The 1153433-nt window shown below is 38.2% G+C and overlaps 2 protein-coding genes across 15 annotated transcripts; one reads left to right on the top strand and one right to left on the bottom strand.

The window, feature by feature from the left end:
• Positions 1-558501: 558501 nt before the first annotated feature.
• On the top strand, positions 558502-1047906 carry ADARB2 (adenosine deaminase RNA specific B2 (inactive)). Of its 5 annotated transcripts, none has more exons than XR_015740136.1 (13): positions 558502-559210; positions 742404-742538; positions 846065-846112; positions 899779-899865; positions 916595-917496; positions 979415-979529; positions 993587-993755; positions 1002290-1002441; positions 1020190-1020358; positions 1032171-1032352; positions 1038255-1038433; positions 1042134-1042394; positions 1047440-1047898. XR_015740136.1 is itself a non-coding variant. In XM_087916598.1 (12 exons), exons 1-12 carry the CDS (start codon positions 559111-559113, stop codon positions 1042308-1042310), a joined length of 2412 nt encoding a protein of 803 aa, XP_087772724.1. In that variant the 5' UTR covers positions 558502-559110; the 3' UTR covers positions 1042311-1047898. The 5 variants fall into 5 exon arrangements, 2 of the variants coding, with proteins under 2 accessions (XP_087772724.1, XP_087772723.1); XR_015740137.1 differs by having other exon boundaries at positions 1042134-1042415; XR_015740138.1 differs by lacking the exon at positions 846065-846112 and having other exon boundaries at positions 1047440-1047906.
• A 53916-nt stretch (positions 1047907-1101822) lies between these two features.
• WDR37 (WD repeat domain 37) lies at positions 1101823-1153118 on the bottom strand. 10 transcript variants are annotated; one of them, XM_087916589.1, is made up of 17 exons: positions 1148274-1148415; positions 1146748-1146879; positions 1144932-1145008; positions 1141946-1142123; positions 1139798-1139894; positions 1138239-1138334; positions 1138026-1138090; positions 1136723-1136806; positions 1131404-1131539; positions 1131056-1131127; positions 1127979-1128023; positions 1127509-1127585; positions 1126467-1126704; positions 1123267-1123408; positions 1111370-1111504; positions 1110178-1110292; positions 1101823-1107453 (listed from the first exon to the last, which is right to left on the bottom strand). In XM_087916589.1, the coding sequence occupies exons 4-17, from the start codon at positions 1142081-1142083 to the stop codon at positions 1107322-1107324; spliced, it is 1572 nt and encodes a 523-aa protein (XP_087772715.1). In that variant the 5' UTR covers positions 1142084-1142123; positions 1144932-1145008; positions 1146748-1146879; positions 1148274-1148415; the 3' UTR covers positions 1101823-1107321. The 10 variants fall into 10 exon arrangements, with proteins under 10 accessions (XP_087772715.1, XP_087772718.1, XP_087772719.1 ...); XM_087916592.1 differs by lacking the exons at positions 1136723-1136806; positions 1146748-1146879; positions 1148274-1148415 and adding exons at positions 1148742-1148874; positions 1152841-1153118 and having other exon boundaries at positions 1102245-1107453; XM_087916593.1 differs by lacking the exons at positions 1136723-1136806; positions 1146748-1146879; positions 1148274-1148415 and adding exons at positions 1148742-1148878; positions 1152841-1153117 and having other exon boundaries at positions 1102245-1107453.
• Between the last annotated feature and the right edge of the window lie 315 nt (positions 1153119-1153433).

Below are 1153433 nucleotides of genomic sequence, written 5' to 3'. Positions count from 1 at the left end.
ACAGGGTGCTTAGATTTAGCCCACGGAGCCAACCTGGAAGCAGTAAAGAACTGGCCCACTGTGCCTCTGCCAGTGAAAACGGAATTCACAAGAGCTGTGTGCATCCCTTCTGAGCTCTGTTTTCGCTGGCAGAGGGTTGCAGGAGGCCGTTGCAGCCGAAAACTGAACTTAGGAGCCCACTTTCGTTAGCAGAGTGCTTGGGTCATCATAGGGCCCCTGACATGAGTGATATCAATCTGGCCAGGCCCACCCTGGCCAGGCCCACCCCACCCCCATCGTCTCTCTATCGATCTTCAAAAGCTATCACTATTATGCTCCCTAATTTCCACTATATAAACAGTGAGGCCTTACAATTTCAAATCCCTAGAGAAATCTTGACAATTCTTTACTTAAGGATTTACCTTAATACCAAGATGTTTTTTGGAGGGGTTCAGTTTTATTTTGCATCCCTTATGAAGACAAGAGTCAAACATCTTATTTCACACCTGTAGGTTCTTGGAAACAGTAATAATTGCATCATAGTCTCCCCAGTTATCACAGGATATTCATTATGAATTGTTAACCAGATAATCTCCAAAGAGTCTTCCTTTTCTTCAGATAGCATTTTGCACTGACTGCTTGACCTAAGCTCAATCATTTGCTTTATGATGTTTGTCTATTGTTATCCATTTTTACCCAATTTTGGCCAAAATAAATAAATAAATAAATAAACAATTTACCCAGGCTTGTCAAATACCGTTCCAGATGTTGGGATTGTGGGATTGGCAATGAGAACATCACTTTGAGATCAATGTATGAATTTAGAAAGATTCCCATGGTAGCACCTTACCTGAAGCAGATTAAGAAAGTTATTCTAAGAAAATAAATCTTCGAAGGAACTGGAACATTAATTAACAAATTAAAATAATTTAATTCATTAGCAGGTTTTGAGATCAACAAGACAAAGAAGTTAACAAAAACATTAAAATAGAAAATCAAATGTGATCGATTACTAAAATAGGTTTTAAGGGAGAGAAGAAATTAAAGCATCTGGTTATCACTGTGACAAATATTTTAAAATAGCAATATTAAAGCATGGAATGAATTTAAAATGTCATGTTAAGGTGGGAGAAACTAAAACTGTCATTGCTGGGGAGAATTTCTGTGATAAAAGTGAATCTCTTGCCTAGAATGGTGTTTTCATTTCAGACAATATCTGTTTTGACAAGTGATGCACCATTTAAATAGTGGCAGAAAAATACATCTAAATTTGTGTGGCATGGGTGAAATAAATATAAGATGTTATAAGATGTAAAGAGGGAAATTCAGTTTACCTGATTAGAAATTGCATTTTGCAGCTTGCTGTTTCATTTAGAGGAAAGAATAGAGGCTACTGAGAAGCAGAAGGCTTTGGGAGTTAGATGGTCGTGGCCTGAGATTTGGATGGATATCTATGATACACCATCAGAGTTTAAGTTGGATTTAAAAAATCATTATATTAGACATGGCACATTGAGAATATGGAATAGATACAAACCTTTGTGACTCTTAGCAAGACAGGTTATAATAGGTAAACAAAATGGTTAACTTATCGCACTAGTACTTAGACTTATATATACTGCTTTGTTGTGCTTTACAGCCCTCTGTAAGTGACATTTACAAATGTCAGCATATTGCCCCCGACAATCTGGGTCCTCATTTTACCAACCTCGAAAGGATGGAAGACTGAGTCAACCATGAGCTGGTCAGAATCAAACTCCTAACTATGGGCATATTTAGCATGCAAAATTCCAATCTAACTACTAAGCCACAAGGTCTCATGGTGAAATAGTAAAATTTGCCAAGAGCATTGGAAAATAAAATCAAGAGAAGAATTGAGAAGGACATAGTTCTTATTAGAAAAATGTCTAGTAGACAAAAGAGTTTTGAAGATTGTAAGACTGAGTTTGGAGTAGAATTATGTACAAATGTTGAAAATGCAATTGGTAAAATGTATATACTTTTACTGAAATTTCAAATAGAAGAACAAATGAAAGAATGAATCATAAAGTGTGCTAAAATGTTTTGTTATAATAAACAGAAGAAAGACTGTGATTGAAAAGATTGAAATTTATACCATGTTATAATGTTAAAGAGAATTTTTATAAAATAAAGTACTCTTGGTATGTATCACCAGAGAAATGGTCTAAATTAATTTGTTGTAAATGCAAGCATCATGATGAAACATTTCATCATGCTTTGTGGACTGAAAAAAGCTAGAAAATTTTGGATTCAAATGTATACACTCATTCCAAAGATTTTAAATAGTAATATATGATTGAGGGCAAAGGTCTTTGTTTTGGGACTGATGGACAGTTCAAAAATGTCATGGAAACTTGTCCGTGTTTATAATATTTATTAAAAAAAGATTATGGAAAAAAATAGAAAGATTCAGCTCTACCTATACTAGAGAAATGATTGGTGAAGATGATAGAAGTTTTTGAGATGGATAAATTGATTTCTTTGATTAGAGAAAGAACAACATCTATGCTTATTGATAACTGGAATCTCCTTATAGACTTTTCACATGAAACAGAAAAAAAAATGAACATACGATTTATGGTTTTGATGATTAGCGAGACAGATAACAGAAAGAAGACAAGCATGTTGTAGCTTTTAAAATTATAATTATACTTGTGTTTATTGTATTTATCATTGTTTTTATAATTGCTATAAAGAAGATTGTGGGAGTCATTTCTTTGGTTTTAGGGCATTGTTTTTGCTTCTTTTATATTTTTCTTTCTTTTCTTTCTTGGATTTTTCCTTTTCTTATATTTTTAGCTTTTGATTTTTTTCTTTTTTCCTCCTTACTTTATATAAGTTTATATTTTTAATTTTTTTTAACAAAAATTAGACTTTTTAGACTCTAGACTTTTTTCTATCTAAATTATGATTATATGAAGATGAAAGGATGGGCAGTATTTCTTCATTTTCAATGTGAACTGTTCGTTGGAACTCTAGAATGACTAATTGATGTCAGAGATTTGTAAATTTTAAACTAGGGCAAAACACAGAATCATAGGATAGGAAGCTGAAGCCGGAGACCTTATGCGAACAATCCCTTTCACCTGTATAAAGCATACAAATACAAAGCACTATTATGCTTATAATACCTGTCTGCATAAATCAACTCAACTAAACAGATATAAAACATAATGACAAGGGCAGGATATTTCAATATACCAGGAAATCACAATTCCGAATCGTATTTGTTTCTACTTCCTTCCTATTTTCCGTCTTTGACTGGTTGGCAGATTCAAGCCAATAATGATGTAACAAAGTTTCTTCAAACAAGAACCACAAAGTCACACTGCTAGCCTCTTGGAGGGAAGTGTCTCATTTGCAAAGTTGTGCACATCAGTGGTTTGATTTACAAGTATTGATAAAATGGTGTTTTGATTGCCTGCCTTACACTCATTGAAAATTTCCAATTCTACTAGAAGCAAAATTAGTTTTTCTCAATGTTATGCCAGATTGGCCGTGAGCTTTCAAGTTAGAAGGATGTTAGGAGCAACAATGGGAATATAGTGGATTCAAGTAAGATGTTCAAGATTTTTAATACATCTTCCTCATGCCTAAAGAATACAAAGAAACTTTTTTTAAGACCAGCAACTGATTTATTCCTTACAGAAGAAAAATTACAGATTTTTATAAGGTTGAGTATGCTTTCTTGTTTATGCCAGAAATTAGATTTAGAAGTACTCCTAAACAAAGAAAAAGAAAAAAAGAACAGGCAACATTTTCATGCCTTTGTGGACAGCTGATGCTGCAGTGAGCTGTGAAATGATATAAAGTGGGAAATCACTTATATAGGCAGAATGGTGAAATTTTTAGGAGTGGATTGCAGACATTTCTTTTTTGTTTGATTGCTAAAGTTTGTTTTAGGTTTACATCATAGCTGGTGTGTCTCAAAATTGTGTCACAGACTTTCATCTGTTATTATTATTATTTTTTGAAAGAGGTTTTTCTTTTTTAGGATGCATTAAAATATAAGAAAGACATTAAGGGACACATGCAATCTTGGGGAATAATTATTACTTCAGTTTCCATCTGGGCTCCATTATCCTAGGCAGAAGGGGAAAAAAACGGTATTTTTCATAATATTGAGATTGATTGTAGAAAGATAAAAGGCTATTAGATCAAAAAGAGAAATATTGATTAAGATTAATGTTACAATATCATATTATATTAAACTAATAAATAAAATATTGTATTGTAATATTGATTAAGTTTTTCTTCTTTTTTGATTCATGACCAGGCTTAGAGGACTCAACTATTTCCCCACAAAATAAATGCAATTCTGAATTTTTCCAGTGGAATGCAGTTTCATCAACAATGTCCAAGGAGAGGTGGCCTATGATATTCAAGATCTGATGAACACTGCTAGAAAATATTGGACTAAAATTTGCATATGGTTGGAAAAAATGACAAAGAAACATATAGACTTGATACCAGAGATTTTTTTATTGGGAATCTTACCTGATACATATAATAAAAATTTGAAATATTTGATTGTAAATGTATTAACAGCGGCTAGATTGTATTTGTTAAAAATTGGAAGAGTGAGAAAATTCCATTAGAGGAAGAAACTATTAAGAAAATATTGGATTATGCTGAAATGAGTAGATTGACATTTGAAATTAGAGAACAAGAAGATAAACAATTTTATGAAGTTTGGGATCTTTTTTATCAATGGTCAGATAATAAAACACAATAATAGAATATTTAGACTTAGGATATAATTTTCTTTGATATTATTTTTATAAAACTTTACTAAGATAGATTTGGTATGATCTTATGATTTGTTGTAAAATAAATTAAGTAAATTATAGTTATCTCATTAAAGTATGAATTAACAAAATTATAGTTAAATGATTTCTCAGTAATGATACTAGGTTATACAATTGTTGATTGATAATATGAGTTATTATGTAATATAACTATAATGGCGTCTAGGAAACGGATGCACAAAAAAAAGTGGTAAACCAACCGATACACTGTTTGTAAATCTATGAAGGAGGATGATGTTTTTATGTTTTATGTTGTATGTTTTATGTGGTTTTTTTTTTTGTTGTTAAAATCAATAAAAACAATTTTTTTTTAAAAAAAAAAAGATCTGATGAACACTAATTTTCCAAAAATTTCATTCAATATGCAGGTGAAACTTGAAAAATTAGAATATCATGCAAATGTTCATTTAGTTCAGTAATGCAGCTTAAAAGGTGAACCTAATATATGAGATAGACTCATTACATGCAAAGCAAGATAGTTCAAGCCATGATGTGGCATAATTGAGATGATTATGGCTTTCAGTTCATGAAAACCCCAAATCCACAATCTCAGAAAATTAGAATATTGTGAAAAGGTTCAATAAACCAGGCTCAAAGTGCCCCACTCTAATCAGCAAATTAAGCCATAACACCTGCAAAGGGTTCCTGAGCCTTTAAACAGTCTCTTAGTCTGGTTCAGTAGGAATCAAAATCATGGGAAAGACTGCTGACTTTACAGTTGTGCAAAAAAACATCGTTGACACCCTCCATAAGGAGGGAAAGCCTCAAAAGATAATTGCAAAAGAAGTTGGATGTATCAAAGCACATTAATAGAAAGTTATGTGGAAGGGAAAAGTGTGGAAGAAAAAGGTGCACAAGCAGCAGGGATGACCGCAGCCTGGAAAAGGCCATTCAAAAGTGTTGGGGACTTTCACAAGGAGTGGACTGAGGCTGGAGTCAGTGCATCAAGAGCCACCACACACAGACGGATCCTGGACATAGATTTCAAATGTCGTATTCCTCTTGTCAAGCCACTCCTGAACAACAAACAACGTCAGAAGTGTCTTACCTATGCTAAAGAAAAACAGAACTGGTCTGTTGCTCAGTGGTCCAAAGTCCTCTTTTCTGATGAGAGCAACTTTTGAATCTCATTTGGAAACCAAGGACCCAGAGTCTGGAGGAAGAATGGAGAGGCACACACTGCAAGATGTTTGAAGTCTAATGTGAAGTTTCTAGTCTGTGTTGATTTGGGGAACCATGTCATCTGCTGGTGTTGATCCACCATGCTTCATTAAATCCAGATTCAGTGCAGCCGTCTACCAGGAGATTTTGAAGCACTTCATGCTTCCTTCTGCAGACGAGCTATATGGGCATGCTGACTTCATTTTCCAGCAGGACTTGGCACCTGTCCACACTGCCAAAAGCACTAAAACCTGGTTCAATGACCGATTACTGTGCTTGATTGGCCAGCAAACCCCATAGAGAATCTATGGAGCATTGCCAAGAGAAAGATGAGAGACATGAGACTGAACAATGCAGAAGAGCTGAAGGCTGCTATTGAAGCATCCTGGTCTTCTATAACACCTCAACAGTGCCACAGGCTGATAGCTTCCATGCCATGCTGCATTGAGGCAGTAATTGCTGCAAAAGGGGCCCAAACCAAGTACTGAGTACATATGCATGCTTATACTTTTCAGAGGTCTGATGTTGTTCTATGTACAATCCTTGTTTTATTGATTGCATGTGATATTCTAATTTTCTGAGATTGTGGATTTGGGGTTTTCATGAGCTGTAAGCCATAATCATCACAATTATGACAAATCATGGCTTGAACTATCTTGCTTTGCATGTAATGAGTCTATCTCATATATTAGTTTCACCTTTTAAATTGCATTACTGAAATAAATGAACTTTTGCATGATATTCTAATTTTTCGAGTTTCACCTGTAGCTACAGAAACCCTTGTAAGTTGCAATTCACCAAAATGTGGACTATGTGAAAGTTAGTTCTCATATGACAAAATATTCCAATGCAAGGAACAAATGGAATCTTATTTCTCACTCCCAAAGTTTCACTTTATTTGATTTTATACAGTAAGTAGAACTTTTATTTAACACTCAGTGGAATTCTGAGTTTAAATTTTTCTATAATTAACTTTATTTAAAAGAATTCAATTCATTCCATTCCAGCCTCTTAGGAGAAGCCTGACTAAATGCCCCTCACTGCATACTTCTGTACTAGGAAACAGATTTCAACTTATTCTTTTCCTTTATCCATTTAGACTTCATATTTAATTGCTGGCCTCTAATATACAGTAGTAATAATTGTCTTGTTACATCACAACAAATTGTTATTTCATTTTTAAGGTTCTTTTGTCTTGTCTTTATTATTTATAAGTAATTCAAAATGTCAAACACACTAATATCCCTTTTTCAGCCTATTTTCTAACAACAACCCTGTGAGGTAAGTTGGCTGAGAGAGCCCAACCAGATTTCATGTTAACATCAGACTAGAACTCACAGATTCCTAATCAGCATTTTAACCACTATACCAAACAGATATTTATCTTATACCAGTAATGCTAAATTATATATACCTTTAAGAAGCTCACAAGCAGGTAATAAGCAACAGGACCCTTCTGCTTTCCTTTTTTTTAGCAATTGATTGAGAAGTGTTTGTCTGTAATATTTCAGATAACACGACAGCTATCGAGTCTAGCAGTCATTGATTGCCTTATCTGTCATGATCTAATTCCCATTTAAATTTGACCTGATTGGTAGAATGACCGGCAGATAGGCAGGCAGGCAGGCAGGCAGATAAACAGACAACAGATCATAGGTAGGCAAACAGATAAACACATATTTTATGCCATCAAATCAGTGATGACTTCTGGAACTGCTTGGACAAGTTTCTGAAGATTTCTTGGCAAAAATTTGGAAGTGGCTTGCCATTGCCTCCTTCCCGAGTGAACCTAAGAAAAAGTGACTAAACCAGTGGTGGAATTTAGCTGGTTTGCACTGATTCAGGTAAACTGGTTTCTAAATTAACCCCCCATGCACACACAATTAAAATAGATCCTGAGTGTTACGCTGCACTACAATGGAGAAATGGGCAATGGAGTGGCCGGCATGGGGGAAGGAGAAGGCAGCTTTCTCTCTTTCTTCTCCCTGCTCTTCCTCATTCCATTGTGCTGGCTGTTCCATTGTCCATTTCTCCATTGTAGCACAGTGCAACACCCAGGATTCACTTTGATAGCAGGGAGTAAAGTAATTTAACAACCAGTTCACCCAGGATCAGGTAGGGCCAACCAACAGCCAACCTGATCCTGGATGAACCGGTTGTTAAATTATTCAAATCCCACCACTGGACTAGACCAAGGTAGGGACCTTGGTAGCCAAGGCTTTGTGCCTAAGATGGGACTAGAATTCATGGTTTCCATGCCTGGTGCCTTAATCACTACACCAAACTGGGTGGCTCTCTATGATTTTTTAGATCCAAGAATTATAGTTTCCACTGGTCTACAGTAGATGTCAGTTAATCTTGTATAAATGACATTTCTAGAGTAATTTGCACTAGACAGACCAGATAGCAATATATTTGGCAATAGAGAAGAAAAGGGGGAAAAATTCCATCCTTAACACCAGCATACCCAGCCAGTAGAATAAGTGTTAGGAGAAAGCAAGAGAGTTCCAGAAAGATCATGTATAGATGTATGAACAAAAAGAAGGGATAAACTTCATTAGTATCTTGGATTACATCCTGAACTAAAGATGCATTCAAAGATGGCAATATTTGCCACATACCAAGCAAGCATCATGAGATACATATTTCAGAACCAACTTTATGGTTGTATTGCCCACTTAGTTGTGTTCTGTGGTTTCTGTATATAAAATTTTTGAAATAATTTCCACTATTTTCAGTACAGCTTACTCTGAGGTAAGTTTGTGTGATAGTTCTAATTGCTTTATCAATAGTACTGTCATGCCAGGGAATGTTAAGAAGATCATAATATTCATACCCATACTGCACCCACCATAATCATCAACAGCAGGATAGGTGTCTCCTGGATGTTGAATGAGAAACCACAAGACCAACTGTAACTTTAATCTTCCCCCCAGAATAATGACAATATGTGTAGCAAAGAACTAAAGTTAACTCTCATGCTATGCATGAGTTAAGTGGCCTTTGGGTGTGAATAAGTCAATATCTATGAACTTTACTATCCAATATTACTAAGCAGAATTTATTAGCTGGAATGGCATAAGATCAAAATGCTGATATTACTCACAAAGCTTCAGAGCTGAAGTAATTAAGGGTGAGGAACCTAAAGGCATTTTTGATAGGAAGGTCAAAATTAAAACATTTTATCGCCTGCTCTCAGAGCACTACAGTTAACCTACAGTTACCTTTTTGACCCAAGCAGTTATAAGGTGCTCGATTACCAAACATTTATTAAGTAAAACAAAACAATTGAATAAACCATTTCCAGTTGGTTTGCTTAGAAAGCTTTTTTTCCTGTGCAAGAAAATGAAATTGTACTACCATCAGCGATCATTTAGGAAATTATGTCATATACAAATCTATGCTTATTTCAAGTATATTAGAGAAAACACTCAACCAAGAAACTCAACAAACAAGCCCCTTTGGTTCTGTCATCACCAAGTGATCTTTACTTTGGTACACCTATTAATTGTGTCCATCTGGACATTACAGGGATCCCACTGAAATAAATTTAAATTGTTCTACACTGTGTTGTGTGGAGCTATTCTAGATGAAACTTATCCAAAGTTAACATTCATTGCAGCATCTAATTATTATAGAACAAGGGTTGTCGCCATCCCATTTCTGATTTTATAGAGATTATCAGTATGATTTTAACCAAACAGATAAAGCTAAGGTTGATGATCTAATTAAAAATAGTCCATGTAAGTATTAGGCTCGATAAAAGCCAGTTTGGTCTAGTGCAGGGGTCAGCAACCTGTGGCTCTGGAGCCACATGTGGCTCTTTCACCTCTCTGCTGCAGCTCCTATTGCCAGTCGGCTCCACAATTGATAAGGCTTTTGGTTAGAACAGATATAGGAAAAAGTACACTGCGCTAGGAGGAGACTCTATGGTGGGGGAAGTGCCACAGTGTCCGGTTGGCTCCAGAATTGAATGGGGGGCTTCCGGTTAGGACCTTTGTAGCTCTTTGAGTGTTTAAGGTTGCCAACCCCTAGTCTAGTGTTTAAGACACCAAGCAACAAAGAAGAAGATCCTGCATTCAATCTTAAGCATGAAAGCCAGGTTCCCCAATCATTCTCCTTCAGCCTAATCCACATCACCAGGAGTGGTTCTGGGTAAATAGGTGATTGTGCTAGTTATTCTCTCTCAGCCCAACCAACCAGGGGTGAAATTCATTTTTTTCCCTACCAGATCTGTGGGCGTGGCTTGGTGGGACTCAGGCTGGGGGGCATGGGCGGGGCTAACCAATTCAAATCGTCCCTACCACCTCTCTCAAGGTCGTACAAGGTGTTGAATTTTACCCCTGCAACCAACCCCACAAGGTTGTTGTGGGAAAATAGGTGGAGAAAGATGTGTTGGGTATTTTAGCTCCCTTGATTTATTTTTAACAATAATATGACAGGATACAAAAAATAAAATAAAATAATAAAGTAAAATAAACACATTATAAAATAAAATAAAGTTAAATAAACACATAAAATTATAAAATAAAGTAAATAAAATAAAGTTAAATAAAATAAAGTTAAATAAAATAAAAACAAAATAAACACACAAGCTCTTTTCAGACTTATAAGTTATGCCTATCAATGTGCAGCAGAGTCCTTTGGGAAAAAACAAATGTGTTAGAAAGAGGAGCATCATTAAATAATACGAAATTGGTAGGTCAATTTAATTGCAACAAAGAAGTGATGTAAATATTAATTATTTCCTTCAGATGCTTATTTCTGACATTATCACAATATTAATCAGGTTTTTTTTAAATTTAGTCTGTAAAATATACTATACAATAGTAATAGGAAGTTGCTTTATCATAATAATCTCAGTTTACATTTGAGGTTTAACAGTCTACATACAGTCTATGATTCAATATGTCCAGGATCTTGTTGCCTTGAATCCTAGCAGGTAATTTGGTTTTCACTGATCTGAAGAAGTTTAAGTTTATGCTGAAGTGAGATCATGTCAGGAAGAGACAATTTTTTAAAAAAGTGTAATACTATTTCCATTAATCTCCAAATATTTTCGTAGTTATTATGGTAGCTGGGAATTTTGAAAGTGGTAGTCTAGCACAGCTGGAAAATATCATGTTAGGGAAAGGTGGTGGGAAAACTGATAATTATAATATGTGTGTGTGTGTGTGTGTGTGTGTGTGTGTGTGTGTGTGTACAAAATAATATCTATTCCTAGAACACTTTTTCCTAAACACCCAACTAGAAAAGCCTAATTTTCTCAGGACTAATTTAATAATAATGTCAGTATGTTTTATTATTTTACTTCATTTCTGCTGAGTGTTTAGAATAATGAATTGGAAGGGTTAGATTAATAATTTGGCTCCACAGAATTGGCAAACCATAGACTGTTCTTTTTTCAACACTAAATATACTAAATATTTCTAATAATTCCTCATATAATTCCTTCTATAATCTTGGGTTCTGTTTTTTTGGATGCAGTTCGTTAATATCCTTTCTAAAGTGTGGTGCTGAGAATAGATGTATTTATCCTTTATATTAGATTTATTTGCCACACATCTCACCTCAAGGCAACTCTGGGTGGCTTAGGACAGGGGTGTCAATTTCATGGGTAGTGAATAAGCACACCAACATGCCTACCGTCCCTGTCCTGTTGTTTCTTTTTTATTTCTTTTTTTTCCTTATATGTATCCATTTCATGTATCCATAACTATGTTTATACTTATACCCGTTATCTTATAATTGCTTGACAAAATAAATAAATAAATAAAATATTTGACCTCAGGGGGTCAGGGTGGGTGTGGCCAGCACAACATCCCTCATGCTGGGAGGTCCTATAATGGCCTGAGCACTCTGCCAGCAAAAATGGGCTAGCTGGGGGTGGGGGCTGAGCTCCATTTATGTGGGCAGAGGCACTGCGGGCCAGTCCTTTGCTGTTTCCAGGGTGGCCCAATGGGCCAGACCTAAGCACCCCGGGGGCCAGATCCAGCCCCGGGCCTTGAGTTTGATTCTCCTGGCTTACAACATTAAAATCAATAAAACCATAAAAAAAATTTCTGATATGAATAAAAATACAAATTACAATAAAAAGATGGGGAGGAAGGAAGTAAGATGTGCTATGCAGGTGGGGAGGTAAGATCAATTAATCTATCATTTACCCCCAGCATGATACTCTCCCAGTAAAAATGTTGAAAATCAGACTCACATGACGGAGGGACAATACAAACAGCCATGAAAATGAGCAGAGTACCAATCAACCAAAATGCAATCAGACGGAGGGGAGTGTGGCTGATCATAAGTCAAGGACTACCTGCTGTTTGTGATTCATGAAGACGTCCTTTTTTGCACATGTTTCTTCCCAACATGGCTCCTCCCCGCCCCCGCCCCGCACAGCCTATATTTATGTCTTTCATTTTTTTTCATACTTAAATGTAGAACTTCATATTTTTCCCTATTGAAATTTGTTTTGAAAATTTCTGCTCATTTTTCCAACTTTTCAAAACCTACCCTTATACTGAATTAGATGGTGACTAAGAGTTAGTGTATTAACTAGATATCCCTATCCCTAACCAAAACTTGGTTAACCTCTCCCAACAGTCTTGTACAAATAGTATGTGTCAAAAGGAAAAAGAAAGAAATAGACAGAACAATGGAACACCGAAATCATTGCCGAGAAGTTTTATCCTAGCATCATTTCTGTTTGTATGGAAACAGCTATACAATAGAAGTAAAGTCATAATCAAAGGGTAGCTTTTTCATACAATCATATGATCTCTCCAAGAAAATAGTATGATTGATGGTATGAAAGCTGCAGAAAAATGGAGGAAAATCAATAGTGTCACATACCTCATTTCTTCTTTCACAAAAGATGATCCCTGTAGAAACTCAAGGCAGCTTTTTTTTTCCTAATGTCAAAATCACATTCTAAAGACTGATTCATCTGAATCTAGTGGAAATATTTCTTTTTAGCTGAATAAACCAGAACCTGAGCCTGTAACATTATTTCTTCATAGGCCATGAGATATAAGGAAACTGTGCTTCTTTCTCGGGTTATCTTTCCTATTCTTTTTCAAATTTGTTTTTACAGGATTGAGGAGCTGGTTGTTTTTTGTTCCAGAAACCACCCAAACCAGAACATTTCAGGTGATATAATACTGTGGATTATACAGTGTTATTGTAGATATCTTTCATCCTTAATTTTCCTGGTGGTTCTTTCTGTACCGAATTCCACTTTCCATAATAAAAAGAAATAAGATTGCAAGCAGCTGTGCCGTTATTCTAATAAACTTCACCTGAGTTTATAGCATTGTAAATCCCAAAATATCTTTGGCCTGAATATATATTGCTTCTACCTCTTAGCAAGTGCCATCTCGCAGAATCATGAGGCTTCCTTATTTCTTTTTCTTTTTTCTTCCAGACCTTCTCTATCCCATTTTCCAGGGGCATCAACACAGGTCAACCTACATTAAAATATGCAACAACATTCTACTGATCATGCCCAGAGGCTGTCTTTACTGCTCTTCTTGAATAAATGTCCTACATGAATGCCTGGAAGCAGGTTCGAAGAATTAAAAGCAGGAATAGTGGGAAATGACAGATGTGCATGGATACATAACCATCATACCTTTCTTTTTACAATAGGTAGAATTATGCAGAAGGGTAAAAAAAGAGTAGAAAATAGAGAGTCAAAAGAATTAAAGGCACACAGTAAGAAAAATACAATAGCTGAAAGTAGTTTAAACAATGAATTTATATTTACCTACAAAGAAATAAAGGGAGATTAGGAGAGGTGGTATTCAGCAGGTTCTGACCAGTTCTGGAGAACAGGTAGTGGAAACTTTTAGTTCAGAGAACCAGCAAATGCTACCTCTGACTGGAGATTTTAAGGTATCCTTCCCCTGCCACGCCCACCAAGCCACGCCCACGGAACTGATAGTAAAAAAAAAAAACACCAAATCCCACTACCAGAGACTAGTATAGATCTATTTCAAGCTATTTAACTCTTGTCATACCTTTTCTGGGATTCAAACCCAAGCTACTTTCATATTAGGTAGATGTTAATTTCTAGGCCACAGACTCCCCTTGCTTTGTTGGCTATACCAGGGGAGACAGTAAGTGTTTTTCTGGTGAAACCAGTCTATCAGAGCAACTTGGTCTACCCAATTATGGGACAGAGCATACTGCTTCTGCTTTCACCTATCAGCCCCAATCCAGGAGCTTTCACAGGCAGTCACTTTTGTGACAAACTATTTTTTGTGTTGAATGTATAAGTATGGCACTCCATACTTGTCAGCCTTGATGAACCAGTCTTGCTTTTATCACATATGCGTTAATTCATGTGTTCACTTCTGTTGTTTGAACTGCTCACATTTTTCCCCTAAGACCTTACCCATAGCATCTCACACTCACTCTCCCCTCATATTAAGGATATGTTGCTCTATGGATACAAAGCTCAAAAGATGTTTTGTGGCATAGGTGGACACGAGCACCTCACCCGTTAAAACCTTCTTCAAGAATCAGCACTTTTATTTGTGTCATCCACATATCTTTTTTGCTTCAATGTTCCATCAAATATCCTTTTCATGCTTGTATTTCATGTAACTCCGTACATTTTGCCAGTCTGTAACATATTTTTTTTTCATTGTTTCAAACAGGTTCCACATCTTTTTCCCTTGTGTCTACTGTTTGTTGGGGGAAGGAGATCAGGTATTACAGAATCTTGCAAAGCTTTTTTTATACAGAACCTGTTGTCTCTCTTTTTGAAGTCATTGTAATGCTCTAGATTTTTTTTCACTTTTACTCCATTTCTACCAACGTCCATTCTAAATATAGTCCCACATTCATTATGTATCATCATTATTATATTCCATATAAATCATTTTAATCTTTTGTATCAGCAATCAAATTACTCACCCTTTTAGATTTTTATTCATTTCTTTGTCAAATATACATAATATATCTAGGACTAAACTGTACTTTTGAAATTGTACATTTGAAACAAACTGACTTTTTCCGATATACTCACCACAAATCACCATTGCTGGGTGTCTAAATGGCCCCCAAACCTTTTCTGTTCCACTTTTGCTGCTCCCATTCAGTCATTCATATAATTTAGTAAAATCTAATAATTTCTGCCCAAACCATATACACCATTTACTCAATATGTAACATGCAGCTATTTATTTATTTATTTATTCATTCATTCATTCATTCATTCATTCATTCATTCATTCATTCATTTATTTATTTTTGTCAATTGCTTACTAGATAATAGGTATAAGTAAAAATATAGTTATGAATACATGGATTCATATAAGAAAAATTTTAAAAAATAAAAGAAACAATAGGACAGGGACAGTAGGCACTTTGGTGCGCTTATGCACGCCCCCTATAGACTTCTTAGGAAAGGGGTGAGGTCAATAGTAGACAGTCTAAGGTTAAAGTTTTTGAGGTTTGGGGAAGAAACTACAGAGTCAGGTAGAGTATTCCAGACATTGACCACTCTGTTGCTGAAGTCATGTTTCCTGCAATCAAGTTTGGTGTGATTAACCTTGAGTTTGTATCTATTGTTTGCTCTTGGGTTGTAATGGTTGAAACTGAAGTATTCATTGACAGGTAGGACATTGCAATGTATGATTTTATATACTATACTTAGATCGGACCAAAGGCGGTCTAGTTCTAGGTTTTCTAGGTTTAGAATTTCAAGTCTGGTGGCATAAGATATTCTGCAACAAGTAGAGGAGTGAACTCTTCTTGTGAAATATTTCTGGACTTTCTCAACTGTGTTATTATCAGATACATAATGTGGGTTCCAGACTGATGAGCTGTATTCAAGTATTGGTCTAGCAAATGTTTTGTATGCTCTAGATAGTAGTGTAATATTACCAGAAAAAAGGCTATGTAAGATTAGGTTAACAACTCTTAATGCCTTTTTGGCTATATAGTGACAGTGGGCTCTAGCACTTAGGTCATTTGAGATGAATATTCCAAGATCCTTGACAGAGTGAATCATCAACAACATCTTGACTTTTCAGCCTGTATTTTATTTTCAGGATTTTTTTTTGCCAATATGTAAGACAGAGCATTTATTTGTTGAGATTTGAAGTTGCCATTTGTTTGACCATTCTGATACATAGTCAAGGTCTTTTTGAAGGATAGCAGTATTGTCTGTGGTGTTGAATAGTTTTACATCATCAGCGAAGAGAATGCAGTTGTTCTTGATATGATCACAGAGGTTATTTATGTAGAGTATGAAAAGAGTTGGGTCCTAGAACACTGCCTTGAGGGACACCACTGTTGACAGGTACAAAATTTGATAGGACACTCTTAATTTTGACCATTTGTTGTCTGTTTGACAGGAATGCTTCTATCCAGTTATGCAGGTGTCCAGAGATACCATAAGGTTTTAGTTTTAGGAGTAGTTTGTCGTGTACTACTGAATCAAAGGCTTTACAGAACTCTATGTAGATTACCAGAGAAAAAGCTATGTAAGATTAGGTTAACAACTCTTAACGCTTTTTTGGCTATGTAGTTACAGTGGGCTCTAGCACTTAGGTCATTAGAGATGAGTACTCCAAGATCCTTGACAGAGGATCACCAACTACAAATTCCTACTTTTCAAATCACCTGCAGGAACTTAGATGACATTAGTTTATACTTTCTGATGTATATTTTAGCCCTCTCATTCATAACTAAATATGAATCTTGACTTCCTTGCCTTTATTCATCTGCTTTACAGGATCAGACCTCCTTCATTCAGGTCTACTATAGTGGTACCTCAATACTCATTATTAATTGGTTCTGGGAGGTGTGATATGTACCAAAAAATGATGATTACCAAACAATTTTTCCCGTAAGTAATAATGTAGTGAGTCACAGTCAATACTAACAAGTTCTAGCTTGTGTATTGAGTATCTAATAAACCATGAGTACCGGGACAACATTTTCACATAAAAATGTGTTGAATATAAAATTTTATATATTTGGAAAATTTATATTGCCTCCTACTCACTCACAGAATCTCTTTTTTTTAAATATAATTTTATTAATGAACAACAAACAAAAAAGAAACATTAAAAACAATGAACGTGGCACATACATAACAAAAATACAAATTTACATATGTACATAAATATTAATCATCTTTGCTAGAGTTACTCCTTTCTTTTTTTAAACCAGTGGTAAAACTTCTCCCAAATTCTGTAATAATCACATTCAGTCTTATCTTTTAATTCTTGAGTTATTCTATCCATTTCAGTACATGACCAATTTTTTTCTAATTATTTCCATCTCTTCTGGCATATCATTTCCTTTCCATCTTTGGGCAAGAGCTAATTTCGCAGCATTGGTGACATGGTTTATTAAATATATTATCTCTTTGTTATATTTCCCCACATTAATTCCCAATAAGATAATATCAGGTCTGAACTCTATTTTAATTTTACACATCTCTTCTAACCAGTTTCTGATTTTCAGCCAATATATTTGGGCTTTTTCACATTTCCACCATACATGGCAATATGTTCCAATTTCTTTATTGCATTTCCAGCGTTTAGGAGATAATTTCGGATACATTTTTGCTAGTTTTGATGGCGGGATGTGCCATCGATAAAACATTTTTAGTAAATTTTCTTTATAGGATGCCGCCAGGGTAATTTTCCTATTCAAGTCCCATAAAATTTGCCAATTTCCAGATTTATACCATATCCAAAATCTTTCATCAAGGCCAGCATCGTTTCTTTCACTTTTTCTTCTTCCAATTTACATTCCAATAGTACTTTATAAATTGTTTTAATCAATTTCTCATCCAGTCCTAATAATATTTTATCTAATTCTGTTTTCCATTTACTAATACCCCATTCATTCATATCTTCACTATACCTTGATTGCAATTGTAAGTAGGCCCACCATTCTATCTCAAATCTCATTTCAGCTCCTGCCTTGTTTTTAAGTTTTCCTTCTCATCTAATACGTCCTCATATGTAATGATCTATTCTCATCACAATAAATATGGGTACATTAACGCTTCCAATGCAGATAGCCAAGTTGGTATTTCAACATAGAATTGAGATTTAGTTTTGTTTCATGCACTTAGTAAAGTCTGCCTAATTTTGTGCCTTTGTAAGTGAACATGAATTAGGTGTTTGTCCTGTCACAAAAAAGCATGCCACCCTGCCTGTAAATTATATCCTTCTAATGTTAATATTCTTTTGTTTTTAACACTTATCCAATCTTTAATCCAGGTAAGAGTGGCCGCTTTATAGTATATTTCCCAGTCCGGTAAAGCAAATCTTCCCCTTTCAGTAGCATCCTGTAACAATTTCAGTCTAATTCTGGGCTTTTTTCCCTGCCAAATAAATGTTGATACTAACTTATCCAATTGATTAAAAAAAATTTTTTTTCTAATTTTTGGAATAGAAACAGTAATTTTGGTAATATGTTTATTTTTATTGATGCAATTCTCCCCATAAGAGAAAGTCTTAGATTGCTCCATTTTCTGAAGTCTTCAACTATTTTTCTAATTAGTGGTGTATAGTTATCCTCTTTAGGCGTTGTACATTTTGTCAAAATTACAATTCCCAAATGTTTAATTTTGTTTGTCGTCTGGATGTCTATTATCATTGTTAAGTTTTCTTTTTGTATATTTGTCATATTTTTAGTAAGTATTTTAGTTTTTTCCTTATTAATTTTTAGTCCCGCTATACTTACAGAATCTCAACATGGCTTACAGGAAATAAAAACAGAATTTAAAGAAATAAAATGATTTTTTTTAAAAAAAATCCCACAACCCACAAATTGATAAGTTTCAAAGCAGTTGGGTAATAAGGTACCACTTTATCTCTTTTCTCTTTCTCTTAGTTTCATAGGCACACAATGTATTATTATTATTGTATTTATTTAATTTGCTACCAGTTACTTCTCTTATATACAAAGTTGTAATCTTCTATAGATTGGCCCATATAGATGGACATTCATTACACATCTTGGCTTTGGTCATTCAAGGCTATTGTGTTACCTATTTTTGTCAGATACAGACTATTTGAAGTGTATTGTCAGCTTTAGTTGTATACCTACCATGTACAACAGACTTGCAAATTGTAAGGACACTCATATGCCATAGGCTCAACCAAAGTTCTGCTCTACCCTAGGGATACAAACTATGATCTCTAATCTAAAGCTTAATCTTTAATCTAAAAAATAGATACTTCTACTGTGCACAGAAAATGTGTTATGCTTTAAGTTCAGTCCAACTCAAAAAAGAAAAAGAGAGAAAGCTGTATTTGTTGTGTGACAAAATCAAGAATGGGTGGCATCTAAAATTCCCTTCATAATAAAGGAAGAAGGCCACCAAGTCTGTTGTGCCATCTTGTTTTTGTTTTTCTTTTCTTCACATGCAAAACTAGCGGTACTGTTTCACTCCCATCTCAAAAGGAAGTTGTGAGAAGATTTCAGGAGCCTTCATATTGTCAGGAAGTGAGCTGTTTTGACTGAATAGTCAGCTTGCCTTGGCTTGCATTACAGAGTTTCTTGGGATCCTCTTTCTCCCATCATCAAAAGACAAAAATGACAACCTAGAATGTTTCCCAAAATCTCTTCTTCCTGAATGCCAATTTTTAACTCCCTCAAAATTTACATTTCCTGAAGAAAGTAAAAATACTCCAACTCCCCCATTTGGGACAAGATTTGTGCTGTGTTTCTAAACATCAAGCGTAAGAGACGTCAGGTAACAGGGTACAGAGAGCAGGTAGAAATATGGTTCTTTCCAGATCTTATTGGATAGTAGTAAATCACTTGGTATTTTTCCCTTTTTGATAAATATCTATCAGAGATCCCTAACAGGAAGAACTCTGGTTTATAGTCTATTTGTTCTTTAGTTATCTCCTCCAACCATTTTCTGATTTTTTGCCAAAAAATTTTTTTCCCTATGGCAGGGGTGTCAAACTCGAGGTTTGTGGGCTTGATCTGGCCCACAGGATCTGGCCCATGGGGTTGTCCTGGAAACAGCAAAGGACCGCCCCACAGGGAGGCCAGCAAAAATTGGCCTCCATTTTTGCCCTCGATGGCCTCCTGCAGCACTTTCACTGGCAGAGGGCTAGCAAAACAAACTAAAAACAAAAGGATAAATGTTTCCCCTTTTGCATTTGAGTGTGCAAAAAGGAACAGAAAAGGAGAAAGGGAAAGAAGAAAGAAAAAGAAAAAGAAGGAAATATGGGAAGAGAACAAGAAAGGAAAAAAAGGAAAGAGGGGGAGGAAGAAGAAGGGAGAATGAAGAGGGAAGGAAAAAGAAAGGAACGGAAGGAAGGAAAGGAGATTATAATGAGAGTGAGAGAGGATGTGAGGGAAGTCCTGCCTTAGCACTTGGCCACCACAGGTGCCCCTGACACAAGTGATGTCAAGCTGGGCATGCCCACTGTGGCCACACCCACCCTGGCCATGATCACCCTGCCCCCTGAGTTCAAACACAACCCCGATGTGGCCCTCAATGAAATCAAGCTTGACACCTCTGCCCTATTTGTTTGGCTGACACTTTTATGATGTTGCTATTTTTTAAAAAAAAATTGAAATGAATCAGTTTAATTTTTCTCCTTATCCACTAAATTATAAATGGATAAAACAATGTTTTATTTGTTGGGGTTTTTTTAATCACTATATGTTAGCCCAAGACAAAGATCTTTTTGTGTTACTTTTCAAGTGATTCTCTATGCTGGAAGGATGAATGGAAGCTTGAACATCTGTTAAATTCTAGCCATTCTAAGGCTTAAAATATATGCTCTGTATTAGTTTGCCTTCTTTTTGCACATACAAATGCACATATAACAGTTAAGAACATATAAATTATTTTTGATTAGTGCATGTGACAGGTAATATTAAGGAATTTTCCTGAAACAAAAATTCAATTACTTAAGAAAAAATACAACATTCAAACATTAGACCCTGAGGTATAAAAAAATGAATAGATATAGTCACCTCTCCGCAATGCATGTATCGTGCTTTTTTTATTAGGCAACTTTATAAAATGTTTTTGTTGTGTTATTTCAATTATTTTACCAAAACACATTTATACTTATTATATTAGCTGGATTGTGCCATTTTGTAGCAAAGTTATATTCCCCCAAAATCAAGTTTTTGTCATTCTTTTAATGAAATGAAAACTGGAATGTTTTAAGGTATATTGATATCAGTTGTTGATTGGATCAGTTTCAGTTTCTTGAACTGTAGTAATAATACACTCACTCAAAATTTATTTGCATATACCACAGAGGATTGGCTAAGAATAGTCATGTATGCATGTGTGTACACACACACACAAACACACATACACACAATCAAAAGTTAGATATCTCACTATAAAGAATGGGTAGGAAACTTTAATTATGCATTTGTCCCTCTCCAGAACAAAAGAAATATGATGGCTTCTATACAGTTGAAATTTGAAGCAAGGGCTTTAGTTCATTTGGGTGGTTTTAAGAGGGAATTATGGTTTGTAGTCTCACAAAAGCTGTTTACTTCTAAATTTTAACTCTCTCCTCAACTCAGAACTGAGATGAAACTGTACCTCAGTTGATGCCATAACATTCTTGGATGTTCTATGGCCTCCACAAAATTAACAAGTTTAAATGTTGTCTTTTTCCTCTGTAATAATTAGAGATGCTATACTTCTAGCATCTCTAATTATTGCCTTTGGTATTGTGGTTGCTGGGAGCTATATAGTAGTTTTATGGATACTCACTGTAACCTATCCTTAGTCTGAAATAATTTAAGGGCATAGCAGAACTCCCATGTGAAGATTTATCTGCTTAGAGGGACTAACGCTCATGATCAGATAGATGGTACCTTATAATGGCCTACAGTCTTATGAATGATCTCACACAACCTAAGTACAATTGTCAAATTGATGCAATTTTGCCGTTTCAGAGCTTTTCTCGCTGTTTTCCTATTTTTCCATACCTTTTAAAGCTACCATAATTGTAATGTTCAGTCAACTCGCAGACATAATTTCAATGTCTTATTGACAGGAATTATATCTACTATTCATTGGATATTCTTCTTTTATAATGGCTCTGATTTTTTTAAAAAACAAATTGCTTCTCTCTGTACAGGAGAAATAATGGCAGAGGAGTGCAATTATATTTGTAATCCATATATTCTTTTTCACATTTCTACAGCTCTTTCTTTTACATATGCAGCCATCTCAAATAGTTGATATTTCTAAAGAAAAAGAAAGACTCCTTGTGTTCAAAACCTTAGCAAATAAGAACTCCATGAAGACAGTACAAACGGCCTTACAGTTTTTTAATTAAGTAAAATCAACATTTTATTTGGAAAAAGGGATTACTGAATTTTTTTATACAAAATAACATGATAGATAGATATAGATAGATAGACAGACAGACAGACACTAATGAAAACTAATAAAGAAAAAGAAATCAAAGAAAAAGCTAAAAGTTCAAGACATTATTTCTTCTTTTTCTGTAAAGTTACAAAATGTCTCTTTTCTTTTTATAATCTAGCCTGTCTAATTAACAAAACCATAAATATTTTTTCTATTTTTCATGAAAGGTTGATAAAGGGTTTCCAGTAAGCCATAAACATAAATATTATATTTCCTCTGATCAAAGAAGTCAATTTAGCCATCTTGGAAAGTTCCATCATCTTCACCAACCATTGTGAGTAGTGCTGTACAAGTAGTGCTTGTACAGTTATCATGTACAAAAATAAATTCCATGGATTTTTCCTATCTTTTCATTGATCAATCCCAAAGAAGAAACCTCTGGTCTCAATTGTATATTAATCTTTAAAATCCTTGGAATGAGCATATGAATTTGAATCCAAAATGTTGTACCTTTTTTTACATATCCACCGAACATCAAGAATCTTCCTGAACCAACAAGAAGTTACTTGCAAAAGCCCTTAATTTATATGCTTACAGTATTTTTTTTAATATTTATTTCCACATGCCTTTCATCTTGATTTATAACTCCATTCAGTATTTCAGTATTCAAAATAAACAAGAGAGGAAAGAAGAATCATCCAGTGGTGGGATTCAATTTTTTTTTACTACCGGTTCTCTGGGCGTGGCTCGGTGGGCATGGCAGGGGAAGGATACTGTAAAATCTCTAGTCAGAAGTAGTATTTGCCAGTTTTCTGAACTACTCAAAATTTCCGCTACTGGTTATCCAGAATTGGTCAGAACCTGGTGAATACCACCTCTGGAATAATATCTGTCTTGTTCCTTTCTGTATCTCGCAGTTTTGTTAGATCTCTATTCAAAGTTATTTGTGATTTCTGTGGAATGTAAATCAATCCTGCCCATTTTATAAAGTTCTCTCTAAAATTCATTTCCTCTAAAACCTTGAACAAGAAAGCCTGGCTCAAATCATTAAACTTCTTCTCTGCATTGAGAGAAGGCAAGCTTTTTGTTTTCACGATGTGGTTCCAAATATTCCAAAATATTCTGACATTGTTCAGTTTTTAACATTATTTCTTAACTGTCTTTTAGGTCTTCTTGTTGTTGTGTCATATCCATCATCAGATATTGACAGTCATGTTGGTGACCCTATTTTTATCAACAGCTACACAAAAATGTGTGTTGAGTTTTGTCCAAACCATCCCTTTTTTGAAAACATGATGTTCTTCTTCTGTCTGGCCCTCTTTTGCCTTCAATCTTTCCTTGGACAATTAAGGTAGGTAAAAACCCAAAATTATCCTGATAAATAAGTTCTTGCAAAATTATTTTCAATCTATTGGCTAGAAACATCCTTTGTAATCAAGAAAGAATCTTCAAATGGAATTTTGATCTGCTGTTTAGAAAATCTTTTTAGTTGTATATTAATTATATATAATTACATGTAATAGCATACAAAAGAAATGAGGTCATGCATAAGACATGGTCATATCTCCATATAAACTGCAGCTGTGAGCTTGGTTTAAATCCCTCAACTCTGAGTTGTTCAATTCACAAACTGATCACAAAAACCTCAGTTCCTACAGTTTCCTCACAAGAAGCAGTTGTTCAGAGTGCAAGTGAGCAATCTCATTATCTTTCTTTTTTCTGGATAGATAATGCTGACCAAAATTAACTGTTTGGCTGCTGCTATGACTACAATGTTGTCCGTGTTCTTCCAATGGCATCTAGTTCATCATGAATCCAAGCTAATTTAAACATTCCAGTGTGTTTTCAACACTTATCTAACTTTTTTTCCTGCTTTGTAACATATGCCAAAAAAATAGATATAAGGTTTAGATGGGCTTGGATTAGAATATCAATCCCTACTTTTAAAGAGAACAAAATAATTTCTTCTGCCTGTGTACAAGGGTATGCTTATGCACAGCAATTGGAGCACAGCAATTACTCCTTTTAGAGTAGGAATTGGCAATATTTTGGTGGCCTAAACTTATCCTGTTCTGGTAACTCAGAGTTGCAAAATGTACAAGATCGCTTTATATATGCTAATTTGATCTGGCGATTAAGCACCAGGCTAGAAAGTGGGAGACTGGGAGTTCAAGCCCTGTCTTAGACATGAAAGTCAGCTGCGTAACCTGTCACTCTCTCTCAGCCCAATCCACCTTCACAGGTTGTTGTGAGGAAAATAAGAGGAAGGAAAATGTGTGTTTACTGCCTTGATTTATTTGTACGGATAATAATTATATAAGGGGAGTAAACTGTGGAATGTATAAGTGAAAGGGTGGCACACTATTTTTTTTTTTGAATTATTAGAACTATGATGAAATTAATTGAATAGCGAATGAAATAAAAATATGTGATAATATTGCAAATGTGACAGATAAAAGTTTATAAGTATAATGAATATAGAAATAAAATAAGAATTTTCGATACCATTTTAAAATAAGTTATGAGAATATTTAAAGAAAAATTAAATAAGCTATGATATGAATTGGAAATGAATATAATAATTGTCATGAATATAAATGATATGAAATTGATTATAATAAAAAAATATGTAATCAAGGCCATATTTGATTTGAAATGTAAAAACCTAGAACCACATTGTTCACCAAAAGTAATGTTTTTAAAATATAAAAAAATAAAAAACTTATTTAAAAAAATAATAATTATATAAGTTATTATACTTAGTTTATTTAAGTAAATAAATAAATAAATAAAAGTGTATGGGGAATGAAGCTCATGAAGGCGCATTGAGAGATTTTCTTTATTTTATAATATGTTTGTTTCAAAGTTAAACCTATTGTTTTTATACATTTCCCATCTTATTGTGATGAGAAATTATGTTATCTAGTTCAACAGTTGTGAGCAGAAGAAACTCTTAAGAGCTGCAGAAAAGAAATTTAAGGTGCACATACAATACTAGGACCTGAGGTATTCATTTTTCATAGGTAAAGGTAAAGGTTCCCCTCACACATACCTGGTAGTTTTTTCTGGCTCTAGGGGCAGTGCTCATCTCCATTACAAAGCCAAAGAGCCAACACTGTCCTAAGACATGTGTGTAGTCATGTGGCCAGCATGACTAAATGTCGAAGGCACATGGAACAGTGTTATTTTTACATGCTTTTGAACTGCTACATTGGCAGAAGCTGGGACAAGTAACGGGAACTCACTCTGTTTCACGGTGCTAGGGATTCGAACCACCGAACTGCCAACCTATCTGATAAGCTCAGCCTCTTAGTCACTGAGCCACCACGTCCCTATTTCATTTTTCATAGTTATCATTAATTATAATTTATATAAGTATTCCAGGGTTCTGGTTTCTTTTGGTAAGATTTTCTTCCCACCATCCACTTGTGATAAGAAACAATTGTTTATTGTCCATTATTGTGGGCTGAATAAGGATTTTGGAGTTGTCTCCTGATTGATTTTGGTGGCAACTTTTATCAGCTTATTATTTTTGTTAGGTTTAGATTACTTTGGAGTTCATTTATTTCTGGCTTTTGGACACAGATGGTAAAAGGCTCGGGTACCCAATCTGTAAATTATTAAGTACTCTGAAGTACGGGGGTGCCTCAGGGTATTTAGTATTCTCCTCATGCTGACCAGATGTCAGGTACCAGAGTCTGAACAAAGGACTTGGTGGCAAAGACAGATATATTCATCTATCTTCAAGAAAGTAATGATAGCTAACACAACTGACTCATTTCACAAGAAATGGTGGAATTGCTTTTAATAGACTCTAGCTGTCATCAGCTACCCAAAAGTGGTACATGATCTCTCATATAGCAGATTAACCAAGTCACAAAGTTCAAATACAAGCTTCAGAGAAAAGGAACAGGATAAAATCAGGGAAACTGAAATTTGCATGAATGGGCCTTGAGTCCATTTTGGAACTGAATATCAATGCCACAGATTTTTTGCTTCCACTTCAGGTATCAAGGAGAAAGAGTGAGAAAGAAAGAAAGAAGAAAGAAAGAAAGAAAAAGATAGATAGAAAGAAAGAAAGAAATGGGGGAGGGAGGAAGGGGGGAGGAAGAAAGGAAGGCCCCACAAAATACTCATGAGCATTAACATATTCATTGGGAGTACTAAATCAATAGCCAAGTCTTCAATTATATATTCTTTTAAAATTGCAGGAATATCTGCATTTATTATTTATTTAAGGAGACTATGATATATGGGATATCATATCCTAGAGATAAACTGTTTCAACTCCTTTCCCCGAAATGATGCTATAGAGCACTGCACACCAGTACAACTAGACACAAGAACAGTTTTTTCCCTGAAAGCCATCACTCTGCTAAACAAATAATTCCCTCAACACTGTTCAACTATTTACAAAGTGTACACTACTATTACTGTTAATCTTCTCACCACTCCTTATCACTCATCCCCTCCCACTTGACTGTTTCCTAGTATAATTTGATTGTTGATTGTACCTATGTATACTGAGAGTATTTACACCAAAACAAATTCCTTGTGTGTCCAATCACACTTGGCCAATAAAGTATTCTATTCTATTCTATTCTATTCTATTCTATTCTATTCTATTCTATTCTATTCTATTTGCATTTCAAAATATTGAGAAAGCCCTTGGTTGAGTAACTACTATCAAACAATGGGATTACGATAGAATTTTCCCTCTGAATCTTCATGGATTTCCACAGTGAACATGGGTGATCTTATTTCTCCACTGTATTTTAAGCATCCTGCTTCCCTTCTGAATGTACACCCACAGCTACAGAGATGTAAAATATGAAGTTACTATGTAAGTTCTGACATTTATTTTGAGAATATTAGGTGGCTGCAACCTTTCCATTTCCCAAATTTAATGATTCATTATAGACCAGTAATGGCCAACTGGGGAGTCACAGCCCACTGATGGTCTGCAAGAAAATTTTGGTGGGCCGCAGAGAAATGTCACCCCCAGAGCACCTCCCAAAGCAATTTAATCCAGGCTGCATGGGAACACAAGGCTGCTCCGCTCATATGGCCCGCAGGAACCCTCCCCTCCCATACTCCTTACCTGGCAAAGTTGCCTGCTAAGTGGCTATTTTTCCTCCCTCCCCCGCCCCATCAGCTGTTCTGCTGTGCTGGGAGATTTAGATTAGCTAGAAAGCAGGAAATTGTTGGTTTTCTTGCTTTCTAGCTAACCAAAAAGCAGAGCTAAAGCTTCCTTAGTACTGAAGCTTCTATTTTCAGTGCAGACTCAGCTAGCAGATTGCAGATAGATAGATCTCTAAATGAATCTGTGATTCTGTGAGCAACTCAATCTGCCTGCCTACTCTGCCTGATTTTGAGTAAAGTTGCTCTTTTTTTTTAAAAAAAAAAGCAATATTTATATACATGGTGTGTTATGAGTTAATTTTGTGAGTTTGCTTGCTAGCAAATTTTAAGGGTTTGCTTGCAAGCAAATTTTATGTGACAGACTCAGGTAGCCAATGGCAGAAAGATAGATCTGAGTGAATCTGTGATTCTGTGAGCAATTCAATCTGCCTGCCTGCTTTGCCTGATTTTTTTAAATAAAAAATTCAATATTTACATAAATATTTATAATATTTATATATAGACTGGTGAAGCATTCATGGGAATATATTTTGTATTAATGTTCTAATGAAGAATGATGATCACTAGAAGTCTCCTATTTATGGAGAAAATAAATTTTGTCAAAATCTTTTTAAGATGTAGGTATTTTTAGGACTGGAACCTGAGATCAACTCATTTGCGGTGAATTCAGTTTAAGCATGAATCAGTCCATAGAACTTCAATTGCATAAGAGGGGCCATGGATCACTGTACCAACACAACATTGCCATTTCTCAGAAGACTTTCTTTCCTTCGGAGAGAAGATCTTAAGTTAAACTCGGGGTGTTTACTTTATCCAAGTAATGGTTTTGATCTTTCTTTATTGCTAGAAGTGGCAGATGGTGGTGGCACTTTCCACTTATGTATCTTTCCATCACTTTGGCTGTCCATACTTCCAAAGCTGAAAAAAAAAAAAAACCCTCCGTAGGAAGAATTCTTGTGTTATGTGTGAAAAATGATGAGGAAAGGAAAGGAGCGGAAGAGAGCAGGCCATGTACTTTGGCCTTGACCTTAATTCTTAACTTCATTTGGTGATGGGTAAGATGAGTAGAGACAGTGACAAGCTTTTCATTAACTTTACAGTTGTGATTAAGATTATCAGTAACATGTAGTAAGGGTCAAACTTTTCAACAGCTTGTTTCCTATGATGGCTGAGAAGCTCATGATAAGCAATGAAAACTGTAAAAGTGAATTAAGTTTCTATTTTTCCCTGTTTTTAGGCTATCTGATCATGGATATATCTGAGCTGGGAAATTTATAATATTACTAGAGGCTACTTATCATTTGTAAAATTATTTGTACTCGTCTCAAAAGAGGTACAGTGGTATTTTGCATGCCCTTGAAATCTGACAACAACGATACAAAGATCAATAGTAGTTTTATAATGGTAATTCATTGTGAACTAAATTACATGGGGAAAAATGTGTTCTTGAATAATAAAAGTAATGGTGGCATGTTTTGGTAAATAACTTAAAAAAATGTTTATTGTTTTATATCATACATTTCTTTTCTATGTTGAAAAGTGTGCTTTTAGGTGTCCAAGATGTTAACATACAAACATACAAACATCATATATATATATATATATATATATATATATATATATATATATATATATATATATATATATATATATATATATATATATATATATATATATATAAAAATAAAGGGAACACAAAAATAAGACATCTTAGATCTGAATGAATGAAATATTCTTATTAAATACTTTGTTCATTACATAGTTGAATGTGCTGACAACAAAATCGCACAAAAATTATCAATGGAAATCAAACTTACCGACCCATGGAGGTCTGGATTTGGAGTTACACTCAAAATTAAACTGGAAAAAAACTACAGGCTGATCCAAGTTTGATGTAATGTTCTTAAAACAAGTCAAAATGAGACTCATTAGTGTGTGTGGCCTCCACATGCCTGTATGACCTCCCTACAATGCCTGGGCATGCTCCTGATGAGGTGGCGAATGGTCTCCTGAGGGATCTCCTCCCACACCTGGACTAAAGCATCCCCCAACTCCTGGACAATCTGGGGTGCATTGTGGCGTTGGTGGATGGAGCAAGACATGATGTCCAAGATGCACTCAGTTGGATTCAGATCTGGGGAACGGGCGGGCCAGTCCATAGCATCAATGCCTTCATCTTGCAGAAACTGCTAACATACTCCAGCCACACAAGGTCTAGCATTGTCTTGCATTAGGAGGAACCCAGGGCCAACCACACCAGCATATGGTCTCACAAGGGGTCTGAGGATCTCGGTACCTAATGGCAGTCTGGGTACCTCTGGCGAGCATATGGAGGGCTGTGCGGCCCCCTAAAGAAATGCCATCCCATACTATTACTGACCCACTGCCAAACTGGTCATGCTGGAGGATGTTGCAGGCAGCAGAACATTTTTCATGCATCCCTAGACTCTGTCACATCTGTCACATGTGCTCAGTGTGAACCTGCTTCCATCTGTGAAGAGCACAGGGCGCCAGTGGCGAATTTGCCAATCTTGGTGTTCTCTGGCAAATGCCAAACATCCTGCATGGTTTTGGTCTGTAAGCACAACCCCCACCTGTGGATGTTGGGCCCCCATACCACCCTCATGGAATCTGTTTCTGACCATTTGAGCAGCCATATACACATTTGTGGCCCGCTGGAGGTCATTTTGCAGGGCTCTGGCAGTGCTCCTCCTGTCCCTCCATGCACAAAGGCGGAGGTAGAGGTCCTGATGCTGGGTTGTTGCCCTCCTATGGCCTCCTCCACGTCTCCTGATGGCCTGTCTCCTGGTAGCACCTCCATGCTCTGCACACTACACTGACAGACACAGCAAACCTTCTTGCCACAGCTCGCATTGATGTGCCATCCTGGATGAGCTGCACTACCTGAGCCACTTGTGTGGGTTGTAGACTCTGTTTCATGTTACCACTAGAGTGAATGCACCACAAGCATTCAAAAGTGACCAAACCATCAGCCAGAAAGCATAGGAACTGAGAAGTGGTCTGTGGTCACCACCTGTAGAATCACTCCTTTGTTGGAGATGTCTTGCTAACTGCCTATGCTTTTCACCTGTTGCCTATTCCATTTCCACAACAGCATGTGAAATTGATTGTCCTAATTGAGTGTGTTGCTACCGAAGTGGACAGTTTGATTTCACAGCAGTGTGATTGACTTGGAGTTACATTGTGTTGTTTAAGTGTTCCCTTTATTTTTTTGAGCAGTGTATATGTGTGTGTATGTATGTATGTATGTATGTATGTATGTATGTATGTGTATATATGTGTGTATATATGTATGTATGTGTATATATATGTATGGCATTCAGCTTTGTTCGGGTATTTTCCCACGTCATTGTAGTTGTGCTTTAAAAGTTGTAGCAATGTTTTGGCAGAATCTCATCTGCCATCATCAGGCTTCTGTATAGTGTTTGTCTGTGAGTCAGACTTTCACAGCCTTTTTTGTTTTAAATTTGGTGCTAGCCTACTGCTGTGCCAGAATGGTTTTTTCTTCATCCTGTTGGTTGGGAGTCCTGGTCTGTGTTTATTGGTCTTGGAATTTGCTGTGTTCTGCTTGATTGGTGTTTCTAATATCTTCTATCTGTTTTGAAGGCAGTCTTGATGTGATGCCTGTGTAGTATCTTACTGATTTTGTCTGTAGTACCTCTTATGTAGGCAGGACAGCTGTTCCATAGGTCTGTTCATCTTCTAGGTCTCCATTATGTCTCAGTGTGTTTTTGTGGATCAAGCCAGTGATTTTGCTTTTGTGGAAGCCGTTGGCTGTCAGTACTTTAGTCAGGGTGCATAGTTCAGTCTTTATGTGTGTCTTGTCTGCCAGGAATTTGGTTCTGGCAATTAGTATTTTGGCCACTGAGTTTATCTGTGCTGGGTGGTAGTGGATTGGGCATTGAGGTAGCAGTTGGTGTGTGTTTTCTTCTGGTATATGGTGTGTCCTAGTGTGCCATCTGTTTTTTTGTAGATTAGTACATCTAAGAATGGTAGTTGTTTGTTTGTTTCCATTTCCATGGTGAATTTTATTTTGGGGTGTGTGCTGCCTAGGTGTGTTAGGAAATTGTTTAGGCTTTCTTTTCCATGGGGCCAAATAACAAATGTGTCATCGATGTATCTTAACCATAGTTTGGGTTTGTGGGTGGCATTGGCTAGGGCTCTGGATTTGAATTCTTCCATGAACAGGTTTGCAATGACAGGTGACAGTGGTGATCTCATAGGGGCTCCTTCAATTTGCTTGTATCTTTCTCCTTTATATATGAAATATGTGTTGGTTAAGCAGTGTTCTCCTAGTTCCATGAGGTGTTTGGATGGTTGGTATTTATTTTTGATGATTTCTAGGGTTTCTTCTATTGGGACTTGAGTGAATAGTGAAATCACATCGAAATTTACAAGCAGGACTTTTTATTCCACGTGTAGATCTTTGATCATTTCCAAGAGGTGGTATGAGTTTTGTACATGTGAAGCTGCTGTTTCAGCATGGGGCTGTAGCTGTTTTGCTAGGTATTTGGCTAGGTTTTCTAGTGGTGCTCCTCTGGAGCTGACTATAGGTCTGAGAGGTATGCCTTTTTTTGTGTACTTTGGGGAGGCCTTATAGTTTGGGGCATCTGGAAGATTTTTCTCTTGAAATGATTCCCCAAAAGCAAAATCACAGGCCTGACCCCCAAAAACACACTGAGACATAATGGAGACCTAGAAGATGAACAAACCTGCGGAACAGCTGTCCTGCCCTACATAAGAGGTACTACAGACAAAAACAGTAAGATACTACACAGGCATCACATCAAGACTGCCTTCAAAACAGACAGAAAAATAGCAGCCATCCTAAGAAACCCCAAAGATAAAATTGACCTGGAAAACCAAGGCATATATGAAGTCCCCTGCGCATCACGCCCTGCCACATACATTGGACAGACCAATAGAAGAATAAGTACCCGCCTAGATGAACACAAAAATGTAGTAAAAAAGCTGGGACACACTTCCTCCCTAGTCCAACACATGAAAGCCACAGGTCATAGCATCAACTTCAGTGGCACCAAAACCCTAGTCACTATAGAAAACCCCAGCTACAGAATTATCAGAGAAGCCATAAAGATTGAAAAAAGACCTGAAAGCATGAATAGAAGAGATGACTCCACCATACTGTAAATTATCTGGAAGCCTGCGCTCTCAAACAAAAAAAATCTCCACACCACAAGCCAGCCAAGCACCTGAGCACAAACAGACTCCCCCTGATACCTCTAGCTCAAACACACTGCAACCAGGCACCCAGATGAAACCTAGCTTCCTAATAAATGATAGTCATCCATTTACTTGGAGCCAAGCCGCACTAAAAGCCAATACAGGAATCAAAATGTCGCCAGCCAATCAAGACAAAAAAAGTTACAAAACAGTCAGAAGATATTAGAAACACCAATCAAGCAGAGCACAGCAAACTCCAAGACCAATAAACATAGACCAAGACTCCCAACCAATCAGGATGAAGAAAAAACCATTCTGGCACAGCAAATGGCTAGCACCAAATTTAAAACTGAAACAGCTGTGAAAGTCTGACTCACAGACGAACACTATACAGAAGCCTGATGATGGCAGACGAGATTCTGCTGAAACGTTGCTACAACTTTAAAAGCACAACTATAATGACATGGGAAAATACCCGAACAAAGCTGAATACCATACATGTAAGAACCCGCAAAAACTTAAGAAAACTTGTGTGTGTGTGTATGTATATTTATATATATGGTAATATATAAACAAATATCCAATAACATCAATCATATTGTAACAAATATTATCTTCCATTATAGTATCGATTATATAACCATCAGAAATATTTACTCATCTGTTTTTCTTTCTCCTATAAACCTAATTCCACTCCTCTAACCTCAATATAATAAAAAGGATGTAGTTAGTTTATCCGCTGTATATATCTAGATACATACATATACCCCATGAGTAATGAACTTGTATTGAAATAAAATAACATAGGTTTTATTTTTTAATCTGGTTGGTCTACTACACTTCTGTCCATTTCCCTAAAAAGTCTCCCTATAATCTGCCTTTGGAGAAGTCAAAAATCAATTTATGTACTATATTGTATCTATAATAATTATTGGGACTAGGGATTCATATTCCAAGGGCAAGATGTAATTTAGAGCATGATGTAACAACTATTGGAAATAGCTGTGTCTTTTCCTGAAATTGTCCTCTACCTTCTACAACTGGCATCCCATCCTTAGAAAAGATGTTTTTAGCTTAAAGTATTTGTTCTAAGGTGTTTCACACCTACATTTCACACTGTATGTTGTCCTTCAAGAATTCTGCACTGCTTAATTATTGCTTGCACTTTAACTCCATTGCCTCTGGAGGCTTAATAAGTTAATTCGAAGTGGATCCCATTCATTTCAGTCAAAACTACTTTGGAATAACATCTGTTTCTCAATTGCTTTTTCCCCCAAACCCACAAAATATATTTAAAAGTATCTTAGTACATGTGGATTTGCATCCATTTATGCTGATCAACATGCTAGTCTATGACCATAATAAAGATTTGATCTGTTTTAAATGCTAGTTTCTGCAGTAAAATGTATTGATGAATATATCTTTTCTTTTATGTATACTGAAATCATTTGCACCAAGACAAATTCCTTATATGTTCAATCACACCTGGCCAATAAAGAATTCTATTCTATTCTATTCTATTCTATTCTATTCTATTCTATTCTATTCTATTCTATTCTATTCTATTCTATTCTATTCTAAAATAAAATAATAAAATAAAATAAAATAAAATAAACAAATATGTAAGAAGCAATGAAGTTGGTAAACACTTGGGGGAATCACCATACAAAACATTGGGCATCACCATATACAACATTTAGTGCTAATTATCTTCTTCTATTTCAAAGTAGAAGGGTTTCATTAAGGGCTTTGCAGTCTGCTCTAGGAGACAGCGGGTGAATTGCCAAAAGAGAGACTGAGAATGTGCAACCAAATGAATCAATATTTTCAGGGTAATGGCCAGCATAGCAGATACTATCCTAGTAATAGCACTTAGACTTCTGCTAAGAATTAGGCAATGTTTCTTTAAAGGAGCAGCTTTCTGATATGACTATTATTAAGTGTTGTACCTTATGATTCTTGACTCTTGATAAATTCTCTTTTCTTTTATGAATACTGAGAGCATTGGCACCATGACAAATTCCTTGTGTGTCCAATCACACTTGGCCAATAAAGAATTTTATCTATCTATCTATCTATCTATCTATCTATCTATCTATCTTCACAGTGCTTTACAGTCCTCTCTAAGTGGTTTACAGAGCCAGCATATTGCCCCCAACAATCCAGATCCCCAGTTTACTTTTGAAAGATGGAAGGCTGAGTCAACCTTGAGATGGTCAGAATTGAACTCCTGACAGTGAGCAGTGAGTTAGCTTGTAAGCATCAACTGCATTCTAACCACTGCACCACCAATCAATATATAAGTTTCTTTAGGGCTGGACAGGAGCATCTTTCTGATTTTAAAGCCAGACCTCAAACTGCAGATCCAACTCCTTGAACTGATTTTCCATGAAATTGCTGAGTCCTTCTGAGGAGTGGATGAATTGTGGAGGAGCAAGAGAAATAGATTCGCCAGGTTTTAGTTTATTTATTTTATTTTATATTATATTATTTAGGTCCTGTGTCATGAGAGATCTATACATGTATTTTTTTTACAAATGCATACAAATGTAATCGGGCATGACTATAGGGAGCAGTCCTGGGATCAAGTAGATTGATCCTGCTTCACTTCATACAACAATGCCATACATAGCTACTTGCCCCCCTTGTTGGGGGCAATATGCTGGCTCTGTAAATCGCTTAGAGAGGACGATAAAGCACTGTGAAGATAGATAGATAGATAGATAGATAGATAGATAGATAGATAGATAGATAGATAGATAGATAGATAGATAGATAGAATTCTTTATTGGCCAATTAATTTGAACATAGCCACATCTAAAATTTCTGTGGTGAGACATTTTGCAAATAAAAAAAGCCAATTTATTCAGGTTGTTCCTTTCATTAGTAGCATGTAACTTAGCTTCTCCAAGATTAAAATAAAAAATGAATAACGGAGAGCTGTTCTAAAGCACACAGTTTACTAATTCATTTGAGATCAATAATGATTAAATGAATAATTTAACAAAACCCCAAATGTACGTTTTCAAAACAGCTTAATTTTATGTGACAAAGAAGTCTATTATTTACATTCAGGAGAACCAAGGAAAAGAGGAAAAACGGATTTACACTCATCGTTTACTATATGCTAGATTCCACGTCCTCTTGTCATATTCCTTCCTGAAAGCACTGTTTTTATGTTGTCTTATTATATTGTTTCCTCTTGTGAGGTAGAATAAGGGTTATTGAGGTTATACACTGCATCAGAAATAATTTGTAAACGGTGTTCTGTCACATTAAGGAAGTGAACAAAGTGTCTGTTTTAACCCTGTAAAGCAGCTATATATTTTCATAGAATCGCATGTCTGCTTTTTCCCCCTCTTATATATTTCCTCTTTTTTAAAAAGGTATTTTCCTCTTAGAAGTAGTTTATTTATTTATTTTTCTTTTACAATTTCAAGTAGCTACAATAACATAATTTCAAAATATATACATAGAAGAAAAAAAGAAAGAAAATACAAAAAGAATGTACTACAATGTAAAAAAAGGAAAACTTGGGCATTATCATTCATAAGGAGCACACCAGATTTTAATATATTGCTGTTAAAATAAATAATAAAATCCAACCAAGTTTGATAAAATTGTGGATCCTGTGTCTGAAATCTCATTACTTTATTTGTGATTTTTTTTTTCCTACTGTGACAATTGAAGAGGCTTTACTAATTCACAACTCAGTTCTTACATTATCTAAAGGTTTCCATTGTTGCACAATTATTGTTTTGGTTGCTATAATTAAATAAACATTATTTTTAAGATTATTATTTGGTCCTGTAAATAAGTGCAATAAGCTTACTCTGGAGAGCATTCAGTTTTTTGTTTAGTGATGATGCTTATCTTGCCAAACATTTTTCGCTAAAAGGGTATAGCTTTATCACCTGACTTTCACAAATGAAAGAATGATCTGTTTTTAGGAGAAGGACAACATCTGAGACCTTTGGAAGAATATATTTTATATAGGTATGCCAGACTAAGAGGAATCAAATACCAACAATATATAATTTTCCGCTACATTTTTGCGTTAAGGCTGAAGTGAATCTATCTGCTGCTAATTTGTCTCCTATATGGGATTACCAAAATCAGTATCCCAACTTTCCTTTAATCTGTATGGTGGATCTTCTATTTCTAATTGCAGTAATAACCTATAAATTTTTGAAATGGTTCCTTTCAGCTGTCCTAAATAATGGAGTATTAAATTATCAAAATTAGTACGAGGCCATATTGCTGAAGTGCTAATATTTCTACTGCCTAGAAGAAACTTAAGTTGATACCAAAAGAGCCACGGCAGCTGACAGTTTTATGCTTGCATCTCACACCCTCAGATATATCTTTTTTGAATTATTTATAAAGTGCTGTATGCTCCTCATATTCTAATGGTGTCCTAGGGATCCCCTTCTGGGTTTAAAGAAAACTGACTTATATTTAGCACTCTTCTGTCAGTTATATGTAAACAATGCATGCTGGTAACAATCACATCAAACTGATTAGTCTTCAGGGACTCACTAAGTTCTTGAATCCTATTGGAATGGAACTGTGGACACTGTTACTAGAAAAACAAAGGTAGGTTACTTGTAGAAAAGATCTCTGCATATACTGTGTTTCCCCCAAAATATGACCTATTCCAAAAGTAAGTTCTAGCTTGATTTTTACATGTGTGTCCAATATAAGCCCTACCCCAAAATAAATCCTAATTAAGACCCTACTCACTCCAGGGTGCTAAGTAAAAATTAAGCTAGGAGGGGGATGAGGGGTGGAGCTGCCCTCCTACTTATCTTTGAATAGTTGCAGCAAGGTCTTTCACACCTCAGCCATTTCTTCTGCAGCCAGCAAGGCTTTCTTGAAGGCCTCGGTAGCCTATAAAAGAGGTTCAGATTGATCGAAAGCTCTGTTATTGGCTGCAGAGACCTTCAGGAAAGTCTTGCTGGTCTTACTGTCTGAAGAAGTTCTGAAGGCCTCTGATAATGAAAAGGAGGCTGGGGGCAACATGCATAAGTGAGGTGAGTTAGTGGACGACATCCTCTCCTCCCAAAATAAGAACTGGTGCCTTTTTTTGTGGAAGAAAAAATATAAGACAGAGTCTTATTTTTGAGGAAACATGGTTATATTGAAGAAGGATGGGTTCTGTTGATTTTGTGCTTTGCCCCACAGTATACATCAAAGAGTCGTCTACAATTCTATTATTCCTAGTTTTTTATTAAGTGGGAAAAGAAGGGAATATTAAGGGAATTTTTTTACTAAGAGGGGGAAAGAGGTTATACATAAAAACTATTGTATAGGAATAGGTTAGCTTATCTTTACAGTTCATCTGATAGCTACCTTGAGTCATTAATAGGAATTTGATATCAGGCATTAATAGGATATTAGATATCAGGCAGGAAGGAGTAAACCTACATACATATATAGGTATATGCACAATTTTGTATCTATCTATTTTGCCATGTTTATGTAGTGCATATTGGGAGCTGTATGCAACAGAATTTCATTTTAGTGAATGCCGATTCAAAGTGACAATAAAGTTATTCCTAGTCTAAATCTCTAAATGCTCAAACAGGAATTAGCCTTTAATTGTTATGCGGCTGCAAGAGAATCTGGACTGACCCACAAGCTCCATTACCCCTTAATTGTTTGTTCTCAAGGGAAGGCAAGCAAGCAATTTGAAGAGATTCCTGTATTACAGTCCTTGACTTATAACAGTTCATTTAGTGACTGTTCAAACTTACAATGGCACTGAAAAAAAATGCCAATTTTTCACACTCACAACATTGCAGTCTCCCCATGGTCACGTGATTTACATTCAACTTTTGCGATCTTCTGACAAGCAAAGTCAAAGGGGAAGCCAGATTCACTTATCTACCATGTTACTAATTTAACAACTGCAGTGGTTCACTTAACAAACGTAGCAAGAAAAGTATTTCCATTTTCTCCCCTTTTCCAATATGAATAGAATAGAATAACAGAGTTGGAAGGTTTTCTAGTCCAACCCACTGCTTAGGCAGGAAACCCTACACCACTTCAGGCAAATGGTTATACAATCTCTGAAATGGATTTTGCAGAAACAAAGAAATAAATGTAATAAGTAATTTGTGACTTTGTAATTTTGCTCTTGTCCTCCAAATCTTCCAACAATGATGTTGTTCCAATAAGGGTGGCTAACAGATAATGGATAAACTCTCCTTTTCTTTTTTTTCCTTTTCCTACCGTATATAGCCAAAAGTGGTGACAGAGAGGATATCTCTGTCTCTTTGCATGGTCACTATTTTTAGTGTTCAGACTGTTCTCAGCAATGCGACTTGTTCCAGAGAACTCAGAACAACAAGAGATGCAAAAAAAGGGTTACTTCAAAATAGGAATAGAAAATGCCATAGTACCTGTCTTTTCTCCTCTTGAGATAGACACTTATATAGCTTTTCATAAGTCTTTAAATACCCAGTCATGGAATTTCAAGTTTGTGCAGAGACCTATTTCTTGGTTATTTTAGTGGTTATGCTGTATGACTTATTTTTGCTTTGTAATTTTTGTATTATTGCAATTGTTTTTATTTTCTCTTTAAATTTGTACACCATCCAGAATCAGTTGCTGAGATGGGCAGCTGTACAAATTAAACAAACAAAAAATAAATATCTCAGACTAGCCTACAGTCATAGGATTTTCTGGTGATATCCAAGGAATAATGAGGTCCAAGTTTGTTTAGCTTTTCCAAAGTCAAACCAAGTTTTCTAGGTACTGCCACCCACAACAGTTAGTTTATAACATGCAATGAATATGAGATTAAATTTTATTAGGATAGTATAACCAGCTGTGGTTTAGTGAACACTTTTTTTAAAAAAATGGCAAGCAGCCCCTCCCTCCCTCCTCTTCTCTCTTCCTCTCTCCCTTTCCCTTTCTTTCTTTTATTGCTGTTACAAGCAATTGTCTAAGAATTAAAAGTTTTCCTATTTTAGGAATACACCCCATCTCCCCTATACATTTCAAACATTTTAGCTCTAAAACTGTAAAGTTACCTATCCCAAACTGTACCCACAAATTACACATTAAAGTCAATTCATCTCTACTCCGGAGTAGGTCTGGTGCTCAGCTTTGGTGCAGGACAAAGGGCTTAATAAATAAACAAATGAGGACAGACTGGAGAAATGCTGACGGAATTATGCCTTTCATCTCTCTCATTTGGCTGTCGTCTTGTTATGGTGTTTTAGTGAAATGGATATTCTGAATAATTTAAAAAAAAAATCTTATTAAGCAATGCATTTATATTGCCGGAAGGAAGACTTCCTATCTTACACTCATAACCAGCTTCATTACAATGTGCCTTGTCAGGCTTTTCTGCAGTGAGCAGTTCATATGACTAATTAAAATGTGATTCTCCATTCTATTTGTTATTACTTCCATTATCTTTCTCATAGCACACAGACCTAACAACATGTTTATGGGGTCTTCCAGCTCATCTAATTTAATATTTCTATCGGAAATGAAATATCCTCATTGGCCCAGTGCTAACCATGGCACTGTAGACTAATTTTAGCTTCCCTTCCAGAATTTAATTTTTAACTGCATCTCCCTTTCTGTGGAAATAAAAGTAATCCTGCAATGCACACACAGACAATGTTAATTCATACACTGGTAATGCTAATCTTTACTCATGGTCAAATGTAAAGTGACTTAAAGATGAATAAATATATTCCTTTTTTTAAGAAAAAAAAACTATTCAGAAGGGTTGAAATCTTTTCATCTGTTATCTTCTTTACCACTGGGGCATCCGTAAAAGGGTACAAAAAGTGAAGATTGTGGCTATATTGTGAGATTGAAAACATGCTCCTTTTTGTCTGCATTGCATAATCTGCCACTGCAAGCGGGCACTTCATTTGCGTGCCCCACTGCAAGGGGGCATGTAAATGAAGTGCCCCTTGCAGTGGCAGATTAAGGCTCACTGGTGCCCTAAGCACTGACAAATCTTGGTACCACCCCTCCTTCGTACATACTGTACAAACAAAGCTCATATATTCTCAACTTTGTGGTGCCTGGTGCCCTAAGCACATGCTTTTTTGGTTTAATGGTTAATACATCACTTCCCCCTTGCCCGCTGCTCACATAAATGGGGATGTGAGCATGTACTCCCTCACCAGTTCTGCTGCCTGGTTTCGAATGGCTCAGTAGTTGGCAGAGGCCCAGAAGTTGTTGATCCCTGTACCACAGTGAAGGAATCTTTGGTAATAAAGGAACATGGGATGTTGTCATACCCCTGTCAGAGTCTGAATCCGAGGAGGAGGATGAATAGCTGGTCGGGAGTGGGTGTAGTTCTGTTGGCTGTGGAGGAAACTGGGGAAAGGCAAAGTCTGGCTGGGCAGAGTAGGGAAGAGAACAAGGGAGAGGGAATGCAGAGGATGATGATCCCCTCTTCATCCTAGGGCACGCAGGGAGGAACAGAGAAGAGATCAACATAGGTTGCTGGGCTTATGGGGGAGGAAAAGGCTCTGATTCCCTTCATTAGCCACAGCTTGGAAGGAAATTTAAAAGAGATGCATGCTGAGTTTGCTGGGAACAAACATGAGTTTATCTTGTGTGTACTTTGGTTATCTGCATTCCTGGCATCCTCCCAACCATGTTGAGTTATTGCCATGCCTTCATGTCTGGAATTCCTTCTCCTGCCTTGCCAGACTAATTACCTCATTTTGCCTTGTGTGGACTTATAGCTACAGTTTTGTTGACCATGTTTTGGACTTGATTCTCTGCAGCCAAAGGCTGTTCCTGGGAAAGTTTTTCTCTAGCCAGAAGGTAACCAGGACACTGGGGCAAAGTTGGAGCTAATAAAGGGACTCCTACTGATTACCTGACTGTGTTGCCTTTGTGCCATGTCCTGGGTCATCACAGCTGGTATTTATTTTATAAAAAAAGCCTTTGTGGAATTTATTTCCCTGGAAAGGAGATTATGGTCCTTATCTCTTAAATTTGATAAGTATTATGCTGTTATATTTTTCAAATGGCTTTAGCTTCATCCATCAAACCTACTTAACTTTGTTTTCAACTGTGAATTAAAGCTATCATGAAAATTATTTTGTCCTTGTTACAAGTTTAAGCCTACTCCATAGTAAGTTTTGCCTTCTACCAAATACATGGGGAAGTCTTGGCAACATTGTGGGGGGAGTTGTTTGCTGTTGCCTTTTTCCTAGGGTGATGGAGTGACTCACCATTTGACTTTATTCCTAAACCCAGATTAGAACTCACTATCTCTTGGTTCTCTATGTTTGCCACTGTACCAAAATGGCTTGCTGCTATGCTTTAAAGTTCATACAAAAATACAGCAGGCTCCAATCTATAGGAACTGCAAAAATAGGGAAGAACTTGCTTACTCTACTTCAAAACAACAACAACATGGCTTTAAGGAAAAACAAAGGAACTTTACACAACAAACCTCCAATACTTTACTACCTCCACTATTTCAATACCTCAAGACCAAATATTTATAGATAATGCTTTGTCTATAATAAATGATTTATCATATAATAGTATAATAATTGATTGTTAAATGACCACTAATTTACAGATTCATTGAACTGATAGAGATTTAATACTGTATCATTGATTATCTAGTCTATTGATTGATTCTTAATAATAAGCTGATTGATTTTTAGTAATAAGTAACCTTTCTTTTGATTTGTTCTCTAACTTATCAATTAACATTTATCAATTACCAACATTCATTAAGTAACTGTCTACCTATCACATTAATGAGCCTTTGTAATTGTTTAGTGTACTATTGTCATTGACCAGGCTAGCCGGAAACTCCAGAAACTCTAAATCCTCTACTACCAAACAACAATAACAACAAAAATCTCTACCAATGACCTCCCAGACTCCTGTACATGCTTCAGATGTCTTAAAACCATCAATGAAAGCGAAAATAACATCAAATGCTACCTATGTGACAATCAAGCCCACCTTGCCTGCTTAAACTTAAACAAAGACGTAGCTGATCTCCTAAAAGCATCAGATAAATTCCCTTGTCTATGCCCATCATATTTTCCTATGCTAAACAAACCAAGTACCCTGCCTGACAGAGTTGATAGCATAGAATCACTCATGCACTCAATAGAAAAACGCTTAGCAACACATTTTGAAACAATTATACAAGAAAGCCTAATATCTCTTGAAAAAAAAATACAGCACTGATAAGCGACTACCTATCAGCTCATAATCAAATCCCAATCCAACAACCACTACCACAACCACTACGTCAACTACAATCACAACTACAACCAAAAATAACCAGCAAACCACAACCACAAATAATTACTATCCCATCAAATAATTCCACAAATGATATCTCCTTACTCATCAGAGACACCATTGAACGTGATCAGAAATGTCCAAATGCCATCTTATTTGGTCTTGAAGACACCAATGAATCAGATGACATCACCAAAGTTCATAATATCATAAGCAACTCAAATACAACAAACATCTCTCCTGAAGATATCATTGAACTAACCAGAGATGGCCCTGAATCCAAATACAATGATGGCTCGGTGGCTCCAAAATTTTGTAGAGTTGTTTGCAAAAATGAGTCCAGCAAATGCATATTCATTCATACAATAAATGCTATTGCAAAAACCAATCCCAACCACAAAAAACTTCGCTCAAGACCAGACTTATCCAGACTGCAAAGTATCCGCTCCCATGAACTCCACAAGGAACTCAAAAGACGTCTAGACAATGGAGAAAAGGATCTCTACATTGACTACCATGCTGATTGCATCAAAAGTAAGTCACACAACCCACAACTCCACATGCAATCCTACCTCATCCAACCCACCATCACTCAAAACTAGGCATGCACACCCCTAACTACCTCAGTTCCAGCTACAACTGGCCTTAAATGCAAGCTACTCAATGCAAGAAGCCTTGTGAATAAAATACCTGAATTTCTCCTCTTACTAAATATGGCTAAATTTGACATCATATTTGTCTGTGAAACATGGCTCAATGCATCTCTCCCTGATTCCATTGCCACAGTAAGAGACTATCATGTTTACTGATCCGATCATGAAATCCGTAGAGGAGGCGGTATTGCTATCTTCTATAAAAAGTTGTTACATCTAAAAAACATCCAACTTACCCAAGATCTTGCTATTCCTGAGAGCATCGTCTGTGAACTGTCCTTAAATATCATATTTCGGTTCTTACTATGTTACAGAGCTCCTGATTATGACATCAAACATGTAAACAAGCTAAATTCACTACTAACATAGGCATCATCCTGCATACACACTTTTATCTTTCTTGGTGATTTCAATCTACCTCACATTAACTGGACCCTTAACGAATGTAAAACTGAACCCATACATGCAACCTTCTACAATGCTGAAATAAACCTTGGACTGGACCAACTAGTAATCAACAATGCTAGACTTAACAACTGCCTCGATCTCATCTTCTGCAATAGTTTGAATTCAATTTACAGAATACAAATTAAAGAACCCTTTTCCAACAGTGACCACAGCATGATTGACTTTGTCTCAACATACGTCCACACAAAAATCAACACAACAATGTGATCCCCAATTATAACTTCAAAAAGGCAATATGATCTTATAGACAACGATCTCTCATCCCTTGATTGGCAATTTCTATTCACTGGATGCAATACTGTTGAAGACCATTACAATATATTTTTATTTGAAGTCAAAAGAGTCATCAAACTATACATACCAATAACAACTCCAAAATCCAGAAAAAACAGATTACCCATAACAATAAGGAAGCTTCAATTCAAAATTAGATCACTTTGGCGGAAAAACAAATCTGGTCATGTTGCCAACTTCAAAAGCCGATACAAAAATTTATGCCACCAGATAAAAACTGAATGCACCAATTATCACATTAAACAAGAGGAAAACCTTCTACGCACCAATTCCACCCGCACTTTGTACAATTTTGTAAACAACAAACCAAAAGACTCAAGGTCCATCCCACCCCTGAAAGGACCTAATGGTAAAGACTGCAACGACGACACCATTAAAGCCAACCTCTTTAACACATTCTTTGGCTCAGTATTTGTAAACAGCAATGGATCATGCCCAGTATTTCCTAGTCGAACCACAGACAACTACAATGATCTAATACATATCAATTTTACAGAAGACAGTGCTGAAAAAGCACTATGCAATCTAAAACCATCTCTAACTATTGGACTGGATGGAATATGTGCCTACTTCTTAAAAAAGCTATCCACTGCCCTAGCTGAACCTCTAAACATAATCATTGAAAAATCTTTCAGGACCAGCTCTTTGCCAAACTATGGTCACAACTCACAGCCATCCCCATCTTCAAAAAGTGAGACCCCAGCCTCAGGGGTGGGATTCAAATTTTTTAACAACCAGTTCTGTGGGTGTGGCTTAGTTGGTGGGCATGGCTTGGTGGTCATGTGAATGGCTGGGCATGGCCAACTCAATATCACTCACATCGAGGCACGCATCTCCTTGCCTGACTTCCCATGACTGTGGGGATGCTGCAACAGTCATAAGTGTGAAAAATGGTCATAAGTCAGTTTTTCAATGCCATTGTAACTTTATTTTTCCCAGCAAAGTACCAGCAAAGGAGGGAAAAATAACACCAGAGAAGATCCTGAGACAGGAAGTCTAGTCCTGCCAAGAATGTAATAAGTGTTAGTGGAGAGGCAGTTTCTGTAAGCAACAGCGGAATGTTTCCTTCCTGCCTTCCTTACAGGATTAGGCCAGTAATTTCTTCTAACAACAGGTTCTCTGAACTGCTTAGAATGTTAACAACTGGTTCTAGCGAATAGGTGCGAACTGGTAGAATCCCACCCCTGCCCAGCCTAGTTGAAAATTACAGACCAATTTCTTTATGATGCATCACCTGTAAAGTCATGAAATCAATTATTAACCAATCCATTATCCTCCACTTAGAGACAAACAACCTACTCTCTAATAAACAATTTGGTTTCAGGAAAAAACTATCCTGCAATCTGCAACTCTTACACTGCAAAAACATATGGACTACACAACTCGATCAGGGCAAAGCAATAGACACAATCCACATAGACCTCTGTAAAGCCTTTGATTCAGTGGTACACAACAAACTACTCCTAAAATTAAAATCTTATGGTATCTCTGGACACCTGCATAACTGCATAGAAGTATTCCTGTCAAACAGACGACAAATGGTCAAAATTGGGAGTGTCTTATCAAATTCTGTACCTGTCAACAGTGGTATCCCCCAAGGCAGTGTTCTAGGACCAACTCTTTTCATACTCTACGTAAATGACCTCTGTGATCATATTAAGAGCAACTGCATTCTCTTCACTGATGATGTAAAGCTATTCAACACCACAGACAATACTGCTACCCTTCAAAAAGACCTCGACTATGTATCAGAATGGTCAAACAAATGGCATCTTCAAATCTCAACAAATAAATGGTCTGTCTTACATATTGGCAAAAAAATCAGAAAATAAAATACAGGTTGAATAGTCAAAACCTTATTGATGATCCAAACTCTGTCAAGGATCTTGGAGTACTCATCTCTAATGATCTAAGTGCTAGAGCCCACTGTAACTAAGTATAGTATATAAAATCATACATTGCAATGTCCTACCTGTCAATGAATACTTCAGCTTCAACCATAACAATACAAGAGCAAACAATAAATACAAACTCAAGGTTAATTGCACCAAGCTTTATTGCAGGAAATACGACTTCAATAACAGAGTAGTCAATGTCTGGAATACTGTACCTGACTCTGTGGTTTCTTCCCCAAACCCCCAAAACTTTAACCTTACACTTTCTACTACTGACCTCACCCCTTTCCTAAGAGGTCTGTAGGGGGCGTGCATAAGCGTACCAATGTGCCTACCATCCCTGTCCTATTGTTTCTTTTATTTTTCTTATATTATTCATGCATTCATAACCATGTTTTTACTTATACCTATTATCTTGTAAGCAATTGACAAACCAAATAAAATAAATAAATAAAATAAAATATTTTGACCTATTTGTATGCATCGCTCATTTAAATCTATGTCTCTTTATATAAAGAAACATTATCTTTATATAATGAGTCTAATCTGTCTAAGAGTCTAATTTAAGATAAACACTATCTTTATATAAAGAGACACTATCTGCATCTCTTCATATAAAGAGGAGCACTAAAGCAAATCTAATATGTAAGGAGAGAGAGACAGCTGTTATGGCTGGAATATTCAAGCAGCACCTGGAGGGACTCTTTGTAAAACATCTGGCTCATGCACACACCACCAAATGATAAAGTAGGAAACACCATCAACTCTGAATGTTTTGCTTTTTTTTCTCTTTTTTCCTCTGTGCCTTGGTTCAACTGCATTTTGAAGCTTCTCTTCTCATAACAAGAATGCTTTAGCGATGATGATGAGACTTTTCAAAGCTGCATTAATCCTGTACTGCTGCAGGCTGATTTGTCTTGCCTACAGCATATTTCCTATGTTTCAGCTGATTACCACTTCCAACAAACAGTCTTTTGTGATCCTTGGTTACCTTTCATTATATATTCCAGTTGTATGTGAGGTTGTTGGGGGAAAAAAGAGTGAAAAATGACTGATAGAAATGTCTTTTAAAGCGATCGTGGGGGAAGGAAGCTGAAGAACTAGTCTAAGAAAAAGAACCAGGACCTTTTAATATTTGTCTTATAAAGAAAATTGCTGGAATTAATCAGCCTTAGTATGATCACTTGGCATGTTTAAAGCCTGGGAGCAAAGCCAATGGGAATTCTGTTCTTATTCAGCTAAGGGATCCTTTTGGTACTCTCTTACTCCAATCCATAGTGGAAAATTACCTGATTCTTCCAGGGGTGGGCTTCAAAAATTTTAGCAAAGGGTTCTCTGCCTGGTAGCTGGGTGGGCGTGGCTATGGTGGGTATGGCCTAATCAGCCTCTCCTTGGGTGGGGCATTTTTGCTCTCCCTGGGCTCTGGGAGGGTGAAAAAAAGCTTTCCTGGGCTCCAGAGGCTCTCTGAAAGCTGGAAACGGGCCCATTTCTGGCCTTCCTGAACTTCCGGGAGGGCCATTTTTCACCCTCCTCGAGCATCCGTGTGTGCCCTGCACTTACCTGCATTCAAAATGGGCCATGTGAGGACTCCTAAGAGGGGTGGGGTGGGCAGGGCCAGCCAGGAGTAGGATTTGGGGGTTCTCCAAAGTGCACAGAATCTTAGTGAGGGGCCCTCCTGAACCCCTGCAAACCCCAGGAGCCCACCCCTGGATTCTTCAGTTCTTTCCTTCCACTGAATATATTCCTTTTTCACTGGTTTATTATCTATAGTTATGAACATCTCCGTGTTTATGAAACACATATACATTTGCTTTTCACATGGAATAGTGATGAACATTTTAGCATTAGAGATGTGGTTTTTAAAAAGTAATTATTCCTTAAAGGTATTGGTTTGTTTTTTAAATTTCCTAGTCTACTAAAAAGTCCTTCCATTTCCTGGTGTCAACCATCGGAACTCTAAGCAGATCCAACTTTACTCAGCTTTTGAAATCAGATGCTAGGGTTAAAGACTACTGCATGCTGTAGACAGAAGTGTAATCTTTTGCTTAAATTAGCTAATTGAATCTTCTTTGTACTGAATTGCAAATAGACATTATCATATAGCTGAATAACATAAATCTGTAATGCATAGAAAAAGGGAAAAAACGTCAACTAAAATTAGAAACAGAAGAAAATGCATCTTCAAATTTGCTATATATCATAAGTATTGATGATTGTATGCATTACAAAGAGACTGGTCAAGTCAGTGGAGAAGTCAAATGTGGACTTAGTCTAGAATCTCTACAGGGGTATAACAACCTGCCCCAGCTAGAACCTTATGTAGTTTTACCTAGGTGTAAACTGTCAGTCTGAGAAGGTTTCTGTATACAGGTATGAGCAATAAAACAGCTAACTGAACTCTTCTCATCTGGATCTGGTTGTTCACACCTGACATTGTTATAATAAAGATAATATATAAAGCCCATCCAATTTAGTAAAATTGTGGCTCCTGTTCTGATGTCATTATTTTAGCTCTACAACTTTTCTAACAATTAGAATGCTTGCTTTATACCTTGCCTCTGCAAATCTTTTCATTCATGCAATTTCTTTTAACTTAGATAATTATCATTGCTGATCTTTATAATTTGTTAGGCTATCTGAGATTTCCAATGTTGAGCAATTATTTAATTGTTAATTTTCCTACTATCACAACTAAACAATGAACTCCATTTTTTAAGCTTAAGGCTTGATTGCATAAATAACAATTAGTAATTTTAACTCTGGATAAAATTAGCTAATTGTATGAATTATGCAGTTGCTTAATATTTTCTTCCCCTTTTGTAACTATCCTCCTCTGAACCTATCAGCCCCATTTTCTTCTTTTATATATATGACAAACATTACTCTTTCAGAGTGTTGTTTCTCAATTCAGAAAGAGAAATAACACTTGAAAGGGTTTTATAACTCTGTTATTCTGCTATTCTGTTATTTAGCCATCAAGAAAATATTATTCTATTGTCTTCCATGACATGGTCCCATCTCCTACCATATTTGTGGCAGTGAAAACCAAAGCTGGATTAATAACTGTTTTTAAAACATATCCCTTATTTATTCAGAATCTCCCTAATGCTAAAGGACCAGAGATATTGAATCACTGCTGGTCAGCAGCAGGGGTGGGATTCAACCAGCATTACTACCGGTTTGGTGATTACGTTTTGTGCATGTAAAATGATCTTAGGCTGTGCCTCCTGGACAGCTGAAAAGGTGTGCAGCATTTGGGAAGCCTCTTTTTTCCTGCTTTTTCAACCTCAGCTGTGCAGTGCAAAGCAGCTGAAGTTGAAAAAGCAGGAAATAAAGGACAGGTAAGAGCCCGGGTGGGCATGTGGGCCAAACAGCAACAGGCACAGAACCGGTTCTGTGTCTGCTGCTCTTCAGAGCTATCGGCTCTATAGAACCAGAAGAGAAAAAGAGAACTGACTAAAGAGAGGAATGAAGAGAACCTCATCAATAAGGAATGTGCAACACACACTTTGAAGCCCCTGTTGCCCTGGTGTTCAGTAGATTGAGAAGTACAAAAAGGCTTCAAACCAGAAAAAGCTGAGGCAGAAAGAGATTGTCTCTTATAATGCGAGATGTATCCAACCATCATTCTACTTTTCTAGATTCAAAAACACACATGATGAAATACTTGAAAGAAGAGTTGTTTGAGGTCTTTGTGGCTGTGGCTATTCTAGGTCAGTTTACCCCACAGTGAGTGAAAAGAAACACTACCCATCATCTGAGAAGCCAATTGCTCTTTTAAGCAATTATCAATGGGCTGAGGAAGAGAAGAGAAGAGGAGAGGAGAGGAGAGGAGAGGTATGGCCTTCCCTTGATGAAAGACTGACAGCAATGGCTCTTGTTCTAAAACTGTTTTTCTTTTCTACCATCTTGATAAAAAAATAAAATAAAAGATTGTAATTAAGCTCCTGCCAATTTATTTTTCTCTTATGCTGTTTCTTTTAGACACACGTCTTCTTTATTTATTTTTATTTTATTTGGTTTGTCAGTTGCTTACAAGATAATAGGTATAAGTAAAAACATGGTTATGAATACATGAATAATATAAGAAAAATAAAAGAAACAATAGAACAGGGACAGTAGGCACATTGTATGCTTATGCACGCCCCCTACAGACCTCTTAGGAAAAGGGTGGGGTCAGTAGTAGAAAGTATAAGGTTAAAGTTTTGGGGGTTTGGGGAAGAAACCACAGAGTCAGGTAGAGTACTCCAGACATTGATCACTCTATTGCTGAAGTCGTATTTCCTGCACTCAAATTTGGTGCGATTAACCTTGAGTTTGTATCTATTGTTTGCTCTTGAATTGTTATGGTTGAAGCTGAAGTATTCATTGAAAGGTAGGACATTGCAATGTGTGATTTTATATACTATACTTAGATCGGACCAAAGGCGGCATAGTTCTAGATTTTCTAGGTCTAGAATTTCAAGTCTGGTGGCATAAGGTATTCTGCAACGAATAGAGGAGTGGAGAACTCTTCTTGTGAAATATTTTTGGACTTTCTCAATGGTGTTAATATCAGATACGTAATGTGGTTCCAGACTGATGAGCTGTATTCAAGTATTGGTCTAGCAAATGTTTTGCATGCTCTAGTTAGTAATGTAATATTACCAGAGAAAAAGCTACGTAAGATTAGGTTAACAACTCTTAATGCCTTTTTGGCTATGTAGTTACAGAGGGCTCTAGCACTTAGATCATTAGAGCTGAGTACTCCAAGGTCCTTGACAGAGTTTGGATCATCAACAAGGTCTTTTTTTGCTGTCCTTTTAAGTAATTCTGCAAAACTTTTTGGAACAAATGAATGTTTTGAGAGAGAGGTGAAAGTTATTATTTCATTGCAGCATTGGATACATAGTTGTTGTTTTTTTTAAATGAAGAATAAGGATTAAAGTTGAGCCTCTGAACTGCGGTTCCTTCTTTTATTTTGATTTTTATTTCCTTCTTTATATCTTTCATTCAATTCATTAGAATATGCAATTTACCCACTCTCTATTCTTTCCAGTCTTGTTCTCCATGTGCACATACAGTATATGACTGTTGTTTATTACCTCATCCATTCCTTCCATTCTACAATGTTTTGCACTCACTTTGCAAGCATATTCTGGCTAGCCTGAACTTCCCTTTGTCCATTTCCTGCTATCAGAGCTCCGAAAGCCATCATTTAACATCTGTCCATCAATAAATTATGCAGTGCAGCATGTGCAGGGATTTCAATAACTTTTAATGTCTGTTTAAATAATGCTGTTTGTCAGAAGTCCAAGAGAGGCCATATAGAACAATGAGGCAGAACAAGAAGCAAAGCATATTGTTGAGGTTGGCAGTTAAATGATTTAGTCCTTTAAAAAAATCATTGTTTACATTGGGCAGTGTTTCTTGCCACTTCTAACAGAAGTCATCATTGCTCAGTTACCCAAATCTTCAGCTCAAATTAAAACAATGAGAAATAAACTAGCTTGTGGAATTTTAGGGAAGTATTTTAATGGGGGTTTGGAAGAAAAAGAGAGATAATCATAGGTGAACTTTAGAATTCTTCATATTCTCCAAGGTTGATAGTTTTCCTACAGACATTTCACTGATAATATCATCAGTGCCTGGAATAGGAGAGTTTGCTAAATATATAGGTAGTCCTTGACTTAACAACCATTTATTTAGTGATGGTTCCAAGTTACAAAGAAACTGTCTTTAAGTGACATATGGCCTTTCCCCCCCACTTATGAGTGCTGCAGTATCCCTTTAGTCACATGATCAAAATTCAGACACTTGGTAATCAGCTCATATTTATGATGGTTTCAGTGTCCCAAGGTCATGGGATAGGGTAGAACAGAGCAGAGCAGAGTAGAACAGAACAGAACGGAACGGAACAGAATAGAATAAGGAATAGAATAGAATAGAATAGAATAGAATAGAATAGAATAGAATAGAATAGAATAGAATAGAATAGAATAGAATAGTTGGAAGGGACCTTGGAGGTCTAGTCCAACCCCTGCTTAGGCCGGAAACCCTATATCATTCCAGACAAATGGCTATCCAGGCTCTTAAAAACTTCCAGTGTTGGAGCATTCACAAGCATAGTCAATGAGGAAGCTATATTCACTTTACGACCATGTTACTAACTTAACAACTGCAGTGATTTACTTAACAACGGTGGCAAGAAAGGTTGTAAAATGAGATAACATTTACCTAGCTATCTTGCTTAGCAAACGTTGGGCTCGATCATGGCTGGAAGTTGAGGAATAGCTGTATAGTAATTTGCTCTTCCAGTCATAGCTAGGATGTGGTTCTTGAAGGTTCTTGGATTATTGTTTCATCCTTGTCTGATTACTAGATGTTATGTTGACTTCTTTGTGTGAGGCAGAATTCTGCTTGACAGAAGTTTAGGTGATATTCAAGTAAAGTGAAATATACTTTGCAGTCTGATCTTACAATTACTCTGGAAAAATGACTGGATCAAGCACTTAGAAAATAAGGTTCCAAGACAAAAGTGGATTTGGCACATTTGATTGTTCACTCTGGTGATTTTTTTAAATCATAATATTTATTTAAATATCTGGAGCACAGAACATTTGTCCAGATTACACACCAAGGTAGATATACTTTCTATTTTTTCATCAAATTCCTCCTTTGTTGTTTCAAAAGCCCAGCTGTTAGAAGAGTAGAAGCTTCTTTTACATCACGGGTATCAAATTCATGTTGTCCCGTTGCCATCCCATGATGTTTTGTGATGTTTTTCCCCTTTGCGGAGCAGGGGTAGGTGTGGCCTCCACATGACACATCTGGTCTGTGGGCCGCCAGTTTGACACCCCTGTTTTACATCATTCCCTTGAATGGCCACATCTTGTGAAGTCAAAAAAGGCTCAGGAATGATGCAGTCAACTTTTTAAAAATGAAAAACAGATGGAACCCTATTGTCCTCTTTGTACATTTTATCCAGTAAGTTCAACCCTTCTCCACTCCATTAGCTTTGTTCCTCCAGGGAAGAATGAATGTTAATTGAACTTTGTTCAATTGAGCATTTACTCTGCCATGGATCCACATTTGCTCACAACAGGAGCCATGGCAAGATATCTTTTTAACAGTCAGTATCTGTACCCTCAGTACAATTTAGCATTCATGTTTATTAAGAGCACCCAAAGAAAGATTGGTCCACCCGTAAACATCCACCTGCTTGCAAGTGATATGAAACACTCAGGTAGGCTGGCTGGTTGCATTTTGTAATTGGTAGCCTTCTTTGTAGCAAATGCAAAGTTTATTGTTTACATAGAGAGGGTGTGTGTAATTTTATGAGAAAGCTGTTAGCCTTTTTAAAGCTATGCTTTTGAAAAGTATGCTGTTTGAACATGTCGCAATATAGACCACTGCCATAAAACTGTCTCTTCCTTACAAATTATATACTAGTTTTAAGTATTTAGGTCATACAGTCCCTTTTTAAGATTTGACAAGGAAAGGAGATGAATGTGTGCTATAAATATACTTGGAATCTTACTTTTCAGTTCATCATCATAAAGAGAAGAGTGGAGGGGTAACAGTAGTTTATCTTTTATCTCTTCCAATGCTCTGGGCTAACCAAAAGAGATGCTTACTTTAATCTGAATGCATGTACTTCCATGCTTCTAACATCATTATGAGCTGGTAGATCAGGCTTTCAAATCTGCTGTAACAGGCAAAGACTCTGTGGCAGATCAAGGCTACAAAAAATAAAAATCAAGTAAAGACCAATTGGGATAAAGTACTGATTAATGTGACCAGAAAAAATTGTTGCTCTCTTTCAGAGGTACCGTTTTCATCCCATCTGCAGATGATTGAGTACTGTTATAGTGTCAGTAATTAACACGGAAAGATTTTTTTCTCCTCCTTCATGGGTTATATTGAGAGATATGCGGCCAATTTGTTAACCAGGCTGTCTGATCACAGATGGCAAAGTTTGTGTTTGTGAAAGAGAGGTACTTAGTTGGTGGTCTAGAAAAACAAAACTGCTTCCTTCACTTTATCAGGACCGAAACAAGATTGATTAAGACCAAATAAAAATGTGTGAATGCACCTTCTTGTCAATGTCCTTTTATAGTTCCACCTTGACATTTTTTTTTACTACAACCTGTAGACATCTGTGATGATCCGGGGCTGGAAGCAACACAGTGGAACAAAGACTTAACTCCCCTTTATTGCTCCAACTTTTCCCTAAAAGTCCCACTGTTCCCTGCAAGTCCAGGAACCTATCTCTAAACATGCACCTCCAATAGTTTCTGACTGCTATTAGTCCAGAGGAGCAGCACAGTTCTGAGAACAGACACAGTTCAGGGAATTTATTTCCAGGGAGTCCTCATCACAGGAAGAGTTCACTGGGACTGCAACACATCTTGTAGTAGAACTGTGTCACTGTGAACTTAACAGATAATCAGAGTTGGAAGGGACTTCATAGGTCATCTATTCCAACCCCCCGCCTAAGCAGGAGACCCTACACAATTGACAGATGGGAGTCCAATCTCTTCTTGAAAGTCTCAAGTGATGGCGCTCCCACAACTTCTGAAGTCAAGCTGTTCCACTGGTTTATTGTTCTCGCTGTCAGAAAGTTTCTCCTTATTTCCAGGTTAAATCTCTCCTTGTTCAGCTTCCATCCATTATTCCTTGTCTGGCCCACGGGCATTTTAGAAAATAGCTTGACCCCTCCTCCTCTCTGTGGCAGCCCCTCAAATATTGGAAGACTGCTATCATGTCTCCCCTGGTCCTTCTCTTTACTAGACTAGCCAAGCCCAGTTCCTGTAACCATTGCACATAGCCAGGCCAGACAAGCAAGGCAAACAGAACAAACAGGGCAAGAAAAACAGGGCAAACAAAGCAAGCAGGACAAGGCACAGCAAAGTATCCAGGTGTCAGTAACAGCATGTGAGATTGGGAAAAGGCAACACTTGTTCCTAACACTTGTTCCTAAGTGCCTCTCCGAACAGTGTCTCTTTAAATTTCATTCCCGAGGTGAGCCTTGTAAAGAGAGGTAGGGCACCCTCCTCCTGAGTTGTTGGGTCACCCTGTGCTAATCCCACCTCCTCTCCATTCTCCATGCTCGGGGATCCCCCACAAAAGATGCTTGAAGTTTGAACTCATAAGTTTATAAAAGGTTATTTAAAAGAGCCTTTTACAGGTCCCTTATGGTGCTTAACTTTGATATTACAGTATTGGCTTCTCTTAAGAAGAGACTGGATAGCCCCTGTGTGAAATGATATAGGGTCTCCTGCTTTAGAAGAAGGTTGGATTAGATGACCTTCAAGGTCACTTCCATCTCTCTTATTCTATGTTTTAAGAACGATTTTGATTTTTATACAAAATAAAATATCCGCAGTAGCAGAATTGGAAGAATTGCAAAGATATCTCCAGGGCAAAGAAAATCAAAGCTTTGCCAGAAGCAACTCAGACTTCAAAAAAAAAAAATCCTTCAGTCTGATCTAAGTATAGTACATAAAATTATATATTACAATGTCCTACCTGTCAATGAATACTTCAGCTTCAACCATAACAATACAAGAGCACACAATAGATACAAAGTCAAGGTAAACCACACCATTGCAGGAAATACGACTTCAGCAACAGAGTGGTCAATCTCTGGAATACTCTACCTGACTCTGGTTTCTTCTCCAAACCCCAAAAACTTTAACTTTAGACTGTCTACTATTGACCTCACCCCTTTCCTAAGAGGTCTGTAGGGGGCGTGCATAAGCGCACCAATGTGCCTACCATCCCTGTCCTATTGTTTCTTTTATTTTTCTTATATGTATCCATGTATTCATAACTATGTTTATACTTATACATGTTATCTAATAATCACTTGACAAAATAAAATAAATAAAATAAAATAAATAAAAAATATAGAGACAAACCAGGAAGAGATGACAGTAGAGAAAGTCAGTATATCTATTGAATCATTTTCATTCCCACCAGGCAATGTTTCCTCTACTTTCTCCCCAAAAGAACAAACCCCCTCCAACTAAAAAAAGAACAGAAACTGAAATAATGAATAGCTGAACATCTAGAACAGCATCAAAACAACAAAATAAGGTTACTTGCTTTGAAACTTCTTCCAAAGAAGCCACTAGCCCAAGTATTAAGAGAAGCCAATACTGTATAGCCAATACTATCAAAGATAAGCACCAACTTAAATTGTCAAATGAATGTTTAATGTTTATTATATAAGCAACAAGCTAGATCGATAAGGTGAGAATTTATATAACTTGTGAGTAATGGTAAAAAAAAAGGATAGCACAAAAGATTGTAACCAACTGACACACTATATGTATATAATTGAAAGACGGTTTAATGTTTTTTATGTTTTGTTCGTATGTTTGTTGTAAAAAATAAAAACTTTGTTTAAAAAAAAAGAAAAAAAGAAAAGCACCAACTCACTGCAAAAACAAACTAATGTGTAGCATGTCTGCACTTATAACTAGGTGCATTTTAGGTGCATAAAGAAAAGAAAAAGAAAAAAAAGCTAAGCAGGGCACTACAAAAATAGAAGTTAGGTTGGAAAATAAGATCAGCTTCTAAGTTCAGATGCAAGCTAGAATAGATAGAAGAAAAGAATTTTGAAGAACAAGAAGACCACAGTACCTTAAGAACTATTATGTAGAAACAAGGAAGATTAAGGAAGCATTGGAAATAATAAACAGGAAATAACAGCTACAGCTAAGAAAATAATGTGACATGAAGCTCAAATTGCAAACTATAGGAAGGAATTCTAATTTTATTAGAATCTGAAATGTTATACCAATCCATCAATTATGAGACTGCAATGAACTGCAATGCCAGATAAAGAAAAAAGAAAAAAAATGCAGCTATGAGTATCCAAGATTGCAGCTTTGATAAAGGAGATGGATTAATTGTAAAAAGAAATTGGAATGAAAGAACATATAATATTAGCAAAACTGGAGAAAAGAGCAAGGAAGATTAAAAATTAGTCAGTATCAAATGAAAATTAACTCCATGAGGTTTTTTGGGGGGGTGGGTAGCTTAGCAATGTTTTGGAGAAAGCAGAAGAGAAGAGGAAGAACTAGAGAAAAATGGAATATACAAGGACGTGTAATAAAAGTAGAATAATTGTGGCAAAAGAAAACAAGGATACTACTAATAATTATAGGTGGCTTAGTGCCATTCTAAAAAATCTGGTATACCACTTGAACATTTTTGGCTTTGACAAAAATTGTCATCACTTGATTACAAAAGGCAACTTTATTTGGAATAGCTTAATCCTGTCCCACCATCAAACAAGGAACAACTACCTATCCCATATCCTTGGGAAATACTCAATAGGTGGATAAAAATGTCAAATATAATCTAACCATCTGAGTGGCTGTGCAATGAACCATAATAATAATAATTAAATAATATAATTAAAATTATATATCATCCAACTCCCATCAATTCTTTAAGGAGTTTCAGCATCCTTCTGGCATCCCAACAGTAGTACCAATATTGTAACATACATGCTTCCTAAAGAGCTTTTTAAACAAACTTAGCTAAGACAAGGTAGAGTTGTTTTGAGAATCATAGTTCCAGGAAGATAGTAAGTGTCTCAGTCCTCAATTGCCATATTCTCTCAGAAGTAATGCATATCCTTTCAAGCTGCAGATTGAAACAGAACTCTCTCTTCTCTCTCTCTCTCTCTCTCTCTCTCTCCTCCCTCCCTCCGCCCCTCTCTTTCCCGCACACACATGCTTTTTATCAGTTTTATCACTTCCTGGGGAAAAGAAAAGTCTTAAAAGCTTTGCTGGAATCAATCCCCCAGTTTAACAGCCACTTTTGTGTCTTTTCCAGCAGAATGGATTTCTAAAAAAATAACTCAGGATAAACAAAATTTAAGAATGGGGAATAAGGAAGAAGCAAATTTTTACTCTGACCAAAATTGTGATTCAACAAAGGGTGATATCTTTTTTATCAGAAGGTTAGATGCTTTCAATATCTATGATGAGAATGAGAGTGAAACAGGCATATAAAACTGCAATTGAATACCAATGGATATAGTAGAACACTGAATACAGATATACAAGTGTAGAAAGTCAGCATCTACCTCTCCTAGAAGAATGAAATATGTTGGGAAATATTTAAAAAAAGGCAGCATATTATATTTCCCAAAAGAGAGAAATGAAGAAGCATGTTTGTTTTAGTGGCAGAAAGCAGCTCTCGCTTTCCTTAATAGCCACAGCAGATGCCAGCACTTAAGAGATAAAGAGCTTATTGAAAGAGGAAGACAAGTATCTAGATAGCTCTATTCAAAGGCAAAGCAGATAGTACAGGCAGAAATCCATTCAAGGCAGGATATTTTGAAACACCCTGCAGCAAAGTCTGAACAAAGGCAGAATGGTAGAATTAAAAGCCCCCTCACTCAAGATCCAAAACAGGATGAAAACCTTAAGCCACAATAAGAATTGTCCAGCACCCTTTCAGAATGCAAGCCCCTCGATTGTGCCATCCTAGATCAGTTCAAAGTTCACCTGAGAGCTCAGATAAACAATAAGCTAGAGGCTGACCAGATTAGGTCAGACAAGCACCTAGGATTTGCATTTCCTTTTTTACCTATAGAGCCAACTATGACCCCTACATAGCTCCTACATGATCCCATAGGAATCTGATTACATGTTCTTGCACAGGAATAAGAAGCTCAATACAAAGTCCAAAAAAGATATAACACCACCACCACCACCCACAACATTCTTAGCTCCATTTTGTCAGCTGCCCAGAACGACAAACCCATGTATTTCTGTTTCATCAGTAAACCATATTTCCAATCAGCCTCAGTGTTTCCACTGTCTTTCTCCCAGCTTGGAACTCAACAGATGGGTATTTCTTCCAACATAAGGCTGTGGTATCATAGACTGTTGAGGGACTGTACTAAAAATAAATAAAAGTCTATGACCATAGTGGGTATATATTTTAGAATAGATAATACTTTCTTGAATGTTTTTTTTTAAGGGAGAGTTGCTTAAACTTTAGAAAACAAAACAAAAAGCATAACCAGGAAGGTAAAAATGTGCTGAGGGGAAAGGAAAAAAGAATTAGATCATTAATATACCACTTAATTGGGCAAACCTTTTATTGCGGCGTTTTTCTAAAGGGTGAGAAGAATAAATCCAGGTGCAGAAAAAAATTGCAATTAATATTAACCTGCATGTGATTATTTGGCTCTTCAGAATTTCACTGAATTATGTTGACTTCATAATTTGATTGCTGTGCAGATGTGAGCTCTTCTGATTGCATTAAAATGTGCAATAGGAAGTTGAGGGAAGGGGGAGAAAGGGAAAAATTCAGCCAATACGTGTAGCGACACTATCTTTTTCCTAGTCATTTATTTCCTTTAGGAGAAAGGAAAGCAGAAGGTCAGAGTTATCACACTGTAATTCTAATCATTTAACAGTTGGATTTTAATTTGGTGGCAATGGCAACATTTTGCATTGCATTTAAATTGTGGCTACAGCAAGCTTATGTAGTTTTAGTGGTTTTCCAGAAACACAGCCTCTGTCCATCTCACTAGATCTGATAGGTTTGGCATGCTCTTATGAAACAGTATTGTTTTGTGAGACCTAGAAAATTCTCTTATCTATCACAATGGTTGCCCTAGGAGATCAGTATCCTTAGGGAATGGCATTCTCCTAAGATCTAAATGGGTCCAACCCTTTTAGCTTTCAGAAAGGGACTGAACCAGGTTATTAAATGAATCCCACCTATATAGGATTATAATAATAGCACTTAGACTTATATAGTGCTTCATAGTGCTTTACAGCCTTCTCTAAGCAGTTTACAGAGACAGCATATTGCCCCAGACAATATGGGTCCTCATTTTGGAAAGATGGAAGGTTGAGTCAACCTTGAGCCTGATGAGATTTGAACTGCCAAACTGCTAGTAATCGGCAGTCAGAAGAAGTAGCCTGCAGTACTGCATTCTAACCACTGCGCCACCACAGCTGTTATGATTGTGTAATAGTTTCTAGGGATCTTGATTATGTTATAACATTGTTATTAAAAACAAAATATTATAGGTAGTCCTCATTTAGTGAGCATACAATTAGGACCAGCACTTGGTCATTAAGTGAGATGGTTGCTTAAGTGACACCGGGACTGCACTTATGTTTAATTCAGCTTCCCTTTACTGACTTGCAAAAGACATACAACAGTTGGCCATAAAATTACTTTTTCATCACCAATGTTTTGGCTGCTAAGCAAAGCAGTCGCTAAACAAACACAATTTGTACTAAGAGCCACTTAGAGTCATTAAATGAGAGTAGCAGATATGGGTATTTTATAGACAGATAATCAATCATTACTGTCACTTCCCTAATTAAAGTTACCAGTTAGACTATCCCGGGTATTACACCCTTCTTTATTCACAAAACTCATACTATAATAGTGTGCCACTTAGCTGTTTATTTGCATTTGGTAATAAAAGCTGCAGAAAAGATGTGGAATTAGGCCAAATAAAAAAGATATAAGACTAGTCAGGAATGGAATTATTGCCTGAAATGGGAACAATTTTATTAATCTGATTGGTAAAACAACAGTATTTCAGTAGGTGGGCTGGCACTAAATCAAAAATTCTTTTGAATTTTACTCTTGCTCTTTCCACACGATATTATGTGAAATGAAAAGGTAGGCTTTCTTAATCTTGCCGTTCTTCTCATATCCCATCATTAAATAACTTTGGATAAAAAGAAACAGTACTCTGGGCATCTCTACTCCCATACCATTCAAAGAGTGTTCATCCCAAATTGTGGTGTGGGAGTAAGAATGGATTCCTGCAACTACAGGAACCAGGAGCACTACTCAGGTGATCCTGAGGACAGTGATAAACCTCCAAGTGCTTCAACCACCCTCTAAACGGATGCAAATGACGAGCTGTCTGCAAGGAATATAAATCCTTCCATTCCCCCTCTATTCTGCCAGAGCTGAAGAAGCTTCTTGGATGAGAAGCGAAATGTCTTCAAAGAAAAAACAAGAAAGTCCAGTTGCCTCCGAAAAAAGCACCTTTGGGACTAACCTGGAATAAAGAAGGATTTTCTGACAGTAAGAACTATTAAGCAATGGAAATAGCCTTTTCTCCTGGAGTTGAGAGTGCTCCATCTCTGGGCAGTTTCAAGAAAACATTGAATAACCACTTGTTCAAGATGGTATGAGGACTCTTCCCTTGAGTAGGAGTTTGAACTGAAATAACTCCAAGGTCCCTTAAAGTCCAATAATTCTAGGAATTATTTTATGGACAGACAATACTGGATGGAACATTCTAAATATAAATAGCATTCTTTCTTTGATTATGTACCATCAGTCCGCAAGGAATAAAATTGAATATGGGATTCAAAAACTTTTACTACAAAATTTTACTCTGTGGGCATGGCTTGGTGGGCGTGGCAGGGGAAGGATACTGCAAAATTCCCATTCCCTCCCCACCTCACTAACCTGCTTTCCAGCTCCATTTTCCTGTGCAGGGCAACAAATGAAGATCAAGCCAATCATCTGGGACTCGGGAGGCAGAGAATAGATGGGGGCGGAGCCAGTCAGAGGTGGTATTTGCCGGTTCTCAGAACTACTCAAAATTTTCACTACCAGTTCTCCAGAACTAGTCAGAACCTGCTGAATATCATCTCTGCATCTAACCAATAGCAACTCTTACCTCTTACCAACTCTTATGTAGACCTTCTACAGAACAATCTTCTCTCATTTTCCAATGGTGTGCCTATTGCCACTTTAAAATAATAAGCCTACTTTGCTTCTGGTTGTTCTCTTCTGTTTTCTTCCACCTTTCCAGACATTTCAGGTGTGTCCAGGGGACCAGTGCCTTGCATGGTGTGCCTAAAAAGTAATAATCTGAACTGGTTATTTGTGTCTCAAGGAAGAACTCTGGATTGATTTATCATATTATTCATTTGTTTCTTGGCAATCCTTAGTTTTCTTAAGAGTCTGCTCCAAAGCCAAATTAAAATTCTACAATAATCACCAAGATTATATGTAGACAAATCTTCCAAAACCTTCCCAAAGACCATGTAACCTATTGAACCCAGTTCCTGGAGCATATCAGTATAAAAATAGAGCTGGAAGGGACCTTGGAGGTCTTCTAGTCCAGCCCCCTGCTCAAGCAGGAGATCCTATACCATTTCAGACAAGTGACTGTCCAGTCTCTTCTTAAAAACTTCCAATGATGAAGCATCTACAACCTCTAAAGGTAAGCTTCAATTTATATTATACAACGACTTACAAAAGGCTGGTTCTATCAAGTGCTGTAGCATACCTTTTAAAGCCTATTAATTAGATACATAAAGTTTCTCGATTGTTTCTATCTGTTCTTGGTTCTCTGATATTATATTAAACTGCGGTGGTAGAACTTTAGTTATTTTTGTTAAAAGAAAAAAGGCAATTGATAGAAATATTTATCACGGCATTTGTTAAACTGAAAAACCAGTGAAGCAAGTAATGATGTTTAAAACAAATAGGAAAACACAAATGAAAAGAAGTGAATAATTATACAATATGAAGAATAGGTGACTGAAAAAAAACCTTCTGCCCCAATCAGCAATGCTTAAATGTGACAGCAAGTTCATGATGGCATGCAACGCAAAGCATAATAATCAGAAAATAATAAAAATTAATACGGTGAAAATGTGTTTGCACAATGTGCAAGGCAATTGAATCTTTGCCATTGTTCCTTAATAAAAAAACAATTGATTTTTTTAATGACTTGTTTCTTGGATTACTAACAATCCAAGAAATTATAAAACCTGGCAGGAGCACTGATCCTCAATTCACTGTTTCAGCTTGTTTCATAACAAGAAGTAATATGTCCTTGGGGTATAATAATTGTAGTACGAAAGTATATGAAAACAATGGATATAGAATGCAGCTATAATTTTAGAGTGCTCACAATTCATTAAAAGCCTCGTGGGGACTCTTAAGTACACCTAGAACTTCTGGACTGGCAGAAGGTTCAATTTTATATTTGGGGGATGGTGTTTGACTCATGTGGAGGGGGGATACTGAGGAAAGATATAAATGTATGTATGTACCTCAGCCCTAAACCAAGATATTCATTGTTCTTCAGTTCCCATTTTTTGCCAAACAGAGATGCCTAAAGCACACTATCCAATATCCAATTTATTCATGCATCTATCTATCTATCTATCTATCTATCTATCTATCTATCTATCTATCTATCCCTATCTACCTACCTATCTCTATCTACCTACCTATCTCTATCTATCTATCTATCTATCTATCTATCTATCTATCTATCTATACACACACACACACACAAATGTATAAACGTATACATGTAGCAACAGAAGTAGCACTTAGACTTATACACCACTTCACGGTGCTTTACACGATGCTAGGTCCTCATTTTACCAACCTCAGAAGGATGGAAGACTGAATCAACCTTGAGCCTGGTGACATTCGAACTGGCAAATTGCAGGTAGCCGGCTATTAGCAAAAGTAGCCTTCAGTACTGCATTCTAATCACTGCACCACACACATATACATCCACGCATATTTCCATTTATGCACAAAGGATAAATATTTCAGCATTTCTTCCATCATCTCATACACAAAAGGTAAAAGGATGAAGGAATGAGAGAGGTAAATGGTTTGTGCGTGTGTGTGTGTGTGTGTGTGTGTGTGTGTGTGTGTGTGTCCTATCTTCTGAAATAATTTCTCTCGCCCTTTTTCCTTTGCAGGAATGCAAAGCAACTATCTAATTATATTTCTATTTCTCTCCACAATTTTGATCAGGATTTTTGAAAAGCCACTTTTGCCTGGAGGGTGGGAGTGAGGGGGGTGGGTGGGAAGGAAGGAAGGAAGGTGGGAAGGAAGGAAGGAGGGAAGGAAGGTGGGAAGGAGAAATCTTAATGACTTGATTCATTGAAAATTGGAAAGTATATAGAATATAAATCTTATCAAATTATTTTAGCACTGGTAAGAGTTCTGATGGATTGGAGAAACCCACAAAGTAAATAAAGATGGATTGCTTCTTCCCTGCCTTCTACTCAAATATTCAACTGATGGTTGTAGCAAATGCTTCCTTGAAGAGGATGGTAGCCATGAATGTTTTAATTGTATTATACACAGTACATTTTTAAGGTAGTCTGAAGATTTCTTGTTTGGAAACATAGGCATCTGCAAAGGGGTCAATGAGGTGGAAGGAAGGAAGCATGCCTTTCAATGCAACTCTGCTTTTTTATATGGGGGTTGCAAGGTCTCACATGAAAATGAATAAACTTGCATCACAACATCATGATACATATTTAATTCTCCTGACAAAATGCAGAAATCCTGATTAGAAAATGTTAAGACTTGCAGAATAGGGCCGTGGAAAGCCAGGGAGGTCACAAGCCTCTGAGTTAATTTCCGTACTGTAAAATACAGGAAGTTCACATTTATACCTTTGGTTGTCTTTTGAAAGTCATTTCAATAGTAAATTTAACAAGAAAATGCAGGAAACCTCTTCTGCAATTATTATATAAGTACTGTAATATGTTCTAATACAGTAGTTATATAATAATTGCAGAAAATATTTCCTGCATTTCTTGTTAAATTTACTATTGAAATGTCTTGCAACAGATGACCAACTGGACTAAAAGCTACTTTCTATCCTACAACAACTAAATCCCTAGGTACCCTTGACAAATATTCATGGATACAAGCATCTCTGTTTTCTACCAAGAATTTTTGTGGCAATTTGTAAGTTAGACCAAGTGAACAGGACACACAGACAGCAACTGTGGCTTTATTGCATTCTTCATGTTCTCTCCATCATCCAGCCAGTTAGCTTGGATTCACCATTTTTATTCACCTGAACATTCCCAACAGATTGTTGTTTCTGGCATCATGATGAATTGAAATGACAGCTTCTACCTTTGCTTGCTGATAGCTGTGTTTCCCCAAGGGTTCCTGAAATTGCAAGTCAACTCTGCTTACAGGAGATGCTTCTTTTAGTCTAATATCCATTTGTCGTACTACTGTAAACACATTTATTCAACACCAAATCCCCCTGGATCCAAATGGACTTTAATCCCAGATAAAGATGAACAGCTATGCTGCTTTAATATATATTGGATTGAAATATACTGGTAAACCTGATAGCAGTCTATATGTGCTTTTCCTAAATTCTTAAACAAAAACACACAAAAGAAATATACACTGCAAAATTAAAATAATTTTGAATATTCCAAATGTAATTCCATATTAGTTTGGGAAGTATGAATTAGATATGATTGTATTTGAATGAAAACCAAATTAGTATTTATTTATTTCCAAACTGATATGGAGATATGGGCCATAAATCTGCCATCTGTATTGCTCATACCTCTGAAACACACACACACAAATAAAAATACACAAACATAAGCAAATTCATGTCACCTAAAGTTTACAGATACAATATCTCCTGTAATTCATTTCCAGTCTTAATTGCTTTCTTTTCCATTTAAAAATAAATAAATCGTTCAATAAAATACCGCAGAAGGAGACGCTGAGAAATTTTATCTCTGAAAAAGCAGTAGCCAACATGTACAAGGGATAAGAGATTTAGGGTTAGATATTATGAATCTTAAGTTTAATTTAAGTGAGCATATATTAAAACAAACTTCCACGATATTTAGGTCTGCATAAATTCCAGGAAAAAGTAGGATGAAAAGTTACTAAATGTCAAATAGTGGTTTTTATATCTCTTGCAAATAGCTGGCAGAGTAATTGTAGAGTTTTGGCTTCAAGATAACTCTTCCAAGTATTTAGTTGAGATTTAGACACAGAACAATCAGGCTTGGGGAGATGCGGCACACAAAAGGACAACATGTACAATCTGTGATTGTACACTTTGCCCCTTCGCATGTGTGTCAAGTTGCATTCATGTACAAAGGAGCAAAACCTTCATTCTGCATTCATGCCCATTAACTTGACCTTTTTCCACTTCCCCAAATCCCACTGAAGCAGATTGGTTCTGTTTGTCTAAATACAATAGCAATAGCACGTAGACTTATCTACCACTTCACAGTGCTTTACAGCTCTCTCTAAATGGTTTACAGAGTTAGCATATTGCCTTCAATACTATGGGTCCTCATTTAACCCACCTTGGGATAGAAGGCTGAGTCAACAATACAGGTAGTGCTTGCTTAATGACCATTTGTTTAGTGACTGTTCAAAGTTATGATATCACTTGCAACCAGTCTTCACACTTACAACTGTTGCAATCTTCCTGCATTCATGTGATTGTAATTAAGCCGCTTGGCAACCATCATGCCTTTACAATGGTCGCAGCATCTGCAGTTCAGTGATCACCATTTATGATCTTCCCACCAGCTGCCTTTTGGACAAGTAAAGACCATTGGGAAGTTGGCAGGTAGTCATATGGTATCTCATTTAATGACTGCAAATGATTCGCTTAGAAACTGCAACTGAGATTACTGGAACTACCACTGCTAAGTGGGATGGCTATATGATGTTTCTCCTTTTTACTGATAACATTTGAATGATGAGATTTAGGAATTTGTTAACAGGAAAAAGTGCAAGTGGATTTATTAGATTAAATTTATAATAAATATGTCATTATTTCTGGTAAACAATGGGCTTTTTGATTATTAGGATGATGATGAGTTTTTAAAGATTTGTTTATAGAGAAAGAGGTGGGATATGAGATGAAGACTTTGTTTTATTTTAAAAGATAATGAGTTGCTATTTCTACTAGCTGGGAGGAAGGGGAAAGTTATTTCTTTTTCCCCTCTTTTTAAAAATCTTTTTTTATATTTTTTTAATAGTTTGCATTAGTTTTATCTGTACAATATAATCTTTAAAACATTATTAAAACCAGAAGGAACTGAATTGCAGTATATAACCCAAATTGCTTGAGACAGATTCGTACAAGGCAAGTTAAAACGTTGGACTTGTCGTGGAGGCAGGGGAAGAATCATTGCACTAGACTCATGAGAATGTCTTCTGAAATAATTTCTTTAAAATAATTTTTATTGTGAGCAGACTGTGAGATGTGTTGGAAAAACACTATTAAGTGTTTACATATTATGCAAGTTTACCCCATGTCATTTAGGTAAGTATGGTGGTTATGTGTACACAATCATACATGCAAATCTGTGAAACTGAAAGCAAACCAAATAGCAAAGTGGCAATATGGTGACTAATTATACTCGTCCATTTTGCCCTAATTAATTGTGAAGGGCATTTATTTAACAAGCTTCTTCTGAAGCTTTTGTACATGATTGCAGATGGCACCTGTGACGTCCAGCAGTCCTTCCTTTTGCAAAATGGTCACAGATTACACTTAGGAACAGCAACATGGAAGCAAAGTGACAGCTCCAGTCACTTAATGAGAAGTTTATTAAGAAACTAGGGACGATTATCAGCTGCAAATTAACCATAATGTGTGTAATCAGCCAAGATGTCACATTGGAAGAATGATGATGATAAACAGCCTGAAATGCTCATTCCCCTCTTAATCAAAATGTACCTATCACTCTCTTAAAGATCTTATCTGCAAAAAAGATTGGTGTGTTGTGGAGGAGGAGGAAGAGGAGGAGGAGGAGGAGCATTCTTTAAATACTTTCATTGAATACATATGTACAAGAAATACAAGCCTCATTCATGAGCACGTAGGACTCGTATAACTCCAAATATAAACCTTGGACCACTCTGAAAGATATTTTGATTTGATTCAATGTGTGGAGTTGGGATAGCATACTTGAAGGATGGCCCACTGTACTTCTTAAATTTTATGATCATTTCCTGAATTTGGACACATATATTAATAAAATATTGGAAGCAAGAATATTGGAATCTTACCAATGGAGCTAATTGATGCATAACTATATGCAAACTGTGAGCACAGAAATATAAGGATCATACCTATATACATATATATTCACATTCAATTTATCTTTGGGGTTATCAGAACACAAAGTACAGAAAAGAAACAATAAATAGCAACCTACAAAAAAAGCAAAGGTATGATATAAGAAGAGGAAAGAAAATATGGCTAAATATAAATATAGCAGTACCATTTTTCTGTCTCTCTCAAGCTTTCAATCTTGCAAACCATACCTACCTTCATCATGCCCACACAGTAATTCATTCTTACTTGCTTTTATCTTAAAAAAAAAAAACACTGTCCAGGTTTCTGCCTTTCCTTTCTTCATGAATTCATTGCAATTTGATGTTCCTTCATTCCTTCAAAAATAACAAAAATTGAAATAAATAAAAACGCACATATAGTGCATTTTTATCCGCTAAACAAAAGTACTTTGTTGTATATATTAATGCCCTGCTATAATATTTCTACCTTAATACTGTGCTATAACAGAATAAAACATACACACAGAGACACACATCGGTATTAATACAGTATTCAGTAAAAATGCAGATTTTGACAAAGTATCTATAGCTAACTAGCACTGATGGAAGTACTACCAACAAACTGATCATCCAATTGCATGGGACTTAATATTGAAGTAATGTTGTAATGTTGAAGTAATACTGAAATTAAAAAAAATCTCATCTTGTTGGCTTGACAGCCAATTAATAAAGTGTATTTACCTTTGAATTACCTTGAACTCTATCTTTGAACTAGTAAGGGTGTTGTGTAAGTACAGCTGGCCTCATAATAATTAGCAGATTGCTAATATGTGATACATTGATATTATTGCAACACACCATCAAGAATTTTGAAATACTTTCCCTCCCACTATATGAAAACGAGCCAAAGCATAGGCTGATCTACTATAAATTAAACACAAGAATGAAGTGAAAAGAAATGGCATGTTTGGATATTATATCTACAATGCATAAGATATTATTTAGCCCTATCCTATTTAGGTTTGAAGAGTGAAGCTTCTATGCTGAACTTTAGTTTCAGCTGAAGATCTTCACATGGTTTTAAACCTCAAAGATTTTAGATACTTAAAAGATGTTTAATGCAAATTTCTTAGAATCATGTTTAGAACTTTATAGCGCCTATCTAATATCTATAAATAAAATTTGGATTCTTACCAACCAGGACCTAAACATTAGCTTAACTACTGGGTTAAGCAAGTTTTTATCGCTGAATCTTTGGCTTCATTGTTTCACTCACCAGAACAGGAAAAGAATGCTTAATGTTCCCTCTCCTAAGGTATTTGGTAAGACAAAAAAAAGGGCCTTCTCTGTGGTGACTCCCTCTCCCTATGGAACATCATCCCTGCAGAGTTAAGATTGTTCCCCACTTTGACACTCTTTTGCAAAGCCCTGAAGATATAATTTTGCCAACAGGCTGGGCATTCCAGAATGATCTGGAGTCCATCAAATGTCTCAGTTTATTGTTGTTGCCAGGAGGATAGAGTTTCTGCTCTTTTTTTCTTTTTCTTTTTTGTACTATTTTTGTCATTGGGTTTTATCTTTGTAAGCCTCTTGGAGTAACTGAGAGTGAATTTGGCAGTTTTATAAATTTTCATAAATAAAATTGATATTTGTTCCTTTTTTCTTGCTTCCCTATAGGAATCTTTCAAACTAATAGAGCACAGATGTTAGATATTTCGCCTTATGTTGATAAAACAAGGGAAATGCTTTGAACACATTTTTGAAATTTTATTGTCCTATAAATCTTTTTAGAAGGAAAGTGATTGATCAAAATATCAGTCCTTTAGAATCAGATAAGGTGAACCTCAGTGGCACAGTGGTTAGAGTGCAGTACTACAGGCTACTTCTGCTGACTGCTAGCTGACTGCAATCGGCAGATAAAATCTCACCGGGCTCAAGGTTGACTCAGCCTTCTATCCTTCGAGGTGGGTAAAATGTGGACCCAAATTGTTAGGGGCAATAGGCTGACTCTGTAAACTACTTAGAGAGGGCTGTAGAGCACTGTAAAGTGGTATATAAGTCTAAGTGCTATTTGCTATCAGTGAATCAGTCATAGCAACACTGACAGAACAAGAAAAGATGGAGGTAAGGAAGCTTTGTATTTTTTTGTTTTTAACAAGACCAGCAAGGAATATTGAAACAAGATTAGTCAATTTGGTCATTCTTCTAGATGGACAAGATCAGAGATCAATTATGAAGTCCATATATGATAATAATATCCAGTAAGTCTTCCTTCCTAAGCTCCCTTATGACAAGATTAATAAGATTAATGACTATTAAAATGGGGTCAAATATTTATTAGGATCCAAATTAAAAAAATAGCATTAGTTTTCAGGAAGATATGAATTCTATTCAGAGATTTGACACAAAGATAGTTCAATTGAATTTCCAAATTGACTTCTGAATTGAAATAGGAAAGTGAATGGATTCATTAAATTTAGTATCTCCAAACTCAGTTCATGTTTCTTCACTCTAATAGCATGTTTTCCAGACTGATTTAATTTTGATGACATTCAGTTATTAGATTTGAGTAATATTATTCTTGATTTTCCAAGCTGAATTGGAAGACATCCATTTTCCATTGAATTGCTGAATTGGAAGAGATCTATTTTCTAGGGGGGTGGGGGAATGCCATGGTTTGAAATTGCAAATTGAATATATAGAACTAACTCCTGGAGTTAATCAATTTCACAAAAGTTAAGTTTATTAATTTCCAAGTTGTGTAACCAGGGTAAGCCCAAGACTTTTGCTGCAAAAATAAAACTAACCCACTTCCAGTTCCATGTACTGAAGCCAACTGGATTGCCAACTAATAGAACAAGGTCCTTCAACCCACAGGAAAGCAGCTGTTTAAGTCAAGGAATGAAGGGTGAGCTGTCTGAAAATAAATTTTTCCCCATCTGAATGAGGAAAGCCATGCACCTCCTCTATATCAGTCAGTATTCATCTTGAGAACCAACTGCCCAAGAGCAGGCTGATGTTGTTCAATGTATTCAATGCTTTGTTAATAGAAAAATAAACAAGCGAAAACCCTTTGAGAACAGAACAATGTTAGAACTAGCCTTCTTTGTTGCTGCCTCTATCTTCTGAAACAACATTCCACTAGGATGCAGCCATCACACTATGAATTTTAAACCAGAATTAAAAATCTGTCTCTTTCTCCAAGTCTTAGATCAGGGGTGTCAAACTGAAGGCCTGGGGCCTGGAGACAGCCTGCGGGGTGCTTAGATCTGGCCCAGGGTGTCACCCTGGAAACAGAGAAGGACTGGCCCATGGTGCCTCTGCCAGCAAAAACAGAGCTTGCAAGGGAGACGAGAAGCCCCCTGACTTCTGTTTTCACTGGCAGAGGGTTGCAGGAGGCCATCACAGGTGGAAAATGGAGCTTAGGAGCATGTTTTCACTGGCAGAGCACTTGGGCCACCATAGGCACCCCTGACATGAGTGACATTGAGTTGGCCATGCCCACCCTGGCCACGTCCACACCAGCCCGCCCCCACCAGGTCAAACACAATCCTAATGCAGTCCTCATTGAAATTGAGTTTGATACCACCGTCTTAGATTATCAAACGGTCAGGCTCATTTAACTTAGAGGGTAAGATGAATCCCGTGATTTGCTTCCTTTAGGCAACTACTATTTTCTTCTGATATATTATTGCTTTCCTGTCTGTTTTTAATTGTGAAGCTATACAATCATTCTGATATTGAGTAGCCTAGAAATTGGATGGATGGATGGATGGATGGATGATAAATGATGAGTGACAAATCGGAAGGAAAAAAATATCTGAATGTCCCAAAGAACTGGCATATTTAGATGTACCTTACAGGTAATCCTTGACTTGCAACCATTTGCTTAGTGACCAAACATATGATCATTTTTTATACAACCATTGCAGCATCGTCACAGTCATATGATAAAAATTCAGACACTTAGAACTAGGATTATGTTGATCACTTTCTGTTGCCTTCTGTTGCACAAAGTCAATGGGGAAGATAGATTCACTGAACAACCATGCTAACAACTTAACAACTGCAGTGATTCACTTAACAACTGTTGCAAGAAAGGTCATTAAAAAGGGTAAAACTCACTTAACGATTGTGTTGCTTAACAATGGAAATGTGGGATTCAACTGCTGTTTTAAGCTGAGGACTATCTGTATTTCCCAAAGAGTCACATACTCTTCCTAGACAATCACCTCCTTCTTTTATTTTTATTGGTTCATTAAACCTTTCAAATAGTTTAAATATCTTCGTCAAATCATCAGGCAATGATTTGGCAACAATGTGTTGCCAATATTTATGACTATGATTTCAGGGAATTTGTGAGGCCACAAAAATATAAGTCAGAAGTTACATCAGTCTATGAGTTGTCTATTCATAAAAACAATGTCTAATGAAAATATCATAGGTAGGGGAAAGACATATGATAATTTGAATCAAAAACTCTCACAAGTACTTACTTGCATTAAAATTCCTGAGACTTAATGGAGCTCAATGGAGGCATATTATAAGAACTCAAGAATGAAAGTTAATCATGGCACCTCTTCGTTGATGCATGAATATGAAAGCTATAGTAAGTCTGTTCCTCAGTATAAAAGCCAGTGAGATTCCCCAGTCTCTGTTCCTATCTACCATCCAAGAATCATCATTGTCCTACTCTGTGACCTTAATTAGATGTCAGGAGGGTTAATAAGAAAATCAATTCATCTTTTTTTAAAGTGCAAGAACTAATTAAAGTCTAAGGGAAATCCGTATCATAACTGAGAATGAATAATGAGCAAGCCGAGTGTGAAGGCAAAAAAGAAAAAGGGGAAAAAAGTTTGGTAATTAAGATGGGAAGTTTGAGGAAAGAGAAGAAATTATTTGTTTTGTTGACCATTACACTCATAATGATTGTTAATATTAAGCTGAACAGTTAATGCAGGAGAGCCACCAGCCTCATATATAAAGTGGTGTTTGATGCTTGCCTTATTGTCTCACAGTTTTCAGTGAGAAGAAATATACAGTGTCCTGATAAGATCAGGGTATTCAGATTAATGAAACTGGAAAGGATTAAAAGGATTAAAGAGCAATTGTATCAGCAATTTATATTCACCCACCCAAAGTCAAAAGTCCTTTAGAATCTGAATAGCATTGCGACCCTGAAATATCTCCTTGAGAGCAGTCAGTTTTGTCAATTTAAGAAACTGGGCCAAATGTAGCTTCTGTGTCCTTCCAAGATAACAATAGAGCTATCTCAATACTTAATTCAACTATTCAGGTTGCATCTAACTACAGGGAATTGGTCTATCAGATAAAATACAGATAGTGCTCATCTTACAACCTGTCACTTAGGGACTAAGTTACAACGCCCACCCCAAAACCTACTTATCACCCTGTTTCAAAGTTACAGCTGCTGCAACGCCCCTATGATCATGTGAACAAAATTCAATAAATTCGCCCTTATGACCCATCACAGGGATGATTCAGTACTCCACCCCCATCCTTCCTTATTAGGTTCCTCACAAGCAGCTTTTCTGCTCCACTGGGTCTCTACAGGCCTTGGCCCTGCTTTCCACATTTCTGAGCCAGCCCCACACTCTTATCTCCATTCCCTGCCACAAATCACTCAATAATTCAGAAATGTGGGAAAGATACAAATGCTTCCAAATTGGATATCTTTTCCCATGGATATGTCTTTATTTCTGGGAGGTTGAGAATTCCTTTCAGATTTCTCTTAGTGGTATTGTTAGAGGTAGTGCAAGAAAATACAGTTGTTGTTTTTCTTTAAAACCTCTCCACTGGGATTTTATTTTTTTAAAAAATATTTTATTTAAAACAAACAATCCATCTTCCATTTAAACAGTGTGTCATCTGGGTACAAATATCTTGTGCAATAACAAATACAGTTACACATATTCATTGTATTGGTATTGATTCTCTATTCTTACTTAATGATGATATACTGTACATAATATGTCTAATTATTATAACAATCCCTATTGTAACATATTTAATTCTATTAGCATGTTTTCTATATTTCACTAATCTTTTTTTTAATTTCTGATTCCCATATTTATTCCCAAGCCAACTCTCCATTGGGATTTGATGGTGTAGAGCAGGAATGCCTGAACCCCAGGCTACTGACTGAGCCATCAAAACTGCAAGTGAGCACACAAAGCTTCATTTGTGCATGCACAGGATTTAGGTTGTGCATGCAAAACAATTCCATCTCCACCATTGAAATTCATGAAGATGCCATCACTACTGCCAGTTCACAGAACCAAAAAGTTTGAGGGCCCTGGGGTAGAGGAAGCCAGAAAGGCTGCTGTCAGACCTGGCATGTAGAATAATTCAACCAAATTATTCTTTATTTGTTTATATACAATAGACAGAATCTTGGCAAACTAAAGATTTACTACAATGGATATATCGTGAGACATTCTAGGCAGTGGCTATCCTAAATCTCTTCATCTGTCTCTAATCCAGATCTGGGTTGTGTTGCCCTTTGTCAGTGCCATATCCTTAGAATGTGCTCCCTCTTTCCTGTGTCCTCGGTGTAGTCCATCACACCCAAACTCCCCCTCTGCAAGCACCACCCCTCTTAGCTGCTTACTATTGGAGAATGGATTGTATAATTAAATCTACAGAAATTAGCTAATTAACAACTTACTACAAAATGTTTACAAATAAAATAGGTACAATGTAAATAATAAATGTGGAAATATGGAATTTTCACAGATCTTCCTTATTTGTTTTGTAGCTAAAATACATGCAAAACATGCTCCACAACCCATGAACCACCTCCTTCTCCTTGCAATGAGTTGAATAGAATAGAGTAGAGTAGAATAGGAATAGAGAAGAGTAGTATAGAGTAGAGTAAAGTAGAATAGGAGTAGAATAGAGTAGAATAGAGCATAGTAGAGTAGAGTAAAGTAGAATAGAATAGAAGTAGAATAGGAGTAGAGTAGAGTAGAGTAGAGTAGAGTAGAGTAGAGTAGAGTAGAGTAGGGTAGAATAGGGGTAGAATAGAATGAAACAGAAAGAACAGAACAGAACAGAACAGAACAGAATAGAATAGGAGTAGAGTAGAACAGAACAGAACAGAATGGAATGGAATAGAATAGGAGCTGGAAGGGAGCTTGGAGATCTTCTAGTCCAGTCCCCTGCTCAAACAGGAAAACCTATATTATTTCAGAAAAGAAGCTGTCCAGTCTCTTCTTAAAAATCTCCAGTGATGGAGCACCCATGATTTCTGAAGGGAGCTGTTCCACTGGTTAATTGTCCTCATTGTTACGACAATTTCAAAAATGAATAAAATGAATAAAATGATGATGATGATGATGATGATGATGATGATGATGATGATGATAAAAATGAATTATATTTTATCTAAGTGAATCTGAAATGGTAGAAGAAAATGTATTTATTTATTTATGAGATTTATATTGCCACCTATTCATACATGGTGACTCAAGGCAACTTACAAGAATATAAAAACATCATATAAAAAATAATAAAACTAATAAAAAAGAGAATCATGTAAAGTAAAATAATAAAATAAAATGTTCTCATTCTAATCAAAATCCAGATTAACTCCACTAACCATCATTAACCCATTAGCCATCACTAAGCCATTTTCAAAAATGATGCTTTTCTTTCTCAAATTCATAATTAGCATTTATTCCCAAATTAATTTGAGAAATTTCAGCCAATTGAATATAAGCTTATTTTTTTAAATAAAGTAATACAGAATTATTATATATGTACTATTTCTGTTTTTTTCTTTCAACTACCTAAATAATTTTCTTTTTACTAAAGTTTTCTATGTTTTCAGTCTTCTGTGATAAAGATGATTGTACTGAAAACAAAATAGTTTCAAATGTATTATATGCCTAGTATATAGTGCATTTTATTCCACAACTTCATTCCACTACCATTTTATTTTGTTATAAAACAATTCAAGCACTAAAGATAAAGCTTGATTTTTCTCATTTTGGCCTCTAAAAAGTAGAATTTGCTGGCCAAGGTTGCGGTAAATATACAGATGTTTATCATGTGTTCATCTCATACTTTTGCACTACATCTATCAGCAGACCAAATGAAAACAAAAAGGTAACTCTGTCGTTGGTCAAAATAAGAAAACCAAATGGAAGGGCAAAGAACTACCAACGATGCCTGATCTTAGAAATGGATGGAAACAAAAGCCGCATTTTGAAAGCCGCATTTTGAACTTAATAACCTGCCTGAATTAATGCAATATATTCTTGCATCCAACAAAAGCAAAGGTACAAATGCCTCCAGCATTCTCAGTGTGAAATTTATGGTTTGCTGAATTCTTAAATTACCTGGCACCCAGCTAATTCTAGAACTCAAGTCCATCTGTGCAATTCTCTGTCACTGAAAAGACAATTATTGGATTTCTTTAATTTAAGATAAAGTGTCAAGGGGAACAAGAGGAAAGGAAACAAATTAGACATGTATTTGAAATCTTGTTCTGAAACAGTCCTGAACCAGTATTATAACTGAATGGTGCAATAAACCTATTTAAGTAAGCTCTGTTTTTTCACTAAGATGGACAGGATCTTGTCTTAAAGGATTATTTTTAATTCATCGGTATGCTTACAGTTTTAGTAGGGCATTTCCAATAAATCCTAATTACACTATCACAGTTATATTTTTATATAATTTTCACATCATAAAAATGAGCAAATAGGGAGAATAGTATAGAATTTGGTGACATAATTGGAATAAGGAAAGAGAAGAGAGAAAGAACCAAGGAAGAAGAATAGAGTTGTTATCCTTGCGTTTATTGCGTGATTTTTGGTTGGGTGGAACAAAGAAGCCTCTTCAACGTTCAAACTAAAGTTCATAAGATACGTAAGTTGGAAAATATAGACCATAAGTAGGAGTGCAAAACATAAATCAGCGTGGACAACTGTTTTGGTAGAAAATGGAAAAACATCATATGAGCTACAGTGGTGTAGCGGTAAGAGTGCAGTACTGCAGGCTACTTTTGCTGACTGCCGGCTGCCTGCAATTTGGCAGATCGAATCTCACCAGACTCAAGGTTGACTCAGCCTTTCATCCTTCTGAGGTGGGTAAAATGAGGACCCAGATTGCTGAGGGAAATATACTGACTCTGTAAACTACTTAGGGCTGTAAAGCACTGTAAAGCAGTATATAAGTCTAAGTGCTATTGCTATTGTTCTTATACAAAATCTAACTCTGAATGTACAATGTACAATGTTCAATGTGGCTGACTGGAACAGGGAGCCCTGTGCAGATCACACCTATTACTCTCCATGATTCATGTAAACATTGAGGGAACTGAAATGGGGCACTGCTGGAAGAAAACAAACTTGAACGAACACGAGCTAAAGCTGCTATGTAGTTTACCTCATGTTGATATGATCAGCAAAACATCAATACCGCTCTGCTCTTGTTGCATCACCATTGTGGCCCAGCAGCCCTGTTTAGGGTACCACTAAACCTCCTTAGGGAAGGTTGATATCCATCTCCAGGGCCACATGGAGGCATTTTTGAGGCATTTAAAGAATAAATTTTCTCAGAATAATTCACACTTGGATTTCAAGCTTGATCCAAGTCCCATAGAAATAGCATTTAGCACTTACTTACACCATTTCACAGTGCTTTACAGCCCTCTCTAAGTGGTTTACAGAGTCAGCCTATTGCCTTCAATGATCTGGGTCCTCATTTTACCCACCTCGGAAGGATGGAAGGATGAGTCAACCTTGAGTCTGGTGAGATTCGAACTGCCAAATTGCAGTCAGCTGGCAGTCAGCAGAAGTAGCCTGAGGTACTGCATTTTTCTCCAGTATTTTGGAACAGTTTGATTCTATTGGACCTGAGGAAGTGGATAGGATCCTGCAAAATGTAAGCACCACCAGCTGGGTATTAGATCCATGCTCCTCCTGGCTGCTTAAGGCCACTAGGGAGTCATCATGTGGTAGGCCCACATGTTGGTAAATTCACCCTTGTCAAAGGGGGTGTTTCTGGCTCCTTTTAAAGAGGCACTTCTTATTCAAGAAACCATTGCTAGATCCCTGCTTATTGAACAATTTTTATCCAGTTTCCTTCCAATACTTTTTGGAAACATGGGCAAGAAAGTGATGGCATTACAACTCAGGAGGATCCTGAAGAAAAATCTGAACTCTTGGGTATGGACATTAATCAGTATTAATTAATTAAACTGCATTAATCATACTCATGGATGATTTCTGGCAGGTATGGGATACAGATGGTCATCCATCTTTATTGTCTTTGACCTCTTATATTTTTGATACCATCAACCATGGTATCCTTTTGGGCCAACTTGAGGAATAGTGGCTGGGTATTACAATTTGTGCTGGTTCAAGACCATCTTTGGTCTTAGATGTGGTAGCACTACTACAGACAGACTCAACATGTAACTTGGGGACCTTGTTGGACTCATGGCTCCTACTCAAAGAGCAAATGGTAGCTGTGGCCTGGAGGGCCTCTGCCCATATCTGGGTTGTGCAGCAATTATGCCTCTTCCTACACAGGAAGGCTCTTTGCTTAGTCACTCATGCCTTGGTCATCTTCTGATTGGATTATTACAATATGCTCTAATTTGGGATATCCTTGAAAAGTATCTGGAAGGTGGTGCAGAATATGACTGGTGTGAGCCATACTGGCTATCTGAAGAATAGCACCCATAACATCCTTGCTGTGTGAACTACATTGTTATTGGCTTGCTTCCAGGTGTAGTTGAAGGTGTTGGTCATTATGAATAAAGCCTTATATGATATGGGGCCAGGTTACCTGCAGAATGAGCTTCAACCAATCGCATCATCCCATTTCACTTCAGACAGAGAAGGTATATTGTACATTCTGTCCGTATTCCACCTGGCAGGGTCTAGGAAGAGAGCTTCTCTGCCACTGTCCCCATATTATGGAACATCCTGCTGCAGAGGTGAGGAAGAACCATAGTTTCTTGGCCTTCTGCAGAGGGTTCAAAACGTGTGTGGGGAGCACAGAAGACCAGGCAACCATGAATATGTTTAGCCTCAAGAGAGCCTCCCACCTGTAATAACCAACTTTAACTGATCATCTTGGGATTTTTATCCTTTTGAAATCAATAATGACATTGTTCTGTAATTTTATTTTTTTAATCAAATTTAATTTTACTGTTAGTTTTTATTCTTTGTTTTATTTATCGTTTATATTGTATGCAACCCAGAGCACCTCATTGAGGGATATGAGAGGTTTGGAAATATGAAATGCAAATAAATAAATCTCTAGCATCAGTACTAGACAACAAATTCAGTATTTCAATTTTTCTTCTGTACTCCAGATTCATGTAGAATATTGAGGTTTTGAGAATTAGTTTTCCAATAAGCATAAAAATTCAAGGACTGTTTGGGGAGGGGAGGAAAAGAAAAGACAATGTGAAAAAATACCTCTAAACACCTAACTGAATGAATTATTTTGTTCTTGAAAAATGGGCAAAGCAGCTGTACATAAAAGAGCAATATATAAACTAGAAGTATAATGGTATTTACACTCCAAATGTGGCCTTCCTAAATTTATTGACTTCTGAAAGGAAAAGAAAAGAAAAAGGGAGGAAAAACATAGATGACAGCATGAAGCTGGCGAGAAGCCGATAATAGAGTGTCTTCAAAGTGAATCCTTTTATTCCACACACAGCAGTAGGTGATAAATAGTTCCACTGCCAGCACTTATGACTGCTTTCATTTTTCCCCTCCTTCCCCACAACATATCTCAGATCAGAGACTAATAGCCCCCTAGGATAAGTTATCTTGACACAACCTCTTTTCCCATCAGTGATGGCGGCTGTTATCAAGCATCTGTCAATAAATGAGAAATGCTGAGAAAAGATGCACAAATTCCCCCAGTTGGCTAAAATCATCATGCCTGTTATTCTAAACTGAAAGACACCATCGCAAGCCAGGAAGAAATAGATGAAGGATGCAATCATTTTTAAGATTCTTACTCCAAAGGTTATTGTTTCATTGATTAAGTCTGTAGAACATTTAATACTAGGCAAGGAATTGAAAAGGCAAACTAATGAACTTAAAGGTTTGGTTAATAGTGCCACAGCTGGTAGAATTAGATTTCATTCCAACTCCAGGGATATTTGTAGACATCTAGGTTGTCCCTTCATTGCTTCCTTGGGATCAGTAATTGCTCTTTATTCAAGAAAAGAGCTCCTTTACCAAAAGAGATAGTAGCTATCACACACCAAGAGCCTGTATAGAATGAGTTGGCAGACAATTAGGGCACCACTTTTGTTGTTTTGCAAGCAGAGAGATAAATTTGCTTGCATGATACAAAAATCACATTAACGTTGGTTGGATATAATTAAGATGCAACTGAAATAAAACAAGGATGGGAATGTCACTGCCATTTGAAACTATCTAGTGTTTATTTTATGTACTTGTCTTCATTAGTATAGTGGAGTGCTGGATTGGGATGAGAGAGACTTACATATGAAAACCACTTGATTGTGAAATCAATAGATAGATGATAAATAGCTGTTAGATAGATGATAGATAGATAGATAGATAGATAGATAGATAGATAGATAGATGATAGATAGATAGATAGATAGATAGATAGATAGATAGATAGATAGATAGATAGATAGATAGATGCAGCATTTGTGTCTTTTCCTGAGCTTTAATGTTTTCTTGCAATCCTCGGAGAAAATATTGTTGCCAGCTAGTTAGGATACACACATATGTGTACTCAATCTTTAAACTGTCTATATCCACCTGGCCAGGTAGTTGGGCAATGGAAGCATAATAGTTAGCATCACACTCAAGCTTGTGACCTATTCCCGTATCTAGACCCTTTCAAGAAACTTTCATCTCCTTAAGAACCAGGTAAGTGGGAATGCCTTACAGTCTGGCACATACAATAAATATGCTATTTCCCAACCTAGCTAAAAAGTTTTAATTTCCAGCTCCATTCTATATATTTATCAGTTGCTTCTTACCATCTCTTTCCCTTTCTCGACTAATAAACATATTAGGATTGTAACTTTTGAAGATATTTAGTGCAGTTTCCAAAACAAGATAAGTCCTTACTTTTTATTCTTTAACAGTTGCTTAAACTAAAAGAGCTCTTAAGCCATCATAAATTACATTTCCCAATAGTGAAGGTCGAATATGCCTCAATAACACAGGTTGTGAATGATATGTCCTTACAGCTTTTATTAATTTATTACATTTATATCCCACCTGTCCTCCAGGAGTTCAAGGTAATGCTCTGTCCTCAATTTTTCCTGAACAAGAGCTTTATGATATAATTGGCAAGAAAGCTGGTAGCTAATTAAAAAAAAAATCAGTATGCTTTGGTCAATAGGATAGACTTGAATCTTTGTTTCCTCATCCAACACCTTAGATGCTATATTCCTACAGCAATATTTTTGCAATAATTGTTTGCTTCTTCCCAACCAAGCATTGCCTGTTGGCAATTAAAGCAACTATCAATCTCTCTTCTTAACATGAGATGTGGTAGGATTGGGCTAATGTATGTGGAATGCAGGATTCAGCCACTTTTCATGTGTAATTCACTAGTATAAAAATGCTACACACCAAGTAAGACATCTTAGCTGGCTATTTCTGTTCTCCTGAAAAAGCACTAGAACACGAAACATACACTGCTCAAAAAAATAAAGGGAACACAAAAATAAGACATCCTAGATCTGAATGAATGAAATATTCTTATTAAATACTTTGTTCATTACCTAGTTGAATGTGCTGACAACAAAATCACACAAAAATGGAAATCATTTTGGAGTGGAATTAAAGTGGAAAAAAAACACTACAGGCTGATCCAACTTTGATGTTATGTCCTTAAAACAAGTCAAAATGAGGCTCAGTAGTGTGTGTGGCCTCCATGTGCCTGTATGACCTTCCTACAATGCCTGGGCATGCTCCTGATGAGGTGGCAGATGGTCTCCTGAGGGATCTCCTCTCACACCTGGACTAAAGCATCCCCCAACACCTGGACAGTCTGTGGTGCAATGTGGCATTGGTGGATGGAGCAAGACATGATGTCCCAGATGTGCTCAATTGGATTCAGGTCTGGGGAACAGGCGGGCAAGTCCATAGCATCAATGCCTTCATCTTGCAGGAACTGCTGACACACTCCAGCCACATGAGGTCTAGCATTGTCGTGCATTAGGAGGAACCCAGGGCCAATGGCACCAGCATATGGTCTCACGTCTCACAAGGGGTCTGAGGATCTCATCTCGGTACCTAATGGCAGTCAGGCTACCTCTGGCGAGCATATGGAGGGCTGTGCGGCCCCCTAAAGAAATGCCACCCCACACCATTACTGACCCACTGCCAAATCAGTCATGCTGGAGGATGTTGCAGGCAGCTGAACATTCTCCATGGCGTCTCCAGACCCTGTCACGTCTGTCACATATGCTCAGTGTGAACCTGCTTTCATCTGTGAACAGCACAGGGCGCCAGTGGCGAATTTGCCAATCTTGGTGTTCTCTGGCAAATGCCAAACATTCTGTACGGTGTTGGGCTGTAAGCACAACCCCCATTTGTGGATGTTGGGCCCCCATACCACCCTCATGGACTCTGTTTCTGACCGTTTGAGCAGCCACATGCACATTTGTGGTCCGCTGGAGGTCATTTTGCAGGGCTCTGGCAGTGCTCCTCCTGTCCCTCCTTGAACAAAGGCGGAGGTAGCAGTCCTGATGCTGGGTTGTTGCCCTCCTCCATGTCTCCTGATGTACTGGCCTGTCTCCTGTTCGTGCCTCCATGCTCTGGACACTACGCCGACAGAAGCAGCAAACCTTCTTGCCACAGCTCGCATTGATCTCCCATCCTGGATGAGCTGCACTACCTGAGCCACTTGTGTGGGTTGTAGACTCCGTCTCATGCTACCACGAGAGTGAAAGGACTGCCAGCATTCAAAAGTGACCAAACCATCAGCCAGAAAGCATAGGAACTGAGAAGTGGTCTGTGGTCATCACCTGTAGAACCACTCCTTTATTGGGGATGTCTTGCTAACTGCCTGTGCTTTCCACCTGTTGTCGATTCCATTTGCACAACAGCATGTGAAATTGATTGTCAATCAGTGTTGCTACCTAAGTGGACAGTTTGATTTCACAGAAATGGGATTGACTTGGAGTTATATTGTGTTGTTTAAGTGTTCCCTTTATTTTTTTCAGCAGTGTATATTTAGTGTTCTTCTGGAAAAGCATTAAATCTGTGTCTTAGAATGGTTCAATTGTCTGGCAGTGGATAAAGAAGGGTAGAGCTGGAATATCAAGAGAGTACCCTCCTTTAATTCACTCTGTATTCCTCAGCCCTGGGTGCAGTGTGAAGCAAGAAAGAATGCTGTTCTTCAAGGATACAATAGTGCTAGCAGTATCCCAAATTTGCTTTTTCAAAAGGCAACTGTACTTTCTTTGTTTTTCCTTGAAGATGTTTCACTTCTCATCCAAGAAGCTTCTTCAGTTCTGACTGAATGGTGGACAATGGAAGGATTTATATTCCTTGTAGTCACCTGGTGCTTAGCACTCTTTTTGAGAGTACTTGAGAACACATGGAGATATGTTCTTACCCTCAAGTAATTCAGCTGTACCTGAGGGCACTGATAAACCTCTAAGTAATCTCAATGAGAGAGTGCTAATGACCAGATGACTGCAAGTAATTTTGCTTTCCATTCTCCACCATTGAGTCAGAATCGAAGAACCTTCCCATATGAGAAGCAAAATGTCTTCAAGGAAAAACAAGGAAAGTCCCACTGCCTCTTGAAAAAGCACCTTTGGGAGAACCATGACCTGAATGACTGAGATTCTCCATAAACAATAGTGCTAGCAGTAAGTGGCTATGGCCAACAGTTCCCAGAAAACCCAAGTAAGGAAAATGATAAATCCCTTCCTTCAAAGTAATCAAAATAATAGAAAAATCTTTGCTTACCAGAAATAGCATGAAACCTGAACACATTTAAGACAGGAGCAAATGGTGCGATCCAGTGTTCTTTTACAGTTTCAGTCAACTAAGGATGGTCTAGCATTCAAAAAATTATTAAATATGTGTTTAATTATAGGTCTAACTCTTGGCTGAGGAGGGGAGATAGAAAACATTTTGTCTTTTTTCAGGATCTTTCTTGAGCAAAGGCAATAATACACAGTACATAGGTTATTGAATCAAAGCTTTAATACAATTCCCAGTTCCAACACAACTAATTAGAAGTGCACATCATTGATCCACATGATTTTTCCAGCTAATGTAAGCAGAGAGGTTATCTAAATTAGTAATCAGATAGTTACCAGAAACTGTCTTGTAGCTCCTTAATTCCAGAAAGATTTACCAGTGTGGAAAAGATAACATGAGAAGTCACAGGTGAAAAGCAGAGAATGAAAGCTAGCTAATGCACTACATACATTCTTAAGAACTGCTTTTAAACTTTTAATCATGTATTAAAGGAACTTGAATAATGCCTCATAAGGTATTTGCAAAGCATGGTTTAGGCATTATATTGGCAGCTATTTCTGAATGAATTTTCATTCTCTTCAACAGCCCAAGCCAAAAGGGTGATCAAGGACAGAAATTGGTAACGAGATAGGAACATATAACTGAAAGCTGCCAACAGAATTTGAGCAGATTCCACACGCTGTTCATAACATTATCAGGTTCATTATCAAGATAATCAACAAAACATTGTCATTCATATAATAACACTAATTTTGAGAGAGGGAAATAGGAAACCCTATCAGTTGAATGGATAAGATACATTTAGGGCATCTTATCCATCAGACTGATAGGGTTTCCTATTTTTTTTAATTTTAGGTGATCTCTGCAGAAGACTGAAAATGAGATTTATTTGTTTAAAGAATTTATATGGCCACCCAATTCAAACATTGTGACTCCATTTTGACTATACAATAATGCTCCGTACATGATAATTTCAATCAAAATTCCAAAGATTAATAAGCCACCCCAGAAACCTACTCTAGATGGAATCCTCAATCTTCTCAACCTCAAGGCCTGATGAAAAACCCAAGTTTTTACTGCCTTTCTCAAAGGCAACAAAGTCAAAGCCAACCATATCTCAGATAGGAAATAATTCCAGAGAACAGGTTTACATGAAAGTAATACTATGACAACATAATGTTTTAAAAAATTGACAGTGGATCAAATTCATTCCATGATTTAGAAGGATGCAAAGATGACTCCAACAGTAGAGTCACAGGGGGGAAGGGGTTCTCCTGGAGTTTATAGTAGATTTCAAAGAACACTAACTGACTAATCTAATCAACATGTAAGATGAATTATGCTCCATGTGATGATCACTATAGAAATTGAATAATTAAACTTTGAAAATTGCTACCATGAGGTGTAGATCAATTTTTGGAAATCATGAGGAATCTAAGGTTATTAGTTATGATAGCAGCAGTAATGCTTCTGAAGGCCATCTGTTGGGAAACTAAAGCTTCCTTGTGCAGTTGGTTGGCTACTGGGAGAACAAACTGCTGAACTGGATGAGCCAGAATCTGATCCAGCAAGACACTGCTTTGATTATATTTATATTGATTTTGATCTGGAATTGTTTTTTAATTTATTACCCTATTTATGCAAAAGAAAATTGATTCATCAAACCCATTGATGGAAATGACAGAGACAGCTTGCAATGGAATGCTTTATGCTCTAATGCAGGGGTGTCAAATTCAATGTCATTGAGGGCCACATCAGGGTTGTGGTTGACCTTGGGGGGCCAGGCAGGCAGGGCCAACTAGGTGGGTTTGGCCAACTAGGTGTGGCCAACTTGATGCCACTCCCCAAACTGTTGGTATATTTCCTCTTCACATTGGGTAGACTAGGATGGCCCCATGAGCCAGATCTGACCATATCATGGGCCCGATGCAGCCTACAGACCTTGAGTTTGACACCCCTCCTCTAACATGACTAACATTTTATGTGCTCAAACAACAGATTTACTTGATCAATGTATACACATGTTAAATGCTTATGCTGTGATGACAGTTAATATGAAATACTTAATTTCTCTCATGTTTTTTTCTTTATTCCCACATGTGGGTCAATAACTAGGCTCCAGTTTATATGCATTAATGAACTGGCCCTTGTGCCTTATTGGGGTATATTTTCACTATGTCATCTTTTGTCAAGGGATATACGATGCATAAATATTCATTGACTACATAGACTTCCTCAGTTTTTGTTTACATGCATTTATGCTTCCTGCTTGAAGCATATTAGGGCCCTTTGTATCATTTTACCTTGATATGGCCCACATACCTCATGGAATACAACCTGCTGTGTTCAGTCAGCTGTAGACCTAACTGTGATCTTCTCCTCACCGCAACCTCTTTCTCTGCAGAGGGTAACTCAAGCATATTCTCCACATGAATCATGATGGCCTCATTGCTTTAGCAGTTTACACTGTGACAGAGTATATATATCAAGTGCAATTTGTATGGCATGCTTTGATATTTCCCTGGTATAAAATCGAAAGCTCTATGAATCCTCTGTAATGGAAAAGGAACTTTTGTAACAGCCTCACACTGTGGTCAGCTTTTGCAATATTTACAAAGGAAGAAGGGAAAACCGGTAAGCCTCAAGGAATTCAGGGGATTTTCTTCCCAGATAAGGGGCTGCAGACTCAGAAGTATAGTTAATTAACAGATTACACACACACACACACACACACATGGCCACCCAATTTGAAAAACAACAGCTTACAAAAACAGCAGTACAAATCTAAATATTGGGGAGAGGGAATTCTTAAGGCAGTATCTTGATTCTAGATCTTAAACCTTTTTTTAAAAAATGAAAATGCCTGCATAGTTCAAGTTTGGAGGCTTTTGCACAGCTCTCATTTATAAATACAATTTTATGCTCTTTCCTAGTTCCACAGTTTTTAATGCATACTGTCATAGGAAAAGAGAATTTCAAAAGCAAAGACAGCCTCCCTCAAGTTATAATCTAATCCCCACCAGCCTTCTAGGGAATCTGGAAAACATTGATGGGGAAATCTTCACCCTTTTCTGGGAATGTCAAAGACAAAAAAGTGACAATAAGTAAAGACTGGGAAAGTTCATAGTTTGAGCCAAACTGAGGGGTGGGGACAGAAAGTCACTGACTAGCTCCAGGATATAAACCAGGGCAATTTTTTTCTCCAGGGCAATTTTAAGACTTATAAACTTCAACTCCCATAATTCCCCAGCCAAGATGGCTGGCTAAGGAATTCTGGAAGTTGAAGTCCATAAGTCTTAAAGTTGTCAAGTTTGGAAACCACTGATTTAAACAAAGATAATCTTCATGAAAGATAGCTAAAGAAAAGTTTCCACAGGCACAACACACAGTTAAAAAGGCATTAAATTTAAAAAAAGAAAAGAAAAACCCAATACAGTTCTAACTACAGCTAAGGAGCATTTGTCTGAGGCCCCTCCCCCCTGGAGTCTAGGAAACTCCTTCATAAAAGCCACCAAAACTCTTCCTGCCCAAACCTGACAAAACCCTCCCCTTTCCCTTGAATGGTGACTAGGTATCAGGTGACTCCCTTCGGGCCTGAAAAGCAGACTTGTGATTTAAAGGGCCAGCTAATCCCCAGGGCAACATATATTTTATGTTCTCCTTATTTCCCCTAAGAATGGCAAAATGGGAAGGAGAAAATATTATATAATTTGATTATTTTGATTCCAAGCTTTGAATTAAAAAAATAGATGAGAAATTAATTTAATTCTATAGGTTATATGCAACATATTTTATCCACATGAACAATTATATCTTCAAATTATCTATTTAGAAATTACTAAGTCAAATGATCCTTCTAGCCCTCCCTTTGCAATCCTTCCTCAAGTTAAGAGAGGAAATATAGAATTTGTCACAGAGATACCCAATTTCTATTTTGTTTTAGACAACTCTGGATTTGCCATCTTTTTGTTAATAATGTTAATTATTTTAAGTGAGCTTCAATTAAAGCAAATCTATTAATGTGTACAAAATCCTGTTTTACACTATATAAAAATAGGCTACTCAATTTACTTTTAATCAATAACCTTTGGATTGAAGCAATCTGATTCATGCTCAGAAAAAAAGGACATTATTTTCTCTTTTTCAAATCAAACTTGAAGCGAATTTTTAATAGAAAAATTTGGATATAAAATGGCTTCAGGATCTGAATTTTGTGATAAAAGTGGGATAGCAGAATCATTTCAAAGCTTACATGTATGAGTTTAACCTCATACATTTTCCAAGAAAACATTTTTGCTTTACCACACTAGACAAGTCAGATTCCCTTCATATTTTCTTCTATTATCATCTTCATTTAACAATCCAATTATTCCTTGCGGGGTGGCATCTGGGCAACTGAATGGAGCTAGCAGAGTGTTTTAATGACTGGATGCCCTTCCTGTCACCAATGTGGAGTTTTGTTCAGCAGATATATTCTCAGTGTGCAACTTCAAACAATCACTAAATGAATGGTTGTAAGTTTAAAGCTATCTGTATTCTGTAGGTAGCAAATAGGCAATAAAGATATTTTCAGCTCCCTGCTCTATTTAAAGTAATCAGAATTTTTATTTATTTATTTATTTTAAAGTTGAAATTACATACATTCAGAGTATCAGTGACTGGACACAAAACTTCATGCTTCACTTGAGATATGACTATTTGGAACAAGTTTCACATTCACCATTTTTCCCCCAACCACAGATGCACTTTTTGGATTTTTTTATTCACATGTAATTTTTCAACTAAACCCCATTAAAATACTGCATAACAGATCAAAAGAAATAGGACTCATCAATGGAAAATAATAAAGGCATGAGAGCTATTGCTGGCACTTGAAGAATGCATGGAACAGAAGATAAGATATTCTAGTTCAACACCAATTATGACAATTATGTATGTTTCTCCAGCTATTCATCTGTCAGCATCAAACAGTGTGGCAGTTACCACCACTGTTACTCTTTCAGAATAAAAAGAATGGTAAAGAATGGTTTGAGGACATATTCAAATAAGGTAGCACACTGAATGACTATCCAAATCAAATGTACTCCCTAAATATTGTTTTTATGATTTGATAAAGATAAGGAAAATTTTTTTAGTTAAGTGCCAACATCACTGAATCATATAATGGTGATCATATAAATGTGGCAGATTGAATTTCCTAAATTCAGCCTTTTTAATTCAAGTTCATTTCTTACATTACCAGCAAACCACATGGTAAACAGCTTCCATCTGTTCTACAGGACCTAGAGCACAAATAAACAGTTTTGCATAAACAGTTTTACAATACATCGATTCTCAGTTCTTGGAAAAACAAAATACCTTTTCTATATCCATCATGCCTGCAATATATTCATTAGTGAAAACATATTTCATTAATAACAAAGCAATCTGATGATCCCAAACAGATCCAAATCAAAGGAAATTGGAAAATAACTGGATTTCATGGGATAATTATATAAATAAAAGCCAACAAAAATGATGTTAAAGATAGAGTAGTTGCAACAAAACTAGTTGCAATCATTTTTATAAGTTCTATTTAAAAATCAACAAAAGTTTTTTTTAATGGGGGAAGAGGGAACTTTCCTGAAATTCAGGAACTATTTTTACACATATTTTTTTTCACAAGTTTTAATACAGTAGTATAAAGCATACATTTTACAAAGAGCTATCCACTTACCATCCTATTGATTTAGCTGTATTATTCTTCAATCCATATCCATAAGGTAAAAACTAAGTGCTTTTCTAAAGACCTGTTGCATTCACATATCTGCAGCATGCAATTAATTACAGTTACAGTCTTGCCCCTGTCTTGTAGCTAAAATTAATGTCTGTTTATACCAATACAGATTGTAAAATAGTTCAGTGTGAAAGCCACAAAATAGCTCTCAACTTGTTGCTCAAAATAGCATCAACTTTAAAAAACACAGCCACAGCTGAACTTGAGCAGTTAAAGAATATGGAGAATTAGAGGTGCTTTGTGAGACCACAAACTTAGGTGAACAACTAAAAAAAGGATGAGACGTAAAGAATGATCAATCATCTTACCAAATATTTCATTCAGAAATTGCTTCCGGCCTGTAGGGAGAAAATGGGGATCCAATACAGACTGTAAGCCATACAGAATGTCTGGTTTAGTGCCAGATCTATTATTGAACATAATTTCTCCCCATAATTATTCCATGCAAAACAGTACCTTTTCATCCCAATTACTGGCTTCTCACATTCCACGATGGGTATAGAAATACCCTCTATGTGCACCAAAGGTTGTGCATGAGATAAATCATTGCCAACTTGTGATTTTTAAAAAAATACAGGCCATCTGGATAGAAGTGGGGAGAAATCACTTGGTAAATCTGCCAAGATAGTTTTGCCAGGCAGAGCTCTTTAGAAATTGAGTCTGAGGCAGGATAAATATTCTGAGTGGTTTTATGAAGAAGGTAAGATACTACCAATTTACTCTTTTGAAGAATTTGTGTTAGAGACACTGGATACAATGCTGACATATCACTGATGTTTGTTTCTCAAAGTAACTCATTCAATGTGGCAGGTAAAGGCAGAGTCATTCTCAAAAGAACTGGAGAGATTGTTTTGTCCAGTCCTCTACATTCTCTGCTAGGTATTTCATTATCTGCTTTCATTTAAGTCAGGGGCATCAAACTCAAGGCCTGCGGGCCAGATTTTTCCCATGGGATTCTTAGATCTGGCCAGTGGGCCTGCTCTGGAAACAGTGAAGGACCAGCCGGTGTCGCCTCTGCCAGCAAAAATGTAGCTCGTGAAGGCCGCATGTGGTTCTCCTGGGCTCCATTTTAGTAGTGACAGCTTCCTGCAACGCTCTGCCAGTAAAAATGGAGGCAAGGCTGCATATGGCCCTCCCAGGCTCCATTTTGGCTGCAGCAGCCTCCTGCAACCCTCTGCAGTGAAAACAGAGGTTGTAGAGGTCGTACGCAAGCTCCATATTCTCTGGCAGAGGGCTCAGTTTTCAGGCTCCCCTGAACTCCTTTTTAACTGGCAGAGGGCTTCAGGAGCTGTCATGACTGAAAACAGAGCCTCAGTGAGTGACATAGAGCTGGCTACATCCATCCCAGCCACGGTCCCTCCCCAAGATCAAACACAACCCTAATGAATCCCGCAATGAAATCAAGTTTGACACCCCTGGTTTAAGTGGTAGAGCAATCAAAGGCTCAGCTTTTGAAATTAAACACTCAGATTCAAATCCCTATTCAGTTAGGAGATTCATAGTCACCCCCTCAATCAACCTTAACTACCTCACATGTTTGCAGAAGGAAGAAATGAGTGGAGTGGGTGAAAAGAAATATCTAATTGTTGCAAGAACAATAGAGAATAAAGGTAAGATATAAATGAATAAATGAAGAACTAGTCTGTTGGTCTAATTTGGTCACACTACCATTTTAATATAATTAAACAATCTAAGAAAGAACATCTGGCTAACTTTGGTTGATCTTGAAAAGTTAAGCAGAGACACAGCTGTTTAATATCTGGATGAGAGACCAGCAAAAAATATCGAGATTAACTAGACTAAATGGCTTTTTAAAAAAAAAAAAAAATCCCAGAATAAGCAAGTCAAAATAAGCAAGCAAAGCAATATATATATATAGAGAGAGACTTCTGTGCATGACATCAAACATCTGATTATTCCTTATTAACTCTTCCATACAATGCTAGAAAAATGTGATTGAAATCACCAAAACTTAAGCTCAAATTGTAAAAGATTTTATTTAACTTTGAAGAACCAAGGGCTTTGTTTGTAATATCCGAACTCATATTGTGATACTGTCCACAACAAGACCCAAATGTGATGTAGTGATTAGAGTTTGGAGCAGGTAATGGAGAAACCCAATTTCTAGTCCATGCTCAGCCCTGACAGCTCATTGCGTAACTTTGGACCAAACACTCTGTCACAACTCAACCTATCATAGAGGCTTGTTCTTAGAAAAATAAGAAAAAGAAATGCTGTGTATGCCACTCTGAGTTCCTGTATGAAAGGCAGGTTATAAATCCAACAAGCAACCACATCAATCACCCAAGTCACCTCAAGCAATAGCTTTAGTATTTGTCAGGTAAGGAAATGTGAAAACAAAACAAAAAAAAATTGAGCAATATTACATCAAAGGATCCAGGGTTTCTTTTCTTTTTCTCAGTAAGCAATGGCATCCTTTTGTTTGACTTGAAGAACCTGAAATCCAGATATGTACCTTCACTGGGCTTCAGTTATCAACAATCCATGGCTAATAATATAACAAAGTTGGAAAGATCCTTGAAAGACTTAGTCCAATCCCCTGCTCCAAGCAGGAAATCCTATGCCATTTCAGAAAAATCATTGTCCAATCTCTTCTTTACAAATTCCAGTATTGGAGCACACACAATTTCTAGAGGCAAATTGTTCCACTCATTGTTTCAACTGTTAGGAAATATCTGCTTATTTCTAGGTTGCTTCTCTCCTTGATTAATTTCTATCCATTGCTTATTGTCCTTCCTTCAGGTGCTTTAGAAAATAGACTGACCCTCCCCTCTTCTTTGTGGCAGCTAGTTAGGTATTCAAATGCTGCTATTTATTCTCTCTTGAGGTTATTCTCTCATGATTTGCCCAGCCATCAAAAAAATACGTTTCCCATATGTCAACTATGGCTCTTTGGTGCTGTCTTCCCCATGGCTTCTCAGTTGTCAGCTGGCAACTCTCCCATTTCCAATTCACCCACTTGCCTCTTTATATCACCTTGTTTTGCCTGCTTATCCCAAACGTGCAAACTTTCCACTTGTTTCACCTTTCAGCAGTAGTAACAACTTCCCTCAGTTGTTACTGTAGGTCAGTGCAACGTATATTATAAAGGAGGAGTGTGGGGGTATACAATCAAACCAATGAAGTATGACTTTTGGGAGTGTACAGCTAATGAGAGTTTCTGCAGATGGCAAAGCTCATTGACTATGTATAAAAAAGAGAGCATTTGATTGGTTCGACTGCTTGCTGCTTTTATTTCCAGGATTGCTTTTTCTTTATAGATGATGCTTTGTTACTTAATTTTTAGTAGGCTACTGTAAGAATGTGGCTTTGATATTGTAGGACAGGGGTGTCAAACTGGGGGCCTGGGGGCCAGATGCATCATGTGCAGGCCACACCCACCCCAGCTCCATGAAGGGAAAAAAATGTCACAATATGTCACATGACAGCAATGTGATGCAGCAAGTTTGACACCCGTGCTGTAGAAGGATGGAACAAATATGCCTCACTCCCCCAATCTGGCCCTAAATAAGAATGAAGACTGCATTATGATGGTTAACATTTTAATATGAACTTTACTTCCTGCATGAATATATGTTATAGTAATAATCAATTGAGCAGCATGATGGCTTGGAGGCAAAAATAGTTTCCTCTCATTTAGAAAGTTGAGAGTTCAATCCTAGACAATGGCAGATGTTTCTCTATCAGGGGCCAAAGAGAAAATATCTACTGTGAACTCTGCGTTGGCATCAGGAAAAGCATCTGGCCAGAAAACGCTCAGATCCATTTGGTCACCCTGACCCCATCTCAACAAAAAGGGATTACAGGATCATAAAAAGAAAAAAAGTAATAATCAATGATCATATTAATAAATAATAAAAGCAATTTCTTCACATTTTCTGATTCAATCCTTTTGGCCAGAGGTATATCTCTATCATTTCTCCAGGCCTTTCTGTCCTCTACCATCCCCCAGAGTCCATTTAAGCTCACGCCTGTTGCTTCAGTGACTCTGTCCAGCCACCTCATTCTCTGTCATTCCCTTCTTCTATTGCCCTCAATCTTTTCCAGCATTAGACAACATTATACAACATTAGTGAAAACTTAAGAAAGATACACATCAGAGGAGGTGGTTGCAAAAATTAATCTGCTTTGGAAAATTTGCTCAAGGATCAATGCCAGGACATTGCACACACATCTGTATATGTATTTTTGTTCATAAGTTTAAAAAAACCAGTCCAGTGAACCGATAAGAAACTGAATGGGACTGAATGGACATTTGGCTGGTCACATATAAAAGTTAGGGAATGACAGGTTCATCCATCTCCATTCAATAGTGTCAAAAGTCATCCCAAATGGGCAGCCCTGTACATATTCCAACATTTACCACAAGACACATCAAACAAGCAAAGCAGTTTTCACTTGCCAGTCTTCTCAATCACTCTCTGACAAGTCAATCACCAAGGGAAAAGCAGCACTTGGCCAGCAGGAAAGGTTCAAAGTGCCTGCATTTTGGCAAACTGGGAGTCCAGGGGGTACCTGTTGCTCATAAATGACCTCCCCCCCAATAGATTTTGTCTCTCTTCTAATAGAACATGCAGCTGCCAGAAGTGTGTTATAATTTAAAGGATGTTGGGGGGTAGTGGTGGATAATGATTATTTAATTCTAAACCACTGCTGTCCAATTTTTATCTGATTTTGCATATTGGATGTGATTATAGCTGATTATAAATGATCACCTCAATCTACTTAATGCCTTTAACCTCTAAGACACCTACACAGCTTGTAAATTTAAAGAAGGCCTGTTTTTTCCACGGGTTTGTGGTTTTGAAATCTTGTTTTCTGGGCAGCTATTTTGGCACGAAATAATACAAATGTACAAACTCTGAATTGGTACAGAATTTCCAGCCTCTTCTTAAAAGCATCCACAATTTCTGAAGGCAAGACATGCCACTTGCTTCACTGTTATGAAATTTGTCCTTAGTTCTAGGTTGTTTCTCTCTGATTAGTTTCTGTCCATTGTTTCTTGTCTTGCTTTCTGGTGCTTTGGAAAATAGGTTGATCCCATCTTCCTTGTGGCAGCTCCTAAATATTGGAACACTAGTACTTTTTTTCACTAGTCTAGACAAACCCAATTCCTACAAGCATTCTTCATATGTTTTAGCCTCCAGCCCCTAATCATCTTTGTTGCTCTTTTCTGCACTTTTATCAGCATCTCTACATCTTTTTTGTAATGTGGTGAGCAAAACTGGATGTAGCATTCTAAATGTGGTGTTACTAAGCGTTTTATAAAGTGGTACTAATTCTTAATGTGATCTTGATTCTATCCTTCTGTTAATGCAACCTAAGATTGTCTTTTTTTTTTTTTTTCCTGCTGTTGCTGCTGCTGCACAAGGCAAACTCATATTTATGTGATTGTCCACTAGAACTCCAAGGTTTCTCTCACAGTTTTGGATATGGAAATTCATATTTCTAGGGGTGGGATTCAACCAGCGTTACTACCGGTTTGGTGATTACGTTTTGTGTGTGCATGCACACTTTGCACACATGCACGCCTGATGCATGCTATGCACATGTGTAAAATAACCCTAGGCTGTGCCTCCCGGACAGCTAAAAGCACTGCATGCAGGTGTGCAGCATTTGAAAAGCCACTTTTTTCCTGCTTTTTCAACCTCAGCTGTGCCATGCAAAGCAGCTGAGGTTGAAAAACCAGGAAATAAAGGACAGGTAAGAACCCAGGCGGGTGGGTGGGCCAAACAGCAGCAAACAGTTCTGTGTCTCCTGCTCTTCAGAGCTACCAGTTCTATAGAACCTGGCAGAATTGGTAGCATTCCACCCCTGCATATTTCCATATCCAAAACTGTGTGAGAGACCTTGGAGCTTCATATTTCCATATCAGTTGATTTCCATATTTCATATGTTTATATCATAAATTCAATTTGGGATATGGAAATTTTTGATTTTGAATATGAAAGTTCATTGCATCCATAGGAAAAAGGCTCATGTTAGTTGAGTTAAATGTAATGAATTTATTTCCTTGTTTGGATTTTTGGAACTCACACTAAGATGAAAATATGATAGGAACCAGTAGTGAAGTGGTTAGCATGTTGAATCTAGTCTAATGAGACTCAATTTAAAACTCTGCTTGACCACACATTTTGCTGGCTGGATTTGGGTCAATTGTTTCCTCTAAAACCAAGATATTTCATAATGTTTTAACTGGGAAAAAATGAAAGGAAAACTCACATATTCCTCACCAAAAATGTAATAAATGAATGAAGAAACAAATAAATAATATAATGCTATTAATAATTAAATTTATGCTGCAAGCACAAGTTACTTTGATGTCCAGTGTAGTAACTAGAGTTTTAAAGACAAGTCCTCAATTTTTCTGTTACTAATTTCTGTGAAATCACATCAGGATAAAGACATCCTTAACCATTTCAAATGTAGATGATTTTTCAATGTCCCAATACAAATGGGACCTTTGGGGTCTTTTCCAGCAGAGTACAATCCAAAATGTCCCAGCTAGGTTCCAAGTTCTACCATTTAACAAAAACCCTGGAGATCAATGGCTAAGCCTTGAGGGCTGCCTCTGAAGGCTATCTGCTGAAAGACTAGTAATCTTTCTTATGCATTTGGTTGACTTCTATGCAAACAGACTGCTAGAGTTAATGAACTAGGTGCCTGATCCAGCATACTACAACTAAAATGATTATGTTCTTGTGACTCTTGAATCTACAATGCAAATAGCTCATGGCCTTCAAAAGCACTTCAACTGATTATCAGTCTTCAGCATTGCTTGTCATCTTGGCTACTTGAAGATGGATACACTTCAACATGCAGCATTCCCCATGCTGTCTGGGGAATGCTGGGAGTTGGTTTTTCGATCACATTGTTCTACCAATTCAAAGTTTTTTGGAGAAACACAGTTTCACCGTACTACTACAGCATAAATTCTCTGAGTTTGCCTCTGTTTAATCATACCCATCCTCTGTCTTCCAGTGTTGTATCTATTAGCATAACCATTTCTCTGAATCTCTTAGTGTATTGTTTGTAGCAGCATACCAAAGAGATGAAACATCTCATCAGTTAGTTTCATATTTGATGTTCTCCCAAAAAGGCTTAATTTTCTTTATTGAAAGAAGAACATTTTCCAAAGTAAGTATCAACCTTATGTGAACATTCCTTCTCATATTGGATATTGAAGACATGGAGAACAAGGAGAATTGCATTTATTGAATGTTGTTCCAAATTTCATATACGTACTTTTTGTATGGGTGAAAAGGGCATATGTATATGAAACCAAGCACAAAGAATATTTTCATTCAGTTACACAGACATAGGTGCATCTTTTGTCATGAGGATTTGGGAACAGGTACTCTAGAAATATAAATATTGGAGAGGAATCAGTGAGCAAAATCTTCTATCTTCTGCAGAAAAAGTGTCTCTTTGTATTAATTAAAATATATTTAGATGATTTGTTTGGATGAGATAGTCATAATTTTGGGTAGGCCATACTGCATATACAATCAGGAATATCTCCAATTCCACCATTTATTTCTTTTCCACTCATATTTTTGAAAAATAGTGAGATCATTCCAACAATAGGACACCAGCATTCCTTCAGATTCTGTTAGTACATGTGAAAAGATTATCTGGAGATGCAGGTTATCAGGGAAAGTGTGGAAAACAGGAATATATATGAATATGATAGCAGTGCCATAGAGGAGTAAAATTAATGTCCTTCCTTATTTAGAATGCAACATTTTATTGTCAAAAACTGCTTAAATGCCCATGTCAAAGGCCTTCTCTGGAACAATATTTTATTTTCCAAAACCTTTGATTCGTCAGGTCAAGGGTATTACATATCCAAAATAATTCTTTGTTTTTAAAGTTTGTTTCAAACTTTAAATCAAGCCCATATCAATATAATATTTCCAGAATCTTATTTTTCCATTATGTCCAAACAGAAATCTAAATAAAGCCATCTTAAAATTATATTTGGCTTCTCATTTTCTGCAAGACCCAAAGGACTTATAAAAGCTACCCAGAAAAGGAAACTCACATCCTATTGCACATTTGGATGGTCTTTTAGCATCCCATATTCATGATGAAAGGAGCCATATATGAAGTTCAACCATAGAACAAATTGTGAGAAAGACTTCTTGATCCTGAGAGTAGTTCCAGTCTGTTTACTGGCTCTTCTTTTCACTGTGGTCAGCTCCATGAAATGTAGTCATCTTCAGTTCACCATTGTTGTTCTTGGTAGTCTTGCCAAAGTCTGAAAAAGTATCAGAATATAAATAAAACTCTACTTATTCTATAACTCTCAGTGTACTTTACCTAGGCTTCTTGGTCCAATCTATAGAATAAACAAAAATAATTTGTATGTGTGAAAAATACATAATTTGTATGTGTTTTTGTATGTGTGATTCATATAATTTTGTTTTTTATAATATGTAAATATGATTTTGTCATCTGGATAATTGCCTATGGAAATTCTCAATCATCCAAGTCATGACTGTCCAAAAGGTGCTTTTTTCAAGAAGCAACTGGACTTGCTTTGCTTCTCAAAGAAGTGAAAGGTCTTCAAGAAAAAAACAAAAAAAAAAGTCCAGTTGCCTTTTGAAAAAAGCATCTTTGGAGACAATGATATATCCTAATGTCTTAGACTTAAATTAGTTAGATATAAAGAATTATTAGACAAGGAGCATTAAAATTAAACCAAAAATTGAAGGTACAAGGAATAGAGATAGATTGGTGACCATATCTACAAATCCAAACAAGGTGTAAGAAAGATAGAGAGCAATATTGGATACACAAAGATTAATAGGAATTAGATAAAATATTACAGGGGACAGAGGAAAAAATAATTACTAAAATGTATAACTATCTCTTAAGATTTTGAATAGAACAAGAAACAGTAAAGGAGATCATGATAATCTGGGCAAAAAATTTTGGATATAGCATTGATTTGGGAAATTGGGAAAAATTATGGGAAATAAATTACAAATTAATATTATCAGCAGCCTATAAAGAAAATTTGTATAAAATGTTCTATTGCTGGCACTTATCTCTGGCAAGGCTGGCTAAAATGTTCTCTAACAGATCTGCAAATTGTTGGAAATGTGACCATGAACAGGGGACATTTTTCCATATGTGGTGGACCTGCCCTAAAGCTAAGAAATATTGGCTCAAAATCAAGAATTGGCTAGAAGAAATTACTGAACTGAAACCAGAGATATTTTTATTGGGTAAATTAAAATATAAAATTGGCAAAAAAATCAATACACCATATATAAAAACTGTGGCAAGAATTGCCTTCACTCAGAATTGGAAATGTGACAATATTCCTTCCGACACCATGATAATAAAAAAAGGTTTTAGAATGTGCAGAGATGGACAGGTTATCAATGGAATTGAAAGAGAGAAGAGAAACAAAGTACCATGAGATTTGGAACCTATAGTATAACTGATTAGAAGGTAGACATAAAGCAGATGGATGAAATATAGGTAGGAGTTATGGTAACTATGGGAATAATACTGTATATAACCATGTAAATAATTATGTAAATAACTATGTTAATTTGAATGTAGGAATAACTGTAATAATACTTAGTAGTAACCTACACATTTAGAAATACGTCAATGTGGGTGAACACCATTATGAATACACTGTAATGAGTGAAATGTGTTTTAAATGTAGAAATATGTTCAATAAATATTATTTTAAAATAGAAAAAAAAAAGAAAAAAGCATCTTTGGGCCATGGTGGTGCAGTGGTTAGAGTGTGGTACTGCAGGCTATTTCTGTTGACTGCTGACTGCCTGCAATTTGGCAGTTCAAATCTTACCAGGCTCAAGGTTGACTCAGCCTTCCATCCTTCCAAAGTCAGTAAAATGAGGACCCAGATAGTTGGGGACAGTGATGAGATTCAGAATTTTTTACTACTGGTTCTGTGGGCATGGTTTGGTGGTCGTGGCTTGGTGGGTGTGGCAGGAGAAAGATACTGTAAAATCTCCATTCAGAAGTGGTATTCGCTGATTCTCTGAACCACTCAAAATTTCCGCTACCAGTTCGCCAAAACTGGTCAGAACTTGCTGAATACCACCTCTGGTTGAGGGCTATATGCTGATTATATAAATTGCTTAGAGAGGGCTGTAAAAGCACTGTGGAGTGGTATATGAGTCTAAGTGCTATTGCTATCTGAATGATTGTTTCTTCAGTGAACAGTGGGCTGTTAGTTGGCATGGCAGGCAGTTAGCACTCACCATTTCTGGTGTAAGTTTAGGGAAGGCTGTTCAAAGACGTTTTTTTTACTGTCAGTTAAAAATGTATTTTTTATTGATTCTATTTAGAGTCTGAAAGATATTGCAGGGGAACAAAGGAGCAAAAATAATTATTAAGTGCTCTGTCCAGTACATTCAATAATTTCTGATTATGACATATGTTATCATATGGTACTTGGTTTCCCCCTTCCCCCTTTTTGGCCTTTTTTAATGTCAGACTGAAATTAGGCCAAATGGTGCGACCTGATTAGTTCTGGTTCCTGAATTTCTCTATAAATTTCCTACAAGTTCTCATGTGGAATACACCATATAGACCAGTGGTGGGATTCTAATTTTTTTACTACCAGTTCTATAGGCATGGCTTGGTGGTCATGGCAGGGGAAGGACACTATAAAATTTCCAGTCAGAGGTGGTATTTGCTGGTTCTACTCAAAATTTCTGCTATCGGTTCTCCAGAACTGGTCGGAATCTGCTGAATACCACCTCTGATATAGACCTAATAATTATTTTATAACTGAGGAGAAACAATACTTTTCCTTCAGTTTTTCACCCTGCTACACTTTGTGATTCATAAAATTAACTTGAATTTATATTTATATACTTAAATATGCAGGGAAATGCAAGGAAACACATTGTGATGGCAACTTTCTTAACAAACAGATCAAGGATCTCACTGGGCATGTTTACAAGCAGACCTTTCTGGTATGTTGGAGATTTTTATTTTTAACCTTAGATAACTGCTTTGAGTTTTCCTTGGAGATATAGCTATTGCTACATTTTTTGTTTGTTTATTTGTTTGTTCCTAGAGAGACTCATATGTTCTTAGTGCTTAGAAGCCTGTCAACTTCTGTAGCTTAGTACCTCCCAAGTACATTAAATATCTCTCTGTTTCCAAGGCCTGATATTGGGAAGCTGATATCTTGTGGTGCATCTGTTTAGAGGCAGATGAATCAATAATGCAGAGCCTCTAGGGCAGGAAAGTAATCTGACCCCCTAGAAATGAAGGTCACCAGGAAGAATGCCTCAAAGGCACATTAACATTCAATCAACCCCTTCATCTGCTTCCAATGCTAATAACTGGGAAAACCTGGACTGAAGATATCTACAGGGAGACCGGTAGTTGGACACCATTCAGCAGGGACAAAGTTATTATCCAGGTCACTTTATTCGAACATTTTCTCCATTTAAAGGCTGGAATGGTTCACAGGGACATACATAAGAAATGTGCTTTGATTATTCTGTTAAGTCATTTGTGGGCTTTTTACATTTAAATTGGAGACAGGCAAGTATTAACATGAATAGGAAAAGAGAAGTGTAGCATTTAATTTGCTAACATTCTGCTTGTTTCTGAATGGAATTCAGAATATGAATATGAAAAGATCTGATTTAGAATACAGACACTACTCACAACTCTTCATTAACCGTGTATTTATACATATAGTCTTCATTAGCCATACATTTATTTATGTAGCCTCATCACTAGATGGCACTTCATAGACTAAGGATGAAAAAGAGAGATTCCCTACTGCGAATTTTGACTCAAAGGCCCCCATATGCCTCTTCAACTCATTCAATTAAAACATCAAAAGGCATCTAGGCAATCTGTCAGAATTTTATAGCTTGAGATCACAACAACTAAGATAAACTTGTTGCAACTTTGCCCTCTCTTCAGCAATGGAAGGTTTAAGGGAACTCTCCTAGATCAACAAGTAGAAATCAGGGAGCGAAGCTCTCGAGCACATAGCACATAGCTCCCGAGGTAAGCACCCACCTTTGTCTCCTTTGAATTGCTGCCAACAACTAAAGTGCCAAATTAACTGTAAAAAGCAAAATGAAATACAAAGTCCACACAGAGCTTCAAGGTTTAATCTGAACAGAACAAATGATGTTGCTTCCAGCAAATGTTCCTGTCCCTTTGCTCCTCCTTTATTTCCTATGGGAGGGGCAATCACTTACTTCTGAGTCGCCCCTTTTGTCTTAACTGCTCTTGCCTTCTGGCAACTCTGCACACATGCACACTGGGAACAGGCTCCCCTGTTCCTCTGCCTTGCTGCTGGAGACTCAAGAGTCAGCACATAGCTCCCAGATGGCTCTGGCCTCATCTCTGTATTGGACACAGGACCCTCGTCCAAGTCCTTCCCAGACTGGCCCATGTTCTTCCCCACTGTCCAATTCTGCTGCCGTCTCCACAGGCTGCTGGTGGACCACAACAAATGCTTCCTTGCAGGAGGGTGTGGTGCCTTAGCATTTTAAGAAACTGTGGGCTTCCCTCTTCTTAAAAAGCCATTGCTGGATTCCATCCTGTTGGATAATTTTTGATCTGTCTCCAATCTTCTCTTTATGGAGAAGGTTATTAAAAAGGTGGTAGCATAGCAGCTCCAAAGGTTGCTGGATGAAATGGATTATCTAGAACAGGAGTGACAGACTGGTGGCCCATGGGCCAGATGTTTCACATGCAGGCCATGCTCACCCCAGCTCCATGAATGGGAAAAACATCGTGAAATGTCACATGAGGGCAACGTGATACAGTGAGTTTGGCACCCATGATCTAGAACCTTATCAGTCAGGACTCAGGGCTGGATATGGGACAGAAACAGCATTGATCATACTTTTTGGTGATCTTTTATGGGAGTGGGATGGGAGTAATATATCTATCCTTGCTCTACATGACCTCTCAGTGCTCTTTGATACCATTGCCCTTGGTATACTTCTGGAATGGAATTACCATCCATTCAAGTGGTTGATTTGATTGTGTGTTGCTGACACAAGGGTGGAGGTTATTGTTTTTTATTGTTTTATATTGGGATTTTATTCTTTGTAAACTGCTCAGAGTCACTGAGTAAGTGAGAAGCCATACAAATCTTTTAAATAAGCAAATAAATAAATTTATTAAAGGCTAACTCAAAACTCAAAGGAAAGTATTCTCCGTGCTCATTTCACCAAGGTCAAAGGTGAAAAGCTAACACTAGGCATTTTTGAGTTCCAACAACATTTAGAGCAGTGGTGTCAAACTTGAGGCCTGCAAGCTGGATGTATCATGTGCTGGCCATGCCCACACCTGATTTAGTGAGGGGGGAAAAGTTGTGGTACATCATGTGATAACAATATGACATTGCGAGTTTAACACCCGTGATTTAGAGGGTCAAAATTATCTACCTCTGATATTTATTTATTTTTAGCTGTATATTAAATTTGTTTGCCTCACATCTTGTTGCAAGGTGGTACTACCAAGAATGAAAATTCAACTCTAATTAAAATTCTAATGATGATTTTGAGTGTTGTTAGATTGAGGTTGCTAAAGAGTTTGGCCTTAAGAATTGTGGTCTTTGCATGCAATAGTCTTTTGACCTCAGCTACAAAAAAATAAAAATAAAAAACCCTCTGCCTTATGTACCATTCTGCATGACTGGATTAATGAATACAAGAATAATAAGCCTCTGAGGTGATTTACATGCATTGATTAAATGTCAGCACCAAAATGCAGTAGGTTCAATTACCGTAGACACAACGAACAAAGGCAGAAAGATTGTTGCCATTGTTTGAACAAGTTATTTTCCAATTCTCTTTAGCACAGGATTATGTTCCTTCCTTTAACCAAAGAAGGGACTCTAAATAATTTAAATATGGAATGAACTGTTGGGAAAGGAGACCACATTTAACAAGTGGCAGAGCAAATGACTATTATTTAATTGCATTTGAATTTACTCAGGTCCAGCTACTTTGCAAGATCTATGTGCTCACCCATTATTATATTTTTCAATCCCAGGAACCAAGCTGTTTACTCATTCATTATATTATGTGGAATCTAGGTAATCTTTCTCATCAAACCCGCACCTTGGGTGGCATTCCAGATTTATTTTTTGCATCCTGCGTTGTTTTAATTGTTTGGTTTTCAAAATTCCATAGCTGTGTAAAAGAAGAGGGGCACTTCACAAGGATGAAAAGTTACAGCTGCATGTCAATATTGTGCATTCTTCTGAAGCAGAAGCACTGTACATTCGCCTCTTTGTCTATGCTATAAATCCCAGATCCTCTTTAAATCATGCTCAAAACTGCAAGTTGACCTGTAAACTACTATCCAACAATGTGCTAATTGTTGATGTTGGGTTCAGTCATAAACAAGTCTTCATGATATGATGGAAATAATTTTCACAAGAATGGCTGCCAGTTATTGTTTACATTTTCTAACTTCATGCTTAATATTCAGAAATATATCTAGCCACTTGGTTTTTTTGTCAGCCTCATTCTTGATTGACTTCAATTGTTTTCAAGCATCTGGAACTTCTCCATGATTCTTGGCTTCACGTTACTTTCCTATCACTAGTTGCCACAGATCTTGCAACAACAGCTATCTCTTCAATCCCCCATAAAGAAAGAAAGAAAGAAAGAAAAAGAAAGAAAGAAAGAAAGAAAGAAAGAAAGAAAGAAAGAAAGAAAGAAAAGAAGGAAGAATAGAGGGAGAGAGGGAAGGAAGGAGGTAGGGATGGACAGACAGAGGGGGAGAGGAAGGAAGAAAGCTTAGTGTGGGGTCTTCACCCAGGGGTGAGATTCAAAAATTTTAACAACCAGTTCTGTGGGTGTGGCTTAGGTAGTGAGTGTGGCTTGGTGATCATGTGACTGGGTGGACGTGGCTTGGTCATGTTATTGGCTGGGTGTGGCCAACTCTATATCACTCACATCGAGGCACGCATCCCCTGTGGGGATGCTGCAACAGTCGTAAGTGTGAAAAATGGTCATAAGTCACTTTTTTCAGTGCCATTGTAACTTTAAATGGTCACTCCACACAAGCAAAGTACCAGCAAAGGAGGGGAAAAAAAACTCCAGAGAAGTTCCTGGAAGTCTAGTCCTGCTAAGAATGTAATAAGGGTTAATGGAGAGGCAGTTTCTGTAAGCAACACCAGAATGTTTCCTTCCTGCCTTCCTTACAGGATTAGGCCAGTAATTTCTTCTAACAACCGGTTCTCTGAACTGCTTAGAATGTTAACAACCGATTCTGGCGATTAGATGCGAACTGGTAGAATCCCACCCCTGGACTCACCCAAACAAAAGAGCAAGTAGAAAGTAGTAGAATTTTGTCAGTTTGACATCTTTTCTCTTCATCTAGAGTATAAAATGACCAGCTTCCAAACTGGCCTTTCCTGTTAAAACTGGATAGCCTTTCCTCATTCCACAATTAAATTGAAATGAATGGTTAATTTCTGAACAGGTATGATAATATAGGATTATAAAGCTGTTGAGTTTAAATCTGGGAGTGGTACAAATATATTGTGCGGATGTAGCCAGGCAGACAATTTGGGAGCAAAGTTAAGATAAGAGATAGACTGTTTATAAAGTCATTAAATGGTTAATTCCTCTCTCTTTGAGGAAAAGAAGGAAGATAAGAAAGGTAAGCTTCTGAAGGGCTTAGGATTCATCTTAGTATTTATTGAACTTTAAGCTACAACCAGCAGGCTGGTTAACAGCAATTCCTGAAACTGCCAATCTTTTCAGCCAATGCCATCAATATTTCACACTTCTAGATAGCAACAATTAAGAGAGAGCACCAAAAGAAACATTCAGTGCAAAAAAAAAATTATAATGATCAAGTGAATACAAAACCATTTTTTCTTCTGAGCACTGTAAAAAATAAAATACAAGAATACATTTAGTCTTGTTTTTTTTTCTGTGTGGTCCTTTTTCCTCTAACAATACGGAAGTTCATTTCTTATGCTTGTCTGCTTTACAAAGCTATTTTGCCAATATATCACTTTTGTTAAAACATATTACACAATTGGATGTTATCCTCTTAATAGGTTCAATCCCATAGAAAGGGTGTACGGGTTTTTTTTATTGCATGACCGAGAGTAAATGTGGCATTTTGGACTAATTACCAGTTTAAAATGTTTTTGCAAACTGCCTGTGAACCTTTCCAAATCTCTTTATTTAACTTTATTTTAGAGGCTATTATTTCACATTTGTACATTTTTAAATTTTCACCAGCAAAATTTCAGAGAAGTTCAAAAATGAAAAGATAATTTTCTAATCTAGTCCACTAATCCAGTCACACATTTTTTTTTAAAAAAGCAATTAGATTTGTCTGGTATGACTACTTTTAACAAATCCATGCTAACTTCTGGTAATCATCTTGTTTCTTTCTAAATTACCTTTCCTAGCTCCCTTGGTACTGATGTGAAGGTGATTGGTTTGTAGGTTTTGGGGTCCACTATTGTTCCTTTTTAAGTTATTTGCTTTCTCAAATTCTAAAAGGTCACTTCTGAAAATAAAAAAAGAAGGAAATGTGACTTGATATAAACCGGATCTTCATCAAATATATTTCTAATTATTTTCCAGGCATTTTCTCCAACCCTCCTCCAAAGCCACATTTATACAAATTTTATGTGCATCCTTCCTCATTATACTACCCCAAAATTATACTCTTTACAATTTTCATCCTTAATATTCTTGTCTCTGCACAATATTGCCTATCACATATTCATAAAAATGTAACCAGACCTTACATACCCATTTTGTTCCCACTTTCTTAAATACAAACATATTTTGTAGAAAAATTAACCAATCTACCTTAGACAGCAAAATTGACCAAGGACTGAAATTGATGATGCAGGCAAGTCAGGAAAACAAAACACTTAGGACTTATATTTCTCCTTTGCCTTTAGGGCTAGTTATGACCCCCACATGCCACAAAATAAAAAATTGCAATGATAATTAAAATACTATATCCCGTCTAAAGAACATAGAAGAAAAACATTTTCATGCAAATACCAACACTCCAATTAATAAAGAACTCAGAAACATAAAAACTCAGCCACTCACAACCCCAATTTGCCAACAGCTCCCAAGAATGTATGATGTTGTCACTGTTGTTATTGGGCCAATAAACGGAAACCTCCTTTACAACTGCAGCCTGCCTCAAACTTATTTGCCTGTGTGTGTGTCTCTCTCTCTCTTGGCTTAGAATAAGACATGGATCAGATTTAACTTGCAGGTAGTCCTAGACTTATAACTTTTCTGTCAGAACCAATCTGATCAGTGGTGGGATTCCATTTTTTTTATTACCAGTTCTGTGGATGTGGCTTGGTGGATGTGGCTTGGTGGACATGGCAGGGGAAGGATACTGCAAAATCCCCATTCCCTTCCCACCCCACTAACCTGCTTTCCAGATCCATTCTCCTGTGCAGGGCAACAAATGAAGACCAAGCCAATCAGCTGGGACTTGGGAGGCAGAGAATAGATGGGGGTGGGCCCAGTCAGAGGTGGTATTTGCCAGTTCTGAACTACTCAAAATCTCTGCTTCCGGTTCTCCAGAACTGGTCAGAACCTGCTGAATACCACCTCTGAATCTCATTCAAGATGGATCTGAGGCTGCCACATTCATTTAGTAACTACTATCCTGCTGCATCTCTTGAAAAAGAAAATACCAAAGAAATTTTGAGTAGAGCATCAAGCACATGGTGGATCAGTAATAAAGCTTAACCAACTTTCCTGCTTTTTTTTGTAATTATTTTCAGTTTTAATTTTGGTTTTAATTAGCAGTTTGATTTCAGAACTTATTGTGTGTTTATTGTTTTCTTTTTTTAGTCTTTTTTATTACTTTTGCTGTTTGATTGCTTTAACTATGTGAGCTTCCAAGACTCACAAATGTAAGATGGGCAACTATACAATTTTGTTCAAAGACATAAATAAATAGTTTGCTTTTTTAAAAAAAGTGTAACTTCAGAGCCATATCCTTTTCCTTCTCTGTTCCAATGTTATTGTTTTTTATAGAAAGAATACAAAAACTAAATAAACAAAGGAAGAAGAGGAGGAGATAGTAGCAAAATAATAAAGTTTACATCCTTCAATATATATTTGTTCCACATGTTTAGATTGTTTACAATCGTTCTGTTGCGCAATTGTGAGTACCATCTTGACCTTCTTGGTTATTAAATATCCCTGTGTATATTTTTTATTGATTTATTTTAATTGTCCTTTTATTATTTTTATAAATGTTTAAGGCATTTATTAATACTCCTTCCTTCACCTGTTCTTTCTACAACAACCTTGTGGGTTGAGAGAGAGTAACTGGCCCAAAGTCACCTAGCTGGCTTTCTTGCTTAAGGCAGGATTAGAACTTACAGTTTTCTGGTTTCTAACCTGACGTGTAACTTCAGAGCCAGGCAAAGGCATATCCTTTTCCTTCCTCTCTTCCAATGTTATTGTTTTTTTATAGCAAGAATACAAAAACTAAATAAACAAAGGAAGAAGAGGAGGAGATAGTAGCAAAATAATAAAGTCTGCATCCTTCAATATATATTTGTTCCACATGTTTAAAAGGGGTGCAGCTTCTGTTGCACAATTGTGAGCAGAGCATCGAGCACATGGTGGATCACTAATAAAGCTTAACCAACTTACCAACCAACCAACTTGGGAGTGAGCTTGCTTGCTCTCTGGCACTCCCTTTTGCATACTGAATATCTGTTTATGATTATCCTGTTTGACAATTCATTTTCTTTCCCCAGCTTACTAGGTAACAAACTATTTGTCAGAAAATATATGCATCCTCAAACATTTTAATACAGCAATTTCTAGTATCATGTAAGTCTTCTTTGCTATTCAGCTAATGGCTGTAATAACACCAAGTGTCTCTTTTCTTCAAGGGAAAATTAGCATTATAAACCAATTCTGGTTAATTTATATTTATTTAGAAGCATCCCATTTGGATGACCCTTTGGCTGGTAGTTAAGTCGGTACATGCTGTTAAAACTATTGGTCTATTTTTGCTATTAACAATCATTCTACAATGTATTGCTCAGCATGAAAACTAAATAATAAAGATAAGACAGTTAATAACTGGAAGAGATGCTACTGTATCACATATTATTAAAATGAGTACCAGGCAATGATTCCGAATTCATATGCCTAATTATTATTATTTCACTGGGCCAACAAGGAAATAGAGAATCAGTGTCAAAATGTTCACAACAGATATAATTTACATTATACTTCTATTCTTTGGGCTCCAAAGACACACTTTTCCAGATCTGTCTCTTGAGTTTTTACCATTCCTATCCAATGGCTGGCAAATTTGTATATTCTGTTTCACAATATAATTGTCATCACCATTCCTAATGAAACAAATGAAATAGGAAAGAAACTATCCAGCTTTTATATTCAGGCAGAAGTTTTGGGTTTTCATTCAGTTCATTCCACTCCATATTCAGTTATAAAACTCTCATGATGATATATACCTTGCTTTGAGTTTCAAATAGGTAGTTAAAAACTTACCCACCACCACAAAGGAAGTAAGGACTTACTCTGGACTTACTCTGGAAGTAAGATACAATGCTATAAATAACAATTGCAACTGTAAAAACCTTTTGGAGTCTGTAGGGACCCTCAGTCATTCAGGTTATGGTTATTCCAAACAGGTCTGAGGAGAGGAGGATTCAACTGGTATATTGTTCCAAAGCCCATGGAGCTCAAAGGGGGCCCATGAAGAGGATTTTTTTTTAAAAAAAATACAAAACCCATTTTTTAAAAAGAAAAACAATGGGACCATGTGTCAACCTGGACATGCCTGGGCAAGGCTTGGAGTGATGGATGGTGGGGATGGCTCACAGCAAAACACTTCAAAGATGAATCAAATCAACTCATCGGAGGGCAAACGGCAAGGAAGGAAGGCATGTCCTTCCCACACAGATCACAGCAATGATCATCCCACCCTCTACTTCCTCCTCTCTCTTTCTCCCCTTCTCCCCAGTTCTTGAAGAATGAACTTCGGAAGGATCTGTGCCAGATGTGGTATTCAATAGGTTCTGACCAGTTCTGGAGAACCAGAAGGGGAAATTTTGAGTAGTTCAGAGAACTGGCAAATCCCACCTCTGACTGGCCCCACCCCCATCTATTCTCCGCCTCCCAAGTCCCAGCTGATCAGCTGAGTCTTCTTTTGTTGCCCTGCATAGGAGAATGGAGCTGGAAAGCAGATTAGTGGGGTGATGAGGGAATGGGATTTTGCAGTAACCTTCCCCTGGAGTGGGGAGGGAATGGAGATTTTGCAATATCCTTCCCCTACCATGCCCACTAAGCCACACCCACCAAGCCACACCATGCCCACCAAGCCACACTGACAGAACTGGTAGTAAAAAAATTTGAATCTCACCATTGATCTGTGCCTGAAGCCATGCCAAAGGGTAACTGTCAAAAGATGGCTTTAAAATGCAGAAAGATAGGGTTTGAAGGACTTCGGAAACAGACAGAAATCTGAGATTGTGCATGGTTTCTGCCTGGGCTTGCCGCTGGAGTGTCCAGAGCTGGCTGGTTTTGGGGCTAAGCCACCCCATAGAGGTGGTGAAGAGGGGGGAGACCATCAGCAGGGTCAAGGAGAGATGCATCTCTCCTCCTCAGCTGGCCATTACTCCCTTTCCCGAAGGCAGTTGCAGTGGTGGTCAGAAATGGCCACCACAAAGAAGAACTCAACTGGAAAAGAATGTGCAGGAGGAAGATAAGAAGTGAAACACTTCCGGTTGTCGGCTTCGGTGACAGCAGGGATTCGCCTTCTCTGCGATCCCTGCTGTGCTAGCCGCCTTGGTGCCTCCAATCCTGACGGATTTGGAGGCTAAGGCTGCCCTGTTGGGGCAGCTGAAGATAGGGGATCCGGACGGGGTGAGGGCATCGCAAACCCCCCAGCTGGCAATAACCCCCTTCTCTCAAGACGGTGAAGCGGTGGTCTTTATGGCCACCATAAAGAAGCTGGCAATTGGATAAAGAATGCGCAGGAGGGAGAAGGAGTTTTTTTTAAAGACAGTTTTTCTTGGTTGAACTGGGACCTTAAGGATATATTTAACACCTGGGAAAGTAATGACTTGGAAGCTATAATGTTCCCGATTGATGTTTTCAGCTGCGAAGAAAAGTGACGAAAAGGGGAAGTCACTCTCCCTCCCTTATGGAATTAACAAATGGACAAGGGAAACCAGCCTTTTGATAGAAGGTAAAACCTAAACTCCTTTGTTATAAGTGGGAAGGGAGAGGCTTGGGAAAACAAATTTTTACTCTAAGACTTTGCTGGAGGAGATGCCTTGAAGATAAAGAGAATTGAAATTAATTCTAAGAAAGATTTAAAGCACAGATTGGACGTCTCTGCTTTCCCTAATTTGACTTCACTCCTAGAAGAGAAACTGTAAAAAGAAGAAGCTTGTACTCTGCCTGGACTGTTTGATGACTGTGGGATTTTGGGACTTTTGGGAACTGTTTTAAGCTTGGAAATAACTGATTGGCTTAGTAATAAGAAGAGGATACAGAAAGAGAAGAAGAAACAGTTCAAAATGGCTCTATCTCTTGATGAATTAAAAAAACAATATCTAAAAACAAAGAAAGAAGGCAAAGATGTTATGGGAGAAGCCCTTTGTTTTCTAGATATGGCGCTTGTCATGTGTCAGCAAATTAAACAACAGCTGGAAGAAGCCGAGGAAGAAGAAGCCATTTTTAATGAACTAAACGGTGTGACTAAGAAAGAAAGAAGAAAGAGAGGAGCAAAAAGGAAGGACTTAAGAAATAAAAAAATGTTTATGAAAGAGAAAAAGAAGATGCAAAAACAACAGAATGCTACAAAGCAAAAGGAAAGAGGAATGCAACAGAAGAAGGCAGAGGTTTGGAGAGGTGGGGGTAAAAAGTTTAGGCGGGCTAAGAAGGAAAGGGAAAAGGGGGGAAAAAGTTACAAAGGTATAAGACAAGATGGAGAAAAGGAAACTTTTTTCAGGGACAATGGGTAATATATGGGATTTATTTTTTTTAAAAAAAGGGGGGATTCTGCAAAGTACACATGAGTATTGTAATAGTGGTATTTGTATTATAAGTAGATAATCAGAACTTTTTAAGATCTAATAAAAGACTAAAATATCAAGGTATAACTTTAAAAGGTTTAATAATGAATGATAATAAGTTTTAATAAAATACTAAAGGGAATGTTTAAAATATTAGTTTGAATATAGAGTTTAATGGATTAATGTGTTGATTGTTATGGATTTATTATTGTAGTATTGGTTTTTGAAATAGTAGAATCTACTAAGCAGAATCTGATTGGGATTTAGGTGTTATTTTAAATTTTAACTTAGGGGAATGATAGAAAGGCATCATACTCCGATTAGTGATTCCAGGGGAAACTATTCTTTCTTAAATTGGAAATGAGACAGATGTAAATGGAGAAATGGACAAAAGATATAAAAATATTTTTTTAAAAGCAAGATTAAATATATAAAACAGAATTAAGATGAGGCAAAAGTGGAGAGGAGTTATATAATAGATATAGAATGGTAAATAAGATGGGTAATGGTATATAAGAAGAGCATGAATTCAATTGAGTCCATACAAAAAGAGGTAATCTGGGGCCAAGTTACTTTCTAGAAGAAAGTTTTATGTTTTTATGTCTATGTTTTATGTGTGTGTGTTTAATTAAGAATTAAATAATAAAATCTCGGAGGAAGACTAGATGAGAATAATTATAAAGAAGCCAGAGGAAAATATAAAGTTGATGACTGGATAGCAGATAAATCAGAAAGGAAATATGATTGAATAATGATTAAAGAGAAACAATGTGGAATTTGGTAAAGGGAATTTACATGTTTATATGGAAATGGGATAAATTATAAGTACGTGATATAAAGCAATATGTTACCTGCCTTGTAAGGATCTACAATGAAAAGAGGTTTTATGTTTTTAATGTTTAATGATGTTTTGTTTTGTTTGTTTGTTTGTAAAATCAATAAAACTTGTTTAAAAAAAAAAAGAAGTGAAAGTTTTGGCTGACTGGGTTATATTGTAAAAGCAACAACCAAGGTACCCTGGAATTTAAACTTACAAAAAGTAACACCGCTCCCAAAGAAGAGTCAGAGCAGCGAAGGAAACTGAAAAGGGAAAGGTTTGGCTTTTTTTTTTTTCCTTCTCTCTCCTTCCCTATATTGACAACTAAGAGACTTAAATAAGAAATCGGAAAAATCTGCTTTGACATCAATAGGCAATTAAGCTGAAAATAAAACAAAATGCCAAAGGGATAATAAAGATTTCTGGACATTTAAAACTTTCTTTTTCATAAGCAGGAAGGGAGAGAAAAACAATAAGGGCAGGATCTGGAAGAGGAGGAGACTGCCTGGAATTAAAAAGAATCTACAGTAAAACTTCAACAAGACTTCTAAAAAATGCATTTTAACTGAAACTTTGCAACTAAATAGTAACCCCAGGAAGAGAAAGTTTTAAAAAAGAGCAAAAAAAAGAAACAGCTTGCATGTATTTGGATTATTTGGTGATCTTTGGATTTTTGGTTATTATATTTGAATGACTAAAATCAATCGGGGGGCTGTTTAAAAATTTATACAACGGCACCACTTCTGGATGAATTGAAAATGGAACTTAAAAAGTACAAAGAAGATGCACAAGGGAAGGGTTCTTTTGGCTTCATTTTTCAATTCTTAGAAATGGAGATTTGTAACTATGATACACAACAAGGAAAGACTGCAAAACAAGAAGACTGGGACAAAGAAGAAGACATCTTTAATGAACAAGTAATTCTATGTGGGAAGAAAAAGGAAAGGGGGAAAGAGAATGGAGAATTTAAGACTTAAAAAAACAACCAAAGAAAAGAAAAATAATTCAAAAAATAAGTATAATATTGGAAAGCAACAGAAAAGGGGAATACAGAAGAGAGAAATAGAGATAGAGAGACAAGGGGATAAAAAGAGGAGAGAGAAGAAGGGAGGGAAGAAGGAAAGGAAAAGAAGTTACAAAGGACTGGGGCAAGATATAGAGAAACAAGATCTATTTAGAGATAATGGGTGAACATCTAACTGAAAAAGGGATTCTGTAAAGGTACATAAGATTGTATTGTTATATTAGTAATAGAAATAACTTTAGAAAATTGGAAACAACGTATGATTAAAATGAGGGATAGAATAGTTAGTGTAATTTAGTGAAATGTTTGTGAATAAAATAAGTGAAATAAAATAAATGAGAAAATTGAATTAGGAAGGAATGGGAACATTTTAATTAATTAATGTTTTATAAAATATAAGTGAAGAGGGGGTGAGTTAACTATGGAAAGCTTATAATTGTTCCCATAGAAGTATGATATTTAATTGAAAAGTAATGTTAAAGATGTTAAGACTTTAATGAATATTAATATTAATGATAGAATTGAATTGGAATGGAATGTTGTTTTAATTATATACATTTATATATTTTTTTTCTTTTTTTAAGAATACAGTATGTATTTTAAGAATGTACCAAGCAGAATCCAAATGGAAGTTATGTATTATATTGAATGTTATAACTTTAGGGAAAAGATATAAAGGCGTCATACTCCAATCAGTAACTACAGGAGAAATTTTGTTTAATGAGAAAAGATAATAGATAATTGAAACAGGACAGACAAAAAATATAAATACAATGATTTGAATTGAGATGAGATAATTAAAATAAAATTGAGAAAATTAAAAGAGGGGAGAAGCTATGCAGAAAATGTAAAATAGTAATAAGATATGGAATAGAATATTAAAATGAGCATGAATCTGAATTTGTGTCTGTACGAAGAAATGTAACCCGGGATTATGCTGCTTTCAAAAAAGATGTTTTATTTGTATTTTTTTTCTCTTTGTGAAAACTCAAATAAAATTTACAATAAATAAATAAATAAATAAAATGCAGAAAGATAAACTGGAGGAGGAAAGGGGGGAGGGCAGATGTTAACTTAATGTGTAGGTGAGAGGGCCCATATCAGTCTTGTTCCAGAATTTAATAATCCTGTCGGTGGCCCTGATTCCAAAGATGCTTTTTAAGGAGGCAACTGAACTTTCTTGTTTTTCTTTTGAAGATGTTTTTTCTTCTCATCCAAGAAGAAGAAGCTTCTTCAGCTCTGACAAAAAAAACCTGTAAAAACCTTTGTACCCATAAGATATGCCCAATAATTTAGACAGTTTTTAATGGAGGCTAAATAGATCAGTGAAGCATTGGGCTATTAATGGATGTGTCTAAATTGTGATAAGTCCCTTTATCGATTAGATGCTGTTGCAACTAATGCCTTGCATTTGGGCTTCATTAACATTTCTTTTCTAGTTTGAGAAACTATGATAATGAAGATAGCAAAAGCCATTTCCTACATACAGTAGTTGAACTTCAATCACTGATCCTCCATGGCATGAAATTCATTGTTGATTCAAATGTAAATTGTCACATGTCAAACTCATTATCTTATTTTCTTTGTATGAATTAAAAATGACAATTTGAAAGCATGTGAAGCTTTCTGAGACTTTATGGGACTCCAAAATCAGAGAAGGGCATTTCTTTTGCAAAATAATAAAAGACTTCACAATCCATCATTTTGTTCTTTCCCACCTGAGAGCAAGATATGGCTATATTTCCATCAACATTTCTCATCCAATAAAGGTATGGTATGTATGTATGTACCCTTTTATAAAGACTTAGTAAGATCACACTTAGAATATTGTATCTCAATTGTGGTCCCATATTATAAAAAAGATTTTGAGATTCTAGAAAGAGAAGAGCAACAACGATGATTAAGGGAGTGGAGGCTAAGACATAGAAGAATGGTTGTAGGAATTGGGTACGTCTAGTTTAATGAAAAGAAGTAGAGGTGACATGGTAGCAATGTTCCAAACTGCCATAAAGAAGAGGGAGTCAACTATTTTCCAAAGCACCAGAAGGCAAGATAAGAAACTAATTAAGGAGAACCTAGCCTAGAGCTAAGGAGAAATTTCCTGTCAGTGATGACAATTAACCAGTGGAATCTTCAGAAGTTGTAAGTGCTCCATCACTGGAGGCTTTAAAAAAAGTTTGGATAGCTACTTGTCTGGAATGGTTTAAGGTACCTTGCTTGAGCACGGGTTGGATTAGAGGACCTCCAAGGTCCCTTCCAACTTCTATTCTGTTAAATTTGCCTTTGCCAGATTCTGAGTGCATGGAACTTATGTTGTCCATCTCTATTCTAAGGAGAGAGAATAGAGTGACTATACCAAGGACTATACTAAGGAGAGAGAATAGAGTGACTATACCAGGACTGCAAAACTTAGCTGGAGGTTTGTTTGATGTTGTTATTGCTGTTTTCATCGCTTTGCTACCACAGTGTAATTATTTTTGAAGCCCAGATACAGCAGTCTACTTGAGGAAGCCAATTCAGGAAGTTTAGAGCAGATTCTCAAACATTTTAGAACCCCTTTTACAGCCTTAAAAAGCATTGATGATCCCAAATCATCAATGGTTTATATGGATTGTGCATCTGTCTGTCTATCAGTATCGACCATATAAGAAACTAAAACTGGGAAATGCTAAAATAAGAAAGCGTTCTAGAGATGATACATTAAGAATCCCTGGTTTAGAAGATAATCATCTTGCCTGTTTAAAGGCTAGCTGAACTTAACTACAGCACATGGTTTGCAAATGGTTCATCTCTCTTCAGTATGTTCTAGCCAACGAAGATCTTTCATGTTGTAGATCTTCATTAATGGCTTTGGAAGAAAAATAATATTCCAGAGAAGTGATTTTCCCCTCTTGGTTGCTGGGAAAAATGAATTGCTTGGTTGATAAGTGGACTGTTCCTTGGGGAGCTCTCAGAAAGCTGATCAACCAAAGCATGTGTAATATTATTCTCACAATGAATAATTCTGTGAATCTGTTGTTGTTATTAAAGAAATAGCAGCTGCAAGAACTTCCAATAACAGTATGATAAAATGAAATGCATATTGGAAGGAAAATATATAATTTACAAGCTTATTGTTCATTTTATCTAAAACACATTTATTTGAAGACATTTCCGCAACATAATTTATTTTGAACACACCTCCTGTTTATTTCACTATAGTAAATGTACCAAGATCATATTTTTACTGGAGTGAATGGATATTGTTCAAAGAATCTCCATATCAGATATGCAATTTCAGTGGGTTATTATATATCAGAATGCCTTGTTTATAGTGTGGTGGAAATGTAATGGATTTTTTCATCCATAACCAAATGCATCTCTCCCATTTTATCATTTTGTAACAATTACCTATATTCAATCTTCTTTTCTATTGCTTGAGTTTTTTCTTCTCCACATACTAATATTACTTTTCCAATTATTATATTATTTCTTGGTGTAAAAAATGATCTTGGTTAAATTGCAAAAATAATTGTGATAACTTAGCCAATCATTTCTGCCCAGAATCATTGGAAGTTGAGTGTCATCAGAGTTAAAATTTATATTTAAATATCATATTTGATATTACAGTATTGGCACCTTTTAATGCTTGTGCTAGCTGTTTCTTTGTAACATGCTTCAATGCAAGTGATCTTATCTTTTTGTTTTTATGCTGTTCTAGATGCTGAGTTATTCTTTGTTTCAATTCCTCTTGGTTTTTGGTTTTTTTTAGTTAGAGGGCTTTGTTCTTTCTGAAAAAAAATGCTGAGAAGAGTTGCCTGGTTTGGGAATGAAAACGATTCAATAGCTATGCTCATTTCCTATAATACTGATTCCCCCTGGTTTTCCTCTACAGTCTGAACTACTGGCAAGGCTTTGATTTCTTTGCCTTGGGAAGATTTTTGCAGTTCTTCCAATTCTATTCTGTGAATAGTTTATTTTTGTATTATAAATGGACATTCATTTGCTAGCCCCTGTTCTATTATTTCTGATTATGGAAAAACCCCAAAACCAGATATATTTTTTTCATTGGGTTTGATTTATAATAATAGATTGTAATTTCTTTGTTTTCAATTTTCACATACTTGTGATGGGTAAACAACTTTTCTTCCAGTAGTCTTGCAGCTGCTTGCACTGATTGCTCAGCCAGCAGTTCTGAGCTCTGTAGCCTATTTGTAACCAGATGTCAAGGAACTCCAACACCTGACATAGCTTTTGTTGAGCTGGACTTGGCCAATTCAGTATAGGCTTCTATGAAATACATCTCACCATATTGTTTATGCAAGAGACGTTCTCCATCTGGCTCTTCTGATGAGACTGTTCAGTATAACATAGTTCTCGTTTTCCTCAAGGCCCACAACTATGGCAAGATAATGTCATACAGTGGGTGGAATAATAATAATAATCATCATCATCATCATCATCATCATCATCATCATCATCATCATCATCATCATCATGATCCATTTCTTATAAGGTTAAAAAGGGCTGTCCTATCTTTATTCAGAATGGATTATGGGCAGCTCCCTATGCTGGTGATGTACACTATTGCTGTAAACACATAAGAACAAATTTATTCCCACATTAAAAAAAAATATATCAGCCTAGTTGACTTGGCAATGATGAACTTTTATTTGTAAATATCTTCAAATGTTTCAGTTATCCTCACTCCTCTCTCTCAAAACAAGTCATTTTGGGGGAAATTATTTGTATTTGGTTATTAAATTTAATATCCTCCCTTCTCCCCAAAAAGCGACTAAATTAAAATGTATATATAATTATTTGGTCCTTTGTTATATTTAAACTCTTTTTTTTTATTCTGCCAGTAATATAGCAGAGACCCAGGCAAGAGTTAATGTGGCTGGCTGCCCAAACAGAAATCAGCAACTTTTTACTACTCATAACAAAGAATTACAACTGTTTTAATGTAGTCTGATAATTTATGGTGCACTTTTATTCAGCCTCATTTTAAATACTTTTTTTTTTGCAGATGAGTAGGTTAATTAGTTTTGTGATCAACATTCTATAACTGCCAGCTAAGGTTCTTGCATGGAACAAAAACATATTCATTACAATGAACAGATGTTATTTTAAAGTAATTTTCCATAACTGCAGCCATTGTGTGTGCTTATGTAGTGTCATCATTTCATCGATAAAGATTCCATTTTCCAAACATGTTCACTGGTAATATCTCATTTAGAATGAGAGAACTTGACACTCTTTGATTAACAGTTTAGGATTTTTGGTTTTATTTTTATTTTTTTAAAGGGAATGGTTTTGCCCTGCCAAGAAGCCAATGCTTAATAGATTTCTGGGAAAAGAAGCCTTCCATTGCAAAACTTTGTGTGAAGGATGTATAATTATGAATAACCTGTTATAGAACTATCAGATCATCCATCTTTTAGCAACTTTGGGCTCAGGAACAGCGAATCAAGGCAAGGATAACTTACTAATGGAATAAAATGAATGATTTCCCTAATACTAATATGTCAAGATCTTATTAAGAGCAACTGTGTTCTCTTCGCTGATAATGTAAAACTGTTCAATATCACAGACCATACTGCTACCCTTCAAAAAGATCTGGACTATGTATCAGAATGGTCAAACAAATGGCAACTTCAAATCTCAACAAATAAATGCTCTGTCTTACATATTGGCAAAAATAAATAAATCAGAAAATAAAATACAATCTGAATAGTCAAGACCTTGTTGACGATCCAAGCTCTGTAAAGGACCTTGGAATACTCATCTCTAATGATCTAAGTGCTAGAGCCCGCTGCAACTACATAGCCAAAAAGGGATTAAGAGTTGTTAACCTAACCCTATGTAGCTTTTTCTCTGGTAATATCACACTACTAACTAGAGCATACAAAACATTTGCTGCGTTAATACTTGAATACAGCTCATCAGTCTGGAACATATATTACGTATCTGATATCCAAAAATATTTCACAAGATGAGTTCTCCACTCCTCTACTCGTTATAGAATACCTTATGCCACCAGACTTGAAATTCTAGACCTAGAAAACCTTGAATTATGCCGTCTTCGGTCTGATCTAAGTATGGTATATAAAATCATACATTGCAATGACTTACCTGTCAATGAATACTTCAGCTTCAACCATAACAACACAAGAGCACACAATAGATGCAAACTTGAGGTTAACTGCACCAAACTTGATTGCAGGAAATACGACTTCAGCAACAAAGTGGTCAGTATCTGGAATACTCTACCTGACTCTGTGGTTTCTTCCCCAAAAACTTTAACCTTAGACTGTCTACTATTGACCTCACCCCTTTCCTAAGAGGTCTGTAGGGGGCGTGCATAAGCGCACCAACGTGCCTACCATCTCTGTCCTATTATTTCTTTTATTTTTCTTATATGTACCCATTTCATGTATTATACCTATGTATATACTTATACCTATTATCTTGTAAGCAATTGACAAATCAAAATAAAGAAAATAAAAATAAATAAATAAATAAATAAATAAATAAATAAATAAATACGATAGAAAAGAATATTTGTAGTTCAGGATTAAGCAATGGAATCTTTGGTGCTCTCTGAGCTTGGATTTTATTTTATTTTTATTTTTTTGGCAAACATTTCAGATGACATCATTAGAACTGACGTGTACTCGTATCTTTGATTTTTTGTGCCTAAAACCTGGACGTTATCCACATTAAATTTCATCTTGTTAGATAGGGACCATTATTCAAGTCTGTCAAGATCTGTTTGGATCCTGAGCTTCTGGGATCTTGGTCCATAGTAGTCATGAACTGCTGAAACAACACTAATCCTGGGCCCAGCAAAGGCAAATTGAAATTCTTCAGAACTTTTTTTTAGAATACTTCCTGATGCCTATGTAGAGTTCACAGCAGATATTTTCTCTTTGCATCTCAAGAAAAAAAATATCTGTCACTACCTAGAACTCATTATAGACAATTGGTTTACTTATTGACTATGGGGCAAAAATATTGTAAAATTGGACTTATGATTTTATTTATTTAATTTATATGCCACCCATCTTACTGTCACACAACTCTGGAGTCATGATCTATTAGGAATATAAGTCACCTAACAGGTATTTGGGTTAGAAATATATAAACCAGGATAAACATTTTAAAACTGTCTCTTTAAGAGCATGCTAAAAACTGAAATTGGGTGTGGTTACTCAAATGGTCATAAGATGGAGCCAGAAACCTGGTTTGTTTTAGTCTAGATCTCAGAAGAGAGTGTGTCTCAGTCTCTGTTTCCTTCTGTTGGAAAGTATTTCTGTTGCTCCATTTCTTCTAATTGACTGATATTACTGGATTTAATGCAAGTCTGATACTGAATTGTTTTTGACACTTTGATATTTGGATTATCCCTGGATGAAAACTGACTGATTTTACCTGTGAATGACTTTGGACTGCCTATTTTGGGCTTTGCTTAACGTTTCTGGAAGTAAAAACCTACATTTACTGTACAGTGTATCTGTGTGCTGTATGTGTATTATTCAAACACTCCTCTCAAATACGCCTCCCTGTATGCACTCATTCTCCTAACGGGGAATTCCCTCAACACTGGTTATGGGCCCAGGCCATACCAGGCTCAGATAACTGAGAGTTAGTGTGAATACACAGTACTGTATACAGACAGCTGTTTACTGTTTAATTGTGGGTTACTATCCTGATAAAGATGGCACAAGACACTTCAACAAGTCTATCACTCATAACCCAGATAGATGGAACAAACTATGTTTCTTGCTCTACGAAGTGCAGTCTGCTTCTGCGTAGAGAAGGTTTATGGAATGTAATTCAAGACCCACCAGATGTAAATGCTTGGGATCCAGAAAATGAGGAAGATTCCAAGAAGCTTGCTGATTTTAACCAGAACAATGAACGAGCTCTTTGTATAATTGGACTGAGCGACCAGCAGCTAGTCCATATTTGTGGAGAAGAGTCTGCTGCTAAGTGTTGGGAGAATTTGAAGAGGATTTATGTTCATGACAATGTAGGTGCAAACATACATCTTACATGTAACCGTTTAGAGCACGTCTTCTGAAAGGTGGAGATATGTTAGCTTATTTAAACTTCATGAAAAGAACTTTTCAAGAGTTACATGAAAAAGAACTGATATTTTCAGAGTTGCATCAAGTTTATATCATTCTTTCCTCATTGGATGAAAGTTATGATGATTATGTATCTTCACTGGAACTCCTGCCCAGAGATAAGCTGACATTGACCTCCATAACTGGAAGGTTGCTAGAAGAAGCAAGAAAACGGATGGATAGGGACCAACTGAGAAAGGAACAACCACAAGAAGAGGATTTATCTTCAACTGCCTATACTGTTAGGAAATGTTTTTCTTGTGGGGCTAGGGGACATGATTTATAACAATGATTTGTTGGTTGTTGATAGTGGAGCATCACAGCATTACTAAAGATAGAAAAAGGTCTGTAAAGATCTCCACAAGTAAACAACATGTATCATTGGCAAATGGATGGAAGATGAACGCATCAGGAGAAGGTACTGCATATTGTTCTTGTATAAATGAACATTTAACTATGTTATATATACCTAAATTGAAATTTAATTTATTATCAGTAAAGGCTTTAGTTAATATTGGCTATGTAGTAACCTTTAGGGGAGATAACTGTATAATAGAGAAAGAGGGTAAAAGTGTTACTGCTACTTTAAAAAATGATTTATATGTAATACATGATGATCAGCTGAAGATGGCTAACTCAGTTTACAACAATGTTAAGCCACATGATGAATATATACATTTACTGCATAGACGTCTAGGGCACATTAATTTCAAAATGCTCAAACAAACTATTGAATTGTTAGAGGGAATAAAATTGAAACCGTGTAGCAAGTATTTAAACTGTAATGTTTGTAGTCAAGAAAAAAGTAAGGTTACTCCTGCAAACAAACTTACTGGGTTTAAGACCAAAGAACCTTTAGAGGTTGTGTTTGCTGACATAATTGGTCCTAAAAAAACCCAAGTTTAGGAGGTGCCTGTTATATTTTGAGTATTATGGACCATTACTCACGATACGGTTTCTGTTATCTTATGAAAAACAAAACAGAAACATTCCAACATTTCTTTAACTGGCTAAGGTTTGCTGAGAGAAAAATGAAAAGTAAAGTAATTACTTTAGTAACTGATAATGGGACTGAGTTTGTTAACAAAAGATTCCAAACTATGTTAAAATTGGCTGGTGTTGAGCATAAACATTCTGCACCTTTCAGACCACAACATAACTCGTTTGTAGAACGAAGAGGACAAACATTACAAGGCATGGCTCACACTATATTATCTGATTCAGGTTTACCTGAAACACCGTGGGGTGAAGCCATAATGTGTAGTAACCATGTTTTAAACAATGTAGTAAACACAACAACTGGAGAATTACCATTCACTCGTTGGCATGGCAGAAAGCCAAATTTAAGTTACCTACACACATTTGGAGCTCCAGCATGGGTGCATATTCCCTCACAAGTAAGACTGAAAGGGCAACATAGAGCTAAGAAATTATTTTTTTGTGAGTTATGAGGCCAACCATAGATTGTCTAGATTCTGGGGTCAAGGCACAGCTCATGTTTATTGCAGTGCTAATGCAAAATTTCTTGAGCACATTGGATGGGATAAACAGGAACAGAAATCCAGCAATGATATTATTATTGATACCCAAATAGTCCCTTAAGATAAAACCAGTAAACCACAAATAGCCATTAAAGAGGAAGGACAGGAGGAAGTAGGAGAACAGGCACAGGAGGAGGTAGAAGAATAGGAGCAGGTGGCACAGAAAAGTCCACCAGTTCTCCCTGTATTACCAAGACGTTCAACCAGAGTAACACAACCATCTGATAGATATCAGGCTAGTGTTGTATGCCAAGTGAATACAATTCCTAGTAACTATAGTGAACTAAAACTGTATACTGCTAAGGAACAGGCTGCTTGGCAGAAAGCAATGGATAAGGAACTGGAATCATTAAAAAGACTGGAGGTATACGAAAATGTCAAGTTACCACCAGGTAAACATGCCATAGGATGTAAATGGATATATAAACTGAAGAGAGGTGTGGATGGGACTGTTACCAATAAAGCCAGGTTAGTAGCACAAGGGTTCAATCAGACAGCAAATGACTATGATGAGGTGTTTGCACCTAGTCTGAAGGCTACTACATTAAGGGCGGCATTAGTGTGGGCAGCTAAGGAGAAATACATTGTAAATCATTTGGATGTAGAGACAGCTTATCTGCATGCACCATTGCAACATACTATATATTTAAAGAAACCTTAAGGTATGAAAGATGATAATACAACTGATTGCTGGAAATTGAAAAAGAGTCTTTATGGTTTGAAGCAATCAAGATATGAATGGAACCAATGTATAGTTAAAGAATTAACTAAGATAGGCTTTGTAGCTGGCATCACTGATCCATGTTTGTTTAAAAGAGAAAGTAATGGTATAGTGTCATTATTGTTATTATTTACTGATGACATAGCATTAATCACAAAAACTGAACAAGAAGCTACTGAGATAATTTCACTATTGGAAAAGAAATTTAAGATAAAACAGTTAGGAGAAATCAAACAATATCTTGGTTTAAAGATAGATAGAACTAGGGGAGGATACAAAATTGCACAGACATATAAAATGAACCAATTACTAAAAAGTTTTAAAATGGAACTTTGTAAGCTGGCTAAGACACCAATTAACCAGGAGTTTAGCCATAGTAATGTTCAAAGTCCTGTTTTTGATAAGAACATTTATCAGTCCTTGATTGGTAGTTTATCTTATCTCAGTAATTGGTCAAGGCCAGATATAGCATAAAGTGTTAATCAATTAGCGAGATTTAACACTGAGCCAACTGAAAGGCACTGGCAGGCTGCTAAACATGTGTTAAGATATCTGAAACAAACAATGCATTATGCATTGTATTTAGAGCCTAAAGATGAACTGAATTTGACTGCATACGCTGATGCAAGTTTTGCTACCGACATAAATACACGAAAATCTACATCGGGTACTGCTGTATTATTGGGAAAAGCATTGACTGGATGGAGGTCTATTAGACAGAAACATCTAAGTTTGTCAACAATGGAGGCTGAATTCTCATGTTTGTCTTTACTATGTACAGATTTAGTTTTGTATAAACAATTATTAATTGATATGGGAATTGATTTAAAAGATCCTATTGTTGTTTACGAAGATAACCAATCAGCAATACAGATGGCTTCAAATATTGCTATTAAAACAAGAACAAAACACACAGATTTAAGATATTTAAATATGAGACAATGTGTGCAAAGTAAGATGATTAAGCTAGAATACTGTATATCAGAAAACAATATAGTAGATCATTTTACAAAGGCCCAAGGCTCTGTAAAGCATAAGGCGTGTTGTGAAGATTATGGACTTAGAATGTAAGGTTGTATATATTATCTTACCCAAAAGGGGAGAATGTTAGGAATATAAGTCACCTAACAGGTATTTAAGTTAGAAATATATAAACCAGGATAAACATTTTAAAACTGTCTCTTTAAAAGCATGCTAAAAACTGCAATTGGGCGTGGTTACTCAAACGGCCATAAGATGGAGCCAGAAACCTGGTTTGTTTTAGTCTAGATCTCAGAAGAGAGTGTGTCTCAGTCTCTGTTTCCTTCTGTTGGAAAGTATTTCCGTTGCTCCATTTCTTCTAATTGACTGATATTACTGGATTTAATGCAAGTCTGATACTGAACTGTTTTTGACACTGGAATTTGATATTTGGATTATCCCTAGATGAAAACTGACCAATTTTACCTGTGAATGACTTTGGACTGCCTATTTTGGACTTTGCTTAATGTTTCTGGAAGTAAAAACCTACATTTACTGTACAGTGTATCTGTGTGCTGTATGTGTATTATTCAAACACTCCTCTCAAATACGTCTCCCTGTATGCGTTCATTCTCCTAACGGGGAATTACCTCAACATGACCCACTGAAAGACCCACACAACTTATGATTGTAATTCTGGCCTCAATTACAGCTGTAAGTTGAGAATTATCTGTATATGCTAGCCTCAGCTTCATTTTACTGCCAAAATGTTCTCCCACAAATAACTTGCTTTCCTTCCTCCTTTCCCTTTAATTCTTGTTCCTTTTTCCTTCCATCTGGTGTTTCTTCAGCACTTTCCTTTCGTTTCTATGCATTCCATGGACAGGAAATGGATGAAGCATGCTAGAGAGAGTGAGATACATTACCTTCCATCAGTTTTTGCTCAGAATGCACAAATACAATTTCATCAATGCTTAACTGGAACCCACTCCACTAACTTACACCAACTCTCATTATAAACTCTTAGATCATTAACTTCCAGTACAGATGTACAGATGGATGTGCCACTGCTATCAAGAGGTATTTGTCACCATCATCCATATTTAGAACAGGACTATTAAAAATAATCTTTAGCGTTGCATTAATCATTGGGACTTGTTCTTGGCTATCAGAGTTAGGCACCACTGTGTTCATATTTCTATACATATTTAAGACAGCCAGTTTGGCATGATAGTTTAAAGCACTGGACTAGAAATTTAGTTCTAGCCACAAAACTAACTGGGTGATCTTGGTCCAGGCACTCTCTCTAGGAAGCAGGCAAGGGCAAACCACAGGGATTTATCCTGGTAGTTGCCAGGAGTTCAGACTGACTAAAAGGTGCTTCCCCACTCCACTCAGCAACAAAAAAAAGCATATTTGTTAGAAGCTGAGGTTTTAAAGTGCTTTTGTCAGAACATTTCAAAAGCACATACTTTTCTAAGTTCCAAATTGCACATTAGTTTGGGAGATGAGAAACACTCATCTGCCTTTTAAGCAAATTATGCTGGGTTTGTTATGTACAAAATCTTCATGAGCTGTTTGGTTTTCTACTCGGAAAAAGCTGGGGAATAATAAAAATGTGATTTTTTTTTTTCTTTTGTGAATACTTTTTATTATTGTGTTTATAATATGTGTTTTTCTCTCTATCTTCATTTGCATATCATGCTATTTCTCTCCCCTCCTGCTTTTCTGTAACCATTATAAATTATTGGCAATTTTCATAGTAGACTGGGGGAAGTTAGAGGGAAAAATGCTAACATATCATAGTGCAATTTTCCATCAGGCAGTTCAGATTTCACAAAACTGTATTTACCTTCTGCTCTGTTTGTGTTTATTTTGCAAAATATTAATATGGAAAAAGTTAGGGGTCTATTTCCATTTAACTAAGATAATTGGAATGCTATTGTTGTTGTTTGTTGCACAATCAGCCAGATATTTCAAAATGAATTTGGTATTTTTGTCTAATTATTTATTACTACAATATGTTGTTGTTATCATATGTCATCATTATTAGCGTATGCCATTGTTACATGAGCCAGGAAACCTCAATGCAAGGATAGTAATTTGGCTGCAAGACCATGCTGTGTTGTAGGAAATGCTCATGTGCTTCCCACGGGACACCACAGGAGGGTGAGAACTTTTCACCAGAAAGAAAGATAAGTGGCTCTTCTATAGCACCATCTAAAGCCCTTTCTTTCCACAGAACCACCTTGTAATCTGATGCCACAACTAGGATGGTTCAGAGGGCAGGAATCTGACTGCCTGATTAAAGCACCAGCTCATTCCCCACTGGAGTGGTACCTAGTCTATCTACTTTCAAACTGTTAGGTGGACAGAACCCCAGGTGAGTGGTGAGAGCTCACCCTGACATGCAGTGCTGGGATTTGAACTGCTAGAGCAGAAACTATCTCCAGTATCATTAAGGCACTGAACTACATTGGGTCTATCAGAATGCTGAAAGACTGGAAACAAATTTTCACTGAAACAACATTTCCGAAGATGTCTTGAATATTAGACTTCTCTGGTAGACCTTCTGGGGCAATTAAACTTTCATTTCTCAGCTTTCCTTGAGACTTGTAATATCTGATCCAAAGGTAACACTTCTATAAATGCTAACCAGAAAAAAATGATATTTATAACTGTTTATACTACCATCATTTGTTATCATTCTTGTCCTCTTCAACCATATTTATGTTATGCTACAAATCAATCAGCAATTTTCACGCTCCTACTAAAGAGCCCAACATTCATAGCAGAAAGCACAGATTGTCTTAAGCACCCCAACCTACATAAATTTAGAGACGAAACTATATCACAATCATTCAAAAAGCTAATTTCTATTGAAACAGCCCATTGGTGCATATAATTCAGTTCTGTCTAGACTAGGGTGAGCAATGGAAATGGCCAAAAGATTTAACTGGATCAGGATGGCCCAGGAGAAAATTTCATTTCTCTAAGGTGAGGTGAGCAATATTTGCTCTGTTTTCTGCCTAACTTATGAAAGGCCTGTGCTTCGTTACAACACTATGTGGTCGGGCTTAGTTTTGGAGGAAGAAAGTAAGGAAGGGGAAAAAATCTGCCTCTGCCTACCAGCATCCATCGGTATTCATCTGGCTAGCATCCTAATGTGTGAGAGAGTTGAGGGCTGAACTTGGAAACTAAAGCAGTATTTACTGTGTGAGCAAGGAGACAGCAAGGAGCCTGGGCATGGCTTAGCTCAACTGTTCTATACTAAAGCTGCTTGGTGCTGTGAAACTAAAATTGAAACTCCTCTCCTCTGCTTGTGTTTTGCATTTGGAACAGATTTCTTTCCAGGTGGGGAGGGGGAGTAGAACTCCTTAGCATCAGAGCGTGTTAATAATAATATAGGAAATACTAATGCTCTGATGGTCATTTCAAACAATTCTTTCTTAGTGAACACCTAGAAGCCAAGAGGAACATACATGCCAAATTTCTAGCTTTACGGTTCTGGAGATTTTGTGATAGGAAAATATGAAAGTTAGTGTTCCGGACTAGCAGGCTCGTAGCCTACAAATCTGATTGGCCTGCTGAAAGCCGATCGTGATTGGTCGCCATAGACTGATGCGATTGGCCAGTAAACGGGCTGCCACGATTGGCCCTGCCAAGAGCGGCAAACTCAAATCGCCTTCATTGGCTGCCTAGCCGCAGCCAGCCCTATATAAGGGGCTGCTGCGGCTGGGGTTAGTTGCTCAGATCTGAAGTCACAAATAAAGAGCTGTTGTTGCTATCTGAGTCTTGCCTCCGTTCTTGAACCGTCCTCCCAGATATAACAGTTAGCAATATGCCCATCAATATAAGAGAATATTTATAACTTAAGTTTGAACTCTATGGTCTTTGGAGCTTTCTGAACTTGCAGATGTTTCATTGCCCAGCTAGGTAACATTATCAATAATTTGCTCTTTTTTTATATTTTAGTGGGTTGCCCAGTCAGTGTTGGTGGCTACATGATTAGGATATTGTTTACCATTAACTTGTTTATCTATGCTGGGGGTTCATCTTGTTCATCACCTAACCCTGGGTGTTATTTACAGTGTTATTCAGAATTTTTAGTCTCAAAACCAAGACATTCCCACCCCATCCCAGTTAAAAACAAATTGCTTAAAATGAAACCTTTCTGCATTTTTTTTGTCTGAACCCTGGATTAGAAAATTCCACCTAAGCTGCAAAGATTGTTCAGTGAGAACAAAGCCACCAAAACTAAACTTGATAGCAAAGTTTTGACTTGTTTTCTGTTCTTTCCTGATTCTTGTTTGATGCTGCCCTCCTCCATCTTTCTCCAGTATATGATTCTTCACCAAGAAACCAGATTTACAAATCTTGTGAAGACTTTTCTTTGTTCTTCCTCAATGGTCAAATGTCTCATTACCATCAGTTGAATAGACAATACTTTTAGTTTAATAGACTTGAATCCTTGTTTATTTTTCCACAGGACAGTCAATCTATCTTCTGAAGGATTGTTGGGGCAAAAAAATATATATGAAGATAGAGTCTATGAATATATACAAGTAGTCCTTGACCTACAGCAGTTCATTTAGTGATCATTCAAAGTTACAACAGCCCTGAAAAAAGGGACTTGTGATAGTTTTTCACCCTTGCAACTGTTGTGGCATCCTGGTAGTCACATGAAAATCTAGATGCTTGGCAATTGATTCATATTTATAACGGTTGCAATGTCCCAGGGACATGTGATCCCTTTTTGTGACTTTTTAAAAAGAAAAATCAATGGGGAAGCCAGATTCACCTTACAAATGTGTTACTAACTTAATCACTGCAGAGATTCACTTAACAACTGTAGCAAGGAAGATTGTAAAATGGGGAAAATTCACTTAACAACTGTCTCATTTAGCAACAGAAATTTTGGGCTCAATTGTTGTCTTAAGTGGAGGATCTTTCACTTATCAAAGGTCTAACCCTTTTTTATATATTTGTTCTAACCCAAACCCTTTTCCAATAAAACAAACACAAATCAAAGGGAACAGAAACCTTTTATTTATTTATTTTTGAACAAATTTTATTAATTTTTAAAGACATACAAAACATAAAACATAAGAACATAAAACCTCTTTTCTGAAAGTTAATTGTAAATTTTAACAAATCAAATAAAACATTTTATACACCATTGACACATCTCCTTATAAACACATACATATCCTTTCAAATTTCTCATTATTTCTCCCTTTACTTTTATTCAATTATATTTCTTTTCTATATTTATCTATTTTATATGTTTTTATTCACTATACTTATTTTTTCTTCTGACTTGCTTTATTCTCTTCTATCTTTTATTCTCAATTATCCTCTTCTAACATTCCTCCAAGGTTTTATTAATTCAATCCAACAAAAACACACAAAAACACAAAACATAGAAACATAAAAAACATCTTTTCTGAAAGTTGCTTAGTCCCGGGTTACAACTCTTCGTACAGACACAAATTCAAATTCATATTCATTTTGTATACCATTCCATATCTTATTACCATTTTCAATTTTCTATATAGCTTCTCATCTCCTTTACATTTTCTTAGTTTTATTTTATTTATCTCATCTCAATTCAGATCATAATATTTATTATTCTTTGTCTGTTTGGAACAGAAACCTTTTAATGATTCTTACAACTCCCCAGTTAAAAGGCTGCTGCAAACTAATTAACTTTGATAAGCACGAGCCTTGCCAAAACTGTGCAAGACTGCCAAGAATAACAGATAAGGTTACCTAGAAATATTTTACAACACAAGAGTCTTCAAATACCAACTAAGATACTGCAATGTCCATGAGGCAAGAGTCTCAAAATGTCTTTGCTTCCTGCAAAGAATGTCTGATTCACAGCTGGCTTTTATCTTCTTGAAGGAGGGGCCATTACCTTGCAGCCTTATTCCCGGGTCACCTGTGCTGCTGCAGCTGCTCTTTCCTGCAAGCAGCCCTGTGTGCATGCACATTTGTCACAGACTCCTCAGGAATCTCCTCATCACTGCTGACAGCCCCCAGAATCTCTGAAGGCAGCAGTCCACTCCCTAATAATCCTGGCCCCTCATCTGAGTTCTTGGTCTCTTCAGTTGTCCATACCTGCTGCCGGCTAACGACAACAATATTGCAGATATGATCCAAAAAAACAAACCGGGGCTTATATTGTACTATTGCAACTGCCATCTTGAATTCTTTTTATGCCTCTCTAAGTGAAGATCACTTTTTTAAAGATATTCATCCCTCAATAAATAATCATATCAAAATGTCTGTGTGCAAAAATCCCAGTGGAGTTTTTAGAAAACATGATTCTTAATACAACATGAAGCTGTTCCCTACCTAAAGCTGTTCCCTTGCTGCTAGTTTGGTTTATATAATTTCCTTTTCCTTTTAAGTCATGGAATTATTTTGTGCTTTATGCTGCTAGCTGCTTTGTTTATTTTAAAAGGAAAGACATACAAACATACAACAAATGCATAATATTTCAGTATTTGAAAAATGGAAGCATCCGGTATTTAAGCACTGGCAGTATCTAACAGCCAATAAAAAATACTGAATAGACTGTGTATTGTAGCATTTAGTATTTGACAGTTTTGGAAAAATTCCATGGCATCTTTTCTTATCCTTGTCACAAGACTATTAATCAAAAGTGTCATTTCAAGTACTAGCAATCCAAATTTTAATACAAAATTCATATTTTCATGTGAATGAAATGTTCGTTCATCTTTTATTCTCAGGTCAGATGTTGTGATCAAGAAGAGTTCACAAAATTTATCTGCTTATTCAACATAGTATGAATTATTCCACGACTTTCCTGCTTTTTTTTTTTTTTTTGGTAATATTTTCAGTTTTAATTTTGGTTTTAATTAGCAGCTTGATTTCAGAACTTATTGTGTTTTTATTGTTTTCTTGAATTTTGTTTATTACTTTTGCTGTTTGATTGCTTTAACTATGTGAGCTTCCAAGACTCACAAATGTAAGATGGACAACTATACAAATTTGTTCAAAGACATAAATAAATAGTTTGCTTTTTTAAAAAAAGTGTAACTTCAGAGCCATATCCTTTTCCTTCTCTGTTCCAATGTTATTGTTTTTTATAGAAAGAATACAAAAACTAAATAAACAAAGGAAGAAGAGGAGGAGATAGTAGCAAAATAATAAAGTTTACATCCTTCAATATATATTTGTTCCACATGTTTAGATTGTTTACAATCGTTCTGTTGCACAATTGTGAGTACCATCTTGACCTTCTTGGTTATTAAATATCCCTGTGTATATTTTTTATTGATTTATTTTAATTGTCCTTTTATTATTTTTATAAATGTTTAAGGCATTTATTAATACTCCTTCCTTCACCTATTCTTTCTACAACAACCTTGTGGGTTGAGAGAGAGTAACTGGCCCAAAGTCACCTAGCTGGCTTTCTTGCTTAAGGCAGGATTAGAACTTACAGTTTTTTGGTTTCTAACCTGATGTCTTCATTACTAGACCAAAATGCTAGCTCTCTTTAACTATTCAATGAAATAATACATAAAGGGGATGGAAATCTGTGAGAAGTTTGTATAACTCTTTGGATCCAAAGATTAATGGGCTTTGAAGCAGACACAGACAAATATGTAGATAACCTCTGTTGCAGAGGTGGTATTCAGCAGGTTCTGACCAGTTCTAGAGAACTGGTGGAAGAAATTTTGATTAGTTTGGGGAACCAGCAAATGCCACCTCCGACTGGCCCCACCCCCATCTATTCTCTGTCTCCCATTGAGTCCCAGCTGATTGGTTGGGTCTTCTTTGGTTGCCCTGCACAGGAGAATGGAGCTGGAAAGTTTAGTGGGGTGGGGTGGGGAGGTTAGTGGGGTGGGAGGGAGATTTTTCAGTAACCTTCCCCTGCCACATCCACCAAGCTGTGCCCACCAAGCCATGGCATGCCCACCAAGCCATGCCCAAAGAACCGGTAGCAAACATTTTTGAATCCCACCACTGCTCTGTTGATAATTTTTAAAACACAAAGTGTTTTCCATGGGATCAGATCTGTACCTCTGTGGAGCCATTAACAGAGAATTAACAACTCTAGACAAATTGTTGTTAGGGATTGGTGATAAATTGATTAAGGTAATATATAAATATTTATTAGATTATAAAGTAGAGGAAGAGCAGGTTAAAGAGACAATGGTGGTAGGGGCCAAACATTTTGGATACAATATTGAATTGGATAGAAGGCAGAAACTTTGGGAAAAGAATAGGCAATTAACATTGGCCACATCATATAAAGAGAATTTATATAAAATGTTCTATAGGTGATATCTTCCTCCAGCAAGGCTGGTCAAAATGTTTAGAAATTTATCACCAAACTGCTGGAAATACAAGCAACTACCAGGCACATACTACCATATGTGGTGGACATGCAAACATGCAAGGAAATATTGGCGACAGATTCAGAAATGATTAAAGCAAATGGTGGGACATCATATAGAACTTAAGCCAGAATTATTTTTATTAGGAATAATAACAGAAGCAAAGACTCAACGTATTTAATACTCCACATCCTGACAGGGGAGAGAATGGTTTACGCCCAGCAATGGAAGAACAAAAATATTCTGCTAGAAAGAGAGATAATAAGAAAAATACTGGTTTGTCCAGAATTAGATAGATTAACTCTAGATCTGAAAAACAAAGGGGAAACAGAATACCATGATACTTGGAATAAATTTTATCAATGGCTGGAATCGAGAGGTAGAAGTCGGAACATAAAATAATTAAGATAAACTGATCTAGAATGTGATCTAAAAGAGCAGGGTAGTAAAAAGAATTGTATATATATTTTCTTAAGTTTTCATGGATACTCACCATCAGGCTTCTGTATTGTGTTCGTCTGTGAGTCAGACTTTCACAGCCGTTTCAGTTTTAAATTTGGAGCTAGCCTACTGCTGTGCCAGAATGGCTTTTTCTTAATCCTGATTGGTTGGGAGTCTTGGTCTGTGTTTATTGGTCTTGGAGTTTGCTGTGTTCTGCTTGATTGGTGTTTCTAATATCTTCTGTCTGTTTTGTGGCTTTTTTCGTCTTGATTGGCTGGCAACATTGTGTTCCCTGTATTGGAGGCTTTAGTGCAGCTTGGCTCCAAGTAAATGGACGGCTATCATTTATTAGGAAGCTAGGTTTCATCTGGGTGCCTGGTTGAGGTGTGTTTGAGCTGGAGGTATCAGGGGGATACCTCCCTTCGGCTTTGTGCTTCTTGGAGTAACCCCCACCCAATCAGAACACAGCCAAGCCCCCACCCAGTCAAGTCGCACTCCCACTGGCAGTTAAAAGAAAAAAACAGCTGCAAGCTCACATTACTCCAAGAAGCACAAAGCTGAAGAGACAAGCCTGAAGATGATGAATGAGATTTCATCGAAACGTCGCCAAAATACTTCCAATTTCACGTGGGAGAAAACCCAAATAACCAAAGATCCATATATATGGATCTTGTGTGTGTGTGTGTGTGTGTGTGTGTGTGTGTGTGTGTGTGTGTTTTCTTAAGTTTTCACAGGTATTTATATGTATGGTATTCAGCTTTGTTCAGGTGTTTTCCCATGTCATTATAGTTGTGCTTGTAAAGTTCTCGCAACATTTCAACAGAATCTCATCTGCCATCATCAGGCTTCTGTATAGTGTTTGTCTGTGGCATCAGAAGCCTGATGATGGCAGATGAGATTCTGCCGAAACATCACTACAACTTTAAAAGCACAACTATAATAATGTGGGAAAATACCCAAACAAAGCTGAATACCATACATAATAAGATTTGGACCTCTGAAGGAGTTGTTGTCAAACACAAGGCCCATGGGGTCGGATCTTGCCTGTGATGTGGTCAGATATGGCCATCCTGGAAAAATATAACGGGCTGGCCTGCATCACTTAGGCCTGGTCTACCCCATGCAAAGAGGAAACATGGCAGTAGTTTAGGAGTGGCATCAAGTTGGCCACGCCCACCCAGTCAGCCACATCTACCCAGTTGGCCATGCCTGCCCAGCCTTCTGAAGTCAACTGCAACCCTGATGCATTCCTCTCCATAGCATCTCTCCTGGATGCTCTGAGTTGTACTGACCAATTTATAATTGACAAGAAGGCAGTATAGGCAATCTTTAGTAGACAAGGGCCTCGTTTAACATTTTTGGAAGGTAGAAATATGCCAAATATTCATGGCTATATCTCACTTGTTGGCAAGATCTCTGGTTTTTATTTATATGGAGATGAATTATTGGCATGTCTTCAGAAACTGAGTCTTGTGTCATTTATTGTTTATTTTTATTCCACATTTATTGCTTCTATAAATACAGGTAAAACTCGAAAAATTAGAATATTGTGCAAAAGTTCATTTATTTCAGTAATGCAACTTAAAAGGTGAAACTAATATATGAGATAGACTCATTACATGCAAAGCAAGATAGTTCAAGCCATGATTTGTCATAATTGTGATGATTATGGCTTACAGCTCATGAAAACCCCAAATCCACAATCTCAGAAAATTAGAATATTACATGCAATCAATAAAACTAGGATTGTACATAGAACAATATCGGACTTCTGAAAAGTATAAGCATGCATATATACTCAGTACTTGGTTTTGGCCTCTTTTGCAGGAATTACTGCCTCAATGCAGCGTGGCATGGAAACTATCAGCCTGTGGCACTGCTGAGGTGTTATAGAAGACCAGGATGCTTCAATAGCAGCCTTCAGCTCTTCTGCATTGTTTGGTCTCATGTCTCTCATCTTACTCTTGGCAATGCCCCATAGATTCTCTATGGGGTTCAGGTCAGGCAAGTTTGCTGACCAATCAAGCACAGTAATCCCACGGTCATTGAACCAGGTTTTGGTGCTTTTGGCAATGTGGGCAGGTGCCAAGTCCTGCTGGAAAATGAAGTCAGCATCCCCATAAAGCTCGTCTGTGGAAGGAAGCATGAAGTGCTCCAAAATCTCCTGGTAGATGGCTGCATTGCCCCTGGACTTAATGAAGCACAGTGGACCAACACCAGCAGATGACATGGCTCCTCAAATCAACACAGACTGTGGAAACTTCATACTGGACTTCAAGCATCTTGCAGTGTGTGCCTCTCCATTCTTCTTCCAGACTCTGGGTCTTTGGTTTCCAAATGAGATGCAAAAGTTGCTCTCATCAGAAAAGAGGACCACTGAGCAACAGACCAGTTCTGTTTTTCTTTAGCCCAGGTAAGATGCTTCTGATGTTGTTTGTTGTTCAGGACGAGCTTGACAAGAAGAATATGATATTTGAAGCCCATGTCCAGGATCCGTCTGTGTGTGGTGGCTCTTGATGCACTGACTCCAGCCTCAGTCCACTCCTTGTGAAAGTCCCCAACACTTTTGAATGGCCTTTTCCTGACAAGCCTCTCCAGGCTGCGGTCATCCCTGCCTGCTTGTGCACCTTTCTTCCACACTTTTCCCTTCCACGTAACTTTCTATTAATGTGCTTTGATACAGCACTTTGAGAACATCCAACTTCTTTTGCAATTACCTTTAAAAAAAAAAAACAATTTTATTAATTTTTCAAAACAAACAAAACATAAAAACATTCAGCTTTCTTTCATAAATATACAAACAGTGTGTCGGTTGGTTTACCAGTTTTTGTGCATTCACTTCATAGTCTCAATTACAGTTACATTATATAATAACTCATATGATCAATCAAAAATTATATATCCTAATATCACTATTAAACAATCGTTTGACTATAATTTTATTCATTCATACTTTACGAGATAACTATAATTTACTTAGTTTATTTTATAACAAATCATATAGTCATACCAAATCTATCCTGAAAACATTTTATAGATATGATATCAATAACAAAGAAAAGAAAAAATATCTTTTTATATATTCATTATTATCTAAAATTCTAAATATTCTATTATTGTATTTTATCATCCAACCATTGATAGAAAAGGTCCCAAATTTTATAGAATTGTTTATCCTCTTGTTCTCTAATTTCAAATGTCAATCTACTCATTTCAGCACATTCCAATATTTTCTTAATAGTTTCTTCCTGCAATGGTATTTTCTCATTTTTCCAATTTTTAGCAAATACAATCCTAGCCGCTGTTAATACATTTACAATCAGATATTTCAAGTCTTTACTGTATGTATCAGGTAAGATTCCCAATAAAAAGATCTCTGTTTTCAAATCTATGTGTTTCTTTGTCATTTTTTCCAACCACATGCGAATTTTAGTCCAGTATTTTCTAGCGTCCTCACAAGTCCACCACATATGGTAATATGAGCCAGGTATCTGATGACATTTCCAACATTTTTCAGATTTATTCTTGAACATTCTTGCTATTCTTGTTGGGGAAGAGTGCCACCTGTAAAACTTCTTATACAAATTTTCTTTATAAGCTATTGACATTGTCATTTTATAATTTTGAGACCACAATTTTTGCCATTTCTCTAAATCAATCCCATATCCAAAATTCTTCCCCCAAGCAATCATAGTTTCTATAACTTGTTCTTCCTCTAGTTTAATTCCCAGTAAATAACCGTATAATTTTTTAATCACCTTTTCATCAGTACCTGTCAAAATCTTATCTAGATCAGTCAGTTTATCATAAAATCCCTCTGCTTTAGAATCTTCATCATACCTTGAATGTATTTGCGCATATTTCCCCATATCTAACTGTTTGTTCCTTCTTATAAATTATAGGATAGGAAAATGCTTCAATGGAATTTTCAAATAACATTGTCTTTTGATCTTCTCCCAATTTAACCACAAAGATGTCTTCTAAAATTTTAGTTCCCTTATACCATAAAAAGGCATGCCAACCCAACAGCAAATCATGACCTTCTAATGTCAACAATCTGGTCTTTCTTAATGTTATCCATTCTTTGGCCCACATCAAAATTGCAGCTTGATAGTACAACTCCCAATTAGGCAAACCAAAACCTCCCCCAATTCTAGCATCTTGTAAGAGTTTTAGCTTTATTCTCGCTTTCTTACCTTGCCATATATACTTCAACACAATTTTATTTAGATCTTCAAAATAGTCTTTTCCGAGCCTAATTGGTATTGTTTGAAACAAATATAAGATTCTGGGTAAGATATTCATCTTGATTGTTGAGATTCTCCCTATTAATGACAATTGTAGATTTTCCCATTTCTTCAAATCTAAGGCTATCTGTTGTTTAAGTTTAATATAATTATTCTCTTTTAATGTACTACATCTTGATGTCAAATATATTCCCAAATAATTAACTTTGCTCATGACTTGAATTTTCAATAGGTCTGCCAGTTCTTCTCTTTGTCTTAGTAACATATTCTTTGTCAAAATCTTTGTTTTATCTTTATTTATTTTCAGACCAGCCACCTCACCATATGCCTCTATCTTTTCCAATAGTTTTGGAGCTGTTTCTAAAGGGTCTTCCAAAATAAAGGCTAAATCATCCGCAAAAGCTTGCAGTTTAAATTCTTCCTTTTTAATTTTCAGTCCGTTTATGCTTTTATCATCTCTAATATTTCTATTCAACACTTCCAAAGTCAATACAAATAGCAAAGATGATAGAGGGCATCCTTGTCTTGTACCTTTTCTTATATTAATAGAATCTGTGAATTCTCCCTCTATCATTACCTTTGCCGTTTGCTTATGGTATATAGCTTCTATTGCTTGGATAAATTTTCTGGCAAAACCCATCTGTTCCAGTAGTAGTAACATAAATCTCCAGTTCACATTATCAAATGCCTTTTGGACATCTAGGAATATCAAAGCCATTTGCTTTTCAGGATGTGCCTCATAATATTCCAAAGTATCCAGGATTACTCTCATATTGTCTTTAATTTGTCTCTTTGGCAGAAATCCATTTTGATCTGGATGAATAAAGGTTTTAGATATTTTTTAAGTCTTTCTGCCAAGATTGAAGCAAAGATTTTATAGTCTGCGTTTAGTAAAGAAATAGGTCTATAGTTCTTAATTTGCAGTGGATCAGCCTCTTCTTTTGAAATAAGTGTAATATAAGCCTCTGACAATGTTTTAGTTATCATCTTCTTTGACATAGCTTCATTTATGACTTCTAGCAATGGAATGCTCAATGATTCTTGTAGTATTTTGTAGAATTCTGCCGGAAGCCCATCTGGACCTGGTGCTTTCCCATTATTTTGTTTCTTAAGTGCTTCAGTTAATTCCATCATTGTTATATTGCTTTCTAACATTTTTTCAGTTTCTTTAGATATCTTAGGTAGATTAGCATTCTGTAGATACTGTTTGACTTTTTCCTCATCAATATTCTCTTGCTTATATAGTTGCCCGTAGAAGTCTCAAATAATTTCCTTTTTCTCTTTATTCCCATAGCAAACTTGACCTTGATCATCTATTAACTGCGATATTTTCCTTGATTCTTTCTCCTTTCTCAATTTATATGCTAGCCATCTACCTGGTTTATTTGCATCTTCAAAATAGTTCTGTTTAGCACTTCTAATTTTCTGTGCCAATTCTTCTTTCTCTATTAGACCCATCTTATGTTTAATTATGTCCAATTTTAGTTTAATATCTTTTTTCTGTGGCATTTCCTGTAATTCTTTTTCAAGTCTTTTATACTCATCTTCCAAAACTTTAGCGGCTTGCCTTTTCCTGATATTCTTTTTTCTTATATAGTCTATTATCAAGCCTCTAGCATATGCCTTCATTGTATCCCAAATGTTCTGAATTGAAGTATCTTCTTTTTGATTTTCTCTAAAGAAAAAAGCCAATTCTTTCTCGATCCATTGTGTAAAACCTTTTTCCTTTAAAATAGTGTTATTTAGTGTCCATCTTGATCTATTTTTTTGTCCTTTCCATTTAATTGTCATTGGATTATGGTCTGCCCAAGTACTTGTTTCAATATTTATTTCTTTTGCAATTACCTTTTGAGGCTTTCCCTCCTTATGGAAGGTGTCAATGATGGTTTTTTGCACAACTGTCAGGTCAGCAGTCTTTCCCATGATTGTGCTTCCTACTGAACCAGACTGAGAGACCATTTAAGGGCTCAGGAACCCTTTGCAGGTGTTATGGCTTAATTAGCTGATTAGAGTGGGACACTTTGAGCATAGATTATTGAACCTTTTCACAATATTCTAATTTTCTGAGATTGTGGATTTGGGGTTTTCATGAACTGTAAGCCATAATCATCTCAATTATGACAAATCATGGCTTGAACTATCTTGTTTTGCATGTAATGAGTCTATCTCATATATTAGGTTCACCTTTTAGGTTGCATTACTGAAATAAATGAGCTTTTGCACAATATTCTAATTTTTTGAGTTTCACCTGTAACTCTAAGGTATGAAACTCAGTTGAATACAGTGGGAATGTTAGAGATAAAGTAGTGGGAGTATGAAATGAAGAAGGAGGAAGATCAAGAGGCAATAAATCTTGAAGATATGTCGATTGAATTTCAAAGTAAGTGACTAATAGAAAATAAATATGTCGCTTTGGCCATATAGGCAACAGGGGATTGAATTAAATTTCATTGTAAATCTGTGAAGAAAGAATGACTGGGTTGAGAATAAGGGGAAGAAGAGTTGATATGTTCTGAATTCTGTTGATTAGGCAATACCTTCTGGTGTGACCCAAGGGACATCTCTCTAACCTTTAGAAGATCATCTCACTGAGATACTTTCCCTGCCTGATTTTTAAAAGATATTAAACAGGTGCTGGGTCAGGGAATTGTACTTAATGTAAAATGAGTTTTCCATGCTTGTTATATCCCTATGTTTTTGTGTTTTGCTTTTATTATTTGCTTGCAGTGCTAGTTCACAAGGCTTTATTGCTGGTTACTGATGATATATGTTACCTGAGTGGTGTTCTGAGTGGACAGCAAAATAAAACAAAATACCCTGAATGTAATAGTTCACATGAGATGATAAGACCTGCAGAAAGAGAAAGGTGAGAAGCTTAAAGGTCAAGAAGGAATGTGTATAACAGTATACAAATGTGGTAGAAACAAGGATGCCTTGCAAAAAGTAGAAAGCTATGAAAAGGAATGGTAATGGTTTAAATTACATATACAGTAGATACATTTTCTTCTCTTTTTACTTAGAATAGAATAGGATAGGATAGGATAGATAGGATAGCATAGAATAGAATAGAATAACAGAGTTGAAAGGGACCTTGGAGGTCTTCTAGTCCAACCCCCTGCTGAGGCAGAAAACTCTATACCATTTCAGACAAATGGTTATCCAATCTCTTCTTCAAAACTTCCAGTGTTGGAGCATTTACAACTTCTGGAGGCAAGTTGTTACACTGATTAATTGTTCTGTCTGGAAATTTCTCCTTAGTTCTAGGTTGCTTCTCTCCTTGATGAGTTTCCATCCATTACTTCTTTTCCTGCCCTCAGGTGCTTTGGAGAATAGATTGACTCCCTCTTCTTTGTGGTAGCTCCTGAAATATTGGGACACTGTTATCATGTCATCCCTCATCCTTCTTTTCATTAAACTATTTTTTTTCTTTTTTTATATAATTTTTTATTTTTAAAAACAAACATACACATACAAAACATAAAAACATAAAACCATCTTCCATTTTATATACATACAGTGTGACGGTTGGTTACATATCTTTTGTGCTACCCTTTTGTAATCATTTGCTCACAATTTATATCAGTCTTCACATTGTCAAACTAACATATGCTTATATATTTATCAGTTATTACTCATCCATGACTAAACTATTTATTCCATCATTTTATACGAGGTGTTCCAAGTTTTATCTTAAAATTTGTGTTATACTTTCAACCAGATATTATATATGTCTATATTATGTTTATATTATTAAATTTCTATCACAAAATTATCTAGTCTATTACATTACCATGCCTTTTTATCCAACCATTGGTAAAACAAATCCCATATCATATAAAATAGCTTGTCTTCTTGTTCTCTAATTTCAAATGTCAGTTTATTCATTTCAGCACAATCCATAATTTTTTTTGATAACTTCCTCCTGCACATGTATTTTGTCATTTTTTCAGTTCTTCGCAAATACAATTCTAGCCACTGTTAAAACATTTACAATCATATATTTCAATTCTTTATTGTATATGTCCAGTATGACTCCCAATAAAAAGATCTCTGGTTTAAAGTCTATACGTTGTTTTATCATTTTTTCCAACCATGTGTGGATTTTAGTCCAATATTTCTTTGTGTCCGAACATGTCCATCACATATGGTAATATGAACCAGGTATCTGATGACATTTCCAGCATTTATCCAACTTATTCTTAAACATTCTTGCAAGTCTCGTCAGGGTAAGTGCCACCTGTAAAACATCTTATACAAATTTTCTTTATATGCAGTTGACATTGTGATTTTATAATTTTGAGACCACAATTTTTGCCATTTTACTAAATCAATCTCATATCCAAAAAATTTTCCCCAAGCAATCATTGTTTCTTTGACTTGTTCCTCTTCTAATTTAAATTCTAATAGATGTCCATAAAGTTTTTTAATTACCTTTTCATCAATACCCATCAAAATTTTATTTAAATCAGTCAACTTGTCATAAATACCTTCTGCCTTAGAGTCTTTATCAAACCTAGATTGTATTTGCAAATATGAAAACCAATTCATTTTTATACCTTGTTCTTCCAACGCTTGCATAGATTTAAGTTCACCCTTTTCATTCAATAGCTCCCCATATCTAACTGTTTGTTCCTTTTTATATATTATTGGATAAGAAAAGGCTTCAATAGTTGATATCCATCTTGGAATTTTTAAGTAATATTGTCTTTTTATCTTCTCCCAGTTCAAAAACAATGCCTCACGAATATAATGTCTTCTAAAATACCCCTGTGTTTTAGTTCCCTTATACCAGAGAAAGGCATGCCATCCCAGCAGCAAGTCATGGCCTTCTAAAGTCAATAATCTACTGTTCCTTAGTGTTATCCATTCCTTTACCCATATCAAACTTGTCGCCTGATAATATAGCTCCCAATTGAGCAAGGCAAACCCTCCTCTTATTCTTGCATCTTGTAACAGTTTTAATTTTATTCTTGCTTTTTTACCCTGCCAAATATATTTCAACACAATTCTATTTAAATTTTTACAAAACTCTTTCCCTAATCGAATAGGAATTGTCTGGAATAAATATAAAACTCTAGACAATATATTCATCTTAATTGTGGATATTGTCCCAATCAATGATAGTTGCAATTTTTCTCATTTCATCAAATCTGTCACAATCTGCTATTTGAGTTTAACATACTTATCTTCCTTCAGTGTCCTTATCTTCTTGGTGTAATGTGAATCCCTAAATATTTAACCTTGTTCATGACCTGTATTTTAAAAATTTCTTCCAACTCTTCCAATTCTTTGTTAATATCTTTGTTTTGTCTTTGCTTATTCTCAAACCTGCTACTTTTCCATATTCTTCTATTTTTTCTATTAATTTGGGTGCTGTTTCCAATGGGTCTTCTAATATAAATAACAGGTAATCTGCAAAAGCTTGCAATTTATACTCCTCCTTTTTAATTTTCATTCTTTTTATTTCTTTTTCTTCTCTGATATTCCTATTCAAGATTTCCAATGTTAACATAAACAGCAGAGGCAACAATGACAGCCTTGCCTTGTCCCTTTTCTTATATCTATGTATTCTGTTAATTCTCCATTCACCATCACCTTTGCAGTTTGTTCATGGTATATTGTTTCAATGGCTTGGATAAATTTCTTACCAAAGCCCATTTGTATCAACTGCAGTAAAATAAATCATCAACTCACATTGTCAAAGACTTTTTGAGCATCTAGAAACATCAAGGCCATTTGCTTCTCAGGGTGTGCTTCATAATATTCCAGAGTATCCAAAATGATTCTCACATTGTCTTTGATTTGTCTCTTTGGCAGAAATCCATTTTGATCAGTATGAATAAAATTATTTAAGTGTCTTTTTAGTCTTTCTGCCAAAATTGAAGCAAAGATTTTATAGTCTGAGTTCAATAAAGATATAGGTCTATAATTTTTAACTGTAGGTCTGTACCTTCCTTCGGTATAAGTGTAATGTATGCTTCGGACCATGTTTTTGGTATTCTTTTCTTTAACATAACTTCATTCATAACATAAGATGAAAATTCAATATTTCCTGAAAAGTCTTGTAAAATTCCACTGGCAAACCATCTGGACCTGGTGCTTTCCCAGCATTCTGTATCTTTAAGGCTTCTGTTAATTCCACCATTGTTATACTTCCTTCTAACATTGTTTCAATGTTTTTGGGTATCTGAGATAGGTTTGCTTTCTGAAGATATTGTTTAACTTTTTCTTCTTGAATATTCTCTTGAAAGTACAGTTTTCCGTAGTTTGTATATTTTTCTTCTTCTCCTCATTTCCATAGCAAACCTGTCCTTCTTTATTTATCAATTGATTAATTCTTCTTGCTTCTCTTTCCTTTCTCAGTTTATAAGCTAGCCATCTGCCTGGTTTATTTGCATCTTCAAAATAATACTGTTTAGCATTTGTGCTAATTCCTCTTTTTCCATTAGTCCCATTTTATGTTTAATTATATCCATTTTATTTTTATTGTCTTTTTTTGTGGGAACATCTGTAAATCTTTTTCCAATCTTTTATAATCATCCTCTAATGTCTTAAATGTCTTTTTCTGTTTTCTGTTTCTTCTCCTAGTATAATCTATTATCAAGCCTATTGTGTAGGCCTTCATCGTGTCCCAGAGATTCTATAAAGATGTATCCTCTTTTGTATTTTCTTTGAAGAAAAAACAAGTTATTTCTCAATTTTCTGTTTAAAGTCTTTTTCTTTCAGTATCATATTATTTAAAGTCCATCTAGATCTCCTCTTGTGTACTTTCCAAATAACTGACACTGGATTATGATCTGCCCAAGTGCTTGTTTCTATTTCAATCTGTCATACATTAGTCAATAATTCTGCTGACTTCCATATCATATCTATTCTAGGCCAGGATGTGTGCTTGTTTGAATAAAAAGTATATTGCTTAATTTCTGCGTTTCTCTCTCTCCATGCATCTTTTAAATTAAATTCTTCGGTTATTCGAAGGAAGGATTTTGGTAGTATCTTTCTAACTTTCTTTATTATTTTCTGTGTTTTATAGTCCAACTAGTTATTAATTATTCCATTAAAATCTCCCATCATACAAATAATAATATAGTCCAATTCAATTATTTTTGTATGTAATTTTCTATAGAATTCTTCTTGTTTATCATTTGGGGCATACATTGCAATTAAAAGTGTTTTAATGCTGTTATCCATTATTTCCACCATCAAAATCTTTCCATCATCATCGGTGTAAATTAGTTCTGCCAAAATTATTTCTTTAATATATAATACCACACCTCTTTTTTTAGATTGTGCCAGCAACATAAATAATTTCCCTAGTTTTCGTTGTTTTAGTATAGATTCATGTTGTTTTTCAATATGTACCTCTTGTAAGCAGATTATATCAAATTTTAATTTTTCTAATTTGTGAAATAGTTTCCTTCTTTTAGTAGCCAAATTAAGTCCATTTATGTTAATCGTAATCAATTTTCTTTCATCAATGTTAAGCTTTATAAGAAGGTTTTATTGCTCTAGTAGATCTCAATTCTCATTGTTCTCTGGGTTCACCTCTTCTTGCACCTTCTTCATTTTCTTTTTCAATTACTGCTATTCACTCCTCTTGGAATTCAGTTAGTGACTCTTCCTTTCTTTCTTCTTCCTCCTTTTCTCTAAAGTATTCTAAATAGAATAGCTCAGCTTTTCCAACTGTGTCAATTCTCTGTCTTTGTTCCTGCCAAGTGAACAAGAGGCTTTCTGGCATCAGCCATCTGTATTTTACTCCTCTTTTAAGTAACTCTTTATTCAAGAATAAATATTCTCTTCTCACCTCTCCTACTCTTCTTGGTATCTGTTTCAGCACCACCATTTCTTTATATTTATATTTTAGTGTTTTCTCTCTCACCACCTGAAGTATCTGTGTCTTAATAATCTTCTTAGTAAATCTAATGTGAACTTCTCTTGGTAATCTATTCCTCATTGCATATCTTTTGTAAACATACAACACTTTGTCCATCCCACCCATCATCTTTTCTTTTCAGGCACTTGTATACAATCCAATTAATTACAATGGTAGATGTAAAAAGTAAAAAATCAAAAATCAAAAAGGAAAAAAGAAAAATATTCTATATGTTCCTCTTGATAAACCAAAAGAAAACCAAAAGAAAAGGTTTACATTCTAGGTCTTGGTTTAAAAAGTTAAAATCCAATTAAAGAGAAAAAAAGATCCCCACTAGTGGGGAGGGGGGTGTTAGAAAGGGAGGCAAAATGTAAAAAGCAATTCTAATATAAAACAGGCCTCTGCCGCCAAATATCCAAGGCTCTTTGGTAAATCAGCTCAGAATATTTCAAGGTCACTTCAATCTTCTTTCTTTCAACTTCAACTCCAGACTCCAGCTATCTGTACAAATGAGCACCTGAATAAACAAACTGCCATGCTCATCTCTATCTTTTCCAATACAAAGCTCAAAGTCCTTGACTGTAACACAAGCTAGTGAGAGAGAGAAAAGAAACAATGTATCCAAGCCTCTGGGTGGCAGTGCTACTTATTTTCCTTCACTTTTACTTCCCCCTCCTCAATCTACAACCAGGAACTAAAAAAAAAAGTAAAGTCTTTTCCCTTTTTTTTTTAAAAAAGGAGAAAAATAAATCTTGTCAAGCAGAAGAATCTTAATCAAAAAGGGATTTTTCAAAAGAGTTGTTTAAAAAAGGGAGAAAGAAATACAAACAAAAATAAAAAGATTTAAAAGTACCAGTCCAGCTTAAAGTTAAACAGCTTTGCCAAATTCAAAGTTGCAATAAAAAGGGAAAAAGGAAAAAAAAACTTTCACTTTGACAATTAATCACACTGCTTAAATTCTTTTCTCTTCACTTTTAGCCCAATTTAATTTTTTCAGGGTGTTCTCTCCAAGAAATAATAAGTAAAAGTTAATCTCACCAAACTGACACACTTCCTTTCCAATCTCTTCCATTCCAGAGCTGTCCCAGCTTCAGTAGCTTGGAAGGCTGCCTCTCTGCTGCTGGCAACAAGAGCTTTTCCTGGATCAACCAAGGAATTTGCGATGTCCCTGGGATCAACAGGATGTGCCCTCCTCAATCACCATCTCTATGGGATGGTTTAGGTCCGGTGGGACCATCCTGCAATGGAGATATCAGTGGCGATCTTGGAACTTCAAGATCGCACACTGTACCGCTGAGATAGCAGCTCTGCCCCCTCCTTTTCATTAAACTAGACATACTCAATTCCAGCAACCGTTCTTTATATGTTTTAGCCTCCAGTCCCCTAATTATCTTTGTTGCTCTTCTCTGCACTCTTTCTAGAGCCTCAACATCTTTTTCACACCGTTGTGACCAAAACTTGATGTAGGATTTCAAGTGTGGCCTTATCAAGGCATTATAAAGTGGTATTAACACTTCACATGATCTTGACTCTATCCCTCTGTTAATGCAGCCTAGAACATCTCATGCATTTAATATCTTTGGCTTACTATTTATTACATTTCCCTCCACTTTGAATAATGTTATTGATTGGTTGAGGGATTGATTGATTATGTGCCATCAAGTCAGTGTCAGTTCATTTTTCCAGGACAATCAGTCCCAACCTGGTCCTTCAAATTTTCCAATGGTTAACTTATAGTCACTTTGCTGCTGGTCATCTACTTCTTCTCTTTTTTCACACCTTTATCTGACTCATTCACTTCTTCTCCTTTCTCACACCAAGACAATCCATCTCCAACATAGACCTACAGGTCTTCCAGAAATGCACCTATTGACACTGTAACTGAGACCAGCCACCTTGGTGTTGGGCACCCTCTTATTTTATTTTCTCCCACCCTTCCCAGCATTATGGACTTGTCAAGGAAGCTAGGTGTTTGAACTTGATTGATTAATTTGTGCCACCCAGAGTGTCAGCTCTTAGTAACCACTTAGATAAGCATTATTTAAGAATGTTCCTAGCCTACATTTTCAGATTTTCCAAAAGAGCGCCCATGATCACTGTTATTGAGATTGTCTAGCTTGAAGCTGGTCATTCTTTGCCTCCATCTTTCTCAACATTAGAACTTTCTTACAAAAGCCAGGTCATCGCATAATGTGTGACTGACAAAAGTAAATTTGAGCCTAGATATTTGTGCCTCCCAAGTGAAACTCTAGTTTCATTTGTTTGATGATTCACTTATTTGTTTTCTTTGCTACTGAATAATTTGCTTATTCCTAAAGGGAATAGTGTGGTGGATGTATCGATATAATAGAATAACAGAGTTGGAAGGGGCCTTGGAGGTCTTCTAGTAGGGCATAGGGTCCAACCACCTACTCAGGTACAAAACTTTATATCATTTCAGACAAATCATTATCCAATCTCTTCTTAAAAACCTCCAGTGTTGGAGCATTCACAACTTCTGGAGGCAAGTTGTTCCACTGATTAATTGTTCTACTTATCAGAAAAATTATCCTTAGCTCTAAATAGGTTATCTTCTTGATTAAGAGAGAAAAAATTCTTTATTGCCCAAGTGTGATTGACACACAAGGAATTTGTCTTCATGCATTGCTTCTTGGCCCACCTTCAGGTGCTTTGAGGAATAAGTTGACCCCCACTTCTTTGTGTCAGCCCTTTAAATATTGGAACTGCTATCATGCCAATAATATATAATAATAATCTCTCTCTCTCTCTCCCTTCTTCCCTCCCTGCCTCTCTGTGTTTCATTTTAGTTTCCATTTGTTCCAACATCAAAACGTAATTGAAACAGGTTGGTTTTTTAGCATCAGTGGTCAGAAAACTCTCTGAGGCTTCAGAAAGATGATTTAGAGTTACTATAGTCCTGGGATTACAATTCCCCCAGTCCTGGGGTGGTCAGTCTCCTTCCAAAAGCACATCCTTTCTCAGAGATTCCTTTTGGGGCTCTCTGGAACTGCTTTTGTGTCAAAGAAAAAAAAAAGCATGTTTTTTTCCAACAGAAGTGAAAACTGTCTTAAAACTGCCTTATTACTTTTTTTTTTAAAAAAAGGCTTTTTATCTCAAAATGGAGAAAAAAGAAGAAAAATCTCAAATCCATAAAAATTTTTCGTTATCAACTTATCCCCTGCAATTCTTATGCCCCATAAAGGCAGTATGTTGAACTCCTGGAACTGTCCAAATATTACCCCACCCCCCCTTTGAGGAAATTTCAGCTAGACCCAATTGACGTTTGTGCAACATTCTCAATCACCCAATTATGTTACATTCTCATTGCCGTGCCTTGCATTTCATTTGCTGGTGACCCTGAAATTAAATTGAGCTTTGCACAATACTGAACTGCCAGCTGCCAGGAAAGAATTAGGCAGCTCTTGCTTTTAATGCAAACTTCTTTTTTAAATGTAAGGGGAGAGGACATCAACATGTGCATAACGCTTTTTAAAAGAAATGACCTTCTGTAATAGAAATTGCTGTAGGGCAAAGAAATGTGCTTGGGGCTGATTGGCCTTCATGCTGCCACTTCTTCTGTAGTTTCTTTTCTTTGCACCTCAAATGGAATAACCAGAAGCAGGGCATGGTGTCCTCAGAACTGCTTGCCAGAGTTGCTATCTCTACAGAATTGTCTCTAATCACACCTTAGAAATTCACCGCATCAAAGCCCGTTCTTGCCCTACTGTATTAAATTTCCCTTGCTGTAATAGGAAATGGGTTTTCTACCCTGCAATGAAAAAACTTTTCTGCATCTTTATGAACCAGCCATCTTAATGACTGCAAACCATGCTTCTTTGGGTTTTGGGTTTACGGTGCACACTAAATTCTAAATGAAAGTTAACAAAATCAAGTTACCATATTCACACATGCAGGCAAATACAGTATATTTGCCTGGATGTATGAATTTACAGTATATGTGCAAACCAGCGTTTGCATTTCCCGCATTGGATGAGGAGAGCACACCTTTCTCCTTCTGTCCTGGCCACTTTTTGCAGAGGCATGATTGAGAGCATTTTAACAAACTGCATCACTGTTTGATTTGGGTGCAGCAGTGCCTCAGATAGAAAGTCCGTACAGGGCAGCCGAGAAGATCACAGGAAGTTTACTTCCTGTTGTTCAGGATGCTGATTATGTATACTTAGAGACTCCACACACCCATTTCATGGTCTGTTTCTGTTGCTACCCTCTGGGAAGAGATTTCAAAGTATTTCTAGCAGGACTACCATATTCTGTAACAGCTTTGTTCCCTATGCCATACATCTGGTAAACTCACAAGATTCATTTTTCTCACCATGTACAGTAGTACATGCATACTTCCAAACTAGATTGTGCTGTTTCTCTGTGTCATTTAATATATGTGGGTATATGCATAATTTTAATTAATTAATATTTTTGTCATGCTTACATTGGAAGTGGTGACCCTTTGAGAGCTGTATGGAATGAAATTTCAATATATGCAGATTAGTATACATTGAAAGTACATTAATTTAAGTCTAAGCCATATACTGATAAGATATGATAGCATGGTTAACACAACAGTCTAAAATAATCTCTTATTTTCCAAGAGCCTCTGAAGAACAAGCTACCCACCTGCAGCCTCATCTAGTATGTTATATGAAACAAACCATTGTTATTCACTCACAGCCCAGTTTTAGAATAAAGAAGAAAACTTGCTAGCCCTCAAGTTGTCACTCTAGCCACTTCATTGGCCTTTTGTGGTATGAGCCTTTGAATCAATGTTGACTTCTGGCAGCTGCCTGAATGAATTCCTTGCAGTTTTCTTGCCAAGATTTTGAAAGTGGTTTCCAAGCGACTCTTCTTAAAGTCAAGGTCATCCAGCTGGCTTTTATGCCTAAGGTCAAACTAGAACTCACAATCTCCTGGTTTCTAGCCTGGTGCCTAAACCACTGCACCTAAAGTGGTTTGCTCATTGACCTTAACTCCTTGGAATACCAAGGATTCAATATGTGTTTTAATGTACAACCAATCTCTGGTATGCCATATATATATGAATAAAGGTGGGATAAAAATAAATACATAAATACACTAGAACAGATGTGGAAAGTAAATGCCAAAGTTGTTCCAGTGACTTCTAAACTACAGCATAAGTCCTATGTTTAGAACAGTTCGTTTAGTGGGTATTCAAAGTTACAACAGCACTGAAAAAAGACACATAGATATTAATAATATCTATAGACTATGCAAAAAATATAATCAACCAGCTCCAAAGAAAAAAAGACTCCAGCTCCTCTACACCAGCAATCAGCATCCAAATCAGAATAGATTAACTCCAAGGTTAATATCAGACCAACAATCAAGTAAACAATACCCCAATCAAGAAACCGCCAAGGAAGCCAACAGCAAACCACCCAACCAAAGGATCTCTAAGACCATTCCTGACAGCTCATGACACTAAAATATAAACTGAGAGCAAACTCCACTCTGTACTAGCACTGGTGATGTTACTTTTTGGGTGTAATAAAAGGTCTACAAAAAGACAAACAAGTTCAGAGAACACCAAGGACCCCTCAATTATGTTGATTATAAGCTTTTGTGAAAGCAATTTTTCATTAGTATCTCAAATTTGTTCAATGAAGCCAAACATCTTCATCAGGCATTACAATTTAAGCTTTCTATTGTGTTCCCTTTGGAAACAGATACATATTTAGCCTTTTCTAATGAGGGAGGTGTCCTCTTTTTCTGTGAATTGGAATTAAGGGTAGAGATGAAACTCTGTATCTATCAAAAGAATGGCAATATCAGGATGGAATACTAAGTGATACATGATCTGGCTTAGCCTAGTTATGATTAGGTAGTCGGCATTATCTTCCAACCTTGCAGAGGTTGGACTTGTGACTCTGAACTCGTCTTTGCCTGCATAGACTTATTGGGAATTCTCTTAATGTCCTTAGACAAATACTGCTATGATGGAAGATTGTTTTCTGCAATCAATCATAACCTCTTTTGTAACCCATCCACCTACCTCTTTTCCATATACTTAGTACTAAACAAATGGTCTATGGCAGGCAAATGGCTGCCTCAGGAGCTGGGGCAAGTCATTCAAAGCCTGATAACAAATTAGTAGTGTGTCTTCCTATTTTGTGTACATTAGAATCAGGATAATAACTGCTCTGAGAAGAAGCTGGGTTAGCAGAGATGCTGCTAAAGGCCAAAGGGGTAAATGCATCTGAATGCATGCTAAACCTACCCCCTTAATAGCAGCCAAACTAAGCTTTTTTGTCTTTAAGGGGATTTATAGGACACAGTGCTTCTCCCCCAAGCATAATGTCACTGATGGAGCTTTTCAGAAGATTAAAAAGCAAATTAAATTAAAGAGTGCCCTTTGGAGGAAAGAATTTGATTATTTCCACTTTTTTTAACCTCTGGGAATATATTTTGATCTTTCCCTCCTCACATATGGTGTTTTGAAATGAGGTTTTCCACTGTTGTCAACTTCATCTGTGTTGTTGCTGCTCCCCAGCACATTGACACAGAATATCCACTCCCACACATCCATATTTTTCTCTAGACCTTCTCCTGGTAGAAATTCAGATAATATTACCAAGAGGATATCATACAGACTTTGACCAGTGATGCCCAAATGGAAGTCTCCAAATCACTTGAAATGAGAACTTCTCAAATTGCATCCAGTTTCGGTCACTGTATTATAAAAAGAGAAGTTGACGCTCTAAAAGTACAGAGTACAGAGAAGAGTAACAAATATGATTAAGGAACTGGTAGTATGAAGAATGGTGAAAGGAATTGGGTTTGTCTAGTCTAATGAAAAGAAGGACTAGGACTAGGAGAGAATATCAATACACCCATAGCAAACAAAGCTCTGAGGCAGGTAGATTCCTCAAAGAATAGTTGAGTTATTGGATGTATTATATTGGCACAGTTCTGGTGAAAACTGACTCCAAAGGTTCTGTGGTTTTCACCTAATTAAAAATTAAAAGTTTTTTTCCCTTTCCCCAAACAATTAGTTGCATGGTCCAATCAAGGTGCCATCTGGTTGCCAGGTAACATCATTCCACCTCTCTCTGATCAGGTGTGAAAAAGTCCTTGGTTCCCAAGAGAAAGTATTTTGTTTTGGTTGCAAAACCCCAGCTAGCTCTATTCCACCTCCCTATCCCTCAGCTCCAGTGTGACAACACTGAAGCTTCAAAATGGCTTCCATCATGTCAGCTTCGGGTTTGACAGAGTCATGATATCAACATTCCAATCTCTGGGAGGCTGCCACAAACAAAAAGCGTGAGGGTGTCAAACTCTTTTTGAAAGCATCGAAAGGCAAGCAATGGGTGGAAACTAACCAAGGAGTGAAGCAACCTAGAACTGAGGAGAAATTTCCTAACAATCAGAATAATTAACTAGTGGAAAGATTTGCCTTCAGAAGTTGTGAGTGCTCCATCACTGGAGCTTTTAAAGTGTGAGCTGACAGCCACTGGTCTGGAATAAAACAGGGTTTCCTGCTTAAGCAGGAGGTTGGACTGTAAGGCCTCCAAGGTTTATTCCAACTCTGTTATTCTGATATCTTTCTGATAACTAACAGTTTAGAAAGAAACTAGGAGCTAGTTTAATAGACCCTCTAACCCATTTGACCCAAAATAACTTCTGATGATTCCCCCTACCCTACAAGAAAATCAATAACAAGCAATAGAAGATGAGAAGAGGAAAGAGAGTGTCAAGGAAGCAAAATAGTTGATGAAAAACAATAGTATTTATTTACCACTTCACAGTGCTTCACAGCCCTCTCTAAGCAGTTTACAGTGTCAGCATATTGCCCCCAACAATCTGGGTCCTTATTTTAGCAATCTCAGAAAGATGGAAGGCTGAGTCAATTTTGAGTAGTTAGAATTGAACACCTGGCACTGGCAGTGGTTAGCCCTTAATACTGCATTCTAACTACTGTGCCATCACAGCTCCAGAGGACATACTTCTGGACAGTGGTGGTCCCTTCTCTTTCTTTTAATAACTTTCCTTGCTGTTATGTTTTTCAGTGTGAAAGTGTAAGACTGGGGGCTGTCAAATTATTGAAGGGAACTCAGAGTTGCAAATCATAGCAAAAATGCTTTAAGTAAAGAGATACTCCTCAACAGCACCATGTTTGGGTTACTTGAAGAAAACCCAGTGTTTGCTTGTGCTGCTCAGTTTACCAGTCATCAGAATGGGCAGCAATTATTTTTGAAGGGGAGCACTTTGAACTTTTGTGATAGATTTCTTTGATCTGGAAATTACTGCCAAAGAAACATCTCTAGATTTGTTTGTTTTTTTGTTTGTTTAAACTATATGCTGCCCCTTTTATTGAGAAGATGATTCTAGGTAGCTTATAGATAGTAAAAAGATAAATATAAAAACAATTGAAATTTTAAACACTATGTCAGAATTCAGACCAATGCCCTAATTAAATCATGAGCCTCAGGCCAAGCTTCAAAAGAAATCCAGTTATTTATTAGGAGCTTCATGTCAGCATGGACAAGTGAAGCCAACTCTGACCTCACTTAACTCATGCTTTGGCTCTGACCCTGTTTCCTCTCCCCCCCAAGATGTTTCATCAGTTACGTTCACCAACGAAGCAATTTTACGGGTTGTAGAAGTCACTCCGGCCACTGTGGATCTCCATGGAGATGGCCTTGATATTGCCAGCTGGAATGTGCTTTGTTTTGACTGAAATGCAAATTCCTTGATGCAGCTGTGAGGCTGGGTTTGCCTATGGAAACTCAAGAGCAGGTGAGGAATGTTTCACGAGTTGACACACTACATAAAAACTAGAACCAAGGAGATGGACAGCATGGAGATTAGGTGTTGTTACTATGTCAGCCACTTCCGGTTTGGCCCTAACCCAAACATCAAAACCAGCTTTGGACACCTTTTGGGAAGGCGAAAAGATGGGAGCAGTTCTCACTTCTGAATGTAGAATGTTCTGCAGGCTGAAAAAGCTCTTCTCTTTGAGCCAATCAGCTGTAATTATTTGGCTGATGCAAACTCCTTTCACTGGAGTGAGTGGGATAGGCTAAGTCCCATTGGGGTGACATGGCTCCTCGATGAAGGTTCCAGTGTAATTAAGCTATCTTGGAGACAGGGTAAATGGTCTTTGTGATTGATCCTATCATCTCCCAGAAGATTAGCTATGGATAAGGCAGTAAAGAAGAGTTCACCCAGGATGTTTTACTGCAGTCCCCAATCGTTTTAGTTTTTCTGACCAGCAGCTTCAGCAGATTCGGTAGCAGCAGGAAATGGTTTTACATGGGCAACCTAAATTCTAAAGGTAAAGGTTCCCCTCATACATATGTGCTAGTCATTTCTAGCTCTAGTGGGCAGTGCTCATCTCTGTTACAAACCCAAAGAACCAGTGCTGTCCAAAGATGTCTCTGTAGTCCTGAGATTGGCATGACTAAATGCCTGAAGGTATACAGAACACTATTACCTTCTCACCAAAGTGGTCCCTATTTTTCTACTTGCATTTTTACATGCTTTTGAACTGCTAGGTTGGCAGAAGCTGGGACAAGTAATGGGAGCTCACTCCATTATTTGAACCGCTGATCTGCCAACCTTTCTGATTGACAAGCTCAGCGTCTTAGCCAATGAGCCACCACTCCCCTGAAATCTACCCCACCTAAATCCTACACATATGTAAATGAAGCTTTGGTTACTCATCCACCTCTTCAGTGGCCCAGTTCCCAATGGGCTGCAATCCAGTAGTAGTCTTCAGCCCAGGGGTTGGAGATAATTGCTTTACTGAATAAATCCATTTTCTGGATTTGTGCAATTCATTAAATCATGAAATACCATACAAACTAAGCTCCTCTTATCCTCCATTCATGGAAACTCTCTTAAAAATAACCAAGTTTAGCCTACATCTCTTCTGACATCAAATGGAAGACCAAAAATTTGCATTAAGATTTTGGATTGGCATTATATGAGTCAAATACTAAAGAAATTAATAATAAATTCCTAAATAATGATAAACAATAAGCAATCCAGGCTGGGTCGGACAAGGGAGGAAACAATAACGAAAGATATAAATGAAGTCAAAACTAAGAAAGATTTTAAAACAGCAAGCTGAGTTTCCTCCTTCCTTTTTTCTTCCCTCTCTATTTCCATGACACCAGATACTATATTTCTAAAAGCAACACCAACATTCTGCCTAAAAGACTAGGTCTATCTCATCAAGTGCCTCATTACCACAACTAATGAGGCTGTATGTTTTAGTAGTTAATTTAATTCCAAAAGTTAACATAATTTATTTGTTGGCTGTGTCGTACTCAAGTTCTGCATTTGCACAAAAATCATTTTTTAGTTTGTAAATCTTTCCACTCCTACCTTCTAAGCAGTCTATAAACAAAGATTCCAAGACGATGCCTCAATAATAACCTCATCTAATTTGCTGTAAATCCACCATGTCCTATCTGTCAAATAACCTCCATATGATTCACAGCTTACTTTCTACATGCAAAAGACTTTCTGGCTTACTGTAGCTAATAAATAAGGCTTGGATTTCTGCTATTAAGCAGAGCCAGAAAGTGCAGGGAATCTGTGGAGGATTAGAGCTTGCTTTTAGGAGCATCTGAAGGGTGGTAAAAGGTACTACACACAAAAAAGAGGAAGGACCTTGAGTCTACATTGCAACCATCATCTTGATCTTTTCACACATTCAATGGACATTCCTGCTTGCTTTCTTCTGATGGGAAATAGAATTATAGGAATAGCACTTACACTTATATATTGCTTCACAGCCCTCTCTAAGTGGTTTTACAGAGTCAGCCTACCAATTTTACCGAACACAGAAGGATGGAAGACTGAGTCAACCTTGAGCTGGTGGGACTTGAACTGCCAAACTGCTGGCAGTCAGCAGTCAGCAGAAGTAGCCTGCGGTACTGCATTCTAACCACTGTGCCACCACAGCTCTTGTGTGAAGGAATAGAGGTGGAAGGAATCTTGAAGGACTTCTAGACCAGGAATCTTTAGTTCATCTCTGACAAATGGATGTCCAATATTTGTTTTAAAGCTCCAGTGATGGAACATCCCTGATTTCAAGAGGAAGCATGTTTAATAACTATCACAGTCAGGAAATTACTTCTTGTGGAGTTCTTGGTATCCTCTCATCTTGGTTGTTTTTGTTTTTTTTAACAGATGTTCCATTATCCAGGTACACAATATCTTTGATGGTAAAGTGATAAGATTAATTATTTCTTTTTTTTGTAAATTTTATTTGAGTTTTCACAAAGAGAAAAAAAATACAAATAAAACCTCTTTTTGAAAGTAGCGTAATCCCGGGTTACATTTCTTCATACAGACACAAATTCAGGTTCATGCTCATTTTTATATTCTATTCCATATCTTATTACTATTTTACATTTTCTGCATAGCTTTTCCCTTCTTTTAATTTTCTCAATTTTATTTTAATTATCTCATCTCAATTCAGATCATTGTATTTATATTTTTTGTCTGTCCTGTTTCAATTATCTATTATCTTTTCTCATTAAACAAAATTTATCCTGTAGTTACTGATTGGAGTATGACGCCTTTATATCTTTTCCCTAAAGTTGTAACAGTCAATATAATACATAACTTCCATTCAGATTCTGCTTGGTACATTCTTAAAATACACACTGTATTCTTAAAAAAAGAAAAAAATTATAAATGTATATAATTAAAGCAACATTCCATTCCAATTCAATTCTATCATTAATATTAATATTCATTAAAGTCTTAACATCTTTAACATTACTTTTCAATTAAATATACTTCTATGGGAACAATTATAAGCTTTTCATAGTTAATTCCCCCCCTTCACTTATATTTTATAAAACATTAACTAATTAAAATGTTACCGTTCCTTCCTAATTCAATTTTCTCATTTATTTTATTTCACTTATTTTATTCACAAACATTTCACTAAATTACACTAACTATTTTATCCCTCATTTTAATCATACGTTGTTTCCAATTTTCTAAAGTTATTTCTATTACTAATATAACAATACAATCTTATGTACCTTCACAGAATCCCTTTTTCAGTTAGATTTTCACCCATTATCTCTAAATAGGTCCTGTTTCTCTATATCTTGCTCCGGTCCTTTGTAACTTATTTTCCTTTCCTTCTTCCCTCTCTTCTTCTCTCTCCCCTTTTTACCCCCTTATCTCTCTACCTCTATTTCTCTCTTCTGTATTCCCTTTTTCTGTTGCTTTCCAGTATTATACTTATTTTTCAAATTATTTTGGTTGTTTTTTAAGCCTTAAATTCTCCATTCTCTTTCCCCACTTTCCTTTTTCTTCCCCACATAGAATTACTTGTTCATTAAAGATGTCTTCTTCTTTGTCCCAGTCTTCTTGTTTTCAGTCTTTTCTTGTTATTTCTCAGAGTTCCAAATCTCAATTTCTAAGAATTGAAAAATGAAGCCAAAAAACCCCTTCCGTTCTTGTGCATCTTCTTTGTACTTTTAAAGTTCCATTTTCAATTCATCCAGAAGTGGTGCCATTGTATAAATTTTTAAACAACCACCTGATTGATTTTAGTCATTCAAATATAATAACCAAGAATCCAAAGATCACCAAATAATCCAAATACATGCAAGCTGTTTCTTTTTTGCTCTTTTTTTTAACTTTCTCTTCCTGGGGTTACTATTTAGTTGCAAAGTTTCAGTTAAAATGTATCTTTTAGAAGTCTTGTTGAAGTTTTACTGTAGATTCTTTTTAATTCCAGGCAGTCTCCTCCCTCTTCCAGATCCTGCCCTTATTCTTTTTCTCTCCCTTCCTGCTTATGAAAAAGAAAAATGTTAATGTCCAGAAATCTTTATTATCCCTTCGGCATTTTGTTTTATTTTCAGCTTAATTGCCTATTGATGTCAAAGCGGATTTTTCTGATTTCTTATTTAAGTCTCTTAGTTGTCAGTATAGGGAAGGAGAGAGAAGAAGAAAAAAAAGCCAAACCTTTCCCTTTTCACTTTCCTTCGCTGCTTCCCACTCTTCTTTGGGAGCGATGTTATTTTTTGTAAGTTTAAATTCCAGGATACCTTAGTTGTTGCTTTTACAATTTAACCCGGTCAGGCAAAACTTTCCCTTCTTATCTTCCTCCTGCACATTCTTTTCCGGTCGAGTTCTCCTTTGTGGTGGCCATTTCTGACAACTGCTACAACCGCCTTTGAGAAAAGGAGTAATAGCCAGCTGACGAGGAGAGATGCAGCTCTCCTCAACCCTGCTGGCAGTCTTCCCTCTCTTCACCACCTCTATGGGGTGGCTTAGCTCCAAAACCAGCTGGCTTGGGGTGCTCCAGTGGCGAGCCCAGGCAGAAACCGCGCACGATCACAGATTTCTGTCTGTTGCCGAAGCCCTTCACACTGGAAGAAGATTAATTATTTCTTATTTCAAGTTTGAATCTCTCTCTACAAAGTACTCTCCCCTTGATTCTGATCCTACCCTCTGGCTTTATGGAAAATAAATTCCTACAATCTTTTGCTCCCAATTCTTTTAAAGTGATAGCTCTTCCAGAATTGTAACTCTGCTATCATGTCATTCAAAGCTTTTGTTTTAGGCTAAATCAGGGGTGTCAAACTTGATTTCAATAAGGGCCACACCAGGGTTGTGTTTGACCTTGGACAGTTGAGTGGGCATGACTGAGCTGGGCATGCCCAGTGTGGGCATAGACAGCTTGATATACTGCAGCCCTCTGTCAGTGAAAATGGTGCCTGCACAGCCGTCCTGGGCTCCATTTTTGCAGACAGAGGACTTCCAGAGGCCATTGCAGCCAAAAATGAAGCCCGGGGGGTTAGAAGCTCAGTTTTCACTGGCAAGCCAATCCTTTGCTATTTCCAGGGTGGCCCATGGGCCAGATTTAAGCACCCCACAGGCCAGATCCCACCCATAGGTCTTGAGTTTGACATCCCTGGACAGTTCTTTTAACTGGTCTTGATTGGTTTTAACTTCAAACCTATCACCAACATCTTTGTTGATCTTCTCTATACACTTTCCACTTCTTCATATCATTTTTGACATTCATACAGTATTCCTGGTGCAGACTGACTAGTGAAGCATAAAGCAAAATTATCACCTCCAATGATCTCAGGATTATGTCTCTGTGAATATCGCCCAAGATTGTATTGGCTTTTCTGGCACTGCAACACACTCCCTAAGGATCCAGCTCTTTCCTCTTTTGCATATGTACACCTGATTCCCTCCCCCCTCATTAATGCACAAACTATCTATCTTGCCATTAAGCTGCATTTTGTTGGAAGGGTCCCAATATTCAAGTGTATTGAGATCCATTTGAAACATGAACCTATTTTCTTAGGCAATATCAATTCCCAGCATTGGATTCTCTGCAGGTTTGCTGAACATCACTTCTATTACCTTGTCTATCTAAGTCATTTATATTTATAACTTTGTTGAAGAGCACTTCAACATGGATTCAGGACATAACACCATCTTATATCACTATATAAGTCTTTTCAGGTAGACATAGTTCCATTCAGGATTACATGATGTCACATTTGTTCAACAAACTGGAAATCTATCTGGTAGAGGACTTTCTATCCCACATTATTCCATTTTATCAAGAACTATGTTTCATCTTATCAAGTGCCTCATTCTAGTTATATTGCAGCCCCAGAATTCCCTTGCTCTCTGAATTTATGTCTACTGTCAAATAAAGCAATAAAATTTGTTTGGCTTAGCCTATTTTTTAACATGGTGGCTTCTACCGATCATCTGGTTCCTTTCTAAATATTTGCAAACCCACTGCTTGATTATCTTTTCTTGGATTCCCCTCCCCAATATTGATGTCAAGCTCATTGGCTGGTAGGCAATTTTCTAGATCTACCACCCTCACCCTAGATTTTAAAGGATTGGAACAATGTTAGCTATTTTCCATTTGGTGTCACTTCCCTTGATCTCCAAGCATTTTCAAAGATTATATTTAATGGTTGTGAGATCACATCTGCCTATTCATTTAGCACAGTACTGGGATTCAAAAATTTTTACTACTGGTTCTGTGGGTATGGTTTGATCGGCATGATGTGGCTTGGTGGGCCTGGCTTGGTGGGCATGGCAGGGGAAGGATACTGCAAAATCTCCATTCCCTCCCCATTCCAGGGAGAAGATTACTGCAAAATCCCATTCCCTCCGCACTGCAGGCTGCCTAGAAAGCCACATCCAGATGCCTTCAAATTATTTTATTCTGATTTTCTAATCATCTTTAATGCAGTCATCAGAATCTGGATACTCAAAGTCTTCTTTAGAAATCAGTTGATTAATGAACAGCCTCAAAGTCAGTTGATTTCTGAGCCTGATTTCTCTTCTAGACAAAGGAAGTTTAAGTTTGCATGCTAATTTTGACATGGTAGCTTTGACTTGATAATTCTTAGGAGTGGTTTTTCCAGTAGTTAATTTTCCACCCCAAATCCCCTCTCCTTCAAATTTAGTTTTTGATTGTGTACTTTCAAATTGCTAGATTGGCAATCTTTTGACCAGGAGCCCAGGAACCACTGCAGTTGTGTGCGGCAATAAAACATACTTTGTTTCATCTATTTTCAGTCACTTTGGTTCCTTATTTAGATGGGCATTTTCCCCACCAGAATACTCTAAAAGTGTTTAGACTACAACTCCTACAGTGGCTAGGACAGGACTGGTTTGAGTTGGAGTTTAGCATTGTCTGGGGAATTATCATTTGGGCCATCTCTGTTCTAACTGCAGTCCATAAATCCATGTCTATCTTGAAAATAGAGAACGAATAACAAGTTCGTGAAGGCTATCAATAATATTCTATAGTAGGCAGAAAAGATTAACATCATCCATCTCCAAAAAAGTTTAGAAAGGTTGAGGAGTAGAAATAAGGCTGTGTGTAACTGCCCTTATCTTGCTATTTTTAGAGTTAATTTCAAATTAATGCTAGTTGGATCATGCTCATTATGTCAAGTGAGATAATTAACAAATTACTTGATCCATTTCTGAAAAGATTATTGACAAAATTATCTTTAAAGAGAATTGCAGGTTTGGGATTTTTGTCTTCTTTTAACCAGAAGTGAATGTTGATTCTGAAAGTTTATTTCACCAATTGAAAATGGCCACAGCTGCACAAAATTATAGGTTTCCAGCATTTTTCAGATTTTTTTTTATGAATTTGCAGCTTCGGGGTTGCAGGCTGTTTAGAAGGGCTGAAGAGGAACACATCATTAATAAATGTAAGATGAGCTGTTCTGCTTTGGAGTATTTATTATTTTTACTAAACTAGTTGAAGGGGAAATCATTATAGAGAGTCAGGAAAAAATAAGACCTAAAATATAGTCACAGATCAAATTTTGTTGCTGAATCCCAGTGAGGGGGAGTTCTTCAAAAAGCTTTTGGATTATGACATTTGTACTTTATGCATTATCCCATATTTATGTGGCTTATAAAGTGCACAATTTTAATTCTTTATCAATTTAGTTATGAAAAACGAATTCTCTCTGAAGAATCCAAAATAGTCATTTAACATGATGCTGTGCTTTAGCTTCATGCCATCCTAGTGAGATAACTGAAAAGTTGGTGACTATCCCAAAGAAATAACATTAGCTCAGGATATGGTGGAAAATCAAAATGACAGGTCTCAGTTATCCAAAGTTGCTACTGTTTAATCTTGAAACTGTTGATGTTGGGAAGGCAAGGAGGATGGATCAATCAGGGAATTAGTTTTGAGTTGCTGCACAGCCAGAAGAGACCTAAGACTGACCACCTCTCCTAAGTTCCATGGAACCTTATCAGATGTAGGACTGACCAATCCCCAAGAGAAAGCAAGCGGTCTGGAGAGATTCTTCTAATATAGGTAGAACATAATCAAGGAGTCAACTTGAACTTTTCACATGTTGCTTGGACCTGACAGTTAATAATGAGTTCTAATGAAACCAGAAGGCCCACCTTATAAAAATCATCAAAAACTGTTAAGTCATAATTTAGTTGTGAGTAACTCACAATTTAGTAGTGAGTCACAGAAACTCATTGTTTTCATAACAACATAAGTAGCATTGTAGTGTTAGGTCATAACTACAATGTTGTAATGGCAAAGGAATGGGGTAGGATTTGTGCAGTACTAAGGCTTTCATTGGCTTGACCACCTTTGTACATCCACCCCAATACTGAGTGTGTTTGTATATCTGTAGGGTGTGTAACAGAAAAAAAAAAAGGAGAAGAGAGAAACTGAAAAGAGTTGAGATCATTACAGAGAGTATTACCATCAGGCTCAAATAACCAAGAATGTTAGTTGAGTTCAAAGCACATCATTGCTATCTCTAATACAAGAATCTAGTTGACTAACAGTCGAAAAGCTAAATGGGCATTAGATAAGGATCAACAGAATTTATGGGGAGAGATGGACTAAGATTTCTTGTGGCAACACAGTGATTCCAAACTGATGATGAATTTAACACTGCTTTTTCAGTTTATTCTTCTCCTATAACTACTGACATCTTGATGTATCAGTTAACTAAGACTTTTGTGAAGTTGCTGGTGTTCCTCTTAAATGCTCTTCCACTTTTAACTAGTGGCCTTTAAATATTACTTTATTCCACCCTCTCTATAATGGAATAAATAAAAAGAGCAATGCATGCATTGTCACCTTAAGGATTTCTTCCTCATTTTTGTCTAAAATAGGGAAAAGAGATAATTTGATCCCTGAGATGTAAGCTCTTCCTTAATTTGAAAGCCTGTTGACCTCAAAGTCAATAGAGATGGAATCTGCCTAATTTTGATATTACAGAACTCTTCCTCTCCTTGTTATCTCACCTCTCCATTTCTTCACGCCATCTTTTCCTCTCCTATACATTCAACACATGTATTCACTGATACATCATCAGAATTTTTAGCAATACAATGGAGAAGGGGTATTCCTTATTACTGAGTGGCCATTAAATTATAAATTAGATCCTTCCCTTAATTTACATTGGTTACAAAAATGAAATCATTGCACCAAGACAAATTCCTTGTGTGTCCAATCACACTTGGCCAATAAAGAATTCCATTCCATTCCATTCCATTCCATTCCATTCCATTCCATTCCATTCTATTCTATTCTATTCTATTCTATTCTATTCTATTCTATTCTATTCAAATGCTGGAAATGACTGCATTTCCAGTTCTTTGCATTGTGTGTGTAATGAGGACACAGATAACTGCCTCATGCAGACTTCTTTGGATCCAATGGATTTGTCCATTACTTTAAGTTTGATGACTGGATAGAAATTTGATCTGTTACATCCAATACCTAAAGGAACGCCCATTAAATTAATTGTATTTACTTTTATGAGCACAGAACCACATTGTAAGGCTGTTTTATGTAGGTTAATAGAGGAAACTAAACATGCTGAAAAACATTAATTTGCATTGCATTGAATCATTGCCCCTTCACCTATTAATGGATGGAAAATCAAACTGATTTTGTCTTAACACTCTTTCCAGCCTTAAATCCTTCAAATCTATTAAATGACAGATGCCTTCATATGTACCAGACGTCCTTAGCATCATATTTAGGTTGTTATGAGATACATGCATCACAGGGCCTTCTTAATATCTTAAATACCAAAGCAGAGGTCAATCAGAAAAGCTTTTTTAGTACTAAAATATTAATAAATTGGTTGATACTTTGTTCTTTCAGATGAATATTCTTGCTCCAAATTCATTTTAGGATGTTTTGTAAATAGTAGCTATGATACTTGCACCAAGTTTAACTTTTCCAAGCATTTATTTTGCAGAGGAATTGTTTGACACAAACTCAACTAAATCTTCTAGAAATTACAACCAGTGCCAGAGAGCAACTAATAAAATAAGAAGATTGGTGATTACAACAGAATAAATTAAGAACAATCATTTTGCTAGGACAAAGAATAGGTGTCATTGGTTTTACTCATCATGTCATTTATCTAAGCAATCCAAACAATTAATTAAAACAATTCCTCCAAGAAAAACTTAAAAGCTCATGTTTTATTTGTGATTTACATTGGACCTGAAAAACTTTTTGGGATTCATTACATTGAGAAGCAATATGAAAATATATCTAAGGAACAGAGAATAAATATAGGTCCACTGATATCCCCAGGAACTTTTTTCCAAACAAATCTGCCAGATTTTTGTCTTTGCCTTGAGATTCTTTTAATGAGAAGTCACGTAATAATATTTTTTTAAAATATGTAATAAATATGGTTTAGTTATTATTATCAGATAGTGTGCAGAAAACTGTCTTGTCCTCTAAAACAAATGTGCTATTCACAAATATTGTGGAAAATTCACTATGTTGTTTGCACTCTGCCATTAATCAGGGTAGTCTTGACTTATAAATTAAGCTGAAGATTGTATATATAGCAGCAATCATTAATGTACATGAGACCTACACTCAGAAAGCAAGAAGGCACATCTTTCTACATACAAATCTGATTTTTTTCTTCAGTCATTAGGATCAGGATGATTGAAGTCCCCATCTAGAGGAAGATAGAATAAGGATTCTTGGTCATCTATTAATGTCTACTTGGATTTTAATGGAAAATACTCATTTTGTTTTGTTTTGTTTTGGCATGCATGTCAACCAGAATTACATGTTAGATTGAATAGTGATAAATTCTATAGAGAAACAGGCAAACCAACAAATCCATTCACTGTCTTGTTTGAAACTGATATATCTACTCCAGTGCTAGCAGATCTAAACTGTAGTAATGTAGATGAACACCAGATGGCAGCAGAGACATACATTCTTATTTTTATTGCCCATCTGGTTATTTATTGCCTACATATGATAATGTGAATATATTCCTTAGTGATTCTGAGGGCTAACTACTGTAATTTGTATTGTTCTCCTACTGTTGTTGGAGATGCAGGATGATGTTCCATTCCTACATAGATTTCTACATAGAAATTTCTACATAGATTCCTGCAGTATCCTAAAATCATAATCATAAGTCAGTATGTATAATTTTGAGACAACATTCATTCATTCATTCATTCATTCATTTTGAGGATGATGTATTCTTTTCAATTACATACCCACAATGTGGAAATTGACTGCTGAACAATACAATACAATCAGTGGTGGGATTCAATTTTTTTTACTACCAGTTCTGTGGGTGTGGCTTGGTGGGCTTAGCAAGGGAAAGATACTGTAAAATCTCCAGTCAGAGGTGGTATTTGCCGGTTCCCTGAACTACTCAAAATTTCCACTACCGGTGCTCCAGAACTGGTCAGAACCTGCTGAATACCACCTCTGAATACAATACAATACAATATAATACAATGCTAATGAATTTTCCATGCCTTCGTATTGCTAACAGGCATGTTGTTGAAATGATAAATGTGTGATCCCAGTTACTATAGGACTGAAGACAAGTTGCTTTCAGGCACAGAATGTATATGGATGATTATAATAAAAAGTGGTTATATTTTATTGAAATGTTTATGTAAAACTTCACATGGCACATATGCATTCATTAGGTACACTTATTCATGTTTGATTTAGTCTTTTTCTTTTTTTATTTCCTGCATTTTCTGTTTATTCTATTTATGAAATAAAGGCATACTCCATTCTGCTATAATTTTATTTCATTCCTACACTAATAGTCTAAAAAGAAAGGCATCCCAAGAACTTTCCCTGCATGTTTTTTTCTCGGTCCCTCCTTGAACATTTGCATCTAATTCCCCTATTTGTTCAAAACTAGACTATCCAAATATAATACAGATTTAAACGACAGCTATCGTTTATATTAGTGGCGTGGGATGGAGAACAGCAGGGTGGGAGTGGAGGTTTGAAATGTGGTAAATTAATCTTTGTGCAGCAAAAGAGCCCCTTAAAATAGATTTTCAGCATGCATAGTAATGAACTATTGCTATCTCTCCTGAACAGACCTCTTTATATAACTATGTCCAAAGTTGCTTCAAATATTTTCCCTCGGATTTCTGTCTCAGAATGGGAGGCACAGAATCTCACTTTGTGGTGGAGATTGTCCCTTCCTCCCCGCCCCCACTCTCCCCCCCCCTTTATCATTTCCTTAATATAAGGAACTTATGAATCAACGGTGACTTCTATAGGCTTCCTGTTTGACCTTTTAGGAGATAATCATTAGAGAACCAGCCTGCTGAAAATCATTCGGTTTTCATAAAGGTGTTAGACTTAAGATTAATCTCTTCTTATGAACTCAGCAAGCTGACAAATAGACAGATGCACAGACAATTCTTTTCCCTTCCTTGGAAAAAAAATGCCAAGGGAACAAAAAGCAAACATTTTTCCCCTAATCGAGCAAAGCGAAATTCACTACTAACATGGGCAGCATCCTGCCCACATGCTTTTATCTTTCTTGGTGACTTCAATCTACCTCATATTAACTGGACCCTAAATGAATGTAAAACTGAACCCATACACGCAACCTTTTACAATGCTGTAACAAATCTGGGACTGGAACAACTAGTAACCAACAATACTAGGCTTAACAACTGCCTCGATCTCATCTTCTGCAATAGTTTGAATTCAATTTATGGAATACAAACTAAAGAACCCTTTTCCAACAGTGACCACAGCATGATTGACTTTTGTCTCAACATATGTCCACGCAAAAATCATCACAATGACTGAATCCCCAATTATAACTTCAAAACAGGCAATATGATCTTATAGACAACGATCTCTCATCCCTTGATTGGTAATTTCTATTCACTGGATGCAGTGCTGCTGAAGACCATTACAACATATTTTTACTTGAAGTCAAAAGAGTCATCAAACTATATGTACCAATAACAACTCCAAAAACCAGAAAAAACAAATTACCCATAACAATAAGGAAGCATCAATCCAAAAAAAGATCACTCTGGCAGAGAAACAAATCTGGCCACATTGCCAACTTCAAAAGCCGATACAAAAATTTATGCCACAGATAAAGACTGAATGCACCAATTATCACATTAAACAAGAAGAAAACCTTCTATGCACCAATTCCACCCACGCTTTTTACAATTTTGTAAACAACAAACTAAAAGACTCAAGGTCCATCCCACCCCTGATAGGACCTAGTGGTAAAGACTGCAATGACGACACCATTAAAGCCAACATCTTTAACACATTCTTTGGCTCAGTATTTGTAAACAGCAATGGATCATGCCCAGTATTTCCTAGCCGAACCACAGATGACTACAATGATCCAATACATATCGATTTCACAGAAGATAATGTTGAAAAAGCACTACACAATCTAAAACCATCTCTATCTATTGGACCAGATGGAATATGTACCTACTTCTTAAAAAAGCTATCCACTGCCATAGCAGAACCTCTAAGCATAATCTTTGAAAAATCTTTCAGGACCAGCTCCTTGCCAAAACTATGGTCACAAGCCACGGTCATCCCCGTCTTCAAAAAAAAAAAAAAAAAAAGGGAGACCCCAGCCTAGTTGAAAATTACAGACCAATCTCTTTATGCTGCATCACCTGTAAAGTCATGGAATCAATTATTAACCAATCCATTATCCTCCACTTAGAGACAAACAACCTACTCTCTAAAAACAATTTGGTTCAGAAAAAAATCTATCATATAATCTGCAACTCTTACACTACAAAAACATATGGACTACACATACTCGATCAGGGCAAAACAATAGACGCAATCTACATAGACTTCTGTAAAGCCTTTGATTCAGTGGTACATGACAAACTATTCCTAAAACTAAAATGTTATGGTATCTCTGGACACCTGCATAGAAGCATTCCTGTCAAACAGACAACAAATGGTCAAAATTGGGAGTGTCCTATCAAATTCTTTACTTGTCAGTAGTGGTGTCCCTTAAGGTAGTGTTCTAGGACCAACTCTCTTCATACTCTACATAAATGACCTCTTTGATCATATTAAAAGCAACTGCGTTCTCTTCACTGATGATGTAAAGCTGTTCAATACCACAGACAATACTGCTACCCTTCAAAAAGATCTTGACTATGTAATTAGACTGGTCAAACAAATGGCAACTTAAAATTACAACAAATAAATGCACTGTCTTACATATTGGCAAAAAAATCAGAAAATAAAATACAAGCTGAATAGTCAAGACCTTGTTGATGATCCAAGTTCTGTAAAGGACCTTGGAATACTCATCACTAATGATCTAAGTGCTAGAGCCCACTGTAACTACATAGCGAAAAAGGCGTTAAGAGTTGTCAACTTAATCCTATGTAGCTTTTTCTCTGGTAATATCACACTACTAACTAGAGCATACAGAACTTTTGCTAGACCAATACTCAAATACAGCTCATCAGTCTGGAAACTACATTACGTATTTGATATTAGCATAGTTGAGAAAGTCCAGAAATATTTCACAAGAAGAGTTCTCCACTCCTCTACTCATTGTAGAACACCTTATGCCATCAGAGTTGAAATTCTAAACCTAGAAAACCTTGAATTATGCCATCTTCGCTCTGATCTAAGTATGGTATATAAAATCATGCCTTGCAATGACTTACCTGTCAATGAATACTTCAGCTTCAACCATAACAACACAAGAGCAAACAATAGATACAAACTCAAGGTTAACTGCACCAAACTTGATTGCAGGAAATACGACTTCAGCAACAGAGTAGTCAATATCTGGAGTACTCTACCTGACTCTGTGGTTTCTTCCCCAAGCCCCCAAAACTTTAATCTTAGACTGTCTACTATTGACCTCACCCCTTTCCTAAGAGGTCTGTAGGGGGAGTGCATAAGTGCACCAACGTGCCTACCATCCCTGTCCTATTGTTTCTTTTATTTTTCTTATATGTACCCATTTCATGTATTCATAACTATGTATATACTTACCTATTATTTTGTAAGCGATTGACAAATCAAAATAAATAAAATAAAATAAATAAAGGCTGTACTTTTTCAGCTTTGCACTGAAATTAATTCTGATGTGACAGTGAAGTTGGGTTTGTTAAGATTACAGAGAGTCCAGTATTTATAATTGCGTCCTCATTTCATCTGCTGCATTAGCAGCTCCAATCTAATTCTCAGATCAAATTCCTATCTTTAATATAGTTTTTAATAAAGCTTCCATTCCACAACTTTTATCCTTAAATATTGCATCCTGTCTCCCCTGACAACCAAATTAAAAGTTGCACATGGCAGCTATAGACAAATGATATGCTTGAGTGAGTTTATATTTGATTGTGCATATATTGTGTTTTTGTGTGACCCAGAGACTACATATTTAATGTGCTTTCCATTAATCTGGGCATTGAATAGTAGGAGATAAGAAATGTACTTTTTAAAAAACCATGTATTGATTGTTTTCTCTTGCTCACTGGGGTTTTACCAGTTAAGAATAACAATAAAATAAAACTGGCTTGACTAAAAGATAATGACAAGAAATCTTACTAATTTGTAGTAAGTGTTTTTCACACTAAAGTTTATCACCTAGTGAACCATATTGTAAATACCACATTCTTTATTGACCGATTTCTTTGCCAACAGAAAGACTGATAGATTATACCATTGAATTTATAGTCTCTTGAGTTAAAGTTTGTTTCTACTTCTCAGCTCACTACATAAGTTTACATGTTTAGCAATGCTACTTATGGGGAAAAAGTGAATTAATAATGCATATATTTAACTCTACTGAATTTATCCATTTATTTTTAATTTTCAGTTACTTTTAAATCAGTTGAATTGACATAGGTACCCTTAGGTCAGTTTTGATTCCTAGTATCTTTAAGAGCAAATCTAAAAGGTTGAATTATGGCAACTGGATTGAAAATTGAAGACATTTCACTTCCTATTCAGAAAGCTTAATCAGTCAATAATAATAATAATAATAATAATAATAATAATAATAATAATAACAACAACAACAACACAACAACAATACCAATAACAACAATAATAAATTAGTTAGATAGAGAAACAAAGAGTCTCTGGAATAACTCTTACCCCAGCATGTTCAGAGGTTTCTCCTCAAAATGTATTGCAGTATGTCAATGAAGATTAAATCATCCAGGCCAAAGGTGTTTAAAAGGTTGAATCATGACAACAGGAAGTAAAATGTGGCAGGGCATGATGCGCAGGGTACTTCACATACCTAAACGTTCAATCCCACCACCACCCAGCACGAATAAACTCCGCAGCCAAAACACTAATTACCAGAACCAAATTCCTGGCAGACAAGGCACACATAAAGACTGAACTATGCACCCCGAAATACTGATAGCTAACGGCTTCCACAAAAACAAAATCACAGATCTGATCCACAAAAACACACTGAAACCCAATAGACACCCAGAAGATGAACAAACCTATGGAACAGCTGTCCTGCCCTACATAAGAGGAACAACAGACAAAATCAGCAAGATACTATGCAGGCATCACATCAAGACTGCCTTCAAAATGGACAAAAAAATAGCAGCCATCCCAAGAAACTCCAAAGATAAAATTGACCTAGAAAACCAGGGCATATATGAAGTACCCTGCAGGACAGCTGGGATTGAGCGTTTAGGTATGTGAAATACCCTGTGCATCATGCCCTGCCACATGCATAGGACAAACCAACAGAAGGATAAGTAGCCGCCTTGAAGAACACAAGAATGCAATAAAGAAAGCTGGAACATACTTCCTCACTAGTCTAACGTATGAAAGCCACAGGTCATAGCATAGACTTCAGTGGCACCAAACCCTAGCTATTATAGAAAACCCCGGCTACAGAATCATCAGAGAAGGCATAGAAATTGATAAAAGACCTAACAGTATGAATAGAATAGATGACTCCACCAGACTATCAATCATCTGGAAGCCTGCACTCACAAACAAAAAAATCTCTATACCACAATCCAGGCAAGCATCAAACAAACCCACCCACCCCACAATACCTCCAACCCAAACACGTCCCAGCCAGCTACCCAAATAAAACCTAGCTTCCTAATAAATAATTATCGGCCATTCACAAGAAACCAAACTGCACTAAGAAACCCCAATGCACAAAACACAATGCTGCCAATCAATCAAGAACACAGCAACTCGAAGACCAATAAAAACAACGTAGACTCCCAGCCAATCAATATGAGGAAAAAACCATACAAATAAAGCTGAAAGCCAGCACCAAATTCAAACACGAAAATGGCTGCTAAGCCTGATACACAAGATTAAAAAGAACCCAATACACAAGCTTGAGGGTGGCAGATGAGATTCTGCTGAAATGTCGCTATAATAAAAGCATAAATATTAATATGTGGGAAAATACCCAAAGAAACCTAAATGCCATCTCTCTCTCTCTCTCTCTCTCTCTATCTATCTATCTATCTATCTATGTACAGTATATACCACATCATACACACATGGCTGGCAGACGCCAGCATGCATGCACGCACACATATATACATACACATATACATATACATATACATGTATATGTATATGTGTATGTATATATGTAAGATGCATGCGTGCACGCGCATGTGTGTATTGGTGTAGGTATATACTGTACATATACATAAGTGGTGGAACCAGAAGAAGATGGCGGGAAAGTGGTGGAACCAGAAGAAGATGGCGGGACCCCTCATCAAACCGGAGCAGTTCCTGCAGATGGTCGACGGGCCACAGGAAGCGTGGTCCATGCTGAAGAGCACTGTTCACACTGCCGGCTGCCAACAGCTTGGTTGCACCAAGCCAGGACGGAGACGCATCGAACGAGATACATGGCTCTGGACACCGGAAGTACAAGATGCCGTACACCTGAAGAAACGGCTCTACAAGGCCTTTCTTCAGGACAAGACCAGCGAGAAGCTCTATGCGAATACAAGGCGGCCAAAAAGGCAGCCAAGAAAGCAGTAAGCGACAGCCAGAAGCTCCCACCACGATGACATCTACGAGAAGCTGAACACGCGAGAAGGCGAGAATGAGATCTACCGCCTAGCCAAAAGCAGACACAGGAAGACCCTGGACATTGACCAGTTTCATGGGATCAACGACGAAAGGGGAAATTTGATCGCCAACCCCAGAGACGCTGCGGAGAGGTGGCGGCAATACTTCGAGAAGATCTCCACCGAGGAGTTCCCACACCCACGAACCCCGCGAGGTGACCCAGTTGAAGGCCCAGTCTCAGGCATTTATGCCAGCGAGGTCGCCGACGCCATCAAGGCCATGAAAACGGTAAGGCAACAGGACCAGACGACATCCCTGCCGACTTCTGGAAAAAGGCACTACCGGCTCGGCATTGTGGCTGTGCGAGCTGTTCAACAACATCGCCTCCACGGGAAAAGTGCCACACGACTGGTACCGCAGCACCACTGTTCCGATCTGAAGGGAAAGGGCAGCCCAGCGGACTGCTCCAACTACAGACCGGTCAGGTTACTGTCACACACTATGAAGATCTTTGAACGCGCCCTGATAAGCGCATTCGGGACATCGTCGACATCAGCGCAACCAGGCTGGATTCATCAAGAACTGCGGCACCACCGACGCCATCTTCGTGTGCGGATGCTGATGGAGGCTCACAGAGAGAAGAAAATCCCGCTCCACACCGCCTTCCTAGACTTGGAAAAGGCCTTCGACCGAGTCCCGCACGATCTCATCTGGTACGCACTGCGAGACCACGGCGTGCCTGAGCTGCTCAGACAATGGGTCCAACTCCTATACAGATGTCACAAAAGCCGTGTAAAAGCGGCAGCTGGGATATCAGAGGAGTTTAATATTACCGTCGGCGTACACCAGGGCTCTGCTCTCTCACCACTGCTGTTCATTCTGGTGATGGACACAATTACACACCACCTGTACACGCCTCGCCCCATGGACGCTGCTCTACGCCGATGATGTGTTCCTGGCCAACCTGTGCAAGGCTGAACTAGAGCACCGAGTCCAACAGTGGCACGACCGCCTCGAGCAGTTCGAGCTCCGCTGAACCTAAAGAAGTCCGAATACCTGACCACTGACAACGAAATGACAGGCTCCATCCACGTGAACGGGCAGGAGCTACCGCGTGCCTCCACCTTCAAGTACCTGGGAACTACTCTGGGGAAGAAGGCCTACTACAAACTGAGGTGGCAGCCAGGATCAATGCAGCGTGGGGCAATGGAAGTCCGTCACGGGCGTCCTCTGTGACAAGAAGATGCCGATGCGCCTGAAGGCGAAAATCTATAACTCTGTGGTGCGCCTCGTGCCATATACGGCGCAGAGTGCTGGCCGACGACCAAAGAAGTTGAAAGCAGACTCAGATAATGGAGATGCGAATGTCCGATGGTCGGTAGGCCTCACCCTACTCGATCGCGCCAGGAACGAAGAAGTGCGTAGACGGTTCAACGTCCGTGCCCATCCCCACGGTCATGAGGCAGTCCCGCTACGATGGTTCGCCACGTGAGCCGCGCCAAGGAAGAATCCATCATCAAATCTGTAATGAAGGTGACTGTCGGAGGAGCGAGACCGCGTGGTAGACCTAAACAACGCTGGATGGACACGATCAAGGCCGATCTAGAGATCGCGAAGGCAGACCCGACACACGTGGCAGACAGAAAGGTGTGGAAGCAGTACTCAAGGACATTAGCGGACCTCGCCCGAGCGCGAGACAAACGCTGAAGAAAAAGAAGAAGAAGATACATATACATATACATATACATATACATATATGAAGCCTGATGATGGCAGATGAGATTCTGCTGAAACGTCGCTACAACTTTAAAAGCACAACTACTATGACGTGGGAAAATACCCGAGCAAAGCTGAATGCCATACATGTAAGTACCCGCGAAAACTTAAGAAAACACACACACACACACACACACATGTATGTATGTATGTATGTATGTATGTATGTATGTATGTATTCTCGCGGGTATTTGTATGTGGATCTTTGGTTATTCGGGTTTTCTCCTGCATAAGATTGGAAGTATCTAGGCAATGTTTCAATGAAGTCTCATTCATCATCTTCAGGCTTTTGTCTTCGGCTCTGTGCTTCAGAGTGCGAAGCACAGAGCCGAAGACACAAGCCTGAAGATGATGAATGAGAATTGATGAATGAGAACGTTGCCTAGATACTTCCAATCTTATGCTGGAGAAAACCCGAATAACCAAAGATACATACATACATACATACATACATACATACATACATACATACATACATACATGTATATGTATATGTATATGTATGTATGTATGTGTGTATATATATATATATATATATATATATATATATATATATATATATATATATATATATATTTGTTTTCTGATGTTCTCGCTGGTATTTATATGTGGATCTTTGGTTGTTCGGGTTTTCTCCCGCGTAAGATTCGAAGTATCTAGGCAACGCTTTCGATGAAGTCTCATTCATCATCTTCAGGCTTCTGTCTCTCGGCTCTGTGCTTCTCAGAGTAATGTGAGATTGCAGCTGCTTCCTCCTTTAACTGCCAGTGGGGGTGGGACTTGATTGGGTGGGGCTTGGCTGTGTTCTGATTGGGTGGGGTGTTCTCATTGGTAGGGGGTTTGGCTGTGTTCTGATTGGTTGGGGGTTAGCCGTGTTCTGATTGGTTGGAGGCGTGTTCTGTTCAGGTGGGGGCTTGGTTGTGCTCAGGTTAGTCTTAGTTGCTGGGGATTTGAGCTGGTGAGTTGTGATCTTGCTGTTTGGCTTCGAGTTCGTGGTCCTTCTGCATCTTCATAGTGGGTGTCGGTTTGCTTCATGTATGGCTCAGAGGGGTTTGAAGTGGGTAGTGATGCAGCTGCCGTGCAGCTTCTGGTCCATGGTCGTGTCTCATCTTCTGAGTGGGTGGGAGTCTGTTTTCTACATGGAAGTGTGGTGGTGGCATCTTGTGTGGCTCTCATGGGTGTGGGTCTGGTGTCCTTCTTCATGTTAGGTACTCGTCTGTTCATGAGGGCGGGTTTCCAAATGGCTGGAAGGCGGGAGGTGTCATCTCGTTTGTTCATGCTGTGTGGGCGTTTTTCTATCTCTATGGCTTCTCTGATTATTCTGCTGTTGAAGTGTTCAGTTTTGGCGATAGTTCTGGTATTTTTAAAATCAATTTCATGTCCTGTGGCTTTGAGGTGTTGGACCAGGGAAGAGGTCGCTTTCTTCTTTTTTGATTGAGTTCTTATGTTCTTCAATGCGTGCACTTATTCTTCTGTTAGTTTGTCCAATGTATGTGGTAGGGCAGGCAGTGCAGGGGATTTCATATACTCCTTGGTTTTCTAATTCAATTTTGTCTTTGGGGTTTCTTAGGATGGTGGATATTTTTCTGTTTGTGCAGAATGCTGTTTTGATGTTGTGTTTTTGGAGGATCTTGCTAATTTTGTCTGTAGTGCCTTTTATATATGGGAGGAGGGCTTTGCCGTTTTCTTGTTCTCTGTCTTGGATTTTGGTTGGGGTTTCTTTTTGGATTAGGTGGCTCCCTAGGACACACCATCTACCAGAAGAAAACACATACTAACCGCTATCTACATGCACTCTCACACCACCACCCAGCACAGATCAATTCCGTAGCCAAGACACTCATCTCCAGAACAAAATGCTTAGCCGATGAACAACACCAAAAACCGAACTACACACTCTCACCAACGTACTTACAGCCAATGGATTCCAAAGAAAGAAGATTACCCACCTAATCCAAAAAGAAACCCCAACCAAAATCCAAGACAGAGAACAAGAAAACGGCAAAGCCCTCCTCCCATATATAAAAGGCACTACAGACAAAATTAGCAAGATCCTCCAAAAACACAACATCAAAACAGCATTCTGCACAAACAGAAAATATCCACCATCCTAAGAAACCCCAAAGACAAAATTGAATTAGAAAACCAAGGAGTATATGAAATCCCCTGCACTGCCTGCCCTACCACATACATTGGACAAACTAACAGAAGAATAAGTGCACGCATTGAAGAACATAAGAACTCAATCAAAAAAGAAGAAACGACCTCTTCCCTGGTCCAACACCTCAAAGCCACAGGACATGAAATTGATTTTAAAAATACCAGAACTATCGCCAAAACTGAACACTTCAACAGCAGAATAATCAGAGAAGCCATAGAGATAGAAAAACGCCCACACAGCATGAACAAACGAGATGACACCTCCCGCCTTCCAGCCATTTGGAAACCCGCCCTCATGAACAGACGAGTACCCAACATGAAGAAGGACACCAGACCCACACCCATGAGAGCCACACAAGATGCCACCACCACACTTCCATGTAGAAAACAGACTCCCACCCACTCAGAAGATGAGACACGACCATGGACCAGAAGCTGCACGGCAGCTGCATCACTACCCACTTCAAACCCCTCTGAGCCATACATGAAGCAAACCGACACCCACTATGAAGATGCAGAAGGACCACGAACTCGAAGCCAAACAGCAAGATCACAACTCACCAGCTCAAATCCCCAGCAACTAAGACTAACCTGAGCACAACCAAGCCCCACCTGAACAGAACACGCCTCCAACCAATCAGAACACGGCTAACCCCCAACCAATCAGAACACAGCCAAACCCCTACCAATGAGAACACACCCCACCCAATCAGAACACAGCCAAGCCCCCACCCAATCAAGTCCCACCCCACTGGCAGTTAAAAGGAGGAAGCAGCTGCAATCTCACATTACTCTGAGAAGCACAGAGCCGGAGACAGAAGCCTGAAGATGATGAATGAGACTTCATCGAAACGTTGCCTAGATACTTCGAATCTTACGCGGGAGAAAACCCGAACAACCAAAGATCCACATATATATATATATATATATATATGTTTTCTTAAGTTTTCGTGGGTACTTACATGTACATTATTCAGCTTTGTTTGGGTATTTTCCCATGTCATATACATATACATATACATATATGAAGCCTGATGATGGCAGATGAGATTCTGCCAAAATGTTGCTACAACTTTAAAAGCACAACTGTAATGACGTGGGAAAATACCCAAACAAAGCTGAATAACATACATACATACATACATACATACATACATACACACACACACACACACACACACACACACACACACATATTAATATTAATCACTGTCCATTTTGAATACATATTAGAAAGAGCAGACTTGAGAATTCACAAGGTTGATGCTATATGGAACAAAACCGTGACTGAATCTGTTTCGGGTACCATGAAGCCCCCTCCTAGAAGGTAACATGGAAAACAGGTCATGAAGCGGCAGTATAGCACCCCAGATAATCCTGGGAACCATGCTCAAGCATCATTTATAAACTATATCTAAGTGTCCTGCAATTACATAATTGCCATTTGGTGGAATTCATATCCAGCTTTCAACAAATAAAGTTAATGGAGAAACCAGCATTAAAGGTGCAAGTCACAGCCACCTGATGTCTCAGCTTAATAATGGTGGAGGAGATGGGGTGGGAAGTGTGTCATAATCTTGTGATGTCTTGATTAACAATGTCATTACTTAGTGACACTGTTTGCCAGTCCCAATTATGACTGTTAAGTGAGGATTATCTGTATTTTTTTCTCTTCCTTCTTTCATTACATTGCCCAAATATGTAAATTGTAAGAATCTCTTTCTATCTCCCTCACCCCACTCCAGACTGGGAATGGTGCTTCTGAAAACTCTTAAGGATTTAGCTGGGGTTTCTAACATATCCCAAATAATTATTTCATGGGTAGCCCAATTCAAATCTGTCATGCGGATATGACCTAAAACAATTTAGCTTTGAGGAAGATCATACTTACTGATATGTATATTATCCAGGACAGATCATACTACTTCAGCACTTGAAACAGGAAAGTGCAACTCTGACTTTCTAGCAGTAAAAATATGCAATTATAATAAATGAAATAATTAACCATTTGCTATTCCTGCATACCACCGTAAATTAGCTATCTATGGAAGCCATGATGTTTTGCCTAATAAAAGGGACATTCACTCAGATAGCTTTATAAAGCTCTTATAATATAAAGCCCCTATCACAGCAAATATAATTTAATTTAATACATTTAGATACCATCTGACAGAGACTTCCAACTTTGGGTGCTTAGGCAGGTTAAGAGTTTTTTTTAGGAAACATTAAGCATTTGAATCAAACTAATCATAAACTGCAAAATACACTATGAGGAAAGGAAGGAAGGAAGGAAGGAAGGAAGGAAGGAAGGAAGGAAGGAAGGAAGGAAGGAAGGAAGGAAGGAAGGAAGGAAGGGAGGGAGGGAGGGAGGGACATGAGGGAGGGAGGAAAAGAGGGAGGAAAAATCATAACTGTTTAATAAACTTTGCAAATACCATAACTAATTTCTGAAATAAGCTGTTTAAGATCTAATGAGAAGAATTTATTTGTTTGCTTGCTTGTGTGTTTGTTTGTTTGTTCATCAAATTTAGAACCACCAATTTCCCTCACACAGAACATGGTCATTGTATTTTGTTTATTGAACACAACTGGAGACCATGCATGTTTTCTGTACAGAAACAATTAATGGAAGAACCCAAAGGTGCTTTTTTTTTTAAAGAGACAACTGGACTTTCCTTTTTGCTTGAAGATAATTCATTTCTCATATAAGAAGCTTCTTCAGTTCTGATCGAATGATGGAGCATGGAAGGATTTATATTCCTTTCAGTCATCTGCTTTTTAACATTCTATCTGAGAGTTATTGAGGCCACTCATAGGTTTATCTGTGCCCTTGGGATCAGCTGAATATAAATCCTTCCATTTTTTTCCATCTTCAAGGAAAAACAAAGAAAGTCCAGTTGCTTTTTGAAAAAAAAAAACATTTTTGGTTTACAATCAAGATCCTGGATGGCTAAGAATCTCCATAGATATTCATGGAGGAACAGTGATTATTCTTATGTGATTTCTGTTGTCATTTTTAATGAGAAGGTTTCTTTGCCTTTATCTCGATTCCCTTCATTTCATTGCCATAATTAAACACATACACACATCAATGGATTTTGGTTGACCATTATATTGCTTAAATCCTAGGAATCCATACAAAAACAATGAGAAAAACAAAAATCAATCCATGCTTCATTTACTAAGAGCAAATGTGTGATGCATTTCCTGTCCATACACATGATCTTCAAGGTGTTTTGCAAACACTGAAATCAATCCATAGTAGCCTGCCATGGAAATAAAAATAAAAATGTGAAAACAAACACTTATACGTAGAGCTTTAAAGCCACCTCATCCTTTTATATTATTCAAAATTTGATCAACAGGATTATTTTTCTTCGTTTTCTAAAATTTACAAAATAAGATGTTGAGGCCAAATTATTCAGTCAACCTCTTAGTTCGTAAATTTTAGAAAACAAAGAAAAATTCAGCAACAGGCATTTTACAATTAGGCTCACCCCAGGGTAAAATGGGACAACTCGTCACAGCCAGTTTACCATCTGACAACTTGATGCAGGAAATTCAACAATTAAATTTAATACATTTATAAAAATTTCAAAAATTATTTTGCTTTTTGTTATTCACATTTCCTTTTGTTCCTCCTTTGGCATTTTCCCTGAATGATTCTATTCAACATTTTTTTTTTTCAATATAAGTGTAACTCTTGTCTCTGGCAAAATGTCCCACAGTGAGTTGGCCATGGATCCCCCCTCAAAGAAAGCAAAAAGTCCTGTTGTACTTTCTTCCAGATGCTGATCATTCATAGGAATACCATCAACTGTTGAAGCATTTAGCAACAGCTGTGGGATTACATATGAAGCAACAAAAATATTTATAACTAATAAACAAACATGTCATTAAATTCTCCTTCCCAGTAGTTACAATGTCCTTTCCCCTATTTTATTGACATGTTTTTCTCATTAGAGGCAAAAAGGTATTTTCATTACTTATCTATGTCTGTAGAATCTGGAACCTCCGGCACTTATAATATTGATTAGTTTACCAAGTAGCTGGAATTATGGATAGAGCTTGCTTTATAGATAAAGCAGTAAAGTAGTGCAATTCTGTCAGTCTTGTAACTCTTACATTCTGAAGCTCCTTACTTTTGATGTTAAGGAATTTTCATATTTCATAACATGAATATGAAGCAATTCATCATTTGACCATATACTTTAAAGGGGTGGGCATTAACTATTTTTTTAATTTGAGTTTCATAACTCAAATCTGCTGATTGCTTATAGAAAGAGTCAGCCTATATACCCATCCACAATGAAAGATGCATTTTCTTCCTTTGTTCTGAGTTTATCTGATTACATTGTCTTTGTGTTTATCTGTAAAGATGTGCTGTCACCATGAAATCAAGTTAGATTTAAGATAAAAGTTTTGTTCTTCATCTTAATTGGCTTAATCCTATTTTCATTGTCATTGTGTTAACAGTCTAGTCCAGCCATTCTTCAAAGGGAAAAATAAATGAAAGAAAAAGACAGTGTGGAAAGAAAGAAAGAAAGAAAGAAAGAAAGAAAGAAAGAAAGAAAGAAAGAAAGAAAGAAAGAAAGAAAGGAGGAGGAGGAGGATGGAAGGAGGAAGGAAGAAAAGAAGGGAGGGAGGGAGGGAAGGAGGGAAGGAGAGAGAGAATGATGGACAAAGACAAAACTTAAACAGAGAAAATAAACTGCAAAGGTCTTCTAAAGGTCACACATCCAATAAGTAATGGGAATTCTGCACTCTTGCAACACTCTGAATGACAACATGTAAATGCCAGTTTAGGAGTTCCTTGAGTACGAGAAGCCTTGGATAAAGTAACTATGGAGAGAATATTTCATATTTTGCAAGAGTACCCATCTTTATTTTCCTTTTCCCATCAAGTTGAGCAAACAGAAGATTGCATCTTGAATACCTGGTTAAATTACAAGAGTACCTTCTTGTACTCTTGAAAGCTGCGATAGTGCAGTAGTTAGAGTGTAGAGTTGCAGGCTACTTCTGCTGGCTCCTATCTGCCGGTAATTTGGCAGTTCAAATCTCACCAGGCTCAAGGTTAACTCAGCCTTCTTCAGAGGTGAATAAAATGAGGACCCAGATTGTTGGGGGCAATATGCTGACTCCAGAGGTGGGCTTCACATAATTTAACAACCAGTTTGCCTAGTTCAGAACTGAAAATGTGAGTGTGTGGGGGGCTTCAAACACACAGAGATTTGATGTGTGCAGTTTCCTTCTTGGGCACTGTGGTGAGTAGAGCAGGGAGGTGTGGAAATCATCTGGGCTCCATGGGTGGGACAAGTAAGCCAGAGAGTGAGATATATAGGACAGGATAGCACCGGGGCGGGTGGTTGGAAATACCGGTATGGATGAACTGGCCCAAATCAACAGCAGTCCACCTCTGGCTGACTCTGTAAACTGCTTACAAAGGCCTGTAAGGCACTGTGAAACAGTATATAAGTTTAAGTGCTATTGCTATCAAGATTAAAGATGCTTTACTGTGTCACAATTGATAATGCTGGCTAGGAATTCTGTGGGTTGTAGTTCAGGTGGATGACACTAGGATGGGAAAAATAACCAAGATGACCTACACAGACTGCACGTGGAAAGATTCTGACTCATCATGTCCTTTTAGATTAATATAGTTCGACATAGACCATTGCTAAATGAAAACAAACATTCATGTGTCTATTACTGTCTTTGTTACACTGTTAAACAGATATTTGCAATAGCAATCCATGTTTCCAAAGAATTGTATACCTTGATTTCTGAGTTTGCCCTGGGTAGATATATTATGATGGATGGGGTAGAAGAAATTTTGTATTTTAATAATGCACATCTATTTATATCATTCATTTCTGAAAATGGGGAACTATTGTCCCTGTTCATAATGATACAGAAGAGCTTTAATTATCTGAATGGCTTTGGGAGAATTCCAAATGCTAAAATAATGAGAGGTTTGATGAAGAGACATCCTGTTTATCTAGAATTTGATTGACATGAGATTATAAGCAAAGGGATGATAAACAATTAATCTCTCAAGGCACAATGATTTTTGCTCTGCTTTCTGTGTTTCTTATTAAAAAAGGTATATGTGAGAAACTAAAACTGACCCACTCTTAAGGAAATCAGTGCAAAAGTTCAACTGGATATTCAGAATATCCCTGTCAGGTAAACTTGAAGAAGAGATGCTGCAGGAATTAAGGATAAATTGAGGCCTTAATCCTTGCTCTCCTTGCAAAGCCGACTGTTTTAGTTGTTAAACCTGGGGTAGCAGATGGTAAATCCAACTCTACAGTTTGACCTTCTGGAAAATTATAGTGAACTAGCAGTAGATTAATAGTATCTACTAACTGCACCATGAAAAGGACTCTCGGCTGTCCTAAATTATATTTCTAAGCTAATGAAAACTTATGCTACCTAATAGAGCTGTGTAATGCTTTGGATGAGATTGCAAAAGGCTGCCTTGAATCTAGAAAAAATGTGTCTGTTTTAAGATTTTTCAACAAGTGCTCTCCTTGTGCTGCTATATATATATTCTGGAGGATTTTCTGAATTTAAATATAAATATATAAATATACTGACTAGATTTGCTAGACATGTCATACATAAATATGGGAACTAGGCTAACTAGGTCCTTCTGTGGCTAAAATCCAGACTGAGCATTATCTGGGCCTTCTTGATTAACCCCACTGCAATCTGAATGGTTATTGTTTACAGTTGGTTTTGAAGAACAGCTGGAAACAGCTCAGGAGAGAAGATCAGTTTCAAAATCCAGAACAGTTTTACTGTTCAGCTGTGGACTTTGTATGGAAATACTGTGAGCCCCAAGATACTCTGGGACACAGAATCAGGATTTAAAATCCATTAATTCATTATCCTCCAAGTAGTGATATTGGTGGCATATAAATTACATAAATAAATCTATATATCCTCGGGTCCAAATGGTGAGTTGGGTTTCAAATAAACAAGCAAAGTGAATTCTGCAACCTTGAAGATTTCTTCCTCCTACATTACATTTTGCTTATTTTTCAGGAATAAAGCCATAAAATTCTAATCCTATAGTGCCCAGAGGGTTAACATCATTGCCCAGAAGATCATTGGTTGCCCTCTCTCCCCTTTGGAGGAGCTTTGTAGCTCCCACTGCCTTAAGAAAATTCAAAACATTCTTCAGGATCCATCTCATCCTGGGCACCCTTTTTTTTTTTAATTATTACCATCTGGCAGACAGTACAGAATAATAAAAACAAGGACAAATAGATTGAAAAACAGCTTCTATCCCAGGGCAGTAGCTCTTTTGAATTCTAATGTATAGTGCAGTGTTGGGGGTTTTCGGTTCAATGTGTGGAGAGTGAAGGATGTGTGTTTGTGTTTATTTTCATGGTCATGATGTGCACTGAAGATGGTGTTTAATTTCATCATACGAGATGCAATGTCAATAAAGTAAACTAAGGTTGTAAAAGGTGATCCTAGCACACTGCAACTATCATAAATATGAGTTAGTTGTCAAGTGTCTGAATGTTGATTGTGTGACCATATGAATGTTGCAGCAGTTGTAAGTGTGAAAAATGGTCACAAGTCACTTTTTTCAATACTGTTGTAACTTTGAATGATCACTAAATGAACTGTTGTAAGTCAAGGACTACCTGTATAACAACTATTTCCTTCTAGGCAGTTGTAAAGTTCTCATCTTTGTAGCAAGCAACCACATTGCTGTTTTTAAGGAAAGAAACATAATTTTGTCAGCAGGCCTGTGGACCACAAACAGAATTGATCAAGTGGCAGTGTTGTTGCTGCCGGGAAGGGTGGGGAAAGTAATATGGTAGATTTATTTAATTTTTGTAAGCCATTCTGAGTTACTTATATATTAGTTGGGTGGCTATACAACTTTGTTAAACAAGAAAATATACAAATATCACATTATTTATTTATTTATTTATTTGGTTTGTCAATTGCTTACAAGATAATAGGTATAAGTAAAAACATAGTTATGAATACATGGATACGTATAAGAAAAATAAAAGAAACAATAGGACAGGGACAGTAGGCATGTTGGTGCACTTATGCATGCCCCCTACAGACCTCTTAAGAAAGGGGTGAGGTCAATAGTAGACTGTCTAAGGTTAAAGTTTTTGGGGTTTGGGGAAAAAAACCACAGAGTTAGGTAGAGTATTCCAGACATTGACCACTCTGTTGCTGAAGTTGTATTTCCTGCAATCAAGTTTGGTTCAATTAACCTTGAGTTTGTATCTATTGTTTGCTCTTGTATTGTTATGGTTGAAGCTGAAGTATTCGTTGACAGATAGGACATTGCAATATATGATTTTATATACTATACTTAGATCGGACCGAAGGTGGTGTAGTTCTAGGTTTTCTAGGTCTAGAATTTTGAGTCTGGTGGTATAAGGTATTCTGCAAGGAGTAGAGGAGTAGAGAACTCTTCTTGTGAAATATTGCTGGACTTTCTCAACTGTGCTAATATCAGATATGTAATGTGGGTTCCAGACTGATGAGCTGTATTCGAGTATTGGTCTAGCAAATGTTTTGTATGCTCTAGTTAGTAGTGGGATATTACTAGAGAAAAAGCTACGTAGGGTTAGGTTAACAACTCTTAATGCCTTTTTGGCTATGTAGTTACAGTGGGCTCTAGCACTTAGGTCATTAGAGATGAGAACTCCAAGGTCCTTGACAGAGTTTGGATCATCAACAAGGTCTTGACTATTTCTGACATTACAAGCTATTACCCATTGCTTTAATAGTATTTTCTAAATAGATCTATATTCTGGGTTGACAGCAGATACCCAGTATGTCCCACTCTCTTTCCACTTTAGTAGCAACACAATTCTACATTTGCTGCTGAGTTCTTAAAGTTAAGTTAGGAATCAACTATTCAACATTAGCATAAATGGTTCCTGCATAGTTTTACAGATATTTGTAAACTTTAATATATTCACTTTAATTCAGTTTTCAGATGGAAAACATGAAAAATCAATTCCCCGAGCTGTACAAACATGAATGAAAGGAGAAACATAATTTGTGCTTGATCCTGCTGAGATATATCTAGAACTGAAAAAGGCAAGTGATGGGTGCCTTGAGAAATCATAATTCACTGAATTTTAAGCAACTTCCACGATGTCCTACTTAGCATCATTACCATGTTTGTGGGAAAGAGTAGAAATATACCAAAGACTGCTCCACAGAAACTTTCCTTAATCATTTAGCACCATCTGGATGAGAGAAATTATTGTTAACAAAATTTGCAGAAAGGGTGAAAAGTAGTAACACTGTATTTAACATCTGAAATTGGAGAAGCAGAATGCAAGTATCTTTTTTTTTACACTAAGGCATTTTCTTTGAGACAGAAATTAGTTTTAAGTAAATGTTAGAAGGTACTGGCAAAATTTGGATCAAAGGGTATTAGAAATGCCAATGACCAAAATTTGGGAAGCACAGAGTAGCTTTATTTAGCAGGCATGAGCAGACCAGATTTTTGTTCTTTAGCAGTTTATTGAGAAATGTATACATGTGAAAAAAAATAAATAAAGTGTATTCTACATTTGTTAATTAAGACATAATAAATGGTAGAATGAATAAGCTTGAATTAGGTTTTTTTTTTATTTGAAATGTTTCTTAACATCTGTTTTTTATGGTTCATTATGTTTGTATTGTACACCATCCCAGGTCATGCTTGTGAGATGCACCTGAGGGAAGACTCCCCTCTCCTAGAAGAATGAAATATTTTGAGAAATATTAAAAAGGCAGAATATTATATTTTCCTAAAGGAGAAAGAGAAACATGCTCTTGGAGACAGAAAGCATCCCCAACCTTCCTCAATAGTCCACAGCAGATGTCAGCACTTAAGAGATAAAGAGATAGCTAGCTCTGTTCATAAACAAATTCCCTGCAGTAAGGTCTGAACAAAGGTAGGATTAGCACTCAGCCACAATAGGAATTGGCCAATACCCTTTCAAAACACAAGCCCCTTTATTGCATCAGCCAAAATTCAACCAAGCTTAGCTCAGACAAACTGAGCTAAGAGAAAACATGTTCTTGTACAGGAATAGGAAGTTCATGTGCAAAGCCCAAGAGAAGGTATAAATACCCCCCACTCTCAACTCCATGTGTTAGCTGCCCAGAACTCATGTGGTTAGCAGTGGGTTAAGGGCATCGGGCAACAAACTGGGAAATCATGAGTGCAAATCCTGCTTTGGACAAAAAGCCAGCTGGTGATTTTGGGCCGGTCATCCTCTCTCAACCCTAGGAAGAAGCCAAAGACTAATCACTTCTGAAAAATCCTGCCAAGAAAATTGCAGAGTCTACTCCAAATAATCGCCAGGAATCAAGACTGGCTTGAAAACACCACTAAAAAGTACACATAATCCTCAATTTTCAGCCATTTGTTTAGTGAACGTTCAAAGTTAAAATGGCACTGAAAAAAAGGGACCTATGATTGGTTTTCATACTTATGACCATTGCGTGGTGACATGATCAAAATTCAGGCATATGGCAACTGGCATGTATTTATGACATTGGAGTGTCCTATCTCACATTCATTGGTAAACTGCCCAGCTGATTTCCAACAATCAAAGTCAATGAGGGAAGCCAGATTTGCTTAATGCATATACGAGTTGTTTAACAATTGCACTGATTCACTTAACAATCATGGCAAAAAAAGTTGTAAAATGGGACAAAATTTCTGCCTTGAATGAAGACAAATATACGTGTCCCCAGATAATATTGCAGGATTCAATCTGAGTTGGTCAGCAGGACCAGATATTTAGTCTTTCAAGCTTCTAGTCTCATTCTAGAGAGCCGCGGTGGCACAGTGGTTAGAGCGCAGTACTGCAGGCTACTTCTGCTGCCTGCTGGCTGCCTGCAATTTGGCAGTTCGAATCTCACCAGGCTCAAGGTTGAGTCAACCTTCCATCCTTCCAAGGAGGGTAAAATGAGGACCCAGCTTGTTGGGGGCAATATGCTGACTCTGTAAACCACTTAGACAGGGATGTAAAGCACTGTAAAGCAGTATATAAGTCTAAATGCTATTGCTATTCTGAAGCCCATTCTCAGGGAACTTCTCTAGGTGTGCAGTGGGCTGTTCTATGCATAGTATTCATATGGGGCCTGGGTGTGTGTGGCTTTTAGTTCTTAGCTGGAATGTTGATGGCCAGCTATTAAAGTCAATGGTTGTTGTTTCCCTGTGCAGCTGCATCTTCAGCTCCTTAATATCTGATAAACTGGGGGTAAGTCAGCTCTCCTGTTGACTACCAGTGGCCTGTTTCCCAGACTTCAACCATTTTCCTGATAGTTTTGTCTCTGCTTGGCCAATAATTTTGGTAACTCTGCAATAGAATGTCTGTCCTTATTTGTTGCAATATGAGGTTGTCAATGAATTCAGGTCTACTAGGGACTAACATAAGAGGACAAATCATGCATTACAAAGATATCCTGGAAATAGGACAAATTGTAATATAATTTACTGGATCCTGCAAGGATTGCTCCTGTATCTATGTCGGACAGATGGGGAGGGAGATAACCAGATTGCAAGAACATGAGCAAGTGATTAGAAGAGGAAGCTAGAACTTTGTCCCTGAGCAGGAAGAAAAGTAGCCAGGGAAATGATTGAAGCTTGGGAGACAGGCCTCTTGTCAGTTAACAGAAATGCTGTTTTACTTTTGGCTTACCAGGTACTTGCAGATGTGGTGGCTCAGTGGCTGAACTTGTTGGTCAGAAAGGTTGGCAGTTTGGTGGTTTGAATCCCTAGCATTGCGTAATGGAGTGAGCTCCCATTACTTGTCCCAGCTCCTGCCAACCTAGCAGTTCAAAAACATGTAAAAATGCAAGTAGAAAAATAGGGACCACTTTGGCAGGCAGGTAACAGCATTCCGTGGACCTTCGGCATTTAGTCATGCTGGCTACATGACCACGGAGACATCCTTGGACAGCGCTGGCTCTTCGGCTTTGTAATGGAGATGAGCACTGTCAGAAACAACTAGAGTCAGAAACAACTAGCACGTATGTGCGAGGGGAATCTTTTACCTTTACCAGATACTTAGAATCTAAGGATACATCAACACAAGGAAATAACAATCAACAATTTAATAGCTAATTATCAACATTTCAATTAGCTAAAAGCTGCATACAACCATGCATCACATAAAAGCTAGGCAAAGAATAGCCCAGTGAGCCCATAGAGCTCCCTCCCAAGTTCCCTGAGGATGGGCTCCAGCACAAATCTGAAAGCTTGAAAGACTAAATCTATACATCCAATGATTGACTCAGATTTCATCCTGAAGCTCTGCCTTGTTTAACAACATAAAAATTGGTTGTAAGTTGAGAACTACCTGTCTGTACAAATGAATTAATGGATTTGGCTTCGATTTGGAATCTGAATGACTCTACAAAAGTAGTATTGTGTCATTTCTATCTCTGTGAAAGCAAACATTAGAGTTTTGTGATGCTGAATGATTTGATCTTTGCATTTGGGAATTCATGGGCTGCTGCTCAGATTTTTTTTTGGTCCCTAAGCAAACAGCAACAGTCACTGCTTCTTTCCAGTTGTTAGTGTGGATAATGATGATGATATTGAGGTTATTTCCAGTTCTTATGGTTCAACTGGCTGATGCAGCTCTGAGACTGAAAGGTCGAAGCAAAGTGAAATCCCAGGCTTGTAGTTCAGCGTAGTGGCCTCTGTGGTGCTAGTTTAAACTGACAGCCCAATCTCAAGCCATAAAGAATTCTGACTGACAATGCTTCATGTCTCATTTTATTCAATTTTGTAATTATTACACAGCACTTAAGATTTGTCTACTGATAGCAAGCAGCTCCTCTGATAAACAAATTATGCAGGAACAGATGAAAGGAAAGTGTAATGGTTTGGATCTCATTAGGATATTTGCTATTAGTGGGGAGAGTAATTAAAAAAGTAATTGCATCACCCTGAATCCACTACCCTCAGTCAGAAGGGGTTCATTCCCAATACCCATCAGGCTTTGTGTTTAGTACCATCATTACTCATATTCTGCTGTGTGCCATGTGTTAGTCTTTGCTGCCCCTGGGGCATTTAGCAAGCTTCCAAGTTTCCAAATGGGAAAAAAGAACAAACAAAACAAAGAAAAAAGAAACCCAGACCCATTTGAGATTGGGTAGGAAGGAAATTTTTCAAGGGTCAGGATTAGTTATCTGAGGTGAAATTTCAAGAATAAATAATTCTCATAGTTTGGTTTCCTATAACATTATTACATAATATGATTTAATATACCATATGAATCCAGATATCGTAGTTTCTAAATCAAGGCTTATTGTTCAACACATTTTGTAAACCAACCAGTAGTAGCATGCTATGTGAATGCTATTGTTTGACCATGGAACCAATTCTATCATCTGCACCTCTATAACTGTCTGGTTTGGTTCTGCAACCCAACAGGACAGACACAGGCTTCAGAGGATAATTAGGACTGGAGAAAAAACAATTACTACCAACCTGCCTTCAACCGAGGACCTCTCTACTGCACAAGTCAAAAAGAGGGCTGTGAAAATATCTACAGACCCCTCATATCCCGGACATAAACTGTTTCAGCTCCTTCCCTCAAAATGACACTATAGAGCACTGCACACCAGAACAACTAGACACAAGAACAGGTTTTTTCCGAAAGCCATCACTCTGCTAAACAAATAATTCCCTCAACACTGTAAAACTATTTACAAAGTGTACACTACTATTACCTTTAATCTTCTCGTCACTCCTTATCACCCATCCCCTCCCACTTGACTGTTTTCTAGTATGATTTGATTGTTGATTGTACCCTATGACTATCATTAAGTGTTGTACATTATGATTCTTTATTCTTAATGAATGTACCTTTTCTTTATGTATACTGAGAGTATTTACACCAAGACAAATTCCTTGTGTGTCCAATCACACTTGGCCAATAAAGTATTCTATTCTATTCAGACCAGCCAGCAGATTTCTGTTTATGGAGAAGCAGTTGTCAAACCTAGATTGATTGCTTGGGGACATGGTGGAAAAAATAAATTTAAATGCTATGCTTCCTGGCTGAATTAATATCTGTGGCTATCTCATGGGCCTCTGTAAGAACATTTAAGATCTAAATTACAAAGCTGCATCAATGGCTGGAGATCTTCTATAGCTAGATTTCCTAACTGAGAAAGCAGAAATATTTGATGGTGTTCAACCTACTCCAGCCTTATGATTCAGTATACTCTAATGAGATCTACATCATAATGAGGAATTTATGGCATCTAGGATGCTGCTGAAGCTCAGTTTCCATGACCTCTAGTCAAAACGGACAATGGTTATAAATGCTGGGAGATATTGTTTCAGCAATATCTTTAAGTGCTTTAAAATCTTCGTGCCTGCTTCTGTTTCAGATAGGCTCCATGGCAGAGTATAATGGGAGGAAATTATGAAATAGACAGTACCATCAGAGATGATCTGCAAAAGTCTCTAATACATTCTTTTATTTAGGAGAAGTTGAGAATGTTTGTTATTGCTTTTGCTGCATAATGACAGGTTGAATTGCAATAATCTTATTAACAATCCTCCTTAATCTGATTTTGGGTGATATGATTGATCTGGTGTACATAACTAAGACCTGGATATGGCCATAGGAATAACACTTAAGACTTACATCACTTCAAAGTGGTTTACAACCCTCTCTAAGCAATTTACAGAGTCAGTCTATTGCCTCCAACAATCTGGCTCCTCATTTTACCAAACATGGAAGGATGGAAGACTGAGTCAAACTTGAGCTGGTCAGGATCAAACTCTTGGCAGTTCCTGCAATACTGCATTCTAACCACTACACCACAGTTCCATGCATGCATGGAGAGGGTGCTTCCTGATTTGGAAATGTGCCCCATGCATTTCAAGCTGTGACCTCAAATTAAGAGCAGTGGTATAGCTTGTTGTGTCAGCCCTTTCAGGAGACAAAGGACAACTAACCAGAACTGACTTGCAGAGATCAACTCGCCCTGGCTAACTTGTTGCAGGACAACTCATCACGGGACAATTCAACAACAACAACAAAAAGATAAATTAATTTTGATGGAATCATGGCAAATAACAATAAAATGAAGTCAACCCAGAATACAAGTGTTACAATGATTTTGATGAAAATGTAGTCACCAATAATAAAAGTTCCTGAATGAAATAGTTAATACAGTATTAAATTGTCTTGCGACGAGTTGGCTGCAGCAAGTTGTTCTAAACCCTTCTCAGGAAGGCCCTTATTTTTTTTAAAAAAAAGGCTCATTATTTTATCTCAAAATAATGTTTTTAGTAGAATAACAAAATTTTGAAAGCTTGCCCAAACCTATCTAATGCTTATAATCCAATAATGAGATAAGATTATTTTGAGTTGCTTTCCTGTTTTTCAGAACAAGGTAATCTTTTGTTAAAATTCCATCTTAACAGCTCATTTATTCCTTCACTATTCCTAAATTAATTCTTTCATGATTGTCATCCAGTAGACTCTTACAACTTTCCTATATGCTGCTCCATAAATAATAAGATCTTGTCTGTGACATTGGGCTCTAAGGAATAGAGGGAATTATTGCTATTGTACCGGCTCTACCTGAGATGCTCATTGCTGTAACTGAGTTGGCAGCAGTATTTTCCCCAAACTTATACTTATGGAGGATTTCAACTTTCCTTTCCAGGGCATCAAGATCTAAACAGTTCAAAGGTCCATTGCTATTTTGGCAATCATGGGTCTTCCCATTAAGGGCCCAACATTCAGAAGAGGCCAGCCATACATTAGATTTTTATGTGTCTTGGGGTGATGACAAGGTAATCTAGAATTGATGGATATTATTTATACCTTATGTTGGGCAGGTCACTGTTTGTTCACACTTTGATTCGCTATATACACTTCCCATTGCAGAGGAGAAGAACTCATTTAATAGATACTGTATTTCCCCAAAAATAAGACTGGATCTTATAATAATTTTTGCTCCAAAAGATGCATTAGGGATTATTTTCCCATTAGGTCTTCTTTTTTGGGAAATACGGTACTAAATGTGTCCATCTGGCTGACAATCTTAACTGGGGCTTATTTGGAGGGGAAAGGCTGATATTATGAGCATCCTAAAAAATCATGCTAGGACTCATTTTCCAGTTGGGTCTTATTTTCAGGAAAACACGGCAGATTCCAAATATCTGATGATTTTTACTGGACTTCAGAGGGAACTTTAAAAAGTTTCTAAATACCTAGTGCAAGGTTCCACTAAGGCCTTAGTCACTCTGAGAGTGTGAAAACAGCCTAGATTGCATTGTAACTGTGCAACTTCTCTTTGCATGTGGATCATATGTAGGGTTGATTTTGAAGGAACTTCATGAGATAAAGCAGAAGAAAACTTTAGGGTTCTGTTGAGAGCTGAAGAATTAACAAAAACCAAGTGGACTCTATCCTCTCAGCTTCTGTTTGAAGAGCATGTAGTGGCTGTGGATTGAAGGGCCTTTGCACCAATTTATTTGTGTGCCAGTTGCATTTATTCCTGGATCTTGGCATTTTACACACGGATGCCTCCTACAGCACCCTGCCAGCCAAAAAGAGCTGAGGAGGATCCACGTGTGGCCTCCCTGAGCCTCATTTTTACCCTCCATGGCCTCCTGCAGCACTGCTGGGCATTTTCCGGCTGTTTTTCAGCCCTTTTCAGTCTGTTTTTGACTGGTTTTACAGCCTGTTTTGGGCTGTTTTTGGCCTTTATTTGATCCATTTTCAGCCAGCAGAGTGCTCCAGGAAGCCATGGAGGGTGAAAATGAAGCACAGGAGAGCTGCATGCAGCCCGTTTAACCTCCAGAAGCACCATGAGCCTGTCCTTTGAAAGTTCCAGGCCAGCCCCATGAGCTGGATTTAAGCACCCCACAGGCCAGATCCAGCCTGTGGAGCCTTGAGTTTCATACCCCTGACCTAATCCACAAAAAATCATAACTCCAACAAATAATGATATCCCAATCCTCGTCAGAGAAGCTGTCAAGTGCGAACGAAAGCATCCTAATGCCATCTTATTTGGTCTAGAGTAGTGGTTCTCAAAGTGGGTGGTACCACCCCCTGGGGGGGTGGGATGCCTTAGGGGGGTGCTGAGAGGTAAGGGGGACACTGGAGGTGAGTGGCAGGGTACAATTCAGGGGTGAGAAAAAATCCTGCCTTCATGTTCGAGGCAATCTGCCCCGAACACAGCATTGGGAAAGGAGAGCAAAGCTTTGCTCTCCTTTTCAAACATCCCACCACCGCCGTGTTTGGGGCAGCGGAGTGTCACCCTGAATGCAGCATTGGGAAAGGAGAGCAAAGCCACTCCTTTTCAAACATCCCACCGCCACCGCATTCGGGCGGTTGGGTGTCACCCGAATGCAGCGCTGGGAATAGGAGAGCAAAGCCAGAATGGCTTTGCTCTTCTTTTCAAACATCCCGCCGCCGCATTCCATCCCATTGAGCCCCTTGCACTGGAGGCACCTGCCCAAGCAAGTCTGAACGGAGTGGTGCACGAAGTCAATGGGGTGAGCCTGAGAGAAGGACAGAGAGAGGAAAGAGAGAGACAGAGAGAGAGAGAAAAAAGGATGAAGAGAAAGAGAAAAGGGAAAGAAAGAAAAAGGGACAAAGAAAGAGGGAGGATGGAAAGAAGGGACAGAAAGAAAAAGAAATAAAGAAAAGGGGACAAAGAAAGAGAGGGGGGATGGAAGGAAGGGACAGAAAGAAAAAGAAATAAAGAAGAAGGGAGGGAGGGAGAAGAAAGATAATGAGATATCTATTCTAGTCCAATCACCTGCTCCAGCAGGGTTAGAAGGGAGTGTGTGTGTGTGTGTGTTTTCCTTATAATTTATGAATACATTTTGGTTTTGCCTTCTTCAGAATTGGCACTGTAATACATTGGGGAAAAGTAATTTTTAGGGTGGAGATCAACAAAATGTGAGAGCTTCCTGATAGTCTTAGCCATGTTTCGTCCACAAAGCCTTTAATTAAAAGATGTTTCAATGTGCTGGCAAAGATGCTGGCAAAGATGTTTCAATGTGGAAAAGGGCCTCTAAACTAGGCCTCATTTCAATCTGATGCATCAGGTCTCTCTCTCTCTCTCTCTCTCTCTCTCTCTCTCTCCTCCCTCCCTCCCTCCCTCTCCCCCTCCCCCTTCCATCCCTCCATGCTCCCCTTTCTTTGTCCCTTTTTCTTTCTTTCCCTTTTCTTTCTTTTCTTCCTTCTCTCTTTCTCTCTTTTCTCTCTCTCTCTTTCACTGTCCCAGGCTCACCCCATTGATTTCTCACCCCATTGATTTGGTGCACCACTCTGCTCAGACTTGCTTGGGCAGGTCCCTCCAGTGCAGCGGGCTCAACGGGGTGGACCTGCAGGGCTGGCACCTAGAACACAGCAGTGCCAGCACATTTGAAAAGTAGAGTAAAGCCAGAGGTCGGTAATTTTTGCTGCAAAGAATCACAAAAGCTTCTGGGTTGTGCACAAGAAGGGACACCCATGTCAATGCAATTTAGCAACATAAAATAAATATAAATAAAACAAATCAACAAGAATCAGCAAAGCATCTCTGATTAGATTTTATTCACTACTAGAATCTAATCAGAAATGCTTTGCTGATTCTAGTCCAATGACCAGCTCCAGCAGGGTTGGAAGAGAGTGTGCATGGCTGTCAAAACTCTAAAACTCCAAAAACAGGTCAAGTAGTTCTGGGGAGGCCAGTCATAAATTAGAACATTTGCTAAGCAACTGGCCATTAAGTGAGGACCACTTGTATTTGGTTTACCAGTCACCAAACCATGCTCACCCAGTCATGTGACCAGCAAGCCATGCCACCAGTCACGTGACCAGCAAGCCACACCCACCCAATCAAATTACCAGCAAACCACACCCTCAAATTAGGCCACACTCACAGAAATTTGAATCCCACTCCTGGGTGTGGGGCATTGAGGATGAGTTTGTAGCACCAGCGGGGTGGTGGACTGAAAAAGTTTGGGAACCACTGGTATAGAGGACATCAATAACAATGATGTTATCACAATTGTCTGCAACATCATCAGTGACTATCAAACATCAACTATCTCCCCTGGTGAAATACCTGACATTTCCTGCATTGGCCAAGAGCTCAAAAACAGAGACGGCTCTGTGGCCCCACGCTTCTGAAGAGTCATTTGCAAAAATGAATTAAGCAAATGTAAATTCATTTATACTATAAATTCACTTGCCCCAAACAATACCAACCATAAAAACCTCCGATCTTGTCCTGACCTAGCCTTACAGCAATGTGCCTGCTCCCATATACTACGCACAGAACTCAAAAATCATCTAGACAATGGAGAAAAGGACCTGTACATTGATTACTGTGCAGACTGTATCAAAAGAAAGTCACACAGCCCACAACTCAGCATCCAACCCTACTTCAACCAATCCACCACCACCCAAGACTAGGCACGCACACTCCCAACTACCTCAATTCAAACTACAACTGGCCTTAAATGCAAGCTACTCAATGCAAGAAGCCTTGTAAATAAAATACCTGAATTTCTCCGCTTACTAAATATGGCTAAATTCGACATTATATTTGTCTAAGAAACATGGCTCAACACATCTCTTCCTGACTCCATTACCACAGTAAGAGACTATCCTGTTTACTGATCAGATTGTGAAATCCATAGAGGAGGTAGTGTTGCTATCTTCTATAAAAAGTCCCTGCATCTAAAAAACATCCAAGTTACCCAGGAGCTTGCTATTCCTGAGACCATCATCTGTGAACTGACCTTAAATATCACATTTCAGTTCTTACTATGTTATAGAGCCCTGATTATGACATTGAACATGTAAACAAGCTAAATACACTACTAATATGGGCAGCATCCTGCCCCCCCACTTTTATCTTTCTTGGTGACTTCAATCTACCTCATGTTAACTATACCCTTAACGAATGTAGAACTGAACCTATACATGCAACCTTCTACAATTCTGTAACAAATCTGGGACTAGAACAACTAGAACAACCAACAATACTAGGCTTAACAAAGGCCTCGATGTCATCTTCTGCAATAGTTTGAATTCAATTTCTGGAATACAAATTAAAGAACCCTTTTCCAACAGTGACCACAACATGATTGACTTTTGTCTCAACATACATCCACACAAAAATAATCACAATGACAAAATCCCCAATTATAACTTCAAAAAAGGCAACTATGATCTTATAATCAACAATCTCTCTTCCCTTGATTGGTAATTTCTATTCACTGGATGCAATACTGTTGGAGACCATTACAACATATTCTTACTAGAAATCAAAAGAGTCATCAAACTATATGTACCAATAACAACTCCCCAAACCAGGAAAAACAGATTACCCATAACAATAAGGAAGTTTCAATCCAAAAAGAGATCACTTTGGTGAAAAAACAAATCTGGTCACGTTGCCAACTTCAAAAGACGATACAAAAATCTATGTCACCAGATAAAAACTGAATGCACTAATTATCACATTAAACAAGAAGAAAACCTTCTACGCACAAATTCCACCTGTGCTTTTTACAATTTTGTAAACAACAAACTAAAAGACTCAAGGTCCATCCCACCTTTGAAAGGACCTAATGGCAAAGACTGCAACGACAACACCATTAAAGCCAACCTCTTTAACACATTATTTGGCTCAGTATTTGTAAACAGCAATGGATCAAGCCCAGTACTTCCTAGTCGAACCACAGACAACTACAATGATCTAATACATATCGATATTACAGAAGACAGTGCTGAAAAAGCACTATGCAATCTAAAAGCTTCCCTGTCTATTGGACTGGACGGATTATATGCCTACTTCTTTAAAAAGCCATAGCACTGCCATAGCTGAACCTCTAAGCATAATCTTTGAAAAATCTTTCAGGACCAGCTCCTTGCCAAAACTATGGTCACAAGCCACAGTCATCCCCGTCTTCAAATAGGGAGACCCCAGCCTAGCTGAAAATTACAGACAAATCTCCTTATGCTGCGTCACCTGTAAAGTCATGGAATCAATTATTAATCAATCCATTCTCCTCCACTTAGAGACAAACAACTTACTCTCTAATACACAATTTGGTTTCAGATAAAAAAAAAACTATCCTGCAATCTGCAACTCTTACACTACAAAAACATATGAACTACACAAGTCGATCAGGGCAAAGCAATAGACGCAATCTACATAGACTTCTGTAAAGCCTTGATTCAGTGGCACACAACAAAGTACTATTAAAACTAAAATCTTATGGTATCTCTGGAAACCTACATAACTGGATAGAAGCATTCCTGTCAAACAGACAACAAATGGTCAAAATTGGGAGCATCCTATCAAATTCTGTACCTGTCAACAGTGGTGTCCCCCAAGGCAGTGTTCTCGGACCAACTCTCTTCATACTCTACATAAATGACCCCATGATCATATTAAGAGCAACTGCGTTCTCTTCGCTGATGATGTAAAACTATTCAACATCACAGACAATACTACTACCCTCCAAAAGACCTTGGCTATGTGTCAGTATGGTCAATCAAATGGCAACTTCAAATCTCAACAAATAAATGCTCTGTCTTACATATTGGCAAAGAAAATATCAGAAAATAAAATGCAAGCTAAATAATCAAGACCTTGTTGAGGATCCAAACTTTGTCGAGAATGCTCCTTTTGGAGTATTCATCTCTAATGATCTAAGTACTAGAGCCCACTGTAACTACATAGCCAAAAAGGCATTAAGAGTTGTTAATCTAATCCTATGTTGCTGCTTCTCTGATAATATCACACTACTAACTAGAGCATACAAAACATTTGCTAGACCTGTACTTGAATACAGCTCATCAGTCTGGAACCCACATTACATATCTGATAGTAACACAATTGAAAAAGTCCAGAAATATTTCACAAGAAGAGTTCTCCACTCCTCTACTCATTGCAGAATACCTCATGCCACCAGACTTGAAACTCTAGACCTAGAAAATCTAGAACTACACCACCTCTGGTCTGATATAAATATAGTATATAAAATAATACATTGCAATGTCCTACCTGCAGATGAATACTGTAGCTTCAATCATAACAATACAAGAGCACACAAGAGCACGCATACAAACTCAAGGTTAACCGCACCAAACTTGACTGCAGGAAATACGACTTCAGCAACAGAGTGGTCAACATCTGGAATACTCTACCTGACTCTGTGGTTTCTTCCCCAAACTCCCCAAACTTAAACTTTAGACTGTCTACTATTGACCTCACTCCTTTCCTAAGAGGTCTGTAGGGGGTGTGCATAAGCGCACCAATGTGCCTACCATCCCTGTCCTATTGTTTCTTTTTATTTTTCTTATAAGTATCCCTTTCATGTATTCAAAACTGTTTATTCTTAAACCTTGATCTTGTAAGCGATTGACAAATCAGATAAATACTAAAATACCTATAGCTATTATATCAGACTAGTTCTCCTATGGAAGATTTCCTTCACTCCCCAAGCATCCAGATGTCTCCAACCCTGCCTTACTTTTTTTGGTAAAACCCTGGCTTTATTCTCACAAATGAGGATAGAAGGTATTGTGACTGTTGTGATTCTCCTTTAACCTTTGACTGCCTGCTAGCTTCTTTGCATGTGATCTGTTGTCCTTTCTATTTTAATGTATTGTATTTATCATTGTACACTATCCTGAGTCAAACATCAGCTGGGCAGCTATATAAATCAAATGAAAAAAAAAAAGATGCAAAAACTCCCATCCTCTTTTCTTTTCTTTTCTTTTATATTTGATTTCTTAACCTCGAGTGCTTTTTATCAAGCATAAGCTTATTGTTGCCTCTTTGAAAACCATTTCTGTTTTGGTGCAGAGAAGAAAAGCTTGTAAGAAAAATAAAATAAAATAATAAAATCAGCCTGTGAGTTTTGCTTTCTGAATGGATTTTGGCTGAAACTAAAAATGTAGAAAATCACCTAAAGAGGGCGGAGTCTTTTTCTAATGGAAATCTCCAGAAATGACTAATCACTTAATGTAAAGAAGATACTGTTTAAAGCCAATGACACAGAGATAAACGGGAAGTTTTTTTTTTTTTTAATACAATCCCACAGAATTTAACACTCAGCAGTTTAGGTCAATACTGCTAAGACATACAGTGACATTAAAACTGCTTAGTCGGTAAAAAGTAAAGTGTATTGTAGCATTTTATTGAGTACTTCTATTTAAAAAAATAATGATGAATTCCACATCTCTTCATGCAGAAACGCCTGTTTTATGCACTCCTAAAATGCAGTTCTGGTATATTTAATATATAGGTAATCCTCAACTTATAACCATTCATTTAACCATCGTTTGAGGTTTCAATGGTCATGAAAAAAGTGACTTAACAACCAACCCTTGAACTTACAACTGTTGCAGCATCCTTATAATGACAGGATCAAAATTTGGGTGCTTGTCTACTAGTCTGTATTTATAATGGTTTGCAACATCCCAGTGTCATGTGATTGCCATTTGTGACTTTCCCAACTGGTTTCTGAGAAGCAAAGCCAACTGGAGAAGCTCTATTTACTTAATGATTGTATGGTTCATTTAGCTACTACAGTGATTCCATTAACAATCATGGCAAAAAAGTCATAAAATTGGGTGCAATTTACTTAATAACCACCCCGCATAGCAATAAAACTACCGGTAATGTCAAAATCAGAAACAGAATTCATGGTGATGGAGAACAAAACGAGTTCAATCAGCCAGTGTTCTCTGTTTAAATAGAAAATCAACAGTTGCATAAATATCAGGGTCAATCACTCCTGGCTTGTAAAAAAAATTGGAGGAAATACATAACAGTTTTATCAAACCATAAATTGGATCAATACCATAAAAGGCAGTATTAATGTGAGTGTTGAGATGGTGAGAATTAGCCATACCTTTCTATTCTACTATAGAATTACCCAGGAAGGATTTTGTTCATTTCTGGGCACTTCAGTCTCAGGAAGACCTCAATGAACTGATCTTGTATAGTAAGAGAGAATGGTGATGCGGAGGAGTCAGGCGATTAAGCCCTAAGGCAACAAAATGAAAGATTTAGATACCTTGAAGATGAAACAATGATGCTTACCTTGAAGATGAAACAATGACAAAGGTTTCATATTTAAAGCTACCATATTTAAAATGCTAGAGATGAATAATTACTGAACCTGAGTTACCAGATTTCTTGTGATCCAGAATAATCTTCTTCAACCTACCATTCTTCAATTATAGCTTGGTGTAAATTCTGAAAATTGTCATCGCAACACACTTCATATGCTCAGCTTGTTGACCAGAAAGCTGGCAGTGGGGTTCGAGATCCCAGTGTCAGGTGACAGGATGATTACCTGTTCTTTCCCCAGCTCCTGCCCACTTAGCAGTTCAAAAGCATGCAAATGCAAGTACAACAAGTAGTTCGAAAGCATGCAAATACAAGTAGATAAATAGGTATCACTTCAGTGGGAAGGTAACAGTACTCCATGATGTCAGCCTGGCTACATGATCACAGAAATGATTTTGGCCAGCACTGGCTTGATGGCCTTGAAACAGAGATGAGTGGTACCTCCTATTGCTGGCAACCACTAATGGAGTAAAATCCACAGACACTCTTTTACCATTACTTTTTATACAACTGTTAGGGTGCCAAGCTAGATAACCCTTCTCCTCTAGTGAAGATCTTTATAAAGTCATTAGAAAGACTTTTCTGAAGACAGTGAAATAGACAGCTACAAGTACTGATAGACATATAGAAGCTGAGTGGCCATTGTTAGGCCATCATCAATGGGTAGACAACAATTTTTCATGTCTATAGTTTTATCTCTCTACAGATAATTCTAATATGCCAGGTGTTGATTCATTGCTCAGAAACAGTTCCTAAGTAATGACTATTTGAAGGGAGCTATGCATGTCACTCATATATTTTATGGCTGTTTTTAATTGTCCAACCTCTCTTGTGGTTATATTTTTGTCAGAAGAAAATTGCAGGAAGAATTCCCTGCAGAGAATAATTTTGCCATTCCCTAGAGGTGCTAAATAAAGAACAAATGCAAATGGCAGCCTAAATAAGATCCTATTTTGATTAGATTTCTTTAATGAACTAAACTTTTTCAGCAGGGGTCTTTCATATGCACTATTTAATATTTTTTATACAGCCCATAGCCTAATGTGGTGATAGTGAATCTTTTGGGCTTGGCATGTCAAAAAGTAGGAACATGCCTAACCTGATTTTACTAGTGTGTCACTCCCTCACCCCAAACTAAAGAGAAACAATTATCTATCTCCCCTCCCACATCTAGGCCACCCTGAACATTGGCATTCAGCAGCAGTACAAGAGCTGGAACTGAAATGGATCTCTCCTCTTCCCCTTTCCAATATTTTCAGTTTATATAAGAGCACCTTATTTTCCAATCATTACACACTGCCGATGGCAAGTTACCTCAGAACCAAAGCTTTTTTTAAAAAAAAAGGTCACTTCAACCTTCAGGGCATCTTTTCCTTTTAAGATGGGTTTCAGTACCAATGGGAATGTGATGGTTCAGTGGTTAAAGATGCTGAACTTGTCAGCTGAAAACTGACAGCCATAGTTCAAGACCCAAGCTCTGCATGATCCAGTGAGCTCCCATGGCTTGCCCCAGCTCCTGCCCACCTACTATGTTTCCCTGAAAATAAGACCATGTCTTATATTTTTGACCCACCAAAAAAGGCACCAGGTGTTATGTTCGGGGGAAGTCATCCAATGATTAACCTCACTTGCATGCATTGCCCCGGCCTCCTTTTTGCTATCAGAGACCTTCAGGAACTTCTGCTGTTGCTACCAGCAAGGCTTTCCTGAAGACCTCTGCAGCTGATTACAGAGCTCCAGATTGACCCAAAGCTTTGTTATCAGCTACAGAAGCCTTCAGAAAAGCCTTGCTAGCCTTGCTGGCTGCAGAAGAAATGGGCTGGCAAGGCAGGTGTCGGGGTCTGTGAGGCTTGGTTACAACTGTCCAAAGATTCTTATCCTTAGGGTTAGGGTTAGGGGGTGGGTGGGATATTAATTAGGGCTTATTTTGGGGATAGGGTTTATACTGGGTGCACATGTAAAAATCAAACTAGGGCTTACTTTCAGGATAGGTCATATTTTCATGAAAACAGGGTAACCATTCAAAAATGTCAAATGCGAGTAGATAAATAGGTATTACTTTGGTACCATGCTTTCTGTATCTTCTCAGTGTATAGTCATGCTGGACACATAGCCATGGAAATGTCAATGCTTGGTTCCTTGACTAAGAAGTGGAGGTGAGCACTCCCCCTGCAAGTCAGAAATGACTGGACAGGGGAACATTTACCTTTTTAATACCAACAGAAGTAAAAAACAAAAGGCGCAAAGTCTGTAAGACTTCACATGTGTTTATTATGCTCCCCTTTTCTCTATGTGTAAAGAGGCAGTTCAGCTTTTCTTACATTTTATCTACAGTATTTAGCTGAACAAAACTGAAGTGTCCATTTTTGACCATCTGGAGAGAAAGGATCTGTTTACTCAAATTCAGTTTAGTACATTAGTTCTCAGTCTACCCTCCCTATTTCCTCAATTACATCCTTAACTAAATCACATTATTTCAAATGTCTTACCCATGCCTCATTTAAGTGATGATCCATTCCACCACCTAGCTAGTATATAATGTACAAGCAGAAAACCTTCAATCCTCATTTTTGCAGCCCTTTAACTTTCTGTAAGTGAGTCTCTGAGTTTCAACAATGTAATTGTCAAAATTTTACACAGCAGTTTCCTACCCCTTTGGAGAAAGGAGAGGAGAGGAGAGGAGAAGAGAAGAAAGGAAAGGAAAGGAAAGGAAAGGAAAGGAAAGGAAAGGAAAGGAACTGGGACAAGGAAACTGGAAAAGGAAACTGGGAAGGGAAACCAGATTTGAATCCAAATATATAATGGAAGCCATCCCTACACACATTCTTCCCCAGCCCAACTCCAATGTATTCATTTGTTTACTTTTGCTGTTCTATAGTAATCCTTTTTACTGTATTGCACATCAGTATTTGAATAACGATTCTCATAACTCCTAAGCAAGAGATTCATTGTCTAGACTAATTGAGCATTATGCAAGATGTGTACTAATGTACATAATGGCACCAGGCACCAGGAGCCTGTTTTTCTCTCTTTCTATTCCTAACATATTTGGCTTCTTTAAATTTAGCTGCAAAGTTTTTGTTTGTTAACAGCTTTCCTTCATTGCTGTCTCCCTCCCACCATCACACATTCTATTTGCCTTAATTAAGATGCTTTGCAATGTATCCATATAAATCTAGCCCAAATTATTATCCGTGAAATGTTCACAAGTGTAACAGGAACCTCGGGGCTGTACTTTGTATTTAGTTTGTATATATATACCTGACAAACAAATGTGCCATAATTTAATAGCTGTAAAAACTGAAAGAAAACCTTACATTTGCTTTTTGTTCTTGTTGACTAGATAATGGTACAGATAAAACTGCAATCCAAACAAAAATGTCTTCTGTTAATAGCAAGTTGCTGGAAACTTTATTTTCCTGTTTAAGGAATTGCTCCAAAGCATCCAGAGGTTTGTTTGGTCTATGGAATCATTGGTCAAAATCTATGATTCTTGGTTGTTTTTGTTTTTTCTTGCTCCCATGGTCTTTTCTGGAGGGAGGATATTTCTATAAGAGAGAATGAGTGGCTGTTTAGCTGTTTTATTTTAATTTTTTTTTAGTTAAAACTTTATTCTTTTTAATGCAGGGAGTGCGAGTACTTCAAGATTATGTGATATATATCTCCAGTGGCTTTAGGCCTGCTGCAAGTCAGGTTGATTGTTTCTTAATAATCAAACAGGGATTGAGATGTGGCGGCACAGTGATTAGAATGCAGGACTGCAGGATAATTTTGCTCACTGCCAGGAATTTGATCCTAACTGGCTCAAGGTTGACTCAGCCTTCCATCCTACCAAGGTCGGTAAAATTAACAGATTAATAGATTAACAGATTAACAGGGTTGAAAGGGACCTTATAGATCTTCTAGTCCAACCCTCTCATATGCTAGGTGGAGACCCTACACCATTTCTGACAAATGGCAATCCAGTCTTTTCTTGAAAGCTTCCAGTGATGAAGCTTCCACAACTTCTGAAGTTCAGCTGTTTCATTGCTTGATTGTTCTCACTGTCAGAAAATTTCTTCTTATTTCTAGGTTCAGTCTCTCCTTGGTCAGTTTCCATCCATTATTCCTTGTCTGGCCTTTGGGTGCTTTGGAAAATAGCTTGACCCCTTCTTCTTTGTGGCAGCCCCTCAAATATTGGAACACTGCTATCATATCTCCCTTGGCCCTTCTCTTCACTAGACTAACCGTGCTGAGTACTTGCAACCATTCATCATATGTTAGCTTTCAGTTCCCTAATAATCTTCGTTGCTCTTCTCTGCAGTTTTTCTAGAGTCTCAACATCTATTTTTTAGGGTGGTGATCAAAACTGGATGCAATATTCTAGGCCTGGTCTTACTAAGGCTTTATAGAGTGGTATTAGAACCTCACTTGATCTTGATTGTATCCCTCTGTTAATGCAATTCAGGATTGCATTGGCTTTTTTTGGCTGCCATTGCATGCTGTTGGTTATATTCAATTGAGTCCATGATCCCTTTCACAGTTATTGCTACTGGTATTAAGCCTGTCTTCACCCAGTCTATATGTATAATTTTGGTCTTTCTTGCCTAGGTGTAAGACTTTACTTTTCTTTACATTGAATTTCATTTTGTTAGATAGGCCTGAGTGTTCGAGTCTGTCAAGAGATTGTTGTTTCTGTAGGGTGGTGCAGTGGATTAAAGGTGGAGCTCTCACCTCACAATCACGAGGCTTTGAGTTCAATACTCGATAGAGGCAGATATTTCTCTTTCTGGGCACACCAAGAATATATCTGCTGAACAAAACTCCACATTGGTGACAGGAAGGGCATCCATCCAAACACTTGCTAGTTCCATTCAGTTGCCTAGACTCTACCCCTCAAAGGATTATGGAATTGTTAAATGAAGTTGATGAATATGCTGACTTTATAAATCGCTAAGAGAGGGCTGTAAAGCAGTATGAAGTAATATATGTCTAAGTGCTATTGCCATTGCTATTGGGAAAGCAATTTCCCAAGTCAAGATGGCAGCAATGACAACATCATTGAGCTGTTGTTTGCTTTAGTTTGACCACAGGGCTTTGCAGATGCCCTTTTGAAAGTTACAATTGCTACAATTGAAGCATTTTAAAAAATATATGCGTAATAATGCCAGGGCTTTCCTTCTCCCAGGTTCCCATTTGAAAGCATTCTAAAACCAAGGATATCCATTTTCCCAAGACTGTCAAAGTCAAGGGAATAGCAAGGAGGTCTTTATACAAATCTGTTCCAGAACGTGCATTATATTTGCAACCAGATCTGGTCCTACATATTTTGCTGCCAGAGATAAAGGACTATCTGTTCCTTTAGGCTGCCATTTTATTGGTCACCAAAATTTTGGGGGTGATGGAATGAAAGACTGGCATTTGTTTTTAATGAAATAATATAGTGGAGCCAGGAGTATAAAATTTTCATTTTGCTTCCCATCCAACTGTCTTGCTTGCTTGCTTTACATCATTTTTGCTACTACTGAACTATCACAAAATTGCAATTGGATCCATTACCTCGTTGCATCTGGAATTCTTTCAAAAAATAAATTTATTTTTATTATTTTATTTATTTATTTATTTGATTTGTCAATCACTTACAAGATAATAAATATAAGTATAAACATGAGTAAGAATACAGGAAATAGGTACAAATAAATGGGGACAATAGGACAGGGACGGTAGGCACAATGGTGCACTTATGCACGCCCTTTACAGACCTCTTAGGAATGAGCTGAGGTCAATAGTGGTTAGTCTGAGGTTAAAGGAGTGGAAGTTAGAGGATGTAACAACAGAGTCAGGTAGTGCATTTCAGGCATTGACCAGTCTGTTGCTGAAGTCGTACTTTCTGCAATCAAGTTTGAAGCATTGAGTTTGGATCTGTTGTGTGCTCTTGTATTGTTGCGGTTGAAGCTGAAGTAGTCATTGTCTGGTAGGACATTGTAGCAGATAATTAATTAAAATTATCTTAATTAAAAATAAAGAATAATTCGTTATTCTTATTTTTCTCACAGTGATCATGGTAATCATGATAATTTTTGAATTTTCAGAATTCATGGCATTATCTTTTCTCTCAATCTCCATTGCCAGATGTACATGTAAAAGAGCAGCCTGATGATGCCCTCATAGAACATAGAAGTTGGGACCTTGGAGATCCTCTAGTCCAGTCCTCTGCTTGAGCAGGAGCCCCTTTACCATTTCAGATGAACAGCTATCCAGTCTCTTTTTGAAAATCTTCAGTGATGGAGCACTCTCAGCTTCTGAATGTAAGCTCTCCATTGATTGATTGATCTCAAGGTTAAGAAATTTCTCCTTAGTCCTAGGCTGCTTCTTTCCTTGATTAGCTTCCATCCATTGTTTCTTGTCTTGCCCTGTGGTGCTTTAGTTTGAACCTCTCATCTTTGTAGGACCCCTCTAATATTGGACTCCTCATCTCGTAGGAGCCCCCAAATATTGCTATCATGTCACCCCAGTCCTTCTTTTGACTAGACATAGCCAATTCCTGTAACCATTTTTCATGTTTTAATCTCCAGCCTGTTAATCATCCTTGTTGTTCTTCCCTGCCCTCTTTCCATAGTCTTAACATCTTTTTTGTATTGTGGTGACCAGAATTAGATGCAGTATTGTGATCTTACTTAGGCTTTGTAAAGCAGTACTAGAACTTCATGTGATCTTGATTCTACCTCTCTGTTAGTTTTCTTGGCTGCCACCGCACACTGTTGGCTCATATTTAAGTGTTTGTCCACTAGGACTCCAAGATCTCTCTCACAATGTGTTTTAGACATGTTGCTGGATGTGTGTGTTTGTTGGTTTGTGTTGGTGGAAAGAATGAAGGAGCTTTTATTATGTTACATTAAGATTTAAAGGTAGTTGAGATTTGTAAGATTTCCAGAGTATGATTCAGGATGATACTTGAACATTTAACAGTGAGCCTGGCACATATAAGCCTATGCTATTTGTGAGTTAAAGAGACTAACCTCAAGAATTTAAAAGAGGCAGAGAATTGGAGACTTTCAAACTTACAATGGCAGATCTTTCATTATTATGAGAAATTAAAATATCGGGAAGGAAAGTATCACTTTAAAAACCCCTAATGATTACTTAGGACCAGAACAAAGTTTGTGACACTGTTCCAAGGGTGTTTTTTTTCAAAAGGCAACTAGACTTTCATTGTTTTTCCTTGAAGATATGTCACTTCTCATTCAAGAAAACACTCCAGAGGGTTAATGTCATTGCCCAGAAGATCATTGGTTGCCCTCTCCCCTCTTTGGAAGAGCTTTATAGCTCCCGCTGCCTTAAGAAAGTTCAAAACATTCTCAAAGCTCCATCTCATCCTGGGAACCCTTTTTTTGAACTATTACCATCTGGCAGACGGTACAGAATAATAAAAACAAGGACAAATAGGCTGAAAAACAGCTTCTATCCCAGGACAGTAGCTCTTTTGAATTCTCTGGTATAGTGCAGTGTTGGTGTGGTGTCGGGGGTTTCCGGTTCAATGTGTGAAGGGTGAAGGATGTGTGTTTGTGTTTATTTTCATGGTCATGGTCATGGTCATGGTCATGATCATGGTCATGGTCATGGTCATGATGTGCACTGAAGATGGTGTTTGATTTCGTTGTACAAGGTGCAATAACAATAAAGTAAACTAAACTATACTAAACTAAAGAAGCTTCTTCAGTTCTGACTGAATAGTGGTGAATCAGTCAGAACTGAAGAAACTTCTTGATGAGAAGCAAAAAATCTTCAAGGAAGAACAAAGAAAAGTCTAGTTGCTTTTTGAAAAAGCATCTTTGGGACAACCATGATCTGGATAACTTAGAATCTCTATAAACAATCTGGGACACTCTAGTTATTGCTAAACCACTGTTCCTAGCATCCACAATGTTGGACAAGCTTCCTAGGGATGTTAGAAATTTGAGTCCAGAAATATCTGCAATGTTGTATATCTCCTACTACAGTTTTAGGATATACCTATTTCTTAGAGGTAATCTTTTAATGCTGGGGATAATTATCTGGAGGGAATAGTGAACTAAAACGTATGGGGTGAGTATTTTATTTCATGGATTTTAAAGTAAGGATATCACATCTTATTTGAGACAATGGAGTGCTCGCTGCTTCAATAATGTCTAGCCTAAAGTCCCCACACCCATCTTTTTGTATTTTGCTATGCTTCTTCAATACTCTTTGTATTTGCATTCAATTCAACTACCAAACAATAGGGCAGATTACAGCATTTTAAAAACCCTCTGATTTGCAAAAAATGCAAATATAACTAATCGTGAATTAAATAAATCTACCCAACTGAGAAACTTGGTTTCAATTGGGTTGCAGGCTCTTATTCCTTGACAGTAACTGTGATACAAATGGGTTACATATAAAGATTTTTTATTTAAAAACGGGAATTATTGCAACCCTTGTCTACTGTTTTTTAAAGAGCAAATGACAGCTTTGGAAATATATGCAGATTTTTATTTAGTGCAATGGTAAAAGCTTCATTATTTTGCCACTCCTTCTAACACTAATACCAAAATTTCTATTATAAAACAACAGTCAACAGATATTTACCATGATTTGACACATACTCCTTTCTTCTTTGTCATTTCCACTTACCACATCTTCCACTTCCTGATTTGTAGTCATTCTGCATTTTCTTTACAGGAATAGAATTAACATTTATTGAACAAGAGAAATGTCCATCACAAAGATGAGTTTTAAGTGCACGTGTATAATGATGGCAAGAAATGAACAAGGTATTAAACTTCAGCTCACTACATCAATTTGCATAATTTGTGAGCTCCGCTATCTGGATCTACAATAATTAGAAATTTGTACCAAGAAAGCAAAGTTAGTACATGAAATTTCAGGTACTAACAATCCATCCAGTTTTCAGGAGACAATTCTTTGTTTTAGTAACACAATCTAGAAAGTCGAGCTCTGAGTTTTCAGGAGGGCCTCTGATGGGTAAAGTACAACCAGCTAAGTTAACCAACAATTAAAATTATGTCAAGCTCAGCATAAAGCTAGTAATTTTATTTACAAGAAAGCATGAAAACTTCACGGTGGAGTGTAGATAGTGTGTCCCTTTTGGGGAACTGCTAGCTTTCTAGCACTGTTGAAGCATCAACATCAAGTTTCAAAGGATAGCAGAACAGGAAGTTTTTCAAGTAATCATGCAAAAACATAGACTTCTTATATGGCTAGGACTAGGAAAGTCATTAAAGAATATTTCCAGCAACAACCAGATACAAAATACAAGCCCTATTTATAATCAATTAACTTCCTTTTTTATGCATTAGTATGAATAGAACACTTGTGCTTTTGGGTGGAAATAACAATAGCACTTGCTCCACTTCACAGTGTTTTACAGCCATCTTTAAGTGATTTATAGAGTCAACATTTTGCCTCCAGAAATCTGGGCCCTCATTTTACCAACCTTGGAAGGATGGAAGGCTCGGTCAACCTTGAGCTGGTGAAAATTGAACTACTGGCAGTTAGTAGAATAAACCTACAATATTGCATTCTACCATTGTACCATCAAGGCTCTAGAACCATTGCTGCCCCATCATTTGTTATTTTATTGGATTAGTGTTATATCAAGCTATTTGCCTCTGAACCTAGCAGAACTAGTTGCTTTGGGAGCAGTCCCAGAGGAGATTCTGAAATTGCAAATTCCCCTGATCCAGAAGCAATGATGGTAAGTCACATTTTTGGAGGTCCCATGTCACCTGCCCACATTGTAAGATTTGCATTGGTTATTGTTTGCAACCTATTTCTCATTCACAATGAGGACATTATGATATTTAATGCCCTGTGTGGCTTCGGTCCACATTATTAGCAGGACTACTTACTTCTGTATAGTCCTTTGCTCACTCTGTAACAAACACAGAAAAAGCCCCAGATGGACTGCTAAGAAAAAAAAGAAGCAAGTGAAGAGGAAAATTCATTTTGCTGCTGTCAATACAAAGTACTTGAAAGCAAGGCAAAAAAGGGATATATCATGTGGTGATCTGGTAGCTTTTCCAAGCTAGTTTCTTTCTTCCTTTTCTGCATTCTGCTGCAGTGATGTTAGGGACCACAATTCTTGTGAGCAAACTCTCTGTCTTTCTTCTTCTGGTCCAAAATTGTCACAATCTGTGGTCCTGGGCTGAGCAAGTTATGTTTACAATCTACACAATGTGCCATTGAGGAATGTTTCAGGAGGGAGTCAAAAAAGCAATAGCAATAGCACTTAGACTTATGTACCAATTCACAGTGCTTTATATCCTCTCTAAGTGGATTATCGAGTCAGCCTATTGCCCCCAACAATCTGGGTCCTCATTTTACCGTCCTTGGAAGGATGGAAGGCTAAGTCAGCCTTGAGCCTGGTGAGATTCGATCTGCCAAATTGCAGTCAGACAGCAGAAGCAACCTGCAGTACTTCATTCTAACCACTATTCCACTGTGGCTCTTAGTATTATTATTATTATATTGATGATAACAACAACAACAACAACAACAACAACAACAACAACAACAACAACAATAATAATAATAATAATAATAATAATAATAATAATAATAATAATAATAATAATAATAATAATAATAATAGATATAATGATAGATATGGCCATAGAGCTCTGGTGACATAGGGATTAAAGTGCAGTACTGCAGCCAAACTCTGCCCACATCCAGGAGTTCAATCCTGACAGGGTTCAGAGTTGACTAAGTCTTTCATTCTTCCAAGATTGGTAAATTGAGGACCCAGATTGTTGGGGGCAACATGTAAAGAATGCTTATATTATAAACTGCCCACAGAGTGCTGTAAAGAATTTATGTAAGCATAAATTCTATTGCTATAATTACAGTACAATTGAGCTCCGCTTGTGTATGTAATGAGCCCGAGCTACACTGTTGCAGACATTCACCGCAATGATCTCTGTAAATTTTAGAATGTACTTGGGCGAGGGGAGGAACTAAGACAATGCTTGGCACTGTAAAGTTGTACTTTGGAGGAATCACTTCAAAAAGTACTTGGAGCCATGGCAAAAATCTAATTGTTTGAAGTTCAGCGGATCATAAAAAAATCAGATTAATAACTGAATAGGAGGCCAACAGAAAATGCAAAAATGTAGACAAGGCTGGAAAGTTTTTTTAAAAAAGCTGAAAATTGCAAATGCGAACTACTTTCTGTATACTTTAGAATTTTACTTTCTGTGATATTAATACTTTTAAGGAGTTTTAGGCCTGCACCAAACCTATTGGCTCTGTATGAGCTTCCAGCTACTAGTTATGCAATCCTCCTTTAAGGTTTTAAGAACAGACATGCTATCTTGCAAAATAAGAGTTTCAGATTGCACCTCACAATGGTTGCCGTAAGTCCTTTTTAAATCCCCACTTTCAACTCACAGTATCTTTTGAAGCCCTCCAAAATGCCACTTATGGAATTCAATTAGCTCCGGTGAAACAAAGTAGTTTCTAAATAATTGAAAAATACTAAATGCATTGTGAATAAGTTCGCAAGATTGTTTAGGTTTTTTTTTTTTTTTTGCCTCTGATTATCCTTTACCAATTAATAGCAATAGCCAGGGCTGTCTTAACAGCATTATAAGCCTCAGGCAAAGCAGTGTACTAGGGTCCTATGACAACTATTCACAGGAATAAAAATGTAAATGGTTGATAAAATTAAACATATATTTGCATGTTAGTATTAATTTAAAAATGCAGTGAAATGTAATGAATATGTTGCTGTATTTATATGATACAAGGTGCATTGAAGGGTTAACATACAGAGATTAGTAAGGGGCCCCTATGCTCGTGGGGCCCACTGGCAAGTGTCCATCAGGCCCATGCATTAAGATAGTTCTGGCAATAGCAATTAGACTTATATACTGCTCCACAGTGCTTTACAGTATTCTCTAAGTGGTTTACAGAGTCGGCATGTTGGCCCCAACAATCTGGGTCTCATTAAGGTTAAAAAGTTAATGTTCTGCAAACAACCACAAATATCACATTAATCAGGAATTTCAAAAGTCTTCAGAATTCTGTGTGTTCACACCCATCAAGCTCCACGTGAAATGCCAGTTGAGGTGAAAAGAAGGCTGTGGTAAATCTTCTGAAGTACCAATTCAGAAACAATTACGTCTCATTGTCCTCTTGACAATGCATGCTGCTTGTCATCTACTTGAAAGGAGAGATAAAAATCTAAAAGAAGACTCAAATGGAAGTGATACTTTCCACCAATGCTTGCATGCATACCTTTGGCAACATGAGCAACTACAATGTGAGGACTTATCCTTTGAATTGTAGTGAAAGGTAAGTGGCATCAAATATTCTTTCAACAAAGAAGAAGTTCAGATGGTGGTGTTGGAAGAATTTATTTGTATCATTATCTAAAAGGTGCAAACCAGTGGTGGGATTCAATTTTTTTTACTACCAGTTCTGTGGGCATGGCTTGGTGGGCGTGGCACGGCAAGGATACTATAAAATCTCCAGTCAGAGGTAGTATTTGCCGGTTCTCTGAACTACTCAAAATTTCCTCTACTGGTTCTCCGGAACTGGTCAGAACCTGCTGAATACCACCTCTGGTGCAAACATACATTTTAGCAAAATGCAAGGGCATGAAACATGAAAGTTGGCATCCCAAAAACTCTCTCTCTCTCTCTCCCTCTCTCCCTCTCCCTCTCCCTCCCCCCACTCTCTCTCTCCCTCTCTCTCTCTCTCTCACACACACACACAGTGTATATATACAGTATATACACACTGTACATGGTGGTGTAGGTGCAGTGGTTAGAGTGCAGTACTGTAGGCTACTTCTGCTGACTGCCAGCTGCCAGCAAATTTGGCAGTTCGAATCTCACCAGGCTCAAGGTTGACTCAGCCTTCTGTCCTTCTGAGGTGGGTAAAATGAAGACCCAGATTATTGGGGGAAATAGGCTGACTCTGTAAACTGCTTAGAGAGGGTTGTAAAGCACTGTAAAGCAGTATATGTCTAAGTGCTATTGCTATATTCTCTTACCATCTTATCCCTAGTTGCCCCTTGTCTATAAAGTAGTGTCTAAAAGATATTTAGTGGAGAATTGAAACATGGAAGGAAAAGGTTCAATTGTTCCTTGTTCACTAGTTTTACTGTAGTTCCTGATTGCCTAGAGCTTTGATTCCATGCAGGATTCTAGAGCAAAGATTCCAATCAAATGGCTTAAAACAGGGCTGTCAACCCGCAAGACTGGCTAAGATGTTTCCGAACCTCCGCCCAAATTGTTGGAAGTGTAACTGCATCCAGGGAACATACTTTCATATGTGGTGGACATGTCCATATGTCCAGAAATTTTGGGAAAATATCAAAAATTGGATTCTAAATATAACTAAACAAGAAGTAAATCTTGAACCTGAAACCTTTTTGCTGGGTATGATAGACTCAAAAATAGAAAAAAAAAATTAATATTTAATCTTGCACATTATAACGGCAGCCAGAATAAGCTATGCTCAAAATTGGAAACTGTCTATTGTCCCTTTAGAGGAGATGGTCATTAAAAAAATTCACGAGTGTGCAGAGATGGACAGCCTAACCAAATTACTAAAAAACAACAAAGATAGTGAATATTACAAAGTTTGGAACTGTTGGTATGAATGGTTAAAGAAAAAGCAACATTTGACAACTGAATAAATTATGAAACTATGAAGGACGTGCGTTTAATCATAAAGTATTCTGTGAAATTAAAACATTAAAAGAATGATGAAGGTATTGTAACAAGGTAGATCACGTCAATGTTATGGGGTAAAAGAAAAAAAAGAAAAGAAAAATGTAACCAATGCTCAATACCTGCTGCAAAATGTATATATATAAATATATTTGTTTACATTTTTGTTTGTTTCTTTTAAAATGTTTTAAATATAGGAAACTTAAATAAAATTTATTTAAAAAAAAGCAAGAACAACAGGGCTGTCAAACTCGAGTCCCGCAGGCTGGATGCATCATGCGCCGGCCATGCTCACCCCCATTTTAGCAGAGGGGAAAAAGTTGCATTACATCACTTGATGACAACATGACCCTGTGAGTTTGACACCCCTGGCTTAGATTGTCCAAGGAGATTTTATACACGAACACAGATCATCGACAGCTTGCTCAGATGGTCACCTGTAACCTAGGTTTTCAGTCAGGTACTTCTTTTAACCAAATACAAAATGGATTAGGGGAAAAAGCCTCCAAAATAATATCTCCAAAATAAAGTGAATGCGAAATAAAATGAGCACTTTAGTTAAATTGGAATACGTGAAAAACAATGATGCTTGAAGCAAGGGCATAATGATGGAATTTAGTTGATAATAACTTATTAGATCTAGGATTATAATATGTACCAGCTAAGATGAAGTTAGATTCCATGCTTAAGAGTAATTAAGAAAGAGATCAGAAATAATGATATTTGCGTAATGCCATTATTTTAAAGAAATATAGTGACACAGCTAGAACGCTGTTAATTACTTCGCTTCACTCAAGAATAACAGAGTTGCAAGGGACCTTGGAGGTCTTCTAGTGCAGCCCCCTAATCAAGCAGGAAGCCCTATACTATTTCAGAGAAATGGTTGTCCAATCTCTTCTTAAAAACCCTTTAGTGTTGGAGCATCCACAACTTCTGGAGACAATTTGTTCCACTTTTAATTGTTCTAAGTGTCAGGAAATTTCTCCTCTCCTTGATTAGTTTCCATCCATTGCTTCTTGTCCTGTCTTCAGGGGCTTTGGAGAATAAGTTAACACTCTCTTCTTTGTGGTAACCTTTAGATATTGGAACAAAATGGGACACAGCTATTGTTAAGCCCAAAATTGACATATGTGTAGCCATTTTAATTAGGCCTGGTATATAATTATTTTTCTTACTTTCTCTGTGGCAGTCATGAAGGAAGGGTTTCAGGCTTGCCACATTCCTAAGGGGGGAGGAGTGGAGATAAAGAGAGTTGTTTAGGCTATGTGATCTTTCTTCCCATGGGAAATGAGCTGTCCATGATGGGGCCCCTTGAGGTGGAGATTTATGACATTGAACAACGTTGAATTACTTCTATTGGAGAATGTGACTTTTGGGGGTTGTTTCTAACTTGTAATATTGAGGGGTAATTCCGGGTTGTGTCAGATCTAGAATTAACATGGACTTCGCCAATTTGATCCTTTCCTAAATAAATTAAATTGTTTTGGAAGATGTACTTTGTTCTTTTATTTTTAAATGGATGTCATCACTTGGAAACCCAACAGCTATCACATGATCCCTATTTGTTCTTTTCATTAAACTATACATATCCAATTCCTGCAACCATTCTTCATGTTTTAGCCTCCAGCTCTTTAGTCATCTTTGTTACTTTTCTCTGCACCTTTTCCAAAATCTCAACATCATTTCATACCATGATGAGCAAAGCTGGATGAACTATTTCAAATGCAGTGTTATCAATGCATTATAAAGTGATACTAACACTTGATTCTATCCCTCTGTAGACTGCTTGGGTTTTTTGATAGCTGCCGAACACTCCCGGTTCGTATTTAAGTTATTGTCCACTAGAACTTCACAATTCCTCTTGCAGTTACTACTTTTAAAGCAGGTACCACCTATTCTATACATGTACATTTGGTTTTTCTTGTCTAAATGTAGAACCTTAGTTTTCCCAGTATTGAATTTCATTTTGTTTGACAGGGTCCAGTGTTCAAATCTGTCAAGATACTTCTATATCTTTACCCTACCTTCTGGAGTATTGGCTATTCCTGCCAAGTTGGTGCCTCCTGAAAATTTGATGAGTTCTTCTATCCCCTCATCTAAATCATTGATGAATATGTTGAAAAGTACTGGGCCTAAGACAGAGCCTCGAGGTACCACACTTCATACTTCCCTTCATGTAGATGCAGTTCCAAGGACAACAAGTTGAGTGCAGTTGATCTTTTAGCTCCTTTCTAATTTTACTCATAGGATTGGCTTTCTAGCCAACACAAGCCAACTCAGCAGTTATATAACAGGTTATTTTCGATTGACAGTTATACAGATTGAGAATTCAGAAAGCAAAAGTGCAGACATTTGAAGGCTTTCTAACTCATACACATATGCATGTGTACACACATTCTAATGGCCTTAAAATATTTAAACAAATAAATATTGTTAGCTAAATGGGTAATATTTCACTATGTTGTGGTAGGCATAATATGTCTTATTGTATAGGGAATTCTATCTGGTGGGGCACCAATTACACCCTTTCTAATTCCTGCAGAGGGGAGGACAAGAATAGCAATGAATATTTGCTTATTATAATTGCTGCATATTAAGTTCAGGATGAGGAAGACTTGTGTAGTCTAGTAATGAAAGAAGAAAAAATTTCCTTTATTCCACTTTGGAATAAAAGTCCTGTATAGTTCCAATAAATACATTGTCTCTTTTAATCTTTAAATTCTAAGTGGATTGTGTACAGGTTCTCTGAAAGTATGTTCCATCCCATATTGATTTTTTTAACTAAGTATCATCCCCCCGCCACCACAAATGGATTACCACTAGAGGCAAGTTGGATAGCAGCAGCAACAAAGACCAGCCTCAAAGATCGTCTAGTCTTTGTTAAAACCTATAGGACATTAGGTGAGGGTTTTTTATGATTCTCCAATGAGTTTTAAGAGTTGTGTTTAGTGCTTTTAGGTGTTGGGCTGTTTTATTTTACTGATGTTTTATGTGCTAGAATGGATTTCTGATTGCACACCACTAGTTTTATTTTAGTTTTAATAGACCCTTTTCATCAATCTTTATAGTTATGGATTTTACTGGATCCCCATAGTTACAGGGAAGCATAAAACTAAAAGGATGAATGGATGGATGGATGAATGGATGGATGGTGAAGAAAAATGTCAAAAGACAGATGAAATAAAAGGGCTGGATATAGATGATATATAAGTAGACACAAGATAAATGCTTTTTGCAGTCGCTAAAGTTCTTCTTTAGGAATCCTAGAATCCCAGAAAAGTTATCAGAAAGAAAACTATTCTTTGGTTTATGGGAACCTCCAGTGAACTTGTTAATGTTCAGCCCAAGTTTTGTTTTACAGATCACCTACATATACCTTCACCCAACAGCTTAGCTTCATTGAAAGCTAATATAAGTTAATTCTTGGAATCAAGCTATCTTCTGGTTCCCAATTCATTAACCAAGGAGCTGCACATGTGTGTGAGAATGTGGCCATGTGCTTGAGATGAGGAAAGTATTTGTCTATTTTCCAATAGAATTAAATGGGTGGGGGGAGCCAGTAGCTCTGAACAATAGTGGAAGCAATTAAACTTGCCAGTAACCCCTCAACCATCACCACACCTGCTTTCCATCCATCCTGATTAACAAGTCTAATACACAAGATTAAAAACGAGAGATGCTCTGAATCCAAATCTTTATTACCAGCTGGTATTCACAGATGTCAAATTAGGGATTTCAGGTGGGTTACCTGAACCAGAAACAGCCTGTGAAGGAAAAAAAATAAACCTAAACATTACGAGTCCTACATTTAAAATCCCATGAGTATCTGATCTGGCTGGGCTCAAGGAAAGTGGTATCTTATCAGTATGCAGTACCAAGCCAGAGGGAGGGAAGGGATAGCTGATAAATAGAAAAAATAGGCCTGGCAGAATTTGGTATGCAGAAAACCTGTCTCTCTCTTGTCCTAAGCAAGGCAATTATTCTATCATCATTCATGCCACGGACCTTCAAAGCAAACAGGTGTCAAATTTGGTATTTGACAGCTCCAGCAATGACATGCATTGTCTTCACAGCTGTGGGAACTGGCACCCATTGTTGTCCTAAGAATCTCTGGCATGGAAGAGAGTCATTTGCATTATTTTCTAATTGCATGGAAATTAATATGTGAAATAGCTAGTACTGCCGGTTATCGCTGTGGACAGAAATTATCACTTTGTAATTCGTTTTGTTTTATTTTTAGAACCAGCAATGGGTTTCCTTCCATTTTTACAGGTAGTCCTCAACTTATGACTACAATAGGTACTGAAACTTATTAAGCAAGATAGTCATTAAATGAGTGGAGCTTAACTTTTTTTGTTATGATTATTAATGATTATTAAGTGAATCCAGCTTTTCTCATTTTCTTGTCAAAGTTCCCTAAGAAGATCACAAATGCTGATCATATGACCTATTTTGATTATGTGGCTGCTGGGACCATAGTCATAAGGACATTGTAATAGTTCTTTAACATTTGCTCACTTGAACAAAAGAGGCTACTACTTGATATGTTTAAATAAGATTCCTAATGTCTACCGACACTTCCAGAGAAAGGATTTTTTAGTACCCAGCCCTTAAAATACTTCCCAGAGAAGATAATGCAGATGAAACTTGCTAAGCAGACTGCAAATACTTTGAGATATTGTCCATCTTCCAGTAGAAGAAATAGATGAGTGATTCCATGTAATTAAGAACAAGTTCACAGCTCTGAAGTAGAAGATAAACATATTTATAAAGTTCCAAGATGTAATCTTGATATTCTGATTTAAAGGAGCAGATAGAGATGGTAGGAAAAGACCTTTCTGCCTGAGATCACAAGACAGGTGTTATCAACAGAAGGAATACTAAGCTAGACAGGATTGGGGCAAGGCAGCATTCTGTTCTCCAGTTTCCTGGCTAGGAAAGAGGTCTGGATAAGAACAGAAGTCTGATCTCAAAGGAATCAGGAGATCGATGTCCAGGATGCTCTATAGAAAATTGAGACCAAGAGGCCATTTAAATACAGGTGCAGGAAGGTACCCACAGAGCTTGTTCAATACTGTATCCTTCCTGGAGTAAATATGCAACCATGCAACAATTCATTCATTCAGTCAACCAGCAGAGCACCTATCTAGATGACTTACAATGATAAAAATGAGCAAAAAAAAAAGCCATTTAAAACAATAAATCATAATACTAAAGTTGGTTTAAAATTAATAAAATGGGAAGGAAGGGAGCAAGAAGCAATATTTCCTATTCTGTGGGAAGGTGAAATGACAGGTTTCTGCGACCCCCCCACTGCTTTAATCCAGCTTTGCAGTTTGTTATTTTTAGGAGGATCTGATGTCCATACCCAGTCACAGTTTGGAATTTAAGAAGGTTCAGAAATCATGAAACTCAAGGATTAATTCCTTTCTTTAGCAATTTACTATAGGTTAAACTTTGTCCCTATCAGTTCAAGGTGGATTATAGATCTCCATAAAATATACAAAGTAAAAAATCAGATTCCCCCCCACCCCCCCGATTTGTCACCTTGGTGTGTTCTTATGAGAATGTACATTATGAAAGTGATACTATGGTTGAAACACATATTATCCCACTTTTCTCTGATGTTGCAGACAAGTAGGTCATCCATTTCTCAATGGGTTGTTATGAAGTTAAGATTAAAAACTATTTCAAATTGTTGTGTGTGTGTGTGTGTGTGTGTGTGTGTGTGTGTGTGTGTACACATATACATATAGCTATATATATACATGTCCATATGCACATATAGTACACACACAGAGAGAGAGATTTTTTTTTCAAAGCAGGCAGCATTTATAAATCAAACTGTACAATTTTAGGCTTAAATATAAATTCTAATAATGAAAGCATTTACATGGTACATTGACAGTTAATAGTTTCACAAAATATTTACATTTTAAGAATAATTATACCACCCTCATATCCATAAATATTATGTTTCGATAGATTTATTTTAGTATTTATATGCAATAAGTTCTTCAGGCTTTTGGGCTTCTAATTAATCTGGATTTGGGGCATAAATTCTTTATGCCTTGATTAATATCAAGCAGGTTTTATTTAATTAAAGAGACAGACTGGTGAGAGACATTTTAATCAAAAATTTCATATGCATACAGTACATCTGTATTTTTTTTTAATGCAGGCTCAGTGCATTAAAAAAGATTTATTTGTTCTCAGCTGTTTCCCTATTTGAATGATGACATCTCTGTAGTTTGCATGAAGAGTTACCTTGAAGATTTTGTTTCATCTTTTGCTCCCTCCTAACCAGGATGTAAAAACAAGGCAGCAAAATGAAGCAGCAAAGCTAGAAAGAAAAAGGGAAATCAAATGCCTTCATATAGCAAGGCTTACTTTAAAGGAAACTAATCCTGCTGGTGATAAAAGATCTATATGGAATCTAATGAAGAACTCACATCTCACAATGAAGCCACAAGCAACCAGCAACACGCAGAAGCTCTCTGATACTACAGAATGCCCATAACCATTCTTTTGAAGGTAAAGCAATCACATACACCATGTTCAAAAAATACTCAGTTTCTTTGAAGAGTCTCAAGCCTCTACTTGAATAGCAATAGCAATAGCGCTTAGACTTATATATTGCTTCATAGTGCTTTTCAGCCCTCTCTAAGCTGTTTACAGAGTCAGCATATTGCCTCCAACAATCTGGGTCCTCATTTTACCCATCTCAGAAGGTTGGAAGGCTGAGTCAACCTTGAGCGAGTCCAGAGGCATTTTACAAGAAGAGTACTCCATTCCTCCACTTGCAATAGAATATCTTATGCCACCAGGCTTGAAATACTGGACCTAGGCAACTTAGAACTACGCCACCTATGGTCTGACCTAAGCTTAGTACACTAGATTGTCTGCTACAATGTCCTACCTGTCAATGACTACTTCAGCTTCAACCACAATAGCACACAGGCAAACAATTGATACAAACTCAAAGTAAACCTCTCCAAATTCGATTGCAGAAAATACGACTTCAGCAACAGAGTGATCAAAGCCTGAAATTCACTACCTGAATATGTTGTTACATCCTCAAAACTCCCAAAATGTTAACCTTAAACTACCTACCATGAAACTCACTCCATTCCTAAGAGGAAGGGGGCGTGCATAAGCGCACCAGCATGCTCACCATCCCTGTCCTACTGTTCCCATGTATTCATACTAATTTATTATGTATATACTTATACCTGTTTATACTTATATGTTTATATGTTATGTTCATACTTATACTTGTTTTCTCATACATGCTTCACAAACTAACTAAATAATAAATAAATAAATAAATAAATAAATAAATAAATAAATAAATAAATAAATAAAGATTGAAATGCTGGCAGTATGCTGAGTAACCTGCAATACTGCATTATAACTACTGTGCTACCATGACTAGGACAATGCTTGGCATTGTCAAAATTAAAGTGCTGGCAGTGAACAGTGTCAGACGGCAATACTGTATTCTAACTACTGCGCCTTCATGGTTCCTGAATCTTACAAATTTCATTTACCTTCTTACACACATACACAGACAGTTTTTTGCCCCACAAGATTGTCATTTTCTGCTTTGTAAGTGGCACAGTCCTATTGACATCTGTGTACTTTTTAGGTTCCTAAAATAACAATTCAGATTTTGCTCAATTGCTTCAGTTCTGCTTTCTTGTAACAAAGAATAAATTGTGACTTCTTTGTATATAATTCTCTAAGGCCCTCTTCTAAAACCATGTCAATACTACAATAATTCTGTATATTGATTATGATGATAATGCACCAAAGGCAAAAAATGCAACTATTTCCAAACTGGGAAAAAAAGATACAGAATATCAAAGAAGCTTAATGAGCAAGACCTGAGTGAGCTGCAATACACTCAGAATTAAAACTTTAAAAGTTAATAAAATAAAATTTCAAAACAATTTTAGAAACAATCATCAAGAACTGAATGTGAAATAAAAAGAGTCTCAGTGGCGCAGTGGTTAGAGTGCAGTACTGCAAGCTACTTCCGCTAACTGCCAGTTAGTTGACTGCAGTTTGGCAGATGGAACCTCACCAGGCTCAAGGTTGACTCAGCCTTTCATCTTTCCGAGGTGGGTAAAATGAGGACCCAGATTGTTGTGGGAGATAGGCTGGTTCTGTAAACCACTTAGAGAGGGCTGTAAAGCACTATAAAGAAGTATATAATTCTAAGTGCTATTGCAATTGCTAAATGCTAAAGGTTAAAAGGCAAAAACTCTGGTCCCGGTGATCAACCCAGACTGGATCCTGCAACATTATCCTGGGACATGTATATTCACTTTCATTTGTGAGGGTATATACCTGCTTACCTCACATACAGGATTCTGCAACATAGCCAGTATAAAATAGTTCATGTAGTTTTTTGGGCAGAGGTTGGCTGCACATTCATTGGCAAAGGGTTCGCTGGTCGTGAGTGCGCATGCACCACTTTGGGCTGAAACACAGCTTCAAACAGGCAGCTAATCGACTCAGGCAGTTCTGGTGAGTATAGTTAGTTAGTTTAATTTAGTGTCATTGCACCTCATACAATGAAATCGAACACCATCTTCAGTGCACATCATGATCATGAAAATAAACATAAACACACATCCTTCACAATCCACACATTGAATTGAAAAACCCTGACACCACACCAATACTGCACTATACACTAGAATTTAAAAGAGCTACTACCCTGGGATAGAAGCTGTTTTTCACCCTATTTGTCTTTATTTTTACTATCCTGTACCATCTGCCAGATGGTAATAGTTCAAAAAAAGGGTTCCCAGGATGAGATGGATCTTTGAGAATGTTTTGAACTTTCTTAAGGCAGCGGGAGCTATAAAGCTCTTCCAAAGTGGGGAGAGGGCAACCAATGATTTTCTGGGCAATCATGTTAACCCTCTGAAGCACTTTCTTATCTGCCACTGTGCAATTGGCAAAACATACAGAGGTGCAGTAAGTTAAGATACTCTCTATGGTGCAGCGGTAGAAGATCACCAGCAGTTTTTCATTCAGTTGTTGTTTTCTGAGAAGTCTTAGGTGGTATAATCTCTGCTGGGCCCTTTTGACCAGTGCTGCAATGTGAGCACCCCAGGTCAGTCCTCTTTTATGATAACACCCAGAAACTTAAAACTGGCCACTTGCTCCACTTGGTGTCCATTGATAAGTAAGGGCTGAATGTTTGATCTGTTCTTTCTATAATTCACTATAAGCTCCTTGGTCTTATTGGTGTTGAGAACCAAGTTAGTGTCTCCACACCATGAAAGCAACCGGTCCACCTCATCTCGGTAGGCAGACTCATCCCCCCCGGAGATGAGTCCCACCACTCCTGTATCATCTGCAAATTTAGTAATAGTATTACTAGCGTGAGTGGGAATGCAATAACAGGGTGGTCTGTCTTTTTCTGCACTAAGATAGATATCAGTTACACAGAGAGATGATGAGAGAGAGAAAATGATAAATTCTACATCACAATATCATGAATCAAACCCCAGCCTTCCTTCCTTAGATCTTAACACTGATCACTAGTACAGGAATAAAACTTCATGGTCATAACACATGTTTCATTATTCACAGTTCATCTCCCCTGCAAAAGTTTATATTTGCCAGCCTCAAAGAAAAATCAGCTGTTTTAAAGGGTAGTTTTGGTAAAGTACCCATGCAGCTAAATTAATTTACTTTGCTGGTATCCAGGATCTCAGATCCCAACCTAATTTTCATATAGCTAGTTTTATTACAAACCCTCAGTGGGAATTCTGAACTCCAGCTTCATTTTTATTTCCAAGAGTGTCCCTAATTGTACATAGGACCCATTAATTTTTTTAAAAAAACAGTAGAATAAGTCTGTTTGGAAATGTATCAGTATGTCCTGCAAACAAAAAATGTCAGCAATCCAGCAACCCTCTGCTCCAATCAGTAACACTGAGACAAGCATAATCTCAAAAGTACCTTTATTAGAATAGCACCTGGCACATCTGTGGAATCTCAAAACTAAAAGTTTCCTGGACTTCCCACAATGTCCCAAACTACAATCCATCCCCTTTTACCATCATCACATCACATGGACCAATCACGATCTGTCCCAATATAAGAGTCAGGATTCCGGCAATTAGTCCAATTAAATCATGAGCCTCGAGTCACACTCCCAAAACTAAAAAAGATTTGAAAGTAACGTTCTACTTTCATCTGGCATTTACCTGGGTGTAGCCAACTCTGAGATACGTAGTTCACTGTCACCCTTGATCCTGCTTCCCCATCCCACCCTTCTGGGTATATCATCCATTGAAAAATGTCCATAGCCAAGAGTCATCAATCATTCTCTCCAATTAGATTTTGTGGGGCAGAAGCTTCAGTCATCTAATCAATGTATGAAGAAAATATGAATGGAATGTACTTTTGATTCCACACTGCTGCCTGCTCTTTGAAACTCCCCCCCCCCCTTTCTTTCTGTTGTCAACTATGACATGTGTATAAAAATATTTATGAATTGGCAGTAAGATGATATTTCCATCCTGAGCCACACTTAATAATCTTGAACTACCCAAAGGATTTATTTTGTCTCTTTAGAACTACTCAATTGAAATCACCCCCCTCCCATTTTCTGAGGCTATGAGGAGCATGGAATATGGCTTCCAAAGCTGACAGAAAAATAAGCTTGGTAGAGACCAATTTAGTCTCTAAGTAATGCAGAATAACAATAGCAATAGCACTTAGACTTATATACCACTTCACAGTGCTTTTACAGCCCTTTCTAAGCAGTTTACAGGTTCAGCCTATTGCCCCCAACAATTGGCTCCTCATTTTACCAACCTTGGTAGGATGGAAGGCTGAGTCAACCTTGAGCCTGGTTAGATTTGACCTGCCAATTTACAGGCAGCTGGCTGTCAGCACAGGTAGCCTGCAGTACTGCACTCTAACCACTGCACCACTGAGGCTCATAGAAGCCTGTTTTTTCACCAATACAGCTGGTCCTCAACTTACAATCATTCATTTAGTGACCATTCAAAGTTCTGAAGGCACTGAAAAAAGTGACTTACGAACATTTTCCATATTTACAACCATTGCAGCATCTTAGTGGTCAGGTGATCAAAAATCTTGGCAACTGGAGTATATTTAGGATGGTTGCACTGTAATATATAAAATCATACATTGCAATGTCTTATCTGTCAATGAATATTTCAGCTTCAACCATAACAATACAAGAGCAAACAATAAATACAAACTCAAGGTTAACCGCACCAAACTTGATTACAGGAAATATGACTTCAGCAACAGAGTGGTCAATGTCTAGAATACTCAACCTGACTCTGTGGTTTCTTCCCCAAACCCCAAAAACTTTAACCTTAGACTGTCTACTATTGACCTCACTCCTTTCCTAAGAGGTCTGTAAGGGGCGTGCATAAGCGCACCAACGTGCCTACTGTCCCTGTCCTATTGTTTCTTTTATTTATTTTTTATTTTTCCTGTATGTATCCATGTATTCATAACTATGTTTTTACTTATACCTATTATCTTGTAAGCAATTGACAAACCAAATAAATAAGTAATAAAATAAATAAATAAATGTGATCCAGCTTTTGAGATCTTCTAATAGGTAACACCAATCGGAAAGCCAGATTCATTTAACAACTGTTTTACTAATTTAACAGTTGTAGTGATTCACTTAACAACTATGGCAAGAAGCATTGCAAATTGGGGCAAAACTCACTTAACAACTGTCCGAGCAATAGAAATCTTGGGCTCAATTGTGGTAGTAATTCAAGGACTACCCATAGGTGTTATGCAGAAGATACATTCCCCAAAGCACATGCTTATGAGGCTGTCCACAGCATGCTTGTGTAATTCTAAACTAACTCACTCCTGATAAAAAAAAAAAAAGGGAAGAGAACTAGAAGTAGAATAGGATTGTTAAAGCTTTTTCCAATGAATCAATCACAAGCCAAAAGATTATTGGCATCATCATGAAAATCTTCCAATGCACAAATTAAATCATCGTCTTGGAAAAGTAATTTGTGAATCAGCTAATAAATTTGAAAGAAAGGATGCAATATTAGATGCTGTTAATTACTTTATTACTGCTAATTATTTGAAGAAACAGGTGGGTTTGGGAAATTAATTAATAGGTCATTATTACAATAAAAATTAACTTGGCAGGAGAGTGCATGTGTCATATATATTTGCTGAATAATGAGCAGTAAAAGGAAGCCAACCCAGCAAGGGGAAAAAAAACTTCACCTTTTCCCACCTATTTTCAACAGAATATGGACTCATAGATCTTACTAAAACTGCAAAGCCAAACTCTACTCAGATGTATGTTAAAGATTTATTGGCATTCCCAGTTTACACTCTCCATGAAGAATAACATCCATGCAGCTTCATATCTCCTCTTTAGAAAGGGCATCATATTTTTAAGTGAACCTATAATTGGCACTCTTCCCAGGCTGAGGAAGAGAAAGAGGAAAATATGTAGATTTTACACTTTCTTCAACAAAGAACTTGATCATATCCTGTACTGGTTCTTCCCTTCCTGATTTCAGTTTGATTCAACTATCTGCACTCTAAAGATTGTAAGGTAGAAGAGTTAACTATCCCAATGCCCCCATTTTAAAAAATAACAGTGAAGTTGGAAGTTTTATAATAGTTTTAAAATTAGTCAGACCATGTTTAAGATTCCATCTGTGAATGTGACTCAATGAGTTACATAGGAATTCTTGGTGATAGCAACCTAATTATGGAAATTCTACCCAAGGATGTGATATTGCCATTCCACCCATTTTGTTTAGTTTTGGACAAACATTAAAATTATATCTGTTCACCTGGGTGTTTTGGAGACAATAATGCCAAATTTTCCTTAACTTGATCTCCATTGCATTATAACTGATGTACCCAGGGCATATCCAGAACTCATAGCAATTGGCAAAAATTAATCAGAATTGCACGTTAGGAGCAAGCAACTATACAAATATTTTAAATAAATTAACAAATAAAATCAACATTGCCTGATCTTGGAAAAAGTTCAGAAGTATTAGACCCAGTTAATATTTGGAAGAGTGACTACAAGGAAATTCAACAGCTGTAAGTTCTCTAGGAAAGTCCAAAACAAAAAGGTAAATGAATTCTAAATTCTTGTCAGTAAATATCTGGACAGGTCCATGAAGTCACCACCAATTGAACTTAACCAGGTGACTGGGTGGGGGTGGGAGGGACAATCAGAACATCAGAATTGGATCAAGATAAAGAAACACTATAAGATGAAAAGATAATTAAGAAGATACTAGACTCTACAAAAATCAAACAGAAAGAAGACACAGAATATTTAAAAAAAATTATCAGTGATTGGAAAAAATGGGATGGAGAGTAAGAATGGAATCTGTACTGTTAAGCAAATTAAATACCCAGACAACACAATGTTTATTAAGCACTAAAAAACGTAATTAACAGAAATTTAATAAAAAAAATAGAATCAGGTTGTGAGTACCTTGGGGGAGAGGGGTCCATCATAACTTTGTTGGTTATAAGTTGAACAAGATAGATAGATAGATAGATAGATAGATAGATAGATAGATGATATATAGATGATAACAGATAAATAGATGATAGATAGCCTGATTTTTATAAGATTCAGTTCAAGTTTAATAAGCAAAAGGGGAAGCTCTATATCTTATAGAAAGATTTATAATCAACTGCTACATTAAGATTGTAACATATACTACTAGTATTTCAACTGCATAAATTGTTAATTTGCTTCTTAGCAGAATTGAAAGTGTTGGTTATGATTTTGAAAACTGTAAAATGGCTTGCGATCAGAATATGTAAAACCTACAAAAACTTCCAAAGGGACTTTCTTCTGAACCCTCATCTCAATACATGCAACCAAGTTAGTTGACCATCTACAATATATTGGCATGTTGATGGTTTCTCCTACTTAATGAGATTTCTTATCCTTAGCATTGTTCATTTGTCAGGTGTATGTATAAGCGCATTTATTGAATTTACTAGATCTAAACTGGGTTAGGCTGAGAAAGAATGACTGACCTATATTGCTGTGACTTATGATGCACCAGAATCTGGATCTAGTTGAGCACTCCAATCATTGTAATATAATGAAGTTATTGTTGTTGCTGTTCTGTTGTCTATAAATACACTTCAAAACTTCCAATCTCACTCCTCTAGATAGCATAAGATTATGCAGATGTGGCTGGTGTTAGGAAGATTAAGAGAGTGCAAATGTCAGTCTTAAAGCAGAGTGTGGAATGCAGAAAAAACAATCCAATTATCTCATCATTCCAAAGACAGGGATTTGCACAGGCGTGATTTTTATCAGTTAGGAGAGTTGATAGCATTTTCACTTTTCAAATGAAAGACAGTTACTTTGATGTCAATTTAACATAGAACTTTCATCCATATATCCAAAGAAATGCCTGATTCAGACAGTCCATCACAATTACTTAGCAATTATAATGAACAAGTGGGATTGGCAACAAAATTCTCACAGTCTGGAATGCTGCGAGCTTGAACTGCCTTGTCTATTATGAGTCATGGGTTAGATTGCAGAATTGATCCTCCCAGTTCCATAACTTTGAAGTCATAAATAATGAAGGGGGAAAACACCATATGGATATAGCCATCAAGCTATAAAAAGATCACCTGAATAAAATAAGCTTTTCTTAAAGTCATGCTAGAAAAATATAGGCTCACTGATGAACTTCTAAGAAAATAGAGAACAATTTTCTGCAAGGAAAGTAAAAGTTGTTGGTTTGAGGAAATATTGATTAGATGAATTGTATTGCTATGATGTCAGAATCTGTCTTCCAATTACACATTATATTTTCACCCTTTAAAAATATTTTTTTTCTCTCTTGGAGTGCTTTAGAAATTTTTAGAAGTCAAGCGCTTTCAAAATTACTCTTGGTATTATATTTAAGTTCATAGTTTTATTTGTCTCCTCCCCTTGGCTACCTTTTTTTATATTTAGATCTGACAAATGTCAGATAGGGTTGTTGTTTTTCATTTTTGATGTGAAAAATCCTAATGACATAAGTTTCCTTATAACATCTTCTCACAGAGCTTAACTGAAACATGAGAGATCAAGAAAGATCAAGGTCACGTAAAGAAAAATTGTCCAATAAAAGGCAGTGTACTCATTCCCTCGTAAATACATGCATGTACACACACACAAACACACACACACTTTTAGTCATCTTTTAAGATGGTTAATGCAAACATAGAGCAAACATTTGATGTTTTACCCAATCTCTTCTTTAAAAACTTCCAATGTGGGAGAACCCACAACTTCTGAAGGCAAGTTATTCCATTGGTTAATTGTTCTCACTGTCAAGAAATTTCTCCTTAGTTTTACATCACTTATCTCCTTGATTAGTTTCCATCCTTTGCTTCTGTCTTTCTTTTTGGTATTTTGGAGAATAGGTTGAGCCCCCTCTTCTTTATGGCAGCACCAGGCCATCAACAAACATTAACACTGACATTATCTAGTCTAGGTAATGACATGTTTGCAAGACTAGGATAATTAATTCAAGCCCACATCTTTGTGAAATAAGTAATCAAAACCCATTTATTCTTAGTGCATAAAAAATATGGAGAAGGAGAAAAGAAAGAATTGGAGAAGGATAAAAAGAAATGTTCAGAACAGCACCACGATATATGTCCAAATCAAACTGTGCACGGTAACGGGGTTCATTCTATTACATCAATAAAAGAAACATAAGCATCCAGTAGAATCTCCAGTAACTTTATGCATGATGTCATTGGACCAGTTATACAAATTATGAAGCTTGCTTTGTTTTCATGATAACATCATATTGCAAGTAAGATTCACACTGTCTACCCATAGATAATAAAGAAGCCACCAGAAAAGCAATGTATATCTTATATATCATTCTTAGATGCTTGGTGTATAAACAAGTGATCCTTAAGGTCAATCACCACACTGAAAACTATGGATTTATCTTTATATAGATGCAACTGTCTCAACAGTATACTGATCAGAAATCAAACAGGGGGTTGACTCAGAACACTGTGGTTTCTGCTGTGTAAAAACAACATGAATCCTGGTGGCACAGTGGTTAGAAGGCAGTATGGCTGCAGATTAATTCTGCTGACTGCCAGCTACCTAGAAGTTTAGCAGTTCATTTCTCACTGCTTCAAGGTTGACTCAGCCCTCCATCCTTTCAAGGTCAGTAAAATGAGGAGCCAGGTTGTTGGGGGAGATAGGCTGCCTGTGTAAACCACTTAGAGAGGGCTGTATAGCACTATGAAGCAGTGGTGGGATTCAATTTTTTTTTACTACTGATTTTGTGAGCATGGCTTGGTGGGCATGGCAGGGGAAGGATACTGTAAAATCTCCAGTCAGAGGTGGTGTTTTCTGGTTCTCCAGACTACTCAAAATTTCCACTACCAGTTCTCCAGAACTGGTCAGAACCTGCTGAAAACCACCTCTGCTATGAAGTGATATATAAGTCTAAGTGCTATTGCTATTGCTATCTTTCCTTTGGGATGGATTAGAAGCAGACTTTAATTTGTATCCAACACATAAAACCAATCTCCTCAAACTAATCCTAGCTATTGTTTACCAGTCTCAAAAGAAGAGAATGTTCCCATGGCTTTATAAGGCATGTTCTCTGAGAACTGGAAAGATTCATTTTAGAGATTAGATTTAAGATTTAGCTTTAGGATGATCTAGATGGAATTTCTGGTTAAGAGTTTCATGTGCTTTCCTTAAATTTTAAGTCTATCCCATCTCCTTCCCTTGAAGCAAAAAGGGAATGTTTTCTTAGTACAATAGGCACTCAAACTTAAAATGAAGCTGCAGCAAAATATTCTGTTGGCTGGTTTTCCCAGTGACTGCAAAAATTACAAAATTCATTTGGCTTGCTTCTTAGAATGCAATGCTGTAGTTATGGAATCTAACTATATAATAAAAAGGGGATCTATTCCCACAGCAAAAATAGGGAGCAACCGTGGATGTCAGGTACAGAAATTGTTATATTGAAATAATCTATCTTATTCAGTGGTTATCTGCAGGGATTCCAGTAAGTCTTTTCCCCAACCATTCATGAAGATATGAACAATTAAATCTGAAACTTTCTGCATGTAAAGCATTTGCTTTCCTGGCTTTCACTAGAAATTTACCCATGAGTGACTCAAGGAACACACTTAAATAAGAAAGGAAGCATGATGGATTTAATTTTATCAGGCATGACATCTAGCAGTTCACCGCTGGAAAGAAACCTCTTCAGAATCACAGACTAACAGACGGACCTTGGGAGTTTCTAAGCCACCTTCCTGCTCAGAAAGAAACCCTTTACCATTTCATACAAATGGTTGTTCAATCTCTTCTTTAAAAACTTCCAGTGTTGGAGCATCCACAACTTCTGAAGGAAAGTTAACCCATTGATCAATTATTCTAACTCAGCTTTTGAGGCGCTATAGTAATTTTTTCAAATGCTGGAGGAATTTTCTTTCAGTGTTCTTACATTCTTGGGGGAGGAGTAGAGTCTAAAGTCATAAAAGCCTTTCCTTTCTTTGGTGCTTCTTGGAACAAGCAGATGACCATAGACTGTGTTTCTTCTTCTCAAGAAACAAATAAATAATGGTAGAGCTGCCTTGCAAAAGTACTGCCTATGCTGAGTTACCAATAAGTGTAATTCATTGAGACAATTCTGTAATTCCAAAATATATTTTAAAGTTCTCACAAGCCCCTGAAATTAGTTTCCCCCCCAAATAACAAATTGTCAAATGTGTCTTTCATAATACTTAAGCATAATACACAGATCAGCCTTGACAGAAAAATAGAAAGCCTTACCTTGGAAACATTATTGGAAATGTAGGACAATGAAAAATACTATCTTAATTAATAAATACATTAATAAAGTAATTATTAATTTAAAATAATTAATAAAACCCCATCTCTTTCTGCAGACCTTTAAGAAAATGAATCTCTTTGAACCAGACCATGTACTGTTTATGTAACCAAAGCTTCTTTGCAGTATTGACAGAAGAGTTATATAGTCCACAGATTTTATGGAGCATTTCTCATATATTTTGAGACACATAGAAATCATCAGCCAACTGAACATCACAGCATGTAAGCATTATTGATTCTGATATTTTGTGACAGAAATAAAAAAAGTAGGGTGAAATTGAATACAGAGCCCTTTTGACATGGAATAATTTATCATAGGAAGGTCATATGAAATGCCTGTCTATTGCACTCTTTAGTTGAGCCCTTTCAATTTCTGAGTGCTTCTTAGAGCTCTTTCCTAGTCTTAATTCTTAAGAAAATTTAATTATAAAATGTGGAATGGTACTCTTTCAGTACTCCGGTCATGATCTACATGTAACTTTCTGTTTCCTAATAACTAATGTGAAGGATATATATAAATGGCCAATTGACACATTTAGTAATTTTAAGTATTCAAATGTTTTGCGCTGGTAGTAAGTCAGACATTATGCACAAAATCTGTGGTATCATTACTATACGCATGAAGGGATCATCTATGATATTCTATTGCAGCTATCATGTAATAAATATAACTTTGCATTATATTATTAACTTTCTGGAAAGGTTTATTCAAGCAGTTATGACTATAAAAGAGAAGGTACAGATAATCCTCAATTTACAACTGTTCATTTAGTGACTGTTTAAAGTTACAACCACACTGGAAAAACACCTACTTATGACCATTTTTCAGTTACAAATTTGTAGCATCCCCAGGATCATGTGATCAAAATTCAGATGTTTGACAACTGGTTCATATTTATGACCAATACTGTGTCCCAAGGTCATATGATCCCTTTTGACAAGCAAAGTCAATTGGGAAGCCAGATTCACTTAACAACCGAGTTACTAACTTATCAACTGCTGTGATTCATTTAACAACTGTGGCAAGAAAGATCATAAAATGGGGCAAAACTCACTTAACAAATGTCTTACTTAACAAAAAATATAAATGGGCTAAATTGTGGTCATAAGTGTATTTATTTGTTTGTTTAGTGAAAAATTTATATGGCTTCCCAACTGACACACAGGTGATTCCAGGGGTCTACAACATTAAAAATCTACAACATAAAAACCGTACCACCTTATGGCATCAGCAACACAATCAAAGCAATCGCTTGATTGGTTCTATCTCCAGTCGGGGTCTCCAGGCCCATTGATAAATGTTCATTAATTAATACTTGGGTTTGCACAGAGAGAGGAACAAAATCTTATCTTCGCAGAATTTATATACTTTAGCTAATTGAAAATGCTTCTTCCATTGAGGACCAAGAGTTCTGACCAAAGATTTTGTTGCTGATGGTGCCACTGCTTAGGGAAATTGTCCAAAGATTGAAAAAAGAAACCCTGTTGGACAAATAATGGGCTACACATAGCAAAAATATTGTAAATTCTCTACCATCTATTCATTCTTGTTTCTAACCTAATTGTAATCATTCTTTTAAAAAAAGCTAACTGCAACATCATTTTTCAGATTTAAATTTTTATGAGGGCTAAAACTATTCCATTATTTCTCAATAACAGTGCTATTTTTATTAGTTCCATAATAAGTCTCTAGTCATGTGGAAAACCTCCAGTTCTGCACACTTTCAAAAATTAATTTTTATTTTTTGCTTTGTTATCCAGATATCTTCCTCCAGTATCTTCAAATATAATTTTCTCCTATTCCATTCTGAGAGATACTTTTTTCTTTTTGTTTCAGTGGGCAGTAAGTTATTAGGAAGTTTAAATTTAATAAAAGTCTTATGATTGCTTTCATTGCAATCACCTGTCATGTAAATTCTATTCTCTTCTTCCTTGTCACAGGAAAAGTAACTAAGAATACTACGGTGCTTCTCCATATTAAGTGGAATTCTAGTAAATTGTATCCCATGTGGGCAAAGTTAGTTTGTACAAACTTTGCTCTGTATGCACAAAATCTGGAGAACTTTATTCATCCTTTCTTCCTAATACTTGTGAAAAATGTCTGGGCATGATAGGCATTTATACAGCCAATTTGTCTAGTCATTAAGGCATCAGGCTAGAAAGCAGAAGAAACTGAGTTTTAGTTCATCTTAGCCATGACAGGCAGCTGGGTGACTTTTAGCCAATCACTAGGAGATACTGTGTTCTAGTCCTATCTTAGGCATGAAAGCCAACTGGCGACTTTGCATCAATTGCAAGGAGACCATGAGTTCTAGACCCACTTTAGGTATAAAAGTCAGCTGGATGACTTTCACCCAATCACCAGGAGATTGTATGTTCTGCCTTAAGCATAAAAACCAGCTTGGGGGACTTTGGACCAATCACCAGGAGACAGTGAGTTCTAGTCCCGCCTTGGGCACAACTGCCAGATAATTTTCCTCAGCCCAACCCACCTCACAGAGTTTCTATTGTGGGGAAAATAAATGGAAAAAGGAATATTAAGTATGTTCACCACCTTGAAATATTTATAAAAATAATAAAGGTAGAATTAAAAACATCTTTAAAATGTAATTCCTCTTCTATCTCATCTGGTGGTGGCAGAACCTGCATGTCCAGACATGAAAGCTTAGATCAAGCTTGTTAGTACTATGGTGGCAGATTACCCTACCTAATTCTGAAATACCAGAATTTCAGGGCATATTAATAATTTATATTAAAAAATAGAAGAAAATAATAGCAAACTGCCTCTATTGCTGCTAAAACATACCATTCATCAATATTGGGGTGGGGCAAAAAAATTGCTCAAGGCCCTTGCAATTGAAACTTTGGTCTCTTTCTCTGGTTTCAGAATAATGTAGTTTTCATTGGGTGCATTGTGAGTTTGCACAATTCTTTCACACCCACATCTAAGGTAAGAGTTCTATTCTACCAAGAAATAATTGTGCTGACAAACTGATTCATGAAGGAATTTGAAAATGGATTAAAACTACCCTGAAATAATTCCTGATCACTTGCCTCTTTCACTTTTTCTCTCCCAAGATACATATGTCATTTTATTAGTAAGCACAAGAAGGAATCAGAAAAGTCATTCAGTCATTAGCATGATATTTAGAAATGAGCTAAAATGCTCAGATTTTGTTTGTTCCAGTTGTAATTCTCCAGTGTTTGCATTCAAAGATAACACATCAAAGCCTTTTTTCAGGTAAAGTTCACATTTTTAATATTCATGGTGGAAGAAAAGGAGACAAGGAAGAAAAGCCTTAATGTTAAAATAATAGCAATCAAGTTCGTAGGTAATTTTAAATGGTTTAGAATTTGAAGATAGGTTTCATAGGACGTGCCTTTTCTACAAAAAATTGTAAGACACCAAAAAAATGCATTATTTGTTATCTGTCAAATGCAGGAAACCAGAATTCAGGCAATTCAAAAGAATATATAGGTTTATTGAATGCTAAAGCTTTCTGCAAGACTCTGAACTACTAATGGTCAAAATGAGTTGGTGGTAGATAAGAGTCAATGGAATTCAAGGTAGCCTGGACTTAAATCTGTTGTAGGCATTAAGGGACTTGACACTTATGATGTGCTTGATCCCTCTTTCAGGCTCAGCCTGGTCATCACTTACATTATCTTAAATGAGGAATATTTTTATTATGAAAAAATATTGATTTGACAATGATTTCAAGTAGCTGTAAAACAAGGGAAATCTAAAGAAAAAAAAAAAGGTCTTTCAATTTGCTCATATTGTAGCATTATTGTCTTTCAAGTTAGGAATGAATGCAATAGGCCAAGCAGAGGAATTTGTGTTGGTTGGTTGTAAATATTGGGAGAATTTAATTGGATTCTCCCAACATATACTGCATGGATTCTCCCATGGATTATGAAGCATTCTAAAGCTTACCTAAAATTTCAAACATTTCTTTCTTTCCTTCTTCTTCTTCTTCTTCTTCTTCTTCTTCTTCTTCTTCTTCTTCTTCTTCTTCTTCTTCTTCTTCTTCTTCTTCTTCTTCTTCTTCTTCTTCTTCTTCTTCTTCTTCTTCTTCTTCTTCTTCTTCTTCTTCTTCTTCTTCTTCTTCTTCTTCTTCTTCTTCTATCTATTTAGGATGGAATTCTATCCCTGCTAAAAGCTTATATCCATTAACTGGGGCTATACCCTAATGGAAACTCCTATGGAATACATACACACACACACACACACACACACACACACACATACACACATACATACAGTCATACAGTAACTCAGATATCATGCATAATATAACTTGGAATATATATAATTCAGATATATAAATCCAATAACGGGGTAGTCACTTATAAAGATGAAGCTGTTCTTGAAAATTGCTTGCAACTTATTGCAAATAATCACTTATACTAACCAATTTAGACAAAAAAAAATGGTTTACTGTGGGAGTAACAGGAGATGGGGCTGGTGGAACCAGAGAAATATTTTTGCAGAGGGTGGCAGGGTTGTTTGGCCTCTTCCTGTTCTTCCCTGTACGTAACCTTCATCACCAGAAGCTTTCAGTGTTGTAGGATTATTGCCCATTCAAAAATGAGCAGCCAATTTCCATGAATTGGATTAATTAACTAGATAACAGGGAATCAGATGGAGTTTGGTATAGCATGGGTGGCTATATAAATGTTATAAATAAATAAACAAACAGCCCTGCATATGCTGTGATCTGGATATTAATTGGTCCCTAAGAGGTCTTTTTGATGGCACTACAGAAGAGCAAAGGAAATAGCCTTGCACTGGCCAAATAGCCAAAGCTATCTATGGATTTTTGAAACAGTAGAAGTCATTCCTAGAAATCGATTAAGTACATGGCTCTTTTTTTCCTTTTCTGTTTAATCATATCCAATTCTCAGAGACTGACTGGATAGATCTCTGAAATTTTCTTGGTAAGGTTTGCCAGGGCTCTCTTCCTGGGACTCAGCGAAAATGACTGGCTTATGGTCACCCAACTGGCTTTGTGTCTTAGGCAGGACTAGAACTCATAGTCTCCTGGTTTCTAGTCTGATGCCTTAAACCAGGGCTGTCAAAGTCAATTTCATTGAAGGCTGCATCAGTGTTGGTTTGACCTTGGGTTGGTGGTTTTGGGTGGCCAGGGTGGGCATGAGCAGCTCAATGTCACTCGTGTCAGGGGCACCTGTAGTGGCCCAAGTACTCTGCCAACAAAAATGGAGCTTGGGAGGACTCTGTTTTCATGGGCAGAGGGTTGCAAGATGCCCTCACAGCCGAAAAAGGAGTTCGAGGAGCTGACAGCCCTACCATTTTCATTGGTAGAGGATTGCAGGACAGTCCTTCATTGTTCCCAGCGTGGCCCTACAGGCCAAATCTAAGCACCCTGTGGGCCAGACTTGATACCCTTGCCTTAAACACTACACCAAACTGGCTTTTACTAGAGTTCAGGGTTAGGACTACAGCAATACCACATGTGGCTACTGAGCTTTTCCCCCAGGTCTTAAACCATGGATAAGAGTTTCATCTTTTTTACCCATTTCAGACAAATGGTAACATTGGGATTATAATAAGTCATTTATACTATTTATATAAAAGTAGAGATTTGATATTATTCTCTTATTTTACTGCACCAAAGGGAGTTGGAAGTCAATGCTGTTTCTTTCTCTTCCCCCTTTTTTCTTACACTTTTCCCTCCCCTATCCTTCCTACTAGTTTCTTCTGCATTTTTATAATCTTATAGTGTTAATAAATAAATAAATTGAAAAGCAAAAATAATAAAAAATTAAAAAGCAAAGTGGAAGAATCAGACTTCTTTTTCAAATGCCATCAAGAAGTCCACATTTTCCATCAACCTGGAAAAGAAAAATCTAACAAGTTGTTTCTTTGAGGGCATGGTTACAGATATAAACATGACTTGAGGACATTGGGGTACTTAGCACATTTTAATTTATTTCTTTCAGCTTAATTAAAAAGTATTTTACGTTTGTCCGCAAGTGTAGCAAGTTTGTTATTCATACCAGGAGAAAGAGAGAAGTGAATGGAAATCATACAGCACAAGAGATTTGTTCTCCATCACAGATGGGGGAAATTTGTCTTTGTTCTTCTTTGTGAAAAGTCACATTTTTCTTAAAAGAATTAAACTAATGAACCATCATTTGAAATTACACCAATTTATCAGATTATTTATTTATTTGTCGCAGTTAAAAATGGTTCTTAATTTCAAGAAAAGCAAGTAAAAAAGCAAAAATCCATTTACTCCTTGCTCTAGAGATAAAAATGACAGTTCCAGCATATGCACTGACTGAAAGCTCAAAAAAATGCTGATAGAAGTGCAACCTGGTTTTAAACAGCATGTTAAATACTAATTTATGTCAAAGATATTTTATCTCCCCTCATCGTAATCTTTTTTCTTCTTCACAGCATGCTCAAGCAGAAAAAGATAATAATTATGCTGAAAGACATTGTCTTCTCCTGTCAAAAACTAGAAAATTATGAAATAATACAGCAAAGCAGCCAAAAACATCTTTCTAGAGATGGGCGTTTTTTCCTAATGAACACATCACCCCTCTTTTAATGGTGAAATCTGTTGCGAAGTCGACTGGGAATAGGATAGAAATTGAGCCATTAGAAAAATGGATGTGTTAGCATGCTTGAGAGAGATTAGAAACCCCATTAAAGAAAAGCATATATGTAAAATCTGTTAGTTTGTTCAATAACAGCTGATTGGAGTTTGGGGCAAAGTTGTTCCAGTCTTGACAGAAGGACTTCTAAACTCAAAATCTATTCATTTCAAACTTGGAATAAACTTGCAGCACAGACAGAAAACAGCTCTGAGAATTTCTGGTGTGTATGTTTTGAAATGAATGGAGAGGGTATTTCAATCTGAAACCATTTTGATTTTAAAACTTTTCAAACCTCATTGCTATGTAAGTCAATGGGTATGTAGTTGTGCGAGTCTAGCATCTGTTTATATTCTGCTATACTTTTTCAACATTCTGAAATGTTGAAAACAAGTCTCAAGAAACAGACTCACATTTGTTTTTGTGCTTGTGTTTTCCAACTTGTACATTATGTATAAATAGCTTTTTTATTTATTTATTTTTATTTATTTATTTTGTCAAGCGATTATAAGATAACAGGTATAAGTATAAACATAGTTATGAATACATGAAATGGATACATATAAGAAATTTTTTTAAAAAGGGAACAATAGGACAGGGATGGTAGGCACGTTGGTGCACTTATGCACACCACCGCTTCTCAGTGCAAAAACTTTCCTACATAAGCATCTTAGTATGAAATATATGTAATTTAGTAAAAAAATGTATGAGCAATTTAAAATGGAATATTTGGAAAAAGTCAACAGGATAATTGTTCTGATCCAGACAGAAGACCAAGAAGTGTGAATGAGGCTGCTTCTTTTAAAAACTAGTCTTAAATGAAATGTTTGACATGCATGGAATATATTGCAATTCCTTGTTGCTTCCCTACTTGGATGATAAAGCAATCTCCAAGAAGCTTTGTTTTGTTCTGTTTTTGATTCATTCCTATTGACTAATCATAAGTATTAAAGAGCCTGGGCCAACTGGGAAAAAACTTCTATTCACCTCCAATTCTTCCCATTATTTATGCTGAATTTTCATTTCAAGACTCAGATTGGCTCATTTGTTATTCAAATATGTGCTACAGGATACTCCATCAAGTCCTGCATTTGACTTCAAGGAAAGGAAGCAGAGAGGCCATATGTCTTGGAACTGAATTAAATTCACATAGAAAATTTTCCCCATTCTGAATGAGCAAAAATAATGGCCAAGAACTTCAGAAAAGACAACTTCAAACCAAAACAACAACTATTTGTATCCAATCCTATATTCCCCTGAGCTCATCTCTTGGGGATGTTCATCCTTTCACTCTTACCCACAGACTCTGGAAACATTTGAAATATGCATCTTGGTTCAAATACAGCTCAAATTAGTCTTGCAGGTTTTATTTATATATTCTGTTCATTCAGATCCTTCTCACAAATATTATTGATCTTACTCAATGGAATTTTGTACATCCATTTCAGTCTGTTTCTGTAATGTTCCCATTGAATCCATACTAAATTCTACCATTGAATTCTGCTGCATCTGGAGTCTTTGCACAGGGTTTAACTGTACTCACTAGGAGTGGTGGAAAGGAAGGTGAATTTTCTTCTGATGAGTTAACTGCCCATGACTTGCAGGTCAGAATTCAGCTCTAATTGTCACTGGACAGAAACCGAGACTTGGTCCAGGGAAACTAGAGTGCCAGTTCAGATTCAATAATGAATGTCTTCAAAGGACACATCATAATATCTGATTCATTTCTCTTGCAGGATTGCTGTGAGAATCAAACCAAACAAACTTTTGTGAGCTTCTCATTTCCCAAAGAAAGGGGCAAGATAAAAATTAAGTTTTCAACAATCGTAAAAGCAGCATATAATAAATAGTGCTAGAAAGAGACATTGGCTTTCTTATTAATCCTATTTATTTAACAGGCATTTATTTAATTTGCATTTTCCTGGTTTGTATGTGAATTAAAATGATCACATCATAATATTGCTCTTTGAATTTTGTAAGGCATTTCCCCACTAAGATAATACACCAAAAGGACTGAGTTAAAGAAAAACACTTGTTTACCAAAAGAAAGGTCATAACAGACAGAGGAGAAAAAACTCCTTGCAACATATTATGTATCAGTAAAAGTTCATATTCAAATTGTGCATAAGACATAAGCACATAGAGAATTTGATTTCAGTGAATTTGCATTTAAACATGAGATACTATATATCATTGGTGAAGGTACATCTTCAATTTCATATAATACATGTCAGGAGAGCTTCCTTCCTTTCTTGCAGCCTTCCATCCTTTGAGTAGCTTGTTACTGGAAATTTTCCATCAGACATTTTGTCTGGAAAGTTTGACCATACTTAGAAGATCTTGCTGAAAAAGGCAGCATCAGATATATAAATGACAGGAACCGGTTGCTGGCAACCCATGTTCCTTTGCTGCTGTACCTGCAGTTTAAGCATCATGCCGCGATGCCCTTGAAAGATGTCTGTCATCAGCAAATGGTAAATCAGATACGCTCCCAAAATAAATCTGTTGCAGATTAACTTAATTACCCCAAAGCTCTCAGGAGCTTCGAGAGATTTCACAGCATAGCACTCATCCTGAAAAGCAAAATTAAATGCTGCAGTGACAACACACACATCTCCCCATTATGAGGAAATCAAATTTTGCAAGAAGAAATCTTTGCCTATTTAAATGTTCAGGAGGGTTTACTAGGAACAAACTGCAAATTTTACAACATTTCTTCCCAAAACGTAGTTAAAGAATGATTTGTAACAAGCAAAGTTAATCATCATTAGAGCAGACTAATTGAATACCTTAAATACAATTGAAATCAATGGGATCTTAGTCAACAATGCATTTCAGTCTTGTTTGTTTCACTGAGTCCTTTCTAACCAGGGTTGGGATTCTACCAGTTCGCACCTATTCACTAGAACTGGTTGTTAACATTATAAGCCGTTTGGAGAACCAGTTGTTAGAAAAAATTATTGGCCTAATCCTGTAAGGAAGGCAGGAAGGAAACATTCTGGTGTTGCTTACAAAAACTTCCTCTCCATTAACCTTTATTACATTCTTGGCAGGACTAGATTTCCTGTCTCAGGAACTTCTTTGGAGTTTTTTCCCCCTCCTTTGCTGGTAATTTGGTTGTGTGGAGTGACCATTCAAAGTTACAATGGCACTGAAAAAAGTGACTTATGACCATTTTTCAAACTTACGACTGTTGCAGAATCCTCACAGTCATGAGAGGCCAGGCAAGGAGTTGCCTGCCTCGATGTGAGTGATATTGAGTTGGCCACACCCAGCCAATAACATGACCACCAAGCCATGTCCATCCAGTTGCCACCAAGCCACGCCCACCACCTAAGCCATGCCCACAGAACTGGTTGTTACAAATTTGAATCCCACCCCTATTTCTAACAATGAATATGCACACAATTAATTACTAATATTTATAAAATGGTAACACAGTGCTCTCCTTTTGATAGGAGTTGATGTCATTTAACCAAAGATATTGTTTTTTAGTAAAGTTGCCAGACTTAACACCTTCCCCAACATTCAGATATCTCAAAGGATCAACTCAAAGCATTGCTTCTTTTTCCCATTAAAATAAGATAAATGCTGGATAACAGTTTCTGAGAATATAATCAAATAGGAGACATAAAATCCCACTGGCCAATTCAACTTTACAAGGAAATAAGTTAATTTTTCCTCAAGATTTTCACAGTCTGAAAATCTTTGTCCATTCCTCTAATCAGATAAAGTATTATTATTTATGCTGCACTAATTGATTTTGAAAAGTCTGGCCATAAAAAAAAAAATGCTTGTCCTTACCTAATAGGAAACATAGTGTCTAGTAATTAATACATTAGTTTGCCAAATGGAAAGTTGACAGTTGAAGACCCAAGTACTGCATGATAGGGTGAGTTCTCATTTCTACCTCAGCTCCTTCCCCTCTAGGAGTTCAAAAATGCAAATGCAAGTAGATAAATAGGTACCACCCCATAGAGAAGATAATGGTGTTCTATGGAACTCAGCGTATAGTTGTTCTGACCCAAACCTTCCAAGAGAGCAAACACAAGACAAAGGCAGCAGTACAACCTTTTAATGTTTCTGTTTCTTCACAGATAAAAGGCTGCTTCTAACAAATTAGCTCCGACAAGAAAGAGCCTTGCCAAGTTTTTTCAAGGCTGACAAAAACAACAGAAATAGTTTACAACACAAGAGTCTTCAAACACCAACTGTAACGTCCATGAGGCTGAGTTTCAAAATGTCTTTGCTTCCTACAAAGAACATTCACTGGACAGCTGCCTTTTATCTTCTTGAAGGAGGGGCTATTACCTTGCAGCCTTACTCCCGAGTTACCCATGCTGTTGTAGCTGCTCTTTCCTGCAAGCAATCCTGCATGCACGCACACTTGACACAGGCTCCTCTGGAACCTCTTCATCTCTGCTGCCAGCCCCCACAATCTCTGAAGGCAGCAGTCCACTCTCTAATGGTCCTGGCCCCTCATCTGAGTCCTCACTCTCCTCAGCCGTCAGCACCTGCTGCCGGCTAACCACAACACTAGTCATGCCAGTCATATGACCATGGAAGAGTCTTTGAACCATGCTGGCTCCCTCAGTTTGGAAACAGAGATAAGCCCCTCCCCACTAGAGTCAGACATAACTGGACAGAGGAAGCTAAATCCCTTCATCCTGATAAGGCTAAATAATTTTAGTAGTTTATCACCTTCTCTTAAAACATAAGAAGGGCCTGGTTGGGGTGTGCTTGAGCTGGAGGTGTCAGGGGGGATCTGTTTGTGCCCAGGTGTTTGCCTGGCTTGTGGTGTGGATATTTTTTTGTTTGTGAGTGCAGGCTTCCAAATAATTGACAATCTGGTGGAATCATCTCTTCTATTCATGCTTTCAGGTCTTTTTTCAATCTCTATGGCTTCTCTGATAATTCTATGGCTGGGGTTTTCTATAGTGGCTAGGGTTTTGGTGCCATTGAAGTCTATGTTATGACCTGTTGCTTTCATGTGTTGAGCTAGTGAGGAAGTGTGTTCCAGCTTTTTTACTGCATTTTTGTGTTCTATTGGTCTGTCCAATGTATGTGGTAGGGCATGATGCACAGGGGACTTCATATATGCCTTGGTTTTCCAGGTCAATTTTATCTTTGGGGTTTCTTAGGATGGCTGCTATTTTTCTGTCTGTTTTGAAGGCAGTTTTGATGTGATGCCTGTGTAGTATCTTGCTGATTTTGTCTGTAGTACCTCTTCTGTAGGGCAGGGCAGCTGTTCCATAGGTCTGTTCATCTTCTAGGCTTCCATTATGTCTCAGGGTGTTTTTGTGGATCAAGCCGGTGATTTTGCTTTTGTGGAAGCTGTTAGCTTTCAGTACTTTAGTCAGGGTGCATAGTTCAGTCTTTATGTGTGTCTTGTCTGCCAGGCATTTGGTTCTGGCAACTAGTGTTTTGGCCACGGAGTTTATCTGTGCTGGGCGGTGGTGGGATTGGGCATTGAGGTAGCAGTTGGTTTGTGTTTTCTTCTGGTATATGGTGTGTCCTAGTGTGCCATCTGTTCTTTTGTAGATTAGTACATCTACGAATGGTAGTTGTTTGTTTGTTTCCATTTCCATGGTAAACTTGATTTTGGGGTGTGTGCTGTTTAGGTGTGTTAGGAAATTGTTTAGGTTTTCTTTTCCATGGGGCCAAATCACAAATGTGTCATCGATGTATCTTAACCATAGTTGGGGTTTGTGGGTGGCATTAGCTAGGGCTCTGGATTCAAATTCTTCCATGAACAAGTTTGCAATGGCGGGTGACAGTGGTGATCCCATAGGGACTCCTTCAATTTGCTTGTATCTTTGTCCTTTGTATATGAAATATGTGTTAAGCAGTTTTCTGCTAGTTCTATGAGGTGTTTAGCTGGTTGGTATTTATTTTTGATGATTTCAAGAATTTCTTTTATTGGGACTTGAGTGAATAGTGAAACCACGTCAAAACTTACAAGCAGATTTTCTTATTCCACATGTAGATCTTTGATCTTTTCCAAGAAGTGGTAGGAGTTTTGTACATGTGAAGCTGCTGCTTCAGCATGGGGCTGTAGCTGCTTTGCAAAGTGTTTAGCTAGGTTTTGTAGTGGTGCTCCTCTGGAGCTGACTATGGGTCTGAGAGGTATGCCTTCTTTGTGTATTTTTGGGAGGTCGTATAGTTTGGGGCAGCTGGAAGATTTTTCTCTTGGTATGATCATCTGTTGGATCTCTTTGCTCATGTGGCTGGTTATAACTTTCTTCTTGGTTATTTTTTCCAGATATGTGGTAGGGTCCGTGTTTATGGGTTTGTATATGGAGTCTTGGAGTAAGTCTGTCAATTTTGTTTTGTAGTCTTTTCTATCCATTACTTCTGTGACATTACCTCTATCTGCTGGAAGTATGATTATGCTGCTGTCATTCTTTAGGGCTTGCAAGGCTTTTAGTTCCTCTTTGTGCAAGTTGCTTTTGGGTGGTTTGCTTGTACATAGGATGTTAGTAACTTGGTGTCTTATTCTACCAGCTTCATCTGTATTTAATTTAGTTGGGCTGGATTCTACTGCACATATGATGGATTCTGTGGGGATTTTTTTGGGTGCTATAGCATAATTGAATCCTTTGGTTAGGACATCTGTTTCTGTTTTGGTTAGTTCTCTGTTGGAAATGTTGTATACTAATTGTTTCAGGTGTTGTTGTGAGTTGTTAGGGGCTTTCTTGTAATGTTCTAATTTCTTTAGTTTCTTCAAGAGTTTGTCATTTTTTAAAGTAGTTTCAGTTTCAGCTCTCCAAGTTGTAAGTTGTTTTATCTTGTCCCAAAGTAGAGGGTGGATTTTGCTGCTCAATTCCAGGTGTAGTGTTAGCAAATCTTTGTTTAACTGATCCAATTGGAATCTCTTTCTGTGGAGCTTGTTCCTTAGTAGAGCCATTTCAGTTCTTTTCAGGATATGTTTAGTAGCTGCTGTGCTGTGATGAACTGTTAATTTGAAGCAGGTTGGTGTTGTATTGTTGTCTCTGCAGCTGCGTAGGAATTTGAGGTCACATAGTATTCCTGCTCTTTTAACTTCCAGCTTCTCATACGTTTTGGTCTGGCTGTTTATTTCTTCCCCATAGAGGTCTGATATTTGTTTTCTTAAGTTTTCATGGGTACTTACAAGTATGGTATTTGTTTTGGGTATTGTTTGGGTATTTTCCCACGCCATTATAGTTGTGCTTTTAAAGTTGTAGCAACGTTTCGGCAGAATCTCATCTGCCATCATCAGGCTTCTGTATTGTGTTCGTCTGTGAGTCAGACTTTCACAGCCGTTTCAGTTTTAAATTTGGGGCTATCCTACTGCTGTGCCAGAATGGTTTTTTTCTTCATCCTGATTGGTTGGGAGTCTTGGTCTGTGTTTATTGGTCTTGGAGTTTGCTGTGTTCTGCTTGATTGGTGTTTCTAATATCTTCTGTCTGTTTTGTGGCTTTTTTTGTCTTGATTGGCTGGCAACATTGTATTCCTGTATTGGAGGCTTTTAGTGCAGCTAATATATATATATGTTCTGAAAAGTTTCAGTAGAGATGAAACATGCAAGAGCATGTACTTTATAGTAGCAACATCTGTTTTTAAACTTTCACCCTACCTGAAAACAGGTATGACTGAATGAATTGATTTCTTAAAGCATCCACATTTATTTTCAGGTAGTGTGAAAGGCTGAAAAAAGAGCAGGTGTTTTAAAGGAATATGATATTTATACTCCTATACTTTGTATTTCATAAATATCTCTTCTGATTTATTTTCATATATGATTGATGTTGGATGGATGGATGGATGGATGGATAGATAGATAGATAGATAGATAGATAGATAGATAGATAGATAGATAGATAGATAGATAGACAGGCAGACAGATGATAAACAGAGACAGGTAGATAGGTAGATAGATAGACAGATGATAGATAGATAGATAGATAGATAGATAGATAGATAGATAGATAGATAGATAGATAGATAGATAGATTTTATTTAAATGTATCTCAAACAAAATTTATGCACCAAAAACAAATTCCTTCTGTATCCAATCACACTTTGCCGATAAAGAATTCTATTCTATTAAAAATACCCCCTACTTTCTTAAGCAAATGCAGTTTTTCTCAACCATCAGAAATATGTCAACCTTTCAAGTACTGAGAACAGCTCTTAGGCATTAAAAGGTCACCTATGCCTGGTTTACTGAATTTGCTGAAGGGGATATTAACCACTCTCCCATCTATTCCAAAATCTTTAAAACTCTTTAAAATCTTTAAAACTTTAAAAATCTTTAAAACTCTTTCACTTCTTATGTTCCAATAAACACTATTTTATTCCCTCTATTCCATTGCAAGCATTTGTCTTTTTATGGTATTGCCCTCTTCATTTGGAAAACATCTATTAAAGCATTTCACACTAATAAAGTGCTGTCCATCTGGCAAATTTTATAAACCTTAATTATGTCTCATGCATTTCTGAAGAAAAATAATGATACTAAATATATCTTTTTCCTAAATCCATTTATAGCTCAGGATCAGATGCAGCTGCCTCCAGCTGCATGAAATTGCTTAAAAATACATACAGTATACATGTGTGTATATGCATGTATTATTGTTATATGGGGGATTATTCTGTGTGTGATTAAGATAGCCGTCCTTCCTTCCTTCCTTCCTTCCTTCCTTCCTTCCTTCCTTCCTTCCTTCCTTCCTTCCTTCCTTCCTTCCTTCCTTCCTTCCTTCCTTCCCACCATAAGTTTATGGGGAATTTAAATAAGAGAGTTTTATAAAGCCCAAATCACACACTTCTTCTAGGTTCAAAAATGGGGGAAAAATAAAAATAGATGTGGGAAGGACATTTGCAAAGAAGATCCTAGAACAAAGAATAAATATTCCTTCTTGTAACTTTTAAATAGATGACAGATAGACAGACAGACAGACCTCTTGCTAAAATAGTTGCATGAATCAAGTCTACCTTGGCTTACTTGTGGATAAGGTTATCCAGTGTGGGGATCAAAAAAAAAAAGTCAAGGAGACTCCCCTGCTTGTGGGTCAGATTCTAATTTCAGTGGAATAATTTGGACACAGAGAAGAAAGTTTGCAGTCAACAAGAATGATTTTGGATACAAATATAATTTTATATAGAATTGGATAGTTGTTGCAGGACTTGGTGTCATAACACCTTGTATTGTCATTGATTAAAAAGAGCTTGTTCTCATATATTTAAGGAATATGAAACTCCACTGAGCATTCTTGCATCTTTCTGTCTCTCTCCCTCTCAAAGGACAAGCAATTCTGAGTCCTTATAAAAGGGGAAAACTCAGCAAACTGGAAATTTGAGATACACAGAATATGCTTCTCTTCAAAATAACATTAATATTTGGTTTTGACAGTTGGTATTAATTCATTAATTTAGGAAGCTCCAATGATCTTTCTTGGTAGCTTTATCCTGCCTAATTCTAAACAAACTGCAAAACACTACAGTTGTTCAATGTTTAAATACTAAATATATGAGGGTAAGCTTTAAATTGACTGATAGAGATCATGCAGGCTTAGTTCAGGGATGCTCATCAGCTGTCAAAGTCAAAAGTGAACTCATTCACTCATTTATGCCCTTTAGAGACCAATTTTTTTTGAATGTTCACTTTTCTGATTACAATAGCAAAATCAAGTATTATGAAGGACATATCAAGGTTTAAGCCAGCAGCAGGACAGTAGATCAACCACCATGTTATCTGTGATAAATGGAAAAAGTAATAATTTGCCTTAGTTTTGAAATATTGCAATACTTTCTATAACTTATTGTCCATTGCACAGTCAGTCAGATTGGAGGTGGCATTTTTGCCTGCTTATAGAGCCCTTCCCAAGGACCTGAAATAGGATTTGATAGTGTTAGAGGTGTCTTCATAGGATGTAAGATGTTCCAAGTAAAACTGCCTTTTGCAATTGGCTGATGGGAAATTTGTCGATTCCAATGGTGAACAAATAGTGCTCTGATTCTTTTGGGACTGCACCCAAGGAGCTTATTACTGTTGGTACTATCTTTGCTTTCTTTTGCCACAGTTCTTCTGTTTCTAGTTCTTTATTATTATTATTATTATGGTTCATTGCTCAATCAGCCAAAAATTTGAATGGGATTTGGCATTTTTATCCACCAACTGAGTTCATCCCAATAACCTGAGATAGGCAGACGTTGTTTTGTGGTGTTAAAGGTATGATCACAGAATATAAACTGTTTCAAGCTTAAGTTCAGGGGTGGGATTCTACCAGTTCTGTCCACTACTGTAGAACCGGTTGCTCTGAAGAGCAGCAAACAGAGAGCATACATAGAACCGGTTCTATGTTTGTTGCTGTTTTGGCCCATCCGCCTGCCCAGGCTCTTACCTGACCTTTATTTCCTACGTTTTCAACTGCAGCTGCTTTGCACAACACAGCTGTGGTTGAAAAAGCAGGAAAAAAGGGCTTTTCCAACTGCTGTACACTTGCACACAGCACTGCTCAGCTGTCTGGGCAGCTCAGCAGGTTGTAAATTGCCTGCGTGTGTTACGCAGAGCGACAGAACCGGTAGTTATGCTGGTCGGATCCCATTCCTGCTTAAGTTGGCATGCTTTTCCTAATTTATATTTGTTTTATTTAGTTGTTCTGATAATACTGATTTTCACTTGTATGGTATGCTCACATTGAGTGGTATTTAGTCCACTTTTATCGCCCCCTCCCTATTTTTTTTAAAGTGCTCGGATATCATTTTATAAACTACCCTGGGAACTTTTAACAGTGACACAACAGTTTTAATAAAACAATGATGAGATGAAAGCAAATAGATGCCTGTTTTGAAAAAAAAATTGAAATTCACCTTAATGTAACTTTTTTCTTTCTTTTTAAAAATACATTCTTCTTTTTTTCCTTTTCACATTTTTATTTTTCTCACTTTTTATAATTTATATTACTTTTATCTGTTTAATATAATAGTTAATAATTATTATTAGAATTAAATTAGCTTTAATGTTGGAAAATCATGTCATGCATTTTATATAACTCAGGCAAATGATGCCAACTATTATTATCCATATGATGTTATTGAATTTTTTCTTTTTTTATTCTTTTTATTCTTTCTGACAACTCTTTCATGGTATACATATCTTTTTCCTATTTTTCCTTTTCAATGTTTTGCTATTTGGAACCATGATCCAAAGACAATAAAACAGACATCTTCACTAGTAAATATTATAGGAATTAAGTCCAATATATTGAGAAGGTACTAGATTAAGAAAAGTACCTTTTCTTCTGAAGCATAAAATGAATATTCATTCCATTAATTCCTTTTTTCTTTCTTGGCTACAGGATTGGTTTTGGAATTCGATCTTGGCATACTTTTTTATACAGGAAGTCTTCCACTTATGAACACAATTGAATCCCAAATTTCTGTTCATAAGTCAATTGTTAAGTGAGTTTTGCCCCATTTTATGATCTTTCCTGCCACTGTTGTTAAGTGAATCACTGAAGTTGTTACTAACATAGTTGTTAAATGAATCTGGCTTCCCCATTGACTTTGCTTGACAGAAGGTCACAAATTGTGATCACATGACCTCATGACACTGCCATCATCATAAATACATTAAATTCAAGCAATGTAGAATCCAGAAAGGAATTTCCAAATATTCTCCTTTCACCAAATAGTTCCTATTCTCTCCCTTTCCTATTTCTGGAAAGTGGGAGATATGGTTGAATAATGCTCAGTATAAAGCATATTTCTTGATCATTGACTTTATTCCTTATAAAGCATATTATAAATATTATTGATTTGTTTCTTTGTGTTGTTATAGTCTTATACAAATTAGTTTACAATCAAGTAAACAATATTCCAATCAAGAAACTGCCAATGAAGCCAAAAGCAAACAGCCCAACCAAAGAATCTCTGAGATCAGCCCCACTAACTCTGACAGGACAAGACACCAGAATATAAACTGACAGCAAAGTGCACTCCTTACTAGAACCAATGATGTTACCCAGTTTGAATAATGAAATATGTGCCAGAAAACAACCAAGCTCAGAGAGCATCAATGACTCCTCATAGTCTTTTTGTGATGACCCAGGGCATGGCACAAAGGCAACACGGTCAAATAATTAGTAGGAGTCCCTTTATTAGTTCCAACTTTGCCAACAATGTCCCGGATATCTTCTGGCTGGAGAAAAACTCTCCCAAGTTTTGGTTGCAGAGAACTAAGTCCAAAACATGGTCAACAAAAACTGTAACTATAAGTCCAATCAAGGCAAAATGAGGTAATTAATCCGTCAGGAAAGGAGCAAGAATTCCAGACATGAAGGCATGGCAATAACTCAAGATGCCAGGAACACAGATAACCAAAGTCAACACAAGATAAACTCATGTTTGTTCACAGCAGATGCTGCATTCAGCATGCATTTCTTTTAAACTCTCTTCCCAGCTGTGGTTAATGAAGGGAATCAGGGCTGTTTCCTCCCCTGTAAGCCACACAACCCACATTGCATTCTTCTCTGTTCCTTCCTGTGTACCCTAGGATGAAGAGGGGTGGGCCTGGGTCTTCCTCTGAACTCCCTCTCCCTTGTTCTACCTCTTCCCTGCTCTGCCCAGCTGGACTTTGCCCTTCCCCAGTTTCCTCCACAGCCAATGGAGCCACACTCCCACTCCCTGTCAGCTGTTCATCTTCCTCCTTGGATTCAGACTCTGACAGGGGCATGACACTTTTATTTCATGGATTCTAATTATATTATTTTAAGGGGTTGATTTTATTTAATTGTATTTGAAAAAAAATAGTTTACTTTTCAGCCTGAATGGTGAGGAGCAGGAAAATAAAAAAGGAGGAGAGGGGAGGGGGAAGGGAGCAGGAGGATGGAAAGGAGAAGGGGAAGGAGAGTTGGGGAAGGATGAGGAGAATACTGACGCCTGAAAAGACCTAAAAAGAGAATGATAGAAGAAAACGTTGTCTCACATAAAACTATGAATTAATTGATGCCTATGCAACTTTTATTTAAAAATCATTCAACTAACTCTCTTTTTGAAGCAATCATCACCCTCTTTATCATCATAAATTTTACATCACTTCAGAATACATTATGAAATGCTTTTCAATAATTGCAAAGCCAATGAAGGGAACAGAAACACATAAATCAGGCTGTATAATTTTCCTATATTTCTGACAACAATAGCAAGGACATAAATTTCACAAAGCGTGTGAATTTAATAAGTAAATACAGGTAGTCCTCAACTTACAACCATTTGTTTAGTGACTGTTCAAAGATACAGTGGCACTTATGACAGTTGCAGTTTCTCATGGTCATGTGATCAAAATTTGGTTCGTTGACCACTGGGATGTATTTGTGACAGTTGTAGTGTCCTGGAGTCATGTGATCACCTTTTGTGACCTTCTGACAAGCAAAGTCAATGGGGAAGCCAGATTGCCCACAGAAGTTGTTGGGTACTCCCACACTGGAGTATCAAAACAGGTTGGACAACAATTTGTCTGAAATGTTACAGGGTATCCTGACTGAGCAGGGGGTTGGGCTAAGAGACCTCTCAGGTCCCTTCTGACTCTGTTATCCTGTTATTCATTTAACAACTGTGTTACGGTTTTCAGATGTTGTTAATCACTGCAGTGATTCAGTTAGCAGACAATGGCAAGAAAGATTGTCTAAAGGAGCAAAACTCACTTAATAACTGTCTTGTTCAGCAGCAGAAATTTGGGGCTCAATATTGGTCGTAAATCAAGGACTAGCTCAGGGCCAGTCAGAGGTGGTATTCAGCATGTTCTGACCAGTTCTGGAGAACCAGTAGTGGAAATTTTGAGTAGTTTGGAGAACTGGCAAATTTTGAGTAGTTTGGAAAACCGAATGGCCCTGCTCCCATCTATTATCTGCCTCCCGAGTCTCAGCTGATCAGCTGGGTCTTCTTTTGTTGCTATGCACAGGAGAACGGAACTGGAAAGCAGGTTAGTGGGTTGGGGAGGGAATGGGGATTTTGCAGTAACCTTCCCCTGCCACACCCACCAAGCCATGACCATCAAGCCATGTCCACAGAACTGGTAATAAATTTTTTTACATCCAACCAGTGGACTATTATAGTCATTTTCTCATGTGATATCAGCATAAATGAAAATTGACATTCTTGGGAAAATTTAAAAAGGACTGAAGTTACAAAGTGTCCCTGCATTGGTGTTAAAACCTCTCATGTTCAGCCCTGAGCATTCTTCATCTAGGAGCTTATGTTAGGTTAGAACTTCCTATACATTGGATGCATCCCATCCATCATAATGATTGGCATTTCACAAGTGTTGAAAACAGTGAACTCTGCGAACTCCTGGTTCTTTTCTTCACCTGCCTCTTTTTTGCTTTTCAGTTACTTAGAAGGATAATCATTTATTTACTGAACGAAGCTGGCATTTAGTCATTGTCTCTTACAGATAATTTGGTGGCTTTATCAGGCTGAGAGACGGAAAATCCGGCCAGATACTGTATGTCTTATGTTCTCCAAGCAGCAAGAAAATGCCATTTTTCTTATCTTTAGCTCCAATGTTCTTTTCAATGAAAAGTTGACTAAACCTATTTGCATGTGCCTACAAATGTCCATCAATTCCATAAAGTAAAAACCTTTTTAAACTTGCAACTTTTTTTTAGTCTAACATATTTTTTCCTCTGCCTCCTCACCTGGTTGTTTTAAAAGAAACAGCAAGAAATTGAGATAGAATAGAGATACTATCCTACTGTATGAAGACTTAGGCAGAAATGAAAGACTAAAATACCAGAGCTTGGGAATAGAATAGAAAGTTGAAAAGACATCCTAGAAGGCATTAATGGAAATTCACTTTTATAATGTTGACAAGAAAATAACAAGAATTTTTCAGGACTTGAGCTCAATGCAATTAAGATTTCCCTCCCCCCCTTCTTTTTTTTCTCCTACAGTGGTACCTTGGTACTCATTATTAATTAGTTCCAGAAGGTCTACCAAGTATTAAAAAATATGAATGCCAAACAAACCACATGATTTATCACATGGCCTTTTGTTTCAGCTGGGAGGGACTTCCTGTCTGTTCCTTTTCCTAAGTTAGCAGCCTTCCTAGCTGACCTCCTGTCCACTCTCTATGGCTGTCCCCCTCTTCCTTTTGCAGTGACCTTCCTGGCATGGCCAATTTCCTATCTGTTCTCTCAGCTGCCCTCTTTTCCTATTGCAGCATGTTGAGTACCAAACAAACAATGAGTACCGGGACAATATTTTGCATCAAAATTTGTTGAATACCAAATTTGATGAGTTTTGAAGCAGTTGAATACTGAGGTACCACTGCATCTGGCAGTTGATTAAGTAGTTGTTCTACGACAGCAGAGTACAAGACTTTTGGAGTTAAAGGCAAATTTTCAATTTTTTGGGAGAGCTGACAGGCTATATTTCAAGTATGGTGGAGCCAGTTTAAAGAAATGGGCAAGGTGAGGGTTTAAAAACAAGCCTGATATAATTGAAAATATATATTTAACATTTTCAGAAAAAAATAATAACATATTATGATTACTTTCCCTTTTTTGCCACATTGAAAATAATAATGCAGTAATTGTTGGATGTCCTTTGGGGCCACAACTAACTCATCCAGGGTTTGCACAATGCCCTTTATATTTCTGTTTTATAATATAAGGACAGATAAAGTAGAAGAAGCTGAGGTCTTCTTGCAAAAAAAATCTCCTAAAAATATTCCAGAGGCTTGAGCTTGAGTTGCAAGTCTCTTGTAGGCAGTTGAATTCCAGCAATGATTAGATACCAAAAGCATGAAAGCACAGGGTTAGATTCCTTCCTTCCTAAGCAAGCCATTAAAGGGAAAACCCCCGAGTCCACAAATTAATGTTGAATATCATCCAATTAAAAGCAGAGCACAGTCATTTGACAAAAGTTGCAGAAATTATTATACATTTCTTCATTGATACATAGAAGGTCCAAGTTCACGACACAGGCACATTAGCTGAAGTGCATTTATTATAGCTTTTTACCCAACCTTTGCAACTTTGATTTAAAGTCATGCATTCTAATATGTTTTGACAAGTAAATTGCTTGCCTTTTTTCTTTGATAGCCAACCATATAAATAATGCATGCATAGTAATAGTGCAAGCAATAATGTAAAAGTCAAGTAATGCTGCACACACAGAATGTTAATGATAAAGGTGCCCTATCTGTTTCAAAGGAAGAGGCATACTGGAAGAAAAAAAAAGAGAGAGGGATGGTTTAGACCTTGCCATCTGGAATGGGCATAAAGAACAATGTAATACACTGACTCTGCATTTTAAATAGCTAGCCTGGCCGTATCCTAGAAAAGTGGACCTGCTTCTTGGCAAAGAAAAGACTACCTGTCCTGAAGTATAACATCAGCATATTTGTGATCTTGCAGGAGTGGCTAGGAAAAATGGTTTCCAGCCCATATTATGGATTGGATGTGGAGTCATTCCATTCTTACTTAGAAGCACTGGAAAGCAGTTAAGGAAAGACAGATATGTCCCATGTCCCATGTGCCTTAAAAGCCTTTTTTTTTCCCTTTTCCTGGTATTTTTATTTTTTCATCTACCTTTCTGGTTTATTCTTATGTACTTTTTTCTATTTGAGACCTTTCAATTGGATTAAGGTGTTGAAGAACCCAGAGGGCTGTTTATTTTTGACATAGATTCTGCTGTCTAAATTGAACAGACCTCTCAATGGAGTGGAAGGGATATGGCAACATCTATCTCCAGTCTACAAACACAATCCTTTCAATAGTTCCAAGAAGACTCCTCATCCATTTTCACTAGTCAGGTGACCTGATGACACAGATAAGTGTCATTGCAAAAAAAAATCTCCAAGTGGCCTCAATGACTCTCTAAAAGAATACAAATAACCAGCTGTCTGCAAGGGGTATAAATCCTTCCTTTTCCCACCATCCAATCAGAGCTTAAGAAGCTTCTTGGATGAGAAGTGAAATGCCTTCAGAGAAGTCCAGTTGCCTCTTGAAAAACTACCTTTGGAACAACCATTATGTGGATGACTGAGCATCTTCATAAACATTTAGATTTTAGAGATTTTTAATTGTACCACCAGAACTGATTATATTATCTAGTTGGGTAATGAAATGTCTGCAAGAAAATAATCAAGCTCGGAGTACACGAAGGACCCCGTGATTTTTAATTATTTCAATTAAAATTAAATTAAACATCCGTTTATATGTAGTGAGGGATTCATGATTAATACTGCATGTTTTTGAGATCAACTCTGTACACAATCTGCTTAATAATACCAGAAAAGGGAGAAAAATAGTTTAAAGTGTAATTAGTTGTCCAATAAATGTTGCAGATGCAATGATACGTGATCCTTTTGTATTTTATTTTTAGTGCAATATCTAGACTGCCAGCAGGTTTTCTTCCTAATGAATTTATCACCATATAATTTAAATGTTCATATCTTCCCAGAGAAAATGTATGATTAGCCACTTTTAAAAACCCTCCATTTTATTCTTTTAAACAATTGCAGTAAAGAGCATCACTCTTCTGAATCAATGATGATTCTGAATGAGAATTAGAGAGCTTGGGGACAGTAATTCTAAATAATCAGATGGAACAGATAAGAATAAAAATATATAATTTTATTGAAATAATGTTGAGATAGAGATGGGGGCTTCAAAAATATTCCCTCATATTATATGCAAATCAAATTTGACACAAAAATCAGATTCCATGCATAGGGGATAAAATAAATTCTACATCAAAAAGGACTATACTGTAAATTCTACCTCCCCACCGACAAGTGTTCCTCAAAGAGGAACTATCTTCTGTATGTCATGCAGCAGAAATATCTAATAAATGAAAGGAGTTTCTCAAGCATTTTATTACATACTAATTCAAAGAAAAACATTAAATAAATAATTGCACAGCCTTTAGATATGCAAATACAGATTTTTTTCCCGGTGTGTGCTAAGATAGGTTCTGCTTGTATAGCTTTTGATTTCTTCATGTTTGATTACCATATACTCAGTAATTGGTAATGGCTTAACCAATTTGCCAGTGATGTACCATTCTGATTTGAATTCGGAGTTCCAGCTCAGATATTAACATTCACACAAGAATATACACAGCTGGAGCTAAAAATCTTTTTTTAAAAAAACAGGTTTTATTAATTTTAAAAAACAATATACCAACAAACAAAACATAGAATAATAACATAGGACATCTTTTCTAAAGAAAACAAATAGAACATCTTATTTAAAGACAGAATAATTCCAAATTATCACATTTCCATACCAGCACAGTTTAATATGCATATTCATCTTATCTGTTCAACTTCATATCTTTTCCCAACTTCTCTTTATTTCTCCCTTTCCTTCTATTCAATTATATTTCTTTTGCCTTGGATTGTATATATTCATTATATCCATCTGTCTTATTTAAAATTTCATTATTCTCCTCCAACATTCTTCTAACGTTTTGATAAACAAACAAAACACAAAACATAAATACATAAAACTTCTTTTTAGAAAGCGGCTTACCCTGGGTAACATCTTTTTATACAGACATAAATCAAGTTCATGCTCACTTAATATACTATTTCATATCTTATTTAACATTCTATATTTTCTATATATTTTCTCTCTTAATTCACTCTCTTAATTCTATTTTATTTATTTCATCTCAGTTTAAATAATTATACTTGCATCTTTTGTCCGTTCTCTTTCAATTATCTATTTTTCTTTTCTTTCTAGTACAATATTTCTCCTGTAATCACTAGTTGAAGTATGACAACTTTTTATCTTTCCCCTAAATTTAACCCTTAAAATAATACATACTTCCATACTGATTCTGCTTAGTGCATTCTAAGTATCACATTTTAGAATAATAATAAAAAAAGAGAATTAGGTTTATAAAATAGTAAAGACAATATTCCATAAAAAGTTAAACTCCATTGTTAAATCTTAAACATTTTTATACGTTCTCTTTAATGCATTATTAACTCATATAATATTTCAGTTTTCTAACTCAATTTCAAAAACTAATATCTACAATACAATCTTATGTACTTTTGCAGAATCATTTAAATTATTGTTTACCTTTTATCTCTGAAAAAAACCTGTTTTATAACATCTTGTTTTAAAACTTTGACTTCTCTTTCCTTTTTCCCTTCCTTTCTTATCAATTCTAGCCTTTTTACCCCCTCCCCTTCTCTCAAATTCCACTCTCTTAATCTTCCCTCTCTGTTGTATTTCTTTTCTGTTGCTTTCTGACATTGTATCGATTTTTCATCTTATTTTTTCCTTTCTTGGTTGCTTTTTTAAGTTCTGAATTCTCCTTTTTCTTTTCCCAATTTCTCTTTTCTTCTTCAAGTGAAATAGTCTGTCCATTAAAGATGGCTTCTTCTCCTTCATCCCAGCCTTCTTGTTGTTGTATTTCCTGGTAGGCAGAAATTGCCATTTCTAAAAAGTGAAAAATAGATCCAGAAGAGCCCTTGCCTTCTTGTTCCTCTTCTTTTAGCTTTTGAAATTCCATTTGTAATTCTTCAACTGATAGTGCCATTTTTTTTCCTTAAGCACAACCCAAATGTTTTTAATCCTCCAAGAAATAATTCCCCAAAATCCAAAAGTCATAAAGCAATCCAAATCAGAACAAATGGTTTCATTTAGCACTTTCTTCTTTTTGTATTTTCTCTTCCTGTGTAATTACACAGTCCCAAAGTAATTTTTAGAAGTCTTATTATCATTTATTTCTAATTTTATAAGCTGCAAGCAGTCTCCTTCAATACAATCTTAAAATAAATTCTTTACCTCTTCCCTCCCACTTATAGCAAAAAAAGTTTTAGTTTAAAATTCCAATGTTCGGAAATCTTTTATCTTCTTGGCTTTAAGTTTGAAATTTAATTACCTTCTATGCCCAAGCAGATTTTTCTGATTTCCATCAGCTATTTCCATAGGGGGGGAGAGTGTGAAAAAATATAGCTTTCCCTTTCACTTTTCTTCCGCCGCTTTCCAACCTTCTTAGGAAACAATGTATCATTCAAGCAATTAAGATTCCAGGGTTTTTAAGAGTTCCTTGTTGTCCCGGTTCAGCCAAAAAACTTTCACTTTCTCCAATTTCCTCCTGCACAATCTTACCTGGCTGCAGACTTCTTTGTGGAGGCCATTGCTGACCGCCGCTCCACCGCCTAGGGAAAAAGGAGTTTAGCCAGCTGAGGAGGGGGTTTGCAATACTCCCAAGCCCCTGCCAAAATCTCCTCTCTCTTCAGTTGCCTCTACAGGGCAACCATATCCTCCAAATCCAGCTGGATCGGAGGCACTTCGGCAGCGAGCGCAGCAGGAACCGCGCACAGTCTCGGATTCCTGCCACCGCTGAAGCCTGCAAACCAGAAATCCACGCTGGAGATAAAAATCTTTAAGATGGCAGAGACAGGAAATCAAAGCCCACTCTCTTGATATATGCCCCCAACATATAAATGTATAAAAACAGGTGGAGTTTCTTGCAGATTTTAACAAATGACCTCTTCATGGGGATGCTTCTTTTTCCACAATGGTCCATTCATATAGAAAAGCCATTTTGTTACCAAAATCAAGTAATAACACGTGTGAATGAACATGCTCCCTTGTGCCTATGGTAGGTGGCAGAATGAGAAGACAGTTTTGCTGAACAGAATCTACAGAAGCACATTCTCCAATAAATCATTTGGTATAGTAATTAAGGCACAAAGTTCTAATCTTACCTCAGGCCACTCACCTCCCTTAGCCCTAAGAAGAAGGTAATGGTGAATCTTGTCAAGAAAATACCAGTCAAAAATCCAGATAGTCAACATTGACTTGAAGGCACCAAAACCTACTGACTGACTGATTGACTGACTGACTGACGGACCAACTGTCTAGCTAGCTAGTTAGCTAGCCAGCTAGCTAGAAGAAGCTGTTGGAAAGAACATTCTCAGAAGAAAAGTTATTAATTTATAATGGCAGATAATAGTCAAAAAGAGCTAAGAACTAGAGAGATGCTGGAAGGATGTATATATGGCTTTTATTGATAAAATATAGTTATCAATAGAAGTAATGACTTGGAAAAAGAGGGACATTTTATCAAGTATTTTCAAGGCTAAATTTACTTTAAAATCTGCTTATATAAATAATATATATGTCACATCTATATATTCACTGAGTAAATGAAAGAGAAAAGGAAAAAAACACAGTGTAATTAATTATTAGAGATTGAAATATATTCAGGTTGTCCTTGATTTACAGCAATTCATTTAGTGAATGTTCAATGTGATAAAGGCACTGAAAAAAGTGACAGGACCATTTTTCATACTTACGATTATTGCAGCATCCCCATGGTCACCAAATCAAAATTCAGATGCTTGGCATCTGGCTCATATTTATGATAATTGCAGTGACCTTCTGACAAGAACGATTCGCCGAACAACTAACTTAATTGTTTCTAACTTAATAACTGCAGTGAGTCACTTAACAATTGTGGCAAGAAACATTTAAAAAAATCATGCAAAATTCACTTAACAACTTAACATAAATTTTGAGCTTAATTGTGGTTGAACATCAAGGACTACCTGTATCTATATAACCTAGTCATCAAAGTATAAATTCAAGCTGCAATTAGAATAATAAATAATTAGATTTTTAAAATAGGAAGTTCACCAATAGCTCAGAAAATGTCCAGAAAAGAACATTCTTTTGGGAGAAATTTCATCCCAGTTCTTATCAAATGTATGGTCCTTTCCTAGATAGTTTATTCTGCTGGATTATTACTATCTGAGGGAGAGAATTAATCAATCCCAGTGCATATATATTATTTTGTTTATAACTCTCCTTTTTATATCTCAACTTTCTGTTTGCAAATGCTCAGTCATGTTTGCAACAATTAACAAATATAAAATATGAAAGACAACAGTAAAATCATTGTTTAAACCAAAGTCATGAATTAAACTTGGGATCTTTAAAGTATCATTAAAATTTTTGTCATTATTTGTCCAATGAAATTGTCATCTTTGATAGTCTAGTAAAAACTAAGAGAAAGGAAAACAGATAAAATTAACCCATTGAGAAATCATATTATCCAGTCATAGACTAGACCAGGTAGATGCACACCTGTCACAGACATAAGGTACCAATTCACATTAGAATCTTGTACTTTCAATTATAAAATTATAATAATTATATTATTTTATTATTTTCGTAGTTGACATAGATGAGTCTGCATATAGATGGGAGGTTGAAGCATCCTGAACCTTATAAAGCATTAAGAATGTTATTAGAGATCTTTTTTAATGGAACTAAACACAGAATTTCCAGAAGAACATGTCCTTCATTCTCAATAAACGATACTAACATTCTAGAAGCATCACAAATTTGTATCCTTCAGCCATCCAGGTAATCTAAGAAGGGGGTCCTAATATTAGCCTATCACATGCCAGTTAGAGCACTTGCCTTCCCACCATCATGCATTATCAATACATTCCTTTCTGCTTATTGCTTCTGACTTACCACCTCTTTGTCTTTTCTTTCCTTTCTAAGGCACCTGAATAGACTTTCCAGTTGGGAATATTTCTCACAATCTTCTTCACTTTGAACTTTCTGACACAAACTCTTATTCTTTCATTAGGTCCCCATCTTCCATGTCTTGGGCACTTACTTTTTCCTTTTCAGCATTTGGGGAAGCTCAGCATTTTTAAAAAAATAATACTTCTAAGTAATCACACTTCCATTTCCATTTTCCTATTCTACCTAGTCATTTTTCTACTATAAAATATCAATTTACCAGATCTGACTGACTTTCTCTCCAGGTTCATTGTAATCTAGTCTTCTGGAACTCAATGTATAAGTTTGAATCTTCTTCATTTCTCCTCCCCTTGATGTTCACAGTAAAGAAAACAAAATTTGAGAAGACTTCTCATAGGTAACATTCTGTGCAATTCTTCAGACAAGGTGGTTGTATTCTTTATTTTTTCACTTCTGAATTTTACAGAACATCTACCGAATATCATATACTGATACATATATAATGACTGCATCTCTGGGGATCCCTGCATACAAGTACTGAGGTTTGCAGATTATACAACACTTATCAGTCTCATTTGAGACAATGATGAATTCTGCATATAGATGGGAGATTGAGCAACTGGCCCTGTGGTGCAGCCAGAACAACCTGGAACTGAACATTCTTAAAACTAGAGAGACGAGAGTGGATTTTAAGTGAAACCTTCTATTGTACCACCTCTTACTATATTCAGCAGCAGACTATCAACAGTAAAGTCTTTCAAGTTTGGGGTTTTTATAATCTCCCAGGATTTGAGATCGATACCTAACATTACAACCATCACTAAAAAGCATAATGAAGAATATTCTTTCTGCGTCAATTTAGGAAGTTCAGTCTGCCCCAGGAGCTGTTGATACAGGTTTACACAGGAATTATTGAGTCTGTCATCTGTATTTCAATAACTGTTTGGTGCAGCAACCAGTCCAGATACAGACTTCAACAGATAATTGCAGAAAAAAAAACAATTGCAACCAGAGTGCCTTCTATAAAACATCTGTATATTGCATTGGTAAAAAGGAGGGCTGGGAAGATATCCACAGATCCCTCACATCCTAGACATAAACTGTTTCAACTCTGCCTCTTGGGATGCCATTTATTTTGCATGCCTAAATAACCAGACAGGGGGACAGTTGTTTTCTTTCACACCACTAATCTGAGAACACGTAATTCTCACAGAGCTGTCTAATGTCTATGTATATTTATCCATGTAGTATGGCTGTAATATTATCAGTTACCCTTCTTAACTTCTTTACTCCCCCTTCTACACTAATAAATATGTATTATTATGATAATGATGATTATTCTGTTGCTTTGCAGGTACACTAAGAATTTCTGCACCAGAGACAAATTCCTTTTATGTGTAATCACACCTGGCCAAATAAAGTATTCTATCCTACTCTATTGGGTGAGTTTGTTCATGGAGATTCTCTCTCCCTCTCCTCTCCCACTCTCTCTCTGAGAGAGAGAGAGAAGGAGGGAGAGGGAGAGAGAGAGAGAGAGAGATGCACTTTCTAGGCTAGAAAGGAGTCCCTTGTGTTTAATTTAATCTTTTGTTTACTTGTACAGGTAGTTTAGCCTGTGCTGACATCTCTTTCATTTTGACATCTTAATGTAATCTTCCCAGACATGTTTTGACATTGCTTATTGGTGCTGTGACAGTTTGGATGTCTCTTCCCACCCCCTCTGAAACTTGCACACATCCCACTGTGGCTCCGCATTCAAATGAAAACGCTGTTGCAGTTACTCCAAGGGTTAAACCTGGAGTATTCAACAATTAAATCAGTCTGAAAGACTTGCAAGACTAATCCCAAAGAGACACATGGCATTGAGGAAAGCTTCTGAAAGTAAGATGGCTGGATGCAAAGATCAGCGAGGAACCTTGTTTATTGAGTAATGCTTAAGAAAATAAGACTTTCTACATTTGTCATTGTTTAATTCCAAACAGTGAGTGAGAACCAGGCTGACTTTCTCCATGATGATCAATTCCAAATCTGGTCTTTCAGGCCTTCCAATGATGCATTTATTACCTTTGTAACTGATTCTGTTCCTCTCCCTGCTGATCATCTCTCCTCTGTCCTTCTACCATTCCCAGCATCCTTCTTCAGAATATTGGGTCTTCATTTAATGTGTCCAAACTAAGATAATTTGAGTGGCTGTTTATACCTTGACTAAAATCTCTGGCTTGGTTTACTCAATGTCTAGAGAGATTCTCAGTCATGCAGGTCATGGTTGTCCCAGTGGCAGAGGTGATATTCAACAGGACGACCAATTCTGAAGAACCGATAGTGGAAATTTTGAGTAGTTCGGAGAACCGACAAATGCCACCTCTGACTGGCCTCACCTCCATCTATTCTCTCCCTCCTGAATCCCAGCTGATTGTCTGGGTCTTCTTTTGTTGCCCTGCACAGGAGAACAGAACTGGAAACCAGCTTAGTGGGATGGGAAGGGAATGGGATTTGTAGTAAGCTTCCCCCAGGAGTGAGGAGAGAATGGGGATTTTGCAATATCCTTTCCCTGCTATGCCCACCAAGGTATGCCCACTAAGCCAAGCTATGCCACCAAGCCACTCTTGCCAAGCCAAGCCAAGCCATGCCCACAGAACCAGTAGTAATTTTTTTTGAATCCCACCACTATCCCAAAGGTGCTTTTTCAAGATGAAACTGGACTTTCTGGGGTTTCTTTTTGAAGACATTTTGCTTTTCCAAAAAGCTGATTTGACTGAAGATAGATGATTTTATGCCTCCCCCTCTGTTGACAGAGGGCCATTCAGTTTTGACATAGATGGCTTCTTTGACCCCTCTTTCAAACCAGTGGTTCTTTCCATCCAACAATGTAGACTTTCTTGTCTTCAACAGAGTGGCCTTTGTCTTTTAAATGCAGGTGGGCTCCTGAATCTCATCCAGGTAGGTTTGTTCGCCTATGTTGTGCCATGCATTTACCCAGTGATCCATTTGTTGGTTTTTTGGCAGTTCCTAGTATTCCCATGAGTCTTCTCCAACACCAAAGTTCAAAAGCATCAATATTCTTTTAAGTATATTTCTTGTCTTGAACATCACTATACAATTTCTATATCGAACATATAGACACTAAATAGCTAAAGTAAACAAAATAATGAAGGCTAACCCCAAAGTGGTTAACCCAGATAGGAGAATGGTTAGCAATCTCATATGATCCCAGAGCTAAGAAACATGGGACAAATGAAATATGACCACTATAAGCCATGTAGCCACAACTTAAGAGGAAAATTTTATTAAATGAAAAGGATCCAATGGCCAGCCTTGGTGGGTGGTATCAGTTCAAAGTCTAAGAAAGAGACCACATAATCTGATGATTTTCTACAAAAGCAATTAGATATGAGAACTAGCACTTTTTAAGAACAGTAGAAACTTACACATATAAAAATGAGAGTATAACCATAGTATAACCATAAATATAATAGAGACAGGAAATAAGTAATATATAGAATATACAGAAAAACTAAGAAATGATAATAATATTTACAGTATTTATAGCATAATCATAAATAGGAAGGGCATGGTAGTGTAGTGGTGAAAATGATCATCTTCTGCTCAAAAGTTGAGAGTTCAATGGCAGATGTTTCTGTCCTATGATGCATAGAAAAAATATCTGCTGTGAACTCCATGTAGGTATCAGGAAGGGTATCCAGCCAGTAAATGCTCAGATCCATCCGGTCGCCTCCAACTCTACCCTGAATTAAGGAATTTCAGGGTTGTAAAAAATGAGTTTTTTTAGTATAACCATAAATATAACTGAGAATGCAAATAAGTAATTTATAGAATACACAAATATGCCTATGTTGGTCATACCAAAACTTGGTTACTGAATTCAGCTATCTTTTGGGTGCAAAAACCTTCAGTTAATGAAATGAGTTGTACAATACCCTGATCTACAAAAAAAACTTACGTAGCAAGTTAGACCCTACCCTGTTTGGTCCTTCAAGCAATGCCAAGAGTTGTCTTCTGCTGAGACTCTTATCCAATGAATTTCATGGCTGAAGATGGATTTGAACCCAAAACTTTTGCATTACATGCTTTATATTCTACTTGCCAAGTCCCCTTGTCCCATGTATCTTCCTACATAGTCACTCTGCTATAATTCCATCATTTGTTGCTCTCCTTCTCCCCAGCAGTCATTCCCCAGCCTTGAAATATTGCCTTGAAAATAATAAAAAGTTGAAAAAATAAAATAACCTCTAAGGTTATTCAGAAATGACAGTGCAATTATCTCAGGAGAAAAATCCAACCAGAGTCCATTATTATCCCCAATTTCTTTTTGAAGCACTTAGGGGAACTTGACAGATGAAAGGAATGGTGAGGAGCGAGCTGCTAATTCTTCAACATCATGCATTTTGGCGCTGCCTTTCACCTGACAACAATCACTGCTCGAACTGTGGAAAGCATTGCTGTTGTATAATTAGAAGATGTAAGAGTTAGAAAAGGCTATTTGCTTCTCCACACTACCAACACCTCCTTTCCAATTTTATCTGATCAGAATTCTTTCAAACCAACATGTACTTTTTCCTGACTGTGTTATGTATAAATCAAAATCTATTAGACTTGTTCATGATTAGCATTGCAACAACAAGCAGATTGGTTATAAGTATCACTGAAAAGCTAACAAGCAAGTCATTTTCCACCAACAGTGAAATCCAGCTCTTGCTGCTGGCAAAAAAAATAGAGACATGATTGAAACAACTGGAAAATTCTGCATGTCTCTCTGTGTGTGTGCGCGCAGTCAAAAACACAGTCAGAAAAGAAGAAAATACTTCCTCCCTCTTCCAGCACCTTAAAGCCACAGGACATGAAATTAATTTCGAAGGAACCAAATTAATATCCAACACTGAACATTCCAGCAAGAGAATAATCAGGGAAGCCATCAAAATAAAGACACACCCCATAACATGAATAAACAGGACGATACCTCCCGCCTACCAGATATCTGGAAACTAGCCCTCACCAACAAACAAGTCCCAGCCATGAAAACCAACACCAGACCCAAAACAACATGGGACACCACCGCCAATCCCCCTCATCAGACCCGGGCCCAAAATCCATCCTATAAATGAAGGACAACCACTGTCCAGAAACCAGACTACAGCTGCTTTGCCAGCTGTCGCAGCCCCTGACCCCAAAACCAAACAAGCTGACACACGCCAAGAACACAGACCCAGACCCCAAACTTGAAGCCAGACCAAAACCCAGAATGCTACATCACAGCCACCCGCTCAGTATATCACATCAGGAAACTCAAGAAATTACACCACAAGAACTCAAGAAGTTGCAACACAGCAAACGACCCAGGAAATCGGGGATGAAGGATACCACAGCAGTAAAACTCACAAGGTCATCACACAACCCATTACCCAAGCCGTTACAACACAGGAGGCAAATGGAAAAGAGATCAAAACACAAACGGCCCAGGAGATCACAACGCAGGACCCAGGATACCACAACAAAAGAACTCATAAGGCCATCACACAATCCATTACCCAAGTTGTTAAAACACTGGAGGCTAATGGAAAATAGATCACTACAAAACAAACGACCCAAGAGATTACAGCACAAGATCCAGGATATCTCCACAACAAAACTCACAAGGCCATCACACAACCCATTATTCCAACATCAACTCCATCAACCAATCAAGAGGCAGCAGCGCAGCCAATCAGCCCAGCACACCAGCCCCCCCGCCACACCAGCATTATATATATTATATATATATATTCATTACTCTTTTATGTCTTTTATCTTGGCTTGAAAACTGAATGTTCACAAATTTTTAGAAGTTTTTTAAATGTTCAAAATAAAAGCCACTTGCCACATCATTTTTTTCCAGGGTAATCTAATATTTTTATTTCCACCTTGTATCCTATGTTTTCCATTTTGCATCCACAGGGGCAATTTTCCTATTTTTTAAGAAGCCCCAGATGAAATAAGGAAGTGAGAATAGGGGAGAATCATTGGGGATGGGAAATTGGATTTTCCCACGCTCAAAACCTTGTGTGTCCATACCCTTAGCAGCATGTAAATAGGGAGAAAATGGGATGAAAAGGATCTATAGTTCTCCCTTTCTCTTCCAGCATGTCTGCCCTAGTTTCCCATTGCTAATAGTTATGGGGAAAGGGAGTTCATTTCCAGTTATCCTGTGTAGGTGCATGTATACATATATCTGTGTAATTACAGATATTCTTCAATTCACAATGAGTCACTTAGCAACCATTTGAAGTTACAACAGACCTCCCAAAATACACTTATGACCCAGATTTGAAAGTCCAAAGTTGGCCTCCATTGTCATATGATCACATCTGGGGCACTCAACAACTGCCTTACATGTACAACTATTTACAGTGCCCTATAATCATGTCTCCACAATTTATCGTAGTTTTGCTAGTTTTTGCCAAAAGCTGATATTTACTTCTAGCCCTTAGTAAAAAAAGGGGTTTGCTTAATGACCACTGTGTTCACTTAACAATTGCCATATTCACATCATCATCATCATCATCATCCTGAAAAACTGATGACCATGCACTATGTGCTGCACCTGTTATGCACTGTACATATTGACAGGCTGTATTTGCCCAGAAAAGCAGGCAGCAGAGGACTTTTGCAAGTGAAGCAGATAGTCGAAGAAGAGAAACATGCTCTGGCAGATTATGTGAAAGACAGTATTGAACCAGCTTTGATGGAGATCAACAAGAGGAAGTTGCTCAAAGTGCAGCAAACCAAGGATCAATATAGGAAAACAGCGGTGCAAACTCGGGCTGACAGCTGGTGTAACAAAACACTGCATGGACAGTTCCTTGGAAAGATCCAAGGAAAAGTAGATAAGGAAAAGACCTGGTTATGGTTGAACAATGGAACACTGGAGAAAGAGACAAGGTCTGATTCTTGCAGCCCAAGAACAAGCCATCAGAACAAATGCAATCAAAGTCAGAATAGAAAAATCTGCTCATGACCACAAATGCAGACTCTGCAAAAAAGCAGGTGAAACCATCAATCACATACCGAGCTGTTGTAAGACAATTGCTCACAATTGCTCACACAAACAACATCACAACACAGTCGCTCAGATGGTCCACTGGAACTTGTATCACAATTACGATTTGCCTGTAGAAAAGAACTGGTGGGATCATAAGCCTGAAAAAATGTTCGAAAATGAGCAAAACTACTGTGGGACTTCCAAATACAGACTGATAAAGTTTTGGAACACAATACCCCGGATATCACAATTGTGGAGAAGAAAAAAGTGTGGATCGTTGACATTGCCATACATGGTGACAGGTATGTTCCAGTGGTACTTGGCATACTGGATGCTGTGCTTAAACACCTAGGCAAGCACTTAAAAACAACTGGCACTGACAAAATCACCACTGGTCAGCTGCAGAAGACCACCTTACTGGGATCTGCTCTCATAATCCGCCAATACATCATGCAGTCCTAAACGCTTGGGAAGTGTTTGACTAGTGATTGGTGATATGAAACCCAGCATAGTTATCTCATTTGCTGTGTACACTGTCATTTTTTGTGTATAATAATAATAAAAGCTGTAAAATTAAATCTGGTCACATGTTGACCTGCTTTACAACTGTCCCAACTTGTAACTCAGGGACTACCTATAATAGTCATGGCCCATTCCAAGTTTAAAAGGGGCAAAGCTGGGTGATTGAGCATCCCTCTGTTTATCCCTGAAATCAGACAAAACCTGAATCCAAGTCCACTCTTGGAATTTTTAGATAATTGCTACTGATGAGAGGAGAAACATCTAGATGCTCTTGGACAAAGAATCTGGGCTTGGAAAAAACAGCTTTTCTTGTTTGTGAACATAATGCACACATGAATGTTCCCCATGTGAAAAAAAAAATCCCATTAGTTTCTAGTTCTATATGTACCATGAGCAACACAAGGCTTTGAGAAGAGGAAAATATTCTTATTAAACTGTCAAAGATTTAATATCAAATCCATCATCTAATATCCTTTCACTTTTTACACATATTAAAATAAAAATGTGCTGCCTTCATATATTCATCTATGAACATATTATTTTTCATGTAGGGAAAGCTTTTTCTTGTTGAAATAATGGCATGCAAATTGCACCTCTGCCTCTGAATAATCACCTGAATGCAAAGGGGGATTCAACCTCTTAATTGCATTAAAATTTATTCAAGTAATTAAAGCCATGGCATTGTAACTAAGAACTTGCAAACAAAATAACTATTAAACAAATAAGAACAAAAGCAAAGCGAAGTATATTCGCTGCACTCTATGGGTAGCTCAGTACAATCATTAAGAATTACTGTTTACTGTCTGGAAAATAATCCTGATTCTCCATTAAGAAGACTCCGCAAATTATTTCATTCTATTTTTGCTGTCACCCAACTCCAATCAATGCTAGTTGGGTCACAGAGTGAAGAATATGAAAACAATGAAATGTAATAAATTAGACCAAAAGAAATGACAACATTATTGCAAGATGGCAATCCAGGCAATGTTTCAAAATATAAAACCTGATAAGCAAGGCCTTCAAGAACCCCCCAGTTTACAGGAGCTACATGGGTCTCAGGGGTAACCTCATTTCAGATTGCACGTGCCATGATAGAGAAGGCCCACTTCCAAGATGTCAAAGAAGCAAAAATGTTCAACTTATTTGTTAATGGATTGACTAAACAAATTTTTATGGCCAACTAACTCATACACAGGTGACTGTGATCAGCTTGTTAAAATCCACAACATAAATGCCCATAACCCCCCTCATTCCATCCATGGCAGTAATGGCACAATCAAACCATCACTTCATTGGCATCATTCATGGTCACCAAACCCATTAAAGAAACCAAATCATCAGTATTTTGGAAAAGCAAGAAGTTCAAAAAGGATCGTACCTCAGTGGGCAATCGTGTTCCATGGAGAAGGGCCCCCACCAAGGAGATTCATTTTGTGGTTCCATAAGATAGTAATCCAGTGGTGGGATTCAAATTTTTTTACTGCTGGTTCTGTGGGCATGGTTTGGTGGGCATGTCAGGGGAAGGATACTTCAAAATCCCCATTCCCTTCCCACCTTACTAACCTGATTTCCAGCTCCGTTCTCCTGTGCAGGGCAACAAAACAAGACCCAGGCAACCAGCTGGGACTCGGGTGGCGGAGAATAGATGGAGGCAGGGCCAGTCAGAGGTGGTGTTTGCTGGTTCTCTGAACTACTCAAAATTTCTGCTACTGGTTCTCCAGAAGTGGTCGGAACCTGCTGGATACCACCCCTGTAGTAATCCGTAAGATTATTTGCCAGTTGAGAAAATAGTGAGTGCAATCGTGCTAAATAGGCAAACAAGGCAGCCCCTCAAATAACCAGTCCTCACTCCATGTAGGACTTTATAGGTAAAACAATGGATGGAAACTTATCAAGGAGAGAAGCAACCTGGAATTAAGTGAGAACGATTAACCAATGGGAACAGCTTGCTTTCAGAACCTGTGGGTGCTCCATCACTGGAGGATTTTGAGAATAGACTGGACAGCCACTTGGTATAGAATCTCCAACTTGAGCAGGAATTTGGACTAGAAGACCTTCAAAGTCCCTTCTAACTCTACTCCGATTGATAATAACCAACACCTTCTGAAATAGCCAGAAACAAATTACTATAGACAAATGAAATTATATAGAAACAATTCGATTTTCTAAAGGTGTTAGTCACATGCTATTTTAGCAGGGATTCACTTATTTTATGTCTCCCTCTGGTTTCCTTATATTTTCCTAATTTAAAACAAAACTTTTACTTGTTAAATATGCATTTCTAAATATACAGTATTTTCTGTCTTGTGACCTTCCAAAAGGCATTCATGGGGAATTATGATGGATTAGATTATCTTTGACTTTGATCAGGCGAGATCCTTTTAATGCTTAAATCCTGGTATTTGCAGGTAGGGCTGAATAGCATCCCTGCTGGCTGATCTGCTAAGCAACTAAACCTGTGACCAAATGGAACACAGTTTTCTGTGGTTTTTCATCCTAACAGCTAGTTCTTTTGGTCTGTTGCAATCTGTTGCCATGGGCCTTGTTTTAATTCAATGGTTCTCTGCTGGGATGATTCATTGGAGCATACCAATGGAGAAAGCTAGTTCTGTCCATATACTTTCCTCCCTCCTCCTCAGGGATGTCCACAGTGTATAATCAAATAAGTCAAGGCAACCAATCGAAGCTCTATCCATTGTTAAGTGCATGATGGCCACTAGCTTCCCTTTTTAAAACTTTGATTGTAGATTCCCCTATTTAAGATATCCCTGTCTTTAAAATTTCACACATTCCATTGGTATTTTTGAATGTTGTGATATACATTGTGTGAAGGGTGGGTATATACATAAGGTCTACGCGGCAGTCTAGCTTTCACACAAAGGTGGTTGCATGTGTGCGGTTGTATATATACCATTTGCTGGCAACTCCTTAAACCAAATGGTTCTTTTTCTGGGATTGCACTGTAACTGCAGATGGCAACTATGTCATTCTATGAAATAAGGTAGCTGCTTTAATAGATTGTGCCACCCACACCAACTTTCTATATTTTTCTTTAAATAAAAGTGTTGCTCAGTCTCTAGGTTATTTTCAATTTACCTCTCATCTGTCTCTATATATGTATGTATGTGTGGATCGATCGATCTATCTATCTATCTATCTATCTATCTATCTATCTATCTATCTATCTATCTATCTATCTTCTTCATCATCATCCTCTATCTATCTATATGGTATGTAGATGTTGTTTATCTCTATGTGCCTATTGATTTGTCTGAGTGCCAAGCTTCCAGGAATTCTCTAGCATTTCGGGACTTAGCTTGATCTGGGAAGTTCACAACTTCCCAGTTGAAACCATGGTTAAGCCTCTCCATGTGTTGTACAATGAAAAAGTTCAGGTAATAACTTGCCTGAAAACAGCAAAACTCCAACAACAAGGACCCCACAGTTCCCCAGAACTACATACGTTCTCTTGTAGTGATACATCAATAGTCTTTGGAATATCTCATTTTTTGTGTGTGCAACTCAAAAGTTTTCCAAAAGGAATTTTGGTTGTTGGAAAAAAAAGACACACACACACACACACACACACACACACTCATAAAATGGGAATGTGTTCTGTAAATTTCTGGAGGAGAAAATTGGCCATAATTCTAACTTACGAAATATTCCCCCCAAACGCTGCAGAAAAAATATTTTCTGTGCTCTGACCCACTTGGCTGTTTTTCTTTACAGTGTTATCAAGGTTCAGTTGTTCCTGCCTAATTAATTTGGATCCCACCTGCTTTTCATCCCCTCAAGCCTGATTTTATTATTATTGTAACTTACACTGTTCTTAGTTTCTGGTCATCCTGCCCTTAATATCCTTTATTCAAAACAAGTGTACAGAAGGAAATTATTCAACAAGGAAATGAACATTTTGTTTTTATTCCTCCCAATATAAAATGATGATGCAGTAATTTATGTCTGCCCTGTAGTGAAAGTGATTCAGAGAGGCACATGATTTTGATCTACGGCAAACTGGGAAGAATTCACTGCGTGACCAAAAGTTCTCATCTTTATTGTTTGTTGAGGCTATGCAACATTTTGAGAGGATCCCATAGCGTGTTTCTGCCTCATAATGTTTATCAATTTTTTAAAAAGAATTTTTGAATGATCCCAGCAGGTGGATATTTGTATGTAGGGGACAGTTTGGTTTTTGAAGATCTCTTTTATTGAGAAAAAAATACACAGCCAAGAAAGAGCAGCAGAAATCTTAGATCTACTTATCAGGATTTAAGGCCCAGTAGGACACTGGCCCCAGTGAGGAGTAGGAAGGAAGATGTTAATGGATCCCAGCATCACTCTTAAACAACATACAGTAAATTAGTGAAATGGGAAATCTGTCACTGCCATTTTTAATCCAAAATAGTGAGATCAGAATCATATCTTATTTACCCAGGTAATATCTTTGGATGTAGAAGTGAGGACGGCAAAGTTAGAATCAGAATTTAACCATGTCTCTTTTTAAATAAAAACTTAGTTCAAATTAAGCTGACATACATTGAGGTTAATTCTCAGTTCAGATATATTCATGAAAGAAGGTTAGTTTGTTGCTAGTTTGAAACAAGTATGCCTATTCAAACATGGTAGAAACTGATCCCTTAAAGAGAGCTATCTACATGCCTACTCCATTGCTCCTTCTGAAGCAAGTATATTTTCCTTTTACAACCAAATTCTCTCTGAATGCAATTAAATCTCATTGATAAGCATCCTGTACTGGATGATTATGATAATAATTAATAATATTAATAACAATAACAATTGTAATAGCAATGACAATAATAATAATAATAATAATAATAATAATAATAATAATAATAATAATAATAATAATAATAATAATAATAATAATGTGGTGCATCAGGTAAAGCTTGAAATTATATCTTGGTAAAGCATATTTGTTTCCAGGAAAATATATATGTAGGTGTAGAATACAATCTGGGTGGATCATCAGGTTTAGTCTTCTGAACTTTTGGACTTGTGCTGGGGCCCTTCCTTAAGTGTAGGTCTCTATTATTTCCTTCCAGACATACAAGTACGTCTCCCAAAGTTTCCCCACATTCTCATTTCCTCATTTTCCTTCCCAGGATTTAGGCTGAGCTCATTACAATAGGAACTACTAGCCTGTTATTCAAACCATATTGCTTCCCATTGTTTTTCCAGCAGTGAATGTAACTTTAAGTTTGTTTTGCCTCAGAATTTGTTTTCTCTGCTTCAATGCTGCTTATTTCTTCCACATCCTCTGTTGATGCTGGTTTCTCCCTGGGGTCTATCGTCCCCTCAGCTGCCCCCACCTCCAGTTTTATTCAATTTTCTCCAAGACAGCTTTAAAATATAGTAATTCTAAATGTATGCCCTCTTGGGTGATTATGCATTTTATCCTCTTTTTTGTCTTTTCTAATCTGCAAGTGTCACTCTAATTCTTAACTTGTTACTTGATTCTATTTTAAAATATTTCAGATTTATTCAGGACTTGTTTTCAGATAATATCTCAGAAGTTTGGATGAAAAGTGATTTATATACAGGTAGTTCTTGAGTTACCACCACAACTGGGCCCAAAATTTCTGTTGCTATAAGCCAAGGGTGTCAAACTGAAGGCCTGGGAGCTGAATCCGACCCACCGGGTTCTTAGATTTGGCCCACAGGCCTTCCCTGGAAACAGTGAAGGACTGGCCCTTGGTGCCTTTGCTAGTAAAAATTGAGCTTGGGAGGGCAGTAGGTGGCCCTCCTAAGCTCTGTTTACACTTGCAGAGGAGGCCATCACAGCCAAAAATCAGGCATTCAAAGGCCACAGATAGCCCTTCCGAGCTCTGTTTCTCTGGTAGAGGGTTGCAGGAGGCCGTCATAGCCAAAAATGGAGCTTGGAAGCCCATTTTCATTGGCAAAGTACTCGATCACCAGAGGTGCCCCCAACATGAATGACATCAAGTTGGCCATGCCCATCCAGATCACACCCACCCAGGAATGAAATCAAGTTTGACACCCCTGCAAAACAGTTATTAAGACTCTACATAAATGACCTCTGTGATCATATTAAGAGCAACTGCATTCTTTTCGCTGATGATGTAAAGCTGTTCAATACCACAGACAATACTGCTACCCTTCAGAAAGATCTTGACCATGTATCAGAATGATCAAACAAATGGCAACTTCAAATCTTAACAAATAAATACTCTGTCTTACATATTGGTAGAAAAATCAGAAAATAAAATATAAGCTGAATAGTCAAGACCTTGTTGATGATCCAAACTCTGTCAAGGACCTTGGAGTACCCATCTTTAATGATCTAAATGCTAGAGTCCAATGTAACTACATAGCCAAAAAGGCATTAAGAGTTGTTAACCTAGTCCTACGTAGCTTTTTCTCTGGTAATATCACACTACTAACTAGAGCATACAAAACATTTGCTAGACCAATACTCAAATACAGCTCATCAGTCTGGAACCCACATTACGTATCTGATATTAGCACAGTTGAGAAAGTCCAGAAATATTTCACAAGAAGAGTTCTCCACTCCTCTACTCATTGTAGAATACCTTATGCCACCAGACTTAAAATTTTAGACCTAGAAAACCTTGAATTATGCCATCTTCAGTCTGATCTAAGTATGGTATATAAAATCATACATTGCAATGGCTTACCTGTCAATGAATACTTCAGCTTCAACCATAACAACACAAGAGCAAACAATAGATACAAACTCAAGGTTAACTGCACCAAACTTGATTGCAGGAAATACAACTTCAGCAACAGAGTGGTCAATGTCTGGAATACTCTACCTGACTCTGTGGTTTCTTCCCCAAACCCCCAAAATTTTAACCTTGGACTGTCTACTATTGACCTCACTCCTTTCCTAGGAGGTCTGTAGGGGGCCTGCATAAGCGCACCAACGTGCCTCCTGTCCCTGTCCTATTGTTTCTTTTATTTTTCTTATATGTACCCATTTCATGTATTATACCTATGTATATACTTATACCTATTATCTTGTAAGCGATTGACAAATCAAATAAATAAATAAATAGAGTTTTACCTCATTTTATGACCTTTCTTGTCACAGTCAGTAACTTGCTTGTTAAATAAATCTGTCTTTGCTTGTCAGAGATTCACAAAAGATGATTGCATGACACTGTAACCATCATAAATATGAACCAGTTGCCAACTATCTAATTTTGATCATGTGACTATGAGGATGCTGCAACAGTTGTAAGTGTGAAAATGGTCATAAGTTACTTTTTTCAGTGCTGTTGAAAAGTCACTAAACAAATGTTTATAAGTCAAGGACTATCTATAATTTCAGTTAGACCAATGAAAAATCTGAATGTCATTTGGACACATTCCTACACTGGCATGGAGTTCATTGTTGTGTCCTTGATTTTGTTAGCCATTAGAAACTTAATACATTGAAAGATACTGGGGTATTTATTTTCCTTTTAAATTACCTTTTCTGTGTTGTTTTGCTTTACCTTCTGAAACACTGCCTCTGGGAATGATCAACCTTGTTGTGAATTGCTCCAAGTTAGCTTGATAAAAAGCTGCTTGATGATTGCCAAAATCATTTCTTTTTCATGCCTCTAAGGCCAAATGGAATAGAAGAGAGGAACCCAATACGGAATTAGCAGATTGGTAAGATTTTCATCAAGAGGTGGCAAAGAAAGACATTGATTGAGATCTGTTGGTGTTTCATTAGCATTGTTTGTCTTTGAGAAAGTTCTTGTCAGGATGACAGATGAAGAGATGTTGCACAGAGAAGAGAAAATAAAGACAACTATTGCAAAAAATAGAAAAATAATGAAGGGGCATACTGTCAGGAACTAATTATATTAAGACTGATATATAGTAAAGGAATGTTGTTTCATCTTTTCCAAATGCTTGATAATTTAGACAGCTCACTAACAGGCATTGAAGTCTGAGATATCATTAAATATTTCACAATTATAACTGTCTGAGGGCTTGCGGGGACTCAAAATAGATGTGGGGACTTAGCATTTGGAAAAGTAGATCTTATTTAATTCCACTGGTGGCAGTATCAAAACAACCTACCAAGATCAGAAGACAAAGTCTTGGTTTAAGAGTGTATCTGTGTTCAGGCTATCAGAGAGGAGGCTTCAGACACCTAAGGAGGTGTTTTTCTTTATTTGGGTTGAAGAAGAGCTATATTTCTCCTACAGTTCAGATGTGCAAATGGCTTTGTGAATTGAGAAAAAAAAGTGGAAAAGCAGGATCACACTAATTCCGCCAGACAACTCACCAAACCAAACTTCTCAATAATTCTCAAGCAATAAGATAAAAGACTGGTTAAGCTTTTCTGCCCATAAGGCCGTTGGGCTGAAACTGAAGCAATAGCATTTGGACTTATATACCACTTCATAGGGCTTAGAATAGAATAGAGTAGAGTAGAATAGAATAGAATAGAATAGAATAGAATAGAATAGAATAGAATAGAATAGAATACTTTATTGGCCAAGTGTGATTGGACACACAAGGAATTTGGCCTGGTGTAAATACTCTCAGTATACATAAAGAAAAGGTACATTCGTTAAGAATCAAGAATCATAACGTACAACACTTAATGATAGTCATAGGGTACAATCAATAGTCCCCTCTAAGTGGTTTACAGAGTCAGTATATTGACCCAATAATCTGGATCCTCATTTTACTGACATCAGAAGGATGGAAGGCTGAAAGTCAACCCTGAGCCAGTGAGAATCAAACATCTGCAGAATTAGTCTGCAATACTGTATTCTAACCACTGTGCCACCACTAAATACATGTCTCACTAGAAAATGAGCAATCAAAACTGTAGGATACCCCCTGAAGGTATGGAAATCACTTGCACTCACAATAAGATTCTACAGACCCTAAGGTCAGCACAAAGAGGGAGAAATTACTACACCTTTCAGGAAAAGAGAATGCATTTTTTTTTCCTTTACTAGTCTCAACCAAACCCCCTGAAGCAAATCTCATCAATGTACTTTCTTTAACAAAGACCAAACCTTCCTCAGCATGTGGCCTTTCTATTGCTAAGCTGTCCATTTCTTTGTCAAATAAATTCTATGTCCATTTCAAGCAGATGTTCTGTGCTCAGTGACCCACCCAGAATGGACCAGGATTTTCTTCTAAGAGCCAATTCACTAAGTTTCTGCAGGAAATGGAAAATCCTTTAGATTTCAAAGGATCTAGGTTGAGAGCTGGATAATTCAGTACTGCTTATAATAAAGAACATGAGAGAAAGGGGAACATGGAAGACTGAGCAGATGGGTTTTCTTTCAAATACCCTGGAAAGTCAGAAAGTTCAAGTTTTCAAGAAATAGAGTGTGTAAATTTTTCTTTTGCATTCTTCTTTTTAAAATAATTTTTATTAAGTTTCCAAATTTTAAAAACATAAAATAAAACTTTATACATTGTTATCAACATCAAGACATCTTTTGCATCTCCTCACATTTTTCAGTAAATTTATTTACTTATTCCTTTACCATTACATCTTACTCTTACTATACATCAATATCTTTTATCCTTACAACTCAATCTTCTCCATGGTATATTTACATATTTACATATTCCCCCATTCTTTTCCTAATTGCCATTTTCTTTTCTTTTTATTTCTAAACCACTCATACCAGGCATACCAGGCCCTATAATAAATTGAATCTTCTCTATCTTTTATTTTCATCGTTGGCCTGTCCATCTCTATACAATCTTTTTTTTTTTTTTTTTTATAACCATGCCTTCCGGTGGAACCCTTTTTTCCTTCCAGAGTTGTGCGTATGAAATCCTTGCAGCTGTTAATATATGTAACATAATATATCTATCTGTTTTATTGCATTTTTGTGTTATTACATCTAATAAAAAAGTTTCCAGATTAAATTCAATTTTCTGATTTGTGATTTCTTCTATCCATTGTTTAATTGTATTCCAATATTTTTTCACTTACTGGCATGTCCACCAGGTATGAAAATAAGTGTCTTTTTCTTTTCCATATTTCCAACAATTTGGGTCTGGGTTAAACATTTTTGCCAATCTAGCAGGAGGAAGGTGCCATCTGTAGAACATTTTGTTTTGATTTTCCTTGTATGCTGTCGATGTAATTTGTAATTTGATCCCCACATTCTCTCTCAATTTTTCAGGTCTATATTGTGGCCAACATTTTTCACCCATACCACCATCGTCTCTTTGACCACGTCCCCTTCCATTTTAAAATCTAGTAGAAAGTTATATATTCTTGAAATCATTTTCTTTTCCATTTCTTGTAGAATTTTATCTAATTGATGCTTTTCAAAGCAGAAACCAAATTGTTCTTTGTCCTTCTGATATCTCACCTGAATTTGCATGAATGGCCACCAATCTATCGTTATATTTTCTTGCTGTAATTCTTGTCTTGTTTTTAATCTTCCTTGTGTGTCTAATAGGTCTTTGTAATTCCTCTTTTTTCCCAGATCCATTGCATTTGGGTAGATTTGTGCTTCCATAGTTGACAGTCAGTTAGGTATTTTAGTATAATAATTCTTTTTAATCTTGTTCCATGTCCAAATTAATGAATCTCAAATCAAGTGTCTTTGAAAATATGCATGCTGTTTACATTTCCCATCCCATAGGAAACTATGCCACCCTCTCTGCAAGTCGTGACCCTCTATCGACAATACTCTTCTATTTTCCAGGTTGATCCAATCTTTAATCCATACCATAGCCGCAGCCTGATAATACATTTCCCAGTCAGGGAGTCCAAAGCCCCCCCTTTTTCTTTTGTCCTGTAACAATTTCATTTTTATCCTAGCTTTTTTCCCACCCCAAACAAATTTACTTATTTTTCGATCGAATTCTCTAAAAAAGGTTTTATCCAATCTTATTGGTACAGTTTGAAAAAGATAGAGCATTTTTGTTAGGGTAGACATTTTAATTGCAGCAATTTTCCCCAGTTGTGATAGCTGTAATTTCCCCCACACTTCCAATTCTTTTTTGATTTGTATTATTAATTTGTCATAGTTATCTTTTTTGAGTGAAGAGCATCTTGCTGTTAACCAAATCCCTAAATATTTTACCTTTTTCACACTTTGCATTCCCAATTTTCCTTCTAATTCTTTTTTTTTTTTGCTTATCTTTTAAATTTTTAGTCAATAATTTTGTTTTGTTTTTATTAATCTTAAGGCCTGCGACCTTGCCAAATTCCTCTATTTCTTTTATTAATTTTACTCCTGTATCCTCTGGATCTTCCCCCCCCCCCCAAAAAAATACTATATCATTGGCAAATGCCTGTACCTTATAATGCTCCTTTTTAATTAAAGCCCCTTTGATTTCTACATTTTTCCTAACATTTTCCAGTAAGTTTTCTAAGGTAAGAATAAAGAGAAGGGGTGACAGTGGGCATCCCTGCCTTATTCCCTTGTTGATCTTGAATGTTTCCGTTCTGTCACCGTTGATTATTACACTGGCCGTCTGTGTCGTATAAATTGTCAAAATCAATTTAATAAATTTATTGCCAAATTGCATGCTTTTTAATTGTTGTATTATGAACTGCCAATTAACATTGTCAAATGCCTTTTGCGCATCGAGGAAGACCATTGCAAATTGTTTTCCTGGGTTTGCTTCATAATATCCTATTATATTCAATACCATTCTGGTATTATTTTTAATTTGTCTATTCAGTAAGAACCCGTTTTGGTCGCTATGAATGATCTGATTAAGGGTTTTTTTCAATCTTTCTGCCATTATGGACATAAATATTTTATAATCAACATTTAAAAGGGATATGGGCCTTTTATTTTGAATTAATTGATGGTTCGAATCTTCTTTGGGGATCAATGTTATGTGTGTCTCCCTCCATGACTTAGGTAATTTTGCTGTTGTCAGTACCTCATTATAGAGTTCTAATAATTGCATTTCTAATTTTTCTTGGAGCGTTTTATACAGTTCCCCTGGAAGACCATCTGGTCCTGGTGTCTTATTATTTTTCTGTTTCAGGATTGCCTCTTGCAGTTCTCTTAATATTATTTTCCTGTTTATCTCTTCTTTATCCTCTTCCGGGATCACAGGTAGCCCTTTTTTTTCTAAGTAATGTTGGATATTTCCCTCTGGTACATCTTCCCTACTATATAATTCCTCAAAAAATTTTTAACAATATGTTTTTTTCTTTTTAGTTTGAAGTTGTACGGTACCATCAGCGTCTTTCAATTGTTGAATTGCTCTTTTTTCTTTTTCTTTCTTAAGTCTATAGGCTAGCTACCTTCCCAGCTTATTCGCCTGTTCAAAATAATTCTGTTTTATCTTTTTCATATCCTGTAGCCATTCATCTTGTGCTAACATATTCAATTTATGTCTAATCATTATCCTCTCCGTATTTGCTGTCTTATTGTGTGGTGTTTTTTCTAGTGTTTTTTCTAACCTTAAGAGTATCTAGTAGTTTAGATTCTTCGCCTTTTTTCCCTTATATCTATATGTAGTATATGAAATTGTTAGGCCCCTGATATATGCTTTAGTCATGTCCCATAGGTTTGGAATTGATATTTGTTGTTTTTTGTTTTCCTTCAGAAAGAACTCCAATTCTTTTTCCATCATCTTAACACATTCTTTTTCTTTTAAGCTCTCCTTGTTTAGCATCCATCTTCTGTTTTTTTCCCAATACTTTCCAAATTATTTTAATGGGATTATGGTCCGCCCATGTCTTAGATTCAGTTTCTATTTCTTTTATATTACATTCCATTTCCCCATTTGTCCATAACATATCCAATCTTGACCATGATGTGTGTGGTTCTGAATAGTAAGTATACTGTTTTTTTTTTTCTGGATTTCTTTCTCTCCATATATCTTTTAATCCTAATTTTTCCACCATTTGATAGAATACTTTTGGTAATGTTTTCCTTTTCCTTTTTTCCCCTGGATTTCCATTATTGTAATCTTTTCCTAAATTTGCTATTGCATTGAAATCACCTATCAGGCATATGTTCTCATATTCCTGTTCTATTAATTTTCTGAATAATTTGGTATAAATTTTTTCTTGTTTCTTGTTTGGTGCATATATCACTGTTAAAAACATTTTCTTAAAATTTATATAAACTTCTAACATCAAAATCCTACCCTCCTCCTTATTTGCTTTCATTTGGTGTCTCGTTCTTACGCCTTCTCTTTCTACTTCTTTCTGCTCTCTTTCCTCTTGTTCTGTTTCTCTTTCCTCCACCCAATCTTCTTCTTGGCTCCTACTTCCCACTTCCTCTTTGCTGTTCTGGTCTTCTCTTGATACCACATACAGTTCAAAGAATTCCCTCACTTTTTCTATACTGTCTATTTTAAATTTTTATCCTGCCATGATATTAACATTCCCTCTGGGATGAGCCATTTGAACAGGATGTTATTCTTATTCAGTTGGGCAGCCAGGAATCTGTATTTCTTTCTATGTTCCCTTATTCTTCTTGGAATTTGTTTCAACATTACAATTTCTGTTCCCTTGAATATCAGTGGTTCATCTCTTGTCACTTTGTATATCTCATCTCTCAGTTGTTTCTTTGAGAATCGTATATGAACCTCTCTTGGAAGTCTAAAACATCTTGTATAGTTGGTATATATTCTATATACCTCATCAATTTCCCTTCGAACCTCTTGGCCCTCTTTTTGTAACACTTCTACTATGAGATCTGCCATTGATTTGGGCAAGTCCTCCCCACTGTTACATTCTGAAATCTGAGGAAAAAACCAGCCTTTTCCATCTCCAAATATGCAGTTGCCTCTTCTAATTTCCTGTTCTCTCCCATTCATATCTGTTCTACTGATTCTACTTTCTTATCAGTTTGTTCAACCTTTGCCTCCACTGCTTTCATTTTGTGTTGGATTGTACTTATCTTCTTGTCTAGTTTCCATATTTTACTTTTCATTTCCCCCATTTCAGTTTTAAAGTCTGTGGTTTCTCACCAACATTTCTTGTATTGTTGTTAATGCTATTTGAATTGTTTGCATATTTGATATCTGACTCGTCTTCTCAGGATTCAGCATGCCCTCTATCAAACGTTGTCCTGCTGGTGATGTTATCATTGATGTTGGGTTGGATGTTGTTTTCTTCCCAATCTTAGTGGTAGTTGTTGTGGTGGACATCTTAGGCTTCCCAAATCTACCTATTTTCTTAAGAAAGTCTTTCAATATTATCATCTGTTGTATCAACTCCCTTCTGCATTTTTTATTTTTATTTCTTTCCTTTATCTTATTCTAATCCCTTCAGTTTATCACTACAAGGTCTAATATATTTAATAATGTCTCTCCTTAATTTTATGCACACACACACTATATATATATTCTTAAGTTTTCGTGGGTACTTGCATGTATGGCATTCAGCTTTGTTCGAGTATTTTCCAATGTCATTGTAGTTGTGCTTTTAAAGTTGTAGCAAAGTTTCAGCAGAATCTCATCTGCCATCATCACAGAAGCCTGATGATGGCAGATGAGATTCTGCTGAAACGTTGCTACAACTTTAAAAGCACAACTACAATGATGTGGGAAAATACCCGAACAAAGCTGAATGATATACATGCAAGTACCCACGAAAACTTAAGAATATATATATAGTGTGTGTGTGCATAAAATGTAGCAACATTTCAGCAGAATCTCATCTGCCATCATCAGGCTTCTGTATAGTGTTCATCTGATGTAAAAGTAAACATCGTTATTGTTTATAATCTATGATAGTCTGTAACCCTCTTAATTTTCTGATCCTATTTAATCCTTTTAATAAATTAATTAAGTGTAATTCTAAATATAATAACTTATATAGTAAACATATATAATTCAATAAATATAGATAAATATATCCTTGATTGTTTTCTTTTCTTATATACTATATCTTATAACTTTCTTATAGTTCAATTCAGTCTATGAATCAATATATAGCCATTAATTAGTTATACATCAATTAATTAATTAGTTGTTATCCGAGGTATCAAATTGTAGAAAGATATAAAGGATATATAGGGTATAGCAGTTATAAAGAATGAAATAGGATACATAAATTAATTCTTCTTGCAAGCAATCAGATAGATAGATAGATAGATAGATAGACAGACAGATATAAATATACAGATAGATATACATATACATATACATATACATATACATACACACACACACACACACACACACACACACACACACACACATATATATATATATATATATATATATATATATATATATATATATATCAGTCATCTTTTTTAAAAAAACATAAGAACATAGAACATCTTTTCTAAAAACTGCTTAACAAAACAAATAAGACATCTCATTTAAGTACAACATAGTTCTAAATTATCACGTTTCCACACACAATTTAATATGCATCTTATATATTCAACTTCATATCTTATTACTCTTTTCCAACTTCTCACTGTTTCTTCCTTTATTTCTGTTCAATTTTATTCATTAAACTTATACTTTTATGTATTTCGTATTACTATATTTCATATTATTACTATTTCATATGTTCTTATCCAACATCATTATTCCTCAATAAACAAACATAAACTAACAAGATACATAACATAAAAACATAAAACTTCTTTTTAGAAAGCGGCTTAACCCCAGGTTATAACTTTTTGTACAGACATAAATCAAATTCATGCTCACCTTATATACTATTTCATATCTTATTTAAGATTCTATATTTTCCATATATCTTCTCCCCTCTTTTCACTCTCTTAATTCTATTTTATTTATTTAATCTCAATTTAAATCATTATACTTGTATCTTTTGTCTGTTCTTTTTCAATTATCCATTTATCTTTCTCTTTAACACAAACTTTTTCCTGTAATCACTGGTTGAAATATGACACCTTTCTATTTCCCCCCCAAATTTAACACTTAAAATAATACATAGTTTCTATTCTGATTCTGCTTAGTACATAACATTTTAAAATATAAAACATAATGATCTTATAGTATATTAAAAATAATGTTCCATAACAAATTAGTTAATTAAACTAATTACACATTAATTACACATTCCCTACAATATTCTATTAACACATATTTCAAATACAAATACTAAAATACATAATTTTGTGTACTTTTGCAGAATCTCTTTTTAGATTATATTTTACCCTTTATCTCTGGGAAAAACCTGTTTATTAGCATCTTGTTTTAAGCCTTTATAACTTCCCTTCACTTTTTCCCTTCCTTCCTTGTCAAATCTAACCTTTTTACCCCTCCGCAATCTCCAGCCTTTTAGTCTCCCCTCTCTGTTGTATTCCTCTTTTCTGTTGCTTTCTGTCATTATATCGATTTTTCACCTTACTTTTCCCTTTCTTGGTTGTTTTTTTAGAACTTAAATTCTTCATTTTCTTCTCCTTTTTACCCTTTTTAAAAATCATATGTCCATTAAAGATGGCTTCTTCTTCATCATCCCAGCCTTTTTCTTGTTGCATTTCCTGATAAGTAGAAATTGCCATTTCTAAAAAGCAAAGGATAGATCCAAAAGAACCCTTGCCTTCTTCTTCCTCTTCTCTTAATTTTTCAAATTGCATTTTCAGTTCTTCAACAGATACCATTGTGAAACAAAATTTTTTTTTAAACAATCCAAATGTTTTCTTAGTCTTTCAAAAGATAGTTAAGGTCCCAAAGTCATCAAACAATCAAAATCAGCACAATCAGCACAGTCTGTTTCACTTTCTTCTACTTTCTCTTCCTGGGGCAGAATTCAATTACACAATTCCAAGGTATTTTTTGGAAGTTTTATTGCGATTTAATCTCTAATCTTATAAAACTCCAAGCAGTCTCCTTCAACAAACGTTAGTATAAATCATTTACCTCTCTTCCTTCCCACTTAAAGCAAAAAGATTTTAATTTTTAAATATCAGTGTTTAGAAATCTAATGTCCCCTTGGCTTCAATTTTGAAAGTTAATACCTTCTGCTGCCAAAGCGGGTATTTCCGATTTCCATCTGCTGTCTCTGTGGGAAGGAAAGTGAGGAGAAAAAAAAAACTTTCCCTTTACTTTCCACCGCAGCTTAACGATCTTCTGGGAAACAATATATCACTTAAAAGGCCAAAGTTCCAGGGTATTCAGATGTTAATTGTCGTCCCGGTTCAGCCAAAAGCTTTCTCTGTCTTCACTTCCTCCTGCACACAACTTGTCCGGCTGAGAGGTTCTTTGTGACAGCCATTGCTGACCGTCGCTCCACCACCTTTGGAAAAGGGAGTTAAGCCAGCTGGGAAAGGGGGGTGCGATATCCCCCGACCCCTGCCCGGATCTCCCCTCTCTTCAGTTATCCCTACAGGATAACTATAGCCTCCTAATCCAGTTGGATCAAAGGCACTCCAGCAGCGAGCATAGCAGGGATCGCGCACAAACGTGAATTCCTGCTGCCTCTGAAGCCTGACAAACCAGAAGGGCCTATATATCTCAGTCGTCTTTAACTTAGTCACTTTCCAACTCAAATTGCATAGTCACAGCTTTTTATGAAAATGGTTCCACTCTCCATTCAGCTACAGTTCTCCATTAAAGTTCCAATTGTTCTCTCTAATGCCTCTTTTCTGCTCTGCTAACAACCAATCCAAATCATAAAAATTTGCAGTTTTTATTCACAGAGTCTCGATCTTTTCTTCTGAAGTGCTCTCTCTCTCAGCTGTCAAACTGTTCTATTTCCTCCTCTCCCTTTTGCTCCGCTATCCCCTGCCAATGAGCCACTGTATTCACTCTCTCCAGAGACTCCCTCTGTCAAAGTCTTTCACAGGACTCTCTTCTCTCACTGTTCCAGTCTGCCGTTCTTCTTTTGATGTCTTGCGTTGATCCACTTTCCTGCTTCCTGATCGCTGCTGGCTGTCACAGCTTTGGATCCGCCATAGATGCCGGATTTCTTTCACGCTGAATTCAAAGGGCTTCTCCTCATCACAGTGGGAGGTTGGTTTCCTCCACTCTGCTCCTTGGCTTCCCCTTCTAATTCATGTGTCTCTCCAAGCTTCACGATGCCTCTGATAGCTTCCAAGCACGAAAATTCAGATACAGGATTGCAGAGATCGCTCTCCTGCTCTGTTCCGCTGTGACCTCAACACCCAAAGTTCCTTCTCTTTGGTATTCTTAGTAACTCATGGGAAAATAGAATTCTTGTGGACAGACTTCAACTGTCATAGTTTGAGCATAGTTTGCAGAAAGTAGTTGCCTTGAGAAAACCACAGAAAAGTTGAGGGAAAAAGAGGAAGAGAATGGCAAAAAGATGAGATGGATGGATTCAATTGTAACAGCCACAAGGAGACATTATTCTGGAGAGAATCTGCCTATGTGATCACTAAAAATCAGCACCAACTAGATTATATGATAGATGATAAATAGGGGGAAAAGAGAGTGAGAAAGAATCTATCTCTGTGGCTCTACTTTTAATTGAAAACACACATGAATTAAAATTCTTTGGACCAATTTTTAGAATTAACTTATCATAAGTATCATGTTTACATTTTTATTTACCTACTCAAGAACAATTATGTTAGCTTTCATGTAGGATCACATTTAGTTGAACATTAAAAGCACCCAGATAGATTTAGGATATTCCTCTTCAGAGAAGAAAGCAATTCTCATCCCATTGAAGTTTGTTCTCTTATGTAGGGAAACATGGAACCAGTTTGTAATAACTGATTAATGTGATGTGATAATGTGATATAAGATTGCCCGATCTTTTGCCCTCACTGTTCCAGGAATTGAGAAAAATACTTGTAGAAATGAAGAGTTAGGCTGTGAATCTGGCCCATTAAGTTAAGCTAAGTCCATTAAACTCAATGGGAGTTTTGCCATTTATTTCAATGAGAAGTGGAATGAAACCATTACTACCTAATTTATGTGCGGACTTTATCTCCTTTTTAGGATATTTGAGATGCGCATGCTGTTCCAAACGGCCTTGGGATACATTGCTTCAAAGGCATTCTGAAAGAACAGTTGTTGTCCTTATTAGAACACATCAAAACAAGGCAGATTAAACATTCAATTAAACAGGAAATTTGCCCATGTAAAAAGCTCACAGGAAGAGGCTTAACAATGTTCATGTTTATGAGCTGCTAAAGCTTTTCAAATTAATCATCCAAAAATGTCCCTACTTTTGCTGGCTGGGGAAAGAATCATTTGCTTCAACTCAACTATTAAAAAAGAATAAAATAACATAAAATAACAAATAAAATAAAGTCAACTCAAGTGATTTAACAATTGAGGGTTTAGTGAATGTAATTTTAACCAGTTCTAAAATTATTTTAAAAATCAGATAGCGGGAGCATAATATGCATATGCAAAAACACAGTTCTGACTCACTCAAATATTAATTGTGTGCTTGTAGCTTAACAAAACTTTGAAAGATTTATTCAATATTATGCAAATATGACAGAGATCAAAATCTTTATATCTATGAAAGGATCTGCAATGAGAATCAGTGTAACCCACATGGCAAAGCATTTATTTGATGTTTAAAGCTGCTGTATTCCAAAACTGGCTATCAATCCAATAATACCTTTGCAGACCCATTAATCTCCTGTGAAAATGGAATGGTGAATCCTTTCTAAGTGGCAATCCATTTTTAGTTGCCTGCCTGTTGAATCTCAGATATACAAATCAAAAATGGAAGCCATTCCTGCCTTCTAAACAAGGTAAAATTCCTAAGTATTACTTAGGAGAACAAAGGCTGTGTTGATCTGTACATCATTGGACTATAATTCCCCATCTCTCATCTTTATCCAGGCTACCAAAGGATGAAGGAAACTGCTATAATCTGTGGTGCACAAATTGTCCATCCTTGTTGAACATAAAATGAGAGGAAGAGAGAGAAAACAGAAAACAGGAAGAGAAGAAAGTTGAAAGATTACTATCTACCAATAGTTCTGTTATCTATGCACTAGATGGCCATGAATAGCCATGAATGGGCTAGCTTAACAATAGTTCGAAATCACATCAAAGTGTACCATAAAAACATTCTATTAAGCTTCACAGATTTTTATACTGAGCAAAACCGAAACTAACAAAGAGAAAAGGAGCATTTTTAAAATAAAAAAGGCTGCAAAACATTTGCCCAAGATGGGAAAAGGTCAAGTTCCAACATGCATTCTAAGATTGTGATGCAGCTTATATGTTGTGTTGTATTTTACTGAGTTTGTGACAAAATGCAATTATTAAAATCCGGGGAGGGAGGGGTACATATTTTGCCATTTTTTTCCTCCTTGTGGTTTATAGTAGATACTTATTTCTTTCATGCTGGTATTGAACAAAGTATACATGAGCAATATCTGTTTTCTTTATTGCTTTTATTATTGGTTGAAATATATTTAGAATGTTTTTATTCATTTGAAAATATATTTCATCTGATTGCCAACTGGACTGACCAATTTATGTTTTCTATCTGCATGTATATTCCTATTTGTCCAAGTATCAAAATATTTGGGAAAAGACAAACATGGCCAATATTGATTAATGTAATAATCTATACATTATTCTCTACACAGGGAAAATGAAATAAATAAATCAGAGCATGGACAAGGAACTTTGGGTGAATGGGGAACATCAAGTAAAGTTCTAATTCATGAGTATACAAACAATATCTACAATGTGATCTGCGCAGCCTTGAGATTCTACCCATCATTTTCAAATAAAATGACTTATCCTGGGACTTAAATCATGAACTGTATCTTATGACAACTTTTAAGGGCTGATGGCTATAGCAATAGCACTTAGACTTCTGTACCACCTCACAGTGTTTTACCATCTTCTCTAAGCGGTTTACAGAGTCAGGATGTTGCCCCCAGCAATCTGGACTCTCATTTTATTGATTTTGGAAGGATAGAGGCTGAGTCAATCTTGAGCCTGTCAGGATTGACCTCCAGACTATGGGCAGAGTTAGCCTGCAATACTGCACCACTATGGAATGTTGGGCATAATCACAAAATGGCACCACTGATACACTTAATCAACAATGGCTATCAGATTAGATTAATATCCTCAATGTTATCTAGTTCCTTTTAGATGCTCTGTATAGCCTCAACCTAGCTTTTTTAACAAGCAAATAAACACATTCTTAAACTGAATAATGGCTTGCTGTTACCTAATGTTAGGCAATGCTTTCATGCTCTTAAAATGAGATTTTATTTATTTATTTTATTTGGTTTGTCAATTGACAAATGAGGCCTACTAAGGATTTATAGGTGGTCCCAGAAATATAAACAATGCTAAAGATTGAAATTTCACTTTGGAGCTTCACAGTTTTTTATTTATGTATTTATTATGGAATTGTTTAGTAAATTAAAACCAAAATGAGGCCCCTCTAGATAGTCTTTTTGTGATATTGTACATATTCAAGGGAGACCATATATAGATGTGGAATAATCTATAAAGCATTTTGCAGGGTGCTGTATATAGGAATATATACATTTAACTAGGGAAAAATATGTAATTTTTAAGAACCTTTTTTTTGCCCTTTATCAAAGCTTTGCACTTTCTTAACATCAAAATAACAATTGGCCATCATAGCTGGAGGGATTACAAAGCAAAGTGACAATTAGTAATTGAGATAAGAAGGGGAAGCACTTTAAAGAGAAGTGTTAATGCTTCACTTGAGGGTGAAAAAGGTCTAACTCAGCGTATATAATTGGCTGTTCTTATTCATAAAATTGTGTAAGTATGAAAAGTAGGCTTTTGGTAGGCTTTTTTATATTTTATTCTTGAACAATTATTATTTATTTGGATGACATCGTGGTTAACTCTCCTGCTGGAATGAAAGTTGTATTTCAATTTTTTGTTTTGATAAATAAGACAGAAAGCCCCTAGGCCAAAAGGTCAGTGATTTGATATGTTTTCATATGTAACAAATTAATTATTTACTGGCTCTATGAAAAAAGAAACCTCAGTCTCCTTATATCTTGTTCCATCTTGTCCTTAGGATTAGAATAAACTAGATGCAGTCCTAGGTTAAAAACATGGATGCACTCATATTAATGAATGGGGCTTCAATTGCATGGCTATAACTGGTCTTTTCTGACCATCATCCTGGTAAGAAGCCCACTTAGGAAATTAAGTATAACCTTATACTCAAAATATTTAAGATACTAAGAAGGGGCCAATCATTAGGCTATCTGAAAGACAATCATAAATATTCTTGCACTAAACAGTTCTGCAGGATCCTGGATATAAGTTAGGGTTCTCTCTGCAGGTATATCTGGAAATATCGTCTTTCTGGAGTAGACATGAACCAAGTATTCAACTTTTTCATTTTTACTGGGGAGGGAAGAGGAGATGAAGGACTTTTGAACAAGCAAAGATTGATCTGTGACAGATCAATGATTTAGACACAAAGTAGATACTTCCTATAAGCACCATGGTAAGTGGACGCCTTGCTGGCTTTTGCTAGTTAGACAGCTTTGCAAGAGGAATCTCTACTGGAAGCTGGATCCAAATCAGCATAATCTCTCTGGAACAAAGAGAGATCATTAAGATCATTTTACATGATTCAGACAGTCACTCCGAACAGACCACAGAAACTGTCATATTTACGATCAGCTTATAAGTGGAATGACTAAATGTCAGGATTTACATCAAGCTCAAAATCGCAAAGCAGCCTTTATGGACACTAAGCTGGACCAAGCCTTATATCTTAATCATTTGGGGGGATTTTTTTTAATTCTGTGCATATTAGAGAGATTAAGACCCTTCAAACTGGCAAGGTTTTACTGTATTCAACAGGTGAGTTTCCTTCTCCATAAAAGATGATGGCATAAATTTGATCTTAAAAGTTTTTAAAATATATTGGGGTTGTTGTTTTTTTGTACTATGCAGCAAAAGGATATACAAAAGACTCTGGTAAAATGCCGAATAATTGTTTTTGAAAAGTGATGAACAAAAAGATAACATTTACTTCTCATTATAAAAAAAATCTCTTAACATTCTGAAGGATTTTATTTTGAAACACAGATGAACAGCAAATTATTTCTGTGGCTATTTTTGAAGTTAAAGAATGTTTTTTTAAAAAAAAGTCCAGGAAAGATTTATAAGTTTGACTTGTTCGATCAGGGCTAAAAGAAGAAAATAGTTACATCTGGTTGCCCTTACTAGACATTTGCTCACAAAGATTGATTGACGGAGTATTTGAACTTTGTTGTTCTTATCTAAGAGATGAGCCATGGGGAGAAGGGAGATTATGAAGAAAATAGTTCTGTCTGGTTGACTTTACTGGACTTTTGCTGACAAAAATTGATTGACATAGCATTTTGATTTTGCTTTCCTTGTCTAAGAGAAGAACTATGGGAAGTAGAGAGATTATGTTTTATTTAGATATCTTATTAAACTATTAAAATTGTTTTTACCTGTTGGCATGAAGAAGAAAGTTCTTTTATCTTTTTCTTTCCTCTTTTCTTTTGCTTTTTTCACACTTTTTTTCATTTTTCCATTTGTATTTTCAATTTTTATTCTGTTCACACATAATTCTTAATCATTTGGAGAAAATGATTCAGGTGCAATTTGGTCAAAGTTTCAACCAATATGCTATTTAATGTAGGCAAGTTGCTATTGCAAAAATAATATTTACTGGATCATAAGCAGCAGCCACACAGCCTTTCTAGCTATGAATAAAGAGACCAAAATTATTCACTGGAGTAGAATTCCCCTTAATCTGAAGCATTTTTTTTTTTTGCATGTCAAGACTGTAGTAGAGTCAGCAGAAAACACCTAGCATTACATGGGATGAACTTTATTAAGGGGTTGGAGGTACCTTTAGAGGAAAACCTGTCATTTGTTATCATTTTGTGAAATTTTAAGGTGAATGCAAGAATCTCTAATTTTCCCTAAAATTTCTTTTCTGGAAAGTAAGAAAATAATGTTTACGAAATGTGTCACAGCTATGATTTTTAGTCTCATAAGACACAGAAAGCCAAAACTAAATGGATTAAAATCTGACTCAGTATCAACTTTATATTCCACTCATAACATTATAAAATACACCCCCACATCCATTCCCCCCTCCATTTCCCCTATATATTGCCCTGTGCCCTATGCTGATAATCTGTTGTCCCATCTAAGCTGAACGCTGACTGTATTAGTTTCCCTCTATGCATTTTTTTTCTTCCTTCAGATATTTGGGGCTAAAGTTCCCGTTATCCTTTCTATAAATTATAACAGGTTGAAACTGAGCAGTCATGGGATAAAAATCGTATGAACGACACCTGGTTGGGAAAAGCAGATCAACCAACCTACAACAGAGATCTGTAGGCTTGAATTTTACTCACTGGTTCTTTTTTTTTTTTTTAGCTCCACTCAAATATTCAGTGAAAAGAAGAGTCTTTTGTATAGCAAACTTGTATTCTTCAACCCATATTTTTTCTTATTTAACTTCATGTGAAGTTTTTTACATAAAGTTGTTTTTCCTTACAAGGGTACAGTTTAGTTACAAGTACTATGAAAGCAGAGCAGCGGATTGTTAAAACATGAAGATCCACAATAATGGACAGGCTTGGAATCATTTTAGATCCTGGCTGTAGTCATCAACTTTTTGCTTTGCAGCCACATTGTAGGATGTGGCAGTTGGCAGACATCTTGGATTGCAGGGATCTCATCACTGCCGCACAGGTCTAGGACAACTTGCCATGGCCAACTCAACATTAAACAGCTCACCACAGGACAAGAATTATATCAATGTCAAAGAAATGGTGGAATAGAATCATTAAAGAAAGGATGCCAAGGGAGGGATAAAATGAAATGAGAATGACAAAAATAAAATATTTTTTATTTTAAATAATTAACTTCAGTTGTTGATTATCTCATGGCTACACAAATACTACACAAGTGTTGAGGATTTGAGGATTTCTATATGAATAGCAAGTAAAGAGCTTGAATATAGGGCAAAGTTATATTGAGAGATTCTTCCATACTCCCTTAAAGGCACATGCAGTACAGGCTAAAGGTAAAGGTACTCCTCGCACATACATGCTAGTTGTTTCTGGCTCTTGGGACGGTGCTCATCTCCGTTACAAAGCTGAAGAGCCAGCACTGTCTGAAGATGTCACCGTGATCATGGGGCCAGCATATTTAAACGCCAAAGGTGAACAGAATGCTGCTATCTTCCCATCAAAGTGTTCTCTATTTTTCTACTTGCATTTTTACATGCTTTCAAACTGCTAGGTTGACAGAAGCTGGGACAAGTAACGGGAGCACTCCAGGATTCGAATCGCTGAACTGCTGACCTTTCTGATTAACAAGCTCAGCATCTTAGCCACTGGGCCCCCGTCCCTTAGTACAGGCTAGCTACAGGCTAGATAACCTTAGTACAGAATAGTACAAGCTAGGGAACAAAAAGACCAGAACTCATCCTCACCAGCATTTAACACCCAGACGAGCATAGATTAACTCTAAGATTAACATCAGACCAACAATCAAGAAGTAAACAATAATACAATTAAGTATCGGCCAAACAAGTTGACAGTAAAAAGCCCAGCCAAGGAACTCCTACCAATACTGAAAGGACAAGCCACTAGTATATAAACTGAGAGTAAACCTCACTCCTTACTAACGGTGATGATGCCACTGGTTTGTGTTATGAAACATCTGCAAAAAGAAAACAGCCAAGCTCAGAGAACACCAAGGACCACACACAAGTTTGAAGACATCTCTGGCAATTGCACTCTGAAGATGACAATGACAAAGGAAAAGTTCGGTTGGTCACATTGGTCATAAAGTATCTATATCCTCTCTTTCTTTTTGTGATCTGATTTGAAGCATTTGTCAGTGAAGATGTTTTGCTTCTGCAGGGCAGAATCCAATTTACAACCTGTGTCCTTATGGGTTCCCACAGCCACATCTGGCATCTCTCTCTTTTTTATAGGGATGGAGATGCTGCAGACAGTGCAGACTGGAACTGTCATACCTTCTTCTATGGGAAAGAACAGTTGTGTCAGCTCTGGCATAATGTGGTTTTTGCAGAAAATCTCTTCCCATGCATCATATTTCAGAAGAAAAAAATCCAGCTGTTTGTAGGTCTGTTCACAGCAGTGTTTTGCTAACTCAGAAGCTACCAACTTCTCAGAATTAACTGGCATGAAACACTTTTTTTTACACAAAGTATTGTTAAACTATGAAACTTACTATTTCGAAAAGAAATGGGGCCACTAACTTAGATGGATATAAATGATGACTGGACAGATTCATGGAGGGCTGGACAATCAGTAACTAACTGTTATGTCTTTGGGACTGGTTGGAGTCCCCAACCAGGTCCGCTGTTTGAGCGGGAGCACCAGCCGCTCCCATTGGCTGACACCGTTTGACAGCCGGCTATAAAAGGCGGCTGTCAAGCGGGATCAGCTCTGTTGCCACCAGCTAACCTGCCTAGTTAGAAGGCAGACGCGGCAACCCTTTATTCTTGGAATAAAGCCTTTAACATTCACTCTGGCTCAGCCTCGTTCCTCTGCCGCTCCACAACACTGGCGATGAGGGCGGGATGCGATAGGAGGCTGCCAGACGTTCGATTCAGTAGAGCTGTAGCCACTAAGAGCGAAGCCACAGGCGCTGAAGCCGCAGCCGCCGGTGCTCACAAAGAGCGCGAAATTCAAAAAGCCTCCTCAGCCGAGGAGACAGACACCGCCTGACAGGCACAGCCGCAAAACGCTCTTCTAAGAGCGCGAATTTTGAATCACAACTACTGAAGTGACAGGCACTGCCGCCTCAAAATGAATACCAATCCGACATTCCCACCCTTCAAGCCAGCCGAGGAAATGTGGGATTCATATAAAAACCGGTTCATCTACTTCCTCGATGCTATTGGTCTAACAGATGCTGCTGAACACAGAAAAAAATCCTTCTTCCTCAGCTACTGTGGGGCTGCAGTTTTTGACACCGCTACAGCACTAGTTGCCCCTCGCGCTATCAGGAGCATACCTTGGGATGAACTCCAAGAGATTCTTTTCAACCACTACTCACCTAAACCATCCCAGATAGCCAGGAGATATGCCTTCAGAACTAGAAGGCAGGCTGAGGGGGAGTCAATTAATGAGTATATGGCAGCTCTGAGGTCAGCTGCCTTACAGTGTGGGTTCAGAGACTACCTAGAGGACATGTTATTAGACCAGATTGTCTGTGGGGTTAGAGACCTTAGGCTTCAAAGACGCTTGCTAGCCAAAAAGGATTTAACCCTAGCCTTAGCCGTAGAAGAAGCCCAAGCTGCTGAGCTCTCTGCCCAATCAGCAGCTGAGATTCAAGGAACTCCTTTAATACCTAGCAGCTACACTATTCATTCAGAGGAAGTTTCCCTTGAAGAAGACCCCATAGACTCAACAGACATTAACCGCCTTAGGCAACAAAAGCCCTCACAGGAAGGAGCTGGGCAGAGAAACAACTTCACCCCCAAGCAACCTCCCATTTGCCTAGCCTGCGGGGGTTCCCACTCTAGGGCATCCTGCAGGTTTAGGAATGCCATCTGTCTAAATTGTCAGAAGAAAGGCCACCTAGCCAGAATCTGCCAAGCAGGGCGAACCTTTCCTCAGAGACCTCCACCACCTTCTAATTTCCAAAGGCAAGTGGAGGACTGCTACACTTGCTACCACCCAAACCATACTTCCAAGACTCCTAATAAAATCAGTATTTTTGTTTCTTTAGAAGGTAAGCCTTGCAGAATGGAGGTAGACACAGGATCTGCACTGTCGATCATCTCCTGGGAAACCCTAAAGAAGATTCATCCCAGATTCTCAAAGAAGAAGCTGCAGAAATGCCACCTGACACTGCGGGACTACCAAGGCAAGAACATCCCTGTCCTCGGGAAAGGCAAGTTTTTAGTTCAGTTCCAAGGTTTTAAAGGCCATTTGCCTTTGGTGGTTGTTAATGGTGCCCTCCCCAGTCTGTTGGGACTAGATTGGTTCCCTTCTCTCGGCCTTAGCGTAACTGGGATCCATGCTGTCTCAACCTCTGACGTAGACACCCTATTCTCAGAATATTCTGATGTTTTTAGCAGCGAGCTGGGCTGCTATTCTGGAACCCCCATCTCCTTCACTGTGGACCCCCAGGCAATTCCCCTTTGCCTCAAGCCACGCAGAGTGCCCTTTGCCATCTGTCCAAAGTTAGATCTAGAATTAGATAAGTTACTGAAGCAAGGGGTGTTAGAGCCAACTGACTTTGCCAAATGGGAGACCCCCATAGTCACCCCACTCAAGAAAGATGGCAGCATAAGAATCTGCGCAGACTATAAAACCACCCTCAATCGTTATCTGCAGGTCAGCGCCTACCCTGTCCCCGTTATCCAACATCTGTTACACACCTTCGAACCCGGCACCATCTTTGCCAAATTAGATATGTCCCAGGCATACCAACAGTTCCCTGTTGATGATCAGACAGCTGAACTACAAACCACAGTCACACATAGAGGGGCATTCAAGTGTAAACGCCTCCAATTCGAGTGTAAGTGTAGCCCCGGGTATTTTCCAATCCCTCATGGAAAGGATTCTCCAAGGTCTCCCAGGGGTTGTCCCTTACTTGATGACATTTTAGTCTCAGCAATTGACAGACCTCAGCTCATACAAAGGGTCAGAGCAGTCCTAGAGAAGTTTAGGCAGCATGGCCTCAAACTTAAAAGGGAGAAGTGCGCCATCGCCACTAGGCAAGTGGACTTTCTGGGGTATAGGATAGATGCCTCTGGCATTCACCCAGTCGAATCCAAAGTAAGGGCTATCCACGAGGCACCCACACCAACTAACAAAACGGAGCTTCAAGCCTTTCTGGGGCTGCTGAACTTTACGCTTCATTCCTTCCTCACAAAGCATCTATTGCTGAACCCTTACACAGACTGTTAGACAAAGAATCCCCTGGCATTGGGGACCCAAAGAAGCCCATGCTTTCAAGTCAGTCAAATCCTTACTCACATCTGATGCAGTTTTAATCCAATTTAATCAATGACTCCCCTGGTCCTAGCTGCTGATGCATCCCCTTTGGGATTGGGGCTGTCCTGAGCCACATACTTCCAAACGGTTCTGAGGCACCAATTGCCTTCTTCTCTAGGACCTTCTCTACTGCAGAAAGAAACTACAGCCAAATAGATAAGGAGGCCTTGGCTGCAGTAGCTGCAGTAAAAAGTTTCATGAATTTTTGTTTGGGCACCATTTTGAACTCATAACTGACCATAAACCACTCCTGGGGCTTTTATCAGGGGATAAGCAAACCCCACAGGTACTATCACCTAGAATGACCAGGTGGACCTTGTTCCTGGCCGCTTACTCATTCAAATTGGTGCATCGCCCTGGAAAAAAACTTGAGTCACGCTGATGCCCTCAGTCGCTGCCCCCTGCCAGTCCCAGTCGAAGACCCAGCACCTGTTCATGCCATCTTTGAAGTAAATGAACTTAAATTGCCGGTTACAGCCAAAGACATTGCTGTGCACTCAAAAAAAGACAGGATAATTGCCCAAGTTCTGGACTGGGTGGGAAGGGGGTGGCCTGAAACACAATACACTTCTGACTTTGCTCCTTTCAAAATCCGTAAGCAGGAATTGTCAAAACTACAGGGATGTTTGTTGTGGGGGACAAGGGTAGTCATCTCAGCCACTCTTCGTGTACCCATCCTAAAGGTACTTCACGAGGGCCACCCGGGCATCGTAAGGATGAAGGCTCTGGCCCGCTACATTTGGTGGCCTGGCATGGATGCCCAAATCTCCAGCTGGGTAAGCTCATGCCAGCCTTGTCAGGAAACCAGGGCTGCCCCACCAGCAGCCACGCCTACCAAGTGGGAAAGTGCTAGGGGTCCTTGGTCTTGCCTGCACATCGACCTAGCTGGACCAGTACATGGAAGGACCTTCTTGGTTGTAGTAGACTCTTATTCCAAATGGATAGACCTGGCCCTACTACCTTCAACAACCACTCAAGCAATTGTTAAGGCTCTGACCCGTTTATTCGTTACCCATGGGCTCCCTGATACGCTGGTGTCTGACAATGGCCCCCAGTTCACGTCTTGTGAGTTTAGTATGTACGTTGCCAACTTGGGCATCAGACACATCCTTACAGCCCCTTTTCACCCAGCTAGCAATGGGACGGCTGAGAGGGCAGTCAGGTCAGCAAAAGAGGCACTTGCCAGGTTTGGCCAGGAAAACTGGCACTCCAAACTGTCCCGTTACCTCCTGAGCCAACATACGACTCCATGCACCACTACAAATAAATCCCCAGCAGAGCTCTTGATGGGGAGACGCCTTAGGACCACCCTGGATAGGTTGCACCCCCACTACTGCCCAGACACCCCTATAGGATCTGACAGTTTGGTCAGGGACTTTGCCCTGCATGACCTGGTATACGCCAGAAATTATGCAGGGGACCCTCTGTGGGTACCTGGTCAAGTTGTGTCAGTCACAGGTCCAAGATCCTACAGAGTACTCCTGGAAGACGGACGCCTGTGGCGCAGACACGTGGACCAACTCAGAAGGCGATGGAGAAGCACAGCTGATGCCTACCCAGCAACCACCAAGGAACCAGTCTACCCAGCCCAATCTCCCAGCACCGAGGGCTCCCTGCCGGAACCAGTCTACCCAGCCAAGAGATCCCTGCGGGACCCAATCCATCGCGCCAACGACGAAAGCTCCCTGCAGGACCCAATCTACCCCATCGACCAAGAGAGTTTACTGGAGGACCCAGTCTACCAACAAGGGACCCCGAACCAACAACCAAGCGAACCAGTCTGCCGTCCAGACCGAGCGACTCACCATGGTCAACCCGAACAGGGAAACGTACCTAATTCACAGAGTGCCCCCACCGACCGAGCCCGCTCATCAACAACCTCCGAGACGCTTCCTGGGGGCGAGGACTTGGCTCCAGCCAGCGGCTTGCCCAGACTTCGACGATCCTGCCGCCAGCGCAGACGACCGACCTACTTGAAGGACTATGCATGCTCCTGGCTGGGGGAAAGGAGTGTTATGTCTTTGGGACTGGTTCACTCTGGCTCAGCCTCGTTCCTCCGCCGCTCCACAACACTAACCATCTGGACACCTAATATATGAACTTTCTGAAAGCATCTAATTTGCCATTGTGTAGACTGATATCCCTTAGCCTAATTCTCTTTATTTTATTGCATATTAAACCATAGAAATAGACAACCAGATGGCATACAACAGTTCATTTAGTGACCGTACATAGCTACAACAACACTGGAACAAGGTGATTTATGGCCATGTTTTACACTTCAGACAATTGGCAACTGACATATATTTGTGATGGTTGAAATGTCCCAGGGTCACTTCTATGATCTTTTGACAAGCAAAGTCAATGGGGAAGCCAGATGTCAAGCCTGAAATTGACATATGTGTAGCCATTTTAGTTAGGCTTAGTATATATTCTTTTTCTTACTTTCTCTGTGGCAGTCATGGGAAAAGGGTTTCAGGCTTGCCGCATTCCTTAGGGGGGAGGGGTGGAGATTGATAGAGTTGTTTGGTCTAGGTGGTTCTTTTTCCTGTAGGAAACGAGCTGTCCATGCTCAGGCCTCTTGAGGTGGAGATTTATGACATCAAGCAATGTTGAATTACATCTATTGGAGAATGTGACTTTTGGAGGGCTGTTTCTAACTTGTAATATTGTGAGGTAATTCCAGGTTGTGTGGGATCTAGAATTACCATGAACTTTGCCAATTTGATGCTTTCCTAAATAAAAGAATTTGTTTTGGAAGTTGGACTTTGGATTTCATCACTTAGAAACCTGATACCAGATTCATTTATCAATGATGTTACTAACTTAATAACTGCAATGATTCACTTAACAACTGTGGTAAGAAAGATAATAAAATAGAGCTTTTGCATAATTTTGGAAACCTCCAATCCCTGTTATTTTTTCCCCACATTCCAGTATATTAATATAATATAATATAATATAATATAATATAATATAATATAATATAATATAATATAATATAATATAATATAATATAATATAATATAATATAATATAATATAATATAATATATTTTGGTTGGCAGAGTCCAGAAGAAGGGCTTTTTCTGCCATGGTTCCCACCTATGTTATTTTATTTCCATTTTTTAAAATTTAAAAAGATCTTTATTGATTGTCCTTCAAAACCTTGATCAGGATGAGAAGTGTTATTTATTATGTGCATTCCTTCTTTCTTATCAGGCAAATGTATAGCAACATTTCCCCATGGCCAAGTGGCAGTTAGGAAGAGGATCAAAGTGGTGGGATTCAAGATTGTTTACTACCAGTTCTGTGGGCATGGCTTGGTGGGTGTGGCTTGGTGGGCATGGTAGGGGAAGGATACTGCAAAATCCCCATTCCCTCCCCCTCACTAACCTGCTTTACAGCTCTGTTCTCCTGTGCAAGACAATAAAAGAAGACCCAGCCAATCAGCTGGGACTCAGGAGGCAGAGAATAGATGGGGATGGGGCCAATCAGAGGGGGTATTTGCCAGTTCTCCCAACTATTCAAAATTTCCTCTACTGGTTCTCTGGAACTGGTCAGAACCTGCTGAATACCACCTCTGGATCAAAGGTATAGAGAAGGCTCCACCTTAACATGTCTACTGATAAATGGGGGATGCAGTATACACATTCACTGTTCAATATTCTGTAATCTACAATAATATATTAATAAAAAATATTATACCTTTTTCCCTTGCAATAAATCTGACTTACTAGGTTCAGTTAGAAGCTAACATACTCATTTATAATCGGACAGTAGGAGCTTATCATGACCTTACACTGACCTACTCTGTTGATCATTAAAGCTTCTGTACCTTTTTCCAGGTGTCCATACAAAGTCTATAGAGTGAGGATGGTGCTTTAAGGAATCCATGCCTTAAATGTCTTTTAAAGCAGTAGCATTTTTTTTCCAGGCTCACCGTGAAAAGGGTCAGGTATCTTTAAAGAATAGAAAGGGATACAGCAGTCAAGTCAGGTCTGAAGCACCTCGTCCAAGTCATTTTGGAAGCACAGCTCTAGATGTCTGCTTCAGCAAAAGCATAAATGAAAAAACCACTGCCTGTGTGTGCAGCTCAAAGCTATCAGATGATGCACTAATGCACATAGACAACTATAAAGTCAACTCCCTGTTTTTTCCTCATCAGATGTCACAGAGGCCTCTTTATTTAAAGCCTATGGAGAAAAATAGAGAAGCTCCTTCTTAGAAGGATTTTTATGCTTAGGACTTCAAACAGCAGATGCATTATCACTATTATCACTCTGAAGTCTGGGCATAAATACTATCTTTTGTCTGCAGACAGCAGAATCTGTAAAATGTCATATACTTCTGAAAAACCAATGCGGAATATTTTCAAGCATAATAGACAAAGTTAGCTTGTTTCTAAGTCCTCCACTGATTAGTAAAAGCTGTTTTAATTTGTTTTTATCATAGCCATCTTTTTAGCTAGTGGGTATTAAAGGCATTTGCCTCACTTCCAATTCCCAGCTAACTGCTTTGTTGCCTTTATATTTCTCTATATGGTGAGGCCAAATCTGAAACATATTGGATAACCTTGGGTTGATCACTATCTCTTTATCTGACCTACATCAAGAAGCTGTACTATGAATTAATGGAATAAAAAAAAACAAGCCAACAACTCTGAAAATCTTGGCGAAGTCCTAGATATAAATATAATAAGTACAGTAGATACATAAATATAAATACAAATATAAAATGTACAAGCTCACATTGAAAAGCATTTGCTTCCCACAAGTAATATTGTGCAGGTCAGTATTATGTATCACACTTGAAAGACTTTATCGCCAGCTTAAATACTACTGATTTAAATAGCTTTAGAGCAGGGCTGTTAAATTTGTGGCCCGGGAGCCAGACACATCTGTCTCTGGCCATGTCCATACATGGTTTAGCGAAGGGGAAAAAAGTTGTGATATGTCATGTGACACCGCTGTAATGATGTAAGTTTGAAACCCCTGTTTTAGGGCAACAATAACTAAGCCAGGATGTACCTCATATTTAAACCAAGGAAAAGGTTCAATTCTGTGTGCAAGAAATTAATAAATATGGTACCTCTTAAACAAAAATATCTCACTACAGAAAACAAGGTCATAGAAAAATATCCATATAGAGTAAAATCCAATCATTAAGATTATCACATGCAGTTTAAATGATGGGTCCCATACAATGGAACTAAAACTAAAACCTCTATGTATCTAGGGACTTGCTATATCATGGCCTATGACTCAGACTCTGAAGAAGTTGCTCCAGCTGAACCAGTGGAATGTAAGCCTTAGGAGACACCAAGACTTGAATTATCTGAGGTTGATCAGATATAGGCACCACCCAGTTGGAGCAGTCTAATAATTACATGTAATGTCTTCAAACCTAGGAAGCATAATGAAGAGCTGAGCAAAGATGTTTTATGAGGCTCCTTGACAAATAAGGGAATAATTCTCTTGGATTAAAGACAGTTGACTGCAGCCTGATTTAAGACACAGTCCTGAACCATGGTCTGTCATTGGAAGCAACTGTCTGATCTTCTGCTCTGATATGTTGTTCTTGTTGAAACCTGCTTGTGAAACACTGACCTTGGACTTACTAATAAATCTGATTTGGTTCTCTGAACTTTGGACTAGATTTTGACTATTCTTCTGCATGTTTCTGTTGAAACCAAAGCCACTTAGGCAAAGCTTTATTTCCAGGATTTTACATTGATTTCCATTTCTTCCCTTGTCTTCTGTCATCTGCCTTGAATAACTTGCTTCCCACAGCTAGCAACTGTGTGTGGGGCGGGGAGGAGTCTGATACCTGAAACTTACAAGTGACTCTAAGTGTACCAAAACCTGAATTATCATACCAACTGAGTTGCTGTGAGTTGATGTGGAGGGTGACTGTAAAAGTCAAACAAACAAAAAAATAAATGGAAGAAAGTATCCAAAATTCCCAAATGACTAATATAATATTGTGTGATGATATCATTATGGAAAAGACACAAATTACATAATTTGCTTCATTTTTACATCTCCATAAATAACCTTATATCTGAAGCTGTTCGTGTTAGATCTGGGAGGATGGTTCAAGAACGGAGGCAAGACTCAGATAGCAACAACAGCTCTTTATTAGTGATTTCAGATCTGAGCAACTAATCCCAGCCGCAGCAGCCCCTTATATAGGGCTGGCTGCGGCTAGGCAGCCAATGAAGGCGATTTGAGTTTGCTGCTCTTGGCAGGGCCAATCGCGGCAGCCTGTTTATTGGCCAATCGCATCAGTCTATGGCGACCAATCATGATTGGCTATCAGTGGGCCAATCAGGTTTGCAGGCTTCGAGCCTGCTAGTCTGGAACATCCCTCCCCTCTCGGTTTAAGGGGTGGAGTAATATAATCTCGCAGCTAGGCAGGTCTTCGCACCTGTCTACCTGACTTATGCAATTCCAATTGTCCCTGTTCAAATCTGGGTTCAGATGGACTGCTTGCTGGATCAAACAGGAACGGTGAACCGGTGCCATGGTCAGGGCTCTCCTCTGGTACCCCCGGGGTGATAGAGTCCTCAGCTTCATTGCTACTGCCATGGCTCCCTGGGCTCGCTGAACCTGCCTGGCTGCTGTTTCTTGGTGAAGCGTTCGTCTGTCCATGCTCAGCTGCAGCTGGTGAGTGTTGCAAACTATGGTGCGGTGATCTCGGTGTTAGTTCAGAATAAACAGGTGTTGGTTCTAATTCTGAGTTCACGGCTTCCCCTCCCCCCCTGGTGTCAAAGTTAGGGTCAGGGTTGGAATATGTGGTTAGTCTGGAGCGCAGCTGGTCAATATGGCATTTCCATGCTCTGCCATCAGTGGTGAGTAGACGGTAGGAGCGGGGACCCGTAACTTGAGTTACTTGGGCAGGAATCCAGAGGGGATCCCCAGAAAAAAATTTTGCGAATACAAGGTCTCCTACCTTGAAGGCACGGTGCTTGCTGCTGGAACCCAGGGGCTTTTCCGGGGTGTAGGCAGGGTGCAAACGGTCTAGAGGCGATCTGAGTTTCCTGGCCATCAGGAGTTCAGCTGGGCTCTTGTTGGTTGTACTGTTTGGTGTGATGTGTTGCAGGAGCAGCATTCTAGTGACTTTGTCGTGGATGTTACCTTGTTCCATTTTCTGCAGGGTTTTCTTTGTAAACTGAACCATTCGTTCAGCCCTACCATTCGCCGCAGGATGAACCGGCAATGTGAGTGCGTGTCAGATGCCCCGTTCTGCTAAATACTGTTCAAAGGCTAAGGCAGTAAATTGGGGACCATTGTCAGAGACCAGGACATCTGGTAACCCGTGTGTAGCGAAGAGTCTGTTCAGTTTTTTGATGACTGCCTCAGTAGTGGTTGCTTTCATTTTATTGACCTCAAGCCAGTTAGAATACGCATCTACGGTTATTAAGAAAGTGTGGCCTCTCGTAGCTCCCGCAAAGTCAATATGAATGCGAGACCAGGGACCCCTGGGTGTTTCCCATTCTGCTGGTGGAGCTTTTGGTGGGGCTGAGTGGTTTTCCTGGCATCTGTTACAAGAGGCGACCCAGGTTTCGATTTGTTTGTCCATACCTGGCCACCAGGCGTAAGTTCTTGACAGCGCTTTCATACGCACGATGCCCGGGTGTCCATCGTGTAGCATTTGCAGGACCCTTTTTTGTAACTTAGTTGGTACAACAACTCGGTCTCCCCACAAGATGCACCCTCTTTGTGAAAAAAGTTCTGTTTGTCTGTTTTTAAATGGCTTAAATATTTCCTTAGGGTCGTAATCTGGCCATCCCCTCTCCACCCAGCCAAGAACTCGTGCCAAACAAGAGTCTCTTTTGGTTTCAAAGTCGAGGTGAGGAGTGGAGGTGAGGGCATTGTCTCTATTTGCAGTACCGGGAGTGTGGGACCTGGGTCTTCCTGTGGCTCGAGTAGTGGTGAGTGGCTCAAGGCATCTGCGTGAGGAATAGATTTCCCCGGGTGATACTTTAATTGATAGTCATAGGCAGCGAGAAATTCCGACCATCGCGTCATTCTGGGGGAGAGAATGTGTGGAGTAGGTTTGTCGCCCGCCAGAATCCCAAGTAGTGGCTTATGATCCGTTATAATAGAAAATGGTCTCCCATAAACATATTCATGAAATCTTTTAATTGCAGAGACAATAGCAAGGGCTTCCTTATCTAAATGGCTATAGTTTCTTTCTGTTTTTGATAGAGTTCTTGAAAAAAATGCAATTGGTGCCTCTGAGCCATTTGGTAGGATGTGGCTCAGGATGGCCCCCACCCCAAATGGTGAGGCATCACAAGTGACAGTCAAAGGTAGTGTCTCGTTATACTGAATTAGTACTGCATTAGAGGTAAGGAGGTCTTTTACTTGCTGGAAGGCGTGTTCCTCCCGACGTCCCCAAATCCAGGAGGCCCTTTTATCAAGTAGTCTATGAAGGGGCTCAGCAACAGTCGCCTTCTGGGGTAGGAAGATGTTATAAAAGTTAATAAGTCCCAGGAAGGCTTGGAGGTCAGTTTTGTTTTTGGGTCTTGGGGCATTTTTGATAGCTGCCCATTTGTTTTCTGTGGGGTGGATTCCTTGCTTGTCAAGGAGGTAGCCAAGAAACTCCACCCTTTCTGTGCAAAGCTGGCACTTTTCCTTCTTAACCTTGAGGCCAGCATCTTTGAACCTCTGTAGGACTGTTCTGAGGCGTTTCTCTAATTGGTTTTTTGTGGGTGCTGCTATTAATACATCATCAAAATAGGGCACGACCCCTTTTATACCTTGTAATAGTCTCTCCATCAGGCTTTGAAAGATGCCTGGGGCTATGCTTACACCAAACTGGAGCCTGTTGCATTTGAATGCACCACAATGTGTGACTATAGTTTGGGCTTCTGCAGTCTCGGGATCAACTGGCAGCTGTTGATATGCTTGGGCCAGATCTAATTTTGCGAATATTTTGCCATCCCCAAGTGAATGCAGGAGATGTTGAACAACTGGTACTGGGTAGGCGCTCTGCTGTAGTGCGTGATTGAGGGTGGCCTTGTAGTTACCGCAGATTCTTATGGACCCGTCAGGCTTTATGGGGGTGACAATTGGTGTTTCCCATCGGGCGTGGTCAATAGGTTCTAACACGCCTTGTGCAATTAATTTGTCCAGTTGCTCGTCAATTTTGGATTTGAGAGCAAAGGGAACTCGGCGTGGCTTTAGGCAAATGGGTGCAATGTCGGGGCGAAGATTAAATGAAATAGGGGACCCCTTGTACTTGCCTAGGCTTTCGTTGAACACTTCTCGGAAGTCATGGATGAGGGCCGCCTCCCAGTCATCATCTTCAGTCTGATGGATGCCAGCCATTCCGGTTACTAATGGCGCGAACCACTGAAGGCCCAATAGACTTGGACGGTCTCTGTCTACGATGGTGAGTGGTAGAATTGCATCATGTCCCTTGAAAGAGACCTGGACATGGCGGGTACCTGCGACTGGAATCCGGTTGCCTTGATAGTCTTTCAGTATGAGTCTCTGACTGCTGAGATCTTGGCGTCGGATGTTGGGAATTAGCTGCTTGAGTGTTCTCCACGATACCATGGATAGTGATGACCCAGAGTCGACTTCCATGATGCACGGTTTGTTTTCAATGGTGACCTTTACTCGTATTTTTTTAGCGTCAAGTGATGAAGCGTGGCCGATGGTGATGGTTTGATGAGCCTCCTCTCGTCTGGGTGTTGTTAAACCTTCAGGGTCTGCTGTACTGGTTCCACTGGTTGCTAGGGCGGTCCCTCTGTGTGGTGGAGTTGCCATCATACCTCTTTGGGCTGCTCCCTCTCCGTCTGGGGCTGGAATTTCTCTTGTTTCTGCATACCTTCGCAATGTGCCCTCGTTTCTCGCAAAAACGACACATGGCGTCTAAGAATCTGCATTCGGATTGGGGATGGTTTCCCCCGCATCCAGCGCATTGGTAGTTGGGTTTACGACCCCGCTAGTCCCGTTGCTCACGTTCCGACCAGAGCCTATGGACTTCTTCTTCCTCACTGTCTGAGGATGACTCGACATCTTCATGATGGGTGGTCGATGTGTACTTGTCTGAAGGTTTCCCAGCATCGTTGGTGAGTTAGCAGTTGGTTCCGCTGGTTCGACGCATTCGTGCTGCTGATTTACGAGTGGCTTCAGCTGCGGTGGCATCTGCTATGGCATCTGCAAGCGAGATGTCTCCCTTGGCCATGATCTTGCTCTGGACGGTTGGGTTTCTGAGGCCAAGGACGATGAAGTCTCTCATGGCTTCTTCGAGGTTGGCGAAGCCACATAAACCGTCCAGGTACCTCAGGTCTGCCACAAAATCCCCAACACTCTCACCTTCACGCTGGTCCCTCTGGTAGAACTCATGTCTGCGAATGAGAGTTGGAACGGCTGGGGCGTAATGGTTGCGCAGGATGGGAGCAAGGGTATCCAAATCCATGGTTTTAACCTCAGCTGGCTTCGCTAAGGCTTTAGCCATCTTAAAAACGGCTGGCCCACAATGGGTTAGAAAAACGGCTCGTTTCTTGCTAGGCGTGGCATCTTTGAGGTTGTTGGACTCCAGGAACATTTGAAATCTGTCCATATATGAGTCCCAGTCTTCGCTAGCTGGATCGAATGGTGCGGGTGGTATAGCGCTGCTGGCCATTGTCGCCGTCGTTGCGCTCTGTCAGCCACGTGCTCCTTCAGCTAGCTCAAATCAATAGACTTCGTTGCCTCCGCATCCCACCCTCGTTGCCAGTGTTAGATCTGGGAGGATGGTTCAAGAACGGAGGCAAGACTCAGATAGCAACAACAGCTCTTTATTAGTGACTTCAGATCTGAGCAACTAATCCCAGCCGCAGCAGCCCCTTATATAGGGCTGGCTGCGGCTAGGCAGCCAATGAAGGTGATTTGAGTTTGCCGCTCTTGGCAGGGCCAATCGTGGCAGCCCATTTACTGGCCAATCGCATCAGTCTATGGCGACCAATCACGATCGGCTTTCAGCGGGCCAATCAGATTTGCAGGCTTCGAGCCTGCTAGTCCGGAACAGTTCAACAACAGCAAAACATAAGAAATAAGAACTATTTGGATTTTATTGCTAGTAGAAGGTTATACAGTCCTCGACTCATGACTATAATTAATCCCAGAATCTGTATTGCTAAGTGAAACATTTGTTAAGTAAACTTTGCCCCATTTTTCTTTTCACAGTTGCTAAGTGAATTACTGCAGTTGTTAAGTTAGTAACACAGTTGTTAAGTAAATCCAGCTTCTCCATTGAATTTGCTTGTCAGAAGGTGACCTTGGAAGACTGCAACCATCATAAATCTGAACCAGCTGCCAGGGGTCCAAATTTTGGTCACATGGCCATTGGGATGCTGCAGTATCATAAGTGTAAAAAAAGGTCATAAATCACTTTTTTCATGCCATTGTAACTTCAAATGGTCACTGAATGAACTGTTGTAAGTCAAAGTACATGTATCTGAACCAGGATTTTGACTATTTACAAAATAATTTTCCAGTTGAACTTGTACTTAGCATACTTAAGGTGTCTTTTTCATTTTTCCTGTCTCTTCTGGACTAAAGGAATCTTCTTTGCAGTGGTCAAAATTCCTCTTCTCACGGTTTGTACCGCATCATCACAGAAATAATATAAATGATATCCTTTTTCAAAGGATAAATTTTTGAAGAAATCTGGCTAGCTACTGTGCATCCAGATTACAGAATCCTGGTAAATCACACCTTGGTTGTATTCTGCTATGAAAGTTGGTTTTCTTTCATGAAGAGATGGAGAACCAAGATTGAAATGAAAAATTTCTTTATCTTTTAGGGATACTTGCAAAAATCCCAATAGCACATTTTCCTGATTGGACTCAGCACAAATGTTTTTCAATTCCTGGAAGAATTGAAACTAGTAATGTAAGAATGGGATTAAAAATATAAATAGGTGAATCAGGAATAATTCTTTGCTAATTTTGTTTTTGCTCCCATTCTCCATCTTTCTGTTTCTTTGTTTGCTCAATCTGTTTACAGGATAAAGATGTCTAATTCTGGCATTGTATAATTATGCCTCATGTAACTTGTGTACCTAATCTATTTTCTGAAGCTCTCATTGTGTTGTCTTTACAAAAATGAAAACAAAATCTTATTACATCAACGTACCATGTATTCCAATATTCCTTGGTTCTGGAAATAGTTATTGCAAAACTTGATTCTGTTCTCCCCCACTCAGATGATGTTGCAGGACTAGGCTATGCCCACCATGGCCATGCCCACCCAACCAAGAAGAACCCTGTGCTAATTTTTTTGAAGCCCACCCCTGAATATATCTGTATAAAAACAACCTTGACACAGACAGACCTGTCTGAAATTATTGTCTATCTAGTATAAAATATCCTGTGATGATTGGCTTTGCTTCTATCCAGAGATGCTGGAGACTCGGCCTAGGAAATATTTTAGGTATTGAGCTATGGACTTTCTGGTTTCTGGTATCAAGATATAAAATTATGATACTATTGGTAGGCCACATTTGGATAGAGACATAAGGGAGTCTACTAAAATCAAGATGACTTAAAAACAGTCAGTCCTAGAAACTCATTGAACTGACTCTATTTTTCTGCTTTAACTAACAGAAAGAAAAAAAGCTTAGGATAATTTATTTAAATGAAATGCAGCATAAAAGTTTGTAGCTAGACTGTATTTAATCTTTAAAAAAAGAGAGGGAAAGAACCAATGGAGGGGTGGGGGACTCACACGAAGAATTTTGCTCTGCTTTTTTTAATCTCATACATTCTTTGAAGATTTGGAAAAGTTGAAGAATCAAGCTGTATTGAGGAGAGAAAAAAAGGTTGATGTCACAGTCTCTTTCTAAGCGAAAGAAGAAAGCAAGCTACTTCAAATCACAATATCTCCAGAAGTTAGACAATATTTTACTCAATCTATAGAATAAAAAAGGTACCATAATGTTTTTGTGGGTTACCTGAGAATTGTATTAATCTAAAACCCAGGAAATCTTTTGCCTGAGATTTGCTAGGCTAATGATTCCAAAAGGTGAAAGAAGATCACATTCTGAATATATAGGGATCAGATATATATTTAGGGACATGTGGCTTTGAAAGAATAGATTTTGTGACCTTAAGAAGATAGGAAAAAATGTTTTGATATCAGTCTTTTTTCTTAGAAAGCTGGTTGCCTTGGAAGCTAGCAATACCTGTTTTACCAAACGGACACTAATTGTGAACAAGCTCTGGATAAAACAGAAGAAAAGCAGAGAAATAAAACAAACTCAATGTGAAATCAATTGTACATACAAGTATGTGCAACCATTCAAGTTCTGAGCACATTTCAGTTATGATGTTCAATACATAGCAATTACAGAGAAAAGAAACCAAATAGAAAATAAGAAGAAATAGAAAGATAAGAGAATATCCTCTTCAGCACCCAGATAAGTATGGATTAACACCAGACAAACAATCCAGCAGAAAGCAATACCCTAATTAAGAACTACCAAGGGAAAAAAATTAAAGCTCCACCAACACCACATCTACATTAAGATATAGGCAAGCTCCTCTATATAAACAGGAGGACAATCCACACTCAATGCCCCTGATTATTTTGTTTAGTCAGGTAATGACATGTCTACCTATTTAGAGGTAACTTCAGAAGGAAGGAAGTGACCTGGGTGATGCAACTAAGATGGGTAATTTGTAGCCATGAGATCTATGGTTGCATATTGATAATAAAAATGCATGTGTCTGAGATAATCAAAATAGGCCATTTGAGTAATCTTTTTGGTTTTTAAAGGATAGCAATTTCAAGAGCCCCTGTCTAAAGGAGATAGGTGATTTAAAAATATGAAATATAAATAAATACATTGTAAAATTAATCAAAGCCCAGTGATTCTTGGTTGAGACTGGGAATACTGATAGAACAGCCAACTTTTCTCATATTGATAGCTTTACGCACCAGCAAGAAGGGAAGGTCATATATTGTCTGCAAGAATGTTACACTACATTCTTACCTGCACCCTTCATGGTCAAACACATTAAACGTGACAAGAACAGTTGTCTTATCAGCCTTAAGTCATTTGTAATGGCCTTGCAGGGAAGGAATGTCTGTGATATATTGTGTATTTATGACAGGAACCCAGGAGATGTTTTGTACCTGTGCAAAATAGTCACTGTGCCTTCAAAATAAATGGAATGCTTGAAAAGCAGTGAGATCAGGAGGAAAAACAACCATGTGCAGAGAAAGAGGAAACATAAAGATTTTGTCCAGGCAGGTCATATTATGAATGTATGTCCAATTCCCTCATTAATGAGGATCATTGGCAATTTACATATGAGAAGGAGACCTTGCAGAACAATCCATATGTGAAGAATTTGGTTCCATTTCATAACTATGAATGTTAAACCCTCTGAGTTTACATCTCAGCTCAATCAAGGGGAGATTGTCCTCCAAATATGGAATAGTGTTTTCCATAGCAAGACCTCCTTGCTGGAAAGATTGATCACTGCAGTTCCCATAACTTTGAAAACATCACCTTTAAATTTCTAGTTCTATCATATCACAAGACCTAAAATGAACACCTAACATCAAAAACTTCATCAAAAAGCACAACAAAGAATATTCTTTCTGCACAAACCCAGAAAGCTCAAACTGACCATGGAGGTGCTGATACAGTTCTATAGAGGAATGATTGAGTCTGTCATCTGCAATTCTATAACTATCTGGTTTCATTCTGCAACCCAACAAGACAGACACAGACTTCAATTAGGACTGCAGAAAAACAATTACTATTGATCTGCCTTCCATTGAGGATCTGTATACTGCATGAGTCAAAAAGAGGGCTGTGAAAATATTTACAGACCCCTCACATCCCAGACATAAACTGTTTCATATCCTACCCTCAAAACGACACTATAGAGCACTGCACACCAGAACAACTAGACACAAGAATAGTTTTTTCCCGAATTCCATCACTCTGCTAAAAAAATAATCCCCTCAATACTGTCAAACTACTTACTAAGTCTTCATTACTATTACTATTAATCCTCCCATCCTTCCTTTCATTCGTCTCCTCCCACTTGTGACTCTATGACTGTAACTTCGTCGCTTGTATCCTTACGATTTATATTGACAATTTCCCAGAATGATTTGATTGCTTATTGTACCCTAAGACTGTTATATAAGTCTTGACGAATGTATCTTTTTTTTAATGTATACTGAGAGCATTTGCACCAAGACAAATTCCTTGTGTGTCCAATCACACATGGCCAATAAAGAATTCTATTCTATTCTATGCCCAAGTCAAAATCTACATCCATCTTCATACACCTGCTGTGGGTCCCCTATTATAAAATATAATTTCAAAGTGTTAAGAACTAGTAATTTACTCATATCTTTCCAATGTCCTACTACCGAACTCAAATTACAATGCATATTTTAGCATCCTTAATTTTCAGCAGTAAGAAATAACAAAATGTATGCCTTGCATCCATTATAATTAACAAGTGACTTAAATGCAAGTGAAGGTGTGTGGATAAGTTTATAAAAGTTAATTAATTTCAGAATTTAAAGATGCACTGTAGAATGATAGCTTTAACTATCTGCTGTGTATAAGAAGCCAGTTCCAAGCTTCTTTATCAAATTTCTACCCTGCCTCCACTTGTGAAAAAGTTTACATTGTTTCTAGCTGAACTCTGTAATCTGTCATGAGTGTTTCCAACTTTTTTTCCTAAAATAATCACTTGTTAGAAGCCAGCTAGGAAGGTCACAAATTGTGATTATATGTCCCTAGTATGCTGCAACTATCATAAATATATGTCAGTTGCCAATCATCCAAATTTTGATCATGTGGCTGGGGGCGGGGTGTCCTATGAGTAGGCGACTGGTTGTAAACAAAGTTTTTGGTGCTGTCGTAACTGTCACTAAACCAATGAATTTAAGTTGAGAACTGCTTGTACATGCAAAGTACCAGTAACTCCATATAGAAATGGTGCTGGTGGTAATTTTGATGGCTTCTGTAAATTAAGTTCAAATAATTTTTATCAAATACATTGGGACTGCAATTCTAGGCAAATGTAGATTTAGAGACATTTGAACACGGGTTATCCTTTGTTTTTCTCTGTCTTTGTGTTAAAAACAGTTATTTGGGATGAAATGATTTGTTATTCTGCTACATTTCTGCTGATGAGACAGTTGGGTGGTCTCCTGCCAAGTCTCTTGACCACGATCAATGGCCATTTTTACACGAGTGATTTATTGTGACTTAATAGCATCATCCAGCCATTGCTGTGGCGATATAGAGCCTGCCTTCATCACAGTTACATCGCCACAGCAAGGGATGAATGACACAGTAAGGTGCTATAAATCATGAGAGCAGAAATAGACAAAGAAGCTATTTCTTCTCTCATCTGAAGCAATTGCTAATAGATGCCAAGATTGTTCCTACCAGCCTGCCACCCAGCAGAATGTATTTATGTGAAATTAGCAAAATGTGAGGCTCCATCCAATCCTTTAATGTCATCAGATTCTGGTGTATGTTCATATCTTCATTCACCTAACCTGAATCTAGAGGAGGGATAGAAGAAAAGTGCTATTATCCTAACATTCCTATAATTCCATCAATCGGAATGGAGCTGGCCCACCAGCTGCCAGCAGAGATGGCAGCAGACTTGGACAGTAAGGGGTTGGGGAGGAACTTGGGCCAGTGTTGGAGTCTGGGGAAGGCTCTGATGGATGCTCTGCACCAGAAGCAGAGATAGGGCCAGCACCATCTGACATTTCTCAGCTGCGTTCAGAGTTGGGGAAAAGTGGGGAAGAAGAACAGCTGGAGCCTGTTCCAGATGTGCATATGTGCAGAGCTGTCAGAAGAGAAGAACAACTGAGGAACAGGGGCTGACTTGGAGGAAGGGGCACATGTGGACACTGAATGGCCCTTTCCTGGGGAATAAATAGAAGCAAAAGGGGAGTGGTGGTTGCAGGAGACAATAGTTCGTATTTCTTTTGGAAGATTTGCTTATTGTGGTTGCAACTGGAAGCTCTCAGCCTGGCAATTATCCAAGGACTGATAAGTTCTGTTCTTGCAATTAACCCTTGGAAGGATTATTGCCAGGACCTTTCTGTGTGTAAATGCCATGAATTCACAGTAACTAAACAAAAAGGAGCTTTTCAGGACAAGGAGTTTCTTGGTTCTGCTAAGCCTGGATTAGAGCAGGGGAGGCCAGATTTACTTAACTGTGTTACTAACTTAAGAATCGCAATTATTCATTTAACAATTGTGGCAAGGAATGTTGTAAAATGGGGCAAACTTCACTTAATAAATATTTCACTTAGCAACAGAAATCTTGGGTTTAATTGTTATCGTAAATTGAGGATTACCTGTATGTGATTCCAGTCCCATCCTTGATTGTCCTTGTCCACATTCCTTGTCAAGTGTGTGAACTTCCTTAAAACTGTATAGCTATGTGATAGCAAAATCACATTTTCTGGATTCTTACAAAACTAATAAAATCTAACTAATCATGCTCTGGGAATTCATTTGCTAATTGTGCTTTGTCAGAAGAAATACAAATGTAAGTTGGTTGCAGTGGAAATAGGATACAGTCAATCAATTAGAATAGAGCTGGAAGGGACCTTAGAGGTCTTCTAGTCCAACAACCTTCTGAAGCAGGAGATACATAGAGGTGTGTGTAATAAACAATATATAGGGTCAAGAATAAAGTAATGTGGATTGAATACAAAGCAAGTATCGCAACAAAGGAAGCATTTTGAACTGCTTTGGCTATGTAGAGAATGAATGAGAGTTAAATCAGAAAACCATTATATGAAGAAAGATTGAAAGATTGGCTGAGAAGAAGGGGGAAATTAAGAAAATTGTGGCTTACTTTATTTATTAATTAAATTTATACATTGTCCATCTCACTTTAGTGACTGGTTGGATGTAAGATCCCACCAACAGAATCCCTCCAAAAAAGAATGGATGAAGCAGTATATGGACCTGGTGGAAATAGAAATGATAACTAACAACAAAACAATCTCTGCGGTACCTTACTGCTTTCACCAACATGGCTCCCCATTCTCCCACCTTTCCAGTTCCCACCACAAGCATAGAAGAGCCTTGAGAAATACAGAGAATTGTAGGTTTATACTTTATCTTATATTATCTCCTTTTTAAATGTTTTTGGCTGACTAATTCTTATTCTTTTTCTGCACCTTGCTTAACTTTACTTCCTCCAACAGGAACAGATGGATAAATAGGAATGTATTTTCATCTTACGAAAAATCTAGATCTAGAAAGGATATAGAACTTAAAATATTTAGAACAGAACAATGGAAAACCCATACAACTCTTCTATCATGATAAAAAGTTGCAATTGTTCAGTGGTTCAATTACTAAGTAGGCATTGGTAAGGCAATTATTTAGTAGGCATTACTAAGTTTGACTCCAATTCATGTTGCCAACAAAAGATTATGTCGGGTCTTAAGTACTCCTACCATATAACATCACATAACAAATTGACTTGGGGTATAGTACAAAATCAAAAAGAAACATTTAAGAAAGGAATTATTTGTGATATCATTAATAAATCAACAAGTAAACTGAAATGAAAATATAATCTAAGAAAGGTCTTGGTCTCTTTCCCCATAAACACTTAACAAACATTTGCTTATTAAGATTTGGAGAGAACATTTATCCACCTGTCATCCTTTCTCAGATTTTGTCTGTTATATTATACAGGTAACATAATTAACAAAACAATCGAGCATGTTTCAATAGGCCTATTTCTTCCAGGAATGAATAAAAGAATGATTGGAGGTTAAAAGGAGAGGCTTTTTTTAAATAGTGAGAACTGAACCAGGGACACATAGGGTTCTTAATTTCTGCTATTAGGCAAAGCATTCAGGTGGAAGGGAAAATGTTTTTGTTGGATCGTTCTTTGTAGCACATTAACAACTCCCACCTCTGAAATGTGATAATTGCTGGTGAAGCTATCAGTCTTTTCAAATAAACAATTGGGCTTGGTCCAATTTTCATGGGATCTTCTGTACTGGATTCTGAAGAGGTCATTGGAAGGAGTATTATGGAGGAAGGAAGGTTGTAGGTTCATTTGTCTTCCCCATTTCTCTCATCCCTCCATGGTGTGTGGTGATTCCAGCTGGACTGGAGGAAAGGATAAAGAGTCTAGAGTTTAGAATCATATTAAGTGGCACAGATTGGGCCTCTCCCAGAATCCTTGAAGCCTTATCTTGCCATTCCCAAGAGAACACAGTCATCTGGTCAATCTGATCATCTGATTCTTGTAACATAGTTGAGGAGCAATGAACTACCATTGGGACTCTTCATGGGTGGTTCTGGTTGCTTTCACCTAACAGTTGGGCACCTCAAATTGCAACATGTTGATAGGGCTCTTGCAAGGTATTTGTGGTACCTTGTCCCACTACCTCTTCTCAGGTCATCAGTCAGCTTTTCTCTAAAGGAATTAATCAGAGCTACAGTAAGTTATTCCATCCTACATGGGCAGCAAGTAAATTAAAATCTGAAATACACACCCTTACCCTCTTCTGTCCCTGCTTGAAGTTCCAAATCTCTCAACTAGCTGTGATATTCTATATGGGATCCCCAAATTGTCCTTTGTCCTTATGCATGATGTCTTAATAGTTGTCCACCACTGGATTGTTTTCCTCGATGGAACAGTTTTGCTTACTTTGCTTCAGCAAGCTCAAGCACAAAAGTCACTTTCTGTGAATCAGTGAGAAACTCCACAAGTTTGACTTCCATCAACATCTCATACTGAACAACAAAAATACAGAACTGAACTGAATTTCTCTGGCAAATTCCCTTGGGAACAGAGAAACATTGGTTGAGAAACATTGGATCCATTGTGCTGAAAGTTCAGGTAAATTCTGCCCCAGTTACTGCATTGCTTGCATCATGGCATTCTATACACTGAAGAAAATAATTGTGTTTGAAGAGTTAGCTATAAAAGGAAACCAAACTGCCAAAGAACAAAGTGGCTAGACACTATCAACACTGACACCAGTTAGAGCATAGAAAAACCTCAAAGAAATAATGCAAGATCAGAAAATATAAGGAGACTTGGCCCGTAGAATCACCAAGAGTTGAACACAACTGAATAGATAACATCATCATTCTGTAAGTTGATCAGCTGTACATCTACTTGGTGGTGGTGTTGTAACAACATAGCTGCCAGATAGTCAGTAGTTAACAAAGTTCCCCGAGGAACTCTTTGGAAGAGACTTGCAAGATTGATGACAGCTCTTCCACATAAACCAGACAGGAAACACAACAAATGAAACTAATTCTAATTTATTAAAAGGTACATTAAAAGATGTAAATTTTGAATACAAACCTTCCACCTCCATTTTCAATAGCTTGATCTACTAGGGTGGACACTTCCAAAGTTACTTTCTCTGACCAATAAGCCACTGGGGGATCCCTCTTCCCTTGATGATTGTTTCCTAGGCAGAATCTCTTCCCCTCTTTCTCCATTTTTCATCCATCTATTTGATTACAGAAGCTAAGAGTATTGTTATTTTATTATCTTATTGTGAATTATTCCCTAGATTAAATAAATATGATGGTGAGGAGCTTAAAGGTAGATCTCTCACCTGACAGTCAGAAGGCTGTGAATTCAATCCTAGATAGAGACAGATATTTCTCTTTCTGGGCACAATGAGAATATATCTGCTGTGAACTCCGCATTGGCAACAGGAAGGGCATCTGGCCAGTAAACACTCAGCTGCACTCAGTTGACCAGATTCCACCCCGATGCAAGAGATTACGGAGTCATTAAAAGATGGAAAAATAAATAAATATGATGGAAAAGGTTACTTTAAGACAATCATCTCAGAAGCAATGAGGGATTTGGGAAGGACAAATCTTGAGTTTTAATTGCATATAGATTTCAGTCTCCCATCCTGTCATTCATAAATGCAAGCTATTTATCCTTGCATGATACAATCTGGAAAAGTTCAGAGAGAACAGCTTCATAAAATTCATTTGATGGATGCTTTTGCCCCATGTTTTTATTCAGTTTTCCAAACACAATGTTTTTCATCCTTGGCAACTTTAACATGAGTGGACTTCAACTACCAGTGTTTCTGAACCAGCATGCAGTCTTAGGGATTCTAGTAGTTGAAGTCCAGACATCTTAAATTGGCCAAAATTTAGAAACATTGTCCTAACATATGCTTCTTTGGATAATGAGCCTGGTGTCTACTTTTTACCTGTATATTGCAAAGCCCTTAAGATTTTTCATTAAATGTGAAAAATGTATGCAATTTTTGCAACATATTCCATTTCATATTATGAAATTAGCCCACCAATTCATCATTTCTGTCAGTAGAAAGAGGAACAAATTCTCCAGTTTTTTAAACGAATAGTATCTTCAGTCCTATCTCAAAATTTGATGGACTGGTTTTGAAAAAAAAGACCTGGTATTCAACCATTGTTTTTCCTCTTGCCTACTTCTGAGACCTTCAAAGAAAAAAAGGCAAGCTAGTAGTTTGCATTAATTCCTCTCATATAAGAAGAATATCTGGACTATTTTAATTCTTTTAATAGAAATAGCTATACCCATAGCTCACATCCAGGTTGGAAGAGATGATTTTGCTTGATGAGGATGGAGAACTCTGTAACTTCTTGGACTGTGTGACCATTAATAACCCTCAGTATATTTTAACTTGCAGCAAACAGATAGTTTTCATTTAGAGACACCCTTGTTTATCAACCATGTACCATTATAATAGTGATGAAAAAGTAACTTTATAACCAATCCTTGCATTTACAATTCTCAACAGATCTCTAAAGCAAACAAAAGCTGAAGTAAGATGATAACCACAGCTGTGGTTTCACTTAGTGACTGTTTTGATGATTGCCAGGCCCAATTGTGGTCATTAATGAGGCCTTTCTGTATTTTCCTCATACATTAAAATAGATTTGTTCTGCTAGATTTTAATCTGCTCTTACCCATTTAAACCACAACAACACAAAGCAAGAAAGTATAGTTTACAATACATGAAGGACTGAACATAATAAATTTCTCAAGTCAAGGGAGTGATAATCATTTTCAAAACCAAATCAGTTTAGATAATAGTTTATTTTTACATGTATTGCTTTATTTTCATTTTGGTTGGGAGAGATGTCTAGAGATTGTCCTCTTGGGTATGAGGATACTCTCAACAGAGCTGTAGTTTTTCTAAAATATTGGTTCACAGATCTGAGGTTGTTTTAGATAGAAGTTATTAATTAGAATCGGAGTGGGAAAGTGTATAAAAGAGCTGCTGAAGTTAACAACACTCAGCCTAATGCTGGAGCAGAGCAAGGAAATACCATGTCTAAAATAATGCAAATAATGAATTGGCTGATTTAACTGAAAAGCAATTTAGCTGAATCTCAGAATTGAACTGAATAGTTCAATTCTGATTTTTTGAGCTGAATAGTCAGGAAGATTAGAACTGTTCAGCTACATTGATGCAATTCATCCATCCAGTTGTATTGCATATGCATAAAAGGTGCCTTCCACTGAATCAAAATACTTTAATTGAATTGATTTTAATTTGATGATTCAAACTGATGTTTTGAATCAAAGCTTTTCAACATTTCACATCATTTGATTGAAAATGATTCAACATTTCAATTTGAACCAATAATTCGAATCTAGCTGGGGTAATTCACAGACCCACAGTGATGTAGAGAGATCATCCAGTGAGCAAGACTATTTGTCTTAGATAATTAAGTCATTAGGAGACTAATAGCAGGGTTCCTGAGCATCAGCATCTAAGTAAGATGCAGGAAGCTGCGGCTGCTTTTCATGGAAGGTTCAAAGTTGCTACAAAGTGATTTCAATCAGTTATATTTTTTTCAACATAATAGAAAATGTTGGTGAAATTCTCAGAGGTAAATAGCTGGGTCCTTGCACCTCATTAATTATTGGGGGGGGGGAAGTAAGTTGTGAGTGCTTTCTGTTTTATTGTTCCATCATATCTCTATATCTAGTGTCACTGCTGGAAAGGAACCTTTGCTTTTGGATGGAAAGGACTAGCCAGCTATAATGACACTCAACAGTGTCATTAACAGCACACAGGGAGGCTCCTTTCGTGTCACCCATTCCTTGATCAATGGAAAGCTACAAGGAACCAGCACTAGATGGAACCAAAGGAGAAGCTGGTGGCTGGGTCTAATGAAAGCTGGGAAGTATGGAAATTGTTGCATAGACTGCTCATGGGTATAACAAGATCCAGAGACACTCTGAACAAAAGGATCTATCCGGTGGCTTCTGCTCTTTGTGAATGTGGTGACAGGCAGACAACAACACATATGTATACCTACCCTTTGTGCCCTGATCAGTGTACACTTCAGGACCTCATAGCAGCAAGACAGAATGCAATTAATGTTGCTAGTTTCTGGGCAAGATCAGTTTAATTTGAACATATTTTAATCTTATATCTTATATTTGATGTCATATATTACGCCTTATTTTAATTGTGGTGTTTCTGACATGAATAAAAGAAATATCCATCATGATCCATCATGAACTGATCTATCAAAAACAAATAGTTGGTAGGGCTAAAATGACAGATTGCTTCAGATTGAGGCAAAGTTCAAAGAAACTGAAGGTTCACCACAGATTGACTCAGAAGGACAGAGTTGGAAGGAGTGGTGGTATGCTACTGGTTTGAGTTGGTTCAGCTAATTGCTACTGGTTCGGTGGAACAAGTAGTAAAAAAAAAAACCACCCACCTACAGTCAGCTGAGAGGAGGGAAAAAAGCCTCAGACGATCACCTGAGAGGAGAAAGTGCAGGATTGGCCCTCCCGCCTGCCCCTCTTCCATATCTTCTCAGCTGATTGGAGATGCAGGCCTCAGATGGTATGTGGAAAACTGCGTGCATGCACTAGGTGCATGCATACATGCACAATCACTGAACCAGTAGTAGAACAGGTAGGATCCCACTGCTGGTTGAAAGGGACCTTGGAGGTCTTCTAATTCGACCCCCTACTCAAGCCGGAAACTCTATACTATTTCAGACAATTGGTTTCCAACCTCTTTTAAAAAACCTCCAGTGATAGAGTGCCCACAACTTCAGGAAGCAACCTGGTCCATTGATAATTGTTGTTTAACTGGGTTCCCATGTTTCACTTAAAGCCAGGAGGAACTTCCTAAAGCAGAGAGCAATTTGAGCCACAGATGATCTTTTTCAGATCATCAAGGACTGACCACATTTCAGTGGATCAAATTGGGATTTAAGCAAATTGAGCTCACTTTTTAAAAGAAATATTGTTGTTCCAAAATAAAAATGGAAATTGGAATGGAAGCAAGAATCCCTGCAAACACATGTCTCTCCTGTCTTAACATTGGGCAAAATGAGCCTCAAATATTCAGTCCTGTTTCTCTTCCACATCTCACCCAACCTCCAAGATGTCCTTCTGTGACTCTAAAATGCCTGGAGGCCAAATTGTGGCTTCCACCCCGTGCTTATTGTCCGAATAATGATACCATGGCTATTTTCTAGAATCAGAGATAACTACAAAGATATGAAATGGGGTACTACCCAAAATGAGCAAGCAAGTACAAAAAAAAAATTCTGATGGTAAGCAAGGGGCAAAAAAGGAAGAGGAGGAAGTTTGGCTTAGAGAAGAAAAATCTTTAGGACATTGAATTGCACTTTTCCACATAGTATTAATTTCAACATTAAATACACTATTTTAGTGATAAATAGCTAGGAGTATTAGAGATGGGTGACTTTATGTTGATAATAGTTAACCTTTGAGGATTTATTTTTGCTCTGACACAGAAAGTATAACTAAAATTTGTGAGCCATTCTGTGAATGTTTTTGCATCAGATGCTAACCAGAGCCGTGTCATAACTAGAAACACCCTAACCATCAGGTTTAAACAAAACAAGAAGCCACTGCTTCTTCACATCCCTTTTACTGCCCCAGTTGGGACAATCAATATAGTTTAAATCTTTTCTTCATTTCCCAGAGGTCTCAGGAAACCCAGTGTTTTCTTTCCACGCTCTTTAATGTTTCAGCAGCATCCCTACACTGGTAACTAGGAGCAACACATTGGCTCCAGGCTTAGATGAATCGGACCCTGCTGTTTCACATGATACAGAGATGATATTCCCCCACATCGTGAGCTCATGTTGCCTTCGGACCTCCTCAGTCAAATAACAGCGTTATAGGGCAAAGGCAGTACAAAATGTTATTGAAGTGTTGCTGGCCAACTTTCACACAGTGAGGAGATTATCAGATCAATGTATAGCCCTTGTATCTAGGAACAGACTGTGACTCTTCTATGTGTTTGTTCTCTATCAAATCATTTGTGGCCATAAATAAATTGAATTTCATAATCCCAATGCTGTGAACTTCAGTATTCGTGGTTAGCATGATCTCCTCGTATCTGCATATCCATGGGAATCAGGACTACATATCAATGATTGACTAAAATAGAGCAGAAAAATCTCATTGCTAGTAGTCAAACTTTGCTACAACTCTAATAGCTTTTCTATTCCCAGTGAGAAACCCACTTCATTCACCTTTTAAAAATTAATTCACAGCCTTTTTTATTTATAATATTTTATTCTAGATGTGATATAAGGAAGTGGGGAAAGGCTGCAATTGCTTTCAGAAAATCAAAGCAATTTCACTAGTCCTAGATAACCAAAAATCCTCTACCATATTGTCCTCCAGATGTGGGACTTCAATCTCCAAAAAGCTATCCTGGTTGAAGAATTATTGAGGACTTTGAAGAATTTGAAATTCACCCATTGGGGTGATACCCAGGTTGAAAAAGGCTGCCATAATAAAGTCAAACAGTTTAGTCATGATCTTGGTCTCAATTACAGGTCCTCTATATTTCTCAGCTTAACCTACTGTTTTGCGAAGCAGTAAGGTTGCATAACAAAATAATTTCCATTCTTAATTCCCTATACGAGTGTAGAGTTGATCTGCTTTCTTCCTGCTTTCCTCTACAATATCCCATTTTATCCTATTATTGGGGCAGAGTGATGGGACAATCTGCTTTAAGGAAGTGGCCCAGTGGAAAAGTAAGTTATTCTTCTACCAACACCTCCAATCAAAAGTTGACCCTTCCACTTTGATGAAAATGTCTTCTGCAAGTGCCTTGGCAGGAGACTGTTGCAAGCCACCAAAACATCCATCTCAATGGGATTATTTCAGCGCAGATCTTATAAAGTATACCTCTGAAGATTCACTTGAACCAAACTCCTCTTTCAAGCTTAACACAACCATACTACTTGTTAATGCATGGTCCTTTTTCAAACTATTTGAAACTTCCCTGGACAAATTTCTAAGTCAAATAGGTATATCGGGCAAGCAAAATAATTCAAGCATGGTTATGCTTCATTACATTTCTTCTATTAATAACTGAGCAGTGAAAACTGGGCTATCATCCAGATCTGCATTGGGATAAACGTGTCTTGTGAAGCTGAGCTCAGCAGTTGCTTAAAGCAACATGTTTGCTCATGTAGAGCTCTCCATAGTCCTACTGCTTTAACTTCTGATCATCTCTGTCATCTTGCTTCTAAATTAGTACAGGGTTTCTTGACAAAGCTGTTCTAAGGTGTTGGGTTTTTGTTTTGTTTTGTTTTTGTACCTAGGAGTACAAAAAATATTTTTTGTATCTCACCAATTAATGATATTTTCTTGACATTATCCAGTCTTTTCAAACATGGGTGAACTTTTTTAGAATTTAGGTCCTCAGTGTTGTCTGGCTTATTGATTCATGGTCTCTACCATACAGTTTTCATAGCCTTAAATTGACTGATTCTGGACCTAAATGCCTAGGAAAGTAGCATTTAATCTAGCATTCATTTTACTCTTGGTCTGTTTATCCCTTTTCCCCCCCTGATTATATTTACTCCTAATTAACAAGGAAGTGTAATTATCAAAAAAGGCCAACAAAAAAATGGTATTATAAACCAAATTGTTCACAAGAATCAGGTTCATTAGGTTGCACATAATTTCCAATCACCAGACCCTTAGTGATCTTCCAGTGTCTGCAGGAATGTGCTCTTCCGTTTGCACCAGACCTGAGCCAAATTAGCATCAATTAGCATTTAAATTGCATTCTCAGACAAATGCATTAATACATGCATGCCATTTATCGTCCCTGGCAGTTTTTTTTTTCATGCTACAGAGTTATCCATCTGACTTGCAAGGACTTCTGGCCTGCATCAATGTAGGTGGCACATACTGATTAAAAGAAAATTCACACTGGTTTTGTCTAAATTTATAGCAGTGTCTGGCATGTATTTTACAGCAGATACCTGGCTTTACTACCATAGTCCAAGGGCCAAATCACAGTATGATTTATAACCAACTCCCAGTGATTGGTTCCTTTGGGTGTTTTCCCAGGAACTTGTTTGGCCCCATACATCAAAACAAATGTATCCCACTCTATGGCATGACACTTCTTGATTGATTCAGTGGATATTCAGTGGCAAAGCCTCTCAATTTAGTGCAATGAGAAGTTATATGTTTTGAGCCCAAAGAAGTGAAAAACTTACCTAATGTTTCAACTGATTCTCCACTACCTAGTCAAAGGTGAGATATAAATATTTTAAACATATACCACCAAAGTTGGGAAGAATAACACAGAATCAGCAAAGGGGCCTGACCTTGTTCCTACTCACTCTGACCAAATAAAATGCACCATTTACTCTGATTCCTGCCAGTTCAAGACATTTCATGGGCTGGAGAGCTAAGATCAAGGGGAGGAAGCTAATCAGAGAGAAGTGCTTTCAACATTTTGGAAAATTCTACTCCATATCTGAAATGAATAACATAGCTTAAAAATTATATATGAAATGTTGATTATATGTATATTATTCAAAATTGAATATAAATACAGGGACAAATCCTAAGATGCTTTGCCCCAGGGCATTCATCCTGTTATGAGGTCTTCTCATATTTTAAACTCCTAAATTGATTTATTGTCAGTCTTCTCAAGTAGACCAAACAGGAAACCCAACCAAATAAGCTAAATCTACTTTATTGTAAGGCTACCTTAACAGAATCTTGCAAGCCTGGAAGTACAGTTTTCCTTCCTCCTCGAGAAATTAAGGAGTGACTCTTCTGAGCTATTGCCTTGTCCCTTGTACAGCTGTGGATTGTGCTGTCTCTTATCTGACCACTTTCTAGGCAGTCTCTCTGTACCCAATTGTCCAAGATCATTCCTACATATCCTTACGCTTATCCTGTGTCATTGGATCATCATTCTGAAATTCTCTTTGCCTCCTTTCCCATCAACAATGACCAACAGTACTGATCACGGAAATTCATGACATGCTGAGAAGGGAGAATGGTTATATTTGAAAGCATCATAGAGGAAACAGCAGACTTTCAGTATAGGCAGCCCACATGGTCTCGATCCGTATTTCTTAAGCTGTGGTTAATTATCCCAAAAGGACTAATTGAGGCCTATCCTGGGGATAATGGAGCAATTTGTAATTTCTTATTTGTGAATCAAGGATCCAGTCTGGGATTGCTGTTTCCAAGACACAAGAGAAAAGGATAGATAGATAGATAGATAGATAGATAGATAGATAGATAGATAGATAGATAGATAGATAGACAGACAGACAGACAGACAGACAGACAGACATAGATTATGTGTGTGTGTGTGTGTATCCATACACACACACACACACATACACATATCTATATCTATAATCTATGTATCTCTATCTTTATCTCTCTGTCTAGCTTTGTATCTATCTATCTATCTATCTATCTATCTATCTATCTATCTATCTATCTATAATATACATGTGTTTTCTTAAATTTTTGCGGGTGTCTATATGTATGGTATTCAGCTTTGTTTGGGTATTTCCCACATCATTATAGTTATGCTTTTAAAGTTGTAGCGACATTTCGGCAGAATCTCATCTGCCATCATCAGGCTTGTGTATTGTGTTCATTTGTGAGTCAGGCTTTCACAGCCATTTCAGTTTTAAATTTGGAGTTAGCCTACTGCTGTGCCAGAATGGTTTTTTCTTCATCCTGATTGGTTGGGAGTCTTGGCCTGTGTTTATTGGTCTTGGAGTTTGCTGTGTTCATCTTGATTGGTGTTTCTAATATCTTCTGTCTGTTTTGTAGCATTTGATAGCCGTCCGTTTACTCAAAGCCAAGCCGCACTAAAAGCCTCTAGTACAGGAAAAACAGTGTTTCCAGCCAATTGAGACAAAAAAAAAAAAGCTACAAAACAGACAGAAGACATTAGAAACACCAATCAAGCAGAACACAGCAAACTCCAAGACCAGTAAACACATTAGGCTACCCGAACAAAGCTGAATACCATACATACATACATATATACATACATACGTGTGTGTGTGTGTGTGTGTGTGTGTGTATTTATATGTTTTCTTAAGTTTTCATGGGTACTTACATGTATGGTATTCAGCTTTGTTCGGGTATTTTCCCATGTCATTATAGTTGGGCTTTTAAAGTTGTAGCAACGTTTCGGCAGAATCTCATCTGCCATCATCAGGCTTCTGTATTGTGTTCTGTATTGTGTTCGTATTTCGTGGGAAAATACCCGAACAAAGCTGAATACTATAGATAGATAGATAGATAGATAGATAGATAGATAGATAGATAGATAGATAGATAGATAGATAGATATAGATCTCCATGCACATGCACACGCACATACATATGCATATATACAGTCCATATACATATACATATACACACACACACACACACACACACACACACATATATATATCCATGCACATGCACACACACATACATATGCATATATACAGTACATATACATACACATACATATCTATATCTAATCTATTTATCCATCGATAGAAAGATATCAGACTGTTGTTTTACACTTTTTACACTTCTGTATATATACACAAATGTGTGTGTGTGTGTGTGTGTGTGTGTGTAATAAATTTTGAGATTTAGAAAAGGGTTAATTGGCTCAATAGCAAAAGCAATAGGACTTAGACTTACATACCACTCCTTGGTGCTTTACAATCTGGGTCCTTGTTTTACTCACCTCCGAAAGATGGAAGGCTGAGTCAATCTTGAGCCTCATCAGAAACAAACTCCAGGCTACAGTCAGAGTTTCCCTGCAACACTGGATTCTAAACACTGTGCCACCAGGACTCCTGCCTGTTCAAGGATAAAATGTATATACAATGTACAAGATGTTCCAGGATGCAATAGCTGACTGTATCAAAAGTTGATAGAGATAAATGTTGTTGCTTGGTGCTCAAATGAGCTGCCCTTGGTGCTCTCTATTGTTGGTTGTTTTCTTGCAGACATTTCAAATAGTTTTAAGAATGATTAGGCTAAAGATTAAGGTATTGGACTGGGATTGGGAAAAACGTCTATATTCAACCATGAACCTCAGGGTGTGGTTTAGGTAGCTGCTATCTCCCAACACAACATTCCTCCCAGGATTCTGTGATGATCAAATGAAACAAACAAAATATTAAAAGGTTAAGATATTTATGTAGTTGCTTACCAAGCACATCTAAATTATATTAAAATAACCAAAATATAGTTACAGTACAATCCCCAACACATTTCACAACTTTTGAGCACCCCTAGTGTTTGGAAATTGAAAGTTGAAAATTTTGACATGCCTAGTGGAAGTGGAAGAGAGAGTGCTTTATCATACTGAGTTTTTGAACAGAAAGTGGGTTATAAATATTAAAAGTAAACAAATGCAGAAGTATCCTTTGTTTCTGGAAACAATATATTATACATTAGAGACACTTTCAGCCTTAGCTGTGTTCAGCAGTACTACATGAATTAATTCCAGATTTTTTGTGGTGTACTTCAGGAGAGACCAGATTTGTTTTAATTATTCAGTTATTCACTTATATTGTTTCTCAGGTTTTTTAAAAAAAGATGTTTCTTTAAATTGGAATAGCTGCTCTTTTTTGCTGGGTTTTACACAGCATTCACTGAAAGATAACTAAAATCATGAATAAATTCATGCATTTGAATTGGTCAGTCTCGGCCTCTGTACTTCTGCAGTGACTCCCATGCGCTGGGAAAATCTGAGGAACTCCTATTGGCCTTAGTTGTTGGAAAACTGCCTCGTTCAAGGTTCAGAGCCTCAATACCATAAAGGTCCATTCCACTTCTTTCAAGAAAAACACTTGTATCAATATGTAGCTCATTGGCAGCATATAAAAAAAGCTTTAAAAAGCCACTTAGGTATATTAGGAAAGGCTGTGTGTTAGAACTATTTAGAATTGCTTATGATACATGGGTTAGTGAAACAGGCTTAGCAGCAAGATGAAAAGACTTAATTAAAACTTCACAAACAGAGAATATGCAGACAAATTAGAGCTGAAGAAAGGACAGAATGTGGCCAACTAAGCTTTATGGTGATGGGATTTAGGGGTGGAGGTGTAGGGAGAGGGAGGGGAAGCCAAAATGAAAATGAAGCACGCTCAGCAAAACAGAATTGGTTTAGCATAGAAGACAAAACCCTAGCTTGATTATTAGGAAGGAGTTACTTTTGGATTCGATCCAAATTCATCTACACAATTGAAGCTGTTTCTATTGCCTTGGCTCTTTTTCAGAGTGAATGGGAAACTCAAATGGTGGCCTGGCTTGTAAGACTTCAAGGCCTAGCATGAATATGAGGTTTGCCATCTTCCTCATTTTAGGTTTCAATTTAGATTTTTTTATATATACCTCTGTCATGCCCCTGTCAGAATCTGATTCAGAGGGGGAGGCCGAACAGATGATAGGGAGTGGCAGTGTGGCTGCATTGGCTGGGGAAGAAACTGGGGAAGAAACTCCGGCTGGGCAGAGCAGGGGAGAGGTAGAGCAAGGCAGAGGGAATTCAGAAGAAAACTCAGGACCACCCCCTCTTCATCCTAGGGCACACAGGGAGGAATGGAGAAGGGAACAACATGAGTTGTGTGGCTTACGGGGGAGGAAAGGACCCTGATTCCCTTCATTAGCTGTAGCTGGGAACACAGGGTTTTAAAAGGAAAACTGCGTGCAGCAAGCTGTTGGGAGCAAATCCTGACTTTATCTGGTATTCTTGAGGCTTATCTGTGTTCCTGGCATCTTCCCAACTGTGTGTGTTTTGCTTGGCTTTCAAGTTTGCAATTCCTTCTCCTGTCCTGTCAAGTTAATTATTGCAGCATGGTTTGTGTGGATTTTTAGTTACAGTTTATATGTACTTTGTTTTCGGACTGAATTTTCTCCACTTAAAGGCTATTCCTGGGAGAGTTTTTCTCTAGCCAAAGGTAACCTGGATATTGGGGGCAAAGTTGGAGATAATAAAGGGACTCTTCTTGCTTATTTGATTGTGTTGCCTTTGTGCCATGCCCCAGGTCATCACACCCTCCTTTTTATCCCACCTTTATTGTTTTTATATATAAAAGCCAAAGTCATTAATATACCTTATTCCACGGGTGTCAAACTCTCTGTGTCACATTGCCATCACATAATGTTTTGTGACATTTCCCCATTTGCAAAGCTGGGGTGGGCATGGCCTGTGCATGATGCATCTGACCTATGGGCCACCAGTTTGTCATCCCTGCCTTATATTCCCTACAACAACCCTGTGAGGTGGGTTGGGCTGGAACAAAGGGACTGGGACAAGGTCAACCCATGGTTGTGTTAATATTAAAGTGGGCAGAGTATGAAGCTTGCAGTAACACTTGAGCAAGAGCCTAGGACTAAACTCCCCCTTCTCATTAAAGCTGACTAGAACCATCTCAGAGGAAGGAGGAGAATCATTTTAATATTGTGCTTCCTTCTTCTATGTCTCCAGAAATGTTCCAGGCTATCACAATTGACAGTACCAAAAGCTGAAAAAGGAGAATATGTGTAGCTAAGGATTTAACTGTGGGGTCCTTAGTGCTCTCTGATCTTAGTTGTCTTCTTGTAGATGTTTTATTACCCAAACTAGCACTGCTAGCACTGATGATGTTGCCTAGTTTGGGTAATAAAATTTCTGCAAGAAAAGAGTCAAGCTCAGAGAGCACCAAGGACCTTTCTTTCTGTTTGGAAGCCATATTAGTACCAGATGCTTCCACACTGCCACATTCTTGAGCTTGGGAAAATGGGAGGCGGGAATTTCTCGGCGTGTATGTGGTTAGACATAATAGCATTCTTCTTCTAAGTCAAGGTCATGTTATCTCTGCACATGGCTGAGGGAATGGTTGAGGAAACGTCTCAAGTTGGGACGGATGGTGATTGGAGCATATGATGCAATGAGGGGTGCAGAACGTGGATTTGTAATATTTTACTTATCGAAGGGAAACCTGGAACTTTCAGATTCAGGATTTCCCGGATGTGCCAGTTACTACTCTAATAAAAGGAACCTTTGAGAAGATGTCTGTTTCGGAGTTGTTTGTTGGAGGTGAGGTTTTCTGGAATGCTGACACCTTCAATATCAAAATAATTGAAAATTCAGGGAAGGTTAAGATGGGTGTACTTCTTCATCCCAAACCAATCATAAATCATCAACAAGCATAACAAATACCAATACTCTGTCTTTGTCTGAAACTGGATAGCAGTCCAAATAATCTGCTTCCTTCAGAGCCCCCTAATTTTTTTATTTATATTAAATTTATATACTTCCTGACTCTCAACATTAGTTGGATGTGCATGAAATATTTGTTCTACCTATCACACATGAGAATGTGAGTGTTGTATCTTCCTCCAAGGGAGAGCAATGACACCAGAATAGCGCTTGCTTACTCTTTTTTTAAAAAAATATAAATTTATGAAAAATAATATTCTGGAATAAAAGCAATTGCATATGAAATTTAAAATGGCAGTGTTTTAAGTGGCTGCTGAGATGTTTATAGGAGAATGAAAAGAGCAGTAGCAGCATGATAAAAATGATGTAGAGTTCCCAAATAATACTGCACACATTCGGTATGCTAGAATAAGGTAATCCAGTTATTTTATTATTAGCAGTCATAAGAAATGCACAGCAGTATTTCTCAAGAATTATGAAAGATTCTTTGCTGTTTTTAAAGGCAAAGATCTACAACTTTTTTCCTAACTTCTGAGGGAGAGAACAGCATACCTCTCACCTGAACATCAGCTCTATTTCTCAAAATTAAGAAATGCATGCAGATACACTAGGGATCTGCAACCTGTGGTTCTGGAGCCACATGCAGCTCTTTTGGCCCTCTGCTGCGGCTCCCTGTCAGCTGGTCCCACCACTGGCTGCCCCCTCCCCTCCCTGTCACCCCTCACCTGGACTGAGAAGGTAAGGGTGATGGCAGGGGATGGAGACTCGCTCCATATTCCAGAGCAGGAGGTGACTTGATGGGAGTGAATGACGTCAAGTTGGCCATGCCCACTCAATAACATTGGTTGTTAAATTACTGGCTCTCCATATTTTCTTTTCTGTGGGAAACGGGTCCAAATGGCTCTTTGAGTGTTTAAGGTTGCAGACCCCTGAGATAGACAATTCTGGTCTGTGTCTCCATTCATTATAACTTGTTTGATTTGGCAAAAGGACACTAATCTTGTATGTTACACTGCCCTAGAACCAATCTTCTCCACTATAAACTAGGATTTGAAAACACCTTGTATGCCTTTGTCAGTCTGTGTGGAATTAATCCTGACTTAGATTAACCAGTTGAGCATAGAAATAGATGAATTAATTAATACATCTGACATACATCCTGTTTTTTTTATCTCCAGAAGCAAAAGCAGATATATGTACCGGCCCTCCTTCTTTCAATTTTATCTCCATAGCAATGCCCCTTCTTCAGTTGTTTGAGCTAAAACCTAGTAAACTAACCCAGATCATCTTCACTGATTTTATAATTTAGGTTGGACATGAACCCAGCTTTAATCCAGCATCTTAACAAGTACAAGATGCCTCATTGGATCTCGGTATGCAACTTTACACTTAGGCAAGAAAACCCAACTGTATAGGTACAGGTGAAACATGACTTAATGCCAGTAACTGTGAGAGGGATCTTGGAACCCTTGTGGGTAATCACTTAAATATGAGCCAACAGTGTGTGGCAGCAGCCAAAAATCCAGTGCAATCCTAGGCTGCATTAGTAGAGGGATAGAATCAATATCACATGAAGTTCTAGTGCAGTTGTACAGAACCTTAGTAAAACCACACTTAAAATACTGCATATAGTCCTGGTCATCACAATATAAAAAGATGTTGAGACTCAGGCAAGAGTGCGAGAGAAGAGCAATAAAAATAATTAGGCAGCTGGAGACTAAAACATATGAAGAATGGTTATAGGAACGGAGTATGTCTAGTTCAGGGATGTCAAACTCAAGGCCTGCGGACATAATCTGGCCCATGGGGTGCTTAAATCTGGCCCACTGGGCTGGCCTGAAAATAGCAAAGGACTGGCCAATAGTGCCTCTGTTAACAAAAATGGGGCCACCCCTTCGTGCTCTGTTTTTGGCCTGAATGGGCTTCTGCAGCATCCTGCTGGCCAAATCAGGGTGCGCTGGAGTGTTTTTGCCTGGATGGCCTTCTACAAAACTCTGTTGGCCAAATCTGTGCATGGGGGGAGGGCTGCACACCATTTTGGCCAGCAAAGTGCTGCAGAAGGCTGTCCAGGCCAAAAATGGGGCATGGAAGGTGTTATGTCCTGAGAACTCTAGGAGTTCTCACTCAGGTCCACTCACTTTGTGTGGGCGTTCTTCCCCCTTTCCTCATTGGTTGGTTCTCCCCAGCAGCCAGCTATAAAAGCAGGCTGCGGGGTCCAACCAGTTGCTGATTGCTGCGAGCCAGTTCCAGGCGTGGCAAGCACGGTCAGCCCTTTATTGTTATAATAAAGTATTGTTGCACTCATGCTCTGGTTCAGCCTCTCATTGCCCAAACGTAACACTGGCGACGAAGGTGGGATGGCTACCAGAAGCACCATGCAACCGCTGAGTCACTAGCCGCCAATCCGCAGCCCAGAGAGAGTGATCGGCCGGTGATAAGAGAAACGCTGATCCGCAGCCAGAGAGCGGTCAGCAAACAAAAAGAGCAAACAAAAAGAGCAAACGCTGATCCGCTGACAGAAAAGCGGCCAGCAAGCGATAAGAAGCAAACGCTGATCCGCAGCCAGAGAGAGCGGTCAGAATCGAAAGTTAGAAGCGTCTGTAGCCGCTTGTTAGCCCAGCTAGGGAAAGTGAAGCGCTGCGAGCCGCAGCCGCTCAGTATCAGGCGCGAAATTCAAGCGGTTGTCATTTGAATTTCAAACCTTAAAAGAGTACAGCACAGCGCTGTAGCCAGTCACTGACGCCCACACAGGCGCGAATCCAAACGCCAGCAACGGCTAACAGCCAAACGTGGTTAACCCAGAGAGAAAGAGAGGATTGCAAACAGCCTCTCCTGAGCTGAAATCACTTGCCCACCACGGGCACTAAAACATTGTCTGCTGCCCCAGAGAGATTTTTTCCTCAGGTTGTTCAACCGGTCCCAGCACCATGAGTTCCAAACCAGTCTTCCCGGCGTTCAAACCAGACGAGGAGAAGTGGGAATCGTATAAGAACCGCTTTAATCATTATATCGATGCAGTTGGCCTGGCGGATGCGGGAGAGCATCGGAAAAATCGTATTTCCTAATCTACTGTGGAGCCACCGTCTACGATACTGCCGCAGCGCTCGTGGCTCCTCGTGAGTTGAAAAACGTTCCGTGGTCTGAGTTACTTGAAATTCTCACTAACCACTATTCCCCCAGGCCCTCACAGATTGCCAGGAGATTCACCTTCTGTATGAGGAAGCAATCGAGCAAGGAGACCATCAATCAATATATGGCCGCTCTCAGAACAGCAGCACTGCATTGTGGGTTTGGAACCTACCTGGAGGACATGCTCCTCGATCAATTAGTCTGCGGGGTCAAGGACCTCCACCTGCAAAGGCGCCTTCTCGCAAAAAGACCTCAACCTCGCACAAGCAGTCGAGGAGGCCTTGGCAGCTGAGCTGGCAACAAACTCAGCCACCGAAATCCAGGGCCCAAGTGCCAAGCTGACATCACTTCCAGTCCACTCCGAGGAGGTGGTAGCAGAGGAAACCATCAGTGATGAAAGCGAAGTCCACCGCCTATCCAACGACAGACGGCCGCAGGTAGGAGCCAAACAAGAAAACATCGGTCCACCCAAGCACATCACCCTGTGCCTAGCCTGTGGGGATCTCATCAGAGGGCCACCTGCAAGTTTAAAGGAGCCACCTGCAATAACTGCCATAAAAGGGGACACATCGCGAGAGTCTGCCAAGCCCCCAAAGCGCAGCACAAAGGCACCCTCCCTCGCACTCGGGACCACAGAGGCAAGTATTGAACTGTCGCACGCACCACCTCGCCAAGCACACTTGCTACACTGTTAGTAAAATTTCTCTCTCCGTTTCCCTAGAAGGTAAACCGTGCCGCATGGAGGTTGACACAGGGTCAGTGCTCTCAATTATCTCGTGGAACACCCTTAAGAGGCTCCAACCAAGCCTATCCACTAGCCGGCTCCAGAGATGCCAGTTTGGCCTGAAGGACTACCAGGGAAGACCATTCCTGTAATCGGCAGAGGCAAGTTTCTTGTCAGTTTTAGAGCTTTTAAAGGTCACCTACCTCTAGTGGTAGTTAACGGCAATCTACCCACCTTATTGGGGCTCGATTGGTTTCCCCATCTCGGCCTAGGGCTAACAGGAGTCCATGCTGTCTCAACCTCAGAAACTGACTCCTTATTCGCTGATTACTCAGATGTATTCAGCGAAGAGCTGAGGTGTTATAACGGTACCCCATCTCATTCTCAGTTGACCCCAAGCAGTCCCAATCAGGCTAAAACCGCGTAGGGTCCCATTTGCTATTCGGCCAAAACTAGATGCGGAATTGGATAAACTATTAAAACAAGGGGTCATTGAGCCAACAGATTTCACCAAGTGGGAGACGCCCATTGTCACACCCTCAAAAAAGACGGTAGCCTGAGAATTTGCTCGGACTACAAGGCGACAATCAATAAATTTCTACAAGTTAGCGCTTATCCTGTGCCCGTCATCCAGCACTTATTACACACATTCGAACCAGGCAGCATTTTGCTAAATTGGACATGTCTCAAGCATATCAGCAGTTCCCTGTAGATAACCAAACAGCGGAACTCCAGACAATTGTCACTCACAGGGGTGCCTTCCGATGCAAGCGTCTCCAATTTGGCGTGAGTGTTGCCCCTGGTATTTTTCAATCCCTCATGGAGCGGATTTTGCAGGGCCTCCCTGGTGTAGTACCCTACTTCGACGACATCTTAGTCTCGGCCAGGGACAGACCCCAACTCTTCCAAAGAGTTCGAGCTGTGTTAGAGAGGTTCAGACAGCATGGCCTCAAGTTGAAAAAAGAAAAATGTGCCATTGCCACTAGACAGGTGGACTTTCTGGGTTATAAAATTGACGCCTCTGGCATTCACCCCCTGGAGTCCAAGGTTAAGGCAATCCACGAGGCACCCACTCCAACCTCCAAAACTGAACTACAGGCGTTCTTGGGACTATTGAACTTTTACGCATCCTTTTGCCCCATAAAGCATCAGTAGCTGAACCCCTACACAGATTACTGGATAAAAAGTCACCATGGCACTGGGGGCACAAAGAAGACCATGCCTTTCACGCCGTCAAGTCACTACTCACGTCTGAGGCGGTACTTATTCAATTCGACCCTAACCTCCCTTTAGTACTGGCAGCAGACGCCTCCCCTTTTGGAATTGGGGCGGTACTAAGTCACAGGCTTCCCAATGGCGCCAAGGCTCCCATCGCCTTTTTCTCAAGGACGCTCTCTGCTACGGAGCGCAATTACAGCCAGATCGATAAGGAAGCCCTAGCAGCTGTTGCAGCCGTGAAAAAATTTCACGAATTCCTTTTTGGCCATTTTTTCGAGCTGGTCACGGACCACAAACCCCTCCTGGGCCTACTAGCCAGGGACAAGCAGACCCCTCAAGTCCTCTCCCCTAGGTTGACAAGGTGGACTCTCTTCCTAGCAGCCTACTCCTACAGACTTATACACCGCCCGGGTAAAACACTGTCCCACGCTGACGCCCTCAGTCGCTGCCCCTTGCCTGCCCTGGCTGAAGACCCTGCTCCTGTCCATGCTATTTTCGAGATCACCCAGTTGGACCTACCCATCACTGCCCTGGACATTGCTGCTAAAACCAAGGCAGACCAAACACTCGCCCAGGTGCTCGACTGGGTGAGGAGGGGGTGGCCGGGTGGCAATGTTGATAACAAATTCACACCTTTTAAGACTCACATGCAGGAGTTGTCAAGTCTGCAGGGCTGTCTACTATGGGGCACTCGAGTGGTCATCCCGGCCTCACTGCGTGCCCGAGTTCTGGAAGCATTGCACGGGGACATCCTGGCATCGTGAGAATGAAGGCGTTAGCACGCAGCTACGTGTGGTGGCCGGGTCTAGACGAGGACATTGTCAATTGGGTAAGTTCCTGCAGCATTTGCCAGGAATCCTGTCCTGCTCCCCCATTGCCACCCCTACTAGATGGGAAAGCGCCAAGCGCTCCTTGGTCCAGAATTCACATCGACCTGGCCAGCCCTCTGCACGGGAAGATGTTCCTAGTGGTCGTGGACGCCTATTCCAAATGGATTGACATAGCACAGCTATCCACGAGCCACCACACTAGCAATCACCAACGTGTTAACACGCCTGTTCGTAACGCACGGGCTACCCGACTCCATTGTCTCCGATAATGGCCCACAGTTTGCATCGACTGAGTTCAGCCGTTTCGCTGCCAACCTAGGTATCCACCACATTTTCACAGCCCCATTTCATCCTGCCAGTAACGGATTGGCTGAAAGGGCCGTCAGGACCACTAAAGAAGCCCTGGCAAGGTTCAACAAGGATGACTGGCACCACAAACTCTCGCGGTTCCTGATGAGCCAGCACTCAACTCCTTGTTCAGTCACCAATAAGTCCCCAGCTGAGCTCCTGATGGGCAGGCGTCTGAGGACTGTATTGGACAGACTACACCCACAGTACTGCCCTGACTCTCCCCTCACTTCCACATCGGGGGTTAGACATTTTATCTTACAGGAGCCAGTTTTCGCGAGGAACCGCGGAGACCCCCTGTGATCCCGGGCGAGATCGTAGCCATCACCGGGCACGGTCGTATCGGGTCAGACTGGAGGATGGCGCGTCTGGAGAAGGCACATAGACCAACTGCGTAGACGCCTCAGCACCATCGCCAGCAGGGACCCAGAGGCACAAGACAAGGGAGGCTTCATCCTCAGCCTCACATCCACATCACGCCCGGCGATCAGTTCACACCTACAGCCGGTTCAAAGCCCGAACACAGACAGCGGCGCCCAGACAGTTGACCAGCCCGATCCAGTCTACAGGAGCACACCCCAGTGATCAACCCTACGAGCCCGGGAAGGCCCAAACCGAGGGGCACTCTGGGGACACTTTGCCGACTCTGCCTTCCCAGGCAGACCCCGAGACGGACAGACGATGTTCCAGAGCTCGCCATTCCGGCGCCAACATAAACCTCCTGCCTACCTCAAAGACTATGCATGTTCGCATCTGGGGGAAGGGGTGTTATGTCCTGAGAACTCTAGGAGTTCTCACTCAGGTCCACTCACTTTGTGTGGGCGTTCTTCCCCCTTTCCTCATTGGTTGGTTCTCCCCAGCAGCCAGCTATAAAAGCAGGCTGCGTGGTCCAACCAGTTGCTGATTGCTGCGAGCCAGTTCCAGGCGTGGCAAGCACGGTCAGCCCTTTATTGTTATAATAAAGTATTGTTGCACTCATGCTCTGGTTCAGCCTCTCATTGCCCAAACGTAACAGAAGGGGACATGGATACACCCACATACACACACACCATTTTGGCCAGCAAAGTGCTGCAGAAGCCATCCAGGTTGAAAATGGGGCACCATCACCCCTGTGTCCCATATTGCCCAGCAGGGTGCTTCAGGAGGCATCCATGTCCCCCGCCCCCGACTAGCGTATGGAGGAGAACTACAATGCTGATCTGACCCGCAAAGAAATCTAGTTTGACCCCCCTGGTCTAGTTTAATGAAAAGAAGGACCAGACATGATAGCAGTGTCCCATTTTTTGAGGAGCTCCTACAAAGACAAAGGGATCAAACTATTTTCCAAAGCATCAAAAGGTTAGACAAGAAGCAACAGATAGAAACCAACAAAGGAGAGAAGCGATCTAGAACTAAGGAGAAAATTCCTAACAGCTAGACCAACCAACCTATGGAACAGTTTGCCTTCAGAAGTTATGGGTGTTCCATTATTGGAGGCTTTTAAAAACAATCATTTATCTGAAATAGTATATGAAATAAACAAAATATTTTTAAAAAATTATGCTATTTATGTAGTTATTTACCAAGCACATCTAAATTATATTAAAATAACAAAAATATCTTCACAAATCCCCAAGACATATCACAACTTTTCCTAAATAGTTCTGAATCAAAAGATGGCAAACAGTGTTTTGCTTGGCTTGAGTGCTATTCTATTTTTTTATTTTTTATTTTGTTTTGATTTGTCAATCGCTTACAAGATAATAGGTATAAGTATATACATAGGTATGAATACATGAAATTGGTACATATAAGAAAAATAAAAGAAACAATAGGACAGGGATGGTAGGCATGTTGGTGTGCTTATGCACGCCCCCTACAGACCTCTTAGGAAAGGGGTGACATCAATAGTAGACAGTCTAAGGTTAAAGTTTTGGGGGTTTGGGGAAGAAACCACAGAGTCAGGTAGAGTATTCCAGACATTGACCACTCTGTTGCTGAAGTCGTATTTCCTGCAATCAAGTTTGGTGCGGTTAACCTTGAATTTGTATCTATTGTGTGCTCTTGTGTTGTTATGGTTGAAGCTGAAGTATTCATTGACAGGTAGAACATTGCAATGTATGATTTTATATACTATAATTAGATCGGACCGAAGGTGGCATAGTTCTAGGTTTTCTATGTCTAGAATTTCAAGTCTGGTGGCATAACGTATTCTACAACAAGTAGAGGAGTGGAGAACTCTTCTTGTGAAATATTTCTGGACTTTCTCAACTGTGCTAATATCATATATGTAATGTGAGTTCCAGACTGATGAGCTGTATTCGAGTATTGGTCTAGCAAATGTTTTATATGCCCTAGTTAGTAGTGTGACATTACCAGAGAAAGAGCTACGTAGGATTAGGTTAACAACTCTTAATGCCTTTTTGGCTATGTAGTTACAGTGGGCTCTAGCACTTAGATCATTAGAAATGAGTATTCCAAGGTCCTTGACAGAGCTTGGATCATGAACAAGGTCTTGACTATTCAGCTTGTATTTTATTTTCTGATTTATTTATTTTTTTGCCAATATGTAAGACAGAGCATTTATTTGTTAAGATTTGAAGTTGCCATTTGTTTGACCATTCTGATACATAGTCAAGATCTTTTTGAAGGGTAGCAGTATTGCCTGTGGTATTGAAAAGCTTTACATCATCAGCGAAGAGAACGCAGTTGCTCTTAATATGATCACAGAGGTCATTTATGTAGAGTATGAAGAGAGTTGGTCCAAGAACACTGCCTTGGGGGACACTACTATTGACAGGTATAGAATTTGACAGGACACTCCCAATTTTGACCATTTGTTGTCTGTTTTACAGGAATGCTTCTATCCAGTTATGCAGTTGTCCAGAAATACCATAAAATTCCCAGAGGTTGTGGGAGGAGCTGCTGGCTGCCTGTGAAGGAAGCAGAGGGTGAGTAAAAAGGAGAGAGACAGTTTGAATTGCTTCCATTGCATTTCAAATTACCAGAGGTTGTGGGAGGAGCTGCTGGCTGCTTGTGAAGGAAGCAGAGGGTGAGTAGAAAGGAGAAAGATATTGGCACACATGCCTAATGGCACGCGAATCATATAACTATAAACCAAGAATACCAATAAGACATTTAGAGTAAGTGTGCTTGAGATTGTGATTTTATTTTATTTCAAAATGACCAGCTTAGTTCAGTGTAATACTTGTTTTACAGGTGTCTTTCACAGTACTCTTTTCAAACTTGGATACTGTCCTCTTTGTAAAAAAATTACCAGTCTACATGGACAGATTACCTATCGAGAATCTCTAATCTGTGCTCTTCAAGCAGAAATTAGGTGCCCAATCCAGCCATCTATTGAGGGTTGAACTAGATGACCTACAAGGTCCCTTCCAACTCTGATTATCTGTAAGATTTTAGTTTTAGGAGTATTTTGTCGTGTACCACTGAATCAAAGGCTTTACAGAAGTCTGTGTAGATTGAGTCTATTGTTTTGCCCTGATCAAGTTGTGTAGTCCATATCAATTATATATTTTTGTAGTGTAAGAGTTGCAGATTGCAGGATAGTTTTTTTTTTCTGAAACCAAATTGTTTATTAAAGAGTAGTTTGTTTGTCTCTAAGTGGAGGATGATGGATTGGTTAATAATTGATTCCATGACTTTACAAGTGACCCAACATAAAGAGATTGGTCTGTAATTTTCAACTAGGCTGGGGTCTCCCTTTTTGAAGATGGGGATGACCTTGCCTTGTGGCCATTGTTTTGGCAAGGAGATGATCCTGAAAGATTTTTCAAAGATTATGCTTAGAGGTTCGGCTATGGCAGTGGATAGCTTTTTTAAGAAGTAGGCACATATTCCATCCAGTCCAATAGATAGAGATGGTTTTAGATTGCGTAATGCTTTTTCAACATTGCCTTCTGTAAAATCGATATTTATTAGATCATTATAGTTTTTTTGTGGTTCGGCTTGGAAATACTAGGAATGATCCATTGCTGTTTACAAATACTGAGCCAAAGAATGTGTTAAAGATGTTGGCTTTAATGGTGTCGCCGTTGCAGTCTTTACCATTAAGTCCTATCAGGAGTCAGATGGACCTTGAGTCTTTTAGTTTGTTGTTCACAAAATTGTAAAAAGCATGGGTGGAATTGGTGCATAGAAGGTTTTCCTCTTGTTTAATGTAATAATTGGTGCATTCAGTCTTTATCTGGTGGCATAAATTTTTGTATTGGCTTTTGAAGTTGGCAAAGTGACCAGATTTGTTTTTCCGCCAGAGTGATCTCTTTCGGGATTGAAGTTTCCTTATTGTTATGGGTAATCTGGTTGTTGTTTTTTTGTTTGTTTTGGGAGTTGTTATTGGTACATATAGTTTGATGACTCTTTTGACTTCAAGTAAAAATACATTGTAATGGTTTTCAACAGTATTGCATCCAGTGAATAGAAATTGCCAATCAAGGGATGAGAGATTGTTGTCTATAAGATCATAGTTGCCTTTTTTGAAGTTATAATTGGGGATTACATCATTGTGATGATTTTTGTGTGGGCGTATGTTGAGACAAAAGTATTCTGATCGTAATCAGTTCCTTTTAGAAAATATATTCACCTGGTTTACTCATTGAATAATAAATTCCTTAGTTAATGTTTCCATACAGAAATAACCACAATAATTTCCATATTTCTGACATTGCCCAAAATTGATAGCATTGTGTTTTCCCCTGAAAATGTCAAACATAGAACCATAAAATGATTAACCTATTTTTGAAAGTTAACTACAGATTAAGATTTGCATTACTCTATTAACTTTTTTTACAATTTTAAATAAATGGCATTAAACGTTTTAAATGGCATTAAAAATCAAATTCATCAGATTCCTTAATCTACATTGTATCTCTCACACATTCTGTGTTACAAAGAGAAGCTCATTTTATGCTTTCCCAATTATAGCTGTAGGTTATCTAATGTAATTTTACAGAACTTGTAGAACAAATTTCTATCAGGTTTGTAAACCACACGTTTATATACATTCAGATAAGTTTATCTTGACTGGAAAGGCTAATCTGATGCTAAAGCTACATTTTATATAATTCGTATGTAATAATGGAAACAAATGTTCTGAATTGCCATTCATACCCACCATATACAGGTATTTTAACTTTGTAGACAGGATCAAGATTTAAACTCTAATTTTAACCTAAAATAAGTGAAGAGGTCACCATATCAGTGATCACCAAAATCTAAGGAAAATATTCTTCTACTTAAAAAAAAAAAAAAACCCAAAACTGTCCACTGGGTTTATTATTATTACAGGAGTTTGGGATTGCCAGGTGTGCCATGAGATAAGGATGCCAAATTTAAAACAAGTGTGATAAGGCAGCTTAAAAAAAAACCTTTCTAAATCTAATCCAAGAAAGTTTCCCTTGGTATGTTTGTAACTGTCTTCTAGATCATTGTATGGCATCTTTGAGACAGAAGGTTTTTTGAAAAGTCAAAATGGCAGTAAACAATCATGCAAACCAAGTTCTTTCCACACGTGGATATGGTTGCATTTGACCTCCCCCTGGATTTCTCTGATGTACTGATTTGTTTGTTTGTGGATGTGTCATTATAAGTGTTTGACAAAACCAAAAGTTACAGTAGATTTAACCATGCTATCTGATCTTAATTATAAACTGTGTTTTATTGCAAATCATAAATAAAAGCTATAGGTTTATATTGTTTGGGTTCTCATCAGTTCCTGTTAGAATCTGGTCCAATTCAGTTGATTCTTTATAAAAACCATATATTTTAGCATCTTTTTCATATCTTAACTGTATTTGTACCTGTGGCCACCATGCCGAATCTATTCCTTGACTATTCAGTTCCTGTTTACTTTTCAATTCTCCCTTCTCATTCAAAATATCTTTATATCTTATGATATGTATCAATCACATTTGGGTATATCAATGCCTCCATCATGGAGAGCCATACTGGTATTTTAAAATAGTGTTTTTCCTTACTTTTTACCCATACTGGAAACAGAGCATTTCTAATGTAGTGTCTTTGGAAATAATTGTGAATTTTATTTTTCCCATACCATAGAAAGTCATGCCACCCCAATTGCAAGTCATGACCCTCCAAAGTTAATAATCATCTACGTCTTCTTTTAGCCATATAAGTGACATGCCTGGAAATATAACTCCCAATCTGGCAGCCCAAAGTCTCCGCTATTATTAGAGTCTAGTAACAGTTTCACACTTATTCTTGCTTTTTTACCTTGCAAAATACATTTTGATACTAATCTATTTAATTCCTCAAAGTATTTCTTTTCCAGCTTTATTGGAATTGTTTGGAACAGGTATAGTAATCTTGGTAGAGTATTCACTTTAATAGTGGCTATTCTTCCTATTAGTGATAGCTGCAAGTTTTTCCACTTTTCCAAGTCAAGATTAATTTTCTATATCAATTTAGCATAATTATCTTCTTTTATAGTTGCACATCTCACTGATAGATATTTTACTTTTTTTACTATATGAATACCTATCTTCTCCAATAAAGCTTTTTTTTAGTTCTTTTACTAGAATTTTAGTTTTCTCTTTGTTTATTTTTAATACTGCAACTTTCCCACAGTCATCTATTTTCTTCATTAATTTGGGTCCATTTGTTTGTGATTCCTCTATGATAAATATCAAGTGATCTGTAAATGCCTGTAGTTTGTATTTTTCTTTTTCTTTTTAATTTCCATCCCCTTTATGTCTGTGTCCTGCCAAATGTTTCTATTTAACACTTCCAATGTCACAATGAATAATAAAGGAGACAATGGACATCCCAGGTATTGTTGGGGTTCCTAATAGAAGAAATTATTAAAACTTCCCAACCCATGCAGATGACCTAAGCCATAATATAACTGAACAAAGAAAAAAATACAACTTTGAAGATTAAGTCCAGGGCTGGGATTTTACCGATTCAACCCAGTTCGGGCAAACTGGTAGCTCCGAAGATCAGCTAAGAGAGAACCAGTTAACTCTGATGATCAGCTGTTAGGCCCACCCACCTGGCTCTAGTCTGTGCTTTATTTCTGGGTGTTCTAGCTCAGCTGCTTGGAGAACACAGAAGATTGCCACGCATCAGCTGTTTTACACACCCAGCTTGCAGCAAAAGGTGAGTTGCAGAGAGTTTGCAGCTGAAATTCAACTCACAAAGCACACACAGATGACTGATTCCGCAGGATTCATTAACTTCTTTATATTACATAATAACATGAAGTAAAGTTTATAATACTATTAGTAGTTTCTTGCAATGTGGTAAAGCAAAAACACAAGCAGATGAGAGAATAGCAGAGACCAGTTCTGGTTTCACTTTAGAGCTGAGAGCACAGAGCTAAGCCACACCCAGATTCCTTCCACTCTCAGCCCCCAATTCAACCCCTATTCGCTGACCTTGTTAATCATGTCTTGTTAAGTCCAGTGGTCCCCAATCTTTCTGGCTTTGTAGAAGCAGCTGGAGGGAGAGAGGGGAGGATTCCATGCAAGGACCAGAGATGCATGTTTGTGCATACAGCTCCATTTTCCTGCTGCTTCTGCAGCCTGGTTCTGAACAGGTCTCAGCCCAACACTGGGTCATGGCCTAGAGGTTGGGACCCCCAGTCTACCCCTAAGACCAGCAGCCTAATTAATTGTGATGCTTTAGGATTTATTTTACTATTGCAAGAAGGTAGAGGAAAATGCTGCTGTTATTTATTTCTCCTCATACTCATCCTCCAATTAGTCTGTGATCTCCAAAACATTTTTGCTTTTTCAGCTGACAAGAAGAAACATGCTGGATGTTCTTTTTAAACCATGGCCATCCTACTGAAATCATAACACCATTCGTATCGTGACATTTTTATCCCCTTGATGTCTATGGTGTAAATTGAAATAATTGTGTCATAAGGCAAATGATGTACAGTAAGTCGTGTCAGTGTTGATGTGCTTCTCCAGGTGGATGACCAGGTTGATAATATCTTCTCTTAGGAATTATTGGAGGCAAGGAAGTAAAGGAGGACAAACATCTGGAATTAGATGCACCTGAAAAACTGTCTTACTCTGACAGGCTTGGTACCCCACTCATGGAAAAAGAGGCACGCTGCAGACCTCATTGATTGAGGAATTCTGGCTGGCAGGTCTAGAAGAGCAATCTTTTCAGTTATGAACCTCAACCTTTGAAATGTGTTGGCTCTGGAGGTAAGCCCACACATCTTCTGGATCTTCCAGAAGGCCTCAAAACCTGGTTTTGCTGATTAGTGTTGGGTCTGGTGGGGTGCACTTTTTTCTGGAGATTGTTGGTGGAGAAAGAGCCAAGATCCTACCTCCATACCACTTGTGTACTTGGTTCCTAGTTACCTGAGGGTCTGTCACAGAGATGAAGAGGTCCACTTAATTTCCAAAGCACCTGAGGGCAGGAAAAGAATAAAGGATGAAAGATCATTTAAGAGAGATCCAACTTAGAACAAAGTCCTGACAGTGAAATCTATTAATCAAAGGAATGCCCCAAGAAGCTGTGGTGCTTGGGTTTTAAGAACAGATTGGACAGCCATTTGTCTGGAATTAAATAGGCAGAGGATTGACTAGAAGAACTCCAAGGTATCTTTGAAGCCTATTATTCCATGTTCTATGTTCTAACACATGAGACCCTGTCTGTAGAATATCCATCCATCCAGCCAGCCAGCCAGCTATCTATCTTTCTGTCTATCTTTCTATCTATCTTTCTTTCTATCTATCTTCCTCTTTCTTTCTATCTATCTATCTACATTTCTATCTACCTATCTTTCTATCTTTCTTTTTATCTATCTTTCTGTATTTCTTTCTTTCTTTCTATCTATCTTTCTATCTAGCTATCTATTTTTATCTATCTTTCTATCACCTACCTATCTATCCATCTTTATCTATCTTTTTTCTATCTATTTATCTATCTATGTATCTGTCTGTCTGTCTGTCTATCTATCTATCTATCTATCTATCTATCTATCTATCTATCTATCTGTCTGTCTCTATCTATTTTTTATCTATCTATCTTTTTCTATCTATCTATCTATCCATTTTTATCTATCTATCTATCTATCTATCTATCTATCTATCTATCTATCTATCTATCTATCATCTATCTATCTATCTATCTATCTGTATCTATCTCCCACTTTTATTATTTTTACAAGTAACTCAAGGCAGAAAACATATTACACACACCTTCCTCCTATTTTCCACACAACAGTCCTGTATGGTGAGCTGGGCTGGGCTGGGAGGGAAAGACTGACCCAAAGTGACTTAGCTGGCTTTCATGTCTAAAACTCAGAGTCATCTGCTTTCTAGCCTGGTGCCTTGACCACTAGATCAAAGTGGCTCTTGACCTGCTAAAAGTATGGCTAACAAAACAAATAACATTGCTAATTTATCAGTCACATCATGAGCACATAAACAGTTTTCTTGGAAAAAGATTCTAAATCATTCAATCATCCATTGAAATGGAGAAAGACATAACTATCGCTCCTGATTTATATTCATAGGAAAAAATGTGCAATCATCATTTCATGTTTTCTTACCATGAGCCGAACATTAAAACATGCATTTTATATGTATGTGTGCATGTGTATGCGCGTGTGTTTACACACACACACACACACACACACACACAAATGGTCAAAATAGGGTGTTCAAAACATCCCTGTTGTAGAAATGAGTTTTTCTCCTTTGAAGAAGCTTTTCAAAAGTAGTTTCTTGAAGAGAAAATGACATCTGTCTTGAACAAAAAAAGGTGTCTACTATGCGCTAATCCTTGAAAAATGTCAAAATGGTGGCGATGAAAGTTTTGGAATTGCAAAATGGCAGTGACATTTCATGTCTTTCCCTGTGACAGACTCTTTTGAATAGCCTTCATCAGGTAGAACTCAGACCCCTGCATCCGCTTACCCAATTGTACAGTTGTCATTTCCATTTTTATGATATCTTCTCTGAAACCTGAAAAATGCAAACCCACTAAAAGCAAAGGATTTAATCATATTTTACCAAGGAATCCACAGAGGGTAAAGGATTAAAACAATGAAGTCGAATAGGGCAGCTGGCTGTGCACCATGGCGCGTAAGTCCTATGCCTAAAACTATCATATCCAACCACCAGATGGCTCAATGATTTTGAGAGTCATTTTTAGATTTTAAGAATCTCAGACACATCATCTTAATCTGGATCATCACAATAATTCAGTCTGAGGCAATTCCTTTATTGGGAATACTGAGTCACTCATCTTGATAGCTCAAAATGAAGGACCAATGTGATGCTGTATAGTTGCCTACAGTTGCCTTGGTCTGCAAACAAATTAAATAAATAAATACACACACACACACACACACACACACACACGAAACTCGAAAAATTAGAATATTGTGCAAAAGTTCATTTATTTCAGTAATGCAACTTAAAAGGTGAAACTAATAAACGAGATAGACCCATTACACGCAAAGCAAGATAGTTCAAACAGTGATGTGCCATAATTGAGATGATTGTGGCTTACAGCTCATGAAAACGCCAAATCCACAATCTCAGAAAATTAGAATATTGTGAACAGGTTCAATATTCTAGACACAAAGTGTCCCACTCTCATCAGCTAATTAAGCCATAATACCTGCAAAGGGTTCCTGAGCCTTTAAATGGTCTCTCAGTCTGGTTCAGTAGGAATCACAATCATGGGAAAGACTGCTGACCTGACAGTTGTGCAAAAAACTATCATTGACACCCTCCATAAGGAGGGAAAACCTCAAAAGGTAATTGCAAAAGAAGTTGGATGTTCCCAAAGTGCTGTATCAAAGCACATTAATAGAAAGTTATGTAGAAGGGGAAAGTGTGGAAGAAAAAGGTGCACAAGCAGCAGGGATGACCGCAGCCTGGAGAGGCTTGTCAGGAAAAGGCCATTCAAAAGTGTTGGGGACTTTCACAAGGAGTGGACTGAGGCTGGAGTCAGTGCATCAAGAGCCACCATACACAGACGGATCCTGGATGTGGGCTTCAAATGTTGTATTCCTCTTGTCAAGCCACTTCTGAACAACAGACAATGTCAGAAGCATCTTATCTGGGCTAAAGAAAGACAGAACTGGTCTGTTGCTGTGGTCCAAAGTCCTCTTTCCTGATGAGAGCAACTTTTGCATCTCATTTGGAAACCAAGGACCCAGAGTCTGGAGGAAGAATGGAGAGGCACACACTGCAAGATTCTTGAAGTCCAGTGTGAAATTTCCACAGTCTCTGTTGATTTGGGGAGCCATGTCATCTGCTGGTGTTGGTCCACTGTGCTTCATTAAGTCCAGGGTCAACGCAGCTGTCTACCAGGAGATTTTGAAGCACTTCATGCTTCCTTCCACAGATGAGCTTTATGGGGATGCTGACTTCATTCTCCAGCAAGATTTGGCACCTGCCCACACTGCCAAAAGCACCAAAACCTGGTTCAATGACTGTGGAATTACTGTGTTTGATTGGCCAGCAAACTCGCCTGACCTAAACCCCATAGACAATCTATGGGGCACTGCCAAGAGAAAGATGAGAGACATGGGACCAAACAATGCAGAAGAGCTGAAGGCTGCTATTGAAGCATCCTGGTCTTCTATAACACCTCAGCAGTGCCACAGGCTGATAGCTTCCATGCCATGCTGCATTGAGGCAGTAATTGCTGCAAAAGGGGCCCAAACCAAGTACTGAGTACATATACATGCTTATACTTTTCAGAGGTCTGATGTTGTTCTATGTACAATCCTTGTTTTATTGATTGCATGTGATATTCTAATTTTCTGAGATTGTGGATTTGGGGTTTTCATGAGTTGTAAGCCATAATCATCTCAATTATGACACATCACAGCTTGAACTATCTTGTTTTGCATGTATTGAGTCTATCTCATATATTAGGTTCACCTTTTAACTTGCGTTACTGAAATAAATGAACTTTTGCATAATCTAATTTTTTGAGTTTCACCTGTAGATACATACACACATACTTACATACAGAGATCTGTTTTGACTCTTCTGCCCTCATTTCAGCCTGGGACTTGGCTTGAAGGAGTGATTGGAATGAAGGTTTGTGAATTTAAAGTGCTTCTTTCAACTTCGTATGTCACATGATATGTCATACTTTAATGTTACATGGGTGAAAAGATACTCCTTCCATAAAATTCTAAGTTTAGACATCATTTATTTTATATAAACTTCATTGATAAGGAAGCTTACAATGGATAAGATCATCAATATACATTATTTCTCATATGGGCAGTTAAACAGGAACTTCTGTGTCTATGAAGATTTTCGGTCATCCAGTTGTCCAAAAGGTGCTTTTTTCAAGAGGCAACTGAACTTCTGGTTTTTCTTTGAATAAGTTTTGCTTCTCATTCTTGGATTTTAGGAACTTCTCTGCTTATCTGAAAAAATATTCAGATGTCGTGATGAATCTTTGTCTATGAAAATCAGAATTGTGCAGAATTGTGCAGTCGATGATGTTCTCTGTGACACCCCATAGGAACTAAAGTTGTGCTCAGAAGAGACAAGATAGAAAGGATATTGAAGCTGTGGAATATGTTGAAAACATGTTGGAGAACATCATAGAGACCCAAGAAAAATGGATCATAGAACAAATCACTGCAGTGTACTCTCTTGAGGCACAAATGACCAGGCTCCAATACTCATGTGTTGGACACATTATGCAAAGATCTCCATGGGTGGGATTCTACCAGTTTGCACCTATTCACTAGAAACAGTTGTTAACTTTTTAAGCAATTTGGAGAACTAGTTGTTAGAAGAAATCTTTTGTTTTGTTTTTTTCATTTTACAGGCTTAATCCTGTAAGGAAGGCATTCCTTACATTCTGGAGTTGTAGCTTACAGAAACTGCCTTTCCATGAACCCTTATTACATTCTTGGCAGGACTAGACTTCTTGTCTCTGGAGCTTCTCTGGAGGTTTTTTTTTCTTCTTTCCTTTGCTGGTACTTTGTTTGTGTCCAGCCAGAAATTGACATATGTGTAGCCATTTCACTTGGAAACCTGGCAGATTGACTTTCTTAAAGGAGAAGGGTTGTTTTAAGCTTTTTACCTGCTGTTGGGGGGAAATGCTCCCCTGTTGGAGTTAGCACTTTGAGGAAATAATTGAATAACGAAGCAGAGCTGCCAGAAAGAAGCTTCTAATGACATGGAACCAAGATGCAAGGCTTCTTGGCTAGCTAGAAAGATTGACATTCAAATGCAAGTTTATATATCCTTTCTGAGTTTTACCAGTCTAAAACTGGTTTTTGGTGAAGTTTAATTCTGTCCTTGGTGACGTTTACTCCTGTGTTTATTGATGGGATATTTTTCCCTATTCAGCTTTGTTGGGAGGAAAAACTTCCTGAAAAGAAACTGGGTTGAGAAATCTGGCTAGTTCCTGTGTTTATTTGGTCTGGTAATTGGTTTAATAAGCAACAGCTACTGTTGTGATTTAATTATTTGTGTTGTGTTTGAATTTTTTCCTGCCTCATGGTTTCTTTTTCTATCTTCACTGCTTTAGTGGTATCTGGAACTGTCTTTTTGGGATGTACTCCCAAGAGGCAGGATGCAAGCTTGGCAATTATTTTTTTTACTGCCTTTCTGTGGGGCATGTGATCTTTCCTTAAATCTGGATGATTTCCTTAGGGTATCTTGTGAGGCGAATGAGACCAGCTGGTATCTTTAAGTGGTACAAATGGATTTAGGGATTGCTTCTCCTGGGTGTGCTCTTTCTGGAGAGCTTAAATGATCTCTCTGCTAAAGGGTTTCACTTTATGAGCAAGAGCTGGCTGCTGATAGTTATCATTGCATTTTAACTATTTTAATTTCTCAAGGTGCTCTGGCACCCTGCCTGATTTGTAACTCTGGCTTGTGGATCTTTTTAATCTAACGATGGGTATTTAGGGCAGCTTTTTGCAAGCAAAGAAGCTTTTTGCATTTTTGTACAGGTAATCCTTGACTTACAACTTAGTGACCATTCAAAGTTACAATGGCACTGAAAAAAGTGACTTATGTCCATTTTTCACACTTACGACCATTGCAGCATCCCCACAGTCATGAGAGGCCAGTCAAGGAGAAGTGCCCCTCGATGTGAGTGATGTTGAATTGGCCACGTCCACCCAGTCACATGACCACCAAACCATGCCCACCAACTAAGCCACGCCCACTGAACCAGTTGTTAAAAAATTTGAATCCTACCCCTGTCTGGAAAAATCTGTACTGCTGAAAAAAGTGAGAGAGTAGAAGAGAATGACCAGTAGCAAAGCGCAAGGACTTGTTTACAATGGGGATGGATGCATCTGTTGGAAGATCTGAAAGGCCAGTCTGAATTCAGAACATTCTGAATAAGGTTTATCTATGGGGTTACTAAGAGGTGACTGCAAGTTGATGGCATCTAATCAATAAGTCAATAAATACTTCCTGGTAACTCATTTTTGCTACAAGTACTCCTTGACTTACAACCACAACTTCCCATTGCTAAGCAAGAACAGTTGTTAAGAGAGTTCTAGCCATTTTTATGACCTTTCCTGGAACTCTTGTTAAGTGAATCATTGCAATTGTTAAGTTTGTAACACAGCTGTTAAGTGAATTTGGTTTTCTCACTGACTTTGGAGAAGTCACAAAAGGTGATCAAATGATGCTGGGACCATGGTGGGATTCAAATATTTTTACTACCAGTTCTGTGGGCATGGCTTGGTGGGCATGGCAGGGGAAGGATGCTGTAAAATCTCCAGTCAGAGATGGGATTTGCTGGTTCTCTGAACTACTCAAAATTTCTGCTACCGGTTCTCCAGAACTGGTCAGAACCTGCTGAATGCCACCTCTGGCTGGTACACTACAACTCTCATAAATATGAACCAGTTGCCAAGTGTCTGAATTTTGATTACATCGCTATAGAAATGTTGCAATAGTTGTAAGTGTGAAAAAGTCACTTTTTAAAATAATTTCAAATGCTCACTAAACAAATGGTTATAAATCAAAGACTACCTATATACTTTAAAAGAAGATAAGGATGGGAAGGATGGGGGGAAAGGAAAGAGAAAGGAAATAAATCTAAGAAATATCTTGTAAAATTTAATAGGAACAGAATGCAGGCAAAGTTCCAGCCTTCACATTATTTTTCCAATACAACACAGATCCCTTGACTTAATCAGATAGGTTCAGATAGAATGTCTACCCTATGTAGAAACCACTGCCTGCATTTTGAATGCCGTCCAACTCACTCCAAGTTATAACTTCAGTGTCAGATTAAATGACCTGATGTTCTGCTTTCAGCACTCACATACACCAATTTGCTTTAATTAATTTTCTCTAAGCGATAATAATGCTATTATAAAATCATAGCAAGAAGACAAACAGCTCCATTACCTAGTGCAGTGAAGTTGTTTCACTTAAACAAACATTCCCATTAATGTTGCATGCAAAAGAATCCCTCAACTTGGCATGCAGCATAAAAGCTGCCACTACCCCGGGCAGCTGCTCACCTGAAACACTTATGCCACTAATATTTAAAATGGCTGGAATGAGACTTAATAACATGTATTGCAATGAAATTCAGGGGAATATTTTAATACCCACCGAGAGCATTTACAAAGGTGGGAATTTAAATGCAAGGATAATTATGGCACAAAGCAATAAAGAGAGGTGTTGTATTAGAAGCCTATTTTGTAGCGCTGCAATGTTATACACACTGAGTGCAGAAGAAGGAGCTCCGTTTTACAACTGTTGTTTAGTGATTATTCAAAGTTAGAACATCAGTGAAAAAGATGACATATGACCATTTTCCACACTTATGATCATTGCAGCATCCCCTTGGTCACATGATTTACATTTGGATGCTTGACAGCTGTTTCGTATTTATGACGGTTGCAATGTCTCGGGATCCTGTGGTCCCCTTTTGCCTCTGACAAGCAATGGGGAATCCAGATTAACTTAACAACCGGATTATTAACATAAGAACTTCAATGACTCACTTAACAAATGTGGCGAAAAAACATTGTAAAATGGGGCAAAATTCACTTAACAAACTTCTCATTGAACAACATACATTTTGGCCTCAATTGTGGTCATAAGTTGAGGAATACCTATGTTAGTTATGTTTGTCTTGGTGGCACAGTGGTTAGAGTGCAGTACTGCAGACTACTCCTGCTGACTTGCTGGCTGCCAGCAGTTTGGCAGATTGAATCTCACCAGGCTCAAGGTTGATTTCCATCCTTTCGAGGTGTGTAAAATGAGGACCCAGATTGTTGAGGGCAATATGCTCACTCTGTAAACAGCTTAGAGAGGGCTGTAAAGCACGGCATATAAGTCTGGGTGCTATTGCTATTATTTGCTGCCTTAAGTAATTCATCAAAGCAATAAAGGTGGGATTAAAATAATTTTTAAAATGACTGTAGGTACACAAAGTATTCTGTGAACATCATTACAATTTTAACTTGCAGTTAAAGATTTGGCTTCCTTCTGGAGGAAAAAGCCCACAGATACATCACCCCCTTGCCCAAATGCTGGGCAAAGAATACAAAAGCAAAATTCCATTTGTTTTGCCCAACAAGTGCCTTTTGCAAGCTGCTAGAGCTGAGTGATGGTTGAGAGGTGTACATGCCTCTTTCGAACTCATTTTTAAAATGCACACCACACTCACCAGCTATGGGGGGGGGCTTAATTACAATCAATGGAATAATTAAAGGGGAGGGATGTACATTATGAAACAGATATGAATAGGTAGCATATGCGTAAGTGCATCTTTGGGCAAATGCATTAGAGGCACAAGACTGTCGTTACCCCTCTCAAATCACATTTCTATTTGCTTACATGCCTGGGAAAGAAACACCTATAGCTTTTGAATGCAAATCCTGAATTATATTGATACTAGGTCGTGGGATCTGATTTTTTTTTCCTGAGCATCTATAATCCCAAGTATGAAGATAGCTCTCTACTTATTATTAATTTTAAAATTAATAAGAGTTTTCTGAACTTTAAGTAGCATTATCCACCCTCTCCATTTCAAGACTATAGGTGATACTCATTTTCATAAGCTGCTAGAGTTAAGTGGTACTTATGAGGAGGAGTAGCACTTCTTCAGCTAATGGTCAAAGTTTTAATGATACTGAACTAGAAGATTTACAGCTGGTCCTTCAAGATGCAGCCATTCCAATATCCCTGTGGCCACATTATCATGGTTTGGAGTGTCTTGATTATTACCCATTTATGATTATCACAATGTCCCCGGTCACGTTTGCAAGCAAAGTCAATGGAGAAGCTGGCAGGAAGTCTCAAGTCATATCATGTGACATTGCAGTTAAGGACTGCAACAGAACTGCTGAAAGTGCTGTCATAAATTAGCAGGGTCACATGACTTTCCACTTTATGATATTCATTTAGTGACAGAGTCCCAGTTCCAATTACAGTCTTAACTGAGAAATGCCTGTAATACATGAGGAGGGAGAAGCCCAGTGGTGGTATTCTACCAGCTTGGCCCAGTTCAGGCGAAACAGTAGTAAAAAATGTTATCTTTCAGCTGAACCAATAGTAAAAAAAAACAGCTGCCAGTGCAGCCAAATGGTATTTTTCCCCTTCCAATGATCAGCTGTTCCGATGATCAGCTGTGCTGGAATCTCCGTCACTGTCTTACTGTTTTGCCAAGGAGACTTCCCTGAGGCCCAGGGAACAAAAAACAGACTCTGGGGTAGGGGTGCTGTAAAAAAAAAAAAGAAGAAGAAGCCACGTCCATCCAGTCACATGGCCACACCCAGCTGGTCATGCCTACCTAGCCATGCCCACAGAACCAATAGTAAAAATATTTGCATGCCACCCCTGGAGAAGCCCGATCATACAATCACAGCTATACTCCTGTCTATGCGGACTCTCACTCAGGGGTGGGATTCTACAGGTTCACACCTATTCGCTAGAACCAGTTGTTAACATTCTAAGCAGTTCGGAGAACCGGTTGTTAGAAAAAATTACTGGCCTAATCCTGTAAGGAAGGCAGGAAGGAAACATTCTGCTGTTGCTTACAGAAACTGCCTCTGTGTTAACTCTTATTACATTCTTGGCAGGACTAGACTTCCTGCCTCAGGAACTTCTCTGGAGTATTTTTCCCCTCCTTTGCTGGTACTTTGCTTGTGTAGTGACCATTCAAAGTTACAATGGCACTGAAAAAAGTAACTTATGACCATTTTTCACACTTACAATTGTTGCAGCTTCCCCACAGTCATGAGAGGCCAGGCAAGGAGATGCATGCCTCGATGTGAATGATGTTGAGTTGGCCACGCCCAGCCAATAACATGACCACCAAGCCACATCCACCATCTAAGCCATGCCCACAGAACCGGTTGTTAAAAATGTTGAATCCCACCCCTGCTCTTAACTCAGAACTTTCTTCTATCTGCAGTACATGGTATGATAGTTCAAGCCAACATTGCTTCATCACAATTTGTTTTTCCTCATAAACAAAGAGTGAAACCAGCCCGTTCCATAAGCAAAATTGGTTACAGCGTAATTATTCCAAGCTCTTTTCCTCTTGGTTCAGTTTTATTGGTCTCTACAAATAATAATTGGCCTAAGCAAAGCATTTATTACTACTTTACAACATGTTTTGGATCACTGAAGACCTTATTAAATGAACACATCTATAAAAAGAGTCTGTGATTAAGTGACTTTTGCAGTAAAAAAAAATGGGTTAGTACCCTGTCTTAATGCTGACATCGAGCCTTATGTCCAATTTGAAGCATCTTTTATTAATCTGGAATGGCTTGAACTTGAATGGCAAATGTTACAGAAATTAAACAGTCCAAACTTGCAACAAAGGGATTTCAATCATCTGTACAGGAAGGTTGTTTTTTTTTTCCCCTTTGCAAAGAATTGAAATTGGCACCATGGCGAGAAGCTGCATCTGCAAAACAGATTTTACAAACTTCTGTAATACTTCAAGAACCTGAAAATATGATGTTTCTTTTCACACTGAAAAGATAGGACAAAAATAGTGCATTTTTGCAGTGGTGCAGCTAGAATGTATTGTTTTCTTGATATGGATTGTGGGGCGGTGTTGTGGGATATTAATAATGTATGGTTGTTATTGACAATCAGTGTATCTGGTGAAACAATTCTGTAAGCACCAAAGCATTTGCTGAATGGGTTCTGCCATATTCTGATCACCACATCTATCAAAGCAGTTGGCAGGGATCTATTCTTGCTTTCCAATGATAATTTGGGTGACTCGTTGGTGATGATGTTCTGGACTTTGGTCCTATTGGGCTGTAATTGTACCACTGTGTTGCAACACAGTGCTCCTGTTACAAACAGTTTCTGCAAATACTTTTTGTCCCAGTTTCACTATCAAAATGCACCAATCACTGCATTTCCTACATCAAGATATTTATGCAATAGTAACTCATGTCTTAATGATCAATTAGGTGAGCTACTACACTTTGGTCTGTTTACAGTGCTCTTTAGAAAGAATCTGGAAGCCACAGTTAGCACAAAGTATAGCATCCAGACCCCTGTAACAAGTTCTCAGTTCTGAACAACCGTTCTCTTGTTTGGCAACTTTAAAATATGGACTTTAACTTCCAGTATTCCCTAGCCAACATGCTGAAGAACTAATATCAAGCATGCTATCTGGGGAATTCTGTGAGTTGAAGACCATATGTCTTAATGTTGCCAAAGTTAAGGAACACTAGTTTAGAGTAGCATTTTTCTGAAGTCACTGCATGGTTAACCAACTTTGAGGCTCAGTTCAGAGCATGGATTATCATCTTTAAAGCCTTCAGTGGTGGATCATGAGGATGCAACAGATAATATCCCACTGGAATTGAATCTTCCCATCTGTAAATAATTAAGAGAAGGCTTGTTGTATGTCCCATCTCCTGAAGAGTTACCTCAGACATTATCAACTACAGCTGTCCAACTTGCAGCCCATGGGCCAGACGCATCATGCACTGGCCATGTCTATGCCTAATTTAACAAAGGGGGGGGAAGTCATGATATGTCACATGATGAGGCTGTAATGATGCGAATTTGACATCCTTGTTATAGACCATAAGGAAGATGATCTTGGGGGAGATATGTTGCAACCATTATGCAGATAAGAGGGGCTTAAGTTCTTTGAATGCAGAATAATAAGATACCATTCAGACATGAACCAGGCCTTCCAAATTGATTGAACTATAAGAGGAGGGGGGTGTACAGCAAAAACTTGTAACATTCTGTTATTGTAGCCAATCTCAACACAATTTATTTAATTTTCCTATAGAGTTAATTGGAGTGAACCTAGTGGGACTGTTAGGCATGGACCAGGCAACAGACCTCAATAGCAACCCCAACTTATTAGATTGTCCTTAGCTTTTATAAACTACTCAAAACAGTGCTGTTTTAGCAAGGATCAGGCTTGTAGCATTGTATAAGTACCTGTGAGGTATTTCCTTACTGGGATTCGAAACAGCATGTAATTACCTTGGTATGATTTTGTTGTGACTTTGTCAGAGTTCATTTTGGTTGGGACAGACTCTGAATTCTGTCAATAAATGAACAAAAGAATGATAATGAGCTATGTAGCCATATGATCCAGCATTGTCTCATGGCACCCCCAACTTATTAGATTGTCCTTAGCTTTTATAAACTACTCAAAACAGTGCTGTTTTAGCAAGGATCTGCTAAACAGTGCTGTTTAGCAAGGATCAGGCTAAAGTCCTAAAGAAATAGCAAGAGTGTATGACAAGAGTATTCATCTTTGTCTCCACAAATCCATTGATGTCCAGTAAAAGCCATGCCTATACCATATGCACCATGAGCAAATTCTTGAGCTCATATAATGACCACTTGTGACCTTCCCAGCCAGCTTCTAACAAAATCAATGGGTGAAGCCAGATTCATTTAGCTGCATAATACACTTAACAATCTCTCATACCCCTGGTGGAGACTGACTCTGAGGGAGAGGAGGAACAGCTGATAAGGAGTGGAAGTGTGGCTCCAGAAGTTGTGGAGGAGGCTGGGGAAGGGCAGAGGCCGCCTGAGCAGTCAGAGGAAGACCCAAGCCCATCCCCTATCCATCCTAGGGCACACAGGGAGGAGAGGATAAGGGAGAGACGTGGTCTCCTCAGGAGGAGAGGGCCTTGATCCTCTTCAAGGGCTGCAGGTATGAGAACTGAATAAGAGTTTGGGCCTGCGTACTGGCAAACGCTGGAAACAAAGCATGTTTTATTTTGGCCTGAAGTTATCTTGGTTGGCATCCAACAGACTGTGCTTTGTTATCTCTTTGAATTTGGTAAATACTTCTCCAGCTCCATTGTGGACATTTCGTCATTGTAGTTTGTTTGGTTTTTTATTTCACTTCTATCTGCTCATTAAGTTTGGACTGTATTGCTTTCTTTTGAAGACTATTTTTGAGTACGTTTTATCTCCAACTGAGTATTATTAAACAGTGGGGCAAGTTGGAGGCAATGAAGGACATTTATTTATGTTTTGGATTTTGTTACATTTGTGTTATACTCTGAGTCATCACACAATCAGAGAGATCTACTTATCCATGGAAAAAACGTCATAAAATCAGGCATGACTCACTTAATAACCACCTTGCTTAGCAACAGAAATTCTGGTCCCAACTGTGATTGTGAGTTGACGATTACCTGTAGGTGTTTTACAAGCCCAAGCTCTGTTGGGAGCAAGATAAAACAGACCGTGTCAATCCCTTCCTAGTACAGAGATGAAAAAATAATCAATAAAAAATTTGAGAACATTCTGGAAATAACTAAACAGGACACAGGTAGTCCTCAACTTTCAACAGTTCATTTCGTGACCATTCAAAGTTATGGTGGTATTGCAAAGAAATGACTTATCACTATTTTTCATATGTATGACATTCTTCATAAGTACTTTCATGCATATACAGTGGCATCCTCATGATCAAAATTCCAGATGCTTGGCAATTGTTTCATATTTATGACCATCCTGGGATCATATGATCACCTTTGTGACCTTCTGACAAGCAAAGTCAGTGGGGAAGCCAGATTCATTTAACAACCATGTTATTAACTTAACAACTGCAGTGATTCACTTAACAAATATGACAAGAAAAGTTATCAAATGAGGAAAAACTCACTTAACAAATTTCTCATTGAGCAACATTAATTTTGGACTCAATTGTGGTCGTCTGTCGAGGACTTCCTGTCTTCCAAATATTTTTATTCTTGGTTTCCTGCCCACAAATTAAATACCATTGGAGGATCTCTTTGTGCTGCCCAAATGCCTAAAGAGCAATAGCAATAGCACTTAGACTTATATACCACTTCACAGTACTTTATAGCCCTCTCTAAGAAGTTTTACAGAGTCAGCCTATTGCCCCCAATAATCTAGGTCCTCATTTTACAGACTTTGGAAAGATGGAAGGCTGAGCCTAGTGAGATTTGATCTGCCAAATTGCAGCAGCCGGCAATCAGCAGAAGTAGCCTGCAGTACTGCACTCTAACCACTGCACTACGTGGCTCATAAATGGAAGAGACTTGTCCAAAACAAACCTGAACATAATCTAGAATCTTGAGTTCTAGATCCCATAGAGGCTGGCATATTTCATCTTGAATAATTCCTGCAGATGTATTTCTTGGCAACCTGAGAACTTGGCAGATATGGAGAATCCTCCCAATTTCATGAACATTTTAAATCCAAGGCCAGCTGTTTGTTGCTTGATAAGTTTCTTGCTTGGTATAGCATAAATCTCCTTTATGATCATTTCGCTAGGTTAACCTGTTGGCTTAACTGATGAATGCATTAAGGGAAAGGAATACTGGGATAAAATTTAATTCATCTTGGTAATATTGACATCCTTGTGTAGTCCCCAAGGGAGCATCCTGCTATGCTAAACACTTCACATTGGTTAACATAAGCCTGTAGGGCTTGGCTGTTGCATCAGATTGATGAGCTTTGTTATGATTATATAAGGGTCCAATAAATTAACAGCTTCTCAATAACAACAACAAAAACTCCACGTATAACAATTCGGAAGTCAGGAAAATAGCTCAGGTGCGCTGCTCCTATTTTACAAATCCTGACAGTTATTCCAGTTTATACAATCTTTGCAAAGTCACAAAATCTTTTTGGAAAGAGCCCCCCCCCACCACCACCACCACCATGGGACTAAAATTGCAAATGAAAGAACATTAAATCAAACTCCCAATTTTGGAACTTGTCATTATAATAGATTTTAAATATAATGGCACCCATTTCCCATCAATCCACACTTCAATATTCACACCTAGGGTGAAAGGGATCAAGAAGGCAGACACAATGACACATGTCCCACTCTGCTTTTACAGGCATCGTCACTATTGTCCATTTTTTACATCCTTGTTCCTTCATGGATTCATCCTCTTTACGAGAGACAATATTTTTGGATGCTTGCTTCAGATAACTTGTTGGTTCTCCTTGGAAAATGCATTTGCTTTTCAAGAAAATTAGTACTCTGGGTTTTTAAATTTATAAACTTTACATTGTAATTTTCCAACCCTCTCTAGCACCCTATCCTTCATTCCTCCATCATTTGCAATGGTGGAATGAGCATGTAACCATGATTATTTACAATAGTTCCTATAGTTAAAAATAGCAATCATTAGATCTACTCTAGAAACCCAGTAAAATAGTAGGAGAATTGCAAATGGACCACTGTGATGGATCATCCAAAATTCATTTGTTAAGAAGCATTATTTTTTATAAATATGGTGAACTAGATTTGTATTACAAATATTTGAGAATGCTATAGCCCAACACATTGGGAAAAATATTCCATAAAACATCTGTGAAAAATAAATGGTTCTGATCAGATCTTCTATTTCTTTTATACATGCCTACTCAATCTTGGCAGGCATTATGTGAGCATTCTGTCAGGCATAAGAAATCAGAAACCACGATAGAGTTCAGAAGCCAAATGAGTTTATTCCATGCAACCTAAACACAATAATCATCTACAATGGCCAATGCAAAATTGGTGTCAGATAAGAGACAGTAGACTTCAAACAAGGCTGGACTTGGGTCTCTTATGAGGATGTTGTGATTCCAAACTGTTGATGCATCTGATTCCACCCTTGGGCTCAGTTGGATCATCTCTTCTTTTTATTGTCATCATTCTTACAGCTACAACTTTGTTCTGTTTCTTTATTCATTACTGTAATATTCAGAGGTGACATCCAGCAGGTTCTGACAAGTTCTGGAGAACTGGTAGCAGAAATTTTGAGTAGTTCAGACTCTGACTGGAGATTTTATAGTATCCTTCCCCTGCAATGCTCACTAAGCCACACCCACAGAACTGGTAGTAAAAAAAAAAAAAATCAAATCCCACCACTGGTAATATCCCATTCTTTTTTTCCGGTCAAATGGAGTGTGTTGTAAACAATATGTAAATCATTGGCAAGATGAACTGTCTTCAATTTTTTTCTGCCCATTCCATGAGATCTGGGATGTTTCCCATGCTTTAATACTCTTTGATTAAATAATGTAATTAATAGGAACTATGAAACATTCCTTCTCTGTTGCTGTATCTGCCTTGTAGAATGGTATATCTTCCACGATTCAAATGCTGAACAACTCTTATGTTCTTTTATAAGGCATTAAAGTTTTATTTCCCAGGTAGGGTGAATTTCATGCGTTTTTATTGTTTCAGTTCACTGTGTTGAGAAGGTAGCTGTGAAAAATGAATAAATGAATAAATGAATGAATGAATGAATGAATGAATGAATGAATGAAGTTGATTATAAGCAAAAAAGGAACTTTGGGGATGTAGTACTTCATTAATATTTTTTTATATCTTAAAGAGATTTGTCTATTGTAACATTTGAGGTATGTTTAAGATAATAAAGCCATAGCACTTAGGCTTATATACTGCTTCATAGTGCTTTATAGCACTTTCTAAGCGGTTTACAGTGTCAGCACATTGCCCCCAACAATCTGAGTCTTCATTTTACTAACGTTGGAAGGATGGAAGGTTGAATCAACCTCGCTTGCTTGCATTGCTGACTCAGGAAATCTAAGAGTTGAAGTCCACCAGTCATAAAACAGACATCCTTCCCCACCCCTGTTGTATTCTAAGCACTGTACCACCAAAACTTGAAAGCTCATGTACAAGTTTATTATCATCAAGACAGTTATTTTTGTCTAAGCATTTTGAAGATTTCAATTAAATTTAGAAGATAGAAAATTGGGCAAACATTTCTCCACATTTCTCTAAGACAGTGTTTCCAAATCTCAGCAACCTTAACAGTGTATGAATGAACTTGCAGAATTAATTAATCATTTCCTCATTTATGTGTTCATGTATTCATTCATTCACCCACAACATGATATACTCACAAACATCTACACTAGTGTTTCTGCTTAATGCCAACCTTCCATTTTTAAGAATGTGCTGACATTCATTGGCAGCATCACGCCACCCAGGCCTTTTGTCAGAAAAGTATGGGTATCAGTGGTGGGATTCAATTTTTTTTGACTAAAAGTTCTGTGGGCATGGCTTGATGGGCATGGCAAGGGAAGGATACTGTAAAATCCCCAGTCAGAGGTTGTATTTGCCGGTTCTCTGAACTACTCAAAATTTCCACTATCAGTTCTCCAGAACTGGTCAGAACTTGCTGAATACCACCTCTGATGGGTATGTAGACAAGAAGCAGATGAGGAATCAGAAAGAAACACCTGGAATGTATGGCTATTACAAGGCAAGCAAAAAGAATAGAAGTCAACTGCCAGGACCACAATCTATGGCCAGTAGTTTATTGTAGTATGCTTCAAGTCTGGAGCTTGGCTTAGAGTTTGGGCTATTGCTCAGTATCAACCAAAAGAATAAGTATGTTGAGGCAGCCTCTACTCAGGGGTGGGATTTTATAGGTTTGGACTGGTTCAGGCAAACCCATAGTTCCAATGATCATTTGGCCCCACCCACCCACCCCTACCGTTTTCCTGCATTTTATTTCCTTGTTTTTGAGCACAGCTGATTCATGGGGCAGAGCAATTTGCCGTGCATTAGCTGTTCTTCTCACTGAGGCTGCAGCAGAAGGTAAGTATTATAGCTAAAAGAGGTCTTTTCTAAATGCTGGACACACGTGCAAAGCGCACACTCACCAAACCAGTTGTTACACAGGTTGAATTGCACCACTACATCTACTGTAAAACCAACCAGTACAGGAACTTTGAAAAGGAATCAAAAGATTGTATGCCATTTTATAAACTTTAAAACTTTGAGTTATTTTAAAGACTCTTAAAGGCATTTACATGGCAACATTAATTTTCAAGGCCTAGGAAGGTGAACCCAGAGCCACAGCCTATGGTACAGTTATTTGTGATACTGTGATGTATCCAGTCCTTGAAAGAGGGTGAACCCTCACTGAGGGCAGTCTCTTTTCCACCTAGTCAAGGACAAAAATATCCAGAATCAGTAAGTTTTGTTTTTTTTTTTAAATTATGGCTTCTTCCATGTTCTTATTGTTTAGCTTCCATCTGGGAAAGTAGCTGCTGAAGTCAAGAGCCACCATTTTCATTTCTCTCCTGCATGCAGTTCAGCAGCCTTTTTCTAAAAAAAATTATTGATATTGTTCAGTCAAAACTCACGGTAGGCTTCCTGCCATCTGGGTGTAATAACATAAGGTATTGATTTATTCTCCTAATATAGGAGGAAAACAAGCTATGTGAAAGCGTACGTGGGGTGTTAATATTTCACCAAGTGATAATAATGAATCACTGCAGGGATTTTTTTAAAATTCATACACAGCATACTATTTGCATATATTAACTAGTGTTTTGCCTCCTTCTCGCCTTCTTTTGCCTGTCAAAAGGATAGTAGTTGATTTTGGTACACTCTATAGCTCCATTCTTTTTTTCATACACTGTACTTCATAGCTTCAATCAGCTTGGCTCAGAACATGTCAAGTACACTGTATCTCTCAAGGATGCTAGTATTGTTTCAGGGTGATGACAGTTCCTTAGATGTTTCTTAACCTCAGGAACTATTGTAGAGATAGATAGATAGATAGATAGATAGATAGATAGATAGATAGATAGATAGATAGATAGATAGATAGATAGATAGATAGATATAGATAAAATAATGATGATACCTTCTCATTTAGTTAGATCAGGAGTCCTCAACTCATGGGTCACAGCCAGCGGCCCATTCAAAACTGTGCCATGGAAGCTGTGCATACAGTTCCACTTGCATGCACAGTGGATGGGTAAGCATGCATGCACAGCTCCATTTATGCAAATGGTGGGTACACATCAGTGGTGGGAGTCAAACTTTTTTACTACCGGCTCTGTGGGTGTGGCTTGGTGGGCGTGGCAGGGGAAGGATACTGTAAAATCTCCAGTCAGAGGTGGTATTTGCTGGTTCTCTGAACTACTCAAAATTTCCACTACTGGTTCTCCAGAACTGGTCAGAACCTGCTGAATACCATCTCTGGTACACATGCCCAACACTTGTGAAAATGGAGCTGCACATACATTCACACCCCTCTTGCATGGAACCATCCTGTCTCCCACCTCACCCCACCCCAGACCTGCTCTCACTGCTGGAAAGGTTAGAGACCACTGAGTAATAGATGATAGCCAGCTAGAATGATAGATAATGATGATTATAGCTAGAGAATAGCTAGACGGTAGCTAGATGGATAGATGATAGATAAATAGATAGATGGATTATAGATAATAGCTAAATATAGCTGACAAGGATGATGTTAGCTAGCTAACTAGATGATAGATTTTGTGTGTGTATGTATGATGGCAACAATGATGACAACTAGATAGATAGCTGATAGATAGCTGGCTAAATATGAGGGAGGGAGGGAGGGAGAAAGAGAGAGAGAGAGAATGTTGATATCCATGCATCTTAAAGTTGTTGGGGAAAATAGAGTAGAATAGAATAGAATAGAATAGAATAGAATAGAATAGAATAGAATAGAATAGAATTCTTTATTGGCCAATTGTGGTTGGACACACAAGGAATTTGTCTTGGTGCAAATATACATAAAAGAAAAGATTCATTCATCAAGAGTCAAGAATCAAAAGGTACAATAATAACTTAATGATAGTCGTAGGGTACAATAAGCAATCAAATCATACTAGGAAACAGTCAATATAGATCATAAGGATACAAGCGACAAAGTTACAGTCATGCGGTCACAAGTGGGAGGGGGTGATAAGGAGTCATGAGAAGATTAACAGTAATGGTAGTGCAGACTTTGTCATAGTTGAACAGTTAAGAAGCACAAGCTTAGCTAAATGAGAGTTGAATGAGAATGAGTGTTGAAATTCATGGAGGTTGGAGGCCTTTCTCCAACAATATTAATGGGTATCTTATTTAGAATGTGAATTTGTTTGTTTTTTCTTTATTTATTTTCTCCTGCCATTTCAAATACCAGAATGTCCAAGATGACCGAACATACATCAAGTTGGCAGACCACACTGGCTATAAATTAAAGCAAGTTAACATAAAGTGACTGAATGTAACAATGAAAACTTTATTATGAGTTAGAGATTAGAGATTAGAGTTCTTAAACTACAAACAGATGTATAAATCTATCATTTCTGGTCATCTGCTCAATAATTCAGTTGCACTCCAGCTTTAATTTATATCTGTTTGGGGGGAAATGTTTTAAAATATAAAGTTAAATATACATTTTCTCTTCAGACTGCTGCAAACTATATTGCAGCGATTAAACAAATGAAAATGTTGGATAGCTAAATTTTGATTTGCACAATAGCCTGAGAGAAGTAGAACAGCTAATTTACAATATTAATTTGCAAAAAAAACCTCAACATCCCTAAAACTGTCGTTCTGTAAAGTACCATTGAATAATTTCTAAAATGGTATTCAAATGCAAATCTCTGCACTTGTTTAGAGGAAAATAATGAGCCCAACACTGCAGAACATAGATGTTGTGGAAGATAAACAGCTTCCATAGAAAACAGCAGCTCAAATCTGCCTTTCGAATACTGTTCAGTGATATCATGGAAAGGGGTGGCCAATTGCATGTATTTATTTATATAAACATTTATCACCTATTTTTCCAATGTCTATGCATTACCCAAAGAGGAAACTACAGTATCGCCGTGATAATACCAAACTGTATGATCTGATAATCTCCTAGATAAATGAGATAGCACTTTTCCATCTGTGAGGCTGCTACTGCCATTCAAGAGAGAGAGAGTCGGAGAATGGGAGGGAAGGAAGGAAAAGAAAGGAAAGATGGAAAGAAAGAAAGAAAAAGAAAGAAAAGATGGAAAGAAAGAAAGAAAAAAGAAGGAAAGAAAGATGGAAAGAGAGAGAAAGAAAGAGAGAGAGAAATTCATATGGAAAACATAAAGAACACATACAAATTTCCTCTGAAACTACCTAATGGCAATGACACTATGATGAAAAGCAGTTTATTTCAAGGGCTTACCAAATCAGAGAATCTAAGCTTTTAATTAACCTTGACTAGTCCAACTCCATGCCCAAAGTACAGTGTCCCTAATAAATGGCCATCCAACTGTAAGTAAAATACATCCAGTGGATGAGAGTTTACCACGTCTCTCTTTCTCCTCCTTCTCTTCCACTGTTGAGTTGAGTCTTGGCAGTTGTCTGGATCAGTCCATGAAGATTTCTTGACAGCATTTTCAGAAGCAGTTTGCCATTTGATCCAAAGTGTTTTGCAGCCATATAATACTGTTGACACATGTTCAGGTAGTGGTCCACCAAGAATCTCAGATCTTTATTGCATGTATGTTTATCCATGATAAGCTCCTCCATCCTCTATTTGAGGCTTTGATTTTACCTACCTAAATCAAGGATATTTAATTCCTCATTGATGCAACTGGGTTGGATTTTGTCTATTGTTCTAGCTTGCCAAGAGGTTACTAAATATGAATACACTTATGAATACCATAGCCCGCAAAACCCTTTTTATTAAAAATAGGATAGGATAGAATAAACTTGAAAAAGACCCCGAAGGTCCTGCTTAGGCAGGAAATCCTATACTATTTCAGAAAATTGGTTATCCAATCTCTTTTTTAAAACTTCCAGTATTGGAGCATTTACAACTTCTGGAGGCAAGTTGTTCCATTGATTAATTGTTCTAACTGTCAGGAAATTTCTCCTTAGTTCTAGATTGCTTCTTTCCTTGATTAGTTTCCACCCATTGCTTCTTGTCCTACCCTCAGGTGCTTTGGAGAATAGCTTGACTCCCTCTTTCGTGCCAGCACCTGAGATTTTGGAACACTGCTATCATATCACCCATTAATCCTTTTCGTTAAACTAGACATACCCAATTCCAGCAACCATTCTTTATGTTTTTTGTTCCAATCTCCTAATCATCTTTGTTGCTTTTCTCTGCACTCTTTCTAGAGTCACAACATCTTTTTTACATCGTGGCAACCAAACTGGCTGTGGTATTCCAAGTGTGGTCTTATCAAGGCATTATACATTGGTGTTAACTCTTCTTCTTTGTATCTTTATCTCCCACTTTATAAACCTAAGGTCCCTATGCATGAAAGTTTTCCTATTTTTCTTTTGGCAAATATTAGCTATTTGATGGTACATCTCTGCTGCATAATATTCCCTTCCTATTTTCCAATGTGTGTTCTTTTAAACTCTAAAATCATTTGAAGGCTTCCTGTGTCCCTCCACTGGTTGGATATGCACTTTCTCAATCTTTCACTGACAAGTAGTAATGATAATAATAGAAAATAAAAGATTCCAGTACCTTGTTTCTTGAGAACATCTCAAATTTCTTATGTTTCCTTTGACTTAAGCCTGTTGAAGTGGACTCTTCTAAAACTCTAGAAACAAACACTTCTATGTGTACACAGCAGTTAGGTTTTATTTGTTTCCTTTTTATTATGTTATTATTTATTACAGTTTTATTAAAACCTTATGCATTGTGTTATTTCAATACATTGATGTTTGTATAATATGATTGAACTTTGTTAACATTTTTTTAGATAGCTTAGAGTATTAAGTATAGGGAAGAGAAAGGAAAAATATTCTATTGATGTTAATTACAATTTAGGTGTCAATATTACAAGCCTAAAATCATTTTGGCTTTTTCATCCAAAATTGAGTATAAAATTTGAGAAAGAATCAATACAATTCATATCAAAATATTTTTTATATACTAGAGGTTTTAATTTTAAACTGATTACTTAATTTTAAAGTGGCTGTTGTGGTTCGCCGGCAGTCTGTGCAGATGGCAGTGGAATTGGACACTGAGGAAGAAAGGGGATCAGTCCAGGAGTCTGGCAAGGTCTCGGATGAAGGTCCTGCATCTGATGCAGAGATGAGGCCAGGACCATCTTGGAGTAGGGTGCTGTCTTCGGAGTCTGCCAGTAGCGAGACAGAGGACCCAGGGGAGCCTGTTCCCAGTGCACATGTGTGCAGAACTGCTAGAAAGCGAGAGCAGCTGAAACAAAAGGGCAAATCGGAAGTAAGGCTGGGAGGTGATTGTCCCTCCCATAAGGTATAAAGGACAGGCAAAGATGATAAAACCTTTGCAGGAAGCAAAGTCATTCATTCAGTTCAGATTCTTCTTGAAGCTCTTTGTACTTTGGTTGTTTTTTTTTTTAGTTCATTTGACACTTCTGTTATTGTCAGCACTTCACAGGAAAGAAAGATGGGTGCTTATCTCGAGGAACTGTTTGAGTTTCATTACTGGCTGGGAATGAAAATAATTCTTAGCATTGCAATAAAACAAGACTTGTTTTTAAAATAAGCTTGTGTGTAATTACAGTCTCCGAAGCCTTGTTCAGAACAGTGGCCCTTGTAGTGTTACATGGTGTGTGTGTGTGTGTGTGTGTGTGTGTGTACATAGTACATGTTAATACAAAAGATAAACAGAATAAATATAAAAATAATTAAATACCAAAAAAGTAGGAAAAATAGCTATTGAGTTTCTGACCTCTCTTTTCATATACATCTGCTAATTTAATTATTTATAGAGTTTTAGGCTCCCTTAGAAACCAGACTGTAATGATTATACATTTGTCATGTGGCATTATATGTCAGTAAAGGAGAATAGTTGTAGCTTAGGGTTGAAACGAGAGGTCCTTGGTGCTCTCTGAAAGCAAGTGAGCTAAGTGAGCATCTGTATGATGTGTTGTATGTATAGGAATCATTGAAAGATTCTTAGTGCTCTCTGAGCTTGGATGTTTTCTTGCAGACATTTTATTATACAAACTAACATCATCAGAGCTAGTAACTGGCATCCATACTAGATAACATAATCAGTACTATTTCCTAGTTTGGGTAATGAAACATCAGCAACAAAACAACCAAGCTCAACACTGGAAGAAAAACATGATTTCAAAAATACCAGATTGGAGACTTAATTTGAAGAACATAGGAATAGCTAAACTGTGTGCAATGGAATTTTAACTAAATTTAAGTAAGGATACTTCTTATAAAGGAGAACACCTGTAGCTCAGGGTTGAAATGCGGGGTCCTTAGTGCTCTCTGAGCTTGGCTGTTTTCTTGCAGATGTTTCATTATCCTAACTAGATAACATTATTAGTATTAGTAACTAACATTTTATTGCCTAAACTAGGTAACATCATCAGTGCTAGTCACTACCACTGATGATGTTACCTAGTTTAGGTAATGAAACATTTTTAAGAAAACAACCAAGTGCAGAGAACACCAAGGACTCATCATTTCAACTTGAGCTACAAATATTGTCCTTTATAAGAATTATTCTTGTTTAAATTTAGTTAAAATTCAATTGTGTGTAGTTTAGCTATTACTGTAATTCTTCAAATTAAGTTTAGCTACTGTTATATTCTTCAAGTTAAATTTCAAATTAATTCTTCAAATTAAGAATACAGAAGAATCGTGCTCATGTTCTTTGAAATTATTTTTGAAATCATACCTAATAGGAGAAGTTGTAGTTTTGTTTCACATTTAAATTGCAAGAATTTCTGCATTACACTTTTGTAATGCATGTCTTTTGGACTTTTAAAACTTTTTTTCTTTTTTACTTTCCATTTTATGTCCGTTTTTACATGTCCACCACACGTGATAAAACATTCAGGACATTTCTAACACTTATCCATCTTAGATAACACTGATGGTGTTGTATAAAACTTTTTGTAACCAATTTTCCTTCAAGTTATAACTTGGTATAAATTTTCTTGTTTTAGTCCATAATTCTTCCCATTGTTGTACTGTAACTTTTTCGTTGAAGTTTTGCATCCATTTCTTCATAAGGTTTCCTATTTGTTCTGTGTCTGTGTCATATCTAAATAAACAGAGGCAAACATTTTAAGTGTACTGAACACTTCGAAGAAATTATCTAATAAAGTACAAAAGACAACATGACAAACAGATGAAAAATGTAATATAAACCAAACAACAGAGGTTATAGCTGTCCAGTATATTATTAACAAGTTGCATTTTTTTATCATTTAATCAGGTCTAGTTCTCAAAGATTACCTGGAAAAGATGCTGCAGTTTTCTAACAAGATTTTTTAGAAATGGTTTGCCATTGTCTCTTTCCTAGAGTGAGAGAGAGTGACTTGTCCAAGGTCATCCAACTGACTTTATGGCCAAGGCAGGACTATAATTCATAGGCTCCTCGTTTCTATGCTGATGCTTTCACTATTACACAAACTGACTCAATTGTAAACAGTTAGATACATTATTGTATCATGTTAAAAGACTAAAAGTACTATTAAAATTAAGCTAAAATTGAATATTATTTTTTATTTAAATACCTTATAAAATTGAAGCATAGCCTTCACACAAATAATCCCTAAATTTGAATGTGGTACAAATATATTCATTTAAGAATAATGTCTAGTTTGAGTTCCATTTATGATATGAAGTTAGTCTATATACCTAGGCATATAACTTTGAAGCATCATTAATGAATGGCTGTAAGTCAAGGACTACCAGCATCCTTGCAGCAGGCTGTACAGTACATATGAACTATAGAATTAATTCCCTTGTAATTGAAAGTAAGACTCATTACCAGAGTGTGCATCAGCATTAGATATTTGGAAATTACAGAATTTTGGGATAGAGGGGGCAGGAAGATCTGATGTTGTTTTTGTCTTTTTTTTAATCTCAACTTTTTATATGAAGTCATGGAAGACACACTGTCATTTCTTCTAGCATTTAATGTGAGATGTTATTTTAAACATACATTGGACATGTGAAAGTCATGCAGACATGTATATCCAGCAGGTGAAAAAACAGGTAGTTTTGAACTGTATTTCTCTAAATAAGGATTCAGTTTAAAGTAAGAGTTGCAAAAAAACAAAAAAAAAACCATTTTGTAGATTTCTGCAGAGGATGATATTAGCCAATAGCAGCATGATACTATCAATGAATTCTTGCTGGGATGTATTAGGAGAATTGGGCTTGATTGAATTCCATACTGTACTTTTGGGATACTATTTCTTTTACCCTACAAGATATTTTAGCTACCGCTGTAAATAATTCTTTGCTTTCTGGTCTCTTTAGTCCCTCTGCCACTGTTTCACTATGGCCAATGTCCTTTTCCAGTCTGGAAATCATTTGGAAAAGATCTTTGGAATGGACTGTGCTACACAAGTGTGCATTCAGCATAATTTGAAACATCTAGTATTAAGGGCAATTGGCTATATGTTTCCCTGGGTAACTCGACAAAGCTGTAGTGTTAGCCTTGAGATGAACTCAATATCCTGCACGATCATATATTAGCCTGAAAAACAGGAAATGAAGAATTGAATGCAAGTCTTCCAGTCTCTGTGGGAATGATCGTTGCTATTCTTTTTTCTTTTCTTTTTGTAATGAAGAACACTGACGACTGGCAGCTCTGTCTAGATTATACTAACACTGTCTTTTGCTTATATGATCTGAAATAATAAAAGATGTTTTTGGTTTAAAGAGTTGCAGTACCCAAAAGCTCTTGAAGCCCTCTTGCCTTTGTGGGAAGCTCCCCCTCCCCACCCGAAGAATGAAATATTTTGGGAAATATTAAAAAAAAAAAAAAAGACAGAATATTATATTTCCCTAAAGGAGAAATGGAGAAGAGACAGAAAGCAGCCCCCAAGTCTTTCATAATAGCCGACAGCAGATGCCAGCACTTAGGAGATAGTTTTGATGTAATACAGCAGTGATGTAAAATTTCTTGGCTTCTATTTTCCACTTTAAAAAACTTGATTTTGAGACAGAGAGATTAATCTAAATTATTCAGGTCTAAGGTGGGACTTGAACTCACAGTCTCCTAATTTTTAGTTCAGCACCTTAACTATCACACCAAACTAGCTTTCAATTGGAAGCATTCAGCATGCTGCTTAGATTTTATTTTAATTTCTATTAAAGTTAATTTTAATTCTGTACTAGACATGAGTATCAATATTCAGCAATATATAAATTTAATACCTGAATAAATAAAGAGGCAAAATAAAAACTGTCATATTAGGCAAATTTATTGAAATTTTAATTGATAATAAACTGCAATATCTATGTGAAATTTAAAATAATTTGGGCACCTGGGTTAATTTGCATATCATTTCACATATCAGTCTCTTTCAAAAAATAATATTAATGACAATTACAAAATTGGGCAAGATATTTGCTTTCATTTAATGCTCATATCCAAAACCACATAAGGCCCACACACATATGTATATTCCAGTTATATTATACACATCAACAATATCTGAAGATATAGAGATGGCTGGGAATGTTGTGCAATTATGTTTTTTGCTGGTTTGTTTTTAATGAACCTGACAAAGTTTGCTTGACAAGCAAGATTTAAAGAAACTGAAAGATTAAAACATTGAAAGTAGGGAGAAGCAAATAGAATACTTCCCTGAGCAATTAGGACTCCAAAATTTGAGTTTGAATCCCTGAATATTCAAACAAGGTTCCATCCCTTCCACCTCCCATGTTAAGAAGGTTATTCTCTTCTTCACCTGAATGTGAGCACTAAATGCAAATATATAACACAAGAGTTTGACTTGCATTGAAGTAAGTATGGGTTTGGTTCTCCCAAATACTTCAGTTCAACTTGGCAAAACCAGGGTTGATCAGAGTTTTGAGTTGATGATTCACAGCATCATAATGTACAATAGAATATCCTGCTGAAGATCCTTGAAACTATGGATTTTGGGGGCAAATCTAGACAACATACTAAAAAGTAGAGACATCACCCTGCCAACAAAAGTATAGTCAAGGCTATGGTTTTTCCAGTTGCAATGTATGGTTGTGATAATGGATAACAGATAATCAGAGTTGGAAGGGACCTCGTAGGTCATCTAGTTCAACCCCCCTCCCCAAGCGGGAGACCCTACACCATTTCTGACAAATGGCAGTCCAATCTCTTCTTGAAAGTTTCAAGTGATGGTGCTCCCACAACTTCCGAGGGCAAGAGGTTCCATTGGTTGATTGTTCTCACTGTCAGAAAGTTTCTCCTTATTTCCAGGTTAAATCTCTCCTTGTTCAGTTTCCATCCATTGTTCCTTGTCTGGCCTACAGGTGCTTTGAAAAATAGCTTGACCCTTTCCTCTCTGTGGCAGCCCCTCAAATATTGGAAGACTGCTATCCTGTCCCCCCTGATCCTTCTCTTCACTAGACTAGTCGTGCCCAGTTCCTGTAACCGTTCTTCATATGATTTAGTGTCCAGTACCCTAATCACCCTGATTGCTCTTCTCTGACTTTTTCCAGAGTCTCAACATCTTTTTTATAATGTGATGAACAAAATTGGATGCAGTACTCTAGGTGTGGTCTTACTAAGGCTTTATAGAGTGGTATTAGTACTCCCCTTGATCTTGATTGTATCCCTCTGATAATACAACTTAAGATTGCATTAGCTTTTTTGGCTGCTGCTACACACTTCTGGCTCATATTTAGCTGATTGTCCACTAAGACTCCAAGATCCCTTTCACAGTTACTGCTATTAAGCCTGGTTTCACCCAGTCTATATTTGTACTTTTCGTTTTTCTTGCCTAAGTGTAGGACTTTACTTTTCTCTTTATTGAATTTCATTTTATTAGATTTGGCCCAGTGTTCTAGTCTGTCAAGGTCCATCTGGATCTTGAGCCTATCTTCTTGGGTGTTAGCTATTCCTGCCAGCTTAATATCATCTGCAAATTTGGTAAGTTCCCCTTCTATTCCCTCATCTAAATCATTAATAAAGATATTGAAGAGTACTGGGCCTAAGATGGAACCTTATGGTACTGCTTACATCCCTCCATGTAGACTTAGTCCCATTAAGGACTACTCATTGAGTACTGTTTGCCAGCCAGTTGCGAATCCATCTAGTGGTGGTGCTATCTATTCCACCTTTTTCTAGCTTACTAAGAAGTAGGTTGTGGTCTACTTTGTAGAATGCCTTGCTGAAATCTAAATATATTATGTCCACAATATTTTGCTGGTCTATTAATTTAGTCACTGTGTTGAAGAATGAAATAAGATTGGTTTGGAATGATCTGTTCTTAACAAACCTGTGCTGACTGCTAGTTATTACTTTACTTGTTTCTAGATGTTGGAAGATCTGCTTTTTTTAATAATCTTTTCCAGCATCTTCCCAGATATTGATGTTAGGCTGATTGGTCTGTAGTTTCCTGGGTCTGTTTGTTTTTCTTTTTTGAAGATGGGAACCACAATCAGCTCTTTTCCAGTCCTCTTGTAGTTCCCCGGTGCTCCAGGACTTTTGAAAGATATGGTACAGCAGTTCTGAGAAGACCTCTGCCAGCTCCTTTAAAACTCTGGGATGTAATCCATCAGGCCCTGGTGATTTGTTTTCATCAAGATCAAACAGGTGTTCTCTTACTATTTTTCTCTTTTTTTTTTTGCTTATTTTAACTTTTATTTCTGGTCTGTCTTTTACAGTTATGTTTTTGGTGGGTTGAGCTATAGTTTCTTTTTGCGTGAAGACAGAGGCAAAGAATGAGTTAAGCAGTTCTGCTTTTTCTGTTGCCTGTTACTTCCTTGCTGTCTTCTCTCTTTAGTGGACCGACTGTTTCCTTGATTTTTTTCTTGTTATGTATATGTTGGAAGAAACTTTTTTTTATTATCTTTGACTTTTGTTGCAAGTCTTTGTTCATTCTGAGCCTTTGCTATCCTGACTTTGTCTTTGCAGATGCTGGCTATCTGCTGATATTCTGTCTTAGTTGTATGTCCTTCTTTCCATTTTTATACTTGTCCTTTTTTTCTTTCAATTTGCCAGACAGATCTTTGTGCAGCCATGCTGGTTTCTTCTTGGATTTCTTGTTTTTCTTTCTCAGTGGTATTGTGCTAATCTGGGCTTCTATGATCATACTTTTTAGAGTTTCCCAAGATTCTTGAGTTGTTTTCCCCTTTAGGATTTTCATCCATGCAATCTTTCACAAATTCTCTCTGAGTTTATTGAAATCAGGTCTTTTAAAATCCAAGACTCTGGTGTCATTATGTTCTGTTGCTTGTTTGTGTTATGTTGAATTCTAGTATGACATGGGCACTCTCACCCAAAGTTCCTGCAGTTTCAACTCCCTCTATCACTTCTTCTCTGTTTGTAAGAATTAAATCCAGTATGGCTGTCTTTCTAGTTTCACCCTCTACCTTTTGGACAACAAAGTTGTCAGCTAGGTTGGTTAGGAACCTATTTGATTTCTCACTTGGTGCAGAATTAGTTTACCTATTGATATCAGGATATCAGGACAGTCTCCCATTACTATTGTAGTGTGTTTCCTGCATATGTTTGTTAGTTGGCTGGCAAAAAGGACATCTATTTTTTTCTGCTTGATTGGGTGGCCTATAATATATGCCTATGGCCATGTCATTCTTTTTTCCTTTATATTGACCCATCTTTGGTTTCATGCATTTCTGTAGTAATATTATGGTCCTTTACATACAGTGCAACTCCACCTCCTCTTTTATGGGGTCTGGTTTTTTTTTTTAATAGTTTGTATCCTTCTACCAGTATGTTCCAGTCATGGGTTTCCTCCCACCAAGTTTCTGTTATTCCAGCCATATCATATTTACCTTCATGTGTTCGTAGTTCGAGTTCACCCTGTTTGTTCCCCAGACTTTGTGCATTTGTATATAGGCACTTGAGATCCTTATGTCTGACACCGTGTTTACTATCTATATAACCTGTGTTGTGCCTGCCTGCCCCTACTTTCTTGCCACCTGTGTGATTAATGCACATGGTATGGCACTCACTATTAAATGCTTGGTTTTGGTTGGCATCAAGGTTGATAATCTTACCTGCACAAACATCTACACTGCTCAAAAAAATAAAGGGAACACAAAAATAAGACATCCTAGATCTGAATGAATGAAATATTCTTATTAAATACTTTGTTCATTACATAGTTGAATATGCTGACAACAAAATCGCACAAAAATTATCAATGGAAATCAAATTTAGCAACCCATGGAGGTCTGGATTTGGAGTTACACTCAAAATTAAACTGGAAAAAAACTACAGGCTGATCCAAGTTTGATGTAATGTTCTTAAAACAAGTCAAAATGAGACTCATTAGTGTGTGTGGCCTCCACATGCCTGTATGACCTCCCTACAATGCCTGGGCATGCTCCTGATGAGGTGGCGAATGGTCTCCTGAGGGATCTCCTCCCACACCTGGACTAAAGCATCTCCCAACTCCTGGACAGTCTATGGTGCAATGTGGCATTGGTGGATGCAGCAAGACATGATGTCCTAGATGTCCTCAATTGGATTCAGGTCTGGGGAACAGGCAGGCCAGATCATAGCATCAATGCCTTCGTCTTGCAGGAACTGCTGACACACTCCAGCCACATGAGGTCCAGCATTGTCTTGCATTAGGAGGAACCCAGGGCCAACCGTACCAGCATAAGGTCTCACAAGGGGTCTGAGGATCTCATCTCGGTACCTAATGGCAGTCAGGCTACCTCTGGCGAGAACATGGAGGGCTGTGCAGTCCCCTAAATAAATACCACCCCACACCATTACTGACCCACTGCCAAACCGGTCATGCTGGAGAAAGTTGCAGGCATCAGAACGTTTTCCACAGTGTCTCCAGACCCTGTCACATCTGTCACATGTGCTCAGTGTGACCCTGCTTTCATCTGTGAAGAGCACAGGGCGCCAGTGGGGAATTTTCCAATCTTGGTGTTTCTGGCAAATGCCAAATGTCCTGTATGGTGTTGGACTGTAAGCACAACCCCCACCTGTGGATGTCGGGCCCTCATACCACCCTCATGGAGCAGCCACATACACATTTGTGGCCCGCTGGAGGTCATTTTGAAGGGCTCTGGCAGTGCTCCTCATGTCCCTCCATGCACAAAGTCCTGATGCTGGATTGTTGCCCTACTATGGCCTCTTCCACATCTCCTGATGTACTGGCTTGTCTCCTGGTAGCACCTCCATGCTCTGGACACTACGCTGACAGACATAGCAAACTTTCTTGCCACAGCTCACATTGATGTGCCATCCTGGATGAGCTGCACTACCTGAACCACTTGTGTGGGTTGTAGACTCCATCTCATGCTACCACTAGAGTGAAAGCATCACCAGCATTCAAAAGTGACCAAACCATCAGCCAGAAAGCATAGGAACTGAGAAGTGGTCTGTGGTCACCACCTACAGAACCACTCCTTTATTGGGGATGTCTTGCTAACTGCCTATGCTTTCCACCTGTTGTCTATTCCATTTGCACAACAGCATGTGAAATTGATTTGTCAATCAGTGTTGCTACCTAAGTGGACAGTTTGATTTCACAGAAGTGTGATTGACTTGAAGTTACATTGTGTTTTTAAGTGTTCCCTTTATTTTTTTGAGCAGTGTATTTTGCATGCACTGGTTTTAGGTTGCTGGGGACAGAAATGTTCTGAATCCATTAATTCTCTGTCCCCGCTGTTCAGTTTAAATGTTTATGCAGGAAATCTGTGAATGTACTGCCAAGTGTTGAGGTAATTCCCCATTAGGAGAATGAGTGCATACAGGGAGATGTATAGAGAGTAGTGTTGGAATAATACACACAGAGCACACAGGTACACTGTACAGTAAATGTAGGTTTTTACTTCCAGGAAGGTTTAAGCAAAGTCCAAAATAAGCAATCCAAAGTCATTCACAAGTTAAATCAGTCAGTTTTCAATCCAGGGATAATCCAAATATCAAAGTCCAGTGTCAAAAAACAGTTCAGTAACAGACTTACATTAAATCTAGTAATATCAGTCAATTAGAAGAAATGGAGGAACAGTATTACTTTACAACAGAAGGAAACAGAGATGCACTCACTCTCTCTTCTGAGCCTCAGACTGAAACAACCCAGGTTTCTGGCTCCATCTTGTGGCCATTTGAGAAACCACACCTAATTACAGTTTTGCATTTTCTTAAAGATACAGTTTTAAAATGTTTATCCTAGTTTATATATTTCTAACCCAAATACCTGTTAGGTGACATATATTCCTAACATTCTCCCCTTTTGGGTAAGATAATATATACAACCTTACATTCTAAGTCCATAATCTTCACAGCAAGCTTTATGCTTTATAGAGCCTTGGGCCTTGTAAAATGATCTGCTATATTGTTTTCTGATATACAGTATTCTAGCTTAATCATCTTACTTTGCACGCATTGTCTCACATTTAAATATCTTAAATTTCTGTGTTTCGTTCTTGTTTTAACAGCAATATTTGAAGCCATCTGTATTGGTTATCTTCATAAATAACAATAGAATCTGTTACATTAATTCCCATGTCAATTAGTAATTGTTTATACAAAACTAAATCTGTACATAATAAAGACAAACATGAGAATTCAGCCTCCATTGTTGACAAACTTAGATGTTTCTGTCTAATAGACCTCCATCCAATCAATGCTTTTCCCAATAATACAGCAGTACCCGATGTAAATTTTCGTGTATTTATGTCTGTAGCAAAATCTGCATCAGCATATGCAGTTAAATTCAGTTCATTTTTAGGCTCCAAATATAATGCATAGTGCATTGTTTGTTTCAGATATCTTAAGACACGTTTAGCAGCTTGCCAGTGCCTTTCAGTTGCCTCAGCGTTAAATCTCACTAATTGATTAACACTGTATGCTATATCTGGCTTTGACCAATTATTGAGATAAGATAAACTACCAATCAAGGATTGATAAATGTTCTTATCAAAAATAGGACTTTGAACATCACTATGGCTAAACTCCTGGCTCATTGATGTTTTAGCTGGCTTACAAAGTTCCATTTTAAAACTTTTTAGTAATTGGTTAATTTTATCTGCCTGTGAGATTTTGTATCCTCCCCTAGTTCTATCTATCTTTACACCATGATATTGTTTGATTTCTCCTAACTGTTTTATCTTAAATTTCTTTTCCAATAGTGAAATTATCTCAGTAGCTTCTTGTTCAGTTTTGGTGATTAATACTATGTCATCAGTAAATAATAATAATAATGACACTATACCATTACTTTCATTTTTAAACAAACATGGATCAGCCGTGCCAGCTACAAAACCTATTTTAGTTAATTCTTTAACTATACATTGGTTCCACTCATATCCTGATTGCTTCAAACCATAAAGACGTTTTTTTTCAATTTCCAGCAATCATTATTATCAGTATTATCATTTTTGAGACCTAAAGGTTTCTTTAAATATATAGTGTGTTGCAGTGGTGCATGCAGATATGCCATTTCTACATCCAAATGATTTATAATGTATTTCTCCTTAGCTGCAGAATTCCTTATGCCACCAGACTCGAAATTCTCGACCTAGAAAACCTAGAACTATGCCACCTTCGGTCCAATCTAAATATAGTATATAAAATCATACATTGCAATGTCCTACCTGTCAATGAATACTTCAGCTTCAACCATAACAACACAAGAGCAAACAATAGATACAAACTCAAGGTTAATTGCACCAAACTTGATTGCAGGAAATACGACTTCAGCCACAGAGTGGTCAATGTCTGGAATACTCTACCTGACTCTGTGGTTTCTTCCCCAAACCCCCAAAACTTTAACCTTAGACATTCTACTATTGACCTCACCCTTTTCCTAAGAGGTCTGTAGGGAGCATGCATAAGCGCACCAATGTGCCTACCATCCCTGTCCTATTGTTTCTTTTATATTTGTTTTATTTTTCTTATATGTATCCATGTATTCATAACTATGTTTTACTTATACCTATTATCTTGTAAGTAATTGACAAATAAAAATAAATAAAAATAAATAAATCCTTTCCTAAATTTACATCCCTTACAATGGAGTCCTCAACCAGAAAGTAGCTTCTCTTTTTGGATGCCTTGCTTTTCTTATGTGACTGGTGCGTAATACCTGATTCACACTTTCTCCTTTCCAAAGTAAGTTCTTTTTCTAGGACCATGATCCCCAGCTTGCTTGAGTTATCATTATCACAACTATCTTGACCTGTCACTTTAGTGTCCCTATTAAGGTCAGCAAGGGAACTGTATCTGTTTTGCTGGGACACAGCAAAAGCTTTGCATTTATGGTCCACAGCTCTCACCCTGCCAGATCCCACAGTTGTCCATACTGCCCTTTTCCTGTAGGATCTTTGTGGTAGTGGGGGCCGGTAGCACGGCAGCTCAATAGAGGGCTGGATTGGGCATCTAATTTCTGCTTGGAGACCACAGATTAGAGATTCTAGATAGGTAATCTGTCCATGTAGACTGGTAATTCTTTTACAAAGAGGACAGTACCCAAGTTTGAAAAAAGTACTCCAAATGACAGCTGTAAAACAAGTATTACACTGAACTAAGCCAGTCATTTTGAAATAAAATAAATGGACCATAAGTCTGAGCATCAAAGAATTGAGGCCTTTGAACTACAGTGGACCAGCAAGGTGATCAAACTGGTCAGTCCTAGAGCAGATCAACCCTGACTGCTCTTTACAAGGCCAGATCCTCAAGATGAAACTCAAATACTTTGGCCACCTAATGAGAAGGAATGAGTCACTGGAGAAGGGCCTAGTGCTGGGAATGATTGAGGGCAAAAGAAGAAGGGGATGGCAGAGAATGAGGTGGCTGGATGGAGTCACTGAAGCAGTAGCCCTAAGCTTAAATGGACTCCAGAGGATCGTAGAGGACAGGAAGACCTGGAGGAAGCCGTCCATGGGGTCACAATGGGTCGTAACTAACAACCACAACTTTTTCTCCTTTTTGTGATACTTTTTCTCCTTTCTTTGTGATACTCACACTTAAACAACGTTCTCCTCATTATGAACATTTTACTGGTACAGTTGGATGAAAATACAATCTGGTTTTAGACAACAAAGGTTTAATTTTTTTTAAATGTTTAAATCCTGAGATTTTAGAAACTGGTATGGGAAGACTTAAAGTGAAAATATATCAGTCTTTGGAAAACATGTGGCAGTTTAGAATCAATCACCACAAATTGATGGAGTTAGCAGAGTTGGCTAATGTCAGCTTTCAAGACTCCTTTCTTTTGCTATCTTTTTGGCTGCCATAGTAATGGGGGAAAGGTGAATTAATTGGGCTTTGTGGGGTGGGAAATGTGCTGGAGGTTTTAGAGAATGAACTGTATAAGTTGGGGAAAACTTTATTGTTTATGCTTATTTGCTTGCTTACTGCGAAACTGCAGCTCTTTATCAAACTAGGCCAAGGTCAATGGCCAGATGTCTACATCACCACCTGAAGATGCCCCACATGACATTATACACATCTTCGATTGGATGGACCATTTGAACTATTGTAGGTGGGAACATTGCCATAACTTTGTATATATGTTATTCGTGTGTAAATCCTCAGATCTAGAATTCTTTCGATGCTACCACTTGATTTCCAGTAAACGTTTCTTTTCTCTCTAATAATGGTGTCTAATAGTGTCTTTCTTGGATTTTGAATGGAGCACCACCTGACAGCTAAACTGACTGTTTTAAAAGAAAAAATATATAAGTAGCTTTTTTTTACTCGGAAACCGCTTCTGAACTTTGTGCTTGAGCTGGGAGGAAAAAAATGAAACTTTCCAATTAGATTGGTTGATATAGAAACAAATAGTTTATACTACTATGTAAAAGTAAAAAGTTGAGGTGTGATGCTAGTATTGGTATCTTATTTTACTGCACCAAAGGGAGTCAGAAGTCAGTGCCTTTCCTTTCTTTCCCCCTTCTTTTCTACACTTTCCCCTTCCGTTTTCCTTCCCCTATTTTTCCTATGTTTTGTATGTTTATATTTTAGACTATAAACTAATAAAAAACAAATGAAATTTGCAAAAAAATAAACCTATTAAAAAAAATCACCACAAGAGGATTATCAAGTGCCCGGCAGGCAGGAATAAACAAATCCACTTCTTTCTTGCTATAATATATGATTACCAGTTATTTGACTAAGATCACACTTGTGTACAATACCAGTACCTTGATCAAATAAGAAATTAACTTCGTTTATAAGTGGTCCTTGATTTATAACCACAACTGGGACAAGAATTTCAATCACTAAATAGTGAAGTATTAAGTGAGTTGTGAGAAGACCCAATTTTAGAACCATTTATACCTGTGATGGCTAACCTATGGCATGTGTGCTGGAGGTGGCACGCAGAGCCCTCTCTGTGGGCACGTGAGCTGTCACCAACTCAGCTCCACCGTGCATGTATGTGCATGCCTCTGGCCAGATGGTCTTTGGGTCTCTGCCACGCATGTGCGGAGAGTGGGGGACATGCGGGGGGAAAGGCACGTGCACAGGGGATGCGGGGCACATGCATGGGAGAAGTGCATTCATGTGTGGGTGTGGGATGCATGCACAGGGGATGCACATGTATTGCATTTTAGGGATGCATGCATGTATGCTTTGGGTACTCGGTACCGAAAAGGTTAGCCATCACTGATTTATACCATAGTCATTAAGCAAATCACACAGTTGTTAAATGAATTGCCAATCATTAAGCAAATCCAGCTTCCCTAATTAACTTTGCTTGTTAGAAGCTGACTGAGAAGGTTGCAACTCTGAGTACATGACCCTACGATGCAGAACTGTTATCAATGTGAGGTGGTTACCTAGCACCGAAATTGTGATCATGTGACCTTAGGGATAGTATAATGGTGAGAATTTTGTGGACAGGTTGTCAGTCATTTTTTCAAGGCCATCACAACTTCAAACCATAGTTAAATAGACAGTCTATTATACATGCATATGTGTTCTATATAGATCAGCTAGAAGTTTCCTTCAAGAAACTTCAGCTAAAATGAAATATGTATTTACCTAGTATTTCAATGTATATATTGCCCCATTTCAAATTCATGATGCTAGGTGGCTAACAATATTTTTTAAGAAAAAAATTAAAAAGCATCAACACATTAAAAAAAACAAACCTAGAGAAAAAACAGCAGCCAGGGTGAAATAATAATAATATCTATCAATAACTGATCAATGTAACCAATGGATTAAAAAACAAAGTCAGTAATATTTACTCCCATGTAAATAGAGAGAGATATATAAAGTCCACAGGGTGGACTTTTCCAAGTGGGTGGAATCAGTCATTGTTATACGATACCGAGCAACAATAAGGTGTAACTTGTTCATAGGTTTCTCTTAAATATGATGAAATATGGAATCAAGCCAATTTTAAATGAAATATTGAACTGAAAATTAAATGTCGGCAAAAACAGTATCATTTGGTTTAGACTTGTAAGAGAGATAAGACTTGTGAGAATGGAGAGAAATTAACATTAAAGAGTGAAATAAAATCTTTCTGTTGATTAGATCTAATCAACACTATTTTTTATGTTTTGGCTGCTACTCTTTAATAAAATACAGCTCCAGTTGACTGTTAATAATGAATCAAATTTGGTGGAATATTGTGCTCAGATAATCACACGGGAATTCTTTTCTATTTTTGCTTCTTTTTTTAATGAGACCTTTGACTCCAGAAGATACGATAGCAGATTCAGAATGGGGCATTCTAAGCATTCCTGAGTTGATCTTCTCTCAGTTGTGGGAAATATATAAAAAGTTTTGTGATGACCTCAGTCAGCAAGGTTGCCTTAACTTATGAAAAGCTACCTAAACAAACCACAGCAAAGAAAAAAAAAACTTTTTTAAAAACTTTAGAAAGTTAAAGAGGGTGACACAATAGGAAAAAGCAGGAAATGAAGAAGAATTCAAATAATTTGAAGGAAAGAGGGAGAAAAAACTTTGAGAGCCTCAAAATTATATGACAGAAAACTTTAATCATTGGAGCAAGGTTTAACTGCTTTATTTTAGACCTGCAAGTCTAAAAAAATTCATCTAAAACTTACTTCAATTAAATTATTCGAAAGTGTTAATTTGCCAAAGGTGTACTTTTCAACCAAGCAACAGGGAGCTAGCTGTACATGTTAACAGAAATAAAATGCAGGTAATCCTCAACTTAAGACCATGATTGAGATCAGAATTTCCATTGTTAAGCAAGTTGGCTGTTAAGTGAGTCATAACCCATTTTACAACCTATTTACCACAGATTGTTAAGCAAATCATTGCAGTTGATAAGTGAATCATGCAAATTCAGATTCCATTATTAACCTTCCTTACCATGGGTTGGTGGAAGCGAACTGGGAAGATCACAAATGATAACCACAAGATCCAGAATGTTGTAATTGTTGTAAATATATTCAACAGGCATCCAAATTTTGATCATGTGACCATGGAGTTACTGCAATGGTTGTTAAGTGAGGGGACTAGCTGCAAGTCACTTTCTTCAGTCGCATTATAACTTTGAATGGCCACTAAAGGAATGGTTGTAGATTGAGGACTACCTATATTTTAAGAGAAACAGATGAATAAGATCTATACCCTAGGAACAATGTAGATATGCAGAAGAGGTTGAAAAGCAAAAGAAACATCTATACCAGTGGCACCCAGCCTTTTGGTTCCAGGTTCCATGGAGAAAAATTTTTTCCATGGACCAGAGGGATTGTAGGTTCACATGCTGCTTGCATCCCATGGATGGGGCTTCACTTGTTTGTGTGGTCCAGTTTCTGGCATACCATGGCCCAGTGCTGGTCCAGGGACCAGGGGTTGGGGACCCCTGATTTATACCAGATCTGGTCTATCTATCTGAGATTTTAAAATGCCATGCCACAAGTCACAGAGGAATAATGCATCAAGACTGAAACAATGGTCAAGAATGAAAGCAGGTGACGTAATGTTCCATCAAACACAGAGGTGATATAGGAAGGATTATATGATGGATACTGCTGGCAAAGGATTAATATTTGAATATATTACCGACCACCTGATCTTTTTTGCACCTTATCTCTCCCAGCAGTCTTTATAAACTTGACCAATTCATAGCAACAAAAAGTGAGTATGTGACTACATGGGTGTGAGTATAACACTTAAGCAGTCTTAATCCGATAATATGTTTTGTAGATAGTATGTTTTGCAGATTAACAGTAACTCCCTGTTTTCTGTTTCTTCTCTCAAGTATTTCATTGGTGCATAAGATCCCAAATCCCTACATCTCCACTGAATTGGTAGATCCACTAATAAATTCTTCTTCTATCTTCAAACACGACAATGTGCTCCTAAATCTACATTGCCCTCAACAAGCTCCAGAGCCTTAAATATGTAAAACAGCTGCTGGTGTCTTTACTAATGAGCAAAAAAGCAGAAAATTTATCTAGTAATTTAAGAATTCTGAGTGGGACAGGAATAGAGCAAGACAGGAAATGCAAATGCCATCTAAGGCAACTAGGTCGAAGATATGGAACACCAGAGGCCAAACCAGATCACATTTTCCACAGTTCTTTTGCAAAATTATGGGATGTAGATTTTATTTTTAGAATTTAGAATTTTGTTAGAATTTTGGAATTTACTTAGGCCAGAATCTCTCAGCAGAATTTACCACAGAAGATAACAATATTGACCTAGATTAATTTTAGGTTATAGTATGGAATATAGTGTGACTTTTTGACTGGTAAATCCGGGATGATTGGGGTTATAATACCTAGCACTCCTACTTAGCATGTCCTAACAATTGGAAATGCTGGGAGTTGTAGTCCAAAAACAGCTAAGGAAAAGACTAACAATGGTGAATATTTCTGAACCTTCAATTGCAGCAAAATTCCCAAAGAAACAACCAGCTAGAATCAGAAATACTTAATGTTCATTGAATCAATCAATAGTTAACTTGTACTTTCTGTTAGAAACCTTGTTTTCCATTCAAGACATGTCATTTACAAGTTCTGGATAGTAAAATTTTATTTACTATGGTTATAGTAAATAATAAGAGGGGTGCAATGGCTCAGTGCTTAAAGATGCTGAGTTTGTCAGCTAGAAAGCAGATAGCTGCTGCACAACAGAATGAATTCCCATTACTTGCTCCAGCTCCTGCCTATCTAGAAGTTCTAAAGCATGCAAATGTGAGTAAATAAAGAGGTATCACTTCAGTAGGAAGATAATAGATAATGTGAGTAAATAAAGAGGTATCACTTCAGTAGGAAGATAACAGTGTTCCCTGACACATGACCATGGAAAATCTTAAGACAACACTGGCTCTGTCAACTAAGAAAAGGAGATGATCACTGTCCCCTAGAGTTCTACATGACTGGATAGGGAAATTTTTACTTTTGCCTTTTTATAGTAAATAAAAAAGTATCAAGCAAAACAGGCCTCGGTATCTAGAATTAACGGAATTGCCATTGAAAAATAAGTCCCAATCTGATGTGATCCAAAGTACATCTGGCAAAATACCTTCCAACAGAAATATGTTTGTATCACTAAAACTTACAAAATGTTTGTTATGCATATGAATTTATTCTCAAATAGTATTTGATTTGATTCAGTTTCTTACCTATAATTTTCTTGGAAAACACTGAGCATTGGAAGCAATGTAAATTTGACTGCCCAGTAGTCCAGGTGTATGTATTGGGACCAAGAATGTTAAGTTCTCCTTTTCTTGATCCACAAGTTAGGACAGAAAGTGTCATTGTGTATCATAACATCATATCACAAAAAACATCAGTTAGGTACTTGTACAATGACACAAAAAGAAACAAGGATATAATTCTTGTCATTTGTAAAATGAAATTATAACCAGTATGCTGTTAATGTTGTTGTGACTTTTAGAATAATAGAGTTGGAAGGGGCCTCGAAGGTCTTCTAGTCCAACCCCTACTCGAGCAGGAGACCCTATATCGTTTGAGACAAACAGCTGTCCAGTCTTTTTTTGAAAGCCTTCAATGATGGAGCACCCAAAACTTTTTAAGGCAAGCTATTCCATTGGTTGACTGCTCTCACCATTTGGACATTTATCCTTAGTTTCTAGATTGCTTCTTTCCTTGATTAGTTTCCAACCATTGTTTTTTGTCTTGCCTTGTAGTGCTTTTAACTGGACACTTATGGGAATATCACCTTGCACTGACTATGCTCAGATTTAACCATGGTATTCAAAAACTGGACTCCCTATTCCCTTTCCTTGTTCTTTTCTTTTCCTTTCCTTTCCTTCTTTCCTTTCCTTTCCTTTCCTTTCCTTTCCTTTCCTTTCCTTTCCTTTCCTTTCCTTTCCATTCCATTCCATTCCATTCCTTTCCTTTCCTCTTTTCTTTCCTCTCCTCTTTCCTTCTTTCCATTCCTTTCCTTTCTTCCTTTCCTTTCCTTTCCATTCCTTTCCTTTCCTCTCCTCTTTTCTTTCCTCTCCCTTTTCCTTCTTTCCATTCCATTCCTTCCTTCCTTCCTTCCTTCCTTCCTTCCTTCCTTCCTTCCTTCCTTCCTTCCTTCCTTTCTTTCTTTCTTTCTTTCTTTCTTTCTTTCTTTCTTTCTTTCTTTCTTTCTTTCTATTCATTTCCTTTCCATTCCTCTTTCTTTTCTTCTTTAGGAAACCGTCCCATACTACCACCTCTTATACTACTAGACAATACAGTATCAACAGTAGAGACCTTCAAATTTCTAGGTTCTATCATATCACTAGACCTAAAATGGACACTTAACATCAAAAACGTCATCAAAAAAGCACAACAAAGAATGTTCTTTCCACGCCAACTAAGAAAGCTCAAACTGCCCAAGGAGCTACTTATACAGTTCTGCAGAGGAATTATTAAGTCTATCATCTGCATCTCTATAACTGTCTGGTTTGATTCTGCCACCCAACAGGACAGACACAGACTTCAGAGGATATTTAGAAAAAACAATTACTATCAACCTGCCTTCCATTGTGGACCTGTATACTGCATGAGTCAAAAAGAGGGCTGTGAAAATATCTACAGACCCCTCAGACCCCGGACATAAAGTGTTTCAACTCCTACCCTCAAAACAACGCTATAGAGCACTGCACACCAGAACAACTAGATACAAGGACAGTTTTTTCCCCAAAGCCATCACTCTGCTAAACAAATAATTCCCTCAACACTGTCCAACTATTTACAAACTCTGCACTACTATTACTATTAATGTTCTCATCACTCCTTATCACCCATTCCCTCCCACTTTTGATTGTATTATTGTAACTTGGTCACTTGTATCATTACAATTTATATTGACTGTTTCCTAGTATGATTTGATTACTTATTGTACTCTATGATTATCATTAAGTGTTGTACCTGATTATTCTTTACAAATGTATCTTTTCTTTTATGTATACTTAGACCATTTGCACCAAGATAAATTCCTCGTGTGTCTGGTCACACTTGGCCAATCAAAAGAATTCTATTCTATTCTATTCTATTCTATTCTATTCTATTCTATTCTATTCTATTCTATTCTATTCTATTCTGTCCTGTCCTATCCTATCCTATCCTATCCTATCCTATCCTATCCTATCCTATCCTATAGTATCCTTTCCTTTCCTCTTTCCTTCTTTCCATTCCTTTCCTTTCCCCTTTCCTTTCCTCTCTCTTTCCTTTCCTCTCCCCTTTCTTTTCCTTTATTTCCCTTTCCCTTCCTTTCTCTTTCCCTTTCCACTGTGATATCACTCATTTTATTTGGCAAGTTTGGGGTGAAAGAAAGGAAACTGTACATGTTCTCTTCCTTTCAAAGCATGGTGACATTGATTCTGTTCTTCTGCTCTCCATTGATTGGGATGAACCCATTGTCACTCTAAAGCTGGCTGTATATCATACAGTTCAGATCTTGGTGATTAATCCCCTCCTAGTTAGTTTAAGTCAGAGAAAGTCCCTAGAAGACTCTGGATGCTCTCCTATTTTTGCAGAGATCAGAGAAGAAATCATTTTTCCCAGGTTGCATCTGTCTTGTGTAAAGAGGATTTGTACAAGGAAGTCCCTCATGTAAAGAGTATTGAAAATTTGTTCTAAAGGATTAAAGCTCATTTAATGATGTGACCCAGAAAATCTTTTAAACAACCCGCATGGGTGTAGAAAAGAGTCAACTTCAAGTAAAAAGGCCATAAGTAGTAATAACAATGACTGAAGTTACAAAAAATATAGCTGGGATCCAATTGGCCTTACAGCACTGAGGGTAAAAATTTGGTCAAAAACAAAAAAATACAGTGTTATTTTGGGTGATCCAGGTGTTTGTAGCACAATTTGATTTGTCAACAAAACTTACATCTCAGCCTTAAAATCTTTGATTCTGTCTCTTGTATGATAGAAGATGATATATCATGACTTATTTACAAATGCAAATCCCCTTCCTTAGCTCTTTTATTATAATGTCATTAAGACTAAATACAACAGCATAGAAAAGCAATTACTGTATTATGAATCAAAGAAGAACTTACATTAAAGATTCTCTTTCATACAATCCCATTGGCTTTCAGTATTATTTTATACAGTGCAGAAACACAATTATAAATATATAAAATGAATAAAAAGGAGCTTTACATACTAGCTTGATATCCATGTTCACTATGAAAGATCAGGCTTAGTTTTTCCAGATGAAAATAATCAGAAAAAAAATCTGCCTCTGCCTACCAGCATCCATCAGTATTCATCTGGCTAGCGTCCTGTCAGTGTTTGAGAGAATTGAGGGCTGTTTGGAAAGTGAAACAGTATTTGCTGTGTGAGCAAGAAGGATACAGCAAGGAGCCTGGGCGTGGCTTAGCTCAGCTGTTCAGTACTAAAGCTGCTTGGCGCTGTGAAACTAAAAGTGAAACTGAACTCAGTTTTGCACTTGGAACAGATTTCTTTTCAGATGGGGAGGGCAAGTAGAACTCCTCAGCATCAGAGCGTGTTAATAATAATATAGGAAATATATATGATGGTCATTTTGAAAAATCTTCTGTTAGTGAGCGCTTAGAAGACAAGAGGAACATGCGTGCCAAATTTCAAGTTTGTAGGCTTTATGGTTCTGGAGATTTTGTGATGATTGATATTTCACTTTTATACAGAGAGATATTGAGTTTGTAAATCTGAATCTATGATAATGTCTGCATAGTTTTTGTAACTAGCACACAGTTCTAGGTAACTTGTAAATGATGTCTGGCTGCTTGTCCAATAACAAAAAGAAAGAAAGAAAGAAAGAAAGAAAGAAAGAAAGAAAGAAAGAAAGAAAGAAAGAAAGAAAGAAAGAAAGAAAGAAAGAAAGAAAGAAAGAAAGAAAGAAAGAAAGAAAGAAAGAAAGAAAATGTTAGATCGGGTAGATCAGTTCCCACAGAGACACGAGACCAAAAGTGTCCATTCAGCTCTTTATTTGGTATATAGTCTAGTACAGGACCTCAGAACCACGGCAGCCTTTCATATAGGAAGTGCTCGCGGCTCGACATCCAATGACAGCGCTTTGAATCTCCCGCGATCGGCTCGGCCAATCGCGGTTGATTCTTAGCGTGCCAATCATGGCCGTTTAGTTGGCCAATCAGGTTGCAGTCCGCATGGACCAATCAGGATTCAAGGTTTGGAGTATGCTAATATAGAACAGAAAAATTCTGGAGAAGTAGGAACAGCAGTGAAGTGTAAAAATAACTCACCATGTATCTCTGTATAAAAATCACAGAAAAGACATGATACTGTAAAATCCCCATTCTTTCCCCACCTCACTAACCTGCTTTCTAGCTCCGTTCTCCTGTGCAGGGCAACCCAAGAAGATCCAGCCAATCAGCTGGGACTTGGGAGGCAAAGAATAGATGAGGGTGGGGACTTGGGAGGCAGAGAATAGATGGGGGCGGGGCCAGTCAGAGGTGATATTTGCTGGTTCTCCAAATTACTCCAAATTTCGGCTACCGGTTCTCTAGAACTGGTCAGAACCTGCTGAAAACCACATCTGGTTATGAAACATCTGCAAGGAAACAAGCAAACTCAGAGAGCACTAAGGACCCCATACAACGTGAGTAATCATTTCACAATTGTGTACAGGTAGTCCTCAACTTATGATCACAACTGAGCCAAAAATTCCTGTTGTTAAGTGAGACAGTTGTGAGTTTATCCTGATTTGATTACTATTGTTGTTAAGTGAATCAATGCAGTTCTTTAATTAGCCACACAGTTGTTAAGTGAATCTGGCTTCCCCATTGACTTCGATGTCAGAAGGTTTGCAGGAAGCAATTATATAATCCCAAGACACTGAAACCATCAAAAATATGAGTTAGTTACCAAGTGTCTGAATTTTGATTGCATGACCATCGGAATGCTGCAATGTTCGTAAGTGTGAAAAAATGTTTGTAAGGCACATTTTCAGTGCTGTTGTAAGCTTAGCCACTAAATGAGCTGTAAGTCGAGGACCATCTGTTTTAAAACAAGCCCTGGGAAAGTGTCTTTTGGTACTTGATTACTGTAAATGTAGAATTATAAGAGGATGGTTTCCCCATTGAGATTCAGCCTCTATGATTTGAATTAATGAAATATTGATATGGAAATCTACATGAAAAATATCCTGCTCGAGATATTTAGTCCACTCTTTTAGGTTGATGAATAAAGAACTTGGGGACATATCAATTCTACAATGGAACAATGGAGGTGAAAGAAATAAAATTGGCAAAAATGTTAATACTGATTGTTTTATTTAAAGGGAAGAATTTATTTAGTTATGTTTCCATTCTGAAACCCTTTGTCGACTTTATGCTTGAAACAGAAACAGAAATGAAACTTTTAGGTTGAATTTGTTGTTATAGAAATAGTTTGAAGTGATTTTATTATTGGGACAAGCAGTCTAGTCCCATGTACTTAAACTGAATTGTAAAGCAAAAAGCTGAAGTTGTAACTTTTCTTTCATTCTGTAATTCTGAAAAAAAAAATGGAAGTCACTTTTTTTAATCTTTGAACTTTTCTATCTTTCCTAATGTTTTTTTCTATTTGCATTTTATTTTTACAAAAGATATTTAGCTCATTCATTGCATATAAGTATTGTGTGAACATTTGTCAACATCCAATTGTTAGCAGCTTCTGTAAAATGGCTTTCACTAAAGAAACCAACCAAACAGAAAATATTTAAATTTTAATCAATAGATAACTTTGAGTGGCAGAAGTTCTGTCCATCCTCTCCAATCAAAAGTGTAGCTTCCAAGCTATTTAAAAGAGATGTCTGAAAAATGTGAATGGCATCCTTGAAGTCATGATGAAAAATAAAAACAAAAAGTTGATCTTACAAAGAACATTATTTGTGAGATTCACAAATTTTTACTGCCGGTTCTGTGGGCGTGACTTGGTCGGCATGGCAGGGGAAGGATACTGCAAAATCTCCATTCTCACCCACTCCTGGGGGAAGGATACTGTAAAATCCCCATTCCCTCCCCACCTCATTAACCTGCTTTCCAGCTCTGTTCTCCTGGGCAGGGCAACAAAAGAAGACCCAGACAATCATCTGGGACTTGGGAGGCAGAGAATAGATGAGGCTGGGGCCAGTCAGAAGTGGTATTCTGAACTACTCCAAATTTCCACTACCAGTTCACCAGAACTTGTCGGAACCTGCTGAATACCATCTGACATTATTGTTGCAAATCCAAGGTCTCATAACTTTCAGAAAACTTCTCCCATTTAGTCATTACAGGAAATTTCCATTCCAAAATAAGAAAAAACTTATTTATTGCAAGACATGGGAACCATAGTATCAGTCAAAAGCCATGATTTCATACCAAATAACAAAGTAAAAGAGTTGGAAGGGACTTTGGAGTCCAAGTTCAAGCAAGAGACTCTATACCATTTTGGATAAATGTTGTTCAATCACTTCTTAAAAACCTCTTTTGAGTGAAAAATAAAAGGCCCAAAGACCTGCTGCATTCTTTTGACAGATAATATGGTATTACTGATCCAAACTTTATTTCTTCCTGAAACCTGAAATGCCACGCCTCAGTATTAAAAATATACCTTTCAATAAGGTTTCCATCTATATTCATTTGGCTAGTCTTGGTCTTTTAGCAAGATCATAATTTTTCTCTTCAGAAAATTTAACCAATAAGTGGTGGCAGAATCCTGCTGATTAATTTTTACAGAAATTGTTCTAGTGAAAGCAGATTCTCCCTTCATTCTATTCTTTGTTTCTGTTTTATCTGGAGTTCTGGTATCACAGTGGTTAAAGTACAGTACTGCAGGCAAACTCTGCCCACAGCCAGTACTGCAGGCAAACTCTGCCCACAGGAGTTTGATCCTGATGGGGCTCAAGGTTTATAATCAACCAATGGAATAGCTTGCCTTCAGAAGTTGTGGGTGCTCCATCACTGGAAGCTTTCAAAAAATGAACAACCATTTGTCTAAAATAGTATAGAGCAGGGGTGTCAAATTCAATTTCATTGAGGGCCGGATAAACATTGTGGTTGTCCATGGAGTGGCCAGGGCATGGTGTGGTCAGAGTCATAATGGCTGACTGGGCATGGCTTGCGGGGGGTAAGGCCAGCTCGATGTCTGTCATTCATGGGAGGGGTGCCTGTGGGGGCCGTGCAGAGTTTGGGAGGGATCCAGGGGTCCCTGGCAGGTGGGGTCCCTGGCAGGTGGGCTTGCCTCATGGGATGAGATGAGGTGAGGCAGGGGGTGAGGTGGCTGCTGCCTGAAACCGTTGGTGGGTGCATGAGGGCTGGTGTCCAGGGTGAAAGGGAAATGCTAAAAACACAGGCCCCAGGGACACCAGGCCCCATGATTGCCACCCCTGTGCACATGCTCAAGAGGCAGCAGCACGGATCAAACACTGGCCATGGTCCAGCTCAGATGGCTGCCACCAGATTGCAGGTCAGCACCCATTGGCTTGGGCTGGGCTGGGCTGAGACCCCATGGGCTGGTCCTTCACTGTTCCTTGGGTGCCCCCATGGGCCAGATCTAACTACCTCACAGGCCAGATTTGGCCCACAGGCCTTGAGTTTGACACCTGCTCAAACGGGATTGGAAAAGAAGAACCATTCTGTGTTCTTTGTTGACTCAGTCTTTCATCCTTCAGAGGTCAGTAAGATAAGGACCCAGGTTGTTGGGTGTGATATGCAAATAATGCTTACATTGTAAACTCCTCAAAAGTGCTGTAAAATGCAATGGGGCAGTAAGGTAAAGGTTCCCCCACACATGCGTGCTAGTTGTTTCCAGTTCTAGGGGGTGGTGCTCATCTGCGTTTCTAAGCCAAAGAGTAATGTGGTCGGCATGGAGTAAAGTCGCATGGAGTGCTGTTATCTTCCCACCAAAGTGGTCCCTATTTTTCTACTTGCATTTTTATGTGCTTTTGAACTGCTAGGTTGGCAGAAGCTGGGACAAGTAACGGGAGCTCACTCTGTTACACAGCACTAGGGATTCGAACCGCTGGACTGCCGACCTTCTGATCAACAAGTTCAGTGTCTTAGCCACTGAGCTACTTGTGTCCCCATGATGGGAGAGTATATAAATCTAAATGCTATTTTAAAAGGTTAATTCACCCTCTTGATCCATGCATGGACATACAGATGGAGACGAGACTGGCAAATGATAAAACATACAGCACAATTTTCATATGCTCCAACAATGGAAGTTTTTGAAAAAAGATTGGGCAACCATTTGTCTGAAATGGTATAGAGTTTCCTGCCTGAGCAAGGGGTTGATCTGGAAGACCTCTAAGGTCCCTTCCAACTCTGTTATTCTATTATTCTTTTAAATTGTGGCTTGAGCAGGCATCCTTGTACCCATGAATGTGCTCAACACCTCAACCAGTGAAAGTGTCCCTATTTTGTTATTTTAAAGATATTTTTTTTAAATTATCAGCCTATGTTCAACATCACTTGTATTTCAGTAGACATTAGAACTTCAGATAACTGTAAAAATAATTGTTACAATTCAGTGAATTTCCAACAACTCAGTTCCAATGGGATGAGTGTCATTTCCATTTAGCCAAGGCTGATTTCGGGAAGCTTCCTTTATTACTATATCACAAGTAGACCTTTGATAAGAAATCCGTATTAATGGATTGCCAAGTATCTGAAGGCTTGCTAATGTCTAGTTGTACCTATTGGGTTGGATCCAGGTTTAGTCCTAGTTAAAATAAAAATACAGAAATAATGGAAAGAGTTCCCATTAATAAATCAAATTTCATTCAGGTATATTAAAGTATAAATAAACTGGAACTAATTTTATTTGTCGATATCTTTAATTTATAAATTCTTGCTCCATTGCTTTTAATTAACAAATTGTTCTAGAGTTATTACCTAATGAATGTGCTCTGCTGTTTGTAGGATTTACATCTTTTTTATTCCATCTTTTTCTGCTTAGTGCAAATCACAATAAATTAATTTATATTCTAAATAAGTTGTTACCTGTTGTTTGCTTCATTTCAATAGCCACTATTTTCCAGGCAACTCCAGCGAATTTGGCCAAAGGCAACAATTTCTTGGAAATTATAATCCCAAATACTTGAAGAACACCAAATTACCCTGATATGAATATTCCCTGAAAAATTCACCAATTCTGTAAAATGGGTTTGGGTTCACAAAAAATAGCCAGTCAACAACTATCCAAAAAGTTTTGTATTTGAATAGAAATGTGAATCCATCTTTTGCTTATCACATTAGACAAGAATCCTGATAACCACTAGATGGCAACAAAGAGATCTGGAAATTTACTTATACTGCCATCTAGCAGGCATCTGAGTTTTGCAGCCCAGATATAATATGTCTAATCTCCTTCTCAAATCAATACTTTACGAAGTACACTATAATAGCCTCTTTTATTCATAGTGCATGAAGCTTTGCTTGCTGATATAATTACTGTCATTTCACAGACAGCAGAACAGTTTGCTTTGCTTTGTTTTCAATCAATCAATTGCCTCTTTCCTCCCATGTTCTTCTCATTTTTCTGAGTCTGGACCCTGGGAGATCAAACAGCTATACTTCCCAACCACTATTTCTGCCTTTTTACAGAAAAAAAAAACATTATTAGTTCATGAATAAGCAGCTCACAATCAGTCCCTTGTACCATTAATTTCAGATAGCAGAACTATTCCCACTGTTGCTATATTAGTTATGTATCTCAGCAATAGAACTTTATCACACAGGTGCACAGGCCACAGGAGTTTGGTGCTGCGGTACATCCAAACACACAGCCGGTTATGGTTCACAAAAGTGTATGCTGAAGAATTAAACTAAATCTCTGTATAATTGCAAAAGTTTGTCTTAGACTGCTTTGGGGGTTGGATATTTATTATATATTGTTGTGGGCAATATGCTGACTCCGTAAACCATTTAGAGAGGGCTATAAAGCACTGTGAAGTAGTATTGCTATACAGCTAGAAACTTAGTCCCAAAGATGGTTTTTCAAGAGGCAACTGGACTTCCTCGGGTTTTTTTTTCTTTGAACACATTTTGCTTCTCATCCAAGAAGCTTCTTCAACTCTGACAGGATGGTGGGGAATAGAAGGATTTATATTCCTTGCAGACAGCTGGTCATTTGCATCCTTTTAGAGTGTCACTGAAGCACTTGGAGGCTCTCCTCAGGGTCACCTGAGTAATGCTCCTGGTTCCTGGAGTCTGCAATTTTTCCTCTGCACTACTCAAGTGATCATGAGGACACAGATAAACCTCCAAGTGCTTCAATGACCCTCTAAATAAAAGGATGCAAATGACCAGCTGTTTGCCAGGAATATAAATCCTTCCATTCCCTACCATTCTGTTAGAGCTGAAGAAGCTTCTTGGATGAGAAGTGAAACATCTTTAAAAGAAAAAACAAGAAAGTCCAATTGCCTCCTGAAAAAGCACCTTTGGGACAACCATGACCTGGGATGGCTGAGAATCTCTACAGACATTTAGGGTTCAAGATTGCATCTAACACCTTTTGAAGTACATCACTGATGTCATCATTATTGCCACATTGATCACATGCCACACCCTTTTTAGTTATGAATTGTATTTTCCTAAATGCTAGTAGAGGTAGTACTCCACTTATGACCGCAATCATGAGCAAAATTCTCATCACTAAGGAAAATGGTTGTTAACGTGCATCATGCCTGGGTTTTTATTATTCTTTTTGCCATTGTTAAGCAAAATACTGCAGTTGTTAAATGAAACTGTGCTGCTGGTGGTGTTTTTAATAGAGGAGGTTTTGAAGACAAGATTGGATGAAATTTGACTAGGATAATACGATGTCTCCTGCCTTGAGCAGGGGGTTGGACTAGAAGACATAGAAGATCTCTTCCAGCCCTATGATTCTATGTTCTATGCCAGGGGCCTTCAAACTTGACAGCTTTACGACTTGTGGACTTCAACTCCCAGAATTCTTCCTCCAGTCATGTTAGCTCAGCAATTCTGGGAGTTGAAGTCCTCAAGTCTTAAACTTGCCAAGTCTGAAGACCCTTGTTCTATGCTGTTAATTGAATCCACCTTTCCCCATTGACTTTCCTTGTCCTCACCTAACTTGAAAGATAGCAATCACATGGCCCCAGGATACTGCAACAGTTGTAAGCATGTGCCAATTACCAAGTGGCTGATCCCCCTTATGATCATGGGGATGTTTCAATGTTCGTAAGTGCAAGGAGAGATCATAAGTTGTTGTAACTCTAAATGATTGCTAAATTAATGGTTGTAAGTCAAGGACTGCCTATAATGAATTAAGAAGAGCAGAATTTTCCAAAACAATACCCAAAGAGCAGACCATACTTTGTAATGTATTAGATACTCCCTTACTTACCTAATTGCATTAAACCATGGCTTCCTTGGTTTATTGGTTAATCAAATCACAGTGGGCTGATTAACACACTATGCTAATCTATAAACCATACTCTACAAACCAGAATCACTAGGGACATATATCACACTAAGCCAAAACTAAGTTAATTATATTACTTAAATCTATTCTATTCTATTCTATTCTATTCTATTCTATTCTATTCTATTCTATTCTATTCTATTCTATTCTATTCTATCTACTTCTTAGTGAGATATGTGGAACAATTGACAAGAATCAACGTTGAGTCCATCTACCTCTATGTGGTTAGCAGTGCTCAGTAGAGTTTCTCCAGGTTTTAATCCATTTCTCTAACTAGAATTCTAACCAAATTCTCTAGGACTAGAATTTGGAAGCATCATTAAATGCTTTGGAATTCAACTTCTCAGTTCCAGATTGCCATCAAGGGGTACCATAAAGCAGAAGGAAATTATTCAGGTAATAACATATCTGCACAGTTTGTGTGTTGGCAAACAGTTGCTCCGAGAGCTCCACAGCTCGGCAAAATAAGGACTTTCTGGCAATCATTCTGTTATTTCTGAAGTGTCCACTCCAAAATTAGTACCAACTTGAGGATAGCCTCTCCAAACATAAGCATTGAAATTGTTTCAATGTGAAAATTACAGTGGAAGCTATTAAAGCTGCAGCAGACAGTGAAAAGGCTTGTAGAAATAAACATAAAACATAAATAGTACTTACACAATTCCTTGTCACCTCTTAGAGTTGATTGGAAAACAAAACTTTTGCCAGTCTCAAGTGGTTATGACCTGCAGGAAAGATGTATTTTAATCTAGGCCTTTCAAGGTCAGTTGTTAGAGCTGAAAGGTTTCAATAGAGTCAAGGAAAGCTTGGGATGAATATTATATGATTAATAATTTTATACAGGCCTTGGCCAACCCAGAAGCTCTATGCTGCCTACCAAATGAATGAGATATAGTTTAGAATAGAATAGAATAGAATAGAATAGAATAGAATAGAATAGAATAGAATAGAATAACAGAGTTTGAAGGGACCTTGGAGATCTTCTAGTCCAACCCCCCTGCCTAGGCAGAAAACCTTACACCGCTTCAGACAAATGATTGTCCAACCTCTTCTTAAAAACTTCCAGTGTTTGACGATTCATGACTTCTGGAGGCAAGTTGTTCCACTGATTAATTGTTCTAATTGTCAGGAAATTTCTCCTTAGTTCTAAGTTGCTTCTTTCCTTTCCACCCACTGCTTCTTATCCTGCCCTCGGGTGCTTTGGAGAATTGATTGACTCCCTATAGAATCAAGATCATGTGAAGTGTCAATACCACTTTATAATGCCTTGGTAAGGCCGCACTTGGAATGCTGTATCCAGTTTTAGTGGCCACGATCTAAAAAAGTTGTTGAGACTCTAGAAAAAATGCAGAGAAGACTGGAAAACTGCTATCATGTCTCCCCTAGTCCTTCTTTTCATTAGACTAGTCATACCCAGTTCCTGCAACCATTCTTCATGTTTTAGCCTCCAGTCCCCTAATCATCTTTGTTGCTCTTTTTTGCACTCTTTCTAGAACAGCGGTTTCAAACACATGTCATCACAGCAGTGTCATGTGACATATCAAGACTTTCTCCCCTTTCACCAAACTGGGTGTGGGCGTGGTCAGCATATCTGACCCATGGGCTGGGAGTTTGACTGCCCTGTTCTAGAGTCTCAACATCTTTTTTACATTGTGGCAACCAAAACTGGATACAATATTCCAAGTGTGGCATTATAAAATGATTACAATTTTTAAAGTTTAAAATATTTTTAAAATTCAAAATAGTTTAAAATAAATAGATGGTGGAGGAGGAGAAGAGGAGAGAATATAGAAATGCAGCCATTTATTAAATTTTCAATACCAATAGATGAGAATATTTGTACCTCCGAGCTGAGCTTGGATATTTTCCTGCAGACATTTCATTATCCAGCTAGGTTACATCATCAGTGCTAGAAGGGAACTTGCTCTGTTTATATAGCCACATAAACAGGAGCAAAACCCAATCTCTTCTAGCACTAGTGATGTTACTATATTTGGGTAATGAAACCTCTACAGGAAAACAACCAAGCTCAGAAAGCACCAAGGACCTCACATTTACAATTATGCTTATCTGTTAACATTTTCACATGGCTGGCATATTAATAATTGATCCTACAGAATTGCCCCCAAGGTTTTGTTTATTCACACTTTGATATAAACAGAACATATGACCTAGTTAAGTGTGCAGCTCTCATTCTCCCATATTTATCAGTTGTATCTGCCAATAAATTTAGCAATCCTTGATACGCACAACCACAAAAACTTTAACCTTAGACTGTCTATTATTGACCTCACCCCTTTCCTAAGAGGTCTGTAGGAGGCGTGCATAAGCACACCAGCATGCCTACCATCCCTGTCCTATTGTTTCTTTTTATTTTTCTTATATGTATCCATTTCATGTATTCATAACTATGTTTATACTTATATCTGTTATCTTATAATCGCTTGAAAAAAACAAACAAATAAATAAATAAAATAACCCTTTCTTGCCTAGCCCTTTCTTTCTACAACACCTTCTTCAGTCCTCTCCTGCCAAATACTATTTTCCTTTTTTAGTCTTTTATAGCTGATGTTAGGAATGGAATTAGAACATAGAATAATAAGATTGGAAAGGACCTTGCAAGATCTTCTCTGCTTGCTGGAATAATGTTTTATTTATTTGTCCCTCTTTCCATTTTCTCTCTCTCAGTTTATCAGACAGTTCTTTATGCAGCCATGCTGGTTTCATGTGACGTTTCTTGTTTTTCTTTCTCTGTGATCTTGTGGTACACTGGGCTTTTGTAATCTCATTTTTCAGAGTTTCCCAAGCATCTTTAATTGTTTTCCTATTTAAAATTTACCTCCATGAAATCCTTCCTAAGCACACTTAAGTTTGTTGAAGTCAACTGTTCTATATTAACATTCTCCAAATCCTGAGTTCTGATTGGTCCACGCGGACTGCAACTCGATTGGTTAACTAAACAACTGTGATTGGTGCACTAAGAATCGACCGCGATTGGCCGAGCCGATCGCGGGAAATTCAAAGCGCTGCCATTGGCCGCCGAGCCGCCGGCCGGCTGAATAAAGCCAAGCGGTTCACAGGTCCTGGACCGAACTGTATATTTAATAAAGAGCTGAATGTGCACTTTGAGTCTCATGTTTCTATGTGACCCGATCTACCCGGGACCGATCTCCCGGACATAACATCAAATTTCTTAAAAGCCCTAGTTTGGCTTTATTCATTTACTTGTGCCTGCAATATATTGAATTCTAATATGACATGGTCACTCTACCCCAAAGTTCCCACAATTTCAACCCTTTTTATCATTTCACCCATATTAGTAAGAATTAAGTCCAATATATCTGACACTTTCCTTAAATAGGAAAACAAGAGGAAAAATGCCAGCATTTTGGGGAGTGGAGTCAAGCTGGCCATGTCCATCCGATTAGTCACACCTACCCAGTTGGCCATGCACAGCAGGCCCCCTGAGGTCACTCACAGCCATGATGTGGGCCTCAATGTAATTGAGTTTGACACCTGGTCTAATCCAGGGGTCGCCAACCTTTTGGACCTCAGGGACCACTAAACTCATAATTTTAGATCCTAGGGACCACTAACTGGTTCTGTGGGCATGGCCTAATTTGTGGGTGTGGCTTGGGCATAGCTTGTATGTAAATGTTATAAATATTTATATAAATATTACATTTTTTATAAAAAAAAGAGCAACTTTAACCAAAATCAGGCAAGGCAGGCAGGCAGGCACATTAAGTTGCTCACGGAATCACAGATTCATTCAGAAATCTATCTGCCATTGGCTAACTCAGTCTGTCACATAAAATTTGCTTGCCAGCAAACTCATAAAATTTGCTAGCAAGCAAACTCACAAGATTAACACCACACCATGCATGTAAATATTGATTTTTTTATTTAAAAAAGAGCAACTTTTACTCAAAATCAGGCAAAGCAGGCAGATTGAGTTCCTCACAGAATCATTCAGTGATTTATCTATCTGCCATCAGCTAGCTTCTCTCAAATTTGCTTGCCGTGAGTCTGCACTGAATTTGCTTGCCATGAGTCTGCACTGAATTTGCTTGCAAGCAAACTTTCAGTTCTAAGGGAGGTTTACAAAATCCAACCATTTTTTGCTTCCTAGCTAATCTAAATCTCCCGGCACAGCAGAACAGATGATGGTCGGAAAAAGGAATAATAGCAATTTAGCAGACAAGTTTACCGGGTAAGGATGAGTGGGAGGGGAGGGTTCCCATGGGCCATGTGGGCTGAGTAACCTTCTGTTTCTGCGCAGCCTGGATTAATTGCTTTGGGGGGGTGCTCTGGGGGTGAGATTTCTCTGTGGCCTACCAAAATTTTCTCACGGCCCACCAGTGGACCGTGGCCCATTGGTTGGCAACCGCTGGTCTAATCTATAGATTGTGAAAAGTGATTCTCCTGTAACCAACTCACACCCTTTTGGGTGTGGGGGGAGGCAGTGTTTGTTCTATTTTCCTTCCTGTCACTGGTAACTTGATGATGTTCCTTCTCCAGATGTCTGCATGCTTTCTTCAAAGGAGAGAATATGAAATTGACTGCTTAGCTCCAGCCAGGCTGGCTGGACTGAACTGCATGGATGGCATTGACATTGCTCTCAAATATTTTTATTATTAAATTATTACCCTGTTTCCCCAAAAATGTGACCTACCTTGAAAATGTCCTAGCTTAATTTCTACATGTGCACCACCCTCCAAAATAAGCCCCACCCTCCAAAATAAGCCCTAATTAAGATCCCTCCCACTCCAGAGTGGATGGGTAAAAATTAAGCTAGGGTGGGGATGGGAAATGGAGTTGCCCTACTACTTACCTTTGGACAGCTGTAGCAGGTCTTGCACAACCCAACACCTGCCTCGCTGGCCCATTTCTTCTGTAGCCAGCGAGGCTGGCAGGGCTTTCCTAAAGGCCTCTGTAGCTGATAACAAAGCCCCGGATCAATCTGGAGCTCTGTTATCGGCTGCAGAGACCTTCAAGAAAGGCTTGCCAGCCTCAGAAGAAGTTCCTGAAGGCCTCTGACAGAAAAAAGGAGGCAGGAGCAATGCACACAAGTGAGGTTAGTCAGTGGATGACATCCCCCCAAAATAAGTCCCCGTGCCTTTTTTGGTGGAAAAAAATATAAGACAGGGCCTTATTCCAGGAAACATGGGTAAATGAAAAGGCCATTCTTTCACAGATAGCAGTCATGTGATATAGAAAATGTCTTCCATAACCACAAGCAGCCTTTACATATTACAGAACTACAACACAACATTTACAGATTTCAAATGTCAAGGAACTGGAAATCCCATGCTTAAGCATGTAGAGTCACACACATTTCATAGGAAGTATTTTGCATGTACAATTTTGAGCACAAGATAGAAAAAGAGAGACGAAGTAGAATGTTTTCTAGTTCTTTCACTTCTACTCTCTGTTTAATTTGAATTGAAAGATCTGGTTGAAAAGAGGATTTGCAGATGTACAAGAGAACATTTTCGCTCACTCTAATAGTCTGAATTTAAAATAGATGGCTAGCAATTGAAACAATAGTCACTGAATAATCAATACAGGCAGTTACTGGTTTGTATTACATGAGTTGGGAGAAATTGTAAAGCCAATGGCACAAATGAATATGTGATTTGGAAACCTCAGCAGAAATAGGTTCAGCATTGATGTGGCTTTTAAGCTTGTCATCTCCCAAGGATTTCAGATTGTGTAACATTATTTCAGACTCAGCACTTGTATACTAAAACAACAACAAAAGGGAGCTAAAATTAGAAAAGTTAAAGAACAGGCCTGTACATCCTTCAGCAGGTACCTCATTATAGCTAAGCAGAAATGCAGGAAATGTATCCATAAACTTTAATTTCCTGCAAAGTACTTCAGAAGCTTTAACTCATTCAGATCAAGTCTACTTGACACTTTCTATGTCTTTCTACACTGAACGTATGTTTACACAACATTAATGGGTTCAAAGAGATCATAGAGAAGGTGCACTGGCCTTGGGTGTGTCTTTTGGTTATATCTCCTGGCTGATGAGTGGTTTGCTTTCTACCTTGTTGGGATTACTGGCTCCATAATTTCCTAGTAAATGTGTTCACTTCCAAATGATACAGTCCTACAATGAACCAAGCACAATTTCTTTCTGTTTTCCACTGACTCAAGTATATACAAAATGGGATTTATTTTATAGAAACAGCACTCCAGTTCAACAAGAAAGCAGGCTACATAATAGGTTCATTTATTTCTTAGTTTTGAATTTCTGCTCCAGTGAGCCTGCTGACATACTTAGAAAATCGTCACTTTGGTGAGCACCCATTTTTCTAAAGCTGCCTTCTTCAGCAGCAGATGAATTGCTTTCTGAGAAATTTTGTTAGAGGCTAAATAGGTCCATGAACTCTGAAAAAGCATATTCAAGTTGCTATGAATCTAAGACAGACAGAAAAATGTAGTTTAGGTAGCATCACCCCCAGATGCAGAGGTGATATTCAGCAGGTTCTGACCAGTTCTGGAGAACCAGTAGTGGAAATTTTGAGTAGTTTGGAGAACCGGCAAATACCACCTCTGACTGGCCCCTCCCTCATCTATTATCTGCCTCCTGAGTCCCAGCTGATTGGCTGGGTCTTCTTTTGTTCTTCTGCACAGGAGAATGGAGCTGGAAAGCAGGTTAGTGGGGTGGGCAGGAATGGGAATTTTGCAGTAACCTTCCCCCAGGAGTGGGGTGGGAATGGAGATTATACAGTACCCTTCCCCTCCCATGCCCACCAAGCAATGCCCACCAAGCCACATCCACAGAACCAATAGTAAAAAAATTTGAATCGCACCACTGACCAGATGGATTCATAACTGACTGGCCAACTACACTCAGCATGTAATTCTTAATGGAATTATATTGACATGGAGGGAAGTAGGCAGTGGGGTATCTCAAGGTTCTGTCTTAGGCCCAGTACTTTTCAACATCTTTGTAAACAATTTAGATGAGGCAATAGAAGGGGAATTCATTAAATTCACAGACAATACCAATCTGGGAGGAATCCCCCACTCTCTCCCTTTCTAGAATTCCTCCTGGCTTCCCCATATACTTGCTGGAAGCTTGCAGGGAGGGAAGCCTCTTTTCCACATGGAATGTAGAGAAACCTACAAAATTACTCTTTGCATAAAACTGACAGTCTTAATGTCAGAAGAAAGTTACATTTATGGCATTTGAGAGGAGATGGGCTGGAGGTCCCAAACTCATCTTTCATTCTGAGAACCTTGATTTAAGCATGGTTCAGCTCTTGAAGGTGTGTGTGTGTGTGTGTGTGTGTGTGTGTCTTTGCATCCAAAGTCAAATTAATGTTGACTTTGGCTGACTGAACAAGTTCTTATAGTTTTCTTGGCAAAGTATTAAAAGTGGATTGCCATTGCCTTCTTCTAAGACTGAAAGAAAGTGTCTGGCTCAAAGTCATCCAATCGGTTTTCATGCATAACGCAGGACTAAAACTTATGATTTCCCAGTTTCTAGTCTGGTGCATTAACCATTGCACCAAGCATAGGGTCAGAATTAAGCTTTCAAAATGATTATGAATTCCATTAGCATGAAATATTTCCCTTCCCCCTTTATGCTCCTTCAAGCACAGATAGTATAGCATATAATTTGGAAGTTAAATATGTCTCTGAGAGGCTTACAATGTCAATCTTCATTTGAAATAGGAGAAAGTTCTAAAAAGGATAGTTCAAAATTGCTGTCAGGGAGTGAGGATGGGAGAGGAGGTAGAAAAGAGGTTTGAGAATCAAGCAAAGACTCTTTATTTAAAAAATCCAAGTCAGAAATTTGAGTTAATATCCTTGAAATGCCAATAGGCCTTAGTGCCATGCAATAATAATCCCAACAAAAATAAGTAATGTCTTTTTATCCTGCCAATCCTTATTCCATTTGATGAGAGAGAGGGGGAAGAAAAATCTGCTTTTGAAAGTTCTTTCCAGTACATACATTCTTTTATTTAAAAATAGAGAACACTCTTTAATATTTTTACCAGAGTTCTCTGAGTTGGCTCTTAAGTTTCACACAAAATTCTTTCTCTCTCAATTCCAAGGTATCTAATTCTCATTCCAATTACAGTGGCCTTTAGTCTAGAATCCCAGGAAGCATAGGCTGCTTCCCCATGGGCAAAGAGGAAGTGACACTTGGAAAGTTTGGTAGAAAGGAAGATGACTAAGATGCCTCTTTTCAGCAATTGATATAATATAGCTATAGCTATGCAGATAGCTGCCTTTACTCTGGCAAGAGTCTGCCTGTAGACAAAAAAAAAAAAATTAAAAATGCTCAGAAGTAACTCCAAGTCTTCATGTTTTGGTTCTTGGGACCTAATATCAACCTTAAATAAAGCCCACCAAAGAATAAACAATTAAAATCTCACAGGATTCAGTCTCACAGATGAAAGCAGGTTCACACTGAGCATGTGTGACAGACGTTATAGGGTCTGGAGACGTTGTGGAGAACGTTCTGCTGCCTGGAACATCCTCCAGCATGACCTGTTTGTCAGTAATGGTGTGGGGTGGTATTTCTTTAGGGGGCCGCACAGCCCTCCATGTGCTTGCCAGAGGTAGCTTGACTGCCATTAGGTACCGAGATGAGATCCTCAGACCCCTTGTGAGACCATATGCTGGTGCAGTTGGTCCTGGGTTCCTCCTAATGCACGACAATGCTAGACCTCATGTGGCTGGAGTGTGTCAGCAGTTCCTGCAAGATGAAGGCATTGATGCTATGGACTGGCCCACCCGATCCCCAGAGCTGAATCCAACTGAGCACATCTGGGATATCATGTCTCGCTCCATCCACCAATGCCACATTGCACCACAGACTGTCCAGGAGTTGGGGGATGCTTTAGTCCAGGTGTGGGAGGAGATCCCTAAGGAGACCATCCGCCACCTCATCAGGAGCATGCCCAGGCATTGTAGGGAGGTCATACAGGCACGTGGTGGCCACACACACTACTGAGCCTCATTTTGACTTGTTTTAAGGACATGACATCAAAGTTGGATCAGCCTGTAGTATTTTTTTTCCACTTTAATTCCACTCCAAATCCAGATCTCCATGGGTTGCTAAATTTGATTTCCATTGATAATTTTTGTGCGATTTTGTTGTCAGCACATTCAACTACATAATGAACAAAGTATTTAATAAGAATATTTCATTCATTCAGATCTAGGATGTCTTATTATTGTGTTCCCTTTATTTTTTTGAGCAGTGTGTGTGTGTGTGTATATATATATATATATATATTTGTTTTCTGAGGTTCTCGCGGGTATTTATATGTGGATCTTTGGTTGTTCGGGTTTTCTCCCGCGTAAGATTCGAAGTATCTAGGCAACGTTTCGATGAAGTCTCATTCATCATCTTCAGGCTTCTGTCTCCGGCTCTGTGCTTTTCAGAGTAATGTGAGATTGCAGCTGCTTCCTCCTTTTAACTGCCAGTGGGGTGGGGACTTGATTGGGTGGGGGCTTGGCTGTGTTCTGATTGGGTGGGGGTGTGTTCTCATTGGTAGGGGGTTTGGTTGTGTTCTGATTGGTTGGGGGTTAGCCGTGTTCTGATTGGTTGGAGGCGTGTTCTGTTCAGGTGGGGGCTTGGCTGTGCTCCGGTTAGTCTTAGTTGCTGGGGATTTGAGCTGGTGAGTTGTGATCTTGCTGTTTGGCTTCTAGTTCGTGGTCCTGTTGCATCTTCATAGTGGGTGTCGGTTTGCTTCATGTATGGCTCGGAGGGGTTTGAAGTGGGTAGTGATGCAGCTGTAGTGCAGCTTCTGGTCCATGGTCGTGTCTCATCTTCTGAGTGGGTGAGAGTCTGTTTTCTACATGGAAGTGTGGTGGTGGCATCTTGTGTGGCTCTCATGGGTGTGGGTCTGGTGTCCTTCTTCATGTTAGGTACTCGTCTGTTCATGAGGGCGGGTTTCCAAATGGCTGGAAGGCGGGAGGTGTCATCTCGTTTGTTCATGCTGTGTGGGCGTTTTTCTATCTCTATGGCTTCTCTGATTATTCTGCTGTTGAAGTGTTCGGTTTTGGCGATAGTTCTGGTATTTTTAAAATCAATTTCATGTCCTGTGGCTTTGAGGTGTTGGACCAGGGAAGAGGTCGTTTCTTCTTTTTTGATTGAGTTCTTATGTTCTTCAATGCGTGCATTTATTCTTCTGTTAGTTTGTCCAATGTATGTGGTAGGGCAGGCAGTGCAGGGGATTTCGTATACTCCTTGGTTTTCTAATTCGATTTTGTCTTTGGGGTTTCTTAGGATGGTGGATATTTTTCTGTTTGTGCAGAATGCTGTTTTGATGTTGTGTTTTTGGAGGATCTTGCTGATTTTGTCTGTAGTGCCTTTTATATATGGGAGGAGGGCTCAAATCCCCCAGCAACTAAGACTAACCGGAGCACAGCCAAGCCCCCACCTGAACAGAACACGCCTCCAACCAATCAGAACACGGCTAACCCCCCAACCAATCAGAACACAACCAAACCCCCCTACCAATGAGAACACACCCCCACCCAATCAGAACACAGCCAAGCCCCCACCCAATCAAGTCCCACCCCCACTGGCAGTTAAAAGGAGGAAGCAGCTGCAATCTCACATTACTCTGAAAAGCACAGAGCCGGAGACAGAAGCCTGAAGATGATGAATGAGACTTCATCGAAACGTTGCCTAGATACTTCGAATCTTACGCGGGAGAAAACCCGAACAACCAAAGATCCATATATATATATATATATATATACACACATGAACAATATATATATATATTTTCTTAAGTATTCGTGGGTACTTACATGTATGGCATTCAGCTTTGTTTGGGTATTTTCCCACGTCATTGTAGTTGTGCTTTTAAAGTTGTAGTAAAGTTTCGGCAGAATCTCATCTGCCATCATCAGGCTTCTGTAGAAGCCTGCATTACAGAAGCCTGATGATGGCAGATGAGATTTTGCCAAAACATTGCTACAACTTTAAAAGCACAACTACAATGACGTGGGAAAATACCTGAACAAAGCTGAATGCCATATATACATATACATATACACATACATATACATATACATATACATATACATATACATGTTGTGACTCCGAGACTTGAACCTGATCAGTCAGCAGATGTGGGTTCGAGCAAGGAAGAAGATCTGGCACTGAGATTTGAACCTGCATTATTAAGTGATTTGGAGGGGAGTCAAGTAGAGGGAGAGGAGTTGGATTTGAGAGATGAACCTGATTTATTGGAGGATTCAGAGGCCACTCTCTCCCCTGAAACTAGTTCTCTAATTAAACCTCAGGTGTTAACTGTTAATCAGGAAAGTGTGTCGGAGGTTTCAAGCGGAGATGAAACTGCCGGATGCTGGATGGATGCCAGAACTAGGAGAAGATTGAGACGTCAATCTCAATTAGAAAAGGAGTAATTAATGAGATTGACACGCCCTTTCGTAGAGGATATAAGGGAGCGCACGACTTTGAAATCTTTTCTGGAAACAAAGTGAATCTTGCCTTGGAAAGACTAGCGTCTGATTACTGCGTTGTGAGTTACGAACTTTACAGAATTGCCGGACAGATTCTAGGAGGTTTGCCAAAGGACTGTGATAACAGAGCAATTCAATCTTCTGACTCTGGTTTTGTTTACGTAAAGTATTTGAACTCTATAATTTGAAGTTTTCATCTGTGGATACAGAGGGGACAGAACATTATTGTTTCCAGCCAAACTAAACCATCTTAAACCAAGATGGACTCAACCCAATTGAAGCAACTGGTGGAGCAACAACAACAACAAAAAATTGACCAAGTCTTACAGAACAACCAGGTTCTGCAACACCAGGTAACACAGTTGGTAAACCATATTTCTCAGCTACAGGCTTCTGTTCCTCCCCCATTTCCTCCCCTTAAGAAATGCCCGGTATCAGTGCCAGATAAATTCTTGGGTCAGACCGATATGTTCCTGGCGTTTATGGGACAATGCCAATTATTTATGTCCTTGAGGCATGAAGATTTTCTGGATGACCGGGCTAAGGTGGGGTTTATTATTAGCCTCTTATCAGGTCTGGCTGCTAGATGGCCTACTCCTCTGCTGATACAAGATAGCCCTTTACTAACTGACTACCAGGGTTTCCAGCAGCAATTACGTGTCATGTTTGAGGATCCCATTAAAAGCCAAACTCTGGCCAGACGCTTGAAGGACATTCGTCAGGGGAAACGTCCTTTGCAAGAATTCATTGCAGAGTTTCATTTGCTCTGCATGGACTCTACTTGGAATGAGTCAGCCCACATGGATGCCTCTCAGGAGGGCTTGGCTGACAACATCCAGGATGAGATGGTGCATGCAGAACAGGCTCTAACCCTGGATGCCTTGGTCATACAATGTCTACGTATTGACGCCTGGCTTCATCAACGCAAGAGCAAACAACCAGTTCCGGAACCACTCTCTCCCTCACGGCCGCAACCTCCAGTACAACCCGCGCCCTTGGTATCCCGCAATACTGTGACCAGGACCGAGGAGCCGATGGAGTTGGGTGCACTCTGCCCACGGTTGACGGCACAGGAACGCTCACGAAGGTTTCAGGGAGGTTTGTGCCTTTATTGTGGGGGGTTGGGACATTTTGCCAGTTCTTGTAATTGGAGGGGGACACGAAGACCAGTGCCAGAATCGAATCCTGGGCTGTCGGAAAAACAGGGTAGACCTGACCTCGGGGAAACCTTAGGTCGGGCACGTATCTCACCACCACCCAAAGTGGCTGAGGTGAACCCTGGCCCTCCGTGGCATTTACTTTTCGACACGCAGGATTTCCTACAGTCCCGGAAGGAGGTGATTCCTGTGATTGCATTGGTGGACTCACGGGCTACAACTAGTTTTATGACCGGGCTTTTGTAACTTGCTTTGATGTCCCTTTGGTTGCTGTGGAACCACCCGTCAAGGTGGAAACTGTTGACAGGCATGAGCTTAGGTCAGGACCCATTCGCTTTGTTACCCAACTGCTGTGTTTGGTTATCGGAGACCATGATGAGGCGATTAGCTTCTATATCACCTCGGACCTTCATCTCCTTTTGGTTCTCGGTGTGTCCTGGCTACGATTGCATGATCCTTTGGTGGCTTGGGTGCAGAATTCCATTTCGTTCCCAAGTCTTCAGTGCGTGGATCATCTGAGACATATCTGCACTGGTCAGGACATCGCCGCCCCCGCAGTTTCCATACCACCAGAGCTATTAGACTTCTCTGACGTTTTCAGCGAGAAGGAGGCAAATCAGTTGCCACTGCGTCGAGCCTATGACTGTCCTGTGGACCTTTTACCTGATGCTCCACTGCCCAAGGGGCGATTATATTCCATGTCTGAGCCCGAATTGGCTGCTCTTCGAGAGTTTCTGGATAAAAACTTGGCCCGGGCATTTATCAGACCATCGTCATCTCCTCTTTCTGCTCCCGTTCTTTTTGTGAAAAAGAAGATGGAGGAGTTATGTTTGTGCTGTGACTACTGCCAGTTGAACGCCGTCACGGTGAGAAATAATTATCCCTTGCCGCTCATTCCAGAGTTGATGGAGCGGTTGAGGGAGGCCACTGTGTTCACCAAGCTCGATCTTCGAAGGGCCTACAACCTGGTGTGGATGCGCAAGGGAGACAAGTGGAAAACAGCGTTTTGCACCCGATATGGACCGTAATGCCGTTTGAGTTGACCAACGCTCCCGCGGTTTTCCAGCAGTTAATCAACGACATTTTACGGGACATGCTGGATCAGTTTGTGGTGGTGTACCTGGACAACATTTTGATCTACTCTTGGTCCAGGGATAGCCACCTTCGCCAAGTCCATCAGGTATTACAACATCTTCGGGAGCATAAACTCTATGCGAAGCTGGAGAAATGCCTCTTTTTCCAGACTTCCCTAGAATTCTTGGGGCACATCATCTCTCCCGAGGGCATTGCCATGGACCCAAGGAAAGTAGAGGCCTTGTGTAGTTGGGAATCCCCTTGTCGAGTAAAGGACGTGCAACGTCTCTTGGGGTTCGTTAATTACTACAGGACCTTCATCCCAGACTTTGCCAAGCTGACGGATCCCATCACCCAGCTCCTTCGCAAGAAAGTCCCATTCCAGTGGGGGGCCCCGCAGCAACGGGCTTTTGAGGCTCTAAAGAAAGCCTTCGTTGCCAAACCGATATTGAGGCATCCTGATCCGAATCGTCCATTTGTGGTTGAGACAGATGCCTCCAACGTAGCTATTGGGGTGGTATTGCTAGAAGCCCCAACAGATGGTGCACGTTTTTCCTGTGCGCATATTATTCAAGGAAGCTCACAACTTCTGAGTGCAATTATACCCAATTATATCCTTTGTTTATTCTTTGGTGAGAGCACAGGCACCAGTGGCAAATTTGCCAATCTTGGTGTTCTCTGGCAAATGCCAAACATCCTGCACGGTGTTGGGCTGTAAGCACAACCCCCACCTGTGGACGTCAGGCCCTCATACCACCCTCATGGAGTCTGTTTCTGACTGTTTGAGCAGCCACATGCACATTTGTGGCCTGCTGGAGGTCATTTTGTAGGGCTCTGGCAGGGCTCCTCCTGTCCCTCCATGCACAAAGGTAGGGGTAGCGGTCCTGATGCTGGGTTGTTGCCTTCCTATGGCCTCCTCCACATCTCCTGATGTACTGGCCTGTCTCCTGGTAGCACCTCCATGCTCTGGACACTACGCTGACAGACACAGCAAACTTTCTTGCCACAGCTCACATTGATGTGCCATCCTGGATGAGCTGCACTACCTGAGCCACTTGTGTGGGTTGTAGACTCCGTCTCATGCTACCACGAGAGTGAAAGCATTGCCAGCATTCAAAAGTGACCAAACCATCAGCCAGAAAGCATAGGAACTGAGAAGTGGTCTATGGTCACCACCTGCAGAACCACTCCTTTATTGGGGATGTCTTGCTAGCTGCCTATGCTTTCCGCTTGTTGTCTATTCCATTTGCACAACAGCATGTGAAATTGATTTGTCAATCAAACGTCATTATAGTTGTGCTTTTAAAGTTGTAGCAACGTTTCAGCAGAATCTCCTCTCCCATCATCAGGCTTCTGTATTGGGGCTAGCCTACTGCTGTGCCAGAATGGTTTTTTCTTTATCCTGAAGAGTTTAAAGTTTGCTGTGTTCTTGGAGTTTGCTGTGTTCTGCTTGATTGGTGTTTCTAATATCTTCTGTCTGTTTTGTGACTTTTTTTGTCTTGATTGGCTGGCAACATTGTGTTCTTGTATTGGAGGCTTTTAGTGCGGCTTGGCTCCAAGTAAATGGATGGCTATTGTAGTGTATTCAAATAGAGACTTCTAAGACTACATTCCTATTGGTTAGTTAATGCAACATAACGATTGGTTAATAACGACAGTTTCAGATTGGCCGCCTAAGCAGTGGGAAGTTTAAATAAATGCCATTGGTTGTGAGTTGTGAGCAGCCGCTATAAAAAGGGCTTCCACAGCTCAACTTTAGTTGAAGTTACTGGTTACTAATAAAGAGCTGAATTCAACTCCGGTCTTCGAGACTCTTTTGTCCTGGTGATAGAACACTGGCGATGAGGATGGGATTGAAGAGACAAAGACCATAAGCACATGGCAACGATAGCCAAAGGACCAATGAGATGGCCAGCAACAATTCGCCACCCACACCGTTCAACCCAGCCGAAGAAGACTGGGAGTGAACTGTCATACATTGACAGATTCCTGATGTTTTTAGAAAGCAATGAACTGCAAGGAATCACTGACCAGAGAAAGAGAGCTGTATTTTTAATGCATTGCGGCCCAACTATCTTCAAAATGGCCAAGGCATTAGCAAGACTAAACGACGTTAAACAGATGGCCTGGCCAGACCTAAATCGGATGTTGAGAAACCATTACGCGCTGGCTGTATCCAATCTCATTAGAATGCATGAGCTCTACAAGCACGACCAACTAGAAGGTGAGAGTACTGGAGACTTCGTAGCAGCTTTAAGAGACATTGGAGGGGCATGCGAGTTCCTCAACATGGATGAATCCATGAGGGATCACATAATCCTTGGACTAAGAGATGCAACCCTACAGAGCAAACTGCTAAACTGACCCAACATCACAGCGAACGAAGCCATTGCTGAAGCAACTGCCGCTGAAGCTGCAAAGAAATCTGCAGCAAAAATGAAACGGATGAATACAACGAACAGTCCGTGCATGGATAAAGAAAAGAAAACAGAGGGAGCCCAAAAGCATGCTGCCACAACCTCTCACCATGAGGACATCAAATCATCAACTGATTCAGAAGACGAAGATGAGGAGGTAAACAGGCTCTACTCAGAGAGGAACCAGACAGAGAGACGAAGTAGAAGACCTGAGTTCCAGTGTGCAGGTTGTGGCAGAAACCATCCGAGGTCTGAGTGTCGATTCTTGGGTGCCACATGCCGGCATTGTGAGAAACCCCAATTGTGACTCCTATAAAACCTGACAGGTCTGTGTGCATCTGTGGTGACTATAAGGCCACCCTGATCCATGCATTGCAACAGAGCGCATATCCCATTCTGGTAGTCCAACACCTCTTGCATTCATTGGGGAGAGGAAGGATTTTTGCAAAGCTCAACCTCATGCAGGCATATCAACAATTACGCATTGATCCTGAGACAGCAGAGGCGCAAACCATCGTAATGCATAGAGGAGCTTTTAAATGTAATAGATTACAATTCATTGTAAGCGTGGCCCCTGGCGTTTTCCAAAGCTTAATGGAATGCCTCCTACAAGGACTAAAAGGGGTGGTACCCTACTTTGATGATGTACTAATATCAGCTGAAAACAAAAAACAACTAAAAGACCGTTTAAGGGCAGTTTTGGCAAAATTTAGAGAAGCAGGACTCAAAGTTAAAAAAGAAAAATGCCAACTTGCCACAAACCAGGTCGAGTTCCTGGGATATATTATTGAAGAAGCAGGAATCCACCCCACAAAAAAAAAAAAAAAAAAATACGAGCAATAAAGGAAGCTCCCAGACCCAAAAACAAAACGGACTTACAAGCATTATTGGGACTCATTAATTTTTATCATGTCTTTCTGCCACAGAAGGCAACAGTAGCGGAACCACTGCATAGACTCTTTGATAAAAAAAGCCAACTGGAAATGGGGCCACCAGGAGGAAACAGTGTTCCAAAAAATTAAAGACTTATTCACATCAAAATCTGTATTGATCCAATACAGTGATACACTACCTCTAACTGTCACCTGCGATGCCTCACCCTTTGGCATAGGCGCAATACTCAGCCACACACTACCAGATGGCAGAGAAGCACCGATGGCCTTTTATTCCAAGACGCTATCCAAGACCGAAAGAAACTACAGCCAATTGGACAGGGAAACCTTGGCAGCCATCTCAGGGGTGAAACATTTTCACGAATACTTATACGGTAGGACATTTTCTTTGATTACTGACCACAAACCGCTATTGGGAATCCTAGACGGAGACAGGGCCACCCCCAATATCCTGTCCCCAAGAATGACTAGATGGTCAGAATTTCTGGCAGCATACAATTACAAACTCATTTATCGCCCAGGGAAAGCCATATCCCATGCCGATGCATTAAGCCACTCACCACTACCAGGTCACGATGACGATCCAGCTCCCACCACACAGACCCTACAAATTGAAACGATCCCAAATTGGCCCATCACTGCATCGGACATCACAAGGGAAATGGCTAAAGATGCACTGATGGCCCAAATATTGAGCTGGGTGGGGCAGGGTTGGCCGGAAAACATAAAAACTGAAACTTTTAAACCTTTTAAAAACCGGCAAACTGAATTATCAATTGAAAAAGGGTGCATTTTGTGGGGAGACGGGGTGGTTGTCCCTCAAAAATTACAAGAAGATGTGCTAAACATGTTACACGAAGGACACCCCAGCATGGTAAAGATGAAGTCCCTGGCCAGAAACTACGTTTGGTGGCCAGAAATAGATAAAGACATTGAAACCTGGGTTAAAACATGTAACAAATGCCAATCATCCAGACCCCCCTCCCCTTCAGCACCGGTTCTTGATGGGGAGACACCCAGAGGCCCCTGGTCAAGAATCCATATAGACTTTGCCAGCCCCACAAAAGGATATACTTACCTAATCATCATGGATGCCTATTCCAACTGGTTGGAAGTCTTCATCATGAATTCAACAATGACAGAAGCCGTCACCAAACAACTTAAAAAACTTTTCGCCACTCACGGTCACAGATGTAGTAGTATCAGACAATGGGCCACAGTTTAAAGCCTTGGCTTTTGAACAATTCCTAGCAGAACATGGAATATGACACGCCTTGACAGTGCCAGCTCATCCAGTGGCGAACGGAAGAGCGGAACACATGTTTTGTTACATGAAAGAAGCATTGGGAAAGCTTGATGGAAATGATATGCAAGAAAAAATCAACACCATGCTCACCATCCAACATATAATACCATGCAAGGCCACAAACAAGAGCCCGGCTGCACTATTGATAGGAAGAAAGTTGCGTTCCTACTTGGATAGACTGCACCCCACTTACAACCCTGAAAAGCCACCAGACTCTTCCAGTAAGTACCGCTCTTTCTTACCAGGTGACTTAGTATATGTAAAAAATCTTACCGGAGAACCATTGTGGTTACCGGCAACAATCACACAAATCACAGGCCCTCGTTCCTACTGACTAGAAACAGCTGATGGCAGATCATGGAAATGATACATCGATCAACTATGGTCGTGACACATTGAATGAGAAACCGACATTCCCCGAAACGCGGAACAAACATTTTCCCAAGCACCCCCAGATAATAATAAAAATTCCAGAGGGGGAGAACCCTTTAATAATAAAGAAAATAAAAATCATCCAGTTACAAAACACCAACCAGAAACATAGAACCCAGAAAAAAAATGAAAATCACTTACCATTAGAAGACTTAAAAAAAAAAAAGAACTGAAGGAACCTCAGGAAAGAAGCAGCCAAGCTGACTCTACCTGCCCACACACAATGCGAGGAGACCACGCCGTCCATCCAACCAACCCAGGGCGCAGCGAGAGCCCAATCAACCCAACAAGGCATGGTGGGAGCGGCATGGCTGAGGCACCCTTCCAGGAGGTTTCAAGGAGAAGAATGGGAAGGACAGCAGGCCTTTCCGAACCAGTGGAGACCAACACAGTGACTGAACTGTGCAAGTCAACTAGGACTCACAAGAGCCCCACCTACCTGTGCGATTACGTCACATAACATTGGAGCAAACCAAGAGGGGAGGGGTGTAGTGTATTCAAATAGAGACTTCTAAGACTACATTCCTATTGGTTAGTTAATGCAACATAACGATTGGTTAATAACAACAGTTTCGGATTGGCCGCCTAAGCAGCGGAAGGTTTAAATAAATGTCATTGGTTGCGAGCCGTGAGCAGCCGCTATAAAAAGGGCTGTCGCGGCTCGACTTTAGTTGAAGTTACTGTTTACTAATAAAGAGCTGAATTCAACTCCGGTCTTCGAGTCTCTTTTGTCCTGGCAATAGAACAGCTATCATTTATTAGGAAGCTAGGTTTCATCTGGGTGCCTGGTTGGGGTGTGTTTGAGCTGGAGGTATCAGGGGGATCTGTTTGTGCCCAGGTGTTTGCCTGGCTTGTGGTGTGGAGATTTTTTTGTTTGTGAGTGCAGGCTTCCAAATAATTGACAGTCTGGTGGAATCATCTCTTTTATTGATGCTTTCAGGTCTTTTTTCAATCTCTATGGCTTCTCTGATAATTCTGTGGCTGGGGTTTTCTATAGTGGGTAGGGTTTTTGTGCCATTGAAGTTGATGCTATGACCTGTTGCTTTCATGTGTTGGACTAGTGAGGACATGTGTTCCAGCTTTTTTACTGCATTTTTGTGTTCATCCAGGCGGGTACTTATTCTTCTATTGGTCTGTCCGATGTATGTGGCAGGGCATGATGCACAGGGGACTTCATATATGCCTTGGTTTTCCAGGTCAATTTTATCTTTGGGGTTTCTTAGGATGGCTGCTATTTTTCTGTCTGTTTTGAAGGCAGTCTTGATGTGATGCCTATGTAGTATCTTGCTGATTTTGTCTGTAGTACCTCTTATTTAGGGCAGGACAGCTGTTCCATAGGTCTGTTCATCTTCTAGGTCTCCATTATGTCTCAGTGTGTTTTTGTGGATCAAGCTGGTGATTTTGCTTTTGTGGAAGCCATTAGCTGTCAGTACTTTAGTCAGGGTGCATAGTTCAGTCTATGTGTGTCTTGTCTGCCAGGCATTTGGTTCTGGTAATTAGTGTTTTGGCCATGGAGTTTATCTGTGCTGGGTGGTGGTGGGATTGGGGGTTAGGTAGCGGTTGGTGTGTGTTTTTTTCTGGTATATGGTGTGTCCTAGTGTGCCATCTGTTTTTTTGTAGATTAGTACATCTACGAATGGTAGTTGTTTGTTTGTTTCCATTTCCATGGTAAACTTGATTTTGGGGTGTGTGCTGTTTAGGTGTGTTAGGAAATTGTTTAGGTTTTCTTTTCCATGGGGCCAAATTACAAATGAGTCATTGATGTATCTTAACCATAGTTTGGGTTTGTGGGTGGCATTAGCTAGGGCTCTGGATCCGAATTCTTCCATGAACATGTTTGCAATGACGGGTGACAGTGGTGATCCCATAGGTGCTCCTTCAATTTGCTTGTATCTTTGTCCTTTGTATATGAAATATGTGTTGGTTAAGCAGTGTTCTGCTAGTTCCATGAGGTGTTTAGCTGGTTGGTATTTATTTTTGATGATTTCAAGAGTTTCTTTTATCGGGACTTGAGTGAATAGTGAAACCACGTCGAAACTTACAAGCAGATCTTCTTGTTCCACGTGTAGATCTTTGATCATTTCCAAGAAGTGGTATGAGTTTTGTACATGTGACGCTGCTAAAAGCCTCCAATACAGGAACACAATGTTGCCAGCCAATCAAGACGAAAAAAGCCACAAACCAGACAGAAGATATTAGAAACACCAATCAAGCAGAACACTGCAAATTCCAAGACCAATAAACACAGACCAAGACTCCCAGCCAATCAGGATGAAGAAAAAAAAAACATTCTGGCACAGCAGTAGGCTAGCCCCAAATTTAAAACTGAAACAGCTGTGAAAGTCTGACTCACAGACGGACACAATACAGAAGCCTGATGATGGCAGATGAGATTCTGCCAAAATGTTGCTACAACTTTAAAAGCACAACTATAATGACGTGGGAAAATACCCGAACAAAGTTGAATACCATACATATAAATACCCATGAAAACTTAAGATATATATGTATGTATGTATGTATGTATGTATGTATGTATGTATGTTGTGGCTCGGAGGTTTGAGCCTGCTTTGTCAGAGGTCGAGGACTTGGTAAATGAGGAAGAGGAGGATTTGGCTCTGAGGTTTGAGCCTGCTTTGCTAGAGGACACAGACTTGGACGGTGAGGAAGGGGAAGACTTGGCTCTGAGGTTTGAGCCTGCTTGGTTGGAGGATTTGGAATTGCCTTCCTCCCCAGGACTGTCCTCCTCGGCAGGATCTTCCCCCCTGATTGTGCCTCAGGTGTCGGCAGATAATCAGGAGAACATATCAGAGCCTCTGACTGAGGATCAAGCCGAGGAATGCTGGTTTGATGCAAGGCAAAGACGCAGGCAAAAGTTACAGTGGCACAGAAAAAAGTGACTTAGAATGATTTTTCACACGTGGTCATGTATTCAAAATCAAATGCTTGGTTCCTGACTCATCTTGCTTCCTGACTGCATAACATGATCCCCTTTTGCAACCTTCTGACAAGCAAACTCAATGGGAAAGCCAGATTCACTTAACAAGCATGTCACTAACTGAACAACTGCAATGATTCACTTAAAAATCGTGGCAAGAAAAGTCATAATATCAGGCAAAATTCACTTAATAAATGTCTCACTTAACAATATAAATTTCTGGCTCAGTTGTGATTGTAAGTCAAGGACAACCTGTGGTTGTGTTTTGTGATTAATTTTACTAGAAAGGGGAGTTTTAATACATTAATTACATACATGACTCAATGCAGATAGAACAAATCTTTTTTTCAAATTATGGAGAAAGCATGAAATATGAAATTCAACATGTCAACAAAACAAAAAAGATGCAAAATTTTGGAAGTTTTGGACTGTAGTTTCTTATCTTTAACTTTTGGTGTTTTTCTAACTTTTTCCACTTCTCCAAATCCCTCTGTTTCTAATCCAATCCTATGCTAAAATCCATATCCCTTCCCAGAATTCTAGAGGGTTACAAAGCTAAAGATTGTCCTTGTACTATTTTTTTTACATCTGCTTGCCTAAAATGGACATTACCTCTGCTTTGTTCTGCTCTGATCAAAAGGAAGGGGAAAAAAACACAGTAATTTTCAAATGATTGCAAATCAGCTGAAAGTTCAGATTTTCCAAGTCCAAATTCCAGGATGGATGGAGGTCAGATCAGGCCGCCTTTGAAGTTGTTCTCCAACTAGCAAAAGTTGATTTATTATTCTCTTAAAATAAAGAGAGAGGTTAATTTAGGCTTTTGATAAAACCACATTGTTTCTTCTAAATAAGAGACATGCTTTTGAATTCCTAATAAGTATTGAAAAATGCCTAATGAAAAATTAGACCATCAATATTGCAAAATGGGAACAGGAAAAATGGAACAAGTTAGGCTTCCAGCATTATATTTATGTAAAAGAACTGTTCCTATTCTTGCCCTTCTAAACAAGAAAAATTGTCTGAAACTGCAATATTTTTTCAGAAACTATTTTCCCCAACTGCAGTAAAGGTCACCCAGAATACTTAGCTTGGGAGTTGCTTCCACAAAATGCATTGGCTCTGGATTTTGGCTCTGGATCCATTGGCTCCAGATCAATACAGGTTTTCCTCAACTTAACATCCATTTGCTTAGTGACTATTATAACAACATTGAAAAAAGTGACTTACAACCATTCCTCACAGTTACAACCATCACAGTATCTCTATCATCACGTTATCCAAATTTGGACATTTGGCAACTAGCATGTGTTTACACCAATTGCATCTGGGATCATCTGATCACCATTTAGAAGATCACCTGATCTTCCCAGCCAGCTTCTGGCAAGCAAAGTCAATGGGGAAAGCTGGATTCACTTAATGCCTGATTCATTTAATAACTGCAGTGACTCATTTTAAACAACTGTGGCAAAACTAAAAAAGGATTATAAATTTGGGTATAACTCACTTAACGGCCATCAGGGGAAACTCTGGAAACTCTATTTGTGGTTGTAAATCAAGTACAAATCCCAGCTCTGATTATTAGGAACGTTTGCGAAATATTGTGGCTTATCATTGTTCCAATTTACAGATAACATTTTTCATGGAAAATCAAGGTTAAAGTTCAGTTCAGTAAAAGGCAATTGCTTTTAGTGTGAATACATAGTAGATAAGGACTTTTGTGGAGGATCAGAAAAAGTCAAGATTGATGCCCCATGATTAATGTTGCACACTTATCTTTACATGCATCATGGATTTTAAGGGGGAAGGCCCTGGTTGTATGCATACCAGCTTTCTATCTGAGTGAAGCACAGCAGCCGAGTGTAAGTTTCTGCAGAGTCACTGTTGATGGAACAGAAAGGGTCCTCTGATATAGGAGTAGATAGACACTGGAGAAGGTTGAGAGAGATGGCAGATGCCACAGAAAACTATGAGAAGCCTGTAGAAGAAAAGTTTCTGCTGGATTACTCTGATTACCCCAATACCTGGGTAGATTTGTATGGTTAGTATTAAATAGCAGAGTGGTTAAATGTTTTGCACAGCATGTGCAAGGTTGCTCATTCAAAGAAAACAATTTTCTTAATTGTTATGATCTTTCCCTTGGCTAGATAGCATATTTCTTTATCCAATTTGAATGTATTTGATTTGTCCAGTGGCTTGCCGTTCCTTCCTTCCTAGCTTCCTTCTTTCCTTCCTTCCTTCCTTCCTTCCTTCCTTCCTTCCTTCCTTCCTTCCTTCCCAGGATTAGAGTGAAAGAAAGTGACAGGCCCAAGGTCACCTTAATTGGTTTTCTGCCCAACGCATGATTAGAACTCACAATCTCCCAGATTCTTTAACCACTATACCATACTGCTCTTGAACAAAATATAGGTATGACCAATATGGGAACGGCAAAGGTACTTGAGGTCCTTGAATTACAACAATTGAGCTAAAAATTTCTGCTGATAAGTGAGGCAGTTGTTAAATGACGTTTCCTTCTTTACAACCTTCAGTCAAGTACTAAACTTTGGCATCTACTTGTCTCTTCTTTTCAACTTGCCATTGGAGTAAGGAGGAGGGGGGTATTGGCTTAGAATGGGTTAGATGGAGAAATGAAACTTCAACAATTCTACTGAAGACTGTGAGAACCTGACACCTTTTCAAGGCCATCATAGCAACAGTGGATTTGAAGCAGATGGTCCCAGAGGTGGTATTCAGCATGTTCTGACCAGTTCTGGAGAACTGGTAGTTCAGAGAAATGGCAAATACCACCTCTGACTGGCCCTGCCCCCATCTATTCTCTGCTTCCTGAGTCCCAGCTGATTGGCTGGGTCTTCTTTTGTTGCCCTACACAGGAGAACGGAGCTGGAAAGCAGGTTAGAGGGGTGGGGAAGGAAAGGGGAAATTGCAGTAACCTTCCCCTGCCATGACCACCAAGCTACACCCACCAAGCCATGCTATGCCTACCAAGCCATGCCCACAGAACCGATAGTAAACTATTTTGAATTCCACCACTGAACTGAACTTTCTGTTTTTTCTTTGAAGATGTTAGCTTCTCATCCAAGAAGCTTCTTCAATTTCTTGTATGAGAAGCAAAATGCCTTCAAAGAAAAAAAAAACAGAAAGTCCAGTTGTCTCTTTGTGTCACAAAAGGTAATCATGTGACTCATTGCAATCATCATAAATACATGCTAGTTGTGAATTTTGATCACATGAGCGTAAGGATGCTGCAATGGTCATAAGTGTGAGAAACAGTCCTAAATTGCTTTTTTCAGTGCCATTGTAACTCCAAACGGTTATTAAATGGATAGTTGTAAGATGAGGATTATCTGTAATGATTATTGATTTTCATCAGATAATGTTAGCAAAAGAGGATAAGTTTATGTAGGGGAAAAGAAAACAACACTTCATTTGGATTCAAAAGACACGTTTATTGTCCATTTTTGAAATATCTTTATATTATAAAAATAGTAAGTGTGTTTCCATATATATTAGTGAAAGATCTGAGTTGTTTCTATTTTTATACTTAATGAGCATGTATTCTCTTTTTTTCTAAGTTTCAGCCCACTATTATGAAATATCTTTACAGTATTGTCACTATTTATTCTTATACCTATATAAACATTGATCATCTCATCATAATCTATACTTCATTTTTTTTTAAAAAAAGAGCTTTATTAATAGAATTTAACCAATGAGTGCAAAATACTGATATCACAGTTATAGCCTCTAGCCAAACTTTACCATAGCAGAGTAATCACTGTCATTATTACAGACTGGAAAATACAGTTTGAGATTAGATTAGATTAGATTAGATTAGATTAGATTAGATTAGATTAGATTAGATTACAACAGTGCTACTGTGCAAGGTTTTTTTAAAGAAAATTCAACCCCTTATTTGTATTAAAAGCTGGCTTTGGATCAGCTACTGCAAATTTAGAGCTAATTATTTGTCATCCGGGTAAAAATGTTATATCTTCTTATTGGTGGAGGTATGCAAAGAATTTGGATCAAGCAACTGAGAAAAGAACTCAGATAGATGCATAATAACCTATTACATTATTTGGGAGTTGATCGCATTAATCTACCAATTCAAAAGACTTTAAAATAATAAAACTGGGGCTTCAAACATTAGGACAATAAAATACGCAGACACACACACACAAACCAAAATGATAATGAAGAATGGATTGTCTAGAAAGCTGACATTTTCAGGGAAAATAAATTAAAGACAAGTCAGATTAACTTTAGGATTTAGAAATACTCCTATGAAAGTAGAAAAAAAGATTTAAAAAGGAGTGGGTTATGTGCTTATGTACAACGAAAAAGGCTTACTAGTAAAGCTAGAAGAGTTGGCAGCATAAAAACATTTATTGCTGATGATGATATCATAGGATGAGCCAAGAGCAACCAAGATGATTAGGAGACTGGAGGCTAAAATATATGAAGAACAGTTACAGGAACTAGGCATGGCTAGTCTAGTGAAGAGAAGGACCAGGGGAGACATGATTGCAGTCTTCCAATAGTTGAGGGGCTGCCACAGAGAGGAGGAAGGGGGTCAGGCTATTTTCCAAAGCACCTGAAGGCCAGACAAGGAATAATGGATGGAAACTGAACAAGGAGAGATTGAACCTGAAAACCAATGGAACAGCTTGCCTTCAGAAATTGTGGGAGCTTCATCCCTGGAAGCTTTCAAGAAGAGACTAGACTGCCATCTGTCAGAAATTGTGAAAGGTCTGTTTGGGCAATGGGGTAGACTACATGACTTACAAGGTACCTTCCAACTCTGTATATCTGTAAGTCATAACCCAGGAATTGAAGGAGGGGAAATATTTATCTGAAAGGTAATATGGTTTTGTGTATTTTTTTATTAAAGATTTTTCAAAAAGATGATTGAAACTTAATACAAACTAATATAAAATAAGCAAAAGAAAGAAACCAAAGAGAAAGCTAAAAGTGCAAGAAAGGAAAAAAAGAAAAAGAAGATATTACTTTCTAATCTTCTTTATTGTTGTTATAAGTACAATTATAATTTTACTTGTATACTATGGTTATAACATCTGACTATCTATCTATCTATCTATCTATTTATCTATCATCTATCTCATTTGGGTGCCTGGTTGGGGTGTGTTTGAGCTGGAGGTGTCGGGGGGGCTGTTTGTGCCCAGGTGTTTGCCACACTGCAGGCCAGGCAAACACCTGGACACAAACAGACCCCCCCGACACCTCCAGCTCAAACACACCCCAACCAGATGAAACCTAGCTTCCTAATAAATGATAGCCGTCTATTTACTTGGAGCCAAACCACACTAAAAGCCTCCAATACAGGGAACACAATGTTGCTAGCCAATCAAGACAAAAAAAGCTACAAAACAGATAGAAGATATTAGAAACACCAATCAAGCAGAACACAGCAAACTCCAAGACCAGTAAACACAGACCAAGACTCCCAACCAATCAGGATGAAGAAAAAACCATTCTGGCACAGTAGTAGGCTAGCACCAAATTTAAAACTGAAACATCTGTGAAAGTCTGACTCACAGACAAACACAATACAGAAGCCTGATGATGGCAGATGAGATTCTGCCGAAACGTTGCTACAACTTTAAAAGCACAACTATAATGACGTGGGAAAACACCCGAACAAAGCCGAATGCCGTACATGTAAGTACCCGTGAAAACCTAAGAATAGATAGATAGATAGATAGATAGATAGATAGATAGATAGATAGATAGATAGATAGATAGATGTAGATGTAGATGTATACATACATATATACATATACATATGGTATTCAGCTTTGTTCAGGTATTTTCCCACGTCATTATAGTTTTTTGTGTTCGTCTGACACAATACAGAAGCCTGATGATGGCAGATGAGATTCTGCCGAAACGTTGCTACAACTTTAAAAGCACAACTATAATGACGTGGGAAAATACCCGAACAAAGCTGAATACCATACATATAAATACCTGCGAAATAAGAAAACATATTTATATATTATGGGCAGCCAGGATGATTGCAAAATAATGGAGAAATGTAAAAGGGAGTGAAGGCAGCAACAATCTCTATGCCTCTACCACATCACAATAAAGATAGCTATAAAGAAATTATTTATTTATTTCTCTCTATCTATGGAGACTCTCAGTCATCCATGTCATGGTTGTACCAAAGGTTGATATACTTTCAAAAGGCAACTGGACTTCCTTGATTTTTCCTTGAAGACGTTTTTACTTCTCACATAAGAAGCTTCTGCAGTTCTGGCAGGATGGTAGGGGGGATAAAAGTATTAATTCTGACTGTTTTTTTGTGGGGGCGAAGAATTTATATTCTGGTTGTTAGCATTTTCTCTGATAGCCCCTCACCCCGCCCGTCCTCCCTATCATCTATCTATCTATCATCTGCCTGCTTTTCTCTCTACGTATCTAATATAGGAGTTGGTAAATCAGGCCTGAAAATTTTAATTTAAACCCACTCTCTTACTATACGCTGGAACTTTCAGACTCATCACACAACTTAAAAACTGTGAAGTTGCCAGAATGAGACTCATCTCTGCCTCACTAAGTCATAAATTTATTTCCATCTTCTTTCACAATGATAATATCAATATCCTTTCCCTGACTCAGATTCAGTAGGTACTTCAGTATCTAACAATATTCTGCCAGGATGAAAAACTAGGAATTATTTATTCTAAAATGAAGAAAGTCTTATCTACCAAAAAACATACCAACTAGAATCATAATGGGAAAATCAATGACATCCAAATTGACTAGATTAAAGTTTTCAAATATTTAGCAATCTATTCTTAATTTTCTACCACTTGGAAACAACCAACTCAAATAATTACAATATGTGTCTCCAAGTCTCCTGTGTTATAATTAGATTCACATGTTTTAATAATAATAGCTTTATCCCTGTAATATTTAAAGCATTTAGTGCCTACATACTGAGCCTTCTGCTGTATGTCATATAGCTTACGAAATACTGTATATATCAGAAGTGGTCCAAATTTCTAAGAACTACTGTAAATATATTGTATACTGCATTGTTCAGTTTGGTCCAAATGTACTTTTGTGACTGGAATTGTATTTAATAGCTAGTTCTTAAATTTGATAAAGATTTAGAAGATGATTTTGTAAACATCAATTATCAAACCTTTGCATTAGCACTGAAGAAACTAGCCACTTTGCTGAGTCACAGATAGACAAATAGGGGGAAATCAAAGAATCTCTGCTCCATTCTACCTGGATTTTTATGGGAATTTATAAAAACCCTATTCTTGATGAATCTTGCTAAAGAGACTGTGTAAGAAAGATGCTTAGAAAACAGATACTTTACATTCATATAGATACATAGACAATGACACTGTCCTTTCATGGAGGTGCCCATCAATTTTTGTCTTCAACATAGTGTCTGAAATTATTTTTTCTGAGTGAGCCTCTGGTCTAGAGTGACTTCCCTGAGTCCCTGTTTCATTTTGGAAAAAAGCTGGGATCTTTTTATTTGTCCCACTGTGGCCCTTTGTTGAATCCTAGTTCATGCTTGGGCAGAGAAATTTATGCTAGGAGTAATATTAACAGCAATGGAACTTGGATTTATATAGTGCTTCACAGTGCTTTCACAGCCCTCTCTAAGCAGTTTACAGAATTAGCCTATTGCGCCCCCCCGCCCCCCCAAATTTGGGTCCTCGTTTTATCCAAGGATGGAAGGCTGAGCCAACCTTGAGCCTGGTGAGATTTGATCTGCCAAATTTCAGGCAGCCAGCAGTTAGCAGAAGTAGCCTGCAGTACTCCAGTCTAACTACTGCACCACCACGGCTCATAGTCAAACGATAGCTCCAAATTTGTATATTATTGTTATTGGACCCTTTGTACCAGATCTTTTCCAATATCTACATATTTTTCCAACATTCTCTCCATCTTTTATACAAAGAGGTTTTCACTAGCAAGACTTAATATTCTAATCTCAAAATTGTTGAAGAGAAGGGACAGCAATATAGGAAGTTCTCAACTTACATCTAGTGACTATTCAAAGATACAACAGATCCCCCCAAAGGAACTTACAACCTGGTTTCAACGTTCTTTTACACACACACACATACACACACACACACACACACACACACAGAAGTCACATGATCAAATTTTGGGTACTTGGCATTAGCTCATATTTATAGCTATTTGTAGCATCTGTGGTTATGTGACTGTGATCTATGACTTTTTTTTGCCAGAAATAGCTCTTATTTCCAGCAAAACACATTACATACAATGCTTTCTCTTAACAACCATGGTGTTCCCTTAGCAATTCCACTTAATAACCACTGCAATTAAGATGATAAAATCTGGCATGGTCAACTCACTTAATGATTGGGACAACTTAGAACTATAATTCCAGGATCAACTATGGTCATAACTTAAGGAATATCTGTATGCAATATTTGGAATGCCTCTGTCCATTCTTGGACAAAACTATCAAGACAGTTAATACATCCCTTATACCATATTTGGAACTCTGAGTTAATGTTCTCCTTCCTTACTCATTGCTTATTTATTTGTGGGTTGGCATGGAGTAGAGGTTGCATGCTTTCTAATAGCATATTAGTCTTTTGACATGACAACAAAAATTGCTCCATTCTCTCAATTTTGACTGCTCTCAAGGGATGGTGAGTTTACATTATGTTCCGATTTGAATGGTTTAGTTACCTATTACAGGCCTGGAAGGGTAATAGTTTTTACTGATTATCTCTATCTCTACCTCCCCCTCTAATGTGTAAATGCCTCACTTTTTCATTTTATTTTTTTTGTTGCATTTGTATTTTGGCATTTGACAGTAAATCAATAAATAAAATGAAATGGAAAATGAATTGAAAACAGTATCTTCAAAAGCAAATCCCAAGGAAAATAAAAGAGTTGCAACCACGGTGGATAATAGAACACATCTTTAGGGAATTATTAAGTACTTTCCAGAAACATCTTCCCCTTTTCTACAGCTTGGATATGCTACTTAAAATTGGTGATAGTGTTACACAAATCCTTCGTGCATTTTAAGAGAAGGTTCCCTCCCCCCGATTTTTTGTCCAAACATTTTTCTCCAATTTTTTTCTTTCATCTCTCTCCTTTTTTCTAAGGGGAAGGGGAGGAAATGAAATGGATAAACTTATACATTTAGCATGGGTTGTTGCTGTTGTTGCTGCTGTTGTTGTATAATGGAAAGCTAATAGGGGCATGGTGGCCTAGCAGTTAAAACATTGGCCTGTTGACCAGAAAATTGGTAGTTCAAGACTCAAATAATGTGTGATGGAGTGATCTCCTATTCTTGCCCCAGTTCCTGCCAGCCTAGCCATTCTAAAGCATGCAAATGAGAGTAGATAAATATGTACCACTTTGATGGGAAGGTAACAACATTCTATACCTTAGAATCTTAGAATCACTTTATTGTCACTTTGAATGTACAATCGGCATACATTAAACTAAAATTTTGTTGCATACAGCTTCAAATGGTCACCATCTCCAATATACACTACATAAACACGACAAAATAAATAAATAAATAAATAAATAAATAAATAAATAAATACAGAATTATGCATAAACCTGTATATATTATATGACACAGAGAAATAATACAGTCTATAGGTATAGTCATGCCAGCCATATGATCATGGACAACATTGGCTTCTTTAGCTAGGAAATGAAGTGTCATCCCCTAGCATTGGACATGACTGAACAGAAGAAAACTTTACCTTGTTTTTAACCTAACAGAAGGATAATTTTAAAAGCAAAGTATCACAGACTTTTTGGGTCAGCAAGAACCAAACACATAGTGAATGTTTATAGCTTGCATTTCCAGAATGTGTGATCTTAAACCTTCATTGGATGACAGGGCCAAAGAACCATTGTAACAGAGAAATCAGAGAACTTGTGATGTCTTCTCAGGATTTCAGCTCAGACAATGAGGAAGAGCTGGATCCAGGGATTTCAGAAGGGGCTGCAGAGGAGTGTCAAGAGAAGGCAGGAGAAGGCAGGCATGGCGGAAAGGTTTCTGAGAGGCAACTGGATGAATGGCCAGTGAAGAAGGAAAACAAGAATCATAGCTGCAGCTTTAAGTCTCAGAGATCCCGCTGGCAATGTAAGGTGGAGAAGATACACAACTGCAGCTGGCCAGCAGACATGAGAAGGAATTGCCTCTTCCACCCAATCTGCAGACATGAAAGTCTGAGAAGAGGCAGTCACAATGGAGGTCTGTGAGGCTATTCATGGGACTATGTAGGTTTCATCAGCTAGCCAAGCCCTTCTGGGATCTGAACCCAGGCTACTTGCGTATTAGATAGATGTAGTAACCTCTAAGCCACAGGCTCTCCTCACTTTGTTGGCTATACCAGGGGAAAGATTAAAAGTTTTTTCCAGTGAGACTGGTCTATCCGTCCCATAATTGGGTAAACTAGGTTGCCCTGATAGACTGGTCCCACTGGAAAAAAACACTTCACCTATTTAATCGGATGAGTGGAGTTGGGGTTATTGGAAACAATGACCCATTCTCTTACCAGGTGCATGTTTTGCCCTTTGCTCTTAGTTTTCTCGACTCTGGATTGTACTATAATTGATCATGTATTTGGACCTTGGATTGTTCATGCATTTTAGACTTTTGCCTCCAGACTGGACTTCAACTGTGGACTCTCTGGACTTTTCATTTGTCTTTTTTCTTAGACCTGGTAGCCCCGTACCTTGACTGAGCAATGTTAGACTTTCTAGACCTAGGACTTTGCAAGTGAGTATGGCTAAGGTCTTGGGGAATTCACATTAGGGTCTTGGACTTTCAATAAAGGCCTTAAAACCTTTGTGCCTGTCATGCATGTGGACTGAAACAAGAAGAACCAATTTGATGTACTTGGTAAAATGTTCAGCTAGGAACCCAGGAACTAAGTTTTAATCCTCCATAAAACATGAAAAAGTCAGCCACTCTCTCTCAGCCCAATCTAACTCACAGGATTATTATTGTAGGAGTAAGTAAGAGGCAGGAGCTTTAAGTATGTACACTATCCTGAGTTGATCCAAAATAAATATGGAATGAAAATATGATAAATAACTAAATATCAAGTCATTGGTCCATCTAACTCCATGTTTAAATTAAACATAATTGTTTGACATTGTGACAATTATACAAATTATTGATCAACAATAGCTTGAGACTACTCTCGAGTCACTCCTCCAGTTAATTAGCCCCTTATAAACTATGATCAACACCTTTAAAGATATTTTCCAGAAGAAGATAATGTTTCTGAAAGATGAAAGATTAATAAATCCAGTAGCTTTTTGAATTCTATACATTTCCAGAAAGAATTGTCACTGATATTGCTATAGAAATGATGATCATTTTTCAGCCATTGATCAGTTCAGTAAGTTTGCAAGGCCTGTAATATAGAGATATCTTGACTGGAACATTGCTTATCCTGGTTTATCATGGCTTGAGCAAATCTTTCCTCACTAAATTAACATGCAAGTGCTCATTCATTCACATGGTATAACAAATGAAGCTGATTTGTTTCAACTAGCAATAGTTATTAGCTATAATTAATATTGACTCCAGTTCCTGGTTTAGATAACATTATACCTGTTAACTAAAAGTAAAAGCAGGAAGAAACAGCTAAAATGTGGAAAGAGACTGATTCCTTTAAGAAGTGTTAAATCAGGGCTTATAGCAAGCTTCTTATGATATGATGTCCTTCAGAAATTGAGAACTTTATAATACACCGGGGGTGTCAAACTCAATTTCACTGAGGGCCGCAGCAGGGTTGTGTTTAACTTTGGGGGCCCAGGGTAGGTGTGGTCATGGTGCCGTGGATATGGCCATATCAGTCGTGTTGGGGGTGCCTGTGGTGGCCCGAGAGCTGAGCCAGCAAAAACAGGTTCCCAAGCTCTGTTTTTGGATGCGAAGTCCTCCTGCAACCATCTGCCAGTGAAAACGGAGCTTGTTTTTTGCTGGCAGAAACACCAAACGGGGCCCTGTGGGTGAGATCTAAGTAACCTGTGGGCCGAATCTTGCCCCTGGGTCTTGAGTTTGACACCCCTGTTCTACATCATTCTTAGTTGTTGCCTATGTTGTTCTGGCTGATGGAAGTTTTCATTTAAATCACCTGGAAAGCACCAGATTGTGCAAGATTATTCAGATCCACATATGTAACTTGTCCAGTTTATTTTACTATTAACTTTAACATGTTTCATTGGCTCTGTGTCATCCTAGTTCTTTTTTAAAAATGGGATTGGTTTTTAGGATGTCTCTTCTTTTAGGATGAACCTTTGCTTTAGATCATTCTAAAGTAAGGCAGATAACAGCATTGTAGGAGAACAATGTCATTTACTAAATAATGGTTCCAGTTGAGTCCAAAACAGTAGAACATTTCTGATTGTTTTTTATTATTCAGGTTGCTATCTCAAATGATAAACATCAGTGAAGCAATAATTAGGTTTTCTAGAGTATCTACCAATTAAAAGCCTAGGAAAGATTACAAAGTAAGAAAACATTAAATGCTATTCAACAAGTAATATAAAATATGTTTCCTTAATTCTTTTGAACTGATGGATTGCACATAAAACTGATTTAGGAAAGAGATGTGATGGGGGGAAAAGTTCCCTGCATTTGGAAATCTTTTCAATCACAACTAAGTTTTTCTCATTCCTTTTAATTTTTGCTTCTTGCCACAGTGAAAGCCTTGGATTCTTCTAGCTAGAAACACTGAAACAAAACATAGCCAGACACAGAACTAACTGACATTGATTTCAAATTTGAGATGACAAAAAGCATAGAAACATGTTACATATTTAGACAATTAAAAGCTAAATTTCTGAAAGCTTTATTTCAGGTTGTTGCACAGGAGTGACTACAACTGCTTTGTAACTAAAAAAAATGGACCTAGGAAAAAAAGTGGGAATTTTCCTGTAATATTTGTTAATGGGGAATTAGCAAAATATGAATTTTTTCATAAACAGAAAATGAGAAAAAAATGGTTGCATCTGGCTAGTGCAGATGGGTGACAATTTTCCCCCAAAGGAACTATCTGAACTCCTTCCAATTCACATGTTGTTTAATCAACAACACATAAAGGTTTTTTTTTAAAAAAAAAAAACAAATGTGAGCCAAAAAAACCCCAAATAATTGACAAATTTGTCATATTTACTACTCATACACATCATTCCCTCATTCTGTTCACACCTTGATGCTCAGAGAATAGCTATAAGAGGTTTCATTTTGATTAAGTGCAGCTAGAGGTCCTCCATCCATTAGATTTGACAGTTTCTAAAAGTGAAAGTTCATTCCTGTTTTATTTATTTGCTTATTTTTGTCACTTTGGATGAGCTTACTTCATTCATATGATATAACTAATTCGGCAGAATCACTTGTAAAGCTATTTGCTTTAAGTGGATACTTTGCGCAGTCCCCTGAAACAATAAATAATGAAAACAATAGTAATAAAATATCTGACTTTGCACATGCTTACATAGGGCACAATAAAATTCATTGGTGCATTATCTATACACTAAACACTTGATATTTATTGTTATTGAAAGTAGGTAGCACAAGAAAATAATACTTGATGTTATTTTCGAGAATTAATAAGTTTCCTGTATTTCCGTTTTGAAGAGAGCTTCTTCCTCAATGAATTTGGTTGTTTTCCATGGTAACATAATTTCTGGGAATGAAGAATAAAATCATTCCTTCCCCAGACAACAATATCCAACAATCTGAAAAGTTCTGCAAACTGTCTAAGAGAGGTTTCATATCTGAATCCATCAAGAAGGATGGATAACTTGCTTTTCCTTTGACATCAGTTTTTGTATTCGCTCTGAAAAAATGTCTGAATGAAACTGGAGAGGAATTAATTATACAATGTAATTTTTTAAAGGAAAGCTTCTAAAACTCTTGCTAACTGGTGCCAGAATTTGGACCAGAATTTCCATTGCTAAGCAAGGCAGTTGATAAGTGAGTCTCACGTGATTTTACAAACTTTTTTGTCATGGTTGTTAAGAAAATCACCATAGATATTAAAGGAATCATCTGGTTGTTAAGAATACAGCCTCCCCTACTGATTTTGCTTGGCGGATGCCAGAGTGGGTATTCAGCAGGTTCTGACCAGTTCTGGAGAACCGGTAGCAGAAATTTTGAGTCATTTGGAGAACCAGCAAATACCACCTCTGACTGGAGATTTTACAGTATCCTTCCCCTGCCACGCCCACCAAGCCACGCCCACAGAATTGGTAGTAAAAACATTTGAATCCCACCACTGGCAAATGCCAGCTGGGAAGGTTGCCAGTGATAGTCACATGATTCTAGGAGCTACAACCATTGTGGCAACCAACAATTGCTGGTTGATAAGAACCCAAATGTTGTTCAGGTGATGGCGGGGATGCAGCAATGGTTGCAAGTGTGAAGATCAGTCATTTTTTCTGTGCCATTATAATTTCAAACAGTCACTAAACAAATAGTTGTAAATTGAGAATTTCGTGTAATAATCTGATTATTGGTTGATATGCTGTGAAGTCTTTTTTCAAATGACTCTAAGAGTAGGTAGGTAGTGGCCAAGGAAAAAGACTTTTCAGTTCTCATTTAAAAGAATAACATCTCTAAGATAGATTAAAGGTCAGGGAGAAGAAGGATACCATGCTACAGTTTTGGTTCTTCAGTTTTTGGTCTTTCCCATCATGCAGCCCTCATGAGAACAATCCTCAACTTGAGCCACTATCTTTCAGCTGAACTGACTGATGGAGAAAAATGGGAGGAGGAACTACTATTTATACTGTTTCAATACATAAACTTATCAGGTAAATAAATCTAAGTAAATCATTATATAAATGCTAAGGATTAGATACAATTAAAGGTATTCCTTGACATGACAGATTGCTTAACGGCATTTTGAAGTTATGACTGGCTTTAAAAAAGGATCTAAACCCAAATTTAAAGATTGGGTCTCCTCTGTGGTCACGTGACTGAATTTTGGGTGCTCAGGAACATGACTGCATTTCATAACAGTTTTGCACCTATGCACCCATAGCAAACCCTTGGTTTGCTTAACAACAATAGATTTGCTTAGGGATCATGGTGAATCATTGCACAACATTTAGTAAACATGTCATAAATTCAGGGCATTTGTATGACCACTATGTTTTATAGCCATTATAACATACAATCATAATGGGCAGGCTTCATTGCATCATATGTTGAAGACTATCTGAATTACATATGATCACCCTTGATAAAAGTAGGTTAAAAAAATCATTAGATGGCACATATTATTTTCTGATGATGCATTAATTTTTGTATGCTTATTCTTAAGTTGTTCCACCCTTCCCTTCATTTTTCCATCCCCTTTTTTCTAATATCTCACTTTCCAGTACTATGTCCACCACTCAGATTGTGAACTCATAGCTGTGTGTGTGTGTGTGTGTGTGTGTGTGAAACCATACAATCTTTCAAATGCAAAGATGCAGGCCAACTCTTCTTTTCTATAAAGACAGCATTTATAAAGAAAGAGGGTCCAGCATGGGATGCCAGAGAACAGGTAAAATAACTATATCTAACTAGAGCTTCAAAAAAACAAAATCTACTTCATTCTCAAGGACATATTTAAGTATTACAAATAAAGAGTTTACAGAGTCATGAATTATTGAAAGAATGAAAATCTCATTGACATTATGGTAATTCATGAACAACATATGTTTAAGACACACACCATTGGTACTGTATGTGTACATTCCCTTTGGAGTTAAGCTTACTTGCTGATAATTTCATGAATATTTTCATATAGTTTTCTTAAAAACAATACAAAGTGATTTGCTATGGCTTCCTTTCAGTTTAATTATTTTTTTTTAATATTATTTTATTTTCCAGCCCTGATATTTCTAGATCCTTGGAAATCTCTCATCCAAGTACTAATCAGGTCTAACTGATATGCAACATCAGCTTTTCAACATCTGGGTTTAGAAATATCACCCCCAGAGATTGTTCCACAATAACCCACATCAAATCAGAGGAATACAGAAGACAAGGAACAAGTTGTTTTTATCAACATTTGGATGAAAAGGTTGAAGTGATCAAGCTTGCAGATGTCATAAAACTAAGTGTGGCAAAAAAGAAAAGTGAAAACAAGTTTGAATACTAGGATGACTTTGGAAGTACTTTTTAAGCTTTGGTTATTTTCTGGAAGACATTTCATTACCTAACTAGATAATTTCATCAGTGCAAGGATGGAGTGGGTTTATTTTCTGTTTATATACAAATGGCTTGTCCCATCAGTGTTGGTGGGAGTGTCCTTGGTGGTTCCTTGATTAGGATGTTGTTTATCGTTTGATTGTTTTTCTGAGTTGGCAGTTCCTTGATTGGGATATATTAATTGGACACCCCAGACTTCAACCTTGAGTTACAAATATTCACTTCTGCTAGTGTAGTAAGATAAAATGAACATGATGCAATTTAACAGGGAGAAATGTAAATGTTCTGCTTCTGAAAAGGAAAATCAAAAAATAGAAGTATCACAGACTGAAAAATACAGAGTCACTGGGAATTGGGCAGCATATAAATGTAATTTATGATACTGTTGCTGATGATGATTATATATAACAATATAAACAAATCACAGCTGCCATTTCTTTAGCTTCTTCCCATCAGCAGCTTTCATTCACATTGAAGTTTTCCCAAGAATCTAGGATACTGTAATGGATTATGGTAGTATATGTGCAGATCCAAGCAGAGTGGCCTTTTGTAATTGACAGATGAAATTTTGTCAATGTAAAAAAAAAAGTGACTTTCTTTATTGGCCAAGTGTGGTTGGACATATAAGGAATTTGTCTCTGGTGCATAAGCTCTCAGTGCACATACAACAACAAAGTGATAAATCATAAGATACTAATGAGAAAAGGTAATAGGAAAGATAAGAGGTGCTACAGCCCTACTACATGGCTAATAAATAGTAGTGATACAGCCCTACTACATGGGTAAATACAACAATGAAGTGATATAATCATAAGATACCAATAGGAGTAGTTAATAGGAAAGATAAAAAGGATAGTAGTGATTAAGCCGTACTATGTAGTTAGATATATTTAGGCATAAGACAATGCTGTTGGAATTTGAGAGTTCAGGAGAGTGATGGCATGGGAGAAAAACTGTCTCTGTTGCTCACTGTTTTGTCATCCAGACAGTGCCCTATAGTGGAGTCCTGTGGGGGGAATTGAAACACTATGTCCCGGATGTGAGGGTTTTGTAGATATTTTCTCAGCCCTCTTTCTGGCTCATGCAGTATATAGGTCCTCAGTGAAAGGCAAGCTGGTTGCAATTATTTTTTTCTGCAGACCTAACTATTCATTGAAGTCTGTACCTGTTCTGTTTGGATAGGTAGAGATTCCATCATCTATTTTCTATGTTCTGAAACAATGCCCTGTATTTTTAATTGCCACCCGTGGCTTTTTGGTATGGTGCCCACCACTGTCAGTGTATGCCATGATTATCATTATTTTTTTCCTTCCTAGCATTTCCCCCAATTACAAAGTATTTTTTATTTGTTTGTTTGATTGATTTTTTATTTTATTTTATCAACTATGTGGACCCATTGGTGGTGACTGGAACTGACTGGCTGGCTTACTGTTCAAGCCTGAGATGGGCTGAGAAAAAGGGTCTGTGGCCCAATGTTATCCAGATGGCTAAGGCAGGATTAGAACTTGCAGCCTCCTGATTTCTAGACTGGGGTCTTAGGAAGGCAGAGCAGGGGAGGAGAGGGGTAGGGGTAGGGGTAGAGGAGAGGAGAGAGGGAGAGGGGAAGGGAAGGGAAGGGAAGAGAAGAGAAGAGAAGCACATGGGAAGGAGAGGAGAGGAGTGAGGAAGGGAGAGGAGGGGAGAGGAGAGGAGAGGGGAGGGGAGAGGAAAGGAAAGGAGAAACAGCCAAACAAGCAGACAATCAAGTAATTTGAAGTTTAAGAACACATTCCCCAAAAGACAGGTGAATTATTTCCTAACATGAAAATATTAGATCTGCCCTGGCTAAATGGAGAGTATTTTAACATATGCCGGCAACTAATTTAGCTGATTCCAACTATTCTGTGATATTTTTCCCAGTCAAGTCTCTGTTTGTTCAAGTATTTGTCTTTGCCAAGCAACAATTACGTGAAAGGAGCCACAAGGGAAGCACTTTTTGACTTTTGTTCTTCATTGCAAGCAGTAATTTATGTGGTCCTGTTCTAGGCACACTTGATTTGGGAGTCCCACTTAAAGCTTCCTCATGGGATTGCCTTTTCATACTGCCAAGTAATCGCTCATTAGAAAAGTCACTTCCAAACTAAAACTCCATTTCTTGCTTGATTTAACACTCTCCCTTAATCTAGTGTTTGGGATTAGCAAAATTGCATGTGTACCGAAGTTCTGCATGCACGAAGAGATGGGAGAGAGTATTTTGACCATGAAATGAACAAGGACCCGTTAAAAGGAGGGGGTAATATTGCAGAGGGGGGTTGATTTTTGGCCTTTTGCCAAAACTGCAGTTTCTGCCCTGACAAAGGAAGACTTTTAAACAGCTTTGTGCCAAACCATTTGGAGGGCAGTTCAATTATTTTATTTATTTTATTTATTTTTTTTATTTGTCAATTGTTTACGAGATAAGTAAAAGTGAATACATAATTATGAATACATGAAATGAGTACATATAAGAAAAATAAAAGAAAAATAAAAGAAACAATAGGACAGGGACGGTAGGCACGTTGGTGCGCTTATGCACGCCCCCTACAGACCTCTTAGGAAAGGGGTGAGGTCAATAGTAGACAGTCTAAGGTTAAAGTTTTTCGGGTTTGGGGAAGAAACTACAGAGTCGGGTAGAGTATTCCAGACATTGACCACTCTGTTGCTAAAGTCGTATTTCCTGCAGTCAAGCTCTATCTAACAGCTTATCCAAGCTGTTAGATAGAGCTGATATTCCTAATGATCCTTTGCCTTGCCCTCTGCAAACCAGATCCAAGAATAACTGCTCTAAAAATTCTATCTGCAATGATCCACCTGAGTATGGGGATTTTTTTTTTCTTTACATACTCTTTTTACAAGATCATACTGAATGATTGTCAGAATATGCAACCTTCCAGCTTCTGTAGAATTCATGAGGGACTTCTGGACTTCAGTTTATGTGGGAAATATTCTTCTTCTAAATAGAAATATATGCCTTCCCTAAGTGAGCGGCTCAATATGATTACAATATGAGCTGCTTCCAATTAAGGTAGGTACAAGTCTATTATAAATTAACTCTTGCTTTTGTTCTTTCTGGCTTCCTTTTTGCTGCTACATCTCTTTTTTATTTACGTGCCTGATTTCCTTCTCTTTCTCTCTCCCTCTTTCCTACTTCCTCCTTTGCAAAACACTGAATACAAGTGAGGTCTCATAATCCACTAGCTAAATCTGATTGCAAATATTTCAGATTCAGCATTACAATTTTCAGTCTCTTGTTCCTACCAGATTTTTGCGGCCCAGATCTAGTAGCTCTCACATTGGCAAGCATTTACAGAATCTCAAAATATTGTGTGATAGCTGGAGCAACTAATACATGCTGTAGCATCTTTGGTTCATGGTTAGCTTTCATGTGTCTACTACCACTTCTCTGTTACTGTGCCTGAACATAGAGGTGTATTTGGATGGCTGTGTACATGGGACTAGATAAATTTCTGTCAGAGCAACTGTGTGTAAACTCACCAAACATAAACCCCATCCTCTGTTCCAATATATTTTTATTCCTCTTTTTTGCTGAGAACTGCATTCAAACATTTAATAAATGTGAAAACCCCTGAATAAATCTGACCTACTTGTTAATATGGGTGAGAAATGTCAATGAAATCAGATCAAAAAAGGTCACATTTTTCGGTAGGGTTATTACGGTTGGTCTACATGTGAACCCTTACTTGCTCTTTTAGTTACAATAACAGTGTTTTTTTTTTAAAGGGAGCTTCTAAAACATCTCCCGAGTTTCTGTATAAAAAGATAGTTGGCAGCCTTCAGACAGATCTGCTTATAACAATGCAGTTGTTCACATCTCAACTCCAAATGAAGCCTTTTCTAATTCTATAGGACATCCTCCAAAATATGTGTAGGGTTTGCTAAATTTTATATATCTTAGTCCTTATACAATTTCTTTTCAAAGTATGCCCATTGATAGAGGTATTTTATAGAGCTTTTTATCAGCTGAAGTATCTGTGCTAACACTGAATAATACATGAAGCCAAAGCATGGAATGTGAGCTGATAAATTCATATTACGGAAAGTATTCTAAGAGTGGATATGTTTCCATAAAAATATGTCAGCTCATAATGCAGATAAGATCCCTTCAGCTCTCCAAATAATTTCAATGCATATATCCTATGTATACAAATTCTTGCAATGATCTTGAAGTGCAGTGAAATGAACTTGCTGCCAATCGGGTTTTTCTCACTTCACTGAAATGGAAGGAAGATTAATTTTGTTTGCACCTTGCTGGATTTTGAAACTGGTAATTCTTTAAAATGAAGAGTGTTCAGAGGAAATCTCTCTTGTATTGTCATCTCCATATCACTCACATTTTCATAGTTAATACTTTTGCACCTATAAAAAAAAATCCCTTGTGGCAAACTATAAAATCTGTCAAAATACATAGTTAAGAGAACAAAAGATTAATTCTGAAAGAGGGGATTACTTTAAAAAGAAATCTACCAAATACATCAGGGCAAGAGACTCTACATACAGACTGAATGCAACTTTTGCTATTTGCATTTTATTTGCTGTTAAGTTTTGGGAATGATTCATAACCTCTGTGCATCACTTTTAGTACTGAATTACTACTTTACACTCTTAACTTGTACTTATTCAATCTTCTTTGTCCTAACTAAGCATTTGTTTTCAGAGTTCTTATCCAGGCTGTTACTCCAATTCAAAGCAGAGCAAAGATTGAAGGACACCACTCTTTGATAAATAAGTTATAATAGAAAAACCTGTAATTAGAACAACAACAAACAAAACAAAACAAAAACAGCAGTTGCCTGTTATAAGCCTGGAGACCCAAGTGTACTTTTTTCAAAAGGAAATTAGACTGTTGGACTCCAACAGGAAATTGGACAATTGGACTCCAATTGGATATTTCATTTCTCATTGAAGATGCTTCTTCAGTTCAGCAGTCTTTCTGCATTTGAAAGACAAAGGCCACTATTTTGAAGAAACAAGTCCACATTTTGGACAGAGAAGACTGCTGTTTTGAAAGAAGGGTCAAAGATGCCACCTACGTTAAAATTGAACAGCCCTCTCTCACTAGAGAGAGAGGGATACATCATCACCTTTGTCCAGTTTACAACAGTCCTTCCAGCAGTTCCAAGAATGTTCCACATCCAGTTGCACTATTCAGGTGTCTCCGAGGGCACAGATAAACCTCCAAGTGGCTCAATGACTCTCAGACAGAGTGCTAACAATCAGATGACTGCAAGGAATGTAAATCCTTCCATTCTCCACCATTCAGTCAGAATTGAAAAAGCTTCTTCAAGGAAATACTTTTTGAAAAAGCATCTTTGGGACAACCATGACAATGACTGAGAATCTCCATAGACATAAGCCTGGATAGCACATACATGTCTCTGGGTTCAAATCTTACATTTCTTTTTCCTACTTGTGCTCTCCAGTGGTAAACCAAATCTGGAAACTAAAACCACACAAGTAAACATTATGTTAATTCTAAAGGTATACAGTAAAGGTAAATATTTCCCCTATCCAAAGATATCCAACTCTAGGACGGCAATGATCATAACTGTTTCTTAGCTGAGGATCAGCATTGTCTGAAGATTCTTCCATGGTCATTTGGCTAGCATGACTAGACACCAAACTCAATGGTGGTATTCAACCGGTTCAGCCCGGTTCTGCCGAGCCAATAGTGGCGATGAGCGGTGGAGACTGAACCAGTTTTCTTCACCGCTCTGCTGTTGGGCCAACCTGCCCGCCCGGGCTCCCATACTCACCTTTATCCTCTGAATTTGAAGCACAGCTGCTTTGCATGGCACAGCAGAGTGCCACACGGCAGTTGCTAAAGTGACCGGGAGAGTGCAGGCTTGCAGGAGGTGAGTTGGAACACCTCTTTGCCATGCTCTTGGAAAGCAGCCCCCACCTTTCTTAATAGCTTCAGCAGATGTCAGCACTTAACAGCTAAAGAGATAGCTAGCTCTATTCATAAGTAAATACCCTTGCCCAAGATCCAATACAGGAAAAAGCCACTAAGCCACAATAAGAAGGCCCAAAGCCCCTTCATTGCATCATCTCAATTCAAACTTCAACCAAACTTAGCTCAGACTAACTCCTAGGATTTGTGTGTGTTTGGTGTGCATGTGCATGCAAAATGTGTGCACATGCACAAAGCATGCCCATCAAGCCATGCCCACCAAACCAGTGGTAAAAATATTTGAATCCCACCACTGACCAAGATGCATAAAACGCTATTACTTTCCCACTAAAATGGTACCTGTTTTTTATTGAATGTGCATGCTTTTGAATTGCTAGGTTGGTAGGATCTGGGGCAAGAACAGGAGCTCACCCCACTGTATGGTGCTCAAGTCTTGGGCTGTCAGCTTTCCAGCTGACAAGCTCAGGCTCCTAACCGCTAAGCCATTGAACCTCTTTTATAAAGGTATATTAACAGAAACTTGCAAGTCTGAAAACACTTCCTCTGTTCTTATTATTATCTTTTTAAGAAATAAGCAGGCTCTTGTTTAAGACACTTTGTCAAATAATAGTTCTCTCCTGGACTGCAGCTGACCATTTACTTTTGTTTTTGACTCACCTTCTTGTTCCTCAAGGTTATTCCTTTGGTCTGTCAGAAGTGAGAATGAGTGTCATGCCACTGTCAGAATCTGATTCAGAGCGGAAGGCCAAGGAGCTGACAGGGAATGGGAGTGTGGCTTCATTGGCTGTGGAAGAAACTGGAGAAGGGCAAAGTCCAGCTGGGCAGAGCAGGGGAGAGGTAGAGCAAGGCAGAGGGAATTCAGAAGACGACCCAGGCCCATCCCATCTTCATCCTAGGGCACACAGGGAGGAACGGAGAAGGGAGCAACGTGAGTTGCATTGCTTACGAGGGAGGAAAGGGCCCTGATTCCCTTCATTAGCTGCATCTGGGAAAACAGTGTTTAAAAAGGGAAGCTACGCACAGTAAAGTTGTTGGAAGCAAATTGTGAGTTACCTGTTATTGTCAAGTCTTATCTGGGTTCATGAAGTCTTCCCAACTGTGTGTGTTTTGTTGGCCTTTCAAGTCTGGAATTCCTTATCCTGCTCTGTCGAGTTAATTGCTGCAGCGAGGTTTGTGTGGAGTTTTATTTACAATTTGTATGTACTTCATTTTTGGACTGAATTTACTCCACTTAAAGACTGTTCTTGGTAGAGTTTTTTCTCCAGCAGAAGGTAACCTGGACATTGGGAGCAAAATTAGAGGTACTAAAGGGACTCTTCTTGCTTATTTGACTGTGTTGCTTTTGTGCCATGCCCCGGGTCATCACAATGGCCATCCAGTGCTCCCTCTGGATGGTCAGATTAGGGCCATTTTTTTTTACTACAATGGATCTGTGTAGTTCCCCACTTTTTTTTCTTTTCTGCTTGTTCTTTCTAATCTTTGCAGTTCTCCTAAAGCAATAATATTGTCTGTTACAGAAAGAAGAGACTGTACAAGATGCAGAAAGCTATGAATCTTGAATATATGGATGAACCCACCACATGATGGAGCAGTATAGCTGTAGAACATTCTACTGAGAGTCTTCTGTTTCTTCCTCAAAATGGACCAATCCTACTCTGGTTGAGGGTGGGTTGTACCCAGAAACTATATCTACCTAGTAGTGACCAAACTACCGTAATGAGAGAGTAGCTTGCTTGCTACAATACCATTCCCTAGTAATAAACTTCTAAAAAAGCTATTGTTCCTCTTTTTAAGCAGCATGGCCTGAATAATCTAGAATTCATTCACTAAATAACTCAGAACACACAGCTTTTTTCCTTTGATATTGCTTTCAATAAAATGTGTGTAACATTTCACAGTTCATTATCAGGGGATTGATTTTCATTGAAAGCTACTCCTGTTTTTAATTTTAAAAAAATAGAGGTTTTAAAAGTAGAATATCCCAAAACATCTTTTTTCTCCTCACTTTCTCTTCTTTATAGTGATGATATGGAATATTTTCCCAAATGAAGAAATTATTTACAAATTGAATTATGAAGGTCACAGTCTATGAAGTACAAATGTTTTCAATTCTTCTACAAAAAAATTGTAGTGTTGGCTTCTTTTGACAGAAATGACTTTTGTTCGTGATGACTTTAATGCCTATGTAATAGGTCGAAGGATAAAGATTGTGTTTAAAAGTCTGTATAGACTTTGAAATTGAGGCATTTAAACCCCTCTATGTACTTGATTCATTTTTTCTTTTATTTTTAAGCATCCTAAGCCTCTAACAATAGTTCTCCTTAAATCACCAAGTTTTTTAAAAAAGGTGTTGAAAGCTTTCTTCTTCATGATGCCACAGCTGTGACAATTAGATTATTTTTTCTGTGATGTTGCCCATTGTTTGCTGATTAGGAGCTTTGAAACCAGTGAAATGATTAGATCAAAAATAGATACTTTTTTTTAAAAAAAGTATAACACGCAGAAGATAGATTAATGTTATTTATTATGATCTCTCAGCTTTATTGCACACATTGACAAATAAAAGCTTTGCTCCAATATCTTAGACAGGTGTCAAGTACTTTGAGAAAAAATAAATCCATCTGAACTTCTGAAACCACCTTTTAAAGAAGGAAACCATGGTTAATCTGTAAGGACTCCATGAGCCATGGCAATCACTTGAGCTATTTTTATCCCATTGTCTGAAGACACAACAGAACAGAAATGGCATTAATTGACTACAACAGTGATATCACTATGCAATGTGCATTGTGATGTTTTGAGTAACAAGGTGTGCCATCTTCTTTAACTTCTTTATGCCATTGTGGTTCCTCCTTTATCTTCTACCAGTCTTCCAAATATTATTGTCACTCACATTATACTCTCTATCCTATGTCTTCATATGACTGACACCTATCAAAAACATAAAAAGAAAAGAACGGAAGGAGAGACACATTCTTTGACTGTTGGGACTATTAATTTGCATTTCAGATTTTCAGACAACAGAAGAACACTGGTTAAGGAATCCTTTAAAAGCCTTATCAAATAGAATAGAATTATTTTTCAAAGGCAGGCTGATAATCAAGGCTCTATATAGCCTGGCCATTGGTCATTACCAAAACCCTAAATATGGTTAATACAAATCTATGATATTCTTGGAGATGGTTCCCTGTTGTGGTTCACCAGCAGTAGATGCAGATGGCTGAGGTCTCGGAGAGCGAGGACTCAGATAGGGGCCTGCACATGAGGCAGGGATGGGTCCAAGACCACCAGGGAGTGGAATGCTGCCTTCGGAGATTGTGGAAGCTGGCAGCAGTGATGAAGAGGCCCCTGAGGAGCCTATGCCCAGTGCACGTGTGTGCAGGGCTGCTCGAAAGAAAGAGCAGCTGCAGCAGCACGGACAATTCAGGAGTAAAGCTGCAAGGTAATGGCCCCTCCCTTAAGAAATAAAAGCCAGCTGAGAAACCAGAGTTCTTTGCAGGAAGCAAAGAAGTTTTTGCACTCAAGCCTTGTGGACATTCAGAATATCTTGGTTGGTGTTTGGGGACTCTGTGTCTGAAATATTTCTTTGTAACTTTATCTAGTGTTCTTGGCAGCCTTGTGCCACTTTCGCAAGGTTCATCCTTATCAGAGATAATTAATTTGAAACAGCCTTTTAACCATGAAGGAACAGAATTCGTAAAGAATCATTAAAAGGTTTTTCTGTTACCTCTGTTTCTTGTTTGTTTCCTTGGAACAAGATTTGGGTCAGAACAGTTCCCAATATTAGTGAGATAAGCCTATGAAGAGCATTGTAAAAATTGCAGTCTTTTTCATAATGTATTATTTAGCTTTACATAGCAGAAAAAATCTTCATCGTAATCTACATAGTATTAAAACTCTTATGTCTGTTTGTCAACCTTACTTGGATCAAACAGTGCATCATAAGGCAACAATTTTTGAATCACTGTACTGCAAATGGATTAAGTTACCGAATGCATTCAAATTCCAGGACCTCATAGAATTAAAATGTGGCAAAGTTGTCGTGACTTTGGTGCTGCTGCACTGTCATACAATTGTCCCACTATGATCAAAGATTCACAATATTATTTGCAAGCTTCCTACAAGGAAAGTCAATGGGGAACCTAGCAGGAAGTCAGAAGCTGTTCCCATGTCTCCTGCTTTTTTGCCTCTGATCATTTTATTTTATGCTGTTTAGGTCAGGAAATACCTCTAAATTCATAATCACTGAGTCATGTGATAGCTAGTAATTTATTAAACCTGGATGCTACCATATTTTCAATTATTTTGGGCAGTTTATGTTGTAGTTGAGCAATGAGAGGCTAGACCAGGGCTTGGATGCAACAAGACTTTATTGTAGCAATAAAGGACTGAACGTGTTAGCTCTGCCTGGAGCAGACTCACAGCGATCAGCGGCTGGCCGGACCCTGCAGCTGGCTTTTATAGCCGGCTGTCGAGAGGCCAGCCAATGAGGGCAGCAAACGCCCCGCAGAATGAACGGACCTGGGTGGGGACTTTGGCAAGTTCCAGGGACATAACACCCCTTCCCCCAGATGCGAACATGCATAGTCACTTAAATAAAGCGGGCGGTCTGTGCTGGCGCCCGAGCGCTGTAACTCCGGTGAGTTACCAAGTGTCTCAGAGTTCAAGGAACCCGGTGGGGTTGGTGATGGGGTGCAGTCTCGCTCTGAGGGTTGCACAGGCACCGGTGTGGTGCTTCTGGTTGGCGATGTCGTGGCCCCGTCTACTGGTGCTGGTGACGGACCCATCGGGCAGTCCCGGTCTACTGCCAGCTCCCCTGGTCCGGGTGGTGGAGGTGCAGAGGCTCTGGCATGGTCTATGATGGGAACTTGGTGTGGCACCTGAGGGTCGACCTGAGCCCACGATCCGACGCTGGCGAAGGTACCCTGTCGCTTCCTTAGCTGGTCCAGGTGTCTTCTCCAGATGCGGCCGTCTTCCAGCTGGACTCGGTACGACCGGGGGCCGGTGATGGCTACTATCACTCCTGGAATCCACAGTGGGTCTCCGGCATAGTTCCTCGCAAATACATGTTCCTGCAAGACAAAATCTCTGACCCCCATCATTGAAGCGAGAGGGGTGTCATGGCAATAGTGAGGGTGGAGCCTATCCAACACAGTTCTTAGGCGTCTACCCATTAGAAGTTCAGCAGGGGATTTGTTGGTGACCATGCAAGGGGTCGAGTGTTGACTAAGCAAGAACCGGGAGAGTCTGTGATGCCAATCTTCTTTGCTGAATCTGGCCAACGCTTCTTTTGTGGATCTAACGGCTCGCTCTGCCAGTCCATTGCTGGCAGGATGGAAGGGAGCCGTGAAGATATGTCGGATGCCAAGATTTGTGGCGAAACGGCTAAATTCTGTTGAGGCAAACTGGGGGCCATTATCCGAAACAATGGAGTCTGGTAGCCCGTGTGTTACGAATAGGCGAGTTAGAGCCTTGGTAACTGCTAGCGTGGTGGTCGTGGATAGTTGGGCCACGTCGATCCATTTTGAGTATGAATCTACGACCACCAGGAAGGTTTTGCCGTGTATAGGACCCGCTAAGTCAATATGTAGCCTTGACCACGGCGCATTGGCGCTCTCCCACTTTGTGGGTGTGATGACTGGAGGGGAAGGTCTGGATTCCTGGCAGGGTTGGCATGAGCTTACCCATTTGGCGATGTCGTCGTCCAAGCCAGGCCACCAGGCGTAGCTCCGTGCCAGCGCCTTCATCCGGACGATGCCGGGTGGCCCTCGTGAAGTGCCTCTAAGACTGGTGTGCGGTGAGGCCGGAATAACAACCGGTGCCCCACAACAGGCAGCCCTGTATGCTAGACAGTTCCTGTTGACGGGTCTTAAAAGGTGTGAATTCGGCTGCGAGGTTAGAGCCCGGCCACCCCCTCCTCACCCAGTCCAGTACCTGGGCGATGGTTTTGTCCGTCTTGGATTTGGTGGCGATGTCGAGAGCGGTGACAGGAAGGTCGAGCTCGGTGACATCGAAGATGGCGTGGACCGGGGCCGGGTCTTCTGCAGGAGCTGGCAGGGGGCAGCGGCTGAGGGCGTCTGCGTGACTTAACGTTTTCCCGGGCGGTGGATGAGCTTGTACAAATAAGCCACCAGGAATAGAGTCCACCTCATCATTCTGGGAGACAACACTTGGGGAGTCTGCTTGTCTCCGGAAAGAAGACCCAGGAGAGGCTTGTGGTCCGTGATTAGCTCAAAGTTGTGGCCAAACAGGAATTCATGAAATTTCTTAACCGCGGCCACTGCGGCTAAAGCCTCCTTGTCTATCTGACTATAGTTATGCTCTGTTGCTGAGAGCGTTCTGGAAAAGAAGGCGATCGGTGCCTCAGAGCCGTTGGGTAGTCTATGGCTTAATACGGCGCCAATCCCAAAAGGGGAGGCATCCCGGCTAGTACCAGTGGAAGGTGTGGGTCAAATTGAATAAGGACTGCGTCAGATGTGAGCAGTGATTTGACTGCGTGCAGCGGTGTCTTCCTTGTGTCCCCAGTGCCAAGGTGCTTTTTTATCTAAGAGCCTGTGTAGAGGCTCTGCTACTGATGCTTTTTGAGGTAGAAATGATGCATAAAAGTTCAATAATCCCAAAAAGGCTTGTAGCTCGGCTTTAGTGGTTGGTGTGGGTGCCTCATGAATTGCCTTGACCTTGGACTCTAGGGGGTGGATGCCTGAGGCGTCAATTCTATAGCCCAGAAAGTCCACCTGTCTAGTGGCAATGGCACATTTTCCTTTTTAATTTGAGGCCATGCTGTCTGAACCTGTCTAACACTGCTCTGACTCTCTGGAAGAGTTGGGGTCTGTCCCTGGCCGAGACCAATATGTCGTCAAGTAGGGTACTACGCCAGAGAGGCCCTGTAGTATACGCTCCATGAGGGATTGGAAGATGCCGGGCAACACTTATGCCAAACTGGAGACGCTTGCACCGGAAGGCACCCCTGTGGGTCACAATGGTCTGCAGTTCGGCTGTTTGGTTGTCAACAGGGAACTGCTGATACGCTTGTGACATGTCCAATTTGGCAAAAATGTTGCCAGGCTCAAAGGTATGCAATAAATGTTGAATGACCGGGACTGGAGTACGCGCTAACTTGTAGAAAGCAGTTGATTGTTGTTTTGTAATCTGAACAAATTCTCAGGCTGCCATCCTTTTTAAGGGTGTGACAATTGGCGTCTCCCATTTGGCGAAGTCTGTCGGCTCAATGACCCCTTGCTTTAATAATTTATCGAGCTCTGCGTCCAGTTTAGGCCGAATGGTGAATGGGACTCTCGCGGTTTCAGCCGGACTGGAACCGCTTGGGGTCAACTGAAAACGAGATAGGGTACCATTATAACACCCTAACTCATTGCTGAATACGTCTGAGTAGTCAGTGAATAAGGAGTCAGTGTCAGAAGCTGAGACAGCATGGACTCCTGTTAACCCTAGGCCGAGGTAGGGGAACCAATCAAGCCCCAGAAGACTGGGGAGGTTGCCGTTAACTACCACTAGAGGCAGGTGGCCTTTAAAAGCTTTAAAATTAACAAGGAACTTGCCTTTGCCGAGCACTGGAATGTCTTTTCCTGATAATCCCTCAAGGAGATCTGGCACTTCTGGAGCTGGTTTCTGGATAGTCTGGGCTGGATTTTCTTGAGGGTGCTCCAAGAGATGATTGAGAGCGCTGACCCGTGTCAACCTCCATACGACAAGGTTTACCTTCTAATAAAATGGAAAGTGTTATTTTACTAATAGAGTGACAGGTGTGGTTAGCATGGTAGCAAGTGTGACAATTTAGTACTTGCCTTTGAGGCCCAGAATGGGAAAAGGAAGGAACCTTTTGTGCTGAGTTGTGCGCAGCCTGGCAGACTCTAGCGATGTGGCCTTTTTTGTGGCAATGGTTACAGATGGCACCCTTGAATTTGCACGTAGCTCTCAAGTGAGGTCCGCCACAGGATAGGCACAGGATGATGTGTTTGGGTGCGCTGTTGGTTTCTTGCCTGACTCCTGCCTGTGGTTGTTTGGCATGGGTGAGGCGGTGGATGTCTGTTTGATCGTTAGGGTCGTCTTCGTTGACTACCTCTTCTGAATGAACGGTGGCGCAGCTTTGTTTGGGAACGGGACCTTGAATTTCAGTGGCTGACTGGGTTGCCAGCTCTGCTGCCAAGGCTTCCTCGACGGCCTGGGATAAGTTGAGGTCCTTCTTGGCGAGTAGTCGCCTTTGGAGGTGAAGGTCTTTGACCCCGCAGACGAGCTGGTCGAGGAGCATGTCATCAAGATAGTTCCCGAACCCGCAGTGGAGGGCTGCAGTCCTCAAGGCGGCCATATATTGGTTGGCGGTTTCTTTTTCCGCTTGCTTCCTCATCCGGAAGGTGAAACGCCTCGCGATTTGAGATGGTCTGGGGAGTAATGATTGGTGAGAATCTCTAGCAATTCTGCCCAGGGAACATTCTTTAACTCACGTGGAGCGACGAGTGCTGTGGCTGTATCAAAAACGATGGCTCCGCAATAACTGAGGAAGAATGACCGTTTTCTGTGCTCCCCAGCATCAGCCAGACCGATAGTGTCGATATAGTGGTTAAAACGATTCTTGTAAGACTCCCATTTTTCTTCTTCCGGTTTGAACGGTGGGAAGGCTGGGTTGGAGTTCATGATGAGGACTCCTTCGCGTTATGCTGTTGAGAAATCTCTCTGGGACAACAAAATGGCACTTGTGCTCTTGTCAGGCTAGTGACTACAGCTCTGGAGAGGCTCTACAGAACCTCTCTGCTCTCTCTCTGGGCTGCAATTGTGGCTAAGCTGCAACGGCTGTTGGCAGCGTTTTGATTTTCGCACTCCTGGAGAGGCGTAGGCGGTGATGGCTTACTGCCTCTGATAGCGCTTTGAATTTCGCGCCTGCGTAAGTGTCAGTGACTCGGAATAACAGCACCGCGCTGTATTCCGGCTTGAAATTCAAACGACAGCCGTTTGAATTTCGCGCTCTTTTGTATTGAGCGGCTGCGGCTCGCAGCACTTCACTTTCCTCTGTAGCTTGCTAACAAGCAGCTACAGATGCTTATTACTTTCGCTTTTGCTGACCGAGCTCTCCGGCGGCGCGACTGCGGCTCAGCGGTTTTAGTGATTTCAGCTGTTGCGAATTGCCTCTGGTAGCCATCCCATCCTCGTCGCCAGTGTTGTAGTTGAGCAATGAGAGGCTAGACCAGGGCTTGGATGCAACAAGACTTTATTGTAGCAATAAAGGACTGAACGTGTTAGCTCTGCCTGGAGCAGACTCACAGCGATCAGCGGCTGGCCGGACCCTGCAGCTGGCTTTTATAGCGGGCTGTCGAGGGAGGCCAGCCAATGAGGGGCAGCAAATGCCCCTGCAGCATGAACGGACCTGGGTGGGGACTTTGGCAAGTTCCAGGGACATAACAGTTTACAAAAATAAAATAAAAATACAATCGAAACAATAAAATGTAGAAAATAAAAATAAAAAATGGCAAGCATAAGAAAGTGAGGGTTTCACTGTCCCTTGTTAAAACCTGAATGAAGAGGCAGGTTTTCTAGGCTCCTCTAAACAATAGGAGAATAGGGACTCTGGATTTTTGGGAGAATCTCTAAAGAGATTTTCTGGGGTCGTGAGAGATGACAATATTTAATCAAAGAAACTTGGAGCACTCCAAACCTGCAGGATCAAAGCAACTGGGTGTATGCTATGGGAGACAAGTGGTTCCTATGCCACATAGCATTTTATAGCTAACAAACCAATCAATAAAGAATGCTATCTATATTATTATTATCTACCTATGTACTCATTTTTATTTTATAGGAGGAAATAAAGTGCAATTTCCCTTTAGATAAGCCATCTGTGCCACCATAGGTATATACAATCTTCTTATAGAAAACAAAATACATGCTTCCTCGGAGCCATGTACAAACCTAAACTCCAGATTTTAAGATTCTAGACATGATATTTATCTTCTGTCCTGGGACTGTTTGGACATTAAGTAAGGTGGAGATATTATTGTGACTGCACTTGGCACAAGCTTTAAGCTTACAAAATACACTGCCTACAAAATGTGCATCTCAGGCATTCTCTCAAGGGAGGGGTATACTTTGTCATGTTCATGTAGAACCAGCTAATTTAGCCTTTTCCCTCTCCTGAATTCTAAAAAAAATAGTCCTTTTAAACATAGGTGAAAATCATGACCTGGAAAAATAGCAGTTGAACGTTTTCTTCCAAGCTTCTGACTTAAGATTGGAATCTCCAGGAACCAAGTGAAAAGACTATGTAGCCTAAAGCAAAGGGAAAATGTTTAGAATTTCATTTTTTTACAGCAGGGGTATCAAACTCAAGGTCAAGATCTGGCCCAGGGGATGATTAGATCTGGCCCATGAGGCCACCCTGGAAATAGTGAAGGATGAGCCCGCAGTGCCTCTGCAAGCAAAAATGAAGCTCAGGAGGGCTGCTTGCGGCCCTCCCGGGCTCTGTTTTTGCTTGCAGAGGGCTGCAGGAGGATTCCCCCAGCCCTGCCCGGGTCACCAAGGTGCCCCTTGACATGAGTAATGTCAAATTGGCCATGCCCATACCAGCCATTCCCACCGCAACCATGCCCATCTGCCCCCCTGAGGTCAAACACAATCCTGATGCGGCCCTCAATGAAATTGACTTGACACCCCTGTTCTACAGTAATAAATCATCTTCTTTTAATAACCCCATAATCCCTTGCCAGGTGGAGTCTGGACAACTGAATGGAGCTGAGTGTTTACTGGCCAGATGCCCTTCCTGTCACCAATGCAGAGTTTCATTTAGCAGATATATTTTCATTGTGCCCAGAGAGAGAAATATCTGCCTCTACCAAGAATCGAACACACAGGCAAGAGCTCCACCTCTAGGCTACCACACCACTCTGTTCTACAGTAATAAATAAAAGAGTTTAATAGTATTCTACACTAAATTGCTAATTGTTTCTTGGTGTAGCACAGACTCTATCCAATTTATGAATTTGGGTTTCAGGTCTACCTTGAATCCAACCTCATTCATGTAGAAGAGTATTAATTGTGCCTAGAAAATTTTTATCTGTGATCATTTAAGTATTGTTGAAATCAGATGTGAATTTTGTAGCAGACCAGCACCATCTTATGGTCTGTCTGGAACAGTGCACTTCTGTTGTGTCATTTCAGAGAGAAGAGCAACTGGTGGTAGAAGGAATTATTCAGTTTACCCAAGCAGAAAGCAGGACCTGTATGAAAGGAAAACTTCTGAGTGTGGATATTTGAGACCATCAGTTTTCTACACTATGAGCTCAGTTGGTCTTCCTATAGAGACATAGTGATAGATGCTAGCTCCTTTTCAGAATTCCTAATGCAGGCTTCTCCAGGATTAAACTTTGCTAATTTGGAACATATGGGTTTTTTCGGTAGATTCTTTTGACTAGTACTGATTATACATTTAGATAAATGTGAAATCACTTTTTAATCACTATTTATTTGGACATCCCTGTATAGTTTTCTTGCCAAAGAATGGAACTGGTTTCCCACTGTCATCTTTTTAAACATCTATTCTATTAATATATCTGAATTCACAAATGGCTCATCATCCAAGGGCTAATCAGCCCAACCTGCCTGGTCTCTAAGTCCATGTTAGACTTATGTTCAACCAAATACTGTTACTTTCTTTACTCAGTATCTTCTTATGTTAAAGGTCCCTGAACTGTATAAGTCTTAGACTGGAAATTTTCTTACTCACTGAAAAGCACTGGGCAATTTTGAATCAGTGTATTCCCTCCACCTATCTCACAGAGTAGTTGCTGGGAAAATAACCGGGAGAGGTATTACATGGCCAGTTCTGCAAGGAAAACCAACATGTTAAAAATAATCTTAAATATTATTTTACACTTGAAACTGCACATCATAAACAATTCTCTTTTGAAGCATTTCATCTGGTGTAATAATTAATAGAAGTGCTGCATATTTGATCCTTAAAAACTCTGGTTGTTAACTACTTGAGATAACTCTTAGGAAAGAGCATCAGTATCTGTGGTGGCACAGAGGTATGTATGCAGTATTGCAGGCTAATTCTGCCCACTGCCAGGAGTTTGATCCTAATCAGTTCAACTGAGTTCTGTTGACTCAGCCTTCCATTCTTCCAAGATCAGTAAAATGAAGACCCAGATAGTTGGGGACAATATGTTGACTCTGTAAATAGCTTAGAGAGTGCTTAGTATAAAGCATTTTGAAGAGTCTATAAGTCTAGGTGCTATTGCTATACCAGAATCAGAGGGTTTCCCCCCCAAAAGCAGCCTCCTAGTATCCCAACTCAAGCTCCCCTCCATTTGCATATACAGTATGTGCAATGTCTTGATTCATGTACAAAAAGGGTGTAGCTTGCATTGCAATGGTAAGATGCTTTTTACTTTGACAAAAGTTTCACATCCTGCAGATATCCCTGTAAAACCAAAGCACTATGGTGAATGAATACTTTGTAGGTAGTACTACCTTGTAGGTAGTGAGGTAGTCCTCAATTTATAGCCAATTGCCTAGCAACTGATCTAAGTTAGGAGGGATCCTTTAAAAGGTAAACCTGGATTTGAAGTTCTGATGACTGTCACTCCTGTTCACATGATCTCATGTTGGGTGATCAGCAACCAGCCCATACCACAGTCCCATAATTGCTATTAATGACTTTACTTCCAGTTTCCAGAAAAAGACGCCCATTGCAGGCAATAGATTTGCTTAAGACTGTAGTATTTGCTTAACAACAATGCTGATTTGTTTAACAACCGATCCAAAAAAAGTCATAAAATTGGGAGGGTCACATGCTGACCTACATAATGTTTGGCTTTGCTCACATATTTCTCAGCTCAATTACAGTCCCAAATTGAAGACTACTGATTATATATGGGTGCATCATTATAAATATGTATATATGTACAAAATATACAGGCTGTATCAATGAATATGACTTGCATGTTAAACTATGCGTATCAATGAATATGGCCTGCATGTTAAATTATAGGAAGCAATACCATAGTACACACAAGATGCGTTTTAATTATTTCCAATAGCAGTGATAACAAAATCAAAAATATAATACGTGAATCTCCAGGCAACAAAGATGCATTAATATAAAAAGTCTGCCTTCACAGATATTTTCTGTAACTACACACTACACACTCCACCCTTACTTCTCTCCAGTAGCAGCTTAAGTACCTTCCTTCTTATAAACTTCAGAATTAGGTGGGAATGAAAAAGATGAAGTAGATATTTAATTTGGGTCAAGAAGTTAAAAAGAGAGAAGCCACCAATTACACACCACTGTCGTTTCCAAATGTATAATCACATTACATTTTCTTGATCCGGAAAAGCTCTAGAATGAGAGTGAGGAAGCTAAATGACGTAGGAGAGGTTCCAGCTGGGGGATGAAATGCCACAGAGGGTGAAACTTCAGCAATTACATTTTCCCCCTCTCAAGTAAAGTTTAAGCCACAGATGATCCTTCAGAAGACAGAGAGAGAAAAGAGAAGAGGTGGGGGCAAGCTTGATTCAGCTGAAGGTTAAGTGGAAATGGAGGAAATCTTTTCCCGTTTTTTTTTTCAGAGCTGTCGTTTAAATGCCCAAGTCTCTTACCTTCCTCTCTGCCTAAATGCTCTTTATCAGAATTCTTTGCAAGTGACTTTAATTGCTATCTCCCAGGTTCCATCTGCTTAGTTGGAGCACCTCACATTCTGCAGGTGTCCCGGTAGAAATGTGAAAATTTTGGCCTCATCAGTCCCACACTGAGACCTTTATCAGTTTCAAGCAGCAGAGGCTTCTGATTGGATTAGAAATTGATTATATACTAATCAAAACTATCTTGACAGACAGGCAGCTTGCGGTCAATGGGATCTTGTAATCAGCAGCAAGATAATAAGATGCATGCAGCAGGCTTGTAGAACAGCAGGATTTGACACACAAGCCACTGTACTTTTCAGAAGGAACCCGTTTATACCAAGAAGGATTTCAGGAGAGAGAAAAAAAATGGATAGGAGATTTGTATGCAGAAACACAAAGTTGTACGTATTTTTCAATGTATGAATCTGTAATCTACAAGAAGATGCTCCAGGAAAGGAACCTTGAAGTTCTCTCAATGCTTTCCCCTTCTAAGCACTCAGATAGTAAGGAGAAGCCCAGTATAAATCAGTACTTTTCAACCTTGGCAGCTTCAAAATGTGTGGACTTCAAATCCCACAATTCCCCAGCCAGAATGGAACTCTGGGAGTTGAAGTCCATACATTTTAGAGTTGACAAGGTTGAAAAACACTGGTATAGATGAGTGGATATAGTTGCTGGATTGCTGCCTTTTTTTCCCCTGTATTTTTCTCATTTTGTGTTCCTAATCTAGAGTTGTATGTCACAAGATGCTATCTAAAGATTTAAAATATTTCTATATATACAAGGAAAGCTAACCATGTAATTTTTAAGATACCAGGATAGAAAATGGAAGATGTGAGTATTACTCCCACCTTAAGCATGAAGCCAGGTGTTTGGGCCAGTCACTATCTCTCAGCCTTAGGAAAGACACAATGGTAAATCACTTCCCATATCCTGAAGGGACTCAACACTGATTTGGAAGCACAAATAAATAATATGTACAAGTTCCCTATTTTCATGTTTGACTTTAGTTCACTTCCTGACATATGGACTATGTGGCTCTCGATCGCTTTGCTGTGTCTCATAAATTCAAGAAACTATATTGCACTTTGAATTTCGCCCACAACCATTTTTTTGAATTTACACCAGTGGTGTGAGAGTGGGGGGAAATGTTGTGGATGTGAGAGACTTTCTTTCATTAAAAATATTCCTTGACCCTCTGCCTCTCATCCCTTCTTCCTAATTTTCTTGCGGGCCACCAAAACCTGTCAATCAAACCATCAATCCTTTCTCCGGCCATCAAAAAGGCCATGCAAAAATAATTGAGGACAGTTTTCAGTGAGAAGCAAGATTCTCAACTCTGAAGTTAAGGATTAGGACCACTTTTAATTTCCTAGGAATTCCAGCTGTTTTCTATCTTCTATCTAGAGTCTAAGACAGGGGGTGTCAAACTGCCAGCCCACAGGCTGGATGCGTCACGTGCAGGCCAAGCCCACCCAAGTTCTGTAAATGGGGAAAAGCATTGTGAAATGTCACATGACAGCAATGAGACGTGGCGAGTTTGACACCTGTGGCCTAAGAAGGTGTAGCCTGAAAGAAATTATCTTGAAGATTTTTCAAATTAGGAAAAAGTTGCGAAGTAGAGAACTACAGGAGGGAGACAGAGACATGGTGGCCAGTGATGATGAGGCTAATGTCAACTAATGGAAGAATGAAGCCAAAACTCAATGCCCTTAGGAGATTGTGGAATGTAATGAGCTCTGCTGCTAGTGGGTTAATCCTATTATGTCCTGGAGGGTCATGTCTTAATCCCACCATCCTGGAGCTGGAAGTCTTTTGTTTTGTAGATAGGCTGGCCCAGACCTGCTGGGGCTATTAAGAGAGATGGGGGCTGCTTTCCAAGAGTATGTTTCTCCTTTAGGAAATTTGTAATATTCTGCCTTTTTTAGTATTTCCCAAAATATTTCATTCTTCTAGGAGGGTTGGATACTAACTTTATACATCTTGATCTAGCCTACTTGTGAATCAGTGGCCAAAATGATGTGTTTTGCATGTTTCAATCTGGCAGGGGCAGTCGTTGTATAACACAGCTAAGCATTATTCCCTCAGGATATACTACATTTTGAGAAATATTTCACTATTTCCAGAGAGGTGGGGAGGGAGGGACATATTTCACCATTCCTCTCAGCTTGTAAACATTTGCAGGTAGTAATTATCGTGTGTCCTCAGCTTGCAGGCTATAATTACCAGGCCTAGTTCTGCAATGAATAGAATCCTAATCATGAAAGAAGACTATTAACCTGCAGAAATTTAAGCAACATTATATCTCCCCCCCCCCCACACCCCACAAGGAAGCATAACTACAAAATCTCGACACATCATATATACACACGCTTTTTGTTAAGCTTGCTTTAAGAGAAAAATGCAGGGAAGATTAGAATCCCCCAAATTCTTCTCATTTTAATGAGAAAATTAGTCACATTTTTCTGGAGGGATTTTTTTTTTTATGATACCAACTTCTATCATTCCTCCTGCCTGTTTTTTAAATGACTTCTGTATGATACAAACACTGCTCATGCTATATTGCATCTCACATGGTGGTTCATAATGTCTGACTGCATATATTTTTTTATTTGACAATATTGAGAGATGGATTTTGTATTCGTGTTTTATGTTTGCATCATTATCTTGCTATTATTAGATTATTGGTGAGTTTAATTTAAAAAAAAGGGTGAATCACTGCGATAAGATCCAAGACAATTATTAAGACATGGGGTGAAAGCTTTATTGTTTGATAACTACAGCTTGACGCAATTTATTTTCTTGTTCTTGCATTTCTAAAAATATTATGTAGAAAAACAGTTGACAAGTATGTGCGTAATTGGCTCCCTATTTATTCTTTGAAAACAAAGGCCAGGATCTAAAACTGCCTAGCTACACTACCACTCAAAACCTTTGCATCTACTTTTGCTAAGCATTAATCACAGGCTCTCCTCAACACAACAATTCCTATCATATATCACTTGTTTAGAAACTTTTGCCTACTCATAGCCTAGAAATCACCTGTCCCTTCAGCTCTTTCATGTTTGATTTCTTTGCTCCAGGGATAGACCTAGCTTTCAGAAAAGAAAATCAACAAAAAATGAGCAGGCGCCTCTCAGCCACAAAGACTAATCCTCCAATGGGTATTTGGACCATATTATAACTTATGATGCAGAAAATCCATGATTAGTCTCTTGGCTTTTTAAAAAAAAATGCAGTCCAAAATGTTAGAAGATGAGATGGCAGCATGCCATGATATAAGAAAACTAGTTAATGAGTTTATTTAGTTAGTAAATTGGGCTCCCTGTTGGATAAGAGTGGATTGAAGCAGACTAGGCATGGTGTAAGAATAACAAAAATGAACAGTTCAAATTCCTGCATCTTCCATTCTACAGTGCAAGAAGAGAAAAGTTGACCTCTTTGGGCATATGCTAATATTCCTATGATCCTTCATACAAATTCATAGACTACATATCTTGATCAAAACTGAGTTGCCAATAATCATGTACCGTACCTACTCATTCACCGTTAGTGCATTAAGGGCCATGTGCTTTCTCTTCTGGTACAGGTACCTTTACTGACTAGACTATGAATAATATCAGACCGAGAAAAATGTAGTTATAATACATGAACCTTAATCCCTCATAGGTTCATTGAATAAAGGAGAGAGGGATTGAAATATCCTCATAATTCTATAGGGCATATAATTATTCTCATTTAATCCTTTAATCCTTTCGCGCAAAATTCTCCTGATGTGAGGCCTAAAACACAGAATCCTTAGGAATCACCAGACACATTTTAAAAAAGCTAGACTTAGTATAGTGTAGCATCAACTCCATTGATAGTTTTTTCAGTTAGAATGAGATTATGAGTTTGGCTGTGGGTGAAATGAACTTCAGCTTTCCTATTGATCACCAGAATTTGAGAAGATTCTAGTCATTGGTATTTTTATTTGTGAATGATCAATTATAAATGATCCAGACTTATTCTAGAGTTGAGTCTGGAAACTGCATTATAGATGAGCACAAGCAGAAAAAAGACCAACAAAGTTGGGAATATTGAAAATAAAATAGTTGCAAAGAGAAAGAGATTTGCTTTTAAAAGGAAGTGAGCATCTAAGAGAAGGTGTTATGATGGTGGTTGATTGATAAAGCTTCAACAGAACTAATAATGCATTACTAGTGAAGAACTAGTAATGTAACAGAATAACAGAGTCAGAAAGGACCTTGGAGGTCTTCTAGTCCAACCCTCTGCACAAGCAGGAGGCCCTATACCATTTCAGATAAATCGTTCTCTAATCTCTTCTTTAAAAAACATCCAGTGACCGAGCATCCGCATCCAGAACTTTTGAAAGCAAGCTGTTCCATTGATTAATTGTTCTAACTGTCAGGAAAGTTTTCCTTAGTTCTAGATTGGTTCTCTCCTTGATTAGTTTCCATCCATTGTTTCTTGTCCTGCGCTCAGGTGCTTTGGAGAATAGCTTGACTGCCCCTCTTCTTTATGGCAGCCCTTCAAGTGTTGGAACACAGCTATCATGTCACCCTCTAGCCCTTCTTTTCGTTAAACTAGATATACCCAATTTCTGCAACAGTGTCTGAGAAATATTTCTTCCTGAAACCTACATGCCTGCCTGAAATCCACAGAAGAGTAAATGAAATAAATGAAGCAAAAATGGAAGAACAAACTCTGTGAAAAACTATATGAATTTATTTGACTTGCAAAGATGTACATGTTTTTATACAGTATTGTTGACAAGAGCAGGAATTCAATTTAAATGTGACACTGATTACATGGAGCCACACAGAGATCAGGCTTATTTTAAATTAATTTCCTAATTATTATCCAATGATTTCCTGCCTAAATATAGCAAGGAATTAATGTGCATCTCAGCTGAGCAATATGGGCATAGTGGTATGCTCCAACTTATCATATCCTAGATTCTAGATCATGATTCTACCTGGATTCTGTCTTGGATATATGTTCCTGTTAATGTCACCTCTGCACAATACATGGAACAGATTAAAAAAAAAAATGAAAATCAAAGCAAATTCTTAACAGTATTTCATATCCGTAGAACATTAATCAATTAAACATCACAAAACACGCACCTACATCAAGCATAAGAATCTTCCAGACAATCACATAAATCAAGTGATATTATTTACTCCCAATATTATTTCAAAGTGCAGTAAAACTTTAAATGAAACAAGCGAACAATAAAAATAGTACTTATTAGCTCCATCCATTATTTTTTAAATCCCATTTCTCAATTACAACCTTTCATGGTAGCTCACAGAATAGATGGAGAATGACCAGAAAAAGGTAAAACTCACGAGAAACAAGGACTGAGAAAGGACAAAACAGGAAAATCAGTTCTTCAAGGCCAGAATAAATCAATAAGCTATAAGTGGGCATTTCTTTCCTATTTTGGCCAAGCTGATCTTTTCTAGCCTTTTTCCCCTTGAAAAGCAATTGGTATTTTGTGTCCTTTTAACTGATATATGGGCCGGAGAGTGTTCTGTCTCCTTGCTTCTATAGTTCCAGCATAACCAGGCAATTGGAGAAGATGAATGAGGTCATTTTTCTTGCTAGGAAGGGGAACTGCAGCTGTTGCTTCTGAGGTGGAAGGAAAGACCAAGATGGACTCAATGCTGAGTCTTAGAAAGCAAATGATGCATAGTCATAACCCATCTAATTTCTCTTGTTTGGTGGCACAAGGGTAAGCACGCAACATTTGATCTCTGAATGGCATGCTGAGCACCATTCTCCATGATATGCTGGGGAGGGCAAGATGGAAAGTAAATGCAATTTAGTTCAAATGCAGTTACTATATATATTTGTGTATGTGTGTGTGTGTGTGTGCGTGTGTGTGTATTAAATAACTTTTCTGTTATACTAAAGATATATTTGGGGGAAGAGTTCTGGAGCTTGCAAAATTGATTTTATTTATAAAATTTTTATCCTGCCTTTTTTACTTTATCAAGGCAGCAGACATACTTAATATCCTTTTCTTCTCCTGTTTTCCCCACAATAGAACTTAGAACAATTTTATAGTCCCTTTGAATGTACATGAATCGGTATACATTAAAATGAAATTTCATTGCATACAGCTCTCAAAGGTTCTCCACCTCTAATATACATTACATAAATATGACAAGATAAATAATAAATGCAAAATTACATGTGTATCTATATTATATGACACAGAGATGTATACATGTACATGTATATGGCAAGAGAAACAAATCTTGCAAGTTTACTGGACAGATGGCATAAGGAACAAAACTTTTACAAAATCTAGTACTCCTGCTGTAGATACTTCCTTAACATCCTCCCAGAGCAGAGCAACAGAAATATACCGCGAAGTGGGTGTGTAGGGTCTCTAACAATACTTCAAGTCTAAGCACATAGTGCTTAGAACCAGTATCCTGAATGACAGGAAGCAAGCTTCCTATAATCTTCTTGACTGTCCTTAACTTTCTCTGAATGTACTTTCTATCTGAGGCACTGCTGCCATCAAACTCTGGAGGTAGGTTAGGTTCAGAAAGAATAATTGACCCCTCTCATCCAGCCAATTTTCATGCCTAAGGCATGAAAGAACTCACATCTGTTAACCAGCATCTTAACTTTCAATGAAAAATTTATTTAATTTATTGATAGGTTGCCTTAACTTCCAAAATTCAAGGCACCTCATATAAGATTCAGCTTCCTTTGTTATCCCTACACCAGCAATCTTCTGAAGTAAGATTCATTCATCCTGCTTTAAATCCATTCTCAGATATGGAAACTAGCTTAGTCATTTGGGATCAGTTAAATCTCTCCCCAGCCTTAGTTCAACCATATAACTATTAAATAATATGTGTGATCCTAGGTGTCAGATCATGGAATGGAACAACTTGCTGCAGCCAACTTACCATGGCCAACCTACCCTGGCCAACTCATTGTGGCCAACTTGCCTCAGCCAACTTGCTACAGGACAATTCAACAATTCAATTTAATAATTTTAAATAATTTAAAAACTATTTACTTTTTGTCATTAACATTTCTTTTTTTCCCTCCTTTTGCATCTTTTCTTTAATGATTCTATTTCACCATTTCTTTGATATTGGTAAAACTTGTTCTGTGGTGAATTGTGCCACAGTGAGTTGGCCATGATGAGTTGACTATGGTGAGTTGACCATGGTCTTTTGGCCATAGCAAGCTTCCCAGCAATAACCAGAGAAATGCCCACTTCTCCAGTCTTAAATTCCAGTGGTTCCTTTAATTTGCATCTCAACTCCCCAAGAGCTCTAGAATAGAATTTGTAAATTCTGATTAATGGAATTTGCACATGTGTAGAGAGTCATGAGGGCAGAATGCTGTCTTATGTTGATTAAATATAGCCCAGCTCTCAACTTTGGGGAATTAATATAGCAGATGTTATTGTGTCCATCAACCAGTCCAGAAGCTTGTGTCTTCTCAATATAAAAAGGAAGAACTGTATTGCTTTCAGCATGCATGATAATTTCACAAGGTATGTCTTACTTAGTACACTTGGAAGGAGATATGTAGTTCCTTAAGCTTCAACATTCATTATATGAATATCTGCAGACCAGATGTCAGGGAGGATAGGAATGTGCTTGCCAAGGACTGGAATTAAATCATTTTGGAGGTGAAAAGCTAGATAGGTCCAGGATACTTTTTCTCTGAATGTGATATACACCGTGTTTCTACAACTTACTGCTTTAGTTCATCTCACCATGTGCTTCTGATAAATGTTGGTTGTAAAAAAATAAAACCCACCTTCTAAGTCCAGGATGCCAAACCCCAAATGCTCAGATAAATACATTTTCTATCTTTCCTTTCTCTGCTGTGAAATGAGGTTCCTCTGATTCTTCGTTCTTTCTTCTTATACATTTTAATGAAAGATGATACCATGACACCAAGACTGCTATAGCTCTTGTTAATTTGCTCTATGTTATCAGTTCAAGAAAGAAATGTGATTTATCAAAATGCAGAAAAGAGTAGTGATGTTGCTTCTGTTACAAGTGTCCTTTCAAAAGCATTACTCTGTAGCTCAGATACAATGAAAATCCAAACCCCATTTTTACTAAAAAAAAAAAAAAAACCTTGGATGCTGTAGATTTTTTTTATTTATCAGGTATAAAATTTACTTTTTGGTATTGTCAGGGATCTCTTAAGGCTTCCAATGTGAAATGCAAACTAAAAATGCAATAGAAATAATGCTCATCAGGAAACCAAAAGTGGATATTGGACCACAGTAAATATGTCACAAATAGCAAGTTACTACAGAGAGAAAGAGTAAAAAAGTGAGACAGGGGTTTTTTTAAAAAGAAATTTTGATTTAATTTGCTTTATAGTTTGAATGGACTGGAAAATGCATATTGGTTCTAGCTAAGTCAAGAATATATTAACATAGTTAATATTCCAACTAATGGCTGAAATAGAAAGAAAATCTTAAAGGTTATACTATATAGTGCTCAACAAACCTTGTAGAGAGGTCTCCCCAGAGTCTTACTAAAAAGCTACTATTATTTGAAAATGTGTATATTTAAGGAAATGTGCTAACTTACCTTCTCTGCAAATCTTTTTACATCTCTTATTTTTCCTCAAGACTAGATAAATCATTATAAAAATCATCACATAGAATTAAGATCAAGCTAGTACCATTTGGAAATAACCCCCATTAATAATTCTAACTGATTATTGTATCACCTTTCTTGGGATGAAATTACTGGGAATTATTGCAAGAACAGCCAAGGAACGCTTTCTGCAATCATTCATATGAAAAATATTATTTTTTTGAAAATACATATCCAACACTTTAATTTTAGCAAAGTGCATCCACACAGTGCAGGACTCCAGAATATTTAAAGTTATCCATTAAGTGTCAATTGAAAAACAACCCACATTAACCAAGTGCTCCATTACCAAAGTAACAATGAAACCTTCCACAAGAGAAGTTGTGTAGCAGAGGTGTTCAGAATATTCTTCAAAAGAGCACACAAACGTACTTACAGCAACCCACAACACCAGAAAAAGGAAACAGATCACCTAAACATCTTCCAACAAGATGGTTATTCACACAACTTTATCAAAAAGTGCTCAACCTACTATAGCACAATTAAGGCAAGCTATGAATGGGATAACAGTGCCGTATATCAGAAACATCTTTGAAACAACTAACAGGCTATTACAGCCATGGCATTACCGTAGCACACAAACCAACTAAAGTCTTCAGCTTAAATAAAGCAAAAGTCCTTACACTATGTGTAAGGACTGTGACAGTCATTATGTAGGCAGAAGACTAGTAGAGCATATCTATGAACACTAACTTATGAACACTAATCAGAAGACATAGTGAAAACCCCTTAATCTCACCACACATGAGATTGTGTGATGCAAAACCATATTCCAAAAAGCAAAATCCAAAAATGGCAAATACGAGTCACTTTAGATTAGGGGTGTCAAACTTGATTTCATTGAGGGCCTCATCAGGGTTGTGTTTGGGGGGAGGGCATGGCTGGGAGGGAGCATGGCTAGCTCAATGTCACTCATCAAGGGTCCGATTTAGGCCCCCTGCAGCCCTCTTGCCAACAAAAATGGAACTGGGGGGAGGATGTGTGCAGCCCTCCTGAGCTCCATGTTTGCTGGCAGATATACTGCAGATATACTGTACTCCTTCACTGTTTTCAGGGCAGGCCCGCAGGCCAGGTCTAAGCACCCAATGGGCCAGATCCATCCCCTGAACTTTGAGTTTCACACCCATGCTTTAGATAGTAAAATGGGAAGCATTTGTAAACTTAATACACAAACAAATAAATAAACTATGTGCCATTGAAACCTTCCTATTGCATTTCTACTACAGAGTAGAAAAGCAGCAGTTTTGGAACTAGGCAAAGGATTAGCCCTGTAACCCTGAACGTATCTTTTGAGAGATAATATGAATTAAGAGTCCAATGTTTTAGCTGAGTGCCAGGAAGGTAAAAATACCCTTACACACTGTCTAAGGATCAGGTTCAGAAGTATATTCTATTTTTAAAGCAAGGCGGGGAAAGAAATCTATAATTAAGTACATGCCTAGTCAGTTGGCCTGCCTTTTTTAAAAAAAAGTTTTTTAAATAAGAAAAAGAAAGGGGGTTTTGATAAGCCATGACAGCTCCATTGTGTCCTTGTCAACCCATATATTTTGCTATTGCTCACCTTTAGTGATTTCCTGCATACTTATCTTCTTGGTTGGTAGGGATTCCTCTTCAGTCTTCAGTTCTTGTAGCAGTCCAAGGATCACCACTATAGTTTAACTTAGCTGCATCTTTGGAGTAAATAATTAGTGAAGTTATTAGGATTTATAGACTCCATTACATTAATCTCAGTCAACTCTAGTATCTGGACAGGCTAAACAATTCAATTCAATTCAATTCTGTTCTGTTCCTTTCCATTCCGTTCCATTCCATTCCATTCCATTCTATTCTATTCTATTCTATTCTATTCTATTCTATTCTATTCTTAGACAGGGCAAACTAGAGAGCTAGATACTCTAAACTGCCACCAAAGCAGTATTGTGGATTAAAACACTATCGAGATATAAGCTATATCTCAAAATAAACCATCTATCCAAAGCCAATAATATACATAATCCCAAATCAAATGGAAGCAATTTTCTCAGCCTCTGGATTTATTTTAACTCCATAGCATTACATACCTAATCTTTTATTATCAGATAATAAATCAAGAAAATTTAGGCAATTCCTAACTACATGTTTTAACTGTGAGAGTTATGGGAAGAAATAATAATCAACTAGCTTGTAAAGACCAGATCTTTCTTTTTTACTTCAAATGGATGATAAAATGGCAGAGGAGGAGTTGTATTTTAATTGTAATTATTGAATATGTCTATTAGAGCTTCTTTCCAGGTATTAAACTTCCAGGGCTAATCTTCATTACATACCACCGTTCTTTCCATTGAAAACATACAGATGGGGTGAATCCCATTCACTTCAAAGTCATTATGCACAATCAAGGACAAAGTTAACAGCAGTCATTTTGTTAACAGAACTAAGAATTCCAGCCAAAACCAATGGTAGACCTTGAATTATTTTGGTACTGAATTTTCTCTATTATTCCTTCCTTTCTCCCTGTTCTCCAGATCAATTACCGTTAGAATTGTTTACTGCTTGGCTGTTAATCTGGTATTTATCCTTGTATTAATCCCTGCTTATCTGGGTCTTTGGTAGCAAGGAGGTGTTCTGGTCTTTTTTTAAATAAAATCTTTAGCTTTTTCATTGTATCTTTCCAATAGCGTATGAATGTTGTTTATCTCTATGTGTTTATTGATGACTGATTTGTCTGAGTGCCAAGCTTCTAGCAATTCTCTAGCATATTTGGTCTTAATTGTGATGAAAACTACTTAATTTCACAACACATGGACAAACTTAACTAGGGTTTCAAATAGGGAACTGTGAACATCCTAAACCACACTAAATCCATAAATGGTAGGTAATTCCTATATGTTTGACCTTTTATGAGTAAAAACTGCAGATCTACTGTGCAGACTAACTGAGCTCTTGGTCACTGTTTGGAATAGGAAGCTCTGGATAGGATTGTACCCTTGCGACCTCTCCTCACCCATAGACATCTCTCTGCCCCATGGTATACAGTGGAACTGAGAGGGATGAAACATATGAGGAGACATCTAGAGCACCACTGGCAGAAGTCAACAGATTAACTTGATCGAACATGGGTAAGAGCTGCTACTAAGGCCTACCTTGAGGCGATTCATGCAGTGAAGTGTAAATACTTCTCCACATTAATTGTGTCTGCAGATAATTGCCCAGCGACCCTCTTTAAGGTGAGCCATCTCCTCCTAGGGAAGGAGAAGAGTGAGGTCCACCTGAAGAGGCACGCTGAGGAATTTGCGGATTTTCTGGAAGACAAAATTGCTTGACTTCATTCCCAGTTAGATATTGGCACGTTGCTGGTCCGGTGTAAGCTCCTGAGGCAGGTTCTTGCCCTGTTATCTGGGAACAATTTGACCTGTTGCTCCTGAGGAAGTGGACAGGATCCTAGGGAGTATACGTGCAAGCACCTGTGTTTTAGACTCATGTCCTTCCTGGCTTCTGAAAGCTTCCCAGGAAGTGACAGTCAGGTGGACTTTGGGGTTAATTAATGCTTCTCTACAGGAGAAGACTGTGCCCCAGCACTTTAAAGAAGGCTGTGATCCACCCTCTTCTTAAGAAGCCATCACTGGACTGCACCCGATTGGATAATTTCTGATCTGTCTTCAATCTTCCCTTTTTGGGGAAAGTTGTTGAGAAGGTGGTCATGCAGCAGCTCCAGCTGTTTCTGGATAAAATAGATTATCTCAACCCCTACCAGTCAGGATTCAGGCCTGGATTTGGGATAGAAATGGCATTGGTCACACTTTTGGATGATTTCTGGCAGGAATGGGATGGGGTAGTGCATCCATCCTTCTCTACTTGGCCTCTCAGTGGCTTTTGATACAACTGACTATGGGATTCTCCTGGGGCAGCTTTGGGGGATGGGAGCAGGAGGCCTTGTGCTTTCACTTCCTTCCTCTGCAGCCACTCTCAGTCAGTGTTGATAGGAGGGGAGAGTTCCAGTACTCACTCCCTGGGCTCAGTACTCTCTCTGTTCCTGTTCAACATTTATATGAAGCCATTGGGTGAGATTATCTGTCACCATGGACTGAAGTATCACCAATATGCTGATGATACTCAGCTGTATGCCTCAGCCCATGGTTAAGTGATGTCGTGTCCTCCCTCTCGCAGTGCCTGAAGACTGGATGGGACTGGATGGGGAGCAACGGTTTGAAACTAAACCCTTGCAAGACTGAGTGGCTTGGGTTTGGGGTTAGTTGGCTCAGGGAGAATTGCCACCTTTGGTCTTGGTTGGGGTGGCACTACCCCCAAAAGACCCCTTACATAATGTAGGGATTTTCCTGGATTCACAGATCCTGCTCAAAGAATAGGTGGTGGTCATGGCCAGGAAGGTCTTTTTGCAACTGCAGGTTGTGCACCAGTTACACTCTTTCCTGGACCAACAGTCCCTACTCAAGTCACTCATGCCCTAGACATTTCCTATTTTGATTATTGCAACATGGTCTACATGGGGCTGCCCTTGAAGTGTATCCAGAAGCTCTGTTGGTGCAAAATGCAGCAGCCCAGTGTGCCCCAGTGTGCACAAATTTCACGTCTCCTGCAGGTTGCCTATTTGCTTCCAGGTGCAATTCAAGGTGTTGGATGTCACCTTTAAAGCCCTTCATGGCTTGGGACTGGGTTATCTGAGGGAACATCTCTTGTCAGTCACAACTACCCATCCCATCAGAGTGGGAAGGCAGGGAATGTTGTGGGTCCCATCTCTGAGGGAGATACACCTGGTGGGACCTAGAAGAAGAGCCTTCTCTGAAGTGGCCCCCTCTCTCTGGAATATTCATTCCCCCAGAGATTAGAATGGCTCTCTCTCTAATACTCTTCAGGAAGGCACTAAACACCTGTTACTGCCAGAGGGTCTAGGGAACCCAGAGCAGAATGGAGCCCATCCAATGGCTCCATGATCTGTTGTCATTGGGCATGATTTTTTTTTTCAGATTTTGTTCTATTGTATTTTATTAATTTATTTGATTGTTTTTGTTAGTTTTTTCTGTTTTTTTACTTTTTATTTTATTTTAAATGTGGTTTTACATTCTGTAGGCCATCTCACATTGTCATGGGCAAATAGGCAGCAATATTAAACAAACAAACAAACAAATAAATAATTGTCATTGTAATTGTCATTTTTATAGGCCCCATCTCCATGTTTCATTGTTCAGTAACAAAGAGCTTTCCTCAGTTGATCTAACATAGGGGGTTCCAAACCAATGGTGGGATTCAAATATTTTTACTACCGGTTCAGTGGGTGTGGCTTGGTGGGTGTGACTTGGTGGGTGTGACTTGGTGGGCATGGCAGGGGAAGGATACTGCAAAATCTCCATTCCTACCCCACTCCTGGGGGAAGGTTACTGCAAAATCCCATTCCCTCCTCACTCCACTAACCTGCTTTCCAGCTCCATTCTCCTATGCAGGGCAACCAAAGAAGACTTGGTTGATCAGCTGGGACTCAGGAGGCAGAGAATAGATGGGGGGAGGACCAGTCAGAACGGGTGGGTATTTGCCAGTTCTCTGAACTACTCAAACTTTCTGCTACCGGTTCTCCAGAACTGGTCAGAACCTGCTGAATACCACTTTTGCTTCAAACCCCAGGACATGCCCTACTACTGGGCCACAGCCAGTTCAAAACTGCCCCCAAAAAACTGCATGCCTTTACATGGAATCATCTCCTCCCACCTGCCACCTGCCAGTCCACAAAACAGGAAAGGCTGGGGCTATCTATCTAACAGTTTCTAATACTCTTTCCCTAGTGAATGAAAACACTGAACTGGAAGCAATCTACAGCAGATATGATACATTTCATATTTCTCACTTGTTTCTCCACATTTTAATGTTTTATTCTGGATGAATATATATATATATATATATATATATATATATATATATATATATATATATATATATATATATATATATATATATATATATGAAACTAACATATTTCTTTATATTCCCATGATTGAACCATTAACTTTATTTTATTGCACAAGGCAGGACCAAAACCCACAACTGTAAATTTAGTATCAGTTTGGAGGACTGACTGAACTGAAAACCTATTTTTAAGATATTTGATTACCAAAATTATCCAGAGATGTTCAGACAGTGCCAGAAACAAAAATAATTAGCTGGTTGAGTGCAGGAGAATAGTTTCCGACAATTCAGACAAGGTTTAGCTTCCAAGGTTACATATATGTATATGGAAGCAATTTTGGAGTGCTTGTGCAGAATGTTCGTGCTTAAAATTAATTAAATGTGAAATATTTCAAATGAATTCATAGTGAATTGCAGTGATTAGAGGGTGCACTGGGTGTGAGGCAGCTCTTTCCAAGGTTGTTTTATTTATAACCTTGTTCAAGTCAACATTTCTATTAAAAAAAAAAAGAGCCCAAAGTTTTGTAATTTCAAATGAAGATGGAGAGCCTGTGTTGAATTAATATTGGGTCCCAGCTACCAAGAAGGTGTGGGATGCTACTTTCCAGATCAGAATTCATAACAAATGAAGGTGTATTCCTTAGTATCTATTTAAAGCCTCTCGCCACTTGGGCATGCATACTGAGAATGATGAGATTTGTAGTTTCACATCTGGCAAACAGAGAAAATTCTTCTGCCAGTTTGTAAACCAAGTTTTTTTTTAATTTGTCAATTGCTTAGAAAATAATACCATGTTTCTCCAACAATAGGAAGTCCGAGCATGTTTTATACACATGAAGAACCTCTCCCCAAATTAAGGCCTATATTAAAACATGCCAAATGGGGGGAAATGGGGGGGGGGGCCTTGCCATTAGGAAGTACTTTTGTTGCACACATGGATATGGTGCTGCCTGCGTTGACCTCGGAATTAGTGGGGCACTTTGTATCGGGAGACCTTCCGCCACTGTTGCTTCCCCTTCTTCCCATGCTGCCGCAGCATTTAGAACAACACTGTGGCGTTTGGTGTAGCCACACAGCATTTGGCGCGGCCAGACGGGGCCGGCCAGGGCTCCTCCCTGCAACTGGAGCCCAGTGGAGACACTTGGCTTCAGGTGCTCCTGTCGCTGCCTTCCCAGGTATCGTTCGAAGGCAAAGCTCATTCTTTTAAAAATGATGCCCTACTACCTGTACGTCAAAGTCTCCCCTGCCTGAGATGGCAGCCCAACCCCACATGGGGAGGTGAATCTCCCAGGGCTGCAGCACAGGATTGGCCCACCCTGGGACAAGCGCCCAGTTGCAATCCCTGCCTGGCACTGGGCAGAGTGCAAAAAGCTTCACCTGGGGCACCCAGCGTAGCTGACAGGAGGGCCCTCCTGCCCAGTGGTGGAGCTCTGGCCAAGGCAGCAAGCGCCTCCCCTCCAGACCCTCTGCTCATCCCGCCAGGGCTGTGCCAGAGCCAGGCAGGCTGGGCAGAGCTGGGAAAGCGAGCTGGGCGTGCATGCCCACCTGCCAAGTGAAAGAGCCGGGCTGACCTGAGTTTGGCTTCCCAAGTCCCTCCAACCCAACCCTGAAGGGGCCACTGGGAGAGGCCACCCGAGGCAGTGATAGCACCCACCCATCTGCAGACAGGGAGGTGAGGAGATGGCAGCATTGCTTCCCTGGCCGGTGCGTCCAACAAAGAGAGCCCAAAGCTGCCTGTCCTTTCCACCCCTTGCCCAACCTGTTCCCATCCCCACACATCTCCAAATGTGCCGGTAGCTCCAAACACTGCAGTGGCATGGGCATCGGGCAGAGGCACTCACTCGGTGGGGTTCAGCTCAGAGGAGGACATGGTGTGGGCCATCACCTTGCCTCCCTGTCCACGGATAGGTGGGTGCTATCACTGCCTCAGGTGGCCTCTCCCAGTGTTGCCCCTTCGGGGTGAGTCTGGAGGGATTTGGGAAGGAAGCCAAGGCTCTTTTGCTTGGCAGGTGGGCACACACCGGTGGCTCACTTTCCCGGCTCTGCCCAGCCTGCCGTCTCCGGCACGCCCCTGGCAGGATGAACGGAGGGCCCAGCAGGGAAGCACTTGCTGGCTTGGCCAGAGCTCCACCACCAGGCAGAAGGGCGCGCCTGTCAGCTATGCTGGGTGCCCCAGGAAAAGCTCTTTGCGCTCTGCCCGGTGCCAGGCAGGGATGGTGGCTGGATGCTTCTCCTGGGGTGGGTTGATCCTGGGCTGCAGCCCCGGGGGATTTGCCTAGCTACGTGGGGTTGGGCTGCCTTCTCAGGAAGGGGAGGCTTTATTGTACACAGAGTAGGGTGACGTTTTTAACAGAATGGGCTTTGCCTTCAAACGATTCCCGGGAAGGTGGGGACAGGAGCACCTGAAGCCGACTGTCTCCACTAGGCTCTGGTTGCAGGAAGGACCCCTGGCTGGCCCCATGTGGCTGTGCCAAATGCTACGTGGCTGTACCAAATGCCACAGTGTTGCTCTAAATGCCACGGCAGCACCAGGAGAAGGGAAAGCAACGGTGGAGGAAGGTCTCCCGATACGAAGTGCCCCACCAATGCTGAGGTCAACATCCAAGCCATCGCTGCTCACCCGCCCAAGGATGCAAGGGGGGGAATTAAATCACCCCTGAAAAGACAGCCTAGCCATTTTTTCGGGGCTCAAAAAAAAAATAAGACCCTGCCTTATTATATGAGAAACATGGTATAAGTAAACATGGTATAAGTAAAAACATAGTTATGAATACATGGACACACATAAGAAAAATGAAAAAAATATATAAAAGAAATGATAGGACAGGGATAGTAGACACATTGGTATGCTTATGAATGCCCCCTATAGACTTCTTAGGAAAGGAGTGAGGTCAAAAGTAGACAGTCGAAGGTTAAAGTTTTTGGGGTTTGGGGGAAAAAGCCAGAGTCAGAGTTTCTGGAGTTTCTTAACTATGTTAATATCAGATACGTAATGTGGGTTGCAGACCGATGAGCTGTATTCAAGTATTGGTCTAGCAAATGTTTTGTATGCTCTAGTTATTAGTGTAATATTACCAGAAAAAAAAGATATGTAAGATTAGGTTGGATCATTTGAGATGAGTACTCCAAGATCCTTGGTAGAGTTTGGATCATGAACAAGGTCTTGACTATTCAGCTTGTATTTTATTTTCTGATTTATTTATTTTTTGCCAATATGTAAGACAGAGCATTTATTTGTTGAGATTTGAAGTTGCCATTTGTTTGACCATTCTGATACATAGTCAAGGTCTTTTTGAAGGGTAGCAGTATTGTCTGTGGTGTTGAATAGCTTTACATCATCAGCGAAGAGAACACAGTTGCTCTTGATATGATCACAGAGGTCATTTATGTAGAGTACGAAAAGAGTTGGTCCCAGAACACTGCCTTGGGGGACATCACTGTTGACAGGTACAGAATTTGATAGGACGCTCTCAATTTTGACCATTTGTTGTCTGTTTGACAGGAATGTTTCTATCCAGTTATACAGGTGTCCAGAGATACCATAAGATTTTAGTTTTAGGAGTAGTTTGTTGTGTACCCACTGAATCAAAGGCTTTACAGAAGTCTATGTAGATTACATCTATTGCTTTGCCCTGATCAAGTTGTGTAGTCCATATGTTTTTGCAGTGTAAGAGTTGCAGATTACATGATAGTTTTTTCTTTATTAGAGAGTAGGTTGTTTGTCTCTAAGTGGATGATAATGGATTGGTTAATAATTGATTCCATGACTTTACAGGTGATGCAGCATAAAGAGATTGGTCTGTGATTTTCAACTAAGCTGGGGTCTCCCTTTTTGAAAATGGGGATGACCGTAGCTTGTGACCATGGTTTTGGCAAGGAGCTGGTCCTGAAAGATTTTTCAAAGATTATGCTTAGATGTTCGGCTATGGCAGTAAGTAGCTTTTTTAAGAAGTAGGGACATATTCCATCCGTCCCAATAGATAGAGATGGTTTTAGATTGTGTAGTGCTTTTTCAACATTGTCTTCTGTAAAATTGATATCTATTAGATCATTGTAGTTGTCTGTAGTTCGACTAAAAAATACTGGGCAAGATCCATTGCTGCTTACAAATACTGAGCCAAAGAATGTGTTAAAGAGGTTGGCTTTAATAGTGTCATCATTGCAGTCTTTACCATTAGGTCCTTTCAGGGGTGGGATGGACCTTGAGTCTTTTAGTTTGTTGTTTACAAAATTGTAAAAAGCATGGGTGGAATTGGTGCATAGAAGGTTTTCTTCTTGTTTAATGTATTAATTGGTGCATTCAGTTTTTTATCTGGTGGCATAAATTTTTGTATCGGCTTTTGAAGTTGGCAACATGACCAGATTTGTTTTTTCACCAAAGTGATTTCTTTTTGGATCGAAGCTTCCTTATTGTTTTGGGTAATTTGTTTTTTCTGGTTTTGGGAGTTGTTAATGGTACATATAGTGTGATGACTCTTTTGACTTCAAGTAAAAATATGTTGTTATAGTCTTCTATGGTATTGCATCCAGAGAATAGAAATTACCAATCAAGGGATGAGAGATCGTTGTTTATAAGATCATAGTTGCATTTTTTGAAGTTATAATCATTGTGATGATTTTTGTGTGGACATATGTTGAGACAAAAGTCAGTCATATTGTGATCACTGTTGGGAAAGGGTTCTTTAATTTGTATTCCATAAATTTAATTCAAACTATTGCAGAAGTTAAGATCGAGGCAGTTTTTAAGTCTAGTGTTGTTGCTTACTAGTTGTTCTAGTCCCAGATATGCATTGTAGAAGGTTGCATGTGTGGGTTCAGTTTTCCATTCATTAAGGGTCCAGTTAAATAAGGTAGATTGAAGTCACCAAGAAAAATAAAAGCGTATGGGCAGGATGCTGCCCATGTTAGTAGTGTATTTAGCTTGTTTGCATGTTCGATGTCATAATCAGGGGCTCTGTAACATAGTAAGAACCAAAATGTGATAGTTAAGGACAGTTCACAGATGATGGTCTCAGGAATAGCAAGTTCCTGGGTAACTTGGATGTTTTTTAGATTCAGAGACTTTTTATAGAAGATAGCAACACTACCTCCTCTACGGATTTCACAATCTGATCAGTAAACATGATAGTCTCTTACTGTGGTAATGGAGTCAGGGAGAGATGCGTTGAGCCATGTTTCTCAGATAAATATAATGTCGAATTTAGCCGTATTTTTACTAATACTAATTAGTAAAATTAATTTAATTTACTAATTACTGCGGAGAAATTCAGGTATTTTATTTACAAGGCTTCTTGCATTGAGTAGCTTGCATTTAAGTCCAGTTGTGGTTGGAATAGAGGTAGTTAGAGGCATGCATGCCTAGTTTTGAGTGATGTTGGATTGGGTGGGGTGGGATTGGATGCAGAGTTGTGGGTTGTGTGACTTTCTTTTGATGCAATCAGCTCTGTAGTCAATGTATAGGTCCTTTTCTCCATTGTCTAGACAGTTTTTGAGTTCTGTGCAGAGTTCCTGAGAGCGGATTCTTTGCAGTATGGATAAGTCTGGTCTTGAGCAAAGTTTATTGTGGTTGGGATTGGTTTTCACAATGGCATTTATTGTATGAATGAATATGCATTTGCTGGACTCATTTTTGCATACAATTTTACAAAATCTTGGGGTCACAGAGCCATCATTGTATTTGTACCCATGGCCATCTCTGGTTATTTCAATGATATCTTCAAGAGAGATGTTTGTTGTATTTGAGTTGCTTATGATATCACAAACTTTGGTGATGTCATCTGATTTGTTGGTGTCTTCAAGACCAAATAAGATGGCATTTGGATGTTTCTGTTCACATTCCATGGTGTCTCTGATGAGTAAGGAGATATTATTTGTGGAATTATTTGAAGGGATAGTAATTGTTTGTGGCTGTGGTTTGGTGGTTATTTTTGGTTGTAGTTGTGATTGTAGTTGAGGTAGTGGTTTTGGTTGTTGTGGGATTTGATTTTGAGCTGATAGGTACTCACTTATCTATGCTGTATTTTTTTTTTCAAGAGAAATTGGCTTGCTTATAGTTGTTTCAAAACATGTTGCTAAGCATTCTTCTATTGAGTGAATGAGTGATTCTGTGCTTTCAACTCTATCAGGTAGGGTACTCAGTTTGTTTAGCTTAGGAGAACATGATGGACATAGATAAAAGAATGTATCTGAATTTTTAACCATATCAGCTAGGCTTTTGTTTGCGTTTAAGCAGGCAGGGTGGGCTAGATTATCACATAGGCAGCATTTGATGTAAAGTTCACTTTCATTGATGGTTTCAAGACATTTGAAACATGTGCAGGAGTCTGGGAGGTCATTGGTAGAGTTATTTTTCTTTTGTTTTGGTTTGGAGTTTTTGGCTGGCATGGTCAATGGCAATAGTACAGTAATCAATTACAATAGCTAGTTAATGTGATAAGTAGACAGTTACTTAATGAATATTGGTAATTAATAAATGTTAATTGATATGTTAGAGGACAAATCAAAAGTAAGGTTACTTTTTACTAAAAATCAATCAATCAATCAATTGGTTATTCAAATTACTCTAATCAAATAATTTTTCTAAGCAACAAACAACCTAATTTATTATATTACATTACATTTATTATATTATTATATTATATTACTAAACACATTGGTCAATTAAATTCACTAAATCACTGATTTTACTAATCAGATATTCAGTAATTACACTATATGCACTAAACATTCAATCATACTAAGCAATAAAAACAATAAGTCAATTGATCATTTGATAAAAATTAATTATTTTAAAGAAATTGATTTTTTTGAGATAATGAAAGTAATGAAGTAGTATGAAGTAGTATTGAGAGTTGGTAAGTAAAGGGTTATTGCTTTGCTTTGCTTTGCTATGCTTTGCTTAGCTGTTGCGGATATCTGAGAATAGGTTTATAACCCCTAATAAACTGGCAGGAGGTCTCTTTTCCTGGGCTGTTTGAAAACAATTAGGGAGCAAGGGTTTACACTCTCTTTCTTGTTTGTAGGTTGAGTTTTTGAGATAGTAAAGATGCAAAGATGCTGAAGGGGGGGATCTCTGGTCCCTTCTTCAGCAGAGATAAACAGAGCAATTCACTGGGAGGCAACTGGTAACTTTTTGTTTTGTTTTCCCTTGATGAATGGGATTTCTGGCCCCCTCCTAGTTAATTTAAATGCACTTTCAAAGTTTGTTGCTTTTAAGAGAAAGAGAAAGATAGTCTTGCACTGGCAATTTGAACAGTTTATATTTTTACTATGTAGACTCAGATTTGTATTGAGCATTCACTCCTGGCTTCAATATACTTCTGCTTCTATCACAGGAAATAAAATAAAAATAAAATAAAATAAAAGTTTCTTAAGAGTGAGGTGAGTAAACATTATTCTAGCTTTCTATCACCAAAGTCATTTGTTGAAGAAAGGTGCTGTTGCAAGTCAGTTTTCTAGCATCTTGGGCAAAACAAACAAACAAACAAAAAAGGCTGGAAGTGCAGACAGGAAAAAAAATCCACAAACCTATGATTATTCTGAGGGCCCTAAACAGAGATATTTTAAATTCTACTTATATTTCAGGGAATAGACAAGCCTTTAATGTGTTTTATTTTTTCATTATTTATTTATTTGATCAAGTGATTATAAGATAACAGGTATAAGTATAAACATAGTTATGAATACATGAAATGGATACATATAAGAAAAATAAAAAGAAACAATAGCACAGGGACGGTAGGCACGTTGGTGCGCTTATGCATGCCCCCAACAGACCTCTTAGGAAAGGGGTGAAGTCAATAGTAGAAAGTCTAAGGTTAAAGTTTTTGGGGTTTGGGGAAGAAACCACAGAGTCAGGTAGAGTATTCCAGACATTGACCACTCTGTTGCTTAAGTTGTATTTCCTGCAATCAAGTTTGGTGCAGTTAACCTTGAGTTTGTATCTATTGTTTGCTCTTGTTTTGTTTTGGTTGAAGCTGAAGTATTCATTGACAGGTAGGACATTGCAATGTATGATTTTATATAGTATACTTAGATCGGACTGAAGGCGGCATAGTTCTAGGTATTCTAGGTATTCTAGGCCTAGAATTTCGAATCTGATGGCATAAGGTATTTTGCAAAAAGGAGAGGAGTAGAATCTTGTGAAATATTTCTGGACTTTCTCAACTGTGTTAGTATCAGATACGTAATGTGGGTTCCAGGCTGATGAGCTATATTCAAGTATTGGTCTAGCAAATGTTTTATCTGCTCTAGTTATTAGTGTAATATTACCAGAGAGAAAGTTACGTACGATTAAGTTAACAACTCTTAACACCATTTTAGCTATGTAGTTACAGTGGGCTCTAGCACTTAGGTCATTTGAGATGAGTACTCCAAGATCCTTGACAGAGTTTGGATCATCAACAAGGTCTTGACTATTTATCCTGTATTTTATTTTCTGATTTTTTTTGCCAATATGTAGGACAGAGCATTTATTTGTTGAAATTTGAAGTTGCCATTTGTTTGACCATTCTGATACATAGTCGAGGTCTTTTTGAAGGGTAGCAGTATTGTTGGTGGTGTTGAATAGCTTTACATCATTGGTGAAGAGAACACAGTTGCTCTTAATATGATCACAGAGGTTGTTTATGTAGAGTATGAAGAGAGTTGGTCCTAGAACACTGCCTTGGAGGACACCACTGTTGACAGGTACAGAATTTGATAGGACACTCCCAATTTTGACCATTTGTTGCCTGTTTCTCTGGTTTGTTGCTTGTGGTCTCTGATGACTAAGGGGATATCATTTGTGGAATTATTTGATGCAATAGTAATTATTTGTGGCTGTGGTTTGGTGGTTTCTTTTGGTTGTAGTTGTGATTGTAGTTGAGGTAGGAGTTGTGGTAGTGGTTTTTGAGTTGGGATTTGATTTTGAGCTGATAGGTATTTGCTTATCTGTTGTTGTTTTTTCAAGAGAGGTTAGGCTTGCTTGCATAGTTGTTTCAAAATGTGTTGCTAAGCGTTCTTCTATCATGTGAATGAGTGATTCTATGCTATCAACTCTGTCAAGCAGGGTATTAGTTTGTTTGGCTTAGGAAAATATGATGAACATAGACAAGGGAATGTATCTGATGTTTTTAGGAGATCAGCTAGGTTTTTGTAATGCATTTGTTCATTCATGGCCTCACTGCTGTCAACAACACTTATTTATTATTTATTTATTGTACAGCACATTCATATCAGATTTTACAGATTTCCTGGCTACGACAAATGAAGCAAAATATTATATCTATAATCTAGACATGTGCTTATAATTTTTAGATTTTATTCTTCATATTGTGTATTTTTATCCCTTGTTTTTATCAGAATGTATCAACAAATTACTTCTTTCTAATAATTCATAGAAATAAGACTACATAAATTAATACTTTTCCTATATGCCTTGAGAGAGCAGAGATGATTAGAATGGACAGCCTGAATTTAAAAAATCCACCTGGCTAATATTAGCTAGGGACGATCGTATCCTTAGTCAGGTTGTCCCAGATGTACAAATAGCAACTTAAGTACTTATCAAATGTATATAGTTCCCATTCAAAAATGTGACACTGGGTGGCATACAGTAAAAATAAAACAATAAAAATGCATCTTAAACATCCATTATAAACAATAAAACATGGGTGGGGGGAGTTAAAAACCTCATACTTCATAAAAAAAGTACATTGTGTTTTCACATTTTCCAAGGGACCTCGAAGCTTTCTAGAAAGCTGTGTACTGAGTAGTTTCTCAAAGGGCAATAGAGCCAAGACCAGTTTCATGGGGATGAGGGTGATATTGCAAAGGATGGGTGCCAGGGGTGGGATTCTACCAGTTTGGACCGGTTTGGGTGAACTGGATGGTAATGTAACAGCTGGTTCACCGAACATCAAACAACCAGATGACCTTATCCCTTCCATCCCTCCCCTCCCAGGAGTATCATTTTTGATGGAGGTAAGTGCAAGATCTGCGCAGAGGCTCTGGGCAGCGGGGAAAATGGGCCTTCTGGAAATCTGGAAATGGGCCTGTTTCTGGCTTCTGGAGGGCTTCCAGATGCCGGGGGAGGCTGTTTTCACCCTCCTAGACACAGGGGAGGCCTCTGGACCCTTGGGAGAGTGAAAAACAGCTTTCCCAGAAAAACTGGAAGTGGCAAAACAGGCCTATATCCAGCTTCCAGTGGGTCTCCAGAGACCAGGGAGGCTGTTTTCGCCCTCCCAGGCCCAAGGGAGGCCTCTGGATCCTTGGGAGGGCAAAAATGGCCCCTCCCAGGTTCTGGAGGCCCATCGGAAGCCAGAAATAGGAAGTTCTGGTACGCCACTCCCACCATGGCCATGCCCACCCAGCATAGACATCGAACCAGTTGCTGGGAGTTTTGAATCTCACCCATGGTGGGTGCTGTAGCACAAAAAGGCTCACCTCCCATCATGTAAAAACTTAATAGACAGGGCACACAACATGCCCATGTTGACAAGGTGGAAAGATGTAATTGGGGAGATATTAAGTTTGAAGAATGAGAAGCTAGACCAGAGCATTTAAACAAGAAGGCTTTATTCCGTAGAACAAAGGGCTGTCGCGTCTGCATACTAACAAGCAGACATACCCAGCGAACAGCGACTGGCTCGACCTAGCAGCCGGCTTTTATAGCTGGCTGTCGAAGGGAGCCAGCCAATGGGAGCTGTATGAACGGACTTGGTTGGGCACTAGGGTTAGCCCCAAGGACATAACAGGAGAGTTTCCTTTTCTCCCTCAAACTAATGTTTTATTCTTAAGGAGAGGGAGGAAGTGTTTAACATAATTTTAACAAAGAGAAAAAGGTTTAGGAGAATATTTCTGCCTCCCATCTTTACAAGTTTCATTTACTTTAATGGAATTGCCCTGTTACAAAAATATGTGCAAAGGTTTCCAAATTGTTCTCCATTCTTCTAACTATTGTTGGGGAAAAAAGAATAGGATTCCCTCTGGGGTGAATCCTTGGGTGTTAGGGATCTCCACAAGCTTTCACTGCAATTCTAGGGCAACTTCAGAATTTGCGACCAGAGTAACTTTTCATTGGACAATAAACATTTGGTGGGAAACATATTCTTTAAATCATTGAATGAAATCTAAATTCAATCCGATTTATTTTGTGCTTTGGCTGTGTCTTCTATAGCAAGGGTCTCCAACCCCTGGTCTGTGGACTGGCACCATGCCATGACAGATAGATAGAATTCTTTTTTTATTGGCCAAGTATGATTGGATACACAAGAAATTTGTCTTGGTGCAAATGCTCTTGGTGTATATAAAAGAAAAGATACAATCATCAAGAGTCAAGAATCATAAGGTACAACACTTAATGATAGTCATAGGGTACAATAAGCCATCAAATCATACTAGGAAAGAGTCAATATAAACTGACAAAGTTACAGTTATACAGTCACAAGTGAGAGGGGTTGGGTGATAAGGAGTGATGAGAACATTAATAGTAATAGTAGTGCAGACTTTGCAAATAGTTGGGCAGTGTTGAGGGAATTATTTGTTTAGCAGAGTGATGGCATTTGGGGAAAATGCTGTCCTTGTGTCTAGTTGTTCTGGCATCATTTTGAGGACAGGAGTTGGAACAGTTTATGTCCGTGATGTGAGGGGTCTGTAAATATTTTCACATCCCCTTTTTGACTCGTGCAGTATATGGGTCCTCGACTGAAGGCAGGTTGGTAGTAATTATTTTTTCTGCAGTCTTAATTACTCTCTGGGGTCTGTATCTGTCCTGTTGGGTTGCAGAACCAAACCAGACAGTTATAGAGGTGTAGATGACAGACTCAATAATTCCTCTGTAGAACTTTATCAGCAGCTCCTTGGGCAGTTTGAGCTTTTTGAGTTGGCGTAGAAAGAACATTCTTTGTTGTGTTTTTTTGATGACATACCAGAAATCAGGTCACACAAACAAGTGAAGCCCCATTTGCGAGATGCAGGCAGTACACGAAACCATTTCCCTTCAGTCCACAGAAAAATCTCTCTTCATCAAGCAGGGGTGGGATGCTACTAGTTCAGCCTGGTTCTATAGAACCCAGTAGCCCTGAAGATCAGCAGACACTGAACCAGTTCAGTGCAACAATCTTTTGATTGTTTGTTTTGCCCACCCACCCTCCTAGACTCTTGGCTGTCCTTTATTTTCTGCTTTTTCAACCTCAGCTGCTTTGCACAGCACAGCTGAAGTTGAAAAAGCAGGAAAGAAGAGTTTTTCCCATGCACAGCATTTGTCAGCTGTCCAGACGGCATAGCTCTTGGCTTTTTTGAAAAGTTATACATACACCTGTAGCGCAAATCGCACTCTCACCAAACCGGTAGAAATACTGGTTAAATCCCACCCCTGTCACCAAGCCATGCCATGCCCACCAAGTCACACCCACAGAACTGGTAATAAAAAAAATGTTTGAATCCTACCACTGAATCAAAGTCCTGCTATCATTCTACATACAGATGCCATGTAATCCTTTTTGACAAAACTTCCTGCAGATGCCCCTGGTTTGTCCCCAAATGTTCCCTCAGCCTTTGGGGCATGGAATTTTGTCTCTCAGATGCAACAAAACACCATCTGGATTTTCTCTACCACTTCATGTCCCTCATGATATAGAGTGCTCAGCTTCCTATATGGCGTCCTATGACAAAATACAGAGGCATCTGCAAGGGGAAATCTTCATTTGACACACCAACCCCGACACCCCTGAGAGGAAAATAAAGGAGGGAACATAATCATTACAAACATTTATCAGGGTATGAGTGCCTTAAGACAGTTAAAATCTAGAAGGCTTGGGGTAGGTAGACAAATAAAATATATTTCAGGAACATTGTGCCTGTCTGACAGGCTAAAAAAAAAACACCCATCTTAATTTTTAAATAATTAGTTCTTTTTTCATTTTTAAGACATGAACATCTGCAAATCAGAAGTCTTACATGACAGGCAAAGTCAACCTCTCTGTTTACCTTCAAAGCAAAAGAACAGATGCTCTATTGCCATTACCGTGCTCCAGCATTTGGAACACATTATTGGCAGCGGACTCCTCCTGGATTGAAAAATACAACTGAGGAAAGCTAATGCAGAATGACAGAATGAAAAAAGTGCCATATGAACAAAACTGTTGAAGTGTAAAAGTTGCATATTAATGGGCAGACATGTTTTCTTTTTTTAAAGAGTTGTTGAAAGTATCCTCTTTGTCACCATCCTGAATCAGTCTACTTCAAGATGGTCTCCTTGGTGAAGGTTATTAATTTATTAGATTTGTAAGGCTACCCAATTTAAAAGAATTTCTAGAGGTATATAGATTTTAAGGGCTTTTTAAAATAAGGGAAGAGTGAAATCAGTGCAGGAGATAGGAAAAGTGACAGAGAAGGCCTTTTTCCTGGATTGTGGGCCTGGTAATGGGTTATAATCTACCACAATGGTCTAATGCAGATTACTGAATAGACTTTCCAGTCTAGATAATGCAGTAATATTCAGTAGAGTATTGAGTGAAGTTGCAGTATATTTATAATATAAAAGCATACACATTTTACCTTTTTATATTAACCATTGTTGGCTACACCATGGTTGGCTAGTCCTTATCTTATGGGTTGTTTTTCTATGATGCATAGCCAAGCACATTTTACACAGCCATGTTATATACAAATGCAGACACATACAGACACACACACACACACACAGGTTGGACTAGATGACCTCTAAGGTCCCTTCCAACTTTGTTATTCTATGTCTATGATAAAATTGTATACCTCCACAGAGTCTCTCTGTGAGTGAGATGGGTGGTCCCCAGGTTTGATACATAAATAAATAACATAAATAAATAATAAAAGCATTTTTAAAAAATAAATGTGGATTTAGAACAAGAATGTCTGCCTTACATGACCAATTTATTGAAAAATATGGAAGCTGGGGTCCATGGAAGGCATCTTGACAAGATACACTCAAAATTGATATCACTTCTCCACTTTTTATTAACATAGTTAATGGAATGTGTACAAATGGTAACAAGTTACTTCTAATCAAGTGTGAAAATAATTTTGGAAAATGGGTGTTGTGGTATTCCCCATTAGGAGAATGAGTGCACTCAGGGAAACGTAGTGAGAGTAATGTTGAGTAACACACAACCAGCATACAGATACACTGAATAGTAAAATGTAGGTTTTACTTCCAGTAAATGGGTAAACAAAGTCCAACAAACAGTCCAAATCATACACGGTTAAAGCAGTTAGTATCAGTCCAGGGATAATCCAAAAACAAAATCAAGTATCATAAACAGAGTTCAGTAAACGGAGTTTGCTAACAGCTGCAAAACTCACAGCAATCCAAGCAGAACAACGATCAGGCAAAAGGCAAAAGGGAAATGCAAGAAGAAAGAAACCAGGTTTCTGGCTCTATTTTATACCATTGGAGGAACCTCAGCTAATCACACTTACAGCATTCTCTTAAAGATACAGTATTAAATTACTATCCTGGTTTATATATTTCCAAGCCAACTGTTAGGTGACTCTCATTTCTAACAATGGGTTAGGGAACTTTGGGACAAAAGATGGAGATTGGAAACTATAAAGGGGAAAAGATCTGGAATGACATTTTATATTTCATCCAATAGATAAATAGAAATATAGCAATAGATAGAAATATAGCATTCAGCTGCTGTTCTTTTGTCCTATTTTGATGATTTCTAAACAGGATATCAGTTTAAAGTCCATATCTGGTCATTGTGTACTTATCTTAAAAATGAATTAAGTAGAATAAAAATCAATATAGGTAGTCTTTCACTTATGACTGGTTGCTTAGCAAGATTACGGTGGACTGAGGAAAGGGAGCTATAACCTAGATTCAAAGCTCAGTAGCCCAGGTCTCCCTACAGTCATGTGACTGCATCTATAGTGCCCATCAACTGACCCACATGTAATGTTCTTTACAGCTTCTGCCTATCATGTAATTGCAATACATTATTTTTTTTTCTAGAAACCAATGTTTAAACACCCCATAGCAAACAATAGGTTAATTTAATGACCATAGTGTTTGCTTAACAACCACGACCTTTGCTTTACAACTGTAGTGTTCACTTAACAGCAATAACACTTAGACTGATATACACTTCAACATGCTTTCCAGCCCTCTCTAAATGGTTTACAAAGTCAGCATATGGCCCCCAGCTACCTGGGTTCTCCTTTTACCAACTTTGGAAGGATGGAAGGCTGAGTCAAACTTGAGCTGTTCAGGATCAAACTAATGGCAGTAAGCAGAGTTTGCCAGAATTCTAACTACTGAACCACCCAGGCTCCTAATCTGTAAAAAGAGAATAATAAAATCATTAATGTAGTGATCTGTGTTACAACCATAATAAGTTATATCCAAAATTGCAGGATCAATTATGATGGCAAGTTTTAGTATTACTAAAACACTAGTATTACTATGAGCAATTAAAATCTAGAAAGTAATTATTTCTGAATGTCTCCAGCATTGCATATTTTTATACGTGAGGATTAAATATACAATCGGTTTGTTCAAAACAGAAAATCTTAGTCCAGCATGTGCTTGGATGAGGAATCAAAGAAAGTCAAGGGCTGAAATTAGTGAATCAGATGGGGGAAAAAAAAGGTATTTTTTCTTATCTTCTTATAGGAGCATCCAGTGAAGATGCATAGTAGGAAATTCAGGACAAGTTAAAGGATAAGTTCAGGACAAGTTAAAGCACAGAAAAATGCAGATAGTCCTCAATTTACAATCTTTCATTTTGCAGCCATTTAAAGGCAGTGCTGAAAAACGTGACTTATGACTGGTCCTTTCTCTTAGATCCATTGCAGCATTCTTGCAGTTACATAACCAAAATTCAGGCATTTGAACTTGTGATGGTTGCAGAAGTAATGAGGCTTCCGTGATTGCCATTTGCGATTTACCAACCAGCTTCCAACAAACAAAATCAACGGGGAAGCCAGATTCACTTAATAGAGATAGCACTTAGACTTATATACCACTTCATAGTGCTTTACAGTCCTCTCTAAACAGTTTACAGAGTCAGCACATTGCCCCCAACAATCTGAATCCTCATTTTACCCACCTCGGAAAGATGGAAGGCTGAGTCAACCTTGAGCCTGGTGAGATTTGAACTGCCAAATTGCAGGCAGCTAGCAGTCAGCACAAATAGGCTACAGTACTTCATTCTAACCACTGCACCACCATGGCTCATGCTTTATTTTATGTTTTGGTGCCCTAACCCTAATCCTAACAACATAGAAAGCAGGTAATAAAATCAAGCAGAACTCACTTAACTATCTCATTTCATAACAGAAGTTCCAATTGAAATTGTGGTCATAAGTTGAGGACTACCTGTATTAGGGAGCTTGTTGCCACAAACTGAGTTTGGAGAAGCTTCTCAGTTCAAAATATCTTTCCCTACTAGACTGACATAAGGATTTTGCTATTGCAAAAAACTCTGGCTGTTTCCCATCATTTCTATCTCAAAATAGAGTTGATTTTGCTTTGTGAGGTGGTTTTAGTAAACATGAGTCGTTCCTCCTTCAGAGCAGGATTTTGAATTTTTCAGTACTGACAACTATCAACATATGATCGGAAATCCTCTTGCAGAGTTAAAAGTACCCCTCCTCCAGCATATTTTGAACAAGAAACTATTTTATTTTCCCTCAAAACTAGAAATCTAAACTTTGCCCCTTAAATCCTCTTTCAACACATTCCTTTTTTGCAAATGTAAACATTTAACCTATTTGATGCTTATCATTAATTCTTTAATCATCTTTCTATTATAGCTCAATCTAATCGTACCATTTTCTCCAAATCCTCAGAGAGTCCTCTTTCTTTTGTAACATCAGGGTTAATTTATCCACCTCCGTGCAAGTCATTATTTTTTGGATAACCAATTCATCTGGTGGTGTGTTTTTATGTTTCCAACATTGGGCGTAGGCAATTCTAGCTGCCATTAATATTATATATTTTATATCTCTCCCATATTTCTTTCTAAATATCCCCAGCAAAAATAATTCTGGTTTCAATTCTATTTGTTCCTTAGTAATCTTTTGCCACCACTTTTTAAATTTTTAACCAATATTTTTGAGTCTCTGGGCAAGACCACCACATATGATAAAATGTACTTTCTTTCTTCTTGCACTTCCAACAAGCCAGATTCATGTTGTGGTATATCTTCGCCAATCTTGAGGGGGGCGGGTACCATCTATAGAACATCTTATAAATATTCTCTTTGTATACAGCCAATTTTGTTAATTTATAATTTTGACTCCAAATGCCTCTCCATTCTATCAAATTTATGCTATGTCCAATATTTTGTGCCCTGGCTATAATGCACAAAATAGAAGTATGGGAGATGAATGTCACAAACTGTCAATGTCAAGATGTGTATAAGCTTTGTTTGTTTTTAAGAGATATAAAATATTAGTAAAGTTTAAAAAAACACATTGCTTTTTTAAAAATGAAAAGTCGTATTTCAGATTTAGCTATGTAACAATCCCTAAAGATGCATTAAAGCAAGATATGGATCACATAATTTAAATGATTACAGTGTCCTAATTTTTAGCAAATAAACCTTCTCAATCTATATTTCATTCAGTGAAAAACAGCCATGCAATATTCCAGGGAATATTTACACCCTCCTGGAAGATAATTAGAATCTTTCAGATAGATAGAAAAAGAGAGATAAAGATATCTAGCTAATGCCCATCACTTTGAAAAGTGAAATGGGCAAGGAAGAATGCTTTTTTAATTGTTGAGAATGCTGGTGGTAAAAATGGAATTACAGTTTATCTCTAACCGCTCTGATCAAAGAGAGACTGCATCCCCTGTGGGATTTATTAAGTGACAGATGAGCCAAGCAGGGTTGGAGAAGAGGAGATACTGTCAGGACAAAAGGGTAGTCCTGGCAGCACAGCCAATTTGTTAGGTGAAATGGAGAGCCACTATGGAATGGCAGTTCAGAGGGGGGAATATTTTATCTTTCATCACCAAAAAGCAGCAATAATGTATATTTACTTTATGTATCTATATCCATTAGGGAGATGGCCATCACTACCAAAAGTGACATGGCTGTTGAGTACAGTCATTATTGAGACTCTGGCGCAGAATTATGACATCATCAGGAGCAGCCCTTCATGACATGAGTACATGAGGAACCATTTTACTCCAACAGTATTGGCCCTCCCCCACTCTCTCCACCAGAAAGTGCATGCTGTGGATCCCATTGGTCAAAAACTTCAGTAGCTGGGGTCAGGAGAAGAACCTTTTCTTCCATGGCTCCCACTTTCTGGAACCTCAAGATACCGCCCAAGTTGAGATCTTCCCCCACTTTCTTGGTTTTATGAAAAGGCCCAAAACCCGGTTCTGCCAATTGGACTGAGGTCCCAATGGGGGTGTTCCATACTGGATGTGGCTAAGAAAATCCCACCTCCATTCTGCTCATGTACTGGGTCCTAGTTTTACCCAGTTTTTGTTAATTGTAATACTTTTAACATTTTAATTATGGTATATTCTTGTTTTCAATGGTGGTATAAACTTCCCAGAGTCCCTCAGTAGTGAGAAAGATAAATGATATATAAAAGTAAGGGAGTCCCTGAAGATTTATCTCTGCTGGTCATTACTGACTTTACCGGGAAGTACTCTAGAGGTGGTATTCAGCAGGTATTGACCAGTTCCAGAGAATTGGTAGTGGAAATTTTGAGTAATTTGGAGAACCAGCAAATACCATCTCTGACTGGCCCTGCCTCCATCTATTCTCTGCCTCCCAAATCCCAGGCCAATCGGCTGGGTCTTCTTTTGTTGCCCTGCACAGGAGAACGGAGCTGGAAAGCAGGTTAGTGGGATGGGGAGGGAATGGGATTTTGCAGTGATCTTCCCTCAGGAGTGGGGAGGGAATGGGGATTTTATAGTATCCTTTCCCTGCCATGCCCACCAAGCCATGCCCACCAAGCCACATCCACATCCTCACCTCAGCTCCTGCCAACCTAGCAATGCGAAAACAAGCAAATGCGAGTAGATAAAGAGGTACCACTTTGGTAGGAAGGTAACAACACTCTGTGATGTCATGCTGGCCGCATGACTGCAGAAATTTCTTCAGACAGCGCGGGTTCAATGGCCTTGAAACAAAGATGACCAACCCCCACCCCCCCAACCCCCATCAGCAACGGGTAGTGGAGTAAAATCTATAGGGATTCCATTTTTTTTAACCTTGGGAAGAGAAGGGCTATTTCTATTTCTTACATTTCTAGAATTGTTCCATTGATAAACTTGTGAAAAGGCATGAAGATTGTTCCTTCTAGTTTCGTTAATATGTTTATTCCCCATCTATCTAAAAATGTTTCCCTTCTGATTAAAGTTACAGTTTTGTGGCAATTTTCAGAAGAGTTCTAGGGGCTCATTCAACATAGTGATCACGTTCCTCTTTCTTTGTTGTTTTCACTTGAGGAAAATGTGCATTTTAAAAAAAAAAGAAACAAGTGAATTAATATTTCTTAACCAATATAGTTACTGACTAGTTAGAAATATTTCCTAGGTGAATAGGAGGCTACCCTTTGACCTTCTCTGAGGATGTATGCAAGGGATTAGAAACTTTAATTGCTTCCCAATTAGATTCCAGCCCAAACCCACATCCCATCCCATTTCACAACAAGGCGGGAGACAAGTTCATCAGGGTCCTCCATCTTAGATAACAATGTGGTTAATCTTTAATGCTAACTGGAGCCCGCATGACTCCAAAATGGTATTTCAGCAAGATATCTTCAGGCCAAAGAGTGTCACTCGATTATCAAGCAGAACCACATGTTCAGACAAGAATTCAACTAATCACATGCTCAGAATTGCCCTAAAAGCAGAATATAGATTGAAATTGCTATTTTCTTGCAGGCAATCTGGTATAGCCAGTCACAAGTAGATTAATTATTAAAGAGAGAAACACGGTTTTATAGTAAGAAACTGATCACCCCTTCCCCCTTTTAAGATCTTATAGATAGATGGCATTTACTTAAATCCACCCCCATCCCAATAATTTACTTTTCAAATGGGAGATTTTTCCTAGATTCATTAAGAATATAATGGTAGAAAGAGAAAAATTCTCCTGTTAATCTTCCGGTGGGTGGAATTAAATTAGGGCAATCTTCTGAAGGATTACTACACTAAAAAATCTTCCACTTAAGATTTGGAGCTCCTATTTTTCTTGTTGTCACAAATGGTAAATCTGCAGCTATATTTTCTGGCACTCCAATTAATGAGGCCATTGCTTTCCAGGAATCTTTAAGGTGTGTCAAATGTTAACTTTGGGAATTACACACTTTCATAATGATTGATACAAAAGAAATGGCAATACTGGCCAACAAGTTAAGACTACTTTTCATCAACATATTGCCATACACTTTGGGGAAGAAGCCATGATGTTGGTGTGGGAATAACCCCCCCAAAATAGCAATTGGCACATTGTAATGAGTCTCTGCCTGCTCAAATTCCTTCAATCAACTTGTTCAAACTGAAAAAGCTGCTCAAATGGGCAACAAAATGTCTCGAAACAATGAGAAAATAATTTCCAGTTGCCATTACTCAACTTTTAACAGTTAGTGCTTGACTTATGACTACAATTGAGCCCAAAATTTATGTCACTAAGCTAAAAGTTTATTAAGTGAGAGTGCCCCATTTTATGATTTTTCTTGCCAGAATTGTTAAGTGAATCATTGCAATTGTACAGTTAATAATATGGTTGTAAAGTTGCCAAACATTCAAATTTTGATCACATGACAATGGGAATGCTGCAGTGGTCAAAAGTATGAAAAATAGCCCTAAGGCACTTTTTCCTATTCTGTTGTAACTTTGGACAGTCACTAAACAAACTGTTGTAATTCAAGGAATATCTGTTAATATTCTGCCTAGAAAGAAGAAAGTTATGGTAATCACAAACCGAACTTGGTAGCCTTTATAGTACAGGAGTGGTGCCCGATTTGTACTGAAATAGCAGTGAGAATGAAAATACAGGTAATCTTCGACTTACGACTATAATAGAGCCTACTTGTTATGGTTGTAAGTTATGGTGATTGTAAAAAGGCTCATCATGTGACTGAGCCAATTTTATGCCTTTTCTTGCAGCAATCATTAAATTTATCACCATGGTAGTTATGTGAATCCATGGTAATTGTTTACTATGAAGTATTAAAATTTCATTTTAATGTATGCTGATTCGTGTACATTCAAAGTGTACATTCAAAGTGTAATTCAAAGTAAGCTATTCTAATTCTTCTAAGTTGCTGAAAACCAGAAATAAATGACAGTTTTCAGCAACAGCTTCGTAAATTAGGGTCATGTGATCATAGGATACTGTAAATGACTATAAATAAATATATGTTGCTTGCTGAGCACCTGAAATGCAAGTGCCTGTTAAAACTTCAGAAGTGAGTTGTAAGTTTCCTTGGGGGTGAGGGTGGGGGGGTTCCATTGTATCTTTGAATGATCAAGCAACCAATTATAAATCAACAATATAACACAATATATTTTGTGTTAAATTTATGTTTTACCACAAAGAAATAAAGGGAGGCTCACATAGATCTATTTCAAGCTATTTAGCTCTCATCAGCTAGCCATACCCTTATGGGATTCGAACCCAGGCTGCTTACATAGATGTATTTTTTCTCTCCAGTGGGACTGGTCTATCAGGGCAAACTGGTGTACCCAATTATGGGATGGAGCATACTTTTTCTGTAAATTTAACATAAAAATAGTTTGTCACAAAAGTGACTGCCTGCAAAGGCAAAAACAGAAGCAGTATGCTCCATCCCATAATTGAGTAGACCAGGTTGCCCTGATAGACTGATCCACTGGAGGAAAAAACAGTTATCCATATAGTTTTCTTACTGGGCTAAGGGTATGAAGATCCTTTTAAAGCTCACCACCAAGTTGCATATCAGCAGAGAATCTGAACCAGCAAGTGTTCTTTAGTTCTCAAACAGCTTCTGAAAGACCATGTCTGTTTTTGTTGTTGTTCATTCTCTAAGTCTGACTCTTTGTGACCCCATGGACTATGGCATGCTAGACCTTTCTGTCCTTCATTGTCTCCTTGAGCCTGCCCAAACTCATTCCTATTGCATTGATGATGTTATCTAACCATCTCATCCTCTGCTGTCCCCTTCTCCTTTTGCCTTCAATCTTTCCCAACATCAGGATCTTTTCCAAAAAGTCCTCTCATCTCATTTGATGTCCAAAGCATTTGAGCTTCAGGTTCAGTATCTGTCCTTCTACAGAACAATCAGGGTTGACTGATTTCATCTCATTGCAGTCCAAGGGACTTCTCCAACCCCATAATTCAAAAGCATTAAGTCTTCAGTGCTCAACCTTCCTTATTGTCCAGCTCTCACTGCCATATATCATTACTGGGAAAACCATAGCTTTGACTATAGGAATATTTTTCACCAAGGTGATTCCTCTGCTTTTTAATTTGCTGTCAAGATTTGTCATGGCTTTCCTCCTAGAAAACAAGCATCATTTAATTTCATGGCTGCAGTAACCATCTGGAGTGATCTTGGAACTGTAGAAAATAAAATATACCACTGCTTCCATATTTTACTCTTCTATTTGCCAGGAAGTGATGGGACCGGATGCTATGATCTTAGTTTTCTTAGTGTTGATGCTCAAGCCAATGACTCATTGCAGCAACAACCATAACATCTGAAAGAAGCAACGTGGGAAGAGTGTCCTTATGATTGGGGAATTTTATTGAAAAGTGGGAAGCCAAGGAAGCTGCACACTGCTGGAGAGAGGATTACAGAATGAAAGTCAGGACTCCCATACATGTCCCTTGGCACTGGAGACACGGCCCCTATAAGAAATCCCCAAAATCCTCTCTTCCTTAGAAGCCATTTCAAAAGCAAATTCTCTTTCATCAAATTGATGATGGTAACAATGCAGAAAAGTGTTGCCAGCAGGCATTAATTCTGATGCAAATCTGAATTTAATCATATTACAGCACAACAGTGAAGGGCAAATTATCACCATTTACCTTTCAGCAACCTTTCACTTAATAGTTTTTCGTGTTTTGCCCTGAAATAACAACATGCTTTCTGAGTAAGATTGCCGGTGCTGAGTTTTTAAACACAGATCTGGGTTTTTCAATCCCCATTGAGTTTCTAGTTTTTTTTTATTTTATTTTACAATTTAATGAAATTTATTTTTTTCTACAAATTGCATTATATTGTATGCATAATGTGATATTTCATTTTAATATTATATCACTTAGAAACCAAAATTCTGGTCCCAATGTTGGCCATTAACTGAGAAATAATTGTATACCAACCTGCCTTCCATTGAGGACCTGTATACTGCATGAGTCAAAAAGAGGGCTGTGAAAATATCTACAGACCCCTCAGACCCCAGAAATAAATTGTTTCAACTTCCACCCTCAAAACGATGCTATAAGGCACTGCACACCAGAATAACTAGACACCAGGACAGTTTCCCCCCCATGCCATCACTCTGCTAAATAACAGTTCCCACAACTGCCAAACTATTTAGTAAGGCTGTATTACTATTATTCTTCTCATCCTTTCTATTTTCTATATATAAGTGTAAGTTTGTTGCTTGTATCCTTACAATATATATTGGTTTTTCTAGTTTCCTAGTATGATTTATGCTGATTGCTTATTTAGTATCCTATGACTATCACTAAGTGTTGTAGCTTATGATTCATGATGAATGTGTTTTTATGATGACTATGATCATGATTTATCACTTATAGTTTTTATGTACACGGAGAGCTTATGCACTGAAGTGCGTGTGTCCAATCACACTTGGTCAATAAAGAATTCTATTCTATTCTAATTCTATTCTATAATATTTTTTGGCTTAAAACTAATTATTGTGTATTTTTGGTTTTTGTTTTTGTTTTAGGAAACCCACTAGCAATCCTCTTTATGAGCCAACAGAAAGAAAAATGAAATGTGCTTTTTAAAAAATACAACCAAGGAAAAAGAAGAAAACCATAATATATGATACTACTTATATATTGCATACAGCACTTTCTAGGTGTTTTCCCCCTTTTCTTTGATAATGTATGTACAGTTAGTCCTCAACTTATAACCACAATTGAGCCCAGGATTTATGTTGCTAATGAGAAATTTGTCAAGTGAGAATTGCTCCGCCCTCCAGAATTGCCCCATTTTATAAAATTTCTTTCACTTAACAAACTTTCATGTTTGTTAAGTGAATCACTGCAGATGTTAAATTAGTAACATGGATGTTAAGGGGTGTTTGTCAGAAGATGCAAAAGAGGATCACATTAATTCAGGACACTGTAACTGTCACAAATATGAGTCAGTTGTCAAGCATCCAAATATAAATCATGTGACCATGGGAATGCTGAAACTGTTGTAAGTGTGAAAAGTGATTGACATTTTTTTCAGTGATGTTGTAACTTTGAATGGTTACTAAATGAACTGTTGTAAGTCAAGGACTATCTGAATTTTTATTTTGAGATTTTTGTTTTGAGATATTTTTCTGACATTTTAAAGCAATAAAAGAATATATTTTTTAAAAGGAAAGAAAACTGGAAAAAGGATATTAAATTCTAGTGAATTTTTGTGCATGAAAACATTTGTTAAAGATCTTACCAAAAGTTTAACTTTAAGAAACTATTGTACACTTTACCAAATATTGCTTTTATTACAGACTCTATTTACAGTCTATGGATGAGCAAATATCAATTAGAACAGTAAGAAGTAAGGTATCCTTCATTAATAATACTATTTTTAAAAAAAATTCTTAAGAAGGACATCTATTTTCTTATGGCAAAATACTGCTTCTTTTTAAATGATTTATAAAGGATTCAACCATGCCCTGATCAGGCTTCAGGTCAACCCTAGATAAGTTTTTATTAAAATATTCTAATCCTTATACATATGTGAATACTTAAGAAGTTATAAAGTGCTTTCTTATCTTGGCTGAAATAGAGTAGCATAGATTTTTAAAGTCTGAAAGATAGGTGTCTGATGAACAGCAACATTCAGCAGTAACTTTGCAGCTTTCAATCAAAAACTGTGAAAGCTGAAATAAATAGAAAACAGAGTGAGATCTTTGAATTGATTCTCTCTGGCTAAACTTAGATATATTGTTTAATATATAAAATATCCTTTACATGGGCTAACAATCTTCACCAGTATTTTTTTAAACAAAATCTAGTGTATCACCAACTGATTTCAGCTTCCAACAAAATGATCTCATGTTATACAATTTTTCTGTACTCTTCTTTAAAAATATTGGTGAGCAATTTTCAGTTTTTCACACCTCGAGAGAAAAATGCATGCCAGGGGAATCGATACAGATAAGAGCAGTAAAATAAAATTGAAGTATAACTGGGTTGTTGTTGTTTTTTGCAGTCTCCTGGGATATTCAGCACCTAGCACCTCTCAAGGACACCAGACTGGGCAAAAGTAAATTATCCATAAAATATAGGAATATAGGGACTCTCCATGCTGCTGAATTGTTTCTGTTGCCAATGTGGATCAATAGCCATTTTGCGATGGCATTCTATACTCACCTCTTATGATCATGAAACATGCATGTCTGGGCATGTTTACTTGTTCCACTTTTCACATATGGATAGTCCTTGACTTAAAACCACAATTGAGCCTAGAATTTATGTTGCTGTGTGAGAAATTCATTCAGTATGTTTTGTCCCATTTTCTTGCCACAATTTGTTAAGTGAATCACTGCAGTTGTTAAAATGAGTAACACGATTGTTAAGTGAATTTGGATTCCCTATTGACTTTGCTTGTCAGATGGTCACAAAAGGTGATCACATGTCCCTGGGGAAATACAACCATCATAAATATGAAGCAGTTGCCAATCTTCTGAATGTAAATCACTTGACCATGGGAAAGCTCATAAATGTGAAAAATAATCAAGTCACTTTGGTCAGTGCCATTGTAACTTTGAATGATCACTAAATGAACTGTTGTAAGTTGAAGACTACCTGTACTCTTTCCCTGTTTCTTATGCCTATTAGTTTTGACTCCTTCAAAGAGGCAGGAGCACCTCTTTAGCTGAGTCACTCTCTAAGATCTTCTACAGCTGAGATTTTGCTGACTCAAAACTTGGCAGAAGGGTTTATTGATTTGGGTTTCTTTTTAATCGCTGTTTTTCTTTCCCCAAGCTATCTAATTTTCCACTAGGTTAAGTTTTTTTTCTTTCAAAAATAAGTCCATGAATGTATCATTTAATCAGTTCTGCAAATATGTGAAGTATTAGGGATTCACTCCCCTTTATCCATGGAAAAAGGGATTTGCCCTCTATCATTCGAGGTGAAAAAGTTTTATCCCTTCACAGCTTCAATGATTGGTAAGAAATGATGAAATGACATATAGCTGGACTTACTAAGAAGAAAGAAGAAACAGTGGAAAGGTAGGTAACTGAGGGTGGAAAAAATAATCTTTTTAAAAAAAAATTCTTCTGTTTTGAACAAGCAACATTTTATAATTTAGACAAGTCTTACAACTATTACAGAATTATGATATGATAGACAAACAGAAGGGAAACAGATTTTTATTTTGTGCCTGTATGCATCTTTAATTTTGTATATATACATTTAACTTTGCATATGTTTATGCACGGGCATATAAGCACAGCAATTGATACATACCTTGGCCAACAGATCTCAATGGAAGGTGATACAATAAAGGAAACTGAATGGTGTATTAAATGTGGTTGGCAGACATTTGGCAAGGTAAGCATAATTTTCAAAAACAACCTCCCCTTATGCCTGAAGATAAAAGTTTTCCATCAGTGTGTGCTACCTGTTCTAACATATGGCAGTGCAACATGGACACTAACCTCACAATTGATACACAAGCCACGAGTGGTGCAAAGAATCTTGGAAAGATGCATGCCTAGCATCACAAGATAAGATTCAAAGATCTGCACATGGATGAGAGAACAAACAAAAATATACAATATCAAAAAGTAAAATTGCAATGGAAATGGACTGGTCACAAAGCAAAAAGAACTGATGGCAGGTAGACCAAGACAGACATAGAATGGATCCCACTTGATCAAAAGCATCCACAAGAGAGACCCAAAACAAGATGGATCTACGACATCAGCCTAGTTGGCAAAGAAGGTCAGAACCATATTGCTGAGTGGAAGAACTCTTCATCTGCAGTTAGACAATGGCAAAATGATGATGATGAGCCAAACATAATATTACTATCAGATTTTATCTTGATATTGTCTGGTCAAGGTGGCAATGTATTTAATGCTCCTGCTTAATTATTTTTTTCCACAACCTTAACAATCCTGTGAGATGGTTGGACTGAGAAAGAATAGTGTCCAAAGTCACCCATGATTGGGATTTATTCCTTCCTAAGGTCTGGACTAGGATTGTAGATGTTGAATTATGGCATGAGTGCCACAGGTGGCATGCAGAGCCATTTGTGTGGACACGAGCAGGATGGGATTAAATTTTTAAAAACTGGTTCTGTAGGTGTGACCTAATTTGTGTGTCGGCTTGGTGTTCATGTGACTGGGTAAGGCATGGCTTGTATGTAAATATTATAACTCGCTAACATACCAGGCACAAATAATATTAAAAAATTTTATTAAAAAGAGCAACTTTTACCCCAAAGCAGGCAAAGCAGGTAGGCAGATTGAGTTGCTCACAGAATCACAGATTAACTCCAGAGATCTATCTATCTGCATTGGCACGGAGTCTGCACTGAAAAGCTTCAGTCCTAAGGAAGGTTCGATTCTCTATTAAGATTAGCAGCTAGAAAGCTAAAGAAATCCAAGGGTTTCCTGTTTTCTAGATAATCTAAATCTCCTGGCAGAGTAGAACAGCAAATGGTCGGGAGGGAGGAGGAAAAAGCAATCCTTACCAAACCAGGCAAGTTGGATGGCTCGCATGCCAGGCAAGGAGTGAAGGGAGGAGGAAGGGCCAGCTGTAGAGCTTTGTGAGTTTCCAAACTGAGACAATTGTTGTATGTGCAGTTTGTAAGAAATCATCAGCTGTGCTTGCTCAGACAGCGTTGACACTACGCACTCCAGTGCAGCATTTGAAATGTTGCCGCCTGTTTTTCAGTTATGTCACTGTGCTGTGTAAAGCAGTGAGGAGGAAATGGAGTGGAATAAAGCGGTGACAGCCTAAAGCCGGGCAGGTGGGTGGGGCCAAACACCGAACTGTTCAGTGTCAGTGCTCTTCGCAGCTACAGGTCCTATAGAACCGGGCTAAACTACAGCATCCCAACCTGCATGAGCCTTAGCCAAATTACCTGCACTGAGCATTTGAACACCTTTCCAGCTGATTTTTGGCCCATTTGAGGCCTTTATTGCCAGTCTCCCAGAGGCTCGGGGAAGCCTTGTGAGCCTTTGCAGGCCTGGGCCCAAAAAAACAGGTTCATTTCATCACTTCTTATATTTCCAGAAATACCAGAAGTGACAAAATGGGCCCATTTTTCAGCCTCCAAAGGCTGCTGAAGCCTCGAGCAGGCTGAAAATCAGCTGGGAGGCACACAGTGCAGGTAAGTGGGCGATGGTGATAGGGATCGCATGTGTATGCAGAGGGGACATGGGGAGGCACAGGAGCCAAAAAGGTTAGCCACCATTGGATCTAGGAGATATAGTTTCCCAGTTTATAGGTCAACATTTATCTACTAGATCAAACTGGCTGTCATAAAGGATAGATAAGATAGATAGATAGATAGATAGATAGATAGATAGATAGATAGATAGATAGATAGATAGATAGATAGATAGATAGATAGAATGTTTCTCACAAAATAAGGCCGGCCTTTGCTTTTTTTGACCCCAAAAAGCGGCTAGGCCGACTTTTTGGGGGTGACTTAATCTCCCTTGCATCCTCGGGAAGGTGGGTAGTGACAGCTTGATGTTGACATCGGCGTTGGTGGGCACTTCCTATCGGGACCTTCCACCACCATTGCTTTCCCTTCTCCCTTGCTCGTCAGTGGCGTTTAGAGCAATGCTGTTGCATTTGGTACAGCCACGTTTAGCCAGCCAAGGCTCCTCCCTGGCACCGAGCCAGCAGAGACACTCAGCTCTAGGAGTGCGCAGCCGCAACTTCCCTTTGCCTTTGAAGGTAAAGCCAATTATTTTAAAATCGACACCCTACTATAACAAAGTCTCCCTGCCCAGAGGGCAGCCCAACCCCATGTGGGAGGCTGATCTCCGGGCTGCAGCGCAGGATCAGCCCCACCCGGAGAAGCACCCAGCTACCATCCTGCCTGGCACCGGCAGAGCACGAAGAGCTTCACCTGGGGCTCACAGTGCAATCTGACAGGTGGGCCCTCTTCCCGGTAGCGGAGCTCTCACTCAAGGCAGCTAGCGCCTCCCTGCTGGACCCTCCATCATCCTGCCAAGGCCACGCCAGGCCATGCGGGCTGGGCAGAGCCAGGAAAGTGAGCCACGGTGTGTGCGCCCGCCTGCCAACAAAAGAGCCAGGCCGACCTGAGCTTGGCTTCCTTCCCAAGTCCCTCTAGCGAACCTGGAAGGGGCCACTGGGAGAGGCACCCACCCATCCACGGACAGGGAGGCAGGTGATGGCAGCACTGCTTCCTGGCCGGCCAGAGAAACTCCCTAAGCTGCTCTTCCTTTCCACCCCTCACCCAGCCTGTCCTCGTCGCCACGCATTTCCAAATGCACCCGACAGCTCCAAACACTGCAGCAGAACGGGCATCAGGCAAAGGCGACTGACTTGGTGGGGCTCAGCTCAGAGGAGGACACGGTACAGGCCGTAGCCCTTGCCTCCCTGTCCACAGATGGTGGGCGCTATCACTGCTTTCGGGCAGCCTCTCCAAGTGGCCCCTTCAGGTTCGGGCTGGAGAGATTTGGGAAGGAAGCTTGAGCTTTACCGGTCACCGGCTCTTTCGCTTGGTGCGGGCTTGACACCTGCAGCCTTTCTGCTTGCTCCTCTGCCCAGCCCGCGCACAGCTTTCTGGGAGGCCTGGCCTGATGGGATGAGCAGAGGGTCCAACGGGAGGCGCTCACTGCCTGGCGGCAGAGGTCTGCTGCTGGGCAGGAGGGCCTGCCTGTCAGCTGGTCTGGGCACCCCAGATGAAGCTCTCACACTCTGCCCAGCACCAGGCAGGGATGGTGGCTGGTGCTTCTCCCGGGTGGGCCAATCCTGCACTGCTGTGAGGGACCTGGGAGATTTACCTCCCCATGTGGGTTGGTCTGCCCTCTGCGGGCAGGGGAGGCTGTAATACATACAGTAGTAGGGTGTTGTTTTAAAAGAATTGACTTTGCCTTTGAAGCGAAGGGCAGGCATAAAAGGCGCGACAGGTGCGCCTAGCCGAGTGTCTGAGCAACTCCACCAGGCTCGGTTGCAGGAAGGAGCCCTGGCACACTGGCTGCGTCATAGCTGCGCCAAACACCCAGCATTGCTCTAAACACCACGGCAGCAACGGAGAAGGGAAAGCAATGGTGGAGGAAGGTCTCCTGATACGAAGTGCCCTACCAACGCCAAAGTCCAGCAGGGCAGCACCATATCCAGGTATGCAACAAAAGTAGTTTCCAATGACAAAGCCCCCCCGGCCATTCCACCCCATTTCGCATGTTCAAATATAGGCCTTAATTTGGGGAGGGGCTTAATTTGATTTTATGCCCGCTAAATACATGCAGGGCCTTCCCCTATTGGTGGAGGTCGTATTGTTGGAGAAACACTGTAGATAGAGATAGAGAGATATAAGATATAGATATAAGATATAGATATATGGGTAGAGATAGATAGATAGATAGATAGATAGATAGATAGATGATGATAGATAGATAGATAGATAGATGAATGATAGATGATAGATAGAGGTGAGTAAAACCACTCAGAAGTGGAAAACAATATTATGCACATATTCAATCAAGGTTGATTTTACTAAACTTAATTTACCATCTTTCTGATTTTTAACCCTTATGAGAACACCACTATTACTACCCCATGATGACCCCACTACCATTTCAAGTGAGGTCTCATAATGGTTTTTAACAGATAGAATCTCCTTCCCAATGGTACTAAGATTGTGAACTCTGTTCCTAGGTGAAACAGTCATAAGGCAAAAAGTCATTGTAACAGCACTGACTTGACCCATGACAGTAAGTTTCAAGTTCCAGTTGCCAATTTTAGCAGAGATATTTTGCAGATGCAGCATTATGGTCATTTTTGGTCATGGCTTGATTGACCTCACACCAGCTTCTCTGTGGACTTTGCTTGTCAGAAGGAGGCAGAGAAAGTCACAAATGGTGATCACATGATAATGAGACATGGCAATGTTATAATTAAAGCTCTGCTATGGGCGTCTGAATCCTGATTATGTCACCATCAGGGATGATGAAATGGTCTCTGATTCAAAAGTAACTGTCTTTCAGCGATTAGCATACTTCAAATGGTCATTGAAAGTGTACACATTAAGTTAGGGCCACCTGTAGGACAATAATATTAAGAGTCACAGTGGTGCAGTGGTTAGAATGCAGCATTGTAGGGCTATTTCTGCTGCCTGCTGGCTGCCTGCAATTTCCAAGCAGTTTGAATCTCACCAGGCTCACGGTTGATTCAGCCTTCCATCCTTCCGGAGGTGGATAAAAAATGAGGACCTGGATTTTGGGGGCAACAGGTTGACTCTGCCAAGCTGCCCAAGGAGAAACAGATTTTTATTTGTGCCTGTATGCATCTTTAATTTTGTATATATACATTTAACTTTGCATATGTTTATGCACGGTATATGCATATAAGCACACAGCAATTGATACATACCTTGGCCAACAGATCTCAATGGAAGGTGATACAATAAAGGAAACTGAATGGTGTATTAAATGTGGTTGGCAGACATTTGGCAAGGTAAGCATAATTTTCAAAAACAACCTCCCCTTATGCCTGAAGATAAAAGTTTTCCATCAGTGTGTGCTACCTGTTCTAACATATGGCAGTGCAACATGGACACTAACCTCACAATTGATACACAAGCCACGAGTGGTGCAAAGAATCTTGGAAAGATGCATGCCTAGCATCACAAGATAAGATTCAAAGATCTGCACATGGATGAGAGAACAAACAAAAATATACAATATCAAAAAAGTAAAATTGCAATGGAAATGGACTGGTCACAAAGCAAAAAGAACTGATGGCAGGTAGACCAAGACAGACATAGAATGGATCCCACTTGATCAAAAGCATCCACAAGAGAGACCCAAAACAAGATGGATCTACGACATCAGCAAGTACTGCAGGCCTAGTTGGCAAAAGAAAGGTCAGAACCATATTGGTTGGAAACATGTGGAAGAACTCTTCATCTGCAGTAGATAGACAATGGCTAAAATGATGATGATGAATAAACATAATATTACTATCAGATTTTATCTTGAGAGATTATTTTGTCTGGTCAAGGTGGCAAATGTATTTAATGCTCCTGCCAATTATTTTTTTCCACAACAACAATCCTGTGAGATGGTTGGACTGAGAAAGAATAGTGTCCAAAGTCACCCAGTTGGTTGTCCAACCTAAGGTGGGACTAGGATTGTGATGGTGAATCTATGGCATGAGTGCCACAGGTGGCATGCAGAGCCATTTGTGTGGACACGAGCAGGGATGGGATTCAAATTTTTAAAAACTGGTTCTGTAGGTGTGACCTAATTTGTGCGTGTGGCTTGGTGTTCATGTGACTGGGTGGGCATGGCTTGTATGTAAATATTATAACTCGCAACATACCAGGTATGTAAATATTAAAAAATTTTATTAAAAAAGAGCAACTTTTACCCCAAAGCAGGCAAAGCAGGTAGGCAGATTGAGTTGCTCACAGAATCACAGATTAACTCAGAGATCTATCTATCTGCATTCGGCTACTTGAGTCTGCACTGAAAAGCTTCAGTCCTAAGGAAGGTTCGATTCTACTATTAGATTAGCTAGAAAGCAAGAAATCCAAGGGTTTCCTGTTTTCTAGATAATCTAAATCTCCTGGCAGAGCAGAACAGCAAATGGTCGGGGGGAGGGAGGAAAAATAGCAACTTACCAAACCAGGCAAGTTGGATGGCTCGCATGCCAGGTAAGGAGTGAGGGGGAGGGGAAGGGCCAGCCAGTAGAGCAATTTGCCAGTTCTCCAAACGAGACAATTGTATGTGCAGCGTTTGCAAGAAATCATCAGCTGTGCTGCTCAGACAGCTGACAAGCACTGCACTCCAGTGTGCAGCATTTGAAAATTGTTTCCTGTTTTTCATTGTCAGTTGTGCTGTGTAAAGCAGCTGAGGAGGGAAATGGAGGGAATAAAGGACAGCCTAGAGCCCGGGCAGGTGGGTGGGCCAAACACTGAACCGGTTCAGTGTCAGTGCTCTTCGCAGCTACAGGTCCTATAGAACCGGGCCAAACTGGTAGCATCCCAACCCTGGGCATGAGCCCCAGCCAAATTTACCTGCACTGAGCATTTGAACACCTTCCAGCTGATTTTTGGCCCATTTGAGGCCTTTATTGGTCTCCCAGAGGCTCGAGGGAAGCCTCTGTAGCCTTTGCAGGCCAAAAAACAGGTCCATTTCATCACTTCTTATATTTCCAGAAATACCAGAAGTGACAAAATGGGCCCATTTTTCAGCCTCCAAAGGCTGCTGAAGCCTCGAACGGGCTGAAAATCAGCTGGGAGGCACACAGTGCAGGTAAGTGGGCGGTGGTGATAGGGATCGCATGTGTATGCAGAGGGGACATGGGGAGGCACAGGAGCCAAAAAAGGTTAGCCACCATTGGACTAGGAGATATAGTTTCCCAGTTTATAGGTCAACATTTATCTACTAGATCAAACTGGCTGTCATAAAAGGATAGATAAGATAGATAGATAGATAGATAGATAGATAGATAGATAGATAGATAGATAGATAGATAGATAGATAGATAGATAGATAGAATGTTTCTCACAAAATAAGGCCGGGCCTTATTTTTTTTTGACCCCCCAAAAAACGGCTAGGCCGACTTTTGAGGGTGACTTAAATCCCCTTGCATCCTCGGGAAGGTGGGTAGTGACAACTTGGATGTTGACATCGGCGTTGGTGGGCACTTCCTATCGGGAGACCTTCCACCACCATTGCTTTCCCTTCTCCCTTGCTGCCGTGGCGTTTAGAGCAATGCTGTGGCATTTGGTACAGCCACGTTTAGCCAGCCAAGGCTCCTCCCTGCAACCGGAGCCCAGCAGAGACACTCAGCTTCAGGCGCTCCTGTCGCCGCCTTCCCTTTGCCTTTGAAGGTAAAGCCAATTATTTTAAAATCGACACCCTACTATAACAAAGTCTCCCCTGCCCAAGAGGGCAGCCCAACCCCATGTGGGGAGGCGAATCTCCCGGGGCTGCAGCGCAGGATCAGCCCACCCCGGGAGAAGCACCCAGCCACCATCCCTGCCTGGCACCGGGCAGAGCACGAAGAGCTTCACCTGGGGCTCACAGTGCAACTGACAGGTGGGCCCTCCTTCCCGGCAGCAGAGCTCTCACCAAGGCAGCTAGCGCCTCCCTGCTGGACCCTCCGCTCATCCTGCCAAGGCCACGCCAGAGCCATGCGGGCTGGGCAGAGCCAGGAAAGTGAGCCACGGGTGTGCGCCCGCCTGCCAAGCAAAAGAGCCAGGCCGACCTGAGCTTGGCTTCCTTCCCAAGTCCCTCTAGCGCGAACCTGAAGGGGCCACTGGGAGAGGCACCCACCCATCCACGGACAGGGAGGCAAGGTGATGGCAGCACTGCTTCCCTGGCCGGCAGAGAGAGCCCTAAGCTGCTCTTCCTTTCCACCCCTCACCCAGCCTGTCCTCGTCGCCACGCATTTCCAAATGCACCGACAGCTCCAAACACTGCAGCAGAACGGGCATCAGGCAAAGGCACTGACTTGGTGGGGCTCAGCTCAGAGGAGGACACGGTACAGGCCGTCGCCTTGCCTCCCTGTCCACAGATGGGTGGGCGCTATCACTGCCTCGGGCAGCCTCTCCAAGTGGCCCCTTCAGGTTCGGGCTGGAGAGACTTGGGAAGGAAGCCAAGCTTGGGTCAGCCCGGCTCTTTCGCTTGGCAGGTGGGCGCACACCCGCGGCTTGCTTTCCTGGCTCTGCCCAGCCCGCACAGCTCTGGAGCAGCCCTGATGGGATGAGCAGAGGGTCCAACGGGGAGGTGCTCACTGCCTTGGCGAGAGGTCTGCTGCTGGGCAGGAGGGCCTGCCTGTCAGCTGGTCTGGGCACCCCAGATGAAGCTCTTCACACTCTGCCCAGCACCAGGCAGGGATGGTGGCTGGGTGCTTCTCCCGGGGTGGGCCAATCCTGCACTGCGGACCTGGGAGATTTACCTCCCCATGTGGGGTTGGTCTGCCCTCTCGGGCAGGGGAGGCTTTGTCATACCGGTAGTAGGGTGTTGTTTTTAAAAGAATTGACTTTGCCTTTGAAGGCGAAGGGAAGGCGGCGACAGGAGCGCCTGAAGCCGAGTGTCTCCACCAGGCTCCGGTTGCAGGAAGGAGCCCTGGCTGGCTGCGCATGGCTGCGCCAAATACCGCAGCATTGCTCTAAACACCACGGCAGCAACGGAGAAGGGAAAGCAATGGTGGAGGAAGGTCTCCTGATACGAAGTGCCCCACCAACGCCAAAGTCAACGCAGGCAGCACCATATCCAGGTATGCAACAAAAGTACTTCCTAATGACAAAGCCCCCCCCCCGGCCATTCCACCCCATTTCGCATGTTTAATATAGGCCTTAATTTGGGGGGAGGGGCTTAATTTGATTTTATGCCGCTAAAACATGCAGGGCCTTCCTATTGGTGGAGGCCGTATTGTTGGAGAAACACTGTAGATAGAGATAGAGAGATATAAGATATAGATATAAGATATAGATATATGGGTAGAGATAGATAGATAGATAGATAGATAGATAGATAGATAGATAGATAGATAGATAGATAGATAGATAGATGATAGATAGAGTGAGTAAAAACCACTCAGAAGTGGAAAACAATATTATGCACATATTCAATCAAGGTTGATTTTACTAAACTTAATTTACCATCTTTCTGATTTTTAACCCCATGAGAACACCACTATTACTACCCCATGATGACCCCACTACCATTTCAAGTGAGGTCTCATAATGGTTTTTTAACCAGATAGAATCTCCCTTCCCAATGGTAATTAAGATTGTGAACTCTGTTCCTAGGTGAAACAGTCATAAGGCAAAGTCGTGTAACAGCACTGACTTATGACAGTAGTTTCAGAAGTTCCAGTTGCCAATTTTAGGCAGATATTTTGCAGATGCAGCATTCTATGGTCATTTGGTCATCATTTGATGACCTCACACCAGCTTCTCTGTGGACTTTGCTTGTCAGAAGGAGGCAGAGAAAGTCACAAATGGTGATCACATGATAATGAGACATGGCAATGTTATAATTGCAAGCTCTGCTATGGAAGCGTCTGAATCCTGATTATGTCACCATCAGGATGATGAAATAGTCTCTGATTCAAAAGTAACTGTCTTTCAACGATAGCATAATTTCAAATGGTCATTGAAAGTGTACACATTAAGTTAGGGCCACCTGTAGGACAATAATATTAAAGAGTCACAGTGGTGCAGTGGTTAGAATGCAGCATTGTAGGCTATTTCTGCTGCCTGCTGGCTGCCTGCAATTTGGCAGTTTGAATCTCACCAGGCTCACGGTTGATTCAGCCTTCCATCCTTCCGAGGTGGATAAAAATGAGGACCTGGATTTTGGGGGGCAACAGGTTGACTCTGTAAACTGCTTAGAGGGGGCAGTAAAAAGCATTGTGAAGTGGTATATAAGTTTTATCCTCAACTTATAATGGCAATTAGGACAAGGATTTCCATTTCAAAAGAATCACTGCAGTTATTAAGTGAATCTAATAGTTGTCAAACAAATATGACTTCATTTGTCAAACGTCAATTGCTAAGATCACAAATGGAAATCATATAACCTAAAACATTGCAACCATCATACATACAAGGCAGCTTCCAAGAGCCTGAATTTTTATCACTTCACCATGGGGGTGAAGCAATAGTTATAAGGGTGGGGTCTGGTCATAAGTCACTTTTTTTTCTGTGCCACTGTACTTTCTAATGGTTGTAAGTCAAGAACTACTTGTATATCAAAAGTTCTGTTTTCAGTTCCAAATTATTCAGAGCATAGATGGCTTTGTTTCATTTTGTTTTTTCTCTTTGTTTCCTTTAATAGCAGCTACATATTGGGTTGACATTTTCAGTCCCCTCTGATTCTGATACCTTTTTTTCCTGATCCATCACTGCCAGCTCCAGTTCTATTAGTAAACCTAGGTGAAATGTGAATGTTTTTGAGCTAGCATGCATCCCTTTGCAGTAGTTAAAGAACAAAGAATGCATAAATAAGTGAAACCCCATTGCAATTCTCTTACCCTTAAGAAGAAAGCTGGCAAAAAAAAAACACCCATCATCAAATATATAGAAGAACAAGTAACATATGGTTAGTTGCAGCGTGCAGCTGGGCTGCAATGTTTCACAGTGATTTTATGTCCATTAGCTACCCCAAGAAGTAATGAGGGTATCCAAAAAGGTGCTAATCATTGACTTGTAAAATTAGCAAAAGGATTCGAAAGAGTTGTTTGCATGCAGTGGCACATTTTAGAGGCCAAGGCAGCCAGGGAAAAGTGAGGTCAAGGAGAAATATGTTTAGCCAGTAAGCTTGGGACTGTATTTTTCTCCTTCAGTGACGGGTGCCCAATTTATATATGTATAAATGTAATTCTGTTTCAATTAAATATATATATTGAACCAAATTATTTCATAGACTTGTTAATAATATTATCTTTGTTTCATGACTTCCTTTTCTTTTTCTTTTTTTTACAAAGAGCTGCTGATCTGGTTTTTTTTTTCCCACTGTCTCCTCTGATTTCTTCTGATAAGCCTGTGTGCTAAAGGAATACAATGAGACTATTGGTGCAAATTATGAGCAGATAATGTTGTATGACATTTAGGTCAACAATGTTGTTTGCTTTGGGAAAGGTAGTTAAATTTAAATAAAAGATTGCTCAAATTAGGGAGACCCAATGTCATTGGCTGGTCACCATGAATAAAATTACAAAAATGCAAATAGACTTTTCTAGCATAATAAATTTATTTTGGTTCTAATAAGGTAGAAAGGAAATCCATAGTTAAATACATAGCTGGTAATTTCCCATTATCCTCTGAGGCTTTTGAATTCTGATTTTTTTTATTGACACAGTGTGCCATGATGAAAAGTTAGCACAAGATTGATGCTTTCCTCATTACAGCTAATCCTTGATTTACACCTACAACTGAGCCCAAAATTTCTTTTGTTAAGAGAGACAGTTGTTAAGTTTGTTTTGCCCCATCATGTAACTTTTCTTGCCACATTTGTTATGTGAATCACTGCAGTTGGTAAGGTAATAACAAAGTTATTAAGTGGGTCTGGCTTCCCTGTTGACTTTGCTTGTCTGAAGGTTGCAAAAGGAGATCATATGACCCTGGGGACACAGCAATCATTACAAATACCTACCAGTTGCCAAGCATCCAAATTTGGATTATGCAATGGTTGAAAATATGAAAATAGTCATAAGTCACTTTTTTCAGTTTCATTCTAACTTTGAACAGTCACTAAATGGCTGTTGTAAATCAAGGATTACCTGTATTAATTTTCTTAAAAACTCTTTTTCCCACTTATTCTATTTTTTCCCTTTTGGAGATGGGTGAGACTTGATGGTCTTAGTATCAGTATAATTTAGAGTATCGCTCTGATCATCGCACCCAAAGATTTCTATAAGTGTTTTGCTCACCTTGATGAATATGGACATTTCCCATTTTCAGAACAAGGCAAAGTGAATAAATAAATGTTTGCAATCCATTCTTCTCCAAAAAACAGAGGGTGGGGTGGGGTGAGGGAAATAGTTGTCTCCACCAAAATGAATAAAAGTTATCAACTGGAGAATAGCATTGCCAGAAAAAGTAAACATTTTAACTTTCCTTAAATGCTTTCAAATTGAGCTGAGACTGCTTTTTCATAATCTTTTCACTATAATGCCTAATATTATAGCCTATGTCGCTATTCTAATAATAGGAAGATCCACATGGTGTGTGTTTCTTAGTCTGGTTCCCCATATAGGGCTGAAATCACTTCCTTGATCACTGTACATGTTTGCTGGCAGCATGATTTTAATCCACATTGTTATTACTTCTTGAAAGGTGTCTGGAGACCCCATTCTGAATATGACTGCGCAAAGTTGGAATACATTTTCTCATCATAGCAATAGCACTTAGACTTATATATCACTTTACAGAGCTTTACAGCCTTTTCTAGTGGTTTACAGAGTTAACATAATTGTTCCTAACAATCTGGGTCCTTGTTTTACTGATTTTGGAGGGATGGAAGGCTGAGTCAATCTTGAGCTGGTCAGGATGAAAATCATGGCAGTGGATAGAGTTAGCCTGCAAAAGCGCATTCTAACCACTGCACCACCATGGCTCTTATCTTGAAGAAGAAAACCCAAACCTGGCTGAATTAACTTAAATCAACTTAAACTGACTTAAATCATTTTAAAATAACTTTGGGAGATATACAATATCTGCAAATGTCCCCCCAAAACCTAGGGGAAAAATACCTGGGGTGCAGCTCTAATACTTTGCTTTCCATTTCCCTTCTTAAAAGGTCTGAGTCCCCCTCCACAAGAAGACAGGACCATGGGCATCCAAGGGGACCAATGATGTCAAAATTAATATCATTGGACAATAGATGTCCTGCCCGTTTTAAACATACATCACAAGGAGCAGTGTTTTGTTTCCTCACTATTCTGATGTGACTTCCATTGAATGCCATTGTCTACATTTATATCTCACTCCAAGCAGCACCTCAAATATGAGTAGAATCTCATGGAAATCAGGATAACAATACCAACATCCCAATAGCCTGCCAAAGTCTTGTCTGTCTGGCTCTTAGAAGCACACTCTTACTGTGAGCAGAATGCACAAAATTATCCTCTTTGTCCTGTCCTGGTTTTTTTGGGCTTGTCTCATTAAAAGTTTCCATCAAATTCTTCTGTCTTGTTTTCTCTGTCTCCCATTCCAGAGCTTATCAAGAGAAAAAGGATAAACCAAAGAGCTCCATTTAGCATCAGGAGGTAGAAAAATACTATCTCCCAAACTAGCACGGATTGGATTCCAGATGCAAATCCAAAGTCATTGCTCAGATGTTACATTAGGTTTCTTACATTATTCCATTGTTACTGAATGATTTTGTTCCTGAAATCTCTCTTAAAAAGTGAAAGTTGCCTTTGTTAAATAAAAAAGTGGTAAATCTAACCAATTAAAACTCTTGTTGCTTTATTATTTTATTAACGAGGTCTATTTTTCTTGAGTTCAGTTTGTAGCAGTAACTGAACAATGCAGCGAAATACATTAACACGGGGTCACCTGCTTTGCATTTCCAACAATAGAACCACATTTTCACAAAGGGTAATCTTAAGATGGTTTGTGTCTGTGTGTGTGTCTGTGTGTGTGTGTGTGTGTGTGTCTGTGTTTCCAGGACTTTGTATATCTTTATCTTAAATTTTAAATTGTGTCAACAATAGAAAATGACTAGAAAAGGGACTCATAATTATTCTTTTTTCTCTGATAAGTGTCACCTAAATAACCTTTTCTTAAAGAGGTCAAGCCATTTTATTAAAAGATAGGTCTGAACTCATCTGTTATTTTCTTCCACCTTTTCCACCAGGTTCTCCTAAACAATTGAATAACTACAAGTGTCTCAGGTTCCATAACTATACCCATTACAGCAATTAATACTTGGTTGTGGGGACATTTGGGCAAATGAACCCACTCCTTTATCATCAGCTGTGGGCCTGCCACACAGGTTCATAATATCAGAGATTGAAGCTTTCTGTGTGACAATATCCATGTTCCTGAGAGCAGGAATATAACTCGAGCTAGCACTGATGGAACAGGTTTTTTCCTGAAACTGAAAGATTTATTTACAGCAAATACTAACACCAGAGGTGGCATTCAGCAGGTTCTGACCAGTTCTGGAGAACCGATAGCAGAAATTTTGAGTAGTCCGGGGAACCGGCAAATACCACTTCTGACTAGCCCCACCCATATCTATTTTCTGCCTCCCAAGTCCCAGCTGATCGGCTGGGTCTTCTTTAGTTGCCCTGCACAGGAGAACGGAGCTGGAAAGCAGGTTACTGGGGTGGGGAGGGAATGGGCTTTTGCAATAACTTTCCTCCAGGAGTGGGGAGGGAATGGGGATTTTGCAGTATCCTTCCCCTGCCATGCCCACCAAGCCATGCCCACAGAACCGGTAGCAAAAAAAATTGAATCCCATCACTGACTAACACATCCAGGAGAGCTAAGCAGCAGATGCCCTAATCATGTATAATGGTATGTGAGAAATGACCTAGGGAGACAGGGAGTCACTATCTGAGAAACAGTTGAAAATACAGGTAGTCCTCGACTAATGATCACAAATGATCCCAAACTTTCTTTTGCTAAGTGAGACAGTTGTTAAAGGAGTTTTTCCCTATTTTACAAACTTTCCTGCCACAGCTATGAATCACTTCAATAACACAGCTATAGAGTAAATCTGGCTTCTCCACTGAGTTTGCTTCTCAGAAGGTCACAAAAGATGTTCACATGACCACAGGACAATGCAATTGTCATAAATATTGAGTCAGTTGCCAAGCATCCAAATTTTGATCACAAGGCCATGGAGATGCTGCAATGGTCGTAAGTATGAAAAATAGCAATAGCACTTAGACATATATACCACTTCACAGTGCTTTAAAGCTGTCTCTAAGTGGTTTTACAGAGTCAGCATATTGCCCCCAGCAATCTGGGTCCTCATTTTACTGATCTCAGAAGGATAGAAGGCTGAGTCAACCCTGAAATGGTCCTAAGTAACTTTTTCCAGTGCCATAGTAACTTTTAATTGCCATTAAATGAATTGGTGTAAATCAAGAACTACCTGTAAAAGTACCTTAGCCTGCAGCTGGAATATGGACATGGAAAACATCTCAGAAGGAACCCTCCCTAGTTTTTTTTTTTTTTTGCACTGTAAAAGGATGTGAAAGAAATGTACTTGCAGATTTGCAAGATTCTGTTAATGTAATCTTATAATAAAATAGAAGTGGTTCATCAAAGTGTGTGTCCTGTCTGTTCTACTTCACAAGGCTGAGATCATGTGTCCCTGAGAACCAAAGTGAAAGAGAAAAACGTCAGACTAGTACTCACTTAATTTCCCCAGACAAATTTGAATATATAAGTTGCTTTTTACTGATCAACATCAGTTGATCTGAACTGAAAGCAAAGCTGTACTTTGAAGGGAGGATAATACTGGAGTTCATGATCTGGATCAGCTAAACTCTAATTATGTTAAGGAATGCATAACCTATCCGTTAACTCAAGGATTCTCAAACTGTGAAGCTGTTAACTCCTAAAAATAATGGTTTGTATGATTCTGATGGTATTGATATCAATTATCTGTATGAAGATTTAATTTTTTCTCAAATCATGGGGGATGAATGGGGTGAATGGGGCTGTTCCAGGGAGTTTTGTACTGACTTTGATTAGAATTTAAGACCTGGTTTTGAAAGAAGAGTCGGTTTATTTAACTGAGATTAACTTTTTCTTTCTTCAACTCAGTTTCTTCCTTGAAACAAACAAATAATAATAATCTCGAGATCTGTTAGCTAGGTCTGCATGATTTGATTCCAGATGTTGTTTTCATTTGCTTGGCATCATATTCTCAGCAGACAGCTTTTACTGACAAATAACGCGCTGAGGATGTACTTCTCCAAAACCAAAACGTTGCAAGGAAAGGATATGTAACTTTCACCGTAGTTTTATCAGCACTCCTAATGGATAGGTGATCTTCAGCTTTTCTTTTACTACCCAACAAAACCTTTGACATTTTTAAAAGGTTAGAAATCTAGAATAGATCAAGACGTTGGTCTTAACTTTCCCAGACATACTGAAAATCTAGACACTCTGCTGAAAATCAACATCTGGCTGGAAACTACTCTCTAATCCCTACATGGTGGATGGTTTTGACCAATGACTCCTTGCAGACTCTGCTACTTACTTTGCTTGGGCAAGCCTAGACAAACCGGAGCCAGTTTTGATGGCACTACAGCTGTGCACTTGCAGCTCATCAATTGTCCATATGCAAAGCTGGAATGCTATTACATTTGCTCCTTGTCCAAGCAGAACTTGAATCCTGACAATCATCCAGCTTTGGATTTATAAACTTCACTTGTTCACAGATGGCTGGATGGTGGCCAGATCATCAAAAGTGGGCATCTGAAAAGTGGGCTCCTCTGAACAAAATTTCTTTTCTCTCTTTTCTCTTAAGTAGAAAAGTGCATTATGATTATCTTAATATATGTTAAGAAAGGTTGCAGGAACTGGATATGTCTAATCTAGTGAAAAGAAAGACTGGGAGTGACATAATAGCAGTGTTCCAAAATTTGAGGGGTTGCCGCAAAGAAGAAGGGGTCATCTTATTTTCCAAAGCACCAGAGGGCAGCACAAGAAACAATGGATGAAAAGTAATCAAGGAAAGAAGCAATCTTGAACTAAGGAGAAATGTCCTAATGGTGGGGACAATTAAGCAGTGGAATGGTTTGCCTTCAGAAATTGTAAATCCAGTAAATTCATGGCCTCTGCATTTATAGGGAACTGAGTCAACTTAGGAGGAAAATGATGTTCCTTAAGTCTTGTGGATAATTAAGGAATCCATTTCACATCTTAACATCCCAAACTCCTTATCCAGTTTGACTTCTGGCCTCACCTACCTAGTACACTGATACGTTATGCAAACCCTGGTGTGGATGGTTCTTAATCCAGCAGATGTTGTGCACCCAACCAAAATGGATCAAGAGTTTTATATATACATAGTCCCTGACTTACCTCTATTTGTTTAGCAACCATTTGAAGTTATAAAGGCACTGAAAAAAATGACTTATGTCCAATCCTTGCACTTACAATCAAAATTTAGGCATTTGGCAACCCGAATGTGTTTGTGACATTTGTGGTGTCCCAAGGTCATGTGATCACTGTTTGCAACTGTTCCCAATAAGCAAAGTCAATGAAGTAAACCCGATTCACTTCACAAATGCATGATGTATTTGACAACTATATAAAAAAAGATAAAATCAGGTGCAACCCACTTAGGAATTGCCTTGCTTAGCCATAAAAATTCTGGCCCCAATTGTGGTCATAAGTCCATAATGCCTATATGCAAGTGCTAATTATGATATTTCAGGCAGTTTAATAAAAGGACCAATTTAGAACACATATCCAGTTCCCCAATAAAAAGCTAAATTGGAATTATGCCTTCAGAAAAAGGAAGCAAAAGAGTTGTAAAGGTAGACATTTCTATTGGAATTTTGTCACATTTAGAGCAACATTTGCTTGCATTCCCAGGCAATTCTGAAGGCAGAGGAGGAGGGGATCTTCTATTAAAACAGATTTTTTTTTTTTGTACACTCTGCACTTTCAGTACTGCAAGCTGTAAAGGAAACAGTTTTGCCTGGACACTAAATGGCATTGTGTAGCCATGTGTTCCCAACTGCATTGTAATCATTCAGAAAGATGTCCCTTGTGTTTCTAACTTGGATTGCAGGCAGAGGCTTCAATGTGCTCTTTAAAATCTCCTAAAAGCTGCTTTCCTAGTCAGAATCAGACACATGAGTGTTTTGTTTACAATAGATTTAGGTGTGCTTAACACTGCATAGGTTCATTATTATCAAAATGCAGCTAAAAGTTATTATCACAAGCATTTATTATCATTGCACTTAAAAAAAATACCCACAACAAAGAAAAGATCTTATCCTTCTATTTTAAAACACTGTAGAATCCGGTGATGCTTCCCCCTTTAATTAATGTGCCAGTACAATAAAATAACATACAAAATCATTATTTCATGACATTAATGAAGTCGACTTTTCCAGCTCAATTTGAATAGGCAATTGAACAACAGAGCTCTAAAACACATTAAAACCAGGTCATCTGCTTTGCATTTCTAACAATATGCCCACACTTCCATGAAGGGTAATCTTAAACTACATTTTTTTCCCTTGAGTAGACAGAACATCTTTATCTGGAAATTCCAAATGTTTCAACAATGGGTGATTGTAAAGAACTAGACAATTATTTTTCAGCACCCATTGATTAATGACTTAGTCTATGACACAGAGAAAAAGTGTAGAACAAAGGAGTCCATTATAATAATGCATAGGCATTAAACCATCTTCATTAATAGGTCCTGGGTGGGGGGGTAGGGGCACTTCTGGTTAGCTTAAAACAAAATGCACCATAAAGAAGGTGAAGACACGGTAGCCTGAGATGTTTTTTTAAATGTAATCAATGGAAAACATGCACTATGCCTTCCTGGTTAGACATACTCCTGAATTCTCTATTTGTGCTGTTCCTCCACCTCCACCGAGAAGCTGGAAGTGTTTTGAGGTACTCTGCTGTCTATTGGTGAGGCCTTACAGATGTTAAAATGAATTTTTGCAGATGCCTTCTTATCACAAAGATTCAGATTTTTTTTAAAATGAAACAGCTAAACTGCAACAGCCACTTTCCGTCTGGTTTGCTTCTCATCCTCAATATTTTATTTTTTAAAGATTTTTTTATTATTATTTCATTTTTATCCTATCTTTATTGCTTTGTAAGTAATTCAGGGCAGCAAACATAACAGTATGCCTTACTGCTCCTATTTTTCCCCACAACTACATGTGAAAATCAGTGGTGGGATTCAATTTTTTTTACTACCGGTTCTGTAGGTGTGGCTTGGTGGGCGTGGCATGGGAAGGATACTGTAAAATCTCCAGTCAGAGGTGGTATTTGCCGGTTCTCTGAATTACTCAAAATTCCCACTACTGGTTCTCCAGAACTGGTCAGAACCTACTGAATATCACCTTTGGTGAGAATGGATGGACCGGGAAAGAGTGACTGGCCCAAAGTCAGCCAACCAGTTTTCATGCCTAAAGTATGACTGGAACTCACAGTCTCTTGATGATTGATCCAAATCACTCAGCCAGTTTTCATATCTAAGATGGGATTCAAACTTCCAGTCTTCTAGTGATTGGCCTAAAGTCACCCAGCTGACTTTTATGCATAAAGTGGGGCTAGAACTCAGTTTCCTAGTGACTGACCCAAACTCACCAAGCCAGTGTGGGATGCCCCTCCCCCCCAGAAGATTGAAATATTTTGGGAAATATTAAAAAGGCAGAATATTATATTTCTCTAAAGGAGGAATGGAAAAGCATGCTCTTAAACACAGAAAGCAGACTCAATCTTTCTTAATAGCCCCCAGCAGATATTTTGTGCCCATTAAGAAACATTGGGTCAGCCTATTCAGAAGCAAAATACCTTCACTTCCAGTGTGGGATTAAAAATTTACATTCTTCTCCACTCAAATTCTAAGAACAGGACATGACCATTTAGGACATAATAAGATTAACCTCAATCAGGATGCAGTGGCTAAGATGTTTAGCTTTTCGATCAGAAAGGTCAGCAGTTTGTCAGTTCGAATCCCTAGCACCGTGGAATGGAATGAGCTCCTGTTACTTGTCCCAGCTTCTGCCAACTTAGCAGTTCAAAAGCATGTAAAAATGCAAGTAGAAAAATAGGGACAATTTTGGTGGGAAGGTAACAGTGTTGAGTCATGAGATGTCTTCAGACAGCACTGGCTTTGTAACGGAGATGAGCACCGCCCCCTAGAGCTGGAAATGATGAGCAAATGATGTGCGATGGGAAACTTTATCTTTACCTTTACAAGATTAACCCACTACCAGAACAGAGCTCACCACATTGCACAATTTCTTAAGGGCATTTCAAATATTGCGCAACATTCTCCTCCACCACCCACCCCCGGCAGCATTTCAGGACCTGTATAAAAATCTGGCACTCATCTAGGTAGTTGTTCAACTGACACAGAACCACAAATCTGGTGGTTCTGTTCATCAATAAACTTTCTTTCCGATCAGCCTCCATTTCTTTCCGATCAGCTTCCATCATCTTTCTCCCAGCTTGGAACTGAACCAGATGGATTTTCCTTCCAATACAAGCTTTCATATAGCTATAGCAATAGCACTTAGACTTATATACCACTTTATAGTGCTTTACAGCCCAGTCTAAGCAGTTTACAGAGTCAGCATATTTCCCCCAACAATTTGGGTCCTCATTTTACCCATTTCAGAAGAATGGAAGGCTGAGTCAATCTTGAGCCTGGTGAGATTTGATCTGCCAAATTGCAGGCAGTTGCCTATAGCAGAAATAGCTTGCAGTACTGCACTCTAACCACTGTGCCACCGAGGCTCTTGGTGCCTAAGTATCGAAGTCTCTTGGTAATTGGCCCAAATTACCCAGCCAGTTTTCATAGCTAAGGTAGGACTGAATCTCACAGTCTTCTGGATTTTAGATGACCACCTATTTTTTGGCTGTAAAATCTAACTGAAATATAATATTATGCTTCACATATTCCACTTGTCACTACCTGAAACAGATTAACATTCCACAGTTAGGCAAAGAGAACTTGATATGGAGATCTGATTATTAAGTGATAGCATTCTGATCATGGGATCAGACCAAGGGTGGGATTCTACCAGTTCGCACCTATTCGCTATAATTGGTTGTTAACATGCTAAGCAGTTCAGAGAACCGGTTGTTAGAAGAAATTACTGGCCTAGTCCTGAAAGGAAGGCAGGAAGGAAACATTCTGGTGTTTCTTACACAAACTGTCTCTCCGTTAACCCTTATTACATTTTTGGCAGGACTAGACTTCCTGTCTCAGGAACTTCTCTGGAGGTTTTTCCCCCTCCTTTGCTGGTACTTTGCTTGTGCAGAGTGACCATTCAAAATTACAATGGCACTGAAAAAAGTGACTTATGACCATTTTTCACACTTATGACTGTTGCAGCATCCCCACAGTCATGAAAGGCCAGACGAGGAGATGCGTGCCTCAATGTGAATGATATTGAGTTGGCCACGACCACCAACTAAGCCATGTCCACAGAACTGGTTGTTAAAAAATTTGAAATCCCCCCCTGGATCAGACAGATGCTAAGCCTAGGAAATATTCCTGGGTAATATTTTAAGCACAGCCCGTGGTTGAACTACAGCTTATCAGAGTTCATTTTGTTCATCAGTGTTGCAGTTTTCTCCATGCTGTTTTACTGCTAAGAGACTAGTCCTTCAATGGGGGAAGGAAATTTATGGCCCCAATTACTCAGTGGATTGAAGGCTTGATGTTACTTGTGTTTGTGAATGAATTGCTTATAGACATAGATTATGTATGGACAAAATCACTAGTCAATGATGGCAATAAATTTGATTCATTCATATGTATGGACAATTATAATGAACAACAGTCATCCTTTATTGAAACAGTTATTTAAAACTTCTCTGTGTGTGTGAGGTGTGTGTGTATGTGCATATGTAAAGAAGCAGTCCTTTTATTTATTCTTTTGTCTATTATATTAAATGAATAATGGGAGAAGAAAGGAGTAACAGCAAAGATTTGTCTTACCGTAAAGGGAGTACAGGTACTCTTTGACTTACGATCACAATTGGAATCAGGCTTTCTGTTGCTAAACAAAATTGTTGTTAAGCGAGTCACACCCAATTTAGTATCTTTTTTGCCATAGTTTTAAACCAAATTACTGCACTTGTTAAGTGCATTATATGGTTGTTCAAAGAATAAGGTTTCCTCGGAGGTGGGTTGCTTGGGGTTCGCAGGGGTTCGGAAGATCCTCTAGCTAAGATCCTTCACAGGTCAGAGAATCCCCAAATCCCACTTCTGGCTGGCCCCGCCTACCCTGCCTCGCCCCACCCCTCCCAGGAGTCCCCGCGCAGTCCATTTTGAATGCAGGTAAGTGCAGGGTGTGCACAGAAGCTCGGAGGGGGTGAAAATGGGCCTCCCTGAAGTTTGGGAAGGCCAGAAAAGTGCAGGGTGCACACCGAGGCTCAGGGAGGGTGAAAATGGACCTCCTGGGAGTTCGGGAAGGCCAGAAATGGGCCTGTTTCTGGCTTCCAGAGAACTTCTGAAGCCCAGGAAAGCCGTTTTCATCCTTCCAGAAGCTCGAGGAAAGACTCCGGAGCCCGGGAGGGCAAAAATCCCCCGCCCCCACTGTACTGCAGGAGGCTGACTAGGCCATGCTCATCATGGCCACACTCACCTAACAACCGGCCAAAGAACCCGTTGCTAAAAATTTTGAAGCCCACCCCTGGGTTTCCTCCATTTACTTTGCTCTTCAGAAGCCAGTTGGGAAGGTTGCAAATAGTGATTACGCCCCAGGCTTTGCAACAGATGCCCCAGGCTTTGCAACAGGTTGCAAATAGTGATTAACCCCAGGCTCTGCAACAGACATAAACACATGCAGGTTGCCAAGCACCCGGACTTTGATCATGTGATTATGGGAATGCTGCAATGGTTGTAAATACAAAGACCAGTCATAAGTCACTTTTTAAAAATGCCATTATCAATTGTTGCTACATGAATGGTTGTAAGCCAAAGACTACTATATTCTTAATTTCAAACATAGCACTTCTTTATTCTGCCAAAAAAGAAAAAAACTATAAAAGTTCTGCGTATTCAAAACCTTTAGCCAATATATTGCAAAAATTTCAGCAGATGGAAGATGTCTGAAATAAAGTGTCACATGCTAAGTCACATGGTTTGTTTGGCACTTGTTATTAATAGTACTTGTTGGTGGTCTAGGACCAATTAATGATGTGTGTTGAGGTAGTCTATTACTATTGCTTCCTTTTATTTATTGTGGGAGGAATTTCTGCAACTTGATCAACGCTGCTTCCTGCTCTATAACCGCCTGCCATTTAATTTTGTCACAAGTTTTCCCATCTCTTGATCCTAGTCAAGTTACTCCGGGCTGCAGAGGAACCTTCAGGAAAAGAACGGTAAGCAGCCAAACGCATCAAATTCTGGTTAAGGGAACATATATCTTGTTGTGGCCTGTTGGCCGCCGGCCCCTCCAGTAGCCAAATCAGAGGAGGAGGAGGAGATGAGGGAGTCAGGCAGGGGTGGTTCACACCTATTCACCAGTTCACACCTATTCATTAGAACCAGTTGTTAACATTCTAAGCAGTTCAGAGAACCGGTTGTTAGAAGACATTACTGGCCTAATCCTGTAAGGAAAGCAGGAAGGAAACATTCTGGTGTTGCTTACACAAACTGCCTCTCTGTTAACTTGTTATATTCTTGGCAGGACTAGACTTCCTGTCTCAGGAACGTCTCTGGAGTTTTTTCCCCCTCCTTTGCTGGTACTTTGCTTGTGTGGAGTGACCATTCAAAGTTACAATGGCACTGAAAAAAGTGACTTATGGCCATTTTTCACACTTACGACTGTTGCAGCATCCCCACAGTCATGAGAGGCCAGGCGAGGAGATGCGTGCCTCAATGAGAGTGATATTGAGTTGGCCAGCCAAAAACATGACCACCAAGCCCTGTCCACCCAGTCACATGACCACCAGGCCACGCCCACCACTACATCATGCCCACAGAACCAGTTGTTAAAAAAATTGAATCCCACCCCTGGAGTCAGGTCAGCATCAGGGCAACCTGGGAGCTCCGAGGGTGGAAGAGGGAATGAAGCTGGCTGAAAGAGACAGAGAGAGACACAGAGAGAGAAACAGAGGCAGATTCTGTACCATCCATCATCCCTCAGATGGAGAGTCAACAGCTCCCAAGTCTGAAGGTGGTTGGTGAAGAAGAGAAGGAACAGCTGGGTCCAGTGCCTGATGCACAGCTGCACAGAAGACGGAGAATAGGAGAGCAGTGGAAATCCGTGGGCCGATCCTTGTGAAGGAAGATCCAGCATTGCTAACAAAGCCCCACATTAGCTCTGAGGATAAAAAGCAGGGGACAGAGATGAATAGATGTGGCAGACAAGTATTTATCTTCTGACCGGATGGACTTGTCAGCCTGTAATGAAAGAGAAATTTTTTGCTGGGCTGCTGGCACTCCTAATAAAGGAACCTTTGAGTCAACTTCAGAAGATTTTTCTTGTTGGGGAGCTGGGCCAGAACACATCTTTATGGTAGCTCCCATTTCCTCTTTGGCTCCAAAACCACAAAAGGATCCAATTGATTGGTCTAGTGGGTCATATTCATATTTTGAATAACTCCATCTTTTAAAATGGCATGCTGTTTTTATGGCCAGCATAATGACATACAAATAGTCCTCAACTTACAATCTTTTGTCAGCAGCCATTTGAAGTTACAATGGCACTGGAAGAAGTTACTTATGACTGGTCTTCACCACTTATGGCTTTCACAGTGTATAACATCTGATAAGATCAGACATCCAGCCCTTGCTTATCAATGGGGACCGAGTGGAGCAAGTGGCCAGTTTTAAGTTTCTGGGTGTTACCATAAAAGAGGACCTGACCTGGAGTGCTCACATTACAGCCCTGGTCAAAAGGGCCCAGCAGAGATTATATTACCTGAGACTTCTCAGAAAACAACAACTGAATAAAAAACTGCTGAGGACCTTCTACCACTGCACCATAGAGAGCATCTTAACTTACTGCATCTCTGTATCTCTAATTGCACAGTGGCGGATAGGAAAGCACTCCAGAGGGTTAACATCATTTGACCAAAAGATCATTGATTGCCCTCTCCCCTCTTTTATAGCTCCTGCTGCCTTAAGACTGTTGAAAACATTCTCAACGATCCATCTCATCTTGGGTACCCTTTTTTTGAACTATTACCATCTGGCAGACGGTACAGGATAATAATAATTAAAAAAAGGACAAATAGGCTGATCAACAGCTTCTATCCCAGGGCAGTAGTTCTTTTGAATTCTACTGTATTGTGCAATGTTGGTGCGGTGTTGGGGGTTTTCGGTTCAATGAGGGGAGTGTGAAGGATGTATGTTTATGTTTATTTTCATGGTCATGATGTGCACTGAAGATGGTGTTTGATTTCGTTGTACAGGGTGCAATGACAATAAAGTAAACTAAATCAAGAAAACTAAACTAAAACTAAACATGGTTCTTGTGTTGCCAAAATCTGAATGCTTAGCAACTGGCATGTGTTTACAGCAGCATCCCAAGATCATCTGTTCACTATTTGTGATTGCATGACTTATTTAACAACTGCCATGATTTGCTTAGCAACCATTGCAAAAATGGTTGTAAAATTGGGCACTACAAGTTACCTTGCTTAACAGTGGAAATTCTGGTCCCAGTTGTGATCATAAGTCAAAGGTTATGTGTACCTGTTTTTACTGTAGGTGCCTAAGAGAGTGATCCATGGAATGAATCCCACCCAGTCTTGTCTTAGCTTCATGTCTATCTGCATTGCCATGCTTCTCAGGTTATTTTCCCTAGCCACCCAGACTTCTGACTAACAGGTAGTTGAATCAGGTGAATTCCTGGATCTCTTGTACTCTTAAATTCTGATGTGAGGACCTTTATATTATTGGTTTGCCTCCAGAATCAAGCAGAAATCCACAGGAAGATCTTTGCATTTTTACATCACCTCCTAGTACAAATCCTTTAACTCGGAGAGGGAAATATATAACCAAAAATAGAAAACAGACTTTTGAAAGTAAATAAATCAGAAGAGATATGTGAAACAGAATAGAATAATAGAATAGAATAGAATTCTTTATTGGGCAAGTGTGGTTGGACACACAAGGAATTTATCTTGGTGCAAATGCTTTCCGTGTACATAAAAGAAAAGATACATTCATCAAAAGTCAAGAATCATAAGGTACAACACTTAATAATAGCCATGGGTACAATAAGCAATCAAATCATACTAAGAAACAGTTAATATAAATCATTAGGATACAAGCGACAAAGTTACAGTCACAAGTTGGGGGGGTGATAAGGAGTGATGAGAAGGTTAATAGTAATACAGTAGTAGTGCAGACTTTGTAATAGTTGAACAGTGTTGAGGGAATTATTTGTTTAGCAGAGTGATGGCGTATGGGGAAAAAACTGTTCTTGTGTCTAGTTGTACTGGTGTGCAGTGCTCTATAGCGTCGTTTTGAGGGTAGGAATTGAAACAGTTTACGTCCAGGATGTGAAGGGTCTGTAAAAAATTTCACAGCCCTCTTTTCGACTTGTGCATATATACAGGTCCTTGATTGAAGGCAGGTTGGTAGTAATTGTTTTTTCTGCAGTCCTACCCTCAAAATTATCCTCTGAAGTCTGTGTCTGTTCTGTTGGGTTGCAGAACTAAACCAGACAGTTATAGAGGTGTAGATGACAGACTCAATCATTCCTCTGAAGAACTGGATCAGTTCTACAGAGGAATGATTGATCAGTTTGAGCTTTTTGAGTTGGCGAAAAAAGAACATTCTTTGTTGTGCTTTTTTGATGACATTTTTGATGTTAGGTGTACATTTTAGGTCTTGTGATATGATAGAACCTAGAAATTTGAAGGTCTCTACTGTTGATACTGTGTTGTCTAGTATTGTAAGAGCATTAATTAGTTGACAAGATGAGCCTCTCTTTTTGTGGTAGGTTATGAACAGATAGGTCTCACTGCCATTTGGTCTACGTACTATCTGTAGTAATATTAGGAAGATGATTATTATTTTGTTTTTCTGAATTAGAATGTTACTGGGATGTACTGTAAGTGCAGCAGGTTTATATACTGAAATTTCAGGCCTATTCCATCACACAACAACAAAAAATATTTGATTGAAGAGTAAAACTAAGTGGAAATACTCCCATAAAATTCTAACAAAAGTTGCTTTAAATATAACATAAGATAAAAAACCAACTCTTCCTTTTCTCCAGCATATATCTCAAAAAAAAATGAATTACTTGCAACATTTATTTGGGGTATAGTACTTGCATTCAAAGGCAACAATTTCCATAACAGAGATAGACAAGTTTAGCATTTTGAAATTCTGTTTTAAATTGGAGGTGAAAACACTTTAAAATGCTCAAAATAAAGGAATGTTTGGTGAAAATGATAAGAATGTACAGAGGTGGCAAAATTGACTTGATTGATTAAGAAAAAGACAATATCTACATTGTCAGTGATAGAAAACTCTTTATGGATATTTTTTTGCTGAAAATGAAAAATGAAGTTGTGATTTATGGATTTGATAATCAGAAGAGGTATAATGTAGAAATAATGGAGCCATGATATAATCTTAGGTAGAGAGGATAAAATAAAAATTGATTTATAACTGCTGAAAACATTGGAAGCTGCTTCTTCATATATTTGCTTTTTGTGTCTTTTTAAAAAATTCTTATTGACATACAAATGGAAAACAAATGCAATTGATTTATCCTGCTCATTTAACAAAGAGCTTTAGAAAGTATCTCTTCAGAAAGAAGGCTGAGCTAAAATTCTTTTGCCTTGGCATTGCAGGAAGATTTGTATGAAATCAAGCTTTGAAATGAATCAGGACCCCACCTGCAGACAGAAATGATATTGCAGTGAAGAGGAACATACGTTCAATTTTGCAGCTACTAAGATTGTTGGCCGATTAACTACAAAAATAGCCTGGGCTAATAATGGGCCCCTTATAAGCAAGCAGGATTGCTGATTTTCCACCAGCTTACCAGGTACTTAGAAGCCAAGGACTTGGCAGCAAGGAAACAACAGCCAATAACCAGCCCCAATCAACATATAAAAAGCCTCACATAACTAGGTACTACATAAATGCTATGCGTTGAGTAGCTCAAAGCAGACATTCTGGGGAGAGAGAATTTCTCTGAAGATAGGCTTCTGCATGTGGAAAAAAGGTCAGAAGATTAAACCTCTGGTCCCAGTGACCGACCCAGATTATATCCTGCAGAAATGATATGGTGCAAGAATCATGATGCCGCAACATATACCAGAATGCATTATGTCTGTACTCCATATATCATGATGCTGTTGCCTAAAAGTAAAGCAAAAATTCTGACATTCAGCTTTCAGAACAACTTGAATCATTGCAATTTTAATTACCAAAGCTGGTTGTTTTCTTTCTCAATTGAGTGGTGAGCCATGAAGTCATCTGATTTTCTGACACCACTTTTACTTGGGGTATTCTCATTCCTCCACTATGTATCTTAAAGAGATAATTGCTGTTCGGTTTTGTTTTTCATCCAGTGGTAACAGTGTGTTGATTAAGTGTTTTTTAAAGTGTTTTTTTAAGGTTTAATTGCACCAGCTTAAATATGTATGTCTGATATAATATTTACTGACAGCTTAGCTGCAAGGACATGCACGGTTCAATAATCTTGGCTGGTTATATAGCTTGTTACATACGTTATAACTTTAATTTGCTGGTCAATGTTTACAGCTTAACGCTACTGTATTTTATTTTGTGTTTGGTGAATCTTATTGATAAACTATTATGGTATGTATTCTAAATGATGTGGGTTTAAAATAAGAAAGCTCTCTTGATGATCTCACTCTGACATGGAGTAAAATTAGCATTAATTAAAATGCATTTATCTCAGAGCAGCCTGTTATTTTGAACATGGGCACAGAAGAAAACACATTGCATTACAAAAGAGAGATGGTTTTCTTTAGGGGGTGCTCCCCCTCCCTAAGTAGTAATTAAGCTGCTTCAAAAATAGCACAGGGGCTCTTTGTGATATGCTGAAGAGCTTTCTTCTATCAGTTGGTTTGGGCACTATTGTTCTTAGCAGATGCTTTTATTATCTATTTTAATTCCTTTCTATTCCTCTTCCTTTTATTTTTACTTCATAAGTTGCGGTTCTTTGCATGTTCAAGTAATGAGTAGAATCTCCATGTCCTAGAAGTTCCTCCAACAGGTTTAACACACATTTCTGCGTGTTAAATTATATATACCGATGTCCCAAATTATATATATGGATTATATATATATATATATATATATATATATATTATATATAATTATAAATTATATTTAATTCTATTTGAAAAATACTGCCTTAATCCATGCTGACCTGGTATATTTGGTTTAGAGCAGGAGTGTCAAATTTGATTATATTGAGGGCCACACCCCTGGTTTAGAGCAATTGCATATGGGTGTGACTGAGAAAAATGTCTATCTTTAGAAAAGGTTACTTGAAAATGCAGGCTCACAGGAAGGAGGGATGGAAAAAGAGAGGGAGAAAGAAGGAGGGAAGGAAGGAGGGAGGAAAGGAAGGAAGGAAGGAATCCTGCTAAAAATCTATCCAGCAGAACCCACTGGCTTGCAAATCTTTACCATTTTCAGCCTAAATTTACACAGCCACTGCGTTTGACCTTAGAAGATTTCCGTACAGTACAGGCAAACAAGCTTTGAATGATTGCTGTGGTACAACATAACAATCCCATTGCTATGACCCCTGGTGTCTGGCAAAATACAGTAGAACAATAATTGTCAATCCTTCCTGTACAATGTGTAACATTTGACAGAGGTCAGCATTAGCTACACGACCTTTGGCTGGTAGTCAAAGAACTAATATCTCTTCTCCAGTTCAGCTGATAAAATGTTAAATAGAATCAATGTTGGCCACGCTTTGTGGCACTGGAGACAAAACCAATTTTTTACACTAAAGCATGCCTTTTAACGTGTAGAAAAATAGCTCCAGTGACAGCTTTTCTCCTATGTCTTTGGTAAATATATTATTTCAAATGTCAAAAATTTAATTTTTTCAAGAAAAGTGGCATATTTCTTATTTCCAATCGGTGGAATGGCATGATTAATATCATGAGGTGTTTTGCGGGAAGGATGGGCTTTTGAAAGAGGCCTTTCTGTAGAAAGCGGAAGGTTGTTTGGATTTGCAATCAATATCTATGATCCATTTCCAGCCACCAGTGTAATTCCTTTCTTATCCTACTGATATTACATGCATAAGGAGGATACGAGGATGGGTTGACCAAGACATAATCTCAGTGGTCTAATGGCATAAATAGTGGGCCCATTATTAAACCAATGTAGTCTCTTTTTTTCCTTTTTAAGTATGGATTTGTATCTCTTTACTGCCATGGTTATAAAGCGGAACATATCGCTGGAGAAAGGAATGTGTGAAAAGCTCAACTATCCATATCCCTCCCCCTCTGTTGAGAGAGGGCTGTTCGGTTTTGGCATAGATGGCCTCTTTGACCCCTCTTTTAAATAAACCAGCCGTCCTCTCTGTCCAAAATGTGGACTTTATTGTCTTAAAAAGAGTTCCTTTTGTTTTTTAAATGCAGGTGGACTGCTGAATCTAGTCCTGATGGGTTTGTTCTTCTATGTTGTGCCATGCATTTATAAAGTGGTTGTTTTGTTTCTGCAATGTGCAGATCTGCACAAGGTTTGCTGGTTTGAAAGAGAGGTCAAAGTTTTTAACTTAGGACTGGTTGCTTAGGGACAGGGTGGGATTCAGTTTTTTTAACAAACGGTTCTGTGGGCATGGCTTAGTTGATGGGTGTGGCTTGGTGGTCATGTGACTGGGTGGGCATGGCCAACTCAACATCACTCATGTCAAGGGGTACTTCTCGCCTGGCCTCTCATGACAGTGGGGGTCCTGCAATGGTCATAAGTGTGAAAAATGGTCATAAGTCACTTTTTTCAATGCCATTGTAACTTTTAATGGTCACTAAATGAACTATTGTAAGTCAAGGATTACCTGTACAAAAATACAAAAAGCTTCTTTGCTTGCAAAAAGCTGCCCTAAATACCAATCATTAGATTAAAAATACCTGCAAGCCAGAGTTACGAATCAGGCAGGGTGCCAGAGCACCTTGAGGAATGAAAATAGTTAAAATGCAATGATAACTATCAAGCAGCCAATTCTTGCTCATAAAGTGAAACCCTTTAGCAGAGAGGTTATTTAAGCTCTCCAGAAAAAGCACACCCAGGAAAAGCAATCCTTAGATATATTTGCACCACTTAAAGTTGGTCTCACTTAACTCACAAGATATCCTAAGGAAATCATCCAGAATTAAGGAAAGGTCACATGCCCCCCAGAAAGGCAATAAAAAAGTCAGTGCCAAGCTTGCATCCTGCCTCTTGGAAGTATACCTCAAAAGAACAGTGCCAGATAGTACTAAAGCAGTGAAGGAAGACCCCCTCCCCAGATATAAAAAGAAACCATGAGGCAGGAAAAAATTAAAACCAATACAAATAATTAAATCACAACAGTAGCTGTTGCTTGTTGAAGCTGAAAAGGGAAAATTATTCCATCAATAAACTCAGGATTAAATGTCACCAAGCACAGAATTAACCTTCACCAAAAACCAGTTTTAGACCAAAACTCAGAAAAAGTATGTAAACTCACGTTTGAAATTGAATGTCAATCTTTCTAGCTAGCCAAGAAGCCTTGCTGAATGTCACTCATCTTGGTTCCCAATACACTAAAAGCTTTGCTTCATTATTCAATTATTTCTTCAAAGGGCTGATTGTCCAGGGAAGTATTTCCTCCCAACAGCAGTGTAAAAATCTTAAAACAACCCTTCCCCTTTAAGAAAGCCAAGCTCTGGAGACAGTAAGTCTTGGCTGTCTGCTAAGAATGTAATAAGGGTGGGAAAAAACAAAGGAGATTGCTTCTAACTGCTTAGAAAGTTAACAAGGGATTCTATAGAACCAGTAGAATCCTACCCCTGCTTAGGGACCATTTAAAGTTATAGTGGACTACCCAGAAGGTACTTGTGATCTGGTTCCATCTCACTCCTCTGCACAGTCATATGACTGCATTTTGGATACTCAGCAACAAGTCCATATTTATGGCTGTTTGCAGTGTCCTGCTGTGACATGATGACAATTTATGATGTTTTGCTGAAAACTGAGGTGTACTTCTGGTTTTTGACAAAAACCCTCCATAGTGAACAATAGGTTTGTTTTACAACTGCATTGTTCACTTAATGACCACTACAAAAAAGTCATAAAATCAATTCTGGTCAACCTGCTTTATGGCAATCATAATGTATAACCATAATAGGCATGTTCCATTATGATTGTAAGACAAGGATTACCTGTATATCAGCCTGCCTCTTGCAGCAAGATATAGTCTATAGGCATATGCTAGAAAACACAACTTTGAAAAATCACTGTGTGCTGTTGGACCTGATATCAGTCTTTCCAGGCTGAGTGCTCTACTATCTGAATCAACAATATACTCTGTGAACTATTATGGAGGTGCTGTCTTCACCTTCTTTCTCTCACACATAATATTTAGGCTGAGTTGACTATTACTCCTCCAAAATGCACTCCCTCCCTCCTGGAGATCAGCCTCCTCACTACATTCCATCATAAGAATCAACTAAAACCATAATTACTCTGCCATCAGAGGTTGGGAAGATTAAGAGAAAAATCATACTGTCCAATATGAGTGGAAGGATCTTGCAAAATTGTAAAACAAATGTTGGAACACCAGATGTTACCTAACACCATCAAACTCCATCATTTTATTTGTGAACTATGATGGTTGAATTCATGATAAACAATAATGTGGTTCACTTGGTTTAGATTAAGATAAAACTGTCCTTATTTTTACTTGCTTGCCTGAGCCAAAATGAGCAGTTGCTATTCAGCACAGAGGAAATAGGAACATTCATTGTTTTTGTGATGATCCAGAGTGTAACACAAACATAACAAAATCCAAAATGTAAATAAATGTCCTTTAATGTCTCCAACTTGGCCCCACTGTTCAATAATTCTCAGTTGGAGATAAAACTTATTCAAAAATAATCTTCAAAAGAAAGCAATACAGGCCGAACTTAATGAGCAGATAGAGGTGAAATAAAAAACCAAACAAACTACAAAGATGAAAATTCCACAACGGACCAGGATAAGTAATTACCACATTGAAGGAGATAACAAGCACAGTCTGTTGGAAGGACGCCAGCCAAAATAACTTCAGACCAAAATAAAACACACTTTACTTCTGGCAACGCTGTGTTGTAATCATCTCTCTTATATACTAGTCTCCCCAGCTGCAACCAATGAGCGGGATCATGGCCACTTCCTCTCTCGTAAGCCAAGTTGTTTCCTTCTCCATTCCTCCCTGCATGTCCTAGGATGCAGAAAGGATGGGCCTGGTTCTTCCTCTGACTGCCCAGCCAGCCTCTGCCCTTCCCCAGCCTCCTCCACAACCTTCAGAGCCACACTTCCACTTCCTGCCAGCTGTTCCTCCCCTCCCTCAGAGTTCGACTCTACCAAGGGCATGACAGTTTTCATGCATTACATCAGCTTTCCAACATATCCGAGTCACCTACCATCAACTATGCAGTTTGAAGTCAACACAGGATGCAAGAAATAAATATCACGAAAGGATCATAACTTGGAAGATGGGAAGAACAAGGTAAATGTACAGTCCAGGAATGACTGAAAGTCATCAACTGAACTAAGAAACTAATCTTCTACCTAGATTATTTTGTGTCATCTTTTCCTAGTTTTATGAGCTTACCTGATCAAGTATGGGCCACATTTTTGTGACAAAAAGCTGCATTTTAATCTTTTTTGTGGAGTCCTTTTTTGGGCCTATTCTGCCATTTTAATCTGTTTCCCATAAATTTGGCAGACTATCCAATTTTAGCAGTTATGATCAGAAGAGGATGGAAATCTGCCTGAGGCTTTGTGGCTGGAGGTCACTTGCTGAAGTTCATCAGGTTTCTTGACCTCTTGCGTCATCACTTCCAGCTCTGATTTTTCTACTCCATTAAGTTATTCCATCACACAATGCAATGCTGACTATTCCACTACCGTTTTTTCCTCTTAGCCAGCAACTCCTCTTTGTGGAAGAGAATGCTTATGTAGAGAGCTTATTTACTGCAGTATCTGGTTTTATGACTGCAGTTTTGAAGGATGTAGTAAATTGTTATTTACATTCACAGTTGAGAAAATGTTTCTATTCGTTAATGACTGTGGGAAAGAGCTGTGCATAGTAGGCTTGAAAATAATACAAAGTAAGTGTTTAAAAGGCCTATTTGTTGCAATGAACACATAACAAAAATTAATTAAATCTGCATATATTTGTGTGTTTTACTTGCATTTTGTTTCAAGTCTCCATAAGGAGAAAACAAGAACAGAAAATTCTGTTGATGCTGAGCAACAGAGCAATTCTCTGGTTACTACTCAGATTTAGGGTTAGATAGTCAGCATTGTTTAAAGCTATTCAATTGGATAGGAGGATGGCCAGTTGTTGGAACTCAGGCAAGGATGTTAGGTGGGAAGGAAGGTCAAAACCCCCCACCATGGTCCATGATCCAAAACTCCACCCTTTTTATGTGCATCACACTATTGGAAGAAATATCCTTCTCGGTTTCCCTACTTTCTTCCAAGTAGGGGAAGAAAGACACTGGAAACATGATGACTGCTTGGAAAGATGGTTTAATGGTGGACAGGACCACATAGCTTGGAGCTCCTGGGTGAAAAAGGAATAGATGCTGAGAGTATCTGGTTTTATGCCCTCTGTTGGGCTTTGAATTTGAGCTTGTGTTCTGATTGGTTGTCAGACTCCCATGTGACCATGCAGGGGTAACTTTGTAGGTTGTTTTTGAGTCCCAGGCTTGGTTGACTCTTGCTGGGTGATGATGTAGTGAAAGGGCTTTGGGCAATTCCTTTTATGGCTCTGCCTGAAGGAGGTAGATCTTTGTTATGTAGAATGGAATGGCTCAGGCCTTAATAGCCCATTAACAAAGATGCAGGGGAATGAGTTTCTGCCTGTCTGAGTTTCTATTCTCTTTTAGGGGAAATATTCTGTCTTTTTAGTATATCCTAAAATATTTAATTTTCCTAGGAGAGGGGTGGATTTTAACTTCCAACAACACATATATATAGAAAGAAAGACAAAAACATACACAATGCATACCAAAAAGCCTTTTGCCCCCCACCCCTCTCTTTCTCTCTCTCTCTCACACACACACACACGCACCCTGATTTCAGTACCTATAGGAAAAAATGTATCCCAAAAAGGGATCCCTTTTTGCTAACAATGTGCTACAATATTTGAGACCAGAATTTCCACCACGAAGAGATGTGATTGTTAAATGAGCTGCACCCAATTTTATTATCTTTTTTTTCTACAGGTGTTAAACTGAATCATGCAGTTTTAAGTGAATCTGGCTTCCTCCATATCTTCTATCCTTCAGAGATCTGTAAAAGGAGGAGGACCCAGATTGTTGGGGGAAAATATTCTGAAATTTGTAAATGACTTAGTGCTGAAAAGCACTATGTGCTGGTATAAAAGTCTAAGTGTTATTGCTATAAGGTAGCAGGTGAGAAGAAATATATTCTGGCCAAGCTTGTAGCAACTAGAGTGGAACCATGATGCATTGCACCTACCATTGTTATTATGGTTCGTGTTCAGTTTTGCTCAGTGGTGGAATTCCTACCAATTCTATGAGAATGCACGTGTGCACAGCACTTAAAGACCTTCCTTGGTGTCAGCACTGATGAGCTGAGCTGTTTTTTAGCTCAGCTGGGGCAGGGAAATTTGCTCTACTGCGTGAATCAGCTGAGATAAAACCAAGGGAATATAGGACAAGGAACCGTGGGGGCAGGAGGGCCAGGGCAGCCAGAGGTGGGTTTTGCTGGTTCTCCGAACTACTCAAAATTTCCACTACCAGTATGCCAGAACCAGTCCAAACTGATTGAAAGTAGAGGTGAATCTTGTTGCTGAGTCTGAGGTGGAGTGTGAGGAGATCTTTGTTGATTTGGTCTAGGAGAAACCTTTTTGTGTGAAGTTCATTTCTAATTAGGGCCAGTTCTGTTCTTTTAAGGATGCGTTTGGTGGCTGCTGTGTTGGTGTGGAATTTCAATTGGAAGCTTGTGGGAATTAAATTTTGATCCAAGGCAGCTGCATAGCCAGAAATTAAATTACCTAAATTATAATATTCCCTGCCTTTTTTCAAGTTTTTGGCTGTAAGTCCTGTTTCAGAATGGTGGCATAAGCTCCATGTACAGGATTTGGTGCGTCTATTTGTGTGTGTGTGTGTGTATGTATGTATGTATATATATATATATATATATATGTGATCTTTGGTTGTTCGGTTTTCTTCCGCGTAAGATTCAAGTATCTAGGCAACGCTTTCGATGAAGTCTCATTCATCATCTTCAGGCTTCTGTCTCCGGCTCTGTGCTTCTCAGAGTAATGTGAGATTGCAGCTGCTTCCTCCTTTAACTGCCAGTGGGGGTGGGACTTGATTGGGTGGGGGCTTGGCTGTGTTCTGATTGGGTGGGGGTGTTTCTCATTGGTAGGGGTTTGGCTGTGTTCTGATTGGTTGGGGGTTAGCCGTGTTCTGATTGGTTGGAGGCGTGTTCTGTTCAGGTGGGGGCTTGGTTGTGCTCAGGTTAGTCTTAGTTGCTGGGGATTTGAGCTGGTGAGTTGTGATCTTGCTGTTTGGCTTCGAGTTCGTGGTCCTTCTGCATCTTCATAGTGGGTGTCGGTTTGCTTCATGTATGGCTCAGAGGGGTTTGAAGTGGGTAGTGATGCAGCTGCCGTGCAGCTTCTGGTCCATGGTCGTGTCTCATCTTCTGAGTGGGTGGGAGTCTGTTTTCTACATGGAAGTGTGGTGGTGGCATCTTGTGTGGCTCTCATGGGTGTGGGTCTGGTGTCCTTCTTCATGTTAGGTACTCGCCTGTTCATGAGGGCGGGTTTCCAAATGGCTGGAAGGCGGAGGTGTCATCTCGTTTGTTCATGCTGTGTGGGCGTTTTTCTATCTCTATGGCTTCTCTGATTATTCTGCTGTTGAAGTGTTCAGTTTTGGCGATAGTTCTGGTATTTTTAAAATCAATTTCATGTCCTGTGGCTTTGAGGTGTTGGACCAGGAAGAGGTCAGTTTCTTCTTTTTTGATTGAGTTCTTATGTTCTTCAATGCGTGCACTTATTCTTCTGTTAGTTTGTCCAATGTATGTGGTAGGGCAGGCAGTGCAGGGATTTCATATACTCCTTGGTTTTCTAATTCAATTTTGTCTTTGGGGTTTCTTAGGATGGTGGATATTTTTCTGTTTGTGCAGAATGCTGTTTTGATGTTGTGTTTTTGGAGGATCTTGCTAATTTTGTCTGTAGTGCCTTTTATATATGGGAGGAGGGCTTTGCCGTTTTCTTGTTCTCTGTCTTGGATTTTGGTTGGGGTTTCTTTTGGATTAGGTGGGTAATCTTCTTTCTTTGGAATCCATTGGCTGTAAGTACGTTGGTGAGAGTGTGTAGTTCGGTTTTTTGGTGTTGTTCATCGGCTAAGCATTTTGTTCTGGAGATGAGTGTCTTGGCTACGGAATTGATCTGTGCTGGGTGGTGGTGTGAGAGTGCATGTAGATAGCGGTTAGTATGTGTTTTCTTCTGGTAGATGGTGTGTCCTAGGGAGCCATTGGATCTTTTGTATACCAAGACATCTAGGAAGGGAAGTTGATTGTTGGCTTCTGTTTCCATGGTGAATTGTATTTTGGGGTGTAGGCTGTTGAGGTATGTGAGGAAGTTGTTCAGTTTTTCTTTCCCGTGTGGCCAGATTATTAAGGTGTCATCTACGTATCTGAGCCAGAGTTTGGGTTTGTGGCCCCAAAGACAAAATTGAATTAGAAAACCAAGGAGTATATGAAATCCCCTGCACTGCCTGCCCTACCACATACATTGGACAAACTAACAGAAGAATAAGTGCACGCATTGAAGAACATAAGAACTCAATCAAAAAGAAGAAACGACCTCTTCCTGGTCCAACACCTCAAAGCCACAGGACATGAAATTGATTTTAAAAATACCAGAACTATCGCCAAAACTGAACACTTCAACAGCAGAATAATCAGAGAAGCCATAGAGATAGAAAAACGCCCACACAGCATGAACAAACGAGATGACACCTCCCGCCTTCCAGCCATTTGGAAACCCGCCTCATGAACAGACGAGTACCTAACATGAAGAAGGACACCAGACCCACACCCATGAGAGCCACACAAGATGCCACCACCACACTTCCATGTAGAAAACAGACTCCCACCCACTCAGAAGATGAGACACGACCATGGACCAGAAGCTGCACGGCAGCTGCATCACTACCCACTTCAAACCCTCTGAGCCATACATGAAGCAAACCGACACCCACTATGAAGATGCAGAAGGACCACGAACTCAAGCCAAACAGCAAGATCACAACTCACCAGCTCAAATCCCCAGCAACTAAGACTAACCTGAGCACAACCAAGCCCCCACCTGAACAGAACACGCCTCCAACCAATCAGAACACGGCTAACCCCCAACCAATCAGAACACAGCCAAACCCCTACTAATGAGAACACACCTCACCCAATCAGAACACAGCCAAGCCCCCACCCAATCAAGTCCCACCCCACTGGCAGTTAAAAGGAGGAAGCAGCTGCAATCTCCATTACTCTGAGAAGCACAGAGCCGGAGACAGAAGCCTGAAGATGATGAATGAGACTTCATCGAAACGCTTGCCTAGATACTTCGAATCTTACGCGGGAGAAAACCCAACAACCAAAGATCCACATATAAATACCATGAGAACCTCAGAAAACATATATATATATATATATATATATATATATATATATATATATATATATATATATATATATATATATATATGAATATATATATATATATATATATATATATATATATATATATATATATATATATATATTCATTCTTAAGTTTTCAGGGGTATTTACATGTATGGTATTCAGCTTTGTTCGGTATATATAACCATATAATGATGTGGGAAAATACCTGAACAAAGCTGAATACCATATATATATATGTTCATATATATATATATATATATATATATATATATATATATATATATATGAGAAATGGCCTTTTAAACAAGCGAGTTAAATGGACAAGATGTATGCCACCTATCGCTGTTAAGATGGATAGAGAGCACCATAAATAAAAACACCTGACATTTCAAAGAGGCGAAAATAAACTCCATAAATGGCAGGCAGTATTGATCAGTGATAATGAAATATCAGCTAAGTCCACAGAGTGCCTGAAGTTTTCCTCCTCTGTTTTGATCATGTTCAAATGTTAAACTTAATCCTTAAACCTATAACTGGGAATCAGGCCAAAAAGACTGAGGGAGATGAGGTTTTAGGAATGAGCTGCTGATGTTCAACTCAAATGTCAGTCTTAAAAAAAAAACAGATTCTCATGTGGTTGTATTATTATGTAATATTAGAAATCAATAGGTCTGTTTGGTACCTATTCTTTTAATGAATGTTTAGGAGTGAATTTAATATATTTCCATAGGCAATAGACAGATCTCAGCTAATTCTAATAAAGTTATTGCATCTACGTGCCATTTCTCTTTGTTTACAATGTTAGGAGCACGGATTAAAAATAATTCTGTTAAGATCCTGCTGGAAGCAAATTTAAATGGATGTTCTCAGCAGATTCCTAAGAGGATGAGTCTTTACTAGCTAGAAATTTTACTTTCCTTTCCCTGTTCCTTGATGGAACAAAACAGGGTTGCACTTAATTTCTAAAACACATGAGATGTTAAAGAGGCTTATCTGTCTTTCTTTCAAACTTTTTTAAAAACCAAAAGGGAAGACTCTGATATGCAGGATTCCAACTGATTTTGGAAATCTGTCATAATATAAATTAAATTTAACCAATAAATTAAACCAAGTTGGAAGAGACCTCTTGGCTATCTCATATATTTTAAAACATAAATACAACTCCTGCCAACCCTTGCCTCCCTAAGTGGCTCTACAGAATTTTGCTACGGATTGTTTAATTAAAAATTCAGTAGGAAAATTTGCTGGGCTGAAAAATCAAAACTGCAAAGCATACAGATAAATAGATACTAGCTTTGTTTATTTATCTCCTGTGAAAACGGTCCCTGCCCTTTGTGGGATGTGTGCCAATGGGACTTGGACAGTGGTGGTATTTATTTTTATTTATGCATTTTATATATTTATTTTGATTTGTCAATCGCTTACAAGTTAATACGTATAAATATATACATAGTTATGAATACATGAAATGGGTACATATAAGAAAAATGAAAGAAACAATAGGACAGGGACGGTAGGCACGTTGGTGCGCTTATGCACACCCCCTACAGACCTCTTAAGAAAGGGGTGAGGTCAATAGTAGACAGTCTAAGGTTAAAGTTTTGGGGGTTTGCGGAAGAACCCACAGAGTCAGGTAGAGTATTCTAGACATTGACCACACTGTTGCTGATATTCTGTATTCAGACGGTTCACCCCAGATCGAGCAAACTGGAAGCAAGAATTTGGCGTGGGTTGCCGATCCGGTAGTAAGTTCTGGCTGGCCACACACCCCACCTGGTCACCATCCCACCCGATGCTTGCTCATCCCGCCTGCCTGCCTGACATTCTCCTAAGGTATTTCTTTCTTTTTTTCCCCTCCCAATAATCAGCTGTAGATAAGATGAGCTGTGCCAGGACTCTTCTTGCTGAGGCCCAGGAAGGCAAAAAATGGAGGGAAGAGCTCAGCCCCACCTTCATTTTTTGCCTTTCAGAGCCTCAGAGGAGCCCCCCACCCCACCCCTGCGAGGCTCTTCTGAGCTAGGAAGCTCCCAAAACGAAGCTTGGAGGGGTGCTGCATGCCCCTCCCATGCTCTGATCCTTTTCTTCCAGAGCCCCAGAGGAGCCTTCGGGGAGCAAAAACACCCTCCCCAGAGGCTCCTCTGTGTCTAAGAAGCTCCCAAAAACAGATGGGGTCTGCAAAAAAAGCCATGCCCACCCAGTCACATGGCCACGCCCACCAAGCCACGGCCACAGAACCAGTAGTAAAAGTTTTGGAATCCCACCACTGGACTGGGGCATCTGGAGAGAGGAATGAAAAAATCAAGATGGTGGCTGTTGACAGGCTTTAATGCAACAAACATGGCTGCCATCTTAACTTTTTTGTGACATAGTTATAGAAGCTAGGGTGGCTGTTGTCATGGATCTACCCCAGATTCTCTCTCCATACATGAGTTCAGAGGAGGGGAGTGAGTTTGAGTCAGCAGAGGAAAACGTAGAGCCGAGTGTTGGTCAGGATCAGGGCTCGGAGAGTGCTAGCCTGACAGAGCAGCCTCAGCTGGGTTGATAATATGAGTAACAGGGTGAAGCTGAGTGAGGTGAACCTGCAGCAAGTGGGACAGGAGACCTCAGTTAGAGCAATGAGGAACAGGTGGAGTAAAAGACACCTAGAGCAGAGAGGAGACAGCAGAGGTTGTATTCAGCAGGTTCTGACCAGTTCTGGAGAACCGGTAGCAGAAATTTTGAGTAGTTCAGAAAACTTGCAAATACCACTTCTGACTGGCCCCACCCCCATCTCTTCTCTGCCTCCCAAGTCCCAGCTGATCGTCTGGGTCTTCTTTTGTTGCCCTGCAGAGTAGAACAGAGCTGGAAAGCAGGTTAGTGGGGTGATGAAGGAATGGGATTGTGCAATAATCTTCTCCCTGGAGTGGGGTCGGAATGGGGATTTTGGTATCCTTCCCCTGCCATGCCCACCAAGCCACGCCCACCAAGCCACGCCCACAGTACAGGTAGTAAAAAAAAATTGAACCCCACCACTGGGAGACAGGCACAATGCCAGTCAGCTAGACTACTCACGAGGAGGCAACCTCACTTCTCATGAAGGTCACCTACTTAATCCCACCCTGAGGACTTGAGCGTTGCTGGAGCAATGTGCCTAGTTCTGTGAGCTGCTTTCCTGGATTTTGTCTGTGGCCATTGGGCTTGGTTACTCAGTGATTTTAACCGTACTGAGCTCAGAATTGAGTTGTATGCAACTGTGTGTGTTTTATGGAGTGTGTGTTTATGGGGATCTGTTCTGGGAGTTTGAATAAGCACTTCTTACTATATGTGTGAGGCGGAAAGTGGAGGAGCACACAGCTCTGCCTTCTAAAAAACAGCAAAATCTAGTTATTAAATTCTAAGGAGAGGCCTATATTGAGCTTCTGATAATGTGAAGATTTACATTGAATCAATTTATGAACTGATTAGTCAATTAAAAGTGTGGCATTTAATCAACAACAAAAAAAATCTACAGCCAGTGGACATTTCTAATAAATGCCAGAAAATAGCAGAGAATCACAATAAATTTCCATTAACATTCCATGGAGCCTTCATTTTTGTTAGCAGAAATCGTTAAGTTAATGAACATATGTGCCAATTTAGGTACTAATCTTTAATAGAATTCCTGGTGCAAGGTGTGCATTTAGATACAGAGAAAGAATTAAATGCAACCCTCTCCAAAGATAGAAAAAGGATGGCTTCCACTGAGACTGTGCAAATATTGCGTATAGTGGCTGATTTTTAACATCCGGAGAGAAAATTTCTGCTTTAAATGAGATTCTGTATCTCGCTCACTTGGGAAGTGAGGTTTAGAGCATGAACCTCATGTAATATGGAACGAATGAGGCAGCCCACCTGTCCCATCACCTCACCACCCCACCCATTGGATTTATCCAGGCACCACTGCCACTTGCAATTACAAAGCAAAAGTGCAAAAAACTGGCTGTGGGAGAAGCCATGACCTGTATGGTGTAGCTTATTTTGCCCTGCGTTTATTCAATATACAACTGCCTTATAATTTCTGGCAGCCCTCTGATCTGTTAGCCAGTTACAAAGTCACACCTTCATTACATCCTCTGTTCCCAGTTTCAAGTAGCTTGTCACATCTATTGATTGTACTCAAAGGGGAATTTACATGGATCTGTTTCGACTGGCCCCAGGAAAAGGAGAAAAGGGAAACCCATCTGATACTCCCTCTCATGGAGTCATCAGCTTTCTCTTGAAGATTTGAGGTGATGCCATGAACTGTCTGCTGGAAAGCAAAGCTCCATCAGCAAATATGCCATCACTTATCAAAATCTAAGCTGGTTTTTGCTTTGACCAAAATGTCAAGGTGTCACTCTCTTTTCTGCCGTTTGCTAAATCATTTGTGAAGTTGCTTAAGGCAACCAAAGGTCAAGGGAACTATTGCATGGGTGGTCTTTGTCTTTCCTATGTGTCATCAGCAATATTGAAAATTAAAGAGTTTCACAATATTTGTACAGCACCAATATGGAGTTTTGAACAAAGCTGACTGCTGTTGCTATTATTTCCTGGAATTTATGAATCCAGTTATGGATTAAGTGAGGAAATCCTGTTTTGTTTGCTCTAGGCTTTAAACCACCATGGACTTCATCTCATCTTGTCTCAGCTGCCCTACTGATCATAGAATCTTAGCTTTGTAAGGTTGGAAGAGATCTTGGTGGTCTCCTAATCCAATCCCTGTCCAGATCATTAATCCTTATATAGTTAGAACAATTAACCAGTGGAACAACCTGTCTCCAGAAGTTGTAACTTCTTCAACACTGAAAGTTTTTAAGAAGAGATTGGATAACCATTTCTCTGAAGTGGGCTGGGGCTTCCTGCCTAAGCAGGAAGTTGGACTAGAAGATCTCCAAGGTCCCTTCCAACTCTGTTATTCTATTCTATTCTATTCTATTCTATTCTATTCTAGATATCATCCAAGACAACTGGCTGTCAAACATTGCATAAAAATCTCCAGGTCTGGCACTTCCATGCATCCAGTAGACAGTTTGTTCCACTGCTCAGCTATAACTAACTGAGTCAGGGTATAGTCAGGACATTTTTCCTTATTTCAAGTTGGAATCTCTGTCTCTTCTACCTGTTGTTTTTTGTCTTATCTTTTGATGCTACAGAGAGTGTTTCTCACCCTTGGCAATTTTAAGATGTGTGGATTTCAATTCCCAGAATTCTGGGAGTTGAAATCCACACATCTTAAAATTGCCAAGGATGAGAAGTATTGCTCTAGACAATAAAGCCATGCTATCATCTTTTGGGTAGTCCTTCAAATATTTGAAGATTGCTGTGATGCTCCTTTTTAACCTTTTCTTTTTTTATATCCAGTTCCTCCAAGCTAATTATTAGCTGACACAGTATATGAATACAATTTTCTTCTCTAGAAGAAACTAGGCTGTTAAATGACTCTCCAATATGGATCAGCTGCCTTCTTGACAGTCTACTTATTGTGTTGTGGAGAAACTCTTATAGGTGGAGTACAATATGTATGTATACTCTTATTTTTCTTTTTATAGTATAATTATCTCAAATCATCCATAGCTTCCTATTCATTTATCAACTTCTTAAAAAATAAATCATAAGAGAATTTCTCCAAAGCAACTTTCTCAATAGTTGATCTACACTTCTTTCTTATGGGTAATCCTATTCTTGAGGTGTATATGGAGAATTTCTCCTTTCTCTGCAGAAGTCCATAGTCTTAATCCAATTTCTCTCCCATCAAATTTGGTGGAGAATTTTGGAAAGCCATTCTGGCTTAGCATTAATATAAATTGGGCTCAAGGAAGGAGATATACTTTTATATAAAACTTGAAATTTATGTGGCTAGTTTCAAAGTATCAGCATTTCTGCAGAAAGGAAGTTTGCTTTCCTGGTACAAGAGCCAAGGAGAACAAATGAACATCAAAAGAAGGGACAAAATTATAATTACCCCAAGGGGCAAAACTGTAACTACCCCATAACTACCCCAAGATGATTTGATACCTTGATGACATGATCTTCCAGGGGATGCCCCATATTTTGAAATAGCATTCACATCAAACTTTATATGGCCCCAAACTTTGTCATTAAGAAAGCCCTAAGAACATAACATTTAACAACAAGTCAATCTGCATTGACTTGCAACAAGTCAATCTGCATTGACCTTGCATTGATACTGATATATTTTTCTTCCCATTTATTCATTAATTGGTTGATTGATTGATTCATTCATTCATTATAACTAAGCTTTATTATTTTTTATAAACAACTCAAGTGAATATATATAATAGTCCCTTTTCCTCCTATTTGTAGTTAGCGGGGTTTTTTTTAGGTTTTACCTATTGTATGTCACCTAGAATTGCTTCAGCAAGTGAGTTGGCTTGTAAATTGACTGAAGGGAGAAAAATAATAATAAATCCCTATCAGCTATTGCCACATTTCAGTCAAGAAAAAGACTGGGCAGCTGAGAAGAGTGACACCGCCTCTTCCTTGCCCAGCATACAGCTTCATAAGTGTCTTCTTGTTAAGTAATACAAAAGAAACTAGATTCTCTTGATGCAGACCCAGATTGCCATGTCTTCTTAAAAGGCCAGGAAGCGTGGGCTTAGGAAGGAGGCAGAAATTGCATTTCAGCTGACAGTAGGAAAGGAGTTCACAAAATTTTATTTACTCCCCTTTTATTAACAAGTCCTGGGGAAAATCATTTCTGGACAGTTGATAGTAAAGATCTTCAAAGTTACATCCCAAAGGAACACATTCCAAGGGATGTGTAGTATGTAAGTACTAAATAGGAGGGGATCCTGAAATCCCCCAAAACATTGAAAAGCCAGCTTTTCAGTATCACTTTGTGCCCCCTCTTGTGAAATAGAGAATTTGCTGACCTGTGTCACAGAAGATATAATCATTTTCCTCAATGGAAGATAAACAAAATATTTGTTAGATGATGTCCAGTGCTTCAAAGACATCAGATGTTTTTAAAGCTGCCTTTGATATGGCACTGTGGTGTATTTTTATCCCCCTGAGCATATACAGAGTTTTCTGTTGTGTTTTCAGGGAAACAAGCTAGAAGAATGGACCACAATACAAGAGAAGAATAAGTTTCTCTTGATATTTCAGTGCTGGCTGAAACCAATAATTCAACGTCGACATGGTGATGACATTGTGAGGTAGGAGGCATGAAATATCTACAGAAGATCCTTTGTGTCTTGGGTTGTCAGCAAAAGGCATAAAACAAATTTTAGATTCTAAATAAAGCATCTTTATGGAAGATCCTAATACATCTCTTGAATGAAAGATAGATGAAAACCAAACCAAGTTCTGTGGTAGAATTTTATTTTATTTTTAAAAAAGAGGCTCCAGCTCATGTAATCCTGATGGATGTTGCTAATGAAATTGATTTATGATGTAGATGGGAAGAATGATTATTAAAACCGTGTTCAACAATAAAATTGTTAGTTGACAGGATTTTGTGAGTCCTTTTTTTTTTTTTGCTGACTTGATCCTAATTCTAATCTATCCAGTAGATCATCTTTAATTTAAGAGTTGTTTCACAAACTGAATTTATTATTTTATTATTTTAAGCATTCCCATTAAAGTAGTAGCAGCTAAAGATTTTTGAAAACCGTACATCAAACATATGCAAGTATAAAGGTGTTTATGCAACAGTTAGATTGGGCTTACTGTTTTTGTATTCCTGAGTCATGCTAAACCAATATTTTTCTAATCATTATTTATTAGAACCATAGTTACAAGACAGGTTTCTTTATAATTATAGACCATAATAGGTGAATTTGTACATTCTGCAGAGCCATACAACATACTGTAAATCTGGCTGGAGAATTCTGGGTTTTTATTTATTTATTTGATTTGTCAGTCACTTACAAGATAATAGGTATATGTATAAACATGAGTAAGAATACAGGAAATAGATATGAATAAATGGGGACAATAGGACAGGGATGGGAGGCATGATTGTGCACTTATCCAAGCCCCTTACAGACCTCTTAGGAACGGGGTGAGATCAATAGTGGATAGTTTAAGGTTAAAGGAATGGAGGTTAGAGGATGTAATAACAGAGTCAGTTAGTGCATTCCACTCCCCTCTCCAACTTCTTCTTCCTCCTCCTCCTCCTCCCCTTCCCCTTCTTCTTCCTCTTCCTCTTCCCTTCTTCCTCCTCCTCCTCTTTCTGATGGAGCTATTAGCTACAACATTCTGCTCTACAGTCTTACATAGCACTATACAATGATGGGACTTTGAATGCATCCAGGTGGCATGCAATTTTCTATTTAAGTCTAGAAAAATTAATTAGGCATTATCTGCCTTGGTGACAATTTACTAACCCATTCCCGTGTGCTCAACTGAAGCATATTTAGAAATAAACAAAAATGCTAATATTCCATAAGATTTACATTCTTTCTCTTCTGAAGTAAAGAGGCAGTATAAAACTCTGTTCCATCTGGAGCTTTCTTAACTGCTCATGGAAGTTACAAAACCATAGCAATTCACTAGGAGTTACAATTTCTGCCTCATTTTTCATTTCTATTATGTTGCATCTCCTTGAAAAAGTTTTGACAAAATTAGAGTTTTTCTTCAAGAAGAGGATGGCCAGTATTAGCAAAAGTTGCCCCTGTTCCTTTTTCTTCTTCTTTGCTTTAGATAAAAATGACTGTGTAAATGCAGCACTTTGATTTTGCAAATGGGTGGATGATGGCACAATTTAATGCCAGGGGAAGCCATTTAACTTCTGCTAGGTAAAACTCGGAATCCTTTTAAGTTCTAATTTGAGGAGAGTTGATGAGAGTTCAAAGAAGTTTATCATGGGTTTCAAAATCTACCTATCAAATGGAAATGGCTAAAAGATATAGTGCTAAGATTATTGTTTGATGTACAAAAAAAAAAAAATCAGGCCACCTTCAAAGAAAGAGGCAGGCCTGGAGTCATTTCACTTCTTCCTCAAGATGACAAACACAGGTAGTTCTTGAGCCATCACTATTCGTTGTATGACAGTTCAGAGTTATGTTGGCACTGAACAAAAGGATTTAAAACTAGTCCTCGAAGTTCTGGCTGTCCCTGCGGTCACATGAACAAAATTCAAGATCTGGGCAGCCATTTCACTTTTACATGGTCAGAAGATCTCCATTTGAAACCTTCTATGTCTGTTTCCTCAAGTCAAGTCAATGGGGAAGCCAGCAGAGATAGTCACAAGTGACTTGGGTAAGTGCCCCATAATCCTTGCCTCCCTGCATTCACACACACACTACACAAACTCTCTACCCTCTTTCGCTGGACTCCCTTCACTTTCACAAATGAACACACTTCTGCCCTCTTTCCTCATCCGCATTTGCACATATTTCATGTCCTTGAGTGCACAGTGGTTAGAATGCAGTATTAGAGGCTGATTTTGCACATTGCCAGGAGTTTGATCCTGACTGGCTCAAGGTTGACTCAGCCTTCGATCCTTCTGAGGTAAAATAAGGATTCAGATTGTTGGGGGTAATAGTCTGGCTTTTTAAACTGCTTAGAAAGGGCTATAAAGCACTGTGAAACAGTATAGAAGTCTAAGTGCTATTGCGATTGCTATCCATTTTTCTCGACCCCCCTTGCACTTACACACCCAGTGCTCTTTTTCTGTGGCCTCTTTGCACTGACATTCAGCCTGCACCCTTTTCCTCTGGCTTTCCTGCCAGAGGAAATAAACATATAGCCTAGTGGTGTGATTCAAATTTTTTTACTACCGGTTCTGTGGGCCTGGCTTGGTGGGCCTGGCAGGGGAAGGATACTGTAAAATCTCCAGTCAGAGGTGGTATTTGCCAGTTCTCCAAACTACTCAAAATTTCCGCTACTGGTTCTCCAGAACTGGTCAGAACCTGCTGAATACCACCACTGATACAGCCCATATCCTCTTTCCCCGGCCTCCCTGCACTTACTACATGTACATGAAACCCATGCCATATTTCCACAGCCTTCCTAGGCTTGCACCATACTGCAATCCTTCTTCCTACATTTACGTCGCCTGTGCTGAGTCTTCTAGGACCTTGCCATAACCCTGCAGCATCCCTGCACACTGTTTACTTGGGACTCCTTCCGCTTCCTGCTTAACAACGGGAGTTTCTGGAGTTATGATAAAAACCATCCAGGAATGCCTGGATTGCAGTAGCTAAGTGATACGGCCACACGATATCAACCATTGTGACAGCCATTCCAGTTTCAGCTGCAGTGGTAACTTGAGAACCATCTATATTATTCATCAGGCCAAGATTCTTTCCCTTGGATCAAACCTCACTGGTTTTCTGTCTCCCTGCAAATAACCATCCTGTCAGAAGCTCTTTCACAAAAGTAGGCCAAGAGCAGATGAAGGCAGGAATTCTGCAGCAGGAAGCCTCCGTGCCTTTACCTGTATGAGCTCAGGACTGCATTTACGTTTTGCTTCAGTGCTTCTGAAGGCTCTGCCAGGCAAAAAAAAAAATAAAAATGAGCAGGATGGGAGCTGCAAACAAGCATCCAATCTATTCTGGTGTTTTAGAGATTGTCTTCTAGACAGAGAAAGCAGGTTACTTCCAGCTCATCAATTTGCTTGTAAGACACAACAATCCTGAGCAGCTGAAAGTTACCTTACAGGAGGATTCCTCAGTTCTGGATCTCCTGACTTAATTCGATTTTTGCAGTTTGACTCATTGCCAGGCTAATACGTATATCTAAATGTATAATTTCAGTGGTATTAGGTACATCAAATGCCTAATTCTAAACATTTCAATGATGCCCATTGGCCTAAATTAACTGAATATCACCATAGACATAAATGTAGTTTTAGGGTGATGTGTTGTCATTACCTATGACTTGTGGCTAAACTGTAATGTACAGACAACTAGTTATAGCCTAATTAACAAAGCATGGTTTTGCTTAACTTTTTTTTAGTAAATCATAATGGTGAGATTTATAGCATGCTACATGATTTACACTGTCTCCAAAATATTTCCCAAGAAAAATCTTTCATAATGCTACTTTTCTATTATTATTATTATTTTTTTTAATGGACAGATCCCTGGGAAAGTTGATGTCATGTTTGATCAGAAATGTTTGATCAGAAAATCTACTTCAGGGAAGGAATTAAGCATCTTTCCTCCCCATTGCTGCTAAATCAGATTTGCACACATACACCAGATCCATATTATTAAAAACTTATCTGTCTCAGCTGCTTTGGATCTGAAATGTATAAGACTTTGTTCTGAATAAGAACAGACAAAATCTAAACATAAGTAAAGGAGTCCCTGCAGATTTTATTCCATTAGTTGTTGCCTATCGAGGGCAGTGCTCATTTCTACTTCAAGTCCATTGAGCCAGCACTGTCTAAAGACATTTCTGTGTCATGTGGCTAGCATTATATCACTGAGCACTGTTACCTTCCCACCAAAGTGCTCCTATTTAGCTACTCATATTTGTAAGCTTTCAAACTGCTTGATTGGCAGGAGCTGGAGCGAAGAGGGGAGCTCACCCGATTCCATGGCCCTTGGGTCTCAAACCTGGACTGCCAGCTTTCCAACTAACAAGCCCAGCATCTTAACTGCCGAATCATCACACCACACCAATAAGCATATATAAATAACACCTTAGTCTTTTGGAAGTTATTCATCCAATGAAGATGAAGATTTAATTAAACTTGTTTTGAATGTATATGTCTTTTTGTGCTTTTGATTTGTTGGCTTTATTGATGATAGTAGATAGGTAAAGATTTATGTAAAAATGATGTTTTGGGGTCCTTGTTTTTTGTCAATTGACAGTGTCCTCCTTCCAGAGGATAAGTGCAGAAATACTAAAAGCAACAACAATAGTAATCACAATTAGTGGTGGTTGGTGTAATGCTGGTAAATAGCACTGTGAAGTACTTGGACAATCAATTTAGTAATTACTGGAAAAGTTATGCATCATTATGCAGGATTTCATAGCTTGGGAGGTAACCTTGTTTAGAGTTTTAAATTAGGATTCCAGTGTATAGGGATTCAGTTTTTACATAAAATAATGCAGATGGGGTAGAAATTAATCAGAAGTTTAATAATTTAGAGGAGTATTTCTTTCCCCTGCCTTATTTTACTTTATTATTAGCCCATTATTTGTTTTTGTTTTTTGCTTCTGATAATATTCCTTAAAATTGATGAGTAAAGAAATAGTTAGATCCAATTAGGTTGACTCCTACTTTTTCATGGAACTGAAAAACAGAGAGCATCTCCCCTGCCTTTCTCTATATATAGGATATTATTTCACAGAGATGTCTTTTGTAGTCTCGCTGCACATCATGTTGGATACCTCATCACAAATCATCAAATTGTCTGTTTATGATGCAGAATGGTGGGGGGCGGGTGTCACCCAATATCCCACTTTCATTTGTATTCTGCTATTTCTATGCACATAAAATAATTGACGTTAGAACAATCAAACACTATTCCCTCTATGGGGCTGTCCATACTAATTATTTACAATATTGTTTCCAGTGACTCAAAAGTTCTGGACCTTCTGAAACCGATAATATAGCATTCCCTGGTGTGTGTGTGTGTGTGTGTGTGTGTGTGTGAGAGAGAGAGAGAGAGAGAGAATATATGTTTTGATCACATGACCATGCAGGTGCTGCAATGGTCATAAGTGTGAAAAATGATCGTAAGTTACTTTTTTCAGTGCTGTTGTAACTTTGAACACTGACTAAATGAATGATTGCAAGTCAATGACTACCTGTATGTGTTTGCTCTAATTTGGACAGGTTGGAAGTCCGGAGTGTACAGAGGAGAAGGAGGAGGAGAGGAGGGGGAGGGGGAAGAGGAAGAGGAAGAAGAAGAAGAAGAAGAAGAAGAAGAAGAAGAAGAAGAAGAAGAAGAAGAAGAAGAAGAAGAAGAAGAAGAAGAAGAAGAAGAAGAAGAAGAAGAAGAAGAAGAGGAGGAGGAGGAGGAGGAGGAGGAGGAGGAGGAGGAGGAGGAGGAGGAGGAGGAGGAGGAGGAGGAGGAGGAGGAGGAGGAGGAGGAGGAGGTAATCGTAACTGTAACCTGAAGACCAAGACTTGACCATTTAGCTAAAACCAACATTTGAAATTGCCTCAAATCTTTCCCAAATTCTTCTACGCCTTTCTCCTGCAGTCAACTTTGCTTTCCTCTAAGCATTTTGCCTCCTCATATCAAGATACCTACCATACTTTTTCTACTTTCCTCTTCCTTTCCTTTCTACTTTCTGAGACCATTTGTCATCAATTTGTGATATTTCTTGACCTTGTATGAAGTTTTAATCTTTTTTCTTTCCTTTCCTTTCCTCTTTTCTTTTTCTTTTATTGTTCTTTTTCCCTCCCTTTCTTCTTTCCTCTCTCTTTCCTTTTTCCTTTCCTCTTTTCCACTTCCCTTCCTTGTTTCCTTTCTCTTTTTTATTTCTCCTTTTTCTTTACTTTTTCTATTCCTTTCATCTTTTACTTTTACTTTCCTTATTTTCCTTCCCTTCCCTCCTCTTCCCCCTTTCCTTTCCTCTCTTTGTTTCTTTTTCCTTTCCTGTCATTATTTTCCTTCCATTCCCTCCCCTTTCCCTTTCCTTTATTTTCCTTTCCTTTCCTCTGCCATTCTGACACTTTTGTTCTCCAAATTGGAAATGTTACGTTTTGTGCTATTACATGTAGCTCAGCCAGTCATTATGATCCATGCATATTTATATCTGTATCAGTCAAAATCTAAATCTAAATTCAAATCTAAATCTTGAAACGCTTAAAGATGCAGGGTTAACCTTTGGAGATAAATTTCTGCCCTATTATGTATCATCTTCCTAAACTCAGTTCTCTTTAGCCATCAGCCACAAACTACTTCATATATTCAATTTATTCCAATCAGAAAATTAGGCCTATCACATTGCCACTGGTAAGATTTTTTTTTATTACTATAATTTGGAGTAGGTTATGTCCCTTGTTCTTTTTTTAACCTTCATAGCAGGAGATAGGTTTTTTTTCCCTTTAATTGTCAAGCAAATTATAGCTACAAAATTTGCTTGAGGATTTTTCCAGTCAATTTTGTTCAGCTCCGGATGTTCCATTGTGCTCAGAAGTTTTTTAAAAGCAGTGACATGGCTGGGTGGATAAAGGAGAAGTAATTTTGTTTTCCCGAGTGCCTTTAAATCTTTTCCTTCACTTTGCCTACGTTTTATATTTTCTGGTTCCTCGGGTTTCTGAGCAGACAGATGTTTCCTAACCTTTTTCTTTGTTTTCTTGCTTTAAGTTTCTCTATACCTGTTGTACGATATACTTTCCTAGCTACAGTGCAATCACCTCTTATTCTATGTTAGTGTCATGCCCCTGTTGAAATCTGATTCCGAGGGGGAGGTCGAGCAGCTGACAGGGAGTGGGAATGTGGCTCCAGTGGCTGTAGAAGAAACTGGGGAAAGGCACAGTCTGGCTGGGTATTCAGAGGAAGACCCAGGCCTACTCCCTCTTCATCCTAGGACACACAGGGAGGAACAGAGAAGGGAGCAACATGAGTCACGTGGGTTATGGGGGAGAAAAGGGCCCTGATTTCTTTCATTAGCTGCAGCTGGGAAAACAGGATTTTAAAGGGGGGGTTGCACACAGCACCTTGCTGGAAGCAAAGTATGAATTATATTGGGTTCTGGCATCCTCCCAACTGTGTGTGTTTCATTATCTTCTGAAATCTTCAATTTCTTATCCTGCCCTGTATCGTTAATTGCTGCAGCGTGGTTTGTGTTGGTTTTTATTTATAATTTATATGTACTTTGGGTTCGGACTGAATTTCTTCCCTTTAAAAACTGTTCTTGGGAAAGTTTTTTCTCCAGTCAATGATAACTGGACATTGGGGGCCAAGTTAGAGGTATTAAAGGGACTTTACCTACGTTTGTGACTTTGTTGCTTTTGGGCCACGCCCCGGGTCATCACAGTTAGCTACCAACAATTTTTTCTTGTATTTTCCCTGGTCAGTCCTCAGATTTGACTGCAATTGGGACCAGAATTTCTGGGGTTAAGCAAAGCAGTGCTTAATGTGAGTTGCGCCCAATTTTACGATATTTTGTGCCACAGTTGTTATATGGGTATCATTACAGTTGTTATGTGAATTTCAAATTTGATTGTGGGAAGCCGGCTGGGAAGGTCTCAATGGTGATCACAATCCCAGGATCAACCTCATCATCAATAGGTTACCAAGCACCCAAATTTTGATCCTGCAATGGTTGTTAAATGTAAAGACAAGTTGTAAATCACTTTTTTCAGTACATTGTAACTTTTAGCTAAATAAATGGTTATAGATGGAGGCTACCCCATCAATCCCAATTGATTGCATTCTCCTTTGTCTGTTATACTGGTATTCTATTTAATTTGTTGGAGTTCTTATCATAAACGTTTAGAAATTACATAGAAGAGGAAAAGTCCAGGGCGGAAAGTAGAATGTGAGGACAGTAGCATATGTTTTTAAACAGAACACATTCTTTTGGGATTTTATGAGAATCCTCCATGTCTGTTACAACCCTTTGCTTCTAAACAATGCTTAAAGGTTGAGGGGCATAACAATAGCAATATGGAATGCTTCCAGTAGAATTTCTGCTCCTGCACTTTTAAGATTTCAATAAAGGTTGCTTTTCTACCACCTCTACAAAGAAGTCATCATTTTTTTTCTGCTTCTGTACTGGTTTTAAGTCCTAATCCCCCCCCCAAAAAAAAAAAAAATAGCAGAATCGTCTTCAAGTTTATCTTCTGGTGCCTCTTCTTCACAACAATGTGAAGATGAGTTACCACTGTTTCTTCAATATGATTTCCAGCTTCTCAGACCAGTCTACAGTCCTTTAATCCCTGTCTCCATAAGATTAAGCACTAACCTACATATTAGGCCCAAGCCTGCATAATTTAAGTCCAGACAAGTTCAACCAAGTACTACCACTTATTGTGATCCATTTTTAATAATTCTCTGCAAAGCACTTAAGACAATCTCTTCTGGGCATGTTCAAAAGATTGAGATCCAAAACAATCAATCCAAAAGACACGTGGCTGCTTTAAGATCAATAACTGGTTTGGGGGTGAGCTTCTTACCTTTTGATAAGTCTGCTCCAAAAGGCTCTGCAAATTTCTAGGTTCCATTAACTAGAGTGCAGCTTAATTTCAAGTTAGGATGACTGTATCCATTGGTTTTTATTGATTCTTACATGCAGCTTGGTTTATTACCTCAAATTCTTTCCCATTTTCTCATTAAAAAAAACCTTATGGATATGAACGAGTTCTTTTTACACTTTTTTTTTGTTAAACACAGTTTCTCAAATTTGATAGTATGCATATTCCTGGTAAGGAAAGGACTCCATGTTACATTGGGCTTGTAAATTAGATGACTAAGTAGTAAAGATGAAGACAGCCAGTTTGTTGCAGTGGTTGGATGCACCAACCTAGAAACCAGGAGACCATGAATTCAACTCTTATCTTGGGCACATAGCCAGTTGGATAAATTTGAACCAGTCCCTCTCTCTCGACCCTAAGAAGTGAGCAAGGAAAAATCATTTACTGAAAATCTTGCCAGGAAAACTGTAGGATTTGTCCAAGTAGTCACCAGGAATAAAGGAACACTCAAAAGCATGAATAATAGTAATATGCACCTTGGTTGCAATTCCAAAAGATCCAGGGTACTATTTCAACACCATTGGCATTGACAAAAATCGTCATTAGTCAATTGCAAAAGACAGCTTTACTTCAAACAGCTCATATCCTGCAACTATACATTTAACACCATCAAATAACATCTCTTATCCCAGGTCCTTGGGAATAATTCAATAGGCAGATAAAAAATGCCAGATCTGATCTAAATATCTGACCATGTCTGATGAACCAACAACAAATTACAGGTCTGTTATGAGAAATAATGTGACAATTCAAACAATTATTCTTGAATAAATGGGCATTCAAACTACAGCTTTCATTTTTTTTCTGAATGAGCAAATCTTTGATTTCTCTGATTTTCACTGTCTTCTGATGAAGAAATATTCAACAGATGATCAGGTTTTATTATAGAGGAAGAACAAAATAAATAAGATCCTCATCTATTTCTGAACAAGGCTGGCATTATTAGTGGGCAAATGAAGAAATAATTTCATTTGGTGAATCCTAAAGAGTGGAAGGGATTCCTCAGCTATTTTCTTCCTTTCAAGGATAAATTGAATCGCCTGAACATGAATTTTTGCCCTGGTTATGGTAGAGGCAAATAACTGTTGGTGTTGCTGACGTGAGATTCAATACCAAAACCAATCCACTGCTTAGTTGCGGTGCCCCTCATACCTTTCACACCAAGCAAAGTTCTCAGTTGGTCCTGCTCCCAAGTAGATATTATTAGAAGTTTAAGGGCAGGGGGGAAGGCAATTGCAGTATATGTGTAGGGGGTAGATGGCTGGATTGTTATGTCAACTACATACTCCGGTCTAGAAATAAATCCCATTAGATGCGGTAGAACCCCTAAGTTATCATGTTTGAAATTATGAGCCAGTAAGCTGTGTTGAGTTTTGGAGATTGAAATATTACTCTTCTGAGTTCCAAAAATTATTTCTTTGACAGTTGGTTTGTTTTTAAGGAAAAAAGGGAGAAGAGACTGATGTGGTCACAAGCACAGCTGTCCATGGAAGTGTTGTCAAAAATGTAAACATGGCTACTCTCAATAGAAACCCTACTTCTCTTTCAATGTGCAACTATTTGTTTAGCAACAATTCAAAGTTGCAATGCCATTGAATAAAGTGACTTACAGCCTCCTCCCACTTACAATTATTGCAGCCTCTCTATAAGTCACATTAATTTATTTATTAAATTTATATTGCCACCCATGGCAACTCAAGGCAGCTTACAGAATACAAAACACATTTAAAACAATAAAAACCAACAAAAGGAATCAAATAAATTAATATAGTACAATATAACAAAAGCACTCCCCACCTCCCATCCCCTACCCCGGCGAAAGCAGATCACACAAGCCATTTAATGGGCTCCATCCTGCTCTGGGTTCCCCAGGCCCATTGGCAGATCCACATCTTCATTGCCTTCCAGAGGAGCATTGTGGGGGAGGTTTTCTAATCTCTGGGGGAATGATATTCCAGAGAGAGGGAGCCATCATGGAGAAGGCTCTTCTAGGTTTCACCAGGTGTATCTCCCTCAGGGATGGGACCTGCAACAATCCCTGCCTCCTCGCTCTAATGGGTCGGGTAGATGTGACTGGCAAGAGATGTTCCCTCAGATAACCTGGTCCCAAGCCATGAAGGGCTTTAAAGGGGACAACCAGCACCTTGAATTGCACCCAGAAGAAAATTGTCAACCAATGCAGCTCCCACAGGAGAGGTGATACACATGCACACCGGGGTCTACACAAAACCATGTGGGCTGCTGCATTTTGCACCAACTGGAGCTTCTGGATGCTCTTCAAGGGCAGCCCCATGTACGCATTGCAATAGTCAAGACCAGGACATGATCAAAGTTCAGTCAAGCAATTGGCATGCCATCCATGTCAATATCTTGGGATCACATGATTGCCATTTACAACTTTTACACAGTTTCCTGAAAACAAAGTCAATGAAGGAACAAGGGTTTGCTGAACGACTGCATAATCTATTTAACAATTGAGTGTTATTATTTATTTTATTTATTTACTTGTATGGCATTTACAGAGCTCATGCAATCACTGATATACAAATCTAGTTTAAATAAAGCATCAGAATACATATATACATACAAATGTATAGACATATATACATACATATATATATATATATATATATATATATATATATATATATATATATATATATATATATATGATCTTTGGTTGTTCGGGTTTTCTCCCGCGTAAGATTCAAAGTGTCTGAGGCAACGTTTCGATGAAGTCTCATTCATCATCATCAGGCCTCTGACTTTGGCTCTTGCTTTTCAGAGTGATGTGAGGTTGCAGCTGCTTTTTCTTTCTAACTGTCAGTGGGGTGGGATTTGAATGGGTGGGGGCTTGGCTGTGTTCTGATTGGGTGGGGTGTCTTCTCATTGGTGGGGGGCCTGGCTGTGTTTTGATTGGTTGGGGGTTGGCCGTGTTCTGATTGGCTGGATTTCTTGCTGCCCGGCTTCGAGTTCGAGGTCGCGCTGCATCTCCATAGTTGGTGTCGGCTTGCTTCATGTATGGCTCGGAGGGTTTGGAGTGGGCAGTGGTGAGGTTGCAGGTATTCGTCTGTTCATGAGGCGGGTTTCCAAATGGCTGGGAGGCGGGAGGTGTCATCTCGTTTGTTCATGCTGTGTGGGCGTTTTTCTATTTCTATGGCTTCTCTGATTATTCTGCTGTTGAAGTGTTCGGTTTTGGCAATAGTTCTGGTATTTTTAAAGTTAATTTTATGTCCTGTGGCTTTGAGGTGTTGGACCAGGGAAGAGGTCGTTTCTTCTTTTTGATTGAGTTCTTATGTTCTTCAATGCGTGCACTAATTCTTCTGTTAGTCTGTCCAATGTATGTGGCAGGGCAGGCAGTGCAGGGATTTCATATACTCCTTGGTTTTCTAATTCGACTCTGTCTTTGGGGTTTCTTAGGATGGTGGATATTTTTCTGTTTGTGCAGAATGCTGTTTTAATATTGTGTTTTTGGAGGATCTTGCTGATTCTGTCTGTAGTGCCTTTTATATATGGGAGGAGGGCTTTTGCCGTTTTCTTGTTCTCTGTCTTGGATTTTGGTTGGGGTTTCTTTTTGGATTAGGTGGGTAATCTTGTGTCTTTGGAATCCATTGGCTGTAGAAATACGTTGGTGAGGGTGTGTAGTTCGGCTTTTTGGTGTTGTTCATCGGCTAAGCATTTTGTTCTGGAGATGAGTGTTTTGGCTACTGGAATTGATCTGTGCTGGGTGGTGGTGTGAGAGTGCATGTAGATAGCGGTTTGTATGTGTTTTCTTTTGGTAGATGGTGTGTCCTAGGGAGCCATTGGATCTTTTGTATACCAAGACATCTAGGAAGGGAAGTTGATTGTTGGTTTCTGTTTCCATGGTGAATTGTATCTTGGGGTGTAGGCTGTTGAGGTGTGTGAGGAACTTGCTTAGTTTTTCTTTCCCATGTGGCCAGATTATGAAGGTGTCATCTACGTATCTGAGCCAGAGTTTGGGTTTGTGGTCGTATTTTTCTAGAGCTTGTGTTTCAAAGTGTTCCATGTAGAGGTTTGCGATGACAGGTGAGAGGGGTGATCCCATGGGTGCTCCTTCTATTTGTTTGTATTTTTGTCCATTGTAGGTGAAGTATGTATTGGATAGGCAGTGGTTGGTCAGATCTAGGATGTGCTTGGGGGTTGTATTTGTTTTGGATGGCTGTCAAGGCTTCTTTTATTGGTATTTGGGTGAAGAGGGATATGACATCGAAGCTTACTAGTAGGTCGCTGGGTTGTGAGTTTTGTTTCTTTATGATTTCGATGAACTGGAATGAGTTTCTTACATGTGAGTTGATGGATTCTGCATAGGGTTGTAGTTGTTTGGCGAGAAATTTGGCCAGGTTTTGTAGAGGTGAGCCTATGGAGCTGACTATTGGTCTGAGTGGGGTTCCTTCTTTGTGTATCTTGGGGAGACCATAAAGCTTGGGGCATCTGGATGATTTTTCTCTGGGTATGATTCTTTGCTGGATTTCTTCACTGATGGGGGAGGTTTTTAAAAAGCAGCTGCAACCTCACATCACTCTGAAAAGCAAGAGCCAAAGTCAGAGGCCTGATGATGATGAATGAGACTTCATCGAAACGTTGCCTAGACACTTTGAATCTTACGCGGAGAAAACCCGAACAACCAAAGATCCACATACAAATACCCATGAGAACCTCAGAAAACAAATATATATATATATATATATATATACACACACATGTATATGTTTATTTTCTTAAGTTTTTGTGGGTACTTACATGTATGGTATTCAGCTTCTTTTAAAGTTGTAGCAACGTTTCGGCAGAATCTCATGTGCCATCATCAGGCTTCTGTATTGTGTTCGTCTGTGAGTCATCAGGCTTCTGTATTGTGTTCGTCCGTGAGTATTGTGTTCGTCTGACTCACAGACAAACACAATACAGAAGCCTGATGATGGCAGATGAGATTCTGCTGAAACGTTGCTACAACTTTAAAAGCACAACTATAATGACATGGGAAAATACCCAAACAAAGCTGAATACCATACATGTATATGTTTGTGTGTATATAGGATGTGAAATAGAATGAGAAAGTGTGTGTGTGTGTGTATGTATACAAACACACACACATATACACACACTACTATAATACTGCGCAGGTAGTCCTAGAATCATGACCACAACTGAGCTGAAAATTTATGTTGTTAAAAGAGTTTTTGGATTTTGATCATGTGACCATGGGAATGGTACAATGGTCATAAATGTGAAAAACAGCCATAAGTCACTTTTTTTTCAGTGCTGTTGTAACTTTGAATGGTCATTAAACAAATTGTTGCAAGTCAAGGATTACTTGGGTATGGAGCATGACTGCTGAGGAATTCTAGGAGTTGAAGTCCACACACCTTAAAGTTACCAAGGTTAAGAAACAGTAATAGGAAGACATAACTTTTGTTTTATTCCAACTTCTTCCATCCCTTTTGGACTAATCCTTGTTTTAAATTGGGGGACATGGAGTTTTATACGCCAAGAAGGCTCCGGATTAGACAAGACTTCAATAAGCAAGCTTTTCTGGAAGGAGAGAGAGAGACAGAGAAAGCCTACAACATTTCACTTTTCAGTATTCTCTCTCTCCTTTCCTCCTTTTAGGTAGCTCTGATAAAAGAGTTTTACAGAACCCTAAAGATAGCGCAGTTTTGTTTTCTTTCGATGGGGGAAAGGATCACCGGGCCATTAAATGCTGAATGGATCCTGCATCTTTTCTAAAGCTACAATTCGGGGCGCGGGAAGATGAATCGTGGCGCTTACAAGAGAAAGAACGTCCGCAATCGCGCTTGTTCTCTGAGTAAATTTTCCGAGCTTCCCCGATCTCTCCTTTCCCCCCGAAAAAGTGCACCGCATCGGCGGCCCCTGGGATAACAATTAACCTGTCCCGCCATATCTGGGGAGACCGAGATTCCTTCCGATTTCCTTTTCCCGCCGCCGGCGCGGCGCTGCCTCCCTCTGCCTCCTTTAGCACTCAGGTGCTGGGTAGAGCTGTCAGCCCAAATGGGAGCTGAGTTTGCAAGCTGACAAGGGAGGGATGGAGGGCGGCAGGAGGGAAGGGGGTCTCGGCGGGGGAGGGGGGGGAGGTCTTCGCTGATGATGTCACGGGTAGCTTAGAGCTGTGATTGGACCTTATTAGACTTCGGGGAAGCAAATAGGGGTGCTGGTTGCATGATTGGCTTCAAAGTGGCTGCTGGGGCCAAACAACTATCAAAGGTGCAAAAAAAAGGAAAGAAGGAAGGAAGAAAGGCGAGAAAAAGAAAGAAAGAAGGAAAGAAAGAAAGAAAGAAAGAAAGAAAGAAAGAAAGAAAGAAAGAAAGAAAGAAAGAAAGAAAGAAGCAAGCGCACCGGGCATTGCCAGTCCCGAAGAAAGCAAGTTGCCTGGCGCACGAGGGCAAGAGCTCTCGGACCGAAGAGAAAGGAGCGTGGAGGAACCCCAGCGGGCATCCTCGGGTGTCCTAATCCTTCCTCCCCTACCGCCGCTGCTCTCACTTTTCTCTCGCGGATCTGCAGCGCCGGCAGCGTCGCTCGGCCAGAACATCCGCGCACCAACAACGCGCGCCCGGCACAGCTCTTGGAAGCACCCTGGCTCTTCGTGGCTGGAAAGCAGCCGGAGCCGCCAGGCAAGAGGAGGAGGAGGGGGCGCTCCGCCCGTCCAGCAGGGCCCGTCAGTGTCGGTACCCCCCACGCTGCTCTTGTTTACCGGGCGGGAACCATGACCTCGGTGCTGGAGAGCAGCCGAGCCTCTGGAGGAGCCGGCGGTCAGCTGAAAGGCAAGTCTAAGCGGCGGCGGAGGCGGCGTTCCAAGAGGAAAGGTAAGCGCGGAGTCCTTCTTTGCTTTTTGTCCCCGTCCCAGCTCTTCCCCGCCCCCCTTTCCCCCCGCAGCGCCCCTCTTCTGACTTCTTTGGCAAGGAGGGTTGCTCTTGCTACGGTCGTCGACATCTTGGAGAGGAGGTCGAGGTTCTGGGGCTCCCATCAGAACCCTCTGGGATGTGGCCTCGACCGAGTAAGGAAGATGTGGAGAAGTGGGCTTCGGAATGTGCTTTTCTCCTTGCCGGAATAGTTAGACAGGCAGCATCTGGAACGGGGAACCTCCAGACTGGACAGATGTATCATAAAAGTCTAAAATGTGTATAAGTCTAAAAAAGAACTTCTTCTTCTTCTTCTTCTTCTTCTTCTTCTTCTTCTTCTTCTTCTTCTTCTTCTTCTTCTTCTTCTTCCTCCTCTTCCCTCTCCTCCTCCACCTTCTCCTTGTCCTTCCCCTTCTCTTTCTCCTTCTCCTCCTTCACCTCCTCTGACCCTAGCAGAGGTAAAATCTATTTATAATGGTGAAAGGGAAGAGGTGAAGCAATGGGGAAGGGGATATTTCTCAGATCTCATCTCCCCTTTGAAAACCAAATAAACCACATTGGTGGAGGAGGAAAGCCCCTGGTTTTGCTGCAGCTGCAGCTCCACATGAGCTACAAGGGGAAACAGGTAAAATCAAAAGTAAGAATGTGCAGAATGTGGCCCCATCCCATCCTTCAGGTACACCTTTTAAAGCAGAAAAACATTGCAATTCTAGAAGAAAGGAGGTGTGGGGGAAGGAATACCATGTTTCTGCTAGCGGGGATAGTAGTGGTGCTTGTATTTGTGGCATTCAGAGTTAAGCAGCGTTAAAGGACACCTCCCGTTCTTTTAAGGAGACCCTTAAATGACCCTGGAGTAATTTTCCTAACCCAGAATGTTTTAAAAAATAAAACAACAGAGGCTCAGAATAGTAAAAGGCAGTTTTCGAGATTTAAACACTTCACCCAGGCTGACCCTTTTTTCTCTCTTAAAGATGCCAGACGGTGCCAAGGGTTGATGCTGCTGTGTATCTCTGCAGTTACCATTTTAAGAAAGTGATGAAATAGTTGTAATTCAAATAAGGATCACAAGTACAAAGTAAGGCTTGGTGACACTGAGTTGTGTTGCAAGAATGCTTAGCTCAACTCTCTTAATCAGAGCAACACCTTGTTTGTAGTTGTCATCACCACAGGAGCCTTTGATAAGCTTCTATCACATCACTTCTATCTGTCACTTTGGGGTTGATTTACTTATTAGGGTGTGCATTTTGCTTTTTTGTTTTTGTTTTTTTTGAAGAAGAAGAGAAGATGGAAATGTATCTTCCATCTTTGTGGAGTTAAATAGCTGTATTGTTAGAGGCCTAAAATATTGTCTGCACAAGTTAACGGTTAATTTTTACTTGTGTCACAATCCACAATATGCATACCTTTATTTCTCTAGTGGGAATTTAGAAAACAGCTAATCTGCTTTAACTTGTTTGCATCTTCCTTGAATATAATATCTTCGTTGATTATAACCTTTCCCCTGCAAGTTTTCTAAGAACAAATAAAGAAAAGGGATAAATAAGACAATAGTAAGGTATTATGTATGCCTCCCTTTCTTGCTTGCTCCATTTACTTAAATGTACCAAAAAAGAGGAATTCTTGAATGGTCACAAATACCAGTAACTGTTTTTTATAATATAGGAGGAAAATTGGTGAGAGTTCTAAAATTGGCTAGTGAATTTCCTTTCTCTTCCTAAATCTGTCAAAATTACACACAGGTAATTGAGCCCACAGGTAATGTTCTCCCAGATTTAACACTGTACCTGCAATTTTGTCATGCAGAGTTTGTATAAATAATATCACTTTCTGTGAATTAATGGTATTCTAAGTTTATCTTTTGAAATTGTGTACAGAAAATAAATTTATCTTTTGAAATATATTGATTTCAACGAGGATCCTAGTGATGAGAATGCTTTGTGTGAGCATTCCACCAGTTGCTGTTTTTAAGCTGATAAGTTTGGTGGAACAAAAGCTATGAAGAAAATTAATCAACTTCTTATGGTCTGTTCTGCATTTCTCTAAGTATTACCTAAAGGCAAATAAATAAATGAAAGAAAAAATTCTGAAAAAAAAGGGTTTTGACAAGTCCTGCTTCAAGAATAGTGACATCAACAGCTATAGTAGAGAATACCAGTTTGTTACAGATTTTAAAAGGATGATATAAACATGCCAATACTTAAAGGAATCATTTATGTGTGTGTGTGTGTGTGTGTGTGTGTGTGTGTGTGTGTGTGTACTTTCTCCTCTTTCACAGCCTTCTCAGATTGCAATAACTATTTAGAAAATTAGTTCCATTCCTGAAAAGCCATAATAAGTATTCATGCATTTTCCAAAATAAAAACACCTAATATATTCTCACATGCAAATATGTATCCAAAATACACCTGATCTTTAACTTGATGATATATTAGTTTGATAAAAGTGAACCTCAGTTTTTTAAAAAATGACCTGTCCCCAGTTAGAAGGGTGAGACAAAACTGAGATTTTTTTAAATGGTGTATTTAGCAGTAGTTTTATAAATGACAATCAAAAGAAAGAATTATTGGCTGCAGAAGTGAAATTATTTTTAGAGCGCTAAAATGAGATTCCCCAGGTTAAAAATTGTTGTATGTTACATAGTATTTCCTAACCATTTTGGGAAATCTTACTAAAATATTTTTAATGTTCCTTTAGAATATATTTTATTGCTTCAGCATATCCGCTCTGCTCTTAAACTCTTTGTGTATGTTTATGTAGGTATTGCTCAATCATCTTAATTAACAATCCATTCAAGGGTTGATAATGGTTCCTTTGATCAGTTTAGGTCTGATTTTGAATAAGACAGAACAAAATAAAATGTTCAGATAATCCCATTGTTCAGTTAAAATCATGCTTAGTATTTATCTATAGGGGAAAAAATATTCTTCCTAAAATGCTTAAATGACACTCTGGTTTACCTTGTTACAAAAGTTTCCCACCCCCTAAATCATCCATTTATTGAAATTATCAAAAGAACCTTGGTGCTGGTATTACTTTGGACACAATAGATAAAAGTCAAGCTCTATGTGAAATGATAATTCTCCTAATTCTGTGGTAAATTTAATGCAAGATTTAAATAGTCCAAATTAATATTCTGTTAAATTTCTCTTGGGAGCCTAATCCAGTCAGGATTTAAAAGTTAAACTCCACTGATTTCAGTGAGATGTAGAAATGTACCAATAACTTGGGCTGTATTCTTCTTTCTATGTTATATATATTCCACATTTAAAACTAGTTAATGTCCTTTCCATTTCTAACTGAAGCTAAGATTTAAAAGCCATATCTTTGAAAAAACTTTTCAGTGAGGGAATTATGTTTTTTAAAGATTTGAATAGCTGTTTTTTAAAAATAGCTATTGCAACTACATGGTCAATTTACTATCATTTCCAGAAAAGAAAACGAATGGAACATTTCCAGTAATAAATAAATAAAACAGTTTCTCAAAAATAATTTACAGGAAATTACTGCTAAATTGATATCATCTATTTGATTATAATTTTTTTTCTGTAGCATTTATTTTAATGTCCATCTGTACTATGACGTAGGAAAATAGATTTGATGAAGAATTTTGCATTTAGTATGTAATTCAATTTGATTGTTTTTTAAGCTTATGCTTTTAGTCTTATATTGCTAGATGAAAATTTGCAAAACCAAAACAAAGAAAAGCTTTTAAAATGCACTTCTCCTTTTTTATTATTATTATTTGCTAGTTCAGCAGTTAAGCTAATTCATTATTTGCATGTGCGTTTTGTGAAGTAAGACTATGCAATAAGACAAGTAAACATACAACATATGAACTGTTACTATACGGAAGATAATGGAGGTTATTATTGATGAAATAAAAGACAAAAAATACAATAATCCAGCCAAGTGTGTGTCTGTGTCTGTGTGATGAACAAGGTTGCAGAATAAAGAAATTTGGTGAAAATTAATGAAATTTGAGAGGTTAAGGATGAGATTTTTGAATCTTTGTGGATTACCAATCCATATCCTTCCCATAATATCAAAGTAATAAGTGAGCATGTCCCAGCTTGATCAGGATTCAAGGATAAATGTATTTTCCCTCAACAGATTGGTGTCATGCTTCAGGATGTTCGTGACTTATCTTACCCCTTGCCAGCATGAGAGCAAGGATGGGATTTGGAGATAAAATTAAAATGGTTAAAACTTAATCTTCCATCTTATTTTGAGCTTTTCTTCTCTTGTTTCTCTGCTCCCTCCTACTTCCTTTCAACCATTACGTCTGATTTCTTGTTATCCGTGGTAATGACTGCAATTTCAGGAGGCATCAAAGGTGTTCATTGTGATAGCCAAACTTAAATTTAGAATGAGAGGAAAATTACAGAATTCACAAGTCTGTATCTGCTTGATACAGTAAATCTGTGTCTTTCTGGAAAAAGTTCCAAATAGACAAAATCAAAGATGTGATAGAGAGCTGTAAACTGAAGTCACAACAATGAAAAATGTCCAGGTTTAAAATGAAAATGAAAGGAATAACATTATTTAATTGATTATTTTCTTTTGCATTCATTGCAATCATTGGCTCGAAGTTAAAAAAACAAAACAAAGAGAGAATGTTATTAAGATTTTTTTTTCTTGTTTCTTTGTTTATGACTGTGTAAAGCTTTGGTATTCTAAGTATTCATATGCAGGAAATGATAATATACCACTTCAGATTTCTCATTTTACCTGGATCAGCTGAAATCTCCTCCTTAAAGGGCAGAGTTTGCAGGTTGATAGAGATGAATGAAGTATTTAAACATTTGGCAGTTGGGCTGTCTGAGCTCATTTTGACATGTGTGAAATGCTGCTCTTTAAAAATGAACGTTGGTGTGTTAATATTTAATAAAAGATCAAAAACACTTCCAAAACCCCTCCTCTATTTGTTTTATACCAGCATGCTTTAAGAGAAAGTGAGTTTCAATATTTTACCATAAGAAATAACACCCTACTCCTTTTTTTTTCCTTGTAAGTTGTTTATTTGGATTTATGTTCTGCACAAAAATGGGTCTGTATGCCATTGGATCTAGAAAGACATTATTCTTATTTATCACATTCAACCTTATAACACAAACACCCTCTGCTTCCAACGGATCATCCATGCTCCATAATACCTTTTACTTCTGCTCTGCACACTGAAATCAGTATTGTTATATCGGTACAAAGGAGAGATCCTGTACATTTGTGAAATTGCTAGGGATGACCTAATTTAAAAAAAAAAACAGGGAAATAATTCAGTCACATCAAAATATCCTCCCTACAATTATTCAATAATTTATGATACACGAGGAAGTAGAATTTCTTCCCAGATTGATAACGAATTATTGCTGTAACCTTCCAGATTGTTTACAAATTTGGCATGCATGTGAATGATTAGTAATCTAATTTAATCTAAATCCATCATTTCATAAGGCCTATGTTTAAGCCTTATGCATCTTATAAAAGTTGCATGATTCTATGCAAAATCAGTTGCATTCCCCCTTTTTTTCCTGATCGCTTCCAATCTGTTTGCTTTGTTTACAAGATCTTCTGAGAAACAAATTGAAGTGATGGATGAAATATGCCATTCTGCTAATTTTTCACAGTGGCTCACTAGCATCTTGGTTATTAAGCTGCCAAATAATATGCCTTTAGTATGAATATGTGAAAGTGAAATAATTGGGCTATTTAATGTTGTTTGGCCTTTTTAATGCCTGTGATTCAAAGATAAGTTATTGGAGGATTGGTGTGTGCATGTGTGTGTGCGCGTGTGTGTGTAAAATTAATGATGATTAGGCTTCAAAATGTAATCGTTTGGTGTGAAGAGCAAAAATTCATCACGCATTTCCAGTTGATAGCTTAAACACGCTGGCTGCCTCAAGCAGAAATGCAGCTGAAGTGTTTAGAAGTAGGAACACTTGAATAAAACTCATGGTAGTAATTTAAGGAGATTTGATAATAGGACAGGAAAGAGGCATGCTTCTTCTTTTTTTTTTTTTTTAAAAAAAAGCTATTGATCACAATGTCTACAAATTGCAGATTGTATTTTGGAATTGTAACCCAGAAGCTGTATTGTTGACAAAATGATCAAAAGTTATAAAGCAGGTAAACTGGTGGTAGGCTAAGGGACTCACCTTCCTAAGAACAGAAGAATAAAGGGATGGTCATTGATGTTGAAATATAGTGATTAGATTCTAAAGCTACCCATTTTCAGCATATATAGAAGAAGAACTGCCCATTCAATATTAATCAGTGTTAACAGTGTTGAAAAGTATAGAGTGTCAATGTACGGGATCCTGTTAGAAATCTTGCACTGAACTGAAAGGAAGTGAAATTTGTATGTGACATATTCTGTACCTTTTTAACTTCAGATTATGAGCTCTGCTTAGAGGTGTAAAGTACTAACTGAGAGCTTTGTCTATCAATAGACTGGTACCTTTTGCACCCAAGACAATAGATAACATCACTACAGAGAAATTAGTTAGAATGCAAGTATGACATTGACCGTTGTTCCAAGAAGCGTTAAAAGTGTTGCACCAAGGTAATGTATGAGAGTTAATTTAGCAAGAAAAGTATGGATCTTGACTATTGCACAAACAACAACATTCACTGTTTTCTAATAACATTATTAGCAGGGAATGGTAGAAGAGACAAACATGTAATCCTGATTGTATTACATTTATTGAGGTTCTAGTGTCCCATTTCAGTGTTGTGGTAGTCTTGGAGTATCGTATACATTGAAAAAACACTTCCCATCCTGTTAGCTGAGCATCTGCGCTTGCCAAAAGCTTCCTTTGTATAAGCAGATTATTGTCAATTCTCTCTCCTTTTTGCTTCGTACTTTACTGCCAGATTCGGCTGAGTAATCAGTATTCCTGATTCAAATCAGTATTCCTGATTTAAATCAGTATTCCTGAATCAAATCAGTATTCCTGAAACAGAGGAAGATGGTGAGTATTCTTGAAATAAAATCAACTTCAAATCTCAACAAATAAATGCTCTGTCTTACATATTAGCAAAAAATAAATAAATCAGAAAATAAAATACAAGCTGAATAGTCAAGATCTTGTTGATGATCCAAGCTCTGTAAAGGACCTTGGAATACTCATCTCTAATGATCTAAGTGCTAGAGCCCACTGTAACTATATAGCCAAAAAGGCATTAGGAGTTGTTATCCTAATCCTACGTAGCCTTTTCTCTGGTAATATCACACTACTAACTAGAGCATACAAAACATTTGCTAGACCAATACTCGAATATAGCTCATCAGTCTGGAACCCACATTATGTATCTGATATTAGCACAGTTGAGAAAGAAATATTTCAGAAATATTTCACAAGAAGAGTCCTCCACTCCTCTACTTGTTGTAGAATACCTTATGCCACCAGACTTGAAATTCTAGACCTAGAAAACCTTGAATTATGCCGTCTTCGGTCTGCTCTAAGTATGGTATATAAAATCAGACATTGCAATGTCCTACCTGTCAATGAATACTTCAGCTTCAACCATAACAACACAAGAGCACACAATAGATATAAACTCAAGGTTAACTGCACCAAACTTGATTGCAGGAAATACGACTTCAGCAACAGAGGGGTCAATGTCTGGAATACTCTACCTGACTCTGTAGTTTCTTCCCCAAACCCCAAAAATTTTAACCTTAGACTGTCTACTATTGACCTCACCCCTTTCCTAAGAGGTCTGTAGGGGGCATGCATAAGCACACCAACGTGCCTACAGTCCCTGTCCTATTGTTTCTTTTATTTTTCTTATATGTACCCATTTCATGTATTAATAACTATGTATATACTTATACTTATTATCTTGTAAGCAATTGACAAATCAAATAAATAAAAATAAATAAATAAATAAATAAATCAGATCCGTATTCATGAAACAGAAGAAGGGGGTGACATTTGAAATTTCTAAGGATGCAACCATCAACGGGAGAATTCTAAATGTCTTAGTGAGTTTTGGATCTATGTTTTTTAAAAAAGAAAAGAAAAAGAAAGCAACTCCTGCCTTGCTGGACAAATTACTTCTAATTTAGGGAACTGGTATCCAAAGGAAAAAAGTTGAAAGCTCGTATTTGCTTATTATTAAACCCAGGTCCCAGCAGCTCTGTTGGTGGCTGAATGCATATAAGATGAATCGCACCTGTAAAGTTATTGTTTATTTATCTGGTTAGACCTCTACCTAATATTTAATCAGTTCCAAAATGATTTGTGTTTAACCATTGACTTTTTACTTTCACCTTGTTCCATTTTCCACAGAAATTGGTCAAGTGATGATGTTGGAAGAAAACAAGAGGCAAAAATATAATCTCTGCCTCTCATGTTAGGGCAGCTATTCCTTTTGATCTTTTCCCAAAACTCCCAAAATTCTCAGTCTGCAGAGCAGTTGATACTATAGTCAAGGACTGCAGTCCCATATAAAATAGAATCCCCCATGGCAAACATGCCTGATATTTATGAAGTTTTGGTAGCATTTTGTCCTCTTTTCTATAAAGCGAACATTGGTGTCATAACCTATTCTTTAAATTTATTTGCTCAATGAAGATGGCAAATTCTAAGAAACTAACTGCAAAAAATGCTTGGAGATCTCAAAAGGAGTAGAGACAACCTGTTGGTTGCATAAAGGTTGATTTCAAACTCTGGTATCTGTTTCAGCATCTTCCAGAAGATAAAGTTTTATTAGTTAAGTAACTCTACATATTTATGCTGATATTTTATATACCATCCTCCCCTTCAAAGAATTATGTGCAAATTATAATTCAAGAAAATAATATATATAAAAAAACAGTGTAAATCATCAGCACAAAAAACCCTAAAATCAAAGCTGCCTAGCTATGCCAAAAAGTCAGTTAATTAAATGGTTTTAATTGTAAATAATTTATTTGTTTGTATGTATCTTTGTATCATGCATTTATTATTTTTATAAATAACTCAAGGCAGTGAACATGTACAACTCACCTTCCTAATTGGTAATAATGTTCTTGTATTTCCAATCTCCAATAAAATACTAACTTTGAATTGTCAAAGAATTTGAAACTGATAAATGATGGAGACAAGAGTCAGATGTGGTAAAGACAGTATCTCTGCCAGACAAAATGCTGGCTTGGTGTTTAGATTCACTTCACTTACTTGCTCCTTGTATGGCAAGACAAGCTACACATAGAAATGATACCATGAGATTAAAGGTTGAATTATTGAGTAATAGCTTCCCAGAGAGAAAGAGAAAAATGCCTATCATTTTTCCCCCCAAGCAAGGCACTATTCGTTACAAAATACAGCAACTTGATTGGTGTTTAATGTCAGTGCAATGCAATTTTGCAAGGCTAATTCCTGACCATCTATACTTTTGAAGATGTAATATCCTGAGTTCCCAAAACAAATTAAATGATAGTTTTTGAGAAGAATCTAAAATAATTTTTTAAAAATGGTTTCTTGATCGTTTAAAAATGTATATACACATTCTAGAACATTTAATTCTGAAATGCGGTTACTCGTGGACTCTTTATTCCCTTCACATGTCCCATACAAAAAAAAATGCCATCCCAATTAAAATTAATCTCTTTCATTTTGCAGCATAAACTGGCAATGTTGGGCATTCAAAATGCAGTTAAGGACAATATTTATCAAAATCTGAAATTGCATTAAGGCAATAGCTCGCTGAAGAAATAGAAACAGAAGAAGGATCAAAATAACTTATTTCATGACCTTCAACAGTTTAAATGCTTTTGAAGGATAGAGGTGTTTTCTCTTCTTCCTCCTCTACTAATCATCCCCATTCTTAAATACTTGGATAAGTGGAAACCTGAAGGCAGAAGAGGGAGTGAAAATATTAAGAGCCTGTATCGTTAAACAATACAGACAGTAATTAGATGACACCTTAACACTTGCTGTTTACATCTTCAATTTGAAAGGGTAAAGCAGGAATAGATTTCCCTAATGTCATTGACAGAAGATCTTCCTTCAGCTACAAAGCAGACATATTGATTAATCCATGCCATACCATTTATTTATGCTAAGCATCTGATGTTTGTTTCTGAATGTGGCCTTTCAAAATCATGATAAAATTTGAAAAATTGGCATCAGCCACATGGTGTTTTTTTTTTTTTTTTTTTGAAACCACACACCAGCCAGGAAACTTAATTTGCTTTGGTCTCCATAATTTGTGGGGCAAACATTGCATATTCAGGGATGACACATAATAGTCTTTAAAATAAATCGGCTAATAAATATTATTTTTCCAAAGGGTCAATTGCAATTTATGGCCAAAGGTGATCAATCTCTTTGCATTTTTATTGTGTTGATTCTGTATTTAAATTGTTATAGGAAAGTAAAGAAAGTCCAATTTAGGATTTTACATGAATGTCCTATCCCAGGGGTGTCAAACTCACGTCATTATGATGGCATCACATGAAGTATGGGACTTTTTTCCTCTTTGCTAAACCGGATGTGGGCGTGGCCCACATGATGCATCTGGCCCGTGGGCTGGGAGTTTGACAGCCCTATACTCTACTCTTTTTTTAAAATTGTTCACTCTCCAGCTACAGGTAATGCTTGATGTGCAACCATTCATTTAGTGATGATTCAAAGTTATAATGGCTTATATGATTGGTCCTCACAATTACAGCCAATCACAGCATCCCCCACAGTCACATGATCAAAATTCGGAGGCTTGACAATTAGGATGTATTCACAATGGCTGCAACATCTTTGGGCCATGTGATTTCCATTTGTGACTTTCCCAGCCTTCTTCCAACAAGCACAGTCAATGAGAGTAGATGGATTGGTTTAAATGACCACACGATTCACTTAACAACTGCAGTGATTCATTTAACAACCATGGTAAAAAAAGATTATAAAATTAGCTGCAACTTGTTTTAACAATTATCTTGCTTAGCAATGCAAATTCTGATCTCAATTGTGATCATAAGTCAAAGACTTTCTATAAATCTTGGAATTGTAGAGTATGTTGCATAAACAAAATATGTACAAAGTAGAGAAAAAACTTAGGCATGTCCTTAAAAGAATGATTAACACATTATAATTGGGTCTTAGGATACCTCTTCCTCATCTCCATTTTCTACCCATGTAGTTTATCTTTTCCTCTTAAAGTAACAAATGTAAAGGTATGTATGACAGCTATAAAAATCATAGCTCCTTTAAAATGTTTTGGGGCATTATTTACAATATTATTGCTTCTGATCCACTTAATAATTAAACTTCTCTGGCTGTGTTACAAAGGAATACTTTGAGTTTAAGGGACATTAATTATGATCTCAAATTCTGCCTGCACGGATAATATGAACAGGGTTTCTCTCTTCACTGGTAGAGGTAAGAAGCAGTAACCTTTCAGATATATTAGATTTCAGCTAATATCAGTCCCATCTGGCTTGTCCAGGAACCAAGCATCAAGAGAACTCTTAAGTCAACAACAAGCTATATTGTTTTTTCACTTGAAATAAGGAAGCTAATGTAACGTAAGTCTCATATGGAATATAAATTCACTAGGTGGCCATAGTGAGCTGCTGTTTGGCTAACCTACTGCCCCATAGCATGCCTATGTGGTAGGATGATATTAAATTATTAGGGTTGTTTTAGGCCTATACATCTAATAATCAATGCTTATAAAATCTATTAAGATTCAGATAGATCCAATCTGCCCATTCTGTTATCCTGAATAAGAATTCAAAGGTTTCCCCCATGTGAGGGATTCAGAAGAGGCAGAAATAATAGTTTCCCATGCTAATTATCTTTTAGAACAGTCTCTTGGAGATATGAGTGCTACTTTCTCTGATGGACTTTAGAAATGTACTAAAGCTGGAACCTTTCAAGTTAAATTGTAGGAACTCCAGTCTGAGTTATGGATCCTCGGGTTTTTCATTGATCATAATCACAATCTATAATGTGCATCATCAGAAGTCTTCTTAGAGTACAGAAACATATAAAAATGTAAATAAACAACTGTGGGGAATATACTTTAAATATATTTGAACTTTTAAGCTTTCCTCAATAAACATTTAGGTTATATTATTTGATTATATTTATCACAAGGTATTTTCCCAGCAGGGGTGGGATTCCACCAGTTCGCAGCTATTCGCTAGGGTTAGGGTTCCCTTATTACATTCTTGGCAGGACTAGACTTCCGGTCTCAGGAACATCATGAGAGGCCAGGCGAGGAGATGTGTGCCTCGATGTGAGTGATGTTGAGTTGGCCATGCCCAGCCAGTCACATGACCACCAAGCCACACCCACCAACTAAGCCACACCCACAGAACCGGTTGTTTAAAAATTAGAATCCCACCCTTGTTTCCCAGGCATAGTTACCTAATGTTGTTTGTGTATTATGAACACTGTGTGTGGAAGAAAGAGAGAGATGGAGATCCTTTGGTTAAAGTTGTGGCACAATGTTGACCAGATGTTATTTTAGTGCTTTAGTACCAAAGAGTGAAACATTGGTTTGAGAATATAATGGATTATTTTGGAGGCTTGATTAGATGCAAGACTTGTAGTTTTATTATCAGTTTCTTCAGCAGATAACAGCCTTTATCGTGGAAAGAGAGCAAAACAGTTTGCCGTCCATATGTTTTAGACATATATAATGAATTTCGTTTTCTACATATCCCTTCAGTTTTCCTCAGTGAAATGTTCTGTGAAACTTGAAAGACAGATGGATATCATTTTGCCTGCTGTGTAAAATAAATGAAAACACACAGAGGTCTAGACCTTTGCTTAGGATAAATTTGGCTTAGATAAATAGAACAATGAAACCATACCTGTAGGGGAGCCTGGTTTAATAATACCCAGTTCTGATGAAATAAACTGAATATTTCCATGTGCAAAATCTAGTCTATCACAGAGGAAACATAACTCCCGAAGATCTTTACGTCCTGTTCTTTCACATATCAATCATGTACAGTGGAAACTTTTTACCTACCATCATCAGAAGATGAACAAGTTGTTTTCATACTGTTCGGGCTGAAGAAAGGCAAGAGTTCAGGATCGATCAAAAATGCTGATGTCAAGAATGAGGCTGCTGAATTTTCTTTCTTTCTTTTTTTTAATTAAACATTTTATTACACAAAAACAGTTAAAAACTATGAACGCAGTGAAGTTGGCTTGACATAACTTTTTGATCAGTATCGCATATATACAATTGTTCAAATATATATATATATATATATATATATATATATATATATATATATATATATATACACATACATACATACATACACACACACACACACACACACATACACATACATATACATTCATTCACTCATATGTTATATTTTCCAGAGTCATTGGTCCTATTTTCATCTCATCATACCTTCAATACCCTCTCATCAACTCTTTTCCCAAACTTCCTTTCTGCCCCCACCAGTGATTGAATCTATTCCAAATTACATAATATGCCGACTCGTCTTTACTTTCCATCTCTAAGGTGAGCTTATCCATTTCAGCACATAGTAAAATTTTGTTTATTACTTCGTCTTCACTTGGTATATTTGTCTCCTTCCAGTTCTGGGCAAATGCTATCCCTGCCACAGTAATGGGGCTGGTGGATTTTCATGGTGAACTAAGTGAAGAAACAGACAGACAGGGATTCCTTTATTGCTGAGTGACATACAAGCAGCCCTTGACTTACGACAGCACTTGGGATCAGTATTTCTATTGCTAAGCAAGGCAGTTGTTAAGTAAGCCGTGCCATTTTTTTAAACTATATTTTTTATTAAGCAAATCAGTGAAGTTCTTAAATGAATCATGGTCATTAAGCGATTCTGGCTTCCCCCATTGACATTGCTTGTCAGAAACTAGCTGAAAAGGTGATCAAATCACCCTAGGACACTGCATTGTCATAAATATGGGCCAGTTGCCAAGTACCCAAATTTTGATTACGTGACAATGGAGATGCTGCAACAGTTGTAAATGTGAAGGTTGGTTATAAGTAACTTTTTTCAGTGCTATTATAACTTCGAAGAATTGCTAAATGAATGGTTGTAAATTGTGGACTGCCTAGAATAATAGAATCTTTAAAGTCTCTTGATTATCATCAGAAAGACATTGAAGGCTGCTGATTCTCAAACCCTCCACAAGGTCCTGTCTAAATTCTTGTACAGATACATCAGTGTGATATAAAAACTTAAAGGAGGGGTTCCCAGTCTTTTAAAGAAGGGGTTCCTAATCTTGGCAACCTTAAGATGGGTGGACTTCAACTCCCAGAATTCACCAGCTCCTGGCTGGTGGCTGGCTGGTGAATTCTGGGAGTCCACCTGTCTTAAGGTTGCTAAGATTAGGGACCCCTATTCTAAAATATAAGGGGACACGGTGGCTCAGGGAAACTGAGCTTGTCGATCAGAAAGGTCAGCAGTTTGGTGGTTCAAACCCCTAGCACTGCGTAATGGAGTGAGCTCCCATTACTTGTCCCAGCTCCTGCCAACCTAGCGGTTCAAAAGCATACAAAAATGCAAGTAGAAAAATCGGGACCACTTCGGTTGGGAAGTTAACAGCATTCCGTGCACCTTCAGTGTTTAGTCATGCCTGCCACATGACCATGGAGATGTCTTCGGACAGCACTGGCTCTTCGGCTTTGTAATGGAGATGAGCTCTGCCCCCTAGAGCCAGAAATGACTAGTACGTATGTGCGAGGGGAACCTTTATCTTTATTCTAAAATAAAGGAAGAGCTGCAACCCTTTTGAATGTGGTGTCTGCACTATCCAAATTTTACAGACATGTTTTGAAAATATTTTGTTGACTGTTTCAAAACGAATATGTCCATCAGGCCTGTCTTTGTTTTGGCTTTGAAGAAAGCTTTTGTTCATATGATGGCATTCTCTGGGGTGTGTCTGTGTGTCAAAATCTCTTAAAGAGCAAGACAGCCCATTCAAAAAAAGTGAAAAATAAATAAATAAATCTGCAGTGTAATCTCACCCCATTTGCACATGCAGGGCTGGCTAAGTGATTTTATACTGTATCATGCAAGTTAACTGCATCCCATGGAAGCTGCCACTTCTGCATTGGATTTCAATTTCAATTTTCTGGAATCATTTTCTGTTTAGACAATGGGAGGTTTGCCTAATTATTTTCTCCATTTGTTCCTCTTTCTTTAAAGGCCACTTTGGATTGCATTAGTTATCTAGATCAATGCCCTCTTGCAAATATTTTAAATTGCAGCTTGAATCAGGCTCGCTTTGCTGACCTTTCAAGTTAGAACCACTCGACCAGGAGTAACTTGCCTACAGTAATCCCTAAAGTTGCCACTCTGAAAGTGGAATAAGATGGAGAGGAGTTGTACTAACATAGCAAGCCTTGTGTGCAAGCTGATTTGTTTAATAATGAGAAATAAGGACATTGCAGGAGAGAAATTATTTTGCCTCATTTATTTAGACCTGCCATCTCCCAAGGCTTTGTAGAATGCTGACCGAAGGGCATGTAGAAACGGCTCAGCAGAAATTGCCTGGATCTATTGTAGTTTTGTCTTTACAAAATATATGCTGAAAATATAAAAGGACTGGAGAAACGACTATCTTCCCAGTAGGTAGTCTATTAAAACAAAGTCCTACAAACTTCTTACGACTACCACCATGAGACAAAAAAAGCCCTCTAGATGCATAATTCATGTTCTATAATTTTCTCTGCCTTAAAATTATACTTCCGTGACTGGCCTGATCTTTGCTCCTCTTAAACGCAGTCTCCTCTGCTCAGAAATATTGCATGTATTTGGGTTTGGGCAAATGGCCACTACAGTTTCCTAAATCTGTGGGGAGAACAGAGATGAAATGCAATTAGTATTTCATGTTCTGGTTCTAAAGTCTTCTGTATTGCATAAAAAATTATCTGGAAGTTGGTTAAGGACAACAGTGTGCTAAAATCAGCTTGTATCAGCTGAAAAGAACCCACTGGTATTTGGGGGGGGGGATTTTGCGAGCTGGTTGAGAGCAGAGCTGAGATGTGCACTTAGTGCATTGATCAGCTGTTAACCAACACAGTGATGGCAATGGAGCCCATGCAGTATGTTGCATAACATTTACCAATACATCACTGCCAAAGGGGAACATTTAGTAGTTTACAGGCTACTGTAGCATCTAGAACATAAGAAATGTTGAACATTAGTTGCACAAGGAATGAACTTCCTATACTCTTTACCTGTGGTTATTTCATTCTGTTTAAAGTTTAGATTCAAAAATGTATACGAAGGCCAAGTCAAACTGTGCCAAAACAGTACATCTTTCCAGCAATGATCATTTTAAAACCAGGATCAAAGTATTGTTGTTTTTAGTTCCCAAGATTTAGAGTTAAGTTCTCTATCGCTTAGGCTGATATCTTGTGTCCAATGCAATTTTACAGGACAATGTGGATAAGTAACTAAAGAACACTGAAGACAAAACAAGTAAGATTATAATTTGAAATTAATTAAGCCCATCCTTGAAATCTGAGGAAAGGAATAAAGTTGGATCTGTCTCCAAAGACTACATGAACAAGACCACGTAGCTTTTTTGGTAACAGCATAAAAATGGTTTGCTGTTATCTTCTAGGATTTAAATTTCCCAGACTTGTCTTCAAAACTGTATTTTCTTGGTAGTTCATTATCCAAAAACTAACCACAGATCAAAACCTGATTAGCATTTTGAAATAATCATTCTGTCATCAAGGTGCTATCCCTTTCTGAAGAGTTGACTTTCCTATAGAAAGACCACAGTTATGAAGAATTAAATGTTCCTTCAAACAAATTCTTGTTTGCTCTCTAATTTTTTTTTCTTGCAAACATTTTTTTCTTCAGGGTTTTATTATCTGTATGTTCCTCAAAAGCATGATTTCTTTCTCGGTTGTTTTCTCTGAGATATTCCACCTTTTTTATGGGGTAAAATCTACAGGTCTTGATGAAATGGCAATTACTTTCTTAAATAGTATAAAGCTAACTCTTTGCTTGTGATGCTTCTGAAATATTTTTATATTGTCACTTTTCTGTAGTTGAATTCTATTTTTCAGAAGAATTCAGATAGAGATATAGAACTTCTTCTTTGTCTTACAAGTACTCCTTTTTTAATATCTGGTTGCTTTGTGACCACTCAAAATTATAAGCAGCTCCCCAAAAGCTAGTTATAATCTGATTTTGAAGCTTTAATGGGCACACACACATACACAAACACACACAGTTACTTGGTCATATTTTGGGTGCCTAGCAACTGTCTCACATTTGTGGCCATTTACAGCAGTTATAACTGCATTTTTTGGCTTTTTTTTGCCACATGTTTACTTCTGGTTTCCATAAAAAAAAACATCCATTGGATAAAATGGATTCATATAGTGGTCATAGCATTTTATTTATGAATGTCAATATATTTGTTTAACAATAAATAAATCCTGCAAAAAAGTTCATAAAAACTGGGCCTGGTCAAATGGTGATCCACAACAATCACAAAGACTTTTGACCAAAATTTCAGTCATAAGTTGAAGACCACCTATACTGCATGTCCAGACAACCCAGGATCACATTATGAGATTCTCTAGACTGTACAACCACCAAATAATTACAAGTTTGGCTGGGAATCCCAGTGTGAAATCTCCAGTTCTTGTGGTTGTCTATTTTTAACATCTGGAATATATAGAGAACAATAATATCACAAAATAGTCTTCAATATGGAAATATAGTTATCTTCTAGTGCTCTGTGAAAACACAGTCTTTGAACCAACTCATGACAATTGTTTTTAAGAGGAACTTCATAATCTAATTTTATCTAGCCTCTCAAATAAGCTTGCCCATCACAAAATACATTATTTGAAATTAGACATGCACTGAAGGGCTAAAAAAAAGCTTCTAACAAGAAACAGTGTCCAGGAATGTGAAGGAGGAGTGGAAGAGCCAGTCAGAGTTGAAAAGAGGGATCTGCCTAGAATCACTATGTAGCTACAAATGAATTAAGTCCCAACACTCTTGATTGCTATTAAATCTTATCTACCTCTAACCAGGTGCTGACCATTAGTTGAGAAAATTTCTGTGCATAGGCTTTAGCAATAAATCAGTTAAATTGAACCTTCATATGTAAACCTGGATTTTTTTTGCACCTGACAGAACTGGTTCCAATGTCTTGTCTGGATTTTGGAAGTAGATATTTATATCTTTTTCTTTTACAATTGGATTTGGAACAGCATACATCCTAAATATATAAAAATAAATTGAAAAGGAAGCGCTATTTCTTGTTAAAGAAAGGTTTGATTACCTCTTGCTCAGAATAATTGTCATGCATTTTCCCCATTATAATGTCTTTTTATAAACTTGCCCTGTAATGTAGATTAAGGTATAAATTCCATTTTGGCTGCCTCAATGCATATTCATTGAGTTGAAAGCCCAGGCAATTATTCTGATCATTTTGCTGCCAGATGGAACGAGCTGTAGGCTTTGACAGACACTTGATTTGACAGAATAATTCCTAAGAAATTTTCTGGATTATTTTTTTTTTCCAAACACATTTTCCCCTACCTCAATTTGGAAGAAATGAGGTTGTATGACAGAGTGAGAATGCAAGCAGATTTGAAATAATTTCATTATTTCTTTTATACAGTTTGCTTTTTTGTTTAAGTTACCTTTCTGTTCCTTTATGCTCATAAAGATTTAAAATCAACTCATAGTTTGGGCAAATTGTCATCTCTCCTAGGGTAAGCAATGAAGTACAGAGGTAAATATTGCATAAACAATCCAGAAAAAAAAATATTAATAGGATACAGCCGATTCCAGAGGGGTATCATATCACATTATTTCTCCCTAAACAGCAGGAGAAACAGAAGGAATGTTATGCTTCCACACCTGTTATATTGTATTAGTTTTGATAGTATTTGAATAGGTAGAGAGGAATATGCATTGTGAGTCCCAACAAAGCAGCAGTTTGGAAAATACATGTTTTCCCTGTTTGAACATATCAAGTAGACTTTTCTAATCTAAGGCTATCCAAATGTGTTATCCTATTCCAAAAGTTTCAGCTTTAATTTCCAAGAGTTTAAATCCAATTCATCTGGAAGCATATGGAAAAAGGAAGAGACTTATATATTCTTCTTTTAATACTAATAAACTAGGAGATGTTAGAACCAGGCGGATCACCCTAACCATATTTTGCATTGCGTTTTGCGAAATGAAAAATAGAAACACACTGCATTAAAATAGTTCTTATATTCTGCCAGTCTGATGAAATCTTTTAAATTTGTTTGCAAAAATCTCCCCAGATTCTTTGTCTCTTTTAAGTTTGTACAGATTGTCCTTGATTTATGACCATAATAGGGGCCAGAATTTCAGCTGTAAATTGTTGCAGTCATAAATTGAGACATCCACATGACCGGACCTGATTTTTTCAATCATGTTTACAGCAGATATTCATCAAATTATTCCAGAAACCAGAAAAAAAATTCAGTTGTAGATGTAAGCTAGTTGTTAAGGGCCCAAAATACAGTTATATGACTGGGGGAGCACTTGCAATGACTGGAAGTACTGCATGGACTATAGAGCACCATTCTGGGTTTGTCATAACTTTAAACCAAGAGTCTTCAAACTTGGCAAGTTTAAGACTTGTGGGCTTCAATTCCCAGAATTCCTCCTCCAGTTATGTTAGCTCAGGAATTCTGGAAATTGAAGTCCACAAGTCCTAAAGCTATCAAGTTTGAAGAGCCCTGCTTTAAACGATCATTAAATCACCAGTCACAAGTTCAGGATTGCCTGGTATATGGTCTTTGGAAGATTGTATTCCTCTATAATTCCAAGAAGGCTAGTTTTAAGTCTTTTGTGCTGATTTTAAGTAGCTTGATTATAGAAATTCTCAGAAAGTTAAGAGCAACTGTTTTCTACATAAAATTACTATAAACTAGCAATAGCGATTACACTTATATACCACTTTACAGCCCTCCCTAAGTGGTGTATAAAGTCAACTTATTGCCCACAACAGTTGGGAACCTCATTTTACCCACCTCAAAGGATGGAAGGCTGAGTCAATCTTGACCCTGGTGACATTTGAACTGCCAAATTGCAGGCAGCTGGCAGTCAGCAAAACTAGCCTGTAATACTGCACTCTAACCACTATGGCACTGACGCTATTGTTTCAAAACAGTTCCTCATAAGTCATATTTTGCTTGGAAACATTGAGCAGTGTTGCATAGACTTTCAGAGAGATTTTTCAAAACAAATGCCCAATGTTATTTCCTGACTTAGAAATTTTTATTTATTACACAGAAAAAATGTAGAATTTTCTTTACTATACATTACATTGCAGTTAAGTAATTGCCGAGGCACCTAATTTAGAATGTTAAGGTTTTTATAAATCCATCTTTCTTTAATAAACAAATACATTCATTAAATGCAATAACATCTGCCTTAAAGTATTAAAAATAAATACATTTCAAGGGAAATATAACTCTGGCTATTGTTGTTTTTAAATATTGTATTATTTTCCTGTTACTTTCATGGCTACCATGGACTCAAATTTCACTACATAAAAATATTTTCATATTATAAATTGTAGTTTGACTGATGGATTTAAGTATTTATGGTCTACAGCCTTGTTCACTGTAACATCTGACAAAATTTCAAAATATTATATGGGAGGTTAGAATGTATTCTCTAGCTTTAACAAATTAAGTGGTTTCAGATTGGATTTTTTTTTCAACCTATACTCCTCGTTCTTGATTGGGGTTCTTTGCTTCCTTTGATTAATGTCTTTCTGCAAGGACACTCATGGTGGTAGTTCAGTGTATAAAATAATGCAGAAAGAGAAGAAACAAGAAATGAAACATGTGGGAATCTCCTAGCTGGACTACCACAGTTCATTGTATGCCTTTGGAAACAAGGTTTAAAGTAGGGATGTCAGATCTGAACTGCAAAACTCTACATGATCCCTAGAGGGGAAACACAAGACTCTTAATTATTTTGTGCCATCTGGTGGTAATCTGGAATATTGCAAGTCAATTATGATATCCCTACTCAAAGGCAGTGCTTATTCATATCAAATATGGTAGAGTCCTGGCAGCAGCTTCAGAGGTGGCATTCAGCAGGTTCTGAACAGTTCTGAAGAACCGATAGCAGAAATTGTGAGTAGTTCAGAGAACTGGTAAATACCACCTCTGACTGGCCCAACCCCCATCTCTTCTCTGCCTCCTATTGAGTCCCAGCTGATTGGCTGGGTCTTCTTTTGTTGCCCTGCACAATAGAACAGAACTTGAAAGCAGGTTAGTGGGGTGGGGAGGAAATGAGATTTTGTATTAACCTTCCCTTAGAGTGGGGTGGGAATGAAAATTTTGCAGTATCCTTCTCCTGCCACGCCCACCAACCCATGCCCACCAACCCATGCCCACAGAACTGGTAGTACATTTTTTTGAATCCTATCCATAAATGTGTGCCCACATTGCATGCTCAAGATCTGAATAGAGCATCCCAAAGCATGAGCAAATATATAATGTGGACATCAGGTTAGAAACGAGAAGCCAGTGAATTCCAGTCCTGCCTTTGCCATGTAAGCTGGCTGGCTGACTTTGGCCTATCAGTGGGAGACTGTGAATTCTAGTCTCTCCTTAGGCACAAGAGTCAGCTGGGTGACTTTGGGCCCATCACCAGGAGACTGTGAGTTCTAGTCCCACCTTAGGCATGAAAAACAGTTGGGTGACTTTAGACTAGTCATTCTCTATCAGCTAATCACAAGGGCTGTTGTGGGGAAAAATAGAGAAGGAAGGAGTATTAGGTGTGTTTAAATAAAGGCAGGGATAAAATAATCTTGCCAATTTTGGCTTCTTCCACTACTCTTGGTTACTATTGAGACTTGGAGCAGCTTCACAGTTTATTTGGGCTTATCAGAAAAGCACGCTTAAAATTCAAGCCCACTTTGAAAGAATAAGAGAAAAAGGGGAAAGTATTTTAGAAAAAATTAATGAACAATATAAAACTTCCCATGGAGGTAAAATAATGAGTATTATATTGTAATATTATATTATATTGTTCAATATTTTTTTCTAAAATACTTTTCCTACTATGTCAAAATTGGCAAGATTCTTTTATATGGTTATCCTGGTATACAAAGGAACAAAAAAACTTTAACACCCCAATCTGTGAAACTACCCCAATTATTTGGATGGTCTGAAAATTATAAATTTAGCATATCTGAGGATTACAAGATGACTAAGCCTGTTGGCTCAGCATAAGAACTAATCCACTACTGTTTATAGTTGGGTCTCTATGGCTTTCTCAAATACTATGATTTTACATTCCTATTGTAACATTATATATGATTGCAGTCTCTCAATTATTGAAAGAGAGATGGATGCAGAGCTAAAATCTTTAGGAGGATTCTCATTGTTTAAGTCTGGAAATGAAGTGTGAGTGAAAATGGAAGTTCTATTTTCTGTTGGGAATGAAAAATACACTGCTCAAAAAAATAAAGGGAACACTTAAACAACACAATGTAACTCCAAGTCAATCACACTTCTGTGAAATCAAACTGTCCACTTAGGTAGCAACACTGATTGACAATCAATTTCACACGCTGTTGTGCAAATGGAATCGACGACAGGTGGAAAGCGTAGGCAGTTAGCAAGACATCCCCAATAAAGGAGTGGTTCTGCAGGTGGTGACCACAGACCACTTCTCAGTTCCTATGCTTTCTGGCTGATGGTTTGGTCACTTTTGAATGCTGGCAGTTTTTTCACTCTAGTGGTAGCATGAGACGGAGTCTACAACCCACACAAGTGGCTCAGGTAGTGCAGCTCATCCAGGATGGCACATCAATGCGAGCTGTGGCAAAAAGGTTTGCTGTGTCTGTCAGTGTAGTGTCCAGAGCATGGAGGCGCTACCAGAAGACAGGCCAGTACATCAGGAGACATGGAGGAGGCCGTAGGAGGGTAACAACCCAGCATCAGGACCACTACCTCCGCCTTTTAAATGTACTTTTATTTAAAAGTGTACTTTTAAATACTGTAACCTGTGCCTAATTAATGTAAACATCTGCATGAATTTTAGTAATACGATGAAGTTTGCTACATAATACCTGCCATGAATTTCATTGAAGAAATCAATTAAAGCTTTATTCTTAGCTTTGAAAAGAGCCAGATCAATGTACTTCTTAATACCAATATCTGACTGTAGAAGTTGACTTCTATGTTTTGTTTTGTTTTAATTACCTGCCATCAGGAATAACCAGTTTGTAATGAAAATCCGTGATAACCTTTTCTTCTTTTACATCAGTATTGTTTTTTGCATGCATATGCTAACTCTGTGGTCTCCACTTCTCCTGCTTTATCTCCTATTTTTGAGCAGCTTCCCTTTTTTAAACATGTGTCTGTTATCTTGCCTTTTAGGCCGTGATGATATGTTAATTGATTAATTAGCAGTCTGAAGTATGGGCTTTCCCCTTCGGTCACACAAGCAATTTATAATGTTGGCAGGAAAATGGAGATTTAGCCCAGTAATTAATTAATTCATATCTTGCCATTCTTTGACAAGGTCTCTCCTTTCTCATTTTTGATTTAGATATTTTAAGACCTATTCCAAGGTTTCTCAACCTTAGCAATTTTAAGATATGGAGATTTAAACTCCCAGAATACCCCAGACATAGCAGATGAAGTCTACACATCTTAAAATTGTTAAAGCTGAGAAACCCTGGCCTGTTCCACTTTTTCAAGAATTTTATTAAAATTACTATTATATAGCATTCAGATAAAAAAAGATGATAGAAAATGAGGAAAGAAAAAAAAGCGGGGGGGGGGAGAAATATGTAAGGACAGGGAAAAGAAAAGCACTGATTTTAAACTTTTTTAACACAGTAAAATAGAAAATATATAGGTTCCATGGTGACAAATATACAAGATCTATGGTGGTGCAGTGGTTAAAGTGCAGTATTGCGGGCTAATTCTGCCAACTGGCAAGCAGTTTGATTCCGTCCAAGGTTGATAAAATGAGAGCCCAGATTGTTGGGGGTAATTTGCCAACTTTGTAAACTGCTTAGACAGGGCTGTAAAGCATTATGAAGCGGTATATAAGACTAAGTGTGATTGCTATTACTATTCAGCGTTTTATTTTATCAACTTAGAAAAGACCAGCCATTTCTATAACAACAAACTATATTAATCAGCAAATGTTTTTATTTTTCTGTCTCAAACACAAACTCCAGAAGTGGTTTTCAAGTGGAAACAAAACTGGGTTACTTTCTCTAATTAAAACATCCAGTTTTGCCATTCCTGCTTGCTCCATCCCTTCTGTGGTAAGGACTGATGTGTCTTTCCATTTCTGTGCTTATAGAATTATCATGGCAAGATACCCTGGAGAATTTCAGGTAGCCTTGATAGGGATTAAAAATTGTAGAGCTGGAAGGCACCACAAGAAACATTTAATCCAACACTCTGTGGTGTTCAGGAAAATCAGTTAAACCATCTATGAGATGTGACTGTCCAGCCTCTTGAAAATCTCCAGAGATGGAGAATCTGTAACATTTGTAAACAATCTTACGGTCAGGATATGGTATGTCATCCACCCCTACTGTGGCTTGAATCACTGGATGTTTTGAGCATTGTAATATCTAGGAAAGAAATTGAGCAACTATCTCTTTTGTCAGCTAAACATCACATAGGGTTTAGTTTGCAACAAATTGCAAACTAAATTTGCAAATCAAATGGTCAGAGAGATCATTAATGGACATTATGTCCAACCTGTTTCTCAGTGAAGGAATCCAATTTAAAAATAATAATAAAATATGGGAAGCATAAATTCTTCCCAGAAAGTCATACATATTATGTTTTGCAATATTTATTTGGTTGTTTAGCTCTTGATCCTAAATAAAAAGTTTTCCAGAATTCTAAAGCTACCCCAAAATCTTATTTTCTGCATTTTCCACATGTTGCTGCATGGCCTTGTCATTGCTTATCAGAAAGTTCTGTTCTCTGATCTGCCACTCAGCTATCCATCATTTCACTTTTCAAGAGTGCCTACTGGTCTTAACCATCAGGATATTAGTGCTAGTGTTAAAATGTACCTAACGTTTCCCCTGGATGAAAATGTGACAGCTAGGGTTGGTAACTGGTATAAGCAATGGAAATTACAGTGACTTACTAAACATAATTTAAAATGTTTGCATTGACTTTTAAGCCTTTAATGTCTTAGAATCTAATCCCCTGAAGGACTGTCTTACCCATTATAAACTTCTCTGTGGTGCAGATCATGTCTTTTTCATGCATTGCTCCCTACCTGTGAAATGTAATCCCTCTGGATCTATGAATCCATTCTCATCTTTTAGAAAACATCCATCTCTTTCCAGTGTTTTAATTGTTAATTGATCTTCATGATAGTTTTATGTTCTTAACTTTTTTCTCTTATTAATTGCCTTGGGGAATATTCCGGGGGAATAATTGAATAGCATACCACATTTTCTAATGCTGATGATAGTCTAATACCCTCCCATCAGAGTCAAATTCCCAAGCCCCTTTTGTTTGAAAGGTTAATGGGCTTAAAATGTGTAGCACATATATGAGCCGGCCAGATTACAATGCTTCATTAAAAAAAACAAAGTAAAGCAGGCAGTAACTAGAACACAAAAAATGTTTTGCAATTTGTTCAGGAACAAACAAGAATAAATCCAACCTGTATTTCCTTATTCCTTTTTATCATATTTCAACTCACTCTTTCCACCTTGGACTAGGAACATCAGTAAGATTTATCTATCAAGAAAGAACTGTTTCTCACCAAATGTCCCATAATTTACTTAGCAATTACAGTTCACTTGCTAAGAAAAGCAAAAACACTTATGGGTTTGTCAGTACAAGGAGTGAGAGTTTTTGATAGTGCATGGTGTTTCAAAAAGGGAAGACATAAATTTCCAAAATTTAAGCCATTCACTTTCCAAGTATGGCTGTTTGGAAATTAGACTCATAAAATCATAAGGCGATAAAGGATCTTGGAAGACTCCTAGTCCAGGGGTGTCAAACTTAAGGCCTGTGGGCCAGATCCAGACCATGGGATACTTAGATCTGGCCTGTGGGGCTGCCGTGAAAACTGTGAAGGACCCACAGTGCCTCTGCCAGTGAAAACGGAGCTGGGGCGGGCATTTGGCAGAGGGTTCTAGAAGGCCATCACAGCCAAAAATGAAGCTTGGGAGCCTGTTTTCACTGGCAGAGTGCTTAGGCCACTATAGGTGCCCCCGACACGAGTGAAGTCAAGCTGGTCATGCCCACCCTAGCTATACCCACCCAGGCCTCCCAAGATCAAACATAATCTTGATGTGGCCCTCAATGAGATCGAGTGTGACACCCCTGTTCAAGTCTAACCCTTTGCTCAAGGAATGAGTCCTTATAGCATCCCAGACAAAGTGTTGTCCAATCTTTTCTTTAAAACCTCCAACAATAGTTCACCCACAACTCTGGGAGGCAAACAGTTCCATTGATTAATCATTCTAATGACTAATTCCTCCTTATTTCCTTATCTCCCTCGAATAAATTCTTCCCATTGCTTCTTTGTTTTGTCTTCAGGTAAATGCAAAATGCTTCTTTAAGGCATCCCTCCAAATATTGGAAGACAGCTATCCTGTCATCTCCCTGAGGTTTCTCTTCATTAGGCTACACCATTCCCATTCTGCTTTTTAGCTTCTAAACCTCATTTTGTTGCTCTTCTCTTTCTAGGGCAGTGGCATCTTTTTTGTGCCACGCATCAACTTTATGAAAGAGCCCTCACAAGTCTGGTTCTTTTGTTGTGCGATTGCATTATTGGTCTCTGGAATTTGTTGCTTGCATTCTGCTTGTAGAGAAAGTTCCCCAAATTTCTCTCAATTCTCCTCAATTTAATGGAACTGAATTTGCTTTTGAGATTCTATTCAAAGGAGACAGACATTTTAGTGATGGAATGGAGGAGTAGCTCGGCAGGGGCAGCACCACTAAATTGCCTCTGCCAACTCATCTCCACCAAATTGTCATAGGACAACTCAACACAACACATTTGCTGTGAGGACAACTTACTACAGGCAGCCAGAGGAAGAGCCAGGCAGGCAGGCAAATGGGTGAGCAAAGCACAGAGTGGAAGCAACAGCCCAGGACTTCCCATTTTCACACACACCTTACACGTCAAGCACTGTTCATATTTAATAACAATAGCACTTTGCTACTGTGCCAAATTCACTCACTTGCTCTAGGTCTTATGTAACATTGAAACTTCAAATTTCAATTTATTTATTTAAACTTCAATTTATGCTTTTACAATTATAACATTCAATATATAACACATAACTTCCAATCGAATTCTGCTTGGTACATTCTTAAAATACGCACTAAGTTTGGCTTCGAGTTCGTGGTCGTGCTGCATTACGTTGGAATCTTACGTGGAGAAAACCTGAACAACCAAAGATCCACATACAAATACCATGAGAACCTCAGAAAACAAATATATATATATATATATTTGTTTTCTGAGGTTCTCAGGGTATTTGTATGTGGATCTTTGGTTGTTCGGTTTTCTCCCGCAGGTTGTAAGTTTTGTTTCTTTATGATCTCAATGAACTGGAATGAGTTTCTTACGTGTGAGTTGATGGATTCTGCATAGGGTTGTAGTTGTTTGGCAAGAAATTTGGCCAGGTTTTGTAGAGGTGAGCCTATGGAGCTGACTATTGGTCTGAGTGGGGTTCCTTCTTTGTGTATCTTGGGGAGACCATAAAGCTTGGGACATCTGGATGATTTCTCTCTGGGTATAATTCGTTGCTGGATTTCTTCACTAATGGGGAGGCTTTTATTTTGGATTTGGTAGTTTTTCTAGGTAGGTGGTGGGGTCTGTCTTTAGGGGTTTGTATGCGGGGTCTTGGAGTAGGTTGGTTAACTTGGTTTGGTAGTCAGATGTGTTCATAACCACTGTCGCATTGCCCTTGTCTGCTGGTAGGATTATTATGCTGGTGTCTTCTTTCAGGTTAAGTAGTGCAGTTTGTTCTTCTTTGGATAAGTTGCTTTTGGGTGGTTTGCTAGTGCAGAGGATGTTGGTGATTTCAAGTCTGATTTTGTTAGCATCATCAGGGTTGGTTCTGGTCAGGCTGGTTTCAACTCCGCATATGATGGTTTCTGTGGGGATGTGTTTGGGAGCGACAGCAAAGTTGAATCCTTTTGAAAGGACCTTGGTTTCAGCTTCAGTGAGGATCTTGTCTGAGATGTTGTGCACTGTTTGTTTCATGTGTGGCTGTGGGGGGGAGGAGTTGGTTTCTGGTGTTGTTGTAGTTTCCTGAGTTTGTTGGTGTGTGTGTCTGTCTTGAGGGTGGTCTGTGTTTCGGCTCTCCAGACAGCGAGTTGTTTGGATTTGTCCCAAAGTAGGGGGTGAATCTTGTTGCTGAGTCTGAGGTGGAGTGTGAGGAGATCTTTGTTGATTTGGTCTAGGAGAAACCTTTTTGTGTGAAGTTCATTTCTAATTAGGGCCAGTTCTGTTCTTTTTAGGATGCGTTTGGTGGCTGCTGTGTTGGTGTGGAATTTCAATTGGAAGCTTTTGGGAATTAAATTTTGATCTCGGCAGTTGCATAGGAATGCAAGGTCACATAAAATGGAGGCTCTTTGGACTTCAAGTTTTTTATAAGTCCTGGTCAGATGGTGGGTTTCTTCCCCGTAGAGGTGCAATATTTGTTTTCTGAGGTTCTCGCGGGTATTTGTATGTGGATCTTTGGTTGTTCGGGTTTTCTCCCGAAAAGAGAAGAAAACCGAACAACCAAAGATCCATATATATATATATATATATATATATATATATATATATATATATATATATATATATATATATATGGCATTCAGCTTTGTTCGGGTATTTTCCCACATCATTGTAGTTGTGCTTTTAAAGTTGTAGCAACGTTTCGGCAGAATCTCATCTGCCATCATCAGGCTTCTGATACACACACACACACACACACACACACACACACACACACACACATATATATATGTATATATTACTTATTCTATTCCAATTCACCTCTATCATTAATGTTAGTTATAATCTTTGACATTAACATTCCTTTTCAATAGGATATCATACTTCTAGGAACACTTATAATGTTTCCATGATTTTTCTTTTCTTTCATATTCCTCTTTACTTAAATTTTTATAATACATTTATAATAATTAAAATTTTCCCCTCCTTTCCTAATTTCATTCTCTCATTTTCTTTATTTCATTTATTTATTAAACATTCCATTACATTACAATGAGTATTTTATCTATCATTTTAATCACACTTGTTTCATATTTTCAAAGTTCATTTCTATTTCTAATATAACAATACTATCTTATGTACCCTTGCAGAATCCTCCTTTCAATTAAGTTTTCACCCATTATCTCTGTGTCTTGTACATTTTCCCTGTTTCTCTATTTCCTGATTCTGTCCTTTATAATTTATTTTCCTTTCCCTCTTCTCCCTCTTCTTCTCCTTTCCCTTTTTGACCCCTTCTCTCTCTAATTCTGATTCTCTCTTCTGTAATCCTCTCTTCTGTTTCTTCCTAATGTTATAATTACTTTTCAAACTATTCTTTTGGGGGGTTGTTTTTTCAGATCTTAATTTTTTCACTCTCTTTCCCCCTTTCCTTTCTTTTCCCCACGTAGAAATATTTGGTCATTGAAGATGGCTTCTTCTTTGTCCCGCCCTTCTTGTTCTACAGGCATTTCTTGTTGTTTCTCATAGTTCAGGATCTCCATTTCTAAAAGTTGAAATACAAAGCCAAAAGAACCTCTTCCTTCTTGTGCATTTTCTTTGTATTTTTTAAGTTCCATTCTCAATTCTTCCAAGAGTGATACCATTTTAAAAACTTTTAAACAACCACCCGATTAATTTTAGTCCTTTAGATCCAATAAACAAAAATCCAAAAATCACCAAGTAATCCAAATAATCTAATGCTGTTTCTTCTTGCTTCCTTTTTCTACTTTCTCTTCCTGGGGTTCTCTTAGCTTGTTACAAAGTTTCAGTTAAAATGTATCTTTTAGGAATCTTGTTAAAGTTTCACTGTTAATTCCTTTCATTTCCAGGTGGTCTCCTCCCTTTTTCCAGATCCCACCCTTATGTTTTTTCCTTCTTTTAAAAGTTTTTGAGAATCCAGAAATCTTTATTATCCCTTTGACATTTTATTTTCAGCTTAAATTCCTGTCAATGTCAAAGTGGATTTTTGCCGATTTCTTGCTTAAATCTCTTAGTTGTCAATATAGGAAAGAAAAGAAAAAAAAAACCAAATCCTTCCCCTTCACTCTCTCATTCACAGCTTCAAAGTCTTCTTTGGGAACAATGTTCTTTATAATTCAAATTCTAGGGTACCTTGTATTATTGTTTTTCCAGTTCAACCTGGTCAGCCAAAAATGTTCTCTTTTTATCTTTCTCCTGCACATTCTTTTCCTGTCGAGTTCTTCTTTGAGGTGAACATTTCTGACCACCGCTGTAACTGCCTTTGGGAAAGAGAGTAATGGCCAGCTGGGGAGGAGAGGTGCAGCTATCCTTGACCCTGCTGGCAGTCTCCCCCTCTTCACCACCTCTACGGGGTGGCTTAGCCCCGAAACCAGCCAGCTTGGGGTGCTCCAGCAGCGAACACAGATCGAAACTGCGTACAATTGCAGATTTTGGTCTGTCACGGAAGAAGCTCAAACCGGATCTCCAAATGCCATGTCTTTTCTTGAGAAGACTGGTACACTTGTTTAAGTGACTGTCTCCTTTAACAACTGATAGTAACAGCAATCATGGAAAATTAACTTTGTGACCAATCCTTGCATTTATAAATTTTGTGGGTTTGTAAAGCAAAAGAAAGCTGAAGTCAGATCACAAGCAGAGTCCCAGTTTCACTTAGTGACCAAGTTGCTGATCCCAATTTTGATTGCTAAATGAGAACTATTGTAATTTCCTCCTTCTTTGGCTTCTGTTTTCTTCTCATTCAATCCCAAATGAAACAACACAACAGATATCCTGCGGGCTCTTTCCAGAACAGGAAGTATAGGCAGCTAGGGAATCCACAGAGTGATGGGAAAACATATTACAAAGAACATCCACTCCCCAGTAATTGCATTCAAAACCACCTCCACAATAAAACAAAAACACCAAGAAAACATTTGAAGTAAATGTTCAAGCCTTCTGTGAATGCGGAAGAGAACTACAAACATCTTGTACTGAAGAAGAAAACTAGAGAAATGAAAAACATTATTTTGGTACTATATTGCTCTGCTAAAAGTCTGTTGATCTTCCCCTTTTCCCCTGTTGAAAAAGTTGGCCTTTGGGAAGAAGTCAGTTGAGTTCATTAGCCCTTAACTCCTAATTGTAAAGTTAGAAGGACCAGTTATTCCCCATACACATGCCAGGGCTTGGTAAGCAGTTCGTATATTTGGTTCATCCTTCCAGCAATTCCAAAGTGGTTTGTAGCCTTTTCCAGAAAACTTGTTGAAAAGATATTTTCACGCTTCCTACTGGCTTTGCAACTCTCTGGGCTCCTTGTTATTGTAACTGGATCATATAGTAAATGCAGCAGCTTGTGAAAAGTGATTCTGCTCTGAAGTTCAATGTAAAATCAAACAAGCTTGGGGTTTTCATTCTGTATTTTAAACGTTTCAAATTTTGCGCTTCAAATTTTTTGTTATTTAACATTTAAAAGGGGGAAAAGATCAAGCACATTTAAGGAGAAGCTACTATCTCCTCTGAGTAATTTTTAGAAACCTCTATTATCTCTCTATATAAAACACTCACTCATCATGAAATCTCCAGAACCACAAAGCCTACAAACTTGAAATTTGCCACATATGTTCCTCTTGGCTTCTAGCTGCTTGCGAAGAAAGGATTTTTTGAAACGACCATCAGATCATTACTATTTCTTAATACAGTAATTAACACACTCTGATGCTAAAGAGTTTCACTCCCCCTCCCCACCTGAAAAGAACTCTTTTCCAACTGCCTATTGTCTCACATTCTGTTACTTCAGTTCAAACTGGCAGACATTTCACTTCTTCACTCAGGAGGGGTCTGGGACTCCTTAGAGTACTAAGCATCAGCACCTCACCAAGCGGTTCCACTATGGAACTGCTTCTGGACTCAAGGCAGGGGGAGCGATGTTCCCTTGTGTGTTTCAATCACCGACTACTATTGAGCCAACAGATTGCGAACCGGATTTCTCCTGCATAGCCCAATCACAAAGTGTCATCGCGAAACATGGGTATCCAGCTAGTAATATTAGAAAACAGCTTGTGCCTTCTAATGATGCCCGGCTGCCACATCCTGTATTGAGAATATAACTGATGTAGTAATCCCAATGCATATGAAAGATGATAATTTGGAAGAGAAAAAACATAGAACTATGACATTTTCTGGAGAGAGACTACATTCCCAGAGCATGAAAAGTTATCTTCATTTAATAACTGGGAAGAACAATAAGCCAAGTTATAACAAATATGAATATTTGCAAGCTAAGTATAGAGGATGTTTGAAATAGAAATAACTGGCAAAGAATAGAATGTATTGTATCTTCTGGAAATTGTCCAGGGCTGAGAAGTCACTTATTGTATATGTAATCACACTGATTGAAACAAATTAAAAATGTTCAGTCATCAGAATAGCAGATATTTAGCCATCACCTAGGCATGTGCACATAGAAGATTGCTGCACACATTATGCTACAACTGAACAAACCAAACTATGGTTTGGTGTGAGACATGAATCCATCTAGTGTGGTCTTTAGACTGTGTGGCATGATTTGGCAGAACATTTAAATCTAAGCTGAATGTTCACCCAAGTGAAGACTATCTGGTTAGATTAGTGAGTCTTCCTTGAGCCTTCAAGCAGGGAACTTCTCATGATTTACACTTATATTTATCTGAAAATGTCACAGATTAACCTTTGCTTCTTTTCTAGTCACCTCCTCAATGGATTAACGGCTCTACCAACCATCTTCCAGACATTGATAAAATTGGAAATTGCTACCCTAAATATTTTAGACTATGAGGACAAGTAGGGAATCTGGATTAGTCATTGGGACCAGAGTTTTAGTCTTCTGAAGTTTTGGACTTGTGTTGGAACCCATCTTTGGGGAACTTCTCTCTCTCATCAGAACGTATGGTCCTGATGACTGACACAGATTGGATCCTGCAAAAATATGTACAATAGATTTCAAATACTTTTTATATATGGTTGCTTAAAAAAAGTTATTGATGTGAATTGGGTAAAGGAGAAGTTCCTTGAGGATGATGGGCTCCAGCACGAGTCCAAAAGTTCGGAAGACAAAACCTCTGTTCCCTGTTACTGATCCAGATTGGATCCTGCAACATTATCCTGAGACACAAATATTTGTCTTCATTCACAAGTAGAGAGGGTTACCAGAATGTTATGCAAGATACCAAAACATAAAATAAAGCATGAGCTATGGTGGTGCACTGGTTAGAACGCAGTACAAGGCTACTTCTGCTGATTGCTGGCTGCCTGCAATTTGGCAGTTTGAATCTCAACAGGTTCAAGGTTGACTCGGCCTTCCACCCTTCTGAGGTTGGTAAATTGAGGACTCAGATTGTTGGGGGCTATAGGCTGACTTTGTAAACTGTTTAGAGAGGGTATGCTGTGAAGCGGTATATAAGTCTAAATGCTATTGCTATTTTGAGAATTAAAAATCTGCTGTTACAAGTCTTTCACGTTGATTTCATCTTGCCAGAAATAATCATTTAAAGATAAATAATAAAACAATGTTCATGTGAAGCCACAATATTTATAGGGACAAAGTTCTCACTGTTCTGAAATGAAATTGATTACATTGTTTATTTCATACGTTTAAAAAATTTAAATGAAGCAAAATCATGCAAACACAAACATCTTTTTAAAAATGCTATTACAGATAAATACACTCAGGATGAGTTAAGAAATATTAACCTTTTCTTTAAACTAGCAGTAGAGATAGTCCTCTTCTTAGGATCACAATTGGGACAAGAATTTATGTTGCTAGGGAGGTGGTTGTTAAGTAATTTGCACCTGATTTTATGACCTTTTTGCCAGGGTTGTTAAGTGAATTATTGCAATACTTAAGTGACTCCAACTTCCTCAGTTGATTTTGCTTGTTAAAAGCTGACCAACAAGATTACAATTAATGAAGACCTGACCTCACAATGTTTTACCATTGTTGCAAATACATGCTGGTTACTAAGCACCCAGACTTTCATCTCGCAGGATTATGGTGATGCTGCAACAATCATAAGTGCAAGGACTTGTAATAAATCACTTTTCTCAGTACCATTATAACTTCAAACTGAATGAATGAGAACCACTTTGTTGGAAGAAATATCCACCTGGTTCAGTTTCAAGTGGGGAGAAAGACATTGGAAACATGGAGGCTGATTGGAAAAATGGTTTAATGGAGCAAAACCATTAATTCCATGGTCCTGGATTTAAAATATCTGTTTCAAACTCAGAACTAGTTTGGGATGGTCAGAACAGTATTGCAACACCTCTAGAATTGTCAGAATAACCCAATGTAAACTTGAAATGAATAGAATAGAACAGAATAGAATAGAACAGAATAGAATAGAATAGAATAGAATAGAATAGAATAGAATAGAATAGAATAGAATAGAATAGAATAGAATTCTTTATTGGCCAAGTGTGATTGGACACACAAAGAATTTGTCTTGGTGTAAATGCTCTCAGGTACATAAAAGAAAAGATAAATTCATCAAGAGTCAAGAATCATAAGGTACAACACTTAAAGATAGTCATAGGGTACAATAAGCAATCAAATCATATTAGGAAACAGTCAATATAGATTGTAAGGATACAAACAACATACAGTCACAAATGGGAGGGGATGGGCGATAAGGTGATGAGAAGATTAACAGTAATAGTAGTGCAGACTTTGTAATAGTTAAACAGTGCTGAGGGAATTATTTGTTTAGCAGAGTGATGGCTTTGGGGGAAAACTGTTCTTGTGTCTAGTTGTTCTGGTGTATTTGTATTTGGCACATCCTTTTCTTAAGCTATACTTCTGAATGGGCTTTTTTCTGAATAGGTTTTACCAATAATGCTTTGTAAACTGTTGGATCTATGAAAAGTGAGGTGGGTTGAAGAGTTTTTTTCTTATCTCTCCAAGTGTTCCTCTAGACAAAATGCTAAGTCGATCTGGCTAATATTTACCTATTAATTATCCTTAGCAAACCAGATTTATTATGCACATGGGATCCTAATCAACAGTAATGTGACAAGTTTTAACCAAACTGTGACTAGTCCTTAAATATGGACTCACACATTATGTCAAGACATGGTTTACTGAATAAATCATCATTGGTTCAGTTTATACCTATCACAAAGCCATTAACTGTGGCTGACAGATTGCAATAGCTGAATCCATACAACATGCTAAGTTAAATCAAGCAAACCACACATTGGTTTGCATTGGGTCAGGCTGCTTAAGCTATTCCTGGAATTTGAATTTTATCTCAAGCCCAAAAAACACCTTTCTTTTAAAAAATATTCTCCATTCACAACATCTGTTGGAAAGATGTAAAAACACTCAGCATTCTAATCACAAAGCAGTGTTTTATTTCAAATTGAATTCACTAACAAAACATGTATCAATATAAGGGCATGTATAAAAGCATCTCGGGATGATGGAAAACTAATAAAATTAATAAAACTCATTAGCATAAGTTCAGTCAGTTCCCAGTCTTTCTTTCTCTCTCTTCTAATTCATTGCCAGAGATTCTGATTAACTAAAATATTCTCAGGTTCAGGGTACACAGTCTTCCACTACCAAGGGCTTTAGCAGAGAAAGGTTATTATTAGCATTGAATAGGGACTCTTCTCTCGGGAGAGCTTTGCAGATCAAATGACCAGGGAAAGAAATAGCACAACTTCTCAAATTAGCATAATTAGTAATTATCTCTTAATAGCCCACTTGGCTTTGGAGACTTGGCACTTGAAATTCTGCTTAAAGTTCAGTGAGGAAAAACAAATTTCACGCTGAAAATGCCTCAATAACACAGCTGAGCTGCCAAGGTAATTGGTATAGGTAAATGCATTGCCACCCCCCCTTTTTTTTGCTACATTTGTGGGTATGTAAAACTTAAATTTAAATTAAAGCCAGGCCTAAATCTAGCTTGCAGATTCTACTCTCTAAAAGAGGTTTCTTGTCAGTGTTCCAACTAACAAACTTCAAACCGATAAACTTCGAGACAGGCATTTTCTCAAAGTTCCATTTATTAGACTTGTCATATTGGCACATCTGGGAAAACCCGAATCTGAGAGTTTTTGCTTCTCAATAGAAATTCAAAGTTCCATCCCCTGCACCCACAACTCCATCCATGGTCCAATCAAACATTGTGCCAACTGGAGACATTCCACTAGACACTTATCTCTAGTTGCAACATGTCCTTGTCTTCTAAGGAAAATTGTTGTTGAGTCTAATTTTTTATTTTATTTATATATTTATCAAACATGTACAAGATAACAAGTATAGGTATGAACAAAGCAAGTAAATACAGATAAATGGGGAGAGTAAGACAGGGATGGCAGGCACGCTGGTGCGCTTATGCACGCCCCCTTTATGGACCTCTTAAGAATGGGGTGAGGTCTATGGGGTGAGGTAGACAGTTTGAAGTTGAAGCTGTGAGGGGTTGAGGCTATAACAATGGATTATCCAACTCTCTAAGAGATTCCCCCCTCCCAAATTCCCAGGCACTAAATGTGGCATCCTCAAAGTTTCTAAGTGAAATATGGTTTCCAAGGCTGACAATTCTGATTTTCTGCCTTGTTCTCAGCCTGCTTGAGAATTTCTTTTGAATTTCTCTTCCCGTGCTGGTTGTAAGCAGACTTTGTTACTGGATAAGGCCAAAGGGATTGTTAAAAGGATGCTTTCCTGCCATTACAGTTTCTCATCTGAAAACAAAACCAGCAGGATAAATATACCCAGTAATATTTTCCCCTGGCAATTATTAAATGAAAACATGCTACAATTCTGCCATAATGATTTTTTATTTTTTATTTTATTTTTTAAAAATCCTTTCTTCCATTTCACTAGACTCAATGAGATATGATAGAAAGACTCAATATAATTTTTTCTGCACACTACTGTTGATGGTACAATAGCAACCCTTTATGTACAGTAAGCGAATTACCTTTATTTCGCTTTCATTGAAAAGGGGAAAAAAGTTTTTATGTCTGTCCTATTTCTTTTGTCCTTTTTATTTTTGTAAATCTTTCAAAGGCAAGGAAGAAGAATAGCTGACAAGTTAATAAAAGAAATTGTGAGTTGCAATATATACCTCTTCGGTGTTATTTCAGTATTCCTCCTCATTGTTAAGACTACAGGCAAAAATCAAAAATCAAGAGAAATTTGGGAGAAACTATAGTATGACATCCAAAATACTCAGCTAATGAATGTCTGAATGCACAACTATTTCCCATCCATCTCTGCCATTGGACACTGTTTCCATTCATGGTCTGGTGCCATGATCTGAGCCTAAAATAGCTGCCATTGATGACTTCATTGTAAGTTACAAAATGTCCTGTTAATATAAATTCAAAAAGGGAGCCATGTTGAGTTTTATCATGCAATAACTCTTAAATCTTGATTAACATTCATTATGGGATAAGTGAATACAGTGTCAGCCTTCTGGTTTAGCACACTATGCAAAAACAACATATGGGTTGACTCCATGAACTGTTCAGGTTTGTTTACAAGTAGTCCTCAATTTATGACCACAACCGGAACCAGAATTTCCATTGGTAAGCAAGGTGGTTGTTGTGAGTTATCCCCAGTTTTGCAAACTTTTTCACCATGACTGTTAAGTGAATCACTACAGTTGTTAAATGAATCACGTGGTCATTAAGCAAATCTGGCATCTACCATTGACTTTACTTGCTGGAAAAGTTGCAAATACCAATCACATGATCTCAGGACAGGCAACCATCAAAAATACATGCTGATTACCAATTTTGATCACGTAACCATGAGGATGTTGTGAAGGTTGCAAATGCAAGAATTGGTTGTAAACCACTTTTTTCAGTGCCATTTTAACTTTGGACAGTCACTAAACAAATGGCTGTAAGTCAAACACTGTTCATATTTAATAACACTAGCACTTAGACTTCACTACCACTTCACTACCACTTCACAGTGCTTTACAGCCCTCTCTAAGTGTCAGGTTTACAGAGTCAACATATTGGCCCCAACAATTTGGGTCCTCATTTTACTGGTCTCAGAAAGAAGGAAGGCTGAATTAACTTTGAGCCCCATCAGGATCAGTCAGCAGAAATCGCCTGTAATACTGTATTTTATCTACAACTTAATGGAGCTTTTACTTATTTTCTAGAGTCACAAATATTGAATACTCAAAACTAAGGTAACCAGGTATTATCACTTCTGGTGATGTTACTCAGGAATGTCTGCCCAAGAGTTACAGGAAACTGATGAAATCACCATTTGGGATGAGAAAGAAAACTGGAGATGTTATGCTTGGTGGTGTATTGAAGCTGGAAAAGGAGGAGGCATGGATCTTGTAAACTAAATTTAAAATTTAGAATAGAATAGAATGAGATGGAAGGGACCTTGGAGGTCTTCTAGTCCAGCTCCCTGCACAAGCAGAAGAACCTATACCATTTCACATAAGTGACTGTCTAGACTCTCTTAAAAACTTCCAGTGATGGAGTTTCCACGATTTCTGGAGGCAAGCTTTTCCACTGATTAATTGACCTCACTATTAGGAAGTTTCTCCCTAATTTCAGGTTGCTTCTTTCACTGGCTAGTTTCCAACCATTGCTTCTTGTCCTGCCCTCTGGTACTCTGTAGAATAATTTGATCCCGTGTTCTTTGTGGCAGCCCCTCAAATACTGGAATACTTCTAGCATGTCATCCCTACTTCTTCTTTTCTTTAGACTAGCCAAGTTTTTTTAAATTTGTACATTTAGAAAACTCACTGTTTTCTCCAGAATTCCCCAGACTGCAGGGCATGAATGAAATTGGTTTTAATGACACTTGACATCCATTCCCATAGGAAATCATGGGGAATTTCTTCTCGCTATACCTTGTTTCAGAGTAAAGATATTTCAAAATTGAGGTTCTGAAATCTAGTATAGTAGAGGCAAGGAAAAGAGACACTTCGCAAAGCATTTTGGCAGAAGTGAAGCATCCCTCCTTCTTTCTCTGGAAAGCTTAGTCTGGTTGCTTAAAAGGTGATTCCTGACTGACTGACTGCAGTCAGAAACATAACTTTGGCTGTTACTACCAGCAAAGCAATTAATATTTATCAGCCTTAAAAGATGACATTGGAGGTTGTATGGGGCAATCACTATAAGGGAAAGCCAAGTGCTCTGCTTCCCCCATAAATGCATGTCATTCTTGTTTATACACACACAAGGAATAGAATCAAAAATTCAAAACAATTTGACAAGTACAGTGGTCTTCAACAGCACTATAGCAATAGCAGACGTATATACTGCTTCACAGTGTTTTACAGCCCTCTCTAAGTGGTTTAAAGAGTCAACAATTTGGGTCCTCATTTTACCCACCTCAGAAGGATAGAAGGCTGAGTCAACCTTGAACCTGGTGAGATTTGAACTGCCAAATTGCAGGTAGCCGGCAATCAACAGAAGTAGCCTGCAGTACTGCACTCTAACCACTGCACCACTGTGGCTCATTGAGGTTTCAGTGGCTCTGGAAAAAAGTGATTCATGATCAGTCCTCACAGTCTCCCCATGGTGACGTGATCAAAATCTGGATTTTTGGCAAGCGGTATATATTTACAAGGATTGTGGTATCCCAGGCTCATGTGATAGCCATTTGCAATTCTTCTCAGCCAGATACCAACAAGCAAAGTCATTGTGTATGGATTTTCTTAAGGACTGCCTGATTCACTTAACAATCACAGGGGTTCTCTTAACAAGATTGTAAAATTGGGGGAAGCTCACTTAACAATCGCCTTGCTTAACAATGAAAATTCTGGTCCCAATTGTCGTTGTGAGTCGAGGACTGCCTCTGTTATAAAACTGATCCATATGATCAAAAGACTTGTAAATGATTTGGCTGGAAAGCTTAAAGCTGGCCAAGGTCCATTAACTCACTTTGAGTGTGCAGTCATGATGCAACACCCAGCAAATCACTGCTATTAGATCAGTTCCAGGTGAGAAATTCGATTAAGCAATCTTTAAAGGCCGTACCTTTTAGCAGCCATTTTTTCCTTCTGAAACCCTTTTCAAACACCCCTTTGTCAACCCATAAGTTTCTATTTGAATTTCAGGAAGCTCCAAAGGCAGGAGAAAAGGGGATGCAAGTAAGAAAAGAAATAGAAACAGATCAAAACAGATGAAATGATGGGTTGAAAAGTATGGAAATGAGAAGAAGCTGAATTAATGGCAAAGGGGGAAAAACAGCCTACCTAAAGTCAAATGTATATATTAACAAGCAAGAGGAATGGGAAGCCGATAAGAGTACAAACATCGAGCTAATTTCTGCCTTTCCTTTTGGCAGTGGGGAACTCAGAAAATATGTTCTGCTCAACAAAAACCTTATTCATGATAGCAGTGACTTGTTTATTAACTCCCAAGGTTTGAGGCACATCTTACTTTGGCTGGTTGCCAGGAGCTTAACTGCTGTAGGAACAAATAACAGCCATTCTCCATTATCTCTAAATGGACAGGTCACATACAAGGGAACCAAGTTAATAAATTAGCATGGATGTTAAGATATTTTAGAATGGGGAAGGGATCAGAATCTACAGGGAGCAAGATGTGTAAAAGAGAGGAAAAATGTGAAGCTTAACCATACAATGCAAAAGCATACATTAAAATGGTGTTTCTACACCTTGACAATTTTAAGATGGATGGTAGACTTCAACTCCCAGACTTCCCCATGCTTTTTATCTTTTTCTGACCTACTGGAATTGCACAAAGGGGCTTGGCTAGTGTTGGCCAGCTGGATAACTTTTCCAAAACTGGAAGAAGACACCCAAATTTGATCTGAGGGGCCCTTGACATGTTCCTTGTAATAATGTGACCAAGAGTTCTTGTAAAGAATGAATTTATATCTGTCCATCCATCCATCTCTGTCTGTCTGTCTATTTATTTATAACTATTCATCCATCCATCCATCTATCATTTATTGATCTGCCTCACAGAAGGATTCTTGAATTGGCAAGTCAAAATCTTGAACCATTATGCCTAGTGGCTTCAATTATACCTAAAATACTAGTATCTGCTATATATAGTGTGCTGAATTTTATTTGCAATGCATTCTCCATTAAGCACATGCTGTATTTATTCCAGAGGCTTGCTGAGAAAAATACCTAGGCCTGAAAAGGGCAAGTAAGTTAAGAAACTAAGATCCTTCTTTCCTGCAGTGAAATCGGACTAATGCTTTTATGGTTCTTATATACATATGATTCATTTTTGTGGGTTTTTTTACTAATAAAAATCTAATGGATACTTAAGCATTATAGATGGATGCAATTTTCCAATAGAAGTAACAATAAATAACATTGGCAAGCTATAACTTTTAAACTGTTATATTAACAAAATACCTGCTTTGTTAATTCACACATACCAAGTTCATATATTGCAACATTTTAAAGATTGTGTAATAGAAAATGGCCCCAAAAATAGCTCAGATTTTATTTTTGTTTTTGTTCCTTGGAAGGTTGATTATGACAGGAAATTTTATGTTTTTTGCCTGGTTTATGCTGGTTTATCATATATTTTAATGGCAAGTATTTTGTTAATTCTGCTTGGTTAATTTTTAAAGGATTTCTACATCACCTGTTTCCTCAGGTTTCCCCTTACCCTACCAGGCGTCTAACTTTCAGAATTCTCCAGCTAATTTTGTTAAGATATGATGAGCTGAATTATAGGTAGTCCTTTACTTACATACTCAACCATAATTGAGTGTGGAATTTCTGTCGTACGTTGTGAGGATTGTTAAGTGCATCATTATGTGACAATCCGATTTTATGAATTTTTTTGTGCTGGGCAGTAAAAGAAACACCATAGTTGTTCAATGAATCCATATTTGTTATGTGAATGCCTTGATCACTGAGCAAACACATTGTATGCAGTGGGTGCTTTTTTGCCAGAAACCAACAGTAAATATCAGTTTTTGGCAACAACAAGAAAAGTTGTACAATGAAGTTATGTTTCTACAGGATGCTGCAAATAAATGCAAATCTGTTGCAAGGACGCAAAATGTCATTGCTTGATTCTTAGGTATGTATGTGCGCATGTCCAATATAACTTCAAAATAGGTGTAAGTATGGGACCTGTCATAACTTCAGATACTGGCTAAGTGACCAGTCGTAAGTCAAGGATTGGCAGTATTTCCCACCACTCCATTAGTCTTCCTTTTACTTCGAAGGAAAGCACAAAATAGAAATTTCCCATTGTGTTTATTTCTAACATAAGAAGGAGGGGATCCAGAAAACTACTCCAGAAATTGGCACTTTAATCATTTGTACTGGAATAGTTTCCTGTTTATTTCTTTAAAAAACTATTTTTAAAATTTAAAAATTGAATTTCTTAAAAATTAAAACAGTGCTGTCAGGATAGAACTCATATTGAGGGAGATAACCAGTAGTGGGATTCAAAAAATGTTACTACTGGTTTTGTGGGCGTGGCTTGGTCGCCCTGGTGTGGCTTGGTGGCCATGGCTTGGTCGGCATGGCAGGGGAAGGATACTGCAAAATCTCCATTCCCTCCCCACCCCACTAACCTGCTTTCCAGCTCCGTTCTCCTGTGCAAGGCAACAAAAAAAGACCCAGCCAATCAGCTGGGACTTGGAAGGCAGAGAATAGATGAGGGCAGAGCCAGTCAGAGGTGGAATTTTCTGGTTCTCTGAGCTACTCAAAATTTCCGCTACCGGTTTTCCAGAACTGGTCAGAATCTGCTGAATACCATCTTTGGAGATAACCAGAGTGCAAAGGACCCTGTAGATTCCAAGTTGGGGATTCAGGTGTTGCAGTAAGAAGAAAACAGCTACAAGAATTTACAAAATATCTCTTATTTGGAAACCTAGCTTAAGTGGCTTAGCCTTGGCTGTCACTACTGCAAATAATTTTCCCAGTCTCCATATCTTTTTTCATAATCACAAACATTCTACCTTGCCTGCTGAGCCAAGGACACCTACCAAGCAATTTAAGGTATTAGCAAGTAAGAAGGGCCTTGTAATTAAGGGATAAATAGGACAAGTGCCCTATTTTGTCAGGTAGTAATCTAGTCGGTGAATGCATTAAGCAATGAGGCATGCTGTGTTTAATTCTCCCTGTGCAACTGTCAACATTTAGTGCAAGCCTTGTGAGATACAAACCTACAAGTATATGACTGAATAGGAGTCCATTAACCCAGTGTTAGCAATAGATATTTTGCATTTTGCTCTGTTTTCATATGGGGGTAAATTAGCGTTAGTGGTCATGTAGGGCAGCTAATAAGTGCTTTCAATGGGTCCTGAATTCGCAAAATAGTTTTGGAATGAATGAAGTGCAAAGTGTAATCAATTATTCTTTGGCCATGCCTCTTTTGCTGTCTGAAATGGTCCTTACTTTAGGAAGCATTTCTCTATGATGGAGTTGATCCAGGTCAAAATTTAAGATACAGGACAAGGCTCTAGTTCCCAAAGATTCTGTTTCCCAATGTGGCAGAATCCTTTGTGTAACAAGAGACACTAACAACATGGGATCGAACATTGCTGACTGAGCAGAGTGTGAATTTCCAGGAATTTTCTGTTGAACCTCCCACAGCCTTGTTAACTGCAGCTTTTTCTGCAGAAGGCAAACAGTATTTAAATGTATTCCTGTTTCAAACAAATTGGCTGCTTGTCTGCTCGGTTGGTGCTAACAACTGCACAGCCAAAGATGTGTTCAGAGAAGGATTATTTTAAACATTTCCTAGCACCTCTTCTCACCCATTTTATTCAACTGATTAACTGTGCGCGGTGTCTATTATTGATTACTTAGGACATTTACTGTATATCTTGTTAGTCTTCTCTTAGTTAATCGCATGTACATTAAATAAGATGTACAAGGAATAAAAAAAATTGAATTACTAAAATACCACAGTTATTTATTGGATAGACTAAATAGCTAGCCCTCACTTAATAACCAGTTGCTTAGCAACTAGCATGACAGATGCCCTCAAAAGATACTATCACACAGTTCCAGAATTCCGACAGCTGCAGACTCTTGCCACCACAGTCCAGTTCATGCATTTTGGATGTTTGGCAATCAGATGGCATTTATGGCCCTTTGCAGTGTCCTGTAGTTACACGACCAAAATTTTGGGTAGTTTTTGCTGTTTTCTGGAGTTTATTTCTGGTTTCCACAAAAAGGTCTATTGGGTGTAATAGATTAATTTAAAAACTGCAGTACTAACCTAACAATCATGGTATTTCCTTAATGATCACAGTGTTCACTTAATGACTACTACAAGAAGCAATAGCAATAGCACTTAGACTTATATGCCACTTTATAATGCTTTACAGCCTTCTCTGAGTGGTTTACAGAGTCAGCACATTACCCCCAACAATCTGGGTCCCCATTTTACCCTCTTCGGAAGGATGAAAGGCTGAGTCAACCTTGAGCCTGGTGAGATTTGAACTGCAAAATTGCAGGTAGCCAGCAGGCAGCAGAAGTAGCCTGCAATACTGCACTCTAACCACTGCACCACCGTGGCTCATGAATTGTTGTAAAATCAGATGTGGTCACATAACAACGTACTTAATGACCACCATGACTTATGATTGTATGTCCAGGCTCTATTATAGCTGTAAATTAAGGATTACATGTAGTAATAACTGTATTTTTCTAAAGGTACATACAGGTGGTACACAACTTATGGCCACAATTGAGCGTAAAATTTCAGTTGCTAAGACAGTTGTGAAGGGAATTGCACCTCTCTTTTTTGCCCCAGTTGTTAAGCGAATTACTGTAGCTGTTAATGAATTGTGTGTTTGTTAAGTGAATCTGGCCTCCCCAACTGACTTTGCCATTGGAAGACATCTGGGATCACAATAAATAGTGACCACATGCCAGTTGCCAAGCATTTGAATTTTGATCATGTGACCATGGGGATGTGGCAATCGAGGGGGGTTATTATTTATTATTTTTATGTTGTATTTTTATGTACTTGTAAACCACCTTGAGTCACCACGTGCAAATAGGCGATAATATAATTTTTTTAAAAAAATACATAAAATTGTTCTAATTGTGCAATTTGGTCATAAGTTGCTTTTTTCAGTGCTGTTGTAACTTCAAACATCACTAAACAAATGATTATAAATTGAGAACTAATTGTGGTTAGCCGGCAGCAGGTGCAGTTGGCTGAGGAGAGTGAGGACTCTGATGAGGAGCCAGGACCATCAGGGAGTGGATTGCTGTCTTTAGAGATTGTGTGGGCTTGCAGCAGTGATGAGGAGGTTCCCGAGGAGCCTGTGCCAAGTGCACGTGCAGAAAGGATTGCTCAGAGGAAAGAACAATTACAACAGCACAGGCGACTCAGGAGTAAGGCTGCAAGGTAATGGCCCCTACCTCAAGAGGATAAAAACCAGGTTTGGAAAAGCGTTCTTTGCAGACAGCAAAGAAGCTATGTAACTCAGCTGGTGGACATCTTACTTCATGTTTGAAGAATCTTGTAAATTAGTTCTTATCAAGACTGTGAATGAAACCTCTTCCTCCAAAAAATCAGGGTCTTTACCTTCTGCCCTGATGATCCACCAATGGAGTAAATAGTAAAAGGCTGCACACTGGCTTTCTATCAGCTCCTCCGGGAGGTCATTGAAACTGGTTCAATAAAACACTTCATTCACAGTCTTGATGTAGCAATGTGTGTTTATTTTGGCCTCCTCCAACAGCAGCAACAAATGGAAAGTCCGAGTAAAGCCAGTGCTGAGAGTATCTGCTTCTCAGCGCCGTTTATATTTCCTGTTTACCCCCCCTCATTAATTAGCTAACAACCGCCCTTAGCCAAACACCCAACATCCATTTACAGCAATCTCGCATGCTACCCCCCAACCCCTCCAAATAACACCTTCCCTCCCCGGAGTGTCGACCTTCCACCCCGATCCATTTGATATCCCCTATGTGGAATGCTGACCACCCGAATTGACATCCCCAGGTATTTCCCGGCTGGTAAGAGTCGGAGACATTTTGCTTAGAGCTTTGCAAAACACCGAGCAACTGATAAGGCAGTTTCCCAGCCGATTGTACCAAAGCGGGGAGGGCCGGTTACGCCTGGCTTCATCGACATTAATTCGGGACCTTCCAGGTAGATAGCTCTCCCCAACCACAGCGACATGTTGGGCTTCATTTCGTCAGCAGCATTGTTGAAGCCTGACAATATGTTAGTAATATAAACTTAGCAACGTATGATAAATAGAATTTTATTCTATGTTGTGGCATGTATGGCAAAGACAACACCAGGAAAGTCACACTGTATCCAATATTTTAATATTTACTTAATAAAAATTTGAGAAAAAAACAATTTTGTATAACTGGACCAGACATTACTTTCACCTACACAGTATATTAAATCACGTTTTCTCAGCCAAATGTCCACCAGCTGTATGGATTTACAGCTCCCTCTCTCTGGCCCCAAAATGGTTTTGGCCATCTTGGATAGGCATATTAGACTGACTAAGGTTGTATGAACAGAAACTAGTTTTATCCTGAAAGTATAGTGTAACTGTAATCATACCAAAATTCCATTTAAAAGGCTTCTGCACCAAATCCTACAGCAAGTTATTCAAGAATGTTGATACACTTGCTACAAGTGTTTGTAAGTCTTAACAGATAAATCAGACAGGAAGTACAGCCACATAAACTAATTCTACTTTATTGTAAAGCTATGTTAACACATTCTCGTAAATATAAATTTAGAGTCTTTGGATATCACATTTAATTAAGTACTAAACAATTTCCCAGTCAAAGAAATACCAATTCAGATGAATAAACAGTAAACAAGGAACCTCCCTTTTTTTTCTGCATTTTCTGCATTTACAACTTTTCTTGCCACAGTTGTTAAGTGAATCAATGCAGTTGATTGCAATTTAGTCACACAGTTGTTAAGCGAATCTGGCTCTATGCTGGTCAGATGGTCGCAAAAGGGGATTATGTGACCTTGGGACAGCGCAACTCAGTGGTGGTATTCGACCGGTTCGGCCCGGTTCTGGTGAGCCGGTAGCAGCGATGAACAGCAAAGACCAAACTGGGTCTCTCTGCCACTCTGCTGTTGGGCCCACCCACTTACCCGGCTCCCATACTCACTTTTACCTGCTGAATTTTTAGCACAACTGCTTTGCACAGCCCAGAATAATGCTGCACGGCAGTTGCTGAAGCCACCAGGAACATGAAATCTTGCAGGACGTGAGTTAGAATGCCTCTGTGCCTGCCCAAACACCTCTATGCCTGCGCAAAGTGTGCATTTGGCATGCGCCCACCAAGCCATGCCCACCAAACCGGTGCCAAAAATATTTGAATCCCACCACTGGTGCAACTGTCATAAATATGATACTGTTTTGCTAACTAGGGCATTCAAAACCTTTGCTAGACCAATACTTGAATTCAGCTATGCTGTCTGGAATCCGCACTGTATATCTGACATAAATACAATTGAGCGAGTCCAGAAGTATTTTACCAGAAGAGTACTACATTCTTCTGTTCACAACAGAATACTCTACAGCACCAGACTTGAGATTCTTGGCTTAGACAACCTTGAACTATGCTGACTAAGATTAGACTTAAGCATAGTACATAAAATCATATGTTACAACATCTTACCAGTTAATGAATATTTCAGCTTTAACAACAACAACACTAGAGCGCACAACAGATATAAACTAAATGTAAACCACTCCAAACTTGATTGTAGGAAGTATGATTTCAGCAACAGAGTGGTCAATGTCTGGAACTCACTACCTGATTCTGTTGTCACCTGCTCAAACCCCCACTCCTTTACCCTCAAACTAACTTCTGTCGATCTCACCCCATTCCTAAGAGGTCTGTAAGGGGCATGCATAAGCGTTGTGCCTCCTGTCCCTGTCCTATTGTCCCCAATTATTAGTTCCTATTTCTTGTATTTTTTACCATATGTTTATTCTTGTTTCTGTTATATTGTAAGCTTTTGACAAATAAATAAATATGAGTCAGTTGCCAAGTTCCAATTTTGATCATGTGACCATGGCAATGCTGCAACAGTTGTAAGCGTGAAAAGAAGTCATATGTCACCTTTTTCAGTGCTGTTGTAACTTTGAATGGTCACTAAATGAACTGTTATAACTCAAGGAGTAACTGTCTTTTCAATATTCTATTATGGGATTTACAGCTTCACCAAAAGCATGTCTCAGGTCAAGTGGAAAATAACTTAGTTTCCCGAGTGGTTCATTTTAAGAGGCCTTCCCACCTTCAGTTTTGAAGCTGACTAGGGAATATTTTGACAGTGCCAAAGGGACCAGAGCAGTTTTCTATTTAGCTCGTGCCAGATGCAATTATATTTTCAGCCACGTGAGTGTAGCCATTGGCATACTGGGACATGATTATAAAATTAATTTCATGTAACATGTTAATTTAACCTTTTTCACATATTATCCGCCTTTTAGGTGGTTGCTCCTTTTATTCCTGTGAAACCCATTACAAATGTTTTAATAGCTACATATAAGGAATTACCACCAAACGATGCTGAAAATCAGTTAATTCACCAGTCTTAGACTCATTATTGTTTATTTCTCCTGGCTTCATTTAAAACTTTTTTTAAAAAAAACCTCAAAACTGTAATTATTTAATCAGAGGAATCAGTGTTAAAATGTTGCATTTGTACACACACAAGGAGTGTGTGGGCTAAGAAGAAGCAGACGAAATACAGAACCCATTTAGGGTTTCTGTATTTAGGAAACATTTAGGAAAATGGGCTACCAGTCATAAAGCACACAACACAAAGAGAAAGAAGCCTGTTTGTTGCTATCAAGAATCTGGATATACAGTATTTGTTTGTTTATACTTACAAAAAGTATAAGTGCTACCACAAAACCCAAGATAATCTACAATAGAAGCATGTATGTGTGTGTGTATATATATATATATATATATATATATATATATATATATATATATATATATATATATATATACGGATGGATCTTTGGTTGTTCGGGTTTTCTCCTCGTAAGATATATATATAAGATATACACACACACACACACACACATATATATATAACACATATATACATATATATTCTTAAGTTTTCGTGGATACTTATATGTATGGTATTCAGCTTTATTCGGTATTTTCCCACATCATTATAGTTGTGCTTTTAAAGTTGTAGCAAAGTTTTGGCAGAATCTCATCTCCATCATCAGGCTTCTGTATTGGCTTCTATATATATATATATATATATATAAAACTTAAGAAAACATATATATATATATATATATATATATATATATATTTCACAATAAATAAATCATAAACAAATTTAAATTCCTATTAATACCCATATTTCCTGCAAAATAAAGCTTTAATGACACAGTGGTTAGAATGCAGTATTGCAGGCAAACTCTTCTCACAGCTTGGAGTTCAATCCTGACAGGGCTCAAAGGTTGACCCATCCTTCCATCCTTCTGAGGTCAGTAAAAGGAGAGCCCAAATTGTTGGGGGCAATATGCTGACATTGTAAACCAGACGCAGAGTGCTGTAAAGTACCATGAGGTGGTATATAGATTTACATGCTATTGCACATAGATCTTAAGTGTCATTAAAAAGGCCAAAATTAGAAGGATTAGGAACTAGGTGTACCAGAGTATGAAGGTAACTCCTAGATAGATCTTCACTCCTTTGCTTTCCTGAGAGAACAATCTCAGGGCAATATGCTGACTCTGTAAGCCGTTTAAAGCAGGTTGTAAAGCAGTGTGAAGTGGTATATAAGTCTAAGTGCTATAAGTCTAAGTGCTATTGCTATCATAGAATAAGTGGAAAAACTCCTAGAATAGGTTGGAATGTGCTGAGAAAGAAACAATACTTTGAACTGGCCCTGCATTAATCTCCATGATTATACCAAGTTACTTTTATCAGTTCTTTCAATTTATTGTCCCTCCCCCAATGCCCAAAGTAGTTTCTGATTGGCTGATACCAATTCATCTTCACACATTCCTTATGTGTCCAATCATATTTGGCCAATAAAGAATTCTATTATATTCTATCTGGTGAATAATTGCCGGTAACTTTGAGTCTTCACACACTCCAGCATGGATATCAAAAGGGCAATTATTATTCTAAGGATGTTTCCCCCCTTCTTATAAATGTATATTACAAGAAATTGTTTCTTTTTCTTAAGTGCAAACTCCTTAAAACTTAAGAGATGAGATGAAATATGTACATAATTATGATTTTGTCATTTTCAGCCCCATTCTTCTACCAGGGAGCAAAATCTATTGAAAATCTGACAGATTCCTTAACAACAAAGCTATTGATTTTCTGACAACTTTGCAGAATTTAATTTAATTTTTCTCTTAAAAATTAGGATTGTCTTTATCAATCACACTAGAATTACATGTAATTGAATGCAGTTTGTTTGCTTTAAATTTTAGGAAGGCATTGCTCTCTCTAATTTTCAAGTGTGTCCTTCTTGGTCATGTAAATGGTTTAGGGAATAACTAAGACTTTAGTGACTTTTTCATGTGTGTTTATTTATTAAAGTAAATGAGAACAATTTTGATACCTGTAAAAATATAAACAGGTTCTCCCTCTTTCTCTCTGGAGTCAGAAAATAATCTTTTCCTCCAATCTTTTGATGATTGAGAATGTTGATTACTAAACTAAAGACTTGTGCTTCCTTACAATCAGTAAATATCTCTCATCTATCCGTAGCTAATTCACAAGTGGTCATCAGTTTGACTGTACTTGGAAATCACCATGACAACATCAAGTTTATTTAGACTGAAAACAATGACTCTTGTACATGAGGGATTGTAACCTATGAAAATGCCATCACTCAGCAATGGCTATAGACTACCCAGAGCTGTACTTATCAAACATTTTTGCCATCTTTTCACAATGATTTTTCTTTTCCGCAGAATTAATATTAATTGTGACTTCAAGCACTGATGATAATGTTTGTAAAAATGTCAATTCCTTTTTAAACATGCTAGGCATAGGATGCACTTGCTAAAATATAACAAGAGTTATAAAAAGTTTCCCTGTCTCTCTGAAGACATAGTTTTTGTAATAATTCCTAGGGCCTTGTTATATTTGTGCTTGTTACAGTGCTTAACAGTGTTTAAAAATAATGTTGGTTTGGAGATATTGACAGCTTGTGAATTCTGTACCCAACTCCCTCTGTTTCCCCCCCATCCTTAATTACAAAGCTGTTCGGTTCTTGCTGGTCTGTAAAAATCATTTCTTACAAAGTCGCTTATTTGCTCTGAACTTTTATTGTAATAGACTCTGACCTTTGAACTCACCAAATCTACAAGGGGCTGTGTTATAGATTTGGACTCCCCAGGTTCCCATTATCTGTCATGAAGTAAGTTTACTGTGGGAAAGTGAATGGAGCAAGCATGTTTTGAACCATATGGTAATTATCTGCTATCTGTGCAAAAGATATAAAGTGTTGTTTACCGGTTGTGAAAAGAGCATCTGAGAAAGAGTTCCCTGGAGAAGTTGGGAAAGGAGATTTGGCACTGTAGCTCTCCTTCAGATGGCTGTTAATAGACCCTATAAATTTGGAATATGCTGCTGTTAATCAGCTGAGATTGAAAATGGTTGGCTCATAATGTTTCAGTTTAAAGGGGCAGGTGATTGTCTTGCCAAGCAGTTTTTTTTTAATATAACTGTAATTGAATTATGCAAATGATAATTACGAGATGAGGGGGAATCACAAACGTGAGAAAGAGGATATTAACTCTCTGAAGTCAACAGAAGTTTTAATGAAGGAAATGGACCCCTGAGGATAAGCGGCGGAATTGGACTTTTCAAAGAACATGAATCGCCAACTAAAAAGAGCTTTCCTAAAAGGATGAATTCTTGCTATTTAATTCTTTTGAATGAGAGTACTTGCAAGTGGAGGCATTTCCATTCCTCTTGCATCCCTCAAGCACTATGTTTCAGATGATTTTTTTTGCTAGTGAAAAGGAGGAAGCAATTCTATCTTGCAGCAGTCCGAAATTTGAAAGACGTTTAAATCTCGGCATTAAATTTTTTCTGAAAAATAGTTGAGCCCCATTTGAACAAATCTCCTCTGACCACTTTGTCATCAAAATACCAAGAAATCTACTTACGAAATAATAACATCACAATATTCAACAACTGCAGTTCAGGGATTGATTGGCATCTTCTGTAATTTATTGGAAACCTAGAGAATGAATCTGACATTGTTCAGTTACAAGAGCTTCTCTATAACTGGTTGACTAGAAGCTGAATCTAGGAAGATATGAGCATAATTGTAGTCCAATTTCGCATCCAATGTGAAATAAGTGGCATTTTATCACAGCCTTTTCCTATCTGATGCTATGCAATTATTTTGGAATGGCGAATCCAAGCTTGAAATTTGTAACTGTAACACATCTGGAAGGCACCCATTGAGAAGCTTAGTTAAAGGTTTAGGTTAATCCTTAGTTTAAAATTGTGAGATGGAAGCAGATAGTCCTTGACTTATGATTGTATGGAGCCTGCCCATCATGGTGCAATAAATGAACATGCAATAAATGACAACATGACTGAGCCAATTTTATTATCTTTTTTGTGGACTTGTTAAGCAAACCCATTTTCTCCATAGGCACTTTTTGTTAGAAATGAAGTTAATGCCCCAAACCAGCAAAAATGCCAAAAATTGCATCCATGTGATTACAAGACATGCAAACAGCCATAAATGTGACCCAGCTGCTGTTATGAACTGGGACCTAGATCACCAGAGAGCTGTCATAACTTTGAACAGTTTGCAAATTGAGGATTAGGGGACTGGAGGATAAAACATAAAAGAATGGTTTTGGGTAGGTATTGAGTAGGAATTGGGTAGGTCTAGTCTAGTGAAAAGAAGAACTAGGGGTGACATGATAGTAATGTTCCAATATTTGAGGGGGTGTCACAAAGAAGTCAAGCTATCTCTAAAGCACCTGAAGGAAAGACAAGAAGCAATGGATGGAAACTAATCAAGAAAAATGCCCATGGAGATCCTCAGTCATCCAGGTCATGGTTGTCCCAAAGGTGCTTCTTTCAAGAGGAAACTGGACTTTATTCTTTTTCTTTGAAGATGTTTCACTTCTCATCCAAGAAGCTTCTTCAGCTCTGACTGGTCTAGTCTAGTGAAAAGAAGAACTAGGGGTGACATGATAGTAATGTTCCAATATTTGAGGGGGTGTCACAAAGAAGTCAAGCTATCTCTAAAGCACCTGAAGGAAGGACAAGAAGCAATGGATGGAAACTAATCAAGAAAAATGCCCATGGAGATCCTCAGTCATCCAGGTCATGGTTGTCCCAAAGGTGCTTCTTTCAAGAGGAAACTGGACTTTATTCTTTTTCTTTGAAGATGTTTCACTTCTCATCCAAGAAGCTTCTTCAGCTCTGACTGGGTAGTGGGGAATGGAAGGTTTTATATTCCTTGCAGAGATGATCATTTGCATTCTTTTTTCTAGTATGAAATATCTCCAGAAAAATTGCAGACTACAGGAACCATTTGCACTTCATTTTGAGATGGAGACAACACAGACTAATTACCAACAGCCTGTGCCCGTGTTCAACAGTGAAGGGACACAGGACAAAAATCATCTAATCAAGGAGAACCCAAAGGTGCTTTTTCAAGAGGCAAGTGGACTTTCTGGTTTTTCTTTGAAGATGTTTTGCTTCTCATTCAAGAAGCTTCTTGAGTTCTGGTTGACATTTCGCCTCTTGGGTGAGAAACAAAACATCGTCAAAGAAAAACCAAAAAGTCCAGTTGCCTCTTGAAAAAGCACCTTTGGGACAACCATGACTGAGAATTTCCATAGTCATTAATCAAGGAGAAACAACCTAGAACTAAGGAGGAATTTTCTTACAGTTAGAACAATTCATCAAAGGAACAATTTGCTTCCAGATATTGTGGGTGCTCTAACACTGGATGTTTCCAAGAAGAGATTGGACTACCATTTGTCTGAAATGGTCTAGGGTTTCCTGCTTGAGCAGGGAGTTGAACTAGAAGCTCCCTTCCAACTTTGTTATTCCACTCTGTTCTAACTATCTGAAGTTTTGGGCTTGATAATTGAGTATGTGGAAATCCCCCTTGTGAAACAAAGCAACCTGATTATGGTTGAACATATATATTACAATGTGCTGCTCCTTTGTTTTATGCAACCTGGTACAAAATTTCATGTACATTTTTAAAAAATAGATTAATTATGAAAGGGGATGGAAAGTATTATGAGTGGACATCAACAAAAATGACATGAACAGCGCATAGAATGAACAGGGCAATCAAGATGTAACAATAGGAGGCTTTCAATGATGAATTTATTATTTTTCACTGTTAAATGCCTTAAACAAATCAAAAGTCAATTGCAATGTAACGGTTGTGTTTTTGGCCTAGATTCACCCTGCTCCAATTTCTTCAGTTGCTGTGACTATATAATTATGTGCAATTTGGTCTGAAGGCAACACCCACCATTGCATTTTTAACAATATGTCTATTAAGATTTTTTTTGCCAGTATCGTGAATAATCTGAGAATAAATAGCATGGGAACATTATCAAAATTAAATGTAGAATAGTTGGAAGACCATGTGGGGAGTCGTATTTTACATTTTTTAAAAAAATCCTGCATCCCCATTACATATAACACCATAAACTGTTCATTCCCTGTGAAAGGCACTTTTCTTTTAACCTTTTTTACAGGAACTAAATGAATCTTCAAAAAGAGATTTGATGAAGCAATGATGGGAAGGCAGTTCACGGTGTTTTTTGAAGTTACTTCATTTTTTAAAAAAACTTTTTTTAAAATTAAAGGCCCTGCAAGCAAGTAAGTAAGATCCAATCCCACTGGTTCTTGTATTCCCTTTCAAACAATGATGACATAACTATCCAATGCTACATATCGGCAGTCCTCGACTTACGAATGAAATTGAGCTTAGAATTATAATCATAAGTCATGGCAATTGTTAATGTGACCATGCCCAATTTTACAAACATTTTTGCAGTCATTAAGCAAATGCTGCAGTTGTTAGGCAAATGCAGTAGTCTTAAGAAAACCTCTTTTCTCCTACTGAACTTTTTTTTTGGGGGAAACGGGACTGGAAACTAGCAGTAAATACAGGAAAGCAGCAAAAATGCCAAAAATTGTGGTCACGTGACCCTCATAAGATGCTGCAAATAGTCATAAATGCAAGTTGGTTGCCAAGCAGAGGTGGTTGGTATTCAGCAGCTTCTGACCAGTTCTGGAGAACCGGTAGCGGAAATTTTGAATAGTTTGAAGAACTGGCAAATACCATCTCTGACTGGCCCCGCCCTCATCTATTCTCTGCCTCCTGAGTCCCAGCTGATCAGCCGGGTCTTCTTTGGTTGCCCTACACAAGAGAATGGAGCTGGAAAGCAGGTTAGTGAGGTGAGGAGGGAATGGGGATTTTACAGTATCCTTTCCCTGCCACACCCACCAGTTCTGAAGAAGCTTCTTGGATGAGAAGCAAAACATTTTCAAGGTGAAAAAAACCTTGAATCTCCTTGATCATGTGATCAAAATTTGTATATTTGGCAACAAGTATGTGTAATTTTCCTATATGGCTTCCAACAAGCAGTCAATGGGAGAAGCCAATTCAATTAATGACCACAAGCAGGTACCTTACTTAGCAATGGAAATTGAAGTCCCAATTGTGGTCATAAATTGAGGACTACATATGATCAGACAATTGGCCACTTTGCCTTCCTGAATTAGGATTTTGCATGTGCCCTGAAACCTGCTTACTGGTTAAGAGTGTGGCTATTCCATTTTGGGATATGAAAGTGAACGGGAAGGTATTTTGTTTTATCCAAGTGCTTCAAAAGGATCCTTCAGTCAAAGCTTCATTCAATGGATGCACACCCACCAAATTCCACACATTCCAAATACTTATCATATGCCATTCGAAGAAAAGCACTCAACTATGAAAAATTGGAGCTTAAACATTCAAGGAAATAATTTCTTCAATAATGAAGGAGTAAGACTGGATTTCAATATATTGAGCAGATAGTAATAGTTCTAGAGAAGTGAATTGAAGGAACTTGAAGCTGTACTGTGCTTCTGAAGAAAGCAGTCCACAGTCAATATTATTGTGTTCAATTTTCATACCAGCTGAGATGGTACAATGGCCTTGTCTCCCAAGAACTGCATTTTGATTATCTGCCTTTTCCTTACCATAAATAATTACAGACATCTTATGAACTATTTCTGGTTTACAACATTAATTGATTGCTTCATGCATTCTAGTCAATGTATTGATCATTATTTTGAAATGTTCAATATTAGTAAGGAGCAGAAGCTGCTGCATGTCTTTATCCAGATGTAGCAGAGAAAGAATTATTAGATTAGTATTTCCCCCCCCCCCCGCCCGCTGGAAATACCTTAAAGCCTCTTAAATATTGAAATCATGTCACACTTAGTCCTTCCCTTCATTAGACTAGCTGTATCCAGTTCCTGCAACAGTGATGATAGATAGATAGATAGATGATAGATAGATAGATAGATAGATAGATAGATAGATAGATAGATAGATAGATAGATAGATAGATAGACAGACAGACAGACAGACAGATAGATAGATAGATAGATAGAAAGATGGAGGGAGGGAGGGAAGGAGAGAGAGATGATAGAGCTAGACAAGGCTGAGTTGCTGGGGGTTCACAGGGGCTCAGGAGATCCTCCAGCTAAGATTCTGTGCAATTCAGACAACCCCAAATCCCACTTCTGGCTCACCTTGCCTACCCCACCCTGCCCCTCCCAAGAGTGCCCCAAGTGGCCCATTTTGGACGCAAGTAAGTGCAAGGTGCATGTGGAGACTTGGGGAGGGTGAAAAATTGCCTCCTGGAAGTTTGGGAAGGCTGGAAATGGGTCCGTTTCTGGCTTCCAGAGGGCCTCTGGAACCCAGGGATGCCGTTTTTGCCCTCCTGCAGGTTCAAGGAAAGCCTCTGGAGCTGGGGAGTGCAAAAATGTCCCCTCCCCCACTGTGCTGCAGGAGGCTGACTAGGCCACACCCACCCTGGCCACGCCCACCCAGCAACTTTGCTAAAAAAATTGAAGCCCACCCCTGAAGATGGAGATATAGAGATATATTAAAACAAATGTTAAGAAGTATACTTACTCTTGGGTTACTTTGAATAGAGAAAACCAGAATCATATTTATTTATTTATTTATTTATTTATATACTTATTTACCAAGCTATTATAAGATAACAGGTATAAGTATAAACATAGTTATGAATACATGAAATGGATACATATAAGAAAAATAAAAAAGAAACAATAGGACAGGGACGGTAGGCACATTGGTGCACTTATGCCTGCCCCCTACAGACCTCTTAGGAAAGGGGTGAGGTCAATAGTAGACAGTCTAAGGTTAAAGTTTTTGGTGGTTTGGGGAAGAAACCACAGAGTCAGATTGAGTATTCCAGATATTGACCACTCTGTTGCTGAAGTCGTATTTCCTGCAATCAAGTTTGGTGCAATTAACCTTGAATTTGTATCTATTGTGTGCTCTTGTATTGTTATGGTTGAAGCTGAAGTATTCATTGACAGGTAGGTATGTGGAAGTAGATGATAAAAATAGGAGAATAGAAGTAGTAGGTAGAAATTTAAAAATCAGGTTAGCTTGAATATTGCTTGCTATCATTAATGATATCATGGGAGATATCAGAAACAACCACAGGAGTTTAAAACTCAAAAAACCTATTACTGGTGAAGAGAGCAATTAAGTCTGCCTCATACAGAAAATAACTTCCTGCTTGTTGAATATGTTTACGACAAATCCATTTTAAGTTCAGAAGAGAAAATGGTGATGATGTTCTTAGTGGTTCCAATTAATAAATATCACTGTAATTATATAGCTATGGAAACAAGGCTTGTTTCATTTTTAGCCCTGTGAAAATTGTTCAGCTTATAGTTGCCTGCTTCTAAATGCAGGATATCTTTTCTTGACATTTTTTAATGGCAGAATTAAAATGTTTTTGTTTTTCTAAGTGGCTTGATTTGTGAGCACCTGGTTGCTTAAGATATACTCTGTGGGACACTTGGATTGAAGCCAAGTAATATATTCCTTAAAATGAACAACACTTCTGTCTGACTCTTATGGGGTTTTCTGGCATTCTTTTTCTAAGCATCAGTCTGACTGTTTTGTGCATTTGTAAAAGCTTCTTCATGTTCCTAAATGTGCAGGCACAATTATATGTTAGGCTGCTTGGAACTTGGTTGAAAGGCCAAGCAAAGCAATCATAGATGAAATATGTACACATTATACCAATCACCCTATTTCCTTTCAGCATAAGCAACATTATGCAAAGTATAGAAAAGGAAATAATAAGCAAAGGTGTAAGTTAAAGGGAAGAAAATCTAGCTAATTCTAGTTTATATCAATTATACTGTGTATTATGTCTCTTCATACCTTCCTATCCATGCAGGCCATCCTTGCTTTCAAGGTATTCATACAGTACATTGATTTTTCTTCTTTAAAAAGTTAGTGCATATCTTCATGTTAAGTTGAGGAGCAAGCAATTTAGCTGGAGGAAAAAATAGCCAGACCAGATTTTTCTGGTATTACAGACTCAAAGGTGAACCAAATGATCACCTAATCATAATACATTTACCATACGCATTAATAAATCCATAAATTTTGGTCCCAAGTCAAGGACTATTGTTTCTTATTCAGAGGTTATTTGAATGTTTTGTGATCAATTTCCCAGAATCCTTAAACTTTTTAGCTCAATTCTGGAACATATCATTCCAATGAAGCTGGAAGACATGGGTGGTAAAAGATGCAGTCATTGCAAAAAATGCAAGGTTTAAGCATCTATGATATCCAGAGGAAATGTTCACCATGGAGAAATGAACAAGTAAATAGCCAACTTTCTGGACACAGAGATTCCCTAATCAATCACAACAATGGGGAGGTATTAAAAACAAGAAACAAATTTCTGTCTCCCCTTTGTATCCCTTTGTGTTGTCTCTTTACTTGTTCTTATTTTTTTAATCTGTATGAATGGCATTACCAACAACTTAGGAATCATATTCCGGTCTCCTGTGAAGAAAGAATATCTGGGAACATCTGTTCTCTCCTTTGCTACTCCACCTTTTACTCTGGTAAAATGCACCCTCATGGGAACATCATTCTTTTCTTTTGCTTTAGATCGGTGTTTTTTAGCCACTGTAATTTTAAGATGCATGGACTTCAGCTCCCAGAATTCTCCAGCCAGCATGCTGTTTTATTGTTCAAACATCTCCCAGGTTCCCTTTGGTTCTCTCCCAGGATAAACGTAATAAGGAAACTCTTCGCATGGGAATTGTTTTTAAAATTGAAAGTATAGGCTGTTAAGGAGTCTTTAGAGGGATAGAAAGATCGTTTGTGCTGGGAAACAACAGCAGTAGTCCATTCCAACAATAAAGTTAACACGGAAGAAGGAAAAGCACCAAAGAAACAAATCTATACTGACACAACACAGTTCTTTCAGTCTTTGATCAGTATATTGTCCTACATCATATATATCAAAATATTCTATTTGCTAATATTTATTAGATTTATTGGCTGTCCATCTATCATAGGGTTACTCTGGGCAGCTTATAGTATTAAACAGATAAACATATATAGTTTATACATAAAATATTACAAAAACACAGTACACAATGCTGCAGTCTTGACATCTTCATCAATACAAAGGCAGCCTTTGATTCAATATTTATAGAAAATCTTCAGGCTACACTGAGAGGTACAGCCATGCATCGATCTTTACTTTGGGTGCTGGTTGGTTAGGTGTAACCTCTGGAGGTTTCTCTATTTCTCCCATCTCAACAGGACTTGAACAAAAATGCCTAATTGTTTCCCTCCTCTTTCCCTTTTTTAAAACAATCCTGTTGTTAACTGTTCTGTCCAAAAAAGAGTTTCATCCTCTGATGATGTAACAGAGGAGCAGAGGAAGCCTGGGGGAGGGGCCAAATGTGTGATCAGTCTTGAATGCCTTCATTCCCATAAGAAATTTAATTCCTGCCCACCTTGAATTCTCTTATCGACCATCAATTTGCTTTGACCATTAGTAGTTCTAATTCTTGTAGAGAACATTAATTTACAATAATCTTATATTCATTTTAACTGCCTGGAATCCTGTTCTACTGGACTTGACGGATATTGTTCAATAAGCTAATGCTTATCAACCTCAGTCACTTTAAGCTGGGTGAACTACAATCCCCAGAATTCCCCAGTTAGAATTATTCCAAAGCAGAAATGGTCCTATTCACTGTGAAGGGTGCCAGCTGCCTTCATAATTGGAAAATAAATGGCCTCCTCTCTGAACCAGTCCAGGACCTTAAATACTAGGCATTTTCCCACATTTTCATTGCTTGGAAGAAAGCACTATTTAAGTGCAGAGGGTTTCCAATGCCATAATTTGATTTACTGGCCACCGAGGCACCAATTTAATCCTTGTTGCAGTTAAGTTATTCAGGGCAAAAGGGTTGAATTCTTTCCTTTATGGAACTCTGTTGGGTGCTTATAAGCAAAATAAACCATTGGAAGCAGCACAGTTTGAGTTCCTACGAGTGGTGTGGCATGCTCCTCACTGTCAGCCTGATGCTTCCCTGGATACTTGTAGAGAGCCTATTGAATAAAGTTTGTGAGGCTTAGTTCTTACCCAATAAGTGATAATAAAAAAATAGAGAGAAGTCCTTAGTGCACTCTGTGGTTTTTTTGTGTGCACTGAAGATGTTACCTAATAGAAGAATGAAATTCTGCAATTACATACAGGTGATCACATACATTCCTTGACTTACAACCTTTTTGTTTAATGACCATGCAAAGTTATAATAGCATTGCAAAAAGTGACTTGTGATTGTTTTTTACACTTATGACTGTTGAAGCATCCCTGTGATTAAAATTCAGAAGCTTGGCAATTGGCTCATATTTAGGATGATAAGCAAAGTAAGAAGGGAGAATAAGGTTCACTTATCAACCATATTACTAATTTCACATAATGCAGTGATTCACATAACAACTGTGGCAAGAAAGGTTGTAAAATGGGGCAAAACTCATTTAACACCTGTCTTGCTTAATAACAGAAAATTTGGGCTCAGTTGTGGTCGTAACTTGAGGATTACCTATAACTATGCTCAGAGAACACTAAGGACTCTTGTCTTCTATTGGGAGATGATAGAAAATTTGATCACCCACAAAGGCAAAAGACAGATGGGAGATGGCCTTACACCACAAAATATGCATGGTTATTGGTAGGAAAGAGATGCAGAAGCGTTTTGAATATCCTTTCTCTGGGAATGCTGCAATCACTCAAATTATTTAACTGTCGCTTCATAAATTTTCTTCCATAAATGGAGGAGCCCTTAGAGTCTTGTGAGTTCAGTTGCAGTTGTATCTGCGGAGTGATTTTTTACAAAACAGACAAAACACTGGCTCATATTAGCCTCTGGGATGGGTCACCAAATTAATCCTAGATGGTTTCTTTGTTTTTTTTTCCCCTCCTGGAATAAAGGTTGGACTTTTCCACCCAATTTTGGATGAGAGACCCTGAGACAATCATCCTAGAATATAAGCAGCATATTCTTGATCTGGACTAAGATAGTCTTTGGAGTGGATCTTTCTCTTTATCCAATTATTGTAATAGTAATTTTCCATTCCACACAGATAAATATTGTCACTAGCCAGACACAATACCTTGCCATTAATAGTTCTGGAAGAGAGATTTACACACCTTTTGTGTCCTTGTACAGACAGGGTGATTGAGATAATTTGCACGTACTTCTTCATTCTCCTTTCTATTAGCCACATTGCTTTGAATTAATGGTACCTTTAATAACCTCCTTCTGGACTGAGCTGATGAGGAGAATGCTATATTTTTGTTAACAGGCTACAAAACTATCCAGGACAAATCATGATTGCTGTGACAAGACTTTGGTTTTAACACTGGCAGCAGGGGTGGGATTCTACCAGTTCACACCTATTTGTTAGAACCAGTTGTTAACATTCTAAGCAGTTTGGAGAACCAGTTGTTAGAAGAAACTACTAGCCTAATCCTGTAAGGAAGGCAGGAAGGAAACATTCTGGTGTTGCTTACAGAAACTGCCTCTCCTTTAACTCTTATTACATTCTTGGCAGGAATAGACTTCCTGTCTCAGGAACTTCTCTGGAGTTTTTTCCCCCCTCCTTTGCTGGTACTTAATTTGTGTGGAGTGACCATTCAAAGTTACAATGGCACTGAAAAAAGTGACTTATGGCTATTTTTCACACTTACGACTGTTACAGCATCCCCACAGTCATGAAAGGCCAGACAAGGAGATGCGTGCCTCAATGTGAGTGACATTGAGTTGTCTATGCCCAGCCAATAACATGACCACCAAGCCATGTCCACCAAGCCACACCCACCAACTAATCCACACCCACAGAACCGGTTGTTAAAAAATTTGAATCCTACCCCTGCTGCAGTGAGTGTTGAACTAATTTATTCTTTTGCCCTGAAGATGTGCAGTTGTATTGCTTCCCTGGCTGTTCCTCCCATTGTTTAGACTATATGGTATTGCATTTTATATTTTGGTTTTTGATCATAAGAAAAATTTAGCAAAAAAATTAGCAAGACTACTCTATGCACAAAAATGGAGACATACTGAAACATCCACAATGGAGGATGTGAAGAGATGATAGAATTTGCAGAAATGGCAAAATTGACCTGTTTGGTCAGGGATAAAAATAGAAATTCTTTTATAAAAATAACTGGAAGCCTTTTATCGACTTTTTGCTGAAGATGGAGAACAAATTAAATGGTGATTTTTGGATTTGCGGATTTTAAAAGGTTGAATATGGAAATGTCCTTGAAGTAACCTAATAAGTTTGTAGCTTCTATAAAGAAGATGAGAAGTCGCTTCTTTCATTATCTTCTTTTTCAATCTGCTTCTTACACCTTCTCTTTCATCTTCTTTTTCTTAATTTTTCTTTTATCTATTTTAATTTATATTCTACTCATGAAAAAATATCTAAAATAATTTTTAGATTTATCCTTCTTGGTTTGTCTGTCCACTATTTATCTATCTTTAACTCTGCCTATAATATCTCTCTCTATCTGCCTGTAATAAATGGTGTATACACAAACTCACACACAATTATATTACTGACAGACAAACAGATAGACAGACAGATAGACAGACAGACAGACAGACAGACAGATAGATAGATAGATAGTTGACAGACAGACAGATAGATGATAGATAGACTGATGGACAGATAGATAGATGATAGGCAGACAGAACAGACAGATAGATGATAGATACATGATGGATACATGATAGATAGATGATAGACAGATGATAGATAGATAGATGATAGACAGACGGACAGATAGATAGACAGACAGACAGATGATAGATGACAGACAGACAGACAGACAGATGATAGATAAATTATAGACAGAGCGAGAGACAGGCAGATCTACCTAACTATCTGAGATAGAGTCCTTGGTCTAGATTCTGAGAGACAATTTGTGCATCTTTTCTCCCTCTTCCAGTGATGATTGCTCTCAACGCCAGAAAGAAATGACAATGGCGAGGTTCATTGCCAGCCCATTGACATCTTAATTGGAAAGTGGTATGCAACAATGAACCTGGTGGTTTCTGGATCAGAATATCACCAAAGCAGCATGAGATGACACTACCACTTCCCTTAGCACCAAGTTTAGTAATGTGGAATGTGTCCCTCTGTGATTTTTAAGGCAATGTCTTATTTCTCATTGGAGATGTTTTTCTGATCAGCTCATTTATAGAAGGAGCAGTTAAATTGTCCTGTGTGTTCTCAGCAGCAACTCTGGTTTATCTAGAAATCATTCATGGTCTGGAATTGGGCTATCTTGTGTACATTTTCTCTAGAATTCAGGAGCCTTTAATAGGCTAACAGCATATATAAAGATCTAAATGGAAAACAGTAGTACCGGAACTACTTAATCAGAAGTTTCCTATTATGTTGACTTCCGGTTTGAGCTTCTTCGGCGACAGACCGATACCATGACTCTGAGTGGTTTCGATCCGTGTTTGCCGCTGGAGCACCCCGAGCCAGCTGGTTTCGGGGCTAAGCCTTGACCGGAAATGAATGTGCAAGAGAAAGATAAAAAGAGAAAGTTTTGGTTGACTGGGGCAAACAGCAAAAGCAACAAATAAGGTACCCTGGAATTTAAACTATTAAAAAAAATAATACTGTTCTCAAAGAAGATTTCTAAGCAGCGAAGGAGAGAGAAAAGGGAAAGGATTTGGGATGTTTTTTCTCCTCTTCCTATACTGACAGCTAAGCGACTTAAGCAAGAAATTGGAAAAAAATCCACTTTGACATTAATAGGCATTTAATGCTGAAAATAAAAAGTCAAAGGGATAATAAAGATTTCTGGATAATTAAAAGCTTTTGAAAACAGGAAAGGAGAGAAAAAGAATAAAAGGGCAGGATCTGGAAGGGAGGAGACTGCCTGGAATTAAAAAGAACTTACAGTAAAATCTCAACAAGCCTTCTAAAAGATACATCTTAACTGAAATATCGCAACAAAATAGTAAAACCCCAGGAAGAGAAAGTGAAAAAAGAAATAAGAAGAAACAGCTTGGGACTATTTGGATTATAGATAATAAAGAGAAACAGGGCCTATTTAGAGATAATGGGTGAAAATCTAATTGAAAGGGGGATTCTGTAAAGGTGCATAAGATAGTATTGTTATATTAGAAATAGAAATAATTTCAGAAAATATGAAACAATGTATGAGTAAAATGTTTGATAAAATAGTTATTGTAACTTAGTGGAATGTTTGTCAATAAATAAATGTAACAAAATGAATATTTAATGATTTATAAAACATGTGAAGAGAAATAAGGAAAAAATTAATTATGGAAATTTTTAAGGAAGTATGATATTTAATTGAAAAGAAATGTTAAAGACTTTAATGAATATTAATGATAGAACTGAATTGGAATGGAATGAGGGTTTTAATTACATATACTTATAACCCTTTTTAAAAGAATATAGTGTGTATTATAAGAATGTACCAAGCAGAATTTGATTGGAAGTTATGTAATGTATTATATTGAATGTCATAACCTTAAGGTATATATCAAAGTTTAAATAAGAGTTGAATGGATAAAATTAAAAGATATAAAGGTGTCATACTCCAATTAGTAACTACAGGAGAAAATTTGTTTAATGAGAAAAGATAATATGAAATTGAAACAGAACAGACAAAAGTATAAATATAATGATTTGAATTGAGATGAGATAATCAAAAAATTGAGAAAATTAAAAGAGGGGAAAAACTATATAGAAAATGCAGAATAGTAATAAGATATGGAATGGAACACAAAAATGAGCATGAAATTGAGTTTGTGTCTGTATAAAGAAGTGCAACCCGGGACCGTGCTATTTTCAAAAAAGATGTTTTATTTGTATTTTGTGTGTGTGAAAACCCAAATAAAACTTTAATAAAAAAGAAGTTTCCTATTATGAAGCATTTGCTTTCAAGCTGATAAGTATTATGTAAAAAGAAACCCTTTTTTTGCTCCCTGATTTCAGCTGAAAACTCTGTACCCATATTAAATCTTGTTACAAATTTGATAAGCTTTCCTGATGAGAGTGAAATCTTCAGTCAAGATCTGACACATGAATTCTGACCTTATCTTGATTTTTTTAAGCCCTCTCCAAGAAATCTTGGAATTGAAATCCTGTTCCAAATGAAAGATCTGAACATATGGCCTCCCCTCCACCACTTCAGCTTTTAAAAAGTTATAAAACAAAAGCCTAAGCTTTTGAGCTTGACTATAGCAATAACAATAGCACTTAGATTTATATACCACTTTACAGTGCTTTCACAGCCCTTTCTAAATGGTGTATAGTGTCAGTATATTGCCTCTAATAATCTGGGTCCTCATTTTACCAACTACAGAAAGATGGAAGGCTGGGTCAACCTTGAGCCGGTGAGATTCAAACTGCCAAATTACAGGCAGCCAGCAGTCAGTAGAAATAGCCTGCAGTACTGCATTCTAACCACTGTGCCACCGTGGCTCAAGGATTACAAGTAATCTTTGAATTTCAACCATTTATTTAGCCACCGTACAAAATTATAGTGGTACTGAAAAAAGTGACATAACCAGTCTTCCCACTTATGACTGCAGCATCCCTATGGCCAACAACTGCAATGGTTTGCTTAACAACTATGACAAAAAGGTTGTAAAATGGATTGTGACTCACTTAACAACCATCTTTGTTAGCAACATAAATCTAATCTCTTATTTATGCTTCATTTTCTAATAATGCTGGTCTGGTCTTCCGCTAAAAATGGTGCTAAGACTGTGCGGTTAATATGCATTTATTCTAGGATGGACAGTCCAATCTCTTCCTTCCTTTCCCTTCCCTTTAAAGGGTTTTTGGCATTTCATTCTAGTTCAGCAAATGATCAATCTGTAGCCTTCCAATGGCTTAAATCTGATTGGAAAGGAAAATCATGGGGTGCTGCTGAAGATGGTCATCCATGTTTTATTAAGTAGGCATTAAAATGAATTGGTCTGTTTATTGGGATACAGATTTACAGTGCATTAGGCAATCCATTTTTCAATTTAATCTACTGCCTCTGATAAATTAACAGATGTCAATTGATTTCTCCCCCCCACTGCACCCTTCCCCCATTCAGTCCCTCCTGTTTACACCTGACAGCCACTACTTTATAGCTGAGCAGTTATTGAAGTTATAAACATTATAATTAGCAATTTTTTAATTAGGCTGACAATTAACAGGAGATTTGCAAAGCTGCTAATTTGACATGTCATACTCTCCACAGTGTTTGTTAACCACCACTTGAGTGAATTCAGTTGAATAGAACCAGTGGGGGGGAAAATTGATCTTGAATGAACTTTTTCTCTTGCTTAGCTACTATTGTTGTCTTTTCAGGAGGAGGAAAACAAATATAGATTAAATAGAATGAGAAGAGTCCAGGTTCACTTATAGAGCCTAGGAGCAGCAAAGATACTTACCTTAAGATATATTCTTGAACATCTGGACAATATAAACAAATCAAGGGTCTGTAATTCAAAATAATGTGTTTGGAATGCAAATGTCTACGTTTCTAGCCGAAATCTCTTCAGACTGGCATTAAGTTGTTCATTCTACCTTTAGAATGGCATTATTTAATTTATAGTGGCAAGATCATAACCTTGAACCCTCATGATTTTGGTTTTGAAATTAACTGTTAATCTGAGCAAGATTGCCAATCAAATCAAGCATCCTAATCCCTTTTTCTTGAAAACTCCAGATCGTGGGTATTTTAGAATAAAAGAGAGGAAAGCAAGAAAGCTCTTGCGGTCTGCTGATCGAATGTGCAGAAAAGCACATAAGCTGTCCTTTAATTGGAAAGAAACTATTTATTTTGAGCTGTTTGTTTAAGCACAGGAGGATTCCTAATGGAGCCATCAGACCTCGCTCATTGGCTAATAGTTTAATTAGGCCCATCTGGTGGAGGCTGTGGAGAGAAATATCCCAGGTCTGATATTGGTAGTGAGGTAATTTGTCATCCTTGGCCTAGTGACTGGCCCAGGAACGTCTTCAGAGCCAAACAGAAGCTGTACAATCTGTCTCAGCTGAGAATAGGGTAGAGTTATTGGAGGCATTTTGTGCCATTCATCTTAGCATAGTCAAGAGGAGAAATGAAACCAACCCCCTTTTAGCCTTGAGATAATGTCTATATAGAAATCAGAAGAGACTTTCTGAAAGCTGAAGGTTGATCTTGCCTTTGTCAGCCAAAACTGTAATAACTGAAATCATTTCTGGAGGAGGAAAGATGGAAAGAGGAGGGGAATGAAAGGAGATACTTAAATGATAATGTCTTTTATCGGTGTCTTTGTGACACCGTGCTGGCTCCAGCAGGCAGTTCTCAGAAGAGTTGCTTCAGCCCTGAGAAAGGTTGCTCTGTTTGGAAAGATTCCTCCTTAATTATCATCTTGCTATAAATGAGCCTACGAAATTCCAATAATTTTCAAAATTCCATATTTGTTCATATTTATTAGGCTAACATTAAATATGATGTTCTTCTGAAATCGATTGGTTTGCTTCTTGCCCTTGGGTTGGAGTGTAACAGTGGTTTTTCTGGAGCTAAGTAACTACGGGATTTCTGGTCAAAAACATGCCTGTGTCGGACATTGGAAATGTAAAGGAATTTTGTCATAAATCCTGCTGGAAGTAAGTGTGAATTACATTCCTTCAGAATTCACAATGGGCCAAAAGCTGATAGCATGCTTTTTTCTGATTAAAATATTTATAGTGTGTGTGTGTGTGTGTGTGTGTGTGTACACACACACAATAGGAAAGAAAATACACTTTTCAAAATTACGTATAAACTGCAGAAAAAGGAACTGACATTGAAGATATTTCTATTTTAAAACTTGTATTAGGAGAATGAGGGCATCAACAAGCAAAAATATGATGCTTTTCATTAAACAAGAAAAAACCTTTGGAAATTTACATGAGCCGTTATATAAACTACAAGGTGAGTACTAAATCTCCATAGGGTGTGAGGCATTATAAAGATAAATAATTTCTCACTTTTTATGTAAAAAAATATTAAAATCTTTTCCTATCAAAGTGGATAATAACATAGACATAATTTTACTGATTTGCATTTGTCTATTAATGTAACAATGGTTTCATTCATTCAATTTGTATAGCTGCACATCTCAATTTTGTGACTCTTAATTAAATAGTAGTTGAAAGCTATCTGGAGTGAGTCTTGAGTGATATCTGCACCAGTAAATATCCATTTTAGGACCTTGTGTTCAGCTTTTCTCATACTTCCTTACATGTATAAAATCCTTCATGTTTATTTTTCTCATTGTAGATATATGATATACCATTTCTTCTTTAGTTCACATAGAAATGACCACCTTCATTTTACTAAGCTCATCTAAAGTAGTTAATCTCTCCAATAGTTTATCAATACAAACCAATGCCCCCTAAAATCCAAAATAATTCTATAATGGCAATAGCAATAGCACTTAGACTTATATACTGCTTTATAGTGCTTTACAGCCCTCCCTAAGCGGTTTACAGAGTCAGCATATTGCCCCCAACAATTTGAGTCCTCATTTTACCCACCTCGGAAGGATGGAAGGCTGAGTCAACCTTGAGATTTGAACTGCCAAATAGCGGGCAGCTGGCAATCAGCAGAAGTAGCTTGCAGTACTGCACTCTAACCACTCCCCCATAGAGGTTCCTTTTAATTAATAATGCAGATGCTAACTGAATTTAAATCAAATAGGAAGCTTGGCCAGTCCAACATAGCCTTTTTCTTTACAAATTTTACCTAGTAAATACAAATGTTCTCAGAAAATGTCATAAAACTTACCTTTTTAAAGTCAATACTAATAAATAAAATAGGTAGTTTATCTAAATATTAAAAAGGTATGCTGTTACTTAATGAAGCTGTCCATCTTTCATATAAACATCTTTAGGAAAACTCATCTCCATCCAAGATAATTTTATCCATTACCAAATTGTATTTTCCATATTACGGGTAGGTCTTGATTAGATATCTAATGAATCCCATGAAATGTTCAGATTATTCAAATTTGCACTATTCAAAGTGATGTTTCTAGAGAAAATAGGATAATTGGTTACAGCTTGAGGATAAGCTATTCAAGGTGTACCTTTATCTTCTGTATTCTACTGTAATTCTTCAAAATTAGCTTTTTGGTGGGGGGGGGGGTCTCCTTAAATAGAAACTTCCTTTTCTCCATTTTGGACGACTGATAATTAGCATCTAAAATCCTAACGTGTGTTCAGGAACCAGAGTTGCCCATGTGCAAACCTTAACCATGAATACTGCACTGCACTAAGTGAATTTACTCCCTGCATTAACACAACTTGGTATCAATTTGTAAATTTACTAAATTGAATTTTGCACTATTCAAATAGTACAGTAATTGCAACCTATCTGTAACTTGAGTAACTTGCTATTCTTGGTCTTTCCTTTGGAGCAATAGCAAATACTAGAGGTTTCCATCTTTACATGAGCATTATTCAGATATCTGAAAATGCTGATTGTATCCCATAAACATCCCTTCTTTACATAGATCTGTCTGTGCAACACTTTCAGAGCCTTCCCACTTGAATTCTATCTCAAGATTCCTCATAACCTTTGGCTATCCATTTTCTCTTTGTTAATTTTTGCTATGTGAAATGGATTGGAAGGTAGATATCTCAAAAGTTATATGGAGTTAGAATACCAAGGTTCATTTCAGATAAACATAAAATAATTAAATATCTTAAAAGAATTAAAAAATTAGAAGAGGTAGGTTTTCCCTATCAGATTCTGGAATCTCAAAAAGTTCCCAAGACTGACTCTAATTCAGGCAATTCTCGTCTTACAACAGGTCACTTGGTCACCATTCAATGTTACAATGTCACTGAAAAAAGTAACTTAAGAATGTTTTTCACCTTAACAGCCATTGAGTATTCACCTTAACATGACCATTGAGCCATTGGTCATGTGATCAAAATTCAGGTGCTTGGCAACTGACTCATATTTATGATGGTTGCAAAGTCCCAAGGTCATGTGATCACCTTTTGCAATCTTCTGACAAGCAAAGTCTACAAGGAAGCTAGATTCACTTAACAACTGTGTAACTAACTTAAGAAATGTTAAGTGAATTTAGTGTTCATTCCAGTGGTGGGATTCACATTTTTTAGGATACTGTAAAATCTCCAGTCAGAGGTGGTATTTGCTGGTTCTCTGAAGTACTCAAAATTTCCGCTACCGGTTCACCAGAACTGATCAGAACCTGCTGAATATCACCACTGGTTAGTTCACTTAACAACTGTGGCAAAGAAAGGTTGTAAAATGGGGCAAAACTATGATTAACACCTGTCTTGCTTAGTAACAGAAATTTTGGTCTCAATTCTGGTCATAAGGCAAGGACTTATGTGTTGCTAATAGTAACCAAGAGGCTAACTCACTGAAATTTGAGTTCAGGAGATTGAAGGAGGAACCATAGAGCATGCTACATTCAACCAATCCTCTATAAGTCTCCTTTTTGAATCTTCAGTATATTGTATGATGTCAGGAGTTGAAAGACTGAGAGTAGGAAAGTTGTATGGTTCTGGAAATTCATATGAGTGGTAGAACCAGGGCAATTGTGGGTAGGGTCTGTATAAATGACTGTTCTCCTTTCTCAAAATACCACTGAATGCACAGAATACAAACCTCCCAAAGGAAGCATAACACATTAATTTTAACATGCTATTATAAGAAATATAATTATATACAATAAATATAGATATACTGTAAATCTCCTAGTTAGAGTAATTTAACTAGCTCTTCTGCTAACTCTGCATGAATATAATCAAGGCATTAATGTGCCAAATGATTGGATTGAATTGAATACTTTATCTGGCTAAGTGTGATTAGACAGACAAGGAATTTGTCTATGATGTCACAAAGTCATATATTCCACTTTCATCTTATCAACACACTTATGAACTAGGAACTAGAAATCTTTTGAAAAGCCCTGTGCTTAGGATCACATGGTAGAGTGGTATAGGAGACAACCAGTACTGACTTAGGCTTAAAGATATGGGTAGAATATTGTTTTCTTGAGAAGGTCTGTAGGTAACAAGCAGAGTTTGTGCCTAAGTTGAAACCAGTGAGAGCATGGAAAATATTCTGGAAATCCTGTACATTAGCCTATCCCAACCTAAATCCCTCCAGATGCATAGATTCAATTTCCAAAACTCTCCTATCAGCATGACCATTGTTGAGAACCATTGTTGAGTCCCTTGGATTGCAAGGCAATCAAACTTGTCAGTCCTAGAGGAAATGAACTCTGACTGCTCTTCAGAAGGCCATATCCTGAAGATGAAATTCAAATACTTTGGCCACCTAATGAGAAGGAAGGACTCACTGGAGAAGAGCCTAATGCTGAGAAAGATTGAGAGCAAAAGAAGAAGGGGATGGCAGAGAATGAGGTGGCCATACGGAGTCATTGAAGCAGTATGAGTGAGTTTAAATGGACTCTAGAAGATGGTAAAGGACAGGAAGGCCTGGAGAAATGTTGTCCATGGGATCGTGATGAGCAGACATGAGTTTGCAACTAATAACAACAACAACTAAATTGTTGAGAACTGTGAGAATTTAAGGATATCCTTTGCCCAGATTTGGGATACATTAACTCAGGTTGATCAATAAAACAGACATAATGACAAGGCAACTTGATGCATTAAAATGGAAGCCATGTAAATGCCTAAAAGAAAAGCAGGTTACAACACACTATGATATTATTTCTGTGCTGCAGAAATATTGTAGTTCCTGCAAGGTGGGGAAATCATGTCAACCAAAGCTTTGCAAAGACTGATTGTGTGACTTACATCAGATATGGAGAAAATATAGGAAGGAACCAAATTGTGACAAGGCAATTACAGGGTATAAAATTGCTTCTCGATCTCTAGTGTAGAAATTTTTAATGGGCACTGACGTTGGGACTCTAGCGTGACTGTCTATTTCTGGATAAGAGTCTGATGGGAGACTCTTAGCATGCAATGAAGTCATTGCCCTCCAGGATAACCACTCTGGTTGGATAATGGATGACCTTATTACATTGTCATAAGCTCGGTGGCTGCAGTATGGGGAAGGAAGATCAAAATATCCGGACTTCCTGGGTGTTTTTCTCTCCTATAAAAGGTATCCAAATGAAAAGCCCAAAACATTCATTTCTCTCTGTGCAAGGGGAAACATAATACGCCCAGAACAGCCCGAAACTATCCATTTATCTTTGTGAACAATGATATGGTTATTTATCTTTTTTAATTATATCTCAAAAGGAACATGCTGCAGCAATAAATAAAGCTGGGGAAAGGCAAGGGAGAGCCACATAAGAAAAGGGAGGAATCAGGCTTTACATAGTATCCCTGCTGGAGGAACCTCATTTCCAATACCTTCAACGAAAGAGGTTTAATGGAATGGAACTAGGGATAGGTCACATAACTGGACATTTTTCGTGTCCTCTTTTTTTGTTTGAACAGCTGTATTTCTGGAATCAAGTAAAACACAACTGGTGGCTTATATACAAAAGATGGCAGGATCGTATTACACATAATCGTTGACATATGACTGTAATGGAAGTTCCCATTATAATCATATTTTATGATGGTCATAACTTGGGTCCATCACATAACCATTGTGATTGCGGGGGGAATGGAAATTAAACAAATGTTGTGATAGTTAAATGAATGTTGTGGTTTGAAAGGGAACCCATCATTCTTTATGATGCACTTTTTATGAAAACCAGGAAGTAGCTTCATGTTTTTGACATGAATGTCATAAAGCAGGAATGTCAAGCTCAAAGCCTGCAGACCGAATACGGCCCAATGAGGTGCTTAAATCTGGCCTGTGGGGCAACCCTGGAAACAGTGAAGAACTGGCCCATGGTGCCTCTGCCAGTGAAAACAGAACTTGGAAGGGCCATTCACAGCAGTCCCAGGCTCCATTTTTGGCTATGATGGCCTCCTGCAGCCCTCTCCAAGTGAAAACAGAACTCCCTGAATTCTGTTTTCACTGGCAGAGGGCTGTAGGAAGCCATCACAGCCAAAATCAGGGCCCAGGAGCACATTTTCCCTGGCAGAGTGCTTGGGTCACCATAGGTGCCCCCAACATGTGTGACATCATGCTGGCCATGCCCACACTGGCCATATCCTCCCCAGCCCCTGAGGTCAAACACAACCCTGATGTGGCCCTCAGTGAAATCGAGTTTGACATCACTGTCATAAAGTGTAGTCATGGCATGTGGCACACAGGGTTGTGTGGCTGAGTGTCCAAAGTGCAATTGTGTGACACACACACACACCCATGGAAGGGTAATCGTCAGAACTTCAAAACCAGGTCATGACTCCTTTTTACAGGAAGATTACAGTTCAAACAATTGCTAAGCAATCATTCTATACCAGGAGTTCCCAACCTGGGGTGCTCGCACCCCCTGGGGATGCGAGACGATATCCCAGGGGGTGTGAGAAAAGCCCAGGTAAATAATAGGATATTGGCTATATGTTGGCATTTTTATTTATTATGCAATGGATTAACTTTGTTTTCATTTTAGAGTTAAGTATCGTTATTTAGTGGCTGTCACATACATAGCTGAAAAGATTCAATCCTACCACATATTTAACGCGTTCAGTAGTTCCTAAAGTCTAAATTTCAGGGGGTGCAAGGTTCGAGTGAAATTTATTTAGGGGTGCGGGGTGAGAAAAAGGTTGGGAACCACTGTTCTATACCTTGAAAGCATTGCAAATAGATGGGCTGTAACCGATAGTGCTCATTTTCTCCAGAAATATAGTTCCCATATTTAATGATATCAACCCAAGCAGGAACACATATACATGTTTAAAGTTCCACTGTGCCAATTTCAAGCTGTTTTTTTAAAATGTGAATAAAATGTGCCAATAATGTTAAAAAGTTTCAAAAAATACACTCTGAGTTAAAGACCGCCTTCTTTGTAATACTTTCAGGAAATGCAACAATGATTGCTTGTTTTTATCATTCCATTTTATTTCATAAGCAAAATGATGGATGACAACAGTTATAGGCATCTATAAACATAATACAGCTATATACAGCTATATTTTGAATACAAAATATAGTGGTTTAAACTGGATTTGACTAGGCAATAGGATATCTCACATTCTCTTCTTGGATTTGGAAAATCTAGATAGTTGTTTAGGACGGGGTCACCAACTTTTGAACCTCAGGGACCACCAAACTCATAATTTTAAATCCCGCTGACCAGACACCCTAGGAAAATCCCCCCAAAAATCTGCAGGAAAATTTCCCATCCCATTTTCCTACCGATTGATCGTTCTTTATTTGGGATCACAGGATACCATCTCCAGCTCTGTTCTCGGGGTGGGGGGGAGAGGGGGGGAAGAGACTTTTGGCTTCATGCAAGGAAAGTAGTAGAAGCAGCAGAAGTCTTTCTTTGTCTCCTCCAAAGTCCGCCAGAAATGAGTCTTTGTAAGACTTCTCATGCCGGCACAGCCTCTTGGAACAGAATTCATTGCAGGGTCCCAAAGACTTATTTCTGATGGAGTTTGGGGGAGACAAAGAAAGACTTTTGCTGCTTTCCTTGCTTGCAGCCAAAAGCAGAAGCAGAAAGAAGCAACCCAGTGGTCAAGCAAGATGCGTGAGGTGAGTGGAGCAAGTTCCACCTCATCCTTTCCCCCCTCCCCTCACTACCTTGTGTTGTTTGCAATGCAAGCCTTGTGTTCCTGCAGGCCATGTGGGCAGTGCAGTCTTGTGTTCCCATCCAGTCTGGATTAATTGCTTTGTGGGGTTCTTTGTGGGTGACATTCCTCCGCGGACCACCAAAATTTTCTTGCAAAATTTTCTTCCCTGGCCCACTAGTTGGCGACCACTGGTTTAGGATATAGTACAGATGAAGGATTTGTGGTCTTCTGGATCCTGTTGGGCTACAATTCACAACAATGCTTACCATTGGTCATGCTTATTATTGGAGTCATTGTTCAGCAACATCTGGAAACCTACTACATTCCAGTTGATCATCTGTGCAGTTATTAGCTTGAGAACAGTTCAGTGTGGTTCTCTCATAGGCAGTTTTTCAGGATTCCTGAAAGATTGTTCTCATATTCAAATCAATGTGTTCGGAGTTCCCACTCAGTATTAGTAACATGCATACTATAAGTGTGGGTGCAGGAGGCCCCATCTATTTTTCATATGCTTTTGAATTCAGTGCAGACATCATGCATGAATAAGTCATAGGTAGTCTACATTTACATGATTCTCCTACTCCCAGCATCAGTATGATAGTTTGCTTCAAGTTGACAGTTTCTGACAATTTTTAGACTTTCAGTAAAAGAAAATGAGAGTTGTGATTTGGATTAATTTTCTAATTATCCATTTCTTAATAGATATTCTATTCCTCCTCAAGACTCCTTGAGGCTACAAAGCAATCCTCAGCAAGATATCAAAATAAAGTATTAAAATTAAATCCAAATAAACCCTCTCCCTCAAAAAAAAAAAAAACAACCCTACACTAATATGAAAATGTGAAAAATGTATTAGTGCCCCAATCAAACAGAAGAATACAAATGGTAAAAACTCTGGAGTGGGAAAAAGTGTTTTTGCTATTGTTTTTTGTTTATTTCTCATGCTGAGTTGGATTAGGGCCACTTTGTCCCCCATTTATATGACTGACCTTGTCTGGGCTGAGAAGTTAATCAATGTCAAATCTAATCAGCACTAGAATAGAAGATCTTCAGTGAGTACTCAGGAGAAAGCATTGACAAACCACTTCTCTACTGTTGCCAAGAAAACGGAATATATGTGTCAAGTTTCTACTCAAAGAAAACTTTACCAGCCCATTAATATGTATGCACAGGCAGAAAGAGACCTAGCTGATAGCAAATTATGCCTATTTAGCACACAATGTGCTGGCTACCAGGTTATCTGGTTTCAGACAAGGCGTTGGATCAATGGAAGTTATGGGCATCAACTGTAATCGCTTCTGGAGCCATCTGCTAGATGGTCTTAAGTGTCCTTTCTTAAACAATTGGCTGGCTACTGGGTGAACAGACAACTGAAATAGAGGGGTCAGTGGTCTGATCCAGCATAGGAGAGCTTTTCAGGCTGAATTTTTGGAAGGACTGAGAGTCCCGGATACATTGGAATCAGATGGAAAAATTGGCTCACATAGAAATGCAAACTGGCGGGACATCCAGTCTGCAGCGCTTTGGGCCAGGCAGGAATCTGCGACTGTGCGCGGTTTCTGCCTGTGCTCGCTGTCCGAGTGCCCTGAACCACTCGGCTTCAGGGCTAGCCACCTCTATAGAAGGTGGCGAAGACAGGGGGGATCTGGCAAGGTCGAGAGATATCGCACCTCTTTCGCAACAGTGAAAGTACCCTGGAACTTAAAATTTGCCAAAGATACATCATTTCCAGAGATTTACAAGTGGCGAATGGAAGTTTAAAAGGGAAAGTTTTTCTTTCTTTTCACTCTCCTTCCTAACGTGACAGCGAATAGCACCGCAAGAGAAATTGGAAAACCCGCATTGGAGGTAATTAAATGCTAAAGGGATAAGGATTTCTGAACATTTAAAAAAAACAAAAACCTTTTTTTGCTGTAAGTGGGAAGGGAGAGGGAAAAAAAATTGGAGCAGAATTTGAAAGTAAGGAGGAGATTGCCTAGAATTTTAAAGAGCTATTAAATATTAACAAGACTTCTAAAAGATACATTTTAACTGGAATTTTGTGACTAAACAGTAACCCCAGAAAGAGAAAGGGAAGACAGAAGAAAGTACTAAACGAAACAGCTTATTTGGATTGTTTGGTGATTTTGGAACTTTTGGGAACTATCTTTGATTAAAAGCACTTGGGTGGTTGTTTTGGAAAAACCTTTTCTCTCTACAATGGCATCACTTGTGGATGAATTGAAAATTGACTACCAAAAATACAAAAAAGAAGAACAAGAAGGGAAAGATTCTCTTGGCACTCTTTTTCAATTTTTAGAAATGGCAGTTTGCACTTATGAAAAACTGACTGCGCAACAGGATGACCGGGATAAAGAAGAAGCTATCTTTGATGAACAAGTGACTCTATTTGGGGAACGAAAGGAGAAAGAGGAAAAGAAAAGGGGGACTTTATGATTTGAAAAAACAACCAAAAAAGAGAAAAATAAGGTGAAAAGTGGATACAATGTTAGAAAACAACAGAAAGGGGGAAAGCAGAAGAAGAAAAGGGAGGTGGAGAGACAAGGGGGTAAAAAGGGCAAGGAGAAGAATAAGCAAGGGAGAAAGGAAGGGATGAGAAGCCTCAATGGTGGGGAGCAAGATGTAAAGAAACAAAATTCTTTTAGAGACAATGGGTAAACTTAATTGAAAAAGGGATTCTGCAAAGGTAAATAAGATTGTATTCTTATATTTGTATTCAGAAATAATGTTAGAAAATTGGAAACAACATGTAATCAAAAATGGGATAAAATATTTAGTGTAATTTAGTGAAATTTTTGTGAAGAAAAACAAGGCAATGAAATAAATGAGAGAATTGAAGTAGGAGAAATGGGAACATTTTAATGAAATAATGATTTAAAATATGTGATGTGGGGGGAAAATAACTATGGAAAGTATAAGTGTTCCCATAAAAGTATGATATTTAATTGAAAAGTAATGTGTAACGTGTTTAAGATATAAATGAATATTAATATTAATGATTAGATTTGTATTGGCATTGATAGTTGTTTTAATTACATCATATACCTATAACAAAAAAATTTCTATAAAAAACATTGTGTAATTTTAGAATGTACTAAACAGAATCCCAATGCAAGTTATGTATTATATTAAGTATTATAAATTTAGGGGAAAGAGTTAAAGGTATCATACTCCAATCAGTGTACAGGAGAAGTTTTGTTTAAAGAGAAAAGATAAATGGATAGCTGGAAACAGAACAGACAAAGAATAATAAGTATTATGATTTGAACTGAGATGAGATAAATAAAATAAAACTAAGAAAGTTAAAAGAGGTGAGAAGTTATATAGAAAATTGAAAATGGTAATAAGATATGGAATGGTATATAAAATGAATATGAATTTGAATTTGTGTCTGTACGAAGAGTTGTAACCCGGGATCAAGCAGCTTTCAGAAAAGATGTTCTATGTTTTTATATTTTATGTTTTGTTTGTTTGTGTATTGTCTTTGAAAATCAATAAAATTGTTTAAAAAAAGAAAGAAATGAAAACTGGCTTTATTTACTAGTAAATTCAAATGAAATGCAGTTGTCCTTCTGTGTTCTGTTTGATTGAAACAATGCTGCATTTTTATGCATCACTCAGTATTGTTTAGACATCTCAGACTTAGTGATGAACTTCTCCAATTTTTTAAAGTGGGCAAAATGTAATATAATACAGAATATAATGCCAACCAATACATTCCACTCTAGAATCTTACTTCCAGAAACTTGTTTGTTAAACAGTACAGCAACACACGCATGCATAAAATGTATTTGAATTTGTACCTAATCCAAAGATCTGGGCTGAAGTATTCTACAGTTTTATGATTCTGTACAGATGAACAGGCAATCATGGAGACTGAAATTATCTGTGCTACCATTGAAGGAAAAGCTCATATGCTGGCAATCCACATTTCATTGTTGGGGAATGTTGTAAGAAATGAAACTTAAAATTCCATAGATTATGCATCTGTGACTCTTAGAACTCACCATTTTAGGTACCTGTTTGGTATGGCTTAATTAATGAGTCTTTGCATTTGAGAAGAAGGTTGGATTTGTAATTGGCTAATGAACTGCACTCAGCGTGTAATTCTCAGTGGAACTACATCTGGAGTTGGAGTACATCTACTCCATGGAGTACATGGAGTGGGGTACCTAAGGTTCTGCCTTGAATGTAGCACTCCTCAATGTCTTCATAAATGATCTAATGATAGGAAGAGGAAAAGGAGCTCATCAAATTTGTAGATGACACCAACTTATAGGGAATTGCTAACATTTCAGAAGATAGAGTCAAGGTTAAGAAAGTTCTTGACAGATTTGAATATTGGGCCCTATCCAACAAAATGCAGTTCAGTGACGAGAAAAGTAATGTTTTGTACTTAGGCAGGAAAAACCAAATGTACAGATACAGAATAGGCAACACTTGGCTCTAGCAGTAATACCTATGACAGGAATCTAGGTGTCCTGGTGGCCCACCAATTAAATATGACCCACTAGTATGCTGCAGCTGCCAAAAAGAGAAACAGAGAAACAGCATTGAGATCACAAGAGTTTATATTGTACTGGTGAGGCCACATTTGGAATACTGTGTCCAATTCTGATCACCATGATATTAAAAAAAAAAGATGCTGAGACCCTAGAAAGAGTATGGAAAAAAGCAAAAAGATGATAAGGAGTCTGGAGGCTAAACTATATGAGGAATAGTTGAGAACCCTAGGTGTGTTTAGCCTAATGGAGAGAAGGCTTAATATCTTTCTTCCAATACTTGAAGGATTGTCACAGAAAAGAGGGGTCGAATAAAAGTACCTGAGAAGAAGGGTCGATCAAAAGTACCTGAGGGTTGGACAAGAAGCAATGGGTGGTACTAGTCAGATCCAATCTGGACCTAAAAATAAATTTCTCAGTGAGAAAAAAAATACTCAATGGAATAGCTTGCCTCACAGAATTGTGGCTGCTCCATTGCTGGAGTTTGTAAGAAGATAATCTCTTGCCTTGGACGGGGGGCTGAACTTGGAGATTTCCAAGGTCTCTTTCTAATCCTATGATTCTAGAAAGATCTTTTCCATTCATACCTCTTGTAGTTCCTAAAGTATGCCTTTGCTCATACATGTGTTTGCATTTGTAGCAACATCTATCAATCTTGACCTAATTCTGAAGATTTGTTTAATATAGGGATGGGAAACATCTAGGAATTCCAGGTGTGTAGGCTAGAGTAAAAGGTAATAATGGAAGAAGGCATGATTATTCAGTTCTGCAACATGGCCAAAAGATGAGAATGGGTACATTCAGATATTCAGGTCCTCAGAAAAAGGCATTTGGTTATTTGGGACTGTTCACAAGCCATCCTACTTCATAGAGTTGTTGCAATGAAGCTAAAATGAGGACTGATTCCATATAAGATTCCCTTAGTCCTGAAAGATGGAATATAAATCACATCCATCAATAATACATGTATATCTAATAAATGTGCAGCCTGGAAGCAAAGAAACCTTTCATAGCCACTGGAAGCCCATGGAGCTTATTTCACTCTGTAATTTGAATGGTTTGGGAAGCTGACTTTTTCTGCACAGCATTGTGCTACCTTTTGTGTGAGTCTGCATATCAAAACCACCCATTGGGTGACAGTTTTCAGACAACCTTGACCACATCCATGCTCATTTTTGAACTGACTTGCTTTGCCACAGAAATGCACGTATTTACTCTTTGAAGAAAGACAATCTATATTTCTTCACTCACTCTTGACCCTGAAATCTGGATAGGGAATTTTGCATGATAGATGCAGGGAGCTAAAAATAGTATGTTGAGTGTAACATATCAGGAATTGATTTTTAATTTTTAATTTTGGCTAAAAGAATGTAGTTACAGGAGTGCAGAAACTCTGGCCAAAACAGCAACTTTAATTGCAAAAATAGAACCTTGCTGGCACCATAGTATACATGGTAGTAAATTAGGAAGATTGAGAAATACCCTGGATAAATTATTTCTGCATCTACAAGTTTGAATATCTGCTTGTCTCTCCATCTGTCTGTCTGTCCATCTATCCTTCTATCCATCTATAACTATCTATCCATCTATGCTTCTATCTATCTATCTATCTATCTATCTATCTATCTATCTATCTATCTATCTACCTACCTACCCACACACACACACACATCTATCCATCTATGTCTGTCTATCTATTCATGCTTCCATCCATCTATCCCTCCCTGCCTATCTGCCTGTCTGCCTGTCTATCTTTCCGTCTATCTATCTATCTATCTATCTATCTATCTATCTATCTATCTATCTATCTATCTATCTATCTATCTATCTATCTATCTATCTATCTATCTATCTAGATGAATTCTGCAAACTCTCTTTTGATTCCATGTCTGCTGTAACGCAATAGTTAACCAAATTTGAAAGTCACCCAAACTATTACTATGTAAATGCTTCAGTGCCATACAGTGTTCTTTTAAAAGGGTTAAGGGTGTCTACTTGATTTGGTTGGTGTTTTCCATTTAATATTGACATTTTGCATAGGCGCTTCTGTAAAAGAGCTTTGTGATATATCCTGATTTTCTTTGTTATGAAATAAATGTAGAAGGAGAATCTGCCTCTTCAGTAGTACCTTTACAGATGTAGGCACTTCACACTGAAGTAGGCAGGCATTTAGTGCCTTCAATGAAGTTGGCTTGTGATTGTATGTCGGCAAAAAGTCAAATGCTACTCTGCTGCTACTTAATTATCATGGGCTTGAGAAAGCTTACTTGTTCCACAAAACGCTTACCAGAATAAAATTGTAATTTTCATTGCTGTAAATCTGGAAAAAGAAACTATCAGTACTTCTATTGAGGTGAAGCATAGTGTGGAAACAGCAGAAAAACAATCCTGGTGCTTTGGATAATTCACATTATTGCAATTGTAATAAAGTTACTTCTGCAGATTTGACTGGGAATTGAATCATGGCAACTGGACTTCTTTTTTTGGAAAGATGTCCAGTTGCCATGACTCAGCTTCCAACAACTCTACCTGGATGACTCTTGGGCAACATATTCTGACTTCATTTCAAATTGTAGCGGGAGGGGTTTTGAACAAGTCTGGGGTTGGACTCTTCTTCGATGTTTCGATTTAATGAGAGTAGAGGGAGAGTTTTAGACACAAGATTTCAGTTTAAGTGGGCCACTTTGGAATGGATCATTCAATGTATTTTTTGCATAAAAAAAAATTCAAGTTCAAGCATTGATATTTCTAATTGAAAGCAGTTATTGATGGAAAATAAGTCAGTCATTGAATCATTGCTTTTAGAGTGTCTGATAATGAACTGGATAAATGATCAGACTAACCAGATATAACATAGGTTTTTCATATTCCTTTTCTGGCCATCTATTGATACCAATATTTATTATTAGCCATTATTAGCCATTCATTGCTTACTTGAACTAGGCCTTCAAGAGACATATCAGCCATCATAACTTTCATCATAACTTTTCTACAGAAAATAGTTTCCTTGAAGAATCAGGTTTCATGAGAACAATTCCAGCTATTTTTTTCTAGCAGAGACCCATATCTTATGAAAGAGATCTTTTCTTCCATAAGGAGAATTTAATTAGGGCATGAAAATAATTTTCTGGGCTAAAGCAATGCAAGGACTGCCATTAGTGTCAAATGAAAAAAAACATGTTGTCCTATAAAATTATTTGAGGAGCTTTCATATAGTAAAATTATGTGATCACACCTGTTTTTTTATTAAGGTATACACCCATACATTTGTTCTCCTGATTCAAGAAAGGATACATAGGTGTATGTGTGTTTGTGTCAGACCACACAAAGAGAGAGAGAGAGCCTTGTTATTTTCTTCCAATAATAATTTGTACCCAGTGCTCACACCTATTCTTTCATTATGTAAATGGGAAAAATGTGTAATTTTCCTGTGTGTGCATGCGCGCGCGCACGCACTCTCTCTCTCTCTCTCTCACACACACACACAAAGACCTTGTTATGAACAAAGACTCAAAGCATTTGCAAGTACTGATATTAGATTGTGCACATCATTAGTATAAATGAGGTGGCAATTATGCCATCTGCGTTCAATTGCTCTTGGACCAAATCCTTTCATCACCTTTGCCAAAATGAACATCTTTTGAGGTGTTTTGTTTGTAAAAAGTCAATGCATCTTTAGTCTATTTAAAGATACTAAAAATGAATATAGATTTCATTGTAAGAAAATGACTGCCTGCTTGGAATTTCCCATTTGCTTAAAAAAAAACAACCCACATCATCATTACATATACCAGATCGCATTTCTCAGTCTGAATTTTTAAATAAGATTCTTTTCTCTAATTTGCCTTGGGTAATTTTATTCATTGTACTTTGTTTTGCCTGACATGATAGTTTGCAAAGTAGTTGTATAATACAGTCATTCAATATGGGTTCAGATGGGTCCTATTAACCAGTGTTTTTTTTTTTAATGAATGTGAAGATAACATTTGTTCATTGTCAGATTTATGTCTTGTATACTCACATGGATATCCTTTTCAATTAATTCTCACAAAAACAATCTTGTCAGGAAGGTTGTTCTGAGAAACAGTGACTGGATCAGTGGTGGGATTCAATTTTTTTTACTACCGGTTCTGTGGGCGTGGTTTAGTGGGTGTGGCAGGGGAAGGTTATTGCAAAATTTCCAGTCAGAGGTGGTTTTTGCCGGTTCTCTGAACTACTCAAAATTTCCAGTACCAGTTCTCCAGACCTTGTCAGAACCTGCTCAATACCACCTCTGGACTAGATCAAAGCTGCCAAATGAGCTTCCATCAGTGAAGGTAGTCTGAAATGGGATGTCCCTGGTCCTAGTCAGATTCCTTAACTCAGTAGCCTCCGATATTTCCAGCTCTGTGGACTGGCCAGGGGAAAGAGAAGATGGTTATGTGCGAGTGGCAGATGAGCGTGCAAACATGTGCAGCTCCATTCACACAAGCACCTGCTGCTCACACAAATGGAGCTGCATATACACACTCACCCAGCTACACACATACATTCACCGCTGTGTGCACAAGTGAAATTGCACATGCACCCATGCTCTCCCACCTATTCTGCGGTCTAATTCTGAACAGGCCACAGACCAGTAATAGGCTGCAGCCTAAAGGTTGGAAACCTTTGCCTTAACCAACATCCACATCTAAGAAAATATCTTAGACTAAAGATGTCTCCACAATCTATATAGAGAAGGGGTCCCCACTAGGGCTGGGATCCCACCGGTGTAACTACCATTTCGGTGATTTATGATTTGTTTTTAGATTTATGATCAACTCTAAAAACATATACAAGTTATGTTGACACTCAGTGTGTGAATAAATATCGCATGTATGAAAGGATATGAAGGTTTGCAAAAAGAAAAAAAACAACTCGTTTCAACTTGAGAACTGATTAGATGGTGTGGGGGGTAAGTGGAAAATTGCTTCCACAGTCCCAGTACAACATTGCTTATCATTGCTTTATCATTGTTTATGAATGACTTGCATTTCTTGTCCTAAATATATCCTACGGAGAAGTATATTTGTTTAATTCTATTTTTTTAATAAAGTTTTATTGAGTTTTAACAAAGCAAATAAAACATCTTATTTGAGTACAGCATGGTTCCGGGTTATTACATTTCCATGCAGATACAATTTAATATGCATATTTATCTTATGTATTCAACTTCATATCTTATTACTCTTTTTCCAACTTCTCACTCTTTTTCCCTTTACTTCTCTTAATTTTCTTTTATGGTTATCTCATGTTCTTCTTATTCAATTGTATTTCTTTTACCTAAATTTCTACATCTTTTTATTCATTATACTTATACTTTCGTCTGTCTTGTTTACAATTTCATATGTTCTCTTCCAACATTCTTAAAAAGCAAAATTCCCCCTATGATTGCCAATCGGAGTGCAACACCTTTAAGTCTTAGTGTTATTATCATATGAAATCTCATTAAACATTAAATTTGTGCATTCTAAAATTAGAACATTCAAATTTCTAATATCTATTTTATATCATGTAAATCTCATCATTCAGACTCTGCTTGGTACTTCCCCTGAAAAATGTAAGAAGAAAAATCCTAAATGGTAAACAAAATAGTTATTCAAATTCATTCTAGTACTGTAAATCTTTCATGTTTCTTTTCAATATTTATCAATCTTTGAGAATAATTGAAATGTTTCCCTCCCTTCTTCATTATTACATTAATTGTTAATTGGATAATCATACAGTTTTATCGTATAAATTATTTACTATTAATAAGCAAAATAATTATTCAAATTATTGAATAGTGATTGGTATAGATTTCCTTATAAATCTTTCACATTTCTTTTCAATATTTTATCAATATTTAGAAACAATTACAATGTTTCCCTCCCTTCTTTGTTATTGCATTAATTATAAATAAACATACCATTACATAACAATACAGTTTTATCTCATAGATTATTTACTTATTTCTAACTCATTACAGTTTTCTAATGTCACACTATCTTTTGTACCTTTGCAGAGTCCTCACTTTTAACTTAATTTAGCCATTGTCTCTGTGTTTTCTAGCTGAACAAATACCTTTGATCCTTGTACATTTCCCCTTTTTCTTTATTTCTTGCTTTTGTACCTCATAAGTTCTTTCCCTTTCTATCTTTCCTCCCTTATTCTCATCACTTTTTTTATACCCTTCTTTCTTTAATTTTCCCTTCTGTAGTTTTCTTTTCTGCTTCTCCTTGCTGTTATACTTCTTTTTCAGACTATTTTTCTTTTTGGCTATTCCCTTTGATCTCAAACTTTTAACTCCTTTCCCCGCTTTTCCCCTTTTTACCACATTTTCCATTATTTGATCATTGAAAATGGTTTCTTCTTTGTCCCGTCCTTCTTCTTGCTCTTGAAGCTTTTCCTTTTGCTTTTCATAGTTCAGGATCTCCATTTCAAGAAATTCAAATACGAAGCCAAGGGATCTTTCTCCCCTTTCTGCATCTTATTTCTGTTTTTAAGACTCATCTTCAATTCCTCCAGGAGTGACACCATTTTGAACACTTTTGAACAACCACCTGATTGACTTTAAGTAAAAACAGAAAAAGAAAAAAAAATGCCAAAACTTTTTTTTTAAGTCACCAAATGATCCCAGACTGTTCCTTCTTGTTTCTTTCCTTTACTTTTCCTTTTGGGTTACTGTATCTTTTAATAAGATTTCAGTTACAATGTATCCTTGGGAGCCTTTTCAAAGTTTCATTCATCTTTTTAGTTTTCCAGGTGGCACTCCATTTTTCCATTATTCCAAGTTCCACCCTTTTGCCTCCACTCTTTTCCTTTTTAGGCTTTTAAAATGACCAAAGAAAAATCTTTATTCTCCTTTTGACACTTAGATTTCAGTTTAAAGTTGCCTATTAGTGTCAAAATAGATTAGCATAAATTTCTTTCCATACCATTTGTAATTGTCAATATAAAGGTAAAAAAAGGGTTTTTAATCTCCTTCTCTCTCCTTCGCTGCTTAAAAATCTTGTTTCAGAAGTATTCCTCTAGGTACTTTTAGGTTCAGGGTACCTTGCTTAGATGTTCTCTGTTGTTTAGCCCGATCCATCCTGCTTTCCTCTTTGTCTTCCTCCTGCACAATCTTATCCAGTCGGGTTCTTCTTTGAGGTGGCCATTTCTTTCTTTCTTTCTTTTTTTAACAAATTTCATTCAGTTTTTCACATTAAAAACAAAAATCTCTTTTTAGTGGACAACATATTTCCGGGTCATCACCTTTACATACAAATATGACAGCAATTATACATTCATATATGCATACTTAATTCTATTATTACCTTTTCCATTCCAAATTTTCAGTAAGGAGAGAAACAAACACATTAATTCTAGCCTCTTTCATTAATCTCAATCGAAACATCTTCTTGTTTCGTTTCAATTATTTCAAATATTCAAATCCTTTAATATTTATTTTAAAAATAAAGATAAACAATATGTGTTTGCATAATAATAATAATTAATAAATAAATAAATAAAGTTACCAATGTCTCTCCTTGCTTTTAATAGTCTATGTTAACTTATTAATTTAGTTGGTTCTTTAGTCTGTCATATTCCCTTTCCATTACACATTCTTTTTATAAATTCTAGATTAATACAAATTTTAACACTAAAAAAAATACAGGTATAGGTTTCCCGCTTTTTACTGCTTTGAGTGTGACACCTCAATGATTAAAATATACCTTTATTCCCTCATCTTGATTAACCATTATTTTTAAGAAGTTACAATAATAATCATTACATCTTTTCATTTGGATTCAACGGCATATTTTTTCCCCCTTGATTTTTAATAAGAGTTATCAGTATCTATATTACCCTATTTTTTAAATGTTTTTAATTGCAGAAATATTCTTATTACCCCTTGTCACCCTGCAGAATCCCCTTTTTAATTCATCAACCATTATCTCTGAAAAAACAATTTCTTTTCAACATTTTACTATTTCCGTATTTCTTTATTTCATGCGCCTGTTTCTTATTGCTTCTCCTCCCCCTCTTTTCCCCATATCTTTTCTCATTCCAGTTTATATCCCTCTCTTTTTTAATATCTTCCTTTCCCCTTTTCTGCTGGGTGTTTCTACCTCTCCAGACTTCACAGGTATTCCCTTTGATTGCCTTCTTAAATCTCAACTTTTTAACCTTCCTTCTTTCCCCACTTCTTTGTAGTGTTCTTTGTGTTAATTGTCTATTTAAAATGTCTTCTCTTTGAGTCAACTCCTCCTCCTCTGAAACTCTTTCTTCTTGTTCTTCAATCGCCATTTCCATTTTTTCTAACACAGAGCAAAGTGATTCGCCTCTTTCCTGTAGTAATTTTCTCATATTTTTAACTTCCATTTTTAATTACCGAAGAGATATCATCATTACACACTCTTATATTTTATGATCATTAAAATCCAAAAAAAAAAAAAAAACCACACCACTTTTACTTTCCTTCTTTCTTCTTTCAATTTTCTAAAGTTCTCAGTTATTCCAGCCCAGGGTCTATACCAAAAACATCAATCAATCCCACAGTCAGTCTTTCCTTGCTTTTTCCTTTATTCTGATTCTGCTTTCACTTTCTAAGATTCTTACTTTGTTTCAATATTTCTTTAATGTTATATCCACACAAGTTCATTCAGAAACAGGATGCTTTCCCTTTTGTTTGAGCTCAAGTTTTTGTCAAAAGGTGGCACTCTCCATTATACAAAGTTTTCACCTTTTCTCCTATTTTTTTATTTAGGGTTTTTCGAACCTCAATATTCCAGCACAGTCCAGTCTCAAATTTATAAATTTTATTATTATTATTATTTGACAATCTTAAGTCCAGCTTTATTTTATGCCTGTTTATTCCCAAAATATTTTAGTCCAATTTAGTTAAATCTTTAGTACCAGCTTCTTCCTTTCCCAGTTCGAAGCCCTGCTTAGCTGTCAAAAATATTTTCTTTTTTTTTTCCTGTCCCTTTGTAATTTCGCTGCTCACTTTTCTTTTCTTAAAAATTCCATATTATCTTAATCCCGGTAATTTTGTTTAGGTGTATTGCCCAGTTGTCCCGGTTCAGATGTTATCCACCTCTTTCTTCCCTCTTGCACAAATCTTAATCCAGCTGAATCCTCCTCTTCGGGAGGCCATTTTAAACCACCACTGCAGTCGTCTTCTTCGGGGAAAGACCAAGCCCGGGGGGGGGGAGATGCGGCTCTCCTCAACCTGGCTTGTGGCTTCCCCTTACTCCGCGGCCCCTCCAAGGCAGCTTCAACCCCTAATCGTAATGATTGGGGCTCTCCAATGAAAGAGCACGGACCATAGCTGCAGAGAGTCACGATCTATGGTCCATCAGCAAGGAGGCTCCGCCTTCTTCCCAAGGTGGCCATTTCTGACCACCACTACAACTTTAGAGTTTAGACCAGCCAAGGAGGAGAGATGTGGCTCCCCTCCACTCAGCTAGCAATCTCCCCCCTCTTTACCACCTCTACGGGGTGGCTTCAGCCCCAAATCTGAAGGATGGGGGCACTTCAGCAGCGAGCACAGATTGAAACCACACACGATCGTAGATTTTGGTCTGTGGCTGAAGAAACCCAAACCAGAAGCCTATTTAATTCTATTTTTGAGGTGATGAATATGGGCATGTTTAAAGCTGAGAATCGCTTGAAGTTTAGTAGTTCAGAATATCTCCTTGTGTGATCATTGCTACCATTTTCAACCTTATTGCACACTCTACTAGCAAGCTGTTCTGTACCAGTCCATTCATCCCATACCATGCAGCCCTTTATACAATGTTATTTTGTGTTATTTTGTGGCTTCCAAAGATTCTCAAAGTGCATATTTCAGAGGTGGTATTCAGCAGGTTCTGACCAGTTCTGGAGAACTGGTAGTGGAAATTTTGAATAGTTCGGAGAATCAGCAAATTCCACTTCTAACTGGAGATTTTACAGTCCCCTGCCATGCCTACCAAGCCATGCCCACAGAACTGGTAGTAAAAAAATTTGAATTCCACCACTGGTATATTTCCAGGCTTTTTACAGATCACACAATTGTTTTAAGCCTGGTAAATATTAAGGCACCCATGTCATCCCATAGATCTCTTGAACCTTCTGCTCAAAGTCACCCTGGTGTTGGCATTCCAAGTAATAACCTTCAAATAAAAAGACTCCAAGACTATCTTCTTCTCAAAATTCAATTTTATTAGAAATGTTATATTAACACATCAGAGGAAAACCTGAATCTGAGATTTCCGGATTTTCTCTAGCCTAAAGAGAATACAAAATCCAACCTCTTCACCCAATAGTTCATCACATGGTCCAATCATTACTTCGTTCCAACTGGAGACTATCCCCAGGCGCTTCCCTCCAGGTGCAGATTAACATGTCCTTGACTCTCTGAGAAAGGAATGTTGTTGTGGCTATTCTTCCATTGCTCCTTGAAATCCTCCTCCCAAATTCCCAGGCACTGAAGGTGACAGCCCAGAAGCCTCAAAGAAAAATGGCTCCCAAGCTGACTTGGTTGGTTAGTAATGGAGGGTGGCCCTCCTACAAGTTTGATCTGGCCCTTGAGCTGATAAAAGTTTAGTGTTATGGTGAATAATGTGTGGTTCTTTATAGGAGTGCTTTCAGTCCTTCTGTGGGCTTCATGAAAATAGGAAGGAAGATAAAAAAGTCGGGAATTCTGTTTATAAAGGAGAATATTTGTAGCTCAAGGTTAAAATGAAGGGTTCTTGATGCTCTCTTAGCTGGCTGTTTTCTTGCAGATGTTTCATTATCCAAACTAGGTAACATCAACAGTGCTTGTACTAGTATTACATCAGTGCTAGTACCAAGAATAGCACTTATGATATTACATAGTTTGGGTAATGAAAAGTCTGCAAGAAAATAACCATGCTCAGAGAGCACCGAGGACTCATCAGCTCTGTTTATCTCTTTATTTTTCTGAATCCCAATTTTCCAACTGAAGTTTGTATATAGTTATATTTTTTTAAAAAAATATTTAAAATATACTTATAGTAGGTCTCACTATAGGTTCCAAGCAATTCTTAATGAAATGGTTAGCAGGGAAGTCAACTTTTTCTGAAGCTTGCCAACTTGTAATAATGCCCCCTCCCCATGTACTCTGCATCGCAGGGTGATGCTAAGCATGGCCAAAGGTGCCCCATATATGGTGAAAATACAGGGCAAAACAAAACAAGATCATCTTAGGCTACTGGTGAGACTCTAATATGGCAGAAAAATACAAATGTATAGGATCATGACAGTTTTCTCTTATCTAACAGAATAATACAGTTGGAAGGGACCTTGGAAGTCTTCAAGTCCACTACTCAGGCAGGAGACCTCCCCACTTTTGGCAAATGGTTGTCCAGTCTCTTCTTAAAAGCCTCCAGTGTTAGAGCACCCACAACTTCTGAAGGCAACTGCTGTTCCACTGGTTGATTGTTCTTATTGTCAAGAAATTTCTCCTTACTTTTACATTGCTTCTGTCTTTGTTCAGTTTCCATCCATTGCTTCTTGTCTTGCCTTCCGGTGCTTTGGAAAATAGACCTCTTCTTCTTTGTAGTAGCCCCTCAAATATTGGAACACTGCTATCATATTAACCCTAGATTTTCTTTTCACTAGACTAAGCATAAGCAATTCCTGAAAATCTTCTTCATATATTTTAGCCTTTAGACCCAATTCCCAAATCATCTTTGTCATTCTTTTCTGTACTTTTCCAGAGTCCAAACATCTTTTTTATATTATGGTGACCAAAATTGGATGCAGTATTCCAAGTGTAGTCTTACCAAGGCATTACAAAGAAGTAGTGTCACTTCTCGTGATCTTAAATCTGTCCCTCTGTTAATTCACCCTAGGACTGCATTGGCTTTTTTGACAGCTACAGCACATTTCTGGCTCGTATTTAAGTGATTGTCTACTAGAACTTGAAGATCCCTCTCACAGTTACTGCTGTTGAGCCAAGTTTCACCTAGTCCATGGGTCGCCAACCTTTTGGACCTCAGGGACCACCAACTCATAATTTTAGATCCCAGGGATCACTAACAGTTCTGTGGGCATGGCCTAATTTGTGGGTGTGGCTTGGTGGTCATGTGACTGGCTGGGCATGGCTTGTATGTAAATATAAATATTTATATGAATATTGAATTTTTTTATAAAAAAGATCAACTTTTACCCCAAATCAGGCAAAGAAGGCAGATTGAGTTGCTCAAAGAATCACAGGTTCATTCAGAAATCTATCTATCTGCCATTGGCTAGCTCAGTCTGTCACATAAATTTTGCTTGCAAGCAAACTCACAAAATTAACTCACAACACACCATGCATGTAAATATTTAATTTTTTATAAAAGAAAAGAGCAACTTTTACCCAAAATCAGGCAAAGCAGGCAGATTGAGTTGCTCACAGAATTATTCAGTGATCTAACTATCTGCCATCGGCTAGCTCTGTCTCTCAAATTTGCTTGCCGTGAGCCTGCACTGAATTTGCTTGCAAGCAAACCTTCAGTCCTAAGGGAGGTTCGGCTGTGCTGAGCCAAAGTTCTAAAGACTAGCTAGAAAGCAAGAAATCCAACCATTTCCTGCTTCCTAGCTAATCTAAATCTCCCGGCACAGCAGAACAGATGAAAAAGGAAAAATAGCAATTTGGCAGGGAAGTTTGCCGGGTAAGGAGTGAGTGGGCGGGGAGGGCTCCCACGGGCCATGTGGGCAGTGCAGCCTTGTGTTTCTGCACAGCCTGGATTAATTGCTTTGTGGGGGTGCTCTGGGGGTGAGATTTCTCTGTGGCCCACCAAAATTTTCTCACGCGGCCCACCGGTTGGCGACTGCTGACCTAGTTCACACCTGTATTTTTGGTTTTTCTTGCCTTTCTTATAGGAAAAAAAGCCTTACTTTTTCTACATTGAATATCATTTTGTTAGATAGGGCATGGTCTATTGAAGAGGACTCTACAGCTATCTTAATTTGCATTTCCCTCCCTATCCCCTCCCCGTTTTTCAGTGCTTTACACACAAAATAGTGAGGCACTGATACTTCATCCACTTTGGAGCAGGCTTCCAGTTCTGTGGCTTATTGATTTGCTGACAGTTATTACCGTAACTTCTATTACTTATCATTTGTATGTCTGCTACCCGAAGTCATCACATTAACAAACATGTGTAATTGTTTTTTTGCATCTCAATGAAGGTTTGTGTTTTTCAGGCTGCAAAGCCGAAGGGTTGTGGGAACACATGTCATCATTTTCCAATCCATCAAGCCTCCTTTTTCATTCAAATGAATTCTACCTTTATCAATGATTAGAAGCATGCTCATTTCTCCACTTAGCATCTGATTTAATGTTGTCCTTTGAGAATCGTAATGTCATCTAACAAGAGCTGCGGAGAGATGCTTTGCTGTTGTTGAAAGCCTCTGATACGTCAAGAATGGAGCCAGCTAAGATTTTCTCACCCTGTTTATGACCTGACTCCAAATGATACACTCTGCTGGAGAGAAAGTAATTTAATGCCCATTATTATCATATAATCCTGAGCCTTCTTTTGAAGCCATCAGCTTCAAAATCCAGCTGTAGCTGGCTAAGTTCATTTGAAAACATTATCTAAGCTTTTATCATCTCCCTCCAAGAGAGATATACCTGTTTTCTACCAAACTCCTTTCTCCTTGCATGCCTAAATTAACCACTTTTTTTTTCCTTGTGACAACAAAATATTTTCAGGTTCAGAGAGACATGCAAGCAGCAAAAGCAAAGAGGAAAAGCAGGAGAAATTTACTAATTAAATTATTTAGATCCTTAAGAACCATTAAAAACCTTACAAATCATTTAATTCTGTGATGGCAGTTAGCCTATTTCTGCTGGCATGTTAATGTGGCTGTAAAGTAAATTATTTTAACTAATTATTATTAAATCATTAACTACTTTTTGTTGTTGAAGCGTTCCAAAATTGTTAAAATGATGGAATGCTTTACAATCGGTATGAAGAGAGAAATATGTATTGTTGGTGACATTTTATAGTTATTTTTCAAATTATCCTTTGGGGCTCCTTTCTGGAGGCCAGAGTTCATCCTATAGATTAGTTCTTAATCCAGGAACGGAGAGAGAAGACTTTCAGTTGCTTGGAAATGAACTGGGTATTTCTCTAACTGTATTGTTTAAAGTGCTAAATTTAAAAGAGAAAATATGTGCTGAGCGCTCAGTGGATTCTGCCCTGGCTTTTTCTCATAACCAGAGGTGGTAATTCAGCAGGTTCTGACCAGTTCTGGAGAGCTGGTAGTGGAAATTTTGAGTAGTTTGGAGAACCAGCAAATACCACTTCTGACTGGCCCTGCCCCCATCTATTCTCTGCCTCCAGATGATTGGCTGGGTCTTCTTTTGTTGCACTGCACAGGAGAACAGAGCTGGAAAGCAGGTTAGTTGGGTGGGGAGGGAATGGGATTTTTCAGTATCCTTCCCAAGGAGTGGGGAAGGTATGGAGATTTTGCCATATCCTTTCCCTGCCACGCCCACCAAGCCATGTCCACCAAGCCACACCCACATAACCAGTAGTAATTTTTTTTTTAATCTCACCACTGCTCATAACATTGGGAAAAGAAGTCAACATTATTGGACTACATGGACCAATGATTTGGAATGAATGAATTTCCTACCTTCTAAAGGACTTTTCTAGGAATCATTCCTGGCCAAACTTTCATTTAATGTGTGTTTTATTTTGGGAAATTGTGGGAGTTTGAAGTCCATATATCTTGTAGTTGCTGAGAAACATTGTTCTAGAACAGGGTGTCAAATTTGATTTCATTGAGGGCTCTATCAGCAAAAATGGAGTTGGGGTGGCATTTGCAGTTCTCCTGAACTCCATTTTTTGGTGGAGGAGGTACCGCAGGCCACATCTAAGCACTCTGCAGGCTGAAATTGGGCCGTGGATCTTGAGTTTTACACCCCTGTTCTAAACCATTGCAGAAATCAAAAATTTAGCAACAAAAGCTTCCTTCCTCTTCATGACATTATGCTTATTCTGAAAAATGACAATATCATTTTTTTTCCTGAACACCACCACTCTGCTTAACAAATAATTCCCTCAACACTGTCCAACTATTTATTAAGTCTGCGCTAATATTACTATTAATCTTCTCATCACTCCTTATCACCGATCCGCTCCCACTTGTGACTATATGAATGTAACTTTCTCACTTATATCCTTATGATTTATATTGACTCTTTTCTAGTATGATTTGGTTGCTTATTTGTACCCTATGACTATCATTAAGTGTTGTATCTTAGATATTTGATGAATGTATCTTTTCTTTTTATATACACTGAGACCATTTACACCAAGACAAATTCCTTATGTGTCTAATCATACTTGGCCAATAAAGAATTCATCGTTCATGCATTCTTTCATATAGAAGCTTGGATAGAGTTTTTTTTTAAGAAAGCTAATTCATTTAGCAAATGCAGGTAGTCCTTGACTTATAACTGATTGCTTAGCAATCAGTTGAAGATAAGATAGACTTCCCCAGAACTACTTACAACCTCATTTCAAGTCATGTGATGGACTTTTAAGTACTTGCCAACAGGTAGGCTTTTATAGACATCTGCCGAAACCCATAGTCATATTACCATGGTGTTTTTTTTGTAGGAAACCAGTATTTTCTTCCAGCTTTTTTTTTTTTTTTGGGGGGGGCAAAAAAAATGCCCTTTGGGTGCAACGGGTTTGCTTAATGATTGTTCATTAGTTAACAACCATTTTAATTGTGGTTGATTTACAACCATTTTATGATTGCTGCCCAAAAATAATCATAAAATTGGGTGCAGTCACGTGATAACTCATTTGAGGAACACCATGACTTAAAACCATAATTCTGGCCTCAATTATTGTCCTAAGTTGAGAGTTACCTGTATTCAGGGTGATTTCTCCATAATATTACTCCTTAAAATGGCCTGCATTAAGAAATTATATTTGAACATGGCTGAAATTGTACCTGGAATGAGCAAAAGCTCTACTTCAGATCAAAGGGGATTGAAATGCTTTGTTTTTGTTGCCTTCATGCATGCACAGATATATGCATTATGAAAGCAGCTGATTTAGTTCAGTAGCATTCAGTTTCCTCACATGTTTTGAAGAAAACAGATGATGTGACGGGAGGCATGGGAAAGTTCAGTGTTCTGTGATCAGAACCTCTAATTAAAAAGAAAAGAAATAAAAAGATTTTAGAAAGGAATGAAGAGTTATAGATAGAAGGAACATTTAATGACTACCACTATTGTCTTGATGGGTTTTTAAGATACTCCAGGTTCTCCTTTTTGACAGAGTAAAAACAAAAGTTCTGTCAAGCACCCAAAGAGAGGAAGGCTTGTGCTCAGGCAACCTTGGGTGAAAGAATAACATACCTGGTGTTTTAAAATAATAAAATTATTATTTTATATTGTGTCTGTGCACTTTCAAGGATGATCTACTTAGAAGAGGGCAGAATCTCTGACTGGGATCACAATAACGCTTAATGTGGTTGCTCAGATATTGGCTTAGAATGAACTCAGCCATTGTGGTTTGTAAATTCTGGTTTATAACTTTATGCCCAGTCAGAGAACTGAGGTTCTCAATCCACTTTCCCTCCTTTTGTTCTTTTGACAGAAAAGTAACTGCAAAAAAGAGGAAAATACATGATGTATTTCATGGCCGCGAGTCTGCTTGCTGTTGACATCACATGAAGATTAGTTTAATAGTGAAAAGACTAAGCAAGTCTGTGCTAGAAAATAGGCCAAAGTAGGTTCTAAATATCGTGTCCTCTACTGGAGCTCTTGTAGAGAAAGCTTGCCATATCAGAAAAGATGCTTAAAATCCATTTATTTTTTAAAATAAAAATAAAACAGCTTCAGTTTTTGCTCAGATGATTTTTTTAAAGTTTTTTTTTTAAAGTTTGTGGGGGGATTTTATTATCACCACTCGAACTTTAAAAAAACAAAATACCTCTAGATTTTTTTCTTGTTTTGTTTTACTTTTTTGCAGATGAGTCTTGATACCTGAGATATTAACATTAAATGCTGATGTACTTATTTACACTGAATACAGCCAGACATTCTTCTTCTTCCAAGGAAGAGGGTATGAATTATTCTCTTTTCTCCACTATCTTGTCCATGGTCACTGTCTGCTTGTCATAAGGATAAGCGAATGGCCATTACTCCAGGTCACTAGGAGGTGACCTGGAGTAATGATACAGCATTTCATTTTCTTTTGCTGATACTGCATTCATGAAGCTATTCTGCCTTGGCTATTTTGATCTGTTACTGCAGGGAGAAGAGAAACATGCAGGCATTCATGTGTTTTAATCTCTGCCATTATCCAGTTGGTTGAGGGATGAAGGCACCAGGCTAGTCCTGCTTAGGCATGAATACTGGTTGGATGACTTTCAACCAATCATCAGGAGATTTCAAATACTAGTCCCGCCTTAGGCATGAAAGCCAACTGGGTGACTTTGGGCCAATCCCCAGGAGACTGTGAGTTCTAGTTCCACCTCAGGCATGAAAGATGGCTGGTTTACTTTGGACCTCTCTCTCACACCACCTCACAGGATTATTGTGGAAAAATAGAAAGAGGAAGAAGTATTAACTGTGTTTGTCACCTTGAATTATTTATAAAAATAATAAAGGCAGGATATAAAGAAATAAATATCTTAAGTTGGTCATATAATAAACTGAGTATGATATACAATTTTATTCAGAGTTCCCTGTGTAGAATTTTTGTGAGTTACATATATGCATGTGTGCATGTGCACGGGGACACACACACACACACACACACACACACACACACACACACACACAGTTTCCATATGTGCAGAAAGCATCCAAAAAAATTTAAAATTGCTTTCCTGATAGTGTCAAATAAAAAAACAACCCCAAATGGTTGCTGTGGAATTTATATTCTCCATTTGGTGATTTGTCTTGTAGATACATGAAGATAGAGGCAATTTCTGTTTGGATTGGATTGGACTGAAAGATCGGAAAAATCTACTATACAAATCAAAAGACATACCTATACTCTTGTACTGTATACATGTTGAAAAATCCCACACACCAAATCTTTCTGATTGTACTGTGTGATCTGCAATAGGTTTGTCACCTTTATAGTCCTACATGGCTTAGGGTCAGTTTATTTGAAGGACTCTTTTTTCCCAGTTACATCTACCTGAGCAACCAAAGCTGGGAAGTAGCATATGCTATAGGTCCCCTCAAAAAGTCCATATAATGTGACTCCCTGTGGAACATCTTCCCCCAGAGATAAGATTGGCCCCCATCTTGACGCTCTTTTGAAAGGCCTTGAAGACATGGTTTTGCCAGCAGGCCTGGGAGACCCAAGGTGATATAGAGCCCATCAAATGGACTACAAAGATGAGGCTGGAAAGATTGGGAGAGTGTCAACCTATTTTCCAAAGCACAAGGCAAGAAGAGAAACAATGGATGGAAATTAACCAAGGAGAGAAACAACCTAAAGCTAAGGACAAAATCCCTAACCATGAGAGCAATCAACTAGTGGAATAACTTGCTTTCAGAAGTTGTGGGTGCTCCCCACAACTCCACTAGTTGGAGGCTTCGAAAAAGAGACTGGACAACCACTTATCTGAAAAGGTATAAAATCTCCTGCTCAAGCAGGAAGTTGGACTAGAAGACCTCTAAGGTCTCTTCCAACTTTATTATTCTAATGTCCTATGAGTAGTTGGTTTGGTTGTAGTGGAGTAGAGAGCAGAGGGGAGAGGGCTCGTTGGGTTTTCTATTTGGAGTTTTATTTCTGTAAGCCACCTGAAGTCACCATGAATTAGTTGGGTAACCATATAAATTTTATAAATAAATAAAATAAATAAACAGGAGGGAAATATGCCAACCTCTGTTTTTTCCAAGATCCATGCATGCATTGTAACACATACTCCAGAGTCATTGGATTAGATTGAATATAATTATACTTGAAGCAGATCAATATAGAGAGAGTTGGGAACTATGCAAATGAGCCATGAAAGACCTGAGTTTGTTCAGTAGCAGCTTATTCCATTTCAGAAATGTATTAGTTTCAGTTAATATGCATTGGATCTGAGAAAAACATTAAGGCTGTCTTTCAAGGACTTCAATAGATTGGCTTCTATAAATACCATCTGGTTTACTTCGGTGCATCCGAGCATACCAAAAGAGGGGGAAGGTAGCCAGAAAATCAGAGAAATTAAAATGCATTTGTTTTGTGCCTCCCAGTTTTGACTTTATTTGGGATAGGAAGATATTTTCTATTTTAAAAGGGGGCGGGGGAATTATAGTGGTATTCACTGATTTATTTCGACGGCATTGTTTCCATATGTCAGTTTTTGTTTCCCTGCTAATGAAATGGATTCAGGCAAAGTATGTCAGGAGGAAAAGTTAAACCTGCAATTTGATGCAAAAATGAGCAAAGCCACTAAAATGATCAGAGAATAAATGAATGCAGAATTGAGTGAAGCATATGTCAGACGGCTCCTTGAAAGGTGCTTAAGGGCGTTGATGCAGTGACAGGCACAAGGTAGAACTTCGATCCATCATAATACGGATCACATATGTGATTTTTTTTTTTTGTTCCCCAAGCTCTTCACGGAAAACTCCAAAGAAATTACTAACATGAATGCTTTGAATTTCCTTTACTTATACTAGCACTGGCACTGATGTCATAGTAGGTATATTTCACACACATCCCTGACACAGAAAATATCAGAATATATGCTGTAGTCAAAGAAAGTTGAATGAATATCAGTAAGAAAGTCTTTGAGATTAACCTGGCTCCAGTCAATAGGAAAGTCTGCTTTGTCAGGTTTATGAGTAAATTCATCACTTTTATTTCAGTATGGAAAAGAGCAGTTCAAACACTAAAGTAGTACATATTTATTTAAATATGCATATATTTATTATAAATGGAACCATCCCAGTTTGGCCTTTGCTGATGCCCACGAAGTATCATTTGGCGCAGCCTTTTAAAGTCTCTGTCCCAGATGTCAGTCTGTGTAATTACATTGGATAAGCTAGTTGGCTTTGAGGCAGATGCTGTGAACATATAAGTGCATAGATAATGGTATCTACAGCTAGTTCTTGACTTGTGACCATAACGCAGCCTGCTTATGACAGTAGTATACTGGGAGGGTCATAAAACAGATCACCATGTGACTTGACCTGTTTTTTACTATCGTTTTTGTGGTGATTGTAAAGCCATTGTTTGCAAAGGGCCATTTTTGCCCAAAATTGGAAATAAATGCTAGTTCAGGGCAAAAAATGTTGTAAAACACATTTACATGACCATAGAATTCTGCAAACAATCATAAATACAAGTCAATTGCCAAGCATCTGATATGTGGCCATAAGACTACAAGAGAACAGCCTTTGGAGTTTTAGAAATGGGTTCTAATCTTAACAAATAAATGCTCTGTCTTACATATTGGCAAAAAAAAAAAAATCCGAAAATAAAATACAGGCTGAATAGTCAAGACCTTGTTGATGATCAAAACTCTGTAAGGATCTTGGAGTACTCATCTCTAATGATCTAAGTGCTAGAGCCCACTGTAACTACATAGCCAAAAAAGCATTAAGAGTTGTTAACCTAATCCTGTGTAGGTTTTTCTCTGGTAATATCACACTACTAACTAAAGCATACAAAACATTTGCTAGACCAATATTTGAATACAGCTCATCAGTCTGGAACCCACATTACGTATCTGATATTAACACAGTTGAGAAAGTTCAGAAATATTTTACAAGAAGAGTTCTCCACTCCTCTACTTGTTGCAGAATACCTTATGCCACCAGATTTGAAATTCTAGACCTGGAAAACCTAGAACTACGTCTCCTTCGGTCCGATCTAAGTATAGTATATAAAATTATACAGTATATTGCAATGTCCTACCTGTCAATGAATACTTCAGTTTCAACTATAACAATACAAGAGCACACAATAGATACAAACTCAAGGTTAATTGCACCAAACTTGATTGCAGGTAAAACGACTTCAGCAACTGAGTGGTCAATGTTTGGAATACTCTATCTGACTCTGTGGTTTCTTCCCCAAACCCCAAAAACTTTAACCTTAGACTTTCTATTATTGACCTCACCCCTTTCCTAAGAGGTCTGTAGGGGGCATGAATAAGCACACTAACGTGCCTACTGTCCCTGTCCTATTGCTTCTTTTATTTTTCTTATATGTTTGCATGTATTCATAACTATGTTTTTACTTATACATATTATCTTGTAAGTAATTGACAAACCAAATAAAATAAAAATAAATTTTAAAAAAATCTGTGTATGGGGTAGAAACTTAAATAGCTGTTAAGCAATTTTTTTATTTTATATTTACAACAAGTCTGTCATACATTTAAACAGTGTGTTGATGGGGTACATATATCTTGTGCTAACAATTATAATTATAATTTATTTCTTGCCAAAATAAAAGTAATCACATTTTCTTTATAAGCCATTGTTTCTTATATATATTATCTTTATAACAATTTTAACTTATTTCTCTATATATTCATCTACTCAATTTTAACTTGTTTTATTTTTCAACCATTGATAAAATAAATATCATACCATATAATATTCAGTTTCTTCTTTTTCTTTAATTGCCAATGTTAATCTATTCATCTCTGCACATTCCAATATTTTCTCAATCACCTTTCCCTCTGCCGGAATTTTTTTGCTTTTCCAATTCTGAGCAAATACAATTCTAGCTGCAGTTAATACATGAATAATTAAATACACTTTTTCTTTGCTATAGCATTCAGGTACCATCCCTAATGGGAATATTTCAGGCTTCAAATCTACAAGTTGCTTTATCATTTTTTCCAATCATGTGTGTACTTTTGTCCAATATCTTTTAGCTTCTATTCATGTCCACCACAAATGGTAATATGATCCAGGTATCTGGTGATATTTCCAGCAATTGGTTGGTTTGTCTTTAAACATCTTTGCCAATTTTTCCAGTGCGAAGTGCCATCTATAAAATACCTTGTACAAATTTTCTTTGTATACTGTCAACATTGTTAATTAATAGTTTCTTTCCCATAGTTTCTGCCATTTATCTAATTCTATAGCATACCCAATTTTTTTTACCCACACTATCATCCTTTCCTTCACTTGTTTTTCTTCTAGCTTGACACATAATAAATAACAATACAATTTTTTAAATGAGCTTGTTTTAGTATTTTATCCAATTCTGTCAACTACTTGTAAAAACCTCAGCTTTAACATCTTCTTCATATCTTGATTGTATTTTCATATATGAGTACCAATGCATATTAACCCCTTATTCATTCAACTCTTATTTAGTTTTGTGCTCACCCTTTCATTCAATACGTCCTTATGTCTAACAATAGTTCCCATTTTAGTTGTTAAGCAATTTGTCATAATTCAAGGACTGCCTGTATCTTGCTTTCATGATAGAGACAAGGATAAGGCAGACTGAGCTTCTTTCAGATCTTGGGTCTCAGATCTACAACAATTCACTGCAAAGTGTCTTCTGAGCTATAGGACTTACCAGGCTACTTTGTCTACTTTGTCCTCCTGTCTCCGGTCTACAACACAATCCTTTCAGCAGTTCCAAGAAGGTTTGCACTCTGATACAGGTGACCCCAAGAGCACCAATAAAACCCCCAAGTTGCCTCAAGAGTTTTCAGAGAGAGTGCTAATGACAAGATGACTGCAAAGAAAATTATCTTTCCAACCCTTCTCCCATCATCCTGCCAGAAATAATCCTTCCATCGCCTCCCCATTCCTGCCAGAACCAATGAAGCTTCCTGGATGAGAAGCAAAATTTCTTCTTCTTTCTCAAGAAAAAAAAAACAAAAACAGTCCAGTTGCTTTTTGAAAAAGTACTTTGGGACAACTATGACCTGGATGATTGAGAATCTCCATAGATATTTGTCTAGGATAAGAAATCTTGACTCTCCTTAAAATGTACTCCTTCCTCAACTTTGCCAAAATTATTTGTGTCTAGAAATTTAATGGCCCCAGAAAGAATAGCTTAATTTTGTGATACCAGAAAAAAAGATGTTCTTGATACCTGTCACTCAGGAAGTCTCTCATGAAAAATCTTCTTTGGCTGTTAAGAATGGGAAGTTTTCAGTCATTGTTCATAAAATGTAGAAGGAGTCCCTTTTTAGATACCCTCTTCAGAGGCTATCAGCATAAGTGGGAAAGAAAAATAATAGTGCTTTTAATAGTGCTTAATCATTTAAATTGTTTCAATACCATTTTATGCTTATTTCAGTCTGTAATTTTAAAAATATATTCAGATGATTGGAGTTTAATGTAAACTGTGCTGAGCAGCTTAGGAAAATGATGTAGAAATTAATATGAAAAAGGAGGAGGAGGAAGAGGAAGAGGAAGAGGAGGAGAACAAGGAGGAGGAGGAGGAGGAGGAAGAGAAAGGAGGAGGAGGAAGAGAAAGGAGGAGAAGAAGGAGGAAGAGGAAGAGGAGAAAGACGAGGAGGAGGAGGTAGTCGCTGACCTTGTCAACCTGGTCACACATTCAGTCATATCAGATTTTATCCCAGTGCTCGCTAATCGTTTAACAGTTGCAGCTGGCATTTAAACCAGAACGTCCATCTTTCCAAGAAAATATTATCTCTCAGCCCTGTTCTTGAATAGCTATCACTTTAACTTGATAATTTGCTCTGAAAAAGAAGTGAAGATGAGGTTCCAATTGAATAATAACTTTTTGGTGGTGGCAAATAAGATTTCATAAAAAGGAGACAGATTAATTGAGCATTGAGGAATTATTGAGAAGAAGAAAGTGAAAAGATCTGGTTGGCTTTCAGTTTACCCCACTGAAACTAAGTTGGCTTGGGAAATGGACTTTAGGCATCTTAAAGGAAAAAGTGTGAGCCAATTGGTGTGAAATCCAGAATGTACAATAGTCCTTGACTTACAAGTATTCATTTAGTGACCATTCTAAGTTATAACAGCACTAAAAAGAGTGACTTATGACTGTTTGTCACACTTACAATCACTGTGGGATCCCTACAGTCAGATGTTGGCAATTGGCATGTATTTATGATAGTTGTAGTATCCCAGGGTCATGTCATACCCTTTTGCGACTTTCTGACAAGCAAACTCCATGGGCAAGCTAGCCACTGAGTTACTAATATAACAACTGCAGGAATTTGTTTAACAACTGTAGAAAGAAGGGTCACAAAGTGGGGCAAAATTCACTTAACAACAATCTGGCTTGGCAACAAAAAAATTGAGCTCCATTGTGGTCATAATTCGAAGATTTCTGTAATGAATGAGACAATCACTTCAAAAGAACTAAGTTTGCTGTAAGGGTTTGTGTGTTTTTTTCCATTCCCTAAAGAAAAAAAAACACTCTGTACTCTGCCCACTTTTATTTTCCTTTTTCAATTTAATTTATCTGTTAAGGCCATAACGAGAACCTGAATGGGATACAGGAATGCATGTTCCCTGGCGGAAAAGACAAAAATATACCAAATAAACGAAGAAAAACAAGCCAATAATTTTGTCGAGGGGTAAAGCCAGGACATCCGCAAGTGCATTCACTTAATTTCAATGAACTGTTGTGTCCTTCCCTGCTGAGAAAGTCGAGATAGAAAAGAGGGCATTGCATATCCTTCCATTCCATTCTTTTTTAGACAGGCTGGTGCATCTCGGGCAACTTTTGAATGGCTAGATCATTTGCCAGGATTGTGTGTCAATTTCCTCTTCCCTGCATCACAATTGAGAATCCGTTGTGGAATTCAGAACTGTTTTTTTAAAAACTGTCATCTATATAGCCAAGGTGGAGCTCTTTAGAGAAAGTTGATTTTTGGAATCTCTTTGCTAAGTTGAGCCTAAGCTATTATTTTGTTTCCAAGATTTCTATCTTTAATGCTGTCCATCAACACAGAGTTCCTGTAAATATCCCAATTTTGAAAAAACAAACAAACAATACCACATTATGCACTGCTCAGCCACCAGTTAAGGGGAGCGCATTCATTCATTCATTCATTCACTCGTTTATTCAAAATCTCCAAATTTTCAATAAAAGGCTATGATATTTAACTTTATCATGTAAGTAAACTCCAAGGAGAAGGGATAAAAGGCAAAGGATACTGTTGAGGTAATTCCCCATTAGGAGAATGAGTGCACACAGGGAGACATAGTGAGAGTGGTGAGGAATAACACACAACCAGCACACAGATACACTGTATAGTAAAATGTAGGTTTTTACTTCCAGTAAACGGTTAAGCAAAGTCCAACAAGCAGTCCAAGTCATACACGGTTAAAGCAGTCAGTTTTTCAGTCCAGGGATAATCCAAATATCAAAGTCCAGTATCATATACAGTTCAGGAACAGATTTACAGCAATCCAAGAAAAACAACAATCAGCAACAGTCAATAGGAAAAAATGCAAGAACAAAAAATAGGGAATAACAGAACATCGACCAACTAGCAACTACAGAACTAACAACCCAGGTTTCTGGCTCCATCTTATGGCCGTTTGAGGAACCAAACCCAATTACAATTTTAGCATTCCCTTAAAGAGACAGTATTAAATGTCTATCCTGGTTTATATATTTCTAACCCAACTGTTAGATGACTATCAATTCCTAACATTCTCCCCTTTGGGTAGGACAATATATAACACCTTACAGTTTAAGTCCATAATCCTCACAGCAATCCTTATGCTTTACAGAGCCTTGGGCTTTTGTAAAATGATCTGCAATGGTATTCTCTGACATGCAGTATTCCAGTTTAATCATTTTACTTTGCACAAATTGTCTCACATTTAAATATCTTAAATCTGTGTGTTTTGATGTTGTCTTTACAGCAAGACTAGAAGCCATCTGTATTGCTGATTGGTTGTCTTCATAAACAACAATAGAATCTGTTACATCAATTCCCATATCAGTCAATAGTTGCTTATAGTAAACTAAATCTGTACATAATAGAGATAAACATGAGAATTCACCCTCCATTGTTGACAAACTTAGATGTTTCTGTCGAATAGACCTCCATCCAATCAACACATTTCCTAATAATACTACAGTACCTGACATAGATTTACGTGTATTTATGTCTGTAGCAAAACTTGCATCAGCATATGCAGTTAAACTTAGTTCATCCTTAGGCTCCAAATATAATGCATTGTTTGTTTCAGATATCTTAACACACGTTTAGCAGCTTGCCAGTACCTTTCAGTTGTCTCAGTATTAAACCTAGCTAATTGGTTAACACGGTATGCTATATCTGGCCTTGACCAATTACTGAGATAAGATAAACTACCAATCAAGGACTGATAAGTATATTTATCAAAAACAGGACTTTGTACATCACTATGGCTAAACTCCTGGCTCATCGGTGTTTTAGCCAGTTTACAAAGTTTCGTTTTAAAATTCTTAAGTAACTGGTTAATTTTATCTGTCTGTGAGATTTTGTAGCTTCCCCTATTTTTATCTATTTTTAAACCAAGATACTGTTTAATCTCTCCTAAATGTTTTATTTTAAATTTCTTCTCTAGCAGTGAAATAATCTCAGTAGCTTCTTTCTCAGTCTTAGTGATTAATGCTATGTCATCAGTGAACAATAGCAACAACGAAACTACACCATCACTTTCCCTTTTGAATAAACATGGATCAGCCATGCCAGCTACAAACCTATCTTTGTTAATTCCTTAACTATACAATGGTTCCATTCATAGCCTGATTGCTTTAAGCCATAAAGACTCTTTTTTTAATCTCCAGCAATCAGTTTTATTATCAGTTTTTTTACCCAAAGGCTTCTTTAAATATATAGTATGTTGCAATGGTGCATGAACATATGCCGTCTCCACATCTAGATGGTTTATTGGGTATTTATTTTTAGCTGCCCACACTAATGCTGCTTGTAATGTGGTAGCCTACACCTCATTGTAGTCGTTGGTTGACTGATCGAACCCTTGTGCTATTAACCTGGATTTATGGGTAACAGTCCCATCAACACCTGTTTTAATTTTATAAATCCACTTACACCCTATGGCATGCATACCTGGTGGTAACCTGGCATTTTCATATACCTCCAAACTTTGTAAAGATTTCAGTTCCTTATCCATTGCTTCCTGCCAAGCAGCCTGATCCTTAGCAGGATACAGTTTCAGTTCATTATAGTTAGTAGGAATTGTATTTACTTGGCATACTATACTAGCCTGATATTTATCTGGTGGTTGTGTAACACGGTTTGAACATCTAGGTAACTCAGCGCTTACTGGTGGACTCTCCTGTTCCATCTGCTCCTGTTCTTCTACCTCCTCCTGTGTCTGTACTTCCTCTTTAATTGTTACTGATGGTTTAACTGTCTCATCATTAGGGACTACTTGGGTTTGATAACAACATCATTATTGGATTCCTGTTCTAGTTTATTCCACCCAACGTGCTCAAGAAATTTAGCACTAGCACTACAGTAAACATTAGTTGTGCCTCGATCCCAAAATCTAAACGATCTATGGTTGGCTTCGTAACCTACAAAAAATAATTTTCTAGCTCTATGTTGACCTTTAAGTCTTACTTGTGAGGGAATGAATATGCATCCATGCTGGAGCTTCAAATGTGTGTAGATAACTTAAATTTGGTTTTCTGCCATGCCAACGAGTGAATGGCAAATCACCAGCTGTTGTGTTCACCACACTGTTTAACACATGATTGCTACACATTATGACTTCACCCCACAGTGCTTCCGGCAAACCTGAATCAGATAACATAGTGCGAGCTATGGCTTGTAATGTTTGCCCTCTTTTTTCTATAAACGAGCTATGTTGTGGCCTGTAAAGTGCAGAATCCTTATGCTCGATACCAGCCAATTTTAACATTGTTTGGAATCTGTTGTTAATAAACTCAATCCCACTATCTATTACTAAAGTAATTACTTTATGTTTCATTTTTCTTTCTGCAAACCTTAGCCAATTAAAGAAATGTTGGAATATTTCTGTTTTGTTTTTCATTAAATAGCAGAAACCGTATCATGAGTAATGGTCCATTATACTCAAAACATAGCAGGAACTTCCCAAACTGGGTTTTTTAGGACCAATTATGTCAACAGACAGAACCTCTAAAGGTTCTTTGGTCTTAAACCCATTCAGTCTGTTTGCTGGAGTAACCTTGCTTTTCTCTGGTTGCAGACATTACAGTTTAAATACTTGCTACAGGGTTTTAATTTTACTCCCTCTGCCAGTTTAACAGTTTGTTTCAGCATTTTGAAATTAATGTGCCCCAGACCTCTATACAGTAAATGTATACAGTTGTCATGTGGCTTAACATTGTTATAAACCAAGTTAGCCATCTGCAACTGGTCATCATGTATAACATATAAATCATTCTCTAAGATAGCAGTAACAGTTTTACCCTCTTTATTATACAGTTATCTCCCCTAAAGGTTACTACATAACCAATATTAACTAAACCCCTTACTGATAACAAATTAAATTTCAGTTTAGGTACATATAACATAGATAAATGCTCATTTATACATGAACAATATGCAGTACCTTCACCAGATACTTTCATCTTCCATCTGTTTGCCAATGATACATGTTGCTTACTCATCTTTACAAACCTCTCTCTATTTCTAATAATGCACTGCGATGCTGCACTATCAACTACCCACAAATCATGGTTTACAGTTGAATTGCTAGATATAGCTAAATTAACATTCTCCTTAACCTTCTGGTGATTACCAGTATTCTGTCATTTCCCCTTTTTACAGAATCTAGCTATATGTCCCCTAGCCCCACAAGAAAAACATTTCCTAGCAGTATAGGCAGTTGAAGACAAATCCTCTTCTTGTTGTTTTTGTCTCAGTTGGTCTCTGTCCAGCCTTCTTCTTGCCTCTTCTAACAATTGTCCAGTTATGTCAGTCAAGGTCAGTTCATTTCGGGTCAAGGCTTCCAGTGACGATATGTAATCATCATAACTTTCATCCAATGAGGAAAGGATGATGTAAACCTGATGCAACTCTGAAAAAAAAATCAGTTCCTTTTCATGTAGCTCTTGAAAAGTTCTTTTCATAAAGTTTAAATAAGCTAACATATCTCCACCTTTTAGAAGACGTGCTCTAAACAGTTTAGGTATAAGATGTATGTGTGCACCTACACTGTCACGAACATAAATCCTCTTCAAATTCTCCCAACACCTAGCAATAGACTCTTCTCCATGAATATGGACTAGCTGCTGGTCACTCAGTGTTAGTCCAACTATACAAAGAGCTTGTTTGTTGTTCCGTTTAAAGTCAGCAAACTTCTTGGCGTCATCCTCATCAACTGGATCCCAAGCTTTTACATCCAGTGGATCGTGAACTGCAGCCCATGACCCTTCTCTACGCAGAAGTAGACTGCACTTCATAGACCATAGTTTGTTCCATCCAACCGGGTTATCAGTGATAGACTTGTTGAAGGGTCTTGTGCCATCTTTACCAGGACAGTAACCCACAATTAAACAGTAAACAGCTGTCTATATACGGTACTGTGTATTCATACTAATTCTCAGTTATCTGAGCCTGGTATGGCCTGGGCCCATAACCAGTATTGAGGTAATTACCTGTTAGGAGAATGAGTGCATACAGGGACACATAGTGAGATTGGTGAGGAATAACACACAACCAGTACACAGATACACTGTATAGTAAAATGTAGGTTTTTACTCCCAGTAAATGGTTAAGCAAAGTCCAACAAGCAGGCCAAGTCATACACGGTTAAAGCAGTCAGTTTTTCAGTCCAGGGATAATCCAAATATCAAAGTTCAGTATCATATACAGTTCAGTAACAGACTTACAGCAATCCAAGAAGAACGACGATCGGCAACAGTCAATAGGGAAAAATGCAGGAACCAAAAACAGCGAACAACAGAACATCGACCAACTAGCAACTACAGAACTAACAACCTAGGTTTCTGGCTCCATCTTATGGCCGTTTGAGGAACCACACTCAATTACAAGTTTAGCATTCCCTTAAAGACACAGTATTAAATGTCTATCCTGGTTTATATATTTCTAACCCAACTGTTAGATGACTATCAATTCCTAACAGATACTACTTTAATAGTTTCATTCAGGTTATTTGAAATTAAAGTATAGAAAAACATTGCAAGTCTAATTATGAATAAAACAGACATTCCCCCCTCTTTCCTCTGAAAATCATATTGCATACTCTAAAAAGGTATTTATTCTATCTTAGTTCAATGCATTTCCCTTTTTAAAACAGGGATTGAAATGGCATGATAGCACAATCAAGCAGGGATAGGCACTTGTATCAGCCAAGGAACACTGAAAATTAAGAGTCCCCAAATGGTGGGACTACATCATATCTGTTAGCAAAGAATCTTGAGACGCTTTCTCTGTTTCTTCAGCTATATTTGCTTGATTTAGGATTCTCAAGGGCTTTCAAACAGAAAATGGCAGGAAGCCTCATTTTCAACAGTGGCATTATCAAAATAATCCAAGGGGATGAAAAGCCACTTGCCCATCTCCTGTTTTAAACAAGCTCCAGACATTTTTTTAAAGCTCAACAGATCTTGCTAATTTTTTGCCACATCCTGCTTGTCAAGGTAGATGTAAGTGTCCAACTTGCCTAGATACGTATGCCCAGTATGCCCTGGCTTATTAAGTCCTTCTTGAGGGCATGATGGTAGCAGAAAATGAGTCTGTTTTGAAAACATCCCTTAGAGCTACACAATAATTAACAGGGTGATGAGTGTTGAGAAGCAAGTAGTTGATAATGACTCAGCTTAATCTCACCGGAATGCAATTAATCATGGATACTACATAATAGACTTTAGGATTTATACCTGCTTTTAAAAAAGGTACTGATGAGACGTCCTCTTCCACTCTACGCCCATTGGTTGGGTGTGGATTAAATTGTACTTACAGGAGAGAAAGCAGAAGGAAAATACGCAGAAGTCTGGATCACCTAACATGGTTTTTACTGCTCCGTTATGCAGTTACAGGAAGTCCTCAACTTACAGTAGTTCATTTAGTAACCATCCAACGGTACTGAAAAAAGTAACTTATGACAGTTTTTCATATTTACAACCGTTGCAGCTTCCCCAAGGTCCCATGATCAAAATTCAAACACTCGGCAACTGACTCATATTTATGACAGTTGCAGTGTCCCGGGGTCACATGATTTGCAACCTTCTAACAACCAAAGTCAACAGTGAAGAAAGATTAACTTAACAATCATGTTACTAATTTAACAATTGCAGTGATTTCATGTACCAACCATGGCAAGAAAAGTCATATAATGGGACAAAATTCACTTAACAACTGTTTTGCTTAGCAACAGAAATTTTGGGCTCAATTGTGGTTGTAAGTCAAGGACTACCTGTATTCTCTGATGTTCTCAGAATACAGTGCTATCAAAGAGAAGAAGAAGCTCATTCTTCTAATCCAATGATTTTCAATCTTGGCAATTTTAAGATGGGTGGACTTGTTGGCTGGGGAATTCTGGGAGTTGAAGTTCATCCATCTTAAAGTTGTTAAGGTTGAAAAATACTGCAAATCTTCCCTGCATTCATAACAGTTGTCAGTGTGTCTTGTTGCCTAAGGAACAGGAGTCTGGATATTTGGGGAAAAATTTCAGCCTCTTGAGGGATGGTTTTCATTGATCCAAACACACACACACACACACAGAGAGACACACACACACACACACACACACACAAATATATCTTTTGTCAGTGAGTGTTTGTTTTCCTTCAAAAGACATTAGTGCTGAGCATTGCTGATAGTGATCCACAAAAAAGTCAAAAAAGTCAAAATGGCAGCCTCAACCACAGAGATAGAACTGTCCTTTCAATTTGTATGACATCTCCTTCTCCAATATGTTTGCTTATTTTCTTTAACCTTACCATCAATTTTTATTTATTTATTTATAAAATGTCAAACAAAAAAGAAAACACAAATAATATAAAAATAAAATGACGGGGATAATAGGCACTTTAGTGCACTTATGCACGCTCCCTTTACGAACCTCTTAAATATGAAGTGAGGTCCACAGAAGTCAATTTGTGACTAAAACTGTGAAAATGTGTAGCTGAGACAACTGAATCAGGTGGAGCATTCCAGACTTTGACAACTCTATTACAAATATTGTATTTTTTATAGTCAAGTTTAAAATGATTTACACTGAGTTTAAAATAGTTGTTTGCACACAAATTATTGCAATTAAAACAGAAAAATTAATTTACAGGTAAAACATTACTATGTACCATTTTGTATGCAATACCTAAGTCCGACCACAAGAGACACAGTTCCAGGTTATCCAAACCAAGAATTTTGAGCCTAGTAGCATAAGGAATTTGATTATGTACAGAAGTACAAAACTTTTCTCATAAAGTCCTTCTGAACCCACTCATATTTGCTTTGCTTATTAATAGAGTATCTAGATACCTGTCTTCCTCTTTCAAGAAGCTCTTTATCTCTGCTGTGGGCTATTAAGAAAAACTTGGGGGCTGCTTTCTGTTTTTAAGGAGCACGTTTCTCCATTTCTCCTCTAGGGAAATGTAATACTCTGCCTTTTTAATATTCCCCCAAATATTTCATTCTTCTGAGGTGGGTGACTTCCCACACATGGTAGCCAAAATCTAATCTTGTGGTTGTCCACATGAAATATTTATAGCAAGATCAACCCAAAGAGGAGCCTTAAAGAAACACAGCAGGTTGTCCTTATTTGTGATGACCCAGGGTGTGCACAAAGGCAACACAGTCAGATAATCAGTAGGAGTCCGTTTATTAGCTCCAACTTTGCCCCCAATGTCCTGGTTACCTTCTGGCTAGAGAAAAACTTTCCCAGGAAGAAGCTTATGGCTGCAGAGAATCAAGCCCAAAACATGGTCAACAAAAACTGTAACTATAAGTCCAATCAAGGCAAAATGAGATAATTAGTCCAGAAGGGCAAGAGAAGGGATTCCAGACAAGAAGGAACGATAGTAATTCAACATGGTTGGGAGGATGCCAGGAACAGAAATAACCAAAGTCAACACAAGGTATACTCACATTTGTTCTCAGCATGCATCTCTTTTAAACTCCCTTCCCAGATGTGGCTAATGAAGGGAATCAGGGCCCTCTCCTCCCCCATAAGCCACGCAACCCACATTGCTCTTTTCTCCATTCCTGCGTGCCCTAGGATAAAGAGGGGGTGGGTCTGGGTCTTCCTCTGAACTCCCTCTCCCTTGTTCTACCTTTCACCTGCTCTGCTCAGCCGGGCTTTGCCATTCCCCAGTTTCATCCATAGCCAATGGAGCCACATTCCCGCTCCCTGTCAGCTGTTTATCTTCCTCCTCGGATTCAGACTCTGACAGGGGCATAACACTATCTTATAACTGCTCACCTAATAATTACTCAATTCTAACTAACATACAGTATCTGAGGAATACTTAAAACCTCAACTTGAAGTTTCAACAATTTGGGGGTCCTGTGGTCACTACTGAAGTTCACATGCTCAGCAACCAAGCTGTATTTACAGCTGTTTGCAGTCTCCTATAGTCACATAAACATGTTTTACAATGGTTTTGCCAAAAACAAGCACTTATTTCTGTTTATGGTGAAGTTGTGCCCATAGGTAAGATTACAGATTCACTTAACCACTGTAGTGAGTCACAAAAAAGTTCATAAAATTAGATAGGCCACGTGACTGACCCGCTTTATGATTGTTGCGAGCTATGACCATGATGGACAGGATCCATTACGGTTATAACTTGAGGGCCACCTGTAGTTGGGATAATATAAATGTAGAATAACACACAACAAAATTAACTTCAAACAGATATTTATCTCTCTCTTCACCTATTTTGCACATTCTTGTTATCCGGGATCATACATGATCAAATCAAAGCTATATAAATACTTATAATAAGCCAGCAATTCTGAATATTTTCCTCTCAGGAAGTCAAACTAAGTAACTTCACAGTGAGCCACAGATACGGAAATTCTTAGAACTATCAAATCACGATGTTCAGATGCTATGTCCAAATATAATTTTTCTATATGAATAGAATAGAGTAGTGTAGGGTAGGGTTGAGTAGAATGGAATGGAATAGAAGGATAGAGTAGAGTAGAAGAGTAGAGTAGAGTAGAGTAGAGTAGAGTAGAGTAGAGTAGAATAAAATTATAGAATAGAATAGAATAGAATAGAATAGAATAGAATAGAATAGAATAGAATAGAATAACCAAGTTGGGGAGCCTCCTCACTGACGGACCATAGATCGCAACTCTCTGTGGCTATGGTCTGTGCTCTTTCATTGGAGAGCCCTGATTATTACGATTAGGGGCTGAAGCTGCCTTGGAGAGGTGGCGGAGTAAGGGGCAGCCACAAGCCAGGTTGAGGGGAGCTGCATCTCCCTCCCTGGGCTTGGTCTTTTTTCCCCCAAAGATGACTGCAGCGGTGGTTTAAAATGGCCACCCCAAAGAGGAGGATTCAGCTGGATTAAGATTTGTGCAGGAGGGAAGAAAGAGGTAGATAACATCTGAACCGGGACAACTGGGCAATACAACTGAACAAAAGTACCCCAGGATTAAGGTAATATGGAATTTTTAAGAAAAGAAAAGTGAGCAGCGAAATTACAAAGGGACAGGGGAAAAAAAAGAAAATATTTTTGACAGCTAAGTAGGGCTTCGAACCAGGAAAGGAAGAAGCTGGAACTAAAGATTTAATTAAATTGGACTAAAATATTTTGGGAATAAACAGGCATAAAATAAAGCTGGACTTAAGATTGTCAAAAAATAATAATAATAAAATTTATGAATTGAAGACTGGACTGTGCTGGAATATTGAGGTTTGAAAAACCCTAAATAAAAAAAATAGGGGAAAGGTGAAGACTTTGTATAATGGAGAGTGCCACCTTTTGACAAAAACTTGAGCTTAAACAAAAGTGAAAGCATCCTGTTTCTGAATGAACTACTACAGGAAAGAGGCGAATCACTTTGCTCTGTGTCAGAAAAAATGGAAATGGCGATTGAAGAACAAGGAGAAAGAGCTTCAGAGGAGGAGTCGATTCAAGGAGAAGACATTTTAAATAGACAATTAACACAAAGAACACTACAAAGAAATGGGGAAAGAAGGAAGGTTAAAAAGTTGAGATTTAAGAAGGCAATCAAAGGGAATACCTGTGAAGTCTGGAGAGGTAGAAAGACCCAGCAGAAAAGGGGAAAGGAAGATATTAAGAAAGAGAAGGATATAAATTGGAATGAGAAAAGATATGGGGAAAAGAGGGGGAGGAGAAGCAGTAAGAAACAGGCGCATGAAATAAAGAAATACGGAAATAGTAAAATGTTGAAAAGAAATTGTTTTTTCAGAGATAATGGTTGATGAATTAAAAGGGGGATTCTTCAGGGTGACAAGAGGTAATAAGAATATTTCTGCAATTAAAAATATTTAGAAAATAGGGTAATATAGATACTGATAACTCCTATTAAAAATCAAGGGGGGAAAATATGCTGCGGAATCCAAATGAAAAGATGTAATGATTATTATTGTAACTTCTTAAAAATAATGGTTTATTGGGAATCAAGATGAGGGAATAAAGGTATATTTTAATCATTGAGGTGTCACACTCAAAGCAGTAAAAGGCAGAAAACCTATACTTGTTTTTTTTTTTTTTTTAGTGTTAAAATTTGTATTAATCTAGAATTTATAAAAAGAATGTGTAATGGAAAGGGAATATGACAGACTAAAGAACCAATTAAATTAATAAGTTAATATAGACTTTTAAAAGCAAGGAGAGACATTGCTAACTTTTATTATTATTATTATTATTATTATTATTATTATTATTATTAGGCAAACACATGTTTATTTTTAAAATAAATATTAAAATTTGGAATGGAAAAGGTAATAATAGAATTAAGTATGCATATATGAATGTATAATTGCTGTCATATTTGTATGTAAAGGTGATGACCCGGAAATTTATTGTCCACTAAAAAGAGATTTTTGTTTTTAATGTGAAAAACTGAATAAAATTTCTTAAAAAAAAAAGAATAATCGAATTGGAGGAACTTTGAAGGTCTTCTAATCAATGGAATGGAATGGAATGGAATGAAATAGAATAGAATAGAATAGAATAGAATAGAATAATCGAGTTGGAGGGACCTTGAAAGTATTCTAATCAATAGAATGGAATGGAAATAGAATAGAATAGAATAGAATAGAATAGAATAGAATAGAATAGAATAGAATAGAATAGAATAGAGTTGGAGGGACCTTGAAGGTATTCTAATCAATAGAATGGAATGGAATGGAATGGAATGGAATAGAATAGAATAGAATAGAATAGAATAGAATAGAATAGAATAGAATTCTTTATTGGCCAAGTGTGATTGAACACACAAGGAATTTGTCTTTGGTGCACAAGTTCTCAGTGTGCACCAAAGAAAAAAATAAAATACATTCATCAAGAATAATAAGATACAACACTTAGTGAAAGTCATAGGTTACTAATAAGCAAACAAATCCTACTAGGGAACAAATAAAACAATATAAATTGTAAAGATGCAAGCAACACAAGCAACGTAGTTATAAGTTGGAAGAGATAGGTAATAGGAAAGATGAGAAGATGAGTAGTAATACAGTCTTAGTTTGACAGTGTTATGGCATTATTTGTTTAGCAGAGTGATGGCATTCGGGAAAAACCTGTCCTTATGTCTAGTTGTTCTGGTGTGCAGTGCTCTATAGCATCATTTTGAGGGTAGAAGTTGAAACAATTTGTGTTTTCTACATTGTTTTCAATGTATGGGAAAGTGAAAAGGGGTTGCGTTTACTGTGCTTGCCCAGTAGCATATTAGAGCCACTTCATGAAAATCACCAGTCTTATTAAGCAGAAAAAGCATGGAATTCCAGCAAGTGCAAACCCTGAAGCAAGCCGAAAAATAAATGGACGCTTACTTCATTTGCAATCCTTCTCTTTCTCAAAGCAAGACCGCTTGCTTGGTTTGAACATGCCCATCAATTATTCCATTCTGTTCAGATGTCTTCACAATCCTCTCTCTCTCTTTTTTTAAATGTACATATTCTTTTTTTTAAACCTTCTTTTGTTGCAACTGCTATCATGTTCCACTTGATCGATCTACTCTAATAGCTATTTTACCTTTGGCAACTAACCTGAATGTTAACCCTCGAAAGTGCATTTGTATCAAGCAGAGGTTTAAAAGACACTGAATTCCAGGAAATATAGCGAGATGAGAGGGAACACAACTGCACATATAGACACACATACTGTGAAACTAGTATCTACTGAAGAACAGTTGTCCCATGAGCCATCTCACTTTCAGTCCTCATTGAAGAAATTCCTTTGATTAAGTTGCTTAGGGTGTCCTGCAGAGATCTGAAGTAGCCACTAAACCTGTTAAGATTTAGCATTCTGCCTATTTTCCCTGTAAAGTGCTAAGAAATAATGCTATGTGGATCAAACTAAATCCAGCCAGTTTTAAATGTAAACACTTATTTTCAATGCATTTTGGGTGGGTGGGTGGTTTAAACATTCAAAATTAATATCACTGTTTTCGATATTTGCTAATAAACAAATTTTAATTAATTTTCCATAATATTTATTTATTAATAACAAATAATATTAACTTTCATTTATTTATGTACTCTATTTTTGCCATATGCTGTAAAGACTCATGACAGTACATTAAAATCCAAAACAACCCTCAATACAACATAACAAATAGCATTTATAAGCAATTGTTAAGACAACTAAATAAAGTTGGTTTTAGTTTTGTGCTTTTTTTCTAATTTCAAAGTTTTTAATGTTAATGATATTAATATGAATTTATGTGTGTTGTTTTGAACTTTGTTGTATGACTCCCAGAGTCACTTGATTATGAGATGGGTAGCCTTATAAATATGTTGTTATAACATACAGTATTTATAACAAAACAAAACAATATAGATAGGTATGGACATTGCATGCTTTTAAATGCGACTTCTCGTACTATTTTAAAAAACACATCTAACTCAAACATGCACCTATTAAAGTTTTGAGAAGAAAAGGGCAAATGCATTACTAATTCATCTGCTATGACCCTGTGTTTATTGGCAGATTAAGCCATATTTTCCTAATAAAGAAAACTTTGCTGAATTATTTTAATTGTTCCTAATGCAACAACTGAATGGCACTAGAATGAGGATAAAAATAATTAACCTGATTTCCATCGGCAATTCTTTTTCTGAAACACCTGAAATTAAACCACATGCAAACTTTCTCTGGGGCAGTTTTACATATGAAGCAATACAGATGCAAAACTATGATCAGTGAAATAAAAAAAAACTTTTTTGAGCCAAGCAAAATCAGTCATCTGGCCCAACCTACTGTCACTTGATAATTTAGAGCCAATTGCAATTCAGAGCTTTTTTGCATTCAGTCTGACCTTTTTGTCTACTTGTATGAATCAAATGCCTGACTATGTCCCCAGGGTTTGATTCAACTTGCTCTCATCCACAAAAGTGGTTTGGGAAAAAAGAAATTGCCCTACTTTTGGAACCTAACATGGGCATGATTGATGCCAGTTTAACTCCTGTTAGAAGTATGCCTCCAACAATTAGGCTGTGCATCATAGACAGATGTTTCCTCAGGATAGAAATGTTGACAGCTGTTAGCTTCAAATGTGTAGTGGGACTGTTACAAAACACCTTTGTTCAAAATCATAGTGAATGGAGGATAAGCATAGTTTGGTTTCTCAAGTAGTGGGGATTACTCTTAATTGCACTGATGTCAGGCACAAATAACAAGGAGCATTCATTGAATTCAAAGCACAGGAAAAAAAATATTATTATTACCTCTATACCTCTATTATTATCTTTTTAATGGCTATTGATGGTTTAACTATTTCCTCTTTAGGGACTACTTGGGTGTCAATAATAACATCATTGTTGGATTCCTGTTCCAGTTTATGCCACCTAACGTGCTCAAGCAACATAAGCTTTCAAATATCTGAAGATCTTTCATATACAAATAGCTCTGGACATATCTGTGGAGCTATTTCACGCAGAAAAGTAGTTTTAAAAACAAGCTTTCATGAGATGTCTATGGAGATTCTCTGTCATCCATGGAGCTAAAGAAGCTTCTTGGATGAGAAGCAAAATGTCTTCAAAGAAAAACTAGAAAGTCCAGTTGCCTCTTGAAAAAGAACCTTTGGGGAAAAACTTTCATTAAGTTGTCCAGTTGAGGCAACTAAAGAAAAGCAAGTCAGCCAAAAACATTGGTCCACTTGTTTTATCTGACATTCCCTCAAATAGTCAAGGCATGTAGAGGTACACTCTGCATTGCTTTCCATCAAAGACGGGGGGAAATGTCATTTCTTAACTGCCCCGGCTATTGCAATGCTGAATTAATGTTTCGATATGTGTGTTACACTCATGACGAACATTTAATCTTCCAGGTACAATATTCAGTCAAGAAAAGTCATTTTATTTCCAGCTGAATAGGCATTCTATTGTACTGAGCCAGTCAAACTTATTATTTGACTCCTTGCCAAGATGTACAGTATGGAAAGGTCATATTTTTAATAGCTTTGTACTCCATAGTAATCACATTTGTAAGCCTCGAGAAATAAACTACTTGAATATATCAATGTGCATGTTTAACCACTGCTGTGCTGCGTTTAATGTAGAGTGAAGTGTGAGGTTGTTCTCTCTTCGCTTACGGGCTTTATACAGGAAGACGTAGCCAGCTAATTGAAAGCTCATAGCCACTAAAAAAAGCATTCAGTGCAGATACCTAATCTATGGCTGATACAGGTAGTTCTCCATTTATAACCATTCATTCAGTGACTGCTTGAAGGTATAACAGTACTTATGAACAGTACTTGTTCATATTTGCAGATAGTACTAACCTGGCAGAAATAGCCAACAGACTAGAACAGGGGTCTTCAACTTGGTCACTTGAAGACTGGTGGACTTCAACTCCCTTGGAAAAAGCACCATGACCTGGATGACTGAAAATCTCCAAAGACATCTCTGTATTTATTTATTTTTTGTTTTGTTTTCTTGCTTTTGCGTCTGTGAAATGCAGACTCTTCTGTTATAGTATTTATTTATAGCTTTGACATTTGTACACTGCCCAAAGTTGCTATATGAGGAAAATGGGCAGTTTCTAAATGTGATATGTAAATAAAGACATATATATATATATATATATATATATATATATATATATATGTGTGTGTGTGTGTGTGTGTGTGTGTGTGTGTGTGTGTGTGTATGTGTGTGTGTGTGTATATATATATACTTCGAATCTTACGCGGGAGAAAACCCAACAACCAAAGATCCACATACAAATACCCAGAGAACCTCAGAAAACATATACACACACACACACACACACACACACACACATGTATATATATATATATATATATATATATATATATATATATATATATATATGTGTGGATCTTTGTTGTTGGGTTTTCTCCGCGTAAGATTCAAGTATCTAGGCAACGTTTGATGAAGTCTCATTCATCATCTTCAGGCTTCTGTCTCCGGCTCTGTGCTTCTCAGAGTAATGTGAGATTGCAGCTTCTTCCTCCTTTTAACTACCAGTGGGGGTGGGACTTGATTGGGTGGGGGCTTGGCTGTGTTGAGGTGGTTATGAACACATCTGACTACCAAACCAAGTTAACCAACCTACTCCAAGACCCCGCATACAAACCCCTAAAGACAGACCCCACCACCTACCTAGAAAAAACTACCAAATCCAAAATAAAAGCCTCCCCCATCAGTGAAGAAATCCAGCAACGAATCATACCCAGAGAAAAATCATCCAGATGCCCCAAGCTTTATGGTCTCCCCAAAATACACAAAGAAGGAACCCCACTCAGACCAATAGTCAGCTCCATAGGCTCACCTCTACAAAACCTAGCCAAATTTCTCGCCAAACAACTACAACCTTATGCAGAATCCATCAACTCACACGTAAGAAACTCATTCCAATTCATCGAGATCATAAAGAAACAAAACTTACAACCTAGCGACCTACTAGTAAGCTTCGATGTCATATCCTCTTCACCCAAGTGCTAATAAAAGAAGCCTTGACAGCCATCCAAAACAAATACAACCCCCCAAGCACATCCTAGATCTAACCAACCACTGCCTATCCAATACATACTTCACCTACAATGGACAAAAATACAAACAAATAGAAGGAGCACCCATGGGATCACCCCTCTCACCTGTCATCGCAAAACCTCTACATGGAACACTTTGAAACACAAGCTCTAGAAAAATACGACCACAAACCCAAACTCTGGCTCAGATACGTAGATGACACCTTCATAATCTGGCCACATGGGAAAGAAAAACTGAACAACTTCCTCACACACCTCAACAGCCTACACCCCAAAATACAATTCACCATGGAAACAGAAGCCAACAACCAACTTCCCTTCCTAGATGTCTTGGTATACAAAAGATCCAATGGCTCCCTAGGACACACCATCTACCAGAAGAAAACACATACTAACCGCTATCTACATGCACTCTCACACCACCACCCAGCACAGATCAATTCCGTAGCCAAGACACTCATCTCCAGAACAAAATGCTTAGCCGATGAACAACACCAAAAAACCGAACTACACACTCTCACCAACGTACTTGCAGCCAATGGATTCCAAAGAAAGAAGATTACCACCTAATCCAAAAAGAAACCCCAACCAAAATCCAAGACAGAGAACAAGAAAACGGCAAAGCCCTCCTCCCATATATAAAAGGCACTACAGACAAAATTAGCAAGATCCTCCAAAAACACAACATCAAAACAGCATTCTGCACAAACAGAAAAATATCCACCATCCTAAGAAACCCCAAAGACAAAATCGAATTAGAAAACCAAGGAGTATATGAAATCCCTGCACTGCCTGCCCTACCACATACATTGGACAAACTAACAGAAGAATAAGTGCACGCATTGAAGAACATAAGAACTCAATCAAAAAGAAGAAACGACCTCTTCCTGGTCCAACACCTCAAAGCCACAGGACATGAAATTGATTTTAAAAATACCAGAACTATCGCCAAACCGAACACTTCAACAGCAGAATAATCAGAGAAGCCATAGAGATAGAAAACGCCCACACAGCATGAACAAACGAGATGACACCTCCCGCCTTCCAGCCATTTGGAAACCCGCCTCATGAACAGACGAGTACCTAACATGAAGAAGGACACCAGACCCACACCCATGAGAGCCACACAAGATGCTACCACCACACTTCCATGTAGAAAACAGACTCCCACCCACTCAGAAGATGAGACACGACCATGGACCAGAAGCTGCACGGCAGCTGCATCACTACCCACTTCAAACCCCTCCGAGCCATACATGAAGCAAACCGACACCCACTATGAAGATGCAGAAGGACCACGAACTCAAGCCAAACAGCAAGATCACAACTCACCAGCTCAAATCCCCAGCAACTAAGACTAACCTGAGCACAACCAAGCCCCCACCTGAACAGAACACGCCTCCAACCAATCAGAACACGGCTAACCCCCAACCAATCAGAACACAGCCAAACCCCTACCAATGAGAACACACCCCACCCAATCAGAACACAGCCAAGCCCCCACCCAATCAAGTCCCACCCCCACTGGCAGTTAAAAGGAGGAAGCAGCTGCAATCTCACATTACTCTGAGAAGCACAGAGCCGGAGACAGAAGCCTGAAGATGATGAATGAGACTTCATCGAAACGCTGCCTAGATACTTCTCTGAATCTTGCGGGAGAAAACCCGAACAACCAAAGATCCACATACAAATACCCGCGAGAACCTCAGAATATATATATATATATATATATATATATATATATATATATATATATATATATATATATATATATATGTGTGTATAAAGACATATATACATATATGTCTTTATTTACATATCATATATCCTCATATAGCAACTTTGGGCAGATGAACACAATACAGAAGCCTGATGATGGCAGATGAGATTCTGCTGAAACATTGCTACAACTTTAAAAGCACAACTACAATGACGTGGGGAAATACCTGAACAAAGCTGAATACCATACATGTAAGTACCCATGAAAACTTAAGAATATATATATAGATATAGATATAGATATAGATATAGATATAGATATAGATATAGATATAGATATATTCACTTTTACCATCACTTTTGAGCTGTGGTTTGAATTTCCCAGAATAGACTTATTGTTGGGTCTAATTTTATATAATTTTTATTAACGTTTTCAAATCTAAACCTAATAAAAATTAAGGATATTATAGGAAAAAATAAAAAGTACAGAAAAAGGTAGGTATATGTATAATAAACTATTATCCTGCCTTTATTACTGTATAAGTAACTCAAGGCAGCAAACATACATACTATTCCTTCCTACTCCTATTTTCCCAGCATAAAGGTACATGTACACATGTTATATAAAGAAATAATTTCCCCTCCCTCCAGACAGATACAAACCAGTAACTCATTACCTTCTCTCATATTTTAATAAAAGATTGCTTTTTCCCCATCTTTTATCAATAGACAAATTATAAAACCTCATCATGCAGTCTAAATCAGCAAAAGTCCATTAAGAGCTATCAAGAAAAACACTGTATATATTTTAACCTTAATTAATTAAATCAGTTTTATATTGGTTTCCTTTCAACACAGTAACTTATCATTTTCTCTAAAAATACAGCAAAAGACATCTCTTTCCTTATTTTATCTGTTATCTATAAATAAATCTTTAATACCTCACTTTTCCACAAGAGGATTTCCAACGGTTAGTTTCAAAATCTTCACGTATATTTTTATAAAATGTTAAACAACCCACAGGAAATATTATTTCAAGTCTATCTGGTTCTTAATCAATTTTTAACTTTCCAAAATCAATGTTCTAATCACTCTTTTGCTATTTATTCAAAAATATATTTTAACTTTCATAAAATATCTTTCATCTAAGATGGAAGGAAACTTATCCAGTGTCATAAAACTTGTTCTTCTGAAGATTCTTAACATCCAGTAGCCAATTAACAAGCTATTTTCTAAGATGGTGATCCTGGCCCCTTCCATGCTCCTGAGAGAAATTCAAGGAACCAATCCATTCACAGGTTCTTCTTTTGAGCACAGCTATCGGCTTCCTTATGCAACCATTTTTAGTCTGCCATTGCTTATGCACAAGTTTCACAATTTACCATTGTGTCCTGAGGTCATGAAGTAGAATAGTGTTGATGTGTGATGCCTACTCACTTTGTTTTCAAGTCAGAATCTATAATCATAATTTGAATATAGCAAGGAAATCATCATTGGCTTGGCTCTAGTTTGTCTAGTTGGAAAAAAAGCAACTTATTAAACAGGAAATTGAAAAAAGGAATTAGGACATCGTGTTTATTTTGTAACCAATAGATGTAATCAATCTATTGAATTAATTCATCAAATAAATAAATAGAGAGGAAGAATATATGAGTCTGAAATATTATCCCTAGCTATTAAATCATTTCTTATGAATTATCAGGCTGCATAGTAGCTTAAATGTGTCCAAACAAAGCATAGATTAAATATTTTTTTCTGCTTATTGAAATAATTCATCATCTATCACCTTTACTACTGTATTTTCAAAATACTCAAGTGTTTGTCAATGCAGGAAATGTTTGGTTGCAATTTCTCCCACATTTTTCTATTCATGGATGATTTTAGATTGTGTTAAATGTCCAGGAAATGGCAAGAATGCAAAGCAAGAAGTAACCTGAAAATTTTAATGGAGAGAAACGCTCTTTCCATAATAATTTGAACATACTGGAAGGATCAGGGAAAAGAGGCATTTCCTTCAGCATTTCAGCTAGCCAGAGGTCTTTATAATTTTAGCTTGGCTTCTATTTTTTCAATTTTGTGGTAGCAGTTATTATAAATTGGATTAGAGTCAATGCCCAATCTGATTGGCTGCAAGATTTACTAAGAAATAGCACAATAGCTGGGAATTGAATGTCTGCCAAAGACACTAATTAATGTCAATTGTATCGATGTTTTTCTCTGATACAGGACCATGTCAGCCTTCAACAATAATGACAAGTTATCCTGTACACAGCAATATCTCTTAAGGTCCCTGATCTCATTTGACCCAGCCAATCAAGGATTTAGGGAAGTCTGTCCTTTTTTTTTTCAATTTACTTTCCTTGAATTTTGATTGATACACTAGACTAGATTGTGTTGGCCTTTATTGTTTGATTTCTTTGTGGCATATTGAGAAGGACAAAGAACTGAAGTTTTTGCCAGTCCCTGCCGTGGCACAAATCTGAACAAAGTTTATAACAAAGCACAGCATCTATTATCTGCAATACATGGATTCCTCGACTTGTGACCATAGTTGTGATGACGATTTCTAATACTAAACAAGGTCATTTTTACATGGGTCACAATATCATGAAGCAAATCCAGCTTTCCTCATTGACTTTGTTTGGCCAAAGCTGGCTGGGAATGTCACAAAGGGTGATCATGTGAACCTTCTGTTTTTGTGCCTTTCCCCCTCCCAAGCTTGATAATTTCTTTAAAATGTCTAATATGTCTAGTTTAATGAAAAGAAGGACAAAGAGTGAAATGATAGCAGTGATCTAATATTTGAGGGACTGCCATATTCCCCAAAGCACCTGAAGGCAGAACAAGAAGTAATAGTTGGAAACTAAGCAAGGAGAGATCCAACCTAGAATTAAGGAGAAATTTCCTGACAGTGGGAACAATTAACCAGTGGAACAATTTGCCTTCAGAAGTTGTGGGTGCTTTATTACTGGAGGTTTTTAAGAAGAAACTAGACAGCAGTAGTCTGAAATGGTACAGTGTCTCCTGCCCAAGCAAGGGATTGAACTTGAAGACATCCAAGGTCCCTTCCAACTCTTTTATTCTGATAAAATATTTTTATTGATTCCATTCATCTGATAAAATGGACTAGATCTATTGAAGTGTATATTAACATTTGTCATCAAAATCTCCCTTCTTTCGAGAAGGTAGTTGCTGTTAAAAACTCAAATGTCCACCTCTTTAGAAACTAATTTATAAGACATTTGCTTTTATTGCAAACTTCAAATTGAAGTAGACATTCAAATTGAGTTGTAACTTTTATAATAATATTCAGTGTTATTCAGTGATACAAAAGGCTAATAATTGTGAAACTGAGGAAGTGTAAGGTGAATTGCCCTTAGTTAAGAAACCATTCATCCTTTTTCTTTATCTCCAATATGGTAGCCACGATGAGTTTCCAAACATTTTTATTGGCATCTGCTAAAATCGCTGTCCTAAAAAAGCTTTCTAATTCTTGTAATTTAAAAATGTCAATTTAAAAATAAGTATGTTGCCAAGCATCCATGAGGAGTCCTTTCTCTGAGTTTGGTTGCTTTCTTGAAGACATTTCATCATCCAAGTAGGTAAGATCTCCAGAAGATGTTATTTAGTTGGGTAATGAAACATCTGCAAAAAAAATCCCGCCAAAACAGCCAAGCTGAGAAACAGCACTAAAGATTCCATAGTTCAACTACAAATATTCACCTCTATTGGCACCAAACATCACATTAATTTTGAAGTATGTCTACAAGACCTCAGAGGCATTCTTACAAGCTAAATAGGTTTAGCTGAAATTTGATTCTGGATTTGTTTTCGGATTAATGGTGTCACCCATTACTGTCAGTAGATGATTTATGAGAATTCCCAGAACATATTCTCAACATTCCAAATATATATCCACTGATTTTGACAGTTTGGAAGTTGCCACTACAGTATCTTGGTCTGAGAAAGACTATCCAGAAGCACATTAGGCTTGAAAGATTATTATGTATGTATCTTCTTCCAACTTAATAGTACAATAAAATTTTGCAGAGCGACCAAGCTGCTTTCTCACTGATGATAAATGTGGTGGGAGAGATAAGGCTGAATTTGCAGATCTTCAGCCAGACAGCTCCTAAATGGGAAAGGTAATCTCTGTCAGTTTTGAAGCCATTTAAGGCTTTCAAGATTAGTACCAACAATTTAAACTGCATCCAGAAAACCACTAGTCCAGTTCTAGGAATTATTTGATGTCTGCCTTCTGCACAGGTTTAGCAGTCTAGCTGCTTCATTTTATACCAGCTGCAATCTCCAGCCTCTTTTTAAACAGTGGCATCATATTAAAATTATTATAATAGTTGAAATGGAATGAACCATAGAGTGAGCATCTTTTCTGCTAAATAGGGACAATATATATTCCCATCTCTTTATAATGTTACCCTTAGTGTGCTTTGTAACAATTTTTTGTTCACTCCAGTTTTCTGCTGTTAGTAGAGAAGGAACAATGCAGAGAAAATCTGCATATTGTCCTGAAATTCTTAATCAAAACATAGAAGATATATAAAAAATAGAAGAATCAATTACAGTTTTAAACCCCACTAACAATTAATAACTAATCAATAAAGAAATGAATAATTCTGCTATGTTCTTTGCACGGTACAGTTTGAAGGATCTCTCATTTGAAAAATCCACTAATTTGAATTTTAGCTGCCTTTTTTCATTTTTTAAAGTTTAAAGATTTAAAGTTTTCAATGAACGTATTTGATGCTGTCTCTAGGTTTAATAATTTCTTCCATTATAAATTTAAAGTTAGCTGCAACACTTCTGATTAAGGATAGCTATTTAGCCAGGGAGGAAAAAAGTTATGGTAACCAAATCAATTTACTTAAAAATGAACAGATATGACAGAATGGTATCAGAACATCCACTGATTTTCTTTAAAATGTTTTTAAGTTGAACTATGGATACGTCATTAGGAAGGCGGGTTGATTGTCTGTGAAAAAGTATTAGTTAAGCTTGAAAGAAGAAGCTCAATGAGCATGAAATTCACAGCAACACAAGTTCACAGTTTGAATGTGTCAAATTGTAAAATGCTAATATCTTAGTATTTAGTGAACTTTCAGACAGTTTTTGAAAAGTTTGGAATGGAATCAGAAATGAGAATTCAATTGTGGTTCTTAACCTACCATTTCTCTCTCTCTCTCTCTCTTTCTCTACTCCCCCCTCCTTCCCTCCCTCCCACCCATTCTCTCTCTCTGTCTCTCTTCTCTTCCTTCCTCCCTCCTTGCTCTCAGTAAAAAATTAACATTTATTTTCCAATTATAGTAGAACCTGTAATAGCTCAATGAATATACATATATGTAATCATTATAGGTCAATATATATATATATTGACTACATATAAATTGATTATAATAGGTCAGGGATTTTATTTTTATTTATTTTATTTATTTTGTCAATTGCTTACAAGATAATAGGTATAAGTAAAAACATAGTTATGAATGCATGGATACATATAAGAAAAATAAAAAGTAAAAGGAACAATAGGATAGGGACGGTAGGCACTTTGGTGTGCTTATGCACGCCCCCTACAGACCTCTTAGGAAAGGGGTGAGGTCAGTAGTAGAAAGTCTAAGGTTAAAGTTTTTGGGGTTTGGGGAAGAAACCACAGAGTCAGATAGAGTATTCCAAACATTGACCACTCAGTTGCTGAAGTCGTTTTACCTGCAATCAAGTTTGGTGCAATTAACCTTGAGTTTGTATCTATTGTTTTCTCTTGTGTTATTATGGTTGAAGCTGAAGTATTCATTGACAGATAGGACATTGCAATGTATGATTTTATATACTATACTTAGATTGGACCAAAGGTGGCGTAGTTCTAGGTTTTCTATGTCTAGAATTTCAAGTCTGGTGGCATAAGGTATTCTGCAATGAGTAGAGGAGTGGAGAACTCTTCTTGTGAAATATTTCTGGACTTTCTCAACTCTGTTAATATCAGATACGTAATGTGGGTTCCAGACTGATGAGCTGTATTTGAATATTGGTCTAGCAAATGTTTTGTATGCTCTGGTTATTAGTGTAATATTACCAGAGAAAAAGCTACGTAAGATTAGGTTAACAACTCTTAATGCCTTTTTGGCTATGTAGTTACAGTGGGCTCTAGCACTTAGATCATTAGAGGTGAGTACTCCAAGATCCTTACAGAGTTTGGATCATCAACAAGGTCTTGACTATTCAGCCTATATTTTATTTTCTGATTTTTTGCCAATATGTAGGACAGAGCATTTATTTGTTGAGATTTGAAGTTTGTTTGACCATTCTGATACATAGTCAAGGTCTTTTTAAAGGGTAGCAGTATTGTCTGTGGTGTTGAATAGCTTTAATCATCAGCAAAGAGAACACAGTTGCTCTTGATATGATCACAGAGGTCATTTATGTAGAGTACGAAAAGAGTTGGTCCTAGAACACTGCCTTGGGGGACATCACTGTTGACAGGTACAGAATTTGATAGGACACTCTCAATTTTGACCATTTGTTGTCTGTTTGACAGGAATGTTTCTATCCAGTCATACAGGTGTCCAGAGATACTGTAAGATTTTAATTTTAGGAGTAGTTTGTTGTGTACCACTGAATCAAAGGCTTTACAGAAGTCTATGTAGATTGCGTCTATTGCTTTGTCCTGATCGAGTTGTGTAGTCCATATGTTTTTTAGTGTAAGAGTTGCAGATTACATGATAGTTTTTTCCTAAAACCAAATTGTTTATTAGAGAGTAGGTTGTTTGTTTCTAAATGGAGGATGATGGATTGGTTAATAATTGATTCCATGACTTTACAGGTGATGCAGCATAAAGAGATTGGTCTGTAATTTTCAACTAGGCTGGGGTCTCCCTTTTTAAAGATGGTGATGACCATGGCTTGTGACCATAGTTTTGGCAAGGAGCTGGTCCTGAAAGATTTTTCAAAGATTATGCTTAGAGGTTTGGCAATGGCAGTGGGTAGCTTTTTTAAGAAGTAGGCACATATTCCATCCAGTCCAATAGATAGAGATGGTTTTAGATTGGGTAGTGCTTTTTCAACATTGTCTTCTGTAAAATCAATATGCATTAGATCATTGTTGTCTGTGGTTCAGCTAGGAAATACTGGGCATAATCCATTGCTGTTTACAAATACTGAGCCAAAGAATGTGTTAAAGAGGTTGGCTTTAATAGTGTCGTCATTGCAGTCTTTACCATTAAGTCCTTTCAGAGGTGGGATGGATCTTGAGTCTTTTCGTTTGTTGTTTACAAAATTGTAGAAAGCGCAGGTGGAATTGGTGCGTAGAAGGTTTTCTTCTTGTTTAATGTGATAATTGGTGCATTCAGTTTTTATCTGGTGGCAAGTTGGCAATGTGACCAGATTTGTTTTTCTGCCAAAGTGATTTCTTTTTGGATTGAAGCTTCCTTATTGTTATGGGTAATTTGTTTTTTCTGGTTTTGGGAGTTCTTAATGGTATATATAATTTTATGACTCTTTATACAGTCAAGGATTATGTGCACACATATACATACATACCACACACACACACACACACACACACACACACACACACACAAATTGATGCCATAGAAATTGTGAAAATCATTTTCTTCCTATTTATTTCTGGTTGCATCCAGATAGTAGGCTAAGAACGTCTTCTGAATCTGGCTCTTTTTTGTTAACAGAGTAACAAACTGGAAGGTTTTTTAAGAACAAGGTAGACTCTTAAGGAGATCTTCAGTGTCAAACTGCAGAATTACAACTGTAAAAACAATATACTACTGCATTTCTAAGGTGTTGCTTTGACAACAGGAAACATAGCAACTTTATTAAGTTGCTTTTCTTTCCCTACCTCAACCTTTTTGTCTGTTGGTTAATTGTTGTTTTGATGAGATTTCCTTAAAATAATATAATTTGAAATGCCATAGAGCCCTTTTTTAAGGAACAGTTTTAGGATGAATTAATAACAATTAAATCAACAGTGTAGATAGCCCTTCTGCACCCAAATCACAGAATCATTTATTCTATTGATGTGAAAAGTTGTCTGGTATGGCTTTTTTCTAACAATATCTGCTCCATCTCTCCAAAACCTAGTGACATGTGGCATTCTTTTATCAGTTGCTTCCTCATGTCCCATTTTTGGAAGTTCTGGCACATTCGTCTTCATAGAAGCATCTGAATAAATATAGCTGCAGGATCCCAATGAAGTCAATCAAGAATTAAACTGAATTATATTGCCTAACATTATAACTCTGGAATGTTTTTAACCTGGTCACATTGGTGGCCTGTCCTTTCTCTGAATCTATGGGTAAGGTAGACAAGCTGATTTTATTTTTCTTGTGCTCATAGTTGTCAATTCTATAGGAAAGAGGCCTTATTAAAATAAATTTACTAAGGATGGCAGTCACTTCTTTCTCTTTCCATGCTGCATGCCTCCAGACCACACAGCTTGAGAGAAAATAGACAGTGCTATTAAAAAGCTCCAAACACAGCCTTACCAAATTAATGAGAAGGGCAGAGTTTATGCCAGCCTGCTGAATCGCTTTTAATTACCTGCCTTTAAAGAGACTGATAGATTGAAGAAATAATGCAAGTGATATGTACTTAAACCAGACATAAAATCACCTGGTAATTCCCTAATTGCATACATTTGTATGGCTGTGCCACATAAAAGGAAAGAGAAGAAGGAAGGAAGGAAGGAATTGCTTTCAATCTTGAACTCAGCATTCAATTTACACTTTTAAAACAAGGACAAGAGGAGGGGGGGAAGGGAGAAGGGAAAAGAAAATATTAAGGTCCCCATGAAGAGTAAGGAAAGCCTTGAAGTATTTCAAATGAGAGGGATGAAAATCCATGTTCCAACTGCATGAAAGCTAAAATATTGTACTGTATTTTGGGTATCTCTGATTCTTTTGTGAATTGGGAGTAGAGGTATCACTGCTTATGTTAAAGTAAAAAGGTACTTCCAATAAGCCCCATTTTGCATTCCTGCAGAAATCCAGAGTAACCAATTCATTCTACAAAAGGAAGGAAAACATTGGTTCTAGCTTAAGGTATTCTACTCTGTATACCTTATCCTTTTCTTCTCCTCTTCCTTTCCCCAACCCCCTTCTTTTCAAATTATGTATTTATCTCTCAGCCCAAGGACAGCCAATGGTTAAGTGCCAAAGAGAAAACCCATTGTGACAGGCAGGTCTCTGCACAATCATCAGAAGAACTAGCTATTATAGCCAATTTAATAGCTTGAAAATGAACTCATTAGTGCTCCTTTATCACTAGAAAAAAGTCTATTAAATCCGGATATGTGAAGAAGCTGTGTGGAGACTCATTTCCATCCTGCTGATGACCTGAACAAATCGGCAAAATGGTTTTCAAGGAAAGGGGTCAGGCTTGGCTGCAATGTGATATTTTTCTTTTACAGGTTTCTCTCCTTCAGGTTTTGGGTGCAATTAATTTTCATTTGTACAGCAATCGCCCTTCTCTTCCCCTGCCCACCATTGTGTTTCCCTCATCCATATACACGCCTGCTTATTCACTTGCCATATTGGTCTGCCATGCACTTGATGCCATAATATTGCCTTTCTTAAATTGTACAAGCAAACACATGGTCTGAATCACAGTTTGCATTAGTGCCATGCCAAAAAATGAAAGAGAGATAAAGAGACATTTTTTCCCCCATCATCAAAAAGAATTGGTTGTTGCAACTTGTTTGAAAAGGACAAGAGAATTTCGGTGGAATTCTTGGAAACGGATGATGTGAACAATGCGATACTTCTTTTATCCTTTGTAATATGTGTTTAGTCACTAGACAGATTTATAGCATCTTACACTTCTATTGGGAGAGATGTTTTTTTCAGTGAGGGAAAATAGGTAACCAGAAAGATCCTCAGGTACAGAATCTTTCTGCCAGTTCCTGCAGTAAAGGATTTTTTTTTTAAAAAAAAAAAAGAGGGGAGATATTTGGGCTACACAGAAAAATACATTAAAATGTTTTTTGTAGTGGAAGAAAATGTTTGAGATTTTAGTATGTTATGTGTAGTAGGTATAGTATAGAATAATAATCCAGATATGATAAGATAAAGAGTAAAAATTCAGTATATTATACTTACAGAAATGTGATGGCACCTGCCCAAACTTCACAGCTAATTATTGCTAATTAGATAGAACATATCTAAGTTAGAGCCCCATCAATTTATGTTAATTGTCCCTTTTTCTAGTTTTTAGTTTGTTTATTTATTTTATGTATTACATTTACTGTCCACCTATCTTGCCACAAGGCAATTCTGGGCAGCTTAACTTAACTTTGGATATTTAATTTTTTTATGTTTATGTTTTTTTTTTAATATTCTAGTTGTTTGATATTATTGTTTTACGATGAACAGCCAACCTATTGCTTGAAATAAATTTACTGTAGTTCTATGTGTTGCTTTTTATAAATTGAATAAAAAAATTAATTTGGAGTTCAAATTGAAATAAGGATTGGATTCTATGTTACCATAATCAAATTTTAATTTAAAGGGTGTAATATTCTGTGAATTCTTTGTAAAAAATAATACAGGTAGTCCTTGAGTTACGACCACAATTAAGCCCAACGTTTCTGTTGTTAAGTGAGACTTTTGTTAAGTGAGTTTTGCCCCAACATATGACTTTCTTGCCACAATTGTTAAGTGAATTGCTATGATTGTTAAGTTAGTACCCTGGTTGTTGAATGAATCTAGCTTCCCTATTGACTTTGATTGTCAGAAGGTCACAGAAGATGATCACATGACCTTGAGACATTGCAACGGTCATAAGTATGAACCAGTTGCCAACATCTGAATTTTGTTCACATGGTCATGGAGATGCTATACAAAGGTCATAACTGTGAAAAATGGTCAGGTCACATTTAACTTTGAATGGTCACTAAATGAACTAATGGTCACTAAGTCAAGGACTACCTGTATGTTGAACAAAATTTTCATTTATGCTGGTCTAATTCAAGACTTATTGGTATTACTAGCACAGAACAATCCACTTCATATTTGTTTACATTTGGACTGGGAAACAAAATAGGGTAGGTAGATTTTTAGCCCTCTGAAAAACTCAAAGGCAGAATGGCCATTTTATCTATTGCTATACACTTCTTCTGGCCCTCTCAATTCCTGGCAAATAGATGGAGAAGAAATGAAAGTAGTGACAGATTTTATTTTCCTGGGCTCCAAGATCACCGCAGATGGGGACTGCAGCCAAGAAATTAAAGGACGCTTGCTCCTGGGGAGGACCATAAGGAAGGCTGAGCACCAAAGAAGTGAGGCCTTTGAGCTCTGGTGCTGGAGAAGAGTCCTGTGAGTCCCTTGGACTGCAAGGCGATCAAATCAGTCAGTCCTAGAGGAGATGAACCCTCACTGCTCTTTAGAAGACCAGGTCCTGAAGATGAAACTCAAAGACTTTGGCCACCTAATGAGAAGGAAGGACTCCCTGGAGAAGAGCCTAATGCTGGGAACGATTGAGGGCAAAGGAAGAAGGGGACAGCAGAGAATGAAGTGGCTGGATGGAGTCACTGAAGCAGTAGGTATAAGCTTAAATGGACTCTGGGGATGGTAGAGGACAGGAAGGCCTGGAGAAACATTGTCCATGGGGTCGCAATGGGTCGGACACGACTTCGCAACTACAACAAAAAATACACTTCTTTCACTTTGTATGCTGTGTCAGAGTGTTGTTGTTTTTTAATTGAACTCAAAGACCCAGTAAATCAGAGCATGTAGATAAAGCCAAAATACCAAAATCATTTTTGGGATTCTGTTTTAATTTAGCTTTATGCCCTTGAATGAAATTAAATATTGAACTTTTAGTTCCGTTGCCATGAGCTGAATGTATGTAATTATTCTCAATCTTTTGAGAGTGATAGACACCAAAGGGGCTAAATTCTAAATTGGCAGAAATGAGTTTTATTTTTTGCTCCATTCATTTTTTTAACTCAATGCTATTCTATCATGTTTATGAAAAAAAAATTACAAATTGGGGTGAGGACCTACAAAGATTTTCATCCATCTCCAGCCTACAATATAGTATTAACGTAACATTTTTCATAAAATAATGCACTTTTCCCAGTACTGTTGAGAATAATATAATTACATTATTCACAATGCTCTAATAATGCAAATCAACTCATGTTTCATTTCTTCCAGATTTAAAGCACCTTTTTATTTCTGTAATTCTTATCAGTTAAGATTGTTGTTTCTTCATGCCTGCCTTTCCCACAATTTCTAAAGTGGGGGTGCAGAAATAATCTGTAAAAAAAATCTCAGCATGGAAAAGAAAAAAGAGGTTTTCAAAATATGGTAGAATAAAGAGAAATTCTCGCTCTATCTCTAAAATAAGGCATCAATTCTTCTACTAGGTCAGTGTTTTTCAACCTTGATAACTTACAATTCATGGACTTCAACTCCCATAATTCCCCAGCCAACGTTTCCCTATAATGTTATACATAAGGGACTTCAGGAGAAAGTTGATCACATATGATTGGTCAGTGATGTTGTTCTCTTCTCCCAAGACCCAGTGTCATGCCCCCTGGAATCTGATTCTGAGGGGGAGGCTGACAGGGAGTGGGAGTGTGGCTCCATTGGCTGTGGAAGAAACTGGGGAAGGACACAGTCCAGCTGGGCAGAGCAGGGGAGAAGTAGAGCAGCAGTCACCAAATTTTGGTGGGCCACAGAGAAATCTCACCCCCAGAGCACCCCCACAAAGCAATTAATCCTGCACAGAAACAGAAGGCTGCGCCACCCACATGGCCCGCGGGAACTCTCCCTGCCCACTCACTCCTTACCTGGCAAACTTGCCTGCTAAATTGCTATTTTTCCTTTTTCTGACCATCATCTGTTCTGCTGTGCTGGGAGATTTAGATTAGCTAGGAAGCAGGAAATGGTTGGATTTCTTGCTTTCTACCTAGTCTTTAGATCTTTGGCTCAGCACAGCCGAACCTCCCTTAGGAGTGAAGGTTTGCTTGCAAGCAAATTTTATGTGACAGACTGAGCTAGCCAAGGGCAGATAGATAGATCTCTGAATGAATCTGTGATTGTGAGCAACTCAATCTGCCTGTCTGCTTTGCCTGATTTTGGGAAAAAGTTGCTCTTTTTTATAAAAAAATTCAATATTTATATAAATATTTATAATATTTACATACAAGCCATGCCCAGCCAGTTACATGACCACCAAGCCACACCCACAAATTTGGCCACACCCACAGAACCTGTTAGTGGTCCCTGGGATCTAAAATTATGAGTTTGGTGCTCCCTGAGGTCCAAAAGGTTGGCGACCCCTGAGGTAGAGTAAGGCAGAGGGAATTCAAAAGAAAACTCAGGGCCACCCCTCTTCATCCTAGGGCATGCAGGGAGGAACAAAGAGGGGAGCAATGTGAGTTGTGTTGTTTACAGGGAAGGAAAAGGCCTTGATTCCCTTCATTAGCTGTAGCTGGGAACATAGTGTTTAAAAAGGGACTTTGTGCACAGCAACTGGTTGGAAACAAATTGTGCATTATCTTGTTTTGTCAAGGCTTATCTGGCTTCCTGGGGTCTTCCCAACTATGTGTGTTTTTTTGGCCTTTGAAGTCTGCAATTCTTTATCCTGCCCTGTCCAGTTAATTGCTGCAGCATGGTTTGTTTGGATTTTTATTTACAGTTTATATGTACTTTGTTTTCGGACTGAATTTCCTTCACTTCAAGACTGTTTTTTCTCCAGCTGAAGGTAACTGGACATTGGGGCAAAGTTGGATGTATTAAAGGGACTTTTCTTACTTATGTGACTGTGTTGCTTTTGTGCCACGCCCTGGGTCATCACATCCAAAAGAGCCAGGTTGTGCTTAATAAATTCATCAAAGGAAGAATTTTTTTTACATCTGGAGCAGAACTTAGCTTGTTGAATTTGGCTTGTTGAATGCCTGCCAGCATTTAACATGTTGTTTCCTTTAATGTATCACCTTCCATTGAGATTCATTAGCTAAAGTATCTAGTAGTAGTGGTCTACTAGATACTTTAGCCCATGAATTTCAATGGAAGGTGATACAATAAAGGAAACGTATTAAATGTTGGCAGGCATTCAACAAGCTAAGCATAATTTTTAAGAACAACCTCCCCTATGCCTGAAGAGAAAAGTTTTTGATCAGTATGTGCTACCCGCTCTAAATATGCCAGTGAAACATGGACACTAACCTCACCATCAACACAAAAGCTACGAGTGACACAAAGAGCCATGGATGGATACATGCTCGGCATTACAAGACAAGATAGAAAGACCTGCACATGGATTAGAGAATGAAAGTATACAATTCTGCCAAGAGAGTACAAAAATTGAAATGGAAATGGGCTGATCACATAGCAAGAAGAACTGATGGCAGGTAGACCAAAGCAGTTATAGAATGGATCCCACTTGGATCCCACTTGATTAAAAGCATCCACGAGAGAGACCTAAAACTAGATGGATCAGCAACATCAGCAAGTATTGTGGGCCCAATTGGCAAAAGAAAGCTCAGGACCATATTGGTTGGAAATATATTGAAGACCTCTTCATCCAGCAATGGATAGAAAATCGCTAAAATGATTATGTGGATTTTAACTCCCAAAATGAGCAAGCCAACATTCTCCTTATAGATAATGTTATGTATAAGAGATTCCATGAGAAAGGTGATCTAGCTGCTCATAAATTCTTTACTGCATGTTACTCACTGGCAAATGAGAATTGGGATATACTGACCTTCTTTCCAAGATTCTATAACCTTATCTCCTTTTGTCATCAATAAACCTGATCAATGAGACTGTGAATCTTGCTTCCTTGAATTTTCACTGCTTGATATAACCTTCCAAAGAGGAATTGTGGTTTTGAGCTGATTCCAAGTGAATAGACCCAGTGGTATTTGGAAAGCCATCCATTTGCTCCTGCTTTCATTTGTTCAACCCAAAAACAACAAACTTTTAAGCAGGTAAAGGAAAAAGGTGGTATATTAACTGCAAGCCTTACAATTTTTCGATGATTACAAAGCCCATCATCTATGCTGAGAAAGTGATGCTCAACTGATTTTTCCACAGAGATGTTGGCCATAGAGATCTTTTTTCCCAATCATTTGAACTTCAGTCATTTGAATTTGAACAATCATTCAGCGGATCATGGGAAGGGGCGTTGGTCCTACCAGAACGCTTCTTCTTGGGGAGCCGAAGGGAGAATCCAGGATGGGTAGTCTCTAGGCTCCTATCTCTGCAGACCAAGTTGAAAAACTGAGGACATATCCCCTGGTAATGGTCCCCAGTTCTGAACAACGTTGAAGTGAATTCAGCTGCTCCTTGTCTTCAAACAGATAGTTCATTGATACTATGAAAAAAAGGGACATTTCCTCCCTATTCCGACCAGAAAGGATACAGGGTGAGACTGAATTCTCCCTTTGGCTCCCCGAGAAGAAGCGTTCAGGTAGGACCAACGCCCCTTCTCCACTGAGTCAAAGGGAGAATCCAGGATGGGACATAGCAAAGCTGGCTGATGGCTGTCCTACGGGTGGGAGCTGGATTGGTCGGAGGTCCCCAACTCTACATGCACACCCTGCAGGACTCGTCTTCCAAAGGATGCTTCCGCTGAGGCAAAGTAGTCAATTTTATAATGTCTTATGAATGGGGTCACCGATGACCAGGTCGCAGCTCTACAAATGTCCAGAATTGATGCCTGCGTTGCCCAGACTGTGGTGATCGCTGCAATTCTGGTTGAGTGCGCTGTGATCCTCCTGGGCACAGGAAGGCTCTGTAACTCATAGGCCTTTGCAATGCAGGCTCTGAGCCAGCGGCCTACTGTAGAAGGTATCACCCTGAGACCTAAAGTTGACAGCTGAAAGGAAACAAACAAGGCTTCCATCCTCCTAAAAGAAGGGGTTCTTTTAATGTAAATACGGAGGGCCCTCCTAACATCCAAGGTGTGCTATTTTTTCTCTAGTGCCTGGGTAGGCTCAGGGAAAAAATTAGGCAAAATCAACTCCTGTGAACGATGGAATAAGGAGTTCACCTTGGGCAGGAAGGTAGGGACCAATCGCAGAACCACCCTGTCTGCATGGAATATGCACAGATCCTTCCTGGCAGCCAATTCTGAAATACACCTGGCCAAGGTAATGGCCACCAAGAATGACACCTTGCATGTGAGAAGGCAAAGGCAGGCTTCACATAAGGGTTCAAATGGGGGAGAAGTTAGTGCCTGCAGGACCTTAGGCAAATCCCAGGTGGGGTAGCGATGGACCACAAGTGGCCTCAGATTCGTAGACCCCCTAAAGAAGGCTTTCACTCTAGGATGTTGGGCCAGAGAAGTATTGCCCTTGACTGAAATCACCGAGGACAAGGCAGCCACCTGTCTCTTCAAGGTATTGGGGGCGAGACTTTTATCCAACCCATCCTGCAGGAACTCTAATACCTTTGCAACAGAAATCCCAGTGTGTTCCAATTGGTGACAAGTGCACCAACTGCAGAAAATCTTCCACCTTGCGTTATATATCCTGGTCGTGGAAAGTCTTCTGGCCACCTGGATGGTCTAAATGACCTTTGTGGAAAACTTCTCCCATTTCAGGATCCCCTACTCAAGCGCCAGATGGTCAACCAAAACCAGGCTGGATCTGGGTGCTCAATCGGACCCTGGCTGAGGGAGATCTTGTGCAGGGGAATTCTCCAGGGTCTGGCAACTGACAGGCCCATCAGGTCAGCAAACCAAGGATGCCTGGGCCAGTAAGGGGCTACCAACAGAACTTCCGCCCTTTCTATCAGTACTTTGCTGATTGCCCCTGGAATCAGGGGAGGGGGGGGAAGGCATACAATAGTCCCTGGGGCCACCTGCACCAGAGAGCATTGACCCCTTCTGTTCCTCAGGCATGGAATCGAGCAAAAAACCTTGGGAGGTGCATGTTCTCTGGTGATGCAAAGAGATCCAGAATCGGGTGGCCGAAGCATTCCGTCATCTCCTAGAATAGACTGGGATACAGTCACCATTCTGACTGGTCAACTGTGGTCCTGCTCAACCAGTCTGCCTGCACATTGGATACTCCTGAGATATGTTCTGCTCATAGGGACAATAGGTTTCTCTCCATCCACCTGCACAATTGAATTGCTTTCTGCATTAGAGATCTGGAGCATGTGCCCCCCTGCTGGTTTATGTGGGCCTTGGTAGCCACATTGTCCATGAGGAGAAGCACATGTCTCCCCACCACCTCTTGCCTTAGCTAAGCAGGCAGCCCTGAGCTCTAGCCAATTTATGTTGTGGGCGAGCTTATCTCATGACCACCTCCATGGGTGACCTGGGCTCCCAAGTGCCCCCCCCCCCAACCATAGAGCCTGGTGTCAGTGGTAATAGTAATCCTCTGAGGTTCCCTGTACAAGCATCCCTGATCCATGGCTCGGGACTGCCACCAATGGAGGGAACGAAGAACAGGCAAGGGGACGCAACCCCCCCTTGGAGAGTCACTGCTGCTTGCCCTCTGGTAAGGGAGCAGGAACCACTGAAGGGTTCAGGCATGGAAGCGGGTCCATGGGACAATCCCCATGCACAATATCATTTTGCCGAGAAGTTGAGATAAGCACCTCTCTGGAATACAGGATCAGCGATGTGACTTCCCAGATGCTGTCTTGACGCTCCTATGAGAGAAAAAACTGTCCAGCCAAGGTGTCTATAATGGCCTGTATTGAAAATGGCAGCCGCCATAGCAAAACTTCAGGAAGTGATGGTGGTTAGAGTGTATGGGCACATGGAGGTAGGCCTCCGTCAAATCTACCGAGGCCAAAAAAATCTCCGTCCTGCAGTCCCTCTAGAATGGAGTGGAGGGTGTGCATCTTTAACCTTCAGTAGATTAGATGTCTGTTGAGCCCTTTCAGGTTGAGGATTGCTCACCACCACCACCCCGCCCGAGGCCTTTGGAATCACAAACAACATTGAATAGAAACCCTGTCTCTCCTGGCCCACCGGAACCATCTGGATGGCCTGAATGTCCAGCAGATGGTGGATCACTGATTCCATGAGATCCCTCTTTGAGGGGTCCTTGGAGATGGGGCAGCACACAAAGGTTCTTGGGGTGGAGGAGAGAAACTCTAGAGAGAGACCCGACCATAAGGTTGACAGGATCCAAACATCCATTGTGGTCTGTTCCCACCTCTGCCAGAACAGTCCCAGATGGCCCCCTATGGGGGAGGAGGCTCGAGCATCACTTGTTGCGCCTGAAGGGTCTGTTGGAACCCCTAAAGAACCTTCTGCTCTCTTGCTTCTGACGCCCTCTGGCAGCAAAGGCCTGTCTATTGGCCTGAGAGGAGGATCTCTGGAAAAAGGGCCTACTTTGATGAGAAAAACCTGGCCCAGCTTCCCCCTGTTTAAAGGAGGGCTTCCTGTAGTAGGGATGAGACCTGTAATCAAAGCGCCTCCCCTGGGAGGGCAGGATCTTTTGCTTGTCCCTGGTTTCTGTCAAAAAGGGATCCAGGCTTCCCCAAAAAGCATTTCTCCCTTAAAGGGAGCCGATGCCAGCTTCCATTTGGTTCTGATGTCCATCTGCCAATTTCTTAGCCCGAGAAGCCTGCATGCTGTTATGGAAGAGGCCTTGTCTCTGGAAGAAAATTTGGCTGATGTGAGGGTGGCATCAGCAGTCAATTGAGCCTCAACTATAATCTTATTCAGGTCCTGATGCACCCTGAGATCCACAGTTGGGATTCTGTCCTGCAGCTGGGGAAAATTTTTACTTCCTTGACTAACTGTGAGAAAAGAGGAGTGGTTCTGTACATTAAAGAAACTATTGCAGCAAAATTGGTTTATACTGATGAAGATGGAAGAGTTTTAATGGTTGAAATAGTGGATAACAATATAAAAACACTACTTGTTGCAATTTATGCTCCGAACGATAAACAAGAAGAATTTTATAAAAAGTTACATATGAAATCAATTGGACTGGACCATGTCAATGTAATTATGATGGGAGATTTTAATGGAATTGTAGAGAATAAATTGGACTATACAGCGACAGCATTAAAACAAAATAGAAAGACTCTCCCTAAATCCTTTTTTAAAATGGTAGATGAATTAAATTTAAAAGATATATGGAGAGGTCTTTGTCCACATTAAATAAGGTAGACTCAGACCCACTGGGGCGAGTGTACATCCCAGGGGACTCCCACTGCTTTTTGATCAGGTTCAGAAACATCTGGGGCACAGGTACAGTGTCTACCACAGATGCTTTCTCAGTGAAGAGGAAATCCTCCTGATCCTCTCCCTCAGTGGGAAGGTCCCGAGTGATTCTGTCCTTTTTGAGATGAGCCATGCTCGTGGCCTTAACCAGCAGAGTCTTGAAAAGAGCTGGCTGGAAAAGCCCTTAAAGGAGGGGGACCTGCTACCTCCGACTCCTCATCCGAAAAATCCCTTTCTGGAAGGAGGTCCCTCTCGGAGCCATAAACTTGGCTGCTTTCTGAAAGGAAGGCCGAGCACTCTCTGAAGTGGACTGGCTGTTCAGCAGAAGCCTGCCCCTGCAGAACTCCTCTGCTAGGTTCCAAATAAGACAGTTGGCGCAGCTGGTTGGCCTCTGCCTGTAATTCCTGTCTTATTGTCTGGGAGATCCAGGCTCTCATGAAGGATGGCATTTCTTGCATCTGGGTCTCCTCTGGTCATAAGCCAGCTGCTGTAGATGTAAAGGTGGATGCAGGCACAGATCTAGCTCCATGGAGACTTGGTCTGCAGGTGCCGCTATCAAGATCCCCTGATGTGGCTCAGAAAAATTGTGAGAGGTCTCAGCCTTGATTTGGAGGTTACCCTGCAAATCGTGGGTACTTGAGCCCCCAGGAGACCAGGCCGTCATATACTGCCTATCTGCCAGTCGGTCTGGCTGCCTGTCATCTTGAGGAGGCAAAGTTTGAGGGGTGGCTCTGGATTCAGCCATTCTGGAATCTCTCACTTCCCTGTCAAACTGTTTGTCTATGGCTTTTTTGTCTACGCCTGGCCTGTCTATCCTCAGCCCTAGAGGATCTCTTAGGGGCTAGAGCCCTGGCTCTAATCCTAGCTGCTGCCTCTAGACCAGCAGACTTGGGCTTAGGAGATCCCTTGACAGCCTTCTCTCTACCCTGCTGAGGAACTGACAATTCTTGATCCCTTGGTGGCCATCTTTGAGCCCACCAAAAATAACTGTCACTTGACAGGGGTAGAGAAAGGGAGAAAGAAGTAAAAATAAAATAAAATAAAATAAAATAAAAAATATTCAGCCTAAGCTGTCAGCTACAGCCACAGTAGCTGTCCACCACTTCAGGAGGCTAGTGAGAGCCAAAGTGGTGAGCTCAGGCCTGCTCCACAATTCAAAAGCTGAGTCAAGGAAAAAAAGTTGAAAAAAATGGCTGCCTCTTTGAATTGCAGCAGGCCCTGACAGGTCAGAGGCTTGCGAGCCTGGCGCTGGCTGCACCGCAATTATCAGGCAGACCCAAGCATCTCTCAGCTGCCACGGTGCTCTGGGGACTGGATGAGGGATCAGGATTTAATCCCGATGGCCAGAACCCCCCCCCAAGGGATAATCCTGGAGATGAACTGAAAGATTGTCCCCAAACGATATAAATGCCCACTGCCACCAAAAAGGGACAGAAGTGCTTAGCAGCAGCTGCAGCTCATCCTAGGCACAGGAAAATGGATTGGGAGGAGGCAAGTTAAATAAGACACCGACTCCTGCCCCAGCCCGGGCCACACAGACTCTCAGGGTCACCTCCATTCAAGTTTTAGCAGAAAACAAAACAAAAACCAGTCCACCAGCAAGGAAAGTCAAAAAATTAAAATAACAAGCAAAAAAAAATGCAAACCAGAAAAAAGGCGCGAAAAAATGAAAGTGCTAAACCGGCAAGCGGGCTAGCTGTCAAACCTGATCTAAGCCTTTCTGCGAAAAAAAGCTTAATCCAAAGGGTGAATATTCTTCTACAATCCTAACTATTGAGAGCCCTTAACGGGTGGTCTGAACACGCTGAGACCGAGTTAAGAACTGGGGACCGTTACCAGGGGGTGTGTCCTCAGTTTTTCAACTCAGTCTGCAGAGCTAGGAGACTAGAGACTACCCATCCTGGATTCTCCCTTTGGCTCAGTGGAGAATCATTTATTCAACTGAATGAACTGTGCAGCACCATTTTCTGCCTCCAGTCTTAGGGAGTAGATCAAAATTGGTACCACCACTTCTGTTGTCAGGCATTCTTATCTCTAATTTTTAGGGAAATCTGTATTTTAGTCCCCCAGTTTGGATTGGATTTCAGATATTATAGTTCAATTCTGATTATAGGCATTCTTCTTGGTTTATAATCACTTTGTATTGTTTTTGTGTGTTTTTAAAATCAAAAGAATAAATAGACATTCTATAGTAGTAAAACACAGTCATGATCACCTGATATCTTACTTAAAGACCATGAAGTTAAGTAAGATTTGCTTAATGATCGTGGCAGAAGCAAGGTTATAAGACCATCATAGGCATATATGACTTAATGATTGTGTTGCTTAGCAATCCAGTCCCAGTTGTGGTTGTTAATTGAAAACTACAGCTATTTAAGATGGGCAGTCAGATGAATGGGCAGATGAGGAGACCTGACCTCTTTAGTAGCCCCACACTGCAATGAACAAGGACAGACATTCAATTTCGCACTTACTAAGTTTGTTGGACGAGCAGGCACAAAAACAGCCAAGGAAGTGATTGAAGCCTGGAAAACAGGCCCTTCGTCAGTCAACAGGAATGCTAATTTACCACCAACCTTAGAAGGTAAGGACTGGGGAGCACAAGAAATGATAGCTAATGACTTAAAAGCCAGCCATCAACACACTCCAATCAACATCTAAAAAGCCACATGGAACAGACACTGTAAATACCACACACAGAACAAACAGCACGCACCCTGCTAGAGAGAATTTCCCTGAAGATGGGCTCCAGCACGAATCCAAAAGTTGGAAGACAAAACCTCTGGTCTCGGTGACTGACCTAGATTGGATCCTGCAACATTCTCCTGGGATACGTATATTCATCTTCATTTGTGAAAACTTTTTAAGTTGTAGGTTTCCCTTTTTGTTTGCTCCTTCTTTTCTAAACAATAGATAAATGAAATCAGTGCCTCTGAAGGTCACTAAAAAGGTAGGACATTGAATGCTGTGTAATCCTGAAAATTGTAAGATGCTCCACATCCTGTTTTGAAGACTAAGACTAATTAAAGACAAATAGCATTTCCTTTTCTGCCATCCTGACTTAAAATACAGGTGGTCCTCAAGTTATGATTGTAATTGAGCCTGGAAATTATGATCGCAAGTCATGACCGTCATAATGCAGATCGCCAAATGCCTGGGGCAGAGGTGGTATTCAGCAGGTTCTGACCAGTTCTGAAGAACTGGCAGCAGAAATTTTGAGTAGTTCAGTCTTCCGGCTTGTGGTGCTTCGGTGCAGGCAGGAATCCGTGACTGTGCACGGTTTCTGCCTGTGTTCACTGCCTGAGTGCCTCGAGGCTTTTGGCTTCGGGGCTAAGCCACCTTTGTAGAAGGTGGTGAAGACTGGGGGGTTCTGGCAGGGACAAGAGACGTCGCATCTCTCTTCCCTAGCCAGCTAAATCTCCCTCTCCGATGGCAACTGAATGGCGGTCTTAATGGCCGCCACTTAGAAGTGCTCAGCCAGGAAAAGGAATGTGCTGGAGGGGTTTGTGAAGAAATGAAACTGATTTTGCTGACCGGGACAAAGGAACAGTGAAAGTATCCTGGTATTTAACACCTACTAAAGACACATTGTTCCCAGACTGAGTAAGCAGCGAATGGATATCAAAGGGAAAACTTTTTTTCTTTTCACTCTCCTTCCAAATGGAACAGCTTTGAGAGAAATCGGAAACCCGCACTGAAGGTATGCTAAATGCTAAAGACTATGCTAATGCCAAAGGGATATGGATTTCTAAATATTTAAAGAAAATTTTTTCTTCTGCTGTGAGTGGGAAGGGAGAGGAAGAAAATTGAAGTAGAAGTTGAAAATAAGGAGAAGACTGCCTAGAATTTTAAAGAGTCATTTGAACATTAATAAGACTTCAAAAGACATATTATAATTGGAATTTTGTGATTTAATAGCAACCCCAGAAAAAGAAATGGAAGAAGGGAAAAAGTGCTAAATGAAATAGTCTATCTGGATTGTTTGGTGACTTTGCATCTTTTGGGAAACTCTTTTTTTCTTTGTTTAAAAATACTCGGGTGGTTGTTTTGGGAAAAAATTTTTCCTCTTTATAATGGCACCATTTTTGGATGAATTTAAAACTGAATATCTAAAATATAAAAAGGAAGAACAAGACTGGAAAGATACCTTGGACATTCTTTTTCAATCTCTAGAAATGGCAGTGTATTCCTATGGAGAATTGATTGTGTAGCAGGATAATTGGGACAAAGAAGGAACCATTTTTGATGAACATGTGACCCTATTGGGGGAGAAGAAGGAGGAAGAGGAAAAGGAAAAAGGGATTTTAAAACCTAAAAACAACCAAAAAAGATAAAAATGAGTTGAAGGGTGGATATAAGATTAGAAAACAACAGGAAGGGGGAAAGCACAAGAAGAAAAGGGAGGTGGAAAGACAAAGGGGTAAACAGGGTAAGGAAAAGAATAAGCAAGGGAGAAAGGAAGGGTGAGAAGTCTCAATGATGGGAAGCAAGATTTGAAGAAACAAAATTTATTTAGAGACAATGGGTAAATTTAATTGAAAAAGGGATTCTGTGAGGTACATAAGATTGTGTTATTATAGGCATTTATAGAATAAAATGTTTAAGATATAAATTTATAAATAAGTATCAATAGGTACGATTAAAATGGTTTTGACAGGGGTACTACCTATATTATATATCTATAAATTTGTTTGTTATTGCCGTTCTTTCTTTTTTCTTTTTCTCTTTATATAATATATTGTGTGACTTTAGGATGTGCTAAACAGAATCCCAATACAAGTTATGTGTGATATTAAGTATTATTAGGTTAGGGGAAAGAGTTAAAGGCGTCATACTCTAATTAGTGTACAGGAGAGGTTTTGTTTAAAGAGAAAAAATGAATGGATAGTTAAGAACAGACAAAGAATGTTAAGTATTATGACTTGAACTGAGATAAGTAGAATAAAATTAAGAGAGTTAAAAAAAAGGAAGAAGCTATATAGAAAATGGAAAACGGTAATAAGATATGGAATGATATATAAAAGGAACATGATTTTTGAAGAGGTGTCTGTACGATGAGTTTTAACCCGGGATCAAGCAACTTTCAGAAAAGATGTTTATGTTTTTATGTTTTATGTCTTGTTTGTTTTTTTATTGGAAGAGAATAATGAAAATGTATAAGACAGATGGATATAAAAAATGTATACAATCTAAAGTTAAAGAGATATAATTTGAATAAATAGAAGGAAAGGAAGTAATAAAGAGAAGTTTGGGATAAGATATGAAGATGAACAGATAAGGTAAATATATGTATCAAATTGTGCTTGTTTGGAAATGTGATAACTTGGAATAATTCTGTCTTTAAATAAGATGTTGTATTGGCTTTTTAAGAAAAAAAACTCTTATGTCATTATATTTTATGTTTTGTTTGTCTGTGTATTGTTTTGGAAAATCAATAAAATTTGTTCAAAAAAAAAAGAAATTTTGAGTAGTTCAGAGAACTGGCAAGTACCTGGAGATTTTACAGCATCCTTCCCCTGCCACGCCCAAAGAACCGGTAGCAAGAAAATTTGAATCCCACCACTGGCCTGGGGCTATTTTTATGACCTTTTTCACAGCAGACATTAAGCAAACACTGTGGTCACTCTGATTGTTAAGCAAAGCCATCATCCACTAGGAGCCAGGTTTTGCCAGAAACTGAAAGTAAACATTAGTTTCTAACAAAAATGTCATAAAACGTGGTTGCATGATCAGAGGGCACTGAAAATGGGTGGTTTGGAACTGATTGACCAAATGTCATCATTTGATCATAGGGGAGTCTGTAGCAGAATTTCAAAACTAATTCATACAGCTTTCTGGGGTCTACTTAATAATCACTAGTATGTGGTTGTAAGTTGAAACACTACCTGTACCCTTCCTGTTATATCCAGTGGCTGACTGCATCATTATTTTTTGCAGAACCCCCAAAAAGACAATTTTCTCAAGTTTGGCAATGAGTATCCAACGTTCTGCTTGTTCTGATGGGTTGAGAGTTCCCATTTTATTTTATTTTTTTAACCATACTGTTTTTCTGCTTTTTTTCTCTAGGGTCTGTCTCTGCCTTGCTATAATTGTAATATTTGGATTTTATCTTATGACTATGATTTTAAATGGTTGTAAACTGAAATAGTGGGATCGAAATCCCTTCCATGTAGAAATTATTCTGCTATAATCCTTATCTGGAGTAGTTTAAGATGACTGTCTATATACAGTAGGTAGAAAGTGGAAGGAAATGCTATAGTGGAGCAGTGTAGAAAATTATGGCCAGCTTAACAATATACCAATTGCCGTTAGAATTACCTAAGAAACGCACTTTGAAGGATTCGGCCTGATCTCAAACACCACATACCGCATCTTTCAGTCTTACAATAGGACTGCTAGGTTATTATAAAGCATTGCTACATGTGTACAATCACTTTGGAGAATCGCTTCAATGCCCTTTGCCTGGGGAGGCTTTTGAGTTTATACACTATAAAATTTGTATGTTAAAAAAAAAAAGATCTTTTTTAAGAGCCCATCTATGAGCTAGTAACTAGTGGGAACGTATTTATTGTCATGAACTTAATTTAGTGTTATCTGAAGTCCTATTTTTCTTCTTTGAAAGTCTTTTTGCATACATCACTGGGATTGTTAAGCTTTCACAAAGCCGAGCAGGGGGCGAAGGATGGCCTTTATATAACATGTGCACTGTAAAAGTGCTGCCTTTTTAATTCTCTATTTTCTCCCACAGTATGTACCGTATAAGAAAAGAACCTGGTCGCATATCTCCTTGGTGGAGAAACTGTCATTTTTACTCCATTTAGACATGGTACTTAAGTTGCCTTAAGCAAAACAAGGGAGCTTTAAAGGGGAATTAATGTCGTTTGACAATAACAAACTATGGTTTCTCCCCTTCCTCCCAGATCTTCTAGATGTAAAAAAATATTCTTCTGAAAGAAGAGGCTGCAGATTATTCTAAGAGAATTATGGGAGGGACAATATTGAAACTTCATCTTATAAGGATGTAGACCCATGGAAACATGACAAATATTACAAGATGCATATCTATCTATCATCAGTCTGTCTTTCAGTCAATCAGAATAGACCTCGAAGGGACTTTGGAGGTCTTCTAGTCCATCCCCCTGCTCAAGTAGGAGACCTTATACCATTTCAGACAGGTGGCTGTCTAGTCTTTTCTCAAAAACCTCCAGTGACGAAGTACCTGTTCCACTGGTTAATTGTTCTCACTCTTAGGTTCAATCTATCTATCAACAATATTATCTCCCACCTATTAGAGAAAAATAATATAATAATAATATTATATTATTATAATAATATTATATTATTATAATAATAATATAATATTATCTCTACCTGACTCTGTGGTTTCTTCCCCAAACCCCAAAAACTTTAACCTTAGACTGTCTACTATCGACCTCACCCCTTTCCTAAGAGGCCTGTAAGGGGCGTGCATAAGCGCACCAACGTGCCTACCATCCCTGTCCTATTGTTTCTTTTATTTTTTATTTCTTTATTTTTCTTATATGTATCCATTTCATGTGTCCATAACTATGGTTATACTTTTCCCTGTTATCTTATAATTGCTTGATAAAATAAATGAATAAATAAATAAATAAATAAACAAACAAACAAACAAATAAACCTTTTTCCCCTCAGTGACAATCCTGTGAAGTGAGCTGACTAAGACTGAGTGACTGGCCCAAAATTACTTTATCAGTTTTCATGTCTGAGAAGGTCTAGAACTCAATCTCCTGGTTTCTAAGGCAGCCTCTTAAGCATCCTACCAAACCAGCTCTCCTTAAATTACTCAGAAGTATTCTTCCCTATTTTATCTCTCTTTCCCTCTTTCTTTCTCCCTCTTCCTCTCCCTCTCCCTCTCCTGCTCCTCCCTCCCCTCTCTCTCTGCTCTTAAAACAAACACAAAATCCATTCATTTGTACTGATATTCTATGCCACTCTACACTACAAGGACTCCAAGTGGAAGAAATAGGGGTAAGACATCAAAACAACGGTGCTTCAATATATTACAATAGGGCTAATTAAGAGAAGTAGATTGTAAAAGGAAACCTAATTTTTCCAAATGTTTTCTTCCAGAACCAAATCTTAAAATCTCTTTTTGAAACTCATTAGGGAGGTGGTGACTGTCTTATGGAGAGACAAACTGTTCCACAGAAGGAACAGTTGAGAAGTTCCTAATCCAGGAGAAAAAATTCTCTTGGAGATGGATTATTAGCATGATTTTACAAGATAGACAGGTTTACTTCAGAGAAGATGAGATTTGGAGGTGATCTATAGATAATATAGAGATTTACTTTACTGACATATAACCAATTATCAGTATCACGGATTCATTTCCAAAGAATATCCAATTAGTCAGGTCAAGGTTTTTGGTAATTTGGAAATCAGTTTAATCCAATTTCAAGAAAAAATTACTGGAGAACAAGCTACAAGATATCAACTCCTTATCATATTCCCTTCATTATATGTACTTATTTGTTTAAAGATTTCTAATATAAAAATATTTTTATGGCAATTGGTGCATTCTAAAATACGTACATGCAAGAAAGTAGATAGCACCAATTAAGGAGAATATTTATAGCTCAGGGTTGAAATAAATGGTCCTTCTATTCTCTGAGCTTGGTTGTTTTCTTGCAGATATTTCATTACCCAAACTAGGCGACATCATCAGTGCTAATCAAACCTCTCAAAGTAGATAGTTTTACAATGTTTTACTAGCTCCTTCCTTTTATGCTCCTACAAATAGGCTCTCGGGAGTCGCTTTTTGCAAATTGGCCTGCCATATAAATCTAGCAAACAAAACATTAAAATTACATAGAATTAGTGCCAGGTAGAGAAATTCTGCATTTTTTTCTAACCCATTTCCATTCACTTTGATGAAAATCTGTTAATATAGAAGCTTCTTACAAAAGAGAAGAGAATTGGGGAAATTCTTAGGCAGGAGTATGTGATGTTCTTCCATTTACTGGATGATAAAAGTAGAAAATAAGTGCATGTTTGAATTGAATTCTGACTTTGCTCATTTTTCTCCAGTTTTTCTAGCTGAGAAGTAGATTTCACAATCACTATTTATCCTCCCATTATCAAACACCATTTCTACATACACAAAGAAGAATAGAGATAAAATACGCAAAGTTATCTTTGTTTCCTGAGGATAATAAATTAATGACTAGGAATCGTATCTAATATGGTAAAGCATAATCATCTTGTAAAACTCACACTCTTAATTTATTATTTTCACATCTTCAAAAGAACTGTTACACTCCTTCTAATAAGGAAATGGCAATTAAGCTTTGTTTTGTATCAGCTTGTTGAAAATGTCAATATCATGTTAATCGTCAGCATAACAACAATTACCTAGTGACTTGTGCAACATATGTTGTGTAAATCTTTTGAAAGGTCACAAATTACCTTTTGTTCTTTTTAGTTGGGAGAAAGATGTTATCCGGGAAATATGTCACCCAATTTTTAATTTTCTCTGGTAGATCATTCTGTAACATCCAGATGTTTTGGCATTTGAAGAAGCTGCAGTAAAGCAGTGACAAGTCTTCAATTTATTTGAATGTTTTAAGAATTTAAAAAAGTGATCAATGAAAACCAAAAACAGGAAAGTTATTTCTCCCTTCCTTCACTCTTTAGGGATGGTAAATCATAAAATCCTAGACCATCCTGTCTAGGAATTCGGAAGGTTATAGACCAATGTCTGAGAGTGAGTTTGGTACAGTGCTTAATGTACCAGGCTAGAAACTGGGAGACTGCAAGTTCTAGTTTCACTTTACACATAAAAGTCAGCTGGGTGACTTTGAGCCAATCTTGCTAAGAAAACTTTATGGATTTTCCAGGCAGTTTTTCCAAAGTAAAGAAGGAAGGAAAGGGAAGGGAAGGAAGGAAGGAAGGAAGGAAGGAAGGAAGGAAGGAAGGAAGGAAGGAAGGAAGGAAGGAAGGAAGGAAGGAAGTCATGTGTAAATCAGTAATTTGCCAAGTAAGAGAATAAGGACTGAATCTAAAATGAGATAAACATTGCAGAACAAGAGTTGAGTTTCCAGAAATAAAGGACAAATTTTGTCTCCTCCAATGTGTTCTTATTCCTATCAATGATGTGTTGTTTATCATTTAATTTTAAAAGGTCTTTTATTCTTCAAAATTGAGTTCTTGCAAGATGGTATAAAATACACAAATGGATATACAACTAGTAGTATACACATCATATACATCAGGGTTGTGTTTGACCTTGGGGGTGGTGGCAGGGGGCATGGCCTGGTGGATGTGGCCAGCTCGATACCACTCGTGTTGGGAGCACCTGTGGTGGCCACGTGCTAAGGCAGGACTTCCCTCAGACCCTCTCCTCACTCTCATTATAATCTTCCTTCCTTCCTTTTCTTTTTTTCCCCTTCCATCTTCATTTTCCTTTTTTCTTCCTTCCCCTCTTTCCTTATTTTTTGTTCCTTGCTCTCTTTCCATCTTTCCTTTTTTTTCCTTTGTCTTTCTTCCTTCCCTTTCTCATTTCCTGTCCCTCCTTGCATGCTCAAATGCAAAAGGGGAAATGTTTCCCCTTTTGTTTTTAGTTTGTATTGCTTGCCCTCTGCCAATGAGAACAGAGTTCGGGGTGGCCCCCGAGGTCCATTTTCACTGGCAGAGAGCTGAAGGAGCTTTTCATGGCTGAAAACAAGGCCCAGGGGGGGCCACATGTGGTCCTTCCAAGTTCTGTTTTTGCTGGCAGAGGCACTGTGGGCTGGTCCTTTGCTGTTTCTAGGATGGCCCCATGGATCAGATCTGACCACATTGTGGTCCGCACACAGCCCATGTGCCTTGAGTTTTTTGCTTTATCTGATTGGGAATAAGAACATTGCCACTGAAGTTAGTCAAAATTTATTTTTGCCATTCAAAATGTTTTCCCTTGTGTACCCAATAGACCTTTCTTTCTTTCTTTCTTTCTTTCTTTCTTTCTTTCTTTCTTTCTTTCTTTCTTTCTTTCTTTCTTTTTCTTTCTTTTTTCTTTCTTTCTTCCTTCCCTTGATTGCTTACTGCTGTTATGCCACCTATCTCCCCATAAAATTACTCAAGGCAACTTATAGGATATAAAACAAATAAAAAAATATTTAAAATATATCAAAATAGTAAAACAGCCAATTGAAATATTTTAAACTATATAAAAACTATTGTAGGAAAAAGAGGAGAAGGAAACACTATGTATATAACCTTGAGTGCATGGATGTTGAATGAAAAAGATATGAATAGTACAAATAGAGAGATAAACATATACATATATATTTATTATAATAGAATATATAAATCAATGACAAGTTATGTAAAAGCTTTGTTGCAGTGTATAAGCTATTGTTGGGTTAATGCAGGGGTGTCAAAGTGGTGGTCCGATGGCCAGATGCACCACTGCAGGCCATACCCACCCCAGCTCCGCAAAGGGAAAAACATCATGATATGTCACATGACTGCAATGTGACACCACGAGTTTGACAGCTGTGGGTTAATGTAATAAGGTGGATAATAAATTAACAATGAGATAAGCACAGGCTTGCTTCAATGGTTAGGGATTCTAACACTGGAAGAGATTCTGTCTTCCCCTGAGCAGCCCCTTGGTGACTCTACCATGGACACTTGAAGAAGACCTCTGAGGGTGACTGAAAGTATGTGTCAGAACTAATGAGAAGCCATTATAAATCATTTTAATGGTATGTGGAATCACCTTGAGGGATGGGGCAAGAGATGCTGTCTAGGAAACGATCATATAGCCTGCAACTGCATAACCCGCAGAGAGAGAGAGAAACTCAGAAAGAAGCCTGACCCCCCCCAAGTTATCAGACAAGTGAAAGAGATTTTTACTTTCAGACCTGCAAGATTCTTTTAATGTAGCTTTATAATAAAGTAGAATTAGCCCATTTGGTCATGTTTCTTGTCTGGTCTACTTGGGAAGGCTAACAGGCACACTGAGGTCATTGATTCTGAAGGATAAGAAATACATGTATTTGAGGAGTCATTAATGCATGCCTTCTTACATAAAACAGCAAAGGGAATGGTCTGTTCTGGAGAATCAAGGTATTTATATTGACTGGTTTGATTTGATTATTATCCTGCCTTTATTACTTTAAGTAATATAAAGTGGCAAACATACTCCTTCATCCTCCTATTTTCCCTACAATAACAGCTCTGAGAGGTATGTTTGGCTTAGAGAGAATGACTGGTCCAAAGTCACCCAGCTGGCTTTCATGCCTAAAACAGGACTAGAATTTGCAGTCTCCTGGATTCTATGCCAGCACCTTAACTATTAGGCTACGGCAGGGGTGGGCTTCAAAAATTTTAGCAAAGGGTTCTCTGCCCGGTTTCTGGGTGGACATGGCCATGGTGGGTGTGGCCTAGTCAGCCTCCTGCACCACGGCGGGGGGCGTTTTTGCCCTCTCCAGGCTCCAGAGGCTTTCCTCGAGCCTCTGGGAGGGTGAAAATGGCCCCCCTGTGCTCTGGAGGCTCTCTGGAAGCTGGAAATGGGCCTATTTCCAACCTTCCTGAACTTCCAGGATGCCCATTTTTTGCCCTCCTGAGCCTCCGGTGTGGCCTTCATTTACCTGCATCCAAAATGGGCCCTGTAGGGACTCCTGGGAGAAGTGGGGAGGGGTGGGCGGGGCCAGCCGGGAGTGGAATCTGAGGGTTCTCCAAAACTGCACAGAATCTTAGCTAGGGGCTCTCCCAAACCCCTGCGAACCCCCAGCAGCCCATCCTTGGGCTAAATTGATCAGACTAGGACATGAGTATTATAGATTCAAGACTATGGCATAACTTTAGGCAAGTCATTATTTTTCAAAGGGACCCACTGCCACACATGTGTTTGTGGGAAGAGAAATCCTATTCCCTTCAGCTTCTAGTAGATAACGGTGAGATTTAAAAATGAGGTAGAAATAGAAATAAATGTTTTTAAAAAATGAAATTGGAGTATTTATGGTTTCAGATATTTTGGTTGCGCGAAATTTGGTCAGGACAGTCATATGTATGAATGTGAAGCTGCATGAATTAGAGAACTAGTTAAGAGTCATGCCGCTCTTTCAATAACAAAAAAAACAGGCCTTTCCATCACTTCTTTCCCTTATCAAAGTTGTCTACCCTCCTTCCATTGGAATAATAGCTAATAAAGCAATGTCATTTTGCCAGTCTGCAAATTGCTGTACATATTCAGATGGTCTCTTCCATTAAATTAAAAACAGCCTGGGCTGAGTAAATTGCTATGATGCTAAAAGACGATACAGCAGCTGATAATGACTTACATTTCCTAGGCCATTCTGTGTCACGGTTTCCTTATTCCAAAGGAAGCATTTCATAAAACTACCTGAGATGAGCATGGTGAATATATGGTCTGGCCCTTGAGATGTGGTCTAATGAAAGCAGGCTTTGAAGAAGCAAGACATGATTATTCTGATTTACAAGATGCGGGAAATCATATTTTTCCTATAACAATCACTGTATGTGGAAAAAATGGAGTTGTTTCCAGCATCTGGTCTTAGTGTTATCCCAATCATTATAGTTCTATATGTTCCTTTTTATTGGTCTAACATCTTACATGCTCCATTTCTGACTTTCCCCATTAAAAGGATGCGGGTAGATTTATTATAAATATAAATCAAACGCCTTTAAATATGATGTAGTTACATGCTCAGGGATGGAGCTGTGTCACCAAAGATCGTGAACTAGAATGCTTCAGCAGCCCCTTTAAAAGTAGTCCTTGATTTATGACCATAATTAGGCCAAGCATTTCTGTTGCTAAGCAAGTTGGCTATGAAGTGAGTAGTGTCCTATTTATGACCTTTTCTGCCACAGTTGTTAAGCAAATCATTGTGTCACTGTTCCAAGTTTGACCAGCAAAGGAAGAAACCGCGCTGAAGGGCTCAACAGAAATCTTTACTGCACTTGGCTTGGCACACAATGAATACAGAAACAAAAAAAATGTTTCTAGACAACATTACTGGCCAGCTGGCTATGAGGGCAGGGCACTCCCCAGCCTGCTGCTGGCCTCCTCCAGCAAACTCTCCTCGCCAACTCTCTGCAGGCTCCAGCAAGCCAGCATGTGTGGCCTTTTGTGTCTCTTTCTCTTCCTGACCTTCCACCAGCACGAGTTCATTACATACCCAACTGTGTGCCCCTCCCCCCTCTGTGGTTTGTGGCGACTCCAACTCTCGGACGTTGACACACTGTAGTTGTTAAATGAGTCACATGGTTGTTAAGCAAAACTTGAGTTTTCCTGTTGCTACAAATTTTGCAAATGCATCCCAGTTGCCAAGCAACTGAATTTTAGGGATACTGCATCATTTGTAAGTATGAGGACCGGATCATAAGTTATAGGTAGTCCTCAACTTACAACCACAATTGAGCCTAGAATTTCTAAGTGAGACAGTTGTTAAGAAAGTTTTCCCCCATTTTACTATCTTTCCTGCCACGCTTGTTAAGTGAATCATTACAGTTGTTAAGTCAGTGATATGGTTGTTTACTAATCTGGCTTTGCTTGCCAGAAGAGCAAAAATGGTAATCACATGACCTCAGGACACTGCAACCATCATAAATACAGGCCAGATGCCAAGTATCCAAATTTTGATCATGTGATATGGTCATCAGTATGAAAAATGATAATGTCATTTTTTTCCACAGTGCTGTGATAACTTCAAACAATCACTAAACGAAAAGTTGTAAATTGAGGACTGCTCTTTTTTTCTTTTCTTTTTTGGAGCCATTGTGACTTTGAACAGTCTGTAAAGGAATGGCTGTAAGTCAAGGAATAATTAGAATTTTCAGCACCAAAAAGTTAAATCACCAAATTGCATGATCAGCAAAAGAGAGGGAGCGGGAGGGAGGGAAGGAGAGAGAGAGAGAGAAAGAGAGAGAAGCATTTCCAACATGGATGATATCAGACAGAGTAATATTGCATCGCCCTAAGTACCAACTTTTAAAATACTAAGAAAGCTGGGAAATATCCAATAGGGCTTTCCTTCAATGGGACAACTGGTTTTGTTTCCAATCTCTTAGTCAATCTAAAGAGGTGACCTTTTTTTTTAGTCCAGATATTTCAAATTTAAAGCTGTAATTAACACCTAGATATATTTGATATGTCACATCAGATCCCGTTTTGTCTAATGAGTAAGACACCAAGCTAGTAATTAAATTCAGACAGTAAATTCTAGTCCTGCCTTAGGCATGAAAGCTAACCAGGTTAGTTTGGATTAATTACTAGGAGACCATGACTTCTAGTCCTGCGCTAGGCATTAAAGCTGGCAGGATGACTTTGGGTCAATCACCAACCTGAATTATTTCTTACAATAATAAAGGTGGGATACAAGCAAACAAATTAATAAATGTTATTTGGCCATGTTTGTAAGGAAATGAATTTAAATTATATTTCTCTGCTTGTTTTGAAGCAAAATTATCATTTCATTATGCTCCTCCAAATATTGCAGTGCATTTCTCAGCTGGAAATACGGCTATAAAAGGCAGTTTTATGGGAAAACTGTATATAATTTAAATGCACATTTTTCTTTTCATCTCAGAAATCAAAATGGACTGGATTTTTTGGCTGTTCCCATCCATACTGGAAGATGCTTTTGCTAAGTGTGCATTTCCATTTAGTAGTAGCTGGAAATATCTGGCTTAATTTTACATATTTTAGTTGATAAATAGTTAAAACTGCTATATACGCTTTAATTTTCTGTTTGCCATAGAATTGTTACATTCACATAAAGCTTTTATATTTTATATTGTATATTGCTGAGCCATGGTGGTACAGTGGTTAGAAAGCAGTGTTTCAGGCTAATTCTGTCTACACCCTGGTGTTTGATACTGACAGGGCTCAGGGTTGACTCAGCTTTCCATCCTTCAGAGATCAATAAAATGAGGACCCAGATTATTGGAGGAAATATGCTGACTTCTCTGCTTAAAAAAGACTGTAAAGCTTTATGAAGCACTATATATAAATCTAAGTGCCATTGCGGTTGCTGTCTATCCATTCATCCATCCATCCAGTCAACCAACATTTAAGTTAATTAGCACTGTTTTCAGAAATGTTTAAAAATTACTACAAATACAGTTTGCATAATCTTTAGTTTTAGATAGCACTAATAAATTATTTAATCCATAATTAATTTATAAATTAAATCTTGTTGTTTCCTCTATTTTCTGACTGCAAAGAGAAGGAAAAATCATTTCACACTATTGAAAACCAGTTTACTTTCAGACTCGGATTGTCTTCTATTTCCAGAGAAATTAATATTTTATTCCGTACTGCTGTTTAAGTTGCTGCTTTTTGAATAAGCTAATTATACACTTCAATTCTCTACCTTGCATCTTTCCCTCCTACTACGTTAGCTTTTCAATGGACTTGAACCACCGGAAGAGCAGATGGGATTCTAACTTTTCAACTTTGCATGTTTTGAGTTACCATGACAATGTCTTAGTCTACTTGACAAGTAACAAAAAAGGTACAGATATCGTAGCCAAAATAGTAAAGGACTGACAGTATTAAAAAAAATTAAACTATCCTTCCTTCCTTCCTTCCTTGTGTTCCATTTATTTTTCTATCATTGCCCTACCAGTTTGAGCTTCCAGCTGGAATCTTAACCCAGATCCTGCTCTGTGAACCGTCTCTCTCTCTTTTTGCTTTTGTTCCATTTTCACACACACTCTAGTCTAGTGTGGTAATCCAAACTTGCTGGCTGGAGAATTTTGGCAATTGAAGTCCACACCTTTAAAAGTTGCCCAGATTCACAAACAATGATTAGACTATGGATGCTGGATCCTTTCCCAAATTCAGTGCACACTTTTTTTTCTTAGAAACTTTTTACACATAGGATTTAGGTTTCTTGGATGAAGCATTGTCCCCTTAAAGGTTTTTATTTTCTATTAATTTGTGGACATCTGTGAAATGTACAATTTTTCATCTTTTATTATAATCATTTGTTTATCTTTTAGAATGTACACATTCTTCTTTCATCGCAAAGATAGACCGAATGACAGATGAATTTAATACAAAACATGCAACTTAATAAAATAAATGACAGCCATAAAACAATGGTTTTCAAAAGCTGATATAAAAGTGGAAGTTGGTTTTTAAAACTTCAGCTGGCAGAAGGAAACACCCAGTTAATTTATTTTTATTTTACTTTTTTTAGAACAGAGAGCAAAGAGCATTTGCTGGGCATTTTTCTCAACAGACTCTACATTTCTCTGGTCAAATAAACTAAAAACATTTCTATACTTCTGTCTACAGAAGAAAAAAAAAGTAAAATAAGTTGTGAGCACTCTCCCCATTGACTTTTTTCATTTGTGTCCTGTACATTTCCTTATTTGGTTGCACAAAAATCCAGAACGAACTTCCGTCTTCCAAGCCATTTTTCCTCCAATATTTAAAGACATTTAGCAAGATATTTGGCAACTGGTTGCTATTCCTATTGTAGAAAGTTAGCACACACCCTTCTCCTAGAAGAATGAAATATTTTGATAAATATTAAAAAGGTAGAATATTATATTTTCCTGGATAAGAAATGGAGAAACATGCTCTTGGAAAACAACCCCCACCTTTTTAATAGCCCTCAGCAGATGTCAGCCCTTAAGAGATAAAGGGATAGATAGCTCTATTCATAAGCAAATAACCCTCACTCTAGATCCAAACCATGATAAAGCCATTAAGCCACAATAGAAATTGCCCAACATCCTTTCAAAACACAAGTCTCTTCCTTGCATCATCTCAGTTGCACCACCCTCAACAAACTTCAACCAAACTTAGCTCAGACAATCTATACAGCCAGCTATGACCCTTACAACAGCCAATAGAATACATATTCTTGCACAGGAAAAGGAAGCTCAAGTTCAAAGCCCATGAGAAGGTATAAATACCCCTCACTCTCAATTCCATGTGGTCAGCTGCATCAGAACTACAAACCTATGTGGTTCTGCTTCAATCTTCAATCTTTCTTCATCTTTCCAATGAGCCTCCATGTTTCCAGTGTCTTTCTCCCAACTTGGAACTGAATCAGATGGATATTTCTACCTACACTATAATGTCCCTTCCCCCTCCATATCTGCATGTTACTACAGTGACACAGAACTGAAGAAAGGGAAATACCTTCTACATTAAAGTTTATAATTAGGAAGTTGGAAGGCAAGAATTCTCATTAGCGGTAAAGTAAATTGTTCACAATCTCTGGAGAACTGCAGGATTGCTCCAGTTTCCGATAACCTGATGCAGAACTTGGAAAATAAAATGACCCTGTTCTTGATGTCACTGGATTTAGAGCTACATGGAAATATCTTTACTCAAATTCAATTTGGAATTCATATCTGTGGAAGGCTTAATTTTAAACCAGTATAAATTCTCTGCTAAAGAGAAATCGCTTGGACTAGGGGTTAAAGCACCAGGCTAAAAACTAGGATACTGTGAGTTCTAGTCCCACCTTAAGCATAAAAGATGCTTAGGTAAATTTGGGCCAGTCCTTTTCTCTCCACTCACAACATCAGGTTCAGATGACAAGCTGAAGGAATTTGTCTATAAATCAAATATATAAATTAATGGAGAGGGATAATCCTGTTACAGATTTAATTCATTTTTAAGAGCTCTTACTTTCAACTGTATTCTTGATGCTACTTCTTGAACTAACTTGTTTCTTCTTCCTCGTCCACTTTCATTTCATTCCAGGAAGTCCTTGAGTTACAATTCACTTAATGTCTGCTCCAAATAAAGTCATAAAATCAGACTTGCTTTACAACCATCCTGACCCTGATGGTTGTAACTCAAAGACTATCCATTAATTCTTTCTCACGTGATCACGTTACAACTCTTGGACCTTGAATTGTATTTCAGTTAATAGACCTAATTTTATTTTGTTTGTCCCACCATGGTGAAGACTAATGAAAATTCTATTTTAAATGTTCTTCTGTCTATTATATTGCTGTAATGGATGTATTGTTTTTCAAAAATGCAAGGGAAGAAATATCTCTGCAATAATTCCTGGAATTTCTCCTGATTCTAGATAGATTTGCTCAGGAGAGCAAATCTATCTAGAATTGTAGCAGTCACTTTTGCAGCAGGTGAGTGTATCTGGTAAAAAGCTTTGTACTCAGCTCTGTAGAATAGCTGTTCCTGGAGGAATTCATTTCATTTGCTCTGCAGTCTTCAATGCTAATAGCTCTTATTATCCTCTAGTAGCTCACCTGTCCATTTCCAGAAACCAAGCCTTTGCTAAAATTGTAGTGCTGGAAGAAACAAAAGAACAAAACTGGAATGAGAGCATATCTCCCCCCACCCCCCTTTCAAATGTGTCTGAGGATTGCCTGGATTTCATAGAAAGATTTTCCACAAGTAGTTTGCCATTGCTTTCTCCCTAGGGATAAGAGAAAGTGACTGGCTCAAGTATTATTTTTATATTTACACAAAAAAAATAGTTTGTCACAAAAGCCTGCGCAGGCTCCTGAATCGGGGCTGAAACAGGGGTGGGATTCTACCAGTTTGCACCTATTCGCTAGAACCGGTTGTTAACATTCTAAGCAGTTCGGAGAACCGGTTGTTAGAAGAAATTACTGGCCTAATCCTGTAAGGAAGGCAAGAAGGAAACATTCTGTGTTGCTTACAGAAACTGCCTCTCCATTAACCCTTATTACATTCTTGAAGGACTAGACTTCCTGTCTCAGGAACGTCTCTGGAGTTTTTTTCCCTCCTTTGCTGGTACTTTGCTTGTGTGAGTGACCATTCAAAGTTACAATGGCACTGAAAAAGTGACTTATGACCATTTTCCCACACTTATGACTGTTGCAGCATCCCCACAGTCATGAGAGGCCAGGCAAGGAGATGTGTGCCTCAATGTGAATGATATTGAGTTGGCCATGCCCAGCCAATAACATGACCACCAAGCCATGCCCACCACCTAAGCCATGCCCACAGAACCGGTTGTTAAAAATTTTGAATCCTACCCCTGGGCTGAAAGGTGAAAGCAGAAGCAGTTTGCTCCTTCCCATATTTGGGCAGACCAAGTTGCCCTGATAAAAAACACTTGACAGGCTCAAGGTAAGTCAGTTTTATCTAATATTGTATATACTGTCCAACTCTCTGCTGAAGCAGGAAACTCTGTAGCATTTCAGACAAAAACTAGAATTCACGGTCTCCTAGTTCCTAATGCCTGAAGCATTGTCTAATAATGTATCTAATAATTATCTAATAATTAATAATAATAATTAATAATTATCTAATAATGCATATACTATCCAACTCCCTGCTCAAGCAGGAAACTCTATGGCATTTCAGACAAAAACTAGAACTCACGGTCTCCTAGTTCCGAATGCCTGAAGCATTGTCTAATAATGTATCTAATAATTATCTAATAATTAATAATTATTATTATTATTATCTAATAATGCATATACTATCCAACTCCCTGCTCAAGCAGGAAACTCTATGGCATTTCAGACAAAAACTAGAACTCACGGTCTCCTAGTTCCGAATGCCTGAAGCATTGTCTAATAATGTATCTAATAATTATCTAATACCTGATCTTTCATATCTTCCAATGATCAACCATCACCCCTGTAATCTAAGTCCATCATCCAGTTGTTGATCAAATTCTCTCCTTCCACCTTTCCCACCATGAGAGCTTTCTCCAGAGAGCTAATATTTGCATAATATGTCTGAAGTAGCATAAATTGAGCATAATCATTGTTCTTTGTGTGAGAACTGTGGGTAGATTGGTTAATGTCCCATGGTAGTCTTGTCTGAAATGGTATAGGGTTTCCTGCTTGAGCAGTAGGTTGGATTAGAAGACCTCCAAGGATCCTTCCAACTCTGTTATTCTATTATTTGTTTATTTTCTTGACTGTCCACAGTATTTTCATGAATCTTCTCCAACACCAAAGTCAAATATTCTAGTATCAATTGGAATTTGTACAATTCACTGTGTTCACCTGAGAAAAAAGCACTTTACTGCATGATTTAAAAATTTCCCCATCTCACCTTTTATAAGGAACAATTCTAGAAGGTAACAAAGGCAAGGAGGAAGATCTAGAATCCAAAAGAAAAATGAGATTTAAGATCCATAAAACTACTCAGTTTAGGTTAGTTCAAACTAATTTTGTAAACCATTCACCCAGTTCTGCTTTTTGTTTCCCATCTCATTTTCTCTTCTTGCTAAAAAAACAAATGCAGCAAATACCAGCGGACCTTGAAAAACACATTAAAATTGTGTGCATGGTTCCTCTTTCTTTCAATATATCTCCGCTAAATTGAAACACCACCATATTTTCAAAATGACAGCTTAAAACAAAAAAAGATGACACCATATGTGAACTTTTTAAAAGGGAAAACATACAAATCACTTTGCTTTGTTTTCAAAAGTTTGGGCAAACAGAAACCTTCTTCACCTGTTGTGTAAAGACCATTTATCAACAGCTTTTTTTCCAAATATACCCTTGGATATTATAGCCACACGATTATATGTTATCTTGACTTTTGAAATGAATAACAATTTTAAAAAATGTTTTGCTTGGTGTTTTAGGGCAGGAGGTAAATAGAAATTTTGATTTCAGATTCAAAGAAGTATTTCTTTCTATTTGTTCAGGGTTTGCCAGTTGTCTATCATGAGAGATTTAATTCTAAGAGTTATTTCTCTCCATATGTCATGTCAAATGGGACTTTTCCTTTATGTACAAGGAGTATCTGGAAAGTTCATGCAGAGGCATCACTTCAAATGTTTTCTACTTTATCCTCTGAACACAGGAGCAGAGAGATTATCTTTCTTTCATATTAACCTCATCAAACAAGAAAAAAAATCCATAGTCTCTAATACATTGACATTTATTTTATGTCTGGGGGTCTGTACTTAAATGATCTCATATCTCACCAGAAGCCATCCTTAAGCCATTGAGAACCTATATCTTGAGATCTCTGTAACACCATTTTTTAGAATTGGCATGGTGCTAAATACTAATTGCTCATTTGACATGTGTCATTTTCGGCAAGTGAGATTACAACAAGTATGGTATCTGATTCAGCTCTGTTATATTGACTTAGATTTAACTTTTCCAACCTGATTTTCTCCATGATGTATATCTTTCATTGGCTCCAACCAATAAGGCTAATAGTCAGGATGGGTTGTAATTTAATATATAAATAATTCTGAAATGCAATAAGAGAAAGCATATAATTAACCTTGACTAAGTTTGAGATTCAGCAGATTCAGGTCTAGTTAGCATTTGGATGGAAGACATTAGGGAAATAGGAAAACCTTCTGGAAGAAGACAAGAACAAAATACTTCTGTATCATATCAAGTAAAACTGCATGGATATGCCCATCAGATCACCAATAGTTGAGTTCAGTTCATAGGAGACTTTACCTACTTTGAGGAACTGCATAGACATTTGGTCAAGACCATGCCTTGTATTGCAGGATCCAATTTGGGTCCATCATCTGGACCAGAGGTTTTGTCTTCTGAGCTTTCAGACTTGTGCTAGAGCCCATCCATAGGGAACTTTGGGCTAGCTCCAGCACAAGACCCTGAAGATGCGCTCCAGCACAAGTCAAAAAGCTTGGAAGACAAAACCTCTGGTTCCAATGACTGACCCAGATTGGATCCTGCAATGTTATCCTGGGACACCTATATTTGCCTTCATTCATGCCTTGTGTATTTGAGAAGAAATGAGGGAAGACAGAGATCTAGTACTACCTATAGATTGTAGGAGGGATGCGGTGGCTCTGTGGCTAAGATGCTAAGCTTGTCGATCAGAAATGTCAGCAGTTTGGTGGTTCGAATACCTAGCACTGCATAATAGAGTGAGCTCCCATTACTTGTCCCAGCTTCTTGTTCAAAAGCAAGTAAAATGCAAGTAGAAAAATAGGGACCACTTTGGGGGGGAGAGTTCCATGCGCCTTTAGCATTCAGTCATGCCGGCCACATGACCACAGAGACATCTTCGGACAGTGCTGGCTCTTTGGCTTGTATCGGAGATGAGCACCGCTCCCTAGAGTTGGGAACGACTAGCACGTATTTGCAAGGAAAACCTTTACCTTTACCTATAGATTATAGATCCTTATTTTTCAAGTGAGAAAGAGCAAAGGCATTGTAGGGCTTCTAAATTGTCCTTCTGCTAGTTCAGGATCTACTGTCCAACCATACATTGCTAACTGCACAGGTGGGATTCAATTTTTTTTTACTGTGGGCGTGGCTTGGTGAGAGTGGCAGGGGAAGGATACTGTAAAATCTCCAGTCAGAGGTGGTATTTGCCAGTTCTCCAGACTACTCAAAATTTCCACTACTGGTTCTCCAGAACTGGTCAGAACCTGCTGAATACCACCTCTGCTTAACTGTATTTCTTGCTGGTTTAGTTCAGTGTACCTGAAGTTGCAGTTCTGATGCGAATCAAGAGACATAGAAGTATCACAGCAGCTAAACAATTTGATTTCCTCTTATTCATTCTGCCTCTTAGCTCTTTCGTGTATTTTTTTTCCAGAAGTTCATCCACTTGAAAACGGTTCTCACTATTTTGAGATCTGGAGATTTTATTTGTTTGTTTACATTGTAGACCACCTGTCTTATATTCTAGAGTGACTGGGTAGCTTATAACAGCATAAAAATGTAAATATAAAAGCATTCAAAACATTAAAATTAAAAACAATGAAATAAAGGTTAAAAACCAAGAGCATGGGCAGTACAGAAGTGGGCTTTTTGTCTCTTACACATCAGCTGCCTCCAGCCTAGTGCATTCTCAATGGGGCCCCAAGCCAACCAATAGAGTCAGATTTAAGGCTCTTCTGGAAGGCCAAAAAAGATGGAGGCAGATCCTACCCCCAATAGCAAGAAATTCCAGAGGTTGGGAGCTTGGCAGATGAGGCTTTTCTCCTTAACCATAGCTCAAATTCCTCGACCAATAAACTTCAAAGATAGCCTCTTCTGCCAGACTGAGTGGGGTAAATCAATCCCATTGGGCAAGACAATCTGGTCCTATGCCATAAAAGGCTTTAAAAGTGATAAACGGTGGGATTCTACTGGTTCAGACCAGTTCTATAGAACTGGTTGTTATGATTCTGTGCAGTTTGTAGAACTGGCAAATCATTCCACGGGCTGGCCCCGCCCCTCTCTGCTTGCCCTTCCCCTCCTCGCCCAGTCACTCCTTATCACACATGCGCAACACTGCATGCATGCTCAACATAGCTGTCTGCGTTCTTCCCCGCCCAGTCACTCCTTAAGATATTTCTTTTTTTCCCCCTCATTGGTTTCATTTGGCTTCTAGAGCATTAAGGAATGGATGCAATAACAGAACTGAAGTGGCCTAAATTCAGTAATACCAGGGCTCATTGCTAAGAGGTAGGCATGCACAGTTTGTATGTTGGATGGGAAAGACACTTGACTGAAACATTGGGGAACTACTATCAATTCCTAGAAATAATCCTGAAATAAATTATTTATTTGTTAGTGGTGAATTAGATACAGCGTTATGTTTGACAAGATTATGTTTGATTTTTGCTTGTGATTAACATAATAATTCTTCTTGGACAATTTCAACTTTTTCTTTTTACCTTAGATCAGGGGTGTCAAACTCAATTTCATTAAGGGCCACATCAAGGTTGTGTTTGAACTTGAGGGTGGGAGGTGGCCAGTGGGACATGGCCAGCTCAACATCACTTGTGGCCACAGTGCTCTGTCAGCAAAAACATGTTCTCCCTTTCAACTGCAATGGCCTCCTGCAACCCTCTGCCAGTGAAAAAAGAGCTCCATTTTTGCTGGCAGAGACACCAAGGGCTGGTCCTTTGCTGTTTCCACAGCGGCCCCATGGGCCAGATCTAAGTACCCCACAGGCAGGATCAGCCCACCCAGACCCCACCTGCCTGCCTTAGATGAATTTTCTAATAACGTATATTCAAAAGAGAGCAGTGAAGTTAAGACTTTTATTTGTGTATCGCAACAGCAGAAGAAACTTCAGTGGAGTTGGAATTCTTAGTCATGCAACCTGAATATTTATTTACCATTTTAGCATTCAATAATCTGTAATAATAATAAACTAGCAGGAAAAAGTCTCATTCATATTTATCCTGCTGCCAAAACTGATGTCCTTTTTATAGACCTAGCATACTTATGAAAATTTATAGTCCCTACATATTGTTTTGAAGCCAAATAATGTTGCTCGTCGAGAACAACTATAATATTTTGCATAATTCCTGTTCAAATGAAAAATAGTGGTCTATATATTGATTTCATTTAACTTGTTCTATTTCCATTTTAGAACTCATTAAAATGTAAATGGTAGTGACAGAAAAATAATTCAATTTACCCTTTTATGGAGATTTTTTTAATGGAAATTTGGTGTTTGCTTCAGCAGAGGAAAAAGATAACCCAAGACCCATCTGATAATCCTTTGCAAGTGAATAGACTACATATGATAAATTCAGATTAAAAAACCATGAAAGTCAGTACCTGCCATGAAACATAAATATATTTATTTATTTATAGGTAAAATCATCATTAGGCAGTCTGTCTAAACCAGCAGCATTCTTACTATGAATTGAAATACATTCCTTTATGCCGCCAAACTATTTGCAATATTGGAAACAAAGATTATATGACTACACCACTTTTCAGTAGTGGTGATGTAGTGTCTTAGACTTTTGATCACCTGTCTCCCTAAAATACCATTAAGAAGGCAGAAACTTACAGAGGTTTTTCCCCTGCACATCAGTAGTGGGATTCAATTTTTTTTACTAACGGTTCTGTGGGCATGGCTTGGTGGGCCTGGCAGGGGAAGGATACTGTAAAATCTCCAGTCAGAGGTGGGATTTGTCAGTTCTCCAAACAACTCAAATTTTCTGCTACCGGTTCTCCAGAACTGGTCAAAACCTGCTGAATACCACCTCTGCTGCACATCCGTAATGATGTTGGTGTGGGTGGAGACATGGATTAGACAAATATCACTGTACAAAAATGTGGTTTCATGCAATAGTGGGATTCAATTTTTTTTACTGTGGGCGTGGCTTGGTGAGAGTGGCAGGGGAAGGATAATATAAAATCTCCAGTCAGAGGTGGTATTTGCCAGTTCTCCGAACTACTCAAAATTTCTGCTACCAGTTCTCCAGAACTGGTCAGAATCTGCTGAATACCACCTCTCGTTTCATGGAGGATTTGTTTTAATCAAATATATTTTTTATTATTTAAAAATGTCAGCATTTTAATCTTTTGCTAATCCTTCACAACTCTTTTAGCCCACTTCCCTCCATTGCCTCTTTCATCATTAGATTGTAGGCAACCGAGGAAGCTAAACACTGATTTTGGTAATGGTGATTGGTTCAAATGCATAATTTGTGAAGCTGTGTTGGGTATGCCTCAATTATTATGATAAAGATTTCTGCATAAGAACATAGGATTTGATACTATCAATCAGTGATATTCATTGGGATTACAACTCCCTAAATTCCTAAACAGAAGCTCTGTAGCAATATTGTAATTATGTAATAGTGATCTAAATAGAGATAATCCTCAATTTATGACCAAAATTGGGGCCAAAATTTCTGTTGCTAACTGAGATAGCTGTTAAGTGAGCTGCACCCCATTTTATGACCTTTCTTGCTACTGCAGAATCACTGCAGTATTAAGTTAGTAACAGTTATTAAGTGAATCTGGCTTCTCCATTGACTTTGTTTTTCAGAAGATCACAAAAAAAATTGATCACGTGGCTCCAGAGCACTGCAACATTCATAAATACAAACTCGTTGACAAGTGTGTCAATTTTGTAATCATAAGGATGCTGCAACAGTCATAAGTATGAAAAAGTAGTCACTATTTTTCAGTGCTGCTGTAATTTTGAATGGCCACTAAATGAATAACAGTAAGTCAAAAAATATCTGTATTTTGTAATCATGATATAAACATCTGGAAATATTATCTGGAGGAATCTAAGCAATATCAATATAAGGAGCCTCTGTGGCGCAGTGGTTAGAGTGCAATACTGCAAGCTACTTCTGCATCCAGCTGCCTACAATTTCAAATCTCACCAGGCTCAAGGTTGACTCAAGGCCTTCCATCCTTCTGAGGTGGCTAAAATGAGGACCCAAATTGTTGGGGGGAAAATGCTGACTCTGTAAACCACTTAGAGAGGGCTGTAAAGCACTATAAAGCGGTATATAAGTCTAAGTGCTATTGCTATCAGTGGTGCTGATCAAACAATATCGTTCTAGGATCTATTTCAGACCTTCTATTAACAAGGCTTCTACCAGTTCATTTTGGTTCCTTGAGTTTAACAGATTTAACAGATTAACTGATTAACTGAATTGGAAGGGACCTTTCATGTCATCTAGTCCAACCCCACCTCCCACCCAAGCAGGAGACCCTACACCATTTCTGACAAATGGCAGTCCAGTCTCTCCTTGAAAGTCTCCAGTGATGAAGCTCCCACGACTTCTGAAGGCAAGCTGTTCCATTGGTTGATTGTTCTCACTGTCAAAAAATTCAAAGAGTTCAATGCAAGACATCTTACAGCTAAGAAAAAAATATGAAAATGAGCAAGTAGTTTGAATATTTCCTATATGATGCAAAGCTAAAATATATGGATACTTTCACTGGTGAGAAAAGGACACTGTGAATCAAGACAGAATTTTAATAGACTGTACAATTTCTGATCAATTCCCAAAATTCAAAATAGGTTGTTTGGTTGCCTTTTATTATACCGCAACTTTGACTTCACATTAGAAGCAATGTGAAGAAAGAAGCTTCTTCAACTAAGGCATATTTTACTGGTGAGATTTTGTGTTATGGTGTGTGTGGCTGTCTGCTTTATAGGGCAATTGCTATGAGTGCTCAATGAGTAGAGGACAAATATATCTGAGTATGAGCCATTGTGGGGCACAAATGAATAAGTTGTTATTTATGGATTTTGCTAGTAAGTTTCTTTTTTAAAAAAAAATTATTCTAGAAAAAAACATTTATTTGACATACATTTAAAACAGACAAATCAATATACACATACATACATACATACATACATATTTGTTTTCTTAAGTTTTTGCGGGTACTTACATGTATGGTATTCAGTTTTGTTCAGGTATTTTCCCATGTCATTATAGTTGTGCTTTTAAAGTTGTAGCAAAGTTTCGGCAGAATCTCATCTGCCATCATCAGGCTTCTGTATTGTGTTCGTCAGATTCTGCCGAAAAGTTGCTACAACTTTAAAAGCACAACTATAATGATGTAGGAAAATACCCAAACAAAGCTGAATTATATATATGAACACTATACAGAAGCCTGATGCTGGCAGATGAGATTCTGCTGAAACGTCGCTACAACTTTAAAAGCACAACTACTATGACGTGGGAAAATACCCAAGCAAAGCCGAATGCCATACATGTAAGTACCACGAAAACTTAAGAAAATATACATATATATATATATATATATATATATATATATATATATATATATATATATATATATACACACACACACACACACACACACACACACACACACACACACACACACACACACACACACATACATACATTTTACAGTGTATATTGAGCAATGGTTAAATTTTTTATTTATCTTTATCATTGACGTGATCTGCCTTGTTACAATAACTCCTTCGTTCTTTTAACATTTTAATTTCTCTATGTAGTTTATAATTAAGTGCACATCTTCTGTCATTTCCATAACTTATCCAAATATCAAATATTACCTTTTCTTTAACTAATCATACCAAATGTTCCATATTTCATAATAATCACTATCTTGTTTATTTTTTAACAATTTGGTTAGGCTATCCATCTCAGCACATTCATGTATTTTTTAAATTACCATATCCTCTCAAGGAATGAAAGACAGTTTCCAGTTTTGTGCGTAGGTTATTCTGGCCACAGTTATGATGTGCAAAATTAAATATTGATATTTTTTCTCCATGTTTAAATCTATCATACTTAGCAGAAAGGTTTGGGTTCAAGTTTTAAATTTTGTTTTGTTATATTTAAAATCCTATTTCTAATATTTCTCCAAAACTTCTGGGCACATGGGCAAGTCCACCATATGTGAAAATATGTTCCTTGTGCGTAGTTACATTTCCAACAGTTGGGTAGTAGGTTGGGGGACGTCTTAGCCAGTCTCGCAGGAGGTAGGTGCCAGCGATGAACCATTTTATATAAGTTTTCTTTATACGAGACTGACATAGTTAATTCGTAATTTGTTTGCCAGATGTGTTCCAACTTATCTAATTCAATACTATGACCCACGTTTTTAGCCCAAATTATCATAGATTCTGTGACAGTTTCTTCTTTTAATTTGTAATCCAAAAGATATTTATATGTTTTACTAATTGTTTTCTTTTCCTCTCCTAGCCATATTTTATCTAATTCTTGTGGGGTCATATTAAAGCCAAATTTTTCTCTATCTTTTTTATAATGGGTTTGTATTTGTGCAAAGGGCCACCATGCTATCTCCTTTCCTTGAATTTGTATTTGGTTCCTATTTTTAAGCTCTCCAGTATCATATAATAAATCTTTATACCTGACAATATTTTCATAATCCAATAGATTTGGATATGTGACTGCTTCCAATGAAGATAGCCGCAATGGAACCTTTGGGTAGTGGTTTTTTTTAATCTTTCCCCAGATATTGAACAACATATTTCTTACATGGTGCCTTTGGAAATATGAATGTTGTTTAGATTTTCCATCCCACATGAAGGCGTGGCAGCCAAGTTGGAGATCAAAACCTTCTAATACTAATAACCTTCTATTTTCTAATTTAACCCAATCCTTAAGCCAGTTTACTATAGCAGCATCATAATATAATTCAAAATCTGGAAGGCCAAATCCTCCTTTTTTCTTGGCATCCTGTAATAATTTATATTTCACTCTGGGTTTTTTCCTCTGCCGTATAAGTTTAGATATACATTTGTTTAATTCTACAAAAAAGTTCTTTTCCAGCTTGACTGGCACTATCTTAAACAGGAACAACAGTTTTGGCGAAATAATCATTTTTACTATCGAAATACGTCCCAATAGTGATAAGTGCAATTTGGCCCAATTATCTAAATCTTTAATTATTTGTGTTATTAACTTATAGTTAATAACAAACATCTAGCAGTCAACCAGATCCCTAAGTATTTTACTTTATTTACCACCTGCATACCTAATTTATTTGCTAGTTCTTCCTTCTGCTTTTTTGTACAGTTTTTTGTTAACACTTTTGTTTTTTCTTTGTTAATTTTTAACCCTGCCACCTTTCCATATTCTTCTATTTCTCTTAGTAGTATAGGGCTCATTTCTAAGGGTTCTTCTAATATAAATGCCATATCATCGGCGAATGCCTGGAGTTTATATTCCTCTTTTTTAATTTTTAGTCTTCTAATCTCTTGATTTTGCCTAATTTGTGCTAAGAGAGTCTCTTCTGCCAAGTAGGGGACAGCCTTGTTTTACTCCCTTATTTATCTTTATGGTATTTATATTTTCCCCATTTATTAATATTTTTGCGGTTTGCATGTTATAAATTGTCTTAATAAATCCTATAAAATTTTCACCAAATTCCATGCCTATCAGTTGTTTAATAAGGAAGTTCCAATTCAGGTTGTCAAAAGCCTTCTGGGCGTCTAAAAATGTCATGCCATTGTCTTGGTTGAGTATACTTCATAATATTCTAATATATCAATAATGGTTCTTGTATTTGTTTTTATTTGCCTTTGGTGGAGGAAGCCATTCTGATCAGGGTGGATAATTCTACTTAATACTCTCTTTAATCTTTCCGCCAATATTGTAGCCATTATTTTGTAATCTACATTTTAAAATGATATTGGTCTATAGTTTTGAATTTTTTGTGGGTCTGATTGTTCTTTATAAATAAGGGTAATATATGCTTCCAACCATGATTTAGGCATGTTAGCATTCTCCAGGGCTTCATTGTACAAGTCCACCAATATCTCCTCTATTGTTTCTTGGAATTCCTTATAGAATTCTGAAAGAATTCCATCTGGGCTAGGGGTTTTATTTGCTTTTTGTGTTCCAATTGCCTTCCTAATTTCTTCTATAGATATTTTATTATTCAAATTTTGTTTCTCTTCATCAGTAATTTCGGGAAAGTTCTTTTCATTCAAATATTGATCAACAGATTCTTCTGGTATTTCTTCTTGTTTATACAATTTCATAAAAAACCTCTTAGCAATTTATTTCTTTTCTTGGGTCTGCATGCATAATTTCCCTTCCTGATCTTGGAGAGCTACGATCATTCTCTTTTCTTGTTTTTTTTTTTAATTTTATGGGCTAACTACCTCCCCAGCTTATTTGCGTTTTCAAAATAATTTTGTTTTGCTATTTTAATTTTTCGGGCCAAATCTTCCTGTACGTTTAAATTTATTTTATGTTTTACCAGATCAATTTCTTAATGTTTGAATTGTTTGGATCCTTTTGTCTACTTATTTCCAAATCTTTCAGTTTCTCCTTCCATATGTTTTGTTGCTGTCTTTTTTCTTTATTCTTTTTAATACTATAAGCAATAGTTAGACCTCTCACATAGACTTTGGCCGTATCCCAAAGATTCTGTAGAGAGGTATGTTCTCTTTTGTTTATTTCAAAAAATACATTCAATTCTTTCTTGATCATTTCAATATATTCTTTATCTCTTAATATGGTATTGTTAAATGTCCATCTTCCCATTTTTCTCTTTCCTTTCCATTTAATTTGAATGGGATTATGATCAGCCCATAGATCTGGCAAAATCTCGATCCTTTCAGTATTCTCCATTAATCCAGGGTCCATCCATATCTGATCTATTCTGGACCAAGAGTGGTGGGGGTCCAAAAAAAAAGGTATATTGTTTTTTATTTGGATTTAATTCTCTCCACACATCATTCAAGTTAAGTTCTCTTACCATGTTATTAAAAGATGAAGGGAGTATTCTCCTTTTGGTGGTGGTGGTGGAGTTCTATAATCTTTATCTTTGTCTGGGACTGCATTATAGTCTCCTACAATGCATACATTAGCATACTCAAATTCTATTATCTTATGGTGAAGCCTATTATAAAAGTCTTTTTTGTTTGTATTCGGGGCATATATTGTGACCAATAACATCTTTTTCTGATTTACATTTATTTCTATAAAGAGCATTCTCCCTTCTTGATCTTTGTATATTTGTTTATGTTGCAACCAATCCTTTACCTATACTACAATACCCCCGTTTTTTTGTTTGCAAGTGCCGAGTACATTTTACCCAAATTTATATTCTTTAAGAGGTCTGCTTGATTGTCTGGAATATGCACTTCTTGGATACAAGTTATGTCAGCATTTTGTTTTTTAAGTTTCTCAAATATGTTTTCTTTTTGATGATAAATTTAAACCATTGATATTGACTGTAAATATAGTGATTTCTCTATCAGTGTCACTGACTACGGGAGGCATTTCTCATTTCATTTCTTGTTCTAGGCTCTCTTTTTCTTAGTCTGTTGCCTTCCCCTTCTTCTCTAAGATTTTGGGGTTCAGAGTGTGAATCAGATTCTTTTTCTCCAGAGAGCTGTTCCTCTTGGCTTCTTGTATTTAGGTCGTCTCTACTTTCTTGTTCTTCCTTGGGTCCTAGGTGTCATTCACAAAATTCCTGTGCTTTTTCAATTGTATCAATTTTGTATTTTTTGTCCTGCCACGAAACTAAAAGCCCCTCTGGGATGAGCCACCTAAATGGAATACCATTTTTAATAAGCTGAGTTGATAAAAATTGGTAGCCCCTTCTCTGCTCTCTGACTCTCCTAGGTATTTGTTTCAGTGTAACCACTTCATGATCTTTGTATACAAGTGGTTCATCTCTGGTCTTACTATAGAGCAGGTCTCATGTTATCTTCCTCGCAAATTGAATATGAACCTCTCGGGGTAGTCTATGTCTCCTTGCATAGTGTGTATATATACTCTGTAGACCTTGTAGACCTCTGTAGACTTCCAGTTGGGCGCTGTGTTGATGAGCTGAGGAGCGGATCGCCGCTCTGAAGGCTCCGATTTTTGCTGTTTGGTGGCTTCCAGGAGCATGTTGGACTTCAAAGGGGTAGACAGACGAAAGGGGAAGACCTGGAGATCTCAGGGAGGTGCTGCAATCCCGGAGATTACAAGAGAATCCCCTGAAAACCAGCAGCAGAAGAGGAAGATTGTACAGATCGGAACCATAGACGTGGCAGCCCAGCAACTTAAAGAAGAAGGAAGGAAGCAGAGAGTGGAAAACAGAAAATTGAGTAGTGGAAAGGTGAACTTAAAGAAGATTTCCAGAATACTGATTTATACTACAAAGGGAAATTGAAAATTGAAACTCCAAACCGCACAGTGCAGCGAAGCGGCAGAAATATCGGAAGGAGTACTAACTAAAGAAACGGCAGTAATTTGTGCTGATTAATGGAGCACTGAAAATGGAGGAGCTGAAGGGTGAGACAACACCATTTACTTTTACTTTGGGAGTTGAAAAGGGGGTTGTATAACTATATTTTTTGGCGATTGACGTTTGAGAACTGTGGGAAGAAAGAGAAAGTGACAGTAACATGTCCAAATGAGACAGAGAGATTGGAAGAACAGCTGAGAGTAAAAACTTGAAAAGAGAACAATTGACACTTTAAAAGATTTAAGGAAAGGATTGAGGAAAGAAACCTTATAATTGCAATATTTGTCTGATAACTGTGATAAAGAAAAAAGGAAGAAATAAGATAACTAAGAATTATAAGTAGAACTAGGATTGTGTGGAAAAAAAGAATAAAGGAGCAAGAAGAAGAAGAAGCCAAAACAGAAAGGAGAAACGAAACGATGGAAGTGACTGTGCAAATTTAAAGAGGACATTTTGAACTCAAACTTAGAACTGTAATAAGGTATTTATCAAAAAAAGAAGAAGAAGAAGAAGAAGAAGAAGATCCATGGACATCATTCAACTGGTCAATTATAGATGTAACTAAATAATATTGGTAAAATATAATCTTAATAGATATATATGTGTTAGAATATTGAGTTAAGAATACTGGTTAATAATTTTTGAATAACTGGACAATTGAAAGTGTGTTGTATAAATATAGAACTCAGACCTTTAAATAATAATCATATAGTAAAAAATTGAGGTATTTTTATTCTGAGGTAAGCATATAATTAAAAACTCTAAAAAAATAGATAAATTGATATTTATATATAGATAAGAATTTAATTACTTTAATCAATTGGCTGCTTTAAATTAATTAATTAAGCATATAAGACTGTTGATTTTGTGGGTAAATAAATCTGTATTTGATTAATATTGAATTCTCTTAAGTATTGTAATAGGTGAATAAGTTCGATAAGAAAAAATAGAAATAAGAGCTGATTGTGATTTTCCATAATAGAATTTTGGTAATTAATAATATAATAATATATGTATTAATATTACTATTGAATTGAAAAGGAGAGGAAAATAGTGCTCTACAAGGGATAGTTGATGGTAGTTTGGAAAGAGCTGCTACAGATAGTTAAAATGGTGACAACATCAATTACAAATGTAAAATCAGGAAAGAAAACTACAATAACGATGTCTTCACCTATGGGGCAGAGATCTATAGATGCAGTGATATTGGCAGAAAAAACTAGTCCAGTTCAAAGCCTGCAGACAGTACAGGCAACACTCACTATGATGCAGGAAATGATGGCAAAACCCCACGAATTGATAGTGAGGAACCATGAAGATATGAAAACAGAGATGAGAACTGAAATAGGACAAGTGAAAAATGAAATACAAAATTTGAATAGTAAGATTGGAAAGATGCAGGAAAAAGTGATAAAAAAAGAACAGAAATTAAATTTAGTAGAGGCAAGAACGGAGATGGGGGAGAAAAAAATAGAGGATTCAGAACAAAATTGAAAGTGCTCTACTGCGAACTCCGGGATTCGATGGTACACATGGAATTAGAGAAGGCATCATTTCATCTTAGGTTCCAAAATGTGGTGGAAGACAAAATGGAAGATTTATGTGCAATTATGATGAATGTGATAGTGGCGGCTTTACAGAAACCCAAATTGGAATTTGAAAATGATGTAGACGAGGTCTACAGAGTATATACACACTATGCGAGGATTTTGCTACTAAGTTTCAATTAGTATTTTTCCATTTATTTTTAGAAATAGGAAATCTAGTTAGGTCCTATATTTTGATCCAGCAGATCTGGGAAACCACTGAGAACTTTTGGAAAAAGTATCATGCAAAATATCAGTGATACAGACCTCAAAAGCTACAATTTTCCTAATGTCCTAATGTACTCATCTCCTATTTAATTCATCTTCCCTTCCCATCCATCACATAAATGAAATGCAGAACAGCCCCGTGCTTCTTCAAGAGGCTATTAGCCTGCTAAAGCAAGTATTTGAGACTTGATTAGATTAAATAAGTAGACACAGACTTTACATTACAATGTACTTTGTATTTAATTTATAGCTCAAATGTCAGAAAATCTGATGAACCATAATCACACTTCAGCATCATCAGCTTCAATATACTTCAATGTGCTTTTATTGTCATAAAGTCATAAATCCTGGGGCATGTGCACATACAAACATAGATACCAAGTCCATTTTCAAAGAGATAGCTGCTAGCATGTTATATTCCTAGATCTTTTTTGTATCGGTATCATGGAATTTTATGTCATCCATGTTCAAAAGCAATCTGAGAACTTGCACATATAATTAGAGCACAAGTGTTGATCTCCAAGTGTGAACTTGGCTGTGAAGAACATTTATGTTCTTCCCCAGGGATTCTACATTCCACTAACACAATTGCAAACAATGCAAAAGGTGATACAGTTCTATGGACTGCTGTTGCCATATGAAGTGAAGTGATATTCATATGAGATATGGAAATACAGAGTTTGAAGGTACCTTGGAGGTCTTCTAGCCTAACCCTCTGCTCAAGCAGGAGACCCTACACCATTTCACACAACTGTAAAAAAGATGCAGTAGTGTCTACAGTGTCAAATCCCTTATTCAGATATGAAGCTCCATGTAACTTTTTATTTCCTTTTCTTTTTTTCAACTTTGCTATCTTGCTATAAAGATAGCAGAAGGGTTGAGAACTATGTATGTTGTGATTTCTTTCCTAAAGGTATATGAGCAATACCATTTAGAAATGGATCCTGTAGAAAAAAATAAAAATGTTTTGTCTCCTCTTATGTGGCCTCTATCTTTTATTGCTAAACTTCTTTTTAAAATTATATATATATATATATATATATATATATATATATATATATATATATATATATATATATATATATATATATATATATATATATATATATATATATATATGGATCTTTGGTTGTTCGGGTTTTCTCCGCGTAAGATTCAAGTATCTAGGCAACGCTTTCGATGAAGTCTCATTCATCATCTTCAGGCTTCTGTCTCCGGCTCTGTGCTTCTCAGAGTAATGTGAGATTGCAGCTGCTTCCTCCTTTAACTGCCAGTGGGGGTGGGACTTGATTGGGTGGGGGCTTGGCTGTGTTCTGATTGGGTGGGGTGTGTTCTCATTGGTAGGGGGTTTGGCTGTGTTCTGATTGGTTGGGGGTTAGCCGTGTTCTGATTGGTTGGAGGCGTGTTCTGTTCAGGTGGGGGCTTGGTTGTGCTCAGGTTAGTCTTAGTTGCTGGGGGATTTGAGCTGGTGAGTTGTGATCTTGCTGTTTGGCTTGAGTTCGTGGTCCTTCTGCATCTTCATAGTGGGTGTCGGTTTGCTTCATGTATGGCTCGGAGGGGTTTGAAGTGGGTAGTGATGCAGCTGCCGTGCAGCTTCTGGTCCATGGTTGTGTCTCATCTTCTGAGTGGGTGGGAGTCTGTTTTCTACATGGAAGTGTGGTGGTAGCATCTTGTGTGGCTCTCATGGGTGTGGGTCTGGTGTCCTTCTTCATGTTAGGTACTGCCTGTTCATGAGGGCGGGTTTCCAAATGGCTGGAAGGCGGGAGGTGTCATCTCGTTTGTTCATGCTGTGTGGGCGTTTTTCTATCTCTATGGCTTCTCTGATTATTCTGCTGTTGAAGTGTTCGGTTTTGGCGATAGTTCTGGTATTTTTAAAATCAATTTCATGTCCTGTGGCTTTGAGGTGTTGGACCAGGGAAGAGGTCGTTTCTTCTTTTTTGATTGAGTTCTTATGTTCTTCAAAATACCAGAACTATCGCCAAAACCGAACACTTCAACAGCAGAATAATCAGAGAAGCCATAGAGATAGAAAACGCCCACACAGCATGAACAAACGAGATGACACCTCCCGCCTTCCAGCCATTTGGAAACCTGCCCTCATGAACAGACGAGTACCCAACATGAAGAAGGACACCAGACCCACACCCATGAGAGCCACACAAGATGCCACCACCACACTTCCATGTAGAAAACAGACTCCCGCCCACTCAGAAGATGAGACACGACCATGGACCAGAAGCTGCACGGCAGCTGCATCACTACCCACTTCAAACCCTCCGAGCCATACATGAAGCAAACCGACACCCACTATGAAGATGCAGAAGGACCACGAACTCAAGCCAAACAGCAAGATCACAACTCACCAGCTCAAATCCCCAGCAACTAAGACTAACCTGAGCACAACCAAGCCCCCACCTGAACAGAACACGCTCCAACCAATCAGAACACGGCTAACCCCCAACCAATCAGAACACAGCCAAACCCCTACCAATGAGAACACACCCCACCCAATCAGAACACAGCCAAGCCCCCACCCAATCAAGTCCCACCCCACTGGCAGTTAAAAGGAGGAAGCAGCTGCAATCTCACATTACTCTGAGAAGCACAGAGCCGGAGACAGAAGCCTGAAGATGATGAATGAGACTTCATCGAAACGCTGCCTAGATACTTCGAATCTTACGCGGGAGAAAACCCAACAACCAAAGATCCACATATAAATACCCATGAGAACCTCAGAAAACAAATATATATATATATATATATATATACAGATAGATAGATAGATAGATAGATAGATAGATAGATAGATAGATAGATAGATAGATAGATCGATCGATCTTTGGTTGTTCGGGTTTTCTCCCGCGTAAGGTTCGAAGTATCTAGGCAACGTTTCGATGAAGTCTCATTCATCATCTTCAGGCTTCTGTCTTCGGCTCTTGCTTCAGAGTGATGAGATTGCAGCTGCTTCTTCCTTTTAACTGCTAATGGGGTGTGACTTGATTGGGTGGGGGCTTGGCTGTGTTCTGATTGGGTGGGGGTGTGTTCTCATTGGTAGGGGGCTTGGCTGTGTTCTGATTGGTTGGAGGCGTGTTCTGTTCAGGTGGGGGCTTGGTTGTGCTCAGGTTAGTCTTAGTTGCTGGGGGATTTGAGTTGGTGAGCTGTGATCTTGCTGTTTGGCTTCGAGTTCGTGGTCGTGCTGCATCTTCATAGTGGGTGTCGGTTTGCTGCATCACTACCCACTTCAAACCCCTCCGAGCCATACATGAACAAAGAACGCAGTCAGAAAAGAAGAAAATACTTCCTCCCTTTTCCAGCACCTTAAAGCCACAGGACATGAAATTAATTTTGAGGGAACCAAATTAATCTCCAATACTGAACACTTCAACAAGAGAATAATTAGGGAAGCCATCGAAATAGAGAAACACCCCCATAACATGAATAAATGGGATGATGCCTCCCGCCTACCAGACATCTGGAAACTAGCCCTCACCAACAAACGAGTCCCAGCCATGAAAACCAACACCGGACCCAAAACAACACATGACACCACTACCAGACTCAAAACCAAACCCATCCCATAGACGAAAGACAACCGCCGTCCAGAAACCAGACCATGGCTGCATCACCAGCTGCCACACACACCCTGACCCCCAAACCAAGCAAATGGACCCATGCCATGAACACATATCCAGGCCTCAAACTCGGACCCAAACCAAAACCCAGAACGTCACATCACAGCCACCCGCTCAGGATATCACATCACAAAACTCAGGAGGTGTGGATCAGATGAATGATCATCCCAAATAAGTGGTAATAGCAATCCATGTATGTTCAAGTGGAGAGTTGCTTCAACTTAACAATCTCCTAGAAAATATTTTTTTCATATTGGAGGAAGTGATAAATGAGTATGTGTAGTTTTATTTCTTCATTAGATTTATATCCTGCCTTTTGTAATAATCCAGTGGTGGGATTCAAACAACCAGTTCTCTGCCCTAAGGATTTCTTCCAACAACCAAACTGCTCATAAAGTTAACAACTGGTTCTCCCAAAGTGGTGCAAACTGGCTGAATCCCATCACTGCTTTCTCCCATGCAATCCTTTGAGATAGGCTGCGTTGTGACAGACTGATTGGTCCAGCATCCCCCAGTGAGATTCCATAGATGAATCTCTCTGGTTCTGTTCCCAAAATCTTATCTACTCATTGACATATACACAACAGAAGATGTATGTAAAAAACCTTCTCTTAAGCTAGGGCAACTTTTAAATGGAGACCATCAAAGATTTGCTAAGTGTCCTATTCATGCAATTCCAAGAGGTGTTGGAAAGATTATGATACATTCTACTGAACCATGAGTTATGAAGGCCCAGTTTTAATTTCCTATAAACTTTCTAAGAGGGAAGCTCTTGATGCTTCATTGCTAATTGGTATGCCTTCATCCATGACTGCTACAATGTCTTTTGTTTTGATATTCTTTTTTCTTTATCAATCCAGAGCCTTCATGCCTTCTGGTTTCTGTTTTAGCACTGAAGTATGTATCTTTTTATCTAGTAAGAGTGAAGTGATGAAGGGTTCTTCAAATCGATTGCTTCCTGGAATTTCTATATCAGCATAATGACAAAGCTAACCCCTTAGAATTCATGGAACCTACAATTTCTCAGTTTAAAAGGTTTGCGTGCACTGTCAGTATAGTGCCCTTAATGGATGTAGGGTTGAAATAAATGTACTCCAATAAGTGAAATCAGTCCTTTAATTCCCTTTGGTGTCAACCCTTCACTTTTTACTATCTCACAGTAAACTGTATTTCAAATCAAAGCTGCCACCTGCTTAGAGTCACACTTGCATTTAATTTAATTATGGTGAGAATTGCCCCAACATCCTTTTTGAAACTCTGATTACTTGCAAGCTAATACTGAGTGAACAATTTTTCCTTTTGACAAGGAAGAGCAAGTTAGAAACTTCAAGCCTAGCAGGTGAAATTTAGTCTTACTGTTTATTGGACTCATTATCAGATTATCTACAGCACAATTGTAGCAGGATTCCTCCATCCAGATAGTTAGATGCTTATAGGATGGGTGAGAAAAAATGTTGTATTCAGATTTTTATTAGTTTTCCTGTTAGCACTATTGGATAAGCATCTTGAGGGAAAATTGAACTTTGTTATCATCTATGTTAAACAATTTCAGTAAGAATTTTATATATGCCAAAATGGAAAGATATGTCAATTCCCACTATGGAAGAATGGATGGGAAAAGGGATAGAATTGGCAGAGAGAACAAAATTAATTATCTTAATTTAGGAAAAGAATGTATCTAGCTTTGTTTCTACTTAGAGGCTGTTTCTAGACTTTGTGCTCAAAAGAGAAAAAAGTGTAATTTTGATTGTTTTGATTATTGGATTAGTTTTCTTTCTTTCATGTTAGTCCACATGAACACTTATTCTCTCATAATCTATTATCTATGTCAGCTTCCAACCTTTGATATCGACTATGTCAACTTGAACAATCTGTGCCCCTATAAAAACTCAGCCAGAACTTTTCCAGCCACAGACTGTGATGTATATGAGATAAAATAACTTAGAAACAAGAGAAAATTAGAGTTATGATACAAAAACATAAGAAAAAAGTAAGTAAAAGAAAGCTTACTAATGTATTTTACATGCTCTGGTGGCACAGTGGTTAAAATGCAGAATTGCAGGCAAACTCAGCCCACAGCCTGGAGTTCAGTCCTGATGGGACTAAAGTTTGACACAGCCTTCCATCCTTCTAAGGTTGATAAAATGAGGATCTAAATTGTTAGAGGCAATATGCAAAAAAAAAATGCTTCTTTACTGTAAACCATTCAGAAAGTGCTGTAAAGCACTATGAAGCAGTGTATAAGCTGAATTGCTATTGCTACAGCTATTTTTCTGTAAGATTAGATGTCTATGGAGTTTCTCAGTCATCCAGGTCATGGTTGGCCCAAAGGTGCTTTTTCAAGAGGCAGTTGGACTTTCTGATTTTTATTTGAATTAGTGCCTATAAAATCATTTATGAAATCATTTAAGTCCGTTTGCCTCTTGAAAAAGCACCTTTATAAGATTGAATATTTATTATCTTACAGTAATAAGATATTTTGTTGTTATTGTTGTTCAACAGCAGAGAATTCAGGATGGGTTCATACCCTGCTTCCCAGAATCTCACATCGATTGCAGGAGCGTTGTAACACCCAGTTTGGCACATGGCTGGATGCCACAGATCACCGCCTCTCCACACAATCAGAAACACCACATGGTAAGTCTTCGGAATGAGCTTCCATTATGTGGAAAATGGACTAACTTCCTGGTTGTAATTTATTGGTGGTTAATATAAAAAATAGGGCTCTCTTTAAAAAAAAAATACAATTTTTTCACTTTATAAAATTACAGCAATGTAATCTTCATATGAAAATGATTCAAATTATGGAGTGTATATACAATTATCTTTGGAATGATTTCTCTTTTTTAGTCAGGTTTTTCTGCGGTTTCTTAAAACAACAGAAGAATCAGTGCAAATTTTCTCAACAAAAAGTGTTGCTAGATTATTATTTCTGCCTGCAGTTGAAGGTAAGGTACCTTGTAGAAGAGAAAAATGTCTGGGGCACTTCTACATTGTAAATCTCGTATGGTAATATCTCAGTGCTCATCATTAATTGGTTCCAGAAAGCACAATGAGTAGCAAAAATGATAAGTACTAAACAATTTTTTCCCCTAAGGAATAATGTAGTGAATCACAAGACAGACAATATGAACAAGTTCTAGCTTATGTACTGAGTACCAAGCAAACAATGAGCACCAGGACAAAATGTTCACATCAAAATGTGTTAAGTATCAAATTCGATGAGTTTCAAAGCAGTTGAGTACCAGGTGATAGGAAAAAGTGAATGGTCTTCAAAATTTAATATTGAAAGAATAATTTAAAATTGAACCTGTTGTATAGTGGAAGCTTACTGAGTGGAGAAACAAGCATGACAGAGAAACTACAATGGATAGGAATGAGAAAATGGTAGTACGAAGGCAGCTTGTAAGATAGACACTGGGTGTCTATTAGCTGGGTCTTCAGAGTGGGAAAAGGAAGAATACAAGCTGTAAAAACAGTTGCAAGAGAAGATGGCTAGCTAGGGAAAGATAACTGAATGAGGTAACAGGAAAGGCAAACTGAACTGAAAAACAGGAAATAACCTATTGTTCTAAGGAGCCATAAAATATCCCTAGAACTCAAAATTGAGCATGCCTAATAGTTGATTAATATTAACTGATACACCTTGCATAAATTATCACTGAATTTCAATGTACATGTGGTGTATGATTTAGTATGTAGCAGGAAATATGTAGGAGATGGTTGGAAAGAGTATAACCTCACTGTAAATCATGAGATTGCTGTATTTTGACAAAATGGAGTCATCTCTGGAGTTTTTCTCTTCAGATTTCAAAGGTAGAAGTAGTGTTGTATATGAACAAAGAAAATATGCTGTAAAGTCTAGTAAAGACTCTTGAACAGTGTTTCTTAACCATGTCAACTTTAAAGTGTGTTTCAATTCCCAGAATTCCCCAGTCAGCATTCTGGGAGTTGAAGTCCACACATCATAAAAATGGTCAAAGTTGAGAAATACTGTTTGACAAAATGTATCTTTCATACTAACTGGGATCGGCAACTTTTGATGGCAAGAGACAATAGGACATTCTGTGGCGAATGAGATGCTTTAGTGGAGAATCATGCCAAGCATGTGAATCTGGGTCATTCATACAGCTAGACTAAGATTATTCCTGAATTTTAGGAAAGATAACGTGCATTTTTCACAAGGTTAAGTTCATTTTAGAGATTATCTTATAGTTTTTATGAATCTCGCACTTCAAAATTTTGGCAGGGGTGGGATTCCACTGATGCATCATGGGTAGTGACTGCAGCGTGACAGAAATGGACATATTTCCTTCAAAAGTAATCCTTGGCTTCTTTAGTGTTTTAAACAAGTTCAGGCAAGGGGTGGGAAAATTCTTTTTATTTCTCAGTCTCTTGGCAATACTGGTTTAAATGGAAAATCTGATCTGTTAGAAGGCAGCTTTTCACATATGGCCACGAGTTGGTTTGAATCAGCCATTGCTTAAGAAAGTTCCTAGACAAACCATGAACTGTGAAATTGTGAGTTCTAAATCTCATCACATAAGAGGTTATTTTCTACACTTTGGTAAAAGAAATTGGGAAGGACAATCAGGCCCCAAAGATCTTATTGCTACTTCTGGAGGATTAGACATTCCCCTTTTTTCTCTTATTATGTGGACTGGCTGCAAGACTTTGGCATAATGAGCTTTCTCCTGCATCAGGTTTGCCAAATTCATTCTGTTTTTTTGATATATGAGGATGGAAAACATTAAGGAAATTATACACATAAGCACAGTGTTTGGCATGGGCTGTTTCTTTCCCCACAATTGATTTGCTACGGTATCTTGTAATTTATTCATACAAGGAAACAATGATGGATGGTGTAAATTATTCTTCTTTTTCCCTTTTGACTTAAATAATAATTGCCAATACCTCAGAACTGTATGGAAACATATAAGGGGGTATAGACAATATACATAGAGAGTTGCAAATGTTTGCTGATAGCATTTTTCTTCCTCCTCTTTCAAAGGAGGGGAGTTTTGAAAGGAGGGGGAGTTCAGAATCAGCTCAAACTCCTCGATTAAGGGTTCCAGAAAATATTTGCTCTTTGCAAAATATATAGATTCATATTTTTCTTGAGCCCGTTTTTCTCCGAAGCTTAATTCCAATGTTGGGAACTAAAGATAGGGAAAAGAGGAAAGAAGGAAATAAAACTATGGGAAGACTTCCAAAACTTCAGCCTGAATCAAAATGCATTAAGACCTGATACATCATCTCAATGCATCTTTGGGATTAATGTTCCTTACCAAGGTATTCCTTGAGTGAAGAGAGTAGGAAATCTTTGTTTTGGAACTGGGAATCTATTACTAAGTAACTCAGTCATACGGCACAATGTCACATGACTGGACCAACCTATGACAGTCTCAGTCACTGCTGTTAAGTAAATCTTGCAAGGTTGCAGCACCACTACCCGCGTCACATGATCAACAGTTCTACCTCCTGACAGCTTCTTCATTGGCTTTGCTTGGCAGAACTGCAATTTTGATCCAGTTGCCAAGCACCTAATGATCATGAGACCGTTAGGAGGGAGGAATGCTTCAACAGCGGCAGCTGTATGGACCCATTGTAAATCCTCCTCATTCAGCATCATTGTAATGGTCACTAAATGAGTGGATATTAAGCACAAAATACTTGTATTTTGGATTTTCTTTTGCAGGTTCTTCTCAGATCTTTGGGATATGTTCTTTTCTACCACTGGGTGATAGTTTAGTGATGTGTAATGGGTGAAGGAGACCTTCACCTCCATACCATTATAAAACTAGGACAAAGAAAGGGGGCAAAAAGGAAATAGGAAGAGGATGAGTTGAGCATGAAAATTCTTATCAACATGAATATTCCATTCCTCAGTGGGAAACATATGTAGTACAGGGGGTTTTTTTTACTCCTTTTTCTATTGGAAACTACTGGTTGGGAAGGGAGCAGTTGATTTCCTATTTACCTCTGTCTAAACTTCCATTTTGGTAGAGGATTGAAAGAACCTCCACCACAGACTGGTATTCTTGCTGGATAAGAAATCCTTGCTTAAAACTTACTGCTTGGTTCAGGGTCTTCTAGGATTGTAAGCTACAATTTCAGAACAAGAGAATGCAGGCAAAATAATGAATCTATAATAAATTATCCATTCCTTTTGTACTGGCTTATACTATTTCTGGGTACATTTCTCTGCACCCACAGTCAGCAGGCAATTGTGGCCTGGTGGTTTGGGGCTAAGAGAATGAAAAATCATACGTTAGAATTATCGTGGGATGTTTTTATGGGGAAAAAAAATGTGTGTTACTGAGATATCAAGAAAACAAGCAGAAATTTTGTCTCTCTGGGGAAGGCATTCCTCAACTGAGGCCCACAGTAGAAAATGTTTTTTTTAGAAATTATCATCTACCTTATCTCTGATGGTAGAACATGAATAGTGTTCATGTGGATACCCAAGGAATGTGATGATCCTTCAAAGATAACCTTCTTTATCTTTATTCCTTCATTCACACAGTTATGGACACAGGCATGAACATTCAGAGTGAGCTGCACTTTGTAACGGGGAAATTGGTTAGAGAAGTTGATAAATCCAGAATTCTACCAAAGATTGTCTTTTCTAAATGTGATTGGCTTGATCTGGGAATGGCCTTGGGAGGCAGGAGGAAGTGACAAAGGCTAGACGAACATCATGCAAAAGGTTTCTCAGCCCACCGAAAAAAAAAGGAGTATGGGAAATATTTCAGAAGGCACCTTCCTTAGTTTTCTGGAAACCAAACATAAAGGAAGAGCAAAATGTTTTCAGACTTGCAAGATTTTTACAATGAATGTAGTATTAATGTTCATGATTTGTTCTTCTTGTCTAGAGTCTAGACTACTTCAAAAGGTTGAAATTTACCTGCAGCCATTTGGTCTATAGACATTTTTGTGTATATGATCCTTGCCTTTTGAGTTAATTTTGAACTGTCTTTTCTCATTGTGGCTCTCTTTGAGAGTCCTTTAATTTGTTTGTAGCCTTAGATGAAGGTTAAATTATTGTTTGTTGGAGTCATTGCAAACCTTCATAGCAAGAAAGCTCACTTCATCCTGTCCTGGGAATGTTTTCTCTTTTCTCCCTTTTTCCTTTTCTTTTTAGGATTGGCAACATTAACAATCCATCTAGCCACTGAAGCATTTTCATTTGGCAGCCCGAGCAATGTCAATTAAGAATGAAGGAAAAATTTAAAACTTTTTTTTTGGCTGAAGCAATGGCACATGGACGCCAAAGACAGATCACCTGTTAGCTTAAGGTGGGGAGAAGAAAACAGCTTGAAAAATAGCTTTGGAATCATCTTTCCGTGTGCACTGTGTATATTCTGTCATTTAAGGAAAAACAGAAGAGAAGGAAGCTTTTATGCTTATGTGGTGACAACTAGAAGCAGAAGTGCATAAGTACTCTCACCCACTTTCTTCCTCTTTCCTTCATTGTCACAAACAACGTAACTATAAATGACTTATCCATGGTCAATTTGCAGGTGGTGATTCTGAATGAACTGGTATAACACAGTTCAGTAGAAGGGGGCTGCTTATATTATGTTGATCCTGAGAAGCATGGTTATTGGGCAGAGTAGAAATTGACATCACTATCATCATCATGCAAACAAAATTAAGTAAAATCCCAAAGTTCTTTTTTTCTTTAATAAAAAAACCTGTCTTTCCAACTATCCATTGCTTTTCTTTTAGATTGAATCCTATCATGTCACCATATCACTATTCGACCATACACACATTAATATGTGTACTAATCTATCATGAAAAGCAAAACTAGAAAGACTCATGTTACATTTCTGAAGCTTATTACATGCCTTTGGGACAACCACTAGCTAGCTCCCTGCTGTCTATCTCCAGAATAAAACATTGGGTGGAGAATATGTTTCCCATGAAATGAAGTGAATTGTTCGTTTTCATCTCTTGCTGTTATTCTGCTACAAGGGTTAATATACTCACCTGTGGCAAAACCTAGATGACCCATTAGATAGTTGCTCTGATGAATTGATATAATTCCTTAAGAAGTAAATACAGTACTTCTTATATAATAATTTATTCTAGTGTTCTGAGGCCCTCTGACATCATAGTTATATCATAGTTACTTTCCCCAAGTTATTTTTTGAAAGTAAAGTCTCTTTCAAGGAGATCTTATAAGCTACATACAGTACATTTCTTGACAATGAGACAAAAATAGGTTTCTGCTACTTTCTTGCGTGTTTTTCAAGAGCTTATATACCTATTATTTCCTGGCTAATTCCAGTCTCAGTATTAAACTGGCTCTGATCCTGTTTACCTTGTGTGAGGTTAGCCAAGATCAGTTAAGTACCACCATCTAAATGGCCTTTCACCAACTAGAACAGAAGTGTCAAACTCAAGGCCCATGGGCTGTATCTGGTCCACAGAATGCTTAGATCTGGCTGACAAGGCTGCCCTGGAAACAGCAAAGGACCAGCCTGTGATGCCTCTGTCAGCAAAACTGGATCTCAGGAGGACAGAGGGCAGCTTCTTGAGCTGTGTTTTCACTGGCAGATGGTTGCAGAAACCTGTTGCAGCCTAAAATGGAGCTCAGGAGGGCCACAGGTGGCCCTCTTTAGCTCCATTTTCACTGGCACAGGTTGCAGGAAGCCATCACAGTTGAAAACGGAGCTCGGGAGCCATTTTTGCGGGCCACCACTGGCACTCCCAACATGAGTGGCATCAAGCTTGCCACACCCATCCTGGCCACATCCACTCCAACCCTCCAAGGTCAAACACAACCTTGTTGCAGTCCTCAATGAAATCGAGTTTGACACCCCTGAACTAGAATAATGTTTAATATCTCTAGGAAGTGCACTGTAGTTCATAAATACTAATGTCATAATTTCTTTGTCTTTAAAAGATACAACGGTCAATCTATTCTGTTGTAATACAGCTGTTTCTCCTCGAAATGGTTCCTTCATTGACATGGCTTTAACTAACAGTGAGATCAGTAAGCAATATCTGCTTGACTTTGCAGAGTTGGGCCAGATCCCAATTTTTGCATTCTGTTAACTGTAATGTATATATGACGAGAGGGTTGGGTCTGTTTGGTGATCAGGAGTGAGAACTGCCTGATCTGTGTAATGTTGCTTTACATAAAGATGCATCAAGCCGTTGTGTCACTCCACTTTACTTCCTGCAAAGAGCATCGCCTAATGCAAGTGGACTTTCTCTTCTCTCTTGAGAGAGATAATCTTGCCTTTAAATTATTGTGCTTCTTTTTTTTTTTTTGCCTTTGCTCCAGTCTGCTGCTGGTGCTAATGTTTAGTGACAGTTACTCAGTGCTAATGATCACCTTTGGGGATTTTCAGAGTGTTTGCTTCTTGCTGGTCACTGGTGAAATGTAATCAATAAATCTGCCAGACAAGCTTCTCATGTTGTCTTTCCTCTTGGAATGGAACAAACACTACTATAGCTGATTTGTGACCGAGCCCCTTTAATAGCCAAGGAACCCCTTTCCCCATGGGAATTTGGCTAGTCCAATTGATCTAGGCAGCTGGCTGGTAAATCTGAAATTAATCAAAGACAAAACAAGGAACATTACTTACCCCAAATAAGGAATCTTGCTATGTAGATGTCTTACTTCAAACGATAGCAAAAGAAGGAAATAAACAAGGGAGTCAATTTTTTTTTTTAAAAAAACACCTTTGCTTTTCACATGCTTGCTATCATCTATTTTATAGATAGGGCCAGAACCAGTGTTATATCTCAATGTATTAATGTTTATATTAATAAATGTAATGTGTGCTGTATACTATATCAATATCAGTCTATAAGATAATTCGCTTTATTTAGTTAATATATTTAGCTATTAAATGTATGCCTACTTTTTCATTTGTTTAAACACTTGTCAGACACAAGGAACCAAAAACAACTTAATGAGCTGATCTGAGGGGCATCTTTATTGTTGCTCACCCATAGACAGGAATCTCATCTAAAACTAGATAAATACTGCTAAGTTTTAGAAGGGATTTCCCTTTGGCCAGTTTCTCCTCACAAGTGACATAAAAAGTGACATTTCATTCCTCCCATCATGAAACCCCAGATTATACCACACTCAAGGCAAATATAGTCAATGCAATTTTCATTGCAGGTTTCCCTTATTCCCCTTATAATTCCAGAATTGGAATTATATTTCACAGAGTAAGATGGAGTTCCCAGATCTTATTGGGGACCATGCGAGAGCTTAATAGAAAATCACTTGGCTTAAATGTTCTTGTGTACAGTTGTGCTCCAGATGTTGCTGAAGTTCAGACTTCCAGGAACTTTGGCTGGTATGGGCCATCTTGAGAGAGAGTTAATTCAGAAACATCTGAGATGCGACAGACTCCCCACCCTTGAGTTAAAGAAAATATAGTTACCGGATTTGGAAATTGAGGTTTTGCCATAGTAGAAAATACTCATCAAAGTGCCCTAGCACTACAAGTCTTTTCAGTATGTAATAACACTGGCATAACACATGGATTGAAAGAATTTCTTCGTGCCAGCAGAACCGTCCAAAAATGGTTAGATGAAAACAATGCTTTCCCTCATCTATCATTGCCAGCTATCATCTAGCACATGTTGATATCGAGTTCGGCTTCACAATGGGATTGCTGGGTGTAAAGTAAGACTCCCCACTTGATTAAAATGACATCTGGGGGGCGTCTTGAAAAGAGCAAAGTCTTCCCCAACTCTGGCTGTAGAAACGTGTCTTAGTTTCATTCAGGTAAGTTGATTGCAATACATTTTTTATGAGGGCTTTGTTAGGTTAGAAGTGTGTCAGAATGAAGATATAAGAATGTCATTGGACTTGTTTAGTGAATATATCCTTTAAAAACATTTTCATGGTGCCCTATACCACACTCTAAGAAAAGGATAGTATTTGTGGGAGTCAACACAGGCATTCCTCCCTGTGAGCACATAGTCTTCAATCGCTCCCCAAGAGTCTTGAAGCTGTCCCAGCTCAGTTGTGATCTTGTCCAGGAATTATGGCATCCTTTTGGATAGCTTGGTCACTGTTTTGGAGTAAGTAAATATTATGGATGTTCTTCATGTTTTCACAATATACTAATTAAAAAGAAAGCAATATTTTCTTGTTTTTTATTTCAATAGCTACCAAGTTTTTGTCACTTTTTTGCATCAGACTGCTGTATGTGCTGATATTTATTTTTTAATTAATGGTTAGAGTAACCGTTCCTTTGAGTTACCTGCTGTGGGGTAATGAACAGCACTAAGACAGATGCCAAACTTTTTCTCAGAAATTATTCTTCCATATCTGACATAAAAAGGTTATTCACTTTCGAATTTATAATCAAAAGCTGAATATAGTGAACATTGCTACTATTAAACTTGCATTAAGACATACACATAAATAGCACTTAGACTTGTACACTGCTTCACAGTGTTTTATAGCACTCCCTAAGCAGTTTACAGAGTCAGCATATCGCCCCCAACAATCTGGATCCTCATTTTACCAACCTTGGAAGGATGGAAGGCTAAGTCAATCTTGAGCAGGTGAGATTTGAACTGCTGGCAGCCAGCAGAGGCAGCCTGCAATACTGCATTTTAACCACTGCACCACCATGGCATAAACTAAGAAAAGCAATACAATGCTTTGACTTTCAATAGCAACCTGGGATGTTTGTGCTAAAATTTCTTGGTATTGCTATGGAAATATCTAACAGCTCTTGTTTTCTCCCTGTTTAGCCATCGCATTTTAAGAGCCAGTTTTGTTGTTACGCTCTGTCCCTTTACTCTGGCCAATATGTGGTACAGTATCGCAATCCTTCTCTAATCAAAGAAGATGAATGCAGCAGGAAAATCTTTTTCTCTCATGGCACTAGTATTCATGAATGTTTCCTGCATACAAGGCTGCTTGGCTGACACTTTTTCATCCCTTTCTCTGTCTCAGAAAATGAGTCTTACCTTGAGGCTTTGAGAGGTAGCTGATGGAGAATCCTGGAGATTTCCCCTGGAGATTTTACTCATTTTTAATTGACATATATTTCTATCAGTCTTCAAAGCTTTCCAGGGTGGCTAATGACAACTAATTGTAGCATCAAAGCTTGAACAAATCCTAAAGAGGTTCATTGGAAGAGCTACTCTATATCCATACTGTAACTTTACAATTTGGTGTAAATGAGAGGGGACATGAGATAAAATTATAGGTTTCCTTTAGTGGACATGTTCAAGCTGAGACTGGACCACCATCTTCAGTGAACTTTTAATGTGGATTCCTATACTGAACAAAGTGGGTTTTTGGAGAAACCAAGCTTATGTCAAAATGATGTTGCAGAAGTAGAAATGTCATGGTGCAAATCCCTTTAGATGTACTTGCATTTTAATTTTTTATTGAAGTATGTAAGTAGTGGGTCTTGTTTAATTGGATCACAATACTTACTTTATTAATTTGAGGTAGTCCTTGATATATGACTAATTACTTAGTGACTGTTTGAAGTTAACCCCCCCCCCCCCAAAAAAAAGGTATGATCTGGTTCCAAAGTTACAATGGCTTCCCACCCTCCACCCCTGAGATCACATGATTGCATTTAGGTGCTTGGCAACCAACCTGCATTTGCAATCATTCTCACCATCCCACAGTCATGTGATCACAATTTGCTGGTGACCTATAAAAGTTGACATATAGCAAACAATAAATTTGCTTAATAACTGCGGTTTTTGCTTAACAACCATGGTGATTTACTTAGTCACAGCTACAAAAAAGATGCAAACTTGGGTTGGTCATTTGATGAATTGTTTATGGACATCACAATTTAAAACAGTAATGGGCAAGTTCCATTGTAGTCGTAAGTCAAGGTCTCCCTGTACCATGCTTGGTCTTCTTGCAGACACCTGTTTGATGGATCTGATAGACTAAAAGTCTCTTTCCAATTCTATGATTTTAGAGCCTCATCAACCTTCTTAAGTAAATGTTGGGTGTTTGGAAAGTGTATTCATCCCTAGCCCCATTGTCATTACCACCAAAACATTCCAGACTAAACATCTGTATTGAAAGATATGCATCTTCAAAGTTTTCCATTAGGATATATGAAATATGTAGCAATGTGTCATTCTGATTGCAGACTAGCTCTTTTAAACAGCAAAGCATTGACAATAAAATAGATGTTAAAATGACACAAAAAAACAGAATGCATATGAAATTGCACCTAAAAGGCACTGGGAAAAAAATAACAGTTTAGAATGTAGGTTTCATTCTGTTCTACTGAATGTTTGACATTTTTTAAAATTAGTCCATGCTGTTATTTTCTGTTCTTGTCTGATTTTTTTCCCCCTGAGATTTTGCTGTCACATACTTGATTGGATGAACTTTGGCTACAATTTGTATTTAGAAAATTCTGCTTTTCATATCCCACTAGAAGGAAGAGCAGTACTGGGACTTGTAACGCACCACCTGACTCAGTTCAGGTAATCAGAATAGAATTATGAGCTGGATGGTCATTCTTATATGGAAATGTATAGTATTATTATACAATATTATAAATATATAGTAGAATAGAATAGAACAGAACAGAATAGAAAAGGATAGCATAGCATAGCATAGCATAGCATAGCATAGCATAGCATAGCATAGCATAGCATAGCATAGCATAGAATAACAGAGTTGGAAGGGATCTTGGAGGTCTTCTAGTCCAACCTCCTATGCAGGCAGGAAACCCTAGATCATTTTAGAGAAATGGTTGTCCAATCTCTTCTTAAAAACTTCCAGTATTGAAGCATTTACAACTTCTGGAGGCAAGTCGTTCCTTTGGTTAATTGTTCCAACAATGTCAGGAAATTACTTCTTAGTTCTAGGTTGTAGAAATGGGATGCTTATTGTAAACTACAAATTGTACTTAACTATGTATCAGAATTATATATTTATTTCCTACAGGATTACCAAATACTAAGTACTAGGATGTTACCAGCTATCTTATTCAATTGCTTAGTTGTCATATTGTAGAGTGTTCTCTGTGCTCAGCACCAATGTGGTGAACTCCCAGCAGGAAGGAAGGAGGTGGTCACCTAGTCAAGAGGTGGATTCCCAAGAGGAAGGGGATGCATCTCAGGAATGATGGTGGGCTCCCAGGAAGAGGGGAGGGTGCATCCAGGGCGAAGAGGCAACTCAGCCAGATATTATGGTGAGAGAAAGAGGATGAAGACAACCCCTCCTTAATAGTTCACAGAGTATATTGTAGATGCAGATAGTAGAGTCCTCGGTTTTGAACAACTCTACTATACGTGTGAAACATTAGATTACTCTGCTTTGTAAGAAGCATCATATATCATTCTTGGTTTTGGGCCTAACATGCAAAGCATACAGAGTACACTTTTAGGCAGCATTTTATTTTATTTTATTGGTTCAGCGAACATATTAGAAATAGTTTTAGGTATCTGCAGTGATTGACAAAGTTAAAAAACATTCATTTCCCACAAGGTAAATGTAATGAAATTCTAGTGTCTTGGATGTTTCTTATTACTAGCTTCATTCCCCCACCCAAGTCAATGAGGCAAGCCAGATTTGCTTAATAATCATGTGAATCAACAACTGCAGCTAAAAGGTTATAAAATCAGATGTGAGCTACTTAAATACCATCTTAATTAGTAACTGAAGTTCTGGTCCCAATTGTCATAATTCAAGGACTGTCTGTAACTGCTTTCCCATTTGAGGTAGGGAAGAACAAACAACAATGGATGTCTATGGAGATTCTGTCATCCAGGTCATGATAGTCCCAAAAGTGCATTTACAAGAGGCAGCTGGACTTTCTGGTTTTTTTTTAAGACATTCTGCTTCTCATCCAAGAAGCTTCTTCAGTTCTGACGGGATAGTGGGGAATGGAAGGTATATGCAGTACAATGCAGTGAGCCATGTGCAGATTTGTACATTGGGGAAACAAAATAGCTATTTCATAAATGCATGGCACAAAATAACAGAACAACCCATCAGGACTAGATTCAGCAGTCCATTTGCATTTAAAAGACATAGGCCATCGTTTGAAGATAGCAAAATCTACATTTTGAACAGAGAGGTTTGAAAGAGGGATCAAAGAAGCCATCTTTGTCAAAACTGAACAGCTATCTCTCAACAGAGGGGGAGGGATACAACATCATCTATCTACAACACAGTCCTTCCAACAGTTTTATGAAGGATCCACACCCATTTGCACCACAGATGACCCTGAGGATGCAAATAAACTTCCAAGTGGCCTCAAAACTCTCTAAAAAGAATGCAAATGACCAACTATCTACAAGGAATATAAATCCTTCCATTCCCCACTGTCCTGTCAGAGCTGAAAAAGCTTCTTAGATGAAAAGCTAAACATCTTCAAAGAAAAACCAGAAAGTCCAGTTCCCTCTTGAAAAATCGCCTTTGGGACAAACAACCATGGATTTCTCCAGAACTATATCCCATGTAGTACTTCAGGTTCCTTTCAACATACACACACAAACACAGAATTCAGTACCTGGCAAATTTGTACTTGTTAATTTATAATGCATTTCTACACCTCTAGAAGAAATGTCCTTGTGTTTCTCCATGGAATAATTGGTACAGAGGTAAACCTTAGCTGTTGTGCTTGGGGTGTTTCTGAGCAATGCCAGAATAAATGTGCAGGGTCTTGAGTGCCGACATGTGATTGGCAGGTCTATTACAGTTGCCCTGTGCTCTTTCTTGTATTTCCTTTTATTAGTAATTACGATATGGAGACTAGGCTTCGGAAGGCTGGGCATGAAACTTACCAACAGTAATGAGATGGTTGTCAATAATAATTGCAAGAAGTCGGGATTTAATTTGGGACCAGACTCACCAGGACCTGGGCCAAAGACTCTTTTCAGTGCCAGTTCACCCCTTGGATGCCAAATGAAATTAATGCATCATACGAGATGCTTTGATCTCTTTCCAGTAGGAGTAAAGCTACTCTTTAAGTAATAGACATCAAAGAGCTCATTGTCCTTTCTTTCATTTTAATATAAATTTCTCTTTAACCTTTTTTTTTTAACTGTCATTGTGCTTTTTGTTGTTTTCTGCATCATGTCCCAATGATTTTTGAGCCATCTATATAATTGCATTCTCCGGTGCATCAATAAAAAGATTCCTCGATTTACGACTGTAATTGAGCCCACAATTTCAGTCATGTTGATCATAAAGCAGGTCATACCATGAGCACAACCAATCTTATGACCTTTTTTTGCAATTCAAGCACTATGGTTGTGAACGCTATGTTCATTAAGCAAACCTATTATTTCCTAGGGGGCATTTTTTGCTGGAAACTGAAAGTAAACACTGGTTTCTGATGAAAACCTTGTAAATCATGGTCATGTGAATGCATGGGCTGTAATGTTGGTCATTTGCCTAGCACTCAAAATGTGGTCATGTGACCACATGTGAGGCAGATATCAGAATATCAAATCCAGATTGTAAGTCCAATTTTGAGAGTCCATAGCAATTTTAAATGGTTAATAGGCAAGCAATCGTAAGTCAAGAACTACCTGTAGGAACACTTTTCTAGGATCTTCCATCTCCAGTCAATTACAGCTGACCACAGCAATGTGCTAAATAAAAAAAGAAAGGCGAGAAGATCAGAACTAGAGAATAAACCAATAAAGTTTCTTGTGGAACCATAAGGAGAGTGTGGATTCTCCATTTCCCAAGGCATGGATTCCATGATCCTTGTACTCCCTTTGCTACTCTATAATTATATAATTCCATTACTGTTGTACTAAATCATAATAATAACCTACCCAGGAAGTCTTTATAATCATTGAGAAAAAAATGGTCCATCTAGATTGCTTAGAATAATCACAATTGTACATAAAGATTACATAGTTCATCACAAAAGTGTTTTTCAAAAAGCAGCTGGACTTTCTTTGTTTTATCCTTGAAGATGTTTCACTTCTAATCCAAGAAGTTCTAACTGAAGAATGGAAGGATTTATGTTCCTTGCAGTCATTTGGTTGTTAGTACTCCCTCTGAGAGTCATTGAGGCCACTTGGAGATTTTTCTGTGTCTTCAGGGTCATCTGAATAGTGCAAATGAGAGTGGAACCTTCTTTGAACTTTCAGCAATTCAGAAATCCTTCAGCAGTTCCAGAAAAGTCCCAAACCCATACTATTCAGGTAACCCTGACAGCAAAAATAAATCTCCAAGTGGACCCAACGACTTTCAGAGGGAATACTAACAACCAGATGACTGCAAGGGGTATAATTCCTTCCATTCTCCATATTCAAGCAGAACTGAAGAAGCTTCTTTGATGAGAAACTTAACATCTTCAAGCAAAAACAAAGTAAACCCAGTTGACTTTTGAAAAAGCACCTTTGGGACAACTATGACTTGGATGACTAAGAAGCTCCATAGCCATAGACATACTTCACCAGCTAGAAACAAGCTGGGCACATTTTGTGCAATTTGAGAGCTTGCTAAACACTAACTGATGTTTTTAGAGCTAGTTAAAGAAACTCACCTTTGATAGCTTGAGGTGACTGGTGGCTATCTAGCTAACAATGCCAACACAGGCAGACATTCTTAGGAAATACTTGAGAATTGGGAATGCTTGTGGAAGAAGTTGAATTTTAATGGTTGTCTAGAAAATAATTTTGGAAGACCTCCAAGCTCCTATTGCTTTGCTAATAGAGAACTGACACTTCCTGGAGATTAGTGTTGTATTTCTGTGAACTTGGCTTTATTCTCCATGCTGAGATATAGCTGTTATACTAGAAACCTCTATTTTCTCCCTACTGACTACATAGCATTTGGCCCTTAACATTCTTAATTCTTGGGAAATAGGTGCACACTATATTTAAAAAATAGTACTGCCCCTCTCCCTCATAATAACTCATTAACTTGGACTAAGAGTAGCGTTATTAGCAGTTCCCTTAAATTAAATGTCATCATCTGTAAGCAGTGTCAGAACCAGTGGGATATCAGTATATAATATATTAAATGATTGCTGCTGATTCCTTTGGCATATGGCTATAATAAGTGGAGAAATTCAGCGCAAAAGGGAAGCTGCTTTCAGTGCTTAACTAGACACCATAGTGTTGGAAGACATTGAACTCTGGAGCATTTTCACAGTAGGGGCATTTTTATCCCTGCATTTCAGAAGGCTGGGGCTGAATTTGGAAGAGCAAGGAAATTCTTTAGTTTTCAGGAATGAGTAGAGCTACCTGGAAAAGCAACATCAGCAGTTAGGAATGGAGGGAAATTTGTATCATTTGTCTAGAGATACATGATAGATTATACAGATGGATGGATGGATAGACAGACAAGCAGAGACAGGTAGGTAGATTGATGATTGATTGACAGGTAGGTAGATAAATGAAAGATCCATCCTATTTCCCCAAAAATATGACCTATCCTGAAAGTAAGTCCTAGCTTAATTTTTACACATGAACCCAATATAAGCCCTATCCGCAAAATAAGTCCTAATTGAGATCCCGCCCACTCCAGAGTGCATGGGTAAAAATTAAGCTAGGGTGGGGATGGGAGGGTGGAGCTGCCCTATTACTTTCCTTTGGACAGTTGTAGCCAGGCCTTACACACCCTGACAGCTGCCTTGCCAGCCCATTTCTTTTGCAGCCTGCAAGGCTGGCAAGGCTTTCCTGAAGGCCTCTATATCTGATAACAGAGCCACAGATCAATCTGGAGCTTGGTTATTGGCTGTAGAGGCCTTCAGGAAAGCCTTGCCAGCCACAGAAGTTCCTGAGGCCTCTGACAATGAAAAGGAGGCCGGGGGTGACACACGCAAATGATATTAGTCAGTGGATGGCATCCCCTGAAAATAAGACCTGATGCACAAAGCCAGCTGTGACCTTGGGCCAGTTGTTTTCAGTCCCAGGAAGAAGATAATGGCAAACCACTGAAAAAAACCTTCCTAAGAAAACTGTAAGGATTTGGCCATGTAATCTCGAACATGATTGAACATATCTAAAAAAATTCTCTTCTCACTCTTATGGATGGCCTTTCCTTTCTTCCTTTTTCCTTCCTGCCTTCCTTCCTCTGTCCAAAGTCTGGGAATTTGGTGGTTCCTTACAATATCTTAGTTCTTCCTAGTGTTGCACTCTTCTAGACAGAGAGCTATGATACTATTCCTAGGATCTGCTGGAGCCACTCTCCTACCTTAAGGGTCACAACCCCCAGTGCTCTTACCATTACTGGGACCACTTTAGCCTTTACTTTCTACACCTTCTCCAGTTCCTCTTTCAGGCCCTGGTATTTCTCCAGCTTCTCATACTTTTTCCTGATGTTGTTGCCACTTGTCACTTTCATGTGTGTGTGCATGTATGTATGTGTAGGTCTTTGTGTGTGTGATATACATATTCCTCTTTCAAGAATTTGCTAGATGCCTATGAGATCTGCATCTGCCTATCATCTGCCTGCCAACATACTGCAATGTATTAATCTTTTTTTTTTTACTGCTTTACAGCATGATTTGTGGTTTTCATTTTTCTACCCCCAAAGGCTATAGTTTTCAGATCCTTATAGGGAGCAAAATTACATACATAATACATTTATGGATCCCGTTTAGTTTTTCTCTGATGAGTTCCAGATTATGGATTTCTCCAAACCCTGAAGAATGTTTCAAGAAAAAAAGCATTTAGGGTTTTATGAAAACTGTGATTCCAGGAGGGATGTTGTTAAGACTTTGCTCCCATCCCTTGGCAACAAAATGAACACAGATGGAATGCCAGTTAAATTTTATTAGGTATTTTAGGCATTCCCCATTGCTAGAGCTTGCTTTCTTCCTGCTGTTAATAACCTATCACGTTGCAGGGTTTAAAACGGCAAATTGGATATAAGAAAAATGTATTTATTTATTATTTTAATTGTGTTTTACAATTTTGACCTTATTTGGCTTTATAATAATTCTCAAGATTGAACTCTGTTTGTCAAAATTTTTGCTCCATTTACAAATTGTTAGCTGAGAAAATGACATGAGTCAAGTTTCGAGTCTCAGCAGTTTTTTTAAGGACTAATATCCCATTTTCAACAAATTTGGAATTAGTGGTCCACTGAACTGCAACTTCTGTAAACCCCAGTCTAGATAATCCATATTTAGAGATGCTGAGATCTGTAATTCATCAACATCTGGAAAACCAGAGAAATCCCTGCTCTACTCTTTTATCTACTCCTGCATGATGGTCCCAAAGTTTAAATAATCATGTTAAAATCTTAAATTTTAGGTTTCTAGCATGCATCTCAGGAGTATCATTGTTCTTCCTCTTCACTCCACTTTTTTCCCCCTAAATTAAAAAAAATGAAAACCTAGCATTTTTGTCAGCAATTTTGTCATCTGAAGACAATGCCACAAGTTCCCACATCAGCAAGTTAGGAAGTAAACAGACAGGATTACGTTGTTTTATCTTGTGATATATGGGTGTTGTAGGATACATTTTTGATGTATAGCATATCCACTATTTTATGGAAGTTTTCACAGCAACCCCCTTGATCTGAAAGTGATTCTATTTCTTGATTTCTAGCTTGACATCTTAAACTTAAATTTCTAGCTTGACTCCAATATTTGAAGCCGCATCTATTACTGTATCCATTAATAAAATTTTAACATTTGTTGAGAACAACTTCATCTTACAAGCTATGGTATATTGTTGAGGTTCAGCTGCCACCAATATTAGTTTTACTTGATTGTGAAATCAGGACTTAACTAATTCATCCAAGTTTGTGGACTATAAAATATTTGTTTTGTTTGTTGGTTTAATTTTGGACTTTCTGGTTATTTTATTCATTTGTTTAACTTCTGCTATCTTCTATGGCTAATGTGCGACTTTATAAATAAGCACATTTTTCCATTTGACTCCTAATAATAGCCACCACATTGGATAGTATTGTTATTCAATTACTTATTTGAAAGGAAACAATAACAATTCCTGTCTCATGCTATCAGAGCTTAATTAACTAATTAAAGCCATTAGATAGGCCAGAATTCATTATCAATTTTCAAATCTGAGTATCTAGTTGTTTGTTCCTAATACTGTATACTTGCACATCCTATCTATTAATCATTCCCTTTCGTGGGTGTCCAGTAGCATCAGAGGTTGATGGGGAAATATGATGGTAAGTAGGGAGTTTCCTCTTTCTGGCACATTAAAGAGCCAGATCACATAAGACTGATGCCATTCTTGTTAATGCATTTAGGGTAGAATGTGAAATGAGAAGGAATACTTCTAATTAACTTTAATTCATCTTTCAAGAAAATCCTGGGCAGATTGCTTCCCACTGTGGATTATATTATATTATTATATTGTATTATTTGATGATACACCAAATTTTCCCCTATAAAAATGTTAGGTAGTTCTTGACTTACAATCACAATTGGTACTGAAAACTTCATCATTATCTGATATAGTCAGTAAGTGATACATCACATAACTGCACCTGATTTTATGACCTTTTTGCTATACTTGTTAAACAAATCATTATCAGAGTCATTCATGTGACTTGGACTTGAGACTTTCCCTGCCACCTTCCCTGTCGACATTGCTTGTTGGAAGCCAACTTGGCAATTACATGACCCAAGGACACTGCAATCATCATAAATGTGAGTTGGTTGCCAAGCACCTGGATTAGGATCACATGACTGTGGAGAAGCTGCAAAAGTCATAAGTGCAAGGATTGGTCATAACTTTTTCATGTCGTTTGTAACTAATCACTAAAGGAATAGTTGTAAGTCAAAAACTACCTGCATTTCTTCAACCAAGCCTTCCCTTTTTTTATTGCTGTTGTTATATTTTCTACCTCTCATCATACCCTTAAAAGTTCAGGAATATTTTCATACCAACAAAGCAGCATTGACCTAAGACTTTCTTTGATCTTGGTTCTGAATTAATTCATCCCAGAATATGTATTAGATTCTTCTATGATACAGGAAAATCCTATATGACAGCTATAGAAGTATTTCCAAATGGACAAAGAGTTTTTCTTGGAAAGAAAGTTATAAATAGGCAGTTCCTTACAAGTGCTTATTCACTCAGGTTTTCAAAGGGTGTACAGAGAGCGAATAAAAATGTCCTTACTGGCTCTACTTACCCATCTTGAACTGGAAATTCTAAGAGGGGATTCAAAGTGTCTTTGCTAAGCTTATTTAGAATGCTTCTCATGTCCTGGAAAGTGAAGATTCAGAGTTTGTACCAATAAATATGAGAAATCTTTTTTCAGTTCTCCTTGCTCATTGGAAGAAAATGAATGTGGGAACTAGCCCTGATGGGGACATGGGAGATCCCTGGTGCTCTCTAAGCTTGTATGTTCCATTGCAAACATTCATTACCCAACTAGGTAAAACATCATCAGTATTAGAAGGAGGTGAGATTTATTTATTTATTTTTATTTATTTGATTTGTCAATCGCTTACAAGATAATAGATATGTATAAACATGAGTAAGAATACAGGAAATGGGTACGAATAAATGGGGGCAATAGGACAGGGACGGTAGGCACAATGGTGCACTTATGCACGCCCCTTACAGACTCTTAGGGATAGGATGAGGTCAATAGTGGGGTCAATAGGGTGAGGTCAATAGTTTGAGGTTAAATGAGTGGGAGTTAGAGGATATAACAACAGAGTCAGGTAGTGCATTCCATGCATTGACCACTCTGTTGCTGAAGTCATACTTTCTGCAATCAAGTTTGAAATGGTTTACATTGAGTTTGTATCTGTTGTGTGCTCTTGTATTGTTGTGGTTGAAGCTGAAGTAGTCATTGACTGGTAGGACATTGTAGCAGATAATTTTGTGTGCTACGCTTAAGTCTAACCATAGGCAGCGTAGTTCAAGGTTGTCCAAGCCCAAAATCTCAAGTCTGGTGATATAGGGTATTCTGTTGTGAGCAGAGGAGTGTAGTACTCTTCTTGTGAAATACTCTGGACTCGCTCAATTGTATTAATGTTTGATATGCAGTGCAGATTCCAGACTGATGAGCAGTATTCGAGTATTAGTCTGGCAAAAGTTTTGTATGCTCTAGTTAGCAATTCAATATTTCCAGAGGAGAAGCTTCGTAAGATTAGATTTACAACTCTTAATGCCTTTTTGGCAATGCTGTTACAGTGACACTTAGGTCACTTGATATGAGAATTCCAAGGTCCTTGACAAAGTGAGGATCATCAACGAGGTCATATCCACCTAGTTTGTATTTGGTGTACTGATTTTTTTTTACCAATGTGTAGGAGAGAGCATTTGTTGGTTGAGATTTAGAGTTGCCAGATGTTTGACCATTCAAACACATAATCAAGGTCACTTTGAAGGATAGTAGCATTGTCAGTGGTGTTGAATAGTTTTACGTCATCCGCAAAGAGGATGCAGTTGCTTATAAGGTGACCGCAAAGGTCATTTATAGAGAGTATAAAGAGTGTGGGTCCGAGAATGCTGCCTTGGGGAACACCACTGTTAACTGGACCCGGGTTTGATATAGTGGTCCCTATTTTTACTATTTGTTGCCTGTTTGACAGAAATGCAGTAATCCACTTATGGAGGGATCTGGAAAAGCCCTAAGAGTTTATAGTTTTAACAGTAGTTTGTCGTGTACTATTGAATCAAAGACTTTGCTGAAGTCTATGTAAATTGCGTCTATAGCTTTACCCTGGTCAAATAGAGTAGTCCGTATGTTTTTGCAGTGTAGGAGTTGAAGATTGCAGGACAATTTTTTCCTGAAACCAAATTGTTTTTTGGAGAGTGGGTTGTTTGACTCTAAGCGGAGAGTGATGAATTGATTAATGATTGATTCCATGACTTCACACATGACACAACACAGTGAGATTGGTCTATAATTTTCAACCAGGCTAGGGTCACCTTTTTTGAAGATAGGGATGACTAGCTAAGGACCATAGGTTTGGTAAGGAGCTGGTTGTGAATGATATCTCATATATAATGCTTAGGGGTTCCGCTATGGCAGAGGAGAGCTTTTTTAAGAAGTATGCACTTAAAGGTGGCTTACCCTGTCAGTGTTGGTGGTGATGTTCCTGATGTTTCCTTGATTAGGTTGCTGTTTATTGTTGGGTAGTTATCTAAGTTAGTAGTTTCTTGGTTGGGGTATTATTTATTGCTTGATTGTTGGCCTAGTATTAATATTGGTGTGCCTATTACATTGTTAGCTTTCCAGGTATATAAATCATGGAAAGTAATATGGACTATATCTGGGAATGTGGATTTTAATATAATGTCCATTGTTTGATTTCTTGTTTAGCTGATCTTGGCTGATCTAAAAAACTAGAATAGAATAGAATAGAATAGAATAGAATAGAATAGAATAGAATAGAATAGAATAGAATAGAATAACAGAGTTGGAAGGGATCTTGGAGGTCTTCTAGTCCAACCCCCTGATTAGGCAGGAACTCTATAAAATTTCAGACAAATGATTACCCAATCTCTTCATAAAAACTTCCAATATTGGAGCATTTATAACTTCTGGACACAAGTTGTTCCACTGATTAATTGTTCTGTCAGGAAATTTTTCCTTAGTTTTAGGTTGCTTCTCACCTTGATTAGTTTCTACCAGAGGTGGTATTCAGCAGGTTCTGAACAGTTCTGGAGAACCGGTAGCAGAAATTTTGAGTAGTTTGGAGAACCGGCAAATACCACCTCTGACTGGAGATTTTACAGTATTCTTTCCCTGCCACGCCCACCAAGCCGTGCCAACAGAACCGGTAGTAAAAAAATTTTTTTGAATCCCACCACTAGTTTCCACCCAATGCTTCTTGTCCTGCCTTCAGGTGCTTTGCAGAATAGCTTAACTCCCTCTTCTTTGCGGCAGCCCCTGAGATATCGGAACACTGCTATCATGTCACCCCTAGTCCTTCTTTTCATAAGACTAGACATATCCAGCTCCAGCAACTGTTCTTTATATGTTTTAGCCTCCAGTCCCCTAATCATCTTTATTGCTCTTCTCTGCACTCTTTCTAGAGTCTCAACATCTTTTTTACATCATGGGGTCCAAAACTGGATGCAGTTTTCCAAGTGTGGCCTTACCAAGGCGTTATAAAGTGATATTAACACTTCACGTGATCTTGATTCTATCCCTCTGTTTATGCAGCCTAGAACTGTGTTGGCTTTTTTGGCAGCTGCAGCACACAGCTGGCTCATATTTAAGTGATTGTCCACTAGGACTCCAAGATCCCTCTCACAGTTACTATTATTGAGCAAGGTATCGCCTATACTGTACCTTGCATTTTATTTTTCTTGCCTAAATGTAAACCCTTAGTTTTTTCACCCCTGAATTTAATTTTGTTAGTGCCCCAAAACTAAAAACTAGAAGAGAGTCGGCTCTGGACTGAACTTTGGATGGGGGAATCACCTAGGAAATCCAGGTCTTGTATATTAGACTGAGAAGTAGGAAAATTATGGAAGAAGCCAGCAGCAAATCACTTATATAATGTTTTTTTAAAAAATACCCTGCATGGATGTGTCCATATTAGTCAATGGTATTAAACTTCAATTGAAAGCAAATGATTTTTTTTAAAAAACAACAACTTGTATATAACTTTTGAAATATTTTGCCTATGTTTAGATTATCAGATGTTCAGGCGAAATATAAAAATGTGGATAATTTCAAAATAGGTAGCCAGTTGTCATTAATTCATTTCAGGCTCATGATAACGACATTAATCATGATTTATGCATTGGATACTAATGTGAAGTTGCAGTGAAACAGTGCTCTGACTCTAATTTTATTTCAAGCAAATAATTGGATTGCGTAAAACCTGACCCCTTGTCTCTCAGTCTTTCAGAAGTGTTGCCTGTGGGGAAATTAATCATGTTGTTGAATGGCAAAAGAACTTATCATTTTGTTAAATTCTCCATTTTAGACGAAGCAAAACAGAAACCTGTGACAAACTATATTAAATAAGGTGATGTGGCCCTTTTTAGGTTAAAATAACCAGACCAACTACTAATCCAAATTAAAACACTTTCATTGTTTTATACCTCAGTGTACAAGTGTACAGTGTACATTTGTTTAAAGTTATAATGGCACTGAAAAAAATGACTTACAATCAGTCCTCACACTTATGACCATCACACTATCCTCATGTCACATGATCAAATTTTGAGTGTTTAGCAACCAGCATGTATTTATGATAGTTGCAGGATCCCAGGGTTATGTCATCACTATCTATGACCTTCCCAGTTGGCTTCCTACAAATAAAGTCAGTAGGGAAGCCAGATTGACTTAATGACCATGAGATAAACAATGGAAATTCTGTTCCCAATTTTGGTTGTAAATCAAAGACTATTTGTACTTCCAGTGTTTTTAACCAGTCACAGCATATCATTGTCCTGACAAGACCAAGATTTTGCTTTTAGAAATATATATATATATATATATTTCACTGCTTGAAACAGCTTGCATTGTTCCTGGAGATAATGGCAAATACAACGAGCAAGAATTTGCTAATCGTACTGTTATCTAACCAGAATACAGGTTTTCATGACGTTTAAAGTCAGTATTCCCACCTTGCCTTGACCTAGGAAAAAGAGTGCAAAGCAATATAGTTGTTTAACAATAGATGTGATATGTTTGTGAAAACCTATCTCCATTAAAAAGCAGCGGTAACAGTTGTTTAGTCCCTAAACAACAAACATAGTATTTGCCTGTGTTCAGATTAAATGCAAACTATCTGTTAAACCTCTAATTATCTGCTTGGTTTGTGGACAAGATGATACTATTCAGTTATTAGTTTTTTTGTTCCTTTGTCAGCTGCAAAAAAAAACCTAAAACCAAACTAGAACAAAACACTGTATGTTACTAGCAACCAGCGTCAAAGACTGGAAATTCAGCAAATTGCTTTCTCAGTATAGTTACTATAAACGAGAGGTGTCAAACTCAAGGCCTGCAGGCTGGATCTGGCCTGCAGGGTGCTTAGATGTGGCCCATGGGGCTACCCTGGAAACAGTGAAGGGGGTGACCCTTGGTGCCTCTGCCAGCCAAAAGAGAGCTCAGGAGGGCTGCATTTTTAATAGCACTGTGATGACCCGAGGCGTGGCACAAAAGCAACAAAGTCACAAAAGTATGTAAAGTCCCTTTAATACCTCCAACTTGGCCCTCAATGTCCATTTATCATCGGCTGGAGAACAAACTCTCCCAAGAACAGTTTTTAAAGGGAAGAAATTCAGTCCAAACCCAAAGTACATATAAATTATAAATAAAAACCAACACAAATCAATTAGTGCAGCAATTAACAAGACAGGGCAGGATAAGGAATTGCAGACTTCCAAAGATAATGAAACACACATAATTGGGAGGATGCCAGAACCCAGATAAGACTTGACAAACCACAATAATTCATGCTTTGCTTCCATCAAGGTGTTGTGTGCAAACACCATTTTTAAATTCTGTTTTCCCTTTTCTCCCCCATAACTCACATTGCTCCCTTTTCCATTCTTCCCTGTGTGTCCTAGGATGAAGAGGGGGTGGCCCTGGGTCTTCCTCTGAATGCCCAGCCAGACTGTGCCCTTTCCCAGTTTTTTCCACAGACACACTCCCAATCCCTGTCAGCTGCTCAACCTCCCCCTCTGAATCAGATTCCAACAGGGGCATGATAGCAGAGGGTTGCAGGAGGTCATCACAGCCAGAAACAGAGCTCGGGAGCCCATTTTTGCTGGCACAGTGCTAGAGCCACCACAGATGCCCCAACAGGATTGATATCAATCTGACCATGCTTATCCTGGGCCCCCTGAAGTCAACCACAATCCTGATGAAACTGAGTTTGACACCCCTGCTATGAACCAAAATTACATAATGGTATAGATTCCATTATAAATTTAGAGGCCTGAATTACATGCAAAATATAGAAGCTCAGGATTTGTATAAACTGCAATTAGTTTCATTTTGAAAACATCTTATTTCATTGTTTGTTTTATACTATATGACTGCCCATCTTAACCAATTTAACTCTGGGTGATGAACAAAAAATCCTATAAACAAGCAAAAACCAATTTTTAAAAAAGTTAAAAGAGAATAAAACAAAATCTTAAAGTTGGCTTTGAATGAAATTAAATACAATCTAAATTAATCTATATCTTATACATTCTACACTAAAATGTTATGAGCCTCAAAAGTAAATACTACTTTCTTTGGCTTGCTCTGCATATCTCATCCAGGGTCTTAATAGTTTTGGAGATAGTATAAATAAAATTAGAAAAATAAGTTATAAATAAATATGTAATGAATATTTGTACATTAAAGTATAGAAAACTGATTCTCCCTTAGCATGCATGCTAGGCTAGAACTTGTATGCAACAGGAATTGACTAATTGGTTTGTCACTCGAGCATGAAGTCATGGGCTGAGAGTGAGTGACTCAACCAAAGTCATCTAGCTTTCATGCTTAAGGTGGAGCTAGAATGCACTGTCTCCTGGTGATTGGTCCAAAGTCATCCAGTTGGCTTTCATGCCTAAGGTTGGACTAGAACTCAGTCTCCTAGTGATCTGCCCAAAAGTCACCTAGTTGGCTTTCATGCCTAAATGGGAGTAGAACTCATAGTCTCCTAGTGATTGGCCCAAAAGTCACCTTGTTGGTTTTCATGACTAAGACAGGACTAGAACTAATAGTCTCCTAGTGATTGGCCCACAAGTCACCTAGTTGGCTTTCATGCCTAAGATGGGACTAGAAGAAAGGCCTACAGGTTTCTAGTCTGATGTCTTCCCCAATGTTAGGAATAAATGCCTTGCTGCAGGATTTTTTTTTTATAATTATGCCAAATACAGACAAATGGATTGCAGTTCATTCCCAATTACATTAGTAATAGTTGTAGTAGTAGCGGTAGGGAGGAGGAAAGAGGCCATGATCCAGGTCTAGATCTAGATTGATTTCATAATGGACCACTGCCAGACATCCTTTCCACATTAAAGGAATGGATTCTCTAATAATAATTATTAGAGTACATCTTTACATCTTCATTTTTCACAGTGTTCAGTCTTTTTGAGAGTATGCCAGTACTGTAGCCCCTCAGCATTTAAGCCTGTAGATCCTAAATCTATGTATATTTGTTCCTGTCTATGAGCATTGATTTGTTGAAGGCTTCAGTCAAGTAATTGAGGCTTTGCAGGAACATTTGATGGCATTTATTCCTCATTTTTTCCATCTTCCTTTTACCCAGCCTGTGATAATAAATAACTTCCTGCCACAGGGGATAAGAGTGAGAACTCTTGAATGCTGTTGTTGGTGTCATTACAGTTACACCTGCTATAGAGCAGAATAGAGACACTGTCTCGTTCTTGTCCTAAAATATAGGGATACGTTTAATATTTGACACGTTTGCATCAGCCCCCTTTGCTAGATGTTTTTATTATAGTTCTTTCCTTCATTTTCTATTTTAACAAAACCTGGCACCAGAGAGAATACTATTCACAACTGTTAGGATCCCTCACACTCCCTGTATGCCAACGTAGTAAGTAGACTATGGTTAATCTGTTGTATATGAGCTGTCGTCGTTGTTGTTATGGTTGTTTCCATTTTTATCTGAACATATTGTCCATAAGCCATTTTAGAAAGCTGTGTGATATGTGGATTTTGAGGAGCAGGGAGATGTGTGTGTATGTGTGTGTGTGTGTGTGTGTGTGTGTGTGTGCAAGTGCACACATGCGTGTTTTGCCAATAGACACCTCCCCCATCCATTATCACTTGGCAATCAGAGTTGGGACCAGCAACTCCATCACTAAACAATGCAGTTGCTAAGCAAAACGTAGAACGTAGAAAAACAGAGTTGAAAGGGACCTCATCTATTCCAACCCGCTGCTTGAGCAGGAGAGTCTACTCCAAATATTAGCATCTATCTAGGATCGAACTCACAGCCTTCTGATTGTGAGGCGAAAGCTCCACCTCTAGGCCATCACACTGGATATCACACCTTCATGACTTATGGCAGGAGGCCATAGCCTGTTCAGAACCAGGCTATGGAAGTGGTGGGCGAACATGCACACGTGAATACATCCCCTCTTTCCCCACCCCACCACCATTGCCTCCACCAGTCCACCAAGCTGGAAGGTTGGAGACCACTTACGTATGACAACATTTTTGCTACAAGGTTTAAGCAAAGCATCAGGTGACCATGACTCTCTATTTTACTGCTGGCTTCTCCATGGACTTTACTTGCCGAAAGCTGGTTGTAACATTTGGTGTGCAAATGTTGGTCATGTGACTAGGAGGGCATTCCAATGGTGATAAATGTGAGGACTAAGTCAAGAAGTTAATTTTTCAATGTCATGCAAACTTCAGTCACTAAGCCAGGCAGTCGTTAGGCAAGATCTAACTGTATAGTCTTCTGAAGCATTGTTTGGGTATAGATAGTCCTCAACTTACAACAATTCACTTAGTGATCATTCAAAGTTACAATGGTAGTAAAAAAGGTGATTTATGACAATTTTCATGCTAACAACTATCGCATTGTCCTCTGTGGTCACATGATCAAATTTCAGTTGCTTGACAACTGATTCATATTTATGACAGTTATAGTGTCTGAGGTCATGTGATTACCTCTTGCAAACATCTGAGAAGTAAAATCAATGGGAAAACCAGATTCACTTAACAACCATGTCGCTAATTTAACAACTGCAGTGATTCACTTAACAACTGTGACAAGAAAGGTCACAAAATGAGGCAAAATTTACTTAACCAGTGTCTGATTTAACAACAGAAATGTTTGGCTCAATTGTGGTCGAAATTCCAGGCTCCCTGTATTTTTTAATTAAATTTATATGCCACCCATCTCACTATCCAAAGCAACTCAGGGCAACATTATCACAAAATCATGAATATAAAAAAATGTTACGATTATTATTATTATTTACATTCTTAGCGGAAAGAAAGAGAAGAAGAATAGTAATCTTACAGAAGGGCAGTAATCATAAAAAAAAAAAATCACTATTCCTCATACAAATCAGAAAAGGAAGCCATGAAAAAGATGATAGGGTATGGTAAAAGAACATTTTAAAATAACAGTTATTTTTCCCAGTAGTGTTAGCATAGTACCATTTTAATACAACAGTAAATGGTATTTTATCATGGGGCACTCAAATCCTACTATGTAACAGTACTTCACAATTTGATCTTACCCACAAAACTCACTGCAGCCTCATCTATATATTCCCTTAAAGAAAAGAAAAAACAGTTTTGTATAAGCCATCTTTCTTTGAAAGGAGGAAGATTTTATTATGCCCCTTTGATTTTTTGAAACTTACTTCTTTCTACATTACTGGTGCAAATTCTGGATCATAACTGGCACGTGAAGAACCCTCTTTTAGATCCATTGGATTTCTTGGCTTTACTCTCTCTTTCATTCCAGAAGTCAGGGGTCAAATTTATGTTTACAATTGTACATCTCCCGAATTGGGGAATCCCTAAATTTCAAACATGGCATACAAATGAAGGGGAGGGAGGGAAATAGTTACCGAAAAAAAAATGTCAGCCAAAGCTAGAAAGCAGGAAGTATGTTCTTCCCACAGTTTTCTTGGCGTTCTCATCATCACCTGCCCTTAGTGTGATGACAAATGATGCCATGACTTCTATTGACTGAAGAGAAAACACCAGGGTCAAAAGCAAGGAGATTCAGTGAAGAAGCCAGTCATGCCTCATTAGTAAGCATAGAGGTAGTGGAGATGTTAGATTTGTTTCAGGGCCCATTGCAAAATGTCCCCTGACAGCTTGAGTTATGTTGACAGGATCCCCTCAAAGGGAAGGAGTGTTTCACGCTGGAGAGATGAAACATGTTTCACTGTCAACCTCCATACAGAATGAATAGATGGCCGAGAATCTTTCCATCAGCGTCACTCCCTTTTGAAGAGTAGAAGGAAGGAGAGTTGAGTTGGGTGTTATAAATCACCATAATTTGTTACAATTTCCAAAGACAAATATGACAGACTGGAATTACTTTGCAATGCTGAGATAGTCATTTGCAGAGGCCATAAAATGCCAGTATAAATCTAAGAACAAGATATATTTAATCTGAGGAAACAAGAGGCACGAATCCTCTTGTTTTAGTGTGTTTACAAAGAACCTAACGGCACGGATGCTGTCTAATTGCAAGTTGCTTCTTCAGTGTAATTCTTCCAAATCAAGCTGTTGGGTAAGAATTACATCAACTTTAGGAGGTTTTTAAAATCAGGGAAGACAGGAAAGCCCATATATTTATGATGCCATCAATAGAAGATATGTGATTAGTTTGAACAAGGACATGGATTTCTGTCCACATTTAAAAATGAGACAGGAAGATAAAAGAGAAATTAGAGAGTAGGTAAATGCTGATGGAACATTTAAGTATTCTGAGGATTGTCAATATCTCCGATTTGGTGATAAGAGTAGCTTGGTTTGAAAGATTGTCCCTGGATTAGGGTTCCCACCTTACATAGAACAGTGTGAGCATACCTGGGTTAAAACTGGTTTGACCTATATTTATGGCATGCTAGCCCAAATTTATTAAACCATTCTTGTTATTAGAGAGAATGCTGCCTATGGTGTAGCTACATCTAAGGCTAATAACCTAATTTTGGAAGGGAGTTTAGGCTTAAATAGTCAAGAAATGGAATAGAACAAAAGAGAATACAGGTAGTCCTCAATGTACAACAGCTCATTTAGTGACCGTTCAAAGTTTCAACTGTCAACTAAAAAGATATGGTCTTTTTAGCTGCTAGAAAAATGGAGTAGTGAAAAATAATGTATTCCTTAAGTGCCTAGATAATCACCCTGGCAGCCCGAAGTTGTTGGAGCACAAGAAAATTATCAGAGAGCATGATTGATGACTCTTGGGAATGGATGTCTCCCATTGGAGAATACACATTCAGGAGGTGGGGGGAAGACCAAAGTGAAGGAGGAAATGAATGATGTATTTTAATATTGGCTGCATCCAGCCAACACCAACATGTCCGCTTCTAATAAATAAATTTTATTTTCTCTGAAATGCGGCTAGAGACTTAAGATTTGAATGGGGGTGGATTTGCTGGAGTCCTGACAACAACAGCATTGAAAAAAATGAATTATGATTGTTTTTCACAGTTACAACCTTTGTAGTATCCTCATGATCATTCGATCAAAATTCAGAGGCTTGGCAACTGGTTAGTACTTATGACCATTGCAGAGCCCTGTTTTCACTTTTTGCAAGCTTCCGACAAGCAAAGTCAATGGCGAAGCCAGATTCATTTAACAACAAGGTTACTAACTTATCAGCTGCAATGATTCATTAAACAACTGTGACAAGAAATGTAATATAATGGGGCAAAACTCACTTAACAAATTCTTACTTAACAGAAATTTTGGATTCAATTGTGGTCGTAAGCCAAGGACTAACTGTACAACACTTTATTTAGCCAAGTGTGAGTGGACACACAAGGAATTTGTCTGCAGTGCATAAGCTTTCAGTGTACATACAAACAACCAAGTAATGTAATCAGCATACAGAAGAGACAATTGTTAATAGCAGTTTAGCCCAAGTAATCTTATTAATGTATAAGTAAGTAATAGCACTGTAGCCCAAGTAATAAGCAAACTAGGAATAAGCATTTCAAAAAATGGAAAGATAAACTGCTTTAATAAACGCACTGTAAATGAAGGTTGGAGGGTTATTTTGGAGTTTTGAAAATTCTCTGTTTATTCTTGGACAAGCATGAAAGCTCCCTTACTAATGTCTGGTTAATTCTTGCTTCCTTGAACTTGCCTAGCTGTGTTAATAATTCTATTATAGAAGTATTTTCAATATAAATATTGAAATAGAAGGCCTCAAGTGACAACTCCCTGGGCCAGCAAGCATGCCACCCTTGCATGTTGTTGAAGGAGGAGAAGGGGAAAAATGGTCTCTGTGAAAATCAGCGAACTGCAGAAGTGGTAACAAAGAGCAGAAGTTGCTTTGTTCACCTTGTAGAATTTTGTCTTGGCTAAAACTTCAAACAACCCAAATGATCCAAGTTTCAGTTCAGCTAGACCACAATCCACCCAAAAGAATCGAGCTGAATTTCTAAATTACAATGTATTTGTTCTACGCAGGCAGCAAAACATTCTTCTCATCCATGCACATAGCTATAGTATTATATAAATAGTGCTGAATTGACATAAAATCATTCGTTCGTCTTGTGCTTGGAAACCAAGGTAGTTAACAGAATGAGTTCCCAGGAGAAAATATTTAGCTTCTGGTTCTATTGTAAGACTGACTATGATGAAAAATACTGGGGATCGTCTATCTTCACATTGATTTTGAGAGAAAGTGGGGTGAAAACAGTGGCTAGCAGTCCCAGAGAATGCTTAAAGATTTCCAAAACAGTAAAAACCATTCATATATCCGTGATAATTCCTCCATTGATGAAATATTCTTACTGTCGTAATGTTTCTACCAATATTTAAAATTTAATCTGCTGAAATGAAAGTCCAATAAAATTAACCCTGCTCTCCTAAAAGAGTAGCAGGCAACTCCTTGGTCTCTTCAGGGATTTGAAGAAAGTAATCATGTCATTCAGTTATTCTCTAAGGTAAAAATACTCATTTCCTTTCATCTTTCATCATAGAATTTATGATAAAGCTCTTTTTTTTCCCCATACAACCAACCATCTTTGTTGTTGTTTTCTAAACTTGCTTTCATTTGTATCCTTCTGGGATACAGCTAGGTATGGTCTAATTAGCATGATGTGAAGGGAAGAGAAAGAAAATGGATGTTGCCATCAAGCCCTGTTTCCAGAACTAACCGTAGCATTTGTCATGCCTATTTTTCTGACATAGGGATAGAAAAAGCAGAATATGAAATGTAAAAATTTGCCTTTTGTTTAAGGCACTCTTGGATGCATCCACTCCATGCAAAGACCAACTGCTATGATTGAGACAGTATGCTGTGACTAAGCAAGCAAGCAAACTACATTATAGGTTAATATGATGGGATGATTTGCAGAACCTGCTAAGACAGAGACTGAATTATGAACTGTTCAGCACCATTTACATGGTCAGTTCCATTTGCATTGTAAATTGTCACAATTTACATTTTTCTCATAGAAACTGCAAACAGTATTAGCCCCATGCTTTTTCCAGGCTTAGTTCACAGCTTCTCTTAGATTTCCACCTGTAGTTTTAAATAAACCACTCTGTTTGTTTCTAGCAAAGGAGGTAAGTCAAGTATCTGATTATTTGTGACAAAGAACACCTTTCCCTTATTATGAATGTCTGGCAAGTAGACTACATTCTACATTCTGTTTTTTTAAATCCAGGTAGTTCTCAGCTTACTCCATTTAGTAACCATTCAAAGTCATTACCATGATTCTTATGACCATTGTGGCATCCCCATAGTCACGTGATCAAAATTAGAATACTTGGCAACTGACTCATATTTATGACGATTGTAGTATCTCCCAGGTCACATGATCACCTTTTGAGAACTTCTGACAAGCAAAGTCAGTGGGGAAGCCATATTCATTTAACAACCAGGTTACTAACTTAACCACTGCAACGATTTAACAAATGTGGGAAGAAAAGTTGTAAAATGGGGCAAAACTCACAGTAACAAATATCTCATTTACCAACATAAATTTGGGGTGCAATTGTGCTCATAGGTCAAGGACTACCTGCATGCATTTAAATATCCACTCTATTTTTATTTAAGCACTATTTTATCTTTAAATATGTATCAAAACGTGCATTTTCAAACTACTACACTGCAGAGAACTATGTGACATCCAATGGATAGCATTGGATACCTTTTGATCCGAGATTCAGGTATCCCTGCTTGCTGACTACCTCATTTAGCGACTGTTCAAAGTTACAAAAGTGTAAAGAAACCAATTTTGAGACCATGCCAGCATCCTGCCAACATGTGATTGCCATTTGCGAGCTTCACATATTTACAACTGTCACGGTGTCCTGCAGTTGCAGGATCATTATCTGTGTGCTTCCCAACCAGTTTATAGCAAGCAATGTTGATAGTAAAAGCAGAAATAAAATCGCAAATTAGATGTCATCTGTAAAATTTGTAAATAGTTGAGCCATGTTTGTTTTTATAATGCAGTGGCTTTGAATTTGATCAAAAGAAAATTCTACGTGAAAGTTTGCCCTTCTGTTGTAAGCTCTTTCTTTATCAAAATGCTCTATCTGAAGCTTTTAACATCTTAGTTAAAATGGTTTTTAACAGAAACCAGAATTCATAAAACCAAACTTGATGTTCCCCATATATGCACTAGCTTGATCAAATCCACAAATACTTGATGTTGAATTTTCTTTTTTAAAAAAACTCGGGTGTCCATCTGTTTCCCATGCCAGGTCTGTAGTATATTATCCTATATGATGAGTACTTATTATCCTGTATAAGTAGTACTTTTTCTTGACAGAGAACTAGATTACATAATTTAGCAAATTTTTCCATCCTATAGGATCTACACATTTCTGATACCTGATTTAGTGAGAGGAAAGTGCTTGCAACTGTTTAAAAAAGCAGGAAAAAAATAGACAAAAAGAGCTTAAAAGCATTTGTAGCTTCGCAGTTTTTTTTTCCTCAGGCAGTTTTCTGTTTGTGTTCGTTCAACTCAGGCAAGCCAAGAAAGCTGTGCTGATTTTCTTTGGTTTGTATTTACAGTTAATCAAGAATTTCATAAATTCCAAGAAGATGCTGCAGAAGCCCTAAAACATTTCAAGGCAAAAATGAAGAAAAAAAGGCTCTTAAGGCACTAGTTTAATCTCCTTAGACACCTAAGTAGTGTAACATAGCCATAAACCTGGCAGCATAGTAATGCCCAAAGATTTCCCCATGAATCTTGCTGTGCTGTCTGACCACATGATGATATTCTTTTTATTTTAATTGCAAATAGGAAGGGAAGTTCACATTAAACCAAACAAGCCAAAACAAAGTACAGTTTTGTATAAACACATGGGCAGGCTCCTTTTTGTGTGGGTCTGAATTTTAATTTAGAAATAATTATGGTAGTCTGAATAGAAAAATAATTCTATTTGCCCTCACCAAAGTAGGAAAGAGTTGCCCATCATATGAATCATATGAATCTCTATCCAGATTCTAACCAATTTTCATTCAGTTGCCAAGTGAAGTGTCATTACACTCATTACAGAGCTGAGGAAGCTTCTTGAAGCAAACCGTCTTCAAAGAAAGATAACCAGAATGTCCAGTTGCCTCTTCAAAACGCACGTTTGGGACAACCATGATCTGTATGACTGAGAATCTCCATGGTCATTACATTAATGTTTCATCCTCATCTCTCTCCAACCACAGAACACCATTGCCTCATCAACTACTTTTAAGAAGCATGTCCTCATGACATTACCTCTGTTCTTTCTCAGACCACTCCAGATACAGTCTCATGTCACATTTAGATGTTGTGTTCTGTTCTTTAGAGGCACATTTTTGTTCTTCTTCCAACACAGATCTTACCATATGTAGGTAGTCCTCAGCTTACAACCATCCCTATAGTGATAGTTAATGACAGCAGTACAAGTTACAACAGCAGTGAAAAAAGTGTTTTACGATAGGTCATCATGTCTATGACTGTTGCAGCATTGCTACACCCTGATGATTAAAATTTGGGCACTTGCAACCCAGCACATATTTATGGTGGTTGCAGCATCCCAGAGTCATGTGATTGCCAATTGCAACTTTCCCTGCTGTCTCCCAAGAAGCAAAGTCAATGGGGGGAAATTAGATTAACTGAATGCTGCATAACTCACCTAACAACTGCATAATTCACTTATTAACATTGGCGAAAAGTGTTGTAAAATCTAGGGCAACTCAATTAATAACCACCATGCTTAGTAACAGAAATTCTGGTCCCAGTTGCGGTCATAAGTCAAGGACACACTGTGCCTAATGGTAATACTGGTAATGATGCCCAGATCCTATTGATTGCCTACGTCTGACCCCTTTCTAGTTATTTCGGCTTCTATTGGACAGTTTTCGGCTTCTATTGGACAGTTTCTGGAGCATTTTTTTCTGTTTCTGATTCAGAAATATCAACCACATGGAATATCAGCACTTAAAAATTGCTGTGTTTTTTCTTTAAACGTAGCATTGGTAATTTTCTTATCTGCACATGCTGAGGACTACCTTCTACAGTTTTTAAGTTGGCTGCAGGAGGTACGGGACATGTCGCTTGAACAGAATATGTTATCTAGGGCATTGTCCCTGTTGCTGTTGTTTCACCTTTGTCATACAACTGTTGCTCTTCCAGGGGAGTGATAGGCCTATTCTCTTGGAGTCCCAAGTTGGATATATGAGGAAGAACCATTGATAAAATCTGAGCATCATCCTAGCCAGCAGGTTTAAATTTACATATGTATGCGAACAGGGGAGATTGATTGCCCACTGAATAAATTCTGGCTGACTAATCAGCAGGATGAAGAAGAAGCAGATCTTGTAGTCCTCTCATTGCCCCTTACCATTTGCTTTTAGTAAAAGTTGTGCTCTTTTTCTGCTAGTAGGAATTCTGGGTGAGAGAGGAAAGAGACTGGTTCTGAAACTATTTTGCATTGAAACTGTAAAGACAGCATCATTGCCTGCCCTCATTGCTGAGACAAAGTAAAGCTTGGCCTTGGGGGCAAAGCAAATTATGCCATATAATGCACTTTTCTGCTGATTCAAGAATTGAAGGAAACAGGCATTAATGAGGAAGTAGCTTCACATTAGCAAATGAGGAATGGTTGTGCAGAATATATGTGTCTTTGTATAATGGGAATTCTGTTTGTAAGGGGAACAAAGAGGCTGGGTTAATGCAAGTTGAATAAGAAATGCTTTGGTTCAACCATGCAAGGAGTAAAGAGTGCAAAATAGCAACAAAAGCCAGTTTGATATAATGGTAAATGACACCAAGGATCAAAACTGGATACTGTAAATTCTATTCATGCCATAGCCATGCGGCTATCTGAGTGATTATGGACCCAGCCAGACACTTTCTCTCAGCTCTATGAAGAAGGCGAGGACAAATTCTGAAATGTTTCCGGAAAAATTGCAGACTTTCCAGGCAGTCACCAATTGAAGGCGTGTGCACACACGTGCGCGCACACAGACACACACACACACACACATGTTAGTAACACTTATACAGGCAGTCCTCAGCTTACGACCACAATTGAGCCCAACATTTTTGTTCCAAAGTAAAACATTTGTTAAGTGATTTTGTCATCATTTTAACAACTGTGTCACAGTTGTTAAGTGAATCACTGCAGTTGTTAAGTTAGTAACATGATTGTTAAGTGAATCTGGCTTCCCTATTGACTTTGTTGGTCAGAAGTTTGCAAAAGGTTATCACATGACCCCAGGACCCTGCAGCTCATAGATATGAGTTAGTTGCCAAACTTCCAAATTTTGATCATGTAACTGTGCCACGATGATCCTAAGTATTTTAAAAATGGTAATGTCACTTTTTTCAGTGCCATTGTTAATTCTGAACAGTCACCAAATGAGCTGCTGTAAGTCAAGGACTACCTTCTATCTCAGTCACTATATGCATGTCTGTATCATTCCCTCTGAGGAAATTACTCAAGAAATACTTTGTTGATAAATGTCTTTTTAAAGTATTTGTATTTTCTTAAAAGAAAAGGGCAAGTAATTAGAGTTGTGATGGCGAACCTTATGGCATGTGTGTCAGAGGTGACACTCAGAGCCTTCTCAGTGGACACATGTTGCCAGCTCCTATTTTCTTTTTCTTTTTTTTAAACAACTTTATTGATTTTCAAAGACAATACACAAACAAACAAAACATAAAATATAAAAACATAGAACATCTTTTCTGAAAGCTGCTTGATCCCAAGTTACAACTCTTCATACAGACACAAATTCAAATTCATATTCATTTTATATACCATTCCATATCTTATTACCATTTTCAATTTTCTATATAACTTCTCACCTCTTTTAACTTTCTTAGTTTTATTTTATTCATCTCATCTCAGTTCAAATCATAATATTTATTATTCTTTGTCTATTCTGTTTCCAGCTATCCATTTATCTTTTCTCTTTAAACAAAACTTCTCCTGTACACTGATTGGAGTATGACACCTTTAACTCTTTCCCCTAAATTTATAATACTTAATATAATACATAACTTGCATTGGGATTCTGTTTAGTACATTCTAAAATTACGCAATATTTTTATAGAAAAAAACATATATAAGTATATGATGTAATTAAAACAACTGTCAATGCCAATACAAATCTAATCATTAATATTAATATTCATTTATATCTTAAACACTTTACACGTTACTTTTCAATTAAATATCATACTTTTATGGGAACACTTATACTTTCCATAGTTATTTCCCCCCCACATCACATATTTTAAATCATTATTTCATTAAAATGTTCCCACGTCTCCTACTTCAATTCTCTCATTTATTTCATTGCCTTCTTTTTCTTCACAAAAATTTCACTAAATTACACTAAATATTTTATCCCATTTTTGATTACATGTTGTTTCCAATTTTCTAACATTATTTCTAAATACAAATATAGGAATACAATCTTATGTACCTTTGCAGAATCCCTTTTTCAATTAAGTTTACCCATTGTCTCTAAAAGAATTTTGTTTCTTTACATCTTGCTCCCCACCATTGAGGCTTCTCATCCCTTCCTTTCTCCCTTGCTTATTCTTCTCCTTGCCCTTTTTACCCCCTTGTCTCTCCACCTCCCTTTTCTTCTTCTGCTTTCCCCCTTTCTGTTGTTTTCTAACATTGTATCCGCTTTTCACCTTATTTTTCTCTTTTTTGGTTGTTTTTTCAAATCTTAAAGTCCCCTTTTTCTTTTCCTCTTTCTCCTTTCCTTCCCCAAATAGAGTCACTTGTTCATCAAAGATAGCTTCTTCTTTATCCCAGTCATCCTGTTGCGCAGTCAGTTTTTCATAAGTGCAAACCGCCATTTCTAAAAATTTAAAAAGAGTGCCAAGAGAATCTTTCCCTTCTTGTTCTTCTTTTTTGTATTTTTGGTATTCAATTTTCAATTCATCCACAAGTGATGCCATTGTAGAGAGAAAAGGTTTTTCCAAAACAACCACCCAAGTGCTTTTAATCAAAGATAGTTCCCAAAAGTTCCAAAATCACCAAACAATCCAAATAAGCTGTTTCGTTTAGTACTTTCTTCTGTCTTCCCTTTCTCTTTCTGGGGTTACTGTTTAGTCACAAAATTCCAGTTAAAATGTATCTTTTAGAAGTCTTGTTAATATTTAATAGCTATTTAAAATTCTAGGCAATCTCCTCCTTACTTTCAAATTCTGCTCCAATTTTTTTTTCCTCTCCCTTCCCACTTACAGCAAAAAAGTTTTTTTTTAAAAAAAAAATGTTCAGAAATCCTTATCCCTTTAGTATTTAATTACCTCCAATGCGGGTTTTCCAATTTCTCTCGCAGTTCTATTCGCTGTCACGTTAGGAAGGAGAGTGAAAAGAAAGAAAAACTTTCCCTTTTAAATTTCCATTCGCCGCTTGTAAATCTCTGGAAACGATGTATCTTTGGCAAATTTTAAGTTCCAGGGTACTTTCGCTGTTACTTTATCCCAGTCAACAAAAAACACTTTCACTTCTTCTCAATTCCTCCTGCACTTTCTTTTTCCGGCTGAGCACTTCTATGTGGCAGCCATTTCTGACCACCGCTCAGCTGCCTTTGGAAAAGGGGGTTTAGCCAGCTAGGGAAGAGAGGTGCGATATCTCTCGACCCTGCCAGGTCCCCCCTGTCTTTGCCACCTTCTACAGAGGTGGCTAGCCCTGAAGCCGGGTGGCTCAGGGCACTCGGGCAGCGAGCACAGGCAGAAACCATGCACAGTCGCAGATTCCTGCCTGCCCCGAAGCACTGCAGACCGGAACTTGCCAGCTCCTATTTTCTGGTGCACCAGTCAGCTGGTCTTTGCAGGTACCAGAGTGCCAGAAAATGGCCCAAATATTGGCCAAAACCAGGTCATTTTTCCAGCTGTTTTAGGGCCTTTTGGGGGCCATTTCCAGGGCATTTGGGGGGCATTTTTCCATCTGTTTTTGGTCCAAACAAGGGCCTGAAAGTGGCCCCAAAAAAGGCCTGAATGCAGCCCTTCAAATGGCTTTGGGATTTCCATTTGGTGAAAGGTGAATTCTATCAGCCATGTTTTACCTCTCTGTGGCTACCATTTTGTGACAACAGTTGTGAACCTCTCTAAGCATTCAAACATGGCTGCCTTATCCTTCTTTGCTCTAGCTTGTCCTAGTTTGTCCTGGACCCACCTCCCATATTCTTTCTCCTTAATAACTAGCTGGTTGTTGCCCTCCTCTTGGTTTTCAACCTTTCTGTTCTGGCACACCTTTTTCCCCTGAGGACTGTGGGAAGAACATTTTTTTTAAACTCCATGCATGAGAACAATAATTTCCAGGCTGGAGTCTGCCTGAAGTGAGGCACAGTTCTTAATGGAGTGTGCTGGGGACGGAGTTGGCTTTATTTGACACAAAGTGCAAGTCTATCTAAACGTCAGCTGGTCAGACCATGCTTTGCAAACCATTAACACTGCCTGTCCCCCTTCCTTAATCCTCAGGACTCAAGCAACCTTTTGCTTCAGTGTTTTTCACTGTGGAAGGTAACTTTAATATTTTTAAACTGCCATCAAATACAAACAAGAGGAGAAAGGTGCAGGTACACATTTAGAGTCATGTCACCTTTTGGAAGCTGTTGCTAAACCGTGTAAAGGTTCTTGAGATGGTTTGAGGGCAATGTCAACAAGAAGGTGAAGGAAACTGAGAGAAAGCTCAGAAATAATACAGAAAATGCTTCAAATGCTTTTGGGTCTCTCATTTTGAGATGTTTTTGTGGCTAGCAGATGGGAGGGTGGATTTTTTTATTATTATTTTTGAAAGTTGCTAAAGAAAGAGATGGAGACATAAAGAAGATGCAGCTTACTGAAGAGCTATATGGATTTCCTGCTATATGCAATATCTGCCTTTATGATCCTTGATATAGGTAGTCCTTGACTTAAAACATCAATTGAGACTGAACTTTCATTGTCAAGTGCTACAGTTGCTAGTGAGTTACATAAGATTTTATGAGCTCTTTTGCCACAATCATTAAGGAAATCACATAGTCGTTAAGCAAATCTGGCTTCTCCATTGACTTAGCCTGACAGAAGCTCCCTAGGATGTTTGCAAATGGCCATAATGTGACTCCCAGGACACTGCCTCATCATAAATACACAACTGTTGCCAAGTGCCCAAATCCTGATCAAATGACCACCAAGACACTACAATCATAGTAAGTGCCCAGTCATAAATCACTTTTTTTTCAGCACTGTCATAACTTTAAATGGTTATTAAATGAATGCTTATAAGTCAAGGATCACCTGTAATATCTGCTCAGATTTGAAAGCTGCAGTGTGCTGCAGCTAGCCAAAAAAGCCAACACAGTTCTAGGCTGCATAAACAGATGGATAAAATCAAGATCACATGAAGTGTTAATACCACTTTATAATGCCTTGGTAAGGCCACACGTGGAATACTGCATCCAGATTTGGTCCCCAAGATGTAAAAAAGATGTTGAGACTCTAGAAAGAGTGCAGAGAAGAGCAACAAAGATGATTAGGGGACTGGGGGCTAAAACATATAAAGAACGGTTGCTGGAACTCGGTATGTCTAGTCTGATGAAAAGAAGGACTAGCAGTGACATGAAAGCAGTGTTCCAATATCTCAGGGACTGCCACAAAGAAGAGGGAGTCAAACTATTCTCCAAAGCACCTGAGAGCAAGAGAAGAAACAATGGGTAGAAACTAATTAAGCAGAGAAGAACTTAGAACTAATAAATTTCCTGGCAGTTAGAACAATTAGTCAGTGGAACAACTTGCTGCCAGAAGTTGTAAATGATCCAACACTGGAAGTTTTTAAGAAGAGATTGGATAACCATTTGTCTGAAGTGGTGTAGGATTTCCTGCTTAAGCAGGGGGTTGGACTAGAGGACCTCCAAGGTCCTTTCCAACTTTGTTATTCTATCCTGTTCTTCAATATAGTATTATCTTAATTAATTTTTGACATCCTTTGCAAGTATTTGGAATGTGGAATAGAATAGAATTCTTTATTGGCCAAGTGTGATTGGACACACCAGGAATTTGTCTTGGTGCAAATGCTCTCAGTGTATATAAAAGAAAAGATACATTTGTCAAGAGTAAAGAATCATCAGGTACAACAATTAATGATAGTCATAGGGTACAATAAGCAATAAAATCATACTAAGAAACAGTCACTATAGATTGTAAGGATACAAGCGATAAAGTTACAGTCATACAGTCACAAGTGGGGGGATGGGTGATAAGAAGTGATGAGAAGGTTAATAGTAATAGTAGTGCAGACTTTGTAAATAGTTGAACAGTATTGAGGGAATTATTTGTTTAGCAGAGTGATGGCTTTCAGGGGGGAAAACTGTCCTTGTGTCTAGTTCTGGTGTGCTCTATAGTGTTGTTTTGAGGGTAGGAGTTGAAACAGTTTATGTCTGGGATGTGAGGGGTCTTTAAATATTTTCACAGCCTTCTTTTTGACTCGTGCAGTATACAAGTCCTTGATGGAAGGGAGGTTGGTAGTAATTGTTTTTTCTGCAGTCCTGATTATCCTCTGAAGTCTATGAATGATTGCTTGTACCCTTTATTGCATCCTGGTGAAATGACAAGGCTTTCACATCCACCTTCATTTCCCTCCCCCACAAAAACCCTTCCTGTTACACACACACACATGCACACACACCTGTGCACACACTGCCCAGTATTACAATTACTTTGTTTTATTTGCAGAAATTTTTATCTTGTCAGCCTCTGTGAATTCCTTAGGATGCAAAGGGTTTACTGGTATGGGTCATTTGTATTCACTCTGCTTAAAAGTAAAAATGCACGCGTGTAACTGGTGATCACAAATTGCAAGATGCAGTTTAACAGTAAATGCAAGGACTGGTCACAAGAAAATTGTTTCAACCATTGCAACTTTGAATGGTCACTGCATTAGGCAGTCTGTAAGCAAAGACTAACTGTGGATTAGTTTTCTCCTTTTCACAACAACCCCATGAAATCCACTAAGCTGAAATATGGAGACCAGTTCAAGGTCACCTTAATAGCTGGATCTTTCCAGTCCCTTTATATCAATACTGTATCCACTGGGAGATTGTTCTACACTCCACTAGATCTCATCATTAGCAAATGCTCATAATATTCAAGAACTTTGCTATGGATCATTACTTCTTCCCTTTTGAATATATGTGCCCAAACTTCCTTCTCCTGGTAACAAGATATTCCATCTGAAAATAATTCTTGTACTTCAATAGTTCACATCCATTTAAACAATATGTCTCAATTGCTTGCTATCTTAAACAACAGCATTGTTTACATTACAACACTTCAGATGTGTAATTTGCTATATATGAAATAGTGAACCAACAAAGGGAAACGATCTATACCACATTCAGTATAATGTTATTCCTGACAAATGGATGCTGTAAAGGCACTGAAAAATAACAGAGGAGCTAAAGATTACAAGTTGATGAATTTCTGAGGAACAGTTAAGGTGTATATCAAAAGCAAAAGGAGAGGTTTGCCATAAATAACAACAGTTTGTATTTTATATGCTGCACCCAAGGGAAAGGAAAAGTAATCTATGGTTTAAGATTTTGAAAGAAAGAAGATGCATTCTTGAAAAGAATCCAATTGCAATCCCCTCTCTATCTATTAAGTAGCTTCACCACAACTGCCAAAGCAGAAGTCACTGTCTATATAATGTGGAGGCAATATGGATTAATAAAACAATGCAAACTGGCATGGCAAATTTGCCTGTCTTTTCACAGCCAGACTAGCCTTCAGTTACTTCAGTCTTACTGCTCTTTTCTTAAGCTGCTTCTCCAGCGTGACACTCTCCTCACAGAAAGGATTCAGTTGATTCACATTGCTTTAGAGGTGGTGGTGGAGGCAGTAACTGAATTGCTGCTCTTTGAAAACACCTTTGTGATGCTTACAAATGTTTTCCTTGGTTTGGTAAAGAACATGCAAAGAACATTGGATAACTGAGTGCTAAATTAAGAATTGACATAGGCACTTTCTAGGAACTATGAGAAAGAGATCCTTATGGTTGTTCTAAAATGTTATTAAGGTTCAGGACCATAGTTGTCAATATCCCAAAACAACAATGCACCATTCCTATAAGCTTGCAAAAATGTTGTATAATTACTCTAGTCAATGTAAAATTTGGATCCACAACTTTGGGCAAGTTACTGTCATTTTCAGCCTTGATTCTGCTTATTAAATGGGAACAAAGGTATAATTTGAATGCCTTGAAATGCACATTCAATAATTAATGTCAATATTCTATAAATGGAAGGTATAATGTAAGAATGGGGTGGCAAGGTGGCTCAGAGGTTAAAACACTGGGCATGTCAGCTGGAAAGCTGGCAGCCAAGGTTTGAGACTTGGGTGCCACACAAAAGGATTTCCGTCCTTCCTCACTCCTGACAACTTAGCAGTTCGGAAGCATGCAAATGCAATTAGATAAATAGGTACCACAAGGATAGAAATGTAACAGCGCTCTATAATGTCCTGCTTGCCACATCATCACAAAAATGTCTTTGGAAAGCATTTGCTCAATGGCCTTGAATCGGAGACAAGCATCACCCGCTATAGTCAGCAATGATTAGCAGAGTAAAATCTGACATACTTTTATTTTTATGTAAGAATGAATGAAAACTAAACTTAGTTTTCACTCTTGTCTTACAGTAAGATATTTAAAATAATTGTTTTCAACCATTATTTTGAAATAATTGTTTTCAAGTGTTTAATAGTCTTCTCTTAAACACTTTAAATACTCTATAACTCATACTGAAATTATTTATTCCTTTACATTAGCTCCCTTGAAAACACATAGATTTGCTGTTACCAATGTGAATGAATATCAGTGGTGGGATTCAAATTTTTTTACTATCGATTCTGTAAGCGTGGCTTGATAGGCATGGGAGGGGAAGGATACTGTAAAATCTCTAGTCAGAGGTAATATTTGCCGGTTCTCCAAATTACTCAAAATTTCTGCTACTGGTTTTCCAGAACTGGTCAGAACCTGCTGAATACCACCTCTTATGAGTATATATTAAATACATATATAGATTTAATGAACCATCCATTTAGATACATAGGACAAGACAGGGCTGAGATTAAACAAAATAAGACAATAATTAAAGCAACTCTGTAGAACAGGGTAAAGAAAGGAGACATTGATTTATGAATAGTAATTTTTATTCTAATTATATCAGAATTTTGGAGCTTTATTCTAAGTCCATCGTGGATATGAGACAACTCAACAGTCAATGAAGGTTCACAGGTAGTATTGGGCTTCGTCAACATAACCTAAAAGATCTGCATTCACATCTCTGCTCAGTTGTGGAACTCATTAAATGATAGAACCAAAACTTTCAACTTGTTATAAATTCAAGCAGTAACTCAAGGAAATAGGGCAGATGTAAAGATAGGGTTGTATAATCCTTTTGATGGAGTGTACCTGGAAAGAGGAAAGAGGAAGATTTGGAAAAAAAGAAAAAAGTTTATTTTAAAGTCATTAAAACATACATATACAGACTTCCCTATCCATCACTACTAAGAGAATATAATTGCATAAAGGAGCATTTAATAAAGGATAGTAAAGAAATGCTAGAGGCAGCTCTCTATATGGGGAAGAATATTTTTTATTTTTTCCACAAAGTATCAACATGTCTCAAACCACAACAAATTAAATATTGACGTAAGTGAATAAATGCCAGAGAAAGAAACACTGGGGCAGAATTTATACAATGCTGACATACTGCTAGTGGAAAATGTTTTGGAGAAAAAAATAACCTTGATGTACACTGTAACCAAGCTCAGATTGGAAATTCTGGTAAAGGGGAAAAAAACCTGCAGACAATTGGCTCATTCAGATGAAATGTCTACTCTTTGTTGACTTGCAAAGCAAAGCAAAATGAAGTAAAATGATCAGAATTCCTTCTTGTAGCAAGGAAGACTATATATTTTTGAAACATATTTGTGAAACAAAACCTGAACAACATCTTAGCTACCGTAGGAAGTTCCTTCATTCTATAATTTCAAGAATTTGCCACCTGTCATCTTAATACTAAATTTATTTATTTAATTAATTAATTCAAATTAATTGATATGATTGTTCATCTAAAAAAATTGCTGCAGGCAGTGCACAGTTAAATACATCTATATAATGACACAAAAGAAAAATAAAAAAATAAGAATGCACAACAAAAGTAAATGAGAAAATAAGAGTTAAGTCACATCGACAATAGTAATTTCATCACAGGACCCTTTATTCATTTGTTACAAAACTCAGGGAAATATGTATATTTCTCAAGCAGCGTCTTATCCTCCTAAAAATGAAAGCTAGATATTTGAAGACACAACAGTCATAATTTAAAGGCTTTTCTACTTCATCTTTTGCATTAGCAAAGATGGGATGTACTAGTTACCAGATATTCTTAATTTTCCCATTTCTTCCTGCAGACTGACAGTTAGGTACTTGGCAATATATTGCCATATGGTAGAAAAATACACCATTTTCTACAAAAACTGGTGGAGTTGATAGAGATAGCTAAATTGACTGCTCTGATCAAAGAAAAAAAATACAAATACTTTCATTTCTACCTGGAAACCACTTCTGGACTTTTGTGCTTGAGCTGGGAAAAAAATGAAACTTTGATTTTGGGTTTTACCAATTAGATAGATTTGTTGTTATAGAAATGGTATAGAAATGTTGTAGAAATGGTTAGTTACTACTATTATGAAAAAGTAAAAAGTTGAGAGTAAATTCTCAACTTTAGTAAAGCAACATCTGAATGTTCTCCATTGCCTTAAAGAAGCCATCAATGTTGTGGTAGATAAAGTAGGAAATAGCTCCTCTTTCTGTCAAACCTTTGAAACTAACAATTTATTATTGGTTAAAGTCATTTTAATTCCCTTCTGATGGAATGATCCTAATTTTGCTAATTGAACATTCTGTTGGGATCAGTCTGAAATTTCAGATTCAGAATCTGAAGATCTTGCCTACCTATGCCTTAGAACAGCAAAGGAACAGCTCCTTGAAACACAAAAATATGATACAACCAGTTAGTTGGTAATCAGGGCTCATCAGATATGCAAGATAAACCAGACAGAAAGCACAATTAGATGAACTAATTCTACTATATTGTTAAACTTACATTAACAGAATCTTGTAAGTCTGGATGCACATTTTACAGCCCAAGAAAGGAAAACTGTTTCTGACCAACATGTCCTCTCCACATCCGTGCTACAGTCTAAGTTCCTTTTTATCTGACCCCTTTTTTTTTGGCTGCAGCTCTTCTCTTCTGTCTCCCAAGGTCATTCTCACATACCATTGTATAAAATGATATAAAAGAGATGGATGTTGTGCCTACCTGTGACTCTTTCTATATTGTTGGAATACCTGGAAGCTAAGATCGGAAAGTGACTATTATTGGATCTTCCTATCATAATTAACTTTCTGGAGTCTTTTGCACAAGTAAGATCTTGTGCTTGTTTTCTATGCAGAAAGCTTTGAGTTTGCAGCATGCATCCTGTCACTTTGATTAAAAATTTACAATTGCAATAAGTTTGTTTATGAGAAGCTGACTTTGTGTCTGTAATTGATAGCATAAACACTGGCTCTCTGAAACATGCTGTAGCTCATGGTTTGATCTGGGCTCAATCTTGAATGAAATGTTAAGGTTTCCATTCAAGAAATTAGGTGATAATAAAACAGTAGATGGACACAAAGGGAGAACTCAGATCTATACAGAATTCAAATTTACATAGCGATTGTCTTTGAATTAGTGCCTTTTCATTTTAATTATTGTGTGTGTGTGTACAGCTTTGAGTCCTTGCTAGTGATTAGTGCCTGTGTTTTCTTGGCAAGGTTATTCGGAAGTAGTTTGCCATTGTCTCCATCCTCCCAGGGCTGAGAGAGAGCAATTGGCTCCAAGTCATCAAGTTGATTTTGTGCCTAAAATAGGACTAGATCTCTGGGTTTCTAGCCTAGTGTTTTAATCTCTACACCAAACTAGCTCTCTAATTGTTGAGAAAAATTGCAAATTTGGTGATGAAATAAAAAAAATTTTTCCCTCTGGAATATCATTCTTTCAAAATTTATTTCTTATAACCACTAGGTGATTCACTGTATGTGTCTTTGTGGTGGACTGTAGTCCAGAGTCACATAAAGACTTTCCAAGAGACCAAAGAGTCAGCAGAGTTTGAAATGTTTGGTATGCAGAAAGAGGGTAGCATTCACGTAACTATTAAATAGTTATGCAGATAACTTTAGGTGCTTTAGTCTGGTAAGATGTCTGTATATAGGTGAACAACAATAAATAACTACTTAGAATGTCTATCAGTCATCCAGATCATGATTGTCCTAATGGTACTTTTTCAAAAGGCATCTGGACTTTTGTATTTGTCTTTGAAGACATTTCACTTCTAATCCAAGAAGCTTCTGCAGCTCAGACTGGAGCTAGTGGGGAATGGAAGGATTTATACTCACAGAAAGCTGATCATTTGCATTCTTAGTTGTTGAGGCTACTTGGAGGTTTATCTGTGTCCTCGGGATCACCTGAGTACTGCAAATGTGTGTGGAGCCTTATGGGAACTGTGTTGTACACTGGGGATAGATGATATTTTATCCCTCCCTCTCTGTTGAAAGAATGCTGTTCAATTTTGACATAGATGGCCTCTTTGGCCCCTCTTTCAAACCAGCAGTCTTCTCTATCCAAAAGTGGACTTTGCTTTCTTCAAAAGAGTGGCCTTTGTCTTTTAAATGCAGATGGACTGCGAAATCTTGTCCTAATGGGTTTGTTCTCTTATGGTCTGCAATACATTTGTGAAGTGGCTTTTTTGTTTCTCAAATGTACAGGTCTGCACGTATCTCACTGCATTGTATTGCATTTAGAGAATACAACATTCTAAAAGAATTCAAATAACCAGCTGTCTGCAAGGAATATAAATCTTTCCATTATCCACCATTCAGTCACAGCTAAAGAAGCTTCTTGGATGAGAAGCGAAACATCTTCAAAGAAAAACAAGAAAGTCCAGTTGCCTCTTCAAAAAACACTTTGGGGGAAACTACTCAGAAGTAACTCCTTATGTCACTCTTGGTTCCTTGGGCACGACAATGTATGATATTGGTGCTGAGCTATAGAAAACCAACGTAACTATCTCACTTTATAAATAGGATTCCCTACTTCCAAACAACAAAAACAGTTGGCATGTTGCTATAAGATTTCACTGGGTTGGAATTAGTCAGAAAAATACCTGCCTTGTTTTCCCATGCTTGAGTACTATACATAATCAAGAGCCAGTTTCATACAGTGTTAGGGCACCATACCAGAAACCAGGAGACTATGAATTCTAGTTCTGCTTCAGCATGAATGCCAGCTGGATGACCTTGGACCAGTCACTTTCTCTGAGCTGAATCCATCTCATAAAGTTTTTTTGTGTGGGGAAAATAGGAGGAAGAAAGAGAGTTAAGTATGTTCATGCCATGAGTTATTTATAAAAAATAATAAAGTCAGGGTAAGAATAAGTAAATAAATCATACAATAATTCTTATTCCATTGTGTGATTTCAGCCTGTTAGAAGCCACAGAATGATCATGGTGATGTAACTGTAGTCTAGCATTCCATAGCAAGTTAGAATGGGTTATATCATGATGCTATGAGTGGTTAATGTGGGTTATCTAAAGAAGGAACAAGAAGCTGGTAGGATGGAATATGTAGCTAAAGGAGAATTTGGGCCAGGAAGAAATAGAAGCAGTGGCATCATAGCTTCCCAAGGAAGAGGCAGCATATTCTAGAGCGGGGCCCAAGACAAGAGACTGTGCAGTCCTGACTGGATGCGGGAGAGGAGAAAAAGACTCAGGGTAGCCAAATCCTAGAATCTCTCAGGATATATCTGTTGGTTAGAACAGGGGTGTCAAACTGGTGGCCCACAGGCCACATGCGTCATGCACAGGACGTGCCTACCCCAGCTCCACAAAAGTAAAAAAAATCACGATACGTCATGTGACACGATCGAGTTTGACACCCATGGGTTAGAAGGTTTGAAGTTTTAGTATGGTAAGATTCTGTCTGTTAGGTATAAGCAAATAAAGAACTGGACTCAAATAGATGTCATCTATTTGTATCATCTCTGGGGTTTAGGCCTGACAGCGACACAAACCAGTATTATCGGTCTGTCTTCACTATACAAATATTTCCAATATGCTTATTTGCATTTATGTATAGCACATAGGCAACATAACCTGTTATATTCTGCATCAATTTAATAATGTATACTAGAGATAGTAATCAATGATGTCCAAATTCTGCTTTAGCTATAGATCTGTAGCTAAATTTAGCTATAGATCTGTAGAAAATTCAGTAAACTAAAGGGCTTGTGGTGTTATTCCCCTGGGCAAGACAATAAGACTAAAACTGGAATATCAGTAGAAACTTCATTTGATAACTCTAATGCAATCTATATACATCGCACTTTGATGCTTAAGTTTGAAAATAATGAATATGTATAGGTGTACTGGCCCTTATATTCATGCTGTTGCTATAAGAAGCAATCCATCAATGATGCTTTTTTTCTGCACAGCCTCCATCCATTTTCATCAGGCTCAGCTTGTACTGCAATCTGTACAAACCTTATGGAAATGATGGTTTACCAGGCTGCAATGCATGATGGATGGGGTCTTGGATGACCTACCTGTCCAAAGGCAAAGGTTGAAGTTGGCTGTCAAAAGAGAGGGGTTTTTTTTAAAAAAAATTACCACCTTCTCCCACTCAGTGTATCAAGGAAAAATACATTGGCTTTCATGCCTGTTTTAGAGCAAGTGCTAAATGATGTATGAAACGAAAACTCTGTCCACTGCACACAGGGACTATGACAGCACAATACATTCTCAATGGCCTTGCTCTGTCCATTATGCCAATCAAATAAGACAGGGTTGTGGAGGAAGCTGCTAGCAGGAGAAAAAACATACGTGGAAGCTTATGCGCTCATATTTATACTTTATTAATGGAAGATAATACTTGTAGCTCAGGATGAATTGTGTGGTCCTTGTTGCTTTCTGAACCTGAATGTTTTCTTGCAGATGTTTCATTACCCAACCAGATACTATCATCACCAAACCCATTCCCTTCTAGCGTTGATGTTATCTGGTTGGGTAATGAAATGTCTGTAAGAAAACAACCATGCTCAGAGAATATCAAGGACTTCACAATCATACTGCATTCAGTTTTTATCACCACAATGTAAAAAAGATGCTGAGAATATTCTAGAAAGAGTGCATGGAAGAGCAACAAAGATGATTAGGAGACTTGAGGCTAAAACATATGAAGAACGGTTGTAGGAACTGGGTATGTCTAATTCAATGAAAAGAAGAATTAGGGGTGACATGATAGCAGTACTCCAATATTTAAGGGGACATCATAAAGAAGAGGGGATGAATCTATTCTCCAAAGCACCCGAGGATAGGACAAGAAGCAATGGGAGGAAACTCATCAAGGAGAGAAGCAACATAGAGTTAAGGAGAACTTGCCTGACAGTTAGAACAATTAATCGATGGAACAGCTTGCCTCCAGAGGTGGTGAATGCTTCAACACTGGAAGTTTTTAAGAAGAGATTGGATAACTATTTGTCTGAAATGGTATAGGGTTTTCTGCCTAAGCAAAGGGTTGAACTACAAGACCTCCAAGGTTCCTTCCAATTCTGTTATTCAATTCTATTCTACACTTCGTTGCATAACAACACATACTAAAACAATTTGCAAGTGAAGATCAGAAAAGCATTCTGTCAATGCACAAGCCTTCCAGCTATGATAAGGACTTGAGGGTTATATTGATGGAGCTTGATCTATGGTGGCTGCCTCAAACAGATAAGTAAGTTTTATTTCTTTTAACATCATGGTCAGGGAGGCACTTGTTGAGAAAAGAGGCATTAGAAAAGGAATTTGGGCATGCAACCTAATCAGACAAAACTAGGATCATTGGTATTGGATAATGGAATTCTGCCTGAAACATGGAAAAAACAGAATAGTCTCAGTTTGTGCATGAAAAGCATCTGTTCCTTGGAAGAAAAATTGGAGATTGATAAGAAGGAAAGAGTCTTGTACAGGAAACCCTTGTTTACCATTTGGGACTGGCAGCTTAGTCATTAAAGTGAAGCGGTTGTTAAATGAAACTGTGACTGCACTGATCATTTTACTTCAGTTTCCCTTCATTTAACTTTATGAACAAAATTCACATTTATAACATTTTATAATACATTTATGACATTTATAGCCCTTCTATGGAGGAGATGAGCTGTTATGAAGTTTGATATCTAAAGAAATAAAACTCACATTTATAACCTTTGCAGGTCTACAAAACAAAGGTGAAGTAAGATTAAAAGTACAGGTAGTCTTCAACTTACAACAGTTCATTTAGTGACTGTTAAAAGTTACAACTGTGCTGAAAAAGGTTACATGACCATTTTTCACATGAATGACCGATGCGGCATCCCCAAGGTTACATGATTTATATTCAGGTGCTTGATAACTGAGTCATATTTATGACGGTTAAAACCTCCTGGGCTCAGGTGGTTCACTTTTTTCTTCCTTCTGATACACAAAGTCAATGGGGAAAACAGTTTCACTTAGCAACCGTATTACTAATTACTAATTAACTCACTTAACAAATGTGGCAAGACTAGTTGTAAAATGGAGCAAACTCACTTAACAAATTTCTCACTTAACAACATAAATTTTGGACTCAATTGTGGTCATAAGTTGAGGACTATCTGTGCATAATTGTACTTAGTGACCACTTTGTTTAATGACTGGATTTTGGTTGCTAAATGAAGACCACTTGTATTTGCATAGCACTATTTTTAACCATGTATAGTTTCTTTTTTTTAATTTAATAATTAAAAAATTTAATAAATTTTACATTTTTACATTTAATTTAATAAATTTTATTTAGTTTTCAAGATTTAAAAACATAAAATAAAACTTTATACATCATTGTATCAACGTCAAGACATCTTTTACATTTCCTTATCATCTTTCTATATACACATTTCTTTCATTATACAATTTCAACTTAATATATAAATACACATAGATAGATATGAATAAAGATATGTTATAGATATGACTATTTACATAGTTTCTTATTCTTTACCTAATTGCCATTTTGATTTCTTTTTATTCTTAAACCATTCATACCAGGCATCCCAGACATTATAGTATATCAACTCTTCTTTGTCTCTTAATTTCATTGTTAGTCTATCCATTTCGGCACAGTCTAAAATTTTGTATACCCTCTGGTGGTACAATTTCTTGCTTCCAGAATTGTGCATTGGAAATCCTAGCAGCTGTTAAAATATGTAGCATAATGAATTTATTGTTTTTATTATGTTTTTCTGTTAAACTGCCACCCAGAGCCCAAGACTTTCAATATGAGGTCATGGAACTGTAAGGAGTGGTTGACCAAATTACCAAATTTCTAGTCCACCATGCCTTTCACCATATAAATTAATCTATTTATCACCATCCTAATTCTCTCTACTTCTTTAATCTCACCAGCACCCCAACCCATATTATATCCATACAGTCCCCAAATCAAATCTCCAACCAGCCTACCCCATTCTGGAGCTGCTCTATTCAGATCACATTGGAACCATACACAGAGAGACATAGAGAGAGACACACACAACTCAATTCTGACTTGATCCAAGACTGATCTACTATGATTCTCCATCTCTAACTCAAAGGCTGGCTCCTCCAATCACTTCCCAACTCTGCTCCACCAATTACAAACATCTTACACCATGTTACACCAAAGGTTCCACCTCCACCCACATCTCTACTTCCATCTTCTATGCTCTACATCAGCTTTTGGTGCAAGATCTCCAGGTTTCTTACAAAACAGTGGTGAAGTGGCTATTGTGTCCCTGCTGCCATTTTTCTCTCTCTTTGTCTACCCAATGCTTTCCTGATGCCAATGATTGCAGATATACGTGCTTATTTCATCTGCAACTGTTGATATATAGATAAATTCCTGCTAAGCCATGGGGTTGTTGATGTTTTCTACTGCAACTGTACTTTGTCAAATAATGGTTGCCTGGATTCATACATAATATTAAACCATAAATCATGATTTATAACTCACAATTTCTGCATGCTCACATAGCATCATAGCATCACCAAGAAAAGAGATTCTGTAAATAAAGGGTTACCTGTCATGGACATGTCCACATAGTTTTCTTGGTAGCAATATAGAGCATTTGTCATTGCCTTAATACTCTGTGGTGGGGAGGGGGGGGTTCTGTGTGTTTTCAGGTGATTTCCTATTCTAACCGTGTCTCAATCAGACTTTTTCAAGGTTTAAGCTTTGCCAAGCAAATGGTGACTTATTTTGCTGCCAATAATTTCTAATGTTATATTTACTAATGTTGTAAAATTCTAATGTTGCATTTACTTGCCCCTTCCTGGAAACCATTTTATTTCATCCTATTGGACCAGAAGAATTAAAATGGCACATTTTCCCTTAGTTCTCTTTATAGACTAAATTGTTTCATCTGTAAGAATGAATGTTAGATTTTTCCATTTTCAAAGTTAGTCTCTTCAGACATCTTATCTCCTCTCCTTTCAGGCTCTAGCTTTGAGTGACAGGCTCCCTCATGTGCTCAGCATTGAGGATTCATAACTTTGACTTCAGAACTCCAGATAGGAGATTTTTCTTGAGTGGTGGGTTGACTGAGCTCGTGGCCGTACATCTGCTCAAATCAAGATGATGAAAAAAATTGAAAATGCGGGACAGGTCTTGGGGGTTTTACAGAATGAAGTGGCTTGCCATTTCAAATTAATATTGACTGTCCAAATACTTAGACCCTGTAAACTCCAAGCCTGAACAAATGTCTTATAAAAGCATTCTCCAATACAACATTTAGGCTCATTGTAATGGAATTTTAATATAAAAAGTTGTGAATTTAATATGAGCTTTTTGCCCTTCTCCCCTCGTGTGCTTTATTGAAATTCACACAGCACGATCCTTCATTCCCCATTAAAAAAAGAAGAAAGTTTGTGGAAAGAATACATTTTTACTACTGCACACCAGATGTTTTTGATGCTGTCCTACCTGATTCTAAAGCCATTAATATATATCATCTGAGCCGCTTTCAAATCTTTAAATTTTAAAGCTATGTGTTGCAGTCTTCCTTAACCATCAATTTTATGAGACCAGGGGTTATGGGGGCTGGGGAAGACTTAGGAAAGGGGAGAATGGATGGAAATCAATCCAGTCCAATCAAAGCCAAATTCCTATAGAATATCCAATGAGATTTCACCTCACTGAAGGTTATTTGTTCAGACAAATTTCATCATATTGTGTGGAGTTTGAAAGGAGAGAGGAACACCCTATGGTCTGTGTTTTCCTTAGATCAAACTCTGATAGAGATGGAAATATCCAGATAATACTTTTTTAGGAAAAGCATGAGAGCTAAATTTTTATCTCCTGCAAATGACCAGTTGTGGGTCTTTTTTATCATTCATAATTTCTGAGTACTCTATTCATATAAATTAACAATGCAAGATTAACAAATATATTAGGACTTTTAAAGAACACTTCTTTAAAAGTGTTCTGATGATGACATAACTATGTAAACTGTGTGTCTGGGAGAGAGAGGGAGGGAGGGAAGGAGAGAGAGAGAGAAAGAGAGAGGTGGCATGTTTGTATTTATTTAATTATTTGAAACTCTAATAATTCTCTCATTGTTAATCAATTCATGCTGCTGGTCAGTGCACTTACTGCTTTTTAAAGATTATTATATCTTAATCTTATATTGGAGAAATTCCATAGTTAGAATATAGTTGGAGTTTGAGTTGGGGGACAAGCATTGTAATCTATTCAAATAAATATATTTCAAATTACCTTCATAGACTACTTATGCATGACACTATAAATATTCCATTTAATAATTTCGAGTTCTTATATTACCAAATACAAATATGTACCATCTGACTAATTATTACAACCACAAAATAATACAAACTATTATAGGTCTTCAGAATTTGCATTTTATATTGAATGTTTTACAATGAAATATAGTTCACTATTACCAAGATTCTGATCAACTATTTAATTAATCATGTGCACCAGTCTTTGTCATTCTTTATAGTATTTTTAAAATCTTAATGTTGCTACTAGTTTCTGAATATAGAAGCAATATAAATATTTGTGTCATTCAAAAAATAGAAGTAGTTAAGTTTCCATTAACTAGTTAGCCTGTTAGGTTAAGATCATTTTTGTACATCCTTTAGTTGAAAACTAGTTTAATGATTATAAAAGAAATATATACTTTAAAAATAGAGTTAAAGACAATTCCATGAAGTTAAAATGATTCAAATTTCACAAGGTTATGCAACTAAATAGTTTTATTTCATGGTTCAGTGGGAAGTAAATCTATGACCTTCAAAATTTGAATTCTCCCAAGTCAGCATTAGACAAAACAAATTAATTGACAAGGTAGTATGAAATTACTTTCAGTTGTATGCTAAATAGTTTTTTTAGAAATACTTGAAAGGATATAAAACTTATTTTAGAATAAAAGATAAATATAGCAAAATATTAGTTTGGTAACTTAGCTTGTTTCCATTCTCTTTCTTTACTGCAATTGATTTAAATCTTGAGTACATCACTATCTTATATAGTGTTGTACACATTTATAATCAAATAGATGCAACTGTACCGTAGTAGTTAAGATAGACTGAAAGTAAATGAGTGTGTGTGAGAGTATGTGGGCACACATGTACACATGTGTGTGTGTGTGTGTGTGTTTGTGTACTTGCATGTGTGTGTGTATAAGAGAAAGATGTACCTTTTAATTAACAGTATTGAGTAATTAAAAGCAAACCTGAATTCTTCATAAAGATTAAAAGCTGAAATCCAATAGTATTTTGAGTCCTTCTTTGATTATACTAATCTCCAAACTAACAGCTCATATGTAGAACATAACTCCTTGTAAAGTCCATAAAAATGAGTAAGGTTCTTGCAGGTTGTGATATGGCACCAGATTTAGGATGCAAATAAAGAATTAATTAAAGAAGCTTTTTTCCAAAGAAGACAATGCTAAATTGTCTCTATAGACAAACAAGATAATAAGTAGATTCAAGTTGGAAAAAGGGATCATGGCTAGTGTGGATATTTGGGCATCACACACGTATGTATGTATGTATGTATGTATGTATGTATGTATGTATGTGATGCCCAAATATATTTATATATATATATATTACAGAAGCCTGATGATGGCAGATGAGATTGCTTTAAAAGCACAACTATAATGACGTGGGAAAATACCCAAACATAGCTGAATATTATATATATGTGTGTGTGTGTGTGTGTGTGTGTGTGTGTAATCTCACAGTTCTGAGCAGCTGATGATTTGAAAGAGAGAAAAACAAAATGAAAACACAACCAACCAATAATTAGAGACACACACACAAAAAACATAAAAATAGCAGCCGAGAATCTAACAGCATGCCACAATCAATACAGCCAAAAACCAGCCTCACCCACACTTACCACAGTAGAGACTAATGAACCCAAAAAGCTGACAAGGAATGGACCTGAAGCTAAATGAAGATTGAGTTAACCTTAGAGTGGAGCTAAAAAGCTGTAATTGTGAACTTTTTCTGTCTTCCTTTCTTTCTGAAATCAGAATGCAAAGAATAAACATCATGTTCAAATTTAAGGGCTGAATGTGCAAGTGTCCATGGCTGTGAAGATGAACTCAGAATGAAGCATAATGAAAGAATCTATAGTTTGTGGGATAAATTGGAACATTAGAGAGATGTTCCTAGCTGTTGTTTCTAGAATTAAAGTTAATTCATCAGAATAGACCATGCTATGGAACATACTTAAACACCATGACTAAAACATGCCTAAAATTTATCAACTAGAAAACAAGCGGATCCAAGGGTGGTCTTCAAAAATCCCAGCAACGGGTTCTCTGCCCGGTTGCTGGATGGGCGTGGCTACTGGAACTTCCGGGAGGCCCATTTTTTGCCTTCCCCAGGCTCCAGAGGCTTTCCTTGAGCCTCTGGGATGGGAAAAACGGCCTCCCCCGGGCTCCAAAGACCTCTGAAGGCCCATTTTCCCCCTCCCCAAACCTCTGCGTGGGCCCTGCACTTACTTGCATCGAAAACAGGTTACATGGATATTCCTGGGAAGAGCAGGGTGGGAGGGGAGGGACAGGAGAGGCAGGGTGGGTGGGGCAGGGCCAGCCCGGGGTGGTATTTGGCAGTTTGCCAAACCAGCCATAATGTTAGCAATGGGTCCACCCGAACCTGGGCAAACCCGTAGTAGCCTACCCCTGAGTAGATCTGTCATGACGTGAAAATTTCAAGAATGGGGAATTCTCCATATCAAGTTTAGAGGTTTTTCAATTCATGAAAATTTGAAGGCCACGCCATCAGTTGGCAGTCAGAAAGCACTACCACATATCTACAATTTGATGAGGACATTTCCCTATAAGCAATGATTGAACCATGTAAATAGTTATACGATAATTCCATGTAGTTATCTTGGGCACTATTCTTCCTGGATAGTCTGGATCTTCTGCTTGGGGAAAAAATGAAAGTGGAAAAAATGGACCCTATTTTAATGAAATAATAAAATAGGCCAAATGTCTGAGGGTTTTTTGTCTTAAGGGGATTCATGTCATAAGTTAGGACAAAGAAGTATCTGAAGAAAGTTGATTTCCTAGCCTAAATGTTGCCAAGAAAGCTGTCATTTTCAGCGGCAACCATGTCTTACATCTTGTATAGTCCACAACATCCTCATTTTGGTGTACTTTTTTTTTTGTCTAGCATCTCCATATACATACATGTGATACTGCTGTTCACTAAATCTTTGGATATTACTGTGCACATTATGTAATGTTTTCTTCTTTTCCCAAAAGATAAACAGTCAACTCACACTACAAAGCCTTTGGAATGCAGTGTTTTGGAGGATAACATTTAGCAGGAAAGCTGTATTAATAGCAAAGAACACAAAATCAGCCAGATTTTAAAACATCATTCTACATCAGGGGTGTCAAACTCAAGGCCCTGGGGCCAGATCCGGCCTGTGGAGTGCTTAGATCTGGCCCACTGGGCTACCCTTGAAACAGCAAAGGACCAGCCCATGGTGCCTCTGCCTCCTGAGCTCCATTTTCACTGGCATAGGGTTGCAGGAGGCCATCACAGCCAAAAATGGAGGTCAGGAGCCCTTTTTCACTCACCTGCTCAGGCCTCCACAGGTGCCTCCAACATGAGTGACGCTGAGCTTGCCATACCCACCCTGGCCCTCTGAGGTCAAACACAACCCTCTTTCTTAATTTTCACTTATATTTAATTTGTATCTTACAATAAACTTTTAATTAAAAAATATTTTAAAATTTGCTGGTTGGGGAAAATAATCTTTGAAATATTTTTTACCTAACCTATTCTGGTCGATTTATTTAAAATTAGTTAACACCGAGAAAGCATTGAACTAAATTTATTTATTATAGTCTCTCATGATTACATATAGGGGGGAGGAATTAAACAGAAGCCTCTGAAGAATACTTTATCAGACTTGGTAATAGCATCATCTCTGACAGAGAAGCAATAAAAGCATATTAGTGACCCCCAATGAAATATGTTTACAAGCTAAGTCGAAGAGATGGATCATTTCTATCTGCAAAGTGACATTTTAAGACTGCACACCCATTCAATTAGTCACAAAAGTACATGGTTTTTGCAATGTGTATGGAAAGGTAAATTGTCTGAAATGTGATCTAATAATTAAATGCCATCTACTTCTGGGAGAGAAAAAAGGAATGTCCCCTATGATGTATGTTAGATTAAATTCAAATAGAAGCCCCACCTACAATCTCCTTTTTCTGGCACAGATTTCAAAGGCCCCTTAAACATGTTCCAATTAAGAGCCGAGCTGGCACAGTGGTACTGCAGGCTACTTCTGCTGACTGCCAGCTGCCTGTAGTTCGGCAGTTCAATTCTCACCAGGCTCAAGCTTTCCATGCTTCCGAGGTCAGTAAAATGAGGATCCAGATTATTGGGGGCAATATGCTGGCTATGTAAATTGCTTAGAGAGGGCTGTAAAGCACTGCAAGTGGTATATAAATCTATTGCTATTGCTAATTCTACAGCTAGCTAAAAATGTTGGCAGGAACTTTCATATTTTAAAAATAAATAAATAAAATCAATGCACCTATTTCCCTTTTTGAAATACGGATTTCTCTACCTCTTGCACTTTTCCATGTTCTCCATGGCCCTTGATAAATGAAAATATTTAAAGGTGTAATGCATTAGCTACATAAAGTTTATTGTCACTTAAATCAAATTCATAGCCACCATAAACAGCCGTTGTGATGCACAGGGAGGATAACCTGTGTGTAATCTGAAAGTGGGGCTTTTTAAATATGATCTTGCCAGTATTGTTAAAACACCCAAACATTAAAGCAAGGAGAAGGATTTTTTTCCCCTCTAACAAGCTAAGGGGCAGTGAGACCTAAAGGCAATTTTCCACAGGCGACTCAAAAACTTCATTAAGTGCCTAGCTGATCATCAATCCTGATTAAATCAATTGTTGAAAATAATGTAGATTATTACCTGAAGATAATTTTCCAAGTTCTAATACCAAACATCTTTCAGTACTTACCTCTTCGTTTATGCACATCTCACAGAAAAATCAGCATGGGATATAATATATCAGAACTGATTGAAATGGAAACAGTCTCTTGCAATCTTGTTTGTTTGCTTCCCTTTTCAGTTTAAACAGGAGAGAAAAGGCAGTTACGGGAACCAGAAAATAAATGAGTCATTTAGCTGGAACTTGTTCAGCCAGGAGGAAAAAAGACAGCAGAGAAAGATAGATAAGAGAAAATCAGGAGCTTTGTTTAAGGCCCAAGTCAACAAACCAAGCGTAATGTCCTTTCTTTGTTAACCCAAGAAAGTGGTGACCAGAAATTCAAGGTATTGGAAGGACAACTTTCAGCGCAAAAAGTCTGTGGTTTGCTGATTATTAGACAAGGTTATAGAGTTTCACATTGCTAAAATTCAAGCTATGCCATGCTGGCAGTTATGCTTATGGTATATCCTTGAATGAATTTTGTGTGTGTGTGTTATAGTAGTTGAAGTAGAGTACATAAAATCATGGCTAGAATGAGATGGATAGACTACCACAGAATGAGATCGATAGATGATCAGATGGATTCACAGTTGGCTAACCAATTGTGCTCAATGTGTGTTCCTCAATGGAACTACCTAGAGCGAAGTATGCAAGAACTATGATGCCTACCAGGTTCCATGCTCTCTCCTGTGCTGTTCAACATCTTTGTAAAACTTCCAGAGGAAATAATTTACACTTTTGAAGGTCACATAGTCATGTCACTCAATTCTATTATACTTTTCCTTTCAATTTTCAAGAAGTAGCAAAAACCCTTGAATATTGCTTGAGTTCAGCACAAGACTGGATGTGGGAGAAATGGTGAAATTAAATCCAGATAAGATGAAGGAACTATTGATCAACAAGAAACTGTTCTTATTGAGTGAGCTTCAGTCTACTTGCACTCCCCCTTCGCTATTTGATTCAGAGGCTGTCACTGGATTTGTGGTGATATTTAATAATAGCAATAGTAGTTAGACTTATATACCACTTCACAGTGCTTCACAGCCCTCTCTAAGCAGTTTACAGAGTCAGCATATTTCCCCCAACAATCTGGCTCCTCATTTTATCTACCTCGGAAGGATGGAAGGCTGAGTCAACCTTGAGCCTGGTGAGATTTATATAATATTATACACATAGTTAGTACTTTTGTATCAATTATTCGGTTACAATCTATATGAAATCCCTAGATTTCCCAAATGTGGCTAAGCCACATTTGCACTTCATTTGTTCTTGGATTGGAGGCCAATAGGAATGTTGGATTAGGACCTTTAGGTTGGATTGGGGAATCAAAAGACATCCCCAAAGAAGGAAGTGGCAAGCTGCTTTTCATTGTTGCCAAGACATGCCCATGAAGTTACTACACATTGCTCTCAATTCAACTCAGGGATTACTAGTGCAGTGTTATTTACGTGCACATTTAAATAGGGAACAGCTTTTTTTGAAACTAAAATTTCATCGGATTGCTAAGATCTTAGCTGAAGAAATCTTAGTTCACTGCTCATTCTCTTAGCTGTTACACCATTTTAGCCTTTATCATATGCTCAGAATTGAACAAACTATCTGAAAAGAGAAGGGCATCTGTAGTCTCCTGAGATTCTGTGGACTGGCAGTGCTTTAAGGAACAGAAGATGTGCCTTTAAAGGGTAACAGCAACATCATCGTAACATAACAATTGTCTAACACTGTCTTTGACTCAATTGGCAGGAGCTCTCTCCAGTTATGCGTTGGGCAAAGGGCTATGCCTTGGGCTACTGCTTCAAAAGTTAAAGACCTTTGTGCTAATTCTGTCATCAGAGGCTCACAACTCTGGGTCAGCAAACCAAATATTCACCAAAGACTTCACGTATTTCCCATGCCCATAAATGGGACACTCAGAATCCTTCATCATCTTGTACTCAGTTATATTTTCACTATCTGAATACTCCTTTCCAACATTAATTGCTTTGCCCACTACAAAGGTAGAGTTATCAACAAAAAAACACTGTTGCACAGGACCAGTCTAAAAAGCAGAAAGACCCTATAAGTCCTTACCTAGTCCTTACCATCCAGATGAGTGGACTTCTATTCCCAAAATACTCAACTACCATAATCATTGCTGGTTAGAGTATCTAGAATATCTAGGATAGATCTCAATATCTGGATAGAATAGAATGGAACAGAACAGAACAGAACAGAATAGAATTCTTTATTGGCCAAGTGTGATTGGACACACAAGGAATTTGTCTTGGTACAAATGCTCTCAGTGTACATAAAAGAAAAGATACATTTGTCAAGAGTCAAGAATCATCAGGTACAACACTTAATAATAGTCATAGGGTACAATAAGCAATCAAATCATACTAGGAAACAGGCAATATAAATCATATGGATATAATTGACAATGTTACAGTCATACAGTCACATGTGAGAAGGGATGGGTGATAAGGAATGATGAGAACATTAATAATAATAGTAGTGCAGAGTTTGTAAATAGTTGGACAGTGTTGAAGGAATTATTTGTTTAGCAGAGTGATGGTGTTTGGGAAAAAAACTCCTAGTTGTTCTGGTGTGCAGTGCTCTAAAGCATTGATATGGCTGTGTACCTAACATTTAAGATGGCCGTGTTGGTTACCAGGTTTGCAGCAAGAGACTAGATATGAAGTAGGCTTCAGAAGCCCACTAGCATTTACAATGGCACCCAAGCCCATGTGTTGTTTCTACAGTTACTCTGCCTCTTTTCCAGGAGTGGGATTCTACAGGTTCACATCTATTCACTAGAACCAGTTGTTAACATTCTAAGCAGTTTGGAGAACCAGTTGTTAGAAGAAATTACTGGCCTAATCCTGTAAGGAAGGCAGGAAGGAAACATTCTGCTGTTGCTTACAGAAACTGCCTCTCCATTAACTCTTATTACATTCTTAGCAGGACTAGACTTCCTGTCTCTAGAACTTCTCTGGAGGCTTTTTCCTCCTTTGCTGGTACTTTGCTTGTGTGGAGTGACCATTCAAAGTTACAATGGCACTGAAAAAATTGACTTATGACCGTTTTTCACACTTATGACTGTTGCAGCATCCCCACAGTCAAGAGAGGCCAGGCAAGGAGATGCATTCTCAATGTGAGTGAAGTTGAGTTGGCCACGCCCAGCCAGTCACATGACTACCAAGCCATGCCAACCAACTAAGCCACGTCCACAGAACTGGCTGTTAAAAAATTTGAATCTCACTGCTGCTCTCTTCTTGCTAATAAAATTGCCCCAGCTTGAATCCAAAAAAGTCAAGCAAAAGCAACAGAATTCTGATAACTATTTAGGGAAAAAAAGCTATTCTGTTTGAGATGAAGTACCCTATAGATCAAATGTAATAAATGTAAAACTTTTGTTACCACTATTCCCCTTAAATGAATATTTTTCTGTTTTAGAAGATTTATCCTCAACCAATCCGTATAAAAGAGCCCAGGCAGTCAAAGTACTTTAATACAGGAATGAATTATTTCACATCCTTATTTCAACACTGTTGCTACTGTCAGCTCATAAATAAAAATTGGTTGTGAACTATTAATGACAGAGAATAACGAATATCTGTTTTTTTTTCTTTCCATGAAGAGATCAAGTTGTTTTTCATCATTTCTCTATAAAAGTACTTCTTCCTAGTATCTAGAATAATATTCACTCATTTTATATTTCATTTTATTGGGGATCTCTTAATATTCATACTGTGAGAATAATGTATGAATCTATTCATCTTCTAAAAAAATTATGAGTCTATATATTTTTTTCAGAACATTTTCAAAAATACCACACATACACACAAACACACACACACACAAGCGCTATCTAGAATTGTCATGTGATTAAATGATAGACTGGATTTTAGCTGATTAAATTAATAGATGAGTCTGTCACCAGGTAAAAATAATTGCTCTCCACCAATAAGAGTAATTTAAAAGATAAAGATACCCTTGGATTGAACTCAACTCCTTTTTATGTATACTTTTATTTTTAAAAAATAACAAGGAGAACAATTCATACAGACTAGTATAATATGATAAAAAGAAAAGAATAAAATCAAAATGAAACCTATAAGTACAAAAAAGCAAAAACTTAAAAGAAAAATAGAAAAAAAATTACAAAGTAGCTTACAATATTTTTACAGCAATTATAGATACAATTACAAATTTTCCTGTTACTCTATGGTGACCACATAACTCACTTTTTTCTATGATCTTTTCTGCCTAATCATCAAAACCATAAATAATAAATCTATTTTTTGCTGTCAGCCAAACAATTGTATCTGACTACCACTCTAGGATCAGCACTCTCCATGCCCCTCTATCTCCACTGCCTCCTTCATTTCCTCCATGGTCATTGCAATGTAATCCTTTATAGCAGGGGTGTCAAACTAAAGTTGTCATGGTGACGTCATATGACGTACTGGGACTTTTTTCCCCTTCACTAAACTGGGAGCATGTGGGGCCAGCACATGATGCATCCAGCCCATGGGCATGAGTTTGACACCCCAGCTTTATAGTGTCCAGTTTTTCACATTCATGAAAAAAAATTGTAAGGAATTTTCAGTCAGAAATAAACTTCTTTTTGATTGTCTCAGCTGATAATCTCACTGGTCGTTTCTCCAACATAAATAAAATTTATTCATTTACATGGAGACCTTAACTTACAACAGTTTGCTTAGTGACCATTTGAAGTTACAATGGCACTGAAAAAAGTGACTTATAACCTTGTTTCACACTTACGACCATCACAGTATCCTCATGGTCATGTGATTTACATTTGGATGCTTGACAAGTAGTTCATATTTATCAGCATTACAGAGTCCTGGGCTCATGTGACCTTCTGATGAACAAAACCAATAGGAAGCCAGATTCACTTAATTACCTGGTTACTAATTTAACAACTGAAATGTTTCACTTAACTAATGTGGCAAGAAAAGTCATTAAATGTGGCAAAATTCACTTAACAAATTTCTCACTTAGCAACATAAATTTTGGGCTCAATTGTGGTCCTAAATTGACAACTACCTGTATTTGTATTCCCTACCCCATTGGTTAGTTTAAAAATAGTACAAGGCAGCGAACATATTGAACACATCTTCCTTCTGTTTTCCCCACCACAACCCCATGAGGTAGATTGGGCTGACAGAGAGTGACTGGCCCAAAGTCACCCAGCTGATGACTTTGAAACAAACTTTGTGCATAGATTAAGCTTGCTGTCAGTTAAGGAAGCCATATTAGCACGAGACACTTCCACACTGCCATATTCTTGAGCCTGGGAAAATGGGAGGAGGGAATTTCTTGGAGCGTATGTGGCTAGACATAATAGCATTCTTCTTCTAAGTCAAGGTCATGTTATTTCTGCACCTAGCTGAGGAGTGGTTGAGGGGCCATCTCAAGTTGGGATGGGTGGTGATTGGGACATGTGATTCAATGAGGGGTGCAGAAGGTGGATTTGTAATATTTTACTTATTGAAGGGAAACCTGGAACTTTTAGATTCAGGATTTCCCAGATGTGCCATTACTCTAATAAAAGAAACCTTTGAGAAGATGTTTGTCTTGGAGTTATTGATTGGAGTTGATGTTTTCTGTACTGCTGACATTTGCTGCAATCATGGCAATAACACTTATATACTGCTTCGCAGTGTTTTACAGCTGTTTACAGCTGTAAGCGGTTTACAGAGTCAGGATATTTCCCTCAATAATATGGGCCCTCATTTTACTCACCTTGGAAGGATGGAAGGCTGACTCAACCTTGAGCCTGGTGAGATATGAACTGCCAAATTGCAGTCAGCCAGCAGTCAGCAGAAGTAGCCTGCAGTTCTGCATTCTAACCACTGTGCCACCACAGCTCGTGTCATCATGTATAAAACAAAGTTTTGTGACCTTTTTCTATTTTTTTTGTCTGTTAATCCCGAGAGAAAAACCTATGATATAATTGGTTTAAAATAATAAAAACTCAAAGAAGTAATGCAAGATTGGAAGATGTGGAGAGACCTCACCTGACTAGACCCAACTCTAGAATCATCAAGAGTCAGACATGACTGAATGGATAATGTCATTATCATCAATAATTGTCAATAAGAAAATCATTGACAAATATAATGTCAATGTACTTGACAGTATACCACTCCAATAATTCTTCTTAGTTGTTTTTTATATTACCCTTAACAAAATTCTAATATTGTAATAAGTTAGCCAAACTCCTAGTGACTTCATTTGATATCACACGTTTGACCTGACACTCTATGGAAGAAATGTATTTACTTAAGTAACAAGGGTTCCAAGTATTACGATACAGATAAGGCTGACCAGTACCATGGAGAAATAGCTTGGAAAAAGAGGCATAGCAAAGAAGTAAGGACTAATTGAAAATATCAAGACCTTGGTATATTAACCTAAGCAGGTGACTGGATCACTCAGAGTAGGTTCACAAGAGGAAACTTGAAGAGAAGTATTCTATAGTTAGATACATCATTACTTGGCAATCTACATAATTTTTGTTGAGAATTATCATGAAAAAGTCATCAAAACTAATGGAATATGGATGTATTATAACCAGGCTATATTGATGTTGAAAAGAATAGAACCATAAACCTTACCCGTGATGTCTATCTTTCTCAACCCTGGTAGTTTGACAGTATATGGACTTGAACTCCCAGAATTCTCCAGCCAGCATAAGTGGAAGTCTGTGCATTGTCAAGCTGCCAAAGTTGAGAAATATTGTTTTAAGTTAATGTCTTCTTAACAAATTACTTGATAGGGTATTACTGGCATTACACTGTTTTCTAGTAAGGCCACATTAGATAATAACCTAGCTAATTTGCATAAGAGTGAAATAGCTTAGATTCTCTTGTAAACTGCTGGAGAGGATATTGTAGTACAGGGCACTTCAGGCAGGAAGAAATATCAAGGGCATAGCATATGGTATTAATTCTGCATCTGGAAACAGCCCTGGAGCATTTTGCTCTCTTATCATAACTTTTATGCTTGTAAAGTGGAGAAAAATGGAGCAACATTGGCTGAGTTGAAAGGAAACATGATAATCCACTGTGATATCCAACAATTCCAGTGTGAGTTACAAGAATGAATATGTAGTTGAACATGTCTTTTATATTATTCAAATCTTCACTGGCTTAGTAGGAAAGCATAAATACTAAATTTTCTATTTCTCTGTCTTTCATACACACAGAGAATGAAAATGCATGTATTCATCTCTTTCACAAGTGAGCAGGTGTATGTCCCCAAAGTCCCCTATTTAGGTATCAGCTGAACAATCTACATTTCTTTATCTCTTTAGATTTCTAAGACTACCCAACTTATGGACAATTCTTGATGATATGCAAAAAAGGAATCACTGAATATTAAACAAAAGATTTGTGTAATAGAAGGGAAAGACATACTCTCTAAACAAACTAGGCATAATACAATCCAACTGGATACAACCCAACCACTTGACTCTTCACAAGACTCTCACTTGACACACTCACACCTGACCCATTACAAGCCCTTATAAACAGAACACTGACACTGATATTCCCTAAACTCTGCTAAAGATGTGACCCAGTCTGGTAACAAAACATTCTAAAATCAACCCACAAGCTCAGAGAACAAACCTTCACCTTCACAACACAACCAGTCCAAGTAAGCTGAAAGCAACCAAAGAGCAATTTAACAAAGGACTGGTGGAAATATCCTCCACCTTTAAAACTGCCCTAAAGAAAAAAAAACTAATGCAGTTGATGCTGTATCTTGAGCCTTCAGTAACTTGGGTCATGGCCAAGGCTACCAGACAACTGTGAATTTCTGAGCCATTACATACTCTTGGTCCATGAAGGATGGTTGAACTGTCTTGGAGATTCCATTGTAAACCAGATAAGAGAGTCTGATAAACCTGGCAAGGAGGTCAACACCACAGCAGCAAATCCAACTGGTGTCTAGGTGTCCAACCTCACCACAGGGTCTCACATCTGCTTATCTGTGGAGCAGTTCTTCAGAAAGCTGTAAAGTCTTCCCAGGTAACAACCAATATTGCACCTCATCTTAGCAGGTACAGGTTTTAATGAAAAGGATAACTTTTTGTTCTCATCATGATTCCAACCCAAGCTGATTGGAACTTTCCTCTCATTACAAATATGGGTACTCCTGAACTTGCCACTATTTGTTAGCGACCATTCAAAGTTACAACATTAAAAAGCAGTTACTTATGACTAGACTTCACACTTGCAACCAGCACAGAATCCATACTGTCACATCTTTAAAAATTCAGGCATTTGTCAACCCTCATGTATTAATTATGGTTGCAGCATTCTGGGATCACATGCATTTCCAACCTTACAATCAGCAAAATCAATGGGAGAAGCTGGATATAACAGATTAGAGTTGGAAGGGACCTTGTAAGTCACCTAGTACAACCTCCCACCGAAGCAGGAAACCCTACACCATTTCTGACAGATGCCAATCCAGTCTCTTCCTGAAAGCTTCCATGAATGAAGCTCCCACAACTTCTGAAGGCAACTTCTGTTCCCTTGGTTGATTGGTCTCACTGTCAGAAAGTTTCTCCTTATTTCCAGGTTGAATCTCTCCTTGGTCAGCTTCCATCCATTATTCCTTGTCTGAGCTTTGGGTGCCTTAGAAAATAGCTTGACCCCACTCCCCTCATCCTCTCTGTGGTAGCCCCTCAAATATTGGAACGCTGCTGTCATGTCTCCCCTGGACCTTCTCTTCATTAGACTAGCCATGCCCATTTTCTGCAACTGTTCATTGTATGTTTTAGCCTCCAGTCCTCTAATCATCTTAGTTGTTCTTCTCTCCACTCTTTCTAGAGTCTCAACATCGTTTTATAGTGTGGGGATCAAATCTGGCTTCAGTACTCTAGGTGTGGTCTTACTAAAGCTTCATAGAGTGGTATTAGTACTTCCCTTGATCTTGATTGTATCCCTCTGTTAATACAATTTAGAATTGCATTAGCTTTTTTGGCTGTTGCCGCACACTATTGGCTCATATTTAATTGGTTGTCCACTATTTTAAGGATTTGTTCGACAGCCATGTGTGGTTCACAAACAACAGGACTACAGGAGTGATTCAGTTAAAACTGTGACAAATGTCATAAAATGAGGCACGACTCACTTAACAATCACCTAGTATAGCAACAGAAGTTCTGGTCCCAATTGTAGTTGTAATTCAAGGACTACCTATAATAGGTATCAAGAATGCTAACACTTGCCTGCTTTTTTAAAAAAATGGATAATAACAACTAGCCATACACTATGCACAAATGCATAGAAAGTCCAATCCTGGCTTGCTGTTATAATCCTAGACTTTCTCCATTTTTTTATTGAAAAGTTTTTGGAGGCTTATTGGGAACAATAAGGGCCCATATTTTTATCCATATTAACAGGACCAGCTGGTGACTTATCCTTTTTTTTTTCTTTAGAAAGAAATTTTGTCTCACCAATGTACACAATATATGCATGTACTTGTTGTAGTGTAAGCAGTGCCCTAGCTCTTGGTGGTTAGATGAGAAATGATTAGAGGAACAAGTAGACTAGATCTCTCTGGCAAGAAAATGGTGTTTATTTCAGTGTTAAGCACTAATGGTTTTTGGGAAAAAATTGTTATCATTTCTTATTAGATATGCATCTTCCTACTTTGGAGTTGTTTATTGTGCCTTCGTTCTTTCAAGCTTAGATGTCTCATACATTATTTTTTATTTAAAAGGTTTCTAGCCTGCCTTTTTGACAAAACAACTCCAGCTAACAGCAAGAAAGTAAAAAAAATAAAAGTTGCAGCTTCTTGAAAAATACTGGAATAAATACTCAGGCCTGAAAGCATCTGAGCAAAACCTAAATTATAGAGAAAGATGCATTTTGTTTAAACTTTGGGAAACATCCAGCTTAAACTGTTCAAATCAGAAATCATGAATGGCTGTAGATTCTGTTGAGATGAGATCACACGTTAGTCATATTTAAGTGTAACAAGGCCCACAGGTGTCCAGTACAAGGCATGATGGTACCTTGTGCATACTGTTGTGGTTCACCAGCAGCCAGTGCAGATAGCAGAGGTATTGGACGAAAGGGAACCAGTCAGGGAGTCTGGCGAGGACTTGGATGAGGGTCCTACATCCAATGCAGGGATGTGGCCAGGACCATCTGAGAACGAGGTGCTGCCTTCGAAGCTTTCAGAGTCTGGCAGCAGCGAAGCAGAGGACCTGGGGAGCCTGTTCCCAGTGCACATGTGCACAGAGCTGCTAGGAGGCAAGAGCAGCTGAAGCAGAAGGATTAGGGCGACTTGGGAGTAAGGTTGGGAGGTGATTGCCCCTCCCATAAGAGATAAAAGTCAGTCCACAATGACAAAGAGCTTTGCAGGAAGCAAAGCAGTTCAGTAATCTCCGAGTCCTTCGTGAAGCCCTGTACTCTGGTCATTTTTTTCTAGGTTTTTGGCTTGGTTTATGTTAGCCTTAATTGGATGGCTGTTTCTTGGCAGCATTCAACAGCACTTAAAACCTGGAGGAACTATGTCTAATGAGCTTTGGCTGGGAATGCAAGCAATTTCCAGCATCACATTTAAAAAAGGTTTTACTTTTAAAGTCAGTTTGTATTTAAATTAAGTTTGACGAAGCCAGGGCCAGAGCAATACTATTGTCAATTAGATGGTCTGAATTTAGCATTCGTATTATTCGTGTGATAGTATCATTATGCATGTGACCTCAAGAAACCTATAGTATAAGTAATCCTTAACTTACAACCACAGTTGAGCTGAAAATATCTGTAACAAGGCAAGTTAAGTGAATTTTGCCCATTTTACAGCCACAGTTGTTAAGTGAATCAATTGTTAAGTTAGTAACACAGTTGTTAAGTGAACAAGTGGGTTTCACTATTAACCTTGCTTATCAGAAGGTCACAAAAGCTGATCACATAATAATAAACTGTATATGCCTTCAGTTGTAAATAAGCTGTTGATCCAGTTCTACAGAGGAATTATTGAGTCTGTCATCTGCACCTCTATAACTGTCTGGTTTGGCTCTGCAACCCAAAGGGACAGACACAGACTTCAGAGAGTAATTAGGATGGCAGAAAAAACAATTACTACCAACCTGCCTTCCATGGAGTACCTGAATACTGCATGAGTCAAAAAGAGGGCTTGAAAATATTTACGGACCCCTCACATCCCGGACATAAACTGTTTCAACTCCTCCCCTCAAAACGACACTATAGAGCACTGCACACCAGAACAACTAGACAGAAGGACAGTTTTTTCCCAATGCCATCACTCTGCTAAAAAACTAATTCCAACAACACTGTCGAACTAAGACTATATTACTATTATTCTTCTCATCCTTCCTATTATCTATCTCCTCCGACTTATGGCTATAATCTTGTTGCTTGTATCTTTATGATTTATATTGGGTATTTTTTTGTTTCCTGGTATGCTTTGATTGCTTGTTAGTAACCTATGCCTATCACTAAGTCTTGTATCTTATGATTCTTGATGAATATTTTTTTTCTTTTTATGTAGACTGAATGCATATGCACCAAAGACAAATTTGTTGTGTGTCCAATCACACTTGGCCAATAAAGAATTCTATTCTATTCTATAACCTTGGGACACTGCAACCGACAACCGACTTGCCAAGTGTCCGAATTTTGATCATTTGACCATTAGTCGTAAGTGTGAAAAATGGTCATAATTCACTTTTTCCAGTGTTACTTCGAACAGTCACTAAGTGAATGGTTGTATGTTGAGGACTATCTGTAGTCCTCTCCCCCAGGAAGAGCTGAGAAACTTTTACTACAGCTTTATTATTACCTTTATTGTCAGAATACAACATGTGTACAATGAGATTGGCTGAGCTTCCCTTCGTGCACACACACCCATACAACTCACAGTGAGGACAGAAGTCTCTAACCCAGTACCCATCATATTACACTAGGTGACCTTGTTGCACAACTTGCTGGCCCCACAAGTCTACTGAGATACAAAATTTCTGAACTTTCCCAAGAAGTAGATGAATCCAAGACTTCAATAGGTTCATTTAAAAAAAAAAAATTTTTCCTCCAAGCCAGACATTTCCTCAATGTTTGTATAATGCAGTTCTCAGAGTTTTTAGCAATAGGATGCCTAGAAGAATTCTATAATTTGAAATTTGTGCAATTGGAAGATATCCTGGTTAGAAAAGGCTGATGGGAAAGATAGCTTGTCTGAAAGAACATCTGGACATTCTCTGTTGTGTGCTTATCAATTAATCTCCCTGTGCCCATTTGTGCCCATTCAATATTACATGTTATGTTGTTGCAGGCATACAGACAGTCCTTAACTTATGACCAAATGCTTAGCAATTATTCAAAATTAATATTGGGCACCCTCCCCCAAAGCTATTTATGACTTAGTTGTGGATTTCTGACAATTGCACATAACCACAATCACATGACCACATTTTGGGCATTTGGCAACTGACTCACCTTTAGAATTCTTTATAGAATAGAATACAATTCTTTATTGGCCAAGTGTAATTGGACACACAAGGAATTTGTCTTGGTGCAAATGCTTTCAGTGTACATAAAAGAAAAGATATATTCATCAAGAGTCAAGAATCATCAGGTACAACACTTAATAATAGTCATAGGGTACAATAAGCTATCAAATCATACTAGGAAATAATCAATATAGATAGTAAGGATACAAGCAATCAGGTTATACTCATACAGTCACAAGTGGGAGGGGATGGGTGATAAGGAGTGCTGAGAAGTTTAACAGTAATAGTAGTGCAGACTTTGCAAATAGTTGGACAGTGTTGAGGGAATTATTTGTTTAGCAGAGTGATGGCATTCAAGGAAAAACTGTCCTTGTGTCTAATTATTCTGGTGTGCGGTGCTCTATAGTGTCGTTTTGAGCTTAGGAGTTGAAATTGTTGATGGCTAGGATGTGGGGTCTGTAAATATTTTCACAGCCCTCTTTTTGACTCATGAAGTATACAGGTCCTCCATGGAAGGCAGGTTGGTAGTAATTGTTTTTTCTGCAGTCCTAATTATCCTCTGAAGTCTGTGTCTGTCCTGTGTCTGGCAGAACCAAACCAGACAGTTATAGAGATGCAGATGACAGACTCAATCATTCCTCTGAAGAACTAGATCAGCCGCTCCTTGGGCAGTTTGAGCTTTCTGAGTTGGCACAGAAAGAACATTCTTTGTTGTGCTTTTTTGATGACGTTTTTGATGTTTGGTGTACATTTTAGGTCTTGTGATATGATAGAACCTAGAAATTTGAAGGTCTCTACTATTGATACTGTGTTGGCTGGCATTGTAAGAGGTGATAGTATGGGAGGGTTTCTTCTAAAGTCTACCACCATTTCTACAGTTTTGAGTATGTTCAGTTCCAGATTGTTCCCATTACACCATGAGGCAAATTGTACAATCAGTTTGTACAGTTTACAATCTTTACAATCAGTTCAGCATTTCATGGCCAGGTTTATGACATTTTTGCTAGTTTCTGGCCTTTTCAGTTCATTTCTGCCAAAACAATGCCCCTAGCAAAGCACTGATTTACTTAAACAATGCTTTAACAATTCTTGCAAAATAGTCATAAACTCAGGTTGAATCACACTTACAGACACAACCATCATGATTTACAGTGAAAATTCCAAATCCCATTACAGTTGTAAGTCAAGGGCTATCTGTATCATCTTTTAAGTTCTGCAGTCATAAATTAAGTAAATGTTAAGTACAGGTAGTCCCCAACTTACAGCCATAATTAAGCCCAAGTTTCTATTGCTAAGCAAGACAGTTGTTAAGTGAATTTTGCCCCATTTTACAAACTTTCTTACCACAGTTGTTAAGAGAATCACTGCCATTGTTAAGTTAGTAACACTGTTGTTATTAGAATAGAATGGAATTGAGTGAAGTGGAGTGGAGTGGAGTGGAGTGGAGTGGAGTGGAGTGGAGTAGAGTAGAGTAGAGTAGAGTAGAGTAGAGTAGAGTAGAGTAGAGTAGAGTAGTTAAGTGAATCTGGCTTCCCCATTGACTTTGCTTGTCAGAAGTTCACAAGAGGAGATCACGTGATCCACAGAATGCTGCAACTATCATAAATATAAGCCAATTGGTCAAGCATCCATATTTTGATCAAGTGACCATGAGGATGCTGCAATGGTCATAAGTGTAAAAACAGTCATAAGCCACTTTGTTCAGTGATATTGTGACTTTGAATGGTCACTAAATGTTATAACTTGAGGACTACTTTTAGGCAATGTGTGAAAAGAATCTCAGAATCAAATCTTAATGGAAAGCCAATTGTTTTCAATTTTAGTTATTGAAGATACTAACTTTGCCTCCTGCACCCCAGATATTCATCCTTCGAGTATTATCACATCTGTATCTCTCTCCTCTCTTAAAGAGCCTCAGTGTAGCAGTATATCCCTACAGTAATTTTGCTAGAAAAAGAGAAGTAAGTGTAATTTTCCCAAGGCAATGTCAAGGGCTTGGATGAGGTTTTGAAGTCGTCATCAGATTCAAATCCAGCATATTATCTGTTAGATTTGACCAACTTAATAATTAGACTCCAGAGTGACTTCAGAGCAGCTGAACAAAACAATTTTTATTAAGGCACCTCAACACAAGCAGAAAGAGAGGCTGAGATCTAGATCAATAACAGTAATCGATCCATGCCTGATTTTAAAAGTAGATGCCACTAGAGTAAACACTTCCACACATTTTGAAGAAATAGATAAAATGGTCTGGTTAGAAGGCATTTGTTTTCCTGATGGAAAAGACAATGTAAAAAGTCCAAATTCTGTTTAGCACCTGAAGCTGGTTTTTAAATGAAGCTCTGCTGGTGCAAACATATTGTGGCTTATCGCACAACTCTTTGTTTATGTTGGCAAAAAGCTGATTATTAAGACTCAGTTTTCAAAACACATCACTTTGATATAAACAGGTTCAAAACCAATAGGGTGTGCAGACAATATTAAAAGTCACCTTGGGGTTCCTTTAAAATAGTTTTTGGACTGAAAGTTTTATTAAAAAGGGAAGAGTTAGCCACACTCAGTCATTCAAAAAATGTCTATCCTCACAATTCTTGGGAAATGATGGGAAATGATGGTAATGCAAACTCAGATAAAGTCCCAAGTTTTCAAAAAGATTAAAAAAATGGGGAAAGTTTTAAATACCTGTGACTTTTAATTTCATATGGAGTCCTTGGTGCTTTCTCAGCTGAGTGAGCTCCCGTTACTTGTCCCAGCTTCTGCCAACCTAGCAGTTTGAAAGCATGTAAAAATGTAAGTAGAAAAATAGGGACCACTTTGGTGGGAAGGTAACAGCATTCCGTGCATCTTCAGCATTTAGTCATCCTAGCCACATGACCATGGAGATATCTTCAGACAGCTCTGGCTCTTCAGCTTTGTAATGGAAATGAGCACACACACACACACACCCAGGGCTGGAAATGACTAGCATGTATGCGTGAGGGAAACTTTTACCTTACTAATTAATTGATTGTTTGTCTGAGGTGGTAGTTCCTTGACTGGGTTATTGTTTACTGTTTGATTGTTGGTGTGGTATAAATCCTGGTATTAACCCTTGTTTATCTGAGTATTTATTGTTGGCAAAGAGGTGTTTTGGTCTTTTTGATTCTCTCTTTTGAATGAGAACTGGGTGGTCTCAGCTGAGATGTTTTCTTAGGTTTGAGTTCTGCCCAGGATTCAAGTTTATTTGAATGATGTGTTAATAGCAGCTCTTCCTTTCAATTCATCAAGGTCATTCTCTCTTCCCATTATAGTACAAGCAGTCTCACTGAAGAACCACAGTTGGGGCTGCCTCAGGAACACACCACATCACATCACATTGCAATTATACTGCTGGCTTCTCTTTTGACTTTTTATTTATTTACATTCCTTTACCAATAATTCAAGGCAGCAAAGATATCCAACAAACCTTCCTCTTCCTCTTTTCTTCACAACAACCACCTTATCAGGTGAGTTGGACTGAGAGAGAGTGACTGATCCAAGGTCACTCTTTCAAGGCTGAGGCAAGACTTGAACTCACACTCTTGCTTTCTATCCTGGTGCCTTAACCACTAGATCAGGGCTCTGCAACCTTAAACACTCAAAAAGTCATTTGGATCCGTTTCCCACAGAAAAGAAAACACCGGGAGCCACAAAACCTGCGTGGGTGTGGGCAACTCAATGTCACTCTCACCCAGTCACATGACACACACACACCCTCCATGCCTGTCCATGTTTTGTGGCTTCTGGTGTTTTCTATGAGGAATGGGTATCTCTCCCCCCCTCCCCGATTTCTGTTTTATGTGTTTTACCTTCTCAGGCCAGGCAAGCAGTGACTGGGAGGGGAGGGTGAGGGGCAGAGCCAGCCAATGGTAGGATCACCCAACAGGGACCCATAGCAGAGGGCCCAAAGAGCCGCATGTTGCTCCAGAGCCGCAGGTTGCTGACACCCACAGTAGATCAAACTGGTTCTGATTCTCAGAAGCCTGTTGTTTATTTATTTTATTTTATTTGGTTTGTCAATTGCTTACAAGATAATAGGTATAAGTAAAAACATAGTTATGAATACATGGATACATATAAGAAAAATAAAAGAAACAATAGGACAGGGATGGTAGGCACGTTGGTGCACTTCTGCACGCCCCCTTTGTTGTGAAACAATCCTGTGAACATTACATGACCATGGGATGGTTGTATATGCAAGAATCAGCCATAAAGTTATTTTTGGCCACAATCGTAACTCTGAACAGTCACTAAGCAGGGCAATAGTTAAGTGAGAGCTACCTCTATGTACTAACTATTATGCAGACCAGTAAAAAGTAAATAGGCAGGAAAGCCACAAAAGACTATTATCTCGAGCAGAGAGAGTGGAAAAGGCTGTGTGGTCCAGAGAAAAGAAACTGAATAGAATAGAAAGATTTGCTACATATTTCATTTTTGTGTTTTAATAGTAAAAATAATTAGGGCTGTTTTGTTGTGTGTCCTATTTTTTACCTGTAGACAGGATAACTTAACTTATTGATCTAAATTTATTTTGTTGGTACAGTTTCCTAACTATCCTCATTATGGCACATTATTTTCATCAGGCTAAAGTAAGCCAGGAAACAGAGCTTAAGGCTAGATCAAGGTTTGGTGATCTGCCAAGCTGAAAATAGCTTTTAACAGGCTTTTAATCTATTTCATAGGTTATTGTCCCCAGGAGGGCTGTTAAGAGACTGCAGATAAGGGGAAAATATAAGAACAAAAGGTTACCTTTCCACTTACAATTCAGCCACTGATGGTCGGGAATGCAACAGAGGTATACCAATAACAATATCCTTATAGGATATAGGAGGTTTTTAAAATATGCTTTTAAAATCATTTTTACATGCATTTATAAATTATTATGTATTTGTGCTGCTCTGGGTTGATTTTATCCTTGGCTCATGAAAATATTTTAAAGCAGGAATGAGCTGAGTTTGATGCTGATTTTTTTTATTGTTATGAGTTTATCAACAGAACATATGTTGCTACTTTAACCAGGTTGAAATATATGGGTATAATTATGAATATGCAAAAAGAAAAATGAAATACTCTTGTTTTATTTCAAAACCAAACAGGCAAAAAGATATTTGCAAATTGTTCTTATCCATGGTTAATAGGTAAAAGCAGTGGTAGCTAATCAAGGATTCATGTCTGATTATTCTGAGAGAAAAAATATGCCATGTTGGATGATGGATTCAATCCAGAAAATGCTTGAAAGAAGTAAAAAAAAATGTGCCTTTCCCCTTTCTTTTTTTCAGACTTTAAAGGATAGGTTAATAGGTCATAGGCCACAGGTGTCAAACTCACTGGATTATGTTGCCGTCATGTGACATTTTGCTACATTTTTCCCCTTCGCAGAGCTGGGGTGGGTGCGGCCTGCACTGACATATCTGGCCCACGTGCTGCCACTTCGACAATCCTGTCATAGACAAATGACATCTACTGTGATAAGGATACAGCAGTTTCAGCATTTAGCTTATAACTTTAAACTGGTATCCACACTTAGTGGGCAGCACAATGGTGCAGTGGTAAGATGCTGGGCTTGTTGGCTTGAAAGCCAACAGCCTGGGTTCAAGAGCCAAACGACATGCAATGGGAGGGGTGAGTACCCATCTTTGCCTAACTTTTGCCCACCTAGCAGTTTGAAAGCATGAAAACAGAGAAATAGGTACCACTTCAGTGGAAAGGTAGCAGTGCTCAATGACATCATGATGGCCACTATGTCTTTGAACAGTGCTAGCTCCATGGCCTTGAAACCATAATAACATCTGCAAGAACTTCTTTCCTTTCCCGTCCACACTTAATAGAGAGTGAGTTCAGTTCTTCCCCTTGGTTTATCTATGGAGATTCTCAGTCATCCAGGCCATGGCTGTCCTAAAGGTGCTTTTTCAAGAGCCAACTAAACTTTCTTTGGTTTTCCTTGAAGATGTTTCATTTCTCATCCAAGAAGCTTCTTCATCTCTGACTGGGCTTCTTCAGCTCCTTCCATTCCCCACCTCCCAGTCAGAGCTGGAAAAACTTCTTGGATGAGAAGCAAAATATCTTCAAAGAAAAACCAGAAAGTCCAGTTGCCTCTTGAAAAAGCATCTTTGGGATTCCCACTGGATTGCTTTTTGTTGCAGGTAAAATCTCTGCAATTAGAAAATGAAGAAACTAGCACAAGAAGTATGTAATTTTATAGAGTTGTTTGGTGGGGGTGGGAGTATCCAGTGCTTGCTATGAGGGTGATTTGGGCAGAGTCTTTGGAGAATTGAAGAGTTGGACTGTCTTATGTCTGGATCCTATGTTATTACAATCTTTGGAGGTGCAAAGGATCCTAGTCTTGAAATCGCAAGGGAGATCACAAAATTTCAATGAGTTTAGTTGATTTTAAAAAATTTCTCCTTCATATTAAGAAAAGTCTAGATATTTAGGACTCATCCTGAACTAACTTCCTTGTTTTTAATCATTGTTTATTGAAAGGATGGGGGGTGGAACACAGCTTCAAAGTTTTTCCAACTGTGAAAATCTCATCTGTTAATTCCCATCCCAGAGCCATGTGCCTCTCAGTCAAAGTCAGGTGTTTCAATCTCCTGACCTATGAAATCATGGTATCTGGTCTTGATAAAAACTTTACTGTTGTTGTTTTTTTGTGGGGGGGGGGGACTTCTGTACAGAGTCTAATGTTAGGTTTTTGGAATTTGGCCATTCTTGAGGTATCTCTGCTATTATTATTAATAAACTCCTAGCAGATTATAAGATAGTAGCTGGATACTTGTTTTTCATGATGAAACTATGTGATCGGGCTATGCAGGAGAAATTCGGTTCACAATCCCACAGTGGTGGTTGGTGATTGAAACACATAAGGGAATATCACTCCCGCCACCTTGAGTCCAAAAGCAGTTACGTAGGTGGAAGGCATAGACATTTTGGTGAGGTACTGACGTTTAGTACTGAAGAAGTCCCAGGCTACTCCTGATTGAAGGAGTGGAACGTCTGCCAGTTTGAAATGAAGTAACAGAATGTGAGGCAACTGGCAGTTGGAACAGAGATCTTTACAGGTGGGGAGGGGGAGTAGAATGTCCAACTACTTAGTATCAGAGCATGTTAATCAGTGGTAGGATTCAAAATTTTTTACTACCAGTTCTCTGGGCGTGGCTTGGTGGGCGTGGCAGGGGAAGGATACTGTAAAATCTCTAGTCAGAGGTGGTATTTGCCGGTTCTCCGAACTACTCAAACTTTCCACTACTGGTTCTCTCTGATTAATTTTCTATTTCCATAGGTATATTTTTTTAATTGGCTGTGAAAAAGCTGTAGGCCCATCACAACTAGCTCTTCTTAGTACCAGTTATACTGGGTTATCTTGAGGATAAGAGTGGAATTTTTGTAGATTGAATATCTTGAATGAGAGAAAATTCTACAGGATCATAGTAGAAAATGTACATGAATAATATAATTATATACAGGTAGTCCTTGAACACAATCGAGCTCAAAATTTCTGTTGCTAAACATGACAGTTGTTAACTGGGTTTTGCCCCATTTTACCATTTTCCTTGCCACAGTTGTTAAGTTAGTAATACAGTTATTAGTAATGAAGTTATTAAGTGAATCTGGTTTCGCATTGACTTTGCTTGTTAGAAAATCACAATAGGTGACAACATGACCCAAGGATACCACAACTGTCATAAATATGATCCAGTTGCCAAGCTTCTGAATTTTGATCACAATCATTGTAAGTGTGACAAGTGGTCATAAATCACCTTTTTCAGTGCTGTTGTAATTTTGAATGGTCATTAAACAAAATGCTGTAAGCCAAGGACTATCTAGTAATTATTCATTGTGAAGTGATAGATTTGGGTGTATCTGTGTATAGGTGGGGCAAAGATTTTCATGTGGCTCTTGTGTTCCTAATTCTGCTAACTCTTAAAACTTGCTGTGAAAAAAGGGTTTTTAAAATAAGCTTTGTAAATCTCGGTGTCTGGTGTAACAGGGTTCAAAATATAAATTGGTGGACGTGAGAATCCATATTCCACTGTTTCTTTTCCACCCTGGTCAGCTTGAGGAATGAAACCTGACTATTGATAATAAAAAAAAAAATTGCACAGGGCATATGTGTAAAATTTATAATGAGTGCACAACTATGATGAGAAAAGATGACTGATCCTGGCCAATGCAATAATACCAGATATTAATATAATCTCGATTAGTAGTGGGCTCCTATTGATTTGGAAGATAAAAGGCTGCTACAAACAGGTAGAGAATGTTGTTTTGTTTTTCTTTTTAAAAAAACATGAAAGTTGGGCTTTAAAACCTAAATCTTCCTTATCCTGGAAAAGTAGATGAAAGAGCTTGAAGAGGATGGAAGCTTTGTCTGATCTGCTAGAGTTATTTTGGTTTCTCTCCTTCCATGAAAAGGCAAAGCTGTAGGATGGGAGCATTTATGAGGAATTGGTGTGGAGAAAGGGCATAAGAATAGAAAGAGCCTGCTGGAAACTTCTGCAAAGTTATTTTCAAAGTTTTCTTTTTTTCTTTCATCTTCAAAATTGAAGTGGCTTATCAAACTCAGTGGCGTCTGAAATCGGATTTCCTTATCCCAGAATGTATGTCACCCTTTGGTTCACCACCAGAAAGCGCTCAGCTGAAAAGAATAAGATAGTAGGCTGGGTAGGTTGGTGTGTTGGTGCTGTTGATTTTGCAGCACTGATTTAAGCAATATAAAAAATACCAAACATTCAGAGTTCCCAAGCATTTTGCATTAAGCTCCTGCTGAAAAGTCTTCAAAGGGTCAAGCGGCACAGAAGCAGCTGCCAAAACGAAGCCTTCACCATTGCCTTTGTCTGCCTTTGTCCAACCCATGGAGAGAAGGGAGGAGACTGTGGGGGGAGGGGGGAGGGTAGGCAAATGGCCAATTTGAGGAGAAAATGAGTGCCAGATGGCTTGCAAAAACGGGATGCATCTATTCCCCAGCAAACAATCAGGAAAGTCATTTGGTAATGACAGCAAATAACAACAGGGGATTGCGTTTAGCCAAGCTTCTCTCATCGTTTTAAGTCTTTTGTCTACTTTTACACCAGTTCAGTGGTGCTGTCACTGAAGGTCACTCTTCAGGAAAGTCCCTAATTAAGATTTCTGCCTGCAGCAAATTGTAAGAAGTATCATAAATCACACTGGAGCAGCCCAGCTACCAATCGTTGACTATCCTGAGTCATGTGATAGGAGCAAAATTAGACAGTTTTGTTGAGCTGAGCATCATTTGATACTGGGATTAAAAAGGCAGTACAAAATCACTGGGAGAAAAGAAGTCATCTTTGGAACTAAACAGAATTGTTTAAAATAAAAGTAATGAAAGATCATGGTTAAAGGATAAAGAAAATGGAAACTCAGAATCAAATCCCCACTGAGACCTAAAATTAACTTCCTGATTATCATTTAGCTTTCAGAAATTCAGATCAATACATTTCAGAATCACTGTGAAAATCAGAAAGAGGGAAGATTAACTATAGTATATTCCCTTCCTTAAGTCCTTTCAAGAAAAAGTAGGGATATATATGTAAACAGTGGCTGCTATCTTAATGTTTATTACCTCTTTATTTGTGAAAATCTTGTTCAACTTTTTATTAAACACAACCCAAATTTAATACAGCAAAACAAAACAAGGATACCATTTTAGGTTAAAATGACAAATTGTCACCAAAATAACATTACAACACTAAACAGCATAATAGCATGTTCAACCAAAAGTTCTTTAATCAACCCCAAAGGTTAATCAGATTCAGGCCCAATAAAAGGAATTGCTATTCCTCCTTTTAGCTATTATGATCATCCTTATGATTAGCCCAGTATGTAGATATAATGTCCATGTAGACTTTCCTATTGCTCAATTGCCATGTTTTTCTGGAAAGCCAGTAGTTATACAGGAGCGATGTCTCTAAATGGTGAAACTGATTTGAAACTGATTTCAAAAGAAGTGATGCCTTTTTAGAACAATTCTATCTAATTATATCAATCAAAATAGTAACTGTGCAACATGGGAAAATTTTACTAATCCACAACTCAGCTGTATTATTTAAATTCTTTTTAATTGTTACATTAGAAAAAAAATCACAAATCAAGTTAAAATAATGTTATTTCAAAAGTAGGATCCCTAATTTTATCAGACTTGATTGAATTGCCATTCATAATGGCAGTCCTGAGATACAACCATAACTGAGCCCACAACCACATGACAATCTGATCTTGCTATCCTTTTTGCAGTGGTTGTTAAGCAAACTGATTGCTTGCTATCGGATGGATTTTGCCAGACCCAGAAGTAAATGCCTGTTTCCTTCAAAAAATATCATGTGACCATAGGATGCTGTAAACAGTCATAAATGCAGTTGGTTGCCAAGCGACAAAATGCAGTCATGTGACTACGAAGGGGCAGATGCCAGAACTTTAAACCAGATCATAAATAGCTTTTTCAGAGTCCATTGTAAATTTGAATAGCTACTAAGAATCCAGTTGTAAGTTGAGGATGACCTATATTGTAAAGGGCAAGCTAAGTAAACAAACTATCAGAAAGAAAAGAAAAATAACAACTTCTCTGTAGAAATTTGGATTGGCTGTCTTATCTACTGGCAACAGTATGTCTCCTCTTGCTAGTCCAGTTGAACACACTTTGGCTGGTTTTACATTTGTTTCCCAAATGTAACCTAACAAATTAACTTCCCTCTAACCTAGGAGTGTCTAACTCAAGGCCTGCGGGTCAGATCTGGCCCCAGGGTGTTTAAATCTGGCCTGTGGGCTGACATGGAAATAGCAAAGGACCAACCCATGGTGCCTCTGTTAGTGAAAACAGGATGCAGGAGAGCGCATGCAGCCTCCCCATGCCCCATTTTCACTAGCAGATCAGTGGTGGGATTCAAATTGTTTTACTATCGGTTTGGTGGGCGTGGCTTGGTGGGCATGCTTTGCCTAATGCCGGCATGGAGTTTTCCCCATACCAGCTGAAACCTGCAGTGCCAATCAGCTGAGAGATAAAGAAGAGAAAAGCGCAGGGGTGAGTGAGAAGGCTGATCCTGTGCTTTTCTCTTAGTTTTCCTCTCAGCTGATTGTGAAGGGTTTTTTTTTCCTCCTCTCAGCTGATTGTTGGCTTTTTTTTACTACCAGTTCAGTTGAACCGGTCCGAACTGGTAGCATACCATCACTGTGGCAGATGCTGCAGGTCCTGTCTATACCACCACCACCACCACCACCACCCCGGCTGGCCTGCAGAGAAGAACTACATTGCTGATCCGGCCCTCGAAGAAATCCAGCCCTGCTCTAACCTAACAAATTAACTTCCTTTCAGCTTTGGCTCTTCAGTAAGTAGGAAGTCTGCAGGGAATTAGGAGGTGATTCATGTGACGAAATGAAGAATACTATAAGTGACAGAGAGGTCATTTCCCCATATTTCTTACAATAGGAATCTAAAGCATTGAATCTGTTGGATTCCTCTTTGTTTGGTTTTAGCCAGAGAATTTTCATCTACCACAGAACTGTGATATTGTTAGAATAATGACTGCAGAGAGTCCTGAACTCTGTGTAAAATCAAGAGGAAAGACTCTTGGTTCAGCTTTCTATGCTTTGCAAGACTTCTAACAAACGCTTGAAGGTTATTAACTTTTTTTAATCTTCAAAAGGGTTGAGAAAAACACAGCTCATCCCAATTCAGATGGGAAGGTTTGATCTATCACTGATTTTATGAAGTTTCAAAGTGTAAGAATCAGAATAGTCTTGTGTTACTAGCTGTTTGTTTGTCTAACTTTTATGCCATCTCACTGAAGAAACTCTAGGAGGTGTATCAAATATTAAAACAATAAATAAAGACCATAAATTTAAAATTCAGTTAAAAGTCAGATTGTCCGCATCACTTGTCATGGCATAGCTCAATGCTGCAAATGGTATGTTTTGTACACTTCTATCCCTACATATCCTTTTGATGTCCTTTTGGTTTACTTTGATGTAGCATGTCTTGCACAGCTTTTAAAATTCAAAGTCTGTGTTCTTTTCATAGCAGAAAATGAAGATTATTCTATGTTCCCTTGCTATAAGTAAAGCAATAAAAGAAAGACAAATACAGTATGTGAAATGGCAGGGATAGGGCATTTGTGTTCTTTCTTCTTTGAACTCTTTTGCAGGATTCATAGGCTTAATTTTTGGAGAGGAATGATCATAAAGATTTATTATCATAGAGCATAGATATTTGAAAAGAATCATATTCCATAATTTCCTTATTTCCTATTTCTGGTACTTCACAGGCTGCCTTCCCCTATGTAATCAAGAGAAAATCAAAAACAAAAGAAACAATAATGTGTGCTTAGTTTTTGTTATTTTTTTGGCCAAGTAGATTTGATAAAATGTAAATAATGTGAATACATTGTTTAGTCATATTGTATTATCATTCAGTAATAATAGACTTATATATGAATGAATTCAGAAGTTTGTTATTCTTTCTTCTTAAGAGATACAACAAAGTTCCTCTATGATTCCTTAATCTTTCCTTCTTTTGGATAGCATATAAATTTATTAAATAAATGACAGAATAGAGAAGGACAAATAAAACAAATGTAGGGCAGAAACAGTGAAACAAGAAGGCTTGTTAATTTTTAGCAAAAACTCAGTAGAATAGAATATTTGTAGCCTAGGGTCAAACTGTGAGGTCCTTGGTGGTCTCTGAGCTTGGTTGGTTTTCTTGCAGATATTTCATTACCCAAGCAGGAAACATAATCATATGAGGGAAAGCCACTTGCATGTAAACAGAGCTCAAACCACAATCCCTTCTAGCATTGATGATTAATAAAATATATTCTGGATTATTATTACCTCTTCTCTGAAAACTCTAACCATATCCCACCATGACAAAAAAAAAAAAAAGCATGGGTATAACTGTGAAAGAGAACCACACTGATTCCTCAAAGGATTAAAAAGCAAAGCAGCATTGCAGGGCTGCAATATGTCAATTATTTCAATGTGCAAGTTCAATTCTGTCCAGCTGCCTCCAGTATAAATTTTAAAATCATGTCCCTTTACTTCTTACATTTCCTTCTATTAGGTGGGAAAGAAGGGAAAGGAACCAGGCTTTGGTTTTAGAACATTAAGTGTTCTTTTTCAATGCTTTAGACTTAATTAAAAAGAGAATTTATTTTACTAAGTTTAAGTGGAGCATTTATCACTGCAAGCTGTCTGAACCAGGAAGAAGTTAGAGTTGTAACCTTGTGAGTTAAAAGGCACCCCAGTTGTCAGTAGCAACAAGGCAAAGATCACAAAGCATTTTGCAGGGCACTTTAATACAGTGGTAGATCCATGGGAGAAAAACTATGGCAAGCTTTGTGACATGTTCCTCTGAGCAAGAAGAAAGGCCATCAATTTCTGCCTCCCCCATTAGGAAATCTTCACTGATACAAGATATTTAAGTAGGGGTGGTATTTCAAAGTAGATTAAGAGTTTGCACACAAAATATAATTAGTATTTCTGCAGCGAAGAGGAAGTTATCCCATAAACACAAACATTTACCTATGACTTTTTTTTTAAAAAAAATCACTTTTCAAATACATCATCAAGTACTCATCCCCTCCTGTTTCCAACCACCTCCTCCCTCCCTCTATGAGAATATAGCCTGCACACGAGAGATAATATTGTCCTGGGAAACATCCAGTGGATTAATACATTGAAACTGAGAAATTGTGCTGCTGTTCAAAAATTGTGCTTCTTGTCTATATGTCATCTTTGGAACATTATGCTAAACACACTTGGTATGGACATAGATTTACTAGTGTCTTTGCAACTGGCTCTGGAATATGTTTCATGGTGGTTTCATTCCTTCATTCCACATACACTGAAATTTTCCATGTCTTAATGAAGACTTGTTATCTTATTCAACCTCCTTCAATTATTTGTCAAGATTCCGGTAGTTGCCCTAATTAAATCATGAGCCTGGAGTCGAAAAATATATATGCATGTTTTAGAGGTCCCACATTCTATCAACTGTTTTTTTTTTTTTAATGGCGAAGCATGTTTGCAAAAGGATCTGGATTAGCATGAATGGGTCATCAAAAGTGTATGACAAGGACTTTGGGTCAAAAAATGATTGCAAGTTCTGCATTTGGAAATACTAATTCTGAGTGTATGTTCAGAGAAATCATTGAAAATTTAGTCTAAAATATTGTTGGCATTAACTAGGTGGATTAAGTGACGACTAGATAAGATTGAGCTTCACTAGTTATGACTTTGCAACACTTTCTAACTGAACTATTTATACACCTGTTGCTTGGATGTTGATGAGGAAAAATAAGTCACTAGATATTCTATTAAAATCCATACACAGTGTAGGGTTTGCTTTCGAGAGACAATTATATTGAACTATTACCAGCCATGAGAGAGTCCACCAAACCTGCTAATAAAATGAAGTTGTCATTAAAAAAAATGCTGTCAGGTTTCCTAAATTTAAAGTATAACAGATTTAACAGATAATCAGAGTTGGAAGGGATCTTGTAGGTCATCTAGTCCAACCCCCCACCCAAGCGGGAGACCCTACACCATTTCTGACAAAAAAAGGCAGTCCAATCTCTTCTTGAAAGTCTCAAGTGATGGTGCTCCGACAACTTCTGAGGGCAAGCTGTTCCATTGGTTGATTGTTCTCACTGTCAGAAAGTTTCTCCTTATTTCCAGGTTAAATCTCTCCTTGTTCAGTTTCCATCAATTATTCTTTGTCTGGCCTACAGGTGCTTTAGATAATAGCTTGACCCCTTCCTCTCTGTGGCAGCCCCTCAAATATTGGAAGACCGCTATCTCCCCTGGTCCTTCTCTTTACTAGACTAACCAAGCCCAGTTCCTGCAACCTTACATTGTATTTTTTAGCCTCCAGTCCCCTAATCGTCCTGGTTGCTCTTCTCTGTACTTTTTCAAGAGTCTCTACATCTTTTTTATAATGTGGTGAACAAAACTGGATGCAGTACTCTAGGCGTGGTTTTACTAAGGCTTTATAGAGTGGTGTTAGTACTTCCCTTGATCTTGATTGTATCCCTCTGTTAATACAATTTAGGATTGCATTAGCTTTTGGGGCGGCTGCTGCACACTGCTGGCTCATATTTAGCTGATTGTCCACTAAGACTCCAAGATCCCTCTCACAGTTACTGCTATTGAGCCTGGTTTCACCCAGTCTGTATGTGTACTTTTGGTTTTTCTTGCCTAAGTGTAGGACTTTACCTTTCTCTACATTGAATTTCATTTTGTTAGATATGGCCCAGTGTTCTAGTCCTATCTTCTTGGGTGTTAGCTATTCTTGCCAGCTTAGTATCATCTGCAAATTTGGTAAGTTCCCCTTCTATTCACACATCTAAATCATTAATGAAGATATTGAAGAGTACTGGGCCTAAGACGGAACCTTGTGGCACCCCACTGCTTACTTCCCTCCATATAGACTTAGACCCATTAAGGACTACTCATTGAGTACAGATTGTGAGCCAGTTGTAGGTCCATCTAGTGGTGGTACTATCTATTCCACTTTTTTCTAGCTTACTAAGAAGTAGGTTGTGGTCTGCTTTGTGAAATGCCTTGCTGAAATCTAAATATATTATGTCCACAGTATTTTGCTGGTCTACTAATTTAGTCACTGTGTTGAAGAATGAAAAAAGATTGGTTTGGCATGATCTGTTCTTAACAAACCCGTGCTGACTGCTAGTTATTACTTTACTTGTTTCTAGATGTTGGCAGATCTGTTTTTTTATTATCTTTTCCAGTATCTTCCTGGATATTGATGTTAGGCTGATTGATCTATAGTTTCCTGGGTCTGTTTTTTTTTACTTTTTTGAAGATGGGAACCACATCAGCTCTTTTCCAGTCCTCTGGTAGTTCCCTGGTACTCCAGGATTTTTGAAAGATGTGGAACAGTGGTTCTGAGATGGCCTCTGCCAGCTCGTTTAAAACTCAATCCATCAAATAATATCCTATTTGGTAGCTGGGAAATATTGTCCTGACCATGATTATTGTTGAAATTATAACCCCCAACTCACTGCACAGGGTTATTGTTATGGGGAAAGTAGAAGATAAGAATATCTGTGTGTGTGTAAGAGCGAGAGAGAGGGAGGTATTTTTATCTGCTATCAAGTTATTTTCCAATTCATGGTATCCACATAGAAAGATGTTCTCAATGCCAATTTGTCCCTAACCTGATCTTTCATATCTTCCAATGATCAACCCATCACCACTTTATCTAAATCCATCCACAAAACCACATTTTGGGTGCTTGGCAACCAACCTACATTCACAGGCTTTTTCAGTGTGTTTGAAGGAAAATCCATCCGGTTCAATTCCAAGCTGGTTAAAAGATGATGGAAATAACATGGAGGCTGATTGGAAAGAAAGTTTATTGATAAGCAGAACCGGCCTGTGCTTCTGGGGCAGCTGACAAAATGGAGTTGAGAGTGGATGGGTTTTATACCTTCTGGATTCCTATGGGGTCATATAGGGATCATGGTTGACCCTATAGACCAGGGCTGTCCAACCTTGGCAACTTTAAGACTTGTGGACTTCAACTCCCAGAATTCCTCAGCCAGCAAAGCAAAGCTGGCTGAGGAATTCTGGGAGTTGAAGTCCACAAGTCTTAAAGTTGCCAAGGTTGGACAGCCCTGCTATAGACCAAAGTGGAAATGTAAATCCTAGGTGTTTGTCTGAGCTAATCTTGTCAACCTTTGGCTTGTTGGTTATCTGAAGTTTCTGTCTGACCCAATGTTTCTGAATGGATTACTAAATCTGCATTTCTAAAAGCTAGCCTCCTCAGTTTCTGCTTGGGGAAAGAGACTGGAGCTGGTTTCTATCTCCCTTAAGATTTTTTCCCATTTCTTCTTTAGGGGAAATATTCTATCCTGCCTTTTAATATTCCCCAAAATATTTCATTCTCCTGGATGGTGGATGGGTGCTGCCTTTCTACAAGTATTCCATTATCACCTTATGGCATTTTATGACATTTTTGCTAAAATCTGGCATTCACTTCCAGTTTTAGCCAACGTTTTCCCACAATTTGTTCACTTAATGACCGCTGTGTCTGGTTAACAATTGTCATATTTACTTAACAACTTCCAACAACTTGTAAAATTGAGTGGGTCACTTGGGTGAACTGCTTTACAACTGTCATGACTTATAACCGTATTGGGCAGGCTCCATTACAGTTGTAAGTCCAGGACTATCTGTAATAATAAAATAACGAAAAGTGTTACCTAGTCAATTTTTACAAAAGATGAAGGGGAAAGTAGATAAAGATAAAATCTGACAATGGTTTGTAACTGGATTTTTTAAAAAAAGAAACTGGAAGCTTAAAGAACCAGCTATTCAAATAAATGCAATCAAGGTCAGAACTGAAAAATCATCAAATTGTGTGCCAAAAAACAGAGAAACAGGTGATCGTATACCCAGCTCATGCAAAAATATCACACAAACTGATTATAAACAACAACATAACACACTCACCAGAAGTATAACTCCCAAAAGCATGTATGGTCAAGTTCCAACCCTGCCCTTCCCCACATTCATATGACCCAGTCTGGCCACTGGGTATTCAGCCCATAGTCATAGCGTTTTGCAGTATCCCATGGTAACATGATTGCAATTTATGACATCTTTTTCTCCAAAAACAGCATTTATTTTCCATTTTTGCCAAAAACACAATGGGTTTGCTTAATGACCATGGCATTCATTTAAATGAAGACATTAACTGAAAGTCTATGGAGATTCTCAATCATCCAGGTCATGGTTGTTATGTTGTGTTGTTACAGGCTGAGATCCTCCTGAGCTTTCCCGATATTCCTGTAATGTATGGAATAGCAACATTGCTTTCTTTAGTGTTCTCTTCATTGTTATGGAGAATCTCCTGATAGGTCTTTTATGAGATTTGAGGAAGGGCCATTTGGGATAGTCATACATTCTGAAGGCTTCCTTGATGTGTTTTAGTTCTTTTTCTTTCCCATTGTTTCTGGTAGGCAGGTCTTCAGCTCGGTGGTGTAGGGTTCTGATGATTCCTCTTTTGTTTTACAGTGAGTGGTGGGAATCCAAATGTAAATACTGATTTGTGTGTGGGAGTTTTCTATAAACTTCAATGTTAAGGTTTCTGTCTTCAAAGAAAAAATGAAGTCCAGTTGCCTCTTGAAAAAGCACCTTTGGGTATAGATTAACAGAACAATTATTGTGTGATTTGCTTAATGACTGCTTCAGAAACAGATAGGAAAATTGGGGACCCACTTTATAACTGACTTAGGACTATAATGGGATATTATGTAAATTCATAACATGTGCAAAGGTTTAATTCCTCAGATATCCCCATACTGAATTCTTCTCTAGATTATATGGTCAAGAAAATGTAATATATCACAATTTTCCACAGAAACTGGTTTTTTTTCCAATCTACACAGAGATATCTTAAAACAACCCATCTGTCTGAACTTCAACTCCTGCTGAGATTTGTGGTAGCTGAATCACAAAATTTCAAGAGAGTTTCAGTGAGAGAAAACTGCTTATAGAAATACCAGTTTTTCCATAATGAATTTTTTAGGTTATTTTTGTTCTTATTTTCTAAAATAGGCACCTGTACGATGAAACAATTTTCTTTATGCTTTACATTTTTATTTCTTAACAACACTAGGTCTAACATTAAGACTGGTTCAATTACATCATCAGCTCATCTTTATACAAGGCTTGGGTGGCCGAATACACATATTCATAAAATAAAACAATAGATCCCATCTTCTGTTGCTGCTTAATCCACTATTTATTGTCACCTAATAGGAAGAGATAATGAATACCAACTGGCGAATGAGAGGTGGTATTCAGCAGGTTCTGACCATTCTGGAAAACGGTAGCGGAAATTTTGAGTAGTTTGGAGAACTGGTAAATACCACCTCTGACTGGCCCCACCTGCATCTATTATCTGCCTCCCAAGCCCCAGCTGATTGGCTGGGTCTTCTTTTGTTGCCCTGCACAGGAGAATAGAGCTGGAAATCAGGTTAGTGGGCTGAGGAGGGAATGGAATTTTGCAATAACATTCCCCCTGGATTGGGGAAGGAATGGAGATATTACAGTATCCTTCCCCTGCCATGCCCACCAAGCCACACCATGCCCACCAAGCAATGCCCACAGTAAAATAGTTGAATCCCACCACTGTGGTGGATAGTAACAGCTGCCTTCCTCTCCTGCTTGAGGATGTCCTGGAATTATCTTACCTTGGTCAAAAGAAATTTTGTGGAGTAGATGCCACAGTGTTCTAAATCCCAGAATAACTTTTTTTACATTCTTGCTCCATAAGAAAGAGCCTTAACTACAATTTGTTTCATGATAACTGTATCAGGCCACAGTTGGAAAACTGCATCCAGTTCTGATTACTACAAAACAAAAAAGATGTTGAGATTCTGGAAAATTTGCAAGAGAAGAGCAACAAAGATGATCATGGGTCTGGTCTGGATGCTATATTGTATGATGAATGGTTGAGGGTGCTAGGCATGTGAGCTGGTAGATGAGCTGTGATGGCGCAATGGTTAGAATGCAGTACTGCAGTCTACTTCTGTTGACTGCTCGCTACCTGAAATTTGGCAGTTCAAATCCCACCAGGCTCAAGGTTGACTCACTTTCCATTCTTCCAAGGTGAGTAAAATGAGGATCCAGATTGTTGGGGACAATATGCTAAGTCTGTATACCACTTAAGAGGACTGTAAAGCATTGTAAAGTGATATATAAGTCTAACTGCTATTGCTATGTATATACCAGGGTGAGCTATTAATTTTCCTAAGAGGTCACATGAGAAACTGGGACTTTGTGGAGGGCCACTATCCTACCTCCTGCTGCTGGCACTACCAATGCTCCACCCTCCATTTCCAACACCACACTTCTGATGCTTCATCAATACCCTGCCTGCCCCTGTGGACATCCTAGCCCCATCACCGATGTTGCAAGTCAGTTTGGAACCACCTATGAGATTCTCCCAGTTTGGACCAGTTCAGGTGAACCTCTTGTTCCAATGATCAGCTGGCTCTGAACCAGTTTACTCTGACGAGCATGTGGGCCCTCCCACCCACCACTGCTCTTTCCTGTGCTTTATGTCTTTTTGTTAGAGCACAGCTGATTCGTGTGGCAGAGTAGTTTTCCGTGCTTCAGCTGTTTTCTTCAGCTGCATTTGAAGGTAAGTATTAGCTTTTTAAAACCAGTTGTTATACTAGTTGAATTGGCACCCCTGCCTACGAGACATAAAATGCCCAGGTCTAATGTATTCTATCAAAGAGAACGATTAAGGGGAAGATGATAACTGTCTTGCAGTACTTGAGGGACTGTCACAGAGAAGACAGGTGAGAATTAGGTGACTATGATCTATTGTCACCTAATAGGAAGGGATAATGGATAATGGAAGGGAGCAGGACAAGGAAGTACAGGTAATCCTCAACTTACAACTACAATTGAGCCAAAAGTTTCTGTTGTTGAGACAGACATTTGTTAAGTGAGTTTTTCCCCATTTTATGATATTTCTTGCCACAGTTGTTAAGTGAATTATTGCAGTTATTAAGTTAGTCACACGGTTGTTAAGTGAAACTGGCTTCCCCACATTGGCAGAAGGTCGTATGAACCTGAGACGTTGCAACCAGTCATAAGTATGAGTCAGTTGTCAAGCATCCTCAAGTGACCATATGGTGAAAAATGGTCATAAGTCATTTTTTTCAGTGACTTCATTGTAATTTCAAATGGTTACTAAATGAACTGTTGAAAGCCAAGGACTACCTGTTATGACTGGAAGCTTCTTAACGAGAGATCCATCCTAAAAATAAGGATAATTTGATGATGAGAACAATTAATCAATTAATTAATTGAATAGCTTGCCACCAGAAGTTGTGAGTGCTCCATCACTGGAAGTTTTCAAAAATAGAATAGAGCAGCCATTTCACTGGAATGGTGTAAGGTTCCAGGCTCGAGCAACAGGTTGGACTATAAGATCTCTAGGTCCCTTCCAGCTCTTAAGTTCTATGCATGTAGAAGACTACATATTCAATTTTCCAGAATTTTCTGATAGGATTTAAAATGTCTTGGAGTGGAGATCCCCTACCAGTCATCTTCAACAAAACTGGCGCAAATGGACCAATGCTTGGTATCCTAAACAGCATAGAAAGTAGACCATAGCTTATTGTCTTGATAGGAAACATCCCATTTCCAGTTCTTCCATATTTGCAGCCCGCTTGCAAAAAAATTTTTTGTTCCTGTTGAGTTATTTCACTAAAGAAAGAATAATTTATCATTTAAGGGAATGGGGGAAAGGTTACCTATTGTTCAGGTGTACCATCTACCAAGGATACATTTCCAATTATTCTGTTTCACAAGTACAGAGGAAATATCCCCTGTGTCCTCTCCAGGTTCAATGCATTACAAAGGTAGGAGTTAATTGAAAGAGCCGGCAACAACAGTTGTGCCCTAGAGCCTGTAAATGTCTTCTGGCTGACTATGTACTGTAGTAAACCATGTGTGTTTCTTTTTAAAAATGATGGACGGCATAGATGGGCGTCCGTCTGCCCCGGAGATCTTTCTCTACGTGTCAAATCTTCTCTCTGAAACTCTTCCATAGTGGGGTGTTGTTGTTTTTTAAACCAAGAGAACTTGGCAAAATCAGTTTTAGGAATAAGAGTAGGACAGCAAAACGAGAAGCTAAAATTTCGTCTCTGAAATGGGCATTGCACTCAGTAGCAGTCGGGTGTGCGTGTGTGTGTGAGAGTGAGAGAGAGGGAGAATAGCAGAGAATTTGCACTGAAAACTGTTTTGATCCACCTTGCTAATTGCCTGGCAACAACCTCTCCTCCACCCCCCCACCCTCCAAAAAGAAGGCCTAGCACTGCATGATGAGTAGTTCTGCATCCATTAAACTGCTTCCCATTGTTGGTAATTGTTGCCATTTATATTTGGATAACAGTTCAAGCTGTAAAGCAAGCATTCATTGAACTAGAGAGAATATAAAAAGCAAACAGAAAATCTCTTTGAAACAAAAAAAAAAAAAGAGGGTTAATGCAATGCTGAAATCTTCCTTGCCATTTCTCAGAAAAATTTCTTCCTTTGCAAAATAAAGGGTCTCTCCTCCCCCCCGCCCGCCCGCCACTAGGATGTTTGAGAATTTTTTTCAAATTTCGCACAGGTCAACTTTGTTTTAGAACTTTATAGTTGAAAGTGGCAGGTGGAAGATTTGCTGATTTGGTGGTTCTCTTTCGCATACCTTACTGTCCCCTGAATCTGACTGCAATTCTAAGTCAAATCCCCAAAAACTTTGTACACAATGGGATTTAATGGAAATAAATCTGGGGAATCTTCAGATCACCTAGGAGACTATTTATAGGCAGGATATTCACACACACTCGATTCAAGAGGATGCTTTTTACACATGGGATTGCATCCCATTTCTCTTTTCTTAGGAAAGAAATTACAATGGCGAGAAAAATTGCAGTAAACATTTTCTGGATATTACCACATGAAAATAGCCCGGTCAACACTTAACACCTCCAACTTGATCATGAAGTTCTATAACTTTTCTGCATCATTCAGAACTGTTGTGTAAATAAATTGATACAACTACACATGTTTTTTATTTCATTCCCTAGGTTGATGTATTTATCCCAAAGAAAACCATTTCTTAATTTATAATATTCCCTTCAAAAAAAATGTTTTTAATCCTTATGATCCTACCTTCTCAGCTCATGAGACATACAACGAAAATCAAATCCTAGAGAGAAAGTGTGTGTGTGTGTGTGTGTGTGTGTGTGTGTGTGTGTGTGTACATACATTGGCCCAAAGACCAAAAGGTGCTTTTTCCAAAAAGCAACTGGACATTCTTGGTTGTTGTTGCTGTTGTTTTAAAAAAAACAAGGAAGTCTAGTTGCCTTTTGGAAAAAGCACCTTTTGGACAACTATGACTTGGATGATTGAGAACCTCCATAGACATTGGCCAGAAGTTACATTCCAAATAGGAGCGGATCAAAATAATTGCTCATCGTTCTTCAAAATCAATTAAACTAATAACTAAGAATTAAATCTCAAAGGTGTTTTTCAAAAAGCAACTGAACTTTTTCATTGGGCATGTTGCTTCTCATCCAAGAAGCTTCTTCAGTTCTGATCAAAGCTCTTATCATCTAGGCAGAACCAAAGGATCTTCTTGGATGAGAAGTGAAAGGTCAAAAGAAAAAAACAAAGTCCAGTTGCCTTTTGAAAAAGCATCTTTGAGAGATAACCATGACCTGAATCACTGAGCCTTTTTTTGTGTGTGTGTGCGGCATAAGGGTCTTATTTTCAGGGAATCACGGTAGTTCTTTGATATAGTGATGAACAAGCTCTACGTAAGGTCTCTGACAAGAAAGAACTAAATGATTGCTTCATAAGAAAAAAGCCAACCTTCGTTCGTTCTTTATTATAGCTTTTCTGTGTCCTTCAGTTTTCTCTAGTCCCAAATGTTAAATATGCCTCCAGGACACCAAAAGATTAGCTAGAATTGCTACGGATAGATTTAGAAGAAGGCAGGATGTTTTGAAGCCACTATTCTGATTAAATAAACAAACAGACAACTGGTTGTCAAGAAGAATGCATGTATAATACATAGTAAGGATCCTTAAAAAGCAGAGTGGACTTCTGAAGAAGCAATGGTTGGAAATCTTCAGTCTCTCAGGTGTTACTTTGTTTGAGTGTGGCTTCTTGAAGGTTTCTTAGAAACTTAGAGAAGGACTCCACCCTCTGAGGTGGATCCTACCTAAGAATGGAACTGATAGTGCCAGGTAATGTTTTTGAACTCAAGAGATTATCCTTTTACAAGAAGGTGACATATGCACCAAGACAAATTCCTTGTGTGTGCAATCATACTTGGCCAATAAAGAATTCTATTCTGTTCTATTCTATTCTATTCTATCTGTGGCTCAGTAGGAGATGGGTGATCAAGATTCAATGATAGATCCAATTATGGATGGAAATAACAGAAAATGTCCAGGTTCTATATTGCTGTGTTTAATAATTAATTAATTCTTTCCAATTGCTTAAATGAAGGAGACCCTCATCCATAAGCAAGTTTTATCTATTTACAATCAGAATTTTGTCAACAATCTATGACCAAAAAAAGTAAATGAGAAAAGGAACATTTGGCTATGTGTGTGTCAAAAAGTGACTGAATATCAGCTTCCAATTTTCCTAACCATTTATCATATTGGCTAGTATTTCTGTCCATGGAAGTTTAGTTCCAGTTTGTCCACTACTGGTTTAGGCCATCATCACACACAACATCTAATTAAATCCCACTGAAATCAAATGGATTTAGGCAGCCTAGCACTGCAAAATTGCAGCCTTGTGATCTGACTGCATCTTTTGTTTTGCAAAACCAATATAGAAATATTGTAAACATTAATGCAATGGGGATTATTGTCTCCAGCCATAAAGCTGCTGTGTAAATAGGATTATTCCTGGCTATGACACACATACCCCCGGTCCAGTGTATTAAAAATGCATTGCCCAGGAACTCACTGTTACAAATAGACTACATTGTAATTCAATACATTAGTGCAGTAGACTTTTTGATTCCTGTATAATTATACAATGAAAGCTTCAATCCCCAGCACTGGGGGAGCATTTAAAAATTACAGCTGAGGGAGTATATTACTATCCCTCAAATCTCCTCATTGTAGAGATTGCTTTCAGTTCAGAGAAATAACAAATTATTTGTCTGGCAAATTTCATGTGTTCTCTTAAAATAGTTTAGAAAATATAGGAAGTCATAGATAAGTGTTTTTTAACCATTTATCAGCTTCAAACAGCTACTGCTTTTTAACTGAATTAAATTACATTTTTTTCATGAAGGTGTTGATCTGAATCTACTTTTATATATCAATTTTAAAGCACCTATCAGTCACCAGGTTGTCAAAAGAAGATAGGTACTTTAAAAAGAGCATTAGTTTGCCCAAAATACATAGATGCAAATCTGTATTGAAAATGTTTGTTGATCTAAATGGACATAGATAGAAAAGCAGAATCACATATTTGGAAAGTGCGATTTAAATCATAGTTCCTGGAACCCAAATTCAGGCATCACCACCACCCCACCCACCCCACAAAAACACAGAACAGAACAGAATAACAGAGTCAGAAGGGACTTCGGAGCAGAGGTGGTATTCAGCAGGATCTGACCAGTTCTGGAGAACCGGTAGCAGAAATTTTGAGTAGTTCAGTAGTTCTCCACCTCTGACTGGAGATTTTACAGTCTCCTTCCCCCGCCGCACCCACAAAGCCACGCCCACAGAACCGGTAGTAAAAAAATTTGAATCCCACCACTACCTTGGAGGTCTTCTAGTCCAACACCTTGCTCAAGCAGAAGACCCAACCTATATCAGGGGTGTCAAATTCGTGTCATCATGGTGGCATATTACGTGATATAGCATGACTTTCCCCGCTTTTCTAAACCAGGCATGGGCATGGCTAGTGCATCATGCATCCAGGCCCTGGGCCACGAGAAACCATAGAAATTGAGAATGGAGTGAATTATATTGAAATATTGTTTATTGGATTGGAAAAGAGCAATAAAATGACACCCCTGCCCTATACCATTCCAGACAAATGGCTATCAATCTCTTCTTTAAAAATTCCAGTGATGAAGCATCCACAATTTCTGGTGGCAAGTTGTTCCACTGATTAATTATTCTCACCATCAGGAAACTTCTCCTTACTGCTAGCTTGGTTCCTTCCTTGATTAGTTTCCATCTATTGCTTCTTGTCCTGACTTTAGATGCTTTGGAAAATAAGTTGACCCCTCTTCTTTCTGGAATATTGGAAGACTTCTATCATATCTTTCTCTTCATTAAATTAGTGTTTGTTGCTGTTCTGCATGTTTTATCCTCTGCCCCCATAATCATCTTTATTGCTCTTTTCCAATCCAATAAACAATATTTCAATATAATTCATTCCATTCTCAACTTCTATGGTTAAATTTTCTTTAATAAACAGCTGGAATGTACCTTTCTGTTCTTCATCTATTATGTATTTTTCATAGTACTTTACAGCACTCCCTGAGTAGTTTATAAATGACAACAATCTGGGTCCTTGTTTTACCAACTTCAGAAGGATGAAGGGCTGAGTTAACCTGAGCTGGTTGGGATCGAACTACTGGAGATGTGCAAAGTTAGCCTGCAATACTGCATTCTAACCTTTCTCCATCACAGTTCCATTTAAAAACATGGTTCCGCAGTCTTGCTTGGGGTCCACATAACTACACAGAGCCATGGGGCTGACTGGCATCCTGAAAGCCTTCCATGCCAACTTTTAATTCACTTTTATGCTGGTTTTTAATACATCCTTGCCTTTTAAATTTTTCTCCACTGTTTTTATGTTCTGATATTTTATCTACACACTGCACAGAGTCCCTCTGGAGAGGAGATGTAGGCTTTTAAAAGTAGATAAATAAATATAAATAAATATCAGTTCTTTCTAACCTTGATCATTGGGTGCAAAGTGGCCTCCTGCTTTTACATATGAGGTGCATGGCCACCACACATGGGAATGTAATCATGATGGGAAGCAAAATTGTATTTGGGCATGCTATAGAGACTGTAGGTTGGTACAGATTGATAATTCTGCCTCTCTGCATAGACTGAATTGATGTAAAGTATTGTTTAAATACTAGGTTGCTATTATTATCTCTCTGAATAGGAATGGATCTCAAGGTTTTCTGGTAGAAGCCTTTTCCATTTTAACTTATGCTTCTAATGGAGGGTGATAAAGACTAAACATTTTATTTTGCTGGGACACTGAATTTAGTGATGGGATGTTACTGGTTCACACTGGTTCTAGCAAACCGGTTGCGCCTAAGAGCAGTCAGCCCTGTCCGCTCGCCCCCTGCCTTTTCCTGTGCTTTATTTCTTTGTTTTTGAGCACAGCTGATTCCCGCAGCAAAGCGCTTTGCCGCACCTCAACTGTTTTACTCACCAGTGCTGAATACAAGGTCAGTTGTAAAGCTTAACATTGGTGGTTTATGTATGCTGCGCATGCCTGCAAAGCACACTTCCTCAAAGAACCGGTAGTAAAAAAAAAGGGTGAATCCCACCACTGACTAAATTGTAGAGTTTTCCGCATATGTAGCATGATTTTAGCCTGCCTTTGCAATTAAGAGGGGAGAAATGATACTCTGAGAACAATCTCTCTTTTACACACACTCCAATAACAAATTTTCAGAACCACTCCATTTACATAATCCTGTTTATGTTCCACCCAGAAAGCTAAATTACTTCTATCCCCATTAGTCTGTAACTTTCCCTTGCTGTTCCTTTTTGTTGCAATTCCCTTTTTCCTTGTATTGTTTTCTTCCTTCCTACTCTTTATTTGAATTATGAAACTGCCAGTCTGTTTCCATGCCATCCAATTTCCCCCATAAATACAGTGGGGCTCATTTAAAAGCAAGATTTCTTACTTTTCAATATTATCTTTCAATCTCTTTTTTCAGAGTAAATGTCCTAGACTTTTCCAGCCTCATAAAGGCTCTGACTTATTGCCATTTGTTTAACAACTGAACTTACAGAGGCATTTAAAAAATGACTTACAACCATTATAGCATCCCCATGGCCACATGGTCAAAATTTGGGTTGCTTGGCAACTGGTGGGTATTTACAATGCCTGCGGTGTTCCAGAGTCATGTGATCATCATTTGCAACCTTTCCAGGTGACTTCTGACAAGCAAAATAAAGGGGGGAGGGGCTGGTTTCACTTAACGACTGTGTGATTCACTTCACAGCTAAGCGATTCAGTTAACAAACTATGCAAACAAAGTCATACAATTGGTGATAACTCATTTAACATTGATTAGCCATGGAAATTCTGATCCCAGTTTTGGTCATAAGTCAAGGACTACCTATATATTCAATAGAATATACATACAGGTAGTCCTCGACATACAACAGTTCATTTAGTGACCATTCAAAGTTATAACAGCACTGAAAAAAGTGACTTATGACCATTTTTCACACTTACGACCATTGCAACATCCCTAGGATCAAAATTCAGATGCTTAGCACCTGGTTCATATTTATGACCATTGCTGTGTCCCAACATCAGGTGCTCCCCTTTTGCGACCCCTTGATCAGCAAAGTCAATGGGGAATCCAGATTCACTTAACAACCATGTTACTAATTTAACAAATGCAATGGTTCACTTAACAATTGGGGCAAGAAAACTGGGGCAAAACTCACTTAACAAATGTTTCACTTAGCAACATAATTTTTGTGCTCAATTGTGGTCATAACTCGAGGACTACCTGTATTTCCATGTTGCCTGATTGCCTTTCCATTTACTTTAAAAAAAGAGAGCTAAAAAGGAAACCTACATGAAACTTACTTGCAAGGAATCAATGCTAGAGTTACATAACACAGTTGTTAGGACACAAAAGAAAATTGTACCAGACAGTGATGTGCATGTCAGCTAATGAAGTATGTCTTCCAAATGTCTAACTAGTTGAAGGCCTTTGACAGTAGCAACTCAGAAGCAGATTTTAAGCAGCACTAAGAAAAAAAGTGTTATCAATTCCTGATGATACTATCTGGAACATATCCAGATGAGAATTGCAGGGTTTTTAAAAATAACTTACTATGTCCTTATTTGGTGGCCTTTTCTGAGTACTGCAAAAGCTAGAAAAAAGAAAATACTTATTTAAATAAATAAAACAAGGGAAGTCCAAAACATAATAAATATTCTCATTTAAACATGAAGCCTTGACTGCGCCTGTTCTACTTATTGTATTGCTTAACCCTGTGCATTAGTTACATTCTAACCAGAGGTGATTTTCAGTAGGTTCTGACCAGTTCAGGAGAACCGGTAGCGGAAATTTTGAGTAGTTCAGAGAACTGGCAAATACCACCTCTGACTGGTCCCACCCCCATCTATTCTCTGCCTCCTGAGTCCCAGCTGATCGGCTGGGTCTTCTTTTATTGCCCTGAACAGGAGAATGGAGCTAGAAAGCAGGTTAATGGGGTGGGGAGGGAATGAGATTTTGCGGTAATCTTCCCCCAGGAGTGGGGAGGGAATGGGGATTTTACAGTGTCCTTCCCCTGCCATGCCCACCAAGCCACGCCACACCCACAGAACAAAATTTGAATCCCACCACTGATTCTGACCAGTGTTGGTGATAGAAACATTTATAGAACATGATGGTATTTTAAAGATAATTCCATTGCCACCAAATTCATATGGGATTATCCGTATCAACAAGTGTCAACATTAATAAATATATAGATTGAAGTAGCTTGAGTATTCACTGCTTGATAATTTAGTTCTAAATTTACAATTGCTCTAAAGGCAATTGCAGACAAAATATTTTAGGAACAAGGAATGTGTCGTAATATTTGTAACTTCCTTCCACATGGCTGACTTGTTCAGGTGAGCCAGCCTTCCATACCTTGGGCCCCTCTAGATGTCATGATCAAGAATGCCCGTTAGTAAAAGTTGTACTTCAGAATAGCAGGGAACCCTGGGGTGGAAAATGTTGAGTCAGAGAATTAGCTTCATGGACTTCAAGATTTATTTACTGTCTACACTTTCAGGTTCTTTAAAGTGACTAGGAGACCTTCAGAAGGAGATTGTGCATCTAAACTTAACAGTGCAATTTTTGGTGTAACAGTGTCTATTCAGGATTCAGACTGGAATCTTCAGGAAAGACTTCAGGAAAGACTGGGATCTTTCCATTTCTATTTGGAGATATCAAAAATAATACACTGAAACTCTTCACTTTTATTTTTCCTGTTTCTGGTGTGAACTCTCATGCAAGTCTCAAAATTACTTTCTTACTCTTATGGTAAAAAACAAATGGGGAGGGAGGAAGGAAGAGAGGAAGAAAGGAGAAACATAAAGCCAAACAGATAGAAAGAGAGGTAGAGGGGAGAGAGGGAGAGAGAAAGGAAGGAAGGAAGGAAGGAAGGAAGGAAGGAAGGAAGGAAGGAAGGAAGGAAGGAAGGAAGGAAGGAAGGAAGGAAGGAAGGAAGGAGAGACATAAAGCCAAACGGATAGAAAGAGAGGGAGAGGGAGAGAAGGAGAGAGAAATGGAAGGAAGGAAGGAAGGAAGGAAGGAAGGAAGGAAGGAAGGAAGGAAGGAAGGAAGGAAGGAAGGAAGGAAGGAAGGATGGATGGAGAGACATAAAGCCAAGCGGATAGAAAGAGAGGGAGAGGGAGAGAAGGAGAGAGAAATGGAAGGAAGGAAGGAAGGAAGGAAGGAAGGAAGGAAGGAAGGAAGGAAGGAAGGAAGGAAGGAAGGAGAGAGACATAAAGCCAAACAGATAGAAAGAGAGGGAGAGAAGGAGAGAGAAATGGAAGGAAGGAAGGAAGGAAGGAAGGAAGGAAGGAAGGAAGGAAGGAAGGAGTGATATAAAGCCAAACGGATAGAAAGAGGAAGAGGGGGAGAGAGGGAGAAAGAAAAGGAAGGAAGGAAGGAAGGAAGGAAGGAAGGAAGGAAGGAAGGAAGGAAGGAAGGAAGGAAGGAAGGAAGGAGAGACATAAAGAAAGAGAGAGAGAGAGACAAAGGCAGACAGAAAGTGGAGGGGAAAAGAGGGAGGGAGGAAAGGAGAGACAATCAGACATAAAGAGGAGAGGTTAAACAAATGGAAGGAAGGAAAGAAGGAAGAAAGAAAGAAAGAAAGAAAGAAAGAAAGAAAGAAAGAAAGAAAGAAAGAAAGAAAGAAAGAAAGAAAGAGTTGTAATGACACAAGCTCTTGCAAATCAAACCTTGCTTCCTCCTTGCCAGACATCTGGTAAGCACCCTTTAGAAATGATGTTTATCAAGCATGTTATAAGCTCCAGTAATTTGGCAAATCTGCAGCTTTCAGCCTAGGGCTTTTGCGTCATAAGAACCTGCTCTATCACCTAACCTTTTTACTGTGCAACCTGTCAAAAAGAATTTCACCCTTTTTCTCCGTACAAGGGATCAGAGTAGATTTAAAAACAGCACCTAAGCTGACCTTTTCTGCATTTCCTTCCAGCCCGGTGTATCTCAGGGAGAAACTCAGACGTTCTTGGCCAGACAAAAGGTACTGTTTCTGAAATAGCAGCCAACCAAGTTGGAGTCAAGGGGAAAAGGGTGATATCAGAACTTGTTTTGTCTAGTTCATTCCATTACTAGGGAAAAGATGAAAATGTGGAAAAACACAACAAGAAATCTTGGTTAGCAAGCCTTTCCATAGAGCGGAGAGGTCATCCTAACCAAATCAGTGAATTAATTGACCCCCACAAAGTGTCAGCTGGAAAAGGAGAGAGCAAGCCACCAAACAAAGCCAAATCTATTCCCCTCCCCCTCCCGATTATTACAGCACTGATCTTTCGGCTCATAAAGTGCCAGTTCAATAAATTGCATTTAAACTCTTTGGTCACTCTGTAATGGTATATCTGAGGTTATCCCATCTATTAATTATGCAAGAAGAACACATTAATATAATAATTCTGAACTGAATTTATGCTCTCTGGGAATTCATTTGTTCTTTTACAAATGAACTTTGTCCCTAAAAAACACAGATGTGCTTTATTTGCCGTGTAGACTATCTTGTTTAATTAGGCCTGATTTCTGAGGACAAGCAAGGGTGAATTATGATGCTTCCATGTCATTTCCCTCTAGTACCAGAGTTAAGTGAGGCCAAATCTACCATTAGACACTTTTATTTCTGAAAGCTGATTTGGAGGAAATCTATCTATTTGGAGGAAATACATCTATTAAAAAGGCAGGAAAACATTGGGTATGTAGGAGCCACAAATTGACTAGCATGTCCCTAATTTTTTTAGGCAGAAGGACTATTCGTGGCCTTTTCAGCTTGGTAATTCTATGTTTACATTTCATTTGACACCTTGACTCTAATGGTAACTTTAGAACTGGCAAGTTTGAAATCAACCATAATACTCTTTCCATAAAATGCCCTATCTGGGGATGATGATGTTGATCATCCTCATCCTCATTCTCCTACCTTCAACAGGTTCTAGGACAGCTGTTGTTCAAGAAGCTGCCTTCTAGAACAACAGCTGATTGCCCAATCCATTTTCCCACCATCACCCATGGAAAGATGCTAACTTGCCCTCAACAACCTCTAACAATGGAGCAAGGTTATTTGGCATATTATTATATTTTTATTGCAGAGAAGAGGCATTTCTTTCTCAGGTGCCAGAATAATTCATTTCCCTTTTGTGTAATTGGAGGGATTTAATTTGAGGCTCTGCTTCTAGTTACAAAGTGATTTGGGCCGGTCCTCATTATGATTGTTTCTGGTAGTTGTTTCTGTTAAGAGCATTGTTTTCTATATTGCCCTCATTTATTGACTAACATATAATTTGATTGGTTGATTTTTATAAACTGCCTGACTCTCATCAATTCTGGGACATGTTTCAGATATATTACGGATAACAATTCTGAGAATTCAATTGACCATGCTAGTTCAGAATTTTGGAAGTTATCATTCCAATAAATCTAAAAGGCAGAATAGAATAGAATAGAATAGAATAGAATAGAATAGAATAGAATAGAATATAGGTGGAAGGGACCTTTTAGGCCTTCTAGTTCAACCTGCTTAGGCAGGAAACCCTACACCACTTCAGACAAATGGCTATCCAATCTCTTCTTTAAAACTTCCAGTGTTGAAGCATTCATAACTTCTGGAGGCAAGTTGTTCCACTGATTAATTGTTCTAAACGTCAGGAAATTTCCCCTTAATTCTAAGTTGCTTCTCTCCCTGATTAGTTTCCCATTGCTTCTTGTCCTGCCCTCAGGTGCTTTGGAGAATAGCTTGACTCCCCCTTCTTTGTGGCAGCCTCTGAGATATTGGAACACTGCAAGTCTTTCTTTTCATCAAACTTTCTTTTCATCATACCCAGTTCCTGCAACCGTTCTTCATATGTTTTAGCCTCCAGTCTCCTAATCATCTTAGTTGCTCTTCTCTGCTCAGAAGAATTGGAAAAGTTGTATTTTATCATATAGTATTCTGATAGTTTCTGAAAACAGTTCAAAGACAAGTGATGTAAAATTCCAATTAGAAACCATTGGAGCTTATAAGCCTTACTATGGCCAGTTCAGACTCTGATAAAGAAACCAACAAGCCAGTTCCAATTGCTGGCTGAATCACTACTTGTGGAACTTCAGACAGAAGATATTCTGTCAGGTAATCATGCACACAGTTGCCACTAGTCTTGGAAGATGAGAAGTCTAAGCTGTCATCCCTTCCTGGGTAAGAGCTCACTGTGATGAAAGGAGAGCAGAGCAAAGGCATTCTGCAAGGTTTCTCACAAGAAAGGAAACAAATTTCTGAATGAACAACACTAGGGTTGCTTCTGTTTAAGAAGTGCAGCATACTCAAGTTTCTCCATTGGCAGCCATTGTTCATTTAATGAGACTCCATGTGCCTTGACATCTGATTTGAGCTTCAGTTGCAGGACATGATTTTTCTCCTGAGGGGGGCGGGGGAATCCTGTCAGCCTGGAAGCCATATTTTATTTGGAAGCTTCCAGGCTACCACATTTAGTGCCTGGGAATTTGGGAGGGGGAATTTCATAGTGAGGTAGAAGATTAGACTCAACAACATTCTTTCTCAGAGAGTCAAGGGCATGTTACCCTGCACCTGGAGAGGAGTGTCTAGAGGAAAGTCTCCAGTTGGGAGGTCGATTTGATTGGGCCATATGATGGACTGATGGGTGCAGGGGATGATCTGTTTTCAGTAATGTTTATTAGTTTGGAGTTGGTTAGTTGAGGTGTCCTAACAGATTGCTAGTTATAATCCAGGAGTCTCCAAATTTGGCAACTTTAGGACTTGTGAACTTCAACTTCCAGAATTCCTCCGCCAGCCATGCTGTCTGGAGAATTCTGGGAGTTGAAGTCCACAAGTCTTAAAGTTGCCAAATTTGGAGACCCATGCTGTAATCTGTAACTTTACTGTTCTCCAAAACATCTATATCAGGACTGTCAAACTCCCAGCCCGCAGGCGGGATGTGTCATATGCTGACCACACTTATACCCAGTTTAGTGAAGGGGAAAATAGTCCCAATACATCGTGTGACAATGACATGAGTTTGATACCCCTGATCTATGTGCTTTCCTTCAGATATTTCTGAACTCAATTCTCCACAGCCTACTGATAAGGTATGCTGAGGAGAAGTCACAACATTTGGAGAGACTCCTGTGTGTGCTTGAGAAGCTATGTCATCTCATCAATACATTCCATCTCATAGATACACAAGACATTTTGAAATGTTTATCATTTTATAATTCCTTTCAAATTTACATAGCTTTATTTTAGTGTTGTACGTTAAATTTATGGAAGAGTTGTCCACTGTTTATGGCTCAGTACCAGGGGTGGGATTCAACCGGCATTATTACTGGTTTGGTTATTACATTTTGTGTGCGCATGCAGGCTTCGCACACATGCACACCTGACGCGTGTGTGCACCATGTATAAAACCTTAAGCTGTGCCGCCCGGACAGCTGAAAAGCACTGTGCGCAGGTGCGCAGCATTTGAAAAGCTTCTTTTTCCCTGCTTTTTCAACCTCAGCTGTGCCACGCAAAGCAGCTGAGGTTGAAAAAGCAGGAAATAAAGGACAGCTAAGAGCCCAGGTGGGCAGGTGGGCCAAACAGCAGCAAACACAGAACCAGTTCAGTGTCTGCTGCTCTTCAGAACTACCGGTTCTATAGCGCTGGGCAGAACTGGTGGCATCCTATCCCTGCTCAGTACCTATATGGCTTGTTTTCCATGTGGCCAGTCCCATGAGACCAAGGCAATGTTTAGAAAAACCATTCTGGAAAGGAAATAAATTATAACAGAAGATAATATTTGTACTCAGGTTTGAACTGTGAGGCCTCTGAGCTTGGTTGTTTTCTTGCAATCATTTCATTTCCCATATCGGTAATATTATCAGTGCTAGCTCTGAACATGTTAGCTAGTTGGGTAATGAAAATGCAAGAAAATAACAAAGTACTGTCCTACACTGAAATCATAAGCGCTTTGAGAAGGTAAAAAAGGAACATGTGTTTGTGTGTGTGTGTGTGTATTAGTTATTTATGTTTCTTTCCATTTTCCATTTCTCCTTTCCGTTCTAGGACACTCAAGGTGACTAACAGTTAAAATAAGATGCAACATTGGAGAATGGTTTTAAAATGCACGAACAATAGTTAAGTGAAAAGACATTGGGCTGACTTCCTTCCTTCCTTCCTTCCTTCCTTTCATTATCTTTTTCCTTCACTGTCAGAAGTTCAGGCTTAGTTCAGGTTTGGGAAAATAGAAATGATCACAGAGAGCCAATAAGAGATCCTCATTCAGCCAACTCAATAATGGCTTTTAACAATTAATTTTTGTGGATTTCTCCTTTTTTCCTTTTTAATTCTTCCTCCTCAATTATTCATAATGAAGCCACAACTGACATCTGCTTTGTATAGTATCAAAGCACTCGTAACGAAATATCAAGAGATAACTTGAAGGAAATAATTTCTGATCTTTCCCAAGCAATTATTATGCATAACCCTGATAAATTAAACTTTCAAATTCAGAAAACGCTAGGCCCAGCCATGCTTTGGAGTAACATCAAATGATTACATTCTTCCCAGGTGCTGCTTAAAATACATCTGGCAAAATAAATGGAGAAACAGATGCTCCTTAATAAGGAGCCAGTCTTTCTCTTAGACATCTGCTGAACAAGCATCTGTCAGCTGACTCTGGATCACCCTGGCCCAGAAACCTATTTCATTCCTTTGAAAGTCACACTGTAAAAGAGAATGCAGGGGTTCTCGATACATCGAGACAAGTTAGGAGTAAGATAGGATTATGGCTGATCAGAAGCAGAGCCTTCATTGGGCTTGCCCGAAGATTTCAGAATGATACAGAAACACAACCAGAGCTGGGCTGCTGGGGGATCGCAGGGGTTCGGGAGAGCCCCTAACTAAGATTCGGTGCAGTTCGGAGATCCCCCAAATCCCACTCCTGGCTGGCCTCGCCCACTCCCCTTCTCCCCTCCCAGGAGTCCCCACGCGGCCTGTTTTGGATGCAGATAAGTGCGGGACGCACGCAGAGGCTCGGGGAGGGTGAAAAACAGGTCTCCCGGAAGTTTGGAAAGGCCAGAAATGGGCCCGTTTCCAACTTCCAGAGAGCCTCCAGAGCCCGGGGAGGCTGTTTTTGCCCTCCCGGAGGCTTGGGGAAAGGCAAAAACCATCACCTCGCCATGGTGCAAGAGGCTGACTAGGCCACACATACCACACTTACCCAGCAACTAGGCAGAGAACCCGTTGCTAAAATTTTTGAAGTCCACCCCTGGACACAACAGACCAAACTGACCATGTACAAGCTACACAAGTGCTTTAATTGATATGTACTTTGAAGAAAAGCCAAAGAGAGGACTTGGCTGACTTCCCTTGGCCCAAAGGACAGGAGGCCATGGATATTCCCACTATGTTTCCAACGGTAATAAAACAAGGAGAGGGTTAAAGGTCTTTAAAAAGCTTGATCAGTCTCATTGTTTCAGAATTTTTCAATGTTTTGGTCTTTTTTCCCACCTAGCCTTTTGGAAAGCATATAATAATTTTAAAAAAACTCAATTTCTATGCTTTCTAAAAAGAAACAAAATTAAGAGTTTTGGCCTCATTGCTCAGACTGCTCTGGGAGATTTTAATTGATGTAAGGAGACCTTTTTGGTAAATCTCTCTGAATACCATCTCTTGTAGCCTCAATTAAGTGTTAGTGGTAGGTTAAGTAAATAACCCCTATTGTACTGTCTTCGGTATGGTTTCCTCTAAAATTGTGCTTATAAATTGCAGCACTAGGAGTAAATCCTATTTAATTTAGTGAAATTTATAAGGGTAAGACTGCAAATAAACACCTGAGTTGCAGGTCAGTATTTCTGTGCCAAAATAATCAGGAAAGCTCAGAATAAGACAGGGAAAGCTTTGATGACTTTATTATTTCATTCTTTTTAACTTGACAAGCTGGGGGTGGGGGGTGGGATTGAAATATATTTGCGTGCATATAACTGAAAACAAAAAGAGAAAAACGGGGACCATTCTAAGCAAAATGCAGTATATATACATAATTGAAACAACCCAGTTGTTAATTTTGTTTGTGTGTTACTCTAAGACTTTTAGGAGTGCTATATTGGATACTTTGAGTGCTCAAAAATTGGTCAAGCTCCCTTGCTATACAGATAGTCTTTAACTTACGACTGTTCATTTAGCTGTTCATTCAGGGTTATAACAGGAATGAAAAAATGACTTATTATTGCAGCATTCACATGATCAAAATTCAGACACTTGGAAACTGGCATTTACTTACGATGGTTTCATCATCCCAGGGTCATGTGATTGCCAGTTGTGACCTTCCCAGCTAGTTTCTCAGAAGCAAAGTCAATGAGGGAAACTGGATTTACTTAACGACTGCTTGATTCATTTAACAACTGTGGTAATTTGTTCAACAACTGTGGCAAAAGGATTGTAATATCAGTCATGACACACTTATCAATCATTTTCCTTAGCAATGGACATTTTAATCCTAATCATGGTTGTAAATCAAGGATTACGTATAAATCTTTATAATTTGTTAAAGAATTAGAACCAAGGGAAACTATTATCTGAGCATTGCCAAGATAGCTTGTTGGAAGGAGCATCTGGTTGCGGTTGTTGCAGGATTGCAAATGGTCACCCATTCAACTGATATAACTTTCAATTCAGTAGAGATTAGGTGATTTTGGGGAATTTCAGCTGGCCTAACAATGCAGGAACAAGGAAGTTGTCGTATTCTAGTTGTTGTTGAAGTATAATTTCCAGATATCTTGATTTTCCTGCAAGGAGACTAGTTCTCAACCTCAGCAATAAGACTAGCTTCCCAATGTGAGTCACATCAGATTTCAGTGTGTCACTATTATTTATCAGACATTACAATCTTTGCCGCATATTCTTTAAGGTAAACAAATAAGTTGAGTCACCAGCTCATGACACTATGCAATCCTCAAACTTTGGGGATCTATTTGATCCATTGTGAAGACTTCTTCGTATTCTATTCAATGAAGGATCTGAAAATGAATTGATCTTTACATAAAGAGATTAGAATGTTTAGATGTAATCAGTCACACTACAACAACACATAGTATACTTTGGATACCCACAAAAAAGTATGAAACAAATTTGTTTATGAAATTATGATAACTAATTTACATGTATCAGTTTTATAATATGGGTGATATGTCACATGTTATCTTTTCAAATGTAACTTTCTTCTGATTCCAAGTTAGACAGCATATTGTTTGTGTAACTTTTCATTTGTTTTTAAGATGATCTTCAGTACAAATGAATAACTGAAGTGATTTTTAAAGACAAGTTCTTAACCATCCTCTTAGAGATATAATCAAAATCTCTGTATGTGTATTCGCAGGGTTTCAAGCATTTTTGTTATTCAATGTAATCAGGGGCTGTAGAAGGTTTAAAAGGATTTCTTCAGAAATAGATGGCAACTGCATGACATGTTATGGATGGTTAATATTATGGGTATATCAATAAAATACTGTAGAAATGGCTTTGAACAATAACAACAAAGAACTACTGATTGCGCAGCCTCTTTAACAATCAGTTAGCATTGATTAAAAATGTATTCAACAGGCAGAAATAATTTCCTTAAAGTACTTTCACCTCAGTATAAATTCAAAAGTGCCATTGTATCTGCTCTTTGCACAAACTGAATCAAGTGGGCATTGGAATGTCATAACTGGTTCTGATTTTACTGCCACAACTGATGATGGTGGTGATGAGGATGGTGATACGGTAATCCCATGGCTAAAATAAGTTCTAATCCTTTTATTATTATTTTTCAAAAAGGGAATATTGCTGTTTTAAAAAGAAAATCAGTGGGAAGCAGCCTTCCTTACTCCAAATGATGCTGTTACACATGACCTCTCAACCTCAGCCCACTCATGATTACCTCTGGTTCATTTAAAAAAAGAAAACCAGAGCAGCTCTGCTGGCTATGATCAAGATACTACATCTTGTTTCTATAGAAACCAGAGAGATGTCTCTAGGAAGACTACAAACAAGATTTGAAGGCTATAACCCTTTATAATTGATTGGAGAGCCACCGCCAAGTATGTACCGAACAGTCAACCTATAGCCTTCTCAATGTCTTGCACTGGAATTGACAAACAACATGGCTGAAACAGCTGGGAATTTTGAGAGTTGTAGTCCAAGATGTTCGGGAGTTTTAAGGAAGCCTGATATAGACAGCATTGAACTAGAACATGTTTCCATATCTCAGTAAATTCCAAATAGAAGAATTGTCAGCCACCTCCATGCTTTCTAGGCAGTTCTGGGAGTTGAAGTCCACTCATTTGGAAACATTTGTTTGAGCATATAGAATGTAGCACACCCACCCACTGGGGCGGGGGGTGGAGGACATGATGATAATATGACAAATGACAAAAAACATTCCACTTCAAATCAGAAATTCTAAATCTTCATTATCCACTGAGTTTTTTATTTAAGATAAATAAAGATCCAGTGAAGAAATAGTACAGACTATCTCTTCAAGGTTAGTTTAACTAACTATTTAAGTGCACATTTTTTTAACATCATGGGATTGTTCTTACTATTTTTCCTCCTCTTTTATTGAACGACCCTATGACCATTTTTTTCAATGGGAGTGTCACAACAGGAAATGACTATTTCCGGATCATTTAAAAAAAATGAAATCTAATAAATTGACTGTGAACATGTATCAGCGGCTTCCTTAAGATTGGTATAAAAGATACAGAGGGACACTTTTACAGGTAGAATCAAATGAAAAGCAAAATGTCTAAAAGAAGGTAGATTATCAAAAACTAAAACAGCATTTGAACAGGGGATATTGGTAGAAGGACTGTTCCAATCCTCTTTTAACATATAAATAGATAAATCAGTTCTAAAGTGCCCTTTAAATTCCAAAGATCTACCTATATTAGCCTGCCAGTTTACTAAAACCAGCCAGAGATATTTCTTTCACACTCTATTATAAGTTGCATTTGAAAAGGATCTGTGAAAGATCCTTGTAAAGGATCACTTCTGTGTTTCAGAGTTTTTGCCCTAATAATAACCCAGGGACAAACTTAATTTTTCTGAATATTTGCTTTAGAAATCTCAACTGTTGCGACTGAACTGTTCTCTATGACCATAATTGTGATTAGAACTCCCCTTGCTAAACAAGATTATTGTTAAATGACTCATAACTGATTTTTTTTTACCTTTTGTGCCATGGTTGTTAAGTGTCTATGGAGATTCTCAGTCATCCAGGTCATGGTTGTCCCAAAGGTGTTTTTTTCACGTGGGTTCTTGTCTTCAAAGAAAAACCAGAAAGTCCAGTTGCCTCTTGAAAAAGCACCTTTGGGGCATGTTTGTTAAGCAAATCACTGCAGTTGTTAAGAGAATCATGCAACTCTAGCTTCCCCCTTTGATTTTGCTTGTTGGAAGCCAACTGGGAAAATCAAAAATGATGATCACATGATCTTGTAAATACACGCTGGTGCCAAGCACCCAAATTTTGATCACATGAATATGGGGATGCTACAACAGTCATATGTGTGAGGACTGGTTATAAGACACTTTTTTTCAATGCCATTGTAACTTCAAATGATTGCTAAATGAATGGTCGTAAGTCAGGGAACACCTGTAGTTTGCCTTTAATTGTCCTCAGGTTACCTTCAGCATTTTGTAAAAAATCTGATCACATAAAAAATAATAATCCTGAATGTAGGGAGGATAACTGTGCCAAGAAGAATGGAACAGAAATCCCACCAAGGCTCGGTTGAACTGCAATATGATTCCAACTATGCAAATTTAGCAAAATAAATCAGTGTAAGATCAAAGAGATCATGTAGCTTGTACGAGAAAGTATTCAAAAATTAATTGTTGGCCTTTAAGGATTATGATGTACTAATGCTTAGTTCTTCCATTTCTACATAGAATTTTATATTCAGTTCTGTGTAGTGGTGTTTTTTTTTTAATTTACATTGCAAGTTGTAATCTTGTTGACATGATCTATGAGCTATTCACATCATAGTTCCATTATATAGCCCACTGTATTTAGATGCTTGTTATTTATTATTCAGTCATCAGATTTCTATGCACTCCCCATCTCATCAAAGGCAACTCTGGGCAGTGCACAACAATCAATACAACATATTAAAATATATATAAACCCGCATATAAAAACAATTGTATAACTATAGAAAAATCAGTGTTAAAAATTACATTTTACTCAAATTGAAATATGCAAACCCAGGCATGAAGAGACTGTGTGTATCCATCTCAGTAGCGGAGCCATCTGAACATGTGTCTGCTTCTATGGACTCTCCAGGCCTAATGACATAATCAGATCCTGAGAGACTTCTCGAATATTAAAGAGGGTGGAGATAATCTAACTTTGGGCAAAGTATTATGGTTCCACAAGGGAGATGCCACAATAGAGAAGGCTTCTGAAATTGTGAATTTCAGGATTGCCTTAAGCTGCTATTTTAAACATTGGTAGCTTTGTGCAATTGTATAAGAGCTTTAGTGGCGCAGTGGTTAGAATGCAGTACTGCAGGCTACTTCAGCTGACTGCCAGCTGACTGAAGATCAGCAGTTCGATTCTCACCAGCTGAAGATTGACTGAGCCTTACGTCTTTCCAAGGTCAATAAAATGAGAAACCAAATTGTTCGGGCAAAAGGCTGACTTTGTAAACCGCATAGAGTGGGCTGTAAAGCACTGTGAAGCAGGATATAAATCTAGGTGCTATTGCTATTAGTGTTTGACGTTTTCCTTAGGGAAAAAAAGATAAAACCAGGTCATTGTAAAATGTATACAAGGATACAAGATATGGTTTTAAATAAAAATGCTACAATCAAAAAGGTCTTATTTTACATTGCTTAAAATTCATCTAAAGGTAGAGATTGAAAATTGCAAAAAATTACCCATCAATCTAAAAATGTTGCAAAATGAGGTTATACTTTCTTTTTTTTCAATCCAAGCCATATTTAATTGAAAGCAAATTCATTGGGTTCAACAAATGTACTTTGTATCAGTTTTTCTTTCTTTTCAGATTTCATTTTCTCTTTGACCACCTTGCTGAAATTGTGCTGTTTCCTTCTAAAATGATTCATTGCTTTTTATGAGGTCATTATGGCACAATGTAGCTTCAAATAATATTTCATCTCTTCAGTTGGGAGTGCAATACCATATATGGTGTGTGTGTGTCTCACAGGATAGATTATAATTTTATCTTGGTAACATAAAAAGTGCTCTGTTCTTTGATTAATATGATTAATATTCCTGTCCCTAAGTTTCACTGTCTAGGAAGCTTTGGAATTCAAGGTAAGTATGAGAAAGAATTATTTATTAGCTCCTTATGTTCAGCAGGCAATTATCTCAAGGGAGTTTCCCTATAGCAGGATTGTCCTAGTTATGATTTATAGCCCATGAAGTCTCCTTTTTATGCTTCCAGTAGTCAAGCAAATAATAAGGTATCCTTGTAGGCTTCTTGTGAAGGATCCGTGGGTGCCTTCAAAATACAGCCCTGTCCAGCTTAGTTTTCACTAACCATTTGTTTTTGGTAGCCCCACACAAGTTGCAGAATCAGAACTGGTGAACTTATAGTAGGCTAACATATATTTACAGTAGGAAATTATTTGTTTTAGCAAAACATAAGTTGGTCAAGACTAATGCCTACTATGTTTTAAAATCTAAGTGGTCCTCAATTTACAAAAATCCATTTAATGACCACTTGAAGTTACAGGATTTAGAGGTGTATGAGGATGTAAAGTTACCATTAGGTGAGCGTACAATAGGTTGCAAATGGGTGTATAAGATAAAGACTGGTGTGGACGGGACCATTACCCATAAAGCAAGATTAGTTGCTCAAGAATTTGCTCAGTCAGATAAGGACTATGATGAAATGACCATTGCAGCTTCTCTACAATCATGTGATTACATTCAGATGTTTGACAACTGACTCACATTTATGATGGTTGCAGGGTCCTGGAGTCATGTTATCCCGTTTTTGCAAATTTCTAACAAGCAAAGTCAATGGGAAAATCAGATTCACTTAATAAAAATGTTGTTGTACAATGGAGCAAAACTCACTTAATAAATTTCTTACTCAGCAAAATAAATTTTGGGCAAATTGTGGACCTAAGTTTAGGATTACTGCACTAATTGGTACCTACAAGAATCACTTCTGATTAGAGTTCAATTAGTAGACACAAGAGATGGGACCTACTCTGTTAGGCAAGCCATTCATTCATTCATTCATGCATTTATTAATGGAAGATCTAGCAGTACTTTGAGCCATTCAGATAACCCCATTCATAGTGTTATAGGCCCTAATAACATTATTCGGGCATACTTTTCAGAGATGTTTTGATTGCTAGTTTTGACAGTGAGATCCTATATTGGCAATGAGATTTGTTATTAATAGCTGATGTTTTGATTGATCATCTGTACTGCTTTCAGGGAAGGAAAAACAGAAGATAGTCATAGTCTCTCTTCTAATATCATAAATATAATTTTCTCAGTCTTTCTGCACATTCTTACATAAATGACCTTGAAATGACTATATACTGATGAAATGATTCCCATGTATGCAAGTTACCATTTTACTGAATTGGTTGCCAAATGCAAGCTCTCCTTTACTAATTGTACCCATTTGGCTGGCCAAAAAAATTACAATCTGTTATTCTTGGAAACGGTAGCTTACCTTTGGCAATGTCTGCTGCATTTGGAAATGATGTGTATTTCATACTTGGAGGAATGAAGAATGTGACAGCAATAGCAACAACCAATTTATGATATCTAAAAGTGAAAATAGCATGTGTTTCCTGAGGATTTGGGGAAAGTATATTGTGAAGAGACCAGCTCCAAAACATTTTTGGCAGGAGCACTGTCAGAACATCTGAAAATAACGATTTGGTTTGACTTGCTTGTTGTCACAAGATGGCATTTGGGCTCATATACTTAATATAAAGTGAATATAACTTTGGGTGAGTCCATCAAAATGTTATTGGTCACAGAATGATAGACTGGTTGTAAACTCTGAGCTTTGTGTTGGGAACTTTTTAGGCCAACCCTGCCTTTCAACATATCTAACTTTCTATAACAAAAAAAAAATTGTTCTACATTAAAAACTATATCAAAAACTGTGTTTATACTAACATAGCAGAATGGATTCTCCCCAGTATGGAACTATTCTACATCTGTATTCTAGTATCTGTTTCCTCTAGAACTAGGTAAAAATGGGTTTTCAAAATTCTCCACCCTTTCTGCAGGCAGAGAAAAAATGCTGGAACTCTTCAGGGAATGAAGAAAATTCCCAACATATGCTTGAGGCCAGAGTTCAGTACTGGGACATTATTATATATATTTTTTCTCTATGCGCTGGTTTGTTCATTTCTTGCTAGATGGAAAAAGGAAATGACATCAAGCAATCTCATGAGAACTTCCATGAGAGACTACAGGAAAACAAAAACAAACAAAAAAAACCCTTTGAACACAGCAAGGTTGTCTATAACAATTTTCCTAAAGTACCTCAGAAAAGGTAGGTTGTCCTGTAAGGGAGAAAGGCTTCATTTTGAGGATCAGGTATGAAAGAAAGAGAACGAGAAAGAGAGAGGGAGGGAGGGAGGGAGGGAGGAAGGAAGGAAGGAAGGAAGGAAGGAAGGAAGGAAGGAAGGAAGGAGAGATGCTAGACTCTGAAAAAGTTTGAAAACCCTTATTCTAAAGCTATAACATCCTTCAAAATGCTTTGAGAAATAAAAAGAAATTTTGGTACCTTTTGGTAGGGAGTTACAATACCATCACAGAGGATGTTCTTTCCATTGCTCTTTTTAATATTTGGGTTAACAATTCAGTTTTTCTGTGTTGTTTTGGTTTTTTTTAAAAAAATATGTTATTCTCTGGTGTGGGCAAAAAGATCCTGTGCAACACTTGTAAAAAAAATTAAGCATAAATTAAGTCAAATGTTAAAGTGAGACTGAACGTTCATGTGGAAATTTTAGGTAAGAATTTTTGAAGATGAGTAGAACCTGTGTGATCTGCTAATTCTCTCAAAGTACTTTCCAAGGAATATATCTCAGATGATGGGTTCTAAGATAATATTTTTTAGATGTGGCAATAAACCTCAAGATATTGGAAAGAAATATTACTGACCCATAGTTACCCATGGGTCAGCTATTTTGTCTCTTTATCACCTTTGAAATCATTTTTAGCCTTTTCTCCCATGAAGTCTGATTACCAGTTCAACTGAGTATGTATTAAACATTAGCTATGCTCTCACATTATACGTCTTTTTATTTCTGTAAGATGATAAACTGAAAGCTAAGTACATAACAAAGCATTACTTATTTTATCCATGATGGCTTAAACTAGGGGAAACATGACAAATTTTGAAAGGAAAAGGAGTGAGAGGAAAATCTATTTTAACAAGAGTTAAAAAGTAAAATAAAAAAATATTACATAAGATAGAAAACAATTAACAGGCTCCTAATTCTGAATTGAATATGGACTTAGGTTATATAGGATATCCCGAAAGATGGAAAATCAGTAATGTAATAAACAGAGTAAACTTTTAAAATGGATTCCTCAAAAAATGTCCTTTTATAAAACAGAGAGAAGCTTCATTACTTCTAGGGAAAACTTCGGTAAGGCTGATAATGATGCAAAGGGGGTGGAGGGTAGGGGGAGAACTGGCAAAAAATAAAGTCATAAAATTGGGTATGATTCATTTAACAGCTGTCCAGTTTAGCAAGTTGTTGTCATAAATGGAGGACTATCTATTCCTTTTTTGTGTTTGGAACAGATTAATGGTTTTATTTTGTTTCTTAAATTATATGAAACCTATTTACATTTAATTTAATTTATCTCCTCCTAAAACAGTTGCTACCATAGGGGTTTTGAAGTCTGCAAAGAAAGGATTTAAGGAGTCTGTTTGAAGCCCTGGAAAAACGAAATCCCCCCAATGCCACAGTTTTTAAGACAATAAAATATTACCCTCCTTCCCAATTGTCCCTGACCACTCTGTAATAAATTCTGGCACCCTTTCTGGTTGCTTTAAATAATGCAGGCTTGGGCCTTTTTCATCTAAAAATGGCCTAGGCATGCATTCTTTAAAGCAACCAGAAAGAGTGCTAGAGTTTATTTTCATTCTCCACACTTGTAAACTGTCTAAAAGGGACTGGTGTTTGTCTTTACTGCTACCAGTCTCAAAATTCAGAGACAGGAGTGTTCGCTCTTGTTACAAATACAAAAACAATACTGTATAACAGTCTCTCTCAACACTGGCAACTTTAAGATGTGTAGACTTCAACTCTCAGAAATCCTTGTCACCTGAGGAATCCTGACAGTTGAAATCCACACATCTTAAACCTGTCCAGAAACACTGATGTACAGAATCAGCCCCCTCCTTGTTCTTCATTCAGCCTTTGAACATTGATTTGGTAATTTGTAAGAAATCTTAGCAGTTGCCATAAAAAGGAAGGTTAAAATGAAAGCTAAAAAGTGCAAAGGAAATAGCTCTCTGGTAATTTAAATCAGGCATCTCCAAACTTGGCAACTTTAAGACTTGTGGACTTCAACTACCAGACTTCCTCAGCTGGCCATTTTGGCTAGGGAATTTTGGGAGTTGAAGTCCACAAGTCTTAAAGTTGCCTGATTTAAATTATCAGCTAAATGTTCTATGGGAAAATTGGGAAAGCAGATGAGCCAACATTTTGCAACAAGAAGAAAACACCTCCACTCATACATTCTACCAAATCCATTTTGAAAGCAGAAACAAAATCATTCATTTTAGATGCATTTCTTTTGAATCAGAAAAGTCAAATGGGTAATATTGTACATCACCAAGCTAATTTGAAGTGCCTTCAATATAGAGAGTTTCTTAGTGGCTCCTGTCTTTGTTCTCTATGAAACTATCAATTAATCAGCAAGAAAACTGTGGTGTGAAACAAAACATGGTTTCAATAAATGCAGAATTCATCACAAGTAATACGAGATATTTGTTTTATACTTAGGTACCTTAGGAAAATTCTGTAAATGTCATACCTTAAGATCATATGCATCTGCAATATTGGTACTTACTTCGGATGTTGATTCTAAGTTTTATAGAAGTAAAAATGAAGTTTTATATCCCTGGCATTTAACACTAGGAAAATTAAAGCTACATCCTGAAACTCTGGTGTATGTTAGATACACAAAAACACTGGCTATTTATATGTGAATATAATATGATCCATTTCAGAGAGAAGTGTTACCAGCTATTCAAGAAATTGTGAGTTGCTGTTCTCATATAAAAGCGATATCCCAGAGCCAGACTCCAAGATACAACTGTGTAAATAGAATGACAGGGTTGAAGTGCTAAAACAGATTATTTGTTAAGTAGGCAGAGGAACAATGTGAAAATAATAGTATTTTCCATCTCCTTTCCCAGCTGTGCTGTCCTCCTGAATTTGCCAATTCGCCATGATCAACTCACTGCAGACAGCTCACCATGGCCAACTCGCCACAGCCAACTCACCCCAATACAACTCACTCACTGCAGGACAATTCAACAATTTTATTTATATTTTTGAAATAATTTAAAAATATTTTAATATTTGTCATTCACATTTCATTTATCCCCCCTTTGCATCCTTTCTTTAATGATTCTATTCCACCATTTCTTTGATAACATGTAACTTTTGTCCCGTAGCAAGTTGTCTTGTAAGTGATTGGGTTGTGGCCAATTGTTTTGTGGTGAGTTGGCCATGGCAAGTTGGCTGTGGCAAGTTGGCCATGGTGAGCTGGCTGTGGTGAGTTGTTCTAGACCCCCTCAACCATCTGTAAAAAAAAAAAAATGTTTTCCCTTTGTTCAGTTCCCTCTGTCTTTTAAAACAGGCATCCAACAATTGTTGCAATAAGTATGGTTCCTCCTCTTAAGTGTTGTGTTCAGGACTTCTGAATTTTCCACAACACTCCCATCTTTTTGCCACAAGGGTATGCATGGATACCTTTAAGAGGGACTGAAAATGCACTCATGCCAGGCATTTATATTAGTCTTGATGCATTCCAGAACTTTGCCTTCAAAAATAAAACTCCATACTCAAAAGTAGAAAATCTGTTCCATGTGTAGCACATGGAGAATAAATAATGAGATTCCTTGCTTCCTTGCTGGCTGTTGTCTAAGGAATTGGGTAGGGGTCAGAGGTGCTATTCAGCAAGTTCTGACCAGTTCTGGAGAACCGGTAGTAGAAATTTTGAGTAGTTCGGAGAACCAGTAAATACCACCCATAACTGGAGATTTTAGAGTATCCTTCCCCCGCCATGCCCACCAAGCCACACCCACAGAACCGGTAGTAAAAAAAAATGAATCCCACCACTGGTAGGGGTCTTCCTAAAGCAATTCTTCATGTTCCAGAAGTTGAGGAATAATGGCCCACTCAGCCACAATTTGGCATTATCATTTACAAAATATTCACAGGTGCTTCTCTAGCAAAGGGATTGTGAAACTGTCTGCATGTAGATTTAATGTAGCAGTTCCTAAATGAAGAAACTGATGCTTGTAATGAGAAAGAAAGATAGGATTCATAAAGCTCAAATAATATCCACAGTGCAGAGCTTTCTCTGTATTCTGAAAAACACATCTGATTTATAGTATTGTAATCCCTTGGATTACTGATCTTTGAGGTTGCAAAGTTTTGTGCACATATTTGGATGGAAGAGCCCACATTCTGCTGTTGTTCATCACATTTATCATTTTTATTGATTGTATTACATTTTTGCTGCTGTTGTTGTAGTTGTTGTTTTGGGCTGCCAGAGTCTTCGGGAGTTTGGCAGAAGACAAGTTAAATAATAAGATTCGCTACATAGTCAGCCAGATATTTAGACTGGATTTGGCATTTTATCTACCTATCAAATCCTTTCCAAGGACCTAGGTGGTGGTGGTTGTTTGATGGTATTAAAGTTAAATTTTAACTTAATTTAATTCATTTTAGGATAATAGTTTATGCTTAGTGCTAATCTTTGAATTATCCTACAGCATATTAAACCTTGCTTAATACTGTATTTTGACATTATGAGTAAACTTACAAATACAGTTAAGTTTCCTGCATAATCCTTTGATTTAGGTTGAGGCTTTGTGTTTAGTAATAGCTTTAGAATTATAATGTAATATAGGATTTCTTTATGTGTGTTGCTTAGTATGAGAAGTCCTACACAAGGAATTCCTAGAATGAATTTAGGGTTACGATTACTCTTCTTTGAGACTTTAGGAATCTCAAGAGCTATCGGGTTTAGAATTATAGGATTTTGCTTTGGGGTGAAGCTTTTTGTTTAAAGGGTGATGGCCTTGATCCTATATTTTGCACCAAGGAGCTTGAAATTCAGTCAGTTTTGTAGTATATGAATCTCACTGGTATCCTTGTTCACTTTCAAGTATATGCTCTATAAATACAGTATAAGAATTCTAAACATCTGTGTCCAGTTAATGCATTTGGAGGATTTTTTCTCGTGCACATAAAAGAGACAATAGAGATGATATATAGAGAGATAGACAGAGATAGATATCTAGATAGGTAGGTGGGTAGACAGACAGATGACTGACAGGTTAGTAGGTAGGTAGGCAGATGGCTGACAGGTAGATAGATTAGATAGGTAGGTAGATAGGGGTAGGGATAGATGATAGATAGATAGATAGATAGATAGATAGATAGATAGATAGATAGATAGATAGATAGACAGACAGACAGACAGATAGAAATGGTAGGTAGACAGGCAGGCAGGCAGGCAGGCAGACAGAGAGAGAGAGACAGACAGACAGACAGACAGACAGACAGACAGATAGAAATGGTAGGTAGGCAGGCAGGCAGGCAGGCAGACAGAGAGACAGACAGACAGATAGATAGATATAGATGACAGGTAGATAGGTAGGTAAGTAGGTAGGCAGGCAGGCAGATAAAAAGATAGATAAGTGATAGAGACAGGGATCTACAAATAATTAGGATAATTGGAGAATAAAATATGCTAATTTTATGTATAGCATGATATTTTGACATTATTGAGTTTTTCTATATAGGAAGAGAGCAAGGGCTTTTGATCTAGTAACATGCAATATTATTCAAGACCTACTCAGTACTGAAAATGAACTCTCTCCCACCCTACCCTTTTTTTTCAGAAATAGATCATCATCACATTTACCCATTTTCATCTCTCCAAATTGTATGACTATGGATAGAATGAAATTAATAAAAAGTGTCACAAATGTATGGAGCTTGACCAGAAATGCCTTCTGAAAGAATCTTCTCTTTGAAGGAGTATATAGTCAATAATAAATCAAAATGCTAGAAGGATATATGAAGCACCTGAATTTTCATTTTATGGGAAATCAGAGCTTTTTTATTTAAATGAAGTAGCTGATTTAAAGCCAGCATGTAAAATCTTAAATGACAGTTAAGGCAACTTATCCTCAGGGGAAATTTGGATGCACTGAGGTACATTATCAGTTTTTGTACTGGGATTTTTTTTCCACATAAAGCTGTTCCAATTTAAGGGTTTCTTTGAAGACTAGAATTAAATGTTACATTCAGTTATACATTGTGGAAAGATACTGGTTTAATGAGTCAAACCCCAATGGTTAGCAAAGATAAGCATTCTCATAATTCATTCATGAATTTAGGCAAGCTATGAAAATTAAAGCAGCATTATTTCACTAATAAACCTTGCAAACCAGGTAGATTTTATTATTAAATTGGATTAAGGACAGAATTGGTGTTGAACCACAAGTTCCACCTGGTTCTGTGAAGGAAAAGCTGAAAAAATCCAGCATTCTGATTTCATATTAAAGCCCAAAGCCCTACCCCACCTCAAAAAAAAATCTCAATTGCTGAAGCAGATAATCTTAATAACCAGCATTTCCATGCATTACAAAAATGCTCTCACTAACTGCCGAAGACAAGATTTTGGAGGCCTATTTTCTAGCAAGGCTTTCTGTAGCAGCAGCTATTATCTAAAAACTAGTAGAAATCTTCTCATGTTCCAATAAAATAAATTCTGATTTTTTAAGGAGAATACTTATTTTAACAAGAGAAATCATTTGATTCTATTATTATTCATAATCAGCTCCTGGTAGCTAATTTCTTCAAAAGCTTTCAAGCCATTTATATATAATTCTTTCCTTATCAGACTGCAAACAAGCATGGTGGACTGTCAATTGTTTTGGGACCTGTGGTGATTTCTGAACCATGTTCTAAGAAATTTTGTTTTGTTTTTAGCCTGGAGAAAACAGAAAATTGCTTCTTATTTCTTAGGGGCATTTTGGTAGCACATGAGGCTTTGCCTCTTAAATATTTAGGCAAATTTCTGCCCAGACCTTTGATGTGACATCAGGAAGGCCGTATGAAGCTTTCTCTTTCCTTTTCAAAAGGATGTTGGCCCTCAGTCCTGATCTGATGTATCCCCAGGACTCTTCTTTTCCTTAAAAGAAGAATATTTGAAAACAAACAAGCATGTCCTTGGCACATCTGATCCAACGTATGTTTTAAATCCGTAACTCCAGTCCACTGTACCAACGTTGGTTTCCTCAGCTGCCTTCAGAATTAAAATAGTAAACACAGAATCAGAGGTTTAAAGCAATACTTGGAACCAATTCTTATGTATGTGTTGCATTATAGAATTATAATCACAATTCCCAAATGTCGTAGCAAAATATCATGCTACTAATAATCACCATCCAGAGCCCACTTATGGGGGAGATCACCAGTTAAGAAGTTTGATACGTTAAGTAAAAATAAATAAATTATAGGAACTGATATCCAAAGTCTCCAGAAAAAAAAATACAACTTGGGAGGTTACAGAGAGAAATTGCAATAATCCTTCACCAGACCTATGGGGAGGACTGTTTAGATCAGGAGTCTCCAACCTTGACAATTTTAAGCCTGGTGGACTTTGCTGGCTGGGGAATTCTGGGTGTTGAAGTCCTCCAGCTTAAAGTTGCCAAGGTTCGAGCTCCCTGCTTTAGATGGCAGCAATGGCTGGTCTTCTACCAACTGACTGTATTACTGCTGAGAAACCCCTTTAAACTATTTTCTCCTAGAAGCTGGTGTTTTCTTGGATTTAAAAAAGCTAATAAGAACAAGTATCTCTGAGGCACGCTATCTTGCCAGAGGAAAAAAAGACAGGGGATCTAATATCCTTCCTGAAAAAGAGATGGGTTCGGAGAAATCTCCATTGGAGTTGGTAGTAAGAGTTGGTTTCCAGGTGACTACCAAACACAACCAGTTTCGACAGCTGATGCAGCAAGCCAAAGACGATCTTCAACACAGGGTAAACATTTGCACATATGCACACACAGACATAGATAGACACATTCTGAGAGAGGGAGGGAGGGAGGGAGAGAGTTATCTTCACCCCTTCCAAAAGGAAAAGATACAAAGTCAGATTTTGCTGGAAACTCAACAGAATGTGAAGATTATAATTTGTTCTCATAGCAAGCCAGAGAGAAAACAACAGTGTACAGTGTCTTCCTTCACAGACTTTGCCTGTATTCAGTATAAAAGTCACTTATTTCTGTCATCCACTTCTTGCCTCCTCTTTTGTCCCTTCGAACAAAATCTTCCATTTTTCCTTCAGCCTTCACTCAAGAATGACATTCTGGGTCTAATCCTCTCATAGGTCATACTGTAAGTCTCCAGTCGATCCAACTTCTTGTTTATCTTCCATTTATCCCTTAGATCTTTGCCGGTAGTGATGAATTAAGACAGCAGGAAGAAAAAACAGCTTCAGAAAACTTTGAAGATTTGTGCTCCCTCCCTTTCCCTGCAATTTTTTTAAACCTCATTTTTAATGGGGATTCAGAAGGAACTACAGGAACTAGCCTGATACATGCAGGATTAACTAATTGACTCCCATTCAAATGTAAAACTCAAAGGAAAGGAAAAGATAGTTGCAAAATCTGTCACATCTCATTTGCACCAAGAGAAAGTATAACTGACAAGCAAGGCAATTAAAAATTAGATTCTATTTAGTTGACTCCGACAGACGGAGGTGAAGGATAAAATTCTCCGCGTAATAGGGCAAGGTATACACATATACATACCCATAATGCTCTTCTATTTCAGGTTATGCAGGACCATGCAAAGTGCAGGTGAAGAATGAGAACCAGTAAGCCAATGAAAATGAAGGCATGAAATAAGAAAAAAATAAAAGGAAAGATTCATTAATGTCTTTTATACCTAGACTTTTCACATAACTTTCTGTTCTGATTGGCCCGCGAATAGCAGATCGTGATTGGTCACCGCAGACTGATCCAATTGGCTAGTAAACGGGCTGCCGCGATTGGCCCAGCCAAGAGCGGCAAACTCAAATCGCCTTCATTGGCTGCCTAGCTGCAGCCAGCCCTATCTAAGGGGCTGCTGCGGCTGGGATATTTTGCTCAGATCTGAAGTCACTAATAAAGAGCTGTTGTTGTTATCTGAGTCTTGTCTCCGTTCTTGAACCATCCTCCCAGATCTAACAATGTCCATACACTAATTCACCTATTGTTTTTCTTTTGTTCTTCAAATTTCTCACCTGTCTCTGGGAATTTCATTATCTCCATCCAATATCAACATTCTGAGATTTCCCTTTCCACTCAGCACATTCATTCTTTCTACATATATCTGTTTTGCCATTTGATCATTTGTTCTCACAATATGCCGATATCATATCAGCATATTTTTAATACTATCACTCACTTTTGTATCCAGTTGGATGTTCAATTGTTCAATTGCATGTTTTACCACATATGGTTCTTTAATACTGCATTCTTACTGCATTCAGCTTATTTTTATGTTGGCCCTGATACTCTATATCCAATTCTTGCTTCTATACAGAAAAATGAACACTTTCATGCACAATTATTATAACTTCCTTTGGCAAACATTTCTTCTTTGCAACAAACAGCTTACACTTAGCATCTGCACATCTAAAAATAGCCTATTTCCCCATTTTTAAAAAACATTCTAACAAGATACAGATGTTCTTCCTCTAGTTTCCCACTATTTGATTCACTATAATCTCCCTCCCTCAATGCAAATGCCATGATATTTGATAAATTTGCGGATCCATACTCTTAGAAGTTTGGAGGCACGATAGCTCATGATAGGTTAAAGACTTGTCAGCTGGGTTTGAGACCCGAGCGCCATACAATGGGTTGAGTTCTCATTACTTGCCTCAGCCCCTGCCCATCCAACAGTTTGTAAGCAAGCAAACACAAGTAAATTATTAGGTACCATTTCTGTGGGAAGGTAACAGCATTCCATGCATCTTTGGCATATAGTCAGGCTGGCCACATGTCTACAGAAATTGTCTTCGGACAACACTAGTTCTCTCAGCTAAGAAATGGAGATGAGAATCATGCCCTAGAATCGGACACAATTTGATAGGGAAATTATCTTTATCTTTACTCTTCAATGCATTTTCTACATTATCTCACTTCTGCTGCAAAATATTTTGGTCAATAATATGCACTATCTGCCAACAAAAGTACAGGCATATTGATGCACCTGGTCAACATATCTTATTGTCATCCCAAGCATTTGTCCATAAATATGTTAAACAACTAAGGGACATCCCATAGCATTTATTTGTTTGTTCAAACAATTTATATAGCTGCCCATTGCATATCAATGACTTGTTATACTTTTAGTACACACCAAGTTTTTCATTTGTATATACCATTATTTTTTAACATCTACCATTATTTTTTCTCATTCAGCAATCAACCATCAACATTCCAATGCAAAATGTTCATAATTCAACCCTACACTGTTTATTCATCTTATATGCTTTCTCAGACTCAGCAAAAGCTCAATAAATGGTATTTCCCACATTCATACATTAGGTGATGGTGCCTTGAAGAACATATCTGGTCTGTACACTTTCTGCCTAGCATAAAATGGTTCTGCATGGGTCCTTCCCAGATTTTGCACATTCTGCCTTCTTTTCCCTTCTCTTTCAGCTGCATATTACAAAATGATCACACAATCTTCAGTGATACGTACAAGGTCTGCAAAATTTTCTCCTAATAGCATCAACAGTGAATTAAGATTATGTTTTCTTTTTCTTTCAGCACCAGGATTTTGTTAGGTTTTTTGTTTTTTTGGCACAATTTATGCCAAGTATACCACAATTGCAACCAATTTTACCCCAAGTGCATTCATACTATTCTGTGCAAACTAGAATTGCTCAGTTCTAAAGATTGTTTAAGGGAACGTGGTGGCTCAGTGGCTAATATGCTGAGCTTATCGATCAGAAAGTTCAGAGGTTTGAATCCCTAGCACCGCATAACGGAGTGAGCTCCCATTACTTATCCTAGCTTCTGCCAACCCAGCAGTTTGAAAGCATGTAAAAATGCAAGTAGAAAAATAGGGACCACTTTGGTGGGAAGGTAACAGCGTTCTGTGCGCCTTCAGCATTTAGTTATGATGGCCACATGACCACAGAGACGTCTTTGGACAGTGGAAACAAATAACACAAATGTGCATGGGGAACCTTTACCTTTTAAAGACTGTTTAGCATATCAGCACCCTGTTGTTCACCTCTTGCCAACTAAGATGTACATGCAAGATACTGACATGTATGCAGGATAAATGATTGGTATTATTATGTTATTGCTATGCCTTATTTTCAGCTCACAATCATCTTCGGCCTCCCTTGCAGATGCACTTTTTGGAAAGCAAAATAAATGTGCATAACATGTCAGTCCTTCTTTCTCTACTGCCGGGTTGCATTTTCTGCCAAAAAAACCCAGGACAGGTTTAGTGGTACCTAAATAACAGAAGTCCACTTCAGAAGATAATAGCATTAGCAGTGAGTTAAGGTTATGTTTTTTTCCCCTACAGCACCAAAGTTTTAGTGAGCAAACTACATCTGCTAACTTCAGTATATCTGTTCCACAATGACATACTTTATGACTGAAGTAACTGTAATCTGAGATGTATAAATTCACCTCTTTGTAGAAAGCTCTTTTCAGCTGATACAGTTGAGTACTGGAAAGATATAGCAATTTGAAACTGCTTCCATTTTTTTTCAACTGCTTTGTGCAAGAGGCCTGTAAGACAGAGCTTTGGTTTTTCTCAATTTTAAATCCCAGATGGGAATACAGCTCACTTTGTTGACTAAGCTTTACCTGCCTCACAGTTTACTCTACAAGACAAAATATCAGCTCACAGACTTTCACGTAACCATAGAACGCTGTCCCTTGTTCATTTTTTAATGCAGTTAAAATGGCAAACAAATACAGATGGTTTTCACTGAGAAAGGTAATTGTGCTGGGAAATCTGTTCAAGATTCCTAGCACTCCATCCACAACATCCACACAGACACAAAGTCCATATGGTGACTATTTAGAATGTGAAGCCTATATTAAGGAAAATAATATGAGAAAGGGTGAATTTAAACAAGAAATATGCACAACTCAAAAAAGGAAAGCCTGGGGAAACACGTTTGGAAGTTTAAAAAGCATTTATCTTGTTTTCTTGAAGGTTTTGCTTTCTTTAGATTATTTTTGCCTGCCTAGTCCCTTTTTGTTCAAGTGCGATTTATTCTGCATATGATCAAACAAAGAACGTCTTTCACGTCTGTCTCTGAATCACCATGCAGAAACATTTCCCTCACTCTTCTTGTTCTAAATCTGCAGTCTAACGTTTCCAAGAACCAACACCTAAATGAAATGACAGTTTGACACACAAAGACAAAAAAAAAAATAAGATGATTTTGCTTCCTGGTAGTAAATATAGATGATCTGGCTGAGATTCCAACATACGTCTACCCACCTGCCTGGTACTTCCTTCCTTTGATGACATTTGAGGCAGCTGTTAGTTTCTTCCAGTTATCTCCCAAGAGGCCAGCATCCTCAATTTGTGACTAGCCCTATCTTCAAACATCTCAGGGCAACCAAAATGTGACAGGATGACAGATAGCCCTCTCAATGGATACTGACAAACAAATTAGTGCCAAGATGTTTTTCAGAGTATACCAGATGTGTTGGTTCGATCATATGGAGCAAGCAATGAAAAGCTGTCTGTATCCCATCTGTGCTTTCTAATCAATCACTGTTGGTTGAGGAAAAGGCACTGTAAACATTTGGTCTTTGTTTTTAAACAGTCTTGGGTCCTGGCCTTGTCGTGCTGAAAGCTTTTTCTGCTTAAAATTCTTTTTTAAAAAAAAACATGACACACAAAAATCCAGTCTCAACTTTAAAAAAAAATAGAAGAAGAATAAATAACTAGATGTAGAAATCAGATTTGAATGTTCTGGAGCTGAAACAAAATATTGTAGACCAGGAAATGTTTTGCATCTGACATGTGTGCTTCATGAAAGGACAACTCCAGACCACACTGTAAAAAAGATGTTGAAGCTCTAAAAAAAGTGCAGAGAAGAGCAACCAGGATGATTAGGGGACTGGAGACTAAAACATATGAAAAACGGTTACAGGAACTGGGCATGGCTAGTCTAGTGAAGAGAAGAACCAGGGGAGACATGATAGCAGTCTTCCAATATTCGAGGGGCTGCCACAGAGAGGAGGAGGGGTCAAACTCTTTTCTGAAGCATCCGAAGGACAGACAAGGAATAATGGATGGAAACTGAACAAGGGGAAATTTAAGCTGGAAATAAGGAGAAACTTTCTGACAGTGAGAACAATCAACCAATGGAACGGCTTGCCCTCAGAAGTTGTGGAAGTGCATCACTTAAGACTTTCAAGAAGAGATTGGACTGCCATTTGTCAGAAATGGTGTAGGGTTTCCTGTTTAGGCTGGGGGTTGTACTAGATGACTTACAAGGTCCCTTCCAACTCTGATTATCTGTAAAGAAGTTTTCTATGAATCTGAGCAACAGGAAAAATAAGATTAGCCCTCTAGCCTGCAACCATAGAGGAGACTTTTAAAGGACACTAAGTTTGCACCCCTCATTTTCTAATTACTTTTAAAAATTGCTCATTAATTACTAAGCTATTAGAGACCTTCAGAATGACAAGTTTGAAAATGCCAGGCAAGTTTGTTTTTAATCCTGAATGAAAGAAAATTGTAATGATAAGCTTAAGAATTTAAAGCATCTGAAATAAACAGCAAAAAGCTAAATACATTTTGTTCTTAGAAACTTTTAAATGAACTAAGGGTTCAGATAAAATTGAAATATTAAAACTTTTACAATAAGATTTTAGACAAAAGCTTCTCATGGGATATAGATACCGTTCTGTTTTTATAAGAGGTAGCATAATTTATAAATTATAATTTCAAAATTTCAAAATCTAGGCATTAGAGAGGACTAAAGATTTTAGGTAGAAGAAAGATATAAAAGCCTGGTTACGATTATGGTTTTGACAATAAAAATATTGAAAGAGAGTCTGAAAGAAGGGAGTCAGAAAAGAGTAACCATAATATCAATAACTTCAGCAATGATGTCTACTTCTTTCAATAGGCTATGTCCCAAAAATGCTGTGAAAAAATGTCAGATATGGAACAGACTTTATTTGACAAGAAAGATATGTAATCAAAGTGTATTTACAACTGTCAAGTCAAGAGGATGACTTAGAAAAGGATGAAGAATTGTGAGAAATTGAAGTCCACACGTCTTAGAGTAGTTATGTATTAAACTAGATAGTTAAAAATAAAATAAAAAGTATTTTCAATATGCTTGTTCTGACTTGTTGATAATAAGAGTAAGAATCAATTAGGCATGAACAAAGCTGGCATAATATAACTATTTAGCCATGCCAATCGCACAAACAACGCAGGTGCAGAAAAGAGAAATTAGCCTGTAATAAATTTCAGTTTTTATTTATGATGTGACTTTTGCAGTGGATCAAAATCAGGTCTTGTTATATTCATGGGAATAAGCTAGATAAAAAATATGCATTGAATAATTATGAGTTTTATTAGCATCACTAACAGGGAACTTTCCTGTTTTAATTGAACTTTTCTTATCCAATCACTTCAGCCTGTAACTGTATATTGTTTATTCTGTTTCTTAAATTTATAATTCCCAGAGCAAAACACATGATTTATAGTGCTTTCTTTTCCAGCTTTATTCACTAAGAGATAGTGACCTGCTCAAAATCAACTGATTAACCATCCTCTTCTGGGCATAGATTTTGCGTGGAAATATTGAGTCCATTTGGATCTAACTGGGGGGGGGGGAATTGGGGAGGGGAGTATTTTAATATACATTATTGGAGGAATCAGACATGTTTCTTATCAAACTACATAGCATGATGCACAGCATTTGAGGAAAATGTCAGACTAAACAGGACCCATTTATAATCCATATTCTAATAATGGTCATGCTTTATTATTCAGCCTTCTTCTCATACAGTTCTTAACCAATTTGCTGTAGACAAATGGCTAACTATAGGTTTAATTCCCGTTTTAGGGAAATGCAATCATAAGTACTGCTTTGTATACTAAATCTATGATAAATCTTAAAATTGCCTTTAATAGAGCTAGTGTTTCTGGAATAACTTGTACACAACTAACTCATGTTGCTTACCAATTATTGTAATTAGTATTACTTTGCAGCAATTATGTTCAAGTATTAGTCTTTGATTATTTATTTAACAAAGTTGTATAGCTTGCCCCATCCATCAGCAGGAAATCTGTAGGGCAAACAAAGTAAAAAACACTTTTTGTACTAAAAAGACTGGCAAGATTGTTGTCAGCCCTGTAAGGTAGTCTAGACAAGAAGCAGAGCTAGGAAGATGGTTCATCAGTCCTGATTCAACTTCTTGGACAGTGGTGGGATTAAAAAAAAATTACTACCGATTCTGTGGGCATGGCTTGGTGGGCGTGGAGTGGCTTGGTGGGTGTGGCTTGGTGGGCGTGGCAGGGGAAGGATACTGTAAAATCCCCATTCCCTCCCCACCCCACTATCCTGCTTTCCAGCTCAGTTCTCCTGTGCAGGGCAATCAAAGAAGACCCAGCCAATCAGCCTGGACTCAGGAGGCAGAGAATAGATGGGGGTAGGGGACGACTCAACATTTCCGCTATTGGTTCTCCAGAGCTAGTCAGATCTTGCTGAACACCATCTCTGTTCTTGGATAAGAAGCAAAACATCTTTTTCCTCAAGGAAAAAATATAGTTGAGTTGCCTCATGAAAAAGCATCTTTGAGACAATCATGACCTGGGTGACTGAGAATCTCCATAAACATTTAGCTCTAATTTTATTGTAGATTTACATTAACAGAATCTTGCAAGTCTGAAAATTCATCACTTCCTCACTTGCCTTTACAGTGCAACAAACTAGATAGGCTCCTTTCTAAAACATTTTCCATGTCCTGTCAGCTGTCTTTTATCTGCCAATTGTTTAGTCTGAAATTCTTCCTCCTGTCTCTCAAGATCATTCCCACACGCTATTACAATTTCATACTTAACCCCATGCTAAAAAAATGACCTCACCCAGATTTTTCATGTAGATGTTAAATAGAATTGTTAAATCTCACTGACATACCCTTATTTAACAAATAAACACATAAATTGTATAAGTACTGATCATATATTGTTATATCTTCTTCCTGACATTTTGTTTTGATTCTTGTTTTAAGAATGGAAAAGGAGTTGTTCAAAATCATGGCATATTTCCCCTCTCCAAGTATTTAAAAAAAAAACAGTTGCAGAATAGCTTTTGCTAGAAAAAGTTACTTTAATCAGAATTTTATCAGTCTCTTAAAGTACCAAAACACTTGCAAACTATTCCCCACCACCATCCAGTCAGAACTGAAGAAGCTTTTTGGATGAGAAGTGAAATGTCTTCAAAGAAAAGAAAACAAGGAAGTCAAGTTGCCTCCTGAAAAAACATCTTTGGGACAACCACGACCCAGATGACTGAGAATCTCTACAGACTACTTGCAAACTAGGTAGTGATTTATATTAGAAACTAGTGATTTATATGAGATTACTGTAATAGAATATGAGGGTGACTTTGGATTCAAAAGGAAGACCATAGTCTAGATCAATGGCCCCCAACTTTTTGGGCACCAGGGATCAATTCCATGGAGAGGTTTTCCACAGACCAGAGGGGGCCTGCCTGCATCCTACATGAGGCTTTGTTTGTTTGTTTGGCCAGGTTTCTGGCATCCCGAGGCCTGGTGCCAGTCCATGGATCAGAGGGTTGGGAATTCCTGGCTTAGATTACAAGACAAATTACTCAGGAGTTTATTTAGAATAGAATAACAGAATTGAACCTTGGAGGTCTTCTAGTCCAATCCCCTGCCTAGGCAGGAAACTCTACACCAGACAAATGGTTATCCAACATATTTTTTAAAAATTCCAGTGTTGGAGCATTTACAACTTCCCAAGTCAAGTTGTTCCATTGATAATTGTTCTAACAGTCAGGAAATTTCTCCTTAGTACTAAATTGCTTTGCTTCTTGATTAATTTCTTATCCTGCCCTCAGGTGCTTTGAGAATAGCTTGACTCTCTCTTCTTTGTGGCAGCCCCTGAGATATTGGAACACTGCTGTCATGTCTCCCCTAGTCCTTCTTTTCATCAGACTAGACATACCCAGTTCCTGCAACCATTCTTCATATGTTTTAGCCTCCAGTTCCCTAATCATCTTTGTTTCTCTTCTCTGTACTCTTTCTAGAGTCTCAACATCTTTTTACATCATGGCAACCAAAACTGAATGCAGTATTCCAGTCTGATAAGTCTGATAAGAGAATCTGAGTCCAAAAGATGGACAGGGATGAAGAAAGTATCAGAAGGGATCCTCCCTAGTTATCTGGAAAGTAAAGATAAGGGAGTGGGATAAGCACATTCAGACTTGCAAGATTCTATAAGTATAACCTTACAATAAAGGTAGCATTAGAACTCATGTTTCATCAGAATTATCTTGAAGGACTGAAAAATATAAAAAGTGACTTCCTACAGCTTTTACTGCTTTTTCATTGTTCATTTGACATCAGGACCAATGGAAGAAATTTTTGATTGGAGTAGCTCTATGTTAGAGAGTTAAAATATGGGCAAAGAAAATGCTAGAGGGAATGTGGTTTGTGCTAAGGGATAAATGGAAGCCCTTTTTTAACATAGGTAGGTAAGGGGCTTTTAAATTCTCATTTGATCATTTACAAAAAGCTTCCAAGTTGATTGTTAAATGTTTTCTCTTGTGCTTAAATTTCATGCTGGAGATTATTAAAAATTGACTTTACAGTATTTACTTTACTTATCTGTCCTAGCCAGGCTGTGCTGAACTCATGGATTTGGTGAATTATTAAATTTTTAAAAGCCATTTGTTTGGTATTTTATACTGGCTTTCTCTCCATCTGTAGGGACAAGCACCTCTGGTCTCAAAAATTGGAGAAAAAAGGTTTAATTTATCTTTAATCTAAGACAGTTTTTAAAGTGTTCCATGATGTAAGACATAATGACAGTCTCCAGTGTAACGCTTAACTAACTGCTTGTTAGTGTTAACATTTAGAAGCATATGATGAAAAAGGGAGAACAATATGGCTTCCAATAGGTTACCCAAGCAGTAATGTTAGGCAAAATAATTCATTGTGTCAGATAACAAGATTTATTTTAGAACATAATGAGATGCTGATAAAGGTCATCATGCCTACAAGTCCATTTTATATGCCATATTAACAGAACCACCTGTATCTTGAATATGGGCTCCACATTTAATTGAAATCTCTTAGATATGTTTGAGAGAGGAAAAGGAGAGGGAGGGAGAGGGGGAGGGGGGAGGGAGGGAGAGAGGGAAAGAGATATCAAATATGTGGTACTCCCTAACTTATGTTAGCTAAACTAGAAACTGAAAAGGAAACATCCAACTGAAGTTAATTGTCAACTTGTAAAATATTCCTATGCCGGTTTCCAAGTTGCCATACAAAAGAGGGGTGGGAAAACCCTGAAGAAGCATATGGCAAATGACTTAGAAGCACATTCCAAGCTTATCTCAACGGGTATTCTGGGCGTGAAAATCTTCTATTGAAGAGTGTGATTGATGACACCTAGCCCATGAGAATGTTCATTGGACAGTCTGAATTATGATACACCCAGAGGTGTGGGGGGAAAAAAAGGTCATAGGTGATTGTAAATTACATATCTCAGAGTCTGCTTCATACAGGCCATGCTAGTATGTCGCTCCCAATAAATCCTTTGAAGTTTTTTGAAGTTTGGCTCCAGGCTCATGATTTAATTACGGCAATCGCTGGAATTCTGACATTACTTCAGTGGTGAACTACTGCTTGGATGGAAAATCATAAGCAAAATACAAATAGACTAGTGGTTTTCTTAGGAATAATATCAAAACAGTTTACCTTTTTTTTTTTTTTGCAACTAAGGGAAATTATTTAAATTCCAGTAAATCAACAGAAATATCACACCCATTCTACCTGCATGTCCACACTGAATCAGGCTATTAGTCTACCTACTCTAAGCAACCTTATGGAACTCGTGAGCTTTCCATTGGATGACAGCTCTTTTTCTCTCTTTGTCTTTCAAAAATAAATATTTAAGGCATGCAGCCTTTGATGTTAGTCAAATCTTTCACCACATTCCAGTGTGTTGAGTATTGTGACACCCTGTATATCAGAATGACCTTGAAAGCTGTTGAGGAATTGCTGTCAGCCCAAAATAAAATTCCTCCTCTTGGCTGTGACAAATGAGTGATACAAAAGAGAACTTCAATAATTGTCATTCTATTTCTAAATTCTTTTTCATTCAAAGGGTTTTCTATCATTATATGGTTGAGGAATCTTTTCTCCAACAGAAACCTGCTTCTGTACTGAATTTATTTACAGAGGTTCCCTTTCATTTTTTTTCCCAACCAGGCCAGTTAAGGATGGTGTCAACCAGAGATATTCCCCCAAATATAGTGCTCTAATTAGGGATTATTCCTGTGTGGTTGTTGGTTGTCTCTATTAAAGATAAAAATCAGAAGAATGGAATTGGTGACAAATGTACTGGAGCAGAAGCAACAACATGTAAATGAAGCCATGATAGTAAGAACATGTGAGATCCATCTATACACAGATTCTCAAAAAAGAAAAAGAAAATTCTTGATGAGATTCTGAACTTCTTATTTCTCTAATATTTTCACATGGATATATTATCATGCAAGCACATCCAAATATATTTCCCATAAATGTAACTCTTGACTAAATGTAAAGACTTATTTTTGTAAGTGTGGCACAAATTTACAGTCGTTTTCTCTCATGCAAACAATTACTGAGATCTTAATTATTAATTCTGAGTCTCTGCAGTTTACAGCTCTTTATTTGGTACATTGTAAACAAGACTTAATGGATGCAATTTAAGGTCCTTTCCAATAATCTTCCAAACAAAGATTTCTTTAATGGTTTTTTCATGCATATTCATGGAAAGGCTGATTAAATAGAGCAAGGCTTTAACTTCTAAGTATTTGCTACAGCATGTTTTATATTCTGTCGGAATTTAACTGGACTTCCAGCTAGGAAAAAAAATCTTAAGCAAGCAAATCTAATTCACATCTTCTAAACTAATATGCGGAACAAGTATATTTACCTTGCAGACTATATGTGTATTGTTACAATGCACTATTTTGAAAATGAGATCTTATGGGATTATTATTAAATGTAGATGAAGCACAGGGCCTGATTCATATATCCCACTAAGCCAAAATCAAGTCAGCCTCTTTAAAGAGGATTGTAAATGAGGCATGCCACATGCAACGTTGTTCTGAAATTATATTGATTTCATTTTTTAAGAGAAAAGAATATGAAATTTTTATTTATATTAAGAATAGTCTGGTACAAATTGAGAAGATGAAGATAAGCTTTTGGGGGATTTTTGGTCAAAGTTTCTTAGCAGTTTTCTTTGACCATTCTTTGTATGGTGCTTAGAATCCACCTCAATACTATTGGGTCTTGTGGGATTTCCAGTTTATTTATTTATTCAAAAGACTGATCAAACATTCTTCAACATACATGGAACAAATGCAACAAAGAAATTAGGTGATATAACAACAAAGAAACAAAGAAATTAGGTTGTTTAGAATAATTCAAGGCCACTGTTAACTTTTCAATAAAAGTACAGCTACCCTTCCAGAAATGAAACCACTAGAAAGCATTAAACCAACTTTTCTTGATTTAAAAAAAGGATTAAAATTTGTGCTAAGAGATCTTGACTAAGTAGGAAGAATAGTAACCATAATTCTATATTTGGGAGGATATCTCTGGTTGACATTAATCAATTAATACTAATACTATATCTTTGATAAACAGTTAATTCATAAATAGAAAGCAAATAAATTTCAACTACCCCAAATAGGAAGTTTTGTTGTTCCTTCAACATTGAAGATGTGCTGTTGGGTATGAGAGATGTTCTTGTCTCCATGTTCTATGATCCATGATTCTTGAAACAGAGATTACATTTTGGATATATAATTCAAGAGTTTATTCACATCTGTTGATTATATTGATCTTTATAACACCATAGCAACACATTTACAGATACTAAAGCAAAATGCGGTAATAATGGGACAAACCCCTAATCATCAGTATATGTTGCCATATAATTTTAAACTTTTAGCAGATAAGGTCAATGGTTAGCTCTTTTTAAACATTTCTTTGGGTTATATAGTAATTGGGAGAATTTTTTTATTAAAACAGTCATAAATCATACTTTACATTCAATAAAATCCTGTTTTAGGATACTCTTTAAATTGCTTGTTTTCAAGCATTGTAGATTTATAAACATATTCCAACACTAATTGTAATTCAGATATTTTAAATACTAGTAATTCATCTGGACCAAACTGAAGCCCATGTTTTAATTTAATACATTACTATTTCTCAATTGTAGATAGCATAGGTTCCTCTTGCAAAATTTCAAATGGTTTGAAAACCAAATAGAAAGCTAATTTTAAAGTATTAACATGACTACATATAAAAAGATTTACCTTTGCTATTGAAACTGAAATTGTCATAGAACAATGATTGTTCTGGAATAATGATCAAGATTTTACAAAATATGTATTAAGATCCTCCAAATATGTTTTGCAGCCTTTAATACTGAAATGCAAACAGGTTTTTTTAAAAAACAGAGCAAGCTCTTGCATTATGTCAATGTCATATAATAACTTTCTAATTTGTTTGTTGTTTTCTTCCACAGATCTATAAAGATTAATGACAAAGTTTAAAATCAGGAAAGTTGAACCCATCTATCATCATATGGCAGCAAATATGTAGATTAAGAAAATATATGGATTTCTTTTCCATAAAAGACAAATTAATATCATATTAATCTTTAAAGAAATTACAACTATTAACATAGCAATTCCTCAACATAAATATATCAGTCTTGAAGTAATATTCATTTTATAACACTCATCTTTTCCCATAAAATAGTGGACTTTTTAACCAAGTTTTGATAATTTTTTATATCAAATAAAAAGTAGTCATATACTTTATCTAGAAATGAAGATGTTTTCCTAGTATAATTGTTCCCAGACATTTAAAAGAATTCTTCTATTTTCTGACCACAACACTGAAATTTAATTTGTACCCCCAATAAATTCAGTCATTTTAAAAGTTATATCATGATAAGATGTTTTCAAAGTAACAAGACATTATATTCTTTTTCTTATCAATCTGGATTAAATTCAGATAAGACTGAAAGCTATCTTGCAAATGAGAGGAAAGTTCTTTTCTCTAATTTCTGGTTTTTCAAATCCACAATTAATAGAGAGAGTCAGTGCTTGGGAGAGGAAAACTTCTCTTTATCAACTTGAGAAGTGAAAAAAAATTACTAGCTAGTTGGGGAGAGGAATCTTTAATCATATTTCTATATTCCAAACCTGAAGTTTCTGAACATAATTTACTTGATAATGTTTACAAATAGTTCAAATTAGCTGGATGTTAATATTTTGAATAAATCACTTTGGTCATTTTAAAGATATTGAGCCATTGTTGTTTTTTAAAATATTGTATTAATTTAGGACTGGCAATCATTTCAAATCATCGGTAACCTCCTTAGAAATACTCTGCAGTCTTGTTCAATTTGATCTAGAGAGACTTCAGTGAGATCCCATATGAGATTTTCAAAAATTCTTGAAAGTTTAAGATTCGCATGTAAGATTTTCAGGATTGCCTTTATTGATGCCCATATTTTCATATATAGGAAAGACATATTTCAGTAGCTATCTCATGTCCACAGACAAAGGTCCAGGGATTTAAATGTGAAGTAATCAATCAAATAAGAAATCAAACCAGAGTACAAACATCACAATAAAATTGTTCAGTAAAGGTCCTTCTGTGTTCCTTTTGGGGCTAACTACATCTTCTGGGCATCTCCTGTCTCAGCAACCAAAAAGGCTAATGCAATTCTAAATTGCATTAACAGAGGGATACAATTGAGATCAAGTGAGGTACTAATACCACTCTATAAAGCCTTAGTAAGACCATACCTAGAGTGCTGCATCCAGTTTTGGTCATCACACTGTAAAAAAAGATGTTGAAACTCTAGAAAAAGTACAGAGAAGAGTAACCGCAATGATTAGGGGACTGGAGACTAAAACATATGAAGAACAGTTACAGGAATTGAGCATGGCTAGTCAAGTGAAGAGAAGGACCAGGGGAGACAGGATAGCAGTATTCCAGTATTTAAGGGACTGCCACAGACAGGAAGGGGTTAAGCTATTTTCCAAGGTACTCAAAGGGCAGAAAAGGAATAATTGATGGAAACTGAACAAGGAGAGATTTAACCTGGAAATAAGGAGAAATTTTCTGACAGTGAGAACAATCAACCAATGGAACAGCTTTTCCTCGGAAGTTGTGGGAGCGCCATCACTTGAAACTTTCAAGAAGAGATTGGACTCCCATCTGTCAGAAATGGTGTAGGGTCTCCTGCTTGGGCAGCGGGTTGGACTAGATGACCTACAAGGTCCCTTCCAACTCTGATTATCAGTTATCTGTTTATTATCTGTTATCCTTTCTCAGAAAAATGAAGTTTTAAAACGTTGGAAGTCTGGCTTGAAAAACTAACATTCCTCCTCTTTTCTGATAGCATGAAATCACAGCCAAGGCAACTATCAGAAAACAATTAGAATGTCTTTGTATTATCCACTGTTAGATCCACTTCCCTTTAAAGGCATTCATAACAAAATTGCATGGAGTCTCTGAGGATCATCTAGCGAAGCACAACGCATGAATACAGGTTTTGGTTATCCTACCCTGCTACCAAAGGCAAAGCAGAATTCTTAGAGCTGTCTCTAAGCAGTGGTCCCTTGTGTCAGTCTTTTATCAGCAAAACCAGCCTGCCAGATTTCACAACGGACAATGGTGTGTACTGGAAGGACAAATCCACACAAAGGATTATTGATGGTATCATTCCAATTAAACTCTTGGAGGGAAGCCTCTGTCAGCAGAGTCCCCTAAGTTTGTAAAATGACCTTTCTTTGCACTGAAAAAGAGAGATGTATGAGACAAGTCATATATTTTTTTTCTCCTTGTCAAGGTAATTAATGGCATACTTTATTCAAAGGAGCTCTTGCATAATAAGAAGATCCCATTGGAATCACTGGAAGCTAGTCATGAGGTCTTGAGCTGGTAGAGACATTGAAATGTTGAGGCAAAGTCATGGGTAACATCAAAACCCTGGCTGCACTTGGAAGAATTAAATCCATATTTCTGCCTTGGTCATCCCATTCCTGATTCAGGGTAGTAGCAGGGTCCTCTGTTGAGTGAGAGAACTCTGAGAATGATCTTGTTGAGCACAAAGAAGTCAACATGAAGCTTGCTTAATTGATTGATACACTTACTTATAAATACTTTTTTTTATTTTAAACAAAGCCAGCATAGAAGTGAGGGGGGAGGAATGTGAGAGTTTGGGAAATAAAGGGTTAACAATAGGTAAGAGAATATTTGTACAAATAGGAGAATATTCAGACATGAGAATGCAAATTTAAATAAGGAAGGAACTGGGAGGAAAGTAGAGAAGACATTGGAAGAGAGTTAATTTTAGAGCTTGCAGTTTGCAATGAGTTACTGTAATTGCAGGACAGATATGCCCTTCCTTGAAGGTGATTTGGAGGTGATTTATTAATTTGGAGAAATAAATTCAGTGCACCATTCCTAAAGTTGATTTAGACTTCTAGAGCTCAAGAACAGTCTGAGGCGAAGATCTCTGAAGGACTTCTTTTCTTTTCATGAATTTTCCCACTTAATCTAACGCGGGAGATTAAGAATTCTCTTGGTTCTCTAAAACTTCTTTCTAGCTAATTGTCTTTTATCTAATCTGCTGAATTTTCAAAATATTTTCAGCAAACCTTCACTCCTGCGTTGATTTTATTTATGTATTCGATTGTTTAGTTGGATGGGTTCTTATTCTAAGCTACTTTAGAATAATGTAATAAACAGGTAGCATATATAAAACTCAGAATATTAAAAAGTGAGTGAGTGTGTTTGTGTCACAAGTGTGGGTAGTTCCCTGGTCTGGCTGGAATCCCTGCTCCTCTGTAATTTGGCAGAAGACAAATTCCTTGGCATTAATTCACTCTCTAGCTTTTCCATGTATAAGAATCTCACATATTTTAATCAATGCACTTGGAAGCATAGCCCTGCCTTAGTGAATAGGATCACTAACTGTATAATTACAGTAATGATCAGCACTTTAAGTGGATTAGACCCAGCCAATTATAGGTAGTGATTTGGAAGGTTGAATATATCATTGTGAAACAGTAGTGTTGATTATGCTAGATGGTCTTTCTGCATCCTCCGTTTGTTTCAGGGATGGGGGAACAAGTACACAAATATAAAGGTAAAGAAATACATAAGATCACACCCAAATTGCTTTTATTTCATATTCATTGCATCAATGATTCCACTGTATTTGCAATTTTGCTAAGCTTATTTTTAATTACTGAATCGACGAAATCTCGTGTCCCTGGAATTAGCACAGTAGAAGTTTTTGAGGAACATAATTATTGGCATTTATGCATAATGTATAGAATCAAAATATAATGGCGCTAAGTGCAAGTCCTGCCACTCCTGGGCAAGCTGGAGGAAAATATAAAAATCTAAGTAGCAAAAAAAAAAAAAAAAGGCAGAAAGTGAAGTAAGGACTATTCGTCTTGTAAGAAAAGACCAGCCAATCAAAGGATATAGCAGAGGGGAAAAGCTAAGATTAGGGCAGCCTGTTATTATCCAGTATCTGTTCAACCACCATCCTCCTGTTGGAAGTTATAACCCATCCCCCTCCTAGAAAAATGAAATACTTTAGGATATTTTAAAAGAGCAGAACATTTCCCCTGAAAGAGAAGTAGAAACTCAGAAGCAGAAACTCACATCAGAAGTAGAAGCTCACCCCTATCTTTGTTAGTTAGCTAAGAACTCACCCCTGGGAATCTGACAGCCAATGGGATACATTTCTTACACAAGAACAGGAAACACTAAGGTGTGGCCCAACAAAGGGTATAAAACTAGGGGTCTCTCAGCATCTTTCCCCTTCTTTTCCTTCACCCAACATTTTGTAGTATGTGATCATCCTTTTCACTTTGGAGCTCCAAGCCATGTGGTCCTGTCCACCATTAAACCATCTTTCCAAGCTGTCACCATATTTCCAGTGTCTTTCTTCCCCACTTGGAACTGAACCCAGAAGGATATTTCTTCCAACACTCCTCAATTCCAGATTGTGTGGCCTTAAGTAATCAATAACCAACAAGGTCCAGTCATTTGAAAATGGCAGAATCTTCTGTCTAGGTTGAAACCCGACACTGTGGGTTGAAAAATGTCAGAGTGGGAATCCAATATGTTTACTGTAAGATCCCTTTTACATCTTGGGCTTATGACTGTTTTCTAATGGTTAAGCGTTTCTGAGCCTAAACTTAAGTGATAATGTAATCATTTGAGTACCCTCCCTTGGAGTTAATCTTAAGGAAGTTCTCCGGAGGACCAAGATCTGAATGTGTAATGGAGCAGCCAAGGAAACAATGCATGATTGATTCTCTATTGATGAAGAGTTGATTTCTGGTTGCATGTATTCTAAGGAAGAAAAGAGATTCTCAGTCGGATAAGTCTCTCCTAGCCAGCTGCTATTGCTGACATCCTCCAAAGGGAGACAAGTAAAATCCAAAAAGACAATAAGAAGTTAAGTACTGTTTTCCAGCTAAGCTAATCAGTTTTTTCTGAAGATGAAAGGATGTGTGCCAAACGAAAATCAATGCCCTAAATCAACGAGCGGCATGCCTGAGCCTTTGCCAAAGTGTCAGCTGCTAACAAGGGAATAAAGAAAACAGTTATTGGATACTTAGGAGTGCTTTGTAAGTGCTTGTGTAAAATAGCATATTTAATTTACTGCACTGTTATAAGCTTTATTGGGCTTTATAGTTATTTCAGTAAGGAAGCTAAAAATAAGTTGTCTCCTTCCACTGCTTTGAAAAGGCTTACTGTTTGAGCCTTACTGGTTTATAGATCTGTAGATCATTGTTATTCAGCATTGACAACTGTTTTTTTCTGATATTTATATTTTGATGTATCTTCATCACTTCCGCTGCTCTACACACCTGTCCTCTTCATCCATCCTTTATTGCAGCCTTTCTCCTTCTTTTGGGGTCTTTTTCCTGTTATTCTTCTGATCCATCTCCTCCCACGTGATCCAGTCCCCATTTCTTACATTTTTTAAATGTTCTCACAGTATCAGTTACCTTCTCAGCTTCTGCTTTCCTAGACTACTCCTTTTTCCATATGTTTTCTTTTTACTTTCTATCTCTGCTAGATTCAGTTAGATGAAAATACAAAAATTGTAAGGAAGCAAGAGCGGCCAAGGTGGATCTGATTAACATCCCATTAGGTCTGTTCCTTAATGGGGCATAAATGCGATAACATTAATATTGTTCTCAAGAGGGAAAAATCGTGGCACAAATAGCATAAAGCTTCTTACAATCCATGAATTTGATAACAGAGTCCATATACATACACATGACTATTGCAAAAGTAAGTATACAAATAAAACACACACACACACACACACACATGTTTTATTTGTATACTTACTTTTGCAATAGTCATATGTATAAATATGTTGCATAATGTTTTTATTTGTGTATGCACTTTTGACTATTTTTATTTTATTTTAACTTAAAATTAAATTAATTTGAATTTTCTAATATAAAAACAAGGACCTACCGGTTTCAAGGCTGCATTTGTCAACTAGTGATGTTGTCTCATTTGGTAGTAATTTTTTCTTTCTCTCTTTAAAGACGTGAATTTTGCCATACAATATCACAATCTTCAGAAAACAATTACCTTCAATAACCATAGAGAGGCAACCCTCTATGCATTTTTTTATTTATCTAAATCTCCCATCAGCCCTCAAATTCTCTAAGTAATCCAGATTGTTTTAGGAACAAGCTGTGTGTCCTGTTGTTTGGGTTTTTAAAGTTGGAATTCAGCAGAATCTCCAGCACTTTATGAAAATATATTAACTTTGATTACACTCAAGATGAATTTTGGAACCGTGTAAAGGGACAAAAATGCAGACAGCTTATTATTATGTCTGATCAGTCTCTAACCCTGTTCTTTGGATCTTCTGCTGGTACACCTATTACAGCAATAATTGAAGTCATCACATTGCTGCTATTCGTCCTCTTTTTCTCTTTTCTTCCATCCTTTCCAGTATTATAGAGTTTTCAAGAAATCTAGGTCTTTGCATAATGCAGCAAAAATAAGATAATTTGTGTTTGATCACTTATCTCATATAAGAATTCTGGATAGATCTGTTTTGTAATACGTTTATTTGTTTTCTTGACTGTCCATAGTATTCCCATGAATTTTTCTAAGCTCAAAAATGTCAGTACTCTTTCTATCCTGCTTCTTCAAAGTCCAACTTTGCCCATAGAGTGTCACACAAAAATTCCTGGTCTACTCATCTTTGATCTTTGTGGGTACAGACTCCTTCCCAGTTCAAAGAGTTATGGAATACTTTCCTTGTTTTTCTTTCTGTTTTTACCTTCAGTGTCTTTACAGTTTTCATACAACTGTTGTCTCTTTCTGGTCACTTCTGAAATTCTTTTTAATAAATTCTTCTTTCTTCTCACCTGAGATCTTTATGATTCTTGACCTTGACTCCTCCTCTCTTCTTGACAATTTCCACTATTTGATTTGACATCTCTTTGTTTCTTGATTTTCTGCAGTCTATTTTATATGAAGACTTTACAGATTCTTTAATTTCACTTTACAGTTCTTCTGCTTCCCTATCAATCATTGATGACTGAGTAAATAGTTTGATTGGCAGAAATTGATAAAATGTTCTTCTATTACAGTGCACTGTCCTAGTCCAAATACTGTATAATTCAATTATGTTTTCCTCCTTTTTCCAAAATTCTAATTTCCAGCAATAAGAAGTACATCTTGTTTGAATCGGCCTCCTTCTCTTCTGCATCCATGGCTGGCCCATTATGCTTTGATAATGATAGTTGGATAATAGGTCCTTACTCACAGTCACTCATGCCCTGGTCACTTCCCTTCTTGATTATTGAAATGTGGGCTGCCCTTGAAGAGCATCCAGAAGCTCCAGTTGGTGCAAAATGCAGCGGCCCACATGGTTTTGTGCAGACCCCGGTGTGCACATGTATCACCTCTCCTGCAGGAGCTGCATTGGTTGCCGATTTGCTTCTGGGTGCAATTCAAGGTGCTGGTTGTCACCTTTAAAGCCCTTCGTGGCTTGGGTATGGGTTATCTGAGGAAACATCTCTTGCCAGTCACATCTACCTGACCCATTAGGGCTGGTTTTTCAGACCTGGTTTGCCAGCGGGCTTGGAGAACCCAGAGAGGGATGGGGCCCATCAAATGGCTAGTGTGACCTGCTGTCATCGGGGCAGGGTGTGTGAGTTGATTTTTGTTTTTTGTTTTGTTTTGTTTTTTGTTTTCCCAAATTTTGTTCTATTGTACTTAACTTTGATTCTTTTTGTCAGTTTTTATTGTTTTTTATGTTTATTTTTTGTTTTAAATATGGTTTTACATTGAGCAAGCTGCCTCGAGTCGCCATTGGGCGAAGAGGCGGCAATATAAATAAAATAAATAAATAAATAATACTAAACTTGGAAGTTAATGTGCTCTGCTGCATAACAAAGACAAGAGCACATAAGCAGACAGGTGTAGGTTTGATCTGGGAGTGGTGGAAAGTCTATGTATGATGATACCCTCTGCTTACAGCCTCAATGAACCTATCTTCACTGCTGGTTTAAGAAAAGCAGTACAGTCTACAACAGAATTATTGCAAAGAAGAAAGTGATGACTTCACTCTGTCCCAGCAACCATATGAATGCAAAGCAAATAACTAAGCATCTTAGGTTGAACATGTGTCCCACTCCTTACTTAGAATGACATTTTCACCCAAGCTTTACTTGTTAATGTAAAGTGGCTAACCAAAACTATTGTCATCCTGCTCTCACCTTATAAAATAGAATAGAATTCTTTTTTTTTAACAAATTTTATTAATTTTTAAAAGCAATACACAAACAAACAAAACGTAGAATATAATAGCATAGAGCATCTTCTCTGAAAAACAAATAAAACATCTTATTTAAAGACAGGATAATTCCAAATTATCACATTTTTATACAAGCACAGTTTAATATGTATATTTACCTTATCTGTTCAACTTCATATCTTTTCCCAACTTCTCTTTATTTCTCCCTTTCCTTCTGTTCAATTATATTTCTTTTGCCTTGAATTGTATATATTCATAGTATCCATCTGTCTTATTTACAATTTCGTTATTCTCTTCCACCATTCTTCTAGCATTTTATTAATTCAAACATAGACAAACAAAACACAAAACATAAATACATAAAACTTCTTTTTGGAAGAATAGAATTCTTTATTGGCCAAGTGTGATTGGACACACAAGGAATTTGTCTTGATGCAGATGCTCTCAGTGTACATAAAAGAAAAGATGCATTCATCAAGAATCATCAAGTACAACACTTAATAATAGTCATAGGATACAATAAGCAATCAAATCATACTAGGAAACAGTCAATATAGATCGTACGGATACAAGCGACAAAGTTGCTGTCATACAGTCACAAGTGGGAGGGGATGGGTGATAAGGAATGATGAAAAGATTAACAGTAATAGTAGTGCAGACTTTGTAATAGTTGGACAGTGTTGAGGGAATTATTTGTTTAGCAGAGTTATTGAACAGATGTAACTCCTCTACCTTCCTTGTTTAAAAATGTACAAATTTTCTGTGCCTGTAAGAGAATCCTGGAATGAAATGAGCACTAAAAGGTCAACTCATGCTATAAAGCAGAGGCTAGAGAGGATTAAGGTTAAATATGCATTATAAGAGAAGATCAAATCTCACCCAGTTTCTGGTAGATACAGGATTAAATAGAGAGCCTTTAATCATTAATCATTTACTTTACCTTTCAAAAGAAAAGAAGTAGAGAGTCAGCTTTTATTGTATTGCCTTTCTAGATTTTTAGATTTTAAAACTAAAGACAAACAGAAGAATTGCATTAAAGTTTAAGTTGTTGTGATGTTTGTGTTTGGATCTCAATTTCACCTGCCTTCCTACATATATTTTATACATATGTCATAGATCGGGGTGGCAAACCTTTTTCAGCTCCTGTGCCGACGTTCGCCAACACAGTCATGGATGATATGATTGTCCATAGAGTTCTTGTTCAGGTGTTAGGTAGGGAGTTCTTTATTATGCATAATCACACCATAAATGTATGTTCTGTTTCCATAAAGTCAAATATTGAACATTCTGAAAATAAAGAAACAAAATGTCCTCAAATCAAAATTAACTGCTAGTAAATACATATGGGTAGTTTGTAACAATGTGGAAAAGACTTGACAACGGTTTATTCTGGGATTGTTTTGCAACACCACTTTTTTGGTCTACAACCCAAGAATTCCCTGATGGTTTTCCATTCAAGTACTAACCAGGTTTAATACTGTTTAGTTTCCGAGTCTAGACAAGGTTGACCAATTTTTGCCATCTGCTGAATCTGAATCTACTATAAGATAAAAGTGCATCTAATTAGTGTGTGTACCACAATGCTGACTTGTGTCATTGTATAAATCAACATTTCAGCAAGACTTCAATTTGTAAGCAAGCTCCACATCAAGTTTATATTGTCAACTTGGTAGTTGACATGGCAGCATAGCTGTCATTTTAAGCATAAGGTAGTAGGAAACCAATTGATGCAGATGCTATTAATTAGAAGACAAATAACCTTTTCTAATAAGGTTCTGATTATATATAATTGTATCCCTGAAGAACAAAACAATAACAGCTTTCTGAAGTGCATGCCATAATCTTCAGTCTCTTTTAAGCTTAAAATAGAATGATGATCTTGAAACATGCACTGACAGAAGACGCCTGGCCAATAACTAATCCTAAAATGGCAATATATTATTTCTAATATCCAAGGCAATATGATTATGGATGCCACTATTTCAAGGAATGTAAGGATTCTATGACATCATTTCTTGCTTTAGAGCATCTGGGAAGCATTTGACTGCCAGGAAATAAAACTGATAAAAAAGAACCCAGGCCAAGGAAAATGGTTATGCCAACATTGAATAGGTACTTCCCGGTCTCAAGGCTGCAAAAGGAATGGCTTTCGGTTGTCTTAAAAATATAGAAGGAAAAGGCCTAAACTTTGAGAGATGATGATAGACAGATAGATGATAGATGGTAGAAAGATGCTTTGCTTTTGGTGTATTAAAATAAGCAGGCCTTCTGTGCTCATTCTAGTCTGCACTAAAGACATTAATGTATTTGAATGAGATCTGTGAACATTTGCTGAGTACTCTTTCCAAGAATAACGTGTTAGTGCCTGGAGAGTCAAGATTTGCAGATATGCCAGGAAGAAACTTACAGAAGGTTGATGGACTAGAATGAATTAATAAAATCCAAAAGCTCTACAAAGCAAAGTGATACATCTATACTTTGTCAAGATGGGTGCAATTCTCTCCCTGAAACTGCTTGTTGAGATATCTGGAGAAGTTGCTTCACCACTTAATTAACTCATTATATCTGTGGCTGTACAATTACTTCTATGGTTGTCAAGATTCTATATTTACTCAGTAGGATTATATATGCCTTACAGGTATCTCAGTCATTCTTGTTTCCTTGATCTTGCTCACTGTGGAGGGTTTGATGTTACCCTAACTCCATTCAGATCTCTCTATAATGAATATGCCAAAGGAAAAAGAAACTTTAAACTTCACTGATCTTCTACTTTCTTTATAAATTTCAACTTATAATTTTAACTGATAGAATCCTCGCATATTTTTATCCACCTCAATGCAAAGTCCGTTTTGGAGACAAGTCTTCTACAGAGCTGAATGAATTTAGAACTGAATGAAAGTTTGATGAAGAAAATCAGGGGTCCTTTTCCAGCAACAAATGAGCAAAGCAAGGTCAGAAATACAATTTGATCTTTTAAGACAATAAATTGTTGGTTATCTAATTCAGTAGTGCTGTATTTTTAATGTCAAAAAAAGTAGGGGTCAGATTTTTGAATCAAATATTAAAATAACTTGAAAAAGGCTGAGATATGCATCTTGACAAAGAGAAGTACAAATTACTGCTAAGCCTCTGGCAGCAGAATATCTCAGGTCAATTCTCATTCATGGGAAAAAGTAATATCTGTATTTCCACTCTAGTCCTATTAGAATCTTACAAGACTATTAGAAAACTCAGAAGGGATAATTTTGTAGATAACTGAGTTTTACATGAAAGTAGGCTGCTGACCTTAATGGGGAAATGATTTTGAGGTTTGCACATCTGGTACATTATTGCTTTAAACCTGCAGCTCTTAGCAACCCACTACATATTTGAAAAGTGCATTTGAGCAACAATTTCTACAAATGAATGTAAATAGGCATTTCAATAAACATATCCCACTAGTCCTTTAGCGTTTCCTAACCACCCACTCCAAGTCAGCTTGAAAATGAACCACCACTTATAGCATGTAGTACAATATGTTACATTACTTCTAATAAACAGCAAAATGAAACAAGTTAAAGGGGAAAAAAGAAAAATAATTCTAATTCATGAGATGGATTTTCAATAAGAGAGGCAAAGTATGCGTGGGGTTCTTTATTAGATTCCATGGAAATCAATCTGAAATCTGGTTCAGGATACTAAAATTAGATTTAGAAACTATTAAATTTAAATTCAGAAGTGTTTTCCCCTTCTGTTGCCCAGCCACAGGACACAAAGAGATAAAATACCTAGAGTAATTATTATTTTATGGACACCTTCATCCTGAGTGAGGATTACATCTAACTATGCATTTCTCAGCAATCCAATTCCAGTGGTCATAGCAATAACGTGTTTTTTTCCTCGTGTACACTTTAAAAAGCTTTGATCCTACTTTTACTTTTATATTACAGCAGTGGTGCATTTCAAACATTTTAACCACCGGTTCAGTGGGCATGACTTGGTGAGCGTGCTTTGCATGTGCACACACACTTTGAGCACACATGTGTGCCAAACACGGACTTTGCGCAGGCAGAGAGGCTTACTGACTCATCTCCTGCAGTCCCGCACTCTCGCTGTCACTTCAGCAGCTGCCGCGCGGCACTCTGCTGTGCTGCACAAAGCAGGTGCACTTCAAAATAAAGGGAATAAAGGTTAGTATGGGAGCCTGTGCGGGCAGGTGGGCCCAATAGCACAGCATCGGAAAGAACAGTTCGGTCTTCGCTACTCATCGGCCTACTGGCTCAGGAGAACCGGGCCAAACCACTAAAATACCACCATTGACTTAAAGGCTTTGTTTGATGCTTTAAAAAAAGAAACATGAATGTTCAAAGCAGAGGTGGGATTCAAATTTTTGAACAACTGGTTCTATGGGTGTGGCTTAGTTGGTGGGTATGGCTTGGTGGTCATGTTATTGGCTGGGCGTGGCCAACTCAATATCACTCACATCGAGGCACGCATCTCTTCTCCTGGCCTCTCATGACTGTGGGGATGCTGCAACAGTCGTAAGTGTGAAAAATGGTCATAAGTCACTTTTTTCAGTGCATTCTAACTTTGAATGGTCCCTCCACACAAGCAAAGTACCAGCAAAGGAGGGGGGGAAATGTCCAGAGAAGTTCCTAAGACAGGAAGTCTAGTCCTGCCAAGAATGTAATAAGGGTTAACGGAGAGGCAGTTTCTGTAAGCAACAGCAGAATGTTTCCTTCCTGCCTTCCTTACAGGATTAGGCCAGTAATTTCTTCTAACAACTGGTTCTCTTAACTGCTTAGAATGTTAACAGCCAGTTCTACTGAATAGGTGAGAACTGGTAGAATCCCAACTCTGGTTCAGAGAATATATCCTGATTGTGCAGAATTAGATAGGTTAATCTTAGAATTGCAAAATAAAGGGGTATCAGCTTACTATGAAACATGGAATAAGTTTTATCAGTGGCTACAAAAAAAAGGGAAGGTCGGGGGGAGGTGGAAATAGAATGAATAGAACCTAAAAGTAAATACTGTATTAATAATATGAAAGTTAATAGCTTAGCAATATTTTTGTATGTATGGTATATGTAATGCCAAAATGGCAGCACCGTTGTATATTTACAGTTGCAAACAATAAAAAATACATTCCCCCAAAAAGTATGTGTCCTGATTATTTTTAGAGGAAGCTTAATAAGTGCTATTGTTATTTAGTGAAATTGGTCAGTATTAGTAAAAAAAAAAAACGGTATAGTGTTTCTACCAGTGTTAGTAAATTACTAAATTGGTCAATTAATTAGTACACAGCACTCACAACAGCTACTCATTACCATATAGCCTTCTTGAATTAAATATCTGCAGGGGACAAGGGTAGGTAAGTCATCTGTAATTGAGCCTGGAATTATCATCATTATAAGATTAGGCTGTCATTAAGCAGGTCACCATGTGATCATGCCTGATTTTGTTGTGGCAGTCGTTAAGTGAATGCCATAGTCATTGAATCAACCCATTGTTTCCAATGTTTGTTTTTGCCTGAAACACTAGTTTCCGGCAAAGAAATGCTAAAAATCATAGTTACCTTGCCATGGGATTCTGCAAACATTCATAAGTCCAGACTGGTTGCCAAACGTCCAAAATACAATTACATGAACCTGATGAGAGAAGGCACCCACCAATCATAACTTTGAAGCTGTGTCATAAATAACTCTGGAGAAGCTCCTCGTAACTTTGACCAGTCATAAGTCAAGGATTGCAATTCACATCTGCATGATGGTGACATGATGAATGTGACGTTATTGTAGCTCTTACTGAACACCTGTGGCTAAAAGTAATCTAATTTTTCCCTTAAGAATTTCTTCCAAGTTTTAAGATGGGCTGTCATTTAGAAGCTGGGAAGCCTTTTTTATGGTGGATCCAAAGCTGAATTCCCTTCTCTTGAGGGAATTTGTTCTCATGTTCATGCATCTGGTGGAATACATACACACACACACACACACACACACACACACACACACACACACACACATGATATTTAGGTTTCTTCGGGTATTTTCACACATCTTAATAGTTGTGCTTTTAAAGTTATAGCAACGTTTCGGCAGAATCTCATCTGCCATCCTCAGGCTTGTGTATTAGGTTTTTTCTTAATCGTGTGTGTCAGGCTTTGGCAGTCGTTTCTGATTGAATTTGGTGCTAACTTTGTGCTTTATTTGAATGGTTTTTTCTTCATCCTGATTGGCTGGGAGTCTAGGTCTGTGTTTATTGATCTTCGAGTTTCTGTATTCTTGATTAGCTGGCAACATTGTGTTTTGTGTATTGGGGGTTTTTCAGTGCAGCTTGGTTTCTCGTGAATGGCCGACAATTGTTTATTAGGAAGCTAGGTTTTATTTGGGTAGCTGGCTGGGGCGTGTTTGGGTTGGAGGGATTGGGGGTCTGTTTGTGTCCAGCTGTTTGTTTGGATTGTGGTATAGAGATTTTTTTGTTTGTGAGTGCAGGCTTCCAGATGATTGATAGTATGGTGGAGTCATCTATTCATACTATTAGGTCTTTTTATAATCTCTATGGCTTCTCTGATGATTCTGTAGCTGGGGTTTTCTATAGTAGCTAAGGTTTTGGTGCCATTGAAGTCGATGCTATGACCTGTGGCTTTCATATGTTTCATTCATATATATGTATGTATGTATGTATATATGTTTTCTTAAGTTTTCACGGGTACTTACATGTATGGTATTCAGCTTTGTTCAGGTATTTTCCCATGTCATTATACTTGTGCTTTTAAAGTTGTAGCATATATATGTATATATGACATGTGTGATGACCCAGGGTGTGGCACAAATGCAACACCATCAGATAAGCAATGAAAGTCCTTTTATTATCTCCAACTTTGCCCCCAATGTCCAAGTTACCTCTGACTGGAGAAAAACTCTCACAGGAACAGCCTTTGACTTCAGAAAATTCAGTCCAAAACAAGGTACACACAAACTGTAACTTAAAGTCCAAACAAGCCAAACTGTAGTAAGTAGTTTGGCAGGGCAGGAACAAGAATTTTAGACTTGAAAGCAGGGCAAAACTCACACAGTTGGGAAGACGCCAGGAACGCAGATAAGCCACGATGATACAAGATAAAGTCACATTTGCTCCCAACATCCTGCTGCATGCAGCTTACCTTTTTTATACACTATTTTCCCAGCTGTAGCTAATGAAGGGAATCAGGGCCCTTTCCTCCCCCATAAGCCATGCAACCCAGGTTGCTCTCTTCTCCGTTCCTCCCTGTGTGCCCTAGGATGAAGAGGGGATGGGCCTGGGTCTTCCGCTGAATTCCCTCTCCCTTGTTCTACCTCTTCCCTGCTCTGCCCAGCCAGACTTTGCCCTTCCCCTGTTTCCTCCACAGCCAATGGAGCCACACTCCCACTCCCTGTCAGCTGTTCGGCTTCCTCCTCGGATTCAGACTCTGACAGGGGCATAACAACAGGGCTGTCAAACTCACAGCCCACGGGCCAATGTGCCACGTGCTGGCCAGTTTAGTGAAGGGGGGAAAAGTCCCAATACATCACATGACATCACCATGACAATGCAAGTTTTACACCCCTGATATATGACACTATTTTCCTTAGAAAGTTTTGGTTATTTCTGACTGTTATGTTTGAGTATTTACTGATGCCATCTATGTGTTTACTGGATTCATGTATTATTTATGTTATCAAATTTTGGGTCAACATCAAAAGATTAACTTGTTAAAGAAATGGGGGTACTGACAATCTTGAATATTTACAGAAATAGATTTGGTAAATGCAGTGAAAATAAAGATGCAGGAAACAGCTTGATACTGTTCTTGCGTAAGCCTCCTCTTTGGTATTCTTTCAATATCTTGGAAGTGTCCAATTCCAATAATTCACAGAATTGAAGTACCACCCAATGAGAGAGAAAGAGAAGATTGAACTACCCTAATAGCTCAATTAAGTTATTTAATTTCATAACTGTATGTTCAATATGAGTTTCTTTTTTTTTAAGTAACATTTTTGCAAGGACCAATTGTTCTCCACACAATATGAAAAACTGATGAAAACTGAGATTTGCTAAAATAGAGTAATGAAACATTTTCCCTCTCTCCCTTCCAAACATTATCAATTCTTTGGAATTGCACGTGACTTCTAATTTATATGATACCAATGTTGCTTTTAAAAAAAAACAATTCTATTTAAGAAATCTCCAACATGCAAAATAGCTTAAAGCCATCAATTAGGGTATGATGGTAATGGAAGTAATTCCCTAAAACTAAGGCTTATGTGGCAAACTACTAGTTGCCATCTGCTAATCCTTGCTGGAAAAAATCAGAGAATATATAAAACACAAGTATTAATTGCACTCATTAGCTTCTAAGCAAAAAAAGGAATACTTATTTCCAAAACTTTATGATGGTTTAAGTAAGGAAGTAAAATGTTGTCCATTCCTGATTTCTTTAAATCAAAAGGACATAAAGAAAGGTATTTGTAACACTAAGATGGCTCCCCTAGCTATGCTTTAAGAACAGCAGTTATTAAGCAAAATCTACTGGTATAGTTCTCCAACCCAGTGGTGGGATTCAAATATTTTTACTACCGATTCTGTGGATGTGGCTTGGTGGGTGTGGCAGGGGAAGGATACTGTAAAATCTACAGTCAGAGGTGGTATTTGCCAGTTCTCTGAACTACTCAAAATTTCCACTACCAGTTCTCCAGAACTGGTCAGAACCTGCGGAATACCACCTCTGTTCCAACCCCTGTATGAGATTGTTTTATGTACAGGTGACTTATAACCATTCATTTAGTGATGATTCAAAGTTACAATGGCACTAAAAAAAAGTGACTGATGAATGTTTTTCACATTTACAACCATTGCAGATCCCTGTGGTCATGTGATCAAATTTTGGATGCTTGGCAACTGGCATGTACTAATAATTGATGCAGTGTTTCCAGGTCATGTGATCACTATTTGCAATCTTCTGATAAAGCAAAGTCAGAGGGGAAGCCATATTTATTTAACCAACATGTTACTAACAAATGCAGTGATTCACTTAAGAAGGGCAGCAAGAAAGGTTGTGAGATATAACAAACTCGCTTAACAATGTGAGTTTGCTTAGCAATGGAAATTTGGGGTCAATTATGGTTTTAAGTCAAGCACTACCTATTTTCAACAAATGACTCCGGACAATGAACAACTTTAAAATAAATGTTTAAAAATTCCCATCAAAATATAAAAATTAGAATACACAGCAACTAAGGAAAATATCAAAACTGTCTGTTGCTATCATGGGGCCAATGTACTCAGGAGCCCAAGAACAGAATAGCGTAAAAGTCAGGGCCCTGTTGTGTATATATGAGTATGGAAGCCAAGTTCTCAGTTTTATCACACAACATCCTTAGTGCTCCCAAGCATGTTGTTTTCTTGCAGATGTTGTTTTCTTGTTGTTTTCTTGCTAAGTTGTTTTCTTGCAGATGATTTATTATCCAGCTAGGTAATATCATCAGTGTTAGTAAGTATGTGGTTTTTTTATTCACATTCACACATCTCCAAACCCTCCACCCATTAGTACTAATGATGTTATTTAATATGTGGATGGGAAACCAATTCCTGGAAGATAGATCTGGTGATTAAAATAGTCCCAAAACAATAACAGTAATGCTTAAGAAAACCAGGTATAAAGTCAATTGTCTTTGCTTTTACGTGGAGAGTTAATCTTTCACTTGATAACCAGTAAGGAATCATTCTCTGATTTTTAAACTGAATCTTGTATAAATTAGGAGCACAACTATATTCAAGTCAAATATTGGATTTATTCAGGATGTGGCAATGCAGGCATTGTAGGCTGAAAGAATTACATACTTCAGGATGTAATTGGAAGATAGGCAGATTACAACATGGGTATAGAATTTCTAAAATTGGGCACTCAAATGTTTATTCTGCTGCCCTTAACATTTAATTCTAGTTAATCTAGAACTGATTAGCAATTAACATTCCATCTACATGAGCCATTTGCAGAATTCTCTTTAGAACAGCAGATTGTGAAGCCCAATTTCCCTTCTCAGATGTTTAAATAGAAATGAATGGAACAAAATAAATGTAGGTTGACCACCTCTCCACTAAAAATGAGTAATGCTAATAATAAAGGTAAGTTAGTTCTATGTCTTAAGCTAAGTATTAATTTGATATGAATACAAAATTGATAACAGATAAACTTTACTTCCTTGGCCAATTCCAAGGATTTGGGAGGGAATAACCTCAAGATTTCATAACTATGTTTTGTTCTGTTCTTTTGTCTCCTTACAGAAAAGGGAAGCATTTTGTCAACTCTCATTGCACCCCTGAAGTATTTGAATCCTTCAGCAGCGAACATGGAAAATGAGGAGAATTTAAGTAAGCACTTTAATCTTCTTCATGTGGATCAGTCAGGAAGTCCTCTATTTTTCATTTATTAAATTTATGCACCACCCATCTTGCTCTGAAAAGCAATTCTGAACAGCTACCATGTATCTTACATTTTCCTGAAATGAGAAATAGTAGAGTCCATCTTTGAAACTTTAAAGGAAGTGCAAATAAATGTGTTTTTCTGATGAATCTTTTAATGTTAAGCCAGCCTGTTTATGGTGATCTACAGTGACTTGTTAAATAATATTTTGGGACTGAGAAAAAATATATATGTAATGTATGTATGTAGAGTGTGAATGTGTGCATGAAAGACATGTGGAGATATGTAGCATCTTTTTGTTGAGACATTAGTGTTCATAACTGAAAAACTTCACATTTCTTTATATTAAACTACCATCTTTAACTGTCCTGCAGGTAGGAACATAAATTTGCATTTGTTTAACTTACTGCTGGGAAAAAGACATAGCCTCATCAAAATCAGGCAAAACAAAAGCTTTTGATGGTCCTGTTGATATAAGTAGCTGAGATGAAGCCCATATCCTGATAAAGAACTTACATAACTCAAGATTGGTTTTGAAGTGAAATCCATAATTTCCAAGAAATTTACTTCCATGAAAGTACATGTTGGAAGTGAAACCTGTTCTTGGAAACCAAAACCACCTTGGAAACCGAGCCATGTAAGCATCAGGTTAATGAGCTAAACTCCATTTGTCAAAGTGGCAGACATATGCGTGCATCTATCCCTCCTGGCCCCAAGAACTGGAAAGGCTGAGGACCACTGCCTTGTATGGTACAGATGGGGAACAAGTAGCAGATTATCCCTGAGAAGGTTGAAGAGAGTGAGAATTACCAGAATGTCAGGGTGACAATTCACCATTCACAGTTCACAGGGGACAATCTTAACAGTCAGGACGCATTATGAGAATCAAGAATGTAAATGATGAAAAATATTTTTATGTGTGTCCTAAATTATATGTTAAGGGCCCAGGCTTTGTTTTGATAGACCATGATGAGTGAAGAGCAGCCATTCAGACAGTGCAGTGACAATCCTACTTACTGTTTTCCCATTGTAGGAAGGAAATTAAAATGGACTCTCCTACTTTGCAGGAAAATGTTATTATTTTTTTCACAAGGATCACTAAGAATATAGATATAGAAGATTTTAAAATTGATATTAATATTGATACTGATAAGTATAGGGAAGTGTGATGAATTAGGCCATTTCTAGTAAAAAATATGTACTTGGGTCATATGCAGTTCCTAAAACTTTACATATAGCTTCCAGATTCTGGAAAAACTGCTTATTTTCCTTAGGATGGAATGAAAAAATAATAATTATGTGCATAACTGGAGAGTTTGTTTATCTATACTGAAACCAAAGAGAATTCGGTGTTGATCTTACTCTACATTTTAGAATGTTGACAACTCTTAAAGCTAAATGTGTCTGTCTGCCCAAAAAGAAATAATGCCTCCTGGCCTTTTCACAGCCTTCAGGAAAGACCAGAACAAAGAACTTTGCTTTATTTTGAAAGGAATAATAGCAGAATATTGAAAGCCTAGCATAACCTCTCTCCCTCTTAAGATAAACAAGGTTGGACAATCTTTAGTTTCTTTTTTACTCTCTCCTCTTTTTCAGCACAAAGATTTTGTCTGATATCTGTATGATAATCTATAAGACCACCTTTATGGATGTTTTTGTATATCTTTACAACTATCAAGTCCAAGACCTACCAGGTCCAGGGTTCCAGTCACATGGTAGTCAGCATAATACTTCTAGATAGCCTGCAAGTATTCATAACATCGGACTTATGTTCACTTGATTATGCAAAAGATACATACTATATAATTTATCTGAATTGTGGGAGGCATCCAACACAAATTATATAATTTAATGTATTTGTGATGCAAGTGATGCAATACTTGATCACACTACATCTCATATAATGGGCTGCCTCCTTTTTCCAAATGTCCAAGCTTCAAAATAGCAATAGCACTTAGACTTATACACCGCTCCATTGTGATTTTCAGCCCTCTCTAGGAAGTTTACAGAGTCAGCATATTGCCCCCCCAACAATCTGGGTCCTCATTTTACTAACCTCAGAAGAATGGAAGGCTGAGTAAATCTTGAATCAGTCAGGATTGAATTCTTGGCAATGGACAAAGTTTGCCTGCAGTACTGCACACTAACCACTGTGCCACCAAGGCTCCTTGTTGTACAGTTTTCTTCCAGTTGGCCTCTAGAGGCAGCATTTCTAGGCATATAGCTTTGGGTAAAAGAGATAAGACATTTTTATTGTTATAGCAGTCATGATAATCTAAGGTAAATATCTGTTCTTCTTTAAAGCCATCCAAGTGTTTCACATAAGAATGAAATCTATATTTAACTATGTTTGGGGTGAAGGACCCGTTATGTCTATCTTAAATCTTAACCATTTATGTTGACTGAGGTTGAATCTTTATGTCACTTCCATCTTTTCTTTTTTTTCTCTATACACAGTTCGAACTTTGTTAATTTAAAAGAATTCCAGATGTAGCCTGCTATGACAAAGGAATGGATTTCTTTAATTACATCACTATATTTATCCTTTTCTACATTTCTTCCAATGTTATAATATTATTTTTGAAGTGCAGCTACCAAAACCATAGATAGTATTCCAAGTATAGACACACCATTGATTTTTATGAAGGTATTATGATACAATATTGGCAGTTTTGTTTTTTATTCCTTTCCTAATGATCCATGACAAGGAACAAATCAGCCTTTTAACAGCAGGCACTTATTGGACCCATGTTTTCTCATGCTGTCTAACACAATTCAAAGATCTTTTTGTTTGTCAGACAGCACCACCACTAACTTTTTGATGAACGCACTCTACGGACACTATTTAAAGTCTACCTTCTGATTAATTGGGTTCCTTCCAATTGATTTCTCATTTTGTCATAAGCATCACAACATTCTATTATGGAAATGTCATGTGCTTATCTCTATTCTATTGCTGTACTTTATCAAGGTAAATTATTATCATGTATCTATAGGAGAGATAACAACAACGTCATACAACAGATATTTTCCCCTTTCTACATGCATGTGAGGCACTTGGTATTGTTAACACTTCTTTCCAATGAATGTTCCTGCAGACTATTTTAAAAGTTCTTTCAGTAACAGATGCATCTGCTTTACACAATTGCATGAAAAAGAATGGGAATATGTGTAATCCCTTCTCCCTTTCAGAAGCTGGGAAGTATTTGTACTTTCTTCCTTTAATCCAGGAATTTCGGCGGCATCACATGACATATGAGGACTTTTTTCCCTCTCACTAAACTGGATGTGGGTGTGGCCTATGCATGACACATTCAGTCCATAGGCTGCAAGTTTGACAGCCTTGCTTTAGTCTGTCACTTAAGTTTGTTCACTTTTAAAGCTTTTCCCCCAAAACTAGAAATTACTCTTTGGTGTTTATGCATCCCCTAAGAAACTTTATAATGAACTTGGGATATCTTTATGTTGTTTTTGCAATTCTTTTGTTAACATGCAGATTAACGAATCCCTCTTTCAAGTATCTCCATTTCATTTTTGGAATTAGGAAGGAATGTTGCAAACTGTAACTGCTTTTCTATTATAAAAATGAATGAATGAAGATCAAAATGTTAACATAGGAGCAATTTCTCTACTGCAATTGCTCTCTTTTTGGTGAGGAATTGCATGAAAAACTTCCTGGACATTTTCTAATTTAGTTGCACCTGGCACACATACCCATTCAATCTCTAAATCCATATGAAAACAAGCACATATATCACTTAATAACAAAAATATAACTCAATGTTTATTAATTAAATATTAAACATCAAAAAACTGACAAAATGAACCAAAAGGTCAGAAACAAATAGGGGGAAAAATACATTAACAACAGCCTCAATAAACATTCCTCTTTATTATTCCAGTTGTTGTTATTGTTAGTCGTGAAGTCATGTCCGATCCATTGTAACATTCATGCAGTCTTCCTGTCTTCTACCATCTCCCTAAGTCTATTTAAGCTCACGCCGGCTGCTTCAGTGACTCCATCCAGCCATCTCCTTCTCTATTGTCCCCTTCTTCTGATGTTCCGGCAGAATCTCATATGCCATCATCAGGCTTGTGTATTGGGTTTATCTGTGTGTCAGGCTTTCGCAGCTGTTTCTGTTTTAAATTTGGTATTAGCCTCATGCTTTGTTAGAATGGTTTTTTCTTCATCCTGATTGGTTGGGAGTCTTGGTCTGTGTTAATTGGTCTTAGAGTTTGCTGTGTTCTGCTTGATTGGTATTTCTAATATCTTCTGTCTGTTTGTAGCGGTTTTTTTGTCTTGATTGGTTGGGAACATCGTGTTTCATGTATTGGGGGCTTTTAGCACAGCTTGGTTTCAGGTGAATGGCCAGCTATTGTTTATTAGGAAGCTAGATTTTATCTGGGTGGCTGGCTGGGGTGTGCTTTGGCTGGAGGTATCGGGAGTGGGGGTGTTGTTTGTGCCCAGGTGTTTGTTTGGCTTGTGGTGTAGATATTTTTTTTGTTTGTGAGTGCAGGCTTCCAGATAATTGACAGTCTGGTGGAGTCAACTCTTCTATTCATGCTTTCAGGTTGTTTTTCAATCTCTATGGCTTCTCTAATATTTCTGTAGCTGGGGTTTTCTATAGTGGTTAGGGTTTTGGTGCCATTGAAGTCGATGCTATGACGTGTGGCTTTCATGTGTTGGACTAGTGAGGAAGTGTGTTCCAGCTTTTTTACTGCATTTTTGTGTTCATCAAGGTGGGTACTTATTCTTCTATTGGTCTGTCCGATGTATGTGGCAGGGCATGATGCGCAGGGGACTTCATATATGCCTTGGTTTTCCAGGTCAATTTTATCCTTGGGGTTTCTTAGGATGGCTGCTATTTTTCTGTCTGTTTTGACGGCAGTCTTGATGTGGTGCCTGTGTAGTATTTGGTGGGCACATGTTTTGGTTTGGTGGGCACATGCTTTGCTGAGCACACACAGTGCTTTTGAAATTAGAAGGAAAACTTACTTTTTACTGTAGTCTGGGTGAGTAAAAAACAGCTGAGAGGTGGTAATCTGGGCTGCCAGGCCTATCAGCTGGGCTTCAAATGAAGGAAATAGCACAGAATAGAGCATGGGTAAGTGGGCAGGGCCAAATGATCACCAGAACTACCGGTTTGCCCGAACCAGTCCAACCTAGCTGAATCCCACCCCTGTTTATAGTGAATTTAGAAGTATGGTTCCATGCATAAAAATGCTTATAGCGACTGTTTAGGTATTTTTATAAGCAAAATTTACTGTATTGTTGGCTGAGAACCTGAATAATGTACAGCAGATGTTAAGTAGATTATATGATGGACTGAAGAGCATAGATCTGAAAAATTACGTATCAGGAGAGGTGGTTGTGTTTAGCAGGAAAAAATGGTGTGAACAATTGCGATCTGTGATTCAGTTTTATGTGTGGATAAGCCTTAGAGCAGGGTTGTCAAACTCTTGGGCCACAAGCTCGAAGCATCATGCACTGGCCATGCCCACACAAAGTGGAAAAAAGTCCTGATATGTCACATGATGCCACCATGACAATATGAGTTTGACATCTCTGCCTAACACCTCTGCCTGTTATATTCTTAGATTTATGGGGGAAATAGTTTTCTTGATAAATTTTTTTGGAATTGGTTTGCCATTGCTTATTTTCTAGGACTAAGAGATGTGATTGGCCCAAAGTCATCCACCTAGCTTTATGTCTAAGACAGGAATAGAATTCACAGTGTTTAATTCCTTAACCCTATCCCAAACTGACTCTATTTAGATAATAAACTTTAGAATAAAATTTTATTTTGGCATAATGATGAAAATAGGGCATGGGCTAGGCTTCCCTGAGATCTATGATTATATTTATCTGGTTGGTTTGTGTTTAATGACTTGCTTTCATTAGTGATGTTCTTGCCATTCTACTATAGCATTGCTTACCATGCTATGAAACATTTACTTTGGCATTAGCATGCCATTAGATATATATTGAGTCACGGTGGTACAATGGTTAGAGTGCAGTACTGCAGGTTCCTCCTGCTGACTGCTGGCTGACTGCAATTTGGCAGTTCAATTCTCACTGGCTGAAGGTTGACTTAGCCTTCCATCCTTCCAAGGTTGGTAAAATGAGGACCCAGATTGTTGGGGGCAATAGGCTGGCTCTATAAACCGCTTAAAGAGGGCTGTGAAGCACTATGAAGCGGTATATAAGTCTAAGTACTATTAAGTACTTACTAAGTACTTAGTACTTACTAAATACTAAGTCTAAGCTATTATTAAGAGAGAGTTTTCATGGTTAATGATACTCTTAGATTTTTGTTATGGAAAGAATTTCAAATCAGAAAACATTTAGGGTAAGACATTTCTGTTAACATTGAAATGAAGATAGCATTGATGTTGGACTTCTTTGAGGTCTATGGTTCAATTTGTTATGAGGATTAGGTTAATAAGAAACTAGTAGAAGTTGACTGGTGTGTTTAACTAGTTCTGAATTTTGTCCCTTTGTCAAGTCATCGGGGGCATTATCAGTTTAAATTGCTAGTGCTGGCCTGCCATGTATATAGAACTTCCCTGTTATTTGGAAACCTTGATTATAGTTCATGCTCCTGTGCACTCAACTCAATAACGCAATCAAGGTCAATTAGTCTTTCCTTGTTGTGGACCTTTTTCCACATGACTGCTGCTCTCTGGAATTACGTCCCTTCTTGTGCTATATCTGGAGGACCTTTATGGAGATGGGAAAACCTATCATTATTTGCTTTAATATTAGGAAATGTTCATATTAGTCATTAGGTTGTATCAGAAAATTTCTTACTTTGATTATTAAAATATTTTATTACGGTATGCTATGATTGTTTATATATATTATTTTCATTTATTTGTACTACACTTAGTTGTAGCTACACATTCAATTAAACTTCCACTGCTGTTACTATTAATTTGTTCACCTTTGTAAAATGCTTACTAAAGATGAAAAAAATGAATTTTTTAAGAAGTTTTAAGGTGTGCAAAAGCAGCTAGAATTGTATGTGGCCTGTTGTAAGGAATGAATGATTGTCAAATAAAGAACCCACTTTGCTATACGGAAATGAGAATTGGGTAAATTAAATGCAATGGCAATGGATTCTATTAAAAGAGATAGAATCAAGAATGAATCTGTTTTAAGTGAATGTGGAGTGAATACAAGAGCTATAGTGCAAAAGAAGTACATAGATGTGAACTGTGATGTAGAAAGAATGAATGACAATTGAATTACAAAATATCTGAAGGATGAATAACAGATGGAATAAAGCAAGAAAATTAGAATTGAATGGAATTGATAAGCTTATAAACAAAGGATGGGACATGAATTTGAATTGGGACATGAATGCGTTTGTTATGAACAAATATTATTAACAGATTTGCTATGAACAAATGTTATGAACAAAATATTAACAAATGTTACGAGGATAGCTGTATTTCTTTTCCTTTTTTAATCTCATGTCTTTAAGTTCTGGACTTTCAACCTGCCTATTGATATAAGAGATATATAGAAATAGGTCGCAACCTGGATTACACTCTTTGCATATAATTGAAATGAAAACATTATTTCCATACATATTTTTTTTCACCAAATAATCCAGCCACCAAGATAGTAAAATAACTTTCAAGAGGAATAAAATTGTCATTTCAAATGTAGCATGCAGTATCATATGGCAGGTTCTTCTGTCACCTTCTGTGACCCAGTGGCTAAAGTAGTGCCATTTTAATGGTGCATTACAGACTTCAACAGCACTCCATGATTCAACTGTGCCAGTAATATTGTCCTCATAATGACAGAAAGGAGGAAAAAGCATGACTCAGAGGCAAAAGGAAGAATAAACAAAGAGATCTAAGATGAATCTTCAGAAATTTACAAATAAAACTTTTCATTCAGTCAAATGAAATTAAGATTTTTAGAAGAAATAATTTCTTTGGTCTAATATAAATCATTGGAGTTTAATAATCTTACCGTCAGCTGTTTCGTGTTGGAAACACATTTTACTCATTTAAACCACGCTTAAGAAATGAAGTCATCATGAAGGATAAAGTTGATTTAAAATAATTAATTGGTTTAAATTAATCACTTAATGTGATTGCTTCCTTTACTTTTGGTTAATGCTTTCTATATATTTAAAAGCCTTTCCATAAAAAAATTCTTGGCAAGCTTTTTACCCATATGGAGCTCGGGTCTCAACCCCAGGCTGCCAGTTTTCCAGCTGACAAGCCCAGGTTTGAGGTCTGAGCCACCGCACTGCCCTAAAGAAGCTGTATAAGAACAGAAAATATAGCCCAAAGAATTACAGAGAAACAGACATGATTGAACTGATAGCATAATCATCCCATATATTTAGTGATTCTCCCCCTTCCATTCTATGAAACATAATAATTTAATGGCAACCATAGGCTGGAACCTGAGGTTTGGGAAGATTGTTGGTTGCTTTCTTAATATGGTATCATTCATTGCAAGGTTGTTTTTGGAGTCTTCATCCAACTCATTTTTCTATTCCAAAGTTGTCCTGATAGAATCACACTGAATGAGTGAGATAGTCAGATTCTAAATTATGGAACAAATTGGAATAGGAAGAAACAATTGTTTAATTTCCCTAAAACAAATTATTATTTTCTTTATTCCTTTGAAAGTCCACGTGTACAATATAGCAAGTCGTCCAAGGGTGCTTTTTCAGGAGGCAACTGGACTTCCTTGTTTTTTCCTTTTGAAGACATTTTGCTTCTCATCCAAGAAGCTACTTCATTTCTGACAGGGTAGTGGGGAATGGAAGGATTTATATTCCTTGTAAACAACTGGGCATTTGCATCCTTGTAGAGGGTCATTGAAGAACTTGGAGGTTTATCTGTGTCCACAGGATCACCTGAGTAGTGCTCCTGGTTTCTGTAGTCTGAGGACACAGATAAACCTCCAAGTGCTACAACAACCCTTTAAAAGGATGCAAATGACCAGCTGTCTGCAAGGAATATAAATCTTTCCATTCCCCACTATTCTGTTAGAGCTGAAGAAGCTTCTTGGATGAGAAGTGAAATGTCTTCAAAAGAAATAACAAGAAAATCCAGTTACCTCTTGAAAAAGCACCTTTGGGATAACCATGACCTGGATGACTGGGAATCTCTTCAGACAATATAGCAAATCATGCACTTCCATGATAACCTCTGACTGAAAAATATCAGAAAAAATTAATAGAGACAGATACAAGATAATTTTTGCAGAAAAAGAAAACACGTGCCTTCATAATAATACTGTGTGAAAACAATTCCAGATGGAATTGTTAATCAGTTGATCAGTTGTTTTTAACAGAAGTATGTTTTCTATATAATCGGAAACCATAATTTCATTTTATTCCATATTGATCAGAATCCATTCCAAATACTATATGCATTTCTAGGCATTTAAAAAAAGATTTAAAGAACTCAGAATAGTTTTAGGGAAAGCAGGTAACAGTGCTCAGGGAATGGAGAAATAAATCCTACAGGACAGACTGAAGAAAGTGGGCATGTTTAGCTCTTAAAAAAAGACAACTAAAGGAGAAGAAGGCCAAGATTTGCTATCCCTTATGGAATAATATGTTGAAATTATAGGCAGGCAAATTCTAACTGAAAGTTAAAAAGAAAAGCAGTGTAAGTGGTACTAGTCATCCAGAAATACAAGATTCTCCTGGATGAATTGAAATAGAAGCTAGATTACCATCTGTTGGGAAAGCTTTTGTTTGGATTATAGCATTGAACTGGATCTTCAACTTGATATCTTCTGAGTTTCAGAGCCAGTTTGGTGTAGTAGTTAAGGTGTTGGCCTAGAAACTTCAAGACTGTATTTTATAGGCAGTGGTGGTATTCAAATTTTTTTACTACTAGTTCTGTGAGGGTGGCTTGGTGGGCATGGCTTGGTTTGGTGGGTGTGGTGTGGCTTGGTGGATGTGGCAAGGGAAGGATAATGTAAAATCTCCATTCCCACCCCACTCCTGGGGGAAGGTTACTGCAAAATCCCATTCCCTCCCCACCCCACTAACCTGCTTTCCAGCTCCATTCTCCTGTGCAGGGCAACAAAAGAAGACCCAGCCAATCTGCTGGGACTTGGGAGGTGGAGAGTAGATGGGGGTGAGGCCAACCAAAGATGGTATTTACCAGTTCTCCAAACTATGCAAAATTTCCACTACCAGTTCTCCAGAGCCTGTCAGAACCGGCTGAATACCACCTCTGAATCTAGGCCTTTTTTAGGCATGAAAGCCTTTGGGTCAGTCAACCCACATCCTAGGGTTGTTGTTATGGAGAAAAATAGGAAGCAAGAATATTGTGTTATCTGCCTTAATTTTAAATATAAAAACAATATGAAAATATAATAATAATAATTCCTTTCCAATCATGGTAATTTATAGAAATAACTAACAGGATTAATTATGAGGTAGTTAGGCTTGAAATTATGACAGCTGAAGAGTTGCCCGCAATCATACTGGGGGGATAGCCAAAATTTTAGAAGATGGGCTCAAAATTCAGAAGGATCTTAACAGACTTGAAAATTGCACCCTATTCAACAAAATGAGTTCAGTGCTGCAAAAAGTAAAGTTTTCATTCAGGCAAGGAAAACTAAATCTAGGAGTCCTAATGGTCAATCACTTAAATATCAGCCAGCAGTTTTCTGCAGCTGCCAAAAAAGCCAGTGCAATCCTAGGTTGCACCAACAGAGGGATAGTATCAAGGTCACATGAAATGTTACCAATTTATACTGCTTTGATAAGACTACTCTTGAAATACTGCATCCAGTTTTGGTCACCATGATACAGAAAAGATATTGAGACACTAGAAAGAGTACAGAGAAGAACAAGAAAGATGATAAGGGGACTGGAGGCTAAAACATATGAAGAACAGTTGCAGAAGCAACAAAAACATTAATAAAAAGAAGAACAACTGCAGGAATGGGATATGTCTAATCTATCCATGGGAAGGACTAGGGATGACTTGATAGCAGTCTTCCAATATCTGAGGGCTGCCACAGAGAAGACGTGATTGACTTATTCTCCAAAATACCCGAAGGCAGGACAAAAAGCAATGGATGGAAATTGATCAAAGAGAGATCCAACCTAGAGAATCCATAAGAAGAGACACCTCTTATATGATAGAATCTGCCATTTAAAATTAAAAATGCAATTTTGCAAAATTAGAAATTGCACTTTTCAACTGATTTTAAAGCACTTTAATAATGTAAAAAATAAAAAATACTCCTGAATAATTAATTGTGATGTAACTTATCATTCTAAACCAATGATGCAATAGGTAATGCTCTTTGGTATTAAAATCTAAAATCCTGCAAACAAGAGGACTATTGTTGCTGCCTAAGCAGCAAAAGATAGAGACAGTGACAAAGAAGTCACTGGATCTACAGGGTACTATCCAAGTTTACCCTACATGCCACAATATCTTTTCTGAGTTGACCAGATAACCAATTGATTACAAATGCTCATTTTATTATTTTTAACTTTATTTTTGTTTTCTGCATCCAAAGGGTGCTTATTAAAGAATATAGCATATGGCCATCTGGAGGAAAGAATAAGCATAAGACCAATTATTCTAGACCAATTATTGATCTAAACCACTGCTTTAAATGATTACTCCAAATGCATTGTAGCCATAATATACAGAGCCAAACAATCAGGGGAACAGATGGAATTTTCCTTATGTTTCCGTTCTATCAGATCAATAGGTAGTCAGTGCAGGCAGATGTATCCCATAGATCATGTTTGAAGAAGGTGTAAAATCAAGTTCCTCAAAAGAAAACAATTTTTCCCCAACCTGGTTCCCTAAATTAGGAACTAGCCAACACTATTTGCATCAGTTTTCTCCAGACAACCTTGATGTCAGGGGTGGAATTCAAATTTTTTAACAACCGGTTCTGTGGGCATGGCTTAGGTGGTAGGTGTGGCTTTGTGGTCATGTGACTGGGTGGACATGGCTTGGTGGTCATGTTATTGGCTGGGTGTGGCCAACTCAACATCACTCACATCGAGGCACACAACTCCTCGCCTGGCCTCCCATGACTGTGGAGATACTGCAACAGTCATAAGTGTGAAAAATGGTCATAAGTCACTTTTTTCAGTGCCATTGTAACTTTGAATGGTCAAGCAAAGTACCAGCAAAGAAGTGGGGGTAAAAAGTCCAGAGACATTTCTGAGACAGGAAGTCTAGTCCTGCCAAGAATGTAATAAGGGTTAATGGCAAGGCAGTTTCTGTAAGCAACACCAGAATGTTTCCTTCCTGCCTTCCTTACAGGATTAGGCCAGTAATTTCTTCTAACAACTGGTTCTCTGAACTGCTTAGAATGTTAACAACTGGTTCTAGAGAATAGGTACGAATGGGTAGAATCCCACCTCTGCTTGATATGCTAGAGCAGGGGTGTCAAACTCAAGGCCTGTAGGCTGGATCCGGCCCATGGGGTTCTTAGATCTGGCCCGCAGGACTACCCTGGAAACAGCAAAGGACTGGCCTGCAGTACCTCTGCCAGTGAAAACAGAGCTCATGAGGGCCAGCCCTCCCGAGCTCTGGCAGAGGGTTGCAGGAGGCTGTCCCAGCCAAAAATGGAGCTCAGGAGCCCTTTTTTGCTGGCAGAATGTTCAGGCCATCACAGCCATCCCCAATATGAGTGATGTAGAGATGGCCATGCCCACTCAGGCCATGTCCACTCCGGCCCCCTGAGGTCAAACACAATGCTGATGCAGCCCTCAGTGAAATCAAGTTTGACACCTCTGTGCTAGAGCTACAATTCCCATGACTCTGAGTCAATTCGTAAACTAGTCAGGACTACAATTCAAAGTAGTTTGAAAGGACAATTACTCAGGACTATTATGGACAGAACACTGACATCTACAACTAATTTGAGAAGCATTTGAGAAAAGCATGGGCACAGAATGTTGGGTTTAATCTGGAAATGTCCAGGTATAATTTTTAATCTGGCCGAATTGGTTGGAATTCTGGGGTGCATAATCCCAGGAGATTTAGGGAGCACCAGGTTGGGACAAACGCATTTTGCTAAGGTCATAGGAACTCTCAGGTCTCAAAGGGTCTATTTACTTTGTATTATCAGAACCAGTCTCTCCGTCTGTTCATGAAAGAATGAGGAGGCTTAAAGATGAATTTACTCTGTTCACAAACCATGCAGCCAGCGTTATGAAAGTAAGAGAGGGGAATAGAGATTGGGAAAGGCAATATGAATTATAAATACAAATAACCCCTTGTGTTTTCCTATTCAGTGGTGCAGAATCAATACAAATTCTTTTCGAACCTGAATACATGTGAAACAAGAGTTACCTATCTCCTCATACTTCCAGTACCATTGTCTACAATGATTGGTTCAGTAAAAACTGTTTAAAATGGGAGGGGATATGGGTAAATGTTCTACATTTCTACATTATTTTCTAGGAAAGATATGACTGGAAATAATAGGTTGTGTCTGCTTTGAGAGAGTGGGGAGAGGAGATCAGTTTTAAATTAATACAAAAAGTAATTGCCCATCCCAGAGACACATTATGGCTGGGATCTTACTGTATTGTTTGAAATCCTGCTATCTTATTAAACCATAGTACTATGGACATAGCATAGGATGTATAGGGCAATTGTATTTTGTTAGCCCAAATTTTGGGTTAAGCATGTTGCACAATCCTAATTTACTCATTTCATATTGACATTGAAGAAATGGGCACTTCTATATTTAAAAGCTTTGAATAAAAAGCAGAAGGATAAGAATTAAATTCTGAACCAGGGTAGTATGAAGACAGACTATTGGACTTAAGTTTCCAATAAAGGTAATCCTTAACTTACAACCATTTGTTTAGCAATTCTTCCAATTTACAACAGCATGGAGGAAAGGAGTCTTTTGACTATCGTTGCACTTACAACCATTGCAGCATTCCCACAGTTGCTTCACAACTGACATATATTTATGGCAGTTAAGTATCCTGGGCCCACAAGATCATCATTGTGACCTTCCCGGAGGCTTCCAATAAGCAAATTCAATAGCGGAAACTGGATTTACTTAACAACTGCAATGATTGTCCCAGAGATTTTTTTTTTAAGAAGCAACTGAACTTTCTGCAGTATTTGTTTTACAACTGTGGCAAAAAAAAAGAAGTTCCTGTCCTAACTGTGGTTGTAAATCAAGGACTACCTGTACAACTCATATTCTACCTCCACAGAGGGAAGCAGTTGTGGTACTATTTATGTATCTGCTCATCTGCTTGCTTGAAGCTTTTCTAGCTTACCCCACTCGTGAAAGACTCTAGGCCAGGAGTTTCAAATTCAGTTTCATTGAGGACCACATCAGGGTTGTGTTTGACCTCAGGGGGGTGGGTGGATGCGGCCAGAGTGTGTGTCACCAGGGTGGACATGGCCAGCTTGATGCCACTCATCAATTGGCTCTATTTTCGGCCACGACAGCCTTCCTGGGCTCCGTTTTTTGGCTGCAACCGCCTCCTGTACCCTCTGCTAGTGAAAAATGGAGCTTGGGGAGGCATGGCCCTCCTGGGCTCTGTTTTGGGCCACAATGGCCTTCTGCAACTCTGCCGTGCAGCCTCCCCAAGCTCTGTTTTTGCTGGCAGAGGGTTGCAGGAGGCCATTGTGGCCCAAAACAGAGCCCAGGAGGGCAGTGCGCAGCCCTCTCGAGCTCTGTTTTGGCTGGCAGAGGCATTGTGGGCAGGTCCTTCACTGTTTTCAGGATGGGCCCGTGGGCCAGATCTAAGCATCCTGTGGGCTGGATCTGGCCCATGGGCCTTGAGTTTGACCCCCCCTGCTCTAGGCAGTAAAGAGCAAATCAAAAATTCCTGTAAAGCAGCATAACTAAATTGATAACAATACATTTATAAATGCCCACATGTCATGGTGTCCTAATTAGTCTAAAATAAAGTTTGAACGGAATAGGCCTCTTTTCACTTGATTTAGATTGCAAAGAGAGTTGATTTAGATTGCAAAGAGAGTTGGATTTAGATTGCAAAGAGAGTTGGAACTATCTATAGAAGAAAATCATTTTACACTGTAGGCAATATTACAAAAGATCTACCAACTTTTACCTTGCATGGAGAGGGATTCTCAGCAGGCCCTTTCTAGACGATAGGCAATTTCTTTTATGGCAAGGCAAGAGTTGGTGTGACTTGTTGCTGCATTTGGTGGAGTGTTAAAGGCAACAACTGAGACTTTGAATTGCTCCTAGAAGCCTACTGGTAACCAATGTAACAATTTTAAAATGGAAGTTTTTTGAACTGGTGGGATTGTCCCACCATTAATCTTATTACCACATGTAGATATTCCAGAGGGTGCCACCTCTGGAATATCTGCAAAGACATTGGAGAATACAAGGCCTTGAATGCATCTCGCCCTCTACCACAGAGTGGAACTGACTTCAAGACCCTGCTCCAACAATTGCTGATGGCTTAACCACCACAAGAGTCTGCCCCAATCCTTGCTGATGAGCCAGAATAATACATAGTGGAATGTTTTGGAAAGGCTTAGTAGACGGAATGGCTTTGAGGGGCTTAGAAGGATCAAGAGGAACACACTCTTTCAGAACTTGGTCCTGGTTGTCATTCTCCCAAGCAACTATTGTCATTTCAGTCCCATGAACAGGCCTGAACATTGATTGAAAAGAATCTAGATTATCTTGTTTCCTAGATAAGAGGTGTGATGGTGCAGTGATTAGAATGCAGTACTGCAGGCTACTTCCACTGACTGCCAGCAGTTTGACAATTCAATCCTCATTGACTCAAGGTTGTCTCAGCCTTCCATTCTTCCTAGGTCGGTAAAATGAGGACTCAGATTATTGGGGGCAATATGTTAACTTTGTAAGCCGCTTAGAGGGGGCTGTAAAAACACTGTGAAGCAATATATAAGTCTAAGTTCTATTGCTATATAATCTAGATTATTCTGAGCAGTTAGCTCCCCATTGCCTTCTCAACTACTTCCTTTAAAGAAGGGGAAATTGTAAATAATAATTGTAAAAAATTGATCAAGTTATCTGGGAAAGTTTCTTTAAAAGAAAGCCCATCTCCATCTGTATCAGAGCAGGCAGCATTTTGCCCCCACTCATGCATTAATTATCTCCTGGAATCATTCATTGACATTGACTATAAGAGCATTACTGGATTAAAGCAGATGACTGTATAGTCGGTCCAACATCCTGTTTTATGTGATTGCTAAGCCAGATGTCTGTGGGAAGTGCACCAGTAAGATATAGCTATTTTCCCAGGAGATGGTATTCAGATACATGTTCATTGTGACCTTGATCCTGTAGTACACAGCCATCTTGTCTTGTACTGATTAATAAGCTTACTTTCTATAAATTAGTTTAATCCCCCTTTAAAACAATGTTTATTACCAGTCGGTATTGCATCTTGTGGTAGGGTAATAATTCAGCTATGTGTGTAAAAAGTTATTTTCTGCTATCTATTATAAGCCTTACCACATTCATTACAACACTCAATAATCCACATACTTGAAGAAAGAAAAAATATTATTCTTATCCATATAACTAGGTTTTGCCAAACTGATTAAAAAAATAGTAACTCAATCAAGATTTATACAATACTTTTGAACTGTTGTGTGTACATTTTGCACTAGTTCCAGTAATGTTAGTGGGCTTTTTTTTTTTTTTTTGCTTTTTTTCCCAAACAGATATAAGCAGTGCTGAAGTAAAGGAGAACCGTAACACTGGCAATTTAGAAGATCATTCAGTTACTTCTAATGAAAGATCAAGAGTAGCAGCTTCCAGGGTCAAAAGAAAAAGGCCTCTAGAAGAGGGCAACAGTGGACATTTCTGCAAATTTCAGCTCATCTGCAAGAAGGTCTCATGGACTGTAACACCAAAGAATGCCCTGGTTCAGCTACATGAACTTAAACCTGGTTTACAATATAAAATGATTTCCCAAACTGGCCCTGTCCATGCCCCAGTATTTGCAGTTGCTGTGGAGGTCAATGGACACACATTTGAAGGCACTGGTCCAACAAAAAAGAAAGCCAAAATGAGAGCTGCTGAACAAGCCCTCAAGTCATTTGTGCAGTTTCCCAATGCATCTCAAGCTCATTTTGCCATGGGAAATTGTTTCAACCCATCTACAGACTTTACGTCAGACTTAGAAGATTTTCCAGACACTCTGTTCAAGGAGTTTGAACCATCTGCACACAGTAAGGAATTCTCAGTCTGTACACCAGTGAATAATGAATTGCTTTCTAAGGCCTGCCGTCAAGGGAAGCTACTCTACCATACATTGGACTTCATGAGCCACCCTAAACAAAACAAGATGGCGTCCACCGCCAAGAGTGAAAAGAACCCAGTGGTGTTGCTCAATGAGCTGCGGTCAGGACTGAGGTACGTCTGCCTTTCGGAGACTGTGGAGAAGCAGCATATCAAGAGTTTTGTGATGGCTGTGAGAGTGGATGGGAGAACATTTGAAGGCTCGGGACGTAGCAAGAAGCTGGCTAAAGGTCAAGCAGCACAGGCTGCACTGCAGGCCCTCTTTAACATTCGTCTGCCCAGTCACATTCCCAGCAGGAGCAAATGTAATCATTTGCCACAGGTGAGAGCTCTGAGGTAGCCACCACCGAGCTGAAGGGATTCTGTAAAATTAATGTGATTTTTTTTGTGTTCTAGCCATAAATTGTGACTTTATCAGAATGCTCGCCCAGAGGGTGCTGTACTTCAGCAGTGTCTCGTTCCTGGCTGAAGCCATGTGCAAAGACGTTGGCATTTTCTTCCCCTTTTGCATAACTAAAAGCTACCAGACAAGTTAATTTTTTAAAAAAGGAAGTTGAACATAGAGACCTTTGAAGAACCATCAATATTTCAACTGCAAATTAATAGTATTTCCATACATAAAGAACATAGAACCCTATTTTTGTTTTTATTACCAAAGTATATTTGCTCTTAAGAAAGACATCATAACTAAGGCATGGTAGGGATGTCCTTTTTATCTCCCCCCTATTGAGTTACAGTCAGATAAAGAGGAAATCATTGTTTAAAATGTACATTTAAAATCTATTTCCCAGGTTTCACCTCCAGAATTCAGATAAATATTAAAGATATCTGAAAAATGGCTGTCAATCAATTGACTGAGATAAAGGAAAAAGCTGGTGGTGTTTTGCTGGTTATATGTTCATGGGGCATACTTGGGTGCTGAAGCAAGAAAAAAATTCAATTTTTCTGTCCTCTAATTTGAAAGCGTTGCTAGTTTTTAGTTAGTAACTATCAATCAATCAATCAGAATAGAGTTGGAAGTCAAACCCCCTGCTCAAGCAGGAAACCATTTCAGATAGGTGGCTATCCCAGTCTTTTCTTAAAAACCTCCAGGGATGAAATTAGTTATCCAATCTCTTCTTGAAAACTTCCAGTGATGGAGCACCCACAACTTCTGGTGGCAAAGTGTTCCATTGGTTAATTGTCCCTAGTGTTGGGAAATTTCTCCTTGATTCCAGATTGTTTCTCTCCTTGATCATTCCAATCTGTTGTTTTTTCTCCTGCTTTCTGGCAGCTCCCTCCATTGCACAGTGGGGAGGGAGGTCACCTTAGTCCCCAAAAGAGACCCCTCCATGCCCAGGTCCCTTGGACTGACAACTAAAATAACTAAGTTGCGATGAGGCTATATTAATTGATAGATTTTGTTACCTGAATTTTCTTTCAGTGTTGTTCTTGGTAGTCATTTTGTCTTGGACTCTTCTTCAATTGAAATTTCTTCTGCTTTTCCTAAGTTTTTGAAAAGGAAGTTGGAAAAAATAGAGCATCCTGTTATACATTTTTCCTTGAGATCTTTATCTGCTTTCAGATTTTTCCCATTTATGTTAGAATTTACTGACTACTCTAAAATAGAGGAAAGATATATTCATGTGGTATTTCAGGGTCACAAAATAAGATCTATGATCTATACCTACATGGAAAATGCTCTAAGAGAGGTGTTTTGCTATGTACTTATTTAATGAGGTGTTTTGCTACGTTTATTTAAATATGTACCCTAGCTTTCTGTAGTGTTCGAAACTATATTTCAATTTTAACTCTTCTGACAATTTTGACTATAGTTTATGTAGATTTTTTAAAAAATATTTTACTTTGCATGCCAAATCAACTAACCTTAGCTTGCATTTTCTTTCATTTTTGCCTTGTACAGTTTTCAGCTTGTTAAATTAGATGGGCTATTTTATAGTACAGTCATCTTTGAACATTATTCTGGGTTAAAATGCATTACACAAATTTCAGTATTACATATTTGCGTGCTGTGAATGTACCTATTTTAAAAACCATGTTTGACATTTTCTATCCCATTTCTGGCCACAAAATCAAGGCTCATTGAACAAATGTGTGAAACCAAGTGGTCAAATTAAACAGTTTATGTGCATCAACAGAACAGATGCACAGGGAATAAAAATGGTAATAGGTCAAAACTATAATAGATTTTATCTAAAGATAGTATGAGCAAATATCAACTACGAGTCATCTCCACACACCATTTCAGAAATATATTAAAGGAATTCCCAAATGGCTACATTTAAAGAATCAGATTATATGGTGTTTTAACTAAAGAAAAATATTGGCTGGAGCCTGAGAAAGTGAAGGAATTCAGCTGATTCATATTTACTACTGTAGTGCAAACCTAGTACTATAAATTCCGTCCTTTTGAACCAATATTCAAGCCAAACTTCCATTATCTTTCCGGATTCACCATTCTTCAAATTTTGCAAAGCAATTCTCAAAATTGAACTTTTACTTATTAATGAAAATATACAAAATGGAATTCTTAAATGGAAAGAACATACATAGAACAAAAACTTGTATATTAGAGAAACTGAGCAGAAAAAAAAAGTATGAATTTTCATACAAATTATGTCTTAATGTTTCAAACTGGTGTGGAAATGGAAGAAACCAATGAAGCCTGGAAAAATAAGAAGCTGTCAGAAACCAAAACAGAAAGATTAATCAATCTCTGGATGGACCCAACCTAGCTGGGAAATATGTTTTGTGAAATTGTTCATTCCATGGGATTCTTTATATTGCTGAATAAACCAAGACTTTTATGTGTCAAACTGCACCCAAAAATTGGGTTTAACTCTCTGTGGAAACACTAATCTACAAATATATATGGTAGTCTTCCTCAGCTTTTAAAATTCCTGTGTATCCCTTATATATTTGTGGATAAGCCCATTAAACAGACCCTTGAATTTTTAACCTAAATACCATTAAAAAAAATACACTACCCACAGATAAGTCAATTGTGAAAATCAAAACATATGAACATTTTGAGCTTGGTTTATGTGTGGTGAGGCCTTTTTCATGGTATTTGGGTTAAAAAATGAGGGTCAGCTTATCTGCAGTTAGGCTTATTTGCAAATATATTTATAGTATATGTGCCTTGCCCCACTCACTATAATAACCCCTTCAGGTAAACAATAGTAATTTGCTGATAGGTGAAGAATCTATTTTGGACCTCTTCCTCAACATTAGTAAAGAAGTAATTTGCTTAACTCCAGCAACTTTAACTTTATTTGATAAAGAAGAACTGAAATTTTCTCTGGAATTTCAGTATCTGTCAGTGAAATGAAAGCATTTTTTATCTAGTTGGCTTGCAAAACAAAGTCATCCCAAGTTATGGAAGGTGAGAATGGAAGTCTTGGAGAAACAAATTATTTTTATCTGTAGAGATTCAGGTGAGCTATGGGGAAAAAAAGAGGCTCCAGACAACCAGTAGAAAAGCAATGCTTTCTTAGAACACTTAGAAGAAACATTTTGAACATCTATCAGTGTAAAGACACTGAGACAAGAGGTATGTTGATGGAAATTTTGCATCAGTAGAATTTATCCGTGCCATTTATCCCTACCAGTATTGGTGCAATACTGAAAGGAAAAGTGAATTTGAATTATGAAATATTAGAAGATGAAAGAAATTAAACTTTATAGTAGAGTTAGACTTAACCTGTAATGAAGCTTTTACATTATATAGATTTAAAAAAATAGGCAGGAGTAAGAGTTCAGTATGAGTTAATGAAAACTCCAATCCTAAGTATAACCAAAACCCTGAAAATAATCTTTCCCTTGTATTTTAGGATTCTTCCAATAATCTATAAAATTATTTCTATATTGTTTTCAAGAAAACTCATGAATGTATCCATTAAGTCACAGGAGCTGAACATGACTGAAAGGATACTTGATTTGTTCCAACTGAACAAAGCTTACCATTAGGAACATACAGTAGGTAGAAAAAAAGTAACATTTTTCCACAGAGATATTTTGAGATATTTTGAGCTCACTCATAAACGTTGTTCGATAAATCTTAACACTATTGCTTAATTGAGTCTGCAAACATAAAGGCATTTCACCCAGGTAAGCAAGGAAGAGATCCATTTGAAAGGAAAGTGAGCCTCCCTCAAAATATAAATTGGAATCACTTCCAACAATGTTCCCTGGCAAACACATGGAGTAACGTAACTTCACAGTTACAGAATTTCCCTTTCCTGGGAATATAGGAAAATGTATGTTGATTTCACAGTCTCCCATTATTTAACAGATTGTAGGAGTATGCCCCAGACAAAGGACATTAAAATAAATCTGTCCTATGCACGAAAGGACATCCCTTGAGCACCAACTCCAAATGAAGGTAGGTCAAGTTTTGGTTTTTGGAATTTAAGAATATGCTTCACCTATTAGTACCACAGGAAAACACTCATGCCATACTTGTTCCTTGCAGAATCACAGAGTGGCTGAAGAAGCACAATTAATATTAGGAGCTGTGTTCTCTACTGGATGGGTGAGTTTCACCAGAATATTCATATTCTCTTTTCCAATTATTAGAGGTTCGGGCAGAGATTCTAGGAACATTATGAATGAAGTATCACCATGGGGGTGAGGGCCTGCAGAACAGAAAATTATCATCTAACTGGAGAGAAGCCATTGTTCCTCATTTCCCAATCCCTATTAAGCATTTAGTCATAGGAGTTTTCCATTGCAGCTGCCACCAAATTTTCATCACTGTTCTCCATATCTGTCATCTCTCTGTAGGCAACCGGGCAGTCATTTAACACCCACAGAAGCAAAGCTGCTTCCCAGCATCAGTGTCATGTTCCCACAAGCAAAGCCTATATCATCAGCAGCAATGATTAGAAAGCCAGCTGTTCCTCTTTGAAGTCATTTTTGCCCTCGCTGTGTTCCTTGGCCATTCCGAAAAGGATAACAGACACTGTTGGTGACAAACACACCATTACTGTTGACTGCAGCTACAGTGATGGAGAAACTTTTTCCTGTCCTACAGCTTTTTTTGGAAACAGGAACTGTGCGAGGCAGGTATATGACAACTCCTTTCATCTGTGATGTTACCTAAAGCTCACAATTGGTAAATATCAATAAAGGTGAAGCTACTTTATTCATGTCTCCATTGTTATGATGCTAAGCAGACAAGAAAGTCTCCCTTAGAAATGAAGGACAAATGTCTTCCATTCATTGTTCTACATTATTCTGAACCCTGCTGAGAACTTGGCTCCTTATAATATTCTCATTTTCTTTCAAAGTATGTGACACAGTTCGCCTATCAAAAAAATAGTATATAACTGCATACATGAGTAGGATTAACTTATATACGGTGCATATATTATGAAAACCACTTACAGAAATGAATTTAAAGAGAGAAAATTACTTGGAAAGGTACGTATGTTAGGAAAATTGCATACAAAAAGTATGTATACAAATGCATGCAAATTTTCCTTCATACTTTTTAAGAAAATTCACAACTGGCATAGAAAGAGTATAAAATGAAAATTGGGGAAAAAAGAAGCTAAAATGGGCAAATTCACCCAGATCTAATTTGTTTTCCAAGGAAAAGAAAAGTAGTCTCTATGGATTTTACTCCGTAGTCATTGGTGACTATAGGGGATACTACTCATCTCCATTTCAACACTCCAAGATATTTCCTTGACCGTGATGTCACAGATTGTTGTTACCTTTCCATCAAAGTGATACCCCCTATTTATCTACTTACATTTGCATGCTTTTAAACTGCTAGATGGGCAGGAGGTAGGCAAAGGCAGGCACTCACCCCACTGCGTAATGCTTGGGACTCGAACCCACCTGCTGTGGGCTTTCTAGCCAATGAGCCCAGCATTTTAACCACTGAATCATCATGCCTCCCACTTTCCAAGGCACTTAGTGAAATATTTTCATGTTGGAAGACAAACAAGCAAGCATTACTGAACAGTTCAGTATAATAACACATGATGGCAGATGATGCTGTGAAAACATGAATAGAAGCATATATAATGGTAGAGAAAAACCAAAAACAACAAAAATCCGTAATAGAAATCATGCACATCCATTTTAGCATTTGCTTCCATAGAATAATCCATTCTTTCGGAAAGATGTATTATCAGAACTTGCTGCCTTCCTGGTACAAACAGGCAACTGTAAACAATGAGATTTGAAGGAGATTAAATATAGAAATATATACCTCATTATCTATTTTTAACTCAGAAACCTCTGATTAAAACTAGCCTTTGTCAACTGAACCCCTCTAGTTAAAAGAAGAAAACTAGATCTTTTATATAAACTTTTGCTTCTTTATAATAAAATGTTTGAAAATATAATGGCAGTACTACTGGTGTTTTTATTATTATTTGGATGTATATCCTGTCTTCCTGCCAAAAATGACACTTAAGGCAACTAAGAATGAGAATAATGAAATGCAAAAAAATTAATTTAAAAGCAAATAAATCAAGTTTAAAACATCACCAGCAGAAGCAATTATTAAAACACTTTTTTAAATTAAATTTCCCAAAAAGTACAGTATTTGCATATTTTGAAAGCATAAAATGTATATTTTGCTACCATGGTAGTATTTGGAAAGAAACATACCTACTTCATACATGTACACATATACATACATTAGTAAAATCATCTGCAATTATATTGACATTCAACAGTAAAGCAGCAGTAAATCTCACTGATTTTAGTTTGATAAGTTGGGAGACACAGTGATATGCAAAATATCTTAGAACAGGCACTGTACTTATGATTGAAAATACATAAGAGTGTGTTATAAATCTGTCCTTGAAATAAATGGGGAGGAAAAAAATAACCTTGGCTAAATCATAGCTATAGTGTCTCCATTAATTTCCTGCTTCTTCATATGAGAAGTCAAGGGACATTGCTTGATATATGAGCAGGCCCACCACTGATTTTCATTTTTAAAAACATTCTGTGCATGTACAGGGCATATTTCATTTGAAAAAGAGTTCTATGTATCTCAGAGTATTTGCTTCTGGCATTTCAAACACTGATTTAAAAAAAAAAATTGTGAGGGGAGGTGTTTCCAGACTATGAAGATGGTGAGAGCCAGTATGGCTTCCAATAACTATGTCATTTACTAATTTACACCAATTTCTATGGAGAGTCAATGGTGGAAGTTGCTCTACCTACTAAATTATTATTATTCTGAGGCATCATTGCAAGAGGGGCTTGTTTGGGAGCCTTACATCATGAGCAAAAGAACCAAACTTTATTAGATGAAAGCTTGTAGTCTCAATTTAGAGTTATCAGCTCATAAAGATGGCTTTAAAAGCAGCCATTTTCACATCCATCAGATTCTATTTTTGTGCAGCTCTGAATGAAAGCAAGACCCATATTTCAAAATGTGAAAATCCTCATTAAAGCTGCCACTTCCCCTCCAAAAATACATCATTCCTGACCACCAAGCAGAGCTGTGACACTCGTGTGCAGCATGAGCAACTGTCTTTCTGTATCCCGTTTGAAATTGGGATGCTGGCATTCCCTTCAAAATTGCATTCTTTATCTATTTGTGGCTAATGTTCACTTCTACGTCTAGGAAGGTTTAAATTTATTACAATCAGTTTTCATCCCCTAGAATGCAGAACAGCAGATTAACAGGAGCTACTGCTGAGTTCTGACTCCCTCTTGTGGTGAGAATTTCACCTTTTTCAGAAGAAAAAGAGAAGGGAAAACAGAGGACGAATTAAAAACAGGTTGTTTGAGATCATAGAAGCAGGCAGATAGGGAATCATTCCAATGTCTCTGACTTTTTATTGTCTGTGGATCGATCAGTAAAGGGCCTTTTAATTGCAGACTGTTTCTACAAGCTGGCAAGGCTGGTTCTTTGAAGATGCTTTTTTAATATTCTTGTCAATGATACTGATATCAACCAGAAAGAAGATCAAACTGTAGGTTACAATTAAATCTCACCTTTTACTTTCTAAAAAGCAGCCATTTGACTCTCCAATACAGATGGCTATAGCAAGAGAAGGGATATAGTTCTTTATCCTTCTACTTTCAACACCATGGGGAATGTGTAGATTTTAGGGGGGGAAAACACCTCTTTGAGGAATTTTGGAGGAAGGAATTTCAATGAAAAATGGGGAATAAACCAACCAAAATGATCCATTTTTGCAGCCTGTTTAATAAATTAAAAGAAATAGGAAATTGTGTTTGACATAAAATAGCGTTATCATTCTAAGCCATTGTCTATCCACTGTGGGATGAATGTTTCCAAAAATACAGTGTATTCCTCATTCAGTAAGCTATGATCTTCAAGATGTTAATAAGCTAGAAAATGTCCAACCTTGCAATTGAACTGCTATCAACATTGGTCATACTTCTTAGGATTTAGAAGTGTAGTTCAATAACATCTGAAAAGCCATAACGCTTTCACTAAAATGTCTCTAAATAAATGTGATGGCTGCCAACTTCTGGGACAGACCATTGCTTGTTTCTATAACAAAAAGTAATCAAGTTTGAATGAAGTCCTTTGTTGTTGAATGGCTATTAACAGAGGATTGAAAACTGAGCTATATGAAAAAAATGAAAAAAAAATATAGATTTGACTAAAAGGCTATAAGAAAAGTGGTGTGAGGTCAAACTAAAAACCAAACTACTAAAGGTGCTGTCCCCACACCTTGGGGGCCCCTGGCCAATCAGATGGCTTTTGGATATCTTTAGTCAAATATGAGAGTTAGTTGCATTGTCCCAATCTATCCTGATCTACATAAATAAATGTTGTTTGTTGTATTCTTCCATGTTTTAGTTTGTTTACTCAAGTAGATCTTCCCCTTGTATTTGAAGGCACTAACTTTATATTTGTCTAGGTCAGGGCTGTCAAACTCCTGGCCCACAGATCAGATAAGTCATACATTGGCCACACCCACACCTGGTTTAGTGAAGGGGGAGAGTCCTGATAAGTCACATGACGATGATGGGACAATGTGAGTTTGACATCCCTGGTCTAAGTGGTAAGTTTGACTTAACAATATACATGTGAAATCTTGGTGCTCTCTGATTTTGGTTGTTAGAAGACATTTGATTACTGAATTAGGTAATTATCAGTGCAAGTTTGGAGTTTGTTTCATGTTTATATATAGCAGCTTGTCCTATCAGTGTTGGTGGGAATCCGTTTTCTCCTTGGCAGTTCTTCGTTTAGGGTATTGTTTCATGCTTTATGTTTGGTTGATGTTAAATTCATCAAGGTACATTGTAGCTTTTGCTGCTCCTGATAGACTATATCTGTGAATAGATTCCATTCATTTCCTATTTAGCTTTACCAAGCCATACTATGCTCACTAGACCCGTCCGTTTGCTTGGCTTTAAACTTAATGACTCCTGTGATAAATAAAAAGCACAAGGAGTTAATATAATTGCCACAAAAGGGATGCTATTAGACGGAACTGAAAAATCTTTTGACCTGTTGTTTTTCACCTCTACCTACTTCTTCCTATCTCTTAGTTCTAATACTGTACAAGGCTGGCTTGCTGGAGAGAGAGAAAGATTGCAGGAAGAATATTCAGCTTTATTCTTGCTCATGTCCATTTGAAATTTTAAATTTGATCTGTACTTTCTCACTCTCTGAATGATACACATGTCAAATTACTGAACACAACATGCATGTATTTTGAGTTTCACCGCAGTGAAGTAGAATGCATGGATGTTTGAATCACACCTGACTTACCAGGACTCAAAAAGAATAGCAATGCTAACATGTTTAAACATCTACATGTTTTCTCTTGGATACAAAAAAACATATCAGTTGCAGAAAAATGAACTTGCATACAGAAACAGGTGAAGGCTGAACCTTCAGAGTCTCAAGAAACTCAGAATATATTCTAGCAGACCATCTGCAAGAGATGGGAAGTTCTGTTAATCCCAAATGTTTGATAAATATGAAGGTATTTCATCATGATGATTTCTATAATGATGCCATTATATAAATTATGTGATGTGCCTCATTTGCATAATGAGAACATCATACAAATTATGATAATTACAACAGATGTCATAAAATTAAGACAAAATTAGCATAAAATGAAGTGCCTTGTCCAGAATTCTTTGAATGGAATGGACATGTTATTTTCAGAAAGGGGATATTTATAAAATACGGTCTACTACATCCGAAGTCCATTAAATCAGATTTCACTGTGTGCACTACCACCATAATTAGCTGTTGTGCTTACTAATGTATTCTTAATTAATTACATTTGTCACATAATACATTCCATAAATAAATTGTAGACTTATTTATTATTTGTTAGTTTGTTTGTTTAAACAAATTGTGTGGCTCCACTTCTGAGAAAAAGTATGTACATGGGTTAAAAACAATTTAATAGCATAAGGCCCAAAGTCACAAATATATTTCCAACTCATCAAAACAACATTAATCTACAAATCTCACTTAACAAGCCATCCTAAAAGCCTCAAGGAGAGCCGGTACAGTTTTTACCAACAGCTAATAGGGTCAGGATCTGTTCTATAGGACATGCACTGTCACAAAGAAACCATGACTCTGATCTAAGGACTATCTTACAAGCCAATGTATTTACCATATTTTTCAGACTATAAGATGATCCAAAGCATAAGACGCACCTAGCATTTGGGGAGGAAAACAAGAAAAAAAAATCTGTTCTTGCCTCCTTGCAACAAACAGCAAACAGCCTGGTCAGTTCAGCGCAGCCTGATTTAGCATGAGCAGCTGGTGGTTGCCCCGGCCACCCAGAATACTGCCGATCAGCTGTTCCAGGCACTGGGGATTGACACCACTCAACACCACCTCTGCAAACTCCATTTTTTGTTTCTGCACACTCCATTTTTGGCCTCCGTGGGTTTCATTTTTGGCCTCCATGAGTTCCATTTTCGGCCTGTTCCATGTGGCGGGGATCGGAATGGGCCAAAAGGGGGGCCCACGGTGGCCGAAAACAGGGCATGTGGAGGCCGAAAACAGGATGTGGAGGCCAAAAATGGCGCATGCTGTGGCAGCAATATGCACTGGCAATCTCTGCAGACTGAAACAGCTGATCATCAGGAGACCAATCTAACTGACAATCAGCTGCTTGTGCTAATCAGGCTGTGCTGAAGCTGACCAGGTTGTTTGCTGTTTGCTGCGAGGAGGCAAATTGCTAGGAGGCAGAGGCTGAAGGGTAGGGGCTGGTGGGTGGGTGGGTGGGTGGGGCTCCAGTAACAGAGCATCCAGTAGTGGGAGGTGCTTCAGTCTCTGCATGTCTAGGCTGGGCTTAATTTGTGGAACGCTCCTCCTCCTCCAGGGGACTCCTCCCCAGCATTCACCAATTTTGGCTCAGCCTCGTAAGGGATAGGCAGTGTTTTTTCATTATTCTTTGGCCAAAACAGGAGAATTTCCCTTTTCAGGTTTGGAGACAGTCAATTTGTCTTTCAGGTTCTCTCAACAAATTACTTAACAACTACCCATGCTGCCTTTTCCATCTGGCCGCCGGTGATCTATATCGGGAAGCGCTTTTCATGGTCTGAAGCAGAGGGAGCTTCGGCTTCATTCTGCACCCCCAACCACTAGCCCTGCCCTTGCCATAGCGATAGCCATGCCATTTTAACAAACAAATGGTGTGGTTTTGTTTCTCTCGCTCACAACTGAGTTGTATTGCTGTTTTTCCCCCAGATGCCACCTTGGGGTGAAGGGCTTAAACGCCTGGTTATTTTCACCCCTCACAGCCATTTAGTACTAAGGGAAAGCTTTCTGGAGCTAATCCCTTCTCACGGTGGGAGATTGCTGCTGGCACGCATGCCAAAATTAATGGTTGGTCACCATTTTGTTGTAGGCGGACCACATGGTCACACTGAGTGCATATCTTCTATAGACTGTGTGAGGTAGTTTCTTTTTCTTATTCTTATATGTAGGCGTACCTACATATCTCTATTCGGCCTTCCCACTATACATTTTTGAGATTCTGTTATGATAACCACCATTTTGAATATGTGGCTCTCCCGTTTGGACTAGCATCTGCCCCCAGGACCTTCACAAAGGTTCTTGCAGCTCTTGCTGCTCATCTCCAAGGTGTACCTGTACGACTCTAGTGTTACCTTGACGATATATTAATTTTGTCATCTTCCGTTCATCAAGCACTCAGAGATACTCAGACCACATTACAATCCCTACAACTACACGGGTTCTCAATTAATTGGAAAAAGAGTCATTTAACACCATCGACTCAATTAATCCATCTGGGGGCAGTCATGGATACGGTGCAAGGCAACGTTTTCCTGTCACCAGATAGACAAAACAGCATCCATCAATTAGTTAAGGAGATCAGGGGTCTTAAGAGGGTACTCCTAGCTGACCTATCAAAATTGTTAGGCAAAATGATCTCATGTATATCTATAATTCCTTGGGCCCACCTCCACACTAGATCCCTCCAGTGGTTTCTGCTCCCGTACCAGCAATCCGGCCAAAGCAACTCCAAATACAAAGTCAAGGTTCCATCAAAGGTCCTCATATCTCTCCACTGGTGGAGCAGAACAGTCATAAACAGAGGTTGTCTCTTCAAAGAGCCTCACAGACTTACCATCACCACCGATGCCAGCCTGTTTGGATGGGGAGCTCACTTTCAATCACTCACAGCCCAAGGCCACTGGTCCTCCATAGAACAGTCATGCAGCATAAACTGGCTAGAGCTTTAAGTAGTACACCTGACTCTCCAAAGCTTCCTTCCACAGGTACGCAATCAACATATACTAATATTGATTGACAATGTAACAGCAAAAGCTCACATAAACAAACGGGGGCACACAGTCGAAACACCTCATGCGGGAATTGGAGCGCTTGTGTCATTGGGCGAAGAGCAACCTACTTTCCATCAGAGCTGAGCACATTTCGGGACTGTCAAATACACAGGCAGATGGGCTAAGCAGGGCCACAATCGACCAATCGGAGTGGCGCCTCCATCTGTCCCTGTTTCAAGAGGTGGTCAGGACATTTGGACAGCCGGTGGCAGACCTGTTCATTTCCCCCCTCAATGTTCAGCTCCCGAGATTTTTTTCCAGGTACCCCTCACAAAGAGCGGAGTACTTCAATGCGCTCTGCTGCTGTTGGTCCCTGGGACTTCTATATGCATTTCCACCACTTCCACTGCTTCCCAAGGTCACCCAGAAGCTGCTAGACAAGAGGGTGGAGCTGCTTCTAGTAGCTTCTTACTGGCCCAGACTGCCATGGTTGCGGACCTCCACAGTCTATCCATATCAATACCATGGAGAATTCTGCCAGACAGGGTCTTGCTAACCCAGGGACCCCTTCAACATCCGGACCCTCAGTGGTTGCACCTGACCGTCTGGAGGTTGAGCGGAGTTGTCTGAAGAGTGAAATGTTTTCCAACAGAGTTATTGCCACTATCCAAGCCACCAGACGCCCCTCAACAACTCACATTTACAATGCCACATGTTCCAGTTTCTGCAAATGGTGTAGCAAGTCTCAAATTGATCCCATCTCAACATCTGTGGCTCAAATCCTAGAGTTCTTACAAGAAGGGCTTGACAAGGGATTATCACCTAATATGTTGAAAAGACAGGTGGCAGCCTTGGCATCAGTTATCACTTGTGAAGATCTACTATCTCTTTCCCATCACCCATGCATACAGAGTTTCCTTCGAGGAGCCACAAATTTACCCCTACCAGCAGTTCACCATTATCCCACATGGGACCTTAATAAGGTCCTTCTTGCACTCACTAAGTGCCATTTTGAACCCTTGAAATCGTCAAGTCTTCAATTTCTGACGTATAAAGTAGTTTTCCTCATAGCGATCACTTCAGCTCGTTGCATTTCTTCTTTTTTTTTAATTTTTATTGGCTTTTAAAACAAACATAAACAAACAAAACATAAAAACATCAAGTCATCTTCCATATATGTACATACAGTGTGCCGGTTGGTTTACAAATTGTTTTGTGCTTCCATTTCATAGTCTTCAATTATAATTACATTGTATATAATCTTGTATTTTCAATCAAATATTAAATACATTAATATCATTATTACTCAGTCATTTGACTATACTTTTATTCATTCATGTTTTACAAAATGATCATATTTTACTTAATTTGTTTTATGTCAATTCATATTATCATCCCAGATCTATCCTAGAATCATTTTGTAGATATAATAAGAAAAGAATACATCTTTATATATTTATTATTTTCGAAAAGTCTACATATTTCATTACTATATTTTATTGTCTAACCATTGATAGAATAGATCCCAAATTTTATAAAATCTTGTTCTCTAATTTCAAATGTCAATCTATTCTTTTCAGCACATTCCAATATTTTCTTAATGATTTCCTCCTGTGATGGTATTTTCTCATTTTTCCAATTTTTAGCAAATACAATCCTAGCCGCTGTTAATACATTTACAATCAGGTATTTCAAGTCTTTACTATATATTTCAGGTAAAATTCCCAATAAAAATATCTCTGGTTTCAAATCTATATGTTTTTTTTTGTCATTTTTTCCAACCACGTCTGGATTTTAGTCCAGTAATTTTTAGCATCCGCACAAGTCCACCACATATGGTAATATGAGCCAGGTGTCTGATGACATTTCCAACATTTTTCGGATTTATTCTTGAACATTCTTGCTATTTTTGTAGGGGGGAAATGCCACCTGTAAAACATCTTATACAAATTTTCTTTATATGCTGTTGACATTGTCATTTTATAATTTTGAGACCACAATTTTTGCCATTTCTATAGATCAATCCCATATCCAAAATTCTTCCCCCAAGCAATCATAGTTTCTTTAACTTGTTCTTCTTCTAGTTTAATTTCTAGTAAATATCCATACAATTTTGTAATCACCTTTTCATCAGTACCTGTCAAACTTTTATCTAAATCAGTCAATTTATCATAGAAACCTTCTGTTTTAGAATCTTTATCATACCTTGAATGTATCTGCGCATATGAAAACCAATTCATCTTTATACCTTGTTCCTCTAGTTTTTGTATAGATTTAAGTTCACCCTTTTCATTCAATATTTCACCATATCTGTTTGTTCCTTTTTGTATATTATAGGATAAGAAAATGCTTCAATAGTTGATAGCCAGACTGGAATTTTCAAATAACATTGTCTTTTAATCTTCTCCCAGTTTAACCACAGAGACTCCCGTATATAATGTCTTCTAAAATACCCCTGTGTTTTAGTTCCTTTATACCATAAAAAAGCATGCCACCTCAACAACAGATCATGTCCTTCTAATGTCAACAATCTAGTATTTCTTAATGTTATCCATTCCTTAATCCACATCAAATTTGTAGCTTGGTAATACAACTCCCAATTAGGCAAACCAAATCCTCCTTTTATTCTAGCATCTTGCAAAAGTTTTAACTTTATTCTCGCTTTCTTACCTTGCCATATATATTTCAACACAATTTTATTTAAATCTTCAAAGTAGTCTTTCCCAAGCCTAATTGGAATTGTTTGAAATAAATATAAAATTCTGGGTAATATATTCATCTTGATTGTTGATATTCTCCCTATTAATAACAGTTGTAAATTTTCCCATTTCACCAAATCTAGCACTATCTGCTGTTTAAGTTTGATATAATTATTCTCTTTTAGTGTACTGCATCTTGCTGTCAAGTATATCCCCAAGTACTTGATCTTACTCATGACCTGAATTTTCAATAGGTCTGCCAGTTCTTCCTTTTGTCTTGATAGCATATTCTTTGTCAAGATCTTTGTCTTATCTTTATTTATTTTCAAACCAGGCACATTTCCATATGTCTCTATCTTTTCTATAAATTTTGATGCTGTTTCTAATGGGTCTTCTAAGATAAAAACCAGATCTTCTGCAAATGCTTGCAGCTTAAATTCTTCCTTTCTAATGTTCATCCCTTTTATATTCTTTTCATCTCTAATATTTCTATTTAGCACTTCCAAAGTTAACACAAACAACAAAGGTGATAGTGGGCACTCTTGTCTTGTTCCTTTTCTTATATCGATAGACTCTGTCAGTTCTCCCTCTATCATTCACCTTTGCCGTCTGCTTATGATATATAGCTTCTATTGCTTGAATAAATTTTCTAGCAAAACCCAGCAGTAATAAGATGAATTGCCAATTCACATTATCAGATGCCTTCTGTGCATCTAGAAATATCAGAGCCATTTGTTTTTCAGGATGTGCCTCGTAGTATTCCAAAGTGTCCAAGATTACTCTCATATTGTCTTTAATTTGTCTCTTTGGCAGAAATCCATTTTGATCAGGATGGATAAAGTTATTTAAGTATTTTTTAAGTCTTTCTGCCAAAATTGAAGCAAAGATTTTATAGTCTGTGTTTAGTAGAGAAGTAGGTCTATAGTTCTTGATTTGTAATGGATCGGTCTCTTCTTTTGGAACAAGTGTGATATAAGCTTCTGACCATGATTTAGGTATCCTTTTCTTTAACATAACTTCATTCATAACTTCTAGCAATGGAAAATTCAATGATTCTTGTAATGTTTTGTAAAATTCTGTCGGAAGTCCATCTGTGCCTGGTGCCTTTCCATTATTTTGCTTCTTAAGTGCTTCAGTTAACTCCATCATCATTATATTGCTTTCTAACATTGTTTCAATCTCTTTAGGTATTTGGGGTAAATTAGCATTTTGTAAATACTGTTTAACTCTTTCCTCATCAATATTCTCTTGTGTGTATAGTTTCCCATAATAATGGGAAATGCCTTGGTCATCTATTAATTGCAATATTTTCCTTGATTCTTTTTCCTTTCTCAATTTATATGCTAACCACCTACCTGGTTTATTTGCATCTTCAAAGTAGTTCTGTTTAGCACCTCTAATTTTTTGTGCTAATTCTTCTTTTTCTATTAGACCCATTTTATGTTTGGTTATATCCATTTTTAACTTAATGTTCTTTCTCTGTGGTATTTTCTGTAGCTCTTTTTCAAGTCCTTTATACTCATCTTCTAATGCCTTAGAGGCTAATCTTTTCATGGTATTTCTTTTCCTTGTATAGTCTATTATCAAGCCTCTGGCATATGCCTTCATTGTATCCCATACATTCTGGTTGATGTATCTTCTTTTTTGTTTTCTCTAAAGAAAAAGCCTCTCCATGTAACTTTTAAGTTTATTTCATCTACCATTTTAAAAAAAGATTTAGGGAGAGTCTTTCTATTTTGCTTTATTGTTTTCTGTGCTGTATAGTCCAGTTTATTGTCTACAATTCCATTAAAATCTCCCATCATAACTATATTAACATAGTCCAGTTCAATTATTTTCATATGTAATTTTTTATAGAATTCTTCTTGATTGTCATTCGGGGCATAAATTGCAATCAGGAGTGTTTTCGTATTATTGTCCATTATTTCCACCATTAATATTCTTCCGTCGTCATCAGTATAAATCAATTTCGCTGGGATGATCTCTTCAATATATAAACCACTCCTCTTTTCTTACATTGTGTCAAGGAAGTAAATATTTTCCCTAATTTTGGCTGTATCAACAATTGTTCATACTGTTTTTTAATATGTACTTCTTGTAGGCAGATTATATCAAATTTTAATTTCTCTAATTTATGAAAGGTTTTCCTTCTTTTAACGGCTGAGTTAAGTCCATTTATATTAATTGTAATCAATTTTTTCTCTTCCATGGCTATATTTTGTAGTTAGGTTTGACAGCTCTCATGGATCTTGGTTCACATTGTTCTTTGGCTTCCTCCTTTCCACCTACTGCACCTTCTTCTTTTTCAGTCGTCATTTGGGAGTCCTCTTGGAATTCAATTAGTGAAATTTCTTTTTCTGCCTCTTCCTCCCCTCTGAAAAATTCTGTGTAAAATGATTCAGCTTTCTCAACTAAGTCAATTCTGTATCTCTGTTCTTGCCACATGATCATTAAACCTTCTGGAATCAGCTATCTATAATTCACCTCTTTTTAAAGTAGCAATTTGGTCAAGAATCGGTATTCTTTTCTCATCTCCCTCACTCTTCTGGGTACTTGTTTCAAGACCACAATCTCCTAATCTTTGTATTTCAATGTTTTCTCTCTTGCCACTTGTAATATTTGAGTTTTAATGGCTTTCTTTGTAAATCTGATGTAAACTTCTCTTCATAAGCTATTTCTCATCTCATATCTTGTGAAGACTTGATAAACCTCATCTATTCCATCCAACATCTTCTCTTCAGTTATTTCCAAAGCTTCAGCCAATATTTCTATCATTATCTCAGCTAGATTTTGTCCTTTTTCTTCCTCTATGTTTTGGAATCTAAGATAAAATTCTGATCTGTCCATCTCCCATCTCAGCATACCACTTTTATCTTGTTCAACCACGGTTAATCTGTTATCCAATCTTCTTGTCTCTTTGTTTATCTTCTTCTTCAATTTTTTGGAGTCTCTCATCATACTTCATCATCATTTGTTGGATGTTCTCCACTTTTTCATTGGTTTTCCCTGTTCTTTGTTCAATGTTCTCTATTTTCTTTTCAATATTCTCTGATCTTTGAATATTTTGAATTCCTTGCATAATCATCCGCAGGGTCACTTTTTCTTGTTCTTTTTCTTGCCTGAACATTGTCAGTATTGAACGTTGTCCTCCAGATGGTGGAGAGGAAGAAGTAGAAGTTGAAGAACCAGGAGCTGTTAATTTCCTATTCATTTTGAGCAATTCAAAATCTTCAGGTTCTTCTAAACCTTAATCCAATTGTGAAATAACCAATTGCAGTTCCAAATAAAAATAGTAGGAAAAAAGAAGCCAAGTAATAATAATAATAAAAAAGAAGAAAAAATTTCTTCAAGTTCTTGTATACCTTAATCCAATCGATTGGTTAGATGACAGTAAAAATTCAAAAATGAAGGAAAAGACCATAAACATACCATAAACACACACAAAAAAGAAAAAGTTGTAAAATCCTTAAAAAGGTGAAAAAGTGAAGAAAAAGGCTAAAAAGTGGGGGGAATTCTTCAGGTTCTTCAATACCTTAATCCAATTAAGAGGTCTCGGATATAAAAGGATGCATAAAAATAAACCAAAAAAAAGCCCAATATGGAAGGTAGATTGTAAGACAAAAATACCAGGAAGGGAGAGAGAGAGAAAAAAGGCTGCTCCCTTAAAAAGAAAGGGAAGGGAAACATTAATACTAAAGCTTTTCCTTTAAAATAAAAAGCAGGCATAGAAATTTAACTTCCAAAGACAAGAAAAAAGAACGAAGGCAAGTTCCAAAGAGCCAAAAATCCAAATAGCTATTACAAAAAAAAGTAAACTGATGAGGAGGGGTAGCACAGCTTAGAAAGAATAAAAAGAATAAAACACTGCACTTTGTTTAATTATCCAAGGCTCTTGTTATAACTCTCTTCTCCAAAGACTTATCACTTTTTATTTTCCTAAACTTCAACACCAGACTCCAGCTGTTGATAGAGAACCAGAAGAGCATCTGCAATAATACTCTCCCATGCTCTTCCCCTCTATCTTATCAAACAGGCAATGTCCTTGAAAAAAGTCTCAGTTCTTTCTCAGCTTTGTCTAGTCAAAAGAGAAATAGAATATTTCCAAGCCTCTAGTTGGCAGTGTTACAAAGTTTCTTTAGCTTTCACTTTCCCCCTCCTTTTCCAAGGAAAATATAATAAGAATTAATTAAAAAAAAGAAAACATTATTTAAAAAATAGCTAAAAGGGAGTCTCTGGCTTAGAATATTATAAAGTCAAAAAGGAGTAAAGACTAGATAAAAAGAAGAGAGAAAAACCAGTCCAATTTCAAAATATAAGGTCATGTGCAGAAAATCCAGCAATGAGAAAAAAAATAAAAATATTACTTTGACATTCCTGTTTAAAATCGCTGCTTAATCACTTCTGTCAAAACTTTTACAGATTCTTTCTTTCCCTTAGGGTGTCCTTTCAAGTCTTAAAATAAAGAAAAAGTTTTCAGCAAACCAGCACACTCTCTCTTTCCGTTCTCTTTTGTTTCAGAGCTGTCCCAACTTCAGCAGCTTTAATGGCTGCCTCTTTGCAGCTGGCAAAAGAGCTTCTCCTGGATCTACCAGGGACTTTGTGATATCCCTGGGATCGACAGGATGCACTCTTTACATTCACCATCTCTTTGGGACGGTTTAGATCCACTTGGACCGTCCAGGAGCAAAGATATCAGCAGCGATCTCAGACCTCCTGGATCGCATGTCGTATCATCGCAATGCCAGCTCTGCCCCTCCACTCGTTGTATTTCTGAACTTGCAGTTTGTCGATCAGACAAGATCTTTATGTCTTCCATTCTGACCAGGTGGTCCTTCGTCCTGATCCTATGTTTATACCCAAAATTAACTTGGCTTTTCACAGGGCATAAAAGTTGATACTTCCTAATTTTTGTCACAGACCATCCCAAGGGTTGGAACTACAGTGGCATTGGCTTGATCTGAGGCGAGCATTGCGAATATATATTCACCACACAGTGACTTTCAGAAAAATGGAAGCCTTATTTGTGTTGTTTCAGTCCAACACTCAGGGATGCAAGGTCTCATCTTCTACAACAGGCCATTGGCTACGGGCCGCAATAGCGAAAATGTATCAAATTCAATCACTACAGGTGCCCAGGGGCATAACAGCTCATTCAAGAAGGAGCACCGCAACATCAGCAGCGTGGGCCACACAGGTACCAATAACTGAAATTTGTCGAGCCGCAACCTGGGCCTCTCCATTGCCCTTCATTAGGCATTATAAAATAGATGTGTTTGCATCCTCTGAGGCCTCCTTTGGCAGAAGAATTCTGCAATGGGTCCACAGGAACCAGGAGAGGATTCCAGGCCAGACGGAGTCCCTCCCGTAGGACAGACCAAGCTTTGGTATGTCCCACTACTGGATGCTCTGAACAGCTCATGGGAGAAAGGGCATTGGTCCTTACCTGACACGCCCATTGTCTTTGAGCTGTGAAGAGCATCCAGCCCCTGGTGTCTGGTGGGGTCCTGCTTCGGCCAATGAATTGTTAGGGCATTGAAGATAAGGGAGTTTGTTTCTCTCATCTTTGCCAAAACTGGGGAATGCTGGGGAGGAGTCCCGTGGAGGAGGAGGAGCGTTCCACAAATTAAGCCCAGCCTAGACATGCAGAGACTGAAGCACCTCCCACTACTGGATGCTCTTCACAGCTCAAAGAAAATGGGTGTGTCAGGTAAGGACCAACTGAGAGAGATTCTCCTTCAATGGATTACAACTGGATAGATTGTTGTGATATTGTGAAGTTCAGAAATACAGAACCATCTGCATTCTAGGTTCCACTCTAAAATAATTAACTTTTTAGATGCTTGCTATACCAATCTATCCAAAGCAACAGAATGGGAATATATAGAAACTTATAATGTGAAAAATTTTAAAGTCAAAATCATAATGTTGCAAAAATAACTAAATCAAAAAGTAATGATGGGATAATATGGAAAAGGAAACATGAATATTCATAAGTATCACTAAAAGAAGATGTCCCCTGTATTTACAAGGTAAATATTTCAATAGAAATTAAAACAAAATGGTATAGATACTGCCATCAATACCATAGTATGTGGTCAAATACTATCTGGAGATAAATATGGAATATTCCCCCAGCTTTTTGCAAAATAGAAAATTGTAATAAACCCAAGTGCATTAATTTATGTCTTCACATTTTGCATTACTTATAGCTGAGTAAAATATCTTTCAGTGTTTCTAGTCTTTGAAGTTACTGCTTTGAAATATCTTCTAGGGAGCAGAGAGAGATAGAAAAGGATGTACGTGTGTGTGTGTGTGTGTGTGTGTGTGTGTGTCTGTGTCTGTGTCTGTGTGTGTGTGTACTTTGTCTACAGCTTTTTTCTGACATTGAAGATGCGCGTAGTGGAAAACACAATAGAAAGTTCAGCCAATCTCCATGTTTTAGAAAACAGCAGGAAAGAAGATCCAAAATAAATGCTGGCTTCTGTAAAGAAGAAAGCCAGCCCCAAAGGCTCATTGTTATTAAAATAAGTCAGAATGGATCTAAGCCTCAAGATGCTGTCCCTGTTTATCAGGGTGACCTGCATGAATAAAAGGGATCATTAAGTAAGCATGAAGTAATGACAGGTTCTTGGGATAAATGCCAATGGCACCAGATTGATCTTCAGGAGACAAAGAAAACATTGCCCAGGCAAGCCAAAAAAAAGTGGCTTCCCATCAGCCTCTGACAGAAATTGATCTGAGTAAATTAAGTGCTTAGAGTAATTGGGGAGAAAGATAAGGTATTACTAAGGTTGTAGTGTCCCTGCTTTTTTTTGTTTGTTTGTGAACTAACTTTCTTTCTTTCTTTCTTTCTTTCTTTCTTTCTTTCTTTCTTTCTTTCTTTCTTTCTTTCTTTCATGAAAGATGAGTCAGGACGTTTGATGAAAACTAGACATTGGTTTCTTCATCTCATAGTGCATGAAGATATATTGTACCCCGAACCATGGAAGTGTCCTAAGGCAAGAGATGGCCTCATGGACTGCTTCCCTGCTTTCTATCACTAGATGACTAAGACTCACTCAAATACCAAAGAAATGTGTGTTTAGCCTGAAAGGAGTACATTTTTGGCCTTGTGCTAAGTAAGAAAGATCAATCTGCCTATGCACTTCAAAGGAAATGCAATAATTCTGCGCATTTTGCTTCTCCAAGGTTGAAGGCTATAATTCTGGAACTAGATCCTGGTTGTCTATTTAGATGATGTTTTCTAGACATGGGAAGACTTGGCCTAGGGAGGCCTAGATGAGGCAAAGTGGGAGGGGATTATAATTCAACATTATTTAAGCCAGGGATGAAAAACTTGATTTCATTGAGGGCCGCATCAGAGTTGCCTTTGAACTCAGGGGGATGGGGTGGGTGTAGCCAAGGTGGGCATGGCGAACTCAACCTCACTTGTGTTGAGGCCAAGCACTCTGCCAGCGAAAACAGGCTCCTGATCTCCGCTTTCGCGTGCAATGGCTTCAGGAGATTCAGTTTTTTTTAACAATTGGTTCTGTAAGCATGGCTTAGTCGGTGGATGTGGCTTGGTGGTCATGTGACTGGGTGGACATGGCCAACTTGACATCACTCATGTCAAGGGGTGCTTCTCCTCACCTGGCCTCTCATGACAGTAGAGATGCTGCAACGGTCATAAGTGTGAAAAATGGTCATAAGTCACTTTTTAGTGCCATTGTAACTTTGAATGATCACTAAATGAACTATTGTAAGTCAAGGATTACCTGTACAAAAATATAAAAAGCTTCTTTGCTTGCAAAAAGCTGCCCTAAATGCCAATCATTAGATTAAAAATACCTGCAAGCTGGAATTACAAATCAAGCAGGGTGCCAGAGCACCTTGAGGAATGAAATAGTTAAAATGCAGTGATAACCATCAAGCAGCCAACTCTTGCTCATAAAGTGAAACCCTTTAGCAGAGAGGTCATTTAAGCTCTCCAGAAAAAGCACCCAGGAAAAGCAATCCTTAGATCCATTTGCACCACTTAAAGATACCAGCTGGTCTCACTCACCTCACAAAATATCCTAAGGAAATCATCCAGATTTAAGAAAAGGTCACATGCCCCCCAGAAAGGCAGTTTAAAAAAAACAGTGCCCAGCTTGCATCCTGCCTCTTGGAAGTATACCCCTAAAGGACAGTACCAGATACCACTAAAGCAGTGAAGGAAGACCCCCTTCCCAGATAGAAAAAGAAACCATGAGACAGGAAAAAATTCAAACACAATACAAATAATTAAATCACAACAGTAGCTGTGGCTTGTTGAAGTTGAATAGGGAAAATTATCCCATCAATAAACACAGGATTAAATGTCACCGAGCACAGAATTAACCTTCATGAAATACGTCCAGGGAAGTATTTCCTCCTAACAGCAGTGTAAAATTCTTAAAACAATGCTTCCCCTTTAAGAAAGTCAAGCCCCAGAAGCTCCGGAGACAGGAAGTCTAGACGTACTGACAAGAATGTAACAAGGGTGGAAAAAAACAAAAGGAGATTGCTTCTAACTACTGGTTCTCCAAACTGTTTAGAAAGTTAACAAGAGATTCTATAGAACCGGACAGAACTGGCCAGATCTAAGCACCCCTTGGGCCAGATCCAACCTCTGGGCCTTGAGTTTGACACCCCTGATTTAAGCTCTACATATCTCTGTGTACTAACTTAAGGAGGCAAGCTAAAAATCTATCTGAAGCTGGAGCTCAAGTGCCTACCAAATGAGAAAAGAGGACTCATTGGGAAAGGCCCTGATGTTAGGAAAGATTGAAGGCCAAAGGAGAAGAGGATGGAAGAGGATGAAATAGTTAGATAGAATCATTGACAAAATGAAAATGAATTTGGGAGACATTGGAGGACAGGGGCCTGGCATGCTGTGGTCCATGGGGTCACAAAGAGTCAGGTATGACTTAGCAACTCAACAACAATAACAATTTTAAATTTGCTCTGTCCAACAGGATTCTGGATGGACTCGAACATCAGGGCACCCTAATCTAAATTTAAAATTGTTCTGTCTATTCTTTCAAAGTTTCAACAAAAATAGACTAGTGATTACAGTGCTGCACAAATCTAGTTAGCTAATTTTGGGTCTATACTGTCTACACATCTCCAGGTCTAGTTCAGGTCATTTCAGATAAATTATATCTTTTTGATTCAACAGCTGCTTTCGGGACAATTTGGTTTGGGTGACCAGACTATTTGTAACTTTCAGATGGATATCTCAGAGCTTCGGTGGCAGAAAAAATGATCACCTTGCTTGTTGGTTGGATTGAGTTCAGTTGTATTTGCACTTACTGCATTAAGGTTTTATCTATGTTCTTTCAGTGGCTAAATTGGTTGCTGTTTTAACAGTTTTCTATCTGGCTTTACACATGTTTACATGAGCAGTGTGCAACTGCAAATGTGGAATCGATAGAAACAAGACATACAACATCTTTATTACAAAGGTTACTTCAGTTGGAAAATAGCTGCTGATGACTGGATGTAATGACCTGGAACATCCTGAAAGTAATACCTTACAGCACACTAAAGATGATAATATAATTGGCCTGACATGGGGAATCCTCAGTAGACTATTGGGAATAACCTTTTTTCTGGAAGAGAATTTTGTGGCTTGCCAAGAGCTAGTAATGTATGTACGAAATATTTTTCCAGTGAAGAGCAGTTCATAATTCATAACAGGTAGAAAGCACAGCAAGTTACAAAGGTCATTTTGATTCTATTACCCAGGAGAAATAGTTAGTGCTTGGTAGATCACTCACAAGGTCTGACTTGAGACTAAGGAAATCTGGTAGTATGTTAGTCCCATTGATTTTAGGAAGATTCCGTTCCAAATATTTTTTTTAATTATATGGTTTGCTGTAGGTATTAGCATCTTTTTCAAATCATACTTGATTCCTTGGGGTTTTGTAGACACATTAATGTTTTGTAGGAAGATAAGATGAAATATGACATTGTTGATTCCAGGATGTTACTAGGCAGATATGATCCTTTTTAATTTTTGAAATAGTGATATTTCGTTAGGTGCTACAACCCTGTTTCTTCTTGGAACAAATCCTATTCTTGACCCGGTTCATATCTGAAAGAATTCTGAGACTTATCTGGTAGTGGTAATAACAGCAATATTTCCAGGATGTTGGGAAAATGCCATTTTATTTTCTCCCAATATAGTGGAGTACCACATATGCTGTTACTCAGGAACCCTGTAGGAAATTAAATAGGATTGAAAACCTAGCTGCTCAAAATGGAGAGTCCAGAATCCAGAATGTACCAATGTTCTTGAGCCTTGACTACTGGTCTTCTTACAATAAATTGACCTCATTTATAAAATTGCAATGGACATTTCTTCTTATTCATTCCAGTTAAATTTTTTGATAAGAATGAAACTTGGAGGAATTGGCCTCAACTGGCCATATTGAGAAGTGCTTTAAGTCCTCTGTCTCCGAGATATTCTCATTTTTTCCTTTTATTCTCTCTGCTCCCATATAGTGAAGGCTATGTTTGTCTGTAATGTAGTGTCACCTAAATAGAGATTGAAAGCTAATATTTTCATCTACAAACCCAAAATAGTGTTCAGTGTCTTGCAAGTATGAAGACATTGTGGCAGCTTTATGTCTGCATTCTCTTGTCTGAAAAACATACATATATATAGTTTTCTGCTTGCAAAGGATTTGCTTCCAGTAGGAATAACCTCCTAAGGCAAAAAGAAATGCAGAAGTAGCTACCCTTTCTTGAGGTGGAGGACAGAAAATATACTCCAGTGGATGTTCCAGATGGTTTCAGAAGGAGCATGAAGGTCCCTGGCAACAAATGATCCATAGTCAATACTATTGTCCTCACCAGCACTTAGTGATAAGAGAAACATTGTCCAGTAAAAGGGCACCTCTCAAAACTAGAACCGGCATTAGTGTGCAGTACAAGTACTCCTTAACTTACAACCACAATTAAGCCAAAACTTCTTTTGCTAAGCAAGATGGTTGTGAAGTGAGTTTTGCCCCATTTTCTTGCCACAAATGTTAAGGTAGTAACATAGTTATTAAGTAATATGGCTTCCCCATTGACTTTGCTGGTCAAAAGTTTGCAAATAAGGATCAAATGATGCCAGGACACTACAGAACCGACATAAATATGATTTGGTTGCCAAGCATCTGAATTTTGATTGTGTGACCATGGGGGATGTTGCAATGGTTTTAAGTGTGAAAAACAGCTGTAAATTACTTTTTTTCAGTGCCATTGTAACTTCTAAGTAAAGGTAAAGGTTCCCATCGCACATACGTGCTAGTTGTTTCTGGCTCTAAGGGGCGGTGCTCATCTCTGTTACAAAGCCAAAGAACCAGTGCTGTCCGAAGACGTCTCCATGGTCATGTGGCCATGACTAAACACTGAAGGCGCACGGAACGCTGTTCCCTTCCTATGAAAGTGGTCCCTATTTTTCTACTTGAATTTTTACGTGCTTTTGAAGTGCTGGGTTGGAAGAAGCTGGGACAAGTAACAGGAGCTCACTGTTACGCAGTGCTAGGGATTCAAACCACTGAATTGCTGACCTTTCTGACTGACAAACCCAGAGTCTTAGCCACTGAGCCACCGAGTCTAATGGTCACTAAATGAATGTAAGTCAAGGATTACATGTAGAGAACCCGGAAAGATTAATGGAGGCAATAAATATAATGAAGAATCTTGATGGTATACAATCAGGGTAGTTAAACAGCCAGAGGATTAATGTGGTTTAAATCATCCTTGAGTTCAACTGACACACTTTTATAAAGTGCAATTTCATAATTCAGTCTTCTTGTAAAATTGTTAAGTAAGTGAACAGAGAAAGGCTTTCTGGGATGTCCTTTTGAGGAAAGGCAGACTCTGCTATACTAAGCAAAAGTTTTCTTGCTTTGACAGGTTTCTAGTGTGTTGGGATGCATCCTTTTTACTCTTGTCAATTGCTAAGCTTTCGTTTATTTGACTCCCAGCCTTTTCGCTGATTTTTTTTTTCTTCTCATCTTTCTTTTTTGTCCACTTCTTTTTATAGATGCTTTTCATATCCTCGTTCCACGTTCCATTGCAATTAAATTGTATTGCAGCTTTTCAGTGGCAAGTCACACCTGAGAAAAAAAACAGGCTGGGGTAAAAAAAGAAGAAGTGAGAATCAAAATGTAAATAATAAATAAAAGAAATACACAATAGTTCACTGTATGTTTCCCCACTCTTAGTAAAAGAAAAGCATAGCAATGATATAAGCAAGGACTTGTACAGTGGGGATAGGATGTGAGATGGGATGGTCTCGTATTAGCTTGAGATGTGAGATATTCAAATTGGGAGCTCTATCTGCCAATCATTTGTAATTTCCACCTATTTTAATAATCCCCATTTTATCTTCCAAAATAGCAGCAAGCAGCACTGTAATCTTGACAGGAAACTATGAACACAGTGACATAAATTATCAGCATTCGAAGTGCTCTGTTCTGTGTAGGGACTGCCAAAACATATTCTGATACTTTTCTGAACTGTATATACCTTCAGATAGAGTTTATTGTGCTATTTTGAGTGGGAGAATGGAGCATTTGATCATATTTTTTTCCCCGCCAATCCTCCAGGGTCTGATTTCTTTTCTCCTTTTAAAGAATTGTTTTTATCATCTATCTTTTACTTCGCCAGTGCAGCATTATCTCCTCTTGTTAGGAGAGAAAATGAATGTGTGTACAGTGTATAAGGGACTGACAATGTACAGTGTGTAAGGGACTGACAGCAAATCCTTAGTTAGATGCTCCCTTCAGAATGTCAAGGATATTCTGGGTCCAATAGTGACTAAATAACTCATTGGAAGAAACACCGTTCTCGTCAGTCAGCTATGAAATTTGAAGCATTACCAGGAAAGCTATGTGGAGCTCATGTTTTCCTCGATTATAATTTTTCTCTGGCAGTCAATAAAAGCCCTGTGTATGTGTGTGTGTGTGTGTGTGTGTGCGCGTGCACGCCTTGGACAAAGAGGCTGCTGTGAAATGGGAAGAAGGCCAGGAGTTGTCAGTGGATGTGATCCAGTGGGGATAGTCTCTGGACAAGAGCACAAGAGTTACTGGGCCTTCTCCAGCCTAATTTGTCATACAAGCAAAAAAGATTTGGCTCAGTGAGAGGGAACAGAGGCCACTGCCCTGAAGAGTTACAAGCCTTTGTTGAGAGCCAACTGAACATTAGAAGTGATGGCATTCCTGGGCATTTCACAGCTTCAAATTGACGCTTAGTCCAATTGCCAACTGTTCTCTCTCTCTCTCTCCACAAATAGGCTTTTTATGAAAAAAAAAAAACAACTCAGTTCTTTAAATGTTCATTTCCCCATTAGATGTGATTTATTGGGAGTCAAAAGCTGTTGTCAAGCACGGGAAATCAGGAGTCAAGGTGGTTCAAATGAATATAACATTTGCAAACTAACACTCTACAAGAATCTGAACTACTAGCATTCAAAGCAAATTGACAGGAAATAAGAATCTGAGGAATTCAAAGGGGACTGAACTTGGATCTCTTGTGGGTGCAATAGGACTTTAACCTGATGACGCATTTGACCCCTCCTTCGGTTTTCTCCTACAGCTGTATTTCATTGGACATAGTTCTCGTCTATCTTCCCATGAATCTAAATAGTTGATTTGTGAGATGCTTCATATTGCCATTTTTAATCTAAGGTTAACTTTTACATGTTTGTACTGCTCTGCACAGCTGGCTTCTTGGAATGGAACCTTATGAGATGTTCCTTGTGGCACTTGCAGAAATAGAGTGCTTGTGAAACACAAGCTGTGCTGTCGAAACTTCACAGAAAAGACATATATTTTTCAGACCAGAGGAAAGCAATTAAGTTCCATTGGTTGCCAGTTTGCTTCCAGATCCAATTCAAGGAATTGGTCATTACCTTTAAAGCTCTATATGGCATGGGTCCAGGGTATCTGAAAAGCCATTTCTCCCCAATGGGACTGGGCTGTCCCACTTGTGCCAGCAGAAGAGGCCTGCTACAAAATACCAAGAAGTCTGCTAAGGAATTCCAGCAGGCAGGTTCAAGGAAAAGAGTCTTCTCCATTGTGGCCCCATTGCTGTGGATTACTGCATCACTAGAGGTGAGAAGTTCCCCTTCCATTTTGGCCTTTCAGAGGGTATTAATACCAGTTATTGCCAGGTGGCTCCATGCCCCAAAGGAGGCACTCATGGGTGGAGGTGAGTAACAGGGTAAGAAAACATCTTACCCATCCATCAGAACAACAAAACACAAGGATAGTTTTTTCCTGAATGCCATCACTCTGCTAAACAAGTAATTCCCACAGTACTGCCCAATTAACTACTAAGACTGTATTACTATTATTATTCTCATCCATCCTATTACCTATCTCTTCCCACTTATGGCTATAACCGTGTTGCTTGCATCTTTACAATTTATATTGTTTTTATTGTTCCCTAGTATGATTTGATTGCTTATTAGTACCCTATGACTATCACTAAGTGTTGTGTCTTATGATACTTGATGAATATATTTGATTTTTTCTTTATGTACACTGAGAGCTTATATACCAAAGACAAATTCCTTGTGTGTCCAATCATACTTGGCCAATAAAGAATTCTATTCCTATTCTTAGTTCTAGCTTCCTTTACTGATAGTTTTTGACGTACAACCAGACGTTTAGTGATCATTTGAAAATACAACGGCACTGAAAAAAGTGACTTATGACATTTTTTTCACACTTACGACCATTGAAGCATCCACGTGGTCATGTGAACAAAATTAGCAACTGGCTCATGTTTATGACGATTGCAGTGTCCCAGGGTCATGTGATCACCTTTTGCAATCTTCCGACAAGCAAAGTCAATGGGGAAGCCAGATTCATTTAGTAACGGTGTTACTAACTTAACTACTGCAGTGATTCCCTTTGCAACTGTGGCCAGAAAGGTTGTAACATGGGGAAGTCTCTTAACAGTTGGGTTATTAACAATGAAAGTGATTCATTTAACAACTCTGGCAAGGAACATTGTAAAATGGGGCAAAACACACTTAACAACCATCTTACTTAGCAACAAAAAAATTGGGCTCAATTATGGTTGTAAGTTGAAGACTACCCGTAGTAGAATTTTTATAATCTTACTCTGTGCAGTTTTAATGTTTTTATATTTTAATTTTTTTTCTACTGGTTTTATAACTGGTAAGCCACCTAGAGTCATCTGATAGGGCAGATAGGTGGTCTAGAATGTTAACAACAACAACAACAACAACAACAACAACAACAATAATAATAATAATAATAATAAATGTGATACTGGTGAATTTCAGTACAAAATTCACATTTTTAAACTATGTGACACACAGAGAATCATTTTTAGTAATAGATAACTTCTTTTCAGCTTAAAGAAGTTGATTAGTCTTGGAGGTGTTTAGTAAAACTGATTTTGCACTCTTGCATAGGACCAGGTGTGGGTTTCAGCCGGTTCGGACCGGTTTGAGCGAACCAGATGTTAAATTTACATCTGGTTTGTCGAACTGATAGTTGAACCGACCGGCTGATCCCACCCACCACATCCTGCCCCTCCTAGGAGTCTCTATGTGGCCAGTTTTGGATGCAGGGAAGTGCAGGGTCCAGGCAGAGGCTCTGGGAGGGTGAAAAACGGGCCTTCTATAAGTCTAGAAATGGGCCTATTTCTGACTTCCAGATGGCCTCCAGACCCCAGGGGAGGCCATTTTCGTCCTTCCAGAGGCCCAAGGGAAACCTTCAGACCGTGGGTAATGTGAAAAATGCCCCTCCAGGAAGTTCTGGAAGTCCAGAAACAGGCCTATTTCTGGCTTCCAGAGAGGCTTTGGACCCTAGGGGAGGCCATTTTCTCCCTCCCAGAAGCTTCAGAAGCTTCTCCGTTACCTGGGGAAGCCAAAAACTGGCCCTCACAGAAGTTCCAGTTGGCCACACCCATCATGGCCACAGCCACCCAGCAACCGGACAGTGAACCGGTTGCTGGGATTTTTGAATCCCATCCCTGTATATGACCATTTAGCCAAGAGTCATTGAAACACATTGGAGGTTACCGAGCCCAATCCTCTGTTCAGTGCAAGAACTGAAATTAAAGCATCCTTGACAAAAAAAAATTTCTAATCTTCCCTTAAATCTAACTACTGAAGTCTCTAGTGTCATTCAGTTGGGATCTGCTTTTCTCCCCTAAACCTATTATTCTCAGTCCTGTATTCTTAGATGATAGAAAATACTTGTCGTCTGTCAGTTAACAGAAAGTCAGCCATTCACCTGCCAGAGGTGGAATTATTTAAATATTCAAGAATTTCTCAGCTTCCAGGCTACCAAGAACTGCACAAAGATTATAAATTCGTAGGAAGGGCTGGAATAAAAAGCTTTGTGTTTTGGCCACCAGATGTAAGAAACACCACTTTGTAATGGTTATAGATGATAATTTGGTTCCTATGCATGTATGTGTGAGTCTCTGAAACTCCTACCAAGTTTAGGCATGAAAAGTAATGTAACCGTGCAAAATCAGGAAATCTGAAATTTATTGCTTTGCACTGACTAGTGTGCATGACAGTATGGTATCCTTTCAAATATTGGAAGAATGCTATTATATATACCCTTTTTTCAAGGCTAAATCTTCTCAATTCATTTAATCTCTCTTTATGAGATTTCATTATTGGATCATCATCCTCGTCTTTCTGTAGATCTGTTCTAGTTTGGTTCAATCCTTTATAAAGTGTGGTGTCCAGAATTGGCATGGGTTCTATCCAAAGCAAAGTAATTACTATTTATCTTTATTTGGCAATGAAATCCTGTGGCTAGAATTCAAAACTTTAATCTTTCCAATACAAATTGAGTAGTCTACAGATCCCTAGATTCTAACATTGCTCCTTTTTGAAAATGGGAACAATATTTACTCTCTATTTTCAACATTTCATCTGTTTGTCATGATTTCTCAAAGATATTATATAAATGTTCAACCAAGCCATGAACTATGCCCTTTATGTATTTATTAATATGCAAGCCTTTTATACCACTTCAATCATAGTGAATCTAAAGTAGATTACAAAAATTGTAAACTAAAAATAACCATATAAACTGCATTTCATCTGACCCTAGAGATTTAAACTCATTCCAAGTTAGTCCCTGTTTCTGTAAGTGTCAAGTTTCAACCCTTTTATATTTATTTCCTTTTATATTATGAAGCTGCTTTTTTCCACCTCATCTTTTTTTAATCATTGAAATGGTATTACAGAGGGAAAAAATTGACAGCAGCTTACAAAGCAAGTGTTCCTCTTGCATATGCTCAGCACTACCAAGCTGTAAAAATATTTATAGTGGAAGATTTTCATTTTTCAAGAGGAAAATTAAAAGCTCTAAAATGAAGTTCATATATACTGCAAAATCCTTGGCATTAATTCCTCTTGAATATTTCTGTGTAGTCAGAACCCTAACATAAAAGTTTTAATTTCTATGCAAACTGGGATGATTGAGTTATAATTAAAATGGTAATTATACCCTTAATGCTCCATATTTGACTTTTCAAGAGAAAAAAAAATATTATGCTCCAAGAAAAGCTATTTAAAGATCTGAGAAAAAAAAGTTTAAAATGAATATATTTTGAGTCATGCCATCCTAGGCATGACTTTTTTAAAAAAAGTAAATCAGATCAAATATAATGAACCTTATTCCAGTATAGGAAAATTTGAGATTGTCTAAAACTTATTGTTTATTCATTTGCACCATCTTTGTTGAAATTATTTCTTCATTTGTTTTGCCAGTAGTTGACTACAAAATCAACATAATGATTTTTACATAAAAAAACCTACTTACTACTTACAACTACTTACTTACATAAGTAGTTGTTGTCAACTACTTTTCCTTACCCACGCTCCTAGGCAATTAAGACAGAGCTGGCTTTCTGAGAAGTGATGAAAACATATTTGTTGATTTTGCTGTGCGGCAGCTATTAAAGTCAGGCTCTGAGTACCAGGCATTTAACAGATTTCTACTACTCCTGCATTTCGATCAAAATGTTCAACATACTCTAGAAATGTTGTGCAGAGAAGCAAAGCAATGTTTTTAATAGTATAATTTCACAAGGTTGAAAAAATGCCAACAAACATCATTCATCTGCGAGAAAAACCCAATAGAACCACATAACATTTATTGGGAAGTAAATGTATATAATGCAATATTAATAAAGGAGGGAAAGAGGAAGAGGTTTTTAAATGGACCCAACTATACACGGGACTCTCCATAACTGCAACTTATTTCTCCTTTGTCTGTTTTTTTACTTTCTGTGCACTATTTGTACTCCATAAACCCCTCATTTGAGCATCTGTGAAACGTTATTAAATTACACCTTTGAACATAGAAGGGGAAAATTATTACCATAAATATTGGTGGAATATTCATGTTTATTTTACTTAATATGTTTAAGGTAGACATGCCTACCCTGACTAGGAATGACTTTTGCTCAACCTGAGGGAATCTCTCCTATTGAAAGTTTACTTACTTTTGAAATAACATCAGAATAAATGCCTTTTCTGTCCTGCCCCTGCCCACATTGGGAGGCCCCCATGTCAGGCCTGCCCCAGTTTGGACATTTGGGGAAGAAAAACCTCAACTGCCTTTTGCAGCATAAGTATAGTTTTACTAAATCTAAGTGGTCACAGCGTAGGAAAGCCAGTTCTGGAGATTCTAGCATCATCATTAGAGGTGGTATTCAGCAGGTTCTGACCAGTTCTGGAGAACCAGTAGTGGAAATTTTGAGTAGTTCGGAGAACTGGCAAATACCACTTCTGACTGAAGATTTTACAATATCCTTCCCCTGTGGGGTAGAGTCTGGACAACTGAATAGAACTGAGTGTTTACTGGCTGGATGCCCTTTCTGTTGCCAATGAGGAGTTTTGTTCAGCAGATATATTCTCAGTGTGCCCAGAGAGAAAAATATCTGCCTGAACCTAGGATTGAACTCACAGCCTCCTGATTGTGAAGCATGACCTACACCTCTAGGCCACTGCACCCCTCTTCAGAAGATTCTAGCAAAAGTCCACATTAAGAAGAGACTGGACAACCATTTGTGGTATAGGGCTTCCTGTCTGAGCAGGGGGTTGGACTAGAAGACTTCATTGGTCCTGTTGAGGTAATTCCCCATTAGGAGAATGAGTGCACACAGGGAAATGTAGTGAGAGTGATGTTGAATAACACACAACCAGCACACAGATACTCTGAATAGTAAAATGCAGGTTTTACTTCCAGTAAATAGTTAAGCAAACTCCAACAAGATATCCAAGTCATACACGGTTAAAGCAGTCAGTATTCAGTCCAGGGATAATCCAAATAACAAAGTCCAGTATCATACACAGTTCAGTAACAGACTTACAGCAATCCAAGAAAAACAACGATCAGCAACAGTCAATAGGGAAAAAGGCAGGAACCAAGAACATCGACCATCAGAACATCTAGCAACTATCAACTAACAACAACAGAACTAACAATCCAGGTTTCTGGCTCCACCTTATGGTCGTTTGAGGAACCACACCCAGTTACAATTTTAGTATTCCATTAAAGAGACAGTATTAAATGTCTATCCTGGTTTATATATTTCTAACCCAACTGTTAGGTGACTATCAATTCCTAACAGGTCCCTTCCAGCTCTGATATTCTGTTCTGTTCTGTCTGTTACTTTGAATCCCATTCCAAAACCAAGATGCTTAACCTAAAAATGATCGCCCACTTGGGTTTTCAAGTGCAGAATTTTTCAAACTGAGGACCTACAGAATTAAACAGGAATTAGATGGAGTAAAGTAAAGGCAATTTACAGTCACTTACATGCAGCAACTTTTTTTAATCACTACAGCTTTATTTTTTAATCAAGGATTTCAGGATTTATTTTTTCTTAAATTAAGAGTTCAGCAACCTGAAAAGTTCTAAAAACTCCTTGTTTTGGTGTCCTGGTGACTTTACTAATATCTTCATGTAGGTTTCTTAACAGCAATACAGAAGCAATTGGTTACTTTCTTTTCCAAAATGTTTTCTGAACTTCCTTGCATAATCTTCTTCATTATCTTCCAGATGAGCACGAATTAGGTCTGACCCTACAAGTATAGGCTGACCTGGTATCCAGTAGCAGCGTCCAGACACTAGAAACCCTTGATGTCTGATAACTAGCTATAGGTTAGGAACTATGGGAGATGGAATGAGAAACGTCTCTAAGACAAGGGTGTCAAACTCAATTTCATTAAGAGCCACATCAGGGCTGTGATTGACTTTGCAGGGTCAGAGTGGGCATTGCCAAGTGGGTGGGTGTGACCAACTGGGTGGGTGTGGCCAATGGTTAGTTTGAAGCCACTCCCCAAACTACTGGCATGTTTCCTCTTTGCATTGGGTAGATCAGATCCGACCTGTGGGCCTTGAGTTTGACACCCCTGCTCTAAGATACCAGTACCACCTTCCCCATAAGCTGTCCTATCATTCTCCAATCCATGCATTCCTCCCCCAGACCAAAGAGCTCCATCCAAACTTGACTATCAGTCCTGGATGGTCAACTGGTTCTTCAAAGTCCTTGAATACCACATAGCCAGCTGCCTTCACAGCACACCTAGAAATCTTCCACACTATGCCGCCTTCCCTACAACACTTCCAGACCACAGGCAACACAAAATCTATTCAATCACTTTTGCCAATAACTAAGGCAACCCAGAAAGTCACCACAACTCCTTCCATTTCTAATAAGCTCTCCTCACTTCTAATCTCTTGGAACAATATGTGTTCTGGATATGTGTGAACACAATATGTGTTCACTTTTGTTAAGCAAGAGATGTCTGCACATCACACACTGTAAAACAGTGATTTCCTTTGATTCCTTGTTGACTGTTAAGAAGTATATGTGTGTATGCTTTTAAGAAATAATAACAAGGAGCACCTTAAAGCCATAAATCAAATGCCAGATGTGGCAGCCTTGTGGAACCATATCAATATAATGTGATATATGGCTTGCTGGGAGGCTTTTGAAACATTGACCGTGCCAGAAATGACACCTCTGATGCTTTGCATTCACTCAGCCATGCTGTGCGCCTAGAGCTGCAGTAAATGAATGCAAGAGTCATCATTAGGCAATGCAGGGAGAGCCTAAATGTATATGTGGCTGGAGCCCTAGCACCACAGGATTCGAAAAGAATCCACCAGAATTATTGGACTTAGAGTTTCCTGCTTTTTCCTCTTGGTCTGAATTTGCCAGAGCCTGAGAGAAAAACCTGCAAAGCAGAGAGAGAACGGTAGAGGTTTTTTTTTTCAATCTGTAAAATGGAAGCTCTGTTCTACATTGCAATGGGCAGCCATATTAATCTTTAATAGGTATCAACAAAAAAAGTATTGTGATAAACAGGAATACAATTTATAAATATTCTTTAATTCAATGCTAGGGTTTTTTTTCCCCAAAGCACAAAAGAAGCAACAGGAATGCTAATTTACGACCAGATTATCAAGTGCTTAGACGGCAAGGGCTTGGCAGCACAAGGAAACAATAACCAATGACTTAATAGCTGGTTATCAACACCCCAATCAACAACTAAAAAACATGCACAACCAGCCACCACATAAATACTACACATAGAATAGGCCACATTCTGCTAGAGGGAAGTTCCTTGAGTACAGGTCCAAAAATTTGGAAGACTAAACCTTTGGTCCTGGTGACCAATCCTGAAGTTCTTGATTAGCAGAAAAGAGCGTTAAAAGGACAATTGCCCATTGCAAGATAATTAGTCAACATGGAAACACATGGAAATTTCATTCTGATCCTAACAATTTGTTTTTCAAAAAAGAAAATAGGATTTCTGCTCAGTTCTGTTTTATTGCTGCAAGAAAAGCTTTTCTTATTTAAAGATAAGAGTCAATCAGTTTGACAAATATTTATACCACTTGTTATACTTGTTTAAATTTAAATTCATAGGAGGCCTACAAATGCCTCCTTCAGGTCAATGAATCCCACCACTACAAAAAAATTAATTAAACTGTAAAATTGTAACAACTTTTAAATACATAATTAAAATGGAGAATGCAAGAGGATATTTCTGTCTGAACCAAGGTTTCAAACTCTTTATAGTGGTTTGAATCACAGCTCATCTATTCAATATCACCAATAAAAGAAAATAGAAAATAGAAAAAAGAGTCATAAAAGAATCAAACATTGTCAAGGGCTTGGCGGAAAATATGAATTTATAGTTCTATTTAGCACCAACAGAATCAAAGACTTTCAAAAAAGTTTGATGATATAACAGAAAAAGAAAATGCCCCACCCCCGCCCCCCCAAAGGGGAATATGGCAAATATTGTTTCAGTGGATGGAAAAACTTGACAATAGAACTGAGTGCAAAAATGTCTTTCAAAATTATCTAATTTGTGAGGAGAGGAATTCAGTGGAAATTCTTTGACCATTTCTCAAGGGCAGGAGAATTCCTTAGCACGGACAGGAATAGCATGATGTAAAAAAAAAGTATTTCCCCAAGAATAACTTTCGTTCCCATGAAATTGCTGAAGTTGAGAAACACTGCAGTACTGCATGCTTCCAAATAAATGATCATATCACAGTGGTGAATAGATTCATTTGTAGGAGTACCTGAAATGACCAGATATGAAAGAATTCTATGAACGTGCAAAATGTATAACTTGGAATTATTTTTCCTATCACACTGTGTTTGCCATTTCAAATGAATGCTCTTAATGTAGGTCAAAAATGTAAGAGGTGTCACTGTTAAGAGCAGTCTAAAGCAACATAACAAATCTCTCCACTTAAATTATTGTTGCAAAAAAATAGCACATAAACATTTATTTCTGGGGCGGCGGGGAAGAGCAGAACAATAATGTAAATAATAATTGATTGATATTAGCCCATGGAAAATGTGATTTTAAAATGAACAGACTAAATGATGAAAAAGAAAATAGAACAAATTGAATTAAATAATGGAAAGACTCTAAAAAATTCATCCAAGAATTTAAAGTCATTGATATTGTTAACCCATAGAAAGCTCTGTCTTCATTTCAGTTCTGTAAATTAGTCTTTCCATTTATTACTAATGATCTAACAGTCTCAGGAGATGAGTGATATGAACAGATGAGAAAATGAAATAATTGGAATAATATGCTCTGGTCATACAGTATGCTAAAGCTGGGTTACTTTTAATCTTGATTAGTTAATTTGCATCTTAAAATGTAATACAATTTCAGCTCACCTGATCAGTTTATCATCTATTACAGGGTACAAACAAAAATAGTTAAATCCAGGAACCATCTTAAACCATTAGAAATTCTGTGTACACCTTGTTATTTTAATTCCCACTGTAAGAACAAAACTCACAACGGAACCATCCGTTCAAGGTAGATCACCTTTGTTGTGGAAGTGTCCTGTAGCTTTAGGGTTCACATTAAAATTCTTATTCCTTCTTAATTTAAAATATGAATCATTGTTCTTTGAGTAAGTTTTATCCCCCAGAAATCCTTAGATAGCATTATGGTTTATGAAAGGGAAGTTCTTATAAGTGTATGCAGAACTCTGTAAATGTGAGAAATGCAGGAGTGTGTCACCACGTCCCAACTCTCTTTACATATTTTATTTATTTAATTAATTAATTAATTAATTTGTCAAAAGCTTACAATACAACAGAAACAAGAATAAACATAAGTTTAAATACAAGAAATGGGAACTAATAATTGGGGGACAATAGGATAGGGACAGTAAGCACGATTGTGCGCTTATGCATACATATGCACATATATACATACAATATGTACAATAGAGATGGTATAATTCTGTTGCTTTGCTCATTTGCTGTCTTGACCTTATTACTATCACCAGTCCGAAGTCTTAACCTTTATATCTAGATATTGTATACCCATTTCTAGGACACTTTCTTTTGTTTAAAAACATGGTGTTTGTCCATGAATTCCATGCTCCTTTTTTCCCTTCTTAGACAGTATTAGAAAAGGAAAGACTACAAAGAGTGAATTTTGCTTACATATCTGATCAAACCGAAGGAGGAAATTTTATTTGCAATATGGGCAACTTATGGAATGTTGTCAAAAAGGCCACAGGATTGAAGCTCTAAAGAACTGTATTGTGTAACTCTACAAGCTATTTTCTTTATTACCTAACATCAACAAAATACAAAGTTTTGACCATTCAAAGTTACAACAGCACTGAAAAAAAAGTGAGTTATGACCATTTTTCACGCTTATGACCAAGGTTGTCTTAATGCATAGGCCTGATGGGCATTTTCCCATGGATCTCACAAGCATAGGGGCCCCATATTAATCTCTCTGTGTTAACCCTTCAATCTTGTATCATATAAATACAGCAATATATTTATTACATTTTACTGCATTTTTAAATTAATACTAACATACAAATATGTGTTTAATTTTATCGACCATTTATATTTTTATTCCTGTGAATAATTGTCACTGCTTTGCTCAGGGCCCATAATGCTATTAAAACAGTCCTGCTGATGACTGTTGCAACATCCCCACAATCACATGATTTATATTTGGATGCTTGACAACTGATTCACATTTATGAAGTTGGAGTGTCCCAATATCATTTGATCCCCTTTTGTGACTTTCTGGCAAGCAAAGTCAATGGGGAAACCAGATTCACTTAATAACCTCATTACTAATTTAACAACTGCAGTGGTTCATTTAACAACTGTGGCAAGAAAAGTCAAAACTCACTTAACAAATTTCTCACTTAACTTAAATTGGTCATAAGTAGAGGACTCTCTGTATTGTATTCTTGCAAAGCAAAAGTATTTCAGTAGCATCCATTATATGTTTGGAGCTTTCTTTCTAATCAGGGGTCCCTGACTCCCAGGTCGCAGCCCACTGGCCTGTTTGCGGCTGGCCAGCACACATGAGCACATGAAGCTTGATTTGTGTGACCAGTAGGCCAGCACACATGCACATGTGTAGCTCAACTTGTGTAAGCTGCAAGATGGGATTCATGCACTCATGCAGTTAAACTTGTGTGAGCAGCAGGCTGGCACAAATTTGAACACACAGCTCAATTTGCATTGAGCAGCGGTCTGATACACACATATGTGCAGCTCAACTTGCACAAGCAAGCCAGTGCAGCACATGCAGCCCACCACTTGTGCATGGACTGTTTCCCCTCTCCCTTCCCCACCAGGCCCTCAAGCTGTAAAGGTTGGGGATGACTGTTTTAAACAGCAAACAAGTGGTTTATTCCTTCCTCCAGTTGACCTTTCCAAAGATCTTGCTCAATCCCTTCTCCATATTTCACTTCCTTCACAAACTGCCTATTTGGTAGCTCTTAAAAGAAAACACCTAGCTGTAGAAATTTCAGAGTATGTTGTGTAGTTTTAAAGATGTAATTCTCTACATTTTTTTGAGGCTGACTTCTGGCTTTTGTTTGCTTTGATCAGTCACACAGCTTTAAAAAGTTTAGTCTGAAGGGTAATAAGAATGGATAGATAAATCTTTACAGCATGCTATGACAAACACTGTGGAATATAAAAAAATAAAATAAGGAATAAAATACAAGAAGCAGCAAAGAATAAAACAAAATAAAAGTGTCAGATCTTTGTCAGACAGTTTAGACTTTCAGTTTGAATTAAATTTTCAGTTGCCAACTTTCCAAGACATTTGCAACAAACAACTCTCAAATATTTCCAGAAGTTACTTAATAATCAGAGGTTAATACATCATATTGTGCATGGAGGTGAATCAAAGGAACTAAAATAATTCATGTGAGTCAATATTCAGTGTACACCCAGGGAATCCAAATCAGATTTTATCATTTGGAAGATGCTTACTGGAAGATCAGAGTTACTCCCTATTTTGCTGTGACAGGAGCTTGTGCCATTAATAATAAATTAACCCACAAGGATAATAATAACTTTAACCTTTGAAACATGGCATCTACCACATTATTGTATCAGTTCCATAACCTCTAAACCTCATTTTCAAAGTTTGTGGCTGCTGGGTTATATTGAAAGTAGTTGCTCTGTCTTATCAAAGTATCTTCTTTCAGAACATACATTCAGGAGCATTCAATTTCTTCAATGTTTTCAAAAAGGAAGCCATCTTCCAGATTCATTTCTAATGATATTTTAGCCTTTACTGTAAACTTAGGAGGTAAGATTGCCTAGCTTAAAATATGCCAAGAAACACTGTTTAAAGATTAATAATCAACCATTTGTTAAATAAACTCTGCTAGAAACTGTTGGGTTAAAATAGGTATCAGACTCATTTTCATTGAGGGCCTCATCAGAGTTGTATTTGACCTTAGCGGGACAAGGGAGGCATGGCCGGGGTGGGCATTGCCAAATTTGACATCACTCGTGTCACCTGTGGTGGCGTGAGCACTCTGCCAGAGAAAACGGACTCCCAAGCTCTGTTTTCGGCTTCAATGGCCTCCTGCAGCCCACTGCCAGAAAAAACAGAGCTTGGGAGGGCCACGGGTGGCCCTTGCAAGCTTCGTTTTTGGCTGTGACGACCTCCTGCAATCCCGAGCTCCATTTTCATTGACAGAGGCACTGTGGGCCAGTCCTTCACTGTTTCCAGGGCAGCCCTGCAGGCCAGATCTAAGCACCCTGTGGGCTGGTTCCGGCCCCCATGCCTTGAGTTTGACACCCCTGGGTTAAAAGAACATGTATACATCCATGGGTGAGATGAGAGCAGGATTTTCATAACCAAAGATTTGAGCCATTGAGACTCTGATAAAAGCATGGTAGAAAATAATGTTTTTTAAATTCATACTGCTTAAGCACATGCCCATCTTTATGACATCTTTTTAGCCAGTTTTTTTTTTAAACTGAGCAGTGCAAATCTTCCTGAATTCAATTGTAGTGATTAAAAATATATGAAATTTGGTAAAATCAAGAGGAAACAAAACGAGGAAAACCTACATAACAAATGAAGAGCAACTGTTTGTGACCAACCAAATTTCTCATGGTGGAACTCTTCGGGCTGAGGTGACATATCAAGTTAGTAATTATAATTTATCAAAATACCCTTTGGGTTACTGTCATTTTGGCAAGTGAACTATGATCCTCTAATGCCCTAAAAATACTTTCTGAAAAGCCAAGTGATATATTAAAAGATCCAGATATTAAAGCTTGGGGTGGGGTTCTGAGTCTTTGTTTTAAGATCAGTTTAAAAATTAAGACAAATGTACCCAAATTTAAATCCGACTTTTGGGAAAATGTAAGCAAATGAGGGGTACCTTCTTTCACGCTTGGTGGCTTTGCCCAAAAAGTAAAAAGTACTGGAAAAAAAATTAGAATTTGGATGAAAGAAATTACAAATATATGACTAGAATTTAAGGCCGAAATATTTTTGTTGGGAATGTTAAAAGAGGACTATGCAAAATAAATGAAATCCTTAATTTTCCATATAATCACAGCAGCAAGAATTGCATTGGCACAATGCTGGAAGAGTGACCAAATGCCAACAAATAATTTGATAATTCAGAAAATTCTTGACTGCACTGAAATGGACCTACTTATACAAAAACTTAGAGATAAGGTAGACCGAAAATATGCTACAGCTTGGGAAAAATGGTACAATTGGATGAAGGAGAAAAACAAGGACATTAAAAGATAAGGATTTGAAGAATGAAGTGGTTAAACTAAGAGCATATACCAAAAATAGAAAAAGGAATATTAGTAAAATAATATATATAATAAAGTTTATTTTAAAATTTTAAAAAAATTAAGACAACTGTTGGTGGTTTTAATGTCATGGGGACTCTAAAGGATGAGTTCTTTAACCTATATAGAGTGTTGAGAATATGATGAACTTACCATTAAAAAGAATTGAAGGGTTAATGTAGTTGCTTGGATGTTGAATTTGGCCCTAGCTGCGAATGAATGCTAACAAATGTCAATTGTATTTGACCAAAAAAAAATTAGATTTCACAATATGTAATGTTTTCAAGATTGAAGTTAGCCTTTTGAGGTAGACCAGAATAGGAAATAAAAGCTATGAAAGTTATTACTATTTTTGTTATAGATTACAGTAACAGAATCTTTCAGATCTCAATGTGCCTATTCTCTCTCTCCCTTTATGTTCAAAAGAACTAGGAAGATCAAGTCTGAGGTTCTTCCTCCAATTATATTTTTCCCAGATTTAAAATTCTTTTATCTAACTGTGGCCTTGATTGAAGCTCTTCTTTCCATTCCTCAAAGTTATTGATACTGCCCATTATAGAATACATAAGACAAAAGAAAACTTCACTTCTATCTAAACTATATCAAGGAAAGCACCAGATAGACAGACAGACAGATATAGTGTCCAATTGTTTTGTTAAACATAGAGACTTATTATATTAACCCTCAGCCAGATAACAAAAACACATACGGGATTAGAGTGTAAAAACCTTCACCTTATCTGTAGCATTTCTTTGTATATTAAAATGCTTGACAATTTAGCATTGTGGATGACAGATTGTTCTAATGTTACTTCAAAGACTCTGAAAGGGCATTAAGCAATGCATATCCCAAAGATGATTTTTCAAGAGGCAACTGGACTCTGTTGTTGTTTTTTGGACTTTGGACTTTTTTCAAGAGGCACCTGGGCTTTGTCACTTCTCATCCTTCAAAGAAAAAAAACAAGAAAGTCCAGTTGCCTCATGAAAAAGTACCTTTGGAACAACCACAACCTGAATGACTGAGAATCTCCATAGACATTTAGCTATGCACTTTGGGATGAACACCTTTTGAATTGTGTGGGAGTATGAATGGATTTCCAGAAAAAAAAATGCAGACTACAGGAACCATTTGAGACCCCAGCAGCCTGCACTTGTGTTCAATAGTAAAGGAACACAGGGCAAAGAAAGCACAGTTTCCACAGCACAGTCCTTTCAGCAGTTCCAAGTAGGCTCCACACCCATTTATGCTATTTGAAGACACAAATAAACCTCCAAGTGGCCTCAGTGACTCTCTAAAAGAATGCAAATGACCAGCTGCCTGCAAGGAATATAAATCCTTCCATTTCCCAACATCAGTCAGAGATGAAGAATCTTCTTGGATAAGAAACGAAACGTCATCAAAGAAAAATCAGAAAGTCCGGTTGCCTCTTGGAAAAAGCATCTTTGGAGCAAGTATGACCCGAATAACTGAGAATTTCCATAGATACTAAGCAATGCATAGACACAAAAAGCACAAGTGTAATATTTGTACAGACAATATTGTTTTATTGGGTTTTTTTTATATTACTCAATATAAAACAAGCAGTATTCTTCCATTCCCATTCTCATCTTCCCTCCCTTCTCCTCGGGCTCCTTCCTAGTCTCTTCCTAGTTTTCAAATTGAAACAAAATAAGCAAAAAACGATAATCATGCCTTAAAAAGAAGAGAAGCAAATAAAATAAAAAGAGTGGGTATTATGGCTCTTCATTTACATGCTTCTGTTGCTTTCCAAAATGAATTATAATACTCAGTATGTCATCTTTAGCTCTTTTTTCCTTTCTCTCTTTTTTGGAATTTTTAAGGAACTACTGACACCATTTCTCGATTTTCTTTAGTTAAATTAAAGTTGTTGTATGAGGATGGTGGCTTTAAACTGCCAGATTTTCAACATTATAATGTGACAAATTCTTAGCTTAATTCAGAGAAAACAAAGACTGACTTTCCCTGTTTTGAATGCTGTCAAACCCATTAAGAGAAAATAGTTGCATTTGATCCAGATTCACATAAGAAATTGATGTTGTGAACAACAGAATAATGGAAGAGATATTGGAGGTCTTCTAGCCCTGATCAAGTAGGAAACTCCATATCATTTCAGATAAATGGTTATCCAATCTCTTCTTAAAAACTTCCAGTGTTGCAGTATTCGCAACTTCTGGAGGCAAGTTGTTCCACTGATTAATTGTTTTCTGCCAGACAATTTCTTCTTGGTTCTAGATTGCTTCTTTCCTTGATTAGTTTCTATCCATTACTTCTTGTCCTGCCCTTAGGTGCCTTGGAGAATAGATCAACCCATTCTTCTTTGTGAAAGTCCCTTAGATATTGGAACACTGCTATCCTATCACCCCTAGTCCTTCTCACTAAACTAGACATTCCCAATTCCAGCAACTGTTCTTTATATGTTTTAGTCTCTAGCCTCCTAATAATCTTTGTTGTTCTTCTCTGTACTCTTTCTAGAGCCTCTAGAAAGAAAACATTCAATTTGGAGATGGGATGATGGGGTGAATGAAGGGATGAGGAGGAGGAGGATAGTTTTTTGGAACTAGACATTACCTTATAATTCTATGGATTCTAGAACCAAAGAGGTGCTGGGCTGGAAGCAAAGTTGAAATCCTTCAAATTGGCATATACAACCAGCTCTTTCATTTATCCATTTGGTCTGACTAATTATTAAGAAATAAGACAATGTCAAGTATCTACAGCCACATTTAATGTAATCCTGTTGAACAATGTTGTTAGCATGTGGTAAAATACAATGCTAGGTGCAGCATAATCATGGATTCATAGTTCAGTATTCTTCATAACCCTTTGGCTATTAAAAGCAGTGGCAGATATTGGAAAAATTAAAATATTTTCATTTGCCACATTTCATTTCAGGCTGCAAATTATCTTGAATTAAGATTAGATTTATAGCCAAGTATTGCAATGGAGTTTTGAGGAGTTGGTTACAATGCTAATTTGTCACTGTATTACTTGATGGCCTTGGAAGTTTTTCCCCTTGTTTTCCTCCCCCCAAACTAAACCCAATCACATAGTTTTTGTAGCGAAGCATGGATATAGAGCTAATTATTTATTATTTAACTGCATAACATTATGAATGTAGCACAACCTTATGCTTAATATATAAAATATAATGTTTGAGTGCTTCATTCTCCTTTTCCCTTTTTTGAACGTATATATTTTTTTAAAAAAAATAATATGGTGGGAATATAGGTATGTAAATGTTTAGGGTCAAAATAGTTGGTGATTAGTTGAATCTTGCATTAAGGTTTGCTTAGAAAATGTAGTCAACAGTTATTGTTACAAGAGACTAAACCTCAACCTAATTCAAACACTGGTACTTTTGTAACAAACTTTAAGAAGGGTGAGGAGTATGGGTACTCTGGTGTGTGAAAAGACCATTAATATGAATTTACAAAGTGAGAAAGAAAAGAGGGGGAGGGGAATTGAGGTGATTCTTAAATTAGACAAAGTATGGATTTTTACTATCATGAACAGGTTTGCAATATGAACTGGAAATCTAATTTTATTTTGTGTAGCACATACAAGGCTGTTTTATAAGTTAGCTATTTCCAAGTGTTAAGTGATTTTATAGAGCTCTTATCTAGTTACATAAGGCCCAGTTGTGCTAATGTAATCTCTGTGGTGGTACAACAGCTTGTCAATTGAGACCTGTCCCTACACAGTTGGAACATACTACAAATTGTAAAAAGTCTCAATTTTTTTGCGTTACATTATTCATTCCTTACCGTCAACCTTGAATTTATTTTCCTATTCCTAGATAAAAGTTAGGGAGCTAGGCACCAGTCAAGTACCATCCATTTCTAAAACAGCCCCATTGCCTTTTAGTTTATCTCGTTCTTTGTAATTCTCTCTTGAAACTTGCCATTAGAAAACTGATTTCAGGAATTATTCTGCAAAATTGGTTATGTTCTTCATTACCCAAGCAATAAAAAACAAAAAATAATGTCACGATTGACCCCCACACACACATACACACACAAAAAACCTCCCCAAGCACAACAATTCAGCTTTACTTTAGGGAACAACTGTTTTGTTTTGTTTTTTAGTTAAAAAGCTTATTTTCTCTCAACTCATTGAAATGGGTTCAATTTGCATGTTTTTAAAGTGATACGACAGAGAAAACAGCAATGAACTGAGCCCAGATGGAGAGACTCATCTGTTAACATCAACACATTAACATATGAATATGAATTTAAAATTTCTAATTGTTTGATTATGTACCATAAAGTCGTTTTCAACTCCTAACGACCCCTAGACAGATTTTCTCCATTGTCATGTATCCCTAGCCAGATTTTTTTTTTAAGGTTCCTAGTGGGTACCCTTTCCCAATGTAACTGGGTGTATCCTTGAAAATTTAATCAAAAGTGCCCAAACATCATTACTTTAGGACTTACTAATACCGTAATTGCTCATCTCATATGGATGCAACAATTATGTTTTGATTTTGAAAAAAAAATACTGAGAAAATAAGAAATGAATAAAGGATAGAGTAGTATCCTTTAGCTTTTATATAAGTTTCATATTCTTCCTTTTTTCACTAGCCAATTTATATTTACACAGAGACTGGTCCTATGGGATTATTCAATCAATACTTCACAAATGTATTAATGCTATATTTATCTCAATTTAAAATGCTTCCACCTTAAAATAGATTTTTTTAGAAGTGTCTTCTCTTCATTTCTCAGTGAAACACCAATCTTAAAGGTGAATAATTTGGAGAGGAAAAATCCTTTTCACATAAAGCAGTAAATGCCTACTATGTCTATCCATTATTAAGTTCAAGATATTTCCATTTATATTGTCTTGATATGTTAGCTGTGAAATATTGTCCATAAAGTTAAAAAAATAAAGTTTGACATCTTGAAAGTTTTGTCCTAGTGGTCAACCACTTAAGTATAGTTGCCCAAAACCAAGCAGTCCTAACCTAATACCTATCAGAGGGATAGAATCACAATAATATGAAGTGTTAGTTTCACTTTTTGTTGCACTGTAACATCATACTGGCCACCGGCATACAAAAAAGATGTTGAGGCTCTAGAAATAATGCAGAGAAAAGCAACAAAGATGATTAGGGGAATGAAGGATGAAACATACCATGAATGGTTGCAGGAACAGGGTATGTCTAGTCTAATGAAGGGAGTTGACTTGATAGGGATGGCTTAATAGCAGTGTTCCAATATTTGCCACAGAAAGGGAGTAGTCAACCTATTCTCCAAATCACCTGGGAGCCAGGCAGAAAGTAATAGATGGAAACCTATCAAGGACAGATCAACCTAGAACTAAGAAAGAAATTTCCTGAGAATGGGGGGAAAAATTCAGTCAGTGGAACGACTTGTCTCCAGAAATTGTGGATGCTCCATCATTGGAGGTTTTTAAGATCGGACAGTCATTTGTCCAGAAAGGTATAGGGTACCCTAAGACCTCTAAGGTCCCTTCCAACTCTGTTATACTGTTACGTGCTTTCTTCTTTTTAATGTCCAGCTATCAAATCCTATTGCTTCCTCTTCTATGCACATAATAAATAATAGCAAGAGGTGTCATCCCTCTTTTTGAACCAAGAAATTTTAAATGGGCTAACTTACAGAATGTGTCCAAAATCCAGGACCCATGACTCCCAAGGAATTGGCAAATTTTATAAAATGTTTATGTCATAATACAAAATATCATAAAACATTTTCTGTGATCAGTTCCTCATGTTTGACTGTGCTATGCAGTTCAGTGGACTATTTTCAAAGCAGACATCTTTTAATATCTTGCTGAATTTTTTTAGAACTTTTCAAGATTAGAAGTTCTCCCATTTTTTGAAAGCATTGAGGAAATATCTCAGAAATGATGAGCTAGAGAATCACATTTGTCTAGTTTTCAATAAATCTGAGAAAAGCAAACAAATAACTTTAATGCAAGATCCAAACTGGATCAGTCATCGGACCCAAAGTTTTCTCTTCCAAGCTTTTGAACTCATGCTGGAGCCCATCATCAGCTCTACTGGAATACATGTTGGACTACTCTATGAATAATATTTATGTGGTGCCTTCATGATGGTTGATTGGTCTGTTGATGGCCAGCAATTGGCTGTTGTCAAATATCTTTCATGGATTGCAAAATGTTTTATGAAGCAAGTACAGGGAGAATTGTAATCACTCCAGCAGTGAATAGGACATTTTCCCTTGCCCCATCCCAGAAATAATTTACATCAGAAGTATGAGTAGAAAGTGTTTTGATAATTTCCAAAGAACCCCAGGACAAATGACAGATCAAAGAAGTCTGGAAGAAAGTTACCACCTTCTCTTGAAGTGATGTAAATCAATGGGCAGATTAGTTTCTTGTCAAGTAGGTATGTTCGCTACTAATTAAAAAGTGAATAACATTATCATACCTCTTAATTGAAGACAAAAAAAACCCCTTGCTCCTCAATAACTCATCTGCCCTTCCAAAGTAGTTAGTTAATGGTTAGGGACATTTTGCTATGTCCTTATGAATCTCAGTCAGCAATCATTTATAATATTGAGTGAAGGACAGGAACCCTCTTGACGGCTTCAAAGTGTGGGAAATTGTGCTAAAATCTCAGGAGAAAGAAGAGCTACTCTTTTCCAACAACCTTTCCAAGCTGAGAAAAGTCTGCATGACACCAAACAATAAAAGCTAAATTTAAAAAGCTGGAAATACAAGAAATCCTAGGTTTATATTGATTTTTGGAATAAAAGAATCAGTATTTCTTTTTCCTATTCGATGTAAAAAGGCTGGAGATGAGGGTGAGGTTGTGTATTTTAGCCATCATAAATCCCTTGTTGCCAATGGGGAGATATTCCTCAAATTTTCCATTTGCTATACTCTACATTTGCCTCCAAATGTCAACAGAAAGCGCTGGAGTAGCAAAAAAGCAACAGCAGTTTTTGATGGTGCTTGTTTAGGAGAATATTTTATCCCACCCGTATGCAAATCTAACCTTTTTAATATTTGAGTCCAATAAGCCCAAAGACAGGATTTCAACAGAAAATGTTTACTAAAGACTTTTCCCCTAATAATCTATTGATTTTAATATCCATTCAAAATTCCTGTTGAATGTCAGTTTTTCCCCAAAGACTGCCATTGCAAATATAGCATATTTCATTTATTTATGCCATTTGAAATAAGCATTAAGATATGAATAATGTTACTTTTTGCTGATGATCCAGCACTGAGATCCATAATTTAATTATTTGTTCTCTGTATATATCATCAGTAGCATGCTGAGATGTCACTCAAAAATAAGAATGTAAGGAGAAGTTTCCTGAATCAGAACAAAGACCCATTAATTCCAGATCTAGTGACATGGATGTGATTTCTATGCAAGAATTTGTTTTGAGCTCATTGAATTTTTCCCAACATGTTAAGAGTACTGCATTATTGTATGCAGAATTCCCTGCTATAATATAGAGTCTTGATTAAGATAATGTAAATAATATGTAGATTTTTAAAGATTTTTTTCCTGCATCAATCTTATATAAATAAATACCAGTTTTTTCACAGCAAATAAATCAAACCCTTTAAAAATAAAAACTCTAAGGGTTTCTTAAAAATGGACTACAGAATTGTATGAAAAAAATATTTCCTTGATTCATTCTGAATAAAAAAATTGGTTACCCATCGTAACAAGTTAGCAAAAAGACAAAGTAGACATTTTTCTGTTTGCTGCTATGCTCCTTTTCTTGCTTTTTTTATCACAATCTCCCAGTACTTCCCCTCTTCCTATTCTACAGTGTTAGTTTAACAGTATAATTAAACAAGTGTCATTTCTGAAGAGTATCATGGCTTATGCTTCATTTAGCACAACAATGTGGTATTAGCAGAATTGGCAGTGCTCAGTCTTGCAAGCACACCATGAGAGAAAGGAAATTACGTGTCCAAGGTTTGGACCTATCCCAGCTTCTACATGGGGTTTATTTCTCTTCTTGCACCAATTTCCACTCTAGGCATCAAGATTATCATCAGACTCAATGGCGTCTATGGTATAAGGATTTCCCTTGGAGAAGGGCCATTGCTTTCTACAAGAGCACAAGAAAATGCTTGGTTCAACGGCAAGTTATTTAGAACGATGAAAAAGCTTTTATCTGAAACACTGGAGTGGTGTCATTGATGCAGATGATAGTAAATTAAATGGACTAATAATCTGATAAATAAAATGACCCTGTTTAGTTAGTGATTAAGGTGCTGGCCTAGAAACCAGGAGTCTGTGTGTTCTAGTCCTGCCAGCTGCAATGGTGGTATTCTACTGGTTCTGCCCGGTTCTGCCGAGCTGGTAGCGGCGATGAGCTGCAGAGACAAACTGGTTCTCTCCACTGCACAGCTGTTGGGCCCACCCACCCACTCAGGCTCCCATACTCACCTTTATCCTCTGAATTTGAAGAGCAGTTGCTTTGCGCAGCACAGAAGAGTGCCGCGCAGTAGCTGCTGAAGCGACCGGGAGAGTGCAGGCTTGCAGGAGGTGAGGTAGAACGCTTCTGCGCATGCACAAATGCCTCTGTGCCTGCACAAAGTGTGCGTTTGGTGTGTGTGTGCACACAAAGTGTGTGCACATGTGCAAAGCATGCTCACCAAGCCATACCCACTGAACCAGTGGTAAAAAATATTTGAATCCCACCACTGACCAGCTGGGTGACTTTGGGCCAGTCATTTACTGTCAACCCAACCCATTTCACAGGGATGTTGTTGTTGTGGGGGAAATAGAAGGAGGAAGATATGTTGGGTAAGTTCGCCCCCCTGAGTTATTTGTAAAATTAACAAAGCCAGGATACAAACAAACGAATAAATTGCTGGGTGAACGATAAGCAAATAGATTTTTCCAACCGTTGCCTATCAAACACAGATTCGGAATCAGTCACACTCTCAACAAAGATTCTAAGCAATCAGCATTAAAATCGTCTACAAATAGAGCTTTCTTCGTAGAACAAAACAAAAAGATAAAAAAATTCATAAGACAATTAGGTTAGATTCAAACCCAATCAGAAAGACAGGTAGCCTGTTTGGGGCATCAGTAAAGGTCAGCAAATCATTAGTTATCAGATTCATTATTGTTGTATTTCTATTTCAAGGATACCAACAACATACCTCCATATTCTGCAGCCCTTAGAGACCATTCAGATCAAGATTGCTGAACAATGACTGTAGAGCATGGATGTCAAACTCAAAGTCCAGGGATCTGCCTGCAGGGTGCTTAGATCTGCCCCATGAGGCCGCCCTGGAAATAGCAAAGGGCCAGCCTGCATTGCCTCTGCCAGCAAAAACAGAGCTCGGGAGGCTGTGATGGCCTCCTGGACTCTCTGCTGGTGAAAACACAGTTTGGGTGGCCCTCCCGAGCTCCGCATTTCACTGGCAAAGCACTCAAGGTCACCACAGGCAACCCTGAAATGAGTGACATTGAGCTGGCCAGGCCCACCCTGGCTACTACTCCCACCCTGGCCACCCGAGGTCAAACACAACCTTGAAGTGGCCCTCAATGAAATCCCTGCTTTTGAGCTTCTCTGGGAGATCCATGAAAACTGAAGAATTAAGAATTAACCCCAAAACCTAAATAAAACATCCCCAAATGCCATCCCTGGCCATCTATAATGGGGTCCCCAACCTCCAGGTCGTGGCCTGTTCAGACTTGGACTACAGAAGCAGTGGGTGAGTACACACACCATTTGTGCAAATAGAACTGGGCACATGCCACTCCTTCACACACATCCCCTCTTTCCCCCTTCTGCTGGTCCACAAAGCCAGAAAGGTTGGATTGTCTGATCTATAAGATACAGCCAGATTATTAAGACTGGGCCCTAGACACCAATAGGTATAAAAACAGATTTGTGTTTAATTTTTTGGCTCAAAAGCCATATCTTGGGTTGGCTCCAGAAGTGGTATTCAGCAGGTTCTGACCAGTTCTGCAGAACTGGTAGCAGAAATTTTGACTAATTCAGAGAACCAGAAAATATTTCTGACTGGCCCTGTCCCCACCTATTCTTTGCCTCCCAAGTCCCACCCGATCTTGTAGGTTTTCTTTCATTGCCCTGCACAGGAGAATGGAGTTGGAAAGAACATTAGGGGGGTGCGGAGGAAATGGGATTTTGCAGTATCCTTCCCCTGCCATGCCCATCAAGCCACGCTCACCAAGCCATGCCCACAGAACCAGCAGTAAAATATTTTGAATCCCACCACTGCTTGGCTCTATGCTTTCAGAATCTTTTTTTATTGTTATTTATTTATTTATTTGTCAAGTGATGAAAAGATAACAGGTATAAGCATAAACATAGTTATGAATACATGAAATGGATACATATAAGAACAATAAAAAGAAACAATAGGGCAGGGATGGTGGGCACATTGGTGCGCTTATGCACACTCCCTACAGACCTCTTAGGAAAGGGGTGAGGTCAATAGTAGACAGTCTAAGGTTAAAGTTTTGGGGGTTTGGGGAAGAAACCACAGAGTCAGGTAGAGTATTCCAGACATTGACCACTCTCTTGCTGAAATCGTATTTCCTGCAATCAAGTTTGATGCGGTTTACCTTGAGTTTGTATCTATTGTGTGCTCTTGTATTGTTATGGTTGAAGCTGAAGTATTCATTGACAGGTAGGACATTGCAATGTATAATTTTATATACTATACTTAGATCGCACCAAAGGCGGCGTAGTTCTAGGTTTTCAAGGTCTAGAATTTCAAGCCTGGTGCATAAGGTATTCTGCAATGAGTAGAGGAGTGGAGAACTCTTCTTGGGAAACATTTCTGGACTTTCTCAACTGTGTTAATATCAGATACGTAATGCGGGTTCCAGACTGATGAGCTGTATTTAAGTATTGGTCTAGCAAATGTTTTGTATGCTCTAGTTAGTAGTGTGATATTACCAGAGAAAAAGCTACGTAAGATTAGGTTAACAACTCTTAATCCCTTTTTGGCTATGTAGTTACAGTGGGCTCTAGCACATAGATCATTAGAGATGAGTACTCCAAGGTCCTTGACAGAATTTGGATCATCAACAAAATCCTGACTATTAAGCTTGTATTATATTTTCTGATTTTTTTTGCCAATACATAGGACAGAGCATTTATTTGTTGAGTTTTGAAGTTGCCATTTGTTTGACCATTCTGATATACAATCAAGATTTTTTTGAAGGGTAGCAGTATTGTCTGTGGAGTTGAATAGCTTTACATCATCAGATTGTTGTCTGTTTGACAGGAATGCTTCTATCCAGTTATGCAGGTGTCCAGAGATACCATAAAATTTTAGTTTTAGCAGTAGTTTGTCATGTACCACTGAATCATAGGCTTTACAGAAGTCTATGTAGATTGCATCTATTGCTTTGCCCTGATCGAGTTATGTAGTCCATATGTTTTTGCAGTGTAAGAATTGCAGATTACAGGATAGTTTTTTCCTGAAACCAAATTGTTTATTAGAGAGTAGGTTGTTTGTCTCTAAGTGGAGGATAATGGATAATAATTGATTCCATGACTTTACAGGTGACGCAGCATAAGGAGATTGGCCTATAACTTTCAACTAGGCTGGGGTCTCCCTTTTTGAACATGGGGATGACCGTGGCTTGTGATCATAGGTTAGGCAAGGGGCTGGTCCTGAAAGATTTTTCAAAGATTATGCTTAGAGGTTCTGCTATGGCATTGGATAGCTTTTTAAAGAAGTAGGCACATATTCCATCCGGTCCAATAGATAGAGATGGTTTTAGATTGCATAGTGCTTTTTCAACATTGTCTTCTGTAAAATCTATATGTATTAGAACATTGTAGTTATCTGTCATTCGACTAGGAAATACTGGGCATGATCCATTGCTTTTACAAATACTGAGCCAAAGAATGTGTTAAAGAGGTTGGCTTTAATAGTGTCGTCATTGCAGTCTTTACCATTAGGTCCTTTTAGCGGTGGAATGGACCTTGAGTCTTTTAGTTTGTTGTCTATGAAATCAAAAAGATTTTGCTAAAGCAGCAAAATGTCTGTGGCTTTTTCTATCAGTGATATAGAAAAGGGGTTCGAATAGAGGTAGACTTTATGAATAGAGCTCTCTGGGGGAAAAAAAATTAAAGGAGGGAAGTAAGTTGCATTATTTCTCTAAAAATAGTTTGTTTTCTTAAGTTGTGTTCTAGTTTTTGTTTTTGTCTTAATGAACATCCATTGTTATTTCTTCTGATTCTCATGCAAGGAATTTATAGATCTTTTAAAAATTCCCAGGCAGTCTTTTCTCAGCCTAACTTTGATCATCTTTGTCTAGCTATTTGACCATGATTTTATCTCATTGTGTTCATTTGCTTTGGATTTGGCTGCCAAATTGAGTAAATAAAAGTGGGCTTACTGGAATATCTAACTGGGTTTGTTAAAATATGTTTCTTCTTTCTGATGTTTTAACAAAAATTCTTACGCAAGCGATATGACCCTCTGAATTAATTAATTCTTTGTAAATGTGATGCCTATATGTACGACATTATAGAAAGAATGATGGATCAGACTGTAGGATTAGGAGGAAATTAAGGTTATAATTTGATCTTTTTTTAAAAAAAGAATACACCTTCTTGTATTGATTTGTAGGATTTAGTCATTTTTACCTTTTTCTATGCAATTAGAACCTGCCACAACTTCCCTTAATGGATGAATTTTCTTTGGATCTGGCTGTCCATCCTGTTTGAAGTCAAGAAAGAATTTCCCTGTAAATCTGGATTTTTGTCTCCTTATTCTTCAAGGCACTTCACAAGGTTATAATGCTAGAATTAAAATGAAATAATTGAATGCTCATTATATCCCTTGACATTGAGCAGTTGGAATGTTTTTAAAAAAATCAGCAGCAATTAATAAAAAGCAGAAGTAATTAATGAAAATCAGATTGTTTCTGTGGATCATGTCCACAAATGAGGCCTAGAAGATCCTAATATAAGGCTGAAAATGTCTGACCATTTGTTTAATATTGATGGTTCTCCACAATGTCACAATTGATCACATCCATCCGTGTGTGGCTTAAATATTTCAGTTAGCAGGTAGCATTGTTGCAGATGATTCTTAGACAAACTCCCATAGAAATATTTAAAGGCCAAAGTCTGTAATTCAAATTGAACAGCTGCCCAACAAAGTGGTAACAAAATGCTTGACCACTTGTCAATATATTTACTTTTTGCTTTTAGTGGCAGTCCAGTTTCATAGAGCAATAAAATCTGAATGAAACTATTGAATGTCTCATGGAAGCGAAATCTGCTTTTTCTAGACAGGACCGGAAATTAGAAATTAAGTTTATAACATCAACTTCTGGAGACAGGCTGTACACTAAGTGGGAGAGAATAGCTACTACAAACTTATCTCTCGGGAAATAGCAGACTGACTACTGTATTACAAGAGAGTGGATGAGAAGGTCATAGTTATTGACCATTACAAAACCTCCCACATGGATTAATCATCAGTACATGACAGTTGGGCCATGAATGTACCCTGTAAAAGCGATCTCTCTGTGGCTATTGAAGTTCCTTAGAATATTCCTGTTCTGACCAAGCCTTCCTGATGTCGGGCTCCGGATGCTTTCCAACCTGCTCTGAAGCCCAACACATCAGCAGGATGCACGAGGGGGGTGACATCGGCAGCCACTGTATGCTATGGCTGCCCAGAAGCTCCAGATGCCTTCTGTTTTGTTCTGGAACCATCAGCAAGCTACCGCTGCCCAGTAGCTCGGAAAGAAGGAAGACCTGGCAATCCTGATGGTTCTGACTCTTCAGTGTGACAGAGCTGCTGTTGAGTGGCTGGGAGGCTGTGAAAACCTGTACTGCGTAGGGCTGCATTTGTGTGACTGTGGCTGTTTGCAATGTTTGGAAACAGTGCAGGGAGCACGGGGTGGAATAGACTACAGAATAGATTAGGGGCATTGGATGATTAAGGGGTAGGATAGGAGATGCAGGATGGCAGGCAGATATTAGGAGGGGATGGTATTAGGAGGGGGCAGATGTTTGTTAACCTGGGGTTGTTTACAAAGGAAGTGTTTCAAGCGCTGAGAGGCGTTAATTGTCAGCACTGGCTTTTCACGGGTTTCCCATTCTTGCTGCTGTTAATCCTGACTGCTCAAATTAAAGCTGAAATGTGACTACATCAAAGAGTGAGTACTGTCTGCTTTGTGAGTAACTGCTCAGGAGTTCAAAGGCAGCTGAGACCTGAGACCATAATTAAGCAAACACTTAGTCCAAACAACTCTTGTTTTATTTCAACTCTGGGAATTATGTGCATTCCCAGCCAGTAATGAGTCCCAAACCGTACCTTGAGATAAGCACCCGCCTTATCTCCTTTGAATTGCTGCCAACAACTAAAGTAAATTAACTGTAAAAAAACTAACCAAAGTACAAAGTCCACACAAAGCTTCCAAGGTTTAATCCAAACAGAGTGAATGACTTTACTTCCTGTAAAGGTGTCTCTACCTTTGCACCTCCTTTATACCTTAGGGGGGGCAATCACCTCCAAGCCTTACTCCCAAGTCACCTCTTTTGTCTCAGCTACTCTTGCTTTCTAGCAGCTCTGTGTACACATGCACTGGGGAGCCTTGTTCCTCTGCCTGGCTGCTGCCAGACTCCAGAAGCTCCAGAGTCAGCACACCACTCCCAGATGGTCCTGGCCCCATCTCTGCATAGGACACAAGACCCTCGTCCAAGTCCTTTCCAGGCTCTTGGACTGGTCCCCGTTTTCCCCACTGTCCAATTCCACTGCCATCTGCACAGACTGCCGGTGAACCACAACACTTCTCTCTTCCCAAGTCCAGCACCATAACTGAAATTATCTCTTTTGCAACAATAATCTCAGTTGTAACAATTATTGGTTATGGATGGGTCAATTCACCTACCTTATTCTTCAAACCCAACACACTGCACAGAATCATAATTCAAATTGACAAGCTATAGATTCAGTACAGTTTGAACAGTTTCTCCCTGTCATCTCTTCAGTTTATCTTGATGAGATACTAAAAATCAGAGGACAAAACTAAAAGATCTCTTCCACCTTCTTCACCCTCTTAAGTAAAAACATGTTCATTATTAAACCATGGCTGATTCATGTCTTGCTATAAACATATCCAGTATTACATAACATAGCATCACCATAAATGCCAAGGATTGTTTGACTTGATTGATCAAAATAATGGCCATAGGAGAAGATGGAGCAGATCTGAAAGTGTTGGAGCCTGATTTTCCCCAATTATTGTGTCCCAATTGCATCCTCGTGTCTCTTTGACGGTATCCATAGGTATGTTGATTTCTTTCCCTTTTATCATAGGCATCTTTTACAGATTATTGAAGTCCATAAAAGAAATAGGTTCAACCAGTTGAAAGGCATTGCAAATGAGACGTATTTAAGAGCCACAATGGACTGCTATAGTCATAGAGAAGATAAGTTTGCAAGAGTGTTCTGTTGTCTATACACTTGAAGGAGAAACCATATCTTGGTGCCCTGAAATGAGTGATGATTACATTCACTTTAAAAAGACATGGGGAGAAGGAGGGAGAATTGGGGAGATGTCAACAGGAAAAAGAATGCATGACTTACATCTGTGCAGGCATGGCTTGTTCTTCATACTGTGACAGCAAGACAGCTTTTCTGTATTTATTTACAGCAAAGCTTAATAATTAATGAACACTTATTATTATAGCTGTTCTAAAACCATATGGCATGCGGGATGTGAACAAATCTTTTGAGACAAAGCACTCAGTGGAAGCATGTTTTGATTTAGCTACTTTTTCTTAGAGCAGAAGGCGAGGTGCTTTCCCAGCATGGAGTGTTTACTTGCAAGTCTACATTTAAAAACACTTCTGTTCTGTTCTGCTCAGGCTCTTGCTTCAACAAATTGCTGGCAGGTATCAGCCAGATCTTATGTCTATTGAACTTAGGAGAAGCAGTGAAGTCAGTGAGATGATAAAAAGTTTGAGATGGCATTTGCTCAGCTACTTAGCAGATGAAAGCCATGGCATATGTACCCTTTCCCCGCTCTACACAGACTAGAAATAGCTACATTATTTAAGCGTATGGTTTAGGAAGACATAGTCAGTCCCAATAGGTTAGACCTATTCTGGACATCTGGTAAGCAGTCAGATCATAAATTTATCAAAATGGAAACACTGAACGATCTCAGTCACTAGCTCTTGGATTAAGGAGCTAGAACATTGAAACAAGTAGTGAATTACTCTTGGGAGAATGTCGTGGCCCTGTTGGAGCCTGGGTCTGAGGAGGAAGAGACATGGTGCTCCAAAACATAAGTAACAGTGGCAAATGTAATGTTGGAAAGGGGATTTCATAGGAGATAATATAAATTTAGATGAAATTTTGAATGATCAATGAAATGATATGAATAGAGAACATGTTGAATATAAGAATATACGATCAAGGAAGATAGAAATTGATTAAAAATAAGAGACTGATATAAAGTAATTTTTGAGAATATAAAGAAGAAAACTTGGTAATGGGTAATGATGTAATGCTAGAAAGCTGTATTTGTGATTATGGATCAAAGATGTATCTAAATAATTAAAAAATAAAAAACTTTTCTACAAAAAAAAGGAGATGGAGCCAGTACCAATGGAGAAGAGGGTGCACAGTCCCTATGACCCATGAGGAACAACCTGGGGATGAGAACGAGGCAGTCCTGGGCTGGATCCCTTGGGCCTTGGAAGAGTAGGCAGACAAGAAGAGAGGTGCAGGTTGACTGAGGAAGTGGGAAGAGACGGAAAGAGGCAGGTGGGGAGTAGGGGTGGAGCTTGGAGATGAGCAAATGCTTCCCTCATCCCCAAGTGTGGAGAGTGGAGAGGAGGCAAAGTTAGCACAGGGTGACCAGGGGTGGGATTCAAATTTTTTAACAACCAGTTCTGTGGGAGTGGCATAGGTGGTGGGCGTGGCTTGGTGGTCATGTTATTTGCTAGGTGTGGCCAATTCAATATCACTCATATCAAGGCACGCATCTCCTCGCCTGGCCTCTCATGACTGTGCAGATGCTGCACAGTCGTAAGTGTGAAAAATGGTCATAAGTCATTTTTTTCAGTGCCACCGTAACTTTGAATGGTCACTCCACACAAGCAAGTACCAGCAAAGGAAGGGAAAAAAAATTCCAGAGACGTTCTTGAGACAGGAAGTTTAGTTCTGCCAATAATGTAATAAGGGTTAATGGAGAGGCAGTTTCTGTAAGCAACACCAGAATGTTTCCTTCCTGCCTTCCTTACAGGATTAGGCCAGTAACTTCTTCTAACAACTGGTTCTCCAAACTGCTTAGAATGTTAACAACCAATTCTGGCAAATAGGTGCGAACTGGTAGAATCCCACCCCTGAGGGTGACCCAACTGCTCAGGGAGAGGGTACCCTGCCTCTCTTCCCAAGGATCACCTGGACAGAAGCATTTAAGGCGACACCATGGGGAGGGGTTTTCGTTGCAAACAATTGTTGTATTTCTCAACATCACACTCCACAGCTCCAAGAAGAACTTTGCTCCAGAATCCTTGCTGGTGTGGACTGAGGTTTGATCCTTTGCTTTGACATTCATCATTAACTTTGCCAAGTTTGAGATCTAGTCTTGCCCCCAGAGCGGTGCTGCTTCTGTGCACTTTCACTGCCAGGAAGTTTCATGAAGCAGATGTGGGCGCATGTGTTTGAGCCTTGCTTTGAGACTGTAGGGGTAACCTGGGGGCAGACTTTGGAGAATGGACCGGGAATTGCTGGATTGTGGGGATTGTGGGAGAAGATGATTAAATAAAAATTGTCAAGCTTCCACCTACCATGTGTTTATTGTGTGCCAACCCTGGGCCATAACAGAGAAGGAGGAATTGGGTTAGTAACAAGACTTTGCCTGACAAATGGGCAAATGTTTTTCACTTACAAATGATATGCTGCTATAAAATTATTAGCTTATATATTGTCAAAAAAAAAACCCCTATGTATTGTTTTTAAATTTACTGTGAGCTTTAAACATCTGCTTAGATGAGGCTCAAGGATTCTCCTTTCGCTGTATGAAAGATGCGGTTGGTTTCATTCCCTATTTTACAAGTAGTCTCCAACTTACAACAGTTCATTAATGAGCATTCAAAACTACAACAGCACTGAAACTGACCACTGGCAACTGACTCATATTTATAATGGTTGCAATGTTATGTGATCTTCTTTTGCGAACTTCTGATAAGCAAAATCAATGGAGAAGCTAGACTCACTTAGCAATCATGTCACTAACGTAACATCTACACTGATTCATTTAACAACTTTGGCAAAAAAGATAATAAAATGGGGCAACATTCACTTAACAAATGTCTCACTTAGTAGCAGAAGTGTTAGGCTCAATTGCAGTCATAAGTCGATGACTATTGGTACTTAGTCTTAATTCAGGTTCAGCCTTCCTTGCTGTATTTTTCTTGGTCTGTGAAATAAATGACAGGTCTTTGTGGGATTGAATTTGCACCATGGCTAGATAAATATTTGTTTGTTTGTTTGCTTGCTCAGTTTCTATGGCCGCCCATCTTGGTCAATGACTCTTTAGTTAGCTGTATTCTGTACTGAGGAAATAGCTTATATACAGCGACTAACATACAATATGTATAACATTGGGCTCAGGGTTGACTCAGCCTTCCAACCTTTCGAGGTGGGTAAAATAATTGTTGGGGGCAATAGGCTGACTCCGTAAACCACTTGTGGGGGGCTGTAAAGCACTATAAAGTGGTATATAAATGCGTAGTGCTATTGCTATCTAAAGGAATGAAAGCCAACTCAAACCAGCATTGAGTTGCAACAAATTATGGTCAAGATGCAAATGAAATGAAAGAAACTGAATCGGCTGACAATGATTTGATAAGCAGTCTGAAAAGTGACAGTAGGATCAAGGAAAAAGTAGTAATCGTGCAATACAGCTTAGCACCATGTTGCAAAAGCTGTGTCTTCTTTTTCAAGACAATCTTTGGTTGGAAGCTATTTTCTATTTGCAGGCCATGTGAATGCAAAGAGATGAACTGCAAAGTTTATGATTCTTTGTAGTTAGTCACACAAGCTGTTATGAATTAAAGAAGAAAACTTGAAGATGCAATCCACAGCATTGGTCATGCCAAGTTAATAGAACAGCTTCCGGTTATGTCTTTCCAGGAATTTGCTGATTCCGTGTACCAAATAATTGCAGAGAAATTTCAGGAGGTGACGGATAACTTTGGTGCCCTCCATGCATGTCACAGATCCCTTGCAGGAATTGTAATGACCAGAGGTAAGCCTCCAATTTTCTTGCTTTTTTGCTTAGCCTACAGTTTTATTTATTCTAAGAAAAGCTCGTCTATAGTTCCTTGAATATAGATAATATCGGTATGTGCCCCAGTATTACCTGCACTTAGTAATTAAAAGGGTGTGTGATGGTGACGCCATTCTGAAATTTAGCTACAACATTAAGTTCACCTGCCTGAATCTACAGTAAGGTATGAAGCCTTTACGCTGAACTCTCCCAAGCTGCTTTGAGCTTCGCATAATGCAGCAGATAATGTGCTTTAAATAAGCATATAAATAAAGCATATAAGCACTTCATCCTTTTTACAATGTTATGGTGAAGATAAAGGCCCATTTCAGAGGAATGATGGGATGCAAATGTCTTCCTTTTCCAGTCATTAAAGCAGCCACATTAAAGATGCACTTGTGTGCATCTGCTTCAAAAGCTGTTCCAGTTTGCCTGTTCATGTGCATATAACTCCACCTGTGGAACTGCTACTAAAGCAAAGGAGTTGTACGTACACACCAGAGGTGGTATTCATCAGATCCTGATCAGTTCTGGAGAACCGATAGCAGACATTTTCAGTAGTTTGGAGAACCGGCAAATACCACCTCTGACTAGAGATTTTACAGTATCCTTGCCCTGCCACGCCCACCATAAAACTGGTAGTAAAAAAAAATCTGAATCCTACCACATGTGTAGACTGTGGGAATGATTTTCAAAACAGCCATACAGACCCTGCAAAAGCTGTATATAAAAGCTGTTCCAATGATTGAAAGAGGAGTTTCCTGCATGCTAATACATATTGTATCTTTTTTTAAACAAAATAACCCAAAACAATTTTCCTTGGTGCATAAATTAGTCAGGGTGTCAGCTGCAAAAAAAATCAGGATTATTTGTAAAGTTGCAACATAGAAGTGTTTAACTGACAGTTTATAAAATAGGAAGTTTATCCCTGACATCTACCCTAAATAATCATCCTTGTAATTTCAACCTATTAATTCCAGTTAATACTCTGGGACAATAGAGAACAAATCCACACCATCTTCTTTCCAAATCCTTTAATTCTTAGGGTTTCTATGTGTACAGATACTTCTCGACTTACAACAATTCATTTAGTGACTGTTTGAAGTTACAACGGACCTGAAAAAAATGATTTATGATTGTTTTTCACAGTTACAACCATTGTAGCAACCCCATGGTCATGTGATCAAAATTCAGATTGCTTGGCAACTGACTCATATTTATGACGCTTGCAGTGTCCCAAGTTTTTTAACTTTCTGATGGTCAAAGTTAATGGAGAAGCCAGGTTCAACGTAACAACTGTGGTGATGCCTTTAACAATTGTGGCTAAGAAAGCTTGTCAAATGGGGAAAACTCATTTAACAAATGTCTTGCTTAGCAACATAAATTTTGAGCTCGACTGTGGTTATAAGTCAAGGACTACCTGTATTCTCATTCACACATCCATAGACATTATTTTACCTAACTCTTAACCAAACTGTTATTCCTATAATTATTCCAATTTATTTCATTCACATATTCTGCTAGAGAAATATCATCTCATAGCAATTATATTCGAGTACAGAAAGTTGCTGGTAGGAATAATTGATCTTTCCCTTATATATGTTTTATTGAATACTAAGACAATAGGGATATTACCTTAACATCTATTCTACATGCAAACAGAAATATAGTCTTTAACATATTAGCTAACAAAGACTATCATTGGGACTGTGCTACAGCATAGCACTTTGGGGTGTCGGCAGAGTAGGGATCCATAGGGATCAAAGCTTCACCACTTTTTATGTGCAGCAAACATTTAAAAATTTTGCATTTTGATATCATCATTGTGATTGTCATCTTGATTTTTTTTTAACTGTATCCTGCAGATATCCCTGGTAGAACTATGAGTCTAATTTCCTATCTTTTATTATGGCCTTTCAAAAGTTCAAGAATGGTATTTTTCATTATGCCCCAGAATTGCATAGATGAAATGTAGAAGCATGTTCTGATTCCAGCTGGTTTTTTTTTCTCCCTTTTCTACATAAAGTTTGATTTCAGCTCTGAATAGAGTATAAAGGCTTGAATTAGTGTATTAAATGTAGAATCTAACCTCGTATGCATATGTTTAGAGTTTGACAGACAATTTTTCAGAGAAAGCAGGAGGTATCCAATGCATATTCAGAGGAGCTTGCTAAATTATCTGGAACAAACTGGCATTATGCTGTAGATTTAGGCTATATTATAAGTTAAATGCTAGCGGCTCCAACTAGATCACTAGACAGAAGTGAACCCTAATAAACCAATGATCCTATTCCTCCATGTGGTATTCCTTTGGTGCTTGAGAATTCAGCTCAAGAATGCAGGGAAAACTAGCTGAGTTATCTTGAGCCACATTTTGGTTTAGGAAAAACCAGTTCTAAATAATCATTCCAAGATAGGAAATCACAGAATAGTGAGAACCTTCACGATATATCTAGGCAAATACTGAGGTCCTCGCTGAAGAAGGCTCTTCTAGGGAAAATGACAGGTCATCATTCAGGTCAACATATTTAAGCACAGAAAAAAGGCAAAACCAATCCCCCCTAGAAGGGAGGTCCCCTATCTGGCTTTTTGTTCACCTGTAAAATCACCCAATTTATAGGAAAAGCAGAACTGTTAGCGACTGGAAGGTGAAGAGTGTTCAGTTGTAGGAGAGATCACCTTATGTTGCGCTCTCCTAAAACTGTATGCTAATGAACAGTTTGATTCATCCTGGTGTGTTCACAGCTTAAATAGCTTAATGTGTCTCAGCAGAGAGTTATTCATTCATTCATTCACTCCATTCATTGGCTTATTCCTGCAGGAACTGAAAAGACATCCAGTGGTTCATGCAACAAAGCTGTAGGCTTCAGTGTGAAAGTCTACTTGAGAGCAGCTCATATCTGAAAATTCTCTTGAACTTGTTAGAATAAGCAGCTATTCTTCTGATTGAACCTTGACTGACTAAATTCTCTAATCCCCCGATTCTTTATGCCTTGTGATCTAACTCTGAGACTTTGAGGGGGCCTTTGACTAACTGACTTTGGCTCTTGATTGACTTGCTGGTTATACATTGATGTGTCTCCTTAATTGCAAGGACCCCTTTTTTGTGATTCTGGGTGGTTTACAAAAAAAAAACCCAGGAAACCATAGCTAAAATTAAAAAGTCTGCTGTTGATTCTTCCATTTGTCAAGCTTGACCTAGAATAGGATAGTTGTAATAATATTTGTTGATAGGAGATCCGTAGGTAGATTCCCAAGTGACAGCCTGCACCAGAAGTTCATTGAAAGTGCATCTCTGCACACAGGAAAGAGGGACTGATTCTCCATCCATGGATCATTCACCATTCCAAAAATTCTCATATGCATTGTAGTGGGAAATAGTCATGTAGAACTTGATAAAGAGTGAGAGATAGAAAAGAAATGAGCACTATGCAATGCTTTGGTTTCACCCACGTCAGATCAAACTCTGACCTTTGCTAGTTATGGGCCCAATTTATGTATATTTCTTGTCCGTGAATTGCAGTTTAGAATTCAATTATTAGAAAAAAATAATTTAAAAAACTGAATGCTGGAATTTGTAATACCACTTTTCCTCTTAACTGGCAATTACTGGACAGAATAAAGAATTGCAAGATTGCAATCATTCATTATGTTGCTCATCTTATTATTTTCAAATAATAATAAGAGTAAAAACACTTCCACACTTAACTTGGATAAAAGATGGTAGGTATTTAAATACTGTTTTTCCTATTTAAAGGTGATGCATCTGGACAGTTAACAATGGATAGAAATGTTTTCCATCTTCTTTTCTTTTCAAATGCATAATCTAAGAAATGTAGTCATCTTTAGAGGAGAAAGCAAGGATGCCTACAGAAGAGTGATATACCCTATTTCTTTTCTTTGCATCAGTTCTTTTTATTTTTTTTTGCAGGCTCTCTCTCTTTCTCTCTTTTTATGAACCTGACAATCACTTTGATCTTAAAAGCAAGCAGGGATGCCTTTTCTATTACCTTATATGAAATAAAGATGAAGTGGACGAAAGGGGCTCTAAACAGCAATTTCATGCTGTGATAAAAGTTGGAAAATTAGAGCCCATATTGCTTGAAATGGATCTTAATCATCACTAAGTGGGGTAGCTGGAGAAAAGTAAAAGTTGACAATCTGTCTCCATGGATCCTTCTAGTGGTTTTAAGATTTAGAATGCATGACACCTAAAAGGAATAAGGAATATTAATGGGCAATCTACTTCTGGCCCTTAGTGGGAAGCTGGTAAAATATGTTTGCAGAACGATGCAATAGTCTATCAGTTTAAGGATCCAACCAAGATACCTTTCAAATAAAATCAATTACACAGCTAGACTTCTTTCACTAATAATAATAATACTTTATTGTCATTGTACGTATATACACAGCATACATATACAACAAAATTCACATAATATCCAGAGACCAGACCCCAACACGCACACACCAAAATTCCCCATCCCCTAAAAACATACAAGCATCCACACAACAGACCAAGTAATACTGTCCAGCAGCTCACTGATGATGGTCCTTAAGTTCATTGTTAAGTGCAATTATGGTCTGGGATAAAAACCTATTCAGAAAACGTGCGGTCCAAGTTTTAATTGTTTTGTATCTTCTGCCAGAAGGCAATAGTTCGCAAAAATTGTAAGCAGGATGGGAAGAGTCTCTGAGAATGTTGTGCAACTTCCTCACACTAGATGGTGGCCATCTTTCAAGAATGCTTTAATCTGGATTCTTATACTGAGCAGACAATGTGGGGCTAATGGCAAAAATGACTCCTTCCAATTTGACAATTCTTTGAACCATCGTGTAATCAGCAAAATCAAACATATTGGTGCAGAACGGTTGAATGATGAACAATGCCTGGGAGTTCTTTCCATCTGTTATAGCCACAAATTTTTAGAGGTAGACATTGACTTACAACAGTTCACTTAGTAACCATTACAACAGCACTGAAGGAAATGAAGTATGACTATTTTTCACACTTATGACTATTGCAGCATCCCCATAGTCACATGATCAGAATTAAGTTTGCTTGGCCATTGACACATTTTTATGACGTTAGCAGGGTCCCAGGGTCATGTGAGTACCATTTGAGATCTTCCGACAAGCAAAGTCAATGAGAAAGCCAGATTCATTTAGCAACCATGTTTTTATTTTAATAACTACAGTGATTCACTTAACCACTATGGGAAGAAAGGTTGTAAAATGGGGCAAAACTCTCTTAAAAACTATCTCAGCAACAGAAATGTTGAGCTCACTTATGGTTGTAAATTGAGGTCTACCTGAATTTGTCTATGCTTGAAAATACAGCTGCAAGCTTCAGATCATCTTGTATACCAGGAGAAAAATACAAGTGTCCACCTTTCAGTTATGTTGCATGGCTAAATTATTGTATTGTCTTTACATCTTTCCAAGTAAATGGAATAAAACAGAAAATATTTATAGGATCAAACCTATAAACAAAATTTAGATGAGTTTACCTATAACAATATATGCATTCATACAATCTTGTGTAAATGTTGGAAATGAAGATAACAGTAACAATAATGATCAACAATACATGTGCAGAATTTGACATGAATTCATTATTAAAAGCCTTCTTAGCCTGATGCTCCTGAGATAGGTTGACCCTGCTGGCTGGATATGTGGAAGTAAGGCTATCTATGAACAAAGAAAATGTCCCTCTAAAGATACATAAATCTCAGACAAAGACATTTACAAACTACCTGGAACAAACAGTATATGAATGGACTCATGTTCTATCAGTGGCTTATTTAACTATGGAAAGACATCTTTTGGCACTGGACATCTAGATAACTTTTCAATTTGTCACTGGACCAAATAATGCGAATTAGGACCATGAGCCGTGGGGTCTCAATGGTTAGAGTGCAGTACTGCAGGCTACTTCTACTGATTGCCAGCTGACTGCAATTTGGTAGTTCGAATCTCACTGGCTCAAGGTTGACTCAGCCTTCCATCCTTCCAAGGTGCGTAAAATGAGGACCCAGATTGTTGGGGGAAAAATGCTGACTCTGTAAACTGCTTAGAGAGGGCTGTAAAGCACTATGAAGCAGGATAGAAGTCTAAGTGCTACTGCTAGTACTATTGAAAATAAAATTCAAGATAGATAGAAGTGTGAATCTACACCAGGCCGATAGAGCACTGTAATGAAATCTTTTGAGGATGGTTATCTTATTCAATGTCCATATTATAGTAAATATAAAGAATTCTTATCTTTAAGGAGACGGTTCAATTAAAAAGAAAACTAAAGTCTACCTGGAATTGTTTTAAAGAGCATGTGAATTTCTTGTGTTCTATCTTTGCAGGACAGTGTAATTCACTTGTCTGAATTTATAGAAAGAACTTAATAAAGGAAGTTCTTCCTAACATTGCCCCATAAGTATACTGAACCAAATTGTTCAGATCAGTTAACATCTAAGGAGCTGCAAATATGCAATCTGGTCCAGAGCAGCATTGTGGGGGGCATAATACATTGAACAAAGAAGAAGCAGGCTCTTTTTTCCCTTGTTCATAGCAGGAAGTAAGTCTAACGAACCATGGAAATTAGAACAAGAAGGGAATGCTAAGTCATCACATTTATGTATCTGTCAGTGCCCAATTACTCCCTATAGTGCATTCTGGAGTGCCTTTCTTTTCTGCATCAAAATTATATCATGTAGATTTCAGCGCTTCCACTGAGAGATCTATTCATTCTAAATTTCTTCAGTTGTTAATAATGATTCTTCTTTTCTTCTCTATTTTTCTGCCTGTGATCTTTATTGAAGCATTCTTCACATCATCATTCATATTGTCGTGAACAGTACCTGACTTCTGATTTCCATTCCTCCTCTTGTTTTTTCCTCTTAGAGTCTGGCAGAGTGTTCTACTGTTCCTGAATAATCAATTAGCTAATCTATGTATTCCCACTATTTCAATCTTTCCTCTTTTGAATCCCTTTTTCAATTGCAAATGTTTAATCAGTTCTGCTGCCATTCTGATTTAACAACTGGTTTGCCCATTCTGATCATGTTGGGGATAGGGTAAGGGTTAAGGTCAGAGGTAGTATTAAGCAGGTTCTGACCAGTTCTGGAGAACCAGTAATGGAAATTTTGAGTAGTTCGGAGAACTGGCAAATACCACCTCCCACTCCCATCTATTCTCTGCCTCCCGAGTCCCAGCTGATTGGCTGGGTCTTCTTTGTTGCCCTGACAGGAGAACAGAGCTGGAAAATAGTGGGGTGGGGAGGGAATGGAGATTTTGCAGTATCGTTTCCCTGCCATGCCCACCAAGCCAAGCCACACCCACCAAGCCACGCCCACAGAACGAGTAATAAAAAAATTTGAATCCCACAGCTGGTTAGGTTCTCAAGTCATCTCCTAATTAGAGATGAACCAAAGCATACAGAAAGCCTGAATTTGGCCAGGTTTCTGTCTATGACACCATCTCCCTATTTCTCTATCAACATCCTCAGATAATATTTTTATTAATTAATTTATTTGCCACACATCTCACTTCGAAATGACTCTGGGTCTAATGCTTACAACATTAAAAGCAATGAAACCATGAAGACAATTATGCAATACTGCAGGCTACTTCTGCTGACTGCTGGCTGCCAGCAGTTCGGCAGTTCAATTCTCACTGGCTCAAGGTGGACTCAGCCTTCCATCCATCCAAGGTTAGGTAAAAGGAGGGTCCAGATTGTTGAGGGCAATAGGCCCAATATACCACAGAACAGTGGTATAACATGGGCCATTTGAGGGGACCTAAGAACTGCCTGAACCTGCACCAGTTCTAATTTCCAAGTGATCTTCAAAGGTAGCCCCGTGTAGAATAACAGAATAACGGAGTTGGAAGGGACCTTGGAGATTTTCTAGTCCAATCCCCTGCTCAGGCAGGAAACCCTACACCACTCCAGACAAATAGTTGCCCAGTCTCTTCTTAAAAACTTCCAGTGTTGGAGCATTCACAACTTCTGGAGCCAAGTTGTTCCACTGGTTCATTGTTCTAACTGTCAGGAAATTTATCCTTAGTTCTAAGTTGCTTCTCTCCTTGATTAGTTTCCACTCATTGCTTCTTGCCCTCAGGTGCTTTGAAGAATGGTTTGACTCCCTCTTCTTTATAGCAGCCTCTCAAATATAGGAACACTGCTATCATGTCATGCCCTAGTCCTTCTTTTCATTAAACTAGACATACCCAATTCCAGCATACCCAATTAATATGTTTTAGCCTCCTAATCATCTTTGTTGGTCTTTCTCTTTGCACTCTTCCTAAAGTCTCAACATTTTTTTTACACTGTGGTGACAAAGCTGGATGCAGTAGTTCAGACAACCAGAGTCTGAGTGACTGAGCACAGGAACTCTCAATCCAGGAAAGGCCACTGCTAACTGCCATCTGCTCTTTGAGCAGAAGTCACAAGTCCAGGAGAAAATCCAAGTTGTAGACCGAGTCTGTCTGAGTGCAACCACATCCAGAACTAATGTTAAAGTCCTCGATCTCAAAGCTCCATACATTCAAAGCCAGGCAGCTTTGCCAAGATTCAGCTGAAGCCTGTTATCTCCCCATCCAAACCTTCCCAGCTTCCAGACACTGCAAGAGGGCAGCAACAGCATCATTTGAATCACCAGGGGTAGATTGTATTAAAGTTTCCCAGTTCTATTTTTGTCAATAACTGCCTTACTCATGTAGCTTTGTCAAGAAAGTCAACCAAATGATAGCAACTTCCATTACTGGCCCTCCTGATTTTTTCAAAAACAAAATATGAATAGGGAAAGCTGCATAGTATATTTTAGTGATTAACATCTACCTCAAAATGTATTAAGTGTGAATAATCACTATTTTTCCACTATATTTCATACTGGCGTAGAAAATGCATCAGAATTGTAGTGGTGGCCTTCAAATAAGCTTTCTAAGAAATGGCATAAAACAGAATAAAAGAGTTGGAAGGGATCTTGGAGGTCTTGTAGTCCAATCCCCTTCTCTGTACTATTTCAGACAAATAGTTGCTCAGTCTCTTTTTGTAAGCCTCCAGTGATGGAGCACCTACAACTTCTGAAGGCAAGCTGTTCCTTTGGTCGATAGCTCTCACCATGAGGAAATTTCTTCTTAGCTCTAGGTTGCTTCTCTCCTTACTTAGTTTCCAACTTTTTCTTGTCTTGCTTTTTGATGCTTTGGAAATTAGATTGAGCCCTTCTTTGTCAGAGCCCCCCAATCATTGGAACAGCAAATGTTCTAATAACACCTGAATGAGATACAGCCCACAAACTTTTGATTATTGTCCTCACTCCTTTAAAAAAAAAGTAGGAAATTGTTCTCAGTACTAAAAGGTTCAAAATATTGTTTTTCTTTTCCATTCTAAAAGTGAACTCTGTCTTCTCTCTTTGCATTATCTGCCAAATTCTTCCAGATCAGCAGTTTTGGTGCTGATATTTTATGGATGGGGAGGAAAAATTTCAAACTGCCTGATCAGACATACAATGTATTCTAGGTTAAATCACTTATATATTTGGAACTAGTCTAGTTTCTTTTTTTTTTAATGTAGTTACTCCCAATCTACTTTGATACAGAGTAAGGATAAAGAACAGGAGTAGGATTTGCTGGATTTTCACCAGTCAAGATGGGACAAAAGGCGGGTACTAGACCAATAGAAGAATAAGTACCCGCCTAGATGAACACAAAAATGCAGTCAAAAAGCTGGAACACACTTCCTCACTAGTCCAACACATGAAAGCAACAGGTCATAGCATCGACTTCAATGGCACCAAAACCCTAGCCACTATAGAAAACCCCAGCCACAGAATTATCAGAGAAGCCATACAGATTGAAAAATGATCTGAAAGCATGAATAGAAGAGATGACTCCACCAGACTGTCAATTATCTGGAAGCCTGCGCTCTCAAACAAAAAAATCTCCACACCACAAGCCAGGCAAACACCTGGGCACAGACAGACTCCCCCTGATACCTCCAGCTCAAACACACCCCAACCAGGCACCCAGATGAAACCTAGCTTCCTAATAAATGATAGCCGCCCATTTATTTGGAGCCAAGCCGCACTAAAAGCCTCCAATACAGGAAACACAATGTTGCTAGCCAATCAAGACAAAAAAAGCTACAAAACAGACAGAAGATATTAGAAACACCAATCAAGGAGAACACAGCAAATTCCAAGACCAATAAACACAGACCAAGACTCCCAACCAATCAGGATGAAGAAAAAAACCATTCTGGCACAGCAGATGGCTAGCACCAAATTTAAAACAGAAACGGCTGTGAAAGTCTGACTCACAGACAAACACAATACAGAAGCCTGATGATGGCAGATGAGATTCTGCCGAAACATTGCTACAACTTTAAGAGCACAACTATAATAACATGGGAAAATACCTGAACAAAGCTGAATACCATATATATATATATATATATATATATATATATATATATATATATATATATATATATATATATATATAATTGGTTTCTTCATTTTCTCATTTGATTCATTTCCTACTTTCATAGGAAGTAGGATGAGTCCCATCCCATAGAAAGGAATTGTGCATAACCTTTTCTTTTGCCTAATAAAAAGACAGTAGATAACACTCCATAGCAGTTTTTTATGATGGTGATCTCAAAAAAGCCTACAGATGCTTGATTAAAGCAGCATTTAAGCCCCAACGAGTAAATCAATCAGTCAATGGTTGGAGGCTCCAGAAAATGCATATTTTTTTTCCTTTTGTGTGTTTATTTCAGTTTAATGCCATTCTTCCCATGAGCTGAAAGAGGTCACAGAATGCTCTCCCATAGATTTTGATCTCTTCAAAGAGGACATTTTGACTGAGTGATGATGAATCATCCAGGACAATCTGGAGATATGGAGATAATCAATATGTACAGTAGAGAGTCCACAATATAGAGCAAATGTTCTGCCCCTTGAAAAGTCCTAGGCTCTTCAATATATTATTATGCTTCATTTCCTACCACCAGAGGTGTGATGGCTCAATGGTTAAAGATGCTACGCTTGTCAGCTGGAAAACTGACAGCTTGGGTTCAAGACCCGTGCCATGCAACGGGGTGAGCTCCCATTACTTGCCTCAGCTCCTCGCTATTCAGCAGTTTGGAAGCATGCAAATATAAGTAGATAAATAGGTACCAGTTTGGTGGAAAGATAACATCATTCTGTGTGTCTTAATCATGCTGGCTACATGACCACAGAAATTGTATTTGGACAATGCTAGCTCCCTCAGCTAAGAAAATGATATAAGCACTGTGTCCAAGAGTTGGACTCAAGTGACAGAGAAATCTTTTCCTTTACATTTCCTAACAGAAAAATAAATGAAGATGGTTAAAATTAGAGAGTGGTATGCAAAGTTTACATCTTCTGATGTAGGACAGAATTTGTATTGCAATGCTTTGTTCACCATCTTGCCAATTTGGACACACACACACCTCACCAAAACCTCTAAGGGATACAGTATGGTATGTGCACACATATGCATGATATTGTAGCAGTGGCAACAATGGCCATACATAAACTTGCTTTCAGAGATCTCTTCATTAAGTGGAAGAGCAAAAGAGTTGAAAGTTGTAGATCAAGCAAGAAAACAAATTAGGTTACACAGGAATGATAAAAAAAATTGCCAAGCTGATAACAGTCTATTTGCATGGCTGAAGACATTTGCATTGCTGATGGTCTATTTGCAAAGCTGGTTACAAGTATCTGAAAACGTTTTGCAATTTACTCAAGTATTCACTGGAGGGTTACAGGCAGTTGGGTTTACTGGGAATAAATGGTAACAAAAAAGGAAAAGTTAACCCTTGAATGGTAATTCAGGCTCTTGCAGATTCAAGATTGGCACTGTTTTGCAAAAACAATCAATCATAATTAAAAGGAAGATGTATTCTAGGAAAACCCACTTTGATCAACCTTCCTACCTAATGGGGATTATAATTGTCATCTTATCCGAAAAGTCAAAAATGTAATGTTTTGCATATATATATACATACATACATACATACATACATACATACATACATATATACATGATGATCAATAGCCTCCTGTGTTTCCCTCTGTTCTTCCTGCACTATTGTCATATTTCAATATTTCCATAAAAATGATAGCAATAACACTTAGACTTATATACTGCTTTACATTGCTTTGCAACCTTCTCTAAGCAGTTTACAGAGTCAGCATATTGCCCACAACAATTTGGCTCCTCATTTTATCCACCTCAGAAGGATGAAAGACTGAGTCAGTCTTGAGCCTGGTGAGCTTTGAACTGCCAAATTGCAGGCAGCCGGCAGGCAGCAGAAGTAGTTTGCTGTACTGCACTCTAACCACTGGCCCTACATGATACTTAGCCTGCTGTGCTTAGTTTTTCCCAAACAGATTTGGGGAAAATTATGCTTGCAGATGATGATGCTTGTGTCCTCACAGATAATGTCTGATTTTTTCAACCCATCTCAGTTTTGTCTCTTTGATTCTCTTGCAATGTGATCCGATTAGAAATTTTTCTAAGAATTCAGTCCTATGTTAAAAGCCCAACCAGTTTTAAATTCATTGACATTCAGCCTAGTTGTTTGTTTATGTTCACCTCCCACCCACTCTCATCATCCCTTAAGTTATTTCATTAAAAAATTTATAGAACACACTTTCAAAATTCTTTCCCAAATAGATAAAACGGGCATCAAGGCAGTAACAAGGATAAAATACTGTTTCCAAGGCTTAATTACCATTATTTTTGGGAAAGTGAGTCTTTTAATAAGCAAACATTGAGTTGAAGCAAGATAAAAATAGAAATGTGTATGTGAGTGCACGCACATGTAGTTTTAAAGCAGCATGTCTCCTGAGATTAATTCTTTTTAATAGTTATTTAATTACTTGAGTTTTACTTAGGCTACAGCATCCTTCACCTAGTTTACAAGAATAAAGCAATTGTTTGCTGAAGGAGATTATGAGCAAATTACTTTCAACCATTTATAGTTTAATACTTGAGGACATCTAAACATACTATGCTTTTTCTAACCAGACTTTGGAATTGTTTAAATATAATGCTCCTGTCTATGTATGCAACAACTGCTGCAGTGGTGTGTATCTTAAATTTTATTCTCACAAAAACAACTGAGTGAAGTAGCTTGATCTAAGAAAATGGTTTATTCCCTAGCTATGACTCTGAACCTTGGCCTCTTAGTCCTACTTCATCAGAGGAGATCTTGAGGAGAGTTTGGAATTTGGGAATGCCCCTAGCCCTCAAGTATAATAGATACATAATTTGTCAGATGGATTATTGTAACATGCCCTACATGAGGCTCCTTTGAAAAGTTATTTGGAAGCTACAGCTGGTGCAGAATATCTCTGGAGTGCACTGTCCCAAAAGAGAGAGGTGACTATGGACAAAACACAACATCTCATATTCTCCTGGACTGGCAAAATCCATTTGTACTGGACATTCTCAAGGATATATGGGTCTTCAGCCATGTTGCAAAACAAGGGAGCAAAGCCTGATAACTGTTCCCATTTTATAAAGAAATACATGTTCAATAGTTGAACTAGAGATTTATGCATTAAAATATACATGATATAAAGAAAAGACACTCTAAAACTCACTTTTTATTAGTCATTCCAATCCTAAGGAAATGAAAGCTCACTGTATGTAGGATGTATATTTCTATCCTAAAAATGGAATGGAAGTGATAACAACAAAATAAAGTTCCTGGAAGATTATTGTTCATCTGGGTTGCAGGAATATCTTTATTATTTCCTTAAGGGATATATCATCTCTGGCTAATGATTTAAAAAGTAAACTTTTTGGTTGATTTGGATGTGGGAATTAGTGGCCCATATTAAAACAGATCATACATTTATTGTACCATACACATGTGATGAAAACAATGGTTGCTCTTTATCCCCATATAATCACCCATTTAAAATCATCTCTGGGGCTACACGAAAGCATGATCTCAAGCCATTATGAGCTTTTGATTGTGTGTGCTGTTTTTTCTCCCCCCACAGGTATGGACATTCATCAGGCTCAGGTTATTGTGCTCTCCTCAGGCACCAAATGCCTAAATGGAGAATACCTTAACGATCAAGGACTCGTGGTCAATGATTGCCATGCAGAAATTGTGGCTAGGAGAGCTTTCATTCACTTCCTTTACTCACAGTTGGAGCTTCACTTGAGGTAAGTTTCATTTAAATAATACACAGGAGGGAAAAGGATTATCCAAGGAGTCTAAAATGCATTTTAGAAAACAAAACTACATGTTGGAAAGAGTATGTAATTTTTCTGAAAAATTGCAAAGGAATGATCAGCCTAGACACAAACACACACCACAATCAAAATTGATAAAGTTGGATCAGGTTGCTTCATCCAGTGTTTTCTGCATCGAGAGAAACCAATATGGGCTAATCACCACATCATGGAAATACTATCTTCTTTCATGTTCTGTAGCAACCATACTTAGAAGCATACTGGAATATTTGTGAATATTAATCTATACTAACTAGTTCCTGGGAAAAATATATGTAGTTGCTAAGAGTCATCAACTTGATGGCACATAATCGTAATTAGCAACACTTGACAGGCAGATTTTAATCTTATCTGCATTTAAAGACACCCAGATTATGTCCACAATTTCTACATTTTGCAGTAGGAAGTTCTACATCCATTGTTCTTTTTTCTTCTTCTGGTCATTGTTTCTAGTTATTTGATGCTTACAAGAAATAAAATCCAGGAAACCACAGCAAAAGGCTTGTTAATTAACCAACCAGTTGGCCTGTTTATAATATCAGTTGATATTCATAAAGTAGCTTTGCTGGTCAGCAAGATGAGATTTCACCAAAAATCTTACTGTATATGCAATATGTTCCAAATGAGATTCAATTGGTATTTGTGGGTATACAACTTACAATAATGCTATGTAGGAAGAAGCCCAACCATCATCCCCTGAAGCACCCAACTTGCTGCTGCATTTCAATTCTAGTAGTTGTAAATCATTTAACTTTCTTGCCTCACCATCTTCAATCCATAATGTAGATAAAATGGCTCTTGATTCATTAGTAAATACCAACAGGAGGATGGCATGAGAAATAACAGCTTGAAATATATTTGTTTCTTTAAGTGCTCTGATTTCACAGGCTTGCCATTCAGCTGTAGCCTTGGGTAGCCAATAAAATATTGATCATTATAAATACTACGAATTCAGAAACCAATTATTCTAGCCTGCCAAGTTTTGATAATCCCTGAATTTGGAAGTCTCAGGGAGGCAGCATAAGGCCCCAATCCACCACCATTATCTTTCTCACATTTGTCTGATAGTGAATTAATTTTAACTTGATGTAACTACATAGCATTGTTGGGTTCAAAGAAGCAATCTATTGAATTCAGACAACAAGAACCATGGATTAAATCAGATGGAAATAAGAAAGTTCTAATGCATATTTTTGAGTTGTCTTTTAACTCACCATCACTGATTCACTGTTGTGGATTCTCCCTCCTTTATTAAAACATAGCTATGTAGCTATACAAGGCTGCCTAGAATTCTTTTATGTTGGCCTGTTTTTCTTCAGCGGTGATTAGATATTCATAATACAGTCATGTTTCATGAAGCCTCTTGGTTGTATCTGATTAACACACATATCAAAACCCGATAAAAACAGGGAATAGCTGAGAATGAAAAACTAACTACCTTCTCATTATGGGCTTTTTCTTCCACTCTGGCTGAGTCATATTGGGAAAGCTATTTACTATGAATACACTTTCTTGTATTCAGCTTGTCATTAAGGCACTTTTGGGCATAAAAGATCTCTCCAGTGGCACATGAAACAGATAGCAGTCCTTTGGGTTCAATAGTGCATAATAATACTCCCCTCTGTCTGTGAAAAATTCACAGCATAAGACAGCAATCAGAGCATTAATCTGGTCTAAATGTTTCTTGACTGTTAATGCCTTATTGCAACCCAGTCTACCCTAACCTTGTATTTTTCACATTGTTTGACTTAGATCGACTACCAGGAAACAGAACATTAGCAGTTTTGTCCTATTTTGAGATAATCAGACATTTATGGCCAGATCTTTTTATGGAATTCAAACTCTCCAGTGGGAATTGTATTCATGGAGCATTGCATTTTAGATGGATATAACTTTAGGCCCTATCCAGGTCTTAGTGCTTAGCAGTATGACATGAAGGGTTGTTTAAAATCTATCAAAATCACATAGAGTCTATCTTCCCTTAAACGGTTAGAGAAAGAGAGAAAGGTGTTATGTCATGTCTCCATGTATGCAGTTTTACATGTTATTCAATTAAATATTTAATCATGCCTCCATCTTCCTTCTGTGGATGAAGATTCTTGGAAATGTAGTCCCAACCCTTCTGCTAGTTGAGACATCGACTTCATTTTTCTGCCTAATGAGGTGAGGGGAAAGCAATCTGTAATAGTCCATTTATTGCTGAATCACAAATTTCTTTACCTCAGATTGGGTAAAATTGCTGGGAATTGTAATTTGGCAACATGTGGAGCACCCCATTTGCTTTTCCATAAAATTTGTTTCAAGTTCATTAACAAGGATTGTCTAAAGCAGGGATGTCAAACTCAAAGGCCCAGGGACCGGATCTGGCCCACAGGGTTGTTAAATCTGACTCACAGGGCTGCCTTGGAAACAGCAAAGGACCTGCCCGCTGTGTCTCTGCCAGCAAAAATGGAGCTTGGGGGGACTGTGTGTGGCCTTCCTGAGCTCCATTTTCTCTGCCAGAAGGTTGCAGGAGGCCATCACAACTGGAAACGGAGCTCACAAGGGACACAGGCTGCACTCCCAAGCTCCATTTTCACTGACAGAGGATTGCAGGAGGCCGTCATAACCAAAAAACAGATATCGAGAGCAGTTTTTGCTGGCAGAGTACTTAGGCCACAACAGAAGCCCCCAACACAAGTTGGTCACGCCCACCCTGACCATGCCCACCTCAGTCCCCCAAGGTCAAACACAACTCTGATGAGGCCCTCAATGAAATTGAGTTTGACACCCCTGGTCTAAAGCTAGACATGACTTCAGTTGTAGGATTGTTGTATTTTGTTTATTATGTAAGTGGCATAATTCAGGTTAAGGAAAGAATTTTCTTCCTCTGCACAACCCTAAATTCTTTGAACAGAGGAGGAGGAGGAGGAGGAGGAGGAGGAGGAGGAGGAGGAAAGAAATTGCCTATTAGCATAAATAGAGGTCGCTCTTTAAATGCAAAAGGTTTTCAGAAATGGAGTTGGTTGGTTGATTTCTTTGTTTCTTTTGGGAGGGCCATGACGGGGAATAGAAAAAGTAACTAAATTAGTTACCTTAATACAATTAATGTCATAGTTGGTTTAGTTCCATTGGTGGGGCGGGGGGGGGGGGGCAATATGGGAAACTGAAGCTTAAGTAGCACAGGCTTCTGAACTGGTAAGAAAAGATGCAACATGATGTAATTATATAAATGGTAAAATTGCATCATGTATTATGATATCATTAAGTCTTCCCAAGATAATTATGTCAAGTAGATAAATCCAAGCTCATATATCATTTAATAAAATATTATTTAGTAACTTGCTTGTGAATGTGTGGATTACTTACATACAAAGCATTTCAGATGCAACAATGTAATGAAAAACCTCTTTAATTTTCAGGAGTTATTTTATATATAGGAAGACGGACAAATTGGTTTTTTAACTTTAACATAGTTTACTCTCCAGCCTCCAGTAGAGCTACTGATGTAAGAAAATCAACCTGGGATTCTTTTTATACTTTGAATATCCCAAAGGTGTTTTTTCAAGAGGCAACTGGAATTTCTGGTTTTTCTTTGAATATATTTTGCTACCTCTATCCAAGAAGCTTCTTGGATGAGAAGTGAAATGTCTTCAAAGAAAAAACAGAAAGTTCAGTTGCCTCTTGAATAAATACCTTTGGGGTAACCATGACCTGGATGACTGAGAATCTCCATAGACATACTATGAATGTTTCTTCTGGATTGCTGGATGTTATATTTGTCAAATGATTAATAAATATATGTGAACTCATATGCAGTCTGTTCTAATACTGTCATGCCATGGTCACAATTCATAAACCACTATCACTTGCCATGCTGATCCATTGAACAATGGAGCAATTTTGGACTATCATTCTCATTTTAGGCTGAATTCTACAGAATATCTCACATCCCCTGCAGCAAAAATTATTTTTATGTTTGTCTGATGCTTGATTCTAACTACTATGGATTAGTCTAGTTGTTTTGTAGAGAAGTTCATTTATACAATGACTATACACTCTTTAAAATCTTGATATTAATAATGAGACCAAACCCTAGTGCCTAGATCGATCCTTTGTTCAACCAACATCATTTCGAGTTTTATCAAACAAGAAAGAGTATCTGTGAGAAGGCACAGCAGACAAATGATTATATATACATATGGCACTATCATAATGCAAATACTGTAATTTACATATGTGTCAGATACCAAGACACAAGTGCATAATGTACAATAACAATATTAAAAAGATGTCATCATTTTGAACATCATGATTTGCTAGATGAAAATATCCAAGTTGGATGCTAGGAAAGGTCTGCTGGTTTTCAGGTTGGTTTGTTTTTTGTACATTGCTTCTATTGATTGTACTGGCCATCTTGACTTCAAACAAACCAAGTGGATCCCCCTGCCAGACAGTGTAAAGAAGACAATTCTCACATGAGGTACAGTTCGATAAAAACAGCCCATGGACAGTCAGAAAACCTAAGAAACAAATGGGGATGAAAGCATTTAGAATGCCCAATCAAATGGAAATGTCTCTAGGTGGCACTGCTAAGGTTACATTTGCTATTGCTTCGGAGAAAGAGATTTTAAAACCAGATAGTTGGCTGATAACACTGGATATTAGTACACTGGAAATTCACATGGCAATAAAAGAGGTGATAAGCATAACCTCTGAACTCTACTCAGCCTAGCCCTCCTCAACCCCATCTTGGGCTTACATTAAATTATTTTCTTCATTTAGCAGTCCCTCTGCTTGCTTTGTGTTAAGCATGGCATCCATGCCTCTAAGGATAAAACTGCAATTATTGTTTCTTATGCTTCTGTATTGATTCAGTTTCATAGCACAAACAGTTATGTTATTATGTTATTTGGATCAATGCTATGTTGTTTTGTGGTGGAATTCTCCCAACAGCAGAAAATTCTGCTCACAACAACTCGTCCAGATGACTCTCTCTGTTTAGCCAGGAGCCAAAGCTCTTCTTATGCTGACCCAGATACACATGCGCACACACACACACACACACAAATTGAGAAAGAGAACCATAATTCATCCTGAAATACAAAAGTCAAAGTATTGCAGAGTGAGAGATTAATCTTATTCACAATACATTTATTCCAATGTACCTTATTCTTACCAGAAAAATAGTCTTCCAAGAAATTATTGTTGAAATGAGGAAAACTTCTTACATTCTTCATATCTTATGGCAAATTATGCAATTACATGTCTGGAAGAAAGATGGAATAGAAGGATAAATCTGCTCTTGTTTGGGATTCCTTCTCTTTCATTTTCTTGCCTCCATGACATTTGGTCCTCCCCTTCTTCCTTTTCCTTCCCACTCCTAGAATTCTAGGAGGTGACAGAAAAAAGCTGATTGGTAGAGTCATTTATATTAGTTCACGTCATCACAGCAGTGTCACATGACGTATGCTTGCTTTAAATCATGGAGAAGCAAGATTTTCAGGTATTTTTCTGTTCTAAAGGTTTGGTGATAATGCAAATAAAGTGGATGGGAGATTTTGGGAAGAACCGTAGGGAAATGGGGCAGCTGCATGCTTTCACTTTCTCTCAAGGGCCTCAATGTTCTTGTCATGGCGGGAAAAGTGACCGTAAATTTTCCTCAATAGAAAATGCATCATAGCATAAAAACAAGCAAACCATGGAAGAATGACAGTCCTATAGTTTTAACAGCATGCAGACTTTGTGCACCTAGAACAAGGTGGCAGGGTTTCAACTCAAAGACAAGCTGGTCAAAAATGCAATGCAAGATGTTGCTGAGATTCTTGACTGGCGTTGTGGAAGAAGAAAACTATTTTAGCTACATTCAGGGCCAGCAAGAACAATAGCTGTCCAATGAAAAATATTTATTCAGCATGGGATTGAGGAATTTCCCTTGTAAAGATATGATTTGAGGAGACAGTGCAAGAATATATTTCTACACCTTTGTTTTGAGCTTTGTATAGTTCTACCATCAGCACACAAGAAACTTCAAGTCTCTAATTAATTTTCACAAATAAACCGTCATATTGCCTCAAAGATGCTTTTTCAACTGGTTTTTTCTTTTCACCACCATCCAGTCAGAGCTGAAGAAGCTTCTTGGGTGAGAAGCAAAACGTCTTCAATAAAAAAAAACCCAGAAAATCCAGTTACCTCTTGAAAATGCACCTTTGGGACAACCATGACCTGGAAGGCTGAGAATCTCTATAGATAAATCATCATATTATTGTACAGGGTATTTGGAAGTTCTGGCTACCAACTTGATTTCTGGACACTTTCTCCCTTCTACCCCTTGTATATGTATTGGAGGATTACTTAGAAGGGGACATGAAATCTTGGTCTATGTGCTTTTTGGTTGTGTTCCATGTTTCTTCAAAGCCATGTAGCTTCAAAACACACAAAGGAAACATCTGGCAGCTCCAATTCCAGATGTTTACACTATACAAGAAACCAGAGAGCTGCTGGTGATTGAAGAAAACTCAGTTCCATATGACATGAGGCAACTGTATATCATAGACAAGCTCAACAACACCCAGAAAAGAAAAGAAAATTATCTGAGCAGTCAAGTCATCATGGTTTGTTACATAGATCAGTGGTATTTAAATTTGGCCATGGGGCCAGCCTGGAATTAGCAAAGGACTGGTTGCTGTCTTGACTTCCTGCCCTGGTGAGGGGAGAACTACAATGCTGATCCAGCCCTCGAAGAAATCCAGTTTGACACCTCTGACATAGATCTTGGGTTTGTAGCTGAGACTAAATATGATATGATTCAGGCTTCTGTATTTTCCCCATTGCCATTCTTAGTACAGTTAGAAAGTTATTAATATCATCACCATGTTTAATCAGAACTTACCCCAAGCCAGCTAAACTAAACATTCAAAACTGTATCACTGAAACCTATCAATTCCACAGGATGAGCATATGGGAAAAGTACATATTTAAGGATGGTTCTCCTAATCATAATGAATGTGTAATGTAGTAATAACTTAAAAGTTGATGCAGATTCAGGACCCAAAAGGGAAAAATAGAAAGGACTGATGATTTTTTTAAAAATACCATTTTTAATTGATTTGAGAACATTTGTACAATGCTTTAGCACATCAGCTGTATCAAACATATACAGTATGCTCTTTTTTTTGGCCCTGTGATCTGGATATCCTGCTCAGCTCCACATAAGAACTGTGTTTGTAATATTTGTTTTATAAGCAGAATAAAAAATAATTAAAAAAAAACTATTACAAGAATTTGAAGGCAAGAAATGGTAAAACTTAACCCAGAAGGTTGTTGAAATCGCATGACTGAAAACACTATGCAAAGTATATGCAAAGTATACAAATAAACATGCTCAAATGCCTCATTTTGGAACTTGAGATTTGAGAAACCTACAAAGGAAAGTATTCTACCACATGCCCCAACTATAGAATATGCCTATTATAGTTATCAAGGGGACAGGCAAGGGGGCAGGTGATGACCCATATGGCAATTGTTGCTATCCTAATGACATCATTTTGGTGTGTCCTTGATATCTCGGTGTGTTTGTTAGCATCATGGGAAAGTGTTGGCTGTTGTTCATTGTGACATTTGAATATTGCTGTTGTTACTATTCTATTCATAAAAATAATAGTTATCAGTTATGCTTCTTTTTAAAGAAATGGAAAAGGAGAAATTTTAGGTTATCTACAGTTTCCCAGTTCCTATCTACTACTTAAATATTTTTTAAAAATTGTTAATAAAGAACAGAACCATATGATCACTCATCTCTTTGAATCAACTTTCTTCTTGAATTTGCAAAACAACTGTGACCAGTATCCCAAATGTGCTTTTTTCAAGAGGCAACAGGACTTTTTTGTTTTTCTTTGAAGACATTTCACTTGTTATCCAAGAAGTTTTTTCAGCTCAGAGCTTCTTGGATAAGAAGCAAAATGTCTTCAAAGAAAAAACAGGGAGTCCAGTTGCCTCTTGAAAAAAATCACCTTTGGGGCAACCATGACATGCATAACTGAGAATATCCATAAACTGTGACCAGTATGTAATGCTGCTATAGATTACACAAAAGCTGAAACGGGTGACAAATTGTTCTGGTTGTGTTAGATTAAATGTTGTTACAGAATTTTGCAAACCATTCAACTTTTACATTTTGCATAATTTATCTTTTAAAAAGCATGTTTCGATCAGAAGTGATTGTGATCATTTGAATTAATAATAACAAATTTTGTGATATTTCTTATCATTTTTGTTAGTTGACTTGTTCATCAGTTAGATTGCTAAAGATTTTTAATTCCCTGTGATATTGTGGAGTTCATTAAAAGCATCTGCGAGAGAGAACTTATATGAGATATCAAAAAGAGAATATAACAAAGAGTCTGAAAGCTAACCCATAGGGAGAAAAGAATTAGTTCTGATTTGGAATGTAAAAAATAACCTGCAACCTTTCTTTGTGATCCTAGCAGACAACAAGAAGACAGCGAACGATCAATCTTTGTGCGGTTAAAAGAGGGAGGCTACAGGCTAAAAGAGAACATTCTGTTCCATTTATACGTGAGCACATCACCTTGTGGAGATGCACGCCTCAATTCCCCCTATGAAATAACATCTGACTGTAAGACCTGTATTTCTCTAGTTTTGTTCTCCATTTTTCTATCTTTATAGTGTGGACAGCCACTTCTGTCTTCTGTCAACATTTTTGTTCTGTAAAGTAGGCATCACTTATGAAAATAATGCAACTTGAATTCTCTCACTGGGGTAGACATAGGCGTTTGATTCGCCCCCATTGTTAATACCATATTTGGTTTGTTTATACCATATAAATATGTTCTTATATAAATAAGAATAAACATAATAGATTGGCTTCATACATTGTATTAGCTGGCTTTCCCTTGGCAAATTAAGCCAAAAGTCAAATGAACTACACTCTGTTTTAGCACAGTGTATGAACTTAACATAAGATTAGTTGTGAAACTGGGAAACAGATTCTAGAAAGGAAAATCTATTTTGCTGGCTGTACCTTCAAGTTAGTTCCTCAGAATTGGAATGAACTATCAGTATGTTTAATCAACTAGGTCCTTAATTTAGATCCGAAATTATGATTTAAATTAAGTCTCAGATTTTTTTGGTTAGAAGCACCTATATTACTATTATCCAAAATTAACACTAAGTAAGATAACTTGATGGTGAAACACTTTTATTGAATAAAAATAATCAAAAATCCAGAGTTTTGCTACCATTACAGCAAATACCTTACTTCTTGTGATTAGTAAAGCTTATGCAAATTCATACAGAAAACCACAACTTTTGTAGCGATCTGAATTTGTATAGTTAAAGATTTTAAAAGTAATATTCTGGGGCCTCTAGGATATAGTTCACATCCTTGACCTTGCCCCAAAGTGAAATAAGGTTTTCATTCCACTCAGTGAAGCCTTCTTTACCGTGCAGATTTCACTAATAGCATTTAAAACTTACATTTGCATATTTTCCTTTGGCAAGCCATTTTCTTTGTAATTTGCTTTTATGGAGATATGCTTTACATTCATGAGTCCTCTGAATTGTCTGTGGCTAGTTAATGGAAGCTTTGCTTTCTTAGTTTAGAACGATTCCTTCCTTTTGTGAAGCAGTGATTTAAAGGCATCATCCAGTAAATTAGGATATGTTAATGTACCATCTCAATATTTCAATGACACATTTAAAATCCCTCCAGATAATCAAGGTTCCTCCCTATAATTTTAGTCATGAGGTAAAATATATATAGATGATATTGTTTCAAGAAACTAGGGCACAGGTTTCTGAGGGCCATTTCTTTTTATAATGGACCTGAAAAAGTTTGATGTGTTGCATAAGTCTGTTCCCCCATTCACTTATTGGGATGAGCTCTATGTTCTTCAAGTCCATGTGTTATCTATGTGTTCAGTCCATAGGTTTTGGACAGTCTGACCATGGGTTGTAACTTTTTAATCTCAACCATAGTTTTAACTGGCATATTGAGCATCCTAGACCAAACTAAATCCAAAACCACTTAGGAATTTCTGGACATTTAGCAATCAGATGGATCAGCCGTAGAGAGAAACCACATTTATACACCATTCAAAATAGACAATAAGAAGCTAAGGAGGAAACAAAAAGACCAGAATGCATTCTCCAGCAACCAACACAACAGATAATCAGGGGTTAACACCAGGCAAACAATCAAGAGGGAAACAATACCTTAATCAACCATCAACTACCAAGGAGGAAACCACACCCCTACAAACCCTGGCAGGGCAAGCTACTGAGCTACAATATACAGTAGAAATAGAGAGTGAATTCCACACTCCCATGCACTGATGTTATTTAGTCAGGTAATGAAATGTCTGCATACAAATAACCAAGCTCAGAGAGCATCAGCTCATGGTGGGATTCAGCCAGTTTGTACCACTTTGGGAGAACCAGTTGTTACGTTTTTGAGCAGTTTGGTGAACTGGTTGTTGGAAGAAATCATTAGGGCAGAGAACCAGTTGTTAAATTATTTGAATCCCACCATTGCATCAGCTCCACTATAGGATTCATCATTCCCCAACATTGCTTTAATTCTTTCAAAAAAGAAAGGGAGGGAAGGGGGATAGGGAGCGGGGAAGGGGGAGGGGGAGGAAGGAAAGAAATAGCAATAGCACTTAGACTTATATACAGCTTCATGGCACTTTACAGAGTTTGTTTACATAGTCAGCATATTGCCCCCAACAATCTCATTTTACCTCAGAAGGATGGAAGGCTTAGTCAACCTTGAGCTAGTGAGAATCAACTTGCTGGCAGTCAGTATAATTAGCCTGCAATACTGCATTTTAACCATTCTGCTATCACAGCTCAGGAAGGAAGGAAGGAAGGAAGGAAGGAAGGAAGGAAGGAAGGAAGGAAGGAAGGAAGGAAGGAAGGAAGGAAGGAAGGAAGGAAGGAAGGAAGGAAGGAAGGAAGGAAGGAAAATTGCATTTTTAGTCATTCTACTAGCTTTTTGCTGTTTTACTTCTTCCTTTGTCACTTATTTGTTTATTATTTTTAATTTATTTATTGAATTTATTCTAGCCTTCCCCACTGAAAAATCATCCTACTCTCTATATTTTTTAATTTTATCTCTTACACATTCCCAATACATGGACAGAACAAGACTGCAGACCATGGAGACTATGTTGTTAGTGGTGGTAGTTATGATAATAGGAATAGCATATTTTTAGGCTTTTCGTTGCTTTTTGGGGAAAAAATAGTTTTAGTTAAATGCATCAAGAAGTTTATTCTGGTCTTCCTGTTTTTCATTTTCTTTGTTCTCAATCCATTTTTCTTCCATTGTCTGCAACATTTGCTGACGTTAGACAGGTTGGCAAAGAAAATGAATGTAAACCTGCCCTAGGCTGTTTCTCCTCTCTTCCCCTGGGTGGCTTTTCTATCTTTTTGCTAACATGTTGTATTGCCTTGTGCCATTGACTTCCTGATAGCCCAACTCCTGTTTTATCCCACAGTCCCGTTAGGTCTGAAACACACCATTTCATCTTCATGGCATGAAGCCTTCCTCCTGGTTGTCTATTAACCTACAGCTGTGCCAAAGTTGTGATATAGACACATTCTCTGGTACTTCCATCTCAGCAGGATCAGCATGCAGCACTGGCAGCTGGGTCATTGGGTTCATGCATAATCTAGGAGTAAGAAACAGATGCATCATTTCTTTCCCCCCAATAAGAATTCAAGAAAAAGGTCAATTACCCCTCCATCTTTAGAAGAAGAATATAAATCAAGAATGGGCAAGAGTTGTCCTTCTCCCACCCATTTCCAGGTCGAATCAGAATACAAATATTTTAACTCAACCTAGCCAGGGATTGGGGATGATCAGAATTGTTCCTAGTAAGATTAGGAATAATTGAATGATTCTGAATGTGAATAATTATGTCTTCCTTAAAATCAAGAGCTGAAAAAGCAGCTCTGCTGTATCTAGGTGTCTACGTTATCAGTAAACTTGAGTATAGTCTCAGACTTTAGATTCTGTGGTGAAATTGCTTCAGAAAAGATAGATTATTTGCAATGAAGGGTCATTTTAACTGTACTTCTTTAACATCCCCTTTTCCATGCTCCTATTTCTGTACAGTGCACTGATTTCATATGCTCATTCCAAGAAATGGTAGAGAACAAGGAAGAGAAAATGGAGATGGGGACTCTTGGACATCTCCTGCAGTAACTAGTGGAAACCTAGTGTTTTGAAATGCAATTTAGTCATCTTTCTAGTTTTTTAATAACAAAAACTGATTTAAAAAATGCTCCCAAAGTATAAAGCAAAATAACACTGATTTCTCCTGATCAATAAATCCCTAACTGATGTTAGTATAGATGTTCCTTTGGAACCCCAAGCCATTCCAAAATGTTGGATATGAAATTATTATCCTAGAAGACAAAAATAACAACTTAATAGATTATGATGAGTTGACTGCAAATAGCAGAATTGACTTCCTGATAGCCCAACTCCTCCTTTATCCCACAGTCCCATTGGTCAGTGCAAAGTTCATTGCTTAAGAAACAGAAATGAAACACACAGGCATAAAATGAGGGATCCTGGCTTGGCAATAATACTTGAATAACACTACAACTTGAATGTGAATCAGAAGAGTACCTGTTAAACAGCAAATATAATCTTAACTTCATCAACAAAAATGTCATTTCCAAATCAAGATAAATAATAATTCTACTTGTGTGTGATTTGACTAAACCTACACCCCAAATATTATATTCAGTTCTGGGCAGGTATCATAGTTTAAGAATATGATACAAAAATAGGTTCAAAGAAGGACAACATGAATGGTTAAGAGAAATTGTCTTCCTGTTAAGGGAAATTAAAATAATTGGGAATGTGTGGTTTTGGGAGGTAAATATTGAGAAGTTTTCTTTTTTCATTAATTTAGTAAATTTCTATTCCATCTTTCCTTCAGAAACTCAAGACAGCATAGATAGCATCCCTTCTACCAAAACTAACCCTGTGGATTAGGCATATATGACTGGTCCAAAGACACCCAGGAAGTTTCCGGTTATGGGGAGACTAGAATCCAGACTAGCTCCAGCCTATCTCTTGATTTTCAGATATATCATCTAAAACAATGGTCCCCGATCTTTTTGTTACTGGGGTCTGGTTTTGTGGAAAACAATGTGTCCACAGAATGGGGAGTTATGTGCTTTGGTTTCATTTGCTCTCTCACTCCTCCAGTTGTGTGGCCTAGTTCTTAACAGGCCATTGATGGGTACCAGTCCGTAGGATGTATCTCATAAAAATAGGCAAAAATCCAGACCACTGGATATGGACTACAATAACAGGAAACATATTCCAGCCAAATGCTCTTAAGAGCATCTTAGCAATAAAACCAGTTTCCCAGAGAGGTGGTGAGTAGGCTGGACAAACTATTTTCTAGTTGCTTTAATTTGGTTGCCTAAACTATATATAGGGTGTTAGGTTTTGTATTTGGGAATTCTGGAAGTTGGAGTCCACACATATTGAAGTTGCTGGGGTTGGGTAACATGGATCTAAATGGCTCCCCTGAGGTTATTCTGCAATTAGTTTTAGTTATTGTCTTCTGCTTCTATAGTACCTGTAAAAGATGCTTCTTTAATAACAGCAGTTACTGTTATTTTATCTGCTTGGTATTTGACATGTGCAGATAGTTCTCAACTTAAAATATTCATTTCGTGAAATCAAAGTTAAAATAGCATTGAAAAATGTGATTCATGACCATTTTCACACTTATGATGATTGCAGCATTCCCATGGTCACATGATCAAAATTCAGGCACTTGGCAATTGGCATGGATGTATTCCAGAGTCATGTGATCACCTTTTGTGACTTTCAATTGGGAAGCAAAATTCTCTTAACATCCATGCTACTAACTTAACAACTGTAGTGATTCATTTTACAACTATGGCAAGAAAGTCCGTAGAATGGGGCAAAATTCACATAAGAACTATCTTGTTTAGCAGTGGAAATTTTGGACTCTGTTGTGATCGTAAGTCAAGGACTACCTATATTTGTTTTTATTCCATTCTATTTTCTACTATGGGATGACTAAGTAGAATGGGCTGCTTGTAAATTCATTAAACAAATAAAAATAAATTATTAAAAAAAGAAGGAACTGACCACATAACCAGGACACTTGTTTTTTTCAGAATTTGAGCAGGGCCGTATAAACATCCTTTGTAAAGGATTAGGGAAATTATTCCTAACTCTTCTCAATGAATTGGTGACATTGGATGGGGGACTGTCTCTATGTAGGAGTCAGAAACATGATAAAAGAGGAACATTGATACTTAACTCTAATTGTTTGTCTTGGTGGCCTGCAGAGCTGAAGTGTCAGTTTTGACTATGTGTAATTTCAAGCCTGGGTGATGAAATGAAAACAACACTTTAGACTCAAAAAGGCTAAACATAGGGCAGTTTCTTGTTAAATGTAGGAAGTTGTATAGAATTCCTGCCAGATGGTCAACAGGCAAGCCCCTGCCTTCGACACTGCCAGCAACCAAGAACATTTCATCTCCAGAGACAGTTTATTCTTCTGCCAAGCAGCTTTTGCTATGAGACACGTTTTTTTTTTCCTTAAGTTTGGTCAAAATCTGCTTCCTTGCAGTTTCCACCCATTAGTTCCAGTCCCGCTCTGCTTGCTTGTAGTTTCCATCCATTAGTTCTAGTCCTGTTCTCTCGACTAACAAAGAACAAGTAGATTCCATCTTCTGCATGACAGATATTTGAAGACTTGTGTGTCCTTAATCTTCTGTTCTGAAGGTTGATATATTCCCAAATTTTTCATTTGTTTTTGATAGGAGTTGGTTTCCAGACTCCTAAATCTCCTGGTTGCCCTTCTTTTGATATGGTCCATTGAAAACTTGCAAGGACTAAGTTTGGATATTAGCAGGACATAACTTCCTGGGTTTGATGCTGTATCTTCTTCTTCACATTCATCTTGTTCCTTACGGAAGAATTTTATGTAACTTTTCTACTAGCCATCTGGATCTAGTCTATAATTTTGCAGCAATGCTTTCCAAACCTGGTAAACTACCCCAGAATCAGATAAAAGTCATTTTTTCTTTGGGCAACAACACACAAAGCCATTATCCAATCACAACTGGGACATTTTAACTGCCTTAAAGTGTTTTACCTACATTAAGTAAAAAAAAAGACTTTGTAATAAGCAGCTTTGCATAATGAAGGAAAAAGTTTGGCGATTTAGAGTCTGGGATGTGGGCCTTGGCAATTATGTAGCTGTTATCTTTGCCCAATTGAAGCATTCAGAAAGTTCTATTTAGCAATGTGCTGTTTAGAAAGTTTTATTGAAGCACTGTGATACTACAGATTTAAAGCATAACCCAACAAACACTATGTACATGAACTTAGTGTAGGAAACAGATCAGTTGTTAAAGTATCTAAGGCAATTGAGAAACTATTCCTTCTATTAAAAAAAACCTTATTCCTTATACAGTAAGTCATCCAGCTTCCCAGATCCCTTGGTTTGTTTATGGGCTTGATATTAGCATTTCCTATTTTTGAATTTACGTGGACTACAGTATAGGTAATCCTCAATTTATGACCAAAATGAAGCCCAAAATTTTTGTTGCTAGGCAAGATAGTTTTTAAAGGAGTTGTGCCCCATTTTATGACCTTTTGTGCCACAGTTTTTAAGCAAATGACTGTTGTTAAGTTAATAACAATAGCAATGGCACTTAGAGTTATATACCACTTTACAGTGCTTTACAGCCCTCTCTAAGTGATTTACAGAGTCAGCCTATTGCCCCCAACAATCTGGGTCCTAATTTTATCCACCTCAGAAGAATGGAAAGCTGAGTCGATCTTGAGCCTGGTGTGAACTGCCAAATTACAGGTAGCTGGCAGGCAGCAGAAATAGCCTGCAGTACTGCACTTAACCACTATGCCACTGTGACTCATGTGGCTATTAGTTATGGATGAATATGGATCCTCATTGATCTTCCTTGTCAGAAGTCAGCTGATCATAACTGAGAAAACCAGTCATAAGTCCTTTTTTTCAGTGCTGCTGTAACTTCAAGGGGTCATTAAATGAATGGTTATAAGTCAAGGACTATCTGTATTGGACTTTTGATTACTTTTACTTTGGGTAATTCGAGAAGAAACTTTAGTTCCCTTTGATGGTATATTATGCCAGCTTGGGTACTTTGTGTTCTTTTTAAGGATATTGCCCAATTATTATTGACCAATAATTATTCTTCATTTGACCAATTATTATTCTTAATTTGAGTTTTAAATTTACTTAACCAAGAACTCAAAGTTTCTATGGCTAAGTTAGATAAACACACCCAGGCCAAAGATCTCTTTTTGCCACATTTTTATTCAGACAACTATTTATTTGTACCATACAGATGAAGCATAGTTTTGATTATTGGCATCAATGCAAAAGTCATATTGATGAGATTTGTTTGTGAGTAGTTTTTATATAAAGCTTAAAATACTTTAAGATTTTAAGATCAGTCAAGATTGACAGGATTCTCTGCTTATTTCTTCATTGAGATATCATCTTCGATGTGAATGAAGTATTGGAAGCAATTATTTCCAAAATAACTGTATCCACCGTATCGACTTTTTCATATGCACTTCCATTTCCTAAGAGTAATGCGTTGTTCTCCAACTTGTTCTTGTGAATATATGAAGTATATGGAGACTATAACTCATAAAATTCGGAGCTTCCATTACTTCCCTCTCTAAATTTCAGTTTCCCCTTAATTCTGGCTGAGAATTCTGGGTTGCTGTCCAAATACAACTGAAGTCACATTTTTTGCTGTAGCCTATCAGATTTTCAACTTAACATGTATATTTGTAGGAAGGATGAGATCTTTTATGAATATTCTCCTCTTTGGGCTATTTGTAGTAGAAGAATAAGAGTAACATCTCTGAAATCTTGGCAGATATTACAGTGCAGTTCTATTAAACAGTGAGCTTCATTTTCCACATTTGGTTGGAAAGCAATTTTGTTTGTTCCTAAAGTACATGAGATACTGACATTGTACAATAACCCAAATTTTAAAGTAGTCAGGAAGATGCTTTGTTTGAATGCTTGGGTTTTAACAAGTGATCACTATTTTACCATAAATCATTTAATTTCCAATGGTTGTTTTAAATTTTGAATATGATTGACTTGCAATATTTGTTTGGTAATATATACAGTTGAAAAAAAAGTACTTTAAATAAGTAATGCAGGTGTATCAAACTCATGTCATCATGGTGACATCACATGACATATTGGGACGTTTTCTCCCTTCACTAGACCATGTGTGATGCATCCAGCCTGTGGGCCAGGAGTTTGACAGCCCTGAACTAATGCAATCAATGTACTCTAGAGGCATCTAAGTAACCTGCAATTCTAGGAACCTTATGAAGTACAAAATTTGAATGGACTTTAATTTTATATAGGATGAAATAGTAAATGAGAACTAGCCATATATCTGAAGTGTGGAATGAAGGATTGGAATCTCCAGTATTAGAGAATAAGTAGGTCCAGGTATTAAGAAATATAAACAATACTTATTGTGTTTTATTGGACCAAAGAATTTTTGAAAATAAATAGATCTTAAATTTTTGTTGTTGCTATAGTTAACATTGTAAGAAATTAGCTGGTCTTGTTCAAGTAAACATCCCTGTTATAAAAAAATATGGAGATGAAGCTACATATTTTATATAGTCTAAATTTAATGATAATCTTAAAATCTGAAATAATTTTATACACTAATTATAATTATTATATCGATTTTTTTGTTTTTTGTTTTTTCTTCCTCCTTTTTTATCATGTTTTGTTTATTTTAATCACCTATTTTTTTCCATTCTGTGAGCATTTTCTCCTCAGGTGTCCATGCTTTCCCCTATGGGGCCTGCAGCATTTTCAAAATGGTGGTTCTGAAGTGTTAATTATAGATGAACTGTGCAATTAGTAATTAAAAATAATACTCTTGAAACCTTGAAGCTGTGCTTGTTTTGATTGGTGTCTCTAAGCAAGCCACCTGTGTAGAATTTTGATTCCTCTGATTAATTTGCATTATTTCTACATCAACATTCAAACCTAAAGACAGGAAGAGATGCAGAAATGTTGTTTTATCCCTAAAGAGAAAAACCAAGGAGGATGAAAATATTGGGCCATTTTTGCCATTTTACTTGTGACAAACACTTCCCTACCACCACCTTTTATACCAAGGATGGGAGAAAAAGAAGGGGAATAGATACTCATTTAAACAAAAAAAAAAATATTCTACATTTAATAATGCTCTGCTTTATCTTTTGAAATAACCACAACAGAAATTTGCAGTGCCTTGTTTTGTAGAGGCTGATTTAGGTTCTCACGTTTGCAAATGTCCACAGACCGTGGCCAAATGGTTGCATAGAAGCTCTTGGCCTAATTTTATAACCATCTTGAAGCTATTAAATCTTTGGCAAGAGAGCTGGTGCTTCCCCCTGGCAGCATGCTTGGTTGAATAAAAGGAGTGAAAATGAACTAGCACTACCATCTCTTTTCCAAACATAGATCTAACACTGTTTCAAAGGAGTGCTAAACTTTTGTATATTCCAAAGATCTTGCAAGTCCTTTGGAAAGTGGTATCTAGCATTACATAGATAATTGCATCTGTAGAAGCCAGTTGGCCTCTTCTTCCTGTACATAACCATGCAGGACATTGTTCAACAATCAGAAGTAAAGAATCAGACCTATAATAGTCTTAAGGTTGGCGGTTCTATTGGCTAATAGAAGCTGAGATCCTAGTCTCTGATCACATCAATTACATTCTTCATCAAGAGCTCTAGATCATGTCCACAACAAACTTCAATTGGGAAAACAGCAAAAACACTACTTAAAAAGTGAAGTAGCTAAAAGTTTTTAAAGTTGCCTCATTTCTTGGCTGGTTAGGATACAGAGCCAACAACAAAAAATACAGCAAAATTAGAAAAAGTACATTAGCACTATCAATCAGAACCTGGGTGAGACAGGTGAAACTCAAATCCTCAGCCTCATGCCATAAGGTTCTTTTCATGAGCTATCCTGATTTTTAAAGAATCCAGGCTTTTTAACAAAAACAAACAATTCTTGTTTTAATATATCACAACTGCATTTGGTCAGACTTGGTTCCTTTCTCACAGATGAAAGCTGCATAGCAATGCATATTTTTGAAGTAATGCTTGCCTATACAGAACTGGCTTTGAGTGGAATTGTGCTCCATGATTATTTGTTGGTGTGGTGAGAGAGAGAGAAGGCTAACGGTAGTGAGCAAGCTTTGTCCTCAATAAGTGACAATTGAAGTGATAATATTCTGATAATTGGATTTCAGCAGGATTGGTTTCTTCTGTAATACAATCTATATCCATATATTTTATTTTGTGCATTGAAATACTTTTTTCAGAAAAGAGGATCCATAAGTTGCAGGAGATTTTCAAAGAAGTCCATGGCACACAAAAAAAGTAAAAAGCTCTGAATTGAAAGTTGACTCCTGGATCTGAAAAAAATTCAGATATAGGTCTCTAGCTGTTCTAGAATCAAATTGTGTCAAGAACATCCTAGAATTTTAGAAGGAATTAATAGGATGGAGTTGTAGCTTGACAAGTCTGTGACAATTCACTATGGCCAACTCACCACAGCCAACTCGCCATAACCAACTCGCCGCAGCCAACTCACCATAACCAACTCACCGCAGCCAACTCACCATAACCAACTCACCACAGCCAACTCTCCATAACCAACTCGCCGCAGCCAACTCGCTACAGAACAACTTGCCACATAACAGTTCAATGCAGGATTCACTCCTTTTAGTATTCATCAAAGCATTACAAAATAGGAATAATTTCCTCTGATACAAGATATAAAATAATTTTGACAAAAACATGGTCAACAAGAATAAAAGGAATTAAACGAATCCAACTGCGAATTGTCCCATGGTAAGTTGACTATGGCAAATTGGCCATGGCAAGTTGGCCATGGTGACTATGGAGATTCTCAGTCATCCAGTCAACCATCCAGGTCATGGTTGTCCCAATGGTCCTTTTTCAACTGGACTTTCTGGTTTTTTGTTGAAGATATTTCACTTCTCATCCAAGAAACTTCTTCAGCTCTGAACTGAAGAAGCTTCTTGGTTGAGAAGCAAAATGTCTTCAATGAAAAAATCAGAAAGTCCAGTTGAAAAAGCACCTTTAGGTTGCCCATGGTGAATTGTTCAATTCTGATCTTGACCATTCTGTGGCTTACTGAATTGACTTCCTCCATGCCATAAGCTCCATGTGCTTTACTTAATTAACAACATGGGCATTTGCAGTGAACAAGTCAAAAAGCACATCTGAAATCAGGATCCTCCATGTGAAGAGACTGTAAAAAAAAAAAGTCAAGATGGCAGCCACAATTGCAGGATTAAAATCCTACCTGTGATCAGAAACAGTCTCAGGCAGGTTCCTTGGCACAACTTTCCTGACCCACAGCAGACGTGGTATTTAACCAGTTTTGACAGGTTCTAGAGAACCGGTAGTGGAAATTTTAAGTAGTTCGGAGAACCTGTAAATACCCCCTCTGGTTGGCCCTGCTCCCACCTATTTTCTGTCTCCTGAGTCCCAGCTGATGGGGTGGGGAGGGAATGGGGATTTTGCAGTATATCCTTCCCCTGGAGTAGAATAGAAATGGAGATTTTATAGTATCCTTCCCCTACCATGCCCACCAAGCCATGCCCACCAAGCCACACCACTCCCACCAATCTGCACCACGCCTACCAAGCCACGTCCACAGAACTGGTAGTAAAAAAAAATGAATACCACCACTGACCCACAAATATTTTGAACTAATGTATGAATTGTTTATTAAAATATTCCAGAACATATTCTTTAATCTTTACAGTATTGCAGAATTGTTTGTTGCTTTGCTGCAACAGAATCGCCACTCCACTGGTTTTTATTCCATGTCGCAGTAATATAACAGCACTTCAAAGAATCTCAAAATAAGCTTTCAAAAATAACTTGAAACTGTATGTATTAAAACGCGGTCTCCCCCAATGAATCAACCAAAGCATGCATTGAAATCTTCTTATAGTATATTTTATTGCCATTTGAACTTGCTTTGGTCATGACGCATCCTTCCAATTCTTTATAACTGTAGTGATAAACTCAGAGGCCAGTATATAAGGGGTAAAATGAAAGATACCTTCTCCCCCCTCCTCACCCCCCTGACAGAGGGGGGAAAGGGCAAGATGCAGTGAAGTGAGAAAGAGAAAATGAACTTCTGAGTCAGCCATATGTGAATTTCAGAGAGGTTTTTACTCATACGATTCTGTTTAATCACCATTCATTTCCAGCATTTAAAAAAAAAAAGCAGAAAGATTTTTAATTTTCCTTTTACTAAAAATGCATTGTCTGTCATGATAAAAAAAAAAAGGCTGACTAGCTGCAGATTATTACAGAAATAATTGAACTGACTGTGTACTGCATTTTTAAGGGGAGGATTTATCTCTATACATTTATAGTATCTTGCTGATATTAGTAATTTGGCACTTTTTCTTTGTCTCTTCCTCTTTCTCTGAAACTCCAAGCAGTGATTTACACATCTAAGTTCTAGTCAGGCACACACCATAAACTTATACCAAATGATTTTTAAATTGGTCCTCTCTAATGGTTAGGTCAGGCTAACACCTGGTTTCAGATAAAGTCGTATCTTTGGCTGCCTTTTCTCTGCTTCTCCCTCCTTTCTTTCTTTCTTCCCCCACCACCCACCATTAGTGAAGATAATTAAGAGAGATAATAAATCACACAAAAATCACAAAGATTTAGGATATGTTGAGATCCGAATCAATCTCACCATTTTTTTGCAGAAACAAGCATGGGCAGATGTGAACTTCTGACTAACGCAGCAATGATAAAGCTCCAGTCATCTTTGAAAAAATATTTTTTGGAACAAAGAATAATTATTCGAAAAGCAATGGAACTCCCATTAACTGCAAATCATCTATTGGTCAGAACTGCTTTATTTAGCTCATGTTTTTGGTGCATCTCTGCTGTTCTGCTGAGCTATTTACTCATATCCAAAATAGTTTTGTATAGGTTGAACTGCTGCAGAATCTCAATAATTTGAACTGCCTTGAATTATGGAGGAAAGAGGACAGGTAGTGAAATCCACCTATATCCTCCATTTTTCCCATAGTTCTAACCAAATCAGGGTCCCTGTACATTTCTGAATCCAATATGCTCCTTATCTCAGTACATAGTATGCATTACAGCAGTAGAACACAACAGACAGAACCAAGCTCTCTTTCCAGTTTAAGTTGATCTTTTGAACTAGTACCTTCACTGCATGAGGTAGGTGTTTTTTAATCTAGGTCTAGCAACCTTCCCAAAGAGCATTCAGCCTATGCTTAAGAAGCTGATCTTGTGCTCTTTCAAAGCTGCAAAGGGGCAGATTCCTCCTTGCAGTCCAGGCCAAACTAGCATGGAATTCAGTACTCCAAGGAAGCATGTGTCAGGGTTCTGACCGATGCCCTGCAGCAACCTCAAGCAAGTGTATGGCAATTTGCCACAGCCAACTCAACATGGTCAACTCAATATGGTCATCATGATCAACTCACCATGGGACATCTCACTGCAGGACAAGACTTACACTAATATCAAAGAAATGGTGGAATAGAATCAATAAGAAAGGGATGCAAAAGGAAGGACAGAATGAAATGGGAATGAAAAAGGTTAAAATATTTTTTATTTATTTTAAATCATTAAAACTGAATTGTCAAATTATCCCACGGCAAATTGTCCTGCAATGAATTGGCCATGGCGAGTTGTCCCATAGTAAGTTGGCCGTGGTGAGCTGGCTGCAGCGAGTTGTCCCATTTCAACCTCAAATGGATAGTAGGAGTAGGGTAAATCTCAAGTCCTGATTTATCTTCACCAACATCACCAATTATATGCTACAGGTCAATAGTAGAGCAAGGTATCTGCCAGAAAAAAGGGAGCTTTTAAATTATGAAGACAGCTGCCACTGTGCTAGATAAGTGATGAGATGAAGGTGTCTTCATAAAGATATGAAGCCTTTAAAAAAAGCCTTTTAAAAAAATTAGGGAGGAATCTTCATGCTTAACTAGGTGGACCTGAGGATGACCTCCTAGTCCTGTGATGGTGAACCCATGGCACACAGAGCCATTTCTGCTGGGACGCATGAGGTCGCTCGGAAGAGCTCCACTGCACACACGCGCACACATCGCCACCTGACAGCTGATTGTTGGGAATCTGGCATGCATGTGCATAGGTGGGGTGCGTGGAAGACACATGAGCATGCGCAGAACTGTGCAGCACATGTAGGGGTCTCATGCACATGCACAGAGATGCATGGTGCATGGGGCATTCGCATGCACATGCACAGAGATGCGCAGCATGGGGTTCATGTGCGCATGAGCAGGGGACATCGGGTGGGCCAGGAGGCATTGGCTTCTGGGTGCTGGCACGTGAGCGCGCATGCGTGAGTGTGAGTACAATTTTTGGCATGGGAGCCAAAGAAGGTTAGCCACCACTGTCCTAGTCATTACATGCAGAACATGTAAGTACTACATGTTATATATATATATATATGTATCTTTTCAGGCAATTGTCTACATTTACCCAATCATTTTTCAACTTCAAAAGTTCTGAAAAATCAAAAACTTTGTTTATGATTCTGCATCTTCAATTCAAACATTGCTCCTTACCTGTAGGTAATGCTTTAGACTCATGTATAAAGATCCCAAGTCAGAAGTCTTTCAAACATCGCCAAGTTTTCCCCGCTGCAAAAACAATTGCAGTTCCCAAGGGCTCTCTTCTCTAATATTCATATGAAATGATGTCGAGAGCAAGATGCTAAAGTTGTATCTATAAACTCCCAAAATTATGATAAACTTTTTTACGTTTTAATTAAAAATGATGGACTTTGCAAGATTATGACATCCCACAATCCTTTTTGCTTTCTCTTAAGAGATTTTCCCCATTTTTGTATGAGATAGTGAAATTTTGGAGATAAGTTTATGCAAAGGTGTTAATATCTATTAGGGTTCAGCTTTCCATATTTGTTTTAATTCTTTATTTATTACAGTGGTGCTGGGGATCAGATTTCTTGATTTCACCTGAAATGGTGCCTTCTCCCATCTTAAACAGGAGCCTAATCTCAGGACAGGTTTAGAATTGAAAGAATATTGGATTGTTTTCAACCACGTAGCTTTTTATGAAAGAGAGTGAATATGAAGTATGAAAATGGAGGATTCAGATATTTCTGAATAGGCCTAAAATAGGAGTGGATTTGAAAAATGTCTGACAAAAGTGTGTCTGAATCAAGTTTGTATTTGGCAATTATGATTGTCAGTGTACCTCTGCTCGGGCTTTGATTCTTGGCAGCTAACATTTACTTAGTATAATCAAAGTCATGTAAATTACAGTATGTGCAATTGGGTCCAGAATTGCTGGTATTTTCAGACAGTGTCTTTTTTTTCTGTGTGCTCACATCTACCCTTTCTATAATTTCTGCTTTTCAAGCTTTGAAATACAGAATTGAAGGCAGGGGTCCAGGTAACAATCTGAAATTTGAAAAGTAGTTCAGTGTGATAACGGGGGAAATAGCTTGAAGGCTTATATTCTGGGTGGGTGTTGGTAAGGACAAAACAAACAGAAAATTAAACAAGCTATTGAAACATCTGATCATTTTCCAGCTCAGTCAGTTCAGATTTTTCACAACCCAGGTATGTGCAGGAAGGTAATGTGGAAGGTCTGTAAAGACCTCTTGTATTACCTGCAGAGATCCCAAGAAAAAGATGTCTTGCCTTGTCTCAAAATAATTTTCACAATGAACAGTTTCTGACAGTGATGAACTTGTGGTGAAGAAAGGTAAAGAGTGATTTTATACTTCCAGGTATAAAACTAATGCTAGCCCTGATCTTTCCAAACTTGGAAATATAGGATCTCTATTTTCCTGAACATAACTCCCAGAAAGAAATATTTGGGCTTCCAGTCATAAGCATTCAAGAAAGACAAGTACACGCTACAAAGTATTAAGAGATCAGGATAGAAGCTGATCACTATCAAGGGCTTTCTTAGTAGATGGAGATCCATTAGTCAAGCTCATGGCATTATGTTGCTGGGAATTGTAGATATTTTTATGGGTTCTTCCAATTAAAAGGTCTCTTCCCAATTCCCTTAGGGCTTAAGCCACAGGACTTCTTATTAGATTGCAACCATCATCTAAAATGTTCTTCTGTAAAACACAAATAATGGTATGCTACCTTGTGTTGAAAGTATGAATAATGTAACAGACTACAATGATGTATTTTGTATGTAAAAATTGATTTATGCTTAATAATTAAATTGCAAATAGCATTTGCTAATCCTTAACTACAGAAGAAGGTGATGACCAGATCTGAGCTGACAGAGAAGTTAACAGAACTGAATTGACTTCACTGTTCCACATGAATTTGTTCTTAATAATCCCAGGTTACTAAAGCAATTTATTTTTTCCCATTACCTTCTTTTTCCCCTTGTAAATCATTTGTTGGCATCATTCAGAGTCAATCAATTGCTTCAATTCTTGCTAACATGTCCTTAGAAATATATTATAACAAAGCCAAAAGTTCAGGGGTGGGAGATTGAAGAAAAACAGCAATACAACTTAGGGATAAATCCAATAACAACCACTGTTTTGCTCAATGCTTTGACAAAATTCATGATTTTGCAACCCTTTGGTTTTTTTCAGTTCTTTTTTTTTAATGACACAACTTCATGAATCCAGTTTACTTCCGTGAGAATTTATTTCGTGTAAATGTATTCCGGGTTCCATCCTTAGAATACTATTGTATGAGCTTAGGATAGTTCTTGAAGATGTTCTATAAATTAAGCTAGTGCAGATGAATTTTATCTGGTGCATATAAAAGTTTAGCTCAATATTTCCCCCTCATTTTAAGATGCTAATGCTTTCCTAAGAAACTTCTATTGCTGGAGTCTCAGAAAGATTGACACTGAAGGAATGGAACTTCTCACAATAGTCTTGCTGGATACTGTGGTTATCTGACACAATCTTCCTCTGAGCATCGCAGAGATTTGAAATAAAAGTGGAGGGAATGAACAGAGAACTTGGCTTTATGCAACACAACACTTATTCAGAAACCACCCCTCCATCTTCAGTGGGATTTATTATCAGGCAGATGTTCAAAGAATGAGAGCTTTAGTTCACAAGTTGGAACTGTGCATGGTGGTTAAGAGACACAATTGTCTTTTGTACCTGCTTACATTTGGAGATTTTAGGAAATAAAATGCAAATGATAATTCTATTGTTACTTTCTCACTGTGCTGTTTTCCTTTTTTTTTTTTTAAACCTAGTGAATAGCATTAAACACATAGTAAGAAAGTATCGTGGGCATCTTCGAGCAAAGATTGAATCAGGAGAAGGAACCATACCAGCTCGATGTACCAATGGAATTCAGACATGGGATGGCGTGTTGCTGGGGGAACAGCTAATCACAATGTCTTGCACAGACAAAATTGCCAGGTAATATTTTAATGAAACTGAACAGCAGGAAGCAGTGAGTGTGGAAATGATGTTAATTAAATAAATCCTAAACAAATTCTAAAGAACTTCTTTAGTGTTGCCATATAATTGCATTGTTTTAAACCATTGTGTTAAGGTTGGTTTGAATATAGATAGATGATAGATAATAAATAGATGATAGATAGATGATAGATAGATAGATAGATAGATAGATAGATAGATATAGATAGATGCTTTTCATAGATTTACATGTCAGTAATGTATGATTTACTTATGAGAAAGATCACCTGTGCTTAGGTGATTTTTCAAACTCATCTGAATTTTTTATATTCTGAATTACCAATCAGTGACACTAGCTGTGTAGTCCTTATGCGCTGTAGATATTTCTGGTGTTTGTTTTAGAATGTGTCCAACAGTGTGTGCCCGCTGTGGAGCCAGTATAGAAATATTGCACACTTGCCAAAATGTCTTCCAAAGAAGTTGCTCAGAATTAAATGACCTTATCACTGTAACTTAGAAACAGTGTTAAACTATGATAAATTTATGCTGAAACAGAGGAAGATCATCTATCCAGGCCAAGAGGGTAAACTATCCCCTTCCCTAGCTGTATGTTTGGATTCTGATGAGGGGGGGGAAAGTTTCAGTGAAACAAAACATCCTGCTCATGAGCCACAGTGTGAAGTGGTTAGACTGCAATACTGCAGGTTACTTCTGCTGATTGCCAGCTGACTGCAATTTGGCAGTTCAAATCTCACCAGGCTCAAGGTTGACTCAGCCTTCCATCCTTCTGAGGTGGATAAAATGAGGACCCAGGTTGTTGGGGGAAATATGCTGACTCTATAAAGGGCTTAGAGAGGGCTGTAAGGCACTGTAAAGCAATTTTGCTATTATAAACCACAGCTATATAAAAGAGCTGTTGCCTACTTAGATATTTGTTTGTTATAAACATTTCTTGCTTATCTGACTAATGTGCACATTGCTATCTGTAATGTTATGCTGAGCAATACAACCAGTTGTCCCTCTTAGTCCAAAGAAAAAATTAAATTCGAATTTTGCAAAATTTTGCTCCTTCTGGTTCAGCACAATACTGGATTCTTACATGTTTCTGCAGAAGACATTCATTTTAAAATAACAGGCCACAAAAATAGCACCCAATTAATAAATTATATCTTTGAATATATGGTTGATAATAATGCAAAGGCATGAAAGCTGGCTGGATGACTTTGGTCCAATCACCAGGTGATTGTGAGTTGTAGTCCTGCCTTAGGCTTGAAAGCCAACTAGATGAGTAAAGGCCAATCTGTCTTTTGACTCAACTCACCTCACAGAGTTGGGTTGAAAATAGAAATTAGGTAGACTTGCTGCCTTGAATTATTTATAAAAATAATAATGGTAAGATAAAAAGTCTAAAAATATATAAATGAATAATCAACCATGTATATGTTTAATTTTACTTATACATTTTCTACAGTTTTGCAATTTACAATAAGATGATGAGATCCAATAAAAGGTATTCCACTACTTCAGTGAAGGAAAGTTTCCTTTTTAATTTCTTCCCTCTCCATTAGGCTTCATTCAGATAGGGCTAAATTAATAATTTAGTGTGGGACACTTATGTACATAAATTAAGTTCTGTGCAGAAGAGAGCAGTGATGCATTACAGAAAAAAATGAATGTTATTTTGCTGTAAGTAGCACAAAAATATTTACCTTAAAAGTTTGCAGGTTTACAAAATAATAACCTGTTTAAAATCAATGGCATTGTCCAGTCAGGATATGTCTTCACCTAATTGATCCAACTTTAACAATTATGCATGAGTCTAACGATACTATATCAAAATAATGGAGTGCATGTGTAATGAAACAATCTCAAAACAGCATTAGATCAACATTTTCTCTAACATTTAATCAGAGAGGTAAGGGAGAAGCCTCTGGTGCTATTCTCTCACTGTTTCTGAATACAACCCAACTTCTCAGATGAGATTTCAGGAAGAAGAGGACAACTAAATCAATTATGGCTTCCCTGACAAAATGTTGCTGTCTCTGTTTTTCTCGGTGTCAATACATAATAAATTAAATATCAACTCAGGAATCAGATTATATTTTAATATTGATGTAAAGGCCAATTTCAGTACTGAGTGTCTAAAGCTGCATTTTCTTCAACTAATGAAAATCAGATGAGAATTTGAACTTCTTTACAGACTGCTGCAAAATAGTGTGATATATTATCATGCTTGATTCCAGGATCAAAAGACAATCCACCAACTTAATATTCAAAAATTCTAATGGTTAATATTTTTATTTATTTATCACATATTAATATATTTGTGCCATGGGCTTTTCAGTCAGTTCTACACCTGTTAAAATCAGAGAAGAGATGGCATGCTGCATACTTATATTATGGTTTCTCTTCAATTTGTATAAATCTCAGCATTTTTTTCAGGATTCTGTCCATTAGCCCTACTGACTGGAAATTACTAAATTTAACACCATCTAAAAAACTGACCATGAAATGCAAATCTACCATCTTCTGAGTTTTATTAGAACAGCCAAAGTTAGCTAAGGTGCTAGATAGTATAATATTAAAGAAGGAACTAACAAATATGTCCCCCATCAGTATGCAGCCATAATAATGTCTCCATTTAGCAACCATCAGAGGTGAAATGTGACAAAATGTATGTGCAATGTGGGGGTGGAAATATACTAATCATATATGAATGTTGCTTATGGATGCATACTTAGCTGAAAAACTTCAACAATGTTAGGAATTTATTTTAATGACACCTCACTGTAAAATAATCAGAGAACATGACGGGATGGTCACCCAAAACATGTCTTTGTTATATTGCTGCCTGCTGTTGTTGAGCATTGTCTAGAGTCTTAATAGACTTGAGCAGCCTTCTAAATTTGATAAATAAATGTCTGTGGCATTCTTGGTTCTTTCCAAGCTTGGTAGATTTTTTGTAGATGTTTCAGTACCCAACTAAGTGACATCATCAGTGCTAGAATAGTTTTGCTCTTTGTTTATATATAAGTGGCTTGCCCTGTCAGTGTTAGTGGGAGGGATATGGTAGTTCTTTAATTAGACGGTTTTTTACTGTTTGATTGTTTGTCTGAGTTGGTAGTTGCTTGATTGGATATTATTTACTGCTTGATTGTTTTTCTGGTATTAATCTGCTGTTGATCTCTGCTTAGGCAGGTATTGAGAGGTATTTCAATATCTCTGGAAGAATTTACACTCATTGTTTCTTTATAGGCTGTAACAGTCTAAATATTCCCATTTGCCCAAATAAACTTATTGACAATTGAATTTTTCATTCTCTTTACTTTTTAGAGATATGAAGAAAATTCCCCATTGAGATCATCAATCATAGTTGCTTTAAAGCAACCTACTTGCCTGACGTACACAGAGAATCAAAATAGTACTTTTCTAATAGATTAGAAAGAATTACTGAAGCCTGATGAATAATGCACAGTTATTAATTTATCTAACAGCTGTTATCATTTTTCTGTACTCACAAGATATGGAAGCAAGAAAGCAGTTTCATCAATCTGATTATCATTCAAAGGACTAGGCAGCATTATAGGACTTTGAAGATCTATAAATGTGCTATCTTGTGATAGCATTCAAGATTTTAAAAGTCAGTACAGCTTCTGGAATTCTGAGATGCCTACTCTGTCATGGCAAGGGAGTCTTTGGCCATCTTCAATCTCAAATTCAATAGCCTATAGTATATCTATAAGTATCAGTCTTTTAAATTGCTGAGAGTGTCTTGCTCTAGGTCATAGTGAGACTTTGCATATAACTCATAACACAGGTAAGATAAAGGTAAAGGTTTCCCCATTCAGTCGTGTCCAACTTCAGAGGCAAGGATAGACATTATAACAGCCAGCAGTTACTTTGGTTCTTATTTTTCTCCAAAGGCAGTATGACCTGACCTATAGGAGCTGCCAGGAAGTGAAAATGGAATTGTAATTTCCATTATATATTGGACAATTAAAATGGCCAGCCAGAGTAACATTTTAAACGGCTACCTAACTTCAATTTTATTTTTAAAAATCTCAAGTGACAAATGTATATTTGTCACTTGAGATTTTAAAATACCTTAGCAAGATAACTTATGGGTGTAATAAGTTTCAGAATGGCCAAGTATTTCCCTTCTTTTTTCGCTGGGACATTCCCAACTTTAATGCCACCTCTGCAGAAACATTAGTGTTAAAAAGGAGTGGTAGGATTCAGCCAGTTCGCACCAGTTCGCGAGAACCGTTTGTTAACTTCCTGAGCAGTTTGGTGAACTGGTTGTTAGAAGAAATCATTAGGGCAGAGAACCGGTTATTAAATTATTTGAATCCTACCACCAAAGTGCTCTTATATATACAGCAATTAAAGCAAATCCAGCTGTTAACAAGGTGGGAAAAATTGCTTTAAAAATCAGTTGAAGCTTTAACAAGTCTTTTTCGTGATAGACTGTTGGGATTTTCATCTGTTAGCAATGGAAGGTTTAATTCTAGAAACTGGCACTTTGAAAATGAGCTAGAAACTAATGGGAGCAGAAATCAATTAACAAGGCCAGCTCCCCAACCAAAGACAATATGTACACTCTTATTTGACTGGAGATTGATAGTGTCTTTCATTATCGGATACAAAAAGTCGAGTTACCCCCACTGCTAAAATACTGATCAAACACCATTGCAGTAGGTTTTGTTTCCAAAACATAATAGCCAAGGCGTGATATAATGAGAAAAGCACCAGGTGTCCTGGAAAGTTCAAGACTACCATGAAGAGCTATCCTTATTGTGTGAAATATAAGAGGAAGCTTTGATAATTGACTCTCCGGGACAGTAAATTACAGAGCTGTGCCACATGCTCATTAGATTTGCTGCGGATGGCCACAGCCAGTCCATCTTTCCTCCTGTGTAACAGATTTCTTTATAGACTCATAGAATTGGAAATGACTCACAGGTCATCTACTCTAAAACCCTGCTCAGTGCAGGATCTACTAGAACATTGAGCTTCTGTTTGAAGACTACAGTGAAGGAGAACTCACCACTTAATGTGGCAGAGCAGTCCAGTGGTGTCCATTGCGAAGGAAATGTGAGTCAAATGCCCAAAGCTGTTTCAACCCTTCTGTACACACATGTGTGTAAGGAGAAGAGCTTAGGTTGTAAAGTTGGACATTTTGGCAAAAGCAAACACGTCTGATTCACACAGTCAGGATGTTCCCCTACTCTGAACTCATAGGTAGTTCTTGACTTACAAGCATTTATTTAGTGAACGTTCAAAGTTACAATGGCACTGAAAAAAGTAACTTATGGTTGTTTTTCACATTTGAAACTGTTTCAGCATCCCCATAGCCACAATTTGGATCACATTTCAGATACTTGGCATGTATTTATGATGATTGAGGTGTCCCAGGGTCATGGGATCACCTTTTACAAACTTCTGACAAGCAAAGTCAACGGGGAAAGCCATATTGACTTAACAACTGTTTTACTAACTTAACAACTGCAGTGATTCGCCTGACAACTGTGACAAGAAAGGTCATAAAATGGGGCAAAATTCACTTAACAACCATCTCACTTAGCCACGGAAATTTTGGGTTCAAATGTGATTGTACATCAAGGTTCACCTGCCAGTAACACAAATAGCAAACATACATAAATATTCTTTCCTTTTCCTATTTTGCTTTCTCCTGTAAGGTGAATTGGGTTGAGAAAAAGTAACTGACCATTTGGGTTTTTTAAAGCTTTTTCCTGGACTGGTTTCCTAAGCAGAGGTATCAATGGGAGAAGGGGGAAAGCAAATGACTGCCAAATCTGGCAGAGAATTCTTATGATACAAGTTCCACTCCTTTTGAACTTGTGACATTACAAGTATATATGAACCAGACAGGATTTTTATTGCAACAGGACAATATTGTTTTGAGGGAAGATCTGACCTTGCAAAGATTTCTGATCCAAGATTTCTTTTTAAATTAAGGATGCTAGAGCGTAAATTGTTCCTCCCTTGCACAAGATGTCCTTTTTGGTTTGAGAATAACTTTTCTATTTGCACAGCTGAGTTTCATTGCTCTACTGTTCAGTAAGAAATGTAATTCAGTTTTTGCTGGAAAGGGAAACAAACTAGGTTCAATTATTAGAACTAAGCTGACATGTCAGGTATAGAAAATAATCAATGGATTAATATCAGTAATATTATACTGAACAGGACTGGAAGATTAAAAATTAAAAATTGGAATATTGACAATTCTCTGTTTAATTTTTTATTCTCCTGCACTTTCTACTCCCTGTCAGTTAGTTGTTTTCAATTTGTGGCTCAGTTATTTGTTTTCAGCACCCTGATGAGAGTAGGGTTCTCTCAAAGTTATGTTTAATTTTTGTTTTCACTATATTATGATAAGTAAATGTTTCTGTTTACTAAAATTTGATTTAAAGCTTCAACATGAATCTCTTCAATATAGTCTGAAAAGAATCAGTCAGAAAGAATTTTCAGCTTAAGGATATGGCAAGAAGAAACAACAATCTGAGAATCATTGCATACTAAGGTTGAGAGGGAAGATTACTAAAAAAAAAAAAGAAGTGGTAATTCTAGGATACCACCTACTGCTCCTCAAAGCCAACACTGCAGAACTGGCTCTCAGCAGCCAAGATAAATAAATAAGCTCCATTTTTCAAGCATAGTGTTGAATTGAATATTTATTATGTACAATTCTTGTTGCTTCTAAATATATCTTACAGAAAGCCAATGGCTGGCTCTCTTTGGACTCCTTCCATTTTGAATCTGGCACTTTGGTTCTTGACAATAGAAAACCATCTATGTTTTAATAGGAATTATTGTGCTGCAAAAAGCAGAAATAGATGCAATGAAACATATTTCTTTAGTTCATTGTATTTTCTTAGTGAGAATAGATTTCCAAGTGCACACTAAAATTCAGTCCCAAGGACTTAGATTTAAACCCATCCAAATTCCCTGGTTTTGGTGTAATTCAGGACAAATCAGGATAAAATTCAAATACTTTATTTAAATATTTTTTAAAGGATATGCACGGTTGTTCATCCAGCCACAACTCTGGACTGCTCACAATAGAAGCCAAAACCCAATAATTTTTCAAAAAAATATCTATGGAGGTATTCAGTTATCCAAGTCATGGTGGTCCCAAATATGCTTTTTTCAAGAGGCAACTTATTTTTCCTTGAAGATGCTTCTTGGATGAGAAGCAAAATATATTTTTTAAAAAATACTTTTTAAAATTACCTCTTTCCACAAAAATACAATCTACCCTAAAAGTACATCCTAGCTTGATTTTACATGTGTGCCCAATATAAGCCCTAAACCCCAAAATAAATTCTAATTAAGATCCCACGCATTCCAGGGTGCATAGGTAAAAATTAAGCTAGGGTGAGGATGGGAGTGATAGAGCTGCCCTATTACTTTCCTTCGAACAGCTGCAGCCAGGCCTCACATACCCCAACACCTGCCTTGTCAGCCCATTTCTTCTGCAGCCAGGAAGACTTTTGTAATGGCCTCTGTAGCTGATAAGAAGAGCCTCAGATCGATCTGGAGCTGTTATCAGCTGCAGAGGCCTTCAGGAAAGCCTTGCTGGACACAGAAGAAGTTCCTGAAGGCCTCTGACAGCTAAAAGGAAGCCGGGATGACATGCTCAAGTGAGGCTAGTCAGTGGATGACATCCTCCCAAAATAAGACCTGGTGCTTTTTTTTGGTGGCAAAAAAAATAAAAGACAGGGTCTTATTTTCAGGGAAACATGGTACTAATTGAATATCCTGCTCCCCTTAGTGGATGAGTCAATTTTTCCTTTCTGGAAGTTACTTCAGCTGGGGTTGTGTCCTTGAAAGGTGCATTCTCAATGTTCTGCACAATTAAAAGAAAATATCCGTCTATCCATCATATGCCTTCTTAGCAAGACAAGTCACATTGATGTATTGAGTGCCTGGAATGCAGTAGTGCTTTCACTTTCTGTAATCAGGTTAATATTTCAAAAATTTTAACTTTGAAAATATCTATCCATGGGGAAATCAGTGGAATTGTAACTACAGCTTTCCATCTATAGCAAGAAAACCAAAAAAGCAACATTGTTGTTAATTATGTTAACAAAACTGTTTCTGGGATTTGGACTGAGAGAGACAGAGAAATTCTTCTCTATATGGAAAAAAACTAATTTACCTTTCTATCTGATAAATTACTATTATGTGAGTGGGAAATTTTAAAATGCAAACCGTTGGTTGTAGTCCCTCTTATTGGTTGATAAGGTGATGTACTGAGACAAAAAAAACACCCAACTAATTCAGGTAGGATATGTATAGTTGTAGAGTGTACATATTAGGTGTCTTTTTTTCCCCAATGATTGTACTAATGGAGGACAATGTTTGAGTTTCCTTCTCTTTTGCAATCATTCCGCAGATCATTTTCAACCTGCATCCTTCAATTGCAGACATTTCCGATGTTGCTTTGATGAAATCCTTAATTCATTCAATGTTAGTTGAATTTATTCAATTTAATGTCAGTTGAATGAATATAAAGCAACAAGGAAATTTCATTCTGACAAAAATAGAATGTTTTGTAGAAAGGCATTCTCTACATCTTTTGAAATTTACTGGCCAGGCAACATGAACTTATTTAGTGGATCCTCAGACATATATTTTATCTATCTAGGACAGTGATGGCTAACCTTTTGGGGCTCATGTGCTGATAATTGCCTGCGTGTGCTTGAATGCTATCACCCATAAGGCAATGTGCATGTCCTCCCATGCCTCCTGTGCATGCGCGTGCCCCTACGCATGCCACGTGCTTCTGTGCATGCATGAGTGTATCCTACACACCGCCGCACCCTCGCACATGTACACCAGATACCCAACAATCAGCTGGCAGGCAGCGTGCATGCATGCACAGTAGACCTTTTCTGGGTGAGTGCTCATGTGCCAGCAGTAATGGCTCTGCAAGCCACTTCCGGCACATGTGCCATAGGTTCACCACCACGGATCTAGGAGCTGCAGTGGCACAGTGGTTAGAATGCAGTACTTCAGGCTACTTCTGCTGACTGCCGGCTGACTGCAATTTGGCAGTTCAAGTCCCACCAGCACAAGGTTGATTCAGCCTTCCATTCTTCTGAGGTCGGTAAAATGAGGATTGTTGGGGGCAATATGTTGACACTGTAACCGCTTAGAGAGGACTGTAAAGCATTGTGAAGCAGTATATAAGTCTAAGTGACATTGCTACTGCTATATTGCAATCCATATTTGGGGCCCATTCCTAAAGTATAAAAGAGCACTACTGAATAAGTCTAATAGCAATTATTTGATATTCATAGTCATTTGTATTCTAGAAGCTCATAAATATAGACCAACAGTCTTCACCCATTGTTACTTCCTAACAGCTGCTATCCAAGATAGTTTGCCTGCAACTCCAGGGATGTGAAGTATCCCCAAAGACAAGAATCCATTAGTCTGATCCTTTATGAACCTGTCAGATACCATGCTCTGTGATTTTGAACAGCCAAGCTGCATTACTTAATCGATTAATCAGTGGAACAACTTGCCTCCAGAAGTTGTGAATGCTCCAACACTGGAATTTTTTAAGAGGAGATTGGAAAACCATTTGTCTGAAATGGTGTAGGGTTTCCTGCTTGAGCAGATGGTTGGAATAGAAGACCTCCAAGGTCCCTTCCAACTCTGTTATTTTACATCAGAGATCCTAAACTGCTATATTGAACTTACATGTTTAGTGAGAATATATAAATCTGAATACAGTAGAATGGTTAATGGAAAGGATCATAACCACAGGATGGCCATTGTAAGATGAGACAGGGAACATCTTATTAATAAGAAGAAAATATTGATGACATTAAGGTTCTGTCTTAGAAGTTTTGGACTCTGTTCTAAATTATTCCAGAAACAATTTTGAGATAATATATGTATTTCTACCAAAACAGAATCTCTGATGACAAATCAGTTCTGTTATTAAATAAATCTAACATTGTTTAACATTTGCAAAGCTTTCCAGTTTTCTTTGATTTCATTCTTGATTTGTTTAGCACAGAGTAGCCTTTAAACATAATAAGTTGGATGGATGGTAAATAGGCAGATAATCTGAAGAAATGACCATATATGCTTACATTTTTCCGCCATATACACAAACCCAAATGAAAATATGCAAATCTGATAGACTAAAGTAAATGTTTCATAAAACCAATGACTGTTTAAATGGTGGGACTAAATTGTTTGTATATAAATATTACCTTTTATCTTCCATTTGAGTTTTATGTAGGATGAACACATTACTTTAATGACCTGCATTTTAGAGAGAAAGAGAGGGGCAGTCTCACTCAGAAATCCTCCAGCAGCCAGATGGCTGCCTTGTCTTCCATGAGATTAAAAGATGTTTCTCATTCGCCAGCCTTGCTTCTAAAGCAAATTAATATAGCCAACTAAATTGCCTGTGGTTTGCTCTTTTGTGTGTGTGAGAGAGAGGGGAGGGGAGAGAGAGAGAGAGACAGAAAGAGAGAGAGAGAGAGGAATAAAATTTTAAAAGAACTTCTGAAAGCAATTTTTGTCACAGGTTCCTTGAGCAGATTGCTCTCCAGGTACAGCATGCTGGTTTTAAACATTCAGTAATTAATGGAAAGTATTTCGTGTTAATTGACTGCTTCAGGAAAGGGAAGTATAATGGCTCCTTATTAATCATGGAAAGAGACGTACGGCACAGAGGCACCGCAATTATAGCACTAACGGTTGAGAAATGTTAATTAATGAAAAGAACAATGATGTAAGAAATTAGCTACATAATGCTTCCTGCTGGTACAGATTTGCACTTTAAATGCTTTTTTTTTTCCAGCACAGCAACCACTGGATGTTGCCTTAAATAGCAAAATCTCTCTAACCTTTTCTAAAATGTCTCCCATATTTCAGCTCGTCATCATTAAACCCACTAAAGGCAACGTATGTGTGGCAGTTTTTCTTATGGCGTGTTCTTCAAGAACAGGATGGAGTGTTAGGAATATGGATAAACTCTGTAGGAGGGAAATTTATATCGATAAACTGTCTACGAGGAGAATTGTTATGTTAATTTTAGGCAATCCCCAAACCCTCTGATCAAATAGAGAAACCTAGCCTTCATTGCAAAAGGCAGGTAGGTATTAGTGTTCACCCTTCTACAACTTAGAAAAGAAATAAGGTAGGTGCTATTGTTGAAGAAAACTCCTTTGCCATTCTGATCTCGATGAAGGAGGGCTTCCAGAATGAACTCCAACTCAATAATTTTATAAGCAGGTGAGATGAAAAAGATGTTCTCTAGGATACTATGGATCTGAGCAGTTTAAGATTTTGGAGGCCAGCTAAATATTAATAACAGTCCATAGACCCGGAGAGACATGTAATTGTATATTTTACATATCTAACTCTTGCCTATCATGAAGTATCCTTAACCAAAGTCATATTTTTCCTTCCATTATAGTATTAGTTCTAAAGCATACCAGATCAACCTCCTGAAACCTGGTGACTTCCAGATATCCAGATTTCTGAAACTGGAATTATGGAAGTTAAAATGCCAACACATCTGGATAGCATCAGATTGGGGAAGCTTATGGCATTCTGCATACTGGTTTAGATGAAAAGAATGTGATCCATCCCAAACATACCCCCTGCATCCACTCAAGATTTTTCTCTGCAAAATAAACCTATGCATCCACCTAATAAGCTTTGACATGTCTCTGAATATTGTTTTGTTACCCACAATGTAATTCATCTCTAATTTCTCCCCTTGCAGAACATCTTTTTCACTGTTGAATTTCTTTTCCAGATGGAATGTCCTTGGATTGCAAGGCGCACTTCTTAGCTACTTCATCGAGCCAGTATATTTGCATAGCATTATTGTGGGAAGCCTCTCTCACACTGGTCACCTTTCACGGGTAATGAGCCATAGATTAGAAGATGTTGGTCAACTTCCAGCTTCATACCGGTGTAATCAGCTTCTCCTGAGTGGTAAGCTCATGTTGGCTTAGAAACTTAAATTGCCTGCCTTCCCATGGCTTGTATTATGGGACTCTAAAACAGCTCTTCCAAGCTGCATGACACATCTTAAAGAACTTTAACTTCTTTGTTGTTTTATGTCACTAATAATGATTCAGTCTATCCTTAAGGCTAAAGCATTTGAAGTTGAAACAGTGCCTCCCTTCCTTCCTCTGCTCCTATTTTGGTCCGTGATAACTTGTCTTTCCTAGGAAGAGTTCTTGAAGAGATCAGCTCTTCAAGGTAAAATAGGTCAAGAAATAGAAACCAAAAGGAATATAGGAATGGGACTTTCTTGTTATAGAGTGTAGAAATGGAAGTCTGAAGGCTATCCAGAATTTCCTTTTCCTCTCTCTTACACTGAATAAATTATCAAAATGAAACTATTTTGAGTTTCTTTTTCATGTTTTTTTTTCCTTTCCTCAGACTAAGGTGTCATTTCTTCTCCTTTAATCATTCCTGCATTTCTTTATCAAGATTATTTCCACATTTTCTACACTTTTCCCTAGAATAATCAGTGTGAGATATGAAGGAGAACATTGCATTGATTTCTTCTTTACTTCCTCTTTGACCACTTTGGATCTCAAGGGAGTGTGTCTTTGACTACATTTATTTGCTTGCTTGAAATTTAAATGTTTAACGTCTCCAGGCATATGTATAAAACCTCATATTTCCTGATCTAATCCAGGTAAAATGAGATATTTCTTCTTTGTTAAAAGCTGTCCTTTTTTTAATCATTAGTAGTTCATTGATTTTGGCCATCCATACTTTTCCTAACCAGAAACACAACACAAAATAGTTAAAAATACTGAGCACTACAGTAAATTTTAACTTTACTGCTGCAAACTGAGAAACAAGAGTTCCTGAGTCAGCATTGTTTAAATTTTTTGGTATTTGAAAGGGTAGTGTTTATATCAGTGGTTTCCCATGTGACTATGTGAATATATGAATTAGACATTTATAGCAGTTTGTACTATGATTAATGCATACTAGTTTTTTTTTAATGGCTTGCAACATTAACCATTATTAGAGACATCAATGGATGACTAGAAAGGTTTTAGAGTTAGATACAATCTTTATCCAATAAAGCAATTTTCCATTATTCTTCAAGTGATTAGATGATAGACAGACAGACAGAAAGACTGACAGACAGACAGATGGATAGATGGATACTGTAGATTATAGAGATGGATAGATCAGGAGGGGTATTCTACTGGTTTGGCCTCATTCGGCCAAACTTGTAGCTCCAAGGATCATCAGTGGGTGAACCAGTTTACTCCGATGATCAGCTGCTGGGCTCGTCTGCCCACCCCCCACCCCCCGGCTCTATACTGACTTTTATTTCCTGGTTTTGAAGCTCAGCTGCTTCGCGTGGCACAATGGATTGCCACACGTCAGCTGTTGAACACACAGGGAGAGTGCAGGATTGCAAAGCATGCGTTTGGTGCATGCACATACATGCGTGCACAAAGCACACCCATCAAGCCACACCCACAGAACTGGTGGTATAAAAAGTTGAATCCCACCTCTGAGATTGATGATGATTGATAGATAGATGATAGATAGATAGATAGATAGATAGATAGATAGATAGATAGATAGATAGACAGACAGACAGACATCTGTTCTTAGTCAAAGAACTTAAAGCACCAATTAAGTATTAAAGCCAAACTAGAGCCTTGGTTCATAAAATTTATTTAAGAGCAGATTTAAAACTATTCACCATTTAGTTATGTGGTTAAGCACGTCATTTTAATGAGCTAAGTGCAACACTGAATGAAATGGAAATTCGTTGAAGAAGCAAGACCATGTCAAGCCACTGAAGGCTGCAACATCCTGCATATGCCAGATGGACAAGGGGTAGAATTAAGGATGCTTTCATGTAGGAAATTTAGTCAGTGTCAAAACTGGACTACAACTAAAAATGGCAAATCCTGCCTAGAATTTTTATCTTTCCCATATCCTTAGGTTGCTATATGCATGTTTCCTTGCTCTTTCTCTATTACTGATTGCTCCTTGTAGGAATCATGAACACATAATGCAATATTAGCCCCATCTAGGAATAGTCTTCCATGTGCAGCCTTTTGGGGAGTTTTGGTTCTCAGTTAGTGGAGAATTGTAGCTCAGGTGGAACTGATCGAATGAAAACTGTTGCCTGCAGACAATCATGCTGTAAGCATTGAGACCATCTCTTTTCATCATTAGCCTCACAAAGAAAGAAAGGACGGTGCTAATTTTAATTTACACAGCTACGACATCTTTGTAATTCAACAAACAATGGGGTTGGCAACCTGTTATCTCCAGTTCTCAGCCCATTTCAAAGTCTTCATCCAATTATAATATTTCTTTTTTAGTATACAGGATGGCAAGATAATATGACTCAGAAACTATAACAGAATGTGAGAATGATCTTGGAAAATAGAGGAAGGAGATGTTGACTTAGGAATGATCAAATTAAAAAAGGCTTACAACTGACTAATGCAGTGAAAGAAACTTAGAAAGGATCCACCCTAACTTATTAGCCAGTAAAAAGAGATATTTGTACTTTCAGACTTGTAAGATTCAGTTAATGTAGCCTTACAATAAAGTAGAATTCTTTCATCTTGTGGAGTTTTCCATCTGGTCCACTTGGGATACTAATAAAAAATTAATAAAATAGTATCTTCAAGAGGAAAACAGAGCAGATGGATATCAGAAACAGGGATTGGAAGAAGCAACAACTACCTTTGGCTATAGTCTGTCCTATCACTAACATAACCCTTGTAAACTTACTCTGAAGAAAATGTAAATTTATTTGGAAAAAGGTAATAACCCAAGATCAGGGGTGTCAAACTCAAGGCCCACAGGCTGGATGCGACCTACAAGGTGCTTAGATTTGGCCCAAGGGGCTAACTTGGAAACAGCGAAGGACTCTGCCAGCAAAAACGGAACTAGGGAGAGCTGTAGGCAGCTCTCCTGAGCTCTGTTTTCACTAGCAGAGTGCACAGGCCATCACAGGCACTCCCCAACATGAGTGACATCAAGCTGGCCATGCTCACTCTGGCCACGCCCATCTTAGCCCCTCCAGGTCAAACACAACCCTGATCCAGCACTCAATGAAATTGAGTTTGACAGCCCTGCCTTAGATCATGAAACAAATATACTTCCATTGCTATGTTATGATATATTAATGTGGCAAATTATTGATCCAACCTCTCACAATGTTGTCTGCTTGGACTTTGATGTTCTAGTATTTCGTCAAAATAGGTCTTTTCTAATACTGTCCCCAGATTTGTTGATTGTCCTTATCTTTGAGCGTGCAGGCTCATAATTTTGTTCTTTCAGCATGCAGGCTCATGATCTTTGCTGTGAAGGTCTTTCCTGCATGATAGTATTTGCACTATTTGTGCAAGAGAAATTTTGGATGTTTTGGATTTATTATTTTTTTAAAGGTAAAGGATCTAAAGTAGGAGAATGAGAGTCTTGATCCACCAATTAGTACCGGGAGAGTAAGAACAGAAAAGAACTCTCATGAGCTAGAAGGCCTTCCTTATTAATGTATACTCCCGGTTTGTGTTCTATTTTGTCCTCTCTGTTAACAATATGTAATCCATTCTGGTAAATCATTAGAGACTCATTCCAGTTCATTCCAACAAGTTATTGTTTTCAATTGCACTTTCAATTTGCAAAGAATTTGTTGTATTTTCCAGCCCTCTGAGGATTTTGTTTTTTAAATTGCTCACACTTAAGAAATGTAAGACCAAAGCTAGAGATGGGGACCTGCCAACCAAGGACATATAATGGAGTTAGAAATGGATGTGATGCAAAGGTCTTCCAGATTTAAAACCAATTATTTTCTCCTCAGAAAGAGGATTCGAGGTTGTTACCAAAGTTTAGAGTTAGTACTTTGCTACAGTGCTTTCCTATTTAATTTCTCCAAGTTCCCTAAATCTTATTCCACACACAAAAAAAAATGCTTTTAGAAGACAAGGGATAAAAATGCTGCAATGTCTGCTCACCAAATATATTTATTAACAGCCAGACTTTAACTTCTCTTGGCTTCCATTTCTTTTTATTTTCTAACAGAAATGTTGATCTCTTGATAGGAAGTATCTGGAGACCATTTGTGCTTAGCTTTTATCTTCTGAAATCCTTGGTAGTGCCTGAATACAAAAACTATTAATTTGACCAAATGCTTTATTTTCTTCTGATTATTAGATTGCTGCATCTATGTTTGTTTTGTTACCTATGGCTTTATCCTAGGCAGTTCTTATCTGGCACATATTGTCATAGGTTGGCACACTATCCAGTAAGTAACATAATAATTCTGACAGAAGCTGACACATTCATGTCAAGTCATAGAGTGAGATCTATGTGCAACAATTGTCAGATGGATGTATTTAAATAGCACCATGGTGTAAGAACTGCATTTACTTTATAGCATATTCTCCCTAAGATACAAACAGATCAGTTATCATAGTGAAGAAATGGAGATTGCTATTAATATGACATAAATGTGATTACACGTTCAGCACGAAATAATAACTCAATTATATTTTCATTTTGATTCATCTGTACACAGTCACTTAGGATATAGCCACTTAGCTAAGGAAATGGGTTCCTTCTGGTATAGAAGCTCAGAAATACAGAGGATTTTTAATAAATCTTTTAATAAGTGACCATTTCAAGTGTATTTTCCAGTTGCTTCTAACTGATGCAAATGCATACAATGTTTCAGTACCTGTAATTTATTTAAATCCCAAATATATCAAACTGCTTTATCTATTTAAGCTATGCAGATATTTAATTTGGAGGGTTGATTTAAAGGCATGTCAGTTCAATCTCCAGATCAAATTAGCTTTCTGAATTGACTTATACTTAATTTGTATCAACAAATTGGATGTTTTGAATTGATATGGATGATTTTGGGTGTTTCATCCATGCACAGAAACAATTTGTGCCAAATTGATTCTAAAATTCAAGCCTAATCTACCCATTTCATTGATTCAGTTTAAAGAAATTGAATTTCACTGAATTTCCAGATTGATGTGCATTGGCAATTGGATTAATTTTCCAGATCAAACTATTTGAATTGCCTCTGCATCATGCATACGGACCTGTGTAGTATCTGCCGTATTGCATAATAATGAGGAATTATATACTTTATTCTGTTTTTTTTTTTTGCTGTTTTTTTCTTTGTTAATTTTATTAAACCAAGGTTAAAATTATTAAGAATCTGCAATGCAGTGATGCGTCTGAGACTGATTCAAATGCTTCTGTGTAAAAATTAAGAAACAAAGTTTAAAAATGGAGTATTTGTCCTATTTTAAAATCACTTTTAAGAATAAAATGTTTAACACCTTTATTTGGGCTATGGGAGAAAAATAATAAAAAGTAAAAATGTAAGAAATTTCGTAAAATCTTTGGCAGCCAAAATAGCTTTGTCTATTACTTTTCATAGTAAAAATAATCTGGTTGCCCATGTTGGTTATATTATATACATATATTATTCTGTTACAAAATTTGGAATCTACCCATCCCATGGACAGATACCCGCTGTCTTTATTTCTAATGTGCCCTAATTTAGATTTTTTTTTTCCATATTAAACACTTGTAGAAAGCAGCCATTGTCAACCAGACAGTGATTTTATATCAACAAAGGCTGTCAAAATGTATTCATGCAAACAGAATCTTAGTTATATTTTGGCAACATTAACTGAACACTTCTTAAAAGCATATATTGATCCAAGCAGATTCCAGCCAAGGGATAAGAACATATTGATGTGTATATAGGTATGGGAATATAGCTTATTTCCCAATAAAATAGAAGCTCCGTTTTTTATTTTTCAAACCTACTGCTTTTAATGCTTGATGTTTTCTGCTTCCCCTTTGACAGGAGTGAGTAACGCTGAAAGGAGGCGAACTGGGAAATCACCTGGTTTCAGTGTGAATTGGATAGCAGGCACAGCAGACTTAGAGCTTATTAATGCCACAACAGGGAAAAAAAACTGTGGGAGTTGTTCACGACTCTGCAAGCACATGTTTTACACTCAGTGGGCAAAGCTTTATGGAAAGGTAAGTGTGAGTTGCACTGGTGAAAAAACTGGATTGTTTGAGTGGTAGAGGATATCTATCAACTGCAAATCTTTGTCCCTGGAGATTCAGTATTTTAGCATTGACAGTTTTTATCCAAATATCATGGACCACAAGCGTGAGAGTGTATGGAGATTCTCAGTCATCCAAGCCATGGTTGTTCCAAAGGTGCTTTTTTATCAAGAGGCAACTGGGCTTTCTGGTTTTTCTTTGAAGACGTTTTGTTTCTCATCCAAGAAGCCTCTTCAGCTCTAACTGGATGGTGTGGAATGTGCATGTGGATAGAACCAAGACCATTATGAGGATGTAAAAACAGATTCTTGAATAAATAGGTAAAGTTTATTAAAAAAGCTTACATAGTGCCACAGAACACCTGTATCTCTGAAGATTTGGGAAAAGGAATTCAGGGGTAGGCTGCTGGGGGCTTGCAGGGGCTTGGGGGAGCCCCTAGCTAAGGCTCTGTGGGGCACAGAGAGCCCCCAATAACCTCAAAAAGACACGCAGACAAGAATAGCAAACGGACATCTTTTTGGCTTTTTTCCTTTCTGGGCTTCAGCCAAGAGTATTTCACACCTCGTAAAAGTGTCAAGCTAGATAAAGCGCTTGTCAAGGGCTAATTCCCAAATGATAAGAATCACATAACTCACCAGAAACTCCACTCACTCCAAGATCCCTCTCACAGGCACTGCTATTAATTTATTTATTTAAGTATTAAATGCATGAAATAAAAAAAAACAACTTTTTGGTATATATATTTTTTTAAGTCTCTACTTTTGACAAGATGCCCCATGCCCTCTTTTACACCTCCCTGTGTTTCAGGAAGTATGAAGAAGTCATGAAAAGAACATCCTTAGGACTGTAACCAGGTCACTCTCGTGACTGAATATATGCTCTCCTACTGGATTCTCCAGACTCCATAATTTCCCCCAGAATTTAAATTCTCACTCTTCATTTGGTCATATTGTGCCCAGAAATAAGGTCATGAATTTAATTGTGCAAAACAAGAAGTTAATAAAACAAAAATGAACATATTTTTTTTTTTGCAACCTCTAATGTACAGCAGGTGGAAGTCCGAAAGGTACCTTTTTCCAAAAGGCAATTGGTTTTTCTCATCAAAAATATTTTGCTTTTCATTCAAGAACTGAAGAGCTTCTAAAGATGAGAAGCCAAAATGTTTCCAAGGAAGGAAAAAAACAAGTTTGGTTGCCTTTTAGAAAAGTACCTTTGGGACAACCATGACCTGGATGATTGAGAATCTCCACAGGCATAGGGGCTGGAAGTGATCATTGTATTACAAAGGTGTGTGTTTCAAACATTTAAGGCTGCTTTTGGGAAGCACCTCAGTTGCAGGTTATTCCATAAAGTACTTCTCCTCAGCAATGCCACCTCTCCACTCTGTATGTTTAGTTCATCTTTGATGCTTGATTACTGCTCTCTTTTATAGCATTCGTTATCAGTATAACATAGGAAAAGAAGGTTTTTTTTAAAAAAAAGTGCTTTCACTTGACAATTCACCTTTTCTCTGTCACAAACATTTGCTTATTTAAATTCTTTCTCCAAATGTCAGTATGAATTTTTCTTTTTCAGCGCTGACATGGAGTCTTGATTTGCAAAGCTGGTTTTTAATTTAATGCCCTAGGAAAACACAACAGAAGTAATAAATATGTATAAAGATCACAACAAAAATAAAAGTATCAGGGTTTTTTCCATTCAAAAAAGTCAACATGCTCTTTGCTCAATCAAAGTCCCTCCCTTTTATTAAAAGGTGAGGGGAGAAAGACAACAATTGCATTGTGCCATCTTGACTTTTTTGACCTCCTCAGATATCCTGGCTGTGCAAACCAGAATCAAATCAGAACATCATAAATTCTTTACCAAGTTGTCCAGGATCCTTGTTGCCACCATAGACTGGCTTCCTACATGAGTTCAATTTGAATAATTAGATTTCAGCTTTTGAAATTCAGTATGAAAATAATCTTATCCCAAGCAAGGGTGTGACTGCTAGGAAAGATGTCAATCATTGCATATTAGTAGATGGGGAAGGAAACCATGATGCCTATGCATATTTTTCAGTATATGCCATATACATGGTTCTCATAAATAAAAACAGGCTCATCCCGTAGCAAGAGTAGGATAGCCAAAAAGAATTGTCTTTGTAGGAGAAGAAGGAGAAACTGAGAGGGATATGTACATGGCACTGATGGTGAGAAGAAGTTGGAAGAATATTTCAGTAGAGAATATCCACATATAAAGCAACTTACTCTGTAGATCAAGGCTGTCAAACTGGCAGCCTGCCAGGCCGGATTTGTCATGCACTGGCCACACCCACACCCTGTTTAGTGAAGGGAGGAAAAGTTGTGATACATCACCTGACGCTGCCATGACGGTGTAAGTTTGACACCCCTGTGTAGGTGGACATAGTTAAGTGGATGTAGAGCCAGGTAAGGGAGATGAAAACATCAAGATGGTTTCCAAAATTACATAATCAAAGTTTTACCAAAAAAAAGATATTGACATTCTACAAAGAGTCCAAAGAACAACAAAGATGATTAGGGGACTGGAGGCTAAAACATATAAAGAACGGTTGCTGGAATTGGGTATGCCTAGTTTAATGAAAAGAAGGACTGGGGGTAACATGATAGCAATGTTCCAATATCTATGGGATTGCCAAAAGAAGAGGGAGTCAAGCTATTTTCCAAAACACCTGAGGGCAGGACAAGAAGCAAATGGTATAGCGCTGCCTGAGCAGGGGGTTGGACTAGAAGACCTCCAAAGCCCCTTACAAGGTCTGTTATTCTATTCTGTTACCCCTTTTTTACATGTGTCCCACCCATTAGAAGTAAGACTTTCTGAGTGTGGTTTTTACTTCTGTACTTCTTTGAAATTTTATTTCTGCCTACTAGTCCACAAAATAGTTCAAATTCATGTTTAGCAGAATAACAAAAACAGGAGAAAGGGGAGGGGAATTCTATTCCTCCCCTTCTCACCCAGAAATTTAGAGAGATTATTGGCTTTTAAATAAAGCATCAATCAATTTCATATGAAGTGAAGTTTCATTTCTTTGAATATAAATTTGAAAATGCTATGAATTTTTTTTAAAAAAATGAACAATACCTTTGTTGGTTGTTATTAGAAACATATTGGACTATTCATTCCACTTAACATGGCAGCCTTTCCAGTTTTGTTTCTCTTTCCCAAATGACAAATGAATGTGGCCTTCAAAATACTCTGGTTCCTTCCAAATGAGCAAAATGGAGTCATTTAGAAGAATGGAGAGTCCATTTGGAAAGAACTAACCCATTCCAATGGCCATTCTTTCTCATGGGCTCTACAATGCTTCCAAAAAAAAAAATCTGTCCAAAAGAGGGATGTGAATTAACTGGTAGAATTTATGCACACAGAACTCTGGGCAGTCTTCCAAATGATGTACAATATTGGTTGGTTGAGCTCTCCAAAATTCCCTTTTGTGTGAAGATGGTAGTCTGGCATTGTCTGTGCAGTGAGACTCGGATCTTCTCAAATATTTTTTTTCCCTGAATACTGTTACATGTAAAGCTCACAATTTCTTTCTGGCTTAAGAGAGGGAGACAGAATAGTGATACAAAGCTACAGAAGAGGCCAAGGCTTCAGTTCTTTGTTCGTTGGCATCTGAATTTCCCCTTCCCTTCTCTTCCCCCTGCAGCTGAGCACACCGATATCAAGCCATGGAGAAGTGCCATCAGTGTACAGTGAGGCCAAACTGGTGGCACATGTCTATCAGTCTGCCAAACAGCAGCTGTTCAGAGCATTTCAGAAGGCAGGCTTGGGCACTTGGGTGAAAAAACCCCCAGAACAAGATCAATTTCTACTCGTGGTGTGAATCATTTGGCATCTTGGTAACATGACCATATTAAAAGGACTGGAGGGAAGAAAAATACTCTACGGGAGCCGGAGAGACCGTCATGTGAGACTCCGTTCAACCCAAGTCAGAACCTTGTATCTAAATGTGTTAGATATGAGATACATTCTGGTTAATGCACTGAACCTTTAGGAAACTGCTTTTACATACCCATCCCTTCTCAAGGATATACAAGCCCAGGTTACAAAAATGACCTTCACTATTTGTTCCTTGTTTGTAGCACATTGCTGTAATTATCTAAGCAGCACCTGTATTTCAGGCAACAGCAGGTTGCAAGTTGCGTCTGGCTGAAAAACAAACAAAACTATCAGCCCTCTGGTGTTCCTCTTCACCATTAGTGCAATAATTATCGTAGGAGAATGAGAAGATTTTTCTAGGTTACAAACACATGCAAGAATTAGCATACATTGAAACACGGAAAGTTATGTCTCTGTGTCTCTCTGTATGGGTGTGAGAGAGAGGAAAGAGGTGGGATTTCAGACTGCAATCCTATACAGTGGCACCCCAGAGCTTTAGAAAATCTGCTCAATACATCAAAACCAAGGGAATAGAAAAGCAAGATATCGCCCCAAAGTTTAGATTAAAAGTTTCTGTATATTCACTGCAGGGAGCATAATATTTCAGAAAGAAGCAAGGAAAAGCTTGTATGTCTTTACTTTGCATTTAGGAAATAAATGGTTCTAAGACTGATTGACACAAGATCATGGCTATCTTGTTCTTGACACACAAAGGCTCTATCATGCAGCTGGTTGCACAAATATACAGCACGTGATAACTATCAGCTGCCATTTTGAAGGTCTCTGGTTAGGCTACAGAGCATCCTGCCTGCCACTGTCAAATGGCTCCATCCTCCTCTGGGTTCCAACTCATGGGAGGCAACTGTAGTTCTGAGAAGAATGTAGATAGTGTTAGTTTCTATAAATCAGAGATCTCCAAACTTGGTAATTTTAAGACTTGTGGAGGGAATTAAGACTTATGCTGACTGGGGAATTCTGAGAGTTGAAGTCCACAAGTCTTAAAAGTTGCCAAACTTAGAGACCCCCATTATAAATTGAAAACATTGTAGGAGACACAACAACAAGAAGAAATTGCAAAAGAGTTGAGAAGCAAAGATGGGTGGCTCTGGCTGGAATATGGCATGAAACAGAGGACAGGCAATGATCTGAAAACTCAGGTTGAGAGGAACTGGGGAAGTCAGTTTGAGTGGGGAAGGATTAATAAAAGACAGGATTATGGAGGGCTGGGAGAAATGAGAAGACCACAAGGAGTTTGGTAGGGGTGCAATTCTGGACAAGGCATCACATCCTGCACCAGATGGCCTCGGGTTGCATGCTTCTCAGAAACCACTTTTTTTTTATACTCTAGTTAAAAGAGACACAGATGGGCCATGTTGTTGCATTAGATGACTTCACACTTTAGATTGGTTGAAAGCACATTACAAGAGACCTCCCAGATGCACATACCATATTAAAGTCAAACTGCATTACATTTCATTTATTTGCTTGCTACTCATAAGCAGAATTAAAAAAAGATATTAATTAGGGCGCTGAAATTCAGTATAGCTGTAAGCAACAACACCCCTTTTGTCTTTGCACAATCCTTGACATTTGGATCTTCTGAAATCCTTACTACAATCTGGTCTAGGGTGAGCCAGCTCAAAAATCTGAAATTGCAGAAATTGGAGAAAAACATCGGTATTGCACAAATGCCAATGGAAAGCAATTCAGGTGTATGTTTAAAATATTCTAATATCAGCATAGTGTGAATTGGAAGATACAGAGGGAGGAATTGGCATATATTGATATTAGATGCGCTCCAAATAGGATGCTAATTCTACTCTTACATGGTTTGCTCATATTCTTTTGCCTATCAAGCATGGTCTGAAAGTTTTCTAATTTATGTGGACCAAAGAGACAGGGTGAGCCTTCTCTTTCATGTTTGTCCACAAATCTGTCGGCCTAGATTCTACATGAGGGATATTTGAGGCCCATCTAGACATTACAGATTCTTTAGAAGCAGAATTCCTAACCTTGATAAGTTTACTCTATTTCATAGCTATAAACAATTTTCTAATATCTAGTAGACCTGAAGGCAGCCTCAACCAACAGAATATATTATGAACAAGGTTTTCTCAGTTTCCTAGTTAGCACAGTTGTGCCAACTAAAGACCTAACATTACTGTCACCATCCAACTTTCTCCTTGAGGGATTGAGGTCCGAATCCTGGCATTATTTTTAAATATTGCTGCCCTCAATCAAATTACATGTTTAGAGCATTGTTGCAAAATGGAAAAAAAAAACTAATTCACCTTTCCAATTGGATGTTCTTCAAAAGTGTTGGACTGCAAACATCAACTTCATTTAACACTGTGTAGTCCAGCATCACCAGGTTGGACTGGTGATATCTTAAATGATTGGTATGATATTCACCTGTTGTAGATGTTATGGTATTTAGGGTGCCCGAGAAGTTATAGAAAATCTAAGAACCTCCAGAATTAGTCTCTACCCAAATGGTAGTTCTTTTTTTTTGTTGTTGTTCCACATGACAGGATGTGCGGGTGTAGCATTATTGTTTCTAACTTTTAGTTTTCATGAATTGTGTATATATGAACGTGCTGTTCCTGATCTGTCTTGGTGTATCTTCTTAGAGCTATCCAAACGATTTATGTCTCATACACAAGAGCAGAGTTCATTCTCGCACTTGTTGCATGAGAGCTCTCCCCTAGAACTCCCTTGATGCTACCCGTTTTCTGCAGATAAAGTTAGATGCTCTGTATATAAGATCTTGAGAGCCATACTGAGTAAATACATTTGTTTATTAATGTCACAGGATAGGACTAGCTGCTGTATTTTAATGATTTTTTTAAGGTGATAAATTACAAGATGTAGCTATAGTGTCTGTACAAATACAATTATTGTGATCAACTAGAAATTTTAATTAGATTTACAAAAGGAACACTCCCCTTGCAGAAACATCTTGAACAAATAATACATTCCATGTTAACTGTCAAAAAAACCCTATAAAAACCCTATACTAGAGATAGTAGAAAATACAAATTCAACAAGATAGGAATTTAAAAAAGGCTTTGTGATGATAACAAGTGCTTAATTTTGCAACTGAGATTTTCCATTAGACCTTGAGCAAGCTTCTCCATGGACATCTCTTCCATCTAACTTGAAAAAGAAGATATGCTTTCAAGTTTCCTAAAAGTATAAATACTCTCATCAAGCAAAAGGAAGCACTAGTTCCAGAATTATATTTAGTTCCAAGAAAGCCTTTGAATTCCCTAAGATTTTTGTACATAGTCTTGGATTGTTAAAATTTTCAACACTCTGTGTGGACATGTGCCCAGCTCTAGAAAAGTAGACAAAAGTTGGGGGACATCCTGTGAAAAAGAATGACAGAAAGCATCCAGACAATTTGCTTTTATAAGGGGATGTTTAATGACTGACTATTTTCCAAATGGCCATGTTGTGAGAACACCCACAGAGGCACTTTCTCAAAATTTCAAAAAAATACTCATAAATCCCAAAGAATTGGAGAAAGGAGAGAATAGTTTCAGGAAGAATCCAGTGAAAGTTAAGTTCCTCTAAATTTTGCTGAAACTAATGGAATTTCATATTTGTTGTCCTCTACTTATCCATGTGCAAACTCATCCATGTTTGTTTGGAAGTAAACTCTACTGACTTGAGTGCTTCTTACTCAAATGGGAGATAAGATTGTATGAAATCTCATCGTGAAGAGCATGTTTTCAAAAATTCCCAGGTTCAGAATGCATTTGGATGTTTGGAGCTATTTTCCCTTCCAGCTCTATTATGTTTGATGATTGATTGATTGTCTATTGCCCTACTCCTCAATTTTCCCTGCTATGAAAATAGACATTTTTGTTAACTAATTAACTTTAGAAATACAGGATGCTTTGGATCAATCTCATACATTCTTATGAGGTCCAAATCACTACATTATCCTTTTTTCCCCATGAGATTCAAACACATAAAAAGAAGCTCCCCTTGTATGTGGGGTAGCTGCTTAGAAAAGATTGCCTTCTCACTAAAAAATCTGCCTGGGAGACACAATAGCTCAGTGGAACCTACCTCATGGGTTGTTGTAAGATTAAAAGGAGAACGGATACATCAAGGGTCTTCAAACTTGGCAAGTTTAAGACTTGTGGAGTCTCAGAATTCCTGAGCTGACATGACTGGAGGAGGAATTGTGGGAATTGAAGTCTACAAGCCTTAAAGCTGTCAAATTTGAAGACCCCTGCTCTAGACCAATGGTCTTCAAACTTGGCAAGTTTAAGACTTGTCGACTTCAACTCCCAGAATTCCTGAGCTAACATAACTGGAGGAAGAATTCTGGGAGTTGAAGTCCACAAGTCTTAAAGCTGTCAAGTTAGAAGACCCCTGGGATACATGAATCCTAAATGAGAAGGTAACCTTTGGAAGAAAGTTAGATTAATAATAACATCTCTGCAACTTGGTTTTGTGTTTCAGTATGTGGGCCAAAGCTGCTAATAAATCACATTAAAGTGCCATTTTACTAACAGGGTGGTTTTTCCGAAGTTATCTTTATAGTTGAAAAAATATGTAATGCTTTCTTAGAATTTCCCTATCAGTAAAACATTCCTCTTCCATATATGAAACAAACTTGTGGAGTTTCACAGAAACCCAATCATACATGGCATTTCCTGTGAAGACATGCCTCTGCCCCTTCAGTTCTTGCAAACTGGTGATAACCCTAGATCTCATTCATGCAGGAGAATTCCTTGCTAACTTCCATCAGAAGTTTTGTGAACTGCCTTACATGAGGCCTGAGGACCAATAAGGCTGTTCATTTTGTACTCTGAAATCTTGGTTCAGCACAAACTCCATGCTTGCTACTTAATTACCCAGATTCCCGTGGAACTTTTGAACTGTTTTCTTAAACTCCTAATCATTGTTGTCAGAATACTGACAATGGTTCTTTGGGGAACCTTTAATACTACCTAATACTTAGCAAATCTGTTGTCTATTAAAGAGCTCTGGATGATGATAATGATGATAATGTTTTTATCTTACTCTTTGCTTATACAAGCACTTTTGTTGTTTTAGGAGTGACCAGTTCACCCAATCCACCAGTTAAAGACAATATAGACTCAACAAAGAAAACAAGAATTATGGCAGAGGTTTCTTACCCTGTTAACTTGACCATGGAGAGTATTGGATAATTCCATGGAAAACCCTGCAAATGTTGGTTTTGTCCTTTCAGAATTTGAGTTCAAAAGTCCAAAGCTCATGCAATAGCCCAACATTTTGTAATGAAGCTTCTTCCCAATTGTACATCCACATTTCCAACACAGGAGAGAATGGCGCTGCACTAGAAATTCAAAGAGAAGACAGTGTATATATAGTGAGCATGGATAAATGGCAATATGGTACAAATGGATGTACATTTGTAAGATTTGTACAAACAAAAATAACGATTTCCAAGTGTGAATTTGCTGCTAAATTCTGTAAATTGCACCTCAGTGATACCTGATCAGTGAATGTTTCTGTTATAAGTGAATAAAATGCCTATTAAAAAAATCTGTTCGTTTGCTGGTTTTGCTTTCCTCTCTTTGCAAAAGGCCTATAAATGTCTCTTTGAAATAGAAAATTTCCGCAGATTAGATGGGTTTCTCTGAATTTCACCAGAAAGGGAATCTTAGGAATGATAATAGGACCGCTGTGAAAAAGGTATTATGAAGTCCTAGCTGTGGAAAGCCACAGGTGGAGAAGTTATGATTCAATGGTCTCATCCATACAGCCTCTTTTATCAACACCAAGATTTCCCTTCTTTGTTTATTTGTTAGATGGACTTTAGGGTCCTGCAATAACTAATGACTAAGTGCCATCCATTTCAAAATATTGAATTAGGTTGGAATATAAAATAGACCATAAGAACAACCTATGCATCATTTCTGAAGACATAGCCTCACAATGTCATGATACCAGTCTATCATGAAGACAAGCTGAAGCCAGATCAAAGCGATCCAAGCGTAAAAAGGTCTTTTTTCACGAGAAAATGCAAAACTATCTCCTATGCAAAGATTCTAGTTTGCAAGTAGGAAGAGCCTAAAGGATATCAGCAACCAAAAGCTAGCTTGCCGCAGGAACACCCCTCTTATCTGGTCCATGGCACTCTGTGCTTCCATGGACATTTCTCCTTTGTCTATAAAAGAGAACAGAACTAGCTCAGCAACCAGAATGTCCTTGTGTGTTTTTCTCCTCTCCAGCACATAACAAATAAGAATAAGGGAAGGGAAGCAAGCAAAGAGAAGATCCAGTCAGATACATGCACCATCTGTTGGGTTCCCAATGCCTGGTGGTATGATTGTCCATTGATTTTAATAGGTCTGCTTGTGAGGGAGGATCTACAAGGAAAAGTTGAGAAGGATTGAAAGACTCCTGATCATTAAAAAAAAAAAAAACTCCTTCCAAACTGCCATTCCACACAATTTTCAATGCATCCTCAATTAAAGGGATTGTGTTTGTTCTCCTACCCCATCAAGTAATTAGAAAAGACGTTAGTTTTGAATCCCAAACCAAGTTAGTGGAAGTTTGTTTCCCTTTATTTAAATAATAGTGTGGTTTGGGTTAGTTTCCTTTATTAGTACAATTTTATCCTAAGCAGCACATATACCTGGAATGAGTAGCCAGAAGTAAAACCCAATTGTACAACAGCAGTGAACTCTATCCAAGGAAACTTTCAACTTTCCCCTTAAAGAGCTTGGTAAAAAAAAATTGCTTCAAACTGAAATCAAACATTCTTGGCAGGGAAGGGCAGAGAAGGGAGCAAGAGAGACAGAGAAATGACTTTGCTCCGTTTTATCACCTTTTAACATTCACAGGGGTAAAAAGAAAAATTGGACTAATTTTAGTCATTGTCATAAAAATGGATGACGATTGATGGTTTCAGAGGCTACATGAATGCACTTTTTTCATTCTTCCATTACTTTTCAAGGAAATTGCTTACTAAGAAATGTCTCACACTGCATAGCATGATCTGAGCAGTTCTTCTATGGATGCTATTTGGTTTATGGTTTATTTTGGTCTTCGGGTCTCCAATTTAGTTCTGGCTGGCTCAAATCTCTGCCTGCTGCCTTGGCACCCAGCCCCAAATGCCACATCCCACCTGGTTTTTCTTTAAACATGTTTACTTTTAACATAACCGGGGGTGGGTGGGTGGGGACAACATGCTACATAGCTACAAAGCAAAACAGCCAGTTTAAACACCACTGCTCTTTCAAGGATGACCATCTTAAAACCAGGATTAAAAAATAGAAATGACAGAAGAAATACCCTGTTTCCCCAAAAATACAACTTACCCTAAGTCCTAGCTTGTTTTTCCATGTGCCCCCAGTATGAACCCTATCCCCCAAGATAAGCCCTAATGAAGATCCTGCCCACTCCAGAGTGCACGGGTAAAAATTAAGCTAGGTGAGGATGGGGGTGGAGCTGCCCTACTACTTACCTTTGGACAGTTGTAGCCAGGCCTCACCCATTTCTTCTGCAGCCGGCGAGGTTGGCAAGGCTTCCCTGAAGTCCTCTGTAGCTGATAACAAAGCTCCAGATCAATCCAGGGCTCTGTTATCAGCTGCAGAGGGCTTCAGGAAAGCCTTGTCAGCCATAGAATAAGACGTTCCTGAAGGCCTCTGACATCAAAAAAGAGGCCAGGGCTGACATGCACAAGTGAGGTTAGTTAGGGAATGACATCCCCCCAAAATAAGACCTGGTACCTAGGTCTTATTTTCAGGAAAACATGGTATGTCCCAGTCCTTTGTTCAGTAATAGTTCTATCTGCACATGAAAAGGATAAAAGTAAAATGGGGGAATAGATTCTGATAGGCAAAACAGATAGACTAAATAGTTTCTGACTGATGTGAGAGAAGAAATATTCTTGCACTAAAAGCTGTTTGACAGTGGTGGAACCAGTGAACTAGCAGTAGTGAACTTCTATGCATTTGGGGTGCCTCTATTCAGATTCCTGCAGGAAGTGTAGTTGATGACTTAGTTAGCCCCCTTTTTGAACCTTCAAAAAAAGGATATTTGGGGACTGGCCTTGTCCCTGACAGCTGCTTTTTTGTGAGAATGTTAATAGCAGTTTTTGGAAATCTCAGGTATTCTCATGACTCAAAGGAATAAGTACCCTAGGTGTAGTGCTTCTATCTTCCAAACACGCCAGAAAAGGGAACCAATTTTTTTCATAATTTGGAGCAATTCACTATGGATTGCCATAATTCATTAGGCAATAAGATCTAAAGCAATAATATGCCAACAGGCTTGAAATTTCGAACCTAGACAACTTAGAACTACGCTGCCTACTGTCTGACCTAAGCTTAATACAAAAATTGTCTGCTACACATCAATGACTACTCCAGCTTCAACCACAATAACACATGGGCAAACAATAGATACAAACTCAAAGTAAACAGCTCCAAACTCGATTGACTCTGTTGTTATATCCTCAAACCCCCAAAACTTTAACCTCAAACTGTCTACCATGGACCTCACTCCATTCATATGAGGTCTGTAAGGGTCTCCATTCATATGAGGTCTATTGTTCTCATTTATTCATACTCATTTATTATGTATATACTTATACCCATTTATGTTATGTTCATACATAATTATTTTCTCATACATGCTTGACAAACTAAAATAAACAAATAAGGTGAATAGCAAAGAGCTCGAAAATAAGTGGTCCATTGGAATAACACTTTACAAATGCCAACTTCTAACCCTCACCAAAAAGTGAGACGTTCTCAACTTATTATGCTCTACTGACTGAAGAAAGAGATTCTCCGTCTTACATTCTGCAGCCAGTAGAGTTCTGCATCAGTGGTTTTCTAGTTCTTGCAATAACTAGAGTTGTGTCTTGAATCACTGCTTGTGAAGCTCCTAGTTTCATGGTGGTGGAGGTGAAGCCTGACATAGCACCTGTTCACAGAAAAAGCCCATGCACATGATATACAGTATATCAGATATACTGTACATATACCATATGAATGTAGCTATCATGGGGAAAAAATGATAAGGCAGTGAAATTAACCTTCAGGTTAGTCTCTCCTTCTCATCTACATCCTGTTTAAAAATATAACTAGATTTTAGGTAACAAGGTAGACTTTATTTCTCCTACAGAAAAATATAAACAAGGGGATTAAAAGAAGAGGCTGTTTTCTTTTCTTTTTACAACTCTGTAATCCCTTTTAGTGGAATGGAGTTGGGCAACTTTTATGGACCTGAGAGTTTACTGGCTGGGTGCCCTTCCTGATGCCTACCCAGAGTTCACAGCAGATATTTTCTCTTTGCATCCTGATAGAGAAAGGTTGGTCTCTGCCTAAGATTGAACTCTTAACCTTCCAAGTGGGAGGCAAGTGTTTTCACCTCTAGGCTACCTCACTTCTCTAAGAGAAGAGGTTATCTTCTAGGGTAAATGAAATATGACAGTCTGTTCTGTGAAGTCCTTGATGCTCTCTGAGCTTAACTGTTTTCTTGCAGAAATTTCATTACCCAACTAGGCAGTGGTGGGATTCAAAAAAATTTACTACCAATTCTGTGGGTGTGGCTTGGTGGGCATGGCTTGGTGGGTGTGGCAAGGGAAGGATACTGCAAAATCCCCATTCCCTCCCCACCCCACCTGCTTTCCAGCTCCGTTTTCCTGTGCAGGGCAACAAAAGAAGACCCAGCCGATCAGCTGGGACTCAGGAGGCAGAGAATAGATGGGGTCAGGGCCAGTCAGAGGTCGTGTTTGCCTATTCTCTGAACTACTCAAATTTTCCGCTACTGGTTCTCCAGAACTGTTCAGAACCTGCTGAATACCACTTCTACAACTAGGTAATATCATCTGTACTAGAAGGGAGTGGGAGTTGCAATTTAATCATAAAACAGAGGGCCAAATATTTTTCATTTTCATAACTGACATGGATTACAAATAGATTTCCAGGGAACAAATTTGCAGCTTGATCATACAACTATTACACATGTATACTTTCCTGAAGAAATTCATGACGTACCATGTCTCCCATTGAAATAGATCCTTTTTAATCCTACATTAAAAGGTGGGGGGGCATTTACAGTGGAAGTGTACATTTGTTAAGGATCTCCTCTTCTCTTCAGAAGGCAAAAGACATGCTTTGTGTTGGTTAAACAATACTAGGCAGCCTATCAAAACATCTTCCTCTGTTAAGATTGCTTAGCAATTATAACAAGGGACATGATGGCTCAGCAGTTAAAGTCACTGAGCCTGTCATCTAGAAAACTGACAGCCTGGGTTCAAGATCCTAGCGCTGAGTGATGGGATGAGCTCCCATTACTCGCCCCAGCTCCTTTCCACCTAGCAGTTCAAAAGCATGGAGATGAAAATAGATAAATAGGTACCACTTCGGTGAGAAAGTAACATTCCATGAAACTCAGCATATAGTCATACTGGCCACGTGACCATGGAAACATCTTTGAACAATGCTGGCTTCCTCTGCTAGGAAACAGAGATGAGCAACAAGCCCTAGAGTCAGCCACAAGTAGAAAGGGAAAGCTTTAGCTAGCAATTACAAAGTAGGGTGCATGTGCAAGAAGTATTTTGCACCGTTTTAGACTTTTTGATGATTAATTCCAGACTTTCCAACTTATTCAGCATTACTGCTGAAACAATATTATTCCAGAAAAATGCAGCAGGATTAAATAATCATGTGTTGTAATTATGTGCAAGACCTATGAGTTTTTGACACCTAGGTCAAATCTGGAGGACCAATCAACTCGGGAAATTATTGCTGCCCCAATAGGCTGCTTGGACTGCTTGTTTTGGAGAGTTCCAGTTGCAAGGTTACAAATGTTCTTCTTATCCCGAAATATGGATCACTTGAAGCTATGCTTACAAAACTTCCAAGACAACATTACTGTGAGCAATCAGTTCCTGAGCCTTTAATAAATAACAGTAAAATAATAAAGAATCCACAATTTAAAATTGTGTAAATAAATATTTTTATAGGCAGAGTAACTAACTTGTTAAACATTGTTGCAGGGATGGTATAACATCTCTTCAGGAAGATTTTGCACAAGTTTCTCTTTAGGTTTTTATAAGCAAGATGATAAAATGCATATCTGTAAAGTTGACTTTTTTTAACCTGTTGATGTAGCATGTTTTAAAAATTGCTCTTTTTCAATTTGGAGAAGCAATTTAAACCTCCTTTGCTTAGATTGTTTTGACAGGTCAAGGTTGTATTTTCTCATGCTGCCCTTCTGTCCTTCTCATACAAATCAAGCCACAAGTATCTCTTTGGGTTTGTAATTGAATATAAAAACAGAAAACGTTGCTTCAGAACAGCGGTGGGATTCAAATATTTTTACTAATGGTTCTGTGGGCGTGGCTTGGTGGGTGTGGCAGGGGAAGGATACAGTAAAATCTCCAGTCAGAGGTGGTATTTCCCGGTTCTCCGAACTACTCATAAGTTCCGCTACCAGTTATCCAGAACTTGTCAGAACCTGCTGAATACCACCTCTGCTTCAGCAGTGGCTAAAGTCCAAGCAAGTAATTGACTAACAAGGTTGCTGCCCAGATATCTATCTTATAGTTGAATTTTGGATATTTGCCTTTAATAAAGTTTTATTTGGGTTTTCACACATACAAAATACAAGTAAAACATCTTTTTTGAAAATAGCATGGTCCCGGGTTGAACTTCTTTATACAGACAAAAACTCAATTTCATGCTCCTTTTTGTATTCTATTCCATATCTTATACTATTTTACATTTTCTATATAGTTTTTCCCCTCTTTTAATTTTCTCAATTTTATTTTGATTATCTCATCTCAATTCAAATCATTATATTTATACTTTGGTCTGTTCTGTTTCAATTTCGTATTATCTTTTCCCATTGAAGAAATTTTCTCCTGTAGTAAATAATTGGAGTATGACACCTTTATATCTTTTAATTACATCCATTCAACTCTTATTTAAACTTCAATATATACCTTAAGTTTATGACCTTCAATATAATACATAATACATAACTTCCAATCAAATTCTGCTTGATACATTCTTATAATACACACTATATTCTTTTTTAAAAAAAGATTGTAAATATATGTAATTATAAACCCTCATTCCATTCCAGTTCAGTTCTATCATTAATAATCATTAAAATCTTAACATCTTTAACACTTATTTTCAATTAAATATCATACTTCCTTAAAGACACATATAATCTCCATGATTAATTTTTCCCTTATTTCTCTTCACATATGTTTTGTAAGTCATTAAATATTCACTTTGTTACATTTATTTATTGACAAGCATTCCACTGAATTACAATAGCTATTTTATCAAACATTTTAATCATACATTGTTTCATATTTTCTAAAATTATTTGTTTCTAATATAACCATACTATCTTATGTACCTTTGCAGAATCCCTTTTTCCATTAAATTTTCACCCATTATCTCTAAATAGGCCCTGTTTCTCTATATTTTGTTTCTGTACTTTATAGCTTCTTTTCCTTTCTTTCTTCACTTTCATCTTCTCCCCTTTTTACCCCCTTGTCTCTCTACTTCTAATTCTCTCTTCTGCATTTCCCTCTTCTGTTGCTTTCTGATTTTGTACTTATTTTTCACTCTATTTTTGGGGGGTGGGGGAGTTGTTTTTCCTAATCTTAAATTTTCCATTCTCTTTCCCTCCTCTTTCCTTTCCTCACCTAAGATTACTTGTTCATTAAAGATGGCTTCTTCTTTGTCACAATCTTCTTATTCTGCAGGCATTTCTTGTTATTTCTCATAATTCTAAATCTCCATTTCTAAAAACTGAAATACGAAGCCAAAAGAACCTCTCCCTTCTTGTGCATCTTCTTTGTACTTTGTAAGTTCCATTTTCAGTTCTTTTAAAAGTGGAGCCATTTTAAACAGTTTTAAACAACCACCCAATTTATTTTAGTCATTCAAATACAATAACCAAAAATCCAGAAATCATCAAGTAATCCAAATAGTCCCAAGTTATTTCTTCTTATTTCTTTTTCCACTTTCTCTTCCTGGGGTTTTTGTTGTGATATTTCAGTTAAAATGTATCTTTTGGAAGTCTTGTTGATATTTTGCTATAAGTTCTTTTTAATTCCAGGCAGTCTCCTCCCTTCCAGATCCTGCCCTTTTATTCTTTTTATCTCCTTTCCTGTTTTCAAAGGCTTTTGATTATCCAGAAATCTTTATTATCCCTTTGACTTTTTATTTTCAGCATTAAATGCCTATTGATGTCAAAGTGGATTTTTTTCCAATTTCTTGCTTAAGTCTCTTAGCTGTCAATATAGGAAAAGGAGAAAAAGAAAACCAAATCTTTTCCCTTTTCTCTTTCCTTCGCAGCTTAAAAATCTTCTTAGGGAACAATGTTATTTTTTTTTAATAGTTTCAATTCCAGGGTACCTTATTTGTTGCTTTTGCTGTTTCACCCGGTCAACCAAAACTTTCTCTTCTTATCTTCCTCCTGCACATTCTTTTCCAGTCAAGTTCTTCTTTGTGGTGGCCATTTCTGACCGCTACAACCATCTTCGGGAAAGGGAGTAATGGCCAGTGGGGGAGGAGAGATGTGGCTCTCCTCAACCTTGCAGGCAGTCTCCCCCTTCTTCACCACCTCTACGGGGTGGCTTAACCCTGAAACCAGCCAGCTCGGGGTGCTCCAGTGGTGAGCATGGATCAAAGCCTCACAGAAACGAGGTTTCAGTCTGTCGCCAAAGAAGCTCAAACCGGAAGTCCCGAATTTTGGATATTTGCCTTGATGTTAGCACTGAGGGTAAAGAAGTGTGGACCGATTGCCAACCAGAAGAGAGTGGTAGGTCTGGAATGAAAACTGGATCATTCATGGTGATCTGGTGCTTCCAGCCTGTGGAAGCTCTCTGCTGAGGGTAATCTCAGCAGGTAACTGATACAGTAGTCTTTGACTTTCAACCATTCATTTAGTGGCCATTCAAAATTGCAAAACATTGAAAAAGTGACTTACTACTGGACCTCACACTTATGACCATTGTAGCATTCCCATCAAGATGCGATCAATATTTGGGCAACCAGCATGTATTTATGATGGTTTTGCAGTATCCTGGGATCATGTGAGCACTGTTTGCAACCTTCCCAGCCAGCTTCCACCAAGCGTAGTCAATGGGGAAAAGCTACATCCGCTTAAGGACGGCATGATTCAGAAGAACAGAGTTCTTGTAGTCTACCCCCCTGCTCAACCGGGAGACCGTATACCATTCCAGACTATCCAAGCCTCTTCTAAAAGCCTCCAGTGTTGGAGCATCCACAACTTCTGAAGGCAAGCTGTTCCATTTAACAACAGCAATGGATCCCTTAACAATTTTGGGGTGGGGAAAAGTCATAACATCAGCTGCAACTCACTTATCAACCACCATGCTTAGGCAATGGATTTCCGATCCTAACAGCAGTCATAAGTCAAGGACCATCTGTATTCTCTGATTCTTCTGAGGGTTTATCTGGTTCTGAGCCGTCATGCCAGCTTAGATTCACACATATCATTTGAGTTAGAAAGACCTTTTAATGCCTTGGGAGAGATAGAAATGCTAAAAAAGCTACAGCAGAGAAGGGAAAGACCTTACAACCCACCCTCCAACAAAGCATTCTTAGTCCTTCCCTACAAGCAAGCTTTCATCTAGGACTCTCCTATTTCCCCCAGGCATGGAGTTGAGCCACCCAATCCAAGTGGCCTCTTCAAATTAAATTTCCTTCTCTACTCATCACCAAGATGCTGCTGCCTTCTGTTTGTTGAAGGGCCTAAACATACTGTTTCTCCTCAGCATGGCTGCACAGCAACTGCAGTTCCTTATTTTGTTTGGTTTTTCCTCCCTCTCTCTTTTTCTCCTTCCTTTCCTTTCCTTTTAAAGGAAGTTAAATAGCCAAACAAGACATTTGGATAGAACATACGGAGGACTTCTGTGTTTCCAATTCTCATTTCTTGAAAGATAAACACCAGATTTTTATCTAAACAGCTCTTTACAGGCAGGCAGCCACACCTGCTGACTTGCATTGGTGCAAGTGTATTGCCACATTAATTGTGATGCAGAGAGCACATTCTGGTGCCTTCTTTGTCACAGCACTCGCCTTCTGGAACAACTTTTCTCTGGAAATGTGTTGGCCCCTTGCCCTGACCTTGGACAAAAAAGTTGTTTAAAACTTAGGTCTTCCAGTAATCAGTTAATACCCTCCCCACCCCTTTCAAGGGAATCCAGATCCATCAAACTGCTTTCTTCCTCCCCAAGAGATGCAATGGAGTCAGACAGCCTTCTAAATTTAAAAAAGAAAGAAAGTATAGTTAATGGTTAACACTAATGAAAACTTCATGGGACAAGGAGAGATTTAGGAGACCCAAGAATATATGATGTTGGTTCTGATGAATTAAGTCACAAATAAACTAGATTTGATAACTCGTGAACTCAGTAGCTTGCTTTCTGGGATTCTTATCCAATCCAGGGATTTTTGCACTTTTTCAGCCCCAGAACAAAATTCTCCCAACAAAAGGTAACACTTTAGTGACAAAAATATGGCTGCATTCTAGTGAAATCGTGCACTGAGGCTCCCGTGAGTAACCAAGATCCCTTGGGAACCCGATATTCCCCCACAGCCAACCCTGGTGAAGCAGCTTCGGCAAGCTCCCGCAGCCTTCCCTAGCAGCCATAGCCTTCCATCCCCGAGCCCCTGCGAAGCGTAATTCCCCGGTGGCAGGGCAGGGCAATTTCCCAGAGGTAGGGCATTGGACAATCTTCTGCAACCTCCCCAGCAGTCATAAGGCTTGAGCCCCGAGCCCCGGTGGAGCACAAATACCAGGAGGCAATTAGAGAGCCAAGCTGGGGCACAGCCATCCCCACTCAGCTTTCCGAGCCCCGGATAAATACAATTCCCCAAGATAGCCAGAAAGCCAAGCCAGAACGGACTTATAGTCAGCCAGTCTAAATCCCAGCAAGAAAAACTTATTGTTTTTTTGTTTTTACCAAGAAACAATCTTGCTAGAAAATAATTCCTACAATTCTCTACCTTACCAAACAATCTCTCACCAACCTCTACCTCACCAGGAAACAATTACTTAGTAGCCATTAAAACAATAAAACAAAACAAAACCTTTCTTTACCCAAGCCAAGGGCATCAAACTTGCGTTGTCATGTGATGTATCGGGACTTCCCCCCCACTTTGCTAAACCTGGGGAGGGGTCATGGCCAGCACATGATGCATCCGGCCCCGTGGGTTGGGAGTTTGACAGCCCTGGGCTAAGCTCAGTGTTTCTTGGCAATTTTAAAACATGTGGACTTCAACTTCCAAAATTCTCCAGCTTTAAGACACATGGACTTCACCTCCCAGAATTCCCTAGCTTTAAGCATGTGGGCCTCGGCTCCCAGAATTCTCTAGCCAGCAAGTTACAATGATGAGTGGATAAGTAAGTTAAGTTTTTAAATTAGTAATGTTATTGTTATGTGAATCTGGCTTCCCCATTGACTTCGCTTACCAGAAAGTCGCAAAAGTTGATCGGATGATGTTGAGACACTGCAACTGTCATAAATACACGTGAATTTTGACCACATGAGCATGAAGATACTGCAATGGCTGTAAGTGTGAAAAATGGTCACTTTTTCCAGTGCTGTTGCAACTTCAAACTTTCACTAAAGAATTGTTGTAATTGGATTGTTCTGTAGCAATGATGTGATGGCATCATGAAAGGAAGAACAATAGAAATTATTGGATATTTTCATTATTTAGTAAAGTCAAAACCAATATTGCATTAGCCTTGGGGCAAGTCTAATTGACCATTCATCATAAAGTGTTATTTGTAAAATAATAATAAAATTAAACCCTCCAAAAATTATACCTCTAAGAAATATAATTGTACTGCAATCTTCAGATCTTTGATCTTTGTGTCCCGGTCCATATGTCTGAAAAGCATGGATTGATGATTGTTAGTGCATATGTACGGTAGTCCATGTTACATAGGGGAAAACATTTACCCCATCATCAATTTGTACTTCTGACCATCTAACCAGGTTTGTCTGTAGTAAATGGTCAAAAAAAAAAGCCAAGATATGATGTGATTGAAGCTTTGTTCATTATATATGTAATCCTTAAACATATTTTTTTACCATCGCAACCCCAAAATACTTTGGCTGCTTACAAAAAGGTGGTATAAGCTAAAACATTTCAAATAGGGAATAAACATAGGAAATATAAAAACCATGCGATATACAACATAAACAGCATATAAAATACAATAAGACTAAAGATGGGAACATTCACCTCGTATATTTTGGATAGCATAAAACAGGCATACCATTGCTTGTCTTGTTGTTATTGTCACTGTGGACATTTCTGCATCTAACATTTGGTGTGTGTATCAGAGGTGGCATTCAGCAGATTCTGACAGTTCTGGAAAACCAGTAGTGGAAATTTTGAGTAGTTTGGAGAACCAGCAAATACCATCTCTGACTGGAGATTTTACAGTATCCTTCCCCTGCCACGCCCACCAAGCCATGCTGACAGAACCAGTATTTTAAAAAATTGAATCCCACCATTGGTGTGTATGTGTGTCTGAGTCTGTGTGTAATAATCCAAATGGTTGCCTTAACTACACCATAAAGCATTGGTCCATAATTACATAGGTCACAAGCCAAGGTTAATACTAAGCAAGTTCCATATTGTGGAAACATGGTTGCCAGGTCTTAACCAATGGATTAAGCAGTAGGAGTGCATCAGCCCTAACCATCACTACTTCTTGAATGTCCATTAGAAGTTTCCACCACCCGAACAAATGGCAGATGTTCTCCCCACATCAGGAGCACAAAAAGCCATATTCTTTAAAAGGTAAGACTGCTTTGCTACATTTATTAGCACCTGTGAAGCTGCCAATAAAAGCTTGCAGTCCACCAATGTGCAAAACCTGTTGGCCGGAGGCTCTATGAGATAACTAATGCAGCTTTCAGAGAATGGGGATTAAGAATTGCTGACTTCCCTCATCTGAAATGGTTCTGCATGAATAACCTATTTGTGCCAGCTTCCAGGTAATTAAACCCCTCATTCAGGGCCGTGGATGTTCCTTTTTATCGCCTCCCTGAATCCAACCATTTCCATTTGTGTCCTCCGAATACCACCCTTAAAAAGCATACATTATTTCATCACTTGCGCTGGTGAACTGTCAAGCTGTAAGCACATTTAGTGAACTCCAAAGTAGAAAAGGCTCTGTTCCTAAAATCGCGTTAAGGTACCAAGTTCTGGGATTTCAAAAGAGGAATTTTGAAACTGGGAGATGGCAATTTTGAGCCAGGTATTCCCCTTCAACAGAAGTCAAGTTCACCAAACTGCCCTCTGTCCCCTTCAGATTCAGACACTTCACCAAGACTGGAGCATAACCCTAATAAAATTGGAAATCACCAAGGGAAATTTAAGGTTGCATACTGTTATTTAAATGACCTGTTGGAAGAACTATCCATCTGGTTCAGTTCCAAGCCAGGAGAAAGGCACTGGAGACAAAACAGAGGCTGGAGGCTGATTGGAAAGATGGTTTAATGATGAGGCAGACATACATGGGTGGTTCTGGGCAGCTGACCACATGGAGTTGAGAGTGGGTTTTTTTTATACCTTCTCTTGAGCTTTGCACTTGAGCTTCCTGTTCCTGTGCAAGAATATGTATTCTACTGGCTGTTGTAGGGGTTATGTAGGGGTCATAGCTGGCTCTGTAGGTTGTCTGAGCTCCCAGGTTTGGTTGAAGTTTGAACTGCTGAGATGATGCAGTGAAGAGGCTTGTGTTCTGAAAGGGTGTTAGGCATTTCCTATTATGGCTTAATGGCTTTTTCCTATGTTGGATCTTGGGTGAGAGTATTTGCTTATGAATAGAGTTATGTCTTTTTTTATCTCTTAAGTGCTGACATCTGCTGTGGGTTATTAAGAAAGGTGGGGCTGCTTTATGTCTCCAAGAGCAAGTTTCTCCATTTCTCCCTTTAGAGAAATATAATATTCTGCCTTTTTAAAATATTTCTTAAAATATTTCATTCTTCTGGAAGAGGGGTAGGTGCTAACTTTCTGCAGAGCAATGTTTTCATCACTGGCTTCTAGCCTCCCCCCCGCAACTCACTCACTCACTCACTCTCTCTCTCTCTCTCTCTCATTCTCTCTCCCCTTTTCCTCCCTCCCTCCCTCCCTCAACCCCCTCTCTCTGCACTGAATACAAATGGATCTTCTTCCATAGTTCTTTTTAGGCTTATTGTGTTGTCCAGACAGTTTAGAGTTAATGGAATCTGGGATGGTTACTTAGGAATTACTTAGGAATTGTGAGCTGTCCCCTTAAGGGAATGCATCATGGTAAATGTAGTTAAAGGTATCCTGGGAAATGTAGTCCATGTCACGTGACCACATTTGTAATCCTGATTGGTCACTATATTGACCCTTGTTGGACTGGGGGAGGCTCTCTCACTCTTGCCTGTAACCACCATGTTATACCATGCTTCAATCATCATGGGGTTGAGACCTAATTTGTTTTTCTACACTACAAGACAAAGGATGCAAAGGATTGGACATTAAGAAGAACTTTGTCACAAATGTGAGTTATGAGGATACCTGATGTACCAATAAAAAAGACTTTCTTTTGGATGTTTTGTGGAGTTACTCTGTCTGCTTTATACCATCCAGAGAATAATATGCCATTCAGCCAACTCCAATTTGGCCTGCGCTTTGGCCATTTCTGCCTGTTGAGCCACTATTTCTGCATTTAGCCTCCAAGTCTTCAGACTTCGCTACACAACCTCTACTGCCACCTTGTGGAGCAAGCAACACTAACAGGCATATTTCTGCATTTAGCCCTCAAGTCTTCAGACTTTGCTACGCAACCTCTAGTGCCCCTTGTAGCAAGCACACAACGCACCCTAGAATCAGCCATACTGTGTGCTGTGCTAGCATCACCCAGACTCTGCAGCGCCACCTATGTGATCTAGTATTAAATCCAGCAACAAATCTACTTTCTGTTACCTGCTTGCAGCACACCCTAGTACAAAAAAAGGGAATTGCATGGAAAACCACTAAATTTTCCAAAAGTCACCTTTTGCCAATTTGAAACATGGCAACTGCTTCAGCCATGACAGATGTCTCTGATATACCAGGGGACTCCAACTCTCCACCCAACCTTGACATAAACATGGAGCCTGGTTCCCAACAACCACCTTTAGATGTCCAACCCTCTGGAAAAGCCGTGATACCTCAGAAAGCCTATGACCTCAGACAGCATGGGAAGTTTACCTCACCCATGGTGGCACGCTTCAGAGAGGATTGGGAAAGGCAGTATCGCCATCATGCAGATGCATGGACGGAGCTAGTCAAGATCTGTGGAACTCCCAAAGGCAAGTTGCCCCTCCGAATGCAGAAGGAGATAGAGGTGAATCTCGCATGGTGGAGAGACAGTGAAAGTAAGCTTCATGATATCCAGTTGAACCTGACAGACCCAGAGCTCCAAGAACATATTCAGTGCTTTGAGGAGGCAAACAAAGAACACGAAGACTACGTTCGGGAGTGCAAAAATTCACTCCAGGACACACTCTACGACACACTACATGGGGAAGAAGTATCAAGAGAGAGGACCACATCCGACATAGTTCTTCAATCACAACAGCTTCTTCCCACCGCTCAAAGAAAGCCTTCTCCCTCCATCCCAATCCACTTAGATCGCAAGCAGGTTCCGGTGTCTTGCACCAATTCTCTGCTGCCGACTCTCACCATCCTTCCAGAGCATACTCTCGTTGTAGCAGCACATCTAAGGCCTCCAAAGCAGCTAGTTACACTGACCAGACCACAGAAGCAGAGGTAGAAGCTGTTGTAACAGATGCAGAGCTATGCGCCACAGAGGAGGTAACATGGCAGAAGGTGGCAGTAGCAGCTCAACAGGCTGAAATAGTGGCTCAACAGGCTGAAATAGTGGCTCAAAAGGCAGAAATTGCCAAAGCTCAGGCCAAATTGGAGTTGGCCAAATGGCAAAGAGATGCCACAACAAAGATGGCATGGGCCACAGCATGGCAGAAGATGGCCGACAACACCTCCCTCCAATTCAACCTCAAAGAGTTGGGAGAAGAGAGCCCAGATACAAGGGTCAAAGCCTACATGGATAAACAGCACTCACTTCAAAACGAGCAGGTGGAACCACCTCAGATACCTAGAAATCTCCCACCATCAAGGGAGTACAGGGATGAATCTCAACCACAGACTCTAAATGTCAGTTATGCAACTGACGTATGATCTAAAATATGAGATTCACTTCCCACCAATAGCAAACCTTCCCCAACTGATGTTGTATGTACTAAGGTCCAAGATTCTCTTCCCAGAATCACCAACCCTACTCCAATGTTTCACAGCCTGCCAGGCAAGCAAATTAGCCCACCAATGCTCACAACAACTCCTTGACAAGTAGACATGCAACCGATGACACCTGCCACACTCAATCCACAGTGGTACCATTCCAGCCACAATCTCCACACTACCTGAGCTCACAGGCACAACAAGATAACTGCGACCAGCCTACACAGCAGTGTGAAGCTCCACCATCGCCTCTGGAATGGTAGAACAGCTTCTTCCATGAGCACTGGGAGGAAGGCTACAACCCATTGTTGACATACAACTCAAGCCTACCCTACGAGAACCCAAGGGAAGATCCCTCTATGTCAATGCATCAACCCAACTCTACAGATGATGCAGACTACTGGAGAGAGTTGGCAGTAAGCAGAGGAAAGTTAGATTTTGCCACTAGCGGTGTATACAAATTCTCTGATGAGCCAGGCGGTGCATATCTCCTATGGAAGAAAGTTTTCCTCTGCCTCATTCAGGCTGCATGCCTGAAATCCAATGAAGTACTCATACACTTGATGGCGTGACTAGTGCCACAGTCTGCCAGAGCTACAAAGGCACTTTATGCCTCCCACTTAGACAACTCAGACGCTGCCTATAGTTGTCATGGCAAAGACTCAACGATCTGTATGGTGCTGCCTCAGACGTACAATCAACGCTCCTGGATAATCTCCACAGATTTCCTAAAATTCCTATCGGCAAGCCTCACCTGATCGTGGAACTCTCTAATATACTCATACAACTGAAAGTGGCACAACTGGATCCCAAGTTACCAGGGATCATTTGTCTTGACCAAGATGACATGCAAAACAAAATCGTTCAAAAACTCCTGCAGGTGCTAATTGAACAGTGGCTGCAGTTGTCCGGCGCCTTCATGGCCAAGGGTCGCCACAACTTTATACCCTTTACCATTCTTGAAGAATTTGTGGCCCACCAGGCAGCGGTGTGCAACTCCTCCCAGGCCCACGCACTCAGAGCTGTTAGCCCTCCCAATGAAAAATGATACAACATCAACCATACATTGTCCACATGCCCTATGCACACTACAAGGGAAAGATCCTTCATGGCTGTCCATAAAACCGAGATCAACTCCTCATCCACACACAGTTGGGGAGAGGACTCATCCCATCCAACCCTATTTAGATCTCCAAATACAAGGAGAATACAGTTTTGTCCTATGCACAATACTCGTCACTCGCTGAACAGGTGTACTGGGTTTGCAGCAAAATCACTAACCCAATGAAAAGAGTTGATAAGGGAGTACCAATACTGCTACAAGTGTTGCGAATCCAAACACCCATCCAAGTACTGCACAGCCAAGGTCCAATGCTACTTATGCAATAGTGACCAGCACCCGGTCATGCTTCTCGTAGATGCAGACATCTCGTAGCCCTCCTTTGAACAAGGAGCCTCAGCGTGCTACAGAAGCACACCCAGAGTCAGCGGTGAGTGTCAATTGCACAGCAGTGTGCTATGGCACACCAGCCCCTCGCGCATGTCATCTGATCTGCATAGCCAAAGTCTACCCAGATGGACACCAGGAGATCAGTGAAGATGTATGTAATAGTGGACGATCACTCACTAGCCAAGTCTGCATTCTTCAGCCTCTTTGATGTTCAGAAGGAACATCATGATATGCACTTCACGATATTGATGTGCACCACACCGAGATGCACAGCGGGGAGGGAAGCTATTGGACTCTGTATAGAGTCATTAGACGGAAGTTTCCAGTTTCTACTGCCACCCATGCTGGAATGGAACAGGATACCAAATGACCGCAGCCGCATTGCAGCACCAGAGGTAGCTAGCAGCATACCTCACCTGAAGCATATGGCTCATCTATTTCCCGCCCTAGATCCTGAAGCCAAGATTTTGCTCTTGCTGGGATTCAAGATACTTGCCCAAGATACTCACCCTTTGCCTTCAAGACAGACCTGGGTTGGGGAATCTCAGGAATTGTCAGTGTTGATCAGATGCAGGCCCCAACCCAGGCAAATGCCTTAGCACCATCCATTCTTACAGCCTTCTGATGCCCTTTAGCACCATCGAAAACAAGAATGCTGTTCCAGCCTAAAAGTCTGCCGGCGACCAGTACACTTTCACTAGGATGCCCTAAATGGCCACCAGCAACCACCAAACGTCCACTAAGATGCTCTACACAGGCATATGCCTCCACAAAACCCTTTCCATCAGCTTCCCAATGCCCTTTGACACCATGGAAGCAAGAGTATCATTCCAACCCTAAAAGGCCACCAGAAGTGACCACCAGACTTCCACCATTGCCACCAAGAGTACCTGTACACCCTAAAAGGCCACCAGAGGTGACCAGAAGACTGGCACCAAGAGTACCGGTCAACCCTAAAAGGCCACCAGAAGTGACCACCAGACTTTCACCTTTGCCACCAAGAGTACCTGTACATCCTAAAAGGCCGCCAGAGGTGACCAGCAGATTTGCACCAAAAGGCCGAACTTGAAGATTGAACCTCAAGCTTTGAATGCCTTGCTTAGTTTGATGCTTTATTAAAGTTTACTCTTTCTCTTAGTTATATAGCTAACTGTTTATCTTAGTTACATAGTTATGGGCTATTCAGTTAGTATTACTGTTTACTGCTTATCTTAGTTTAAAGTTAATTTTTTCTTCTCTTAATAATGGAATTTACAATTCCAGGCAGGGAGTGTGCTGTCCAGACAGTTTAGAGTTAATGGGTTTTGGGATAGTTACTTAGGAATTGTGAGCTGTCCCCTAAAGGGAATGCATCATGGTAAATGTAGTTAAAGGTATCCTGGGAAATGTAGTCCATGTCACGTGACCACATTTGTAATCCTGATTGGTCACTATATTGATCCTTGCTGGGTTGGGGGAGGATCCCACACTCTTGCCTGTAACCACCATACTATACCATGCTTCAATCATCATGGGGTTGAGACCTTTTTATCTTTCTACACTACAAGACAGATATGCAAAGGATTGGACATTAAGAAGAACTTTGTCACAAATGTGAGTTATGAGGATAGCTGATGTACCAATAAAAAATACTTTGTTATGGATGTTTTGTTGAGTTACTCTGTCTGTTTTATACCATCCAGAGAATAATATGCAGAGCACTTATGGTTACATCAAGGTGATGGAATAACAGTGGGAATCCAGGTGAAACTGTGTACCTCAGGCCAGGTAACTGCTTGGAGTTCTTCAAGGCTGAATGTGATTTTGATTTCCTTGATTTTTACATACTTGTATGTAAATATTGGGATTTGTGCACCTGCACAAAGGAAGCCCGCTGTCAAGCTTGAAGCATTGTTTGGAGAAAAAACATTTAGCTGGCAGCATTTTGAGTGATGGAAGGCCTCGAAGTCAAAGGAAACCGAACATCCAACTGTTCATTTAAGAGAGGCTTCAATGAAGCAAACCCACTTGATTCTTGCACTGTCAGGAAAGCAGATAATTGAACATGCAACAGATTCGGGCTTCAATTCTCATCCACACTCAAGCAATTAAAATTTAATTGTTTTTCAAACAAAATTTAATAAATCATCAGAGGCCTCTACAGGGCATGGGAGAGGAATGCAAAAAAGTCATGATAGCAGCCATGAAAGCACATTGAAATATCTGCCTCTTTGAGGGTGGAGCATTTCTATTGATTTTTTGAGTGGATGGTGTTGTAGTTCACAACGTGCTTAAAGAAACACACTTACCTAGTCAGGCTACTCTATAGCAGTGGTGTCAAACTCAAGGCCCGTAGGCTGGATCCAACCTGTGATCCAGTCTGCGGGGCCATCCTAGTTTACCCAGTTGATGAAAGATCAACTGGCTTCAGCCCGGTCTACCCAATGCAAAGAGAAAAAATGCCAGCAGTTTGGGGAGTGGCATCAAACTAGCCACACCTACCCAGTTGGCATGTCCACCAAGTTGACCACACCCACCCCATCAGCCACATCCATCCAGCCCCCCCTAAGGTCAACTACAGCCCTGATGCGGCCCTCAATGAAATTGAATTTGACACCCCTGCTCTATAGCTACAAATGCATACATCCAACATATAAACCCAACATTTCTATTTAAATTCTGCGATTGCATTTTTCATATTTCTGAAAATGCATAATAGCGCAGACTATCTCCTACTTTTTTTATTTAAAAAAATAGCATTCACTCCAATGGAAAAAAAATCAAAAGAAATAATATGGAAAAGTATAAAGAAAAACAAAATATAATCTATCTCACGGAGATCATTTCAAAAGTGCCTGCTGGATCTTAGACACTCCACCAGTTGGCAATATCACGTGCTAAGACTTCTATAGCACTGAAAGTTATTGAAGTTAATTAAAAAAAAAATATTAAAAATCTTGGAGCTTTTTATTTATTTATTTTATTAGGTTTCTATTCCACTATTCTTCAGGGTGCCAGCGGCTTCCTCTCCCAACAACTCTGTGAGGTGGGTTAGCCTGAGTGAGGGAACTGGCCCAGATGGCTGAGGGAAGATTAGAACCTGTGTCTCTTAGCATCACTCCAATGCTTTGTTAGCCCTGTGAGGTAGTACAGATTAGAAGCACAGAGACAAATACCAGCTCTACATTTATTATAAGGTTGCTGCCAGCATTCCAGGGAACCTCCATTCCAGTCAGTAACTCCAAGGCAGGAACAATCTCAAAAGTACCTTTATTAGAATAGCACCTGGCACATCTTGGAATTCCAAAACTAAAAGTTTCCCAGATTTCCCACAATGTTCCAAACTACAAACCATCCCCTTTTCTCTCATCATCACATCACATGAACCAATCCCAAAATAAGTTCCTTTTTTCCTGCACCACACTCTTTGACCTTGAACTAACAAAATAATTCTATTTTGTCTACTAAGAGTTACACAATTAAAATCACACACCCCTTTCTCAAGCTATGTGGCAGCAATGAATAAGGATTCCAAAGCTGACAGTTGCATTAACTAAATCTTACAAGCAGAGGTGGTAATCAGAGGTGACCAGTACTGGAGAACTGGTAGTGGAAATTTTGAATAGTTTGAAGAACCTGTGAGTACCACCTCTAGTTGGCCCCGCCCCCATCTATTTGCTGCCTCCAGAGTCCCTGCTGATCAGAGTCCCAGATGATTGGCTGGGTCTTCTTTCGTTGCCCTGCACAGGAGAACAGAGCTGGAAAGCAGGTTAGCGGGGTGGGGATGAAATGGATATTTTATGGTATCCTTCCCCTGCCATGCCCACCAAGCCACACCCACCAAGCCACAACACACCCACCAAGCCACACCCACAGAACCAGTAGTAAAAAAATTTGAATACCACCTCTGCTTACAAGCCTAACACTATTTCTCTGGTCCTCTCCTTTTACTCTCCAGAAAGCTGCAGAGATTCTCTTCTGAAGTTCTTTAGCCCCTCTACTTTTGTGGGTTGAGAAATCTTTTACATGTGAATTGCCCCATCTGCAGCTTTCCATCCTGTCTCTCAAGGTCATTCCCACATATCCATTCGCACCTTCATCATTATAGTACCTCCTTGAGTTAAAACCATTTCCTTAGTTACCGTTCAAATGATACTGATAAAAGTGACTCACAACCGTTTTTCACACTTACCACTGTTGCAACGTTCCCAAAGGTCATGTGATCAACATTCAGACATTTGGCAATTGATTCATATTTATGACAATTGCAATGTCCCGGGGTTATGTGATCACCTTTTACAACTTTCTGGTAAGCGAAGTCAATGGGAAACCAGATTCATTTAACAACCATATTACTAACTTAACAACTATTATGATTCACTTAACAACTGTGGAAAGTAAGACCATAAAATGGGGCAAAACTCATTTATTGTCTTCCTTAGCAATGGAAATTTTGGGCTCAATTGTGGTTGTAATTCAAGGACTATCTGTTTGCTTACCATTCTTATTGGATTGCTTTTTGTAATCTGCTTCAGATTTTTTAAAAATAATAATAAAGAAGGGTGGGGTTGCTTTTTTGCAATTGGTCAGTAAAATTATTGTAATCCAGTCTTCCCCAACTTGGTGCACTTCACATAGATAAATAGTTTAATTAGATTTGTATACTAGCTATACCAACTTTCCAGAATCATTGGGAGCATATAAATTTATTATGGTAGGTGAAAACAGTCAGCCAGATGTCTAGATTAGATCTGGCATTTTTATCCACCTATGAAGTCCTTCCCAAAAACTTGGAGTAGGCAGATATTATTGCTTGATGGTGTTAAAGCAGTGATGGGATTCAATTTTTTTTAATACCAGTTCTGTAGGCATGGAGGGAAAGGATGCTGTAAAATCTCCAGTCAGAGGTGGTATTTGCCGGTTCTCTGAACAACTCAAAATTTCCACTACAGAACTGGTCAGAATCTGTTAATACCACCTCTATGTTAAAGGGAACTGCTTTGCTTTTTTTTGTTCCTCCGTTATTTGGGCAATTTCCTTTCTGTTCAGGTGAGAAGAGCTTGTTTTCTACTAGATGCTTTTGGACTTCATCAGCTACAATAAATTAGCAATTTGAAAGTTCTTGAAAAGCAGATAATTGGTATCCTGCAACATCCACTATCTTTATTCATTTTTCATTCAGGAGTTATTTCCTCCTCCTGTTCCCCCACTCCCCAGTTACAATCTCATAAACCCAATTGGGCTATGAAAGAATGATTGACCAAAAGCTTTCTATGAATCAGGCAGGATTTGAACCTGGCTTTCTTGGAGCCAGCCTAATACTTCACCAGTACACTACACTGGCTGTATAGATTAAAGGAACCATCTTAAAATATGAGAATGTTGTGGCTCCAGGCTTGGATTCAGCTCCTGTGACTGATATGAGTTCAAGTGAGGAGGACATGGCAGAAAAATATGAGCCGGCATGGCTCAGTGATTGGACTGGTAACCAGGATGAGGAGATGGACGTGACACAGGACGACAGACCTGATGTATTAGAATTGTCAGGACCTTTGACCTCCTCTGGTTCCTTATCTGATCAACAGCCAGGAATGGCTGACAGGGAAGTTTTGAGAGAGTCTTCTAGTGGAGATGAGAACTTGGAAAATTTGTGGTTAAATTAAGGAACAGAAGACGGTTGAGAAGGCAAAATCAGCTGGAGCGAAGGAGGAGGGCGAGTCAGTAAATTAGCACGTTGCCTCAATGAGTATAAAAGGACACAGCTGGGCTGGTACAATTTGCCAGGAACAAAGTGACTTATTGAGTGAGGACATTACAGCAAGAAGCTCTGAGACTTGAGATTTATTGCCAGGACTGGTTTGCCAGACAGAGTAAAGATTTATGCTGTGGATTGAGATTTCTGCCAGCCGTTATCTTGTAAGACTTCTTTCTGTTTGATTTAATTGTGAAACAGCTGCTTTCTGTTTTGTTCGAATTTGAATTTTGAAGGGGAGTCATAACATGAGAATGTGTATTTCTCCCAGTTCCAATCATTGCCATTTCAAGATCTGAAGCCCTGAAGAACTGGTGGTGATAATAGATTGCGTAAGTTCTAGCTAAATACAAGGCTAGAACTCATCCAATCTATTATTGGATTTTAATTTTTTTAATTTTTAATATTATTGGAAATGGATGGTTCAGCAGCTAAAACTATTGAGCTTGGCAGCTGGAAAGCTGACAACCCAGGTTCAAGACCCAAGCATTGAGTGAAAGGGTGAGCTCCCATCCCTTGGCTCAACTCCTGCCACCTAGCTGTTTGAAAGCATGCAAAATGTGACTAAATAAGCATTACTTTGGTGGGAAGGTTTCTGTGCGCCTTCATGTACAATTATGCTATCCCCATATTTCCCCCAAAATAAGATCCTGTCTTATATTATTTTGCCACCAAAAAAAGGCACCAGGTCTTATTTTCAGGGTGTGTCTTCCACGGACTCACCTCACTTGCATGCAACACCCCCAGCCTCCTTTTTTGCTGTCAGAAGCCTTCAGGAACTTCTTCTGCAGCTGTCAGGGCCAGCAAGTCTTTCCTGAAAGCCTCTGCAGCCGATAACAAAGCTCCGGATCAATATGGAGCTCTGTTGTTGGCTGCAGAGACCTTCAGGAAAGACTTACCAGATGTAGAAGAAATGGGCCAGCAAAGCAGGTGTCAGGGTTTGCAAGGCCTGGCTTCAACTGTCCAAAGGTAATTAGGAAGGTATGTCCACTCCACCCATCCCCACCCTAGCTTAATTTTTATGCGTGCACTCTAAGGTGGGGTGGGTCTTAATTAGGGCTGATTTTGGGGTAGGGCTTATATTGGGTGCACATGTAAAAATCAAGCTAGGACTTACTTTCAGGGTAGGTTGTATTTTCAAGGAAACACAGTAGTCATCTGACCATGGAAATGTCTTTTTAGACAACGCTCGCTTCCTCGGCCAAGAAACAGACATGAACATCAACCCTTAGAATTGGACAAAAGAAACCTCTAAGTATATGGAACACTCCTAGACCTTTTATCAATATTACAGGCCCAGATGTTGAATATCCCACATTTTTCTTCTTAAAATTGCCCACCATTGATTTGGGACCACTACATTCAGAATTCCCAGCCAGTTGAACCAAAAATCTGAGAGCTATCATCCCAGATCATCTAGAGCCATGGTCACCAAACTTTCTGGCTTCATAGATCTGCAGCAGCAATGGAGGTGGCAACAGCGGTGGGTATGTGCACACAACCTAGGTCCCACACAGGCTCAAATGAAGCTTCATGCGCTCACCCACCATTTGTACAGACTGATTCCCAATGGACCCCTATTGGTACCAGTCCACGGATCATGAGTTGGGGACTCCTGATCTAGAGAATGGCTATCCCATCCAGATCCATTGTCTAATAGATCCCAGTTAGATCTATTGCCTAATAGGCCCAGGCCCAAAATTGAACACACCAAGGTGGAGATTGTAAACAAAAACTTTATTTAGCAGAAAAAAGTGACACAGTAAAGTTTCTCTTAAATCCTGTGTATCTTGGTGCCATGTCCCATGGTGGATTTTATACAGCAATTTATGTCAGGTGTATGTCACGAGATCACAAGGTGATTTTATATAGCAATTACTGCCCCCTTTGCAGTAATCTTTACCATATTAAGCACAAATGCATCAAACATGTTCCGAACTTTTGTTTGATGCGTTAAACCTTTTCATTAAATTCTCTTTAATCTCTTCATTCAGGATCTGGCCTTCCAATAGTCTGAGCTGCACTGTTGTGCATATGACCTTGTTCCCTGGAATGCTTTATTCTTGCTCTGGGAATCTCAGTCTCTTTCATCAGAACAACAGATTGGAGAAGACCGGACTGCACCTTACAGTTTCTGGCTGAGAAGAAAAAGGCATGGGTGCTCAGACAGAACGGGTTGCTTGAGTCAATATGAAGAACTATAGGAAGACTTGAAGGGCAAAGCAGGCTGCATGCAGTTGCCAACAGTGTGAAGGTCTCTATAGCAGAAATTAATTGCCAGCTGTTCCTGGAAGCTCGCAATCACCTTTGTAACCTTCACGGTGCTCACCTCTTATTTTCTCCACCGTTCCTTGCTCTTGCTAGACATTTTCTTGGACATTGGCTGGAAGCAGCCTTGTGAACAAGCACATATTTTACAGCACAGCAAGTAAGTGTCAGAGTTACAGCTCACCTCAACTTGCCTGTCTTGAGCAATAGAGTTTTCGGTTTTGTGCTGCCACTAATTTATTAGAGGGGCTGATTCTATCTTGTAGTAAGATAAAACCATGGAGCCTGAAGACAACAACTTACTGAATGAAGAAAGATCCTAGGGTAAGACACCTGTCCTGCACTTGTTAAAGTAATCTATTGCCTGCAAAATTGATATAGAATACTTCCTAAAACAAGTACTGAAGTCAGACTCAGCTGACAGTCCAGTTGGATTCTGTCTATGAAAGATACGTGGCAGCCATTTTGATCTTGCTATGGAGGAGGAAAATGACTTGAGGAGAAACCTTTTCTGATAAGGCACCAATCCACATGTATTCTGCTGGGCCCCTCCAGAAACTCAGCAAGATGGCAGAAACACATTTTGCTTCACAGAACAATAAAGATGAGATTCCAAAATCGTCTACTAGTAAGAAATTCAGAATTACAACTGGGATGAAATATACCAAACGCTGTTGTGGTGAACTGTTTTAAAACAGTAAACCTATAAAAAGCAGTTAAATATTTATAACAATAGCAAGAGTATTTAGATCAAAAATTAAATGAAAAATAGGCTGGTGCATCCAGACCTGTATGCAAACAAAAAGATACACACACACACACACACACACACACACACACACAGCATTCCACAAAGGTGGAACACCACAGAAAATGCCCCTTGTCACTGGTACCTGCATCACATTAAGTGTGTGAGAAAACAATAGCCCATGTGTGATAAATATGTGATACAAATCCTGCCCTTATATATTTTTAAGTCTGAGAGTTACCATCACAATGTCAGATGGCACCTTTCATAATTTGCTCCATCTTGTCGAAACTCTTGCACCCACAAACCCAACAGATATGAACAAGTCTACAAGGTATCATCAAGCCCAAATCCAAGAAGGACACATGGCAGAGTTCTTCATTTTTTCACCCCACATAGACAAAATCTTGCCAGATTGAGCAAAATCTTGCCAGACTGAGTTACAGTATGTGAAGTATGTGAAGTATTAGGAAGGTTCTGTCTGCACCCCCTTTCTCTCACACATAATATCTAAACTGAGTTGTCTCTTGTTCCCCTGGAATGCATTCTTGAGAGTCCACCTCACTATGTTCTACCACAGTTATTCTCCATGGAAGTGTAGGTTCTATGATAGCTCTATTCTCAAAGATACTTAACTGTAACAACATTAGTACATTTTTGGAACATCAAAAGTCCCAGTGTTATGTTGTTCTGAGCTAACTTTACAAAATCCATCACATTGTGGAAACATGGCTTACCTAGTCCCCAAAGAAAAAGAATTAGAGGGGACAAAATAGAAACCCAGCCTGTCTCTTTTTTTCTTTTTTTCCTTCTTTCCTTCTTTCTTTCTTTCTCTTTTTTCTTTCCTTCCCTCCTTCCTTCTTTCCTTCTTTCTCTTTCTTTCTTTTTATTTCTTTCTTTCCTTCCTTCCTTCCTTCCTTCCTTCCTTCCTTCCTTCCTTCCTTCCTTCCTTTCTTTCTTTCCTTCCTTCCTTCTTTCTTTCTTTCCTTCTTTCATTCCTATTTTCCTTCCTTCTTCTTTCCTTCTTTCTTTCTTTAAATTTCTTTTTGCCGGTCATTTCACCGCAAGGTAACTCTTGGCAGCTAATAACATTATATAACAGGACTTTCATTCACCAATTGGGCAAGCTATACTTCCTACTGCTGTGAATGTAATTAATGCTGTAATATAATGTAATGAAGCACTGCCAGTACTCTCATGGCTCAAAGGTTCATGAGGTACTGCAAAAATTATTTTAAGTCAAGATTCTACATCCCACACCTGGTGACCCCTGACCCATAGATTGCAATTGGGTGTTTCTGGAACCACTATTCTGGAGATCTGACTGGGTTAGTGGTTGGTTAGGTTAATCATGCTGCAGAAACAGGATATGAGAAGGCCGGCTCCACTGGTATGGACAGGTCCTTAGAGCAGCATCTCCCACCATTGCCAAGACCGCCTATCAACTGGAATTGAAAATAGAGATGGCAAGACACCATCAACAATGATATGCAAGCCGCAGGCCTGTGCCCTGGAAACGCAGCTGAGTATGCAAAGTAGTGCTCAATGATCCAAAAAGCAGACCCTGCACTTATGGGAATATGCTAAGAAGAGGAGGAAGAAGACTAATCAACCAAGTGAAGTCAATTTAACTTGCAGCCTGCTTACCAGAGGTGGTATTCTGACCATTTTGAGTAGTTCAGAGAACCAGCAAATACCACCTCTGACTGGCCCTGCCCCCATCTATTCTTTGCCTCCCAAGGTCCAGCTGATTGGCTGGGTCTTCTTTTGTTGTCCTGCACAGGAGAACAGAACTGGAAAGCAGGTTAGTGGAGTGGGGAGGGAATGGAGATTTTACAGTATCCTTTCCCCTGCCACGTCCACCAAGCCATGCCCACAGAACCAGTAATAAAAAAATTTGAATCCCACCACTGCTGCTTACCCCTGCATGGCAGCCCTTTTTTCCACATGTTCGGCTTCAGACATTTCTCGCACATTCACACAAACTGAAGGCATCCTTTTAAGACCCACACATCTTGCTTTTCCTATCTTTAGTTGAAATCAAGCCATCCCGCCATCTGGTTTACTTCTGAGAACACTTCTAGGTTGGCATTGCTAAAGCGGTTTTGCAGCCTTTTTGTGCATGTGTGTGCCTTAGATATACAGATGAAAGCCACTGGGTGAAAAAGTATAATTTCTAAAATCCTTTCACATCACATCATTGCCTCTTCAGGAGAATAGCCTGTTTGGGGGTTTTTTTGTTTGTTTTTTGTTTTAGCTTTTCTGTACATTTGCTCTTAATTGAAGCTTAGTGTTCTGAGACTTGGTCTTGTGTCATGGTCCAATTACTCACAGAAAGAATTAAACTGGAGGTGGCAGAAGATGGATGATAAAACTATTCCCTGGGAATCCTTAGGTTTTTATTAAAGCTTCCTTTATTGCTTGCATTATTGTGTTTGCCCAAACCACTCCTCAAGATGTCATTAACCCCAATTTACAAATGCTAGGCAATAAAATAGGATTAGAGGCCTGAGTTTAAAAAACACAATCTTCTTCCGAAATTTTCCAGATCATTTCTAGATGCAAATAGTTAGGACTAAACATATAATCATTTGTCAAATGTCAGTTTGTTTTTCAAGCACAAATTTATGTAGAGGTTGCTTTGGGACAGCAGGCATTTAGCTGGTGAAAATCAACAATCATCGAATATAGAAAATGGTAGCTTAGATAAATAGAAAAGCTGTGAATATTTCTGCCTATGAAAGAGGCAATTCACTTGCACCCACATCTCCATCTTTATCCCCTAGATTTGGCAAACTTTACATTTTTTTAACACTTCAAAAGTGAATAGAAGGGTGGAATGAGTACTTCAAACCTGGCAAAGGTTTTAGAAATCCAATAGGCTGCTTAAAACTGTCAAGTCCTAATTGTTGTGGCCTGTCAGCCACTGGTCCCTCCAGCAACCAAATCAGAGGAGGAGGAGGAGGAGGTGAGGAAGTCAGGATCAGCATCAAGCAAATTGGGAGCTCCAAGGGGAAGAATGAATGGAGCTGGCAGAGAGCGAGAGGTGGAGCCTGGGCCATCCTTCAGCCCTCAAACAGAGAGTCAAAAAGCCCGAGGTGGAGATGAATATGTGGGGCAAACAACTATTCATCTTCCAGCCAGATGGACTTGTTAGCCTGTGAGGGAAACGTTTTGCCAGGATTCCTAATAAAGGAATCTATTGAGTTCATGTCAGAAGGTTTGTTGTGTTTAGGGATTTGGGCCAGAACAGAACTTTTTTTTTTCACCAAAACTCATGGTTAATGACCATGTCAGGGGACACGAAGTTGGGGACACTAAGTTAATGGCCATGTCAGGGGTGTTCACACAAGTCTTCGACTTACAACCATTCAAAATTACAACAGTGCTGGAAAAAAAATATTTGTGACCCATTCTTACACTTATGACCATTGCAGCATCCCCATTGTTCCGTACTAGCAGGCTTGAAGACCTGCATTCCTATTGGTCTGGAAGAACCGGGCCATGATTGGACAAAATAAGCGCTCATGATTGGCTCATAAGGGGCTTGCCGCAATTGGGTAAAATCAAGCACGGCAAGCTCAAAAAGCTGTCATTGGCTGCCTAGCCGCAGCCGGCTCTATAAAAAGAGCTGCCGCAGCTAGGGTTGCCGTCTCAGAATCTGTTCGCTAAATAAAGAGCTGTTGTTCATTACTCGTGCCTCGCCTCTCTATGGGACCCACCAAGCTAACTCTGGCTCCTACCTTTCTATGGTCTCCTGGTGGACCATAAAGCACCTAATACCCAGCTTACGCCGCCAAGAGCTAAGCGACCAGAAACTGATCTTGAGAGACTATCAGGGTAACCGCATCCCGGTCGCTGGCACAGGACACTTCCACATTGCCTTCAAAAACCACACCGCAACCCTACCACTCACAATCATTGACAAGGACCTCCCCAGCCTACTCAGGTTGCAATGGTTCGCACCACTGGGAATCGAGATGGCGGGCATCAACCACACAGATGATGAAGACTGGGAAGCAACACTCGTACGGGACTTCCAAGAGGTCTTCAATGACATCTTAGGCAAGTACAAGGGGTCCCCAATCTCCTTTAATCTTAGCCCTGACATCGCTCCCATCCGCCTCAAACTGCACCAAGTGCCATTTGCACTCAAACCTAAAATAGATGAGCAATTAAATAAGCTCATAGTACAAGGCATACTAGAACCTATCGAACATGCCCGATGGGAGACACCAATTGTCACCCCCATCAAACCAGATGGCTCCCTGAGAATTTGTGGTGACTACAAGGCCACCCTCAACCATGTTCTGCAGCAAAGTGCCTACCCCGTGCCAGTAGTCCAGCATCTCCTACACTCACTTGGGGGGTGGCAGAATCTTCGCAAAGCTCGACCTGGCACAAGCCTATCAACAACTGCCGGTCGATGCTGAAACCGCTGAGGCTCAAACTATCGTGACACATCGAGGGGCATTTAAATGCAACCGACTCCAATTCGGAGTCAGCGTCAAACCGGGGGTTTTCCAGAGCCTAATGGAAAGACTGCTGCATGGAATTAAAGGAGTCGTACCCTATTTCAATGACGTTTTAGTAGCAGCCCCCACAAAAAAGCAATTGGAAAAATGACTAAGGGCAGTCCTACAAAAATTTAAAGACTCCTGCCTCAAAGTAAAAAAAGAAAAGTGTCTATTATGTACTGAAAGGGTTGAATTCCTCAGATACCTCCTTGACAAAAAGGGAATTCACCCCACTGACAAAAAACTAAAAGCCATCAAAGAAACCCCCAGACCAAAAAACAAAACAGACCTCCAAGCATTCCTTGGACTTATTAATTTCTATAATATTTTCCTACCCCAGAAAGCGACTGTTGCAGAATCCTTGCATAGACTCCTCGACAAAAAGGCTTCCTGGATATGGGGACGGCGAGAGGAACACACTTTCCAGCAAATAAAAAACCTTTTGACTTCAGACTCAGTCCTCATGCAATACAATAAAACCCTACCACTGACTGTTACATGCGATGTGTCTCCCTTCGGTGTTGGCACAATCTTAAGCCATACTTTGCCAAATGGAACAGAGGCTCCCGTTGCATTTTTTCCAGAACCCTATCCAAGCTGGAAAGGAACTACAGCCAGCTGGACAAAGAAGCTCTCGCCATCGTCTCCGCCATAAAAAGATTCCACGAATACATTTATGGTAGGACATTTTCAATTATTACGGACCATAAACCCCTACTTGGCATTTTGGTGGGTAACAAACCCACTCCACACATCCTGTCACCTAGAATGACAAGATGGTCTGAATTTCTTGCCGCTTATAATTACCAATTAATACATCGACCAGGCAAGACTATAGCACACACTGACGCATTAAGCCGATCCCCCCTACCAGACATGCTTGATGACCCAGCACCCACCTTACCAATCTTACAAATAGAAACCATATCCATGCCACCATTAACTGCACAAGATATTGCCCACGAAACAAAAAAGGACAAACGCTTGGCGCGAGTCCTCAGCTGGGTGGAGAGGGGCTGGCCAGAAAGCAAGAAAAGTGAACTCTTCAAACCATTTAAAAATAGACAAACTGAACTTTTCTCACAAAAGGGTTGCATTCTGTGGGGAGACCGGGTGGTAATACCGGAGACATTGCAGGAAAAAGTTTTGAAATTGCTTCACGACGGGCACCCAGGCATTGTACGCATGAAAGCCCTGGCCAGAAGCTATGCTTGGTGGCCAGGCATGGACAAACAAATTGAAACCTGGGTTGCCGCTTGTAACAGATTCCAAGAGACTCGCTCGGCTCCCCCCAAAGCCCCACCATTAGAATGAGAGACACCCAGAGGCCCGTGGTCGTGCATCCATATTGACTGTGCTGGACCAACCAAGGGGCAAACCTTTTTAATTACCGTTGACACTTACTCAAGTTGGCTCGAAGTAAGCAAAATGAAAACAACCACCACGGAAGCTGTCACCAAGAAATTAAATAAACTTTTCACCATGCACAGTCTGCCAGATGTGATAGTATCTGACAATGGTCCCCAATTTACTGCATTGGCTTTCGAACAATACTTGGCAGATCGCGGCATCTGACACACATTAACATCACCAGTTCACCCGGCAGTGAATGGCAGAGCTGAACACATGGTTCAATTTACAAAAAAAAAAAAACTCCACAAAATTGAACATGGCAACTTCCACGAGAAAATCACCAAAATGCTTCTACTACAACACATCACACCCAACTCTACTACCAACAAAAGCCCAGCAGAATTGCTGATGGGCAGAAGACTCCGGTCACCCCTAGACCGCCTGCACCCAGCTTACACCCCGGAAAAAACCCCTGGATCCAGCAGCAAACACCACACCTTCAAAGTAGGAGACACTGTCTTCACCAAAAACTTTACAGGGGACCCACTATGGCTCCCTGCAAAAATCATCCAAATCATGGGCCCTCGTTCCTATCGACTCGAAACCACTGATGGTAGGTGTTGGAAATGACACATTGACCAGCTAAGGTCCAGGCTAGCCGCCTCTCCCCTCACAGACTCTAACCAAGAAATCGGGGGGGGGGGGACCTCAAATGCAGAAAAAGAACCAGTACCTGAGCAAGCAGAACACCCCCCACATGCATTAAATAAAACCCAAACTTTAAACCAACAATACTTACCAGCTAACTGGGAACTGTGGCAGATGGGTACTTCGCCTGGAAGCAACAGCCAGACAAGCTCTACCAGCCCAGAGAACCCAGGTGGGAGCAGCAGAGCAAACGACTCGACCGACCGGAGTCACCAAGCGGGAGTCACAGCTATAGACCCCGCTCACCCTTCCAGGCGGTTCCATCAAGGAGCTTGAGAGTGACGCAGAGCCTGTCCGAACCCGACGACGACCAGAGACATTATGAACCATGCAAGTCAAGTAAGCAGGTACGAAGACTCACCTACTTGCGTGACTACGTTACCCCACCCCTTGGAGAAACCAAGAGGGGAGGAGTGTTCTGTACTAGCAGGCTTGAAGATCTGCATTCCTATTGGTCCGGAAGAACTGGGCCATGATTGGACAAAATAAGCGCTCGTGATTGGCTCGTAAGGGGCTTGCCGCGATTGGGTAAAACCAAGTGCGGCAAGCTCAAAAAACTGTCATTGGCTGCCTAGCCGCAGCCGGCTCTATAAAAAGAGCTGCCGCAGCTAGGGTTGCCGTCTCAGTATCTGTTCGCTAAATAAAGAGCTGTTGTTCATTACTCATGCCTCGCCTCTTTACGGGACCCACCGACCGAACTTAACACCCATAGTCACAGGATTAAAATTCAGGCACTTGGCAACTGACCATTTACAATCGTTGCAGTGTCCCAGGATCATGTGATCCATCTTTGTGACCTTTCTAGCCAACTTCTGACCAGAAAAATCAATGGGAGAAGTTAATTTTCCTTAAGTGACTTTAGGAACCACAATGATTCACTTAAGCACTGGGGCAAAAATAAAAAGTTTGTAAGATCAGACGCAACTTGCTTTACAACTGCCTTGCTTTGCAGTGAAAATTTTAGTCCCAACTGTGGTTTTAAATTGAGAACCACCTGTAAAAGGAATGCTAGTTTTGGTTAGCTATATGCTTGCCATTTTCAGCTTTGCCATTTTATTTATTTATTTGTTTGTTTGTTTATTTATTTATTTGATTTGATTTGTCAATTGTTTACAAGATAATAAGTATAAGTGTATACATAGTTATGAATACGTGAAATGGGTACATATAAGAAAAATAAAAAAAATAAAAGAAACAATAGGACAGGGACAGTAGGCACGTTGGTAAGCTTATGCACGCCCCCTAGAGACCTCTTAGGAAAGGGGTGAGGTCAATAGTAGACAGTCTAAGGTTAAAGTTTTTGGGGTTTGGGGAAGAAACTACAGAGTCGGGTAGAGTATTCCAGACATTGATCACTCTGTTGCTGAAGTCATATTTCCTGCAATCAAGCTTGGTGCGGTTAACCTTGAGTTTGTATCTATTGTTTGCTCTTGTGTTGTTATGATTGAAGCTGAAGTATTCATTGACAGGTAGGACATTGTAATGTATGATTTTATATACCATGCTTAAATCAGACCGAAGACGGCGTAATTCAAGGTTTTCTAGTTCTAGAATTTCAAGTCTGGTGGCATAAGGTATTCTACAGCGAATAGAGGAGTGGAGAACTCTTCTTGTGAAATATTTCTGGACTTTCTCAATTGTGCTAATATCAGATATGTAATGTGGGTTCCAGACTGAGGAGCTGTATTCAAGTATTGGTCTAGCAAATGTTTTGTATACTCTAGTTAGTAGTGTGATATTACCAGAGAAAAAGCTACGTAGGATTAGGTTAACAACTCTTAATGCCTTTTTGGCTATGTAGTTGCAGTGGGCTCTAGCACTTAGATCATTAGAGGTGAGTATTCCAAGGTCCTTTACAGAGCTTCGATCATCAACAAGATCTTGACTATTCAGCTTGTATTTATTTTCTGATTTTTTTTGCCAATATGTAAGACAGAGCATTTATTTGTTGAGATTTGAAATTGCCATTTGTTTGACCATTCTGATACATAGTCAAGATCTTTTTGAAGGGTAGCAGTATTGTCTGTGGTATTGAACAGCTTTACATCATCAGCAAAAAGAACGCAGTTGCTCTTAATATGATCACACAGGTCATTTATGTAGAGTATGAAGAGAGTTGGTCCTAGAACACTGCCTTGGGGGACACCACTATTGACAGGTACAGAATTTGATAGGACACTCCCAATTTTGACCATTTGTTGTCTGTTTGACAGGAATGCTTCCATCCAGTTATACAGTTGTCCAGAGATACCATAGGATTTTATTTTTAGGAGTTGTTTGTCGTGTACCACTGAATCAAAGGCTTTACAGAAGTCTATGTAGATTGCATCTATTGTTTTGCCCTGATCAAGTTGTGTAGTCCATATGATTTTGCAGTGTAAGAGTTGCAGATTACAGGATAGTTTTTTTCTGAAACCAAATTGTTTATTGGAGAGTAGGTTGTTTGTCTCTAAGTGGAGGATGATGGATTGGTTAATAATTGATTCCATGACTTTACAGGTAATGCAGCATAAGGAGATTGGTCTGTAATTTTCAACTAGGCTGGGGTCTCCCTTTTTGAAGATGGGGATGACCATGGCTTGTGACCATAGGTTAGGCAAGGAACTGGTCCTGAAAGATTTTTCAAAGATTATGCTTAGAGGTTTGGCTATGGCAGTGGGTAGCTTTTTTAAGAAGTAGGCACATATTCCATCCGGTCCAATAGATAGAGATGGTTTTAGATTGCGAAGTGCTTTTTCAACATTTTCTTCTGTAAAATCGATATGTATTAGATCATTGCAGTTATCTGTGGTTCGGCTAGGAAATACTGGGCATGATCCATTGCTGTTTACAAATACTGAGCCGAAAAAATGTGTTAAAGATGTTTGCTTTGATGGTATCTTCATTGCAGCCTTTGCCATTAGGTCCTATCAGGGGTGGGATGGACCTTGAATCTTTGAGTTTGTTGTTTACAAAATTGTAAAAAGCACGGGTGGAATTGGTGCGTAGAAGGTTTTCTTCTTGTTTAATGTGATAATTGGTGCATTCGGTCTTTAGCTGGTGGCATAAATTTTTGTATCGGCTTTTGAAATTGGCAACGTGACCAGATTTGCTTTTCCGCCAGAGTGATCTCTTTTTGGATTGAAGTTTCCTTATTGTTATGGGTAATCTGTTTTTTTGTTTTGTTTTGGGAGTTGTTGTTGGTACATATAGTTTGAGGCAGAAGTTTACTCCAACAATTGGATAAGCATTTCAGGGCCCTAGGCAATCTGTTGTTTTTTTTCCCAGCTAATGTCATTTATTGTTCCACTTTTTCCCTTTTGGTAGGTCTTTAGACAACTTTGCTTGAATGAAATCTTACAAAAAATTCAGCTTCATTCCTCTTTAAACTTAAGATTTCATGAAGGCTTATTTTTATGTCAGTTATGTGCCCTATGTCTTTTCTTCTAATGCCTGAAAGGTTAAAAAAAAAACACCATCCCAAACTGGCTCATTTTATCCTATTAGTCAAATAATCTTGGTATTTAAAAAAAAATACACATACAGACATCCAAAGTTTTCTCCTTAATTTCCTTCTACATCCTGCCCTGACCTCTAGTGGAAAGTAAAGCTATGAACGTATTTTACTGAGTTTTAACAAAAAAAATAGTGGAGGGAATTGACTAGGTTTTTGTTTCTGGTTTTGACATCAAAAAATAAAGAAATAAACTGAGAGCAAAACGTACCTACAGTTCAAAACAAATGGTAACTCTTTGTCGACATTAGCTAATCCTGAAAAAAGCAAGCAAGTTCAGATCAAGTTAACATTTCAGAGGTAGACCCAAAGAAATCTGAGATATACAGAGACACAGAAGGGAACAATATCACTTCTTTCCATACAAAAACATTACATGAAGCTTGACTGATCCAACCAATTGAGTCAAGACCTCAACAAAAGAGCTATGGTGATGCAGTGGTTAGAATGCGGTATTGTAAGCTAATTCTGCTGACTAAGCAACCCGTGGGCTGGATCCAGCCCACGGGCCTTGTGTTTGACACCCCTGACCCAGGAAAACAGGGCAGGTGGGAGCACCGGAGTCTTAAATAATAAAAGTTTGCCGTAAATCAATAAAAGTAGGGTGAGGGTCAAAAGCTGTTATTTCATACTTTATATTTTATTTATTTATTTATTTATTTTTATTTGTCAATTGCTTACAAGATAATAAGTATAAGTAAAAAAATAGTTATAAATACATGAATACATATAAGAAAAATAAAAATATATAAAAGAAACAATAGGACAGGGACGGTAGGCACGTTGGTGTGCTACAGACCTCTTAGGAAAGGGATGAGGTCAATAGTAGACAGTCTAAGGTTAAAGTTTTTGGGGTTTGGGGAAGAAACCACAGAGCCTGGTTGAGTATTCCAGACATTGACCACTCTGTTGCTGAAGTCGTATTTCCTGCAATCAAGTTTGGTGCGATTAACCTTGAGTTTGTATCTATTGTTTGCTTTAGTGTTGTTATGGTTGAAGCTGAAGTATTCATTGACAGGTAGGACATTGCAATGTATGATTTTATATACTATACTTAGATCTGACCAAAGGCGGCGTAGTTCTAGGTTTTCTAGGTCTAGAATTTCAAATCTGGTGGCATTAGGTATTCTGCAACGAGTCGAGGAGTGGAGAACTCTTCTTGTGAAATATTTCTGGACTTTCTCAACTTTGTTAATATCAAATACATAATGTGGGTTCCAGACTGATGAACTGTATTCGAATATTAGTCTAGCAAATGTTTTGTATGCTCTAGTTATTATTGTAATATTATCAGAGAAAAAGCTACGTAAGATTAGGCTAACAACTCTTAACGCCTTTTTGGCTATGTAGTTACAGTGGGTTCTAGCACTTAGGTTATTAGAGATGAGTACTCCAAGATCATTGACAGAGTTTGGATCATCAACAAGGTCTTGACTATTCAGCCTGTATTTTATTTTCTGATTTTTTTTTGCCAATATGTAGGACAAAGCATTTATTTGTTGAGATTTGAAGTTGCCATTTGTTTAACCATTCTGATACATAGTCAAGGTCTTTTTGAAGGGTAGCAGTATCTTTTTAATATTTAATGCAGGTAGTCCTTGACTGACAATTATTCATTTAGTGACCATTTGAAGCTCCAATTGAAGATCACAAAAACTGGCCTTCTAGTCACAGGATACTGAAAAGGTCATAAATACAAACAGTTGCTAAGCAAACGAATTTTGATCATGTGACTGTTCAAAATTGACGTCAGGGTACTGCAACAATCATAAATACGAACTCTTTTTTCCTGAGAAAAGTGACCTGTGACTGTTTTCACACAACCATTGCAGCACCATCAGTCACATAATCAAAATTCGGATGCTTAGCAACTGTTCACATTTATGACTGTTTCAGTATGTGATGTGTGAGGTATGTATGACATCAGAAGGTCAATTTTTGTGACTTTCTGACAAGAAAAGTCAAATGGGGAAGCCAGATTCACTTAACAACCATGTTTACTAACTCATCAATTGCAGTGATTCACATAACAACTATGACAAGAAGGGTCATAAAATGGGACAAAACTCACTTAACAACTGTCTCACTTAGCAATAGGAGTTTTGAACTCAATTGTGGTCACAAGTTGAGGACTACCTGTAAATTTTAATTTTTTTAAAAAAATCTACACTAATCATATTCATTGATCCATTGCTCAGACTTAAAAAAACAAGAAAACCTTGATATATATAGAGAGAGAGAGGGAAGGAGGGAGGGAGAGGTGGGGAGAAAGAAGAGGAAGTAATTTAGGTCACGTTTTTCTCCAAAAGTTTTTCACCAGAGCCATCTTATCCAATTTGGCATTCTCCAGAAGTTTGAAACAGCAACTCCCACAGTTCCTAATCAACATGGTATTAAGCAAAGGATTATGAAAGGTAAAATTCATATTCAGGAAACTGATGGGGGATACATGGTTCGAAATATAACAAGGAAGCCCTCAGAGAATGAGCAATAAAAAAGTCAAGATAGCAGCTATGATGGTGTGATTGAACTTTGTCTTGTTTTTATGTGTGTTGAACATGGACCCCACTGAGATCTGGGTTTTATTTCCATCTTTAATTCAATCTCGGGCTGTAAGTCTATACATTTTCAGCCTGTCAGTGCTGTTGGGTTTGTCATAGAAATAGATGCTCTGGTAGTAATTTATAATGATACTATAAGGAACTTCATGGGCTCTATGATCAAACGTCTTGCAGGAAGAAAACATCCCTTAGAATTAATTGGAGGGAGATGTCTGCTAGCAGGACAATCTCATTTTGGGGATAAGTTCAGTGGTGGGATTCAGCCAGTTCGTACCACTTTGGGAGAACCAGTTGTTAAGTTTCTGAGCAGTTTGGTGAACTGGTTGTTGGAAGAAATCATTAGGGTAGAGAACCAGTTGTTAAATTATTTGAATCCCACAACTGGATAAAATCTATGATGGGGTGAGGTTCCATCTCCAAAAATGCTGCTGATCTGGAGCCCAGGAGCAATATGTTCCAGAGGGGTTCAGTTACTCTTGTGATTGCATTTCCAAGGATGAATTTGTTGAAGAAAAACACAGGAAAGGGAAAAAAAATACCCAGGACTGATGGTTGACTGATTCCATAGGCAGGCACAGCACAGACAGATGTTGTGTTAACTTTGCAGCATAGGCCTGCCAACAGATTTGTTATTCCAGAGGGGAGATGGCAGCCACGGTAGATTTCCCATGGTTTCATGATATGAACAGGTGGCATCAACAAGAGATGGTTCTTCTAATTCATCCCACTGTGGTGGAAATCAGGTTCAGAATTAGATGATGGAAGCAAAGACTCCTTTTAAATTCTTCCATGGCCTTATAATTGTTCTGTTTTCTGTTTACCATCAAAAAGTTAGTAATAAAGCCAGGGTGCGTATGTAATGAACTTCTTAAAGTGTTGGGCTGTGAGCAGAGTTGCCCAAGTTAAAAAAAAATAATCCAACTTGCAACCTCTGGTGAATCACATAAACCAGAAATTTCCAACCTTTCTGGTCAGAGGAACCGGCAGAGCTAATGTTGGCGGCAGTGATAGAAGAGAGGGTGCAGTTTTGTGCAGCTGCGTACCTCTTTCACAAATGCAGTTTTGCACACACTGGTCTACTTCCCCAGTTCTCAACAGATATGGCACCAGGTTGAAACAATATTTGTTATGTCCCTGGAACTCTAGGAGTTCCCACTCAGGTCCGTTCACATTGCGGGGGCGGTTTTCCCCCTCGTTCATTGGTTGGTTCTCCCCAGAAGCCAGCTATAAAAGCAGGCTGCGGGGTCCAACCAGTTGCTGATCGCTGCAAGCCAGTTCCAGGCTTGGCAAGCACGGTCAGTCCTTTATTGCTATAATAAAGTATTTGTTGCACTCATGCTCTGGTTCAGCCTCTCATTACCCAAACTTAACACTGGCGACGAGGATGGGATGGCTACCAGAAGCACAATGCAACCGCTGAGTCACTAGCTGCCGATCCGCAGCCAGAGAGAGCGATCGGCCGGCGATAAGAGCAACGCTGATCCACAGCCAGAGAGAGCGGTCAGCAAGCAACGAGAGCGAACGCTGATCCGCCGCCAGAGAAAGCGGTCAGCAAGCAACGAGAAGCGAACGCTGATCCGCAGCCAGAGAAAGCGGTCAGCCTGTAACGAAAGTGAGAAGCGTCTGTAGCCGCTTGTTAGCCCAGCTACAGGAAAAGTGAAGCGCTGCGAGCCGCAGCCGCTCGTTGTTTTAGGCGCGAAATTCAAACGGCTGTCATTTGAATTTCAAACCAAAAAGTACAGCGGTGCTGTAAGTCAAGTCACTGACGCCACGCAGGCGCGAATTTCAAAACGCTGCCAACGGCTGACAGCCTAACCTCGTGTTTAGCCCAGAGAGAGAGAGGATTGTGAAAAAGCCTCTCCAGAGCTGAAATCACTTGCCTGCCACAGGCACTAGGAACCTGTGCTGCTGCCCCAGAGAGATTTTGTCCACAGATTGTACAACCGATTTCCTCACTATGAATTCCAATCCAGTCTTCCCAGCGTTCAAACCGGATGAGGAGAAGTGGGAATCATACAAGAACCGATTTAACCATTACATCGACGCAATTGGGCTGGCTGATGCTGGGAGCACCAGAAAAATCATATTTCCTGATCTACTGTGGAGCCATCGCCTTTGACACTGCCACAGCTCTCGTGGCTCCACGTGAGTTAAAAACGTTCCATGGTCTGAACTGTTAGAAATCCTTACTAACCACTATTCTCCCAGACCTTCACAGATTGCCAGGCGATTCACCTTCCATGTAGAAGCAATCAGACAAAGAGACCATCAACCAGTACATGGCCGCTCTCAGGACCGCAGCACTCCATTGTGGGTTTGGAACCTACCTGGAGGACATGCTCCTCGATCAACTAGTCTGCGGGGTCAAGGATCTCCACCTCCAAAGGCGCCTACTCGCTAAGAAGGACCTCAACCTCGCACAAGCCGTCCGAGGAGGCCCTGGCAGCAGAACTGGCAGCACACTCAGCCACCGAAATCCATGGTCCAACTTCCAAGCTAACGACATCCACCGCCTCACCAACGCCAGGCATCCGCAGGTAGGAGCCAAGCAAGAAAACATCGGTCCACCCAGGCACATCACCCTGTGCCTATCCTGTGGTGGATCTCATCCGAGGGCCGCCTGCAAATTCAAAGGAGCCACCTGCAACACCTGCCACAAAAGGGGGCACATCGCAAGAGTCTGCCAAGCCTCTCAAAACTCAGCACAAAGGCACACACCCTTCTCACACTCTGGACCTCAGAGGCAAGTATTGAACTGTCGCACTCACCACCATGCCAAGCACACTTGCCATACCATTAGTAAAATCTCTCTCTCCGTTTTGTTAGAAGGTAAACCGTGCCGCATGGAGGTTGACACAGGGTCAGCGCTCTCAATTATCTCATGGAGCACCCTCAAGAGGCTACAGCCCAGCCTATCAACAAGCCGGCTCCAGAAGTGCCAGTTTAGCCTGAAGGACTACCAGGGAAGGTCATTCCTGTAATCGGCAGAGGCAAGTTCCTTGTCAATTTTAAAGCTTTCAAAGGTCACCTACCTCTCTAGTGGTAGTTAACGGCAATCTCCCCACACTCTTGGGGCTCGATTGGTTTCCCCATCTCGGCCTGGGGCTAACAGGAGTCCATGCTGTCTCAACCTCTGACACTGACTCCTTATTCGCTGATTACTCAGATGTATTCAGCGATGAGCTGGGGTGTTATAACGGTACCCCTATCTCATTCTCAGTCGACCCCCAGGCAGTCCCAATCAGGCTAAAACCAGCGTAGAGTCCCATTCGCTATTCGGCCAAAACTAGATGCAGAATTGGATAAACTATTAAAACAAGGGGTCATTGAGCCAACAGATTTCGCCAAATGGGAGATGCCCATTGTCACACCCTCAAAAAGACGGTAGCCTGAGAATTTGCTCGGACTACAAGACCACAATTAATAAGTTTTTACAAGTGAGCGCTTACCCAGTGCCCGTCATTCAGCATTTATTACATACTATTGAACCTGGCAGCATTTTTGCCAAATTGGACATGTCTCAAGCGTATCAACAGTTCCTGTTCACAGCCAAACAGCGGAACTCCAGACCATTGTCACACACAGGGTGCTTTCCGGTGCAAGCGCCTCCAATTTGGCGGAAGTGTTGCCCCAGGCATTTTTCAATCCCTCATGGAGCGGATTTTGCAGGGCCTCCTGGTGTAGTACCCTACTGACGACATCTTAGTCTCGGCCAGGGACAGACCCCAACTCTTCCAGAGAGTTCGAGCAGTACTAGAGAGGTTCAGACAGCATGGCCTCAAATTAAAAAAAGAAAAATGTGCCATTGCCACTAGACAGGTGGACTTTCTGGGTTATAAAATTGACGCCTCAGGCATTCACCCCTGGAGTCCAAGGTTAAGGCAATTCACGAGGCATCCACTCCAACCTCCAAAACTGAACTGCAGGCCTTCTTGGGGCTATTGAACTTTACGCTGGTCCTTCCTGCCCCATAAAGCATCAGTGGCAGAACCCCTACACAGACTGTTGGATAAAAATCGCCTTGGCACTGGGGTCACAAAGAAGACTCCGCTGCGCGCGCAAATCACTACTCACGTCAGAGGCGGTATTTATTCAGTTCGACCCCAACCTTCCATTAGTGCTAGCAGCAGACGCATCCCCTTTGGAATTGGGGCAGTATTAAGCCACAGGCTCCCCAATGGCTCCGAGGCTCCCATCGCTTTTTCTCCAGGACGCCTCTGCAACAGAGCGAAATTATAGCCAGATCGATAAGGAAGCTCTAGCAGCTGTTGCAGCAGTGAAGAAATTTCACGAATTTCTCTTTGGCCACTTTTTCGAGCTGGTCACGGATCACAAGCCTCTCCTGGGTCTACTAGCTGGGACAAACAGACCCCTCAAGTCCTTTCTCCTAGAATGACGAGATGGACCCTTTTCCTAGCGGCATACTGTATAGACTCACACACCGCCCAGGTAAAACATTGTCCCACGCTGACGCTCTCAGCCGCTGCCCCTTGCCGGCTCCAGCTGAAGACCCTGCTCCAGTCCACGCTATTTTTGAGGTCACCCAATTGGACCTCCCCATCACTGCCCTTGACATTGCTGCTAAAACCAAGGCAGACAAAACAATCGCCCAGGTACTGGACTGGGTGAGGAGGGGTGGCAAGGGCGGTGATGTTGAAAACAAATTTACACCTTTCAAGACCCGCCTGCAGGAATTATCCAGTTTGCAGGGCTGTCTGCTGTGTGGGGCACTCGAGTGGTCATCCCGACCTCACTGCGTGCCCGAGTTCTGGAGGCGTTGCACGCAGGGGCACCCTGCCATCGTCAGAATGAAGGCGTTAGCACGCAGCTACGTATGGTGGCCGGGCCTCGATGAGGACATCATCAGATGGATAAGCTCCTGCAACCCCTGCCAGGAATCCCGTCCAGCTCCTCCTATTGCCACCCCTACTAAGTGGGAAAGCGCCAGCGCTCCGTGGTCCAGAATTCACATCGACCTAGCCGCCCATTGCATGGGAAAATGTTCCTAGTGGTCGTGGACTCCTACTCTAAATGGATTGACGTGGCACAGCTATCCACGACCACCACACTAGCAATTACCAAGGTATTAACTCGCCTGTTTGTAACACACGGGCTGCCTGACTCCATTGTTTCTGACAATGGCCCACAGTTCACATCAGCCGAGTTCAGCCGTTTCGCTGCCAACCTGGGCATCCGCCACATTTTCACGGCCCCATTTCATTCTGCCAGTAACGGATTGGCTGAAAGAGCCATCAGGACCACTAAAGAAGCCCTAGCTAGGTTCAGCAAGGATGACTGGCACCACAAACTCTCGCTTTCCTGATGAGCCAGCACTCAACTCCGTGCTCAGTCACCAATAAGTCCCCGGCTGAGCTCCTGATGGGCAGGCGCCTGAGGACTGTATTGGACAGACTTCACCCACATTACTGCCTGACTCTCCCCTCGCCTCCACATCGGGGTTAGACATTTTATCTTACAGGAACCCGTGATTCAGCGAGGAACTTCGCTGGAGACCCTCTGTGGATCCCGGCGAGATCGTGGCCATCACCGGACCCAGGTCATATCGAGTCAGACTGGAGGACGGCCGAATATGGAGATGGCACCTGGACCAGCTGCGAAGGCGTCACAGCACCCTGCGTCCAGCAGTGACCCAGAATTACAAACCGGAGCGAGGCCTCAGCATCAACCCCACATCAGCATCAATCCCAGTGACCTGCTTACACCAGCAACCGTTCCAGGAATCCGAACACGGACAGCGCGTCCAGATGGCTGACCAGTCCGAACCAGTCAACGGGAGCACGTCCCAGTGACCAGCCCTACGAGTCCCGGGCCAACCCCGAACCGAGGGCGCGTAGCGACACTCTACCGATTCTGCCTTCCCCAACAGACTCTGAACTGACAGACAACCCACCAGAGCTGCGCCATTCCGGGCGCCAGCATAAACCTCCTGCCTACCTCAAAGACTATGCGTGTTCGCATCTGGGGGAAGGGTGTTATGTCCCTGGAACTCTAGGAGTTCCCACTCAGGTCCGTTCACATTGCGGGGCGGTTTTCCCCTCGTTCATTGGTTGGTTCTCCCAGCAGCCAGCTATAAAAGCAGGCTGCGGGTCCAACCAGTTGCTGATCGCTGCAAGCCAGTTCCAGGCTTGGCAAGCACAGTCAGTCCTTTATTGCTATAATAAAGTATTTGTTGCACTCATGCTCTGGTTCAGCCTCTCATTACCCAAACTTAACAATATTGGGCTGCATTGCAAACATCTGTATGGCTGGGATTATGAATCATGTGAAGCCACGTGATCCAGGGAATCTGAAGAACTACTTTACCCAATGGGGGCCAATCCATCCTACTCATCCCAATGGAAAGGGGCTATTTTGGATCTGGTTGGCTAAAGAATTTCAAATGGCAAAATTCAGGAGAAGAGCTTTTTCTGGTGTGACCACAACTCCTGAAATATTTTCCTGTCAGAGGTGAGATCCACCCAGGGGTGAACTGCTGAGGTTTCGCAAGGGTTCGGGAGATCCCCTAGCTAAGATTCTGCACAGTTTGGAGAACCCCCAAATCCCATTCGTGGCTGGCTCCGCCCACCCCACCCCACCCAGGAGTCCCCACACGGCCCATTTTGGATGCAAGTAAGTACAGGGCGCATGCAGAGGCCTGGGGAGAATGAAAAACCGGCCTTCCAGAAGTTTGGGAAGGCCGGAAATTAGCCTGTTTCTGGGTTCCAAAGAGCCTACGGAGCCCGGGGAGACCATTTTCGCTTTCCCAGAGGCTCGAGAAAGCCTCTGGAGCCCGGGGAGGTAAAAAAGCCCCCTTGCAGAAGGCTGACTAGGCCACACTCATCATGGCCACACCCACCCAGCAACCAGGTAGAGAACCCATTGTTAAAAATTTTGAAGCCCACTTCTGGATCTGCCCCCAAATTTCTGGCTTTGTGGAAGATCCTAAAAACCTGGCTGGCCTCAGGCTCTGACAAGGGGCCACTACATTGAGAGTGGATGATGGGATAAAGACTTTATAATTAACAATCCAGTGATCGGTGTGATGTAACTGAAAGTTGTGTACAAACCTGAAATTAGTAAATCAGTGAATATATGAATCTCCCCAAATCATGGTTAAGCAAGCAAGCACAGTATCATGTATTTGTCAGAAAATGAGAGTAACCATCAATAGATAGAGAGGAAATGAGACTATGGAAAAGGCTATACAGAGTCCAAGAACAGAATTAAGGATGGCCAGCTGTGGAGGAATTTGTCCTATGAAAAAAATGAAATTTGGGTGTCAGAAATGTACAAATGCAGTACACACACACACAGTGGGAAAAAGAAGATGAACAGGAGGCGCTTTGAAACAATTGGGGCTTTCTCTCTCTCCCTGAAACAAGAGGGGGAAAGAATTAATAAGGAAGGAAGAGGTAAAAAGGGGGGGGAAAGCAGAAGGTTTCCTTTCTACAATGTTCTGGTCAGCCCAGAAGTCCCACTTGCAGCTAACCAGGACCAGGAGCAGTTGGGGTTGTAAGACGATCAGGACTGCTCCCCACCCTGCCCTACTCCAGAGACAGAGACCAGCAGCTGATGTAGGATGGATGATGGGATGAGTCATCCAGGAATAATCAAAGAGGAGCAGTGAAAAAAAAGAAAAGTCTGGGACAGAAGGGTGAATATCTCCCACTCTGTATTTTGGGACTCTGGCTTTGGGGCATTTTGCAAGGGGTGGGGAGCCAGGGGGGTTGTTTCATACATCCTGCATTTCTAAGACTGCCCATTCTTTTGGTGTATGCGAGAGAGGGAAAACGACTACATAAAATGCAGGATAGACATATCCCATTAGCTCAAGGAGCTGAGAATTATTCTTCTTGTACCTGGGAAATGCAGTTTCCTTATCTCTGTGGTGGTTGTTTCTTTAATGACTATAGTAATTCATTGTTAACAATTAGGGTTTCTTACAAGCTGCCAAGGGAGAAAGATCATTTCCCATGGAAATTGGGCCTGAGGTTCTGTTGAAAGTATCTTGCATATTCTAACCAAGGTCTAGCAAGATCCAGTGGATTCCTATCCTTTATTTACTTTTACCTAATGAGTAGAGCTTGTCGATCCGAAAGGTCGGCAGTTTGGTGGTTCAAATCCCTAGCACCGTGTAATGGAGGGAAGTCCCGTTACTTTTCCCAGTTTCTGCCAACCTAGCAGTTCAAAAGGATATACAAATGCAAGTAGAAAAATAGGGATCACTTTGTTGGGAAGGTAACAGCATTCCGTGAGCCTTCAGCATTTAATCATGCTGGCCGCATGACCATGGAGACGTCTTTGGACAATGCTGGCTCTTCGGCTTTGTAACAGAGATGAGCACTGCCCCCTAGAGCCACAAACAACTAGCACATATGTGAAAAATGCAATGCCATCTAAGAAAGATGTGCTGTTGCATAGCCTGTCATGGATAGGGCCTAATATGTGAGAAAACATCTATCTCTATTTTTTTGTTTCTATTCCACCCATGTAACTGTCAGCCTTGCAAGGTAGTCCAGACAGGAAGTGCACTCAGGGGAACAGAATCTTTCAAATCTTAAAAGTACATTTCCTTCCTATCACCTTTACAGAAATTAGGTGCACTGTGCCCACTCCCCTTCTATGGGAAACCTTTACCTTTACTTTAATGAACAGAAACTTGCCAAGCTAAAGTTATAATTCTCTAAACTTTTCCCTGGGGGGCGGGGGGGAAAAATATTATGGTTTTGTTTGGCACCTTCAGAAGCTCTACATCTCAATGGGAAACAACAGCATCATTTATCAAGATACAGATTGTGATTGCATCAGTCGTTATTGAGATAAGCATAATTTTGCACAGCTTTAGAATGGCAGATGAAGCAAAATTCGAGTGGATTAAAAACAAAGAATACCACTTAATACAGTCAAATTAGTTTGGGCCAAGAAGGCAGTGGTGGGATGCTGCCGGTGTAACAACCAGTTCGGTGATCACACACTTTGCTGCGCGCACATGAACTGCTTTCTGAAAAAGTTTACCTGTTCCTACTGGGGAGTAACACTGCTGAGGAGCAGCAATCCATTTTGTCGCATGGATCAGCTGAATGGATACAGCACAGGGGCAGGTGGGCAGGTGGGCTACAAGCGAACTGGTTTTCTGCCAGCTGATCTTCGGAGCTAGGGGTTCACCCGAACTAGTCCAATCCGGTAGAATCCCACCTCTGCAAGGTCAGGATTTTGTAAAGAACAGGAAGTGGGGTCCTGAAAACTTTAAAATGTATTTGAAGACATAGAAAAAAGTCACTAACCTGCAATGTATGAAAAGTAAACATTGAAAGATGCCAGGCAGCAAACCTTCTTATGCCATAAAACCATTACAAAAAGAATTATTGGGTAATGCATTTAACCAGGCATAGCTCATATGCAAATATGGTTGACCCAATTCTGACATTTTCAATGTCTGTAGACCTTGCAACACCAATGGACTGAAATTCAGGAATTGCCTTTCCAAAACAGGTAAAGAAAGACAAAATGTTGGAAAAGTGAGATTGTGCTTATCTTCTATAGCAGGGCTCCCCAACCACCGGGCCGCGGACCAGTCCCGGTCCGTGGAACATTTCCTACCGGGCCGCCAGTTTGCTGGGCGCTGCCATCTTGTTTGATGAGAAAGTGCTTCCGGGTGAGCTTTTCCAGTTGGAAAACAGCGTTTGGGTCCTGAAGGAATCCTTGTGCCTTAGTTTCATCGAAGGGGGGGGGCTTCGGATGAAACTAAGGCGCAAGGATTCTTTCAGCACCCAAGGCAAGGCGAGCCGAGAGACCGTCCCGAAGCCGTCCCGAAGCGAGGCCCATCGACAAAGGTACAAAGGAGGAGTTGAAGGTGGCGGGGAGAAGCTAGGGACGGCTGGCTGGCTGGTCGCTCGACTCGCCTTGTCCTGTCATGCATGCTGATGCTGGTACCGGGCCGCGGATCATTTTGTGATGCCGGTACTGGGCCGTGGCACAAAAAAGATTGGGGGCCACTGTTCTATAGTATAGAATTGTACAAAGGCATGATTTGGAGAAATGAACCAATGCTCTGCTTAAATCTGATGCTCAGCCCTAACAGGAAAAAGAAAGAAGGGAAATATTTGGGGGGTTCTTGGCATTTATGTAACTGGATTATACATAGAAGCAGGGGTGGGCTTCAAAAATTTTAGCAAAGGGTTTTCTGCCCAGTTGGTGGGTGGGCATGGCCATTGAGGGCATGGCCTAGTCGGCCTTCTGCACCATGGTGTGGAGGGCATTTTTGCCCTCCCTGGGCTCCAGAGGCTCTCTGAAAGCGGGAAACAGGACCATTTTTAGCCTCCCCAAATTTCCAGGAGGCCCACTTTTCACCATCCCCGAGCCTCTGTGCGCGCCCTGCACTTACCTGCATCCAAAACAGGCCACATGGGGACTCCTGGGAGGGATGGGTGGGACCAGCCAGGAGTGGGATTGTCACCAAACTGCACAGAATCTTAGCTAGGGGCTCTCCCGAACCCCTGTGAACCCCCAGCAGCCCAGCCCTGCATAGAAGTTACATTAAGACCACTCTGCAATTATTGTATATGCAGAATATTTGTGCATGGCAAGGTGTCATTCTCCCAGATTATTGTTGTTATGGATGTCTTTCCCAACAGTCTCCAGATGTATTTATATTAGAGATCCCATCACCCACAGCTGGCACGCCTAAAAGTCTCCTACCTCAGTTTGATACCCTATATTTGCTGAAAAGAAGACCATCCTGAATTAAAATAGATACACTCATAAAGATGGGAGAGAAAAAAATCATATCTACTACTAGTTTAAGTACTCAACAAACCTAAAACAATACTGTTTTAAATACTTGTTTTTAAAGTCTTTTTTCCTAGTAAAATAATAAATATAATACAGCCAACTTACCAAGACCACGTGAGCCTTGAGCACCAAGTCTTACTTTCTGATCTTTGTGCTTCATTCAAGGCACAAAAATCAATTCTGCATGCCCTGATGAATGTTGATTTGGGACTGTCCTGACATATCTTTTATGCTCAGTACTCAGTTAACCTCTGTACTGAACACACAAAGAGAAACCAGACTATCATTGAGCTTCCTTGTGCAAATTTCTCCTGTTCCCTGCTGCTAAATTTCTTCAGGGTATCAACAGACCATAATATTCCCATCCATCAAAGAATCTTGCAGCTCCCTGAAAACAAATAGAATTCTAAATAAACCTTCGATCACTTTCTGGCTTTTCATCTTTGGGATTGTGAGTTTATTGGAGTTCATTTTCTCAAAACCCAGTTGAGCTACTATTAATTTCAGCATATTCTATAAATATAGTGTTTTGATTCTCCACCTGCAACAGATAAGTAAAGTATATTTTTCCAACAGGGATTTGGAGGAAACCCAACCCAACAAAGCCTACAGTGTGTGCAAACAGAACCTAAAAGTCACCCTGCAATGTGTAAAACTTTCACAAGCCTTTTCTCTTGAGGAAAACAAATTCTTTGAGGAGTGATAGAATTTTAGCAAGATAGAAACATAGGAGTGTCTGCTAATTGGAACAATCTTGAAAATTCTTGGTTCTTAATACACTTTGTCAAAAGTTCTATGGAACTAATATGTTATTTTTATTAAGACAGTAACTCGTTCTTGAAGACATAAACAGTAGAAGGGCTGGGAAATAATTATGACATCTAGGCATACATCCTGTTAATGTATATTCTTTTCTCTCCTCATTCCCTGAAATGTATAAATATGAATGTCTATAAGAATACCTCCCACTGTTTTCTGAAAGGAATTTCTTCAATGTGAATGAATAAATACTGCATCGAGCCTTGAATATTTTTAGATCTTGCATTTGATTCCAATATTTGTTGGATTTAAAATTGTATAGTATTGGATTTCTGAGCTTAGAACCATTATAATTCTTTCCCTTTCTTGGGCTTGGATAAAGGGAAAACTGAAGGCGTGGGTAGCATTTGAATAAAACTTGTAAGATATTAAGAATTTTTGTAGGATAAAACACATCATGTTATTGGGAACGGTACTTTTTTTTTCATTGAAGGCCAAGCTATTGATTTCACATAGATAATTCCATATGCAAATAGCACCACTATGGATATTCCATATTAAAATGTAAATGTGTAGTTTTAAAATGTTGTTTTTAACATCCGGTTAAAATATGCAAATAGTGTGCATCTGGATAAATTTATGCTGGTTTGGCCCCTCATGAAATACTATGTAGGAGGAAAACCGTGTTAGTCTACAGTTAACAAAAAACAGGAATCCAATAGCACTTTTTCCAACTAACACATTTTATTAGAAGGCATATGCTTTTTAAGCTGCAAAAAGTGATCCAAAGAGTGCTGCTTTCATATAAAAATGAAGAGTTAGGATTGCTATGGAAACCTACAGCATATGGCAAAGGAGCCTTTAAAAACCTCCTGCCTTCTAATAAAATGTGTTAGTTAGAAAAGGTGCTACAAGATTTGTCCTAATTTTCATACTTTTCTAGAAATCGTGGCAGCTAGTCCTGTATGCAAGTCTTTTCACTGTAACAAATTGAAGTCAATGTTTTTTCACAATTAAGTTAGAAGTCTTAAATAGAAATGGAGAGGAACAATATGATATCATTTGTTCAGTTTCCAGCCCCATTTTTCTACTGGCAAGAAATCCACTGAAATGTTCCATTCAAGTAACTTGTTATGCCAGACCTCACTTGTGCTGCTTGAAAAACCCAAAGCATAAGGCCTCCAATATGTTACTGATGACAACTGTATCCCCTCCCTCAAAAAAAATCTCCACAAAAGGATGTTTAACTATGCAATATGTTTCCATAGCAATCCTAACATTTCATTTTTACATGAATGCGACAACTTTTGGATCAGTTGTCAGTCCTGGCTTCAGCTCATTGTAAGTGATATCCATAATTTAAGTGTTTCGTGATACTCTAAGGAATGTTGTATCAAAATAAATTGCACTGAATCTATGCTTTGACTCATTTCTTTACGTAAGAAAAATCAATTTCATGTAACACAGGGGAAACAAACCACATGGAAGATGTTCATAACCTGTGTAGCAAGATGCAATTAAAGATTTATTTGCACAGAATATAAAGAGAAATGGAAGCATACAGAAGTACTTGTCAAAGGCAATTTTAACGTTTTACACTCCAGGGTATAAGAGTTTGCAACTCAAGAGAAGAGCACTTTCAACAGCTAGATTAGCCCCTTTCCCTGCTATCCATGGGTGAAGCTGTAATCAGATATTAAAAAGAACTAGGTTTCCAAAGACAGCATTCAATTACAAGTAGACCTTTCCTTACAGCCATCACTTAGCATTACAACAGACTTCCCTGAGAGTAATGACAACCCAGATTCAAAGTTCGGATAGCCACCATGACCACCATCCCATGATCATGTGGTTGCACTTTGAGTGCTTTGCAACCAGGCAACATTTACAACTCACGGTTTATAGCGTCCCACAGTTATTTGACAGCATTTTATGACAGTTTTGCCTAAACCAGGCATTTACTTCTGATTTTTTGGCAAAACAAGCTGTAATGAACCGTTGGTTCCCTTAATGTCCGTCACATTTGCTTAATGATTGCTGGGGGGGGGGTGGGAGTCCTAAGATCATGTTGGTCATATGGGTGACCCAATTTACAATCATCACAAGTTACAGTCATAATGGAGATAGTCATACCTGAGGGCTATCCACATTTCATTCTCCAATTCTTCTGCGTAATACCTAGATATGGAAATATGAGAGCTTCCAGGGAAGAAATGGTAGACTGAAGTGTTTTGTAGAGATGATTGCAGCTAAATCACCATGAGCCACGGTGGTGCAGTGGTTAAAATGCAGTACTGCAGGTTACTTCTGCTGCCTGCCGGCTGCCTGCAATCTGGCAGATCAAATCCCACCAGGCTCAGCCTTCCAGCCTTCCGAGGTGGATAAAATCAAGATCCAGATTGTTGGGGGCAATAGGCTGACTCTGAAAACCACTTAGAGAGGGTGTAAAGCATTGTAAAGCAGTATATAAGTCTAAGTGCTATTGCTATTGTAAAGAACAAGAAGCTGATAAGATCAGCTATTTCGACTTCTTCTGGAGAAAGAGGGGACAAGAGATTATCCGTGTTACACTCCACGTAGTTGCTTTTCACATGGTGACTGCAAGGTAGCAACTTCCAGAGGGTAGGAGAGCCCAGAGATGAGGGAGTTCGCTATTGTTGCTTCAGCAAATCAGAGTTTTCACTTGGTTCACACTTCTTTTGCTAACCACCTTTGGAAATTGTCTATTAATTGCTTTAGAGAACTTAAAAATGAAAACACTAGCTGAGTGTCATCAATCTTTAGCATAAACAAATGAAATTGTATCTTTGTAAACTTTAAGAATTCAAAATAAACAGCAAAAAGAAAAATGTTGGCTATAAAAATTTTTAAGTGAATTAAGAGCTTAGAAAAAAATGGAACATTTGATTTTAAATTAATTTGTAAAAATAAATTTTCAAGGAAAGATGGGGAAAGGATTTAATTTCCATTTTGGTGACATAGCTAGATGAGCAGCTAACAATATTCAGGGATATTGTTGAGGAATGGCAACAGGCCTCTGAACCAACAATGTCAGCTATGTTTTGTGCTTTTATGAACACCCTGTTTCCAGAGGCAGTAATTACACCAGAAGATGCTTTTACAAAAAAAAAAACACTAAACAAATTCCATCTGGCATGATTATGAAGAACATTAGAATAATTTATTTCTGGCTTTAGAAAAATATCAGATAAGGCTTTAAAAATTAAGGAGAAAAAATACCAATTCAAGAGAGTTATTGGAAAAATTTCCTCCTACTCCTTATAAAAAAGCTTGTTAATTCTGAAAACATTCAAGACAAGGATGATCATCCAAATGGAATTAAACAGCAAGATTGTTTAAAGTAAAAAGAAGGAACATAAAAGGTTATTTGATCAGAGTTAAAATGGGATGTGTTATTTGAGGGGCTTTCTGGACTTGCTGGCAACTGAAAAACAATGTATATTGGATTTGCTTAGAGTTAAGAGTCAAGATATGGAACACTGAATTTTTTATTTGTTAAAAGAATGTATTATATTAGGGATCTGTCTGGATTTTTTGTTGACCCTGGATTGAAAACCATGTTATTTATTGGACTTGCCTGTACTTAAGAGATTATGGGATGATGAGTTTTAAATTTGATAATTAAGAGGAGGTAAAGAGATAGTGAAACTGTTTAGCCTTGTGATGAAATAGGAATTGTTTTCTTAAGGGGCTTCTGTATTTTTTTCTTTCTGTTTTTCTTTTTTATACCTTTTATTCCCTCTTTCTATTTTTCTTTTTTGTTTGACTTTTTAGTTTTAGTTTGTATTATCTTTTATTTTTGTAGTTAAACATTTTAATAAAAAATACTATTTTAAAATACATATAGAAATACGAGTGGCATGACACTGTTGTTTTTCCAGTCTTGAGCCAAAAGCCAATTAGTGAAGCCAATTAGTCAAAATCAGGTTGATGACACCATGCATTTCGTAGAGACAGGTATTATAACATAGAAGGGATAATGATACCCATGGCTATTGCTTTCTGTAATATTCCTGTGACTCTCTATAATCTAGTTTTTCTTTTTAATAGCAGAAGAAAATCTAGTAAGATTGAAATAGAGAGAAGTCTTTTAAGGCAGAATATTAGGAGAGCAAAACAGAACTTTTGTAAATCATGTCATTTGAAGCTAATTAAAAATGCAAATTCAGAAACTGCTGAATATTTTAATGGCATTTCAGATTGCAACAAGGACAAACACTGAACATCTGAAAAACACAATCACCAAATATCAGTAAACAAATATAAACAAAAACACACACAAATAAGTGGTTCTACATTGAGATACATCATAAGGTATTTTCCTTCGAGAAACTGGTTTTCAAAATCTTAAGCATCAAAGTAAGATTCTTTAGATTCTGAAAATTACATTTTTTTTTATTTTCAAAAAAATAATGTGCACTCTTTAAAGAACATGTATACATAGAGAAAAAGACAGACAAACATTGCATTTTGTGATTTGCCCAGTATACAGCCATCTTCTCTAAAATGAGGTCTCCAATTTGAAAATATGCAACAATTACTTTCCCTCCTAGTAAAATATATGACATAATTAAAATACCCTCACACAACAGTTGCTAAAAACATTCGAGGTGGAGATCATAAAATGTGAAATGTATGACCATTAACCACGTTTTTCAGTAATGCGTCAGCTCTTTGTGGCTCTTTTACCTCCATTAAAACTTTGAGATATTGCAGCAGCTGAGCAACTAACTTGCTCCTCAAAACTAGCCATGTTGTGGCTTAGGAAAGAACAAGCTTTCTCCACTGTGAAAAGTCGGTCCTTTAGCCAATAGCAGCTAGTGATAATCTCATGCACCTCTATTTTATTTTAAAATCTTATAAATCAGTGCCTAGTCCATGTCAATAAAAATCCATTCTTATCTTCCCAAACCAACTCTCAAATTAAATAAAATCATACATTAGCTAAGGACTGTAAGGAGTATGAGTACATATCATTTTTAAATGGAGTTATCACGTAGAACAGCAATCCTCAACCTTTCTAGCTTGGCGGACTAGCGGAGGGGGTGAGGGAATGGTTCTGTATGAGTGGCGGGCGTACCCGCTGCTCACGCAGATGGAGTTCTGAGCACCAGTGCCAGCGTCCACCACTTGCACAAATGGGGCTTCATATGCCAGCGCTAGCACTTACTGCTCAGACAAATGGAAGCTTCACACACTATATGTAGGTTTTTAGAAAACTAAGTCATTGGGAATATTGATGTGAACTAAGCTCCAAATAATAAAAATGTAAGGAAGATTTCCTTATTCACCCAATTATCAATAAGTTCTATGTACTCTAACAATTCTAAGACAGGACAACTATTCGTTTGTGCTTCTTCAAGTTGTTGATCAGTTGTTTGCTGAATGTTCAATGCTGAATTTCACAAAGCCAGGGAAATGAGCCATCCATAAACAAACTTGGTGGAGGAATGAAGAAGTGCAAATAGCTGTGAAGAAGCTATTAAAAATGTTGTTCCAGTCCCACTTCAATAAAAATCTCCAGCATGACAGGGTGCAAAAATCGGTTGCCAGAGAGCAGTAGCAACAGCCAAGGTTGTTTATTACGACTACATATATGATAAGTTGGACATGCCCAAAATAAAAAAAGAAAATCTGCCTCTTGGCCAAGGCACATCATCAAGCCATTTAAGATATTGGCCAAATTAAGTACATATGAGGACCATCGACTGCTTCAAGTCATCCTCCACCAATGGAGTGATTACTTCTCCATTACTGCAAACCAATGTGGCTTTGTGAAACAACGGATCGCATTCTCACTGCTTGGTTCCTTTTAGAGCACTGTGAGAACTCCAAGCCCATCCACAGGACATTCCTTGACCTGGAAAAGGCCTTTGATCGCATCCCACAGTATTCATCCTTTGCATGGACACTGTGATGTTTGACCTCCAATTGTCCCATCCATGGTTGTTTTTCTATACCAATGATGTCTTCTTGGTGAATGAAAAGGAAAACTCCGAAGAGCAAACGTAGCAATTTTAAAGAACAGCTCAGCAAATTTGGATTTCAACTGAACATCAAGAAAATTGAATATATAGCAGTGGCTCCCAAACTGATGGAACCATCAGCATTGGTGGTGAAGACCTGAAGAATTTAAAGCTATTCCTTGGCTTCCTCATATGCAGTGACAGTAATAGCTTTCTGGATACCTGCACTCATGTCAATGCCGACTGGAGGAAGTGGCGCCAAGCAACTAGAATCCTGTGTGATCACTGGATGCCCCTACACCTCAAGTCAAAGATTTACAGAACAGTAAATCAAAACACGGGACAAAAGTGTCATTGTCAACAGCTAACAATCAACATCCCCCCTTCTATCAATTACAGACCAAACAAAAGCATTTCTGGGTCAGGCAATAAGATGTTACAGCATTTCTGGAAGAAATGCAGATGTGACATCACTGAGTGGGCAGGATTATAACTCCATTAAAAATGGTATGTACTCATATTATAGTGCTCTGTGACGTCATGCTGGCCACGACTGCGGAAATGTCTTTGGACAGTGCTGGCTCAATAGCCTTGAAACAGAGATGAGGCCCATCCTCTCTAGTCAGCAATGGCTACCAGAGTAAAATCTGCAGGGACTCCTTTCCTTTTGAAATTTTGTTTTAAAGCTTTACTGTTTTACTCATACTACTGCCATAAAATGAAATCAGATTCCCTAATGGGATTTCTTCACAAGGCCAAGTAACTAAGGAAACTTGCTCTCAGAGTATATACGGATTCAAGAAGCCATTGTCAACATACACCCATATGTGTGCTTTGTTGTGGTGGTTTGTCCTAACATCAGTGCAAAAGCCAAAAACAGTCAGGAGGATGAAATGATATGGTTGCTGTCTCGCTACAGGTTTCCACTCCAGACACTCCATCTGGCAAGGCCGAGATTGCATTGCAAACACTGTAAAATAGTATTGCTATTACTACTACTACTAACAAAATGCACAACAAAGTAATTCATAGCTCATACAAGTTCTTGCTTTTGTAGATCATTATCTGGTTAACAATCTACATTTGATAACCATCATAAACCTCAATTATTAGCCCCTTACCTACAACGTTAAGATTCTATACACTTCATAATTAAAACCTCTTCCGAGATAGCCATTACCACATAGATATCCTACCATTTTATCTCATTTGTTTCTAGGATTTCAGTTCCCTCATAAATAGTGTCCTTGTCTCTTATCCTATTTACTCTGTTCTCTAGGAACATTTGCCTCTGAAATTCATACTTTGCAGAACTACTGGAAGACTACTGAAACTTTAGCTAAAAAAAAATGGGGTAATTGAAGCAATGATTATTCACAATACCCTACTGCAGGAATTGAAATTGAGAGCCACATATAGGTTAATATAGCACATCAAAGCCAACTTTTTAAAAATGGGTGGGGCCTGTAGCTTGAATGGGAGGTAGTTAGAAAGCTTAGAGAGAGGGAATAAGTATTTTCACCATCTGAAAGATTAGATACCATTTTCTGCTTCAAACACTATTAAATGTGCATATTTGTTACCATTTACTTAAAAAAGAGCTCTGCTGGCCACAAAGCAGATCTTGGCAAGCTATATTTAGTCCCCCACAAGCCATACTTTCTACATCTCTGATTTATGGAAATTAATTTTAAACTCTTTGTTAAGCAATTTGCATGCCATTCTATAGAGATAATAATGGACAGTAAAGAGAATTGTTTTCTGCGTTCATCTGTGAAACTTCAAGTACAACTTTCAGACTTTTCTTCCAACTAGTGGCTACCAAATGCTCTTGCAAATATGAATTAAATATGCAAATCTGGCAGCACAATGTAAGTAGGATAATGCTCATTTAGCATTTGCTGGTGTGAATTTAAAGAAGGCCTAGAGAATTGGGTTGAACAGGGACTATATATATTTCTTAAGCTGATTTCTTTTTAGCATGGTAAAATTTTATTAAACTTGTTCCAATTTTAGCTTAAAATATGGTAATCTTTGGTAATTTAGCTTAAAATTTAGTTTAAAATTGGTAATGCAAGCAACCTATCCCATTAAAATTCTTCTTTTCAAGAATGGTCATTAAGTGAGAGAGAAGGAAGGGAGAGAAGCAACGCCCATTGTCCGGCAGAATGCTTGGACATGGCCTTGTGTTTTCCCTGGCTCAAAGAGAATTATGTCAATTTACATTAAAACATCAGTGTATTTTTAAAAAAATAAAAACAAGTATAATAACAAGATTTACTCACCAGCTTTAAAATATTCACAAAAACCTAGTAAGAAAAATCCTTCTTAGATACAAGTCTCACATTCTCCAGGAAATGTAACTGGACATTTGGGGTTTATATCTAAACTAAAGTGCTTTAAGAACTTATTCAGATTTGCATGATTGTAAAATATTGTCATTTGCCTTATGTGAGAATCTGACACAGAGAGTGGTTCCTCAGACCAGGAGTGTAATAATTTAAATAGATCTTGAAACCTACAGGAGTATTCCCAATATGGCAATCCAACATTTTATATCTGATGCATATATTTATAGTTTTCTTCCCTGACCCTTGTTTTTAATTCAGTAACTAAGCTATACTAGGAGTTGAAATTAATACTATATTTAAATCTTCAGATCACACTGTATATAGATGCAAGAAAAGCTCAGCTACCCATTATAGCAAACTGCTCCCTCCTTCATCTTAAAGAGTAACTTTATATTCTCTTTTATCCACAGGGCAAATGTGTAATGTGATGTGGGAAAGGTGAACTATATATTGAGAAGTACATAGAATTCATATTTAAGCTGCTTAATGCCCTAACGTTCAACTAGAATGAGTAACCTGCAAACATATATGCTCCATAGTAAAGCTAAGTGTCCTTCTAGACACCGGTGGATATCAAGATAAAAAAAAGTTCATACACAAGAACCTAATTCAACGTCTCTTAACCTTGGCTACTTTAAAATGTGTGGACTTCAATTCCCAGAATTTCTCAGCTAGCTATGGTGGTTGGGGAATTCTAGTTGAAGTTCACACGCCTTAATGTCGCTACGGTTCAGAAACATTGGCCTAACTTCTTTGAAAAGGTCACATTTTTTTCTGTACATTTCATGCAATTGTGCACAATGCAGTAACAATATTTCCAATTCCACCCACAGCCCTTTTCAAAGTGCGCCTTTTATACTGACTGCAGCTCACAAGAAAGTCTGCACAAAGTCTGTGGCAATAAAACTAGGGAAACATGAGGAGAACTTCTCATTTTTCCTGAAGCAAAGCAGGGATGTTGATGTTCCATCCAATAGCCTGACGATCAAATCCACAAGTGAAGAGGTTGCATATTGGATGATCTTCACTCCATGCTGAGCAGCAAACCATTCTTCTATGACCCTGGGAAAACAAAAAGGACAGTATTAGACTTTGCTTGGTTCTTTTTTTCTGCCTTTCTTATTAGGCTATACAGATAGTTCTTTAGCAACAATTTGAAGCACTGAAAAAAGTGACCTGCAACTGGTACTCTACAGTCACATAATAACAAAATTTGAGCATTTGGCAACTGGCATGCATTTACAATGGCAGGATCATGGAGTCTCGGTTTGTGACCTCTGCATCTGGCTTTCGAAAAGAAAGTTAATAGGGGAAGCTGGATTTGCTTAACAGCCATACGATTCACTTAATAACTGCACTGATTCACTCAACAACTGTGGTAAATAAGGTCATAATATTAGACACAATTCACTTAATAGCTGCCTTGCTTAGGAATGGAAATTCTGGTCCCAACTGTGATTGTAAGTTGAGGATTGCTTGTTTACACTGCCAAAATCTGCTACTTTCCAAACATGTATCCCAATACAGAATATTGACCATACAAAAAGGAATCACTAAGCAAGCAAAAGTATATTTTATTTTTTAGATAACTATCACCAAAACTATGGCTGAAATGAAATCAGGTATATAGATTTTTGGGAATCTGAGGAACAGAGATAGTCCCTCAGAAATTTTGAAAACATAGAAGTTGTTCAGTTTTTCTTTTTTAAAAAATATAGCATTAAAACAAAGAAAAATAGAAAACACATTTTCTATTCAGTGAAAGTTAAGCTCTTTGAATATTTTTTTAAGTTCCAGTTATTTACTAAGAGAATCAAGACAATACAAGTAGCCCTCCATTTACAACAGTTCATTTAATGACTGCTTGAAGTTACAATGGGACTGTAAAAAATGATGGTGACCATTTTTCACCCTTTATGATGGTTGCATCATCCCCATGGTCATAGGATCAAAATTCAGAAGCATGGCAACTGATTCATGTGACATTTATGACAGTTGAAGTGTCCCAGGGTCATATGATCACTTTTCGAGACCTGACAAGCAAAGTCAATGAGGAAGCCAGATTCACCTAACAACCATGTCATTAATTTAACTGCAGCGATTTGCTCAACAACTATGGCAAGAAAGGTCACAAAATGGGGCAAAATTCATTTAACAACTGTCTTGCTTAGCAACACAGATGGTTGTAAGTCAAGGATTACCTGTATGTTGAAATAATTTTTTATAGATCTTGTTTAAAAATTGGTTTGTGCTGAATTCTATGCATAGAGAACAGCATAATTTAAAATGTACAGCAGATTTAACAGATAATCAGAGTTGGAAGGGACCTGGTAGGTCATCTAGTCCAACCCCCTACCCAAGCAGGAGACCCTACACCATTTCTGACAAATGGCAGTCCAATCTCTTCTTGAAAGTCTCAAGTGATGGCGCTCCCATAACTTCCGAGGGCAACTTCTGTTCCATTGGTTGATTGTTCTCACTGTCAGAAAGTTTCTCCTGATTTCCAGGTTAAAACTCTCCTTGTTCAGTTTCCATCCATTATTCCTTGTCTGGGCTACAGACGCTTTAGAAAATAGACTGACCCCTTCCTCTCTGTGGCAGCCCCTCAAATATTGAAAGACCGCTATCATGTTTCCCCTGGTCCTTCTCTTCACTAAATTCACCAAGCTCAGTTCCTGCAACCGTTCGTTGTATGTTTTAGCCTCCAGTCCCCTAATCATCCTGGTTGCTCTTCTCTGTACTTTTTCTAGATCCTCAACATCTTTTTTATAATGTGGTGACCAAAACTGGATGCAGTACTCTAGGTGTGGTCTTTCTAAGGCTTTATAATGGTATTAGTACTTCCCTTGATCCTTCTTCAATCTAGTGTAATGTAACCGCAGTTCTCAAAAGGAACAGTGTCTTATACACTGTGCTATTTAGATGTAAAAGCACATAAAGTAGTGATACATTCAAAAATCTATACATTGAGTTAAGTTTTTTGTTTTTTGCAAACCGTTAAGTTAAATGTAGTATGTTAAAGAGCCTTGAAAAAAATACTTTTGTGAGAGAGATAGTTTCGCTGTTACAATGACTTCACTCAATTGACCAACTAATTCAATGTTTTAACATGTTCAGTGTTAACATGTTCAATTCAATGTTTTATACAATGGCAAGCAGCTGAAATGTTAGACTAAGACTAGATTAATATATGCTATTAGTCCTTGACATATAACCAGTTGCCTAAAACCCATTTTAAGAGATGATGTCCACCCACCCCTGCTGAGAACTACTTATGACCCATTTTTGAAGTTACAACTGCCACATGTACACTTGGGCTGTCACATGATCATGATCACATTTTGGGCACCTAGCAACCAGCTCATCTTTACGACTGTTTGCAGTGTCTTGTGGTTATGTGACTGCACAATTGCAATTTTGCGTGTTCTCAGTGTTTACTTCCAGTTTCTGGCAAAATCGCCCACTGGGGAAAATGGATTCACTTAAATGCAGTATTTGCATAATGATTGTAGCATTCACTTAATAACCATTGTAAAAAATGGTTGTAACTGATGCCTCAACTTATGACAGCAATAACTTCAACAACAATTCTGGGGTCAATTAGGGTTGTAAGTCAAGGTCTATCCGTACAGGAAAGGAGGATAAGTATTTTTAGTTTAATGACAACTGTTTTTCTGCAACAACATGGTATGTTTCAACTAAATAATATATATTTTGTAACATGCAGAAAAACAACTTAAGGGGAGAATGAGAGAGATGTTAAAGAAATAGCTAAAGTTTTGCTACCTGTCTGTTGCTGCGAGGAAGACGTGCTAATCGCACTCCAGACATGTCAAATAATCTAACCTGTCGGTTGTCATGTGGAAGGGCAATGATTTTTTGCCCAACACAAACATTAATCCTGTGCAGAGGAGATAAAAAAATAAATTAGACAGCCTGCCAGGAATTGACAGTAGTTCAAGGCCACTGAAAGTGATTTAATTGGAATTTCATGCTACACACAGTCCCCACAAATATAATTTTATTTTCTACAAAAAAAATGGTTGGTTTCTGGCACTGATGGTATCATAGACATTCACAAAGACATTACCAGATGCACCCCCATAGTCTTTTGCTAAAGACAGAAAAACCCCTCTGAAGCTCACACATCCTGATTCCCTTCAGAAAGAAAACCTGCTCTGGAGGTAGTACTTAATGAGCACTGGGGGCCGCTACTAAAACCAGCTGAATAGAAAAATTGCATCAATTCATTTGAAGTACTTTAGCTGTGTAGACCAGGGTTTCTCAACCTTGGCAACTTTAAGATGAGTGGATTTCAACGTCTGGAGTCCATCCATCTTAAAATTGCTGAGATTGAGAAAACGTTAGTATAAATAGATCCTTTGCATTTAAAATTTTCAAATCATCACAATATGGCAATGAATATGCAGATCATAAACATTCCCCACCCTCAAATACTAAAAAATATATAATCAATTTGCATTAATTTAAGAGCCTAATATGCTTTTACTGCAAAAATGGTCCAAAAGACTATAAAACCTTTTGCCTTAATGAACAAAGCTTTGTTGCCATATTTTTTTCAGGCAGTTTTGAAGAAAGATGGGATATCAATCCAAAAACCGCCTTTCAAACCACAAACACATATTACCTTCCCTTCTCAATTAAACAGTATTCATACTCTTCATAATTCATAATTCCCTTATACAGAAGAGGCTAAAGCAGCAACCATAGTTACAAAATACCACAAATGATTAGATGAAGTCAGTCCTTAGCTGCCACACTAGAATGCTATTTTTCAAACAATGATGCCAAAGACATGTAACCTCAACAATGCATTTTAGGAAGAATTAAGAAAAACAGGCATTTCAAAGCAGTAGCTGTTTTCTACTGTTTTCTACTAAATCTTAAATTATGTTGTGATCGGAGTACCACTTTTTATTAAACAAATGCCTACCAGATTAAATGAAATATGGCTTACCTGTTTACTGCAGAGTCTGTGCGAATAGTAGCAATGGGTGATCTCATATTTTTCAAGTCCCAAACTTTCACAGTACGATCATCACTACCTGAAACCACATTGTCTCCCACAGTGAAAACAGCTGAAGTCACAGTGCTTGAAGGAAAGAAGTTAGAGCCACAGTTAACCATGTTACTGAGAATTCTGTGATAATTTTAAATCTACAGTATCCTCACTATTTTGAGAAACCACAAGGAAGATTATCGACACGGAGGCACGGAGCTGCTTGACTCTGGGTTCAATTATGAACCTTTACCAGGCATGTATTTTAACATAGCAAGATAGCTTCTTTCACACAAAAGAAGAGATATAATTTTGTAACTGCATGCCAAATCACATACACATATTATATGTAGTCTTTCCTAAACAGAAAAGCTACAGGACATTCAATTTTTGTTATGATACTGATCTATTTAAAATTAAAACATCTGTCATATTTGAATTATAGGAAATAAAAATGGTTTAATTTCATTAACCAGAAATCTATTAACCATTGCATCTGAAAAGATAATAACAGGGGTTTTAAGTTATTTCTTTCATCCTTTTGCCCTAATGGGCAAAACTTGGTTGCCATGATTTTTCAGACTGTTTTGAAGAAGCATGGGAAACGTCCATTCATCAAGTTATTTCTTTCATTGCAATGCTTCTTGCTTGCTCCACCTACACAGCCTGCTAACAAAGCACTTTGGTTTCCTTCCCTGATTCATTACAGTCTGCTTCTCAGCTCAATTTCTATGGATCGCATTTAATGACCTATCCTGTTATAGCTTGGGGTCACACACATCAATTGCTTGGAATTTAGTAATTTTAATTTAAAGTGTCAAGTTGCTCCTGTCACTTCTATTGTACTGTGAGAATCTGACTTCATGTTGTATTCAGCCTACTGATTGAGATTAGTATTACCCAAGTCACAGTGGGCTAGTATGTGCAAGGCCTCTTAATTTAAATTGACATCAAATTAAAGTCTAATTAGATCCAAATACCATAGTGTCAGTGGTATGAAGTTTTTAAATGCTGCATCAGACTGCCCCTGAGCTGGTCGGGGTAATTATGTGGCATGAACTAGAGGCCTTCAGAGCCCAATTATATAAGCCTTTGTGTCTGAACTGGTGTGGGGGCATAAGCAATTACAAATGGCCCCTGGTACCAAGGAAGATCTCCAGAATTACCATACATTCATAGCAAGGAGAATACTGAATCTCCCAAAATATATGCATTAGGTACTGATATATTCATGCTAGCAGCGGGTGCCGCTCTTTGGCAACACGACAATTGATTTGATCCCTTCATCATGCATTAAAATTATTCATCTAGTTAAGTTCTTAAAAGCTTGTTACTTTCAAGCAACCATTCAAATATCTTTTGAACTTCTGCCCTAAAATGCGAATGATTTTATTCTTTCCACTTTTCTGAATTTACAGATACAGATAATCAGAGTCGGAAGGGACCTGGTAGGTCATCTAGTCCAACCCCCTACCCAAGCAGGAGACCCTACACCATTTCTGACAAATGGCAGTCCAATCTCTTCTTGAAAGTCTCAAGTGATGGCGCTCCCATAACTTCCGAGGGCAACTTCTGTTCCATTGGTTGATTGTTCTCACTGTCCCAGGTTAAATCTCTCCTTGTTCAGTTTCCATCCATTATTCCTTGTCTGGGCTACAGACGCTTTAGAAATTATATTGACCCCTTCCTCTCTGTGGCAGCCCCTCAAATAGTGGAAGACTGCTATCATGTCTCTCCTGGTTCTTCTCTTTACTAGACTAACCAAGCCCAGTTCCTGCAACCGTTCGTTGTATGTTTTAGCCTCCAGTCTCCTAATCATCCTGGTTGCATCCTAATCTACACCCCAAAGTTGCAGTATATATGAAATCAACTTTTTACAAAACTGAGCTCCTCTAAGTGTTCACTGGAGCACAAAAAAAATCAATAAAAGAGAATACTTGCAGCTCAGAGTTTAACTGTGGGGTCCTTGGGGGTTTCCAAACATAGTTGCTTTCTTGCAGACATTTCATTACCCAATAATAGTAAACAATACCTCAATCAAGGAACTAACATCTCAAACAACCAATCAAACAGTCTAATCAAGGAACCACCAAGATCACTTCACCAAAAATGACAGGACAGGCCACTTGTATATTGCACTGCATCATCAAGCACTGATGAGACTAAGTATTTGGGTAATGAATTGTCAAACCCTGTAGTTCTGGAGTGGATCAATCCTTCTCCCCAAGGAAGAAAACAACCAAGCTCTGAAAACACCAAGGGCCTCACAGAGAACAGAAGATCCAACACACCATATTGAAAATACCTGTGCTGCCAAAGCAGGGCTGTGATCATATAAAAGGGTCTTGTTTTATGGGCTCTCGTTGTCTGGGATAACCTCCAAGCAGATTTCCCAGCACTGCTTTGAAAGATTCTGAAGACTTCTGGTGTTGGGGACTGACCAAAGATTGTACACAGATGTACCTTCACTGTAAGTGACCATCTCACTTCCACTTACTGGGGATTCTTAAAAGGTTTGGAGAGCAATATCACTATTTGTGTACAATAACTCATGGTTGAAAAGCCACCTAATTCTAAGGAATTAAACCCAACCATGTCTTTGTTCTTTTAAATCTTCTCTTCCAATCCGTGGCTGCAATCCTCTAATTGGTCTTCCCCTCAATCCCAACATGGCCCTTTTGATACTGGGCAAACACACAATCTCTCCTAGACTTTGCCTCCCCCACCAAAAAAAAGTTTATGTTGATGTCCCAATGCAATGATTATAGCAATAAAATACTGTGTTCCTTTTTGGAAAGGTGGCCATAAAAAGACCTGGGACTATGTGTACATGTGTGAATGATTATTCATATTTTATTTTATTTTTACGATATTTATTTATTTATTTATTTATTTAGTAGCCAATTTATATGGCTGACTATTTAAAAGCAACGATATTAAGTTTCTATACATTACATTACACACAACAGTTTTCGCATTCTTACTGCAGGACATTTAAATTTTCCATACATCCTTATGGAAGTCCTTTATAAAACTGATAAAATTCTGTCAATAAGGACTTTGCATTTTGTGTTTTAAGGACTTTGCATTTTGCGTTGTGTTGGTGGATGTTATCGGAGACTTCTCAAGCAGGGCAAAAGAATAAACCTTATCCATTTTTCTCAAGCAAGATTATCCAGATATTTCCAATGGTAAGCAGTCAGAGCCTTTGCTGCTAAAAACAGGAAAATAATATGGTTCTTGTTTTGAAACCTTTTGTACCTCCCATTAAGCACAAATAATACGGATAAATTTGGTGTGAACTCAACTATTTGTTTGGTTATTGCTCTCATTTTATTAAAGGAAGTTACCATTCTATTCCACAAAATGTGAATTCCATCTCATGCTGTTTATTTAACATAGAATGAAATTGTTCTTCAAGCTTTGGAATGAAATGCATGTATTTAATGGCATTTCAAGGCCACTCCAAACACCAAAGGACTCTGGGTAGCTGACAAACAATAATGCAACTAAAGTAAGCAACTAATCCAAGAAAATGTATATTAAAAACCCCAAAACATTAAGATGTGTATTACATTTGGCTCACATCTGAGGATCCAAGAGAGGCAGTAAACTTTACAAATTAGGAACAAATCAGGGGAAATAAACTGAAATTCAATCGAAGTAAATGATTTTAAGAGACACTTTGAAGGTGACCCTGAATCTACCAATTTCCTCAGATGCTAAGATACCTTATGATTACCAATTATGGCCTTTCCCAGAGATGCAATCTAAGTTATCTCTGGATTCATGGAATTTTAGCAATTGTACCGCTTTGGGAGTATATTTGGAAAAGTTAAATGAACAAAATATGGATTATTTTCTTCCAGTCATGTTCAGCAGGTGTACGATCAGCCAATTAATATTTTGGCTCAGTTTAAAATTCTGAGTTCAGCCTTTGAAACCCTAAATGGGCTGAGCCCAAACTTTAAAAAACAGAGAAGGAACAGTAAACCTGAAAGATAATGTAAAGGGAAAAAATGCATATTGGATATGGAAATTAGATCAGATGGCAGAAATGGCAAACAGAAATATGAAAATTTTATCAAAACTAAGGAACACTAAAATAGGAAGTAATAATCAAACTACTTCAATATTTCTTGAAAGAAAATGCAAACAGTGGCAAAAGAAGAAAGCACCCATCTTTCCCTATATAGGAAAAGAAACTGACATGGGGCAGATGATAGAGAGGCTGCGCAAGGGAAAATTAACCACTAAGCCCTCCGACTGAAATCAATATAAAGCATTAAACCAACCAAAACTGCAATTAGATAGCATTTAATTTAACAGCATGTGGCACTGAATAGCCTTTATTTTTTATTATACACATACACACATACTCCCACACAGAGGGTATTCCATTCTCCATCATGAACAATCCACCATTGAGAATTACAGACTAATCTATCATGAGGTCCAGGGCAGGTTGGTAGACCATTATTCCCCCTCCCCGCTCCCCGTTGAGAGAGGAACTAACCCAAAGTCATTTAACTGACCTCGTACCCAAGTGAGAACTAGGAGCTGGGTCCCTCATCCCTAATCTAGAACCTTAACTACTACTTTACACTGGCTGTAATAAGCAGTTAATTATAAGCCCAGGCCGTGATCAAAAATATAGGTAGAAAAATAAAAAAAAACAGAAAAATAAAAATTCATTCATACAAGACGAACTCTGAAAAATACTGGCAGAATATAGAGCAGGGATAAATTTTATTTTTCAGAGAGGTGCTTTTTCTGAAGGGCTGAATCCAAGGTAGTTTAAAGATAAAGCATGTTGAAAGAAAGAAAGAAAGAAAGAAAGAAAGAAAGAAAGAAAGAAAGAAAGAAAGAAAGAAAGAAAGAAAGAAAGAAAGAAAGAAAGAAAGAAAGAAAGAAAGAAAGAAAGAAAGAAAGAAAGAAAGAAAGAAAGAAAGAAAGAAAGAAAGAAAGAAAAGGAAACTGCAAGGGGACCATCAACTATGATAACAAAATAGGAGATCAAACTAAGTGACATGCATCGTATCTCCATTTAAATCAATTGTGTTGAAATATGCAGAAATACATGGAAACCTGCTTATGCCAATGCTATGCAAATAAAATAAAATTTTATTGCAGAATGCTTTGTCTTTTGCAAAAAAAAAATAAATGTTTTATTTTTGTTCTGCCCTTATTATTTTTATAAATAACTAAAGGTGGCAAACACACCTAATTAGGAAATCATGCGTTCCATTGTTTTTTTCTGCAGTCTACGAAAGCATGTGGCAACCCCAAAACTATTTCTAAAAAACTGAAATTAACACTCATATTTGATGCCTATCATAAAATATTGGCTCAAAATGGTCTTATTTTAAATGTTGGTGAATTGTCATTTACAAATATTTCAGCTGGGGAGGGAGAGATTAAAACCTAAGGTCACCACCTTTCCAAATATTTTTCATTAAAAAATTCATTAACATCCCCAGCTAGCAAGCTCTTGGAACAAAGGTCTTTAAAAAAACAAATAAAATAATAGTTTATTAATCTATTACAAGAAACCAAGGCTCTTGTGACATTTTAAAGATTAGTTCCAATCTAATAAATAGAAGTGACACAAGTTCTTATGACAGGAATTGAGACCAAAATTGATTTATTAACAGTACATAAACTTATGTATCATATAAAACGCTCAGGAATAGGCTTGTTGATTCTTTCATACTGCCCACAATTGAGATGTTTTAAAAATATTGTTGACAACTAAAACTTCATTTTATTTCAAATGTGCAAATGGCATATAATACTATTTCACTAAAATCTTCAATATTCTCCAATTTATACATCAAATAAAGTAGGCATTTGCCTTTGGAAGCTTTCCCTAAAACATACTTGCTTATTTTTAAAGTACTGCTATCTTCCCACTTTGATAGACTGATAAACAGATAAAGGGGATCATACAATTTTATCAATAAGTACATTTATTTTACAAAGCATGAAAAATTCTCATGGATCATTTACCAACTACATAAACGCATCTGAAACAATCCCTTAATGACCTCATTTAATTAAGCAAAGCCTGCGAATTTAAATCCTCCAGAAATGATACTTCACAGCACAGCATTAAGAGAGCCTGGTATTAATTTTTTTTAAATTAAAATTAAATGTATTGTGGGTTTTTTGTTCCAATTTAATGCAACTTTCAACTACTATAATTTGCAGCTTTGACATGAGGCTATTACATATTTGCTCCAGCGACAAACAATACAGGAGTGAAGCCACCACTTTTAACTTATTCACCGAATTGAGGTGTAAATACAAAGTTAATGGAAAGGAGGTTGTTAAATAAAGTGTTCAGTTAATGCATTTGCCACTTCTTTAGAGCTTTAATGATCAACAATACTGTTCAAAGTGCACTTGATTCTGAAAAGTTTAACGAACTATGGAAGCGAAGGTCATTCAATGCCCCCCCCCCATTTTTCTCTCAATAGATGCTGGATTCTTATGCAGCTGTAGCCAACTTAAAACTGTGGTTAACATCTCTTCAACTAAATTAATGAAAAATGTCAACAAGAGATCATTAGGCTCTATGTTAATGGAACGCTAAAAGGCATTAGGCTTTTAATAACTCAACAATGGATGACAGGTATCTTTGGGTATTAAAAAAAAGTTGGCAAAAAGATATTATTCATAAGACACCCTGATATGGTAGGTTCCCCAAAGGGAGTTTGGTGTGCTACTACCATTCTCCAGAAAAACTTCAGACTCTGCCAAACCTCAGCAAAACTCATTTATCTTGTCGTAGGAAGCACCAGAGCATGTACTTCCAGCTGACAGAGTGGCATTCTCTCACCACACACCACTGCCTGAACTGGAATATCCTGCTCCCTCTGTGGGTCTCAATCAACAGAAAGACTGTAATGCTAGCACTCCTCATTAGGACTAACAGCTGTCTCCCTAGTCACACAGAGACACAAAACTGTTTTGCATAACAATCTGCTGAAATTTCACACTGGGGCTGGGTAGGAGGAAGTGGGGGCAGAAAATATGAGGCAGAAAATGCTGGACCATGAAATGGTGATGCAGAGTGCGGTTTGGAACAGCTTTGGAAAAAAATTAACACTGTGGTGCCCATTTCACTCATATAGCACGACATTTAGACAGAGTTAAGAGCTTTTTTTAAACACACACAGATACCTTTTTTTTTTTAATAAAAGGGCCAATTTCCAGGAAGCTGTGTTTATTACTTTTAAAAATAGAGGTTCTAACTTATGTATCCAATTTGGAGCCTGTCCATCTCCCTCTAGGTGGTGTACAATTAAAACATAGAAGCCATATAAATATTATATTCCAATATTTGAAGTTAAAAGGGGGGAGATTCATTTAATCATTCATTCCAATACATACATGTATAGTATCAGAAGCTATGAATGCTTGTATTTTCCAATCAACAATATAATTCCCTTTAAAATATTATGGCCTTTTCACATGGTGCAACATGTGCAGATGACTAGAAAATGTGTTACTCTGATACATGTAATATTTATTTTTAAGAACTGTATTATGCAGCAATAGTACTACTGTTTTCAACACTCTCAAGGTTCATTAGGAATATTTATAACATGTACATATCACCAGTGTTCTGCATGCAAAGTTAACCATTAGTGTGGCTTTAAGAGGGGATTAAAAAGCAAAATTACCACCAACAAAACTGAAGCCTTCTTCTTTACACTACTAATTCAAGATGGTAGAACGTAAAAGTCAATATTTTTAAACAATTTTTTTTATAAAATCAGAATGGATATCAATACTCATACTGAGATATTTAGAAAACTGGAAGCTTGCTAACATATCACAATATTCAGTGTAGGAAAGGTTTGTCATGTTTTCAGCAATATATTTTAATTCCTATTATCCCTTCATTTTTCTATTATTATTGATCATTTTAAAGTAGCTGTTTCTTCCTCTCATCTGGAAGTCTTCAATAATTTGAGGTTACATAATATAGACCTTTTTCAAACAGAAGTGATTGAAGCCAGTCTTTATTTTTGCAAATTTAATTTCAGTTACTTAAAAGTTACAGTTCAGTTTTCTGATATAAAAATAGAAAATGAGGACACCAGTTTCAAATCTTTGGATTAGAAGTGAGTTTGGGAATATTTCCTTCCATTTACATATGAAATCCTCTTTTCACAAGCATCAAGATCTGATTTCTACAAGTCCTGCCTCAGAATACTTAAGGTCCTTTTCTGAAATTATTATGATATGTCACCTTTAAAATATAATGATCCACAATCTAACAAACACTGAATTATCCTGAGGATAATTGATAATGGCCACAATGCACTCAAGCCACTTTAAATAAAAAACAGCTACAAAAGAAGAAATAAAATCCTGACAAATAAAATAAAACTGAAAAAAGAAAGAAATAGTCATTCCCCGAGTTTAATCCTTCAGACATTCAAAGTAATATTATAAACAATTATAATATTAAAATGGATATTGGGTAGATTAGTGGAAAATAGGACTACTTGTAGCTACCAGTTGTTATAACCATAAATTCCACAATATCAGTCACTAGAAACCATCAGTGAGGCAGCATTACTCAACCTATGTCCTAATATAGGTACAATCTCTACCTATTAGCTTCTAAGAAAAAAGGAACTGAGGTGAATAGATCTTCCCGCATAGGGGTCTCTATGCGGGTCTCTTCCCGCATAGTTCTTCTGTTTTTACATATAATTGTCCTTAATCTTCATTCTGTGACCTATCCAAGTCTCACCCTTCTGCCCCTCTGACCAGATGCCTTACTCTTCTATAAAATGCTTGCTGAAAATAACAACTGAATAATTGATACTGAATTACAGATAGTCCTCAACTTACAATCATACTGTGATGACCTGGGGCAAAGTATGGAAGCAATACAGCCAGCTGATAGTTCAGACTCTCCTTTATTGCTCCAGTTTTCCCCCAAATGCTCCCATGTTTATGGCAAGTTCCGGAGCAAAGCACTCACACACACCACTAGCAGCCTCTGGTTGCGAGTAGTCCAGCAAAACGCTGTTAACAACAGCTTCAAGGCAAGAAGTCCAGCAAGACAAAGAAACAAAGCAACAATAAGACAAGAAGTTCAGCAAAATCCAGATGTTGGCAGTGGCACACAAAACTCCATGAATTCAGCGCTTGTTCTGATAAATGCCCCTCCCTACAGCATCTCCTTAAGTCTCAGTCCCCAGGTATGCCTTGTAAAGGGGGGAAGTCTTCTCCTGAGTCGCCAGGTTGGCCTACACTGCTCCCACCTGCTCCCTAGTCTCCGTGCTCGGGGATCAGAAAGGGGCAGTCCTTGCTCGTTGCCTGAGCTCCATCACTCCTTATCTCCACTGCCTAGCCTCTCTTCCCTGCTCTCTCAATCATCCTGTCTCCGTTCTTTGCTGGCCATCTGTCCCAGGCCTGAGGGACCTGGGGCTGCCTCGTTCTGTTCCTCCCCATGTTCCTCTGGAGCCAACAACATCACCCCCCTCAATCTCCATCAGCCCCAGCTCTGGCTCGCCTTCCTCTGCAGACTCAGGCTCCGACGGACCCATGACACATTTATTTAGTGACCATTTCAAGTTCCAACAGCATTTTTTAAAAAATGACTTACAACCAATCTCTGCATTTACAACCACCTTGGTAGCCCCAGGGTCATGTGATCAAAAATCGGGCATTTGGCACCCAGCATGTATTTATGACAGTTGCAGTGTCCCAGGGTCATGTGATCACCATTTGTGACCTTCCTAACTGGCTTCTAACAAGCAAAGTCAATGCGGGTGTGTGTGTGTCTCGATTTGCTTAACTACCTCATGATTCATTTAACAATTGCAGTATGATTCACTTTACAACCGTGGCAAAAAAGATTACGACAATGGGCATATGACTCACTTAGCAATCATCTTTTTTTGCAACAGAAACTCTGGCCAAATTGTAGTTGTAAGTCGAGGACTATCTCTAGGCCAAGGGTCCATCCAGCAGAACCCTGATTGTAATCACTGGCAGTGGTGCACTTTTTCCAATCACCCTAGTGATGCTACAATTGAAGCAACACTGTATCAGTAAGCCTACACAACAGCTTTATTAGAGCAAATTAATTCTGAGCACTATGTATATTCAATTAATACCACATGAAAGTTCATTACCATTACCATCTAATATAAAGTCACCACATCCTACAGAAAAAAATGTGCTTATTTCTCCGTCCTGTTTCATTTCTTAGAAGACATAACTTGAAATCAACGCACTTGCAAACTCCAATTGAAATATGCTTCTAAATTTTTTTTAAAAAAACCTCAACAAATCCTATGATTAAACATGGCATTCCTCACAGAAACTATAAATGGCTGAACATGGAAAGAAGTATTTCTCATTTTGAGTTTCAAAACAGGATAAAGGCGCCATCTGCTGGAGAGAAAAAAGGCAATGCCCACAAAATAATTTGTGGGTTTTACTACATTTCAGCTATAAATTTACAAGTTGTTATTTAAAAATGTGCTGTCTGCGTTCATTAATATAATCTCAGCGTCTTGACAACTGACCACTTGTCCAAGAAAAGAACATGCAATTCTTTTTTCTTTTTCTTTTTAAAGAACAGCAGCATTCAAAAAACATCTAGAATGGTTTGATTGTTCCCTTTTCATGAGAATAATAGAGAACTAGCTGTACCATATCTTCCACATATATGAAAGGGTACATCTTTATCCAGCCTTTCTAGATACACGTTCTCTACAAATAAGACCAGTAGATTAATATGATCTCTTCTAGGTCTTTCAAATCAATAAGCATTCTTTACCATTTAAAACTTAAGCTCCAGGATTTTAAAAGAAATTATTTTATAAAATCAATGCAACAAACTATAATCAGCAAACGCAGATTTCAATGCAGTGCTAGGGACATTAAAAAAGAAAATCTATGTTTTTTGTCACATTTGAATGCCAATAATCAAGTTATTACTTGACCTTGAATTTTTTCCATAAAGAAACTGAGAATATTCCCCCAGACTTCCTATGAGAAAAAAATTAATAACTAAATAAGAGCTTCTGTATTTGTTTCAAGACAAGAACTCCTTGAACAAGACACATGTTATTAGAAAAAGGTTTCATGGTAACCATTCATATGTTCAGCTTCAGGGCACTGCCAAAGGTAACAGAACTGACATCAACTCTTCACAATTTCTGTCAATAGAAAGCAACATACAAATAGATCTTTACAGTAAAAAAGAACACAATACATTTTTATTGTTTTGACATAAAATGTATTGAAGTATTAAAGTATTAATTATATTAATTAGTATAATTTGTATCAAGTATTTTATCTATAAAAGTAAATTGCTATGATATACAGAGGCAAACTGGAAAAAAAACCAAAGACCATGAATACAGAATGATGAAGAAAAATGAATCAAAATATACAATACAAAGATTACTGAATAACTAAAATGAGCTCCACATGCAGGAAAGAATGCTGAAACAGTCATAAGTGGCATATTACATGATAAAACACAAAACATTTAATTTGGATTCCTGTTTATTTAATTCCATCCCCGTTTCTCTGTTTTATTTGTTGATGAAAGTCTAATAAAATTTATCTATACATGATATTTTAGGAGAAAATAACTGAAAAATGTATGCAATCTTTCACGATTGAATTGGATGTATCTTACTTGTCCTCAGCATTTATTAAAGCTTTAAATTAGGCTATAAAACATAAAAAAGGAAACTCAGACTAATTACATTTAGCATGAAAAATTCAATAGAAAACTTTTCCTATATCAGTAGCTAAATACAATTCCCATGTAAAAAAAAAAAACATTCTAGGACAAAGCGGTCACTTACTCTGTATGGCCCTGAAAGACATTCACAGAGTGAATAGAAGGGTCTCTGAAATCCCATAGACGGAAGGTTGTGTCACGTGATGAAGTTACTACAAGGCGCTGGGTGGGGTGAGTGCAACAGTGTGTAAGTTCTTGATCATGTCCTAAAACCACAAAGCAAAATATTATGAACTTTGAAAAGGCCTGACCTACTCACAAAAATTTGGGATGAAGAACATCAGAGAAACAATTATGTTCCGAAGGTTATCAAAATGGTCTTAGCAAAAGAAGTTTGCCCAAACCAGATTAAAATTCTGTTCCAATATTACTTGTTCCCTATTGGAATATTGTGGATTAAATTCCACATTTCATCTAAATACAGACATTTTTAAAATGTAAGGGAACAAACTTCTGTCACTTTTGTATTGATGTGACTTATGAACATGATGGATATTATGTAAAGCAAATTTTGAGTATCTATATAAAAATGGTACCCATGATTAAATAAAGAAGGGGCCATCGCTTCTTGCATGCTTTCAGAAACACATAATGCAGCCTGCTATCTGTAGATATTTACGTATCTGTCACAATCACAGAAGCATTTTTTATATTAGACCAGATACCACGTTTTCCTCTATAACAAGAAATGTTCAGACACTAATATTAAACAAGTTTCCAGTTCTATGCAGTTTAATTTGGGGCTGCTAAAATTTACAGCTTATAAAGGTATAGTTATAGCAACATATAACTATATAATTTCTAGCGAGTCTACTATAAAGTACAGCAATTAATCCTTGTTTTATTTTAGGATTACAGAGTCATAATGTTGCAACGTCTGTATGTCAGCTACTGTATTTCCCCATGTATAAGCCACCCCTTTTTTCCAAAATTTTCAAGCCCAAAAAGTAGGGGGGTGGCATATACAAAGCAGGTATACTTTTTATACGTGAAAAATGCATAAAATAATAAAGTAGGAATAAACTGATTTTCCAGCAGTATGCTATACTTTTTTGTAAAAATTGTAAGTGATGATACGATTACAAGTGCGAGTACGCGATAGAAATGCATACGCTAGGCATCGGCCTGAATGCTTCGTTCCTACTCTCGTTCCGATGCGTAGATTGCTAGCGTCGCCCGCACCGCTTTTGGCGTCATGACCGAAGTTGTAGATCTAGACGTCGAATTTTGTTTCTTTGTAAATTTTCTTTCTTCATAACTTGTTTCTCTAATAAAATATTTTTTTCAAAACTTCACAGTCCAAAAATTGGGGGGGTGGCTTATACAAAGGGGGTGCTTATACATGGGGAAATACGGTAATCCATTTTTCTTTCAGTTGCAATCATATGATTTACCAATAAACTATTAAAAAATGGTAAACTTGTTACCAGCAGAAACACACTAGCGCTATCTATAATGTCAAGGCCTGAAAACAAGGACTAGTTTAGGATTAGAGCTATGGCTATGAAACCTTCAAATATCTTAATGTGCATTTACACCTTTTTCTCCTGGTCTCTGGATTTTTCCAATTATGCTAACTCATTTTTATGGCATAGAAATTGGTAGTACACTATCGTTTTGAGGCAAGGTGCTGGAAAACAGGAATATTTGGCTCTAGAAAAGATTCTTTTTTCCCCAAAAGGAAATTACACTTCCTGATCCTGAAATGAAAAAAAATCTGTTCTGCAAGTTGCATTAATATCTTATCTATCATATACCTCAACATTAGGTATCATTGGTAGACCGAAAGGTCGCCAATCTCTGTTCTAGATGAACAGAGATTGTTCCAGCAACTGAGGAAGCAAAGTTAATAGTAAAAGATGCTGGAAATTGTAATTTAACCACATCATTGTTTTCCATCCCTGGTTTAGGAAAGCTAGAAGAAACCATATAATCTGAACAGGAAAACTTCCTAGATAATTCTACACTTCAAGGACCAAAAGGAACCCTAACAACTCCATCCCATCACCAATCCTCAGAAAACCAATTGCTAAAATAGATATTGCTAAAACTTGCTAAAACCATTTTGGAAACTGCATGAATCGAAAACATTCAACTTCTCTAGGAACAAAAATGTTGGCATCACCTATTCAAGTAGTTACTTTGTTAATCCTAAAACAAAATATAAAGTGAGCTGAAATTTCACTGTACTCTTTTATTGAGCCAAATTTTAGCAAGGACAATTACCCATAATCTTTTTTTAATCAGGCAGATGGGCAGATTTTTTGCACTTTTACATCTAGTCAAGAAAACTTAAGATTGCTCCCTGTAATGATAAAGTCAGAGTGCACTAAGATTATGTAGCAACTATAGAGGATAACTATATAACTATAAGGATTGGAAATAAAAACACTGCACAAAAATAATGACAATTTTATTCCTGCTTTGTAAGAAAAATCTGTTAAAAAGGTAAATAAATTTACAATACAATGGAATCTCAGGTTGCGACTGTAATCTGTTCTAGGACTACGATCACAACCCGATTTGGTCGTGACTGGAAGCATGACCGACTGCGCATGCGCAGACAAAAAAATGTGTGGGCTGCGCATGCATAGAAGGGGAAATCGGAGTGGAAATGTAATCTGCCACGAGCATGTTTGTTCACCACCCGATTTTGGAATCATGACCCGATTCAAAAATCAGGTGGCTTTTTGGTCGGAACTTGATTTGGTCACAAACAGAAGTGTTTGCGATCCGAGGTTCCACTGTTTGTGTAAATAAAACAGTAAAGTTACCATTGCTATTTCATGTAGCCTCATATAAATAATACATAGATACACACACACCGAGAGGTCTCCTGCTGGTGGTTCATTCAAATGACAACTAGATCTGACCCTGCTTAGCTTTCTATCTGCAACAAAAGGCAGCCCAATGGTACCACCTGCTGAGACTGCACAAGAGAAGTTAATAAAAGTTGAAGAAAAGAAATACCTAATGAATATGTAAAGCCTTGAAACTATAGTATTTTTCTCTTTGAAGTTTTCTTGTTCAGATGATATGGTTTCCTAAGTATTCAAGATAAGGAGCATGACTGACTTCAAAGAAGCAGCAAAATGACATATAACATCTTAGAATTTCACAACTGTCATAAATGGTGGGATTCAGTCTTCCTTGCCCTCAAAAGAAAAGTTTGCATTACAGAAAACTAAACTCAACATCCAATAAACAGCCAATAAGTGTATATGGGAGGGTGGAGATAAAACTCCGCCACCCCAAAGAAGATACCTGTCAGAGAGTGCACAAGTTCAGATGTCTCTACATCATACAAGTTGGCTGTCCTGTCCCATGAAGCGGTCACTGCTTGCTTCCCTCCAACCAGCCAATCAGCTGCTATGACAACACCCTGATGGCTTTTTAGGGAAGTCAGAGGAACTCGGATGGTGGGACAATCACTAGAGCCATCTCCATCTCCGTCAGCCTCATCCTTATCAGAGAACTCAACTTCATCTTCACCGGACATTTGCTGTTAATTTTGAAAATATTTAATTTGCATGAAATTTTCCACATTAAATGGGTTGATCCAATTAATTCCTGACATCAAAAATATCTCTGGAAAACACAAAGGTCTCTAAAGAGAAAAGAAAGAGCTTAAAGTGCTTGGGATAATATGACACACGGAAACTGTTGAAGACTCTAAAGAGACATGAATTTAATAGAGAAGTGTGTATAAGTACTTGGGGAACATAAAACACAATAAGGAATGTTTATGATTAGATGAATTTTGCAAACAAAATGCTATATCATTTACCTATTATTTGCTATAGGGATGCTATTCTTCAGATTCTAACCTATTTTGGGGACATCTGAAGTACATTGATAAAAACACTATTTTTCTAAATAATCCCAAGGAGATTTCCTTTAAAGCGTTTCTAAAGTTTTGATTGATTATTCAACAAGCCACTCTATAGTCATGCTCTACATTTGAATGGCAACTGGAAAATCCAACAGTGTTTCAAGGAAATTGATGGGGTCAGCTCTCCCAAGAAACGATATAATTGCTGTAAATACTAAAAATGTGGTTTCATAAATTTATGAAGTGTCACATATTACTTGGTTTCCACTGATACTAAGTTAGTCATGATTTCAGAACTTTATGGCCCGTATGTTGCCAGACCACTATTTGTTAAATAAGGCATTCAACAATACATCAATGATATAAATGAATGAATTTTAGGGGGGGGGGATGCATTTTCTCCAATACTAATTTCCATCTGCATAGAGTTAAACACTAAGAATCCCAAAAATCATACTAGAAACCATAACTTACATTACAGTCTGTGGTAGGTTGAGGGGTGGGCAATTGCACTATGTATCTCCAAATATGAGCTGTCTGATCCCCTGAAGCTGTAGAACAAAATTAACACTCTGTAAACAGCTATTTTGATTTTAATTCTCCAAAGAAGGAGAGGAGTGGGAAAAGCAAGATATGTAAGTGATCTTTACTCTTTCCTAATTACTTTCTTATATATAAGCCCTCTTAATTTATTGCAATGTACACACAGGCTAGTCTTTAAAGCTGTCCTGTAAACTTTTTCAATCTGGAAATATAAATATTGAGTAGAAAGAACTAACTTCTCCTCTCATTCACTGAAAGAACCTGAATGGATTTTCCACAATACCAAAATCCTAGATGCACTATAAACCTATTCCAACTTAATCTGAAATAAATTAGGAGGTACACCTTTTTCTCAAGTATTGAGTAAATATAATTTGGCAGGATAAACACCCTTTACATACCTGTAAGAGACACCTGTTCTGTTGGATGAAACTTTATGGAATTTACTGCATTAAAGAAAAAACAAACTTATGTTAGAAGAACAAATTTAGAAGAATACCTACCATATATACTCGAGTATAAGTCGACCCGAATATAAGCCGAGGCACCTAATTTTGCCACAAAAAACTGGGAAAACTTATTGACTCGAGTATAAGCCTAGGATAGGAAATGCAGCAGCTACTGGTAAATTTCGAAAATAAAAATAGATACCAATAAAAACTTTCACTAGGACAGTTGAGAATAAGTTTGATGTTCACAATTTCCTCTTTGAAAGAGACCAATAAATAGAGACAAGAAGATGAAGAAAAAGAAGTGTGTTTTTTCACACTTTTCACACTGCAGTTAACAAAAATGGCATCATAGGAACAGGCTTATTCTCAGTCCAAAGGTTTGTTTCTGATGTCTTCCCTGATTTAAGGGAAATTTGGGAAACGATCTCACTATCATGAAAGGTTTAATTGATTCACTAACCCCAAAGAAGATGATGATGATGACAGTGGGAGGCAGGAGTCACTCTCTCCCTTGCGAGAAAAAAGCAAGAGCCGTTCTTATGATCGCTCTCTCTCTCTCTCTCAGTAATACAGTCAAGCCCTTTCCAGCACGCGTGATCCGCTGCGCCAGCTTTGCACCTTGCAAATGCAAAATCCCAGGGGGTTGCATTTGCAAGGTGCAAAATGGCGGGGCGGATCGCACGTGCTGGAAAGGGCTTGACTGTATTCGAGAGAGAGAGAGAAGATCATAAACGGCTCTTGCTTTTTCTCGCAAGGGCCGGGCACTGGGGGCTTGCAAGGGAAGCGACTCCTGCCTCCCACTGTCATCATCATCTTCTTCTTTGGGTTAGTGAATCAATTAATTCGGGAAACGATCTCACTATCATGAAAGTCAGTGTTCCCTGCCCATGGGGCGTTTAGAAGAAAACATGCCGCGGCATATCCACGCGCATGTAAGGGGAATCAGAAATCCCCACGTTCAACGCCTAGCACAGCAGAAGAGAAAATGCAGCTGTGAGCAAATACTGGGAAAACCTGATTGATCAGAAGGAAGGAGGCAAAAGAGGGAGGGGTGGTGGTGGACGGAGGTCCCACTGGTATTTGTGAAACACTCGGTCGGCAGCGCTTAAAGTCAACGTCCTCGTTCCCACCCACCTACCCACCCAAAGCCACGAAGTCCCCCAATCATGCAGCCCAGAATCGCCCTCCCCTCAGGGGGCAGCAACGACGCCCAGTGTTTCCTGAGACAAGAAGCTCCGCCGTGCAATGAAGCGCCCTGGCTCTAGGCTCAGAAAACAATGCGAGCAGAGGTGGCTTCATTTCCTCAGCCCCAGCTGCTTTCAGTCCACTCGGGGGAGGTGGTGGCAGCGGCTCGCGTTGTTTTCTGAGCTCTAGGCTCTGGGCTCGCGGGCTCATCAAACAACGCGAGCCACCGCCGCCACCTCCTCCTCCTCCTCCCAAGCGGACTGAAAGCAGCTGGGGCTGAGGAAAGCGAAGCCATCTCAGCTCGCGTTGTTTTCTGAGCCATAAGCCTAGAGCCTAGAGCTCAGAAAACAACGCGAGCCACTGCCACCACCTCCTCCTCCTCCTCCTCCTCCCGAGTGGACTGAAAGCAGCTGGGGCTGAGGAAGCGAAGCTACCTCGGCTCGCGTTGTTTTCTGAGCCTAGAGCCAGGGCGCTTTCATTGCACGGCAGAGCTTCTTGTTTCAGGAAACACCGGGCGTCGTTGCTGCCCCCTGAGGGGAGGGCGATTCTGGGCTGCGCAATAGGGGGACTTTGTGGCTTTGGGTGGGTGGGAGCGAGGACGGACGGAGTCCGCGAAGCGGGGCTTGCCTGCCCTTGCTGGCTGCCTCTGCTTCCTTAGGGGCGAGGAACGGGGCTCATCTGGATCAAGGGTGAGTCTCCCCCTCAGTTTCCCCTGAAGGATCTTCCGTCGCTTTTGCCTTCTCCCTATGTTTTCCCTCTGTTAAAATCCACACACACACACACACATTTTCAGGCGGATAGATTTTGTGTCTGAGCATTCTCACATAACAGTGGGTCTTTTTCCCTCCCTAAAAACAGTTAAAGAAAGAAAAAAACAATATATCCTCATGCAAGAACTTTTCTGCTTCCGATTACCCCCATGCTTACAAGTTGCAAAGGAAACACGGAAGCAGGGAAGCGGCTGCCCAGCTCTGGAGCTCCACACCATTTTTTTTTCAGAGGGAATCTCACTTGAGTATAAGCCGAGGGGTTTTTTTTCAGCACCAAAAATGTGCTGAAAAACTCGGCTTATACTCGAGTATATACGGTAATTTTCCATTTTGAACTTGATCTCTCTACTCATCCTATTATACATGAAAATATAGGTTTAAAGAAAATAGAGAATAAAGCCATTTTTGAAGAGGGAATTTCAAGTATCAAAATAAAAACATAATTACTAAGAGAAAAACAGACTTCATATAGTACTGCTGAACAAAATCTCTTAACAGAAGGAATAGTTTAGCCGATCCATGAAGAACTAGTCCATAAATACTGTAATATAGGTTCCTAGGTAAATGATTCCATGCATAAGAAAATTGGACAAAAACTGGATATGGGATTGAGTGCATTAGGGATCATTATTGTACTTGATCTCTCTCCAAAAACTTTTTACATATATTCTAAAAACTATTATTTGCCCTTCTGTTTGGAACGAAATTTTTACATGAATACCAGTATTTTAAAAACAGGTATTCCCCCTTCAGTCAGAAATAATACATAGCAGAATTCTACCATCTAGTTTTTTAAATGTGATTATGAAGATTTTTTTAAAGACAGATCTTATCTTCTTAATAACTCTCACATCCGAAAGGTAGCAAACTACTTATTTTTCATGCTTACTAAAATGGCACACCTAAAGGGCGTAAAGAATGGATAAGGTCATGTGGGCTCCTACAAAGAGGTTCTTAGATTTTCTAACTCCTATAGATTCTGAGAAGAGCCAACTTCATTTACTCAATACATATGCCATTATAACAGATAATTTTCCCTCATGATTCTTATTCACCAATATTTATTCTTACCTGATCCAGCATGTCCAACATATTTGACAAGACACTTTCCTGTCTCTATGCACCACAGCAAAGCAGTATGATCTGTGAGAATTAAAAAAAAAGAATTGAGGAATTAAAATGATGGGATGGATGGATAGATGTGGATGAATAGGTAGATGGACATTTCAAGATGATAAATAAGGTAGGTGGGTGGGTGGGTGGGTGGCTAGGTAGGTAGGTAGGTAGGTAGGTAGGTAGGTAGGTAGATAGATAGATAGATAGATAGATAGATAGAAACCTAGACCATAATCTGTTCTTATCTAATCATTAGAAATGCAAAATACAATCTGTGGCTGAAACAATAGATAAAATTATTACCAGCTGATGCTGTCCCAAGGACCACAGGTTGAGTTTTTGTGACACTGACATCCCAAATGCCATCTCGATGACCAATATACTCTTTCACTAGCTGACATATTGCTCTGGATGTTGTTGTTTTGAAACTGGAGACTATCTAAGGAGACAAAAGGCAGGTATCTGATAGGTAGAGAAATTACCCCCAAACTCTTGCAACACACAGCATAAGACCCATTGAAGCACTGCACTGTAGCAAATCAATGGATGCATAAGCTTTAGCATATTCTCTGGGACCAAATTTGTCCTAGGATGCTGTTCTATGTAGATACAACAGACGAATTTGGCCAGATTGAATCTTTTTAGGATATCATAAAAGCATACAACTCTTCTGATATTTTTTCATATCTTATGATAATACAAGTGGGTATAATCTGCAGAGCTCTTTTTCTTCTATATGTTGTATGCACCATACAAGCCATCTTACTAAACAGAGCTAGCTCAAAGGGATTAGGGGGGGAAGAATGAAAAAGATGCATAAAAATTCAAAGCTCAGAGCCATATGAAGTAGTATTCATATTAACTTGGAAGTTCAGACCAATTCCTTTTGTATGACAATGAAATGTTTTTTTTCAAGAAGTACCAAAAATAATACAATCAAAATTTTAAAATCATAAGAGAAACATGAAAGCAAGAATGACTTATTTTACTATCTCTAGAGGAATAACTGTATTGGGTGGACAGAAGAAAACACTCTCAAGTTGGAACTGCTATATTTTTAAAAAAAATCAGCATGGATAAGCAAGCAGTAGTTCACACTTTAAGTGACACAGCCTGTGTGCAAGGATTAGCAGTGCAGGACTATCAGTTTACTGGATTAGGTAAATGCTGGGTCACTGAACTGGAAGAAGTAAATCAGTAATATTTGCTGGCTGGAGCAAACTAAGCTAATATGAGCTATACTAATGTGGCCACCTGAAGTATTTTTATGCAATAATTGGGTTCTCTTTAATGGGTAGAAAGCGGGATCCATGAGTGATGCAGTAGCATAATGAGCATGAATGAAGAACCATCAGTTAGTAGGGCCTCAAACAAGGTCTCACCCTCAGGTTCCACACTATTCTCTAGATTCTTACTCTATCCTACCAAGAGCTGCCAAAATGGTTTGAGAAAGAACAAGAGACTAGGGTACGGCCAGCATTGTAGTCAATTCCCCCTGGAGGATGTGGAAGAATGTCTCATTTTAGCCACTCAACTTCCCTCATCAGAAAAAGGTACAAAGTGGTCAAAGTCTTTTTTCATCCACAACAGAGTGGAGAAAACTACTAGTAGTTCTATACTTGGTCTTTCAACGGCTATCTTTGTCTTTGCATGTTAACAAGCAGCACCATCCCATACAAAATGCTTTTTTCCCCTTTTTGACCCTGATGTTTAATATTATCCAATCCAGATAAACAGATTGGGACTAGAGCTAACCTTTATATCAGATATACATCTTCATCATTTAGTGTTTGGACAGAAATCATGTAAGAACTTTGCTATGTCGTTTATATAATTTACGCTAATATCTGCAGCCTTTCAACTACATTTACTCAAGCTGCTGGATCAAATTCTAGATCTACCTACCACCCAGTACTGTACTATCAGTAGATACTCTATATATAGAACAATACCACCTATTTGGACCTATTGTGTAGGCATCAAGAAATCACTGTGGAAATTGTTGTTTATGGTATGCTATAGTTGGGAAGTTGGCTAGATTGTGGTAATTAGTGAAGACTTGCTAGACAGGGACAGAGAGCAGATTGCTGTTCCAGGACTGCAAAAAGCTGAGTTAGTTATGAAATATGAAATAGTGTGCCCTCTGAAAATCCATGCTGAACTGCATCACTATTCCCATTGTATCTATCTTGGCATATCCATTCAGAGTTCCGAAAGATGAATGTGTTTCTATTCATTCAGAATTTATGACAAATTTTGCTACCATACAATATTACAGTTAATATAAAAATAAGGGGGGGATCCAATTGATTTCTTCAGCACTACACTGTCCTACCTTCTCAAAGTCATTGTCAAACTTTCATACTAGCTTTATGCCATCTAAGCATGAGTATCTATATTCTGAAATAAAGGTAAAACTTCCTGAGGCTTTTCGCCAAGCATTGGAGTAAGGGAATGATATAAAAACCAATGGGTTGTGACTCATTTTCATTGTACTGATTTTAATGACTCTATGTTAAGTATCACTAAGCTGGATCTAGCAGATTTCATAGTAAACTGAGGTATGCGACTGTCTAATATGACAAAATATTCATGTAATTGTGAAGTATAGAATTCCAAGAGTATTTCAATAGCAGTGAAAGATTATAGTTGGATACCTTTGCCACAGTAAATGACTAGGTATATACTGTACGCAATTTTTATTTTAAAATGATGTAAATTCTAAAATCATCCTAGAAATGAGAATCAACTAGTTTTTTTTTAAAAAAAGCCTGATTAAATCAAAATGAGATTAAATTAATTAAATTTTAAAAGGTATTATCTGATCATCAAACATAGCAAAACATCTATCACATATTGTTATTGAAAATATTCTTAGGAACGTTTGGTGATTAAAAAAAATAAGGCATCTTATATTTGTTCAATTAAAATTTCAGGAGGAAAAAAATAAATTTAAGGAGTAGAAAAAAGCTGCAACAATATGGTTTTCAGCTTTTACTTCTTTATTTATCTTTACAATAATGAAATGAGACTTATATGGAACTATAATTTAGTTATTAATGAGAAGAATTGTTTCCAAGCCAGTATAAGCAATAATTACTACAGATGCACTGCAAAAGGAACAGGTTAATTCTTGCAGAACTAGGAAAGGATTAGTATTGGAACCATAGTGTAGCATTAAGCATAAAACTGTCAAGGCAGTATTAAAATTCAACTGAAATTTAATACACATCTTCAAACAAAATGGAGTTATGTAAGAGTAGTGGAACAGTAGAATATATTATCACAACAGGTCTCCCATACCTTATCAGTCTTAATAAGACATAGTGAGGAATAAAATGAATTACCAAACTGTTTTAGTTTCCTCATAAAATCTTCTACACCCCTGTAATTGACTAGTTTAATTTTCAAGGGCTACAGTGTTTTCCCCCTCTTCCTTTAAAATATTATCTTTAATGCTACTTCATATTTTGAGTTTCCTTTTACTTTTAAAACAATAATGGAAGTGTCCTTTCATATATCACAAACAGCAATGGGACAACATCAAAACTTTCTATTCTACTTCAACCCATGAATAAAGGGGCCAGCCACTGTCCCAGTGCAATAGTCACCAAGTTATGTTCAGCAAGCAGAGCCAGGGAATCATACTAAACCACTACTATTAAAATTTCCATTTCAATTCTTAGCGTATATACATAGACAAGAGTTTAGAAATGCCCCATCTTACACTACAAAATGGGAGTTTTTTACACTACAAAATGGGTATGTTCCTTTCAAAAATATGACTTATAAATATGGGTGTTCCTAAGGAAATCTAATCATGTGATAATAAAGTCAAGGCGATGTTGTTTAACTAGTTGCACATTCTGTTGACTAATCTGAAGCAAGTAAACACATTCTGAGAGCAGTACATGATACTGTGCACAACAGAAGACAAAACTAGACTGTTTCCTGTCTAGCAAATGAGATAGTTCCCTCTTCAAATGCTCAAAGTTTTCAAATGCAAATTCGCCATACTTTCTTATAATAATCATCCTGCTCACCATTTCAGTCTGGCAAGTTAATACAAGAGGAATTTGTACTGTAGACTCCTGTAACAACTCCTTGGGCTTTCATTTAATGATCCGTGTGTGTTTTGATCACAACCATAAGGCACAGTTCTTAAAGGAAGACAAATTTACAGTCCCAAAATGTCAAAAATCTCATTCAAGGAACTTGCAAGAAGAGCAGGCAACCTCTTGGTAATTGAAGGTTGACTTTTTCATTATTTATTTTGAGATAGTGAAATCCCCAAGAGCATAACTCAGCATGATTAAATCCAATGTTCTCAGGTTTTCTTATTAATTTTCAAACATATTTTTCTTTTCATTTTTTTAGTTTAAAGAAAGATAAACATTTATGAGACATTCACCTCTGGGATTCAGCAGGAAGATTTGGGAACCACAGAAAATAGTGTGTTCAAAAATTATACTTAACCAACCTTTACAGATGACAATCAGTTTTAAATACAATTTGCCATGCTGTGTTCCAGGAAATGAATTATTGTTCCTGAAAACCTCACAAAGCACCTCAAATTAGTTATGCAATTCTTAGATTCCCAGTCCACACATTTTATTCTTATATTTTGTGAATTTGGTTCATGTGGATGATTTTATTATTATTCTTACAGCAATCAATAAATGCTACTATTACTACAAAGCATTATTTTAAACTTTTTCACCATACTACAACAAAAGATTGTTGAAATATTCCTATTTCTGAAACCTTAAAGGAAATTCATTCTCTTTTATGAACAGTTCAGACAATTTATAGATTTATATTATGATTTGTTAAAGAAATAGACCTAGAGAGGACCCACAAAGTTCATAATAAAGGCTCTTTGCCACCATCAAAGCTTGTTACATGGATCAGGCATTGGTGGCAAACAAATGTGAACATTTCTTCACCAAATGACTATGATATGTACAGACACTACATTATCTTTAAGAGCTACTTAAGCACTCAGATAGCAAGATATATAAAGTGTATATTTAAAATAAATATGCTTATTTATTGAACTCCTCCCTAATAAGTGCTCTGTCTTCCAAGATTTGGGAATCTGCTCAAGACATTACTGTTTAACTTAGCTTCTGGTTAATTTTTGTCTTTCGATAGTACTGCTGTTCTGCCTGCATGCAGTTCTAAGTAGGATTATCAATTTATTTATGTTTTCAGAAGTCAGATTAAATTGTTCACTAACATTTTTTTAAATCAAGTGTTTTTAACAAAGTACTTTTAAAATTAAAACTGAATTGACATCATAGCAACAAAAAAAGCAGACATAATGTGCAAACACTGTGCCAAGGAAGAGACTAAGCCTGCCGTAATTAAAACTATAGCCTACCCAATCTCAGGGATTCAAAACCATAAAAACAGTAAACAGGAAACATTTCTTCTGTTAACAATTGATATCTATACGCAATACTTAAACATGAGCAGTAGAAAGTCCTCTAGGTAAAGCACCAATTGAGAATTATAATATCCATGAAGAAAAATTGATTGAAGTGAAATTCTGTATGTTCCACCACTCACTACTGTTTAGCTGGGCATGCAAATTGGCACACTGGGAAGCAAAGCAGTTACCCAAGAGTCGCCACCCCATATTTCCCAGCTTCCCACATGGAATTTGCGAGGTCCACCTGATCTCCCTGGGAAAGAATTTGAGCGCTACATAGCAAGTAAGAAAAGATAGGCATTCAGCACTTGCTTTCAAAGAACAGCAAATTTACAATACAGAATATACATACTTATATGTGATCTAAAAACTGAAGACTCTACTTTTTAATAGATTAAAGAAAACATTAATAGAGAACAAAATGCATTTTCATCGTTGAAGTGCATAATGACAGCAATACTGCAGAAAGACAAAGGATAAAGATGTTTTCCATTAAAAATAACCCTGGCATGTGAACAACTGATGGTCAGATAGAAACAATTTTAATTTTAATTTTAAAAAATTACCTGCAGGAAATGTGTGTTTAAACTTTGTATATTGACTTTTATATGATTTACTGTTTTTATATTGTAAAGCTGCCAGGAGTAATTTATTTTGAATCTGGCAGAATAATAACAAATATATATATATATAGAGAGAGAGAGCTGTTTATTTGATCTAATGAAAACAAAGAATGTAATGATACCACAAATTCTGTATCAAGACCAGCAGATTAAAAACTGATCAAAACACCCCAAGCAACTGTTCCCCTTACTATATTTTCCAAATATGGATGTATTTGGAAGCACATCTCCCAAATTCCTAGAAAATTCTAGGAATTTGATAAACTGCTATCCTAACATACTAAGTGGATATGACTTTGGATTGGTTTATGCAGTTGGATAACCTTCTCTCCTGCATAAGTGTAAATTACTTGCAGGTAGATACATAATTTAGTAAACATTTTACAGGTGGTCCATGTTTGATAATTCTAAATATAAGTTGAATTAATGAGTTACAATAAATGCAACCCAATTTTTGGAAAACGACCTAATAAAAATGACTTTGAAGTAATGAGCAAAATGGATTTAACAAGTCTCCCATGTTATAATTAACTGCTAAAAAATTTCTCACAATAAAAATAACTTTGTTTTCTCTGTATCTTAATCAAAAAGCTTTTGACATTTACTATAAATTCATTTCATCGCTCTATTTTTTCTTAATTATTTACTGAATTATAACTAAAGGACAAGACCAAATGGCAATTCTATGATTAATCTTGATCAGCCTCCCAAAACATCTCCTATCAATCTATGCAATGAGATGGGACTACACCCGGATGGCATCAACTTCAAAAGTTCAACCTCATGAAGACAGACAGTAATAAAAAGTAAGTAAAACTAAACTGATAAGTATAGTGTAGTTCAATAAAAGGCTTGACATGTTTCATACCTTGCTTGTTGATGCCTTGTAAGTAGTCTTTAATTTCTGAGACAGCTGACTGGTACTATGGCTGGCTGTTGAAACAAATACATTTAAAGAAAGTTTGTTTTGAAACATATTGGATTTACCTTACTTGATTATTAACATCCTTCTAACTGGCTGTCATCCTAAATTATGAAAAACTAACTAAGAGAGAAATATTTTTCTCAACTCTCTTCTTACCTTTTGTTTTCAGCTGCCCCTTGCTCAATTCTGCTCCATCAATGGCTTGGCCTTCAGCTGCTAAGCGTTCATTAAGTGTATCAATCTCTCTGCGTACTATCAGTAGCACAAAAATTAATGTCAATGCAAAGAAGAATCATTAATCACGATTTTTAAATTACCACATAACCCTTATCTCAAAGGCAATTATGTGCAGGATCATAATTTCAATATCTTTTGTGTTTCTTTGCATGCCACAATTATAAAAATAATACAAAGGTAATTTAACTCTCCATATCTAGAATAAACTCTGACAATGGGTCTTAATTCTAAAGTACTGCTTCTAAGAGATTCATGTTTATGCAAAATATCCATCAGTAAAACTAAATGAAAATTGAGGAAGGAAAAGTTTGGTATCTCCCTTCCGGATTCAGGAAGCCACTGCTTGCCAAATAACTTGTTTCTGTATGTAATTCCACTCCAAACTGGAAACAATAAACACAACATATCCAGCATCCAGTCTGGATATCTGCAAACAGAAAGTTACATAAATGAACACAAGTAATCAACAAGAGCCTCTGTAGCTCTTCAGCTAGAGGATTTACAAACGTACCAGGATGTTTGTAGGCATATTTTCAGTTTTTATATCACACGCACACAAAAGATAGTATGATTCCCTAGGCATTCTAAGACCAAGGGAAGGCTGTGCACACTGGCTCCAAGAGCCTTGATCTCTGATCTTCATTCCCAAGTCAGCAGAATACCGGAAGGGGGAAATCAATGTCTGGATGAATATTGACAGGGTCTTCCCCAAGGCTGGAAATCAAATCACCCAGTGTTCCTGAGTAAGTTAAAACATGGAAACAAGCTTCCCCTGCAAACTTTCTACCAATGGACAATAGTCTTAGGGTGCAATTCATAAGATAATGCAGAGTAGAACATTCCCTTTTCCATAAATTCCTAAAGGCAAAATGAGAATAACTTTCATAGATGACTTATTTGAGAAATAAAACATTCCTTGTCTCTTACTACCTTTTCTATGCTATCTCTTAACCATACGTTACAAAAGCAAAATATAATTACTATTTAGAACAACAACTCATAATCATTGCTCGTTGGAATCCAAAAGTCAGGGTACAATATTTTTTTTTTTTTGCAAAAAATAAATTAGCATTACAGCGCAAACATAAAAGTTAACATATCTGAATGATTATCCCAGTAATCTTTAAAATAAAAAGAATCAAATGTATATACAATTAAATATTATGTTATGGACATCAATTACAACTAAAATATTCAATGAACAGGATTATGGGAATTTTAGGCTAAATGTGGCAATGTGCACCAAACTATCTTTCCTGGGATTAATCAGCACTAGTATTAGAGATCTCAAATAAGTATGTAGGCTTTTATTTCAGGTAACCTGGACATTTTAACTGACCATTCAGAGTTCACATGAGATTTATTGTATAATTTATGGAAACAGAGATCCAGAATTACAGTCGTGCATCTAGCAACTTTCATCAGCATCTTATTCCAATTTAATATTTTTGCCCAAAATTGTACAAACGTAAACTCACATTCAAGATTCTCAATGTAGAGGTTCTCAAATTCTCTTTCTATTTGACCAAAAAGTTCCAGAAGTGTATTTCTAATGGATGATGGTAGCTTTGAATCCTAGGGTAAACAAAAATATCACAGTTAATGCAGAATTTTCCAAGACTTTGTTCTTTTTGTATAACTAGCCCTTTATGCAAAGTCTCCTATTTCCATTATTCCACAGTATAAGTTTCAAAGCATACTTCTATCCACTTTTTCTCAAATCATACTTTTCCACACAATGGACTTATACAAAGCTATGCTTGAAGAAAGGACAATTACAGGAATAATGGATCTGTAAACAAAGCCTTATTAAGGACACACACGCAAAGATTTCAGTAAATCTACAAAGAAGCAGAAATAGATTTTATACCTTAATGAAATAGCTTTATTTCAGACAAAAGAGAACAATCCATATGACTCAAACGTGGCAAATTTCTATTACAATAGTAGGCTCTGCCTTTAATATCACATAATGGTTAAGTTACTATTGGTGAGCAAACGTCCTGCTTGGGAGAAGGGCTCAAGCGAGAAGTTAGTCTGGCTGTTACATAAGTGCAAGAGGGCAAGGTCTGACCTCCCTGCCTTGAATGTCTTTAAGCCTTATCTAGTCTTTCTCAGGTGAAAGCTGCCAATCTGAGGAGATTCCTATCAAATAGGCATAGAACAATGAAGTTGCTAGTTTATATGTGAGGGTGTGGATGTTCACATCTGATAGTTTACTTGTTTTAAAACTTTGAAATTTTAAATCAATAATGGTGAGCAAATCGCAAAGAGCAAATCGGTATCCCTTAGTTCAATCCTACAGCAAAGACGAGATTTTACAAAGAGTTTGGTTGCAGATTTTGCTGTTGATTCAAAATTGTGAAAGAAAGTGACTTAGTTTTTAAAATTATGTTTGAAATGTAAATGTTCAAATAAACTTCCCTAGAGTAAACTTGCAGGAAAATGCTATGTATGTTGAAGCATTATACCATGTTTCTCATATAATAAGGCTGGGTCTTTTTTTTTTTTGAGCCCCGAAAAAATGGCTAGGCTATCTTTTCGGGGATGACTTAATTCCACCCCCCTTGCATCTTTGGGCGGGCAGGCAGCGACGGCTTGGATGTTGACCTCGGCGTTGGTGGGGCACTTCATATCGGGGTCAACGCAGGCAGTACCATATCCGGTTGTGCAACAAAAGTACTTCCTAATGGCAAGCCCCCCCACCATTCCCCCCCATTTCGCATGTTTTAATATAGGCCTTAATTTGGAGGGAGGGGCTTAATTTCATTTCATGCCTATAAAACATGCTGGGACTTCCTATTGGGGGAGGCCGTATTGTTGGAGAAACAGGGTATTATACTGAAGGGCAAAAAAATAAAAGACTAAGATAATAGAACTCAAGCCATGTCCCAAACAAAGCTCACATCTACAGAATTGAACTGAATCATATTTCAGGAAGTGTTATCTGCTACAGATTGAATTCATACTACTGCCAGAAAATGAATTACATACAGGTAGTCCTCGACATACAGCAGTTCATTTAGTTTCTGTATGTAATTCCACACTGAAGTACAACAGCACTGAAAAAAGGAATTTTGATTTTTTTTCACACTTATGACAGTTGCAGCATCCCCATGGTCACATGATCAAAATTCAAACACTTGCAAGCAGACCCATATTTATGACCATTGCACTATCCCGGGGTGATGTGACTCCCTTTTGACAAGCAAAATCAGTGGGGAAGCCAGATTCACTTAACAACCATCTGTCTAATTTAACAACTGCAGTGATTCACTGAACAACTGGGGAAGAAAGGTCCTAAAATGGGGCAAAATTCACTAAACAAATGTCTCACTTAGCAACAAAAATTTTGGGCTCAATTGTGGTCAGAAGTCGAGGCCCACCTGTATACTCAAGACATTGGACATTGTCATGACAGTAAGTGAAGAAACCCAGAGATATATCCAAGTATAAGAAGTATTTTCCCTACATCTGAACAGGAAATTTCAACCTTGCTTTGATATTGGATTTTAGGTTTGTTTTAGGACCTTGTAGAGAAGATAAAATTGGGGTATTAAGGGATTTTATCAGGATATTAATCTATTTTTATCAGAAATCAAGCTCTCTCTTTCCATCCAATTTACCTGGCCTTCCAGCATCTCTCTCTGCAATCCTGACCTCTCTTGTTCAGAACTGTTGGTTCTTCGTATAGAAAGACTATGAGATTTTCTTTTCTGCTTGGCTTGGCGAGCAGTGGCACAGCTTCCACTTTCTGTGGGCATTACTTCAAAACAATCACTTTCCAATAGCTGTAAAGATAAACTAAAGCCAAGTATTAAATATTATAATTTGATCTATGTAAGAAATTATTTTCTAAGTAGTAAATGTAAGGGAAACATTTAATCCTACTAAAATATATCATTGTGGTAAGATGTTACAGTAATGAATAATGAAACAGTGAAAAACCTTACTACACACATTTTAATATTATTTGCTAATTATTAAGCCATTCCATAAATACAAAAATCCCTTTGAATTATAACTATTTTCCAAATGCAAACCCTACAAAAAATCAAAAGTGCTTCTAAGAAACCCACATCTATATTCACTTCCACAACACAAATTTGAAGTCAGGAGCCTAAGAGAATGATGTCTGAATGGCAATGACAAGCAAATTATTTAGATTTAAAAACTGCATTAATGCCTTATTCTAAACTGTAACAATTTATAAATACAATCATTAATCAAATCTGTTCTATATCAAATTTCATGACCATAAACTCTACTGTAGAGATAAACTTCCCCAAAAGTTTTCAGCAATTAATCCTACTGGTACTATGAAATAGATTTATTAATGCTGTAATACTTTCCTCTATTAAGCCACCGTTATGCATCTTAAATTTTAATTCCATAAATGAATTTCGATTAAACTATCTAAATTACCTGACAGAACATTCAACCTCTCTCACTCATGCATGAACAATTTGGCTCCCTTAAACCATCAAACTATGTGACATTTTTGCAGTGTCAAGTGAACTGCACCCTATTTGAATCCAACACCATAGATGACCCCATTAAGCAAGGACCATTTTCCATCTCTTTACCTATCTCAAATTCAATTAGTTTTGGCTGCAATAATTAACAACTCTTTCTTAGAAACCTGAAAAGTAACTAGCATTTATGCAGCAACTTTCCTTGATAGCTAAATTAACTAGAAGAAAAAGTGCATTTATGATATATGATTTTCATGATTAGAAAAAATGAATAGAAAAAAAGTGAGGATTGTCGTAATCATAATAAAAGATAATGTTGCGATACTTATATTTGCTGCAGAAGAAACTGGAAGTTTCTTTCTATTCTTTCTTACATGTTTTTTTTCTTTTTTTTTTCTTTTTTATTAGCTTGTAGTTAGTTTGTGTCAGTTTTTACACTGCTTTTAAAACTTTGAATAAAATTTATTTTTTTAAAAAAACAGCAACGATTCTTTTTATAGGTAGGCCTTGCTTAATTATCTTAATCAAAACAGGAAGTTCCATTGCTAAATGAAGTGGTCATTAGGGAAAGCATTGTGTGATTGCATCACTTAGTGACAGTGGTTATAGTTGTATCGTTAGACTGGGATTATACTGTCAAAGATTTGCATTTCCTTCTTTCTGTACACACAAACCTCTAGCCTTGAGGTATGTAGTCAGTTCCTATCTTACAACATTAAAACTTCCTGTTTTCTGTTAATACTTTTCAATTCCACCTCAAAAAAAAAGAAACACCAGAAACCACAAGTAATATATAATAAACCTGGAATCTATTGTTTGTTACTTATGTATTACTTAAAAACAGTCTGTGCTATATAGATGATCCTCAACTTAGAACAATGATAAAACCTGAAATTTATGTTTGTAACGTGCCAGTTGTTAAGTGAGTCACCATGTAACTATAACTGATTTTACCTTTTTTTGCACTGGACATTAAGCAAAAATCATGGTCATAAAGCATTGCCCACAAAGAAGGTATTTTCCAGGAAACCAAAAGTAAACATCTGTTTCCGGCAAGTGGTCACGTGACTATGGGATGCTACAAATGACCGTAAATGTGAGCCACTTGCCAAGAGCCATAACGTCATCATGCAACTAGGGGAGAGGGTGAACACAGCTGTTGGAACTTTGAATTGAGCTCCTAAGTGTTTCTGAATGGTCACTAAGCAATTGGTTGTAAATTGAGGACTACCAATAATCTTATAGTGAGATTTAGACAGACAGCTTAAACATTAAAAGAGAATCAGACCAGGCATAAGACTAAAAAAAAAAACCATCCATTTTGAGAACCAGATAAAATTACTTACTCACAAAGTGCTAACAGCTTAGACAGCTAGACATTATCACTGTGTTTTACAATACTAACATCCTATCACCCATGATCATGCATCAGATGCATAAATATCAGTAATATATACAAAAATTAAGGACATCACTGGATACAGCAATGTAGATTATTTCACAACCAGTATAGATTATTCCACAAATTAATACATCACAAAGACAAAGCAGAAAAAGTTTCATGTATAAATAGCTCTAGATATAGTTTATACTCTTTTTCAGGCTGCCATCCTATATTCACTTATATTAATGTCAATAGTTATTTTTCATTCAATACTAATGGTTAAAAGTTTGTGAATCCTTTTGAATTTTCAGTATTTCTGCATATATGCAGGTAGTCTTCGACTTACAACAGTTTGTTTAATGACTGTTCAAATTTACAACAGCACTGGAAAAATGACTTACAACCCCTTTCCACACTTACTACTGTTGTGGCATTCCCACGATCACATGATCAAAATTCAGACGCTAGGCAACTGACTCATATTTATGACAGTTGCAGTATGCCAGGGTCACGTGATCTACTTTTGTGACCTTCTGATAAGCAAAGTCAATGAGGATATTATAAGCACATTACTATCTTACTGTAATGATTCACTTAACAACTGTGGCAAGAAAGGTCATAAAATTGGGCAAAATTCACTTAACAATTGTTTCACTTCACAATAGAAATTTTAGGCTCAATTGCAGTCATCAGTTGAGGACTACCTATTTAAGGTCTATCTATCTTTTGATGGATTGAAAGCTTGCAACTTACCAGTTTGTAAGTCTCAAAATTAAGCCTCTTTCACAGGCAGCTTACTCAGCTTGCTCAGACCACCTCAACATTGATGCCTGCCAAAAGACATCTGTAAGACTATACAATTCTGTTTAATGGCAACCAGTTGCATGGTTAAATCAAAGTGCCACATGCTTTCATTACATATGAAAGATCTAAACTCACTATATTTTGACATGAATGTAGGGTAGGAAATTCTAGCAGGCAGAGAAGTAATATTTAATAATAGCCCAAGTGTCACAACCAGGTCGTAAGGCATAGGAGATATTAACTGCAACCCTACCTAATAGCATTTTCATGACACTGTTGCAGGCAAAGAGTGCTACTATGGCTTTTGATGGAATTTACCAAAGGCATATTTTGGTTTTTATGATGATTGAGCAAATGGATATGGGAAGGGAAAGGTGGCAAGACTACTCCTGCTAAGAAGGCTTCTCTGTTTCAGCAAACTTCCCAGGATGTTGTTTTCTTTTTAAAGACCTCTCATCTTTTCCTCAAAGGAAGCATACTCTCTACTCTTTTCCTCCTATTTTCCACACACCCACCCACAAAAATTATCCTGTGAGGTAAATTGGCCTGAGGAAGTACCTATTCCAAAGGGAGTTTATGTGGCTGAAGATGGAGTAAAACCTTAATTTATGAAAAACTTCTATTGCTCTGCCCTACTGACTCTACTAGATGCAGTTGTATAAAACACTTTACTGTGAAGCTTTAACCAGATTTCTATCTTCATTCCACTATTGCTCCCTCAAAATATACACCATGTCTGATATGGCAAGAGAGATTAAAATATTTATGTTCATCTGAATGACACTGACTCACACAAACAATGGTATTTTTTTCTAATTAACTAATAGTACATTGGAACTACAATTCTTCTTTCAAGAACCCAAACGATGTTTCTTTTTGTCGCCTGGAACTATTTTCCCAAAATATTTAAGTATATATAGGCAACTTTTGGATGTATGTGAACCACATCTAGAGACCTGCTCCACCAATAAGCAGATAAATCATTTTGTGTGGAGTAATGTCTCTAGATGCCTACAAATCTTAATAGACGTCAACTTATTCTCTCCCGGGACTATGGCTGGTGCCAGATCTGGACCAAACAGATGACATGCTAACCCAGTACCTAGAAATTGCTAGCTCTGGATAAGAAGAAAACATTGGCTTTGAGTTTATAAATGAAATAAATCCAATACCATATTTGATTCTGAATCTAGTTGTACTAATCTGCTCAAAGGTAATCAACAAACATGGGAGTCCTCTTGAATGTACAGTACACTAGGAAGCCCTGTTCAGAGTAATTAATGTTCTAGGTACCTCTCATTTGGATTGCAGTAATGCACTTCTCAGAGTGCTATCCTTAATTTTGGCATTCAGAATGGCTATGGCTGTTTCCCATTATATTCAGGTGACAAACAACCCCCCGTTCCCACTGTATTGGAAGCTGTATTGGTTGCCAGTTGGGTTCCGGGTACAATTCAATATGGTTTTGTCATTTTTAAGACTATGCCTTGGACCTGGTTATATACAGGATGTTTTCCCTTCGTCATCTGGCCATCAAATCAGATTAAATAGACTCAATACCTTCCAGGTCTAGTCTTCATAAAAATGTCATCTAATAGGATATAAGAAATGGGCCTCTTTTTTAGGGCAGTGGCCCTATGCTTTGCAAACGCCTTCTCTACGGAGATCTGATTGCCAGATGGGTTTCAGAAGAGCCATTAAGAGTGTTATTTTCCATTTATCTCACATATGGAAATAATGGATAGTGACACTTATTAGCAGATACCTGACTAAGATTTATTTTTGTCCCTGGTGGTATTGAATGAGGGTTTTTTTCAATTCTTCTTCTTGGGTGGGTTTATTATTTTTTTTTGTTGGGAGGCTCCTTCTTTAGATGTTTTGTGAACTGCTCAGAGCCCTTAAGAATGGCAGAATACAAATCAAGTAAGTAACTTTTTAGCATTATCAGATGAGAATCCAGCAACTCTCCACCCAAAATGATACAGACACTCTGATTTAGCATTATATTTTCTTGAATATGTCAGCATATGATTCTTTAAATACTGTTAAGGTAGGCCACATCAAGAAATAGACATGATAGGATTTAGGAGTATTTTTTAATTGTACTAAAGTAGAATTATCTTGAAGTTTCTTTGTCCCATCTTACGGAAGTAAAATTAAGAGTTTATCTTGGCTCTGATGTAAGAACTGTATATTTTTTCTTTTGCAAGTCACTTTTAATGGCTTGTTCATCTTTTCCCTATCCCCATGGTCAGCTATAAATTCCTTTTCAAACACTCACAAGTGCAATTCATTTATATAAAAATAGATCAAGTGCATGATAGAAAATCACTCACTTTAAATAATTCACATATTGATACATTTTACACATGAACTAGAAAAGTATTCTGCACAATAACAAAATAAACAATTGATAATTATATATCATTTCTTGATGAATGCTTTCTATATTCAAGTAAAGTATAATCAATTTGCTTTAAATGTTCCATGAATAACAAGATCAAGCTCAAAACTCTAGCAATGGTGCTCTAAGGTTTCCCTCTTAAATTACCTAACACAGAAATAGCTGGTATTCTCATAATCTTGCTTATCAGAGGTTTGACAGTGAGAATGTGTTATGTAATGAAAAGAGGGAGGGGGAATTCCACTGGCATATCTGATCTGAAAGCTAACAGACTATCTTTGGTTGCCAGAAGTGTCAGAACACGGAAAGGATGACTAAAGCAGCCAGCTTCCTTTCTTGTTCCTTGAAAATTACATAAAAATAGGAAAAGTAGTAGAATGAATATGCAAACTGAGACAAAATTTCTATTCTTTTCTGTTTCAAACTGTGATTTTGGACCTAAATTTCAAATAGAATTATTATAAAATTACACTTTCAAAAGACATGCTGGAATAAAAGGATGCAATTTGCTTTTTAAAATGTTGCATCCTTAATGCAACATGAAAGATAACAAGATTTTCAGAGGGAAGCTGAGCTACACTCTGCAGTAAAAGCAGAAGACCTTTGGAGAGTCTTCTGGACCTTAAAAAAATCAACTCCTTTTATGGTCTAAGCCAGTATTTCTCAACTTCAGAAACTTTAAACTATGTGGACTTTAACTGCCAGAATTCCTCAGCTGCCTGGTCCTAACAGTGAAAAATGTTATATACAATTGCATACTCTGAAAAAGAATGAGGATTGCAAATCAATCTAGATAAACTAGTTCTTCAACAATTTGCCAGAACTTCTACAATAAAATTGATTCTGCTAATCAAATAATCAGTTGTTCAGCAATATTTTTCTCTCACCTGAATGCATTGGAAGTTATAGAGCTTCCTTTTCCAGTTTGGTACCTAAAAGATTGTTGAATCCCTGAATTCCTAGCCAACATCCCATTTTGGTTGGCATTTGAGAAATGAAGATATTTATGGGAGCCTTAGTGGGAAAGGATCACTTTTAAAAGGGTGAGCACAGTTAGCCTTTCTCAACAAAGACAACAGCAAATGATTTTCCAAGGTATAACTACACAACACTAATTCAGTTACAACCATATGACTTGACACCAGTTGCAAAATGCCAATCAGCACACTGAAGTGCGGCAACGGTTTACTAAACATTTCAGATTAGTTAAGCAGTGGACTTTTGTTTGTTTGTAGAAACTCTATTTGCTGTCTAATAAATTGACCATGACTATAACTGACATTAAGTAAACGCTCAAGGAATTTTTTTTAATCATTTAAATAAACAATCACTAAGAAATTAGACCTTCCACATACCGTAGTTAAATTTCTGTAACAAATGAGCCACCAACTTTTACAGTAATCACAAAATGGGGGTTCAATTACAATCTGGAGTGCTAGGTGGAGAGTTCCAACTTAATTCCTCTCTTCTAGAAATCTGCATTCCTATCTTTCTAGGCAGAAAAAAAGAGCAAACAGTGAATTACCACAACTTTTTTTACAATGCTTTTTAACATTGACTCTATTGCCAATTTAATAATATTGGTTTAGCAGCTTTATCTCATGGAAAGGCAATTCAAGCACATTTGAAGAATGTTAACGTTTATTTTACAAATGTTTATATGACATTTCATCTGTGTGTAGTTAGCAAAGTCCTCATGTGTTTAAATAGATTTGTCATAATACAGATAAAAGATAACATTTCAAAACACTGTGCCAAAAGTGATCTCACAAAGGAGCTGGCACTATACTTAATTCACTGACAGATATGATTTACAAGTTTATATTAAGTAAAGAAAAAATGCTGGAAATAGCACTGAACATATGTTATCCATGATGCCTACTCAAGTAAATTCTCTCTCTTCCACTTCACACATGGCTAAAAGACAAGATTGAGCCAGGTACACTTGAGTTGAAGAGAGTGACAACCAATGCAAAAGTGAAAGAAAAGCAAGATATATTTTAAATGTGTTTAATGGCAAAATAGTATTCGTAGTAAGAACAGCAATTGATTACCAGTCTAATTTATTTTCTCCTGTGCTGTTAATGCTGGCCATAATTTCTGAGCCACTATAAAATCTGACAAAATAGAACACTTTACAGGAGTGAAATGTCAGCACCAAAACATCATCACAACAACAAAAAGATGAAATAGCTTCATAATAAAGAACTTTAATCTAGAATAAGACCCAATTGGCAAAGTCAAAGAAGTGTTACAGAAAACCCAGGTCACACACTGCTGAAATATTAATATAGAGCATTGAAAGTAAGCACTGTGCATATTGTAGGACCATAGTCTCCCATAGAAACTAATATGAGCTTTTGATAAGCACTATAAATAAAATGCCACTAGAACCGTATGGACACAAGTTACACAAAATAAAGTTGTACAGTATAACATAAATCAGAAGTACTTTGTGATGGATCTCAGCATCAAACAAATCATCTTCCTTGGAGGCCTTAGAGAAACCACATATTTTACAAGGCTCATTGAGTTACTTGGAAGCTTTCTTCAGCTGTTTGTGTCTCCATGGTCATACAAACTGGTTCTGCTAAGACTGTCAAGGGCTTTGGACAGCCTTAATGAAGGGTATTTACATGTGGAGCACTAGATGTTTGCTGTCTATGAAACCAAAAAACAAGCACACTGAAATATTTATTTTATGTATTTAATGTCAACTTGTAAAACATTCCTATGCCTGTTTCCAAGTTGCCATAAGAAAGAGGGGATAAAAACCCTAAAGGAGCATCCAGCAAATGAACTCAGAAGCATATTCCAAGCTTATCTCACAAAATTGTAACTGAGGCAACCAGGTATTCTGGGCTCGAAAATCCTCTATTGGACAGCATAATTGATGACACCCAACCCATGGATGTGTTTGGCTGGACAATCTGAATTATGATACACCCAGAGGGGTGGAGGGAAACAGGGTCATAGGTGACTGTAAATTACGTATCTCAAAGTCGGCTTCATACAGGTCATGCCAGTATGTCACTCCTAATAAATCCTTTGAAGTTTTTTGAAGTTTGGCTCGAGGCTCATGATTTAATCAGGGCGATCTCTGGAATCCTGACATTTAATTTGTATGCCACTCATCTCACTGTCCAAAATATAATAAATACAACAGTGAGGAAATAATTAGAAGCAGATCGCTCTTACTTCAGGATGAAAGATCTTAATCTTCACAAGCTTGAGCAATCAGTACAGATAGTTCTCAACTTACAATCACAACTGACCCCAAAATTTCTGTTACTAAGTTGCTAAGTGAGTTTTGTTCCATTTTACCTTTCTTGCCATCATTGTTAAGTGAATCACTGCAGTTGTTAAATTAGTAACATAGTTGTTATAAGTGAATCTAGCTTCCCCATTGATGTTATTTGTCAGAAGGTTGCAAAATATGACCCCGGAGACACTATTATCACCTTTTGCAACCTTCTGATAAGCAAAATCAATGTGGAAGCCAGATTCATTTAACAATGGTTTTACTAATTTAGCAACTCCAGTGATTCACTTAATAACTTTGGCAAGAAAGGTCATAAAATGGGGCAAAATAACTTAACTGACTCGCTTAGCAATAAAAGTGTGGGGCTCAATTGTGGTCGTAAGTCAAGGATTGATGTATTGTAAATTCTATGTCAACTATTAAGTCATTTTCACTGCAGTTCAAATACATTTAATAAATAGTACTTCAAATTACTTATAACTGTAGTTATTTATCTTGACAGTTTGTTTATTGTTACATTTATTAGTCCACAAGGAGGTTCTTCATTAATTTTAATGTTTTCAAAATTCTGACCATCATTGTAGTTCAAAATAAAACTCTTATCTGGGGAAATAAACATAATGAGAATAGCATGTAGATAATGTTAACAGGCATTTATTTAACAATTACTATGCTAAATATTTAATATTATGAAGTAATTACTAATTTCAATAAAGTTAAAAGATACCTCTCATATTATCCATTATCCATTTTTATATGAAACAAGAAAATTTTCTATATTTCTCATTATTCCTTATTTTCACATTATGAGGATGCCAAACATACATACTGAAAGTAAATAACACAATTAAATAATAAAGCACTGAACTTACAGCATCCCTAATTCAGAAAAGAAGTGCAAGAATCTGAACCAAACATTTCATTGAGTGATCATAGCACTCATTTTTTTAAATTAAATGTGTACCATAACTTGGCATTTTAACATTTTTAAATCTTATCAGGAAATGCAGAAGCAAAATCTGAGGCATCTGAACACTGAGCATATATTCTATCACTGACCAAAAATTTTATAGTACTATAATGTTTTTTTTAAGCATTATTTGAGCTGCACAGTTGGGTCTACCTAAAATTCAGATATTGAATTTTAACAAATCCTCAGATTATGAAAAGATGTCATTTTATTACAGAGATTATATATTTGGTAATTTTATCAGCTCATTAAAATACCACAGGTCAGCTAAAATGAATTGGCTGTGTACCCAATACTAATTTCCTAACTTGCCTCAATTGTTCATAAAGGATATGCCTTGGAGCAAGCATTTGAGTTAACACCCTTTTTCAAATAACAGTGAGTACTTTTAAAATATTTTTCAGAAGAATGGAAGGAAGGAGACCTTCATTTAACTTTGAATAGCTAATCTGACTATATACGTATGTGTGTGTGTAGTATATGTGTGTGTAACTTTGAACAGCTAATATATTTATATACTTACATACATGCATACTTATAGACATATACATACATACATACACATACTACGTATATGCACATACTATATATACATACATACACACACACATATTCGGGTCAATTACCTTTTCCTTTTTCATTCTCTCTAAAGTTACATTACATTCATATATGGCAAAAATCCCTAAGTACTTCTTTATAAGACTAATCTCTTCTCACAGGCAAGGAAAAGACTGAAACATGGATAGTAAGAGAGAAAGAAAATTCCAAATGAAGAATCGTTGTAACCTTAGTACCAAATCATCAGGAAAGCGAACAATTGCTCCTGAAAACCACAAATATTTGTTCTCCCAAATCTCCTCATCAGCTAAAAGGCCATATGGTAAAAGCTATGGGTCCAATCATCCCCAGCTCAAGAAATATAAACTCCACCATCTCTAGCCAAATTGGGCGGGGGTGCTCACTGGATGGGAGAGACGGAGGGCTATAATCCAATGCCCTTACAAAGGCATGAGGGCAAAGAAGTTGAGACCCATGGGAGTTGTAGTCCAACGGCTCTCCAAAGGTGCGAGAGCACCGTCACCGCCTCAGGTTGCCTCCTTTCCCCATCCCAAAATAGACCCGGCAGCCTCGCCTGTCAGTCTTCCCCACGCCGCGCAAAAGGGGAGGGGAAGGGAAGGCAAAAATCCGGAGGGGTTCCCCCTCCCGCCCCCCGAAGGCTCACCTGAAGCCCAGCTGAGAAACGGAGGGGGCGGCTCCCGAACCCGGAGCGGGGAGAGGTCACCAAAAGGCGGAGGCAGGAATACGGCACGAAAGTGGTGAAGGAGAATGGACGCCTGGCAAAAGAAGATCGATAAGGAGGGAAATTACGAGGAGGACGCCGCCGGCGGGTGAGCTGCAGATCCGGTTGTGGGTATATTTTTTATTATTATTATTATTTTTAACCCCTGAGGCGAGCTGCATCAAAACCGCTCCCTCCAGAACTCCCCTGACGTCACTTCCTGCTTCTCCGGAAGAGCCCGATAATCCGCCATTCACCATAGAGATGAGCGTCGTAGTAGAGAGCGAGAGTGAGAGCGCGAAGGCGAAGCGTAACCATGTGATTTGAGCGGTGAGAGCCTAGACAGGGCATGGAAGACGGTGGGATTGTGGGACGGTCCCGCTTGCATTGCGGAAAGGTGGCGGGTCCTCCAGCCTCTCATGGTTATTGCTCGTGTTGGGGGCCTTTGCTGGGAAAGGCCGCAGAGCCTCACTGAGTTCGTGCAAAGCAGGCTTCATCTGAATCTTATCAGAATAGAGTTGGGAGGGACCTTGGAG

This window comes from Pseudonaja textilis, chromosome Z (genome assembly GCF_049901715.1).
Source record: "Pseudonaja textilis isolate UNSWEBS1 chromosome Z, rPseTex1.2, whole genome shotgun sequence".
NCBI lineage: Eukaryota > Metazoa > Chordata > Lepidosauria > Squamata > Elapidae > Pseudonaja > Pseudonaja textilis.
This window is presented reverse-complemented; position numbering and strand designations above follow the sequence as displayed.

What these genes read in the sequence shown, in the direction of transcription:
- ADARB2 (XM_087916597.1), top strand. Translation starts at nt 559,111, where the DNA reads ATGACCTCGGTGCTGGAGAGCAGCCGAGCCTCTGGAGGAGCCGGCGGT. An exon ending in GCGGCGTTCCAAGAGGAAAG is followed by an intron (nt 559,211 to 742,403) that starts GTAAGCGCGGAG and finishes GTTGTTCAACAG; the next exon opens with CAGAGAATTCAGGATGGGTT. An exon ending in GGGCAAAGCTTTATGGAAAG is followed by an intron (nt 1,038,434 to 1,042,133) that starts GTAAGTGTGAGT and finishes TTCCCCCTGCAG; the next exon opens with CTGAGCACACCGATATCAAG.
- WDR37 (XM_087916588.1), bottom strand. Translation starts at nt 1,142,083, where the DNA reads ATGCCCACAGAAAGTGGAAGCTGTGCCACTGCTCGCCAAGCCAAGCAG. An exon ending in GGGGCAGCTGAAAACAAAAG is followed by an intron (nt 1,138,091 to 1,138,238) that starts GTAAGAAGAGAG and finishes TTGTTTCAACAG; the next exon opens with CCAGCCATAGTACCAGTCAG. An exon ending in AGAACAGGTGTCTCTTACAG is followed by an intron (nt 1,127,586 to 1,127,978) that starts GTATGTAAAGGG and finishes TTTGTTCTACAG; the next exon opens with CTTCAGGGGATCAGACAGCT.